Source organism: Bos indicus, chromosome 7 (assembly GCF_029378745.1).
Source record: "Bos indicus isolate NIAB-ARS_2022 breed Sahiwal x Tharparkar chromosome 7, NIAB-ARS_B.indTharparkar_mat_pri_1.0, whole genome shotgun sequence".
Taxonomy (NCBI): Eukaryota; Metazoa; Chordata; class Mammalia; order Artiodactyla; family Bovidae; genus Bos; species Bos indicus.
Window position 1 is genome coordinate 93517573 of NC_091766.1, and position 930387 is coordinate 94447959.

A 930387-nucleotide genomic window follows, 5' to 3' on the forward strand; every position below is an offset into this window, starting at 1 on the left:
GGGTAGAGGCAAGTGTCTTCTTGCCTGATAGGGGAGACAAGGCAGGGTTGGGTTGGCTTGTGCGGCCTGCCTGACTACAGGGGGTGCATTCTGGCCCCTGCCCCCTCCGTTAAGTCATCAGGGAAGGCTCTGCTGCAGCAAGGGAGTCCTGTGTGTTCTGGCTCTGTTGGTCCTTGGGGGTGGACAGTGGAAAGCTGGGACCTTTGGAGGGATAAAAGGACCGGCTCAATCGTGGAGTAGTGTTGGCAAGTCACGTATTTGAAAGCGTATTCTCTGACCCCAGGTTTTGTCAATAATAAAGCTACTCTTTCGAATTCCGTCTGCCTTCTCCTTTATCTGTCAAACAGTTTCTATATTACATAAACAAATAAAAGATTTGGGAACAGGCTGTCTTTTTAATAACATTGAAGGGCCCTTTCCACTGCAGACATTATTTTAAACTCCTTGTGAGAAGAGAACTTGTTCGTGCTTCCGAGGAAGGGTGGTGTCAGGAAAGGAAGTCGACCACCAAGCCATCGGGAGGCTGTGTTTACTGCTTCCGAAGATTCACACATCTGTGGTGCCCCAGCTCTCTTCTTTCCACGACTGCTTAATTTTTGCTTTCCACAAGAATTGCTGTTAATGACAAGCTCCTGCTGAGTCACTAAATGGATTTGGCCGTAATGCTGGGAAAGAGTATGCCATGAGCTCGGAATTGGATTAACCAGACCCTCAGGAGCATCCCCAACCAAGAGAAGAGACAGAAAGACGCACATTAGACATAGCGATGAGCCAGAAAGTGCACAGACAGAAAATGCAGTGTATAAAACAAGGACCTAAAACCTAGGACACCAGGCCAATAAATTAACACCAGAGAAAAAGGGGGTGGAGCATCACATGAACATTGTTTCAGAGAAGCACTAGATCTGAATGCCGCAGCCTAGATCACTATGAAAATTAACAGCAACAAAACTGAAAAAGTGAGTGAAGTCTCTTGGTCATTTCCGACTCTTTGCGACCTCTGTTGGGCTGCACCCCACAGGTCTACAGAGCCTGTACTTGCCCAGCTTCAAGGCCAAAGAGCCAGGAGTCAGAGACAGAAAGATCAATGGTTTAACACAGCGGTCCCTAACCTTTTTGGCACCAAGGACTGGTTTCTTGGAAGACCATTTTTCCCGGGCTGGGGACAGGGGGGTGGTTCAGGTGGTCATGGGAGCGATGGGGAGGGGCAGGTGAAGAAGCATCACTCACTTGCCCACTGCTCACCTCCTGCAGAGCTGCCTGGTTCCTAACAGTATGCAGGCTGGTCCTGGCCCACAGTCTGGGGGCTGGGGACCCTGGTTAGTGGACGGGAGAGCTTACAGGTCTGGAGCAAGGTCCTGGAACGACACCTCACCACGGGCCTCACCGTGTGCAGCAGGCTGCGGGCGGGACACGGCGGCAGTCCTGACTTCCAGAGAGAAGCGGAGATTGCCCGCTGTCAGGGAGCTGGCGTTAGGTGGCTCATTAGTTACCAGGGAAACTTACCGCTCCCTAGACAAGAACAATCAGCAGCTGGAGCCCAGGGCAAAGTAGGAAGGTCAGTCCTGTGCATAGGGTTTAGGTGAAGCAGGCACTGGCTGGGCAGGGGAAGCAAACACAGAACAACAGAGCAGCCATCTTGAGTGGCCTGACCCACAACCTGCCAATTATTCACAAGCTTTCAATAAATATGACTTATTACTGCCCCCCGCCCAACTTATGCTTCCCTTGTGGCTCAGATGGTAAAGAATCCACCTGCAATGCAGGAGACCTGGGTTCGATCCCTGGAGAAGGGAAAGGCTACCCACTCCAGGATTCTGGCCTGGAGAATTCCATGGACAGTCCATGGGGTTGCAAAGAGCCGGACATGACTGAGCAACTTTCACTTTCACCCCAACTTATTCTGATAAAATGTGAAATCTTTAAAAAGACATCTAAGGAAATGGAGCTTAAATATATGAAGATCAAAAATATCATTCTTTTTAGAGATCCTCTGGACCAAGTTTTTTTCCTAGGAATTATTATTATGTTGCTTTACGTTCTAAAATGCTTGTATATAAATTGAAGTTCACCAGTTACAACTTATCCTATGCTTTTTCCTCAAAACCTAAATAATCATTGGACATTGGGTTTCGAGCTCTTTTGAATACCCAGAGTCCTAAATTCTGGACTATGACGGTGGAGAGATGAGCAGCAGGTCTTTATTGAATATCTGCAATGGTACAAGCTCTATGCTAAGCATTTCACATACAATTTCACATTTATTTTGAGCCTTGTAAAAACTCCATTTTCTTTTTAATAAACGAAGAAACCAAGTCTAAAAGAGGCTGACCCTTAATGAAATGAAGGAGAGAAAAGCGTTTTTAAAATAATCAAGAAAATAGCTACATTCAATAAAGATTTATGACTGAGCAACTGATTCCAGTTCCTTGAAATCTGATAACCTGTACATGGCATACACAGGCAATTGTGTATGTTCAAAAATTATTTTGTTTTATTTACACATTAGTAAACGTAGAGAGGCAATTTCAAACAGTTCTGTCTGTTTTGACCTGTATCTACTGAAGTCCTTCCTTATGCTCTCTAGAAGGTAGGATATTCCAAAGTGCATTTGTGGGATGTTAATGGGTAGCACATATGTTCTGGGAAGTGCTGGCTTCAACAATAGTAAACACTTTTGTTTTTTGCAGGATTTTTCATAGCCTTTTATTATTCATGAGCTCTGTGACTCTCTAAGAAGGCATTTTAGTATATATGTGGTGTTTCTAAGCATTTTTGACCATGAAACCCTTTTCTAGTATTGCATCTAGCAAGAGTGCTATTGAATAAAACTGAATCTAGGAATTATGTTTGCAAAGAGTCTCTTACATTAACTACAAGCCTTTTAGGTTTGCAAATCAAAGTGAGCAGCTTGAATGGAAAAGGAACAGGTGAAAGAACAAAGGGCTATTCTGCATAAGAACATTCTCAACTGCAAAAGAAATTACAGAGCAGGTTATCAAAGTTGTATTTAATTTGAATTCAAACAAATCATTTGTGGAGCAAAGAGGAATTTTGCTTCAGCAGTAGGTGCTGGCAAGACTAACAAGCACAGCCAAGATAGGTCTTTAAAACTTTGATTTTTACCCTACAGATTAACGCCAACTTCTAACTGATTAAGAAACATAATGAGGTCATATGGTTGGCAGACACCTTACACGGAGCTCCATTATTTAGTCAATAACTGAATAAATACTTGTGGAGTAAATGAATAAAAAGCCTTCTAGCATCTGTGACAATGCTGACCTAGCTTCCTTTAGAATCCTTTCAGGAGTAGGCTATCCACCACCATTCAAGGCAGCTGGCTGTCTACTGCTTTGGACAGCTCAAGTTACCAAACTGCTTCTTGCATTTAAAAAACAGAGAGAGAACACTTATTAGAAAGGTCCACAGAAATCTAGGCTAGTCTCTTTAGGTGAACAGAGAAAAGACACACAGAGTTGTAAACAACATCCTCAGTTATCATTACAGATGACCATTCGGTGTTTTGGTTGACAGGCAAAATCCATTTCCTTTTAACTTATTCCCAACCATGTCCACTTGCAAAATTGAACAGCATAGTTTTGTTTTTTCATTTTTTTTCTACATAATGACTTAAAATATTTGAATGTAGTTATCCTGACTCCTCTAGTTTTTTTCTTCTCCAAGCTACACATACCCAATTCATTCAAGCAAGGTATGGCTCGGTTTTTACTTCATTTCACTTTGACTCATCAGTGGGCATTTGCCACTTAAGCAGTTTGTGCCAAGGAAAGACCATTAAGCACAGGTGGACTGTTGGTCCAAATTCTGCAACTGGCAGACTTAAGGACGAAGAAAAGAGTTTTGAGCTTCACTTGTGCTCTTGAATAAGCACAAAGTCCACTGAGCAAAAGGTATTAATATTTCAAAGGGAAATTTCCTCTGTCAGGTAGACACCATGCCTATCTGTCCAGCAGGAATGTCTACTCAGACCATGGAAGAGGAGTTAAAAGCACAATGCTAGGTCTATGGACCACAGCCTTGTCTAACTCAATGAAACTAAGAGCCATGCTGTGTAGGGCCACCCAAGCTGGACGGGACACGGTGGAGAGTTATGACAAAACGTGGTCCACTAGAGAAGGGAAGGGCAAATCACTTCAGTATTCCTGCCTTGAGAACCCCATGAACAGCATAAGAAGGCAAAAAGATAGGACACTGAAAGAGGAACTCCCCAGGTTGGTAGGTGCCCAATATGCTACTGGAGAAGAGTGGAGAAGTAACTCCAGAAAGAATGAAGAGGCGGAGCCAAAGCAAAAACAACACCCAGTTGTGGATGGGACTGGTGATGGAAGTAAAGTCCGATGCTGTAAAGAACAATATTACCTAGGAACCTGGAATGTTAGGTCCATGAATCAAGGTAAATTGGAAGTGGTCAAACAGGAGATGGCAAGAGTGAACATCGACATTTTAGGAATCAGTGAACTACAATGGACCGGAATGGGCGAGTTTAAATCAGATGACCATTGTATCTGCTACTGTGCTCACAAATCCCTTAGAAAGAAATGGAGTAGCTCTCATAGTCAACAAAAGAGTCCAAAACAAAGTACTTGGGGGCAATACCAAAAATGACAGAATGATCTCTGTTTGTTTCCAACACAAACCATTCAATATAACATTAATCCAAGTCTATGCCCCAACCACTAATGCAGAAAAGCTGAAGTTGAATGGTTCTGTGAAGACTTACAAGACCTTCACCAAAAGGTGACCAGGCTTCAACAGTATGTGAACTGTGAACTTCCAGATGTTCAAAGTGGATTTAGAAAAGGCAGAGGAACCAGAGATCAAGTTACCAACACAACTGGTTCATCAAAAAAGCAAGAGAGTTCCAGAAAAACATCTACTTTGGCTTTATTGACTATATCTAAGCCTTTCACTTTGTGGATCACAACAAACTGTGGAAAATTCTTCAAGAGATGGGATACTAGACCACCATACCTTCCACCTGAGAAATCTGTATGCAGGTCAAGAAGCAAGAGTTAGAACTGGATATAGAACAACAGACTGGTTCCAACTCGGGAAAGGAATATGTCAAAGCTGCATTTTGTCACCTTGCTTATTTAACTTAATGAAGAGTACATCATGCAAAATATTGAGCTGGATGAAGCACAAGCTAGAATCAAGATTGCTGGGAGAAATATCAATAACCTCAGATATGCAGATAACACCACCATAAGGCAGAAAACAAAGAAGAATTAAAGAGCCTCTTGATGAAAGTGAAAGAGGAGCGTGAAAAAGCTGGCTTAAAACTCAACATTCAGAAAACTATGATCATGGCATCTGATCCCATCACTTCATGGAAAATAGATGGGGAAAAAAATGGAAACAATGAGAGACTTTATTTTCTTGCGCTCCAAAATCACTGTAGATGGTGAATGCAGCCATGAAACTGAAAGACGCTTGCTCCTTCGAAGAAAAGCTATGACCAACCTAAACAACTTATTAAAAAAGCAGTGTCATTACTTTGCCAGCAAAGGTCCATCTAGTCAAAGCTATGGTTTTTCCAGTGGTCATGTATGGATGTGAGAGTTGGATTATAAAAAAAGCTGAGTGCCGAAGAATTGATGCTCTTGAACTGTGGTGTTGGAGAAGACTCTTGAGAGTCCCTTGGACAGCAAGGAGATCCAACTAGTCCATCCTAAAAGAAATCAGTCCTGAATATTCATTGGAAGGACTGATGCTGAAGCTGAAACTCCAATCCCTTGCCCACCTGATTCATTGGAAAGACCCTGATGCTGGGAAAGATTGAAGGTGGGAGGAGAAGGGGACGACAGAAGTTGAGATGGTAGGATGGCATCACTGACTCAATGGACATGAGTTTGAGCAAGCTCCAGGACTTGGTGATGGACAGGGAAGCCTAGTGTGCGGCAGTCCATGGGTCGCAAAGAGTTGGACACGACTGAGTGACTGAACTGAAGTCTATATGTGGGTCTTCTCGCCAAATGACCACCTTGCAGAAATGTGAGCACCTGAGTGCTGCACAATATTCCTGAACAAGGCTTGACAACTACAGCCCTGGGGACATGACCAGCATGATTCCTGTTTCAGGAAGGCCCAAAGCCAAGAATGTTTTTTTACTTTTGTAAATGGTTGAAAAAGAATCAAAAGTAGAATATGATTTGTAACACAAAATATAGGCAAAATTCAAATTTAAGTGTCCATAAAAAAAATGTTAATGGAGTATTGGTGGTGGAGTTCAAGAATGCTACATCAAAAGAAGGCATTTTGATATACTTAATATTTTAAGTTAATGGAGTTAAGAGCAGAAGCAGGAAGGTCACTCTGATTCCCTGCTGCCCTTCTCCTTGAAACATGTCATAAAACGCTCACGTCTCTGGTATAGCTCCCCTCCCTATACGAGGGGAACAGGTACATCCTTATCTCTGAAGTCAAAAGGACACTGAGAAGAATCCTAGCAAATAAGCCTTGCTAAGTTTTCCCCAGTTTTCTTACAGTTACCTCACATTACTTGACCTATTGTATTTCTCCACGACTATCCATTCTTCATTATGTGTCGTTGCTCAGTTGTGTCCGACTCTTTGTGACCCCATGGACTGTAGCCTACGACGCTCCTCCCTCCATAGGATTTTCCAGGCAAGAGTACTGGAGTGGGGTGCCATTTCCTTCTCCAGGGGATCTTCCCAACCCAGGGATCGAACCCGGGTCTCCTGCATTGCAGGCAGATGCTTTACCCTCTAAGCCAAACCTAGCCTAATGACATTTTCTGTTTCTCTGGATCTTTACTTTCTTAGGAAGGATCCTGTGTCATGTAAAACTTATATTAAATAAATATATGTGCTTTTCTCCTGTCACTCTCTCTTTGTTAGTTTAATTTTCAAACCAGCCAGTGACCCTAAAATGGTGGAGGAAAACTTTCCTCCACTGCAGTCACATCATTTGCTTATGTATGGTCCTGCTATAATAGTAGAGTTTGGTCGCTGTGATGGAGACTGTTGTTGTTCAATCGCTCAGTCGTGTCTGACTCTTTGTGACCCCATGGACTGCAGCACCCTAGGCCTCCCTGTCCATCATCAACTCCTGGAGCTTGCTCAAACCCATGTCCATTGAGTTGGTGATGCCATCTAACCATCTCATCCTCTGTCGTCCTCTTCTCCTCCTGCCTTCAATCTTTCTTCTCACTGGAGAAGGAAATGGCAACCCATTCCAGTGTTCTTGCCTGGAGAATCCCAGGGACAGGGCAGCCTGGTGAGCTGCCGTCTATGGGGTCGCACAGAGTCAGACACAACTGAAGTGACTTAGCAGCAGCAGCAAGATGTGCAACCTAGACCAGAATATGCACGTTAAACTGGTGAAGAGCAGGACAAGATTCTGGGCAAGTCAATCATCTCCAGAGTACAAAGTACACTGCTTGTGTCTAAAGGATTAGGGTTCACTGCTTGTGTCTAAAGGATTAGGGTCCATACCCTATAAGCGGGCTTCCCTGGTGGCTCAGGGTTAAACAATCTACCTGCAATGCAGAAGATGCAGGAGACACAGGTTTGATCCCTAGGTTGGGAAGACCCCCTAGAAATGGCAACCCATTCTAGGATTCTTGCCTGGAAAATCCTATGGACAGAGGAGCCTTGTGGGCTACAGCCCATGGGGTCACAAAAGAGTCAGACACAATTTAGGACTGTGCAACAACATCGTTTACAAACACCTCTATAAGTAGTGGGCAGTCACTAAAGGTTTTTAGCAGAGAAGAAGTGACATAATCAGACCTGTATTAAAATAAGAACAAGCTTTGTGACTACTGTGAACGTTCTGATAAATGGATTATAAATAATCTTAAGTAAATTATGTCTCTTTAAAAACATAATACTTTGGAAAGATAAATCACATACCCCAATTTTTTGCCAATGATAGCAACAGAAACTTTATATGATGGCCTTGCTTCTCAAAAGGTGGTCCAGGCACCAGCAGCATCAAGAGCAGCATTACCTGGCAGATTGTTAGAAAAGCAGAATTTCAGGTACCCCCACCCCAACAAGACCTAAAATCAAAATCTGCAGTTTTAAACAGCTACCCGCACTGCAAAGTTCAGAAGCCTTGCTTTACGTTATCATGCCCTACAGTCACCCTACCCTCATGCAGACTCAGCACAGACCCTAGATGACAACTGTCTCTGGGACCTGAATAATTCTATATTATTCTATAATAATAATTATAATTCTATAATAATATTCTATAATAATATTCTTGTCATCATTGGTGGATAGGAGCCTTGGTTGGAAAGACTTAAGGCAAAAACTACAAATATAACTCCACTGTTCTAAGTAAGAATATGGTACAAATCAAGGAAAGAAAAAAAATATATTGAAAAAGTGAGAATACAGACATTGTCACTAGAAAAAGTAACCAAGGACATTGAAGTTAGGAGTGCAAAGGGTACCATGAGGGAGCATTTTAGTTTTGGTTACTTCTTTCCAAGACAGCTATAAAATGGCATTTTAGTCACACATAAAGTGAAACACACACACACACACGATGTACAATAAAACACAAAGGCTCTGCCATAATATTCCTTATTATCCAAAAGACTAAGAAAATAGAGAATTTGAGTTGATCTGGCTTCCCAGGTGGCTCAGATGGTAAAGAACACACCTGTAATGCAGGAGACCTTGGTTTGATCTCTAGGTTGAGAAGACCCCTAGGAGAAGGGAATGGCCCAGTTCAGTTGCTCAGCATGTCCGACTCTTTGCAACCCATGGACTGCAACATGCCAAGCTTCCCTGTCCATCACCAACTCCTGGTGCTTGCTCAAACTCATGTACATCGAATTGGTAATGCTATCCAACCATCTCATACTTTATCTTCCTCTTCTCCTCCTGCCATCAATCTTTCCCAGCATCAGTGTCTATTCCAATGAGTCAGTTCTTCACATCAGGTGGCCAAAGTATTGGAGTTTCAGCTTCTAAAGTACTGGAGTTTCAGCTTCAGCTTCCAATGAATATTCAGGATTGATTTCCTTTAGGGTAGACTGCTTTAATCTTCTTGCTGTCCAGGAGACTCTCAAGAGTTCTCCAACACCACAGTTTAAAAGCATCAATTCTTTGGTGCTCAGCTTTCTTTTTTTTTTTTTCAGCTTTCTTTATACTCCAACTCTCATATCCATACATGACTACTGGAAAAACCATAGCTTTGACTAGACAGACCTTTGTTGGCAAAGTAATTTCTCTGCTTTTTAATATGCTGTCTACGTGTTGGTCATAGCTTTTCTTCCAAGGAGTAAGCGTCTTTTAATTTCATGGGGGCAGTCACCATCTGCAGTGATTTTGGAGTCCAAGATAATAAACTCTGTCACTGTTTCCCCATCTATTTGCTATGAAGTGATGGGACCAGACGCCATGATCTTCGTTTTCTGAATGTTGAGTTTTAAGACAGCTTTCTCATGCTCCTCTTTCACTTTCATCAACAGGTTCTTTAGTTCTTCTTCACTTTCTGCCATAAGGTTGTGTCATCTGCATATCTGAGGTTATTGATATTTCTCCTGGCAGTCTTGACTCCACCTTGTGCTTCCTCCAGCCCGGCATTTTGCATGATGTACTCTGCATATATGTTAAATAAGCAGGGTGACAATATACAGCCTTGACGTACTCCTTTCCCAATTTGGAACTAGTCTGTTGTTCCATGTCCAGTTCTGTTTCTCTGGACCTGCATACAGTTTTCTCAGGAGGAAGGTCTGGTATTCCCATTTCTTTCAGAATTTTCCATAGTTTGTTGTGATCCACACAGTCAAAGGCTTTGGCGTAATCAATAAAACAGAAGTAGATATTTTTCTGGAACTCTTGCTTTTTTGATGATCCAACGGATATTGGATCTCTGGTTCCTCTGCCTTTTCTAAATCTACCTTGATCATCTGGAAATTCACAGTTCACGTATTGTTGAAGCCTGGCTTGCAGAATTTTGAGCATTACTTTGCTAGTGTGTGAGATGAGTGCAATTGTGCAGTAGTTTGAACATTCTTTGGCATTGCCTTTCTTAGGGATTAGAATGAAAACTGACTTTTTCCAGTCTTGTAGCCACTGCTGAGTTTTTGAAACTTGCTGGCATATTGAGTGCAGCACTTTCACAGCATCATCTTTTAGGATTTGAAAGAGCTCAACTGGAATTCCATCACCTCCCCTAGCTTTGTTCATAGTGATGCTTCCTAAGGCCCACTTGACTTCACATTCCAGGATGTCTGACCCTAGGTGAGTGATCACACCATCATGGTTATCTGGGTCATGAAGATCATTTTTGTATAGTGCGTCTATGTACACAATCCTGTATTCCTGCCTTGATAATTCCATGGACAGAGGAGTCTGGCAGTAGTCACGGACTACAGTCCATGGAGTTGCAAAGAGTAGAAAATGACTGAGCAATCAACATTTTCCTTCATTTTAAGTTAACCAACCCTTTGTAGTGGTAGCAGTGATTTATATAGAATTTTCTGTAGATCTGTTTCTTGATTACCCTTAGGCACTGTGTTACATGGTTGAAAAGTACAGAATGTACTACCAACATTATCCACGACAGAGACTCCTGATAGCTTTCATGAATTGAGCCTCTCTGTAATTTTGTGAGCTTTCTGTGGCTCTGCTGCAATGCCCTGCGGTGTGGTGGGTGAAGGCACAGTCTCTGAACACCAGTTTTGCCTTAAATCCTGCTTTGCCAATTATGAGGCATGTAACGTGGACAAATGACTTGATTTCTCTGTCTTACCTTCTGCCTCTATAAAATGGAGATGATAATTGTACCTGCCACACAGAGTTGTTTTGAGGATTCAGTGAGTGAACATATTTAAAGTACTTAGAGGCAGTATCTGGAACATGTTAAAAATTGTGTATTTTCTAGTTTGTTGTGGTTGTTATATTACAACTGAAAATCACCAGAAGCCAAGAAATTTCACTGAGGATCATTCTTGGGGCAATGGGCAAAGGAAAGAGGGTTAGTCACACTTCATTCAAATGTTACTAGCAGGAAAAGGCCAACTGCTAACAACTGGGAAATTGCCAGAAATTTGTTCCTTTGATGTCACAAGTCAGACACTGGTTAAGGCCACGTGGCCTCAGTGAGGTAATGCCAAAACAACTGCCTTGGGTTTTTAACATCAATAATCCAAAATAATGTCTTATACATTTAAAATCTGAGGTTTCTTCCTTCAAATTTAGAATACCCCATCTTAAAAATAAAACCAACAAACATTACCTTCTCAAGTCCACTGAACCTTAGCCAAACTTCCTAGAAGCTTGCAGCCTATGAAGCACATATTATAAATTAAAAGTTTACTATATATTTATTTATTAAATTTTGCTATTTTCTGACACTCAGTGAGTTGTATCTCATATTACAAAAAAGTTGTTTCTGTATATACTCTGCTGATTCTTTTTAAAATAAATAGAAATTCTGGTAAATCATTTTCATAGTTCAGTTCAGTGGTTCCGCCATGTTTGACTCTTTGTGACCCCACTGACTGTGGCACACCACGCTCCCCTGTGCATCACTAACTCCCAGGGCTTGCTCAAACTCAAGTCCATAGAGTTGGCGATGCCATTCAACCATCTCATCCACTGTCATCCCCCTTCTCCTCCTGCCTTCAATCTTTCCCAGCATCAGGGTCTTTTCAACAAGTCAGCTCTTCCCATCAGGTGGCCAAAGTATTGGACTTTCAGCTTCAGCATCAGTCTTCCCAATGAATATTCAAAACTGATTTCCTTTAGGATGGACTGGTTTGATCTCCTTGCTGTCCAAGGGACTCTCAAGAGTCTTCTCTAACACCACAGTACAAAAGCATCAATTCTTCGGTGCTCAGCCCTCTTTATAGTCCAACTCTCACATCCATACGTAACTACTGGAAAAATCATAGCTTTGACTATACAGACCTTTGTTGCAAAGTAATGACTCTGCTTTTTAATATGCTGTCTAGGTAAGTCATAGCTTATCTTCTAAGGAGCAAACATCTTTAAGTTTCATGGCTGCAGCTACCATCTGCAGTGATTTTGGAACCCAAGAAAATAAAGTATGTCACTGCTTCCATTGTTTCCCCATCAATTTGCCGTGGAGTGATGGGACAGATGCCATGATTTTAGCTTTCTGAAAGTTGAATTTTAAGTCAACTTTTTCACACTCTTCTTTCACATTCATCAAGAGGCTTTTTAGTTCCTCTTCACTTTCTTCCATTAGGGTGGTGTCATCTGCATATATGAGGTTATTGATATTTCTCTTTGGAATCTTGATTCCAGCTTGTTTTTCATCCAGCCAGGCCTTTCAGATGCTGTACTCTGCATATAAGTTAAACAAGCAGGGTGACAATATACAGCCTGATGTACTCCTTTCCCAATTTGGAACCAGTCTGTAGTTCCATGTCCGGTTCTAACTGTTGCCTCTTGACCTGCATATAGATTTCTCAGAAGGAAGGTCAGGAGGTCTACTATTTCCATATCTTGAAGGAATTTTCCAGTTTGTTGTGATCCACACAGAAAAAGGCTTTAGCATAGTCAATAAAGCCGAAGTAGATATTTTTCTGGAACTCTCTTGCTTTTTTCTATGATCCAGTAGATGTTGGCAATTTGATCTCTGGTTCCTCTGCCTTTACTAAATCCAGCTTGATCAGCTGAAAGTTCTTGGTTCATATACTGCTGAAGCCTAGCTTGGAGAATTTTGAGCATTACTTTACTAGCGTGTGAGATGAGTGCAATTGTGTGGTAGTTTGAACATTTTTGGCATTGTCTTTCTTTGGGATTGGAATGAAAACTGACCTTTCCAGTCCTGTGACCACTGCTGAGTTTTCCAAATTTGCTGGCATATTGAGTGCAGCACTTTCACAGCATCATCTTTTAGGATTTGAAATAGCTCAACTGGAATTCCATCACCTCCACTAGCTTTGTTCACAGTGATGCTTCCTAGGGCCCACTTTACTTAGCATTCCAGCATGTCTGGCTCTAGTGAGTGATCACACCATCGTGGTTATCTGGGTCATGAAGATCTTTTTTGTATAGTTCTTCTATGTATTCTTGCCACCTTTTCTTAATATTTTCTCCTTTTGTTAGGTCCACAGCATTTTTGTCCTTTATTGTGCCCATCTTTGCATGAAATGTTTGCTTGGTATCTCTAAATATCTTCAAGAGATCTCTAGTCTTTCCCATTCTATTATTTTCCTCTATTTCTTTGCACTGATCAGTTAGGAAGGCTTTCTTATTTCTCCTTGCTATGCTTTGGAACTCTGTATTCAGATGCTTATATTTTTCCTTTTCTCCTTTACCTTTTGCTTCTCTTCTTTTCTCAGCTCTTTGTAAGGCTTCATCAGACAACCATTTTGCCTTTTGCATTTCTTCTTCTTGTTGATGGTTTTGATCACTGCTTCCTGTACAATGTTATGAACCTTGGTCCATTGTTCTTCAGGCACTCTGTCTATCAGATCTAATCCCTTGAATCTATTTGTCATTTCCACTGTATAATCATAAGGGATTTGATTTGGGTCATACCTGAATTGTGTAGTGGTTTTCCCTACTTTCTTCAATTTCAGTCTCAATTTTGCCATAAGGAGTTCATGATCTGAGTCACAGTGAGCTCCTGGTCATGTTTTTGTTGACTGTATGGAGCTTCTCCATCTTTGGCTGCAAATAATGTAATCAATATGATTTCGGTATCAACCATCTGGTGATGTCCATGTGTAGAGTCTTCTCCTGTGTTGTTGGAAGAGGGTGTTTGGTATGATCAGTGTGCTGTCTTGGCAAAACTGTGAGCCTTTGCCCTGCCTCATTTTCTACTCCAAGGCCAAACTCTCCTGTTACCTAGGTATCTCTTGATTTCCTACTTTTGCATTTAGGTCACCTCTGATTAAATGGACATCTTTTTTGGGTGTTAGTTCTAGAAGGTCTTATAGGTCTTCATAGAACTGTTCAACTTCAGCTTTTCAGCATTAGTGGTTTGGGCATGGACTTGAATTACTGTCATATGAATGGTTTGCATTAGAAATGAACAGAGATCATTCTGTCATTTTTGGTATTATCCCCAAGTACTGTGTTTTGGACTCCTTCGTTGACTGTGAGGGCTATTCCATTTCTTCTAAGGGATTCTTGCACACAGTAGAAGATACAATGGTCATCTGAATTAAATTTGCCCATTCCGGTCCATTGTAGTTCACTGATTTCTAGAATGTCGATGTTCACTCTTGCCATCTCCTGTTTGACCACTTCTAATTTACCTTGATTCATGGACCTCACATTCCAGGTTCCTAGGCAATATTGTTCTTTACAGCATCGGACTTTACTTCCATCACCTGTCACTCCACCACTTGCTCATTTTCAGAGAGCAAGACCTAAAGCTACAGACACAAACCCCTTATATTTTAATGTTTATAATATATGGTTGTCTATCCAAAAAAAGAACTTTACCTAACAGAATTTAATAATTGCTTATTGGGTGAAGAGGACTTTGTTTTTAAAATACATTCAATAAAAATGTGTATTTATAATCTCCATTCTTATTCCTGAGCCAATTTAACAAAAGTTAAATTTTATCAATTAGACTAAAAAGAGACTATTCATAAAGAAAAGTCTCCCATAAACAGGCCAATAGTTATGTTGTTTGAAACACCTAATCAGAACATTTTACTCTAAAATTTTGCTTTCCTAAAGATATGATCAAACTTCTAAATTACCAAATGATATTGAATGAAGAGAAAATCTCTGAAAAAATATTACATATGTATTTTTAGGTGCATAATAATTTTGACCTTAGTCTAGTTAATAAGATTCCCTGAGCATATTGTTTCTAACTTAAAGTGACAAGGTTTCTAATGGAGTTTAATAAGTCAGTCAATCAATTGATCAGTAAATTCTGTCACTTCATCCTTACGCTAATGAAGTAGCTAACAAAATTAATACAAGACAATACCAAAGCAGCTAAGATCAAACATAACAACCTTTGCAAAAACTGGTAAGATATTTTAGCAGGCTGGGTAAATGCACTTCTGTATTCCATGAGAACCAGAACTGAAGAAGCTACAGTATGGTACCATTGATAACTTTTAAGTCCCTCAAAAACAACATCATGTTATATATCCAAAAGGTAGATGTAATATAAATGTAGAATTCTTTTGCAAGAAAACCTGGTTATTCATTTAACCACAATCACTATCCCTGTACTTAGTGGCTATATTAGAATAGCCCAGTGTTTTATCACAATTGCTTTTCTAGGCTGAACTATATAACTCTATTAAAAGGAGACTATTTCTCTTCTAGGACCATGTTCATGAGCTTCAATGATCATATTAACATTAGAGTAACTCTCCAGCCATGTCAGATACTATCCATGTTGAGTAGTCACCTTACCTGAAAGTTCAGATTATAAAGTTTAAGTGAAACTCCATATTTTATATCCCAACTGATCGCTGAGCAATCCCTGCACTTTTTCTGTAAAAAGCACCATGCTATCTTGAGGAAAATATAAAAATAAAAATCTGTGATCACCACTGACTACCTGGCTGGCAAGAGCAGTTACATGCATGTGCATTGAGGTGTCTGGATTGATTCAACGAGAGACTGGACAGATTACAGTTCTTCCAGATACCCGTGGCCCACTCTAGGACTTAATCTGCAAGAATATTTGTATAGAATTGTAAGGGAAAGAACGTGCCAGGTTGGGTTCAGAATTCCAGGTTACCCACCATTTCTCAGCTACATGTGTCTCTTGGCAAATAACAGTATCTTAAACTCTAATGCTATTTTTAACATGATGAAAATAATTATACTTACTTTATAGGTTTTAAGAGTCAAATTAGATAGTAAATGTGAAGTGCCTTGCAGAGTGCCTAAGAGTTAACAAGTGAACAATATATGTTGGCTATTTGACCAATTAATTCCCCTAGCACCTGTTTTCCCTTTAAGAGAGTGGAGTTCAAGATATTGAAGCTGAAGATCCTGCTTTCAGTTGAACTTTGTGAGATTTAAGGCTCGGGGGCTCAGAGAATAAAGTCCGATTCAGGGTTGGAGGAGAGGTAATCTCCAAACCTCTGCTTGGAACATGGTGAGGCTGGAGGATTCACAGTGCCCTTTGGCACCACAAGATTTCTGGATTTGGGAGCGCCAGGAGAGAAGCAGAGGGCTCAGCAGTAGGGTACCTCCTCTATGTGGTTTTTGGGAAACAAACCTCAAGGCATGCAGAAGAAAAAACTATGGAGAACTGGTTGTGGGCAGATCTGAGAAAGCAAATATTCCAGAAATGACTGGAACAATCTGGAAGGGGATGCTGTGAACCTCGTTTTGTATACAACAGGCCAGTAGGGCCTGGTAGCTTTTGCCTTGTTAACATACAAATATAATAACAATATAAGGCAGACTAAGTGACGAGCAGTAGCCGCCATAACAGACACTGTCAAGTTCAAGGCAGGGAGAGATCAGTGTGAGACAGTGTTCAGAGATCTAGAGCTTAGCAGGCCCTCGTCCACCGGTGGAGGCTAGGTGGGTCTCTCAAGGTGGAAAAATGGGTGAGCAAAGTGTGGAAGGAACATGTGGTGGCAGTGGTGATTTAGTCACTAAGTCGTGTCCGACTCTTGCAACCCCATGAACTGTAGTCCTCCAGGCTCCTCTGTCCATGGGATTCTCCAGGCAGGAATATTGGAGTGAATTGCCATTTCTTTCTCCAGGGGACCTTCCAGAACCAGGGATCCAACCTGCATCTCCTGCATTGCCGGTGGTCTCTTGCATGGCAGGCAGATTCCATACCAGAACCACCAGGGAAGCCTAGACGCAGCGTGTACGTGGGGTTCTGTGGACAATGGCTGGAATACGTGTGTGTGCATGCACGTGCACACAAGGGAACAGTGGGGAAAGGGGTTACAAAACTAGTCTGGGGTCATACTTGAACGGCCAGAGCTTAGGGATTTGTTCCTGTAAGTGATGGGGGATGAGAGAAAAAAATATTTTGAATAGGGAAGACTATACTGAACCTAATGACTGATAAAATGAATCTGGCTATCTGTGTGGTATATAGCAGAAGAAATGCACAGGGGTTGTAAAGATGGTTAGAAAACCCTTTATAGATGTAGCAGGAGAACAGCAGGACATAATGTTAGATTGGCATAACATTGCTTACCATCTTCTAAAATAGTGCTTACAGGGGAGAAAAGAAAGTCTAATTAAGAGAAGTATGGGCTTCCATTACTCCTCAATTTCCATTCATAATTTTCTCACGACTACTTCTCCATGCCCCAGTGGACGCGGAGGCAAGCCACACTTGCTTGTTCATAAGTTACATAAGCATTTTTCATGATCCACTGAAGTGCTTAATGTGGGTCAAAAACAATCGTAATCTCTCTCTCTCAGGTCTAACTGAGACTTGTTTTGGACATATAACTGTGTTCCCATAATATGTTCTTAGGCATTTCAAACCCCAAATATTGATACATCTCTTACATTATGACAGTTACGATAGAACAGTATCATATAAAAATATCGTTTTCCCTCATTCAGACTATCCCTGAAAGAAGACCTTTCTGATAGGTTTATAAAGTGATTCAATATTTTTGCTGCTGCTAACCCCACTGCCTATTGGTATAACACAGTTGGTATCACTGCCCTACCAACATTCAAGTAGGAAAAAACATTCCATTCGACTTGAACAATGACTGAGTTTTTTCAGGACATTCTCAAAACTACAAATACTCACTTGAGCTCTTTAGCAAGATTCTTAGTAAAAGACCATCGTGATGCAGTAGGGTTTCCAGAAGCAGGTTCCAATTACAACCTGGCTGGGATAAGAGCAGTTTCAGTTGACCCTCGGCTGTCAGTCGTCCAGCTGATGGAGTCCTTTCAAAATGCAAGATAAAGATGGAGTAATGAAGTTAATTTATCTATGAAATTAATAGCTTTAAAGTACAGATGTAATGCTAACTCCTTTAAATGTCAATTCCTCCCAGATTACTGTGAAAATGCTTTCATGCTTGCTTACTTCAGGGTTGCTCAGGGAAGGAATTACATTTAATCTCTACTAGCTAAAAGCAAATTAACATTTGGTAGCCTGCCAATTTTAAAACTGATACAAAATAACCATGCCTACATTTCACAGAACTATGTTTTAGTTTCATGGAGCAAAATAAAAATAATTTATGCATCTTTGAACACATTTATTTGTTCATTTGACAAATACATGAGTGCCTACTATGTGCTATGAACTTCTTTCATTATTCACGGAAAGATGTTACAGTATGTTTTAGCTGCTAATTTGCCATGTACTATGATTGTTGATAAAATGAAAGGAATTCAAAGCTTCTGTCAGAGATCAACCATAATCTAATTTTTTAATATGTAAAAGCCATAAGTCAACAGGCAATTATCAGAACAACTCTTAAGAGTCACACTGCTACCTACTTGGGTAATAAGTTGGTCTTTTTTTTTTAAGAACTTTTTTCTGATGTGGACCATTATTAAAGTCTTTATTGAATTTATTACAGTGTTGCTTCTGTTTTGTGTTTTAGTGTTGTGGCAGTAAGGCACGTGGGATCTGAGCTCCTCCTCCAAGGATCAAACCTGCAGCTCCCGCACAGGAGGGTGAAATCCTAACCACTGGACCACCAGGGAATGTCCCCAGGGTAATCAGCTTATCAAAGAGAAGTAATTCCAAAGCAAACAAGTTTCTACTTGGGAAACTGTCATCTGCGGTGAACAGAAAATTAAAATCAGGTCCCCCAGGTCACCACATTCGTTTACCAATAAATCTGGAGATAAGGAAATGAGGTAGAAACTAAAACCTGATAGCATTATTCCCTTTTTCCTTCTAAAGTCTCAAAGTTTAGATTGGCTAAAGGTCACAGCATCTCAGATCGGCTTACCCACTCCAGTATTCTTGCCTGGGAAATCCCATGGATGGAGGAGGCTGGTGGGCTACAGTCCGTGGGGTTGCAAAAGAGTCGGACATGACTTATCAACTGAATAACATCAAAAACAACAGCAAAGTGCAGGAAATGACCAAACTTAGCCTGACTGTGGCCATAAGGATGGCGGGAATAAGGAGGGTGGCAGCGGGAAGGAAGGAGCAATGTCAAGGTGTGACTGAACCATACGTGTGCTTTAGGTGGGAGAAAGCAGAACAAAGGAAATCGCGGAGAGATGATTTGTGGCATCACTTCAAGATGAAAACCATCCACATGGTCTAGACCAAAGTTTTCCAAAGCCTGGGCCGTGGACCAACAACATCAGCATCACCTGGGAACTTGTGAAAAATGCAATTTCCCAGGTCTTATCCCAAGAGTAATTCTGGGAATGGGCCCCAGAAATCTGTACTTTAAGAAGCCCTCTCCAGGAGATGCTGATGCACACCAGGGTTTGAGAACCACTGTGGAAGGCAGTGCTTTTTGGAGCACAGGTAGCAGGGTATACAGATTTTAGCACTTTATTATTTCATTAATAAAGGCTTTATCTCTCCACTCAGACTCAAGCCTCATGGGCACACTTAGTTTATACCGCAAAGCTCCTACCAAAGAAGTAAGCATATTTAAGGGCTCTGTAAATGTTAGCTGATTGACTCATCTGCTCATAAATAGACAAACTCTTTAAAAAAAAAAAAGAGGATACATTGCCAGAATGCTAGTTTAAACAAAAGTGAGAGCATTTAAAGACATAAAATGAAATTTCAAAACATCTCCCCCTTGACTCGGCTGGGCATTTGGAACATCTCACAACCTTACGATGCACAAAATCACCTGAGCTTTGGACCAGCTCAGGCTTCCCGTGTGAGCCTCTGATAACATTAACTCCAACCAGAGAAACTCCCCAGTAACTGGTGAGGCAGTGTTAGCTAGGAAAACCTGTGCCCTGGATGGGCAACAGAGAGAAAAGCAGGGAGTTATTTGGCTCTCAGACCAGAGGAAGCACGTCGGTCAGTTCAGCAGCTCTGAATTCCTTTGGGTGTTCTCAGGTTGGTCTGGTTCTTGCAGTCATTCCAAATGTGGTACCAAAGGAAGAATCCACTTGGTGAGCCCCTTGGAATGAAATATTGAAGTATATCCTCCCAATGGCTGTCCCTGTTTCCATCCTAAACCCCAAGTGCTGACTTCAAGAAACTTGATGAAAAGCAGCTAATTGTAAGTTGCATATTAATGTTGACTTAGTTTTTGAACATTTCCTACCTATCTGTTTCGCTTGAGCTGAGTGCTGACTTGAAGGATACATTTAATGAACTGGAATATCCAATCCAATGGAGTTTAGAAAAGGAAGGGGATGTTGAGAGACAGTTTGAAGAAGGAGACAGGGGCCAGATCATGGAGGAGCCAAGGTGGAGACTTTGGACCTGTTAAAGCGTTTTAAGGCAGATGGGATTCCTGACCTGGCTGCAGTATGGAGAATGAACTGGAGGAAGGGTTATGTTTTTGCTCAGGCCTTTCAGACATGGAATAAGGCAAAATAATTTGAATGTCATTTCATACAGCAGTATCCGAATACCTGGTTATAAATAAAACCTCTCATTTACCAGATGGGAAGCTGTTTGTTGAAATGTACCTCAGTTCTTGGATCTTTCCACTTATCACAGATTTTGAAATGTACAGTAGAGTGACTCACTATAAGAAAAAAATAAAAGATTACAAACATTCCTCAGTCACTGAGCTCCGAGTAATAAATGCATTGAGGAGTCTGCACTGGGCATATGGAGAAGCATATGTTCCCTCATCCTTTGAGCTGGTGGAGCTGTGAAAGTGAGATGAGCCTCACAGAAAATGACAAAAAGGAAATTTTTTTTATATATGTATGTATCAAATATGTACATGTTGAATTCCACTATAATACAAAGAAGAGAACAGAATTGATAAATCCACTGGAACTCGTAAATCCTACATTAGCAGACAGGACAAATTTATGGCTGGGTTATATCAGGCTTATACTCATACAGTGCTGCATTTCTGGGCATGAAGAGGCCTAAGAACTCTTTCAAATCCAGGCAATAAAGGGGCTCAAAAATTACCTGTTTATGAAACTAACAAATTATTATGGAATCACTGTGAAAAATCTTGGTTGTATTTGGGTGTGTTTACTTTATGAAAATGTATCAAGTAGTTTGGAGCAGGGATAGGCTACCAACTACAGTATTCTTGGGCTTCCCTGGTGGCTCAGATGGTAAAGAATCTGCCTGCATTGTGGGAGACCTGAGTTTGATCCCTGGGTTAGGAAGATCCCCTAGAGGCAAGCATGGCAACCCACTCCAGTATTCTTGCCTGGAGAAGCCCCCTGGACAGGGGAGCCTGGAGGATTACAGTCCATGGTGTTGCAAAGAGTTGGACATGACTGAGCAACTAAGCCTAGCACATCAAGTAGTTCATCTGCAATTTCTGCAATTTTTTAGCATATGGTCACACTGCAGTATAAAGTTTAAAAATGCTAGACCCATAAGTGAACAATGGCCTGACTTTCAACCACAGCTGTGCATGGGGCACAGGGTAAGAAAAGACTGTAGTAAAATCAGTGAAGTGAAGTGAAGTGAAGCTGCTCAGTCGTGTCCCACTCTTTGTGACCCCATGGACTATAAGCCTACCCAGGTTTCTCAGTCTATGGGATTTTCCAGGCAAGAGTACTGAAGTGGGGTGCCTTTTTCTTCTCCAAAGGAAAGTCAGACTACAGTACAATTAGCCTCACTGTTCAGGTCACATGACCTTGGGGGTCCCTGCCCCTACTATACACAAAACATGCAGAAGCTGTCAGAATAGGGGAACATTAGAACGGACTCTGAAACACACAGCTTGGGATAAAACCAAGTGATGTTGGGTGCTGTTTTTCAAGACTAGATATTTACTTTAAATGAACAGCCATTATATGGTTCCACATCCCTAAGAGATAAACTACATAAATCCAGGAGCTAAGGGTGAGAGTTCTCTCTGAAGGATACTAGAAGCCACCTTCTCACCAGAGCTCCTGATTATCCACTGGGAATTTATGTTTTCTATTCCCATAACTCCCCACAGTGTCTGGGGAAGTGGAGATCCTGGTGTCTATGGTGGAGTGAGTTTAGGAAGGCAAGCCCTACCAGGGGAACCATGAAAAATTCTACTAAATATAATGTTATACCTGCCATCATCCAGTTATTTTTGGATTCCCATGCCAGTAGTCTAGCAGGCAAAGAAAGGAGCCACTATACCGGTAAGGGTGATAACTCTGATTATCACCGAGGAGCTAGAGTCGCTACTGCACATGGGGAGCAGGGAGGCGTATATTTGTATGTCAAGGGATTCACCAGGGAGTCAAGAAATGATGCTCTCATGACTGCTAACAAGCATAAGTAGGTGGCCGAAGTAACCACATTCTGATCAGGGAATGGCAGTCATGGTTCAGCATCTCAAGAAGGGTCTCAACGTCTGTGCTAGGTAAGCAACACACTCAACAGATGACCGAGGGGGAGGGGAAGCCAGAATAAGTGGTAGAGGAATGTAATGATGATGAGAACTTGCAGACTCAGGAATAACGACAGCCAGGGATATGCTAGTTTGTCCCATTAACTCAAGAATAATAAAACTGTTTTTTTTTTTTTTTCCACCAGCCATCACACCTTGAAGAATCAACGATAAATTCCAGAGAACTTAAATAACGAGTAGCGGATGTCAGTGGTACCAGGGTTAGCCCAAATGTCAGTGTCCCCACGTCCTCTTGCCCTTCCCACTCAGTTGGCACTGACCTGCCTTATGCTGTCAGAATCTGCATTTCTCTACCTTCCAACAAGGCAGGTTGGAAGTGCCAGCAAATTAACACCTCCAGAGTAGCCTTCAGCCGATAACTGAAGAAAGTTTCTAATAAATTCATCAGCATATTTGTTCCTTTGGCAGAATAACTCTGTGAGATGCCTTTCACACTGGCTCCAAGAATTTCCCCAGAAGGTTTAAGTTCCAGTTACTCCTATGATTACACTGCTCTTGATCTGCTGTCTTTCTTTGTCTCATCTACTCCCATCGAGTGTTTCTTCCACTTAGAAAATAAACTATTCTCACCTCAATCCTTGTCTTGAGGACTGCTTCTTGGGGAAATATAAAATAAGACATCAGGAGTCATGTATGGATGTGAGAGCTGGACCATAAAGAAGGCTGAGCACTAAAAAATTGATGCTTTTAAACTGTGGTGCTGGAGCAGACTCTTGAGTGTCCCTTGGACAGCAAGGAGATCAAAACAGTTAATCCTAAAGTCAGTCAGTCCTGAATACTCATTGGAAAGACAGATATGGAAGCTTAAGCTCCATTACTTTAGCCACCTGATGTGAAGAGCTGACTCACCAGAAAAGACTCTGATGTTGGGATTGATTGAGGGCAAGAGGAGAAGGGGGTGACAGAGGATGAGATGGTTAGATGCATTATCAACTCAATGAACATGAGCTTGAGCAAACTCTGGGAGTTAGTGAAGGAAAGGGAGGCCTGGCATACTGCAGTCCACTGGGTTGCAGAGAGTTGGACACGACTGAGCAACTGAACAACAGAAAATAAGACATGCATGGAGGCACTTGGGATTTATCTCAGTGTTTGTTTCAGGAAAACTGAGAAAATACAGTAAGGTCATTTAGCTAATAAACATGGCAACTGGACTTTGAACCCAGGTTTTCCTGACTTTAAAATCCTTGGCTATTCCACTACCCTGTGTTTCTTTCATTCAACCTGGTTGATATTTGGTGGGTATGTTGTAATTTTCAGCCTTGAGGATGTTTGGCTCTATTCAACTTCCTTGATTGAGGATACCAAGTTTTTGACCCAAACTCAGGTTTGTGGTCTCAAAGCTGATTCCCAAATTGGAGCCATGTTATTTAAGGTATCTGGGGACTGATTTTGACCAGATGGTTCCTGTCATGGATTACTGGGTCAAATTTATACCAGAGACCATAAGTTAAATGAGTCAGAGAACAAAGGCAGGGGCATAACTAAAGAGAAACCGAGTAAAAGCCCTAAAGTAGGAAAATGAAAGCAGAGAAGGAAAAGCTGTATTACCATTCTACTTTCGCCTTTCCAAAACTAATCCTTCCAAATCGTGCTAGGAAAATAAGACAAATATTTAAAGCAGTTCTATCATCTTTCTCTTTAGTACCTAGGAAAAGAGCTTGAGGAGATAAAAAATCCAAAATATTTGCTGCACCATTTCAATCAAGAATGTACAAATTATATGTACTTATAACATTGAAAATGCTTGCATACATCTTAATCTATATAATGGGTATAGCCAAGTCTCTATGATCTTTATAGTTACAGATGATTCAATAAATAGAAATAAGACAGGGTTCATCTGCACATTCACATATAGGGTTTGCTTTGATTTTTAATAACTTTATCCACCTAGGTAGATGGATACTCTTACACAGTCTCATTTTTTTCAGAGTTGACAGTATCTACAATAATGGGTACACAACTTAAAGAACAAGTGTTTGACCTGTAAAGACCTAAATTATTTCTTGATTTCAGTAAACTAAACTTTTTCACTTAGGATGACCCTATTTCTCAAAAATCATCTGAAGATATATTAGTGCCCCAAATTCATAGCCCCAGCTTCACACTTTAGAGTTACACAAGTTAGTGTATCTTATTTCTAAAAAACAGGTGAGACTCTAATTTTAATTTTAAAAACAATACTTCATGCCAACGATTACTTCTGAACTCCCCCAGAAGTGCTATTCTAGCACCTGGGGCACTAAGATACTGGATCCTACTGACTCACTCAACCATCCCTTTAGAGGACCAGAAGTTCTCTCTCTGGGGTCCTTTAACTATTACTGGTTCTTATCTGCTGCTGCTGCTGCTGCTAAGTCGCTTCAGTAGTGTCTGACCCTGTGCGACCCCACAGATGGCAGCCCACCAGGCTCCCCCGTCCCTGGGATTCTCCAGGCAAGAACACTGGAGTGGGTTGCTATTTCCTTCTCCAATGCATGAAAGTGAGAAGTGAAAGTGAAGTCGCTCAGTCGTGTCCGACTCGTAGTGATCCCATGACTGCAGCCTACCAGGCTCTTCCACCCATGGGATTTTCCAGGCAAGAGTACTGGAATGGGGTGCCACTGCTTTCTCTGGTCCTTGTCTACCACATAATAATACCTTATTAGAGGAGTTCAAGAAAGGTCTCTTCTGACATCACACTTCTGATATAAGACCCCACGAGAAAGTAGTTCAATAATCTTTCCACTTTATCACACTTCGAGTTGGCTTTTTAACATGTTTGGATAACTGATAAGATCTGCCACTTTCTGAAACATAGTTCTTTCCTAACACAGCAGCATTGAATGACTGTTAAGTAAGCACTTACGTGGTGGGTGCCGTGTAGGCATCTAGCTAATTAAATCCGCATGACTCTGTCATGGGAATATCTCAGAAGCTAAGAAAAGATGTTACAAGACCATGAGAAGTAGACCATGGTATCGCACCCTGTTTTCAGGTGGAGAGATATGATCATATTGTATTTATATCTCAATTTCCTCACAAAGATACAAGCTATTTAACTTTCCAAAATTACAAAACTATACAAGTCTGCAAACCTGTCTGACTAATCTGAAAACCTATAGTTGTCTTTTATCTTCTCACTGCTGGCTCCATTGCTATATTCTTTTTTATATAATACATTCAAGCCATAATAGAAAAGGAAAGATATGAAGAAATATCTAGCTTCATCAAGTATCCAGCTCACCTGACACTTTCACTTCTTTTAATAACTGCTCCACAAACATGGCTTTTTCTCTGAAAATCTTTTCAAAGATCCAGCTGCTTGTCCATCCACACTCTGGAACAGCCATGTAAGAGCTTTGGTGTTCAAAAATCTCTCATTACTTCTCCCCTGACTGTTGGCTCTATGTCAAAGCTTGGCATCTCATCAGAGTACAAGTTCTCTAAGCCTTTTTCTTCAGTGCTGTGGAACAGCCTGACAGCAGCTGCTGGGAGACCAAAGTTCTCTTTTGTCCTCCTCCCCAGATGTTCAGCCCTAGGTTACTAGAAGACACCTCCTCAGTAGACCATTTTTCCCATCACTGAGCTTTACCACTCAGATCAAATGTTTGAAAAGAGTTAAATGTACCATTTAAAGTGGTACTATCTGAAACAATGCTATAATAACTCATTTGTTCCTTAATCCACTTATTCAGTAAACTAATATTTGCTGGCTGATTTCTAGGTGCAAGGTGACAGAGACACAACAATAAGTAAAAAAAAAAAAAAAAGTCACTATTTTTACAGAATTTAGTGGGGAATACATATATAGTTTAAATGGTCATACAAATAAAGATGAAATTACAACTATGAAAACTCAATCAAGGAAAAGCACACGATGCTACTAGAAGATGTAGTAAGAAGTAAACTAGTCTTTGGGGTTGATGAAAAGCTTCCCTACAGAAGTCACGCAGAGCTGAGATATGAAATTACATTGACATTAACTAAGTGAAAGAAGAAGAAGGCCTTTCAGGGTAAGGTAAGGCATGTGCAAAGATCCTGTGGCAAAAAGGAATATTTTGTGGCAAGAAAGTGTAAAAAAGGCTAATGAGTGAAAAGCAAAAATCACAGGCTAGTGTGGTATGAGAAAAGGTTGCAAAGATGGGTGAGCCACATCTATGTAGGTTTTACAGGCCATGGTAAATTTTGTGTGCATGTTGAAGGATAAAGAGGAATTCACGGAAGGTAGTGAACAGTTAAGTGTGAAATGATAAAATTTAGTTTTGAAAATAGCTTTGGATTTGAGAAGTCTCTGGCTGTAGTTTGGAGAATATTAGAAATGGAAGCCAACACATACATAGGAGGAAACAGAGGTGTCACTGCAGTAGTCAGGAAAGAGACGGAGCACGAAGGCAAGGCTGGCACTGTGGATAGCAGATATTAGGAGCTAAAATGAACTAGACTTGGTATGAGCTGGGAGAAGGCAATGGCACCCACTCCAGTGCTCTTGCCTGGAAAATCCCATGGACGGAGGAGCCTGGGAGGCTGCAGTCCATGGGGTCGCTAAGAGTCGGACACGACTGAGCGACTTCACTTTCACTTTTCACTTTCATGGGTTGGAGAAGGAAATGGCAACCCACTCCAGTGTTCTTGCCTGGAGAATCCCAGGGACGGGGCAGCCTGGTGGCCTGCCGTCTATGGGGTCGCACAGAGTCGGACACGACTGAAGTGACTCAGCAGCAGTATGAACTGGATCTCTTGGAGAAAAGGAGGGAAGTGTTCAGGATGCCTCCTGGTGTCCGGCTTATACAACCATGTGTGTGCATGTGTGCTAAAATGCATCAGTCGTGTCCGACACTTTGCGACCCCATGGACTGTAGCTCACCAGGCTCCTCTGTCCATGGGATTCTTCAGGCAAGAATATTGGAGTTGGCTGCCATGACCCCCTCCACAGGAGATCTTCCTGACCCAGGGATCAAACCCGTGTCTGTCTCCTGCATTAGCAGGTGGCTTCTTTAGCACTCGGGCCACCTGGGAAGCCTCTATACAACCACGTGCAGGTACAATAAATCAAGATGGAAATAAAATAAAAGAGGATCAGTTGGGAGGGGAGTTTCCTAAGTTCAAATATGGTCATATTGAGCTTGAGGTCTGTGTGTGTTCACTGGGTGTAAATCTGAAGAAGACATTCATGTATGAGTCACACACGAGTTAGTAGGTCTGCAGTCCTAGGAGAGATTAAAACTAGAGATATGGATTTGGGGGCAATTCAAAGTACATGAAACCACAGGCATGCGTGACTTCACCTAGAAAAGGTTCTATGATAGAATGCTAAAGATGCTCAATATTTAATGGCCAGGCCAAAGTAGATGAACCTGCAAAGGAGACAGAGAAATTTTATTGCCCATCTTTTTCCTCTAACACCTAGCACATGCCTTACTTGGAGAAAAATTTTAAAATGCATTTACTGAAAGGATGAAGTGAATACATCTTGGTAAATTGCAGAAAGGAAAAGACTCACATGGCATATAGTATAATGAAGCTAAAGGTAGCTTAATATTTAGGCAGTGGCGAAAAAAAGGATATGAATCCAAAACAGGATTACATTGAGTAAAACCATAATGAAAACAAAAGCATAGTAGAAAGAAATATCTACAGCTCAGAATGGACTGGCCATGAATCAAAACATCATGTTGTCATCATAAAAGAAAATGAGCAGTGTAAAATGAATGGACTGTTTACTCACACTGATTATGCTACTTGGATTCAGTGTATGGTTATGACCTACTTAGCTAAGGAAGACCTGAAAAGTATTTGGAAATATTTAAAGAACCACAAGATGATGAAAGTTGGGAAAATAAATAAAAAACATTATACTGCAACAATGGTATAATTGACTAAGATAATGTTTTTTCTTCAACATTTATATGAAAGCACAGTATGCTGTCATAGTATCAATCCTGAGATTAATATATTCTCCACATGCCTTAGTTTAATCTAGTATGAAACTGATTGCCCTTTCTAAATCAACTCAAATTGCTAGCCTACTACTGCTAGGGATAATGAATACAGTACATTTTACTTATTGCCTTGAAAATACATACACTTTCCCTAAAGTAAACTCTTCTAAACTATTCCAGGAGTTCTAGAAGAACATGAACAATTCTATTTTTACCAATTTATACACTTCATAGGCTTTCTCTAGAAATCCTATAGACAAATTTATGATGCATACAGCTATTTATGCATCTGTAACTCTTGTTGTAAGTCTCAATCTTATGTCCTCCTTGCTCTGCCTCTTCCTTCTCACTTACTTTTAATTCATTATCTTAATATATTTAATATTGTTAAAAGTCAACTTAAATCTCTCTGAAACAATGCACAGCTGTAAATAAATAAGCAAATAGGTGATTAAATTCCTAAGATGCATCATAATTAAATATTTTGTCTCAGCCTCACCCTTTCAAAATAAAAATCACAATCTATTTTCAGTTCTTCATTATTTAACCCATATGTGTTTCCCTGAACGGTTCATTTTAGTTACTAAGGTGAGGGATGGAGTTTGAGCCTAATTTGTGGGGTAAAAACACAGAAACAGCTGATATATGTGAGGAAAGGGAAAGGTGAAATTTTTAAGGTTACATGATGGTAGCCTAGGAATTCCCACTGCAATGCTTGACAGATGCAAATCAATAAGATGAGTTATTCTGAAATTACTTTTATTGCTATCCTGGCTTCCTCTGACTGTACCACTCCTCTGAACATGTTGGATCATAAACCATGTGGATCGGGTCTTCCTAAGCAGATTATATAGGAAGATTAGAGAGAATAACTGTCAGGAAGTCAGGGTAGAGGGGCTCATACTGTACTTGTGTGGGGAATTCAAAAAGGCAAAAGAGAGAAACAAAGGCATTTCAGGAGAGAAAATGAGATTTAAAAAAAGACTGAAAGCTAAGGACAGGCAATAAGTAAAAGCAAAAACTGTAGAATAACTATGTCTTAAAGACAAGAGAAGAGACTGAGAAGTAGAGCAGAGAAGAGTGCTGGGTGCCCCAGGAAACAAGCCAGGCAGGGTGGGAGAGGCAGAGGCTCTTCTTGAGCGGTAGAACGGTATTTTTGTTGTTGTTAGTCCCTCAGTCGGGTCCGACTCTTTGTGACCCCGTGGACGGTAGCCCACCGGGCTCATCTGTCTGTGGGATTCTCCAGGCAAGAATACTGGAGTGGGTTGCCATTTCCTTTCCTGAGAATAGTATTTAATATAAAACATATTAAATAATAGTAAAAATAGTCCATAGTAATAATGGACCAAGGTTGTTGTGATGTGTTGGAGAGAAAGACTGACTGGATCTAAAAGAACTATGGGGATGAATCAATTGAACGTGATAATACACTAGGAACAGGCAACAGAGAGCTCAATGGACCACAGCCATAACATTCAAAGATGCTTGCTCTTTGGAAGGAAAGTTATGGAACCTAGATTGTGTGTTAAAAAGCAGAGACATCACTTTGCTGACAAAGATCCATATAGTCAAGGCTATGGCTTTTCCAGTAGTCATGTATGGATGTGAGAGTTGGACCATAAAGAAGGCTGAGCGCCAAAGAATTGATGCTTTTGAACTGTGGTGCTAGAGAAGACTCTTGAGAATCCTTTAGACAGCAAGGAGATCAAACCAGTCAATCCTAAAGGAAATCAGTCCTGAATACTCATTGGAAGAACTGATGCTGAAGCTCCTATACTTTGGCCATCTGATGGGAAGAGCTGATTCATTGGAAAAGACCCTGATCCTGGGAAAGATGGAGGGCAAGAGGAGAAGGGGGTGACAAAGGATGAGATGGCTGAATGGCATCACTGACTCAAGGGACATGAGTTTGAGCAAGCTCTGGGAGAGGTGAAGGATAGGGATGCCTGGTGTGCTCCTAATAGAAAAGACACCATGCTGAGAGGACAAGGGAAGAGTAAAAAGAAGGATCCGTGAGGACATCACGCTGGATTTCCAGTAATATGGTGGTTAGCTCAAGAAATATGGACAGCCAGACACAGGATACTGGAGTAAAGGAAGTGCCCAGAGCTAGAAATCCTCTGTACAGAGGCTCTAGGGTAATACATGTAGATCAAAGAACTCCAAAAAATGAGGTTTCTCTTTCATTTAAAAATTTATTTTTACCTTAATAAAATTAAGCTGCTTTCATTACAGGAAATTTGGAAAATGCACAGATAAAAATTAAAATCAATCACAATCTTATAATACAAAGATGCAAAGTAAAAGTTCTCTAATGTAGAGTTCATATACCCTTTCAATATTTGTTTTTCTATACATCCTATTTTCGGGCTATACGTAGAGTAGTATGGCATAGCTTGTGCATGTGTGGGTGCAAAGTCACTTCAGTCATGTCTGACTCTTTGTGACCCTATGGAGTGTAGCCCCTGGGTGCCTCTATCCATGGGATTCTCTAGCAAGAACACTGGAGTGGGTTGCCATGCCCTCCCCAGGCGATCTTCCCCACCCAGGGATGGAACCTATGTCTCTTATGTCTCCTGCATCGGCAGGTAGGTTCACTTCACCACCTGGGAAGCTGGTATGTTTGGCATATCTCAATTGTGTCCCATCTTCCAATACCTGTTCATCCCTTGGGAAACAGGGGTTCTCATAACCTGTAAGTTTGGGGGATTTTACACTAGATCCCTCCTTCAGGTAAACACCATATAGGTTAGTATATCAGAGCTCCTGCAAGTAGAACCATAAAAAGATACTTTACACAATGAATAACTGACAATCTTAGGTTTTTCTTAAATGCCTGTTAACATCACCCTGAACTGTTCTCCCTTTGAACGGTGGAGGGGCAGCTGTCTGGTGCTTGGGCTTTAGGAGCAGACAAGCTGAGCTTCAGTCTGTCTCCTAGATTTGCTCTCTTCAGCAAGTTGCTACCTGCACGTCATTTTACTCTCCATGAAAGCAGACTTCACAGACTGGGTGTGAGGCTTGAAAGAGATAACGTTCACGAAGGACTGGGCATGTCAGTTTGAGAGTTATCACTCTGAAGCCTGGGTTGGCTTTGATTACTGCATCATTACTAAGCTGCAGTTTTCCCATAACTATAAATCGCAATTATTTGCCATTTAATATTTTTCAAAATCAACCTTTTTAATGACTCCACAGTCGTCTATCACACGGCTAATCCATAAGTGAGTTGTCTAATTGCATACTGTGAGACATTCGTTTCCATTTTTTCCTTTCACAAATAATACATTGATGAATATCCTTGTATATGAAACTTTCTCAACAGCTCTGATTAATTCTTATGATTGATTCCTCGAAATAGAATTGCTGGATAAAGGGCTATAATATTTTTAAGGTTTTTGATACAGTTTATTATATTGCCCTCCAGAAAACTTATATCCGGTTGCATTTCCACTGTGAGCTGTGTAGTTACCAGCATGTTCTAGTCTTTTTGTGAAGGTCCTAGTAAAGATAGCTTGCCATAATCAAGCAGAAATAAAGAAAAGTCTTGTTACATGAAAAGGCATTTGAAAGATAAACCCATTGACCCTCTGACTCCCCAGGCTCTAGATGGCTGAACAGAACAAACCTGGAGGTGGAATTCTTCCAGAGCTATGCTTAAAGAAGTAACTCCAATGATTACAGGTTAAGATAAAAGCAGATAATAAAGATAGATTAAAGCAAATGTGATCGTAACATGAGAGCAAGTATGTTTAGAAGTTTGAGAACTCATCACAATGACACATGCTGTTTGCTTAAGTCATGTTGTAAAAGATCCAGTTCCTTCAGGTGTTTGCACTAATGTATATCAAAGTCAGTTCTTTAATTCTCAAAGACATGAGAGTATATTTTCATGCCAGCTGCAGCGTATGGAGATGACAGAGTATTAAAGGCTTTCATCATAAAGAATTGATGGGATCAGTCATAAGGAATTGTTCAGGGATGGTGAAAATATTTTATATGTAAGTCAAATAACAATACTTTGAGGTCCTTGAAGGTAGGAGGATAAATATCTCATTAATCTCGGATTCCCCATTACGTGCAAGGGGAAAGGCGCACGACAGGTAAGCAGTTAACCTTTACTGTGTCTGTAGAGACTTCTGAAAGAGGTTTTCCTGCCCTCTTTTTCCGGGTGGGACTCTTGTTCTTCAAGAGAGAAATACAGCCAGTCCATTTATATGGTGAGATCACTAACAGTGTATTTCCAAGATGAATCAAGAATGTGCAAGAATTAACAATATCTCCTTCAGCTCTACATGATATATTTATTCACAGATACCAAGGAAAGGGACTTTCCAATGATATATTCAGCAAAGACTCAAACTGACATTACACGTAATGCCACAAAATGTCATCAGATTACTCTGGAAGTACGTTTCATGCTTTAAATGATTTTTCTTATGTTTAAATGCCGTTGATTAAATAATAAAAGTGAAAGACCCTATTCATAATTTTAAAAGTTACTCCTCTCTCAAAACTCTTACCTCAGGCTCTGAGTGAGTTACATGAATTATCCAAGATTATTGCTTTTTTTGCTTTTTTTTTTGACAATTAGTTGGAGAACTGTCACATCCCCAGTCATAGATCAAGAATGAATTTTAAAATGGCTAGGCAATTGGCTAAAATAAAAACTAAATTCCAAAAAATTCACATTTCTCTATCACTTTAGTAAAGCTATGTTAGGAGCATGATTGTGAGGCCTGTATCTTGGCTTCTTGGGCTCAAAAAGGACATACACTCTTTACTTACCTGTGTAGTGTCAAAAGTTTTGAGTTCTTTTTGTAAGATGTATTTACCTCCATGGATAAGAGTTTCTATTAAATGTCAAAGGAATCAAAGAACCATTGATGGTATAGTTTTTACAGGTCCTCACCTGAGTAAAGAAGGGTAGAAATGGGATATGCAGGAAAGCCAATGTAATGGTTGCTTGAAAATTGGCTTCAAGGAATCTGAAGAAGAATCGCCCAGGCCATGCTGAAAAGTCCTAGTGAAATAAAAATCATTATTTCAGAATATACAGGAAATATTAACTATTAAGACCATCAGAACCCATTTTTTCTTAGTATTTAAAGTTAACTGATTTTATACAAAACAGTATTGTGCTAGAATGAACAAACACACCCACTTGGTATTTATAATTTAACAGATGATTCAGAGGCCTCTGTGAAACAATCTTTACACTTGGGAAGATATGATGATACCATTATCATTTCATTTTTTAAAAGATTCACATTATGAAATTTATAAAAAATGTATCAAAATGGTAAAATGAATACCACTCATTTCGCCCTCCCTCACCTGGAACCTAATAAATGTCAATATTTTGTCATTTTTGCTTCAATACTGTAAAAATGATTAGCATAAGGGTATTACTTTTTACTCTTTAAAATGATATATAAATATTAAACAATTAAAATAATTTATAATTAATTTTTTATGCTCCTATGGGCTTACAGAAGGCAAATGAAGAAGAATTTAACTGTAAAATATAGGACGGTGACTTCAAAATCAGAACAATTTGGCCAGAATAACTGGTCTACAACTACCTTTGGAGAAGTAACTGTAACATTTTTCTAGGCTGGCCCCAATTCAACAATAAATCTTGAGGTAATACGAAAGGATATGTTACATAAAATCTTTAGTAGATAGCTTGGATAATAAAATATTTATAATAACAGAAAACTATATTTGCCTTCCTACATAGAGTTAAGAGTCACAACTGGGAGTATTTGAGAAATGGAATTGTTTGAAGTGGTGCTGTCCCTCTTCATCTAGAGTACAAGAGCAATAGCATTTTTTAAATAATATGTAGAAAGGAATTCCACTTTGAAAACCCATCCCTGTCTTTACATCCTCCTTCCTATTTCTTATATCCTCACATTCCCAAATTTGACCTGCCTCTCCACTGTTTGTCTGGCCAAATAGAACACCTTCTCATTAAAGATACTTTGACATTTTTTTAGACTTTTAATAGATCTCCTCCTCTTTGAAAGCCATTTTTTTTTCCTCAGTAAATTTCAGATAGAACAAAATTCCTTAAATAGGCTTCAAAATGAGGCTGTCCTATTTCCATCCCATACCTTCCACTGTGTGAACCAGAGAAACAGGCACAGGCTAGGTCAGGACACCAAGACATGCTTTTCTCAAGAGTCTGGACTATGTATTAGCAATGAGGAATCACGGTTATAGCATAGGAGTCTTATCAGTTGTTTTACATTTTAGAAAAATCACTTGTGCACTAGTGAGGAAAGTTGATCGTAGAAGATTAGGGCTAAAGGAAGGGAGAGAATAAAGATGATATTTCAGTAAACCAGGCAGAAGAAAAGTCCTAAACCAAAGTAAGAAGCAGAGGAGATAGTGTGTATGGGACAAATATAAAAATATATAAAACTAATAAAATTAACAATATTCATTCCCTAATAACATGGGGATGGAGACAGCAGAAGGGAGGAGGGAGAAGGCAGAAGATAAAAGGAGAAATCTGGATGACTCGCTCTGCCCTTATTGGCTTTGCTTCTTGTTAGGACTTTACCACCTGTCCTTTTACGTTCACTTCTTGCTGCCTGCTCCATACCCAAGGGGAGGGTCATAGAAGATCATAATGCACCTGCCTGGGAATGCACAGGAGTTCTGGAGCCCGGCATCCTGGGCTGGAATCTTGGGTGGGGTCTTTATTAGATGTGTAGTGTTGTTTTGCAATTGTGATGATTGAGATGATGCATACACAGCCCTTAGCAAAGTGCCTGTGCATAACAAGGGCTCAGCAAATGTCAAGTAATACCAGGATGGTAACAACTGTAGCAGATACTTCTCGAGAAGGTCTACCACTACCTCAGAACTGACATGGAATACTTGCTAGTCTAAATGATTGTCTAGGTACAGTTGTATCCTCAACATTAGGAAAAATAATGGAGGATCTAATAATAATAAAATGGTTATTTGGTGCCAAAATTCTTAGACTACAAACCACTGGCAATGCAATACTTGCCAGAACATTTCTGCCAGTCCCTAAACTCTTTCCCTCCACTGACAGTTGCGCTGGTAATAGTAAGGTTATTTGGCAATAATAAATGTTATGGCAGATGTTTATGGTCTCAGAGGAGGTGGAATCTGTATGAGCATTTAATTCCACAGCAAGATCCCAAATTAGTTTCATTATTCTGGAGAGTATAACAGGGTGAAAATTGGCCCACAAGCCTCCATGGGAAAATGAAATGATGATCTAGCTATTAGATAACCTCTAATGATGTCTTGGTGTACAGTTAAAATAGAAGATGCTCTAAATAATTCATAGTGGAGAGTAAAATACAACCGTATGAGCAACAGAATAAGAACTTTGATATTGCAAATGTGGATACTCCTTTAAAAACAGGTAATTGTTCGTAGGTTGAAGTAGAATACATTTTCTCAGCTTTCCAAATTAGTGGCCTCTTAAAGGGAAAACTATAAATTTGGGGAAATTCCTTGCCTTGCCTCCAACGTCACACCCCTTCTCTATTGTTAACGTCATACTGGCTCTGGGTTGATCACACCACCCCACTTGAGCACATTATACCAGATTCTGTCTCTTTGGTTTCCTCATCTACACATGTTGCCTTCTTTCATTTTCTCATTAACAACACTGACTCCTTAGCCTTATGTAGCCAGTTGCTGCTAGAATAAAATAAATTCAATGCATATCCAAAAGTAGGATACGCTAAAAAGAGTTAGCTGGGTTTTATGCTTCTCTTGTGCCACCCTGCTTTTGACTGCCCTCCCAGGAGGCTGAGTCCCATGATATGATGCTATTGAAATAAATCTCCAGGATGGAACTGAGGAAGTCCAAGGATGCAAGTCCACAGGGGCACAGGGTTCAGGTCAAATGTCTGGTATAATCAGTGGCTACCATTGGAGGTACTCCATAAATAAAAATAACCAGAGAAGACCACATTTCAGAAGAAGGAGAATTAGCTTGAGACTGAACTACTGAGATAACACTGGAACACCTGAGATAACTGAGGATATATGAGTCCTTCTGATGCCCCTGAAACCATAGTTGACTAACCATGAATATATGGGTGAATGAGTGAAAGTCACTTAGTCATGTCTGACTCTTTGCAATCCCATGGACTACAGAGTATGGAATTCTCTAGGCCAGAATACTGGAGTGGGTAGCCTTTCCCTTCTCCAGGGGATCTTTCCAACCCAGGAATTGAAACCAGATCTACTGCATTGCCAGAGAAGGCAATGGTAACCCACTCCAGTACTCTTGCCTGGAAAATCCCATGGACGGAGGAGCCTGGTAGGCTGAAGTCCATGGGGTTGCTATGAGTCGGACACGACTGAGCGACTTCACTTTCACTTTTCACTTTCATGCACTGGAGAAGGAAATGGCAACCCGCTCCAGTGTTCTTGCCTGGAGAATCCCAGGGACGGGGGAGCCTCGTGGGTCGACTGAAGTGACTTAGCAGCAGCAGCAGCTACTACACTGCAGGCAGATTCTTTACCAGCTGAGCCACAAGGGAAGCCCATGTAGAGATAACCAAATTCAGTCTACTTCACCATTTAAACATAGTTGGAAGTCACTGCTTTTCTTTCATAAAGCAGGGCTACTAGCCCCTTGGCATTAAGTGAAAGAAATCAAGGTAAGATACTTGGAGTACAATAAGGCTTCCTACATTTCTCCTGCCCCTGGGCTTGTGTTTCTCAAGATCGAAAATACATCTTTGAGGTTAGAAAATGATGACCTGAAGTTAGAAAATGACTGCTATAACGTTTGGTCTAAAGAAAGTGTTAGTTGCTCAGTTGTATCTGACTCTTTGAGACTCCATGGACTATAGCCCATCAGGCTCGTCTGTCCATGGACTCCCGGCAGGATATCGGAATGGGTAGCTGTTCCCTCCTCCAGGGGATCTTCTCAACTCAGGGACTGAACCTGGGTCTCCTGCATTACAGGCAGACTCTTTACCATCTGAGCTGCCAAGGAAGCCCCAAGAATAATGGCTGCTGCTGCTGCTGCTGCTGCTAAATCGCTTCAGTGGTGTCCGACTCTGTGCGACCTCATAGATGGCAGCCCACCAGGCTCCTCCGTCCATGGGATCCTCCAGGCAAGAACACTGGAGTGGGTTGCCATTTCCTCCTCCAATGCATAAAAGTGAGAAATGAAAGTGAAGGCGCTCAGTCATGTCCGACTCTTAGCAACCCCATGGACTTCAGCCTACCAGGCTCCTCTGTCCATGGGATTTTCCAGGCAAGAGTACTGGAGTGGGGTGCCATTGGGAGTGGGCTGCTATTCCCTTCTCCAGGGGATCTTCCTACAGAGTAAATACTGTTTTTTTGTTTTTTTTTTAAAGGAGTGAATAAACAGAAGATATTGTCAGACTTTGCTTAGTGAAAAGGAGGGTGAATTACAGGGGCCATCTGTGAAGTCAGTCTTGGGTGGTACAGAGCGAAGGGATAGATTGAAACAGGCCATATGATGAAGAAACAGAACAAGACTTGATCCTAGAGTACCAGGCAGGAACCAGCTACTTAGAGATTCAGGGTACTGGCCTTCCTCAAAACCAATGACTTGCTGTTCACCAGTGTTTTACTCTTTTAAGACCATACATAAAGCGATTTGATTTTAGTTTTTTTTTTTTTTTAATAGTTATTTCCCTCAAAAATAATGTTTAGATGGAAGAGAACAAAGGGAGCCATTTAATCTAAACAAAATAGCTCAGAAACAAACTCTGTTTACTGGGTCCTTTTGCATTCTGCCAGATACTTCTTTAAAAAGTAAGTGGCTTCCGTGGTGGCTCAGACGGTATAGCGTCTTGCCTGCAACGAGGGAGACCTGGGTTTGATTCCTGGGTCGGGAAGACCCCCTGGAGAAGGAAACGGCAATCCACACCAGCACTCTTGCCTGGAAAATCCCACAGACGGAGGAGCTTGATAAGCTACAGTCCATGGGGTCACAAAGAGTTGGACACGACTGAGCAACTTCACTTCTTCTTCAAAAATACATTTTACATATTTTTGTTTCTATTTCCATCTAGTCCACATTCATTTTTAACAACTTTATTGAGATATATAATTCACAAACCACAATATTTGCTCATTTTAAGTACACAACTAAATGATTTCTACTATATTCACAGTTATGCAACTTTTACTACTATCTAATTTTATACTGGAGAAGGCAATGGCACCCCACTCCAGTACTCTTGCCTGGAAAATCTCATGGAGGGAGGAGCCTGGTAGGCTGCAGTCCATGGGGTCGCGGAGGGTCGGACACGACTGAGCGACTTGACTTTCACTTTTCACTTTCATGCATTGGAGAAGGAAATGGCAACCCACTCCAGTGTTCTTGCCTGGAGAATCCCAGGGACGGGGGAGCCTGTGGGCTGCCGTCTCTGGGGTTGCACAGAGTCGGACACGACTGAAGTGACTTAGCAGCAATTTTATACCATTTTCATTAGGTTCAAAAGAAACCCATTCTCCCTTCCTCTCCCGCCCCTGACAACCGCTAATCTATTTTTTGTCTCTATGATAGTCACTCAGTCATGTCCGACTCTGTGACTGCATGTACTATACAGTCCATGGAATTCTCTAGACCAGAATACTTGAGTGGGTAGCCTTTCCCTTCTCCAGGGGATCTTCCCAACCCAGGGATCGAACCCAGGTTTCCCACACTGCAGGCAGATTCTGTACCAGCTGAGCCACCAGGGAAGCCTGACTTTCTGTCTCTATGGATTTGTTTATTCTGGAAGTTTCTAATAAGTTGAGTCACACTATATGTACTCTGTGTGTATGGCTTTTTTCACTTAGCATGCAGGTTTTGAGATTCATCCCTGTTGTAGCATCTGTCAGGATTCCATTTCTTTTTAGTGGCTGAATAATATACTACTGTATGGATATGCCACATACTGTTTATCTATTTACCAGCTGATGGACATTTGGGTTCTTTCCACTTTGTACTACTATGAAAAATGCTGCTATGAACTCCTGTGTGCAAATCTTTTCACGGGCATATGTTTCCATTTCTTTTGTGTATATACCTAAGAGTAAAGTTACTGTGTTTATGACCACATGATGCTCAACATTGTACGTGAGCATCCCCTATGCTTACCATTTTGAGGACCACCTGTCTCCAGTGCACCAGCCATTCTTGAGGTATGAAAGAAAAAGTTTTAGACCAACATGTTCTGTTTCATTACGGACAGTGAAGTAATTTCAAATAACTAAAGAAATAAACAAGCTAACCTTAAAACTCCCAGCAACCAGTTTGAAACCAAACTACAGAACGAGCACTGAAATACCTTGGAATTTAGTGACTCAAAAGTCATGTAAATGACATCAAGTGAACCCCAAAGATAGGTCTGCCGTTCCCTGGCTCAGTGATCAACATTCTGGCCTATTTCTGATGACCCAGCCTTTGCCTAGCATGTTGGTACTTGCACTGAAATTCATTCTCCCATGTTATTAAATGAGGTAACACTGGAGACAATCAACTTTCAAAAAGTTTCCACTTTTAATTTTTATAGGACGCATCAAAACATTTTGAAATATATATAATGTTCAATTTTAACATTAAAAATCTTATCAGACTTTCCTATAACACTTGAGGGTGAATATTTCAACTTGCTCCCTGATGTGACACCTGTGTTTAATCCTGGTGCTTAATCATAGGGCCTAGGGAGGCAAGAGTATTTAATGAGTTGAAACTGAATTGTATTTACCTAAAATTCTAAAAATTAACTTTAATTTGCTAGATAGAAACTAAAACTAACATTCTGTGCAAGCAAATGTAACACATGAAACCACTATTTCGTATGTGTGTGAACGTGCATGGAGTGCATGTCTGAAAGAGCAGCGTGACTGCCTTTATGAAAGAAGATAAGCATAACCACAAGTGATAAGCATTTCGGAAAATATACGGTGAATATTTTATGTTTCAGCAGGTCTCTTTCCCTGGAGGACAAACCTAAAGTACTCCTTTTACAACATCCTAACAGATATCTACAAAGGGGAGTTAAAAAAGGACACACGTATTTGCAAACACATTTCATTCTTTCTGAAAAGATTTAAAAATCATATTTCTGCCCTGGGATTTAGTAGTCCTATGCTAAGCTCGGAGAGGAAAATACATTCAGTTTATCTGTCAGAACTACTTGGAATAAAAGCAGTCACCTTCAAGAAAGGCATATCACATAGAGTGACAAATGTCAGGCATAGTTTATAAAAATCCAATGCTATCAACATCTGATTGCTACTTTTAACCAATTCCTCAAAGCATATAACCTAATTTTTAAATGTGAGATAGATATACAATTTTTTTTTCTCGAAATGCTAACAATATGACAACTTCATATCCTGGCTGTGAAAAGAAGCTAAATAAATCAATAGAGTTCTTGCAGCACACACACTTTTTTTTTTTTTCCTATTAGGTGTGGAACATGTTGCCCTGTAGATTTCCTTTGTCAATAGAAAGCAAAATATATTTTAAAAATTAGATTTATACTCTAGGAAAGCAAATTAAATTTTATACCAACATGAATGGATAAAATCTGTGAAAATTTTTATGATCAGAGAAATAATAAAAAATGAAAGTATATATAGACTTTTATTCATGCTTTAAAGCAAAACCACTATGTTTTATATTAAAAAAAAAAACAGAGGCAGTGCTTGGTATAAAATGTTCTGCAATTCTGGTTTAAATTAGCAATTTAAATTTGTTGAATGAGGTTACTGTGCAATATCTAATGCACAAATCACAGAGATCTGAGTACTTGTAGAGTTGTTTAAAAATGTATCAAAAGGCCACAGGTTAACAATAATGAATGTATGTTACATTATTATTATTATTAAAATACGCAACCTTTGATGGTAATTTATTTGCTTTACAAATGCATTGGGGGGTTAAAATTTTTCTATTCATCTGTGACAGACCATGAAATTCAATATTGCTCACCATGACCAATCCATGAAATTTGTCAACTTTGTTCCTGATTTTCACAGGGCCTTCCCCTTAGATGAAATGACCCACTGAACTAAGAGCACAGTAATTTTTTCATCTATGGTAAATCAGTTTAGTTTACTAGGATTTATTATGGGCTTTAGAACTTGAGCTTTTTGTGATTATGCACCATTATACATATAATCCCAAATTTATGGCAATTTATCTCATTATTTCTTTCCCTTTCTGAAAGAATTCTCCATTTCTAAAATTAGATCTCAACGGAAAGGTTGCCAGAAGAAGCAATCTGTAAACAATGGGTCTGTTGAAAGTTCAAGAGTGGGTGAAAATTACAGGGAAATTTTGAAAAAACTTGATAATTACCCTTAGAATTCCTAACACAAAAGTTACCGAAAATCAAGATTTATATATTGCCTTTACCAGGATGGTACAGAAACAAATACTTTGTCAAATTTATCTTAAGAAATACGAGTCTGTATAATTTTTACTATCCAAGAAACTAAGAATATGCAATATTTAATCTTTTAAGATAAACTGACTACTTTGGAGGAGGGTTTAAATGAAAGTATATTAATGTTTCATTATAAGATTTACTCTAACTTCTTTTATCATATTACAAATTTGAATGAAATTAACCAGAAAAGCAGTTCAATTTTTTTTTATTTTCCTGAATCTTATTTGTTTAGCTAAGTAAATATTTCAACATTTAAAAAATCATTACTTACTCCTATTTCCACTTTCCATTACTAGCCCAGTCACTAAGTCCAACACTAAAAATGCAAACCTATGGCAGAGTAAATGGAAACATTATGTCTCTTCCAGACTAGAGAGCATTTTATAATCATTTAAAAAATCTTTTTTATTAGAGAAAATCATTTATATCAAATTAACAGATATTTTTAGAGGAGCATAAAGCCATTGGGATATGATTTATTTTTTCACAGACAAATCAATCCATGAATAAAATTTGAGAATTTAAACAACTCAAATAATGATGCTCAAAACATTCCTGCTTGTATTAGAGCCTTATCAACTGAACAGGATCAATCAATAGAGAAATATCACATTATTAGGATCAAATAACTTCTAGAATGAAGAAATCCCTGTTGGTTAGAGTTAGTTTTGTAAAATGGTTCAATTCACAATATCACAACTGCACTTCAATAAATTTCTACTTGCTACTTCACACAATTCAGTAAGCTGCATAAAATTACATTATTTTCCATATCATAGTAGCTAAAAAGAAAATACATTTGATACTTACTGGTGTAATTCTGTTAATGGTGAAGTCAAAATAACTAATGTTGTGAAGAGATTATTACAGTGGGTATGAATTTTAAAAATTTTATCATCTACATATGCATGAGGATTCAAAAGCTTCTGTACAGATGTGCAAACTGACCATAACATGTTCTCAGTGCAAATTAAAATTGTTGTGACATCAAGTCTGTTGGAAAGAAAAAGAAAATCATGTTAAAATTGTTTTCTCGGCTGGGTATGCACACTATCATTTATATCTATTATATTAAACATATGTAAGAATAGAAATATTTGCTTAGATATCAGAGATTCAGAGATCAAAAACAGACAAAGCATCAAAGATAGATTTTGAGTTTCCAAGTGTTAGCTGACCCATAATACCATGCATTGGGCTTCCCTGATGGCTCAGCAGAAAGAAACTGCCTTCAATGCAGGAGACAGGAGATGCAAGTTCGATCCCTGGGTCAGGAAGATCCCCTGGAGGAGGAAATGGCAACCCACTCTAGTATTCTGGTTTGGAAAATCCCACAGACGGAGAAGTCTAATGAGCTACAGTCCAAAGGGTTGCAAAGAGTCAGACACGACTGAGCACGACAGCATTCATTATCTTTAGAGATGATGACGTCCATAGCAGTGAAGTGTTGCAGAAGTGCTTTTTTTAAAAAAGGAAAAACAGTCTGTTTTGCATTATTAAGATCCTCTTCAAGAATCTCAAGAGCGTTTCTTTGAAATTAAATTCAGCAAAAGAAAAGTCAGGTTAAAAGAAAGTTCTCTATTATCCACATACATGGGATAGGTAAAAATTTGATAGCAGAACAATCTTCGCATCCAAGTACAAGGTATCAAAAGAAAGGTACAAGATTGAGCAATATGTTCTCCCAGCATGTGGGAGGTGAAAAAAAAAAGGCACCAGAGGCACAAATGAAAAAGCTTAGTTTCAGAACTTTGCAATATTAAATAAATTTGTCACAAATATTTGCCACAAATTTAATACTTGTTCTCCTTACAAGTATATGCAAATATTAATTTATATTAATAGCAAACAATTAATATAAATTAAAATATTAATATCAAATAAATATTTTCCTTGCATATATATATATTCAAACCAGTCAATCCTAAAGGAAATCAACCTTGAATATTCATTGGAAGAACTGATACTGAAGCTTAATCTCTGATACTTTGGCCACTTGATGTGAAGAGCTGAATCACTAGGAAAAAACCCTGATGCTGGCAAAGATTGGGCAGGAGAAGGGGATGACAGAGGATGAGATGGTTGGATGGCATCACCAACTCAATGAACATGAGCTTGAGCAACCTCTGGGAGACGGTGATGGACAGGGAAGCCTGGTGTGCTGCAGTCCATGGGGTCGCAAAGAGTCGGACACGACTGAGTGACTGAGATATATATATAGAGCACAGTTTTTGTTATATGACAGTTGGAAGCTAGAATTCTAAGAGCATCCAGAATCGTCCTTAGGAAGGTTTAATTGTAGTTTGCATCTACTCACTCTAATTGCTAATTAAAGAATTGCAAATCCAAGATATATATAGATATAGATATAAATATAGATATATATGCACACAGACACAAACAAACACATGCCTGTGAAATCTGATTTCTACAAAATGGATATTTTAGAATTAATCATTCAAATAAAAATATGTAACTTAAAAAAACTAGGAAAGATAACTCTAGCTTTGCAAGACGTTTTTACGTACCCAGAAAATAGAAGCAAAAAGTCTCTATAGTACAGTTAATTAATTAAATATACTACCTATTTCATGAGCTAATAGTAAATCTGATTTCATAAGTATCTCATAATGACTTGCCACCTCACAGTCAAAAGTGATGTAAGCTACATAAGGAAAAGAATGAAAGTATCCTTTGCTTTCAAAAGGAATTTTCCATCTCTTCTTCAGAATTCAATGTTTTTTTTTTTTTTTTTAATGCTTGGTCAGTAATTCAAAACAGCTTGTTCAAAAATACCATATTTATGAAACACTGTAGCAAGACCTAAATGCCCTCACATGCAGCATGCTTGATCAGAAAATAATTCCTACTGAAAAAAATAATAAAGCCTCTGATGCCTTTAGGCTCTGCCTAGCATATCTGAGCCTGGTGGGCTGCAGTCCATGGGGTCGCGACTGAGCGACTTCCCTGTCACTTTTCACTTTCACGCATTGGAGAAGGAAATGGCAACCCACTCCAGTGTTCTTGCCTGGAGAATCCCAGGGACAGCGGAGCCTGGTGGGCTGCCGTCTATGGGGTCGCACAGAGTCGGACACGACTGAAGCGACTTAGCAGCAGCAGCAACATATCTGAAAAAAAAATTTTTATACCTAAAAGGCAGGTCTCAATTACATTAGTCAGAATGTTTATAAAAACAAAAGGCTTCACTTTGTATAGACCATTGTTGGCATGTACCCACATTTTTGTAATATTCATTGCCTAGACAACCCATAGAATTGGCCTGTTCAGTTCAGTTCAGTCGGTCGGTTGTGTCTGACTCTTTGCAACCCCATGGACTACAGCATAGCATGGACTACAGGCCTCTCTGTCCATCACTAACTCCTGGAGCTGGCTCAAACTCATGTCCATGAGTCAATGATGCCATCCAACCATCTCATCCTCCGCCATCCCCTTCTCCTCCTGCCTTCAGTCTTTCCCAGCATCAGGGTCTTTTCCAATGAGTCAGTTCTTCGCATCAGGTGGCCCGAGTATTGGAGTTTCAGCTTCAGCATCAGTCCTTCCAATGAATATTCAGGACTGATCTCCTTTAGGATTGGTTTCCTTTAGGACTGATTTCCTTTAGAATTGGCCTATAATTTTCATGACTGCTGCTCCTCATTTTCTGTGATTTCACATTTTGAACTATTTTTTAGTAATACATAATAAAAAGAAAAGGAAAAGAGGAAAGAAGTAATTAGAATATATTAAGAGAAAAATGATTAGACAAAAGAGTTTCCTTAATGAAGATGAACTACAATATTTAAAGGCATTAAATTAAAAAAAAAAACACCCGAAAGTAAAATTCCTTGGTTGCCTGGAATTTCAAAGTCAAATTACTTCATCACAGCACCGCAGCTTTACTCTCCATTTTAATTTTCTCTCTTTATCTTATTTATTAACCTTTGGATATCTATGTCCTAGATTGTAATACAACTTGACTCACTTTTTTGAAAAAAAGTGGGTTTTACATACAATTTTAAGGAGAAAAAAGAACAAAGTTATTTTGATTCAAGTTCCACATTTGCACTTAAGTATCTCAGGAGAATTGAATATGATTTCCTTTCAGATGTTAGAAACATTAAATATACAAGGAGTTACATCATGAGATTCAGAAGCACATTCTACTTTATACACCTGACAAACATTTTCTTGAAAAGTAATGGTTTTCACAACTTCAATTACCTTATCTGTAGGGTTCTCTTATAACTGGGATGGGCCTGGGCATATCTGGAGGCCAGGAGACCCAAAGACTTCTCCAGCACTTCTGCTAGTATCTCCTGGGCTAATTTAGGGGGCAGGATGGTCCAGAGATCGTGATGAAGCGCCCAGAAGAAATAATGCCACATCTGGAGCGAGAAGGAGCATCTTTCCCCCTGGCAAAACCACCATACATTAAACAAGAGGATCGCATCTTACCAAATGTCAGTTTGCTTCCTATGAACTTAATTAGTTCAGGCTGAAAGGAAATAGCTGGAGAGTTTGACGCACTCGATGACCAAGAAAGATTTTTGACAAGATGTAAAACATTCTTATTGACAAAGGAACATGTTTTATTTCAATTACGAGACCAGATATTCTAGTGCAAATCCAGACCACAAGCATTTAACCTAGGGTAGCCTTGATTTACCTACTCGTGGTCTGGAGTTTAAAATTTACTTTAAAATGATCATCTTTGTAGCTGCTAAACAAAGTCTTGCATAGTCTAAGATAGTGGGCTGATTCTTCTAAAATTAAAGAGTAATCATTCAAATCAAACATGTATATTCTTCTGGGCTTATTAACATCATTGACATCATCTTAAAAATGGTTTAGATTTCACATTACAATGAAATGACAGGAGCAAACATAAACTTGCAGAGTGTGTACTTATCAACATGCGTCTGAGTCACCAAAGATGATTATATTAGGCTACTTCATCATGAAGTACTCATGAAATTTCATGGAGTTTCAACAACAGTACTAGAAACACATCCTAAAATCGTCTGATTTTGCAGGATTTCGTAAAGCCCAGGCAGATGGTATCATCATTTCTTAGTATTTTTTACAGTACTTTATACTTCCAAAGGGCCAGGTTCTCATTCCTTTCTACCTCTTGACAGACCTCTTTTCTGTGTCAAATTTTCCCTCATCACAGAGTGAGACCCAACAGCAGCCAAAGCTAAGGGGAAACAGGCAGAAATGAGAAGGTCACCTCAAGTGAATTACAACCAATAATTAGTTAACAGGCTCTCAGGGAGGTGTGCTAGGAGTTTGCTCATTTTCTTCAGACCAGATTAAAAGATTACTTGAAATACATTATTTGAAGTTTGAAGAATGTGTTCTTCTAAAACTATCCTGATTACGTTACTATATCAAAAGTTAAATGAGAAAAACTTATTTTATCTCTTAAGTAATCCTCTGACTTAAAATTTCTATTTCGAACACTCCTTATATTTCTCAAACAAAAATCATTTTAAACAATTCCATTGTTCTCCTTAGTTCTCAGAAAACTAAGATCACGGCATCTGGTCCCATCACTTCATGGCAAATAGATGGGGAAACAGTGGAAACAATGGCTGACTTGATTTCTTGGGGCTCCAAAATCAATGCAGATGGTGACTACAGCCATGAAATTAAAAGACACTTGCTCCTTGGAAGAAAAGTTATGACCAACCTAGATAGCATATTAAAAAGCAGAGACATTACTTTACCAACAAAGATCTGTCTAGTCAAAGCTATGATTTTTCCTGTGGTCATGTATGGATATGAGGGTTGGATTATAAAGAAAGCTGAGCACGGAAGAATTGTTGCTTTTGAACTGTGGTATTGGAGAAGACTCTTGAGAGTCCCTTGGACTGCAAGGAGATTCAACCAGTCCATCCTAAAGGAAATCAGTCCTGAATATCATTGGAAGGACTGATGTTGAAGCTGAAACTCCAATACTTTGGCTACCTGATGTGAAGAACTGACTGACTGGAAAAGACCTTGATGCTGGGAAAGACTGAAGGCAGGAGGAGAAGGGGACGACAGAGGATGAGATGGTTGGGTGACCCGATGGACATGAGTTTGAGTAAACTCCAGGAGTTGGTGATGGACAGGGAGGCCCGGCATGCTGCAGTCCATGGGGTTGCAAAGAGTGAGACTGAGTGACTGAACTGAACTGAACTGATGTTCTCCTATACCTAAATTTGATAGTTTCTTATGTATATATTCTGTACATATTATTCTTCTGGTAACTTCTTTGATTACTAAAGTCTTTTGTAGTCACTATAATAATAATAATCTATAGTTATTATCTATTGACCTTCAAATGGAGTTTATGAGTAGAATTGTTCTTGTTGGGTGGAAAACTTGGATATCAAAGTGTTGAAGAGTCAAGTTCAAACTGGTGGGGACTTCGACCACTTCTGATTTTCTGACTAGATGTACATCAAAACTGTTTAAAAAAAATCAATGCAGAAGTTGCAAATCATGGTTTCTTATATTGTCTTTGTTGTGTGTTCTGTGATAAAGAATACTTTACAAAATTTCCTCAGCTAAGAAAGGAATTTTAATACTTTATTTTCTTTATTACTTTCTGTGTTGTATGTTAAGTAAAGCAAAACCAACCCAGCTGATATCATGGCTAGTCTGAATGATTTATACTTTCTCCATGTCGGTGAGTGGGTGCCCATGATAACATGGCCAACATGATTTCTCATATTATTTCTCCTTAATAGCCACCTTTGAGCAATAAATGAGAAAATAAAAATAACTTTAGGCATACCTATTTCTTCCCCTAAAAGTGAAAGATACTTATTTTTAAGACTTTTAAAAATATAAACTTCATGTTCACTTAAAAATATTCCAAACTGGTCATCTATCTCACAATTTTCTTCAAAATGTGTATAGTTTCTATGTATACAAGGGCTTTCATTAAATTAAATGTGATTCATTTATTTTTCTGACCTGTTTCCCTATTTGTTGTCATTTCAAAAGTATTCTGCTAGTAAACATCTGTTATTTTTGTAGACCCGCTATAATACAAACAGATGTGAACTTTTATTTAGATTATATATCAGGAAACAAGCAGCTGGGCTTTATTATATAAGCCACTCAATATTATCTTTGAACAGACAATTCTTTATTCTCTGACTATTAGAAAACACAAGTTGCTAAAATTGAACAGATGTCAAGTATACTAAAAGCTTGATTTTAAACATGTAATTTGAACACCCACTGTGCCATCTGACCAGCACCAGTATCAGAGAGATACTGAACTCGTTGGCTCTCTCAACCTGACAGTTCAGAAAATGGAAATGATCTATCTAGGGCTCACTTGTTATCACAATACATGAGCAAATATTGCTCCATATCTTATAAATTCTCTATTTCTTTACTACACTCTGCACATGGTGATAGAATCCCCTGAGATCTCTATCTCACCCTCCACCTCCAGTCGGGCAGATTTCATCGCCTCACCCCTTCAAACATTCCTACCAGTCCTGTTTCACAAATCAGCTGGAATAATGGGGCGAGACAGAGACAGGGGTGTAGTAAACAGGATAAAACCGTGTCGGGTACTCCAGTTATCAAAATTGCCTAAAATCTGTGTTGGTTTTAGAAGGTTCTTATTTCTGGTAAACAGAAAAGCGTATCACTTTATTTTATTTATTTTTTTTCTGAGCATAAATAACCACCGCTAACTCTGCAATTAAATTGTAACTACTGACCATGTAAGTATATGGAAGCTACAGTACCATGTAATCACAGGCTAGCTATCTCGTTATTTCTGTCTTGGAAGCTAAAGCCTTGTCATAAGATCTAAGAGCTGAATGTTATGTGGTAATTTGTTGTGTTTTTTTTTTCTTCTTTTAAATACTTGGTAACTTCAATAACAGGTTCTCAATGCATCTACTTATTATTTATACCATAGGACTCTTCCAGCTCCCAATTTGCATGAAAGGAAACATAATATCCCTGTGTTGGACGGATAGTGAGGGGATACCTGTTCTTCAATGGAAACATCATATAAAATTGCTCATCAGCGCACTGACAGGTTGAAATAGTTTGAAACATGAGATGGATTCATTTTCAACCTCTCTGTTTACCTCAAGGCAAATAAGGGAGCTGGGACACGGCCAGGAGAGGGGAGACCAATACTTTTATTCTTATCTCAGGCTACCAGCTGCACCATACCACTTTCTCGTTTTCATTCTGCTCGCTGCTGTTTGAAGCGCGTCAGGTTTGGAACACCCTATATAGATGCTTTTGCAGAGAGAAAAGGTATCTGGGAAGGGCCTCTAAAGGAGAGATGAAATGGTCTTAGAAAACATGGAAAGCCCTTTTAAAAAGCTTCTAAGCTGCTAGTCTCTGTTGTGACAACATTTATTATGATAATAACCCAGGCATAAATGGAGCCATGGTGTCAGCAAGGCGACAGGAGTGAGTTCACTGAATAAAACTCCACTCTGTTTTTCTCAATACTCTACAGTTAGCAGGACAATCAAGAAACAAAATCTCAAGCTTCAATCTGGAGGAAGGCATTCGTTGGAAAAACTACGGAAGGTGGGCTTGACTGATGACATTTTGAAAATGTTGATTATCTTGATTAAGATATTATAAATGTTTCACCCTGCTCTGAAATCCGCTTCAAGGGATTTCAAATACTGTGGTTTATGTGTAATCAATGGGATTCAGAGGAAGGGGAACTAATGAAGCCTGATGATGAATAATTTTAATTGATCCAGGTTTTGGTGGCACTAGGAATCATTAGGCTTTAATTCAGTAGAAATTTGGGATTTCAAAACATGGGTTAAATGAAAATAGGTAAGCTATAAATGATCAGATTGGTCTTAAAGCACACTCATAAGAACACACAATAAGATGGGAAAACAAGTATAAAAAGAATAAAGCTGTTTAACAAAAAATCTTTATCACACACAGATGCAAATATATAACAAGAAAAAAGTGCAAGGATACCTCTTACTGGTCCCTTTGAAAACAATACAAGGTTGTAGTATTATATTGTGGCATTGTTTTCTCCTTGAATTTTACTCGTATCCCATTACATTCCAACTACTATATAGCACGGAAACACTGCAGCTCAAATTAAGTGATTTTTACTTTTAAGCAGAAGGAGCGTTCTAATTATTTCAGGTTTTTAAGAACAGTGTTTTTCCAAGTATAAATTCAATATTTAAAAAATATTATCCTCACAGCCTTCGTGTGTTAGTAATGCCAAGCTCATGTTTCTAATTAGCCAGAAAGCAGGTAGGCAGTAAAACATATTTGTGTAAAAAGGAGGGATAGTAAACGTAACTTCACACCTCATAAAAAGCTTTGTAGTCATCCCAATGGTGGCTCTCAGCGTCCTGTAAAATGCTTGTAGCACAAACTCTGACGCAGTAGTCCGTAACCTGAAACTGCAGACTGTTGATGAATTCCTGGTATCGTTGGATAGGCACCAGGAATATGGGTCTGTGCAGAGGGAATGATCAAAGAGACAGAGATTTAAGGCCTGTGCAGTAGGAGGTAACAATCTCCAGTACTACAAATGGTTTTGATTATTAGATATCAATCATTCATTTCCTCCCAATGCTGAAGTCTGCATCCACAGTCACTTTCCAAAAAGAAAAAAAAGAAAAAAAGCTGGTCTTTGTTTTGCAAGTCCTTTGAAAACGTACATCTGCTGTTCCACAAATATGCGCTTCAACTTGAGACAAACTGCATTGTCAATACATCATTCAAAAATCAAAGTATTCTTTGTAAGCCTATTATTAGAGATCAGTGCATTATTTAGGCATTAGGTTATCGTTATTACAGAGAACAACATGCATTTGTCAGAACCAACTTTTATAAAGCTATCACACGTCCCACAAACAGTCTTTTTATTTTAAAAATTGTAATTTTGTAGCTGTCAATTATCTCATAAACTGTTTTACAATATTCTACAGAAATAAAGGGATTGCTGGCACGTTTTGTTTATAAATTCGAGTATGAATCACAACATCTGACTACTTAAGGGAATTAAAGAAATATCATAGTTATATCCTACATCAAGCCAAATTTACTTTTATCTCTAGCTATTTTTAGTACACTGTCTTATGCTTCCTCTCGTTACTAAAAAGGGACTGCAAAGGCTGAATAAGGAATACAGACTAGATTCTTGGGCTCACACTGGAGTGTCCAGTCTACACATTCCCTTTGCAAAGGGCCATGCCGTCTTCTAGAGAGTACAAGAGAAGCCAGATAGACGACGTGATTATACATCTAGTCATTTCTGTTCTCTAGCCAGAAAACATTTGGTCTTTTTGGACTACAAATACATGAGAATTGAGACTGCCAATGCTTCCTTTTCACACATGAAGAATAGCGTCTATGAAACGGGCATTCTAAGATATGTTTACATTGGTCACAAGAATAGTCAGAAATGCATCTCTTCTCTAGGCCAGCTCCTAATGTCTAGTTGGTCTAGGAACCAAAGAGAAGGGCATTTTCCACAAATATTGTTTTGTGTGACAGGGGAGAAGTTTATTTTTCCTTTCCAGTGTAATCTGTACAACGGGCCTTGTGGAATGGAAAGGCTTTGCTTGGTCACATCAGAACAGCATGCTGAGAATAGTTCCTCCAGACTAGAGCATCTGGGAAATGCAAAGGTCATCCCAGTGGGCCTTCAGAGGGAATACCTATCTTTCTTGCTATCTGTGTATCTGGTTTAATACAACCCATGCTCTACCTTTTTGACATTTCCTAGGCAAGATAAATGAAAATAATTCCCCATGTTTATTATTATTTTCTCCTTCTCAAATACCATTTTCAAGATTCCACTTCTGTGATACCCAAAGATAGATGATACTGCAAGTATGGCCATCAACTTAGTGTAAATGACACTCACTTCTTAGCATTTTCTTTCATCACATGATCATACTGCATAAAACGCTGGAAGACATACACAGCCGTGGAGAGCAGGGCGTGCAGGTTTTTCAGGGGTGCTTTGGAGGGAAACTCCTTGCTTCCCTCCTGCAGTCTGGCCAGGACAGCTGTTGCCACTTTACAACAGGCCTCCACAAAGTTTGCTCTAATTTCCTGAAAAGAATCATCTCTGCATGCCAGAGCCAGTGGAAGCATTATGTCAAGTTTTTCCATGATGTCAGAACAAAACTAGGGAGAAATAAATGTAGCACTGAGTTATTTGTATTCTGACAGTGCCATGTAATTTATGTACAGGGAGACTAAATTCCAAAATAATGAGTTTGGCATCAAACATAAATATAATGACACAACTTTATAATAATCGATGTCTCAGTAGTAGAAAGTTAAATGTTTTATGTCAAATAAAAAAATACAAAAATGATACTTCTCTATATATAAACTTCAAACCTTATGCTTGCCAGAGAGACATTATGAAAAACTCATGAAATAGCTTTCCATGACAATACTTTTATTTGTAGTTAATTGAATTCAGAAAGTATGTATCCATGATTACATTATTTTTGACTCACTCCCGGGTTTTTTTTTTTTTGTTTTTGCTAAACTGTCATAAAAGTGTTTTTTAATTAATCACCACATATAAATGAAGCTGTATCAGTTTAACTTAAATAATCTAAGAGCATCAGAAACAATCTCATGTAGCATTTTCTTATTGATAGAGTCAGCAACTTTTAGGAGTGATGCACTTAGCATTTCACTAGTTATTATGAATTTACTCCTTCTTAACAGCAAAGGAGGTGTGATGGATGGATGCATGAAAAGGCTCACTTGCCTCTTCTCCAGAGAGGTCAACAGTGTTTCTGGGTAATGTACTGGAGCTTCAGGTGGCAGTGGAGGATTAAGGTCACTTTTGAAAACTCTCTTTCAAAAACACTTCAATGATGGGTTGCTGACCCCACTGTAGACTGAATATGGAGTAACTCTATTTCTCCATTTCCATAACTACTTCCTATTTTCTCAGTATGTTCTGTGACTCTCAAAACAAAGATGTAAGACTGATGCAAATGGAATGTTTACTAAGATGTGAATCAAGATTTAAAGGTTGCCCAAACCAAAAGACAACAACTCCTTCAACCTCCTAAATTTCTCCTGCGGGGGGCAGTCACTCAAAGGTATCACACAAACAGGCCGTTCCCCAGGTCCCCAGGAAGTCACAGAGGCCCTCTCTTTAGCTGCTTCAGATTCATGGAGCAAAAAGTTGGCACCAGGTTTGAGTCCTTTTTTGTTAGCACAGTGGTCCATGGATACCAGGAAAACATGGTGCTGGGTCAAGGGCCAAGGGTTTCCCAAGAGATCCCATCATTTTTCTGTTGGTTCCCTTTGCAATGGTTTATGAAGGAAAATCTCATACGCCAATCTAATTTGAAAGGATTTCATTTAACACTTGCCTCTGCAATTTTCTTTGGTTGGTCTGCTTCAGGAACCACATAGCTATCTTGCCAAACTGGCAGGACATTTACAAGGTCCAAAGCATAGCTCACAGTTGAAAACCTTTCATTCTGTTCCTGTTGGAGAATTTTTGCAGAAAAATCTTCAATGGCTGTTGTTATACTATGTGCCATGGGAAGAGATACTTTTTTAAATGCACTTCTCCAGCCAAAATCTAATAAAGTAGCCTGAAATATAAATTTATATTCAGTTATATTAATCTTAACAACAAGTGTTTCTAGTGTTATAAAAGCATTACTTTCATTCAGCATGTTGAATATAGGTATTCTTTGATAAACTGTAAAAGCCATTCTTATAACCTGAAAATATTACCCAGTGAATAAAGCAATATACAAAACATGTGCATTCTTTATACACAGTAATATACTGACATTTCAATTTAATTCATCAGTGGATTTAATCAAAAACTTTTTTTTCAAAATTTAATCTCTTAAATATAGTTCAATAAAACCATCTTTATGAGAGCTGAAAGTTCTACTTACTATTTATCACGTAAAGCAACCTTTAAATTCAATATATTTAATAAAGTCTAAATTAGATTTTTATAGTCTTTTTTATAGTTTATTGTTAACAAGTATTGCGACATAAGACAGCATTTAATATTCAATCTTTTATTTCTTTTTCACTGTCAGAAATCCAGACAAGCCAAAAAAATAGCAATAAGAAATAAATTTCTTGGAGAAAATATACCGCTGCATGTTTCTAGATTTTTATTGCTGTAGAGTTTTATTTTGTTTCTCCACCCATAAAGTGGTAAGCATCACTACTTTTGTTCCAGAAAATGAGGAATTAAAATAATTTGCATTGCTCTGTATGTGGACAGCAGGAAGGCTGGCGTGGAGGCCGGTGTTATTTTTGGGTTTTTTTTGGTCTTTGGCTCATGTGGCAATATATTTACAAATGGATATATCCCTCAAGCCCTCTAATATACTCTCAAGTGTAAATACATTATGGATAGTAGGCTGAATCTATGCTTAGTACTAAACTTTTCCTTCTTTAGTGTGATCTTGCTGATAGCAATAATTTACCTACCCCCAACTTCAGAAGACTCTAGGCTTGATATTTCTAACTGAATTATTTATTTTTCTGGATTTCAAGTTTTTTGTTGGAAAAATAAAAGAGCTGAATTGAGTGATTTCTATAGTTCCTTTCAGTCTAAAATTACTGAGATTATGATCATTAGCTTAATTTTCTTGTATACAAAATTCTCACTAAGCATTAATCTAATGCTTTTTGTATATGCAGAACAAATAAAGGTGATTTATCTTCTAGAGCTAAAATTCTATGATTCCCTAACTCCCTAATCAGAAAAAGTGGCTCTCCTCATTAAGCCTATAATTAAGATGTAATTCTCATATCCTTTCTAAAGTCTATTTGGACCTTTAGCGTCATATGGCCTGCTTAAAGATATACCTCTCATCTTTTTATTACATAAAATGAATCAACCATTTAATCTACTCAGCTCATATAGTTTCTTTTCTCCTAAGTGAAACTTTGCAAGTGCCATGTGTGTAGTCCTATGCCATATAGGTATTTTCTTGAGACACGTTTATGATAGAAATATGAAAAGGAACCTACCTTCATAAAAATTAACCACGACAATAAAACTCTGCTTTTTTGTTCCCCCACCAGGTAATGTCTATTCATTAAAATCATTTATTCATGCACTCAAGGAAATATGTTATGGGGAAAATTGCCATTAATTATCATGGTCACAGTGACTTTGTGGGTGGTGTGTGTGCCATAATGATTACCTTCGTCCACAGTCATTTATATGTGATTTTAATACCTTTGAAGGTATCTGTTCAAAATATGGAAAAGCAAGAACATTAATAGCTGCTCTTAAAAAAAAAAAAAACTGAAAACTTTTACTACTCAAATCTCCTCCTAGAAGTGTATTTATTTACATAAGACATCATCGGCTTACTCCTACTCTTCCCATCTGATGTTTGAAATCATAGACATTCCAGTTAGAATGCAGAACATTTATTAGTTGATCCAAGAAAGAAGAGGAAATAATATGGTTTTCTGTTCTGTGTGCCAAGGAGCTCCCCACTGAATCCCTTTCTTCTACTACCTAATGCTAATTTCTTAATATCTACTCTGATTTTATATTAAAACACGATGTATAGGGACTTCCCTGGTGGTCCAGTGGCTAAGACTCCATGCTCCCAATGCAAGGAGCCCAGGTTCGATCCCTGGTAAGGGAACTAGATGCCACATGATGCAACTTAAAAGTTTGCACGTCACCACTAGAAGATTCTACATGCTGCCACTAAAGATCCCACAATGTCACAAGGAGTGAAAGAGGCCGACTTGCCCTGTGGACCAGAAACCAGAGAGAGGACTGTATGTGGGGAGAAGCATGGAGGAGGAGAAGGAGCCATAGCTACTCTTGGACATGTTCCCCAACACAGAGCGAGCGGAAGAAATCCCCTGATTTTCTCCAACATCTACCTTCCAGTCTCCCCTCAGTGCTTTTCATTGGCCAAACCTTCCCAGGTCCAGAAAGCAAGAACACCCGGAGGATGTTTTTCTCTAAAATACAGAACGGAATAGAGGAAGAGTGGTGATGGATCTGAGAAAAAACAGGGACCCGTGGAGCACACTAAAATAAGAGGCCAGTTCAAACTATTCTCTCCTTGTTCCTTCCCTTTTTAATTACCACTTTGTCACTTTTCAACAACTGTCTACAGTCCAAATTCTCAAGGGGTAGTCCCTGAGCTGGGATGAGAACAAAGATCTCTTCACCACCAGTTCCCTACTGCTTCCATGGAACATACCGTGCAACAGAGCAGTGTTCCCACTAAATTCAATTTTCATCAAAATTTGTAAGCCAATTTTTTTTAGTGGCAAAGGGTAAAAATCAAGATGTTCTGATTCATAATGGAGTCACAGGAAAACGAGAATGTTATTGCATATGCATAAGAAACCACCACTCATTTTTCTTCACTTACCCCTGTTACTGGTAGCAGTTGCTCTGAAGTAATACTGGTCTCATTTGTTCTAGGCTTCTCTATTACAACTTCTCTATTGGATGTCTCCAAAATTCCTGTGCAATAAAAAGGAAACAAACACACAAACGTACGTTAAGAAAAACAAACCATTGTGATCAGTAGGTTAAAGTTACTAATTACATAGAAAAGCTCTATCCACAGTACATACACACACACACACACACACACACACACACACATCAAGATACAAAGAACACAGTCCAAAACATGTAGTGTGATATCTCCATTATGATAATGACAGAATCAAAATACAGAGTCCTCTTCTATACATACAACTTGATGGAATTTATATGCTATTTATATTCATATTTGATGTACATGCAGGTATATATAATCTGTAAAAATCATATCCTTTTATAATTAATTCATTTTCATGTTAATAATGTAGGATAAATTGAGTACAAACTAAATATTAATTTCCTTGTTCATTTAAAATGTTAAATTCCAAAGTACTGCTTTAAAAGCTGGTGGTCTTCCTTAACACATTAATATTTCCTATTTGGAAGCAAGAGAACAAAAACATGTGGATAAACACCAGAATATCAAGAAAAGTTATACTCTTAATGAATTTATCAATAATTTATTGGAAAAACACAAACACTGAGATGGATAAGAAATGATCTCTAGCTTCTAAAATGGAAACTAAAAAAAATGGAAATACTTCCTCAGCTTTCATTTTTTAGAATTAAAAAATTCTTTCCATGGGGAAAAAAATATACCAAAATGTAATGAATAAATATGCCCAAAAGAAGTATTTCCATTTTCTATTATGGTTCTAGCAATTATAGTTTAATTTGATATGAAATGACTTAGCAATTTTCTTTTGGTTTCACTTAGACTTGATATATGACGATGAATGGTACACAATGATTAATTATTCTTTTATTTTAATCATCTTAAGAGGCACTTTCTCCTTATGTCCAGGGCAAACAAATTTCCAAATATTAGTGGTTCTTATCAGTAGGGCTCCTCCTGAAAAGCACAGTCATGAAGAAAATATGTGGGGTTTTTTGTTTGGTTTTTCTAAATATGGTTCTATAAGCTTAATTATGAATGATTCCTAAGTAATACAATTCACAGAAACATTCTCTTAAGAGGTAAATATTCCATCTGGTAGTTGATAACATCCTTTTGAGAAATTTTGTCAGTTTATTCTGAGGAAAAGTTTCTCTCAAGTCTAGTGTTTCTAAATCATTTTGGATTTGTGAACACTCCTGAGAACTTTATTAAAGTGACAGAACACTTGATCCAAAATGCACAATATGACTGTGTGCGTGTACACAAACTCACACATGCTATTGGAGATTCCCAAGCCCTCTTGTAAAACACATTCATGGTCCTTAAGGAGCCATGGACTGCACTTGAGGAATTCTGCTTCATTTCTCAACACACATCACAACATAGATGAGGTTTTACATCAGTGTTATACCATTTAACCTAAAATGCTTTCTGTGGCTTACGTTTTATTACATTTTTGCAGAAGATAGTGTCATTAATAAGGGTCAATTTCAATGCTGAAATAAAATCCAGATTAAGCAGATTTTTAAAAAAAGAAAAATGAAACTATAAGGTTATTAAAGAAAATATGGAATTTTTTCCCAAAAGATACAAGGTAGAGGTTTTTCAGAAGGACAGAGAAGATGTAAAACAATTCTGTGTAACAAAAATACTGTTAGTTGAAATAGATATGACAAACTGGCTCAGAATTATCTCTCAATGCACATACTTTTTAAAAAAAAATTAATAGACTTTAGCTTTTTGAGCAGTTTTAGTTTTCTAGAAAATTGAGCAGAAAGTGCAAGGTTCCCATATACTTCCTCTAGCTCTGCCTTCATTTTCCCCTACTATTAACATCTTAATTTGGGGTGGGATATTTGTTACAACTGGTTAACCAATCAGTTCAGTTCAGTTCAGTCGCTCAGTCGTGTCCGACTCCTCATGACCCTATGAACCACAGCATGCCAGGCCTCCCTGTCCACCACCAACTCCCGGAGTCCACCCAAACCCATGTCCATCGGGTCGGTGATGCCATCCAGCCATATCGCCCTCCGTCGACCCCTTCTCCTCCTACGCTCAATCTTTCCCAGCATCAGGGTATTTTCAAATGAGTCAACTCTTCACATCAAGTGGCCAAAATATTGGAGTTTCAGCTTCAACATCAGTCCTTCCAATGAACACCCAGGACTGATCTCCTTTAGGATGGACTGGTTGGATCTCCTTGCAGTCCAAGGGACCCTCAAGAGTCTTCTCCAACACCACAGTTCAAAAGCATCAATTCTTTGGTGCTCAGCTTTCATTATAGTCCAACTCTCACATCCATACATGACCACTGGAAAAACCATAGCCTTGACTAGATGGATCTTTGTTGGCAAAGTAATGTCTCTGCTTTTTAATATGCTGTCTCGGCTTGTCATAACTTTCCTCCCAAGGAGTAAGCGTCTTTTAATTTCATGGCTGCAGTCACCATCTGCAGAAATCTTGGAGCCCAGAAAAATAAAGTCAGCCACTATTTCCCCATCTATTTGCCATGAAGTGATGGGACCAGATGCCATGACCTTAGTTTTCTGAATGTTGAGCTTTAAGCCAACTTTTTCACTCTCCTCTTTCACTTTCATCAAGAGGCTTTTTAGTTCCTCTTCACTTTCTGCCATAAGGGTGGTGTCATCTGCATATCTGAGGTTATTGATATTTCTCCCTGCAATCTTGATTCCAGCTTGTGCTTCCTCCAGCCCAGCGTTTCTCATGATGTACTCTGCATATAAGTTAAATAAGCAGGGTGACAATATACAGCCTTGCCATACTCCTTTTCCTGTTTGGAACCAGTCTGTTGTTCCATGTCCAGTTCTAACTGTTGTTTCCTGACGTGCATATAGGTTTCTCGAGAGGCAGGTCAGGTGGTCTGGTATTCCCATCTCTTTCAGAATTTTCCACAGTTTATTGTGATCCACACAGTCAAAGGCTTTAGCATAGTCAATAAAGCAGAAATAGATGTTTTTCTGGAACTCTCTTGCTTTTTTGATGAACCAATACTGATAGATTATTATTAGCTAAATAATTTTTTAAGTTTGCCCATAATTTACATTAGGGATCATTTTTTTGTGTTGTGCAGGTCTATGGTTTTGCCAAATGCACAATGTCATGCATCCACCATTAGTATCACACATATTAATTCCACTGCTCTGAAAATCACCTGTGCTCCACCTACAATACCTCTCCTCTCCTCTCTGTATTCTCCCTAGCAACCACTGATCTTTTACTGTCTCTATACTTTTGCTTACCAGGTTGTCTTATAGTTGGAATCGTATAGTATGTAGGCTTTTCAAATTAGGTCCTTTCACTTAGAAACATACATTTAGGTTGCATTTAAGTTCTCCATGTTTCTGTGTGGCTTGATACCTCTTAAAAAAAAAAATCACTGAATAATATTCCAATGTATTGACATACCATAGTTTATCCATTATACTGAAGGACAACTTAGCTGCTTCCAATTTTTGGTAATTAAGAATAAAACTGTTATAAACATTTATGTGCTGGGTTTTGTGTGGACATAAGTTTTCAACTCATTTGCATAAATACTTAGGGGTGTGATTATTAGATCGTGTACAAAGAGCTGAACACGACTGAGCGACTTCACTTTCAAGACAATGTTTAGCTTTATAAGATACATCAATACCATCCAGAATATACTATTTTACATTCCTATTAGCAATGAATGAGAGTTCCTGTTGCTTCACATCCTTGCTAGAATTTGGTGGTGTTAGTGTTCTGGGTTTTGTCCACTCTAGTAGGAGCATAATGGTATCTCATTGTTTCAATTTGCATTTCTCTGATGACATATGATGCTGAGCATCTTTTCATATGCTTATTTGCCATCTGTGTATCTTCTTTGGTGAGCTCCCCAGATCTTTTGCTCATTTTTAAACTGAGTTTTTTGTTGTCCTGTTGAACTTTAAGAGTTCTTTGTATATTTTGGATACATGACCTTTATCAGATGTGTATTTTGCAAATATTTTTCTCAGTTTATGTCTTGTCTTTTCATCCTATCTATGATCAGTGCTTTTTACTTGGCAATTCCACTTTAGAAAATTACTGTCCAGATATACATGAGGACACACAAGACATAGGTCAAAGAAATTTGCCACATCACTGTTTGTGGAAGCAAAATTAAGAGGAAAAAAACAAGGTGGAGGTGATTGTGGTACATACAGCAATAGAAAACCATTCAGCTGTTTTTCTGAATATGAGGTGTTTCTACATAATTGTTAATAAAAAAGGATCTCTGTAGAGTATGACAAGATTTGTGTGATTTTGCAAGTGAATTGGAAAAAGTCTTCATTTTAACCATATATTATTTAACTTGCTTAAAACTTTTACTGTATGCCTGGACTATTATTCAAAAAATATTTTTTAAAAAAGAAAAAATTATAAAGATCAAGTTGTCAATGACATGAAGAGGTAACACTTGGATTCTTAATGCTACTTTACTTTTCTACAGATAGATCATAAAAACAACTGATGTAAAAGATATTTACCCTGGAAAAATAACATTAATTCAAAGTACAAGTTTTGCAGATCTACTCTTGGAAATAACTATTTGTCATTGTATAGCTATAGTTTAAAACATGAAAAAGTTTAATTAGCTTGTATTTATCATTTCATTTCCAAATACATTATGTTTATTCACTCAAAGTAATGGGCTTTGATGTTTATAAAAACCATCTGCCTATTTTCAAAATGAATTAAAAAATAAGATAAGCTTCCCAAGACTTCTTTTGCTGGTGAGCAATTCTATAGTAAGATAGAAAAAGAATTATTGAGCAAATATGATAACCTATATAGCATAATCTTCTCCCCTTCCAATTAAAAAGATTTTTAAAAATTTAATCGTATACAGAGAAGCCAAAAGGATTATTTTAAGGCAGGATTAGTAACACTGAATCTAGACTAGTAGGATATCTCACGATTTTAACAGATTGTGGCATTTTTATTTTTGTTTGGAATTCAAAATGGTCAATTTCAAAATTTGACACTGTCAAATGTTATGAGCTCTTTGAACATTTAACAAATTATTTCACCTATCTAAAATTAATATTGGACAAGCTATACACTTATTAACATTGTCTAGAAAAGGTACCCCCTTTTTGGCTCATCGTTTTAAAGCATAGTTATTTGCATGCAATCAACAGTGGTTTCTTTAAGAACATGCCCAGATAAAGGCCCTCAGTAGAGTGCAGAGGGTCACAGGGATGCCAGCTGCAGAACAGCCTCTCCCTACGGAGTTCGCTGTGGTTCATTTTACACTTCTGGTTAGCATCCACACTGCTGCTTTCTTTCATGGAGAGTAGAGGTTGGCAGTGCTTCTCTGTGACATCCACTTTCACACCCAAATTGGTCTTCATAGGCTCCCATTGTGCGCACTACAAAGCAACTTGCCTTGTTGGCAGCTCTGAGTGGGAACTACGAGTCTTTCTTTTCTTCACTGTTCTTTTCTGGCTCACAAGCAACCTCCCACCAAAAGCTGAATCTGTAGAAGAGACTACATCCAAGAGATAATACTATGAAAAGTATGAAGAGAAGCCCAGGTGGCCACCTTGCAAATTTCCAATGTGGAAGCCTTCGACCTCTCTGCCCAAGAAACAGCTAAAGTCCTAGTGTAATGAGCTTTACAAACCCTAGGAGCCTCTTTACCTTAACTACATACGCCTCCCTAATACAAGCCCGTAACCATCTAGCTAAGGAACTCTTAGAAGCCATTTGACCCCTCTTAAGACCCCCTAAGAGTACAAACAATCTTTCAGAAGATCTGAAATCTTTGATTCTTCTGAGACAAACCCTAAGTGTTCTTCTTACATCCAATTGAAGCAGCCATTGCTCTTTGTCATTGCTGGGGCTAAAGAAAAAATGAGGGCCAAGAAACCTCCTGGTTTAGATAAATCTCAGATGCCACCTTTGGAAAATTTGAGGAACTGCCCGAAGAGCAGCTTTATTCTGAAGGAGTATTCGAAGCGCTCCATAAATTAAACCTGAGGCCACGCCATAAGATAAGATGACCTAAAAGAAATACAGTAAGATACCACAGCAGTCAAATAATATCATATCATTTTTCTGAAATGACCAAAAGAGAAAACCATAGAATCATGACCAAACAAAAGCAAGTAAATATCATAACTAAATATCCTTTCTTTCTCAGAAAATATGTCTTGTGTCTCTACAAAAATCTATCGTGTCAAATTCAAATTCCTAAAAGCACTGCCAATTTGGCTAAATATACAATATAGTAGTAAACATCAAAGTAAAAGAGTAAAACATTTGGTTAATCATCTTTATATTTTCTCTGTGTGATGTTAAACACCTGGATATTTTTAAAACATCTGGACAAGGAATAAAAAAACCTTGTTTTTCATCATATTGTTTTGGTTACATAGACATAGTAGGCAACTCCTTCCAAGATCTTTATTAGCAAAATATGCTCCAATCAAAATAAATACACAAAAACCAAATGACTTGATCTGAACCACCTTCTCTCCCACACAAGTTTTCTAAGCAAAGCATTAACTATCAGGATAACCTAAGATTCATCTGTTTTTTTTAATCGTTCAAAAATCGTTTCCTTTGGGATTGAAGAAGCCAAGTCTTTTGATAAGAATTGATTAATGTGGCTACACTGAATAAAAGATTTAAATTTTTTCTTAAAGATTTCCCTCAAGATATTCTTTTCAGGAAGTCATTTACATGAAGTTATGTTAGATTAAATCTTGGCTTTGTTACAAAAATATATGAATGAAGAACACATATTTCATAACAAGATGTTCTAATACTTAGACATTTCTTATAGTCATTCTTCAAATTTCCTTCCATGTACTATGTTTGGTAACACACAAATGTCTTCCTATAATACGTATTATTAAAATGATACTGAAGTTTCTTTTATCTGCCAAGCTGTTTAGGTGATGACAAATTTGGGGTAAGACTTCCCTGGTGGCTCAGACGGTAAAGAATCTGCCTGAAATGCAGGAGATACAGGTTTGATCCCTGGGTCAGGAAAATCCCCTGGAGGAGGGCATGGCAACTCACTCCAGTTTTCTTGCCTGGAGAATTCCATGGACAGAGGAGCCTGGTGGGCTACAATCCATGGAGTCACAAAGAGTCGGACACAACTGGGAAACTTTCACTCACTCACTCAGTATATTGTGGAATAATTATATATTTTCTCTGTTAATTTTATTCAATGAACCTAATTATTGCTCTCATGCACAGCATTTGCAAGTCTCAACACTGCTTGATCTCAATCCAGTGCTGTTGAACCAGCTTTTTCTTATTTTCCTTTCCTGAAATCAGTATATGTCAAATCTTTGCTTCAATTGTTGGCTATTTAAGTTTTATATCTTTACAATACCTCTACTATACAATTTTAGGTTTGAATTTATGCTTCCCTTAAGAAGAATAAAGTTCTCAGAACTGAGTTATTTCAAGGGCCTTGCCTAAGACTAATATAAGATGAATCAAAATGGATAGGGATCTAGATATTTTGGAGTTCACCCTGTTTCTTAAACCATACCTCAGAAAAGATCTACAAGAGATGTGGATGAGAGATGCCAAATCTGGCCAGGCATGATGGATGCGCACCACACCAAGTGCCAGCTGCTTGTGGCACCAACAAGTCAATAAAAATCAGAACGTCATATTTCTCTATTCAGATCTCTCTTTGATCTGGTCAGTTCCATCTAGAAGATCCCCTTAGATCCTCTAGATCTAAGAATCCTCTAGATCCTTAGGGCTCAACATTACCTCCTAAAAAATCTAACCTTTCATTCTTTTAATTTTCATATCTATTCTATGTTTTCATTATTTTTCTCATTTGATTTTTGTCAGATTCAGAAATCTATATTCTATATTTTTTTTCAAACTACAACCAAATTTGGGGGAAAAAATGATCTACATTATTTATTTTATGATTTAATAGTGCTATTTAAGCTTAACCTGAAACACAGAAGGCCAGTAAGCTATGCTTAATATAAAGTAAACTCCAGTTCTATAACTTTTCTAACATTATCTACCTAGGCTAGGTAAACAAAGAAATACATTAAACTAAATGTAATTCTTCACTAAGAAATCAGGTTTGGAAGTTGGTTTTGCAGTTTGTAGATTAATTGTTAATCACTTGCTTCCCTCACTTTGTTTTGCAAATGCAGCCACTATTTACATTTATTCTCCTTAAAATAACATGGCGCATTATGTAAAAGAGAACTTTGGATAACTCACTCCGATATGTATGAAAATCTTTATAAATACAGATATGAAAACAGAAAATGTGCCTTAACCCATTGTGCCTCTGAATTCTACCTTTAATGTTACAAATAGTATTCGAACACACATAGCAGTTTTTTAAAAAAGAATTTTGTTAAGACTAACTAAAAATAACTTACTGTATAATTATAATTACAATGGTAACAACTCATATTTACTGCTTATGATATGCTAGACATTCCCTTAAATATTTTACATTCATTAAATCATTAAATTCTCAAAATTCTACACAGTATATTGGAATCTAAAGTACTAAATTCTGAAAGAAAATAAAGAGAAACTTGATTTAGTCCTATACTATCATTTTAAAGATGACAAAATGGTGGTCTAAGGAAACTAATATTTTGCTCAAGGTCATCAGGCAACAAAAAAAGGTACTACTAGATCATCCAGTGTGCTTGTTCTTTCCATAGGCCAGGTTGTGTTTCTTTGAGTTTAAAAAAAATGTTGATCTAATTTTAGTTAAAGATAATGATCCAAGATTTACTTACAATGATTTTTTAATTCAAACTATTCAATGAATTTCTTAATCCATTGACAACATACAAAGGATAAAAATGTAATTCCACAGTGTGCTTTATACTTAATATTTATTGTAAATTCTACCACATATATATGTTTTTTCAGGTAATGGTATAGATTCAATTAGCAGGAGGCAAAAACAGAGAGAATTATAGATGTGCAGAAGAGCATTTTACCTGAAGTATTCCTGGGTATCCGGAGCCATAAGAACATTTCTTCAAACAACTCCTGGACATTTTTTTCCAACTTCAAAAATGATTTTACTAGCTGTGATAAGAACTTGAGTTCATCTAAGGAGAGGAAGAAGTTTCTTCCTTTCTGTGGGTATTCAGGAGTAACTGTAAAAAGAGTAGATCAAAAATATTGAACATGTTATATGTTTTCTCATTCAATATTAGAACAATCTATGACTCCTTAAGCCATCAAAATTAACAAGATCCTTAATGATTAAATCAAGTTTTTTCTTTAGTAAATACAGATAAAATCTCCTAGGAGAATCATTCCCCTCCCCCACTGGGAAGCTAGAGATAAGTGTATTGTTTGATGCAAACATGACAATTAAGTAATTATGTTAAATGATGCAGAGTTATTAATAGGAAATGTGATTTGCTGTTGCAAAATCATATCTTATACAATTCTTTTTTTCTTTTTTTTTAAGGTATGGCATAATTTGAATCTAGTCACAAGGAAGTATAAGATAAAAGTAAACTGAGGGATTTTCTACCAAAAAGCTGACGTATTCCTCAAAAGTGTCATGTTAGGAAACACAAAGACTAGAAAATGTTCTAGTCAAAAGGAGTCTAAAAAGATATGACAACTGAAATCAATACATGATCAGTATTTTATCTTATTATAAAGAACATTATTAGGGTAATTTGGTGAAATCTGAGTAAGGAAGACCTTTGAAGAAAGTAGGGAAAGCCAATAGACCATCCATTCAGGTATGACCTAAATCAAATCCCTTACAATTATATAGTAGAAGTGACAAATAGATTCAAGGGATTAGATCTAATAGACAGAGTGCAAGAAGAACTGTGGATTCATAGTTCATGACATAGTACAAGAGGCAGTGATCAAGACCATCCCCCAAAAAAAGAAATGCAAAAAGGCAAAATGGTGGTCTGAGGAGGCCTTACAAATAGCTGAAAAAAGACAAGTGAAAGGCAAAGGAGAAAAGGAAAGAAATACCCATTTGAATGCAGAGTTTCAAAGAATAGCAAGGAGAGATAAGAAAGCTTTCCTAACTGATCAATGCAAAGAAATAGAGGAAAACAATAGAATGGGAAAGACTAGAGATCTCTTCAAGAAAATTAGAGATACCAAGGGAACATTTCATGCAATGATGGGGACAATAAAGGACAGAAATGGTATGGACCTAACAGAAGCAGAAGATATTAAGAAGAGGTGGCAAGAATACACAGAAGAACTATACAAAAAAGATCTTCATGACCCAGATAACCATGATGGTATGATCACTCATCTAGACCAGACATCTTAGATTGGGAAGCCAAGTGAGCCTTAGGAAGCATCGCTATGAACAAAGCTAGCGGAGGTGATGGAATTCCAGTTGAGCTCTTTCAAATCCTAAAAGATGATGCTGTGAAGTGCTGCACTCAATATGCCAACAAATTTGGAAAACTCAGCAGTGGCCACAGGACTGGAAAAGGTCAGTTTTCATTCTAATCCCAAAGAAAGACAATGCCAAAGAATGCTCAAACTACCGCACAATTGCACTCATCTCACACGCTAGCCAGGTAATACTCAAAGTTCTTCAAGCCAAGCTTTAACAGTATGTGCACCGTGAGCCTCCAGATGTTTAAGTTGGATTTAGAAAAGGCATAGGAACCAGAGAATGAATTGCCAACATCTGTTGGATCATTGAAAAGGCAAAAAAGTTTTTCTATTTCTGTTTATTGACTATGACAAAGCCTTTGACTGTGTGGATCACCACAAACTGTGGAAAATTCTTCAAGAGATGGGAATACCAGACCACCTGACCTGCTTCCTGAGAAATCTGTATGCAGGTCAAGAAGCAACAGTTAGAACTGGACATGGAACAACAGACTGGTTCCAAATTGGGAAAGGAGTACGTCAAGGCTGTACATTGTCACCCTGCTTATTTAACTTCTATGCAGAGAACATTATGCGAAACACTGGGCTGGATGAAGCACAAGGTGGATTCAAGACTGCCAAGAGAAATATCAATAACCTCTCACACGCAGATGACACCACAGTTATGGCAGAAAGCGAAGAAAAACTAAAGAGCCTCTTCATGAAAATGAATGAGGAGAGTGAAAAAGTTACCTTAAAACTCAGAGAACTAAGATCACAGCACCCATTCCCATCACTTCATGGCAAATAGATGGGGAAACAGTGAGAGACTTTATTTTGGGGTGCTCTAAAATCGCTGCAGATGGTGATTGCAGCCATGAAATCAAAAGACACTTGCTCCTTGAAAGAAAAGTTATGACCAACCTAGACAGCGTATTAAAAAGCAGAGACATTACTTTGCCAACAGAGGTCCATCTGGTCAAAGCTATGGTTTTTCTGGTAGTCATGTATAGATGTGAGAGTTGGACTATAAAGCTGAGCGCCAAAGAATTACATCCATGGGGTCTCAAAGAGTCGGACACGACTGAGTGACTGAATTAAGCTGAACTGAATAAGGTCTAAAACCTAATGTTATTTATTGCATAACTGTTAGTTTCTGATTTAGACAACTATAAAGAAGGCTGAGCACCGAAGAATCGATGCTTTCTAACTGTGGTGTTGGAGAAGACTCTTGAGAGTCCTTGGGACTGCAAGGAGATCAAACCAGTCAATCCTAAAGGAAATCAGTCCTGAATATTCACTGGAAGGACTGATGCTGAAGCTGATTCTTCCCCACAGTATCTAACAACACTGTTTTAATCATCACACCTCAGTTCATGATTTCTATCTGCCCAAGCATATCTATATTTCTCTGTTAACCACGCTAGGATGGGGTTTTCCCCAGCAGGAGTTCCTTCTGCTTTTGCCTTCACTGAATTAATCTCCTTTTCTTTCTTTCAAGTTTCAATTTGCTCTTCTCCTCCAAATCACCTCTCCATTAAACCTTATCTGGATGCAATCAATCCAGGAGTTTGCTTTCCCCCTTTAAGCTGATCTGGTCTTTACCTATTTGGTTTTTCTGTTTTATCACTGTAGAACTGTCTTACTTCAAGAAATCTGGGACATAAATGTTTACACACAGGCAACTATGTTTAGCTGGCCACCAATTATAGTTATAAAATGTATGAAACAAGGATTATTGTTTTACTATAGAATGAGCTCTATGATTCTTAGGAAATACAAATTTCTCCTAAATCCTAAGAAAAGTATAAAGGAAAAAACTAAATTTGCACTTTAGAGCAAGACAGCATTAAATTCACTATCAACTAACAATGAATAAGTTCATGTAAAAAATAAAAATAACCATATAGCTGAGGGCATTTTCCCCCTATATATTTTACTAATTTTTTTCTAAAATATAAAATTCTATCTATCATTTAGAATATTAAGGACACTTTTTAAACTTTTCTTCATGACAAGGTTTTGAAGACAGTTACTTATTTCTGTGCTGCACTCAGCGATTAGTGTTTTTCCCTTTGTTAAAGGCATTTCTCAAAGATGTAACCATTAGAAAAGGGTTCTATGATCAGATAGATTCAGGAATTACTACATACTAAAATCACTGCAGATGGTGACTGCAGCCATGAAATTAAAAGATGCTTACTCCTTGGAAGGAAAGTTATGACCAACCTAGATAGCATACTGAAAAGCAGAGACATTACTTTGCCAACAAAGGTCCGGCTAGTCAAGGCTATGGTTTTTCCAGTAGTCATGTATGGATGTGAGAGTTGGACTGTGAAGAAAGCTGAGCACCAAAGAATTGATGCTTTTGAACTGTGGTGTTGGAGAAGACTCTTGAGAGTCCCTTGGACTGCAAGGAGATCCAACCACTCCATTCTGAAGGAGATCAGCCCTGGGTGTTCTTTGGAAGGACTGATGCTAAAGCTGAGACTCCAGTACTTTGGCCACCTCATGCGAAGAGCTGACTCATTGGAAAAGACTCTGATGCTGGGAGGGATTGGGGGCAGGAGGAAAAGGGGACAACAGAGGATGAGATGGCTGGATGGCATCACCGACTAGATGGACGTGAGTTTGAGTGAACTCCCGGAGTTGGTGATAGACAGGGAGGCCTGGCGTGCTGGGGGTCTCAAAGAGTCAGACACGACTGAGCGACTGAACTGAACTGAAATATTCTCTAAAGTGATTCACAAGGAATTCCCTGGTAGTACAATGGTTAGGACTCTGCTCTCTTAACTGCTAGGGGCCTGGGTTCAATAATCCCTGATCTAGGGGAACTAAGATTTCACAAGCCACAGAGCATAGCCAAAAAAAATATAAAATAAAAGTTATTCACAGTGCAAATTAGTATACTAAAGTCTATGTAGTTCTATAATAAATTAAAAATGTTAAAGATTTAATGTTTCTCTAGCTTTTTTGACCAATGAACACCAGTTCACCAACATGTCAGTCAACTTCTAAGATTTTCTCAAACAGCAGCTGAGGGGACATTGTTCTGAGGTCTGGTTTACAATCCCACTTGAGTATCTACAGCTGCTGTGTAGTGTTTCCCCCATTTTAGGCCTTTCCTTGGGGGTTCTTATTGCTACTTTTTCCACTCATAAACTCTTGCTCCCAATTGCTGTTGCTGTTTGGGTTGCTCAGTAGCGTCTGACTCTTTGCAACCCCATGGACTACAGCACACTGGGCTTCCCTGTCCTTCACTATCTCCCAGAGTTTGCTCAGACTCACGTCCATTGAGTCGACAATGCCATATAGCATCTTGTTATTTTTCAGGATTTTCTGAGAAACTAATGAAAGTCTTCAAAATTCTTCTAGACTCTCTTATTGAAAAAAAAAAATCATGTAGTCATAGCTTCAGGGCTGAACAGGACCACCTGAAGTCCATCCATGGCTGTCATAGGACACAGTGGTCCAGGACCTTGTGTTTTATTAAAAGTGCAAATTCCTAGGTCATCTCCAGATCTCTTTTAAGCAAATGCCCCAAGTGAGTTTTCTGCACAGAAAAGTTTGAGACTACTACCTGAGGGATCTAATTAAAAACCTTCGTGGTTGAAAAGCACTCTCTAGGCATTAGAAAACTTGGATTTTAGTCTTAGCAAGTCAACTAAAGAGGTGCTCTTATATATATATAAAACATATATTTACATATATAAAACATCAATGACTTAAAAAAAAAACTCCCCATTTTCCAAGGTCACAAAATTTATTTAAGATTTTTTTTTTCATTTTTGGAAGAAATATGGAATGTCTGTTGGGAATTGCTAAGGTAAATGAATTATTATGTATCTATACATTTTCCCTGGGCAAAAGAACTTGTCCTCAAAAAATACCTAAAGAATAATTAGAGTTCTTTAGGCACACTCATCAGAAATGTAAAATGATTTCCTTGAGTTCAGAGACTATGTCCAGTTTATTCACTATAGTACCTGAAGAATCCAGCACAAGGTAGACACTCAAAAATACTAGTTAAAAAAAAAAAAGTATGCAATCCCTAGAAATAGCTAAAAAAAACAAAATAAAAAACAAAAAGATTTCATACTTAATCCCATCAAAACAATAAATATGTAAGTCAACAGACAAATGATTACAGTATTATATATACATTCTTGTCAGTATTTTGACAAAATAGATTTCAAAGTTATTTCTAAAATAGAAAATGTGTGCAAAAGGATATAAAAACAATGATGAAGTGGAAACTTTATAAAGCATAGTGATACAACAGACTAAGACACATTTTTTTGTGTTTAAAAAGTAAAATTATACTTTAGAAAATACTCTATCATTAAAAAATTCACAGATATTCATAGATCTTTTGTTTTTAAAAATAGAAAATCTCTCTCTTCTATTTATATTTATATACACATGCTGTTGCTGCTTAGTCGATTCAGTCGTGTTCGACTCTGTACGACCCCATAGACTGCAGCCTGCCAGGCTCTTCTGTCCATGGGATTCTCTAGGCAAGAATATCGGAGTGGGTTGCCATGCCCTCCTCCAGGGGATCTTCCTGACCCAGGGATAGAACCCAGGTCTCCTGCACTGCAGGCACATTCTTAACCACTGAGCCACCAGGGAAGCCCCTTATATACACATACATACAGACACACACACGGACTTCCCTGGTGGCTCAGACAGTAAAGCGTCTGCCTATAATGCGGGAGACCTGGGTTCAATCATGGGGTCGGGAAGATCTCCTAGAGAAGGAAATGGCAACCTACTCCAGTATCTTGCCCGGAAAATTCCCATAGATGGAGAAGCCTCGTAGGCTACAGTCCATGGAGTTGCAAAGAGTCGGACACAACTGAGCAACTTCTTTTCACTTCACCTCACACACACACACACACACACACACACACACACACATATAGATATATCACTCAGAGGATATATACTATAAATTATATACTTAGAAGTGCTATTCACCCAGTAACTAATAGTTAAAATATTAACTCCATTATCTTGTAGCAAAAATAAGGACACTGAAAATAAATCTAGGACATTAAAGCTCCTCACATTTGATCTGCAACAAAGCAGCTTTTGGAATAAATATCAAAGTCCAGCTAAATCAGACAGACCATAAAAATGTGGGGTGCAGCTGAAAGTACACATATTATTTTCCAAAACCATTAGCAACAGAATTCTTGTTAATGATAGCATTAAGATACAGGAGAAAATGAGAAGCTAGCAAAATCAGATAATCTGAAGCTGGTGGATCAGTATAATAGGATAAAAGGTGCACATTTTCGTTTTCCCAAGAAAAAATGAACACTAGCCACCCTATTATTGACTGTAAATGGATCCATTTTCAGCAAGGAAGTATTCTTGGTGCCACCAGACAAGCGATGTTAAAAAAAGAGGCGACACACTAAAGCTATTGAAAGTCTCATTTTGCCGGATGAAATTCATGACATAATCCAAATGGAAGATATTTGTTCCAGTAAAGAGAACTTTTTAACAATATTGCAATAAGGAGTCAGCAGACACTGCTTAGGAACAAATAACAAGCAGAACCTTCCCAGTACCCAAGTCACTTCCTGAGAGCAGGCGAGGCTGCAGAGACCACTTTAGTGTTCCAGCGGCCAGAAGGAGCCCTGTGCCTCTCTGAGCACCTGTTCCAAGGAGCCACACAGCAGGGAAAGAAACCGGATGCAAACCCTGTATCCCTTCATTGTTATGGGAGCCTGGTTAGTAGACGGAAATCATGGAGGACCTGCAGGCATGGCTTTTTGTCACACTCACCACGAAGAAATCAAAGCTGTTCCCTCTCGCTCTTCCCACAGCATTATTTTCATAACTTTATGTATTTCCCACATCTATATGGCTAGGGAGGCACTTGAGGCAGAGACAAAGAATATTTCTACCTTACTTTTCAAAACGGAATTCAATACCTTATCTCTTTTGACGAAGTTTCTATATGTACCACCCAAAACGGATAGGGTGAAATAAAACTTTAAAATAAACTGAGTGACTGGAGGACTAACAGGAGGAAGTGAAGAACTCTGAAGTTGAGTTAAAGTGCAACCAGACCCAAGGGATACATGAACATCTGGATATGTGGACAATGAGATACCCCGCACATAAACTTCAGGACCCCTTTTCTGCACGGTGAGAGGATGAAAACAGAACTATGGGAAATGCGGAGCCTCAAAAAGCTAACTGAATCTGAATTCAGGAAATGTTCAAACCTTCGAAGATGAAGGTTGGGCTCCCCCTCTCTTTAGCTCTTTCCCTATTTTTGTTTCTTCCCCCATCTCTCTTTTACTTTTTTTTGATGCAGATGATTTTTAAAGTCTTTATTGAATTTGTTATCGTTTTCATCTGATGTTTTGGTTTTTTAAGCCATGAGGCATGGGTTAGTTTCCCAACCGGGGGTCAAACTCACACCCCCTGCCTCGGAAGGCAAAGTCTTAACCACTGGACCGCCAGGAAGTCCCCTCCACGTTTTATTACGCGGCATGCTGCTACTTCTAGCGCCACTACAAGAAGCGTAAGAGGTAGCATAGCCGTTAACAGGGAATTGTGAGACCTGAGGGCCTGAATTCAAATCCTGACCCTGCTCCCTACTAACTTTCCACAAATTCCTTAATATCTTTATGCTTCACCAGCGTACAAGGTTTAACTGAATAAATACAAGAGCAGTTCCTGAGAGCTAGTAAGGGCTGTATAAATGTGTGATGTTATGACCACCTCCTCTGAGAAGCCTGGCCTCGGGTTCTAGGCCAGCTGAGTTGCCTGTTTTCTATGATCCTCCCTATTTCACTGCACGTACCTTTATTTCAGCACTTGCTATATCATTTATAATTATTAGTTTGGGCATTGTCTCCTCAAACTTTAATCTTAAAGGCAGACATTTTCCCCCTTATATTGCATTCTCATTATTTATCATAGTGTCTACTGTGAAGAATGACTTCAAAATGAGAAACACTGGTTAAGTGTCAGAGACAATACCAACTGCTCTTAACTTATTTTATTTGACTTTTTTCCCTGGCCATAAAAAAACTTCTTTAGTAAAATACTAATAGTAAATGAATTTAACATTAACCATTAAATGCCAATTTTAACAGTCATATTTAATAAAATACGTCAATTTTAATATTAATATCTTCGGGAGAAACAACCATAAGCATTATATCAAAGACCTGTAAACTACTTTAAATATCACTGTTATTTAATAGGCTCCATCTCTAAGCTTGAACATTTATAAAGTTTAATGGTTCACTCTAAGATCTTAGATTTTTAGATCTACTTAGTGGATCTTAGATCCACTCTAAGACCTTCCACTGCTGCTTAGCTGTGTCAACCCTTGAAAACATTGGTTTTGTTTCTGTGTGTGTGGTCATCATCTTTTTTAGAACCTCAAAAGCTATGCACCTATGTTCACAGAAACAATGCCTTGCATGTAATTCTAAGAGCTTCCCAGATCCTCTGAAGCCTTTCATTCTCATTGATAACCTGTTAAGGCCCTCTGCCTTGGTTTACCTGACTTGAGCAGAAGTCGGATGAGCAGGTCTCAAGATCTTCCTCTCACTGAGGAGACTTGTATTATAATATCTTCTAGAAATTTCTACTTCCCCTTGCAAGAAGAATGGGTTCTACTTCATAATCTCATCACTCATTCCATATGATAAAAGGTCTTGAAAGATTTAGAGACTACTCTGCCCACTAAGACATAGGCCCTGGGTATGGTGAGAAAATAAACTGAGGAGTAATAACTAACCCTCTTGCTGCTCATGAACTTACATAAACACACAGATTAGTACTAAGTGGCCACTGCTTTGATAGTGGGACATGATGACCAAGTCACTCGATTAGAAAAGACTGAATTGCTAGTATAATACTAGCAGTGCAGACCATAGCTGCATTTTCTGTATCTTCTTTCTGTTTTAGGCCAAGAGAGTTGTTATGCTTAATTTTGCACCCACTTAGAGGATTGGTAATTATGGTCTAAGACAACTATACCTATGGAGAGAATAAATGCTCACAACCCACCCTCAGCCCCCATGTGACTTGGAGATTTGCTATTCCCTTTGGCGGGGTGCACATAGCAAATATCTTCTTGCTTCACATACACTGGCTGAAACGGGGAGATAAAGTCATCTTGAAGCTATTCTTCTGGCTCAGTGAGAAACTAAAAAGAATCTGCTTCTATTATTACCCTTTTATGATTTTGGGGCCAACACCGGCTCCACTGGGTGCTACCTAAATGTACTGCTAAATGATAACAAAATTCTCCCACACTCCATCCCATCTTCTCTGGCAGCAGCTGTCAGTATCACGACGACAAGGGATCAGACTTCTCATCCATTTGCCAAGGGTAGATACTTGGGTACAATACTCCTGTCCCTCTCCTATTTTCTCTCTTTGTTATTTTGTTTACCTGACTGAGAACATGAGAGAGAGAGTATCTGACTCCTGATGTAGCCACTGTTATTTGAAGATGCCAATCAAAGAATGGCTTACATTTGAATTCAGCCAAAATTGAGAAATGTACCCAGGACAAATCTCTGAGTATTTTCCCAGCTGACTTTTGCTTTATGCTGGTTTAACTCCCAGTTATAAATACACAGATATGCTGACCCTCTTAAAGAGCATCGTAATAAAAAGACATCTCTAGTGTAATGAAATAAGGTTTAAATTTTAAGTACTGTATGCTAATGGGACATTATTAATGAAATATCTTCTTAATATCCTTTTCTCAGTCTCAAATTTTGGTAGAGTTAATTATATCTATTATCATAGGTGTTACTTTCTATTATCATGACCAAAAATTAACCTATAGAAAAATCTTGAAGTTAACAATTCATTTTTACTACAGTCTAAGGTTGTATCTGAGAATCAGTATTTCATTTTTTTAAAGATATGCCATGATAGAGATATTACATTATCAGTTTGTAATTAACATGTTAAAAAATGAATTCTAAAAATTTAGCCTTAGAATAAAATAATGCCATTATCAAAAAGAGGGATTTGAGATACCTGAGTATATGCTTCCTAATATAATTCTAATTGAATCATAACCTTTCAAAAGGGATTGAACACTTTTCCTCTTTTATACTATTAAAAAAATAAAGAGTAAGATTCTCTTAACACTTCTTTATCAGGTAGGAAAATTATAATACTTGTGAAGATATGTTAAAATGAATATGAAAAGAGATAGCTGTGGTGATAATAGTATCTTGTACCCACCTGGCAAGCGGTATTCACGAGCTCATTATTCTAAAACAGAGAGGAGGGGAGGCCTTGGACTTAGGGAAGCCATTTACCAGGTGTGATAGCTCCTCATTGAGCAAATTCTATAGTTATTTTACCTTATTAGCTGCCTTCCTCACCTAAGGAATAGTTATCCAGCCATAAAGGCAAAGTCATATTTCCTTCAAACTTTAAATATGACTTTGGGGACCCTTGGGAAGATATCATCTTTTATACTATCTTCCCTCGAAAGGCCTACAAGCCACAAAAAAAAAAAAAAAAAAATCTTTAAGTGGGTTTCACTTGCCAACTCAACAGAGATTTGCCTTGTGCCTATAATGCAAGAGGCAACCATGTGCCATATACCACGGGTGATGAGACACGAGAGGCAGACAGTGGCATCAGAAAGCAGGCTAGGGGTGACGAGCCAGGGCTAGGCTTCACACCAGTCACCATCAGCTCCTTCGGCCACTCCTGTCTCTTCAGAGTAAATTCACCTCTCTTCAACAATTTAAGTTCAGGTAGGAAAAAAGGCATTAGGTTCAATATATACGGGAAAAAAAAAAAAAAAAAAACCCTCTGAGTTGAGAAAATTCCATGGATAAAAAATTAATTGAAGACATTATCAGGAGTTTACTGTCAACCTATTTTGATATAAATGACCAATGCTGGGCTCTGTTGTTCTAATTTATTTCAGGAAAATATTTATGATTGAAAAAAGGTAAATAAAAAATACATGAAAAATTAAACCGAACTTGGCTTTTCTTTGCATATATAAATACTAGATGTCTTTGATTTTTATATTATAATTAAAAAAAAACTTCCCTGGTGGCTCAGATGGTAAGAATCTGCCTGCAATGCGGTAGACTGGGGTTTGATAACTGGGTCGGGAAGATCCCCTGTAGAAGGGAATGACTATCCACTCCAGTATTCTTGCCTGGAGAACTCCATGGACAGAGAAGCCTGGCAGGTTACAGTATGTGGGGTTGCAAAGAGTTGGACACGATTGAACGACCAACACTTTCACTTTCACAAACACAATATTTTAGAACTCATCTTGCATTGCATTGGGTCCAGTACTACTGGTGCCTGGGTTGTGATGTACAGAAAGGAAGATAAGAGTAAGAAGAAAGACATCAACAAGTCTACAAATAATAAATGCTGGAGAGGATGTAGAGAAAAGGGAATTCTTCTACACTGTTGGTGGGAATGTAAATTGGTATACAGCTACTACATAGAACAGTATGGAAGTTCCCTAAAAAGCAAAACTGAGTTACCAGTAATCCCACTTCTGGGGCATATATTCAGAAGAGACAAAAATGTTAATTTGAAAAACTACACGCACTCCAATGTTCGTAGCAACACTATTTACAATATCCAAGACATGGAAGCAATCTAAATATCTGACAAACAAATGGATAAAGAAGATGTGGTACATTTATACAATGGAATATTACTCAGTCACAAAAAGAGTGATACAATGCCATAGAGCTTATCATACTAAGTAAATCAGAGAAAGACAAATATCATATGATATCACTTATATGCGGAATCTAAAAAAATGAGACAAGGGAACTTATTTACAAAACAGAAACAGACTCAGAGATGTAGAAAACAAACTTATGGTGACTGAAAGGGAACACGGGGGCATAAGTTTGGGATTAACAGACACAGTACTATATATGAAACAGATAAACAACAAGGGCCTATTATATAGCACAGGGAACTATATTTGATACCGTGTAATAGCTTATAATAGAAAAGAAGATGAAAAAGAATATATATACTCAGTTATATACATATATATGTATATATATGTATATAGATATGTATATATTACTGAGGGCTTCCCAGGTGGCTCAGTGGTCAAAGAATCTGCCTGCCAAGAGACCTGGTTTGATCCCTGAGTTGGGAAAATCCCCTGGAGAAGGGAATGGCAACTCACTCCAGTATTATTGACTGGGAAATCCCATAGACAGAGGAGGCTGGTGGGCCTACAGTCCATGGGTTCACAAAAGAATAGGACGTGACTTAGTGACTAGACAACAACACATTCACCGAACACATCATATATGGTAAAAAGCCTTACATATGTTATTTCTAATCATCACAGAAACTATCATCAGGAAAGAGGCTCAGTAAAGGTAAATTATTTATCAGTGAAGGACAATGTGAAAGTATTCTTTAAGAAAAACGGCAATAACACTGATTTTCAACTGAAAAATAAAGTATCGATACTATGGAAGTCAGAAGGTGATTCCTCTGAACAGCTTGACTCTAAGATCAATGTAAGAATAATATAGACAATTTGATCCATCAGTAAGAGACAATTCGTACTTTTCCCAGAATTGGAAACCACCTTTTATATGTATCTTTCTTTCAAACATCAAGTTCTAACAATGATAATAGAAAAAATTAAATAATGTTCATTTTGTGCCAGATACTGTTATACGCATTCTTGTACTTGTGCTAATCCTCTAAACTCTGTGAGGAAAGCCCCAACATTAGCACCTACCTTGAAAGTATAAAGATGTTAAATAAATTGCTCAAGATCACAAAGCTCGTAAGTAACTTTTTAAATGGGCTTGTTATGTTAGGATCAATCTATAGCAGGCAACAGAATTATCTGGACAGTTGTTAACACACAGGTTGGTGAGCTGCCCCCAAAGCTTCTGATTCAGTGAGTCTAGGGTGGAGCCCAAGAATTTCTATTTTTCACACGCTCCAGGTGATGCTGCTGCTGATTTAGAAACCACACTCTGAGAACACTTGCTCTGTAGCTTCTCTTTCTTTTTTTGTACTCCCACCTAGCCATCCTGTTTTCCATGTATAAGGCTTTGCTTCAGGATAAACTCTCACCAAAATTCATACATATAAGCTGAAAGAAAATGGCCCTCTAGTCATCCATTTATTGGATATCTTCACTTTTTTGTCTGCCCAGCACCTTATTCCCTCTTCTAGTAACAAGCTGGTCCCTTGGCTATTCAGAGGCCTTCGCTGAGATATTTTGAACAGAAGGACCAGGGGAGTTTTTAGGATGTAAGGAAGAAGCTACCAGGGGTCACCTACTTTGTGGAGAGGGACTGGTCCAAGAATGAAGTCATCACATGGGGAGAAACCAAGACAGCTTGAAAGCTAAGTTCCATTTGCTCAGGCCTCCAGAAATCCTCCAGTTTCTGTCCTTCCAGACATTTAATTGTTAAGCTTTTTCTTCTACTGTGTAAATTACCACATACTCCTTTAGTCACAACCTCTCCCTTTCTGCATAAGAAGCAGAGATGAGGAGTGGAGGAAAGAACACCAGCAGGTTCAGAGTCCTGGCTAATGCCTTCACCAGTAACATACAGACTAGTTCCTGGGTGCGAATCACAGGTATCTGCAGGGTCTCCAACAAGCCACAGTAAACCTCTACGGCTTCTGCGATCTGAAGTTCAAGGGAAGTACTTTCCCTTTATTTCTGCCTGCACAAGGTCTACATACCCTTTGAGGCCAAACTCAAGTCCAAATAATGTTTCTAACTTGCTCTTTCTACACTAAAATCTCCCCTCTCTGAATTTTTCATATACTTAAAGTTTTACACAAATTACTTGGTGATTAACTTAATCCATGGAAAGCTTTCTTCCTCTCATGTTTTGTGGGTTAGTCGTTTTTACCTCCTATATTTGAAGGTGATACGGACAGAGTATAGGAACAAGGTAGGTGATTAAATAGTTAATTCCATTAAGGGATCAGAAGTACAGGAGAAAGTATGGGAGATGCCTGTTTGTTAAAGATCACTCTAGAAAGCAGGTTAACTTCACCACAAAAGCCAAGCATGTTTGCTTAGCAATAAAACCATACAAGCATTGAGACATGCCCCCAAAACAATAAAACAATGGTGGACTGAGACCCCCATCCTGCCCAGTAAGATCGGTAAGTTAATAATTCTTAGGACATGCTTCTCTGTGCACACTAAAAACAAAAATATAGGGGAAGGCGACTATACACTGAAACCCAAGATGATCTACCATATTTTAGTATATGTCACTGCCTTTTCGCTCATTTCCATTGTGCAATGACAGTCCCAATTTGACCAGATAAGGACAAGAAAACTCCCCCACTCAATGGGGAGGAGGAACTGATGATGGAAACATGTTTACTCAAGAATGAGGAAAAAGGTGATTCTTCCCCTGCCCACTTAACCTTTGATTATAAAACTGTAACCTACTACGTTCTTCGTGAGCCACTCCCTTGCCCACTGGCTTGTATCTCTCTCACAAGCGTGCTATATTAACCAACTCTTTTCCTTACCTATCACTCTGCCTCTTGTGGAATTCTTTCTGCACCAAAACAGAAGAACCTGTGCTCTATTGAGTACAGAGATGTGTCCTGTCAGTTTCAAAGGCACTTGAAGGCAAAAATACTGGGTTGGTACAAAAGTAATTGTGGGTTCAGACTGTGAATTTTAAATCAGTATAACTAGGCTTAAAGACAGGAGAAGGCAATGGCACCCCACTCCAGTACCCTTGCCTGGAAAATCCCATGGACGGAGGAGCCTGGCAGGCTGCAGTCCATGGGGTCGCTGAGGGTCGGACACGACTGAGCGAATTCACTTTCACTTTTCACTTTCATGCATTGGAGAAGGAAATGGCAACCCACTCCAGTGTTCTTGCCTGGAGAATCCCAGGGACGGGGGAGCCTGATGGGCTGCCATCTATGGGATTGCACAGAGTTGGACACGACTGAAGCAACTTAGCAGCAGCAGCAGCAGGCTTAAACACATCTTTATTAATCAAAATAGGACCGTGCGGATCACAATAAACTGTGGAAAATTCTGAGAGAGATGGGAATACCAGACCACCTGACCTGCCTCTTCAGAAAACTATATGCAGATCAGGAAGCAACAGTTAGAACTGGACATGAAACAACAGATTGGTTCCAAATAGGAAAAGGAGTACGTCAAGGCTGTATATTGTCACCCTGCTTATTTAACTTCTATGCAGAGTACATCATGAGAAATGCTGGGCTGGAGGAAGCATAAGCTGGAATCAAGACTGCCGGGAGAAATATCAATAACCTCAGATATGCAGATGACACCATCCTTATGGCAGAAAGTGAAGAAGAACTAAAGAGCCTCTTGATGAAAGTGAAAGAGGAGAGTGAAAAAGTTGGCTTAAAGCTCAACATTGAGAAAACTAAGATCATGGCATCTGGTCCCATCACTTCATGGCAAATAGATGGGGAAACAGTGTCAGACTTTATTTTTCTGGGCTCCAAGATTGCTGCAGATGGTGACTGCAGCCATGAAGTTAAAAGACGCTTACTCCTTGGGAGGAAAGTTATGACCAGCTGAGACAGCATATTAAAAAGAAGAGACATTACTTTGCCAACAAATGTCCGTCTAGTCAAGGCTATGGTTCTTCCAGTGGTTATGTATGGATGTGAGAGTTGGACTATAAAGAAAGCTGAGCACTGAAGAAGTGATGCTTTTGAACTGTGGTGTTGGAGAAGACCCTTGAGAGTCCCTTGGACTGCAAGGAGATCCAACCAGTCCATCCTAAAGGAGATCAGTCCTGGGTGTTCATTGGAAGGACTGATGTTGAAGCTGAAACTCCAATACTTTGCCCACCTGATGCGAAGAGCTGACTCATTTCAAAAGACCCTGATGCTGGGAAAGACTGGGGGCAGGAGGAGAAGGGGAAGACAGAGGATGAGATGGTTGGATGGCATCGCCGACTCAATGGACATGGGTTTGGGTAGACTCCGGGGGTTGGTGATAGACAGGGAGGACTGGTGTGCTGCGGTTCATGGGGTCACAAAGAGTCGGACACGACTGAACTGAACTGAACTGAACTATCAATACATTTTTGCCAGTGAGAAATAAGTTTATTCCTGCAGTGTAAAAATTGTGCTTCAGATTTCCACAAATTCTTCAAAAGCATTTTCTGCCTCCTGCTGGGTGTGGAAGCTTTTTTCCTGCAAAAAGTTGTTGAGATATTTGAAGAAGAAATAGGTTGGTGAGAGGTCACGTGAACATGGCAGATAAGGCAAAACTTTGTACGTGACCCAATTCACTCAACTTTTGAAACACTGGTTGTGAGAAGAACTGGGTCCATATTGTTGTTGACAATGATGGCTGTAGGCTTTGCAGTTTTTGGTGCATATCATCGATTTGCTGAGCATACTTCTCAGATGTAATGGTTTCTCTGGGATTCAGAAAGCTGTAGTAGACCAGACTGGAATCAGACCACCAAACAGTGACCAGGACCTTTGCTGCAAGTTTGGCTTTGGGAAGTGCTTGGAGCTTCTTCTCAGTCCAAGCACTGAGCTGGTCATCATATAAAATCCTCTTTTTGTCACATATCACAATCCAATCGAGCAATGGTTCATAGGTTGTTGTGTAGAATAAAAGATGACGACACTTCAAAATGACAATTTTTTTGATTTTCGGTCAGCTCATGAGGCTCCCACTTATTGAGCCTTTTCACCTTTCCAATTCGCTTCAAACGTCAGACGACCCTAGAATGGTCGATGTTGAGTTCTTCAGCAACCTCTCATGTGGTTATATAAGAGGATCAACTTCGAAGATTGCTCTCCATTGGTCGTTGTCAATTTCCAATGGCTGGCCACTATGCTCATCTTCAAGGCGCTCGTCTCCTTTGAAAACTTCTTGAACCACCACTGCACAGTACGTTTGTTAGCAGTTTCTGGGCCAAACATATTGTTGACATTGCAAATTGTCTCTGTTGATTTTGGAGAAGGAAATGGCAACCCACTCCAGTACTCTTGCTTGGAAAATCCCATGGACGGAGGAGCCTGGTAGGCTACAGTCCATGGGGTTGCAAAGAGTTGGACACGACTGAGCGACTTCACTTTCACTTTCTTTCTTTGAACAAGAAAATCACTTGAATTTGCTTTTTTGTCTAACATCATTTCTGTAGTCTAAAATAAATATAAAATAAACAGCAAGTAATAAGTCATTAGCAAAAAAAAGTTAGAAGTGCACATTAAAATGATGTACAACATAACCACATTTATTTAAGAATGTATTCCTACATCAAACAGCAAAGTTCAACAATGTAAAACTGCAATTACTTTTGCACCAACCTAATATAATTTAGGCTTTAAATTGATTTCAAACTTTAAAAAAAAACAAAAACAAACAAACAAAAAAAACTACTTGGAGAAACGTAGTTTTTCCCAAAAGAAATATTGTTTCAGAGTTGAGTTGAGGGTGGGGGTGGGTAGCAGAGAGTAGGACTGAGCTATGGAATAAGGCATCTTGTAGGAACTCTCTGGGCTGAGTGATGAGATGGGAGAAGCTGGAAGGATTGAGAAACAAGGTTTGGGTTTTCCTTCCGCTTTGCCTTCCACATAAACCCTCCATGTATGCACTCCCTATTATAAGAAAGCACCAGAAAGCGAACACAGTTGCTCATCTCTGCCCGCCTCTCCAGATCCTGCCTATTCTGCAACCAACACACTTCCATTTCATCGTGTTCATTCTGGACAGAAGTCAAAAGGAACCCCTACCAGCTGGAATCACTTTCCCAGAACTTTGCAACTGCTTGGCTACATAACTCCCAAGCAGCTTTTCATGTATTCATATTTTATTTCTCTATCTAGATGAGAAGTAAGGGTCTGATGCTTTTGGAATTCCCATTAATCTTAGCACAATACTTGTTAAATAGCAGGGGCTAGATTAATAAGCTGATTAGTTGGTTACTACAATATACCTCCAGATAGTGATTTATTTCAAGAAAATGATCCCAGTTAAAAAAAAATTCATGGAACTCCTGTTGTGCATTAGGCAGTGGATTGGGTGCTGGGGAAAATAAATAATGCTTGCCCTTGAGGTGCTTAGTGTCCATATGGGGAGACAGACCCCTAATTAGATATTTTAATAGAATATGCTAAGAGCTTTGAGAAAGGCATATGGAGATGCTGTGGGAGCGTGGATGAGGGGCCCTGGCCCAGAGAAAGCTTCCTGGAAGAAATGACACATGAGCTGTCATAAAAGATCAATGGGAATTAGGCGAAGAAGGGGAGGAAGAGGGTAGGAGGTGGGAGACAACGGAGCATGAGCAGGGGTTTTCTGTCATTTCTGTATTGCCAGAGACAGAAAAATACGAGGTGAGGAGAGGCAGGGGATGAGGCTGAAGGAGGCAGGTGCCAGGTCAAGGAAGTCTTGCTAACACTAAGTAGCTGGAGGTTTGCTCCTGACACTGATGAGGAGCCACTGATGAGGAGTTTAAAGGATGAAGAGCTTTAAACAAGGGAGGGATGAGGGCTGGGCAGATGTTTTACAGGAAAACAAGAATGAGGAATCACAAAGGGAAACAAAACTATTTTAACAGTCTGAATGAGAAGTGATAAAGATCTAAACTACTCCTTGATGACAAATGCAGAAGAAGAGATAGACTTGGAAATATTCAGGCAGTCAGGAAAAACACAGCAACTTGGTAATTCTTTTGATTGGGGGGGGGGGCAGTAGGGGGGAATGAGCCATAGTTGGCACTTGAATGATCCTTAGTGGTCCTAACTTGGATTGCAGGAGAGGACTGGGATCAGGGCAATGGTGAGGAGGTGTGATTTGTCCATGCTGGGTGTGGAGTGCCTGTGCAACATCCCAGGGACCAGCTGAGCAGAGGTTAAGCTCTAGAGTATGAAGCTCTGGGGTGAATCAGGGCTGAAGCTAGATCAGGCGGTCCTTCATACATAGAGATGGTCAGAGTCAAGATGGTAAACAAAGGAGATATCCACATATGTCTATTATTTTAATTTAGTCTTATTTCCTTACTTCTCATTTCTAAATTGAAAAAAGTATCACACTTTCAGACATCATTATAGGAAGCATTTTAAAGATAAGATGATGTCTTCAATGAGAAATTGATTTCCAAATAACAAACATGCAGCCTTTTGTCATATACTGGTGCTTAGGAACACTGTATTAACAGACGATGGCAAGTCACTTTGTCAGATTAATTCACACAATGACAATAACAAAGCACTTAGTTTGTCCCAAACACTATGCACAATATCTATATTAATTCTTAGACATTATGAGGTAGGTTTTATCACTATCATCTCTATCTTGCAGATTATGACTCACACTCACAAAAAATTACCTATCCAAGGCCAGAAAGCTGCCATGTGGCAAAAATGGAGTGCAAAGCAAGTGTGGCTCCACAGCTCCTAACAGAACCAGGCATCCAGCAGGAAGTGCCCCTCCCTCACCCCCAGGCGTTTTTTGGGTTTTTTTTTTTGTTTGTTTTTGGCAGTAGCAGCAGCAGCTGTGAGAGGATGGCCGACAAGACAGCAATAGCCTTGATACTCCAGAAGGAGGCAGGCCAGCACAGGAATTTTAACACATACACTCAAAATCATAATTAATGAACTGATGTCTAAATGAACACACGTATCAATCTAGGTATTCACACTTAAGAATCTGTGTAGCTAAAACCGAGTATTACTGATTTTGGAGGGCAACTTGAATTTACATATCAAAATTTAAATTAGCTTCCTCTTTGGCCCAGGAATAAGTCTTCTGGGAACAAAGCTTTCAAAGATATACACTCAAGCATACAAAGAAAAGAAATGGGGAGAAATTCTAATATCTGTCAATAGGAGCTAGTTAATTAAGTAATTCATATAATCATACAATAGTTTACAGCTTGTAAAAAGATGCACTTTGTATATACTGAAATAAAAGAGATCCATGGCATAGTGAAAAAAAAAAAAAATTGCAGGATGTACATTCACAGTACAGGCACATGTGTAAGTACAGAAGGGTACACACCAAGCTACTAACAGGGAATCACTTTAGGATGGCAGGATTAAGGGTAGAGAGGGTGAAAGAGGCCTAACACTTTATTTTATATACTTCAAATACGTGCACACACAAATACATGTAACGGTGGACAGGTATTGCTTTGGGGGGAAAACTGTTTTCTAAATCCAGTCAGTTAACACTATGGTAAGATTACATATAGCCACATGCACATGAATTAGGCTACACCTACACAATGGAATATCACGGCCCTACTGAAAAGAACATCAGAACAGATGGCATGGATATGGGAGGAGATCATGAAATACTAATTGGAAAAAGGCACAATGAAGAACAGTAGCCTGATCTCATTTAAAAATACAAACCTGTAGATTAATTCTGATACGTGCACACGAAAAATCCTGCAATGTGCAACAAACTGTGAGTAACAGTGGTGATCTGGGGCATCGGGATTGGGGGGAGGAAATGCGAGATCTTTGACTCTCTCCTTGTATCTATTTGATGTTTTAATTTTTATAATGAAAATGTATTACTTGGAAAAGTTACCTAATAAAACATTCTCATTTCATATTTTACATATTTGGTATCACAAAATCTTCAAATAGGCCCCAGAAAAAATTTCAGATTCAAATGTCTATGAAATAATTCAAGGCACACTAAAGGAAAGGAAAGTGAAGTCACTCAGTCGTGTCCGACTCTTTTCGACCCCACAGACTGTAGCCTACCAGGCTCCTCCGTCCATGGGATTTTCCTGGAGTGGGTTGCCATTTCCTTCTCCAAAAGGCACAGTAAAGACTGCTGCTAAGTCACTTCAGTCGTGTCCGACTCTGTGCGACCCCATAGATGGCAGCCTACCAGGCTCCCCCATCCCTGGGATTCTCCAGGCAAGAACACTGGAGTGGGTTGCCATTTCCTTCTCCAATGCAGAAAAGTGAAAAGGGAAAGTGAAGTCGCTCAGTCGTGTCCAACTCCTAGCGACCCCATGGATTGGAGCCCACCAGGCTCCTCCGCCCATGGATTTTCCAGGCAAGAGTACTGGAGTGGGTTGCCATCGCCTTCTCCGACAGTAAAGACTGAACAACAACAAAAATACCTACGGCTGATTCATGTTGAGGTTTGACAGAGAACAGCAAAATTCTGTAAAGCAATTATCCTTCAATAAAAAAATAATTGTTTTTAAAAAAGTAAAAGTACTTCAATATATTTTCAAAATCTCAGTTTCTCTCTTCCCACTCCCACAAAGTAAATTTAAGCCAGAGACGCTCCTGGTCTTCGCTTTGGATGCAGAGTCACCTTTTCTCCAGTCCCACCTCCCCTCTCATGAACGTAGAACTCAGCTTCCTCTTTTAACTGGAAAGGCCCCTCGTGAGACCCCACTGCCTTATGAACGAGGGTTCGGGCTCCCTCCTTACTGTAAGGCTGTAATAGGAGCCTCTCGCCTCTCTTCTACGTCTCCCACAGCACTCCCACCACTTCTCCACTTTTGTGACAACCTCATCCCTTCTTCTAAGCTCTTGCCCATGCCTTAAGCATCCCTCTTCCCTTTTCTGACTGTCTTTGGAGAAGACCAACTCAAGAACCTCTCATTTCTCCCAATGGTTCCATAGGAAAGCCCTGTCTTTTGAGAAACATATGGGTTTCTTCCTAATGAAGAACAGCCCACTTTGCCTTTTGCAGCATTCAGCATCTTCCAACGAGTCACAGGTCTCGGAGCGAGACTTCCTCACCATTCGCCCAAAGTGCCGAAGGACATACTTGTGGAAAATGCCTACGGTTCAAGCCTGCAAGCATTATGATCAGCAAACATGCACCAAAATTCAAAGGAACCTAAGGGAGAAACAGCCTCGATTAGATCAGCTTATGAATCATTCTGCTTTTGACAAACGATATAAAGAGGATTCTCAGAGTCACTAGTATCATTTGAAAAAGGCATTTATGTATAAAGTCATATTTCTCCAAACTTTGGTTACACATAATAGAAAACAGGTAAACCTGAGCAATAAATGGGAATTTCCCATAAGATGTGGTTCTCGTCTCCAATAGGTAGAGGGACAATGGACAAGCTGGAGTGAAAATCCCTCTGTTTAATCATCATCTGAATTTGCAAGTGGATCCGAAAGCAACCATTTACAGTTGTTTGGCGAGCCAAGATCCCCAGTTTGCTAAAGTGAGACTCAATATGTTTGGAATTTCACTTGGAGCCGAGAAGCCTCCAAAAGCATGTGATAAATTGGGGCTGCAGCTGTGCCCCTATGTTTTCATCACAAAGTGGCTTGAATGACTCCACAGTGATATTAGATGAGCAATCTTAAAAGACCTTAAAAGCCAATGTTCAAGATCAAACCTAATAAGAGTATAAAATACATCAGCTCTACCACACCATCAGCAGAGATGAGCTGCATCAAGCTGTGAACATAGATAACTTAGCAATTCTTATTTGATGACTACAGAAGCAAATATCAAACTGTGTTAAAATTAACACAAAGAAGGTCACGTATCTCTTTTTTCAAAAATCTTACATAAAAAACAAGGAAATAAAACTATAACTGAATAGAGACTTCAAGTTCTTAAAGAAAAAGAGCTAATTAGAAACAAACATACTACATGTAAGTAAAGAATCATGTATAGAATAAATTCTAAGCACAGCATTTAAAAGCACAATATACAAATTTCATTATGTTAAGATTTCAATAAAGAAACTTTTGCTATGGTGTTGAGTAAATTCATGATATTTAATATTATGTTGGGGAATTTGAAAAATACAACTAGTTATCAGCAATCAATTTGTTGACTTTGGTGTTCCCAGATGCCACTGGCTTGTTGTTCAGTGGCCCAGTCATGTCCGACTCTTTGCGACAACTTGGACTGCAGCACTCCAGGCTCCTTTGTCCTACCTCCCGGAGCTTGCTCAATCTCATGTCCATTGAGCCAATGATGTCATCCAGCCTCTGTCGCCCCCTTCTCTTCCTGCCCTCAATCTTTCCCAGAATCAGGGTCTTTCCAATGAATCAGCTCTTTGCATCAGGAGGCCAAAGTATCAGAGCCTCAGTGTCTGCATCAGTTCTTCCAGTGAATATTCAGGGTTGATTTCCTTTAGGATTGACTGGTTTGAGCTCCTTGCTGACCAAGGGACTCTTAAGAGTCTTCTCCAACACCATAATTCGAAAGCATCAATTCTTCAGTGCTCAGCCTTCATTATGGTCCAACTCTCACATCTGTACATGATTACCGGAAAGACTATACGGTGAAGTGACGTCACTCAGTCATGTCCAACTCTTTGTGACCCCATGGACTGTAGCCTACAAGGCTCCTCCATCCATGGGATTTTCCAGCCAAGAATACTGGATTGAGTTGCCATTTCCTTCTCCAGTAGAACTTCCTGAACCAGGGATTGAACCCAGGTCTCCCACATTGTAGGCAGACGCTTTACCGTCTGAGCCACCAAGGACGTCTCTGGTCTCTATAGCTCTGAACTATTTGGACATTTGTTGGCAAAGTGATGTCTCTGCTTTTCAATATGCTGTCCAGGTGTGTCATAGCTTTTCTGCCAAGGAGCAAGAATCTTTTATGGCTGCAGTCACCATGCGCAGTGATTTTGGAACCCAAGAAGAGAAAATTTGTCACTGCTTCCACTTTTTTCCCATCTATTTGCCATGAGGTGATGGGACGGGATACCATGCTCTTAGTTTTCTGAATGTTGACTCTTAAGCAGCTTTTTCACTCTCCTATTTCACCCTCAGCAAAAAGCTCTTTAGTTCCTCTTCTCTTTCTGGTATTAGAGTGGTATCATATATGTATCTAAGGTTGTTGATATTTCTCCCAGCAATCTTGATTTCAGTTTGTGAGTCATCCAGCGCAGCACTTTGCATGATGTACTCTTCATAGAGGGCTTCCCAGGTGGCATTAGCGGTGGAGAATCTGCCTGCCAATGGAGGAGACATAGAAGATGCCAGTTCAATTCTCGGGTTGGGAAGATCCCTTGGAGGAGGGTATGGCAATCTACTCCAGTATTCTTCCCTGGAGAATCCCATGGACAAAGGAGCCTGGTGGGCTACAGTCCATACAGATGCAAAGAACTGGACATGACTGAAGCAATTTGGCACACACACACTCTGCATAGAAGATAAATAAGCATGGTGACAATATACAGACTTGACATACTCCTTTCCCAATTTTGAACCAGTCCATTGTTCCATGTCCAGTTCTAACTGTTGTTCCTTGTCCTGCATACAGGTTTCTCAGGAGGCAGGTAAGTTGTTCTGGGGAAATGCTGCTTACTCTCTTATTACTACTGCACACTTCATAACCTGTTAATTAGCACTTAATTTTCCCTTTGCCTAGGGAATAATGATTCCTTCACCTAATACAACAAAGGGCTACCTTAACAATCAATTTTTTTTAATTAGCTAATGATCCATAGACAATATCCATCCCCCTATGAGTGCCTTACAGATTCCATCAGAACATAATAACCACTATAATTTTTCAAGCTTTGCTAGTTAACTTTAATGCTAACATAAATGCAAGATAGTCACCTATATTAATTTAGGAACAATAAAGCTTTGAACATTTTGACCTTTGGTATGAAAATTTTAATCATAACTGTTTTAAACTTGCATACTAAGTGATTAGGATGTGATTTAAAATATTTAACATGAAATAGCAAAAGTGAAAGTTAAAGTTGCTCAGTTGTGTCTGACTCTTTGGGACCCATGGACTGGAATTCTCCAGACCAGAATACTGGAGTGGGTAGCCTTTCCCTTCTCCAGGGGATCTTCCCAACCCAGGGATCGAACCCAGGTCTCCAGCATTGCAGGAGGATTCTTTACCAGCTGAGCCACAAGGGAAGCCCATGAATACTAGAGTGGGTAACCTATCCCTTCATCAGCAGATCTTCCCAACCCAGGAGTCGAACAGGAGTCTCCTGCATCGCAGGTGGATTCTTTACCAACTGAGCTATCAGGGAACTAATTCCTGTCAGTAACAGTGAAAGTTGTTCCTTTGTGTCCGACTCTTTGCCACCCCATGGACTGTATAGTCCATGGAATTCTGCAAGCCAGAATACTAGAGTGGGTAGCCTTTCCCTTCTCCAGGGGATCTTCCCAGCCCAGGGATCGAACCCAGGTCTCCCACATTGCAGGTGGATTCTTCACCTATCAAGTAGATGTTAAAGATACAAAGTACAAACAATGGAAACTAAAGTTTCATTTTTATATTCTTTAAATTTCTAGAGAGATATTTGGAGCCATGTAACCATTTTCCCGTGGTAAAGGAAGTAATTACAAAAGGTGTTAGTTTACCTCTTAAATCACATCTAAACATCGACTACGGTTTTCAAAGACAGATTCTAATTTGGAAATAAAACTTTCTATCAAGATTTTTTCTCTTTCTATTTATAGATCAGAACATGCAGCAGTATTAAGGATTAGTTTATTTTTTACAGAATTATATAATTTCATAATGGAATGGATTAATAAGGTATGTTCTCTATCATTGGATAGAATGTACATTACAAAAGACAACTCTTTTCTAGTTTCTGAGCCTAAAAACAAGTTACACGTCATTCAAATAAACATTTTAAATGGAAATTTACAAAATCTGGATTGTGATTCTGAGGATAATGAAAAATAAAATTCTAGACATTCTAGGTGATAAAAAGGAATTTATATTATACAATCACATATAACCTGTGGTGGTATGCATATTACCATATATTAATTGATTTTGTACACAGTCACAGAATGTCAAAGAAGCAAATAATACACAGTGAAGAAAAGGAAGTCAAAGTACTTCTCAGGATTGATAAAGGTACAAAAGAGATTACTGTTCAAATTTTCAAAATAAGATTTTAATAAAAAATACAATAAACTTTCAAAAAATGTTGGTCAAAATAATTTAGCTAAGTCAAATAGCAAAATAACTGTTGAGGAAGTTAAAGAATTCACACCAAACCCTTAGACATAAAATTCTGAAAAGACAAGAAAATAGAAATCTTGATTAGGTGATCTGACCAAATAATTCCCAAATTTTATTTGTGGTTTATGGTTATCCAGCGAAAGGTTCAAAGAAATCATCCATTTGACAAAAATTAATAGGACAGCCTAAGATTTAATGCTTATTATATAAGTAAAAGCAGAAGAAAACAAACCAGATTTGGTTAAAATCAGATATGAAGTAATCAAATAAAATGAAAATGAGGCAACTAAGCAATTGCATATAGGGAAATTTTAAGGAGTAAAATTTTTAAGTAGTGAGTGGAAAGATGCAGGCATAAACCCATCAGCAATAATGTGTTCCTCTGATCCTGGTGCTATTCACTTTTCAGTGATGCTATAACTGTTATAACAATCCTGCATTTATGACAGCATTCATCTATTCAGTCCCTGAAGACAGTGAACTTCAAAGCAGTGTTTTCCTTTTTTTTTTTTTTTTGCATTTACTAATGACATATTTAGTTTTATAGGCACTAGTCACAGATCAAACCTTTTTTATGTCTCACTGTGGTGTGTAATTTTTTTTTTAATAACTGTATGCTTAAAATAATTAGTACTGCTGGATATAATCACTAATTTCCTAAAACTGCAAAAGGCAACTTAATATTTCTGCATAGCAGCTGTAATACACAATATTGCACAGAACTAAATTATTACAAACAGTGCCAGCAGTTTTCTATACACAGTACTTAAGATAATTATAAAAAATCATCTTCATTACTGCTTGCTAGCATTTTTTTAACAGTTTAATTTGGATAGGTTACAAAATACATTCAAATCACACAGATATAATTACTGTAAACCCAAGAAGCTATAAAATGTTCCCAACCAAATCCCTTTGACCCTGTTAATGTCTGTTCCTTGTTAATCTAAGGCAAACATTGTTTGTAGTGTGCATTTGTTATAGAATATAAAAAAAGGGGGGGGGGAGGAAATCCCTTAACAGTTGTTATTGATTCCAGCATTTACCGACTGAGAGTTAAGTGCTGTTTACAAAACAGAACAGATGCAGATGCTGACAAAAAGGTAAACAATTGTTGCATGGCTTCCTGCCAGATTCTGAACCGATATATTAAACTCCAAGTGAAGCACATTTCCCCTATGGATTGCACTTATTGCCACTTCATTTCCTATGTGCTCTGACTCTCTATTGCCGTGCCTGGCACTAAGCTATTTCCAGTTCTTTGCTGACCCCTGAGGCCTGGTGCTACCACACACAGCCATTAGAGAAGGGAATTGCATGTGTCTGACACGGCCTGAAACCAATTATTTGATATTTTCTTCAGAATGATGCCCAACTCTGTTGGGAATGAGCAATCATGGAATAATTTACCTCCTGATTTAATTTTTTCCTGCACAAATTAGTTGTAGACTGAGCTGGCTACACACAGATGCTTGTGACATAGCTCTGTCTTATCAAGATGATACTTGAAATGAAGCAGGGGGATCTGAATTGAATAGGTTGGGGAATCCTGCTTTAAAGAGGCATTGACAAGTTTATCAGATATACTGATCACATGTACTCTCTGTTGATTGAAAATGACAGAACCTTAAAGAACTATCAGAACAGCAGGAAAAAAAAAACCACAAGGATGCAAACCTTATCAGTGTATTTAATGTTTTTAAACCTCCCTCTAATCTCTGGTTTCCTTTTCGTGCCTCAGAAAACTTGGCACATGATTAAAATTTAACAAAAACTGAAAAACAAACTCACATTGGTGCATAACTGAGTGATCGTCACCAAATTTAGTATTTAGTAATACTGTTTTTAAATATAATCATAAATGTCAAGAAAGTATGCATTTTTTTGTAACCCAAATCCCTATGAGTGCCTTTCATAGAAATAAAAAGGATTTATATTTTGTTGTCTATATGTCACAGAAACAATGCAAAACATGAGATTATTACTTATCAATAAACATAGAGCTTGTATAAATTTGCATATGCTTAATCTAAATAATGGGATAGCCAACTGTTCAAGCGCTATAAAGACAATACAAGTCTCTTTAGAAGGATTCAGTGAACATAAAGCCTCAACAAAATCTGTGCAGCAATATCTTGTCTATAAAGTTGAACAAGGATTTTTCTCATTTTAACATATAGAGTCCATATTAGATCTTAGCTATTAAATCTTCTAGGGGCTATAATTGCTACCTCTTCCCACTTCTCCTTAGGTTCAGGCTCTACTAACAAGACCCATATACCAATAACCATTAACTTTGACTTTTGTAACCATGACTAACAAAAATTACAAGAAAAATATCCATTTAAAAGTACACACTTGTCAAATAGCTGAAGGATTACTATTTTATTGTGCTACTAAAAGAACATTAACAATGATGATAAATAATTTTAGTACAGTTTGGAAAAAAGACATAGGAGGACACTATAAAACATTGTTACAACATAACTTTCTCTCATAATGATCATCATAAAATTTGGAGGCTATTTCTCTTCGTTTCAGGATAGATAATTTTGCAAACCTGGTTGTCCACTCCAACAACTACTTTTTGCTAATAGAAATGCTAATACTGAATTGTAAATTTAAGATAATTTCTACTTTGGAGGACAAACAATGACAGATATTCTAAAATCAGTTCAGCATGACCATGTCATAGAAATTTAAAATATCAAAACTTCAAATTATTTGGATTTTCATATATCACTGGCATCATAATTCCAAGGGTCTTTTCAGATTCTTATCTCTCACCATCACTTTACCTGCTAACTTGGTACTTCCTACAACTGTATTACAGAAGATTAAACTAGTAATAAGGTCAGCAACACTTTCCTAAGTAATAGACAAGGGTTTTCTGTTTTTACTCAGTGTTGAAAAGAAATCTCCAAAACAAATATTGATAGGTTTTGCTTTAGATTGAAGCAATCTAGTGCACTTCATGGTGATTTTTAGATCTCCATTTAAATAGCCCAACCATCAAACCGCTTATGAATAGTCTGATAAAACTAAAAGCAAACTGAAAATATATGTATTAAACAAAAGAACAGATAATCGATTTTAAGAATGACAGAGGTGAAAGCCTTTCTGATTGGAAATCCATTGCAACTCTTAAATATTTTACCCGAAGCTAAGGATTATTTTCTCCTTTCCAAATATGAGGGAGGGATTGGTCTAATTCTCAAAGCTACAGCAGTTTCTCTTGTATACATCCCAGTGCAGATAGATCTGTCCATACTCAGACAAGGCCAGTTTAGACAAAGAATTTTTTTAGTGCCAGGTGTAGAAGATTCAGATTTCCCCTCACTTAAAATCAATAAAGGTGGAGGCGTTAAATGACAGCTACTTTGAGGCAGAAGATATTTGACTTCATAGATGTGATGCTGACGGTCACAGATTTTCATACGTACATGTAAATAACAATGTTGAAAACGTTATAACATAACATATATCTGCCACGGTGATTTTCCTAATGAAGAATGTTGAGGTGTAGTTACAGTCTGTTACAGTTTTCAGTCTTCTGTTAGAAAGAGTACATCTTTAAAGGGATCTTACCAATGCCTTTTGACTTATTAAACATTTCTTCTTGAAAGTTTATGAAAAAAACACACACAGAAGTCACTCAGCGACCCCATGGAGTGTAGCCCCCCAGGCTCCTCGGTCCATGGGATTTTCCAGGCATGAATACTGGAGTGGGTTGCCGTTTCCTTCTCCAGGGGATCGAACCTGGGTCTCCCGCATTGTAGGCAGACGCTTTACCGTCTGAGCCACCAGGGAAGCCGCTATTAATAACTGATTAATAGTACAGTAACCAGAAGGCACATATTACATTTTCTGAGAACCCGAGGAAAAAATATGTTAGTTAAACAACATTCAAGGTTATACTAGTCCACTGGAAATATCTATATGTTAAACAAGAATTCCAGGATTCATGACCTATAAAACTATAAACCTGTAAACATTTTTACCTAAAACAACAAAGCTCAGCATTCACATTTATCATTGTGTTTATATATCAAGACATAGAATGACATAAATAATGTTAGCAGGGGAAAGGAGAAAAGTTTTAGACAGGGTGTATTAGTTGCTTATCAACTCACTTTCTACAGAACTTGAATTTCTAGCTTGCAACCACCTCCATGTGTATTACTCATCCACATATTTTGCTCAGTATAGAAGAGCTGCAAAATAAATGTTTACTTTTAGAATAATCTTATTCTGAACTTTTTTCCAATAATTTGTTTACACTTATTTTCACTCTTCTCTTAATATGTCATACATTTTTAACTAGATAATTTCTTTTTCCAAGGTAAAAAATAACAGTTTTAAAAATCTCTTCTGAATTTTTAAAAATGTTATTGAATGGTTAATAAGGAATATAAATCTCAAGTTGGCCTATGACTCCTCATGTATGGTAGTTTAATCACTAAGCTGTGTCCGACTCTTGTGATCCCACGGACTGCCGCCTGCCAGGCTCCTCTGTCCATGGGATTTCCCAGGCAAGAATACTGGAGTGGATTGCAATTTCCTTCTCCAGGGGGTCTTCCCCACCAAAGGTCGATCCCACATCTCCTGCATTGCAGGCGGGTTCTTTACCACTGAGCCACCAGGGAAGCCTTCATGAGAAACTACTAAGTCATTTCTATCTACCATCTTTAGTAACTGAATGTCATACAGAATATGACTAATAAAGTATTCTTTCCACCTTTATGAAGAACACATGAGAGGAAGTCGGTAATTGCTAATTGTTGCTACATGGGAGCAAAAATATTACCAAAGCCAAACCGCATCCACTTTCTCTCTTACAGAATATACTTTCCATTTTTGTTGCTTTAATGTCTTTAAAACAAAATTCAGAAGTCTCTGAAGATTTAATGTGAAATAATGGGGTCAGAAAACTAGTCACATATTTAGCAGAAAAACATTTTAGGTAAATAAAGATACGTGTACATATGCAAAAATACCATGTACCTACCCAAGCACATAACAAACACCCTCCCCTTATGCACATACACATACAGTCCTTTTTCTCATAGTTTTTAATCAAATAAACAATTTTCACAGATGATAAAACCATTAGTGGGAAGAATTTTAAAACACCAACTCCTTAGGGGAAAAATTCCAGTGTTCAAATAACACTAGAATAATGAATTCTATTTGCTTATTTTCTTATCAGGTGGCTAGTGGTAAAGAACTCACCTGCTGACGCAGGAGACATAAGAGATACGGGTTCGATCCTTGGGTTGGGAAGATTCACCTGAAGGAGGGCAAGGCAACCCACTCCAGTATTCTTGCCTGGAGAATCCCATGGACAGAGGAGCCTGGAGGGCTACAGTCCATAGGGTCACTCAGAGTCGGACATGACTGAAGTGATTTAGCACGCACACACGCATTTTTTCAATGAGGTATGGAGGTATAGTGGGAAGATACTTCTAACCTTAGTTTCATCTCCACCTTGATTTGCTAACCAGCCGAAACGCTGTAGTTTTTTTTCCACCAATGAAATAACAACTGGAGTTGCTGCACTGCTTAATTTCAGATTGGTGATCGAGCAAAGGAAGGTTAAAAAAAAAAACCAATGTGGAAGCATCTGGCAAACATACTGCTAATCTTTAGGTTTATTATTAATTAATGATAAAAAGGATCTTAAACCTGGCATAATTGCTTCAACTATTTCAGTAACAATTACTTTTTAGGTTAACTCTGGTAAAACCTTAAAGGTAAGTAGATTACCTACTTCTCTATGAATAAAATGAGAGCCTCTTCTACATACTTTTTTATATTAAGGAAAAAATTAACATCATTATTTTCCTTTTCATGTGTTAATATGGAAGCTGGATTTTTTTTTTCTTTCCAAATCTTCCAGAGAAGACAATCCAGTGATGTAACCTTGCACTTACTATAATAGCTGCTTTCAAAATTCAAGTTTGTTTAATTTCATATGCAAAGAATCAATATGTATGTTGCAATTCCAGTAAGTCCAACACAAAAATCAGGATCTGTGGCTCATGGGAATTACTCCTCAAATTATAAAATGGTTCTGATCTTGCAACTGAATTCATTCAGAAAGAGTATTTGAGAGAATACTTTTGGTCATAATTCAGCAATGTATTTGAATTACAGTCCAGATACATTCCAGCAGTGGGCCTTTGGGAAAGCTATTCAGCTTATCCAACTTCAGTTTCTGTTACTATAAGGAAGGGATAATATCCAGATTTTCAGACATGTTATAAAAATCAAATGGCATGTCAATGCATAAAGTACTTAGCAAGGTGCACAGCAAATTAAAACGATCTAAAAAAGAGTATCTATTATGTAGCTCCACTCCAGTACTCTTGCCTGGAAACTCCCATGGATGGAGGAGCCTGGTAGGCTGCAGTCCATGGGGTCGCTAAGAGTCGAACACGACTGAGCAACTTCACTTTCACTTTCCACTTTCATACATTGGAGAAGAAAATGGCAACCCACTCCAGTGTTCTTGCCTGGAGAATCCCAAGGACGGAGGAGCCTGGTAGGCTGCCGTCTATGGCATCGCACAGAGTTGGACACAACTGAAGCGACTTAGCAGCAGCAGCAGCAGCATTATGTAGCTGACTTTATATATTTGTAAATAGATAACAAGGAAAATTTGGAGGGGCCTCCAAAATCACTGCAGATGGTGACTGCAGCCATGAAATTAAAAGACACTTGCTCTTTGGAAGAAAAGCTAAGACCAACTTAGACAGCATATTCAAAAGCAAAGACATTACTTTGCCAACAAAGGTTCACCTAGTGAAGGCTATGGTTTTTCCTGTGGTCATGTATGGATGTGAGAGTTGGACTGTGAAGAAGGCTGAGCGCTGAAGAATTGATGCTTTGAACTGTGGTGTTGGAGAAGACTCTTGAGAGTCCCTTGGACTGCAAGGAGATCCAACCAGTCCATTCTGAAGGAGATCAGCCCTGGGATTTCTTTGGAAGGAATGATGCTAAAGCTGAAACTCCAGTACTTTGGCCACCTCATGCGAAGAGTTGACTCATTGGAAAAGACTCTGATGCTGGGAGGGATTGGGGGCAGGAGGAAAAGGGGACAACAGAGGATGAGATGGCTGGATGGCATCACCAACTTGATGGACGTGAGTTTGAGTGAACTCCGGGAGATGGTGTTGGACAGGGAGGCCTGGCGTGCTGCGATTCATGGAGTCGCAAAGAGTTGGACACGACTGAGTGACTGAACTGAACTGAACTGAACTGAAAACTCAAGAATCAGAATGGCCGGGAATGAGTTTTAACACAGAAAACACTTTCTTAAATGGCATAAAAAAAGTTGTCCCCTTATATAAAGGACAAAATGAAACTAAATAGCTCTAGCTTTCACCCTCACCTTGATGGATCACCCTGTATACTTTTACTATAGAGAGACAGATGGTACAGAAAGGAATTAGGTTGCATGGAAAATATCCTCCTGGCTCATACAAAGGGAAGACAAGCCCACTATCTCCACTGATGGCATGGATGCATGAGCACATTCTAGAAGTCTCAAGAAGGCATTGAACATGCCATGTAACTGAACTGGCAGGAAGGAAGGCTTTAGGATCAATTATGCCAAAACCCAAATCACTTTTGACTTTCTTCACAAGCTGAGAAAGAATACTAAAATTATTTACACAAGTTTAATTTGTATACAACTGTTTCATTATTACATAGATTGTCAAATTCTTAATCACAGACTCTTAAGACAATATCACTCACCCTTCCATGCTTTATAGGCCTAATTCTGAGGCTTTTTGTATGTACAGAGGCGTTTGTATGGATACAGAAACACTTTTTTAGAAAAAAGTATTTAGTCCATGCATACTGTCTACAACATTGCAGAAACAAGCTGGTTCTTCCCTAGGAAAAAAACCCAGTCACTATTAAATCCCTGCTTTAAATACACGCCAGAGAAAAGGCATATCAATTTCTTTTCAATCAATAATACAGTATAATATTGTATTTCCATTTCTTGCCTGTGATCTTAATTTTCAATGATCTGACTTAAAAAGCTACAATGACCAAAAAATTGAAATGAAAACTAAAACAAAACAAGAACAGTTAGTTGTGGGATCAAAGGGGAAGCCCCAAAAAGAATTTCTAGGAATAGCTTCGGATGTCAGCTGGAAGAAGAGACTCTACTTCCTGTTTTTGCTTAATCACTTACTCCCCTCTTCACCCTTCCAACCTCATCAAAAATGCAATTGCAGGAAGTGAGAAGTTTCCACATTGTTATCTTCCAAGTTTTGCTGGGGGAAAAAAGTCACACAGATAAAAATCTAAAGGATGTTTTCATATGTGTTACAGTTGCATACAAGCCACACACTCAGCCCGCTAATACAGCTGTACTGTCAGTCAGTAGAGAAAATAATTATGACAGTTTCCAAGGACAAATCGTAGGTATAAAGTCTGGTTGTAGAATAACTTCCAAGTCACAAAGTCAGAATAAGTTTAGAGTTAAAGCTTAGATATATTATCTAATATAACCCTTTCCTTTTATCGTTTATCAATAGAACAATATGAAGAGGTAAAATGACTTATCTAAGGTTGCATAAACAAGGGGGTGAGAGCTTCAGACAAGCACACTTGACTCTGATAACTGTACTCTTCCCCTTTTGAGAGCAAGTACTTATAAACAAAGAAGGTACCAGTATTTCATTAAAGAATAGCAAGTATGATAAAACAGTGGGTAAAAAACAAAGCTAATCAACAATACCATTTATTAGTATTTTCAAAAATGTTACAACAAAAACCCCTGAAATTGTATTATTATTTTAAAGGAATTTGTGATAACTAATAAAGATATAACTTTCTCTTAAGAATTTTTTTTTCCCCATTACTGTTTTGTATTATTTGAAATTCCAGCATCTACTAATGTGGGGTTAGAAAACAAGCATAGTTGACATCAGAGATCTAATGCAGATCTTCCCCTCTGTCTCATGAACACAGCAGGGTCAAGAGATGTGTTATCCTTCTAGGAGATTTGGTCTCTTCTGCATTTGGAGAAGGCAAGGGCACCCCACTCCAGTGCTCTTGCCTGGAAAATCCCATGGATGGAGGAGCCTGGGAGGCTGCAGTCCATGGGGTCGCTAAGAGTCGGACACGACTGAGTGACTTCACTTTCACTTGTCACTTTCATGCATTGGAGAAGGAAATGGCAACCCACTCCAGTGTTCTTGCCTGGAGAATCCCAGGGACGGGGGAGCCTGGTGGGCTGCCGTCTATGGGGTCGCACAGAGTCAGACATAACTGAAGCGACTTAGCAGCAGCAGCAGCAGCAGCAATACCATACAGATGCTTCTTTTGTCCACACTTTGCATACTGCCCTCAGTATACTTCTAAATTTCCTTGACAGCATCACTCGGCCATCACTAAGTCGATCACTCAGCTACTTGAGGAGTACGAGAGAAATTAGGGTGGTTTTGACTGACCTAGTTGATCACAACCTTTCCAGTTGTGAACTGTGCCTTCCTAGTCAATATTCTACTTTTATCTTGACTTGAGGGTCTTCTTTACTCTAAAGGATCTTTTCATCCCTAGAGGGATTCGGTTTCCCCTACTCCCCAATCTTCCTTAAACAAAATATAAAGAAAAAAATAAAAAATAAAAAAATATATATAAAAAGGAATTGGGAAATGGGAGGGGTAGAGGCCACTAAGTTTCAACCTCTCATCCACTGCAGATCTTTAGAAACCTTCAAAACACTCAAAGGCATGTATCATATACTCTTAAGTCTTTCCCTTTCAAGTTAACAATCAGCTCAAGGAAAATTCAATGTAAGATAGACAGGGGATCATGACATTTATACTGTGATTGAAGTTTTCTAACTACATTCTTACATATTAAAACACAGTGAATTTATCTAACTAAACTTTACTACACATAAACAATCCTCTCTTTTTCAAGCACTGAGAAAAGAGGCAATATCTTTTCTTAAATCCAAAGAAAATACAATTTTAAAAGTAATTCAATGATTTAATCACTTAAAATTGTGATTATCTAGGGACTTCCCTGGTGTTCCAATGGTTAAGATCCTGTGCTTATCCCTGGTCTAGGAACTAAGATCCCACATGCTGTGCAGCATAGCCAAAAAGTAAAACAAAAATGAATATGTAAAATCAAATCCCAATTAAAAAAAGAGTGTCTGCAAAAATAATATTATTTTTTCCTAAGATAGATTACCAAACCACCAAGAGTCTGCAATGTTTACATTATGACATTATTTCATCATTTTCTTCAAATAAAAAAACATAAAAATAGACTCACAGACCAATGGAACAGAATTGAGAACCCAGAAATAAACTCTTGCATATATGGTCAACCAGTATTTGACAAGGGAACCAAGAATACTCATTGGGTAAGGGATTAAATAAATGGTGTTGGGAAAAGTAGATAAAACATGCAAAAGAATGAAACTGTACCTTATCTTACAACACGTACAAAAATTAACTCAAAATGGATTAAACTTAAACCTAAGATCTAGAACCGTAAAACTCCTAGATAGTGAAAAAGTTCCCTAATGTTGGTCTCGGCAATGATTTTTTGGATATAATACCAAAAGCAAAAATTAATAAGTGGGACTACATCAAACTGGGATTCCCTGGTGGCTCAGACAGTAAAGAGTCTGCCTGCAATGAGGGAGACTCGAGTTCGATCCCCGGGTCGGGAAGATTCCCCTGGAGAAGGAAATGGCAACCCACTCCAGTACTCTTTACTAGAAAATTCCATGGATGGAAGGAGCCTGGTGGGCTACAGTCCATGGGGTCGCAAAGAGTCAGACACGACTGAGCGACTTCACTTTCACTTTCACATCAAACTGGAAAGCTAATACACAGCAAAAGAAACTATCCACCAAAAAAAAAAAATCTTTGATAGGGAGAAAATACTTGCAAACCATATACTTAGTAAGAAATCAATATCCAAAATACTTAAAGGACTCATACAATGTCGTGAGTTGTATGACATTTTTCCAAAGAAGACATACAGATAGCCAACAGGTACATGAAAAGATACTCAAGATCACTAGTCATCAGAGAAATCCAAACCAAAACCACAAAGAGATATCACCTTACACTTTGCTATCATCAAAAAGGCAACAGATAACAAGCATTGGTGATGATGTAGAGAAAAGGGAACCCATGTGTACTGTTGGTAGGAATATAAATTGGTACTACAGACACTGTAGCAAATGGTAAGGTTCCACAAAAAAGTTGAAAAATAGAAAATCCTTCTGGATATATATCTAAAGGAAATGAAAATAAGATATCAAAGAGATATGTGCACTTCCATATTTATTGCAGCATTAATCACAATAGCCATACTAAGTGTCCATTTATGAATGAATGTGCTTAGCTGCTCAGTCATGCCCAATTCTTTGTGACCCCATGAACTGGAGCCCGCCAGGATCTTCTGTCCATAGAATTTTCCGGCAAGAATAGTAGACTGGGTTGCCATTTCGTACTCCATATGAATGAATGGATAAAGAACATGTGAGCTTGAAATACATACAATGGAATACTACTCGGTCACGAGAAAGAAGAAAATCCTGCAATTTGCAACAACATGGATGGTCCTTGAAGGCATTAGGCTAAGTGAAATAAGTCACATGGTCAAAGAAAGGCAGATACATGCGGTAATACTTATAATGTGAAATCTAAAAAAACAGAACTCAAAGAAACAGAATATAAGGTGGTTACCAGGGGATGGTGGATAGAGAAGATACTGGTCAAAGGGTACAAATTTCCAGTTAGAAGCTTTAGAATTTCTGGGGGTCTAATGTACAGCATTGCAATTATAGAAATTATAATGCATTACATACTTGAAAATTGCTAAGAAAGCAAATCCTAAGTGTTCTCACCATACAAAAGTAATGGTAATTATGTGGACATTACTGTGGCAATCGTTTTGAAATATTAAGGGTACAAATCAACACACTGGACATCTTAAAGTTACAAAATGCTGTATGTCAATTATATCTCAATAAGGCTGGGGGGGAAAAAGGACTAGTGTATATACAAGGTCTGCTTAAGATACCTCTTTGAATGAGAAGAGTGTGGGATAGTTTAGAGGAAAGTAAAACAATGACAACACTAAAGTAGATCTGAGCATACAGAGCATTCACAACAGTGTTCTTAATGGAATGAGCTAGATCCGTCCTGTTCTTTTAGGTAATAGAGCATAATCATAGAGTCAGGACACCACACTCAGACAGACTATCCTGGCTTCCTTGCAACCTTGACCAAAGTTACTTAATATCTCTATGCCTTAGTTTTCTCACTATACAATAGAGATAAATAATGTTACCTACCTTGCTGGGTGGTTAGAATGAAATAACATGTTGCAGTGTCTGACCCGATAAATGTGGAGCTATTGTTACTTAAGAGAATGTCTAGGGTTTCAGGCAAAATATCAAAGACTTGGTGAATAAACACACAGACATATACAAAAGATAATACATAACCCATTCAAACCAATCTAGATTCTATTCACATAGGAATATAAATTATTATAGATTTCAAATTATAAGTATTTATAAATGATTATTTTGCTAGTCTCAAACTGTATTTCTTTAATAAATAAAAATTTGGTCATTGGGCTAAATATTAATGGAAACTATGACTGCTTTCTGTTACAGCCTTAGCAGCAGTTAACTCATTTAGTTTTCTTCCCTTTACCATGTCTAACTTGCTGCTGCTAAGTCGCTTCAGTCGTGTCCAACTCTGTGCAACCCCATAGACGGCAGCCCACCAGGCTCCCCTGTCCCTGGGATTCTCCAGGCAAGAACACTGGAGTGGGTTGCCATTTCCTTCTCTAATGCATGAAAGTGAAAAGTGAAAGGAAGTCACTCAGTCGTGTCCGATTCTTTGAGACCCCATGGACTGCAGCCCACCGGGCTCTTCCGCCCATGGGATTTTCCAGGCAAGAGTACTGGAGTGGGTTGCCATTGCCTTCTCCTTAGAAACCTTCAATACAGTAGCTGCTAAATGTCTTGCCTATGGCAGGTACTCAACAAAGCTGAACTGAACTGATTTTCAGGCAGCCCACTAGAACAGTGCTGTTTGAAATTTCTTTTACAGAGACAAAGCATTCAATTTTACACTTTAAAGCCCAATACCATGATGGTAAAGAACATGGGTCTTGAAGACATAAAGACCTACATGTGAATCCTGACTTGGTGCAAAGGACCAAAAGCAAGTTAATCTTTCTAAGCTTCTCTGTTTATGAAATTGGGATATTAAGGAAAGGGATGTGCTTATTACAGTGTCTGGCACAAGGAAAACATTCACTTAACACATGATTTATACCAAAGTTCAGATGCAGCAGCTTGGGAAAGTTCAGTGCATTTGGACTTTTGGAAAGGGCTTCAAATTTTGGTGTTAAAGCCAACACACATTGTTCTCTCTTATGAATGGAAAACACTTCACTACCAGCCCTAAAGACTCCATAGCAACTTACACATATTTTTAATCATATATAGGTCTTTTCTTCTGTTATAAACTAAACTGCATTTAACACATAAAACTTTCATATTGAAAGCACTTTACAAGTAACCAGAAATTTTTTGAGAGAACATAAAAATTATAGAAAATAAGTGTACTTGTAAAAATGCATTTAAAATTTATGTAATAATTAAAATGAAGATCTATTATGTTCCTAAATGAACTGACTTTGTATTCTGCTGTGACCTTAACTTGGGTGATGCATCTCTGTTCTGTGATGTGATAGTTTCCCAAAGAAAATAAATACTCTAAGAAAAAATATTAAATTATTTCAAAATTCATATATCATGTTCATATAATATATAATATATTCATATATCAGAGCAATTTGGTATCCTGGTATCTTATTAAGGAAGGTAGGTAAAATACAGTGAGCTATGGAAATTTTATGAAGTGATTATAAAGTAAAAAATAGCAAGTCACCAAATGATAATTCTTAAATAATTATTAATAAAAATACAGTTTAGGAATCTATTTAGAAATATATCTCAGCATTCTATGTAAAAGCATGAGTAATCATAATTTTCAAAATAATCATATTTTCAACCTTAATTTTTCTTCACTGGTAAGAAACTAAAATGACAAGAAAATGTATTATGACAGATTCTTCCTTTATCTTTTGATTAAAATTAAGAATCTTCAAATCCTCTTCCACTGTATATATTCTTATAGGAACAACATCAGAGGAACTTTTAAAATCAGCTATAGTCAATGCTAGCTTCTACAACCAATTATAATATAGAATTTTATAATCAGCATTTCATAATAGGTCTGTATTGCCATTGGCTGCATAAAATGTCAGAATTTTAAACTTTCATTTTAATTAATGAAAATGTCAAGAAATCTTCAACAATTCTCTTTACTTAAAGCTTCAGCCTTGGAAGATAAAATGAGTTAAATGTTTCATCCAGTAATTTATGTGATTAGAAAACTGAAAGTTTTACTGGTAATATTTCTGACTTACATTCCAATATCTTTAACAATTTAATGATAGGAAAGAAAACACTTCTATTACTATACTTAGAGAAAAAGAAAAGTGTAAAAGAAATGTGAAATGGATAATTTTACAACATTTATTTTCTGATTTATTTTCAAGTTTGCAATTAAGTTTAACCAAATAGAAAAGTTAGAAAAGTAAAGACTTTAAAAGGTTTAAGTTAAACCAAACAGAAATTTTAAAAAAATCACTAACCCAAAGCATGCACTGTTCCTCTATGCCTGCTGGAGCTCTTGCTTGTTTTAACCACACGGACAGCACTTTCTTTGAACTGCAGCTCACAAAAATTTTCAAGAAATTTTGCCATTTCTTCTGTAACAGTATCCAGGTAAGTTTCTTTAATGAATTTCACTGTTGAGGATGGAGCTAAAATTTCATGCAGTGTGTTAAAATCCTCTTTTATCATTGAGTATAACTTAAGCATTGTATCTTGGTATCTATCAGCCATTATGTCTAAATTTGATTCTCTGCTAAAAGAAGGAAAACAGTTCTGCAGAAGTTTGGTCAACAGTTTATTCTGTATGCTTTGGTACTTGCTTGTAACTTCTGATTCTGGATAAAGAAATAAGAGTTGCTGTATGCACTGATTTTTCAACAAAATTTTTTGCTGTGAATTGTTTATTTCATTGTGGCTTTGTAATTTGTTCACTAAGAAGCGTCGAAGATGTAGTCTTATATCATCCCACACAGACTTTACATCCACTGAGGAATGATCTTCAACAGAGTGAAGAGAAGTCCTAGAGAGGAAATGAAAAGATGCTCCACTTACAGTGGATGGGAATGAAACACTGCTCTGGCAGGAGAGGTCCCAAAGTAAATTCAACACCATTTCTTCTTGATTTTGTTCATTCTTCAACAAATCTCGCTAATAAAAGTAAATCATAATGTTAGAAATGTGATTATAAGAATAGAAGGAGAAAATGATTTCTACAGTTATACAGAATTTCATAATTCATTTCAATTCAAGAATCAATACTATAATTTAAAAAAAAAATTTTTTTGGCTTTGAAATTTAATCAGTTCATACATTTTAGAATATTAGCTTTGTGGTCTGTTAAGTTTTGTAAAGCCCAGATGATGAGCGAATTTTTCAATTAGATTTCTAAACACACAGTTTTTTCTTCATTGTTATCCATTCCTGATATAACCTGAGCTGTATGGAAGCATTAGCTTAAAAATTCTAAATAAAAATCTATAGTAAAATATCAACTGAAATGTACCCCTAAGACAAAATAAATTTAAGATGACACCCCTAATTAATACCTAGTAGATAATTTTCATGCCTGAATGAGTATACTTATTATTCTAAAACCCCAAATGAACATAGAGAATGGAGACCTTTAAACAAAGTATTATGCCTAGGGCTTACTAATAGCTGCCATCCTGAGAAATATAGTTTAATACATTGGAAGATTTTAACTTTCATTTAAATTTCTTTTTGAGTCACGTTAAGAAAGGTTTTACTTTGGAAATTAGACTGAGAATATTTCAGTTCTCTCCAAAGAAATAACTAACTCAAAATGAGAAAAAAGTACTCACAATTGTTCTTCAAAAGATATGAATTTTTTTTTTTTTTACACTTTCTGTGTTAACTGACAGAAACAACTATAGGTGTAATTAAGAATAGAAAAGGAACAAAAAAATTGCTTCCTTTTTGGACTTTGACTTAAATGCACAAATTCTCTTTACATGCTGACTCTCCTGATGTCTATTTCAGGTCATACAGACATTAGCTTATATTCTCTAAGTAGCAACAAGCTGCTTTTTTTTTTTTTAATGGAAGCAAGGTTCAAGCGGTCTAAAATCAGTCCAGCTTTGAAATTTCTTATTGACAAAGGTAACACAGGTATTATTTGTGACTCAGAATCATGAACAACTCTGAGACAAATTCTAGGGCAATCTCTCAGTGATTCTAAGCACTGTGATGTCTAATTTGATGTTCTATCTGCAATAAATAATAATACTTAATATCCGTATAGCAGTTTATTATATAAAAAGTACTCTTCTCTAGAGTCTCTGACTTATTCATAAGGAAAACTCTGTGATGCAGATACTTAAGACCCCAATTTACAGAGAAGGATGCTAAAGTGCAGCACATTTAAGTTACTTTCCAAATGTCACACACAATAGAGCACAGAACCAAGAATGGACGCCTGGTTCCATTCCCCTCATCTGCGTTCTTTCCATCCACATTCTAGAGAACCAAACAGTAAATTGACTTTTCTGAAGCTCCGCTTTCTCTCTTTCTTCTATTTAGTTCTTTTTGATACTTTCTGGAAAATAAATGTCCTTAGACAGGCGTCCAGAACACCAGCATTATGGTAAATTCTGTAGAGAAAAACTGGTCTTATTAGTGCCTCAACTGTGGGTTTCTTTAAATCAGTCAATTACTGTAAATACTTGATCAAGCAAACATTTAAAGAATAATAGATTACAGAGGTTTAAAACATGTGTTAGGTATTGATTGCTCAAATTTTGAAAATGACTTTGTAGAATAGCCATAATGAGAACCTCTGTTCCTTGTTTAAATAGTTAGATAATTAAAAAAAAAAACAAAACAAAACAAAACACTTTATGGGGAAAAAAATTGAGGTATGAAAAAATACTGTCAAGATTGACACTTTCCGCATGTAAAAATTTGATAAGGTCGTTTTAATCTGGATCTGTTTTAATAATGTGGTTCTGTTCTCAAAATAACATGATCAATTATGTTAAAAAACAAAAAAAATCCTAGGTCTGGAAGGGGCCTAGCAGTCTAATGAATTTGAGCAAAAACTAAGGCGGCCTTTGCCCTGCAGTGAATAGAGAATGACTTATGTGTGACAGATTAAAAGATAATTAAAAGCTTTTGCTTTTAATTAAATGAGAAAGCATTATTACATCAATATTAATGAAATTCACTACACATGGCTCTTAATAGAAATTAAAGGAATAACTATATCCATATTTATTCTTCAAGGCTCCACCTTCAAGAGATAATGGGTGAGAGGATTTTCTTAAAAGAATAAGCCTTCAGGGCACATAATCTTCCTTTCTCTTCCTTTTATTACCCTGTAAACATTAAAGAGACATCTGCAATAATAATAACAGCCAAAAATTATTTTCATCTGATTCTGTCATCCTAAGCCATCTACAACCTCAAGATATTTTCCACATCTGCCTGAGTCAAGGTTTGATGTTTAGACAGAAACAGTGCCTTTTTTTCCCCCCTAAATTAAATTAAAACCATAGCTACAGAAATCTTGCTTTCTGACAATTGTGCTATTTCCCTAGGAAACTGATTTTGCAAGCTAGCTGCCTTTGTAGATATAGGTAAAATAAAATAAGTATTCTTACTGAAGGCTATAAAAACCTCTCTAACATAGAGAGTGGTCAGTATCCAAGAGTGACCAATGTAATAATATTCCATCAATTAACAGTGGTCTTGTAGAAATCGCTGCCTTGATTGAAAAGAATTAGATATGCCTGCAGGTTGGGAATGAATGGAGTGGTGGACAAGGCTCCTTAACAGATACAATCAATGCTGATCTTATTGTGCTTAATAATGAGCCCAGGAAAATGAGTAGTTTTGAAGTGACACAAAATGTAATAAATATCAAATTTTCTGATGGACAATTGTGGTACATTTCAATACATTTTGTGGTGCTGATATGGCAAATATCATACCACAAGTCACCCAGGAATTATAATGCCTAATGCCCATTTATATAAACTTTACTTTATGATAAAAATCGCAGTAGAAAATAAAAACACATAGCTCACTGGATTCCACTGCAGACAGAGAAGTAAAACAAAACACAAACCCCAGATATGACAGGCTAATATGGTCAATGAAATAAATATTCATATATGGAAACTGGATGAAATGTAGTTCAGGTTCCCCCACCCCACTCCACCATTAAAGCAAAGATTATACATATTTTTACCAGTATTTTGAGAAATTTTATCAAATCTCCATGGGGAATGGACGGTGATTTGGATGAATTATAATTATTTAGCCATTCAAAACAGTCAGTCGTCGTTCGCAGCTGTACATCTGGACACTGTTTGTTAACTTCAGACTGTATTTCTTTAATGCAGTGTTCTATGCTATATAAAAGAAAAGAAAAAAACTATTTTGGTAGGAAGTAGGTATGGAGCTGTCACATACCACAGGGCCCTAAAATGCTTATATGCAGTACCTGGTGACACACAATTTCCAAAATTATAAAACACCCATATAATATAAAAACAGTAACAGGAAAACTGTATATTTTCATTCATAATTGAAAACTGGAAGTTCAAGTTTTCTGGCAGTTTCATTTCAAATGCAATAGAGGAAACATATCTAGCTACTAAAAGATTAATTAGAAATTCATCTGTGTTAAGTAAAATTTCAAGCATATTTGCAATGAAATAATGATCCTTTTGGTAGGCAATGGATGGAAGACAGAGATAAAACACTCTTGATGACCGAAATCAGAAACATATATTGACTAAATTATGGAAAACCTCAACCAATCCAAATTAAGAAATCACAAAACAGTTACAAACAAGTTACAATTTAGACCCAGAGGGATGGTGTGGGGAGGGAGGAGGGAGGAGGGTTCAGGATGGGGAATACATGTATACTAATTAAATAATTTTCTATAAAAAAAAAAAAAAGAAAAAGAAAAAAAAAGAAAATTGTGAATCACTATATAAAAAAAAAAAATAAATAAATAAAAATTCCATTAGAAGTATCTTCAGCTCTGAAACTAAAAAGATGTAATATGTTATTTTAATTTTCATTTACAAATGTGCATTAATTATTATAAATCTTTGTGATGACCTTAGCATAATGTCATTTGTGGAGTCACATGTATATGACATATTACTACCACCTGATGGCAGCATATCTAAACTGCAAGAAAGCTTATAAACAGCAAAGTTATTTTGAAGCTGAATCCCTTCACCTCAAACAGTTATGTATTTGCTTCTTAATAGTATAAAGAAACATCTGTTACCAAAAAAGTTGCTACTGTTTTGAAAATATCACTATTGTTCATTATCAACATGTGATAGAAACACTTAGGCTTTGGAAACCAAGCTCTGATAATTAAAATTGATATCATATGAAATTCTTTTCTTCAAAATGTACAAGGTATTGCTTGTATATAAAACATAAACTTAAATTCTAAGGAAAGCTTTTCAGGAGACTTCTGAGCATGAGTGAATTCAAACCGAACTACTCTGAAACAAATACATTCTGAGAATCAAAAGCCTTTTCATGAAAACAAAGAACTTACAAGAAAAACAATAGCTCCTTAGGCCACAGGCCATTCAGTTTTCTGATGAGACAGGCTTATTCAGGAATACCAGTTCCAAGTCTGGCACAAGATTGGCATATATTTTCTACATTTACGTATGCACCTCTGTGAACTGAGAAACACGATGCCCGAAGCTCACACCTTGACTCCAGGGACTGGTTATCAAAGGTTTTTTATGATAGCATCCTCCTGTGTCTCATTCAGTGAAACCTAATAGATTGCAGCAATGTGAACTGGACAGGCTCGGCTGCTAGTCTACCTAAATCTATTTCAATCAAGATTCAGCTTTTAGGCTAATCTCTAACATCTGAATCTGGGTAGAGGCCAATAACTACAACTTTATAGAGTAAAGCCTTCAGAGAGCTAGATTTCAGCAATTTGTTCAAACACTGATAAAGGGATTGAGCAGTTGCATTTCAGAGGACCTCCCTCACTGATAAAACTGAAGACAGTTTGAGCTGGCTTTTAAAATCATTTGCCACAAATTTTAAGGTGATAGAATTCATCTCTACCTCATTTTGTTTTTAGTTGGCTGTATATCATATCTGTACCTGATTTTGTTTTTAGTTAGCTGTATAACGTGTCATTCTGCCATTCACCACTGTCTGTACATCTTGCTGAACTCTTGATATTTATCACCTAATTATTATACAAATGAGTATTTTCAAAATTTAAGATGAATGTCAGTTTGTAATGTAACTTGCCAATTTTTTTCTTCTTGAATGTCAAAAATAATTTTAAATTCATTTTCAACATCTAAAAGATAACATTATTTTTCATATATGTGCAGTAATATTGCTGATAGAGATGGTAATCTTGGGTGGGATGAGGTCTATATATCAATAGACTTAAATGACGCAAGATCTTCATATAGTTTTTCAGAAATAACATGAAACTTGTCTTCATTTTGGTTTAAGCTGGTTTTAGAAAAGGCAGAGGAACCAGAGATCAAATTGCCAACATCCGCTGGATCATCAAAAAAGCAAGAGAGTTCCAAAAAAACATCTATTTCTGCTTTATTGACTATGACAAAGCCTTGACTGTGTGGATCACCACAAACTGTGGAAAATTCTGAAAGAGATGGGAATACCAGACCACCTGACCCTGCCTCTTGAGAAATTTGTATGCAGGTCAGAAAGCAACAGTTAGAACTGGACATGGAACAACAGACTGGTTCCAAATAGGAAAAGGAGTACGTCAAGGCTGTACACTGTAACCCTGATTATTTAACTTACATGCAGAATACATCATGAGAAACACTGGGCTGGATGAAGCACAAGCTGGAATCAAGATTGACAGGAGAAGTATCAATAACCTCGGATATGCAGATGATACCACCCTTATGGTAGAAAGTGAAGAAGAACTAAAAAGCCTCTTGATGAAAGTGCAAGAGGAGAGTGAAAAAGTGGGCTTAAAGCTCAACATTCAGAAAACTAAGATCATGGCATCTGGTCCCATCACTTCATGGCAAATAGATGGGGAAACAGTTGCTGACTTTGTTTTTTAAGGCTCCAAAATTACTGCAGATGGTGACTGCAGCCATGAAATTAAAAGACACTTACTCCTTGGAAGGAAAGTTATGACCAACCTAGACAGCATATTAAAAGGCAGAGACATTCTTTTGTCAACAAAGATCCGTCTAGTCAAGGCTATGGTTTTTCATGTATGAATGTGACTATAAAGGAAGCTGAGCACTGAAGAATTGATGCTTTTGAACTGTGGTGTTGGAGAAGACTCTTGAGAGTCCCTTGGACTACAAGGAGATCCAACCAGTCCATCCTAGAGGAGATCAGTCCTGAGTGTTCACTGGAAGAACTGAAGCTGAAGCTGAAGCTCCAGTACTTTGGCCACCTGATGCAAAGAGCTGACTCACTGGAAAAGAACCTGATGCTGGGAAAGATTGAAGGCAGAAGGAAAAGGGGACAACAGAGGATGAGATGGCTGGATGGCATCACCGACTGGATGGACATGAGTTTGAGTGAACTCCGGAAGTTGGTGATAGACAGGGAGGCCTGGCGTGCTGTGGTCCATGGGGTCGCGAAGAGCCGGACACGACTGAGCAACTGAACTGAACTGAGCTGAAGTTGTTTTCTGCTTCAGTTCAGTTCAGTCGCTCAGTCGAATCCGACTCTTTGCGACCCCATGAATTGCAGCACGCCAGGCCTCCCTGTCCATCACCAACTCCCAGGGTTCACTCAAACTCATGTCCATCCAGTCGGTGATGCCATCCAGCCATCTCATCCTCTGTTGTCCCCTTCTCCTCCTGCCCCCAATCCCTCCCAGCATCAAAGTCTTCTCCAATGAGTCAACTCTTTGCATGAGGTGGCCAAAGTACTGGAGTTTCAGTTTTAGCATCATTCCTTCCAAAGAAATCCCAGGACTGATCTCCTTTAGACTGGACTGGTTGGATTTCCTTGCAGTCCAAGGGACTCTCAAGAGTCTTCTCCAACACCACAGTTCAAAAGCATCAATTCTTCAGTGCTCAGCTTTCTTCACAGTCCAACTCTCACATCCATACATGACTACTGGAAAAACCATAGCCTTGATGACACAGACCTTTGTTGGTAAAGTAATGTTTCTGCTTTTGAATATGCTATCTAGGTTGGTCACAACTTTCCTTCCAAGGAGTAAGCGTCTTTCAATTTCATGGCTGCAGTCACCATCTGCAGTGATTTTTGAGCCCCCAAAAATAGTCTGACACTGTTTCCACTTTTTCCCCATCTATTTGCCATGAAGTAATGGGACCAGATGCCATGATTTTCGTTTTCTGAATGTTGAGCTTTAAGCCAACTTTTTCACTCTCCTCTTTCACTTTCATCAAGAGGCTTTTTAGTTCCTCTTCACTTTCTGCCATAAGGGTGGTATCATCTGCATATCTGAGGTTTTTGATATTTCTCCCGGCAATCTTGATTCCAGCTTGTGCTTCATCCAGCCCAGTGCTTCTCATGATGTACTCTGCATGTAAGTTAAATAAGCAGGGTGACAATATACAGCCTTGACGTACTCCTGTTCCTATTTGGAACCAATCTATTGTTCCATGTCAGGTTCTAACTGTTGCTTCCTCACCTGCATATAGGTTTCTCAAGAGGCAGGTCAGGTGGTCTGGTATTCCCATCTCTTTCAGAATTTTCCACAGTTTATGGTGATCCACATAGTCAAAGTCTTTGGCATAGTCAATAAAGCAGAAATAGATGTTTTTCTGGAACTCTCTTGCTTTTTCCATGATCCAGCGGATGTTGGCAATTTGATCTCTGGTTCCTCTGCCTTTTCTAAAACCAGCTTTAAGTTGTTTCTAATTGTCTTTAGAAACAAGGTCAGTTGTGAAATTGTTACCAAGGTAATTCAGCAAATAGGAATCCAATTAACACATTTATTGACCAAAAATGTCAGAAGTCTAATGTTGATGTAGAATGTCTGCCCTAAATAGTTTAAATTCCCAAATGTACACCATTAGCTGGTTTAGCAAGGACTTTCTAAAAGGATATTCCTAACTTTATTTGTAATATTAAAACCACTGAAAATATTCTAAATGCCCACCAGTAGAGAGAATGGTTAAATAATTACATTTATCCCATGAAACACAGTCATGAAAATGAACTAGAAATACATGGATTAATTTGATAATGATAATACATTATCAACATGGATGAATCTAACAAAAGTAATGTTATGGAAAAAAAGGTACAAATGAATATGAACCATATAATAGCTTGAAAGCAAGCCATATGATCAAAACACAGTATTCAGGATTATAATCATACATAGTAAAAGTATACAGAAATGTGCTAGAAAACAGAGCACAATGTATCAAAATGTTGAATCACTGTGTGGTACACCTGAAACAAATATAGAATTTTAAATCAACTCTACTTTAATACTAAATACATACTTACATACATACATTTTAAAAGAAAAAAGAAATGTGCTGGAATGATCAATATCACCAAATGCAGGGTGGGGATGGGAGTGGGGTGAGACTAGTGAGGTGCACGTAGTGAGTTTCAGCTGCAGAGGTAACGTTTTATTCCTTATACTACATCATGAGCACGTGAATGTTTATCACAGTATTCTCTATGCCTCTTCATATGTCTCAACACTTCCTAATAAATCTGAACCCCAAAGTGCTTTAATTATAATGACTCTGAATTATCCAAGTTAATGATGTGTGCAAGCGGATGCATTACTGAGTGGCTGTGTGTAAATCAATTTATAAACCATTTCTAAGATGCAACATACAGCATGCTTTTTTTAAAGGATATAATTTTCTCATTCAACATTCAATCCTAGGTTCCTTGAGTGGGAAAATTACTTGTTGAATGAAAGCATATCTGAGAAACATTAACTGAATCCTGAATATGCGGCAGGTACTGTGATGTATGCTAAGGACCTAAACATGAATAAGACATGGTCCCATCCCTAAAGGAATTCTTTCTAGTGAGAGAGATAGGCCTGTAAATGAAGAACTACACTCAGTAAGACTTGATAAGAGGTGTGTGTACAAAGCGCTGAGTCGGGAGGAGTACACAGGAGGTAGTCACTCAGTGTGCCTCTGGGAGGTGCAGAAAAGGCTTCTTCCTATAGAAAAGGAGATTATATGCGAGGATATTGATGCTCTAAGAAAACTAACCAGATCACTGAGCTTAGAAGTCCCTGATACCTGACCCCAGAGAATTCAGTGCTGGTCATCTAATCTCATGGCTGGGTCACTTTAAAACTCTGTTTATTTGGACAATAAAAAAACATGAAGTTATTATTATTATTATTTTTTTGGTCACAACCATGTTTACACATGTAGGCATGTGTGTATGTATATATGCACTATTTTACTCCAAAAGGATAAAGATGTCCTGTGATAGGCATCACTAAACAACTGCACAAGAGCTGGTTAACACTGGGGGTGGTGCGGTTGAGGACAGGGAGAGGAACTGAGGAAAAGAGAACAATTATAATCGTGGTGCTTAAGCTTACTGTAAAAACTCTTTCAGGATTTAAAACTCTTAGTCGTTATTATTCAGTCACACAAAAAAGTTCAAAGGGGAAAAAAAATATGTTCTACCAGTAAAAATTATTAGAACTTCTTCAATGTAAAGGTTTTAGAGGACATAAAGGTGTGCTTTCATAGAAGGGTGAGAGTTTTTATTTTTTAGAGCAGGGTAGAGGTGCCATGGCAGAGATTCAAGACTGCATCTACAATATGGAAAATGGAAACATTAAAAAGCTTTTTTAAGCTTTTACATGTTTGTTGCTCTTGTTTATACTTTTTACCAACATAAGTTCAGTCTAAGGAAAAGGTTTTTTCAATACTCTGATATATTTAAAAACACCAAGAACTAGTTGTGAAGTAAATAAGAGTTTTCTGCCTTTTAGATAAACCTAGCTCATCTAAGGAGATTAATAAAATTCCTTGGAATTAACAGGTAATTAATAGGGAAGAGACTGATAAACCATAAGTCAGCCACGAAATGAAAACTTACTTTCTTGAGACAAAGATGTTTTTCAAGCGTATTTCTTAAAAGGCTGTGAAAAGAATTTATAAGACGACTATTTCAATGAAATGTAGCAAATTTATATATTTTTGCTAAACTATTTTCTGTTTCAGTTATTTCAAAAGTTTTAACTGTACTCTCAGGGAAAAAAACATCCTTGACCCCAAATCCTATTAACAACACTCTCCTTAAATCTTCTCAAATGAATCTTCCCCTTTCCATTCCTATTGTGAAAGAAGGGGCTCAGGATCTTATCATCTCTCATCTGAACTATACAAATAGCCTCCCAAGAGTCCCATCTATTGTCAATCCACCTTTTGTTCAGAGTTATTCTCACCAGTCCTCACCACAAACGTTTACAGACGCTTTAAAATGTCCAGATTGCTTCAGGAAAGTTCAGACCAATGTAGGGCAAGTGCCCATCTAAAAAATCTAAAGCACTTCCAAAAGAGTCAACCAATTGTGAAATACCCCCCAACTTCCATTCAATGGTGGGGTAGTCCTGACATTGCTGGAGTGAGCCTGGCATCATATACCAAGGTACAGTTTCACTTTTAAAATTACATATGACTTGGGATCCCTTTCCATAATGTAGATAGGAGCTCCATGGAAGTGGCACAGGACTCGGTTAACAATATAAAGAACATTTCCCAGAAATGTTCTACAGCGATATTAGGACATGGCAGTTTAACATCCATGACAAGCAAGAGTAAGTTAATGTGCTATCTTTTTTATCTATGGAGGCTTCCCAGCTTTCATATTTTAGCATAGTTACTAAAGTCAGAATGTGACTTATCCCAGTGAAACCACACAAACTGAAAACTGGAGAAAAAGTGAGAAATTTGCACCAGCATTTACTTTGGGGATGATTCCCTTGGTTCTCTTCCTGAGAAAGAGAAAAAAGAAGAGAGAAGGAGAACGTATATAATAATGAAAATCAGACTATATCAGGAACATATCTAGTTTACATCTTTATCTTCATTGCCCAGATACATGCAATCACTAAGCCAGACAGATCTGACTGCAAGTTACAAACTGAGGGTTTAATTAATACGTATGGCCACACTGAGGAGGCGGGACATTCAGTATACCATTTCATACACTGCTCATGGGAGAGAAGACAGTGGAAGGCTGGCTGAGGAACAATCTTATCACAGCTAATTATACAACGTCTAAGAAGCCATCATATAACCGTTCCTAAGGAAGGAAGGACACATGTATGCATGTGTGTGTGCAGTAACAGCAGAAAGACTACAAATAATGTAAATGCTCATCAAGAGGGAATTGACTTAGTATACGGAGAAAGTTTTTAAAATACATTAAAAAAAATCTAAGTAAAGTACACCCACAAATCCCATCTGTGTAAAAAGGAGAATATATTTTTGGGTGCACACAACTATATATAAAGAACATTTCTGGATAGTTCTACAATAATTCATTAGTGTAAGTTACCTCTGAGGAACAAGATGAGGAGGGTCAAAGGAGTTAGAAAACTTTCTCATCTCTACCCTTCCATACTCACCTTTTCCTTGTATTGGCCTTTCTCTACTGTCTGCAAATCTTCCTGAGTATGTATCATTTTATAATGTAAACTACTTACCGGAAGAGAAAACTAGCACTTGATGATAGCTTCTTGTATCCCATTCCACTCATCTAATGTCACACTAGCTAAAGCAGACACAGTAGATGTCTAACCTCTAGCCTACTTTGTCCCAGGACTTTTTTAGGCAATGAGAATACAGTGCCAAACAGTTAGCCTTTAAAGCAAAAATAAAGGAGAAAACAAGACCAGCTTTCAGGCTCCCCAACTCAACTTCTTTCCAAGTCCCATAAGACGATATTCTTAGTCATAATTCTAGAACAAAGACTGTGATTAGCAAAAGCTGTGGCATTAGTGATCCTTTTAAGACAAGGTGTTTACTTTGCTAAATCCTTGACGAAGCCCTTTCCCAGGGAAAGCTATTGGGGTTGAGTTAGCTCTTGAGGCATTAGTCATTGGCAGGAGAGAGGGGCCAGCCACACAAGCTACATCTCCTTACCAGGGCCCAGTCTCCTTCTAGCTTTCCCTCCCCCATGCTTGTCCTCATAGCTGAGCTGGCTTCACTGGGCATCTCTGGTTGGCATCTCAGGGCTGGGGGTTACTTCCCCCTCAACCATTAACTCTGACCCTCCCTCCAGAATAGTGCCCTACTATTGCTGGCTCAATCTCCTTATCAGGTCTGCATTTTTACTACAATATTATTCACACCTTTGCCATTAAAACAGCTTATAGACAGGAAGACACTTACTTCCTTTTCCTTATTTCCCATGGAAAGATAATACAATAATACCTCTTACTGGAATATCCTGAACGGTGATTCTTTATTGTCTTAGGCCTGTTTGGCCAAAAGTAAGTAAAGCTAACTCACCTAAAAATAAAGATTATACTTTTAAAACCTGTTGAACACCTAAAATGTATGCATTACCTGAAAGAATCTCTTAATGATAATCTGATAGAGCTACTGATCCCACATTTTACGCTACTTATCTCAGTCTCCTGAAGCAGAGGTCTAATGAGAGTTTTGAGGGCATATAATACAGGACTCTGGAGAAAGAAGTTGGAACCTCCTAGACTTCAAATAATGGAGCTAATGGTGACAGATCATGATGAGAAGAAAATGGTCTAATATGCCACCTCAAATCAGAGAGCATGGTTAAATTTATAGAAACCATCTATCCAGTATTCTGCCACAATATAACGTTAACGCCCTCCCCTACCACTCTGACCCTACCTCTCCTGGATCAAGACCAGTGATATTATCCACAGGAGGACTTCTTGTTCTTTCTTAGATTTAAAAAAAAAAAAGAGGATGGTGGAGTAATCCTGCACAGTGCCAGCAAAACTTACATCCTGAGGTACACACAAATACTGTCTATGGCTAAGAAACAGAAAGGCAAACGAAACTCAATGATATATCAACTGAACATTAAGAGGAGAAAAATCATTCATGATGTACTGTAAGCCCAAGAAAACTTCTATGCCTCAATATTGCATTAAGCTAATACTAAGTTTTGTTCAGCTCAAAACAGATTTTAGTGCTACGTGTGGTTTTTAGTTACCGGGGTGAGTCTGTGGACACACAGAGGGATATTCACAGTATCCCTCTTTGGCAGGATATTTACCTTTCCTGCTACCAACGGTGATATGTGTTAGAAGTAAGTGATTCAGTGTCACTGACTTCCACTGTCAGACCTAAGAGTCACCTAGCTCTGACTTGAATGCAAATGAGGATGTAAAAGTGAAAAATGGTCTGGGAGAATGACAGCCTCTCTTGAAGGGCAGGTGAAGGTTCAGTGACCTCTGGGCATTCTAGTCCATTCTGGTGAATCACTGCTTTGGGAAGCAAAAGACCCTGTGGCTCATAAAACCTGATAATATTAAGAAGAGGGAAGGAATTCACACTTAGAATTCAGGGTCACTGCTAGAAACACAACTTTAAAAATTCAAGGGTAAGGAAAAATACCATATTTAAAAATGAATTACTAATGTTTTCTTCTTTAAAAGTATTGGGAAAAGCCATATCATATGGATGTTCATTACTTATTCAGTGTACACCATTGAGAGATAAATAGAACTGTTAGAATACAAAAATGCCAAGGGTAATTCAACTACTGCAATGTAAGTGTGGCATAACTGATTCGTCATGACATACAATTTTCTAAAAGCTATTCTGTTAGGAGGCAATAAATGAGTGCATAAATGATTTACACTCTTCTGAAACATGGTTATTATTCAGTATTTTATTTTTAAAAAATATATACACCCTATACTATTATGTTTATTCTCTAGAGTATAATAAAAACATAATTGAATTTGATGAAAAATAGACTTGATTCTAAATGTAGCACACGGCACATACAGCTCTCCCTTATTTTATCCCCCATGAAGATCAATGGTCACTTGAGGTGGTTTTGCTCTAGGTTTGTTTTAATATATGGGCAATAAAATATTTTTAATTTAAAAATTATATCCTTATACTCCATATTTTCTTTTTAATACTAACATCTGAATTTTGACCTAAATAACTATTTATGACGGCAAAGTACAATATTTTAATCATTGTTTCACTTCTCAATATGATTTCTTATTGACCAGGTAGGACAGGAAATAACTGTAGATGGTTTAGCAAATAAAAAATGAAACCGTCTATGACAAAAGCATCAGAGCTCAGTGACTTGGTTTTTTTCTAATCTCTTATTTTATCTCTTTTTTTTTTGGCTATACATGCTCTGCGGCAGGTGGGATCTTGGTTCCCTGACCAGGGATGGAACCCATGCCTCCTGAGGTGGAAGTGTAGTCTTAACCACTGGACCACCAGGGAAATCCCTCAGTGATTTGTTCTGATGGAGCCTCAAGGCCATTATGAACAAAGAAAGTCACTTTTTAGAAAATATTTAAATTGTTTTAATATAATCATCTCTCTATATATACATATATATATACATACACCTGAAACTATCACAACGTTATAAATCAACTCTACTTCAATTAAAAAAATTTTCTTAGCATCAGTTGGTGAAAAAAAAATTCTCTAGAATAAGGATAAGTGACTTGTTAATCTATTTAAGCTCATACTCATTTCATTTATAAATTCCTTTGGGTGAGAAACTGTGTCATACAATATAGACATATATAATATTGAATATATAAATTAAATAAATACATAATTATACTGAAGTTTAACATAGTGATTTTATATTCACATATATAATATAAATTATAATACACATTCTCTGGAGGAGCCTGGTAGGCTGCAGTCCATGGGGTCGCTAAGAGTCGGACACAACTGGGCAACTTCACTTTCACTTTTCACTTTCATGCCTTAGAGAAGGAAATGGCAACCCACTCCAGTGTTCTTGCCTGGAGAATCCCAGGGACAGGGGAGCCTGGTGGGCTGCCGTCTATGGGGTCGCACAGAGTCAGACACGACTGAAGCAACTTAGCAGCAGCAGCAGCATAATGTGATTAGGTCACGTATAAATGCTTTTTAAAAAATGATATATTATGCTATTTTTTAAAAAGATATATATATATTTATATGGGTATGTATGTATATACATATAAATTAATGGTAGTTACAAATTAAAAATAAGAAGCTTAATTCTCGCTATTGAAAATAAGGGAAAAGTTTTCCCTCTCCTTCTGTTTCTTATTTACCTTAGAAACTGCAAATGTAAGTACTTTTTCATCTCTCTGAAATGTATCCCTTGGAAGACTAGATAGATCTTTTGTCAGCTTTCTCAGCCAGGACTGTCTTTCTCAAAAAACTGGGAGCCATCCTTTCAAAACACAAACACCAAGGGAGATAACTATCTCCCTGTGCCTGTGAAAAGGAGCAGCCTAATGTCAGTGGGTGCCTTGATTCAATTTGCAAAACGGCTTCTTATCATAAAGACATGAGAAGCTTGCTTCTCCTCAGGATGATGCCAACTAGCTTACACAGGTGCTTTTTACTCATGGTGAAGTTAGGATGAACCGCGTGTGAAGAACTGTGCTATCAATTCTATTTGAAGGCTGGTTAGGAAACAGGAAGGAAGGAGGCAGGGCACAACCATGAAAAGAATGATATAACCATTAAGAAAAACAAGGGACCACAAAAACCTTTTAGAAACTGCTAGGCCCAAGATGGTGGAAGATTCGCCTTCAGTAGACCTTGAGCCTCATTATGTGTTTATTGTAATTTACAAGCATACACTGAAAGATACACCCACGGCACCATGACACTTCCGAGGTGACTGCAGAGACCAAAAGGTGGGTGGTGACCCAATCCTTGGAAATATCTGCCCCTTCCCCAAAATACTTGTAATAATCCTCCCACTCATTAGCCTATGAAATTACCCAGCCCGTAAAAATGAACCACCCCATGTATCAGGGCTGCTCACGCCTTCTGAGAGACCCCACACTCCTATAGAGGGTCTAGCTCTCTAAATAAACCTGCTTTCACTTTGCTACGGCTCACGCTTGAATTCTTTCCTACACGAAGCCAAGGATCCTCACTTGGTGGGCTGTCCCAAGTACTTGGAACTCTCCGGGGACCAGGGACATGACCATCCTCCTGCAACCCATTTTTTCCTACAACAGATATTGTTTCTCCTGAAAATATGTTATTACATATAATGGGTGTACCTGCTGCTGCTGCTGCTAAGTCGCTTCAGTCGTGTCCGACTCTGTGCGACCCCATAATGGCGGCCCACCAGGCTCCCCTGTCCCTGGGATTCTCCAGGCAAGAACACTGGAGTGGGTTGTCATTTCCTTCTCCAACGCATGAAAGTGAAGTCGCTCAGTCATGTCCGACTCTTAGCGACCCCATGGAATGCAGCCTACCAGGCTCCTCCGTCCATGGGATTTTCCAGGCAAGAGTATTGGAGTGGGGTGCCATTGCCTTCTCCAAATGGGTGTACCTACTAGACTATATAAAGGGCTGTGATTCCTTTCTGCTTTTTCAGTCTCTTAGCAGATCGCCTGGATGTTTCTGACATTTTGATTTAAAGCCTGTTGAATAACAGAAGAGTTTTCTTTCTCTTCAGCCTTTGTGGAGAGGATTCCCAGAATGAGAGAAGATTTTAATTTTAATTCCTCAGCAATATGATACTTTTTTGCTGTTTATAAAAGAATTTTTGGAGTATAGGCTATCTTTTGAATTTAAGTTATTTATGCCCATTGTTATGGTGAAAAGTAAACTGTATTCTCATATTAAACATGAGGAAAAAACTGCAGGAAAATTTCACTTGCTCGGTTCAGTTTCTTTGACAGTGTATAACTATACTTTAAATTTTTAAAAAGGAAACACTATTCATCATTTGATAATAGACATTTTTACTGTGGTTTGCCTATTTGTAATCTACACTGATAGGGACAGAGCAGGATAGTTACACTGGTAGTGGTGGAAGTCCCAGGAGGGGATTACAGATAGAGAGGAAAACCAAGGGGACTTTGGGAAATCACTGCAGGTTAACAGTTGCTTAAGAAACCTATCAGAATGTTGTACATGAAGCAGGCTTGCTTAACTATAAAACGATAAATAAAAGCACAAGATATGCCCTAGGTCATTAAGTGAAAGAAACAAAAAAGGAGGCCTGCATTCTGCTGGTTGAGTTCAGCAAGATAGAAGATACTTAGGACCAAGGGCAAGAACTTAAAGGAAGGACAACATTCCAAAGTAGGAGACTCTCATGATACAGAAACCTGAGATGATGCAACATATTTTAGGATATGTTACCATCCTTCTGCTGGTTTAACTAATTGCTATGACAGTTAGTTTGACCTCATAGGGTAGAACATTCTCCCGCCTGATACAAAGGTGATGTAAGTCTGATGTTTACTAGAAGAACAAGGGAAAAGGCAGCCTTCTCCCCTCCCCTACTTTTCTTTGATTAAACAAATGTAGCCCATTTAATCCTCAGGGCAGAGCCCCCTTGCCTGCCCACTTGCATCTCTCACAAGTGTCCTATATTAATAAGCCTACTTTCTTGCCTATCACTTTGCCTCTCACTGAATTCCTTCTGCCCTGAAACAAGTCCAGACACTAGGTGAGTGATTCTAATTAAAAGACCATGAGTTCAAGTCTGAATCTGAGTTACATGGTTTCAACATAAGGAGAATTATTAGAATCTTTGGCCAAAAGGATTGCAGTGAATGAACTGACCTTAGGGTCCACAAACACATATGAAGACAAAGTCCTTTCTATCAGAGAATATGTATTAGTGGAAATTGCTTAGCTGTTCCTGCTTCCCCCAGTGTTTATTTATTTAAGTAATTCATTTATTTTTGGCTGTGCTGGGTATTTGATGCAGAGCATGGGGCTCTTTGTTGCTGCACACGGGCTTTCTCTAGTTGCAGTAAGTGGAAGCTACTCTCTAGTTGAAGTACATGGGCTTCTCGTTGTGGTGACTTCCCTTGGGGAGCACTGGCTCTAGAATACACAGGCTTTAGTAGCTGCAGCTCACAGGCTCTAGAGTATACTGGCTCAGTACTTGTGGTGCACTGGCCTCCCTGCCGCAAGGCATGTTGGGAGTTCCAGTTCCCAGATCAGTGATTGAACCTGTGTCCCCTGCATTGGCAGGCAGGTTGCTAACCAATGGACCAGCAGGGAAGTCCCTCCTCCAGCGTTCAGTAACACTAATTTTGGAGTAGGTGACAAAGACTAACCTCACATAGATGGACTGCCTAGCCTCCCAATTAAGTGAGGAGACTTAATACGACAAACATTACATAAAAATAATTTAATGTTCTGCTTTCAGCAGTTCAAGAAATCCATGACCCTACACTATTTTTTGAATATCTAATTTCAAAATTTTAATTTCCGTGCTTATCCATCAAATGATAATGTTTAAACATATTAATGAAAATGCAGGCCATCCATACTGGCAAGCCCTAAGAAATCATGAACAGCATTGCTGTTGTTCAGTTGCTAAGTCGTGTCTGAATTTTTGGGACCCCATGGACTGCAGCACTCCAGGCTTTCCTGTCCTTCACCATCTCCCGGAGTTGGCTCAGATTCACACACCCACACATGACTACTGGAAAAACCACAGCTATGGCTATATGGACCTGAGAGTCCCTTGGACTGCAAGGAAATCCAACCAGTCCATCCTAAAGGAAATCAGTTCTGAATATTCACTGGAAGGACTGATGCTGAAGCTGAAACTCCGATACTTTGGCCAACTGATGCGAAGAATTGATTCATTTGAAAAGACCCTGATGCTGGGAAAGATTGAAGGCAGGAGGAGAAGGGGATGATAGAGGATGAGATGGTTGGATGGCATCACTGACATGATGGACGTGAGTTGAGTAAGCTCTGGGAGTTGGTGATGGACGGGGAGGCCTGGCGTGCTGCAGTCCATGGGGTCGCAAAGAGTCAGACACGACTGAGCGACTGAAAGAACAGAACTGAGGGGAGCAAAACTTGCCACCCTAAAATATGCCTCTTTGGCATATTAAATTATACCAAGCTGTCTGTTTTCTAAGAAACACATAAAGTAAATAATCTGAAAACCAAGTAGGAGTTACCCTTTCGTTAGAAACATTCACATTCATAAGGAAAAAATCTCCATTTGTAAAGGTATCTCCTTCACTGTACCAGGCAGAGGATAACCAAATCTATCAGTGGAGAAGGCACTGACTTAAGCCTGCACAACAACCTCACCCTTGTTCATGACGCTTTTCCTGGTAACTTTCCATGCTTGATTCTCCCCAACCTCAACAACCTCTTTCATCTTTAGCTGAGAAAAGTATTTAAGATGAGGACTTTGGCCACTTTGGCCATCTACTCAGTTTTTCTGACTCTCTCTCATGAATACAGGCTATTTTACACTTTTGTTTGAGTTTTTCCTGTTCATTTGTCTCACTTCAATTTAATTATTAGACTATGCAAAGAACCTAGAAGGGTAGAGGAAAATTTCTTCCTCCCCAACAACAGTAGTTCAACAAACCTTATCTATTTGAAGGCAGTGCCTGTATTTTTAGCCTTTTTTTTAGCCTTGTTTAAAGTAGTAATCAGATAAGAAAAATCATCTTATATCCTAGAGGGAAGGGTCTAATTAATTTTTTGAGGAAAGTTAATGATAATTAAAACCTAAAATTTTCTTAAGAGCAGGAAACACTAACCGTAGACTAGATAATAAAAGTTTCTTGCAAATGAAACATGAAACCAACTTGTTTTAAAATTAACAATATTTACCTTCTAGCATTTTGTTCTATCTTTTCATCAATGTCACTGAAGATCTGCTTAAACTCCAAGTCTCCAGGAAATGAATTTAACAAACAATGTAGGTCAAATGAATTGTGGGGATATTCATCTCCCCAATCCATCCTGAGGAAGAAGAATAAAAAATGTCAGTTTCCCCAAAATGAAAGAAAAAAAAACAAACCCTCAAGTTGTGATACTAACCCCAAAATTTTAATTCTGATTTATAGGCAAGATATAGCAGTAGAAGCAGTAGGATTATTATTAATCTAGGTAGACTGTTTTGTTATTTAAATTTCATGAGGTGTGACCCAATTTTTACACCTCTAAGGTTTGAAAACGGAAAAGAAACAGAGGCTGCCTGAGCATCCGCTTCTCATTGTATCCTAGAGCTGCAGAGTATCCTGTGAAGCCTCAGAGACCACTGTGAGCAAGGGTAGATGCTTCGAAAATTTAATTATTAATAAATGCAAGTAATTTCTTCTCATACAATGGAACAGCTAAAGATTTCTTATCGGTTCTTATCCTGCACTTCAGAGAAGTAGTTTTGGAATAAAGCTTTTATTTTTCTTCAGAGAATTTAAGAGAAAAACATTTAACAAAAACATTTCAATATAAAAGTCCATAGCATCACAAGACTTATCATTTGAAACTCAATTAGTTCCCAATACAGAATAACCATGGATATACCATTTTAAAATATCAAAAATCCTCATACACTTGGATTCTCCTATCTTAAAATATTTTGCAGTAAAAGGTTTAATTTTTATTTGAAAACAAATTATATTATAGGTATATAATATGCCATAATTAACATTAATTTGAAATCAGGCAAAAAAAAAAATCTCCAAAACTATAAGCTAAGTGGTAGATAATGCTATGTCCACCAGAAGTTATGCTTTGGGACAACAAAACCTCAGTATTTCCATATACCAATGAGTTTGATATCTTCCTGTCTTCCTAGTAGCTCAACTATTACCAGAATGTGTGTGCTTGTATGTCCAGTCACTCAGTCATCTCCAACTCTTTGTGACCCTGTGGACTATATTCCACCAAGCTCCTCTGTCCATGGAATTTTCCAGGAAAGAATACTGGAGTGGGTTGCTATCTCCTACTCCAGGGAATCTTCCCAACCCAGGATCAAACCCACATCTCCTGGGTCTCCTGCTTTGGCAGATGGATTCTTTACCACTGAGCCCCCTGAGAAGCCCCCAACAGTCATTTTTACATCCAACAGCCAGTATTACTAACAATGAATTCAGTATTTGTATATTTTAAAATATTTTTAGGTAATTCAATTTTTCAGATGATGAGTTATTCAAAAAGTGTTGCCAAGAAAAGGAAATTCCACTTTTGTAATGGAAAGACTTGAACGGCTGATTAAAGTTCTTGTAGAGAACTCAGACTTGGTAAATATTTTGTTTGTAGTCAGCTTCTCTGTAATAAAACAAGTTATAAATATGCTGTTCAGAGTTGCTCCAATTTGTCAATATTGTAAAGACTCATTACTTCAGATTCCACATAAAACTAAAGAAAATATGTGATGAAGTTAGCTTAAAAATAATAGCAAACTAGTAATATAATTTGCTGTATATCTACTGTACAGATATACTATACTGTATGTCTACTACGTATAAGGGACTTTATTTACACCACCTTCCTTGCTATGCTATGCTGTGCTAAGTCACTTCAGTCGTGTCCGACTCTGTGCGACCCCATGGACTGCAGCCCACCAGGCTCCTCCCTCCATGGGATTTTCTAGGCAAGAGTGCTGGAGTGGGGGGGCCATTGCCTTCTCTGTCACCTTCCTTAATCTCCATAATAACTCTAAAAATAGTTATTATCCTCATTTACGGGGAGGGAATCCAAAGAGATCCATGTTACACACCTACCCAGTGATAGCAGGAGGGTTGGAACCCAGACCTGTTTGCTTTTAAAACTTGAGATTGCTGGTCTGTTGAGAAATCAACTGGTTACTACTGCATATAAAACATTGTAGAATATAGAAATGATATTAGTCAAAATGTTAAAATGGTTATCCTTAGACGACTGGATAGACTATGGTTGATTTTTATTTTCTTCTCCCTATTTAGCATTTTCCTTTGTTTTGCAATAAGTAATTATCATTTTATATATAATTAGGAAAATGGTTAAAAAAAATAAGTCTTGCTCTCAGGAGGTATCCAATCTCTTATTTTACATTTCCTGTATGTCTTCATTTGAAATATCTCCCAATCTTAACACTTGTCTCCTGCCATTCATAATTATCATTTCTTTCAAAATCTGATTCAAACCTTACTTAATTGCTCAGTATCTCTTGACTATGACCATTTCATCAAAATTTTTGTATTGTTTTGTTGTATTTGTGCTTACAAATGCTTGTTAAAAGAAAATCTCTTGCTTTGTATGATTTCAGCATTGAATATGTATGCTCTGTCCTTCAGTGAAATCAGCTCTGGAGTAAAACTATAATGTTCTGAAACACATCAATCATTCAAATGAGGTTGGTGACCAGGATTCTGAAGGATTCCCATCTATGTGGTTGCATGATTTTACCTATTTAATCTCAGTGGAAAAGTTAATCAGTATATACAAAGACTTTTTTTATAAAGGAATGACATTAGAAAGGAATGCCATCTGATAACAGTGATGCGGTACCAGAATGAGGAGGGTTCAGAATGTCATACGACAGACAGGTGTGATGTATGTATGCTAAGGTGTCAAGGTGATGAAGGACAAGAGAACCAAGAGTCACCTTTACAGAGGCAGTAACGCTCAAGATGCTGTGCGATTGGATAAATGAAAACTTGATGGGCAAACTATAACTAATGAGAAAATTAACCTAAATGAATAGGACCAACTTGAGAAATAAATAAAGGAGGGACAGCACAGGCAGCTGACACTCGAAAGTCTGGGTTTAGAAGTTTTCCTATTAGGATGGCAATGATGACTACGGGACTGTGATGAGAAAGAAACAAGCAATGAAGGAGTATGAGCAAAGACCCCAAACTTCCCATTTCCTCACGTGTAGTCTGTGGGCATACACTGCATCTGACACTGTGCAAGAAGGAGCAGAGAGATAGTGATTGAACAGCCTCTTCCTCTCAAGGAACAGTAATAAGATGATAAGAAAGGGAGCCAGTAGAAAAACCCGCTGCTATATTCTAAGTAAAAGATAACTCTTACCTCAACAGTAGGAAGGTCAACTATTGAGGGACCAATGTAATTTGGGAAATACTTCAGTGGTACTTCAAAAAGATAGAATTACCTTTAAAAAAAAATCTAAGGGGAAAAAGGAAAGGGTTATGAAGTTATAGATCAAGATATAGGTTTATATTCTGTTTATGTTCCTGTTATGTTCTGTTTATGAGACTTCCCTGGTGGCTCAGACGGTAAAGTGTCTGCCCATAATGTAGGAGGCCCAGGTTTGATTCCTGGGTCGGGAAGATCCCCTGGAGAAGGAAATGGCAATCCACTCCAATACTCTTGCCTGGAAAATCCCATGGACAGAAGAGCCTGGTAAACTACAGTCCATGGGGCTGCAAAGAGTCAGACACGACTGACTGAGCAAGTTCACTTTCACTTTATGTTCCTACAAATTGTCATTAGGGACACAATGGTAATTTTACACAATGAATGAAGTCTCTTACCCTAATCTATGATTAACTAAAGGTGGGATGATAACTTTTTAAAGTACAATAACTTTGTTTTTGAAATCTCCATTCAATAACACTTTTTAAATGTTCATTCTCCTATAATGTTTCTGATCACTTTATGTATAAGATTAAAAGAAGTCTAATATTTCAAACAAGTATTAGCACCTGATATAATATTAATTATTGCCTTTTAAAGATGAGTTATGTTTGATGAATTATATCTAAGCCAAATATCTGTAGGTCAAATTTCAGCCGTAGGCAAATTAAAACAGTTGAGTTAAAAATTTTTAAGAACAGTGACTATAATAAAGTATGAAAATATTATAAGCACAGCCAGAAGACATTACAGTAAAACAATAAAACTAACGATACCTTATTGTGATCAAAAGAAAGCACACAAAAGTAATTTTGGACTCTCACTTGTCCTTTAACATATTTTAAAATGATACCTTTCTATCCTAAGGAGTCTTCTTTATTTAAACACATAAAATGGTTAGAGTTCTTATTTTATCTTTTATGGTTTCTTCAATAATAAAGATCCTGATTGCCATTCTCTTTAAGATCTACACGATCAAAAAGGAGTGAAAGAGAAAAACCAACCCTTGGGAAGAAATTCACACTGAAATTTAGTTAGTAAAGGAAACATCTGGATCATGTGATTTCTTCTCTTGTGAGAAACCCCAGGGAGCAGAGTCACATGGCTTTCGTTTCTACGGACAGACTGTGGAGTTAGTATATCCACCTGCTCTAGCTCACGTGAAGCCTTACCATTCAATATTATGATCTAGCCTAAAACAAACACAGTTAAATAGCACAGTAAGGAAGAGGGATATCTTGATCAATTAAAAATAATTATATGTACCACATATAACAACACATTTGAAAATGTTGTTCTGTAATAAAACACCATTTAACTCTAAACATCACTGACAAGGAATCAATAGACTTGACTTCTGATCCTGGTCAGCCAATGCCTCTGTGACTTTGAGTGAATCATTAAGTCTTTCCAGAGGGATGGAGTTTAGGCTCCTCATTCATAAAATGAGGTAAATGGATTTATTAGGCTCTGAGGTTTCTTCCAGCCATAAATTTGCTGTATTCTAAAAAATGGTAGGATAAGGATATATTTCTGAACCCCTCAAATTAACTCTTCCCATGGACTATTTCATTCATTCATCAATACCGTCATTTTTTTCTGTATCCCAGACTCTCAGAGCTAGTTTTAATTCTTCCCTTTCCCCAGGACTACTACATGAAAAGCTAAAGCAGAATTTATAGCTTAGCAAGAAATATTATGTGAAAAAAGGAAATGTGAGCAGCAAGACCTTCTTTCACCGTAACAGGCAGATGCCCTGTACCAATGTTCCATTTCAGAACCTGCAGCTCCCTAAAATATTCTAAAAAAGCAATCAGCCCGTTTCTGGGTTCCTCTGAACTGACACAGTCTTTACACAACAAAAGATGTCTGAGACCAACTGACTTATGGGCGTTATGCCTCCACAAGGAAAAAGGAGACATTAGGGATCATATCTTTATGGCCATCATGTATCCTTGGTATTTTTTCTATTATACTATATTCTTGTTTGGCTTAAATTTGCTCATTTGATAAAGAAGCAAAGTGAAAATAAACTTTGACCAGGCCATCATCCTTAAATCTGAACCAGCCTTTTCTTCTGGCCTTGTTCATTTTCACTTTTCCATTCTTATCTAGTCAGAAAGTAGTCTTCCTGTATCATTTACAAAATACTGCCAACATTATATAATTAAAATTTTAACTTTTACTAAATCTTGACAATTTTATGTAGTTCAGTGAACTCATTTATTGGGACATGGATTAAAGGTATAATGACTAAATATATTAAAGATAATAACAACTAACTTATGTAGCATTTATATGGGCCATGCACTGTCCTAATTACTCATTTAATTCTTGTCTTAATCCTATGTGACTTCCCTGGGTGGCTCAGACAGTAAGGAGTCTCCTTGCAATGCAGGAGACCTGGGTTTGATCCCTGGGTCAGGAAGATCCCTTGGAGAAGGAAATGGCAACCCACTTCAGTATTCTTGCCTGGAGAATCCCCATGGACAGAGGAGCCTGACAGTCTACAGTCTATGGGGGTCACAAAGAGTCAGACACGAATGAGTGACTAAGACTTTAATCCCATGTAACAGGTAATATTATACTTGCTGTTTGGTCACTAAGTCGTATTGAACTCTATTGCAACCTCATGGACTATAAAGGCTCCTCTGTCCATGGGATTTCCCAGGCAAGAATACTGAATGGGTTGCCATTTCCTTCTCCAGGGCACTCCCTATATCGCGACCCAGGGATTGAACTCACATCTTCTGCACTGGAAGGAAGATTCTTTACCACTGAGCCATCAGGGAAGCCCAGGTTCTATTATAATCTATATAATAAAGATGTAGAAACTGGGGCACAGAGAGGTTGGTGACTTGCCTGAGATCACTTATATAGGAAGTGGCAAAGCTGGGATTCAGACTGCTTCAAAGGCTGTCATTAATTCACAATGTTTTAAACTCTCTGTATAAAATCATACCTTTTTATCTTACACATGTTGACTTGCCATATATATTTAACAGCTTTCCATAGAACAATTATAAATTTCATTCATTATGAAGCCTATGTAATTTCCAATTTTTTGTTCTATTTTCTTAAGGCTAGATCTTTCCCTATGATATTTCAGAGTTGCCAAAAATGTATTTCTTTTCATCAATTATTGAGAGTTGAAATTTTACTGTTTTGGCCTCCCCAAAGACTGAGAAACAACTCAAATGGATCTCCTTTTGCTGATAATCATTTCAAATACCTTATACATTAAAGTCTTATAACAGGAAAAAATGAACTTGTTATCTTCTTCAATTTATTTTTGCAACTCTCAGCTATATATAGCTTTTCCCCAGACTGCTGTGCTTTCTACTAATTATTGTGGAAGTTCTGATTATCATAATTATATGAGCTAGAATATTGACATACATCCAGTAAGTACTCATATTAACATATTACAGCTATTAAAATCCCCTTTGATAAAATATATAAAATACTTCATTGTAACTCCTCTATTAGTAATTTATGTATGTGTATGTATGAAGTAGAAATTGACAGGATCAGTCAGAATACACTATTGTAACTTGACAAGCAAACAGAATTAATTGTCATATGCTTTACTCACCAAATTGACATTGCTTTATTTTTCAGTGCACCTCTCTTTCCAGAAAATATTTTCATTTTAAGAACTCTTTATAATTTTCAACATGCAATCCTAAGCATCTCTTGCTTTAATACTACAGTAAAATCAAGATAATTGAAAATGAATTTAATTTAAGCAATTTTTGTAGCTTAGAATTCATATTTCACATGATTTAAAAGTCATAGAATTATATATTTTGCGATTAGAACTAAATAATGTCACAAATTATGGGGTTATGATTAACTTATGAATTTTCAAGTACAGTAAAACCTTAGTAATTTGGAAAACAGTACATCTGCCTTAGAAAGTTTAAGTTATTGAAGCACTTTTAAAAAAGCAGGCATGTTATGTAGCAAATGGAGATAATAAGCAATTTATGAGATGTCAAATTATATTTTTAAGAAACTATTTTAATAATTATGCAAGAATGCTTTGAACTTAGCATGCATTTTGTATTGAAGTGGATGCTTCTAAACAAGTTAGAAATTGAAGAATTTATCCTAAACTGTTAATATTATTATTATTATTTTTTTTTTTTTATAGGGCCCGGCCCGGAGGCTGAAGGGGCGGAGGCTGAAAGGGCCTGGGCGGCGCAGTCCGAGCGGCCGACTCAGGGGAAAGGCCCGGGAGCCCACACTATCCTTGCCGCCTCAGCCCACACAGCCGCTGCCGCCGCCCCCCGGAGCATCCCTGCGCGCGCCCGCCCCGGAGCTGCCTGCTCGCGCTGCGCGGCCGCCCCCGACCAACAGCCCCAACCTAAACTGTTAATATTATTGATTAGTTAAATTAATGTGATACTACTCACTTAAATTTTGGTAATATAATTAATTAAATCAATCTGATAAATAAACTCATCCATTAAAATACCCTTTTAACACTTTTGGGGCTTTGCACCATCAATTACCATCAACTACTCCTACCATAATCAATATTGCTTTCAGCTGACTGTAAACATGTTCAAGTTTCAAACCAACAAAACCCTCCTTATATCCCCTTCCTTTTATAGCCTGACATCTCAAAATAGCAGCCCATATTTCTTAATCTTATGTTTTTATCCCTCACTTCTTGACCCAGAGCAATCTGGTTTCTACTTCTGGCTTTATACGGAAATTGACAAAATATTTTTCAGTCCCTATCTTACTCAGTCTCTGCACTCCTTGGTACTGACAGCTATTCTTTCTTAAAGTTGTCTTCTCTCTTGTCAATTTTCCTAAGTATTATGCCTTCCTAGTTTCCTTCTCAGAGAAGGCAATGGCACCCCACTCCAGTACTTTTGCCTGGAAAATCCCATAGACGGAGGAGCCTGGTAGGCTGCAGTCCATGGGGTCGCTACAGTCGGACACAACTGAGAGACTTCCCTTTCACTTTTCACTTTCATGCATTGGAGAAGGAAATGGTAACCCACTCCAGTGTTCTTGCCTGGAGAATCCCAGGGACAGGGAAGCCTCGTGGGCTGCCGTCTATGGGGTCACACAGAGTCGGACACGACTGAAGCGACTTAGCAGTTCCCTTCTAGTCTCTTACACCGTTTATTCAGAGGCTCCTCGAAGGAGTCCTCACTTCTGTAGCTGGCCAGCTCACATTTCTGTTTTTTATCTCATATATACTATCAGATATACAATGATGGTGCATTTCTATGCTAGAGGACCCAGCTTTCCTGGTCATAACTGATTGATTCAGGGATAGAAATCTGACGCAAGCTGAACCATCAGGTGCATACTAAATGAATTATGATATCTGGAATGAAGGCAGGAACAGGGAATCACTGGTAGTAAACCAATCACATTACTTCCAGCCTCCCAAGAGAGGGTACATAGGTAAATGGATTCTTTTGGCCGAGGCCCCTGTAATTGCCCAGTTCCTTTTCTCCTCTGACTCACTGATTGCTCAAACAGTTTCTTTTTGGTTCTGTGAGATACACACGATAAATCCGTTCCCTGCTTACAGTGGCTTACAACAGCCACTTCTTTTTGTTTGTATAAATTAACAAGAGTAGTTTTTATTTAAACAAATAAACATCTTGATTGGCTCCTCTCTCATCTCTGACATTGAACACTGATATTCACCACAGGTTTCTCTCTAGACCTACTTCTCATTCTAAACACTTTGCTTGAGCATTTTCATTCAAAGCAATTACCTCTTTTTATGTAATTTAACTGTTGTAGATTTATTTTAATTTAAGCAATTTTGTTTTATTTTTGTTCATTGGATTTTTCTCCTCATACCTCAAAAATCTCCTGTTAGTTTCCTTTTATAGTCTTCTCAACTCTTCTTATTTTCCTTGCCTGAACTGGAAAGAGGAATACAGAACTTTGTCTTACGCTTCTCTTATCCATCTCATGTTGGAATTACCCGTTATCTTCTTACTCGGCATGCTTTTCATAACCTCTTTCATCTGTTATCTTGATGGTGAAAATTTCAAGTGTATGTCGCTAACTCTCCAAAATGGTCACACACATTTCCAAGTACTTAAACTAGACAATGCATTTTGCTGATTCAAAATCTCTCAAACTCAATAGGTCTAAAATTTAATTCAAAATCTTTCCCTTAAAATGACTTTTCTTCCTATGTTATAGGGTTACCACCTATCTAATCTCCCTCTCCCATGCCTAGTATTGTGTCAGAAAACTATGGCATGGTCTGTCTTTCCTATGGCCTGAAAGCTGAGACTGGCTTTTATATTTCTAACATGTTGTAAAAATTAAAACCAAAAAAAGAATATGCTAGGGTGGCCATATGTCATCCACAAACCCTAAAAAATATTTACTATCTGGCCTTTAATAGAAAATGTTTGCTGACCTCTATTTTAAATGGTCATCAAGTGCTTTGACCCTTTCTCTTGCTAATATCTTAAATGGTCACCACTGCTTTTAAATGTAACTTTGCCTTCTTTCTGTACCAGCGTCCTAAATCTGGAACACTATCTGGTCTCCAAACTCACATCTTGGGGTATAGTAAGAAATTCGTATTTGGTTTTTGCTGCTCCTACCCTCTTCATTACCTCATCCTATGCATCTCTTCCATTTGGCTATTATTGACTTTTATCCTTTTTAATAAAACTGTAATCATAAGTACGGTACTTCCTGAGTTCTGTAAGTCACTCAAATGAATTATTGAACCTGTGGGAGTCCCTGAATTTCTATCAGCCAGGAAGAGTAGGTAAATCCAGTGCAGACCTCACCTGTTCATGTCTGAAATGGGGGCAGACTTTAACTGTGCGAACTCCAGGTAGTCAAAGTTAGAACTATCACCAGGATGATATCTACAGTGCATACGGGCATTAGACTTCTCACGTTACAAACCAATTCAGATCCATTCACTACCTTGCCTAAATACCACTGAAGATTTTAGTTATATATATTTATGTGTATGTAGGAGAAGGCAATGGCAACTCACTCCAGTACTATTGCCTGGAGAATCCCATGGACGGAGGAGCCTGGTAGGCTGAAGTCCATGAAGTCGCTAAGAGTCGGACACGACTGAGCGACTTCACTTTCACTTTTCACTTTCATGCATTGGAGAAGGAAATGGCAACCCACTCCAGTGTTCTTGCCTGGAGAATCCCAGAGACGGGGGAGCCTGGTGGGCTGCCGTCTATGGGGTCGCGCAGAGTCGGACACGACTGAAGCGACTTAGCAGCAGCAGCAGCAGCAGGGGTGTGGGTACATACACATAAATATGTATAACTATAGTTTGATTCCTAGGTCAGGAAAATCCTCTGGAGGAGGAAATGGCAACCCATTCCCATATTCTTGCCTGGGAAACCCCATAGATAGAAGAGTCTAGGGGACTATAGTCCATGCGATTGCAAAAGAGTCGGACACTACTTACTAACTAAACAACAACAATTTCATCAAATTTAGCTATATTTTTCTAACTGTCTTTGGTTAACACCATGAAATAGCTTTTTGCTAAAACTCCTTCTACAAATAATGCTTTCAGAAAAATATGTTTATGGAAGGCATTTACTCCATCAATGTAGATGATACATATTATAACCATATTATAACCATACTAACTTAATTTGTGTATTATCTTTAAACAGAAAAAAGTTAATCTACAATTGTGGATTACACTATTTTGGAATGAATTTTATCAACTCAAATCATTTTTTAAAATACTGTGAAAAGATAAAATATATTTGTGGTGAAAAACGAGGATTTTACATTCATTTATGTTTTCAAATAACATTTAAATGTGATACCTTAAAAGTCTTTCTAGTTTCCATCTACCAAAAAAGGAAATTAGATAAAAGTGATCTGTAAGGACCCTTCTAGTTTTAAAATTCTATTATTTTAATCATGTGATCTACGTCTTTAATATTTAATTTTCTGTTATACTGCCTTTGCAGTACACTTTCTAATTCTACAGTTCAATAGACGGATAATGTGTTGTTGGTTATAAACAAATTCACATGAAATGACCTGAAAATCTATTTAAAATGCAATCAGTGAAAGTAAATATTGGATTTCTTCATGTTAAATCTGAGAAGCCATCACTATACTTGCTTTCTACTTTATTTGCTGCTTAACATATCTCAACAGTGAATCTATCATATCAACATAGTCATCATGATCCAAGCTGCAAATAATAGAGAGTGTCAGTGTCAATTTTGCTTTCTCACACTTGCTTCCCTTCACTTCATCTGATTTTAATAATCCCTGTCAAACCACAAACAGTCCAAATTACCTTCATGACACAGAAGCTTTCAAGGAGCAGACAGAATCTCAACTTTCATTTAGCAACTACAAAAGAAAGCTGTCCAGCTGGACAAATATTATTTCCACACTTGACAATCTCTACAGTTGAGCATGCATTTTAATTTTAACTAAACCTGCCAGGAGTTTGATATGCGCTTCTTGTTTCGTGTAGATTGACTCATAGGATTATCAGACCAATGACTGTAATTGTGATGAAAGAACCTGGTATTTTTCTACTAAAAGACGAATTATACACCAAAACAGAGGGACCAAAACGAGCATATAGGAGGCAATGTGGAGGTGTGGATTGCAGAAAGAACTCTACTTAAATTAGGTAATTTAATTACTAAATAAAGTCTAAAGATAACAGAACACATTCTTTGAAAAGTAAGAACTAATAGTAAAAATAAAATGCAAAAACATTAAAATTTTATGCATAGAAACCCTTGAGAAATAGATCCTAAGAATGAAGGCTAAAGAGATTTTAAAAGTTGCTTTAGATTGACTCAACTTCAAAGTCAAATTTCTAGAATAGTTCTTTGTGTGAAATTACAATAAAACTGATGTTCCCTTTTTTTTTTTTCCCAAATCTTTTTTTAAACGTTTGGCCATGCTGTGTGGCATGTGGGATCTTAGTTGTTGCCCCGCTAGGGATCAAACCCACACCTCCTACACTGGATGCACAGAGTCTTAACCATTAGACCACCAAAAAAGTACCATAAAACTGATGTTCTTTACAAGATGTTAAAAAAAATCCACTCTATTCCAATCAACATGTCCTGTACACACAATGTGAAACTTCAAAAAGTTCAGAGTAAAAATGAATATTGATAGTAAGTTTGTAGAGGAGTAATAGAATAAATGTTACCTGTAAAGCTATACATAAATGACTACATCTTTGAAGCTTAATTTATTAAACTTAAATCTAAAAATTTCAAACGGTGAAATATTTCTGGGAACATTTCCTAAACTGGGCCTGAATTCTTCCTATAGTTATAGAACCTCAAAGTTGCCAAGTGTAAGTCTTCTCTCCAATCTGCTACACCCCACATTCCTAGGCCCCTCCTTCCCCAGAGGAAGTGCTCTTGGGGCAGTTTCTCCCCCAGATGGGTCTCAGACACCACAGCTCAGTTTCCTTCACCAGTCCCCTTTTCTGTCTCTTTCCCTTGGACCTCTGACTGAACAATTTCATCCACGTCCATGTCTCCCACTACCGCTTGTGTTTGGAGCTCCCGTTTGAAGTGTCCAACTCCACACTGGATAACTCCCTTGGATATTCCATGGGTACCTCAAACTCAATATGCCCCCAAAAGTTCTATTATCTTCCCTCTGAGATGTCTTCATTTCTCGAGGTCCCTATAGTAGTTAACAGCATCACTATCAGCCTAGGTACTCAACTCAGAAGCGTGGGAGTCATCCCCCACATTCTAATGCTCTTTCACGAATTACACTGCTAGGTGATTTGTCTTCCTTCATATTTGTCACATTCAATCCTGTTCTCATATTCGCCTGGGAAATTCAAACTCCATCAGCTGGATTAATACAGCAGTTTGCTAAAGTGTCTCCCTATTTTCTGCATCATCTCTTAACACATTTTCTATCCTCCCACCAGAATGATCTTTGTAAAGGTGAGAAAGAAATCAGTGTTCGCAGCAAAATTTCAACTCTAAGTGACTGGGAGATAAACCATACACTTAAGCAATAGAGAAAAATCAAAGGAAAGATCTAATTTTTAATTTGTATGGGGAAAGGGAGTGTTCATTTTAGAAGTAATGAATTTTAAGTGTAAGAATTACAGTCATGTATAATAAACATAGGGAGAAGGCAATGGCACCCCACTCCAGTACTCTTGCCTGGAAAATCCCATGGACGGAGGAGCCTGGTGGGCTGCAGTCCATGGGGTCACTAAGAGTCAGACACGACTGAGCGACTTCACTTTCACTTTTCACTTTCCTGCATTGGAGGAGGAAATGGCAACCCACTCCAGTGTTCTTGCCTGGAGAATCCCAGGGACGGCGGGGCCTGGTGGGCTGCCGTCTATGGGGTCACACAGAGTCAGACATGACTGAAACGACTTAGCAACAGCAGCAGCATAATAAACATAAAGCAATCATTTGGGAAAGGGGAAATGGGATTTAGGAAGGAGGGGATGAAGCATATATAATTTATCATCTAAACTAGGAATTTTTTGGAATAAAAAGGGTACTAAAATAAATAAAATTATATAATTTTTGAGATGTATACTCACAAATCAAGTAAGTGGCTTTATAATATATGTGGACCTACACAAAATTATATTCAAACTCTTTTTAAAAATTCTGATATCTTTGTCTACTGATGTAAAAAATCTTTATATTGACATCAAAAATACAAAAACAGATGGTTGTTAGTACATTACATATATTTTAATCAATTTCTTAGTTGTATCTATCCCTCACACTTAGTTTTCTAAAGAATGTATTTTTAAAAATGATCATATTATTTTTATAACATTCCAAGATACATTTTGTGGCTAGTAAATTTTAAATTGTTGACATTGCCAAGTGACTTTTCTGTATACATTTTTTCAGGTGCAAATCTACTAGTAAATAATATTAAGTTCAGAGCAAATTCACTAGTGAAAAACATTGCCAATTTTAATTTGTAATAATGAAATACACAAATATTTTAGCCAAATTATTTTTACAGTTTTTTGCCTCTATGCAAACTGCCTTTTTTGACCAATAAGCTGAAAACACAAATCCATCAAACAAATACGTGTGCTTATTTTCAATGTTTTACTTGATTTAGATACTGCAAACTTGCAGGTTTTTCCAGGTTAACTTCATTCTGAACCAAAATATATACTTATTTAATTAAAAATATGAGCTCCATCAAAATATTTCTCCCCATAAGTGTATGTATTTCAAAACACAATTATAGAATTTCACAGTTATATTTTATACATCATTTGAGTTCTTATAAATTAATTTGTTCAGTTTTCCCCTTGATTTCAGGGGGAAATAGTTCAAAATCCTCCTGTTTACAAGCTCTGGGTTCAATAACTGCAATTCCCTAAAATCTTCACATAAATTGAATTTTTTGACTTCCATTTGTTAAATGCTTTGACTAAATATTTCCATTAGATTTTGCTGGAAACTGCAACCAAAATTTAGAGAACATTTTGACAAAAGTATTTAAGTTCCTACCATGCCATGGTAGGAACTTTCATTGATTTATAAATTTACTCTTCAAAGTCTCAAAAGTTTCTAAAATCCAAATAGAAAAAATATATACGACCATGCTTATTATTTTTATCAGCATCAACCTAACTATAAAAATTTACAGGGTGGTTATTTTGTGCATGTATAAGAATATTTATACTTTTTGAGAATATATCTTCTATTTAGATTGGTAGATTTTATAAACTCTTAGAGGAAATTATGAATTACACAAATATGTACAACATATTCTGAGTATACTTACTCTCTGTATGCTCTAAATTTATTCAAAATATTTTATGATGTTATATTCTACTTCAGAATATTTTTTACATCACCAAGACCAAGAATTTTACCATGTATGTTGCAGTTTGTGATTCAATTTACAATAGTATTCAAAATTTCACAATTCACACAATATCACAACCCACTCCAGTACTCTTGCCTGGAGAATCCCATGGAGGGAGGAGCCTGGTAGGCTACAGTCTATGGGATCGCAAAGAGTCAGACACAACTGACCGACTTCACTTTCACTTTCACTTCACAATATCAAGTGTTTCACATTTTACAGAATGAACTTCTGAATGCTTTACTTTGATCCCATGTGTTAGACAAGAAACTTGAACCATTACTGGAATTGATCTTTTTACTAGAAATATACAATGATACTGAAGTAAAACTGCATCGTCTAAGAGCTGGTAAAGTTCTTTTAACAGAGACAATACATTAACGTTACTGTTTCACTTTTCATACATGCACGAGAAAACCTGAAACTGAATATGAGCGAAATTAATTTAGTATAGTCACTTGATCTGAATGAAAAGTCATGTTTCATTGTGTGTGTGTGCTCAATCGCTTAGATCAGATCAGTCGCTCGTCATGTCCGACTCTGCGACCCCATGAATCGCAGCACACCAGGCCTCCCTGTCCATCACCAACTCCCGGAGTTCACTCAAACTCATGTCCATCGAGTCGGTGATGCCATCCAGCTATCTCATCCTCTGTCGTCCCCTTGTCCTCCTGCCCCCAATCCCTCCCAGCATCAGAGTCTTTTACAATGAGTCAACTCTTCGCATGAGGTGGCCAAAGTACTGGAGTTTCAGCTTCAGCATCATTCCTTCCAAAGAAATCCCAGGGCTGATCTCCTTCAGAATGGACCGGCTGGATCTCCTTGCAGTCCAAGGGACTCTCAAGAGTCTTCTCCAACACCACAGTTCAAAAGCATCAATTCTTCATCGCTCAGCCTTCTTCACAGTCCAACTTTCACATCCATACATGACCACAGGAAAAACCATAGCCTTGACTAGACGGACCTTTGTTGGCAAAGTAATGTCTCTGCTTTTGAATATGTTATCTAGGTTGGTCATAACTTTCCTTCCAAGGAGTAAGCATCTTTTAATTTCATGGCTGCAGTCACCATCTTCAGTGATTTTGGAGCCCAGAAAAATAAAGTCTGACACTGTTTCCACTGTTTCCCCATCTATTTCCCATGAAGTGGTGGGACCGGATGCCATGATCTTCGTTTTCTGAATGTTGAGCTTTAAGCCAACTTTTTCACTCTCCACTTTCACTTTCATCAAGAGGCTTTTGAGTTCCTCTTCACTTTCTGCCATAAGGGTGGTGTCATCTGCATATCTGAGGTTATTGATATTTCTCCCGGCAATCTGGATTCCAGCTTGTGTTTCTTCCAGTCCAGTGTTTCTCATGATGTACTCTGCATATAAGTTAAATAAACAGGGTGACAATATACAGCCTTGCCGTACTCCTTTTCCTATTTGGAACCAGTCTGTTGTTCCATGTCCAGTTCTAACTGTTGCTTCCTGACCTGCATACAGATTTCTGCATACAGATTTCTCAAGAGGCAGATCAGGTGGTCTGGTATTCCCATCTCGTGAAGAATTTTCCACAGTTGATTGTGATCCACACAGTCAAAGGCTTTGGCATAGTCAATAAAGCAGAAATAGATGTTTTTCTGGAACTCTCTTGCTTTTTCCATGATCCAGCAGATGTTGGCAATTTGATCTCTGGTTCCTCTGCCTTTTCTAAAACCAGCTTGAACATCAGGAAGTTCACGGTTCACATATTGCTGAAGCCTGGCTTGGAGAATTTTGAGCATTACTTTACTAGCATGTGAGATGAATGCAATTGTGTGGTAGTTGGAGCATTCTTTGGCATTGCCTTTCTTTGGGATTGGAATGAAAACTGACCTTTTCCAGTCCTGTGGCCACTGCTGAGTTTTCCAAATTTGCTGGCATATTGAGTGCAGCACTTTCACAGCATCATCTTTCAGGATTTGGAATAGCTCAACTGGAATTCCATCACCTCCACTAGCTTTGTTCGTTGATGCTTTCTAAGGCCCACTTGACCTCACATTCCAAGATGTCTGGCTCCAGGTCAGTGATCACACCATCGTAATTATCTGAGTCATGAAGATCTTTTTTGTACAGTTCTTCTGTGTATTCTTGCCATCTCTTCTTAATATCTTCTGCTTCTGTTAGGTCCTTACCATCTCTGTCCTTTATCGAGCTCATCTTTGCATGAAATGAAAAGCTCAGTCGCTTAGTCATGTCCAATTCTTTGCAACCCCATGGATATAGCCTCCCAGGCTCCTCTGTCCATGGGATTTCTCAGGCAAAAATACTGGAGTGGGGTGCCACTTCCTTCTCCAGGGGATTGTCCCGAGCCAGGGATTGAACTTGCATCTCCAGTGGCTCCTGCATTGGCATACAGAATTTACTATTATTATTATTTATTTAAGCTGTGCTTGTTCTCCATTGCTGTGTGGGCTTTTTCCTAGTTGCGGGAGGCAGGGTTCTCGTCGTGGTCGCTTCTCTTGTGGAGCACAGGCTCAACAGTTGAGGTGCGCAGGCTTTGTTGCTCATCTTCCTAGACCAGGGATCAAACCTACATCTCCTACATTGACACAGAGTGGTACACAAATGTACCTTCTGCAGCGAAGCGTCAATTATGAAAAAGTCATATTTTCAGGCACGGTAAAATTATTTTATTTTTCAGGGCATGAAAATAAGACTTTGCCTGTGCACTCTTCGGACAAGGGATCAAACCCGTGTCCCCTGCACTGGCAGGCAAATTTTTCATGCTTATTTTCACAGCATGAAAATAAGACTGTGCAATAGATGCTGATGCTTCTGTGTCTTCTTGTTTTCATGTGGTCTGTGATATCACTACAGCCTCCATAGTGTGGGTTACACATTTAATTCTTGTTGGCAAGTCAAATGAAATTTAGTACTACTAACCAATGAATGTTCACAGTTATTTTCTTTCTCTACCCCCTCCTAAATCTCTGTCACCAAAATTCATTGTTACAAAATCACTGTCACCAAAAATCGTTGTTACAAAATAAAAAATGTGTTATCCAACAATAAACAAACAGTTGTAGATTTATATCATATGATACATAATAAAATCCTTATAGCAATATAAAGCTGGTATTGTATTCACTCTATGGTAAAACTGAATAAAGGGTGAGAAATGTGCAATCCACAGGCCAAAGCACAGGCTCAGCACAACTGGTTTTGCATCAGGTGGCCAGCAGAGCTGGCAGCCCGGAGCATTCTGCCACCGCCACCCCCTGAGCTCCAAAGGAGCTAGCTGATCTAACTGCTGGAGAGCATTTACTTTATCAGAAAGCACCCTTCCTGCTCTCCTTGAAAAAGATGTGCTAGCTCATATTACTTCTGGAAAGGCACTGGAAAAGAGAAATGGGAAGTGGCCAATTTAACCATATGTTACAGTGAGAATTCTGTTCACTGTACTGGTGTCTCAAATATGAGGACACACCAGGATGGAAACAAGGAAGGTGCAGGTCTATCAAAACCTATCCAGGTTTATTTACGCATAACTATCAAATAAGGCTTCATTCAAAAATGAAAACTCTGAGACAAAAGCTAAACTGATGAAATACTGAGATGAAAGGTATAAGGTGGGACTATACCTGGGCCAACTGAATATATAATGTGATGTCAGTACATGGGATCTTTTACTTTTACATCTTTTTAAAACTTATTGATTTACTTATTTTTGATTGCACTGGGTCTTCTTTGCTGCATGTGGGGTTTCTCTAGCTGCTAAGAGCGGGGGCTGCCCTTTGTTGCCAAGCACAGGCTTGCCATTGATAGCTTCTCTTGTTGCGGAGCACAGGCCCCAGGTGCACGGGCTCTGGTAGTACTAGCGCATGGGCTCAGCAGCTGGAGCTCACAGGCTCGATTGCGGGGGCTCAGGAGTTGTGGCACATGAACTTCAGCGGTGTGCGGCATGTGCACTCTTCCCGGACAAGGGATCAAACCCGTGATCCCTGCATTGGCAGGCAGATTCCTATCCACTGTGCCACCTGGGAAGTCCAGTACATGGAATATTTTCAATATCAATATAACATATATAAAATGAAACGAAACCTATGAAAAATGAAAAGCCAGCTTTGTATGGCAAGAAATGGAAAGATTTCCAGAATGCTATAGCGTTTTCTTAGAAAACCAAATTGTAAAACTATATATGCATCATGATACAATGCAATACTTTAAAAAAGAAACCAACCCCAACCCCCCTCACAATCAGGAAGGATACTCAACAGACTACCAGCAGTCCTAAGCTGTGGGTGGTAGAACTAAAATGCAACAGGGAAAAGGAAATTTTTACTCTTTATAATCTTTTTTGGTTTGAATTTATAATGAGCATGTCTTACTTTTGATGCACGAGAAACAAAAACAAACAAATATTACAAGGCATTAGCTAATGTAGTATTAACTGAGTGGTACAAGTAACAAATGATCCAGAAGTTCTGTAAGACATTCCCTTTGGGCAGAAGAAAAGAGAGGAGTCAAGTTGCCAAAAAAAAAGGAAGATAAAGGTGGAAGCCCAGTGATCTCACAAAATCCATAGCCTCACAGGCCCCCCTAGTTGCAAGACACTTAATCTCTCCCTGTATATAGATTCAAACGCTCTCTAGTTCTGTGAATGATCCAACAACTAGTGAACGGAGGTTATAAGGGGCCTCAGCCAGACAGGAAATAAGAGAAGTAATTCATCAGTTTGTCTCCTGTTCACTTCTCTTTTCTTCTGCAGCCTGGGCTCTAACTTCTAATTGCCAACGTGTAATCAGGTCCTCAACATGAGGTTTCTTTGTATGTAGTGGGATCCTACTGCTAGACCTCAGCCACAACTGTCTGCTCCACACTCACGAACAACCACCAACAGGGTGCCCTGGTAATGAAAATGGTGAGACCATCCCTGGAGCATATAGAGAACTGCTTTGTGGAACCAGGACAGAAAACTCACAAATGAAAACAGCGAAAGATAAAATTGGAGAGGTATGCCATGGCCAGATGGATGTGCTGAGGCCTTTTATTCTGCAGGAGGAAAATATTTGTACTTTTATTCTACAGAGAATATGGAGTCATAAAAGGCTTTTTTCTTTTTTTTCTTACTAAGGCAGTACATGACTACTGTTTTACAAATATTTATTAAAAAGGGTGTTAAGACGGTTTGGTGTGGGATGAGAGAAGAGATGTAGGAGGATCAGTTAGAAGGACAGTGAATTAATCCAGATGAAGGTGATGATGACTAGGAAGAGGATGGGACCGTGAGGAAAGGAAAGACAGCTTTTGAAATGACTTTCCAAGGTAAGACTAGATAAGAGTTTGGGGTCGCTGACCGAGGCAGGCAATTATAGCTAAGAGCACAACCAGGCAGGTGTGACATGTCCCAGGCATTAGAAGCTTGGACTTTAGACCCAAGTCATCAGAGACACCAGACAAAATGACGTGAAAACTATGGTCATGCTAAGAGCCAGTAAACGTGTGGATATGTCGTTAGAAAGCAGCAAAGGGTAAAAATCCAGGGTGAGGCTCTTCCTTGGCAATAAAAAAAAAAAAAAATGACCAGTTACAACAGAAAGAGCTAAGAGAGGTGGGTATCATACAGAGCAGGGCATCTTGTTGACAATGGCTCTTACAGTCTTGTGGATGGCAGCCACAGATACCAGGCAGGGCACGCCCAAGGCAGCCTTCAAGAAGCTACCTGGGAAGTGGGTGACTACAAGGGCTGCCAATAAGGTTTTCTGCTTGGTTGGGCCACAGGACAGGCCAGGGCAGTCAGATGAGGCTATCGGGGAATTTACATAGGAAGGGCTAAATTATTACAAAGCAATTTTGAAATTTTATCCTGGATAATGGAATGGTAGTTTATGAATAGATTTAAAAAAAAAAAAAAAAAAACTTAGGAGGAAAATGTTAACAGAATGCACAACAAATACAATTTTAGACATGATGATTTTGAATGGATTATACAAATTGGTAATGTCCAGAATAGAGATGCAGCAGATATATGAGTGGAACGCATGGGAAAACAGTGCTTGTAATGTCACACTGAAGTCCAGGAGCCCAAAACTCAGAGAGTATCTTTCAAACTTTTTGAATTATGACCTATGAGGTTAAAACAAAATGCATTGCAATCTAACGTGTAGGTGTGCACATATATCTTAAACGAGTCTCATGAAACACTGCTTCCCTTGCTTTGATCTATTTCATTTCATCCTATTTTATTCCTTTTTACTACTTCTTTTTATTCTTTTTTACTACTTCTTCTTGGAAGGACTGATGTTGAAGCTGAAGCTCCAATATTTTGGCCACCTGATGCGAAGAGCTGACTCATTTGAAAAGACCCTGATGTTGGGAAGGATTGAAGGCAGGAGGAAAAGGGGATGACAGAGGATGAGATGGTTGCATGGCATCACCGACTCAATGGACATGAGTTTGGGTAAACTCCGGGAGTTGGAGATGGACAGGGAGGCCTGGCATGCTGTGGTTCATGGGGTTGCAGAGAGTCAGACACGACTAAGCAACTGAACTGAACTAAACTGAACTACTTCTTCTTTCTTTTAATGTTGCCCATAGGCTCTAAATTGATTACAGCACCTGAATTTTGGCTTAGAGATTTTTAGATTAAACAGACTTCTGCGGGTATTTTGTAGAACCATCTGCACAGATATGACTGATAAATCCAAAAGATATATTCTTTGAGAAAGGGTAAAAAAAAAAGAGAAAAGCAGAAAAATTAAAGACTGGCTTGGGAACCACTATGGGGGTAAGGAGAGGACAAATTAGAAAGTTGGGTCACAGGACGGAAAAAAACTAGTACCAAAGAGGACAATGTTGCCAGAAGGAAGGGGAGTCAACAAAAGCTCTTTTTAATTCATGTCTTCATCACTACTGCAGTGGTTCTCCAAGTGTACTCAAGAACACTAATTTAAGTAGAATCACTTTGGCCATTTGTTAAAAATTCAAACACCCAGGTGGGCCTCATCCCAGGCCTAGTGAACTGAACTTTCTGGGTATGTGCCCCAGAATTGACAATTTACAAGTTTCCCAGGATATTCTTTTCACCAACTATTTTTATCTTAGTGCCTTCCACCAATCAGATTTCAAGGTACTTTTCAGGAACGCGCAGCCTCACTTCACACATTAGATGTAATCTTAAATAGCTGTTAAGTGAGTGCCTGCACACTAAACCATTATTCCCCTAAAGACTATCATGATTAACTGTACGTACAACTTCAGAATAATGTCCAAAAGAAAACAAACACCTTCTGAAGCATTCAGCCTTTAGACAGACACTTTATTCTGACTGTTTTGTATTACTTCTCCAAGTGGTTGGCCAAATGGGCATACAAGCCTCATTCGTTAGTTTTATTTTGTTTAAAAGCATATACTATATTTAAAAATTCACTATGCTGTTACATGTTTCATTTTGATTTTGAATTGAGTGCACTGGACTTAACTAGTTAAGTACCACAATGAAGTGGTGTTTAGGAGAACTTACAGGCAGGAAGTGCCACAAGGAAAAAGTGTGCAGAAAATACAAAAACTAAAATTTATGATTTGGACTCTAACAGCAAAGATATCCCTTTACATGGTAAGCCCTGCTAACAAAAATATTTGTCAGTTTATTACCAAGTATGAGATGAGACTCTATTCTACTCTTTAAGATGGGAATCATAACTAACAACAACTACAGCAGAAAACATTATGACTTATATCAGGTGATATCAGGTTCTGTTTTCAAACCTTTCCATGGATTAACTCGTTTCATCTTCACAACAACCCTGTGAAGTAAGTACAGCTTTAGACCTCATTCCCAGAACATGAAGCTGAGATACAGGGAGCTGTGTAACTTTCTTAGGGTCCTACAGCTAGAAATAGGACCTGAGGCTCACACACAGGCAGTCTGTCCAGAATCTGCATTCAAAGGCAGTGTGCTACAATGTGACTGGGAGAAAGCCTCAGATGAAGAAGTAGCTAGCTGCCCAGCAGACAGAAAGACTTGCTGTTTATGGTTGAGGTTTTTTTTTTTTTTTTTTTGGTTCTTTATACAAGTGATTTCCAGGTAGCTTGGATCCCTGTTTACATTTATTTATCTTTTTACGATGCACTTTATATATGAGGAATACTCACAATAGCATATAAGATGTGATACTGGGGTGGAGTCTGAGAGTCTGCATTTCTGAAAAGTTCCCAGGTAATGGTGATACTGCTGGCTTGGGGACCGCACTTTGAGTAGTGGGGGCTTAGAGTGTGATATCTGGGATAACAATGCTAGTGGTGGAATTCTAGCTCTGTTACTTACTAGTTTTATAATGTTCTCCTGTGTGCCTCTACCATATCTATAAAATACTGAGATCAACACAGTGTTGTTATGAGGGATACATGAGATAATCCATGGATACTATTTAGAACAGCTGCTGGAATACAGAAAATACTCAATAAATACTATCTCTTCATATTATAGAAAACTATTAAAAGCATATATTGTATTATATTAGAAAGCCATTTACAGAATTGACTGATGTAGCAAAACAATAAATAAATTCTTATCATTTTTTTCCAGACAGTCACTAGAACATCACTGTACACTGAAGGACATTTAATACATGTTAGACCCAGTATCCAACTTTATTAATTACATAAATCTGAAACTGTTCTAAATGAATTGGTGTGAAGGCTTTGGCCTATGTTATTTAAAAAGATTATTTTGTTTCTATGCCAGAAAGCTTTTTCTACATTGTAGGTGTGCACTGAGCTCATTTATTTGAATAGCTTTCTTTGAATTTAGAAAGAGATATTTTTGTTTTAAAAATTCATTTTAATCAAATAGAAATCAGAACTGGTATTAGTATGAACAATAATAATGACTTTAAACATTTGTTCAAGCAAGAGCACTAGTATAGTTGAGATAAATTTGGAAGAGTTAGCCAAATCCTTCACATACAACTGTATGCATTTTCACACTACTATACAATGCAGCCTAATTACCTCATGCTAGAATCATGATGGTGATATCACTCACCTAGAGCTAGACATCTTGGAATGCAAAGTCAAGTGGGCCTTAGGAAGCATCACTACGAACAAAGCTAGTGGAGGCAATGGAATTCCTATTTGGGATTTGGAATTCCTATTAGGAATCTAGAATTCCTATTAGGATTTGAGCTATTTCAAACCCTAAACGATGATGCTGTGAAAGTGCCACACTCGATACATCAGCAAATTTGGAAAACTCAACAGTAGCCACAGGACTGAAAAAGTTCAGTTTTCATCCCAATCCCTAAGAAAGGCAATGCCAAAGAATGTTCAAACTACCGAACAATTGCACTCATCTCACATGCTAGCAAAGTAATGCTCAAAATTCTCCAAGCCAGTCTTCAACAGCACGTGAATCGTAAACTTCCAGATGTTCAAGCTGGTTTTAGAAAAGGCAGAGGAACGAGAGATCAAATTGCCAACATCCACTGGATCATCGAAAAAGCAAGAGAGTTCCAGAAAAACATCTACTTCTGCTTTATTGACTATGACAAAGTCTTTGACTGTGTGGATCACAATCAACTGTGGAAAATTCTGAAAGAGATGGGAATACCAGGCCATGTGATCTGCCTCCTGAAAAATCTGTATGCAGGTCAAGAAGCAACAGTTAGAATTGGACATGGAACAACAGACTGGTTCCAAACTTGGAAAGGAATATATCAAGGCTGTATATTGTCACCCTACTTATTTAACTTATATGCAGAGTACATCATGAGAAACGCTGGGCTGGAGGAAGCACAAGCTGAAATCAAGATTGCCAGGAGAAATATCAATAACCTCAGATATGCAGATGACACCACCCTTATGGCAGAAAGTGAAGAAGAACTAAAGAGCCTCTTAATGAAAGTGAAAGAGGAGAGTGAAAAAGTTGGCTTAAAATTCAACATTCAGAAAATTAAGATCATGGCATCTGGTCCCATCACTTCATGGCAAATAGATGGAGAAACAATGGAAACCATGAGAGACTTTATATTTTGGGCTCCAAAATCACTGAAGATGGTGACTGCAGCCATGAAATTAAAAGACGCTTACTCCTTGGAAGAAAAGCTATGACTAACCTAGACAGCAAGTTAAAAAGCAGAGACATTACTTTACCAACAAAGGTTCATCAAGTCAAGCTTTGGTTTTTCCAATAGTCATGTATGGATGTGAGAGTTGGACTGTGAAGAAAGCTGAGCACTGAAGAATTGATGCTTTTGAACCGGGGTGTTGGAGAAGACTCTTGAGAGTCCCTTGGACTGCAAGGAGGTCCAACCAGTCCATCCTAAAGGAGATCAGTCCTCAGTATTCATTGGAAGGACTGATGCTGAAGCTGACACTCCAATACTTTGGCCACCTGATGCAAAGAACTGACTCACTGGAAAAGACCCTGATGCTGGGAGTGATTGAAGGCAGGAGGAGAAGGAGGTGACAGAGGATGAGATGGCTGGATGACATTACCAACATAATGGACATGAGTTTGAGTAAGCTCCGGGAGTTGGTGATGGACAGGGAAGCCTAGCATGCTGCAGTCCATGGGATCGCAAAGAGTCGGACCACGACCGAGCGATGGAACTGAACTGAACTGAGGAACGGTAAAAGCTGGAGAGTCAGTGAAGGAGAAGATATGAAATATGAAGTCTTATATTTGGGGTTGGCCAGTATATATTTGAGTCAGCCAGAAAAGATCAATAAATAATTTGCCTCTCTTTCCACTTTTCATTTCTCTAACGTGGGTGATGAAAAAGACAACTGTGAGACAGATTCTGATATTTATTTTTCTAAATTAAAACCATATTCAGCATATGACCTGCCCAATGAGATCATGACAGATAAGAATCAAGGAAATGGGTAGAATTATTTTTCTCTCCTCTTTCCCTTCTCTCTCTCCCTGCAGAAGGGAGTAAGGAAGGCTCCATGCTCCTCCTTGAATGTCCAATGGGGTATGAGAATTTTTTTTTTAAACATTCAACCCAACACAACAGATTTTTACTTTATATTTGCTTTCTAAACAAGTGTTACCTTTAAAAAAAAATCACATTTGCCCCCAAATCTGCATAAAAGTGTTTATATAAAAGGCTGGCATATGGAAAAATTTAAGGTAGAGTTACCTATACTTAATTATACTGAATAAGTATATTTCTATTGAAATAATTGTCAGGATTAACTTGTATTCTAAGTGAAAAAACAATCACCTGTGGGAATTATGATTCTTAATATCTAGGGATTATAATCAACAAAATTGGGTGGTTTGGATTAGAAGAACAAGAACACAATTATACCAACATCATGTTTTGTCATTTGGGCTTACAATGGTCTGAATCAAAATCTTGAAAAACAGAAATTTACCAAATGCCTGAGCTAACTTTTTCCACTTACAAGGCAGGTAATAGCTGTATCTCAGTACCAGAGAGTCAAGGAATTTCACTTCAGTGTGACCTATTTATGCCTCTCAGATTCATCATATGCATTTTTTAATGACCCCGAACCAAAGAAAATGTAGAAACCTATTTGAAAAGCTGACATTAAGGTTGTGACACCAGCGAAAACAACAAGAGAATCTAAAGTTAAACTGACACACAATCCCCAAATCAGTCTGTTACACTCCTAATTTAAAAAACAGTTACTATGTGAAAAAGTGATGGCATGTCAGCCTTTGCTTTGAAACCTCTGAATTTTGTCATTTGGTGTTTGTGTCACAACCTTAATATTATTTAAATATACTTTTAATATCTATTATTTAAAAAATATCCTTGAATTGAAGATACTCTGAAGCTTTGAAGAAGCCAACCTCAAAGCACTGCATTCCTAGCATGCCACTTTTATTAGAAGTGGTGCATAAAACATTTCCTGTTGACAAATCTAATTCATTAAAAGGTGAGATGGATGCATTTTAAAATAACTGGCTGGCATCATTATCTGCAGCACCTTTTATAAATTATTCCTCTTTTCCCTTTTGACTGAACTTGTCACAGTTCTCTCTTTCAGAGTCTGAGTGTTATGCCTTATAGTCAATGCTTTCAACATGTTTAGACAAGTCATAAGTTAAATAAGCAGTGGTACTTTATTTTCTAGAAATGAGAAAGGGTAGCAGAAGTATTTACAGATAATTTCAGTCAATTCATTGATTTTTAGCTAAGGACAAGGAAAGTCAGCTAGTACTAGTTTCATCTTACACAAAGGATTTAAAAATAAAACTATACTGTTTGAGGAAAAGGGAGAATTTCAAAGAAAGGAACATAAAGAGAGATGCTGGCAGCCCTGCTGCAGTAGTGCGCAGAAGACTTACTTTAAAATTGAATTGTGCTTCCCCTGACATCGGAGATCAGGTACATCATAAAGCTGACAGCTGGCTGGCATGCTGCCTTCCTAGAGGAAAATGCTAACTGCATTTCTCTTCGAGGCCAAAGGAATAGAATTATAGAAGCTTTCAAGCAAACTGGGAAGATGGAGGACAAGTCATTTAAAATATGATGAAAAGCATTTCTTACCTAATTTTGTTTCAGAAGATTCTAAGAATGAGCTGGTCTTCTAATCCTAACGTAGGTGGTAACTTATTTCCTTCTGAAGTGTCAGTAGAAGAGCTGCCTTTTCGTCAGTGTATTCAGCAGCTTTTTTCCCAAATATACAAAGCACATCTATAAAATAATTAGATATAGCTTTATCACCCACGTGGAGGAGGCACAGTTACAACATTACTGATTTCATTGGCAGTGACAGCACTACCGTTAAGGTATGATATACAGACTCGATCCAAGAGATGCTAGAAACATATAAAGACATCCTGAAGTCGGGGCACCTTAAAGAAGCTTATTAACAAGAAGACTCATAGAGTATTGGCACATGGATAACAGACGCACCTTAAAAATATGCACAAAGTAGCCCTTTTATTATCACTGAGTTTTCAAATGTTCCTAAAGAAACGTAGATCACAGACAGTAAGGGATGGCTGCACCATATGAATCAAGCAATACCTTTCAGTACAATTAGAGCTTTCTTGTTTAATTACCAGTTGCCCAGAACTGTTTCTTAAAGCCATATTTGGGACATCCCTGGAGGTCCATTGGTTAAGATTCCAAGTTTCCAATATAGGGGACTATGGTTCGATTCCCGGTCAGGGAACTAAGATTCCACATGCCGCATGATGAGGCCAAAATATTACAAAGTAAATTTTAAAATTTAAATAAAAAAAAAAATCATTTCCCCACTCTTCTAGGTTATCTTGATAAAGCAGATTCCGACTCAGCTGATCTGGGGTCAGGACCTGAGATTCTGTGTTTCTAATAACCTCCCAAGTAAAGTCACCAAAGAGGTGAGTCTGTGGTCTAAACAGTCACTACTGAGGTTCCACCAATCTACCTGACTTTGCCTGCATCAAAATACACTGCAGTCGTTCTTGTTTTTTGGCCTCTGTCTCTCTATATAATTTTTAAATCTTTTGTCAAGTAGTCTCTCCTCCCCTCAGAAATACACATAAATTTGATTGAACTGATCCAACTGGGCATTACTGGTTGGGACATAGACTTGGATTACTGTTTTTCCAGTGGTCATGTATGGATGTGAGAGTTGAACTATGAAGAAAGCTGAGCACCGAAGAATTGATGCTTTTGAACTGTGGTGTTGGAGAAGACTCTTGAGAGTCCCTTGGACTGCAAGGAGATCCAACCAGTCCATTCTGAAGGAGATCAGCCCTGGGATTTCTTTGGAAGGAATGATGCTAAAGCTGAAACTCCAGTACTTTGGCCACCTCATGTGAAGAGTTGACTCATTGGAAAAGACTGTGATGCTGGGAGGGACTGGGGGCAGGAGGAGAAGGGGACGACAGAGGATGAGATGGCTGGATGGCATCACTGACTCGATGGGCATGAGTCTGAGTGAACTTCAGGAGTTGATGATGGAGAGGGAGGCCTGGCGTGCTGCAATTCATGGGGTCACAAAGAGTCGGACACGACTGAGCAACTGAACTGAACTGATCCAACTGGGCACCTATAAAACCTTATTTCCCAAAGCCATGTGTATGACATATCATTCCACTTATTGAGGTTCTACTGTCACAAAATAATGCTTTATTATTTCCTCATGGGAGTTTTGCACATCTCGTTATGTTAGATTTGTTCCCAGGAACTTCATATTTTGAATGTTACTATAAATAATATCTCTTTGCAAGGGCTTTTTCATGTTTTGTTTATATTTGTGTAATTTTGTACATCGATATGTTTACCCAGGATATCTGTAAAACTCTTACTACACTTTTCTGTAGCTTGACATTATGAACATTCCAAAATCTATAATTATTTCTTTATCTTGCCTTACTAAAAGGAAAAGAAAAGAAGTCAAACAGTAAGTATATTATTTAATAGAAAAAAAAAAAGCTATTTGATGATTTGTGATCAGTCAGAATGATCTCTTCATTAGGCTTGAAAGTGAAGTCGCTCAGTTGTGTCCAACTCTTAGCGACCCTGTGGACTGTAGCCTACCAGGCTCCTCCATCTGTGGGGTTCTCCAGGCAAGAATACTGGAGTGGGTTGCCATTTCCTTCTCCAGGGGATCTTCCCAACCCAGGGATCGAACCCTGGTCTCCTGCATTGTAGGCAGACGCTTTACCCTTTGAGCCACCTCAACTATAAAACTAATATGAAGAAGGCTCTAGATATTTCTCTCAATATTTATTGATTGTTCTCATACTTCTTGCCTTTCCCTGCTATCTGCAATACAAGTGCTTAAACATTACTAACATCTATTAATCCAAGCTGATATCCAGCTAAAACTTCATCAGAAACAGGCGAAAAGCCTCAGTGACAATTTGGCCAGTCTACGAACTAAATCTGAACAAAATAGAAAACAGAGGAATTCTAATGCGCGACATGGTTCAGTTTGGTTAAAGAACTAAGTGGAGACGCCCACTTTAGGGAGCCATGATAGAGATACAACGTATTACCTATACTCCATATCTGAAATCACAAGATTTCATGCAAAACCATAAATAACTGAAATTGCTTTCTTGATGACAATGTCAGCCTATAGAGTGAATTGTCCTTCAATGATAACTTTCAACAGCTGACCAAGGGGAAAAAAATCAAGACTTACTTTTCTAGAAACTGTCAACATTGGTAATGTTGCTCACCTGACAAAAAGTGAGTGTACACAGGTAAAAGAAAATGTAAACCCAAAGGTATGTGGGGTACAGAATCAGGTAAAGAAAGAGAAAGGGCAGTAACTAAAATAATAATAACCACTACAATAATAATAAAAAAAATACAACAAACTGTTCTTTAAAAATGGGTTCATAATCCACTAAAAAAATAACTATGAAGAAACGTGGCAATGCAGAATGGCATCACCAATTCAATGGACACGAGTCTGAGCAAACTCTAGGAGATTGTGAAGGATAGGGACGCTTGGTGTGCTGCAGTCCATGGGGTCACAAAGGGTCAGAAATGACTGAGTGACTAAACACACAGAAAATCCTGAAAAGAACAGATGAGAGCAGGACCCAAGAAGATGTGGTACGTATATACAATGGAATATTACTCAGCCATAAAAAGAATGAAATGATGTCATTTGCAGGAACATGGATGGACCTAGAGATTGTCATATTAAGTCAAAGAAAAATAATCATATCACTTACGTGTGGAATCTAAAAAAATGATACAAATGAACAAAAACAGAAATAGACTCACAGAATCTGAAAACAAATTTATAGCTACCAAAGGGGAAAAGGTCGAGGTAGGGGAGGAATAAATTAGGAGTTTGGGATTAACATATACACACTGCTATATATAGAACAGAGTACTAGGAAAGGTAGCATGGGTGCCTCCATAGAAAAATCTGCCTCGTTCTGGCTTCAGCAGACTTCCAGCATAATCATGGTTACCCGCCTATTCACTCTAAAGCAAACTGTACCATCAAATCGGTGCCACCCAAATGTAGTTTCTAGGCAGCTTCTGGACTTGCTTCTTTGTAATATGAAAGCACAGCCAAGGACTATCGGGCATTTGAATAAAATCGTTTTGCTTTGTGTTTACATCTGAAAACCAATATAAAACAAAAATGTGCCCCAAAAGAAGATGGAGAGAAGTCAAACCTTAGAGCTAGATAAAACTGACAAATACAACCATTTTAGTCACCCCGTCACCCATAAATAGACCAAAGGAAGATAACGATTTGAGGAGTATTGACATCTGAAAAACTACTCATTTTTAGGTAAGAAAACTAGGACCCTGTTGTATTCTAGCCGAGAGGTGCTCTTGTCGATATCAACCACAATTCAGTGAGTACAGAGGTTCTTCCAGAGTGGGGAAGATCACCAGAACTTTGCAGAGGTCAAAGGGGGCTCAGTGGTACTTGAGTGGTGGGTGATGCCAGCCTTTTGCAGTGTTTCACTGGAAGTGATGGCCTTACAACAGGGAGCGAGCACCGAGAGTCAACAGCTCTATTAATCCAAGTTATGTTCACCCTTGGGGCAAGTACATTCTTGACTATGGCAAAGAGTATGTCCAATGGAGGCCTGAGAGGAACAAAGCTACCCACGCATTGCTGAGGCTGAACAATCACAGCACAGAGGAAATGGGAAAGGGTTCAGTAGGAACCAAAGTGGGGAACACTTGAAAACAATGTAAATTTTAAATGTGTTCCTCTATCAATACAGAGATTCATGAGCAGATGACAGATAATTTACTGACTTGAAGTGTTTGCGCACATTCACTGTCTGGCCATCAGCTTATCATTTAAGCTTCACAGAGAGAGAGGCAAGTCCCAGGAAGCCAAATGTAAAACTAATAACAAGAATCTCAAAAAGAAATAAAGAAAAAGTACATAAGTGGCTACCTATCACAAGGGAAATAGATGTTACTGATTTAATTTAGGCAAATTACTAAACAAAAAAACAAGCAAATAAAGCAGTAACAGGGAGAAAAAAAAAAAATCAGAATCCAGAGTTGCCACAATATATGATCTAAAGTATCTACTTTTCAACAAGATATTATAAGATATGCAAGGAGGGAAAAAGTGGCCAATAGAAACTGGGTATATCTAGATATTGAATTTAAACACAGTCTTTAAAGCAGAATTATAAATAAATTCAATGAACCAAAGGTGACCACACTTAAAAAACAAAATGAAAGTAAGGCAATGATGAATTTAAAAAAATGAAATTCTCAATAATGAGAAAAAATGTTGGAAAACAACTAAATGGAAATTTTAGACTTGAAAGTATATTAAGTGAAAATTCACTTTAGGAACCTGACAACACATTCACGATGACCTGAAGGATTAGTGAATTTAAAAGTTCTGTGCTTAGGGCTCAGTCATGTTCAACTCTTTGTGAGCAAATGGGCTGTAGCCTTCCAGGCTCCTCTGTCCATGGGGACTCTCCAGGCAAGAATACTGGAGTGGGCTGACATGCCCTCTCCAGGGAATCTTCTGAATACAGGGATCAAACACAGGTCACCTGCACTGCAGGAGGATTCTTTACTGTCTGAGCCACCAGGGAAGCCCAAGAATACCGGAGTGGGTAGCCTAGCCTATCCCTTCGCCAGGGGATCTTCCTGACCCAGCAATCAAACCTGGGCCTCCTGAATTTCAGGCAGATTCTTTACCAGCTGAGCTACCAAGGAAGACCAGTGGATTTAAAATCAGTTCAGCCAGTTGCTCAGTTGTGTCTGACTCTTTGCGACCCCATGGACTGCAGCACACCAGGCCTCCCTGGTATCACCAAATCCCAGAGCTTGCTCAAACTCATGATAGAGTCGGTGATGCCATCCAACCACCTTATCCTCTGTCGTCTACTTTTCCTAACTTCAATCTTTCCCAGCGAGTCAGTTCTTCACATCAGGTGACCAAAGTATTGGAGTTTCAGCTTCAGTATCACTCCTTCCAATGAACACTCAGGACTGATCTCCTTTAGGATGGACTGGTTGGATCTCCTTGCAGTCCAAGGGACTCTCAAGAGTCTTCTCCAACACCATAGTTCAAAAGCGTCAATTCTTAGATGCTCAGCTTTCTTTATGGTTAAACTCTCACATCCATACATGACTACTGGAAAAACCATAGGTTTGACCAGACAGGCCTTTGACAGCAAAGTAACGTCTTTGCTTTTTAATATGCTGTCTAGGTTGGTCATAGCTTTTCTTCCAAGGAGCAAGAGTCTTTTAATTTTATGGCTGCAGTCACCATCTGCAGTGATTTTGGGGCCCAAGAAAATAAAGTCTCTCACTGTTTCCATTGTTTCCCTATCTATTTACATGAAGCAATAGGACTGGATCCCATGATCTTCATTTTTTGAATGCTGAGCCTTAAGCCAACATTTTCACTCTCCTCTTTCACTTTCATCAAAAGGCTCTTTAGATCCTCTTCACTTTCTGCCATAAGGGTGGTATCATCTCCGTATCTGAGGTTATTGATGTTTCTCCCAGCAATACTGATTCCAGCTTGTGCTTCTTCCAGCCCAGCATTTCTCATGATATACTCTGCATATAAGTTAAATAAGCAGGGTGACAATATACAGCCTTGACGTACTCTTTACCTGATTTGGAACCAGTCTGTTGTTCCACGTCTGGTTCTAACTGTTGCTTCTTGACCTGCATACAGATTTCTCAGGAGGCAGGTCAGGTGGTCTGGTATTCCCATCTCTTGAAGAATTTTCCACAGTTTGTTGTGATCTACACAGTCAAAGGCTTTGGCATAGTCAATAAAGCAGAAGTAGATGTTTTTCTGAAACTCTCTTGCTTTTTTGATGATCCAGTGGATGTTGGCAATTTGATCTCTGGTTCCTTTGCCTTTTCTAAATCCAACTTGAACATCTGGAAGTTCACAGTTCACGTACTGTTGAAGCCTGGCTTGGAGAATTTTGAGCATTACTTTGCTAGCATGTGAGATGAGTGCAATTGTGCAGTAGTTTGAACATTCTTTGGTATTGCCTTTCTTAGGGATTGGAATGAAAGCTGACCTTTTCCAGTCCTGTGGTCACTGCTGAGTTTTCCAAATTTGCTGGCATATTGAGTACAGCACTTTGACAGCATCATCATTTAGGATTTGAAATAGCTCAGCTAGAATTCTATCACCTCCACTAACTTTGTTTGTAGTAACACTTCCTCTGGTAGACTTGACTTTGCATTTCAATATGAATTTAAAATAGATGCATATAAATAGAACAAAGAGAAAAAATAGTTTTTAAAGAATGAGCAAAGACTCATACATTTTGGATAATCATAACCATATCAAAAAGCATGTAATGAATATCTCAGAAAAAAATGGAGACACAAAAAGGGATAGAAAAAATATATATGAAAAAATAAAGAATAAAAAATATACCAAATTTGTAAAACCATTCATGTACTCATCAAAAGCTCAACAGACCCCACGCAGGACAAATGTAAAGAGATGGATATTCCAACATAATCAAACCACTGATGGACAAAGACAAACAGAAAATCTTAAAAGCAGCAAGGGAAAAGTAAATGCTCATGTAATGTGAGCATCCATGAAACAATGGAGGCCAGAAGTCAGTGAAATGAGAAATTCAAAATGCTGAAAGAAAAAACTGTCCACTAAGTATCCTATATTGAGAATCAGATCAGATCAGATCAGATCAGTCGCTCAGTCGTCTCCGACTCTTTGCGACCCCATGAATCGCAGCACGCCAGGCCACCCTCTCCATCACCAACTCCCGTAGTTCACTCAGACTGACGTCCATCGAGTCAGTGATGCCATCCAGCCATCTCATCCTCTGTCATCCCCTTCTCCTCCTGCCCCCAATCCCTCCCAGCATCACAGTCTTTTCCAATGAGTCAACTCTTCGCATGAGGTAGCCAAAGTACTGGAGCTTCAGCTTTAGCATCATTCCTTCCAAAGAAATCCCAGGGCTGATCTCCTTCAGAATGGACTGGTTGGATCTCCTTGCAGTCCATGGGACTCTCAAGAGTCTTCTCCAACACCACAGTTCAAAAGCATCAATTCTTCAGCGCTCAGCCTTCTTCACAGTCCAACTCTCACATCCATACATGACCACAGGAAAAACCATAGCCTTGACTAGACGAACCTTTGTTGGCAAAGTAATGTCTCTGCTTTTCAATATGCTATCTAGGTCGGTCATAACTTTCTTTCCAAGGAGTAAGCGTCTTAATTTCATGGCTGCAGTCACCATCTGCTGTGATTTTGGAGCCCAGAAAAATAAAGTCTGACACTGTTTCCACTGTTTCCCCATCTAGTTCCCATGAAGTGATGGGACCGGATGCCATGATCTTCGTTTTCTGAATGTTGAGCTTTAAGCCAACTTTTTCACTCTCCACTTTCACTTTCATCAAGAGGCTTTTTAGTTCCTCTTCACTTTCTGCCATAAGGGTGGTGTCATCTGTATATCTGAGGTTATTGATATTTTTCCCGGCAATCTTGATTCCAGCTTGTGTTTCTTCCAGTCCAGCGTTTCTCATGATGTACTCTGCATATAAGTTAATTGAGAATAACTACCTTTAAATTGAAAGCAAAATAGAGCCATCACTTTAAAACTGAAGATAAAGATTGAGAATTTGTTACTAACAGACATGTATAAGAAAATATTAAGGGAAATCCTTCAAACTGAAAGGAAATGACATCAGATGGTAACCTAAATCCACAGTAATAAACAGAGTTCCAGAAATGGCAAAATGTGGGCTAATAGAAAGACTCTCTAAAATGTTACCTTGTTTCTTTTAACTGAACTCTATAAAAGATATAAGTTGCATAAAGCAATAACTATAATAATGCATTGTTTACTTTAAAACATGTAGACATGTAATACACATGGTAATAATAGAAATGGGAAAAAGGAATAAAACTATGCTGGAACAAAATTTCTCTATTTTATGAAAATTTAGTTGATATTAAATGCTTAAGCTTGTTCTGGTAAATTAAGATGTAGATTATATTCTCTAGTGCAAACATTAAGAAAATAACTTTTTAAAAGGTAAAGTTTCACTAGAAATTAAAATATGACTATATTAAAATACGAATCTAATACAAAAGAAGGCAACAAAGGTAGAGGAAAGAAATAAGAAAGATAAGTCATATAAAAACAAAGTAATATGGAAAATGCAAACTGATCACATCCACAAATACATTAAATGTTAAAGGTCTAAACACCTCAATTAAAAGGCAGAAATCGTTAGGCTAGATAAAAAAGGAAGCTGCAACCATGTATCATCTGTAACAGACATATTTTTCACTCAAAGAGAATAAATAAATTAAAAGTTAAGAGATGGAAAAGATAAGCCATGCAAACAGTACACATAAGAGTTGGAGCTACTAAAATTAGACAAAATAAGCTTCAAGGAATAGTATTTGAGAAAAATGGATATAAAAGGGTCAATACATTAGAAAGACACTATATTTACAAATATATATGCACCTAAAGGGCTTTCCTGGTGGCTCAGCAGTAAAGAATCAGCCTACAACGCAGGAGCCGTGGGTTCTATCCCTGGGTAGGGAAGATACCCTGGAGGAGAGCATGGCAATCCACTGCAGTACTCTTGCCTGGAGGATCCATGGACAGAGGAGCCTGGAAGGCAACAGTCCATACGGTTGCAAAGAATCAGACACGACTGAAGTGACTTAGCACGCATGCACCTAAAACAGCACCTCAAAATCAATGGAGCAAAACATGAGAGAATTGAAAGAAGCAATTTGAGACTATTTGAGAATTATAATTATATACCTAAATCCTCTGCACTAAGTAATTGATGGAATTAAATAGAAAATCAGCAAAAGTACAGAAGATCTGAATACTATCAATCTACATAATCTAATTTCTACATATAGACTACTCCACTTAATCATGGCAGGATACACATTTTTTCCCAAAGGTCAATTTTTTTTTTTTTCAAAAATAGATCATATTCCAGGTCATAAAAAGTACCATAAATTTCAAAGCAATAAGATCATAAAAGGTATGTTCTATAAGTACAACAGAATTAACTCAGAAATCAATAGCATTAAAAAAATCTTAGAAAACTCCTAATATTTGAAAATTAAAGAACATTTAAATAACAAGTCAAAAAGGAATCACAGAAGATCTTAGAAAGTATTGTTTACTAAATTATAGTGGAAACACAATGTGTCACATTTTATGAGACACACAAAAAGCTGTAGAAGGAAATCTATAGCTTGAAACATGTATCAAAAAAGAAGGGACTTCCCTGGTGGTAAAAGGGTTAAAATCTACCTGCCAATGCAGGGGACATGGGTCTGATCCCTGGTCCAAGAAGACTCCACATGTCAAAGGGCAAGAAACGCTGCAAGCCACAACTACTGAACCCTGCATGCCCGAGAGCCTGTGCTCTGCAACGAAAGAGGCCACTGTAATGAGAAGCCTGCACAGCAACTAGAGAGCAGCCCCCACTCGCCCCAATTACAGAAGGCCTACGCACAGCAACAAAGACCCACCACAGCCAAAAATAAACAAAGAAATAAACACAAAGAAAGGTCTCGACCAAGTAGCTTCAGATTCAGTTTCAGGGGCCTTCCCTGGAGGTCCAGTGGCTGAGGCTCTGCGCTACAAATGCCAGGGGGCCCAGGTTCAAGCCTTGATCAGGGAACTAGATCCCACATGCTCCAACTAAAGCACCTGCATACCACAATGAAGACTCGGTTCGGTCAAAAAAACACAAAGATTCAGTCTCAGAACACTAGAAAAAGAAGAACAAACCACATGCAAAGTAAGAAGAAGAAGGGCAACATAAAGATTACAGCAGAAATAAATGATACAGAAAAGAGAAAAGCAATAGACAGCAAAAGTCAAAATTGATTTTTGAAAATGTTAACAAAACTGCAAATACTTAGCTAGATTGAGCAAGAAAAAAAAGAAAAACAGCACAAATCACCAAAATAATGAATGAAAAAGATAGCACTACTGGTCATACAGAAACTGAAAAGATTATAAAACAACACAATGAACAACTTTATGCCAAAAAAGTAGACATACAGATGAAATGGACACATATTTAGAAAGATATAAATGACCAAAACCAAATTAAGAAGAAATGTAAAAATTGAGCAGATCTAAAACAAGTAAAGAGACTGAATCAGTAATTTAAAACCTTCCCACAAGGAAAAGCAAAGATCCAAGGTCTTCACTGGTGAATTCTATGAAATAAAAAAATAAAATAATACCAACATTTCACAAACTCATTTTAAAAACAGAGGAAAGAAACCTTTCTCACTCTGTGATGATAGTATTACCCTAAAATCAAAGTCAAACAAACACATCAGAAGAAAATGAAACTGCAGGCTAAATAATTATATTAAAAAAGAAATCTAAAATCAATATCATAACCTTGAACTGTAAGAAACTAGAAAAAGAAGAGCAAGCTAAACCTAAAGCAAGCAGAAAGAAGAAAATAACAGGTTAAATTAGAAATAAATAAAAAGAGAACAGAAAAAATACAGAAAATCAATGAAACTAAAAAGATTATTTGAAAAGATGAACAGAATTGATGAAGCGTTAGCTAGACTCACACACAGACAAATACACACATACTGTACAAATACACAAAAAACAGAGGTAAGACTGAAATTACTAATATTAGGAATGAAAGGAGGAACACTATTACTAAAATTACAGAAATAAAGAGATTATAAAGGGATATAATAAACAAGTGTTCATTATTACATTTTATAACCTAGATGAAATAGACAAATCCTAAAAAGACATGAAGTTCTGAAATGACTGGGGACTAAGAAATATGAAATGACCTATTAGAAGAAAGCAGATTGAATTAATGATCAAAATACTTTCTCACAAAGATAAGCACACATCAGATGGTTTAACTGATGAATCTTCCAAAAAGTAATATTCCCTGGTAGCTCAGCTGGTAAAAAAATCTGCCTTCAATGCAAGAGACCCTAGTTCAATTCCTGGGTCAGGAAGATTCCCTGAGAAGGCAACGGCTACCCACTTTAGGCCAGTATTCTGGCCTAAAGAATTCTATGGACAGAGGAGACTGGTGGGCTACAGTCCATGGGATCCCAAAGAGCTGGACAGGACTGAGTGACTTTCACTCACTTCACAAATCCTCCCAAAAACAGAAGAGGAGGGAGCACTTCTCAACTCATGCTCTATGGCCAGCATTACCTTGGTACTAAAACCAGAAAAAACCACTACAAGAATGCAAAACTATAGACCAATATCCCTTATGAATATATAGATTAAAATACTTGGCAAAATATTAACAAATTCAATCCAGTAACATATAAAAGTACTTTGCTGCTGCTGCTAAGTCGCTTCAGTCCTATCTGACTCTGTGCGACCCCATAGACGGCAGCCCACCAGGCTCGCCAACCCTGGGATTCTCCAGGCAGGAATACTGGAGTGGGTTGCCATTGCCTTCTCCAATGCATGAAAGTGAAAAGTGAAAGTGAAGTCGCTCAGTCGTGTCCAACTCCTAGTGACCCCATGGACTGCAGCCCACCAGGCCCCTCCATCCATGGGATTTTCCAGGCAAGAGTACTGGAGTGGGTTGCCATTGCCTTCTCCGTAAAAGTACTTTACACCGTGGCTAAGCACTATAAGCGCGACAGCTGCGACAGACCACACAGAAGCAAGGCGAGAGGAGCTACCCCTCGCCCAAGGCCAGGGGTGGCGGCCGGGAGGAGCTACCACATGCCCAAGGTCAGGGGAGCCGGCCAAGAGAAGCAACCCGATGTCCAAGGAGCAGTGGCTGCACGGGTGCAGGAGGGCCAAGAGGAGCTACTCAACGTTCAAGGTCAGGAGGGGCGGCCATGAGGAGATACCCCTTGTCCAAGGTAAGGAGCAGTGGCTACACTTTGCTGGAGCAGCCCTGAAGAGATACCCCACGTCCGAGGTAATAGAAACCCAAATAAGACGGTACGTGTTGCAAGAGGGCATCAGAGGGCAGACACACTGAAACCATAATCACAGAAAACTAGTCAATCTAATCACTCGGACCACAGGCTTGTCTAACGCAATGAAACTAAGCCATGTCATGTGCGGCCACCCAAGACAGGCAGGTCATAGTAGACAGGTCTGACAGGATGTGGTCCACTGGAGAAAGGAATGGCAAACCACTTCAGTATTCTTGCCTTGAGAACCCCATGAAGAGTATGAAAAGGCAAAATGATAGGACGCTGAAAGAGGTTGGTAGGTGCCCAATATGCCACAGGAGGTAAGTGGAGAAATAACTCCAGAAAGAATGAAGGGATGGAGCAAAAGCAAAACCAATACCCAGTTGTGGATGTGACGCATGATAGAAGCAAGGTCCGACGCTGTAAAGAGCAGTATTACATAGGAACCTGGAATGTCAGGTCCATGAATCAAGGCAAATTGGAAGTGGTCAAACAGGAGATGGCAAGAGTAAACGTCGACATTCTAGGAATCAGCGAACTAAAATAGACTGGAATGGGTGTCATTCCAGTTAACTCAGATGACCATTATATCTACTACTGCAGGCAGGAATCCCTTAGAAGAAATGGAGTAGCCATTATGGTCAACAAGAGTCTGAAATGCAGTACTTGGATGCAATCTCAAAAATGACAGAATGATCTCTGTTCGTTTCCAAGGCAAACCATTCAATATCACGGTAATGCAAGCCTACGCCCCAACCAGTAATGCTGAAGAAGCTGAAGTTGAACAGTTCTGTGAAGACCTACAAGACCTTCTAGAGCTAACATCCAAAAAAGATATCCTTTTCATTATAGGGGACTGGAATGCAAAAGTAGGAAGTCAAGAAACACCTAGAGTAACAGGCAAATTTGACCTTGGAACACGGAATGAAGCAGGGCAAAGGATAATAGAGTTTTGCCAAGAGAACACACTGGTCATACCAAACACCTCTTCCAACGACACAAGAGAAGACTCTACACATGGACATCACCAGATGGTCAACACCGAAATCAGATTGATTATATTCTTTGCAGCCAAAGATGGAGAAGCTCTATACAGTTAGCAAAAACAAGACCGGGAGCTACCTGTGGCTCAGATCATGAACTACTTATTGCCAAATTCAGACTTGAAGAAAGTAGGGAAAACCACTAGACCATTCAGGTATGACCTAAATCAAATCCCTTACGATTATACGGTGGAAGTGAGAAATAGATTTCAGGGCCTAGATCTGATAGATAGAGTGCCTGAAAAACTATGGGCAGAGCTTCATGACATTGTACAGGAGACAGGGATCAAGACCATTCCCATGGAAAAGAAATGCAAAAAAGCAAAATGGCTGTCTGGGGAGGACTTACAAATAGCTGTGAAAAGAAGAGAAGCCAAAAGCAAATGAGAAAAGGAAAGATATAAGCATCTGAATGCAGAGTTCCAAAGAATAGCAAGAAGAGATAAGAAAGCCTTCCTCAGCAATCAATGCAAAGAAATAGAGGAAAACAACAGAATGGGAAAGACTAGACATCTCTTCAAGAAAATTAGAGATACCAAGGGAACATTTCATGCAAAGATGGGCTCGATAAAGTACAGAAATGGTATGGACCTAACAGAAGCAGAAGATGTTAAGAAGAGGTGGCAAGAATACACAGAAGAACTGTACAAAAAGATCTTCATGACCAAGATAATCACGATGGTGTGATCACTCACCTAGAGCCAGACATCCTGGAATGTGAAGTCAAGTGGACCTTAGAAAGCATCACTATGAACAAAGCTAGTGGAGGTGATGGAATTCCAGTTGAGCTATTTCAAATTCTGAAAGATGATGCTGTGAAAGTGCTGCACTCAATATGCCAACAAATTTGGAAAACTCAGCAGTGGACACAGGACTGGATAGGTCAATTTTCATTCCAATCCCAAAGAAAGGAAATGCCAAAGAATCCTCAAACTACCACACAATTGTACTCATCTCACAAGCTAGCAAAGTTATGCTCAAATTCTCCACACCAGGCTTCAACATACATGAACCGTGAACTTCCAGATGTTCAAGTTGGATTTAGAAAAGGCAGAGGAACCAGAGATCAAACTGCCAACATCCATTGGATCATCGAGAAAACAAGAGAGTTCCAGAAAAACATCTACTTCTGCTTTAATGACGACGTCAAAGCCTTTGACTGTGTATATCACAACAAACTGTGGAAAATTCTTCAAGAGATGGGAATACCAGACCACCTTGCCTGCCTCCTGAGAACTCTGTATTCAGGTCAAGAAGCAAAGTTAGAACTAGACATGGAATGACAGACTGGTTCCAAATCAGGAAAGCAGTATGTCAAGACTGTATATTGTCACCCTGCTTATTTAACTTATATGTAGAGCACATCATGAGAAATGGTGGGCTGGATGAAGCACAAGCTGGAATCAAGATTGCCGGGAGAAATATCAATAACCTCAGATATGTAGATGGCACCACCCTTATGGTAGAAAGTGAAGAACTAAAGAGCCTCTTGATGAAAGCGAAGGAGGAGAGTGAAAAAGTTGGCTTAAAGCTCAACATTCAGAAAACAAAGATCATGGCATCCAGTCCCATCACTTCATGGCAAATAGATGGGGAAACAATGGAAACAGTGACACACTTTATTTTGGGGGCTCCAAAATCACTTAAGATAGTGACTGCAGCCATGAAATTAAAAGATGCTTGCTCTTTGGAAGAAAAGTTATGATCAACCTAGACAGCATATCGAAAAGCAGAGATATTACTTTGCCAACAAAATTCCATCCAGTCAAAGTTATAGTTTTTCCAGTAGTTATGTACAATTGTGAGAGTTGGACTATAAAGAAAAGTGTGCACTGAAGAATTGATGCTTTTGAACTGTGGTGTTGGAGAAGACTCTTAAGATTCCCTTGGATTGCAAGGAGTTCCAACCAGTCCATCCTAAAGGAAATCAGTCCTGAATATTCTTTGGAAGGACTGATGCTGAAACTCCAATACTTTGGCCACCTTATGCGAAGAACTGACTCATTGAAAAGACTCTGATGCTGGGAAAGATTGAAGGCGGGAGGAGAAGGGGACAACAGAGGATGAGATGGTTGGATGGCATCACCAACTCAATGGACATGAGTTTGAGTAAGCTCCAGGAGTTGGTGATGAACAGGGAATCCTGGCGTACTGCAGTCCGTGAGGTCAGTAAGAGTCAGACATGACTGAGTGAATGAACATAACTGAACTGATGTGGCATTTATCCCAAGAACATAAGGCTGAATTAACACACTGGAAAAGAACCAATGTAATACACCTCATTAACAGAACATAGGACAAAAACTACATGGTGACCTAAAATAGATACAAAGAAGAATGTGTCAAAATCCAACACTCTTTGATGATAAAAACATTCATCAAATTAGGAGTAGAAGGGAATTTCATGAACTTGATAAAAGACATCAACAAAAATCCCACAGCTAACTTCATACTTAATGGAGAAAAACTGAAAGCTCTTCCCTGGAAGATTAGGAACAAGACAAGTGTGCCCATTTTTACCACTTCTATTTAACACTGATTGGGCTAGAGGTTCTAACAAAAGTAAATAAAAGGCATCCAGACTGGAAAGAAGGAGAACTATCTCTACTAATAGATGACATGATCTTGTATGTAGGAAATTGTTAAGAAATTCTAAAACAAACTAAAGGTACTTCCCTGATGGTCCAGTGGTTAAGAATCCACCTGTCCACGCAGGGGACATGGATTCAAATCCGGGTCCAGGAAGATTTTTCACACCTTGGTACAACTAAGCCTGTGCACCTGTGCACTACAACTAAAGAAGCCCACGCGCGCTAGAGCTGGTGCCCTGCAACAAGAGAAGCCACCACAGTGAGAAGCCCGTGCACTGCAGTTGGACAACAGTCCCCGCTTGGTCAAGTGCAGAAAGCCCTCACACAGCAACGAAAACGCAGTACACCAAAAATAAAAGAAAACCTTTAAAGAAAACCCCAAAACTACTGGAGCTAATATTCAGCAAAGGTTGCACAAGATTAACAAACAGAAATAGATTATATTTTTATATGCTAGCACTTAACAATTTTAAAATTAGGAAACAAATGCCATTTACAATGACATCAAATAGAAAAAAAATATTTAGGAAAACAGTTAACTAAAGAAGTGCAAGACCTATCCACTGAAAAATGTGAAACATCACTGGAAGAGACTGGATTAGATTTAAATACATGAAAGGTCCATTGTTTATGGATTGAAAAATTTAATATTATTAAACTGGCAATACTTCCCAAATTACTCTACAGATTCAAAGCAATCTCTATCAAAATGCCAGCTGCCTATTTTGCAGATACTAACTCACGGATCATAAAATTCATGCTGGATATACAAGGGACAGCCAAAAAAATCTTGAAAAAGAAGAATGAAGTTAGAGAACTCACATTTCTGACTTTCTAAACTTATTACAGAGCTACAGTAATCAAAATTGTGTGAAAGGATAAGCATAAAGAGAGATATAATCAATGGGATAGAACCAAGAGTCCAAAAATAAATCCATAGAATGTTCAATTGATTTTTGACAAGGATTTCAAGAAAATTCAATAGAAAAAGATTAGTCTTTTCAAGAAAAGTTGCTGAGACAACTGAATACCAACATGTAAAAGAGTGAAGTCAAATTCATCAAAAGATATACAAAAATTAACTCAAAATCAATCAAAGACCTAAACATATATACAAGTTTTAGAGGAAATCATGGGTGTAAAATAAAAAATATCTGTGCTTCAAATGATCAATAAAGTGAAAAGACAACCTACAGAGTGGGAGAAAATATTAGCAAATCAAATATCTGATAAAGAGATTTGGCCACCTCATGCGAAGAGTTGACTCATTGGAAAAGACTCTGATGCTGGGAGGGATTGGGGACAAGAGGAGAAGGGGACGACAGAGGATGAGATGGCTGGATGGCATCACCGACTTGATGGACATGAGTCTGAGTGAACTCCGGGAGTTGGTGTTGGACAGGGAGGCCTGGCGTGCTGCGATTCATGGGGTCGCAAAGAGCCGGACACAACTGAGCGACTGATCTGATCTGATCTGATCCTATAATCTATTAAGAACTACTTTAGCTTAAAAATAAAATGACAAGCAATTCACTTTAAAAATGACAAAGGATTTGAATAGACATGTCCAAAAGAGATAGACATATGTCCAGTAAGTACAAAAAATGATGCTAAGCATCATTAATTATTAGATAAACATAAATTGGGAGCACAAGAGATACCACTTCATAGCTCAGTAGAACAGCTAAAATCAAAAGACAGACAGTAACATGAATTGGAGAGAATGTGGAAAAACTGAAACCATCATATGCTGCTAATGAGATTGTAAAGGTCCCTCCTCCACCATTCTCAATGGGGTATTTTCCCTTGCATTTTGTAATTATTTTTGTGCTCTCTCTCACTAGACAGAAGCATCTGAAGACTAGAATTAGGTCTCTTTCCCTCACTTGAGTATATCAGTTAGGGCAGCTGTCATTCTGTGCTATCTGCAATCATTGCTTTCCTTACCTCTCTCAACCACTGGGGTGGCACTTCCCTGGTGGCACAGTGGTAAAGAATTTGCCTGCCAATGCAGGCGACGCAGATTTGATCCCTGTGTTAGGAAGATTCCCCTGGAGAAGGAAATGGCAACCTGCTCCAGTATTCTTGCCTGGGAAATCCCATAGACAGAGAAGTCTGGAGGGCAATGATCCATGGGTTGCAAAGGAGTCGGACATGGCTTAGACTAAACAACAACTCCACAACTCAACTATAATCTTCTCAAGACAGAGACTGTGCTTTCTTTATTTTTGCATCCTAGCATCCAGCCTGGGCTTCCCAAGTGTCTCAGCAATAAAGAATCTGCCTGCAATACAGGAGACGAAGGAGACACAGGTTCAATCCCTAGGTCAGGAAGATCCTTCGGAGGAGGAAATGGCAACCACTCCAGTATTCAATGCCTGGAGAATCCCATGGACAAAGGTAGCATGGTGGATTACAGTCCATTGGGTTGCAGAGTTGGACATGACTGAGCAACTAAGCAACAACAAAGTACCCAGCACAGCAGTTGATGCACAGAAAGTACAAGAGAAAAAGTTAAATAAGAGATTCCTAAGCATGGTATACAGATCCCTGGTCAGGCCCAATATTCTTCCAGAGGGTTTACAAGACAAAAACTATTTTCATAGTAACAAAACATTATAAACCATTTCATTTATACTAAATGCAAAAGCAAGCATGCCTAAACACAAATTATAATCCCCAAGTTGTATTAGTTGTACTCTTTTCTGTTGCTACTGTAGTAAGTTGCCACAAATTTATTGTTTTAAAACCCCACAAAGTTACTTTGTTATACTTTTCCAGGTTAAAGACCATTTGCAATGGCAACCCACTCCAGTACTCTTGCCTGGAAAATCCCATGGACGGAGGAGCCTGGTGGGCTGCAGTTCATGGGGTCTCTAGGAGTCGGACACGACTGAGCGACTTCACTTTCACTTTTCACTTTCATGCATTGGAGAAGGCAATGGCAACCCACTCCAGTGTTCTTGCCTGGAGAATCCCAGGGACGGGGGAGCCTGGTGGGCTGCTGTCTATGGGGTCGCACAGAGTCAGACACGACTGAAGCGACTTAGCAGCAGCAACAGCAGAGGGTATCACTAGGCTAAAACCATATGGTCAGCAAAGCTGCATTCCTTTCTGGGGGCTCTGAAGACTCCCCTGTTTCCTTGCGGTTTTTAGCTTCTTTAGCTTCCTTTAGCGTTTTTTAGTGGGCTGGTAGCCCACTTTGTCCATTTTCTAGTAGATATGTGAGTACTTTTCTTATTTCATCATTCTGAATCATTCTTCAGCCTCCTTCTTTCAGGGCTTCTCTGGTTGCTCAGACAGTAAAGAATTCGCCTGCAATGCAAGAGACCCAGGTTCAATCCCTGGATTGGGAGGATTCCCTAGAGAAGGGAATGGCCACCCACTCCAGTATTCTTGCCTGGAGAGTCCTATGGACAGAGGAGTCTGGTGGGTTACAGTCCATGGGGTTGCAAAGAGTCAGACACGACTGATGCGACTAGGACTTTCACTTTTGCTGGTGTTCTTTCACTTTTGAGAACAGTTGTGATTACACCGTACCCATTTGCTACTGATTTGATAATCTTGCTATTTTAAAGTAAACTGATTAGCAACTTTAAGTCCCCTCTGCTATTCACAGGTTCTAGGGATCATAATGTAGGCATATCTAGAGGGTCAACACTATAGTCAAATTTTTCACCATCACAGAGTAAAAAAATAACAGTCGGTTCACTTAATAATGTCCTTGATGAGGTACTAAAAAGTAGTAATTTCATTCACTCAATCTTTGCATACACCACACAATTTCTCAAAATTAATCAAATTGACTGTCATTTCAAGAAAAGTATTAGATGGTATTTGTTAACATTGAATTCCATGGACAGAGGAGCCTGGCAGGCTACAGTCCATGGGGTCACAAAGAGTCAGACACGACTGAGAGACCAACACACTGACATTTGTTGCCAAGGATATAATAAGAACTTTCAAAGCAAAAACAAAATCCTGGAAAATTTTAAACTCTCAGTTGGATAGTTTTGCAATATTGTACGATTTTCCTGAGGAGATTGCTGGTGATATTAACAACTAGGATTTTGTTGATATTGTATAGCTCAGTTTAGTCGCTCAGTCGTGTCTGACTCTTTTCGACCCCATGGAGTGCAGCACGTTAACACTGAAAGCTCAGCTTCTCTGGACACTGGAGCTGAATAAAATCTCAGAGACAGAGTTTTGGGTGAGGTAAAAAAGGATAGCTTTATTACTTTGTCGGGCAATGGAGGCCACAGTGGGCTAATGCCAAGATAGTGAGAAGTTTTACAGTAACTGTTCAAAGAGGGAGTCATCAGCTCATGCACATTCTTATCATGGGTAGGTGTTGAGGTAAATAGGAATCCACATCACCAAACTTCAGGTCCAAATGGATGGTAGTCTACATGTTGTGGGCGGCATAGCACCATTTATCCTTAACTTCTCCCACTGGGATTCCCTGGTGGCTCAGAGGATAAAGCGTCTGCCTGCAATGCCGGAGACCCGGGTTCGATCCCTGGGTTGGGAAGATTCCCTGGAGAAGGGAATGGCAACCCACCCCAGTATTATTGCCTGGAGAATCCCATGGACAGAGGAGCCTGGCGGGCTACAATCCACAGGGTCACAGAGAGTCGGACAGGACTGAGCGACTTCACTTTCACTTCTCCCACGGGAGGGGGTTTCGGTATCTGTAAAACATCTCAAAGATATTGCTGTGTGTATCCACTGATGGGGAAACAGGAACTTGCCCCAGGGCTGCTCTTGACCGTTTCTTTCTCCCTGGTCTCACATCCCTCCTTTTCCTAATTAACACTGCTTGAATCTGCCCACTGGAACTTGGGGTAGGTCATGGAGGCTGAATGAAGGCTGTTTCCTATAATCAAAGAAATGGGGGACACAAAACGGCTTTTGCCTAGAAGCCCTACAGGGCCCTGCTCAGTATCATCATATGAAGTACATAACGATTTGGAAGTCAAGCATACCTCAATGAATCAGTACTTTCCACGTGGCCAATGCATTATGGAACAAAAGCCTGTGTTTGTAAAAGATTCATTCAAAGTGCAAGATAGACCAAGGGATTTTAAAGTAAGAGTATAAAAGTTTCACTGACATGATTTCAGATTCTACATTGCAATTAAGCTTTAAGAAACTACTGATAAAGAAAGAATAGGATAGTTAACGCAGGTAGTTGTAGAAGTCTCAGTAGAGGATTATAGATAGTGAGCGAAACTTAGGGAACTTTGGACACCACTGTAAGTTAATGACTGCTCCAAAAAGCTATCAAAGGTCGTGGAACAAAGCAGGCTTGCTTAACTGTGAAGCCATAAATAAAAGCATGCGATAGGCCCCAGGTAATTGGTGCAAGAAACATGTTACCACCTTTCTACTGATTTGTACAAGTACTTTGACAGTCCTAAGGTCAAACACTTTCCTGCAGGATACAAAGGAGGAGCTAGTGGTATAAGCCTGACATCTACTCAAGAATAAGGAAGATGATCTTTCCCCCTTCCCCACTTTCCTTTGATTATAAAAATGTATCCCGGTTAATCTTTGGGCCAGAGCCCCCTCGCCTGCTTGCACAAGCATCCAAATTAACAAATCTACTTCTTGCCTATCAGTTTGCCTCTCACATAATTCCTTCTGCACTAAGACACACAACTCTGGGAGATAATGAAGAACAGGGAAGCCAGGGGTGCTGCAGTCATGGGGTCGCAAACAATCAGACAGGACTGAGCAACTGAACAACAGACACAAAGAATCTGACCCTCAAGAAGTCCAGACACCAGGTCAGTGATTCTGTTAATACTCCTTTTTTTGCAACTACATCTATATAAGGTTAGATTTTGTTTACTCACTTCAACCAAATCAACATATCACAAGAGAACAAAGAAGCAGATCTGAGATTTGAGTACCATTCTATGAAGTCAGATATTAAAGAGATTGCCACAGTTCCACTATAATTTTTGTTTAGAAAAATATAGTTATTTTTAATGCCATTTACATTAACATGTACTGACTTTATTATTGAAATAATCATGTCTTAAAATACTCAATTTTAATTTATAACATAATAAATATTAAGATATAATGACATACATACAAACTCTTTGAAGTCATCAGTAATTATTAACAGTGTAAAGGACTTCTGAAACCAAAAGTTTGAGAACTGCTGAGTCAGAATAAATGAGAAAGCCACAGAAAGATCATGCCAGGTAAAGTTAATCAAAAGAATAAGCATACATATGACCCAGCAATCTCAGTGCTGGGCATATACACCAAGGAAACCAGAATTGAAACAGACATGTACCCCAATGTTCATCGCAGCACTGTTTACAATAGCTAGGACGTGGAAGCAACTAGATATCCATCAGCAGATGAATGGATAAGGAAGTTGTGGTACATATACACAATGGAGTATTACTCAGCTATAAAAAGGAACACATTTGAATCAGTTCTAATGCAGTGGATGAAACTGGAGCCTATTATACAGAGTGAAATAAATCAGAAACAGAAATACCAATACAATATATTAACACATATACGTGGAATTTAGAAAGACGGTAACGATATCCTATGTGCACGGCAAAAAAGAGACACAAGTATAAAGAACAGACTTTTGGACTATGTGGGAGAAGGCAAGGGTGGGATGATTTGAGGGAATAACACTGAAACATGTATATTACCATATGTGAAGTAGATGATCAGTGCAAGTTCAAGGCATGAAGCAGGGCACTCAAAGCCAGTGCTCTGGGACAACCCAGGAGGATGGGGTAGGGAGGGAGGTGGGTGGGGGGGGTTCAGGTTGGGGGGACACATGTGCACCCATGGCTGATTCATGTAGATGTATAGCAAAAGCCACCACAATACTGTAAAGTAACTATTCTCCAATTAAAAAGAGAATGAGCATAGACAGCCTCAACAATAACAGGGTACATAAGGCAACAGAGAAACAGAGCCTAGGAGGAGGACTCCATTCACAAACTCTTTCCCAGTCAAATCTCCAAAGAGCAGAGGACTAAACTATCCACAGGGAGAAGGTAAACCGCCCACAGACATTCTTGTGGGCAGATATTGCAGGGGCAAAAAACGTTTCCCTTCTTCTGTTTAGGTTTTTTTGGCTGGTCTAATAATTAAATTGAAGCCAGATAGATTAACGAGAGAAAATTTTAATTTTGTATGTTGCACAGAAACTCCATAAAAATATGAGTCCCAAGGGCAAGTCAGAAGTTGAAGTTTATATGCCATACTGAGCTAAGGGCCTGGAGATTCAAAGGGGAGGAGGGTAATTCACAAGCTGATAAAGAGTATCTGCATCGCCACACAGATAGATCATTCAGATAAAAGTTATCTGTGGTAGTAGCTCCCTTTCTGGAACTGGTCCTGGATCTAAATACTTTTAGGAAGTTAAGGGAGGAGGTAAAAGTTTCTCCTGAGTGTTGATTCTTAATTACCTTCAGCTCAAAACAATTCACATGCCACAGTGGCACATTTGGGGTTAGCCTATTCTATTCCCTTTCAGAATGAATATTTGCTAGAGAAGGAAATAATGATATATTTTTTTAAAAATTATACAGGAATAAATTATCACATGATTATTGACAAAACTTATACTTTAAAAATGACAGTATTTGGTGAGCTGATGTCTAAAAAGCTAAGAAAATGGGTAAACAATGTCATGACAATGAAGTAAGAAAAATATTCACTAGTTATTAGTAAAAATTCAGGCTTTGCCGATATAATACCCCTCAAAAAGAACTCTCTTCACTCCTCAGGTTAAATTAGGGAAACCCTACATTTAAACTGTTAAAATTAGCTGTTTCCTATAGGGAAAATAAACAGAAGTTCAGGAGATGGGGCAGCGGGGCTGACTGCTAAAAAACAACTGCAGCTATTCATCCTCCCTAACACTCAATGGCCACAGTTAGGGAAAAGCTCTTCTCAGTAAATCTTAGCAAAGAAATAATGAGAGCGACAGAAAAAGACTATCATATCCACCAACTGGAAAAGAGTAATCATGTGGCCTAAGTAGTGTAATCAAAGTCTTTTCTTGGATGCATGATACAAAAGAACCCTAAATTTAGATTCTTAAGGCCTCGCTTCTAGTTCAAGTCACATGTTCCTTGAGTTATCTGGGCAGGCTAAATCACCTCTTTAATCCTCATTTCCTCCTGTAAAGATAAGAAAGTTAGACTAAGCCCCTTGCCTTTAAAATTTAAATCCTTTGATTCACAGTAACAAACACACTTAATACCTAAATCCTAAAGCCACACATAAATGAAACAAAACTGTAGACTGCTACTGCTGCTAAGTCACTTCAGTCGTGTCCGACTCTGTGCGACCCCATAGACGGCAGCCCACCAGGCTTCCCCGTCCCTGGGATTCTCCAGGCAGGAACACTGGAGTGGGTTGCCATTTCCTTCTCCAAACCATTAAAAAGTGAAAGTGAAGTTGCTCAGTCGTGTCCAACTCTATGCGACCCCATAGATGGCAGCCCACCAGGCCCCTCCCCGTCCCTGGGATTCTCCAGGCAAGAACACTGGAGTGGGTTGCCATTTCCTTCTCCAATGCATGAAAGTGAAAAGTGAAAGTGAAGTTGCTCAGTTGTGTCCGACTCTTAGTGACCCCATGGACTGCAGCCTACCAGGCTCCTCGATCCATGGATTTTACAGGCAAGGCTACTGGAGTGGGTTGCCATTGACTAGTATTCACCAATTGATGGGTCATGACCTGCCACGTACAGAATGCTGAATTGATTGATGGCTGCATTTCCTCAGTAAAAACAACGAAAGAGGAAAGAGGTAAGGGGATGGAGACAGACAAAAATATAATACTTTGATCTGTTTGACCAAAGAGATACCTTTGGTGATATGTATGCATGTGTGTGTGCACGTGTGCACTCAGTCATGCCCAACTCTTTCTGACCCCATGGACTGTAGCCTGCCAGACTCCTGTGTCCATGGAATTTTTCAAGCAAGAATATGGGGGTACGTTGCCATGTCTTCCTCCAGTGGAACTTTCTGACCCAAGAGTCAAACCCAAGTCTCTTGTGTCTCCTGCACGGACAGGTGGATGCTTTACCACTGTGCCACCTGGGAAGTGAAAGTAAACATTTTTCCTCTATTTTCTAGATTCTTTTGGCAGATGCATTCATCAAATCAACATAAGGCTGATTTATATGGACTGTCGCCCACCAGGCTCCTTTGTCCATAGAATTCTTCAGGCAAGAATACAGGAGTGGTAGCCAATCCCTTCTTCAGGGGATCTTCCCAACTCAGAGATCAAACAACAGAAGTAAGAATACATAAAAAACTATTAAAAAGAAAAAAAAGGTTTTAATGACCTGGATAACCATGATGGTGAGGTCACTCACCTAGAGCCAAACATCCTGGAGTGTGAAGTCAAGAAGGCCTCAGGAAGCATTACTACAAATAAAGCTAGTGGAGGTGATGGAATTCCAACTGAACTATTTCAAATTCCAAATGATGATGTGGTTAAAGTGCTGCACTCAATATGTCACTCAAATTTGTAAAACCAGCAGTGATCACAGGACTGGAAAAGGTCAGTTTTCATTCCAATCTCAATGGGCAATGCCAAACAATGTACAAACTACCATACAATTGCACTTATTTCACATGCTAAGAATGATAATGTTCAAAATCCTTTAAAGCTGCAGCAGTACATGAACCAAGAACCTCCAGAGAAACAAGCTAGATTTAGAAAAAGCAGAGGAATCAGAAATCAAATTGCCAATATTTGTAGGATCATAGAAAAAGCAAGGGAATTTCAGAAAAGCATCTGCTTCATTGACTACACGAATGCCTTTGTGTAGATCACAACAAACTGTGGAAAATTCTTAAAAGAGATGGGGATATCAGACCACCTTACCTGTCTCCCGAGAAACCTGCAAGCAAGTCAAGAAGGAACATTTAGGACTGGATGTGGGACAATGAACTGGTTCAAAACTGGGGAAGGAGTATGTCAAGGCTGTATATTGTGACCTGCTTATTTAACTTATATGCAGAGTATATCATGTAAAATGCCAGGCTAGATGAATCACAAGCTGGAATCAAGATTGCCAGAAGAAGTATCAACAACATCAGATATGCAGGTGATACCACTCTCATGGCAGAAAGTGAAGAGGAACTAAAGAGCCTCATGATAAGGTGAAAGAGGAGAGTGAAAAAGCTGGCTTAAAGTTCAACATTCAAAAAACGAAGATCATGGCATCCTGTCCCATCTCTTCATGGCAAACAGAAGAGGAAAAAATGCAAACAGTGACAGATTTTATCTTCTTGGATTCCAAAATTGCTGTGGACAGTGACTGTAGCCACAAAATTCAAAGACATTTGGCCCTTGGAAGGAAAGCTATCACAAACCTAGAGAGCATATTAAAAAGCAGAAAATATCACTTTGCCAACAAAGGCCCATGTAGTCAAAGCTACAGTTTTTCCTGTAGTCATGTAAAGATGTGAGAGTTGAACCATAAAGAAGGCTGAGCATGGAAGAATTGATGCTTTTGAATTGTAGTACTGGAGAACTCAAGAATTCCTTGGACAGCAAGGGGATCAAGCCAGTCAATCCTAAAGAAAATTAACCCCAAATATTCATTCGAAGATCTGATGCTGAAGCTGAACCTCCGATACCTTGGCTACCTGATGTGAAGAGTCATCTTTGGAAAAGATGCTGACGCTGGGAAAGATTGAGGGCAAGAGGAAAAGGGGACGACGGAGGATGAGATGGTTGGATAGCATCACCAGTTCAATAGACATGAGTTTGAACAAACTCTAGGAGACAGTGAAGCCTGCTGTGCTGCAGTCCATGGGGTCACAAAGAGTCAGACACGACTGAGAGACTAAAGAGCTTCCCAGATGGTGCGGTGATAAAGAGTCCACTTGCCAATGCAGGAGATCTTCCCCTGGGCTGGGAAGATCCCCTGGAGGAAGAAATGGCACCCCACCCCAATATTCGTGCCTGAAAAATTCCATGGACAGAGGAGCCTGGCGGATTACAGTCCATGGGGTCGCAAAGTGTCGGACACAACTGAGCAACTGAGCACATACACACAAGGCAGAGTACCAGAAGGAAAACGAATTTCACCGCATACACACGGGAGTGCCGTAAGACTATGAGACCCAAAGGCAAGCCAGACAGTTGAAGTTTACATGTCACTCTGAGCCAAGAAGGACTGGGGCCTGGAGTATCCTGTGAGGAGGTTTAATCACAGGACACTAAGAGCGGATATTTGGTAACCTGTCATTTGCCCTGCCATACATATCAGTCATTCAGGTAAAAATTATCTCTGGTAATAATAGCTCGTTTACAGGTACTAATCTTGGATGGCCAGTTGCTTGAAGCAGGATTTTGGTTCTCAGCCAGAGACCAATGTTAGGTCACCGCAGTGAGAGCACCAAATCCACACCCGTAGGCCAGTAGTCAGTGGCAAGGCCTTGGCCCTTCTGCTTTGCAGAAGAAGAATTCCCACAAAGACAAAGTAGGGACACGAGTATTTATTAGGTGGAAAAAAGAGCACAGGATGTGTGGATAGACACATGTGGATAGAGTTGCTGAGTGACGCCTTCATGGCAGTTTGAATTACTTTTATTTTTTCGGCTGTGCTGAGTCTTTATTGCTGCTTTCTCTGGTTGCAGTGAGCAGGCGCTCCTCTCTAGGTGTAACGTGTGTGGGTTTCTCATAGTGGTGGCTTCTTTCGCTGAGGAGCACTGGTTCCAGGCGTGGGCTTTAGTAGCTGCAGTGCATGGTGATGGACAGGGAGGCCTGGCATGCTGCAGTCCATGGGGTCGCAAAGAGTCGGACATGGCTGAGCGACTGAACTGAACTGAACTGATGGGCTCAGTAGTTGTGGCTCCTGGTCTCTGGAGCACGGGCTTAGCTGCTCTGTGGCATGTGTGATCTTCCCGGACCAAGGATCAAACCTGTGTACCCTACATGTCAAGGAGGATTCTTAACCACTAGACCACCACGGAAGCCCTGGATTACTTTTATTGGGCATTTATTCTGGTTTTGTTTGGCCAATCACTTTGATTTGCCTGGTTCAGAGTCCGTACTTACTACATCTTAGGATCCTCCCATCTGTGCATACACATCTCTTAGTCAAGATGGATTCTACTGAAAGGGCCCATAGGCAGTGGCATCACTTAGCATCACTCCCCTTTCGACCTATATGCAGCCCTTCTGCATGAGTGTAGCTGGGGAGGTCTCCTCACTTCCAGAATGAGGAATATGTGGTGCGGGCAGGGCTCAGCCTCCTCTCTCAACTGTCCTGCTATTCTAATCTTGAAGTATCAGTCCACAGTGGACGAATCTCCAACTGCTTGACCCTGGGAAGCCCATCTACCTCCTAGCTCAGTCTAGGCTCCCTATCTAAATTCTTCTAGGTAGTTAAGGGAGAGGTAAAAGTTTTTCTTGAGTCTGCTGGATCTCGATTGCCTTTGGCTCAAAACACTCCAAATGCCAAAGGGGTCTTTTTTAGGGTCACATATTTTTTGCTTCCCTTCACTAAGAAAGGAGATGAACATTCAAATTTAGGTCGATATCACACCATGGATAGTAACATTAATCAGCCCTTGAAGATTGTTACATTTATTGGCTATCTGAATTTAGAAATTCAGACAGTTTGTGTTTAATCACCTGACGTCAAAAAATCAGTTTCTTAGCTAATGTTAACTCTTTTCAGCTGTAATTTGGAACAGATCTATTGATTCCTCAACGGTTCTCTGGCGAACAAAACTGTATTATAAGATATAAGGAGTCGTTAGTCTAAGAACATGTGCCTCAAATGTTAATGTCAATGTTTGGCAGCAGCGACTGTATTTCTCAAGGGAGGTGTGGACAGGCAGTAAAATTCAAAGAGTTGAGATTTAAACACACTAGTCAGTTACAGCACGTGACTACGATGAATTATTTTTGTTAGTAACTAAATCATACTGAGTACTGGGGCGACACAGGAGTCCTCTAAGGGATGACTTTGGCTCTTGGATTCCCCATGACCTGGTGAAGCTTTTTTAGGACAGTGCGGAGCTCTGAGATTCTTCTCACCCTCCTTGCTTCTCTCCCTGTCTCTTGCACAGGTTGTCAGACCTCTACTGAGGCCTGAAGGTACTTCTCTCCTCCTCTCGCTCCCTCTCCTTTATCCTTCACAGGCAGTTTCCCCCACACATCTCTTGTACATCTATTCCCTTCTTTGGATCTGCTTCTCTGGGAATCCAAGCAAACAAAGCACCTGTCTTGTCACCATGTTAAACTCTAGACATCATTATTTCATTTAGTCTTCACAAAAGCCCTTTTAAGACACTATTACTGTTCCCATTTTATCAATAAAGAAACAAAGACAGAAGAAAAGTAACTCCCAGCATGATGCAACCAGTGACAGAGTTGGGATTTGAACTCAAGTCTGTTTAATTTCACGGAGCTGCAGACCTTATTTTAAAGCAATTAGATTTTATTAAATAACACCAAAAAGTAGGCAGATTCCTAAAAAAATTTTTCTGATGGCTCTATGTGCTTTCACACATTATCACATTTAATCCTAATAAATCCATGCAGTTGAAACTACCATTTTACAGATGAAATTGGGGACCAAAGAATTTAAGTATCTCTTTCAAGATCGTCTTGTGTAAGTTCATAAGTTTGAGCCCACACAGGTCTTCTCTGAATTCAGCTGTTTCACATTATACTGATCTGCTGAACTAATCAAATGACAATTGAGTCCTTTTTTAGTTTTAGACAACTTGTCTTGAGAACTTTATTCGGCAAAGAATCTCCCAAATGATTTAAACAGCTATATATGTTCATTCTCTCTTTATGAGTGTTTGTGTGTAAGTGTAATATATGTTATAGATTAAATACTAGCAATTAAGGATATTTCTTGAGCTGCCTCTCATCTATTTGTATTTTAACCAAAATTTACGGGAAATAGCTGAAGCACTGTTTCAAAAACCTGCCTCCAATAACACATTAGCAGCTGAGGCTGGAAAGCAGCATTTTCTGCCCACTTTCTGAGGCTTTTTAATATAACTTAATCAAATTATGCTCATTTTTTGCTTTCACTTCCGGACTCAGCTGCAGCCCTTTAGTTCACCACGCAAAAACTTCCCTTAACTAGAATCACCTGATCAGGTGAGTCAGCAGTCTGCAGACTCACCACTTCTAATGACCAAAGGCTGGTGTTTTACCCTCCTTTAAAAGGACATAGCCTAGCAGTAGTGCCCTGATTTGGACGTTGAGCAGCCAGGCAGCGACTCAGCCGTATTCAGACCCTGGGAGGGAGATGGTTGGTTTTGTCTGCTTTGTTTTTTTGTCTTCTGTTTCTGTAGAGAAGGCATTGTGGAAGGACATGGAGGAGAGAGGAGTGATTTTGCGGGACCCAGGCTTAGGCAGGTCAGGAAAGCTAGGCAAATCCAAATATGACCACACCATGGGTGGGAATCAGGGGGAGTGGGGGAAGGGTTGAGGGGTTCTAGAGCCCCTCCTGGGCAGAGAAAAGCCCAGGGTCCCCCTACCCAGTCCACCCTGTGACTTCAGATGGGGAAACCCAGGCTTAAAGTTGGGTAAGTGTTGGGGGCCAGAGTGAGGTACTCCGCCCGTGACAAAGGTCATGAGGAAGGAGGCTCGACATACGCAAAGGCGGGATCGAGCCTCAGGAGTCCCCCTGGAACTCCTTGAGCATCTACCCCCATAACCAGAGCCTGCCTATTTTACTACTTTGTGCTCTTACCTACACCTCTGACTTTACAGGGGGCTGTCCCCCACCACCTCTTTTGGAGAAGGAGTTAACCTAGAGCTCCAGTCAATAAAAACTCTTGGGTGTGACAAGAGTGTTTTAACCTACAAACTCCTCTGAAGGTTCTCTAGCCTGCCTGACAGGCTTGTCCAGCCACATGTGATTGCTCACAGCCTCCCAACCGTGAGAGGCACGAGATGCTTTAAACCTTCTAAAAACAGGTTCCTTAGAAAAGTTAGAAAACTATTAGTATAAGTATAATGGGCTGATTAGAAATTGTATTGGTGAAGGGTTTTTCATTTGTTGAGCCAATGTTTGTTGCTAAGTCTCCACATCCCCTGCCCTTACACACATTAATGAATATATAGAAGAAATAAGTATTAACCTTTGATATTAATCACGTTAGACCTTAGGCTAAGTAAATTCTTTCCTTAACTAAAACCCACTACACCGTCACCCTATAGGAATGTAACTTTATTTGGGTGGTGTCTGTTTTGAGAATAATCACCCCTGGAGAAATAAGTGTCCTGGTTGACCGCTGTCACAAGGAGAGGGTCATAAATTGTCAGCAGGCCCCCCTGGCCAGAAGATGATGTAACACCCCTAAGACCTCTGTATACATTTGTATGAAGCACCTGACTTTGATAAAAGTCAGGACTGCTGACCCCGAGTGACTTTTGCATAACATCTCAGTGTATAAAAGTAGACCATGGAAAATAAAGAATTGGAATCAGTTTCTCGAAATACTGGTCTCCCCATGTCGCTCTCTCTCTCACTCTGGTTGAGTCTCCATCTGGAGCTCGGAACCCGCCATGCTTACTAATTATGCCTGGGCTTCTAAGATCCGACCAGGGAGGCCTCAGTGTCTCCTCTCCTTCAGGAGAACGGAAGGACGCCTGCAGCCTACGTAAGTGGTGCAAACTTCTTGTCTTGAAGTTTTATTGGTCTCCCGCGTAAACCAAGCTACTCAGCCTCTTTTCTCCACTGAATTTTCCTACTGAGCTATCCTCATCCTATTACTTTTTATATCTTTGATAAAATATTTAAATAAATAGGTCGCCGATGCCATCCCCGCTTCGAATACCCTGGATCAGCCGGGGCAGGACCCCGGCAGGTAAGGGGTTGGGCTTCATTCATAGCTCGGTAGGTAAAGAATCTACCTGCCATGCAGGAGACCTAGGTTCGATTCCTGGGTTGGGAAGATCCCCTGGAGAAGGGAATGGCAACCCACTCCAGTACTCTTGCCTGGAGAGTTCCATGGACAGAAGGGCCTGGAAGGCTATAATCCATGGGGTCGCAATAGTTGGACATGACTTAGCGACTAAACTACCACCACAGACATCAGGAAGGGACAGGAGGCAGGGAGGATACAGGAAAGTGCGGTGGGAAAACCTTGTAGCTCTAGATGGTACCTCTCTCCCCGACTCCCAGAAGCCTGCTGCCATCACACCTGAGTGCCAGTGCCAGCATCCATACCGTTAAAAGCAATACACCTGTAGAGAGACCCTCACCCAGTCAGAACTGTGTGTCTGTGGACCAGTCCCCATGTGAGCCCCTTAAGGTGGAGGCCCAGAACTGGGACACGTGACTCCTCAGAGCCCTTTCCTACCTCTGAGCCAACCTGAGTGGCCACTCACAGCTCACTCTTCACTAGGATGGAGAGAGGTACTCTCAAGTCAGGAGGGGATTTGGCTGAAGTTGGTGTTCAGTAAGTAGGTGCTTGGCTGGGTCTGGAATGGGATTATTGTGCAATTTTTCTTTTTTTGGGGGGAGGGGGCTTATTTATATACTCTTACACTCTTACATTTCTATAACAAATGGGTATAATTTCCATAAAAATCAAATGTTAACCCCATCCTCCACCCCACCCTGGTTATGCACAAAAACCATTGCTCATTGTTGAAAGTCTAACATCTTTAACAGGACCACAGTTACCCACAGCTTGCACTCAACTCAGCTTTTTCACCTTTTATCATTAGCCTTCAATCCATCCCACAGATCTAATATGTACTCATTAATCTTTTCTGGTACCTTTGCATCCTCCAATGCCAAAATCGTCATCCTTTAAGGCCCAAACTCAGCATTACCTTTTTAAATAAAATCTTTCCTCATCTGTCCTACTGAAAGCAAAACTTCTTTCTGTGTTTCCCATCCTTTTGTTGTTCAATAATTGTATGTAAATTGTTGGTCATACAATAGACATTTGTAGGTATAACTTGCTCTTTCTTAGTGGACTACAACTGAAGATTCTTCACCTTTGGCTAACCTATAAAGTATTTTTACATTCACCAATCTTTTATCCTTAAAAGACTGGGGAGAAGGGAAGAGAATCAATATATATTTAATGCCAACTATCTGTCAGGATTCCAAATCCTGAAAGATGATACTGTGAAAGTGCTGCACTCAATATGCCAGCAAATTTGGAAAACTCAGCAGTGGCCACAGGACTGGAAAAGGTCAGTTTTCATTCCAATCCCAAAGAAAGGCAATGCCAAAGAATGCTTAAACTACTGCACAATTGTACTCATCTCACACGCTAGTAAAGTAATGCTCAAAATTCTCCAAGCCAGGCTTCAGCAATATGTGAACCGTGAACTTCCTGATGTTCAAGCTGGCTTTAGAAAAGTCAGAGGAACCAGAGATCAAATTGCCAACATCTGTTGGATCTTGGAAAAAGCAAGAGAGTTCCAGAAAAACACCTATTTCTGCTTTATTGACTATGCCAAAGCCTTTGACTGTGTGGATCACAATCAACTGTGGAAAATTCAAGAGATGGGAATACCAGACCACCTGACCTGCCTCTTGAAAAATCTGTATGCAGGTCAGGAAGCAACAGTTAGAACTGGACATGGAACAACAGACTGGTTCCAAATAGGAAAAGGAGTTCGTCAAGGCTGTATATTGTCACCCTGTTTATTTAACTTACATGCAGAGTACATCATGAGAAACACTGGACTGGAAGAAACACAAGCTGGAATCAAGATTGCCGGAAGAAATATCAATAACCTCAGATATGCAGATGACACCACCTTTATGGCAGAAAGTGAAGAGGAAATCAAAAGCCTCTTGATGAAAGTGAAAGTGGAGAGTGAAAAAGTTGGCTTAAAGCTCAAAATTCAGAAAACGAAGATCATGGCATCCGGTCCCACCACTTCATGGGAAGTAGATGGGGAAACAGTGGAAACAGTGTCAGACTTTATTTTTCTGGGCTCCAAAATCACTGCAGATGTTGACTGCAGCCATGAAATTAAAAGACGCTTACTCCTTGGAAGGAAAGTTATGACCAACCTAGATAGCATATTCAAAAGCAGAGACATTACTTTGCCAACAAAGGTTCATCTAGTCAAGGCTATGGTTTTTCCTGTGGTCATGTATGGATGTGAGAGTTGGACTGTGAAGAAGGCTGAGCGCCGAAGAATTGATGCTTTTGAACTGTGGTGTTGGAGAAGACTCTTGAGAGTCCCTTGGACTGCAAGGAGATCCAACCAGTCCATTCTGAAGGAGGTCAGCCCTGGGATTTCTTTGGAAGGAATGATGCTGAAGCTGAAACTCCAGTACTTTGGCCACCTCATGCGAAGAGTTGACTCATTGGAAAAGACTGTGATGCTGGGAGGGTTTGGGGGCAGGAGGAGAAGGGGACGACAGAGGATGAGATGGCTGGATGGCATCACTGACTCGATGGACGTGAGTCTGAGTGAACTCCGGGAGTTGGTGATGGACAGGGAGGCCTGGCGTGCTGCGATTCACGGGGTCGCAAAGAGTCAGACACGACTGAGGGACTGATCTGATCGGATCTGATCTGTCAGGTGGGGCTTCCCTGGTGGTTCAGTGGTAAAGAATCCACCTGCCAATGCAGAAGACACAAGTTTGTTGCCTGGGTCAGGAAGATCCACTGGAGAAGGAAACGGCAGCCCACTCCAGTATTCTTGCCTGGGAAATCCCATGGACAGAGGAGCCTGGCGGGCTACAGTCTGAGGGATCACAAAGTCAGACATGATTTAGTGACTGAACAATAATAGCATGTGTCGGGCTCATGCAGGGTGTTTGAAGCTACCTCAACCTGGAAAGCATTCTTCTATATCCATTTTATGTTAGGTTTAAAAAAAAAAAAAACTGAGCTCACAAAGAATCAGTGACTTATCAGGGTCATAAACTAGCAAATACATGCCTGAGATTCTGAACTCTGAAAGTGGAGTCACTCAGTCGTGTCCAACTCTTTGCGATCCCGTGGACTATAGCCTACCAGGCTTCTCTGTCCATGGGATTCTCCAGGCAAGAATACTGGAGTGGGTTACCATTTCCTTCTCCAGGGGATCTTCCCGACCCAGGGATCGAACCCAGGTCTCCTGCATTGGAGGCAGACGCTTTAACCTCTGAGCCACCAGGGAAGCCCAAAATCATAATTATACATCTACCAACATATAAGGGTTGGATTAAATGATGTAATTTACATCATTTACATGTAAAATACAATAAATTTACATTCATTATATGTAAAACTCCACTCAAGAAAATTTTCTAGCATGTTAGAATAACACTTGGGAGGATTTTTGAGCCAGAAAAGACTTTAAACATCATTTAATCCAACCTTTATAGATGAGAGATATGCTCAGAGGGATAAATTTCCCTGTGTTTAGACCTAGTTAGTAGATGAACCAGGATTAAAATCCAGTTGGAGGCAGTATAGTGAAGTGGTTAATACTATGGTCCTTGGAATCAGCACTGGTTCCAATCATAGCTCTGGCACTTAATGACTGTGTGTAACCTACAAAGATTTACAAAGCTAATCTTTATTTTCTCAATCTTAAACGAGTGATAAAGCCCTACAGTGCTGTGAGAATTAAATGTAACACTGCACAGCAGAAAGTAAGCAATAACAAATACTAGGTATTCTCTCATCTCCTGCCTCACTGTCCACTCTTCTTTGCAGGATAGCATATTGCCTTTTGTGCATGGGTTGTGGAGTGGACATTACATTCCAGGGTCAAAGTGAGTAATGATTAAATGTGCATTTATTTATCTGGTAAGTCCCTTTAAAAAAAAAATACATGTACAAATACTTCTCTGTGGATAAATAACTTTTAAAAAGTTCATTCAATAAACATCTATTGAGCCCATAGTACATACCAGATGCTGAGTATGAAACAAACAAAATAGATAAACTCTCAACCTTCATAAGCACTGAAATTTGGCGGGGAAAAAAAAATCACTGAGATCTACCTGCGGGATGTGCAAAGCAAATATTATTCACAGAGAAGTCAATACGATGTAATGGACATTAGCGTTTGAAATGAGCTGTACACATATACCTGTGTTTTTTTGTAAAACCAGTTATTCTTTAGAATTAAGTTCTAGATCATTTCTAGTACTGGTCATTTCAACTAGATTTTAGTAAATTCCTTGAAAACTAAACTATTCTATTTCTTTACATACAGTAGACTATTGGAAAGGGCAGGTTTAGTTAAGCACACTTGATAACATATGCTAATCATTGTCTGTTTCAGGGTTACATGAGTGGAAAAGAATAGTTTTCTAAGAGCTAGTAGATAGTAATTCCTTACTGGGCATCACAAAGTTCAGTTTTATGAATTTGTGCTCATTTATTCATTTTCTCTCTTTCTACATACACACACAAATAGAAGCTGACTAAACAGATAGCTGATACTCTGGTCTTAGAGTCACTAATAATACACTGATGGTCTCTAGATTGCTTGTATTTGTTTGAGTAAGGGTGATAAAACTGGCTAAGGATAAATAAAAAAAGAATTTGGATTACTCATATGTCAAAATTCTTTGTAGGGATTCTTTAAATCCCTAACACATTCCTTAATCTTTAACACATTAAGGAATTGATTCCTTAACTCCTTAAATCTCTTATACTCAAGTTTTGCTATCCATTTGACTTTGGAATGTGATATACTACCCAATTTTACTGGAGAGTGAAAAGAATGATTTTGTCATTTATGAAAGGAAGTAGACAGCATAGTAAAAAGAGCCCAAGCTTGGAGTTTCCCTGAAACTGGGTTCAAATCTCAACTGCCATTTAATTGTATAACTTGTAAGAACATCTGAGTCTCAGTATAAAATGTTTGCAAAATGGGGATAATACGATTCTCTTTGTAGAACTGTAGAAAGTTTAAATAAAATGATAAATGTAAAGTACCTGGCAGATAGCAGCTATTTGTGGCTAACATTAGTGGCTGGCTATATTAATTTGAAAAGAGGTCACAAATCAAGAGCAATGATTTAAAAAAAACCCAAAACACTGCCTATCTGGTAACTAGTTGTTATATAAAAACAAGGTACCTTTCTTAAATTATTTATAATCCTTGCAACTGAAGAAATAAGGAAAAACCACAAGATTCAATAAAAATGACAAAATTGGGACCAAATGAGGTTACAAAATTTCGAATTGTTGATCAACTAGGAGATAACATGCTTCCATACTCTCAAAAGATAATAAAGCATTTGCCTGATGCATCAGGGTCCTTGAATTGAACATATTGCATTTTTCTTTATGGTAGTTATTGCTAGAACTCTATGTAGAACTGACTGGGGGTAAAAAAAAAAAATCAAGCAGCTGCTTATGGAACACGTGATTGTTTCAGTGAAAGGTGGTAAGTGAAAACTACTTACCTGAACAAACTGCATGACTCAAGAAAGAGAAGTCACCAAAAAAAGCTTCTCTCATCACATTTTTAAAATCTTCTACTACATGGGCACATTTCCTCACATTACCTTTACATCGGAAGCAAATTCTGCTCAGACCCCCATCTAAAATTCTCCTGAAGGTTTCATTAGGAAGCCTGGAAGAATGCAGAGGCACTCCTTTCTGAAAGAACATCTATTCCTGACTACTCCTTTCCAAAAGGTAAAAATGTGTATCTAAAACCCACGCATGAAATTTTGAGCTTGTTCTGCTATCTCAATTAGCTCATAGAACAAAGACCATTCTCACCCTATTTAAACCGCGGCGGTATCGCTGAGTTCTCAATCAGGAACGACCCCCAACCCGACCCCCTCATCCCACTTCCAAAAATAGAAAAGGTGAGCTCTTCAGCCAGCTGCTTGTCTCCCCGGCACTGCACCCCAAGATGAAGGAAACCATACTCGGGAAAAAGATGGTAAAGCAGCTCTCGAAAATCAAGGGTGACCACCACCCTGCCTGTGGGAGAGTGTGAACACTCCTTGACCACCTCTACAGACACTCTCCTAAAAGAGGTCGCAGTAGACGGTGTCTTCTGTCTTACCCAGGGGCACCTGGGGACCCGAGGTCGAGTTCCGAGCTGGAGACAGAAACTGTGAACTGAGAAGATGGTAAAGTCGGAATCTCAAGGCCTTGTCCTGCAGCACAGAGGGTCAAGAGCCAACGGGGTTGGATGGGGACTCCGAGTTCAACCTTTTCCCGCTTAACTTCTCGGTCAGATCAAGATGCTGCACGGAGTCTCGGGTGGACGGAAATACCAGGTCCAGGAGGCAACCCAGAAAAAAATAATAACTCACCAGTCTCCCAACCTTCGGCGCGGTGCTAGCAGGAGCTTGGCCCGCGAGTCCGGATCCAGCCGGGGAACCTGCTTGGAAGACCCTGACGACAGCTCGAGAGCGTCACTGACAACCACCCGGAAGTGTCACAATCGCTTCCGGAGCCGCGGAGCGCGCGGCGGGAAATTATTTCCCAGAGCCCGGATTCGTGAAGCCACTGGTGCCGCAGCGGCAGTCTTCGTCCCGCCTGTCAGGGGCCGCTCCGCGGAGGCAGCAGCCCCAGAAACCCCGGCCGGGAAGGTAAAGGGCCTCAGCCCTGAAGACGCGGTGTTCACCCTGACCGTGTGGGGGTGTTTCCTCCTCAAGTTTCGGCGGCGTCCGAGATGTGAGGCTGTGGGAAGGCGCCGGGGCAGGGGAGCGGCGACTGCACTTGCCTCTGGCGCTTCCCGCGGCCGCGGCTTGCCCGCGTCGGTGGGGTCGTGCGGCGGCGGGCAACGGGCCCCCCGGCGCCTCTGCTTGTGCGGGCGGCTGGAGCGGCTTCCCATGCCTTCCGTTTTCGCAGCTCGTTCTACTGCCGGGAAGGCGCTAGGCCACTCGCGTCTCTCGTTTCCATAGAACCGCCTGGGACGCGTCTCCCCGAGTCCCGGCTTCTTGGCTGCTTTTCCATAACTTAGCGTCAGTGCAGGTGGTTGGGAATTCCCCCAGGCCCACCTTCCTATGAAAAGGCAAATGCCGTCGTTTATTTATTTTTCCTTCTTCCTGGTAGAATTATAAACAAATCTCAAACGGTTCAAGAACGTCTCTCTGCGGCTCCTGTAGGCCTTGAAATACGCACATACACACTCACACGTCTCCCTAAAGACGGCGGGGGTTGGGGCGGGCTGTGTTTCTGGGGATTATGGTATCTCAGCTGTTTGAAGGCAGGGACCAAGGCGAAGGGATTATCCTGAGATTCCGCACCCCCCGCCCCAAAGCCTCTCTGATTAAATATTGACAGAAAACTTGTTATGTTTTGAGTACTTCCTTTCAAGATTTGACCCGGAAATCAGATGAAACTTGATTTTGGAAGCGTCAAGCTCTTCTGTACGAATGAATATCCTATACCAGAAAGAACAGAACAGTTATCGTTAAGACACAAGGAATGAAAATTTAAACCTAATTTCCAGTGTAGGTGTGACAGGCTCTTGTGTCTTATAAACTTTTGGGGACTTGTGTTATTATGTTATGCCTCATTTCCTAGAAGTACCTATTGATGCACAAGGTGTTCCCATTTTTGGCAAGTTTGACGAACCCGTCCTGCAGGTGTTTAGGTGGATTTTTATAAGGGAGTTACCTTGATTATGTCTAAGTTAACTCCGTGTTAATTTAAATGAACTAGGATGTTTTAAGTACTTGAATATTGAAGATAGCCTTCAGTAATGCAAAATATGCTCTTAGATCTGTTTTCTAAGTAGATTTTCTTTTTCATTATTGACTGTGGTTTAATTATATCATTTAACATTTTCTTGCTTCCTTAAAGCAGAAAGCATAAATCATGTAAAACGGTCTTTGAAAACGTGGTCAGATGTGGGTTTTTTCATAGTCGAGATTAAGAACTCTGAAGACTTCCACTAATGTCCAAAAACGTTTTTAAGAAAACCAATAGTATAACTAACTAGACAGTATTTGCCTGGTTAATTACTCTAAATACACTATTTCAGGGAAACATTTTAAAAATAAAATCAGTAATTCCATATAGGCTCTGAAAAAACAACACTCTTTCTCAAAAATATAAATTAGAACAGTATGTTACTTGACTCTCCTTAAATATGCTAATAGGAAATATGTGCTCTAAAATTTACTATGTACTATTTCTTACCTTTTAAAGCCTCTTACTGCTTAAAAGTAGAATATTCCTGAGACTTTTAAATTCACTTACTTCTTACTTTCTTGATACCAGAATTACTTTGAAATAAACTGTTTTGTTTTTGATGGAGGAGAAAAGCCCATATGAATTAGTCTAGTGAATCATTAATACCAAATCCACTTTGAGAGGAAAATAATGAAAACTTTTCATAAGAAAAAACTGGCACTCTTTGGATTGTTCCTAAAAACGCTTTGAAATTTTAGACACTGATATTATTTTTCTGAAATTAAATTGTAATTAGTATAGATATTTTCAGTGCTAACAACTGTCTCTTCACCCTCACAGTAGATTCCTTATCTTATGAGGTTTCTCTTTGCTTCTCTGAAAGTAGGTTACTTTTTAAAATTATAATGTTAAAAGTATCTAACTAGATTCTGAAATTAAAGTCAAAGTGTATTGTAGAAAAGGCATATAGTTTTTGCAGACAGAGACTTAGATTTTGAATGTTGATTTCTCCATTTTCTAGCTATGTACCCTTGAGCTACTTTTTAATCTCTCAGGTACCCCATTCTCATCTGTACAAGAACTGTAAATAGCACTTTAATTTTTAAGCAGAAAATGAACATTTATGAAGTAAATAAACCCCAGAATCCTGCTACGTCAATCTTAAACTGTTTGCTCCTATTAAGTAATACAAAGTTCCTAGAATACTAAAGCAGCTGTGACTTCATCCCCCATGGCTAACCAATGTCTTCTGTCCATCTTTTATCCCTCAGCATCTCTTTCATTCACCTTGCTTCCCTTAAGGCCCCTTTATCCCTAAAATTAACATCTCTAGTCCAACCTATGCCTTGTATAGTGCCCAAATAGATTGGATATCTCCCCTGAGTCCTCATTTTGTCCTCGCCACAGTCACTTTGCTGCTACTTCTCCATTTCTTCCCTGTACTGCTAGATCAGTCATCAAAGAGACTGATATGACTGCTTCTTTCCCAAACAATGTCATTGAGGTAAAGATATCCCTGAAGTCTCACCATTGGTGACCTTAGTCAAATAATTAATTTACTCACTCATGTCCCTGATCTTTGAAGGATGGGACAGGAAAAGATACTATAGCTTTAAAAGAAAAAAAAAAAAAAATTGTAATGCTCAGGTGAATTATATTAAGCCAAAAAGCCTAATATGGCTCCTAGGCCAAGAGGCTGCAGAATTCCTAAACTCCATTTGATGTTATAGCGTTCAGCCAAATGGGATTTTACTCTCACAGTATGAGTTCTGTAGTTTGGGTATTACTTTTGTAGTGTTGGTTAAACTGAGATCCAGCACTTTGACTTTTCTCAATTTGAATATTATTTACTTTGCCAGTTAAATGCTTTGGATCCCTGATCTTTGAAGAAGGGAACAGGAAAAGATACTGTAGCTTTAAAAAAAAAAATGTTTTTTTCTTTTCTAAAGCCCAGCTGACTTATATTAAGCCAAAGGCCTGATTTGGCTTCTAGGCCAAGCGTGCATGTACATGTGTGCTCAATTGTGTCCCAACTCTTTGTGACCCGATGGACTATAGCCCGCCAGCTCCTCTGTCCGTGGAATTTTCCAGGCAGGAATACTGGAGTGGGATGCCATTTCTTCCTCCAGATCTTCCCTGACCCAGGGATCAAACCTGTATCTCGGGAATTGGTAGGCGGATTCTTTACCACTGAGCCACCTTTGAAACCTCATAGGGGAAGAGGGTGCAGATTTTAATAGCATTTGGAGCCAAACAGGATTTTACTCAAACAAAATGAGTTCTGTGATTTGTGTATTCCTTTTATAGTGTTGATTACATTGACTTCAGTTTTAGTAGTATTTACTTTCCCAATTAAATGCTGTTAGATAAGAGAAGCCCTGAAAATCTTTTAAAACTCTTTAATTCAAAGCACCAATATGGATTGGGTTTAAGGCTTAGTATGTCCTTTCCAAAAGAAGGAGGTTTTAATGGTGATTTTCCTTAGGTTTAAAATCAAAATAGTTCACTGAAGAGCAAACATTAAGAAACTACTAGTTTTCAACCCATTGCCTTAAAATGGCAAAATATTCAGTAGTGTAGAAAAAGACCATCATATAAAAGATACAGACTATATAAATTTTTATTTTTTAATTTTTTTTACACACATCCATAAAACCTTCAAGTCAGATCCTTCCCCTGTCCCAAATATTAACAGTGGTATTATAAAGGAATTAAAGATTTTAACCTTTCTATATACTTTGTAGTATTTTTCAAATTTTCTATCATCATGTATTAATTATAATTAAAACATAAATCAGTAAAAGTTATTTTGAGGGAAATTTTAATTCTTAAATACAAACATAAGTTAAACTTTTTAATAAATACCTTATTTATCTTAGTTAATAGCATACAGTTTTTAAGATGCATTATGTTCTCATATTTCTATAATAATCTGTCTAATCATAAAAGAAAAATTATAATGCAGAGTAGAGTAGGGAAGGTTTATCCTTATTTTCCAATCCCAGACCTCTTTAAGCAACCTTGCACTTCTTTTTGGCATACTTTTCTCTTTCACCCAACTGTTACACCCTGGTCTTACATACTCTTTCCCATACCATACCTTTCTATTCATATCACTATTCTTGCCTCTATTTCTTTGAGTTCTCTTAAAATATTCTGTTTCATATTCTTCAAAGGTGTTCTAGCTATGTATCATTTTGTAAAGAATTTATAGACCTAAAAAGCTAGTATACAGTGTCCTTAATTATGATGAGTGCTATAGGTTAATTTGCATTTTTAACTGGCGCCAACTGCAGAGGAATGTCAGGCATCAAGGATAGGCCCATGTGGGAGATATTTTGGGAAAGTCCACACCACAGGGACAGTTGCTTGTTCTTTGTAAATGCCAGCTCTGTTCTAATTCATTATTTCCTTAGTTGTGTGTATTATATGATTCAAGGTAAGCAACTAGATTCCTTTTTAATTATTGCAAAAGTTTTGAAAATTAATATAAGAGCATCTTCTTTAACTGAAAATCTCATGTATAATTTTAAACTTTTTGACAGTAAAGATAATGCATTTAACTTAAAAATGAATGCTGTGGGGTTTTTTGTTGTTTTTCTTTTCCTGTTATTATCTTAGGGTAGTATCTTCTGTGTGAAGACATCAAGGATTACCCCCTACAAGTTCTAGAAAAATATCTAATTTCTGGAAATACTACTGGAACAATTATATCGCAGTTTATTTACCTTATTTCCTGAGGGAAGACTTCTAGCAGTTAGCTCTTCATCCTCCGTATCCCAGAACCTATTACCAGCACAAAACTTCACTTTGAATTATCTGGGTAATTGATAGGTATTAACACCAGTTTTGTATAGTACTTTCTTTGGGTTCACTGGTATATCAGGCTATTATTTATTGTTTTCTTACTCCTGTAGGATCATAGGAAGAGACATTAAGCCACTAATTTTTTAAGTATAAACAAATACTTAATATCTATGTATGTATATGTCTATTCCTACAAATATAGATAACTATTTTCCCTTGTAACTATATGACTTAGACCTGTGGTTATTAGTTTATCATATGATGTGATGTTAAGAAGGATTGCTAAATGTATTGTGAATTCTGTTCAAGTAGATCATTTTATTATAGGACTCTATTAGATTAATGGAATTTGTTCTTTAAAAAAAAAAAAAAACTGCTAGTTATTGTGTGCCATCACTGTGATTTGAGATTCTTTGGAAATTTAGCTAATAGCACAGTTTTTCTGATAAACTTGTTAATTTTCTATGTTTTGATTTGTTTTTTAACACTTATATTTTCATGCGCTTTGAATCAGGAAGTCTAACTTCTTTACCTGTGTTTCTTATTCACTTTTCCTCTTTGCTTGTTTAATATCAGTTTCATTTTCATTGTTTTTCAAAGGAAAGAAGTTGCTTTAAAAAGGTTTTCTTGATTTCTACCACTGAGCACAGTTGGTCCTGTTTTCCTTTTACTGTGGACTCGTGCTTTGATAGAAAAGGCTGTTAAATATCCAAGGCGGCTGTATTTATTCCATCATAAGGACAGTATGATTTAGGATGGAAACTTGGCATTGTATACAACTCTAATAAGTCCAAATCGTTTAATAATTTGTACATCAATCTAAAATACGTTAAAATGTCACCTTGTTAATAATAAACATTCAAATTGTGAAATAGCTGTTCCTAACTTGATATAAAAGAGGAACATAATGATAATTTTTTCCCTTATATTTCTTCATAGCATATTAAGTTCTCAGGAAGCAGAAAAATACTATTTAAAATACTATTTATTGAAAACAATTTTTTTTTCTGTTCTGTTTTTGACAGCACTGGGTCTTCATTTCTGTGTGCAGGCTTTCTATAGCTGCAGAGACTAGGGGGCTACTCTCTAGTTGCAGTGCATAGGGTTCTCATTGCAGTGGCTCCTCTTGCTGTGGAGTACGGGCTCTGGGCGCATGGGCTTAGTTGCCCTGCAGCATGTGGGATCTTCCAGGATCAGGGATCAAACCAGCGTTCCCTACATTATAAGGCAGATGCTTAGCCCCTGGACCACCAGGGAAACCCCTAAAATAACCTTTAAATCAGACTTTTTGGGAGCATTACAGTGATTTTGTTGTTGTTGCTTTCTGTGTTTTCCTGTTACTTAATAGTAGTTTCTCTATGTGGGCATTTTATTTTATGTTTTTAATTTTCTTTTGTTTTTCCAAGTTGTTGGTTGGTTGGTAGGTTGGTTGCACTGGCTTTTCACTGCATGGGCTTTCTCTAGTTGCAGCTAGCAGGGGCTACTCCCTCGTGCCTGCGCTTCTCGCTGCAGTGGCTTCTCTTGTGGGGCACAGGCTCTAGGGAGCATAGGCTCTCGCTGCAGTGGCTTCTCTTGTGGGGCACAGGCTCTAGGGAGCATGGGCTTTGGTAGATGTGACGCATGGACTTAGTTGCCCAACAGCATGTGGAATCTTCCTGGACAAGGGATTGAACCCATGTCTCCTGCATGAGCAGTCAGATTCTCAGCCACTGGACCCAGGGAAGTCCAAGCACTTAAAAATAGCCACGTGGGAAAGATTTTAAAGGCTACTCAAACTTCCCTTCTTTGGCAGCATTTTTCTTGAAATACCTACTAAATTGTTTTTCAGACTCTTAAATACGTAAATAAAATACTAGTAGTGGGTGAAATGTATATGGTTAAAACACTTGTATTCCTCTGATGAAAATGACTTTCAGGAACTATAAAAACAATTAGATTTGCCTTTCCATTAGAATACCAAGGTGGTATTCACAGATAGGTTTCCGTGTTTCTGAAAAGACCTATTATTTTCTCTAGGAAATTTTCTTAAAGGCTTTGTCATTCCCTGAAATTAGTGATAGCGGTTTTTCTCCCTGGTTTTGGTTGTATGCCTTATAATTCCCATGTGGCTTTGTGTGTTACTATGTGTTCTGCATTAGACTAAATCATGATTTCTAGCAACAGCATGTTTTTGTAAAGTTTTTGAATACCATTGATACTTCACTTCAGTCGCTTAGTCGTGGCCAACTCTGCGACCCCATGAATCACAGCACGCCAGGCCTCCCTGTCCATCACCAACTCCCCGAGTTCACTTAAATTCTTGTTGGAGTAGGTGATGCCATCCAGCCATCTCATCCTCTGTTGTCCCCTTCTTCTCCTGCCCCCAATCCCTCCCAGCATCAGACTCTTTTCCAGTGAGTCAACTCTTTACATCAGGTGGCCAAAGTATTGCAGTTTCAGGTTCAGCATCAGTCCTTCCAGTGAACACCCAGGACTGATCTCCTTTAGGATGGACTGGTTGGATCTCCTTGCAGTCCAAGAAACTCTCAAGAGTCTTCTCCAACACCACAGTTCAAAAGCATCCATTCTTTGGTGCTCAGCTTTCTTCACAGTCCAACTCTCACATCCATACATGACCACTGGAAAAACCAGAGCCTTGACTAGACGGACCTTTGTTGGCAAAGTAACGTCTCTGCTCTTCAATATGCTATCTAGGTTGGTCATAACTTTCCTTCCAAGGATTTAGCATCTTTTAATTTCATGGCTGCAGTCACCGTCTGCAGTGATTTTGGAGCCCAAAAAACTAAAGTTTGACACCATTTCCACTGTTTCCCCGTCTATTTCCCATGAATTGATGGGACCAGATGCCTTGATCTTCGTTTTCTGAATGTTGAGCTTTAAGCCAACTTTTTCACTCTCCACTTTCACTTTCATCAAGAGGCTTTTTAGTTCCTCTTCACTTTCTGATATAAGGGTGGTGTCATCTGCATATCTGAGGTTTTTGATATTTCTCCCGGCAGTCTTGATTCCAGCTTGTGTTTCTTCCAGTCCAGCATTTCTCATGATGTCTCTGCATATAAGTTAAATAAGCAGGGTGACAATATACAGCCTTGCCGTACTCCTTTTCCTATTTGGAACCAGTCTGTTGTTCCATATCCGGTTCTAACTGTTGCTTCCTGACCTGCATACAGGTTTCTGAAGAGGCAGGTCAGGTGGTCTGGTATTCCCATCTCTTGAAGAACTTTCCACAGTTTATTGTGATCCACTCAGTCATAAAACAGAAATAGATGTTTTTCTGGAACTCTCTTGCTTTTTTGATGATCCAGCATTTGTTAGCAATTTGATCTCTGGTTCCTCTGCCTTTTCTAAAACCAACTTGAACATCTGGAAGTTCACGATTCACGTACTGCTGAAGCCTGGTTTGGAGAATTTTGAGCATTACTAGAGTGTGAGATGAGTGCAATTGTGTGGTAGTTTGAACATTCTTTGGCGTTGCCTTTCTTTGGGATTGGAATGAAAACTGACCTTTTCCAGTCCTGTGGCCACTGCTGAGTTTTCCAAATTTGCTGGCATATTGGGTGCAGCACTTTCACAGCATCATCTTTCAGGATTTGAAATAGCTTAACTGGAATTCCATCACCTCCACTAGCTTTGTTTGTAGTGATACTTCCTAAGGCCCACTTGACTTCACATTCCAGGATGTCTGGCTCTAGATGAGTGAGCACACCATCGTGATTATCTGGGTTGTGAAGCTCTTTTTTTTTTTTTTTGTGAAGCTCTTTTTTGTACAGTTCTTCTGTACACCTCTTCTTGCCACCTCTTCTTAATATCTCCTGCTTCTGTTAGGTCCATACCATTTCTGTCCTTTATCGAGCCCATCTTTGCATGAAATGTTCCCTTGGTATCTCTAATTTTCTTGAAGAGATGTCTAGTCTTTCCCATTCTGTTGTTTTCCTCTATTTAACAACTATTTTTCTAACTAGAAATGTTGTGAATTTTCTTTTTCTTGGCCAATAAATGTGCCACCTCAAATACAGAGTACATTTTGAACTTCATTTAAATAGAAATTAATGACTCTAAATTTGAAACTGTAATTTTGTTCAGTCTACTTTGTAGGGGATGAAAGTAACATGTAGCACAGTTAAGAAATCTAGATTAGGAATAATTTAGTAAATTCTGAAAGAGATGGGAATACCAGACCACCTGACCTGCCTCTTGAGAAATTTGTATGCAGGTCAGGAAGCAACAGTTAGAACTGGACATGGGACAACAGACTGCTTGCAAATGGGAACAGGAGTACATCAAGGCTGTATACTGTCACCCTGCTTAATTAACTTATGTGCAGAGTACATCATGAGAAACGCTGGGCTGGAAAAAGCACAAGCTGGAATCCAGATTGCCGGGAGAAATATCAATAACCTCAGATATGCAGATGATACCACCCTTATGGCAGAAAGTGAAGAGGAACTAAAAAGCCTCTTGATGAAGGTAAAAGGGGAGAGTGAAAAAGTTGGCTTAGAGCTCAACATTCAGAAAACTAAGATCATGGCATCTGGTCCCATCACTTCATGGGAAATAGATGGGGAAACAGTTCAGACTTTTATTTTGGGGGGCTCCAAAATCACTGCAGATGGTGACTGCAGCCATGAAATTAAAAGACGCTTACTCCTTGGAAGAAAAGTTATGACCAACCTAGATAGCATATTCAAAAGCAGAGACATTACTTTGCCAACAAAGTTCTGTCTAGTCAAGGCTATGGTTTTTCCAGTGGTCATGTATGGATGTGAGAGTTGGACTGTGAACAAAGCTGAGTGCCGAAGAATTGATGCTTTTGAACTGTGGTGTTGGAGAAGACTCTTGAGAGTCCCTTGGACTGCAAGGAGATCCAACCAGTCCATTCTGAAGGAGGTCAGCCCTGGGATTTCTTTGGAAGGAATGATGCTGAAGCTGAAACTCCAGTACTTTGGCCACCTCATGCGAAGAGTTGACTCATTGGAAAAGACTGTGATGCTGGGAGGGTTTGGGGGCAGGAGGAGAAGGGGACGACAGAGGATGAGATGGCTGGATGGCATCACTGACTCGATGGACGTAAGTCTGAGTGAACTCCGGGAGTTGGTGATGGACAGGGAGGCCTGGTGTGCTGTGATTCATGGGGTCGCAAAGAATCGGACACGACTGAGTGACTGAACTGAACTGAGTATTTGTGTATGTGCTCAGTGGCTCAGTTATGTCCGACTCTTTGCATGGACTGTAGCCCCTGGGGCTCTGTCCATGGAATGTTTCAGGCAAGAATACTGGAGTGGGTTGCCATTTCCTCCTCCAGGGGATCTTCTTAACCCTAGGATTAAACCTATGTCTCTTGCATCAGCAGGTGGTTTCTTTAACCACTGTGCCACCTGGGAAGCCCTCGTCCCCATATACCTACTATAACATTTGATGTAAATACTGTGGTACCATAAGTTTAAATTCTCCGTTGACTTATTTATACATACTGTTCAGTATCTGTCCACAAACACTGAAAATTTGTATGATATCTGTGTGTCATTGTCCACAAGTGTCCAGTCATTCTTCAGTTGCTCAGTCTTGTCTAGCTGTTTGTGATGCCATGGACGGCAACATGCCAGGTTTCTCTTCAATATCTCCTGGAGTTTGCTAAACTCATGTCCATTGAATAAGTGATGCCATTCAACCATCCCATCCTCTGTCGTCCCCTTCTCCTCCTGCCCTCAATCTTTCCCAGCATCAGGGTCTTTTTCAATGAATTAACTCTTCACGTCAGGTGACCAAAGTATTGCAGCTTCAGCATCAATCCTTCCAATAAATATTCAGGACTGATTTCCTTTAGGATGGACTGGTTGGATCTCCTTGCAGTCCAAGGGACTCTCAAGAGTCTTCCCCAACACCACAGTTCAAAAGCATTAATTCTTTAGCATTCAGCCTTCTTTATGGTCCGACTCTCATATCCATACATGACTACTGAAAAAGCTATAGGTTTGACTATGTGGGCCTTTGTCTGCCAAATGATATCTCTGCTTTTTAATATGTTGTCTTTGTTTTCCCATAGCTTTTCTTCCAAGGAGCAAGTGTCTTTAATTTCATGGCTGTAGTCACCATCCACAATAATTTTGGAGTCCAAGAAAATAAAGTCTATCACTGTTTGCTATTTTTCGCTTTCTATTTACCATGACGTGATGGGACCGGATGCCATGATCTTTGTTTTTTGAATGTTGAGTTTTAAGCCAGCGTTTTTACTGTCCGCTTTTACCTTCGTCAAGAGGCTCTTTAGTTTTTCTCTGCTATCTGCCATTCGGGTGGTGTCGTATGCATATCTGAGGTTATTGATATTTCTCCTAGCAATCTCCATTCCAGCTGTGTTTCATCCAGCCCAGCATGGGCTGGATCATTTTGAATGATGTACTCTGCATATAAGTTAAATAGGCAGGGTGACAACACATAGCCTTGATATACTCCTTTCCCAATTTTGAACCAGTTGGTTGTTCCATGTCTGGTTCTAACTGTTGGTTCTTGACGTGCATACAGGTTTCTCAGGAGCCAAATAAGGTGATCTGATATTCCCATCTCTTTAAGAATTTTCCACAGTTTGTTGTGATCCACACAGTCAAAAGCTTTGGCTCAGTCAGTGAGTAAAGCAGAAGTAGATGTTTTTCTGGAATTCTCTGCTTTTTCTATGATCTAGTGGATGTTTGTGATTTGATCTGTTTGCTCTGCCTTTTCTAAATCCAGCTTGTACATCTTGGAATTCTCCGTTTACATATTGTTAAAGCCTAGCTTGAAGGGTTTTGAGCGTAACCTTGCTAGCATGTGAAATGAGTACAGTTGTGCGGTAGTTTAAGCATTCTTTGGCATTGCTCTTCTTTGGCATTCAAATGAAAACTGACCTTTTCCAGTCCTGTGGCCACTGCTGAGTTTTCCAGATTTGCTGGCAAATTGGGTGCAGCACTTTGACAGCATCATCTTTTAGGATTTGAAATAGCTCAGCCGAAATTCCATCACCTCCTACAACTAGCTTTGTTGTAATGCTTCCGCAGGCCCGCTTGACTTCACTCTCTAAGATGTCTGGCTCTAGGTGAGTGATCACACCATCGTGGTTATCCAGGCCATTAAGTCCTTTTTTGTACAGTTCTTCTGCATATTCTTACCACCTCTTCTTAATATCTTCTGCTTCTGTTAGGTCCTTGTGTTTTCTGTCTTAGCAAAAACAGCAGTTTAAAATGAATCTACTATATTGATGAAATTTTAAAAGTATTTGTCTTTTTCTGAAGAATTATGCTCATCAGTGTGTTCTAGTGGCAGGTAAATCTTTCAGTGTTCAAACCAGAAAACAAATCATTTTATTTACAGCCACATTTTGATAAGGTCACGTTTAAAACTAATTTCTGTTGCACATTAGCATTTGAACATTGGTACTGTCTTACAGTTAAGCCTTATATCTTAAGTAGTTTTTATTTTTATCACTCATAATTAAAAAATGTCAACTGTATGAATAACATGTTTAACATATGTTGTCTTCTTTATATGTATATGTTAGATGGAAGACGATGCCCCAAAGCATATTATCCAGATGACAGGATTTAAGGTAGAAGAAAAAGAAGCTCTAGGCAAATTGCTTTTAAAACTGGATTGCACTTTTATCAAGAGTGAGGTGAGTACAGTTCAAGGTATAGTTGAAGAATAACTAAAATTAAAGTACTGGCCTAAAAATTATAAAATGCCCCCTTGAATTGTAAGGATAGACAGAATATGTTAAAAAGGAAATCTTACCTTAATAGCATTTTTTGGTGTGGATTTGTCTTTGCAGAAATACAAAAATTGTACACATCTAATAGCTGAACGCCTATGTAAGAGTGAGAAGTTTTTAGCGGCTTGTGCAGCAGGTAAGTTAACTATCTTCCCCTCACTTTTGAAATAAAAAATCCTCATGGTGAAGAAAAAAGGCTTTAATCTCTGGAAAGATAGTTGGTTTACTGTATCAAATATAAATGTGGTTCTTTCTGATATTTTTCTGAAAATATTTGATGTATTAGTTTTGCTTTGATTTTCTGAATAACACTTGAAAAAGATATTGAAGAGGCAGAAATATTTACTTCACCTAGTGTAAGTGCTTTATACAAGAAAAAAATATTTTTTAACAGAAAGGCTTGGTACAAAATACCTTTAAAAAAAAAAAAGCTTTTGTTGAAGCCTCAGCTATTCTCAGTCAAGTTTTTTTCCTTTGATCTATCATGGAAGAGTTTCTGTTTTTGTTCTCTTGCTCTGCTTCCCCTCCCATCCATCCTGTGAAGCATTGATCATTCTATTTTACTAAGATTTAAAATTTTCTGAACCTTTATTAGGGCTTAATCTCCTCTCTGCTTGTCACCATTGATGTTCCTTTTATAATTTGCTCTACTGTGATTGATTTGGTGTATCATTAGTCCACTTGCTTTTTTTTTTCCTCCCTTCAATATTTGACTCAGGTGGATTTACTTTTTTTTTTTTTTTTAGTAATTTACCAGAAAAACATTTGGATTCATTATTATCTCCAGAGGTGAAAACATGTATTTTATCTGCTGTTTAAAAAGATCATTGATGCCTAGATAAAGAACTACAGAATGTTATTAAATATCCTTGAAAATTCATTGTTTTAAAGTATAATAATGCTGTAAACATTATTGTAAAAACTTTTAGCATAGGAGAAAGAATATAAACCTCATTCAAATTGGTAAGCAATAATAGTCATAATTCAATATATTTTATTAATCCTTAACTTTATATTTTACACAGTAACAGAATTATAATTATTTATCATAAGAAAGATTACATACAGTGTTCAGTGATGTTGTAGGCCTTTATCAGAAAATGTAGGAAAACATAATTCAAAGATAACATTGGCAGTGTAGAAAAAGGCATGTTGAAACAGGGCAAATTTTATTTGTTATTTGGTCTTTATTTTTTCCCATTTATCAGAACCAAAATTCTTTTGTGACTAACAGTTTATTTGCTTTCTAGGAAAGTGGGTACTAACTAAGGACTACATAATTCATAGTGCCCAAAGTGGCAGATGGCTTGATGAAACAACTTATGAATGGGGATATAAAATTGAAAAAGACTCCCATTATTCACCTCAAATGCAATCTGCACCTAAAAGATGGCGAGAAGAACTGAAACGCACTGGTGCTCCTGGAGCCTTCCATAAATGGAAAGTTGTCCTCCTTGTTAGAGCTGATAAGCGAAGTGACTCTCTTGTAAGGTGAGATCTCATAAAAGCTAAAGCAGTGAATGTGAAAACAAGTTTTGTTTTGTTTTTTTTTTTTAATTATTGCTGTTCAGTTGCTCAGTTGTGTCTGACTGCGACCACATGGACTACAGCAGGCCAGGCTTCCTTGTCCTGGAGTTTGCTCTTCAAACTCATCTGCATTAAGTCGGTGATGCCATCCAACCATCTCAGCCTCCATCGTCCCCTTCTCCTGCCCTCAGTCTTTTCCAGTGAGTTGGTTCTTCACATCAGATGGCCAAAGTATTGGAGCTTCAGAATCAGTCCTCCTAATGAATATTCAGGATTGATTTCCTATAGGATTGACTGGTTTGATCTCCTTGCAGTCCAAGGAACTCTCAAGAGTCTTCTCCAACACCACAGTTCGAAAGCATCATTGCTTTGGCACTCAGCCTTCTTTATGATTCATCTCTCAAATCCATACGTGGCTACTGGAAAAAACAGCTTTGACAAGATAGACATTTGTCAGCAAAGTGATGTCTCTGCTTTTTAATATGCTATCTAGGTTTGTCATAGCTTTTCTTCCAGGGAGCAAGCATCTTTTAATTTCATGGCTATAGTCACTGTCTGCAGTGATTTTGCAGCCCAAGTAAATAGTCTGTTACTGTTTCCATTCTCCCTGTTTATTTGCCGTGAAGTGATGGGACCACATGCCATGATCTTCACTTTTTGAATGTTGAGTTTTAAGCCAGCTTTTTCACTCTCCTCTTTCACCTTCATCAGGAGACTGTTTAGTTCCTCTTTACTTTCTGCCATTAGGGTGGTGTCATCTGCTTATCTGAGGTTATAGATACTTCTCCCAGCAATCGATTCCAGCTTGAGCTTCATCCAGCCCGGCATTACTCATGATGTACTCTGCATATAAGTTAAATAAGCAAGGTGACAATATATAGCCATGACATACTGTCTTCCCAATTTTGAACCAATCTGTTGTTCCATGTCTGGTTCTAACTGTTGCTTCTTGACCTGCATACAGGTTTCTCAGGAGGCTGGTAAGGTGGCTTGGTATTCCCATCTCTTTAAGAATTTTCCACAGTTTGTTGTGATCTACACAGTCAAAGGCTTTAGCATAGTCAGTGAATCAAAGGTAGATGTTTTTCTGGAATTTTCTTTTTCTATGATTCAACTGATGTTGGTAGTTTTATCTCTGATTCCTCTGTCTTTTCTAAATCCAGCTTGTACATCTTGAAGTTCAAGTATTTGGTTCAAGTACTACTAACGCCTAGCTTGGAGAATTTTAAGCATAACTTTGCTAACATGTGAAATGAGTACAACTGTGTGGCAGTTTGAACATTCTTTGTAGTTGGAATGAAAACCTTTTCTGGTCCTGTGGCCACTGCTGAGTTTTCCAAATTTGCTGGCATATTGAGTGTAGCACTTTCACAGCATCATCTTTTAGAATATGAAATAGCTTAGCTCGAATTCCATCACCTCCACTAGCTTTGTTCGTAGTAATGTTTCCTAAGGCCCACTTGACTTTACACTCTAGGATGTTTGGCTCTAGGTGAGTAATCACAGCATCGTGATTATCCGGGTCATTAAGACCATTTTTTGTATAGTTTCTGTGTATTCCTGCCAGCTCTTCTTAACATCTTCTACTTCGGTTAGGTCTATAGACCTTTTGCATTTCTTTGTAGTTATTTTTTTGTATTTCTTTGCAGTTACTCATTAATTCTAAAATGAAACATGGTGATTTACTCATTGATTACCTGGTTAAGCCATTCTGCTCATTTAAGTATTATGTGTCTAATGGAACAGAATCTACTTTCTAGCATTGCATTATTCTCAGGGTCTCTGTTTTATTTTCTGTGTTATTTCTAGGCCAACTCAAGTAAAAAAAATTTTTTTTTAATTAGGAGATATTTGTTTTCAGTTGTGAAGCACTTCACAGATTTTTGTAAGTGAAGTATTACATTACACAAAGGGTTTTTTCTAAGTTTATGTAATGTCTTCATGGTTCATACTGTTTCTCTCATCATTTCATTTCTTTTTATATTTTTCATCATATTTTAGGACTTATTTAGTAAAGTGTGTTTCAAGACTGCTGTGACTTTTTTGCAGGAAGGGGGTAGTCTGAGGGCTTTTGTTATTTTTACTGAAGTGTAATGTATAGACTATAAAATGCAAAATTTTTTAGTGTACATTTTGATGAGTTTGGACAAATTTATGCTCCTATGTTACCATACTACAATCAAGATCTCTAAATTTTACATCATCCTAAAATATTCGCTTGTGCTTTTATACATTTAATTATGTGTATCTTCCCCTGTTGCTTCTTACTCATTTCTTGGCTGGAGGATAAGGGTTGGTGTGTTTTTGTCCGTTGGATAAGCTTTAGTCTTAAGCATTCTTCTTGGTCTCGGGTTGAGATAACACCTATTGTTTTTGTCTCAATGAAGCCATGACAGCCAAATTCTCCCTTGTATGATAGGCAGGAAAAGAAAAATTCCACGTCTCCCACAGCTTGAGGTGTCTGCTTTGTATAAGTGCAGGGACCTAGGCCCAATTGGCATTCCTGCCCCCTCTCCAGGGACAGGTGGCTTTTGCTTCTATCCTTTATCCAGTCTCTTCTGAGCTGCACAGCAGGAGGCTTTCCTACCCCTTTCCCAAAGGCAGATGTGTTTTAACTTCCACTCTTCCAAAAACCAGTGCATCTTTTCCTGGGTTCTGAAGTCAAAAAACTTTCTTAACTTACCCAGATGGCTTCAGGCTTCTGCTTCATAAGAGAGATGGAGGCAGGGAAGTGGTTCTGGTTTTATGTTTATTTCTTGTTGTCAGGCAGTCCCCACTGGCCCACCTTCACTACCATCGGGGATTCCCGCTGTACTTGCTCCTAATCTTTTTCAGGAATCCTTAATAGAGGCTGGGGGCAAAGAGCTTGCAACTGAGAGGACATCCTTTCATGTGTCAGGGATTCTCAGTTATTCTAAACTGTCGTACTACCTACACTTGGCCTTTAAATTTATTTAAATATTACCAGACTCTTACTTGCATTTATGGTGGCTACTTCTGTCCTGTGCTCTGGCAAAAGTGAAATAGTTTGGGCATCCAATCTCTTCACAGAGGTGCTGACTGCTCCTTTGGAAATTCAGTTTCTTAATTGGCTTATTATCTCAGTTCTCTGCATTCAAGAAAAGTTATACTTTTGTGGATTATTTGACTTATTGTTCTTGTAAGGTCGTAGCAGTGTTCTTTTGTAGCTTTCTAAATCCTCAGCAGTAATGAACTTTGATGAAACTTTTGGGTATGTGTCTGTGTCTTCTGAGCCTAAATGTAAAATGTATGTCTTAATGTAGATCAAAGTTAAACTTTTTCAAAAGGTAAATTTTTAGAAGAAGGTTGGCAACTTTAGTTCCATTTTTTGTGGTTCAGAATGGTTTTTTTGGAGGTATTGTTGCCTTTTGAGGTGAAATACTCTCTTATACTTCTTCCTTTTTTGGCTTATAGAGGTGACTTTTACTTAGGAAATAAACAGTATTCTTGATTCTTAAAAACTTTCCCCATTAAAAAAAAAAAAAAAAAACAACTTTCCCTATATCAAGAAATGGATAAATAGAGAAAATAACATGATTTCTTAAGCATCTGTTCTGAAAAACTTAACAGGTTAGGTAGTCATTGCAATAATTATTCTTCATGGCACTCAAATAGACCAAAGAAGTTAATTTCTTTCAGAAAGTTCTGCATCTACTCCTGGAAAGAAATTGATTTAGATAATTTGGCTAAATACTTTCTTTTTAATACTTTTCTATACTGTTTACATTTTAGAGTTTTGGAGGCTGGAAAAGCAAATGTTATTTTACCAAAAAATTCACCAACAGGAATAACTCATGTGATTGCCAGTAATGCAAGAATCAAGGCTGAACAAGAAAAAGATGACTTTAAGGCTCCGTTCTATCCAATTCAGTATCTAGAAGATTTTCTTTTAGAGGTAAGTTTTTTTTTTTTTTTTAAGCATTTTTAAATGTTTATTTTATAAAATTGATACAGTGAATATATAAAATCAAATTATGTTCTGAGTTTTGAAAATATGATTAGAATTAAAATGATATTTTTAAGGCAATTACTCTGAATTATTTAAATATTTGAAAATACTTCTGATAAAGCTAAAGGGAGCTTGCTTATTACATTTAAAATTTATCTTATCCAGAGTCTCTACTTTTGTTTTCAGTGCTTTAGTGATGTTTATTATAAAATAATATTAAGCATTTTGAATCGGTATAAATAAAACATCAGTGGGCTATAGTATCATGTGAGAATTCTTCACGTATTTTCCCACTGGAAAAGAGAAAGCTGTTTCCAAGAATTCAGAAATATTTTCCTGTCCTTTTCCTCCACCAGCATCTCCCCACTTGGTACACATACCACTCCTTAAGTTGTCTGAATGGAAATAACCCTAGAAGAATTGCTTTGAAAGTAAGCACAGAAAAAATTTTTAGAAGGTTCACTCAGGATGGACGAGAACCTGCAGTATGTCTAAAAATTGAATCTTTGTCTTCTAGGGAAAATTAGCTCCTTCAGTGTTTCCTATTTCAATAGATACTATACAACCTTTTATTTAATAATTTATATTAGAAACTTGGGAATCAGTCTTGAAACCTTCCTTTCCTTTATTCCCCACGTCTTGTCAGCTACCAAATCCTATTGATTTTATTCTGAATACGTCTTGAATAAACTACTTCTCTGCTATACTAACATCATGTTCAGTTCATCCTCTTGTCTCTGTGCTGGAATCAACTCCTTTTTACTCTCCCTGTTGTTCTACTTCTTTGCTGCTACTCTTGCTAATTTCCTAATAACTCTTACCTTTTCTTTCTCTAGTCCATTCAACTTCATTCAGAGGGAACAACTAAAATGCTCTTTCTAAAATAGTTGTGATGCTGTCACTTTCCCACTTAAAATTCTCCATTGGCTTCCTATTGCCATCGGATAAAGTTGTAAACCTCTAACGTGGCTTTAAGTTCCCACAGGGTTCCTGTCACTCCTACTTTTGCAACTATAACCTGCTCTACTTTTTCCTATGCTTGCTAACCTGTAACTGCCTTCTCCCAATTTCTTAAACGGGTTAAGCTACTTCCTACCTCAGTATCTTCTGAAAAGCTATTTCTCTTCTTAAACAGCTCCTCTCCACTCACTACTCTCAGTCTCTGTGCTTGCCTACTTTCTGCTTATCATTCAGTTTGCAGTTATAATGTTGCCTCTTCAAGAAAGCCTCCCTGGCCTTCTTAAGATAGTTAGGTCCACCTATAATGTGTTCTGATATCATTATTTTGCTTTATAGTACTCATCACAATTGTAATTAATTAATTGGCTGGTTACCTGGTTAATGTCTTTTCCCCCATCTGTTGGTAAACCAAAAGCACTGTGTCCTCAAAGATGATGTCTGTCTTTTCCATAGTTATATCTGAATCATTTTGTATAAGCCTGGCACATGAATTCTCATTTTATATCTATATTTGTTGGATTAATAGAGAAATTATGAATGACCCTTGAGTATTCCAAGAGTAGATGTAATATTATCATTCTATAATTACCTTTCCCTACTGAGTAGCAGCAGTGTGGATTGGAAATTTAACCTTAGTTCAGAGGATGGATCTGCTTGGACTGTGGATAATCTCATTGTCCTTGACAGTGATTGGTCTAGGAATGGGCATGTCAACCAGTTCTAATTCATTGGACATACAGAGAGGTATGTAAGAGCTTCTGGGAAGTTTCTTTTTCATTCTGAAAAAAGCCTCTGGCAGCCTGGTGTCTGCTAGATGTGAAGTGGAAAAATGCCATTCTTTGACCATGAGAAGAAGTAGCCTTAGGATGAAACCAGTCCTGTAGACAGCAGAGTTTAGAGACAGAATGTAGACTCCCATAGAGATGCTTGAGGTGCTGGATTAGTCAGCCCTGAAGCCTGACTTAGCACTGGACCATATTGCCGTTCTGTGAGGTAGGAATTTCCATGCTGTTTATGTTACTTTGAATTGGTTTTCTGTTAATGGTAGCTAAAAGCATCCTATCTGATGTATCTAAACAGTTTAAACGTAGTATTAACCGTCAAAAGAATGAGAACCATTCTTAACTAAATTAGAAAAGGTGTCTAAATTCCCCTTTTTCTATGGAAAGAAATGAATTAAATGTAATAATGTGCTTTTTCCATCATCTTATTTTGCAGTAGTCTGACTACAGTCACATTCAACTGCTGAAGTACTAGAGGGCAGCAATAGTGTATCAAGCAAACTTAAAGACAGCCTCTAACTTCTATTTGTTTTAGCATACATTTTTTATAAACTCTGGAGTAGGCAGCTGAGAGTTAGTTCATAACCATTCATAACCTTTTTGGCATAGAATATAATACAGTCCTCATTAGATGGATTCTGAAGTGTTCTCTAAGAAGGGTTGCCATATACAATGACTGAGCTAAAAGTAACAATTAAGCAGTTGTTTAAAAGAAATAGTTTTGTTTAATCTCCTTAACTTTCTGGAAAGTCACTTAGTAACAGAATCGGCAATTATTTAGTTCATGTTTATAGATATCTATTTAAGACTTTTGCCTACCAGGCTCTCTTCTGTGCACTGTGGAAAATGAAAAAGACCACCTGCCAGACTGCGAAAACAGAACATTGCAAAACAGAATGTGGAAACGGTTAATTACAGTTTAGTGTGTATTGTGCATTGGTAAAATCATGTGTAAGTTGTAGAGATACAGAAGAGTTAGTGACTAATGAATCGCAGTTGTTTGGCCCAAGGAAGATTCACAAAAAGGAGAGGATCCTTAGGAATATTCAAAATTTCTTTTGATTTTCAGCCTAAGAAATAAGATGAACTACAGAAAGCTCTTATGGAAATACAGTAGTAATAATTGAAAAAAATACACACTTTTTGTTCCAGATCAACTAATAACTGTTACTCTAGGCCATTATTTATTGATTACTATGTGCCAGGCACTATACTAAGCACTTTTTACACTTAGTCTTATTTTAAACCATATGTTCCTATGTAGTATGTATTATGGCCCCATTTTATGGTTAGTGAAGTATAATTGAGTTTAATAATTTTCCCATGATCTTACAACTATCATATCAGACCAAAAATGTAAGAGCAAACACTTAAAAAATTTTAAGACTGCTGCTCTCCTTGAGTCTCCCCTTTTCTTATTTTGAGTATTAATAGCTTTCCTTGATACTTACCTGGTCTCTTTCTGGAGAGTTAAAAATAGTTAATGTTGTAAAGATTACCATACACTAGTAGTCATTCTTGGGTTATGAGATTCAGCTGAAGAATCTGAGGATACATACTAGTTAAAAGCCATGTAGAACACTGGGAATTCCCTGGTGGTCTAGTGGTTGGGACTCAGCACTTTCAGGGGGCCTGGGTTCAATCCCTGGCTAGGGCACTAAGATCCCACAAGCCACAGGATGTGGCAAAAAAAAAAACACCACCACCATGTAGAGCACAGGGCACTTGAAAGGTGCTTGTTCTGATTACTTGACCTCTCTGGCTCTCCATCCAGTCTTGTGAATTCATTGAAGTTGTATGTCAACTTGTATGGCTTAATCAAAGAAAAGCCTTACCTATTGGAAATCAAATCATAGCCATACCTGTTTTAAAATAGAAAACAAACCTAAGTATGCGCATCAGAAGCCAAGGCGGCTATCATTGCCACACTGTTTTGCCCTGTCTTAGATAGTAAAATAATTTACTGAATTGGTAAGCTTTTGCTCATCTGTTTGGGGAATGCATTATACTATATGAAGAAAATTAGACATGCCGTCTTTTCCCAGATCATATAGGAGACAGATACCTAACATAGTGCCTAGTGTATAGTTGGCACTAAAATATTCATAAAATAAAGAATAAGAAATATTTACAGATAATGCCCATAGTTTTCACAAGGGTAGCCCTTTGGAGAGCATATTAGTGGCTTGGAGATAATTATATGTTGATGTTTAGCACTGTAGAAAATAAATTATTTTCTAAAGTTTCACATTTGGTGTCATAGTTTATCAGGTTCTGATTTTTAACTATTTAACTTAAATAGGATACTTTAATTATACATTTTAATACACAGATCAGTATATAGCATCTGAAATGGATGTTTAAATATACTTTGAAAACAGTATGTTCTTCCCTAGGTGCTAATGATAATGGTATTTTTTTTGCATATGTATTCTAGGTAACTGGAATCTAATTGTGATTAATGCATCCTATATTTTAGACATTCTTTGATGATCTAAGCCTGAGGATCTGTCCTCTTTATCAACATTGTGAAATTTGAAGCTAGAAACTCAGTTTATCCCCATTACAGTTGTCCTTAATGGAAATTATACATTCAGACTAATACTTACCTTGATTCTAGGAACAGGAAAGAAGGAAAGTCTTCATTTTTCTTAGTTTTCCATTTCACTTTCCTGAGTAACTGAAGAAATGTAATCAGCTACTCTTAGGGATTGTTCTCTAGTGGCAGGATTGCCGGCTGCCAAAGTACCCTCACATCCATATAGGAAGCCCAGAACAAGTGAAAGGGAACCAGAGATCACACCATAGGCCTTAGCACATTTTGGCTATTTCATAATTGCTCCCTAGGAGGACAGTGATTCTCCGAGTCTCTGTGTAAAGATAGTCAGTCTCTGAATATCCTTGCATAAGTACTTGAATTCATCTTTATTCTCAATTCTTTATGTTACTAAACTTCTAGAATTATATGTATAAGTACACATGCAACTTTTTAAAAAATTATTATTGGTAGGTAGGTATGATATCAGTTTAGATTTCTTAGTAAGAGAAATGTGTTGAGATAGAGTTTGGTGAAGATAATTGCTTATTAATATTCAAGTAAAAGCTGTGAGTTCAACTATTAGTCTGTTTTCTTTGTGTGATAGATTTGCAAATAAGTCTTACTAGTAAAAAAGCTGAAAAATAATCAGAGAAATAGTCTATAATCGGAAAATTTTGAAATAGATTGTAACTTGGTAAGGGATTAGATAAAATGTTCTTGTGATTATTTATGAAAGGAGTTGCCTGTTACTAGACTAACAAACACTAGCTTTTCTTGAGATACATTTTTACTGCTACTTTATTCAGGACCTTTGTTGTAATGATTTTTTTTTTTTTTTCCCCTTCAAGGAATTTACTAGTGTTTAATAAACTTTGATTTAGGTGCATTTTTTCTACTTGTTTGACCTCTAAAATATTTTGCAATTATAAAATTGGATATCATATAGAGTATATAATGTTAAATTATACTTAATTGGTTGCCCAAACCATTTTTACATACATACAGAAAGAAATTCATAACGATGAAGATTCCCAAACCAATTCTACTTGGAAGAACCATAGCAGTCAAGAAAAAAGCAATGATTTCCGGGAAAATATGGGATTTCTTGAAATGAAAGGTACCTTAAAAGAGACCATGTGCAGAACACAGGTAACATTTTATCATCTAAAAGAACAGAAATTTTCTATGTTTCTGATTTTTCTTTCAAAATTGTAGGAGAGGTGTTATTTGGTGAAAAAACACTGATTTTGAAATCACAGAGCTGGTATTGGAACCCAAATCTGATTTTCAGTCTATAATTTGAACATACTAAGTCTGTAATTTGAACATAGATACTGTCCTATGTCTGTTTTGAAGCTCTTACTGAAGTAATACATATGTACATGTAGAAATTCAGTTTCTAATACATAGTGTGTTGTCAACACATGATAATTACTTAAAACAATTCTCTATATTGAATGTAATGTGTGTCTTACAAAGGAGTCAGCAATAATGTATTGGTCTAAATATATGGTCTAAATTCAGGTATTTTACTGCATATAGATCAGGTTTTCTTCAGTGACATAAGGAACTTCTACTTTGATTAAATATGGAAAACAAAAACATGAAGGACTCTGAACTTGAAGCAATGAAAAGTACCTTCAGAAAGTGTATATGTGGCTCTCAACTAAAACTTTTCAGATAGCAGGAGCAACTAAAACAGTCTAAACTAGAATATTTTTTAATGTGATTAGAAATAAATTAAAATTTGTTTTTACTGCATCTGTCAAGTTTTTTCCTTGAGAATTTTAGGAACAATTTGGAACTTCTGCAACTAAATAGTACCTTACAAAATCATAAGTGGAGAGAGTAAATAAAACTTTCCAAGCACTTAAAATATTTTTACAATTTTTTCTAGTTTTTTCAAAATACAGTTGTTGGTGGGAATATAAATTTGTACACCCACTGTAGAAAATAATATGGCAGTTTCCCAGAAAAACTAAAACTGGAACTACCATTTGACTAAGCAGTTTCATTCCTGGGTGCATATTAGAGAAAAAAAGAAACTGCCATGATATGAAAGCAACCTAAGTGTGCATCAACAAATGAATGGATAAAGAAGATGGGATATATATATTAATATATATGTGTGTGTGTGTGTTTATACACATATATAGTGAAATATTAGTTTAAAAAAATGAAAGTTTGGCATTTGCAATGTTTGCAAACATCAGTGTTTGCAAACAACATTGATGGAGTTGGATTCCCAGGTGGTGCTAGTGTTAAAGAACCCACCTGCTAAGGCAGGAGATACAAGAGTTGTGGGTTTGATCCCTGGGTTGAGAAGATCCCCTGGAGGAAGACATGGCAACCCACTCCAGTATTCTTGCTTGGAGAATCCCAGGGACAGAAGAGCCTGGCAGGCTACGGTCCATAAGGTGGCAAAGAGTCAGCCACAACTGAAGTGACTTAGCACACACAGATGGACTTGGAGGGTGTTACACTAGTAAAGTAAGTCAGAGAAAGACAAATGCAGTATAATTTATATTTGGAATCTAAAAGATAAAGCAAACTAGTGAATAATACAAAAATGAAATGGACTCACAGATATGGAGAACAAACTAGTGGTTACCAGTGCGGAGAGGGAATGGTGATGGCAGGAGAGTGCAGTACAGGGCTAGGGGAGTAAGAGGTACAAAACGTTACGTGTGAGGTAAGCTGCAAGGATATATTGTACAACACAGGGAATATAGCCAGTAATTTATAGTAATTATAAGCTGAGTATAACCTTTAAAAAGTGTGAATCACAACATTGTACATGTATAACTTATTATTGTACATCAGCTATATCAAAATTTTAAAAAGTAAAAAGAATATATCTGTAAATATCTTGTTCTTTTTAGAACTCAGAAGAATGTATTATCAAATTCAGGTAGCAATTTCTATTTTTTTAAATAAGTTGCCTTGTATAAAGAATAAATAATATAGTTTGCAATACTTTTTATCTTGTTTAATGGTCGAGGAAATCCCCTACAGAAGGGAATGGCTACCCACTTCAGTCTTCTTGCCTGGAGGATTCCATGGATATAGATAAGAGTCTGGTGGGCTACAGTCCATGGGATCACAGGGTTGAACTCTACTGAGCAACTAACACATACACACAGTATAATAATATTGATTATTATAGGGCTTCCCAGGTGGTGCTAGTGGTAAAGAACCTGCCTGCCAATGCAGAAGACATAAGTTTGGGGGTTCAGTCCCTGAGGTAAGAAGATCCCCTGAAGGAGGGCATGGCAACCCAACCCAGTATTTTTGCCTAGAGAATCTCTGTGGACAAAGGAGCCTGTGGGCTACAGTCCACAGGGTCGCAAAGAGTCAGACACGACCAAAGTGATTGAGCACAATGTTATCATATCTATTTCCTATACAGAGATTTTCTGAGATGTTTAATTTGATATGCCTAAATAATGGGAAAACTCTATTTGATATCCAGTGTATTTTCACAAATACTTGGAAAATAATGAGGATAACCAAATCTGCTTTGATTAAGCATATGGCAGCTTTTTTAAAAAGCAGAAATTCCAAGAAAGATTAAGTTAACAAAATACCTAAATTAAGTATATGCGCAAACACTTCGAGAACTAAATATCTGTATTTTTCTGCTTCATCATAGTATAGCTAAAATATAATGCATAATACTCTGTTTAATCTTATGTATATGTTTTATAAAACCTGTTTTTTTGAGTGAGATTTTTGTTTTGACTTGCGTTGGTTGTGTTGACGCTTTGCTTAATGTATGCTCTAACTAAAGTATTTTTACAAACATGCAGAAAGAAATGAAAAATCATGATGAAGATGTTACTATTAGTTCTATTTTGACTGAACATCAGAGCAAAGAAAGATTCAGAGATTCTAGGAAAAATTTGAAATTTGTTAAAATGAGAAATGCCTTAGGAAGGCATACTTACGGAAATCAGGTAAGACCTTCTCAATTAAAAGTTATCTATTATTTTATACTCTTTTCTAATGTCATTTATGAAGTTGTTTCTTCTGAACTGTGTGTGTATGTGTTGATAAAGCATTTGTGTACAGTTTTTGAAAGAGTAAAAAGGTATATATGTTAAGAAATAGAGCATTCCCAACTTTTGAACATCTTGCTGTGTGTCATTTCCAAACCGTGTCCCTTTTTCTTCCTCTTACCCATGATAGGTAACCTCTGTTAAAATTTGTTTTAATTATTTTCTTGATTTTCATTATAGTTTTACTACCTACCAATATGTTATTTTCCCTCCCAATAAGTTTGCCTGTTAATGAACTTTCTGTAGTTCATGGTATTTTTAATTTTCTGTGACTTGCTTTTTTGCTGGTGCATATATTTCATTGTTTCACAGTTATACTTTTTATCCATTTTACTATTGTTAAGTATTTGGGTTTCTTTTTGTTTGTTTTTGATGGATTGTTTAGTTTTTTTTTAAATTATGAGCATTTCTGTTATGAGCACTATGAACATTTTCTTATTGATTCTTGGTGCACATGTTCAAGAGTTCCTCTAGCCTAGGATATATGCCTGAGAGAATTCTAGGTCCTAAGAACTCTACGTGTTTAACTCTACTAAGTAATGATCTACTAAGCTTTCCAAAATACTTTACTAATGTATACCCACTCCAACAGTAGGTGAAGTTTCCTATTGTATATAACTATTTTTTAATGTGTTTTAAGTCCAACTCTTCTTGAATTTATTTGGATTTAGTAACGTACATCATTCATGTTGAGATTTGTTTAATTTTGATTTAAATATATGTGGAAGGAAATGAAGAAAAAAGATGAAGATATTCAAAGTATTTATACCTTGAGGAAAAAGCGCAAAAAAGAGAAAGAAAGAGATTCCAGGAAGGACATTGAACATGACAGGAGTACCTTAAGAAAGCACATTTATAGAGATCAGGTAAAATTTTGTAAGCTAAAAGTTTTAATTTTCTCTGGTTCTTCCTTAATATCACCTTTACATATAACCTGGTTTTTGTGATTGTTTGCTGTGTCAAATGTAACCTGTACATCTTATGGAAAGAATTTTCTCATTTTTTTCTGGTATAATACTCATAATTTTATAATTAGCTTTGGTTCACAATGAAAGTATTTTTACATGTGTACAGAAATAATTTGAATTACTGATCAAGGTGTTCAAATATGTTTTATTTTTCCTGACAAAAAGGAAAAGAAAGGTTCTGGGAAAAGAGGGTAAAATTTTTAAAATGGAAAATACATGGTATGTAGTTTGAGTAATACATTCTAATCTAAATTTTAGTTTATCTTGTTCATCCCCGGTATAGAATAGACCATTATTAATAAGATAGCTTGTCTTTTTTTAAATGTTTGTTTTATTCATTTATTTTTGGCTGTGCTGGGTCTTTGTTGCTGCGTGGGCTCTTCTCCAGTTGCAGCAAGCAAGGACTGTTCTCTAGTCGCAATGTGTGGGTTTCCCCTTACAGTGGCTTCTCTTGTTGCAGAGCGTTGGCTCGAGGGTGTGCAGGCGTCAGTTAGTCGTGGCACATGGACTCAGGAGTTGCGGCTCCCGGGCTCTGGACAAGCTCAATTTTTGTGGTGCAGGGGCTTCCTTGCTCTGTGACATGTGGAATCTTCCCAGATCAGAGATAGAATCATTGTCTCCTGCAGGTGGATTCTTTACCACTGAGCTACCAGGGAAGCCCCGATATCTTTTCTTTTAAACGAGATCCTTCTTGAGCTAATTGTTCTAGAGTATAATTTTGTTTTACCGTATAAACCATAGCATGTTTACATGTATTCAGAAGGATCTTCAGAAAAATGATAAAGGTAAATAAACAATCATGTTTTGTGGTTTGAGTGCTCGGTCGTGTCTGACTTTTGCAACCCTGTGAACTGTAGCCTGCCCGGCTCCTCTGTCCATGGTATTCTCCAGGCAAGAATACTGGAGTGGGTTGCCATTTGCTACTCCAGGGATCAAACCCACATCTCCTGCATTGGCAGGCGGATTCTTCACCAGTGTGCCACCTGGGAAGCCCCATTTTTGTGGGAGCATGACAACAAAAATAAGAGAGGTTTCAGAAAAGATTTGGAATAGGTTAAAAGGAAAATGCGTAAGGAAGGGTACATGTAAATATCAGGTAAAACTTTCCAGTTAAAACATACTATTTTTAATTTTTTTAAATTTCATTGTGTAATATTTTTCTAATATGGTTGTATGTATCTTTGCTGTAATTAACACTGCATGAATATGTTCTGGTGTTATGTTGTCCATTTGATGCTTAGCATTTGTGTTAGCACTCTTTGGTACATTGTCTAAAGTAGTTCTTATACGTATACAGAAAGAAAGGAAGAATTCTGTTTTTGCTGGTCATGCCAAAGAATCAAAAACCAAGGATATCAGGACAAATGTGGATATTGTTGACCTAAAGAATGCCTTAAGGAAACACATATATAGAGCTCAGGTAGAATTTGGCTTTGTGTAGTTTTCTTGTCATTCTGCAGTGTTACCAATATATAATATAGTAATAACAATAATGAGTCATTTTATTATATTTAATATGTCTTAACATAATTTTCTTAGTTCATTAATTTTTGTAAATAGTAATTATTGTATTTGGACAATGAGTAAGAAAATGTAAATTGATGAATTCTCTGCTGTTTATAACTCAGTGACGTCATGGAGAAATTATGAATTTTCTAAACCTTCCTAAGTTGTTGGTGTTTCTTGGTTTAGCCTCAGTTTGAGGAAAGCTTTGAGGTGCCCTGGGTTTGGGGGAAGGGCTTTTTCAGGGTTCTTGCCCTGCCCCAAATAATGGGGTGTCCCTAATGGTGTGGGATCACCATCTTTTCTCCCCATCTTCAGAGTAAAGGACTTTTTTTCCCCTGCCTTTATTCAGCAGGTTACTGGTTTTCATCTGTGTCCTGATAGTACATACTAACATTTGCTGCCTTGACCACAGCAGCCACTTTTCTTTCACATTTCAGCCTTCACCAGCTGGGAGACTGACTTTAGCCTCCCATCCTGTCCCTTTTCCTTTCCCTGAGTACACAGTGAGGTCCATGGAGAAGATCATGCCATTGAGTGCAAACGCCCCTCATTTTATTGATTCCCAAGGGTTTTGTTCTCTCACTGTGTCCCACACTTAGCCATTAGCAAGTGGCAACAAATTTAAGCTCACATTTTCTTACCTACTGTATCGGAGTCCTCCTCTTCCTAATCCACTGTCTCAGATAAAGCAGTACTCATGTCCTTGGAGGCTCCTGTCTGTCTTCATATTTCTGTTTAGTTGGTTGCACTAACACCTCTGCTGTCAGAAGGGTTCAGGTACAATTAGGGTTTCATAGACTTTCCAGCTTTTTCTTGTTTGTAATGTGGGAATGCCTCTCCTTCCAGCTTTCTATATCTTAAGTGGAAGCCAGATATTTTCATTTGTATTCCTTGTGTTAGTAGCAAGATGGAGCATATTTTATGCCTTCACTTGCCACTTGTGTATTTTTTCTTCTGCCAGTTGCTTGTTGGCATTTTCTGTATTTTTCCAGTAGGTGGTTTTATACCATTGCTTCTAGAACTCTTGATGTAATCAGGGTGTTATTTCTTTTCATGTTTGTTGCAAATATCTGTTTGTTGCAAATATTTTTCCAGTATAATTTTTTAAACAAGTACAAACTTAGAGATATTTGACAACAATAGAGGAAGATTTTACCTGTGATTATGTATAAAACACGACTACATTTTTTCCTATGTATTTTTTGTACAAAATGCTCTCTCCATTTATATTTCTAATAATTCAAGTACTAAGGACAGTGGACCTCTTCAAGTCTTAAAAGTGAATATGACCTTATTTTTTAATCTCTTTTATTTTAGAAAGGGGGAAAAAAGAAACTGTTCATACTCAAGAAAGTGCCATGTCCCTAAAATGGTAGATTAGAGGTCACTAGTAAACATAAGAATCAGATCAATTACATCTATTAATGTCTTCCCAAATCTGTTTTGTACGTTTGGCCAAGGTTTTAAACTTTGTAAGTTGAAGTGTATTTTTTGACCTAAAAATGTTTAATTAATGATTTCTGTGTTGTAGGCTGTAAGATACCGTGGCATTAGAATAGATAAACAACCGGCATACAATGTTGAGGTAAGAGATTTGGAGTAAGATAGTAATGCGGGCAAAAAGAAGCTTTACGTTTTATTATTCTGTTTTGTTTGTTTGTTTGTTTTGGCTGTGCTGGGTCTCCATCGCTGCACAGGCTTTTCTCCAGTGTTGGTGAGCCAGGGCTCCTCTTGCTGCAGTGCTCGGCTTGCTCCTTGCCGTGCCTTCTCTTGTTACGGGGCTCGGGCTCTAGGGCCCAGGCTCTAGGGCCCAAGATCCCGCAGCGTGTGGGATCTTCCCAGATTAAGGCAGATCCTTACTGTGTCTCCTGTATTGGCAGGTGGATTCTTTACCACTGAGCCACCAGGGAATCCCCTATTTTTAGGTGGGTTTTTTTTTTTTATGTAAAGAAATGTGCTGTCAGCAAGGCAAAGATTCCTATCGGACTTGAAATGTAGTTTCTCTCATCAGATATGAAAAAAAAAATAGTATTCTATCAAAGCTCAAAAAAAATTCTATGCAATAATAAAAATTGATAAGAATTAAAAACTTGTGCGCATCACAGGTGAGTTGTGTATCTCTATTCATAACATTTCATAGCTTTCATAATTACTACTTAGATTAAATTTTCAGTATAATATTTATAAAAGTATATTATTTTCTTTGTATCCTTCATTCCTTCAAAATTGACTTCTTTATTCTATTTAGTTTTTCACAGTATTCTTGATTCTCAACTAGTTCAAAGTAGTCACTTTTATTGTTAAAAATATTTTGATCAAGGAGGATGTATTTTGTGGAACTCTTATAGAGTTGTGTTAATGTGCCTCTGTAGAGTAATTTTATGTTACAGCAATTGTTACTTTTTGCAAGTATTGATTGTACTTGATGATGTCTTAATATATTCAGTATATGTTAATAGACAAAGTTTGCTTATAAGTTTAAAAGAACACCAAAAAGTAATTTTGCACCTGAATTAGAACTGTGTGTATATGCACTAACATGTGTAAATAGATAGCCAATGGGAATTTGCTGTATGACTCTGGAAACTCAAACTGAAGCTCTGTAATAACTTAGAAGGGTGGAAATGGGCGGAAGGTGGGAGGGAAATTCAAGAGAGAAGGGACATATGTAAACATACGGTTAATTCATGTTGATGTATGACAGAAATCAAACCAGTATTGTAAAGCAATCATCAATCAATTAAAAATAAATAAATATTTTTTTTTAATTAAAAAAAAGAACTATGTGTAGTTGTACTTCTAACTGAAGTCTCATTAGCAGCCAGACTTTGCAAATGCCTTTTGAAGTTTTCTTTAGAGGTACTATTTCCCTATACTATTCAAGGTGACAAAGACTGATAAATAGAACAATTAACAATGTATATGTTTTATGGTATAATTTTATTGTTGTAAAACACATTCATATAAATCATTCTTTTTGAACCACAAAACAATCTAGTGAAGTAGTGAGACCAGAGATTGTACATTGTACAGATGAGGAAATTCAGGCTCCTTACTAATTCAAAATTTCGTATCAGAATTTTCCTCTTCCTTTTGAGTCATAGAATCTTTCCTTTTGTAGGTTAAAAATGCTGAATTTCCACGAGGAATATTAAATTTAATTGAAAGCCTCATAGAAGGACAGTTTTTTAAAGAAGCAATTGAGGAACTTTCCTCTTTGCAAGCACATTATATCCCTCCTGTTTATCTTCTCCATGCTCTTCTAGAAAACATTCTACAGGTAAGAGCAGTCTTACGTATTGATGGTCTTTCAAAGAATGTTAAAATGCAAATTTTCTCTTTTTGCATATTTATAGTTAGTTTTGTATGTTTATATTATTATGTATATATTTGTTGTTTTCTCTTCCTTATTTGTTTCCCTCATTTTAATAAGAAATGAGACACCCATTTATTACTGTTTCTTTTGTTTTTAAATTAAATTAAATTGTTTTAATATTTTTCTCAGAATTTTTTTTCTGTGGCAGTAATCAAATTTCAGAGATCTAGAAGGTCATTTAGTAAATTACTCAGTACATTGGTAATCATTTTTATTCATAGTATATGTAGGTACTGAATTTACTCTTTTAACTGTGAAAACCAATGAAAACACCTTTTCAAAGGTAGATTTCTATCAAGATAGATTTCTAGTTATATTCTTTATCAAGGTACCAATTAGAAGAAAAAACAGGTTTAAGCTGTGTCAGACTAACATTGGTAATAAGTCAGAATGTTGCATGTAAAGTTTCTTTAGTTTATTTCAAGTCACATTTGGGGACTCAATCTCAGTATAATCATGAGAAGTAAATGGACATTTTATATAAGTTAGTCCCAATAGCTGAGATTGTCTAATACGCAGATGCATGTTTAGAGTATGCTTCTCTCAGTTGCAGTCAGTATTCAATTAGCTAAACATCATGCTCCCATCTGTTCTCCTTTGTCCAAACACATATTTTTGCCAAGAAAGTTAGATCTGGGTTATTAGAGTTTTAAACTAAGTTAGCTGGTAAAACGGTACTTTTAGTCATCTTGTTTTCTTTCTTTCTTTGTTTTTAAATAATAGGATAACATAGATACGTTTTCTGGTCGATACTTTCATATATTGTCAGCTCTTCTTCACCTTCACCCTCCTTGGAAGTCCCCAGCCATGTCAACATATTACTTAGAATTGTTTCAGTGTCCAACTTGTATGAAAGGGACATGGTCTCTAATAGAAGTGCTTATCAGGTAAGGAATTTCACATGCAAAGGTGCTCAATTTCATACAGTCCGTGTTCTCCTATGTATTTTTTAGATATTGATAAATATGTTTCTTTTTAGAAAAAGTTATTTTTGTGTGTGTGATGTTTGTGTGTTGTGTTTAACACAAGGGCTAAATTGGTCATGTTTGTCAGTCATTTTATTTTAAAAAAAAAGTTTAATAAATATATGAAGTGGACTTACAGGAATGCTAAATCATTCTTTGTTTTCTTTTTAACAAAACACATTTGAACTTTGTTGTAAAAAGTAAGAAAATTAATTTATTGCATATGAACATTATCAAATTTTGGTCATTGTCAGTATAAACATTTGTAACTGTGTACAGTATCTGTTTTAGTGTTTCTATTTTTTCAGCTAGGAATTTGAATTTTGAAATGGAACTTAATGTTTCCTAAATATGTCATCTTTTTCATGCCTCTGCACATGCTGTCATCTGCCTAAATCCTTCCTTTGTCTTCCATATGTTAATCTTTTCAGAAATCGCTCCTATTTCTGCTGCTTTCTCTCAGACAGAACTAATCGATTTTTCCATTTTTTTCTGATAGCTCTGTGTATCTGATAGCCCTCCTTTGTCTGCGAAGTACTTTGTTTTTATCCAAATGTTTGATTTTAGCACGAGTCCATAGTAATAAGAGAAAGGTTACTTGACTAGCCAGGCGAAGGCTAGATCCTTGGTTACTTCTTTGAGATCATAAGGATTTACCTACCATCTTGGTTGTATTATATTTAACGCAAGCTAATTGGCTAGCTAGCATGCATTTATTTATTCTTTAAAAAAAAAAGTTATTGAGTAGTTACTGGAAGCCAGGCACTGTGCTATGTTTCAAGGGGTAAAAAGATAAAATCATAATTCCTGCACCTTTTTTCTTAGCTTCTGCACTTTTGAAGAGATGAGCACAGTTCTAACACAGTACTGTCTCAACACAGGTGTAGGAAGTGAAGATATATGGTTTATTTATTTGCCATTCTTCCTAATTTTCAAATCTGTTTCTTCCTTCATTGTCATCACATTTATTTAAAAGCCTTCATTGCTCTTTATGTAAACTGTTGCACTACCAACCTTGTTGACCTTGATTCTACTTTTTTCCTTTTGTCTTCCAAAGTACCCCAGTATGGTCTTTCCAAAGTGGTCTTATTATTTCCCAGATAAAAGTCCTTCATTAAGACATACATCACCTATAGAAAACATTTAAAATTCCTTCGCAAAACATGTAAGACCCTCCATAATTTAGCCCTCTGTGTGTCTTCATTCTTATCTTCATCTTTTCCCAAGTGTACCCAATGACTGAAATCTTTTTTAAAAATTTTACCTATATGTATGAATTTTTGACCATGCTGGGTCTTTGTTGCTGCGTGGGCTTTTCTTGAGTCGCGGCAAGCAGGGGCTCCTCTTGTTGTGGAGCATGGACTGTGGGGCATGCAGGCTTTGGTAGTTGTGGCTCCTGGACTCTTCTAGAACACAGGCTCTCTAGTTGTGGCCCACATGCTTAGTTGCTCCATGGCATGTGGGATCGTCCCCAAATAAGGGATTGAACCCATGTCTCCTACATTGGCAGGCGGATTTCTTTATCACCACACCGCCAGGGAAGCCCCTGTTTTTCATTTCTTAACCGTTTGCTCTTAGATTTTCTCTGCCTTCTATAAACTTCCATTCCTGACACCCTGTAAATACCTGACTACTCCTAATTATCCTTTAGAGTACAGGTGAAATGCGACTTCTATCTCTTGCCCTTTGCCTTGAGTTAAGTTTCTTATTTAAATCAGCCTCTGGCTTTTGTTTTTGTTTTTAATTCTTTATTGTTGTAACGTTAGTTTGTAACATTATGTAAATTGCATATGAACATTGTATTTCTGCTTTTGTGTACCTGCAGTGTGCTCACCAGGAAAACTGAGTTTTCTGCTGTTACCATACAGTTGATCTTCTCTCCACCCACCCCAGCCCTTCCCCCTCTGGTAACCGCTACTCTGCTTCTGTGTGTTGTTTAGGTTTGGTCTAATTTGCTCATTTATTTTGGTCATTTGTTTTTTATATTCCACAGTCACAGGGTATATGTCTTTCTCTGACTTGTTTCACTTAATACACTCCAAGTCTATCCATGTTGTCACAAATGGCAAGTTTTTTTTTTTTCTGAGTAGTATTCTATTACGTGTGTATGTGTGTGTGTGAACGTGTGTCATATCGTTATTCATTTGTTGATGGGCTCTTACGGTTATTTCCATATTTTGGCCAGTGTAAAATATTGTTGGAATAAACAAAGGGTGTGTATATCTTTTCAAATTAGCGTTTTTGTATTCTTTGTATAAATGCCCAGAAGTGGGATAGCTGGATCTTAATGGTAGTTCTGTTCTTAATTTTTTTCTTTATATATATATTATATTCAAGTAGTGTCTCAGGTGCACAGCAAGGTGATCCACTTACACATAGTATTGTTGTTGCTCCATCTCTCAGTCGTGTCCGACCCTTTGTGACCCCATGGACTGCAGCACACCAGGCTTCCCTGTCCATCACCATCTCCTGGAATTTGCTCAAGCTCAATGAGGTCCATTGAGTTGATGATGCCATCCAACCATCTCATCCTCTGTCGTCCCCTTCTCCTCCTGCTTTCAATCTTTCCCAGCATCAGGGTCTTTTCCAGTGAGTTGGCTCTTCATATCAGGTGGCCAAAGTATTGGAGCTTTAGCTTCAACATCAGTCCCTCCAATGAATATTCAGGGTTGATTTCCCTTAGGATTGACTGGTTTGATTTCCTTGCTGCCCAAGGGACTCTCAAGAGTCTTCTCCAACAGCACAATTCAAAAGCATGAATTCTTTGGCACTTAGCCTTCTTTATGGTCTAGCTCTAACATCCATACATGGCTGTTGGAAAAACATAGCTTTGACTAGGTGAACTTTTGTTGGCAAACTGATGTCTTGGCTATTTAATAGGTTGTCTAGCTTTTCATAGCTTTTCTTCCAAGGAGCAAGTGTCTTAATTTCATGGCTGCAGTTACCGTCCATAGTGATTTTGGAGCCCAAGAAAATAAAGTCTGTCACTGTTTCTTTTTCTGGCACTTTTCCCATCTATTTGCCATGAAGTGATGGGACCGGATACCATGATCTTAGTTTTTGAATACTGAGTTTTAAGCCAGCTTTGTCATTCTCCTCTTTCACCTTCATCAAGAGGCCCTTTAATTCCTCTTCACTTTCTGCCATAAGGGTGGTGTTATCTGCATATCTGAGGTTATTGGTATTTCTCCCAGCAATCTTGATTCCAGCTTGTGCTTCATCCAGCCCGGCATTTCATATGGTGTACTCCTCATATAGTTAAATAAACAGGGTAACAATGTACAGCCTTGATGTACTCCTTTTCCAATTTGGAACCAGTCCATTGTTCCATGTTGTTGTAACTGTTGCTTCTTGACCTGCATACACATTTCTTAGGAGGCAAGTAAGGTTGTCTGGTAGTCCTGTCTCTTTTTAAGAATTTTCCACAGTTTGTTTGTGATCCAGAGTCGAAGGCTTTAGCATAGTCAGTGAAGCAGAAATAGATGTTTTTCAGGAATTCCCTTGCTTTTTCTGTGATGCAGCAGATGTTAGCAATTTGATCTCTGGTTCCTCTTCCTTTTTTAAGTCCATGTTGTATATTTGGAAGTTTTCAGTTTATGTACTGCTGAAGCCTAGCTTGAAGGATTTTTGAGCATTAACTTCCTAACATGTGAAATGAGTGCAGTTGTTCGGTAGTTCAAACATTCTTTGGCATTTCCCATCTAAAAGAAGTTACCCATATACACATACATTATTTTTGAGATTATTTTCCATTATAGTTTATTATAAGATGTTGACTATAGTTCCCTTTGTTGCTTATTGCATATCTGTTTTTTATTAGAAATATAGTATTGTATTCATACTAAGTCAAACAAGTGAAATCAAAATGTCAAATTTTCTAGCCAGGCAAAAATTCAGAAGTTTTCTAAAATATATATATTATATTATACATACTTATATATGTATACAGAGACTTTTCTACTACACTTGATAGTCTTGAGAAAAAATGTCAAAAAAGAAGAGACAGACAAATTGGAAAACACAAACTAAATGAAATGGGAGCACTGGATATGAAATAGAAGTGAAACTAGATAAAAATAAACGATCCTCATATAATCCAGTTGCTTTTAAATAAACATGGCTGCTCATTAGAAACATATCTGGAGCTCTGGATAGAAAAAGCAGTACCTGGGCATTTGTATTTTTCAAAAAATTCCAAGATTATTCTGATACGGATCTGGATTTTAAAAAGTGATTACAGATTTTTCTATTAAATGATAGTTTTGGTGATGTAGAATTCTATTATTTTCTGTTGACCAATCATAAATACAGTAGTATTAAGTCAATGTAATAGTTATGTAATCACAATAGTAAATGATGTTTATCAGTTTTCACAGTCAATAGCCAGGCAAAAAATAAAAGATAATTACAGCTGCATGCCATAATAGAAACATGATTAGCCTTGAGGGATCTCCATACTGATTTACATTCCCTCCAACAGTGTATGTAAGCAGCCTCTGAATTTCAGAAGAGTAGATGCTCAGTGTTAAAACATCTCTCTCCTCAGTGCTTATATCTGGAACATAATAAATGCTTAATAAAGATTTGAATGAATTAATTGATGCTACCAGAAATGGATTTCAGACAGCTTAAAGGTAGACTTTTTAATAAACAGATACCAGATCTAATTATTAAATAACTATGTCTGTTGGGAGTCTAGTGGAAGGTGCCTAGGAAAGTGGTAGGAATGTAAATGAGCTGGATGATATTAGTCTACTTCTAAGTGTATTTTTGAAATATTTCATAATATGCTGCTGCTAAGTCACTTCAGTCGTGTCCGACTCTGTGTGACCCCATAGATGGCAGCCCACCAGGCTCCCCCGTCCCTGGGATTCTCCAGGCAAGAACACTGGAGTGGGTTGCCATTTCCTTCTCCAATGCAGGAAAGTGAAAAGTGAAAGTGAAGTTGCTCAGTCGTGTCCGACCCTCAGTGACCCCATGGACTGCAGCCTACCAGGCTCCTCCATCCATGGAATTTTCCAGGCAAGAGTACTGGAGTGGGGTGCCATTGCCTTCTCCATATAAAATGAAAAAATGATACTATTGTATCTATCTCTGGCAGTTTTCAGGTAGAGTTAAATAACTGTGGTCAAGGAGGACCTTTTAGACTAGATTGAAGTATCAAATGGATTATTAAATTTAATAGCTGTTAAATAGAATACCACACTACTCTGTTAGTGTGGTATTCTAAAGGAGATGGAAAGGATGGAGACAGAGGTACAGAGTTGCAAGTACATCATTGATATAATAATGAAATTGGAAGAAAATTGTAATAAATATTGTTGCCTAGACTCTTAGTCCTAGAGTTCTGATTTATCTTGCGTTCTCTTTTTAAAAATACTGTAGAACTGTGCTTCCAACTCTGAAGCCACTAGCCACATGTGACTATATTTAAATTTAATTAAGATTAAATAAAATTTCAACACCTCAGTTCTACACAAGCCACATTTCAAGTGTTCAGTGGAACATATCCATCATCACAGAAAGTTCTGTTGGGTAGAACTGCTGCAGAAGATGGAAAGAAAATAAATACTGAATTTTTAAAACTAAAAAAATAGCTCTAAATAATCTTAATTTTACTAAATATGAATAAGAAAATAATCTGAGTAAGAGGAGGATTATGGAGAATATTATAAATTGAGTGTAGCTAATTGAAACTGTAGCTGATCATCTGAATCAATGAATTAATGAAATTCATAGCTCTTTTGTTCTTTTTCAGTGAAATGAATACAAAGGGAGACTAACAGCTGGTTGTTAAACATTACAATCATTGAAAAATAGGGAAATTAGATCTCTATTGTTGAAAAATTAACTGTATGGGATATTTGACAGGGTTTAATATTTAAAGGAAGAAAATATATTATTAATAAAATTTTGCTTAATTTGCTGTACATTTTGTGGGAGCAAACTTTATTAAAATTTTGATGATTTTCTGAGAAGCGTAATAATTTGCTCACAAATTACTCAGTGAGTTGTTACATGTTATAGATTGTTGGGTTCATGTTTTCCAGGTCTTGCCTTTTCAATGAAAGTTTTTGTCATCAAATTTCAGAAAATATTATTGGCTCTAAGGTACTCCACCTAACACTGCTTAAATTTTTCTTTAATTTGATTGAAAGTGAAGTCCGACATCTGAGTCAAAAGTAAGTTTTAAACACAAAAAATATATATCTTTTCTATATGTTGTTTTATGTACCGTTTTTCTAATTATTTACATATACATTTCTTAAAAAACCACCTTGTTTTCTAGTTTAAAGTAGATTTATTTGAAAAATATATGTCTAGATTCAGTCCTTCAGTAGCGGTAAAGGTTTATATGTTATGTTTCCTTAGTTCACATTTTTATTTTTCACTGACTTACACGTTTGGATAGATTGTTTTTATTTTTCAGAATTTGTATACTTTTGAATTCTTTAGTAATTGAAAGCCTAAGTAAAAAGCTATACCAGGTTTTAGCACTGGCTATAATATCTGTAAGCTTTGCACATGCTCTAAAACCTGCAGTTACATTAATGTGTACTCCTGAATTATAACTCGATATTAAGATCCTTATATTTTATGATTTTCCTATGTTCAGAAATTGCTAGAATTTTTTGTTTTATGGCAAGATATTATGCCTAATAACTGTGATGATCAATTTAGCAGCTCTTATGCCTAGTAACTGTAATAGTTAAATTGGCATAAAGATAATGCTTTTCATTTGTCTTTTTATTAGGTTGTATGACTGGTCAGATTCTCAGAGTCTGAAAATAACAGGAAAGGCAGTTCTTCTTGAAATCTTTTGGTCAGGAAATGAGACCTCTGGGCTTTTGACCAAACCTGTAAATATGCTTTTGGAGTGGACTATATATTCTCACAAGGAAAAATGCAAGTCTAATGATGTAAGTAGGATTAATTTACAAATGAACATTGGCCTTTGGAAAAAAGTACTTCTTTGACATATGCATCTTTTTTCTTCCTTTTATATTTGGAGTTACTTGAAAAAAATTAATATGTACCCAAATATATCATTGTTTTCTATTTTGTTTATCTAATTTTAAAGTAAAAGATTCTTGGTGGCTGGTTTCATCATTCCTCATTTGGTGGTAGTGCCGTTTTCACATTTGGAGAATTACTTGGCTATTACTGCTAAGAAATCTACAGTTGATTATCATTCTAGATTTTATGTTTCTGGATGTTTCAATTTTTAAGAAACTATGGATTTTAAAAATTGAGCTAATCCATACAACTTTTTGGTGAGCTACTAATAAGTTCTACTTGTTTTTAAAACTACCTTTCTTGATGTTGAGTTATTTCCTGAACCATTTCTCCATAAATAGGTTTTGCTTATCATTTGAAATTTAACATAAAGTGATGTTAGTACATTTATCTGAAGGGTAACTGGGAAAATTAAATGCAGAAAATATGTAAAGTTCATAGCAACATTCTGTTCCATGTTTTAGGTGCATAATGTTAGTCATTTTTCTTTTCAAAATGATCTTTTGGGGACTTTATTGTTAACTTTTCTGTATTATTAATTTCAGTTCATTTTTTAAAATCCCTTTCTTTTACTTTCTCTTCTGTCTTCTTGAATGTTTGAATCTTCTTTTTTTTTTTTTTTTAGTCTTTATTTCTAATATGTGTACTTAATATAAATGTCCTTTTGAGTACAACTTGAGATTCCTCCTTCAAGTTTTGATCCTTTAATGTAGGGTGTTCTTACTGATTTTTTCAAAGTGTTTTTTATTGTCAATTATGAATCCCCCTTTGATCCAAGAAATTTTTAAAAGAGTGTTTTAAAACTTCTAAATGGATGGCTTTTTGTCGTTAGTGGGTTTTGTCTGTGCTTTTGTTATTAATATCTAATAGTAACTTACAGCTTAAAAGTGAGCTCTGTATGATTTCTGCTTTCTGAAATTAACTCAACTTTTTTTTTTGACCTCATATAGGATTCAGTTCAGTTCAGTTCAGTTCAGTCCAGTCGCTCAGTCGTGTCCGACTCTTTGCAACCCCATGAATCGTAGCACGCCAGGCCTCGCTGTCCATTACCAACTCCCAGAGTTCATTCAAACTCATGTGCATCGAGTCGGTGATGCCATCCAGCCATCTCATCCTCTGTCATCCCCTTCTCCTCCTGCCCCCAATCCCTCCCAGCATCAGAGTCTTTTCCAGTGAGTCAACTCTTCGCATGAGGTGGCCAAAGGATTGGAGTTTCAGCTTTAGCATCATTCCCTCCAAAGAAATCCCAGGGCTGATCTCCTTCAGAATGGACTGGTTGGATCTCCTTGCAGTCCAAGGGACTCTCAAGAGTCTTCTCCAACACCACAGTTCAAAAGCATCCATTCTTTGGCGCTCAGCTTTCTTCACAGTCCAACTCTCACATCCATACATGACCACTGGAAAAACCATAGCCTTAACCAGATGGACCTTTGTTGGCAAAGTAATGTCTTTGCTTCTCAATACGCTGTCGAGGTTGGTCATAACTTTCCTTCCAAGGAGTAAGCGTCTTTTAATTTCATGGCTGCCATTACCATCTGCAGTGATTTTGGAGCCCCCCAAAATAAAAGTCTGACACTGTTTCCCCATCTATTTCCCATGAAATGATGGGACCAGATGCCATGATCTTAGTTTTCTGATTGTTAAGTTTAAGCCAACTTTTTCACTCTCATCTTTCACTTTCATCAAGAGACTCTTTAGTTTTCTTCTCTTTCTGCCATAAGGGTGGTATCATCTGCGTATCTAAGGTTATTGATATTTATTCCAGCAATCTTGATTCCATCTTGTTTTTCATCCAGCCCAGCATTTTGCATCGTGTACTCTGTATATGAGTTAAATAAGCAGGGTGACAATATACAACCTTGACATCCTCCTTTCCTGATTTGGAACCAGTCCGTTTTTCCATGTCTGGTTCTAACTGTTGCTTCTTGACCTGCATACAAATTTCTCAGGAGGTAGGTGAGGTGGTCTGGTATTCTCATCTCTTTAAGAATTTTCCACAGTTTGTTGGGATCCACACAGTCAAAGGCTTTGCAGCCATAAATAAAGTCTCTTCTAGCTTAAGGAAAATTCTTACATAGTTCCTCTTCTAATTAATTTCCTCTGATCCATTTTCTCTTTTGCTTTATCAGTTCCAGTTGAACTTAACGTTATACTTCCTCTTTGTATCCTCTGTGTTTTTACCCTCTTGTGTTTATTTTCCATTTTTTTCTGCACTCAGTCTGTTTTGAATAGCGTTTTCATCCAATTTCTAGTTCACTAGTCTCTTTTCAACTGTGTCTAACAAGAGTACATCATGAGAAACGCTGGGCTGGAAGAAGCACAAGCTGGAATCAAGATTGCCGGGAGAAATATCAATAACCTCAGATATGCAGATGATACACCCTTAGGGCAGAAAGAGAAGAGGAACTAAAGAGCCTCTTGATGAAAGTGAAAGAGGAGAGTGAATAAGTTGGCTTAAACTTAACAATCAGAAAACTAAGATCATGACATCTGATCCCATCACTTCATGGGAAATAGATGGGGAAACAGTGGAAATTGTGTCAGACTTTATTTTTTGGGGGCTCCAAAATCACTGCAGATGGTAATGGCAGCCATGAAATTAAAAGACGCTTACTCCTTGGAAGGAAAGTTATGACCAACCTCGATAGCGTATTGAAAAGCATAGATACTACTTTGCCAACAGAGGTCCATCTAGTCAAGGCTATGGTTTTTCCAGTGGTCATGTATGGATGTGAGAGTTGGACTGTGAAGAAAGCTGAGCGCCGAAGAATGGATGCTTTTGAACTGTGGTGTTGGAGAAGACTCTTGAGAGTTCCTTGGACTGCAAGGAGATCCAACCAGTTCATCCTAAAGGAGATTCAGTCCTGGGTGTTCATTGGAAGGACTGATGCTGAAGCTGAAACTCCAATCCTTTGGCCACCTCATGCGAAGAGTTGACTCATTGGAAAAGACTCTGATGCTGGGAGGGATTGGGGGCAGGAGGAGAAAGGGATGACAGAGGATGAGATGGCTGGATGGCATCACCGACTCAATGCACATGAGTTTGAGTGAACTCCGGGAGTTGGTGATGGACAGGGAGGCCTGGCATGCTGCGATTCATGGGGTCTCAAAGAGTCAGACGCAAGTGAGTGACTGAACTGAACTGAAAAAGATAAACGTGGCGATTGCACTTTTAATTTTTGTACTTTTTCCAGTTTTAGACTTTTTAACTTACAAATTACTATGGTATATGTTTATGATTTCTGGTTCCCTACAAAGTTTTCAAGATTTTCTTTTTTCTTTGAACATGCTTACAATAGTTATTTTACAGTCTATGTCTGATTATTCCATATTTGACGTTTTTGTGAGTCTGTTTCTATTGTTTCTGCTGTTTTCTTGTCTTTTATATTTTCTTGCAAACTAGGTATGCCTGACTGTATGCTGTAAATGGTATTTAAAAAATTACTTTGTAGAAACAGTTTGTGGCAAAGACACTGACTATTTTCTTGTAGGGAGAATTTTTGTTGCTGGGGTCAAGGGTTCCTGAATAGTCTATGTGAAGCACAGGGCTACAGATAAAGGTAGTTTTGCTTCTGCTTCGTGCTTGCTTTGAGATTGAAGCCCTGCAGGGTGCCAGCATATTGGGCATTAGGCCTTGGGCCATGACTTTTATTCTCTCTTCTCCCCTGTATGTCAGCTCTTTCTCTGGGGTCAGCAGATGGCCTTAGGGCAAAGTCAGCTAGCTTTGAGGCATCACTTGGTTTTTACCTTCTCCTGGATCCTGGCTGAGCAGTTTCTCTTAACTTTACAGAAGATGTTTTACATATTCAACATTTTAAGTTTTCTTTTGTAAGACAGTTTATCTGAATTAGGGAGACCTCCGTTATCAGAAACGGAATCTCCTTATTGATTTTTAAAGATTCTTAATTAGGAAGTGTCTGATGCATTCTTTAAAGAAAAATTCTTTTCAGGGTTTTTGTTTGTTCTTTCAATTTGAATTAAAAAGGGAGGATTGTTGCTGGGTGTAACTACACTTATAAGCTAAAAGTGATAAAATCCTGATTAATTATCATTGCCTTTTTTTTCTACTGATTAGACAATAAAATCATTAAGTATAGAAAACATTTTCTTATTTATGCAGAAATGCATAAATAAGAAAAAACATTTTATCCATTATATAAATGAAATTTGCATTTATAATTGAAAACAATAATAAAAGTGATGTTTCCACAATTTTACTAAATCATCAAAGGACTCCCACAGTTAAGAATTTACTCAGCAAATACTAATGTAAATAGTAACGAATTCATACATATTTAACCTGAAGATTTTTGTTCAGATTATAAGTAAATTAAACATTTGCAAAGCAGTGTATAAGAAATTGTAGCATCAGTTGTAGTATGAGAATTGGTTTTGAGCTTTGCAAATATTTTATTTAACATTTGTATTGCTTAACTTCATATAAGCTGGGTTTTTTTTTTTTTAATTTTGGTACTTTATGTGTTAGAATTCATTATTGTACTTAATTAAATCTTTGGCAGTTTCCAATTTCACGAATTCCATGCATGTTCACAGGCATCATTTTCTGTACTGCAAAGCATTTGTATCTTGATTTGCTTAGTTGAAGCATTCAATTTAAGTCATTAGCTAAACAGAAGTCCTCAGTTTATGCTAATATTGTTTTGTCATAATGTCAATCAGAAAGTATTGCAGAGTGACACAATGGCAATGAATTTCATTGTCATAATCTCAGAAAGCTTGGGCTTTCCTTGTTAGAGCAGAGGTGGGATGTGTCAAGGTTATAGAGGAGGTACACATTTTACTAAGCTCAGTGCTTAGTCCTGCCTTTCTTTGTGATGTCCTTATATGCTGTTTAATTATAACCATATAGTTATTGGTAGAAATGGAAACTAGTTTGTATTTAAAGATAAAGAAATTGAGGTTGAAGAGTATAAGTAACGTATTCAAGATGTCACAGCTTCTTAGGGCAAAACCTTGACTAGCGGCCAACACTTTGTCTCATTTCATGTGCCACTGTTCAAAATAGGAAGAGGCACAGTATATAGTTAATGTTTGCCTCTTTCTGCCAGAGGTACTAGAGGAGCAGTTTGTCATCTGTTGCTGTGGGATATTGTAGAAAGCCCTAATCTGGGAGTCAGAAGTCCAACATTCAGATTTCTTCTGCACACTGGTCAGTTTTGGGGAGATTGCCAAGTTTATAACCTGGAGATTACTTATACTGGTAGATAATAGAGAACTGTATTGACAGAATGTCTTCTAAAAAACTTGAACATATTAGAAGGGAGTTTCAAGGTAAATATGTCACATCTGTAAATTATATCTTTCATTTCTTTAAATCTTAGGTTATTTGTGCTATACTCTTTCAGCTTTAGTAAACATTTCAGTATTCCAAGAAAGCTTTTCTCTTTTTATGATTTTTTTTTTTTTTTTGCCTTTTTCCCCTCTAACCTACTCCAAAGCGAATATTCTCTGTGCTATAAATAGCATTGTTAGGTTACAGTGAGTATAGTCCATAGCACAGTGTCCTATGGTTATAGTGAGTGTCATGGTTAAGAACATAGTGTAAAAGGATCCAAGAACCTGATTTGAAAGTATATTTTTCTATGAAAATTTTCTATAACGGATATGTGATAGCTATTTTAGCCATTGATACACAAATAGAATAACTTTGGTAGGAATTTTTCCGACCATGGTAAAGGAACCGCAGTCTTTCCTTGAAAATACTGCAAGATGTGCCTATCTCTTGATTTTTTTTTTTTTTAATTTTTCTTATCTTTTTTTTTTTTTTTTTTTAAGATTTATTTATTTGTTTTTGGAAGCGCTGGATCTTTGTCTTATGGGCTTTCTCTAATTGAGGCTAGCAGGGGCTACTCTGTAGTTGAGGTACACGGGCTTCTCAATGCAGTGGCTTCTCTTGTTTCTGAGCAGGGACTCGAGGGCATGTAAGCTTCAATAGTTGTGGCTCCGGGCACTAGAGCACAGGCTCTACATTTGTGATGCATGGGCTTAGTTGCTCCAAGGCATGTGGTAACCTTCGGGACCAGGGATCCAACTGGTGTCCCCTGCACTGCAAGGAGGACTCTGCAGCACTGGACCCCCAGCGGAGCCCTGTCTCTGTTTAATAACAATAATTTGAAGGTGAGTTGAATAGTAAGCAATATTGATACTCATCTGTGGTGTCAGGTACACATGTACATTTATTTGCATAAGGAAAGTCTCAGCTGGTTGGTTTTGTGTTATTTTTACATGATGCAGTGCTGGATTATGGTTTTGTTGTTGTTCAGTCACTAAGACATGTCTGACTCTTTGCAACCCCATGGACTGTAGTATGCCATGTTTCCCTGTCCTTCATTATCTCCCAGGGTTTGCTCAAACTCATGTCCATTGACTTGATGATGCCATCTAACCCTCTCATCCTCTCTTGCCCCCTTTTTCTCCAGCCCTCAATCTTCTCCAGCATCAGAGACTTTCCCAATGAGTCGACTCTTCCCATCAGGTGTTCAAAGTATTGGAGCTTCAGCTTCAGCATCAGTTCTTCCAGTGAATATTTAGGGTTGATTTCCCTCAGGATTGATTGGTTTGATACCCTTGCTGACTAAAGGACTCTAAAGAGTCTTCTCCAGCACCACAGTTTTTGAAGCATCAATTCTTCAGTGCTCAGCCACCTTTATGGTCCAACTCTCACATCCATACATTACTACTAGAAAAGCCATAGTTTTAACTATATGGACCTTTGTCAGCAAAGTGAGTCTGCTTTTCAATATGCTGTCTAGGTTTGTTATAGCTTTTCTTCCAAAGAGCAAGCATCTTTTAATTTCATGTCTGTAGTCATCATCTGCAGTGATTTTGGAGCCCAAGAAAATAAAGTTTCCATTTATCCCTATCTATTTGGCAGGAAGTGATGGGACCACATGCCATAATCTTCATTTTTTGAATGCTGAGTTTTAAGCCAGCTTTGTCACTCGCCTCTTTCACATTCTTCAAGAGGCTCTTTACTTCCTCTTTGCTTTCTTCTATTAAGGTGATGTCATCTGCATATTTGAGGTCATTGATATTTCTCCTGGCAATCTTGATTCCAGCTTCATCTAGTCCGGCATTTGTCATGATGTACTCTGCATATAAGTTAAATGAGCAAGGTGACAATATACAGCTTTGATACACTCCTTTCCTAATTTTGAACCAGTCTGTGTTCCATGTCCGGTTCTAACTGTTGCTTTTTGACCTGCATACAGATTTCTCAGGAGGCACGTAAGGTAATTTGGTATTCCCATCTCTATTAGAATTTTCCACAGTTTGTTGTGAAATTACCTTGCTTTTTCTGTGATCCAACAGGTGTTGGCAATTTGATCTCTGCTTCCTCTGCCTTTTCTATATCCAGCTTGTATATCTGTAAGTTCTCAGTTTATGGAGTGCTGAAGCCTGGCTTGGAGGATTTTGAGCATTACCTTACTAGCATGTGAAATGACAGAAATTGTACGGTAGTTTGAACATTCTTTGGCATTGCCCTTCTTTGGGATTGGAATGAAAACTGACCTTTTCTAGTCCTTCAGCCACTAATGAGTTTTCCAAATTTACTGCCATATTGAGTACAACACTTTAACAGCATCATCTTTCAGGATTTGAAATAGCTCAACTGGAATTCCATCACCTCCACTAGCTTTTTTCCTGTAGTAATGCTTCCTGAGGCCCACTTCACTTTGCATTCCAGGATGTCTGACTGTAGGTAAGTGACCACACCATCATGGTTGTCCAGGTCATTAAGACCTTTTTTATATAGTTCTTCTATGTATTCTTACCACCTCTTCTTAACATCTTTGGCTTCTGTTAGGTCCGTATCATTTCTGTCCTTGATTGAGCCCATTGTTGAATAAAATGTTCCCTTGGTATCTCTAATTTTCTTGAAGAGATCTCTAGTCTTTCCCATTGTATTGTTTTCCTCTATTACTTTGCACTAATCGCTGTGGAAGGCTTTGTTATCTCTCCTTGCTATTTGGAACTCTGCATTCAAATGGGTATATCTTTCCTTTTCTCCATTGCCTTTTGCTTCTCTTCTTTTCTCAGCTATTTGTAAGACCTCCTCAGACAACCATTTTGCCTTTTTGCATTTCTTTTTCTTGGGGATGGTCTTCATCACTGCCTCCCGTACAGTGTCACGAACCTCTGTCCACAGTTCTTCAAGCACTCTTTCTTTCAGATCTAATCCCTTGAATCTGTTTGTCACTTCCACTGTATAATTATAAGGAGTTTGACTTAGTTCATACCTGAATGGTCTGGTGGTTTTCCCTACTTTATTCAATTTCAGTCTGAATTTGGCAATAAGGACTTATGATCTGAGCCACAGTCAGCTCCCGTTCTTGTTTTTGCTGACTGCATAGAGCTTCTCCCATCTTCAACTGCAGAGAATATAATCAGTCTGGTTTTGGTATTGACCATCTGGTGGTATCCATGTGTAGAGTCATCCCTTGTGTTGTTGGAAGAGGGTGTTTACTATGACCAGTGCATTCTCTTGGCAAAAACTCTGTTAGCCTTTGCCCTGCTTCATTTTGTACTCCAAGGCCAAACTTGCTTGATACTCCAGGTATCTCTTGATTTCCTACTTTTGCATTCCAGTCCCCTATGATGAAAAGGACATCTTTTTTTGGTGTTCTAGACGGTCTTGTAGGTCATCATAGAAATGTTCAGCTTCTTTGGCATAGACTTGAATTACTATGATGTTGAATGGATTACCTTGAAAACCAACAGAGATCATTCTGTCGGTTTGAGATTGCACCCAAGTACTGCATTTCAGACTCTTGTTGACTCTGAGGGTTACCTCATTTCTTCAAAGGGATTCTTGCCCACAGTAGTAGATAAAATGGTAATCTTAGTTAAATTCACCCATTCCAGTCCATTTTAGTTCAATTGCTAAAATGTCAATGTTCACTCTTGCCATCTCCTGTTTGACCACTTCCAATTAACCTTGATTCATCGATCTAACATTCCAGGTTCCTATGTGATACTGCTTTTTACAGCATCAGATTTTCCTTTGACCACCAGACACATCCACAGCCAAGCATTGTTTCGTCTTTGGCTCAGAGTCTTCATTCCTTCTGGAGCTGTTTCTCTGCTTTTCTCCAGTAGTATATTGGACACCTACCAACCCGGGGCTTCATCATTCAGTGTTAGGATTGTGGTTTACATGAAGCTTAACTCTTTGGGCTAACCTTGTCTTTCATATCTGGAGTCTTAGGACCAGGGAGCTGAAGTAACCCTGATTGAAATAGAGGAATACTTTGAAAAATCAAATGTAATAGTCTCATGCTTTCTTCCTGAGTAGTATCATTGCTAAAAGTCAGATATACGTATATGTTGAAAGGAATATTCTGTGGTATGAATCTAGACATGATCAGTTTGCTAATTTAAATAGAGATTTTCATTGTCCAGTTTTATGTTCTCTTGATAAATTGAACCATGAGAAGTAATATTGCTCAGTGATCATCTACATTTGGGCTTTGCACAGAACAGAGTTTGCTTCCTGTAAAGTTCGTTGAAGACTGTTTAAGACCCAGTACTTACAAGAGCCATTTACAGTCAGCTGCAAGGTTTGTCACAGTTAGAGCCTGAGGGAGGTGTGGGCACCTCCCCAGCCTGGTGGTAACGACCAGTCCTGCTGCTCACTCCCCATGCCACACAACCACAGCGGCAGAGTTTAAACCCAGTTCTCTAATGGCACCAGGAGAAGGGGCCCTGCTCTTACCCACTCATGAATCCTGACCTCACAGAATCAGGGTATGGTCACGGTTCTGTATCTTGGCCCCTGATCATGTTGGAAGAAAAGCAGTGTTTCTCTAATCATGCAGCTTAGAATTCCTTTGGTCCCAATCTTCAGAGTTTGTCCCCCACCTTCTGATGTCCAGCCCTGCCTGCCAGAATACCACGTGCTGCCCAACAACATCATGGTAGGGCAGAAGGGGACCTATGCACCTGCTAAGGGTCCTGTCTGTGGATTTTCCCTCAATAAACACCTTTTTAGTGGGTCTGATGTATGTGCTGCTTGACCATTTGTCCTTGTTTGTACAGCAACCCCAAAATAGCACTTCAATTCTGAAATCATTTAATAACTTCTTATGATAGGAATGATGTGGTATATACTCATAAGAACCTTGTCTTTGAGGGCAGGAGAAATAAATCCTGTAGTCACTGAGGGTTCAAAGTGCTAAGTGCTGGATATTTCTGTTACTCATCTCATATCAGGTATAATATGGTGGTAGAACATATCAGTTATAGTCTATTTGGGTATCATAACATTTATTAAAACCTTTTCACATGCTTTCTACCCAACTGTTAATTTAGTGATTTTTTTTTTCACGCGTCCAACATGCCTAGACAGCAAATACCAAAACTACAGAAATTTTAACTAGTTTAATGTCATTGTGAAAAAATGTGTCTGTTTAAATCAGAGGTGTTTAAAAATATCATTTTCACACCTCTTCATCCTCATAGTTTATGGATTAGAAAGATGTTTTTAAACACTAGTGTAAAACATTAGTATAAGTAAATTTTGTATGCCTTGCCATATTTCTTATAGTAGTTTAATAATGTTATTATAGAAATGGTAATATAAAGCAATGTTTAAACTTGATATCTGTATATCTGTAAGTTAGATATGGTATTTGATATAAGCTAGTGGAGGTGATGGAATTCCAGTTGAGCTATTTCAAATCCTGGAAGATGATGCTGTGAAAGTGCTGCACTCAATATGCCAGCAAATTTGGAAAACTCAGCAGTGGCCACAGGACTGGAAAAGGTCAGTTTTCATTCCAGTCCCAAAGAAAGGCAATGCCAAAGAATGCTCAAACTACCACACAGTTGCACTCATCTCACACGCTAGTAAAGTAATGCTCAAAATTCTCCAAGCCAGGCTTCAGCAATACGTAAACCATGAACTTCCAGATGTTCAAACTGGTTTTAGAAAAGGCAGAGGAACCAGAGGTCAAATTGCCAACATCCACTGGATCATGGAAAAAGCAAGAGAGTTCCAGAAAAACATCTATTTCTGCTTTATTGACTATGACAAAGCCTTGGACTGTGTGGATCACCATAAACTGTGGAAAATTCTGAAAGAGATGGGAATACCAGGTCACCTGACCTGCCTCTTGAGAAACCTATATGCAGGTCAGGAAGCAACAGTTAGAACTGGACATGGAACAACAGACTGGTTCCAAATAGGAAAAGGAGTACGTCAAGGCTGTATATTGTCACCCTGCTTATTTAACTTACATGCAGACTACATCATGAGAAACGCTGGGCTGGAGAAGCACAAGCTGGAATCCAGATTGCCGGGAGAAATATCAATAACCTCAGATATGCAGATGATACCACCCTTATGGCAGAAAGTGAAAAGGAACTGAAAAGCCTCTTGATGAAAGTGAAAGAGGAGAGTGAAAAAGTTGGCTTATAGCTCAACATTCAGAAAACGAAGATCATAGCATCTGGTCCCATCACTTCATGGGAAATAGATGGGGAAACAGTGTCAGACTTTATTTTTTTGGGCTCCAAAATCACTGCAGATGGTGACTGCAGTGATGAAATTAAAAGACGCTTAGTCCTTGAAGGAAAGTTATGACCAACCTAGATAGCATATTCAAAAGCAGAGACGTTACTTTGCCAACAAAAGTCCGTCTAGTCAAGGCTATGGTTTTTCCTGTGGTCATGTATGGATGTGAGAGTTGGACTGTGAAGAAGGCTGAGCACCGAAGAATTGATGCTTTTGAACTGTGGTGTTGGAGAAGACTCTTGAGAGTTCCTTGGACTGCAAGGAGATCCAACCAGTCCATTCTGAAGGAGATCAGCCCTGGGTGTTCTTTGGAAGGAATGATGCTGAAGCTGAAACTCCAGTACTTTGGCCACCTCATGCGAAGAGTTGACTCATTGGAAAAGACTGTGATGCTGGGAGGGTTTGGGGGCAGGAGGAGAAGGGGACGACAGAGGATGAGATGGCTGGATGGCATCACTGACTCGATGGACGTGAGTCTGAGTGAACTCCGGGAGTTGGTGATGGACAGGGAGGCCTTGCGTGCTGCAGTTCATGGGGTCGCAAAGAGTCGGACACGACTGAGCGACTGAACTGAACTGAACTGAATAATAATTGAGCAGCCAATTGTTTTTTTTTTAACAACAAAGTACACTTGCTATAGCTTGTATTCATTATGTTTTTCAGGTCTTTTCCTTTGAAAGGCCATTTAAGGAAATCTAAAGGTTAATTTTATATATAAACAGTAGAGGTGACTAAATTTCTCTTTTTTTATAGTCATATGTTCTTGTAAACAGAAATCCACAGAAGCCAAATACTTCTTTATTGTTTTAATAGAATTATTGCCCAACTAAAGCACTGGATACAATTAGATGAAGTTACTTTAAAAGTTTGTTTCAAGCTATCCATATATGAGAGCTGTAAATGTTATTAACTATTTTGTCGTATAGATATAGATTTAGATGTAGATATAGATCAGGGAGGAAGGAAGGAAAGGAGGAGATGGAAAGAATGAAAAGAGGGAGTTAATTTGCTAGAGTTCTTAAGAATAACCTTTTAGCATTAGCATGCCCCATTTTTTTAAATAGCTATATTTTGCCTCAGCAAGTATTCAAAATAATAGAAATGGTACTTTTCAGTATGTTTTAGTAATATTTTTCCATCTTAATGTTAGGTCTTCAGACATGAACTAGCTTACTTATTGACTGGAATTCTTGGAGCAGCAATAGATTATTGGATTGTCCTTGGTCTTAATATGGGTAGAAACGTGATGCGACACATGTCTGATGACGTAGGAAGTTACGTTTCCCTCTCATGTGATGGTACGTATGTCTGTGGTGCATGAGCCTTACTCCTCACACACGTCATGATTTTATAAAATTTGACATTATAGAGTGGGAAATAGGACCTGGAAATAAAGTATTATTCATTTGTGGATAATATTAATCATGTTTTTCTTAATTCTACAACTAAAAATTTAAACTACCTCCTAAAAATAAATATTTAAACTGATTTAAAATCAATTTATTTTAGATTTACCTTTTTTTTGTTGTTTGCTGTTGATTGCTGTTTACCAATCTCATGTGGTAAAAACTATTTTTAATACATTTAATACTTCTACTCATTCAACTAGAAACCATTATCTCTCTGTAATGTTGTCTGTGCTATATGAACAGTTTCCTGGTCTCCTCCTGCATGAATACTTAACATTATTAAAAAATGAAAATCATTAGGTCAGAATACTTACTATGGTATAGAAAGCCACTTATATTAACTTGAGCTTATATTACTGGTTAAAACATTTCCCCCATGTACCTGTTGCTGTATAATTTTTCTATTATAACAAAAAGCTGCCACTGCTTCTTTTCCATTGAGTCTGATGATCTAACAAATTAGCATGGATGAAACAAATAAAAGTAATATGTAATACATATGTATAATTTTCTCAGTCTTCCTCCTCCCTGTATTATCTGATTTTAAAGTTCCCCCTAAAGTAATAGAATGTTATTTAAGCAATATGATGACAGAACTCATTTTCACATGCTTACTTTATGTTTTGTATGTATGTATATTAGTAGCTCAGTCATGTCTGACTCTTTACAACACCATGGACTGTAGCCCACCCTTCTCTGTTCATGGAATTCTCCAGGCAAGAATACTGGAGTGGGTAACCATTCCCTTTAAAGGGGGCTCTTCCCAGCCCAGGGATTGAACTGTGGACTCCTGCATTGCAGATGAATTCTTTACTGTCTGAGCCACCAGAGAGGCCCATGAAGGTTGTTCCTAACTCTTTTGGGTCTCCAGAGTTAAGGGAGGCTTCTGTAAGACATTTTTACATTCTTATTTTTCATATAGTTAACATACAGCATTACCTTAGTTTCAGGTATACTACATTGTTTGACATTTGTATATGTTAAATGATCACCACTACTATAAATTCAGTAACCATCTGCCCCCATACAAAGCTATTATAATGTTATCCACACTATGTATGTTCTTACTCTTCAAAGCCAGAGTAGTGCCCTGTGAACCATTTCCTTCCTCTCTCCCTTTCTCCCTTCTTTCCTTCTTTCCTAAATTTCTAAAATGAACATATTTTAAACCAAGTGAACTTTTATAGCTTTCAAATATAAAAGGTGATTTTGATATACTTAAAAATATTTTAGACTGCTAAGTAAGTGCTCTCTTTTGTTGCACATGTGTTTCATTGCATCTTAGTTTTATATAAAAGAAAACGTTCTTGAATATGCTGTCAATCACTATAATACTTCGAACAGAGATTCTAGAATAGGAGTCCAGGCTGTAACTGGGTTCAGGATTTATTCGATGATGCCCTCTGCAAAGAGAGGTCTCTCTTTATACTACTGAAGTTAGAAGATTTTTATCTAAAGCATTTTATCTTCTTTTTTTTTCTTTCTTTTTCATTGAGCTGAGGGGTGATTACTGTTGCTTTTGTGAAGTAGCTGTCCTTTGTTCCATGACTTTTTAACATTTCTTAGCTCAAATTCAATCTTCCTTCAGAATCCTTTCTTATCATTTCTTTCCCACCATTCCTACCAGATAGTGTGTGTGGGTTTGGTTTTTTTTTTCCCCCCCATTTTAGAAACAGAATTCTGGCATTATTTGCTAGCATGGGAACTAAACATTCAGCTAAAAGGATTCCCTGTTTTCATTCCATAATGAAACTTCTTTGAGTTAGAGGACCCAGGATAGGATTAGCAGTGCCTCTACAGATTGTCAGTATATTTATATGCATTGTTTCCAGTGTGTATTGGTAACCTCTAGGGAGATACAACTTATCTTACAGTTTAACTAAATACATGAAATAATGAGCCTTGTATGAACAGAATTCTACTGTGTGTTGGGAATCAACTTTAATGCTTTCCTTACTCATAATCAAATGTCCCTTAACTTTAAAGCAAGCATTGTTACCCACTGTTACTACCAGTTTTCACAAGACAAATTTAAACCTAACATATCTGAGCCGGTAACTGACTTCAGCTGAAATTAGACTTTAATGTTACCATTGTAATCCTGTGAACAGACTGATTACTTTGCTCTCAGTTATGTTTGATCACTGATATTTAAAACTACAAGAGATTAAACTGTATTCCTGTTTGAAATGTGTGTTTAAGCCTTTCCTTCCCCTTTTCAAAGCACACACAATTGGTTTCTTAGGCTTCCAATTAAGCCATAAATGGGCAGTTTAAAAATATATATATATCTAAAAGTGGTCAAATTAATATCTCCTAAATTTTTGTTACTATATGTTGATTTTAAGCCTTTGTCAGGAGAGAAAAGTAAATGATTTATCCTTAAGAGCAGTAGCTTTTCTACGATTAATATGTGAAACTAAATTGTTTATTATAGAGCTTGTAGAATAATATACTTAATCCCTACAAGTGAATCTGGGCCTTCTAATAATGTCCTTTTGGTCAGTATTTTGATGGAGAATCATTTCCTTGTTCGGTTGCTGAGTCACGTCTAACTCTTTGCCCCTCCATGGACTGCAGCACGCTAGGCTTCCCTGTCCTCCGCTATCTCCCAGAGTTTGCTCAAATTCATGTTCATTGAGTCAGTGGTGCTATCTAGCCATCTCATCCTCTGCCTCCCCCTTCTCCTTTTGCCTTCAGTCTTTCCCAGCATCAGGGTCTTTTCCAATGATCAGCTTTTCCCACCAGGTGGCCAAAGTATTGGAGCTTCGGCATTAGTCCTTCTAATCAATGTTCAGGGTTGATCTTTAGAATTGACTGGTTTGATCTCCTTGGTGTCCAGGAGACTCTCAAGAGCCTTTTCTAGCACCACAATTCAAAAGCATCAGTTCTTCAGTTCTCTGCATTATTTATGGTCCAACTCTCACATCTCTACATGACTACTGGAGAAACCATCCCTTTGACTATATGGGCCTTTTTTGGCAAAGTGATGTCTTTGCTTTTTAATACACTATCTAGGTTTGTCATAGCTTTCCTATCAAGGAGCAAACATCTTTTAATTTCATGATACAGTCACCATCCACAGTGATTTTGGAACCCAAGCAAAGAAAGTCTGTCACTGTTTCCATTGTTTCCCCATCTATTTGCCATGAAGTGATGGGACCGGATACCATGATCTTAGTTTTCTGAATGTTGAGTTTTAAGCCAACTTTTTCACTCTACTCTTTCACTTTCATTAAGAGGCTCTTTAGTTCTTCTTCACTTTCTGCCATAAGGGTGGTGTCATCTGCATATCTGAGGTTATTGATATTTCTCCCGGCAGTCTTGATTCTAGCTTTTGATTACACAGCCTGGCATTTCCCTTGATGTACTCTGCATTTAAGTTAAATAAGCAGGGCAGCAATATGCAGCCTTGTCATACTCCTTCCCAGTCTTGAACCAGTCAGTTGTTCCATGTCCAGTTCAAATTGTTGCTTCTTGACCTCCATTCAGGCTTCTCAGGAGATGGGTAAGGTGGTCTCGTATTGCCATCTTTTTAAGAATTTTCCACAGTTTGTTATGATCCACACAGTCAAAGTCCTTCTGCATAGTCAGTGAAGCAGACGTTTTTTCCAGAACTCCCTTGCTTTCTCCATGATTCAGTGAATGTTGTCAATTTGATATGTGGTTCCTCTGCCTTTTCTAAATCCAGCTTATTCATCTGGAAGTTCTCAGTTCACATATTGTTGAAGCCTAGCTTGAAGGATTTTGAGCATTACCTTGCTAGCATGTGAAGTGAGTGCGATTGTGCAGTGGTTTGAACATTCTTGGCATTGTCCTTCTTTGGGATTGGAATGAAAATTAAACTTTTCCAATCCTGTGGCCACTGCTGAGTTTTCCAAATTTGCTGACACGTTGACTGTGGCACTTTCACAACATCATCTTTTATAATTTAAAATAGCTCAGCTAGAATTCTGTCACCTCCACTAGCTTTGTTCATAGTAGTGCTTCGTAAGACCCACTTGACTTGACACTCCAGGATGTCCAGCTCTGGGTGAGTGACCATACCATTGTGGCTGTCTGAGTCATTAAGACCTTTTTTGTATAGGTCTTCTGTGTATTCTTGCCACCTCTTCTTAATCTTTTTGCTTCTCTTAGGTCCTTTCCATTTCTGCCCTTTATACTTGCTTATCCTTGCATGAAATGTTCCCTTGATATCTCCAGTTTTCTTAAAGAGATCTCTAGTCTTTTCCCATTCTATTGTTTTCCTCTGTTGCCTTCTTATCTCTCCTTGCTGTCATCTTGAATTCTGTTTTTCCCTTCTGTTGTTTCCTCAGCTATTTTGTAACGCCTCCTCAGACAACCACTTTGTCTTGTTGCATTTCTTTTTCTCTGGGATGGTTTTGGTCACTGACTCCTGTACAGTGTTGCAAACCTCCATACTTCAGGCACTCTGTCTACCATATCTAATCCCTTGAATCTACTTGTCACCTCCACTGTAATATCATAAGGGATCTGATTTAGGGCATACCTGAAATGCAAGTGGTTTTCCCCACTTTCTTCAATTTAAGCCTGAATTTTGTGATAAGGAACTCATGATCTGAGTCACAGTCAGCTCTAGGTCTTTTCATGTTTTTTTTTTTTTTTTTCTAACTTGCCCCACTTGAGGTCTCCTTTCCCCAAGCTTTAGGGTTGTATTTCTTCTTCCTTTTTCTTTTTGCCCTTGGAGGGAAAGGTTGGTTGAGTGGTTTGTGTTGATTTCTTGTTAGGGGTGACTTGTACCTGCGTTCTCATTTCAGGGAGCTTAGCCTGTCCCCCTGGAGTCCTGGGGTCTTCTGATGTCATCTAGAGGTTGCTTTGTAGGAGTTGTTCCACATCTTCATGAGTTTTTGATGTATTTGTAGGGAAGCTGGTGATCTCCCCGTCTTCCTCGTCCTCTATCTTCTTCCGCATCCACAGTCAGCCCTAGATCTTGTTTTTGCTGACTGTATAGAGTTTCCTTATCTTCAGCTGCAAAGGACCCAATCAATCTGATTTCAGTATTGACTATCTGTTGATGTCCATGGGTAGAGTTGTCTCTTGGGTTATTGGAAAAGGGTGTTTACTATGACCCTGTGTTCTCTTGACAAAACTCTTACCCTTTGCCCTGCTTCATTTTGTACTCCAAGGCCAAAGTTGCCTATCACTCTAGTTATCTCTTGATTTCCTACTTTTGCATTCTAATTGCCTGTGATGAAAAGGACATCTTTTTTTGACATAAGTTCTAGAAGATGTTGTAGGTCTTCATAGAACGTCCAGCTTCCGCTTCTTCAGCATCAGTGGTTGGGGCATAGACTTGAATTAATTACTGTGATGTTGGATGGTTTGCCCCAGAAATGGGATTAGTACTTCGTTCTGTTGTTTTTTAGGTTTCACCCATGTGCTGCTTTTCGGATTCTTTTGTTGACTATGAGGGCTACTCCATTTTTTCTAATGGATTTTTGCCCATAGTCATAGATATAATGGTCATCTGAATTAAATTTGCCCATTCTGTCCATTTTAGTTCACAGATGCTTAAGATGTTGATGTTCAATCTTGCTATCTCTTGCTTGGCCATGTCCAATTTACATTGATTCATGGACGTAATATTTCAAGTTCCTGTCCAATATTGTTCTTTATTGCGTCGGATTTTACTTTCACCACCAGACACATCCATAACTGACCATTTTTCTGCTTTGGCCCAGTCACTTCATTCTTTTCGGAGCTACTAGTAATTGCCCTCTGCTCTTCTTTAGTAGCATATTGGAATATTGGACCCCTTCCCACCTGGGGGGCTCATCTTCTGGTGTCATGTCTTTCTGACTTTTCATACTGTTCATGGGGTTCTCATAGCAAGAGTACTGGAATGGGTTGCTATGTCCTCCTCCACTGGACCATGTTTCTCACTCTTCACTGTGACCTGTCCATCTTGGGTGACCCTGCATGGCATGGCCCACGGCCTCATTTAGTTAAGCCCCTTCTCCATGAGCAGGCTATGATCCATGAAAGGGTGTCCTACATTACTTTTCTTCTTTATCTTTCATCCTTCTCTGCAATGATAGGATTTGTGGATGTGGTTGGAGGAAAAATGTCTTCCTATCAGCTCAAGACTAATCAATGCAAATTAAATGTGCCTACTTAAAAACCAAGTTCCGGTTTTCTATTGACAGCCTAGTTGTGGGAAGAGATCTTTAACATTAATTGGAAAGTATAGTGATAAAAACCCATGTCTAACTGTCTATTCATATATCATCTCTCCATTCATGTGTATATATATAAAATTTCCAGCCTTTTATTTAAAATAATAAAAAGTAATGGTTGTTTCAAATGTGAGAACATCTGCCATTAAAAAAAATTGCTCTTAAAGACCAAGGAATAGGAATATTATCTATTTTTCATGGTTTAAAATTTTGTGGGTGAATCTCACTGGTGTAGAAATCATCATCTGAATGAATAAAGTCCATGGAGGAAATAGTCTATAGAAAGAAATTTTATAGTGTGTAGCAATAACTATATTTACTTCTCTTATTTTCTACAGACTTTTCTTCACAGGACTTAGAGATTTTTATTTCTTCCTTTTCCTCCTCCTGGCTTCAAATGTTTGTTGCAGAGGCAGTCTTTAAAAAGTTGTGTTTACAGAATTCCATTAGTATTTCTTCTGAGCCACTTTCTCTTCAGAAAATGGTAAGCGCCACTCTATTTTAGTTCTTTTAATTTTTAAGAACTAAATTTATACATTCAGTTTTTAAATATTCTTAGTTATTCTGATAATTGTACAGAGCATATTAATCATCTTTCAAATATATATAAAAGCAGGTAGTTTTCTACCTCAAAATCTAATAATTATTGAATAGAAGTTTTAATTACTTGAGAATAATTAAGAATTGATAACAGAAAAGTTATACAAGAATCTTTGTATCACTTGCCACAGTACCTAACATTGTTATTTTGGAAAGACTGTGATCCAAAAAAATTCCACATAGTATTTAATGGTATTTAAAAAGTAAAATTTGCAAATGACTCTAAGGTTACACACATATAAAGAGTTTTATCTTGGCTATCTTTAGCTATTATTGATATTTATTATTTCCATCAGTTTCTTCAACAAATGAGAAATATACTTGTTAATAATTGGTCAGGTTGGGGAAATACTGTTTGCAACAATCCTTGTCTTTAATGACTTTTGCACTCCTTATTCCGTTCATTCCAGATTTCTTTTCTGTTAAAGGAAGGCATTACCAAGATGGAAATGACAAAATCCCAGTTGTACGTAAACCATAAATACTAAAAATAGGCAAATTAATTGTAACAAGTTGAGCATGAGACTCATCAAAAGAGCTTTCCTAAATGAACATCAGATTTGAGTTTGAAAAAAATTATTTTTAAGAAAGTAATTTTCTTCTGGTGTATGTCATATTGACATAATGACATGGAACTAGCAGCTTTCTTAATATTTTAGCATGTTCAAATGACTTAGGGAGGCAACCGTATTGATGAAACGCAGAAAATACAACTACATTTAATGGTGAAATGAATCAGGTAATTTCTCTTACCTGTTTCCAGGTTTTTTTAGTTGAGAAAGCAATATAATATTATTTTGCAACAGGTATATTCCTACTTGCCAGCTTTGGGGAAAACTGGTGTGCGTGGGACTAGAAAGATGCAGAAACCAAAGAAAATAGGACTGCGGCCTTGCTTTGAATCTCAGAGGGCCTTAATAATGCTGAATGGTGCTAAACAGAAGCAAGGTGAAGGGCTGCCAGAGATACCGTAAGTGATATTTGTATACCAGCTCGGCTTTGTTTTCAAGTACAGCTCTTCTTAGGCATTTCTTGAACCATATGGTTATCTGAGATGTTGTCTGAATTATGCTGATTAGCAGAAAACTCAGTTTTAGACCTATAAGTGCACATGATCAACATTTTCACTTTCTTTAATGCAATGTTCATGCTTTCTTTCTATTAAAAAAATAGATTCTTTTCTAAAAGAAGTAAAACTCTTCAGCAAAATATTGTTCCACACAATTTTTTTCCCTGTAATTTAAAATACTACTTATGTATAGTAAAGACGGGACTTCAGAATGCATGGTCATGTGAGACACCCTGAATTGTTCTAATAGCCTTCCCAAATGAGAAACCGTGTCTCAAAGTATGCCATGCAAAATTCAGAAAACTTGAAATCTTTGGGAAGAAGAGGATAGGATTAGAATATGAAAATAAGAATGGGAAGTAGGGGCCTGAATTTTTATCTTATTAGCATTTTGCTTTAGTCTCTCTGCCAAATAATGGTTTACTTGGTCTCAACTTCTTTATCTGATTTCAGTATTCATAAACTTTTTGGTGGTCAGTTGGGGGTGCAAAGTTAATAAAATGAAAATTACTGTATTAAAATTTGTTTCTATACAGTTGAAATAAATATAAAAATAGAAAGCAGTAAATATTTGAATGAATAATGGGGTTTAAATTAAAAGAATGCTAGGTTTTTTTATTTTAACTCACCATATAATTTGTGCTGCCATGCTTTGGTGAGAAACAATCTTTCCTTATGTCATTCTTTCTTTTCAGAGAACTGAATCTTGCTAAATGTTCCTCATCATTAAAAAGATTGAAAAAGAAGTCAGAAGGAGAATTGTCATGTTCCAAGGAGAATTGCCCCTCTTTAGTTACAAAGATAAATTTTCATAAGACTAATTTAAAAGGTATTCCAAATATTTAATTTATGCTAGGAACTTTGTGTGGTTATAGTCAGTATTTGCAAGTTTTACACACTGGACTTGATGAATACTTCACCTTAAATATTGGACAAGGTCCAGGAAAATACCTTCTTGGAGAGCATATTATTTTTTGAACTGCCATTTATACAAAAAAATGTTTAATACCTGGTATAATAGAGTATTTCTCCCTTTTCTCCACCTGCCTTTTCAAATATTAAACACTGTGTAGCTCATGTTGAGCTCATTCCAGACTTGCCTGCCTTACTTTTCTATTCCACCTCAACCTGTGCTGCTTAGGATCAGTGTCTTGTGATTTGAAAGTATAATTCAGTCTTCATCTCTTTCAGTTCTAGACGTTTTGTGAACAAAGAATGAGAAGTAGGCTATGTTACATAGCTGTGTTAAGCATATGGACTCTTTTCTTCCAGGCATTGAGCCCAGACTATGAAATGTGCTTGGCTTTTGGTTCTAACTATACTGGAACCTAAGTACCTAAAGGGATGGAGTAACAAGAATAGCGTTGTAATAATTCACTCCAGCACTTCTTTAACTTAGGTACCCCTTTAACTCAAAATTATGATACCTTCCAAGAGTCTACATCCAGCCAAAGTAAATTGCTAAGTCTCTTGTTTATGACCTATATTATGTTTTTAATACAAATGTTATCATTATGGTACCAAGCTTTCATAATATTTCTACATGGCATAAGTTCATGATAGCATATCACAAATGTAAAACAACTGCCCATTTGCCTCAAAATATGAAAAATGTATTAAATGTGAACTCAGATATTAACTCCAGAAAAGTGTCCTTTTTCTTTGTTGATTGTGTCAGAAAGTAAAATGAATATGAATGACTTTAGCTGAACAGCAGAAGGAACTGGGAGGGAGGAAGAGAATTGAGAAATAGTAGGGGAAAACTTCAAAAGCTTTTCAATGCCTTTAAAAGAAATGTTTTAGTAGAAGTTGTAGAAATAATCTGTAAAAACTGAACACTGGAAAAATGTGCTGCTTAGTATTTTATAGCGAGAAAGAGTTTGATTCAGTATGTATTTCATTTTCAAAGCAATCAGTATTATTTTAATCCCCCTTACATCAAATCATTACTTGTATCTTATTAATCTTGTTTACAACAGAGAGGGATATAGACAGTTTTAGGCAGCAGGCACTAATTGCACACTACCACCCCAAGAAAAGACTTTATCATTCTGTTTTTCATTCTTGTTCAGCTTTAAGTGGTACCAAGGATTTTTTTTGTGTGCATGTATGTGCGTGCATGTATGTGTGTGCGTGTGTGTTTATATTAAGATTCCCCCATTTCTCCTTCTCTGTGCTGCTGTAGCCAAGCCAGACAGCCTATTGAGAAGCAGCAAACCATCTGTTAATGGATTTGAAGTTCTGAATTACACTTGAGTGTGTAGAGGCACTCGTGCTTAGCCAGAAACATTCATTTGAATTAAGCTATCAATGCTGTATAAAAAAGAGCCATACATTTAACGTAGGTTCATGAATAAATTTAAGAGAGGGCAATTGCACTCTAAACTTTTATTGCTGTAAAACCCAGTATTTTTGGTGTTCTCTGATCATTTGGGGGTTTTATAGCAGGATTGAAGCTTTAAACCTTGAACTAGGAGGAGACAATGCCTGTGTTAAACCTTTTGCAGTAGAATTTCATTGCTGAATTGCTGACAGAGAGGCTCTATAAAGAGGATGGGGTTCCCTCCCCCTTCTTTTTTTTTCCCCTAATGTGAGAGATGTTTAAACCAGTCAAAAGGAAAACTCAATAAATAATTTTCTGGCATGGGGCCAGATCTCCTAGTTCATGCCCTTTGATTATTTTCTTTAGTTGATATCTTGTCTTCTCTGGAATAATCTATTAATTTTTTATGGCAGGAGAAACAGCCCTCCATAGAGCTTGCATAAATAACCAAGTGGACAGATTGATTCTTCTTCTCTCTATGCCAGGAATAGACATCAATGTTAAAGGTAAGTTCTAAATCTTTGTTGTCTAATTCAGTGTTTTATATTTGTGATATTAAATAGTTTAATTTCAGCATTACTAGAAATCACTTAAGTATATTTACCTAACATCTTCAAAGTATTGTTGGTAGCAAAACCAAGAAATTCATCACATACTGATGTAGAAGAGTGCACCGTCATTTTTGGCATCTATATTGTGACATACCCCACCATCAACATTTTAAAATAGTTTGTCTTTGATTTTATTTTTTATAATTAGAAATATTATACCCCTAAGCATTTATATCAAAGCATTCTGTTTGTATATAAGGCACTTACGAAGTAACACTGATAAGACAAGTAGAATTTCAGTACTTCACTACCAAAAGTCGTACTTTTGCCGTTTAAAAATTTGCCTTGATTTCTAATTTAGACAATGCTGGCTGGACGCCTTTGCATGAAGCCTGTAACTATGGCAACACAGTGTGTGTCCAGGAAATTTTGCAACGTTGTCCAGAGGTAGATCTGCTCACTCAAGTGGACGGGGTGACTCCTTTGCATGACGCGCTGTCAAACGGACATGTAGAAATTGGCAAGCTGCTGCTCCAGCATGGGGGTGAGTGCATTTATGCTAAGCGGGTTATGATAAATTATCCAGTTTTTTTTGATGAATCCCTCAGAGGTAGAAAGCATTTTATATTTTAAGATCTATAAGGAAAGATGCCTTTATTACATTTTAATGAAAACTAAACATGAAAAGTCTGCTAGCATATAAGCACCTTTTATTAGTAAGGATAAAAGCCTTTTGATAAAATGATTTATTTCTTGTGTCATAAAATTAAACCTGTTTACCTTTGTTATGAGAATATATTTTGAATTGGGTATGTTTTTACTGTTAATCCTTTTACTTAAAAGTACGTAATGTCTATAAACCAGCTATTTCTGAAAGCTTATTAATAAGTATATGTAAATCTTCATTTGTGAATACTTGGATATTTCATTCTTATTTCACTTCCTGTATATAACTGCTAATATGATTCTTCTTTTTCTTTAATGAGTCATTTCTTTACAGACTACACAAAAAGATAGCCTAGAATACCTTTTCTTCATTCACATTTTGTAGTCAATTAAGTAGGAGAATTGCCAAATGGTGATAACTGTTGTGTAGGGGTTTGTGATGGAAGTAACTTGAGCTCAGTATTCATCTACTGCTTTTTTCTGCTGGTTTCTTTTTCTGATCTCTGCTTTCCAAACCCTTCCCCAGCCCCCCGGTTCAATGATATTCTTCTTATATCTGAACTGAATAATATAAATTTTATATCAAAATGTTCAAAACTGATTTGGAAAAACTGTTTTAAAAGGAAAAACAAAGGAAAAGTGATTACAAGCTTATAATGCAGATTTGTATAAATTTCCTGTTACTTTTATTTGCATTAAAAATACTATTGTACTATTTGTCCAGTAATTAAAGCTGTTTGATTCTGGATGAAAATAAATAGTATAAATTATTTAGATATCTCTTTAAGATATATCTATATCTAGCTCTCATTTGTCTATCTAAGGAAGGCTCTATATCATGGTAGTTTGGTGTATTTGGTTATTTATAGTCTTCTCCTGCCCCCTAAAGGCCTTTGTGTGTCTGTTTTACTTATACCATTTCATAATCAATATATTTTTCAGTTCTTACACTTTTTTTTAGTATTATATGGGTACAGAACCATACTATTCTATCTCTGAAGTGTTTTATTTTTCTGCTTAACCATGAATGTGACATACCATGCCAGTATTTGGTTTTGCTTCACATGGTCTAAGTGATATAAAACCTTTGTTGCATTAAGTCCAATTTTTCAGAAGAAGAAGGCATTATATTAACCATTTTGAATTGTTTTAGGACCTTTGGTGAAGAATAGTACACAGATGAGTTCTTTGTCCTAAGAGAGGGAAATCTGTTTGTACTTGGATTTATCAAGATCCTTTGGCAATCATATAGACTTGTCTTTGCCTTAGTTATAATCTGAGTTTGGACCTATAGAATGGTTTGATATCACTATAGAAACTGTGTTCTCTCTTTGTTGTGAGTTGCTTAGTCTTTCTTGAGAGCAATAATTTTAAAATTTTATTTATGTTTTTAAAAACTTTGTTTACTTCTGGTATCTTGGGGTCATAATTTTGTTGTATTTTCTCTTTTAAACAGAAGTAACTTGAAATTTGGGGGGAAATGTCACCATAATGAAATCTAGTTTTAGAATTTTTCTATAAATTATATATTAATCATATGTCATCACTGGTTAATCTTTTATACTAAGAAAGAAGGACATTGTCTATCTAAGCCCCACTACATATTGTCAAGTCAGATTCATCATGAAGAGATTTAGCAACTGGGATCTGATGAGATCTGTGTGGTAAGGTAGAATCTTCTGGTTATGTCTGCTAGTACTCAAACCTTTACATTCCTTGTAACATTTGTATGGCAAAGGGCATAAATAATTACAGGACTTGATTAGCAGAGGTACAAAGTACTCCTGTTCTTTACAGTGTGACCAAATACTGAGTCACTGTTATTTTGCCCCTCCCATATCATCTTTTACTACCCAGGGGATAAATTGTGTCTTCAGTACTTTGTAAGTAGATGGTTAGATGGGTTTAACTAGCATAGGTGAAATGAAATCTGAGTTTGTCCCAGAGCATATAATATTTACTTTTTGTGAATCAGTTACCTTTACTAAAAATTGAACATAAGCAAGGGTAATGGAAAATGTGTCCTGTCTCTGGGCAGAGTTTTGCACTCTGCACTGCTGCTATCACCAATTCGCAATGGGAGGGGGCAGTACTTTTTCCTCTTGGTGGTATTATGAAATATCTTTAAGACTCTCATACAGAATTTAAGATAAATGTATTTTGTTAATTCCCTCCAAGAACACTGATATTCTTATTTCAAGATGACAATTTATAAAGTTTTATCAAAGTTTTATATATATATATATATATATATATATATATATATATATAAAACACCATATATGTTATTTATTGAATTAGGGATTTACTTTTAGGCAAACCTCATTAGGCAATTGGCTAGGTGTTTTTTTTTTCCCCCTAAAGCACCTTTATTAGGCAGTTAGTATATATAGCTAGGTAATTATATCAATATAAATTACTGCAAAATATGACTGTAAACTGAACCCTGGGTGGCTTTGGGAAAAAAAGAGAAAATATGGCTGTTAAGCTGCCAAAATGTATTACGCTTAACATTTTGCATTTTCTTTTTCACAGGCCCAGTGCTTCTACAGCAGAGGAACTCTAAGGGGGAATTGCCCTTGGATTATGTGGTATCATCTCAAATCAAGGAAGAACTATTTGCTATCACCAAAATAGAAGATACAGTGGAGAACTTTCATGCACAAGCAGAAAAACATTTTTACCACCAGCAGCTTGAATTTGGCTCCTTTTTACTTAGTAGGATGTTACTAAATTTTTGTTCAATTTTTGGTTTGTCTTCAGAGTCTTTAGCTTTCAAAGGATTAACTCATCTAAGTGAGCTGCTTATAGCTTGTCAGAATTATAAGGAAACCACTAGTGTTCATACTGACTGGTTATTGGATCTTTATGCTAGAAATATAATGACATTGCAGAAGCTCCCAAATGCTCTGAAGGAACTGCCTGAGAATGTAAAAGTGTGTCCTGGAGTACACACTGAGGCCTTATTGGTGACATTGGAAGTAATGTGTAGGTCCGTCACAGAGATTTCATGATGATGCCAAAAAATAGGGGTCAGCTTTCTAAACCTGTTCAGCTTGCTTTGTCATCTATTAGAGACTTCGTCGCTTATTAACACACGTTAATTGCATTTATTTATTGACAGAATTTGCAGCCTTGCTAATTTTAAAAGCACTTAAAGAACTTATGCAAAGCTGTAGTATAGGCTTCTTTTTCCAGTGTGTAGAATTTAACTCAAAAGTAAAAAATAGTTTTGTTTGGTATATATTGCTTTTGTTAATCTTCATTATTTTTTGGTTTAAAAGTTATTTATTTACACTGTACATGTAAAAATTTTTAATTTAAATATTTTTTTAAATCAAAATGTAATGTTCTCTATTTTAGGTGTTTTGGGTCTTAGAATCATGAAGAAAATATTTATGCAAATATGCACCTATAAACATGTAGCTTCCTGTTTCTTCTCTGTAGGCTGTTGGAATAAAATACTCATTTTAGTTTTATGTGTTTCTAAAATAAACATTTCAGAGTTCACAATAATATATTCTTTTGGTTTTTAAATGTAGTAAACGTGCAAAGTTTGGTAATTTGATCCCTTGATCTATTTTAGCAGTTCCTATACAAAGTGTATTTCTACTCTATGTAACCACTCTTCTCTAAGCAAAATAATCTGCTTTATAATGTTTTATTAAATATTAAGATCATAAATGGCAACAAAGTAATGGATTTGAGATTATCTAAAATGTTAATGGTCCAATATGAATTTACAGAGTAGTAATGTTTCATTTTGCAGTTTTTCCTAACACTGATTTATAGTAAAACTAAAAAAGGGGTATGGATAATAATTACTTTTGAAACTGGAGTTGCTTCACTAGTGGGAATAAGTTACATTGTGATACAGCTGGAAAAGAAACATTAGAACTTCCATTTAGATTTTATGTAACTAAAGTGATGATCTCACAACAGTTATTATAATCTGTTAAAGAAGCACTCTTTAGTTTTATTTTGGAAATAGATCTTTTAGCAGGATACAAATACTGAGAGTTTTATTACTAGGTTTATAGTCCTAAGCTGAAAATTGCTACATTAGTATATCACCTCTGAATAAAAATCAAGTTTTTTTCCCTACATTTTAAAATCAGTAATTTCTTACACCTATTGTAAAAAATAGTTTTTAGTTAGCCTTCAGATGTGACATAACAACTGCCAGAATATCAGAGAAAACATGATGTAGCAGAGACTAAGGCACATTATAATGCTTTTAGAGTTAAGTGCTTCCCCAGATGATGGGTAAGAACTTTTTGATTCTGAAGATCAGCGACTTTGCATCACTTACTTGTGAAGGCATATGGAATAACATTTGCTTGATAAATATAAACTTAAAAACATAGACTTTGACATCAGACAAACATAGTTTCAAGTTCTTGTGTAATTTCTTATTAACTAAATTAAGCAAGTTCCTTTCTGAATTTTGGTTGTTAACACCTGTCATATGGAAATAACACCAGGTATCTTGGTCATGATAGAATTACTAGCCTATCACCTTATATGGCACTTAATGTTACTTTGTATTTTATTATTTTAACTCCTCTTTTTAGTTACAACAAATCATTTAGATAGTAATTTCTTAAGTTGTTAATAATTCTAAGTTAATGAGATAATCACCATCATGAGTTAGGGTTTTGTGCTGCTAAGAAAAAGTCGTTTTCTAAATTAAATGTTCACAAGAAATATTCATTTAGTTGCAGTTAGTATTAATATTTCATGACTGTTCTGTCTGCCAATTTTTACAAGTCATGTTGACATGAAATATTTAACACTAAACTGCCAGGTCTCTACCTCAAGAAGGTATCATTGCACTTTGCACTTCTTTAGAAGTATAACTTGGCAAATAGATTACAGTGTTTTGTGGCCTAGTTAATACTGGTAAATATATATGAATTTAAGCCTGCAGTAATAAACTGTATTTTCCATATTACCTCTTAAATGTTTTAGTTTAGAAAACATAATTGCCTCAAATTTATTTTAGATATAAAGAAAGTGGAAATTTTAATAGAAAAAATTTATAGACTTTCTGACCCCTGACTTTTACCTGTAGGTATTTCAAAGTTGCAGCAGCTGAATAGAAAGCTGAGTAACATTATTCTTCGTTGTACTCTGCCAGATTTCATATCATAGTTCAATGGAGTTGTTTGTTTTTTTTTTTTAAAGCCTATGAAAGCCTTTATTACAATATAAATAAAGCTTGGAAGGAGATTTTTGAGCTGTTATGGTTCAACTTTCTTAATGCATAATCCCCACAGGTATTTGGAATATAAAAGATTTTAGAATATTCACTGTCAGCATTTTAGGAAGGGACTCTATGAAGTTTTCTAGCTTATTCTTAATTTTCCTATGCATAATAAAGTGATCCAAGTATATACCTTTTTTTGTCATCTCATTAACTCCAAAATAACCAGAAAGACATTTGTCCACATTAAATCAAATGCTAAATTAATCAGTATTTTGATCATAGTTCCTTAAACACCTACTATGTACCAGGTATGCTTGACGGGCCGACTACAATACGAGAGCAAAAGCTTACATTCTAGGAAGGTAAGTCCAGTTTTACTGTCTTCTGTATAGCCTTTTGAAGAAAATTAACTTCTTAAATTTGCAGTAATTGGTATTCTTTTCATTTTTAAATGTGAACATTACAAGGGTCTGATTAATCCTTTGATGAGTATTATGACTTTACCATTTTAGAGTGAATAGAATGTGGCATGTTTGCTTTTGCAGTATTAGTGAAACCCAGTACTCATTCCCCTAGCTAAATGCAAATGCATTAATGCTAGGATACTTTATTTAAACACTAAGAAATGTTTGCCACTTTTGTTTATTCTTTTATAGAAAGTTAATAACTTTGCATGAAAAAATTACTGGTGGAATGTGTAATCCATATGCATTTACACACCTTCCCAGTTAAGTGATGAACTTGATGAGAGCCTGTCACTGGTGCTCCTTAATCAGTAGGAAGGGGTCATCTTTGAGTGACGTGAGGCACTCTTTCCCTCAGGCGCTTATCACGTAGCTTCCACACCAGTCGCACCTCTTGCTGATGTGGAGCTTGCAAACTTCAGAATGATAATTGTTTTTATAGCAAATGTGGATTGAGTCAGTGGTGGCATTATTGGAATTACACTGTGCCTGGTGATATCAAAACTGAAGACATTGAATAGTTAACTGTTTCTTGGAAATCAAATTATGCTGTCAAAAAATTCACTTTGTAGGTTAAAAGGAATTGCGGTAGGATAATACACTTTGGTATTTCCTCTGATTCAGAGATAGAGACTATTAGACTATAAATTAGAAAAGACTGTGGTATTGTTAGGTTTTAAGCATATATCTTTTAGGGTACTACAAATCCCACTAAATGAAGACCTTCTTAAAGGAAACTATCAAGATAGTTTTAACACTGTTGATTGCTAGATGTTCAAAAAACTTCTCTTAAAGTAAATCCTAATCTTTGAGAATATCCAAAATATATTTAATTCATGTTTCCCAGTTTGTGAAAGTACCAAGCAGCTTTTTCTCCAAGACACATGAATTTATGTGAATTTCTGGGGGGGGCGGGGGGGGGATATTCTATTAAATTATTTTTAAAAGAGGATATTTTCCAATCAGAAATCCAAATGATTAGCTTTTTATCACAGAAGAATTTGCTAATTAGTACTTTTGCATTAGAGGCAAAATTGTATTTTGTGTATTTGATGTATAAAGTGTTTTCCAACATTTTGTATATTTGAATTCTTTACCATAGGTATTGTTTGTTTGCTTTTTGATGTAGGCCTATAGTTCAAATACACTTACACTATATATATATTGTTTTAATCTTGAAGTATAACTCTTAGCACTAGACAGATGTGATTGATTTTTTTTTTATAATACCGTATTTGTATTGTTGAATATATATGTATTTTCTTTTTTAAAACAGAAACATAGTGAACTATTCTCTGGATTTTTAAAGTACTTGCTGAATTAAGATCCAAGAGTATTAAATCAACAAAGGAATCAATGGTCAGTTATTATAAAAACAATATCCTAATAAGTATATACTATTTTTATATATTTAATTTGTAATGTGTAATATTGCTGTGAACATAGACCAGAAAAATTAAGTTCCTTATTCAAATGTCTATAAAGAGCTGTCTTCAATTAGAAATGAAACATTTTCTCCAGATTTTGGCTTTCTTTTTACCATGGTCCCCAAATCTTTTCAGACTGTTAAACCCAGATTTAGTAAATCTAATCTCCTTCCTTTCAAAAGTATCTAAATTAGATCAAGTGAACATTAATGCATAATGGGCATTAAACATTAATAGAGAATGACTATGTTGGAGCATATGATTTAGTTTTACCAAAGAATGGAAGTTTTTTTTTTTTTAAGTGCTTAGCACTTCCAGCAGGTAAGCTGCACTGAACTGAAAGTCTGGAATCCAGCTTTGAATTTACACCTATTATACTATCATTTATCTTAAAAGCAGATGAACTAAAATTTTCAGTGACTTTACATTCTTCTGTCCTCAAATGAAATAGTCATGTTGAAAAAAAATCATTACTCTTAAAGTGGTGACAGATAAAAAGAATTTAGTTTGTTGTCAATACTTCTCAATTTAAAGGTTAGGTCAGCCATGGTTTTTGTCATGACACTGATAAATTTTTCTAATGACCAGAATGGTTTGATCTGTAATAGCTTTTTGTTTTTGTTTTAAGGAATATATGCCTTGGTTATCTGACTTCATCCTAAAAATGGATTTTTTTTTTTTCTGTTTTGAATTGTTTCTGTTTTACAACACAAAGATAGAATTATACAGCAGTGGGTAAAATTTGATAATATTAAAATATGCATTTTAAAGATCTTTATTGAAAACTTAGAAGAATTGTAAAGATGAAAAGTTGGCAAAGGGATAAGGAGGGAAATGTTTAGGAATCATTGTGGTTTAAAGAGGGTAAAAATTTCTAGATGACGTTTAATATATTGAGAAGGTAGTGAAGGTATAAAGTCAGAAAAAAGGGCAGATAGATCTCCTAATCTCAGGAATAAACTGTCTTTGTAAATTTTGAATAATGTTCAGAAAACCAAGGATCAAGATAGTGTGTGATGAGTCTTTTAGTTAAAAATTCAGTCAAAAATAAATAATAAAAATACTAATTTAAGTTCATACTGAGGATATAAACTTGAGAGGTTAAAACCATTTATAAAAAGTGGTTGAACTTGTTCCTGGTAACTCCTTTTTCTGAACTAATTCTAGTCCTTTCTTTTTTTTAAAAATAGAAACTACTTAAATGTTGTTTTTAAATTATTTCCTCTAAGTAAAATTACAGAGGGGAAAAGATTGTAAGCAAGTCCATTGCTAATAGTGGTTGTATTTGTTTTTCTCCAAGTTTCCCTGTAACATGATTTATATTTGTCTGTAATACTTGTAGCCAGTGTATTTTTTAAAGTAACGCTCCTAATATAAATAAAAATCAGTCTTGAAATTTTTCTAAAGTGGTCTTATTTAAATTAGCATCTACTGGATTTTTTTAATATAAAGTGCATTTTTTAAATATGCCATTTTTCTTCAAGGTAAGGATAAAATTAAGCTTTGTATCACCTAATGTAGATCTCAGTACTCTCGGACTATATGCCCTTCCTTTGAATGTCAATCTGTCTTATTTTACTGATATGCTGCTTTTGTCTTCTATTGAGCCTCTTCAAAGCAGTAGCCTTACCACGTTGAGTGGAGTCTTTACTGTTGAGGGGGATTCCTGAATTGCTAAAGATTAAACATCATTTAATAATACCCTGTGGACTCGTGTTACCATATCTTCATTAGTAGCCTTTTCTGATTTTAGTTACTTGTTCTGATTTTTTTTTTCCAGATTCTACACCAAAAAGCAGGGAGAAGCTGTAAGATTAAATGATGGCTAAATTTATCAAAGGTTATACCTTTAATTGGGCTTCCCAAGTGGCTCAGATGGTAAAAGAATTCACCTACAATGCACAAGATGCAGGAGACGCAGGTTCCATTCCTGAGTAGGGAAGATACCCTGGAGGAGGAAATGGCAACCCACTCCTGTATTCTTGCCTGGGAAATCCCATGGACAGAGGAGCCTGGCGGGCTCCAATCTATGGGGTCACAAAGAGTTGGACACAACTGAGCCTGTATGCACATATCTTCAATTTCTTTAAAGGGAGTTCAATACTGTGTGATTAAATTGATAATTGTTGTCTTTTACTATCATAGATCTGAAGAAGTTCCCTTCTAGATACATACTATTTACAACATAAATTCAGATGTAAGCAGTCGGTCGTCCAGTGAGAGAATTCTGAAAATGTCTTGCCGCAAAAGCATGTTATTTTTCACCTCTTCTGTGAAGGTGAGGAAAATGACTTCTCATAAGCTACTGTTTTAAGTGCAATTCAAAGTACAGTATTTTAACTACATCCTATACCTACATCATAATTATAGTACACTGGGGAGTATCACATCACTGTCTTTGGGGTACATTTCTCACCTGCTTGTGTTGTTGTTACAGTCATTGGGAGATCCAGGTACATGTGTGTTCTCTGTACTAGCATCATAGTGCCACAGGAATGGTATGTACATGGTAACCCACACTATAAAAGTTCGTATTAGTATGCTTGATTCCTGGTTAAATTGTCAAGTGCTGGATGTTCTGCAATATCCTCCTAAAATTTTTTCTCTATTATATCTGAAGATGCTTTTTTTTCAATAGGGAAATTTAAAAAGTAATGTTCAGCAGTTTCAAACAAAATAGAACACCACATTGGTTGATTTTAAAACTATTAATACTTCTTCACATATACATAGTATTTTATTTTTCTGGGTGGGTTACCATGTGCTTCAGAGACCTTCCTGTGGTTTACTTAGTCTCTGTATTAGTGAAATCTGAAGTTTGCAAGAGTTCCAGGACAAGACTAAGGGGTAGGTATACTATTGTGTAAGGTTGGAGAGTTTATTAGTTCTTGACATCAATAAATTGTTTTCCATGGTTTAACTATGACATGTTACACATAGATTTTGACTTTTAAAGTGTCATAATCAGTACCGGAGGAAGAATGTTTTGAGGAAATGATATAGAGTTTAGTTAGAAGGTTTCCAGCTTTCTGAGTGACTTTACTAAAAGAAGATCTCTGAACTTGGAACAAATCTTGGCATCTCCTCTGCCTCACCTCTCTGCGAAGGTCCAGCTGTCTCTGTAGTTAGTCTTGACTGTTGTCTCAAATGTGTTTCTAGTAGTCAAGAGTGGTTGAGGCCACGGCTGCACCTTTCTCTATGCATTTAGCATTTCCCCTAAATTTACCATTTGAACTCTGGCAAAATAAAATGCCTCAAGTGAAGTTTGCTTTGTCCAAAATGAGCTTCCTTGGTGGCTCAGACAGTAAAGAATCTGCCTGCAAGCTTGAGGCCTGGGTTCGATGCCTGCATTGGGAAGATCCCCTGGAGGAGGGCATGGCAACCCACTCTAGTATTCTTGCTTGGAGAAAAGAGGCAAGCTAGCTAGAATACTAGCTGAGCCTAGTATGACCATCTTGCCTCACTAGTAGCAGTAACAACCTCATTTAGCCAGGTCTCCTCAGATCCATTTATTTATTCCTGAGAAAATAAGAGGTGGTTGGTTTTTAGGTTTGCTCATCGATTCTCAGGTTGATCATTCTTTTTCACTTTTGAAAGACCATTGAAGAATCTAGCAGGGGACAATTAAGTTGCAATTTTATTTTTGCTACAAATTGGAAACACTTTGGCACAGCTACTTACCTATTTCTGTTTTCCTTAATACAAATAGAGCCTTTGCCTTAATCTAGTAACATCGAATAGAGGAAAGCAAAAGAGCAGTGCTGTTTTGTTAAGTTTTTTTAAGTGGAGTCATATAATTTTTCAGTGATATTTGTAGACACAACTATCATATACATAAAAAAAGAAAAAACCTGTCTACAAAAATACTGCTTTTTGTATAAATAATGTGATAGAACACTTTTTGTTGTTGCTAATTCAGCATATGAAGAAATAGCCCAATAAATGGAAACTTACTTGAAACCAATAACATATTTGATTCTTCTCCACCCACCTTTGTGGGAGAGTGATTCTTAACCCTTGATCCCTTTGGAAAAGCACAGATAGAATCATTAAATTCCATCGAACCTTTCACAGTATTGTTAGTTTCTAGAGCATATGACCACTTTGGACATTTAATAGTTTTTATCTGCATAGTATTCTTACATGATGAGAAATTTTCCTTGATACTTCTTAATTCTCAGAGATTCAACTGGGATGAGTCTTATGATGTGACTGCTGCTGTACAAATGTAGAAAGAAACTTAAGCAGAAGAGGAATAGTTTCAACAAAAAAATACAGGATGTTTTATGTTTTTTCTTTCAGTGAGTTATACCAATCATCCTGGAAGGAGAATTATAATCCAAAGGAGTGACAGTACTGTAAGTATTCATTTCATTATTTTTTATGTTGCTTTAATTCATACTTGACCAAGCAGTTAGAAAAGGCTGATTCTAGATACATTAATGAAACACATAAATAGGTATCTGTACACAAATACACAGTCATACTTGACTTTAAAGCCCCAAATTTAACCCTTAATTTGATAATACCTGAGGCTTTTGCAAGAAGTATGATAGTGGCTCTCTTGTATATTTCTGGAGCAGTAACTGCCTTTTGTATTTTGATTTATTTTTAATGCTAAGTACAAAACTCAAACATTTAAATATATTTAACAAGTATATAAACTGAAATTAAAGCCTTTGAATAAGACCTGTTAACATAGAAGTAGACTACTTTCAGCATTGGAGATATTTTGATATTGAGATCAAAATGGGAACCTGGTCCCTGCATAAGAGAACTTACTACTAAATTTTTCTTCACTTTTAAATAACACAATAAGTTTCCATAAAAGATACTTTCAGAAACTAACACAATGAGATTCTCTAAAAGATACTTTCAGAATCATCACATCAGTTAAAATTTGCTCTCACTGTACTTTAGCTCTGGATTTGATTTTAATATTTTCATTGGTTTGACCATTGCCTATGACAAAGCAAGTTGTATAGTTGGTACTCAATAAAAATATCACAGAGCAGAGTCACTTAAAGAATCTTTCAGTTCAGATTATCCTAGTGCATAGGTTCACAATTAATTTGGAATCCCGACAGCATCTATCAGTTTGAATGTGTGGAACAGTACCAAAATGAACAAGTACCACATTCTTTGTATAAATGGAAAAATCCTAAATATGTATTTCTTATAAATTACCACAGTTAGTGGCGATAATAGTAGTTTGGATAATGAATGACTTTCAATAAATTCACTCACTAAAAGATACTGACGAATATATAGTTTTATATATATAAATATAATAGTTCTTGTGACTAGTGTATATCGCAGTCCAAATAGGTGTTAGAATGACATCCAGGCTCTTAAGATATCTTAAAATATTTACATGTTTACAAATCTCTCAAAACCAAATCAGGTAAAGCAGCTTTAAAAAGGCAGAATTGGTGAGAAGGGGACAGAAGTGGTTAAAATTCTATTAGTCACAGCCTCTTGTTTCCAGCCTGTGAATGCAGTAGTTTCTGAAAGCAGTGACGATTCCTCTGAATATAACTTTCATGCCTCAAGATAGTTCTTAATTCCTCTAGCAGCATCACTGGATACTTAACCCCTCCAGAAATATTGGGTTTTATTTAACAACAGTCAAAGTTTCAGGAAAAGCCTTTTTTTCCCCCCCTTCCCCAAAGCAAACCTGAGTTTCTTTAAGTATCATTTATATGAGAACAAACACATAATCTTCCATCATTCCTCTCTCAACACCAAAAAGAAGTACTGATTATTCTTAGAAAAGATTATTTTTTATTTAATGCAGTGAATAGTCAACATTACCAGTGAACCAAACATCTGAAATTTGATAGAATGAAACAAAGAGAAATCAGTCATCTGTTAATGGTTACTATCCACATCTGAGGTGGTAGAATATCAGCGTTGTGGACGTTTGAGTAGACAGTGTCAGCACGGAACATAAATCTCACACAAAGTATAATCAAAAGTTACTTCAAACAGGTTATACTATCAGTAAACTTTCTATAATAACATCAGCTTCATGGAGAATAATGTCTTAGCAACAAATAATGATGGTATGTGGACGTAAGCATATCATTATAAACATGATGCACTAAATAGAACATACTGAGGTCAAGGCCTTTCTGTAGAAAGGGAATTTAACATTCTTTTAAGCATAGTGTAATAAACAGATCAAAATAGTTCTATCATAAGAAATAGTATTTACCAACATAGCTTTAAAATAAAAATGCTTTAAAAATCAACTTTGAGATTAAATTTATTTTTAAAGGATCTTCTTTTAGAATGAAATATATATTTCTTGCTCTAGCTTTTCTACATTTTTCCAGCATAACCCTCACCTTCACCCTATCCCAGTCCATTATTAATAAAGTAGTACAAAACACTTGTCTGCAGCAATTTCAACCAAGCTTACTCCCCTACCAAGTCAGGGAAGTAAGACATCCTCACCAAGTTTTCTCTCTAGAGGTATACTCCCTTGATAGATCAGGAAGTTAGGTATAAAAACTACATGAGAGTCTTGGGAATGCAGTTTTTAAGTATAGATTCTATGGTAATAGTGAAACATTTTTAAAGGCAAACTTTCCCCTCCCCATAAGCAGTTTATTTTACAAAATAGGTTTTCATGCATTCTAATTTTCAAGAATGATTATTTTTTTCTAAAAATGAATGTAATTAGACACTGGCATATCACTTAGTACACTGCATTCTCCTCTACATTAAAATTCACACTAATAACAAAAATCATAAATGCATTAAAACATTTCAGTAACCTAATGAGAAAGTAGATACATTTTTTTTTCTGTGAAATACTTGAGTATTAAATATTTTTAAATGCACAGAGGCATAATCTGACATCAAAGCAATGTGAATTTAATTTGCTAGATTTTTGACAACTGAACTGGGTTGCTAATTTGCTGACTTGCTACAAATTAATAGTGGTTGGTATAAAAATCCTTATAGGCAATCATTTATAAACATGGCAGTATTTTTTGTATCGTCCTGTAGATATTTTAAAGTTTTAGATGGAATGATAGAAGATTTGGAAATTTTCTTTGTAGGATTTCAGCGTATGGAAAATTCTCTTGTTGAGGTGACTATACTTTCATTCATTAGCTTAAAATCAGCCTAGTCATAGCTAAATAATGTGCACAGGAATGAATATCAGGATCTGAACCTATGTAAGTTGAAATGCATCTGTTCCATTATTCAAGTTCTGGGATTCCCCCCCCCCTTTTGAAATGTATAAAACATAGAAAACTGTAATGGATTATTTTTCAGATAAAAAATAGTCACATTAAAAAAAAAAACTTTAAATTCAAATTGACATTTACATTTTATGTAGGTTTAATCAGAGCACAGCTGAGCATTTAATCTAATATTCTAGTTTTTCCACTTGTAATTAGAGAAGTGTGTATCTCCCAGTGTTAACCATTCTTACATTTGTTGTTCCAGTGTTATATTATTATCCACAGCTAGCAAGGCTTTCAGGCAGCAATAGCTAAACCTTTATCAAATTGTTTCTGTACAATGGAAGTATATTTTCAAAGACATATGCCTTTGTACACTATTTACAAATTCTCTCAATCATGATAAAAAGGCAAAATAAATAAAAAACAGAAAGAAAGGAAGTGCTGCTGAGGCTGAAGGCTTTTTCTTTTATCCTCCCAAACAGATGCTGGTCTCCCCAGTGCTGGGAGCTGGCTAGCCAAGATTGTTTTTCTTCCTTTTACATGGGCTATGAGAAGGATCTGGTTTCAGTTCTTGGTATTGCACCTGTTTAAACAGAGTTCAGAGAAAGGCTGGTCAGGTGGCCACTTTCTGGCAAAGGAAGGAAAAGCAAAGGATTTGAGAGACTGTGCTTGGGGGGAAAGTGCTCCCTCTGGAAGCTGTTTGAGACCTGCAGCTGGGATGCAGAAAACAATAGAAAGACAGAGCAAGTCAAGGGAAATCTTGCCAGAAACTAGATGAGAGCCCTGATAGGGACTTTGCTAACAGGCCAGGATCTCCACTACCCATACACACGTCACATTAAAAGCTGAGCCATCTCCATTTATTTTGCAGGGCCGAATAATGGTTCTTTGCAATTTATTATGTGCTTGTTTAATATAGGCTTCATCTCCATCCAGCCCATCTTCAGGTCAGATACCAAAACAAAGACTCAACAGAAGCAAAGGAAAAAGGTACTGTTGCAACCAGCTTCAATAGTTTGAATAAAAACATTTCTCATTTTACTCTGAAAATATTTAATGATTAATGGGCACTAATTAACCTCAAAGGATTAAGATATGCCCCCATTTTCAAAAATCAGTTACTTTTGTATGGCCGAGTCAATCTGCTGTGCACCAGAAACTGTCACAACATTGTTAATCATCTGTATTCCAATATAAAATAAAAAGGTTTAGAAAAAAATCAGTCACTGTCCCCCCCCCGCTTTATTGATCTGTAAAATAGCCATCTTTAAAACTCACCTAATCCATGCAGTTTACTTAGGGAAGTGTTTTTCTCAATGTCTGCTGGCACACTTTGCTTTCATCATCTAATATTCCTAATTCCTCCTTCAGGTAATAGTGACTTCCCTTCACAAACTCCAGCTGAATCTTCCTTGGAGGAGGACTGCCCTCCCTCCCTGACACCCCAGTAAGTTCTGTATGCAAAGCTCTCTCATTCCCCATCTTCTTTATAAGTTTCTTGTTGGATAACACCTCAACTGGACTAATCCCTGAGTGGCAAAATCTTCTACAGGCTTTATTAACTTTACCTGGCTCTTCTAAGACCTTCAAAATTAAATGGATATGAACGTGAAAATCCAGTGCCACACTACATTAAAAATGATACAGGCTTAAGAAATATTGCAGGTTTATCTCCAGACCATTGCAGTAAAGTCAAGTGAATATTTTGGTTTTCCAGTGCATATAAAAGTTCTGTTTATGATGTATGGAAGTCTATTAAGTATGCAATAGCATTACATCTAAAAAAGCAATACCTTAATTTAAAAGTGTTTCATTGCTAAAAAAAAAAAATGCTAACCATCATCTGAACCTTCAGTAAGTAGTAATCTTTTTACAACAGTAACATCAATGATCACAGGCCACCATAACAAATACAATAATGAAAAAGTTTGAAACATTTCGAGAATTACCAAAATGTGACACACAGACCCACAGTGAGCAAATACTGTTGGAAAAATGGTAGCGATGGACTTGCTCAGCACAGGGTGGCCACAGACCTTCAGTCATTGAAAAGCAAATATCTGTGAAGCCCAATAAAATGACGTATGCCTGCAGTAACAGTTAATAAAATCTACATACCACTTGCACATCTGAAGGGACTCTGGAAAGGAAATCGAGTAGTTCATTGTTATCAATTGCATACGGATTCCGAAGCTTTTTTGTAAATTTATTGATTCCTGAAAAAGTGACAGATCAAATATTATTGAAACCTCAACAGTTTGGAGTCCAAAGTTACATTTCTGGCAAAAAAGTATTGTTGGTGATTTGAAGATCTAGGTTAAGCTGCCTTGATTTTCAGCCTTGACTGACTGAACCAGAAAACCCAGTTTTCTCCCTCCCTCTTCTCCCTTCCTTCCACCTTCCAACTCAATGGCTGCTCTGTTTTTGTGCTTCAGTGGCTTCTCCCCAGCAGGAAAGGCTTTCTGTTTGGGAAACAAAGGGCACAAGCAGTGACCTATCTTGTCTTTCCCCTCAAATACTTAGAAGCTTTGTTGTAGTTTTTCATCTATGATAAAACTTATCTACCCTACATTTTGGATTGGGATTAAGGCAAGAAATCTGACTTCCTGGTTCCCCCTTTCAAAAGACACACTGCTGTTTTTGTTTCTGTTTTTGTTTTTTTATGATGGGAAAGTGTTGCTGTTATGCAAATTAACGTTCGAAAATGCATGACCTGGCATTTTGTTTTTTTAATTTTAAACTGACCTGGAATTAGAAAAGGTTTACCACCAGCTTTAAAAAAAAAAAACAAACAAACATAAAAAGCTTTGAAGATGGTGATGCATAAGCATCATAAACCCATCTCTTCCCACCAACACACAGGATTTCCAGCTGCATATGGAACTGCCTCTGAGAATAACCTGAAAACTGGCTGAGTGCTGTCTACACACCAACAAGAGAAGGCCCGCATTGAAGCAGGTAGGAGAGGCAGGGGCACAGTCTTACCATAAACTCCACTCCTAGCCTGACAACCTATGGTCAGGAGGGAGCTCTCTCTGAGGAGTAAGGGTTTGAACCTCCACATCAGGCTTCCTCGACTCTTAAGAATTGTACCTAGAGGGAGAAGCCCCCAAAACATCAGGCTTTTTTTCCTTCTACTTTTGAGAAATAATTGACATACATCACTGTATAAGTTTTAAGGTGTACAGCATGATGGTCTCGTACACATAGAGTGAAATGATTACCCCAGTAGGTTTAGTTCATATCCATTATCTCATATGTTGATAGATACAAGGATTTTTCTCTTTTTCTATGAGTTGGGGATGGGTGGTATTTTGCTTTTTTCCCTCCCAATTTCACATATAAGTGAAATCATAGTATTTGTTTTTCTCTGACTTATTTCTTTTAGCATAATGCCTTCAAATCCATTCATGTTGTCATAGATGGTAGGATCTCCTCGTCTTTTTATGGCTGAATAATATTTCATCATACACCGCTTCCTTATTCATCCACCAGTAGACACTTGTTGTTTCCATGAATCAGTTATTGTAAATAATGCTTCTGTGAACATGGGGGTGCAGATATCTTTTGCGGTTGGTCTTTGTGTTCCCCTTGGATAAATTCCCAGAAGTGTAATTGCTGGATCATATGGTAGTTCTATATTTATATTTTTAAGGCATCTCCATAGTGTTTTCTGTAGTAGCTGTACCACTTTACATTCCCAACAACAGTGTATGCTGCTGCTACTGCTAAGTCACTTCAGTCATGTCGACTCTGTGCGACCCCATAGATGGCAGCCCACCAGGCTCTGCTATCCCTGGGACTCTCTAGGCAAGAACACTGGAGTGGGTTGCCATTTCCTTCTCCAATGCATGAAAGTGAAAAGTCAAAGTGAAGTTGCTCAGTCGTGGCTGACTCTTAGCGACCCCATGGACTGCAGCCTACCAGGCTCCTCCGCCCATGGGATTTTCCAGGCAAGAGTACTGGAGTGGAGTGCCATTGCCTTCTCCAACCAACAGTGTATAAGGGTTCCCTTTTCTCTGCATCCATGCCAGCATGTTATCCGTTGTCTTTTTAATGATGGCCATTCTAACAGCCATGAGATGCTATCTCATTGTGGTTTTAATTTGCATTTCCCTAGTGGCTAGGGTTATTGAGCATCTTTTCATGGATCTGCTGGCCATTCATACGTATCTTTGGGAATATGTTCGTTCAGGTCCTTGGCCCATTTTTATGATGATTATTTTGCTCTTGGGTTATATGGGGCCTTTATTGGATATTAGCCCCTTATTAAAAAGCCTCTTAAAAAAAATAAAAATAAAAAGCCTTTTGATGAAAGTGAAAGTGGAGAGTGAAAAAGTTGGCTTAAAGCTCAACATTCAGAAAACAAAGATCATGGCATCTGGTCCCATCACTTCATGGCAAATAGATGGGGAAACAGTGGAAACAGTGTCAGACTTTATTTTTCTGGGCTCCAAAATCAACTACAGATGGTGACTGCAGCCATGAAATTAAAAGATGCTTACTCCTTGGAAGGAAAGTTATGACCAACCTAGATAGCGTATTCAAAAGCAGAGACATTACTTTGCCAACAAAGGTCCGTCTAGTCAAGGCTATGGTTTTTCCTGTGGTCGTGTATGGATGTGAGAGTTGGACTGTGAAGAAGGCTGAGTGCCGAGGAATTGATGCTTTTGAACTGTGGTGTTGGAGAAGACTCTTGAGAGTCCCTTGGACTGCAAGGAGATCCAACCAGTCCATTCTGAAGGAGATCAGCCCTGAGATTTCTTTGGAAGGAATGATGCTAAAGCTGAAACTCCAGTACTTTGGCCACCTCATGCGAAGAGTTGATTCATTGGAAAAGACTCTGATGCTGGGAGGGATTGGGGGCAGGAGGAGAAGGGGACGACAGAGGATGAGATGGCTGGATGGCATCACTGACTCGATGGACGTGAGTCTGAGTGAACTCCGGGAGTTGGTGATGGACAGGGAGGCCTGGCATGCTGCGATTCATGGGGTCGCAAAAGTTGGACACGACTGAGCGACTGATCTGATCTGATCCATATGGTTTGCTAGTGTTTTTTTCCCATTCTGTAGGTTGTCTTTTCACTTTGTTGATGGTTTCTTTTGCAATGCAGAGGCTTTTTGGCTTTATAGAGTCCCACTTGTTTGTTTTTAATTTTGTTGATTATACTTTAGATGTGATTTTCAAAAACTGTTACCAAGATCCATGTCAGGGAACTTCTTAAAAAAGGTTTTCTGCTAGAAGTTTCATTGTTTTAGGTCTCACAGTCCATTTCAAGTCCATTATTTTTGATTAGTGTAACATAGGAGTCAAGTTTCATTTTTTACATGTGACTGTCCAGTTTTCCCAGCCCCATCTATTGAAAGGACTGTCTTTTCTCATTGAGTATTCTTGGCTCCCTGGTTAGATATTAGTTTACCATATATGCTTGGGTTTTTTCTGGGCTCTCAATTTTTGTCTCAAAATACACAGCTTTGAAAACCAACTTGCGTGTTCAGACTTACCCTCTCCAGGACCCAGCATGGAAACAGCTGATCCAGGGGCAACCAGACCTTTTGGGGGAAAGGATCATTTGCTTGCCTCCAGGCACTGAAGGGAAGTCATCTAGGGAAGACATCTGATTTGAAATGTTCAGGAGCCTGCCTACTTGGGGAACAGAGACTGGCAGCCATCCTTTTTCTTTTCTTTCCTGACGGGAACCATCTCTCCCCAGCTACCTCACTCCAGCCAGTTGGTACCATCTTCGTGCCTACCCTCTGCCATGCTCCAGAGCACCAGCATCTCCCTGAGGGGAGCTGTCACACATGTGGTGCCCGAGGTTTTATGTCTATGAGGCAGTTCAAGATGGCAACCTAGGACAATCATGAATTCACCTCTTCGAGACAATCTCACCATAAACCCCAGGCCCAGTGCAGCTACCCACCATCAGGAGGAAGCTCACAAACCCACAGCTTCTCTCCGAGTAGCCAGGAGAGAAGTTCTTTTGTACACCACGTAAGGCACCTCAGCTTTTAAGACCTGCACCTGAGAGATGAGCCCTCCAGGCACCTGGCTTTCAAAACCAACAGGCTGCAGCCATGGGACCCAGAAGCCTGCAGTGAAAGGAAAATAGCTCTTAAAGAGCTCGTGAGCACTCACTCATCACAGGACCCAGCACAGAAGCGCAACTGTCTGAAAGATGCCCAGGTTCTATGTGAAGAAAGTCCATCTACTGATCTTAAGGTGTTGGCCAGAGAGGCAGGGACCTGCTGGGATACTCTCTGGGGATGGAAGCTGGTAAGTCCCATCTTTGAGCTCTGCCTGTACTGCACTTCAGAGCACCAGTATCTCCTGGAGGGGAACTTTTATACCTGTCTAGTGTCCTGGGTTTTGTGGCTGCCACCCAGGGGGCTACCCCTTGAGTGTTTGGCTCTGGAGGCTAGAGGACTTGCATTCCTGGGTCTGTGGAACTATGACATTTGGAGAGACAGTTCTTGGCAGACCACCACTCCCAGGGGACCAGACAGCAAACTGAGACACACTCCCAGTCTTTCCAAGAAAGGGGCTATTTGCTTGTCTGGGGGCTTTGGCCTAAGGGGCAGGATTCCTGTCTGGCCCACTTAGAGGAGCCTCTGGAAGGGCTGTCAGGAAACAGTGGAGGCTGGAGGATGCAGTCATTGCCTTCTCTAGCCGGCCAGCATCTCCCAGAGGCTTGTCTGGTGCCCCAGTGTTTGCAGCTGCTCTCAGGAGGCACCCCTACATTGCCTAGTTCTGGTGGCCAGGGGACTGATGTTTGCAGGTTCTAAACGACTGTGACCAATGGAGAAAAGAGTTCTGACACCCTCTGGGCACAGCAAAAAGTATAGACCAAGGAGCTCAGTCTCTCTGTAAAACAGGCCTGTAAGCTTATGGCTGCAGCCTGAGGGGCAGGCTTCTAATTAAACACACATCTAAGGGCTGACTGTGAACCGTTCCAGACACCTCAGAGGGACGCTCTTATACATGTCTGGTGCCCCAGTTTTTTCAGCTGCCACCCAGGGAATGCCCCTCGACCACCTGACTCTGGAGGTCAGGGGAGCTGGTGTGCCTGGGTCCGCTAGAACTGTAACACCCAAGAGACAGATCTCAGCAAGCTGCCCCCACCAGGGCACTGCACAAACGGGAGACTGAAACACACCCCCAGTGTTTCTGTGAAAGAAACCTACGTGCTTGTTCTAGAGCTTTGGCCTGAGGCACCACTTTTCAGGTTTGGCACAAATCTGAAGGCCTGTGGAGGGACCCTCAGGGAACAGAGGCTGGGGGTGCTGTCATTGCCACTCTCCCTCACCACGGCTCATCAGTTATCTCCCAGAAAGGAGCTTACAGACTCAACCCGATTTTTGTGACTGTCACCCAGGGGACACCTCCAGATCCTCTGGCTCTGGCAGCCAGCTGGGCCTACACTTGCAGCCCCACTGTGTGTATTTGCTTTAAAAGCTGCAGCCCAAAGGGCTGACGTTCAGTGAGCCTGAGTCTAGGTACTGACTGAGAGCCTCCTGTTCAATACACTGACAGACAGGTCTTGGCACATCCTCAACTACTGAGAGCTAAGGCAAAGTTGGATAATAAGGTTCATCTTCTACACAAGACCACTACTTCCAGGCTGGGAGAGGTGGCTCTTTCATCTAATGCATAGGAACCTACATAGAGATTCAAGCAAAATGAGGGACATTTCATATGGAAGAACAGGATAAACCTAAGGGGAAAAAGTCCTTAATGAAACAGATGTTATTTACCTGATAAGGAGTTCAAAGTCATGTACATAAATATGCTCACCAAATTCAGGAGAGTATGGATGAACACAGTGAGAACGTCAACAAAGAAATAACAGATGAAGTACCAAATAGAAGACACAGAGCTGAAGCATAAAATAATTGAACTGAAAAATAAACTAGAGGGATTCAACAGCAGGCTAGATGAAAAAAAACACAAAGGATCGGTGAAACATACTAACGTTTGCACTATAGGGAGTCATAGAGGAGGAGAGAAAAGAGGGCAGGAAATGTGTTTTAAGAAATAATGGCTAACAACTTCCCTAATCTGGGGAAGGAAACAGACATACAGATCCAGGAAGCCTGCTGCTGCTGCTGCTAAATTGCTTCAGTCGTGTCCGACTCTGTGTGACCCCAGAGATGGCAGCCCACCAGGCTCCCCCGTCCCTGGGATTGTTCCAGGCAAGAGCACTGGAGTGGGTTGCCATTTCCTTCTTCAATGCATGAAAGTGAAAAGTCAAAGTGAAGTTGCTCAGTCGTGGCCGACTCTTAGCGACCCCATGGACTGCAGCCTACCAGGCTCCTCCATCCATGGGATTTTCCAGGCAAGAGTACTGGAGTGGGGTGCCATTTTCTTCTCCTCCAGGAAGCCTAGGGAGTTCCAAATAAGAGAAACCCAAAGAGACCCCCATCAAGACATATAATTAAAATATGAAAAGTTAAGGACAGGTATAATGAAAGCATCAAGAGACTAACAACTTGTCATGTAGAAGAGAATCTCCAGAAGTCTGGGCAGATTTTTGAGGAGAAACTTCACAGACCTGAAAGAGATGGCATAATGTATTCAAAGCACTGAAAGAAAAAGAAAAAAACTTCCAAACAGGAATACTCTATTCAGCTAAGCTATCCTTCAGAACTGAAAAATTGTTTACCAGACAAGCAAAAGCCAAGAGTTTATCATCACTAACCTGGCCTTATGACAAATGTCAAAGAGATTTCTTTAAGCCAAAAAACTGTGCTATAAGTAGCAAGAAAACACATGAAAGTATAAATGTCACTAATAAAGGTAAATAATAAATGTAGTGGATTAATCATTTCTAAAACTATTATGAAGATTAAACAACGAATATAGTAAAAATATAATTAGTTAAGGGATACACAGCATATTAATTTTAAAAAGGTAAAATAACATGAAACATGGGGAAACAAAATCTAGAACTTTCAAATGCATTCAAACTTAAGTTTTTATAAGTAAGCCTTGCAGTAACCGTATAGCAAAAGCCAACAGTAGATATATGGAGCAATAATTACTTCAAATGAACTAAATTTTCCAATCTAAATACATAGAGTGGCTGAGTGAATTAAAAAAAAAAAAAAAAAGCCTCTTCTATATGCTGCCTTTGAGATGAAGTCAGATGTGAGGGCACACGAGACTAAATGTCAAGGGATGAAAAAACATATTCCATGCAAATGGAAACCCAAAGAAAGCAAGGGAAGCTATAACTTACATAAGACAGACTTTAAAACAATCCAAATTGGAAAGGAAGAAGTAAAACTGTCGCTTTTTGCAGATGACATAACTTTATATATAGAAAATCCAAAACACTCCATCAAAATACTGTAAGAACTAATAAATGAATTCAGTAGTTTCAGGATACAAAAGCAATGTATAAAATGCTATTGCATTTCTATATACTACAATGTACTACCAGAGATAGAAACAATCCCACAATTTGTATGGAACCACAAAAGTCCCCCGAATTGCCAAAGCAGTACTAAAAAAGAATAAATCTGGAGCTATCACACTCCCTGCTTTCAAACTATATTACAGGCCCCTCATAACTAAACAGTATGGTATTGGCATAAAAACATGACATGGATCAGTGGAACAAGATAGCCCAGAAATAAACCCATGCATATATAGTCAATTATTTACAACAAAGCAGCCAAGGATATACAATGGGGACAGTCTCCTCAATAAATTGATGTTGGGAAAATTGGACTGGCACAGCAAAAGAATGAAGCTGGACTATTACGTCATTTATAAAAATTCAAAATGGACTGAAACTGGAATGTGAGACGTGAAAGCATGAAACTCCTAGGAGAAAACATGGGTGGTAACAAAGTAACCCAGTGGGACTGCGTCAAGTTAAAAAGCCCAGCAAAGGAAACCAACAGAACGAAAAGGAACCTACAGAATGGGAGAAAATATTTGCAAATCCTATGCCTGATAAGGGGGTAGGCAAAATACATTAAAAACATACACAGCTGAATAGTCAAAAACTACAAACCAATTAAAAAACAGGCAAAGGATATGAATAGATGTTTTTCTAAAGAAGACAGATGGCCAACAGGTACATGAGATGCTCAATATTACTAATCATTAGGAAAAGCAAAATACAAACCACAGTGAGATACCACTTCACACCTATCAGAATGACTGTATCATCTAAAAGACAGTAAATAACAATTGTTGGTGAAAATCTGGAGAAAGGGGAACCCTTGTGCACTGTTGGAAGAAATGTCCACCAGTGCAACCACTATGGAAAATCCTTTGGCACCTGATGCAAAGAGCTGACTAATTGGAAAAGACCCTGATGCTGGGAAACGTTGAAGGTAGGAGGAGAAGGGGACGATAAAGGATTAGGTGGTTGGATGGCATCATGGACTCAGTGGACATGAATTTGAGCAAACTCTGGGAGATGGTGAAGGACAGGGAGGCCTGGTGTGCTGCTGTCCATGGGGTCCCTAGAGTTGGACAGGACTGAGCGACTGAACAACAGCTATGGAATAAAGTATGGAGGTTCCTCCAAAAATCAAAAATAGAACTACTATAATCCTAAAATTTTACTTCTGGGTATCTATCTGAAGAAAACAAAAACACTAATTTAAAAATACATGTGCACCCCCATGTTCATTCAGCATTATTTATAATAGCCAAGACATGAGAACAACCTAAGTGTCCGTTCATGGGTGAACGGATAAAGCTGTGGTGTACATACGCACAATGGAAGATTATTGAGCCATTAAAAAACAAATGGCAATTTGAAATGTTGCCATTTGTGATAACGAGGATTGACCTCAAAGGCATTCATTATGCTAAGTGAAATAAGTCAAAGACGAATACTGTAAGATTTCACTTACATGTGGAATCCTTAAAATACAAACAGAAACAAAGCTCATAGATACAGAAAACAGACTAATGGTTACAGAGGTGGGCGAGTGGGCAGTGGGTGAGGGAGTCAAGAGGTACAAATTTCCAGTTATAAAACGTCACGGGAGGCTTCCCTGGTGATCTAGTGGTAAAGAGTCCACCTGCCAATGCAGGAGACATGGGTTCGATCCCTGATCCAGGAAGATCTCATGCGCTGCAGAGCAGCTGAGCCTGAGCACCACAACTATTGAGCCTGTTCTCTAGAGCCCGCGCTTCACAACTAGAGATTGGCCCCCACCTGCCACAACTGGAGAAAAGCCCACACAGCACCAAAGTTCGAACAAAAAATAAGAATTTTTAAATGTCATTGGGATATAGCATCCAGCATGGCGACTAGAGTTAATAATGCTGTAATACACATTTGAAGGTTGCTAGGAGAGTAGATCTTCATCACACAGAAAAAAATGTTTCCATTTCCCTATCTCTGGCATTGAAATTTTTAGAAGCCAATTTTCCTTTTAAATTACAAGAAATTTAAATTTAATGCTTGCAAAAGATGCTGCTGTGATTGACTTACTTGGATCACTTCTTGGATTAGAACAGCCAAGAACCATTAAAATGAGGCATATCCACCCAAGCTAAATTATCCAACAGTGAACCCTTTGCACTACCTGGAGAGCAAATATGGACGAAGAGCAGATAACAGGTGGATTTGGAGCTAGTATACAAAAAAAAAAAACAAAACCTGATGAGGTAGAAATGTCAAAATAATGTATAAAACTAGAGTTATCTGTTCTTCATATTCTATGGTATAATGTAGAATTTCAGTTGGATAAGTCTACTGTGTTAAATTTATATGGGACTTAATAAATTAACAAGCATATTCACATAAACGTAAACAAAGAGCTTTTTGTGAAATCAACAGACTGGGTCACAAAGCAGAGCATCTGGGCTCTTCTTAAAGGATTTTGGCAGAATAATGCAATTATGATTTGGTCTCTGTCTCCCCATGTGAGACCCATGTCTTAAATTTCTGTTTAATATTTCAGCAATCACCTACCACTAAAGGAATACTGTTCTTTGTTTTATTTTATTTGATGAAACAAGAGACCCAAACACATTCTCTGAAAATTACGTTTAAGACAGCTTGCCAGTGAGGCCACCCCAGGTTATACGGCCAGATGTCTGCCGTGGGCTCCACTTTCTGACAGCCTGGGGAAAAGAAACCAGAAGTTCCCCACCTATCACAACTGAGATGGCAGATCTGACCTGGGTAGGTTAGAGGTAATAAACTGCCACACCTAACGCCCTACCCTAATGCCTTCAATAAAACAGCATCTGTTTTAAATATCAGAGGAAGGAATGCAAGAACATACAATCGGGTCCCAAGAACATAGTGGGGGAAATACCTCTTCCCTTGGATAATGAAAGCGCTCTCCTGTTTCTTTAGATTATAGGAATTAAGACAAGAAAACATAATCACCCTTCCCTTCACCCTCCACTCCCTACCCAAGATGTATAGGTAATGATGGTGATAAAAAGGGCAAGAGGCTTGCTCAAGATATGACAAGACAGCCAAAAAGAAGAGCGAGATTCAAGGATTTTAAGACGGGGGGCCTGAAGACATCAGACCCTTTTCCATTTTATTCCAACATATTTCTTTAAAAGCCTTGATAGGAAAAGAACAAAACTTTGCTTTTCATCTTTTTGCTTTAAGTGTAAGTCCCATGTTTTCTGAAGTTAAAACCCATTTGGCTCTCTGCATTTTGTATAAGTTTAGTAATCTCAGATGTATGCAGGCCAGGGGCAAGTAGAGCATTCTACTCCTACCCAGTCTCTTTCTCTCTCTCTCTCTCTCTATATATATATATATCTCTCTCTCTCTCATTAATGTAGTTTTATACGTTCATCAATCTCAGAGACTGAAAATTGACTTTTCCAACCAAAAGAATTTTGTTGGGTGAGGAAAAGCAAACTACGAAGAGTGCTGTAAGTACCACCTTAAATAGAGTCTAAAGTGAAGTCGCTCAGTCGTGTCCAACTCTTTGCAACCCCATGGACTGTACCCCACCAGGATCCTCCATCATGGGATTCTCCAGGCAAGAATACTGGAGTGGGTTGCCATTTCCTTCTCCAGGGGATCTTCCCACCCCAGGGATCGAACCTGGGTCTCCCCCATTGCAAGCAGACACTTTACCATCTGAGCCACCAGGGAAGCCCTAAATAGAGTCTAGGTACATAGGAACTGTCAGCATGCAGCATAATTGCATTAAAAATTAGGACACCCCCTCCCCAGATAGCACCTTGAAAGTGAGATTTTATAGAAGCATTCTTGTTCAGCACACACAGAGCGGAGGTTTTTGTTCCCGAGCAGCCTTCCGATGCCAAAGACCCTCTTCCTGTTTCCTAGGGGTGACCTCTTAAACATGCAGCCGTATACAGCACCATGCTTACGGACACTTCCACAAGATAAAGTACCACAGTACAAAAGCATATTGTCCTAAATGCACCTTACAGATCGCAGTGCCTCTGTTTACGTGTAAGTGGTGAAAATAAATCAGAGTGCTATCTAGACAAAGCTACACTTTGATGTATGGAGAATCTGCACCAATACATGTTTATAGTATGATGGAGCCTATGGTGCCAGATAAGAGAAATGCATTTTGCAGGTAGACCTAAATCTTCAGACTGTTGTGATTTTTAACTGACCTGTCTCTTTTCATCATAGAATAGCTTCATGACCATAAATACAGGGAACTACTGACAGTATAACTCATCCCTTAAAAATAGTTTGTTCTTAGCAGCTATGACAGTTTTTTTTTTTTTTTAAAGAGGCTTTACTTACCCCAGACAAGGACAATGTATCGCAGCGGAATGAAGTACAGGATGACTGTGAACGCACAGAGGGCTACAATGGCCAGCCAGCTTAAGAATGGGACGGTCCAGTTGAAAGTACTGAATGAGAAATCAAACACATCAGCAATCTGAGCACTTCACACTTTTCTCAAAGATGAAAATGAATGTGACTACAGATCTAGGAAAGATGTATTTCTTTGGGGAAGAGATGCCAGTGGTCGTGGGCTTTCCTGAATACAGGACCCAGGTAAGGGGTGTTGACATCAACCCCTCAACATTGGCTGAGGTGACTTCAGGGTGTAAAGTCGTCATACTACTTGGGTGACTTCCTAGGGTTTAAAAATCTTTTTCTACTTCTAAAACTAGTACTCAATCTTGTTTTCTCCAACTTCTCATAGAGGAGAATGCCCCTGGGTCTACCATTCTTTCTTCTGTGAACTCTCACATAGGATTACCCACACTGGAAATAAAAATATCGCCAGCAGTTGTCTATAGACCTAAATCTTAACACTGTAGTGGAAATCCTCAGAACTTTAGAAATCCTTAGAAAAATACTTTCCACTTCAGCTATGTTTCAGATGGAACTAGAAGTCAGCAAGGGGAAATTTTGAAAAACTTTGTTCCCATCATTGCCCTCCTCCCAGCAGTGCATAGATAATTAGGAAGTAAAGCTAGCATTATCTGCTGTTCTCCCTGCATTGTTTCAGCAAAGGAGAACATGGCACAGTTGAAGACTACAAAGGAAGTTGAAGCTGGAAAAGGGTGGGCTTTTGATAATGTAGAGGGTTAGAGCCAGGGATGGACGCAAGACTGAGTATTGACAGGGATAAAACATCAGAACAAAGAACAAAAGTGGGATCAACGAACAGAAGGAGAAGTTATACAAAATAGTACCAAGAAGATGGGAAGGACTTCAATGGGACAAAAAGGAAAAATCACGACAGAAGGCAAACAGAACATGGAAAGAACAGATATTTTCAGGCTTTTTGTGTAGAACATCCGTAGTAAGTCTCTGATAGTTTTTAAGAGAGAATGACAAAATTATAAACAGACTCACTGCGTGGAGCCTTCGAGGTCAGGTATATGAACCGTGTCTCCATTTACAGGCATACTACTGCCTCAGTGCTCGGCCCCCAAGGAGGAACTAACGTATGTTTGAGTGACTCTTTAGCATAATTTAATAAAAACAACCAAAATAAGTAGCAAATCTGTGTTCAAAGCCTAGATTCTGTTTTGTGACTTTAGGTGGTTGACCTCTCTGAGCATCAGCTTTCCTGGTATAAAATAGGGACAGCTTTCACTGTATCCAGAAAGACTGGCAGTGATGGCAGCGTGTTTTCGTGAATCAAGCTGATGTTATTTAGAGCCATTAAGCTCCAGAAGTACTGTACAGCACTTCTTGGCAGTGAGAAGGGCCCCAGAGACACTTGGAGAAAATACTGAAATTGTACATGATACGGATAACTGTCAGTGTTTATTTCTTATAATTTCCTGGTAATGGATGCTCTATTCACTTGGACTGGGTTTTTCCAGAGAAGTCTGTAATCCAATAAAGGATGTTTGTCAAGAGATTTTCTCATGTACTACCCTTCAGCCTAATACTTAAAGAGTCATTCCTTAACTTTGTGGCATATGACTTGCTTTTTATCTTTCTCTAGGTCACATCTCCTAAATTTTTTTTCCCCAAATAAAAAAGCCACAGTTTGATCGAACTGGGTTGTCTTATTTTTAGTAACTCTTGGGGTCTGGCTTTTCTGTCATGTTTTTTTATGTCCTATGGCCAGAGTGAGCGTCCTGTAACTGTCACCAGGTAAAGGAGCATGCCTTCCCTCCTCACTGACGCCTGTAGTTCCCTTGCTTCTGCCCGCTGTGAAGAGAACAGAAGGCTGAGGGTCTGTGTGCTCTCCCGTGGTTGAGCTCAGAGCCATCCGTCACACCATCCTCACGCGGAAAACCCTCCTCCTGGGCAGCCTCACTGAAGTGCTCCCTGTGTTCTTATTCCTCTTGAAAGGATAAATGGCAATGAATACCAGTGTAGCTAATGTCAGAGGAAAAAAGACCGCCCTTTTTATTTCCGCAGTGCATCATGGAATCTAAATCTAGAATGTGATCCTATACCATTCCCTACCAAGAGATGCTATTCAAGAAAATTCTGGGAGGATTATTTCATAACAAGATGTAATTATGGAGACTTCCATTTTGCACTTAAAGATTGCATCTAAATCTGCTTTCTAGATAGATCCATTTTATCCAATGTGACTCCAGGGGAGTTTCTCTCATTTTAGTAGTCCAAAGATGATTATGCAGAAGAGAGTTCCAACAAGACTCACCAGATTCTAGGCTATGTTCTTGTACCTCAGCCTACACCTCTATCTCTGTCTACCCCTTAGAAAGTTCGATCAAATCCAGTTTTCCCCACGGCTGGTCCACAGCCACGACCTGGTTATTTCCTTCAACTGGCCATGGTCTTTTCCAGTACCGGTTTGAGGTCTCCTAACACCCAGAGTCACAAAGAAGCCTCGCCCCTTCAGGCACTCACAGTCTGCGGGGAGCGAGCTCCGCCTCTGGCAAAGGTCATGAGGAAGGAGGCTTGGCATACGCAAAGGCGGGATCAAGCCTCAGGAGTCTCCCTGGAAATTCTCAAGCAATCTACCCCCAAAACCAGAGTCTGCCTACTTTCTGCTTTGTGCTTTCACCTACACCTCTGACTTTACGGGGGGCTGTCCCCCACTACCTCTCTGAAAAAAGTTAGCTTACAGCTCCAGTTAATAATTCCTGGGTGTGACAGTGTTTAACCTACAAACTCCTTTGGAAATCCTCTAGCCTGCCTGAATAGGTTTTTCCGGCCTCATGTGATTGTTCAGAGCCTCCCAACTGTGAGAGGCAGGAGATGTTCTAAACTGTCTAAACACAGATTCTTTTGAGTAGTTAAAAGATTGATTAGAAATTGTATTGGTGAAGGGATTTTCACTTGTTGGGCCAATGTTTGCTGCTAAGTTTCCGTATCCCTTACCTGCTGTGTCCCTGGCAGTGTATTGATTAATATAATTGGTGTAAGTAGTAGCTTTAATGTTTGTAACCTGGGACCCTTGAGTTAATTCTTTTTCTTGTTTTAGCCCACCACACCTTTGCTCTGTAGGAATGCAACTTTATCTAATGCTTTTGGAGGGTGGCTCCTGACCAATCACCTTTAGAGAAAAATAAGTTTTCTGAAGAAAAGGTCTTAAAATGTTAACAGGCCTCCGGGCCAGAAGATGATGCAAATCACCTAAGCTTTTGCATATGATATGTTTGCAGGAAGAAAGCCTGGATTGCTGCCTGACTCTACCCCTTCCCCCATTATCCTCTATGCATAACTTAAGGTATAAAAACTACTTTGGAAAATAAAGTGCGGGCCTTGTTCACCGAAACTTGGTCTCACCATGTCGTTCTTTCTCTTACCTTCTGGCTGAATTATTCAGCCTCTTTTCTTCACTGAATTTTACTGAGCTATCCTCATTCTATTACTCTTTATATCCTTAATTAACATTTAATTAAGCAATTGTTTCCTGATCTTCGCCTACGCCGTCTCTCCTTCGAATACCCCGGATCAGCCGGGGCTGGTCCCCGGCAACAGTCCTGACCTCAGAGCTGACCCGGGGTCTTCTGCTATAAATGAGATATTCCTGTCAGATAGTCCACACACTATACCTCAGGGAAAGGACAACACCCAGTAGGGAAATGCCCCATTTAGGACTTTACACTCTGCTTCTGCAGAAAGGTTGTGGAGAACAAGGAAACATTTCTTAGAGATGGAAAAACACGAAGAAGAAGAAAGATGTGGAAATCAATCTTTAGAAGTCTGATACTGAATGTTGCTTAAAAGTCCCATTTGGGAGTCAGAGGGAGGCTGTTGTGTCTAATGTGAGAAAGTGGAAACTCAGCACCTATGCATATGTGGAAATGTATTAAAAATTATACAAAATAAAATGCATTATGCCTTGAAACATGAAAGGCACCAGATGAATGACCCACACCTTTAGTTTAAATAATTTACTCCTTTCAATTTCTGTGTATGCCCAAGCATCCAAATCTGCCGCATACTTTTGGTTATGAATAATAAACAATGAATAGAGATATGAAACTAGAAACATATAGGCTTATCCAGGTATAAAGCACCCCTTCTTGAACAGACCATTTAGAAATCATTATGCAGGCCAATTTTCATGTAGTTTAGTGGCATAAGCCCTTAGTATACTTTTCACTGATTATTAATTATAAATCTACCTTACCATTTTTATAATAAAAGTTGTTTTAAAATATATATTAGTATATAAGATAAAATGCAAATTGTTTCTTAATTTTACTTTTGTTCTCTGTGAATCTCTAATTCCTAACTTTTAAATTATAAAAACTGTTTATTTTCTAAATGACAAAGTATTAGTTTATTTCATCTATAATTATGATCTCAGCTAGTTAGAATTGAAAGAATATTTTCCAGGGTGCTGTTTATAATATTTTTCTAATTTAACTTTATTGATGAAACTAACTTGACCAATAATAAAATACAGGTGTGTCTTGATTACCTGAAATCCTCATTTAACTGGGTTTATTTATTTTTTTTTTTCTATTGCAATTTCATATTCTAAGAACAAAGTCTCGTTGTGAAAATGTGCTAAAATTTAGGACGGTGTTATTTTTTTCAAAGCTACAAGTATGACTTCTTTCCAACCAATATGTTCTAAATTTCAAGGAGGAAATTGACAGAACTTTCATAAAACCAAAGACTGGCAGAAACAAAGTAAATAATGATGAAACTGAGCAATAGATCACCCAGACGGAGTGTCCCCTGCCAGAAAGAATGTGGCATTTCACCCTCTGAGAAACAAATGGACACTGTCCCCCAGAAAGCCAGGGCTCGCATGTCAGCATCACTCACTTCTTTATCCTTTCGCCAAAGGAAGCCGCTTCATCTAGGATGTTCTGGACACTGATACATACCTCCTGGATGGCATAAATTTTATTTATAAATCCCTTTTTTTCACTGTCCTAAAACACAATAAAAAAGAGATTCTATGTGAGTAAAGGTATCTATATCCTTCAGGGCTTGAATTCTTTTCATTGTCAACACTTACATTCTTAAACATAAATGAACTTCATTTTTCCATGGATATAAGTGGATGCATGCAGCCCCTGAAAATTTTAGACAAGAAGGGAGGTGGAGCAGGAAGAGCACTCAGCATTGGAGACCTGTGTCAGTGTACAGGTGGCTGCAAAGCACAAGACTCAAATTCTGTGGCTCTTGCCCTGATGAACAGAAACATTTCAGCAGGGGGACAGGAAGCGTGAAGTTGTAAGAGGGAAGTCAGGTCTCAGAATGACCAAATCTGGAATCTCTGCTGACCCTGGGCCCACCATGACATGATACTTAGCAGACCCAGTTTTCTGGCCTACCACCCACAGACCTAAGTTCGGTCTTGGCTCCAGATTATTTTAATAGCAGGGAATGCTGGGTGCAAATAAGACCTGTAAGCAATGAAAACTGCACACACAAAAAATTTTTTTTTAATTAAAAATAATAAAATCAACTGAAATCCAGTAAGTGGACACTTCTAGACAGCACCTTAGGGACAGCAAAATACATAGCCTGGGCCCTGTCTTAAGAATAGAGCTACATACTTCATGCTCTATTAGTCAGGGTTCTAACTAAACATTTTCCCCCTATTTGTATTTAATTCTTCCTTTTAAAACGTGTGCTGGCCCTAAGCTGTGTGCTCCAGCAGATGGGTGATTAGTCAGGGTTCTAACTAAACATTTTCCCTCTATTTGTATTTAATTCCTCATCTTAAAACTTGTGCTGGACCTAAGCAAAGCTGGTGTGTGCTCCAGCGAATGGGTGCAGATTGAGCATAAAGCACCCAAAGAGTGGTGTGAACCTGGGGGGTAATGTGCACGTTTTGTAATTTTAGACCCAGAGGAAGAAATAATGGTGGCCTTTCACGATAGAAAATTCTGCTTAGTAGCCTGGCACCAGAGGCACTTGCCTAGGCTGTTTGGTGGAGACCATCCAACCCATGACTCCATTTCTCCATGCCAGCTTGAATCTCTGTGGAAATGTAGATCCAATTTCATTACTTTTAACTTCTGAACACTTGCACACTGCCAGAACACTTGAGACCTCATGTGGCAGTCAGTGCTTGCTGGAAGCAGCCAGGAAACCAGAATAATAATGTCGTCATGTTGCACATTTACATACTGACTTTCATTTTAGCAGAGTCTAAAGCACTTTGCACTGTGAACACTTGCTGGGGCTGGCATCCTGCCACCTTGGAAAGTGAGGGCAAGTGAATGACAGGTGTGTGGGCAGCCTCCAAGGACAACAGGGTACAGTGGGATTGGGGATGTGGATGCCAGTTTCATAACATGATCTTTAGATACCAGTTACTTAGAGCCTTCACTTTAAATTTAATTCCCACAGGAGATACTGCCTACATGATTCATCTCACTTATGCCAAACGGACTGTCAGGCAATGAGGTAGATGAAATGCATGAGGCTCAAAGTTTAGAGAACAATGACACACTCTCGGAGTCCCCACTGTCTTCAAAAGTTGCCCTTCACTTGTCATTACAAACACGGGTGCATCGATTTCTGGTCTTTTTTCCCCTCCCCAGGAATAAAACAAAATGCATTCATTTCACCTATGCAATTGTACATTTTAGAATAAAATGGACAACCAGTGGCTCCTTCTTGTTCCTTTTATAATTGCAGAATTGGTCTGCTCTAATAATCTCCATAGCCTTCATTGTTCTCTGTCAAGCACCAGCTAAGTTCATTTACATCTATGAAGTAATGTGTTCTTACAAAATATTTTTCTACATGCAGAATAAGTTGAAGATGAAGCATGCTGGTTATACAATGAAAGTTTACTGAGAATAAACTCTAACCAGTCTGAAATTATGAGGTGAAGAATATTTCTTTCACAATAGCAAAAAAATGTATAAGGTACTTAGCCATACCTTAAAAAGAAATGCACAGAATCTTTATTAAGAAATTAGAGATAATATATTTCTGCAATGGAAGACTGAATATTAAAAGAATGTATTCTTTTAGTTGAACATAAAATTTTAATTTTGCAAGCAAATCCTGATGTGTTTGGTGTAAAATGGGGAGAATTTGATGAAGTATTTTTAAAATTTGGAAGAGTACCTATAGCTAAGCAATGTTTGCAGAAGAGAAATAATGAGAAAGCACTTATTGTTCCAGATATTTACATAATTAAAATATGAAAGATGAGCATTAAAAGAGGAATCGTTGTATGATAAAGCACCATCATAAATCTATCATAAAGAAGGAAATATTATGTTACTGGGTAATTGCTTTAACTATTAGGGGAAAATTATATTAAATCATGCCTTAATAGATTTTCAAACCTATTTGAGATAGCTCAAATCTACCTCAGCATCTGTCTCAAACTAAAGTATCCCAAATATACATTAATTTAAAAGCAAATAACTAAAAAATTATAAAAGCAGAAGAAAAGATAGGTAAGTTATTTACTGACCTTGGAATAGGAAAGAACTTTCTAAACATACAAGCAGTAAAGAAAATCACAAAAATAATTAGTAGCTAAAGTTACATAAAATAAAAACATATCAAAAGTTATAAATGTAAAAGGCTAAGTGGGAAAAAAATTTCAAAAATATGACAAATGAAGGGATGGGATTTCTAGTATATTCAACAAACATCCGAAGCAGTTTTCATGGCAGTTTTTTTTATAGTAACAAAAATCATTAACATGTTGGGTATAATTAATTATGTTAATACAAATGATAAGACTATTAGGAAATCACAAAATACTGCTTAAAAGAGTGAAAATACTTATGATCTAGAAATTTAAAAGAATGGGAAGTAAATGTAATATACAGCATAATCCTAACATTTTTGAAATGGGTAGGATGGAAAAATGATGAAGGGAATATGTCAAAATATTAAAGGTAAAATGGATGTTTGCCTTCCTCATGCCTTCTTATAATATTCAGATTCTTTGCAATCAATATATTTTACTTTTATACACAGAATAGTTCCCTGATTTTCTATAACTACTATAAAAGTAATAGGGATAGAAGACATAAATGAATCAGCACTCACTGGACATGATTTTATATGGTTTATCTGCTTTTTCCTTAATTTATTTTTTTGTATTCTAAATTATTTTTAGAAGTAAAATGTAAACACTCATTAAGCACCATAAAATGCTCTTCACATAGCTCATTCAGTCCTCACCACTATCCTCCAATGTATTTTTCCCTACTTTACAGAAGAGAAAACAGGCTCGTGGTAAATGACAGCACTTGGAATTAGGACTACGACTAGCCAACTCCAGAGTCTATTCTCTGCATGATATACTGTGACCTCATTCTACCCAAGAAGATTTCAGTTCCTGCCCAGGATCCCTGTGAGGATAAACAAGAAGAAAAGACTTGCAAAGATTTGGAAACTTATTATTATAAACACCATGATCAGCAAGAAAATGAAATCTAGAAACTTGATTCAAAAATGGAAATTGGAAGGTTGTTAGAAACCACCAGATTTAACATTAATAATGCAGTGTGCAAATATAAAATACGAGCCCTTCATTAATAAGATGTATCATTTTAGGCATCTACAAAGACTATTTTTAGTAGATACTTTAAATCCAAGTACTAATGTTGAGTATTGGCTAAAGAGTTTTTTAAAATCTGCTCATTTAAAATTTTTCTTCCTTCTGCATACCCATCCCACCCTCCAAGCTTGTCACCCCTGGCCACCAAAATTCAAAATAAAAAAGTCTGGAGTGTTGGCAAATTTTGAAAAGGAAATGCTTTGGGATAAAATTTTTTATTTTAAAATCTTTCATCAAATTCTATATTCCTCCACTGAGGTCTCCAACCAATGAAGTAATTACTCTTTATATACAGTATATGACCCCAAACTGCAATGGGTAATGGAATTGCTCTGTGTTGCTTTCCAGTATTTCACACTTTTTTCATTAATGTTCAATACTTTATTAGTAGAGAATAAATTGGTACATTTCTTTTATTGTCGTTTTTACTTTCCTTTATAAACCAGCCTGGATGGAAAAAAATATCATAGGGTAGTGAATCATTGAAAAGCTTGGAAATGACACTATTGTTTCCTTTTTTTTTTTTAATGCATTATTAAGGTTTCTTTTCAAGATGTAAAAAGAAACTTACCCATAAAATAGAACTATAACTATAAATCTGAAAACATGTGAGATGTATATTATACAAGTTTTTTTTTTAATAATTCCATATGATTTTTAAAATCTAGTTATTTTCAGTAGTCCACAAAATATCCATAACTGCACACCTGAAATATAGTGACTCTTTCATAGTCACCTATTTTACTATCATGTATCCCATTAGAAAATGCACTGGATTTTCCGAAAGAACTCTCTGGTCCCTAGCTGTGAGATATTTAGGAGACTCTCAAGACCTAAGGAATCAATATGTGCTCCCATTCACAGATTCTGTTCCAAAAGAGAACAAGAAGCCAACGTGATAGGTGTCAGAGGATGTGTGTTCTGTGGGGTTGGGCTCCTTGTGCACCCAGCTGCATCCTGCCAGTCACTCACACCAACGAGGTCACTGTCGGTCCTGTTCACATCAGAGAAAATGAATCTGTTGGACACCTGTGCTGTGTTCAACACAGCAGGCGTGTAGAACATGTTGCTCAAAATATTGATGTTATAAAATTCAACTTATTTCACTTTCTAGGGTGAGAGCGTGTCTTAAGAGTGTAAAGGGGGAGTGCTATGAAGTCTCATATCAGGACGAGCACAAAACAGAACTGTCCTAGGAAACCAGAGCATATGTTCACCTTACTTATAATCTTCTGGAGGAGGCATGCAGATGTGCACCCCAGAGAGCTCATCTGGACCATAATTTTGCTTTTCCTTTAAAGTCCCGCTAGGTAACCTCGCAAAAGGTGAGCAGTAAGACTTAGGATATTTGCTATGATACATAATCGTGATAGTTGACTGTGGACTGCAGCTCTTCTGTGAGCAAACGTAGCACCAAGTATACAACTGTGTTTGGAATATGTTTATGTTTCGTGTGATTTATTTTTTATACTAAAGATGGTTTTAGTGTACAGCTTTCTTAGTTCACTCAGTAAACTTGGTTCACTCACCTGGTCTTTTCACTCATGCCCTGCAAAACCGACTTCCTCTCGGATCTATACTTCTAACCTATGGAAATGTTAGACATGAGGTATTGGTTGAATAAAAGCACATAAAGTGGCAAAATGTTTTCTTTGTGGCAATATTCCTTCTTTTTTTCAGGCATAGGAACCTACCTTGCAGCCTTAAATCTAGAATACTGAAATTCTCAGAGAAATCAACAACTCACAGGGACTCTTGACTACTGAATCTCATCTCAGTGTCTTATTCAGTTTTTATGATATCAAATCTTACCCAGGTTACTGGGTGCCGTGGCTCTTTTTCCAACATTCACCTTGAAAATAGGAACCCTCCACTGAAATATTAAAGGTGTCTCAGGTATGGTTAAGGCTAAGACGACAGATGCAGGGGGCTTCCCTGGTAAAGAATCCTGCCAATGAAGGAGAAATGGGTTTGATCCCTGATCCGAGAAGATCCCACATGTTGTGGAGCAGCTAAGCGCACACACCACAACCGCTGAGACTGTGCTCCAGCACCCGGGAGCCACAACTACTGAAGCCCAGGCACCTAGAGACTGTGCTCTGCAATGAGAGAAGCCACCACAGTGAGAAGCCTGCACGCCACAGCCAGAGAGTAGCCCCCATCGCTGCAACCAGAGAAAAGTCCATGCAGCAACGAAGACCCAGCACAGCCAAAAATAAATAAATACAGAATTAAAAGGAAAATAAAGTCTGTTTTGTCTGAAGTATTGCTACCCCAGTATTTAAAAAAAAAAGATGGACACCATTTAAGACAGTATATTTTCTTTTAAAAAGTAAGAAGTATTGTTATCCCATTGTTTTAAAAAAAAAAAAAAAAGATGGACACCATTGAAGTCAGAATATTTTCTTTTAAAAAGTAAAACAGTTCTCAAAAATATTTACGTTTCACGGTTATAAAGAGGACTAAGTTAAAGAAGATAAACCACATAGAGCTCTTAGTACAATATTTGCTGCAAATAATATAGCAGAAGTAGTATAGCAGTAAAACTTGGGATACAATTCCTTATCAAGACAATTCAAATTATTTTTATCTATTTTTGTTCCTTTGAAACAAAATTTTGAAATATTAGAACTCCTCAATATATCTAGAGGAAGGTAGGGCAACCCACTCCAATATTCTTGCCTGGAGAATCCCATGGACAGAGGAGCCTGGTGGGTGACAGTCCACAGGGTCGCAAAGAGTTGGACACGACTGAAGCGACTTGAGTATGCCTAAACATATGAAACCTCTTATGCGTGTTTAGTCGTGCCCCAGATGACTTCGTGTCAACTTGTCAGATTCCATTTTAGAAAGTGATATTAGTTTCTTTATAATGTTACATTGAGTTTTTTTCCCCCCTCCTTCTGCTGACTTTACATGTTTTCTTTTTTTTCCCCCCAGAATGAACATTTACCTGGTCTTAATTTTTTTTGCTTCCTCTATTTAGTATACTTTGCTTTCCAGTACTCATTTTCTACAGTACAATTTTTAATCACATTTAGTTGTGCCTCACCCCGTTAATGTTATACATTCTGCATGTAACTTTAAGTGAAGTGAAAGTGAAGTCCTCAGTTGTGTCCAACTCTTTGCGATCCTGTGGACTGTAGTCCACCAGGCTCCTCCATCCATGGGATTCTCCAGGCAAGAGTACTGGAGTGCGTTGCCATTTCCTTCTCCAGAAAGGTGATTGCAAAATAACAAAAATTTGGAAAGCACTATCCCTTGGGCCAAGCAATGAAAACGGGCATTTAAAAATGGCAGCTGGCACTCTTAAAGGTTTGATGAAAGCCAGGAAAGAAAGAACAGAAGAAAACAAGGGCAAAGAAAGGGAGGGAGGAAAAGAGGGAAGGAAAGAAGGAAGGAGAGAGAGAAAAGGAAAAGGATGAAAGAGCAGAAAGAGGAGACTGAAGGAAAGAGAAAGGAAACGGGAGAGGAAAACTTTAAGAAGGGACACCCCACGGGACAGGAGGATGAGGAGCAGACAAAGAACCTGGGGGAAGTGAAGGTGAATATTCTTGAAGATGACTTGAAGCCAGGCAAAAACGAAATCATTCACTACCCACCTTAAGTTCTAATTTTTTATTATTTGTAAAAAGGCTGTACATAAAATGTTACCTTTCCATTAAATATAAATGTAGATAAACCTTACAGAAAGTACCCAGGCGGCACAGATGAATCTGCTGTTGGGAGGGAGAGTTCCCTGGAGCCCAATTTCTTTCTACTCAAAACCCTCATGTAGACCTCGAGGGATGTACCAGTCTCCCTCTCTCTAAGCATTTAAGAAAATTCCTTGTAACTGTCCAGTTAGTTCCTGTAATCGCTTGAAAGATCAGGGCTATATATCAGTGTCAAAACCTTTGACTAATCTCCTTGCCAGCAGGCAGGAAGTACACTTTCCAGGGGGCGGTGCTATAGATGATGCCATCTCTTGGCGCTCTGTCCCAGGAGACCGCTCTGCTTTCAGATGGACTCTCAAGGGAAAGGGCCACACGGCCTGGCTCCAGGCTGACCTCAATAGAAGCCACAGCAGAAGCCCCAAGGCTGCTGTTCCCAAGCAACCAGACAGGAAAATCAGTGACAAAGGAAACCTTCACCCAGGACAGTCCAAGTGTTGAGATAAGAATTCTGCAAAGTCAAAATGCACGCATTGTAGAAAGGTCTAGAAAATGTATAAGCACACTCAGGATTATGGTGGCCTAAGACAAGTCACTGTCTGTCCTTGGGATCCTTTGAAAAAAAAAAAAGGTTAAATTCGGTGTGTCCTAAAAAATCCCTTCTGGTGATGATTAGCCAGTTTACAGAGGAGATAGCAAGGCTGTGGAATAGCCTCTGCCCCCGGGGCTATTTGGCTGATTTATTTGAGGACACCGTTTATTTGAGGACGCGGCCGGGAACAGAGTTTCTCCTGCACTTTCTATGGGCCCAGTACTGTCAGCCTGACTGCCGATAGGGAGCAGAAGCCTGGGCTTGCTTCTGGATCTAAACAGCAGTGCCGGGCGAGTTCTTCTTTATCCCAGTTTCTAATGAAAAAGTTGTGTGTACATGTGTGTTTAAAAGCCTCTTTCGAAATCATTTGTTTCATTTCCAGATGTGTTTTTAAATCTGACTGGAGTTCAAATGCACAGCTTAGGGGGCAACTGAGTTTAGGGAAGGCTGTAAACCTTCTAGACAACCATAGTCTTCAGCTCAGTCACTCAGTCGCGCCCGACTCTGCGACCCCATTGACTGCAGCATGCCAGGCCTCCCTGTCCATTACCAACTCCTCGAGTTTACTCAGACTCATGTCCATCGAGTCGGTGATGCCATCCAGCCAGCTCATCCTCTGTCATCCCTACTCTAGATTTCTGACTAACTGGCTCTTTGGTTAACCCTAGTTCAGGTTGTGCTTCCATTATGGCCTTAACTGTGTGATTTTGAGCAATTTACTTATCTTCATCTGTAAAATGGGGGTAATTATGGAGCCTCCCTCCTTGATGGTTATAAAATTGAGTTTAAAGCATTTACTGCAAATGTCTAGAACACAGAAAGTGCTTAGTACATACTAGCCATTAATGTTACTTAACAGTTTGAAGAGACTGAAAAGGAAGCACTGAAAAACTTTTTAAATGATAAATTTTATTAAATATTCATAAAGATGAGAATTTTCTCCTCCTTATTTGTGATACCTAAGGAATACTATGCTTATATAATTTCTTTGTCATTAAATTCAATCAGGTTATCTCTGGTTGTATCATTTTACATAAGCATGTATCGATTTACATGATCTTTGCAACAGTCACACAAGGGTGAAGGGTATTATTACTCTCATTCCCTACATGAGCAAACCAAAGACCAGATGCCTTTCATCCTAACTCAAACTTCTACCCCCATCTATGCTCACTCTCGTTTGGTGCCCCCAGCTGTATCTGTCCTCATCTGAGATACGGGATTTGAAAAATGAGGAGTCAATTCATCTCTTTACAGTATTCCCTGCTTGCTGAAAGCTGCACACTCTCTAAGGCCGAAGTCAGTCATACTCAGCAAAGCATACACCTTTTTCTCATGTGATTTTTATCTGTCAGCACTTATGCAGGTAACACTTCCCATTAAATCAGTGGTTTTTTTCTTCAACGAGCCTCATGGCTGAATCAGAGCCAGGATTTATTATTTTATTTTAAACAGCACGAGCTTTGCTGCCAATCTGCTTACTAAAAAAGTAGTTTTAAAAAGATTCCTTTTACTAACTATACAAAAAAAAAAAAGCATATACATGAAGGTATGGAACTCTGGAAGATGTTTTCTTGAATAGGTTTGTTTGAAATTGTTCACCTCGTATAGGACTTTATTAAGCATTTTTAACTTATCTTCCCACTTGGATGGCAGGGGCAGGTGGTTTCCCCATTTTATGGATAAGGAAAGGGAGGCTTGGAGAAGTTAGGGTCTCATTACTCTAGTTAGAAAGAGTTCCTGGGATTCCAGGTCTCATGACTGAAACTGGACTCCTTTCAGGTCACTGTCAAAAAGCCATCAAGTAACATATGGTATTTCTTCACTACATTGTTTTAGATATTTAAACTTGGCTCTTCCCAAAAACTAATCTTGAGTTTAATCAAATTGTGTGAGCAAAGAATCACATTAGTGTTATAAAAGCAACGCTCTCTGTGACATCTCCGAGACCGAGTAAGGATTACTTTGTGAAATCCGGAGGCTATTTCTCTTTACAAATATTTTACAAGACAAACTTGTACCTTTCTTAAAAAAAAAAAAAAGAAAGCACATCTGTTGTAAATTACTCCCTTAGAGAAAGAGAGAGAATCACCCTCCTTTCTTCCCATCAGAGCTTAAAAGAGATTTGTTGACATATTCTAAGGCCGGCATAGACAAAACAGTACAGGAAGGAGGAGGCGGTCAGCAGGACCAGGGCTTGGCTTTGCTTAAACTAATTCCACATGCCCCATGAACCATTAGCTGTTTTTTATTTCCTGCTCTAAAGATCTGTAGTGAAAATAATCTGGGGTAGGGAAAAGCTGCATTTATTTTTTTTTCCCCCAACAAGATGCTGTGTTAGCAAATAGAACATATGAGCCACCTTCAGCAAAGCAAGGTCTTTAATAATCCATTTTTCAAACACTACTGGTATTTCCTTTCCAAACAGAGATGGACTCCGACTGGAATCAATTTCATCATTTGTACGGTTACAATTGCCAAGTTTCTGGAAATAATTGCCATTTAAATACTGGATAATATTTTTTTATATGAAGCCAACAACAGTTTTATTGCTATTTAATTTCTGTGATTTGTTTGTTTGCTGTAAGTTTTCGGGGTTCTGAGAGCACAAAGTTTGGGGATAGAGAAAGGTCTTAAGAACAAATCAGGGAAAATGCAATGTCAAAGCCATGTTGATGGCCTGACTTGAATCCACCAGACAAGGGAGATCAGCATTAGGAAAAAATAATTTGTTCCACCATTTGGGGCTTTTCTTCCTCAGTTTCCCTATAAACTGCATAATCTAATATGTGTGCTCAGTCACTCAGTTGTGTCCGACTCTTTGCGACCCCTTGGACTGTAGCCTGCCAGGCTCCTCTATCCATGGGGATTCTCCAGGCAAGAATACTGGAATGGGTTGTCATGCCCTTCTCCAGTGGATCTTCCCAACCCACAGATTGAACCCAGGTCTCTCCCACATTGCAGGCAGATTCTTTACTATCTGAGCCAGCAGCGAAGCCCATAATCTAATATAATCCACCATTTCAGACCTGGCCATAATGTAGCAAGTTGAGGACAAAATTGAGAACTTAATTGTGAACACATGTATACTAATTAAATAATTTTCTATTAAAGAAAAAAAAAAAAAAGAAGAGAGAAAAAAGCATCTCCAGATGTTCCAGAAAAACATCTATTTCTGCTTTATTGACTATGCCAAAGCCTTTGACTATGTGGATCACAATAAACTGCAGAAAATTCTAAAAGAGATAAAAAAAAAAAAAAAAGAACTTAATTGTCCTCTTTAAGAAGACAATAGGGCTCTTCAATGAAATTCAACAAAACAGAGGCAACGTGGGTACAAAAAAAGGGCATGCTGAATTTGAAGGGAACTTGCCCATCTTTCTTTATCGATGCCATATGTAGCACGTCCCTGAAAAACAACTTTGTGCTCGACGGGATGCTGCTGATATATGAGGTGGGCCTACCCCCTAAACCCCTTTCTTACTGCAGACTAAATCACAAAAACAGGCTCATCCTGAAATCAACCGGGAAGAAAACAACAAAGGCCCACTCTATCACACTGATAGCAGCTCCTGGGCCTGTCCTAATCAGCAGATGGCCACTGTGGGCTTGAATCCTGCTGTGTGCATTTTACAGCCACGCAAACTTGTACAATTTACTCAGCCTCTCGTGTTCTCAGTTTCCCCACCAGTAAGATGGAGATAATGTCTACCTGAATGTTGATATGGGAACAGAAAGAAATCACATACATAAAGCCACTGGCGCGTTAGTAGATATTATATACTGATTAGTTTCCTTCTCCCCACTAATTTTGCTTCTTCCCAAGGGGAAACATTCTCTTCTTCTTTTTTGCCTAATTTCCCTTTCTCTTACTGTCTTTTTTCTTTTCTGAGTTTTAGAAGCCGGATAATCATTAACTTCATTCCCAGGGGCACTAGTGGTAAACAACTCCCCATCAATGCAGGAGACAGGACAGACTTAGGTTTAATCCCTGGGTCAGGAAGATCCCCTGGACAAGGGCCTAGCAACCCACTCCAGTATTCTTGCCTGGAAAATCCCAAGGACAGAGGAGTCCCATGGGCAGGCTACAATCCATAATGTCACAAAGAATCGGACACGACTGAAGCAACTTACACACACACATTTGAGCAGTATCAATGGCACCCCACTCCAGTACTCTTGCCTGGAAAATCCCATGGATGGAGGAGCCTGGTAGGCTGCAGTCTATGGGGTCACGAAGAGTTGGACACGACTGAGCGACTTCACTTTCTCTTTTCACTTTCATGCATTGGAGAAGGAAATGGCAACCCACTCCAGTGTTCTTGCCTGGAGAATCCCAGGGACGGGGGAGCCTGGTGAGCTGCCGTCTATGGGGTCGCATAGAGTCGGACACGACTGAAGTGACTTAGCAGTAGCAGCAGCAGCAGTTTAGCCAAATCTCAGTCCATTTCCTTCATTCATTCATTCGATAAATACTTACTGAATACCAACTACATGTAAGACACTATTCAAAACTCTGGGCAAATGGTAATAAGCAAGACAGCACCAAACAAACATGTAGGTAAATGAAGAAGAAAAATCACAGAAAGTGAAAAAGGTAATGAACAGAGTCAAAACAGGTGCTTGGGCTGGAGAGTGACTCAGAGCTCTAAGAGGGCTACCCTGGGGACAAACTTCATCCCTGAGACCCACTTAGGTTGGGAAGATAGAAACTCCTCCGGGCATTTCAGACACACAGAAATTCACTCAGAGAAGCCGCTACACTGAGAGTAAGAATGTGACAGACATCGGCGAAGCAGGAAGCCACTCCCAGAGGGAGGGGGCATCATCGGGCCAGATGCCAGACCACGTGGATGAACCAGGACAAGAGCTGGAGCCATGGTCGCGACTGCTTGGCGGTACTCGGGATTATGCAGGAGAGGGTATCTCTGGAAAATGTCTCCAAAGGTGGTGGTGTTGGGGGCAGGGTGCAGGAAGAAAGAGGAAAACACAGAAAGAAGGAAATTTTCCCATTTTTCTTCCTTCTTCCCTCCTTTCAGCACCTCCCATCGGCCAAGTCCCCCAAAGCCATTGTCAAGAGAGCTGGAAAAGCTGGTGTGTGGGAGAAGGGGTCCGGGGAGACTGATCTGGAAGCCAAAGGCTGACCACTAGAACAAGGCAGGAACTCACCAGGACAGACAATGCACAAGTACTAAGGAGAAACAAAGTGAACTCCTCGGAGGAAACAAAGGATGGCCACCGCTGGGGGCCAAGTGGAGAGGGGAGTGGAGCAAGAAGGTATCCGAGAAGCGGGCAAGGCCACAGACGGCAAGTCAAGCAAAGCGAGCAGCGGCGATTTTATTCCAGGCCTGATTCCAGGCCTCATGGGAGAGTTTCAGGCAAAAAAATAAAAAAAACAGAATCTAATTTACATTTTTAAAAGACCATTTAGGCATAATAGAGACCAAGAGAGGAGGTTATTATTGCGGTCCACCAGGGGATGAAAGCTTAGACCCAGGTAGGCATATTCAGGATGTTTTGCCAAAAAAGTCATCATAGACATGATACTAAGATTGGATCTACGAGGTAAGAAAAAGAGAAATCAAAGAATTGCCTATATTCTTGGTTGAGGGACATGGTAAATGAGGCTGTTTTTGTTTTGTTTTATTGAACTAGAGAAGGGTAGAGGAATAGCAAACTTAGGGGAGAAAGGAGATGAAGGGATGCATTTGGGCCGCAAAAAAATATGCCTGTTAGATATTCAGGAGGTCACATCAATAGCTGGATGGAGGTATGAGTCGGGGCTGGAGATACAGATTTGGAAGTCCGTGGCATGTAGAAGGCCCACAGAGTCCTGGGAATAAGAATACCCAGGGACAAGACAGAGTCCCAGGGCACAACAAAACGTGGCTGTTAGGCAAACCAGGAGGAGCTAGCAAAGCAGACTGAAAAAGACTGAAGTAGAAGAAAAATGAGGAAGAGGCATCTCAGAAGTTAATGGCGAGTGTGTCCAGAAGAAGGGAGGGGTAATCTCTCTGAAACTCTGCTTCAGCAAGGTCAAGGAGCCCCTGTCCGTGGGTTTTTCACCAAACGGAGTTTACTGACAAAAGCAATTTTGGTTCAGCGGTGGAGACAGAAGCTTGGGGTGGACGGACTGGGCAATGAGTGAAAAGCAGACACATTGCAAACAACTCTCTCAGAAAGTCTGGTTGTAAAGGGGTGCTAAAAAATGGGGATGGACTGGCGAGTATATGCATGGGGTCAAAGAGGGGATTTTGCTTTTTTTAAGATGGGAAATGCAGCCTTACTCAAATGGTGATCTGCATTTTAGCAAGATTCCTGGGTGATGCATACACAAGGTAAAATTTGAGAAGTGCTCTGCTACCTCGTGGGCTTCCCTTGTGGCTCAGCTGGTAAAGAATCTGCCTGCAATGCGGGAGACCTAGGTTCAATCCCTGGATTGGGAAGATCCCCTGGAAAAGGGAAAAGCTACACACTGCAGTATTCTGGCCTGGAGAATTCCATGGACTATATAGTCCATGGGGTTGCAAAGAGTCAGACACGACTGAGCAACTTTCACTTCACTTCACTGCTACCGTACATTACTTGCTCTCAGAATGATACAGTGCAGAGGTGAAAGGGATGCTGCAGAAAAGGGGGCACCTACTGCAGGGGTGACGTGTGTGGGAAGGGATAGAACAAAGCCCGTATGGAAGGAAGGGCAGAGATACCTACCCCCTGTGATGGGAGGGAAAGTAAGAATGTCGTACACAGGAGACAGGTCTGAGACTTTGGTGGAAGAAAGATGTGACGATGTGGGGGTTCCTAATTGCTTCTGTTTTCTCAACCATATGTGTGCATGTGTGCTAAGTTGCTTCAGTCATGTCCAACTGTGTGACCCCATGTAGCCCGCCAGACTCCTCTGTCCATGGGATGCTCCAGGCAAGAATACTGGAGTGGGTTGCCATGCCCTCCTCCAGGGGATCTTCCCGACCCAGGGATTAAACCCATGTCTCTTACATCTACCTGCACTGGCAGGCAGGTTCTTTACCACTGTGGCCACCTGGGAAGCCCTTTTTCAACAATGCAGGTAGAAAAGTCATTCGCTCAGAGTGAGGTGGAGCAGGGCCTTGGTACAGGAAGCTGGTGGCAAGGCAGTGGGCGTGAAACTCTTTTCACGAGGAAATACACTATCTTTCTCAGGTCTGTTCACAGGCCTTGTCGGGTGATTTATTTGAGCTCTGCACCGTCCTCCTTGCTATTGATTTTGCACTTCTGTCTCTTACACTGCCTTCATAAAATAAGAATTTTATCCATCTAGCCTAGCCAGTCTTTCATTTAACCCCTTTTCATGACGCTTGAAATGACGTCACATACCTTACTGTTAAAACGTCTCAACTCAAATTTTAATAGCCACAATTTGCTCCTCTAAGGAAAATAACAGTCCTTTCTTTGGGATCGACTGCCCAACAGAACTGGCAATCAAGCCTGTGCTTGAGCTAAAACCTGGTGCAGAAGAACAGAAAGACAGGGCTCTGTTTTTCTTTCCCACCAATTCCTGCTCTTTATTCCTGGCTCTCTTGATTTCTTAGGAGACCAAAGACAGATCTTGACTAAATAACTGAACAAAACAATCTAGAACTTGGCCAGATCACAGGTAATTAAGGTGTTTCATTATTCTGGTGGCTCAGCTGGTAAAGAATCTGCCTGCAATGTGGGAGACCTGGGTTTGATCCCTAGATTGGGAAGATCCCCTGGAGAAGGGAAAGACTGCCCACTCCAGTATTCTGGCCTGGAGAATTCCATGGGGTCGCAAAGAGTCAGACATGACTGAGCGACTTTCACTTTCACTTTCATTATTTTGGTGGGATGGCAGGAGATCAGTCTCTGAAGTATGTGAACAGCCCCATCAGATTTATATTTGCTGCTCCAAGAAGGAGAAATTGTTGATCTTCAGATGCATTTGCATCCAATTGATCACAGTAAAGGGGAAAAAAAAAAAGATTACTATTGTCCCACCACAAGCTATTCTAGCTTTAGTAAAGTGCATTATACTTGGTCTGACTCTTGAAATAAACATCTCTCAAGTCTAAATTCTGATTGGACCTTCTACCCCCAATCCTTTTTGTGCCAGAGAGTCATCAAAAGTTGCTCAGTCGTGCCCAACTCTTTGCCACCCATGGATAGACCTGCCAGATTCCTCTGTCCACGGAATTCTCCAGGCCAGAATACTGGAGTGGTAGGAGCGTTCCCTTCTCCAGGGGATCTTCCTCCCGCAGGGATTGAACCCAACTCTCCCACTTTGCAGGCGGATTCTTTACCATCTGAGCCACCAGGGAAGCCCTGGTGTCAGAGATGCCAACATCAAGAAGAATAAGGGAGGTTGTGCTCCCTGGTGGGCCAGTGGCTAAGACTTCATGCTCCCAATGCAGAGGGCCCAGGTTCAATCCCTGGTCAGGGAACTAAATCCCACATGCTGCGACTAAGAGTTAGCATGCCAGAACGAAAGATCCCACACGCCCTGGTGCTGCAACTAAGAGCCGGGGCAGCCAAATACGTAAATATTTTTTAAAAAGAAGAAGAGTGAGGAATCGTTTTCCATAGAAGCTGAAAGAATTGGGGACGGCGAAGGCCATGCAAGCAGGTGGTGACCCAGAGGCAAGTTTTAAAGCCATACCTGCTGGAAAGAAGGACTCACTGCGCATCTCAGGAAGGTGCCCTGCTTGCTGTCTGAAAGTTACACACCTCTCATCCTCGAGCTCCATCCTTTCCTGCTAGCCCCCTGTTCCCACGTGTTTCAGAAGGAAGTTAGAACTACATAGTTACCACCATTCAGGAACCTCTATAATAAAATCATAAACACTTTGAGTTCTGGATCACAGCTAATATTAGCAACTCGAGCCAAACACCACACACACACAAATTGCGTGAGAACTTGACCAACATAAAACCAAATACCTATTTTAAAAACATATCAAGAAAACCTCCAGAAGCAAGGAGGCAGGATACAGTGCAGCTGCAAGAGGGTGTGATCTACTTCTAGAATTTTCTTTGCGTACTTTTTCCAGGAGGACAAAGAAAACTATTTCAGGTACACCTTCTCTCAGGTGAATAAGTCACTACACGCTTAGAGGGATTTAAGATTGTTCTTAAATCTAATATAGCAAAGTCTTACAGTAAATATAGTACAGACTTACATATATATAGTAAATAAATATATAGTATATTTATATATATAGTAAATATAGTAAAGACATATATAGTAAATATATAGTAAATATATATAGTAATATATAGTGTATATATATATAGTAAAGATAGTATATAGTAAGTATAGTAAATATCATATATATAGTAAATATATATTTTTTATATATAGTAAATATATATTTTTATATAGTAAATATGTGTGTGGATATAAAATTATATATAAATATATAGTAAATATAGTAAAGATTTATATATATGTCTAATATAATAAATTAACTCTGAATTTGTAAAATATTTCACCTCCTCTCAGTATACAGTAAGTTCTCAAAAATATTATCACTATTATTTTTATTAGTATCATTGAATGTTAGAAGATAGATTACAATAAATACTGACTTCTCCTACACAGCTTTTGGTGTTTCTACGATATCAGGTATACTGTTGATGTTGTTCAGTGGCTCAGTCATGTCCTACTCTTTGAGACCCCATGGACTGCAACATGCCAGGCTTCCGTGCCCTGCACTATGTCCCAGATATCAGATACGTATAAATGTTTAAATGCCTCTGTTTATGAATGCACTCTGATTGTAAGCATGAAAGTTACAACAATCTGCTCTTCCTCAAACACACTGTGCAGAGTTGATAGAAATTATTTTTAACCTTCTGGTTTGTGTGGCTTTTTGGCACATCTACCAGTATTAAGAATCAGATATTTCATCTGAGCCAAACTGCTGCTATGCCGAAATACAAATAGAAGTATCACTCTCCAGGCAGACTGTTAGCTGGGGCAAACAAAGACATTATAAATTGACATTTTAAAGAAGAATTTCTATTATTCACTTTATTAGTCCAAATGCCAAAGTTTTCCTTCTAATTTCTGCATTGTTTTTCTGTTTCTAAGGATCATTTAAATACTTTTCTTTAGGAAATGGGCATTTATTTATTTCCTCCAGCTTAGCAAAGATAATGGGAAATATCAATTAAAAATGTAAGACAGTGATGCCAGGAATCAAGGTAAGGTCATTTTGTGGAAGAGAACTAATGGCTCTCATCCTGTGAGTTTCATCAGTACGAGGGTGAAGTTAGTCCTCAGTACGAGGGTGAAGTTAGTCCTCAGTGACTGCGCTTAAGACACACGGCTTAAGAAAAGTCTTTTTAATAGTGCTTATTGCTATGGGGTTTTTTTCCTGCCAGGATAAAATATTCATCCATCTAAATGGTTTGTGTATTTCTCCTTAGTAGCTTATTAGCTTAATTGAGAGATTTAATCAACATTTTAGTCACTTAAAGAACTTGGCAGGCGGGACACGTAAGAGACACAGGTTCAATCCCTGGCTTAGAAAAATCTCCTGGAGGAGGGCATGACAACCCACCCCAGTATTCTTACCTGGAGAATCCCATGGACAGATGAGCCTGGTGGGCTACAGTCCATAGGGTTGCAATGAGTCAGACACATCTGAAGCGACTTAGCACACAAAAATTTAGTCATATCATTCAGATAGGTTTTATAAAATTGTCTTTATATATTGAAGTCTTTTACTGTTTAAATTTAAGGTTTAAGTTTACATAATTAATTATAGACTAATTTTACCTATTCTAAATACAGGAATTTGGTTTCACAAATTCAATCCCGCTCACCAGTTTTGTTATTTAAATATGCTCATTGTGTTTAGATGTATTAAACATTAAGTGGGGGCTTCCCTGGTGACTGAGTGGTAAAGAATCTGCCTGCTAATGCAGGAGATGGTGTGTGATCCCTGATCAGGGAAGATCCCACATGCCGGGGAGCAACCAAGCTTGTGCGCCACAGTACTGTGCTCTAGAGCCTGGGAGCCACAGCTACTGAGCCCATGTGATACAACTGCTGAAGCCCACACACCCTAGAGCCCGCATCCACAGCAAGAGAGGCCCCTGCAGTGAGAGCCTGTGCACCGCAACCGGAGAGTTGCCCCCACTCCCTGCAACCGGAGAAAAGTCCACACAGCAACGACGATCCAGCACAGCCAAAACTAAGTAAAAACCAATTGGAAACAGATTGGAAAACCATTCTGTGAAATTAGTATTAAAAAAAAATTTTTTTAAACAGTTGAAATCAGACAGCAAGGAGGGACAGATAATGTTTCATTAAAAGTCCTGCTTTATCTTATTTGCAGGGATTACAAGAATGATAAGGAATTTCTCAGGGCTAGAGGGTGGACATCAAAAGGTGGGTGGCTTTAGGCAAACATCCAGAACCCATTCTAATATAATAAGTTCTCCAGGGTCCTCAGGCACAGCAATACAATCGATAGAGGATTTCCATCTTCTTCCCTTAGAACAAAATTCTGGAGGCCACAGAGAGGGTCTGTGTGTTTGGTTTCCGCATGTGGTAGGTGTTAGCCACTATGGTCTTAGGATGGTCACCGTTCCTCACACGGCACTCCCTCCCCATATTAATAAAATGGGATGATCTGTATCTTAAAGGATCATTAGTATGATTAAGTAAAATGTTTGCTTAAAAAATTAGTCACTAGGCTCAATCCCTGGGTTGGGAAGATCTCCTAGAGAAGGAAATGGCAACCCATTCCAGTATTCTTGCCTGGAAAACCCCATAGACAAAGGCACCTACATGTGATCCATGGGGTCATAAAAAAGTCGGACACGACTTGGTGACTAAACAAGAACAAAAGCCAACTTTTAGTCCTTCATTCACACCCAGTACACAGTGATGGATGTGGGAGAAGCAGAAAGGGAGGGAAGCGACCCTGAGGGCCTTCTACATGCCAGGTCCTGGGCTAAACTCTCCACTTGCACTAGAAATACACTCTGCAAACAACCCTGCAAAGACCATACTATTAGCCTCATTTTGCAGATGGAGAAATATAATCTTAGAAAGATCACAGAATATGCGAGGTACTGCATGGGGACCGGAACCTAGAGCTGTCTGTAGTCAAAAACAAGGAAAACACAAAAATCAGGTTTAATGTTACAGAAAAGATCTCAGTGTAAACGTAACTCTGTTTCATCACATAACTCTAATCCTTGTTCTGCGGTCCCTCCTAAGTGCAGAGTGATATTGTAATTAGCATTCAAATTATCCCCGCATGTACCTCCGATACTCACTAAATGTACCAGCTGCCACCTACATGCCACCACCATCCTTTCCAGAATTTCTGTAAGCACTGCTGGTCAAAGGCACTCACTCACTAGTGCTCATTAAAATAGCTATTCATTCTATAGATAGGCATGGCATGAAAAACATGAATTATTTTTTAGGATGCAGTCTTACAACACTTAATGTCCCTCTTCCCAATCGTAAAAACAGTTACATGTTCATTATGTAAAATTTGGAAAATAAGTACAGAAGAAAGCAAACACCTATGGTAAACATTAACATTTTAGAAAATATTCTTTTAGTCTCTTTTCTGTTTATTAATTTTTCCATGATTATTAATCATGTGTTTACTACGTGTCAAACATTTGTGTCAGATGCTAAGGATTCAATGAACAAAGCAGAGTTGATCCAAAGCCCTGATATTTAACAAACAAATTTGCTGCATTTTACAAAGATGTATCATGTGAACACTTATGCACATATTTCATGCTTTTAATGTCTAAATGCTGAACATTTCATTGATTAATCTCTATATATTTTATAAATAATGATATAAAAAACATCTTTGTACATAAGTGTTTGGTACATCTTTTATGATTTCCTTAAGCTAACGTCCTAGAACTTGAAATGCAGGAATGAAGGATATACATGTATCTAAAAGTTTTTAAACTAAAAAATGAATTAAAAAAAAATAGATACTATATGTTTAAATGCATGGAGAAGCCTCTCTTTTGCTCCCTGGCTCCTAGTCAATTTGCTTCCTTTTCTATAAAAAACTAATGTTACCAGTTTCTTATATACTTTCCCATATATTATTCTATGCAAAGTCAAGCAAATATATATAGTCAAGAGTGTATGTGTGTGTGAGTTCTTTCCTTTCTTTTTTTAAGACACAAATAGTGCCATATTTTAAACTCTGCCATGCCCTTGTTTCTTACTTAACTATAGATTATACCTATGTCTAATTATATAGATATATGTTTCTTCTGTATCAGTGCTAAAAAAAAAATCCCCATTCTTACAGCTGCATAATAGTCCATTATATTGATGCACTACAATTTTTAAAAATCAGCTTTCCCTTAATGGATATTTAGGTTCTTTACCAATATTTTGGTATTACAAAAAAAGTAGAAGCAAAGAATGCTGCTGTTGACTCGCTGAGTCATGTCCAACCCTTTTGTGACCCCATGAACTGCGGCCTGCCGGGCTCCTCTGTCCACAGCATTTCCCAGGCAAGAATACTGGAGAAGGTTGCCATCCCCTTCTCCGGGGGATCATCCTGAACCAAGGCTTGCACCCGTGTCTCCTGCGTGGCAGGCGGATTCTTTACCGCTGAGCCCACAGGGAAGTCCCAAAGAATACCTTGTGTATATGATAATTTCACACATATATACGTATATCCGTAGGATAAACTTCTGCAAGCACAATTGTTTTGGCCACAGGATTTGTGTTTTTGTGATGTTGATACCTACTGCCAAACTGCCTTCCAAAAGAGACTGTACTGTTCCCACTCCCACCAGGAAGACACGCAGGTGGCCGGGTCCTTGCCAGGCTGCACCAGACTCGCGCCTTTTTCTCCCTTGTGTTTTTAAGAGTATTTGGAGGCCCAGACTGCTTGCTGTGGCGGCTCCAGGGGCTCAGTTCGTACACTTTTTATCAAGTATTTGTCTATGTTTTGTATTAAACATGATACTCAAACTTCAGTTTGTATTAAATGATGATCATTGCGATTTGTAAGATGATTGCGTACGTAATACATGCTAGACAAGAGGATGGTTTTTCTCTGGCTATAGAAATGGCCAAATCCGTAGACTATTTTACAATATAGAAGGGTCATGAATAATTTCTAAACCCCTAGTAGATGAATTAGAATTTTTCTTGTTAAATGGCAATTTTCACCAAAATGGCTATTCTGAAAGAGCTTTTAATATTATTTATACATTATGTCCAAGGTATCTAACAGCAGGGCTTCCCTGTAGCACAGATGTTAAGGAATCTGCCTGCAATACAGGAGACCTGAGTTTGATCCCTGGGTTGGGAAGATCCTTTGGAGGAGGGCATGGCAACCCACTCCAGTATTCTTGCCTGGAGAATCCCGTGGACAGAGGAGCCTGGGGTCTCAAAGAGTCGGACACGACTGAACGACGGTCACTACTATTATGTCCAAGGTATCTAATATCGGAAGTATGTTCAGATAAATGTCTCTCTTTTACTACTTTGGATAGGTTTTCAAGCAGAAAAATTCAGCATGGTAGTACAGACGGGAAACACAGCATCAGGAGAAACGACAGACTATTCACCCAGACAGCCCTGGGTTTGGACCACCGTTGGGTGACTATTTGTCCTTGAGCACCTGACTTATCCCACCTAGGCTTCAGCTTTTTTTAATCTACACAATATTATTTATAATACTTGATTACTGAAAATTTTAATGACAAATACAAATTACTTAACACAACGACTACCACTATACTTAACAATATTGCTAGGGAAGCACTGTCCCAAATCCAAATATTCTATCCCATTGTAAGATGTGTTCCCATGTTTATATAGATTGCTGCTGCTGCTAAGTCGCTTCAGTCGTGTCCGACTCTGTGCGACCCCATAGACGGCAGCCCACCAGGCTCCCCCGTCCCTGGGATTCTCCAGGCAAGAACACTGGAGTGGGTTACCATTTCCTTCTCCAATGCATGAAAGTGAAAAGTGAAAGTGAAGTCGCTCAGTTGTGTCTGACTCTTAGTGATCCCATGGACTGCAGCCTACCAGGCTCCTCCATCCATGGGATTTTCCAGGCAAGAGTACTAGAGTGGAGTGCCATCACCCTCTCCTTATATAGGTTAAATATAAGCAATATAAATATAGGCTAACGCTGAGAATTTAGCCTAACCCAAATCATAATCTTGCTGAGTTAATCTAGAAACATTAATACCAAAGTGCCAGGCCTCTTATATACACAAACACACACACACATACATATGAAAATTCTGCATGAACTTCTGAATCATTTTCGTACGGTAAGAGAGGTAAGCTCTGATTGCCAAAAATACACTATCTGGTTGTACTTGATTTGCTGAGATCAGGTGGGAAAGACACTATATTATTTTTTTGACTAACAGAAAAAATTCATTAACTCACTGAGGGTCTGCTATGTTCGGCACCATACCAGGCACTAGAATAGAATGCGAAGCCCAACAAACGTGGGTCTTACCTTCCTGGTGCTTACAGTCAGGGACGACACCGTGAGGAAGACAGTGGAGTTAAGACAGCGCATTCAGGGAGCTTCCTGGTGCTCACAGAAGCACTGGCAGATACGAGCATTACCTAACACATCAATGCAAACAGCCAAGTAGAAGAAACAGGCTCTCACCCGGATCAGTCAGCTCCAATATTAGAATGTAGCACGATTTCCCATCTCTAAGCACCCAAACAGTTTGATGTCATTTATTACCAAAGATACTTGTCACTACTTGAAGACTAAATAAGGAAGCTTCCGGAGTGGGTACTAAATAGGAAAAATTAAAATAAAATAGGGAATCCTATAGGAGTTTTACTCAGATAGCTCTAATTTTTGCAACGCAGGTTCTGATGTGTTTGAAATAATTACCACTGAGTAATATTTCAGTTTCCTGTACCTATTAATAACTAGCTCCAAAAGTTATTAAGTCATATTTCACAAAAAGAAAATCTAACTTAATAAGAGCTGGAATTTTCAAAACAAGCTAAACCCCTTTCACCAGAAGAGAAGCAAAGGGCTAAAGCCACAAATAAGGCACGTTCCCCACCTAGCGGCACTTCCAGGAAACAGCAGGTACGTTACACTTGGTGTGTTCTGATTTAACTCATGGAACACATCAGAGGTGTTAAGAGATAACTTCCATTTTCTGATAATTTCTCTTGTTTTAGCCCCTAGCAATTCAACAGAATAACCTCCCTTTTTATCCCTCCTCAAATCTCTACTGCAATGTCCACACTCAATTGCCCTTACCTCTCCTGGCATTGGGGTACTAGACAACCCTGACTGGACCGTCCAGTGCCTCTCAAACACTGCCATTTAGATCATTCCTCCACTTAAGAAACAGAAAATAATTTTTTTTTTTTTTTTGCAACACATCCCGTCGAAGCACTTGGGGCTGTTAGGAAGTGCTTTTTACCGAATTTGCTCGGCAAGCTGAACTCTAGCAGGAGGTTCAGCTGTGATCACTCTGGGCGTGCATCACCCTTCCCAGTCTGTCCCCAGACTGAACTCCCCACTGGAACTCCCCTCGCCCCAACTCCACCTGGGGAACAGCTACCCACTCCCTAAGACACAGTTCAAAGCCCACTGCTTGTAAGAAGACTTCCCTGACAACTGCAGTTCATTTCTCTCTTTCTGTGATGAATCTTAAGAATAATGATGGTCTGCAGCCCGAGATTCACCCTTGACTTGTTTTTTTCTGCCCTTTCATCATTGTGTCTGTAGATTCATAGATGGTTTCTCTGCTAATGAGGGCAACACCCTACTGGCAGCAATTCTTCGTGTGTATTTTTAAATATTCCCTCTCCACTGGACCCAGCCAAGTGAAAAACTGAGACTCAATAAATACTGGAGGGCTCTTTGCTCCAATCCTTAATAGTATTTCATTAGTCTGATCTTTGAGCCTACAGGTGACTCCAAGGTGTGGCTTCTGACCACCCCATCATCTTTCTCTAGTTAAAAACATAGATGATCTTTTCAGCAGCATCAGGAGCCTTCCTGTCAATACATTTGCATATTCACTCGGGAAGACAACTGGCATAATGCTTCCTGGTAATTCAAGCCAAGGGAAGAGTTCTTCTTGGATAACCTGGGCATTTAAGGTGGAAGTTAGGGTTAATATTGGCAAGGATCTGTCTCATCTATTCATTTCACTTTGTATTAGTAGGTCAGCTGTAAATGATTTATGAAAACCTTTCAAAGGTCACTATCCATCCTTAAAATACATCAATCTTTAGCAGCAACCTTCTGCTTTAAGGAAAGAAACTTACTGTTTCACAAACCTGTTAGACAAGAATGTGGTTGATCAACAGGAAAGAGGATTCAGGAAATCAACATTTATTCCCCTGATATCACCTGAGGCAAGTGAGCAGGCTTCTGGTTCTGATTAAAACTACTGCAACAACAACTGATGGCTCTACAGGAACACTTTGTCCTTAAATTAATTTAAATATATCCTGGAATAACAAAAGGTATTGAACTTTGCCACCTGTGCCTTCAAGGGTACCACATTCAAATAGGGAGATGAGTTGGTCTTAATAAAATGGATAATCCAGGGAGTATATATCCAGCCCATGCAAACCTCCATTTTAACCCTGTGGTTATAAGCATATAACAAGATCTTAATGCTCTTTAATTTGGAATAAGGTTTAAGACAGTTTTAAATACATTTTTATAAGGCTCAAATCTCTTCATTACATGAAGTGCTACAGCCATTACTTGCCAGACACAATATTTTCTTGAATCATACATATATTGAATATATATATATATACATTGCAAAAATAAAATTCATGTTGACTTATCATTCCTAAAATAACTTTCTCTACTCATATCCATTTATCTCTAGACAAACAGTCATTGCAAATACGATTTGCCAAGGATTTGAATTTGTGTATCTACAGCCTGCATATTCTGACAATAAAAAAGTAGAAAAATCGACTTACACGCCTTCAGTTATCTTTTTGAATTTGATTTTTTAGATATAAATAACCAAACTCTCTCGGTGAAAGCCTGACACTGATAATGAATATGTTTCAGATGGCAACAGGAAAACAGACTACTGCTGCAATTAAATGCAAATGTTTGGAGTGCATGCTGTATTAAAGTCGAGTTTAAGACACTGAATGAGAAAATTCGGAAGTTAAGTGACTCAAAAGAAATAACTTAAACCGGCTGAGTCAGGTTTTCCCAGTAAACTAGCTGCCCCTTGGGATTAAATCTGCTGCAGTTTTTAGTGGCAGAAAATCTGTCTGTAGGATTTCATAATTTTAATACAAATGGAGACATTACTCCTGATGCCTTAGCCATTCTTATGTAAAATACACAGGCTTCCGTGAGAGGCCCAGCCTTTGTTATCTCGTCAGTCAGTCCTTATTTCCTGAGCACCCACTGTGTGCAGGGCGTCCTGAATCAGGCATTTGAAGATACAGTGGACTTTTGTACCCTTGAGGAGCTAAAGAGTCCCTATAAGAAAATGCTTCCAAATACTAGAGAATCCTCAGTGTACCCATCCTGGGGGGAGTGATTATGAAGAAGGTTGGATGAATCTAAGAAGACTTCCTAGAGAAGGTGGGGACGCAGGATGCAGAAACACACAAGTTACTGTTTGAGGATAAGACAATGTGAAGGATTAAAGCCAAGGATCTACATCAAGGAGAACTGAGGTTACTAGAAGCTGGTGGGAAGTTGCCCAGAGCTTCAGTGATCAAGGGCTCCTGTTCAGCCACCTTGGTACCATCTCTTTCCCCCTTAAGTATAACCCGTTAATTACCCATCCTCAGCCTACGCATTTAGTGGCAGAACTCTGAGAAGCAAATTAATTAGTCTTATACAACTCTGTTGCCAAAACTTATGATTTCAGGTATTCACAGAAAATACTTGGCTTCCATTATGTACTCCCAGGAGTGATTCTTGTAAATCAAAATCTTAAAAGATCCTTCACCATAGAAATATAAGGTGAAACGCTGGTTTATGCATTTCTAATTGTACTTTGCTTCCTAAACAAAAGTATGAGAGAAAACATAAAGAGACACACTGGTTTTAAGCATTCAAATATTTGTATCTGCTTTTGGTAAAAAAAAAAAAAAAAAAGAAAGAAAGAAAGAAAAGACTGTATTTCTGTGAGAGTTGGACTATAAAGAAAGTTGAGCGCCAAAGAATTGATGCTTTTGAACTGTGGTGTTGGAGAGGACTCTTGAGAGTCCCTTGGACTGCAAGGAGATCCAACCAGTCCATCCTAAAGGAGATCAGTCCTGGGTGTTCATTGGAAGGACTGATGCTAAAGCTGAAACTCCAATACTTTGGCTACCTGATGAGAAGAGCTGACTCATTGGAAAAGACCCTGATGCTGGGAGGGATTGGGGGCAGGAGGAGAAGGGGATGAAAGAGGATGAGATGGCTGGATGGCATCACCGACTCGATGGACGTGGGTTTGGGTGAACTCCAGGAGTTGGTGATTGGACAGGGAGGCCTGGCGTGCTGTGATTCATGGGGTCGCAAAGAGTCGGACACGACTGAGCGACTAAAGTGAACTGAACCGGTTTTTAATTTCCTGGGTTTGGTGATACTAAGAAAGTGGAGCGCCCTGGTTTGTTTTGGTCAATGCAGTCAGAGTTGAGTCCTGAACTGTGGCTGCTTACAGATCAAATACGCAAGCCCCACACAGGGTCTCCTGGTGGCCCCCAGAGGCAGAGACACACAGACTAATGATCTCAATTACTGCCTCTTAAAATCGCTTCTAAAGAAGAAAGAAGGAACTTCTGAAGCTTCTTGGTTCTGCCCCAAACGCAACAACAAGATATCCCCTTTGAAGAATTTTAATGTTACATTTTTAACTGCAAGGAAATATCAAGAAAAATGCTGTATTAACCTATCAATACCATTGATTAACCTTGAGGAAGTAGTGTCTGTGTCCCTTCATGTCAGACTAAAGCTTCAATTTAGATCATCTTTGTAGCTACTATGTATGTGCTTCAGGCAAATAATTCTGAAACTGTATTGAACACGTATTATCCACTAGACTTTCTGCTGAGTGTGAGCTATACAAAGATGAATAATACCTAGTCCTTGCTCGTAAGAGAAGAGGCTAGTAAACAAATTCTCTGGATCCTATCTGGTCAATTCTACATTGGAGGAGGAGAGAGGTGGGGAGATGGCCAAGTAAAAGAAGCAGAGAAGACCTCATAGAGAAAGCAAAATGATTTATCATCTACTGATTGAGAACAATCAGCAACAAACACCTAATGAAAATCTAATGAAAACATCAATGTAATCCAATGCTTTTTTAAAAAATCTGCTTTGTCACTTCAATTTTTTTTTTAACAAATAGAATTGACTATATTCAAATTAACTCCAAATCTCTAGTTGGGGAAATATTAAGTATTGGGCTTATTAGGAAACTTGCAAACTTACTTATATTCAATTCAATAAAAAGATAATTGAGGGCCTATGATATGCCACATACTGATTTCATGCTAGGAAGAGAGAGAGAAATAAAGGACAGAGCTTGCAGCCTCAGGAAGATGAAATGAGATAAGGGAGAATTTGAAAAATGCTTTATGACAGGTGCCAACGAGTTGCTCTCAGGGACACAAACTCAAATGCCTCACAGAGCAGGTGGGGTGAGAATACAGGCCTTATACAGAGCAGTGCCCAGGTCCCCGGGATCATGGCCACATGGGACCCTAACTCAGTATTGCCAGAACTTTCTATTTTTCAAGAAGAGCTCAGATTCACATTGTTCCTATGAGATCTCCAGATTTCTGAAGATTGCTTTTAAAATGCTTTCCACAGCCAAATTCAACCCTTTGGCTGCCAATTTGTAGCCTCTGTGCCTCCCAGCCACGCCGGGAACAATTATGGTGTATGATGAGATCAGAGAGGGTAGGGGCTTCAGCATTTGTATTCAAGGAAGCAAGGTGAGAGCTGTTTCCTAAGAAATACATAGGCTTTAGAATTTGGACCAGCAGAGATGGCCTGGAGGGCCCTCTAGCCATTCTAGGAAGAGAGAGCAAAGGTTTGCATGCTGGAAGGAGGCAAAAAGGTAATGCTGTCTGTTTAGGTGGAGCAGAGTACATGCCGGAGGGAAGAGAGAATGAACTCCAGAATGGTAGATCGTGACCCAGGCTCTGGAACTCTTTGAATGTCACCCTAGGGAGGGCTAGACTTTACATCATGGGAAATGAGGAGACAATAAGGTTTTGAGCAAGGGATCCAAATCAAATGAGAGTGGTCCTATACGATGTGTCCATCCAATTAGAATTTACTTTGAACTTGCTACATGCCAGGCACTCTATTCGGTTCTGAGGATGCAGTAATGAACGAAGCCATTCATTCATTCAAAACAAACAAAGTCACTGTTCCATGACCCTAAATGCTAGAGGCAACAGGAAGCAGACACAAGTGAACTGCGAGTTGCTCAGTTGTGTCGGACTCTTTGCGACCCCATGGACTATACAGTCCATGGAATTCTCCAGGCCAGAAAACTGGAGTGGGTATCCAATCCCTTCTCAGGGGATCTTCCTAACCCAGGGATCGAACTCAGGTCTTCCGCATTGCAGATGGATTCTTTACCAGCCAAGCCCCCAGGGAAGCAGACGTGGGTTACATTACAGAAGTCTGGGGTTCAGAGGACTAGCTGTTGGGCCACTGCTAGTTCCAATGATAGAAAATGAGGGCCTGATTTAAGGCATTGCTTGTGAGGTGATTGAGGAGCTAAATCAAGAGACGGTAAGGAGAGAGAAGCAATGGAAGCAGCAGGCGGGATGGCATTAGCAGAAACAAAGATGCTAAGAGCAGACACCAGTTTGTTGGCAAGAATGGTGAGTTGACTCCATCCTGGTAGTTTCGGTAATGGTGCACTGGTCTGTTAACAGCTCCATCCATTACTGGAGCATCTTGGCCAAGCAATCATTTCTGAAGCAGTTAGGGTTTCTGACCAAAAGGTAATTTTTAATTGGATTACATCCAGAGATTTGATACCAAGACTAAACCTATATTCAGCTCATTTCCCAAAACACAGTATCAAAGACAGAGACTGAACACAAAGCATTTCCTGTTAGATAACCAGTTGGCTATAAGATGATGGAAAATAAGAAAAGACTCCAGAGCAATTCCTATGATACATTCCCAGCCACGTAGAATAAAAGTGCTCTCCACGGCGTCTCATCCTTGTGGGTTTCTTTCTGCTGCAGCCTGGGTATAGCAAGGTCCAGGAGGGAGTGGAGTCGTGGAGCCCTCATCTAGTACATTATAACAGACCTATGTGGGAAAAAGGTTAGCTCCCTTATGGGTGAATTGCTCCTCAACAGGAAGGTGGTCAGTGGGTGAGGCCTTGTATTAATTTACATCACTTACTTCCCCCCTTCCCAGATTGAAGGCAGAACCCATATTCAACTCATTTTCCTATATCCTTTTCATGGTAGGCCCTCAATAAGTATTGTTAAATTAATGGAAAATATTATAAATGTTCTTTTGGAGTGCATACAAAACCATGCTTTTTAAGTAGCTATAAAAAGAAAAAAGCGAACTCATTTCACATTTGTGCATTAGCTACTATTCCATTTTAAACACACTAAGTAAAGCAGGCTTAAGTGAAGTTCCAGAAAGAGATATAAGAACAAATATAAACAACAAATATAAAACAGTCTTATAATTGTAACAACAATGCAGACAAAACTGAAATTCATCTCTATAAAATGAACTTAATTTTCTGTTTCTTTATCCTCTAATGCATTCTGTACCATAAAGATAGACAAATTATTCTAGAAAAACTCATTCTCTCAGGTTCAGAAATCTTCAGTAGATCACAAGGCACAGAAAAACTTTCCACACTCCTCACTCCAGGGCTTAACATGCTATATAACCTGGCCCTAACCAATCCTCCTAGCTCTGTCCCTCATAACTCTTGTATCAGAATATTTCGCTCCAGCCAAATTTTTCTACTCACTGCCTCTCCATAGCTCTTAGGCATTCTGTTCCCCTTGACCTTGAATACATTCAAATCCTCTCTTGGCTTGTCTGAATCAGACTTAGCCTAGGAAGGTTGGCTCAAGTATCGAGTTGCTGTTTAGATAACGTGAGTTTCCAGTATTCTTTAGGTTAGAAATACAGTCTGTCTACAGAATATCCTCTGCCTGTGTTGGGTTCTGTTACTCCAGTTTTCCAAGAATCACTTGAATAACTGACCACCTTTCCTTCTATGCAATATCTTACTCAGCAGAGCACCACAATAGCAATGATTCCTTCTGTAAGGAGAAACTGCTAGAATTCTGACAGTGATTAGACTGACCATGCAATTAACAATTTCAGTAGCTAACATTTCCTTAATAGGAACTGTATTAAGAACTATCATTTGATCCTTAACAATCTTATGAGGTACTATTTTTATGCCCATTTTGCTGATGAGGAAACAGAGGAAATAAATAGTTCCTAATCCAGGAGTCAATAAATTTTTTTTTTTTTTGTAAAAAGCTAAAGAGTAAAATATTTTTTATTTTAGAGGCCACCCAGTTTCTGCTGCAACTGCTCAACTCTCCCACTGTCATATGAAAGCAGTTGTTGACAATAAGTAAACAAATGGATGCAGCTATGTTCCAATAAAACTTTATTTATTAAAAAAAAAAAAAGACAATGGGTTGGGTTTGGCCCTTCAACTTTTGTTGGCTAACTTCTGCTATAGTCCGAATAACCCATTTATATATTAGTCCAGGAGAGGTAAAGTCATTGTTTCAGACTGCACCAGAGGTGGACCTAGAATCCAGATCTTCTGATGAGTTCTTCAGTGGACTTTAATACTAACTGAATTGGGATCATTATTCCATGATAAACTGAGCTTTACAAACTAAGGCGGATCTGAGACTATCGACAAATTAGATAATTTTGACCTAGATTATTAGACCCAAGGTGGATTTTATTCCATCTTCTGGATCTTCCAAAGGTAAATGGACTTTTAAATTTAGTTACTTGCTTATCATGCAGAGAAAAGCATTTTCGACACCATACACCACACCTGTATAGTTAAGACTTTTAGTGCTTATTAAAAAGCAGGATTTTGTGGTTTTGGAACTAGAGAAACATTGTCAGGACAGTAGCCCCTTGACAAGATTTTCTGGCATGGTTCTGAATACACATAGCTTCTTGCCAAGATTGAAACCTGGCCACCTATTTTACCAGGGGACATTCTGACATGGTTAGAAGGGGTCAGAATACCTTTTGTGGCTACAAGACAGAATCCATGATGGCTTGACCTCCTTAGCCCCATGCTGGCTCTAAAATATTTAGTTCTGCATTGTTGATTCAAATCTTTGACAGGAAATAAAATTTCGGTATGGAAAGCTGTTATTCTGTGACCTTTGTTCCTTCTGTTAATAGCCTGGGAATGTCATGGAAAATACATTTAACATCCCCTTGCACATCTACTTCATGAGCACTATTTGCAGTGAAATTTATCATTGTCTTAGGACACCTTGATGGTACAAATAGGAGAATCTTTCAAGGAGAATTTCCTGGAGCCAGAAGGATGGTAACATGATATTTTAAGTTCACTGCTGGGCCCACAAACTAATCAGAAAATGAGAGAAGTAAACTGTATCTAATACACTTTACTCTTCTGAGTAAAGACAAGATGCTCTTACCTTGACTGTTCCCAGTAGACTAACCACTGGAATACTGGCCAGCCTCTTTAGGAACACTCAACACAACCAGAGGCTGGAAGAGGAGCTGACTCTAGAAGGTCAAGAAACACAGCTCTTTCATGCCTCTCCTCTAATTGTGGCTCCAGAGCACTCTTGTCCTTGAGTTATGCCATGACTTGGGGTTGTATTTTGATTCTGAGCATCCATGCCTTATTAGGTTATACACACCATATTTAAATATTTAGATCAACTGTGGAAGAAGTTCAGAATCCTCACCAGCCTATATAACTTTTGCCTGCCCAATCTGTTAATGAGACTAAAGGAAAAATTTTTCTTTGAAATACATAGAAGTATTTGCTGGGGATGACTGAGCAGAAGATACCTGCAGTAGTGTCTTACTAGTTGGCACCACCTAGAACTTAAGATATATGCAGCCTTGTGCCCTGAAGCCAGCTTTTGAAGAATGGAAAACATTTTAAACACATTATCAAAGCGGTGGAAAAAGAGTTCGTTTCCTCAAATTTCAGAATCTATAACTATTGTGTCAAAATAAATAAGAAAATGGTAAGTGATCTTCTGCCATGAATCCTGGGACCAAGAACTATAAATATATCTTATCAATGCTCCACAGTAAACACCATTATTATATCCATTATACAGAAGAGGAAACTGAGGCTACAGAGAAGTTAAACAATTTAGTCACGGTGGTGTAAATGAGGAAGATGGGATCTAAACTGAAGAGGTCTGACTCTACCCAGAACCTGAATGAACTTTTACTCTATATGTGTATAATCAGCTTGTAAAATCTATATCCTTCAGTAGAGAACTTGCTGAGTGAGACAGAGAGACTTGCTGAATGAGAGAGTATGTTTCAGTCCCACTGTTCCCAGATCGCTGCTTACATATCATAGAGCACAACCCACCTTGTGCTATTGTTCACAAATGTGCTCTGTGCAGTCACAAAGGGAGATACCAACAGGAACCCGTGATCAGATGTTGACATTACTATTTCCCAACAGTTAACAAAGTCTGCACCTTGCTTTTGGAATGTTACTGAAGTGCAGGGGGAAGCAATACGTTCTTAATGGCTCAAGGTACATATTTTGGGAATAGAAAAAAACTTGATTTTTATGGTCATTCCCTCCCTTCATTATTTTAGATTCATGAACCTCCTAGAACTTTGTCGCAATCATTAAGGCTATGCATAAATATTCTGGCTCTCTTTCTTTTCGGACTGCCCTTCTCCAGCATCTGGAAGTGACTTGCTTTGTCCAGTGAAAGATATGCAGAAGTGATCTCTGTTGCCTCTATGAAGAAGCTTGAAGACCCAGGGCATGCTTTGCCATCTTTATCCTTCAGACTTGGTAACTGGCAATATTCCAAACAGTGGCTACCCACGGTGAGGACAACAGCGGAAATATGGAGCAGAGCTCTTCGGATGCATTTGATATGAAAGAAAGAAAGCATTATAAGCAAGAAATTATCCAGCAAGACTTAGAGTCATTATTGCAGCAAAACCTATCCTATCCTGACTGACCTACTCTTACAGAAAATTCTGATGCCTAATCTGAAGCCGTGACACAGTGAATACAGCAGAAGAAGGAGACTGGACTTCTGACTATAGTGAAGGTCATCAAGGCTGCCAGCTAACAGGAAACATCCAGGCCCTTCCAAAAGGACTAAAGACAACAGAACAGAAAGAAAAAGTCCTCATGCCCCAGGATTGAAACCTGGTCAAGATGTCTCTGGAAGCAGAAATGTGAAATTTCCAATTCCTACAATTGACCCACGTGGTCAGTAGCACCACAGAAGCCTCATATATTCGCATATGCCCTTGGACCTCAGTGAGCACACCATAAAAGCACTGAGGAGTTTTTAAACTAAAAATCGGCCAGTTTTTGTGGTGGTTCCGAAGCAGCCACTTGGAAGCACACTACTATTTTAACTTTCCTGACAGACGTGATCCGTCAGTAGACCAAACAGTGGCTTTTTGCTCTCCCTTTTCTCCTTTTCGGTAATCATCGAAAAGAGCTAGGGGTTAGGGGTTGTTGAGTTAGGGGTTTAAACAGAAAGAAATTGAAATCCATGACAGTGATGACTTAATAATATTGCAAATTATAGTTTTTAGTTCAGGTAATTTAGCATACCAAATCACAGCTTAATTTCCTTCTGGTGTGGAAGGAGGGGGTGAAGATGAGAGTGAGGGAAAAAAAATGTTTAAGACTGTCCATTGCAAGTGCCCTTGAAAGACTAATAAAAGCACCCTGGAGAATGTAGCCGACACTTCGTTAACATGTGTGAGAGGCCCATGGCCCTCATTTCTGGGAGGCCAGGGGGCATCCTGGCTTCCTTTTGTTCAGGTGCCAGCTTCTCCTGCCTGGTGGAATGTGGAGTGCCCAAAAGGAATGCACCAAGGGTGCCGAGCCCTGATGGCTGGGAAAGGAAAGAACGACTTTGAGCGTATCAGCCGAGCCAGCCGCCATTGACTGGCGTGTGTCCTTGAGCACGCGCCACACACAGCCTCCTGAAGGAACCTGCGAGTTGGGGCTGAATCACTCAATGATTTATCTTTTGCTCTAGGACCAACCTTCTAGAAATACACCGCTCTTCAGTCTGCACACACCACACAAAATATTCAAAATAGCTTCCTCAGGTATGTTGATTCATTCACCTGGCTGAAACAGTGTCTGTGTGTTTGGCCAGAGAACTGGGGAAGAATTCTTCTGACTGAATTTCATCCCCAAATGACAACCTGAGTTCCGGTCTTGACAGGGTAGTGAGGGTAAGCCCTGGGAGCTAGCCTGGGAAATTTTAGTTGTTCAAGCCCGTCAGTGTCACCCAGCCAGACCGCAGCCCATCAGCTTGACCGAATGTTCACCGGAGGATCTTGGAGTCGTTACAACCCTTTGCATGGAGCTGAGTTCAGAGTTCAGGGGTCAGATAACTAGGCTGGGTTTGCATGTGTTGAAACGAAAGTTCACAACCTCTAGGATGCCAAAGAATCACCTCAGTAAAAAAATTCTCGTGTCCTACCATATCCTTTCTGAATTAAAACCTCTTGAAGTGGGGTGAAGCAATTGATTTTAACATGGTTCCTAGATTATTTCAAGAAAGACTAGAGTCTTTTTTTTTTAAATCTTCTCACATTTACCTGAGTAGAAAAAAGAAAGTGTAACCTTTCATAAACATAAACATCACAAACACAAACATACCTGAGAAAACAAAGCTCAATCCAAAGAACTCATGTAAGTGAGAAATCATATCCTATCATTCAAACCAAGACACTTCTGAAAGTGAAACTGGGGACTATCAATAATTACAGCAGGATAACAGGTGTAAACTGGGACTCTGCTAGGCAAACCAGGACTCACGCTTACCCGAGTTGTAAGACTAATCTAGGCAGAAAAAAATTGATTAAGATTTAGGCCACTAACCCAACAGAAGCCCTCATCCAAGCCTCAAAGCTTAGCAGTCTCTGCAAATATTTTAATTGGGCCCTAAAGCCAGAGAGTCCGGTTCAGAGGCTCACACTGGTTTAGGCAAAGCAGGATGAACTCTTAGATCCCGATACCCCGGCTGGAAAGAGACCAGCAGAAACCATGACCTGCCAGTGGAAGGATGCACGCAGTAGTGACATGCATCCCCAGCAACTCCAGCAGTCTCATGACATGAAAAGGATTGGTTCTCAAAAGCAGAGAAGAGAAGAAACAAACCAGGCATTACTCTATACCAATAGCCATCTGACACTTTTAGGAAACACCTTTCCCCGGGTTTTTAGTTCTATTCTCATACAGTCTCTACAAACCACCTAACAATTACTGTCGTGACTTTTCTACTGGTTTCTTCCTAGAGGAACTACTGCAATATACTTGTAAGATAAAGGAAGAGGGGGCTGTGCATTTTCATTAAACAATGTAGACAAAGCAATCAGTGTATAAAGGATGCTTTAGAAGTGCAAAATAGTGAAATGAGAAAGTACGTTTTCCTAGGAAATTTCATTTATTTCTCTGGCTTTAATAATGATCATGGCCTACAGCTGCCTTTTGCAAATAGTTACAACGAATCTGCAAATAAATACAATGAAAGTAAAAATTGCATATTTACTTCCAGATCTTACTTTCATCTAAAAAATAAACTCAAAATACTGTATTCATTCAACTATGCATCTCTTCATGAACAAAACTCTACTCGAAGCTTAGCAATACTGCAAATATTGTAATAGTGCCCTAAAAACTCCACTCTGGGCTCTGTGAGTAAACTCCCTACTATTGGAACTTCCTTCTTAAAATGTGAAGACCAAAGAAAACATATATGCAGAAGAATCTGAATCTTCGTAAAATAACTTTTCTTCTAGAAAGTACATGAAGGGTAACTCTGCCTCTTCTGTGTATAGTTGTCTGTACTGGGAATGGAAGGAAAGCATTAATTGGTGCGCTGACCCCAAGACAAGGGCAGTGTCTGAGGAAACACTGAAATAATCACTAAATATTTGTATTAAAGAGGTATGGTGATAGTTACAGGAGAAGGAAAAGGGGAGGGAAGGAAAAGAGAACTCTTTCTTAGATGATTATAAAATACATCTTATCTACCTGAGAGAGTTAAAGTGTATTGGCTATGATTTTCAAAAACTGGTCTTAATTACCCTTGAGACCAGAATTCCACATGAGGTAAATATGTTTTTAGATAGTTTTCTAAAATATGTATAATTTACTCAAGGAAAAAAGGACTGTGTCCTCTGGAGCCAATCTAGCCTCACAGGTAAATACAAATTTAAGTAGATTTCTAAGAAGTATATTATGTACAGTGGCTGACAGTGTGGAACATCCATGAAGAAGCTGGGAAGGTCTGTCAGTTAAGTACATAATAAAAATGTATTGGAAAAATAGATCATTTTCTCAGTGGACTATAATTGGCTATGCATAATAAAAAAGTCTTATTTTTAAAAATGTATTCTGCATCCACAGACTTTTAAATCTCAATACTGTGTTATTTTTAAAACTCAGAATGCTAAGCAATATTAGTCAGAGTGACAGAAGAACTGCCTGGTGGATGTCATTCTATAATTTACAAGTCTCTCTGACATCTTTTTCTTCTTCTTTTTCTTTTAAAACAGACTTCATCTGAAGCCACAGGTGAAGAGTTAAAGAAGATGGAGAACAAAATTCGCCTGTCCTTACTCAACTGATTGACGCTTTCAGGAGTGACAAAGTGCATTTAACTTTAAATATATATCCTCTTTTATTATCTAGGAAGAGTCTTCTATTATAAACAGAGACAGAAACAGAGAAAGGGAGAAAGGAGAGAAAGAAAGGGAGGCAGGGAGAGAGGAAGGGCGGGAAGGAGGGAAGGAGAGAGTGGGGAGGGAGAGAATTTTTCAGGATCTAGAGTAGAAACATTTATCTTGTTTTGTAATTTATACCTTCGTTTGTGAGGGACGCCTTCTCTAGTCTACTCATTAACAGACTTCACCCTTCTAGCTCATTCACTCAGTTTTAGCTTCACTTGTCTCCTCTCCCTGCAACCTAGATGGACTTCAGTGCACCTGTCCTTGTGCCCTTTCTGTATTATCCTGTTTCTGTACAGATCATTCTGGGCTGTTGAGCTGCAAACTCTTTTGCTTTGGCTGCTGTAGACTCGCCTGTTCTGCACGTAGCCCTGGCTGAGCCTTCATAGTTCCTGGACGGTCTCTTTACCTTGTGTTGACCGGCCATCACATTCCTCCTAAGTGTTCTTTCTAGTCTTCTTCCTTTTTCCAGAACCTTCCATCCCAACTCTCAACTTGTAACAGCTGACTATTTCTCCCACTTTCTTGAGAGAACTGAGATCACATGTGCTTCCCCAGTCCTCACCCTTTCACTCAGGAGCTCCCCTGTGGAACTTCATCCCTTCTTCCTTGCACCCATATCCATCACCTCTTGACCCTTTTCTCTTCTATCTCTAGAATTCCAGCTTTTCCAGTGTTTCCTTCTAAAATATGGAGGGTTTCCCTGGTGGCTCAGAGGTTAAAGCATCTGCCTGGAATGCAGGAGACCCGGGTTCGATCCCTGGGTCGGGAAGATCCCCTGGAGAAGGCAATGGCAACCACTGGAGTTGGCTCCAGTACTCTTGCCTGGAGAATCCCATGGATGGAAGAGCCTGGTGGGCTACAGTCCATGGGGTCACAAAGAGTTGGACACAACTGAGCAACTTCACTTTCTTTCTTTCTTTCTTTCTTTCTTTCTCCACTACTTAAGCAAACCCCAAGTTCTCACCAACTTTGTTAAGTTCCTGTCCTTCCTCCTGTTATCCTTTCAGAGTCAAACTATTCTGAAGGGCAGTTCATACAAGCTGCTGCCAATATGCCCTCAGCTTTCTGCTCCCACCACTCTAGGGAGACTATGAGCACCAAGGTCATGACTAACATAACCACCAATGTGCATGACTCTTTTTTCTCAGTTCTCGCCTTCCATGAGCATTTGCCGTATTTAATTCAAGTAGCATGTTTCTCACAACTCCTGGATTCCATGACAAGGATCCTCCGGCTCCCCTCCTAACACTCATTGTTTCCACACATGCACACAAAATGGAAGAGGGGAAAAGATGAGTGTCAGATGAGGAGAACAAGTGCAAAGTGCATCAGTATATTTTCCAAAGTGGAGCTCAATATTGGCTCACGAGTCAACTGGCTAGGGTGGGAATAGTAGATTCCAGCTGGGACTTAAATGACGGGCCGGTCCTAAACAAGCAAGAAGGGCGTTTCATGTAGATAGCAAGGCAGAGCATGCCAAGAGAATCTAAGCAGAAGGTACAAAATCAAGAGTAGTACAACCACAGAATCTACAGAACTTTTATTACAGATTAGACACAGAGAGCCACCAAAGATAACTCGAGTTTTTGGGTCTTCAAGGGCAAAATAATTACGCTTCGGGTAGAAATCCACAGACTACAAAAGGAAGCTATTTTTAGAGGAAGAATACAAGTTCAGATTGACAAACACTGAGTTTGGGGTCAAAATGGAACAACTTTCAATGTCTTAGAAAGAGGCAGCAGACTTGGGACAAAAGGCAAAACCAAAGATTTTAGCTCCTTGAGGGAGTTAGGTCTCATTTCTCTTTGCATCCCTCAGAGCACTTAGCATGATGCTTTGAACACTCCAAGAACATAATACTTGTTACATGGACAAATGAGTAAATGAATGGAAGTAAAAATTTTGTCATTATCTTCTCTGTTGTTTAGTCAGTAAGTCGTGTCTGACTCCTTGTGACCCCGTGGCCTGCAGCCTGTGAGGCTCCTCCGTCCATGGGATTTTCCCGGCACGCATATGGGAGTGGGTTGCCATTTCCTTCTCCTATCTTCCCTGGGGTGATAGTTAACACTGTGGGCATAGATCAGTTCTCTAAGGAAGAACAAAATCAGGAGTATCCCAAACTGGAGATAGAAGACACAAATTGAAGAGTTTGAGTGAACAGAAAACCACACGTGCATGGGGAAATAGAAGGGGGATACTAAATGGTGGTTGAAAGGGCACTGGGATAAATGCACTCAAAAAGCGGAAGCCCAAATGAGGTTATCAATGTCTTCAGGGAACTAGTTTAGTCAAGTGTTACAGATGGAAGCCACAAAGGAAAGAAAGAACACTGAACTAAAGAGGGGAGTAAATGGAGGCCTGAGATGAAAGGTGAATGAAGGGGTGGATTTTTTTCTTAAAATGTGCACAGAGTGAACCTTTGTCAAAGATTTGCAAATAATGAAGTGCACTCATACATGAATATGTGAATGAATGAACTGAATGAATCATTCATATTAAATGTGAAAAGTACATCTGGATTGCTTTTTCTTTATCAGAAAGATTTCACCTTCATTTCTATGCTATGAGTGTGCAAACAGATACGAATGGACTCACAGGTGACAAAGTTGGTCAAACCCTGTAAGATAAAAGCTGATCTCTTTCTAACATCTTCCTCTTTTTCCTGTTGTTATGGGGAGAAGACTCACACAGAAAGTTGGATCACTGTGCATGAGGCTGTGGGAAGGGGATTATTTATGAGTAAATATAAGGAATTTTGATTTTTGTATCAGTTGTTTTAGTATAAACTATAACCTCTCCAAGTGGCTCCCATCTGGATAGTTTCTTTTATTAAAACTAATTGTTTTGTATGTTTGGAAAATGCACAATTTTATCTTCATGGAGAAAGGTCTGTATAATGTCTTTATACCATAAAAAGCAAACATGACTTACAGAAACAGAAAAAAACACCTGAAATCAATAAGCATCTATTTACTTTTCCCCATCTAAATGAGAAACAGATATCAAGAAAATATTTTAGCTCTGGGTTTGCCTTTTATAATGCTATGAAATTCATGCTGAGTGGAGAAAACTCATGCCTGATACAACTTATAGTACATTTCAAGGTGAATTACTAAATCCTCAAAACCTGACCTTCTAATGAAGGCACTGATGCAAGCAGAGTTGGTGAAGAAAACTACAAAGATATAAAAATGCATAGATATATGACCAGCTAGGGACAAATTTTGATGGAATTATCACCATATCTCTCCAGACAAGGCATATCTATCAAACATGCCTACCCTAAGCTTTGATTCCATTAATTCCCCGAGAAAAGACATCAGGTAGAGTTCTGGATACCAGGTGTGTAAACACTAAGAGATTCTGATATTACGATATCTTTCACATAGAAACCCGAACACAACCCAACCAGATGCAGAAGCGAGTTTCCGCTGGGAATGCTACCTACCCTTTTACTACTGGTATCATTATTTAAACGTTTAATGTAGGAGAAACTGAAGGCCAAAAAAGAACACGCCTGCACTTAATTTCAAGTGACAGCTAATACAGTGCATTAAAGGTGTAATACTATACACATGGTAGTTATATATAAATAGCAACGTTAAAAGGGGTTACAACATCCCTAAGACATCCTAAGTCTAAAACACTTAAAAAGCACATTCGCAGTACAACTTATCTTAAATTATTTTAATTGGTTTCAAGAAGACTTCAGATTAGTAATGGGCTTTGACTTTTCCTGATTATAAAAGAGAAATACAGATGAATGCTTTTTAGGCAGCCTGATATCATTCCCAGGTAGACTACCACATAACCTGTGTTACTTAAATGCCATTAACCAGCAACGAATGTAATTTTCACATAAGTGTTTTATGTAAATTTTGTTTGCCTAAAGTTGTTAGTTCTCTTAATAAATATAGCTTATGCAAAATGTCTTTTTTTTTTTTTTTTGGTTCTTTCCTTGCATTCATTATACAGGAACTTTTTCAAAGAGAAAGAGGGGAGAAAAAGGCAGATTGACAGAACTTAAATACTTAGGAACCATTTTACCATAGAGGGTCTTTTTTTTTTTTTAATAGTATGAAAAATAATCCAGTTACAGTCTTTAGCTCGATTACTTACAAATAAATTATCTGAAAAAAAAATCAAGTAAATCTGTCAGTTGTGGAAGTTTATTTTTCCATGTGTTATCTAGAGATAAGCCAGCCTGTACTATTAGATTTCCACTGGCATAATTGTGCATGAATTCTGATCTGATTTGGTATTACATGGTGCAAAAGGTGACACATTTTCTCTAATATACCCCATTAGAAAGGAAAGAAATTGCCAAAGTATGAAATCTGAGGACCTTGATTCAGAAACTATGTGACTTTGAGGTCAACTCAGTGGAAGAAAAGAACTTGTTCAACTACCCCAGGCACTGAAGGTTGTGACAAGCAAATCTAATACCCAGCGTAGTTACTCTTGTTGGATAATCAATAAAATCTTACATTATCAGACTGCAACAGCTGTATATTCGTTTATCTTATTGCCTTGTATGTCTCCAACATATTCAAGTGTGGAATCACAGAGAATACAGATGCTGTTCCCATTTCTAAATCATTGCTGATCAGAAGACTCAGCTAAGATACCAGAACTGAGAAACAGCACGCATGTGTATAACATGCTGAATATATATTTTATGTAAGGCTACCTCACTACAACAGAGAAATGTTAGCTCCAAGGATCTTGGAAAAGAGTTCTGACCGAGTTACTCAGAGTTCTTACAACACAAGTTTTAGAGATATAAGTGATCTTTGAAATCCTATGAGAAATGACCTTGAACAAATTAGTAAAATACCAGATGTGATCTGTTGGCAATTTCAAATTACATTTTCTAAAAAGTAGAAACCCTTATGTTTTAAGAAGGAAATGTTGTGCAACCTCTTTTCCTCACTTGACTTTTTCTTTTTGGCAGCCAGTCAGAGTAAGTAAAGCCTGACTTCCAGAACACAGGACTGGCATTCTGTCTTCCTTTGGTAGAGGACAATGAATGTCCATTACAACTTAAATAGGAATTTTAAAAGGATTCTTACAACTTCCTTCCTACTCAGCAACCCGCCCCCCCCCCCCACCCCTGACCCCCAATTAGTTTCAAAGGAAAGCTTAGGTAGAAGATGAAATTTTTGGACTGCATTCTTATCTCTGGACAAAGCAAAAGAAGAGATATTTAGGGAGCCCTTTGAGATTTCAGTGGAGAAGTCAAGAATGACAATTTAGTCAGTTCTTTGTTGCTTCTCATTTCATAAATCAAACACAAAAAGTGAAATAAAAAGAAATATTAATAGCATGATAAAATTTAGATATACCTGGAAAATTGAAAGTGCTGGTTTAATTTTTTTTTTTTTTGCTAGTTTAATTTTTGAAATAACCTAATCCAGCACTAATTGTAGATAAGCCTTAGACCGTCTCCTGGTAACAGGCTTCATATTCCTAAAGGCAACAGGACATCTATTTGAAGCTTGTGCTCTTGAAAATTGTGGCTGATTTATTTTGAAAATGGCCACACAACACATCTTATCCCTTAGGTTCTTATGCAATATGACCTTGACACTCCTGTTGAAGAGGTAGAATCAAATTCACCTTCTCCTTGAATCTGGGCTGACTTTACAGACTAGCTTGATGCATACAACAGAAGTGACATTCTTGTACTTCCAACACCTGGATCTCTTGAAACAATCAATTTTGAATTTTTCTCTCTCAGAACCAAGCTGCCACGTTAGGAGAAAGCTGCAACAACCTCTAGTCACCTGACTGAGCCATGAAGATGACCACAGACATGGCTGGAACCACATGAGAAATTCAGCAAGAAGAGCCCAGCTGAGCCCAGTTAGTCCACTGCATGGTGAAGACATGGAAAATTATTGCTTTAGGGTGCTAAGTTTTTTTTTTTTTTTAAGGGGGAGGGTGTGAGGTAAGGCTGTTATGCAGAAAAGGGGAGGCTTTGAGGCAACAGACTAGAGTTTGAAGTTTGGTTGTTTCACTTCTTTTGTGACCTTTAGTGAGTTACTTTATGTCTCAGAGGTTTTGGTTTTCATCGAAAAATACTGACAATAGTAGCTGCTTCTCAACTGACCCATATTCTTCCAGCATCATACTCTCTTAGTGACTCTTAGAGTAAGGCCAGAATAAGCATGGTTGCTCTATACATTTTTGCTCGGAACCAACTTTTGAGGCATTAAAAATCTTTGGTTTCCCTTCACATTCATGTTCTTTGCTTCCACATTGGATCTGGGCTTCCCGATTGGAAGGACAATGAATGAGTAAAAGACATTGTTGCCATCACTTTTCCAAAGCTCGGTCTGCTTTCTCAAGACCTAGCATGCCGAAGAGGGCTGGACAGGCCCATAGGACACTTTCCCTGTGTATTCTGGAGCAAACAGGCTCTGGCTGTGCAGAATCGCATTCCAAGCGGCCTGGTTGTCGTCTCTAGGTGGGTCAGCAGGCTGAGGCAAAACATGACCAGGAAGGAAAACAAATGAGATAATTTATTTCCTCATCTCCATTTCTTCCTCATCCCGCAAGCTACCTAATTCCTAGTCTTAGCTTCCTCTCTATTAGACAAGTAAACTGGTTTTTAGGCTCAACTACTTTTCTAATTTGGGCACATTATCTGGTTTCTAATCTTAGCTGTTTCCTCATCACGATAATGGTACTTGCTCAGCCAATACACAGTCATAGAGAAATTAACTAACAGAAGGAAGGGGAAGTACTCTGAAACGCTGAAGTGCTCCACAGATGTCAGGATGCCGCAGGTAGGCAGCTCCCAGTTATCTAAAACATTCCCTTACTCTGTTGTTGTTCCGTCACTAAGCTATGTCCACCTCTTTGCGACCCATGGACTGCAGCACGCCAGGCTTCCCTGTCCTTCACTGTCTCCCGGAGTTTGCTAAAACTCAGGTCCATTGAGTCGGTGATGCCATCCAACCATCTCATCCTTGGTCACCCCCTTCTCTCCTCTCGGCCTCAATCTTTCCCAAACCCAGGGTCTTTTCCAAAGAGCTGGCTCTTCGCATCAGGTCTTACTCCAGCCACATAAATTTTTTCAATAATCATATTACAGAGACAGATAAATATATTTCTCAAATTTCTGTCTATTGTCATTATTACCATGTAGGTACAAGATTGCCATTATTTTACTGCTGGGGCTACTGTGGAACCTTCCAGCTCCCCTCCCTTCAAGCCTCATCTCCTTCTTATGCCATCCTCTGCCCTCTTGCCAAAGTTTCCTTCATAAAGCACAAATTTCAAGATGACAGTTTCTTATTTTAGAACTGCCTTTGATTCTTCATTGCTTGGAGAATAGACTTCAAATTCCTTAGATGATGGCAAAAAACAGAGAGTGAAAAAGTTGGCATAAAACAACATTCATAAAACTAAGATCATGGCATCCAGGCTCATCACTTCATGGCAAGTAGAAAGGGAAAAAGTGGAACGAGTGACAGATTTTATTTTCTTGGGTTCCAAAATCACTGTGGATGGTGACTGCAGTCATGAAATTTAAAGACTTTTGCTCCTTGGAAGGAAATCCATGACAAATCTAGATAGCATATAAAAAAGCAGAGACATCACTTGGCCAACAAAAGTCCATATAGTCAAAGCTCTGGTTTTTCCAGTAGTCATGTACGGATGTGAGAGTTGGACCATAAAGAAGGCTGAGCACCAAGAACTGATGCTTTTGAACTGTGGTGTTAGAGAAGACTCTTGAGAGTTCCTTGGACTGCAAAGAGATCAACCCAGTCAACCCTAAAGGAAATTAACCCTGAAAATTCATTGGAAGGACTGATGCTGAAGCTCCAATACTTTGGTCACCTGATGCAAAGAGCTGACACATTGGAAAATACTCTGATACTGGGAAAGATTGAGAGCAGGAGGAGAAGGGGGTGACAGGGGATGAGATGGTTGGATGGTATCACCGACTCAATGGACATGAGTTTGAGCAAACTCTGGTAGGCAGGGAAGGACAGGGAAGTCTGGAGTGCTGCAGTTCAGGGGGTTGCAAAGAGTCAGACACAATTCAAAACTGAATAACACAAGCTTTTGCAACCCTAAATTTCCCTGACCAGCGTCACTTTCCTCCACTTTGGCTCCTATGGCTTCATACACTACTTGACTTTACACACCACACATCCTCTTATATCCTTCAAGACCCACACCCAATGCCATTTCTTCTGTGCAACATTTGCTGACAGTCCTATGAATATGGTCATCCTCCTGTTTTGCCCACCCAGATTCTGTTCACAACTTTGCTATGACATTTTTCTCACTGTATTACAACTATTAGCTTATATCACCAAGGGTCCCATCAGACGATGACTCCTGAAAGGCCTGAACTGTGTCATATTTATCTTTGTCTACCTAATGACTTGTCCTTCAATATATGTTTATGGTAAATAAAAAAGCATCAGTTTTCAATATGAGAGACACAAGAACAAATTAGTTCATCCTATATCTGAGATTGGGCTTCAAAGGGCAGGGCTAGGTTTCTGGATTTGGGAAGTAAATAACATTTTAACGCTTCCTTTCTGAGACTTTGCTTTTTAGATAAGATGAAGACACTGATTCACATAGAGGATATGGCATGGAATGCTGTAGCTATCAGCCTGGACTAAATCATTTGTTTGCAGTGAAAAAAAGACCTCAAAATCAGATACCTATAAAAACAAAGGTTTATTTTTTGCTCAAAATCATGATCATATGGGCTGGCTCCATGTCATCTTTACTCCAGAATTCAGGCTGAAGGGGCTTCCCTGATGGCTCAGATGGTAAAGAATCTGCCCGTAAGGCCAGAGACCCTGGTTTGATCCCTGGGTCAGGAAGATCCTCTGCAGGAGGGCATGGCAACCCAATCTAGTATTCTTGCCTGGAGAATCCCATGGACAGAGGAGCCCGGTGGGCTACAGTCCATGGGGTCTCAAAGAGTCAGACATGACTGAGCAACCAATACACACACCCCATGTCATCTTTACTCCAGAATTCAGGCTGAAGGAAGCCCTTCTGCATGGAAAGTTCCAGTTGCAAAGAGAGAGGGCAGGGGCAAAAGACAGCTCCTGAGCCTTCTTGTTGGGAAGTGGCATGGGTCAGCCAAAGAGAGGTCCATGGCCCAGCCTAAGATCAGTCGGCAGGAAAGTGCAGAATAGAAGGCATTTTGCCATCGACGCTATAGGAGGTAAAGAGACAGCTGGCATCGTCCCTACCATGTTACGGCCTCTAGAACGGTTTTCTATTGACAGGAATCGAAGAAGACTCACCCTGCTAGCGTGATTATAGCCATAGGCATATACCTTTGTCTACTTTGAGTTTGGCTACAGCTGGAAAATTGCAAAGAAAAAAAGTACCATGTAACTTTTATATCTATTAATTGTATATTAATTATGGAGTGTGGGGTAACACAAAAGGGGCAGTATTTCTTGTGTGACAAGATTCCGGCCCATGGAAGCACTGAAGCGACAAAACTGAAGGAGTACCTAAAGCTGCCTGCTCTAAAAATCTATTCGACATTGTGGATCTTTTTCTTTATATAAAAATATCTTGATTTTTACAAACAGGAACTTTACCTGGCTTTGGATATTCCCCAAGACAAAAAGACTCGTGTTCAAACGTTGTTTTGAGTTCATCATAAGACCAAGAAAAATAACCCACTCCCTGGACACTGAAATATTTTGGTTAAGCAACATGTTTCTTGAGGTTGTGTTCTCATCAAATGCCGTTGCCACAGAAGAATTTCTGACCTCTCTTTAATATTTCCCTTTTTTGCATATATTAATAACTTAATGAAAATATATACCTGTATTTCCATAGCCAACTTCTGTTGGCAAGTTATTACAATCAAGGAAGAATTCCTACATTGCGAACTCCTTATAGAACCTGCAGAGTCAATGTCTTTAATATGGTGAAGGATTTCTTTGCCAAACAAACTTTCAGGCGGAATAAAGATCTTGGCACCCTGCGCTCAGATGGAGCATCTGTGACGCTTGGCAACACATCTGGTTCTGCTGCTTTGGTGAAGAAACACGCTCCTCATCTCAACATGCAGTGGTGTCAGCCCATGTCAACGGCTCTGCCAGCGATCACGAAAAAACTGTGTCTATTTCTATGAACGTTATCAACCTCCTGAGAGCCAGGGCTGACACACTGCTATTTTAAGAAGTTTTGTCAAGAAATGAGAGTAGAAGAGTCAGTTCAGTGCTGCAAAACAGAAGTTAACTAGCTTTCCAGAGGACCTGTCTTCAAATGTTTGGTTGACCTTCAAATGCAAGTTCCACATTTTTTTTTTTTTTGAGGCCAAGGAAATCCAACTATTAGAATAACACAACAGGAAAGAGTCCAGTCATAGTTCACTTTCAGTTCGGTTCAGTTGCTCAGTCGTGTCTGACTCTCTGCGACCCCATGGACTGCAGCATGCCAGGCTTCCCTGTCCATTACCAACTCCTAGAGTTTACTCAAACTCCACTGAGTCCAATGGACAAACTCCAAATGTCCATCGAGTCAGTGATGCCATCTAACTATCTCATCCTCTGTCGTACTTGATGGATATTCTTGCCAAGTTACCTAGGTCAATCTTTTCATTTAAATTTTTTTCAGCTCAGTTGCCACTCTGGAAGGGCATGTGGGAGGCAATATGTGTGTGTCTACTTGCTAGGTCGCTCAGGTGAGTCTGACTTGGCAACCTCGCAGACTGTAGCCCTCCAAGGCTCCTCTGTCCATGGGATTTCCTAGGCAAGGATACTTGAGTAGGTTCCCACTTCCTTCTTCAGAGGATCTTCCCAACCCAGGGATCAAACCTGTGTCTCTTGCGTCTCCTGCATTGGCAGGTGGATTCTTTAACACTGCAATGTGGGAGACAGCTACCCAAGGAGTTCAAGGCTGGAGAAGGGCTTCCGCAAGCTGGAATGAGTAACAAAGCTTTCCAATTTGTTTACAGGTAGAAACCGACAGGCAGCTGGAGTCCTTAGATAACCCTTTCAAAGCTAATCCTGCCTCGGATGAACTTAATATGCAACCATGAATATTTGATCCTTAAAAAAAAAAATGACAAAGCATTAATGATGCAGACTTTTCAAAGCATGAACTCAACAAGAATTTTGGAGAACTCTAGGAATTTCACTGTGTCTAACCCTCATCTAATAAAGCCACGGCAGCTCCCATTTTATTTGTTACTGTTTTCTTCTGCCAAGTGAGTATTTCAAGCACTTATTGCCATGAAACTGAAAAGTCATAGTCAAACAGATGTCAAAAATAACAAGCCTATTGCTGTGTCAAAAAAAACCACTCCATAATTTCAATATCAAAGCCAAACATCAGCATTCTCGTAGAATTTTACTTCTGAGCTGAATTAAACTTTATTTTTACTTGAAAAATTTACATATATCTCAGGTGTTTGAGGAAAATAGGCATTAATGTCAAGAGAAATGTGGTGAGAGCAACAGAGATAAGACTTTAGAAAGATAATTTATAGTCTCTGGAAAATAATGCAATTTCCGTTGCAAAAAAAAATGGCACAAAAAGTTATTTATATATGTGTTTATGTGTTTTCTTCTGGGGAGAAAATCCACAGCTGTCTTCAGATTCTGAAAGGGTTTGTGACCTAAATAAGGCTAGTACCCTGTGTCCCCATGCTTTGTAGAATGAAACATTTTAAGAAATAGAATGAATGCTGTGAGGAAGTGGATTTCATCTGTTGAAAAATGAAGTTAACTATGCTTTGGTGCTCTACTCACCAATGAATAATAATAATAATACTTTCCTAAATAGGAAAGTAACCCACTGCACTAGAGATGGGTTCTAACTCACACTCGATTTGCACAAGCTTTCTGAAACAAAATTAAGGCAATTTGAATAAAAATATTTGTTTTGTTAGATTCTGCTTTTAGTTTCCACATTAAATGAAAAATCATATAGCCATATTTATATAGCACAGTAGGACTAAGATAATAAGGAAAAATTAGGAGCTCAGATTTAGGGCTTTGAAATGCAGTATTTTTCTTTCTTTCTTTCTTTTTTTTTTTTTTGGAGAAGTATAGAAAATGAAGTTTAAAGTGTTTAGTTCCTATTGGTGCTGTAACAAATTTTCTTAAACCTAGTGGCTTAAACAATGTAAGCTTATTATCTTACAATTCTGCAGTTCACAAGTTGAAATGGGTCTCACTGGGCTAAAATCAGGATGTGGGCAAGGCCACATTTCTTTCTGGAGTGTCTAGGGGTCTTTCTAGTTTCTAAACGCTGCCCACATTCCTTGGGTTATGGCCCCTTCCTCCACCTTCACAGCCAGTACAGCTGCTTGCCTCCCTGCCCCGCCCCACCCCACCGCACTCCCACTCGCTGTATGCTTTATTCAAGCCAGTGCTCCGGCCTCGACTGTGTGTTCCCACGGTGGTGTGTCTTCTGTGGCTGCTGCTTCAGGTGCTTCTCCATGGTCTTCAGAACTCCCTGTGCTTGTTGAGCCTGGGGTTTAGGGCATGTACTTTCTTGGGCAGCAGATCCTGGGGCTGATGGAACTTCCTGAGGTTTTCTTCCTGAGTCTGGTTAATGAAGGTGAGAATAAGGGCAATGTACTCATGGAGAGTGCAGATCTTGGAGAGCTCGGACCACATGTCACCTGTCACTTTGGCGATGTACAGCTGGGAGAACTCCCGCTTCAGGTGGTCCGGATGATTCAGCAGCTCTTCCTTCTTGTTGGGAAGGTTCTGAGCATTGGTTTTGGCCATAGTTGCACAAGTGGCTGCCAGCTGCTACCCACTCTGAGGGTCTCTTCCACTTTTCAGGACACTTGTGTTGGGCCCACTCGGATAATCCAGGATTAGCTCCCTATTGCAAAGTGAGCTGATTGGCAACCTTCATTCCATTACCACTTAATGCCTCTTTACAATGTAGCGTAACATATTCTCAGGTTCTAGGGAGTAGCAGGGACTTCTTGGGGGGCTATTATTCTGCCTACCACACAGCCCCTCAGCTGGTATGATGGGAAAGAGTAAAGAGAATAGTGAGAAGAAAAGGAAACAGGTGTAAATAGCCCCTTGCTAGCTTGGATGGTATGTTTCCTGATTGTGCTACTAAAGACCATCCCTGAGATCATTTGCATCTATACTCTGATTTTTTTTTCTCCTGGAAAACATTAAGGAAGGGTAAAGATGCCATATTGGAAACCTGAGTGTTTAGCCCTGGCTCTACCACTGACTGTCTACATCACCTTTGGCGATTCACTTAACTTTGCATTAGAAGCATATTTTCCTCTTTAAAACTAGGAGAGGCAGGGAGAGGATGCACTGGGATGTGCTGAGTGTCAGGGGCTCAAAGGAAGGGAGCTCTCATGAAATTCCAGGGGTTCCGGCAGCCTGCAAGGCAGTCCTGGGATGAGAAATGCCTGGGTGCTCCTGGTGCTAGAGGGCCCTCATCCCAGACTCCTGCTAAGGACTCTGGTCCATGCCCTCTATCAAACAAAGCTCAGGCATCATGAACACCTCCCCTGATGCCCTGGCCAGGGTCACCTTGGCATAGAGCCTGGCTCCAGGGGCCAGCCGGATGTGCTGGATGGACTCTGACCCAAGGGCTGTGCAAAGAGGCAGCCCCTGAGAAGGCCCACGGGGTGGGGGGTGTCAGTGAAACACACGTGCACAGGCAGAAAGCCTCCTACCTTCCAGGAGACAGACAGCTCCGGGGCAGCAAGGCAGCCTTCTTTCACCTGTCCTGGGTATCCTCCAGTTTCCATCTTGCTATGATTCTAGATGGAAGGAGAGCCTGTTCCTACTGACTCGAGGTCACGGGTCTATCTGCTCAGTGGGTCCAGGCACCAACAGGAAGAATGGGCTCTTTCTCACTTATTGCTGATTTTATTCTTATTGCTCTTCTCCTAGGAGGAAGCAACAAGGGTAAAGAGCTCATTGGGCTCTCTGCATTCCTAACCATCCCTCATAGCAGAGGTGAATCAGATAATAAGGAACTGGAGCATGTTCGTGTGTGTGTGTGTGTGTGTGTGCATGCATACACGTGCATGTGTGCACTCAGTCGTGCTTGATTCTTTGCGACCCCATGGACTGTAGCCCGCCAGGCTCCTCTGTCCATGGAATTCTCCAGGCAAGAATACTGGAGTGGGTTGCCATTTCCTCCTTCAGGAGATCTTCCTGACCCAGGGATCAAACCTGAACATATTGTATTATGACTGTAAAATATATCTCAGTTTATACCTCTGGTCTAAGCTGTTTCCTATCATCTTTGAAAGGCTATGTCCAGGCAGGCAGGATTTCCTAATTTGTTTACTGCAAGATAGTTATATCAGGTTGTAGCAAAGCAAGGAATGCAGAAACTGCTCCATTTTTGTTCTGGAGCATGGGTGGGACTCGATGGTTGTATTAGGCAGAATTCTAAGATGGCTGTCAAGATTCCTACCTCCTGATGTATATGTCCTATATAATCCCCTGCCTTTGTTTGTGAGGGGGATTTGGGAATATGATGGGATAGTCATTGTCATGATTAGGTTATGTTACAGTTGATGTTTAAAAGGGAGAGTATCTTTGGTGGGCCTGGCCTTATCAGGTGACCCCTTAAAGCAACGGGGCTCTTGAAGAAACATACTTGAAGTATGAAAGAGACTCGACACAGGGAGACTCTCCACTGACGGATATCAGGATGGGTGGGGCCATGGCAAGTAGACACTAGCAGCAGAGAGCCAGCAAGAAAACAAGGCTTCAGTCCCCTCACTACAAAGAACTGAATTCTACTAGCAAATTAAATGAGCTTGGAAGTGGATTTTTCTGCAGAGCTTCTAAACAAGAATTCAGCTTGACTGAAACTTTGACTGTGAGACTGGGCAGAGAACCCAGTTGAGCCACACCTGGACTTCTGATCTACTGAACTAAGAGCTAATAAATGTTTATGGTTGTAGCCAGAAATAAACTCACACACCTATGGTCAATTAACCTACAGGCAAGAACATATAATAGAGAAAACATAATCTCTTCAATAAGTGCTGGGAAAACTGGACAGCTACTGCAAAAGAATGAAACGAGAACACCATGCTGCTACTGCTGCTAAGACGCTTCAGTCATGTCTGACTCTGTTCCACCCCATAGATGGCAGCCCACCAGGCTTCCCCGTCCCTGGGATTCTCCAGGCAAGAATACTGGAGTGGGTTGCCATTTCTTCTCTAACACCATACACAAAACTGAACTCGAAATAGATCAAAGACCTAAATGTAAGACACTATAAAACTATTAGAAGAAAACACAGGCAGAAAGCTCTTTGACATAAACTGCAACAATATCATTTTTGAGCCACCTCTTAGAATAATGAAAATAAAAAAATAAACAAGTAAGACCTAATTAAACCTAAAAGCTTCTGCACAGCAAAGGAAACCATTAGCAAAATGAAAAGACAACACAAAATGGGAGAAAGTATTTGCAAATGAAGCAACTGACAACGGATTAATCTCCAGAATATAGAAACAGCTCATGTAGCTCTATGTCAAAAAACCAAACAGTTCAATAAGACAAATAGGCAGAAGATCTAAATAGACATTCCTCCAAAGAAGACATACAGATGGCCAAAAAGCACATGAAAAGATACTCAGCATCACTAAGTAGCAGAGAAATGCAAATCAAAACTACAGTGAAGTATTACCTCACCCTGGTTAGAATGGTCATCATCAAAAAGTCTAAAAACAGTAAACGCTGGAGAGCGTGTGGAGCAAATGGAACCCTCCTACACTGTTGGTGGGAATGTAAATTGGCACAACCGTTATGGACAACAGTATGGACGTGTCTTAAAAAACTTAGAATAGAACCATTATACGACCCAGCAGTCTTACTCCTGGGCATACATCCAGAGAAAACCATAATCTGAAAGGATGTTCATTGCAGTACTATTTACAACAGCCAAGACATGGAAGCAACCTAAACATCCATTGACAAAGGAGTGGATAAGGGAGATGTGTACACGTATATAATGTAATATTACTCATCCATTAAAAAAAATGAAAGAATGCCATTTGCAGCAACATTCATGGACCTAGAGATTATCATACAAAGTGAAGTAAATCAAAGACAAGTATCATATGAAAGCACTCATATGTGGAATCTAATTTAAAAAGATACAAATGAACATATTTATAAAATAGAAACAGAATTATAGATACCAAAAACAAACTTGCCAAAGGGGAAACAAAGAGGACAGGGATAAATCAGGAGCTTGGGATGAACACACACACACACACACACACACACACACACTATCTATACATTAAGTAGATAACTCACACGTTATCTACCTCATACATATGTAATGTGATGAGTTGGACCATAAAGAAAGCTGAGCACTGAATAACTGACGCTTTTGAACTGTGGTGTTGGAGAAGACTCTTGAGTCCCTTGGACTGCAAGGAGATCCAACCAGTCCATCCTAAAGGAAATCAGTCCTGAATATTCATTGGAAGGACTGATGCTGAAGCTGAAGCTCCAATACTTTGGCCACCTGATGCAAACTGACTCATTGGAAAAGACTCTGATGCTGGGAGGGATTGGGGGCAGGAGGAGAAGGGGACGACAGAGGATGAGATGGCTGGATGGCATCACCGACTCGATGGACATGGGTTTGAACAAGTTCTGAGAGTTGGTGAGGGACAGGGAGGCTTGGTGTGTTGCAGTCCGTGGGGGAGCAAGAATTGGACACAACTGAGCAACTGAACTGAACTAATTCACAAGGACCTACTTATAGCACAGGGAACTCTACTCAATATTCTCTGATAACCTACATGAGAAAAGAATCTCAAAAGGAATGAATATATGTTTATGTATAACTGAACCATTCTGCTCTACACCTGAAACTAACACATTATAAACTAACTATACTCCAATACAAGGCTGTATATTGTCACCCTGCTTATTTAACTTATATGCAGAGTACGTCATGAGAAATGCTGGGCTGGAAGAAGCACTGGCTGGAATTAGGATTGCCAGGTGAAATATCAGTAACCTCAGATATGCAGATGACACCACCCTTATGGCAGAAAGTGAAGAAGAACTAAAGAGCCTTTTGATGAAAGTGAAAGAGGAGAGTGAAAAAGTTGGCTTAAAGCTCAACATTCAGAAAGCTAAGATCATGGCATCTGGTCCCATCACTTCATGGCAGATAGATGGGGAAACAGTGGCTGACTTTAATATTCTGGGCTCCAAAATCACTGCAGATGGTGACTGCAGCCATGAAATTAAAAGACACTTACTCCTTGGAAGGAAAGTTATGACCAACTTAGATAGCGTATTAAAAAGCAGAGACATTACTTTGCCAACAAAGGTCCGTCTAGTCAAGGCTATGGTTTTTCCAGTGGTCATGTATGGATGTCAGAGTTGGTCTATAAAGAAAGCTGAGTGCCAAAGAATTGATGCTTTTGAACTGTGGTGTTGGAGAAGACTCTTGAGAGTCCCTTGGACTGCAAGGAGATCCAACCAGTTCATCCTAAAGGAGATCAGTCGTGGGTATTCATTGGAAGGACTGATGTTGAGGCTGAAGCTCCAATACTTTGGCCCCCTGATGCGAAGAGCTGACTTATTTGAAAAGACCCTGATGCTGGGAAAGATTGAGGGCAGGAGGAGAAGGGGACGACAGAGGATGAGATAGTTGGATGGCATCATTGACTCAATGGACATGGGTTTGGGTGGACTCCAGGAGTTGGTGATGGACAGGGAGGCTTGGCATGCTGTGGTTCATGGGGTCTCAAAGACATGACTGAGCAACTGAACTGATACTCCAATAAAATTAAAATATTAAAAAACCCAGAAATCTTATTTTAATATTTTACAATGGACTATTGCTAGCCTTAGTAAATAAATATTTTAAAATGTTTAAAAAGCCTCTAAGTTTGTAATAATTTGTTATGAAGCAATAATACTAACAATACTAATAATACCACTAATAAATTTTAAAAATAATAAAATTAACAATACATACACATAAAATGCTAATAATACCAATAAGCTACTACAATGGTATTTCAGTTAAATATAAGATAGGATTTTTTTTTTGTCTCCTGTTTTCCTGCCTTTCTCCAAAGCTTTGATCTGTTTTCCCACCATGAAGTGATTTCACTGACTATAACTAGAAAACGCCGTCGTGCCCGATTACAATCTTGTCTCATACCACTTATCAGAGTTATCTCTTCCCTTCCCCCTCACGGTTGATTTGAGATGCAGGGATGTACTCATCTTGGGTATGTTATATACATGTAGGGCTGGAGAATCAAGCCAGAAAATACAGATTTTGACAATTAAAGCAAACAATCTGTGTTTTGAAGTAACTCGGATATGTTTCCTTCATACATCTAGTTATCTTGAAACACAGTAACCTTGACATCATGGCTGAAGAAAAAAAGAGAAGCAATGTAAGCACACACGTCTGAACATTTAAATATCTTTTATCGATAAACATTGCTAGAATGCCATGCATTTGGATCTGTGCTTTTCCTGAGGAAAACCTGCAGTCTATCTTCTGCTTCCTGATACTGCAGGTGGATCCCATTACAAGGGTAGGAGACACCATGGAAAGCATGCCTAAACTTTTAAAGCTACAAAACAGAAAGCTGGTCTTCATTAATTAGATGTCAGGATTATGCAAACGGACCACTGTATTATTACGCATAATATGGCGAAAAGCCTGATTATATAGTTTGTTGATAGTTCCATGTGGGTAATTTATCTAAGCCTTATGTGCTAAGATATTCTATTAACCACAAAGGCAGGATTTGGTATCAGGTAAGAAAATCACACTGTGACTTTGTGGTTGATGGCTGAAAGAACGCCTTACCACAAAGGGAACTGAGAATGCAATATGGTGTCTTTCTAACTTTTAATTCAGGAAAAATTCCACCCCCCAGTACCACTTAACCTGGTGCTACCACACAAGGCAGATATAAGTGGAAATATTAACAAGTCAGTGATTCGTAAGTGAGACTCACCATTGCAAACCCATATTCTCTGCCTTGGTGAAAACCATGGAATTGGATTAAGAGAGAGGCCATGTACTTTTAGATTTAAGCAAATGTGGACAATGGATTCTAGAATGAAGGATAAATCTGAGCATCACAAACCCTCATCTGAATAATGATTAGCTGCTTTAATAAAAAGGAAGAGCTCACACACAAAAAACCTCAAAGTGCATAATGTGGAAAAATCTCAAGATCTGGGAATCTAGGTAAATCACGACTTTTTGCCTTTACCAATTTTACCCAGTCTTCCCAGGTGCTAAAGGCAGCACTAAAGAAAAGCTATCACGAAACTATTATGTTAGGCCATTATCATCTTTGCCTCAATCTCTTATACCTGTGTCTATGCCAGCTATCTAATTATGATGAGGGAAAACACTCCAAGCTCAAAAGAAGTGAACAACTTCGGTTTCTGCTCACACGGACCTTGTCAAGTAGCCAGCGAATTGTCCTTTCATTGTGAGTGACTAATATCAATGCTGGCTCTAAAGAAAGACACTTTTCATAATCGTCCAACAATCTGCTAAGTGAAAACATATGGATGGGCTTAGGCGAAGCCTGCCAGGGGTCTTTGTTCAATGGAAAACAGGTGCTTTCATTCTGTGCCACGTAATACCCCATTTACCCCCAAGTCCAAAGGTTACAGGACTAATAGCTGCCTTGTGGTAATCAACGAAAGCCAAGACACTAGCCCTGGTGAAACATCTGGGACATATTTTACATACTTGCAACATATGCTTCAGGTTCAATTAAAGTGAGGCTTTGGCACATTTATTAATCTTTTTTACTTTTATCCTATAAGAGGACCCACTGACCTGACCCCACTATTATACCATATGAAAAAACAGAGAAATAATGAGAGTTAGAGGTCAGTACCTGCTCGTATGGCAAAAAAACACATTTGTTTTCTCATGAAACTCCATTACGCATGACTCTATACACAAACTTTAAATAGAGGAACCAATGAATTTTTCAAAGTAGGAAATTACCCTTCTCCCGCTCAGACACTCTGATAGCCAAGACTTACAACATTTACTACTGCGAGAGTCAGCCGAGATACAGAAGCTGGTAAATAGAAACTTGAAGTAGCCTTTCATATTTTCATAGTAAAAACTTTATATTTCCAGAATATAAGATTTCCACTCTAAGATTCTTCCCTCTATTATTCAAGTCCCTAAAAGTCTATTGTAAATTATTACATTTCAGATTTTCTTTTTGTTCAGATATGTTTTTATATTATCAACTGTGTTATGAGTAAATAAAAGCAAAACCCTTAATATATCACTCAAATAAAGGGGTGGATTTATGAAAATCAGCTCACAATCCTTTCATATGGAAAACACCACTGTTTTTTGGCATCCTATGCAGAATAGAGGTGAATTCATAGAGTTATTTAAGCACTCACTTTAGTAAACTTTAGTAAACTTCAGTCAACTTTAGTAAACCAGATCTGAAAATGTGTTAGAACCAAGGTGTCAATTCCAGACAATCAAACACCGCATAACAGCAGATGCCACCCCCGAGTTTGGAGTTGTCTTCCACATGGCACCTTCTACTTGATATCTATGTTTTGGTAATCTGGTTAACCAGGTACGCTACTGGTTTTCCACAAACATCTTCTCTATTAAAAAAATGACCACAAAGGGAGATTAGTGTGTAGGATATCAAACAAAGTGGCTAAAAAAATATAGGTTGACTTCAAGCAGGGGCGTTGAAGCATCAGACTTCACTAAGGGTTTCCATTTATGAACATTTCTTGGGAGACACTTGCTGCTAGAATGGATCTTTATGGTGGCTTTAATAATAAAGCAGCAACAAGCAAGGGAAAAATGGCCATAAATGGATGGCAGCTCAGTGTTTATCAGCAGAGGAATGATGATTCAGAGCTGGCGTGCTGAGTTAAAATACAAGCTCTCTACAGCTCCACAACTGACCTTAACAATAAATCATATCATTTGTTGCTGGGAGTGTATGCTCATGTTATTCAACATTAGAAACAAGCACATATGTGTTTTTGCAGAAAGGAGATTTTTGCTAATGCTTGAGGATGTTGCTAATGACTAAATGATATCCAGAAGAAACATTTTACATAAAAGCGCTATCGATTTTAAAATGTTTGAAATAGCAGTAGAAGGGAGAAAGAATGTACTGGGAGAAAGAAGGTACATGTGTGTGCTTGTGTATGTGTGTCTTTCTATTTTCCTTCTAGCATTGACTATTAGGAAAAAAATCATTCAGGAAGTTAACAAATCACTGTGAATTTTTTTTTTTTTTTTGACATTTCCAATGCTTGCTTCTAGCACACAAATTCTTACACTGGGATATAAGTGTACATCTCTACTGGAATCAAAGGTCAAGGGCATAAATTAAGATACACTGTTTTTCTCCTTCCTTCAAAAAATTTCAGTGCTTTACTAGAAAAGAAGTCAGACAGATTCAGTGTAGGTCAAAACTCAGGCTTTATATGCGGAACGATGTGGTCAAAATGAATGCTCATTCTCACCCCTGCTCCCAATCTCACCCTAAGACTTTTTAGGTTTTAGATGCAGAAATGCCCAAAGATGATGCCATAAACCATCATCAGTAGTCTCCGTGACATAGAAAACTGTCCTCCTGACTCCAGGTACTGCTGCAGCAGGGCAAGGTCATTCTGGTTTCTCTCTCTACTTGTCCCCTCTCCCTAGGGGACAACCAATTCAAGCTGTCCCAGAAACCAGCTGTTATTTACTGTGGTCACCATCCACAAGCCAACCAGCAACTGACACACGAGCCTCTCTGCACAGACTTTCCAGACCAAGGAATCATAGGGCTGTTTCCAAGTCTAGACCAGGGGCAGTGAGCATTGGGATTATTTAAATGCCCTCCAGAGCCCTCTGTACACATGTGTTCATTTGCTGAGCAATTCTTGGAAAATTACAGATGACGATATCCATGTTTAACGCATACAGGCTGCTATTTTTTCACTTCTCTCTTCCCCCAAAGTGTAGCCTGATTTGTAATACTCGAGATAGGACAAATTTTTGCCCTTCAAAAACAGTTGTCACTGCAGTTATCTTCGTGAGAGCTATCAAGTTCCAGACAAGCTGAATTATTATTATTATTATTTTTTTTTGTTCCTGGCAGAAAAATATTTGACCCAGCTCTGGACAAAAGCGAAGACGATTTATAGCCCTCTCTGCCTCTTTGCAACATGCAGTGGCATTGTTAGGATGATAAACAGCACTGTCCAATTTTCTGGACTCAAAACACTTCAACTCCTTTTTTAACTGTCTGTGAAAACAGCGTCATGTCTACATTTCCCCGTCCCCAGGTACCCGAGTGCCGGGAAAGATAATTACCTTGTCATCTTTGTCATCTTCTTCTTCCTCGTCCTCCAACATGTCCTCCACTACCTGCAGACAAGAAACAGAAGTCGTTTTCCTGCTTTTTAAGAGAGACAATTTTGTTCTGTCATTTTGAGCCTTTTGGAAATGAAAACTTTATTAACATTTGAAACAGAGGCACTGAGAAGGAATATTTGATCTAGAGGCAGGGATTAGGAAAATGCTATGCATTTAATTGATGAACGCCAGGGACCTGAGTCCCCAGTCAGGGGAACCCTATTTGTGTGAAATGTTCTGTGACGACTTAAAGAATCGGAACTCCGCTTAAGGTAAACCAACGTTAATTTGAAGGATGCTTTAAATCAGGAGATTTCTTTTTTTTTTTTCACCTACTCCACTGTCTATATGAATTAGGCACTTTAAATTTGGAGCTAGATAACTAAGCAGAATACAGCTCTGCTATTTTCTAATTTACTTGTCACCAAACCCTAAGATAAAAAATTGTCAGCTCATTGATTCATGCTAGTGATCTATGGCATAAAGCTAACAATATCTTTCATGGCTCCAATTTGAATTCTGATGTATAAATGTCAACTTTTGACTATCTCTGAATTACCTCTTCCTTTTTTGGATTACTTGAAACTCTAATGTTTATTCTCTGCGATTTTACACATGGATTATGTTATGAGAATGGACATTACTATTGAAAGAAAATGAGAAATTCATTCAATAATCAAGTGTGTATAACACGTGTATATAGCCCATGAGGACAGATATGCATACATATATTTTTTAATAGCTCCTGGTTTATCTACTTCAGCAGAATGAAATAGTCATTTTGGATTTGCTAAATAATTTCCCCTTTCCTGGATCAATATATAACTGCAGGCATTACAAACGAGACTTCACCCCATTTCAGGTGTTTTATTACGTTTTTATACACACACACTTCATGGAAACCAAAAATTTTACAACTTTGAAGGGAGTTATTGTTCAGCTATGTGCCAACTTATGATTGCATTTATGTCATTTAACATAACTTTTAATTCTTGTGGTGCTTTTATATTTTTATCCAGTATCTTTATCTCTGAATAAATTCAATAAAATCATGGTCATCAAATATTTTTAAACCTTTTTCCAAAGCTCATAACTTTAGAAGACAGAGGTAGCTAACTCTTCTTCCATGCAGCTTTATGATAGACACAGGAATATGCTATGAATGAAAATTTCAATAATGAAGACTTACTAAACAGAGAGTTACATAGACTGAAGTAACACATCAGGACCCTCAGTTATTCTAATAATTTTTCTCAAATATTTTAAAAGCATGCACTGATTTAAAAGAAGAGCCCAAACACAAACTTCTAGTTGTCATGAAGTAAAATATAACAAAAAGCACTTGACAAACTGGGAAATTGTTCCTAATTTACTACCATACTTTAAATTTTCTATTAAATGGCCTTTCATTTGGACATTCAGCATTTCAAAAGAACCAGAGTGACACAGTGTGCTGTTTCCAGTATCGGGGGAGAGTTTACACTTATTTTGGGAACATCTAAAGCAATTCAACCTCAGCAAGAATGAAGGACTCTTGACATTCTAACTACACTCAGTCATTCCATAAGCATTTGTTACAAATGCCCTTGTCCAAGGCATATGGTACTAGTGATTGTGGAAATACTAAGATGGATAACACAGATACTTCATTTCAGCCCTCAAGAGGCTTATAATCCAATAGAATTCAAATGGGGGATATGAGATAGCCTTTCCTGTTTCCTTTTAATTTCCTGAAAATTTGAAGCATGAATCGTACACACATAGGCAACAACAGTGGCAATGTGTAACTGAGGTGCTGTGCACCAGGCTATTCCAACCTGGGCCCTTTGTGAGGGAAGCTGATACAGGAAAAGCAGTCACGGATTTTCAGTACATTACATTGCATCAGAAGAACCCACCAAACACCAAGTAGCTAAACTAGAATTCAAACTCAGGTTGTGGGATAGCAGAGCCAGCTCTTAAACTCTGCCCAGTTCAAACACCAAAAAAAATTTAAAAAAAAGTGTGGGGAGGAAAAGGAAAACAAGAGAAGGACTGATCTAACCCTTACATGATCTTTTTAATGATTATAATTTTGTAACTCTAATAAAATGATGTTTCAAATGTTAGGTTTATATTAAATAATTTTTAAAGGTTGGTCACTACCTATTTTTAAAAAAAACTATATATATTGAGGTATACAATATGATCATTTGATATATATCAGATTAAGTAATTTTCCCCTAAAACTACCCATATAGTCATATATGAAATATGAAATTAATATACTTTTATTCTTGTACATAAAAAAAATCAAACAATATTTTAGATAGTTATTGTTAAGTCTGTATTATATGTCTCTCCTCTTCAGTAATTATCATATCACACTACAGATGCAAGGAAGGGAAAATGGTGTCAGATTGGGCCTGCTGCTGCTGCTGCTAAGTTGCTTCAGTCGTGTCCGACTCTGTGAGACCCCATAGACGGAAGCCCACCAGGCTCCCCCGTCCCTGGGATTCTCCAGGCAAGAATACTGGAGTGGGTTGCCATTTCCTTCTTCAATGCGTGAAAGTGAAAAGTGAAAGTGAAGTCACTCAGTCGTGTCCGACTCTTAGCGACCCCATGGACTGCAGCCCACCAGGCTCCTCCATCCATAAGATTTTCCAGGCAAGAGTGCTGGAGTGGGGTGCCATTGCCTTCTCCGCAGATTGGGGCTAGCAGTTCATAATAAGTGTTCAAGAAATATTTGTTGATAGACTGAACAGAGAAATACATAATCTATGCTTCATATCTTTGTACAACTGGTAGAAGGCCTGTCATTAATTTGACAGAACTCAACTAGCTCACCTGCAAAGACATTGAATCAATGATGCAGATTAATAAAAGCAAATATTCAAAGTGTTTTCAAAGATTTGCCAGGCAAGAGAAAACATGGATATCTAACTATCATTTCAAGATTTGGAGTTCTCCAATATCTTCAAGTTAATTTTCCAAAATTAAAAATATTATTGAACCAGGAAACAAACCAAGAACTTAATTTACACATTTCACAAGTCAGCTGCAGACCTTATGTTCAAGAACACCTCAAAAGAGGTCTACAGAATCAGACCCTTCATTCGCAAAACCCAAACAGTTCCCACCCTGCACAAGTCGGTAATTGGCTACGCACAATTGCTCCACAAATGTGCGTCCAGAACCACCCAACACAACCATTTGCTTTACATTTGGCAGCAAAGTGCTGTGTTCAAGAGAGGCTGTTGTGTTGTATTGCAGCCCTCGAGTGACGGCTTTTCCCCTCCTCCAGTGATATTTTAATGTTACTACATAAACATCTACAAGTGAGGATGTATAATACAGATGGTTCCTAGGGATGCCTTTAAGCAGCTTCAGAATGTATACCACGGTTACATTTTGCTCAGATGATGCTTACTTAAGGTGCCTTGGAAAATGGAGACGATCATAGCACCTACCCCACAGCGTTGATTAGGTATCCAATGAGATAATGTATTAATATTTAAAGTGCTCAGCACAATACCTGTACCAAAGTACTTAAAAAATGTGTATGACTAATAAAATTAGAAAAGACATCCAGTTAATAATATTTAAACATTAATTTTTGGAACTTAAATGATGCATTTATTTTCCTGGACAAAAATATTCAGGGTTCTGAATGACACATACAATTCTGATTCATATTTCATTGAAACTAAGAATTACATAAAGGGGCACAGGTAGAGCTGCGGATAAAGATTCCCAATTAAAATGATAATGGTTTCACAACTCACTTTCAGGCTTTAACAGTCCAACGAAACGGATGACTTTGACAGCAAGTACCTCAGAAGCTAGAATGTGCTCTAAGACAAGAGCCTTGACCAAATGCAATGAATACAGAAACTGCAAACTGAGCTTTTAAAAACAAACCGTATATATCACTGAAGTGCATGTAATAATTGCACAAAATTGCAAACTTTCCCAGAGAACTCAAGTAACACCTACTATTTAGAAAGAGAGGGCTGGAGTTTAACACTTAACTAAGGAAAACAAATAAAATGAAAGTTCCAGTCTCAAATTCCAGTTCTTTCCTCTGCAAATAAAACCAAGTAAGGACTACATAGTTTTGTTTTCATGTATACAAAGTCCAGTTGCCCAAAAAGTTGTCAGCAATAATTTAATAGCAACACATCTGTAGGATTTCCTTGAGAAAAAAATGAAAAGTACCAAAAAATGCATGTGTTAGAAAGGATACATTTTTGCAAAGTTGGGGTTTTTTCCTCTTTTCTTGAGGGAGGCTATCTGAGATTGGCTCTAGAATTCTTTTTTCCAAATTATACTTTCTGATACCTTGCTTGAAAGCAAGTAGTATTAATCAAACAAAGGAAGGGCACTAGGGAAATCAGAAAGATGTAATGCAAGCAGTTAAAAGTGACATGACCTTCTGTAATGTCGCTCGTCACAGACTTATATGCCACACAGTGGAGGAAGGTCTTGAAAGAAACTGATTCTTGGTACTATTCCTTGAACGTAATACTAATAAAGATGACATTTTAAAAAACACATGTAGACAGGCCCAAATGCAGCATTCTAGCTACCTGACAGCCAAAGGATAAGCAGATCACACTATTTTTAAAAGCATAATATTTCTTCTTTCATAGTCCATATTTGCTGAACATTTGTCATTAACATATAACACATAATATGTGGCTGTTTATTGTAAAAAAGCCATTTTCAAAATGGAGCAACATTGTATCTGTGGAACCTATATATTTTATACAGTTGTATAGATGCTCTATTAATATTATGACTTTTAATGATAATTTGACACAACTAAATGCTTTATGATTTACAAGGAAATAAAATTTTATTTGGCTGAAGATGTTAAAAATGATGCTGGTAATCTGAATAAAGGTATGATAACTATGTTTAGAATTATTCCACTAGACAAAGATATATAAGGGGGGGGACCAGCAAGAAAAAAAAAAAAGATAACAAAACAGTGGAAGGATGAGGGAAAGTAGATTCAGGTAAATTTCATTATTAAAATCATCATAAGACAGTGGACCCTAAGTACTGCTTTTTAATATTAATTCAGGGTGCATGGTATAAAGCTAAAATGATTTTAAAAAGAAGGGAATAAAATTTCCACCAATAATTCTTAAAACACGTTGTACTATAATTTTGTCTAGGCTAAAGTCTGCCACTGATTTATATCTCTTTAAACAACAACAACAAATCTTGGTTATATTACCTTCGTAAGAAAGTATTGAGTACCACAGAGCCAAAAACCCTGGAAAGCCAAAGCTGACACAAACCAGTTTCTTTTGTGTGTTTACTTTTTCCCTCAGAAATAATCCTTGAATTAAATGGATGTTTTGCTATGTTCAGAATGAAGAGTTGCACAATTCAAATTGCCTTACTCTAAATGGTCTATAAAAAAGCAACACATTTAAATTAAAGAAGAAATCACTGCTGTCCAGATGTGCAACTGCGATGTTAAAAAATTAAAGAAATTGTCACAAAAGAAAGACATTTCCTATTTGATTTCATAGTCATAGAACATTCAAATGTGTACAGATGCTTATATTTGGGTACATTACAAACTGAATGCTTATTTCCACCCTAGAGATACGGAGGAATTTGGGTAGAGCAGTTTGCTTCAACATGGTCTAGAGTTCATTTACATCATTTCACGGGTACATAAACCAAGCAGAACATGCATTTGTGTGCCAATGGATGTATTACATGTGCAAATATCACATGAATTTATTGAAAGTCTATGAATTGAGAAGATGCATATAACCGCTCAGATTATGTCAGATCACTTAAAAGCACCGGAGGTTGGGCTGAAGACGTTCTTGGTCAATACGATCATTACAGGTGGGCTTGCACTCCCATTTTTACCACAAGACACCTGTACCTCTCAAGATTTCTGAGAAGGAACTTTTGCAAAATGAATGGCACAATTAAACTGTACGTATAATTTACTCCACATCTGAAGGAATAATACAACCCATAAACAGGTCTGGAATATACTGTTTCATCCAGCCTATCTCAAAAGCAACTGCAAGTGTGATGGCTGCTTAGTTTGATTCACGCTATTAAGGATTTGACCTTGGAGTATTTCAGCTACAGTAGTCATCAAGATAACTGAACCACTAGATGTAATAATAATTAGTGTGATAGGCTTGCCAGTGAAGCTGAATATATTGCAATACAAAAGAAGGCAGACTAAAAAGAAAAGCATTATTACTTACTGCTAAAAGACTTCCTGATTTTTACAGAGACACTCAAATACAATTATTTCTTCTTGCAGAATGCATTTCCTTGGCTCATTCTGGGAAGTGCCATGCTGTAATTTAGTCTGATTCTTAATAGGAAATGTGGCTTTAATGTGACTATCAGATGACTTTTGATGCATGCCACTGATTACATACAGCCTGTATTCTGCATCATCAACAACAGCATTCTTATTTGCAGTATAATATGCTTTGCTGCAGGGTGCAAGGACAGTAAATTTACTTTACTGGCCAAGAGTATGTAACCTTTTAGTTTTTAAGTGTCAGCTTAATATGCAGAAAAACCCTTCCATTCAGAAATGCTAAATACAGTATAAATTCTATAATCAGTATAAGCATCTTAAATGAATTTCTTTTCATATTTCCTTCTTGGTATTCTTAAATGTTCATTCTTATGCTTACACAAAGCACTGTGAACAGATTTCTAGTGTTTATTTGAACTATGTCTCCATCTAAAGGCTTCACAATGTAATGTATTTTTGCTTGCAGGGAAAATTCTAATCTTAGCATCTTTAGGATATTGCATATTAATTTGACTGAGTAGGGAAAAATAGGTCAACTATTAACCTGCAATGTGCTTTTTAAAAACTAATGCTTTCCTGAAGCAAAATTTTTCAGGTTAAAAATTATACAAAAAAACCCCACAAAATTGAATTGTTTAACCTGTTTTTTTCCAAAAGAAATGAAAAGCTAGCTAGTCTTATTACTAATCTATTTTATGAAAATTTAATATTTTCAAAGCTAAACATTTTTGTTTATTAATAATAGATGGATTGCAAATCAAAAAGAAAATTATGTGCTTTAGCCTCTCTCTATAAAACCAAATTTCCATTCCAGAAACACAGATTTGTAACCAAAAAAGGCACAATTGTACATTTTTCAGATTTTAGAAACAACCTTAGGAATTTTTAAATACGCCTAATAAAGAGACCACATAATCTATTTAAAACATTTTCTGCAAAGCAGAAAGATGGAGCTGCTATGACGTCCAATCTTTTCAGGTATGTGCGGGAGCATTAGAGGTACAATAGGCAAGAAGTTCTTTACAGGTAAGTGTATAGTTTAGCAGATATAAGGGGAATGCTACACTTTGGGAAGATTAGGTTCCTTTAAAGAATAGAATTTGAAAACAAAACAAAAAATTTATCTTGGAGATTAATACAAGCAAACTTTTGAACCATACTGCTCTGTTAGGTTTGATTATCTTAAAAAAATTCACTGCTACTGCCTATTTTAAGCACTATAATTGGGAGTAGTAGAGGAGTGAGAATAGGTGGACATTTGAAGAGAAAAATATTCTGATGCTAATTTGATTTTTCTTTTTCTGTTTTTTTTTTTTTTTTCCTCTTTGTGCCTAGAATATTTTGAGGCCTGAGGACATTATATCAGAAAGTCTAACTTTAAAAATGGAGCATATTTTGAATGTCAAAAAAATCAGTCAGAAAACTTCAGTGTTTTCCTTGTATCTCTTTTCTATAAATAATAATGATAAAATATTTTTTATCTTTTTGTAAAGAATAATCACTTCACAAAAGACAGCCCATGTGGGTTTAGACCTGCATTGGGACTGGAAAGAATGTCTGTGGTGAATGGTGAATTGTAGCACAAAAGCCTGAATGAAAAGAATGTTCGTGAAACCTCACACAAAACCTCCGTAACCGTTTTATCATGAGCTTCCCACAATATAACACAAGAGCTCTATGTTCTAGGAAAACCTTGCCTGGTCCACTTATCATTTCGGCTTTATGTAGTGTACTGCGTGATTGCTAAATTAGTGCATAATGTATTTATAATATTTATAGTACCAACATTTAGTTAAATAACCTTTATGTAAGATTTATGTTGATTTTTTTTATTTCTCATTTAATGGCAAATTATGAAGAGCATGTTTCATAAAGATAATTCTCCATTTAAATTCATCAGTCCATTAAATATTAAAATTATGTTTCTGATGCAATCGAGAACAAATTTGTCCAGCTTCAGTGATTATTTGCACTCATAAAAATTAGGCTTGATTAATAAAATTTAAATGCTTGATTAAGTTGACATTTTCATGTTCTGTCCTGATTTATTAAAATTAGTCCCTGTGCCCAGGCCTGGTTTGCTAGTAGGTTTACCTTTCTCCTTCTCTTAGTCGACATCCAGAGCGAGGCTGTTAGGAAAGAATATTTTGCTTTTGGACCCAATGATGGTTTCAGGGACATGCCCTGTTCTTTGCTCACAGCGCAGCTGGCCTTTGTCTTTATGCACTGTGTGTGGTGGAGATTTGGATTACAATAATCAAGGAAAGTGTTCCTTTCAAAAATCTTTGGAATTGATCTATAAAATGGCATGCATTTTTGGTATTTTTCTAAAATGGTTTGTAAGAAATTTTTGTCTATAGAAGATCATTTCTTTTCCCTCATTAGCTTTTTTGGTTGATAAAAATATAGTTTTTATTTTTGTGGGACTTGCATATACATAGCAGGGGGATTACAAACAAATCTTCCTGCGGCAACGTCACTGTCTTTGTCCACAAGTTCAGAATCAGGAAGTACTAGTGGCCATGGAAAACCGTTCTCTTCAACAGGTCTCACTAGAGAACTCTTCAAGAAATGTGTTACCTCGACCATGTGTGTGTTCAGTCACTCGGTCGTGTCCAACTCTCTGCGACCCCATGGACTGCAGCCCGCCAGGCTCCTCTGTCCATGCGATTGTCCAGGCAAGAATACTGGAGTGGGGTGCCATTGCCTTCTCCAGGGGATCTTCCCGATGTAGAGACTGAATCTGCATCTCCTACATTGGCGAGTGGGTTCTTTAACATCCAGCCACCCAGGAAGCCCTCCTTTAGGTTACTTGCGTCTATACCCGCACCAGCTTGTGCTATTTTAAATATAGTCAGGTGTCTAATTCTCATTTATTGAGCACTCACTATATACTTAACACAGTGGACTGTCTCTTTAATCCTCACAAGATCTCAACAAAGCTAAGTATTAGTCCCATTTCACTGGTGAGGAAACTGAGGTATAGGGAAATGAAAAAATTCATACAGCTAACAGATGCAAGGTCTGAAATGTAATACCCTGTCTTCATAATTTCAAAGTTTGGACCCTTAACCTCTACCAGCTATAAAGGGGCAACATTCTGTTTTAAGATGTTTCTGCTGTTGCCCATGAGCGTAACCTATCTGGAAACTATGTTTCGGTGAACTGTCTTTCATTTCAGCAGGCTGCCAGAATATCATTATTTTTAAAAAATAAGTGATACAGTATCATGGCTATTTTCTTTTTCTTGTATGATGAAATAAATTCAATAACAAAATGACAGAAAATGCCCTTGAAGGCGTATTTTAGTTTGGTTACCTACAGGTGTTATTCCAGTTCTATGAACATAAAGGTTTTAAAAGTGCATGCTCTTAATAAGCTTATCTCATGCAATACTAAAAAATAATGAAGACAAAACTCTCAGGGTTATTGGGCTCCTAATAATAGTTCTGACTTATAAACATTTTCCACAAGCAGATAAAAAGACATGTCATTGGTTTCTACTTTTAGTTTGATAATTTAACAAACTTGTCATTTCTTGTCACCTTTCTGAACTAGGGACAATTATTCTCTGCAAATATCACATGAAACCTTCTGCCAACACCACCCCACCCCACAGGGCATGATACAAACAGTCATGGGGTTATGAGTCAGCCAGAAGGTGCTTCTGTGAATCCTATATCCTATCTCCCTCACCGTACTGTGTCAAGGAGTTTTGGCTACTTACAAAAACGAGTGTATAGAATCATTTAGAAAGAACCCACAGGATATCACTAGAAGTAGGTGGGAAAAACACATCCATCCTGAGAAGTGACACCCAAACTGTGGATATTCTTTCTTGTCCTCTCCTAAGTCCCATTCTTCAATTACAGAAATGACAAAATTGCAGGGGCAAACCTTTTGGAAAGGGAACAGAAATAATAAAACCATTTGGTTGACAAAGGGGTAGATGTTGGGCTGGACACTTTGGAAAACCATTTAGATGGTAATTCTTTGGATCCATAGGAGACTTTGGGGAGACTTTAGGAAGTTGATTTTCTAATGAGTTCCTGGGAATCCAGGAGTCAACTGAGCTTCAAATAACAGAAATCCAGCCAAGTATAAGGGCGAGATCTTCAGGTTTTCTTTGGGGTCATTGAGACAATTCATTTGGTGGAAAAAGAGCTGGGTTTCAGGGCAGAAATCCTCGATAGGAATGAAGAGTAGTAAATCCTCTATAGGAATGAAGAGTAGTATCTTTTTATCTTGTTACATTCTTATATGCATCTTTGGGGAGTCCGAGCAAGGTGGGAGCGATTCAGGAAATGAGGGGGGCTACAGTATGAGAGTTGACTGCAAGCGCCCTCCAAGGCAGCTACCACTAACTGTAAATTCTAAGCATCTCTCTTGAGTCCTAACAGAACTAAAACAAAAGAAGTCTGCCTTCTAGAGAGGAGACTCTGTAGTAAATTGATTTTTAAGAATAGAACCGTTTTCCTTTACATCTCTCGCTATGTGAACTGACACGTCATGGACAGGTAGCCCTCACCTTCTACCATTCTAGAGTTTTACCTTTCCAATTTGAAGGTGAGTTGCAGTTTGAGAATAGAGTAAAAAAGACCGATGACACACTGAAGAATTAAAAGCAAACCTGGAGCTACTGAGTAAAAGGGACAGACTAAAGGTGGAATAAGAGCTGTGGCCACAGATGGGTAGACCTTTTCTTTATCTACGCAGGACATACACACAGACCTGGGATAATGTAAATGTCTCTTGGCTGCTCGCGTCTGCATGTCACACACAGACCTCCATTACTGCACCTATCATAGCCACGTATTCCATTTAGTTGTTTCCCTCACTAGACCACAAACTGGGTAAGGACCAGGTCTTTTTTTTCTTCTCTCTCTCTCCCTTCTTTTTATTTTTATTGAAGTATAATTGATTTACTGGGACTAGGTCTTAATCACCTTTGAGCAACCTGCTAGCACAGTGTCTGCAAAAGTTCAGTGCATTTTTGTTGAATGAAAATTAGACAATTTTTGATGTGGAAAAAAGACTGGACTAAAATACACAGTATTCATTCACTAAATCTTTTTTGAGCCACTATTGTGCTACTATGACTTGCTCTGTGCTGGGATTAGATGCACAAATGGAAGATACTGTTAGAACAATCTGGAGCAGGTGAAGAAGACCCCCAGTGAGGTGTTTTGTTTTTTTTTTTTTTTTTTTTTATAATAGAGTGAGGGGAAAATAGGAAATCAGAGTGTTTGGTGGTAGGGATGGGTTGATGGGGGCCAGGGGTGGGCAAGAATGGGTAGGAAGGCAGAGATGGCTATCAGGGGGAAATGATGAAGATAACTGGTGGTTATCTAGGCACATACAAATAAAAATATTAAAACCTTAGTGAGTGGCAAGTTAGTATTAACTCCCCAAAATATTCAAAATACGTATACCCTGACCCAGAAATTCTCCTTCGAGGACTTTTCCAAAGGACATTACCAAGGACCTGCTCAGAGATCTGTTTAGGATTTTTGTTTACAGCATTCTTTGAGATGGTAGAAACACTGGAAATGAACATTTCTAAAATGAGTGCTTAATTGAGAAAAAAAATAAAGTATTCATATGGCAAAAACTATTTAGTTATTAAAAATCCTGTTATTTTCCAGCAATTTGAGGGAATCTCAAAGTAGGTGTGCTAACAGCGTCTTTAATGTGATCCAATTTTTTGTAAAAAAACAAAATATATATGACAAGCAAGAAATACATCCTATATTCATAAACCTATTTTTTAAAGAAAAGAGTAGAAGCTATCAGATCAGATCAGATCAGTCGCACTATAGAGAGAGTATATCAACTATTTGGGAAACTATTGATACAAATACACTTGGTTCCGGATACTGCTGTTGTGGGCCATGGCCACCCCAGCCACACTGGGTCGTTCTCTCTCAAGACCATGGACCCCACTTCCATCCTTCAGTGCTGCCCTCCCCGCATGGCCAAAGAGCCCTCTTTGAACCTGCTCCTCCGCTGTGCTCTGGGGCCTTGACTCGAACACACTTAGGCTGCCATCCGCTCATCAGCACCAACAGGATCCCCTCCAAGCTCATGGAGGAGCTGCAGGAGCAGCCCTGGAGTGAGTCGATCCCCAGAGAGCCAGGCCTTTGTGAGGGAGTGCTCCCACCTCTCTGCAGGCCTTCTGAGCTCAACTTCTTCAATGTCTGGCTCCCGAAGCAAGGACTTCAAAGGTCCCAGCCACCTGTTCTGGCACGGTGCCCCAGGTCACACCAGGCTGGCCCACTGAACATCTGCTCTGGTGCCCGTGGGGTTCCTGGGCACAGCAGGAGCACCTCCACTAAGTCTGAGCGCACACGCCTCCCTGGGCCACGACGTCTGTCCCATCCACACACACTCACTGCCTGGGCAGAAGCCAGTGCCTTATCTTAGGCCCCAGGATCCCCATCTATACAAAGAGAGACTTCCTTTCTTCTTCAACTTCTGTTGTGTTATCTGGACCAAGCCCTTGCCCTCCCCAGGCCTGAGGAAAGGGTGTGTTGCAGGAGAGACTGAGAACACAGGTCTGGGAGCCAGTTGGAATTGGGTTCCCGCCCTGCTGTGCTGTGTGAGCGTTTGCCCATGGCAGAAATTCTCTGAGCCTCGTTCTCCTGCTCTCCCAAGTGGTGAATGGTTCCTTTTTAGATGAAAGAGATGAGAAAAGAGCATTCCCCATTTGTGCTTGCTACCTCTGTCTTTTTGCTCATGAAGCACTCCATTCTCAAAAACAAACAAACAAACACATGCACACACACACAAATGATCCTGATGGAATATAGGGGAGATAAAACTGAAGCTGTGGTTTGGGTGCTACTCTGGTGTTGCCAGGGGACGACAGAAGATGAGATGGTTGGATGGCATCAACGACATGATAGACATGAGTTTGGGTAAACTCCGGGAGTTGGTGATGGACAGGGAGGCCTGGCGTGCTGCAGTCCATGGGGTCACAAAGAGTCGGACACAACTGAGCGACTGAACTGGTGGCTCAGCAGTCAAGAATCCGCCTGCAATGCAGGAGACACAGGTTTGATCGCTGGGTCAGGAAGATCCCCCTGCAGGAGGAAATGGCAATTCACTCCAGTATTCTTGCCTGAAAAATTCCACAGACAGAAGAGACTGGCAGACTGTAGTCCACGGTGTTGCAAAAGAGTCAGACACAACTTAGCAACTAAATCGCCACAACAAATGGTTTGGGTGGGGTGTACACGTGAGGAATCTTTCTTTGACAGCCTTGAAGATATTATGGAAAGATAAAAGTAGCAGAAGGAGAAAAATCAGCATTTTGTTTTAGAATTATCACCTTCCTACAAGTCTTGAGGTAAGAAAACAAGCTGTGATTTTGGGGAAAGTTGCCAGAAAAATACAAGTCATCCAGTGAAATTGGAATTTCAGATAAATAATGAATATTATTTTTGTATAAATATCTCCTGTTGTTTATCTGCAATCCCGATTTAACTGGGCATCTGTATTTTTATTGGCTCAATCTGGCAACCCTAAATTGGGAACAATTTCAGAGGCCTTCAGAGGTTGGAGTTTTGAGGAAACTTTGCAAAGTAGAAGGGTGTGGTCATCTACTGAGAGGGAGGAGATCTAGAGTGGGGGTAGCGTTTGATAAGAGTGGAAAAAATGTGCAGATCCTGCTGGGGGTGTGTCCAGAGCCTCTGAGGTGATGGTCATCAGGGTACAGGGCACCAGCCCAGACAGTGAGTGATCATCTGGCACATCTACGTGGTTGAACAGCTTAAGAGGGGTCATAAGCGATGACATGTTTCACTGACATGCGATCGGTGGTTGGTTTCTTTCTGCTCGTGGTTGCGCTGGAAAACTAGAGGTCTGGTACTTTGCACAATCCTCCTCACATTTTTTCAAGCTGGTGACCTTCTTCAAAATTTGAGAAAATTGTTGAAATAAGTAGGAAAAAGAAAACAGTGATCATCTATTTTTAGATGTGTTTACAGGCTGTATGACTCAGTGCTGCTTCTGTTGAGAGCAAGTACATGGTCTTTTTGGTACTGAAATGCAAACTCAGGAGGCTCTGATCCACGCTACTTTCTGTAAATGATAAAGTCCTCATTCAAGTACCAAGGGTCTGACCACACACCCCAGTGCTTTTTCTATGGAGTGCTCAGCTCAGCTCTGGCCAGTCTGTTTAGATCCTGTTTGGAATAGTTCACATATTCAATGGTCTGCTTCTTCAAATATTCCACCCTGGACTTCTTTGGAGCTGAGAGTACTGGCTAAGAAAATAATAAACAAGTTTCACTTATAGGAAGTCAAGTCAAACAGTCAGACGTCGCTTTGGTAGTTTGTATCTGGTGGATGATTCCCAGTTGTCCAATCAACAGCATTTATGGTAGCAAAGAAACTGCTCTCCTTACAAGCTTTATTTCTAGACATCAATGTTCTGGGCCTAATTGGAATAGACCCAACAACAACAAATATATTCAGTGCTCTTCCAAAGGGGAGAAGACGCGTGGAGGGCTTTGCCATGTGGTGGAACTAACAAAACATTTCAGTATTTACTGAAGTATTTCAGTAGACAGGCTGGGGCTCAACTTGTATCATGCTGAGATCATCAGTTAGAGAATGATTTCATTGATCTAGCCTCCTCTTCAGTCTTTTAAAGTCTCCATTGATTAGGCAACTGAGGTTGTTCTGTGGGAGGCATATCTTGACAGTGAAAGTGAGTGCTCTCTTAAAATGCAATTAAAACATACTGCTTGAAGAATGTTTGAATGTCACAGATATTCAGAGACTTTCTTCACGAATGTGAAGGATTATTATCACTGATTTACTCTCCCCATACTCATCTGGGTGGAGGAAAGTACTCCTCCAGGTCATGAAGTTTTTTTTTTTTAAATGAGTGGGGTCACCTGGAGTCAAATGTGACCAGTACCCATTGTTGAGAGATCACCAGGTACCTCACAGGAAGGAATTTGGGGATGCCTAGGAGTCTCTGTAAGGCTCCAGACACTTGGAAAGTGATGGCTTGGTTAAAGGCATGCCCGAACGTGCACCACAGAGATAACCTGAGTTTTCAGGACAGGGCAGAGCTAGGCTTGAGTCCCACTTACTCTATGGAGATCCTCTTTGAGTTTGAATTTCCCCGTTCATAAAATGAGGATACAATCATTTAGAATCATCTACTTGACATTGTTATTATAAAGAATTCAAAGAGACCAGGCTTCTAAAAGGTTTAACAGGATATTTGATAAATCCAAGAGGCTGAATAGGTACCTGCTCCTCTCCTGAATGAGAGGTGAGGAGAAGACGGGGGGGTAGAGTGGGGAAAATGAGGGTTTTCAAACAATCTGTCTGCTCAAAGGTAGAGTTCCTCCTACTGACTGTTCTGAAGTGTAATGGAGAAATGTGCTTAAAAGGTACCCAGGAAGACCTGGAATAGACCAAACGATAGCTCCAAGAGGAAATTTAATGGACTGGAGGTAAGGAGTGCAAACTTCAGAAAGACTGGCAGATCCTAATTCCCTCTCAGCCACTTTTGGACTGACCGTGTGCCTTTGGAGCTGTTTAATCTCTCTACCCTGTTTCCCTGTATGTAAGGTAGTATAATGATATTTGTCTCTGGGCAAGTGTAACAGAGCTCTGGTTTGCTTGGCCAACCCATTTCTTATATCTTGAGACTTGATTTGCTCTCTCTCAAGGAAGCGTTCTTGTAGCCATGCTTGAAGGACTGCTTAACACAGTGCCCAGGGCGTGATGAAGACTTGGTAATTTTTAACTCCAAAGTAAAGACCACTTCTTGGCATGTACTTCTACAAAATCTCAGTTTATAGTAACTGTATTGTGGACAGTTGGTACCAGCCTAATGGGCACTACAGGGGCGATTTCCCCCTGGTTCTGCAGTGATGGCTCAAACCAAGAGAAGTATGATAGTCCTATCTTTATGTCCCGTTCATGCCAGAGACATCTCTGAATGAAGTTTATATTAAACAGTTTCCTCTGGAAAAGTCTAACAATTCTTATGCTAGAAAGTTTAATGTCATGGTCTGAGTATAGATAGATTTAGATCAAGAATTGCTTATTTTCAACAAGTCTGACTGAGAGATAATGGAGGCAAAATACCATTGCTAACCATACCTCTCTCTCGAGTGCAACTCTAAGTCTATATCATTGGAATGGCTGTTTCTTTATCCTTTCCTCAACGAGTTCTGCTCATTAAGTGCCACAAAACGTACTTGGCAAGGATTAGATCTCATTTTTTTCATCAAAGTAAAACAGACACCACGGTGAGGAAAAAGTAGGGGATTTAAGTTCCTGTGATCCTAAGTCTCCAAAATGGAAGTGGTCTCCCTAATAAACAATATACAAAGAAATCCTTTCCTATTTTAGTATTAATCTCAACTACCCATTAATATTTTGAAGACAGAATTTTTACCCATCTATATACTTTTTAATCTTTTACAGTATTCATTTCCTTTTCTCTCTTTTATGTCATGGAAATACTATCTTATTTTTGCTCTTTGCCACACAAACTTGAGGTTCATTTTGATTTGTTTTTCTTCTATGATTTTCATCCTAGTTGGATTTTCTCAGCTGAATAATGTACAGATGATTTTTTTTGTGCCTGACAGAATATTCCCCTCCACCCCTAAATCCCCTTCTCCTAAAACAGAAAGTTTCCTGGTTTAGAATCAGCCCAACAGTATGATTTATGCACTTTAGAGATTCCCTCAAGTTTTCACACATGCTGAAAAATTCTGCATTGTTTTGGGGAAAGCAATAGGGATTTAGGACAAAGTACCATTCTTTCAGTGCTTTCCACTACGCAGTAGATAAGTAGTTTTTAGGCACAGCATGGCCACCCCTACGAACACTTTCCCTTAATTTACATACATATGAATGTGAATATAGACATATGTGTACATATATGTATATGAATATATATGTATATACACGTGTGTATGTAATCTATAACCAGCAAAGTATAATCCAGGTTTCTTTTCAAAAGGAGCAACCAGTTCAAATGCACAGCTGGGTATGGAAGAAAACACATAATTAGACAAATTGGATTGAAGAGTTACGTAAGGTCTCAACTGAGCCAGTGAATGAGAAGCTGAATGAAACGTTGTGATTGCTGCTCCGGTGCCTAGAAAGAACAGAATATGTGGATATGTGTGTTTTGGGCAAATAAAAGGCAATTACTGGGAGTTATGGAGTGCAGTTGGCATTCCATGCAAGTTAGACTAAAGAACATTTCACAGTGGGCTGTGCTGGGGAATAAAATGTTGTCCATGGCTAAAAGGGAGATTCTGTCAGAGATGTGCCAACAAGGAAAGATGCGTAATTACCATATTGGAGTTATATTTTGGGGGGAAAAGAGCAGCAGAAAAATTTGCATGATACATAACTTTTCAATAGGCTTATAAAAATTCTCCGAGAATTTGAAGTAAAAGGGGTTACCTTATATATCATTATTTTCCCTCTAAAAGTAGACCTTTCCAGCCAAGACTGGTATATTTTGAAGAAAATAGCAAGCAAAGTCTATAGTTTCAGAATTTTTTTTTTTTAACTGAGAATAGTCAAACCAATGACTAAATATTGAAAATAAGCCCCCTCGTAGGCTTAAGAAGCTGAAATGAAATTACCACTTTTTCTTATTTACAAACATTATTATTTGCAAATTTGTCTCAAGGCAACTGAATGAAAAGTAGATTTTCTTCTCTCTCAACAATTTCCCAGAAATAAATGGAACAAAAAAGCAATTGCCTAAAAAAGTACTATGTTCTTAAAGAAAACATCCTGGATTAATTGACAGAAGTACCTATTAGTCCCCATGACACCATGTGGGACTTGTCTCTCAGTGTGCAAGTTAAATATATATCCGCAAAATCCTTGCCAATAATAATAATAACTTCTTGTCTGTTGACGCTGTCTAACCATTAAAATCTCTCAGAGAAATCTCATGTTTGGTTTGATAAGCTTTACGAAAAAAGTTTGAACATTTCTAACTTATAAAACACGCTAGAGATGGTGGCAAGTACAAAGATGAATAGTCCGCCACTTCAAATTTATAACCTCATGAGAGAGACAGAAATATATACAAATAGTATAGGGAAATAAACGTGGTTGTTGTTGGCAACTCTGCCATCTATTTTGTAGTTGTGTATCTGGATTTTTCTTTTACTTTGATGTTAAAGAAAATTATCTCAAAAAGTATATATTTTTCTTTTGTAACCATTGAAAGTATATTGTGCTTGAGTTATTAAAAAGGAAAATTCTTTTATGTCATAGGTATGTCTGTGCAAACATTATGATGCTAACTATACTATGTACTACTTTATAATAAAGTAGTATATAATACTACTAAACTTATGATCAAATAGGTCTGTTTCTTGCATCATTATGGGCACAATAGTTGGCAAAAGTCTTGATTAGAAGTCAAATGGAGGCTTTTAATGGCAAATAAGAAAAGAATCAATGCAATCTGATGTGGACTAATAGCTAGCAAATAGATTCTCATGTTTGAAAAACCCTTACATTACTCTCAACAGCTGTATATTATTAAAACTTCGAATGTTCTAGATGGATAAGACATTTGTGTTTATTTAATTATGAGGAGGTTTTGGAAGCTGTTAAGTTTGGTTGGGGTGTAGTGACAGATAATCTAAGGAAATGAAAGCTGGTGGGAGAATTACAAACATGATTATAACATGGCTAGCTTCTATTTCTCAATCTAAAACTCTGTGAGAGATAAAAGGTCATCTCACACATTCTAAAAATTTTCAAAAATGTCAAAGAGCACAGGTAAGTTCAGTATAACTTTCCCTGGGTTAAACGAAAGGTCTTGATCCACAAGCCAGTATCCTAATATACCCCTGACACAGATAAGTATATTTGCTGTTGTTCAATGAATGAACATTGAATTAAGGTACTTTTTGCACTTATCTAGGCCAACAACCATCAAGTCTTCCTTCCCTCCAATGGCAGACCACAGAGAAATGTCTTAAATGAAATACATTCACTTGGTCTGACCAAACAGAAAATGTTGCAATATTATATCTTAACTCAGGATTCATTGAGACATAAACACAACTAAGGAGAATAAAAAGAAATAATCACTTGGACTCAACAATTTATACTTAAAAATCATAACTCATGCTTCAGTGTATTCTCAACTTTAGTTCCTACCAAAATGAGTAATGTTAAAAATAGGCAAATACATTGTGTTAGAACCAAAGAGTTGTTAGTTTAGAACTGGGAAAACTTTCTGTCAAACTTGAGTATTTATAGACAGAATTTCTGGTGTGCAAAACCAAATGCAATGTTGATCTTGCCAGGGAGACTAAGAATGAGAACAAAAACACATACAAATAAGAAAGTAAGAGACTTACTGTATCACGTTGCCTGTTATCTTTCCCTGATATTATCAAGAAGTAGTTCCATGTCAGTAGTAACAACAAAACCAGTGGTATCATGTAGAGCTCAAAGTTCCAGACGACAAAGAGAAAGAGCTGAGGAAAGAAAAGAGCAAAGAAAAAGATGAGTCAACTTTGAATTTCACTCAACGGACTCTCTTATCCATACTGCATTTCAAAACCAAAAACACACAACCAAATTTGCAGAACGGAAAGATTTATTTATCTTGAAAACAAAGCCTTGAGAACTTGTTAGGCACTTTTTCTAAAAGGACAACTGACCCCTGGAAAATCATGAAGATTTTCACTTTGTTGAATTTCTCTGAAGGAAAACTGATATTATCACATTGTCAATGGGGCAATTTTAATTTTTCTCCTCCAGTGAAATTATTGTTAGAAGGGACGAAATCAAGTTTGAAAAAAAAAGTCAGCAAAATGAGCTTCACTGCGTTGTCAGAAATAAACGGTATATCTGCCTTAATGATAAAGGATGAATCACCATTTAACATCAGGGCTTTTAAAAAAAATCTCACTTGGATAATACAACGTAACAAGCATAATAGGCAGATGAAAATACCACATCTACACCAGGAGAGTCCTCAAGATTTCACATGATGAATAGAAGCACTGCTCCCAACAAGTGTAAAACATTCAGCCTTACCATAGAAATCGAACAGCTATTTTAAAAACGGAGTAATTTTGTCAAAGGGAAATTTTAAATGTCTACTTTAATTATCTTTTAAAACTACCTACTTGTCTAAGTATGTAAATGGTTTTTTAAACTGTAAGAAGGATGTAAGATTAGAGACTCACCTGGGCTGGCAGAAGAAACCATTCTAAGAGCATCTGTGTAGTGAAATAACCAGCAATGTACATAAAGTGTGACTCACTCTCATTCCTCACCAGACTCTTATAACCCTGCACAGACCATCTAAATTCTCTGGGTCTGTGGCCCCTGCTGCCAAATTAAGGTAGTTTAAGTCAGAAGGTAGTTGAGAGCTGGATTCCACCCCTAAAGGTAACTAGTCCTCTAACCTCTGGCATGGTACCTCTCTTCCCTTTAGTTTCTTATGTAAAATGGGAATCCTAAGAGTGTCCCCCCTGAGAGGTTGTGAGAATTAACAGTTGAAATGTGTTTAAGGTTTAACACACTGGGTACTCAGTAAGTGCTCAAAAAAAATGACCGTGTAAACGATATCAATATTTTACAAAACTGATGAAATTAACTATTTATCAACCGAGGGCCTTAGGAAATACATATTCTAATAGTGAAAGCTAGAAAGTATCTGTCTGCTAAGATTTAGCTGAACCAGAGTACAACTGGGAATTTGAGCCGGCTGGTTGGGGTCACGCTGGTATCTTGCATTTGACAGATCAGAAGAGCGAGGAGCAGTGCCCTAAGAACCCTCACACCAAGTACAGCAGCACGGGCTGTTTGCAGCTTTCTTAACAAACTTCAGAGAAGCCCACAGCCTATTCAAACTGCAGAGAAAAGAAACCTGTCCAGAGCGGCAGAGGGACCCCTGGCCCATGGGCCAGAAGACAGGTTCTGGGCCTTAGAAAGTCACTCTACTTCAGTGTGTTCAGTTATCAACAGAGCTCTGTAGACCTGATCACCACTAACAACCCTTCTTTAATATTTTAAATGACATCACTGTACCATCAGGGTTTTTTTTTTTAATGTGACATTAAATTTTGAAGACTGTATATTTTACTGGATTCTTTTATATTCATAACCCACATGGACACCAAAAAGCATAAATAATGGTTTAGTAACCCAAGAAATGAATTTTGGACAGAATTACATGGTAACTATAGATTCAAGTTCCTGAATAAGAAAAATCTCAAATATGTTAATGCATGAAACATGAGCCATATCTTCTCTTTCACCAGGGAAGTATAAAGATTTCCAGAAAAGGAAAATATTTCCATTTAATTTTTGAAATATATGTAATATATTTAAAGATGACACAAATTATAACTGATGGCTATGATTATTCTATTAAAATGCATCTTAAAAATGTACTTTATTCAGGAAGTGATTTAAGGCAAATTTGACAGACATCAACACATATAAAAGAGAGAATTATTTTTGGCTAGGATTCGTATTAATTCTTTGCATATTTATTAGTAAAATTTAGACAATCACTAAAATATAAGCTCTTTAAAGATAGGGACTTTTCCTTTTAGCTCACATTCTATCCCCAGAGCCTAGAATGGTGCCTTCCATTTATTTGTATCTTCAATTTCTTTCATCAGTGTCTTGTAGTTTTTAGTGATAGGTATTTCACCTTAATTAAATTTATTACTAAGTATTTTATTCTTTTTGATGCAGCTGTAATGGGATTGTTTTCTTAATTTCTGTCTCTGATAGTACATTGTTAGTGCATTGAACTGTAATATATTTTTATATGTTGACTTTGTGTCATGCAACTTTACTGAATTCATTTAACAATTTTTTTTTTTTTGAGGACTCTGTAGGGTTTTCTATATGTAAAACCATGTCATCCACAAATAGTGACAGTTTTACTTATTTCTTCCAATATGGATGACTTTTCTTTTTCTTGCTTAATTACTCTTGGTAGGACTTGCAACACTTTGTAAAATAAACCCAGCAAAGTAGGCATCCTAGTCTTGTTCCTGATCTTAGAGGAAAAAGATTTCAGCTTTTCACTATTGAGTATGTTAGCTGTGGGCTTATCATATATGGCCTTTATTATGTTGAGGTATGTTGCATCTACACTCACTTTGTTGAGAGTTCTTTTTATCATATATGGATACTGAATTTTGTCAGATGCTTTTTTTGCATCTATTGAGATGATCATATGCATTTTAGCCTTTATTAACATTTTATATCCTATTGGTTGATGATTTATGGATACCGAAGCAGCCTTGCACCCCTGGAATAAATCCTACTCAATCATAGTACATGATCTTTTTAATGTATTGCTGGATTCAGTTTGCTAATGTTTTGTTGAGAATTTTTGCATCTGTGTTCATCAAGGAAACTGGCCTGTAATTTTCTCTTCTTTTGGGAAAGGAAAGTTCCTTCAGTAAATGTTGTTGGGAAAGCTGAACAGCCACAGGCAAAAGAATAAAATCAGACTATCTTACACCAGATGCAAAAATCAACTCAAAACAAATTAAAAACTTGGATGTTAAGCTCTATAACCGTAAAATGCCTAGAAGAAAACACAGGCAGTAAGCTCCTTGACACTGATCTTCAGTATGATTTTTTTGGGTCTGATTTCTAAAACAGAGGCAACAAAAGCAAAAATAAACATGCAGGACTATATCAAACTAAGAAGCTCAGCAAAGGAAACAACAAATCATCAACAAAATGAAAAGCCAGTCGACTGAGTGGGAGAAAATATTTGTAAATTATTAATATACATTTGATAAGGGGTTGATGTTCAAAAATTCATATAACTCAATAGCCAAAAACCAAGCAAACTGATTAAAAAATGGGCAGAGGATCTGAATGGACATTTTTCCAAAGGAGACATACAGAGGGTCAATAGGCACATGAAAAGATGCTAATCATCAGTGAAATGCACATCAAACCCATACTGAGATATCACCTCACATCTGTTAGAATGGCTATTATAAAAAACGCAAGAAATAGAAAGTGTTGGTAAGAATGCGAAGAAAAGGGATCCTTTATGCTCTATTAGTGGGAATGCAAACTGGTACAGCCACTGGGAAAACAGTATGGAAGTTCCTCAAAAAATTAAAACACATCTACCATATGATCTAGTAATTCACTTCTGGGTATTTATGTGAAGAAAATGAAAATACTAACTCAAGAAAATATATGTGCCCTCATGTTTATTGCAGCATTATTTACAACAGCCAAGATATAGAAATAGTCTAAGTGTTCATCAATGGATGAATGGATACAGATGTTATGTATACAATAGAATACTATTTGACCATCAAAAGAATGGAATCCTGCCATTTGCAACAACCAAGATGGACCCAGAGGGTGTTATGCTAAGTGAATCATGTTAGTGAAATGACTCAGATAAAGACAAACACCCTATGATCTCACATTTATGTGGCATCTAAAGACAAAACAAATAGATAAAACAACAGGGACTTTGCTGGCAGTTCAGTGGTTAAGATTCCATGCTTTTACTGCAGGAAGCACAGGTCCAATCTCTGGTTGAAATACTAGGATTCTACATGCCCTGTGGTGCAGCCAAAAAAAAAAAAAATCAGGGGGAAAACAAAGAAACCAGATGAACAAAAAAATAACAAAAAACCCCAGATCAGTAGTTGCCAAAAGTGAGGGAGCTGGGTGAAATGGGTTAAGGATGTCAGAAGCTACAAAATTCCAGTTATAAAATGACAAGCCATGGGAATATTGTGGACGGCATGGTGACTGTAGTCAATAATACTGTAGTACATATCTGAAAGTCACTAAAAGAATAAATCTTAAAAGTCCTCATCAAAAAAAATAAACAAACTTATAACTATGTATGGTGAGGGATGGTAATTAGATTTACTGTGGTGATCATTTCACAATATATACAAGCATTGAATCATTATGTAGAACCCTTGACAATAATATAACATTATAGGTCAATCAAACATCAATTTAAAAAAAGAGTATGAACACAGATTAACAATAAAACATATTTATTGAACATCTATGTGCTATATAATACTAGGTGTTCAAAATTAGGATAAGACACAGTCTCTGGATTCACATTGCTAAGAATCAGTAAGAAAAAAGCAATTATTCTCTACAGTACTAGTGATGATACTAATTCTTGTTAATGGTGATGATCCTCTAAGAAAGAGAACCCTCAAAGCAAGAAGGGGCCTTTTAGCTTATTCTCTCCACACTGAAGCTATTTTATTTTTTCCTCCCTGGAGCCCACCTGCACTAAGATAGGATCCTTTCCTTTTTCCTATAAAAACCCCAAACACTCCTGGATGGGTCTTGAATGTCTCATGAGGGCAGCAGAAAAAGAAAGCAGCCCAGAGAAACTTGGAGGCCAAGACAATGCAGGATCTGTCCTTGGTCCTGACCACACTTTTTCATAGGTTTGGGTAAAAAAAGAGGGAGAGAGAGATAATGTACTAAAGTGAGACCAAAACAATTAAAAAAAAAATCACTGACACATCCACAGAACATAAATACAAACCATAAAATGCCCAGGATTTTCCCAACCCATATATCCAGAAACCTTTTATGCCTGCATGGGACATGGAAAGAGGATCTGGCGATTATAGAATTTCTCCAGGTTAAACTAGGGCTTCTGTGATAGCTCAGTTGGTAAAGAATCCATCTGCAATGCAGGGAATCCGGGCTCAATCCCTGGGTTGGGAAGAACCCGAGAAGGGAACGGCTACCCACTCAAGTATTCTGGCCTGGAGAATTCCACGGGCTGTATAGTCCATGGGGTCACAAAGAGTTGGACATGAGTGAGCAACTTTCACTTTCCAGGTTAAACTAGGCAATAAGGACTTCTACACATTTGTACAGTGTTTAATTTCCCTTGACTTCATCACCATGTATGACATCTTTTCCTTATTTTTCCTCTCTTTGTCACAGTCTCCTTGACTTTTCCTCTCTCTCCTCCCAACACTTTTAATAAGGAAACTTGGGCTATCTATATATAACTTTCATAAAATCCATGACTCCATTCAAAATAAAACATTTCAGTCCTACATTTGTTTGCCTTGCTCATTAGAAACACAAACTGTTCCAAGAACTTGGTGGTTTTCTTTCTCAAATCACTAGATGGCTGTGATTTACAATTAAAATTCTATATCACAAAATCTCCATGGGACATTAGTCAAATGGTACTAAGTACATACAACCTTTTTCATTAGAAAAAGGACATTGTAGTTTTACACATTATTTTGGACAGTAGAAGCTCTTTGTTAATCTTCCCTGGACTGTTAGCCATGACTGTGGGAATCCCTCAAGAAACTTCTGCAGTGTGGTGCTCGAGAAAGAGCGCGGGTGTGTGAACGAGGCCCACGCTTGTATCAATGTTCACTAGTCCTTAACTATGTGACTTTAGATTAGTTACTAGAATATTCCTAGCTTTATCTTCTGAAAAATGGAAAGTACACTATTTACAGATTTGAGATGGAATTAGCCTAGTGCTTAGACCTATAAGATGCCCAATAAGCACTAGTTATTATTACAAGCAGGAATATATTGGCTCACACTACAGGTAACATTTTTGATGCTCTTGTAGCTCATCACTGTTCTTATACCACTTTAGCATCCATAGAATGGATTCAAGCAAAAGAGCTATGTTTAGAAAGCTAAGTCAACTACCATAGAAGAGATGATGAAGTGAGTGCCATTTTCAGTATTTTTATATTTAACTTATAGTGATTAGATGCAGTAGTAACCCCAATTTGTTGAAGTCTCCTTGTATTCAGGCCTTTTGAAATACTCTCCCACGATGACACTGAGCTTAGACATAGGACTTGTTTTGGCCAAGGGAAGAGTTGCAAAAATGCTGAACAGAGGCTTAAACAGTACTTGCTCACAGGGTTTTCCCCTCTGCTGTCTTCAAACCCTGAGCCACCATGTCAAGAAGCACAGGCTAGTCTGCTGAATGAGAGACATGTGACACAGTTGTCTCCGTTGCCCCAGGATCCAGACGTATCGAGAGGCAGAGCTGCCTAACTGATCAGAAGCTGAGCACAGATACATAACTGAGCCTGGAGGAGAACAAAATAAATATTCGGTTGAACCTGATCTGGCTTGTTCACCTACAGAATCATCACTAAATGAATGGCCGTTCCTTTGCACCACCAATGGAGTGGTTATACAGCAAATGTTAGCTGACATATATTCTCTCCATGGAGACAGTGCCCTATAATAAAACATGGTCTGAACCAGGAGCCTGAAGAAGTGGTTTTATCTCTAGTTCTGCTATTTGATCATCATGAGACCTTGGGCAGGTCAGTTTTCCTCTTCTATTTTAGTCTATCATCTATAAAATGAAGATGGTAATACCTATTTCACAAGTTGCCTGTGGGCAACAAGTGATATAATACATGTCAAAATGCTTATTACAAAATAGTGTATTAATGTATGTACTATCAATATATGCTTTTCATATTTAAAATTATTTCTGAAAAATTACAGAGACTTTATAAAATAATACTCCAAGATAAGTCAACATGATAATTGTTCTCTGAGCAGTTACAGAAGATGGGTGGTGTTTCTAAGAGGGATTTCTGTGTGGTCTGGAAAGAAAGAGTTTGCTGGAAGGAAGTCATAAGTATTAAACTTAAGAGCGGTTGCAGTGAATTTTTTTTTTTTTTTTTTACTAGTAATCAGAGAAAGAAAGATCTAGATCTTTATGGAGACTCACTAGTCTGGTAAATGACATTAGCATACATTATAGATTTTGTGAAGTCTTGAATTGAAAAAATTAAGTTTTTAAATGTTAACAATTTTTTTAACAACCTCATGCCCTTAGATATAAAAGTATCTTGTTCTGAACAATCAATTTTATGAATGTCAATTCCTGTCCGCAACTTTTTAGCTTTTAAATCCAGATACCTTTTAGCTATATCAGTGTTATCTTGCCTATGATTTTTATCACTAACATCACAAAACACAATCCTTCAATACCTATTTGGGCCAGGCTTTAAGAGCAACCTATATTTTAATCATAAGTATTCTGAACGGCTCTTTTGAAAATCTGAAAGGTAAATGACATAATTTGTCCTAACAAGTATCATATCACACTGCATAAAGTGAACTTTGGAGGGCAAGTCCCACATGACAGGCTTGGAAGGCTGAGACTATTTTCATTTTACAAAGGGGAAAACTGAGAACGAGAAGGTTGAGACTTGTCCAGGGACACCCTCCACTGAGCGGCAGAGTCGGCTGACTCCCAGTCCAGCGTGATTTCCCACAATGCTCCACTGCCTCTAAGGTAAAGGACCTCACAGTGAGTGTCGATGCTCTGAAGGCATCAATTATTTAGGGACTGATGATTCAATTTGTAGACTTTATTTCTCCTGCTTCCTCTTGCTCTGGGATAACCACTTTCGCAATAGTGCAAAGAAATGGAATACCACTTTCAGGTGCTCTGGTAACAGTTTGGCATGGCAAAGAGGCCAAACACTAATGGTCAGAATGAGTTTTGCGGAGCCAACTTCATTATTCCTTATCGTCACTGTCTGCATAATCAAAGTCAGCTATTCAGAAGGTTCTTATTAAGTGGGGTTTTCTTCTGTCCAAAATGTTTAGAAGAGGTTAGCAAGGTGTCTGTAAAGGCAAAGACTGGAAAATGAATGAGCCAATTACATTTTACAGACCAAAAAAAAAAAAAAAAGCCTTACTTTTTCACGTGAAGATTAAACAAACAAAAAGACCCTTTCTACTCAGAAGCTGATGAAGGTGGACCAGGGCTTTTCACTTACATTTAAATAAGGCAAATTATATGAAGTAGAGTGTATAAATCGAAATATTCAGGTTTTACAGCAACACCATTTCTTAGGCACAAGATGTCTGATTTCTCTTTCTTTGAGCCTGGGGTTTTAAGAGTCCCTGGCAAGACTGGGCCATCTACCTCATCCCATCCATTGATGCTCGCGTTGAAGTGCAGTGGAAGATGCCTGCATTCAAGGATCATTCATTGCGGCACAGGAGAGTATCTCTGGGGGAGCACGCTTCAAAAAAAAAATCATTTAAGTTGGAATATTGAATATCCTATTCTTCTGCAAACTACAGTATATTTTAAAAAAGAAATCTCATCCAAAATGATTAACACTTCCTACTATTCAGGAAAAAAAGCCTGCCCTTTCAGACTAACAGCTGTGAGTCATTAGTTCTCCAGTGATGAGATGTGTTTGATGAGTATTTTTCTTTCTAATTAAGAGATGAGATTCTCTATTTGACTGTCTCTTCAGAAAGAAGTGAAGAGAAAATGCTCTGCCTACATGGAAAGGCCATCTCCTACAAAACAATTAATTATTTCACAGCCCTTTTAGAAAATCCTTTCCTCCCTAATTTCAATTCATTTTTTTTTCCTTAAACTTAACACATTTGCGACCCTCACAGTATTAACCCATTTCCATCCAACCTGCACCGTCTCGTGTTTTCCTGTTTCATCATTCAAAAATGTCTGTTTCAGATGAAACAGAATAAGGAAATGTATCAAAAGTACACACATGCTTATGTTAACAGCATTTGGTGTGAGAATATTTGCTGATGTGAAAGGCCTCAGATTAGAAAGATAATGAATGTAGAAGGTTTGCCTTTTGAAGAATTAGGCAATGCTTAAAAAAAAAAAATTGTAAGGGGCCTAGCCACATATAAAAACTGATTTTGATGATTAATCCTTACAAGGAAACTATTTTACCTCTACCATTAAGACTGTCTTTAAAGAGAAAAACCAGTGGATATAAAGTGGAACCAAAAACATGTCTTTTCTTTTTTGAAAAAGCCATCAGCAAGGTTATAAAATCCCTGAATTAAAAATATGATCTGTTTTTAAAAATTAAAAACTGTTTCTAAGAACAGTAGGGAGCAAGTGGAAGCACTATTTGCCAATCAGTCCCATGAATTGCCTCCTTTAAATCCTTTTTGGCACAAAGAAAGAAAGAAAGGGGAGGAAGGGGAGAGGTTGCCACCTCTCCCACCAAGGCACATCTAGAAAAATGTGGGGGTATTTTTATTTATCATATTGACTTGGGTGATAATAAAGGTAATACCAACATTTGTTGGGTGGGGCATGGGTGTGGAACATTGTGAGATATGTGGGACAGTTCCCCTCAATAAAAATTCCTGTCCCCAATGCTAACAATACTCCTCTTTGAGAAACACCCCCAGTTCTCACATAGACACCAGGCTATTCCACAACTAACTTAGAAAAGAAGAACCACGTATGTACATACGCACTCAAAGGTGCATGTAAGAAGGCTAGGTGTATTTCCTAGATGATGGCATGAGGGTAGCAGAGAAAACGAAACATGCTCATTCAGACGGATTTGCACTAGACTGTTTCTCTCCATCATTAATATTCACTGCTTCAGTCGTGTCCGACTCTATGCAACCCCATAGACGGCAGCCCACCAGCTCCCCCGTCCCTGGGATTCTCCAGGCAAGAACCCTGGAGTGAGTTGCCATTTCCTTCTCCAATGCATGAAAGTGAAAAGTGAAAGTGAAGTTGCTCAGTCGTGTCCGACTACTTCTTTAAAAAATCTGTCTAAAGAAGAACTGGGCGGGGGACCCACTCTGCCCACTTTCTCTCCCCTGGATTAAATTAGGCTCTATATAGCATCAGGGGCTTTGGAACTTCATCTTCTGGGAAGGGGGTGGTCTTGATTTCAACAGCCAGCTGGTATCACCACTTGTTCTCAGGTCTTTATTTCTGGTTGATTCCACTAAAACTTTTGGTACCACCTCCATCAACAGAGGAGAGAAGATAGGCAATTGTGAACCTGATTCATTCCCAGCCTCACGATAGCCTTCTGAAGGTAATTTCGAAGTAGGACACATTGCTCTCTTGAAGAGAAGCTCTGCTTTATTTGGACAATTTTTGAAAATAAGTTGGTGACAACCTTAAACCCAGTGGATTGTTCCACCTTGTTTCCTGTTTCCTAGGGTTCTTGCCACACTGACCCAGGGAACCTGATCGGCTCATATACATGCTTATATCCAGTGGTTTTTCTCCCCCCTCCAATCAGAATGAGAACCAAGATGATTGACTCTACTGCTTTCTTTTTGAACAGTTACAACCAGATACCAAACTGACAAGACCTGTTGCATATATGCTGGGGTGGGGAGTGGTTATGTGTTTAAAGGAAAAAAAGTCAAAGTGTACTCTCTACCAAATGATCACTTATATTGATTAGGGAAAAAACGTCAAGAGAACCATCTGTCTCTGTTGTTCTGGTGACAGAATGAGATATATGGTCAGGAGTAGAAAAAAAATTATATATTGGTTGATTTATTGGCAAAGCTTTGAATTGAATCTACATACAACGTGCCTGCACGCATGCTCAGTTGTGTCCGACTCTTTGTGACCCCAAGGACTGCTGCCCGCCAGGCAAGAATACTAGAGTGGGTTGCCATTTCCTCCTCCAGGGGATCTTCCCTACCCAAGGATCAAACCTGCATCTCTTGCATCTCCTGCATTGGCAGCTGAATCCTTTACCACTGAGCCATTGGTGAAACCCACAACTTACTTCATTTGTTTACTGATGGTGTTAAAAAATCATTGTTCAGATTTACTTAGATCACTTATAAATACTTATCAGAAAGTTCCAGTTCTCCACTTTGTGAAACTGTACACGGGGTTTTGGAAGTTGCTGCATGAAACTTTAAAGTCTACCACCTTAGTATATCCAGGCCTTTTTGAAAATCTTAGCTTGGCTTCATCCATTAAAGAAACAAGCATGACAACAAGCCAGGACTCATCTGAAGCTGTCTTACTTATGACTCACAGAAATACCTACTGAAGAATCTCTGCAACAAAATGGACCCAAACAAGCTCAAAGATGGTGCTATCAACTAATCACAGCAGAATGCACCCTACTCTCCTTGATGGAGGTATTATATCAATAGAATCTGCCAGCCAAAAGGCTTGGCAAGTATTTATTTATTTAGATTTTTTTCTTTTTCAGTTTACAAGTTGTACCACTACTTCATGTCAATTTTTTTTATCAAAGTCAGAGATGAAAGGCTCTGGCTTTGCTTTGAGAACACTGACAACTCCAAAATGTAAAGCCCAGAGTGTGTCCAACTAGAGCATTGCATCAACCACACATGAATAACTGATAAGCAATCCCAGCAATGTTGTGAGTTTCGTGTTGGTAAAAGTTTGGATGTAGAATGAAAGTGACAAATGCTTACACATGCCTGGAGAATGTTGATTCTCCGAGATGCCTTTCATTGGAAGTTAGTACTTTACCTAGTAGTTATAGCACTTACCACAGAACCAAGCACAGTTATGTTTTTGAGTTTAATAGCTTCATCATTCATAGAAGTTCTGCTAATTTAAAAACAGGTTGCATGTAAAGTTGTCCTTGCACATTATTTGTCAACACATATTTATCATTATAAATGACCAAATATGAACAATAAAGAGGAACTGATGAACTGGTATTATTTGGTCCATGAGGAGGTTGCTGGTCTCAAGTAACAATTGCTCTTAAAAAATACTTAAGGTACGTCAAAAAAACAGACTAAATAAGCTCACTGAAGTTTGTCTTTTCCTAGAATCCCTTTTCTCCAGAATCCAACAGGTTTTGAAGGGACTCATGGAATTTTCCAGGCAAGAACACTGGAATGGGTTGCTATTTCCTTCTCCAGGGGATAATCCTGACCCAGGGATTGAAACCAAATCTCCAGCACTGCAGGTGGATTCTTTACCATCTGAGCCACCAGGGAAGCCCTATTAAGACTATCTTACTAGTGTAGGTAAAGAACATTTCATGCTTGAATTACTTTCTAATTAAAAAAAGGGGGTGATTTAAATGTTGTTTCTCAATTTGTTTCTGTTTTACTTGTTTCTAGTGCCAATGAAAAAGGCCTATTTTTCTATGATATGCAAGTCTTTATAGAATGTTCTAATAGCCCTTCCTGTCTTTTAACTTCTTACACTATTATTTAATAAAACTATCGGGTTAAATGTGATAGTTTGGGATATTGTCATACAAATGTGCCATTTAAATGTATTTTCTGGGGCTTTGGAAGTGCTGTAAATGTTAAAGCGTATTCAAGATAGTTATCTTTTCAAGTTTTAAAGAAGTTACTCTACTATCATTACTATTTTTGAAGCAGGTTCTTGATCAACTTCCCTCTTTGTGTGTGTAAATGCTGTATGTAGAGAGACAAAGCTGATACAATGTTTGCTGATGTACCAAATGTAAATTTTTCCCTAAGCTTGAAATCTGGCGTTCAAGCTCTCTCCATCATGAACAGGTACAATATTTAGGGCAACAGCTGGCACTTCAGTTGCTCATGGGGGGAAAACTCCCTCTGTTCCATAAGACATGCCAGAAAATAAGTATACCCAGCAGCTATCTAACAAGCCAAACACATGTTAGTGAAGTCTGCAATACCAGTTACTTTAAAAATTAGTCCTGTGGTCTTCATACTCCACCTATCTCACTGAAGAGAAACAGAAATGCCGTGAAAAAAAGCAGATGATCAATCATGGGTAACTGCTTTTTCATCTAGTAGCTGATATGCAGAGGGTTGTTCTCTGCCAAGTTTGGGGATGTTCGGTAGCATTCTGATTTTTTCCCACTCAAATCATCTCCCTCACACTTATCCAACTTGCCATGATTATCTGTCCTGGGCTACTGATTTCTGATCTTTTTAATCCCTCATGACATAACCTGGCTATAACTGCAGCTTATTTTTTATCCAGATTTAATATCTTCATTTCCATCTTAAAATCACAGAGCCAAAGTCAGAAAGCATGTTTTTAAATGTTCACCCTCATAAATAGATTTAAGACCTAATAATATCATATATTTCAACAATCTTACCAGTTTCTGAAACTTCCATCTCCCATTCTGTCTTATAATTTTCTAATTTTCTCCTTCACTGGTCTCTCCCCCCTCTCCAATCCCTCTGTTCTGGAAAAACTTCAAGAGTTATGTTTAGCAGCTCTAGCTATGTCTGAACATTTCTGTTTGCAATTCAAATAATCATCTCAGGCTGATTTTAACAGCCTCCTTTACTCCACTCCATCTTTTACCCTTGCTGTGTAATGTTTACTAATGAATGTCTTTCTCCCATTTCTTAACAGATCTAAGTGGTCTAGTTACCACACGGGAAGCCTAGAGGTTTGAACACTGAGTATACACTTCTCTTGGCTATTTTCCACACCCCTAAACATTCTCCTCAATTGCAATAGGGCTTGTGTTTCAATGGTAACAGAAGTTATCAGAGAACACTAGTTTAGACAGCAAGCAAGCCGCACTCCAACTGTTCAAACAGCCTGACTTTTACAGTAAAAGGAAAGGCCCCGGGCCAAGACCACTGAGATGAGCAGGTATTTTTAGTTCACTTGTAGGCCAGCTCTAATGTAATTCTGAAATGTTTTCTTCAAACCCAACCCAACTTTTTCAGGGCTGTCCAAATCTGTTTTCTTTTATAGCAAGTACAAATTCTTGGAGCAAGGGAAGCATGAGTATCATTTGCAATGCTGCTGCATGTCTATGGTGTTGATGCTCGATGGCTCAAATTAGTCCGCAAAACAGATGAGCGCATTGTAATTAGCTCTTGTCAAACTGTTAGAAATACAAAAACCATTTCCACTGTAATAAAAATTATGAAAAAGAAAAATCTCTCTTATCGTTTGCAGCCAAAATAGTTCCTGAAATGTCTGGTAGTTTAGGATTCCAGAGTTCTAAAAGAAGGCCATTTCATTTTCAGAAAAGCTTTCATTTCATTGACATGGGGAGACTCAGATGTATCATCTTTAGGCATTTCTGCTGTTATATTAACCTCATTTCTAAAAATGACCTGTCATGCGTGGACACATTTCGTTGGGCCACAAAGCACTAATGCACGATTCTCAACAAGCAGAAACTTTTGTAATTTTTTAATCAAGATTTTTTGAACTTTTTTTTATCAGTGTGCTATCGTCAGTTTTATCAAATAACTAAACACTGCTTTTTGCTTAAACAAAGGAGGACATTCAGAGGTCACAACCATAGGTTCAGATGGGACAGCTTTGATGTTAAACTCTCACGTGATGATTATTAGTTTATTTTTTTATATGTTTCTTGCTGACAAATTACTGGAATATTCATTGATAGGACAGTAACATAAAAGACTATTTTACTTAACTTTTAAGTTATTCACAAGCTTCAGGAGGGTTCTGGAACTTAACGCCCTCTCAAAGAAAAATATGAGCTATTAACAGGTGGATGTTTCAGAAAGTAAACTTAAAAACTAAAGCAAAAGGTAGTATAGTTTGAGATTAGGTCAGACAAATCCAAAAAAACAAAAACAAAAACAAAAACTGTACCCTTCTACTCACCTTCAGAACTTTCCCAAAGATATCTTCAGGTATACTTGTGGGAATGAGTAGGGTGATAATTAATTAATTTCATCTATCTTTAAAAGTAATGAAATTACCACGTCCAAAAGTTAGCAAAAAATTGATCATAATGCTAAAACCATAAAGCACCTAGAAGAGGGGCTTCCCTGGTGGCTCAGTGGTAAAGAATCTACCTGTCAGTGCAGGAGACACAGGTTCAATCCCTGGCCCAGGAAGATCCCACATGCTGTAGAGCAACTAAACCTGGGCGCCACGACTTCTGAGCCTGGGCTCTAGAGCTTGGGAAGTGCAGCTACTGAGCCCTTGTGCCACAACCACCGGAGCCAGTGTGCTTAGAGGCCCAGCTTCCTAACAAGAGAAGCCACCACAACGGGAAGCCCGGGCAATGCAACTGGAGAACAGCCCCTGCCTGCAGAGTGACAAAGACCCAGCACAGCCCAAAATACAGACTAGACATAATTTTTTTTTAAAAAAAGGAAAGAGGAACCTTAAAAAAAAATCTAGAAGAAAACATAGGAGAAAAGAGTTGGGCTGGGCGAGGAACTCATATGTATAACACTAAAAAACAAGACCTAAATATATATTTAAAAATTAGACTTCATGAAGGTTGAAAACTTTGGTGCTTCAAAAGACACAGTGAAGAAACTGAAAAGACTAACCACATATTTGGAGAAAAAACTGCAAATAATTTATCTGATAAAAGACTTGTATCCAGAGTATATAAAGAACATTTAAGGCTAAATTAAAAAAAAAAAGATTGAAAAATAGACAAAAGATTTGAATAGGCATTTCACCAGGCAAACACACGCATGTCTAATAAGCCTACGAAGCTCAACACTGTCAGTCACTAGGGAAATGTAACTTAAACCACAGTGAGATACTGCTTCACACCCACTAGAATGGCTGTAATCAAGGCAGAAAGTAGTAAATTGTTAAGATACAGAGGAACTGGAACACTCACACATTGCTGGTGAGGATGTAAAATGGTACAGTCACTTTGGAAAATAGTTTGGTAGTTTCTTAAAAGGGTAAATGCACATAAACTTAACATACAAACCAACAATTCCACTCCTAATTATTTACCTAACAGAAATGAAAGCATGTGCCCACATAAAGTCTTATATATGAGTGCTCATCTACAGCAGCATTATTCATGCTATCCCCAACTGCAAACAACCCAACTGTTTGTCAATGGGTGAACGGGTAGTCAAAATGTACTATCTCCACACAACGGTGTACTACGTCAATAAAAAGAAGGCACTCCTGACACACTCTGTCATGGACTCAGAATCACCTGCTAAATGAAAGAAGTCAGACATAAAGGACTACATTTAAGTGATTTCACTCATGTGTACTGTCTAGGCAAGTCACTAGAGACAGGAAACCGGCCAGTGGTTGCTAAGGGCTGATGGTGCGGATGACTGTACTTGACGTGTGTATGTGTGTTAGTTGCTCAGTCGTGTCTGACTCTGCGACCCCACGAATTGCAGCCCGCCAGGCTTCTCTGGCCATGGGATTCTCCAGACAAGAATACTGGAGTGAGTTGCCATTCTCTTCTCCAGGGGATCTTTCTGACCCAGGGATCGAACCCTGGTCTCCTGCATTGTAGGCAGATTCTTTATTGTTTGAGCTACAGTAGTGACTTAGCAGCAGCAGCAGCAGCAGCAGCAGGGAAGTCCTTGTAGTTGACACGAGGTGTTGTACAACTGTAAATTTACTGATAATCAGGGAATTGTACACTTAAAACGGGTAAATTTTACGGTTTATAAACTATACTTCAGTAAAGTTGTTTAAAATAAAAAGAGATAATTTTGGTGGCGGTAATTCTAATCCAAAGAACAGAAAGAAACTAGGCCAAGGCAATGAATGATCATAGATTTTGGATGTAGTTTGCCAATCCACTCAAAATATTTAAAATGCTAGCTGATGACACCATCTACGTGATGGTTCTTCTAACAGTTGCTGCTCCTTTGAGTTCAGAGAAGTTCCACAAAGGCTATTAAGAAACAGCTAAAGCGACTATCAACATCAATCATGGCTAATTATAATCGGAAAAGCAACATCCTAGAGGTAGGTGATGAAATGCTTGCAATACTAATGTGAGACTTATTACAATGAGTTTTAAATTCCCAGGATAAAATATGATCCATTTTGAAAAGAACATGTTGAATTCCTTACCCTATGAATAAAGAATGGCACAAAGTATGAACAAAAAAATGCTAAGGAAAACTCAGTCCGAGAAGATAGGGAAAAAAGGAAGGAAGGAAGGACTGCTTAGAGCAACAGGTTGGAAGGAAAAAAGAAGAGTCAGAGCAAAACAGAATTAAACCTTTGTATTGGAAAATGAAGGAGAAGGCAATAGCATCTCACTCCAGTACTCTTGCCTGGAAAATCCCATGGATGGAGGAGCCTGGTAGGCTGCAGTCCATGAGGTCGCTAAGAGTCGGACATGACTAAGCGACTTCACTTTGACTTTTCACTTTCATGCATTGGAGAAGGAAATGGCAACACACTCCAGTATTCTTGCCTGGAGAATCCCAGGGACAGGGGAACCTGGTGGGCTGCCGTCTATGGGGTCGCACAGAGTTGGACACGACTGAAGTGACTTAGCAGCAGCATAGGAAAATGAGGACAGAGCTAAAAGGTCATCTTCCCATTTTGCCCACAGGAAAGCTCTCCGGTACTGCATAAATATGACAGTGTTTTCTTCCTTTGCAATCATGCTGAGGAGGCTTTCAATTTGGGCCCAGAGACTTCAGTGTTCATTTGAATTCTTCAGTGATGTCTATTACCAAGTTACCTACAGTACCAGCTATCAGGAAATAAAACTTTTCCATCCACCAAGGTAGCAGGAAAATGTTAGGGATTTGTTTTATTTTTCTGGTCAGCAGCTCCCTTTGGTTGGTTGAGTTTGTTTTTCTCGGTATACTACATCAAGCAAATAGAAAGGAAAACTGCTGAACCCAGCAGGAAGAGTGAAATAAATCTGAAAACCACTTCCAACTGTTTTCATTCCCGTACTTTGAAAACTCTAGGCTAATCCTGTATCTTCCTAGACTGCTGCATACATGTCTCGGATTTTTTTTTTTTTCCTGCAATAAAGCTTACTACGAGTGTTTGTAAGTTAACTAAATTAGAGCAGGCATGAAGAAGCAGGTGAGCCCTGGCAGATTTCCCATTGTTTTCACAGGCATTTTCTCTATCAACTGCGGCAATCTACACTGGCTCCCTGCTCTGCTGTCGGTGCCGCAGAGCTATTCTATCTCCGAGGGTGGCAGGTGTGGCTTTGTTCTCTAAGTGCACGACACGGGGCCAAATACAGCTCACCTTTCACCATTCATGTTGTGGCAACATCGCGCTTCTTTCATTGACGCTGTTGCCTTTCAGACATGTTTGACCACACTCAGTGCTGAAGTGTTCATCACCTTTCTTGCTGTAATAAAGAGACTGACTTAGTGGCAACTCTGGGTTCAGTGTTTACTGGTGTCATAAGTAAGAGTGACATGTTTCCTCTTCTCTAGCTCCTTTATGATCTAGAGCAGGCAGGGAAAGGTGCATGGCTTCTAAACATTAACTCGAAAAGAGCACCTCTACTGCAAATCACAGCAAAAGTAAATGGATTGGGGTTGGTGTCAAAGACAGGGCAATGTACCCCCTAGAAACAAAACCCAGGGCATGGAATTTTATGGATTGTCTATATATTGCTTTGTTTCCTTTTCTTTTATGACTAACCTATGCAAAATAGAGTGTGACGGGGCAGAACCTAAGAGGGAACACTGTGAAAGGTAAAATAAAAAGGGATGAAAAAATCTTTTCTATGATTTCTGCCGCCAAACAATTAAGCCTTTTTCTATTGAGAAACTTATGGATAATGAGAGCCCCGAATCAGCTAAAAAATTTCAGTGTTAAGGATAAAATAGGTTATGCATAAATACATATACTAAGTTATAATATATCATAAAATGTTTGTGTATATGGATATAACAGAAGATGTGTGTATATAAATGTATATCTATACTGTATCTGTATCTATCTATACTTTTATTCATCCATCCCATGGAAAGTATGTAACTACAAATATTAAGTGATTATTTATGGGACCTTCCCCCTAACTCTAGAATGTAAGTATCAATTCAATTATAATGTGAAAGTTCATTCGGTTCACTTCAGTCGCTCAGTCGTGTCCGACTCTTTGCGGACACGACTGAGTTCATTAAATGCTGCTAATTACATAGTTTATCTCACTTCTAAGGAAATAATTTTACATGAGATATATATTAACACAGTACTGTTAATATATTAAGGAACTTTATTATTTTGAAAGCTCAGTTGGAATTGAAAATGAAACCTGCTTTAAATCATTTTAATTAAGTAAAATTGTTACTATGGAGGAATAATTATATCTAACCATTTCTAGGCCCCAAGGAACCATTTAACTTTTCACCTTTATAATTTTTAATGAGTTTTCTTCCCATATTGCAGATAGAAAAATTGAGTTTAGGGTGGAAGAAGTATTTTCTAGCATGTGTATTGGGCATCACTTTTAAAATCTACTTTACTATCTTATTTCCAGAAATAAAGTGGTAAAATTGGAAGGCTTTTAAACAATTTTTGTTGCCTCTCTTCAAGATCACATGAAAAGATCATAAATAAACATAAATATATTTTAAAGCTTGTTAAATGTAAAAGAATATTCTTATATAATTTAAAGTTATCATTTTATTAATCTGCTTTTAGAACTTCCTTCCCATTTTAAGATCCATTTAAAAGACTGTGTTAAAGATAAAGGTGTCAAAGATAAGAAAATGTTCTTGATAATCAGTACTGAAAAGCTGTAACAGAGAAATCCTATACCTTGCTGAAAACCTCTTATCTTCTCACATTCTCAAGACTCACCCAGTGCTTCAGCACAGCTAACATATGCCTGGCCTATCACACAGGAGCAGCTGAAATGTCCTACATCATAACCTTTCAACTCCATCACCTTTTGGACAATTACACGAGTACCTAGTCCCCAGTGGCAACCCACTCCAGTACTCTTGCCTGGAAAATCTCATGGGCAGAGGAGCCTGATAGGCTGCCGTCTATGGGGTCACACAGAGTCGGACACGACTGAAGCGATTTAGCAGCAGCAGCAGCAGTAGTCCCGAACGCACTCGTGACCAAAAAAGTAGTGCTGGGTTTCATTTGTTTGCTTTTGTTTTGTTTGGTTTGGTTGTTGCTTTTGCTGTTGTTTCTTTGGTTTTACTTCAACCTCAATTATTGGTAAATTTTATTGCATGAGCCTGACTTGATCTGCAATATAAGAAAGTCAGTGTGGGGAGGGAGCATGGGAGAGCACCATGCCACATCCCAAATCAGCTTATCAGTTTACTACTGACATGTAAGTAGTTCCTAGTCTCGTAACTGGTAGTTCAACTCTATGCTGATGACTGTCTCTTTAAGGAATTACTGGGCCACCCTTCCTTGTGGACACCTCTTGTTTCTTTATTCAGTGCCCTGAACTTGTGCAAACCCTCTAACACTCTCAGTTGATGGTTTCTGACTCTGCCTCCGGCTGCAGAAGGAGGGACACTTGACTCAAACCTGGTCAGTGATTGGTTCAAGGATGGGCCAATCAGAACAAGTGAGACTCAACTCTGGGTCTTTGAGCCTCTTGAAAAACAGAGAGTCTTTTTTCCCTAAACAAAAACTAGAAACATGTAGACCTGGTGGAGGGTGGGAGGTGGGGTATGTGTGTGAATTGCCCCTTAGGGGAAATCCTGCCCAAGATCAATGAAGATCAAGCCAAGAGATAGCAAGAAGCTGAGTTCTGATTGAATCATTTAAGGCCCCAAATCCAGATATGTCTAGAAGCATAATTTGGCCTCTCACACATACATATACAAAAGAAGATAGGAAGGGCAATTCAAACATTTCGATGAAATCCTTACTGCTTTTGAACAATGTACAATTCATCCACCACTCCTGGCTGCCACCAGACTGATCTAAGTAGAATCTCTGGCAGTAGGGCCCTAGAATCTAGAATTTTCATTATTCCCTCAATGTTTCTGGTGATCACCTAACTTAGGGAACTACTCTGGGCATTTATCAAAACGGCTCACTCCTTTTCCAACACCATCAACAGGCCAGATGAAGCTCACCTAATGCCTCAGAGGCTTCCCAGAAAACAGACTTCAAAATAGAGCAGGCTGAGGACCACGGTAATTCTCTTTCTGATAGCTGTAATGCCATTGTCACCCCTTTGCTCCTCCAGTCAAGAGAGAGACTGCAATTATGTGGAAGAGATTTTAATGAAGGGAGGTCTCCTTTCTTCCTTCTTCTCAACAGCTTCCTGATAATGTACTCTCCTGCGTGTGTGTTCTGGAAATTGTGGGATTTACTTTTTTGTTACCTGTTTGACTAGGACTGGTGAGAAAAGTAGGATGGCAAGATAGAATACACTTTGAAAGTGAACACCCAAATTCAATTTTTCTCATTGTTTTAGAAAATTCAGGTAATCTGCTTGGAAGGAACTGTAATAAGTTTGTCTGTTAGGTCTTAGAACTCAGGTAAGGACTGATTTGGGGGACCTAGCTTCCTGAGGTGTGAACGGAGTGAGATCTCAGTTGACTGTCTGGGTTTCTTTTCCCCCATTTTATAAAGAAGAGAAATTACTCCAAGCGTACCCTCCTGGGTTCCTGATGCACTTCCAATAACACTCTTCTCACAGTACAGTCGTTTAGTGAGGCTGAGACTAACAAACACTTCAGAGTGGATTTCCTGCCTTCAGAGCTGCTTAATGGTGGTTTCAATTCCTGCAGACCTGTCCATCTGGTCAGCTCTAAGGGTGAGCAATAGGCCCAGGATGGCCATTCTACTAAAAAGAGTGTGTGCCTGCATAGTTGCATCAGTCATGTCCGACTCTTTGCGACCCTATGAACTATAGCCTGCCAGCCTCCTCTGTCCCTGGGATTCTCAAGGCAGGAAAACAGGAGTGGGTTGCCATGCCCTCCTCTAGAGGATCTTCCCGATGCAGGGGTCAAACCTGCGTCTCCTGCACTGCATGTGGATTCTTTACCACTGAGCCACCAGGGAAGCCCCACTAAAGAGAAGGACTTCTTAATATAATTATTATAAAAATTATCAATCTTTTTATATCACTGGACATTCTGGGCTAGTTTTCCCCATGAAAACTTGCAAGTCCACCTTCTCAGGCCAAAATTTTGTCTAAAAAGCAGACAGATTCTAGGCACAGCATTCTATCAACTGACAACTGAACCTTTTTGGAAACTGACTTTGAACCACGTGCTTTCAGATAGCTCACGCTGAGATTTTTCAAAATGGACAGGAATTCACTATGAACGAGCTGCATGAGGTCGTCTGGGTCTCCAACAATTAGTGGTCCTATGGAACCTGTCCCTTTGTGTCATTTTGAGTTGGGTTTTACAGGCAAGTTGTCCTAATGGAAAGGAATTTCCAATGAGATGAAACAGGATGTGTTCTACTCTCTTTCACACCAGCTCTCACTTTCGTCTTTTTAACTCGTACCTTAGCACCTTGTTATCGCCTGATTGAGCTAGATGCAGAGCGGGAAGACAGAGAAAAAAAGTGTTTCCTAAAGTATTGATGTCACAGTGTTATTGTCACAAAATAGGTGAGAGTTTAAAAAACAAATAGCCTAGTATTTATTTAGTATTGAAAAAAATGGTGCTAAGATGAATCATCCTAAAACCCAAATAATTACTCCTGGCAGAAGCTCTGTAACACTGAGCTCACTTACAGCTAACCCCTCTAGCAGGAGTCCATCACCTAAGGGTAGAAAGTTTTGGCTGAAGACTCATGGGGAGTGAAGAGGTAAGCTCTTCCATGGGTGCTCTAGTGGAACTTCCTTATCTCTATGGCACTGGGAGTTTCATAACACTCTAACATTTTTGCAGGCTAAAATAATCACAGTCATGCTCTTTGGCATAGAATTTTGAGGTTTGTGAGAAAAATCTTGTCCCATTCTCAGCCCATGTCCATGTGGAGGCGAGGTGGCATTTTACAGACGTATGTTTTGGTTAGGCTTCTCAACTTTTAAAAGAGTTGTCAACTATATTCCCATCTCAGCTGAGGCTTAAAGCATGGTCTGTCCCTAATTGGCAACAGAATATTTGCACTCCAAGTACTTGTCAAAAGAGGATAACACTGAATGCTTGCTGCCCAGTGCCTATCAAAAATCAGTCATGAGAAATCGTATTTATGGAAGGTTGCCTGAAGGACATATATTCCCTTTTAGATATTCTAAGTTTTAGTTTTGGATCTAGCCAAACCACTTGAGAGTAACATACTTAAATGCCATGGCTATGCCACTTCAAAATGATACTTATCATTTGTGGTCATGTGCCTAGCACTGAATTAGGTACTTTCCAGACACTGGTAATAATCTTTAAAATAACTGTGCAAAGCAGGGGTTAATATCTGGAAAACAATCCTAGCACCATCAAATCACTTGCTCAAGACCACCCAGCAAGTAAAACGGTAGAAACACAATTCAAACCAAAGTCTGTCTGGCTCCAAATTTCATGCCCTATATACAGAGCTGGTGTTGTTTTACTGAATTGCATTTTGGTGTTACAGCAGCCCCTACTGAAGGAAAGTATAAGAAAGAATTCTATGAAGTATAGCATTGTATTTAACTCTGGAGATTTTGTTCACATTATACATTGTCAGCATGATAGAGGCTCTTGAATAAGAATTCCTGAGGTCTCAGTACTAGAAATAGTTGGGCTTATACTGAATAACTAAATAGGCTTCATATGAAATATTAAGAAGATTGTGAATCATGTCACTGATAGTTTCCCCCTTAATCTACTTTCTGGGAAGCCCAGATTCCAAGTTTTGACCTTCTTCTGTCTAGAACTTGAGCTATGAATTTTATGTACCACCAGCATTATTTTATTTACCCTCCCACCTTCTGAGCATCAGTGTGATTCCTTTACGTACACATTAACTTGTTATGCTATGAGTAGCTTTATAATTCACTTTCATTATCTCCCCAGAATGAGACAGAATATAATCAAACCCAAATTAAAAAGTTGGTACCTATTGAACATTTATTCTCAGGAGCTGTGCTAACTGTCGTATTTTCTTTTTTAGTCCTTATAGCAATTGTGAAATAGATTATTGGCCTCATTTTGCAGATGAGGAAAATCAGGCTCAGAGAAGTTAAGTAAAATGCCCAAAGTCACACAGCAGAGCTAGATTTCTGCCTGACTCCAGAATCTGAACTACTAACTACTACGCTGTATCTCTTCAGCTCCAAATTATGGTCAGTTAAGAATAGATGGACACAGTAGAAGGGGAACAAAAGGATATGTGAGAGAAAGGAAAAAGAAACGATGGGGGGAAAGATCCCCTAAAGAGAAGAGAAGGAGCAAGCAAAAACAGATGAAAAGTCAGGGAGAGCAAAGGAATGAAAAGCAACAGAGAAGAGGAAGACCATGGGACAGAGATGCAATCACGACTGGGCCTCTGAAGTGGATCATCATGGGAACTCTCAGAAAGACTTTTTCTTGACATTTCAGCCACTATGTTATCAACACCCAAATGCCTACTCTTCACTATAAACTTCTGTTTCTCTTCTGAAGCACTCCTTTGCCCAAGTATATGCTCCCCTCTATTGTTATTTCGCTCATTTTGTGTTTCTGCTCTCAACCCAAGTGGACTCCATCACTTGGTGGAGAATTCGACCATACTCTTTACAACACTAACTTAGCAGAAGCAGCATTCATGATGCTTCACAATGCTGATTTCCAGTAAAGAGCCTGGTGTTTTTTTTTTTTTTTTTCAGTCCGAGTAAATTCTTGAACATTGCCACACACAGAAATAAACAAAAGATTTAAGCATACACACATACAAACAAAGCCCAAACCAAACTCCTTTGTTTTTCTGACCCCAGGCCAAGAAAACATCACTTTTTAGTGTCCTTCCACAGCCAAAGATATAAAAGGTGAATGTGGAAGGCAAATCACTCTTGAGAAGCACAGCTATTTACATGGGGTCGTATACATCAGAATAAGTTATCCCTGGAATATGAATTAATAATGAACTCTCCGAAACACTTTAAAAGTAGACCTTGCTGTATTAGGAAACAGCTTCCATGTTTTACTTTCAAATTTAAGATGTATTTTAAAAATGAAGGTTTCTTTTTCCCATGAAATTTTAATGGATCTGCTATAGATTAAGGAATGGTATGGGTTTTAAAAGTTCACACTGGAACCACCTAGGTGTCTGTGAATTTACCAGTCGGTAATACCTTCAAGATTTAATATATAGCATACTGACAGTCTCAGAGAATTAGGCTATGAAACCGCTGGTTTCTGTAGGCCCAACTTGGATCGACATTCTAAAAATGAGAATTTGGAATTAATTTTTTAGATCAAATCTAGGTTTTTGTTCAGCTGGTTCCTTGTGGAAGAAATATGCAAGGAGGGGCATATCATGCTTCTATACAGCCTCACTGTCACTCTCTTGGCATGTCTCCTTAGTATCTTCTCCATGAGAGAGATTTCTAAACACAGACAAGCTGGGTCATTTTAAAGTTGCATTGACTCTTATTAACAAACTGCAAGGAACTACAGGACAGTGAAGCTGATGCTGGAATCGTCCCCGGCTTAGCTCCAAATCCACCAGCCATGAAGTGGGCCACTCTGGGCAAACCACGGCCCGATGTGTTGTAAAAGATTGTTGTGAAGATAAGGCATGTGAACATGCTTTGTAGATGGTAAAACATGAACCAATTAAAGATAATGAGGTCCAGATTCTGGTCCATATCTAGATACAAATAAAGACTCTGGATTTTCATTCTGCTGCTGCCAATTAGCTAACATTTATTGAGTGCTGTAAGATTAGGCCAGGGCACATGGTGCCATAGACTTCTGATAAGAGTCAGCTACTGAAGGGCAGGGTTAGTAAGACAGTGAGCATGGCCAGCAGACTGCAGATGGAGAATTCAGTTGGTAAGTGGGAATGCCGAGAAAAACTCTTAACTACTATAGTATTACAGGTTAATATAGTTTAGAGTTGATGACACTAAGTCAAGGGTAGTCCTGACAAGGCAAAATGGACCTTCATATTATATTCCAGTTCATTCCATTTTTTCCATTACTCGATATCCAGTAAGAGCCTCCAAATCACTGGTGTAAGCTCCCAACTTGCAACAAATTATAAAGCATTCATTTTGTTTTTTGTGAAAGTGAAATTTGCTCAGTGGTGTCCGAATGTTTGCGACCCCGTGGACTGTTGATGGAATTCTCCAGGCCAGAATACTGGAGTTGGTAGCCTTTCCCTTCTCCAGGGGATCTTCCCAACCCAGGGATCAAACTCAGGTCTCCCGCATTGTGGGCAGATTCTTTACCAGCTGAGCCACAAGGGAAGCCCAAGAATACTGGAGTGGGTAGCCGTTCCTGTCTCCAGGGGATCTTCCCAACCCAGGGATCGAACCCAGGTCTCCTGCATTGCAGGCGGATTCTTTAACAGCTGAGCCACAAGGGAAGTCCAGGAATACTGGAGTGGGTAACCTATTCCTTCTCCAGGGGATCTTCCCCACCCAGGAATTGAACCGAGGATTCCTGCATTGCAGGCAGATTCTTTACCAACTGAGCTATTAGGAAAGCTGATAGCTTCCTTGTTTTTTTTTTTTTTTTTTTTGATCATATGCAAACAAAAATATGTTAAAAAAGCTTTTATAACACTCCTGGTTAGTTTTTAAACACCCAAATTTAGTGCCAGAAATAACTTTGGAATGTCCTTTAAAGACACACTGAAAATTTTCTTCTCACAGCTGACAGACACCTGGCATTTTAGCCTCCAAGCATGGTACTCCATCTCAACTACAGGATCCATTTTTAGGAGTCAGAGGTGATTAAAGAAGGATCCTTTGTGTGATGTAATTCACCTAAGCTTTACTGAGTTTTCTTTTAAATGCTCTTTATAAATTAAACTCAGATTAAGATTTTTAAGAATGTAAAAGCCTGCAATGGTTTCATGGGAAGGATATACACATTTTCTGGTGGCAAAATTCAGGCATTCATTTCTTACAAATAATAAAAAAGATGAGAAGAAATGTGTTAGTGCCAATGATATTCAAACTAGAGAGAAGGGAAGAATGAAAAAGTCCTGGAACCCTGCTATGGGGCCTTTTACTGATCAAGTAGTGGCCTAGGACAATTTCTTTAATGAACTTGCTGATGTTTGATTAGGGTATTAAAAGATTTCTTTAAAAACGGGGCATTCCCAATGGTCCTACTTTGAGTTCATTATTTAAGAACTGTTTCAGGGAAACAAAAGGCCTGCATCTCTTTACAAACATGTTTGGGAGTTATTTTATAAGGCTGTCCTCTTTTTGCATAAGCTATTTCTTTTAAACTAGATTCAAAGAGGAGACGGCGTAAAGCCACTCATGTTGCCAGAGGAAAGAGCAAAGTTATCCAGTTCTGCCACGGCTTCCTTAGTGCAGGGAAGAAAGCCTGCAAGGAATCACCACAGCCTTGCCAAGAGTAAGGGAGCCATTCCTTCCCCAGCTTTCAGAGCTTCAGTTCTACCCAAGACTATTTCTGCTTGGGAAAAGATGCCTCTGATTTCTTTGATGGACAACTTAAACGTTTAGATCTCCTTCTAGAGATGGCTTTGGAAAGAAAGTCCATTTGGCCTTTTTGACTCTCAGTCCACACTTTATCCTTCAGCTTCTTCCCTCAGTCATTTGTACATAGGTTCTTTTCTCTTGCTTTTGGTTATCTGAACACACACACACACACACACACACACTCCCCTTCGAATGACTTCATGACAAGTGGTCTGAGTCTGAACGCTACCTTAAATTTCAGCTGCCCTGTTGGCTCCTGTATTTACAGCGTCTGAATTTATCGTGGGCCCTTGCAGTGCAATTTTTGACACATCATTAAGCTCCCTTTTCATTGGGAGCCTAAGGGCATATTCAGGCTGACTGCGAAGAGCGAGCCTAAATAACGGTTAAAACACGTGTCATGAGCTGCAAGGGGCTTGTTTGCCAGCAGGGCAAACAGTTCACTGCAGCTCTAGCAATGCCCTACAACAGGGTGGGTAGACATAATGAGATAACCACACACCACAAGTGAGTTGTTCATCTTTGTCTTCAAGCATCTAAGAACACAGTTATCTCAGTAGGATGGTGCACCCTGGAGAGTTATAAATATCTTTCAGAAGGTAAAGAAAGCTAGTCAAAGAAAACACCCAAAAATATAAGCAAAAGGAGAGCTTCAAGCAGTTTGTTTTAAAAGCAAAATTTCAGCTATACCAGAACTTACTGAATCAGGCTGATAAGTTCTGTGTGCCTTTTTTGGGCAATATGCTTTATTTTAATTGCATGCAGATTTATTCTAATGTTATGATGTTAATCAACCTGTGTAGCTATAATAAAATAAAGGCAATGTCAACACCTCATCAACTAATCACACTGCTTCTTTCATCCTAGATACTGTATCCTCCCTACCCAACAACAAAGTACTATAAAAATTATTTATACAAATAAACTATTATTTAAAGACTAAAAAGGTATAATAAATTATGCATAATATGGCCCAATTATGTGGTAATTTCTTTTAATTATTCGTACAGTTTTAATGAAGGGGTTGCTAGAAGGTGGAACCATTTTTATATTTAATGGAAAAAACAAATTTGTTTTTAAGAATGAAAACAAAGATAATTAGCTCTTAAATTAGAGGCATACTAATATATGCATGTTCCTAAATTATCACCAGGATTATTACTTTGTTTGTGCTATCAAAACTTTTCTTTTCTGGAGCTCTGCGGTTGGCTATTCCAGTTATTTTTCCCATTTCTGTTAAATGTATTAATATCTCGCTGTTCATCAAGTGCCAAAATAAAGGTTAAAAAAGTTCCCAAGATTATCTACAGAAGAAAAATTGGGGTGGGTGATGACAACTATGATCTTTCAAGATGCAGTGTACGAATGCATAATAACTTAAGAAAGTGAGAAAAAAAATAGATTTATCAAGAAAAGAGAGAACTATCCTAAATTCAACACGGCAAATCAGCAAATTTCTTCAGGGAAAGACATCACATTTGAAAGGCATCAATACTTTTCTGCTGTCACCAAACTGTTATTTATGCTCATGCGCCAGCTGGATTTGTATATGTGCGTGCATAATCTTTTTCTCACCACTGATGTCATCATTAAAGCTGTGCAAGATTTTTGATTTTCGCTTTGCACAATCTTCAGGGGAGACTTGGACATTATGGTGAAAAGTTTGTGACAAGTTCGTAAAAGTAAGAAATGCAGGCTTTTATGGCAGTGAAATTTCACCACTGCAAAACACAGGAAGCTCTCCTGACTGTATATTATTTACTCTTTCCAATTGCCATTAAGGAAACCACTCAGAACAACGGCTGATAAAAAAGTAGGTAACTATCGTTGTTTTGTTTTTAGTCAGGGGAAAGAAAGACATTTGGTATTACCCATGTAACACGCCTCAGAACTAGCCATTTTGAATTTTAAGCATATTCTAGAATTTTTTCAAGACAGATTTTTTTGCAACATGCAGAAAGATACTGACCACTAGACATCTGTTTCTCTAGGCATAAACTAGTACTGCTTTTTATGGCTGTAAGCCTGATTTATGAGGTTTATAAAGGCTTCAAGACATGAAGACATTTAGGAACTTTTGTTCACAAAATCTAAAGGCTGCAATGCACTGATTATCAGACTAGGAGACAATAAGGGGAACAACAGACAGGGTCACTATGAGGAAGAGACATCCATGGCAAGCCAGAGGCAGCTGGTTTTGGAGTTGGAGATTTCAGGTTGACCAAGTGGTCGCCTGGATAGGCTGTGGAGGATGGAGCCAGTGGAAGGGAGTCCCTTCCCACAGCCTCAACATGGTTTCACTCAACCTTCGCTTCTGACTGGCCTGACAGTTCCTTCAGTCAGGAAACATATTCTTCTGTCTAATTCTTTTTCAGCAATGTTTTGGTTTCTCTGGAAACAATCTAACCCAAAATAACTTATCCCCAAACAGCGCTTCACTGGGACACCCAGTGACTGGATTAGGCAATAGTGTACCGTTACCACACGCTGTCTGTCTCAGTTTAGTCGGCAGTTAAGAATGCACAGATTTGAGGGTTTGTTTGAGTGCTGAGGAGGGGGTTTTTACAGGGAAGTAAACTGATTTTTACTGAGTGTCTCTTAGAGGAGTAGCTGAGTCAACAGATCTTGTTCTTAGGTGTTCTTCCTTTATTTGCAGAGAACCTTGCAAGGTAGGTATGAGTTTCCCCATTCTGACCAAGGAGCTAACTGAAGATGTGAAAGGTTAGCTAACCTGTCCAATGCAGAAAATATAACACAAAGGAGTGAGTTATAATGGCCTTCATGTGAAGCCTGGCTCTGTCCTACAGTTCTGTGGCAATAGGCAAGAGACATCACCTCTCCGGGTTTTGTCTTCACCTAAGGGGTTGTTGTGGAGAAGGCGATGGCGCCCCACTCCAGTACTCTTGCCTGGGAAACCCCATGGACGAAGGAGCCTAGCGGGCTGCTTTCACTTTTCACTTTCATGCATTGGAGAAGGCAATGGCACCCCACTCCAGTACTCTTGCCTGGAAAATCCCATGGACGGAGGAGCCTGGTAGGCTGCAGTCCATGGGGTCACGAAGAGTCAGACACGACTGAGCGACTTCACTTTGACTTTTCACTTTCATGCATTGGAGAAGGAAATGGCAACCCACTCCAGTGTTCTTGCCTGGAGAATCCCAGTGACGGCGGAGCCTGGTGGGCTGCCGTCTATGGGGTCTCGCAGAGTCAGACATGACTGAAGCGACTTAGCAGCAGCAGCAGCAGCAGCAAGGGGTTGTTGTCTGTCAAGAGCAGGGATTCTGTCTATGGATACCAATATGATGGTTGCCTGACCAAGGTCACTTCTATTAAGGCTGCCAACTCCTCAGGATTTTCTGTGACCATGACATCATCATTAACATTCTTAGCAGAGTCTGATTTGCCTCCAGGCTGTCTTACTTTAAACCTCTTGCTCTTTCCTTACTATAGTTCTTCCATCTGGATTATAGGAAGAAAGAATGAAAGAATAAACCCATCGGTACATCTGCTTTATGTCACTGAGAGTTGCCCAAGCTTCATAGAGTAGGACCTGGTCCTCAAAGGCTTACTATCCAGCTGGGGAGAGAAGATACACACACAGAACTGATTTAATAAAGAAAACATGATATCATGCTGTGAAGCAGCAGAATGAACAGTAAAGACAGAAAGCACTTGAGGAGTTGAGGGGTTTTCATTGCTGTTCATTCCTCCAGTCTCCTGTGATTTTCTGGTTACCATGGCTGTTGGAGTCAACTCAGATTCTTTATAAAGACACTCAGGGTTGAGACTTAATGCTGGAAGGTTTATACTATGAAATTCCTTTTCCCTGGTGATTTTATGATCTTGCCGTCTAAGCCTTTGTCTTTGGAGCAGATTTAAAAGACCCCCTGAATTGCTCATGGTTTGGTCCTAAGTGGCAAGCTTAGTTGCTTATGTAACATACACTGGAGCTGATAAAATCTAATTTCCCATTTATTATATCTTTGCGCCTCTTGAACAAAAGGACAAGGTATTATTGGATCCTGCCGTATGCTTTAAAAATCATGGACTTATAAATGAGGGTCATTTGCATCCCAGGAAGCAAAGAGGTTTTGAATGGAAATACGCTCTGCTGTATATCGGTCTCTCAGTAATGCTGATCTTAGACTGCTTTTTACCCTAAAAGCAAAGCTTCTTGTGGAAAACCTGACTTTTCAACTCTTTCCAGGAGGGTTCTATGGTTTTAACAGAAGTGAAAATGAGTCACACTGTCCACAGAGGGGTAAGCATAGCACCGTGCTTAAGAATAGAGCTAGTCCGTTTTGGGTAGGAGATCTTCTTTTTAGCAGTCATGGGTCTCTGGGTAAGTTATACTTCACTTCTCTGGCCCTCAGTCTCTTCATCTATATGCACAGTAAGGATAACGAGTAATTACCTGAGGAGACTGTTATGATTATTAAACGAGTTACTATTTATCAAGTCCTTGGAACAAAGCCTGGCATGTAGTAAGCACAACTTAAGGATGGGTTAAGTGAGTAAGAGCTGAGCTGGCTTGCACATTTCTAGAGCTAGTTTTCTCTCAGCAGCTCTCTGGTCAGAGGGATGCAAAAGCAAATATCTGCAGTCTGAAGTGCTTGGGTTTGAGTGTGCAGAAGTGCGCACTGGTTTATGAAGCAGCCATTGCTTAAAGTAGAATGAGTCTCGATAAGGCCCCCGAATCAGAGGGATCTTCATGCTCACATAAGGGAAAAGTATTCATTGGTATATTTAATATGAGTTTACGCTTGCAAGGAGTCAGAAAGGCAGACATCCTGAGGCAGAACTCTTGGACAGGACTTTTGGAAAATGATATTGAGACATTCCTTCACATAGCTCTATTTGATTTAAGGCCGTGATTTGTTAACTGGGTCATCTGTAACACATATCCCTTCCTTTTTTTGGAAATACACCTGTTTCTGGGATTTGATTTGGCTCCTAATTCAAACAGACCTCCAAGTGCTCTGAAACAAAATCAACCTAAAATTATACACTTATCTAGAGTTACATTTAGGCCATATGGTTTAAGTTGTCCAAATGTCACAGAAGTAACAGCAGCAGCCATCATCATGCTTTACACTTACCCAGCATCTTTCCTGCCAGAATATTATGTAAGTTATAAAAGTTTCATTAAGATGGAGGCGTTAACCCTAATTCCAAAAGGACAGTCACTGCTGTGTTTCAGATTAGCTCTGTCCCCTGGTGAATTGCTACATGAGAATTTCTCAAAGTCCATAAGAGTTTCAGGACAATGTTCTTATAACTGATAATGTCTCAACTGTGACCTCTTACGATATGGAAAACAGGCAGCAAGCATGTACGACCCAGACCTTTTTCTTGGGTCTCTGAGAGGACGCAACTACATTTTAGACTCACTGCATTAGAGTCAGAGAACAATGGCCCTGAAGCTGTTTCCAGAAACTTCTGTGAAATGCACAGGAACCTTCTAGGCAGTGAGGACATCTCAGTGCATCATCTTAAATCATCATCCGTCTGAACTCGAAATTCTCTAGAAGATGACCAGGTCTGTCTGTCAGCATCCAGTACCTTGCAGCTACATAGGAGGTACTCAATAAACAAATGTTGAATGGACAAATCAATGTATTAAACACACACTTGACCTGTCGCAACAACCAGAGGGTTTTACAGTATATATTTGGAGTAAATGTGATGGATGTAGGCAGAGGAGGGCAGTAAGACGATGCTGGACAAGGGAAATGATATAGCATTGACGGGGGCAGGATGGACTGGTGTGATCAAAAGGATCCTGAGAGTTGTTAGTGGTGAATTCTCTAAGTAGTCTGGTGTGACTCAAGACAAAATTCCATCCTGATTTTGCCTAGAATTAGTCCCATGGTGTTGAACGTCTTCGGAAACATCTAGGCTGGAATACTGTGAAGATCTATGCTCACCTACTCATCAACCAACTAACCAATCAACAAACTGACTAGCTGAGCCATGAGCCAGGTGCTAGGACACAGACATGAAGACTCCTCAGATGAGATCCTGCAGTCTGTAAGCTCACCATGAAATGCAAGAACTCAAAATTCAACTTCTTAAAAAATATTTTGCCCCCATACAGATACAATACTTGGCTATCATCCCCAAGTTGAAGTAACCACATCTGAATATCCAGGAAGTTTTCCAATCAACTGTAACCACACCTTTGGGTCAATATCTCATTAGCACCAGATCCTACTTTCCCCACTAACCTAGAATAGAAAGACATTAAGCTAATATGTATTATTTTCCCCCACAGTTGAGTTTTCACACTGGAATACTAAAAAGTACCGGAGTTTACATAGCAGTTTTCTGATGGGAGGCAGAGGTGAGGCTAAATAAACAAGATAGGAAACTTTTATGTATGTGTGGAAGTAAGGTGTAAAATAATCTTGAAAATGTTTCATAATAGAATGGCTATCATCTTCATTCAAAAATAATGTGAAGATACAGAAAAATTTCTTGTCCCTTTCATGCTGGGTAGTCCAAGCCTCCTTGTGATGGATGTTCACTCTGCTCTACCGATGATGCGGTATCTGGAAAGCCATGAGACACAAACCCAACCAGGAGTTTGAAATCAGGGCTCTAGCACTTTCTTACTCTGTGATTATCAGACAAATCTCTTTCAGAGCTTTGATTTCCTTTTCCATGAAATGCTAAAATAACAGCACCTTCCTTAAAAGATAATTATAAAAATCACATGATGACATTTGCACACCGCCAGGCAGATAATATATGCTCAATAAATATTCATTCTCCTTAATTGAAAGAAACTAATTCACACATCACATTCTAGTACTTTCTATACCCTCGAACCAGTATTTAATTATGTCCTCTGGTAATAATTAGAGATCTAGAGTAATGACCTCAGGCTAAGCACTAGAAATATGGCTGCATCTGAACCCCACAGGGGACACAGGATCAAGGCCTTTGAATCAACTTCGAATCACCATAAATGAATCGCATATGCTAAAACTGGGTTGGGTTCACAGTGATATCCATATTAAATGCAAATAATGTAGGTAGGGAAAAATCCCCCATTCCTTGACTTTCAAGGGGATTCTTTTTTTTTTTTAATTTATTTATTTATTTTAATTGGAGGCTAATTACTTTTACAATATTGTAGTGGTTTTGCCATACAGTCACATGAATCAGCCATGGGTGTACATGTGTTCCCCATCCTGAACCCCCCCTCCCACCTCCCTCCCCATCCCATCCCTCTGGGTCATCCCAGTGTACCAGCCCTGAGCACCCTGTCTCATGCCTCGAACCTGGACTGGCGATCTGTTTCACATACAATAATATACATGTTTCAATGCTATTCTCTCAGATCATCCCACCCTCACCTTCTCCCACAGAGTCCAAAAGACTGTTCTATACATCTGTGTCTCTTTTGCTGTCTCGCATACAGGGTTATCATTATCATCTATCTAAATTCCATATATATGCATTAGTATACTGTATTGGTGTTTTTCTTTCTGGCTTACTTCACCCTGTATAATAGGCTCCAGTTTCATCCACCTCATTAGTCAAGGGGAATTCTTGGAGCCATCTAAGTAAGTCTGATAGTGGAAGAAACAATGATGAGAGAACCTTTTTTAAGAATCCAAATGACATTCACAGGAAAATATAACAAAATTAGGAAGCCTGAGATATACAGAGGAAGACAGTGGTGAAAAATAGCATCATCATCTTCTCTTTCTCATTGTGCTGAGTCGCTTCAGTCGTGTCCGACTCTTTGCAACCCCATGGACTGTAGCCTGCCAGGTCCCTCTGTCCATGGGATTCTCCAGGCAAGAATACTGAGGTGAGTTGCCATTTCCTCCTCCAAGGGATCTTCCCAACCCAGGGATCAAGCCTTAGTTGTAACAACAGGGGCCTGGGAAAGTGAGTGTGAGAGAAAAGCTGTGCTTAGAGTTTCCAAAGGAAGAGCCTATAATGCAGGAAGAGATTTTGACCCTCCTAGGACCATCTGATTGGAGCTTTTCATCTCTTGGGCTGCTCTTGATTTCTTAAGGCTCTCATCCTTTCCATGTAATTCCTGTGTTTTCCCTTTCTTTCTAATTTGGGTTGGGAGAGGGAAACACCTGAATAGATCAGGGCTTACCAGACATGAGCTATGAGCACATGATTTAAACTCACTGGACAAAGTTTCCATACCTGAACTAGGAGTACTATCAGAAGAATCAAGTACTCTTGTTAGAACAAAATAGTGTAATTGCAATATAATCTAGATAGCTGCTGCTGCTGCTGCTGCTAAGTGACTTCAGTCGTGTCCGACTCTGTGTGACCCCACAGAGAGCAGCTCACCAGGCTCCCCCGTCCCTGGGATTCTCCAGGCAAGAACACTGGAGTGCGTTGCCATTTACTTCTCCAACACATGAAAGTGAAAGTGAAATCGCTCAGTCGTGTCTGACTCTTAGTGACCCCATGGACTGCAGCCTACCAGGCTCCTCCGTCCATGGGATTTTCCAGGCAAGAGTACTGGAGTGGGGTGCCATTGCCTTCTCCAAATATAGATAGCAATACCTCCTAATTTCTAGAAAGGCAGTATTGCTTATCAAAAAGTTGCATTTGAATATTAAATAAGATATGTTGACAGAGCACAGAGCATCTGTATTCCTTTGAGATGGATTTGTGGTGGGGGGGTCAGTGCAAGGGTTGTTAATAAAGAGTTCTACCCTTAGGTATGGCCATTTCAGATAAAACATCTAAGTACTTGGAACAGAGCAAATGTTTAGTACGGGAAGCATCTTTAAAATTAGAGTGCCACAGGAGACAGAAAAGGATAGAGCTGTCTACCTGGCATGCATCCTAGGCTAAAGGAGAGATCTAGATGGTTCTTCCTTTGTCCCTCTGAGGTTGCCAGCCCAGTTGACCAGGAAATGGAAGACAGGGGTTCAAGGACACATCCCTGGGGGCGGGGGAAAGGAGCCACTGAAAATAAAATAATTGCAAAGAAAGTACTTATGAGGTCGGCAACCTCAGACACAGTGCAACAGCGGCAGAAGGTAACAAGTCGTAAATCCAAGGTCAATCATGAAGACTGGCACTTAGATTGGAAATGCTCTTAGGATGTTAACTTTTCCCCATTAAAACAGCTGAAAAACAAAGCTGATTTCCTATGCTGTTGCTAGTCCTCATTTCATAGTGGCACAACTCCCACCCCAAATGTTGTGGAATTACATTCAGTATAGATCTGTTTATCAGTTCTCCTACCCCATCTATTTTTCAGCAGCTGATTAGTCTCCATGGGAGGTAGGCGCCTCTCTGATCAAGAGCAGCTTCACTCTTTCCCATCCTCACACGTGCATCCCAATATCCACATCACTTATAATAAATGTGCTTATATGTACATACATAAGCACATTGGTATGCATATATGTTCCCAATACTGCATTCAAAGACACATTCCAAATGGAGGCCTATATGCATTCACATACATACAGGAATCCAACTGGATTCCCAGAGGGAAGCGTGGAACACATTGTTAAAATGTCTGTCATCCATGTAAGAGAAGCAGAAATGAGCTGGGCATTAAATTTGCATACAGCCCGGAGCACAGAGGTTCCTGTATGTGCACCGTTCTCCTGTTCTTGATGATGGGCATATCTGACAGAAAGATTCTGTCAGGATTAGCTCAGGAAAAACACCCCCAAGGAGATAATTTGAAGACATACTGAGAATTTGCCTCAATACATGAAAATAAACATGAAATCCTCAGCACTCTCTGCGCATTGAGAAGTTTCTACCAACACCCCGCCGCACACCGGGGGATAATCTGCTGGAGCTAATTAACACACAGTCATACGCAGCGCTGTGAGAAGTGGTTGCCACTTAGGATTGATTTAGTTGCTGCAATGCTTAAAAGAGACTTGAGAAGGTTTTTGTGTAAATGTGGGAGGAAAGAAGAGGAAATAAAAGTGTATAAACAGCTAAAAAATTAAAAGGTGCTAAGGTCTTTTTTTTTCTCCCCCTCCCTGAAGACATTAGGGAAACTTATCGAGAAACTATTAGTATTCCTGTAAAGAAAGACTTTTACTTGATTTGATGTTTGCTTCCACATCAAAATCACACACACACACACACACACTCACTGCAGAGTCTATAGAATGTAGCTATGAGAAAGGGCACGTTTTACTTCAAAAGCAAACAAGCTCTTTGTGAAATGCTAACATATGGATTGTGTCATTTAAAATACAGCAGTCTTTTATCTCCGTGTCTACTTCACAATTTATCCATCTGAAATACATAGATTTCCAGCAAAATTATTAATTAGTAGTCTGTCTTGGGAAAAGTTATCAAGGAATAAAAAGGAACAAACAATCCCTTCTTATCAAACTATCTTTGTGATAGAAGAAGAATAGAACAAATCTACTTTAAAATCTTCTTCCTCAAAGCATATGTCATGGATGGTGTCTATGACTAAACAATCTCTCTGATAAACACAACACTGAAATATCACAACTCTGAGTTAACATAGGTTTCAGCAACCTGCTTTTTATTACTGAAATACCATTGAAGTAATATTTAAAAGACCATTAGTGTAAATCCCACCAAGTTAGGCTTTATGAAAATTTAGAGAGTTGCAATTGACTTTTTGCTCTGATCAAAAGGTTTACCAAAGAAAATTATAATGACATAAAAAGGATTTCAAGGGAGAGAAACAGTACTTTCAATTTGAAAACCTGCTTTTTATTTTAGCTATATCATTTGCATCCAAAATAGCTAGAAATCCTTCTTGACTCGGGTATTTGGCTATATTTTACTTTCTGTTAGTTGAGATATGGCTTATTAAGAACAATCAAGCCTACATGAAAAACTGTAAAATATATTTTTTTTCCATAGATCTAGACTGACCTACAAAATAAAATTCAACAAAACACATTGACATTGAGTATCTGCTATGTACTAAGCCCTCTCAGTAGAATAAACATCACATCCTCAGTAGAATAAACAAACAGAATCTCGTCTCCCTCCTTTAGAGGTTCAACCCAGGAGGGAAGACAGACACATTCAAAAACAACTGGAGAATGGCAAGTCAGTTCATCTTGAGAATCAATTTGAAATAGTTGGTGCTCTTTAGTAACTTGGAATGTTTTGTTGAGATACAACAGGAATGCTTGTGCTGTGATCAACTTATATTGTCTGCCCAGAGAGGGCATAAGAAATATAGAACATAAGCAATATCTCTGACAACTCTGGCCTAAAAGATGGAATGTAAGGGAGGGATTAGATTATATGGAAGAAATCAGGTTTGGATGGTTACTGGGGTTTTATTTTCAGTATCTTTAAGAAAGCTGAGTGCCGAAGAATTGATGCTTTTGAACTGTGGTGTTGGAGAAGACTCTTGAGAGTCCCTTGGACTGCAAGGAGATCAAACTGGTCCATCCTAAAGGAAATCAGTCCTGAATATTCACTGGAAGGACTGATGCTGAAGCTGAAACTCCAATACTTCAGCCACCTGATGTGAAGAACAGACTGATTGGAAAAGACCCTGATGCTGGGAAAGATTGGAGGAGGGAGGAGAAGGGGATGTCAGGGGATGAGATGGTTGGATGGCATCACTGATTCAATGGACATGAGTTTGAACAAGCTCCAGGCATTGGCGATGGACAGGGAGGCCTGGCATGCTACAGTCCATGGGCTCGAAAAGACTCAGACACGACTGAGCAACTGAACTGAACCGGAAAAAAAAAAAAAAAAAAAGGGGTTTGGAGCCATTAATTGCATCTCCTTATATGAATTTCCGGAGAAGGCAATGGCACCCCACTCCAGTACTTTTGCCTGGAAAATCCCACAGACGGAAGAGCCTGGTGGGCTGCAGTCCATGGGGTCGTGAAGAGTTGGACACGACTGAGCGACTTCACTTTCACCTTTCACTTTCATGCATTGGAGAAGGAAATGGCAACCCACTCCAGTGTTCTTGCCTGGAGAATCCCAGGGACAGGGGAGCCTGGTGGGCTGCCATCTATGGGGTCACACAGAGTCGGACACAACTGAAGTGACTTAGCAGCAGCAGCAGCATATGAATTTCAGAGTGGCTTATGCAGAAAATAAAAACATAAATAGAATATTCAAATGTAAAACTCGAGTTACAAAAGTTTACTAGTGCCATAAATACAAACTGAGACATTGCTTTGAACTGGACACAATACTAGAGTGGAAGTCATGGGTGCTGAGAATTTGTAAGGTGGGACCAGCATATCTGAATGAGGGAAACAGGCCAAAACTATTAGGTAAAGAAGAAGGTTGTGTTCTTGGAAAAATAGGATTTTTTTTCCCTGAGTCTCCAAATGTTAACAAAAATATTAGCTGGAAGCAGCTTCTCATTCTACTCTCTAGATATAATAGATGCCATGTACCAAAGAGGACTAGGAAAGGTCACCCTCCTCCTATGTTTCCCCTCATTTTGCTTCTTGGATGTTTCCCCAATAACACTGTCATCAGGTGACATCAAATACTGATAAGCCTTTCCTTCATCATTCTTTAAAGGAAGGAGTAGGAGAGAGAAGGAAACTTTAAAAATATTTCAACAAACAAGTGAACTTATTTGTATTCATTTCATTAATTTACTTCTAATGCAACACTCATCTACTCCAAGAGCACTAAAACTTTAAGGATGCCACTTCAAGAGCTTGCCTTTCCTTCTGGGTCTAAGACGGCAGGAGGCATAGGAAGAGAAAGAGAGATTGAAGAATATCAGAATATCAGTCTCAATGATATCCTGCCAGCTCCCCAACTGGCAGTTGCAGAAACATTTTCAGAACCTCCTTCACTCACAGGTTTTACTTTATATTGATGATTTTCAAAAACAATATTTGCCATTATTTCTCCTCCTGCTGCAGCAGTTTCTGGTTTCTTTCCTTGGTCTTTTGAAATTATGTCTCTTTTCTTCTCTTGATTTAATTCTTCCTTTTCTAGTTTATTATATATCCTTCCATGGAAGGAACCCAGCTGGGTTTTCTATTCTGACTTAATGTTAGAGTAACTTGAGAATAGTTGGATTTTACTCATCATTTAAGGGCAGAAGGGGTGGGTGGCGGGGCGGGAGGGTGGGTGTGTGTGTGTGTGTGGGTGTGTGTGGCTGTGGGGGGTGTGGGGGTTGTGAGGGTGTGGGGGTGTGTGTGTGTATTCCTCATCATGAACATCTAGTAGACTGGATTACAGCAGACCAGTGGTTCTCAAGGTGTGGTCCCTGGACCAGTATCATCATTTGCACACTTGTTAAAAATGCAAACTTTTGAACCTCAGCTCCACCCTTCTACATCAGAAACCTCAGGATCAGGGTCCAGATTGCTGTGTTTTTAAGATCTTCCCAGATGATTCTGAAACATGCTAAAATTGGGAAGCCTATGAGCTAGATCACTGATAATTCTGGTATCTAAGTTCACACCTCATGTAAAACCATGCTTCCTGATCAGGATCACTCAAGAACCCTACCCTTGGCCTGCTGAGGTTTGCAACCTGATTTTTAATCAGATCCCGAGTGATGTGTGTGTAGATCAGAGGCTGAGAAGCAACATTCTAAGAACTAATTCAAGCTTGTATTCACAGAGTTGACTCTTATGATTGTGTTAATAAATATAATAATTATTCCTTTCTCAACAATGGAAGCCATTCATTCTTTAACTGTTAAAAAGGAATCAAAGTTGTTTTCCTCTATGTGGTGCCAGCTTTGAGCCTTTTTCCTTTTTTTTTTTTTAATTTTATTTTTTTTTCCTTTTTCCTTTTTTTTAAATTGAAATATAGTTGATTTACAATGTTGTATTAGTTTCAGGTGTATGGCAAAGTGATTCAGTTATAAATTAATACATATATATAATGGCATCCCATTCCAGTATTCTTGCCTGGAAATTTCCATGGACAGAGGAACCTAATAGGCTATAGTCCATGGGGTTTCAAAGAGTTCAACACGACTGAGTGAGCACACATGCATACATCCATATCTACATATATCTGCTCACACACACACAAAAACACTCATATACACATAAGATTCTTTCCCCATATGGGTTTTTAAAAAATATTGAGTATAGTTCCCTGTGGTCCTTATTGGTTATCTATTTTAAATATAGTATTGTGTACATGTTACTCTGACTCTTTTCTATCTTCTGTTTCAATTCTAAGGGTATTTTCACATATCCTGAGAAAATGAAGAACTAAAAGGTCAAAATTTCTTTGTATGTAATTTGTTGCTTTTTCCCTAAGGGAAAAAAAAAAAAAGATCAAAATCCCTAATGTGTTCCCCTTAGTTCTGAGATGTGTATCCATTTAATTCCTCTGGAAATTGGATCTCAGGGGTTTGACAAAGAACAAAGATGGAATCTTTGCTTTGTGTCTTCTCCCACGCATGGGGAAGAAACTCTAGGTGTAAAAAAAAAAAATCTCTATTGATGTATTAAGAGGAATGAATGTGTATATTTGTATATATATTGAGGTGGGTAAATTAAAGAGAGGAAAATGTCCTTTCCACCAAGTCAAGTTCATCACCTCTCAGGGTCAAGCCCTGGTGTGAGGGTGCCCCAGATTCCTCTGTAACAGAGGGATTATTCTAAGACTATGAGAACCAGTGTAATGGCAAAAGATCACAAACCCACCTGTTCAAGCACCTGTTTTTTTTTTGACTCTTCTATTTTCATCTGAGTCTTCAGCCTCATTTAGCTCAGATAAGAACTGGTCCCTTGAAACTGCAGGTCCTTTATCTATTTGGTATCCTAGCCTAAGCCTTGATTTGGGAGGGGTCGTCAGCAGGTGGAGAAAAGGGCTGTCAGATGATCTGCTTTTGTAGCTAACAGAACATGTTCAGAGTTAAAAAGCACATACCAGAAAATAATGATTTAATACTGTATTTGAATCTGATTAAAACCAACGTGCAAATCAACTACACTTAATAAAGGAATCCATCATTGTATCTTTTTTCAAATGTATTTTTTAATTGAAGTATAGTTGATCTACAAAGTTAGTTTCTGGTGTACAGCAAAGTAACTCAGTTGCACACATATATATATATTATCTTTAACACTCTTTTGCATTAGGCTGATTGCAGGATATTGAAGATAGCTACCTAAGCTATACAGCAGGACCTTGAGGTTTATCTATCCTCTGTATAATAGTTTACATCTGCCAGCCCCAGCTTGTAATCAGAAAGTCTTAGAAAAATAAAGGATTCAAAACACGATGTGTCGTGTTAAGAAACAAAGAAGCCTCCCTATCATATTAAAGTCAGTTTTCTTGCCCCAGTTTCACTGGTCTGTTCAAAACTTCTTAGTTACTCAAGTGACTTCTTTCTGAGCTTGTCTGCTGGCACCCAGCTGTGAGGTCACCCTGTGAGAAAAGCAACTTCTCTATTTAACCACTCAAGATGTGAATATCTGTTGTGAACCAGATGTAGCTCTAATAACCACAGATGCAGGAATCAAAGGCTACTCCTCACAAACAATATACTCTCCTTGTTCCTGAAACCACAATCAGTAACCTCTGCAAGTATTACAGAAAGGAGGTATGCCGGGTCCAAAAGGCAATTGCAGCCATAAGTTTCTTATAACTGGATTAATTTCAAACCTTAGTGGAAGTTTTATGAACCAAGGTGGTAACTGATGACATACAGTTTCTAGGACTACGGAGCAGTTTTTGCAAAATAAGATGCACTGTATTGCCAATTTGGTCAGCAGCTGAAACTTACAATGCTCGGATTTTGAAATACGCTGATATATGTGAAACATGTGACAATCAAAGGTTGGTTTCTCTCTTACCTAAGCATAATTTTCCATATTAAGAAATATAATCAGTCAGAAATAATTTGTTCAAAAAACGTTAAAGTGTTAGTTGTTCAGTCGTGTCTGACTCTATGTGACGCCAGGGACTGTAGCCCACCAGCCTCCTCTGTCCAAGGGATTCTCCAGGTAAGAATACTGGAGTGGGTGGCCATGCCCTCCTCCAGATGATCTTCCCAACCCAGGGACTGAAGCCCTGTCTCCTGCATTGCAGGCAGATTCTTTACTGACTGAGCCACCATCCCTGAAATAAACCAAGTTCCATTCTCTAAAACCCAATGAGTTCCTTGATAGAAAAGGAATATACATAGAAATGAGGGTTTATAAATTTTTGTTAACTCCACAAAAAATCATGGAATTAAACACTCACAGGGGGGACATGTCAAAATTCCCTAAATTTAAACTATGTTAATAAGATCTTAGTGTAATTACAATCCGTTCTTCTCAAATATGACTTTAACAAAACATAAATGTTTTCACAGCCAGGTCCTAACCGATTTGGAAACCCAGTGTGGACTAGAACATGGACACTTAGCGGGTGCTCAGTCAATGTGAGGAAGGAAGAAACCAAGGAATGAAAGCAGTTCCAAACCGGGCACATATATTTATTAGCAGGAGAAAATTATTTTTCCTGAAATAAATAAAAAGTTATACTTCTAAAAGCATCATGTACTGTTTTCAACCCATGAATTAGAAGTAAAGGTACATTGTGGTATGGAACACATGCTCTGCAATTGTTTGAATTAATACACTTCTGTCAATTATTCCAAAACACAGCTGAGAATAAAGGAAGGAACTGATACTTCTTCACATTAAAAAAATACGCACATGGCGGCACTTTGTAGTATTTGTGTAAAAATAACAAGCCACAAGAATAATGCCAGTCCTTCTGGCTTTTAACTATTCTTAATTGAAATAAGATTAAACAGGTCTAAACTGACAAATGTTTCCAGAGGCTAACACCAATTGCCTCATTGCACGTGAGACTTCAGAACTTTTTTTGTGTGTCATCTTTGCTACATAGGTGATAAAATATCATTCTTTATTTTAGATGATGGGTGGATTTATTTTTTATCTGAAGGGCTGTATGAGAAACAAAGCATTACGTTTCAGACGAGAGGCCTCACACTTTGAGGTTATTCACCCAACCATCCGGCCGGCTCCCACCTACACGGGGTCACAATGCAAAGTAAAGTCACCTCTGAGCATTTTCGTGAACTTCAAGGCCAAACAACTGCATAAATAATCTGCAGGCCACAGACCATCATCAGAGTCTGGAATTTATGCAAATAACTCTGCTTACATTGAACAGATCTGTAAGGCTGTAAGCTTCTCCAGCCTAAATAAACGGTAATGGAGAGCTTTAGTGGTACAAGATTGCTCTCTACAGGCCAAACTGCAGAATGACATATGAGACAATTGGAGTGGTGGGGGAACAGAGATAAACAATGTTTTATAAGGCGTTTACTGACGAGCAGATAACCCCAGAAAAATGCACAGATTTCATAACACACATTGGGATATGTATGGATAGTTTTTGATCTAAAACTACACTCCAGTTTTAGAGTTCCCTATTATTTCCTACTTTTTTCCTTCTGGAGGTTTCTTTATCTTCTTAAAAACGTAAATTACTTTTCTGCTGGGAAAAAGTTCTGTTTCAATAATGTATTCTAATACCTCTGAATGTATATTGAAGCTCTACATTCTACAGAATTCCATAGGGAATCTATACTGATAAATTTAATTGTTTTGGGTAGAGTGATCAATCACAAAATTTGGAATTAGTTTCCATGATTTGAACAAATCTCATGAGGAGAAGGGACAGTTTATATTATTGATGTAAGATATTATGGAAAACCCAAACGTGAACAACCCAATACTTTCCCCCAGACTTTATATAGCTTTCAAAATCCACTGGTCAAAACTATCTACTTTAAATATTTAGAGTGATTTAAAGGTCATGTATATTTCAAACTGCATTTCTTCTTTAAGAAAATATCAAATACTTTGGTTTATAATAAAGCTCAGATGGAATAACAATAACAATAAAATAATCTGATTTTTCACTGCTGCTGCACTGGAAAAATATCAAATTAATACTGAATTTCAGTAATTTATATAGCAAGTCACATTTTCTGAAATATGGAGAGTGATGTTTAAAATGCAGATCCAGTGGGATGGGTGAGGGAGGCTCAAGAGGGAGAGAATATATATATAGTTATGACTTCTTTGCATTGTTGTATGATAGAAACCAACACAACATTGTAAAGCAATTATCATCCAATTAGAAAATATAAAAGGGATAGACAAAAAAAAATGCAGACTTCAAAACTGTAAGACAAGTTATTAGAAATGCATTTTCCCTGCAACCATAGAGAAATTCCAACTCTAAAGAGAGTAGGTTTCAAAACTGAATAATATATTATGGTTAAAACACATCAACAATCTGTCACACCATATGTACAAATAAACATACCCCACTATCACCGCGCACGCCATAAACGAGGCCAGCGAAACATCTGAAAAGGTAGAGCAAATTCTTCCTCATACTGTTACAGACGCTAAATAACACTGTCAACATTTTCTAAGAGATGCATAGAGGAAAAGCTATCATTTTTAACACTGCTATTTATATAGTTCAAACATTCTGCTTGGCCATCTGATAAAGATGTTCCACACATCCTCAATTTTAAAAACACAATTTAGAGCATATTCAGGTTGAGGAAGGAAGACTATTCTTCATAATTGGATTTTGGTATTAAATAATAAAATTTTAATTATATCTTTGGCATATTTAGAAGTGATAATCTTAGTTGAAATTCTATTAATGAGAGTTCAGATATAACAAAATCATCTAAGAAAAGGTATGGTGATGAGTATGCTAGTTTATTCTGATTTATAGCCAACTGCATATTGGTCAGCATCTCCCCCCTACTAAAGTATGAATTTTAAGCAACTAGATGATGTAATAAATGTGTGTAATAGAACCTATAACTTTAAAGGTGGAAGTGATGAGGACATTAACCTACAGGTGTTTTTTTTTTCCCCCACTATTAGTGTCTCCTGAAGAGTAAATGTTTTATATATGGTATTTAATTGTATATAATCATAATATAATTATGTAATGATGAAATGATCTCAATTTTATTTTAATTAAGTATATAATCTTTTTATTAGAAATAGTTTTCTATAATTAAATTGTTCAGGAGAAATTTTAGTAAAGATTGAAGATGAACCGTGTAATTTCTAAAAGCAGATTCATAACAAGTTTTCTGTGAAATTAAAATTTAATTCAGCTAACAATATTAGTCCTCAGTAAATTGGGTTGTTACTTTTCCAACTGATTTATATTTTGTCAGTCAGTATAATTGTGAACAGAATTAGTGAATATGTTCAGGTTGTGTGAGAGAATTATTAATTAAGGGTAAGAAAAAGTTTTTAATATTGCCCTGTTAGGCAAAATGGATTTCAAAGGCCGTATTATTATTTACCTGGGGCAAATAAATTCATATGTAGAACTCTAATTCTACCATAACATATTTATTAACCATAATAATGGATAAGAATTTTCCATTGCCCTTATGAAGGCTTTAGGAACAAAAATATAAGGCTGAATAATAAAAATTGTATTATGGTGGACACTTTTCCTAAGGCTATCTATCAAAATCAACTGAAATTATTGATCACAAGAAGAAGTATCATTATTCTGTTGCTATAATTGCAATGCATATAGCAAGGTGAGCTTTTTTTTTTTTTTTTTGCAGTGTTTGTATATTGTTTTAATGTGGATTTTGTATTGGGAAAATTGCTTAAATATGCAACAAAATATTTCCTCTCAGCTTGCAGAAATTTATTTGACATTTTTTCTTATTTATGTATATTCATTGTTCTCATGCTAAACATGAATAAATTCTAAAACTAAATTCACATTATCAATATGAATTCTAGACCTATCAGGCCTCCTTCTAGCAAGGAATGTTACTTTTATCTTTGTTACGTTCTCTGCAAAACTTATTGGTAACATACTTTCAGAAAATGCCAGCCAATAAACTACACTAAAATAATTTTCTTTATAAAAGCACAGTGATCTTTGGCATCGTTCACTATTTTCAAAGCCATAAAAGAACAGATAACAAATATATGACTCACAAATTATCAATTATGAAAAATAATCTGGTTCAGAAAGCTGCACTAATGCAAAAAGATGGATCACTTGTCACAAACCAATAAAGGCTATTGTTTGTGAATCCAATATTTGATTTTATCATTTATGTTGGGCAACTTAAAATGATTTTTAAACCACATTACTTTTTGAAAAAAAAATTGTTATAAAGGTGAACGTGGGGGTTGTAGGGAGAAGAAACCAGATGTGTAATCTGTCATCCTTGAAACAATTTACCATCTTACACTGAGTCCAGCATACAAGTCTAAATCGCAAAGACCTGGTCAGGAAGGATGGATGCATTAGAAAGAACCCTTCTGTATTCCAGAAAATGGACAGAAGCAGAAAGTCCAGTAGACTTTGAGCCTATCCTTTTCATGCGCCTTTCCACTGGCTGAGCATCTGCAGCTATGATGTTTCATTAGGCAGGGACATGTAAACTCTATGTTTCTTAAGCGAAGTGTTGTTTGTTACATTTCTGCTTTCGCTTATTTTGAATTACACAGAGGAAAGCACAATGAGGCTCCCAAGCTTAGAAAACCTTTATGATTGATTCTTTTCCAGACTGTTACACATTCATAATTTTATAATGATGGAAGAGGTACAATTCTTTCCAACGAAGAGGAGCATCCGTGTGAGTTGCTGGGGCCAGAAATGTCCTGTGTGGTGTTATCCGAGGGCCACTCGAATTCCCTCCCTGCTCTCTGATAACCCAGTTACAACATTTTACACCTGCTTGTAAGTAAGGGCTTGGATGTCTAAGCACATCAGAAATACTTCCCGTAAGGCCAGTGATAAAATGCAGATATGTTATCTAGGGGTGACCCATTCCCTCTCCTAGACAATAGACTTGATCATCAGATGATACACGACACGGTGAGTTTCAGGGACATGATAATGGCAGACGCAGGCAGACAGTAGCAGGGACCATAATGCAGATAATGGGGAGTGATGTCAGGATAATGATGTGCCTGGATGGGTATGTGATGGGGAGAATGGAAAATGGTGAAAGAAGGGATGGATTTAAGGGTAAAAAGGTTGTCACATCCTAGAGACATTATCGTACAGTGGGCCTTTACAGTAGACTTCTCCTTTCCTTACTTAGTGAAAAACACTGGAAATTCTGAAACACACAGAAAAAGGGAGAACTCAAGGGCCTAGTTATATATGCCAGAACATAGAAACATAAAGTATTAAACCCCGGCATACCCTTCTAATAGTTTGTTTGAGGTGGAGGTCATGAATGTTGCCTAAGGTGGGGAATCCTGAATGCTCTTGGATATATTCCTAGTTGGACACAAAAAAGAAGTGAAAATGAGGTTGGGGGATGGACATAATTGAGTAACTGTTCAATTATGGCAACTGCTAGCTAATGAAGACCTATTACAACTAAGTTTTTAATAGAAAATGTGCTAATTGACTAGGTTGGAGCTCAGAATGAGCATATGGCTAAGATGCTTGATTACCTAGTCTGGTTCCATGACAGTGATCAACTCTAACACTGTAAAAAGGACAGTTTCTATGACAACTACTGAGCTGCTGACTAAGGTGTGGGTGACCAACCTGAGGGGTGAGATACTTCACGCATCTTCCATTAGTCTCCACACTTGTGTGACCTGGAGGTTCACCGGCCCAGGTGTGTTTTGTCTTGTCCCTTACTCAAAATATCCATCTTGTTCTCAGTGTTGACAAAGCTTAAATCAGCCTCTTACGTGAAGAATATTACATGCTATTTGTTTTTTAATTTTATTTTAAAATTTATTTATTTTTTATGCTATAAATCTAATCTGCTTATAAAAGCGAAAAGTCAACACACTCCACCTAAGTCTGAGTCTAGTGTTCAACCTCAGGAATGATTATAATGATTTTGGAAGTTTCTGGGGGTTGGGGGGCCAGTCTCAAAGTCAAAGTCAGCCTGTACAGCAACTTTCAGGAAAGGGCAACTTCATTATCCATAATTTTAGACAAAAACTGTCTTTTCCAGTGTCATTCTAAACTAAAATTCAAAACAGGTGCTTGATGCTAAGGCTGTAACCAAAATATTCCCCCTTTATAACCTGCAACTCCGATAAGACTTCCCTCGGAAATATAGTGGTTACATAGCCCTTGTATGGCTTTAACAAACCCCTACTTTCTTCCTTCTGCACCATACAATGTGCAGTCTATTTGCACCCATTCAGGACTAAATTACAGATAAAGTTACACCAAATTTGTTTTCTCAAAAAAGCAGTCAGCCCTAATATCCCTTGAGTAATAAAAGCCTCGTCTTTCATTCAGAACTAGAACTGGCATAATTTTCTCCAAGAAACAAACTCTACTTCCTGTGACAATGGACCTGTTCTTAAAATCTGAATGGGATACAGCTCAATTTGCAGGTGTTCAGGTATAAAGGTAAAAGGGCATTTGACCCCCCAACTGGCAATTGTTGCTGTGGTAGGTAACTTCGGTTTCCTAGTTATATCATGCTACTAGATAAGCTGCCAGAGTTTTCAGCCCTGAATTACAGAGGTAGGCTCAAGTGAATCAATAATTTACACAGATATATCTCACTCATTCTGAGGGTATAAAGATACATACTAACAGTCTGCTGCAACCACGGAACAAAGCCAGAGAGACATTATTTAAAAAGAAAGAGAGAAAAAGAAACCCATTTATCTATGTGAGCAAAAACATTATGTAATAATGACCTCATGACTTATTAATTTTATTTTTTCAACTGTTTTAACAAATATTGTGATGAGGTAAATAAACTCTGTATGAATCTCAATAAGGTTGCTGTGGTGAATGTTAAGCTAACATTTCAAACTTTCAGATTGACTTTAAAATAGCATGATGTTAAACATAGCAATATAATGCAAATCACTTGAAAAGATTTGTGCACCTAAGAAGTTTAGGGTAACTAGCTTAACTAAATCCCTCCAATATTTTATTACTGAATTTCAGTATAAAATTACTTTTTAAAAGATGAGAATCAAACACATTTAGGGACTCTTCTCTAAGACTATTGTTAATATAGCCTTATGCTGTTAATTATTACCTGGGGAAAATTACATAGTGTTTTATTCACTAATACTATGACATTTTTATTAAGTCATAATCCCTCTGCTAACAGTGGTACATTAAACAAGTTATAATTAAGAGGGCCGCAAATATTAAAAATGCCTACTTTAAAATTCTTCAATCATGTTAAAGGGAATCCGAGTTCCTCTCAAGGAAAGCAGTACCCAAACCAGTGTGGTTATAATATAAATTAATAATCAATAGCCTAGATGGCTTGAATAATATTTTTGTAAGTTCCTGTTTTCTTGTCCTTAAGGATGAAGGGAACCCATGGTCTAAAAACATGATAAAAATCTCTCCTAGCAACTTTAATTACAAAAAGTGAATCTTTCTTGACAGATCTGAACATTTATTTGAGGACAAGATGCATTAGAAGTTGGTGCCTTGCCCATTCTTTTTTAGTTCAAGGCTGGACATACGTCTAGCTGGGACACACGAACCGATTATGTTCAGAGTCGCTTTAGGAAGACTGTGCAAAATTAATCAGGGCAATAGATTCAATGAGAAAGAGGGTCGCAAATAGAGATAACACTCAGGTACCCTATTTTCCTCCACATGGAGAAAGCATCTTTTTCCTTCTTTTCCAAGGGACCCCCTGGCCACTGTCACCCCCGCTCTGAGAAATAGGGTAGACGCTAAAAGTCTGAAAGCAAGGAAATGCATGTAGGAGAAAAAAAGAATAGAAACAAAAGCGAGAGATCAACTCTGTGGTCTCTACCTAGAGTCCTTCAGCCTTTCTGCAGGATACTCTGGGGCTGCCTGCTGTAACCAGTTAACATTTCTAGCCTTCCAAGAAAATATAACTAGTCCCTTAAAAGTGGAGAGAGGAAGGAGGAAAAATGCAGTGCCCCATTTCTGACAGTCAAAAGGGAGAGGAAAGAAATGTTCCCACACTGATCTCATTAAGATGATGAGAATAATGAGTGTGAATCTTATGTATGAATCTCACAGTAGATAGAGGAGGGCATAAATGTATCCCACATTCACCCTTTTATGAAGCCTGATATACTACATTTATTCTTAGCTTCATCTGATACTACTGTTGGGGGTTTCTGTTACAATATTACAGCTTTAACTTCCAGTTTTGCTGCTAAAGTCATCTGAGTCAGTCATTCAACACAGCTTTATTGAGTGTGCATGAAAACGGGGAAGATCTGTTAATGGAACTGAAATGCATCTCAAGCAGAACAGCCTGAATTTATCTCCTGTCACTGGTTCTAGTGACGGATTAAAAATACTGAAAAAATGGCATTTTTCATTTTATGATCTAGTTTTTTCCTAGTTCCTTAAACTTAGGTTAAACATTCTAGTCTATTAGAAATTGAACCCGGGTATTATTACGCTTCCCACATACTTTTGGAGGAAGAGCTGTGCATTTTTAGCACACATCCATGAGAAATTTTCCCTTGTGGTTTGTCTTCCTTTCTTAGGTCCAGTATAGGATACATTCAAATAATGATTAATTTAAGTTAAATCATTTTTTAAAGACTGATACAAAATTTGAAGATTACATAGCTCTCAGGAACAAAACCCTGTATTGTTGGGGTCCTGTATGTTATTCAAGCCTAAATGATCCAAGGGCCCTCATACTTAAGAACTTCAAAGCATTTCATATAGATGATTTAATTTAGCTTTCTTCACTTGAGTAACTCCAATAGCAATAAATTGGTGCACCAAGTTTATAGCAAACTATACCTCACATAATTTATATAACAAGTGGGTAACACCCTACAAATTCTATTAATAATAGTATCTCAAAATATGCCCAGATTATTATTAATTCTATGCTTCCAACACTTTGTAAAGGAATATAATATTTCATTTCATTGCTTAATTATATGCTAGAAGAATTTTGATCTATATAATTTTAAAGGAAATTTAGGATTGGAGCAAACCAATGAAATTGAATCACCAGTTTTTCTAGGTAATTCACAATACGTACACTTTTTTTCCTGGCATTTATTTAGTCTAATGGAAATTCAGGCATGGACAGGTTGATCTCAGCTACCATTAAATCGATATGGATCAATATAGATGGTTTAAACTGTTTAAGCAACTCACGATGTAGTATATGTTTAAAATCTGGGAAATATAGTCTCAAAGAGTCTACATTTACTTTTGGGAATGAGTAATTTATACTACTTAGAGGCCAAATGACATTTCTTTGCTTGTCTAAAATGTACCTCCCTCAAATGCACAGTGAACTTTTTGTGTTCTCTATTACTATACACACATCTCTGCAGTGTTTGGGGGAGCTGTGATGTGATGTGATCCCAACTAGTAGAGAAGTACATCAATAGACAAAATATGCACTTATTACATGAACTGCAGGGATACTACGAAGCAAAGCAAGCAAAGATTTACTATTTTGAGTAGGCAATTCCAGCCCTTTCAGGTCAACACATTCCTTAATAAGACATCCCAAGAATTTGGAGCCTAATTTTACACTCTTAGAACTCTACAGAACAATGTCACACACTTGGTTTTCTTAATTAAGGACAACAACATATAAACTTCATGATAAAGATTCTCTCTTTCTCATTCTCTTCCTCTCTTTCTTCTCAATGCTTCTGTCTTTGAAACATTCATTACCAATAACTGGGGGAGAAGGAGAGTAAATGCCTCAGTAAGTTGCTTTCCCTTACAGCACTTTAATTTCCTCCACCATAAAATTATCTCTAAGCTCCCTTCTAACCATAACACTCCACGACTTCATTGGCACACTTAAAAGCCTAGACAGTCTCCACTTCTGTGGGTCCCTTACCTGTGCCATGAGGAAGATGGTCTATTTGAAGCTAGGATTGGGGTGGATGTGGCATTTTCAGCACCAAGCCGTGACTGCACTCTAATCTACCTCCTACATACGACATTTCCATTCTACAGCTAGTACTCTATGAAGGGATTGACAGGCTCTGTGAATGGTTCTATGTCATTACTTATGACATTAGACATCACAATGATTTGTGGCCCCCAAGTTGCCACTACAGGGCGATGTGTCCCAGGGTCAAAGCAACTGTCTTACAAAACAGATACATCTTGCCTGGAGGTTTTTGAGTCTATATGAAAAAATAAAAAGTTTTAATTACGCATCAACCAAGATTTAGGACTTGGAAATAAAACTGTGGTAGGAGGCTCATATTCTGAGAATTGAAAAAATGAAGGATATAGTGCACATCCAGACCAACAGCACCTAGGTTAAAGGTCTTTCCTAAAAATACCAGCCTCCTGGTTGGGGCATGTAATAGTCTCATGCAATGGAAGAACCAAGATCTATATAAAATAATTTAAACAAATCCAGATAAGTTTTCAACATTTCTGCCTAACTAGAGAAAGTGACCTCAGCTTTCTAAACTCCCACATTTATATTTTATTTTTCTCCTTCACTCATATCATTTCAAAATATATAATAACACCTCTTTTATACAACTTCGGCATAATAATCTGTAGGTAACTCATGGGCTACTTGCAACTTTAGCAATCTCTTATTTTAAATTAAATCCAAAGAATTTCTCTGATTGGCTAAGGAAAACAGTACTTAATTCACCAACATTTTATAACAAAATTGGATGATATATTCTTGTTTCAAACACGTAAGCATTGCCTGAAGTCTGCTTGGCAGAAAATCTAGAGATCGCTAACTATGGAAAATGCAGTAGAATTATTTTTATATAGCTAAGTGGGATATAAAACATCATATGTTTACTTATTATTGACAAATTACAACAGTAAAAGTTGTTTGATTCCTATGAGGAACTGAGTAACCAGCCATGCAGAATAGCCAGTAGAACACGTATCCTGTTTTAAATGACTTTTCTATTCCACAACCCCCTTGCCTTCCCTTCCCATGAAGATCTAATAGGTAATCAAGTCTAATGAAGTATTCTTTTATATCTCTGACATAATGATATCCATTCAGGAATATGAAGATTATCTATTAGTCATAAATATTGTACAGTGTGTGGACAAAACCCATCGAACGCTCATAATGATGGAGATATTACTTAGCCCAGAATTCATGTTCACCCCACTTCTTTTCAGTGAAGCACTACAAAGCACCCTTGGAATTGGTATAGAGGAGGGAGCTCTCATATGGGTTTTCATAGGGAGAAAATTTAATTCTTCAGTCTCCATGAAGCCAGACAAAACCTCTCCTTTCACTGGACTCCAATATGGTCAATAATTCTGTATAAACATCACAAATTCTCTTTCCTCAGACTGATTATCTATGGGAATCATTTGCATGGTATGCAAACTACAGAAAATCTGAACTAGACTTTACCACCAAGAGCGTGAGAGTAAACACAGCCAAAGTCACAGTAAACCTCCTCTAGAGCGTGCATTCTCAGCGGGGTTGAGATGGCACCCAAGGGGGCAAAAACTGGTTCTTAGGGGACAGCACAGAGAATCCTGCATATCACAGTGATTTGTGGCCCCCAAAGCTCCACACTCCCTGAGAAAACCTTATTCCTTAGTATTTCTTTTCTCTCATTAAATTAAATGAAAAGCTTCTCCTTAGGGGAGTGACTATGAAAAAACTGTTGAGAAATGCTGATTTAAAACAAAAGAAAAGCCAAGTTTTGTCTGTAAAATCCTTTTTCCCATCCTTAAAATCAGGGCTGCCTTTCATTTTTATCCAAATATCTGTTTACACTTTGATGTGATTTCCATTTTTCCTTGTGAGCTCTTCTCTGAATCTCTATTCATTACTTCCCTTTGAGCCAGTGGCTGATGACTGGTGCAAACACGAGACATGGTCACTCTTTCATCTTCAGAGTTACTGATCTCTAATGTTACCCCTCGCTGAGTGTCAGATACCCGTCATTAGAGCAGAATAGAGGATGTGGTGCAGGGTCGTAACTCACAGTCCTACTATGGTAAGACTGACTCCTACGTCTCTGTTCATTCTACCTGCGAGGTTAAAACATGGTAAAACGATGGCAAGGAGAGGGGCGATGAAAATCGTTTTTAACAGCATTTCCGGTTAGCTTCTCACTTGTTCAATTAACTCAAATACACCATAATTCTAAGGTATATCTTCATAATTGGTCAAAATAGAAAAATCAGACAATAGAAAGCCTTCTACTCCTTTACCCCATACAAAAGGGCATGAAAACATTTGGAGAATTAAGTCACTGTCTAAAGTATGGTAATGACTGCATTTCTGTTGCAATGTACAATCTTTCAGAAGAGCTATTATTCTGAGTTTACAAAATTTTACTAAAATAAATTTCATAATTATTCATTTACACTTTCTCTTTTGCAGAACATTTGACAGAATATTATTTTGGAAAGGACTATGCCTTGCTATGTTGCTTAGAATGTGTGTCCCCAACAATTTAAATTGAAGCTGGAGGGTGGAAAATTTCTTCGGAGGACAAGAACATTGGTTTAGGAATCTGAGGAGAGACAATGAAACATCTCTGATTTCATTATTTTGTCATTTTTAATCCTTAGTAAACTTAATCATAAAATCTGGACCATGCGACACACTTTTTAAGGATCACATAAAGATTCTGAGGCTGCAACTACAAGATATGTAATGCAAGAAGGCTGCCTGAGGTGAAATCGGTCAGCAGCCCTATAGCCAGAGAGACCACAAACAGCCATTGGTGTCATCCCAACTTTCATTGCCCATATCACTACGATTCACGAGGAGGCTAATTCCTAGATTCAATATGGTGTTATTGTTACGCTGGTGATACTTGAGCTTTATGTTTGATTATAATACAGTGCAACTGCCCTGTACGTGAAAAAAAAGTGAAATAATTTCATTTTCTTCAAGTCACCCACAGAACGTCCCCAGATTATAGCATTTGACAACTTCCTGCTTTAGAGAACAAAGGAAGGAGGGTAGAAATGATAGAAGAAGTTAGCAATGTGTTTTAAGAATTAAATTCTTCTTGTAAATATAAAATAAAATCTAAGAGGAATTAGCTTTTTGGACAGCAGCAGATTCTACAGCTTATATGATAACCTACCTCCAAAGAGCAGGAGGCCCTTTTACTGACATCTATTAAAATAAACAAAAAAGGGGCACTCTCACAGAAGACCAGATTTTTGAAGTGAGTTGAAGTTTAGAACCGATCACAATTAGCTAAAATCAAATATTAATAGGACAAAGCATTTTAACTAGATTTCTCTAATCCTTGAGGATGCTGCTCTAGTTCACTTTGTAGGTCTATTTAAATGTATAATTCTTTTGTTTTATTTTTGTGGCTGTTACATATACCAATGTAGCACTTCCTCAAATCAGCACTTGCTGCTGCCAAGTCACTTCAGTCGTGTCCGACTCTGTGTGACCCCATAGACGGCAGACCACCAGGCATCCTCAAGGATCAGAGAAATCTAGTTAAAATGTTTTGTTCTATTAATATTTGATTTTAGCTAATTGTGATCAGTTCTAAAATTCAACTCACTTCAAAAATCTGGTCTTTGGTTGGGGGAGTTGTGAGAATTTATATGCAATGCTTTGTGAAAGGCATCACTTTAAAAAACCTATTTTTTTCATTGGCTAATGCTTAAATACAATTTCCTTCCATGGAATCTAGATAAATTTTGGAAAAATGTATACTTTGAACACCAACTTAAAGTGCCAGCATGTTCATATGAATTGGGCACGCAATCTACTTACTGAAAAGTGTAGTACTAGAATTTTCTAAGTGTCAATGGTCTCTGATGTTGTAATAGGAATTTTAGGCAACTTTGGAGGTATAGTCTTTGAAAGCAATGAAATTCTATATGCTTTCTCTTTCTCACACATTTATGAGGGAAGTGCTTAATGTGCCTTTAAAATTTGTATAAATTAAATCAGAATTATTGTTTATAAACTTGGTAAGTACTTACATCAGAGGAAAGCATACATAAAGAAGGGTTGGCAAAAGGTCTTGGAAGTTTAGATTTACATAATTCCAGGAAAATTCAAGAATATATGGATAGAACCATCAGTTACAGATCATTTTACTTTAGTACTTATTTCTATGGTTTTCAGGGGTCCTTCTGTTTTGCTGTTTTGGGGAGAAAACAAAAATTATGTCTGGAACATTTCCAGTTTTTCTGCTGGCACTAAAAAAAAAAAATAGTAGCAACAACAAAAGCGTCTATAAAAATCATTTGAAAATTGCTACAGACCTGAAGCATAATTTTGCTGGTGTGGTATTATTGATGCCTCTTAAATTATTTAAACTAGAAATTTCTGTTGAAATTCAAAGTTACCTCCCATATGGCCAGTACAATCCCTTTCTATTGCTCAGTGAAGGCTAAGACTTGAATCCGAACTACGGGAGATCTAGACATGTCTTTGTTTTCACATTAATATTTCTTCTTAAGTGATGCTCCCTTTTCAGTCCCTGAACATGAAGGCCACTTCAAATGTCCTTATTGTTTGTAATAACTTTTAGAAAAATCCATATGTTGTTTAATAGCAGCAGGCTTTCTACACAGGAAGTGCTCGATATGGTTTCCTGGGGAGCCTATTGTCTTTCAATCCTTGTACACCAGCCACATCGCCCCTGCAAGTTCAGTTCCTCCTTTGCTTGTGCTTCCTCCATTTTATTTTATTTTTTATCATTTGGCTACAGAGAGCTGCCTCATGTCATTCTTTGCATACATCATCTCTGGTTTTTCTCTTTCGCTGCATAATGGCCCCGCTTTGCTCAGAGTCGCTGTTGTCCCAAGTGTGATCCTTTACTAAAACAGGGATTGAATGAAGGTGGAGCTCAAATTATCTGGGAGCAAAGGAAAACCAGGCATTTGAAAAGGGCCCAGAAAGGAACGAGTAATGAACCAGAGTGGCCTCAATGAATTGCTCTAGAGGGAATTCTCAGCTTTGACACAAAAGGAATGCCTGGATACCAAGGAAAACCTAAGGGGGGAAAATCTCAGTAGGAAGCCTGCCTCTTAGGCTGGTCAGCCTGGAGGGGTAAAGCCAGTAGCTCTCCAGATAGGAAGAGAAACACATGTATTTTATGAGTAATGGTTAAGCATTCAAACATGCCGTTCTGGAACACAAGGTACTTTGAGGAGTTGACATCCCTTCATAATTCATGTTCATTGTCCCTCTAAGTAAAATATGTGTCTCCCTTTAGTTATTCTGTTAGGAATCGTGCTTTAAAGGCAGGAGGACATTTTTGATAATGCACATCTTAAACTTTTCATTAAACTACCAAATTTAAATTCTACCTTTTTGTGCACTCTGACATTTTTGTCTGGCATTTTCATTAATTTTGCGACATACATAAATGTAGCTGAAATGTTAACTGATCAATACTTTGTCTCTCTCATGTAGCACTAGCGCTCCGTTCCCTAAGGACCACACAGCAGAACAGAAATTAAATGTGTAAAATATCAAATGTTAATGTTAAACACAGCGGCACTTACTGTATAACGACAGAAAAGGCTAAAACAATTCCAAATGGACAGATGGTACCACAAATTATCTACAATCCCATTTAAAGATTAAAGTTTGTCCTGTAAAATAATTCTTTGACGCACACTGAAGTGTGTCCTTTTACTGATAGCTCAGTTGTCCAATTATTTTTGTGCTCATTACAGTGAGAAATGACAGTACTGAAAAAGAGAATGTGCACTTTTTTTTTTTCCCCCCATGTTGCACCCACTGACATCCACAAGAACACACATGTCTGGTCAAGAGCCGGATGAAAATTAAACGCAATTGATGAGACATTTACACGTCTACAATGGATGATTCCCAAAGACAAGCGTCCCTGACTCCCACACCACATACGTATGTGTTTGCTCTTAAGCATACAATATTCATAGTAAAATTTAAAAACCTAATTCATGGCACACAACAACAAGGACATTCCCAGGCACATGCTTGCTTATATTTCATCCATCACCTTCCAGGCTGATTTCTGTGTCTCCTAGAGTCTGCCAGCTTTGAACCTTCCACAGAACACACAGGTAGCACGAAAAGAGAGCAGGGCAGCTCTTCACCTGCATTTCTCATGCTCTCCACTCTAAGTGACATCAGGACAAAAATGACTGTTTTTCCATTTAAATTTCACTACTCTACATTTACTTTTGGATGCTAAATTAGAAAAGAAAAAGAAAACAGGATAGAAAAAAAGGCACTTAAACATTATAAAGTTTACTGATCTGGGCCTAAAACCAAGCAGCATAATGGTACAAACGCATGTGCTCCATGAGGCAGCTGCATTTATGAAAAAGTGGAACCAACATTATAATAATAGACCCGTGATCCATCAACAGGGAATGATGGGAACAATATGTTTGTATCAATGGGGTGCTGCTCATAGCCTCTCCTAATGGAAAGCAGTTCTTTTCAATAAACTGGCCTAAAAAGGCTCTGGTTATGCAATAAGATCTTTGAAACATTTCGTTTTTAAGTACATCATTTAATATGTAGAAGATGAATAAAAATCCTACCACGGCGTTTTCTTTTTTCTTGAATCGTTATGATGTTAAGATTACAAGGTACATATTTTAAAAGCTCTTTTGGAAAGGACATAATATCTGTGTGGCTTTGAGCAAGGTACTTAACTTTTTCGTGCCTCAGCTTCTTCCTCTGCAAACAGGAAAATAACAGTATCTACGTCAAATAAGGTTGCTGGGAATATTTAATTTACTAATGCACAAAAGACACTTTCATGCTGTAGTGCTTGGAAAAGTGTTTGGGCACATAAATTTGTGATAGATATTTGTTATCATTATATAAGGGTTTTTTATATTAGAATTTAATCTGAGGTTAAAAGAGATGATGGATGGAGGATTATGAAATAATTTAGAATTTCAATATAAGGTCTAGGAAAAATTACTAAAAGGTATTAAGCTAAGCCTATCATCATCTAATCACTAGCTTTATTAGAGCAAACTCTTATCTATATGGCATCACTGAACAAAGTTTCTCCACATAAGAAAAATATTTCAGACTGACTGGATCACTGGTTGGTCTACTGATTTAGACAGTTGTTTACAACGGGAGCCTACTAAGGGGCTAGATGCTCTGCAGGTGATGCTGGAGTCCCAGGAGAAAAAAGCAGGGCCCCCATTCTCCTGGGACTCCTAGTTCAGGTCCGGATAAATGAAGCTGGGGTTGTTATCTGCTGTTTTAATGACATTCAACGGACTGAAATTCAATGCTTCTTTTTTTCAATGAAACCATTAATAATATTGCTTCTTCTCAAAATCACTGTTAACATGTATTCACATTGTAGTTTTCGGCCTGTTTTTTCACCATGGGTGTCAGGAGTCCCTTTTCCTACCTTTATTATAGCCTCCCCTGCCCCTCCTTCCTGAAAGCGTCTTGCATTCAGCTTGTTTCACAGGGTCGAGTCTGTTAGAAACTGACCACCAGCTAAAAGAGAGATCACTACCTTTATTCCCCAGTGAATTTTGACTCCCGTACAGTGAAATTACTCAAGGACTGTGTAGCTAAGTTTCTCAGAATTTCACTGGCTGATATATATATTTTTTCAATCAGTAGGAAATTGTGAGGAAAGTCCACCATCTTGGACTCACTGTACAGGAGAGATCTCTAGAAGCCAGATGAAGTTTGTGGAGACTTACATACACACCGCAATGCTGAAGTATCCAAAATGAAGGTTCCTAAACAAGTGATATAATATACAGGTTTCTCTGTTTGCAAATGTCATAAATAGCTATGAAACAAAGAAGAGAAACAAAGATGGCAGCATGATGCTCTCGGCAGAATATTACTGTGTCTGCTATACGGCCCCCTAGAATCTGGGCGTCATGGCATAAAATATACACACAAACGCAACATCATTTTTTTTCTCCCGCATTAAGATTAAAGTGCCTCTATGATGCTGAAAAACAACCAAGTTTGCTTAACAGTACTCCAATGTATTTATCATGTGACAGAGCTAAATAAAAGAATATTGAGAGAGGCAGATTTTCTTTTCTAAAACTTAATGATGATGCCAGTCGCTTTCTTCAAGGAGACAAGAACATGTCTATGGGAAGCAGGCTGCCTTACTTTCTGGTAACTCACAACACAAAGGGACGTGCACACTCTTTGTTCCAAGTGCTCAGACATTAATGAAAGTCCCGCACAAGGCCCAAGAGGAGGACAGGGCTCAAAGTATTGAACTGATGTGCCTACACTCATTTGAATGGTAATTCTAAAATGTTGACTTGTTACTATAATTAAAGCTCTTCTTGTAAGCCCCCCAAGATAAAGTCATAGTCCGCGAAACCTGCAAATATAAGGACACATAAGGGTACTCATATTCTAACAAGTATGACAATAAAATGAAAGATTTCAAAAGAACGACTCCACTTAAACTTCAGACTGAAATCCTGAATACGCAAAAATAATGTGAGAGCAGAAAAATCTCAGCTGAAGCTCAGAGGAAAGAATTCTCTCTGAATTTCTAGCTTTGCAAGTTGGTCTCATCAGCAATTTTTAAATAACCAAAGTAAAAGACCACCAGATGAATGTTGTCAGAGGACTCTGGAACTATCAAATTTCTGACTTGTACCTTTTTAAAAACTGGAAATCTCAGAAATAATAAAGCCTTCATCCACTTCCAACCGTGATTCACATTTTAAAGTATTACAACTAGCATTCTACTGCCAAAGATTTTCATATTTATCCTATACAATTAAAATGAGGATGGTCAAGATTCTTAATTTTTTTTTTTTTTAACACTAAGGACTTTTCTTGGCCGGGCTATTGGGCTTTGGGATTATGCAACATGTAAAATTTTACTTTTTAACTGTCACAGAGAAAATTGCACATTGGCTGAGATGTCTTGTATTCCGGAAATCTGAGGCGGGGAGTGGGGATGTATTCTTGGACTCAGACCTTGAACATCCATCAGGTTCCTGCCCACGGCAAATCTGCCCAGTCAAATCTCAAAATAGAAGTTAAAAATGGCCACATCGACATAACTGTAACTAGAGCCACAGAAACATGCAGCTATGATTACCGAATTTAATGAATAACAATGTAAGGAATACAGTATGATCATACCACAAAAGCAGCGAGGCTCCTTGGGGGTGAATCCCAGTCAAAGCAACTATTAACATAGTATGCAGCATTTACGAGCACCATAACACAACGTTTCGTTCTGATAAAGTTCCTTAGCAGCAGCTGTAAAGGAAGATGAAAGCCATTATTAGAATTTGCAAGACTAAAACCCATCAGATATGCTACAAAATTCTTCAAGTTTAGTGTGACTTAATATGAATTCAGAAAGTTAATAAAGTTGTAAGAATATACCAAGCAATTTGGCTCACAACTTAGAGGGAGAGAGGTATGTCTGGAGAAGGTGGAAAGAACTAAATTACAAGAGCAATTTCTAAGTTAAATATATTTGCATAAAGAGTACTATCATGCAAGCTGAGTTACCTCTGTTCAAAAGAAAAAAAAAATTCCAACGGATCAAAAACATTTTTTTTTTGACACTTAAAATGCTGAGAACTTTAAATATATTTAAAAATTCTGAAATCCTGTGCTTTTAAAATTCTTTAAATGCTTTCATTTCAAGATGTTTCAAAGTGAAATTGCTAACTTGGGATGTTTTTATTGAGGAGCTTAGAAAAAAACCTGTCAAGTATTGCTTTATTATAGAAAAAAGAATATTTTATCACCATTTCAGTAGGATCTCCCTTTCTTCCTATCATAGTCTCATTCCCCTTCTCTCTTTTCCCTCTTCCTCTCTCTTCCTCCCACAATAAATTTTACCCACATTTCTCATTACTTTTTCCTAATTTTGGATTTAGGGAAAAATGTATGGTAACCAAGTACTTTACAAAATATTTTCTTAGAAAAGGTATATGACAAGCTATTACATATAAAATATGCTACAAGAATATATTGTACAACACAAGAAATATAGCCCATATTTTATAGCAATGACAAATGGAACAAATCTTTAAAAATTGTGAATCACTATACTATACACCTGTAACATAGAATATTGTGCATCAATTACACCACAATAAAAAAAAAGAGACAAAAAATAAATGGTAGATATGGAACAAGATTAAGAGGTATATGGGAATTTATATAATTAAAAAATTTAAAACTAAGGTATGGCTAGAGCTGTAAGGCAAGCAGCCCATATACGAGATACAGATTCAAAAAATTACATACAGTTATGTTAATAATTAGAGTAATTATGTCTGCAGGTTAATATTTTGCTACTTACAAGTATATTTCAAGGCTAATCTGGTATTTTAAAGAAGTAGCTATGCAAAGTTAACTGGGCTCATATGGAAAACATCTGCATTTGTATGTACATATAGAAGCGTGTACATGCACAGCAGTTTAAACAAGTTAAAATTTCTTTCTGGCAAAGGAAAAAGTGTCTCTCTTTGTTTCCTTCTTGGCCCCTACTCACCTTTAAGAGTTTTACTATTTTTAAATATAACTGTGGAAAAATGTAATCTGTGTTTCCATTCAGATAGATATTACATTTGTACCTCCTGCACCGTCTTTAAACAACTAAAGTTTCCACTGTTTTGGGTGAAGTGATTGGAATGAAAACAAAGCAGTTTTGGTCTTCTAATAGCACAGAAAGTTATTAAAGATTCTAACACACAGATGGGTTCTGTAAACTGTAGAGTCTCAAATACATTTTATTTTAGCTGTGTTAATTGGAAGTAAACAACTTTTAAAAGGGGAAACCTAGTGTTCTTTTCTTAACTTGATATCAAATCAACTTTAAAGCTACAAGTCTAATTACAAGATATCAAGTCTAAAATTCCTTTCTGATAGGAAAATCAGGGTTCCTGATTTTCTACGTCCTGAGCTAAAAATGCCAATAAAAGTTCACTTCTAAAAGATCACAGTCAAAATCTAATTAACAGAAAGGTCTCCCTTAAAAGATAGAGCCCCCTCTCTCGTGGATTAGAGGGAAAAGCTAAATGCTGGGCTTGCTTTACACACACCTGCATCATACCTGTGGGTGGTCTGGATGTATATTTGAACCTCAGCTTTTGGTGTTCTCATTTACACACTCCATGGCAATCAAATTGTATTTTATGTTCAAAATGATCATTCTTTTGCTAACGCATGAATACATATCCATTCTATGCAGAGCCTACAGTATCCCCTTTCCTTTCTGACCACCCCCATCCAACTTATTAGTTTGGTATTGTCCTTGTTTGATCTTTCAAGGAAAAGAAGGGAAGAGAGAAAAAGAAAGAAGAAAAGAAAGAGCCATTTCACATCAGTAGATGATCAAACATTCCATAGTCTTTCCCCACCCGCCCCACACCTCCAAAGTTTATTTGAATTTCCATAGATGTTTTACAGATAAAATCAGGTCTTCCCAGAGGGATTCATCTTTCCTCGCTGTTTACCTGTTTAGAGAGTCTGTTTTCCTCTTCAATGTACTTCTGTTCTTTGGGTATTAATGTTCGTAAGCTGGCTTTCACCTATACATCAACATATGTGTCTGTTATGGATGAATATATTACAAATGTTTACAAGTTTTTCACGCAGTTCAATTTGCAATCATTGCTAAAGTTTCAAAGTCCTGGCTGCGGTTCCCAGAAAATATAAATGTATACAGTGGCACATGCATGCGCTTCCACTTCTGATGCCGGCAGGCAGTGGCCACAGCACAGCCGCAGCGGCAGCCGCCAACGATAACAGAAAGTGTGGGTGTGCCAGGCAGTGGCAGAAGCGTATTCTCCAGGATACATCAAGGTTTAGAGAAAATGAGGGATGACAGAAATTCTCTACAAATCAGGAACAAAAGCTTTCATGAAACTGAACTCTTTAGCAGTACAAAAAAGCCAAAGTTAAGACTTACAGCATTAAAAATCACATCTATTTCAAGATAGATGACCCCCTTTGTTGGCCCTGTCAGCTGCTTGTTTTTCAAGACGTAGGCTTTCTGTTCACCATTTTGAATCTGCGGGAAAAGGACATGACAGCCGTCTGTCTCGCGGTCTCCACTGAATACACTCCCTCAGTGACCTTTGACCCCCAGCTGCTGAAACTGACAGAGAACCCAAAACAACTGTGGCAATTCTGACAAGTACCTGTTCATTACCAGGATCAAGTCTGTCAGGAAAAATTAACTATCATGGGATTCAACATGGCCGTGAATTGAGTATGTTAAAATTTTTAGTGTTCTTATTACAGACCTTGGTTGAGAAATGACAGATATAGAGCTGAGGGTTTTTTTTTTTTTTTTCCTTGAGCAAAAGCAACACAGAGCTGTGTGTCAGGTGAATAAAACTTACGGACAGCAAGGGTATAGCAACTTTGCCCAGAAAGTCAGCACTTCGATCCCGATCTTCATCATAAACTGTCACTTCCAAAACTGAATGGATATCTTTAATGTTGCTGCAAAATAAATATATGTAAGGGGTGGGGAAGACTTCATCAGTGGGGAACAAGAACACAAATGCTTTTGAAAATTTAGATAGCTCCAGCTGATTTGGTGTATATGTGTTTTATGTATGCTATTTGCATAGACATGTACGTAGGGTAGCTTGGTATCTGACAGAATTTCCCACAATGCATCTTAGTAGACAGCAGTGATGGTTCTATTATCTGGAACTTTGAATACAATTTTAAGTTATAATTTTTCAATAAAATATAACTTCCATCTGGATGGCCACAGAATAAATCACTGTTTTAAAAAAAAAACCCATCAATAAGCGGCACTGATTTTTTTAGGCTTTTCCTTCTTCTCATTATTACAATAATTCCTATCTTCTTATAACTCCCACATAAAACATCACCAGGTTTGATTTCAGCAAGAGTCACAGTATATTTTGTATCATTTGTCTTTTTTTTAAATAATTTTTATCCACAGCTCTCATCAAAATGCTAACTTATTTCTGTTAAGTTTATAGTAAAAATTAACTACACAGAATACAGAATGGAGAAAATGTAACATTGATAGCTATTGTACCACCCTAGGATTTAGAAATTAAGTAGTGCTCCATTATGTTCCAAAGACAACACATGCTAATAAACAACTGTGCAAGCTCTTCATATTTTTGTTTCTAGAAAAATAAGCCCCAATTGTTGACAGCATTTATTCTTTGATCAAACTGTTTACCAAGAAAACATGAATTAAGAGAAAACAAAAAATGAATATATTCATTACTGAAAGACTGCAGCCACATGTGAGAAGAGGCTTTATCAGAACACAATCAATTAATGGCTTTGATAATAATCAAACCTATTCATTCAATTATGCATTCCAGAGAAAAACACTCTCCACAACCTTCTTAGGAGTGCAAGTCTCCTGACCAGGCTTTCATGTCTTATAAAAATGTGAAATTCTTTAAAGATAAATTGGTCAGATAATTAAATCTGATTAGTTACTGGATCTTAAGCAAGGACATTATAAGAAATTAATGAGGAATTTAGCAGTTTCTCATATACAAAAAAAAAAAAACTATGTTAGAAAACTTTTAAGAAGTACTTCTATTTGGAGAGTTTTCCTTTGTTCAGAGTTCATTTCTAAAGCCCAGCTTAAAAAAAAACCCCACAAATTTAGGAGATACTACAGAGTAGCATTGGCAGCTTTTACAGTGAATGACTGGAAAGATTTACAAACTTTTTAAAACAAAAAGAAAATTAACTCAAAGGGTTTTTTTGGGGGGGAGGGGTAAGTAGGACAGTACTTAATATTCTTATTGTGGCTAAAATGCAACAAACCAAAACTAAAACATCTGCTGAATCTGAGACTGGATTGTTTGCTGATTTGAGCAACGGAACAAATAGAGCTTTGTCCTCCTTGGTGTCAATGCAATTGGGGAGAATTTCAATAGAAAGTATAAAAGGAAGAAGCAGTATGGCAATTCAGTTAATGGGAGCAAAATCCTTAGTCAAAAAAATGCACAGCTTAAAAAAATATCTGTATAAACACACACAAAAATGGTATACCCTTTCCCCAGTTTTACTCTCAGGAAGGCAATGCAATTATGCAATTCACTGTTGCTGGCAAAGGCAGGCCAGACGCACCGAGCTGTTAATCAGTTAAGAAAAAACACACAAAAATCTCGAAAATAAATATCGTTTAGCATCATTCTTGAAGCAAGCTCAAGGTAACAGCTACTTACAATGTGAAGACTTTGTTCCACTCAGGGTTCAGATTTTTGTAGACAGTATGTGTTAGCAGCCTATCGTTGTTCAGCTCAACCACACAAAATGGGTCACTTTTACCTACAAGAAATATGGGGGGGGAACAGTTTTAGTGTAAATAGCACCCATAGCTATCAGTATCATGACCACGACCACATCTCTTTTCTAAAAAGTTTTACAGAAAACAGAAAGTAAAGTACAATTTTAAAAATTGAAAAAACGAACAAACATTAATATAGAGTTAGATGTAACAGGGTGAGGTTAACAGTTGTGATTCAGAGCAATTTAGAACTTGAAAAAAGTTTTAAAGCGCTAATTTATATGGCTATTTTAATTTGCATATTTTGTTTTTACAAAAATAATACTGTAACTGCCAATTATGAGGGCAAATGTGATATGTGCCCATCCCTAAATCAGCTTTTATTTAATTTAATGATCATTTGAAAGGTTCAGCCCCTTCACGTTACATGCATAAAGTTGCATGTATTTTCCAACTCATCTGAGTCACTAGGAACTTGTAATAGAAATTCCTAAACAAGTTTATTTTGGGAAAACTGCTATATTGCAGAACTACAATATTTTAATCAGACTTTAGATTCTCTTTTGAAATATCTATGGCATCACAAAAAGGTAAATTAGACCCTCTGAGGCAGAAAAAAATTCTGCCATTTGAAACTTAACCTCAACAAACCAATCTGCATGCTAAAGAGATGTATTTTTCCTGTCCACGGAGAGTAAAGGATTTGGAAGTTATCACATGTTTACAGCCACTCTGCGCAACCATAGTCAAACCTCATCTATTCAGTAATTATACCTTGTGATGTCCTCAATATTTTTGTAATGTCATGTCCTATATTATAAGAACCTGTAAAGTCAGAGGCTCTGTGGGGGCAGTATTAATGATATTAGTGCAGCATGTAATTTGTTTGATACCTTATACAAATGACAATGAAATCAATATTTAGACAAAGCTGTCCAGAGGTCATCTCTTTTAAACGACAATATTGATTTAGACTACATAAGAGGTTAATGTGCATATTATTAACTTTAATGATAAAGAATAATTGTTTTAAATGCATTGTGAATTGTAGTCACAGTAGTTTACACTTCTGTGAAAGCTTAAATATCATTGAAGATTTTCCTATTAAAATTTAATAGGAAAGAATTCATTAGCTAGCAAGGACAGATAAGCTATGTATTCCCACACAGCAGTGTATTTACTATCCATATTGTAATATTTAAAATGAGCTGTACAAACTTTGACTTACCTTTAATTTAACTTTGACTTACCTTTTAATCTACCTCTTTATTAATTTTACATTATAAAAGAGATTTAATATGTGTGTGTTAGTTTGGTGGCCTCATCCAGCCCAGGATAACTGTATAATTTAACATTATGGTAGTCTTTTCAATTTTGGGCCTTGGGATTAATTTTCAATAAAGAATAAAGAACTGAAAGTCTTTCAGGTCTGGTGAAAATTTCACCCTTGACTTAGGATCTGTGTTTTTTTCCCCCACATTCTTCACTCCTCTTCCCCTACCTGCTACCAACCTCATTTGTAACTCATACGTGCCATGAAAGATAGTATTCAAAAATATTTTGTTCATTAATTTATCTTATAGTAGGTTTTATTTGCCACATCAGCTTTATTTTGTCCCAGAGAATTTAGATAAAAGCATGAAAAGTAGATTAGTTTTCAAAATCTTAGTTGCTCTTAAGACTCATATTAAACATTGTCTTTCCACCTAGCTGAGCTGGAGCAAAAGAACACAGCACATAAGCTACAACCTCATCTAGTTTATAAAAGGTTTGGAGAGATAAAATATATCTATATATAACAAGCAGAGAGAATATTAAAGCCATATTTATGACAGAATCTATGACAAAACAAGAACTACTTCACTTTCACTTTAGATGAAATGATAAACTTCAAAAACACTTAAAAGACAAGTATAAGTCTCACATTTCCTTGGACTTCCTTGTAATTTTTCTTATGCACATGTACATCCATATTAATCTTAACCAGTAAAAATAAGTACAAAAAAATAGCACTTCTTGGTATTTTTGTTCCCTTATTTTCACTTGCTATACTCCAATTGTTAATACTATTCTATTTCAATTAACTTGGTTTTACTTGCCCTCAAATGATCAACAATGTGTGATAGATTCAGTCAAAACTGAACAACTTCTCCAACAACAAGACACAAGAACAAACTCTAGAGACTGAAATCTATGCTGGAAAACTTCTACGAACAGAGGATGAAAATGTTGACTTTTTTCCCACAGGAAATTATATTCAGTTGTTTAAGCAAAGAGCTGGACTCTACTGGGCAACTGAGCAACAACAAGACTGAATATAATATTTTCAACCAACCCCATGGAAAGTCTCCCAAATCATCACCTTCTTTGTTACTATATCCTTATTTGCTGACAATAGAAGACCTAGGTCAGTGGTTGGCCAAAGGATTAGAAAGAAACAAAATCTGTGCTTAATGTTTAATATTATTCATATTCTGCTAAGAAACTAATGTATTTATCAAACCCTATGTCTATGAGGTAGTTGCAATCCATATTTTGTTGCTATTTAGTTGATTATTTCTCCAAACCATTTTAGGGAAAACCAGTAATAGCCATCTATCACCACATTACTTAACCCTTCAGTTACTCTTTCCTATTAGAATAAAGTTGTTAAAGAACTAGAGACAACACCAAAAACACTGCAAGAGGCTTCTAAAGCCACTTCTCAGTCATTTTGCTATTCAAACTTCCAGTGGCATACCATCAATGGCAAAGACATTCTCCTATCAGCACCTATCTTATAACTTGAAATGGGCAAGCAATGTAATTTTTAAGAGATCACGTTAGACAATATGCAGAATAGAATGGTGATTACATTAAAAAAGAAAGCCTTTTGCCTAAGAAAGACCAAACATGTTTTGATTTATACTGATTTTTCCCAATCTGAAATCTATTATTCTTACACTTACGGTCATATTAAAGACTGTGATCAGTGACAGGAACTGATCCATGTAAAGGCTATTTTCATTTTTCCAAAAACTTCTTCCCAAATTTAACCCACTTTTGATGCCTTTTCAGTATCTATTAAAATCCACGTTATATGGTATGTACGTGTGTGCTCAGTTGCGTCAGTCGTGTCCAGCTCTTTGCAGCTCTATGGACTGTAGCCCACCAGGCTCCTCCGTCCATGAGATTCTCCAGGCAAGAATATTGGAGTGGGTTACCATGCCTTCCTCCAGGGAATCTTCCCAACCCAGGGATCAAACCTGTGACTCTTACCTCTAACCTGCATTGCAGGCGGGTTCTTTACCACTGTGCCACCTGGGAAGCCCATCATATGGTAGGCCATATAGTTTTTCATCTCCAATCTCAAGGTCCTTAAAGTTCTTTACTTGAGCTATATCACACCTTTTGTGTCCTCAAATATTATAAGTACTTCCAGAGCTTGGGGCATGGCATTAAAGTCCACTGTGAAAGGCCAGTGGTCTGGGAGGAAGAGCCTAAACTTTGGAGGCAGAGCAAGCTGGGACTGAATACTCACTCTGGGACTCTGGGCAAGTTCCCATACCCCTTCAACAGTGACAGTAATGGTCCCTTGCAGATAATAGCTAGAATATAAGTAGTAAAATGTCTGGTATACTAGCAAGGGCCTCAATAAAATATAGCAATAATAAGGGCAATAATAATACCAATAAGGGGAATTACAATACTTACTGCAATCATTGCAGACATTTTCTGAGTTATTATATAAGCCCAACATAATGTTTTCATTCATTTGCTCAAAAAATTTTATGATTCCTCTATGAGAAAGATGATTTTACTCTTTCTATTTTACAGAGAGAAAGCTGAGGCTGGGTGATTATATAACTCACCAGGTCACACAGGTTGTAGTAAAACCATCATTCAAACTCAAGTCCATCTGACATTTAGAGCCCTTGATCTATCCCCTTAGTTGCTCAGTCATATCTGACTCTTTGTGACTCCATGGACTGTAGCCTGCCAGGCTCTTCTGTGTATGGGATTCTCCAGGCAAGAATACTGGAGTGGGTTGCCATTTCCTTCTCCAGGGGAGCTTCCTGACATAGGGATCGAATCTAGGTCTCGTGAATTACAGGCAGATTCTTTACCATCTGAGCCACCAGGGAAGCCTCAACTGTGCCATGCCATATCTCAGTATTTAGTGAGTCACACCCATGGAAAGGCTGGGTGATGTCTTATCTGCAGATTCATTTATTCAACAAATGCTTATCGCTTACCATATACCAGGCATCTTCTATGTGCTGAGGACACAGACATGCATAAAACAACTTTAAAAACCGCTGAACTTGCAGAGTTTGCATTGAAGAAGAAAGACAATGGATAAGAACATGTTAGAGTATTTTAAGAAAGTGAGAGTATTTTGGAAAGGGCTAAGTACTATAGAGAAAAATTAATTTGAGAAGATCAATGAGGAGGTAAGGAGTGCTGCTATATATGCAGTTTTAAAAAGGACAGCCAGAGGGGGTCTCAGTGAGAAAACAACAAGTGGGCAAAGAAATGAGAGGCAAGAGAGTGACCCTTGGCCAGAGAAAATGACTGTGCCTGGTGTTTCCAGGAATCTCCAGAAAGCTAGTGTGACTGGAGGAATGGATGGGGAGTAGGAAGGAGTAGTAGATGACATAGTCAGAGAGGTACGGGGAGGGTGGCCAGTCTCTGGAGGAGTTTGCTGGAGGAGTTTGCTTTCATTCTAAGTGCTAGGGAAAGGTTTTTGAGGGATCTGGGTTGAGACGCAACAGCATCTGATGGCTGCCATTTGTAAAATAAGGTAGAGGGAGGGCAATGAAGGAGATAGGGAGAAGAGTTAGTTAGGAGGATATTACAATAAACTAGGTGGTATAAAGCGATCAGATTCTGGATATATGTTGATGGTAGAACCAACAGAATTTGCAGATATCAATACTGAACAATCTATTATGCCTGATATTATTATTTGGAAACAGAAAACAATCCATTGAGCTTAGCCAAGTCAGTCTCTTTTGACAAGGACAAGAAGTATTCAACAAAGTGCTCTGACTAGCTATTTCCAGACTTCAGAAGAGGAACATTTAGGCCAGGCCATTTTATCTTTAGCTTCCATTCATCTTGTCTTTCTAAAAAGTTATGTTTTTACAGTTATCAGTGTGGATGCCAACATTAGGTCTTTACACACTATGCTATTTTTGACTAATTTAGAAAGTATCCTTCTGCCATTGCATGATTCAAGGGCAATTAAAAATTAACAGCAATTGCAACCAAAATAAGAGTAAACATACGATATTAAATACCATGAGCTTACTACTAGAAAGCCCGCACGACAGTTTTGTTTTAAAGAAGCGGCTACACATAGTTGATGTGCTTATCTGGTTTGCTAAATGATGCTTTAAATGACTGGCTTTTCAGTTCCTAAATTTTGCCGTCTTGATTAGACGCCACTTAAACAAACAAAAACAATCACAGAAATACCAGTGATGGGCCTAACCATTCATTATCTGCTTAATTATTCCTTCTTTTCATGCTTTTATCATTCTGGTTAGGCCCTGTGGCCTGCTGCTTTGCTTGCTGAGGGTACTGGAGGACAGGCACTGACTACAGGAGGCAGCGTTGACGTCTGCAGAGTGTGCTGCACTTTGCAAAGCTCTAGAGAGTGAGACACCCACTCCAGTGTCCTTGCCTGGAGAATCCCAGGGACAGGGAAGCCTGGTGGGCTGCCGTCTCTGGGGTGGCACAGAGTCGGACACGACTGAAGCAACTTAGCAGCAGCAGCAGAGAGCGAGGCAGAACTGGCTCCTGTTATCGTTCTATTCGATACCGTCAGGCTAGGAGAGCAAGGAATGAAGGCAGCATCCAAGGTTGCAGTGTACTTTGTTTCCAGCCGTTTGGGGCTATTTGAAGAGCATGCGTGTCTGGGAACAAAGATTATATAATCTCTTGTTCCCCTCTTACTCATTCTTGTCGGAAGACTAAAGCAGACCTGTGGGTACCAACCGGCTCTCCCTTAACTTTCACTGTTTTAGATAAAAAGTGCCCATCCCTCTCCTTTCCAGTGCAGGAAACTGGAGATTTGGGGTTGGATGCAAGACAGAAATCGCAGCAGTGCTGGATGAGAATGGGGCAGCGGGGTTGACTGTGTTACCCACCAGGACAGCTACAAGAGAATCTTCACCTTCTTTGACAGCATGGCCATTTCCCATGTCGACGATTCCTAGAGAGTTTCAGGAATATATTTTGAAGCTATTCATTACTTATTGAGTGTCTGCTTGTCTTTCCCCAGAATTCTAAGTATGATTAAGGTATAGTCCAAAAACCTAAGAGAGCTCTATATTTGGCAAAACTAATACAATTTTGTAAAGTTTAAAAATAAAATAAAATTGTAGTTGGAAAAAAATAAAATAAAATAAAACAAATGAGATAAAGTACCCCTTAGCCCATTTTTTTTAAAAGACACAGTCCAGCTCTCAAAACACACACAATTTAGTAGGCACAACAGACACATAAATACACGATAATAATGCAGGGTTGTGAGTGCTGTAATAAAAGTGAGTAAAGAGTGCAAAGAAGTGTATCATTCTCTAAGTTTAGAACAGGAAGGGGAAAAGAAAATGAAGACTTTTTCCCAATGGAGATGACTCTGGTGATCTATGGTAATTACACCTCTGTCACCAGCAATTTTAGAAGTGAAGGACTTTCAGATTTGTGCTAAGGAATATTTAGTTTAAATCTATTTGTATATCCCTTTAATAGGGTCTCTGTAACACAAAACCTAGATCTATATTATATAACAATTATAATATGGGAGTGGGTTGCCATTTCCTACTTCAGGGGTTCTTCCCCACTCAGGGATCAAACCCATATCTCTTGGGTCTCCTGCATTGGCAGGTGGCTTCTTTACCACTGGGCCACCTGGGAAGCCCATGAGATAGATACCTACAAATATTATGTTAGGACTGATGCATTTCTCCATAATCTGGTTTAATACTAAGGGCTATCTTTTTTTTTTTCTATGAAATTTTATAGGAAGAAAATCTCCCAAGAGAATTAAAATTAGGAGACTACTTCACCTTGACGTATAAAAATAAACCTGTAACAGATTTTGAAGCATCTACTGTATTACTTCAGCTCTTCTTATGGTGGAAAGACATTCCTATAACCATAAATATAAACGTCAGAAAAGTCTCCAGTGGGCATCTCTTCTGGCAATCTTCAAACTGGCAGTCAGGATTAAACAGGATGCACTGACTGGCTGCTGCTGCTGCTGCTAAGTCACTTCAGTCGTGTCCGACTCTATGCGACCCCATAGACAGCAGCCCACCAGGCTCCCCCGTCCCTGGGATTCTCCAGGCAAGAACACTGGAGTGGGTTGCCATTTCCTTCTCCAATGCATGAAAGTGAAAAGTGAAAGTGAAGTCGCTTAGTCGTGTCCGACTCCTAGCGACCCCATGGACTGCACCCTACCAGGCTCCTCTGTCCATGGGATTTTCCAGGCAAGAGTACTGGAGTGGGTTGCCATTGCTAATTCTCTCTTACTCCTAGCCCTGGCTCTCTGAGGTCACCATACTGACATATTTACAAAGAACTGTGGGAAAGTCAGCACTACCCTTGTTTTGTGGGCAAGCAGATGATTCCAGCTCATGCAGACAACTGGTTTGAGCATTGAAGCCACTCAAGAGATACTGAATGATATTCCTGCTCCCAGAATAGAAAGTCAGTCCCAATCCATCAGTGGTGGGCTTTGTCCAAGGTCCTTTGGCTGCTGACAAGGAGCACCGTTTGCTGGGTGTGATGTGTTATAAAAACGTGTGTGTGTGGAGGCCCTGTGACCCCCTCTTTGTTGGCATGTCTCTGAAAACACAGAGGCTTTCAGTAGCACTGAAAGCAATTCATACCCACAAGGGCCTTTTATTTGGGGCTACTTGGCCCAAATCAAGCTCATTGGTTTAACTTCCTCAGTTGCCACAACTCGAAATGGTTATAATTAATCTTAAAAAATCACAATCAAGGTTGCCATCTTTCTATAAACTGGAATTAAATCCTAGCATATAACAAGGTTATAGTTGAGGAATCCCACAGGGTCCACCAAAATAAAGAGCAGCCTATATCAGAGACATCTTCCAATCCTCTCCTTATCACTGGAGGTGAGGCTTTGGCCTTAGCTTTTTTCATTGACTGCCCTCAATATACTTTAAACATCTGGTTGGTATAATTACATTAGCTGACACTCTTCACTAGGTTCCCACTGGGTCTGGCTCTGGACTAATAATAATAGGGCTTCCCTTTTTTTAGTTAAGGCATGAAACAGGTGTCATAGTGGCAGAAAAAATGGGCCCTCTAACTTTGTGGTTCTTGGTCCAGTAGGTCTTTCCTCACAGTGAAGATTTTGTAATGCCCTCCTCTCACTATTCTGAAATATATAAGAATAACCTGTAAGTTATCTCAACATTTAATATGATGCTTTAATGCTATTATTCAGAGGACTAAACAGAAAGTTGTATACAATTAAGTCATACATTTGTTTATTTAACAAATTTTTATTGTTAAAAGATTTATTCAACAAATATTTATTGAGTATCTACTCTTTGCCAGGTCATGAAGGAACTGGCTACCCACTCCAGTATTCTTGCCTGGAGAATCACATGGACAGAGAAGCCTGGCGGGCTAGAATCCATGGGGTCACAAAATACTGGACGTGACTGACCGATTCACAGACAGATGAAAACCAAACTAAGGTCTCTGCTCTCCTGGAGCTTGCTTGCAGTGGGGACGGAGGAGAAAGAGGATGAATATTGAACGTAATTAATAAGTAGACTATATGGTATGCTAGAGTGATGTATGTTAACAGAAGATGGAAAAGTAGAGCAAGATAAGGGGTTTGAAGAGTGTGGGGAAGGTCACAGTTTATATATTTAATTATGATGTCTGGAGTAGACCTCACTGATAAGGGGAGCCTAAGCAAAGGACTGAAGGAAGTGAAGAAGCAGCTAAGGGAATATCAGGAGAAAAGTGCTCAGGCAGTGGGGGGAGCCACAGAGAAAGTCTGGTGTCCTCTGGGACTCTGATAGGGGGGCAAAGTGAGCAACGGGAAGAATAACAGGCCAGAGATGTAACAGGGAACCAGGCCATGAAGTACCTTGGAGGTAATTCTAAGGTCTTTGGTGTTACGTAGCAGCCATCAACAAGACTTGAGTAAAGAATACGTATTTAGGGGTGCAATCTAGAGTCAGATGACCATGAGGCAGAGTTTAAAGCTATATTAGTGTCTATATTTAGTCATGTAGGACCTGGGACAATTTTCGCTATTTATGTCTAGTTGTCTAATAGTGTCACTATTTATTACTGCCTAATTTTTTAAAAGACAATTAGTATCCCCAACACCCAATACAAATAGTGCTCCCCAATCACTGTGGCAACTTAATTCCCCTACAGATGTCTAAAGTACTGAGGGGGCAATACTGCCATCTCCCAACTGAGAATCATTTCCCACAGCAACAGTTTTTAAACATTTTGGTTTTAGGAACTCAAAGGTTATTGAGGATCTCAAAGAGCTTTTTTTGGTGAGTGGGTTATATCTATCAAAATTTACCATTTTAGAAGTTAAAATTGAGAACATGTTAAAACATACTGTGTTCTTGGGCTGAAAAAATCAAAATGACCATACTACCCAAGGCAAGCTACATAGTCAATATCATCTCTGCCAAAATAATAAAGACATTTTTCACAGAACTAAAACAAAATATTTTAAAATAAGAATGGAAACACAAAAGAGCCTGAATAGCCAAGGCATTCTTGGGAAAGAAGAACAGACCTGAACAGAGTCATGCTCCCTGACTTTAGACTATATCACAAAGCCACAATAATCAAAATAGCATAGTGCTGGCCCCAAAACAGACACATAGACTAATGGAACAGAACACAGCACCCAGGAACAGGAACAAACTCAGTTACCTATGGTCACTTAATCTATGACAGAGGAGGCAAAAATATACAATGGAGAAAAGACAGTCTTGAAGAGTGCTGGGAAAACTGGACAGCTACATGTACAATGAGATTAGAACATTTCCTCACACCGTACACAAAAATAAATGCAAAATGGACTACAGACCTAAATGTAAGACTGAAAACTCCTAGAGGAAAACATAGGCAGAAGAGTGTTTGACATAAATCATAGCAATATTGTTTTCTGGATCTGTCTTCTAAAGCCAGGAAGTAAAAGCAAAAAAAAAAAAAAAACAAATTGGACATAATTAAACTTTATTTCTTTGGCATTGCAAAGGAAACCATTGACAAAATGAAAAGTCAACCTGCTGAATGGAAGAAAATATTTGCAAATGATATGACTATTAAGAAGTTAATAGCTAAGATATATTATCATCTCATACAACTCAATATAAAAAAAACCTGATTACAAAATGAGCAGAATACCTGAATAGACATTTTTCCAAAGAGGAAAGGCAGATGGTCAATAGGCACATGAAAAGATGGCCAACACTGCCAATCATCAAGGAAATACCAATCAAAACCACAATTACATACCACCTCACACCTGTCATCATTTCTGTAATCAAATTTAGAGGAACGTAATCAGGATGTAGAGGAAAAAGAACTCTCATATACTGTTGTTTGGAATTTAAACTGGTATAGTCAGGACTCTACTGGTGGCCCAGTGGCTAAATCTCTCTAAATCTCAATATAGGAGACCTGCCTTCAATCCCTAGTCAGGGAGCTAGATCCAGCTTGCCACAACTCAGGCCTGCTGCAGCCAAATGCATAAACAAACAAACTGGTACAGCCATTCTGGAAAATGATATGGAGGTTTCTCAAAAAAACTAAAAATACAACTTTTCCCTATGACCCAGCTATTCCACTCCAGGTAATATATATGAAAAAAATCAAACCACTAATTTGAAAAGATACATGTAGCCCCATGTTCATGGTAGCATTAATTGAAAATTGCCAAGATAGAGAAGCAAACTTAGTGTCCATCAACAGATGAATGGATAAAGAAGATGTTTTACACAATGGAATGGGGTACACTCAGTTCAGTTCAGTCGTTCAGTCGTGTCCAACTCTTTGCGACTCCATGAATCTCAGCACGCCAGGCCTCCCTGTCCATCACCAACTCCCGGAGTTCACTCAGACTCACGTCCATTGAGTCTGTGATGCCATCCAGCCATCTCATCCTCTGTCGTCCCCTTCTCCTCCTGCCCCCAATCCCTCCCAGCATCAGAGGCTTTTCCAATGAGTCAACTCTTCGCATGAGGTGACCAAAGTACTGGAGTTTCAGCTTTAGTATCATTCCTTCCAAAGAAATCCCAGGGCTGATCTCCTTTAGAATGGACTGGTTGGATCTCCTTGCAGTCCAAGGGACTCTCAAGAGTCTTCTCCAACACCACAGTTCAAAAGCATCAATTCTTCGGCGCTCAGCTTTCTTCACAGTCCAACTCTCACATCCATACATGACCACAGGAAACACCATAGCCTTGACTAGATGAACCTTTGTTGGCAAAGTAATGTCTCTACTTTTCAATATGCTATCTAGGTTGGTCATAACTTTCCTTTCAAGGAGTGAGCATCTTTTAATTTCATGGCTGCAGTCACCATCTGTAGTGATTTTGGAGCCCCCCAAAAATAAAGTCTGACACTGTTTCCACTGTTTCCCCATCTATTTCCCATGAAGTGGTGGGACCGGATGCCATGATCTTCGTTTTCTGAATGTTGAGCTTTAAGCCAACTTTTTCACTCTCCTCTTTCACTTTCATCAAGAGGCTTTTTAGTCCCTCTTCACTTTCTGCTATAAGGGTGGTGTCATCTGCATATCTGAGGTGATTGATATTTCTCCCGGCAATCTTGATTCCAGCTTGTGTTTCTTCCAGTCCAGCGTTTCTCATGATGTACTCTGCATATAAGTTAAATAAACAGGGTGACAATATACAGCCTTGACGTACTCCTTTTCCTATTGTGGAAGCAGTCTGTTGTTCCATGTCCAGTTCTAACTCTTGCTTCCTGACCTGCATACAGATTTCTCAACAGGCAGGTCAGGCTGTCTGGTATTCCCATCTGTTTCAGAATTTTCTACAGTTTATTGTGATCCACACAGTCAAAGGCTTTGGCATAGTCAATAAAGCAGAAATAGATGTTTTTCTGGAACTCTCTTGCTTTTTCCATGATCCAGCTGATGTTGGCAATTTGATTTCTGGTTCTTCTGCCTTTTCTAAAACCAGCTTGAACATCTGGAAGTTCACGGTTCATGTATTGCTGAAGCCTGGCTTGGAGAATTTTGAACATTACTTTACTAGCGTGTGAGATGAGTGCAATTGTGCGGTAGTTTGAGCATTCTTTGGCATTGCCTTTCTTTGGGATTGGGATGAAAACTGACCTTTTCAGTCCTGTGGCCACTGCTGAGTTTTCCAAATTTGCTGGCATATTGAGTGCAGTACTTTCACAGCATCATCTTTCAGGATTTGAAATAGCTCAACTGGAATTCCATCACCTCCACTAGCTTTGTTCATAGTGATGCTTTCTAAGGTCCACTTGACTTCACATTCCAGGATGTCTGGCTCTAGGTCAGTGATCACACCATCATGATTATCTGGGTCGTGAAGATCTCTTTTGTACAGTTCTTCTGTGTATTCTTGCCACCTCTTCTTAATATCTTCTGCTTCTGTTAGGTCCCTACCATTTCTGTCCTTTATTGAGCCCATCTTTGCATGAAATGTTCCCTTGGTATCTCTAATTTTCTTGAAGAGATCTCTAGTCTTTCCCATTCTGTTGTTTTCCTCTATTTCTTTGCATTGATTGCTGAGGAAGGCTTTCTTATCTCTTCTTGCTATTCTTTGTAACTCTGCATTCAGATGCTTATATCTTTCCTTTTCTCCTTTGCTTTTCACTTCTCTTCTTTTCACAGCTATTTGTAAGGCCTCCCCAGACAGCCATTGTGCTTTTTTGCATTTCTTTTCCATGGGGATGGTCTTGATCCCTATCTCCTGTACAATGTCAAGAACCTCAGTCCATAGTTCATCAGGCACTCTATCTAGCAGATCTAGGCCCTTAAATCTATTTCTCACTTCCACTGTATAATCATAAGGGATTTGATTTAGGTCATACCTGAATGGTCTAGTGGTTTTCCCTACTTTCTTCAATTTCAGTCTGAATTTGGTAATAAGGAGTTCATGATCTGAGCCACAGTCAGCTCCTGGTCTTGTTTTTGTTGACTGTATAGAGCTTCTCCATCTTTGGCTGCAAAGAATATAATCAATCTGATTTCGGTGTTGACCATCTGGTGATGTCCATGTGTAGAGTCTTTTCTTGTGTTGTTGGAAGAGGAACTCCCCAGGTCAATAGGTGCCCAATATGATACTGGAGATCAGTGGAGAAATAACTCCAGAAAGAATGAAGGGATGGAGCCAAAGCAAAGACAATACCCAGCTGTGGATGTGACTGGTGATAGAAGCAAGGTCCGATGATGTAAAGAGCAATATTGCATAGGAACCTGGAATGTCAGGTCCATGAATCAAGGCAAATTGGAAGTGGTCAAACAAGAGATGGCAAGAGTGAATGTTGACATTCTAGGAATCAGCGAACTCAAATGGACTGGAATGGGTGAATTTAACTCAGATGACTATTATATCTACTGCGGTCAGGAATCCCTCAGAAGAAATGGAGTAGCCATCATGGTCAACAAAAGAGTCCGAAATGCAGTACTTGGATGCAATCACAAAAACGACAGAATAATCTCTGTTCGTTTCCAAGGCAAACCATTCAATATCACAGTAATCCAAGTCTATGCCCCAACCAGTAATGCTGAAGAAGCTGAAGGTTCTATGAAGACCTACAAGACCTTTTAGAATGAACACCCAAAAAAGATGTCTTTTTCATTATAGGGGACTAGAATGCAAAAGTAGGAAGTCAAGAAACACCTGGAGTAACAGGCAAATTTGGCCTTGGAATATGGAATGAAGCAGGGCAAAGACTAATAGAGTTTTGCCAAGAAAATGCACTGGTCATAGCAAACACCCTCTTCCAACAACACAAGAGAAGACTCTACACATGGACATCACCAGGTGGTACACTATTTGACCATAAAAAGAGGGAAATTTTGCTATTTGCAGCAATATGAATAAACGTGGAAGGTATTATGCTAAGTGAAATAAGTCAGAGAAAAACAAATACTGTATAATACCATGCATGAAATATAAAAATTTCAGCAAATTAGTGACCATAACAAAAAAGAAACAGATTCACGGATACAAAGAATAGATTAGTGTTTAGCAGCAATGAGAGGGAAGGGGGCAGGGGCAATATAGAGATAGAGGTATAAGGTATTATGTATAAGATAAGCTACAATGATGTATAACACAGGGGACACAGCCAATATTTTAGAATAATTATAAATGGATCATAACCTTTAAAAATTGTGAATCACTATATTGTAAACCCTTGGAATGCAAGGAGATCCAACCAGTCAATCCTAAAGGAAATCAGTCCTGAATATTCACTGGAAGGACTGATGCTGAAACTGAAACTCCAATACTTTGGCTACCTGATGCGAAGAGCTGACTCATTGGAAAAGACCCTGATGCTGGGAAAGATTGAAGGCGGGAAGAGAGGGGGACAACAGAGGATGAGAGGATGAGATGGTTGGATGGCATCACCAACTCAATGGACATGAATTTGAGTAAACTCTGGGAGTTGGTGATGGACAGGGAGGCCTGGTGTGCTGCAGTCCATGGGGTTGCAAAGAGTTGGACATGACTGAGCGACTGAACTGATATTGTACACCTATAAATTATATAATATTATATTACATCAACTATACTTGAATTAAACAATAAGAGATATTCATTTGGAAATAACAATAATAAATTCATGACGTTAATATTCAGTTTAGTACAGTTCAGTCGCTCAGTCGTGTCCGACTCTTTGTGACCCCATGAACCAAGCATGCCAGGCCTCCCTGTCCATCACCAACTCCTGGAGTCCACCCAAACCCATGTCTATTGAGTTGGTGATGCCATCCAACCATCTCATCCTCTGTCGTCCCCTTCTCCTCCTGCCCTCAATCTTTCCCAGCATCAGGGTCTTTTCACATGAGTCAGCTCTTCACATCAGGTGGCCAAAGTATTGGAGTTTCAGCTTCAACATCAGTCCTACCAATGAACACCCAGCACTGATCTCCTTTAGGATGGACTGGTTGGATCTCCTTGTAGTCCAAGGGACTAATGTTAACATTAGAGTGATCAAATATTATGCAGCCTTTGAAAAACTCCATTGTATACTCATGAGAGAATGACAGTAAGAAAAAGCAAATAATATCTCAGTATTATTTATAAAAGAGTTTTGACTTCACAAACCCCTAAATGGGTCTTGGGAATTCCTAGAGGTTCCTGAGCTACACTTTGAGAACCATGACTAAGAGCAACAGAAATAAAGTTTAATGTATATATGAATTTATTTCTCTTGGGATCTAGGGTTGTGCCAAGTCACTTCAGTCATATCTGACTCTTTTTGACTCCAAGGACTGTAGCCCATCAGGCTCCTCTGTCCATGGGATTCTCCAGGCAAGAATACTGGAGTGGGTTGCCATTTCCTCCTCCAGGGGTTCTTCCCAATGCAGAGATCAAACCCGAGTCTCCTCATTGGGGGCAGATTCTTTACTATCTGAGCCATCAGGGAAGCTCAAATGAAAGTCGTTCAGTTGTGCCTGACTCTTTGAGCCCCCATGGGCTATAGAGTTCATGGAATTCTCCAGGCCAAAATACTAGAGTGGGTAGCTGTTCCCTTCTACAGGGGATCTTCCCAACCCAGGGATCGGACCCAGGTTTCCCACATTGCAGGCAGATTCTTTACCAGCTGAGCCATCAGGGAAGCCCAGGGATCTAGAATCAGATGCAAAAGAACATTTATAGTATCCTGTATAACTAGGTGCATTCTTGAGTGCTAGAAGTGAACCATCTTGGTATATGCTGGGGAGCCCAAAATTTATGATAGAAGAATGAGAAACAAGACAGATAAGAAACTGGAAAATAAAGACAAAGGAGACTCTGGGCTTTATAAAATGAGAAGAGGCAGTAGAGAAGTTATGTCTAAACCTTTAAGAGTTTAAATAAATTATGGCAAAAACATTTAAAGACTTTATTTTCAATTAACATTTAACAAGAAACTGCACATATCTGACTTGCTATTAGATTAGAAACACAAAAGTTGTTTGGCCTAAAATAAATGTAAAAATATATCATGAATTCCTCTGTTTTTACAAGTCCTTATAGACAGTTTAGGGCCTTCAGTAAATACATATTTAATTAAATTCTGCACAGAAGAGTATGGGGTTTCAGATGATTATCTGAATAATTCACATAATTAACTAGCTGGAGAGGTCTTTTGCAATGGAATAAAATTCTTCAGATTTAAAAAATTAAAAATTATATTAGGTGATTAAATCTTTTATATTTTTAGGCAATAACACTGAAAATTGCCACCTGTCAGGCCTTTGTCTTTAGAATGATACCTTTCTTTTTATTTCTCATCTACATAATATCTACTCATTCAAGGGTCTGCTCCTCATCTTGGCACCTACTGCAGGATCTCAGATTCTGAAGGCCCAGGAGAGAAAACAGAGTCCAAGTTCAAAAGCTCATCTAAGACTTGAAGCCCCCCCTTCAACCAGGTGGTCATACCAACCTGGCATCAATGGCTCTAGTGACAGGGAATCACTATTTCGACAGGAATATTCTGATTCGTTTTTTGGCAATTATAAATTAGGGGGGATTTTGCATTTTGTCTCTCTGGAGCTTTTGTCTAAGTTTAAATGAAATAAGGGGTGAAAAAGAGGGATAGCATGTGTCACCAAGATGATGTGATTCGTGTCTGTCACCTGCCCTCCTGCACTGCAGAGTGTGGATGGCTTGCTGAGCATCTATTCTATTCCTAGTGTGTCTCTTCCTGAAACCAGAGAAGCCACAAAGGCCCAAGGGGCATTTCCTGACTTCTTTGCAAGCTGGGGTTGCAGATGTGATTCGGGCCGCATGGATCAGAGGTATCTGCCTGAGATCTGACACTAGAGCTCAGTTCTCCGAGAGGGAGAACTGCTCACAGAGCGGGCGAGCGGGAGTGGCGTACGCTGCCATCACAGCGCCTTCCCCGCAGGCTCACGTGGCAGGACCTGCAACATCTTGGCTCTTTCATGTGGCTCTTGTAGTAACCCTTGGAAGTTGGGCTTAGAGCTTGTTTTTGTAGGCCCTTCCTGCCTCCAAAGATTCTGTGATCCACTAAAAACTCTATAATAAATTCCTTTCTGATAAAACGTGCTAGAAGAAAGTTTGCTCTCTGGATTGAACCTTGGTCTTTACTATTCTTACTAACCCCTAACAACACCCTCCCCATGACAGTCTTTTGGATAACTGACCAAAAAATCAATTCAACATCTTCCTTTCTCTAGTACAAACTGGTGGCTTCAGTGACTAGATCTGGACTGGCATCCTTGCCCTGCCATTTATTAGCCGGAGTGTGTGTATGTGCGTACGTGCATATGTGTGTGTGCGTGTGCGTGTGTGTGTTGATCTGGACAAGTTATTTAACCTTCCACACCTCTGTTTTCTATTTTGTAAAGGGAAGATAACAACAATACCTAATTAGGTTGTTGTGAGATTAATTGTGATAATCCTTATATCAGGCTTAGGGTACTGTCTGACATGTGATAAGGGCTCAATAAATGTTAGTTGCTATGATTACTGTCATTATCATTTTCATTGAGCTAGTTTCAATGGCCTTGATTTTAAAACACCAGATATACCAACCGAGGACTTATTCTGGTTAGCTTGTCAGTGTCCTTCTTTAAAGAGTAGCTTCTAAAACTGAATTCCCACCCCAGGATGTCTGATGAACCCAGAAGGGAGTATCTTTTCAACATTCTCCTCTGATTGAATGTAACAAAACTGATGTATGTATAATTTACTCTCATAGAGATTAAGCTTGATTCAAACTCAAAGACTTTATTTTCTACTGTTAAATCAAGAAATCACTGCTTTTTACACAGGCAAGCCTTTTGATTTATAATTTTTAATGTTCATTGTGCAGAACTAAGTCTATTATTTAAGGTTGTTGATTATATGTATAAATTGTATATTATATAGTATATATGTATACAAATAGCATACATATTGGTCTGATATATAGTGAATTAATTATGCCTCTAGCAAGTTTGATAAAGAAGCAATTATCTCCTCAAAGTCAATAGTTACTATGTTGAACAGGTTAGACAAGGGATAGAGCGCTGCATTCCTCTGCGTGGCATTTCCCACTGCCATCAATCCTTTAATATAATCACCCTTTGGGGTGGATCATTTAGTCATTTCTGAGTCTAACTACACTATCATGTCATCCAAATATCCCTGCAGTAAGATTTTATTTCAAAAGCATAGTTAAATCCAGATCCTGTCTGCAGTATTTCCCTAATCCACTGTTCTAGAAAATTCATTTCTTATTTACATACCTATATCATAATGCAACAAAATATATAGAATAATTTAATTTTAAACAATGATTCTAACATCGAAAGCATTTCTTCAAGCACTGGGTAAAACCCTGGAGCCAGCCCTCCAAGTCAAATCAGCAATTCTCTATTTCTTTACTCAAAGGATCATTTTGTAATCTTACTTTCACAGAACTCAATTAATTATTTTATAGCATTTCTCTTCCCTCATTTCCCATTGATAGTGGGACCACCACTTTTTCAGCCCATAGTCCTTCACCTCTAGAGTATATCAAACCCAATTATTAATCTCTTTTGTCATCCCACCTATTCTTCCAGAGCAGTATCTTCTAGCCATGTGACCAGCATATGAATCACACATGATTTCTGCAATTCCCTGTAAAACACTAGTTCAGACTCAGGTCTCACCTGCCCTTATGCTAAATTATCATTTTAATTACTCTCCTCACAAATATTATCAACTGTTTGGTTTTAGAAGAACACTTTTGCATTTCTATAATTAGAATATGACTTAGCTTTTTTAAAAATAAAATTACTAAAGGAAGCAACATTTATTTCTATGTGCAATATGGTGTCAGAAAGTATACTATTTGCTTAAAAGTCTTCTACAATCTTCATTATTAAAAGGCAAATAGAAACATTAAGTTATAGAAAAGAAATAGAGAATTCTTGGGAACTTTATAATATATTTTGTGTAAAATTTTGATTTTATGTTTCAAGAAATATTTTAAAATGTTTCAAGAAATATCTTAAAATTTTAAGATTTTAAGATAGTGAGAGTTTGAAAATTAAGAATGATATCCACAAATAACTCCCACCCCCCCATGGGTAAATTATTTTACCCTTGATAATTCACAAATATAAAGGAACTCTGTCGCATTTTGTATATAATACTTTCAATGGAACTATGTAGTTTAAAGGACATCTATTTTCTCTTCTTCAATGATAGGTTTTAAATAGCAATCATAAATTCTAAGACTGCATTTATCAGATATCACTAATGTTATTAAATGTGATGATGTCTATGAAAGGCCTATGCTATTAAAAATTTAAACTGCTACAATTCTATAAAAGAAACAGCATGGCTACTCCTATTCTAGTAGAGCTATCATATTTGGAGGGCCACTCAAGCAACAGTGGCTTCCATCTTGTGCAATTTGCTTGAGTAACCCAAAAAAGTTAATTTTTTAAAGGGATAATATCTTGGATACATATGTTCTTGGCATTTAGTATATAAAACTTCCAAAGACCAGACTTGCCTTTTTCTGTACAGCTAGCTTTTCATTTTCTTTCTCTGAATAGATCCATAATGTTCAGGGAAAATACCGAGAATAATAAATCCAAATTTCTGTATAAAATATACCTTCATGACACACTCAAGCTGGAAATCACAGGAACCAATAAAAATGCAGGCAGCCTACTGATAATGAGGTCAGAAATACAAATAAATTTACTTTTAATGAAGACTGGAGGCACAGTAATCAAAGTGTTAAAATTCATTTCATGCATATCTCATTTGCTTCTTAGCTGATATTTACCACGCAATCTGTGAGAAAGTAGAGGCCTAAGAAGCTCCAGATAAATGGCTCAATTAATTGTACAGAGGTAGACTTCTTTGAGCTGAGCTGGAGCTGTGAGCTCTTTATTAAAAGCACTATTCTGTAGCCCATAACCTTGTTCCTTGACTCCTCTCTGGTTTCCAATTTAAACAAGTCCCCATGCGGCCTGCTCTAAAGGGCTTTGTCTCCCTGTCATTGTTAAGAGAGCTGAGGCATCCTGGAAGTGTGAAATCAGACCTCATGAGTTGAACGGTTCCCCAGGGAACGCCGGACTGCGCAGAAGGTCAAAGTCATGGGCCGGACCATCTAAAAGTGTCTGATCGCCGGTCTGTGACACAGCAAGTTGGGGGTGGTGGTGAGGAGGTGGGGGGGTAGGGCTAGACTGAAGAGGACTGAAATTGAACACATCTTAATTAAAGCCCACAGACAGCAAAACAAAATGTTTTCTAGGCAGCCTGTCAAACGGGGCTTAAATTTAGCTCTGCTAATGAATCTGAGCTGCTAACTGTTATTTCTTAAGATAATAAGACTCTCACGGAAGCTGATAAAAAAACTGTAGCATGTCTTTTTCTGCTGTTTTGTTACTTAAATATTTTCCAACAATGAAGACAGTTTTCCTAAAGAAAAACATGGGAAAAGTCTATGCAAATAAAGGGGTAGTAAACATCTCTCTTAATAACTAGTAGGTTTCCAGACTCCGGGGGCTGGTGAGTCGCAAGTCTTGATGCACAGCCTTGTTCCGGAAAAAAGCTATGCTCATTTAGTGGGACTGTTTCAATGACAGCTCTGTTCATTGTAAAATTCTCTCCCTCTCTTCCTTTTTTTTTCTTGCTCTCCCTCTATTGTTTCCTGAAAGAGATGTGCATTAATTTGAGAGATCAATTCACCTGGAGTGAAGAAGTTTTATATGAGTGTACCTTTTAATACAGTGAAAAGGCAGAGCATCTTTTGAAAGGGTTTCACAGTTCTCCCATATCAGTGTGTCTGAAACTGAGTGCCTGGTATCCCTGGGGAGGCTGTGACCTCTTCCTCAGGAGCTCAAAAAAACAACCCAAGGGAAAATGAAGGGGAGGGGCTGAGGAGAAGAACCCTTTTCTTTTTCTTCTTTAAGAACTTGAAAGAACCAAGAGGCCAGGTCTAAATACTCTGCAAAGAAAGCCTCACTCAATATAGAAATGTGCAGCTGAAAGCAAAAATTAGGCCCCGTCCAAAGAAGAATAATTAGAAGCTAGGAAAGACAAATTCCAACATACAGTGAACTGTTTCCCACCACCAAATAAAAAAAAAAAATTTTTCCCCCCTCATTGGTCTTTCTCTCACACAATCTGTCCAGTTTCAAGGAATACTTGATTTAGCAGTAGGCTCTTCCCCAGTGAACACAGGCCCAGACAGTCGGAAGATTTTGCTCTGATGGTCCAGAGAGACATTAACCTTTTCACTGGTTACTTGAAAGGTAAGTAAGTTGTACCACGCAGTATTTTTTAGTGAATCGAACTTTTTCCCTCCTGAAGAATTTCACTGACCAACTTTGAAAACCAGAGTGCCACTTTCTCAGGCTGTGAAAGGCTGCCCACAATTTGACTGAAATTTCAATCCACTCTTGTGCCTCGTTCAATGCATGTGTATGTGTGGGAGTTGTAAATGGAGGCCTTAACCACCAGAGTTAATCTCTTTTTTAAATCTGTATTAACCTTAATGATTTGAAGTGCACTGTCCAACACTGAGCCATTGAGACCGAAGAAAAAACTACCCTCAACTATCAACAGTTTATTAGGGGCTTAACTGAAGTGACCCACTGTAGTAGCCTTCAGCTGAACAAGGCTATAGGCTTTTTGTGGAAAGCAGAAGAATTGAGGGTTTCATTAAAAAGTAATTTGTGCTTTATACTCACTCATTCAAAGAGAGTCTCAATTGCTCTTTATTCACACGGAGTTAATACAGTATCACAATGTTTCTCAATGAATGTGTTGTAACAAAAGAAAAATTTTACATTTTGAAAGGGAAAAACTCTTTGTAACTGCAGTAAGATTGATGGCTACTTAAAAGATTACAGAATCTCTTTTCTGGTGCTCATGCTAAATGATGAAATATTGTAATTTAAAATTTTTTGCTTAAACTGTGGATGCTTAACTTGATATTCTGGTCATTAAACATATTTTAAGAATTGAGTGAAGTTGGTCAAATATAAGTTTGTGTTGTTGGACTTGTCTGGGAAAGTGTTTGGAAACCAACCAAGTATCTTATGGCAACAGCCTGGTTTATATCAGCTCAAAAGTATTTTTTGCTTCACACAGAGAGCTATCAGTGATTTAAAATCTCCCCTCTCCATCCACAACAGTCCTAAACGGATGCTAATTTGAGCATTTGTAGACAGCACCACTGATTCTCTTCGCTTTCCTCAAACTGTTGCTAAGTATCTTGTAGAGCCTGACTATGATTATCCACTGAGATGCACGACATATTTTTAAAGTTTTACTTTGAAAAAGCAGGAGATAAAGTATACAAAGAGCTTATTTGTGCCCCAAATTTCATGCTAAAGACCAGGAAGGAGCAGTACATATTTATATGTATGTATTTATAGGGTAAGTATGCATTTATCCTTTGCAAAAGTAAAGACTTTAAAAAAAAATGGCAGAATATTCAGACATCTGACTTGAATATATGGTCCTCGGTTTTGGCCACCATCACAAATGTCAGAAAGACCACAAAAGGCCCAAGAGTGAGCGAGGTCAAAGACTGAATTATCCTCTTGCCCCTGAATAGTTCAACATCTCTCTTGTTCAATTCAGAGCACATTAGATTATAAGGTCAGTGTGGAATGAGGAATCATTAGATTTATATCCCTAAAACTGGAAGGAAAAAATGGAGAATCTGTTATTTAGTATTCTCCAAATTAAAGTCCATTTTATCAGATCAAAATTATGTCTCACTGAATCCCTAGGGAAAAGGCAATTGCTATTCACACTAATTTACATAGAACCATTATGAAAGAAATATACCTATTTTCTCCAGCTTCAAGAGAACATGTACTTTAACTTGCAGAGTGGCATATAGGCCATCTGGGTTAAAGTAATTGGCATATTCATGAAGTTTCAAAAGCAATGACAGCTTCTCTCCAAGAGACACAAACAGATAATTACATTTAACTTGTGTAATGGGCAGGTATCTAAACTTCTGAAGTAAATGGGATTTGAATTTTTGTTTAAGAAATTACTGTACCCACTGTAAATATCCAGGGATAGTTCTTAACACTTTGATGCTAGTGGTAGGAGCCTGCCTGCCAGAGCAGGAGACACAAACAGACGTGAGTTTGATCCCTGGGTCAGGAAGATCCTCTGGAGAAGGAAATGGCAACCCACTCCAGTATTCTTGCCTGGAGAATCCCATGGACAGAGGAGCCTGGTGGGCTACAGTCCATGGAGCCACAAAGAGTTGGACATGATTGAAGTGACTTGGCATGCACGCACGCACACATGATACCCTCTGACATACTTTTAATTTTAGTCTTTATCTTCAGATTCTTTTAGCCCAACACTGGGTGCTCTCCTTCACTGCAGAAAATACTCAAGAAAAGTGAAGATGCCTCCTGTGATGGTAAATGTCATTGCCATGAATTTCTGAATCTACCTGCTGCTGGGAATCAAAGGCTGGCCAGAACCTCTGTAGTGTAAAAGCAGCACTGAATTCCTCTTCTGGTCTTTAAGTCCATGTTCAAAGTGAACAAAAAAGAACAGACCAGTTAGTCAACCATTCATGTTGACTATTGGTTCTAATAATGAAAGCTCGTAATAAATAAAATCATTTTGTCCAGATTAATTTGGTTACAATCACACATGAAATAAAATAGAACGTGAATAAACTTGACATTCACTAACTGTTTAGTACAAGAAGCCAAGTCAGTATAGGTGCAAAAAAATTACAATCTTCTCTCCCACTATTTTCAGGTATGCCTATCTTGAAACAATATCTCACAGTTGTTATTATCTGCTTGGTTAAACATGAGTTGATAATATCTTCCATAAAGAAAGTCCCACCATTTTTACTTTTATGATACAATAAATAGTCACTCAATACTATGCAAATATTAAAAAATTTAAAATGTTGTCATTTTGGAATAGACATTTTAGTTTTAAGGCATGTGATCTTTTAATTAGATTTTGATTCTGTTCCATTAATTAAGGGCAGCAGTGACCATATAATGAGCTCGCAAGCCCTCATTTGGTAGGAAAAGTATATTTCTCCCTTTCAAATAACTTAGCTACCCTTTGAGGGTCAACTTGCTGGCCATTCACAGTAAGCATATTTCTACAAATTATAAGTGGATACTTTCTTTCAGGAACAGGGAAGTTTGCACAAAAATTGGTCAAGTCAATCCTATTTATTGTCCATCTTGAGATGGACAGTTTAAGGAATCGTATAAATACCTCCCAAATCCTATGAAATTAAACAGTTAGTAAATGCTCACATAGCTGTAAATTCAAAACAATAATTCTGGAAAGTAATGAAATAATTAGCATGTTATAGAAACAGCAGTATCCAAATCAGGAAGCTTTACGATATCATATTGATTTTGGCATTTTCACAGGCCTGTTTCTTGGTTTTCCAGGCCTGTCTCTTGAAAAACAGTTTAGAACAATGTAGATGTTTAGTTTAGATCCAGAATTATCTCTGGGACGGACTAGGGAATTTGGACGACTAAAGAATTGGATCGGCAACACAAATACCAGAAGTTCGTTCCAAGTAATTGAGTGTTAGGCATCTAAACTTTTCAGCAAACCACGCAAGAGATTTCACGCATGTCTGATTTATCAGTGTTGATGCTGCACAATCAGCTGAGGGAGGCTGATACTGTTTTAAGAGAAGATGCATCATTACTACCCAGAGACGCCAAAATGACAAAACCTGAAAGAAATACAACCACTATGTTGACTAAACCTGGGAGAAGGCAACAATTCAAAAGCTGTTTTCCTTTCTACTGTTCATTTTTTATTATGTTACCCTTCTTTTAAACAGCTGAGACAGTATAAAAATCAGGTGGATGGCAAATCTTTGTGAGATCAACACACTTTACGATTTCCTTGGATTATTCAGTCAGATGAAATGAAAAGTTCAGTCATCAGACTATAGACCCGGCATGCTGCTTGATACATAGGCAAAAGGAAAACTGCCGCGTTTCTTACCTGTGACGTCAGCAGCCATCAACCCTTCCGCTCGGATCACTTTCACCTGGAGGAAGCCCACATCTTTCAGGTTGTGAAATATCCGCAACGGGCTCTGAAACACCCCAAAGTCAGTATTAGAAAAGAAAGGTCCCAAAACACCTCTAGGAGTGCTCTGAGAAAATACCAAGTGCTATGGTTGATCTCAGGATGCTGCTGAAATGAGCCAACGGATATTTGTGTTTCTTCAATAAGGATGCCCTTTTCCGCCATCATGAATATGGACACATACACACATACATTTGTGTAGATAATTATTGCTATGTAAGTAGATTATTTTTTAAAGAGTAAAAAAAATACCACAACATTGCTTCTCTATAAGTAATTAGCAGTAGATAGTGAACAATCAATTATAAAATATGACATGTCTGCTTTCTTCCATCCATCTCCTTTACCAAAGCACTCCAGGAAATCTTTTATCTATAGGCATGATGATCTGGAGACTAGTAATTCTTAATAGGAATCTTAGATTGTTGGTTAAGTAACACACACACTTAAGGCTTTGGGAGTAAGACAACATTAAATTAATTATTTTTCTACTATATTTTCTCCTTGGTGAGCTTTGGAAACTGTAGGTGCTAGATGAGGGTTAAAGACTATGTTTTAATATTTAATTCAAAAGGTTTAAATATTAGAAAACACCACACACCTTTCAGGTAATATATAATCTTTTAAAATAAATCAAGATGATTACTAAAAATAAATTCAAAAGTGATGGATAATCTTTTCTTAAATTTGTAAATTTATGTCATTGTCGTAGGTATAAAAGTATAGAAATTTTGATAGAAGAATCAGACTCAAATGCTAAAACCAATTTAATTTCATGAATTAATAATGGTAGAGTATGAATAAGTGTAATACCTAAAGGAATTAAAAGAAGGGATACCAAGAAAATAATTCACAACTCTCATGAACTTAAACAGAGAGTAAAATCAACCAATAGTTCATGATGCACATTTGTTCTGGAGAAGGAAATGGCAACCCGCTCCAGTATTCTTGCCTGTAAAAGTCCATGGATAAAGCAGCCTGGCGGGCTACAGTTCACAGGGTCACAGACAGCTGGACGTGATTGAATGACAGGACACACACACATTTGTTTATTTGCACTTCAGTGCAATTTTCTCATGACAAAATCAGTATTTTTATTCAGTAAATCAAAGGCACTGCTTTATCATAATCTTTAATATGCTTTAAAACTGGAAAGCATAACACAGTTTCTCATAATAAAGTTATCTATTAAAATGTTACTAAAGATCATTCCCATCTTTGTGTTGAGAATGTGAGAATACTGAGAAGCACAAGCTTACCACAATATTAACTTTATCAGCCCTGTATGACTAGTCATTGTTTAGACTGAAGCTCTGACCTTGGTACACTGAGAGGAGGAAACACAGATAGATGTGTAATCTCATAGCCTAACTTTGTTAAAAAAAACAGTGTTTAGCACAAGGATTAACTCCTAATCTTTTATTGTTTTTAAACAGCTGTTTATCACCCAAACTCTTTTTAAGCTACCCAGATGACAGGGTTTAATAAAAATGCACTTCTCTCTCCATTTAAATTCCTGTAAATTGAGGGTTTAAGAGTGGAAATGTTAGACCGAGTATTATAATTCAGAGATCTGTAGACTTGTTGTCTTCCTAAGGTGGTAATGGTCAGGTGTGGGAAGCTGCTTCTTAACTCAGAGCTTACTGACTGTTAAAGACCAGGTAAGTCTCCTAATCTAACCATGGAGAGGAGTTTTATCAAAAAGGTTTCTGTCCTTTAATTTTTAGGAACAATTTAGACCAAGTTTCACTGTGACTGAAGCAGGTATCTGCAGTCTGAGAGTCATTTTTATACCGGTAAACTCACTGCAGAGTCACACTGCTACTGGTACTTTAGCTCCGAAGTACCATGCATGTCTTCCATGCAGAGGAGTAATTATTTGAAGGTTTCATATTCTCCTATCAGCTGACAGTCATTTATGGCAAATTTCAACCGTTTAGGCCAGCAACACATGGATTATAATAAGAACTCCAAGGGGGAGAAAAAAAAAAGAAGCAAAACACGTAAATGTATCAGTTAAAAAATATAACTTTAAGGAATACTTCATCAAGAGATATTCCAGCCCTGTTATTTACGGTTATTTTAGAAGGCCTCTAAACCGGGACGGATTCTGAAGCCAGAAATTTCCATAGCAGAGGAATCTATGATTTGCTGTGAATCCTTTCAGCCCTCAATAGATGGGAAAAGATTGAAATGCTCTGGAGAGGAGTCCTCTTTATTTTTTTAATGAAAGGCTGTATAATATATTTTCTCTATGGCTGCAGCAGCTGTCAGGAGAGCATCTCAGTTCAGCTCTATTACGGGAGAGGCAACACCCCATCCTATGGCATCGGGATGCTCTGAGGGGCCAGCGCTGATTGACAGCTTGTCACCGTGACGTCTTATTCCATCTCTGTTATGGAGAAAATTAATGTCACACCACCAGCCTTATGACTCGCTGTCATCTTAGAACCGCTCACCTTTTATCAATGCTCTAAATAACATTTCAAGCCCATCGTCTCACGGTGGACAATCCGGTCAAGGGACATTAAATCAGATGACTGTGAAATGTCATAATAAAAATGGAATGCTAACAACTTCTTCTCTAAACTAGCTCCTCTGGTTTTTAAACTGTGACAAGGGGGAGCAAGGGTTCAGCATCCCCGTTCTGAAAAGGTCATACAATCGCTCTTGGTCTACTACCCATTACTCTCTGCCCCCTATTGACCTTCCCTGCTTTCCTCCCTCCAAAAAGGAGGGGAAAAAAAATAAAAATGGAATTAGCCATCTTTTCAGAACGTGGTGATCAAATAACGGCTCACACAGTAATGTCTTTAATTTGTGGGTCTTCAATGCTTCACAATGAACCACTGAATGACAGCAAGGGAGAGCCTTCTCGGGGTTGTTTCATGCAAGAGTGGGGGCCATCCACTTACTTTCCTACCACAACCAGTGCCAACTCAAATTCTTAGGTTTAACCTGACCTTAAAAAAATAAAAACACACAAAGTTCTCACCAGAAATCTTACGGATAATTCCCCAAATAAACTCTTTTATATGTTTCTCCAAAACAAGTGATATTTCAGACATCATACAGTATTCATTCACTTTATAATCTATCTAATAAAAAGGTAACACTCTGAAACACTAAAATATAGGTGTTTGTCCTTGTATTGCTATGAGTAATCATAATAACATGTGCTGTATTATGTACACTAGCTTCTTAGCAAGTATGATTCTAAAGGGAGATTTAGGCTTATCTTGAAATTCAGGGCTAAAAAACGTATATTTAAAGTTGGCTCACTTTTTAGTATATTGAACATAATATAATTTGAGAATTAGCTGGGACATCCACATAATATTTTACATTTTATTGACATAATAGCTAATATTTGAAAGAAGGTATGGAAACAAATATTCAAATTCTCAGTAGAAATGGCTGATTTGGGGAATTTCATGTAGCAAAATAAGGGAAAAAATCAATAGTAATTGGACCATTTCTAATTACCAAGCCCATTGTATGATACTAACATATGGGACTGTATCAAATATTAATCCATCAAATACAATATTATAATACCTAGAATCATTTTTACATTAATATGTGAATTAATTTCTTTACAATTGTTTTAATTCATGAGGCTCACTTTGGGGAATAGGAGAATATGTCTTGGTGGGTACCAAAATGCGAAATAATTTTCACAACTGCAATTATATATTCGAAGATGTCATACAATACCTTAGGCGCTTAGGTTTTTTAAAAATATATACTATTTAGCCTTGCTAAGTCACCTCTATTAAACTGTTTATGATAACACCATTGGTGGGTGAGTTGTACAAGCATTAGCAGACAGCTGATTCGGTGCAGATAGCCAGAATAAATTTGCTGAAGTGCACATCCTGCTAATCTGTTTGAAGAATATTGTAGAGCATTAGTACCAGCACTTCATGTTATCTGCACAGCCTGATAAGGTACATCTTTATTAAATTCAGTTATTGGAAGGATGTCAGTCAGCAAACAGGAATATTTTAAAATTTAAAAAAAAATTAGGCAGTTCTTTGTTAGTCAGAGCTTGGTTTCATGACCGGGAGTCTAGAGGAGCCTCCTAAACACCTGGCAGCTTGGTACAATACAAGCTTTGTAATTTTAAGTGGAAAAGCAATTTTTTTCTTCCAGCTCATGGGTACTGAGACATTGACTTCTTGAAAGCTTCACTGAGAGAGAACGATGGAGTAAGAGCTCCCCTCTCTGTTGATTCACGAAAACTACAGGGCGGGAAACGCATACTGTGAGGAAGCTGGGAAAGAGACTCAGTGGTCACGTTTGGGCTTGGTAAAATTTGAGAAGGGTACTTAGTGACTCATTCTGCCACCCTGTCACTTTAAATCTAATCCAAAGGTAAAGAAGCTTCCTTTTAATTACAGTTCACACTCCATAATTTCAAAATTAAAAGGATGAAGTGAGGCTTTTCTAAGCAGCTGAAAAAGAAAATGATTTCTGCAAATATCCTCTAGTTATCAAAAGTCTGTTAGGTGCTCAGTCATGTCTGATTCTTTGCAACCCCATGGACTGTAACCTGCCAGGCTCCTCTGTCCATGGGATTCTCCAGCAAGAATACTGGAGTGGGTTGCCATTTCCTTCTCTATGGGATCTTCTGGACCCAGGGATCAAACTCGGGTCTCCTGCATTGCAAGCAGATTCTTTAACATTTGAGCCACCAGTGAAGCTCCTAGTTATCAAGCTACGAGTTAAAAAGTTAAGTGCCATTAACTCCATTTCAAATGTATAAAGATGAGATTCTAATTCCAATGATAAATAATCAGTGAACTCCCTTTCCAGTAGTCTTGTGTAAACTTGACTTTCCATCACGGGAGGTTGCCCTGTGTGATAAGAACACTGAGGAGACCCCGAGACTCTAGAACTGGCTCTGGAAGAGACTCGAGAAAACACCAAGGATCTAGATATCCTGGGGTAACCCAAGTGCTTCCGCAAAGATCTGCATGGTATTTGCACCTGCCCTGCCTTCTGCTGATTCGTCTGTCAGACAGCTTTTGCAGATGTATTCCTGCCACTCCACGTAAATTATTTACAGCCTCATCTAGTCACCCCTGACCCCGAGGGAGGCGGGTTACATACGTACATATCGCTTCAATATTTCCTCGCGTTCTTTCCGGTCCTCCAGGGAGTTGACGGAGAGGTCAGAGATGCTGACAGTGGCCGAAGCTGTCAGGGTGACCAGCAATACCAGGTGCCCCTCCCCTTCTTCCAGCTGCAATTCCAGCTTGTGTGTCTGCTCCCTACTGAGAGCCGACAGGTCAATCTGGCACCTACAAACAAATGTTTTGGATTAGCAAGAGGCTTTTTAAAAATTTTTTTGGCCACATCAAACAGTGGAGGTGCAGGCTGCTCAGAGCTATGTGAAAAATAAATCAATGAAAATACCATTTGAACCACTGGAAGCATATGCCTTTCATGTCAGCTGACTCCACAAAATTCAGACTCTGATTATTTTAGTAACTAATTGCTTATTTCTTGTAAGAGGCAAGAAGTGTGCTTATCTGATTTGATTACTACCCATTGTCACCACATTTATAAATCATAAGGGCTTTCAACCCCAAGATGGCCCAGATGAGTGAGGCCTTACTTGTAGAAAGACTAACGGGAGCTGTCTAAACTACCAAGAGTCTGAACTTGTGTTACACTCTAAAAAATATAGGTGTTTTGTGGTTGTTCATAAATGCTATTAATAAGCGAATAGATCATTACTATGATGATGTCAGATGTTTTACATTTTTAAAACCATGTCAGTTTATTCACAGAACACTTCATGAATCTGAATTAACAGATCCTCTGAAGACATTATAGCTCAACTGTTACATACAAGAGTTGTCCTAAGAGAGACTTTGTAATAATGTGGTAGCCCATGCTCAATATGCCACCCTCTCAGAGTTGAACAAATGCTTTTCATAAAAATGTCAGTTGATTTGGAAGAGAAAGATACTGTGGTGACCACAGGCCAATAAACAGAGAAAGGGGGCAGACGTGAGTAAAAGACATTTAAAACAGGAAATAGCCAATGATAAGAATAAATGTGGGAATGTCATAAACAGAGTGGTGGCTATCAAGGAAGATTAAATTTTTGCCCCTTCTTATTCTTTACTCTATTTATTGTTTATTATTTTGCTTTTAAGTTAAACTTTTATGAATAGGGCATTAAACCTGATGGTTGAGCTCAAACACTTCTTTAGTGTGAGTGATTTTAGAAATAGAATCAAAGTTTCATATTTACACGTTTTATTTTTGCCTATTGGAAATGACACGAAAGACATCCAGACTAGAAACATTTGGGAAGAAGAGGAATATAGATGCAAGAAAGAAAACAGATGAAAAGGAATATAGATGAAGAAGAAAAGAAACATCCTGGTCAGTGACAGAGAATCTGTATGCGCTAGATGCTAACTGTCAAGAGAGCAGGATATTAGGGTCTGTATCAAGTATCTGTATCAACATCTTCCTAAAGATAGGATGTATATCAAGTAACCTCACTGGTTCTGCAAACACAACATCCATTTCAAAATACTCTCATGCTGTCTCCTTAAATTATAAATGACAAAAAACCACATCAAATACCTTATTTAATATTCAAATCTTAATTGGAATTAGTTCCTAATAATACTTGGAACAAATTGAGGGTTAAAAATGCAACAGTGAAAGACAGCTAATCAAATGTATTTTCTAATAAAAAGAAAAAACATAAATTTGATTTTCTACAGATCTTTCCAGCATCTGGCACAGTGCCTAACCTACAATTTATTGAATGTGAATGAATCTTTGGACAAGACTGAGAGTGTGACACTGGAGAATTGAACAGAAATTACAGTTCAGATAGTACTTTCTGTTGGATACAGTTGGGACAAAGAAGGGTATTTCACTCACTTTTATCTATTTCCAGTCCTGATCATGCCCTATTCCTTTGTATGATGCTGCATCTCTCTTAACTCTGAAGCTTTCTGAAGGATTTCCTTCTACGCCTAGTACCATTTTTTGTTATTGTTATTGTTTAGTCACTAAGTCATGTCTGACTCTTTTGTGACTCCATGGACTGTAGCCTGCCAGGCTCCTCTGTCCAGGGGATTTGCCAGGCAAGAATGTTGGATTGGGTTGCCTTTCCTTCTCCAGGGGATCTTCCTGACACAGGAATTGAAGCTGTGTCTCCTGCACTGGCAGGTGGATTTTTTTTTTAATCACTGAGGCACCTGGGAAGCTGGTCATTTAGATGTTGGCCTCCTCCTGATTTACATTAGAGTCACTGCTTTTAATTCTTTAGAGTTAGGGAAGGTGTTCTAAAGATGATCTGGTCTAAGAATTGCAAATTGGCAACTTTCAGATAAAACCAGGTCGATGGGTTTGCTGTTTTTATTGTGCTAAAAGAGTTTTGAACTTAAATAAGCTTAAATACAAATGCCCTCCGAGTTACTTTTCCTAATATTTTCATTACAGCTGGACTATTTCACATAATTCTGTACCTGGTTCCAATTATACCAATATACCATTTATACCAATAGGTATAATGATTTGTGATCCTCAAAGTCGCTTTAATTTACCAGGGAGGAAACCTAGGTCCAGAGAAGTGACCTCAATTAATGGAGATGCACAGTTACTAGCAGAGCCAGACCTGAACCTGGGACTCTGGAATCCAAGATCTAGGACTTTTCCTTAACCGATCTGTCATTACTGTAATTTTTCATCCTGGAGGAAGTTTGTGCTGTGTAAGGTGGTTCTTACTGGGTAATACCTGGATTTGTTTCAAAATGGAAAAATAATCTGTTTTCAAGTGCAGAAGTATGTTATTTTTATGCTTTAAAAATACGTATGAACAAGGGAAGAAGGCTGCAATTGTTCTTATAAAATAATAAATGAAGAAAAGCTTACAAATTTAATTTTTAAAGTTATGGAACTAATAAAATTTAAATTATCATTATACATTTGTAGGGAGGATTATACCTTTCTGCTGCAACTAGATTTTCAATATTGGGTATATTTGTATAAATAGTCCCAGGCCCTGTCCTATATTTAATGTTTCAGAATTTTGACTTTAATCATTTTAATATAGAAAATACCTATTTATACAAATATTTTGATAAAAGAGTAAGTGAATTCAAGACATATTTTGCTAGTTGAGGTTACTCAGATCTCCTATTCATTTAAAAACTCTGCTCAGGAGCACTCTTCAGATGCCATTTAAAACAAAATGTCATCCAATAACTAAGAAAAATTGTCCTGCTAACTTGAGATAATATCATCATTACAGCATCATTGATATCTGCATTAAATGAGTATCAAATCAAATTATTGCTAGAATTTAGTGGAGAAAAACCTTTTGCTATCATTTTGTAGTTTTTGAATACATGTGTACAAAGATGGAACTTCTGCAAAATAATATATTGTAAAGTGAATTCAGTACTAATTAACATTTATGGTCCAGTACTATGACTTAAATGTTTGTGTGCTGTCTAAAATGCATATGTTGAACCCTAGTGCCCAGTGTGATGATATTAAGAGGTGAGGAGCTTGGGAAGTGATTAGCTCATGAGGGTGGAGCCCTCATGAATGGGATTAGTGCCCTTATAAAAGAGGCACCAGAGAGATCTCTCAACCTTCATCATGTGAGGACACAGAGGAAAAGCAGTTTATAAACCAGGAAACCAGATGGAAAATTTGCTGCTGTCTTGATCTTGAATGTAGATCAACCCCTAGAACTGTGAGAAATGAACTTCCATTGAATATAAGATATCCAGTCTATGGCATTTGGTTATAGCAGTCCAAAAGACAGATTCACCTGTGTTTGGCTTGCCTGTACTATTATGTCCTCAACAAAGGAAGTATTTGCTGTATTTTGGTTACAGAAATACTAAATAGTCATTCAGATTTCTCAGAATAAGCAAAAGTTGTTGGCTTTATATTGTTAAGAACATGAAAATGCAAAATTTTAAAGTACTGAAGCAAATTCATGAAATCCCAAAATACATATACTGGGAAAAGAGCCCAAGATTGGGCATCAGATTTCCTTTGATCTAGCCCTCCATCTATTGCTAATTAGTTGTATGACCTTTTCTTAGACAACTTATCCTCTTGAATTCTAGTTTTCTTATCTGTGATATAAGGTAATTGAACTAGATGAACTTCAAGTTCTCAAAAACCTCGAATTCCACAATTTGTTACAACTCTATCCATATTTACAGTTGTTTACATCTTCCTTTGGGCTGGATGATTCACAACCTGGAATCAAGATTGCTGGGAGAAATATTAACAACCTCAGATATGCAGATACCACTCTAATTGCAGAAAAGTAAAGAGAAACTATGCCCCAACCAGTAATGCTGAAGAAGCTGAACGGTTCTATGAAGACCTACAAGACCGTTTAGAACTAACACCCAAAAAAGATGTCCTTTTCATTATAGGGGACTAGAATGGAAAAGTAGGAAGTCAAGAAACACCTGGAGTAACAGGCAAATTTGGCCTTGGAATACAGAATGAAGCAGGGCAAAGACTAATAGAGTTTTGCCAAGAAAATGCACTGGTCATAACAAACACCCTCTTCCAACAACACAAGAGAAGACTCTACACATGGACATCACCAGATGGTCAACACCGAAATCAGATTGATTGTATTCTTTGCAGCCAAAGATGGAGAAGCTCTATACAGTCAACAAAAACAAGACCAGGAGCTGACTGTGGCTCAGACCATGAACTCCTTATTGCCAAATTCAGACTTAAATTGAAGAAAGTAGGGAAAACCACTAGACCATTCAGGTATGAGCTAAATAAATCCCTTATGATTATACAGTGAAAAATAGATTTAAGGGCCTAGATCTGATAGATAGAGTGCCTGATGAACTATGGAATGAAGTTCTTGACATTGTACAGGAGATAGGGATCAAGACCATCCCCATGGAAAAGAAATGCAAAAAAGCACAACGGCTGTCTGGGGAGGCCTTACAAATAGCTGTGAAAAGAAGAGAAGCAAAAAGCAAAGGAGAAAAGGAAAGATATAAGCATCTGAATGCAGAGTTCCAAAGAATAGCAAGAAGAGATAAGAAAGCCTTCCTCAGCGGTCAGTGCAAACAAATAGAGGAAAACAGCAGAATGGGAAAGACTAGAGATCTCTTCAAGAAAATCAAAGATACCAAGGGAACATTTCATGCAAAGATGGGCTCAATAAAGGACAGAAATGGTAGGGACCTAACAGAAGCAGAAGACATTAAGAAGAGGTGGCAAGAATACACAGAAGAACTGTACAAAAAAGATCTTCACAACCCAGATAATCATGATGGTGTGATCACTGACCTAGAGCCAGACATCCTGGAATGTGAAGTCAAGTGGGCCTTAGAAAGCACCACTATGAACAAAGCTAGTGGAGGTGATGGAATTCCAGTTGAGCTATTCCAAATCCTGAAAGATGATGCTGTGAAAGTGCTGCACTCAATATGCCAGCAAATTTGGAAAACTCAGCAGTGGCCACAGGACTGGAAAAGGTCAGTTGTCATTCCAATCCCAAAGAAAGGCAATGCCAAAGAATGCTCAAACTACCGCACAATTGCACTCATCTCACACGCTAGTAAAGTAATGTTCAAAATTCTCCAAGTCAGGCTTCAGCAATATCTGAACCGTGAACTTCCAGATGTTCAAGCTGGTTTCAGAAAAGGCAGAGGAACCAGAGATCAAATTGCCAACATCTGCTGGATCATGGAAAAAGCAAGAGAGTTCCAGAAAAACATTATTGACTATGCCAAAGCCTTTGACTGTGTGGATCACAATAAATTGTGGAAAATTCTGAAAGACATGGGAATACCAGACCACCTGACCTGCCTCCTGAGAAATTTGTATGCAGGTCAGAAAGCAACAGTTAGAACTGGACATGGAACAACAGACTGGTTCCAAATAGGAAAAGGAGTATGTCAAAGCTGTACTGTGTCACCCTGCTTATTTAACTTATATGCAGAGTACATCATGAGAAACGCTGGACTGGAAGAAACACAAGCTGGAATCAAGATTGCCGGGAGAAATATCAATCACCTCAGATATGCAGATGACACCACCCTTATGGCAGAAAGTGAAGAAGAACTCAAAAGCCTCTTGATGAAAGTGAAAGTGGAGAGTGAAAAAGTTTGGCTTAAAGCTCAACATTCAGAAAACGAAGATCATGGCATCTGGTCCCATCACTTCATGGGAAATATATGGGGAAACAGTGGAAACAGTGTCAGACTTTAGTTTTCTGGGCTCCAAAATCACTGCAGATGGTGACTGCAGCCATGAAATTAAAAGACGCTTACTCCTTGGAAGGAAAGTTATGTCCAACCTAGATAGCACATAGAAAAGCAGAGACATTACTTTGCCAACAAAGATTGGTCTAGTCAAGGCTATGGTTTTTTCAGTAGTAATGTATGGATGTGAGAGTTGGACTGTGAAGAAGGCTGAGCGCCAAAGAATTGACGCTTTTGAAGTGTGGTATTGGAGAAGACTCCTGAGAGTCCCTTGGACTGCAAGGAGATCCAACCAGTCCATTCTGAAGGAGATCAGCCCTGGGATTTCCTTGGAAGGAATGATGCTAAAGCTGAAACTCCAGTACTTTGGCCACCTCATGCGAAGAGTTGACTCATTGGAAAAGACTCTGATGCTGGGAGGGATTGGGGGCAGGAGGAGAAGGGGACGACAGAGGATGAGATGGCTGGATGGCATCACTGACTCAATGGACGTGAGTCTGGGTGAATTCCGGGAGTTGGTGATGGACAGGGAGACCTGGCGTGCTGCGATTCATGGGGTCGCAAAGAGTCGGACACGACTGAGTGACTGAACTGAACTGAACTGAAAGAGAAACTAAAAAACCTCTTGATGGGGGTGAAAGAGGAGAGTGAAAAAACTGGCTTAAAACTCAACACTCAAAAAACTAAGATCATGGTATCCAGTTCCATCACTTTATGGCAAATAGAAGGGGAAAAATTGGAAGCAGTGACAAATTTTATTTTCTTGGGTTCCAGAATCACTGTAAATGGTGACTACAGCCAAGAAATTAAAAGACACTTGCTCCTTGGAAGGAAAGCTATGACAAACTTAGCTATTAAAAAGCAGAGACATCCCTTTGCTGACAAAGGTTAGTATAGTCAAAGCTATGTTTTTTCTAGTATGCATGTGACAGTTGGACCATAAAGAAGGCTGATCACTGAAGAATTGATGCTTTTGAATTGTGGTGCTAGAGAAGACTCTTTAGAGTCCCTTGGACTGCAAGGAGATCAAACCAGTCAATCCTAAAGGAAATCAACCCTGATTTCCATTCCTTGGAAGGACTGATGCTGAAGCTGAAACTCCAATACTTAGGCCACCTGATACAGAGAGCCAACACATTGGAAAAGGCCCTGATACTGGGAAAGACTGAAGGCAGGAGGAGAAGGAGATGACAGAGCATGAGATGGTTGGATAACATCACTGACTCAATGGGCATGTGTTTGAGCAAACTCTGGGGATACAGTGAAGGACAGGGAAGCCTAGCATGCTGAAGTTTATGGGGTCACAAAGAGTTGGACCTGAGTTAGCAACTAAAGAGCAGCAACAACAACACATCTTCCTTTTTTATAATTCCACATATCAAAAAAGGTATGAGAACAAATTCATCTTCCAGGTAATGAAATACTATTCCTCAGATGTATTATGCCTCCACCTCACCAAAGAAAAAAGTCTGAATGTAAGAATCTAATCTTCAAATTGTCTTCTAAGGAGCATGGGTCAGGGGTTGCATCCTAGTCACCATGGATGGAGGAATGGTGAAAAATGGGGTGTGGGTTCAAAGAACAGCTCCTCTCACTTCTTGTTTTATATCTGGGTTCTACATGGAACTCCTGGGTGGGTCCTCAGCTGCCGGCTTTGTCTTAGCTTTGCCTTTGACTGGGTCTTTCCAAGGGGCTGTTCCTCATCCTCCAACTGTGACCAGTCAACTGGGTGTGAGTCCTCAGAGGTCTTTCACCCAGGACTGGCCTCGGACGGTCAAAACTCTCACTTACCCAAATGGGCTGAGTGCTCCCCTCGGCTGCCACTGTGCATCTAGGCCCAAACGCCACATGCCCCAAATTTCTGGCCTCTAAGGCCACTTCTGCCCTTGGATGAAAAGCTGCACTAAGGAGTATGTATGGGATCTGGCTTCCTGGTCAACCACTAAAGAAACCAGATGAAACCACATAGATGTTTTCTCCTGATGGGGTGAACTTAGATCAATGGCATAGGAGACGGGAAGGTAACTTTCTCTCTCTCACAAACTGTTCCAAAAGCAGGATTCTCCATCTTGCCTGCCTGTGCACACGTGGTCAAGTGTGCACAGCTGCTGAGCAGCCATGGGGTCTCTGAAACTCTGGGAACGTGGCCAGCCCAGTAACATAGCACCGTGTATGACTCTCTAGTCTTCTCTGCATCATGTTCTCTCTCTCTCTCACCCTCAGTGCCTGGGATTGTACCTCCCATTTAAGCACCAGCACCTCATCACTGCTTCAAGCCCTGTGTTCTAGGGAACCTGTGAGTGAAGTCGCTCAGTCATGTCCACCTCTTTGCAACCCCATGGACTGTAGCCTACCAGGCTTCTCCGTCCATGGAATTTTCCAAGCAAGAGTACTGGACTGGGTTGCCATTTCCTTCTCCAGGGGATCTTCCAGACCCAGGAATCAAACTTGGGTCTCCTGCATTGCAGGCAGATGCTTTACCATTTGAGCCACAAGGGAAGCCGTAGGGAACCCGGTCTAATGCAAAAACCATTAACACAATTCAATCCTGACAGTTACAGATATCCAAGAAGCAAATCTGCCCATGTCCCACTCCTAGCTTCTCACCATTTATGAAAGGTCTTTAGTAAGGCAATGGGGTCCTCCACAATCTACCATCAGCTTGGGTGTTTACTTGTTGATTTATACTTGCTATTTCAGTAATTCCTGCTTGTCTGTAATTCTCCCACCATCCATGCTAAGGCTCACCTGCTTATTTGTGTTCTGTTGTGAAGGAAGCAACCCCATCTACCTGAGATGATGTATCTACCTATCTTTGCTTGGCTGATTTTTAACTAATTCTCAGGGCAATAAGCAGCAGTTGTCTTTTTCTGTCCATCTCTTGGTACACCTCAAGGGCAGGCACCTAGCCCAACACCAGGAATACAGTCAGAATACCGCAGTCCAAATATTTTATACCTGCATTCACACTGGTGGCTTGTGCATCGGGTATGTCACACGTGACCGCCAAGTACCTCGAGTGACGAGCAGCAGCCGCATGACACAGAGGAGCTGACAGTGACTCCTGAACTTGTTGACTGGTTTCCACTGAACCACAGTCCAAAATACTTACAGAGGAGGAGATAAAGGTTCAGAGAGGCCAAAATTCTACCCATTTTGATAGTGGCAGGGTCAGAATCAGCATGCAGTTTTGCTCATGCTACCATTTCTATATTGTCTTCCTAGAAAGTGGATTGATTTCTTTCCAACACCCATTTATTAACTATTTATTTCTATTAATTGCATTATGCATCAGGCTTCTGTTAAATTTGAGGGATTCAACACTTTGTAAGCTGAATTATTCATTAGTATTGTGATATTAAGCAAGTCACTTAAACTTTTTATGCATCAGCTTTCCTCATTTATGCCTTCTTTTTGCATACAGAAACAATAGATGAAAAACTACTGTGAAAAGATGAAACACTATGTAAACACTATATAGTTTTATTATCTCATATGCCTTAGTTTGATATTGAACAACTTTAGAATTTACTGTCAGAACTGAACTCATCAATGAATTATCAATAGAAGAATCAAAAGAGACTCAAACTGAAAGAGATTTGAGTGTGACTTTCTTTCATTCCACAAATGGGAAATTGAGGCTCAGAGAAATTAAGTGATGGTTTTTAAAGACCTCAAAATGGGAAATTGAGGCTCAGAGAAATTAAGTGATGGTTTTAAGACCTCAAACCCCATTTCCTCACTTCCATATCAAAGCTTGAAATTCTTTGCTCTTTTTAAAAACTATATGCACTTACTTGGCCATGTGAAAGGAACACATCACATTTATTTGGTGACATTTTCCCCTAAGTTCAAGGAGAAAATGTTCAGTATTCTTATCACTTTTTTCTCACCGCCTTTCCATCTGCCTAAGCCAGTCACCAACCCAGATAAAAGTTTTGTGATTAGCACCAGTGACGTACATGTGAGATACAGGAAGCAAATGTTAGGCCTATTTGAATGCATTTATGTATTTTTTAATTTAAAAATAAGACAGAAAATTAAAAAAATAAAACTAGGATTCAAGCTTCATAAATATTTTATACCTGCATTCACACCGGTGGCTTGTGCATTGGGTATGTCACACGCGACCGGCAAGTATCTTGAGTGACGAGCAGCAGCCGCATGACATAGAGGAGCTGACAGTGACCCCTGAACTTGGTGACTGGCTTCCACTGAACCACAGTCCATGTGATACGTGCCCAGGGAGGTGGGTTTACAGATTATAGCATCTAGCTTTAACTGAACCAGTTCTCACAAAATGGACAATGGCTTTAAAAGATACCAGTCAATTAGGAGGTTGGGATTAAAATATACACACTACTATATATAAAATAGGTAACCCACAAGGATGTACTGCATAGCACAGGGAACTTACTCAGTACTCTGTAATAACCATTATGGGAAAAGAATATGAAAAAGAAAGATGTATGTATATGTATAACTGAATCATTTTGCTGTACACCTGAAACTAATGTGACATTGTAAATCAACTATACTCCAATATAAAACAAAAATGAAAACAATAAAAGATCCCTGTAAAGAAAATGTGGATTGAAGATTATGCTAACTGGACAAACATAAGTGAACAGAATGATGGACAAGAACACCCAGAGTTGACACATTTCCTCCTCGCCCAGCTCTGTGTCAGCTACATTCTGATTCTGATTTACAAACCGGGGGTGCGGCATAATCAGGTCTAACAAGAATTCCACCAAAATCAACTTTAAATTATCAGGAAGAATATCTGCAACAGAAATATATATCTCCTCTAACAAGGAACTTCTAAGTGTGTGTTGTGCCCTGAAGTGCCTGCTCATGATATTACGAAGTCAACCAGATAAGAGAACATTTACAAACAAAGCCTCTATCCTTCAATAAAAAGTCAATTAATTAAAAAACAAAATAAAACAAAATCAAAGCCTTGGGACAGGAAGACAAGCCTCTACAGGATTTCTTTTGTGGGGGAGAATTTCTAAAAACACAGTTTACATAATTTGGACCAAATTTATCGATAAAATTAGAAAACTTTTTGAGGTTTACTGTTTGAGAACTACTTTACATTGGTAAAACAAATAACGCATAAGATCTCATATTATAAATCAATATGATAGGTAACTCTTTAGAATCTTTGCATTTTAAAGAATTCAACAGGTAACCACTAAAGTTTTTCAAGTTTCATGATGATGCCGTGTACACACCACCTGACATTACTAAATGCTAATGCAATTACTGGAGAAGGCAATGGCACCCCACTCCAGTACTCTTGCCTGGAAAATCCCATGGACGGAGGAGCCTGGCGGGCTGCAGTCCACGGGGTCACTAAGAGTCGGACATGACTGAGCGACTTCCCTTTCACTTTTCACTTTCATGCACTGGAGAAGGAAATGGCAACCCACTCCAGTGTTCTTGCCTGGACAATCCCAGGGATGGGGGAGCCTGGTGGGCTGCCATCTATGGAGTCGCACAGAGTCGGACACGACTGAAGCAACTTAGCAGCAGCAGCAGCAATGCAATTACTGCATTGTCAGCAGTTGTCACTGTCCAACTGTCTTTGGGGAGATGGATTTATCAGAGCATACTTCTATTAATACAAACTTGGGAGGTTCCCCTTCATTGCCTAGAAGGTAAGCTACTTAACATACACACAGTGATGCATGGAAACTGTCTTTGGAAACTTTGTCTATCATATATAAAATACTGCAGTGAGTATAAACTTTCTGAGAAAGTCTTCAGAAGAAAAAATAGTAAGTCATGAAAGAAAATGGATTGAAATCTCAATATGTTTGACTTGAGTTAACGACAAACCAAGACAAGAATCAATGACACTCCATTCTTTATCGAAACATTACCTATCTCCCAAATGAAATATTTCACTCAGTCCCTAGTAAGGAAAATGGTGAAACACAATGATTCCATTAAAACTTCTCTTCAGTTTAGAGTTTTCTAAATAGTTATCTTGTGCTTTCAAATTAATAATGAAGCAGAGATTGCTTCTACTCTGATATAAGTAGGAAGTAGAATAATCACTGTAGTATTTATATCACAAATAAGAATCACTGCAAATCAGAACCTATAGAGTGTCAAACGCTCACATGCAATGTCCTTCAATTAAGAAACATTAATTTGGTTAATATACAAAGTCAAAGGCTGTTTCCTCATTTTCCACACTGTATCTGGAGAGACGTATGTGTATGCCTACTCATTCCGCATTCTCTTTCCTTTGGCATTAAATTACAGAGTCACAGATTAATTTTTATGGTCATAGCATTTGAAAGCATTTTTCTTCACCCAGAACTTGCCCATTTGGAATAACTTTTTTTCTTTTATATTACTAAGAAAAATTGTGTTAAAATAGAACTTTCTACTGAAGTTTGCATCTATAGCACTCTGTTGTTGTGGGCAGTATCAATGTCTTGTCCCTGATAACAACGCAGCAAATAAAGTTAGGAGCAATCCACCAACCGAAAATATATGGGCACCAAATCAATGCCACTTTAAAGATAAACAAGCATTTTGCACACTAATAAATAATGCTATAAATCTTGCTATATTGGATTGCAAATAACTCCGACTGAATGAAATTGCTTGACATGGGATTTACTTATTCTGCACGTTCATAAAAACAACTTGTTCTCTGACAGCACTCATTCTTAGCAATTTACCACAGCTGTCAGCAGCCAATTTGTTCAGATTACTGCTCTGCATAAAAGTGTAACAATCATGAGGATTTATTAGCTGATTACTGTAAAGGTGGCAGTCCGTCTTGCCTGCCAAAATGCAGGTGATCAGAAAGTTAAATAATTACTCGCAGATTAACATTATTTCACCTTCACTTGAAATCTGTAGTTCAGCGACAGGTAAAATTTGCTGTTCAAACTTGCAGTATGGTACACACCATCCAAGTGGGTTTACTGCCCACCTGGCATTTTATCAAGTGCTTAATGGCTCCAGAACATACTGAATATGAGACCAAAGTGAAAGGGGCATGGATTCTAGAGTCAGGAATCCTGGATTTGAATCTCAGATAAGTTGCCTCAAATTCATACTAGCTGAGCAGTCGCTGAGCCATTTGGCTATAACTCAAAAACACCTCGCTTTTTGCACCTGCAAAATTGGTATAATATGAACCTCCCTTGTTTTACCCTAATATTGAGCTAAAGTACATAGTAGTTCCCCTTGCAGTGTAAAACATTATTATTGTTGTTGTTTCTTTCCATTCATAGTAAATTTAAATTTTTTTGTAAAATTTAACAACCAGATAACATTAACTCACTAGACATTATGATAAAAAATTATAAATATCTTTGTAAATGGATAGGCATTTTTTTTTCAAATGCAAACACTCAGTATTTTTCAAGTACAAAGATCACTCAGACACTTTAACACTTTAACTCATTAATTCTCCCTTTTGAATTATATACAAATATCTTTCTTAACTGTACTGCAACTCTATACTTTCCACTAAGACATGTTGTTCTAACTACTGTTGCCTTAACATCTGCTGTCAAATTCTATATTTATTTAGAGAAGGAAGAGCCATAATTCCAGCAATCAATCAAGCTTCAGGTGTGTAAAGTTAAATCTAGCAGATACTTCTTAAGCACCTATTATTTGCCATTTGCTTTTCTAGGTATTGAGGATGCCACGATTAACAACACAACTCAAAAATTCCCACCCTCACGAAGCTCACATTCTACTGATGGGAAGTAAATGATAAAATTAGCGAAATGCATAGTCTGTCCAATGATGATAGACCTCGATGCAGAGAACAAAGCAGGATAAAGGAAATGGGATGTCAAGGGAAAGAAGTTTCATTTTTACATAGAGTTGGGATGGCTGCATCGCTGGTGTGACATTTGTGCACAGACCTAAAGTAGGTAAAGAAGCTAGACAGGTGGACACGTGGAGATGGAGGGAAAGGTCCTGAGGTGGGAAGATGTCTGGTGTACTTGAGAAGGAGCAAAAAGGATCCTTAAAAACAGTTAATAGACATTAATGGGACAGCATTACCCTCCACAGCCAACTTCAAATTTATTTGCCAGCTACCAGCCAACTCCCAGAAGTCTCTAACTTTTAAGTGAATAGAGACACATCTTAATTATTTCCACCACATACACACACACACACACACACACACACACACACAAACACACAAAGATAATATGTGACATGATAGAGGCACCAACTATAGCTACAATGGCAACTGTATTACAATATATAAATGTATTAAATCAACATGTTGTACAGCTTCAATTTACATATTTCATGTAAAATAGATTTCAATAAATTAATTAAAAATAATTTAATATAGACATAGAATGTTGCAAGAGTACTTGCAAAAGAACACAGAAGACCATGAGGACACTTTTGCTCCTGTTACTTTAATCTTAGAACTCAAATTTAATTAGAAGGTAAGTCAATTCTTTTCTAAACTATTCTAGGATCAAGGGATTCTGTTATAATCTGCATTATTTCGACTGTTACCACACAGCCATCACATAAACACATGCAAATCTACTTGCCTTCTACTTTGATCTAGTAATGTATTTTTTTTCAGCGGCAGGATGTGTGTAAAGTACAATTTAGTAAGTATGAAGTGAGTGATCAAGAGCTTCGGCTGCTTTCTGGTCATCAACTAGATTGAAAATAATGGTATTTGCCATAGTCACTTCCTTTTTCTGCCACAGGTATCTTTGTTAAATTAGCAGAGTATACAATGATTTTCTACTGTCCACCTTTGATTACCCCAGATTCAACAATAATTCCCTTTACTCTGCAAAAGGATTCAAACTGATACTCAAAAGTGGTCCTAAGAGTCTTCTTGTCTATCTGTGCTCTGTTTACTCTAAAAATTCTTGGCTCAAATTGCTTTCATAGGGAATTATATTTGATGGATGACCAAATGTGAATTTCTTTAGTGAAGCTGACGCCAAATAGTGTTAGTCGCTCAGTCGTGTCCAACTCTTTTGTGACCCCATGAACTGTAGCCCACCAGGTTCCTCTCTCCATGGAGTTCTCCAGGCAAGAATACTGGGGTGGGTTGCCATTCCCTTCTCCAGGGGATCTTCCCAACAAAAATGTAACTGGAAATAAGAGTAAGTCATTCAAAATAAATGAGAGTTTTAGAAATCCTTATAATTCTTTAAAGGTAGTATTTTGACTCTCCATCTAAGCCAGTTTTATCTAACCAGGACACTGGGAAGCAGAGCACACAGTTGTGTCCATCAAAGCAATAAGGGTGCTGGAGTAGGTCTCCTTGATCCTGCTTGTAAAGTTCCCCTGTGTAATAGCCATGGGCATAAAGAAGTCATCCAACAACCCACGCAGAGCCCAAGCCAGAAACTATATGCAAGAAGGTCCATCTAGTCAAGGCTATGTTTTTTCCAGTGGTCATGTATGGATGTGAGAGTTGGACTATAAAGAAAGCTGAGCGCAGGGGAATTGATGCTTTTGAACTGTGGTGTTGGAGAAGACTCTTGAGAGTCCCTTGGACTGCAAGGAGATCCAACCGGTCCATCTTAAAGGAGATCAGTTCTGTGTGTTCATTGAAAGGACTGATGTTGAAGCTAAAACTCCAATACTTTGGCCACCTCATGCAAAGAGCTGACTCATTTGAAAAGACCCTGATGCTGGGAAAGATTGAAGGCAGGAGGAGAAGGGGACATCAGAGGATGAGATGGTTCGATAGCATCACGGACTCAATGGACATGAGTTTGGGTGGACTCCGGGAGTTGGTGATGGACAGGGAGGCCCGGCGTTCTGAGGTCCATGGGGTCGCAAAGAGTGGGACACGACTGTGTGACTGAACTGAACTGAAGCACTTTCAACAACTTAAAAAATAAGGGTGGGATACACTTCCAACTAGATAACTAGTTTATTAGAAAAGGATATGGTCCCGGATGGAAGAGATGCACAGGAGGTATGTGGTAAGGGGTATGGAGCTTCCAAGCCCTCTCAGGGCACACCAGTCCCTCAGCACCTGTGAGGACTCGCACAGGTTCCCCAACCTAGAAACTCCAAAAATGGATTTCTTCTCTTTTTCCAAACTTCATGAGACCTTCTTAGCTCCCTAGTTGTCTAGAGCAATCACTATTATCTTCAGAGTGCCATTTATCACTGTTCTCTCAAAAACTGCCAAAACAGGGATACACCCATAGAAACAAGATGAAGTGGCATACACAGGTCTACCTCTCTGCCAAACATTTCTTCAAATAATTAGGCCTGCTGTTGAGGAATACGTAATATTATCTAATGAGGAAAAGGGAAAGGTCAGTGAAAAATGAGCTGAGAGGACTCCCTGGTGCTACAGTGGATAAGAATCTACCTGCCGATGCAGGGGACATGGTTTGATCCCTGATCTTGGGAGATTCCACATTCCACAGGGCAACTAAGCCCGCACACCTCAACTACTCAAGCCCACGCACCTACAGCCTGTGCTCTGTCACAAAAGAATCCACTGCAATCAGAAGCCCATATACTGCAATTAAAAGGAGCTTCTGCTCACTGGAACTAGAGAAAGCCCACACGCACCAATGAAGACCCAGCACAACCAAAAATTATAAAAATGGGCTTAGAAATTTTCATCATTTCCAAACTTGGAGATTCATTTCAAAGAAAGAAGAGTTGTTAAAAGGGTGCATGTTATCATGGAAAAAATGGAAAATAGGAAAAGAAGGACTTCATGGAGTGTGGACCCAGGAGTACAAGAAGCCAATACATTTTATGATTTATGTCATGATTTTACTGATATAAGAAAATCCGAATACAAAGCAATGAGATTGAGGTAGTGTGTTACACATGACAGTCATTCTGGTGGTCACTGAATAGAGCTAATGTTGCTAAAAATTATGAAAATGAATGAATTATTCAAGGAATAGCTAAAACAGTATCTACTCGAAATAGCTCATAGCATATTGAGGGGAAAAGAAACAGACATATTCATAATAAAATGTATTCCGTGTATGAACAGATCTTTACTGTTACTTAAGCTTTCCCTTTCCCTTTTCACTTTCCTGCATTGGAGAAGGAAATGGCAACCCACTCCAGTGTTCTTGCCTGGAGAATCCCAAGGACGGAGGAGCCTGGTGGGCTGCCGTCTATGGGGTTGCACAGAGTCGGACACGACTGAAGCGACTTAGCAGCAGCAGCAGCAGCAGCAAGCTGCTGGTACAGCCCAAAGAGAATAAGACAGACCATTAAGAAAACCCTGAAAACGGTATTTTACTAGAGGGAAAAAAACATGCAGTAAAGGCTTGTCATTTAAAAAGGATTGAAATGTAACACGGCATAAGATTAGTGGTGTTTTTCTCGTTCCATTTTGTAAGTAAAATATTAAAGGTTAACTGAAGCTCATCTTTGACCTCTCATTCTGTAATCCGATGAAGAAAACTATTGTTTAAAACATCTTTCTTAGAATAGGAAAAAGACAAAAAGATACATATGTTGAGTTGGATTCCTGTGTTTTGTTCTCCTGGTGTAAACTCCCCTTTATTATTATTAGCATGTGTGCATTTCTTCAGGTTGTATGTTTAGAGACGTGGAAGTCACGTGAACCACAATGAAGAAAGAAGTTTTTAAACAAGTTCTTCTGTACACTGTTTTATCTCAGTATTGATATTTCAATATGTTTTGCTATAAAGACACATATGTAACTACTGAAAATACAAAAATAGGTGTAAAAGTAAGAAAACAATCATATAATTCAAACAGTTTTTCAAAATTAGCTTGTCAAGATGCCGAAGCTGAAGCTCCAATACTTTGGCCACCTGATGCAAAGAGCTGACTCCTTGGAAAAGACCCTGATGCTGGGAAAGATTGAAGGCGGGAGGAGAAGGGGACGACAGAGGATGAGATGCTTGGATGGCATCACTGACTCAACAGACATGAGTTTGAGTAAGCTCCGGGAGTTGGTGATGGACAGGGTGGCCTGGCGTGCTGCAGTCCATGGGGTCACAAAGAGTTGGACGTGACTGAGTGACTAAACTGAACTGAACTCTGCAGAGATATCATGCAAGCCTCAGAATATTCTTTTCTTCACTGCATTATCAGATTAACATGGATCTGCCTCACCTACACACTTCCTTCATTAACACTTGAACTCCTGGGAGATTTGTGAACTCCTAGGAGATTATCAAGATTCTCTACCTTGCAGGGAGCTGGATGAAACAATACATTTTACGGTCACAATATGCTTTATGGAAAGCAATATCATCTCCGATTACTCTGCACACTATGAATATGCTCCTTGTTCCTTTTAAGCATTGTACATCAAAGGAGATTCCTCTTTCTCAACTCCTGTAATGTTCATGCACTATGTCCCCAACATCGGGAGAAAATTTCTGGATATCAAATTCAAGTAGCCTGTCCATCAACTGGTCAAAACTGCCACCTACTGATCAGTCTTCAAAATCTATTTTTCAGGTCACCCAAGCCTTGCTTTCCCATGGTAAGATCCCTTGCTTCGAAACAGTGAAGACCAGTTATAATACCAGACTTAGACTAAATTTTCTTCTTAAAAACCTTACCCTCTCTAGGATGAATCAAAAATACCAAATTGCACAAACCTGCCAATAAAGTCGTCCCTTTTCCCGGCGTCTTTGTCCCAGGCAGTGATATCAATGATCCCGCCTCTTTCTTCATAGAGATGAAAATCAAATTGTTCCCTCCACTGAGGATTCAATGTTTTGGGCATAATCTGGAAAAACCAAAATGTCATTACTATCTCATTGGTATCAGTCTTAAAAAATGCAACTTGAGACATAAATCAAACTTTAGGTCCTACCTAGAAAAGCATGTGAGATTTGAATGAGAGCTTCCAGAAATGATGGACATTAGATGTCAGCATTTTTACTGCATATGGTCTGAAAGAACCCAAAAAGACGTATCCTAAAGACCAAGAGGCACCTTCTCCTTATCGTGAACAACAGATGAGAGACACGAATTATATAGAAAGGGCCAACAGTCTCCAAGTGAAGTAGCTCACTCAGATAACAGCGCTTGTTTTACATAACCAGTTAATGCATGAAGATATAGCTCAAAGTCTGTGATCTTATAGAAAAGGGAGATGAGGATTTCTAGAGTTTCTTTCTTCCCCCCTTACTTCCATCTTATAGAATTCAAATAGAATAGTGAAGAAAATAGACAACGAAGTTCTGTAGGAGGGGGGAAAAGTCAGTTTTTGGTGGCCAGGCAAACTTTTATCTTAGAATGACAGCACTGATGTATCATCCCCATTTTATACATGGAGAAACCAAGACCTGAAGTTTAAGTGAGGCCACAGTCATTAACTTTTAATACCTAGATTATAACTCAAGTCTTTGAGTAGAGTTTCAGATCTCTTGCCCCACGGCGCTATGCCAAAAATGCTTGTGAATTAATATGAGCGTGTGTGTGTGTGTATAATCTCCATGTTGCATATACAAGAAGGATATCTGATGTGCAATTTTGTACCTTCAAGTATTTAGATTAGACACCTGGTGGAATCAATGAATAAAGTGACCCAATACTGATGTGTTTTAAAATTTCACTCCTCATTGAGCTGGACAACATTCGTTCATATTTGTTTCTCTATTCTTTCTTTTTAGCAGGAAGGCCTGTAGTGGCCTTTTCTCTTTTTAATGTATGAGAGACACATCTTCAGATGTAAAGACTTTGAAAGCAATGAAGTATGTTATGTGCAGAGGTAATGCAAATGAATCACAATTTTTAAAGTTCATAATCTGAAATTAATCTGCAATACATCATGGAAAGAAAGAGCAGAGAGAGACACGTGTCCATAGCTGGGTTTCATATTTCACATCTAAAGAGCAGAACTATAAAAATAAGTAATGTTTTAAGCCTATCAGAACATGGAAATAATGTTAATTGATAAAGGACAAGATGAAAGTGGTCATAGGTATCTATTTTGGGGAATCAGTACTTTCTTTAGAGTGTTATTATTAAGCCCAATGCAGAAAAAAAAAAAAATATGACACTGGATGGATACTATGATGATTCAAATGTCTCATAACTGGGTTCAGATGAACTCCTGCAGTGTTTGGGGGAGTGGGCTGTTTTGCTTGTTTGGCCCAAAAAAGACTAGGTTTTCAGTTTATTAGGATTGTCTTCTCCATATGATTTCCTGTAGGTCAGAAGTGATGTCTTCTCCTTCAGTGGGGACACTCAACAAGGTGACCAATCAACCTGCTAACAAATCACTCTGCGGTATTTCTAACCATCTATGTTACTGATGAGAAGTCCCCGGGCCAAAATGAACCTGGGCAGGCTGTTGATAAAAAGTTCACAAAAATTGTGATGTAAAGGTGAAGATATTCCCAAAGGAGAAAGTGATTTTTAATACAAGATGGATGCAATCAATTATCCCAAGCTATCAATGCATACTAGCTGGAGAAGCTGATCATTCAAGAGGTTGTGTTTAGATATAACTCAGAGAAATGTAACTGTCACATATAGACAACTCTGACCTTTACTAATTATTACTATTTCTGTTAATAATATGATTATTTAATATGTTATTACTAATAATATGTGTTATTACACAATGTGTTTACTCTTCCCCTTCCTTCAGCTACTACAATTGATTATTTATGTGGGCAAAGCAATATTCTAAAGCCTTTACATACATGACATATAGTATTCCATCTTCTCAATAACTTTATTAGGTAGGCATTATCTTCATTCTCATTCTCACAGATGAGGAAATGGGAGTATGGAGAGGCAAAGTAACTTTGCTGTAGTGGCAGCAGAAACTTGGCCCTTTGATTTCTGAATGAAATTTTAAAACCTTGCAATCTTCGTCAGTGTAAGTCACTTTGAATAACATGGTTCAGAGTACTGAGTACTGCGTGAAGATTTTTACTGCACGTCAAATGATGCTCTTTGTAGTTTGTGTGCTAGTATCAGGCACAGCCAACACTCTCTGAGCATTTTATGCTCCAGGCATTGACTTGGGATTGCTCCAGCCTTTTTTTTTTTTCAAAAGATAGTTTCTAGTATTATTCTGTGTGATAGATGAAGAAATTGAGACATAGAGGAACGGTTTACCAAAGGTCTCATAGCACAAAAAGAAATGCAATACAATTGTTGATCCTGTTTCCTGACATAATGTTCACAAGCAGTTCTGTAAAGCATTAAAAAGTGTCCAGTGTTTTCATGTCTCAAAGAGTGTGGCTATTAACCAGCCACTGCCTTCCAAGCACTGACGGGAACACAAAAGAGACAGGTCACCTTGCTCTTGTACTTCTGATGCCCAAGTCGGAACTTCACATAGGGGTCACTCAACCCGTTTGAATCCATCGCCTTGAGGTCTCGCCCTTCAATCAATGTGATGCTGACGATTCCTCTCCAAAGGTGTGATTTTCTGTGCACATCTGACAGACGTAAACTTTGAGTCTGAAACTTGTGGTGAAGGAAAACAGAATTAGCTTATTGTCCTTTAAACCAAAACACCACATTTGGCATGACCCTTTCCTCTGTTGCTACAGTTTTTCAAAAATAAAAAATTGGCAGTTATGGGTTTTTGAAATTAAAAATGATTAATAGGTTATAATCAATACTGATGAAATGATCATCTCATAAATTTAAGGTTGCTGTGTAAAAGAGGTGTGTACTCAAAATAAAGTCTAGTTTTTCAACTCAGAATTACATGCAGATGCTTGAAGACTATTGAAGGATATTTGCACATGTGTCAAATATGCTTGTGTTTAAATATGTATTAATATATAAATATAAAAGGCCTCACCCACACTGTGATATATAACTTTTAATTGGTAGCAGTTTTTTTTCCTGTCGCAGCTGCTTCAAAGTTTTTATTATTACAAATCGTAATAAACACAGCTAGCAATCGTCAGTAATGATTTTTTTAAATCTCTTTTTTCATCTTACAAAAGGATTTTACAGGTGGTTTTTAGTTCCAAGATTAGTTTTAAGTTCTATTCAAGCAATTTAAAAGCTTTTTTATTTCTACAAGAGAAGATAACTGAGTTTCAGCTCACTAAAAAACTAAGGAATCATAGAACAGAATAAACTCAATATTCCTCCTAAGATGTCTTGCTTATGCCTGAAACTTTTATTACAAAATTTTAAAATTACTTATGTGATTTATATTGGCAGGTATATGTTTCTGGATTTATTTATCACTTTAGTATTTGAACATTTTCTTTAATAATTTTCAGTTGCTTGATTCTAATACAATATTGAAATCAGTGGACAAATTCAAAAGTTTTAAAAATCAGCAAGTCTAAAAATGGCCACATAATCTCTTTGAACTAAACAGCATATAAAACAAACCAGAAAAAGTAGCTAAAATATTAAAGACCTTTTCAATCTGGATTCAAAACCAAGAAGTCTCATAAAAATTGCTATATTTTTCATGTTGTTAAGCACATTTTCTTCACTTATAGTTATTTCATGAAGAAATTCAATGTTTCTTCCAATCTCAAAGTACTATACTAAATTATGGATTATCTCTATTTCTGGCCTAATTCCTTCTACATTAAAGTTATAGTCTATTTTGTATAATTCCCCCTCCCACTCTGAATTCTTACTTTTTTCCTACACCATAGCAATGCCATAGCCATTTTTATCTATCATCAAAAGTCATGCATTTTAGGATGCTTATTAGGAAAATGAAAACTACATTCTTCAAAAGATAATACTTTTAATATTTGAACATTTCCATGGAAATCTTTCTAAATCACATTGTATACTTCCCCATCCTGGTGACCAGTAAAGTTTGAACAACTCTGCTTGGTGATTCTGCCTTATTAATATCAATGCAAGGCTTTGCCTACACATCCCTCACCTCCATGAGCCCAGGAGCAATGTCACCTGTGATCTGAAGAGAAATCGAGGTTACATGGAGCACCTGTACCTTCCACAGGACCTCATACCCCACCTCAGTGAAGCCCCCTGCTCCCATCTGATTTATCCACTGGGTTACCTCATCGATTTTGTTTGAACCAATGATACCTCAGATTAAAATCATTGTTCAGAATTCATTGCACCAAATAATCTTCAAGTTTTCCTTTATTCTAAGATTTCATGCTACTTATTTCATATAGTGCAGCAATCAATTTCAGTATGTGTCTGCCTGTCTGTCTGTCTACCTATCTATCTATTTCTGCTGCTACTGAGACCACAGCAGACTCTAGAGAATCAAGTTGTCAACTGGGGGACTGAAATTTTTGTTAAGGAGCATTAGTAGCAAAGATGGAGAAGGAAATGGCAACCCACTCCAGTATTCTTGCCTGGAGAATCCCAGGGATGGGGGAGCCTGGTGGGCTGCCATCCATGGGGTCGCACAGAGTCGGACAAGACTGAAGTGACTTAGCAGTAGCAGCAGCAGCAGCAGTAGCAAAGAAAGAAACAAACTTTTGGCAAGTAAGAAGAAACAGTTATCTTAAAGACCAAGCAGTTAAAAACTATTTATTTATATAGAGCTTCAGAATTTGTAAGTGCATATATATACATTATATAATTTGGTTTCCACTAAGAGTCTATGAAGTAGAAAGGCAAGTACAGCTATTTTCACTTTACTGATGAGGGATTTGAGGCTCAGAGTGGTTGGCCTAATAAATGATGGATATGTGACTAGAACCAGTATTTCTGACCTTTATTTCTGAGCTTCTTCCAATATTTGTCATTAGGGCAGAGACTCTCCCCAAGGTTTAAAAGTAATCATGATTTAAATATATTGTTACTAAATGGTGCTCTCCAGTAAAGGTGAGTTGATTACATTTGAAACAACATTCCGGTCTACACTTTCCTACATGGCTAATACATGACATCACCTTCTACTTCTCTGCCATATGAGCACATGTATTCATATTTACAATGTTCCAGCTTGCAGATGGATATTCTTAGGACATTTTCTACACACTCTAGCAGCACAAGTCATACACTGCGGTCGTCAAATAACAGTTGGGTACAATCCAGGTTACAAAGCGACTGTGGTTAGCAATGCTAAGTGAGGTTCTTAAATGGTACCATGTCTGAAACACTTGCTTGCATGCTCCTCTTGACATGAGAACACGAATCTTTTAAGATGAAAAGGAATGCCTTCCATAGAATTCATCACGCTTTCACAAAAACAGAATGAACTTCATGGAGGCTTTACCTAGTGCCACTAGCTGTTAGCAAATGTGCTTTGGGACTGGAGGAACAGTCCCAAAATGACTTGAGAAGTTAAGGGGTAGAGGAGGGAGACAATTGCTTAACAAAAACAGGGCTAATGAATGTGCAAATTAAAGCGACCTGTATAAAAAGCTAAAAGAAAAACAAAGGGGGGAGGTCTCAAGACATACTAACCTAATATCATTTTTAAAGTGATTTTTTTCAATATTTATTTTGTTAAATGGTTATTTTCTAAATAGAGACTTTGTAATTTGGCTGTGATTTGACTAACTGCATAGTCATAAAGGGGCTTCCCTCATAGCTCAGTCAGTAAAGAGTCTGCCTGCAACGCAGGAGACCCGGGTTTGATTGCTGGGTGAAGAAGATTTCCTGGAGCAGGAAATGGCAACCCACTCCAGTACCCTTGCCTGGAGAATCCCACGGACAAAGGAGCCTGGCAGGCTAAAGTCCATGCGGTTGCAAGAGTTGGGCATGACTAAGCGACTATGCACACATAGTCATAAAACAGGTAAATATTTAGCCTATATTTGAATAATAGGAACTTGAAATAAAAATACAAGGTAAAGAGGGAAGATATAAACTTAGGCTTTGTTGTTGTTCAATCACTCAGTCATGTCTGACTCTGCGACCCCATAGACTGCAGCACACCATGCTTCCCTGTCCATCACCAGGTCCCGGAGCTTGCTCAAACTCATGTTCATTGAGTCGGTGATGCCATCCAACCATCTTGTCCTCTGTCATCCCCTTCTCCTCCTGCTTTCAATCTTTCCCAGCAATAGGGTCTTTTTCAATGAGTCATCTCTTTTCATCAGGTGGTCAAATTATTGGAGCTTTAGCATTAGTCCTTTCAAAAAATATTCAGTATTGATTTCTTTCAGGATTGACTGGTTTGATCTCCTTGCAGTCCAAGGGACTCTCACGAGTCTTCTCCAACACCACAGTTCAAAAGCATCAATTCTTTGGCGCTCAGTCTTCTTTATGGTCCAACTTTTCACATGCATACACGACTACTGGAAAAACCATGGCTTTGACTCTACAGAACTTTGTTGGCATGTATTAAAATGTCTCTGCTTTTTAATACGCTGTCTAGATTTGTCATTGATTTTCTTCCAAGGAATAAGTGTCTTTAAATTTCATGGCTTCAATCACCATCTGTAGTGATTTTGGAGCCCAAGAAAATAAAGTTTGTCACTATTTCCATTATTTCCACATCTATTTGCCATAAAGTGATGGGACTGGATGTCATGATCTTATTTTTTGAATGTTGAGCTTTAAGCCAGCTTTTTCACTTTACTCTTTGACCTTCATCAAGAGGCTCTTTAGTTCTTGTTCACCTTCTGCCTTAAGGGTGGTATCATCTGTGTATCTGAGGTTATTGATATTTCTCCCGGCAATCTTGATTCCAGCTTGTGCTTCATCCAGTATGGCATTTCTCATGATGTACTCTGTATATAAGTTAAATAAGCAGGGTGACAATATACAGCCTTGACGTACTCCTTTCCCAATACCAAACCAGTCCATTGTTCCATGTCCAGTTCTAACTGTTGCTTCTTGACCTGCATACAGGTTTCTCAGGAGGCAGGTGAGGTGATCTGGTATTCCCACCTCTTTAAGAATTTAAACTTAGGCTACTAGTAGGAAAAGAGACAAGGGCTTAGCACAAATGTCTACTTGCATCTTCCTAGCAATTTCTGACTATGTGACTTGGGCATGGTCCTCCCTCTCTAGACCTCAGTTTTCTTACCTATGGATTCTAGACTGTACACCAGGCCCTGATGGGCTAAGAGCACCACTCTCTGTGTGTCTGATGGGGGTGGTCAGGGGGGGTGTGTTGGGGGCCTGAATGTTAAAAAGTACATTCTATAAACAAAGATTTTATCCACTTAAGATAGTTATTAGTTTTGTTGACTTTTTACATCAAAGTTTCAGGGGAACTTTGTTCATTGGGGAACAAATGGAAAGCCACAACTAAAACAAGCAAATTTTTAAAGGCAGTAGTTTTAATACTCCCCATGGTAACTTCTGAATCATTTGCTTCTCTGTTTTAAGCTTCCTTCTTCCATACAGCAAAGTTCTCCAGGTGTGGTCTACAGACCAATGGCATCAGTGTCACCCAGGAACTTGTTAGAAACTCAGATTCCTTAGTTCTGTCCCAAAACAATGGAACCATCAGCTCTGGGGGTGAGGCCCATTGCTCTGGTGTAACCATTCCTCACTGGAGGGGGTTCTGATGCACACTGAAGTGTGAGAACAGCCCCCTCCCATTTTAAAAGTTCTGAGGTACATGTGCACTGGGATTCTCCTATGTTCTAACAACTACTATTAATTGCTATAATTGCAGACATCCATTCTCTGGCATGGATGCTATAAATGCTAATTAAAGTCCTTCTTTAGTCCTGCTTCTAAATTTACCGATTAGGAAAGCACATTGGTCTGGATATTTGGAGCATTTAAAGAGAAAAGTAGGAGGTCCCTGAGAAATTATATGGTTCATTTATTATTTCCTTTGCTAATGGTTTTTCTAATAGGATATATCTAAATAATACATATTAACTGAATGATTGATAACCAGTCAACCAAAAGTTACTCACTGAGCACCTAAAGGACAAGGAATGTTAAATACATCTAAGAAACCTCTCAGTAAAATCAACATATTATAGTGGGTTCTCATCATCTAAGATAATGTTTTCAACTACATCCTTATTGAAATAGGACTCTATTAGAGGAGGGAAAGCAAAAAGGAAGGAAGAATAAAAAGGAAAACCAACCCAGCTTTGAAGCAAAGAACCAATTCCATAAAAGGAAGAAGTACTCTTTGAACCTTTAAAGCAGTAATTCCCAAGTTTTTGTGGGCCATTTGTTGAAATCACCAGGCCTGATCCTCCTGGATGTGATTCAGTTCTTTTGGGCAGCACTTCATGTGTTTCTCCTACAAGTGCACATGTGATTCTCCTGTACGCTGAAGTTGGAGATCCATTCTTATAAGGAATATCCATCCAAGTTCATATTTAATAAACAATATTAAGATATCAGGTGACAATGTAAATTTCAAAGTCTGAAGTAATTAGTCAATGACATGTAAGATTTTAGAATTAGCGAGCTGGCATTTAAACAGAATATTAGTTTATGTACATTATGCCTTGAAAATGAATTTAAGATTTCAATCCCTTTTCATACACATAAAAGATGTTAGGATAGGGGATGGTTTTCAGAAGAGTAAGTCAGCCATAAGAGTTCACAGCTCATGCAAGCTCAGAAGAAAAAAAAAATAAACAAACTTGTTGAACTTACTTGTGCATTTTGGTAATGAGTACTCTGAAGCTCTGCTCTGCAGAAGCCCAGGACAGGAAGAGCAGGCCTGCCGCATGTCTGGATGGAAATGAACGATCAGAGCCATAGGGGAAATCTTTGGGCAACTCTCAACACCTCATGTCAATCAGAGTTTACATCACTCCAGCAAAAAATCATTTGAAATAAATACGTATTTGCATCTCAAGTCACTGTCAGAAAATGTCTCCTAGCACAAAGAAGACAAATGCCAGGGCAACGAGAGTTTGCAGCCACCATTTTTTAAGTAACATTATGCTGTAATGGTCAAGGAAATAAAGGACAGATTATATGGTGATAGATCCCGCTTGAGTGGTTTCAGGGTTTTGTTAACAGGTATAGCAGAGAAAAGAAGTACAGCAGGAAAAGTCATAAGAAAAATAATTTCCCCAAGTCTGTTGCCCTCAAATTTTGGGAGACTTCTTCCAATGTCAAAATGGTGATAAAGTTCCAGGAGAATAAATGTTGCATGGACACGCAATAACTATGATCATAGTAACTGCATCCCGCATGTGAATCTCTTTTAATATTCAAAGAGATATTCCTAAAGTAACAGAAATTTTGCCCCACGTAACACTTATCTTTGCTGTCTTTGCTGCTAAAAAAAACAAACCCAAAGTTCCCTTCACTACCAAGACCAATTCCAACAAGAGGTGGATAAAAAAGATAGAGCTGAAAAAGAAAAAATGGAAAGAAATTATCACAGTGGAGCTAAAAGTTTCTATTAATTGAATTCTAGAGCAGCTGGACAGTATTATGATGGGAGTCCTCAGCTTTACTAGTATCAATGAGGAGGACTGAATTAGGTTAGTTCACAAAAAGAAATCAAGATGTACTGAGCAGCTATTAAGTGCTGGAGTTTTCACAATCTTGTGTTTTTCATGACAAGTGTTTTTAAGATACAGAAACTGAGAAACAGAGAAGATAAATATCCTGCTGCTGCTGCTGCTGCTAAGTCGCTTCAGTCATGTCCGACTCTGTGCGACCCCGTAGACGGCAGCCTACCAGGCAAGAATACTGGAGTGGGTTGCCATTTCCTTCTCCAATGCGTGAAAAGTGAAAGTGAAGTCACTCAGTCGTGTCCGACTCTTCGCGACCCCATGGACTGCAGCCCACCAGGCTCCTCCATCCATGGGACTTTCCAGGCAAGAGTAGTGGAGTGGGGTGCCATTGTCTTCTCCAGATAAATACCCTACCTAATGCCAAATGACTAAAATTGGCAAAGCAGAGATTTTAATTTGGAATTGCTGATAATTAATTTTTTATTTTTCCCACTACATCTCAATTTTTGGACAGAGTCTAATAAGTTCAACTCAAAAAATGCATTTAATTTGTATAGGACTTGTTGAAACACTTTGACTTATATTTAGATGAAATACAACCTTGGGTATAGGTTATTAAGAAGGGCTAATCAAGGGCTTAAATAAAGAAAAAAATTTCAAGAGGTGATACCTCTAGCATATGTTGTTAAGCAAAAGCAGTTGAGAGTTAGCTGCACTCCATCATAAATTATAGTCTCATTAAAAAGGTGGTGAAGTTGTGGAGTTTTGCATATAAATTAAGACTATCTCTAAATTCCAATTTTCATGAATAAAGTTTACTAAATCTGTTCCTTAAAAAATTGGATCACTAATAATAAATTCCTATTATTCTAGATCCTGATTAAAACAGAAAACCAAACCAAAAAAGTCTATTTAGACTTAACATGTGGCTAAAGGGACACTCAGTCATACCAATCTGCTCCCTGTTGTGTGCAAATAATCCTTGGCTTTTGTTATCCTGGATTTTTTTTTTAACCTGTGTGAAACCTAATCCTTCTAAATGAGACCCGGACACTATGAAACTGGAGAGAAAGACATAGCCTGTGTCTTTACAATGGTTGTGTGTGGAGACAGCCCTTTTCTCTATTTTCAGCACAGAGGTGCACATGCCTTTATTTAATCAAATGATCCATAAGACACTACAAAGAAGAGATAATGACAGCTTGGAATGACTGTTTTGTGCTGCAAAGCTTGGAGCGTGGAGCAATTATGAGCTCACCCCAGCACAGGCATTTTCTATCTTTCCCTTTTCCTGCTGAGTTTATTCCAGTGAATTGCACCTGGATGATGAAGTCCAACAAGTAGATTTGTTCTATGGTCCATCCACCCTCTCAAAGCAGGATTGCCTTTACAGAAAACCCTCCCAGTGCTTTGTCCAGCCTGGTCTGAAGTGTCTCATCTAATAATAAAGCTTCGATCCCTTTTTTTCTTAGAAGATGATTCACTGGTGCTATAATCCTTAGAGAGATTCATAGGTTTTTATCTGTAAACTTTCTTTCCTATGTCTATTGCTTCTTGATTCAATTTATGTTGTCAGGAAGGTATTTCTGTGTACTTCAGATGTTTTAACTACCTTCTCTAAACTTAACTGTGCCCCCCAAAAATGATCTTAAGCTTTTACTGTATTTGCTCAAAATATATACAAATAGAAGCATCATGTAGGTTGTAACCTTGTAGGTTTGCTAAAGTAATCTGTAAATTTTTTTCAGTGGTATGGGAAAGAAATAATAAGTCTTATATTTGATTTAGAGAGACAGTTTTTTGAGGTTTTTAACTAAAAGTTCATTTTTTTCCTGAGGGCCTTATTAGTATCATACCTATTGACAGAAATAATACCTGAACTTTTCCTGGGTATGTCATATATTGAGTTGTTCAGGATGTAAGCACTTTTGCACAGGATCACATTCTTGTTTTACAAAGCAAATACCTCAATACCTCTTCTCCTTGGTCTGCAGGGTCTTCCTTCAACCAAACTTCTGTTTGACCCTACCATAAAGTAGCGCTCTGACTAACTCTGAATTGTTCTGTATTCTATGCACTTTTTTTTACTCATTTCATATTATGATCCATTTCTCCATTTTTTATATGAGGCATCTTGGCTTAGCCCAGCCTTCTCCATTTAAACAATATTAAAATCTCTCTTTAATTCACTGTAATACTCTCATAAGATGGATTGTTCAATTAGCTCTCAGTCATCAGAATCTAAATGTCTAGTCAGTGGAAATAACTGGGAAGAAACTTAAATGTACTAAATATTTGAAAGAACTTCACTGAATTACCATCCTTTAATGGGAACTTAAATGTCTTTAATGAAATCCTGACTTAGAGCAATCCAATTGGTTTCACATATTTTTATTCCTTTCATGAGAAACTTGGTAATTGCCATACCCATTGCTTAATGTTTTGTGTGCTCAGATACCACGTTTTGATAAATTATAAATGACATGCTTTTGGAAAAATTAGAATATCCCCATATCACTTCACTCTTTTCTCTCCATTATTCTGCTCTCAAGGAAATTAAGATAATAGCAAGTAGCTATGACATTGTTGAGCCAGTTCTCACCAGGATTCAGCTTCACTCAATGTAATTCAGGTACCATCTCCTGGACAAAGTGTTAATCCTTACATAATAAATAAGCTGACAATTTTTTTCATATCACTTTCTAACTCCCAAAGCACACATACAGTCTTCATATAAGATTTTATCTGAGCTGTTTAGGATTCCTGTGTGTCTGAAAATATGGCAAACCTCTTTTTATACACATCTCTTCCAAAAGTTCATCAGAATACAAACATTGCTTGCACAAAGAGCAATGAGGTCAGTTGTAAGAGTGACCTTTGAATGAGAATATGAAAGATCACACTCACTCAAAGCAGACTTGGTCACTGATTTTGTAAAATGGAACCTCAAACACACCAACATTATAGCCCTCAAACACATCCATCCCTTCGTGGATCAAGGATCTGCACAGAAGAAGGGTCATCACATAACGCAAGAAAAATTTGAAAGGCTGTCAATAGAGATTAACCAAGGGGCAGCTCTATTTATGTGCTGAATCTCTATTCATCAGCCCCAAAAGAACTCTGCTGCTTTATGTCTTCACCAAAACGTTTATTTCTCTGACATTCAGAAGGAGAGAAATATTTGTCCTGATGATACCATTTAGGCACTTCAGAGCAATGGCACCATGTCTCTGGGCCTTAGTTTGCTCACTGGTAACATAAATGACCTCTAAAGTTTCTGCTTTTATGACTCCATTTGTTTGTAGCTCAGTATATGCTCAGAAAAAAAGACAGTAGATCACTGTACTGCAGATATAAAAAAGTTATCTTTTAAATTCTCATATTTGATATTCTAAAATAAGACAGATTAAGAGATGAGAAAGGTTAATGAAGAATACTTAAAGATGGATACAACCAAATGGAAAGTACTCATAAGTAGAAGGCTAATTTGGAAGCAGAAAGTGAAAACAAGATGCTGAGAAAGTCATTTGAAAGGGAAACCCAGAGAAAGCAGTGCTTACAGAGTTGATCCTGGTGCAAGTCTTCCTAATGATCATTCTATACATCTGCTGCAGACAGAACAAATACTGAACACCCCTGAATTCTGTTTTCTTGGCAAAGGTGTATACTGTGTGAATTCACCGTAATTGTGGGTCTTAGGAAAATGGAGAAAAAAAAATCGCCGAAAGCTATTTTCCATTTAAGGTAATGGGGTAATTCTAAAAACAGTCACTCTGTGTCTTCATGGATAATGTATGAATACATAAGAGGAAACATTATTATTTTGCCAGCAATACAGAATAACATCAGTGAAGGCAGTCATCAGTAGACTGAAAGGAAATGAAGACGCTATAATAATTAAAATAAGCTCATGCAAATACAAGACTGAAAAAAGAAGTGTGTGGGGAGGAGGTAGAAGATAAACAGGTATCGGTTTTACTTGCTCATTGGTCAAGTCACTGTATGACTTAATCTAGGACCTGCTCGTCTGCTTCATGAGACACCACAACAAATCTTAAAACTCTAAAAGGAGAAACACAGCTTTCAGTCATGAGCAGGTTTAAGAACCAAGAAAAGAAAATGGCAAAGTCCTGCAAGAGTAGCATTTTCACTGCAATGTCTATTGCTAGGTAATCACGTACCAAGTACGAATTTTCCAAGAAAAGAGGGAAACTCTTGAAGGCAAAGCCATAAGTGCGTTAGTAATAAGCCGCGCCTTGCACAATGCAGAATTATAACAGAGAAAAAGGATGACAGAGCTCATTATGTTTAAGTCATGAAAGCGTAAATAACGTTAAATGGCAACAGCATTTAAAAAAATTCTTTGTGGAAATTTTTTTGTTAATTTAAATCAAAAGCAGAGTTGGTGTTTTCTAATTCATAGGGTTTTCTTTCCAAAGAAAGAACACTCATTATCTAGTATGTATACAGTACAAGATCACTGTAATAGAATTATTTCCCCCAAATAGATGGAAGATTTTTTAAGAAGGGGGAAAGCATCTTTATCGACTCTCTAGACAATGCCGCATATTCCTGAAAGATCTGTGGGCCTCTAATTGTTAAGAATTTGGGATAAATCTGGGCCCCCATTGACTTCAAAGCAATATGTAAAATATACAAAGCTCTTAGTTTTTACAAGTGAAGAATAAAAGAGTCACTTAAATGACAGAATAAGAGTTAATAAAAAGGCAAATGAATACATCTCTCTTTAAAATAGTCTATTTTAAAAAGTGAATTTCTTAATTCACATTGAACTTCCAAATTACTATAATCAGAACCAAAAGTCAAGAATACTAATATAAAGGATTTAGACGTTACCCTCCAAAAGAAAGACTTCACAGAGAAATAAGATCCAAGCACTTCGTTTTCTGAGAGTTCCTAAAAATAAACAAATATTTAGCTAAATTTTGAGGTGTTTTGAGCATATTTGATTAACTCATCAAAATTCAGACAAGTAAAAACCTTAAAATGATATATCCTAAAGACACTTCAGATGTTTATGAACTGTAAGTTTTCCTCTTTTGAATAAATCACATTTTTGAAATTTTAATTGAACTGTCTTGCTCTTATCTAATCCAATGGTAGCAAAGCTTAGAAAGGACTATTTTTGTAATTTTAAAAGAATCTACTTACCTCTTTATTAGTAGTTTATTAATGTATCTGAGTCTAATATTTTATTTTAGAAAATAGAACTGTTTAAACATATTTTAAAATTCAGAAATAAATCCGATACTATCTATTCCTTTTAACAAGATAATTTAATGTCACAAACCGTCAGAGCATTTTAAAATAACAACAGCACAAATCTTATTTATAAACATGTACCTAGTCAAATTTGTCTTAATTCCTAACTAAAATTTTCATAGTTTTACGATATAACATTTAGTATATATAATATAAATTACTTAGTTAATTGGAACTTCCCTAAAATGATTTTAAAAATAAATGAATACTAAGAAAGATGGCTATTTAGCTGGAAACAAAGCAATGGATTCATATTGGACATTTTATTGCTGAATTATCAGACTTTTATAAAACCAAAAGTGAAACCAATTTTGACTTTAGGAAATCAAGAATACAATTCCTCACTTTTAAAGAGAACATCTGAATTGCATGCATCCTTCAAACTTTGATGTTTAGCATCCTGTCTCTGGGTGACAGTTACAGTAAAATTATGGGAAACTGATGACAGTTATGGAAACCATCAACCTTTGACACCGACGTAGAGAAAGCAGTTCTGTAATTTATTTGATTATTCCACAATTTTATGTTATTACCTAAGATGGTAGGGTCCAGGACCTCACATGATACCTGATTATACATAGAAGGTGCTCAATAAATATTTGATCGACTGTCAATCACTTGGAATTCCATTTGCTTAAGGATATATATTCCTTTCAAAGTGATCCTTCTAAGAAATTATGTCAGAAAGCAATAATGAACTAACATACTTAAAGGTGTGCAGCAATCTGAATAATTTAACTAGAATTATATCAGAGATCCTCTATGCACTCTACCTGTGCTTTTTACATGAAATCTATTTCTTAATGAAACCAATTACATTTCCCTAAGTTACTTGCACCTGGTTTGGTCAGGTAGCATAGTAATTGAGAGGTCATCAGGAAGTAGTCATGAGTTTAAGACATGGTTTGACGATCACTACAGAGTTACACATTATTTACATTTATAGCACTGGTTCTCAACTGCCACGTTTAGCACACTGTCATATCAGTTTCTAGAAAAGTCTTCACAAAATACACTTACAGTTGAACATTGGAGCACAAAACTTAGATGAAATGACTGCAGTCTTCTTTGATGCTATGCTATTGTTTAACTCAAAAAAATCCTTATTGTAGCTTCTGGAAAAGAAGCATATTTTCCTTTTCTACTGCCAGTTCTTTTTTTTCCCTTGATTCCCAAATCTCTTTTAATTAAGCAGCATGCTAAACAAAATGTGGATAAATTTTAAAATATCATATTAAAGAAATTATTTCTCGAAGCTCCTGACAAAAATCACTTCTCCAGAGTCAATAACAAGTTATCCAGCTGACACTGAGTTTTTTCTTAATGCAAAATGTGTTAAGGTGACTTAAATCAATGTGAAAGTCTTGGCTCTAGACTCAACAGTCACAGCAACTAAGACAACCATTTAGCACTTAAAAATCTTGTTACTTCATTTAAAGTTTAGGTGGTCTAGTGTTAGTCACTCAGTCGTGTCCGACTCTCTGCGATCCCATGGACTGCGGCCCACCAGGCTCCTCTGTCCATGGGATTCTCCAGGCAAGACTACTGGAGTGAGTAACCATTCCCTTCTTCAGGGGATCTTCCCAACACAGAGATCAAACCTGAGTCTCCTGTATTGCAGGCAGATTCTTTACCATCTGAGCCACCAGGGAAGCACTTAGGCAGATTTTTACCAGCTGAACCACAAGAGAAGCCCAAGTATACTGGAGTGGGTAGCCTATCCCTTCTCCAGCGGATCTTCCCAACCCAGGAATCGAACTGGCATCTCCTGCACTGCAGGCAGATTTTTTACCAACTGAGCTATGAGGGAAGCCTAAGTGGTCTAAGGTGACCTAATACTGAAACTGTACCAATTCCTACTCTCTGTTCTTCCCCAGATGAACATCAGGGACAATGACCTAATTATGTGATTAGTATGCAAAGAACAAAATGAGATTGATGAGTTGGTGGGGGTAGGGAGGGATTTTTATGGTTGAGAACTTAGGTTTCTCTGTTAAAATTTGAGAAACAAAATACTCATCACATTTGGATCCACTGAAGTCCTCGGGCTGTGCTTTTTATGTCATATTTAATTACTTCTGTCATTATTAACCAACTAAAATTTATATTTGATTTTACAACCTACATTCTCATGTAAATTTAGGTCTTTATTTCAAATAAAACAAGTTAATTTTCCTGTGGACCCTTATGCCACTTGTAGCTCTGATGAATATAAAATTCACAGTAGATTAGCCAAGACTTTTTTTTCACTAGAATTTCTAATAATAACAATGACAAAAAACAATAATAATGATACACCTGTTTTACGATAATAAACAGAAAGTGGTGATTTTATTGTGGGAGGCAAGAAAAGCGGAATAAACTCGTTATGAATTCCAGAGAAGACTTGTCTTAAGTCTTAATTATAGATATTTAGTTACACTTCAGTCTCTGCCAAGACAAGAGTTTGGTAAGTGAAGGAAAGTGCTACTTTAAAAATGCTAAAATTATAAAATAACAACAAAAGGAAACAGAATAAAAACCATAGGTGTCAAGCAAATAAAAGGAAAATTATTGAAGTTATTCTGAATGATGAACTGTTGAACTATGTCTGTTGAGTTTTTGAATTTATTAAGGAAGCAAGATCCATCTTTTTTAAATCTACTTTTTTTTGCCTCCAAAAAACTCAATGCATACTAAGAAAGTTTCTCCTCCAAGATAAAAAATTCTACTATTAACCTAAAAGTTAATGTGATTTTAATTTAAACAATCTAGAAGATGGATTCTTTTTCTCAGAGAAATAAAACTGGATGCTCAATTTTTCCCCAACAAATGAATATGATGATGTTTCTTTCATATTAAAGTATGAAACTATTTATATATATTAAATGTTTAATAGAAAATATTTATATGTATACAAGTATATATAAATATAATATTTCTATTTCTATATAAAATAAATCATAGAAAGATTTAATGACTTTGCCATCAGACAAGCAAGAATAGCCACTGAACTCATTAAAAGTGATATCTTTTATTGGCCTTAAATTGTAGAGGCCTTTAAACACATTGCATGTTATTTTAATACAGTAATTCTATGATACTCAAAACATTCACAGTAGATTGGAAGTTTTGAAGTATGAGATTCTGATGTAAAAGTCAAGTCAGGTAGTATTATTATTACACAGCATGTTTTTATAGGTGCATAATTTCCTCTTACCTCCTTGCCCACTTCCTTGGGCATTTCAGAGGTGAAAAATGAGTAAGTGCATAAGTAAACAATTTTCATAGGCTTTCCTAGTCACACTGGAGTCTAGTGACCAAAGCTGCGATTCTCAGATGCCTCCATCAAGTTGACTAAGCCTATCGACATGTCAGTGAACACAGGAATGTGAAGGAAGTAGAAGCGAACACTGAAACACTATTTTCTTGTTTTCTTGGTTCCTCAAATAGATGTTCATATCATTTGTACTCATTAAACATAAATATAATCCCTCTGCAATGCCCATTGTCCTTTTAAATATTGTTGAAGGGAAAGAGGCAATGTCAGCTCCCCAGAGGACCTACTCTATAGCGGAAGCCCGGCCCTGCTTTGTCTTTTATTCTTTTTAGAAATTTTACCTGGAGTCTTTCTCATACATGTGTGTTGTGTGTGTGTGTGTGTGTGTGTATATCTAACATATACATATATATATATATATATATATATATATATATATATATATAAATACATGCATTGTCAACCAGGGCTTGTCAACCAGTCCTTAAAAAATTATGATTTACTTTCACTGTAGACATTTTGGGGGCTTTAAAACCAATAAATCTCCTCCCAGGCACACTCTATAAACACATACACACACACATACACACATATATCTGTATCTAACATATACATGTTAGATACATTATATGTACATACATATGAATCTTTGAATTAAAAGGCCATGTAATCTGTGAATGAACCTTCATCATCCTGGAGTCAAGCTATGTCAGTTCCCTCTCTTTGATCAGTCCAGAAAGGGTCCAGAGAGCTCACTTGGTAGCACACGTTAGCAATGTGAAAGCCAACCTATGTTCCCACAATCACACATCTTAGAGCTAGCACAAGGCGTCATGGAATCCACTTTCTCCTTAAGATTACATTTTGGCATTTCACTTTGTGCCAGCTCATCCAGATTCTCCCCAAAGAACTCCCAACATTTTAAAAATACAACATGAGGGGTCAAATAAATGTAATGCTCTTGTTACAGCAAATCCCTGTAGTTATGAATTACAATACATAAAAATGTATGATATATTATACCTCTGTGAAAACAATGCCAGAAACAGCAAGAAAAAAAAAGTCATCTCAATATAAAATTTAATTACAGCTCCATGTATTTTGAGGCGATAATCCAATATTTGCTGGCATTATGATATCTCTATTTTAAATAAACTTATTATGAATTTTAGGAGTATAATTAATTCAGATAAAAATACAGTCCTTTATAATACAAATGTTCATGAAATTCACCCTTTGTTTATTGTTGTATTGCAGACTCTTGGAAGTCTTAATTATAAGGTTGACTTTATAGAACTTCCAAATAAGAAAAATTTGGAAGTACAGATAGTAGAAGAGTAAGAATTTTTAAAAGAATTTTATATTTACTTCAAATACATGTCAGCATTTAATTTTTTCAAAGACATATACATAATCATTAGAAATGAGACACCAAAGAAAAGCCATTTTGGTCATTCACAGCTGAGAAAGTAAAAAATCATTAAAATTTTCATTTTTGCAACTTTTTAAAGATCACCCTCTATTTATTATCAGGATATGAGGTCTTTATGAAAAGGACATGGTAATTGTTAAATAATGACTTTTTTCCCCACCATGTCTGACTGACTGTGTGAGATACTTAAAAATGTGTTAATCTGTTTCTCTACCATTTCTTAAATTAAAGCACTTAGAGGTTTTCACTGATGCATTTTTAATGTGTCATCCAAGGTGTCAGGTTTAACTACGCCCTGCAGACTTAGAGTTGAAAGTGTTCTCTAGTTTAAATTAACAATATCCTTGCCAAAAGTCTTATTATAAATTGCCTCATTCAACCAGTGAATAAAGTGTTTTATAGTTCATTAAAATTATGCTAAGTGATTAAAATAAAATCTTTATAAAAAAGATATTACTAAAAAATAAGCTATCAAGTAACAGAAGATATGCTAATGAGACGTCATCACATAGTCATATTATTCAAAGGATGAACTCTTCTTAAAACAATTTTAAACTGTTATTGTTGAGAACAGAAATTGCAATGTGTACATCTTTATATCACAATGGTTATTTCTCATAGAATTAAAGTGATTTATTGAAAGCATAAGTTCATTATTACTGTCACTGATAAACTCATTCTTCCATGTTAAAACACACGCAGACACACAATGTGGTATAAAATCATTTCTGCTTGCCATCTGACAGAGGCAATTATTTCATTATTGATTTTCTATTTTTTTTTGTTTGACCCCACAAAATGAATTCACAAAATTCATATACACCTTCTCTTCTGCGCTCATGAAGCTTTCTTGTTGAATAATTTAGCCTTAGAATAAATTATCAATGATAAGCTTCTTCTAAAGAATAAAACATTACAATAACTCAAACCATCACCATTTCTCTGCCAAAATGCATCTTGCCACCTACATAGAAAACTTTGGCCAGGATAATTATCCAATTGTCCAAGTTTAGGGAGTTATCGATCCCTTTCTTCTTAAAATAATATTTTCCTACAAAAGCTTAGTGTGGGAAGAATTAGAAATGTGCACAGTGGAAAGTATGTCTTGTGGAAAAACCAGAAGGAGTGTATTACAGGATGCTACTATCCTCAGAAAAGGAAATACTATGGAATTCATAATTGTTTACTGGTTAACATACAGTTCAAATATAACACATATTTTAACACACTTCCTTTCCAGAGGTAAGTTTAGGCATAGTTTTTCCCTATTCATTATTAGATGGTAACACATATATTCCAAATAATATCTAAATCTGTCCTGAACTATAATTACAAATTCTCTATCAAGTTGGCTCTTCACCTCTCTTGCTTTCAATAGTAAATACAGCCCCACATTATGTGAGTTTCACAAATAATGAGATTTCTACTGAAAGAATCTGCCATTGGCAAGACAATGAAAATGAGCAGGTATTTAAGTAATGAGAAATTCTATGAGCTGATGAATGTATACACTGAGGAGATGTGCATATTAAAAAAAAATAACAATGCCATTTTAGCTCTTCCTCACCCCGCTTCCATGCTTATATCATTTCTGAAAATAAAAAGAAAATAAGCAAAGGAGAACTCCATATTGGAGAAATTATCTAACAACATTATCTGACTATATGTAAGTCTTTGCCACAAAGTGTATAATTCTCAGATCTTATCTTCACCAGATCAGATCAGATCAGATCAGTCACTCAGTCGTGTCCAACTCTTTGCGACCCCATGAATCGCAGCACGCCAGGCACCAAGGGGGCTTAAAAACAGACTGAAGCCTGTCTATAAAAAAGCAGATCTCAGTCCCATAAACCAAGATTCCAAAGAAGAAAATGACCTGTTTCTATGAAAAATTCACCTTTGACTTTGAGTACAGTTATATCATATGTAAAAATACCTGTATTCAAGAGTCATCCAAATAAATTACATCCTCTTTCCAAAAATAAAAGAGGAAAAATCTTTACTTACACAGGAATCTTTACAGGGAAAACACAGAAATCATTAGAAAAGGGATGCATTTGCACAACACGGTAACTCATAACTACACAGCACAGTCATTTGTCCCTTCGTTTCTCAGGAAGGACTATTTACTTGAGCACCATCCTTGCTCCTTCAATCCCCGGAGGAAAGAACTGGGGGAAGCAGTCTCCTTGTGTGTTAAGGAGAGCGGACGAGGTGGTAACTGAAATTTCAAACTTTCCCTGGATTTTCAATTTAACACTCTGCTCTTGTAACACTAAGATGAATATGGCACATATTTTAAGGGACAGTGACAATTTGAATGAATTATCAGGTATTCAGTATGTTCTCATAGGAAAAAAAATGATTTTCTTCTACTCAGCATTCACTGTCCCCATGAAATTTTATAAAACTGAAAATCCCTCAGGCTAAAAACCCCAAAGCTATATTATTATATACACTAAAAATAATCTACCAAGTACCCCAATGAGTGCAGTTAGATACAGGGAGTTCTGTATCATCAGTGTCAAGCTAGAAAATATACCAGTTTGAATGTACAATTGGATTGTTAATGCTTAAAAACTCTAAGAAGTTTAGATATGAAAATAGTAAAGAATAGATGTTTATTATTTTTTGTGGATCAAAAAAATGGATTTATGTTGGCTTAATTTATCTTTAAAACTAAATTTAAATATTAATTAGATAAACTATTTAAAGAAGAATCTTTCTTCTTTTATATTACAATAAAATAGATTATTCCTTCTAGTTAATACTCAAAACTATATAATATCTTGCTCTAGCATTATATCTTAACTACAACTGGAAGAGAGATATTGCTATATATTAATGGATTACAATGTTTTTACACAGATATAGTATAATGTAGACACACAATGAAGAAAGTCAAGTTACATAAATTTTTAAACATATATATCTTTAATATAATACTAATTTTGAAGTATAATTACAAAGAAAAAAGTGTAATACAAATATGAACAGTGCAAATATTTCCTTAAGATTTTTGAAATTTTATTTTGGCCAGGAGAAAACCTAGTGAACACTAGGTGAGAAATATTTGGCAATGTTTTTAATGTTTTAAAATTAAATGTTTTTAATTTTATTAAAATGATAAAGGTGATTTTTAATGTGGACCTGACCTTTTTATGATCCAAATTATCTTTTGGCTGCTAATTCTACAATAAGCGGAAAGAAAGTTTTTACAGTAAGAAATTCTGGTTAAAGCAAATTAAGACACTACCATAAATAATCATGTTGCTATAAGTATTTTCTTAATTCACGATAATGAAAGTGACAAAATTAAAGAAAAATTTAAATAATAGCATGATTCAATCAGAATGGAAGAAAAAAGATTGTTATGTTCCAGGGTCTAAAAAAATAAGTCACTATTCAAAAGGAGTACCAATTTTGTAAAATAGAAATTTGAGCAAAAATGATCTTTACAAATAAAATCCTTTAGATTTATTCCAAGGAGTAGTCATACAAAAGTCGGTTTCATCTTGACATTTATTTGTGTACGTGGTACCACCACTGAACAGATTAGAAGCTTAGAATAGATCTTTTATATTTTACAAGTTATAGGAAGAGCCAGGGCTTGGTAACTTACAAGAACTATAAACTCCTCTCGTTCCCACCTGCCATTTATTTCTTGAAGTGAGAGGAGAAGCAATGACAGAAAACTGTTCTCATTATGCACTTCAAAGATGTAGCAATAAAGGGATTTTTGAGTTTAGAAAACCTCAGACTCGGTTTTCAGTGAAAGAAAACAGTAAATTACATGGATATTCCTCCTCTCTGGAGTTGTCCCTACCCTAGTGCCATTATTTTAAACCTGATCTGGAGCAAAGGCATTTTCTAGACCCTGTGGTGCCCAGAACAGAAACCAGATGCTGAGAATGATGCTCAAAAGTGACCCAAGATTAGCAAGAGGATGGTTTGGATGTGATTGATCAGAGTGATTTCTATTTACTGAAAAAGCATCACATGATTGGCTTAAAGTTCATGGGGAAAAAAATAAAAAAGTGAAAAGTGATGAAATTCTGAGGTGTAGTTTGAAGGGGTATGAGAGAGCCTGGGAAAGCAGCTGATAGTTCTTCTCAACGAGAAAAGCTGAAAGATCACATGCTAAGCATTACCTTACTTGATCTTTTCCAACTCTTCCTCATTAGCATTGTCTGTAAATGAAATAAAGCATTTTCATTATCTTATCACTCAAGCACAGGTCAGGGCAGCCAATTGTTTTTTGGAGGGAGCTTAACATTTAAACAGCAAACGGTTTCCAGCAACAATTACACAAGACAAAAATTGTTTTTCTGGTACACACAGCTAGAAGAAGCACCTTTAACATTCAAGCAGTCTTTCTGGTAAGAGTTCATTTGCTTTATCCTTTTGTACAAAGAAATGGGACAGTAGATTTTAAATAGAATGGAAAATTTGAAATATCTTATTGACAGGAAAAAAATGCATTGCGTCTCCCAATTAGCAATTGTTCCTTTTGTTAGTGGAGGCTGAGGATGTATCATGACTTTACTGGGTATATAATTTTCCTCCTTAAACACATTCAAAGTCTGTTGCATTGATGGCGTCTTAGATTTGTGTCTGCTTCCAGTTAGTCTGTAATTACATCAGGGTTTTCAAATGCTTTCAACTGAGAAAAAGTGCTGCATATTGTGATGGTTATTAGTGGATCTTCCTAATAGCCATTTCAGATCCTGTAAAGTTTTTTCATGTCATAGTAAGAGGTGTTATGACTTCAAGTTTTCATTAAGTTTCATGAAAGTTCGTGATGAGTGCCCAAGATCATTGGTCTCTCACATAAAGTAACTCATAAAAATACAATGACTTTTAATTTCCTCTCCATTTAAAAGGAAAAATTCTCAATGAACATGGAGGTATTAACTTCTGGGTATTAAGGTATTAACCTTACTCTCAGCTTTATTATTACCTTTAAGGCAGATGCAGTAGGGACTAGGGAATATTTGGAGCAAAGAATACAGTTAATAGAAATGCTAGCTGTATTTGTGTATCAAGGAAGAGCACTGGTGCCTTTTAAGAACTCTATCTCCTTCAGCAAAATTCACTGTAAAGCAAGACCATTTCAGAAACCACTCACAAATTACAAAAATACAAAAAGGGAAAGATCTTAATATAAGATTAAGTCATTTAGAAGTCAACCTTTGGCTTGAACCAAGACAAAGGAATTATGTAGAAGTTCTAGCATAGGAAATGAGAAAAAATCATAAAATTGTCAAAGATAAGGCTATATCCCGCTTTTACGTAGACAGTGGTTTTATGGATTATATTCTCTCTATATACACTCTGAGTTAAATATTAACCAAAATATGGAAGAGAAGTAGATTTCCCAAGTTTATACTAGTTCCCTATTTTTTTCAAATGGAGTCATGAACTGCAAAGTATTACATTTTTTTCTAATTACTAATGTCCAACTTATTCTGAAGCAGCAAAACCCACCATTGGGCTGTGGAGATGGGTGTTTAACAGATGTTTGTGGTTGATGACAAATGAGTATTGTCATTGTCATCACCACCATGATCATCGCCATCACCACCACCACATTCTCCTCACCATTAAAGTCAACTGAGCATGAAATACTTTCATGGTATGCCAAGTTTATCAAAACTGTCCCAGTTAGGAGTCATACTGCACATGTTCAACTTTCTCAGAAAGAGTTTCAATGAACAAAGAATGCTAATTCCTAGGGACAAGTTCTTGAGTCAAATCAGGTGAGAATAATTAAGACAAGTAAATCAAAAACTAAAATCTCTTATCTCGTGGCCATTTATCATCATCAGCTAGTCTTTAAGAATCTTACAAAGTTCCATTTTGTAAGAAATGCTGTCCTATGAAAAAATGGCTAAGAACACGAGAAGAGTTGAACCTCAGGGCCACACTCGATGTTACACAGATTCACTGCTCCTGGCAAAGCCACACGCCCTGACTCATAACCGCTGTATGCAATTAACCTTTTATATGTAAAGCTAACTACAGGTTTGGTATTTTACTGTCTCTCAAAATCAGTTTTACCAATAAGCTGCATGGTATTATTTTTCAGATTGGGATTCTGATACAAACAAAAGGCCAGTAATTTCCCCAAGTGTAAATAGAAAGATTGGGCAGTTACAGGGACTAATTCCTTATTTTCTGATTCAATCTCTAGAGTTCAATTATAAATCCAATGACTCTCAAAATGGCCCTGGATTTTATAACAAAATTTCTGCTTATTGAGCGAATCCAACCTGCTAACCAGTGGGTTTAGGTATCTCAGTCCCAATTCTCTTTTGTTTTTTAGATGGTTGGGTGAAGGTAGATTCAATAAAACTGAAAACAGTAAAAAAGGTTTTTAAAAAGTGAATTTAACAGACATACTATCAATATTAACATTGTTACCTTCGCTAACTGTGGGACATATTAGAGAAGAAAGATTGGGGAATGTTAAAGATAGGAGATGAAGCAAATTCTAGAAAAACAAGATTTAGTTTTTGCTCTTTGATCTTCAGCTGAGAAACATACGAATTTGTTTTTGAAAGTGTCATTATCTAATATCATAGTACAATTCAAACCCTTTATTAGCAACTCAACCTCTTTGAAGCCCAATAAAAGGCGTAAGTACATTAAAATATGACTCTCTGAGATTTGCAGAATCTTTGGGTTTTTAGAAGTTTCACATTCTCAATCCATGTTTTGTTTTTATCTTTTGTTGCAGTGATTTTTTTAAGGCAATTACATGGCTATTATAGATATAAAAAATCACAGAATGGCTAGATATTATGGTACCTACATATTATAAAACACATGTATTGTATGTTTATAGATAGATTTCCCCCAAATGTTAGGTTATGAAAGAATTCAAAAAATTTTCAAAAATAAACTACCAAGAAAAATAAATTCACTAAAGATCAACTAAGGTTAATTCATATGTTTCTTAAAATTTTCTACTTTTTAGCTTTAGCCAATCCATAGGTCTAGGTTATCTAAGAGAGTATGTAACACAAATTAACTCACTTTTATTCCACAAATTCGCCAATGAAGAAAGTTGTGGATTGAACTCTGCTAGAAAAAGAGCCAGAAAGAACTCACACACACAATCAGACCAAAATACCACATATAGGACTCACATGTATGCACTGCACACTACAGGGCCTACACAGGACATGCATTCAAAGCAGAAATGACAGTTGCATCATGCAAGTCATCAGCGTGCCCCCAGGAAGGTTTTGGTTTCTCACACACGCAGCACTGAAAATTAAAACACACACACACATATATATGTGTGTGTGTGTATATATACACATGAACATACACACATACATACATATATGTATCTGTTCACACATACATACATATATGTATCTGTACACAACTGAGATTTTTTACAAAAGAATCATGACTCAATGGAGAAGATTTTAACATAAGTAACCATGAAATACTTTTGTTATGACTCATGTATATTTCTTAATTAGCTATAATTAGATCTTGTATGTTTGACAGGCTTTAGTAAATACAGTAGGCTGATAAGGTTTTCAACTTGTTCTTCCTTTTTACTGAGTTCCAGAAGGAGAACTGTTCTCACAGGGAGAAATTTCTCCTGTTCATACAAGGAGAACTCATCGCAACCATGTGATCATGAAACGTAATGTCAGTATTAATAGTGTATTAAACACGGGCATGATAATTGATTTAGAACTCTGAGAACTTTGTGATGCTAAGTCCTCTGTTTCCAGTTACTCATTCCTTCCCACTTTTGATAGGATTTCTTAACATTAATGTTCTATTTCCTATCTGATGGTTAGGATTTATTTGTCAATGGCTCTTGCAACTCATACTATCCATTCTCCATGTGAATCCATATAAAATATTTAGTTAAGTTTTATAAACACAGGCGTAAGAATAAACATGTGCTTTTTGAACTAAGTCTTAAGTTCCAAAAGCTTAAAATAGATCATTTCTGAGCTAATAATCAAAGAGAACAGAACTCATAATTTTGCTGTGAGAAGGTCAAAGCAAAATCATCCTCTATTCCTTCCCTATGCATCATTCTGAATATTAAATGGAATTATGAAGCATTTAGTAAACTGATTCTGGTTTTCTGCATTATGCATTTGAATTTCTCTAAATAAGATTTATTCTTAGGTAATTTGTGAAAGTTCAGCATGTCATTTTCATTGCAGCAATACATTATATATTTCAGGCATATTAAAAGTTTAATTTGAAGGTACACTGGATAATTGAGTTGCTTTTAACCAAGAAATTTCTAATGTATTCCAGGTAAATATATTTAGCCAATAAATACTAGGCACGTTACCAAATGAAGAAAATACAGTGATGTGCTTCTAATTCATTGTCATGGTTAGAAATCTCGAGACGAGCAGTATAGACTGATTTTAATCAGATTATCATCAATATAAAATTTAAGAGTTCCAAAGGAACATTAAATCATTATTTCCAGTATTGTTTGTGACAACCTCAGGGATTTGAATATTGAAGAAGGAAACTTAAAATACTTTCCCTTGAACCTTTGAGGCATTCCATCAAATCCTCCTTGAGATTTATCTACAGCCCACTGAAAATCAACCAGGTACAGAAAGCTGGACTAGGTTCTAAGAGGAGTCATCATAAGAAAGGTAAGCAGAAACAATAATTTTAAATATCTGTAAATACTTATAAATTATTATTTCTTAAACCAGGAGGGACAGGGTATAGGATGGAGTCAAGGTGAAGTACAGTAAGTAGAAGTGTATTTTAGGTAGGAAAAGTCATGCTGGAGAAAGCTTGGACTTGAGAGGAGGTGAGCTGTGCAGGAGTCTATATTTTGCTGGGACAAAGGTTACAAGTGAGGGAATGTATGTTCCTTTGCTGGAGAAGATTAAAGCCTTCATCAGGAGTTTCCATTTCCATGTTAGAGAAATAGCCAGAGGTCACTGAACACTTAGAAGAAGAATAAAGAAGGAGTTATACAACTTAGCATAATGCATATAGGTGGCCAGTAAGTGGTTTTATTCAATAGATGCCTACAAATGACATTTATTCAGAGGTTCAAAAATCTCCCAACTAGGGTCGCTTACCAATTTTAGAGACAGTAATTAATAAACAGCTCTAGAACTGCTATATAGACCAAAATAAACAAAAGGTGGCTCCCCACCTAATTCATGTGTCTTGGTTAGAAATTTTCATCATGTAAAGCATATGCACAGAAGCCGCAAGCCCAGTCTAGGAATCAGACTAGCCAGGATATTGGAGATCCTGATAGGATTTCCTATAGGGGACCTTTCATGCTTCCTCCCCTGCCCCTAACCCAGCTGCTTCTCAATAACCAACTCCAAGCTCCCAGCTATTGGTCCAACCACAAGGAGGACCAGGTCCTCCAGGTCACCCTTCTCTCTGCTTCTCGGGTGTTGCTGAGGTCAAGACGGGCTTTACCAGCCAGAGGCCATCTCCGGTACAGGCTGCACCCACTGTGCCTTTTCTGCGGCACTGGGTGCTGATAAGCCACTTGCTTCTCTGGTGCAGAGGACAGAGTATCCAAAATGGGAAGGGAAAAGACATTGGTTTTCAGTTGCTGCAGCAGAAACAATCTAGTGCTATTTGGAGGTATAAAGTAAGGCAACAAAGGAAAAATACTTGGCAGTAAAAGATTTCTTCCATAAAACTAAGTTAGCCAAAAAGATCTGAATCAAGAAAATGGCATGAAGATTTCAAGAAGAATCTTGAAATGTTAAGGGAGAATGTGGCTGGACAGATACAATAAGGAGAAAGGAAAACGAAGAAAAGATAATTAACAATACCAGGTTTCTGATACGTTAACAGTTTCGTATACCCTGTTTCCTTTCCTATTCATGTTTGATAAACCACTGATGATAAGTAACCAGGCACTGTCATATTCTAAAATGATTTTTCCTAGTTAGAAAGAAATGGTGCCTAAATATGTTTGAGCAGCAATGGAGATGGAAGGATTTTTGCAAGAATTGTTGAAGAAAAACTGATTTCTGGAATTACTGTACCTGTGCTATATTTCTGAGTAATTTAGAATTCAGCTACTTCATCATAAAGTCTCTTGATACCAATTTGATCCCTTAAACCCTCAGTCTGATGTTAAAATATTTAATAAATATTCTTTTAATGTAGAAAATCAGCAGACCTTTCATCATGAAGTCACCCGAATAACTAAAACAGTTGTATATATTTGGATCCTCAGTAATACTGCCAGTTCGGATATTCTGGGGACACCTAAGATCTCAGGCACTTGGTTATTTTCATTTATGAAGTGCTGTCTTTCATAAAGTAACAAAACATCACCAAACAAGAATATTCTGTCACCAAGTTTTGTTGATTTCACCTCCGATAGATAAACTTTTTCATTTCCTTCCATCTCTGCGTCGGACAACTCTAATCCAAATCTCCATCATTTCCCACCAGAATTTTTAAAACAGCTTCCTAGTTGGTCTCCAAACATCTATTCTTACTCTTTCATCTCTTTTCTACAGTGTAGCTACACAACAAAAGGCAAATACAATTATGCCGCTTCCCATTTACAGACTTTTCAATGGCTCCCCGTTGCTCTTTGGGGAAAGACCACGAACTTTAACATGGCCAACAGTCCTAACACAGTCTGGGTGCCTCCCTTTGACTGTCATCATGCACTAAGATCTCCCACAGTCTGCTTCCACCCTTCTCTAAGCTCCAGTACTCTTTCAGTTCTCGGAGTGCAGCTTGGTTTCCCTAGCTGTAGAGCCTTTGCCTGTGCTATCTCTTCTGCTTCAAATACCTTCTCTGTTTTTGTTTTTTCTTTGTTTTTTGCTTTTATCAACTCCTATTCGCACTTCAGATCTCGTGTCTCATTTGACTTCTTTAGAGAATGCTGTTCCCATGACTAGAACAAATTCACCTCTGTTTTCTCTACAGCAGCACGTGACTTCTCTTTCATGGCACTTAAAACAGCTGTCATTTTACATCTCCTTCTGGGATCGTTTGATTTCTGAGCTCTCCACTGCATTTCAGCTCTACTGAATCCTAAAGGTCTAGCGTGTTGTTGCTGTTTTAGTTGCTAAGTTGTGCCTGATTCTTTAGCATCCCCACGGGCTATAGTCTGCCGGGCTTCTCTGTCTGTGGGATTTCCCAGGCAAGAACACTGGAGTGGGTTGCCATTTCCTTTTCCAGGAGATCTTTCCCAACCCAGGGATCGAACCTGCATCTCCTGCGTTGGCAGGCAGATTCTTTACCACTGAGCCAGCAAGGAAGATCAAGGGTCTAGCATAGGATTTAGCTCATAGCAGGTTCCTGATGAATACCAGATTAATTTGAATAAAAGAATAAATGAATATTTATACTTTATTCCTGTGTATGGACTAGCCAGATAGGATATACTCCTTGGTTTATACTGGGTGAAATATTATATTCTGAATTGGTGACTTTCAAAATTGTATTTATAAATGTTCTCTGTGAAAAAACATCACCTACCCTTTCATTTGCCCAAAAGAGACTATGCCTATGAACATACATACATTCTTTCACCCTGCTAAGTTCTCAATGTAGCTTTATCAGATAGCACTTGTTCAAAAAGAACATTTTCTTCCTCACTGAATAAAGTATAGAGACTTAAATCATACTTAACAAATATTATATATGAATAGGTATGCTCATTGTTTAATTTTAAAAAGGATAGAGAAAAGTCCATTGCAAAAGGTGAGTTTCTCAATGAGTTTAAAACGCTTCCCCATTTGAAACTGTAACTCGCTATATTTACTTACAATCTAGGGGAAAATGCCAATAATATTAATACCTTTCCAGTAGAAAACATATACCAACTTTAATCATGCAATATTTTAAGACAGCAATACACACATTGCTGAAAAAGAGTGTTTAAATTTGCCTAAAAATTATTAAATATGTCTACTCTTAAAATGTGTTGCAATCAGAATTAATGAGAATAGCTCTTAGTACATGAAAGTACCCTGAGTCTAATAAATAATCTTTGGTAAATTGAGGCAGAAAGTGTACTGGCAAGCATATCGATGCAGGTCAAACCTGCATATATATTTTTTTTTACCGTCGCTTCAACAGTGCTGGAGTTTCTGTATCTCTTGTCAGTTTCTCATAGTAGCATGGTGTGCAAGGAAGTACAGACAGCCAAGGCTAGAAAATTGGGACTGCCAATATTGGAAGCCCACCAAGAAGATGAAACGTACTCACTTATCATTCATCAAACAAATACCAGAAAGCAGAAATTCTATTGTAATTTCACCTCATTTTCTTTGTTATGGTACATTTGACAGTACAATCAAAACAGTAGGCTCTGGATATCTCTAGGTGGAATTCAAAATATTCAATTCACCAGTAAATATAATCCCTGAGTGAATATCACTGTTCGCTACAATATAACATGTCTGAAATTGGAAAATAAAATTATGATAAAACATGCAAATATGTCTCTTATTTACAGGAAGAGGTCCTGACCTAGAGAACAGAATAAGAAATTTGAATTCAAAAGACGCGATACACCTAGACTGCTGATACACAAGATACTCATAGAAACAAAGAAAAGGCCAGACTTTCTTACGCTGCTTCTCTTTAATATTACCTCTGTGTTCAGAGAAGGCTAACAACATTCAAACAAGCAGGAGCAAGAAAGCTACAACCAGACTCTGCGGGAACTTACCACATGTTCTCCTTCTTTAGGGGTAAGGATGACTGAGAGCAAAATGATTCCAAGATCATGGTCAGGATAATGGGGATCTTTCAGTGTTAAGGTCACATCCGTGGGCCTATGATATAAAATGTTAAGATATTGAGCATGCAGGAAACCAGTAGCAAAAGGCAATCTACGGAACGTGAAAAGATAGTTGCAAATGGTAGCATCCAATAGTGTTTAATACCCAAAATGTGTAAAGAACTCATATAATTCAATATCAAAAAACCCTAAGCAATTGGATTTAAAAATGGGCAGAGGACCTAAACAGACATGTTTGCAAGAAGGGACATGCATATGGCCAACAGACACACAAAACAATCCTCAAAAACCACTAATTATTAGGGAAATACAAAGCAAAGTACAATGAGATATCACCTCACACCTGTCAGAATGGCAATTACCAAAGAAGCAACAAATAAGGGTTGGTGAGATTGTAGAGAAAAAGAAACACTTGTACATTGTTAGTGGAAATTTAAATTGGCGAGGCCATTATGGAAAATGGTATGGGGGTTCCACAAATAATTAAAAATAGAACTACCAGATGATCAGGCAGTTCCACTCCTGCCTGGGTATCTATCCAAAGAAAACAAAAATACTAATTGGAAGAGATACAGGCACTCCTATGTTTATTGTAGCATTGTTTACAATAGCCAAGGTATGGAAGCAACCAAAGTCTCCACCAACAGATGAATGGATAAATAAGATGTGGTATGCATATACAAAGGAATACTACTCAGCCATAAAAATAGCGAAATCGTGCCATTTGCAACAATATGGATGGACTTGGAGGGTATTATGCTAAGTGAATTAAGTCACACAAAGACAAATACTGTATGATTTCAGTTATGTGCTGAATCTAAAACAAAACAAAACAAATGAACAAACAAAACAAAACAGAAACAGACTCATAGATACACAGAACAAACGGTTGCTAGAAGGGAGGGAGCAGGGGAACAGATCAAATAGATGAAGGGGATTAAGATACATAAACTTACATTCATTAAATAAATACAGGGGATGTAATGTACAGCACAGAAAATATACTCAACAATGTTGTAATAACTTTGTATGATGCAAGATGGTTACTACGTTTATTGGAATCATTTTGTAATGCCTATAAATGTCAAACCACAATGCTATATACCTGAAACCGATATTGTATGTCAATTATGTTTCAATTAAAAAAATATATATATAATATTAAAAAGGTTATAAACAGTCATTAAATGAATAAACCAAAGTATATCTTATATCAACAATTTATTATTTTTAAGAAGAAAAGTAATTTTGCCTTCCTTTAATTTCCTGGCATAGTTTTTGTTATTAAAATACCATCAACCTATTAAGTTATCCAATAAAATCATGGGCCAAATGGATAACTGGGTTCACACATTCAGTCTTTCATGGGGCTCTAAAAGGTCATGGAGTTACTGGAAAGGCCAAGAAAGTACCAGAAGGAAGTACAGAGAAACCTGTAAGGCACGTCTCCATGAGCTCTTAACACACAGAAAGCAAGAGTAGCTATTTTCTACAAATTTGAGTCCAACAACTAAATGAGGGTCATTTATTGACCTCTACCTTCCTTTTAGGTCTTCAGAATTTTTTTTAAACCAGGAGTATGATTTTTTTTAATGTATTTTTAATTGAAGGATAACTGCTTTACAAGTTGTGTTGGTTTCTGCCATACAACAACGTGAATCGGCTCCAAGTATATGTATATTCCCTCCCTTTTGAGCCTTCGTCCATCCCCCACCCACCCCACCCTTCTAGGTAGAGTCTAATTAAAGTAAACAGATGAGCAGGAGAAGAGGAAAATATAACATATAATTTGCCTGATACACATTATAAACATACTTTAAAACAATAAACAGTGGTGGTTTAGTCCCTATGTTGTGTCTGGCCCTTGCGACCCCATGGAGTGTAGCCCAGGGACTGTCCATGGGATTCTCCAGGCAAGAGTACTGGAGTGGGTTGCCATTTCCTTCTCCAGGGGATCTTTCTGACCCAGGGATCGAACCCAGGTCTCCTGCACTGCAGGCAGATTGTTTACTAACTGAGCTACTAATATTTAAAATAATGCTTCTATTTTTGGCTATTTAAACCTATGCCTAAATACTGTTTTAGGTTCAGAAATTCAAGGAAACCAACACTTAAAACAGGTGATCAATACTCAGAAGGCTTCAGAATTAGAAAAGTATCTCTGAGGATAGATTATGAATTACTAAATATTACCCACAATAACTTTTGGAAAATAATGCAAAATATACCTTCAACTGACAATAATATCTTGTTTCCATATTTTAATTAATACTGAAAAAAAGGGTTCATGTCCTCCATTAACCTAAGTGACTGCAGAACATTTAGCATCAGACTTGAATCTTGAAATGCTAGCAAATTAGGAATGTTCCTTTGGTTGTTCAATCATTTATTCATTTAACTCACAAAACAGGAAATGAACACTGTACTAGGTTCTGGGTAAAAATCAGAGGTTAAGCCCAAATATAAGACACTTGTCTTCATGGAGCTTAAGTTTTACTGAATGATAAAGCCAGATTCTAGTCTTGGGGAAAGGGCTTGATGGGAAAGGTGGTCCAAAAAAAACCTTCCAATCCTGGCTGCACTTCAGAATCAACTAGGAAGCTTTTAAAAAGAGCATGATCCTGAACTCTACCCATGATGACTCTGGTGCTGTAGATCCAGCCTGGGGTCTGGAAATCTATATATTTACAAATGTGCCCAAGCAATTTGGGGGAACCACAGCTACTTTCCAATGCTAAGATTTTATAATCCTAGGCTACTCTTTCACATGATTCTTAATTCACCGATTCAAGGAATGATGCTGTGAGAAATCTGGATGGTTTTTTGATGTTAGAGGTTTTAACTGAAGCATAAGGAACCAAGCAAACTGATAATATACAAAAATTATAAGGGCTGTGATGCAAATGCTTTGAGAGTAACAACTTGATCCTTTTAACAAATGCACATTAGTCATTATACTATATATGTGTATAATACATACTGGTGCATACACACATATTATATACACATATGTATACACACATGTCTTTACATCGGGTTACGATTTTATTTGGATCATTTTCCTATAATAATGATTACATTAAAAATTAACAGCAAAACCTTGATACATTTCTATAATGATTACATGATAAATATTTAAGAATATTTGCAATTGCTTTACGATGATTATTGTTTTCTTCAAACACAATACCTTAATGCATTATACAGCAGCCTAAGTATTTATATGGCTGCTATTGCTATCCATCTGTCTATACCCAAAAGCTGCTGATTTCTATACACAGAATGCAATGACATACATGAATGTGTGATTTTTTAAAAGTGGTAACAATGTTTAATTTGTTGGGAGGGGAGGGAATAGTCCACTAAATTCATAAAATAATGAATGTGGCAAAGTAAACATCAAATGCTTACACATAATTTTTGAACTTTTTTTTAACCATCCCCATTTTTTTCTAGTTAAAATATTTTTCAGCAATAATTTATATTTAACAGCAAAAAAGAGAAAGTTTTGCTTTATGTTAATAATTTGCAGATCCTTATGCAGGGTCTAGGGAGAAAATAATTGTAGCCTTTGGAGAGGAGCAGCACAGCCCATTCTAGCTGGAGGTGTTTCATGATAATTGACCACAAACAACACCTTCAAAGACAGGCATGGGGAGGTGGGGAGCCAGCCATCACCCTGAGTAAATCGAGTAATGGCCTGCGCTAGATTCTGGGGTAGAATGCAGGATGTGTAGGAAGTAAGGAAAAGGCTGCTCTTTTGTCCCGCGTGAGGCACAAATGACATTGGAAGACAAATTAGATGCCATCATGCTCAGACTGTAACACATAAGGGTTCTACTATTTATTCCATTTACATGTAAAGTATAAAGTAGTGATCTGGCCCACTGCTCTGCTTTCCTGCTTTCCACTATTCCTGCTAGATGATATATAATACGATCATCTAAAAGATCTCTAAAACCACCAAAGATGAGTTCACAGCTTCCTTTGCAACCCATTTCAACACTGCTTTGGAGCTTCGAAAATCTACTTTTTCTTCTGTGGTGGTGTTTTAGTCTCTAAGTCATGTCTGATTCTTACGACCCCACGGACTGTAGCCCACCAGGGTCCTCTGTCCGTGGGATTCTCTAGGCAAGATACTGGAGTGGGTTGCCATTTCCTTCTCCAGGGGATATTCCCAACCCAGGAATCAAATCCAGGTCTCCTTCACTGCAGGCAGATGTTTTACTGACGGAGCTAGGACCCGTGGTATATTAATCAATACCAATCAATATCAAACGTCATTCTTAAATTAATGATTATGATTAACATGTATAATCTTCTTCATGCCTCACTACAACCACACCAGCAATGTGAGAGCGAAGACTGTGTCAGTCTACATTCCCGGTTCTTGGCACATTCTGGAAAAAAAAGTAGGTGTCTTAAGAATTTTTTTGCTGAATAGTTGTTGTCAATGAGATAGTGCGGGAAGCTGCTATTATTTCCACTGAATAAGTGAGAAAGATGTACTTGACAAAGGCTGGCTAGTATGAAGACTCTCAACCATGATCGACAGAACAGCAACAAGAACCCAGATCTGTTGACATTTTCTGCTGCAAAGGTCTAGCTTCACAACAAGGTATAGTGGTTACAACAGTGTAAAAGTTACCTGTTTAACTCCAATTGTGTGAGATCCAGAAAGGCTGAGCCCATAAAGTCATCCTGCAGTCCAAAGTCATAGTCAAACACCTACCGAGCCAAAGACAAAGACATTATTATGAACAATTCTAATATAAACCTTAAATGAAAACATCTTCATTATACAATAGTTTTTCTATGTCACCAGAGTCAATACAATTTCCTCAGATTTATTTTTAAAATTCTGTTTTTATGTTTTGAAATGCTAAGTTCTCACAAAACATTAAAAGGGAATTACATTTAATTTTGTAACTAAATTACTGATTTAAAATAGAATTTTACAGAAAATGAATAACAAAATCAAATAAAATATAGTAAATCATCAAAAATGTGGGAACCACAGGCTAAGAATATTTACCCCTCATTATAGAAGGTGTATTAGTATTACTGAAAGGTAAACTGAGTTGGTATGAAATTCAACAAATATGTCTTTCATAATGGGCTGTAGGTGATGAAGACAGGACTCCAATTTCTGTATGTTTTACAGGTCATTGAAGACATATTCTCTGACATTCTAGGAAAATGTTGTTTTAAACATATATAGTAAGTAAACACTAAGATATTATGCCTATAGCACTTTATGCTTTTATACTATGCTTAAATTAAGTTTTTATTGTCACAAGCAATTATTCAGGGATAATATTAATGTAACTAATAACAACAAATAGACAGAAAAAGAAAAGGTTGTATTTCTTCTGTCAAAATCATGTGTCTATTTTGTGCCTTTCATGGTTCACATTCATACTATGATGAACAAGATAGGCAATGTGCTGAACCTTCTGGATCCTACGTTTCACAGCTGAGAGAGCCAATAACAACCTGAATAGATATGTAGAGTTCTGTGAGGAGCGCCGTGGAGACAAAAGCGTAAGGGAGTGTGTTGGGAGCTGCTATTTTATACTGGAGTCCAGGAAGGCCTCTTGGAGGAAGTGTGTTTGTGTAGAGCCTGCAATGATGAGAAGGATTAAGCAACTAGAATGGGAAGAGCAGTTCAGGCGAAGGAAACAGCGAGTGATTAGCATGTTCAAGAATCAGCCAGTAGCCAGTGTGGCTGATGCAAATTGAGAAAGATGGAGACTGGAGGGAAGATGGGCAGAGAACGCAGAGCTAGATCAGACAGGGCCATTTTCAAAGAATTCTAAGTAAACAAGAGCTGGCTAATTTCCATCCATTTAAACATTTTCTTGGGCTTCCCTGGTAAAGCTCAGATGGTAAAGAATCTGCCTGCAGTGCAGGAGACCCAGGTTTGATCCCTGGAGAAGGAAAGGCAACCCACTCCAGTATCCTTGCCTGGAGAATCCCATGGACAGAGGAGCCTGGCAGGCTACAGTCCCTGGGATTGCAAAGAGTCAGGCATGACCGAGCAACTAACACACAGAAACATTTTCTTACTCATGAAATTCCTCAGCCAACATTGATTAAATACTTATTATGTGCCAGACAATGTGCTAGGCACTCAGTAAACTGTGGTGAATTGTCAGTGCTTATAGTTTAGTGAGAGAGACAGGTGATATTCAAGGAAGTGTCCAGGTGTTACAATCACAAATTTTAATAACTGTTGTAAAGACAAGAATAAGGTATGAAATAGAAAAAAAGTACATTGGAGATCAGGGAAAGCTTTGAAGACTGAAAAACTGCTGCTAGATGAAGTTTAGAGCGGTGTGCCTGACCTTTTCAAATGGAAATTCACTGTATTGCACACTGTAAATGAGCATGAACAGGTAAGTCTGATCTTAAAAGGATGAGCCAGACCGTTGCACTCTCCAGGCTATGAGAATCCACTGGTCAGCGCTGTTCTGCCCAATTCCTGACACACTAGCTAGAAAGCTCTAAGCAGAGGGAATAGTATATACAGAAATCCTGCATCAGTTACTTTTTCTTTCCCTCTAGTAATATATGTGTACCGCAATTCAAAAAAACCTTAATGTGTAGAAAATTGATATTTAAACAAAAAATACATATTTTGCATTACAAAGGGATTCTTAAATCAGAAGAGTCACAAGGGATTTATTTAAGTTATAAGCTCCTCTAATGCCTTTTAAATTATTCAATTTATAGTCATTTGATTTACATACAACCTTTCAGGAGTACATTTGTTGTAGAAAGCACAGCACTCCTGCAATAAATATTCTCCTTGATCAATTACACTTCTGAGCTTCAGTCATCCGCTCAGCGGCATATCTTATGCACCTGACACCTTGGTATTTGCAAACGGCTGCAGTAGTGTATTTTACAACATAAAATCTACACCAAAATTAGAGAAATCTCTCTTGTGAAATCTCTTCTAGTTGTATCAACCTAAGGATTAAAATCTTGGGGAGACTACAGCAACCTATAACCCACGAGAACACCTGGGGTACATCTACACATATAATGTGGAAAGCTGAGAATCCAGTGACTTGATCAGTATAGACAGCTCAGATGGGTGATTCAACATTCAAACTCTGTTTAGTCTCATGGGGAGAGTCTTTTCTACCATCCTAATGCTAGATGTTTACATTAGTTCTCAATTCCTATTAATCAGCAAAGGCATTAACATGGGGAAGAATGCAAACACCAGAATCCATCCGTTAATGAAACTGTTAGCAATGAAATTTGCAGCCAAGCTCTATAAAGTATTTGTCAATTTATATGTCAATTTATTGCTCTAGGTGAAATGTCAGAAAATACAGAGCATAGAAGAGAGAAATAAGAAAGTACTCCTACTGCAATAAGTACAGTTAATGATGATTAATGTTTATCCAACATTTACCATATATAAGGCACTGCCTTAAACACATCATATAGATTTTTCTTAATAAATTTCACTCTTTTACAACTCAGTGAAAAAAGCATTGCTTCCATTTGTCAGATAAGGAATCCAAAGCTTAAAATATTTATTTTACTTGCCCCCAAATGCCAGGACTAGGAAGAAGTCAGAGTCATCTCTTGTAATGGATTTCAGACACAGAACATCTTTAAATTGAACAAATATAATCTGGGCACCCACTCTGGGAAAGCACTGGGAATTCAAATGTGAACAATTTATAAGGGATCCTTACTTTCACAGACCCTCTGCTCCATGAGTTGGAAACATTAGGTAATATTAGGTAGAAGCTGATTGGGACTGAGTAACACCTCTCTTCATTCTCAAGCAAGTTTAGAACAAGAAATGCTTTATTCTGATCAATGAATTTATTTATCATCTTGATTCAATTGTTTTCTATGGAAACTGGATTAGGAAATGCATAAGTTAAAATGCTTTTGGGTACAAGTAACAGAAAACTCAACTCACACTGGCTTCAATAGAAATGGCAATTTATTAGCTTAAATGAATGAAATGTTCATAGGTAATTATGACTTCAGGGGAGTTTATATTTGGGGTAGTTCAAACGATTTATATATTCATTCATTCATTTACTTGGAAAACATTTGATGGGCACTTGCAATGTGCCAAATACTGCTTAAGGCACTAGAAATACAGCAGTGAACAAAATAAAGGGAGGGATCCTTAATATATGATGGGCTGCAGACAATAAAAAAACGTGTTAGGTGGTGGTGAGCGCCATGGAGAAAACGATTGGAGGGAACAGGACTGATGGGAACCGCTATTTTATGTAAAATGCTTAGGAAGACAGTGAGAGAGAGCGGCATGTGAGTGAAGTGAGAAGACATAATGGGAATAGGCAATGGAAAGGTGCTCAGCTCACACAGGTACCCAGGTACCTTGGCCCAGGATATAAGATGCTACCCATACAAGTATGTCTATGACGCATTGCACACCTAGGCAGTTTCAAAACAACCATTTCACTATAAAAGAGTAATTAAACTTCAAGTCATAAAACTGACATTATAAAATAAATAAAACAAAACCTAACTGCGCCCATTGCAACTAGTTATCTCTAATGGAAAACAGAAGCTATGTTGCTTGATTGCTGGGAGGACTTAAGCAAACCCTTCATCTCTGGGAGCCTCATTCACCTGTAAAATGGAGGTGAGAAGAGTTACTTACAGGGTTATTGAGAGGATTACATGAGACAATGCAGGTCTGGCAATTAGCACAGTGCTCTGTAAATGGTAGTTAGTATTATGATGAAGCTGTGACTGCAGATTCCATCTTTCTAAGACTCAATAACTTCACATGGTCTTTATCCATAAGTTGAAAACAAGTACAAAATTCTGAAAGAGATGGGCATACTAGAACACCTGACCTGCCTCTTGAGAAACCTGTATGCAGGTCAGGAAGCAACAGTTAGAACTGGACATGGAACAACACACTGGTTCCAAATAGGAAAAGGAGTATGTCAAGGCTGTATATTGTCCCCCGGCTTATTTAACTTATATGCAGAGTACATCATGAGAAACGCTGGGCTGGAGGAAGCACAAGCTGGAATCAAGATTGCTGGGAGAAATATTAATAACCTCAGATATGCAGATGGCACCATCCTGATGGCAGAAAGTGAAGAACAACTAAAGAGCCTCTTGATGAAAGTGAAAGAGGAGAGTGAAAAAGTTGGCTTAAAGCTCACCATTCAGAAAATTAAGATCATGGCATCTGGTCCCATCACTTCATGACAGATAGATGGGGAAACAGTGGAAACAGTGGCTGACTCTATTTTTCTGGGCTCCAAAATCACTGCAGATGGTGAGTGCAGCCATGAAATTAAAAGACACTTACTCCTTGGAAGGAAAGTTATGACCAACCTAGATAGCATATTCAAAAGCAGAGACATTACTTTGGTAACAAAGGTCTGTCTAGTCAAGGCTATGGTTTTTCCAGTGGTCATGTATGGATGTGAGAGTTGGGACTATAAAGAAAGCTGAACACTGAAGAATTGATGCTTTTGAACTGTGGTGTTGGAGAAGACTCTTGAGAGTCCCTTGGACTGCAAGGAGATCCAACTAGTCCATCCTAAGGGAGATCAGTCCTGGGTGTTCATTGGAAGGACTGATGTTGAAGCTGAAACTCCAATCCTTTGGCCACCTGACGTGAAGAGCTGACTCATTGGAAAAGACCCTGATGCTGGGAAAGATTGAGGGCAAGAGGAGAAGGGGACAACAGAGGATGAGATGGTTGGATGGCATCATCGACTCGATGGACATGGGTTTGGGTGGACTCCGGGAGTTGGTGATGGACAGGGAGGCCTGGCGTGCTGTGGTTCATGGGGTTGCAAAGAGTCAGACATGACTGAACTGAACTGAACTGAACAGCCATGTTTGCTTTACTATTTATTTTTTGTCTAAAACAATTGAGATTCTTTATTCATGCACTTAGAAATACTTTTGAACCATTCAAGACAGAGCATGTAAGATAATACAAACATCTAACTCTGAAATAATTTTGTTTGGGTGCTCTACTGTTTATGGTTGTGAAATATTTCCATTCCAACTATTCAGGTGTTTCCATTCAAATGTCTAGAAAAGTGTCTCTCTCCTCAAACAATACATCATAGAAACAGAATACATTCTGTTTCTATACAAAGAAATACATTTTTAGACCCTCTGCTCCATGAGTTGGAAACATTAGGTAATATTAGGTAGAAGCTGATTGGGACTAATACCCCTCTTCATTCTCAAGTGAGTTCAGAACAAGAAATGCCTTATTCTGATCGAGTTTATTTATCTATACATCTAAAATTTTAAGTTCTATCTATACAGTTTAAATTTATTTATCTATACATTTAAATATTCTATACAAAGCAATACATTTTCAGAAACAGAGGCCTGGACTCCAACTCGGAGGTCCTGAATCAGAACCTTTGGGAAAGAGACTTGGATCCCTAGATTCTTTAAAATTTTAGGGATAATTCTGATGTACAGTCAGGATTGAGGGTCACTGGTTTATGACACGACATTCTTTTAGGGCCCTTTAACCAACGTCCACTTGAGACCGTTTCTTGTGCAAATACAGGTTTATTTCGTATGTAAATATAGGTCTGTTCGCCCCAAAATGACTTCTAGAAACTTATTAACTCTATACTTGGAGATTCTCTTGTCATCAACTTTATACACTGTCCTGCTATAATGCTAATAACATCTTGATTCTTTTTCCCCATTTGTGGAAAGGGGAATGACTGGAATCAACACAAGCGAAGGTTTGAGGAGGAGAAGGAAGTGCAGGGACTGCTGAAGCAGGGCTCCTGTGAGATCTGGGGCGCGTGTGAGAAAAAGATGGGGCATGTGATGCGGTCAAAGTATAGAAAGGCTTAGTCACTGGATGGATAGTCAGAACATAGGAGCCGAAAAGAAAATAAGTATCCAGAGACATGAATAAAGGGAAGTCAGTTATTTTTTTCCTTATTTGAAAGTAAAATGAGGAAATATGGTTAACTCTTTCCATAAATTCTTCTTTCTCTTTTTCCAAAACTACATCAAAGGAGTGGAAATACTCTTTTTTTCATCTTTGATAATGCAATAGAGACAGGCGTTTTTCTCCCTCTATTATCTTTAACCTCCTCACCTTCCAAGTAAAGCATTTTGTTTGCAGCCAGGAATGGTAAACCCCTGATGTTAAAATAATTCTTAAACACAAAGATTGTGTTCTGTGCAAGATCTTATTCTTGCTCTATTACATGGAGACTTGTTTTTATATGTTCCCAAAGTGTGTTAAATTCATTAACTGCAGCAAGCAGCAGGAGATGAACTTCATAGTCCTCCTAAAAATGCCTGGAAATAGAACTGTCTGGAAGAAAAATGCTCCTATGAGCTCCCCCTGGTGAATATAGCTCATTCTATCCTATCACCAACAGATTAGAATTCAGTATAGCAGAATATATCTCTGGTGGAAAAACTTATCAGACAGAGAGACATGATTAAAAAACCATTAAATGAGAGTTTCTACATCAGATTACATTAGTGAAAAACAAATAAATGGCTCACCTTTATATATAATGGCTCCCTAAGATGATCAACAAGAAGACAAGCTTTCTCCTCCCACACAGGATTGAGGTTCTTGTGTATTATTTTACTTCTAAAAACTTCTTTTCTTCCAATTTTAAACTTCACGTATGGATCACTTGTCCCTGTTAAAGAGACACAGATCAATCCATGTTAATTGTGCTTTTCTGTAGTAGTAAGGCAATAGATCATCTAAATACCACAAAGTAGTTAAAGGAATAAAATTTAAATAAAGCTTATCAAATGGGAAATAAAGATTAAGTGTCTTTTCCTAATATTTCCTTAAATATTGAAGTGACAGTAAAGATTAATAAATACTATTATTATTATCATATTTTCTGATCTTAATACTGTAAACCTGTCCTGGTATGTAAAAACTCCATTGCATGCTTCTTACGTAAATTTAATTTAAATCACAGAGATTAATCTGACGTTTCATCTGGTCAGCTATAAAAAAGATGGTCTGTGATTTTAGCTGACTTAACTAGTTTTAGACTTATAAATGCTGCTAAAAATTTACACTAGACTAATGGGTTTCCCTGGTAGCTCAGATGGTAAAACGTCTGCATACAATGTGGGAGACCCGGGTTCAATCCCTGGGTCAGGAAGATCTCCTGGAGAAGGAAATGGCAACCCACTCCAGTACTCTTGCCTGGAAAATTGCATGGACTAAGGAGCCTGGTAGGCTACGGTCCAAGGGGTCACAAAGAGTCGAACATGACTGAGCGACTTCACTTCATTTCACTTCAATGGGTTTAGGAAAAGGTGAGTCTTATATTGGGCTTCAATTTATCCTTGGTCCCATATTCTCTCTTGTTCATAAGTTTCAATTTTAGAATATTAGGGAAGGATGGAAGTCTCAGAGGAAGCATCAGGATGTAGGAGACAAATGATTATTAAATCATCTTGAAACTTCATATTATCCCTTAACACTTCCCAAGCTCCCTCTAAAGATAAAGGAAGAGGCGTCACATAAGCTGCCCATGGGTACCCAACAAGCAAGAGATGGAGTCAGGATTACAAGCAAGGCTGTCTGATTCTAATATCTGTGCTTTTTTTTTGCTTCATCTGTAAGAGGGAAGGGCCTATATATACTTTCATGTGTATTTATACCATTTCTTATTTTGACTGATGAATGAGACCGAGCTCATCTAATGAGTCTATGCTGTTATTAAGGATTCCTCAAAGATAGAATAAATAGGAATATTTTCACAACATTTTACCCTATTTTTATAATTATTATTTCTTAATGTAATTAAATGAGAACTTGGATGAATGGATTTATCATTATGACTAGATTTACTAAATTCATCTGATACAACTGCTGAATTTTGTAGTTCTGAAAGTACGCCATTTTAATTTTGATTAAATTATAAAAACAAATATTAGAAAGTAGTTAGTATGAAAAACCTTATATATTTTACCTGTGATTGATCAGCAACATAAATCTTACGCCTACCTACCTATAAGTAAGTAGGTTAAAAAAGGGTGTCATTATGTCTCTTGGATGTGGGTGGAGGCAGAGATGTAAGGTGGCTTGTGTAGGGTCATACTGCTAATTAGAAGGTCAGTACTAGAACTGTACATGTTTAGATCGAAACTGGGGAAATTAGGGATCTCATTTAAAATCTGAGCACAGATAATAAAGCACTGTCAAAGATGTTTGGTCTCAATTCTGACTGAGGTGGAGGAGTAAACTAAAAATTAAATGTGTTTTTTTTTTTTTTTAATCTTGATCAGAATGGTCTGTCTTTGTAATCTTTAAAAAGTAATGCTTATTTATAAATTTCTCCCTGTGACAGAATGGATATCTTATGGATTAGGTTTTCTCTGTCCTAAGAAGGGAACGAGGGGGCTACCATCCCCTCAGCCAGGACAGCCACGTGGTGTGCAGTGAGCATGCAGGCAGGGTCCTGGAGGACGGGGGGCTTGAGCCCTTCAGATCACCATCCATGCATGGCAGACTTTTGTATTTTATCTTTATTGTGAATAAACTGATAAATGACAAAAAAAAAAAGAAAAAGAAAAGGTAAATCAGGAACATCACCAAGGAAACCATTATAGTGACAGCCTTCATCCTCAGGAAATAATTCTTTGTACAAGATCTGTCTCCCTTAGAATAAAATCTTGTTTCATTCTTTCTGTTTTGTCCAACCTGAAACTACAGTTGATAACTATGGTCTACATGATTTAAAGAAAAATATATAAATTATAAACTACTATGCAAGTGTTAGGTATGACAGTTATGATGTTGATATACTTAAATCACCTTGGATAAGGAAATGGCAACCCACTCCAGTATTCTTGCCTGAAAATCCCACAGAGGAGCCTGGTGGGTTAGTCCATGGGGTCACAAAGAGTCAGACATGACTTAAGCAACTAAATAACAACATACTTAAAACTGCCAGCCTATATTCCTCCTCAACACTTCACTCACCTCCATGACACATAAATATCCATGCTAAATATAAAGATTGCCTTATGGAATCTGGTTTTGCTTACATAATCATTTGGGGGCTCCCTCAAAACTCTCCACATCCCCCATACAAATATAAGGCCTTGTTTTTGTGTGCCTAGACCTGGGTTTAATAGACCAATGATTCCAATTTCCCATTGTGAAACTCCCATTTTGACCGCAAGACAGATAAAAAAAAAAAAAGTTTTTAATGTAAATACAGGCCTAATAGTAACATGTCACAATGCATCCTTTAAGGGAGTCAGTGTGATCCAATGTTTAATATGGCTGACCCATGTTGATGTATGGCACAAATCCAACCCAATATTGCAATTATCCTTCAATTAAAAATAAGGGGAAAAATGGTTATGTTTTAACACAGTGATTCCCAGCCTAGAAAAGGTAAATCAGGAACATCACCAAGGAAACCATTACAGTGACAATCTTCATCTTCAGGAAATAAATCTTTATACAAGATCTGTCTCCCTTAGAATAAAATCTTGTTTCATTCTTTCTGTTTTGTCCAACCTGAAACTATAGTTGATAACTATGGTTTACATGATTTAAAGAAAAATATGAGTGGGGCTCCAGGCTGAGCACCCTGGGGACTGGAAGAGTTATAGCATATAATTTGAGGGATATTAACACACCTGCTTCCATCTGAATTTTCTCAGTCATGCTCTAGATCAACTTACTGTGTTTGACTTGGACAATCACCTATGCAACTACTACCAATTACTAGAATATAATAAACTCTGTAAGATCACAGCCATTTGTACCACTGTTTTTTAAACCTCCAGCACTTAAGTACAAACTCAGACATATTCTTGGTCCTCATCAATATGTGGTGAGCAGCTGGATGACTTGGTGTGGGTGGCAGACGCCTCCCCCTGCTGACTTTGCTCACCTCCACTTGGACACCTCACAGACACGCCGTGTTAGCACTTTAATGGGCCTTGACCCTCTCCTGCTCAGGGTGCCCCTCCCTTAGGCTTCATCATGGGGGTTAAGGGCTCTACTATTTGACGTTTCCTCCAGCAAGACACTGAAAAATCATTCTCCATACCTCGTTCTCCATCCAGGATCACCACCAAGTCCAATTAATTCTCCTCCAAAATATACCACGAATCTGTCTTCTGTGTCTCCATCCTCGATAAGCTTCCACAATTTCTTTGCTATGCAGCTGTCATAACTTCCCAACAGGACTCTCCATGCTTCTGGGTCCTCCATTAATTCTCTGTACTTTGGCCAGACTGACCTTTTAAAAATGCAGATTTAATCTCCTCCCTTCTTTGCTTAACACATCTCAGCACCTTTCAACCAAATCTCTAACCTGGCAGACAGAACTTACCATCCTTCCAACTTCATTTTTGGCCTCCACTCTGTTCCAGCTGTCCTGTTACTAGAAGTTCTTTTCCGCTTCCAGTCTTAGCATCTTCCAACCAGCTTCTCTTCTTAAAAAGCCCCTCCTTCCTTTTTCTTCCCCTACCTTTTTTTGCCTGACAGATACTATCTTTCAGGTCTTAGATTAAAAATATAATTTGCTAAAGGATGTTTTGCTCAACATCCCAATCAAAAATAGGTTTCTTTGTTATTTTCTCCTGGCATTTGTTCTCTTGTGTAGTAGTACTAATCATTATGCTACTTACAGGTTAATAAATCTGTATGCAGGTCAGGAAGCAACAGTTAGAACTGGACATGGAACAACACACTGGTTCCAAATAGGAAAAGGAGTACGTCAAGGCTGTATATTGTCCCCCGGCTTATTTAACTTATATACAGAGTACATCATGAGAAACGCTGGGCTGGAGGAAGCACAAGCTGGAATCAAGATTGCTGGGAGTAATATTAATAACCTCAGATATGCAGATGAAACCACCCTGATGGCAGAAAGTGAAGAAAAACAAAAGAGCCTCTTGATGAAGGTGAAAGAGGAGAGTGAAAAAGTTGGCTTAAAGTTCAACATTTGGAAAACTAAGATCATGGCATCTGGTCCCATCACTTTATGGCAAATAGATGGGGAAACAGTGGCTGACTCTATTTTTCTGGGCTCCAAAATCACTGCAGATGGTGATTGCAGCCATTAAATTAAAAAACGCTTACTCCTTGGAAGGAAAGTTATGACCAACCTAGACAGCATATTCAAAAGCAGAGACATTACTTTGCCAACAAAGGTCTGTCTAATCAAGGCTATGGTTTTTCCAGTGGTCATGTATGGATGTGAGAGTTGGACTATAAAGAAAGCTGAGCGCCGAAGAATTGATGCTTTTGAACTGTAGTGTTGGAGAAGACTCTTGAGAGTCCCTTGGACTGCAAGGAGATCCAACCAGTCCATCCTAAAGGAGATCAGTCCTGGCTGTTCATTGGAAGGACTGATGTTGAAGCTGAAACTCCAATCCTTTGGCCACCTGATGTGAAGAGCTGATTCATTGGAAAAGACCCTGATGCTGGGAAAAATTGAGGGCAGGAGGAGAAGGGGACGACAGAGGATGAGATGGTTGGATGGCATCACTGACTCAATGGACATGGGTTTGGGTGGACTTTGGGAGTCGGTGATGGACAGGGAGGCCTGGCATGCTGTGGTTCATGGGGTCACAAAGAGTCGGACATGACTGAGCCACTGAACTGAACTGATTGGATTATTATAGGAATTTTTCCATTGGCTATAACCCCCATGAGGGGAGGACTCTGTCCCAGCACAGGACACAGTGTCCAGGACGGAGCAGGCACTCAGGAAGGATTTGTTCAATAATGAGTAAATGAATAACTATAGAGTTTCCAGTGTACAGAGTACTGTTCAATACTTCCTCATGATGACCCTGTGAAGTTGGTAAAAGCATGTTATCCACGAGATTGCAGGTGAGAAACAATTTGGGATTCAGTGTGACTTGCACCAAATCACATAAGAAGCTAGCAAGTAACAGGACGAAAGGCAAATTTAGATTTTAGATACTAAGTCCAGTGTTCTTCCTACTCAACTTTTTAGGAAACCTGAACATCCATATTTCCCTTTTTTAAAACACCATCATAGAATTAATATGTAACAGTGTTGAATAATCATTTAGAGTCTATGAATAATACTAACATTGACAAGTAACTTATTGATCTATAAAACTGGCATCTAAAACTCTCATACTTATTTGTTTTAATCCCTCTAAGGTCTCTGGAAGGACTTCCCTGGTGGCTCAGATGGTAAAGCATCTGCCTATAGTGTGGGAGACCCGGGTTCAATCCCTGGGTTGTGAAGATCTCCTGGAGAAGGAAATGGCACCCCACTCCAGTACTCTTGCCTGGAAAATCCCATGGACGAGGGGCCTGGTAGGCTACAGTCCATGGGGTCGCAAAGAGTCAGACATGACTGAGCGACTTCACTTTCACTTTTCACTTTAAGGTCTCTGGGAGTCTGCTGTCCCCATCCTAGACATAAGAAAACTAGGAAAGGTTGTACCAGGTCAGATTTGAAATTGGGAGCCTAGTTCAGTCAAAGCTTTTCCTGTAACTTGATCACAAACCATCCACTACCTTCAAGGCACAATAATCTTGTATTTCTTTGGTCCAAAAAAGTACGAATAAGCCTTTTACAAGAAAATTCATTTCAAGGAAGTTGGCCTTGTGGTTCTTAACAGTTAATGATATTAGTATCTCACACTATTTAGTTTAGCTATTATGTAAACAACTGACATAGCTGATGATTCTGCACAGAAGCCTATATACTCACAACTGCATCTTTTTCAGAAGTCATCTGTTTCTTACTGCTTGCCGGAAACATTTCCCTCAACCACTGTTTATGCTGTCAGAATCCCCTTAGAGTTAGGGACAACCAGTTTCTAGAATCCTGCAGGTCTTGATGGCAGAACTTAAATTACCAAAGAGAATCTAGACGACTCCAGTTAACATTTATTGAACACTTACTATGTCAAAGATTACATACTACCTAACAAGTTTAAGGTGAGGCCTAGTGTTATCTGGTTGATAGTTGTAGGAACCAGAGCGTGGGACAAGTAGATTCCCCAAAAGTCACACAGCTAGGATGCTGGGGCTTGAACTTCATTGCTACATTAGGCCACTTCCTAACATTTTCATGCTTGGTATAATATCTGTGATGCCACTTGGGGCAGTAAATATCCAATGGCCTGAAGAAATAACAATTTAGATAGCAAGAGTCCGTCTAAGGGTGAAGGTTTAGGGACAGATTTTTGAGTCTGTGATAGGCACAAAGATCTCAGGGATTGACACAAGACAGACAGAAAGGCTGTTTTAAGGGACTCTGAAAAGATATTATGATGGTGAAATATTTCATAAATGTGTGGCTTTGGCCACAGGGTAACTTGGATATTAAAAAGCAGAGACATTACTTTGCCAACAAAGGTCCATCTAGTCAAGGCTATGGTTTTCTCAGTGGTCATGTATGGATGTGAGAGCTGGACTATGAAGAAAGCTGAGCACCGAAGAATTGATGCTTTTGAAGTGTGGTGTTGGAGAAGACACTTGAGAGTCCCTTGGACTGCAAGGAGATCCAACCAGTCCATCCTAAAGGAGATCAGTCCTGGGTGTTCATTGGAAGGACTGATGTTGAGGCTGAAACTCCAATACTTTGGCCACCTGATGCGAAGAGCTGACTCATTGGAAAAGACCCTGATGCTGGAAAAGATTGAGGGGAGAAGGGGACGACAGAGGATGAGATGGTTGGATGGCATCACCAACTCAATGGACAAGGGTTTGGGTGGACTCCGGGAGTTGGTGATGGACAGGGAGGCCTGGTGTGCTGCGATTCATGGAGTTGCAAAGAGTCGGACATGACTGAGCGACTGAACTGAACTGAACTTAGATTGGAGACGGTAAATATATTAGCAAAGCTTAGAATCATAAGTATAGAAAAACAGCTCTGGGTGCAGAACAAATGGTGAGTCAGTTACCTGGCTTTCCCCCCTGTATTTTGACTCCGCAGAATAAAATCTGAGACACTGCTCCTTTTCCAGCCATCATTCAGAGGCTTTTGGGTGCTACTATTAAAATTCAATAATTTTTAATAGTCAAATTCCTTAAGAAATTTCTCATTGTTTAATTTGTCATTGTAACTGAGGGGACCTTCAGTAACATAAGAGTCCTTAATTTCAAGTGCAAGACCTTCAGTCTGTGATTCCAACACAGAACTGGGGACATCATTCTTTTAATTTAGCTTCAGTAAGGGATTTGCACCTAATGCTCTAATCTTTTATGCTGGAAGGTAATCAGTTTATTACCTGGTAGTATTAACAGATGTTATTTGTTTTTTAAGAAAGAATTCTGTGGTCAGGCATATTTGGAAAATGCTGGTTTGAAACAAAATTAAAGAGTAATTTTCTATAGCTTTTTAAAAAAGAATTATTATTATCATTTTTAACTGGTACGGTTTATAAGATCTAAGTTCTTTGACCAGGGATTGAACCTGGGTCCTCAGCAGTTAAAAGCATAGAGGATATGACAGGTGGCATTTACTAGGCTTCTTTGACCATAGTTGAGTGTATCTTTCAGGACTAATAATCCCTGATCTCTCCTTGGGAAATGCTACCTTATTATATTTCATACATGAGGAAGATTCACATGTTTTGAGGGTTCTTTATTGTAATAAAGTTCCCAGTGAACTTAAGTCATTTTATTATAATAAAGCTCCCAGTAACCCCAAGCCATTAACTTGTGTTTAATCCTTAATAAATATATTAACACACATACACAAAAAGGGATTTAGTTTGTTGGTTCAAAAAACTCAGACATTAAATTCAAGCGCCAGTACTGTTTTGTTGCAATATTGCACTCAACCACAAGGTGGCACCAACAGTCGTCAAATTACTGGGAAGCCTGTGGTTCTGCTCTTCAAAGGCTTCACTACTGCACTCATGGTGGCTCTCAAGCATTTTCCAGCAACTTGTACTTTGTTGTTACAAGTTGGACTGTGATCCTCATTACAATCTTTTTTATGGTGATAATACAATGGAAACAGGGTAAACAAATACAGGAGAAGAATCTAGGAAGTGTTAACCCTAAAATAAAATTCAAATTTTATGATTATTAACATCATATTCAAGAATAACCTTTCACGCATTCATTTCATCACATAGCATTAAGTTCAGAAATTTTATTTTAAAGTATTATTATTTTATCTTATAACCTTAAATTCTATGCTTTAAAAGGTCTAGAGTATTTTAGACGTATAGAATTTTAATTGTATATATGTGAACCATAGGATCAAATTGTTTGAAAAAGAGGAATTAGATGGTTTGTATAATGTTCCTTCATGTAGGAACTAAAAACATGTCCCTCAGCTACGGTTTTTATTTTGTTTTTGAATCAGGATGTCTATGTGGCATTCCAATATTTTGTGTGATTATTTAGCCTCTACTGTAGTTTAAGTCCAACATAGACCGGAACTTGATCTGAATGGGTCCCCTTTTGTGTAGCAAACACAGCAGACACAAGGTGGCAGGCTTCCTTCCCTTAAAACTGTGAAAGCTTTTTAAATTGCAAACAGCCATCTAGGAATGAGTCTCTTGTTTTTCATTTTCAGAATAAATGAGCCTCCTGGTTCACAAGTTTAAGTCAGCCTTACCCCAAACCTAGTGTGTAATGAAACAGAAACAGCAATTCCTGTTCGGGGGGCTATAGTTATTCAGTAACGCCTGCTGCTGCTGCTGCTAAGTCGCTTCAGTCGTGTCCGACTCTGTGCGACCCCAGAGACAACAGCCCACCAGGCTCCCCGGTCCCTGGGATTCTCCAGGAAAGAACACTGGAGTGGGTTGCCATTTAAAAAACAATGTGAAATCAAAACTCAGTCTTTATAAGAAAGGAGAAAGGGAAGGAGGAGGAAGATGAAGAAAAAGAAGAAAAAAGAGAAGTGAATATAAATACTGAGTGTGAACAGTTAAAAAGAATTCAAATTTATGGTGGATCTTCCTGAAGGTATCCAATCTTTCAACAAACATATAAATCTAGCTACTTCTGTTGACCAAATACAACAGAAAAAATATCTTTATATAACAACATCCTTCACACTTGACCTACAAAAATAGAGACATTCCAAGTGTACTCAGAGCTATAGATTGTATTTTTATATAAATTTATTTGTACTAATGATTTAAAAATCTTCAAGACAGGTACCATTTATACATTAAAATTATTCCTTAAACTCATTCCTTCTTCATTTTTTTTTTATTTTTAGAGATTTGCAATACTCTACCATGGAAACATTACATAGGGCTAAATAATTTTATTAAAATTAAAATGCAAAAAGTTTATAATCACATGTGGCTTAATATTATTAAAATAACATTTTTCCATAATGAGGAATGACTATTCCAGTGATTTTTAAATTGTTAGTTAATGAAGTTACCATGATACAGAATACAGGTGAATGAAAACTAATACAGTGAGAAAATGCAGTATAGAACTGAACTAAGTCAATTTATTTCTTTGACGGGGAGAAGGCACTTCCAGACACAGCATAAAGAGAAGGTGTAAGTGACAGAACAGACTGTGATTTTTATGAGTAATTTTGGGGCTTATTTATCTTTTATAAATGTAGAATTGTGAATATTAAGAAAAAAATGATATATGTTGGATTGGGGTAAATACAGCTCACTCCAGTTCCCCTTCACACATGGCATAAATTATAGGTGGAACCTACAATTTCCTGGGAACTTCTAAAAGTTTAGGTAAACTAAAGCAGAGAAGGGAAGTGGTTATTTACATTTTTTTCACAGTGATTTAGACAAGTACTGCTTTACTTTTGAATATGAATTATTTGCAAATTAATGTATGGCCCAAGAGCAGCTGCAATGAGAAGAGTGTTCTGGATCATAGTCATCCTTTGCAAAGGGTTCTACTCCTCCCACCCCGGGAGCGCCCTCTGTGATCAGTGATCAATGCACAGATTCTGGGGGCACAAACACCTTTCTCATCATTTAAGCATGTTCTTTATTCTAAGAGAAACAATTAACTCTGGAATTCTTCTAGAATATGTTGATTATGTTTTTACAGCCATCCTAACCAAACAAGAACAAATACCATTTCAAAACATTTAAGCATTTAACTTTCCTATAAAAACTTTCCTTAAAAAGTGTAAGCATTTCCTTTTCTAACTAAATAGCTGTACTCTCCTCAATCCTTTTCCTCTGGCTATCAATACTTTGCTGAGACCATTGCCTAGAGTGTCACTAGTAACTTTTCCTTCTTGCATACATTTTGTATTGTCTCATTTTCTGTATCACAACAGGAATGTATTAGTCACTAGCAACTTAATTTTTTTTTTAAGTTGGGGGAGTATTGTTTACAATGTTGTGTTGGTTTCTGCCGTACAACGTGAATCAGCCGTGAGCATATTTATGCCCCCTCCCTAGTGAAACTTCCTCCCACCTCCCACACCATCCTGCTCCTCTCGGTTGTCAGAGCCAGGTTGAGCTCCATGCGTTATACTAGCAACTTTTAATCACCGGTTTCAACACATTTGGGGGTTTCCCTGATAGCTCAGTTAGTAAAGAATCTGCCTGCAATGCAGGAGACCCTGGTTTGATTCCTGGGTCGGGAAGACCCCCTGGAGAAGGGATAGGCTACCCACTCCAGTATTCTGGCCTGGAGAATTCCGTATCTCCTCTTTTTCATTTTAGCAATAGTCTCTGAGTTTAGCAGGACATGTGATTATTTTATCAGAGAATTCCATATTTCCCAAGCAATTGGTATGGCCATGTGACCAAGTCCTAAAGATATGTGAAGTAACATATGCAACTTCATGATTTTTTTTTTTTTTTTTTGGTAAATTCGCTGAGTATGTGCGTCCTATAGTTTTGTTTTGTTTTTTTTTAACCACTTTAAAAAACCGAAGTATAGTTAAGTTACAATGTTGCATTAGTGTCAGGTATGCAGCAAAGTGATTAGTTATACATATACATACACACACACACACGCATACTTTTTCAGCTTCTTTTTCAGTCTAGGTTATTATAAGATATTGAATACAGTACCTTGTGCTATACAGTAGGTCCTTGTTTACCTACTTTATACATAGTAGTGAGTACATACTAATCCCAAACTCCTAATTTCTCTCTCCCCACAACCTAATATCCCTTTTAGTAACAATACATTTGTTTTCTAAGTCTGTGAGTCTATTTCTGTTTCATACATAAGTTCACTTGTATCATTTTTTAAGATTCTACATATAAGTGATATCATTTGATATTTTTCTTTGTCTTACTTCACTTAGTATGATGATATCTGAGTCTTTCTACATTGCTGCAAATGGCATATTTCATTCTTCATGGCTGAGTAGTGGTCCGTTGGATACATGTATGACAGCTGTATGTCTTCTTTGGAGAGCTCTATTTAGGTCTTATGCCTGTGTTTTGATTGGGTTGTTTATTTGATATTGAGCTGTGTGCAGAAGCTTTCAGCTTTTTACCACTGAGTATGATGTTAGCTGCGGGTTTGTCATATACAGCCTTCATTGTGTTAAGGTATGTTCCCTCTAGGTTCATTCTCTGAAGAGTTTTTTTTATCATAAATGGAAGCTGAATTTTATCAAAAGCTTTTTCTGCACCTATTGACATAATTATATGGCTTTTATTCTTCAATCTGTTAAGGTGATGTATCATACTGATTGATTTGCAGATATTGAAAAATCCTTGCATCCCTGGGATAAATCCTACCTGATCATGGTGTATGATCCTTTTAATGTATTGTTGGAGTCAGTTTGCTAGTCTTTTGTTTAGGAAGTTTGCATTTATGTTTATCAGTGATTTTGGCCTGTAATTTTATTTTATTTTTTGGTCTGGTTTTGATATCAGGGTAATGGTAGCCTCAAAGTATGAGTTCAAAAGTATTCCTTCCTCTGTAATTTTTTGGAATATTTTGAGAAGGATAGGGTGTTAGTGCTTCTCTAAATGTTTGGTAGAGTTCACCTGTGAAGCCATCTGGTCTTGGACTTTCCAAATAGACTTTTCTTACAGAAAAGCATTTTTCTTATTAGAATGACTGGCTGACTTTGTACAGCCAATCTATCTTGGTTGAATTCCATTCAATTAAGTTTCATAAGACTAGGTGGTATGAACCAGATTTTCCTACAACCTGGCCATTCCTGGGCACTGGGATTTCTCACTTACCAAATGGAAGATAGTATCTAGTAAAGAAAAAAATGGGCTGAGGCAGGAGGGAACTAAATTTTTTGAATACTTACTATGTGCCTGGGGTTTTTCATATAATATTTTATTGAGTTACAACTGTAGCCCTGTGAGGTAGGTTAAACCAGCACAGCAGATGAATCCAGTAAATATTTGTTCAATCAATGAATGCATTAATATTCTTAGTACTTTACTACACAGATGAGTAAACTGGTTTAGAGAGATTAAGCTGCTTGCCCTAGTCATAAGGCTAGTAAGTGACACCCCCAGAATCCAGTCAAGATCTATTTGATTCTAGATTCCAAGTGTACTACTCCATGCGTGCTTGTGTGCTCAGTTGTGTCCAAGTCTTTGTGACCCCACGGGCTGTAGCCCGCCAGGCTCCTCTGTCCATGGGATTCTCCAGGCAAGAATACTAGAGTGGGTTGCCATTTCCTACTCCAGGGGATCGAACCAACCCAGGGATCGAACCCACGTCTCCTGCGTAATCCTAACCAATCAATTGAACTATCTCATGTACCTCAAACTGTCACTTCTGAGCTCAGCCCCAGGCAGAAACTGGATTCCACAGTAGGAAGCTGTGGATTTCAGTGAACTTGGCAATCATGAATTCTGAACCATTAGAGTAGCAGTTAGACCAGCATGAGGGAGTCTGACCTGGGAGATAATTTCTTTATAGTCTTTTATCTCCATGAGACAGAAATCTTATGAGGGGAGAGACTTCTTATGCATCCCAGAACCTACCACAGATCAGGTACTCAACTAATCAATAAACATTCACTGACTGTATGAATACAAGGTTTAATATTACATATATGCATTGCTATTAACATATTTGCTAAGCTGGGCACTTATTCCAATGCCTGAACCTGGGGTTCTCTGTAAAAGAATTAAATTGTTGAATGGTGCTCCATGGAAAAATCTAATTAAATAGTATAAGATCGTTTAATATATTTTTGAAGGCGAGGAAGACACAGGATCACTCCATCCTTAACAGAGGGGGTTTGGTGAAGTATAGGGTAGTGGCTGAGAGCCCAAAGTCCAAGTTAGAAAGTCTGGGTTCTAATCTCAGCTCTAGCACTCAAGGAGTTTTATGAACGTAGACAAGCTTTTTAACTTAGGTGGATTTTTTTTTTTTTTTTTTTTACCACTAGAGCCACCTGGGAAGCCCCTAGAGGAGAATGGAGAACCTCATTAAGGTCATTGTGAGAGTTTAATTACATAATACATATAAAGTACTTAGCATAGTTCCTGGCACAAAATAAACATTCAATAACTATTAGCAATTACTCTTGCTCTAAATCTTATTCAACATGAAGACAAACTAATATAATTATACCACAATTGAAATTTGAATCAACACAATTAAATTGAAATAAAGAACTACAATTCATCAAAATAGGTACCAAGTTCTTGATTTTCCATGTTGAATAATTCATTTCAGTTGAGAAAACAGTTACTATTTAGCTACCTTCCTTAACCATTTACGAATACATGGATATATAGCAGAAAATAATGTTTCAGGATACTTCTTCCTCCTAATTATGTAGAGATGGTAATTCTACTGGATTTGTTAAATCAAGAAAAAAACAGCCTATAAATAATAATAATAATCACATAAATAAACCTATGTATAAGGAAGGACCATAAAATCTGACATGAAAACGACTGGAGTCCACAGAACACACCCACTAAAAAATGTTATTACTATTGTAAAAAGAAAGTGAAATCTCTTCATCAATCAAAACTAAGTAATAACAATGAAAAGAGTTTTATGACTCCTGCTGATTGATTACTATCATTAACTGAACCAACTTCAAGACAATTACATTACAGTATGACTAAAATGTATCACAAATGCATGGCACTTGAATAATGCATCCTTGAGCATACCCACACATTCAATTCGAGAAAAAGAAAAGTTAATGGTCTCTTCTTTTTCTCCTTGCTCTAGTCTTCCCCACTCCAACTCTTTCTCCAAAATCTTATTCCTAGAGGTTTTTTTCTGAAACAAAATCTTGATGTTTTTGCTTTAAGTTCTTCATTGCTCTCACTGATTTCAGAATAAAGTTCTACCAAGGCAAACAAATAGATCTTTGCTAGTTGCTCCAGACTCATCTTTGACCCGATCTCTATTCTACAAGCACATCTTGGCAGCACCTCAAACTCACAGCTTCTCTCCGGAGTCTGTGCCCCTCTTTATTTCCCCTGCCCTGATCGACTTTTTCTGTCAGCCCACTTCTCTTTCAGTGCCAAGTTCAAGCCTCACTGCTGCTTAGACATCTTCTTTGATCCATCCCATGGACATTATTAGGCCCTTCCTACATGCTCCCTAACATGCTTTGCAAATAGCACTTGTCACATCGAGGCCAGATTTAATTTCTGATCCCTGATGTCTGGTACAACCTCCAAGTTATTCTGTGTGATCAGGAAATGTTGGTTGACTGTAAATACTCTTGTATAACTTAATGAATGAATTTGTATTATCTTTTCAAATTAAAATGAAGGTTCATATTATCTAAAAAAAAAATCCAAAAAACTAACAAGAAAACCAGTATTTATATTATACATCTTTCCCCCTTTTCCCCCCATTCTTATTCACTGTGGATGGTATCACTGATGCAATGGACACGAACTTGGGCAAACTCAAGAGATGGTGAGGGACAGGGAGGCCTGGAGTGCGGCAGTCTGTGGGGTCACGAAGAATCAGACATGACTGGGCGACTGAACAACAATTCACTGTGATTCTAATAATCTTATTTGAATTTCCTTCTCTGAATCTGAAATATAGAAAGTTTAATATCACAAAAGCACTGAGGTATCATTTCTGCAATAGTACGTATTTTGCCATTGCTGCTTTCCCAAATTATGGTATGCGACCTTCATTGTAATCCCTCAAAATGGCCATGTGTGTTTTATTTTCCAAAATGTTTTCAGAAAATCTCAAAAAAATGGGCAGAAGACCTAAATAGATGTTTCTCCAAAGCAAAAATACAGGTGGCCAACAAACACATGAAAAGATGTTCAACATCACTAATTATTAGAGAAACGCAAATTAAAACTATAGTGAGGTATCACCTTACACTGGTCAGAATGGCTGTCATCAAAAAAAAAAAAAAACTATAAACAATAAATGCTGGAGAGGGTGTGGAGAAAAGGGAACGCTCTTACATTGTTGGTGGGAACATGGATTGGTGCAGCCACTGGAAAACGGTGTGACGGTTCCTTAAAAAGCTAAAATTAGAACTACCATATGACCCAGCAATCCCACTCCTGGGCATATACCTGAAGAAAACTATAATTCCAAAAGATGCACGCACTCCAGTGTTTATTACAGTAGTGCTTACAATAGCTAGAACACGGAAGCGATCTAAACGTCCATTAACAGGAATGGATAAAGAAGATATGGCGCGCGCGCACACACACACACACACACACACACACACACACACACACTGGAATATTACTCAGCCATTAAAAGGAATGGAATTGTGCCATTTGCAGAGACATGGGTGGACCTAGAGATTGCCATACAGAGTGAAGTAAGTCACAAATGGAAAAACCCCCAAATATCATGCATTTAATGCATATATGTGGAATCTGGACAAATAGTTCAGAGGAACTTATTTCCACAGCAGAAATACAGACACAAAAGTAGAAAACAAGCTTATGCACACCAAGGAGGGAAAGAGGAGGTTGGATGAATTGGGAGATGAATTGGGAGACTGGGACTGGCACGTACACACTGCTGTGTGTAAAACAGATAACTAATGAGAACATACTGTGTACCACAGGGAACTCCACTCAATGCTCTGGGAGATCTATTTGGGAAGGAAATCCAAAAAGCAGGGGATATATGTATACGAATGGCTGATTCACATTGTTGTACGGCAGACTCTAACACAGCATTGTTAAGCAACTATACTCGAATAAAAATTTTTTTAAGATAAATCCAATTTGTAAACTATCTCAGCAAAGGATCAATGGTTTATTCAAATAATGATTTGAAGAGTTAATACTAAAAATAAAATTCAAAGGACTTATTAGTCATAGGGATTCTCAGGTGGCGCTAGTGGTAACGAGCCCACCTGCCAATGCAGGAGACATAAGAGACTTGGGTTCGATCCCTGGGTTGGAAAGATCCCCTGGAGGAGGACATGGTAACCCACTCCAGTGTTCTTGCCTAGAGAATCCCCACAAACAGAGGAGGCTGGTGGGCTATGGTCCAGAGGGTCGCAAAGAGTTGAACACGACTGAAGCGACTCAGCACGCAGCAGTGCCGTTTAAAACAGTCTTCACAGGTATGTTCTGGATAGATTATTTCTACTGTTTTAGTTGTTTTGCCTATTTTAGGTAATAATACTGACAAAATGAAAAAATTCATATTATGATGTTGTTCATCTTCCCATTCAGCAATGTTTTCCTTTCAAAACTAAGTGATGATTGAATACTGTTGCTGCTAAGTCACTTCAGTCATGTCTGACTCTGTGTGACCCCACAGAAGGCAGCCCGGCAGGCTCCCCCGTCCCTGGGATTCTCCAGGCAAGAATACTGGAGTGGGTTGCCATTTCCTTCTCCAACGCATGCATGCACGCATGCAAAGTCTCTTTGGTCGTGTCTGACTCTGTGCAACCCAATGGACAGCAGCCCACCAGGCTCCTCTGCCCACAGGATTCTCTAGGCAAGAATACTGGAGTGGGTTGCCATTTCCTTCTCCAGATGATTGAATAGTCTTGCAGAAACATAGTCTTAGAACTGGAAGAGACCTCATCCAATCCTTCGTTGAATAGAAGGATTCCAGCTACAAAAGTAACAGAGGACAGATGGCCCTGTAGATGGACTAGAGACAGTTTGAATACTTCCAACTCAGCATTTCAAAATTAAATTCAGTATTTGTTGGACATATGCGTTGTGTGATGTAATATTTTATTTTGGACTGGTCTGCTACAAAGTGTATGTTATAGAGCGAAAATGCCTCTTCAGGATCTTCAGAGCTATAAGAAAATAGCTAGTCCCTGTTTCACAAATGTCCCTTTCAAGTACTTGGAGTCCTTAATACATTTAGTCATTGGCACAGTGATATATCTGAGGTCATTAAAAGAAAGATGCAATACACTGACTTCTTGTCAAATGTTTCTCAATGAGAGAAATTTTAAAGTAAAAGATTTATTTCTGTTCAAAATGCAAGTTTCAAATTCATATCCTCGGATTATTAATTACAGGCTTTTCTTCAATTATCATATTATTTGATGTAGTCAATTGTTACATATGTTTTATCAGCAAGTATAAAAGATAAGCAAAGCCAAATGTTAACACCTACAATGTAACTAAAATACTTGAGGAACAATGAAAAAAAAACCTTTACCCCTTGTTCTAAAAACAGTTAATAAGTGTTTAATGTGACAAGTGACTTCAAAACTTGCAATTATCCTGCTAAAGCGTGTCGTCACCGATAGAAGCAGAGATGGCAGCTATGGGAGAGTAGTGGGTGTTGAGTTCTTGCTCCATCTTAAACACAGCATTGCCTTCAATGCTCTGGCAGGGACTGGAAAAAGTCCACGGTCTGCATTGGTAAGTTGAACAAAAACTGGAGAACCAACTCAGGCACTGATTCTCCCAATGACCCACTCTATCTTGCCTTCTGTTTCCCTGCCAACATTGTTACTTTTTTCCATTTCTATTAACATTCTGTTCCTTTGTCAAGGAAGACAGGGCTCTTTCTTAATGCAAGACTTGTGTTAGTTTGCAGAGTAAAGGAATCATCCAGCTTACATACATTGCCTTTTCTGAAATACATTCGTGCATAAATTCAACCATATTTGCTATAGGTCTATAATGGGCTTCCCTGATAGCTCGGTTGGTAAAGAATCTGTCTGCAATGCAGGAGACCCCAGTTAGATTCCTGGGTTGGGAAGATCCACTGGAGAAGGGATAGGCTACCCACTCCAATATTCTTGGGCTTCCCTTGTGACTCAGCTGATAAAGAACCCGCCTGCAATGTGGGAGGCCTGGGTTCGATCCCTGGGTTGGGAAGATTCCCCGGAGAAGGGAAAGGCTACCCACTCCAGGATCCTAGCCTGGAGAATTCCCATAGTCACGGGGTCACAAAGAGTCAGACATGACTGAGTGACTTTCACTTTCACATGATGCCCTAGGCACTAAGGATTCAACCAGACCATAAAATGAAGTCCCTTACCCCCAAGCAGCTTTGGTTGCAATGGAGGGAGACAGGCAAGGAGCCAATAAAGAGATAACATAGCATGTAATAGCATAGATGCGGGAACCCACATGACAGTCAAAGGGAGATGCTCTTTCATAGAGGAGATGGAGGAGAAGCCTCACCAACACAATAGGGTAAAGCAATTATCTTCCAATTAAAAATAATGTAAAAAAAAGATGGAAAAAACAGACTTGAACCAAAAAGGGAGTGTATCAAGGAGAGGCCCTGAAGAAATCTAGTGTGGATAAAGTGAGTGACCTGGAAAGAGAGGAGTGGGAGAGGAAATGAGAACTTGGGGAAACATGGAGCATGTGGGACTACAGATCTTGGTAAGGACGGGGATTTTTTTTCAAGTGAGTTAAAGCTGAAGGACAAAGGAATCAATAGATAAAAATATTTTAAGACTGCCTTGTATCATGTCAAGTGGTCAGCCTTTTATTAGGGAATATACCAACATAAAAACAGAATATACTCCAAGGGCCAATGATAAAAGGGCAAGTATAGTGTTTTCTTAAACTACTCGAAGCAATTTCTAAATTTAAGACTAACTGGTCTGAAAACTGTTGACAAAGTCAACCTAAAGGTTAATACTGCATGCACAAAGTATATGAACTTTTAAATTCATCTTTATATCTACACTACATCCTCTGAAATTTAGATTTATGAACTATATATTACAATATAGTTGTTTTTAGAATCTTTTATGACTCCTGTTAATGTAAATATTGTCTTGAAAGTAGTATAGTAACATCAAATGCAATTTGGCAATGCACAATCATCACTAAAATATCATATTTAAGGCAATGAAAATTTATGAAATGTTTATGGCTTGCCCAACACATAATGAGATGGCTGTTTGGGAGCTGGTGGTAAATGTCTCCCCTACTGTGATAGGCAGAATTCTAAAATGCACCCCCAAGATTTCGTGTCTCAATCCCTGGGCTGTGAATATGATAACATATGTCTGTGATTACTACTGTTTATATGAAAAAGGGACTTTCAGATGTAATTAAGATTACTAATCCATTGATTCCAAATTCATCAAAAGGGAGATTATGAGGGCGGACTTAACCTAATCTTTCAAAGCAAGGAGTTTTGCTACCTAGTTTGCAAAAAGGAAAATTAGATTTGAAGTATGAGGGGGATTTTGCTCCCTGTTTAGGAACTTCCCTGGTGGCTCAGATGGTAAAAAGTCTGCCTGCGATGAGGGAGACCTGTGTACGATTCCTAGGTCAGGAAGATCCCCTGGCGGAGGGCATGGCAACCCACTCCAGGATTCTTGCCTGGGAAATCCTATGGACAGAGGAACCTGGCAGGCTATAGTCCATGGGATCACAAAGAGTTGCACACGACTGAACGACTGACATTTAACTTTTCCTTTTGGTAGCTTGAAGATGGAGGGAGTCACAAGGAAAGAGCCTAAGACTGGCCTCTAGGAGTTCAAAGAATCCCCTGGCTGGCAGACAGCAAGAAAACATGGACTTCAGACCTTTAGTTGTAAGGAACTGAATTTTGTCAATACCAAGAAAGAATTTGGAAGAGGACCCTGAGCTCCAGTTTTGAATGTTAATCCCAGCTGATACCTTAACTTTGACCTTGTGAGATTCTGAGCAGAGAACCCAGTTAGATCACACCCAGATTCCTGACCTACCCACAATCTATAATCCACCTGTTAAAAAGATGTTGTTTTAAGTTGCTAAACTCATGGAAATTAGTTAGAAAGCAACAGAAAAATAATAAGTCTACCTTGAAGAACATACTTATGAGGTAGTTTGAGAAATTTTTAAAAGCTAGAAGGAAATTAGTTGAACATAATAAAAGACTTTCTTATAAAGGGTGTCAATGTATTGCCTAGAGGGCTGTCTAAGCTACCATGACAAAGAGATTAAAAAAATACAATGGATTAAACTAAGGAAATTCATTTCATCCACAGAAAACCATGCAGGGAAAGGTAATCCTAAACTAATACAATTCCACCATTCTCAGTGTATGGCTTCTGACCCTTGGTCCGAGACAGCTACTCTTTTTTTTCCTCCAGCTTTACTGAGATATAATTGACATATAGTATTATGTAAGTTTAAGGTATACAACATGATTTGACATATGCACATATTGTGAAAATGATTGTCACAATAAGGTTAGTTAACACATCTGTCACCTCACATAGTTTGTGTGTGTGTGGTGAGAACAATTATATTCTCAAAGAAACTTTCAAGTATAACAAAACAATATTATTAACCACAGTCACCATGCTGTACATTAGACGCCCAGTACTTAGTAATCTTATAACTGGAAGTTTGCATCCCTTGATCCTCATCACCCATTTCTTCAGTCTCCCAGCCTCTGGCAACTGCCAATCTATTCTCTAGTTTCTGAGTTATGATTTTTAGGTTCCACATACGAGTGAAACTATATAGTATTCAAGACAACTCTTGTTCTCCTCATCTCCCAATTGGAAGGAAGATAGAAGAGGGCTAGAGAAACATTTGTGTGTGAAATACCATGGACAGAGGAGCCTGGTGGGTTACAGTCCATGGGTCATAAAAGAGTCGGACAAGACTCATCAACTAACAAAAACAAGAAGTTGCAACCTCCAAGTAGCACATATTGCTTTTGCGTACATCTTACTGGCTAAAACTTAGAACTTAGCTGCCAGTGAGGTTGGTAAGTTGCCAAATCTAGCTGAGAAAACTTAGGCCTATCTAAAACATGGAGCTCTAGGATGAAAAACGTAGGGGCAGGACACCGCTGGACAACAAGCAGTCTCCGCCACAATCAAACGATGAGCTGTGGAAGTGAGTCAGATATCTACTTCATCCAGACGCTTCCCAGTTAGACCTAAATCTATTTTCTAGACTCCAGATATAAAGCAAAAGAAGAGTAATTCCTCTTTTAAGTAACAGTCTTCCAAATATTTAAGCCAGGTTGTCGGCATCCTCCATACGTTTGAAGACTTATTACTCTCGGATCCCTCTCTTACTCTTTTCTAGTTATCATTTCTTATGATCTTAAATTCTCTGGACTGATTTTTGCTTCTTAAGAAATCCTTTAAAATATAGCCTTCAGCAAAGAACACAGTCCTCAGTGAAAGAGTCGTGCCTAGCAACTTGAGTTTTCCAAGAGGACAAGTATGTATACATAAAATGGAATATTATTCAGACTTAAAATAGAAAGATATAATGCCATCCTTGTCCCTTTAAGTGTTTCAACCCACCAGTGAACCAATGGATGAAACTGAAAGTCATTAAACTAAATGAAATAAGATAGACACAGAATGACAAATCTTTCATGATATCACTTGAACAGTGCATCTAAAAATGTCAGACTCATAGTAACAGAGTAGAATGTTGGTTACCAGGTACTAGGGGTGGGGCAAATGGAGAGATGTTTGTCAAAGGATATAAACTGTCAGTTATAAGCTAAATAAGTTCTAGAGACCTAATGTATAGCATGATGATTATAACATACTAATAATATATTAGTACATTATACTATACATAATAAATAATATTGCAATATATTAAAAATTATGTATCATATACTTGAAATTTGCTAAGAGAGTAGATTTCAAAGACTCTCACCACAAAATAAAAGGATAACTATATGAGGTCATGGATATGCTAATTAGCCTGTTTGGGGTAATCTTTTCACAATATATACATATATCAAAAGATCACATTGTTTCAACTCTACTTCAGTTAAAAACACATTACATTGTATACTTTAAATACATAAAATTTTCATCAATTATACTTCAGTAAAGATGGGAAAAATAATATTTTATGGAAAACAAGCAAATCTTAGTGATTTAAAAGGCAGATCCAACAAACTAATTTGATCAAACAATCAAAAACTGGAGAAAAAAGTACATAAGTTATAAACATAATGAAGTACCGTCTCTAGTGACTGAACAGTACCTCCTCTCTCCTTAATAACACAGGCAAGTGAAACAGACTATGTCAATGTGTGATTGACATACATGGTCAATATAGGATATTGGCATTAAATTGATAATTGAATATGTTGTTGCTGTTCAGTCACTAAGTCGTGTCTGACTTTTTGCAACATCATGGACTGTAGCATGGCAGGATTTCTCGTCCTTCACTCTCTCCTGGAGTTTACTCCAACTCATAGTAATTGATAATTGAGTATGTTGATAATTAAATATGAATGTCCACTTAAATGAGACAAATGATTTGAAGCCCCAGGAATTCATGTTTTCTATTTCTGTTTTATTAGAAATGAGATCTAATTGTTATTTTTTCTCCTCTTTACATTTTCACATCTACCATCCCTATTTGGGGGTGTCATGTGGAGATGAAAGGCCTTGCCCTAAGGACTGGCCACAATGCTACCACCATCAACATATCATATATGTACAAATTCTCCTAGTTCTGGAGCTTCTTTTCATCTAAAAATGGAAATTCTAAACCCATGTACTACTCTAATTTTTCACTGATTTGTGATTGAGATAGTTACTTAAATTCTTCCTACTGAAATCTCAAAACATGTGCTGAGTGTTCTGGCTTTTTCTGGCCAGGATTAAGTTCTAGAAGTATGAAAAATTAAATTGTTAGAAATGCAGGATGTGACTATCATCATTTTTATTTTTTCCCTGGCACAGCTAGATAAATAGTCTTCTCTTATTTATTGTCTAAACCTTTACTTCCCCACTTCTCTCTTGTTTTCCATGTTTTGTGGCAAAGCACCCACTTTGGCATGTGTCATCATGGGCCTCTGTGAAACTTCAGTTCTTTGATCATCATCTCTTTTACTAATGATGGAGTAAAAGGTGGTGGTTACTTTTTCCCTGATGACCAGTAGTTCAAAGTTCAAAACCTTTGAACTTTCTCCACAGAACCTTCTCCAGGATAGATCACATCCTGGGCCATAAATCTAGCCTTGGTAAATTCAAAAAATTGAAATCATTCCAAGCATCTTTTCTGACCACAATGCAGTAAGATTAGATGTCAATTACAGGAGAAAAACTATTAAAAATTCCAACATATGGAGGCTGAACAACACACTGCTGAATAACCAACAAATCACAGAAGAAATCAAAATATGCATAGAAACGAATGAAAATGAAAACACAACCCCAAACCTGTGGGACACTGTAAAAGCAGTCCTAAGGGGAAAGTTCATAGCAATACAGGCATACCTCAAGAAACAAGAAAAAAGTCAAATAAATAACCTAACTCTACACCTAAAGCAACTAGAAAAGGAAGAAATTAAGAATCCCAGGGTTAGTAGAAGGAAAGAAATCTTAAAAATTAGGGCAGAAATAAATGCAAAAGAAACAAAAGAGACCATAGCAAAAATCAACAAAGCCAAAAGCTGGTTCTTTGAAAGGATAAATAAAATTGACAAACCATTAGCCAGACTCATCAAGAAACAAAGGGAGAAAAATCAATTCTATAAAATTAGAAATGAAAATGGAGAGATCACAACAGACAACACAGAAATACAAAGGATCATAAGAGACTACTATCAGCAATTATATGCCAATAAAATGGACAACTTGGAAGAAATGGACAAATTCTTAGAAAAGTACAACTTTCCAAAACTGAACCAGGAAGAAATAGAAAATCTTAATAGACCTATCACAAGCATGGAAATTGAAACTGTAATCAGAAATCTTCCAGCAAACAAAAGCCCAGGTCCAAACAGCTTCACAGCTGAATTCTACCAAAAATTTAGAGAAGAGCTAACACCTATCCTATTCAAACTCTTCCAGAAAATTGCAGAGGAAGGTAAACTTCCAAACTCATTTTATGAGGCCACCATCACCCTAATACCAAAACCTGACAAAGATGCCACAAAAAAAGAAAACTACAGGCCAATATCACTGATGAACATAGATGCAAAAATCCTTAACAAAATTCTAGCAATCAGAATCCAACAACACATTAAAAAGATCATACACCATGACCAAGTGGGCTTTATTCCAGGGATGCAAGGATTCTTCAATATTCACAAATCAATCAATGTAATACACCACATTAACAAATTGAAAAATAAAAGCCATATGATTATCTCAATAGATGCAGAGAAAGCCTCTGACAAAATTCAACATCCATTTATGATAAAAACTCTCCAGAAAGCAGGAATAGAAGGAACATACCTCAACATAATAAAAGCTATATATAACAAACCCACAGCAAACATTATCCTCAATGCTGAAAAATTGAAAAGCATTTCCCCTAAAGTCAGGAATAAGACAAGGGTGCCCACTTTCACCACTACTATTCAACATAGTTTTGGAAGTTTTGGCCACAGAAGTCAGGGCAGAAAAAGCAATAAAAGGAATCCAAACTGGAAAAGAAGAAGTAAAACTCTCACTATTTGCAGATGACATGATCCTCTACATAGAAAACCCTAACGACTCCACCAGAAAATTACTAGAGCTAATCAATGAATATAGTAAAGTTGCAGGATATAAAATCAACACACAGAAATCCCTTGCATTCCTATACACTAATAATGAGAAAATAGAAAGAGAAATTAAGGAAACAATTCCATTCACCATTGCAATGAAAAGAATAAAATACTTAGGAATATATCTACCTAAAAAAACAAAAGACCTATATATAGAAAAGTATAAAACACTGGTGAAAGAAATCAAAGAGGACCCTAATAGATGGAGAAATATACTGTGTTCATGGATCAGAAGAATCAATACAGTGAAAATGAGTATACTACCCAAAGGAATCTATAGATTCAATGCAATCCCTATCAAGCTACCAACGGTATTTTTCACAGAGCTAGAACAAATGATTTCACAATTTGTGTGGAAATACAAAAAACCTCGAATAGCCAAAGCAAACTTGAGAAAGAAGAATGGAACTGGAGGAATCAACCTGCCTGACTTCAGGCTCTACTACAAAGCCACAGTCATCAAGACAGTATGGTACTGGCACAAAGACAGAAATATAGATCAATGGAACAAAATAGAAAGCCCAGCGATAAATCCACGCACCTATGGATATCTTATCTTTAACAAAGGAGGCAAGAATATACAATGGAGAAAAGACAATCTCTTTAACAAGTGGTGCTTGGAAAATTGGTCAACCACTTGTAAAAAAATGAAACTAGAACACTTTCTAACACCATACACAAAAATTAACTCAAAATGGATTAAAGATCTAAATGTAAGACCAGAAACTATAAAACTCCTAGAGGAGAACATAGGCAAAACACTCTTTGACATAAATCACAGCAGGATCCTCTATGACCCACCTCCCAGAATATTGGAAATAAAAGCAAAAATAAACAAATGGGACCTAATTAAAATTAAAATCTTCTGCACAACAAAGGAAACCATAAGCAAGGTGAAAAGACACCCTTCAGAATGGGAGAAAATAATACCAAATGAAGCAACTGAGAAAGAATTAATCTCAAAAATATACAAGCAACTCCTGCAGCTCAATTTCAGAAAAATAAATGACCCAATCAAAAAATGGGCCAAAGAACTAGACAGACATTTCTCCAAAGAAGATGCTAACAAACACATGAAAAGATGCTCAACATCACTCATTATCAGAGAAATGCAAATCAAAACCACAATGAGGTACCATTTCATGCCAGTCAGAATGGCTGCGATCCAAAAGTCTACAAGCAATAAATGCTGGAAAGGGTGTGGAGAAAAGGGAACCCTCTTACACTGTTGGTGGGAATGCAAACTAGTTTAGCTACTATGGAGAACAGTGTGGAGGTTCCTTAAAAAACTGGAAATAGAAATGTCATACAACCCAGCAACCCCACTGCTGGGCATACACACCGAGGAAACCAGAATTGAAAGAAACACATGTACTCCAGTGTTCAACGCAGCACTGTTTATAATAGCCAGGACATGGAAGCAACCTAGATGTCCATCAGCAGATGAATGGATAAGAAAGCTGTGGTACATATACACAATGGAGTATTACTCAGCCACTAAAAAGAATACATTTGAATCAGTTCTAATGAGGTGGATGAAACTGGAGCCGATTATACAGAGTGAAGTAAGCCAGAAAGAAAAACACTAATACAGTATACTAACGCATATATATGGAATTTAGAAAGATGGCAAGGATAACCCTGTATGCGAGACAGCAAAAGAGACAAGATGTATAGAACAGTCTTTTGGACTCTGTGGGAGAGGGTGGGATGATTTGGGAGAATGGCATTGAAACATGTATAATATCATATAAGAAATGAATCACCAGTCCAGGTTCGATGCAGGATACAGGAAGCTTGGGGCTGGTGCACTGGGATGACCCAGAGGGATGGTATGGGGAGGGAGGTGGGAGGGGGGTTGAAGATGGGGAACATGTGTACACCTGTGGCAGATTCATGTTGATGTATGGCAAAACCAATACAATATTGTAAAGTAATTAGCCTCCGATTAAAATAAATCAATTTATATTTTAAAAAACCCCAAAGTTCAAAACACCTTAGCACAGTGCTTAGGTTCATTTGTGGTTGCTGCTGCTGCTGCTGCTGCTAAGTTGCTTCAGTCGTGTCCAACTCTATGCGACCCCATAGATGGCAGCCCATCAGGCTCCCCCATCCCTGGGATTCTCCAGGCAAGAACACTGGACTGGGTTGCCATTTCCTTCTCCAATGCAGGAAAGTGAATAGTGAAAGTGAAGTCGCTCAGTCATGTCCGACTCTTAGTGACCCCATGGACTGCAGCCTACCAGGCTCCTCCGTCCATGGGATTTTCCAGGCAAGAGTACTGGAGTGGGGTGCCATTGCTACCTTTATTAATATAGTTAAGACCTATTACCTGCTTACTATGTGTCAGGAATGAGTCTTGTCCCTTTACATGTTTCAACCCACCAACACTTCAAAATGATTTCTCACTATAGTGTGTCATTATTTTATACTACTAGGTCAAATGGAAAGGAATCTGCCTGCAATGCAGGAGACCAGGGTTTGATCCCTGGGTTGGGAAGATCCTCTGGAGAAGGGAATGGCGATTCACTCCAGTATTTTTGCCTGGAGAATTCCATGGACAGAGAAACCTGGCTGGCTACAGTTCGTGGGGTTGCAAAGAGTTGGACACGACTGAGTGACTAACACATACACGCATTCTCTAAATGATAGTTATGACAGCATTGCCACTTGTACTCCCAACTCAGGAATTTGCAGGGCTGCTGTGTTGCAGAACTCCAGGTGTGAAGGGTGCTTCCTTGAACTGGCAACCTGCCCGGTACTGTACAGACCGCGTGTTCAGCCTAGCACTGCGGGATTTGATTTTCTGACGTTTGTACACTTCATGCTTTTATGCATTCTTTTTCATATCCCTGGTTTTCTAGGCAGTTCCTCTGACCTGTGTTAAAGTCCAACTCTGGAAAAGGCAATATTTACAGTCTATTTTTTTTTTTTTTTTTTTCAGAGAATACAAATTGAAAGTAGAGTCTGTCTTAGGCTGGCAGAGGGAATCATACTTCAGGGGCAAAACAACACAGTGGAGGTCTTTAAATGATGGCGTCATGTGGGCTACACCCTGGGACTCCTCCAGATAGCCACCAGCAGCGCCTGCATAGCCTGAACACGTGACAAGTATGAATACAAAGCAGCAGCACCCTCTGTCACTGTGTTTAGGAGGTAGTGCAGTATTTTTTGATAAGTCAAATGAATGATTCCAAGAAAAGCCCAAAGCTTTCAGTGTTACACAGAAGATCACCTAAGAGAGTTTCCGAATTTTATGGGCTGACTCTGTTTGCTTTAGACTTTCACCTTTAATTATATTCTCATTATGGAAGTATGCACAAATTATAAAGTCCAAACAATTCACTTCCTCTTTGCTCCTGTCTGACACATTAATCCTATACAGTGTAACAAGGCTCAGGATTATTTGACATCTGTAGACACTACAAAGTGATCACCGCAGGTCTAGCTACCATCCATCACCATATAGTTGATCCCCTTCTTGCATTTCACACACCTCTCCTCACCTGGTTCCCCTCCGGTAATCAGTACTCCTTCCTCTGCATCTTTTGTTTGTTTTGCTTTTTTAGATTTCACAGATGAGTGAAATCATTTTATGCTTCCATGCTGCATCTGACTTATGTAACTCAGCATAACACCAAACCTGTGTTGGAGCAGATGCTGCTGGTGCCCGGCCATCTCCTGCCTGCAGTCAGTTTTCCTAAACACCAAAGACATTCGACCTCCATCTCCTCCTCAAGCATTTATGGTTTTAGGAGCATGTTTGGCCTGTGTATGTGCCAGGCCACAGGTGCCGGAACCTTGGGAGCAGGCCTCAGCAAACGGCAAATTAGGATTGTCAAATAAATAGCCTGTCTTCTCGGCTTCTTACTGAAACTTGTTGGGGGCATCCATACCCTGTTCCAGAGGTCCCTAAAGGTAACCTGCTGCTTCGTCCAGCCTCTACTGGCCTCCTTCCTTCCCTGTTTCATCCTCACCCTTCCTGCTGTGTTCTCAGATTATTTCACAGAGAAGCACAAATCCCTGTCTCAGGCTATGCTTCCAGAGCCCCCAACCTAAAGCACAAGGTCTTTCTTCTATTACAGCCTGCTATTAAGATGTGCAAGTAAATTGACTGAAGTCTGAGAATTTTTAAATTTGAATGTACTTTTTTTAGAAAAGCAATTTCTTTCAGTTATTCTTATAATTCATACTCAGAGTCTTCTTTAGTCCAAAACAAAGCTTCGTTCATTCTTTTCTAAATGTAATGAGGAACTGTTCCTCGATAATTTTGTCAAGAGATAATATATTCTCAAAACTCGAGAAAATTTAGAAAAGCACAGTTATACAACTTTGTAGTCATTGGCTCTCAGTGCCTTTTGTTGCAAAACTGTACTCTTTCAAAATTTGAAACAACCCATTTTCCCACATCTGAAAGATGTTTGTGAATGACAAATTGGTCATTCTTTAACAGGGAAGAAAATTTCACTTGCGACTATAATTGTAAAACATCTACACACATTCACAGTGGACAGCATCCATCCATGCTTAATAGAAAGGTAAACCAAATAACCAGGGCATAATAAATGATGAACTATAGAACATACAGATGAGTATCTCTTTTTTCCCAGAACCATTCTCTTTCTTTTCTTTTCTGGTTGTGCCACATGGCTTGTGGGATCTTACTTCCCTGACCAGTGATTGAACCTATGCCCTAGCACTGGAATTGTCAAGCCTTAGCCACGGGACTGTCAAGCCCCACTCTTTTCATTCTAAGGTTGACGGGTGTCAGGCTGCACCCCAAAAGTGCCCTACATCTGCCCAGCTTTGAGACTGAAAAGGAGTCAGGAGTCAGTGAAAGAGACATTAGAGGGAAGGAGAGAGTGGGTTGAATTGAGAGAGTAGCACTGAAACACAGACATTACCACGTGTAAAACAGATACGGCAGTGGGAGTTTGCTGTGTGATGCTCTGTGATAACCTAGAGGGGTGGGATGGGGTAGGAAGGAAATTCAAGAAGGAGGGGACATATGTATACCTATGGCTGATTCATGTTGACATATGACAGACTAACACAACATTATAAAGCAATTATCCTCAAACATTTTTTAAAAAAGACACATTAGTGGTTTAATGGATAGGGTGTGTTGCAAGTCTGAAAGCAAAATCCTGGAGCAACACACCACCACATACAGGTTTTACAGTGAGATGGGAGGGAGAGGGAGCTTACCAGTTAAAGGGGGATTTGATGTTACATCAGCTCATCAATTCATTAGTCACCAGGGAAACCAGCAGAGGTGCACACCCTTCAGTGACCCTTTGATAAACTCTCATAGTGGAGCCCTTCAGATCTGAAGATTAGCACAATCACTAGCTGGGGCTGTGGGAGGGTGGGGATGTTGTGGGCAAGCAGGAAGAGATAATATATTCTCAAAACTCGAGAAAATTTAGAAAAGCACAGTTATACATAAAATCATTTTTTAAAAGAGGTTTAGGTATAATAGAGAACTTGTAGCTTAGAAAGAAAAATGGTAGTAAAAATTTAATGCTTTGTGCATAGAAGGAAGGTTTTGCCTCGTCCAAACTGAATGCATACTTTCTAAAGAGTCTGCTTTTCTGGTGATGTTGTGTATTTTATGACCACGGTCATTTATTTAAAAAAACAAGCAAACAGAAAGAATAATAAGGGTCCGTCATGTCTGTTGTGTTGCTGTTGTTTAGTTGCTCAGTCGTGTCCAATTCTTTTTGATCCCATGGACTCCCGCCAGGGTCCTCTGTCTATGGATTTTCCAAGGCAAGAATACTGTCATGTCTAGACAATCTAAAATCACTAAACTATTTATTGTTTTTTCTCTGTTATGGCTGCTATAAAGTGTTGTTACTTTGACTGGAAACATAAAAGGTTGTAGCTACTTCTCATCCATGAGCATTTGTGTGCTCTGGTTTTGGTTTTCTTCCAAGGTCAGGCCCTAAATTTGGATGAACAAATCTGACAGGGTATTTTATACCCAAAGCAACGTTTATGCTGCTTTAACAGCTGCTAGGTAACACCAAAGGCTTGAAGTTATCTCACCTTGAAACCTTTCTTGTGGTACTAGAGCAAGGAGGGGCCAACTGATACAATTAGATACATGAATGCCCTCTATTTTGTTATGTTCTCAATGCTGGCCCCAGGGTGGGGAAAGCTTTTCCCCCTTCTTCCTGAGAATATGCTGCTGCTGCTACTCCTAAGTCCCCTCAGTCATGTCTGACTCTGTGCGATCCCATAGACGGCAGCCCACCAGGCTCCCCCGTCCCTGGGATTCTCCAGGCAAGAACACTGGAGTGGGTTGCCATTTCCTTCTCCAATGCATGAAAGTGAAAAGTGAAAGTGAAATCACTCAGTCATGTCCGACTCTTAGCGACCCCATGGACTGCAGCCCACCAGGCTCTGGAGTGGGGTGCCATTGCCTTCTCCCCCTGAGAATATGACCTTTGGTTAACTCTTTATGTCCTTATAAACCTCAGTAGATAGTATGTCAACTATGTTGCTAAGCAACACAAGGTAAAAAGGATGCCCTGGTTGGTAAATTTCACCTGGCCTGGGAGAAGTAGAAGCATCTGTTAGGAAGCCAAATCTTTGGGATTTCCAAATGTAATACTTGTAACTGGGCAGGTCCCTGGAAACTATGCTTATGAAGCAGTTATAAAAGATTCTAGCTCCTATGAGAAAGAAGCTTTGATATCATAGAGGCTCCCGCATTTGTTCAATGTCATCTTATCTTTTTCCATCTGCATAGTGTTGCTGCTGCTGCTGCTAAGTCACTTCAGTCGTGTCTGACTCTGTGCAACCCCACAAACGGCAGCCCACCAGGCTCCCCCGTCCCTGGGATTCTCCAGACAAGAACACTGGAGTGGGTTGCCATTGCCTTCTCCAATGCATGAAAGTGAAAAGTGAAAGTGAAGTTGCTCAGTCATGTCAGACTCTTAGCGACCCCATGGACTGCAACCTACCAGGCTCCTCCATCCATGGGATTTTCCAGGCAAGAGTACTGGAGTGGGGTGCCATTGCCTTCTCCCTGCATTGTGTTGCCTAGTAGCTAAGGTAAAGAACTCCTGGGTGACTGCAGGGCCTGCTGCAGGTACAGCAGGAAGGGACAGCTGAGACTGTCCTGCTGCTGAGCCACGGTTCCTGCCCTGTATACTCCTGAAGCACTGTCAAGTGTGGCCTGGATGGTCTTGTGGGTCTGATGTTCAGCTGAATGTAGGAGGTCAAAATAGGCATGCTGCTGCTGCTGCTGCTGCTAAGTCGAGTCAGTCGTGTCCAACTCTGTGCAACCCCATAGACGGCAGCCCACCAGGCTCCCCCGACCCTGGGATTCTCCAGGCAAGAATACTGGAGTGGGTTGCCATTTCCTTCTCCAATGCATGAAAGTGAAAAGTGAAAGTGAAGTCGCTCAGTCCTATACGACTCTTTGTGACCCTGTGGACTGCAGCCTACAGGCTCCTCTGTCTCTGGGATTTTCCAGGCAAGAGTACTGGAGTAGGTTGCCATTGCCTTCTCCCAAAATGGGCATAGAATATTCTCTTTGGACAGAGGAGCCTGGTGGGCGACAGTCCATTGGTTGCAAACAGTTGGACATGACTTAGAAACTACACACAACATAATTCTTTTGGGGGATAGGAAAAATTCTTCAAAACAAAAAGAAAATCTTGGCCTACCCAAGGTCAGTTTTGTACCAATAAAGTATTAGTTTTGACATGATATTATAGACCCCATTGGGGTGAGGGGAAGCAAGTTCACACTCATACACTCGGGATGACATAATGGCTGTCAATAAACTGACTTTGAGGAAGAATTTTATTCGCAGTTTTAAAATGCTTTTATCCATTGGACATGATTTTGGTGTACACTCTACAGTACTGACTGCACGACACTGGATATTTACCAAAGCCTTCACTGTCCATAACGTATTTTCCCTTCGGGTAATCGTCACCTGATTACCTGTTGCCCAAAGCTTATGTGATCATTTCCAATAGGAGATTTTACTCTCTTTCATTCTGGTATGATTGGTTTCTATAATAAATTAACCAGAAGCATTCTGTCTACCATCAACATATGGCCTCTGTTTTCCCCTCTTGCTTGCCTACAAATTCCTGCTTAAGCTAAAGATTAGACATGTCTTTTGCAAAAATTAGAAAAAAAGGAAAAGGAAAAGGCAGAGGAAACAGAGATCAAATTGCCAATATCTGTTGGGTCATCAAAAGAGCAAGAGAATATCAGTAAAACATCTACTTCTGATTTATTCATTATGCCAAAGTCTTTGACTGCGTAAATCACCACACACTGTAGAAAATTCTTAAAGAGATGGGAATGCCAGACCAACTTACCTGCATCCTGAGAAATCTGTATACAGGTCAAGAAGCAAGTTAGAACTGGACAATTTAGAACAACAGACTGATTCCAAATTGGGAAAGGAGTATGTCAAGGCTGTATATTGTCACCCTGCTTATTTAGCTTACATGCAGAGTACATCATGAGAAATGTTGGGCTGGATTAAGCACAAGCTGTAATCAAGATTGCCAGGAGAAATATCAATAACCTCAGATACGCAGATGACACCACCCTTATGGTAGAAAGCAAAGAAGAACTAAAGAGCCTCTTGATGAAAGTGAAAGAGGAGACTGAAAAAGCTGGCTTAAAGGTCAAGATTCAAAAAACTAAGATCATGGCATATGGTCCCATGACTTCATGGCAAATAGATGGGGAAACAATGGAAACAGTGAGAGACTTTATTTTTTTGGACTTCAAAATCACTGCAGATGGTGACTGCAGTGTCTGTGAAATTAAATTAAATTTCATTCTTTTTGTGAAGTTAAAAGACACTTGCTCCTTGAAAGAAAAGCTATGACCAACCTAGACAGCATATTAAAAAGCAGAGACATTACTTTGCTGACAAGGTCCGTCTAGTCAAAGCTATGGTTTTTCCTGTAGTCATGTGTAGATGTGATAGTTGGACTATACAGAAAGCTAAGTGCTGAAGAATTGATGCTTTTGAACTGTGGTGTTGGACAAGACTCTTGAGAGTCCCTTGAACTGCAAGGAGATCCAACCAGTCCATCCTAAAGGAAATCAGTCCTGAATATTCATTGGAAGGACTGATGCTGAAGGTGAAACTCAAATACTTGGGCCATCTGATGTGAAGAACTGATTCCTTGGAAAAGACCCTGATGCTGGGAAAAATTTAAGGCAGGAGGAGAAAGGGATGACAGAGGATGAGATGGTTGGATGGCATCACCGACTTGATGGACACGAGTTTGAGCAAGCTCTGGGAGTTGGTGATGGACAGGGAGGCCTGGTGTGCTGCAGTCCATGGGGTCGCAAAGAGTTGGACATGACTGAGCAACTGAACTGAACTGAGAAAGTAAATCTCAGAAGTTGGTGGAGAAGACTGTTGATGCTCCTAAGAATAAACCCATGGCTGAGGTTTACAAATGCAAGCTGAGAATGCCACGAAAAGAAATACTTGACCAACTGATCCAGGGCACTTTCAAAGTTAAGATTTCCAAGACTATTTTGGTCCAAAACCAGATGTCTTCGTGAAAGTAGACTGCTAACCCAAGATCAACAGAAAAAGAAATAGTAGCTTGTAACGGAGAATGCGATGGCACCCCACCCCAGTACTCTTGCCTAGAAAATCCCATGGATGGAGGAGCCTGGTGGGCTGCAGTCCATGGGGGTCGAGAAGAGTTGGACACGACTGAGCGACTTCACTATCACTTTTCACTTTCATGCACTGGAGAAGGAAATGGCAACCCACTCCAGTGTTCTTGCCTGGAGAATCCCAGGGACGGGGCAGCCTTGTGGGCTGCCATCTGTGGGGTCGCACAGAGTCGGACACGACTCAAGTGACTCAGCAGCAGCAGCAGCAGCTTATAAAAGCAAAAAGAAACACCCAATTGTAGTTATTTGCTTTAGAATGTCATTTTTAATTATTTATTTTATGATAAGCACTAATAAAGCCCAGTAGAACTTTTCACTGTCTCTCTAATTCCAAATTTAGAAGACTAACTAGAATGAATGCTGGCTCTTAAAATAATCTTAATTAATGAGCCTATAACCTTATATACTGCTGCTGCTGCTGCTAAGTTGCTTCAGTCGTGTCCGACTCTGTGCGACCCCATAGATGGCAGCCCACCAGGCTCCCCCGACCCTGGGATTCTCCAGGCAAGAACACTGGAGTGGGTTGCCATTTCCTTCTCCAATGCATGAGAGTGAAAAGTGAAAGCAAAGTCACCTTATATAGGTTTGACTATATCAAATAGTTGTACCAAAAATGTATACCTATTCTTATTTGGTAAATGGTTCTAACGACATTTCAAAATTTATGAAAAAGGTAATTTTGCATACTTCATATGATCTAATTTCAGAGAACACATAATTAAGTTCCTGAACTTATACTCTCTCTATAGGCACAATACACTGAAATCCATGAACACATACAATCTCCTTTATACTTACGTCAAGGAGAATATCCTTTAAGAAATCTAAATATGGAAAACTATGTATACAAGTTAATTAACCTCAAGTGAATTTAAGGACACTATTTCTAATATTGGAACTCAGAGATGCACTTTTAAAATGAGTTAAGCTTAAAATCAGCCTTTGTTACAGATGCTGAATTAAACTATACTTATTATAAATTGAATTCATCTATAAATAATAAAATCATATTTCAAATAAAAACCCACCAGTGTCAAAGTCTATGCAGATTCTGAAGAACATATGATATGTATTGATTGGCCTTGTCTATCAACTCCTGAGAACAGTGTCAGGCATTGTACACTGTTCCTTTCATGGGCCTTTTAACTTTTCATGGCAATGTGGTTTTTTGTAAAGGTTAAATAAAAATGGGTTCTTCTTCCAATCTAGAAATAATTAGGCAAAGCAAATTTGTTATCATAATAGCAGGAGAGATAGCACCTTTAAAAGTGAACCTAACGTTGCCAGGTGTGATATGACAGCATTTCATATGTGGAAACATCTTTGGGGTTTCTTCAGGAAGTTGGTATAGGGTTTGCTCTATGGCTTAAGGAGTTCTGGATTTACATTCACTAAAAGATGGCATCTTTTGGCAAACCATGGGAATTTTGAAGAAAGGAATACCTCCACGTATGCAGTGCTGCAGAGAGCCTAGGGAACTGCCCGGGTTCTTTGCCTCTGGCTCAGAATAAAGGAAGTGCTAAGACTAATATAGGACTGCCCTGCTGATCCAGTAGTTAAGAATCCTTCTGCCAAGGCAGGGGACGTGGCTTCGGTCCCTAGTCCGGGAAGATTCCACACGCCTCAGGACAACTAAGCTTGTGCGCTACAGCTACTGAGCACAGGCCCCAGAGCCCATGTTCTGCAACAAGAGGAGCCATCACACGAGCAGCCTGCACAATCAGAGAAAGCCCACGAGCAGCAACGAAGACCCAGAACAGCCCGAAGTAAGATTTTTATTTTAAAAAAGACCAGTATAAAAAGCTTTCTAGCAAAAAGATATAGTCTAGGAGTCATTTACAAAATCTCAAGGTAGAAGTTCATTCTGAAGATTTAGTAATTATGTAGCTCTAGTTATACTAACATGAAATAAGGGAATCTTTATGTGTCAATGAGTGGTTTTATTGCACCTATGAAAACAAGACAAACACAATAGAACATATGTGTTCTGCAGAAGCATATGCTATAAATGTATATATGCACACAGTGGATATATATTATAATATGTGTGTGTGTGTATATATATATATATATATTTGAGGCTTAAGATCATAGTGAAAAAGCTATCAATAAAACTGAGTCACTAACATTAAAAAATATCCTCAATGGTAGGAAACTGGTGGAAGCTATAACGTTAACATCTTTGCTTATGGTTGTGCCTATATTGAGTAAAATAAACCTATAGTTGATTCCACCACTTGTAAGAACTGCAAAAATCGATTGACTAGCAACACATACAATTCACAACCTCAGCAGAGAAATGCAGCATGACAGACCTTTTCTTGATCAAAATAGCTTGTTTAAAGACTGTATAAACCTAAAGAAGGGGCTGCCAAGAAAAGTATCTCAGAGTCGCTCAGATACACACCTTTCTCTGATGATATAAATTGCAATTTCCTTCTGGGAAAAAACAGGAACACTCATGATGCTTAAATTTATGATCAAGTTTAATGGGATTAAGATTTTTTTCTAAGACACATGAGTACATACTATGTCTGTAAAATCAGGACCCTTGTGACAGTGAAATGAGATAATATTATGCAAGTCAAAGGGGAAAAAACAGAACTGCCCCCAGGCAAGCCCGGTTATATGGCAATCTGACCATAAAAGAAATTTGCAAGGGTCAAAACCAAAGAGGACCCTAAACACCAAGCGGTGAACGAATGTGTGGGGTGGAAGCCGCTCTAATGGTCAGTCCTATTCAGATTATACATGTATGGACACATTAAACATTACTCCTGATACACAATACATATTAGAAACATTACTATGCCTATCCACTCAATGAATAAACCTCTAAAAGTTTTCATAAGTCACACTCTAATAACAAAATTTCTGGCAGATTCTCCAACCTGAAAAGGGCTATTTTTACACTTAGAATATGTTTAATTTTTATCAAGACAATTTTTGAAACAGAAAAAAAAAAAAAAAAGCTTTCTAATTTACTGTCTCAGATCTGGCTTTCTTAAAACTGGTATTAAGTTCTCAATTAGTGAGGCTTTCCCAAATAGTGAGAAAACTGAAACTTGTCAGGGGATGAGCTTCTCAATCCTTTCCCATCTATCAGGTTTCTAAAGTTCTTACTCCAATCTGAAAACTGTTCTCAGAACACATGGAAACTTTCCTTTCACACTGACACATCAGAGTCACAGTGCAGACTGCAGGGGTTTCAGTGTGGAGTGAATGAAATTCTCTACCTCAATGCAGGGATTTCGAACACTGTTAAAAATAGAATTACAATAAACAAGTTCATGTGGATCACTTTTTTATTTTTTAAATTTGTTCCTGGTATTTGAAGAGAATTGTCCTCTGTTGTGAGCTGACCTGTGTGTATGTGTGTGCACGCTCAGTCACTTCAGTTGTGTCTGAAGCTTTGTGACCCCACGGACTGTAGCCCACCAGGCTTCTCTGTGGGATTCTCCAGGCAAGAATACTGGAGTGGGTTGCCATGCCCTCCTCCAGGGAGTTGGCCTGGGTCCTCCCAAAGAATGTGTCCAATTCCTAACTCCCAGTACCTATGAAACTTATTCAGAAATGGGCTTTTTCATCAAATGTCTCTAGAGTTCAGCCAGATCTTTTTAACCTTTGAACAATCAAAACTTCTCAAAGCCTCAGGGAACTGAAATGATTTATGAACATTCAAAGTTGCTAAACTTTTCACAGTTGTTCTCGCAAAAACTGTCTACATTATCTTGTATTACCATACTGATTTTGACCCCCAAATAATTTATTTCCAAAAAAAGAAATGAGGTTTCTGCAGATAAAATACTTAAGGACTTTGAGATGAGATCATCCTGGATTTAGGGTGTGCCCTAAAACTCAATGACTGCTATCCTTATGAGAGAAAGAGGATGGAAGTTTGAGGCAGGAAAACAGAGGAGGATGCCATGTAGAGATGGAAGCAAAGATTGGAGTGATGCTGCCCCAAGTCAAGGAATGCCTGGGGCCACTGGAAGCTGGAAGAGGCGAGGAAGAATTCTTTGCAAAAGCCTTTGGAAGGACTATTTCCTACCACAACTTTGATTTCTTTGATTCTCAGACTCCAAAACTGAGAGAAGAAACTTCTGTTGTTTTAAGCTACGAAATTTTGGGTAATATGTTAAGGCAGCCCCGGGAAATGAATACAGCCTCCACAATACAAATTTCAAGGACTTAAACTGTAGAGAATTTGCTCTCACCAGGCATGTCTACACAGATTGCTCTTACTTTTCTAACAACATAAATAATCTTGTCAAGACATGACTTTCAAAATGTGATAGATGATAATGCAGTCCTGGAAAGCCAAACCTAATTAAAATATAAATGGCATTTTGAAAAGTAACTAGGCATGACAATTGCCAAAGGGCTGCTAGAGAAAACAAGGAACTCTGTTAAACTGGAACTTCAAATAAAGAATAAATAATTTTTTAGTATAAGAATACTCCAAGTAGTGTATTATTTCTTTTTCATTGAATAAATTTGACATGAAAAATAGTATACACTTAAGATGTACAGCATGTTACTTTGATATATTTACATATTGTATAATAATATGTTTATCATTATGATGATGTTTATCACATTACATAATTATAGTACAATGTTATTGTCTATATTCATTATACCATGGATTAGATTCATGAAATTTATTCACATTAAAAGATAATGGATTATTTGAAATTCAAATTTAAGCATCATGTTGGAACTTCCCTGTGGTCCAGTGGCTAAGACTCCATGCTCTCAATGCAGGAGGCATGGGTTTGATCCCTGGTCTGGGGACTATCCTTGTGGCTCAGCTGGTAAGGAATCCACCTGCAATACAGCAGACCTGGGTTCGATTCCTGGGTTGGGAAGATCCCCTGGAGAAGGGAAAGGCTACCCACTCCAGTATTCTGGCCTGGAGAATTCCATGGACTATACAGTTCATGGGGTCGCAAAGAGTCGGACACGACTGAGTGACTTTCACATTCACCTTCTGGGAACTAAGGTCTCACATACCGCACTGTACAGCCAACCAAAAAAAAAAAAAAAACGCAAGGCATCGTGTGTTTTTGTTTGTGAAATCTGGAACCCTGCAGTTGCAAAGGGAGACTGCACATCTCACTCAGTCACAAAGCTAATAAAATGTGGAGATTGGCTTTGAAATTATGTACAACAGACTCTCCAAGGTCATGTGCTTTCTGGTCCATGAGGTTGTTAAAGCAGGTATAATAAAATGTAGGAAAAAGTAGTAGCGCTCCCCAGAGCTATCTGGTTGTTCTATAAAACAGGTTATAAAAGTGGAAGAAGGACGGCCAGTTACAACTGCTCAGTGCCCACGATGTATAAAAATTCTGATATAAAGTTCAAACAACCTTCTAGTGACCATGCGGATGGTTGAAATGAGTTTTCCCTTCCATTATTTAGTGCAAGGATGACAGGGGACACAGGCATTTGGGCTTTGCTGGGCAGTAGGTGAGGGCATCAATATAATAAATAACAAGAGAGTGCAATCTCTGCTAATTCTAACAGTTACACAAATATTTTTGCCTATAGTCACATTTCCCCAAAATCCACAAGGTGCCCAGCCATCATTTAGTCTGAAAATTGCAATACTTTTTGAACTCCCTCACCCAATTTATCTCAGACGCTATTTGACATTCCCTGAACCAGCAGCTCTCCCATTTTCCTTTCCTTCTCCAGTTCCACATTCATAATCCCAAAACTATATTCCCACAAGACCATAGTGCTTCCCCGCTTGTTTTCTCACTGTGAACTACCCATCTCCATCTAATTATCATATATACATGTCCCAGTGCTATCTATCCAATCATATGTTTAACATCATCTGTTATTTACAGGTGAATCTACGATGTTTTAATCAATCCCAAACTTAACTCAGGTTGTTTCCTCTGTTTATATATCTCCTCTCATATCTACCAAATAAAAACTTCATAAACGTCAGGCAAATGAGTAAGACAGTGAAGCTGGGATAGAGTTTGCATTTTAAACACTTTGGGATAGTCTTCACTTCTGTAAAGTAGTATTTTCTCTCCGTTATTTCTTAGGAACATGGTCATCTCATTTTCTCTCTCAAAAGTTCCTATTTTGGACAGAGATGTCTATAGAGAATAATTTGCTACTACAAAAAAGACAGTGGTACACACACGATACCATCCAGACTCATACCTGTGAACACGTGAATAGAGGAACAAGATGGTGCGTGCCCTGCCCAAGGGACAGCTGCTAAGTAGCTCAGATTACTGGCATCATATGTTGCCAGAGTTTGCCTGATGTTTTCTCAGGACGACACTGACTTTATGCATTGCTGACAAGAATGCCACAGACAGGATGTATCTTTCCCAACGCATCAGATCAGGAGGTCCATTATGTCTGTTGGTCTCCTTACTGCTGATGTTAACTTTGCACTTGGTTAAAGGGATGTCTTCCAAGTTTTTCTACTGTAAAGTAACCTTTTCCCCTTTGTAATTCATACATATCTTGTGGGAGAAATAGTCTGAAATGATGCAAATGGCCAGTTTCTCATCATAATCTTGCATATATAGTTGGTAGCTCAGCTGTAAAGCATCCACCTGCCAATGTAGGAGGCACGGGTTCAATCCCTGGGTTGCAAAGATCCCCTGGAGAAGGAAATGGCAACCCACTCCAGTATTCTTGCCTGGGAAATCCCATGGACAGAGGAACCTGGCAGACTACAGTCCATAGGGTCATGAAGAGTCAGATACGACTAAGATTCTAAATAACAATTTTAGCATCGGTGGATGATTATTGCCTATAATAATTATTACAGTGATGCTTGTCAAAAGGTGATCTCCTATTCCTATTTTCACACCTTTGTTCATTAGAATTCCACCATGAGGAAAAGCTTTACCTTATCCCACATTTATTCAGTTATGTATTTATCATGATACACGGTTATCTATGAGCTCATAGACATCTATAGTATTCTATGTGTTATAATGTATGATTACCACTATTTATTTTGTTGCTGAAATGTACCAGCTTTGATCATCAGGAACGCCTTTAAGTTGGCTCCTATTTCGTTTTGACATTCTGCCATCCATTTTTGAGTACCTTATTTTTTGGCACTGCAAAATGTCCTAGGCTTGTCTTGTACTTTCCCTGCCCTAGATCTGCAATCAACCATTTTACCAGGAACCCTGCTTACTTTTATGGGGGAATTGTATTTAGAAACCAAGATCTGGGCCAAAAGTGTACAGATTTCCACTTTGTCATTACACCTTTGTGATGGCTTCTAGGTCCCCTCAGCAGATAGATTATACACACCCCTATCCATCTTAATTCCTATCTGTATATATAAGAAGCCATAAGTTCCTACTGCTACCTTTCTAACACAGCAAGGTACATCCTAGCTTTCTCCCATTCCATGTATGTAACTTCTTTCTCCAACAGTAAGAAATCTGGCTCTTTCATCTACAGTATATCTACTTAGTTGTCCATTACTAGTATATTCAGTAAGTAGTTTCAGAATTGATAATCATGCTTTGAAGTACATTAGTTATATCTAGTTCTTTTTGTCTTGAGTTTCACAGTGTATAATCCAAACATGGTTTTACTTAATCACTTAGATTAGCTGTTTTATTTCCCATCCCCCTGAGGTGTGGTTATGGTTAAATATCAACCAGGATGTGGGAATCTATCATCAATCTATCCATCCATCCATCCATCTACTCATTCATTTCTTTCTGTAATACTGCTGTCATTAAAGAGTTAGAATCATATAAGAAAGTTCATTGAAGAAAATGTCAGTAAACTTCTTCCTTATCCTTTTTACCCCATTCCTATCCTATATTCTAAACACCTATTCTTACATTATTGTACATTGTTATCAGTCTCATTCATTTCTGGATTTTACTTCTGATATTTCTTTTTGAAGAAATGAACAGCTAATGCATAATCCCTTATACTCCATTCTTACCTAAATTTCATACTGTTGCTATTCTTAGCACTTTGACTTTTCACTTAATAATAAATCCAGTAACTCCATATCAGTTCCTAGAGATTTTTCTTATTTATTTTACAGTTGCATATTATTTCATCCTGCAAATGTACTAAGGCTTATTTAACCATCTCTTCTATTCATGGGGATTTTGTAATTACAAAAAATTTGCAATAAATAATTATGTGCTTATGTATTTAATATTATTGGGAGGACATATCAAGGTCTAAAATTTTGATCACCTGATGCCTATTTCAATTTCATTTTAGGTCAAATGATGTAATTAAGATTGTTCTGAAGACTAAAAATGATTTATATATATATATATAGTGAAATACTATGTTAATAGCATTATTTTTTTTCCTCCAAGCTAACTATAACTTCTTTTGAGACCATCATTTCAATTCCATAAATATTTGTCTTCAGCTACTAAAAGAGAAAAAACTAAAAGTGTTCATTGCTCAGTTGTGTCCAACTCTTTGCAACCCCATGGACCATAGCCTGCCAACCAGATGGTTAATTATGAAAATTCCCCCATGTTTATATTCTAACTTTTGTAATCATACCTTCATTCATTAATAATATTTTGATATTTACTAGTTTTTACTTAAATCTATTATTTGTATCATTTCTAATCTTAAAAACCCCACTGCTACATTAATCATTTTCTCTATTTTATGTTTGTAGAGATAGGAAGGTCTTCCTTGGTGACTCAGATGGTAAAGAGCCTTCCTGCAAATGCAGGAGACCCGGGGTCAATCCCTTGGTTGGGAAGATCCCCTGGAGAAGGGCATGGCAACCCACTCCAGTATTCTTGCCTGGAGAATCCCCACGGACAGAGGAGCCTGGCGGGCTATAGTCCATGGGGTCGCAGGGAGTCAGACATGACCAATCAGCTGTGATCTTGTTTGCTTCCTTTCACTTCCTAAGTGCAGATATCAGTTAGGGTAGGAGAAGAAAAAATGCAATCCTGTGATGCCAGGAGCACTCAGGGTTATCTGACAAGGAGTTAAGAGGCTAAGGGACTCTCCTCCTTCTCAGTGGGAGGAGTTAAATTCAAACTCAGTTTCCTTTAGGAATGTGGGCCCTCGGGGCCTTCAGATCTCCACATCTGGAAGCTTGAAACATGCAAAAGATGTTAGAAAGTCTGTTTAAGGTATACCTTTTGTCCTACCCCTAATCAGGGTTCAAGGAATAATTAATGTATCCCAAGCTAGTTCATCAGGAGATGGCCTTGGGATATGCAATCCAGGAACTAAACAGTGTTTGCTTTGTCTTCCTTTTCATCATGACCTACAAAATCTTGTTAATCCACCATGGGATTATTGCCAGGTCCAGTCAAGTTTAAGGAAATCCCATGTTGGGAATCTCCAAAGTTTTGGTGAGATGCAGTTTTATGAGATTGTGCAGTTTTGTGAGATTCAATGGAGCAAATCTATGCAGCAAAAAGAATTTCTGGTCTGTGAAAAGGTGAATTCCAATATGGCTTCAAATGTGTGCCTCATCTACTCAACTGACTCTGTCACTAATTATATATAAAATGCAGGGTCTAACTTGTCAGCAATGTGACAGGGACCTCACTGTCTGGGTTGGGATGAGTCCAGAGTTTTCGAACTTGTATCATAACCTCTTTCTCCATGGTCACAGGCGTCAGACATTTTGAGTAACATCACTGAACCCAGACTTCTAAAATTCATATTACAGTTGATCTTTTTTAACTTAAGAAACCACAAGGAAAACAAAGCTTGTCAAAAATACAGAGAATAAGCTTCCAGGTGACACTGTTCTTACCTCCTCGATCTCGGGCAGCTAAACTTTGACCCCGTCTTAATGTGATGTCCAATTGGTACATTCCGGGCTCAGCCAAAGGGACATCTGCATTACTGGTTCCCGCAGTATTTATTTTCTGAAAAGCAAGAAAGATATACAAAAATTAAATTTACTATGTCTATTTTCTCCTGTGAGGGACCATGTATAGCTAAATGCAAACTCTAAAAAACAGTCAATATAATAAATCATCTTGGGAATTCACCCAGTAGCATCATCACCCAGTTCTCTGAAGGTTTTGAAATTCATGAAATTCTTTAGACTCAAAATTAAGACACAGTAGTTACAGGAATTCTTGTTTTGACTCAGATTAGAACAACAGATATAATGTGAAAAACATTTCCCATGGAAAGCCCCACATAATTCAACCAAGGAAGACTAACGCAGAAATAGTGTCTGAAGTAAAGATACAGTCAGTGACGAATGGAGAATAAAGGTGTGTGAGAACAGTTGACTTCCACAAAACTGAGTTGAAAACTAAAATGATTTATTCAGGTGACTTTGTTGATTCATTTATCCACACAAAGGAACTCATACTGATGGATTACACATGTCTATTTTAGCCCCAACATAAAATATGATATAATTATATAGAAATAAATTCACCCAGCATGTTGACAGTACTTGCAAGAAATAAATTCTCAATAGGGCTAAGTTCCTAATGCTGCTTTCTATGGAATAAAAGTGTACAAACTATTTTTAGAATAAAAAAAGTCTCTGCAAGGCTACCTTTATAGAATTTCTTTAGCAACAATATACTAGGCATTGAGTAATAAATGCACTTGCAAGAGGAATAACTGTATACTAAAACAACATAAGAGAAACATATAGTAAAAACTTTAGAGATCATATTTTATACTTCCTGACATGTTGAGCACAGTAGGAAAACTTCTTTACATGTTTGAGATGATTGAAAATTCTTATTTTTTTTCCAATTCAAAAATAAAATTACTTTAAAAAAAACTTTTGAAGCTGAATTTTATTATCACATTTATAAAAGTTGTTAAAATATTAAAACACCACCACCTGATTCAAATGCCCACTTTGCCCCACGAATGCGTGCTCAGTCGCAGACATCTCCGATTAAATCTTTATTGGTTTCTAACTATCAAGAAATTAGGAAAGGGTTGATATCTGACTTGAGGAAATAATAGGCTCACGCAAATGAAATAAAATATTAATGAGCTTAAATTAAAAATGGGATAGAAATTTAAGTCTTAGAGTATTAATTCCGAATTCCACTGAGAACAACCAGTTAACTCACTTAAGGAAATTAAATGTCCCATAATGTAAGAATATTTAAAAGTATTTTTTATACCCAATAGGAGTATTCCTCAAGGTTCAACAGTATTTTCATCTTCTAAATATTGCTTTTATAACCCAAAATAAAAAACTTAATATATATAAATATACTTCTATAAATATAAATGCTGCTGCTGCTGCTAAGTTGCTTCGGTCGTGTCTGACTCTGTGCGACCCCATAGATGGCAGCTCACCAGGCTCCCCCGTCCCTGGGATTCTCCAGGCAAGAACACTGGAGTGGGTTGCTATTTCCTTCTCCAATGCATGAAAGTGAAAAGTGAAAGTGAAGTCACTCAGTTGTGTTCGACTCTTCGAGACCCCATGGACTGCAGCCCACCAGGCTCCTCTGTCATGGGATTTTCCAGGCAAGAGTACTGGAGTGGGGTGCCATTGCCTTCTCTGATAAATATAAATATACAGAAGTATATATATATATGTATATATGTACATATATATATACACACACTAAGTAAAAGTGACTAACACTTTGACTTCTGGAATGATGAAAGTGAAAGTGTTAATCAGTCAGTTGTGTCAGACTCTTTGAGACCCCATGGACTATATAAACCACCAGGCTCCTCTGTCCTTGGAATTCTCCAAGCAAGAATACTGGAGTGGGTTGCCATTCCCTTCTCCAGGGGATCTTCCCAACCCAGGGATTGAACCCGGGTCTTCTGCACTGCAGGAAGATTCTTTAACATCAGAACCATCAAATGATATGCATGGATAAGGCAAAATATTATATACCATTCTGGCTTTTAGATTTCAGTTTTTGTGTGAACAAAATATTATATTTTGTTCATTATTTCACAATTTATTGAACTTAGAAATATCATGGGCACTTTTTAAATCAGTACATAGAGATCTATCTAGTTTTTTTTGTTTTTTTTTTTTTTGAGATACCTAATTTTCCACAGTGCACAAAAGCTATAATTTCAATTATTTTCCTAATGAACATATGAGTTGGCTTCAGTATTTGCCACTATAGAACCTGTGATTTTATTTCTCTTATAGGATGCATTTTTCCAAAAAGGTTTAAATAGTTCACACTCCTACTGAAAGCGCACAAGTGCCTATTTTCTACACCCTAGTCAGCACTGAATGTTACCAACTTTCAAGTTTTGTGCATAAAAATATCATCTTTCTTCAAAACACATTTCCAGCACTATGGTGAAGTGCCTTGAATCTAGCATGAATGGCAAGAGTGATAGCTCTTCGCTGGACCACACAGAAGATGCCCACTTGGTAAGAGGAAGCCAACCAACGCCTTCTGACTGCCTTTTCAAAGAACAGTTTGTATGTGGGTTTAATTAATAAGCAAGATTTAAATTAAAATCCAGCAAACATGTAAAAGACTATGTTCTGAGCCTTTCTTGAGGCTCTATTATATATATATATTGTTTCAAAATAAATGCACTAACAAATATTAAATGTAGTTACTTTCTAAAAAATGGAATAAAATCTATAGGAAAGTAGAAACTTTCTACCCACCCTGCATCCTCTTCTAGTATTACTTTAGAGGCAGAAAAGTTTGAATGCTCAGATATCTGTGTATTTTTGTAGATTTCATTGCTCTATTCAGTGTTTCTTGAAGTTTAGAGTGAATAATTTATAGAGTGTTTGGTTTAACATTTTAAAATGCTTATTACACTACATGGGCAAATTAAGGACCTTGTACAGCCATGAAATAAAAAGACCCTTACTCCTTGGAAGAAAAGTTATGACCATCCTAGACAGCATATTAAAAAGCAGAGACATTACTTTGCCAACAAAGATCTGTCTAGTCAAGGCTGTGGTTTTTCTAGTCATCATGTATAGATGTGAGAGTTGGACTATAAAGAAAGCTGAGCACTGAAGAATTGATGCTTTTGAACTGTGGTGTTGGAGAAGACTCTTGAGAGTCCCTTGGACTGCAAGGAGATCCAACCAGTCCATCCTAAAGGAAATCAGTCCTGAACATTCATTGGAAGGACTGATGCTGAAGCTGAAACTCCAAATACTTTGGCCACCTGATGAGAAGAGCTGATTCATTGGAAAAGACCCTGCTGCTGGGAAAGATTGAAGGTGAGAGGAGAAGGGGACGACAGAGCATGAGATGGTTGGATGGCATCACCAACTCAGTGGAAATGAATTTGAGTAAGCTCCGAGAGTTGGTGATGGACAGGGAGGCTTGACATGCTGCAGTCCATGGGGTCGCAAAGAGTTGGACACAACTGAGCAACTGAACTGAACTGAAAGGTAATTATAATTACACTAGGTTTTCCAGTTTTGCTGTTTGAAAATTTAACACCTAGTTAAGAGACAACTTTGCTGGATTTATATTTATTGGCTTTTAAAAGCCTGAATAATATTCAATTCTGTGTGTGTGTGTTTACAGCTCACATTTTTTCTCTATCCCTTTCTCTTATGACAGACATTTAGGTTATTTCCATATTTTGGCTACTGTGAATAATGCTGTAATAAAGGTGGTAGTGCAGATATCTCTCCAAGAAATTGATTTCATTTCCTTCAGATGTATACCAACTTCCCCATCTTGTTCTCCGTGTACTCCTGCCCAGTCTTCAATTACCATTTCATTCAGTTCAGTTCAGTTGCTCAGTCGTGTCCAACTCTTTGCGACCCCATGAACCGCAGCACGCCAGGCCTCCCTGTCCATCACCAACTCCCGGAGTTCACCCAAACTCATGTCCATCGAGTTGGTGATGCCATCCAACTCTTTCCCAGCATCAGGGTCTTTTCAAATGAGTCAGCTCTCTGCATCAGGTGGCCAAAGTATTGGAGTTTCAGCTTCAACATCAGTCCCTCCAATGACCATTTCATTAACACTTTATATATCTCTTATCTATTATCATATTATATCTAAAAATTTGCCATTTTAGATTATAAACACTCTGTTCTCTGTTGTTAAAAGTTTAAGGATCTGAGCACAAAGTGTGATGGAGACTATGAGGATAGAAGATGTGTTTAAGGTCGCGAGACCCAGCTGAGTGGACACATACATGGAGTTCTGTGACAAATCTGGCTACTCCATGGGTACTTTGGCCTCTCTCCTCTCCTGTGTCCATGGATGGCATCTAATCTGTTTCGGCACCTTTAGTCAAGAGAGTCCTTCTCAATACACTGCTCTAAGCCAAAATTAACAATTGATTACAATTACACTTAAACCATGTCCACTCAAGAGGTAGGATTAAAGACAGACTGTAATATAATGGAGTCATTAAGTCACTGGGAGAGCAGGCAAGAAAGACCAATTATTATGGGAAAAGAATCTGAGGCAGCTTCATAGCCATGACAATAAAGCAGTTTGAAAACAGGAGTAAGACTTGACAAAGAAAGATCTAGGAGAAGGGAGGATGGGAATAGCAACATGAGCCCAACACTGAGTAGTCATAAGAGGGTGCATCAATGCATTGTGTGAGAAATAAGGTAGAAAGGAAGATTGATGTTCAGTCACACCAGCCTTAGCAGAGTTTCCAACTGTGGGCAACAGGAAACTCTCACGGGCTCTTGAAGAGACATAGCCAGGACTCATTGAACAAACATTTACTGCCTGTCTTTCACGTTTCCTGCTCTGGATAATGTTACTAGATTTCAGAGAGGAACAAAACTCGGCCTTTCCTCTATGTAGGTTGGATGGGAGTAGAGAAACCCTGTGGATACCGGAATTATTTTAAAGGTTTTACGACAGTTTAAGTTACAAGGGCTTGATCTAGTCGGTGGTAATGGGAATAAAAGATGACTTTGAGAGATATTGAAGAGAGTCAGTCAACTGAATTGTCAACTGACAAGATGGAGGAGATATGGGAAAAGGACAGATGAGTCACACGGAAGTTTGAGCTGAGCTGCCGGGAGACTGGTAGTATCAGGAAGAGAGAGCAGAAAAGAGAGGAGCAGCAGGTTCCAGGCCACCTCTGGTTCAACCTGTAAGGATACCCCCATTCCTGGAAAAAAGAAAGTCAAGAACTTAGACAGAGCTAGAGATACATCTCCCCTCAGGCTCACTGAAATAGTACCAAGAAGAAAACTGTGTTATGGAGGGATATTAGAAATACAGTTTTTATGGGTATAAAGCATCTTTTTCAAATTTATCAAATATAAGGACATATTAGGAAAGATGTATCTGAAGTACCAGGCACATACACAGCTCTAAAACAAACCTTTTTTTTTTTTTTAAGATTTAACATTTATCTAGTGACTATTACAGGAAATTTAAATGTTCCCTCCCTCTCACTAAACTGCCATGTCCCACATTTAGACAGATGTTGCTATTTTTTAACCACTTTATCGAGGTGTGATATGTCAAAGCTGTACGTATGTAATTTATACAACTCCATGAGTTTGGGAATAGGTAGACACCTGTGAAAACATCACCACTATCAAGACCGAAAAAACCACATCCATCCCCTTCCAAAGGTTCCTCCCACCTCTCTATTGTTCCGATTGTTATTTGTATGTATATGTGAGTGTGTACCTATGTATGTGGTAAGAACACCTAACATGAAGTCTACCATCTTAGAATATTTTAAGTATGCAATACAGTACTGTTACTTATGGATAATATGCTAGAGAGTAGAGCTCCAGACCTTATTCATCCTGCAGTGAAATTCTGTTCACTTTGGCCATCACCTCCCCATTCTCTCTTCCTCCCACAGTCCCTGCCAACCACCATTCTACTCGCTGCTTCCGTGAGTTTTACTATTTTAGATTTTATATGTAAGTGAAGTCATACAGTATTTGTCTCTCCGTAACTGACTTTTTTCACTGGGCATAATGCTTTGTGGGTTTCCCAGGTGGTAAACCCTAGTGGTAAAGAATCCACCAGCCAATGCAGGTGACGCACGAGATGTGAGTTCACTATCTGGGTTGGGAAGATCCTTTGCAAGAGCAAATGGCAACTCACTTCAGTATTCTTGCCTAGAAAAACCCACTGAGGAGGCTGGTGGGCTACAGTCCATGGGGTCGCAAAGAGCTGGACACGACTGAGCGCACACACAATGTTCTCCAGGTCCATTCACACTGTCGCAAATGGCAGATTTTCCTCCTTGCATAAGGTTGGATGATATTCCATTGTACATATATACCAAATTTTCTTTATCCAACAATGGACATTTTGGCTGTTTTCATGTCTTGGATATTGTGAATAATGCTGCAATAAACATGGGAGTACAGGTATCTCTTTAAGGTTCTGATTTAAATTCCTTTGTATAAGTACCAAGAAGTGGGGCTGTTGAAACATATGAAACCATAAAAGACCCCAAATAGCCAAAGCAACCTTAAGAAAGAAGAACAGAGCTGGAGGCATCACACTTTCTGATTTCAAACTATACTCCATAGCTGTAGTGACTGAAGCAGGATGACACCACCAAAATACCAGACAAATAGATCTATGGAACAGAACAAAAAACCCAGAAATAAACACACACATACAGTCAACTAACCCTCTATAAGGGCATCAAAAATATAAACTAGGGAAAGGACAGCATCTTAAATAAAAGATGTTGGTAAGTCTGTATATCCACATAGAGAAGAATGTAATAAAGCCCTTGCTGCTGCTGCTAAGTCGCTTCAGTCGTGTCCGACTCTGTGCGACCCTATAGACGGCAGCCCACCAGGCTCCCCCGTCCCTGGGAGTCTCCAGGCAAGAACACTGGAGTGGGTTGCCATTACTTTCTCCTTATCTTATACCAAATGCAAAAATCAACTGAAAATGAATTAATAACAGTGCAAGATCTGAAGTTATAAATTTTCAAGAAGAAAACATAGGGAAAAAGCTCCTTGACAATGGTCTTGGTAATAATTTTGGATATGACATGAAAAACTCAGGCAATAAAAGCAGGACTAGACAAGTGGGACAACATCAACTTGAAAAGCTTCTGCCTAGCAAAGGAAACAACAAAATGAAAAGACAACCTATGGAAGGAAAAAAAAGATCTGTAAACCATGTATCTGGTAAGAGGTTAATACATAAAATATAAGGAACTCATACAATTCAGTAGCAAAAAAAAAAAAAAAAAAAAAAAACTGATTTAAAAATGAGCAAGGTCCATCTAGTCAAGGCTATGGTTTTTCCAGTGGTCATGTATGGATGTGAGAGTTGGACTATAAAGAAAACTGAGTGCCAAAGAACTGATGCTTTTGAACTGTGGTTTTGGAGAAGACTCTTGAGAGTCCCTTGGACTGCAAGGAGATCTGACAGTCCATCCTAAAGGAGATCAGTCCTGGCTGTTCATTGGAAGGACTGATATTGAAGCTGAAACTCCAATACTTTGGCCACCTGATGCGAAGAGCTGACTCATTGGAAAAGACCCTGATGCTGGGAAAGATTGAGGGCAGGAGGAGAAGGGGATGACAGAGGATGAAATGGTTGGTTGGCATCACTGACTTAATGGGCAGTTTGGGTAAACTCCGGGAGTTGGTGATGGACAGGGAGGTCTGGCGTATTGCGGTTCATGGGGTCGCAAAGAGTCAGACACGACTGAGCGACTGAACTGAAGGATCTGAATAGATATTTCTCCAAAGAAGACATATGAATGCCCAACAGGAACATGAAAAGTTGTTCAACATTGCTAATTATCAGGGACCTGAAAAACAAAACTATGCCTGTTAGAAAGGCTACTATGAAAAAAAAAAAAAGATAAATGCTAGTGAAGACAGAAAGAAGAAATAACCCTTGTTACTTTCGGTGGGAATGTAAAAGAAATAAGCTTAAATTTTTAAATCTGGAGTTCTAGGCACACTTGGAGGTTTAGGAGGTGTCTACAATAATCCTCAATTTAAGTTTTGGGACTGTTGAAGTCAAAAAGCAGATTCAATATCTGAAACTGAAAACTATAACATAAGTATAAATGTGTAGCCTTGTCAGGTCACTTGCAGGAAAGTCAAAACAAGACTGTGGAAGAGAGGGACCATGAGAACATGAAAGGAAGCATCCATGTCTTCTACTCCATCAAGGCACCATTTTTAAAGAAACTCTCCCTCTAATGTTCCTGGCTTGCTTGAACTAGAACAGTTACCATGCACGTGATGTCAAATTTCCTCATACCAAACCGTTCTTTCCCTTATTTTATATGAACTGGTGGTTCTCAACCTCAAGGGCTTTGAGTAAGCACCCAGAAACTTTGAGGGGGTGGGACTCAGCTATCAATATTTTTCTTACAAATCCTCTGATGATTTCAATTTGCACCCTAGCTTGACCCACTGTGCCATTGTGCCGGTTATAAAAGCATATCTTTGAGGAAGTTTATATACAAAGAATTTCCAGACTTTTAACATTTGTATCATGAAACACTTGTGGAATATATGTAGGCATCCACAAAGGGTCGCTGTGACTTTGAGTTCTGCTGCTTAGAAGACCTTTTCCCTAACAGAAGAAAGCTTCTACCAGAAGATACAATGGTACTGATGAATTTAAAGTGGGGTTACTGTGTTAGCTGGGGGTGGTTGATCCTTATTATCAAGAGGAAATAGTTATTGCAGCACTGCACAGAAAAGGAGAAGTATGTCTGCATTTGGGGAGATTTTCTTGGGTGTTCCTAGTACTGCCATGCCCATTGGACTGTAGATTGGTTAAGCTGTTTCAGGCTTAGTGTAGCTGTTTGTCTATCCACAAAATCCACTTCATGAAAGTAGAAAAGTTCATGAAAGCTTTGCCATTTTTTGACTTCTAAAATTTAAGAACCTTATTAAGGATATCAAGAGGTATCCTCGAAGACGTCTACTTAGTTATTACCAGTTTCTACTGTGGAAAAAGGGACTTCAAAATGGAGTTGGTATTGCCAAGGGAGCTATTTAAAATGGAGCCAAGAGACCATTGAGGAAGCAGGGTTTAAGCCTGCCCTCACTGGGTGGAAGGATAAACTTTTGAACTGCTCCAAACCACAAATATTTCAAGGACATTGCGAGAAAACCTGCAACGTGTCATAAAACCAGACTTCCACCTCCCTCTAGTGATAGCCTTTAGCAACCAAATATGTATAGATAAGAACAGCTTCAGCTTGCCAGCACCAATCATAATTCTTTCAAAACAACTTTTGCAACCTTTGCAACTTTCACACACCTAAAGTTGGCCTTTATAAAACTCTTCCTTTCCTCTCCTCCTTGGAACACATTTTTGACTCCTACTCGAATCTATGTCTCCCAAATTACAATTCTAAGAACCCCAATAAAGCCTTTATTTCTTTGCAGCTCTGCTGTGATGAATCTTGTTCAACACTACTTAGTCATCTCTCCTAGTTTCTATGACATTAGTAAAATTCGCACAGTGAAATCACCATTAAATGGAAATAAAAAGTTTTTAAAATTTAATTTGTCAAAAACAGAATTCAGAAGTCACTGGAATATTCAAAGTTCAGTGAAGCTCAAGGATTCACTTGTCAAGGGGACATTATAATCAGTTAGAGTTCAACTCAGCAACTTCAGAAAGCGAAACCAAATAGAATGAGGAAAATTTGTGCCAACCAATGGGCATCCTCCACTAAAGATGCTGGTCAGAGGGCCTGTCTATCCACAGCTCCACCTAAAGGGACAGCTTATGCTTGAGTCTGTGTACACTGAACTTCCCTGCCCCTTGTTCAGCTGATTAGATCTGGAGACCTAAACTAGAGGCAGACAATGAATAGGCTGGTCAGTGATAGGTGGTTAGTCAGCAAAATTGTTATTAGGCAAAGGTTGTTTGGACCAAGCTCAGGGAGAAGTTGAAAGTGCCTGCTAAAGTTACTTAGGAGACAATCGAGAGACTGGAGAGGTCATGAAGGCCTACAGATGACCCCAAACTAGAAAACAGGTGCTGTAACTATGATGAAGTACGGAGTGGAGAAAATAGAGGGTAGAATATAACTTCATAGGAGGACATTCAGACAGACCAACTAACCACAGCACAGGATGCCAACAGCTGGGCAGGAGAGTAAAAGATCCATGAACTCCCACTGCCGAAGGCCCAGAGCAGCTGGGAGGCCAGGGCAGGCTGCTCTGGACTCTTCTATCTCTCTCTGACCCCCAATCACCCTTCTCAACTCCCTTGGGGAGAGACAGCTGAAGTGAGCCCTTGGCTCTGACAATGGAATAGAGTGGGAAAAGAAAAGAGCAACAAGAATGAGCAAAAGAAGCAGAGAAACAAGAAAGCAGCCAGGTTTCCCAAGAAACACAGGAAATCCACGCACTGCCAGAGAAAAATGCTATGGCAGAGAGTGGACGGCAGAGAAGCTGCAGAGAGATGGAAACGGCCCCGTGCCTTCCAAATCTCCCTCCCCGGTACCCTAAAGTGATCATGGATATTCACATACAGATGCCCCTGTGATGCCAGCTCCCCACGCAGACAGAGCTCCAACAAGGGCATCACCCTGCAGTTACCAAGCACGGAAAACTTAGTGTTTCCATGAACATTTTCAACAAGAACTGGGGCAAAGGCTTACGGTAAAGGTAAGCACATCATCTATCATTCCAACTGGGACACATTAAAAGAGCAAAAGAAGTGCCTCTACCAACCGTAAGGCATAAAGAGGCATAAACAAAACTGTCCCAGGTAAACTGCAATATGTACCAATACTGCTTAACAAGTTAGCATTCAGGAAACCAGAAAGATAAACTAAGCAGAAAAGCCTGTTCCTCTGGTTTGTTTTTGTTTTGGCTTTTTTTTTTTTAATTTAAATTTATTTATTTTAATTGGAGGCTAATTACTTTACAATATTGTATTGGTTCTGCCACACATCAACATGAATCCACCATGGGCGTACACATGTTCCCCATCCTGAACCCCCCTCCCACCTCCCTCCCTGTACCATCCCTCTGGGTCGTCCTAGTGCACCAGCCCCGAGCATCCTGTATCATGCATCGAACCTGGACTGGCGATTCGTTTCATATATGATATTATACATGTTTCAGTGCCATTCTCCCAAATCATCCCACCCTCTCCCTCTCCCACAGAGTCCAAAAGACTGTTCTATACATCTGTGTCTTTTTTGCTGTCTCACATAAAGGGTTATCGTTACCATCATTCTAAATTCCATATATATGCGTTAGTATACTGTATTGGTGTTTTTCTTTCTGGCTTACTTCACTCTGTATAATAGGCTCCAGTTTCATTCACCTCCTTAGAACTGATTCAAATGTATTCTTTTTAATGGCTGAGTAATACTCCATTGTGTATATGTACCATAGCTTTCTTATCCATTCATCTGCTGATGGACATCTAGGTTGCTTCCATGTCCTGGCTATTATAAACAGTGCTGCGATGAACATTGGGGTACACGTGTCTCTTTCAATTCTGGTTTCCTCAGTGTGTATGTCCAGCAGTGGGATTGCTGGATCATAAGGCAGTTCTATTTCCAGTTTTTTAAGGAATCTCCACACTGTTCTCCATCGTGGCTGTACTAGTTTGCATTCCCACCAACAGTGTAAGAGGGTTCCCCTTTCTCCACATCCTCTCCAGCATTTATTGCTTGTAGACTTTTGGATCGCAGCCATTCTGACTGGCATGAAATGGTACCTCTCTGGTTTGTTTTTGAACTGAACTACAACCCTGGGTTTAATTCTGGGATTTTGACTTTGTAATAGCCCAAATCAAACCCAATGAACTTACAAATTTTCAGGGCCCTCTAAATAGCAGTATTTCACTCTCCTGAAAAAGTATGAAATTCAGTCCTCCCCAAGCATCTTTGCTGGGACTCCTACAACACTGGTTACTCACCCTTGACTCGTCGCTAATTGTTTCTCTGCAGCATCGCTGCATTACCACGGATGGCCTTTCCACCTACACATATAGTATATAAAATAATCAGAACCATAGGAAAGAAAATAAAATTCCTTTTTCCAACCCTCTTGTACAGACCACTCCTTTTGTAATTCGACCCTGTAACCAAACTTTGTGTTACAAGAGGCAAATTCTTATGATGAAAGGGCAGGCTTGATATCAACTATTTAATTTCAGCCAAAGATACTTATTCTTTCGCATCTTTTTTTTCTCCTCTAATCTTTAAAATGGGATAAAATTCCATGCAAAGGACTGTTTTGATTATGAGATAAAATATGTAAAAACACTTTGCAAATTAACAAATTATTTGAATATATGTAGCTATTGGGGGCAGGTGATGAAAAGAGCTATCATAAAACAGAGGAAAGATGACAGGAATCAGAACACAAAGTCCTGTATACAAGACTTAGTTATATTATTAAGGTGCTTGAGGCAGAGGGAAAATTTGTTGAGGTCTATGACCCTAATTTTCCTCTTCCTAAGAAAATAAAATAAAAAGCGACTCTGTGAAAATTTAAAAAAAAATCATGTAACTTAATGCAAAGAGGATTTTTCTTGATTTTTTAAAATAATAATATACATTATGTATGTGTGGGGCTTCCCAGGTGGCAGCAGTGATAAAGAACCTGCCTGCCAAAGTAGGAGATGTAAGAGAGGAGGGTTCGACCCCTGGGTCGGGAAGATCCCCTGGAGGAGGGCATGGCAACCCACTCCAGTATTCTTGCCTGGCGAATCCCATGGACAGAGGAGCCTGTTGGGCTACAGTCCCTGGGGTCACAAAGAGTCAGATGTGACTGAAGTGGCTGATCACACACAGCACAGAGATTAGAAAGTAGATTCTGCTTGGTTTGCTTCTTCCACTTTCAGTATTATGATACTAATTAATGACTGCTATTGTTACTATTTCAGCAAAATATTTGTGAGACCCGAGAGCAAGACAGATTTTATTTGTATAAACTCTTCTGACCTTTTGTCTTTCAGTGAATTCCCAAGCATGCTCTTTCTTCCCCTCTAAAAAACCAAATTGCATTAAAAAGTGCAAGATTACCTGTTAATAAAAAAACAAACCTCAAAAAGAAAAGACTTGTCACAAAAAGGCATAATATACCAGCTTGCTATGAGTTCTTGTGCCAATAAGTATTAAAAATGATTAGGCCAGTTCTATTATTTCCAAAATTGGGGCATATGCAAAGGAAAACATTTCCTTTCAGAGGATTTGAACTTTTGAGATTCTAACAATCTCAGAGAGAGAAGCTAGTGTAACAGATGTCACATTGACGCTAAACATTTGGGATTTTGCTCAAAAATACTTTTGAGTGTTTACATGTATTCCCATCTATAAATCTTGCAACACACAGATCCATAGCCTCACTGGCTTTTATGATTAAACAAAAATGCCTTCTTATCAGACTTAAATGCATATACCTCCTTCCTTTGGAATAATTCTACAACTTTTACTTTTTTCTGTGAATTACAAGTACTTTTGAGTTCCTTTATCAGAACTTATTAAACCAATGAATCAAAGTAAGATTTTAGTGTTTTTATCAGATATTACTTTGTCTGAATGTCTTATTGTTCCTTCTGGTAAAATTACATAGGTGTCTTGGAAAAGCTCTAGATAGCATGACCTCTACTACTTCTTTTATTCTAACATTTGATTTTCTTTAAAGAAAACCACGGTGATAGTAATTTTTCTGAAAAAAAAAATTAGCAAAGTTTAGTAATAAATCTCCACCTCCCCACAATACCCCAAATACACAAAGTTCACCTCATCTTCATTCAGGATTTAATTTATTCACTCACTCACTATTTTTTTTATCCCCTTCTGGATCCCCAGCACCAAATGAATGTTATAGAGAACAAAGAAAGATGTTTGAACATATTCTTTTCCTTCAAAGACTCTCATGGAGACAGTGTTGCACTTAAAGTTTAAATGCTAACATAGGAAAATAAGGTAAGAGGTGTTTCATGGCAGAAGAATGAGAAGCCCTCTATTTCTTCGACCTGCTGCTCCTCCTTTCTGCTCTAGATGTGGGTTTGAGGTATAAATCTAGCACCAGTGATATTTGGACCCAAGCAGGCAATGGTTAAGTCCTAACAATTATATTTTGAACATGTTTCTTTGGTCAACTTTTTCTACTGCTCTAGTCTACACCATAATTATCTTCTGCCTACCAGACTGCAATCACCTCCTACCTGCTCTCAGACTCTGATCTCTTCTGCTCACTGATTCACTTAAGATGGTCCCTGTGGACCGTTTTTAAACATATGAGCAAATGCTTAGGAAAAAACAGTGAGGTGAAAAATATAACGCAAAACTACATACAGAATGAAATTAACTAGGCTAAATATACCTAGATAGTGGGAAAAAAGGAAGGAAATAACACGTGAGCGGGCTAGTCTGTGGATGAGATTAAAGGTAATTTTAGTTTCCTCCTATTTTTCAGAAATTTTCAAACTTTCTACAAATGGATGGTATGTACTATTCTAATAATTAAGACTTTATTAAAAAGAAAAATAATACTATTCTCTGCTGCTTTTACTCTTTGAAAACAGTGTTAAGGATTCTATGGAATGGAGTTTTATAAATTTGCTTTGATAAACACCTTCACACTGGGCAAAGCACATCAATGTACCACTCTCATTTACATATGAGTTCAATATGAAACTCATGCGTAATTTTTCTGCTTAAACAACCTCATGGCCACAGGTGCACAGCTGTGGCTGAAACAGGATCTTGTGCACTCACTTGTGCAAATAGCATGTTATTCCTCACAGGTATAACCAAGGCACAAATATGGAACTGCCTCAGAACGTGGCACAACGTAGCCTTCCATGAAAACTGTGATTTCCTTTAATTATTTACCATCTTTGAAAACCCTGCAGAAAAAGAGTTTTCAAGCTACAAAATAAATAACACCGTATTGGATTATAACTCAAGGTATACAATGAATATCCATGATTCCATACTGATATAAGTAAATGATTTATATGAATAAATAGATAAATCAATGAGGAAGAACAGCTAAGTCTACAGTACAGAAGAATTCAAAATAATTCATGTAGGTACCGCTCCTTAAGGATGTCAATCACCACCTCTTAAGTGTGGGGCATTCACAGTGACCTCCTTCCAAATAGTACAGTTTGGAGAAACCTAGCCAGTACTATCTCAACCAGGGGATCGAGGTTAAAATCACTGCTGATTGTGATTTTGTATGCTTCTTTAATGGCTTGCAATGAGAATGCTACTTTACCTCTGTGGTCTTCCTTCAAAGCACGTAACCTCTGTCTGACCATGAGAAAAACATCAGAAAAACTCAAACTGAAGGGCATTCTATAAAATATCTGACCCACAGAACTCAAAACTGTCAAGGTCATCAACAACCAGAAAAGCCTGAAAAACCAACACAGTCATGAGACGGTTCAGTCGTGAAAGCTAAATAAAATGTGGCATCCTGGATGTGATCCAGGAACACAAAGGATTTTACGTGAAAATAAGGTCTGAATAAAGGATGGCCTTTAGCTCATATTAATGGGCCAATATTGGTTCATTAGTTGTGACAAATGTACCATAACAATGTCAGACAGTAACAACAGGGAAAGTTAGGCATGAGGTGTATGAAAATTCTTTCTACCTTCATAATTTTTTTGTAAACCTAAAATAGCTTCATAATTTTTTTGCATACCTAAAACTATTCTAAAACAATAAGCTTAATTTAAAAAAAGCTTTCATACAGCTAATTCTTTTGTGCAGATAACCTAGTGTTTGATGGGGGCAACCCTTCTAATTTGGTCTTTGCTTAGTAAGTATAATGATACACTTCAAAGAAGGCATGTCAGTGACTGATTCACCTAACCCACCTCAGCAGCAGCCCCTTGCTCTTTTCTCATTTCACAGGTAACTGGGGGTGATGTATTTAAGGGATATTGTTACACATTAATTATGTTCAATAAAAATAATTTCAGAGTAGAGCCACTGCAAATATTTTAACCACAGGTAACTGAGAAGGATGTTCCCAGTTACCACACATTAGGCTCTAAGTCACCAGACTTGAGTTTTTCTTCCTTCACCTCCATAAAACTAACTTTACTTCCAGCAAATAACCTATTCTCTTTGACCCTCAAGCCCTCATCTGTCGAAAGAGGAGATTGATCTATATTACTTCCAAATTTCCGTCTTTCTTTCAGAAGACAGCAGATTCCAGTCAATTAAAAAAAAAAATGGCTCTGTCACTCAATAGCTAAGGTTCTCACCTTAAAAAGTAGGGATAAAAATGGTTCCTACCTGATAGAGTTGTTGTGGAGATTATTTAAATAAACAATAAATAATATGTGCAAAACACTTAGTTGAACATGTAATATTTCAATCCTGCCTTTGTGTGCTTAAAATGAGAGCCTGATTACAGATAAGGACATAAACTAGATAATGTGAAAAATAGATTCGTACCTAAAGTAGTTGAGGCTTTAAGACGAACTCACAAAGGAAGTGCTTTACAGGAGAAAAGTCTGAGCAGTTGTAGGAAGTCATGTGTCAGGGATAAATACTGAAGTTGCTCTGTTTTCACAGACCTTCAGAATCCGTTGCCCATGAATTGGAATGCTCTCCCTGGAGTACAGTTTGGTGAGGAAAGCATGTCATTCTCAGTTATTCTTACCAACAGTGGGTGAGAGGGCTGTGGGCCGAGGCCTGAATAATAAAGATGAGGAATCAAAAACACACTTCTGTTTCCTTTTAAATGTGCTTTTACATTTGCTTGTGAGATTTACAATTCTAAAATGTCACACCACAGGAGGACTGTTAATTTTATTTACTCAGTACACAAGACTGTCATAGAGAAAGATAACTTTATAAGGGTTTTCCATAAATTAATAAAATCTATTGGATTAATACATGTTAGAGCAGGATCTGCTATGGATAAATTGTAGATCCTAGAAATAATCCAGAGTTGAATATAATAGCTTAGAATATAATAGCTAAACATAATGAAAATTATAAGCTTAAATTATTCAATTGATACTCTTCAAGCATTCCAATTGTTACAGCAACACGTACAACAGTTTGCTTTTTCAGTACTATTTGCAAAAAAGTGGTAAACTGCCAAAAACATTATCTCTATCATATGAGTGGATAATAATGATGTTAGGTATTATTTCTAATTAAAAAAAAAAAAAGCTTTCTTACAGCTTAGCATTAAGCCAATAATCTGAAATTGCCAAAAGTTTCTCAGTAGTATTCAGCATAGGGAATCTTTGACTTATTACAGAATTATATACTATTCACATTGGCAGAAGACTTATGTGTTTTTGCTTTGTTTTGTTTTCCTGAAATTACACTGCTTCTCACAGCAATTTTAACAAACTTGGGGGCTATAAGTGTTCCCTGAGCCCACCCAGGGACACAGATAACTTCCTGCTGGGCAATGATAGCCCTCTCCGTGGGACCTGGGCTTCCCTGGTGGCTCAGTAGTAAAGAATCCACCTGCCAATGCAGGAGACACAGGAAATTTGGGTTTGATCCTTGGGTTGGGAATATCCCCCTGGAGAAGGAAATGGCAAACCCACTCCAGTATTCTTGCCTGGAAAATCCCATGGACAGAGGAGCCTAGGGCTACAGTCCATGGGGTCGCAAAGAGTTGGACACTACTGAGCACAAGCTTGTACATGAAGTGTTCTCTGAACCCACCCAGGGACACAGATAACTTCCTGTCTAGTCAGTGACAGCCGTCTCCATGGTGCCTAGATAACCGTGATCACAATGGTGAAATATACTGATCACCTTTCAAGTAGGTGTTTATAGCTTTGCCCTTCCTAATAGCCCTCAATTTCCTGTTGATAACCAGCGGGTTGTGGGAAGCTGACTTGCTTTTCAGTTTGGGGTGAAGAATGTCCGACCAGTCCAACCTCCAGACTACCGTGACTGGGTCAGCCACTGGTTGGGAATGTGACCTAAGCTCTTCCAATCAAGATAAATCTTTGGTTTAGTTGGAGAATGCTGGAAAAGTTATTCCTCCTGGATGAGAATAAGGAACCATGTAGCCAGCTGTGGGAGCACTGGCAGCTGTCTTGGGATCGTGAGGGGAATTAAACTGAGATAAAGCTAATAATGGGGAAGGCCAGTTTGAGAAAGAAATACAACAGATTCTTATGACTTGATTTGACCACTGAGATGGCCTCCAGATTTTCCAGATATGTGAGTCAATAAATTCCCGTTAGTATTTTAGTCAGTTTGAGTTGTGTTTTTTATTAATTGCAAGAAAAGCATCACAATTGATGAAATAGCTAACACTGATGGATGGAGCACAAGCATTGTTTCATTTATTTTGCACAAAAACCTAAGAAATAATTAGTCTTTTAATCCTAGTAATACAAATGTGGAGACTGAGGATCAGAGTGGTTGAATGAGTTGCTTCAGCTACCAAAAAAGCAGTAGATTCAAACTGTCTTTCTAGTATAAAAAGTTCATACTCTCAACCACTATGCTAATGCTTTGCTCCAAGATTTAAAAATAAAAAAATCAGAAAGCAAACTAGACATCTGAAACTGCAAGTCAATTTTAACTTTTCAGGCTCTAATTACATAATTTTCCTTAGCTAAAAGTTCACATCAAAAGGAAAGGATTGGATGTGGTTAAGGAAAAAGTAAATTTCTAACAGCAAGGATTTCTAAAGCACAGATTCAGAATCTTTCTCATGGTAAAGATATTTTTCTCTCCCTCCTATTACTTAAGCGTTTATAAGTCAATCTGAAGTGCTTCTGATTAAATCTCTTTGTGTCATTAATTAAGTAGGTGGATACTATTTGAGGACAAAGGGCTTACTCGATGTACATAAAAATCAGGAGTTTATAACTAGCAAATGGAATGCAACCACACATACTGCCTTGATATCACTTCAGGTAGCACAGAAATAATATATACCTATCTTCATCCAGAAGTACAGAAGAAACTTTCCCAAGGAAGTCGAATATTTAAATTATAAGATTATTTATGCTAATGATTAAAATACACTCTTCATTTTACAGTGTACAGAAAACTGTTGTTTATAGTTTAAAGCTCTTTACATCTTCACACCTTTGGCTAAATGTGTCCCCTGCTTCTGGCTCTTTGTCGAAATAGAGCTCTCCACTTGTGAACTCACTGTCTCACTTTCCACAGGAGTTCTAGTTCAAGTTGCTGAAGTATGAAGACCAAAGCTCCTTTCTTGGGTTCTGAATCTCACTGCCTCATCAACTAAGATATCAGCCCAGCTAATTGTTGATTTGGTGCAATACTCTGAGCAGTCCCCAGTTATGAATAATTGGTATATCCACACATATCTTCACAGCCTGCAGCTTGTTGTTCCAATGCCATTCAGGAAGACTGTTGACACAACCAAATCAAAGAGGCATTAAGCCCATTTACTGGGCTAATTAATGAATGCATTAACTCACTGTGTCAGGTATGCCCCATACAAAGGGGATGCCTTCTTCCCTCCTCCAAAAACGCTGTGCACACCTCTGCACACCCTGGATCCACTCAAAAGTCAGCTTTTAAGCTCACTGCTCTCCTGGCCCAGCCCAGCCAGCAGGGTCTCTGCTTTCTTGAGACCCATATATTCCATTTCCCATCCCTACTTTGACTCGCAAACCCATGATTTGTTGCAACCAGAGGCTGCTCCCAACAAGCCCTCTTCCTTCTTTTTTCCTCTGCAGTTGTGGAGAAGAGGGGAAAATTAAGCACGGAAACACTGTAGATTTGGGGTGGGAATCACAAATACTTGTACCTTCCACATTGTTTGACTGTTATACATATTTTAAACCATTTGCCACTCAGATTAAAACACGCACCTCCTTGTTTTGTTTTCATGCCTTTAATTACTAGAGAGACTGTCTTTCACGTCTACTAGCCATCTGTATTTTTTTGAGACCTGCCTGTGCATATCCTGGATTCATTTTAATTTTATTTTTTAATTGGTTAGTATGTGCTCTTTGTAAATTAAGGAGATGAGTAAGGGCTGCCTGTTAAAGGACACGGCTTGAGTGGATGGAACCAGGAACCGGGGAGCACCCCCTCAGAGGGACTCTCACTGATTCTAGCTCTGCCTACTAAACACCATATACTCATGGGCTTTAGTATTCTTAGGGAGAAAAATGCGGTGGAGAGGCATGGATTTCCTGTTTTTCTCTGCACATAAGCGGAATGAGTCATGGAGAGCTATTTCCATCCAAATATCAATTCTTTATTGTTATCAACGTGTGTGCTAAGTCACTTCAGTCATGTCTGACTCATTGCAACCCCACAGACTGTACCCCGCCAGGCTCCTCTGTCCATGGGATTCTCCAGGCAAGAAAACCGGAGTGGATCCCCATGCTCTCTTCCAGGGGATCTTCCTGATCCAGGGATCAAACCCGCATCTCCCATGTCTCCTGCACTGGCATGCAGGTTCTTTACCACTAGTGCCACCCAGTGCCACCTGGGAAGGCCCTGTTATCAATGGTATAAGACCAAATTACTGAGTGAGGTTCAGGCTCAGAACTGAAGTCCAGCTGATAGAGAAAGGGACTCTTGGGTGAGAAGAGTAAAAGCAATGAAATGAATTTCTTTCCACTCATAGAATCCAGCAGGCACGCTACTATGTGCCGCCCCGGGAGAAAAGTCAGGATTGATGGCCTGGCTACTTCTGCCTTTCCAGCAGGCAGCAGAGAAAAAGCAGTTCTCGCGAGAACAGAGAGCACTGTCTTTTCTCTCTATATGTTGGTGTGCCCCATCCAGGCATCTTCAGCCTTCTTCATGTTGACATCACTCTGTTCCCGGTTGAGTACGTCAATTCCGAAAGCTTTAGGGGTTTGGACTCTCCTGAGTTTCAGCCCACATAGCTGACCACTTACTCGGCATTTCTATTTGGATGCCTCATAGGCAACTCAAGCTTAACATCTCCAAAACTCACCTCTAGACTGTCCCATGTTGACCTGTTCCCATCACAACTCCACTATCTCTAACGTGAAACAGTCCAGCAGCCTTCTAGTGACATTCCTCTTTCCACTCACGCCTCTCTACAATTTAGTTTCCCATTAAAGTGATCATCAAACATAGAAATGACCATGTCACTCTTCTGCCTTAGGCTTTTCAGTTGATTCCCAGGCACTGAAGACTGACTCATCGTGGCTTACCAGGCCTCCTAGTCCTCACCACCAACCTCTCCAATTTCATCACTGGCCACCATGATCCACCCCCACCCCCCTTTATTACATGCTAGCCATACTAGCCCCCAATGCATGCCTTTCTTGAAAGTGCTAAGCTCTTGTCCACAAGGGGTGTTACACAAGCTGCCACTTCTGCTTATAACATTCTTCCCCAGGTTGTTCATTTGCACGACATGCTCCTTCTCATCCTGGAGATGTCAGCTCATGTCACCTCCTCAGAGAAGCCTTCCTTGACTACTCATTGAAAAAAAATTTCCATCTGTTGTTCTTTACCACAGTAAACTGCTGGTTTTGTTTGTTTGTTTGTTTGTTTGTTTGTTTTAATATAACATTGACATTTCTACTTGGATGCCTCATAGGCAACTCAAACTTACCATCTCCAAAACTGATTTCTCAACTGTCCCACTTTGACCTGCCCCCATCCTTCAACTCAGGCTAAACATTTTCCATTCATTTGGTTGCTTGGAATTCAAATGTGACACATGCAGTGGTGTTGGAGAAGACTCTTGAGAGTCCCTTGGACTGCAAGGAGATAAAATCAGTCCATCCTAAAGGAAATCAGTCCTGAATATTCACTGGAAGGACTGATGCTGAACCTGAAACTCCAATACTTTGGCCACCTGATGTGAAGAACTGACTCATTGGAAAATACCCTGACACTGGGAAAGATTGAAGGCAGGAGGAGAAGGGGACGACAGAGGATGAGATGGTTGGATGGCATCACCAACTCAATGGACTTGAGTTTGAGCAAGCTGCGGGAGTTGATGATGGACAGGGAAGCCTGGCATGCTGCAGTCTATGGAGTTGCAAAGAGTTGGACATGACTGAGTGACTGAATTGAACTTGGAAATACTTTGTGAATTGACCCAATTTTAGTGGATTTTATGTCTGTGTGATATACCCTCATAACTCCTGCTTTTAGCACAGTATTTGGCACAAAGGCATTCTATAAATAGCTGCTGTTTGAATGAAGAATAGTTCCTAAAGTCAGTTACGTTAGAGGTTAGCCCTCAGTAAGAGGAGAGTGCATAGGTTTAGGATGGCAACCCACTCCAGTGTTCTTGCCTGGAGAATCCCAGGGATGGGGGAGCCTCGTGGGCTGCTGTCTACGGGATCGCACAGAGTCGGACACGACTGAAGCAACTTAGCAGCAGCAGGCCTCAGCATTTGGTGGAATGTCTCAGGAGTCAATGAAGTGAAGCTTGTGTCATATGTCAGTTGGCATCATCAGTGGAAGGGGTCTGTGGACAGTGGTTGGTTGTGACACAAATGAGATTCAAAGGCTGTGGTGGCCTCATCATTGAATATGGAGTTTGTATTTGATATGCAAACACATATCTGACATCTGATACATGGTTACATGGCAATTTTAGATACTTAATGTTCTCAAAATATCCCAGGATAAGAGTGCTCATTCTGTATTTTAGAAACAGTATAATATAGTGGGTAAGAATACAGCTCTGTGAGTGACCTGACTCTTTGAGTTTAAACACTGGCTCTGACATTCTCCAGCTGTGGGATCCTGGGCAAATGGCTTGACCTTTTCACATCTGTTTCCTTCCTGTGAAACGGAGATCATGCCTCAAGTGTAAGATTTTGATGAGTTAATAATTGTTCAGTGCTTATAATAGTGTCAGGGACATAGGAAATGCTATATAAATGTTAGACACTAGCGTTATAGTTCGATATTCCATGGATCCAACAACATGAGGCGAGGCGATTCATGAAAATGTGCACACACATAGAGGTGCTATAATTTCATGTGCTATTATTACTGTGAAAAGAATTTGTTTGAAAGGCTCATTAGTCATGCATGCAATTCTTTCAAAGATGCACAGACACCTTGAACAAAGCTGTGGTCAACTAAATCAATGTGAAATCTATATCAGCTCTGACAGCCAATTTCATGATTTGACGGCCCTTCAATTCCTCTAGAGACAGAACTCTTAGAAAGAAATGTTCCTATTACATTAACTTTTATCTTGGATGTTACTTCATTATGCTAATAGGCTCCCTATTGATCAACTCTATTCTTCATTCTTTCCAAGCCTCAGGAAGAAATGCTAAAATATGCAAGGACTAAAGATTAAATGAATCCGAGCAGCAGCTAAATACTATTTCACCACTTTCAAATTAAAAGTCAATTATGAGTGTTCTAAGGGATAATTAGGAGTTCACAGATAGGATCACATCCTAGGAGATGCGATCTCCTAGGAGAAACCATCCCGACTGTAACCATCTCTCTCCCACTGTCTCCTCTTCATGCAGTGAGTTACCTCCACCTGTGGAGGTATGTCACACTTATGTCACACTTCTGTTATCATCTCACTGTATTTTAACTCGTGACCACCACACATTCCTATTTACCCTTCTGGACCGTGAATTCCTAAGTACCAGACCCAGGACTGACTCATCTTTGCAGGTACCCTAATGAAGGTTTATCAAATTGATTTGAAGTTCCTGAAAGACCACATTCGCGTTTAAGTATTTGACACTAAGACAGTATTTCAAATAGCATTCCTGCTAGAAGATAAGTTCTTTGAGAGCCGTGATTTGGAGCTACGTGATTCACTCCAGTATGCATGGAGAACAGTGTCTGATGTGGTGGGCACTCAATAAACATTAAAGGAGGGAATAGGGGAGATGCCTAGAGCTTAAGTGCTCTTTATGGTTCCTGTATCAGAACAGGACTGAGAATTAGCCAGACGCTGCAACAACAATACAGAAAACGATGATGAACACATTTATTTTTCCCGTGTACTAGCCTCCACTCTACTTTGTAGATCACCCATAAAAAGTCTCACCCCGAGATGGGCAAAGGCTATGAGAATTCAAATTTACCAAGTGTTTCATTTAATACTCTTGTTGAGGGTTACTTAAAACAGTGTTTAGTTTTGTTTAAGCTCTAAGGACTGGATGGGGTTCCTAGGCCTTAAAAATCCCTAAGCATCAGCTTGGAACCAGGGCTCCATGGCATTGTCTTTGCAGCTGTAGAGGTGACTGACACAGGGGACATGAAGTTCTCCTTGCTGAAAACTTAGGATTTGCTTGTTGAAAGTAAACTGATTTGTGCACCATGTCCCTTCCGTTGGAGATCTCGTCGGCATTTTTACTTTTTTATTAATTGAAGTGAAGAGAACATTTAAAAGCAGTATTGATTGGCACCTACAAGAGAGATTTTCATTCTTCAGAAAAGATATCTCTGTGGCTGCAAAGTGACCCCTGAGCCTGTCCCACCATGGGCCTCTGTGACATCTGTCCCTTCAAGTGCCTCATGCAAGTGTGGTTAAATGATGCATAGGGCACCACATGGCCACCATGGGACAAACACATGGCTCCCTGGGAGCAGTGAATACTTCTCCTTGGCATGGCCAATTTATCCTGGGAAAGTCAAGGTTTGGGAGGAGGTGTTGGTTCTCCAGGCTCCTGACTGCTAGCATATGGTGTGTCATGACTGCTGGGCCACGACTGAAATTTTATGTCAACTGCATTAATAAAATGAAAAACTTTAGTAATGTTGTCCTTTTAATAAAAAAAATAGTTGCTCTTTTTGACTCAATAATAATTTACTGTAGGTTTTAAAGAATAAAGAAAATAAAAGGCTATCACCATTGTGTTCTCCTCTCCTCGTATAAAAACACTGAACCTATGACATGAACAAGAGTGGCATTTTTGTAGTCTGACACCAAGTCAAGAAATCCATGGGTAGTATTTCTGAGAAACTGAATTCTGATTACCAGAAATCCTGCTCACCCTCTCTCTACTCTTCTTTATCCCATCCCCTGCCTCTCTCTTCCATCCATCCATCCATCCATGCATCCATCCACCCACTAGGGAATGGATTCACAAACATGGATTAAGGCATGGCTCCCAGTCATTAGGAAACTCACAAATTTGGTGTCACGTGTAACATAATGAGATATTTAGCAGAAAAGTTATTAAATCAAAATATATTCAAAAGAAGCTTTTTGATAATGAATACATTTAAAATATGTTAAGTACAAAGAGCTTATCACATTTGTGCTTGAATAACGCAAACCAGCTAACATAACTGCAGCATAATTGCTTTTCCTCTCTTCCCAGTACATCAGACAAAGGAAGAGAATTTGTTGCTTTGAAAAAAATGGATTATTTACAAGCCAGAATGTGAGCAATTTACTGATGTGCTTTAAATCTTTGTCAGCCATTAGTTTTAATTGCTGCCATAAACTAAAGATGGCAAAGAAAAAGCATAACATATGGCTTATATGAAATTTTTTAGAAGAAAAATATTATTTTGACTGGCTTAATATTTACCAGAATCTACATCCCATTGAAGAAAAGACACATCATTATAATAACAAATCCTTTGTCACTGGGATTACTTTCATAAAGAATTTATGTCCACGTTTGTTGTGCTGAGAATACCAAATAATCATGATAGATGTTGTTGCAGACTGTAGTCAAAATGTCACTTACCTCCCCTGAGGGAAGATAAGAAGCTACTAAAATAGATAAATCATTGTCAGAAATTAGAGTTCTCCATTGCCCAACAACATATTAATTTCCCATTTACTAAGCAACTAAGGTTACACCAAAGAAATAGTTGGGAAGAAGATGCTTCAGTACTAGGCTTTCTGGTTTCAAGACGGAGCTCATGGGTGCTGCATGGCTGCTCACTGAATGCCTGAAGGGCCCGATTCAGAGCTTCCTCAGCTGAGGAGAGGAGTTGTTGTAACAGATTACAACTGCTAAGTTCCACAATGTTCTTCACTGTCAGCAAAGGGCAGGAGATCTGAGAGAGGAAGAGCAATAAAGGATGAATGCTGTCACCTTCCTCCTTGCAGAAAAGAGGGAGTCAAATTTTAGAGCAGAGAACTCTTAATGGGTGGTTGCTTGGGTCTACTTTCAAAGAACTTTATTCTAGACACTGGTAAAGAGATATGTATAACCATGAAGTCGCACTAATGGAAAATCTGTGTGTGTACAGGGACATACTGAGTTCTAAAAGGTACTGGTTAGCAATAAAAGTTTACTGTATAGCACAGTGAAATACAGCCAAAACTTTGTAAAGCCTATAAAATAATCTGAAAAATAATACATGTGTATGTGTGTAACTGAATCATCTTGTTGTACACCTGAAACATTGTAAATCAACTATACGTCAATAACATATAAATATTAAGAAAAAAATAAATAAAAGGTAGTGGTGGCAAAGTTCAAGTTTGTGCATTAACCATTCTCTTCTCACACCTCTAATTTCTTTAATGGTGTCATCTTTAATAAAAGAATGATATATCTGAATCCTCAGAATCTTACTTTCCACGCCAAACTCAAGTGTGACGAGCTCACAGTGTTGAGTCTAAACATTAGCTCATTTCTTGGAAAAATAAATAAATGCCAACAAGGCACTTCTGGGGTTAGCATTTCCCATTAAGTTTCATAACACTTGTTTCCTAAGGAACAACACCCAAGGAAAACAACTTCATAGTTGGTGCCAAAACTCTTTTGAGGTTTGAATTACTGCCCACTAATAAGAGCAAAGTTTATTGAAGCAGATACCTCAGATGAACAAATAAAAATTTGGAATTATCATGAAAGCTAAAAACTTACTATAAAATCATTTAAATAAATGAAATAATGCCACATGAGGAAGAGAAAGAAGGATAAAACTGCAGCCAGAGGCACAAAAACTAAAAAGACTAAAATGCAGGTAATTTCTCTGCCAGCATTCCTTTAATCATCAGAAAGAGGCTACAGAGGGAATATATCCACAATAAAAGCCACATATGACCAACTCACAGATGACATCATGCTCAGTGGTGAAAAGCTGAAAGCATTCCCTCTAACAACATAACAAGACAATGAAATGATGCCAACTCTCACCACTTTGATTCAACACAGTTTGGGAAGTCCTAGCCACAGCAATCAGAGAAGAAAAATATTAATAAATAAAAGGTATTCAAACTGGAGAGGATGAAGTAGAACCATCACTGTTTTCAGATGACAAATGCAATACATATAAAACCCTAAAGATGCTACCAGAAAACTAGAGCTTATGAATGAATTCAGTAAAGTTTCAGGGTACAAACTTAATATACAGAAACTGGCTGCATTTCTGTACATTAACAAGAAAACATAAAAAAAGAGAAATTAAGGAAACAATCCAATTTGCAATTATATCAAAAATAATAAAATATCTAGGACTAAACCTACCTGAGGAGGTAAAAGACCTATACTCTGAAGACTATGATCTCCCCTGGTGGCTCAGACGGTAAAGCGTCTGCCTACAATGCAGGAGACTGAGGTTCAACCCCTGGGTCAGGTAGATCTCCTGCAGAAGGAAATGGCAACCCACTCCAGTATTCTTGCCTGGAAAATCCCATAGACAGAGGAACCTGGTAGGCTACAGTCCATGGGGTCGCAGAGTTGGGCATGACTGAGAAACTTCACTCACTCACTCCCTGAAGACTATAAGTCACTGATGAAAGAAACTGAAGTCAACACAAACAGATGGAAAGATATACTCTATTCTTGATAGAAGTATAAGTATTGTTAAAATGACCATATTACCAAGGCAATCTACACATTCAGTGCAATTCCTATCAAATCATCAATGGCATTTTCCATAGAATTAGAACAAAAATATTTAAAATTTGTATGGACATACAAGAGACCCTTGTCTTGAGAGAGAAGATTGGAGCTGGAGGAATCAAACTCCCAATGTCAGACTATACTACAAAGCTACAGTAATCAAAATAGTCTGGCAATGGCACAAAAGAGATACACAGATTAATGGAAGAGTGTAGAGAGCCCAGAAATAAACTAATGCATCTATAGTTAATTAATATATGACAAAAGAGGCAAGAATTTAATGGAGATAATATAGTCTCTTCAATAAGCAGTGCTGAGAAAACTGGACAGCACAGGTAAAAGAATGAAATTAGAACATTCTCTAATGCAATATACAAAAACAAACTCAAAATGGGTTAAAGATATAAACGTAAGGCTGGATCTCACAAAACTCTCAGAAGCATAGCCAGAACACTCTCTGACATAAATTGCAGCAATAGTTTTTGGATCTGTCTCCTAGAATAGTGAAAATAAAAGCTAAGGTAAGCAAATAGGATCTAATTAAACTTAAAAGCTTATGCACAGCAAAAGAAACCATAAAAAAGTCAACCTACAGAATGGAAGAAAATATTCACAAAGAATGCAGCCAGCAAGGATTAATTTCTAAAATATAATACAAGGGGCTTACACAGCTCAGTAAAAAAAATTAAAAATAAATAGGCAGAAGACCTAAACAGACTTTCTCCAAAGAGCACATACAGACGTTCAATAGGCATAAGAAAAGGTGCTTAACATCACTAACTGAGAGAGAAATATAAATAAAAACTAATCAAAACTATGATGAGGTATCACCTCACACTGGTCAGAATGGCTATCATCAAAAAGTCTACAAAAAATAAATGCTAGAGAAGGTATGGAGAAAATTTTGAAGGGAACATAAACTGGTGCAGCACTATGGAGAACATAGTGGACTATGGAGGTTTCTTAAAACTTAAAACAGCACTACCATATGATCTAGCAAAAGATCTGTACAGTCAAAGCTATGCTTTTTTCCAGTAGTCATGTACGGATGTGAGAGTTGAAGCATAAGGAAGGCTGAGTGCCAAAGAATGGATACTTTTGAACTGTGGTGTTGGAGAACACTCTTGAGAGTCCCTTGGACTGCAAGGAGATCAAACCAGTCAATCCTAAAGGAAATCAACCCTCAATATTCACTGGCAGGACTGATGCTGAAGCTGAAGCTCCAATACTTTGGCTATCTGATAACAAAGAGCAGACTCACTAGAAAAGACCCTGATGCTGGGAAAGACTAAGGGCAGGAGAAGGAGATGACAGAGGATGAGATGGTTGAATGGCATCATCAACTCAGTGGACATGAGTTTGAGCAAACTCCAGGAGATAGTGAAGGACAGGGAAGTCTGATGTGTTACAGTCCATGGAGTCACAAAGAATAGGATACAACTTAGCAACTGAACAAAACAACATGATCCTGTAAACCCACTCCTGGACACATATGCAGAGAAAATAATAATTTGAAAAGATACATGCACCCCCAATGTTCACTTTAGCACTGTTTATAATAGCCAAGACATAGAAGCAACCTCAATGTCTATAACAGAGGAATGGATAAAGAAGATGTGGTACATATACACAATAGAATATTACTTAGCCATAAAAAGAATGAAATAATGACAATTACTGCAACATGAATGAATCTAGAGAATCACTGCAGATGGTGACTGCAGCCATGAAATTAAAAGACCCTTACTCCTTGGAAGGAAAGTTATGACCAACCTAGATAGCATATTGAAAAGCAGAGACATTACTTTGCCAACAAAGGTCCGTCTAGTCAAGGCTATGATTTTTCCAGTGGTCATGTATGGATGTGAAAGTTGGACTGTGAAGAAAGCTGAGTGCTGAACAATTGATGCTTTTGAACTGTGGTGTTGGAGAAGACTTTTGAGAGTCCCTTGGACTGCAAGGAGATCCAACCAGTCCATTCTAAAGGAGATCAGTCCTGGGTATTCTTTGGAAGGAATGATGCTAAAGCTGAAACTCCAGTACTTTGGCCACCTCACGCGAAGAGTTGACTCATTGGAAAAGACCCTGATGCTGGGAGGGATTGGGGGCAGGAGGAGAAGGGGACGACAGAGGATGAGATGGCTGGATGGCATCACCGACTCGATGGATGTGAGTTTGAGTGAACTCCAGGAGTTGGTGATGGACAGGGAGGCCTGGCGTGCTGTGATTCATGGGGTTGCAAAGAGTCAGACACGACTGAGCGACTGAACTGAACTGAAGGCAGAAAAAGACAAATATCATATGATATTACTTATATATGGAATCTAAAAAAAATGATACCAATGAACATATTTACAGAACAGAAACAGACTCACAGACTTCAAAAACAAACTTATGATTACCAAAGGGGAAAGGTGGGGAAGGGATAAATTGGGAATTTGGCATTAACAGATATACACTACTATGTATAAAATAGGCAAATAACCAGGATCTAGTGTATAGCACAGGGAACTGTATTTAATATCCTGCAATAAGCTCTACTGGAAAAGAACCTGAAAAAGAACATATATATATGTATATATACATATACACACACATATACATATATATAACTAAATAACTTAGCTATACGACTAAAACTAACACAACATTGTAAACCAACTATACTTTAATAAAAATTGTTTTGAAAAAAAAAAATCAACAGAACTTCCTCCTTAGTTGATCAGAGTCTTAAGGTCTCCAGGCTTAAGTATGTCTATGAAGGTTCATGTGCGAGTCCCTGGTCTCAGCCATTTTCTATCCTTGACCTAGTGGCTTATCATACTTTAAGCAGAAATATGATAAAATATGCATATGAGAAATTTTATGTCTCTATGCATTATCAAAAAAGTACAAGTAAATTTTGTCTGAAGTTTTGGGAAAGTAGGTTGGTTAATCCTATCATTTTGAAATAAGATTCAGAATTTTTTGGGTAAGTCTTAATATTAAGAGTTCAATAAGATTTTAAACAGATATTTCTCAAAATGTGGTCCACTAAACCTTCCTCAGCTTGTTACCACAGCAAGGGTTCTGCCTTAGATTTCCACCCACGGGCAAGGGTTCCACCTTAGGGCTGCTGAGTCATTTGGACTCTTGGGAAATGGGACCTAAGAATTTGCCCAGAGAGATTGCTATACATACTAAAATTCTGAGATGTGAAATAGTTTTTACAGTGTTTTGGTGGTTAGCTAAAACCAGACATTCTCCTGCCACTCTTTTCTATATTTTTACAAACTGGATTCTTGTTTTCCAGTACCCAGGCAAAAAGGTACCGTCTTAAGACTGAAAGCTGCCATCCTACAGCGTTCCTAAGAACCCACTGCTTCCAGCTGCATCAGGGGGTGGGAGGGCCCCAGGAGAGAGGACTGTGGCTCTTACGAAAGCGGTGGCCAGGAATTAAATGAGCAATGGACAAAGGAAGCACTATGTGAAATTTGCTTAGTGCTCCAGGTTACACTTGTGATACTGAGCAATAAGTGTTTTAATGTGCAAGTCTAAACAGAAAATTTCAATAAGCTTGTTTTTCCAAAGAAGACAGAAGTGGCTGTCCAGCTAAACTCAATTTTTAATATTAGGAAAAGATCCTGGGATTTTAACTCAATCTTCCCATGCAACATCTAAATGAAAAGAAAGAAATATCTCAACTATGAAAACCATTTTACAATTTTCTTTACCTCAAAAATTTACTACAGCAAGTAAAACAGGACAAAGAATTATGTACCATACTAAAATGATTCTACTCATTCTTCAAAAAGCAATGGGTCTATCTTTAGCACAAAGCAATATTTTCATAAATGTTCCATATTTTTACATGTAAATCAGGGAAGTAACACAACACTTTAGAAAAGTGCAGAGCAAAGTTTGAAGCAATGGAATTACTTCCAGATATTAGAAACACATGAAGCATAAGCTCTTTTCATGAGTTTACATAAGAACATCTCCACCCTCCTTAAATGAAAATGACAAGCCACTCAGTCCCTATAAAAGCATACACACCGAGGAAACCACAATTGAAAGAGACACGTGTACCCCAATGTTCATCGCAGCACTGTTCATAATAGCCAGGACATGGAAGCAACCTAGATATCCATCAGCAGATGAATGGATATGAAAGCTGTGGTACATATACACAATGGAGTATTACTCAGCCATTAAAAAGAATACATTTGAATCAGTTCTAAGGAGATGGATGAAACTGGAGCCTATTATACAGAGTGAAGTAGCCAGAAAGAAAAACACCAATACAGTATACTAACGCATATATATGGAATTTAGAAAGATGGTAACAACAACCCTATATGCGAGACAGCAAAAGAGACACAGATGTATAGAACAGTCTTACGGACTCTGTGGGAGAGGGAGGGGGTGGAATGATTTGGGAGAATGGCACTGAAACATGTATAATATCATATAAGAAATCGAATCACCAGGTTCAATGCAGGATACAGGAAGCCTGGGGCTGGTGCACTGGGATGACCCAGAGGGATGGTATGGGGAAGGAGGTGAGAGGGGGGTTCAGGATGGGGAACATGTGTACACCTGTGGCGGATGCATGTTGATGTATGGCAAAACCAATACAATATTGTAAAGTAAAAAAAAAAAAAAAAAAAGACTCACACTTACGGAAAAAAAAAATCGTACACTCCAGACATTAATTCAAGGATTTATTGTATTTATGATTGTGCTACTCACATACAAACATAAAGAAGAAAGAAAGAAAACAAAGATAGCACTAAGTCGTGTCCAACTCTTGCGACCCCACCCCAGGCTCCTCTGTCCAGGGGATTCAAGCACATTGGAGTGGTTTGCCATTTCCTTGTCCAGGTCTCACACACAAATATAAAGCTGTAATTAAGCATGCATCATGAGCTTCTGGGCTCTTTTAGTGTAGGAGTGAGGAGTGCAACCACTGCCATTCATAGTCTCTGTCCCCTGCTTCTCTGATCGCCTTCTCTGGTACTCAGGAATCACCCCATGACCCACTCAAATGCAGGCTGGGATTCATACTCTGGGCTGAGGTCTAGGTTCCCAGGTTGTTCACAGACCACACTGTGAGAAGCAAGATGCTAATTTATGCTCTGTGTGTCAGAAAGAAAAGGAGAAGTGGAGAAATTAAAGGAAACACAGAAGGAAGGGAAGAAATGTTTACTGAGTTACCTACTAAGTGTTGAGCAGAGGGAGATGGACTTGGATTCACAAATTCCAACACAATCCTTTCTGACTGATGTCATGCCTAAGTGCAGCCTCCACAAGTCAAAAGACAGAGAAAAATTCATGGAGACTGTCAACCATTCACAAAAAGTTTGAAGCTGAAAAGCAGAATCTTGAAGGAAAGATAGAGGGAATGTATTAAGAAAATTGAATTTAAGACTAAAATGATACTAGGCAGTGAATAAAAATCAGTTGTCTTTTTCCATGATTAAACATTTCGAACTTGCCTCCCCACCACCAGTATATATATATATATATATATATAACTGAATCGCTGTGCTGTTCATCTGAAACTAACATGATATTGCAAGTTGACCATACTTCAGTTAAAGAAAAAAATCTTAAAAAAGAATCATCCAGTACATTTGGTAAAGTGAAGCCCTCAGTCTTCATACCGAACCGCTGAATCAGTCCAGGTTGATTCTGATCATTTTTCTAGTCTATGAGATCAGGAAATACTGGGTTTTTATTTTGTTTTGCTCTTAGGAATTCTGAATGTTTAAACCTCAAAGTGGTCTTATTCTTCTGCAATGTGCCGGAGGAATAAGATAGGCTAGAATAGAAAAGAGGAGAACAGTGAGGCTCCCACAGCTCCAGGGGCCTGTCCAAGACCACTCAATTCCTTTTAGAGGAACCAAGACTTGCTTGCTTGTCTCCAGAAGCCAAACTCAGCACATCATAACCATAAAATTAAATAAAATCATTTTAAAACAGAACAATAATCAGGAAGATTATCTTCTTGAAATTTTTTTAAAAGAACAAATGAATCAATTTAGCAATCACTATTCTGTGCAGAACACAGTGTTAAATCCTGCAGAAAATCTAAAATTGGATAAAACAAAAATCTCTCCAGTTCTTAGATATGTGAGAATGGAGTATCACCCACTTGACAGATGTAGTCAAGATTCTGGTACCCACAAAGCCCCTGGCCCCTGCCCAGTGTTCACTCCTTCCCACTTTAGAGGCTGATGCCTGTATCAGACTAATTTTTGACGTACCATGCTTTACCAAAGGGGAAGTTCCCCAGTACCACCCTGGTTGCTGACTACCAAATTTCCATTGTATGGAAGATAATTATTAATGGGGACATAAACTCTCAGAAAATTGAAAGATAAGAGGGAAAACATAAATTTGCAGTGTATTTTTATTGCCATGTACTTGATACACATTATGGATCCATATGTATTTCTTTTGGTGCATCTTAATGGGTTGTTCACTACAGAGAAAGCAATCCATGGGTACTCAGGGGGGTTTCTTTCCTGCTGATTTGAAAAATTAAGTCTTCTAATGAACTGTCTCCTATTTTGTGGATATTTTTATTTACTGGATCCTCCCTTTTTTATAATAGTTCCTCTTCTGGGCTAATCAAGATTATTAATACTTACTTTCTATGGCATGTGTACAGGCATTTATTTGTTCAATCCCACACTCAACAAAATAAAGTTTTCAACAACCCAGGAGGATTGAAGTTCAAGGGAAATGTTTGATAGTAATAATAATGCACACTTACTATGTACCATGCACTTTTATAATCATTTTGTAAATACTGACCGATTTAATCTTTATAAACTACCCTGTAAAGAAACAGATAAAAGGAGAGTTCAGACAACACACCCAAGCCATATAACTGCAAGTTGGTACTTGAGCTAGACAGCTTGATTCAAAGCGCATATCACAGGCAGTATTGGTCATGCCTTAGGAGCATGCCTTTTGCATATTTCTAAGAAGCAATGTGGTGTGTTGCGAAAGGAACTGGCCTTGGCGTCTGACAGCTGTAGGTTTAAATCTTGTCTCTGCTGCATACTAGTTGTATCCTCTTAGGCAAGTTACTTAAAATCACTAGACCTCAGTTTCCTCACTTGTAAGGTAGGATCAATAGTATCTACTGGGCAGGGTTTGGGAGATAATTAGAAGCAATGTATGTAAAGAATCTAGGACAGTGCCTGGCGTATAAACAATGAATAAGCAGTAGCTATTACCACTGTCTATAAAGAAAATTAATATATTGATGACAAGGTTAATATGTTACATACTAATTTTTAATGCAATATAAATAATGTGAGATGGAAACAAAAATAAATGTCTTTGTGAGTATTTGTTCATATATTAACACACTACATATTTCATGGTGTATATTTGACCTCAATCAAAATATAAAAGTCAGTGTCATACAACAAAACAGTGGACGCAAACTGTGCCTGACTTGGAATATTATATGAAATTATGCATGAATTAATTCTTTGATAACTTGAGTTTTCACATATTCAGTGTTCCAGCTGAAGGAAATTATTCTTAATGCATATACCTGAAGAATCAGATAAGATCAGATCAGTTGCTCAGTCATGTCTGACTCTTTGCCACCCCATGAATTGCAGCACGCCAGGCCTCCCTGTCCATCACCAACTCCCGGAGTTCACCCAGACTCACGTCCATCGAGTCAGTGATGCCATCCAGCCATCTCATCCTCTGTCGTCCCCTTCTCCTCCTGCCCCCAATCCCTCCCAGCATCAGAGTCTTTTCCAATGAGTCAACTCTTCGCATGAGGTGGCCAAAGTACTGGAGTTTCAGCTTTAGCATCATTTCCTCCAAAGAAATCCCAGGGCTGATCTCCTTCAGAATGGACCGGTTGGATCTCCTTGTAGTCCAAGGGACTCTCAAGAATCTTGTCCAACACCACAGTTCAAAAGCATCAATTCTTTGGCGCTCAGCTTTCTTCACAGTCCAACTCTCACATCCATACATGACTACAGGAAAAACCATAGCCTTGACTAGATGAACTTGTGTTGGCAAAGTAATGTCTCTGCTTTTGAATATGCTATCTAGGTTGGTCATGACTTTCCTTCCAAGGAATAAGCGTCTTTTAATTTCATGGCTGCAGTCACCATCTGCAGTGATTTTGGAGCCCAGAAAAATAAAGTTTGACACTGTTTCCCCATCTATTTCCCATGAAGTGATGGGACCGGATGCCATGATCTTCGTTTTCTGAATGTTGAGCTTTAAGCCAACTTTTTCACTCTCCACTTTCACTTTCATCAAGAGGCTTTTGAGTTCCTCTTCACTTTCTGCCATAAGGGTGGTGTCATCTGCATATCTGAGGTTATTGATATTTCTCCTGGCAATCTTGATTCCAGCTTGTGCTTCCTCCAGTCCAGCGTTTCTCATGATGTACTCTGCACATAAGTTAAATAAACAGGGTGACAATATACAGTCTTGACGAACTCCTTTTCCTATTTGGAACCAGTCTGTTGTTCCATGTCTAGTTCTAACTGTTGCTTCCTGACCTGCATACAAATTTCTCAAGAGGCAGATCAGGTGGTCTGGTATTCCCATCTCTTTCAAAATTTTCTATAGTTGATTGTGATCCACACAGTCAAAGGCTTTGGCATAGGCAATAAAGCAGAAATAGATGTTTTTCTGGAACTCTCTTGCTTTTTCCATGATCCAGCGGATGTTGGCAATTTGATCTCTGGTTCCTCTGCCTTTTCTAAAACCAGCTTGAACATCAGGAAGTTCGCGGTTCACATATTGCTGAAGCCGGGCTTGGAGAATTTTGAGCATTACTTTACTAGCGTGTGAGATGAGTACAATTGTGCGGTAGTTTGAGCATTCTTTGGCATTGCCTTTTTTGGGGATTGGAATGAAAACTGACCTTTTCCAGTCCTGTGGCCACTGCTGAGTTTTCCAAATTTGCTGGCATATTGAGTGCAGCACTTTCACAGCATCATCTTTCAGGATTTGGAATAGCTCAACTGGAATTCCATCACCTCCACTAGCTTTGTTCGTAGTGATGCTTTCTAAGGCCCACTTGACTTCACATTCCAGGATGTCTGGCTCTAGGTCAGTGATCACACCATTGTGATTATCTGGGTCATGAAGATCTTTTTTGTATAGTTCTTCTGTGTATTCTTGCCATCTCTTCTTTATATCTTCTGCTTCCGAAGAATACTTATACTTAAAATCTCATTAATGCATTTTCACATTCTCTCATTGTAGGATGAAATTTTTACAGAGGTTCAGGTAGAAATATTTAAGGAAAAGGTACTGGGGAAAATCAGACCATAGTTGGTAAGTTAGCAGTGATTTGTAGTTATATTTAAGGGTTTCTTACTTAAGATTTTGAAGTATATAATCTAGCTAAAATGTGAGTTATCAAAATAAATTTCAAAATATCAAAATGGACATAATTTTCCTACTTAAGTGAATTATCAAGTATTAATTCATATTGTGGGTATAATTTTTTTTCTTAGTATTTAGTCTATTTATTCCTTAATAGTAAGTGGGAGTAATTAAGTCCAGTCAGAATGGCCATCATCAAAAAGTCTATAAATAATAAGTGCTAGAGAGGGTATGGAGAAAAACAAACTCTCCTGCACTGTTGGTGGGAATGTAAATTGGTATAGCCACTATGGAGAACAGTATGGAAGTTCCTTAAAAAAAAAAAAAAAATAGAGCTACCATATGATCCTGCAATCCCACTGCTAGGCATATATCTGGAGAAAACTCTAATTGAAAAAGATATATGAACCCCAATGCTCACTGAAAGGGTTCACTGAACCCCAACGTTTACAAGAGAGGCAAGGAAGCAACCTAAGTGTCCATTAACAGATGAATGGATAAAAAATATGTGGGATATACATACCATGGGATATTATTCAGCTGTTAAGAGTGAAATAATGCTATTTGCAGCAACATGGACCTAGATATTACCATACTAACTGAAGCAAAGAAAGAAAAATACTATATTATATCATAAATATCACATATGATATCATACATATCATATGATATCACATATTGCTTATATATGGAATCTAAAAAGATACAAATGAACTTATGTACAAAACAGAAATAAAACCACAGACAAAGAAATAATTTATGGTTACCCAAGAAGAAAGGAGAGGGAGGGATAAATTAGGAATTTGGGATTAACATATACACATTCCTATATATAAAAGAAATAATCAACAGGGACCTAAGCAAATTTTACAGCTTTTAGTTTGCTGTCTGTATTTTAATAGAATGAATTAGCTTTAGCTCTTTTCTCTTATTCTGTGAAATCTCTTCTGAATAATTCAAATACATAAATTATTTATGGTCAATTCTTAGAAAACAATAGAATTAAATATAATATTGCAACGTTAAAGAAAAATTGCTGAAGGAAAATACATTCTTGCTACAGTCTAATCTGTTGCATTGTTCAGATTTTACTTTTAAAGATTTTCATGAAATACAAAACATTTAAACATTTTCACATTATTTTCACATTATTGAATTTTTGCTAATCCCATGAGTCAAGATCAGTACTTCAAGGAAGAATTCTAATGTGAAGGGAAAACAGTGAATGAATAATTGAATTCCAGGCCTAGATCTGTACTGTGCACTCTGTGCATGACATTTGCTAACTCAATCTTTCTGGATCTTTTTATTTTCCTCAATAGAATAGGACTCTCGAGACTTCCTTTGACCACCTTACAGCTGTTATGAAGTTCAAATGATATATAGTTTGTGAAACTACTTTGGAAATTATTAAGCCTTATGCAAACTTAAAATACAGCTTCCCCAATGGCTCAGTGGTAAAGAATCTGCCTGACCACGGCAGGCCTAGGGGGAGGTGCGGGTGGGTAGAAGGGACAGGTCTGGGCAGAGCTTGGGGCTTGGCACCAGTTCGCGCACTCATTCAAGCGGCAGTACGCACTTGTCCCAGCAGTCCTCGCTGACCGCAAAACAAATGGGACCTAATTAACCTGAAAAGCTTCTGCACATCAAAGGAAACTATTAGCAAGGTGAAAAGACAGCCTTCAGAATGGGAGAAAATAATAGCAAATGAAGCAACCGACAAACAACTAATCTCAAAAATATACAAGCAACTCCTACAGCTCAACTCCAGAAAAATAAACGACCAATCAAAAAATGGGCCAAAGAACTAAATAGACATTTCTCCAAAAAAGACATACAGATGGCTAACAAACACATGAAAAGATGCTCAACATCACTCATTATCAGAGAAATGCAAATCAAAACCACTATGAGGTACCATTTCACACCAGTCAGAATGGCTGCGATCCAAAAGTCTACAAATAATAAATGCTGGAGAGGGTGTGGAGAAAAGGGAACCCTCTTACACTGTTGGTGGGAATGCAAACTAGTACAGCCACTATGGAGAACAGTGTGGAGATTCCTTAAAAAACTGGAAATAGAACTGCCTTATGACCCAGCAACCCCACTGCTGGGCATACACACTGAGGAAACCAGAAGGGAAAGAGACACGTGTACCCCAATGTTCATCGCAGCACTGTTTATAATAGCCAAGACATGGAAGCAACCTAGATGTCCATCAGCAGATGAATGGATAAGAAAGCTGTGGTACATATACACAATGGAGTATTACTCAGCCATTAAAAAGAATACATTTGAATCAGTTCTAATGAGGTGGATGAAACTGGAGCCTATTATACAGAGTGAAGTAAGCCAGAAGGAAAAACATAAATACAGTATACTAACGCATATATATGGAATTTAGAAAGATGGTAACGATAACCCAGTGTACGAGACAGCAAAAGAGACACTGATGTATAGAACAGTCTTATGGACTCTGTGGGAGAGGGAGAGGGTGGGAAGATTTGGGAGAATGGCAATGAAACATGTAAAATATCATGTAGGAAACGAGTTGCCAGTCCAGGTTCGATGCATGATGCTGGATGCTTGGGGCTGGTGCACTGGGACGGCCCAGAGGGATGGTATGGGGAGGGAGGAGGGAGGAGGGTTCGGGATGGGGAACACATGTATACCTGTGGCAGATTCATTTTGATATTTGGCAAAACTAATACAATTATGTAAAGTTTAAAAATAAAATAAAATTGGAAGAATAAAAAAAAAAAAATTAAAAAAAAAAAAAAAGAATCTGCCTGAAATGCAGGAGACTTGCAGAAGATGTCAGTTCCATCCCTGGGTTAGGAAGATCCTTTGCAGAAAGAAATGGCAACCAGCTCCAGTATTCTTGCCTGGGAAATCCAATGGACAGAGGAGCCTGGCAGACTATAGTCCACAGGGTCACAAAGAGTTGGTCACAACTGAGAGACCGAACGACAACAAACTTGCAACGTTGTTGTTGTTCAGTCACTTGTCACGTCCGACTCTTTGAGGCCCCATGGACTGCAGCACGCAAGGCTTCTCTGTCCTTCACTATCTTCCAGAGTTTGCTCAAATGCAGGTCCATTGAGTTAGTGATGCCATCCAACCATCTCGTCCTCTGCTGTCTCCTCCTCCTGCCTCAATCTTTCCCAGCATCAGGGGCTTTACCAATGAGTCGGCTCTTTGCATCAGGTGGCCAAAGTATAGGAGCTTCAGCATTAGTCCTTCCAATGAATATTCAGGACTCATTTCCTTTAGTTTTGATTGGTTTGATCTCTGCTGACCAAAGGGACTCTCAAGAGTCTTCTCCAGCGCCACAGTTCTAAAGCATCAATTTTCAGCACTCAGCCTTCTTTATGATCCAGCTCTCGTATCCATACAAAACTACTGGAAAAACCATAGCTTTGATTATATGGACCTTTGTCAGCAAAGTGATATCTCTGCTTTTTAATTATACATAGATTTCAATAAAAATAAAAGGAAGTGTGGAGATAAAAGATTTCCATGTAGATAACACTGTGGGAATGTTCCCTTCTCTCCTCATGCCTGTTGTGGTTGCAGAGTTTTCTGCCACTAGGGACAAAGTAGTCCTCTTTTTACATCACACCAGGGATGAGATAAACACTAAAGAGTTTCTCTGACACTCTTTTCTTTCAAAATGTGTAGTTCTTTGACCCCAGTCTGGTCCAGTCAGCTCCCATCCCAGGTCCTGGGGTCCAGCATCACTATTTTCACTGGGACCCAAGAGCTCAGAAACATGTCTTGCCACCATATGCATTTAAGAGCTGAGTTAAGATTATTCTCTGAAAAGTTGCAGATATCTCCATTGAGCCCATTCTCTGTCTGAAGTTTTATTACTGGAACTTTGTCTGCAGCAGATCAAAGTGCAAGATAGAAGTGAGAAAGCGATGTGGAGGGTGGTGATTGTAGTCAAGGGATGGGGTGCGGGAGAGGTAAACATAAGAACACTATTTCTCATCGACTATCTTTTATCACTTGGAATAAGATCCCTCACCCTTTCTTAAAAGGCAAGGGGGAAGGAAATTTAGAGCTTTTTCTATTGTGTGAACCCAAGATACACAGAAATCCTAGTCAAAGGCAACAAATTGAGGATGGTGGAAAAGGAAGTATATAGCTCAACCCTCAGATCTTTGTTGAGACAGAAAAGAGACGTCAGTTTGGAAATAAGAAGTGCACCTTGCAGGTCACAGTTGGCTATTCTCTGCTTACGCTTAACCAGCTCCTTAGCTCTTCTGTCTCTAGAGCATCAGCCACACTCTTCTCCCATCTCTCACGTCTGTCTCTTTGGAACATCTATTCCAGGTTTCTGAAGCTGGACAGGTGCCTAATCTGCCTGCTACCAAAGGGAAGTAAAGGAGGCAAGGACCTGTCCCGTGCAGCAGGGCAGCTCCGGAATCCTGGGTGACCAGCTTCTGCAGACCTGTGAGACCCTCACCAGCTTACTTTTAATAATCAGTGGGTTAAACAGATCTCTGGGTTTCCAGTTTCTAGGAAGTTGGTCTTTATTCATAAAATTATTTCTGTTGGAAAATGCACCCCAATTGCTAATAAACAGCCTTACAAAGCACAACTAACTGCTAAACTCAGAAAGATGAAAAAAGGAAACACAAACCACAACAGAACCAACTGTCACATCTGCAGGTGTATCAAAGCTTAGCAATAAAGAAAGAACTAATATGACTCTTTTTTCATTTTTGCAACAATTAAAAAGGTAATTGCCCTCTGTTGGTAGTTTATGGGTCTATCGAAAATGACTTTTTTTCTATACAGAATTCCAGATGATATATTTAAAGAAGAATCTACCCTTAACCTATTCTCATTTCTGTACTTTTAATTCCAGGAAAAGGTCACGAAGGACATTGATATCCCAGCAACTCCATTGGGAAATGACAGACCATGCCAGTCATACAAGACGGGTTGATATAAATACAGCCACACTGATTCTCTGACATCTTTCTTTTACCCTTTTATGTCAAATATAGAAAAAGAAAAGACTAAAAAAGTGTGCACTGATGAACCAAAGGGAGAATAACTACTGATGAAACACATAAATAAGGGGAAAAAATCAGACTCATAAGAATTCTTACAAATGGAAGTAGGTAAAAGATTCCCTTGGGTTGATTTTATGCATGGCCTTTCTGATCTCAATGCATTTCCAATGTATTACCATATCAGTCTTCACAAATCCTCTTCAAGGTTGTTTTTAATAACTAATGTTTACTGAGCACTTTCTTTGTGGAAAGCACTGTGCTAGATTCTTGGCATTCACTGTCTTATTTGAACCTCATGACAGCACCAGGAGGCTGTCTTATGGCAATCATTGTTTGACACACAAGGACACTGAATTATACAGAGGCGAACATGATTATTTGTACTAAGTAGCTTCAGTCATGTCCAACTCTTTGAGACTCTATGGACTGTAACCTACCAGCCTCCTCTCTCCATGGGATTTCCAGGCAGAAATACTGGAGTGGGTTGCCATACTCCTCTCCAGGGGACCTTTCCAACCCAGGGATCAAACCTGCATCTCTTGCTTCATCTCCGGCTTCGGCAGGCAGGTTCCTTACAAATAGCGCTATCTGGACATGATTAAGCAGTTGCAGCTAAGGGGCTGTAAGTTGGGCTATAATTGCAGGTGAACTCCAGAGCCTGTGTACTTCCTCACTCTACTCACTTTTTGTTTTCTAATAAAGAACCTGAGGTTCAGAGAGGTTACATTATTTTCCCAGCTAGTAGTTAAGAACTTCATATGGGAAGGAAAGCAATCAACAGACAAGAGATTGTGATTCAAGAATGACCATTTCCACCAATTTGATCAGTGAGTGGGATCTGGTCACAGTATTTACGAAGTCTTACAATAACTCGTTTTTTTCAGTCTCTGACATATTTATAGTATTGAAACCTTTACTCAAGCAAGATTTTAGATTATTCATGAGTGAACTTTATGTTTTTCATTGAAGAGTACATATGTTGGTGGCAAAAAAGCAGATGCTGGGAAAACCCATCACAGTTAATACCTTGATGTATTGTGACTTATTTGGGTCCATAATCTATCCTGACTTTCAGCTCTTGGTTGGTAGTATATCTTCAAGTTCAGAGCAGTGTGCACTCCAGTTGAAGCTACAAGAAAAGAGCTTCAGAGTTCCCTCTTCATACTAAAATCCAGCTTCCTTTATAAACGAGGAATCAGATAAGCAGCAAGAACAAGACCAAGAGGCCGGTATTTTGAACCCATCCAAGAGTTCCCTCAGCATAAGATGGGTCAGAAAAAACCTGAACAGTCCCCACAGATTTTTATTGCATTTGCATTATTTAATTTCAGTATCTATAAGTTCTTTTTAAGCCAGAAAAATCTATCCAAATTCAAATAGACATGCACAAATATATTCTAATATGCACTGCAAATGATGGTGATTGTCAGGACAATGTATTTATTATTATTTCTGAGTCTAGGAATTAATCTTTGGGAAAAAATTTTCCTTGCATAATTTTCAAGGCAATTTCCCCCCAACATACATAGAGAAATAGGCTTCCCCGGTGGCTCAGTGGTAAAGAATCTGCCTGCCAAGTAGGAGATGTGAGTAGATGTGGGTTCAGTCACAGGATTGGGAAGATCCCCTGGAGAAGGAACTGGCAACCCACTCCAATATTCTTGCCAGGATAATCCCATGGATGGAGGAGCCTGGAAGGTTACAGTCCATGGGGTTGCAAAGACTTGGACATGACTGAGTGACTAGGCACACATGTATGCACACAGAGAAATGGATACCACATTTACAGATGAATAAAGAGGATGTATGTGTGGGTGACCCCGTGGAAGACCACTTCACTAGGACAGCCAAGCATTCAGCCTTCAAACATCAGAGCTCAGGGATCTTCCAATTTCCATTTCCATTTTTATTTCTCTTTCCCTGTACCATCCCTCCTGTGAACTCTTTCTATTACAGCAAACATGTCAGTGGTGCTGATGTGGCTGTTCATTCTTTTAAAGAAGACTAAGCTGCAAGATTCTCACCTCTCCCCCAAAGTAAAAAGATTATACTAGCAGAGAAATAAATTCCAGAAGAAGCCTTACTTTTGAAAATAGGGCACAAGGAAATGTTCATTTAGTCTGTATTTCTTAAGAGACAATAAAAAAGAATTTTTGATGCAGGATGTTCACCACTGACTGCTTCATGATTGATCATAGAATGTTTACCCCTGGAATCCTCTAATGGATAATCCACAAAAGGTTGTTATCTAAGACTAATTATAACAAGGTAAATAACCACACAGCCAACCTACCCCACCAAGCTCCATTTTCCAATGGGAATTAGGCAGACAGAGGTGCTGGGAAGACGGATAGCAATGAAACATCACAACTAATCAAACTGTGTAAACATCAGCTTTAGGACCAAATGTACTTTGAATATGGACGATTCATACAACTCATGCCTTAAGGGCTGATCGTTGGAAATATAGACTCCTAGACAATTCTTTATTATACGCAATTATTTATATGTAATCTACATACTATGAGGTTAACCAAATTATTCACAACAAATGGAATCAATAGTGAACCAAAACTGATGATAGTTTTTATATAAAAATAATTGCAACTCAAATCAAAACTGAAATGAGATATCACCTCACACCAGTCAAAATAGCCTTCATCAAAAAGTCTACAAACAATAAATGCTGGAAAGGGTGTGGAGAAAAGGGAACACTCTTGCACTATTGGTGGGAATGTAAGTTGATACGTCCCCACATGGAAGACGGTATGGAGATTGCTTAAGAAACTAGGAATAAAACCACCATATGACCCAGCAATCCCACTCCTAGGCAAATACCCCAAGGAAACCAAAATTGAAAGAGACATGTGTATCCCATTGTTCACTACAGCACTATTTACAATAGTTAGAACATGGAGACAACATAGATGTCCACTGACAAATGAATGGATAAAGAAGTTGTAGTACATATACACAATGGAATATTACTCAGCCATAGAAAGGAACACATTTGAGTCAGTTCTAATGAGGTGGATAAACCTATAACCTATTATACAGAGTGAAGTGAGTCAGAAAGAGAAAGATAGATACTGTATTCTAACACATATATACGGAATCCAGAAAAATGGTACTGAAGAATTTATTTACAGGGCAACAATGGAGAAACAGACATAGAGAATAGACTTATAGACAAGGGGAGAGGGGAGGAGAGGATGAGATGTATGGAGGGAGTAACATGGAAACTTACACAACCGTATATAAAATAGATAGCCAACGGGAATTTGCTGTATGGCTCATGAAACTCAAACAGGGACTCTGCATCAACCTAGAGGGGTGGGATGGGGAGGGAGAAGGGAGGGAGGTTCAAGAGGGAGAGAATATGTGTATACCTATGGCTGATTGACATTGAGGTTTGACAGATAACAGCAAAATTCTGTAATTATTCTTCAATAAAAAAAATAAATTAAAAAAAACTGCCACTGACAGACACAATCAACTAAAAATGGCACTGATGCTGCACTGCTAAACAATCCTTAATCCAGGAATCTGAAATTTCTGACATTGTGTGTACACAACAGGAGCTACAAAGTGTTGCCAGCTGTGGTGTGACAACTGGACTTCCTAGGACTCTACTGATACAGCATCCTCGGAATCTTTACCATGTTACTTTTATTACTAATTTTTAGTCATTGATAAATCACTCAGCGGGTTACTAGTAAATACCCCATATGGAACATAAAACCGAACATCACGTGACCCTAAGAACAAATACAACGACTCGGCATTTTAGACGAGCTCTCAGTCCACGAGGAGAATGTTTGAGGCCTGCCAGGGTCCAGCCCCGGTGGATCCAGGGAGTTCGAAGCAGGGACGGCGTCGGTGAGGATCAGGAAACAATTGCTTCATTAAACGTTAATTAAGGATATAAAGAGTGGTGAAATAAGGATAGCTCAGTGAAGAAATTCAGTGGAGAAAAGAGGCTGAATAATTCAGCCAGAAGGTGAGAGAAAGAACGAAATGGGGAGACCAAGCTTCGGTGAACAAGGCCTGCACTTTATTTTGCAAAGTAGTTTTTATACCTTAAGTTATGCATAGAGGATAATGGGGGAAAGGGTAGGGTCAGCAGTAAGCCAGGCTTTCTTCCTGCAAACTTATCATATGCAAAAGTTTAGGTGATTTGCATCATCTTCTGGCCTGGAGGCCTGTTAACATTTTAAGACCCTTTCTTCAGAAAACTTATTTTCCTCTAAAGGTGATTAGTCAGGCGTCACCCTCCAAAAGCATTAGATAAAGTTGCATTCCTATAGGGCAAAGGTGTGGTGGGCTACAAGAAAAAGAATTAACTCAAAGGTCCAAGGTTACAAACATTAAAGCTACTACTTACACCAATTATATTAATCAATACACTGCCAGGGACACAGCAGGTAAGGGATATGCAAACTTAGCAGCAAACATTGGCCCAACAAGTGAAAAACCCTTCACCAATACGATTTCTAATCAATCTTTTAACTGCTCAAAGGAATCTGTATTTAGACAGTTTAGAACATCTCATGCCTCTCACAGTTGGGAGGCTCTGAGCAATCACATGTGGCTGGAAAAACCTATTCAGGCAGGCTAGAGGACTTCCAAAGGAGTTTGTAGGTTGAAACATTTATCAACCAAGAACTTTATTAACTGGAGCTGTAAGCTAACTCCTTTTTCAGAGAGAGGTAGTGGGGGACAGCCCCCCGTAAAGTCAGAGGTGTAGGTGAGAAGCACAAAGCAGAAAGTAGGCAGACTCTGCTTTTGGGGGTAGATGCTCGAGAATTTCCAGGGGGACTCCTGAGGCTTGATCCCGCCTTTGCGTACTCCGAGCCTCTTTCCTCATGACCTTTGCCACGGGCGGAGCTCCTGCTCCCGGCAGAGGCCCACCATGGATTCAGTGAATTCTACTCAGAGAAACTTTGAGTTAGAGACACGTACAAAGGCCCAGAAGAACACTAGTGAGATGTATAAGAATGGAATATGAAACCACCCACAGAAATTTTTTTTTAAAGAATGACTGGACATTTAATAAACCAACAACCATCTCATAAGAAATTTTACAGAGTTAAAAGAGTTGAGCAAAACATTCAATCACTTTGTTAATGGTTGAGATGTTTATGAAGTTGAGTATGACTATCTCAAAAAGGATTTTAATAGCTGCCAATTAAATTGCTGTCCAATAAAGAGTTAACAGTTTTTCAATCCTGATCCAACTCATCCAGCATACATCTATGAATACTGCGATATTTTTCTGCTCAAAAATTTTTAGTGCTTTTGCATTTCCTGCAAAATAAGAAGATACATAAAATTGGCCAATTCAATTGAAGTTTATATAAGATGGACTTCTTATACCTGAAATATTTAAAAAATTCAAGAACTAGAAAACTTGAACGTAACTATTTAAGAAATATTGTCAATAATTAAAATCTTCCTCTATCTAAAAATAATTTTAGTGTTATACAGATTATACCAGCATGTAAAAAATGATCAACTTTTTGATGTCAATAATGTAATACATGACAAGGCAATTGCAAGAAAGAAAAAACAAAGCCAATTTCACTCACAAACATATATGTAAAAATTCCAAACAACATATTACCAAACTAAATCCAGCAATGTATATTAATGATAAAACATTATGACCAAAATGGGCTTTTTCTATGAATTCAAAAGTGGGGTACTATCAGAAAATCAATATGCATAATTCACCAATTAGCAAATTAAAGAAAAAATTCATATGATCATCTCAGAAGATATAAGAAAAACATTTGATATAATTTAATACCTATTAATTTCAAAAATCCTAGGAAGTCAGCAATGGAAATCTAATATGATAAAATGATAACACATATCATTGTTATTTATGGTAAAACATTAAATCTTTCCCTTTCAGATTGTGAAAGAAACACAGTGCCCACTTCCATCACTTCAGCTCAGTGTTTTTCCAGAAGTCCTGAACACAGCAGTAAAGATGAAAACAAAGCATGAAATAAATGATTTGGAAAGGAAGAAATAAAATTGATATTATTCATAGATTTTTCTCTATAAAAAATTCAAAAGGAACTACAAAAATATATAAAAATTAGTAACTTGCTGAAAACAAATTTTGTATATTTCACTATTAACCTATGAAATATATTCACATATATTTTTAAATATTTTAAATATTCATTATCATAATAAGCTAGACGATCTATTTCTTAACCTCAATTTAAAACATAAATCCTTAAATTAATTCAGTCTTTCAATAAGATCTTTCTTTTTTGATATGGAAAAAAGAAGTAATTATTCTATTCTATTAAATTTATTATCATATTCAAATCAAGTTAAAATGAATAATAAATTCAGAAAGACTAGAAAGCAAACTGAGCCACATATGACTTTAAGTTTCACAAAGACAGAGATAATGTCTTGGGTAGGTTCCTTCTAAAAAATACTCAAAAACAGATTTAATTCACAGCAAGGGTCTAGGTGAGGAGAGGGGAGAGAGAGACTGTTGACAGACAGGGACAATAAACATCTAATTCTAAGGGACAGTAAGCATAGGAATCTGGCCACAGTTACTTTTAGAAAGGAAAATAAAAGAAAACACAGAACCAGGAAGGTCTAATTTAATACGTCAACAGCCTCAGTGGCTGATGTCAGGTGCAGAGGCTCTAGCAGCTCTATGGCTGAGTTTTCTGTGGTGTCTCATACTCTGAGGACATGTAGTGAATGGTAAATACATCAAGTCGTCAACTGCCTGGTGGGTCAGGGTCTTTCTATTTCATTCACTTCCATTTCCTTTGCTGTTCCCAGCAGCTTTCTTGATGTCAGTTCACATTAGTATGGTTTTCACAACTGGGTAAAAAAATAAAGTTTCTATGCCTAATTACTGTATATTGTCATCCTGCTTATTTAACTTATAAGCAGAGTACATCATGAGAAACTCTGGGCTGGAAGAAGCACAAGCTGGAATCAAGATTGCCGGGAGAAACATCAATAACCTCAGATATGCAGATGACACCACCCTTATGACAGAAAGTGAAGAGGAACTAAAAAGCCTCTTGAGGAAAGTGAAAGAGGAGAGTAAAAAAGTTGGCTTAGAGCTCAACATTCACAAAACTAAGATCATGGCATCTGGTCCCATCACTTCATGGGAAATAGATGGGGAAACAGTGGAAACAGTGTCAGACTTTATTGTTTTGGGCTCCAAAATCACTGCAGATGGTGACTGCAGCCATGAAATTAAAAGACGCTTTCTCTTTAGAAGGAAAGTTGTGACCAACCTAGATAGCATATTCAAAAGCAGAGACATTACTTTGCCAACAAAGGTCCGTCTACTCAAGACTATGGTTTTTCCAGTGGTCATGTATGGATGTGAGAGTTGGACTGTGAAGAAAGCTGAGCGCCGAAGAATTGATGCTTTTGAACTGTGGTGTTGGAGAAGACTCTTGAGAGTCCCTTGGACTGCAAGGAGATCCAACCAGTCCATCCTAAAGGAAATCAGTCCTGAATATTCCTTGGAAGGACTGATGCTGAAGCTGAAACTCCAATACTTTGGCCACCTCATGCAAAGAGTTGACTCATTGGAAAAGACCCTGATGCTGGGAAAGATTGGGGGCAGGAGGAGAAGGGGACGACAGAGGATGAGATGGCTGGATGGCATCACCGACTTGATGGACGTGAGTTTGGGTAAACTCTGAGAGTTGGTGATGGACAGGGAGGCCTGGCGTGCTGTGATTCATGGGGTCGTAAAGAGTTGGACACGACTGAGCGACTGAACTGAACTGATGCCTAATTAAACACCGAGCTAACAAACACTGGTAGTCATTTCCATGTTGAAATTTATGATGACTGTATTTAGATGACTTTTCCAATTTTATAATATATGGTCTGCAAATGGAACTGCAAGCATTTTAATATATAACTGCAAACATTACAACATTTGCAAATAAGAACATTATTTAATATCAATAATAACTTTTATGGCCAAAAGTGAATTAGACTTAGGTGTTCGTGAGAGACTAGCAGGTAATTTTCCTTTTTTTTTTCCCCCCTCAGAAAGACTGTGAAACAACAGAACAGTCTGTGCTACATACATAATTAAGACAGATGTTCTCAATCTTAATTTTCATAGCTAATTTTGACAGCCAAAGAAATGCACTTGTCTTTTGTATAGTCACCCATTTTCTCTCAAATGTGTCTTATTTTTCTCATCGCCCACTCTGCTCAGAAAGAAAGGGGTGGTGGGATGGAACCTATGAACGCAATAGCGAGAGCTCTGCCATGTTCTTGGTAGGCCGCTGAATAGAAACAGATATAACAGAAACTGACCATAAAAATCATTTAAAAGTCCACATAGCATAAGCATTTTTATAGATTCCTCACTCTGCAGATCAGTTTTCACTGACTTTGTGAGGTCTTCCATGACGGAAGCCAAGTTGATCACATTAAACAATAAAGGACTGGCTAACAGGGACCTTCCTTTAGTCAACTCAGGCTTGAAGGTATAGACTTATTTTTTTTATAAACAGAATAAAATACAAGGAAATATGCTACATTTTGATGACACAGCCAGGTGCTTTACCTGCTAGGGCAGAATCTGGTGTGCGTGTCTTTGTCTGCATCTGCAAATAGGAAGCCCAAGCAAGAACAGCAAAGGCAGCCTTTCTGCAAGGGTGCTCAGCTTGGCAGCCCCTGCCTCTGGGTTCCTCTCCTTCGGGGCTGCCTCAGACAGAAAAACAGAAGACTAACCCTTCCTGTAAGTGGTCCCAGGAGCCTTAAAACCTCAGACCTCAGACACCACAAAGCCAGGAGGGAACTGTCTTCCTGTTCTCTGCGGTGGAGTCTGTCCTTTTTCACACCCACACCCAAGCACGCTCTGATCGCATCTAAGCTGTCTTCTCACACATCTGCCAACACCTCAGCCATGAAAGGCCCACTGGGGTCTGTAGTCACAGCCAGCTGCTCTCGTGATATTCTGAATCCCAGCCGTGTGGCTCTCCTGAGAAGAGAACAGGTGCTGGAAAGATGCTGCTGGAGACATGCCAGCTCTCTGCTGCTGTAGCGCCCAGCCCTTGAGGACTCTGGGCAGCAAGGCCTGCTCCAGCCTCCTCTAGGTCCTTTCTCCTCCTACAGGGACTCCAATCCTGCAGTACACATCAGGGAATATCTTTAGGGAGCGCCAAACCTCCCAGTATCCTCAGTAACTCTAGTTCCTTCATTACTACCCTTGGATCCTTGGACATCTAATTCAAATCTAGTCCTTTTCAAGCCCACTCTAGAGGATGACGGTATCTTTCTCTTTGGGCGAATCCACTGTGGTCTGATCCCAGTCTAAGCACTGCTACTGTCCCTTCATACCACCAGGACCTCACCAATTACGTACAGGGTTTTGGCCATGTGTGGAGCTGAGTCATCAAGGGAAGGGTGGCTAAGAGAGAGAAGAAAGGCAGGTCTGGGTTGTGGCTTGGTGAACTCATGCCACAAGAGTCCCATTCCCCAAGGGGTGAATGTAGAAGTAGAATCACAAAGTCTAGGGAAGGACGACAGAGCTCATTCTCGTAGTAACCATGCAAATATGGACTTAATTGGAAGGGAATGACCTGGTGAGATGGTTTGGAGGATGGAGGGACAACAGGTTGACATTCCTCATTGGGAATGTCTTGGCTTCGGGGGAAGTCCTGTGGGGTGCCAGGGGCTCCAGGAAATTATTCTCAAGTAGAGGAGACAGAGAACTATCGGCAAACTGAATGGACAGGAATGCAGGGGAAGAGAGAGGGCAGGGTGCTCATGTGCAGAGAAATATTGAAAAAAGAAGATTTGTGCAGAAATTCACACAGAGAACATGCTCAATGAAGGCTAGTTGAAAAGGTGGTGGGGACAAGCGGGGCCACAGATACCCCTGGGTTTACCTACAACTCTCCAAAGCCAGAACTGATGGTAGCACGTTGCAGCCCACCAACAAGGACCAAACCACCAAGGAGAGCGTGGTTTGATAGGAGATATCTCCTCACTGATGAGGAGATAGAGTAGACCTGAATCTCCTGGGCAGGTTTTGTAATGAATACTGTGCTGGGTACCTTACCTAGTTTTCGCTAAACCTAAACTTAAAAATCACACCAATCAGGATGCCCACATAAGAAAGTCTACAAACAATAAATGCTGGAGAGGGTGTGGAGAAAAAAGGGAAACCTCCTCCACTGTTGGTGGTAATGTACATTGGTACATTGCAAAATGGAGAACAGTATGGGGTATGTAAGTTCCTTAAAAAACTAAAAATAGAACTACAATATGATCCATACCTGGGCATATATCCAGAGAAAACCATGGTTCAAAAGGATACATGCATTCCAATGTTCATTGCAGCACTGTTTACAATAGCCAAGACCCAGAAGCAACCTAAATGTTCACTGACACATGAACGGATAAAGAAGGTGTGGCACATATATATAATGGAATATCACTCAGCCACTAAAAAGAATGAAATAATGCCATTTGCAACAACATGGTTGGATCTGGGGACTATCATACCAAATGAAGTAAGTCAGGCAAATATCACATGCTATTACTTTTATGTAGAATCTAAAGAACATTATACAAATGAAATTATTTATAAAATGGAAACAGACTCACAGACTGAGAAAAACTGATGGCCACCAGGGGAAAAAGGTGGAAGGCATAAATTTGGAGTTTGGGGTTAACAATATATACCCTTTTATATTTAAAATAGATAACCAACAAAGACCTACTTTTTAGCCCTGGGAACTCGGCTCAATATTCTGCAACAACCTAAATGGGAAAAGAATGTGAACAAGAATAGATATATGTATACATATAACTGAGTCACTTTGCTGTGCATCTGAAACTAACACAACACTGTAAGTCAACTGTACTCCAATATAAAATGAAAATTTTAAAAAGATCATGGGAAACCGAAATTAAATCTGCACATCTCTTGACTCAGTGTAAAAGTCATTTTCTCAGAGTCAACTTCCCCGAGCCCATAATCTAAATTAACTTCCATTACATTCTATCATTGTCTGCTTTATCTAATGTCACTCAGTACTGCTGATAATTCGATACTCATGAGAGTGATTAAAACCTCTTGTTGGCATACACTGTGTTCATTTTTATCTGCTAAATGTGTCCCCGCAGTATCTGGCACAAAGGCTCTCAAAAAACAATTTCCCCCTCTTGAATGAATGGAGAGGAATGCACTGAAATAACCAGTGAACTGCACGTGACAATTGAGGCCCCTCTCAGGTTGAAAGTTTCACCTTATGGGATTGTGGTCACTGAAGAGGTCAATGGCCTAAAAATCAGAATGACATCTATAATCACATAACTGAGGCCGTCTTAAATAAAACACTTCCTAGATTTTTACTGAAATCTGGCAGTCCTATGAAAGGTGAACTTTATATTTTGCTTCTCTGCTGAACTTCTGAGAAAACAGGATGGGTAGAAGAAATATGTACTTGTGAAAGTTCACGTATTTGTACTCTCTCCTGGTATTTTTATACAGAAAACTGCTAGAGACATTTTAATAGGTTCATGAGAAAAACAAGTCTTTCTTTAGAGTAAAAAAGTTTAACGGGTATATGGGTTTCTTAATGATTGGATTTCTCAGGACTCTAATATGAGACTGACTTCCCTGGTGGCTCAGACGGTAAAGCGTCTGTCTACAATGTGGGAGACCTGGGTTTGATCTCTGGGTTGGGAAGTTCCCTGGAGAAGGAAATGGCAAGCCACTCCAGTACTCTTGCCTGGATCCCATGGACGGAGGAGTCTGGTGTCCATGGGGTTGCAAAGAGTCGTACACGACTGAGCGACTTCACTTTCACTTAATATGAGACTATTCGTTACAGTTCCCCTTCCCCTCTCCCTCTGTATATGTGTGTGTGTGTGTGTGTGTGTGTGTGTGTGTGTGTGTGTGTTGTGTTGTCTTTGGGGGTCAGCTGGTATATTGATGCTAAGCACATTCTGGCTTTGGCTCTGGAGGCACCAGTGGATCCCATTCTCCTCACCCCATCTAGAAACAGTTGGACTAGTTCCTCTTCTCTTCCAGTAAAATCAGTACGAAGAAGCATCCCGTCAGTCCTCCAATACAGGACTATCCTCCTAACCCTAGTTTCATTAAATCCTGAACAAAACAAGTTCCATAAGGCTGAGAAAATATAAACAGGAGCTTGTAAACAAGATTCCAATCAATCACTCTCCTGCCAGATTCACCCTGCATAGTACAGGCTTTTTTCAATTTTTGCCTGAGACGGTCTCACTTGAATTGATTGCTTCACAGATGGCTAGACTGGTGAGTATGCTTGAATTATGATAATGTGAAAAGCCTTGGGCATTGTGGGAATACCAGCAGCACGAGGGGGCTCACTTACACTCCATATCTGACCTACACTGCTGCTGCTGCTGCTAAGTCCCTTCAGTCGTGTCTGACTCTGTGCGACCCCACAGACAGCAGCCCACCAGTCTCCCCTTTCCCTGGGATTCTCCAGGCAAGAACACTGGAGTGGGTTGCCATTTCCTTCTCCAATGCATGAAAGTGAAAAGTGAAAGTGAAGTCGCTCAGTCATGTCAGACTCTTAGCGACCCCATGGACTGCAGCCTACCAGGCTCCTCTGTCCATGGGATTTTCCAGGCAACAGTACTGGAGTGGGGGTGCCATTGCCTTCTCCTGACCTACAGTAGCTTGTTCCAAATAAGGTATTTTCATTCTCATTTTTGGAGGAGGACACTCAAACCCAGAGATGTCAGTGTTCTCAAAGTCACCTACCACATGGGGAGGACTAGATTTGAACCCAGGTCTTTCAGCTCCAAGCCTGTCCACTTTCCACCTGTTTCCAGGGGATGTATTAGGAAGCCTCTCTCAAGCCTGGTGCCAGCTGCCCTTTCTGCTCCTTGTTATAGTTCATCATAATACCCTCAGGTCACATCACAGCTCACCGGCCCAGCTATCCTATACAGCTGAGCTTCTCAGGAAGTCCACCACGCCCCACACCAGGCAGCCTCTTAATTCTCTCTTATCCTTGGACAGAGGAGGAGTCAAGCCCACACGGTGGCACTTGCCGAAGGTATTCTTTGACCAAGAGGCAACAGACTCTCAGTTTCCTCCCTGCCTTCGTTTTCTCTTCATCCAGCCTCCTGGTTCAACTGCTCTCCGCTGCTGAGACTTGGTTGCCAAGCTTCTCAGCTCAGCAGTGAAAGAATTCAAGGAGTGGACTTGGGTTGGCCTGCCTCATCAGCCACACCCCTTTCCACCTCAGACTCCAAAGACACTTTTAAAACAACAACAACAGTTTCCTGAACTCTTATGTTGAGTGGCGCCTCTACACCTATGCTCTTATCCATCTGGAAAACACCAATACACCCTGCTCAATGTAGCCTAAAGGGGCATTTCTGTGAAATTTTCTCCATCTCCCACTTCAGTGGTTTATTACTCTCTGCCCTGAGCCTCTGTCCTTTCATCATCAGACCCGCTCAGAGAAACAGCACCTTGGGTATTATTGAACGAAGTTAAAAATTTCAAAGTCAAAATTATTCTTACGTTCCATCTTGAGCTCATGTTATGAGAGGCTGTCATCCAATTCCTTCACTTCATGGCAAATAGATGGGGAAAAAGTGGAAACAGTGACAGATTTTATTTTCCTGGGCTCTGAAATCACTGCAGATAGTGACTGCAGCCATAAAATTGGAAGAAACTTGTTCCCTGGAAGAAAAATTATGACAAATCTAGACAGCATATTAAAAAGCAGAGAAACTACTTGCTGACAAAGGTCTGTATAGTCAAAGCTATGGCTTTTTCAATAATCATGTACAGATGTGAGAACTGGACCACAAAGAAGGCTGAGCACCAAACTGTGGTGCTAGAGCAGACTCTTGAGAGTCCCTCGGACAGAAAGGAGATCAAACCAGTCAATCCCAAGGGAAATCAACCCTGAGTATTCATTGGAAGGACTGATGCCACTTCATACAAAGAACCGACTCATTGGAAAAGACCTTAATGCTGGGAAAGATTGAAGGCAGGAGGAGAAGGGGATGACAGAGGATGAGATGGTTGGATGGTACCACCAACTCAATGGACATGAGTTTGAGCAAGCTCTGGGAGTTGGTGATGGACAGGTGAGCCTGGTGTGCTGCAGTCCATGGGGTTGCAAAGAGTCAGACAAGACTTAGCAACTGACAAACAAAAACAGGGACAGAGACCCCTGAGGGAACAGTAAATTGACATTTCCAAGACCACCCTTTCCAGGACATACAGTCAGTGAGAAAAATGTCTATTTTGTGTTTCCCAAGTGTGTTTCATAATGTTAATAGGTCATATTTTGAAAATGGATTTATTTGGGAAATATTGGGTTAAGGAATATTAAACAACCACCATCCCCAATTTTCAAGCTTTTGATGCCTTTTTTTTTTTTTTTTTGCCTCCAGTGTGAATATTCAGAGGCGGAAAACAATCTGCCGTTTTCCCAAAGTTACTTGATTACGGAATGCTGATTTCATAGAACTAGCGTTTTGAAGAATACGCTGGAAAAAGTCGCTTCCTCACTCACCACTGCAGCTGCAAATAAGAATCCCAATCAAGCACAGACTTTGCTGGTTCATATCTAAAAGAAAGAGAGTGGACCAGATTATCTGGTGCCGCCTTTACCTGGGCCATCTCCTAAGAGAATCTTCCACCTGGAGAGGTACAGCACCCTGTGCCTTGACCGCCTCTGCCTGGGTGTGGCCGCCCAGCTTCTGCAGGAGCCACGCAGAGAGGCAATGGGGCTGGGAACTTGCAGCTCATCATTATTTTGATGACAAAAGAACAGTTATTAGTACGGAGCATTGTTCAATAATTGTTCCCATTTATTTGGTTGAATGATTTGAAGTGATGTGTATGTTGTTTCCTAATACAATAATTCCCGTTTATGGAGTTTTCTGTCAGTTTGATGTAGGAGTTTGTGTTGAGGTTCTGGAAAGTTGGAGGGGGTGGAAAATCTAACCAGTTTTAGATCTGTAAGAGTGGTTAAATGTGGGCCCACTTCTGTAATTACAAGTGCATCTTCATGGCCAAGTGCATAGAACAAAAGTAAGCGTACAGGTGTTAGGAAAAGTTTCTGTGGAGAAACTGTGGGTTAAAAAAAATATGCCCTTCCAAAAATATGGTAAAAAATGTGTGTGGCTGAAAGGAAATTGGGGCAAACTTAAGTTGATTTATGCCATGCACAATTAAAATTTTAGTACGAAGTGAAAGGGCTTCCCTTGTAGCTCAGTTGGTAAAGAATCCACCTGCAATGCAGGAGACCTGGTTTGATTCCTGGGTCAGGAAGATCCACTGGAAAAGGGATAGGCTACCCACTCCAGTATTCTTGGGCTTCCCTTTGTGGCTCAGCTGGTAAAGAACCTGCCTGCAATGCGGGAGACCTGGGTTTGATCCCTGGGTTGGGGAAGATCCCCTGGAGAAGGGAAAGACTACCCACTTCAGTATTCTGGCCTGGAGAATTTCATGGACTGTATAGTCCATGGGGTTGCAAAGAGTCAGACGTGACTGAGCGATTTAAAGATGAAGTGAAAATCCCATGCAGCATTTGAATACTAAGTTCAGAAAATGATGCTCTCAGTGACTAAGAGAGTAAAAAAGACTGCATTGTTGCATGTGAGAACCCCAGGTTCAGCTTGACTCTGTTGTGAGTTGGGTGTATATAATCTCGGAAAAGTCATTTAATTTACTCGTGCCAGAATATTCCTCACTTGAAAATATAAGGAGTTGAGCTAGTCTATCTTAAGGCACCTTCTAATTCCAGAAGCTGTCAATATGAATTACATGCTGCTCAGGTAAAGGAAGAAACCAGAAATTTTACCGCTGGCACACTATGTTGAACTTATTTGACTTATTAAATAAAATAATATTGTATTTTTTAGATAAAACTGCTATTTAGCTTTTCATTAACTTTGACCTTAATTTTTGTTTAAAAAAAAAACCTTCAATTAAAATTGTAAAATGCAATAGCAGTCTTTCATGAAAACATACAAAAAATAACAGACATGATGAGGAAGATCTCAGAGTACAATTAGATATATATTTTAATGTAGCAAATAATAGTTTTAAGACATTGTACATGTACATGTGAAAGTCACTCAGTTGAGTCCTACTCTGTGATGGAATTCTCCAGGCCAGAATATTGAGTGGGTAGCCTTTCCCTTCTCCTGGGGATCTTCCCAACCCAGGGATGGAACCCAGATCTCCCACATTGCAGGCAGATTCTTTACCAGCTGAACCACAAGGGAAGCCCTTTAAGACATTAGTTGATTTCTTAAAAAGTCATATTCGTGTCTGTTATATAAAAATCACCCATATGGGACCTCTACTCTCTGCATCACCATGTAGGACCCATGAACAAAACTATTTTTCTAAAACATTTGCTTCTCTCGTCTCAAATTTCCATATATTTTTTACCCTATTTAGTTTCACTTGTTCAAATATTTTTACAGGAAAATTTTCTATTTTTTACTCCCTTGGAAAGGTTGAAACAATAACCACCTTAATACTGTCTCTTGAAAGTCATATGACCTAAGAAGTCATATTCCCTGTTGATATTAGTGACTTCCTGGTAGTAATCTGGATATCTTTGGAACTGCAATATCCTTTTCAAAAACTCTTGAATGTCAATATTCTGTGCTATTTGTCAATGATTTAAAACAGATAATAAGGCTAGAGTCTTCTTATGTCTGGTGTATTAATGATTCCTTATAGCTATTAACAATTTAGAGTACACATTTACCATGAGATAGTCACTAATTAATTCATCATTCATTAATTATCTATCTAACTGATTAACCTCATTGTGTGTGTGTGTGTGTGTGTGTGTGTGTGTGTGTGTGTGTGTGTGTTGTCTCTCTATCAATAGCATAAACATTTCTCAAACTCCAGGCATGGGCTTAGCAAAAGCTTTCGAGACAGTGTGGCCAGATAAACTTGGAAGTAATTGTTTCAGAATTGATTTAAATATTCATAGCAACCACTGAATTGATAAGAAAAAAAACAAGTCAAGAGTTCTGTCTTAAAAAATGTTCCTAGTCTTTGGAAAATGTGAGCGAGGCTACAAGGTGAATCCTTCATTGGAAGAATGTTGAAACCGAGGGCCAGACTCTGTGATGTAAAAGGCAGTCCACTGTTGAGCAGGGTAACCCTTGCCACTGATTGCTGACACGGAACATACTATTTGTAAGCAAGATGGTTCTTGAGAAAACAGTGAGCCACAGGACTCAAATGAAATTCAAATAATACCAGACACCTGGACACAAAAAATTAGAACATCTTTGAATAGTGAACATGTGCTATGGTGTTTAGGACCAGGGAAAAGAATATTTATCCAATAATTTCTTGCTGATTGGGATTTTTTTCTTTTTTTTTTTTTTAATGTTTTGTTTTTAATGACTGCTTTGGGTCAAGGATAAATGTGTAATTTTTGCAATAGAGTTGCTCCCATTGTCTAAAACTTGTATGTATTTTATTTTTGAACAGATGCTTTTACAGGAATGTTTTCTCTGTGTTTTCCCCACTGGAAAACTTGAAACAAGAATGACCTTAATACCTTTTCTCAAACTCTGCAGCATTTCCTAACCCAAGCCCTTAGTCACCATTCTCATTTTGGAAACAATCCTTTAAAATTGACTGATTATGCCAAACAAACCTTGGTTACCAGACCTCTTATTTGAGCTCTCTAATGAAATTTTGTGGAAAAACCAAGTTTCAGTTCTAAGACTGAAAGAAGTCTATATTTTAAATTTATTTTAAAAAATACCTTTCTTTCCTTTGAAATGCTGCTTTAATTGTTTCTTCTGAATTTTTTATTGCCTTCCACAATAAATTTTAAAATAGTCAAATTCTGACAATTCCCATTAATTTGGCTGTTCACATTTATTTTGACCTTTTAATTTTATTATTTCTCTCTATGCACATGTATAACACTTGTCAATTATGTATGTATATATCTGTATCAATTTAGCTTTTGAATTAAGGAAGTAAACCAACTATGGTTCCATAGTGTAATTAAAGAATCTCTAACATGATGCAGTGGGAAAAGCTTGTGGCAAGAAATGATTTCTAGATATGTCAGTTTTATATTGAAAACCATCAGATGATGAAGTATGAGATGAACTGAACTAAATGCTTTTACATTTAACATTTCATTCCCTTGCGCTCACAAGTTCAGTAATAGGCTGATCCCAATTCAGTCTAGGTACATGAGTCATGACTTGGAGAAGATCTGGATGTGCCCGTTCATTCCCATTGTCTATCCATTCATCCATCCATCCAGCTGGCCAGCCAACTTGCTAGGCATCCTTCCTGAAGGTTCATAGTGTGCTAAGCACTGTGCGAGCACTGAGGGTACAAAGCATCCTGAAGCAAGTTCTTGTCTTTGAGACTTAAGGAAACACGAGGGTTTGAACATTACCCAAGAGAATGTAAAGTGATAGAGCCATTACGGAAGACAGTATGGCGAGTCCTTTACAAACTAGGAATAAAACTACCATACAACCCAGAAATCCCACTACTAGGCATGTACCCTGAGGAAACCAAAATTGAAAAAGACACAGGTACCCTAATGTTCACTGCAGCACTATTTGCAATAGCTAGGACACGGAAGCAACCTGGATGCCCATCGACAGATGAAGGGATAAAGAAGCTGCGGTACATACAGACAATGGACTATTACTCAGCCATAAAATGGAACACATATGAGTCATTTCTCATGAGGTGGATGAACTAGAACCTATGGTACAGATGAAGAAAGTCAGAAAGAGAAACACAAATACCATATATTAAAGCATATATATGGAATCTAGAAATATGGTACTGACGAACCTATTTGCAGGGAAGCAATAGAGACACAGACAGAGAACAGTCTTATGGACACGGGGTTGGGGGAGGAAAGGGTGGGATGGACGCAGAGAGTAGCATGGAAACATATACGCTACCATATGTAAAACAGATGCCAGTGGGAATTTGCTGCATGACTCAGGCAACCCAAACCAGGGCTCTGTTGCAACCTAGATGGGTGGGAAGGGCCCGGAGGGGCCACCTGTGTACCTATGACTGATTCACAGTGATGTATGGCAGAAACCAATGCAATATTGTAAAGTAATTATCCTTCAATTAAAAATAAAATTTTTAAAAAAGAAAATTACCCAAGAATTTCAAGCATAACTTGTGGAATCTTTGGAGAAGGCAGATCAAAATGGATGTAGTCACATAACGGACCTAAAATCCTTCTACTATTCACTCAATATGCTCCTTCCCACAAATGGCTTTTATCAGGAATTCTTAGAGTTGACAAAGAAAAGGGGACATGACATTAATTCTCCCTCAAAACACACAAATTTCCAGGAGCTTTCCTAGGACTGCTGACAATGTGTGCCTTGAAAGTTGTTTCTCTCTCAAAAATATGAAATCTTTTCACAGCACCCAAGACTAGATTCCCTAGAAGGACTGGTTATGTCTGTTCATTTCCAATGCATTTTGCATTATTACTAGCCTCATTCGCTATGAATTCCCAAATAACTTCAGTTTATTTCTGATTCATAAAGGCCTGGGTTTCACCACAAGTGAGAATGCTGGAGTCATCAAAATAATTAAATGTAGTAACATTTAAAAGATTTGTTTTCCTTTCTGTAGTACTTTATAGCAGTCACTTCATATTACTGGGATCAAGCTAATCTAACTGGAGGCAGCATAGAACATAAAGAATCTTGGCTCTGAAGCCTGACTACCTAGGTTCAACTCTGATCATTATAATACCATTTGGGTGATTGTTGGGATAAGTCACCTAATTTATATTTCAGTTTCTTCACCTGTGAAAGGGAACAATAATAATAGTGCCCAAATCCCATAAGGTACTTTTAAGAAATAAATTAAGACAATTCATTAAAATATATTATAGAGACTGACTTACTTGTTAGCCATTATTGCTATTTTCGTCTTAGAAACACTTGTGGAGAGCAGAATTTGAAATTTGTTTTGTTACATTTGGGTATGCAGTAAATTGCCGTGAAGGAATATTACTAATCCATCCCACTAGTGAAATGACTCAAGTAAAGGGAGACAAAGTGACTAATTTGAGTACCTCAATGAATTAAGATGGAATTAAAACCCAATAAACCATCTCTGAAGCTTTTCTACTTGGGTATCTCTTAAGGGGATATTCATTACCAACCTTGGCACAAACAGTCTTCCCTGGTAGCGCAGCTGGTAAAGAATCCACCTGCAATGCAGGAGACCCAGGTTCAATTCCTGGGTCAAGAAGATCCCCTGGAGAATGGATAGACTGCCCACTCTAGTAATCATGGGTTTCCCTGATAGCTCAGATGGTAAAGAATCTGCCTGCAATGTGGGAGACCTGGATTTGATCCCTGGGTTGGAAAGAACCCCTGAAAGAGGACATGGAAACCCACTCCAGAATTCTTACCTGGAGAATCCCCAAGGACAGAGGAGCCTGGCAATCTCCATTGGGTCACAAAGAATCAGACATGACCGAGCAACTAAGCCCAGCACTTGGTACTTAACGACACTGGTACCTCTATGGACTCTATGATTGACCTGGAAGTGCTTCACCCACCTGGATGTTCATAGGGTGAGTAACCAGTATTTACAAAGTCCCTATAGGGTGTGTGGGACTGTCATCTAGCATGGACATGTGTTGTCAACTTTGTAGATAAGAAAACAAAATCAAAAGAAGACATGGGCTTCCTTGTCAGTTCCAAAACCACAGGAGGTATCAAGGGTACAAAAAAATACTGCTTCTCCCACTACCCACCCTACAGCCCAGAGCTCTGTCCCTCAGATCACACACAATCTCACCACACTAATGTTTAGTGAAGTTTTTAAACTATTCATTTCATCAGTTCAGTTCAGTTGCTCAGTCGTGTCCGACTCTTTGTGACCCCATGGATTGCAACACGCCAGGCCTCCCTGTCCATCACCAACTCCTGGAGTTCACTCAAACTCATGTCCATTGAGTCGGTGATGCCATGCAACCATCTCATCCTCTGTCGTCCCCTTCTCCTCCTGCCTTCAATCTTTCCCAGCATCAAGGTCTTTTCAAATCAGTTTTCTTTTATCTCCTACCAGTTATAGATTTATGCAGTTCTTGGAATCAAGGTACACTTGAATTTTGTTACAAAGCAGAGCTAGGATCTGTTCGCAAGATTGCATGATGTTAAATTCCACTTATTTATTGAAGGTATAAATTAGAACACAGGAAATGAAGATTATAGTATATACTTTTCACGAGAGGCACATTTTTTATTAAAGGAAATGGTTACCCTATTTTGAATTCTTAGGAATTAGATATAAACCTTATTAATACCACCAACACAAGAAACCTTTTAATTAACCTGTCTTCTAATTTTAGTGTTAAGAGGCTTTAAAAATTTTTTTGTTTATGAATCTAATTTGTTCATTAGCATCATAGGATATATGTCATTAACTTTTATAATTATGAAAAGTCATTGTTCTCCCATCTCATCTCTCTGAAAATTAGTGTTCCATAAATGTAAAAGAGCCAGATCAATTCTAACAGATATGAATGGAAGTTAATTTGTTCTTTTTAATTTTCCTAATCTCTTTTTAAGGGTAACCTTTGGAAGAATCTCTTTTTTACTAGCCACTTTCAACAAGCATCAGAACAATCTACCATACTATCTGCAGTTTTAAAAGCTACAAAATCAAGCCCCCATTCATTTCACATGTTTACTTTTATGATTCAACTCTCCAGAGAAGAGCCTGGACACTTCTACTGTAGCAATCACTAAGAGATCGCAAGAGTCAGATGCTGTAGTTTGATTTTCACTCCACAAATTTGTGCTCCGTTAAACTAGAGCCAACGAGAATTCTCAGCCCACAAAACTTGTAGACAGGGCAATATGTCTTCTGTGAAACACTCTGCAAGGATATAGTTTCCTATAAGGATGTGCACCAATGCTGCAAATAGTATTTATCTTTATAAAAACCCAGAAACACTCTTAACAGCAGGAAACAGCTAATCTTGTGATCAGTTTCTAGCTAACTGAGGAGATAAAAAGATCCAGGTTTAGGCACTAGTTGAGTGAAGTTAGGCACTTTCCTTAAGCATTCTGGACCTAATTCCCTTCTTTCTGAAGTAAGAAGATAAACACATCTAAGTTCACCTCCAAATATCTATGTAACTCTGTATATCTTATTCGGTGATAGTGATATTTACAAGTTCTGTCGAGTTCACAAGTGCTTTCTCACAAAGTCTCATGTGATTTTCAGAAGTAGATGTGACCCTCATAACAGATTTTCAGAAGTAGGCAGGACAGCGATCACTATTTATTTTTCCCAGTGAATGTGCTGCTTTTGCTATCCAGTAGGATTCACTAGAGACTCTAAGATGTAAAGCATAACCCAGAAAGATTTAGTTTTCAGGAGTCAGAAAAAGTACTCTATAAAATAATTTCTTCCTACTCTGTAGTTTCTCACCCTGAACCCTTCAGACAAAGCTTTACTTATAAAGAAAAATATTTAAAATTTTATGTTATGTGCTTCTGCTAATGTAGCCCCTAACTGGGTGTTGATTTTAGATTAAAGACAAGATGTAATTGCCACTTGGTAAGTATCTTTTTCTTTAGCTATTTGAAATTTTCCAACGGCACTGAGGCTTAGGTAAAATTAGGTTTTTATTTTTATTTTTGGAGCTTACCTTTGCATACTATTTTTATATAAGCTAGAAATTCACAAGTAAAATAGTTTACAAAATAAGAGAAAAAGGAGACCCTCATTTCTGAAAATAAATGGTCTGAATCCAGAGTGGAATTCTGAGTATCTCTGATATCTTGTCAGTGCTTTTCCTTCAAGAAGACACAAAAACAATTCCACAGAAACATATATAAAACATTATAGTTAAAATTATACAACAGATGTGATACTACCTCTTTGCAATAATTCTGTAAGGTATATAAATTTGTCCCAACCATGCTCCCAATTATTCTTTGTCTCAAAGGTCAAGGAATTTCCTAAAAAATTGAAATCTAAAAGACTTATTTTTGCCATTAAATCTAACCTCTTTCTGACCTCGCTCCCCACCAGAACCATTATGAGAGGTGAGAAAGAGAGACGGGACCCTGTTTGGTCTGTTCACTTTCCTCCTCTCTCTCTGCCCATTACCCACACTCATCTTGGATGTGCAAAGGAGCAGGAAAACAGCCAAAGGATGAGGGCAACAGAGAGGAAGGAGGAGAAGCAATCTAATCAGGTAATTACCAGTTGGCTGTACAGTGTCATTAAAATTAAGTCTACATTTGTAACAGAGCATATTATCAAAACTTGAGTTTTACAGCATTTCATCAGCCTGAGTTTTCATTCACAATAACAGTTTGGATGGGCATTATAATCCAGATTTAAGAATCAGAAACAGTGTCAATTGTAATAAGATATGCTTTTGTCTTGATGTAGATTATTACACTCTATCGCTTTATTGACATTTCCTAATTCACATATAGCATAAGGAAACAATCTCAAGAAGAATGCTTAACAGAACAGCTCCACCCTTGTCCAGGCATAAAAGCAGAGTTTTCTATATATCAAACATCAGGTTGCTCTATTTATAACCTCTTGTGTTCTCATATTTTGGGATATGTGCCTTTTCACTATGCAAGGTCTCCAAAGCTCACAGAGTGCTAAGTCATTTTCTTTGAAGTTTTCCTTTTCTAATTCAGAATACTGCCTTTAAATATTTGGAAGCTAAACTAATTTTAATTTCCTCTTCACAGAAGAGGAAAATTTCATGCCTTCACTTCAGCCTTTGCAAAACATGAGTTATTAAATGTATATATCTAATGGAAAATAACCTCCAAGTTGTAGTTAGAGTCTAGCAATTTTGTAGTGGGCATAATTTTGAATAGAAATGAAATAATCTCTAAGCATGACAGTGGGTCAGTTAAGAAGAAAAAGTCTTCTAATGCCAACTGTCACTAAAGATAGAAAATCCCTTCATCAACATCTCACAAATTCACAGCTGTAGCTCTCACAATCAAATTAACCTTTTCTACTTCAGAAGAATTCAAATGCCTTAAATATGACTATCCAGAGTGATATGATACCAGATACACCTTAGCTCTGATTTGATACCATTTCTTTAATCAATAAAAAACCAAGACAACATTCCTGTTTTCCATTCCCACCTTCCTCAGCAATCTTCAAGAATTTCAAAAGCAAGCCTCTTGTCCACTTCTCTAATCCACAGATTTCTCCATCCATACAATATATATATGAGTGTCTCCAACAACAACTCAGCAGACAGACTTATGATAATTTGAATTTGAATATACAATTTGAAACATATACAATTTGAAACAACTGGATGAGAAGTTTAAAAATAATGGCCTTTCACTTAAATAAAAAGTCAAAGCAAGAGACACTACTTTTCAACTTTCTAAAAATCACTAAGACCACTTTTTTTGTAATGGAGAAATACAGTTATTGAGCTATCATTATTTTGAATAAAATCCAAATATAATCATAGGAATTTTATGCATTTACATTTTACCTTTAACCAAGATGACAGGGTAGCAAGAAGAAAAACAATGATTCTGGTACTACTTAATCCTTAAAAACAATACAAAGCTACTACAATGTTTTCACATCTCAGGCACTATATTGATCATTAAAAACTATCATGCAAGCAATATCAATCTATTAAGTATCTCACAAGTGGGCTGTATCATAAATTCAAAATTATTTGCACAAGAATCTCCAAGCCACCTTTAAGATCCTGCGAGAAGGCATTTTCTGAGGCATGATCACATTCTATAACAGCCACGTTAATTCAAGGCTGCCACAGTACAGTGAGTAAATCAAAATATAACACTTACCTTATTACAAATAACTGGCAAATTACAGGCACCTTTCAGCTTGCAGCTATACAGCATAGTTGATTAGAAATAAACAAAACATCTTTCACTCCAGTGACAGAACTGCATCCTCAGACTTGGCTTTCGTTACTGAATCCCAGCAAGAAAGGCTGTACTCCTCTCAGGGCTAGTAGCAGCCTCTTTGCAGAGAACACTTGCTGCTCTGAACAGCAGTGACTTAGAATGAAAGTAAGAGGAACCCGTGATGTTTAAATACCGTTGCTTCACATTCACAGGATATGACTCAACTCTCTCTCAAACCAGTAGGGATCGAGTTTCCCCCCGCAAAACTGTTAGATTACATAACAAACATCACATTTGGGGGTCTCAAATGTTTACAAACTAAAATTGAAAATTTTCCCCTGCTAAATCAGACATGCGTTTTCAAAATCATCAACTTCTTCCCTATGGCACAGACCACAAATGGAAATTTGAATAACAGCATGGCTCAGAGAAAAACGACCCTGCTTACTCTCGGCAATGAATTCATGTAATGTTATTAAATGTGTGTGAACTCGCCAACATCGCTCTGACAGAGATATAAAAAGAGTTTCACTAACATTTCATTGGTGCAAACAGTATAGAATCAAACTCTGACTTTAATATTCAAGAAGTGGCAATTCCACAGAACACAATAGAATCTTCTTCACCAAGTGGAGAATGGAAATAGAGCTTTGTGGCTTGCTGTCGCTGATTCCCACAGAAATCCTGTGCTACGCTGTCGTTACCTTGCACTGCTAGCTCTGCCTACCTCTCCAACTCAGAGTCTTCCTTTATCTTTTTCTCAAACATTTCCACAGAAACATGACTAATGAGAGAATTGCTCTAGCAACTGTGGCAATGTTCTCTGCTTTCCCCACCATCCAAGACATCTTAACTCTGAGCTGTATTAAATTTGATCACACGTTGAATTATTATATTTGGACATTTCAGTCAATAATTATAGACTTAGATCCTTGGAGGAGAGTCTACCACATAAATTCAACTGCCATCAGCAAGAACAAAAAGATGAAAACATGCATATCAAATAGCAAGTAGACCAGGACTGTTCAACAGAAAGATAAAATGAGTCACATATGTAATTTTAAACATTTTAATATTATAAAAGGGAAAAGTACCATGTAAACTTAATTTTAATAATGTTTATCCTAATATATCTAAAATAATATCATTTTAAACTATAATCAATATAAAATTAATTACAATTTCTGTACTAGCCTTGGGGAGCTAAAGTCTATTTTACATTTATAGTACATTTTAATCTGAGCTAGCTATATTTGCATACACAATGGCTAACACATGGCTAGTGGCCACCACATTGCATAACATAGGTCTAGAATTTGGGGTTCATTCTCAGTCCTCAGGTTGCAGTTCAAATGTTGTCTCTTCAGGGAAGGCTTCCTTTACCACCTTATCTGAAATGACCTTCCCCAGTTACTTTTCATCTCATGTTCTTTATATTTCCTTCATGGTAAATCACAACCTGGAATTGTCTTCTTTGTTTATTTACTTATTGATAGTCTGTGGCCCCTAACAAGAATGAAAGAAACCCGAGAGCAGGGAACTTGTTGTAGTCAGTATTTTATTCCCAGCTCCTGGCATGGTGACCAGTCCATAGCAGAATTTAATAAACTTTGTCTAATAAATGAGTAAATAAAATATAGAACCTGCACTGCTGCTGCTGCTACATTGCTTCAGTCGTGTCCGATTCTGTGCGACCCCATAGACGGCAGCCCACCAGGCTGCCCCGTCCCTGGGATTCTCCAGGCAAGAACACTGGAGTGGGTTGCAATTTCCTTCTCCAATGCATGAAAGGGAAAAGTGAAAGTGAAGTCGCTCAGTCGTGTCCTAGGGTTGGCAATAGAGTATTGACAAATGTGTTTCAAGACTAGGTACCTATTATGTCATTGATACAATCTATCATTACCACTGAATATTTAGCAAATACATTCAGTAACACTTTCCTGAACTGAAAAACAAGCTCTCTTTCATGGTGTTAATGATCCTTAATCTATAATGTGTTTTCTTTTCACATATAATATTAAATATAAATAATAGACTTGTTTCTTCATTACTCTGGCAAAGATTTGGAATGATACTTATAAGAATCCTCTGGTCCTATGACATAAATCTGGATACCATTAGTAAGTCTATCTTCTACTCACAAAAATATAAAAAAAAAAACACTACCTATGAGACATTTGTAGTGACAATTATATATTTGCCTGAGCAGCACACATACCTTCTCCTTCTAGTATCATAATCCTGATTTTTATCTAGCAAACCACCCATTCCAACCCTCCTTATCAATCCGTGTGGTTTATACTATGCTGACCCAGCCCCACAAGTGGGCACGTGACGCAGGCTTGTATAAATTATCCACAGAACTACAGTGACAGGGTCAAGAATGGACACAGGACCCAAGCCACTGAAGCAAGAGCCAACCCCTGCACTTCTGCTGATATTGACAGAGAGGCTATAAAGTCAATAGAAGGTAAGTGTGGAACTGCTGGTTGACATTATTTGCTACCACACAAAGTAAGGTTGTCTGAAAATGAGGCCAACCCAAGAAAAATAACAAAGATGAGAAAAGAAAATTCTGGACAATGTTACTGTAGTTCCTAGATCTTGCCATTCATTAAATCACATTTGCCCTTTGCGGTAATGATGGATGTACTGGAATATTCACTGCAGAATTTTTCGTAGTAGTAAAAAACCAGAAACTCGGCAATAGGCCGTGAGGAGTTGAAGTGTTAAATAATGAGTTAAGTATACTAAGGAACATTATGTAGCTAATTTTTTTTTAATGTTATCTCAGTGCAGTGATGCTAAAGCTGAAACTCCAGTACTTTGGCCACCTCATGCGAAGAGTTGACTCATTGGAAAAGACTCTGATGCTGGGAAAGATTGGGGGCAGGAGGAGAAGGGGACGACAGAGGATGAGATGGCTGGATGGCATCACTGACTCAATGGACATGAGTTTGAGTGAACTCCGGGAGTTGGTGATGGACAGGGAGGCCTGGCGTGCTGCGATTCATGGTGGTCACACAGAGTCGGACACGACTGAAGCGACTTAGCAGCAGCAGCAGCAGAGCAACTGAACTGAACTGAACTGGGATGCACTGACATGCGAACTCCCTAAAAGACATTCAATGGAAATAACATGTTTCAGAAAAATACATTATCCCAGTTATGGGTACATAAATTTTTACATGCAAAGTAACAGAAAAGGACCAGGATGACTGCACACCAACTGTGGACAAATGGTTATGTCTAGGAAAAGAGATGTGAAATAAGAGAGTGACTGGGGAGAAAGCCAGTCATTTCACTTTGTTTATTACCTATTGCATGAAACTCATAAAATGAAAGTGAATTTATATACCCCTTAGGTAAACTGAAAAGAACATGCTACTCTTTAAAATGAAATAAGTTTGATATTTTATATTTCTCTACTACATTATTCTTACTCTAAATGGACTACACTTACTTTTTTTTTTAAAGCAAAGTAACAGAAATGAGAGTGCTTTTCTCTACCACTCTCTCCATTCTTCATCAGTCCAAACTTATGCATTATCTAATTTTTCAGTGTGGCTAGGAGATATGTCAAGAGAGAGACAATGAGAGGGCAGAGAGAGACAGGAACCCACAGCAAGCTACAAGAGGCCCTCCAGTGCACCTTCTGAGATCAGCTAAGGTCTTTGATTTTTTTTTCTCGGCTTCCTGAAAGTTCTTTTATTGACTTCATAAAAATATAGCTTTGATTTATTCAACTGTCAACATATTGACAGCCAAATATTCATAATAATATGCCTTACATTAATTTAGTTAGTCTTGGATCACTGTAAATAAACTGGCCTATTATTTGCTCAGTGAAAGGTTCCTGGTCTCTGAATTGGGCAGAATTGCTTTCCTAACTGGGGCTTCTCCGGTGGCTGAAATGGTAAAGAATCTGGCTGCAATGTGGAAGACCTGGGTTTGATCCCTGGGTTGGGAAGATCCCCTGAGAAGGGAAATGACTACCCACTCCAGTACAAAATCTAAACCTTGGTTGGTTGGTTGTTTTCTTCTGGCTCGATCAAGTCCTCAAAAATCTTCACATTATCTTAGGTCCCACCCACGCTTTTGTATTCCCCTGGGTTTCCACAGTATTCCTTCCTTAAAAATCACACAGCTAATGGTACTCAGTCTGAGACAGGAGTCAGGCCCTTTTCAAGTTTAGTAAAGCTAACCAGGATTGGAATTTACATAGTGCTGACACACTGATGCGTTTGCCAGGCAGTGAGTATACTGCTCTATTTTATTCTCAAAGCCTACTTATCCTGATACCTTAAACCTCCTACAGAGTCTGTTGACTCTCTTGAAAACCTTAACATAATGCAAAATTTGCTTCAGATTTCCTGGAAGAAATAAAACATTTCAGATACAATTAAAGCCACCATATGCTCCTGCCTATGCCATTTCCTCCTTAGGTAAACACTCTATAGGATTATCTTTTATCATTCCCATGCATCTTTCCTATATTTCCATCAAACATGTGTTTATCCATAAATAAGATACTTGTTTGCATGTTTTAAGCTTCATAAAATTGTAGCATGACATGTAGATGCTTTAATTTTTAGTTTTGTTTTTTTGCTTAACATTATCTTAAAGTTTTATGTATTAATAGTTCTACATAATATAATCTTTTTAATTGCTCTATAGCATTCCAATTCATACAACCATTCCCCTATTGGTAGATTTAGGTTATCTCTAATGTATTTCTACTATTTTTCTTAATTTTAAAAATGATTTCATGTGGGATCTTAGTTCCTCAACCAGAGGTCATTACTTGCACCCCCTGCATTGGAGGCACAGAGTCCCAACCACTGGTCCCAACTATAGGGACCAAGGAAGTCCCTATTGCTACTATTAAGCTACTCTAATTCTTGTACATGTGCAAGAACTTCTCTAGAGGTGGACAGGATTGTAATAAGAGGGGACAGAATTGTAGAGTCATTGGATATGCACAGCTGCACCTTTACTGGAAACTGTCAAACTGGATCCCAACATAATTCGACAATTTACAACTCAGCCAGCAATGTACAAGAGTCTTTCTTACTCTAGATTCCTACTATCTCCTCAGTACTGATATTCCAGACTCTGACATTTTTGTCATTTGTTTGTGACGGGTATAGAATCTCAGGGTTTTAATTTTTGTTTCCCTAATTACTGCTGAAGTTGAGCATCTGATCTAATTATTATTGGCCTCTTCCCTAATAGGTTGTTTTTCTTTTACTTACTGGGCGGTCTTCATATACTACAGTTCAACTCTTTTGTCCATTATATAAACCACAGAAATCACTTTTCAGAGTGTAGCTTGTTTTATCATTGTTTATAATACTTTTAGTGGTTTATTATTTTTAAATTTTATGCTTTTTTAATTTAAAACTTTATTGTTTTTCAGTTACTTATCTATATTTCTTGAGTCAAAAGAATGGTGAAAATTCAGCCATTCTTCCTGAAGCATTCCCAACAATAATGTCAGAATGCACACCTAAAAGGGATCTGAGAAGAACTCCTATTCCGATGAGTTCAGTTCATCAATTGCTGAGTATCTGCTATGTGCCCACACTGTGTTAGAGAGAACACACTTGAAGCAATCTTTGAGAGAGAACACACTTGAAGTAATCCTTATAATCAAGAAATAGGAAGTCTAATTGAGGAAAGAAACTTACAAGTAGATGATGATGATGAAACGGAGAAATAACCATGTGCTAGAGATGGTGGTAATTCATTATTTAATTTAGGAGTTTAATTAAGATGGAGTAACTGTTATTATAAGAGATCTATACAAGATGCTATGAAGCAGAGAGAAGAGAATATGTTATTACCTTGCACCCTAAGGATTATTCAAAATACCAAGTAGTTAAATTTGTAGTAGTACAGACCTGTGAGATATAGAAAGATCTGCAACTGATATTTCTCTTTTCTCAAGCAAATCTATTTTTCCAAATAGATCACTCATAAATTAATCCTATTTAGAAGATTAGTAGGAATTAAGGGGCAGGTTATTCATTGGGAAAAGAAATATGCTTCCTTGGAAAAGCTAATTTCTTTTCACAATCAATAATCCAATTATATGATGACATTTTCCTGAATTCATCAGAGACAGTTACCAAAAAGCCTGCAATCCTTAAGAATCATAACAAATGGCAAAGCTTCCTATATCTGATTATTAATAGTTTATAATATTGAAGCTAAAAATAATCTTATTTCTTAAAGAAATTCCATCATAAATACATCTGTAAACCAAGCATCCATATTTATCACTTTTGTAAATACAATGTTGCTATTATTTTTCTTTCAATGCACATAATATCTAGAGCATTTTAAAAAGTATAGAATATAAGAGTAGTTAATTTCTTCACCCAGGAGGAAGAAAGGACTCTCGATCTAGAAACAGAGAGGGCAGGCAGGCAGCGTCACCTATTTCCTGGGGAGAGATTCAGGATATCCACTTTCTTGAAGCTATGAGCTTTACACTTGAGTCTTCTATCACTGTGACCTCTAGGACTTACAAACTCAAACGTGTTTGCAATTAGCTGTTTGGGGGGCCGACATTAAAATGAATCTGGAAATGAGAAAATAAGACTACCATTTGAGAATAAACCTTTGAAATAAAAATACAGAAGGTCAGAGCACATAAGAAAGGGAAGTTTAACTGTCAGAACGATACGAATTCAAATGCTTCGAGGCATGCACATTACCAGTGGGGAATGCGAGTCAATGTCATGGCCCTGGTAGGGACCTGGCAGACGGGACTGAAAGGCAGCACCAAAGCCTCACCTACAGGGGACAGTCTCTACTCGGCTCCAGAGAATAGACCTCACGTGGGAAGGGTCCAGGAAAGATAGAGGAAGGGTCCAGGAAGGATAGATCTCTGGACTTTTCAAATATTTTTTCCAATTTTTTAAGTTACGTGAATACTCCTGAATTTTAAATCTTCACCTTTATATAGTACGAGACAAACTAAAGCTTTCAAAGGCCATATGTGCCCATTGATGTGCCAGTCTCAGATTCTCAGATATGACCATGCTCTAAACTGATTCTGCCAATAGGAGGACAGTCTAGACCATGAAACAGGTACAAAGCAACCTCAGAAGCAAGCATAGTCCATGATCACTCAAATGCTGGGATAGGGTGCTCTGGGCTAGTGGCATGCCCCTTTTTATTATAAATGTGCCTTTAATTCCATTAAACCTATAAGTCTGAGAACCAGCTGTCTTCTGACTCCATGTGCTACTTTCCATTACGTTACTTTCTGATTAGAATTTGGTATCCTGTTTACATGACTTCAGGGAGAACTTGCTGGAAAGCTGAGGGACCTGAGGATCTACGCAGGAGCTATGTCTCCCAATATAAAAGTTAGTAAGTTGGTGGCCTGGTTAGAGAGGTGGCCTGTCTCCAGGCACAAAAAGAACTTGGGTGGGAACACGAGCCACCACACCCCAGCAGTTTCACTTCTCGTTGTAAAGGGAAACATTGGCATTCTGGTTCTGTACATCAATCATATGAGCTTTGTTAATAGAAGCCCAGCTCTAGGGGACAGACGGGCTCCAGAACTGCTGACAGCTCTGGTTTCTGGGCCCATAAAGTCTTGGGCCAGACCACAGAGAGCGACAAATACCCTAACACAAGTCCACCCTGCAAGGCCTCATGGGAGCTTAAGTAATTTATCTTACAACCACCCTTATCCTCACTCTGCCCTCATTGCCACACCTTTCAGAGAATCCCTATCTGGTCCTATGAAGGTCCAGAAATGACCTAGGAGTGTAAAGTGGAGAATCAAAGAGAAAAAACCCAAGAACACAGACAGAGTATGCACAGAAATGATAACACTTATTTGTAACCATCGGTGCTGGGAAACAGATATTGCGCTACGTGCTTGCTAAAGACCATCCCGTTTAATCCTCAGAAACTCTGAGAAGCTAATACTATCTTCAGGAATTATTTTACAATGGAGGAAACAGAGGCTTAAGGAAGTTAAGCAACCTGACCACATTTACACAGGTAACAAGTAGAGGAGCTGGGATTAGAATCCACACCCTTAAACACTGCACTCTGTTGCCTGTATACTTTATTTCACTTCATCGTTTTTAACACCAAACATGCACTATGTACTTATATGCTGGGCACCGTTCTAAGCACTTTACCAATACTAACTAATTTCTTTCTGAAAATAACAGTGTGAAGTGGGCACGGAAATACTCCTGTTCTGATATGGACACCGAGGCAAAGAGAAGTTAAGTAACCTGCCCAAGATTATCCAGCTAGTAGGTGGCTGAACCAGGATTCAAACACAGGCAGTCTCGCTCCAGAGTCCATGCTTTCAGTCTTGTGGTACTTTTACAATGTTCCCTTGGAAGAAATGATGAAGATTTCAATTTCAAATGTTAATTTCTATACTACTGTAAGTGCAATTTTTCAGAAGGATAGGTATAAAAACAAGGTCAAAAAAATTTATGCCATATCATTTCTCTTTATTATATACCAATTAGAAAAACTGTAATTCTTCTATATCTGAAAATTATGAAGCAAGTAACCACCATAAAATACTAGAGGCCTAGATACAATTATTCTTAGGAGACATATCCAAGGAAGGTGACAAATTTAATTCTACACTTTTCCCCCCCTCACTATGCAGAAGAAATTAAAGGAATACTTTTTATTTCTGCATTTATCAATCCTGGGAAGTAAAAATAGGAATACCTTTGAGAAATCTTAGATGAGCAAATATTCCAGAGTTTAATTTAAAGGTCATTTTTTCCCTTAGATATTGAACAAGCTTAATTTCAGAATAAAAGTGCATTGAACATAAGGAAATTGATGTGGATACATCCTACTTGAAACCAAACTTTCTGTTAAACTTAAAATGGAACTTTCAAATTCATAAATTGCTGACTTTTATTAAAAATAATACTTTGGAATTGATTTGATAAAAATAACACCTTCTGACTCATGCAGTAAATGTGAAGGAAACTCTTTTATTTAAGTAGTGAGAAAAGGCCTTCATTGGTTCCTATACCACTAAAACAGTCCAATTTAGACCCTCTTAGACAGAGTCTAAAATGTTAATTCTGAATTCAGAAGATCCGCTTAAGTGTGAGATCTGTTTCATTCCCTTACGGTCTTTACTGTTTGACTAAGTTAATAAACTCGTTCCAGAACCTGTCATCTTGACAGACATAGCATTCTTCTGAACTGGCACTCAACAAAAAGAAACAGTACTACAAAGCTTTCTTTATTTTAGTTCTCTATTCTCTGCAACACTCCATCTTAACTTACACAATTCAGGTAGTCTGGTCATCAAAGCATAGCTTACTCCCCTAACATTACTGCTTGCCTAGGTTTATGCCTCAGAATTCTCAACACACCCCACACTCAGGCCCCTCACCTGGGCCCCCTCGTATTTCTCTTTCATTCTGGTTCTACTGCCATTCTTCCTTGCACTGTCTCCATTTCATAAAACAATTTTAGGAATTTCAAGGTAATTTTTGAGGCAAGATTCCATGGTTGTTCAAAGAGCAGGTTTTAAAAATCTGAGTACTCTATCAGGGCAGCACCAGGGAATTCCCCAGCCTCCACAGCTAGTCACCCAAGGACCCAGCCCTTCCCACCAACAAGTCAGAACCAGTCCAGGACTATCTACTCCAAGGCTGCAGAGCCGGATGCACTGGGATCTGGCCCTGCTTACCAGCAGGTAAGCAGCCACTGCATGCAGCAGCTTTCACAGCCAACCAGGCTGAGGGCCAGCCCTGCCTGCTTGCACACCAACAGCAGTCAGCCCTGACACAACAGAAGGGCCCACGCAGCCCATATAGGCAGTACCCCCAACACATATAGATCTGGTGAGAGAGGGGAATGTGCAACCAGACTACATCTCCTACGTAAGGCCACTTCTCCAGGATCAGGAAATATAAATGACCTATTTAATACATAGAGACAAGTCAGAGGATAAACCAGAGAAGCAATGAAAATGATGACAGAGGAATATGTTCCAAAGGAAGTACCAAGACAAAAGCTCAGGGGGAAAAAAAAAAAAAAAAAACAAGGTGGAGATAAGCCACTTATTTCATGAAGAGTTCCAGGTAATAATAATAGAGATTCTCAATAAACTGGAAGATATGAGAAGTTTAACATAAAGTTAAAAGGTATAAAGAAGGTCTGAACAGATGAGGAATACAATAACAAATGAAAAATACACTACAAGGAATCAACAGGTTAGATGATAGAAAGCAATGGATCAGTAACTGGAAGACCAGGTAGAGAAAATTACCCAAGTTAAATACAAGCAAAAGGCAAAGGAGAAAAGGAAAGATATATCCATCTGAATGAAGAGTTCCAAAGAATAGTAAGGAGAGATAAGAAAGCCTTCCTCAGTAATCAATGCAAAGAAATAGAGGAAAACAAGAGAATGGGAAAGACTAGAGATCTCTTCAAGAAAATTAGAGATACCAAAGGAATATTTCATGCAAAGATGGGCACAATTAAGAACAGAAATGGTATGGACCTAACAGAAGCAGAAGTATTAAGAAGAGGTGGCAAGAATACACAGAAGAACTTTAAAGAAAAGATCTTCATGGCCCAGATAACCATGATGGTGTGATCACTCACCTAGAGCCAGACATCCTGGAGTGCGAAGTTAAGTTAGCCTTAGGAAGCAACACTATGAACAAAGCTAGTGGAGGTGATGGAATTCAGGTTGAGCTATTTCAAATTCTAAAAGATGATGCTGTGAAAGTGTTGCACTCAATATGGCAGCAAATTTGGAAAACTCAGCAGTGGCCACAAGACTGGAAAAGGTCAGTTTTCATTCCAATCCCAAAGAAAGACAATGGCAAAGAATGTTCAAACCATCATACAACTGCACTTGTTTCACACGCTAGCAAAGTAATACTCAAGATTCTCCAAGCTAGGCTTCAACAGTACATGAACTGAGAATTTCCAGATGTTCAATCTGGATTTAGAAGAGGCAGAGGAACCAGAGATCAAATTGCCAACATCAGTTGGATCATAGAAAAAGCAAGAGAGTTCCATAAAAATATCTATTTCTGCTTTATTGACTGTGGCAAAGCCTTTGATGGTGTGGATCACAACAAACTGTGAAAAATTCTTCAAGAGATGGGAATACCAGACCACCTGACCTGCCTCCTGAGAAACCTGTATGCAGGTCAAGAAGCAACAATTAGAACCAGATGTGGAACAACAGACTGGTTCCAAATTGGGAAAGGAATAGGTCAAGCCTGTATATTGTTACCCTGCTTTTTAAACTTAGATCCAGAGTACATCATGTGAAAAGCCTAGCTGGATGAAGCACAAGCCAGAATCCAGATTGCTGGGAGAAATATCAATAACCTCAGATATGCAGATGACACTAACCTTATAGCAAAAGGTAAAGAGGTGCTAAAGAGGTTCTTGATGGAAGTGAAAGAGGAGAGTGAAAAAGCTGGCTTAAAACTCAACATTCAAAAAACAAAGATCATGGCATCTGGTCCCATCACTTCATGGCAAATAGATGGGGAAACAATGAAAACAGTGAGAGACTTTATTTTGGGGGGCTCCAAAATCACTGCAGATGGTGACAATCACTGCATGGGGTCCCAAATAAGATGAACCCAAGGAAGTTCTCACCAAGAAAACTTACAATATTAACGGCAAAAATTAAAGACAAGGAGAGAATCTTAAAAACTGGAAAAGGAAAGCAACTAGTTACATGCAAGAGAATTTCCATCAGATATTCAGCTGACTTTTTAGCAGGAACTTTCCAGGCCAGAGGAAATGAGTGTATCAAAGTGATGAAAGGGAAAAAATCTACAACAAAGGATACTCTACCTGGCAAGGTTATCATTCAGACCTGGAGGAGATATAAACAGTTTCATAGACAAGCAAAAGCTAAAAGAGTTCAGCACCAGTAAATTAGATATGCAAGAAATGTTAAGGGGACTTCTCTAAGCAGAAAAGATCACAACTAGAAATATAAAAATCACAAAAGGTAAAATATCATTGGTAAAAGCAAATATGCAGTACAGGTAGTTGATTAACTGGTTAAAAAACAAAACTAAAATCATCTGTATCCACAATTAGTAATTAAGGAATACACAAAACAAAGAGATGTAAAATATGATGTCAAAAACATTAAATATGGGGGTGATGAGTGAAAATGCAGGTTGTTTGAATGAGTTTGAACTTAAGAGATCATCAACTTAAAGTAATCATTTATATATAGAGACTGCTATATATGAACTTAATGGTAACCACAGTCTAAAAATCTAGAATAGACACACACATACAAAAAGAAAGGAATCCAAATATAACACTGAAGGTAGTTATTAAATCACAAGTGAAGAAAACAAAAGAACAAAAGAATAAAAACAGAACTACAAAACACCCAGAAAATAATTAATAAATGGCAATAAGTATATACCCATCAATAAATACTTTAAATGTAAATAGACTAAATGCTCCATTCAAAAGACATAAAGTGGCTGAATGGGTAAAAATCCAAAACCCAAGTACATGCTGCTATACAAGACTCACTTCCAATCTAAAGACACACAGACTGAAAGTGAGGGAATGAAGAAGTGTCTCCCAAGCAAATGGAAATGAAAGGAAATGTGGGATATTAACACCAACATCAGACAAAACAGACTTTAAAACAAACACTGTGACAAAAGACAAAGAAGGACATTACATTATGATCAAGGGATCAATCCAAGAAGATGTAATAACTATAAATGTATGTGCAGCCAACACAGAAGCACCTCAATACATAAAGCAAATATTAGCAGGTATAAAGGGAGAGACTGACAGTAACACAGTATTAGGGAACTATAATATCTCATATCAATGGACAGGAAGTCATACATCATCCAGACAGAAAGTCAACAAGGAAACGCTGACCTTAAATAACACATCAAATCATATGGACTTAATAGAAATATATTTACATTTCTTGCAAAGGCAGCAGAATACACATTCTTTTCAAATGCACATGGAAAATTCTCTAGGATAGGTCACATGCTAGGACATGAAACAAGTCTCAATAAATTTAAGAAGACTGAAATCATATCAAGCATCCTTCACAATCACCAAATATGAGACTAGAACAAGAAAAAAACTGCAAATAACACAAACAATTGAAGGCTAAACAATATGCTACTAAACAAGCAAAGGGTCATTGAATAAATCAAAGAGAAAATAAAAAAAATATCTAGAGACAAATGAAAATGAAAACACAATGGTCCAAAATCTTTGGAATGCAGCAAAAGCAGTTCTAACAGGGAAGTTTACAGTGATATAAACTTACCTCAGGAAAAAAGAAAAAAATATTAAATAAACAATCTAAACTTACACTTAAGTAAACTAGAAAAAGAAGAACAAAAGCCAAAGTTAGTAGAAGAAAAGAAATCATAAAGATAAGAGCAGAAATAGAGTAAAAAAAACAGAAAAGATCAATGAATCTAAGAATTTGTTCTTTGAAAAGATAAGCAAAATTGGTAAATCTTAGGCCAAATTCATCCAGATAAAGAGAAATAAAATCAGAAATGAAAGAAGAAAAGTTACAACTAACACCACAGAAACAGAGGAATCATAAGAGATTGCTGTGAATGATTACACACCAACAAAATGGAAACCTAGAAGAAATGGATAAATTCCTAGAAATGTACAGTCTCCCAAGACTGAAACAGAAAGAGGAAATATGAAGAGATTAATTATTAGTAACAAAATTGAATCAATTGAATCAGCAATAAAAAGAACTCCCAACAGAAAGAATCCAGGACAGATGGCTTCACAGGTGAGTTCTACCAAACACTTTTTTTGTGTGTGGGTGTGTGTGTTAACACTTAGCCTTCTCAAACTATTGCAAAAATTGAAGAAGAAAGAATACTTCTACAAAGCTAACATTACTCTGATTCCAAAAGCAGACAGACACACACACACACAAAGAGCTGGACAAGACAGCTGCCAGCAGTAGGAATATACTTTAATGAAGAAAATTTAGTGAAGAACCTGGCAGCATAAGCCTAGCTAAGTTTCTTAATTGCTATGGGGTGGTTGCTACTACATGCTTCTTGCTTTCTCCTCTTCAGATGTGTCTGTAGCAGTTTATCTATGTCTGTCTTGCTATTGAAAATTGGCTATAGTGGGGAGTGGGAGCAATGGGGAAATGTTGGTTAAAGCACACAAAGTTTCACTTATACAAGATAAATAAGTTCTGGGAATCTAGTGTACAGCATGGTAACTATAGTTTCTAATACTATATTGTATATTTGAAATTTGCTTAAAAAGTAAATCTTAAATGTTCTTACCACATGCAAGACAAGTAACTATATGAGGTGATTGATGTGTTTAATTAGTTTGATTGTGATATCATTTTAAATGTATACATGCATCAAAACATCATATTGTACACCATTAAATACATATAATTTCTATTTGTCAATCACACATTGATAAAGCTTAAAGAAAGAGAAGAGAGTAGAAAATGGTGGAGCAGACAGCTTGCCTTTTATGTTCACAGTTCCTCAGATTTAACAGCTGTGCTAAAAGAACTACACTGAAACAGTCTGACCTTCACCAGGACCTTAAATGACAAATAACCAGTGGGTGTTTAGATTTGAGGGTCTTGGGGAAGAAGAGTATATTTGGCATGTGAAGACGATGTGAGTTGTAGGTGCATGGTAGATTAAAGAAGACTGTATTTTCCAAAGAGGCACACAAAAAAATCTCCCTTCACACATGCTTTTCTCACAATGTGACTGACACGCCTCCCATCAGCAGGTGATGAGAGATTCCTTGACCTTCAGCAAGACTGTGACTACAGCAGATGTGATGCCATGTGACTTCTGAGAGTAGGTCATAAAAGCTGGTAAGGGACCATCTGGTTCTCTCCTGGGCTTGCTCTTAGAATCCAGTCACCATACCACAAGAAGGGCAAGTACCCCATACAGACGCCCATATGGAGAAAAACTAGGGCTATCGCTGTAGCTGAGCTTCCCGACAATGGCCAACACCAACTTTCTAGATATTTGAATAAACCATCTTGAAAGAAGGTCCTCTAGTCCTCAGTTAAGTGATATGCATGGAGCAGAGACAATCTGATCTTACCACACCCTGCCCAATGTATGCATTGATGAACAAAATATATGGCTGATGCTGTCTTCAGTCTTTAAGCTTTGGGGTAGTGTTATACATAAAACTACAACTGGGGCAGCCTCTTACTGTTTTCCTTGCCTGCTGTCTTCTATTTCTGCTCATCCCACATGAATTTTCTATAAGATAAAGCTGATCAAGTTATACCCCAGAACTTTTATCTTTTTTTCCAATTTGATCTCTATGCCACTAATCCCCTCAAGATCATGAATGGTTTATTTAACTTTATAAAAACATTAAATAATTCCCAAGTAAATCAATAAATGAAATGTTTTATTCCTGGAACTTTAATAGACTCTATAAAGGAGTCTTGACTCATAAGGTAAATTATGCAACAAATTAAAAATACCGATATCCCTTTAATAAACTGAAGGAAAAAATTTAAAGAATTCACTTTTGAATGTTAAAATAGTTTGTACATATAAACTGAGAAACATCCCTGACGCAAATAAATTGAGACTGAGAAGATACAGTGTGAAAAATCACTACACGTTTCTTCATAAGCAGATGATACATTATTTTGCCTAAACCTTAATAATCTGATTTTGATAAGTACTGAACTATAAATTCAAACACAGTTCTGCTTTATCATATAAAATATGGAATTATAAGCAATTCTCAACATCTCAAGTATAATATTTGCCTTACCATTTTTAAGAATTTCTAAATTTTTCATTAATACTATATACTATACATATTTTTTCTAAATATTCCTTTATTCTTTTTGTAATATAACCACACAACCACTCCCAAGTTATTTGTAAAAAAAATCTTGGTATTAGCTTTTTTTTTTTTGCTTTCCCTCTTACTGATTAGTTCTTACCAAGCAGACTACTTTTTATTTTATTATTTATGTTAGATTTTTGTAACGCATTTCCTCCAAGGAGTTCAAGATGTTTGGCATACAGAGGTGCTTCTGTTTCTCTTTATTTGGTTTGATGAACACCTTCCAGGCATTGCTGGAGCCAAGAACACCATCCAAGTCAGGAGGAAAAGACCACAGAGCAAGGGTCAGAATAGCAAGGTCAGAAGTGAAGCGCCCAGCTGGGTTATTTGTAGAGCAGTGAGAACTCAGGGAATTATGAAAATAACTGCATCCAAACCACTCTCTACTTTATAGTGCTACCATTGGGCAAAGAAGGTGCCCTGATCTCTCATATTTACTCTGTTCCTGCCAGTCACATACTTGTATCAAGATAACTGATCAGAAAGTAAGCAGTAGCCCCTGCTCTTTGTATATTATGCTGGATTGGGGCTGCCTGAAGCCAATGACCCTATTTGACTTTCCCTATATTTAAACTCAGTGACGAAATTACTTGATATATCACATTGGTGGAGTGGTCGGGGAGTGGTGACCGTGGATTTGCAATAAAGGGAGGCACAGAGTTCTATGGGTTCCTTGCCCTGAAAATTTGACAAGGTCCCCAAGGCAAAGACGGTCACACTTAAAGAAGGGGAACCTCAGACACTCTGAATGGGGACTAAGAGTGAGAACTAAGCTGACGTAAGGACAGTGAAGACATACACACAGACACATTTAAAAATGTGACCTCTTCTGGCAAAACAAAATTAGAAAAGCACATGCCAGTGTTCCATCTGTGCCACACAAGAGTCAGTATTTCCACTGTGGATGTTGTGACTTCTTGAGAGAAACTGTTTACAGGAGGGAAAAAAGTAAAGTATGTCAACAACTTCTTGAAGAGGACACTGATGACCCCATTAGAACGGGTGGACACCAACAAACTTTTTCATTGTCGAGTAGGCTAAAAAGAAATGCTCAACTCTTTGTTCAGTTAGGTATAGTTAAACACTTACAAAAGGAATAAACCTCTTACAGCCAAGACAGCTTCAGTTGGTACCAACAGAGAAACTTCTAAGAGGAATCAATACAGGCTACATCAGCTTCTGCCCTGCTGACAGCCTTAGAAGTAGAGAAGGAAAAGGAAGACAGACGCAGAGTGCAGGTGAAGCAAGAAAGGAAAGTGAGAAGGAGAAAAGCAAAGAAGAGCTGGTTCAAAATTTACTTGAGAAAATGTGCCTGCTTTAAAAGAGTTTCCATAAACGGAAGAAGCTCTTATTCTTGCAGCATGTTAAAGCACAGAAGCTTTTAGCATCTTTGGGAGCTACATGAAATAAATGGGAGCAGAACTTCGGGAACAAAAGTGAAACACCATACAAGGCCTGAAATATCTTTTCTTACAAAGGGTGGGATTTTAATTATTAAGTCTTTTCATAAATATTGAATAGGGCAGAGAATGAATCAGTTGAATTTTCAAGATAGCTTTCAACCCATCAATGACTATCACATTAAAAAAATATATTTATACAGTATTGTTCTAAATGGCTCTACCAGGAGCCCCTGCTACACAGCTGTGTGATCCATCATGATTTTGCTTTTTCATAGTGTTTAGATGGAATGTGCATTATAATTGTTCAAACATACCTATGTAGTAGGAATGAGGGTTTATTATTTTTAATAATTTCCCCTGATTATAATGGTAATCAATGTTTATTTTTATATATTGGGAAATTTCTGAAAAATATAAAGATTGCCTATAATACCAACTCTTACAAATAACTAATGTTTAACACATTATGTCCTTAAATATTTATTGAGTACCTCCTTTTTGCCAGTCCTGTACTAGTGAGAAGAGACAGAAAATAAACCTTTAAGAGAAGAAATAATATTAACTACTAAAAATATGAAGAAAGTGAAATAGGCTAATGTGATAGTGAGTGACTAACAAGAGAGGGAAGAGTTTGAGTTGGCAGAGAAGGATCAGTCACTTCAACAAGGTAAGCCTTGAGCAGAAACCTAATTGGTGAGAAGGAAGCAGATATGTCAAGATCTAGGAGAAGACTATTTGCAGAACACAGATCAGCAAAAACAAAAGCCTATTTCTGCCTATTTTAAACATGAGGAGTGGAAAGGAGGCTCAGATATATCAGGGGTGTTGGAATTACCAGACCAGGAATTTAAAACAACTATGACTGATTTGCTTTGGGATCTAATGGGAAAAGTAGACAACATGCAAGAACAGATGGGCAATGTATGCAAAGAGAGAGAAATGCTTAAAAAAAAAAAAAAAAGAATCAAAAAGAAATGCCAGAGATCAAAAACAGTGTGACAGAAATGAAAGCCTTTGATGCGCTCATTAGTGGACTGGACATGGCTGAAGAAATCCTTTCTGAGCTTAAGGCTATATCAATAGAAACTTCCAAAACTGAAAAGGAAAGAGGAAAAAAAATTGAAAACAAGCAGAACAGAATATCCAAGAACTGTGGGACAACTGCAAAGTGTACCTACCCATAGTGTAATTGGAATACCAAAAGCAGAAGAGAAACAGGAACAGAAGAAATATCTGAAGCAATCATGACTGAGAATTTCCCCAAATTAATGTCAGACATCAAACCACAGATCCAGGGAGTTAACAAGATGGATGGCCAAAAAAAAAAAAAAAAGAAGAAGGAATGATAGAATTCTTTAAAAGAATGGTAAACAAAAAGTCCATATCTGATATATTTGTTTTAAAAAGTTTTATATCCTGAAGCAAAATCCACTTATTTCAAAAGTGATAGTCTCTTTTTCTGTCAAAATGTAAAATTGCACAAACAAGGGAAAAAAGCATCTTACTTCTTTTTGGCTCAATCAGGGAAAGACATACAAAGTCCACTCTTAATCAAAGTAACAGTCTTCCTATATTTATATTTTGTGGTCAATACAAGAAACATAATGGGGACTCTGAACCAGAACCAGGGGTGTGAGTGATTCACTTGTTCCTACCAAGAATGCAGTGCATTGATCAGGCTGATGGTGACTATGGGTGGCAGGCAGCGAGTGTGCCTGAGGCAGGGCACAGAGGAGGCAGAGGTCCCCCAGGCAGTGAGAAAACCAGATTCAATCAGATTGAAGCTTCAGCAGGAGGTGAGCCCACTCTCTGGGAAATGCCTTCTCCCGTAGGGGCATCAAAGGAGAGGATGAAAGTGGAGAACCTGAGTTACACCTGAGCAGGCTAAAGAGTTGGCTAAACTAAGGCAACCCCATCAAAGACTAAGTACATGCCTCAGTGATTCCTAATTGCAGGTGACTGGTAAATTTTTAACAGTTTAACAACTTTAAATTGGATTTGAACATTAAAAAAATTAATTTTTAGGTAAGAATATAAATAAAGCAATATTATTCGGTTATAACTATATATTCCATCACAGTTAGTGAAAGCTTATTGGTATGCAAGTAATAATTGACAGGAAATTCTTTAAAGGTCAATTAATCTTTTCCAATACATTCAAAAACATTCATAATATGAAATAAGGATAGCATACTGATACGGTATTCAGCATAATGAACATCTCAGTATAATGAAAACAGGCTCCTGTGAATATTCACTGAAATTCTATTCTGCTAAAGCAAAACCTTACTTTCCAATCTTTTTAATTAGTACAATTTCTCCAGGCATTCAGGAAATGACAACACAAGCCAAAGTCAGCAGGAAGTACCATCTCAGGAGTAAGAGGGCCCCAGACAATGGGCAAGTCCATCTTGTATTTGTAAACCAAGAGGAGGAAGAGGAAGGTATGCTGTCAGGGTTCAGAGTTTTGGGTACAACTCCACTTCTCCTGGTGGCCGCCTACAATGCATCTGCCTACAATGCGGGAGTCCCAGGTTCGAACCCTGGGTTGGGAAGATCCTCTGGAAAAGGAAATGGCAACCCACTCCAGTACTCCTGCCTGGAAAATCCCATGGACGGAGGAGCGTGGTAGGCTACAGACCATGGGGTCGCAAAGACTCAGACACAACTGAGTGATTTCACTTTTCTACTTCTCCTGACCGCATGGACATAAGACATAATTTAACTCAGTGTGAACGCACTGTGTTAAATGAAGAATGGACTTTCTCATGGAACTTGGGGTTATTATTCAGTTCCGTTCAGTTCAGTCTCTCAGTCGTGTCCGCTTCTTTGCGACCCCATGAATCGCAGCACGCAGGCCTCCCTGTCCATCACCAACTCCCGGAGTTCACTCAAACTCACGTCTATCGAGTCAGTGATGCCATCCCGCCATCTCATCCAGGACTCGTTTGTCTTGTCTTGGATGCTTCCGCCGCCAGGTTGGAGGCCTGGAAGCACTGCTGAGGGAAAGTGTAGGCACTGTGTCTTAAGAGAGCTATCACCAGGAATGGCAGGAACGAATGTTAGGCTAAACAGAACTTGGTCTAAGAGGTCCATTCTAGCATAATTCATCTTTAAGAGGAAAATAATTCCGTCTCAATGGACATAACACCCAGGGCAAAAATGATGCTTAAGCTTTTAATATTCTCACACTGAGGAGAGGGAATATATTTTTTCCCCTACTATATCTTAAAAGATTAGAGGTCTAAAAACTCCATGCTAAGGCTAAAATCTTCTAATGAGGCCCTAAAATAACCAGGACTACCAGGAGCATATAGCTCATTGGAAGGAGAGTCAGTTCAGTTCAGTCGCTCAGTCGTGTCCGACTCTTTGCGACTCCATGAACTGCAGCACGCCAGGCCTCCCTGTCCATCACCAACTCCCAGAGTTACCTAGTAAAATTTACAGTGCATTTTGCATTTGCAGTCTGTCGCCAACTGCTACCATTCTTTTTTTTGAAACATTTCCCTGCCACGGTGATCATCTGCAGGCATCTTTCTAAGGAGCCATCACTCCCCATTTTAAGGACATATGATCTGGGTGGAGCGGGCTACAGTGGGGCTGTCCTTGAGCTAGGCCCGGCCAGAATACACTGTCCCCCTGGGCAGTTTCAGGGAGAAGTGGCCTTCTAAGCCAGACCACTGAGACCCAGAGGGTCAGACCTGGGACTTGTGCTGAAGCTCTCTACAGAGACACTTTCTCCCAGAGAAGGCCAGCTGTGAGGGTGCTGTAAGTCTGAAACTGCTGGAGGTCCCTTTTGCCTCTGCACGCAGGGAACCTGCCAGTGTAGACAACGGCGGAGTCCAGGGCAGACAGACAGAGGGAGAAGCACAGCATTCTCACAACGCTTGGGGAGATCTCTGATTCCGTCAATTCTGGAGTCCTGAACATCTTAGATACTTGAGCCAATAAATCCCTATTTGGTTCATGCTTTTTCAGTCGCTCAAAAACCAGAGAATCCTGACTTACTTGCCTGCATTTCTATTCACTCCCAACACTGATTGAGGATCTTCTGATGGCCAGGTTCCTGTTCTAGGTGCTGCTGCTGCTGCTAAGTCACTTCAGTCATGTCTGACTCTGTGTGACCCCATAGACAGCTGCCCACCAGGCTCCCCCATCCCCCATCCCTGGGATTCTCCAGGCAAGAACACTGGAGTGGGTTGCCATTTCCTTCTCCAATGCATGAAAGTGAAAAGTGAAAGTGAATTCGCTCAGTCGTGTCCAACTCTCAGTGACCCCATGGACTGCAGCCTACCAGGCTCCTCCGTCCATGGGATTTTCCAGGCAAGAGTACTGGAGTGTGGTGCCATTGCCTTCTCCGGTTCTAGGTGCTGGGGCTACAAAAATGAATTAAGCATAGTTGCTAATTTCATGGGAATTCTGTGTTTGGCAGTAAACCCAAGATTTAAAGGTTCTACATAGGTTGTTGCTGCTGTTCAGTTGCTAAGTTGTGTCTGACTTTTTGTGACCCCAGGACTGTAGCCTGCCAGGCTCTGCTTTGTCCATTGGATTTCCCAGGTGACAATACTGGAGTGGGTTGCTATTTCCTTCTAAAGGAGATCTTCCTGGATCAGGGATCGAACGTGTTTCTCCTATGTTGGCAAGCAGATTCTTTACTACTGAGCCACCAGGGAAGCCCTCATATAGGTTAGCAGGTCATATGCTATTTTGAAAGCACAGACCATGGATATTTGTACTGACCCTAACTCACTGGAAACAGTTATTTTGAAGGGCAAAGAACGGGAATAATATCCAATTGATAAGCATGCTTTAAAAAACATAAAATTGGCAGTACATTTTTACAGACTAATAATCAAAGAGTAAAATTATACTTGAGAAGCACTTTATGAGAAGTAGAATATTTATCATTTAAAAACAGTATTCTAGAACACAAAAGTAAATGCTTTATTCAAAGCTTATTGTACAAAATATAATAATGTAGAAAAAACTTACACTAAATTTAGTTGAGTGTTAACTATGATGGGGATGAAGCAAATGAACTCAGAGAGCATGAAACAGGCACACAATAACCTAGGAGTTCATTTACAGAGTTTTGTATTTAAAGCAGTTTACTTTGACACCATTAATCAATACTCATTTTCAATCTAAAAATACACAAAGAAAGAGATTATCTTTCCAAGTTAACATTTACTCAGTTCATCCTATGAATCAGGTACTCTGGAGGACACAGCACTGAAATGCTTCAGGGCATTTGCTTTTAATAAATGAAAAGAAGCACTTCCTCATAAGAATATAAAGCTAGATGAGAACTTTGTGTATGTGTTAGTTGCTCAGTCACGTCCGACTCTTTTCGATCCCATGGACTGTAGCCCACCAGGCTCCTCTGTCCATGGGAAGAATACTGGAGTGGGTTGCCATTTCCTTCTCCAGGGGATCTTCCCAACGCAGGGATTGAATCCAGGTCTCCAGCACTGCAAGCAGATTCTTTACCATCTTCAGCTACCAGGGAAGCCCTGGTGAGAACTTTAAGCTGGGTCAAAAGAGAGACCTTTCCCAAAGTTCTCATATTGGTATCATTCCCCATTTATAAATAAAAGTAACACTTTATTTAAAAGTTTAAGTAGGTAGTAATAAAAAGAGGAAATAGAATTAATATATAACCTTTATAGAAATAAATCTGGTAGAATGCAAAGGTTGTCAGACACAGCAAACCCTAAGTAAAAGTAAGAAGAAACTATGAAGTTTGGCTTGGGCTTCCCAGGTAGCATTAGTGGTAAAGAACCCGCCTGCCAACACAGGAGAAGTAAAAGATACGAGTTTGATCCCTGGGTCGGGAAGGTCCCCTGGAGGAGGGCATGACATCCCACTCCAGTATTCTTGCCTGGAGAATCCCCATGGACAGAGGAGCCTGGCGGACTATAGTCTATGGGGTCGCAAAGAGTTGGACACCATTGAAACAACAGCACACACACATGAAGTTTGGTTCTAGCCCTCACTTTTCCTAGCTCTTTGTTATTCCATTATTCAGGAGTCACATGCCCCTCATCTCCATAAATCTAGGAAGTTCTCTAAATTCTAAAGGTATTTCTCTTCTTTTGTCCAAGTACTGATCATTCACAGTTCTTAATCAGGTAAAAATGATATGCTGATGCTGCTGCTGCTGCTGCTAAGTCGCTTCAGTCGTGTCTGACTCTGTGCGAGCCCATAGACGGCAGCCCACCAGGCTCCCCCATCCCCGGGATTCTCCAGGCAAGAACACTGGAGTGGGTTGCCATTTCCTTCTCCAATGCATGAAAGTGAAAAGTGAAAGTGAAGTTGCTCAGTCGTGTCCAACTCTTAGCGACCCCATGGACTACAGCCCACCAGGCTCCTCCGTCCATGGGATTTTATAGCTTCAAAAACAATTTTCTTCAGGAGGGATAGGAAAATGTCAATGTTTATTTAGTTTCTCTGTTCAGAGGCCACAGGACATGGTTATATCAAAAGGGAATTTAGGGATCACTTCCCTGGAGAAGGAAATGGCAACCCACTCCAGTATTCTTGCCTGGAGAATACCATGGATAGAGGAGCCTGGCGGGCTACAGTTCACGGGGTCGCAAAGAGTCGGACACGACTGAGCGAGTTCACTTTTCGATAGATGGTCAAGTCAAGGTAAAGGCATCAGCCACACCAATCTGGGTGTGCACTATAGTTAAGAAAGACACGACTTCTGTGTCTGCATTCCTCTATTTCCATACATCAGGGTTTATCTTTGTTTCTTTTATCTCCTATTAACAATTTCTTTTAAAAGACGGAGCCTTACCTGAGCTGTCCTGAAGGAATGGGATTTTTCCACACTTCCTTAAAGTGCTCTTCATTCCAGGCACAGTTAAGGGAGCAGCCAGCCTGACTCTGAAGCCCACAAGGAGAACCAGATGGAAACTAAAAACCTTTGCTAAAAAGTCAGAGCAGCTACCTCCTGGCCAAGTACCAGGCCTTGACACAGCTTATTAACTGCCCTAGAGCAACCTCACAAAAGAATTCATGGCAAGGTGTTAATGGTTAATAACAAGCTTAATGTGTTATGGCTCAAACACAAGCCAGCAATATATTTTAAAAGTGCAAAGCAAAGGGGATGGAATATTACACTGGAATCTCAAAAATATAGGCAGCTTACAAAGTTTCTAGGCCATCCCAGCAGCCCTCAAATCAATTCCATAACAGTGATCCCACTTACCATAAAGAAAAATTGGCCTTGCTAACAAATGGTAAATCACTCATACCAAGATACCTTTTCCTTTTGTAGCATCTTATCCTGTTTCTTACGTATCAGAATATCCACCAATACATGTAATAAGGCTCCTCATGTCAGGAGGATGTTAATAAACATTTGACAGTGTGTCTGACATGGGTTAAACGAAATCCAGAAGAATCAACACAGTCTTGAAAGGAGGAAAATCCAAGGAAAATATTAATAGAATCAATAGACAGCTATCTATTGCTCAAGTATCTACTCTATGACAGACGCTATTTTTATTTTGGTAAAAATAATACTATGTCATTTTTAAAAAATCACAAAAGAAAAGTGTGGTTAAATAGAGGTAAAAAGTATTTTCACTGAAAAACTAGTTGATACCTGGCACATGAAGGTTATCTAATAGGGGCAACTTCTATATTCTATATATATATACACACACACACCTTTAGTCTGAACTAGTCAACAGGAAGTCTGAGGTCAATGACATTTTCTTTAGAAAGCACAGCTGCTCTCATAGACTATCCAGAATTCAGGGATGTTCATGTTCAACACAACTGATCTTGACCACTTAGGTTTTCCCCTAAGACCAAAAAACCTCTACATTTTCCAATATAGGAGGATGTACTCTTTAAGCAAAAGAAAGACAGAATATCAATGGAAGAACAAGACTAATGCAAACTAGAGTCAATTCAAAATGCTGAGAGGCACAGTGAAATTCTAAAAGTCCCCAAAACTGGCAGACAACTACAAAATTGTCATTAAATTTCTTTAGATTTTAAATAGTTTTTTTCTCTGAATATAAATACTCAAAAGATGGCTAATTTTTTGCTCACCAACGAAGTGCTTGATATGCTAACAATATTCTCTTTACTGTTAACTTTTCAGGCTATTTCTTATTTAATGAACTCTTTAGAATGTGAATTCTGTTCCTTTAAACTCCAGTCTTCTAACTCTAGATTGCTAAAAAAAATGTTAGTGCCAGGAAGAGTCAGAGCTGGATTGACAGATCCAAGTCTAATTTTACAGATGAAAATCGTGAGGACTTGCCTAGGGTCACACGGAGGCAGAAAATAAGATCAGAACACAAACATACTGAGTTTAGTAAGGGAGCTACTTCTCACACACTCACCTTAAGTCTCTGAATCCAACAGTTTCTAGTCACAGCATTCTAGGGGAGGTTAGTATCTTCGTCAGAAGAAAATTTCCTTACAGCTATGCTCCATCTCAAATGTTTGCAGACAAGCAAAACAAGTCAAAAGTACTTTTGCATAAATTCCCATTTCCTTTTAGAAGGGATATGCAAAATTAAAAAAAAAAAAAACAAACAGTAAATAGGTTTGCTGGATTCATAGAATCATACAATAAAACAGTCATGAGTGAGTGAAGTCGCTCAGTCATGTCGGACTCTTTGCAACCCCAAGGACTGTAGCCCACCAGGCTCCTCAGTGCATGGAATTTTCCAGGCAAGAGTACTGGAGTGGGTTGCCATTTCCTTTTCCAGGGGATCTTCCCAACCCAGAGATCTAACCCAGGTCTCCCACACTGAAGGCAGACGCTTTACCGTCTGAGCCACCAGGGAAGCCTCAGATTGCTTAAGTAAACCACTAATCCATGTGTGGTTGGCTGGTGAGTGCTTTTACCCTTACATCCTAGGTATCTCTTTCAAGAAATTCTTACAGTCAGCAGATGAGCATGAAATACTTTCATCAAAGCAAACTCAGATTTTCAAAACAGATTACAACGGGGTATTTCACTGCCCCTTCTCTAATCTGGTGTGATCAGCTCTCAGTGTCCAGAATCAGCTTACTCTCTGAACAAAATTTGTGTACTCCTTGCCATAGGACAGACCTTGTGGATCCAGCAAACTTGCCCACTCTCTTTTGGTGTTTTCCTTGAAAGCAGCTGCCCACTGAGTGACATTTCCCAGCAATTGCTGCATCTCGATGAGTCCACAAGACTGGGTCTCACCAGAGCAATATCATAAAGGTAAGAGACATGTGTTACTAGCCAAGGTGGATTAAAAAATACACTGTGTTTTTTCTTTTCCTTGATCTTTTTCTTTCTGCCTGAACACAGAGGACTCTAAGACCCCTAGTAAATAAAATAGTTCCAGTATGAAAGAACCCTGGATTCCAGGAAAGCTTCAGAAACACACACATTAAAAGTTATATGAGAAAAAAAGTTACTGTGTTAAGCCAGTGAAATGCTTGAGTTTATTTTTTTTGTAGTCACTAGCAAAGCCCTAAGTGACACACTGAATTTACTAGATATAACCATAGGCATTACTGACTCAATGGACATAAGTTTGAGCAAACTCTGGAAGAGAGTGATGGACAGGGAAGCCTGGCATGCTGCAGTCCACGGGGTCACAGAGTTGGACATGACTTAGAGACTAAACAACAAACAGCACCATAGGCAAAGTAGACATCCAGACAGTAGTAGCTGTATATTTCTACGCCATAAACATGAGGCATAAAGTACTATTAATTTTATTATTAAACTTCTCCTTTGTCTAGCCAGCTCCCAAGATCACAGTCACTGGCTAGGCTAAATTCAGCCAAAATCAGAATTTCTTATAATCAATAGCAAGGAGAGATAATAAAGCCTTCTTAAGTGAACAATGCAAAGAAATAGAGGAAAACAATAGAATGGGAAACACTACAGCAAGGAGATCAAACCAGTCAATCCTGAAGGAAATGAACCCTCAATATTCATTGGAAGGACTAATGGCTGAAGCTGAAGCTCCAATACTATGGCCACCTGAGGCAAGAGCTGACTCATTGGAAAAAGACTCTGATGCTGGGAAGGATTGAAGGCAGGAGGAGAAGGGATGACAGAGAATGAGATGGTTGGATGGCATCATCAATTCAATGGACATGAGTTTGAGCAAATTCTGGGAGATAGTGAAGGACAGGGAAGCCTGGAGTGCTGCAGTTCATGGGGTCACAAAGAGTCAGACACAACTTAGTGACTGAATGACAACATCAGCGTTTAGAAGGACTCTTTATTATACTAAAACAATAGGTGAAAAGATTTATTGTAATAGCAGTTGCCTAGAGTCTTCTGTCCGTTGCATCTATCTAAATATTTGAAGGATATTTCCTTGAGACTCTATCTTAAGATCTCAACAAAACAACCTCTCTTTCCAGTAGTAGAAGCCATGTGAGAGGACTTATTATTTTTAAGAGGAGAAGGGAAGCATCACCTCTTGGTGCTGATGTAAAGGAGTCCTTTTCAGACACCTCACAATCTGCAATGAAAATGCTCAGATGTCTAATGTTCTGCCTAAAATTAAATTTGTGCTTTCTTTTTAATTAAAAAAATGCATAAAGTATAAGTCTCCAACTGCCAATCAATCTTTGTTCAAATAATGTCTTAAATTCTAATGAAAATGTTTGTCCCCTATTTTGCATCCGTTTTTACAGGAACTAGAGAAAATGGTGCCTCCATAAAAGAAAAGTAGATGAGTTACTTGATTCTGATCTAGATTAGGGAAACGGACCCTTGAAGGTCTGTCTCTTTTTGTGGCATTCTGAAGAACAAAGGATAAATGGGAAGTACTGAGTCCCACAATGTTTCTATCCCAGCTTGTGCCAGACAGCATGACCAAGTCTGTGATTTTCTCCTTTCACACCAAGTCAGCTGAGTTTATGGTTGGTTAATCTGTGGTGTTTTGCTCACATAGCTCACATTCTCAAACCTTTAAGCAATTTCACCTCTTTTAATGTCAAGCTACACTCAAGTAGCAAAGTGAGATTATCCAGAAAGAATTTTGATGTATACAAACATTTTTACTGAAATCCATACATACAAAAAAGACTATTATCTTGGGAAAGGGTTTATTTCAACTGAGTTGCACATGAGAAGTCAGTTGAATTATGTTTCCAATAAATGAGTCAAATAACTAATGAACTACCTGGGTTGTTAATTTTCAATCAATTTTGTAGGAGTACTTTCTCTATGAAGTTCTTATCTTCCTCTAGTGGATGAAATGTTTCTCTATCTTTGATGGCACTGATATTACTCTCTAATTTGTTTTTCTAGCTATTTGCACCTGGCTTACATATTCTAATTGATTCCCTGGTGGCTCAGATGGTAAAGAGTCTGCCTGCAATGCAAGAGACCCAGGTTCAATCCCTGGGTTGGGAAAATCCCCTGGAGAAGGACATGGCAACCCACTCCAGTATTCTTGCCTGGAAAATCTCATGGATGGAGGAACCTGGCGGGCTACAATCCATGGGATCGCAAAGAGTCAGACATGACTGAAAGACTTCACCTTACATATTCTAATAGACCTAAGCTCTGAGGAATCATCCACTTCTGCTTTATCTTGATCTTTCCTGCACTTTGGTACCTAATATAGCTCCAGGCATGTAGAAAGAACACAAATATTTTAAAAGCAGCACACACACTCTATCCACTGGAGTTTTGTCTGTGAAGTGAAGTGAAGTCGCTCAGTCATGTCCGACTCTGCGACCCTGTGGACTGTGTCCATGTGATTTTCCAGGCAAGAGGTACTTGAGTGGGTTGTCATTTCCTTCTCCAGGGGATCTTCCTGAGCCAGGGATCAAACCCGGGTCTCCTGCATTGTAGGCAGATGCTTTACCATCTAAGCCACCAGGGAAGTCTCATGTCCACATGTCAGTAGAGGTAAGAATACCTTTTCTGTACCTGGTATTCAAAGCAGCCATAATGAAGATGCTGCTGGACATTTTCTCAATAACTAAACACTTCTCTCTCTGAATAATGCCAGAAAGTTAAATGTGTTAGTTGCCCAGTCATGCCTGGCACTTTGGGATACCATGGACTGTAGCCCACCAGGCTCCTCTGTTCATGGAATTCTCCAGCCAAGAATACTGGAGTGGGTAGCCATTCCCTTCTCCAGGGGATCTTCTTGACCCACGGATCAAACCTGGGTCTCCTTCATTGCAGGCAGATTCTTTACTGTCTGAGCCACCAGGGAAGCCCAGAATAATGCCAGAGGTAAGTTCTCTAGTTAACTTCAGTGGGGCTGCACCTAGAATAAATGCCCAAACACTAGCATTTTAAAACTATGTAGATTTCATCATCTTATTAAACAGTGTGCTTAAAATATCCCACAGTACTTCATGTACAACATCAAGTGACATTTGAAAGTTAGCATATTATATTTTTTAAATGCTAGTTATAGTCATCATGCCATAGTCTAAAAGCAACTATGATTGGGAATAAGCTTTATAATGTTTTAAAATTTGTATTTGGAGGTCCAAAAAAAAAAAAAAAAACAAACTAGCAACCATCACTTCATGGCAAATAGATGGGGAAACAGTAGCTGACTTTATTTTTGGGGGCTCCAAAATCACCGCAGATGGTGACTGCAGCCATAAAATTAAAAGACACTTACTCCTTGGAAGGAAAGTTATGACCAACCTAGATAGCATATTAAAAAGCAGAGACATTACTTTGCCAACAAAGGTCCGTCTAGTCAAGGCTATGGTTTTTCCAGTAGTCATGTATGGATGTGAGAGTTGGACTATAAAGAACGTTGAGTGCCAAAGAATTGATGCTTTTGAACTGTGGTGTTGGAGAAGACTCTAGAGAGTCCCTTGGACTGCAAGGAGATCCAACTAGTCCATTCTAAAGGAGATCAGTCCTGAGTGTTCATTGGAAGGTCTGAGGCTGAAGCTGAAACTCCAATACTTTGGCCACCTGATGTGAAGAACTGACTCATTGGAAAAGACTTTGATGCTGGGAAATATTGAAGGCAGGAGGAGAAGGGGACAACAGAGAATGAGATGGTTGGATGGCATCACTGACTCACTGGGCATGAGTTTGGGTAAACTCCCGGAGTTGGTGATGGACAGGGAGGCCTGGCATGCTGCAGTCCATGGGGTCACAAAGAGTCAGACATGACTGAGCGAATGAACTGAACTGAACCTCATTTATTCAGTATAATTCCAGCTTGTCACTTGTTTCAAGAAAAATCAGAGAAGAATCATCTAATCTAACAGATGACAGTTATTTTGTGTCATACCATTATTTATTGTGCAATTAATAAAAAAATGTCAGTCATCAGATGCCAATAAGAAACATTTTAGCCTCTGAAATCCTAAAATGTGAAGTAAAAGCTCATCTCAGAGTCAATGAAATGAGATACTTATCTGAGAACATGTAAGATGCAATAAGTATATTACAGAAATACAAGAAGAATGAAATACTTGTTAGAACTGAAAATTTTCTTATGAGTCCATTTACTGCCCTAATATCATTTACTTATGTAATTATGGTATAAAATTTTAAAAGTATACTCAAAACTTAAGTGATTTACATTGATTTTCATGTTAATGTAAACTCAATGATCAAAAGACTATGGTATTATATGTCCACAGAAATTAGTAGCCCTGGTTCCCTCCAGGAAGAGCTAGGTAATAGATCACAGTATGAGAAGGAGAATTTTCACTGGATCATTTAGTAGCTTTTAAACAGAGGGCCATGTGGATATGTCAACTACGCAATTTTTTTAAAAATATTAAAATAATAATAAAAATTGGGAGAATATAATGTATGAGGAGTTTGGTTTTTCTAATTCACTGGTTTAGGGAAAAAACAACTGCAAATAAGATTCACAAAGTTTAGGCTCATTGCAGGCTTCACCAAAGCATACTTGTCACTGAGGAGCCATGATATTTCAGAAGAGGGCATACTTCTTTAAGAGATAACATCCATCCTGAGGTATGCAAGAAAAACACCTATCTGTTTGCACAAGCAATATGTTTCTCCCTCTCACTGAAGACTTCATTGGGCTTTTTCAATGGAAGCAGAATTCACCATTCAGAAGTAGAGTATACTTTTGGTTTCCAAGAAAGCATTTGGATTATAATAAGATCAGATTTTTTAGATAAAGTCACATAGCAATTTACTGAACTTTCTGGAAAGTTCTTGGATGTCTAAATCCCTAAGGAAGAAAAGGTTTCTAAGGGTCATGTATATGAATTTAAGAGTAACATCCTATTTGTGTACCCAACCTGGGGTTTCAGGGATGCCACAAAAGCCCCAGGCTTTATCCATACATCAGTTACCCACTGTAGTGGAGCTGAGAATCCCATTTCAATGATGCTTTAAGATGATTTTTTTAATTTTGAGTTTTTGTCAAATTGCCTCCAGCTGACTGGCATTCTCTGCTTTAGAAAGTTTTCAGATTTGAACCACAGGTGGAGGTGGAGGATAAAGATGAGCAAATTGACAGATATGTGTGGGAAAGCACATGCCATCTGTCAGACTGTCTTTATAAAATGGGGAAAAGCACTTTTCAAAATGGGAAGGTCTGATTCAGCAACATATGGATTAAACAAAGGACTCAAAACGATGCTTTAAAAGATTCTTAGCATCTTAAAAGCTACTTTCAGCTTGTGCTTCCCAACCATCTTCTAACATTTTGCTGTGATGCTATTGTGGCTAAGTATCTATTTTTCACAGTGTCTGCAGCATGTAACGGAGAAGGCAATGGCACCCCATTCCAGTACTCTTGCCTGGAAAATCCCATGGACGGAGGAGCCTGGTGGGCTGCAGTCCGTGGGGTCGCGAAGAGTCAGACATGACTGAGCAAATTCACTTTCACTTTTCACTTTCATGCATTGGAGAAGGAAATGGCAACCCACTCCAGTGTTCTTGCCTGGAGAATCCCGGGGATGGGGGAGCCTGGTGGGCTGCCGTCTATGGGCTCGCACAGAGTCAGACATGACTGACGCGACTTAGCAGCAGCAGCAGCAGCAGCAGCATGTAACTGGCTAGAACATGTACAACAGAAAGCCAGGTCTGTGCCACAGATGTTAGGTCTCTTTCCAGAACACATCCATATCCTTTCAGCACCTATCCAAAAATTGACCACAGGAATCCCATATAGCACCCCAAAGAGAATCTGGTTCCATCTGCACGGAGTATAGTTATGCACTTTCCATGGAATTAATTGAAACATAAAAGACTTTTAGGGAGGGGATTTTTGCAGGGCTGGGTAGAGGGAGGAACCAAGAGTTTTGTCTTGGCCAATGTTAACTTTGAGATCCGGTCAGAAATCAAAGTAGAGATGCCACGTAGGCCACTGACTCTCTGAGTCTGGAGCTCATGGGAGATGACCAGTCTAGAGATGTACATTTCAGTCAGCAGAATAGAGATGGTATTTTAAGCTATGAACCCAGGGCATGAGTGAAGAAATCGGATAGGACAGAGCTCTAGGCATCTGTACCCTTGAAGGGCTGATGGAGGAAGAGAAGCCAGCAAGTGAGATGAAAAAAAAAAAAGGCCAGGAAAGCAAGAAGTTAAAATTAAAACAAACAAACAAACAAAAAAGCCACTTTAGAGTACACAGAGGTCTATAGATGAAGTGGTTCATGTAGAAGGATGCTGTCAACCATGCTAAGTGCTGGTAAGATGGGAAACAAGGGCACTGATAGAAAATATTTTCGAGTTTAGAGAAGAAATTCTGAACCACACTGCCCAGGTTCAAATCCTGGCTCTATCACTTACCAAACTTCATAAAGTTAGTTAACTTTCCAGTGTCCTTCTTTGCAAACTGGGTCTTATGGTAGTAACCACCTTATCCAGGTAGTTGTGAGAATTATGTGAGTTAATATTGGGTTGACCAAAAAGTTCATTTGGGTTTTCCCATTACATTTAACAGAAAAACCTGAATGAACTCTTTGGCTAACCCAGGATATATTAAGCACTTAGAATAGTGCCTGATGCATAGTAAGCTTTATAGACGTGCTAGTATTATCATCATTTTATTTAGCATTCGTAAGATGTTGACCTGATAAAAGCCATTTTAGAAGAGTAATGAAAGAAGTAAGGAAAGAATGAAAATCTACTTGAACTGGGTTGATAAGATATGAGATGAAGAAAAAAATAAAGCAAAAAGGAACACTTTTAAGTATCAAGGGAATGGAGGAGTGGCTGAAGGATAACTTCAGTCAAAAAAGGGGGGATATTTTTGCTCCTTTAATTATAAATGAGCAGTATTAATACATATTTTGCTGCCCAATGGGAATTACCCACTAAAAAAGAAAATTCCAGAAACAGGTCAGAAAAGAAATTGCAAGAGTTGAGACTCTGAGCAGTGAATCCAAGGTTGAAATGTATTTATTTCCTCTGTGTGTGAAGAAATGATCAAATGGAAGAGACTGCTGGATATTTGATAAGAACAGAAACTTTTGTCTCAGAGGAGGCAACTTAATTAGAGAAAAGAAGGAAGATGGCTTGGCTGTGTTGAATGTCTTTTTCAAATTTGTAATAAATAAATTTATATCAAGTCCAGTCAGCATTATTCCAAACTATCCTTTTCACGAGCACTTCTGGTGATTCATAAAAGGAAAATACATAATATATTTCTCCTGTGTTTGCTCCATATTAGATAGCTCTATTTAATATAACTGGTTAAAAATTTACTGTTAAGAATCTGATTATCTCTTTACCACATAAGGAGTTACACAACAAATATAAATATTTTATTATTGAATTGGAACTTTTCATATGAGTACATGGAATTTCCCAAAGAGGATAATTATTTTTTGAAGAAAATTCACATTAGAGCCATATACATTCTGAGAATGTATTTCAGTACCCCAGCAGTGAATGTCTTTGAAACAATGGGTTCTGGAATGCAGTACTTGCTGAGGAAGATTCCAGAACTATATTCTGATATGTTTTCTCCTAAAAATGACCCTAAAGTATCAATATCTGCAATCTTTTCTCCTTCCATAACTATCATTTATGACTCATAGGCCAAAAATAGAGCTTTACCCTCCTAGTCTTTATAGGAAAGCAAGCACATAATTTCTATTTGTGGAACTTACCCATTATATTATTAACATTTCCCACAAATACACAATCCTGCAAGCCTGGATTCTGTAATGACTAAACCACTTAGTCAAACTATTCAATAAAACCTAAAGAGTTGTTAAAGACCTCAAAGATATGTATCCCAATATTTCTGTCTCTTCTTACATTACTTCATGACTTTCATCTTCTGCATGTCTTTTGATTTTGTTTTCTTAGAATTTAAAAGTGCTTTTACTACAAAGATACCACTTCACCTGTATGAGTGTACTCAGCCGCTCAGTCATGTCCAACTCTTTGCAACCCTATGGACTGTAGCCTGCCAGGCTCCTCTGTCCACAGGATTTTGGGGGCAAGAATACTGGAGTGGGTTGTCATTTTCTCCTTCAGGGGATCTTCCCAGTCCAAGGATTGAATCCATGTCCCTATGTCTCCTGCATTGGCAAGTGGATTCTTTACCACTGAGCCAACTAACTGGAAAGCTCCACCACCTCACCGAGAACAGGTTAAAGTTAAACCATAAGATCTTTCTTTGAATATCCTACAGCAACCAAGAATCAGAATGCACTGAAATTTTCTCCTTAAAAAGCAAAATATTTTAAAAGGTCAAGAATTTTCTTTAACAATGAAATCAGACACACATTAAACACTAGAATGTGCATGCTCTGCATGGAAGGGAGGGGAATAATGTCCATTAATTATTAGAAAATTAGTCCACAACTCCTTGTAACTCCCAATCTGATCACTTACTTAATTGGTAGTTATCTCTTTAGGGTGTTCAAAAGGCTCAAGGATTGTTATGGACCGACTTGTGTCCTCCCAAAATTAACATGTTTAAGCCCTGACCTCCAATGTGATGGCATTTGAAAATGGGGTCTTCAGGTAGGCAATTCGGGTTAAACGGAACAGCAAGGGTGGTGCTCTAGTTAGAGGGGCTGGTGTCCTTAAGTAAGGCAGTAAAGACACCAGAGAGCTCTCTCTTTCTCTGCATGTGCAGAAGAAAAACAACCTTGTGAAAACATAGCAAGAAAGCAACTATCTGCAACCCAGGAAGCAAGCTCACACCAGAAATCAACTGTGATGACAACTTGACCTTGAATTACTAGCCTCCATAGATACGAGAAAATAAGTGTATGTCATTCAAGCCATTCAGTCTGTGGTATTTTGTTATGGCAGCCCAAACAGACGAATACAAGTATATATTTGTTTACTTCCAGATATGTCAATAACCTACTTTGCTTTGATAGAACAATTTTAAATATATATTGTTGCATAGAGAATAGAACAATGATATGATCACAGTCTATCTGTCTGCTATTAGACAATTAACCTCAGTTGTCACCTGAGTCTCATCACTTTTGCCCCTGATGACCCCCACGTTTGGAATTTATGGCCCCAGATCTTTACCTGGCTGTCTCCTTGTCTTGGGTATCAGTTCAAACATCACCAATTCAGTGAGGCTTTCTCTGGCCATCTTAGTTTCTTCCCACACCACCACACAAGGACATCATAAAATCAGACTGTCTTGTCTTATTCCTAACACTCATTACAACCTAAATGTTTTTTCAATTGTGTGTGTTTTTCTTAACAAAATATTATGAGCCCCACAAGGACAGGGATTCTGTGCTACTGGTTGGTGTATTTCTAGGGTTAAAAGTGACACATAGTAGGTATTCAATAAATATTCAGTGAATAAATAAATAAACTTAACCATACACATAAGCTATACTTGCCTTAAAAATTAGTGTTCATAACTTATCAGGTCTGGAAAATCTGTTTCAATTCACCCCTTTTGCATTGACCTAATCCATGCATACCAAATGTCTAACCATCCAACAAGATCTCCACCTCCAGACTACTCCAAACAATAAATCTCCTTCAGTTCTGTATCTGTAAGTTCACTGAACATCCCAAACCCCAGGAAAAAAACAACCCAGACTGGACCTCAAAGCAGTAGATGTATATGATGTAAGCACAAAGATCAGGCATGATGTTTGGGAGGAAAAGAGCTACAAGATGCCACTGGGACCTAAAACAGGAGGCAGGACATGAAACAGACGAGGCTGCAGAGAAGGGCTGCACACAGGTGGTGGGGGCTCTCGCACCCCTTGTTACCAAGGGCTTGGACTCATCCAGGAGATGAAGGACAAACAGGGGACAGTTTTAAGCAGGAAAATGATGCGATTAGATACGCCCTTGCAACAGTTCACTCTGGTCTCTATGCAGGGGTTGGTCTAAAGCGGAAAAGGCTGAAGGGTGGGAGGCCAGATAAGAAGTGTGGTTGACCGTGGGCACCCTGCAGCTGTCTGAAGCTCCAGGAGCTCATCAAAACAGCTAGTGACACCGTTCAAACCAAGAGTAGAGGAGAACTCTGAAAAATATTCTGGCAGTTCTTCAAACTATTCTTAACGGTTAAAGGCAGAGAGCTGCTGTATGACCAGCAATTTCCTTCTTAGGAAATCCACTCAAAAGAAAGGAAAACATGTATCCAGCTGCAAACTGATACATAAAGTTTCTCAGCCACATTAATCAACTGGTGAATGGATGACATGTGTTATACCCATACAATGAAATATCACTGAGCAAATAAAGTACTAATAGATGTTACAACATGGACGAACCTTGAAAACATTATGCTAAATGAAAACAAGCCAGTTATAAAGGACCGCATATTACAGAATTCCATTTATATGAAATACGCAGAGGAGGAAAAGCTATAGAGGCAGAGAATGGATGAGTGGTTGCCTAGGACTGGGCAGGATGGGGTAGGAGAGAAAGGATGGATAGATTGGGAGGGGGTAGTGATAGTTAGGTGGCACAGGATTGCTGGGGGGTTAATGAAAATGTTCTAACTGATTGTGTGATGAATGTACAACTCTGAATATATTTAAAGCCACTGAATTGTATACTTTAAATGGGTGACTTATACAGTATGGGAATTATATCTCAATAAAGGTATTTGAAAAGAAAGACAGTAAGAGTCCCTCCAACAACAGTAAAAGCATCGTAAAGTGGTTCAACAGTGACCACTAGAGGAACGCCAACATGTAAGTACCAGGTGGAGGAATGAGGAAAACTCCCCAGACAGACAGAAAAAAAGCTCAGAAACATTTAAAAATTGACAGCATAAGGAGTAAAATCTGCTTTTAAAAAGAGACGTGTTTATTCTACTGGGGTATGAGATTACACCTATACTTATGAAGTACTACCAGGAAAACAAAAGTGTCCAATTTTCTCAAAAGATCAAAGACAGACTCTCTACTAAACCATGAAGAATTAAATAAATGCTGATACCAGCTCAGGAATCTCTCACAAGAGAGGAACAGCCCTGGGAAAGAAAGCAGAAGTTATTTGCCTGGTATTTTTCAGCTCCCGGCTTGCAGCATGTCTTTATCTGATACAAGCTTCCAAGTTTTCATCAAGTGCATCCAATCAATGTAACTCAACAAACTATCTGTTTAAAGAGTGTTGTCCTGGAAGCTGCACCACAATTGGTCTTCACTTAACCTCTCTCAGGATCAGTGGGCTCACCTATCAAATAAGGGGCACAAGGCATACAAGGGTCCTCAACCTTTTTGTGAGGAAACTGTCTTTTTTCCCCTCCCAAAACTATGAAGCAAGTGAGGAGAGATGGGATGCTCATGGCAAAGCCGTATGCCAAGCACGGGTGTTTCACTGACACCGGGAAGAGATTTTATGGTCAAGAACAAGGAGGCAGAATTTGAGCGAACAAAGTAGTCACTCAATAAATTGTTCAGTTCAGTGGCTCAGTTGGGTCTGACTCTTTGTGACCCTATGGACTGCAGCACGCCAGGCCTCACTGTCCATCACCAACTCCTGGAGTTTACTCAAACTCATGCCCATTGAGTTGGTGATGCCATCCAACCATCTCATCCTGTCGTTCCCTTCTCCTCCCACCTTCAATCTTTCCCAGCATCAAGGTCTTTTCCAATGAGTCAGTTCTTTGCATCAAGTGGCCAAAGTATTGGAGCTTCAGCTTGAGCATCAGTCCTTCCAATGAATATTCAGGAATGATCTCCTTTAGGATGGACTGGTTGGATCTCCTTGCTGTCCAAGGGACTCTTAGCTCTTCTCCAATACCATAGTTCAAAAGCATCAATTCTTAGGCACTCGGCTATCTTTATAGTCCAACTCTCTTATCCATACATGACCACTGGAAAAACCATAGCTTGACTAGATGCACCTTTGTTGGCAAAGTAATGTCTCTGCTTTTTAATATGTTGTCTAGGTTGGTTATAACTTTTCTTCCAAGGAGTAAGTGTCTTGTAATTTTAATGTAATAAATTATTACATTCTCTTTAAATTTATTTGAGGAAAATCCCAGGCTCATTGCTGTGTTCTGTTTAGTTTTAACTGAAATTATTCTTTCAAAGCTCAGAAACTGGAGACTTAACTCTACAGTCAACATAGTCTGGCAGAAGGTGGGTGGTCAAAGTCAGTATCAATTATTTCCCTTTGCGTTACTGAAATGCTCTCCTGCTCTTCAGGGATTAGAGAGCTACAAGCAGAGCTGCTTTTCCAGATCCTGATGTTGTCAGAGTTGCCTCTGGAAAGAAGGAAGGAAACCCTGTCTTTCTCACCTACCTCTGTGGAACACTCAGACCTGAGATGCTGTAAACAGAAGCAAGCGAGAAAGGGCAAGGCCCAGCACGTGAGAAGACAGGATTATTAGCGCAGCCAGGCTGAGCTCCAGGACACGTGACTCAAGGGGCTGGGGTTTGAGTCAGCAGGCCTGGTTCTGTTCACCAGGCCTGGTTTTGATGCCAAGGACTTTTCCTTTACTTACTAGCTCATGAAATGTTGAGAGCTGCTAGTATATTCCCGGAGTTAGACGAACTAGTGGCCAAGGTTGCAGCCATGATATGGAATTTAGGGTAAGGACTTCACACAGGATTGAGCTTTTTAATAATAAAGAGAAATGTAAAGAGTAAACCTCATTATTTATAATGATTTAGGTCACACTTGTTGTTTTCTAATGTTAGGTACATTGATCTGGGTAGATAACCAACCCCCTTATTCTACTCTACTTTTTATTTTTTGCCATACTAGTTATCACATTTGACACACTACAATTTACTTATTTAATTTCATTTACTTTTAGCTTTCTGCTACACTATACTAAAATGTAAATTCTTTGAGGGCAGAAGTATCTGCCTATTTAATTCATTGATGTTCTGAGACACCTGGAATTAAGCTAAAGCAGATGTTCAATAAACAGAGTGAAGAAATGAATGAGGACATGAGTTTTAATAAATGGCATAAACTGATATTTATAAACATGCATTCCAGAATGCATAGTTACATAAGTGCATTGTTTCTTAAAATAACCACTCTAAGGAGTTCTAACCTTATTCTGGTTATACCGTTACTCAAAAGTGAGAGTTTCTTAAGCTTTACTTATGAACCACACAAATATTAGTCTGTTGCCATATATTTTATTTTTCAATATAATTATTATTTTTCACTGTGACCATCTATTTTCTTTATCAAACTTTGTTCCAAATGACTTTTAGTTCTTTTCCCAAGTCAAATAATTTCCTAGAGGATTAGCAAAAATCTCTCCTGCACAATCACCATAATTGAACAAATAGCACCCCAGGAACATCCTATAATATTATTAATATCAGTACAGACTGCATATAACACTTTGGACCGGACATATAACTCTTGCTTCTCCAAGAAATTTAGATAATTGCCTTTGACAGTGTTTGTTCTTTTATACCTACGTTTTTCACCATCTCTTGCTCATTTAATTAAATTGGGAAAATTAAATACTCTGAGCTGGGTAGGACATCAGGTACCACAAGAAGCCGCCATGAAAAATTAGCCAACTGACACTTCTTTATAAGGTTTTTGAAGGGACTACCTTTTGCAAACAACATTTTTCCCCCCATACAAAAGTATTCTGTGCTTGACAGAGAAAACTTAGAAGACACATAACAGAACAGAAAAGTATACAGGAAATGAGCATGAGGTTGGCCTAATGGCCACAGCTTTATCTCAGACTCCACTCGTTTGCTCTCTGCACACCAGGCATGCCAGCCTTCCTGCAGATCACTGTGCTCACTCTGGTTCCTGCCACCTGGACACTTTGCCAACGCCTCCTCCTCTGCCAGGTTTGGTGTCCTCCATGGCCCCTAGCTTTATCTAGCGGCACCATCTCCCCCAGCAGACCCCCAGCTGTGATGCTGCTTTCTCGGGGGAGGCTCTTGTCACTTCCAGGTCCCTTGCATTCTGGCTCTTACCACTGATTGCCTCAGATGGTCATATCTGAGATGTCTGATGCGTGCTCGTCTCCAGTCACCTAAACAACACGAAGGCAGAGGGCTGCAGCTGTTTCACTCACCACGGTGCTTCCTGCTGAGCCCAGAACCAACAGGTGCTCAATAAATGAGTTCATCCATCGTGCATGCAGTTCTTGGGTGATGAACTCCGGAGAGAAACCAGATGAGGTGCTGGGAAAACTGGAGATGACTATGGATACTGACCAAGTCCTTGCACTCAAATGAAAACCATCACATCTAACTATCTAGATTCTCTCTGGAAGTCCAGAGCAGACTTGATCATATGTACTAAGTTTTTGTTTTTGTTTTTTAGCAGGAGACAATATAAGAAATGTTCATTAGGATAGTATTTTTGTAACTTTTGCAAAACCAATAGTCAAAAATTGATTGTCTGCAACTGAGGCCCATGCAGCACATTTCCTCTATAGAAAATAAATAGCTTTGTTCTTTGTGTGCTCCTTACTAGAAGAAGAACTGTTTAAACACAAAATGTTTCCGTTTTTTGGGCCACCAAGAAAGTCATCCTGAGGTTGAGCTCCTGATTAGTACACTCTGCTTCTACTTTCACCTGTTTCTCTCATCCTTCTAATTGATTATTCTACTCTTGTGCTTAATTATCTTGAGTCTGCATGTTATAATACTATAAAACTCTTCAAACCTATTCTGTAAATAAGTGAGATTATAAAGCATAATTAAATACTAGAAAATTATTTTTCCAAAGTCAGGCATTTAAATTATTTCAAGTTTATGCTTTTTGAAACTATATTTGTCATATTATCTTGAGTCATTAAATATTCCACTAAAAGTAGTCAAATATTTACGTTAGCCTCAATTCTAATGTCTGTATAGTCTCATATGTTACAGGCGAGATTGCTTATAAAAGAGTATCATACAGTACATATCAGCATTGTTGTGTAACAAGCCTTTCCAACTGAGTAGTTTAAAACAATCACATTACTAGCTCAAAATTCAGTGGGCTGGGAATTGGGTTGGGTTCAACTAGACAGTTATTTTGCTGGACTCACTCAAGCAGCTACAATCAGACAGCTCTGGACTGGATAGTCCAAGGTGGTCTCACATATATATCGGAGCTTACTAATGGCTGGGCCACAGGACTGCCTGCTGGCTTGCCAGGACTTCTTCAAATAGCCATGGGTTCCAAAGGAAGCAAGAGCTCAACTGCTTTAGAAGCCTCTGCTTGTAACACTTTGCTAATATCCTTATGGTCAAAGCAAATCACATGGTCAAGTTCAATATCAGAGGGCACACTGATATAGGGAGCTATGATTAACTGGAGGCTATCATAGTAACAACTTACTACAGAATATAATAGATTAATTAAAATTATCTTTCTTTTCAGTTTTCAAAATACCAGTGCAGCTACTATTCTTGACTAAATAGTATGCAAACTCTGGAAAGCAATTGTGGTTTATCATAACCTCTATGCTACACTGCTTTTCTAGAGTCTGATTCACTTCTGTCTTATGGCAAAGAAATATCCTTTTTCTTTCAAGTTAGAAAAAAAGTCAGACTCGGACAATGAGGCATGTGAAAATCAATAATTCATTAGATCATCATAGTTCCAATACCAGTGCAGAGAAACAAAATCGAAGAAGATATTCATGTTTTCAGAACAAATATGGAAGCAGTTTTTATAACTTTGGAGAAATAGAATAATTAATAATATATATTCTCAACTTATCAGTCAGGGAGCAGAAGTACCAAGAGATCACAAAAAAGAAAGAAAGAAAATATATATATTACGGTGGTAAACTAAGGATATTAATGACAACTATGACTGAATTTTAAAAGTCCTGTGAAATAAACAAGTTTCCAAGTCAAATGAAACCTTATTAGGCTAAGGTTATTGAATCGTATTAAATATTATTTTCTTCTTCTATATCACACAAACCTCCAACCCTCCAAGCACACTAAAACATTTGATTCTCTCATATATACAGGCCCTAATTACGATTAAGATTCTATGCCTTGACATCCATTCCCTCTCTTTTCGATCTCATCTTTTCCTTTCTGAAGAGCCAGAGAAATGTCACGTCCTGTGTGACTGTCCCCAGGCTGAGACACTGGGCAGAAGCTGCCCACTCACTTCTATGTTCCCACAGGGCTGGAGGTCCTTTGTCTTCCTGGACATTTCTTGTTTCCCCGTGAGCTGTTTCCTGGGGATTGACTCTGCCCACTCAGAACGAGCCTGGGTCAGAGAACTCAGATTCATGACAAGATATCAACTCATGTAGCAACTCAACCGAAGACAGGAGGATGAACTGAGATGAGGCGGGGAAGCCCAGAGAAGCAAGAAAATGAGCCCTCTCCTTTGGGGTTGGCCCGCCCTCCCGCCTCGAGGGTGCGCTATCCACTGTAAAAAAAAAAAGAAAGAAAAGAAAACGAGAAGCTGATGAGAGAGGAAGAAAGTTAGGGAGGAAGAAAATCAAGGAGGGGAAAGCAGAGAAGGAAGTTGGGCAAGAAGGCAGGGAGGAGAAGAGGGAGACGTGAAGAAAAGTAGCAGTATTAGCTCACGAAGAGCTTACAATGCACCCAGCTCAAGGTTTCACATATATTATGTATTTTAATGTTTACAATAGTCTCTAAGGTAAGTACTATTATTATCCCCATTTTATGGATGAAGAAACAGATGCATACTGATGTTGAGTACCTCATCCAGAATCTCATAGTTAAAGGCAGAGCAAAAGATTTAATAAAGCTCTGCTGCTGCTGCTAAGTCGCTTCAGTCGTGTCCGACTCTGTGCAATCCCATAGATGGCAGCCCACCAGGCTCCCCCATCCCCGGGATTCTCCAGGCAGGAACACTGGAGTGGGGTGCCGTTTCCTTCTCCATTGCATGAAAGTGAAAAGTCAAAGTGAAAGTGAAGTCGCTCAGTCTTGTCCGACTTTTCACAACCCCATGGACTGCAGCCCACCAGGCTCCTCCATCCATGGGATTTTCCAGGCAAGAGTACTGGAGTGGGGTGCCATCACCTTCTCTGAATAAAGCTCTAGACAACCTCACGTCAGAGCAACAGCTGCTAAGCCTTCCTGATTCGTGCTGAGGCACCCTTAAATCAACAGAGTAACTTGTGCCTGGAACTGTCCCCTGATCAATTTCATCAAGACCACATGGGGAAAAATTATATTCTGCAGACTGTTTGTGAAGCATGTTCCTCCTACTCATCCAAATTGTCTAGATTTTAAGATTCAATCTACAAAGCAATTATTAAGCCAAGGATTTGACTTACTCATTCTTAAAGGGTAGCAGAAATTCTTCCTTGAATTTCTTCAGTACCATGCCCCAGCATACCTTCCGTGATATTAGAAGAACACAGCTCTATGAAATCTAATACTGTATTTCTTGCTGGCTAGTTTTTGAAGACCTTGCTCCCTGCAAGAGAAGGCAAGGAGCACTGCACAGGGGAGGGATAACTAGCGATGAAGAGGACAGACTTTGCAATTGCTCAAGCCTTACCTCGACTATTACTATGTGACATATAAAGTGTATTAGATTGTTTAAGCCTAGTTTTGTCATCAACAACATGATAGTCCCAAGTGAGAGGAGAGATGAAGATGGTGAAATAAGAGGACGTAAGGCTCACCTGCCCCCACAAACACATCAAAAATATACCTACATGCCAGGCACCCTAGCTCAAGCCAAGCAAATGCCCTGACTCCACCCACCCACATCACAGTGAAGCACTGGACATGGAGCAGTCACAACTGGGGAAAGGACTCAACCTGGGAAGACGGAAGCAAGTCATTCCTCTAGGGGAGCCTGGGTGGGGTAGCAGTAGCAGCAGTGGCCATTGCTGATGCCTGTTTAAACAGTGACCCCAAAAGCAGCCCAGATCTCTGACCACAGCCACTCTACCACAGGTCACCTCTAAACACATACCAAGAGTCCACATGGATCCTGTGGAGCAGTTCCAACACAGGGCAAGGATGGAAAAACTTGAGGTTGAGACTGGCTGAGAGGGACAAAAGGAACTTGCAACTGAAGTGACATCAGAGTGGAGCAGCAGGAACTTGCAGAGGCAACACATCAGACCTCTGTCTGTGCCTGGGTCCCACCTGCTTCAGCAACCCCCTACTCTGCTGCAAGGGTCCCCGTGCAGGGAAAGGGAGAAAAGTAGACTGAAAACAGAGCCAGCTTGGCCTGATCCTCAAGTTTCTGCTCTAGCAACGTGGGATCAGACTCCACTGCCAAAAAGGTGGTGACCATCACAGGGCAGAGAGGAGGCTCTGTCTCACACCAGCTCTAGCCCCTCCACCTCCAGCCTCACCCTCTGCTAAGATGACAGCTGCCAGCATATCCTGATGTGAGCCTACATGAAGTCCAGCTCTCCTACCAAAGGCACTGGGAGCACGCAGTCTGTAGAGGGATGATCAAACCTAAGAACATGCCTTCAAGAGCCAATAGGTAACTGTTTTACCTAAATTCACAAAGGCAGAAAAATTTAAACAGAATGAAAAGAGAGAGGAACTCTCAACTGAAAGAACAACAGAAAACCCCCGAAAACAAAACAACTGATGGGATAAATAATTCAAAATAAAAATAATTCAGTAATAAAAATATTAACTGAATTAAGGAAGAGAACTGATGGAGACAGTAAACACTTTAAAAAGGAACTGGAAAATTAAAAAAAAATCTGAAATGAAGAATTCAATACCTTAAATGAAAAATATACTAGAGCCATAAATAGCAGACTAAGTGATACAGAAGAACATAAAGTGATCTGGAGCAAATAATGGAAATCACCCAATCAGAACAGCAAAAGGGAAATCAAAGTTAAAAATCTGAAAGCAATTTAAGATATCTCTGGGATAACATTAACTGTACCAACATTCATGTTATAGGGATCACAGAAAGAGAAGACAGAGTAAAGGGGATCAATAATATGTTTGAGGTAATTATGGCTGAAAACTTCCCAAATTTTAAGAAGGAAATAGATTTCCAGGTACAGGAAGCACAGAAGGTCCTAAACAGACCCACACCAAGAAATATCATAATTAAAATGGCAAAAGTTAAGGAGAGAACTCTAAAGGCAGCAAATAAAAAGCAGAGTCATATACAAGGGAATCTCCATAAGGTTATTAGCTTAATCCTCTGCAGAAATTTTGTAAGCCAGAAGGGAGAGCCACGACATATTCAAAGTAATGAAAGGGAAAACCCTGCATCTGGGATACTCTACCCAGCAAGATTATCATAGAATAGAAGAGATAAAGAACTTCCCAGATATGCAGAAACTACAAGAGCTTATCTATACTAAATAGGTCTTCTCCCTTCTTACACTAAAAGGGTCTTCTCCAAGAGAAAGAATAAGAATTGATAGGAATGGGGAAATCCCCCTAGGAAAGACAAGTACAGGGTAGGGAATGAGCATCAACTCATTAAAGATTAAAAGACAAAGAACTATAAAAGCGATTATAACCACAATAAACAATTATAGGATAAACATGAAGATATAACATATGACATAAAAAAAAAAAAACTGTTGGAGAGGGGAGTAAAAATGTACATTTTTAGAATCTGTTTGAACTTAAATGACAACCAGTTTAAAACAAGTATTAATAGATAAACAGCTCAGCATATAGGAACCCAAAGATAATCACACACACACACACAAAAAAAAAACTAAAATAGCTACACAAATATAAAAAGAAAGGATCACAAGGATATTACTAAAGAAAACAAACAGGGGAAGAAACAAAAAAGAAATGAACATAGAAAAACTATAAAAATGACCAGAAAACAAGGAATGGCAATAAGTACACACCAGTCAATAATTATTTTAAATGTCAAAGGACTAAATGCTTCCAATCAAAAAACACAGGGTATCTGCTCAGATAAAACGAGTAAGATCCTTCTATTTGAAAGTGAAAGTCACTCAGTCATGTCCAACTCTTTGAGACCCCATGGACTGTAGCCTGCCAGGACTGTCATGGATTGTCCATGGAATTCTCCAGGCAAGAATACTGGATTGGCTAGCTGTTCCCTTCTCCAGGGGATCTTTCCAACCCAGGGACTGAACCCAGGCCTCCCACATTGCAGGCAGATTCTTTACGATCTGAGCCATCAGGGAAGCCCAAGAATACTGGAGTGTGTAGCCTATCCATTCTCCAGGGGATCTTCCTGACCCAGAAATCAAACCGGGGTCTCCTGCATTGCAGCCGGATTCTTTACCAGCTAAGCTTGTCTACAGAAGGCTGACTTCAGAACTAAAGGCACAAACAGATTGTAAGTGAGGAGAGAAAGGTATTTTATGCAAACAGAAACAAGAAAGCGAGCTAGCAATACTCATATTATACAAAACAGACTTTAAAACAAAACTTATAACAAAAGACAAAGAAAGGCATTTTTAATGACAAAGCGGACCAATACAGAAAGAAGATATTACACTCATTAATATATATGCACCCAACAGGAGCATCTAAATATATAAAGCAAATACTAACAGACAAAGAAAAACAAACATGGAGAATAAACAACATGCTAAAAAAAAAAAAAAAACGAGTCCATGAAGAAATTAAACAAGAAATCAGAAAATATCTTGAGACAAAAGAAAATGGAAACACAGAACTCCAAAATCTATGGAATGCAGCAAAAGCAATCCTAAGTGAGAAGGTTATAGTGATACAGGCCTTGCTAAGAAACTAAAAATCTCAAACAACCTAACCTAAAAGAATTAGGAAAAAAATGGGACAAACAAAGCTCAAAGTCATCAGAAGGAAGGATATAAATAAAGATGAGAGGATATAAAATAGATATAAAAAAACCAAAGGAATAGATCAATGAAACCAAGACTTTGTTTTGTTTTTTTTTAAGATAACAAAATTGATAAATTTTTAGCCAGGATCACTAAGAAGAAAAGAGAGGACTCAAACAAAATAAGAAATGAAAAATAACAACCAATACCACAGAGAACCAATAACTCTTAAGGGAAAGGTCCGTCTAATCAAGGCTATGGTTTTTCCTGTGTCATGTATGGATGTGAGAGTTGGACTGTGAAGAAGGCTGAGTGCCGAAGAATTGATGCTTTTGAACTGTAGTGTTGGAGAAGACTCTTGAAAGAGTCCCTTGGACTGCAAGGAGATCCAACCAGTCCATTCTGAAGGAGATCAGCCCTGGGATTTCTTTGGAAGGAATGATGCTAAAGCTGAAACTCCAATACTTTGGCCACCTCATGCGAAGAGTTGACTCATTGGAAAAGTCTCTGATGCTGGGAGGGATTGGGGGCAGGAGGAGAAGGGGACGACAGAGGATGAGATGGCTGGATGGCATCACTGACTCGATGGACGTGAGTCTGGGTGAACTCCGGGAGTTGGTGATGGACAGGGAGGCCTGGCGTGCTGCAATTCATGGGGTCGCAAAGAGTCGGATACAACTGAGCGACTGAACTGAACTGAACTGATGAACAGTTATGCGCCAATAAAAGGGAACCCTCTCACACTGTTGGTGGGAATCTACATAGGTAGAGCCACAACAAAAAACAGTATGGAAACTCCTCAAAATCTAAACACAGAACTACCATACCATCCAGCAATTCTACTCCTGGGTATATATCTGGAAAAAATTACCAATTCATTTGAAAAGATGCATGCAGCCCAATATTCCCAGCAGCACTTGTTTACGACGGCCAAGATACGGAAGCAACCTGAGTGTCCATCAACAGACAAATGGGTGAAGAAATTGTGATATACAAAAATGGGATATTAGTCATAAAAAAACAATAAAATTCTGCCATCTGCAACACTGTGGATGGACCTACAGAATATTATGCTTAGTAAAGTAGGTCAGAGAAAGACAAATACTATATGATATCACTTAATGTGTAATATAAAAAGTACAAAAGCAAATGTATATACAAAAACAGAAACAGACTCACAGAAAACAAATCAGTGGTTGCAGTGAGGAGAAGAAGAGAAAAGGGGCAAATTAGGCATATGGGATTAGCAATACAAACTATTCCAAATAGATACGCAATAAAGATATACTATAAAGCACAGCGATTACAGCATTATCCTGAAATAACTTTTAACAGAGCTGCTGCATAATCTACAAAAAAAAAAAACAAACACTGAATCACTATGCTGTACACTTGAAACTAATATTACAAATCAAATAAATTTAAAAATAACATATTCCCTAACTCCTAGAGCTGTTGTGAAGATTATATGAGAAAATGCTTATAAAACACATCTAATACATAGAAAGTGCTTGATAAATGTCTTCATCAAATAGTAGCAGTTCAGTTCAGTTGCTCAGCTGTGTCCGACTCTTTGTGACCCCATGGACTGCAGGCAGCACGCCAGGCTTCCCTGTCCATCACCAACTCCCAGGGCTTGCTCAAACTCTGAATCCATCGAATCGGTGATACCATCCAACCATCTCACCAAACAGTATATCCCCATACAAAAGTTCCATGCAATTTCTTTAAGATGTTCATTCAAGGAAAGGCTTTGCCTCTCCTGAAGAGTTGACACAGTTTTGTTTTTTATTGACACTGAACTTTGTTTTTGGCCATTACTAAGATCGTGACCAAAATTTCACCTCAACTTTAGCAGCCTGTGGAATTCTGCTGTTTGCTGATCTTTTGTCTAACATTGCTTTCCACTCCATCTATGTTTTCCTTCTTCCTGATTGTTTGCATTGACATATTCATTATTGTAAGCTGCTTCAAAAATTTGTGGAATAAAGAAAAATAACAAATGAATAAATAATTTTGTTTATGTCTGCTAACCCCCAGGAAAGAGTATTCCCTTCAAGTCAGGAAAGCATAGGTTCCCTCTAAATTGAATTTGATGACTGGCAAGCAACACGTTTTTTGAAAGATGTTCACTGAATTAATACATGAATATTGAATTATAGGGAATACGATACTTAATGAAAGCCCTACAAAAACATTAAAATTCTAGTTCTAGATAACCATCATGCTAGTTCAAGTATTATTTCAAGTTTATTTTTTAATTAGAAGTGTTCTTTCCCATTTTTGGCTTTCATAATAATTTCAATTAATATCTCTATCTCATTCTCTCAGGAAAAGAGCTGTGTTAGTCTGCTAGTAAACAGGCCATGATTATGTACCCAAATGCATTCATAGACTTTCCAGTTATAGTCCTATTAGAAGGACAATGCTCTGGGAACTGGTTAGAAATGCAGTGGTGTCATTTTTCAGAAGAGAAAATAAGGCCCAGAAGGATTATATGCTATGAAGATAGTGGCAGCAGAGCTGACCAAGAACACAGGTTTCTCAAGCCTCATCCAGGTTCTTAATATACTCACCTATAACTCCCTAGAAGAGCAAGGATCATAATGACAAAACTCTAAATTAGTACATATAAGAGAAAGAATCATCCGTTCTTTCATTTTGCTTCCTTTCTAATGCATCTTATTATATATAAGCAACAAACTATTTAAATAGAAATTCCATGTGTTGGTCTGGCTGAGCCTCTGAAAAATTTAGGAAAAGGAACAGTCAGCCTTCTCACTTCTCTGCTCACAATACAAGTGTCCCCTCCTCACAGAGACCTGCTCTGACAATCCATGTAAGCAGCTGTCCCTTTGGCTGCCAATCCCTTACCAGCTGTTGCTCATCCTATCACCCTTTGGGGTTCTTATCACAATGGACAATTATGTGTATTTTCACTTCTGTTTCTGGACTGGCACTGCCTCTAGAATATAAAAAGTAGGCCTAGCTCATTAGCTGGACTGGTCATTTTTCATTAGTTATCTGTAACATATCTAGACAAAGTGATGTATATTATGCTTTACATACAAAATAATATAATGTATCTACAATCTCACCAGTTATTGCCATTGGATTCTTTTCTGAAGTGTTGATCAGAGTTTTCATTCATATCTACTCTTACGTTTATATGTGTATGTATTTTAAGAGTTGTTTGTAGTGTGATATATAAATTATAGTTTAAATTTTCAAAAAACTTGGAACTTGTTCAGAAGCTTTAGAATTGTTCTTTCAATACTCATATTAGTCTAACATCAATTAAGAAATATAAATGATTTAATACACCCACCAAAAAAGTTAGATCTTCCTGTCAAAGCCTGAAATATGAATGCCAAGAATAGAAGAATTAATGCGTTCATGCTAATAGCCAGAAACATTTGCTGCTCAAAACAAAGAAGATTGAACTAAATTATATTATTCTAAATGTCTTTGTAATCTAGGAAGCTTTATGAGACTATACGCAACAAGAGGAAACAGGGTTAGAGATTTACAGATATTTGCATGATGTGCTTTTTGGCAAATGCAAATTTCTTAAGGAAATAAAAAGATCTAAAAATTGCATCATGTCAAATGAAAATGAGTGCAGGTTGAGAGCAGGATTTGCCTATTGCAGTATCTTTGCCTCTCACTCTTGGAACAAGGGAGCTTTTTTCTCTTTTTTCCCCCTAGAACTATTTTAGTCAAAGGAATCTTAAAAGGAGTCTTAAAATCAACCTTATTAAAATATTAAAAAGTTAATTTAAAATGGTATTTTGAGCTTGATACTAGATAAGAAAAATTCATGCCACTCATAGAAAACTCAGTTTCTAGACCAAATGTTACTACTTGCAGTTACTTATGTAGATACAAGGGTCTAAAGCGAGATGACTACTGATCCACAGAGGCTGTCTCTCTATGGGAAACAGAAAGTGATATTAATCCCGCTCCCCAACAAACTGTGAGCTCCTTAAAGGTGAAAATCATCTTTAATTTCTGTCTTAATATCTAGCACATAACCTGACACCTAGCAAGCTTAACAAATCATTACACTGTACACCTGATCCTAATATCATGTAAAGAATGGTTGAATAATAAGTGCATAAAGGAATAGTAGACAATTTTCAAAGTTTAAGCTCTGATTAAAAATGAGATGATCCAGAGAAGAACAGGCACATTTTTAAAATGATAGTTAAAAATTTGAAAGGAATTTAACTGTCATCTTACCCACCTCCTCTTCAATACAATCCCTTCATCAAGAGCGAAGTCAGTTTTCACTTCTGCCTGACCTCCTGCCTTCTTCTGCCCTTCTTGCTCCCAGATGCAGTTCTGACTTAGAGAAAATGTCTCATTTCTAGAGAAGATAGATAGCTTTCTGACTTTGGGAGAGCAATTATACACTCCTTCAAAAACTGATCTTTGCAAAAATTGTGCTTTGGGTAACCTGTTCCATTGACTCCAGTCCCAAAGCGCCATCTGCAAACTGGAACTTTGCCACACGAAAGACAAGGTGTTTTAGGCCCATTAGTAACAGGAAAAAAAATAAATGAATACAATTGATTCTTCTATTACTTCTCCATACTCCAAAGGAAACCTTAAGAAGACAAAAGGAATCTTTCATCAAACACAAAATTATACTATGCAGAAACTTTCAAAACAGACTAGTATTTTGAAGATGTAAAATCTTCAAAGGGTAAAAATGTGTTTTTTTTTTTTTCATTACTCTGATAAACAGTTGTCACAATAAACATTTGGACTATTATTTTGCTTTAAGAACAATTTAATGAGAGTGTACCAGAAAAGACTATGGATACAACGGATCCCTTTGTCCAGAATGGAGATTTTTTTCAACAGAGGAAGCACAAAACAAACCCCAGAGACTTGTGTCTATCCTCATCAAGAGCAACATCCAATGCCCTTCACACCAGGCAGAGTGGTTTACCCATGCTTTCTCTTTCCTAAAAATCTTAAAAAGGGGATTGCAGTCAGTTGAAACTTGTTATGCTGCAATTTACTCAGGCTTGCTAACTGAGATATATACATGCTGCCGCTGCTGCTAAGTCACTTCAGTCGTGTCCGACTCTGTGTGACCCCATAAACGGCAGCCCACCAGGTTCCCCTGTCCCTGGGATTCTCCAGGCAAGAACACTGGAGTGGGTTGCCATTTCCTTCTCCAATGCATGAAAGGGAAAAGTGAAAGTGAAGTCGCTCAGTCGTGTCCGACTCTTCGTGACCCCATGGACTGCAGCCTACCTGCCTCCTCCGTCCATGGGATTTTCCAGGCAAGAGTACTGGAGCGGGCATGGTAGCATCTTAATAAAATCTTGGTTTCTTTCCTATAAAGGTAGAATTTATTGGAAAGTTAACTTGTGCCTTTGTTATGGACATTTAAGAGGATTTGAGCAAACAAATATAAATTATCTAAAGACTGCAATGGTGATAGGCTGGTTACTCAAGAAAGCAATCTTTTTTAAAAGAAGTTTCGATACCCACCAATTACTTAGTCACTATGCAAATTGAATCAAGAGTATCTGCCTTAGTTGGCAACGCCCCTCCAGTCTAGCACTAATTCACTTTTCTGGGGGACCCTCAGATCCCAGCTTGGTTTAGATCACTGCTGTTAGTGTGCAAGGACCTGAGAGTTTGGCCATTTTTTGGAAACCAAAGACCCATAACGTCTTGATTGGTATCAGATGACAAAAAGGAGTAAAACCTAATTTGTCAAAAGAAAGTGGCTTCATATACCAGCATCAGATAATCCTTGTTTCTGCCCATCCATGTTATATCGATTTCTTTCCTTTCCTTTCTCAAACTCTCTCTCCTTCCCTTCCTTCCTTCTTATTTTTGGTGTACTAATGCTAGCTTTCATATAAAAATATAACTTTTACCTTCGCTTAAATAAGAGCATTGATTAGAGCAAGTCAGACACTATGTTAGGCGGTAAGATGCCTGCCAAAATGTATTCCTTTAGAGAAGTTATTGGTGAAGACACCTTAAGAAAAACTACCTGAATAAGCACAATAAGATTTTAGTTAATGCTAGTTTACTTTTTCAACAAAGCACCATAGACATTTTTTTAATGACACACTTTAAAAAGACCTCAGCAGATGAGCTACTATGAAATAAAGGATAAAACTTCATTCCTTTTGAAATATATTAAAAAAATTTTTTTTTCATTATTGGCTCAGATTGACTTGCCATTAGAATTCTTCTCATTTTCTTAAATTATGTAATTGTCTAAAATTTCTAATGCAGGTCTTGAGAAGTCCATACACATGGTTACTTTCAGTTATTAGGGGGTTTAACACACATACTTTTAGCTTGGTCACTGTCTCCAGAAAGACACTGTGTTCTTCTAATTGGCAAGTCTCCAGTTAGCAGGAATCATAGCTTATCTCTATTGTTAGGACTAATTTGAACTGCCTGCCAAGAAATAAAGCTAACAGGAAAAATAATAACTTTCAAAAATAGAACCTCTGCTTATAATTAGGCATCTTACTTGAGGTTTCTACACAAGGAGCAACTCCTCAGCATGCGTGGATGTTTCATTCCTGTTTAGGCCCTATGTCACATTTCCTTGCAGACATATGTGTTCAAAGTCTTCAGTTCCCAGAAAATCAAAAATTATACTAGCTTTTCCCATTATTGTAGTCACTGTGGGTAAAGAAAAAAATAATAACATAAGCAGGGATTGTGAAACAAGGGCACAGCTATGGAAAGTTATACATTTAACTTGTTTAATAAAAAAAATGAACAAAAGCCTGTTTCCAAGTCAAAACTCAGCATCCACTGGCACAGAACCAAGAGGAATGAAAAGAGCTCATTGGGCTCTAACCAGTGATTGCTCTGGACCTCTTCACCTTGGGTCCAGTGTGCGGACACCTCGATCATCCATTTACGTAAAATGGCCTTTACAAGGGAGAAGAGCCAAGGGCACAGGAAGAAAAAAGAACCGTGATGCTTAAAGTCATGCAGTGACTCAAGCCAGTGAAGAAAAGGCTACAAGCGATGACAGACATGAAAGAGAAATATAAACACTACCGGGGAAATAAAAGGTATTATGTTTCCTAGTGACAAGAAAACTAAAACTCTAAAAGGAGAGAACAGAAACTCCAAAAAGTAACAAAAACCATGGGTTACTGAGAAACACCCTGTTCACCCTGACTCCTGTTCCATAGGATACCCACTCACCACGATGCTGGCACACGCTTGGCAGACACATAGGAGCACGATGCAGCTCCAGGCTCTTTATCAAATTATTCGTGGAAAATCTCACAGGCACCTCCTCAACAACAGGCTCATAGGTTTTAACAAAAACGTTTCCCTATTTTACAGGCCCCAAACTGGCCCAATTCAGCTGTAAAGCTGTAGAATGAACTGTTCTAGATAAATAACTTTCTAGAAAACAGAACCACAATACCCTAGGTAATAAAAGGAATGATTTTCACATGGTAAAGAATCTACTTGCAATGCAGGAGGCCCAAGTTCAATTCCTGGATGGGAAAGATCCCTGGCGAAGGGAATGACTACCCACTCCAGTATTCTTGCCTGGAGAATTGGAGGAGCCTGGAGGGCTAACAGTCCATAGGGTCCTGAAGAGTTGAACACGACTGAGTGACTAACACTTCCATTTTCACTTTTTAATATTTTAACCATTTTTTGATAAAAGCTTTCTAAAATATAGTATCCTTTCTCCATAATTTATATAATCTAATAATGACAATCAAGCTTTTGTTGATGGCCAGAATGTTATAGGCATTTTAATTTTATGAGTTGATGAATCAATTATGTAATTTCTTTCCCTTTCTTCTTGACAATGGACTAAAGTTTATGCTGTCATGGAGCTACCCTCTCACAGAACAACTGTCCTTAACTGCTGTTCTGATTACCTTTGGAGAAAGAGAAATAAATTTTGTACTATGGAATCCTAAATTGAGAATCAATGAGCTCTGTGTGAGGCCTAGTACTGCAGACTTAGACTTCAGAAGAGAGATTTCCTCATTAGCAGTCTCATCCAACTAATTTTGGATTAAAATAGAGCCAACGTTAATAACAATAACAAAATACAATTTATGAATAAATTGAATATCTTCCTACAATGAAATAGGGTTATCATATCATTTTCTAATACCACCAAAATATTAGAATTAGACTTAGCACTCCCCAGAGAGTAAAAAGAGTCATCAAGTTCCACTGACTTTCTGTTTCATGTGTCTAAAGGCTGTAATGTCTAAAAATTATACCGTGGGGAGAATACCTTTTTTAAATATAATATTATTGCATTAAGCTTATTATTATCAGGCCCAAAATAGTAAGGGCCATTATTTTGCAGCTCCACGAAAGAGAAGGACCTAATAGATAAACATAGCCCATTGCCGGCACTATCCTGGCCTCTCACTATTGTTATAGCTACATGTCATCCCATCTCCTCACTCGCCCACCAACCCCTCTGACTCGGCTATTAGGATTCAAAGATCCTATCATTTGCCACGTATTTTAACTTTCAGACAAAATCTTTCTTTCCCCACACCAGCAGTGGTTTCTCGCCTGGCATTTCCTCTGTGCTTCATCCTTTGACTCAGTGCCTCCAACCAGGGAGGCCAGCACTCCTGGGATATCCCCTGACTACTATTTTTTTTTTTCCTCGCTCACACACACAAACAGGTGTGCAACATCATAGGGCTTCCTCCCTAGACAATCAGCAGCTTCAAATATCAACACTTGTTTAGGTCTTTACTGATGAATATTCTAGGCTATAGCCAAAGATAAAATTTTGCCATTTATCTTTCCTTTAAACAGTATGAGGGGAAAAAGCTTTAGATTATGAATGCAATTAACACCAGTTTGTAAAATCTAAAAGTCATTTAATATAGTCGAAACAGTAACTAAAGAAGAACTGAACTAAAGCCTAAAAATAATGTCACTTGCTCTCCACCACTTAAGTAAGATGCAATGGGAATTTTAAAATGAGAGATAATTTGGATTTATTCCTAATTTAAACCCAATCGAAATACCAGGATCATTCCAAATTCTATTCCACTATTTTTGCATCCTCAAATTAGGCATGCAACGAAAATGAGGTTGGGCAAGAAGCCTCAGGCACATCAGACTGAAAACCAAAAGCCAAAGAAATGCATTCTATGTGTAGGGCACAAGATTTCTCTTATATGCTAGGCCTTAACTGTGAACTCTTTTTTTTTGGAGTTTCATCAGAAAGTATATGGATAATATCTATAATAATTCCCTATTTAAAAACTAAGAAATGTTACTGGATATGGAGAAAAATATTAGCTCTACGAAGTAGATATATTTGAATCCAGGAAGTGAATCCGTTATTTGTATAGCTTCATTAATGAGGATGTGATTCAAATTTCATTCCTTTGTTTTATTCTTTTGGTAAATATTCCTTGCAGGGCAGGGTAGCAGGGGAAGTATAACATTTGGCTTCATGTTTTATTTATGGTCCTATGTTTGTGTGAAGTTTGCCAAAGGGAAAACAAAATTTCATATTAACTGATTCGATACATTAGGAACACATGTCCACATAGGTTTTGTGCGGGTTGGCTCAGCTGCCTAACAATACCTGCTATTGCTGCTGCTGCTAAGTCTCTTCAGTCGTGTCCGACTCTGTGCGACCCCATAGATGGCAGCCTACCAGGCTCCCCCGTCCCTGGGATTCTCCAGGCAAGAACACTGGAGTGGGTTGCCATTTCCTTCTCCAATACATGAAAGTGAAAAGGGAAAGTGAAGTTGCTCAGTCGTACTTGGTTCCAAATAATCTTTCTTTTACAGCAGAATACATACCTCCCTATTCCCATCTGATAAAGGGAAGATGGACACACAGCCCTAGGGATGTGGGCATGTGGTATTGTAAATCCATACTGTCCACTGAGGGGAAACAAAACCACACCACGTAACCAACAACAAACATGCCATTATGGTATGGGGCTTCCTTAAGCCTTCATTAAGGGCTTCCCTGGTGGCTCAGCGGTAAAGAATCTGCCAGCAATGCAGGAGACATGGGTTCGATCCCTGGGTCAGGAAGATTCCCTGGAGAGGGAATGGCAACTCACTCCAGTATTCCTTCCTGGTAAATCCCATGGGCAGAAGAGCCTGGCAGGTTACAGGCCATGGGGTCACAAAGAGTGAGACATGACTTAGCGACTAAAAACACCACCACTGGTAACCATCGTATGCATACAAAAAGGTTGATGACTCTAAACTGAATCCTGGCCAGTTACACCAGCTCAGCCGTCTACACACAACCACGCCCCAGACAGCAGGTTCAAGCTCTGCGGTACCGGTATTTGTCCATCTGACCCTCAGAGATCTGCGTGCAGTGACAAAGGTGGAGAGTGAAATCAGAGAAAATGCTGGCAAGCATTAAAATCTCCATAGAAGTCTGAAATTTCAGTGTAATGGCAACAGACAGATGAAGTTTGAAAGTAATGAAAAATACATCCCTGAATCTGCCCTGTGGTTCTCTCTCTGAGGAGTGATCAAGAGGTAGTGAGCCTAAATGTTTTCCCATAAAGAGGAAACGGAGTGCTCTCCATTGCCAGGAAAGGCTGCAGGATTTTGAAGAAGTCTCATTAGGAACAGTCTTTGTTTTTTAGTTTAGCTTTTTTTTTTTTTTTCTTCTCCAAAGACAATGAGTAATTAAAGGCCTTTGAATTACTCATGCTCGTTTTTCTGAAACCAAAGATTTTTTTTTTTATTGTTCTTCTAAATAAATTAAGGAACTATATTTTTATCTCTCAAATCTGAAAATCATGCTTGAAACAAATGCTGAGTACTTCTTAATGCTGAAAGCAGCATTCCCTTCTGATAAAATACATTTTAATCCTCAGAATCTGATATAACTGATAATGCCCGCAGAAACCTTTGAATTGTTGGTGATTGTGGGGCTGTTGTTTTGCTGTGTTGGTCATGTATCACTGCTGATCTTGTCATCCTGGGTCACTCACCCACCAACAGATACTTAACACACTGCGTATTCCCTCCAGGGTGAATTAGCTGCATGCCCAGGGCTGCTGTTTCTTGCTAATAGCTATTAAGTGAGCTTCTTTCTACAAAAGAATTAGAGCAGCTAATAAAAATTAGAGCTCACAAAATAGAGCACCCAGAATACTGGAGAAAATTTTAACTATGATGTATCTTTCACAACAGAAAGAAACTTGCAAGGTTTAGTGTAATGCAATCAAAGAGCACAGCACACTCACACAACAAAATGAAGCTTTGATGCCAACAGAAATCTGAGGCCAGGGAACCATTCCCAAATTTTGAACACATTTCTACTAGATATTAACTCCCTTGGTATTCGTGTCCTATTTGTGAAATAAAGGAATAGAATTAGATGAACTGTAAGTCCCATTTCAGCTATAAAATTTTAACATCCAATATAATGAATGAGACAGCTGCCACCCCATTCACAGATTAATTAAGAATTTTTTAGCTTCCATAAATTAACCTCCTTAAAATGAAATGATACAGGATCTTAACTACAAACCAGGACTGGGATTCTGTAATTATGGCAAACAAAAACAACTTATTCAATCCTGCAGCTAAGATTTTGTAATACTGCCCCAAATTCCTACACAGAGCAAAGTTTTTCAATGTGTGAAACAATAAAGAAAGCTAATGGAAATTAGGTCACCTAAAACATTGGAAAATTAACTTTTAGTATGATGTACCCTGCATAATATTAAATAGCAGACTTGATTTTGTAAAAGTGAAAAGTGTAACCATGGTAAATAAATTTAGTGATAATTTTGTTCATTCTATGGTTTATCAGGGTTGGTTAAAGTGGAAAATACGATGAGTTGTATGTCTTATAGAGAACATGGGGATTGTCACAATTTAGCTATTTCTCTGGGTATTAATTTTTTTTGTAAACTGAAACTACAAGTTTGCATAATTTTATGGTTAATACACCCAATGAATATGAACAGAAACAAAACAGATGGCATTAGGAATATAAACACAGCAATGATTACTAGTGAAATCAAAATTTCCTTCTAATCCTTTGCTTTAAAGAAAAATATTAGCTAATGAGTGGTACTCATGCAAGGTACATAGAAGAATGATTAGAAAAGTAAGAAATAATTGCCTTATTAGAATATAAAGATACAGGTGAGAAGATGTTAAGCTGACAATAAAGGCATACTGTAGAGAGACAAGTTACAAGAAGGAAAAAGTAGGCAAGAGTGAACACATATTTTGTGGAAAATGGGGCTTAGCACATTCCTATATTCTAAAAAAGGTTTTTGGCAAAACTGTTGAATTCTCATTTACTTAATCCCTTTGGTACAAAATTCCTTCAAGTATGCATTGAACTTTTGAAACTAAACGGTATGTATATAATTATTTTGCTTCATCACAGTTAATAAAAGAGGGACACCAAGGTGGAAACAGTAAGATTTTCTTGCATGCTGACACCCTGATCTTTAAAAATGTTTAAGCCTGAGCCACCCAAATGCAGCCTGTAACAAAGACAAGAAGGCACTTGACTGGCACTCAAGTTTAGGATTTAGATCATATTCCAAGATCGCAACCTACAAACACGATGGCTGGAACCCATTGAACTGCACAGCCCTCAAAGCCGTGGAAGGAGACAGACTGCACACTGTCAAAGTGTTAGTTGCTCAGTCACGTACGACTTTGTGACTCCATGGACTGTAGCCAGCCAGTTCCTCTGTCCATGGGATTTTCCAGGCAGGAATACTGGCATGGGTTGCCATTCCCTTCTCCGAGGAATCTTCCTGAGCCAGGGATCAAACCCTGGGTCTCCTGCATTGCAGGCAAATTTTTTACCATCTGAGCCACAGAGGAAGCCCAGAATTATGAGATGACCCCCAAATTCCCACCCCCTGGTGTTCACAGCCTGGAAAATGCCTCTCCCTTCAGTGTGGGGAGACCTGTGAAGATAACAGCATAGTCTCTCCTTTGCTTAGGTTCTACTGTCGGACAAATACGTAATGGCATAGTCACTCCATTCTCACATTACACTACGTAGGTCTCCTCATAGCAGACTGGAGAGGGTTTTCTTTAGCTTACTTTGAAGACCTAAACCTCACGATATTGCCAACTGGTGAGGCCTAGAAGTGTCCTTTGGGAGCTGAGAGCAACCCCTGGCTGACAGCCAGCAAAACAATAGGGTCCTCACTCTTGCGGCCATGAGGAACTGGATTCTGCCAGTAACCTCACTGGACCTGGCAGAGCACTCCAAGCTTCAAGGAGAAGCACAGTGCAGCCAACATCTTGATACAGGTGGTGAGATTCTGAGCAGAGGACCCAGAGAAAAGGCAGCCTGATTCCAGACCCACAGAAACTGTGAGATAATAAATTAGTGTCATTTTAAGATGCTAAATCGATGATAATTGAGTACACACAGAGAAAACTAATGACCAGTTTGGCTGTCCATGATACATTTCAGGGTCAACAAAGACATCTCAGAAGTGATGATCTGGACTGCAAATTGAATTAGAGTTATTCTGAAACAAACACCCAAACCACTTTGGAAATGTCTTCTATACAATTAAGTTTTAATTTATGCAGTAACCCCCATCTCCATCTGTGCTGTGCTGAGTCACTCAGTCATGTCTTACTCTTTGCAACTCGGTGGACTATAGCCTGCCAGGCTCCTCTGTCCATGGGGATTCTCCAGGCAAGAATTCTGGGATAGGTTGACATGCCTTCCTCCAGGGGATCTTCCCAACCCAGGGATCGAATCCAGGTCTCCTGCATTACAGGTGGATTCTTTACCATCTCAGCCACCAGAGAAGCCCAAGAACACTGGAGTGGGTCGCTGATCCCTTCTCCAGGGGAACTTCCTGACCCAGGAATTGAACTGGGATCTCCTGCATGCAGGCAGATTCTTTACCAGCTGAGCTACCAGGAAGCCCCTTTCTCCATCTATGGTAATGCAAACCAGTCTTGTTCACAAACACTATTTCCTTAGCATGCAATATTCTATGTTTTGTTTTGTTTTTTAACTCTCATGTGCTTTCTTTGCAGACACTCTGATAATGATTCTAAAGATAATGAACAAAGAGAAACAGACTAAATGACTCCCTAAAGAACATTCCTATTGAGATTCCAACGTAAGCAATCTAGGCTTGTGCCAATATCTGTGTATTTACTGTAAATATCTTTGCCTCTTTCTGTGCTGTATGTAGTTGTGTCCGACTCTTGCGACCCCATGGTCTGAAGCCCACCAGGCTCCTCTGTCCGTGGGATTCTCCAGGCAAGAATACTGAAGTGGGTTGCCATGCCCTTCTCCAGGGGATCTTCCCAACCCAGGGATCAAATCCAGGTCTCCTACATTGCAGACAGATTCTTAACTGTCTGAGCCACCAGGGAAGACTGACTCTTTCTGTAATTAACTGGAAATATTTGTATAAAAATATGTAGGTTTTTATATTCCTGTCAACTAAAGCTACAGACCAATTTTAAAATTAAATATTTCAGCACACTGATTTGTCAATAAAACATAATTTCCCCAATATCTGATATACAAGTGAAACTTATTTACATTTTATCCTACATTAATGTCTAGCCCTTTGAATAGAGCAGTCAAGGTCACTGTGAAGTATGATTTGAGGAGTAACAAAAAATTTCATCCCAAAGCTTTCATATTACCTTAATAAGGTACCCAATATTGTTATCATTAAGATTTACTCTGTACCTCAAATATTTTTTTCAAAGAATGTATGAGAAAATTCTAAATAAGTAAGTAGAAATACACACACACACACATGTATATACATATGAGAGTTTCACCTTGGGGGCTTAAAATTAACTCAAGAAAGCCTAAGTGCATTAGTCACTCAGTTGTGTCTGACTCTTTGTTATCATGAACTGTATGTAGCCTTCCAGGCTCCTGTGTCCATGGAATTCTCCAGGCAAGATTATTGGAGTGGGTTGCCATTCCCTTCTCCAAGGGATCTTCCTGTCCCAGGGATCGAACCCTAGTCTCCTGCATTGGAAGCAGATTCTTTACAAACTGAACCACGAGGGAAGGGTTAAGAAAGCCTATGGAAATCCAAATACATTTTAAAGTGCTGCGTTTTAGAATATACTATTAGGTTGGTGCAAACGTAATTGCAGTTTCAGATCATGACTATTAAATCATTAAAACTAGGCTCAAACATATCTTTAATAATCACAATAGAAACTATTACAATCAACACATTTTTGCCCACAAAAGATAAGTTTGTTTATTCCTATAGCATAAAAATCCATATTTTGGGATTCAGTGAACTCTTGGAAGAATTTTATGCCTCCTATCGGTTGTGGACGCATTTTTCCTTCAAAAAGTTGTTGAGATGCTTGAAGAAATGGCGGTTGGTTGAAAAGTGGTCAGGTGAACATGGTGAAGTTCATGAGGTCTAGAGTCGTCAGGGAGAAGAATTGGCCCCTTCCGTTGACCAATGTCAGCTGTAGGCTTTGCAGTTTTGGGTGTATCTCATCCATTTGCTGAGCATACTTCTCAGATGTAACGGTTTCACTGGGATTCAGAAAGCTACAGTGGATCAGACAGGCAGCAGACCACCAAACCGTGACCATGACGTTTTTAGGGGGCAAGTTTGGCCTTGGGAAGTGCTTTGGAGCATCTTCTTGGTCCAACCACTGAGTTGGTCATCACCAGTTGTCATATAAAATCCACTTTCTATCACATGTCACAATCTGATCAAGAAATGGTTTGTGTCGTTGCACAGAATAGGAAATGACAACACTTCAAAATGAATGATTTTTTAAATTTTTCATTCAGCTCATGAGGCACCCACTTATTGAGCTTTTTCACCTTTCCAATTTGCCTCAAATCCCAAATGACTGTAGAATGGCAAACACTGAGTTCTTGGGCAACTTCTCATGTAGTTGTAAGAGGATCAGCTTTTTTTTTTTTTTTTTGGAATCTTTTATTTTTATTTTTTTTAAATATAAATTTATTTATTTTAACTGGAGGCTAATTACTTTACAATATTGTATTGGTTTTGCCATACATTGACATGAATCCGCCACAGAGGTACATGTGTTCCCCATCCTGAACCGCCCTCCCACCTCCCTCCCCATACCATCCCTCTGGGTCATCCCAGTGCACCAGCCCCAAGAATTCTGTATCATGCATCGAACCTGGACTGGCAATTCGTTTCACATATGATAATATACATATTTCAATGCCATTCTCCCAAATCATCTCACCCTCTCCCTCTCCCACAGAGTCCAAAAGTCTGTTCTATACATCTGTGTCTCTTTTGCTGTCTCACATACAGGGTTATCATTACCATCTTTCTAAATTCCATATATATGCATTATTATACTGTATTGGTGTTTTTCTTTCTGGCTTACTTCACTCTGTATAATAGGCTCCAGTTTCATCCACTTCATTAGAACTGATTTAAATGTATTCTTTTTAATGGCTGAGTAATATTCCATTGTGTATATGTACCACAGCTTTCTTATCCATTATGGACATCTAGGTTGCTTCCATGTCCTGGCTATTGTAAACACAGCTGTGATGCACATTGGGGTACACGTGTCTCTTTCAATTCTGTTTTTTTCGGTGTGTATGCCCAGCAGTGGGATTGCTGGGTCGTATGGCAGTTCTATTTCCAGTTTTTTAAGGAATCTCCACACTGTTCTGCATAGTGGCTGTACTAGTTTGGATCAGCTTCTAAAAGTACTCTCAGTTGTTCATTGTCAACTTCCGATGACCGGCCATTGTACCATATCTTCACAGCTTTCGTCTCCTTTGCAAAACATCTTCAACCACCACTGCACTATACGTTCATTAGAGATTCCTGGACCAAATGCGCTATTGATGTTATGAGTTGTCAACACAGCTTTAGGACCCATTTTGAATTCGAGTAAGAAAATTACTCAAATTTGCTTTTTGTCTAACATCATTTCCCTAAGTCTAGAATAAATACAAAATAAACAGCAAGCAATAAGTCATTAGCAAAAAATATAAAGTGAGAAATGTGCATTAAAATGATGCATAACAGAACCATAACATAAACATAACATTAAATAAACATAACATTTATCTAAGGATGTATTCCAATATCAAATGGCAAAGTTCAACAAGGCAAAACCCCAACTACTTTTTCACCAATCTAATAATTGCCTATCTTTTCTCTTTTGACAGAAGATTCTGCCATACAAGGCCCTGGAGACATGATAAAGGCAGTGAGCATTAGGATGCCCTATAGAGAAGCTGAATACTTCATGAATTTACTTGCACTGATTCTAGATATACATGTGATATTGAAATTTAATTTTCTAGTTGATATTATTTTGGTAGAGAAATTCAACTGTCCATATAGGAACCTGGAGAATAAAAAACTTAAGCCATTTGCCCACAGTCAGTAGTAGAGATGAGGCTAGAGCAGGCAAGAGATGTGCACTTACCTTATTTTTCAAATCAAGTAATAACAACTAAACATATCATTGAAAATACTAGAGAAAAGGTTTAAGATTCCTAGTTATAAACAAGTAGATAATGCACAAAGTCACATGCAATCATGGCCTATTCTAGCTTCTCAGTTTTTGAATCAAAAACATGATTATGTAGATCAAAGATCAGCCAACTACTGCTCATGACCAATTTAGCCAGCTTCAGCTTTGAATACAATTTTATTGAAACACGACTACACCCTTTTCTTATATGTATTGTTTAAGGCTCCTTCCTGCTACAGTGACAACACTATACAGTCACGACAGCTGCATGGCCGGTAAAGTCTATTTGTTTAGAAAAATGATTTGCCAACCCTTGTTTCTAGTCTATTAAAAATCAATATTTAGTCTGAATTTATATTAGTATATCTGCTGCTACTGCTGCCGCTAAGTCGCTTCAGTTGTGTCCGACTCTGTGCGACCCCATGAACTGCAGCCTACCAGGTTCCTCTGTCCATGGGATTTTCCAGGCAAGAGTACTGGAGTCGGCAGTCCAGGTTCGATGCACGATACTGCATGCTTGGGGCTGGTGCACTGGGACGACCCAGAGGGATGGTATGGGGAGAGAGGAGGGAGGAGGGTTCAGGATGGGGAACACATGTATACCTGTGGCGGACTCATTTTGATATATGGCAAAACCAATACAATATTGTAAAGTTAAAAAAAAAAAAAAAAAGAGTACTGGAGTCGGGTGCCATTGCCTTCTCCATTATTATAATACCATAAAGAAATTATACATAACCCTATCTAAAGTCCTTGGTTAAGTAAATAAATGGCATTGGCAGGAAGTGTGTATGACCAAAATACTACATATTAATATATATTTAGACTGGCTAGTGATTAACAGACCCATATAACATGAAGGGTGACATCTTACTTTTTGTAAGCATTCATAAAATGGGCAAATAAATTCTCTTGCTATTTTTGGCCATTAGAGATCATTCATTTATTTCAAACCTCATCTTATACTCTAGTTACAAAACATTTTTTCATGAATTTAAGTTCTTTGCAGACCTTTGTGTAATACAATACTGTATAAAAATTTTATAACCCTCTGTATACAAACTAACTGTAGAACCTGGCTGAGATGGAAAATTGAGTAGAAATGAAAGGAAAAAATTCTATGATAGCTTTTGTAATTATAGGATATGTTCTTACAATAAATATTAAACCTAACATTAATGACACAATTTTAAGAGATATAGGGGAAAAAATAGCCAAGTTAAAGCATGTCTATTCCTAGAATTTTTCTTAAGGCATATAATTTAAATGGCATATGCAATATCAGATAAACTCAAAAGCAACTGGTTAACACTTAAATATTTCTTTATGGTTCAGAATTTGAGCTATTTAGTATTTATATATACTCCTGAGGTGATTATTTTTTTAAAACATGTTTGATATAAGCAGCCATCCCATTCTATGACAATGTGGAAATAGAATGACATCATGTCTAGAGAAAAATTCAAGAAAAGGTATCTGATTTTTATGAAAAGTTGTCAACTTTACAAAAGAACATGTCTGTTCATCTCGTATAAAAAATTTAAACCATAATATCATGTCTCCAAATATGTCTCAGAGAGCTCATCCATTAACTTTAAAATTCAAATACTCAAATTTCACATAACCTATCTGAACATTGTAATATTTGAGAGCTTCAAGGGGCCATGATAATAGTGTCCCTAGCTTCTTTGAGCTCTTTTCATTTGTTTATTCATTCATTCATTCATTCATATGTCTAAATCGTATAAACTTTCTGATGACCTACTACATACCAGGTACATTAGCTGGACAATCACCAGCTAATGCTCACCAAATTGCACGATAGCTCACCAAAAACAGAAAGCCATATTTTATTTCCAACAAGCATTTGCCAAGGGCCCATGTCCATTGGACTGCAAGGAGTTCCAACCAGTCCATCCTAAAGGAGACCAGTCCTTGGTGTTCAATGGAAGGACTGATGTTGAAGCTGAAACTCCAATACTTTGGCCACCTGATGGAAAGAACTGACTCATTGCAAAAGACCCTGATGCTGGGAAAGATTGAGGGCAGGAGGAGAAGGGGATGACAGAGATGGTTGGATGGCATCACTGACTCAATGGACATGAGTTTGGGTAGACTCTGGGAGTTGGTGATGGACAGGGAGGCCTGACATGCTGCAGTTCATGGGATTGCAGAGTTGGAGACGACTGAGTGACTGAATTGAAGTGAATATAATATATACTTTATGCACTGTGCTAAGATCTAAGAATAAAGAGATAACTAAATGGAACAATGGTGTAAAACACCAGTATGCACCAGATATTCCTGGGGATTTCAAAATATACAGAGGCTTAGGTTCCATCTTGATCCAGTGGATCACGATTTCTGGTAGTAGGACCCATAACTGAATTTTCGCAAATTCAACTGTTGATCACTAGGCACACTGAAGTCTGAGAGTCATGTGTCTGGAAGATGTACTATACAGCACATAGATAAGGAAAGTCCCATGATTGAAATGGAAATACCAGGAAAGAAACATCAAGTTCTACCTGAAGAGATCAGAAAGAACTCTTTGAAGAAACAGAATCTTCAAGATGTCTTAACAAATGAGAAATTCACCAAGAAGATAAACAGAGATAATTCATGTGCAAGAGGTAATCCGTTTAGAAATGAATGAAGTCATGAGAACAGCATAGCATGTTTTGGGAACTGCAAATTGCTAAACAGATGTTACATAGTTGGACGGTGTGCATGGGAAATACAGAAATCAGATTGATTATATTCTTTGCAGCCAAAGATGGAGAAGCTCTATACAGTCAGCAAAAACAAGACCGGGAGCTGACTGTGGCTCAGATCATGAACTCCTTATTGCCAAATTCAGACTTAAATTGAAGAAAGTAGGGAAAACCACTAGACCATTCAGGTATGACCTAAATCAAATCCCTTATGATTATACACTGGAAATGACAAATAGATTCAAGGGATTAGATCTGATAGACAGAGAGCCTAAAGAACTATGGAAGGAGGTTTGTGACATTGTACAGGAGGCAGTGATCAAGACCATCGCCAAGAAAAAGAAATGCAAAAAGGCAAAATGGTTGTCTGAGGAGGCCTTACAAATAGCTGTGAAAAGAAGAAAAATGAGAGGCAAAGGAGAAAAGGAAAGATATATCCATTTGAATGGAGAGTTTCAAAGAATAGCAAGGAGAGATAAGAAAGCCTTCTTCAGTGATCAATGCAAAGAAATAGAGGAAAACAATAGAATGGGTAAGACTAGATATCCCTTCAAGAAAATTAGACATACCAAGGGAACATTTCATGCAAAGGTGGGCACAATAAAGGACAGAAATGGTATGGACCTAATAGAAATAGAAGATATTAAGAAGAGGTGGCAAGAATACACAGAAGAACTATACAAAAAAGATCTTCATGACCCAGATAACCACAATGGTGTTATCACTCACTTAGAACCAGATAAAATAGAATGCAAAGTCAAGTGGGCCTTAGGGAAACATCACTACAAACAAAGCTAGTGGAGGTGACAGAATTCCAATTGAGCTATTTCAATTCCTGAAAGATGATGCTATGAAAGTGCTGCACTCAATATGCCAGCAAATTTGGAAAACTCAGCAATGGCCACAAGACTGGAAAAGGTCAGTTTTCATGCCAATCCCCAAAATGGAAATGCCAAAGAATGCTCAAACTACCATACAATTGCACTCATCTCACACGCTAGGAAAGTAATACTCAAAATTCTCCAATCCAGGCTTCAACAGTATGTGAACCATGAACTTTCAGATGTTCAAGCTGGATTTAGAAAAGGCAGAGGAACCAGAGATCACATTGATGGGGAACATGTGTATACCTGTGGCGGATTCATTTTGATATATGGCAAAACCAATACAATACTGTAAAGTTAAAATATAAAATTAAATTAAAAAAAAAAAAAAAGCAAGAGAGTTCCAAAAAAAACATCTGACTAGCCCCAAGACTTTGACTGTGTGGATCACAATAAACTGTGGAAAATTCTGAAAGAGATGGGAATACCAGATCACCTAACCTACCTCCTGAGAAATCTGTATGCAGGTCAAGAAGCAACAGTTAGAACTGGACATGGAACAACAGACTGGTTCCAAATAGGAAAAGGAGTACATCAAGGCTATATATTGTCACCCTGCTTATTTAACTTATACACAGAGTACATCATGAGAAATGCTGGACTGGATGTGGCACAAGCTGGAATCAAGATTGCTGGGAGAAATATCAATCACCTCAGATATACAGATGACAGCACCCTTATGGCAGAAAGCGAAGAAGAACTAAAGAGCTTCTTGATGAAAGTAAAAGAGGAGAGTGAAAAAGTTGGCTTAAAGCTCAACATTCAGAAAATGAAGATCATGGCATCTGGTCCCACCACTTCATGGGAAATAGATGGGGAAACAGTGGAAACAGTGTCAGGCTTTATTGTTTGGGGCTCCAAAATCACTGCAGATGGTGACTGCAGCCATAAAATTAAAAGGCGCTTGCTCCTTGGAAGGAAAGCTATGACCAACCTAGACAGCATATTAAAAAGCAGAGACATTACTTTGCCAACAAAGGTATGTCTAGTCAAAGCTATGATTTTTCCAGTAGCCATGTATGGATATGAGAGTTGGACTATGAGAAAGCTGAGCCCTGAAGTGATGTTTTTAAACTGTCATGTTGGAGAAGGCTCTTGAGAGTCCCTTGGACAGCAAGGAGATCCAACCAATTCACACTAAGAGAAATCAGTCCTGAATATTCACTGGAAGGACTGATGTTGAAGCTGAAAGTTCAATATTTTGGCCACCTGATGTGAAGAACTGACTCACTGGAAAAGACCCTGATGCTGGGAAAGACTGAAGACAGGAGAAGGGGATGACAGAGGCTGAGATGGCTGGATGGCATCACCGATTCAAAGGACATGAGTGTGGTAAGCTCTGGGAGTTACCTATGGACAGGGAAGCCTAGCGTGCTGCAGTCCATGGGGTCGCCAAAAGTTGGACACGACTGAGCGACTGAATGGAACTGTTATGGGAAAATTCCAGGAGAAGAATTTGGAAAGGTAAGCAGAAGAATTCAGGCCATAAAGGACTCTGCGTGTTTTATTAAAAGTTTTGATACTATCTTGTGGGCCATAATGAGTTATCCGAGTTTTATAACAAGTAAGTGATATTATTAGACATATTACAACTAGTAAGGTAGAATTAGATGAAGACAGCAGGGAGAAATACTACCCTGGCTAAGAAATGATGAGAACCTGAACTAAAATAGTGGTGTCATGGGGAAAATAAAGGAAAAATAAAATAGACTTTTAGAAAGTAGTAATGATATGTCTAAGATATAAAATAAATCGTGAAGAGAGAATTAGTGGTTTCTAATTTGAAAGACTGACTAGATTATGCACATATTGGAAACAGTAATACAAGTTAAGATTTATACAACATGAGCCATGTTCTAGGACTGTCCTGAGAACTTTGTCTATTCAATTTCCATTCACCACTGTGAGACGGGTATTATGCCAATTTTAAAGATTAAGAAACTGAAGCACATGAAGGTTGACTTCCTTGCCCAAGATCATCAAGTAGAAAGTGACAAAGTCAGGAGTTGAACCCAGGCAGCCTGGTCTCATGGCCAATGCTCTTTATTTCTCTGCTGTCTCCTAAATATAGATAATGAGGAGAAGCATAGGGGAATGTAGAAATTAGAGTGGATTTATATGAAAGACACTGGTCTGTGTGAGCTTCTTGTTGAAATACCATGTGGGCGGTTGAGAGTGTGGATCTGGAAGTCAATAGAGCAGCAGTCTCCAGGCATTTAGAACTGGAAGTCATTTAGTAAGTAGATAGTTTGACACTATTAGTGTAAAGGAGATCCTAGAAAAACATGTGAAGTGAGAAGAGAAGCAGCCTAAGAATACCATTAACAATATTTTAGAGGCAGACAATGTTTTCAATGTAATGTTATAGTTAGTCATCTGTAGATTTTGGTCTACTTATCTATTTATTCCATTACAAACAGAATTTCTTTTCTTTGAGAGAAGTCTCCTTCTTCATTTATCAGAACTTACAAAAAATTATATTTTTGAAAAAGAAATGAAATAATTATTTGATACAGTTTTCTTTTTAACACTTCTCTGTTAACCAAAAATTACAGGACAGCAAAGTTATGCGGGTGGGGGATGCTATTAAATGAAAACAAAGCAATATGACTTCCTCTTTCAGATTATTTATGGTATATGAAGACATTTGGACCATAAAGAAAGCTGAGCACTGAAGAATTGATGCTTTTGAACTGTGGTGTTGGAGAAGACTCTTGAGAACCCCTTGGTCTGCAAGGAGATTCAACCAGTCCATCCTAAAGGAAATCAGTCCTGAATATTCATTGGAAGGACTGATGCTGAAGCTGAAACTCCAATACTTTGGCCACCTGATGCAAAGAACTGACTCATTGGAAAAGACCCTGATGCTGGGAAAGATTGAAGGAGGGAGGAGAAGAGGATGGCAGAGGATGAGATGGTTGGATGTCATCACCGACTCGATGGACATGGGTTTGAGTAAACTCTGGGAGATGGTAATGGACAGGGAAGCCTGGCATGCTGCAGTCCATGGGGTTGCAAAGAGTCGGACATGACTAAGTGACTGAACTGAACTGAACTTATGAAGAAACAGTCAAATTACCACACATGCAGCTAAACTGTATCAGACTATATTGTATCAGAAAAATTTTATCAAACTATTCTTAAAGGGTTATTCCAATAAGACTCACTGTATAGCTCTGAGACATTTCAGCCAAAATATTAAAGGAATGCCATGATCTAACGTACAACTGTGAAAGCTGCACACACATCATTTCAGTGGCAAGGAAAATTCTCGATTACTTTCATTTCTCCCAGCTTCAATAATAGCCTACTTCATTCTGTAACAATGAGATTCCGTGTCACAATCACCATTAATCTGTCCAGTATGAGCATCACTTAACTTCATACTTTTCCCTGAAGATTTACATACAAACCTGCCAGCATCATTTAGCACCATTTTCTGGCTCTTCTCAGCCAAGGCACAATATTGGCAGGAATGAGGATTAAATACTAAGTCACACCTTAAAGAAGGTCTAAATCAGAAAGCGGTATTAGAAATATTCTTACTCTTTGAACAAGCCCATGTGATCTAGACCTTCAAATCTTAATTTTATTGACCATTAAAATATATGTAAGAATTCTTTTAAATTTCTACATCAAAATTTGTTCTTTGCATATGAATCTCTCCAAAGTAGACTCCTACAATTAATTTTTTATCCAAAATATCTTAACTTTGTCTTTATTTTGAGAGCGTTAATGATTTACTATAGTGAAGTAGAAAGAATCAGAAAAGCCCAAGTTTGTCCCAGTGCTGGCATGGTTCTGTCACCCAGCCAAGGATCAATAACTATTGAATGAACATGGCCTCAGTTGCCAAGAAGTTAGATAAACTGTGACCTTTGGGTTAGACAGACAATGTTTGTTAAGTGGCCTGTAATCCCAATATACATATATATATATATAGATATAGAGAGAGAGAGAGAGAGAGAGAGAGAGACGCTTCCTGGTTAGCATTAATAATAAAAATCCACCCTTTATTATAAAAGCATTTTAAATATTCTTTTGGTTCATTTCTGCTGAGAAAAATCCTTTCACTGGGGATTTTTGTTTCAAACAAAAGAGAAAAAAAAATAAAACATTGACCAATAAGACATTATCATTACATTATCATTATATAGAGAGTGAGAGAGTCAATTCCTAGGTAGGTTGATAAGAAGTCCTGGGTCCCCAAAGAGGAGAGAGAGGTCTGGAATTGTCAAGGAGGAGGAAAGGACAAACATATTTTTTTTTCCTCTACATTCCTTAGTCTTAGTCACAAAAAACAGGTGTTTTTTTTTTTTTTTCCTTTAAAACCAGAACTGATGATTACACAGCAAACAACTCAGTTTAAACTCTGTACTAGGAATTATAACAACAATGTATCCTGCTTGAGGACAGTTTCTCCTTCCTGAAAATCTTCTGACTAATCCTGATATCTTAAAATGAGTATCATGGGAGTGGGTCTGGTAGGATCTTTCTATTGTTAAGTTCTAACCCTGTTATCCAGTCCATTCTAAAGGAGATCAGTTCTTGGTGTTCATTGGAAGGACTGATGTTGAAGCTGAAACTCCAATTCTTTGGCCACCTGATGCAAAGGGCTGACTAATTTGAAAAGACTCTGATGCTGAGAAAAATTGAAGGTGGGAGGAGAAGGGGACGACAGAGGATGAGATGGTTGGATGGCATCACCAACTCAATGGACATGAGTTTGAGTGAACTCCAGGAGTTGGTGATGGACAGGGAAGCCTGGTGTGCTGTGGTCCATGGGATTACAAAGAGTCTGACACAACTGAGCGACTGGACTGAACTGAATCCTGTTTTCCTAAAATGTAAATTGTGGGAGTGGGTCTGGTAAAATTTTCAAAAACTTGAGACGTTCTTTTGATTTATTGTAATAACTAATTTTAAAAGTATATAATTCCCTTGCTCACACTAGCGAGGGGGCACTGTCCCCCTTCTGATGTCTATGTCAGAACCTTTCTCTGTCCCTTTTTCACTTTGCTACACAAAAGCTCTTGAGTGATCAAGCCTGGTCCCTGGTCCCGAAGCTAAATCTTTAGAGATTACAAATCCGACATGGTTCACCGTAAGCTATCAAGAGGAAGAGTATTGCCCTCTATAGTAAAGGTTTTGGACAATGCTATATATATCCATTAGGGTATAAGCCACAAAAATGTCTTCAAATAGTCTTACTTGCTACTCTCATTGAGAGATGTGTCATATCATAGAAGTTCTACTTTTATATTCTTCAAGCAATTAAACTGAAGTATCCTCCTCTTAAAGATGAAACAGAATTTTGTCTTTTTATTCTCCAAATTTGCTTCCATTATAGGAACTTCTCTGTAGGAGAAAGTGATAACATAGAAAAGGCATATGGCTGGAATTTGTAGAACTAATTAGCTGTGCTGTCTTGAGGCATATTCATAACTTTTCTGGACCCCAGTTCTCTGTTAAGAAGTGGGGGGTATTTAATTAAGTGGTAGTAGAGAATCACTACTTCTCTTAACTTAAAATCTGTCACATTAATTATCTCATGCTTTTATTTTGGAAAGGCATTTTTCTTATAGCTTTTCTAGTTTATGTTAAAGGGTTTTAAATTAAAACACTATAATGTCAATCAGCTATATTTCCTCTGCTGCTGCTGTTGCTAAGTCGCTTCAGTCGTGTCCGACTCTGTGCGACCCCATAGACGGCAGCCCACCAGGCTCCTCTGTCCCTGGGATTCTCCAGGTAAGAATACTAGAGTGGGTTGCCATTTCCTTCTCCAATGCAGGAAAGTGAAAACTGAAAGTGAAGTCACTCAGTCTTGTCCAACTTAGCGACCCCATGGACTGGAGCCTACCAGGCTCCTCCATTTGCCTTCTCTGATATTTCCTCTAATTGGGAGCTATTTGAAATTCTTGGTACCTATGAAGTATCACTCCTGCATCTGAGTTCATATATTCTATGACTTCACAGGCAGGCAAAAAAGATCCAGCCTGAGAGAGTCATTTCCTAGGCAGGTTGATAGGGAGTCTAGGGGTCCCCAAGGAGAGAGGGGTCTGGAATTCTCAAGGAGGAAGAAAGGACAAACTTTTTTTCTTTCTCCACATTCCTTAGGATTATATAACAATAATGTATCCTGCCTAAGGACAGTCTTTGGATTCAACCTTCTGTTATCTTAAAATGTTAATTATGGGAGTAGACCTGGTCTTTACAAGGATGTATCTTGCCTGAGGACAGTGTTATCTTAAAATGTACACTATGGGAGTAGGTCTGATGAGGTCTTTACAACCTCCAGACATTCTTTGGATTATATAACCTCATTGTTAACACTAGCAAGCGGGTACTCTTTCTGCCCCCTTCTGATGCCTATGTCAGGAGCTTTTTCTATCTCCTTTATACTTTAATAAAACTTTATTACACAAAAGCTCTGAGCGATCAAGCCTCGTCTCTGGCCCCGGATTGAATTCTTCTCCTCCAGGGGCCAAGAATCCCGGTGTATTCGCGTGATTCAACAGCAACCTTTCAAACCCTTGTATACAGTGATGGTGTTCCTGAGCTCTGCATAATTTTCTTTGAAAATACACCGAGCTTTTTCCCTTTCTCTCCATGAAAAGACTATGAAATTAAAGTGTTAGAATTATCTGTTTCCATTAAAAAAATAGCACCTTAGAACTGATACTTTCAAACTGAGGTGTTGGAGAAGACTCTTGAGAGTCCCTTGGACTGCAAGGAAACCCAACCAGTCTATCCTAAAGGAATTCAACCCTGAATATTCATTGGAAGGACTGATGCTGAAGCTGAAGCTCCAATACTTTGGCCACCTGACATGAAGAGCTGACTCATTTGAAAAGACCCTGATGCTGGGAAAGATGGAGGGCAAGAGGAGAAGAGGGCAACAAAGGATGAAATGGTTGGATGGCATCACTGACTCAATGGATGTGAGTTTGAGCAAACTCAGGGAGATAATGAAGGACAGAGAAGCCTGGCATGCTGCAGTCCATGGGGTTGCAAAAAGTCAGACACAACTTAGTGACTGAACAACAGCTCTTTATATAAAATATTTAAACCACCCTTCCTTCCTTCCACCACTTTTCAGTCTTACTTATTTTTAGGACAGGTTTAACAAGCAGCCCCTTAGCAAATTCTCACTTTAGACTGTCTGTAACAATAAATATCTTGGGATTTTAAACTCTGCAATTCATCATGGAAAGATAAATTAAAGAAAACATTTGCTCAGAAACAAATCCCTTCCAAAATAAAATGCTTCATACAACAAATTATCTAAACATATTTATGTCACCTACTCTGTAATTTGCTTACTCATAATTCTAGGGTTATCAGATAAAATACAAGATGCCTAGTTAAATTTGATTTCAGATGAACAGTGAATAAGTTTTAGTATAATTATGTGCGCAATGTTTGGAACATATTTACGCTAAAATACATTCTTATACTAAATGATTAATATTTTAAGAATTATTTGCTATTTATCTAAAATACAAATTTAACTGATATTCTATCTTTTTATTTGGTAAATCTGGCAACTCTTCTTAACTCTTCTTTGTAAAAGGAATTACTGAGGGTGATCACAGCTGCTGAACATAAACTCCAAGTGGCCTAACTCAACAGAAATCTGTGTCTTGCTCTCTAGTGTGAATGGTCCCAGTTGGCAGGTAGCTTTTCTCTAAATGGTCTTTTAGGGACCCAAGTTCCTCTCATAGTGTGGTTCAGCTATTCCAAGGCCTACATCCACTAACAGAAGGAGCAAGAAGGATGTACAAGGTAGACTCACTTCTCAACTGCCTTGACCCAGAAGTGACATAATTTCCACCCACAAATTATTGGTGAGAAGCAGTCATATGGCCCCATTTAGATTAATCACAGGCTGAGAAATTTAATCCCTCACTGGGTAATGACTTGCCAGAGTCACCTCTGCATAATGAGGGAGAGAGATGACATTTCGGTGAAAAGTTAGTTATTTGTGCCTCAGCTTAGAACAAGTCACCTTATGCCATTTTACTTTGTACTTCAGAAAGAAAAAACACTGAAGATACTTGGGACCTCCCTCGTTGTATTAGTGGTATACATCCTGTGATGTTTAGTAAGCAGTAGAGATGAAGTTGATCTAATTGATGGTTTTGTGCAGAACTGTTTTCCCTGACACTGAAAAAAAAATGCTATTATATCTATGTCAGTCTATATCAAGGATCTGTCATAAGAATCCACAAGATAATGGATATGAACTGCTTTGAGGAATTCAAATACCAGTCACAGATCAAATCATAACACGTGTTACAGCTGGAGACCTCTTGGGGGATCTAGCTGTCTGGGGCAAAGGTCACCAGCAAGGTCTCCTTTCGTCTGGCATGTTACCCTTACCTATTAGTCCTGAAAACTGTTTGAAACTCAACCACAAAAATTAACCAAGACTCATGGGTCCTGATTTGTGAGTCCCCATTTTTTCAGGTCTGAGAATGATTCAGTTCCTTCCTTGCTTGCTCTTGTCTGCTCTGAAAGGAAGCAAAGACTTACAGTTTTGTACTTTTTGATCCTGTCTGGTTGTTTCCTGTGTCTCTGTCCATCTTTAATCCTGATCCATTCTCTCTGGCATCCCCAGTAGGTCCAGAATTTTGCAGGTGACCTGCTGTTATGTCTGCCTCATTTTAAGAACTTGTAATGACCATAGTAACACCCTTTTTCTTGTAACTGGGCCACTGGCCCAAGTTTCTGTGACCCTACTGTTACCATTTCACTCACCGGCTTCAGTTCCCGTGGGTATTGATATTAAATCTGTGGCCACTATTGTCAGGCTGCATCCTCTAAATTAAATCTTTATGAAAGAATTTCCTGACATATCTGAAGTGACAAAAGGCTACTTGCTTTTCCTGTACTAACAATGAGCTTCAGTCCTATATGGAAGTGAAAATTGCTCAGACTGCTTGAGACCTGGCTTTCCACACCCTTTTCCCCAAGGAGAAAATGGAATCAGGGTGTTTATCTTTCTCTATGCCACTCAAAGGAATTTCTCATTTTTCTTCCTTCCTAAGAGCTTTCAATGCTCCAAATAGATGAGCCTTCTCTATAAGCATTTAGTTTTTCACATTACAACATTCCTCCCCAGTAGCAATATAATCAAAATTCAAGTTAAGTGCATTTTTCATGAAAACTCTTAAGAGCTAGATCTTTAAACAATCCACTGTGCCTTAGCTAGAGTCTTACCTCTTTTCTAAAAAGCAGCTCATAATTCATGCTCCTTGGAAGACTTCTTCCTACATGGGAAGCTTCACTGAGGATTCTATTCTATCTAACCACCATAACAGTAGGAAGGCCTCCCTGACCTTCTTCACAGGCATAGATGAATTGCCACGTTCCTCATCATCAAACATTTATTTGGTGCCTGTATGGTATCTGCTACTATGAGGCGCTGCACAGAGTTACCAAGATGGAAAATTTGCCTTTAGTTAGTGGTGCCTCATTCATCACATACAGATAATATTTATGTATGAACATATTTGCTGAATGAATAAGGAAAAGTATGGGATCTCTTGTGCTGTTGTGTGCTATTTCCATGTTTTAAGGCCAGCGACCTTTTGCTCATGGGTAGGGGTAGTATTAGGGCTTCCCACGTGGCACAGTGGTGAATAATCCGCCTGTCAATGCAGGAGATGGAAGAGACATGAGTTTGATCCTTTGGTCAGGGGCAGTATTATTACTGTAGGGCAAATCTCCAAGAGCTCATGGGTGCAAAGGCCTCTGAGAGACCACAGTAGAACAGTCTCAGAGTCTAACAATAAAAAGCATATATATTCATTGAACATGTTCCCATTTTATGCACTCACAATAATTTGTAAAAATTATAAACCACATAATAAAAAATAATTAAGCTATTTTTTTAGGAAAGGAAATTGGTTTGGAGGGTATTTTGATTACATAATTTGTTCAACATTGCAGCTTATTTACTTAGAATTGCTGACAACAAATAAAAGCTTTATGTAATATGGAAAACAAAGACAATGTTATTACTTTAGTAGTAACTATATCAGTTCAGTTCAGTTGCTCAGTCGTGTCCCACGCTTTGCAATCCCATGAGCTGCAGCACGCCAGGCCTCCCTGTCCAACACCAATTCCCAGAACCTACCCAAACTCATGTCCATTGAGTCGGTGATGCCATCCAACCATCTCATCCTCTGTCGTCCCCTTCTTGTTCTGCCCTCAATATTTCCCAGCATCAGGGTCTTTTCAAATGAGTCAGCTCTTCGCATCAGGTGGCCAAAGTATTGGAGTTTCAGCTTCAACATCAGACCTTCCAATGAACACCCAGGAATAATCTCCTTTAGGGTGAACTGGCTGGATCTCCTTGCAGTCCAAGGGACTCTCAAGAGTCTTCTCCAACACCACAGTTCAAAAGCATCAATTCTTTGGTGCTCAGCTTTCTTTGTAATCCAACTCTCACATCCATACATGACCACTGGAAAAACCATAGCCTTGACTAGACAGACATTTGTTGGCAAGTAACTATATCATGCAGTTTTTTACAGTTTTAAAATACAGTTTTTTACTGTCTGGTCTGAGGTTGGGATCAATGAGGCCACAAGGAATTTCAATTGATTTGATCTCAGCTATTCCCTGGACAGCAAGAGAATAACTGAGTAATTAACCAATATCTGTATTGAAAATGCAAGAATTATATTACATTACAACAGATGTGGCCATTTTAAGCAATGAATTACTGTTTAATCACTAAGATTAAAATATTGTAGCCAGGAGGAAATGTTTATGACAAAATGGAACAAAGACAGGAAGCTGGCATCCTAGGACTAAAGGGAGTGACTCCAAAAAACCTGCCTCAAGTATGACCATCATCCAGATACTCAATGTTTACAGCAGAAAACTCAAATTGTTTATCTAGGTACTCATACACTCTACACTCTGACCCCAGCAATCAGTTTCACTTTCTCCTCTTTTGCAACATGACCACCTAATTGACCTACAGAAAAGTTTAACAGAGCGTAATCTCACACACACCTAAGCCAGAGCCATCTAATCAGCATTTTAGGGCTTAGCTCTTAAATACGAACACAGTAACAAGGATCATCACATATTTAGAGCAAGCCACCAACATGAACAGACCCAAATCAACAAGCCATGAAAGGAGTTCAGAGTCAATAGAGATCATGTAGAGAACAGAATACTACCAAAAAAAAAAAACATTCATTGAGTTAATTTCCTCAGAGAAAGATAAGAAACAAAAAACAGGATACTGTTATAAAGAAACAGAGAATAAGAAGGAACAACTGGAAATGAAAAATAAAACAACCAAAATTAAAGATAAACTAGTGAAAGATCCGTAGGATAAAGCCATGGAAGTTTCTCATTCTCAGTAAGTAGAACCAAGTAGATGACTAGATAGACTATAGAAAAAATAAATTAAGAAAATTAAAGGCTGAATCAAGAAGGCCCAATATCTGACTCATCAGCTCAATGAGGGCAATGTTTCTTTGCTATAATCTCTCTCACAAAATGACAATATGTGGCACAGAGTGGGTACTTAATAACTATATTTGTTGAATGAGTAAATGAAGGTCCCCAAAAAACAGAGAGCTAGCGATGAAAACGAAAGAAGGAAGCAGAATATCCCTAAAGCTGAAGAACATTCATCATATGAAACAGTCATGCACCACGCGAAATAGCACAACTATTTAAAAAACTCACATCAACGCTCGATATCATGAAATTTCAGAATCAAGGATATAGATTCTAAATCCAAGAGCAAAACCAGGCCAATTATAAAGAATATTAAAATATTAGAATTTCTTCTCAAAGAAATACTAGAAGCCAGAAGACAAAAGTATAATGCCTTCAAATTTTAAGAGAAAACCATTTCTCAGCCCAGAACTTTCAATCAAATGGTAGAGCAGAGACATTCATGTATGTAAAATGTAACGGAAAATTTCTGTCTCCAATATTTTTTCTCAGAAAGCTATTGGAGGATATATTCCACCAAAGAAAAAAGAGTAAATCAAAAAAGAGATTCACATAGACTCTATGAAATGGGATTCAATACAAGAGAGATGCAATTGGAATTCAAGGATGACAGCAAAGAACAGTCCCTAGATGAGAGTTGTTCAGCAAACCCAAAGAACCATTAGACAGATGGAAGCCAGGGGAGAGAGTTCCAGCAGGAAAGTCTCTAAGGGAAGAAAAAAATGGGAGCAGTAGACAAGTTCGGCCATGTGGAAAATTACAGTTATTGGAGAATATGGAAATAGCTAGCATAGCACAGATTCAAAGAAAACCAATATATATTTTTTTAATTTCAAGAAAACAAGTTATACATGAAGGGAAATTAATCATGGATCAGTTGTGAAATATATTTACATAGTCATAAAATGAAAAACACTGATGATGCAATTAAGGAAATTTAAGCAAAGTATACTGGGAGAATACATAGAAGCAGCAAGAGCTAAAACCCTCACTTTAGGTCTAGAGAAAGGAGGGAAGCTATGGAGTACACTAAGAAAGATAGATCTACGATTTTTCATTCTAAGCTATCTATCATTGACCTTTTAATCTACAAAAATAGATTACTTTCATCAGAATGTTTAAGCTAATATATCTTTCTTTTATAAGTGCTATAATGCAATTAACTGACTGGCAACTCACATTTTAAAATAATATTTAATCACTGAATTTGCTATCCATTGGATTAGAAAGTTCATTAAATTTAGTCAGAAATGGCTCAACAGAGCAATTTCAAAAGAGTGGTTTGTTCCTATATATAGCCATCTGAAAAAGTACCAGTGTGATAAGCAATAGCAGCTCAAACCATGTCAAATTTGGCATGGTAACCTGCTTAACAATCTTCTGTCTGGAGCCCTGGTTTCGTCTGGTGGTTTGAATTCTGGTTTCATTACTTATAGCAATGTGGATGTGGCCTTAGGCAAGTGACTTACCTCACTCAATTCATATGTAAAATGAGGACAGTTTTGGTTCCTGCTTAACAAACTTGGAAAACTCAGCAGTGGCCACAGGACTGGTAACGGTTAGTTTTCCTTCAGTCGTGTCTGACTCTTTGCAACCCCGTGGACTGTAACCTGCCAGGCAGGCTTCTCTGTCCATGGGATTCTCCAGGCAAGAGTACTGGAGTGGGTTGCCATTTCCTTCTCCAGAGGATCTACCTGACCCAGGGATTGAATCCGGGTCTCCCGCATTGCAGGAAGATGTTTTACCATCTGAGCCACCAGGGAAGCCCAATCCCAAAGAAAGGCAATGCCAAAAAATGCTCAAAAAACTGCACAATTGCACTCACCTCACAGACTAGTAAAGTAATGTTCAAAATTCTCAAAGCCAGGCTTCAACAGTACATGAACTGTGAACTTCCAGATGTTCAAGCTGGATTTAGAAAGTGCAGAGGAACCAGAGATCACATTGCCAACATCTGCTAGATCATCAAAAAAGCAAGAGAGTTCCAGAAAAACATCTATTTCTGCTTTATTGACTATGCCAAAGCCTTTCACTGTGTGGATCACAACAAACTGTGGAAAATTCTTAAAAAGATGGGAATACCAGACCACCTGGCCTGCCTCCTGAGAATCTGTATTCAGGTCAAGAAGCAACAGTTAGAACTGGACATGGAACAATAGACTGGTTTCAAATCAGGAAAGGAGTATGTCAAGGCTGTATATTGTCATGCTGCTTATTTAACTTATATGCAGAGTACACCATGAGAAATTCTGGGCTGGATGAAACACAAGCTGGAACCAAGGTTGCCGGGAGAAATATCAATAACCTCAGATATGCAGATGACACCACCCTTAAGGCAGAAAGTGAAGAGGAACTAAAAAGCCTGTTGATGAAAGTGAAAGAGGACAGTGAAAAAGCTGGCTTAAAACTCAATATTCAGAAAACTAAGATCATGGCATCTGGTCCCATCACTTCATAGAAGGGGAAACAGTGGAAACAGTGACGGACTTTGTATTCTTCGGCTCCAGAATCACTGCAGATGTTGACTGCAGCCACGAAATTAAAAGACGCTTGCTCCTTGGAAGGAAAGTTATGACCAACCTAGACAGCACATTAAAAAGCAGAGACATTACTTTGCCAACAAAGGTCCGTCTAGTCAAGGCTATGGTTTTTCCAGTAGTCATGTATGGATGTGAGAGTTGGAATATAAAGAAAGCTGAGCCCTGAAGAACTGATGCTTTTGAACTGTGGTGTTGGAGAAGACTCATGAGAGTGCCTTGCACTGCAAGGAGATCAAACAAGTCAATCCTAAAGGAAATCAGTCCTGAATATTCATGGGAAAGACTGATGTTGATGCTGAAATTCCAGTACTCTGGCTACCTGATGCAAAAAACTGACTCATTTGAAAAGACCCTGATGCTGGGAAAGATTGAAGAGGGTGGAGAAGGGGATGACAGAGGATAAGATGGTTGGATGGCATCACTGACTCAATGGACATGAGTTTGAGCAGGCTCCAGGAGTTGGTGATGGACAGGGAGGCCTGGCGTGCTGCGGTTCATGGGATCGCAAAGAATCAGACACCACTGAGCGACTGAACTGTACTGAACCAACAAAGTTGTTGTGTAGAATCTGTGAATTATTTCATGGGAAGCACAAGAATAGAGTTAGCATCAAGTAAGCACTCAATAAATTGCTACCATTTTTTAATCATTCTAAAATACTTTAGAAACAAAAAAGAAGAAGCTACAAACCAACAGGATATTTACTAAGTTCATGCACACAATTTCTTTGCTTACTAGAAAGCTATCTGTATTTATCTACTCCCATAGCATTAGCCATATCTTGCCTTTTCCTTTTTTTCCCTTATGTTGTCTCCCTGTCTTCTTTATTCCAATATTTATTATCATGTTGTGATAACTAGTAAATTTAGCTAAATGAGGAGAAAAGGACATAAGACCCATGCTTATGAAAATTTTCAAACATTTAATACCACCGAAGAAAATAATACAGGAAAACACTTGCTAATCAAACACAGTGGGGAAAATAGAATTAAATTCACGTTGTGTTTTTAAATCAGTTTCCTTTAAAATTATGAGTGAGAATGTTCCTGTGAGGCTGTAAATCATTCATCAGTGTTGAATACAAGCACTTGGTCCCTCTCCAGCTCTTAATGCCTTCCTGAACTGATGTGATTCATTATTGCCAGGTGAGTTTTAAACTAAGAGGGATAACTCTGAACACTTGCTGCCCTTCAGCAGAGAAAACATGCAGGAAACGGCACAAAAAGCTTTAAACCAGTCTCCTGTCCTGTTCTTACACTCTGTTTCTTTTTCATCCAGTGTGGCCGCCTAGTGTGTCTGTTCAACAAACACTGGTTTATTTCTCCACGAAACTATAGCTCTGGTTGAGGAGAAAACAGAAGATTTCAAACTGGGGGTACATGGAAGAAACTAGAAGAATCTCCAAAAGAATACTTTCTTTTTCACCATACAAAAAATCCCCTAACTCCTGTATCACAGAAAAATCTACCTTCAAAACAAATTCCAAAGAATTCTAACGGATGCTTTTTGTTAACACTACTTGAAATAGCTTCTGGGTAAGTCCACACTTTCAGTACAACTGCATTTTAAGTGCAAGGGGAAATGCCTTCTTGTGACCACATTTCCTCCACATAAATAAGGTGTCCTCAGGACAGCCTTAGAGGCCATGCTCTTGCCTACCCGGAGGAATGATGTTGGTCTATAATTCCTCTCTGTACAGGAGAGATGAATCTTATTTACACACCTTACTATGTCCTTGAAAAATCAAATGAGCTAACTGATGAGAAAGGACTTAGAAACTGTCTTTTTTTATGCCAACTGACAAATTTTATATATTTTTTTTTCTTTTTTTAACTTTACAATATTGTATTGGTTTTGCCATACATCAACATGCATCCGCAATGGGTGTACACATGTTCCCCATCCTGAACCCCCCTTCCACCTCCCTCCCCATACCATCCCTCTGGGTCATCCCAGTGCACCAGCCCCAAGCTTCCTGTATCCTACATCAAATCTGGACTGGCGATTCGTTTCCTATATGATATTATACATGTTTTAATGCCATTCTCCCAAATCATCCCCCACCCCCCCACAGAATCCAAAAGACTGTTCTATACATCTTTATAACAAATATTTGTTAAGCATGCCCAGCGCTATACTAGGTCTGGGGCATATAACAATGAGCAATGAAAAGCCCTTGTCTCCACTGAGCTTTCATTAAAATAGAAGATGTGTGCACACATGCTCACTCAGTCATGTCTGACTCTTTGTGACCCTATGGACTGTAGCCCACTAGGCTCCTCTGTCCATGGGATTCTCCAGACAAGAATACTGAGGTGGGTTGCCATTTCCTCTTCCTCCAGGGCAACTTCCAACCAAGATATTGAAGCCACATTTCCAGTACCTCATGCAGTGGCAGGCAGATTCTTTACCACTGAGCCAGCTGGGAAGTCACAATACATATAATACTTGTACATGATATACATACAGTACATATATTAGCCAGAAAAACAGAACCAAAAAGATGTGTGTGTGTCGGGGGCGGGGGGTGGTCTGTGTGTGTATACAGTGTGTGTATATGGTGTGCATATGTGTGTAAGGAAATGGCTCATGAAATTGTGGAGATTAAATTGTGGCAAGTTCAAAACCTGATTCAGTAAGCTAGCACACTGAAGACTCAAGAGAAGAGCTGCAAAAGTCGCCATGATCTGTAGACTGGAAAGGCAGCCGTGAAGTCAGTATTTTAATCACAGGTACTACACTGAAGCAATGGAAATAACCATGCTGTTGAGCGGCTGGTGTTAGTCCGCTAACCTGTGGTAACTAAATTTGTGCACACGAACATAATATTCTGAAATGAAAAACACATTCATAAACTCTCCTCAGACCCCATTTTTCTTTTTTCCCTTTGTTAGGTAATTAGAATAGGAAAAATGAGTCCAAAATGGCAGTGGCTAAAAGACAAAGAAGGGAAAAGCCCACAAAAATACAACAAAGGAAGGTCCAAGGACCGGAGTGAGGACCTCAGGTAAAACAAACTGCCCTCCTGGCTAGCCCACTTTACATAGGGCAGGCTCAGGGGATGGAGAAAAAACACATAAAAAGAGGAGCCAAATTGAACTGGGGGCTTCTCTTTGGGTCTTTTGGGTCGGCCTGCCCTCACGCCTCAAGGATGTATTTTCCTTTGCTTGCCAAATAAAACTGAGCTGTAACACTGGTCCGACCATTGCTTCAAATTTTTGCTGCAGCGAGACAGAACCAAGGAAATTACAAATTCCCTTGACACCTTTTATAAAAAAATCTCACTGAAGAGGTGGTTAATATTTGCTGTCTCCATCTCCTCACCACCCTGCCCATCCTCAGACTTACCAGGTGGGCTTTAGGTTCTGTTACTCTGCCAAGACATGCCTGGTTAATACTATACATTCAGTGGTTAATTAGTCCACGTCACCTGACCATGTAGGAGCACTTTGACAAAACTGGCAAATTCCTCTTTCTTGAAGCACTATGAAAATTTGGTCTCTGAGCACTATGTCTTTTTGGTTTTCCAAATGCCTCAGTGGCTACCCTTCTGTAATCTGTTTTGCTGGATTTCTTCCATTTCACAGGGTATAGTCTGTAACCATCTCTTCTACTCCAGTTACTACCTATATGATCTCATTCAGTTTGGGATTTTAAGTAACACTTGTATATCAATGATTTCCAAGTTTGTATCTCTGACCCCCATCTCTTCCTTGATTTCTAAACAGGTGGTAATAGGCATGTCAAACCTGTCTAAAAGAGAACTTTATATCCTCCATCCCTATCTGTTTCCTCCTCATCTTCCCTATCTGAGCATGTGATGCCCTCAATGCTCTAGCCAAAAACTTAGGAATAACCTTTAATCCCTGTCTTTTCTTCAAGCTGCCACCCAATCCAGTAACAAGTCTGCTCCATTCTGTCTTCAGAACATTAATATATCTGGGAGCTACCTCTTCTCCCATATCCACTGCTGAGACCCTCATCAAAACCATAATTTTCTCCCACCTGAACTGCTGTAAGAGCTTCTCAGTGGGTCTTCTTGCTTCACCATAGCTGTCCTGTGATCAATTTTTACTTCAGCTGCCAGAATGATCTAAGAATGCAGTAAAACTGTATCAGACCTCTGCATAAAACCTTCTGGTGACTATCATACAAAGTGTAAAGTCCAAACTCCTTACCACGGTCTACATAAGGCCTTATATGATCTCTTCTCTGACCTACACTCTGTTCTTTAAACACTCAGCTGCATTCCTGCCTCAGGGACAATGCATTTACTATTCTTTCCACATATTTTCCTCCTGCTGACCTTATCAATACACTATCCATGCACTTCACTCAGACCTCTTTGCTCAAAAGTTAGCTTCTCAAGAGGACTTCCATAATTATGCAGAATAGCACCTCTTACTCACACTCAGTATCTCCATTTCCTCTTCATTTTATTTCACAGCAATTATCAGACATTGTGACACTGTACTATAGACACACACACACACACACACACAAAGGCAGTTCTCATTTTGCACAGTTCTCGTGTGCGTGGGGTTCAGTGACCATGGTTTATTAAAAACACGTTTCTCAATGACATAGTTCACACTTCAGTTACCATGATAGATTAACTACAGTAATTGTATAAAACACAATTTTGCTGCAGCTCTTCAGTTCCCAAATCACCGTGTAAAACACATGGGCATCATGATCAGTAACTAATCACATCACTTTTTTATGTCTGTTAGTGACTGCTCACTGTGTATCTGCTAATCGATTCATTCACAGGAGCAAAGAACGCACTTCTGATGCCTCCTTGTCTCCCGTTGATAAACCCATATGACATCTTACAGAAATGTACAAGTGAGAGAATTGGCCAATGAAAACGAAAATGTATTTAAAAGAACGGTATCACTGGAAGTGAAATTTGAATCAAATATAAATGAGATTATAGAAGAAATATCTGTCTGTGGAAATGCTGACTCTGCCACCATTAGAGAAACTCTAGGTAGGCAGCTGCTGCTGCTGCAGCTAAGTCACTTCAGTCGTGTCCGACTCTGTGTGACCCCATAGACAGCATCCCACCAGGCTCCCCCGTCCCTGTGATTCTCCAGGCAAGAACACTGGAGTGGGTTGCCATTTCCTTCTCCAAGGCATGAAAGTGAAAAGTGAAAGTAAAGTCGCTCAGTCGTGCCCGACTCCTAGCGACCCCATGGACTGCAGCCTACCAGGCTCCTCCACCCATGGGATTTTCCAGGCAAGAGTACCGGAGTGGGGTGCCATCGCCTTCCCCGAGGTAGGCAGCTAGAAGAACTCAGTGAAGTACACCTAGTGACCAGTTGTGATGGAAAGGGTGAAAATGTCCCAGAAGTCACACTTGCCAAAAACTTTTCCTTGAAATCACTCTCAGATGGCATTGAAGGCATTAAGAATAAAGCTTTGGAAGCTGATCCAAACTTAGAAAAGAGTATGACAATTTGTCAAGATAAAAGAAGCTGCTCCCTCTGTATCATAGGTTATACAATGAAAAGAAAGTGGCAAGCACTGCTCAATACTCCTGACATATTTTTTTTTGAGAAAAAAAAAAAAAAAAACCACTTTAATTCTGAACATTTCTAAAGCTTGCAAGTTTGCAAGGGTATAAGATTACCTCCCAGAAATCCATCACATTTCTGACACTGAATCTGCAGAAATGCAAATGAAACCATAATACTAATTGGAATCACTTCAAAAAATGAAATACTTAAGCATCAAAATAACAAATCATTTATGGTACCCTATGCTAAAAATTGCAAAATGCTGAGAAACCAAAACAAAGACAAATGGAGAGATACACTTTGTTCATGGATTGGAAAACTAAATTTACTAAAAATGTTAATTTCCCCCAAATTCATATATAGGTTTATTCCTATCAAAATTCCCATCAAAATCCTACCTCTGTAGACACAGATAAGCTTACTCTAACATATATATTGGAAGGCACAGGCCCTAGGATAGCTAAAACAATTGTAATAAGAATAAAGTGGAGAGAAAAATAACCGATACTAAGGCTTACTATGTAGGTACAGTAATCTAGTTAGCATGCTATTGGTGGAATAGACAACAAAGCAATGGCAGAGAACCCAGAAACAGACCCACGAAACATACTAACAGATTTTTAACAAAGATGCAAATAAAATTCAATGGAAGAAGGATACTCACTTCAAAAGTAAAACCAGTGCTAGGTCAATGGGACATTTTTAGGTGAAAGAAAAAGAAAAAAGAACCATGAAATAAGTCTTAAACACCATATACAAAAAAAATTCCTGAAAGTGGACCACAGATCAAACAAAATGCAAAAACATAAAGACTTTAGGAAAAATGACACAGAAACAAACCATGGAAAAAAATCTTTGATATGTAAGACTAAGCAAGTAGTTCTCAAATGACACCAAAAACATGATCTGTAAAAGGAAAAACTGAAAAAATGAACTTATTCAAAATTAAAACCTTTTGCTCTGTTCAAGACCTGTATAAGAGGATGAAAGACAAGCTGAGAATAGGAAAAAATATTTGCAAACTTCCTATCTAATAAATTAAAGACTAGTATGTGGAAAATATGCAGAATTCTTAAAACTGAATAGGAAAGAAACAGATAATTCAAACAGAAAATGAACAAAAGACGTGAAGAGATATTTTATCAAAACATGTATGCAAATAGCAAATAAGCACATGAAAAGATGTGCAGCTTCATTAGCCATTAAAGAAACAAATTAAAACCAGAATGAGATACCACTACAAACCTCTAAGAATGGCTAAAAACAGTGACAACATCAGATGCTGAGGAAGATGTAGAGAAACTGGGTCATTCATACACTGCTGCTGGAAATGTAAAACGGTAGACACTCTGGAAAATATTTGCCTTAGTTTCTTTAAACTAAACATACTATTATCGTGCATGCATGTGTGTGTGTGTGTCAGTTACTCAGTTGTATCTCTTTTCGATCCCATGGACTGTAGCCTGCCAGGCTCCTCTGTCCATGGAATTTTCCAGGCTAGAACCCTAGAGTGGGTTGCCAGGGACTGAATCTCTGTCTCTCGTGTCTCCTGCATTGGCAGGTGGATTCTTCACCTCTGCACCACCTGGAAGGCTCACACTATTACCACATGACCAGCAACTGTGCTCCTGGGCAGTTTATGCTGGATACGTGACAATGCATGCTCACCCAGTACCTGTACGCTGATGTTCATGACAGCTTTGTATACAATATCCAAAACCTGAAACAATCTTCAATGCTTAGAAACCACTGGTAGATGTAAAATTTAGGCAAATTTCAAGGGAATTATATTGAGCAAAAAATTCTAATCTCTAAAGTTACACATTGTATGACTCCATTTTTATTCAGTTCAGTTCAATTCAGTCACTCAGACATGTCCAAACTCTTTGCAAGCCCATGGACGACAGCACACCAGGCTTCCCTGTCCATCACCAACTCCCAGAGCTCGCTCAAACTCATGTCCATTGAGTCAGTGATGGGATCTAACCATCTCATCCTCTGTTGTTCCCTTCTTTATTATGCTCTTGAAATTATAAAATTATACAGATGGAGATTATACTAATGACTTCCATGGATAAGAAATGGGAGAGATGCCTGTGGTTATAAAAGGACAACATGATAGACCTTTGTGGTAAAAGAACTGTCCTAAATCTAACTACAGTGATGGATATACAAAACTAAACATGGGATAAAAATGCCTAAAATAAAACACACACACACACAGATGAGTAAAACTGAAAAATCTGAGTAAGATCAGTGGACTGTATCAATGTCAGCTTCCTGGTAATGATAATATACCATGATTTTGCAAAATGTTACCACTGGAGAAAACTGAATACAAGGTACATGCAATCTCTCCACATTACTTCTTAAAACTGCATGTGAAATCTATAATTACCTCAAAATAAAAAGTTTTACTAAAACAAAAGTCTCATATACACAGTCTCATATGGCATTATTTATGTAAGTCTCAGACTAGGAATAACCCAATGTTATTGGAAAAACAATTTGTATGTATTAGTATGTATGTATGTATTAGTTGCTCGGTCAAATCCAACTCTTTGTGATTCCACGGACTGTAGCCCATGAGGCTCCTCTGTCCATAGGAATCTCAAGGTAAGAATACTGGAGTGGGTTACCATTTCCCTCTCCAGGGGATCTTCCCAACCCAGGATCGAACCTGGGTCTCCTGTATTGCAGGAGGATTCTTTACCATCTGAGCCACCAGGGAAGCCAATTACTGTAGTACAGTGGCACAGTGTATACAGGCTTCCCAGATGGCACAGTGGTAAAGAATCTGCCTGCCAGATTCTTAAGGGATGTAGTTTCAGTCTCTGGGCTGGGAAGATCCCCCGGAGTAGGAAATGGCAACTCGCTCCAGTATTCTTGCTTGGAAAATTCCATGGACAGAGGAGCCTGGTGGGCCACAGTCCATGGGGTCACAAAGAGTCAGACACGACTGAGCACAACACAAGGAAATCCTACTCAGAAATAAGAATGGACAAACTCACTATACATGTAGCACCACAGATAATCTCATAGACATTCTGAATGAAAGAATTCAGTGTTTCATTTATAGAAAATTCTATAACAAACAAAACTAATCTGTGATGACAAAAATTAGATCAGTGACTCCCTGGGTGAAAGAGAGAAGTGGAGTGACTACAAAGGGACATGAGGGGACTTTCTAGGATGATGGAAATAGCTTATATCTCAGTTAGGATGAGGGGTTCATGGTGCACACATCTGTCAAAACCCAGACTGTACCCTTAAAATCTGTGCTTTTTACTGTATGTAAGTCATACCTCAATAACCTATTTTTCTTAAAGGTCTGCATGGTTGTAGGCTTAAAGGCCAGGGTAACACCAGCCAAGGAAATAGATAGAGAATGTGCGCTGTTACAGTAGCCAAGACATGGAAACCATCTGAGCATCCACCAATGGACAAAGAGATCAAGAAAACACGTGTACACACATACACACACACATCCCCACAGAGAGAGGATTATTATTTAGGCATAAAAAAAAGGAATCCTGCCTTTTGCAGCAACATGGATGGATCCTGGGGGCACTTTGGTGAGTGAAAGAGGTCAGACAAAGACAGACATGATCTCACTTGTATATGGATCTAACCTTGGAACTCATAGAAACAGAGAATCGATGAGTGGTTACTGGGGGTCAAGGGAGGGGAGAAATGAAAGATGTTGGTCAAAGGGTACAAACTCCGTATAAGACGTGTTGTGGGCATCCAATCACAGTGGGTGACTACACTTAACAACACTGTCTGCTATACCTGAAAAATTCTGTAAGGGTAGAGCTTTAATGTTCTCATAATAACAACAGGAACATGGTAATTATGGGAGGTAAAGACTGTGTTAACTGACCTTATCACGATTTACATTTTGCAATGTATATGTTTATCAAATCAGGACACTGTACACCTTAAAATTACATGGTACATGTTAATAATCTCAATGAAGCTAGGGCAAAAAAGAAAGCCTTGAAATCAGTGAAAGATAAAACCTCTCTCTTTTCTGTTACAAGACCCCTCCACACCATAGGGTGTGTGGAGAATAAGGAATCCAGAAACTCACACTTCGGTGAAATACAGTTGATGATGATGTAATGTGCACAGGCTATAATTTTCATTTTTCCACATAGGTGTAAGATTTTAATAAACAAATAAACCTGTCAGTTCAGGAAATAACTAACTTATCATGCCTGCCCTGACTGTGCACTTTTGATTACAAAGCGCTTCCACAGAATCAAATAGACTGGGAGATTAAATGACATGGAAATTATTGATTGGTGGCTGTAATATCCATGCTCAGCAAGAGAGATATAGACATATATTCCAGAGAAAAGTAAGCTTCATCTTCTAAGCTCTCACCCTGTTATTAACAGCCTTCAAGTGCCTCAATTTTGCTGTGTTCTAAGGTGGAATGTGATTCTCACGCAAGAAGCCAGCAGCACCCTACAGCCTGGAAGGAAAATCTGGAAAGGATACGATCAGCTTTCCACCATTTTTGTCTTCCAGAACCGCCACTCAATTTTGATGCCCAGACATTTAGAATCTCTGATTAGCCTACGGAGAAGTCAATTCTAAGCAATCACATCTTTATCTTAATTAAAACAAAAAGAAATCAAGACATGAGAAAAAGATGTCTGAGGTACTAAATATAAAGACAGAATTCAATTATTCTGGAGTCAGTTATCTAATCGAGAGAACCAGTTTTGCACTGTCAAAAACATTATATCAAAATTGGTAAAATCACTCTGGAGAACAGTATGGAGGTTCTTTAATAAACTAAAAATAGAGCTACCATCAGATTAGATCAGATCAGATCAGTCGCTCAGTCGTGTCCGACTCTTTGCGACCCCATGAATCGCAGCACGCCAGGCCTCCCTGTCCATCACCAACTCCCGGAGTTCACTCAGACTCACGTCCATCGAGTCAGTGATGTCATCCAGCCATCTCATCCTCTGTCATCCCCTTCTCCTCTTGCCCCCAATCCCTCCCAGCATCAGAGTCTTTTCCAATGAGTCAGCTCTTCGCATGAGGTGGCCAAAGTACTAGAGTTTCAGCTTTAGCATCATCCCTTCCAAAGAAATCCCAGGGCTGATCTCCCTCAGAATGGACTGGTTGGATCTCCTTGCAGTCCAAGGGACTCTCAAGAGTCAGCCATTAAAAAGAATGAGAAAGCCATTTGCAACAACATGGATGCAACTAGAGATTATCACACTAAGTAAAATAAGTCAGAGCAGCACAGACATGATATCATTTATATGCTTAATCTTTTTAAAAGTGATACAAATGAACTTATTTACAAAACAGAAATAGACTCACAGAGTTAAAGAAATTTACTGTTTACTGTAGGGGAAAGCTAGGTGTGGAGGGACAGACTGAGAATTTAGGATTGACATGTACATACTGCTATATATAAAATAGTTAACCAACAAGGAACTACTGTATAGCACAAGGAATGCTGTTCAATATTCTGTAATAACCTAAATGGGAAAAGGATTTGAAAAAGAATACCTGAACCACTTTGCTATACATCTGAAACATAACACTGCTAATCAACTATGCTTCAATATAAAACAAAAATTTTTTAAAATACACCAATCTATTTATGTGTCTTTTTTTTTTTTTTTCCTGCTAAAACCTTTAGGGGCTTTCCTGGTGGCTCAGTGGTAAAGTGTCCTCCTGCCAATGCAGGAGACACCATTTCAATTCCCGGGTTGGGAACATCCCCTGGAGGAGGAAATGGCAACCTACTCCAGTATTGTCTAGGAAATCCCACGGGCAGAGAAGCCTGGTGGGCTGTAGCCCATGGGGTTGCAAAAGAGTTGGACACGACTAAACAACAAACCTCTTTAGACACATATACCCCACACACTGATTTTTTAATTTTCTCCTGTGCAAAACTGGGAGCAAATCAACTAACCGTTAAATTTGGATATTGAACCCAGGAAAGAGTTGAGTTGTTCAAACCTGAAATACGTGTCACTTACTAGCTTCCTGCTTCCCAGTTCCCTTACTGGAAAAACAGAGATAAAAATAATTCCTTCTCTATTAAGACTATTTGGAGAATAGTTTTTTTTAAAAAAAAACTTTTAAATACCTTTAGATTTCAAACAGAAAGTTTAATAACAATAATGAAATACAAGCGTATAAGCCAATCTATATTTACATTACCTTCTATCACATATAAATCTGTAAAGAAGACAATTAATCTAGGAAGCCATCTGCTAGAGTCTTCATCATTTCACCAAAAGAAGAAATTTGTTTTTCTTTTCTACCACTACACCTTCTTATTCATCCCATGCCTCTCAGTTATGAGTCCCTATAAACTGCTTTCCTTTGCTTCATTTTTTCAAACATGTTGTTACAAGTGCATTATTATAGTGAGTAATCCATTTGTATTCCCCTCCTATTGAATAAAAATATTTTCCTAGTCTAAAATTTTTGAGAGACCCATGCTTTGGGAATCAAATTCCAAATAGTTTCGGTGAAGGTATAGATCTTCATTCTCTACACAAATTATAAACATTAAAATCAATTTCTTTTTGTTCAAACTTACTTCCCAATTGTTGAGTAAACTATTTACTAAGCAACAAGTCAGAATACTGTCTAAACAGCCAATATTTGAAAAATTAGATACACTCAAAATTTTCTCTTTTTTCCTTATGGCAAAATTTTCCCTATCCCCAACACCTTGTTGCTGCCCAAAACTGTGTGCACAGAGAGAATATGTCCAGGGGATGAAAAAACTCTTCACATTAGCCTAAGCAAAGCAATTAAAAATATAAATTTAGTATCACAGACATATGTTTTGTGTTAGTAAGTCTTTTCCAATGTGTGATAAATCATGTTTGTAAATTCTCATTCAAATATAATACATTAAGAATTTGACTTTTTCCCCCCCTTTATAATACTGAGAATATATAACTCAAACTATTTCCATTTGTTCCTGGTTTCCAAGAAGCTAAGGATCAAATAAATCAGCTACTCATGACATAACTATATTGGCATCTTTTTGAGAAAATATGCCCCTTTTTCTTTCCCAAGTTTTAGAATATTGTCTAGTGTGTGCATGCAAAGCCGCTTCAGTCGTGTCCAATTCTGTGCAACCCTATGGACAGAAGCCCACCAGGTTCCTCTGTCCTTGGGATTCTCCAGGCAAGAATACTGGAGTGGGTTTCCATGCCCTCCTCCCCGGGATCTTCCCAAGCCAGGGAATCAAGCCCATGTCTCTTACGTTTAACCTGCATTGGCAGGCAGGTTCTTTACCATTAGAGCCACCTGGGAAATCCAGAGTATTGTCTAGTAGAAATCACTGGTCTTATCATGCATATGTTATTTATTGCAATCTCTTTCAAACCTCTTTTAGAGAACTGGTAGGATACAATTTAAGTGTAAATATGTATACATTTGTATATGTATATTAAAAGATGTTAAGATGGAGGGCTAAGTTCTGATTTTAGTAAATATTAACAGAAGTTGACAAATGCTTTAAAATACATCTTTAAAAAGCATTTAAAACCATATCCCATAAGTAGATTTTACTTTAGCTTTCAGATTTGCCATTATCAAGTCTCCTAGGAGGGCATGGATGGCCTTGACTTAAAGAGTATCAGAGGAATTTAAGGGCACAGGGACTGTTTGTGTCAACAGTGAAGCCAAGACTTACAAAGGCTTATTATGGTTCTGGAGATATTTCCTTCCTATTTTTCCATATCAGCAGAAACACCTTGAGGGAATGGACTGCTATTTGCTAGTGAGATCTGACAGCACAGGTATGTTAGGTGAGAAACTAGAAACAAGAAAGCAGAGTATTCTAGAATGTCAAGCATGTAACATTTCACCTCCCATGTGAGTGGATTTACTGTGTGTCTTCGAAGGAGAGTCATTATTTTTCCTCAAAACTTTCCAATAATTTCTATTCCAATAAATGTTAAAGGGCAGCAAAATTATGCTCTACTAAACTCAATATATTTAAAAATTCATGTTATAAGCATAGTCAAAGTTTAATATCTGAAGATATTTACTAGAAAAATATATGGCTAAGTCAAAATACATGACTAAGTAATCATAATCATTGATCAACAAATTAGAGGTAAATTTCATGAACTTTTTATCATCTTCAAGTCTTTTCTGATGACATGAATCTAACCATATCTGCCTTATTTTCACCTGAAGATAACTATTTTAGAGTGCATAAGTCTATTATTAATGTATTTTATATATTATATAATATACGGATAGCATGTTTCTGTTTGCAAAGGATTTTCACTCATAGATGACTTCACTGAAGTCTCACCATTCTGGGAAGAATGGACTACTTTTACAATAAAAGCACTAGATGAAGTTAACAATAGACCAAATATACAGAGTTAAACCAGGCTGATTAAGACTACAGGATTTAAACATTTTGAAAGCCTTACAAACCAAGACATTGTGCACCTCATCACCAAGCACATTGAAAACCCTTTATGAAGTAATATTTGTCTGAAGCATGTTCTCCAATTCATGTTCTCTAAGATAAACTATGAGCTGTTAACCCACATTGTTTGTGTTAATCCACAAACAGGCACGGAGCATACAGGCAGAGAATAAAAGACATGATAAATGGACATAACTGAAGAAAAAAAATTAGTCTTTTTATCATCTATAGCCCAGATGCTTAGGAGTGCATTTTCTTATTTTAGTTCAAGATGATAATAAGGTAGATTTTAACTGTTTTCACCCCTACGAGAACCCTCTAAGGTAGGTACTATATCATGCCCGTTTTATACACGAGGACACCATGACACACAGACTAAGAAACGTCACTCGAGATCACACATCTAACAAGGGGCCAAGGTGAGATTCAAACCCAGGCAGTCCGGCTCTCTATAACTCACCCTGCCCCGTCTCCACTGCCTTAGAAGCTATCTGTTACTCTAAACAGAAAGTTGAAACTACATGGAGGAAAGGGGACAGCAGGGCTTATCTTATGATCGGGCAGGACCCACAGGTGTGATATGAGGGGAAAAAACAAGTAAGACACCCTTTAAAATACCTCACTAGACTGAAGCGACTTAGCAGCAGCAGCAGCAGCAACAGCTTTCCATCATTAGGATTAGGAGTTTCCTTCTTAGGATCTGCTTTCAAAAATCTCCTATTTGATGCAAGTATTCAGGAATATGTACAGTCACTGTCCGATATCTTAGTTTTTAACTAACATCATGGAAATAAGAATGACCCTTAAAGTGAAGTGACTTAGTCGTGTCTGACTCCTTGTGACCCCATGGAATGTAGCCTGCCAGGCTCCTCCATCCATGGGATTTTCCAGGCAAGAATACTGGAGTGGGTTGCCATTTCCTTCTCCAGGGGATCTTCCTGACCCAGGGATTGAACCTGGGTCTCCTTTATTGCAGGCAGACTCTATATCATCTGAGATACCGGGGAATCTAACATCACGGAAATAACAATGACTCTTAGAACAACCACAAAAAAGAAAAAAAAAAAATTCTACATTCAGGGTCATGCTTAGACCCAAATCCTCCAAGAGAAAAAAGCAACCAAAATATTAATAGCCTGCTCCACACCTGGGCCTAGGACCAGAGAAGGAGGTGAATGAGCTGAAAAGGAACTTTCCAAACACTTAAAATAGCGCTCAGAGAAACTGAGACCTAGCCACCAGGGCGGCCATTGGTCAAATGAGGCTGGATAGATGGAAGGGGAAAGGCCAGCTTTTGAAGGCTTTAAAATTGGGAGCAGAGACCTTGGCAATAAGAAACTGCTGGAAAACTTTCAGAGAAGGTTCAGAACAGAAAGGCAGGTAGGTTAGTCTGGTGGCAGCAGCAGCAGATGTATGGGGGTAGAGTCTTGCCAGGTCTATGGGATGTTGAATCTCAAGACTGAGAGATGGCCAGCAACTGAAGTGCAGGGGATGGCACCAATGGTGTCCTTATTCACAGCTCACCCTAGAACACACTCCAGGCGTTCAGGATGATCAACAGGACAGGAGAAGCTCCTGATTATGATGTTTCCAGGAAAGTTTTGGGACACAGTGGCTTCACAGAACCTCCAGATTTATCACAAAAGCAACTTGCCAGCAGGTGACAATTTCCCTATACAATATCTGCTTTCCTGGGACCAGTACCCACAGGAGCTCAGAGGGGAAGTGAAAATAAAAATTCACTCCTCAGAAAGAGATACTACTTCATTCACTCTTCAAAAAGAGAGAGAGTGAGAGAGAAGCTATTGTGACAGAAGACAAGAGAAAGCAGAAAGCAGGAGATATTTGGCAATGGTGGGGGGCACAGGAAACGCAGGTCCTGGGCAGTATGCTTGTAGAAAGGAGTTTGGCTGGTGACCTGCGTTTTTCTAGAAGGAAAGAGAGAATTAAAGGATGCCCATAAAAATCAGAGGAGGAAAGGAGGGAGGAAAAAGAGTTTCAATAACAGACAATACTTTGAGTACCAATTTGATAGGCAGACACTATAAAAGTTATAGATTTGGACTCATATGCCCAGCAAAAAGAGCCCTGGAGCTGTCTGAAATGAACAACATGCAAAAGAAGAGGCATAAAATGACTAAGCCAAGAGGTAAGTAATAATTCCTAAACCCAGATTTCAATGGTAGCAATACAGCTCTTAGTGTGAAGAATACTTAATACATGTAGAAATAGAATGATAAATGAGTTAATACCCAAAGGAGAATTAATGATCTGGGAAGCTGAGTATGCTAGCCATGAGATCACATTCTGAAACGTTCATTTATTTCCTTTAGACATGACCCTTTGCCTTTTTGGAATTGCTGCATTGGGCCAAGTAGGAGACCACTGAGCTCAGGATGCTGACTCATCACTGAATATTTGCACCACTATTAAGAGTAAGCATCAAATTTTGATATGCCTGATAAAACATATATCTTGGAAACCTGAATATATTTTGCATGGAGATGCTTAAGTCTGTGTTAAATAAATGCAGAGAGATACAGCTTATTCTAGATGAAAACAAAAGTACCTTATATTTATTCCTTACATTAGAAAATAAAAAGAATGGAAAATTTGGGTTACATTTTTATAATAAATTAACCCTCTCTTACATAGTCTCAAGAGTTTTTCTTACACACTATCTCTTCTCAAAATATATTTAAACAACAAAAGGAGGTACCACTTCAGTGTCTATACTGTGCCAAGTTTGCAGACATCAAAATTAATCCTTGCCAAGCAATCTTTTAACATGGACAACCCCAATTTACAGATAAGGAAACTGAAACATAACTGTCTTAATAACCAACTTCCCCAAGACTACACAGAGCTGGAAAGGGCAGAGCTGAAGTTTGAACACAGATCTGTTTGAACCACTAGGTTCCTAAGCTCAGTGCTGCCAGCTAGGACTGAACTAATGGGCAAATTATGGTTCAGTCTTAAAGGAGTCCAATGGCTTGAGAAGAGAGTTAGGAAATAGATATAATCTATGACTATGAAAAATCCTATAAGAATACATAGACTTGGCAATGCTAGCCTGCGTCTGAACAGTGAGGGTAGGTATGTCTGCGCTGGACCATTGAAAAAGGAGCCGGGGGAGAAGGGCTGCGGGCAGCTAGAGGTGGAAAGTACTTAGTCAGAAGGGGAGTCAAAACCGGCTGGTTAAATTCAACCTATACATAATCAAAATGAATCATTGGATGGACTCACCAATGAGGAAACTTCTACTTTTAACTATCACATTTTCAAAACAGCCCAAGGCCCCCATTATTCTTAAGCTATGTTCCGTTTTACTAAGCCTGCTTTTTATTCTATTCAATCTTTTTTATTAAGAGTATACAACCAGAAGAACTTCAGTAAAGACCCTTAAATTGATGTTAAGTTATTTATTACTGGCTTTGGGTTTTGGCAATCCAGTTAACTGGATATCTGACCATTGTATATTTCAAAGCAGTTTTCTAAATTTCACTAGTAAGAAAATTACTAATTCAAATCCAAAGCTTCACTTCAAATATATTGGTTTTCTTTCTCTCTCCCCATCCTTATCTCCAGGGCTATGGTTTATTAGTGAGGAAATTAAACTGAGAAGGAACAGTTTTTTTTCACAAAGCCCCTTTTAAAGATTTAATACTTTGTACTAGCAATAAGATTAGATCTACACAAATTTAGCAATTTAGAAGTATCTAACAAAACATAAAAGGTGTATAGCTTATACTAGGGCAATCTAACCACTCAGTGGTGACCCTGTGGAAATGCTTACACAGGTGGGCACATGCAGGGAGGTTTGTGTCCAAGCAGCAGAGTACACAGTAATAAGAGAAAACCTGGAAGCAACATAAATGACCATCTGTCAGACAATAGATAAATAGAGATCTGTGTAGCAGTTAGAAACAAGGTAAATCTTTATGGATTAACACATGAAGACTTCCAAGACATGTTAGTGAGAAAACTCAAGCTGTGGAATATGAGTAGTAAGATACTAATTATGTAGAAACATCACACATTCACACCCAGTGATGTATGTATTTATGTGGGGGTCTGTCTCCTTCTCAACCTGTGTATACACACACACACACACACACACACACACACACACACACACTCACTCACGGGGCTTCCCTGGTGGCTCACATGGTAAAGAATCTGCCTGCAGTGAGGGAGACCTGGGTTCAATCCCTGAGTTGGGAAGATCCCCTGGAGGAGGGAAAGGCTACCCATTCCAGTATTCTGGCCTGGAGAATCCCATGGACAGAGGAGTCTGGTGGACTATGGTCCATGCGGTCGCAAAGAGTCAGGCACAACTGAGCCACTTTCATTTTCACACACACACATATATTTAATGCCTAGCAACAAGGGTTGAGGGAAGCATTCAAAAGATACCTTATCTGTCCCCCTTTATTTACTTTATTGCTGTAAAAATAATTTCTGTATTACTTATAGAATTAAAACAGTTTTTGAAAATATTTTCAATAAAGAAAAAACAAAATATACTTTCAATTTGTCATAAAAATCTACTATATTCCATTTTTAACCAACTTGTTAAAGTTGCTGCTGCTGCTGCTAAGTCGCTTCAGTTGTGTCCGACTCTGTGCAACCCCATAGATGGCAGCCCACCAAGCTCTGCCATCCCTGGGATTCTCCAGGCAAGAACACTGCAGTGGGTAAAGTTACTAGCCTGTAATTTTTAGAGATTTCCCCTGTCTTAAAACTTTTTTGTTTTTTCAAACTTGTATGTCTCAGGCTTATATCTTGACAGACATTCAGATTTATAGGTCTCCAAGCATGGTTGGGAACTCAGTGGGAGCAAGACACACTCTCTTCCTTTACTTAGCTCCACAAAATGGGTGTCTAATAAATATTAAAGAACAAAGGAATGAACTAACCAATGAATAAATGACAACAGTAAATGTTATACTTGTGTTATCCAGCACTGGTCAAGATTGAAAATATCACAATTTTCAGAGAGGAATTAAGAGAATATTCAAGAAAAAAACTAAAATCTTTTATTCCAGGCAATATTGCTATATCAATCTTATTAATGATACTAAGTATTGATCTCCAGAAGCAAATTAAGACTCATATCAGAACTTCCATCCTTCTCCAGCCCTGGATATTAAGTCATTACTTTTTCTGTCAGTTTTTTTTTTTTTTTTTTTTTAACACAAGTCGTATTAATTAACATAAAATGACTGTTCAGGGATATATTCTAAACCCTCACTAGCCACTAAGTATATTAAGTATAATTTTTTTTTAATTCAGTCACTGTTTCAAATTTATTTTGTTTAAATAAAGCTATTGAATCCTTCACTGAACTTACTATACACCTTTTGCTACTCAAAGTATGGTTCTAAGACCAGCAAGATCAGCATATCATGGAAGTTCATTAGAAACAGAATCTCAGGTATCACCCGAGACCTACTGAATCAAAATCCTTTCTAATAAGATTCTTCAGTGATTCATATACACATTAAAGCTGGTGAAACACTGCCATATACTACCCTTTTGCTACTAAGTCAACTTTTTAAATTATAGAGATAAGACATGTATATGTTTTTTAAAATATTAAAGGACCCTATAAACAAAACCACATTACAAAAAAACTACAGGCCAACAGGTCTCATGAACATAACTACAAAAGTCCTCAACAAAGTATTAGAAATAGAAGAACATGTTTTAAAAAAATTATACACCATGATGCTATGGTCTAAATGTATATACCCTCTCAAAATATACATGTTAGAATCCTAATGCCCAGTGTGACACTATTAGTAGGCGGGGCCTTTGGGTGCTTACGTCATGAGGGTGAAGCCCTAGTGAATGGGATTATTTTGTTCTTGTAAAAGAAATCCCATAGAGCTCCCTAGCTCCCTCAGACATCTGCAACTTAAAAGAGGGCCCTCACCTGACCATGGCAAAGTCAAAGTCGCTCAGTCATGTCCAACTCTTTGAGACCTCATGGATATACCCCAGATATCAACTGTCTAGTCCTCAGAACTGTGAGAAATAAATTTCAGCTATGTATAAGTTTCTGAGCGTGTGATATTTCATATGGCAGCCTCAACAAACTAAGACAACAACCAATGTATACAAAGTTGGTTGAACATTCAAAAATCAATTAATGTAATCGATCATATCAACAGAATTTTTTATATCACATGATCATACCAATAGACACAATAAAAGCATTTGACAAAATCCAACAATATCTATGATAAAAACCCTCAGTAAACTTTTCCAACTGATTATTTAAAAACTACAAAAACTTACACTAATATCCTACTTAATGGTGAGAAACTCAAAGCTTCCTGACTAAGATCAGGTACAAGACAAAGACGCCCCCTCTTACCACTCCTTTTCAACAACTTGTTGGAAGACCTTGCTAATAGAACGAGGCAAGTAAAAGGCATGCAGGTTGAAAAGGAAGAAATAAAACTATATTTATTTGCAAACATGGTTACCTATTTATAATATAAAAAGCCAAAAGAATCAATTTTAAAAATTAAGTGATTGCACCATGGTTTCAGGATATATGATTAACATACAAATGTCAATTGTTTTCCTCTATAAGAACGAGGAATAAGTGGAATTTGCAATGAAAAGCACAATGCCATTTACATTAACACCCTCTAAAATAAAATACTAAGGTACAAATATGTGTAAGATCTATATGAGAAAAAATACAAGACTCTGATGAATAAAATCAAAAAATAACTAAATAAATGGAGAAATATTCTATGCTCATGGATAGGAAGACTCAATATTGTTAAAATGCCAGTTCTTCCCAAATTCATCTATAAATTTAATGCAGTCCCAATCACAATCCCAGAAAATTATTTTGTGGATATTGACAAATTGATTCTGAAGTATATATGGAGAAGCAAAAGATTCAGACTAACCAACACAATATTGAAAGAAAAGAACAAAATTGGAAAATTGATGCTACTCAACTTCAAGACTTATAAAGCTACAGTAATCAAGGTAATGTGATATTGGTGAAAGAATATACAAATAGATTTTTAGAACATAATAGAGAACCCAAAATAGAACCACATATATTTAGTCAACTGATCTTTGACAAAGGAGAAAAGGCGATACAATGGACAGAGATAATCTTTTCAACAAATGGTGCTGGAACATGGACATCCACATGCAAAAAAAAAAAGAATCTTGACACAGACTTTATACCATTCATGAAAATAACTCAAAATGGATTATAGACTAAATGTAAAATGCAAAACCTTAAAACTCCCAGAAGATAACAATGGAAAAATCCAAGTAATCTTAGGTAGGGTGATACCTTTTTAGATAAAACGCCAAAGGCACAATCCATGAAAGAAATAATTGATAAGCTGGGTTCCATTAAAGTTTCAAACTTCTGCCCTTCAAAAGACAATGTCAAGACAGTAAGAAGACAAGCTACAGACTGGGAGAAAATATTTTCAAAAACCACATCTGATAAAGAGTATTATCCAAAGAAAGCAAACAACATTTAAAAATATGCCAAAGACCTTAACAGACTCACCAAAGAAGATATACAGATGGAAAACAAGCAGACAAGGGAAATTCAAATTTAAACAACAATCAGATACCAGACACATCTATTAAGATGGCCAAAATCTGGAACACTGACACCACCATATTCTGGCAAGGACGCAGAACAAGAGGAATTTCCATACACTGCTGGTAGGAATGTAAAACAGTACAGCCACTTGGGAAGGTAGTTTGGCAGTTTCTTACAAAACTAAACCCTCCTCCCATACAATCCAGCAATCATGATTCTTGGTATTTACCCAAAAGAGCTGAAAACTTAACTTCACACAAAAACCTGTACACAGATGTTTACAGCAGCTTTGTTCATAACTGACAGATCATTGACATGACCAAGATGCCCTTCAGTAGATGAACTGATAAACTGTGGCACATCCAGAGAGTAGATGGAAGCTGGAAGGTAATAGAATATTACTTCATTAAAATATTATTTTATGCTAAAATTATATTAGCTATCGAGCCATGAAAAGACACGGAGGAACTTTAAATGCCTGTTACTAAGGAAAAAAGCCAATCTGAAAAGGGTACATACTCTATAATTCCAACTATTTGATAATTGTAAGATAGTAACTGTGGTGTTGGAGAAGACTCTTGAGAGTCCCTTGGACTGCAAGGAGATCCAACCAGTCCATTCTGAAGGAGATCAGCCCTGGGATTTCTTTGGAGGGAATGATGCTGAAGCTGAAACTCCAGTACTTAGGCCACCTCATGCGAAGAGTTGACTCACTGGAAAAGACTCTGATGCTGCGAGGGATTGAGGGCAGGAGGAGAAGGGGACGACAGAGGATGAGATGGCTGGATGGCATCACTGACTCGATGGACGTGAGTCTGAGTGAACTCTGGGAGTTGGTGATGGACAGGGAGGCCTGGCGTGCTGCAATTCATGGGGTTGCAAAGAGTCGGACACAACTGAGCGACTGAACTGAACTGAATTGAACTGAACAGCTCTGGAGAGAGTAAGTGGTTGCCAGGGGTTGGAAGGGATGAATATGCGGAGCACACAGGATTTTTAGGGCAGTGAAAATACTTTGTATATTGTAATGATGGATACATGTCATCACGCATATGTCCAAATTCACAGATCTTACACCACCAAGCGTGAACCCTCCATATGGACTACCAACTATGGACTTTGAGAGACTGTGATATGTCAACATGGGTTTGCCAAGCTTACCATGCAACCACTCCGGTGGGGGATGTTAATGGAGGAATCTCGGCATAGGTCAGGTAGGGAATACAAGTATTCTCTGTTTTTCCAAAGCTCACTTTATGCCACTTGGCTTTTATGAGAGATCTACATTAGTAGTTGTTTTCATTAACTGAAAGAAACTCAAAAGAGGATTTTTGCTTTTACCAAAAAAAGCTAAAAAGCAAAATTAGCACCTAGCCTTTATATTGTAGCGAGATGTTACAAAGGCAGCTGGTACCCTGAGCAACAGAAGTGACACCTCCAAGCTCCTTCCCTGGGAACTACGTCGCATCTCAACATCAAGCCATCACAGCTCTGAACAATGTCTGTGAAGATCTGCATTTTATCTTGATTTACTTTGTGTATCCATCAGGAACATGTGTCCTAAGGTAACAGTTTCTTTGCTTTAGAACGTTTCAGATTAGAAAGGGTTTCATGTGAACACTCTACTTCCAGATAGTGGGGGAAACTTGTATACAGAAAATCTCTGCACCTTCCACTCAAATTTCACCTTTCACTCAAATTCACTAAAATCAGTCTTTTTAAAAAGGTGCAAAAGGGAAGTAAATGAAAATAAAGAGTGTTCTCCCTACCATCTACTCCAGTTTCAATTCCCAGAAACTGTGATTATGAAGTTTCTTTATTGCTGTTATTTTTTCCCTATTTTTTTCTGATATTTAGTTGAAAATATTGCTATTTTGTGATCTAGCATCTAGAATTAGGATAAAAAATCTGATTTGTATTTCTAACATTGCTATGTAAGTAAAACATTTACTTTCACTGGCAACTTTTCAGATTTTCTCTTATCCTTGGAGGGATGGGATTTCCCATGGAAAGTATCCAAATTATATTCGCCTAGAATGTTTTTCATTTATTTTACTTGATGTACGTACCAGACTTTTTCAAAATTAAGAATTAACCTTTCTTAAACCTGAATAAGTTTTGTTCTACTTTGTCTTTGATTATTTCCTGTTTCACTGCCCCTTTTCTCTGCTTTGGAATCCTGAGCTAATGTTCACTTAGCACCAATTCTAACTGAATAGCTTTCATTTGATCAGTCTATGCCTATGCCATATTAGTGGTTAAATATCTTGAATGGTACCTCCAACTAGATTTATTCCATGTGTCCTTAAAGACTTTCACTCTCTATTTTCCATTTCTGTGGTATGTTTCTATGATGAACAGAACAGTGGCCCTCAAAGGATATGGCCATATCGAATTCCAGAATATAACCTTATTTGGCAAAAAGGCCTTTGAAGATGTAATTAAAGAGCACTGGATAGGACCACCTTGGATTACGATGAGCCCTAAATAGTTGGAAGAGGAGAGAAATACATGCACGGCCACCCAGTGTGTCCTGACCCACGGATTGTAATGATAGATCCACAAGCCAGGGAATGCCACGGACCACCAGCAGGCGCCACGCTGAGAGAGAAGCATGGGGCAGATCTTCCCTCAAAGTCTTCAGTCCTGCTGATACCTTGACTTTGTACTTCTAGCCTCCAGAACTGCAAGAACATAAATTCAGTTGTTTTAGCACCAAGAAATTAACACAGTTTCCTTCACTGTACCTTTCAGATTCTCACTTTATTTTTAGCTACAAGCATCTTGTGATTTAGTCAACTCAAACTTTATTAAAATTTATCACTATATACTTAATTTCCAATATTATATTCTTAATTTTTATTGTTCATTTTACCATGTTTGCCTTAATTTAGGGACACAAAAAAGAATCTCCCTAAAGATATCAACTTAAAAATTTTAATTTCTACTTTTTTCTTTTTGGGTCTGGAATCATCTCTATCTTTTTGCCTTTTCATACTGTTTAATAGTACATGAACTGTGAACGTCCAGATGTTCAAGCTGGATTTACAAAAAGCAGCGTTTCCAGAGACCAAATTGCCAACATCTGTTGTATCATCAAAAAAGCAAGAGAGTTCCAAAGAAACATCTACTTCTGCTTTATTGACTATGCTAAAGCCTTTGATTGTGTGGATCACAACAAACTACGAAATTCTTCAGGAGACAGGAACACCAGACCACCTTACCTGCCTCCTGAGAAATCTATATGCAGGTCAAGAAGCAACAGTTAGAACTGGACATGGAACAACAGACTGGTTCCAAATCAGGAAAGGAGTATGTCAAGGCTGTATATTGTCACCTCATGAGAAATTCTGGGCTGGATGAAGCACAAACTGGAATCAAGATTGCTTGGAGAAATATCAATAACCTCAGATACACAAATGATGCTACCCTTGTGGCAGAAAGTGAAGAGGAACTAAAGAGCCTCTTGATGAAAGTGAAAGCAGAGTGAAAAAGCTGGCATAAAACTCAACATTCAAAAAACTAAGATCATGGCATCCAGTCCCATCACTTCATGGCAAATAGATGGAGAAACAATGGAAACAGTGACAGACTTTATTTTGGGGGGCTCCAAAATCACTGCAGATGGTGACTGCAGCCATGAAATTAAAAGACGCTTGCTCCTTGGAAGAAAAGCTATGACCAACCTAGACGGCATATTAGAAAGCAGAGACATTACTTTGCCGACAAAGGTCCATCTAGTCAAGCTTTGCTTTTTCCAGTAGTCATGTATGGATGTTAGAGTTGGACTATAAAGAAAGCTGACCACTGAAGAACTGATGCTCTTGTGGTACTGGAGAAGACTCTTCAGAGTCCCTTGGACTGCAAGGGGATCCAACCAGTCCATCCTAAAGGAGATGGGGCCTGGGTGTTCATTGGAAAGACTGATGCTGAAGCTGAAACTCCAATATTTTGATCACCTGATGCGAAGAGCTGACTCATTAGAAAAGACCCTGATGCTGGGAAAGATTGACGGCAGGAAGAGAAGGGGACAACTGAGAATGAGATGGTTAGATAGCATCACCGACTCGATGGACATGAGTTTGAGTAAACTCCAGGAGTTGCTGATGGACAGGGAAGCCTGGCATGCTGCAGTCCATGGAGTTGCAAAGAATCGGACACAACTGAGCGACTGAACTGAACTGAATCATTTTTATTGGTTCATCTTTCATTTTGCTGGTTTTTCTAAAGTGTCTGGTAATATCTTGCATCTATTTATCTTTATGAATCACAGACTACACTTGTTGGTTTATGTAACAGGCTTAGACTTCTTCTATGACTGCATAAGTCCGTTTTCCCAGTTTGTCTCCCCTTTGTATGTGTGTGTATGTCTGACACGTGTGTACATGTGTTGGGACAAAAGGAAGCTGACACATGTACTGAGGCTGCAATCTTGAACGAAAACTCTGTATCAACTACTTCATATTATATTATTTTAATTTCTCTGATACAATGAATTCCTGCAGAACAGGGATTGCTTTATTCACACCTCCGATAGAAATTACTATAAATGAACATTTAATTAATTGTATAAACTAATTGGCTAGTTAGTAAGTAAATAAGTGAAAGCCAGCAAAACAAGTTAAAACCTAACTTGCTCAAGTGAAGGAAAAACTCAATGCTTTCACTATTTCAAAAGAAAAGTGAATTGTGGCTTAATGTATATATAAGTAAAAGTCATTAATCTTGAGCTCTCAATTAATGTGCCATTTTAATGAAAAATTCATTTCACTTGATCAGATAGCTCACAACCTCTTTTCTATTACAGGATATTCAATACTTATCATTTTGGATCTTTCATATTCAGGACACATTTTTATTAGATTTCTGTAAATGCATGGATTATTAACTATGCAGACAGATGTGCATCAATTTGTACCTTGAAAATGTATTCCTGTTTATGTAAATTCACTGTGCAAGCTTTCTGCCTGAATAACAATCCCATGGCAGGTTAAGTGGAATGATCTGTGGGGGCTCTGTTCTTAATGCCTTGAATTAATAATTGGATATTTTCCATTAAAAAAGCCTTTTTAAAAGTGACTCAAAGTCATTTGTTTCCATTCTTGTAGGACTTACAACCCTAAAGCCAGAAGAGGAAAAAGGGAAATGATCAGCTTTGTTGAGTGGAGACATTTAAGCTGGTCTTAGAAAACATAAGGGTATTCACCAGGTAGGAGAGAAAAGAAAGGGTATTCCAAGCAGAGAAAGCAAAGAAACCCTCAACAAACTAAGAGGAAAAGGGAACATCTTTGCCACGGTGAAAGGCATCTATGGAAAACCCATAGCCAGCATCATACTTAATGGTGAAAGACTGAATACTTTCCCCTGAGATTAGGAACAAGTAAGAATGTCTTCTTCACTTCTATTCAACATTCCATTGGAGCTTCTTTCCAGAACAACTAACAAGAAAATAAAATCATCCAGATTGGAAAGGAAGAAGCAAAACAATCAGAATTTCCAGATGACATAATCTTGAATACACAAAACCCTAATGAACTCACTACCAAACTATTTGAATTAATAAGTTTAGCAAGGTTTCAGGATACAAAATTAATACCAAAAAATCAATTGTATATAAAGTAGCAATGAGCAAAATGAAAATGAAATAAAACAATTCCATTTACAATAGCATCAATTTTTTAAATTTAGGAATAAAATTACAAATTAAGAAGATTTCAATAAATGGAAAAATATCCACATTCATGGATCAGAAGCTTTAATATTGTTAAAAGATAATTCTCCCCAATTTATTTATAGATTCAACACTATTTGTATCAGAGTCCCAGTTAGCATCTTTGCAAAAATTGATAAGCTAATCCTAAAATTAATGTGGAATTTCAAAGAAATCAGAATATCCAAAACAATTTTGAAAAAAAGAAACGAAGTACTCGCACTTCCTAATTTCAAAACTTTACTACAAGACACAGTAATCAAGATAGTGTGATACTATTATGACAACAGAAATAAAGATGAATGGAATAGTCTAGAGATAAACCTGGCAATTATGAGAGGGCCAAGAAAATTTAAAAAGGGGGGGAAATAGTCTATTCAGTTAATGGTGCTGAGACAACTAGATATCCATTTACAAAAGAATGAAATTTTACCCCTACCTCATGAAATTATAATTTTTTGATAGGTAAGAAGTGGATTTATTCAGAGAGAAACACACTCAACAGATAGAGTGTGGGCCATCGCAGAGGGCGAAGGCAGCAGCTTCAAATTCTTAAATATAAAAGCTAGAACCATGAAACTCCTAGAAGAAAACACAGGTGTAAATATTCATGACCTAATATTAGGAATAGTTTTTTAGATAGAACGTTAAAAGCATAAGCAATAAAAGAAAAAAAATAATTGTACTTTAAATTTAAATAATTTGTCTTTTCAAAGATACCATCATCAAAGTAATAAGATATTCCCACAGAATAGGAAAAATATTCACAAATTGTATGTTTGGTACAGGACTTGTGTCTAGAATACATGAAAAACTCTTACAATTCAATAATAAAAACTAATAAAAAGACAAAGGGGCCAATGAGAAACAAGTAAAGGATCTAACAGACATTTCTCTAAAGATGATACACAAATGGCCAATAAGGACATGAAAAAATGCTCAACATTATATCTACCAGGAAAATGCAAATCAAAACCACTAGCAATTTCCCACCACCAAAATGACTATAATCAAGAAGACAGATAATAACAAGTGTTGGCAATGATGTGGAGAAACTGGAATCCATAAACTACCTGTGGGAATGCAAAAGAGTGTATCAACTTTGGGTAATAATGCAGGAATTCCTTGAAAGTTTAAACAGAGAGTTTACCATATGACCCAGCAATTCCACTCCTAGTTATATACCCAAGAGAAATGAGAACATGAGTATAAATGAACACACGTGTTCACAAAATCATTATTCATAATGGCCAAAAGTGAGAATCCTATTAATTAAAAAATCGGTAAATGTGGTAAATTCATATACAGTAATGTTATCTGGCAATAAAAATAAATGAAGCACTGATATGTGCTAAAACATGGATGAACCTTGAAAATGTCATGCTCCGTGGAAGAAGTCAGACACAAAAGACCACATATCGTATAATTACATTTGTATGAAATGACCTGTTATCAACAGGATAATCTACACTGACAGAAAGTAGATTAGTGGTTGCCTAGGACTCAGAGGACTGGAAAGAAACTGATAGTGAGTGGTAATGGATATGAAATTTATTTGGGGTGGGGTGATGAAAATGTTCCCAAATTGTGATGACAGCTGGACAATTCTATGAGTATACTGAAATCATTGAACTGTACATTTAAAATGAGTGAATTTTATGGCATGTGAATTATATCTCAATAAAGCAGTCTTATAACAGTTCATACCTGTTATAAGCTGTATTATAATTTTTTTCTTTAAAAAAAAAATTTACAGCCTGGATAGGAGAGGAGTTTGGGGGAGAATGGATACATGTATATGTATGGCTGAGTCCCTTTGCTATTCGCCTGAAACTAGCACATCATTGTTAATTGGCTATGCTGCTGCTGCTAAGTCGCTTCAGTAGTGTCCGACTCTGTGCGACCCCATAGATGGCAGCCTACCAGGCTCCCCCGTCCCTGGGATTCTCCAGGCAAGAACACTGGAGTGGGTTGCCATTTCCTTCTCCAATGCATGAAAGTGAAAGTGAAGTCGCTCAGTCGTGTCCAACTCTTCACAGCCCCATGGACTGCAGCCTACCAGGCTCCTCCGTCATGGGATTTTCCAGGCAAGAGTACTGGAGTGAGGTGCCTTCGCCTACCCCAATACAAAATAGGTTTCACTGGTGGCTTGGATGATAAAGAATCTGCTTGCAACGTAGGATACCCAGGTTCAATTCCTGGGTCAGGAAGATCCTCTGGAAAAAGAAATAGCTACCCATTCCAGTAGTGATTGCGGCAATGAAATTAAAAGACGCTGACTCCTTGGAAGGAAAGTTATGACCAACCTAGACAGCATATTCAAAAGCAGAGACATTATTTTGCCAACAAAGGTCCGTCTAGTCAAGGCTATGGTTTTTCCAGTGGTCGTGTATGGATGTGAGAGTTGGACTATAAAGAAAGCTGAACACTGAAGAATTGATGCTTTTGAACTGTGGTGTTGGAGAAGACTCTTGAGAGTCCCTTGGACTGCAAGGAGATCCATCCAGTCCATCTTAAAGGAGATCAGTCCTGGGTGTTCATTGGAAGGACAGATGCTAAACCTGAAACTCCAATATTTTGGCCACCTCGTGCGAAGAGCTGACTCATTGGAAAAGACCGTGATGTTGGGAAAGATTGAAGGCAGGAGGAGAAGGGGACAACAGAGAATGAGATGGTTGGATGGCATCACTGACTCGATGGACATGGGTTTGGGTAGACTCCAGGAGTTGATGATGGACAGGGAGTGCTGCGTGCTGCAGTTCATGGGGTCGCAAAGAGTCGGATACAACTGAGCAACTGAACTGAACCCATTCCAGTATTCTCACCCAGAGAATTCCATGGACAGAGGAGCCTTGAGGGATATAGTCCATGGGGTCACAAATAGTTGGACATGACTGAGCTTTCACTTTCCAATACAAAATAAGTTTAAAAATTTTTTTTCAAAGAACCCTTAACCACTCAAGAGTCATAGAATTTTAGAGATAAAAGGACATTTATCGCCTTTGTTCCATAGATTTTTAAAAAGACAACTGGAGAGATTTGCATTAGGTCATAGAACTTTAAGAGTAGCCACACTTACAATTTAATTATTTCTTTTATTAAATGTTGAAATATATGTGATTTGAGAAATCTGTTCATCACTATTCCTTTTACTATCACTCATGAGGATCTTGATTGTCCCACAAGGACATCCCACTAATTCTCATGGTAAATATGACCAAAGTGGAATTTTTTATTTTCCCCATTGTCTCCCAATGAAACTAACTTTAGCTAACAACATCACCATATCTCTTGTTACTATGTAAAATTTTGAGAACATTTTTTACTCCTTCCTTTCCCCTTTTCCCCTCCCCAGGTCAATCAGCCGTCAAAACCCAGCCATATTACTTAGAAATCCATTCTCACCATGATCTTCTCAGTGTAGCCCATGGTCTCTGAACTATCCATAGCCTGCCAAGAAATATCTGCATGTGCTAGGCCCCCTCCTTCCCTCCCTCTCTCTCTTTCTCCCCTATATCCTTCCTACTGTCATCAGTTACTGTCCTTAAAGATTACTCCTCTATTCAAAAGCCTTCAGAGAATCCCTGTAATTCACAGAATGAAGTCCAGATTCCTCAGGACAGCCTTTAACCCCTTCCATGGTCTGGTCTCAATCTACCCTTTAGGCTTCCCTAAAAATGAATTATTTGATGTCCCCCAAAATACCTAAGACTCATCAATGCCTATACCTTAACTCATGTTAGGCCACCTCACCACCAACCTTGGAATGTTCCCAACCCAGTCCTAATTATCTTTCAAGGTCTTGTTTAGACATCATTCCCTCTAGGAACCTTCTATTAATATCAGCTCTACTCCAAAGTCTCAATCAAAATTAATGCTATAATTCTTAACAGTTCTATTTTGTTTTGCCTCTTTTATCCATTTTATACATACTTACTCATACTACAATCAACAAAAATAGGCATTTTCCCTGCTAAATCACTATCTCCCATTTTTTTAATTACCCACAGCTCTTAGTATATAAATGCCTCACAAGTGTTTATGGAATTGTGGCATCATCAAGTGAAAAGCATTTAAAATAAAAAAATAAATAAAGTATATTACACTAACAGTATATAATATTATACAGCATAAAATTAACTTTCAGCCCTCCCCCCCCCAAATTGTACGTTTTACTTTTCTTGCCAGATACAATGCCTATTATAGAAGAAGTTATAAAGAAGTAAGCATATTTAATAAAAATTCTTAAGATTATAGGAATCTTAATTCTTAAGATTAAGATTATAGTTAATAAACAATAAAATTGCTTCATCTCTTTCATTTTTTAAAATTACAGCACACACATACACAAAAAGACTTAGCCATCTTTGTTCTAGTTTTAGATCCTCAAATAATCACAATGAACTCTATAAGGAATACATGAGGTTGAGGGAGTAGCTTGAGGGGGTAAAAGAAAATCAGTAGGATGCTGTTTCTATTTCAAGTTCCTAACCATGGCCGTCAGCTCTGATCAGTAGAAACTAGAAGTGTGACTCCCTTTGCTCAATTTCCCTCAATGACTTGCAACTTCTGTGTGCTGAGGGCTATTTTCCAGACCTACTATTTTCACAGACCCTATATACGTGAATTTAAATTTTTCCATTTTTGCCACTTTGATGCTGCAAAATACTAAGGATTTTTTCGAAGAATAAAATGAGGTTAAAAAAAACAGTCCTGCTAAGCTGGCTTCTCCCTTTGCCAAAAGAGCACAAGAAAATATCTTAGCAGTGGCTGAAAATGAGAGAGCATAAAATATCAAACAAGAACACCCTGTCCTTTAAATGCTTGACTTTCAAATGTAGATAAATTTAATTTATGCCAGTTTGATGGGAGGAAGGACTAACTGCCATTAGTTTGTGGCCATTGGAGAATCAAAACCCTCTGTTTTATCAAATTATAAAGTATTACCATACAAAAAGTGAAAAAAAATTCATGCTAATTCTCTTATTAAGAAATCAAATTTATGAATTTCTGAGATATCACTGGCATTAATTCCATAAATTTCCTTTGAGTCAATGACCACCTCAGTTATCTCTACTAATAACTCACCAGAGAAAAACTGTCCAATTAAGTAATTTACATTCAATTATCTATTGTAATTTCACAGCAGAGTTTTCTATGAATTGCACAGAGTTCATAGGTTTGGGATTATCTTCACTTTTAAAATTTTGTCAGAGAAATAATATGTTACTCATCTACTTGCCCACTTTCCAAATAACATATGACATAAACATAAAATAACATGAAATAACAAAGTGTTATATAATGATTTTCTCACATATAATAATTTAAGTCTTTGCATGGGAAACCAACCTCATTTTCCTATTAAAAAGAAATCTAAATGTACTTAGCCTTATCATTCATAAATTTCTCTCAATGCAAATAACTAGAATATCTGCTCTATAATATAAAAGTAGATTTTCTTGGGTGCATAATTAATTCTTTCAACAAAACAGATTAAGTTTTTCAGAATTATTTCAGAACACTTAATGAAACTAAAGACAATAAAAATGATAAAACAGTGAAAACGAGTAAAACAATATGTTACTTCATATATTACTTCTAAGGGAATTATCACACAATAATTTACGTCTAATAAATGACAATAAATCCTAATAAAATAGCTGAGACTCTCCAATAAAGTTCTTATAAGTTTTAAGAGCATACTACTTAATACAAATGAGTAATGTGATTTACCTGTTACTGATTAAAAAAAAAAAAAGATTTATAATAATACAGACTAGAGGAGAAATTTGATCTCTCCCAAGAGAAGATAAGTGTCCCCTCTTCTCGAAGCAAACAGACGAAACTAACTACTAATTCCTATAGCTAAATAACTCATTCACATTACACACAAAGGGATATTACATATATCCATCCTTTGATACAAAGTTAGAACTCCTATGACATACAACTAATTATCAACAGTTAAGCCCTCTAGGATGCAGGCAATACACTGGATTCACAAATAAAATGCTGGAACTACAACCTGAGAACCACTTGTAATATATGGTTGATGATTCTAATAAAGCCACCATGCTTGCTAGTGTTCTCTAACAATAATTTTCAAGTGTTCAGCTTTTCAGAAATTCACTCTCTCCCTCTCTGCCTCTCTTTGAAAAAAGATATACTTGGAAAACAAAAAATAAATTAAGTATAATTAAAAACGTACGTACCCAGACATAGGAAATGACAACTTCTCTACATGTTATTTCTAAGTCCTCCTGATGGATATTCCTTTTCTGATTCCACAGTCGCCTGAGTGAATTTTCACTGGGAAGTTTAGAGTTCACACTAATTAAACCACCAAGGACCACTTCACTATGCTTTTATCTAAGGTTTCCTAGGACACTTGTGGGATTGGTCAGAGGTTGGGCATGAAGTGCCTAAAACAAAGCCTGGTTTTTTGAAGACACTCAGTGCACGGGATTCGGCATCTCTCATTAGCAAAACAAGCAAAGCATAAGGGAGGAGGGGAAAATCAAAGGGTTTTGTCACTAATTCCCCATCTCCCTGCACTGCCCCTCGAGGCCCTCTCCGCCCTAGGCCCTTTACTCACCCTGCCTCTTTTCTTTTTCTTCTCCCCCAAAATAAAAATTTTCCAGTGTGTTAAAAGGTAAAACGCTGGAGGTTTGCATCCACTCGCCCTTCTCTTTATAACCCCACCTTTCCAAGGCCTCAGATTCAGACACAGGACTAGGTTAGCATAGACAATAATCAGACCCTGCAAAGAAACATCTTCAGAATTATCCAGAATTCAAAATAAGTCCTTTCCTTCTAAATACCTTTACTTCTATAAGGACTTCCACAAGGTCAAACTACACCAGGTAAAATTACATGACTCTGAGGCTGGCATTTCTTTGACATATGCTGTGGTCTCCCGACCTTCCTTCTTCATCTCAGGCAGCTGCTGAAACAGCTGTGGTGGCTACACATTCTCTTGTCATCAGTACTTGCTCTGTAGCATCCCTGGATTCTCTGAGATGAACCACTTAAGGTCAAGTTGGACTCATTAGGTAATTCTCATCCAACAAATCAAGGAGGTGAGTGTAGTATCTGTGGCAAGACCAAAAGTGTCACAACAGGGAAACAGGAAGTGAAAGTGAGTCACTCAGTCCTGTCTGACTCTTGGCGACCCCAGGGACTGCAGAGTCCATGGAATTCTCCAGGCCAGAATACAGGAGTGGGTAGCCTATCCTTTCTCCAGTGGATACTCTGGACCCAGGAATCAAACTGGGGTCTCCTGCATTGCAGGCAGATTCTTTACCAACTGAGCTAACAGGGTAGCTCCTAACTATGGATTTGTGGTCTTTTACTAAACAGACTTCTGAATGGCCCTTGTAGAACCTTCTGATCTTCCCATTAAAATTGTGGAAAATCCACTTATATCCTTCCTATCTTATGTTATTAGAATTTCTACAGTTGGATGAATTGTGATAATTAATTGGACTAGTACCTAATAGATTAAGACAATCTGCATTAACTCAGAGATAACACAGACTTTCATTTTTAAAAAATATTTCACCATCAACTTTACAATTTTCAAAAATGAGTAATGGTGTTTACCATGCAAGAATAAAATGGATGGAATGTGGTTGCACCAATTTTTATACTGTCATATAAAAGATATAATGTGTTAATAGTGCCTTCCTTTTCAATGCAATATCATCCCTCCAATTGGTATATAAATGACTATTATCTAAGTATATTTCTGTCCTTATTTGGCATAACTGATTACAAGAAGGAGAAACCCATACATACCAGTCTAAGGGACACTGTAGATATTCATGGAAAGAAAACTGACATCAAGCCAAACCTGACAACTGGAAACTTTGATGTCTTTGGAATGATGATCTCTTACCATTTGCTTCTCCTTATACTTTGTCACCATGCAAAACAGCTTCCTCTGCTTATTCTTGGTTTATGGTCTCTCCTCCCTTTGATCACTTGGACCTGGTTGTCAATGACTCCATTTCCACGTGACCTGGTAATTTTATCCCTGAGAGCTAAATTATTAAGACTCTCAAAAACCTTTAGTTTAAATTCTCAAGAATGAATACATTTGGCCCAACTCATCTGCTTTGAAAGAGTTTCCTCTATGAAAAAAGACACGTCATGAGGAACCAACATGGCAGCTTTGGCCTGACCCTCAATAGGAGCTATGGGCCATTCCCAGTAGTCCTGGTGAGTAGGGCATAATTCAGCGTAATTTGATTCTGCAAATGTATGAGTACTTCCTATGGTTCTTGGAAGGAAATGATATGTAAATTTACCCTAAAACCAGAAAATTCAAGATAGCCTCAAAATTGGTAGCCAATAGAATTTAAGAATGCATATTAAATAGATATTGACAGAGGCTACATTTAGATAGGAATTGTTTTTTCGTTTTCAGATTTTAAGGATTAGAACTTCACCTGGACTATAATTCTGATTGCTTCATGCTTCTCCATAACCCTATGTACAACAAATCAGATCTGAATATCTGACTTAATTCTCTCCATCCATTCTTTTTAGAGAAACAGCTACAAGAATTTCCAAACATCTCAGCTCAAGCATGTCTAATTTCCTAATAGACTCTTTGCCCATAATCATAACCATACTCATGTGTATTATAATCATTTCCCATCTTGGGGCTTCTATCCCTTCTTTCCTTCTGCTAGGAGTTTTTTCTCAAAATTATTAAACTTCAAGATTTTAAATCTCACCGTCTCCCTTATATCCTCCTTGATTAATCCAATTAATTGATATCATATTTCTCAATTGTTAAACATCATGCAAATGGAAATACCGAAAAATGAATAGATCTGAGAATTACGTGGTGATATTAATGATGAATATTTGTAGCAAGCTAATTTCCTATCTTTTCCATCTTCCTTCCTAAGAGAGTATCAATTTGGAGAGTGAAGCATAGTGATGTTCTCATAGAGAAAACAATAACCAGCTTCTCTGGTAGAGAAAACATACTGTGAAATATAATTCTGGCCAATGAGATAGACTGAACGGTTGAAAAGGGTTGAGTAAACTCATGCTGACTTAGCTTTTGTCCTCCCTTTTCTTCTGCCTAGAATATGGATGTGATGTTGGAGATGGAGCATCTGTCTTGTAACCACAAGAAGACCACAAAGAAAAGGGCAAAAGATTCAGATTATAGATACTGAAATCCTTGAGCCAGCGACCATCTATCTCCTCATTAAATTTTTAAATGTCTAAGGCACTGTTTTATTGGGTTGGCCAAAGCATTCATTTGGATTTTCCGTAAGATGGTTTGAAAAACCCAAACAAACTTTTTTGGACAACCAAATATTGGGGGCGTGGGGAGGGATGAGACTGTTTCTGTTTTATGGAGAAAGCCCTTCTTACTTAAACATCTGTTGGAATAGAGTAGGCAAAGAACTGACTCATTGGAAAAGACCCTGATGCTGGGAAAGATTGAAGGCAGGAGGAGAAGGGGACGACAGAGGATGAGATGGTTGGATGGCATCACTAACTCAATGGACCAATGGGCATGAGTTTCAGTAAACTCCAGGAGTTGGTGAAGGATAGGGAGGCCTGGCGTGCTGCAGTCCATGGGGTCTCAAAGAGTCGGATACCACTGAGCGACTGAATTGAACTGAAGTCAGCAAAAACTACCTGCATCTTCCCCTAAGTTAGTGAAGCTATTTTGAATGTTCTGTTTATTTTCAGTGTGATTTTCTTAGAGAGTTGAGGAAGGGCAACTCGGATGCTAATCAACTAGTTTCTCCATCGTCACATTTGCACTCAAATAGGGTTTCTACCTTGGAATTCAAAGTCAAAGCTCAGGAATGCTCTTACATAGCCTTCCAGGAATATCAGATATCATTTGATTAAAAAAAAAAAAAAAAGAAAGCAAGAAGTTCAAGGCAATGGAACAGAGTCTTTGGTAATAATTAAAATTGCCTCAGATTTAATTTAGTTCTCTTATTCTTCAACCAACCCCCACACTGGTGCTGATTTTTCAAGGATAATTGAAGGATCCTTTGAAAAATGTTTGAGGCAAATGGCAGGGATAATCCACCGTTAGCTTGTTGCCAAGGTCTCTATTCAGGTCTGATTCAACAGCAGTTTGGGGGCATATTAGTCCCAACTTAATCCAATCAACAGTGACCATCCTCAACACCCCAAATTTTAACTGTTATATGCTTAATATTTATTCATAAATAAAGGAGGTCATACACTGAGAGTTCCTCAATACCTTGAATACTTGACTAATATTAGCCTGTGTGCACTTCTAATATCTAAGGAATCAAAAAACAAAACAAAATAAAAACACAAACAAAATGCTTTATACAACTGAAGAGAAAAAATTTGGGAATGATTCAGTATTTTCTTGATTTCTTTGAAATTCAATATTTAAAATAATTAAATTACTATATTTAATTTGATATATTAATATAGTAATATAATTTAATATAATTAATACAGTTCTCAATTTGATAAAATAAGAGTTTACCTTATTTGATTTAAATGGAAACAAATTATTGATAAATTACCTCTTTGATCTTTGTTTGGCATTTATTATAAACATTTTTTTTCATAGTACTCTAAGAGAGCCTATGATGGCGATACCTTTTCCAGTTAAAATTATATATACTAACTGTTATCTAAAAAAAGAGCTGTGACTTTGTCAATGCCCTTGTGTCAATGTCCTTCCTATTCATAGATGTCTCTGTAAGGTTGTTCCGGCATAACTGGAGACACCGCTAGGTTGCCAGGAATTCTCACTATGACTTGTCCATAGGAAGTCTGGGCTTGGCTCCAAGGAACTAGAGCTGGGAAAGTCATTCCCCTACTTCCCAGAGATTTACTAAGAAACTACGCCATCCTGTAGGCTGTCCTTTTTCCACAGCTACCCATAATAATATTTTCTTGGCATTACTCCTTGGATACTGCCAAGAAATACTGCGTTCTACTGGCATTTGTCCAGCTCAGAGGAGCGTGAGACTCCCAATCCTAACAGGAACCTGCTAGGATGGTCCTACAGAGACATCTACATGAGTTTCTCCCAAGGCATTTAGAGAAAAATCCACCAGATGTCAAAACACCCTCCATCATCAGAGCACTCCCCAAAGCAGCCATTTACAAAAGACACAGGTTACACACACTGGGAAGTGAGATGGCAAATTGTAATTTCTTGTTATAAATATGCTGTCATACCAAAGTAAGAAACTGCAGAGTTGTTTTAAGCTGATGGATAATCTGGCAGCAAAAAAACATATACTTATTGTCTTTTCAGTCTAAACTGTGTAACTGTTCCCTCCTGTCTTATATGCCAAGCTTTTCAAAGGCTTCCTCCCTAAATTACTATCATTAGTAAGTACAGGAGGGCAGCCAGTATCACTTCTCCTCAAGCTATCTCTGGAAGAAAAAGACAGCATAAAAAGAGAGGAATTCAACTCTTTGTAGTCAGCATTTTTATTGACTACCGGAAGGGTACATGACTAGCAGATGCATAGCTTATATACAGCCCTAGTGAAACCCACGATTGAAGGCATGCACAGTAAAACTTCCAAAGGATAAATTCACTTTCACATAAGGCTGTTGCCATCTCAAACCTTAAAGGACACTTACTATTCATACATTCTAGCACATTCATATTTCCTAGTATTGTTTCCAAATATACCTAGCACACTCTGTAAATAGCTTTTCTTTCCTGGAATTTACCATTGACATTACTTTTTCAATTTGCTCTCAGAGTTTAAGATTTTTTTCCCCTAGAGGATGTCAAAATTTATCATGGCTAAATTTAAAAGGATAATGGAACAGGTATACCCCCTTCTCAAAGCACTTTACATAATCACATCGAGCTTCAGTCAGAATAACAAATGGAATTTGGGGGTTCCACACTAATGACAGACAACTCTGTATTTGCTCTGATAAGACAAAGGGGAGCCTTATTAGCACAGCTGGTCTTGGCCACAACTGCTCTGCTCCAACAAATGGAACATGAAACCATAATCTTTGTTATTAAAGTCTCATGACATCATATAATCTGCACTGTGATTCATTTCTATGGGGATAATGGAGAGTTAACAGAGGAGTTCATAAATACTGACCCTGAAGAAGTTCTGAGGTTTGGTATATAACACCAGAGGTAAGCTTTTACATAGAAACCTAGAAAAGTACTTATACTATACTAAATAACATTAGTAAAATAAAATATCTTTTGAATTAACCACCTTTACTGAAGTGGTTTTAACCAAGCAATATTTAGATAATTGACATGACCTGATTATATAGTGGAGGCCTCAGAGCACATTTTGGGACTGAAACCAAACTCACTACCAAGCAGGAACACAAACACAAAGAATATCCAGGACCTTGGACCGCCTAATGTTAGATGTGTCTCCTGGCTTGCTTTCTCCTGGGATCCTGCAAGAATTGTAGCAACTACACAAGACACTGAGGCCTGGAGAAGTTCTGCCTGTGGACAAGGTCAAGATGAATTCCAAGGCTGGACTTTAGACAAAGGGACCCAACTGATATCAGAAGAAATCAAGGACCCTAAGGAGTTTCTAGTCCTCACGCTAAGTTACACTGGACAGGGGTAGCAATGAGTGAAGAGCTGAGAGAGAATAAAAAGCAGCAGAGATTGCATGCATGGCAGAACAGGTTGGAAGGAATGAGCCATACTTGACGATAAGTCCACAGGGTCAGGAATTTGTGTGTTTTGTTCAGTGTTGCATACCCAGTTTGGGGCCACATGATAAGCTGAATGAATAAATGAGTGACTGGGTTGATTAGATTATTGGATCCATTTTCTTTGTTGGTTCTATAATCCATGACTTCACAAAGCATGGTTCAGGATATCATTTTAAGTGATAACAGTACTTTATAAACCCTAATTCAGAGACTAAAAAAGTTTCCCCTTTTCAATTTTCTCATAACACAGAGAAAAACATCAGTGTGATGTTAGTAGATCTTTAATCTCTCTCTATTGCTGTTTTAACAGGACATAGATGTTCTCAGGCACTGAGCTCCAGACAGCATCATTAGCTAGAAGTATAGATGTCTTTCATTTTTTATCCTATTAATTATTATTAGTAACCATCTGTTTTATGAGAGTTTTTTTATGATTTGTGGTATTAATATTTTCTTTAAAAATAATTAAGTCCTCAAATTGCATTGATGTAAAACATTAGGTAAATAATGAAGGTCACAAGTATACAAGGCAAAAATGAGAGGATGATACTCAAATCAACTAAATTTGGGAAGCTCTATTCTAATTGCCTTGTGTCTTTCAGGCCTTAGGTCTTATTGCTGTTCTAATATATGGAGACTTAATATGAACTTCAGATGACCCTCACAGGTGAGCTATAGGTCTAGATCACTGCCTTGCCCAGCACACATAGCAACCTGAGAAAATAGCCCATCAACAAATCCACACATATTCTTCAGTCTCGTAGAGAGCAGCTTAGATGCAAATACCAAACTCCACTTTCCAAAATCTGCCATAAAGATCTTGTTTTTATTGAGAGAGATATCTGTAACTGTCCTTTCATATTTATTCATTTGACTTTCTACTATTATACTAAACTAATTTACAAATGAATACTCAGTTAATAAATGAGTTTAAGAAATGAGAGAAAACATCTCTTTAGAAGACAGATATCAGCTAGAAATCCTGGTGAACAGCAGAAACTCGTTTGGATGATTATAACTTTAATCCTGCACTGGCAGACATATTCTTTACCACTGAGCTGCCAGGGAAGCTGCATAACTTTAATTACATATTAAATAACTGATAGATCTCACACTTGTTTCAGCAACAGCCTGCATTATCTGAATTGGGAGACCAAAGTTTTTGACCTAACTTGCAAAGGTGGTATGAGTTGCTAACCAATGACATTTATTTTTGCCATTCAAAACTATGGATAAAAAGGGGCTTAACTAGAGTTGAAGTTCCTTATGCATTTGCTAATGGTTATACCACTAGAGAGTTAATAAAAACACTGATTAACTACAGAAGAGACATTGTTTCCTATGCCTAACCAAGTAAAACCTGACTGCCACAGAACACTACTAAAAAACAAAATAATAAAATCCACACATTCAGCAAAGAAAACAGATCCTCATTTTCTCCATTTTAACAAAGGATTCCTTGGTCAGCAGGCCTTTAGAAACATGCATAAACACTGATGCTACTATAATTTAAAAGGAAGAGAGACAATATGGAGAATTTTTTATCATCCTTAATAATTCATTTTACCTGATTGTTTTGTGTCTCTGTCTTCCTCTAGTTTTATTGGCTTTCTGCTACTTCACAGTAATTAAGACTTAGACGTTGGGACCAAGAGGGAACTGGAAGAAAAGTAAAACTCACTCATCAATCTAACCCAATCACTCCCACCTCTCAGCTCATCATACAACCATCAGAAGCTACTGCAACAATTTCCTTAATGGCTCAGAGCAACAAGAACACCTAATAACAGACACTCGTAAACTGTACTAATAGAATCACTGAAATGTTCCCTTCTATCTAAAATAAGGCATACTAATGTTGAAATGCTTTCTGTGAAATTCTTTACCTCACAGGGGTGTTATTGTTGGATACAATAACTTTATAAATATACTTTGAATTTCCTGGAAAAGTGACATGTAAATAAAGCATTATTGCCATAACATCTCCCTTAATGATCTAGAAGAGGCAGTAAATAGCAAGTTGATGGATTCACAGATGGTACTAAATTGAGAAGTGTTACAAACATCAGTAAATGTAGGAAAAATTATGCAAAAGAGACCTAACATGATTTAAATACAAGCAAAACATTTTCAACTTTATGGGGAAAGAAAATGACATTTTTAGCATGCTCAAAATACAAGGTCCAGTAGAGCTGCTACAGTCATGGACAAACACTCCAGCCAGAACCGTGCTCAAGTCTTCGAAATCGACTAACATGCCACCTTGCCTTGAGGAGGGGCTGGCAGTCACGTAAAGTTTGTAACAGACACGGTGAGGGGACCTATGATTTCACTAGAAACTGCCAATGAGAAGTTCAGGTTTGTATGTTTATAACTTTGAAAAAATACAAAGTTCCATTTAGGAAGCTTATCCCAAGTATATGTGTTTCAGTCTAAGCATTTTTATAAGCCTAAATTTGTCTCCCATTTAGGCAGAGCCATCTGTGTGGGCAGATTTTGCATATGGACCAAAACAGAAATAATGTGCCTTAGGAGGGCAGTGCTCGGGGTTGCAGGTGGCTTTGATTTGGTCCCCTACTTCCCACTGTGGCTAATAGGGTACATCTGAGACATGTGGTTAGGCATGCCATCTGCAGTTGTGGTGAGAGAATAAAGTAGACACTGATGACACCACCACCAAGCTTCCACCAGCTATGCTCCAACCTGTGCCTTCTGGAAAATTCAGACCCACTTTTAGGAGACCCTGGTTCAATTCCTGGGTTGGGAAGATCTGCTGGAGAAGGGATAGGCTACCCACTCTGGTATTCTCAGGCTTCCCTGGTGGCTCAGCTGGTAAAGAATCTGCCTGCAATGCGGGAGACCTGGGTTTGATCCCTGGGTAGGGAAGATGCCCTGGAGAAGCGAAAGGCTACCCAATCCTGTATTCTGGGAGAATTTCATGGACTGTAGAGTCCATTGGGTCACAAAGAGTGGGACATGACTGAGTGACTTTCACTTTTCACTTTAATATCAAAACATTTTAATGTCAGAATCCATTTATTCCCCCTTGGCTTCTAGGACACTTGGTGGTGGTTTCATTTGTTCAGGTGTTAGACAACAGTTGCTGGATATAAAGCCTTCATGAACTTGACACAGGTGCTCTGTGGTTTTTCAGGAGCCAGGGCCAGCCACCTGTTCTACCAGACTGAATTCTCTGATCACTGAGGTCTGACACATGAGGTCTTATGGTAAGACCAGTGTTCAATGCTGTTGTGGATCCGAGTACGTGACATTGAACTTTATTATCCTGAGGTTTTTATTTTACAAAGAAAATCATCTCACAAATGATCAAAAAGAAAAATAATTTGGTGTATCTGTCAAGGTATTTGGACTCTCAAAAGGGAATCTAAATCCTGTCACTGAAAATATGGTGATGAGACCCAATAGGTTATTCCTCTCCATCAAAAAATAAAGAGATTAGAGGTGATCAAGCCAGGTCTCCTAGGACATCTCATGCCGTCAGACACCCAGCTTCCATCCACTTTGCGGCTCTGCCATCTTTAGCAAGCAGCTTCTGTCTCACAGTCCAAGGCAGGTCCTTGATTCTAACTCTCCAACTTGCAGCCCACTGACTGAGAACTAGTTGTATGGCCAGGTCTTCATCTTGCTGCACATTGACTGGAAAATAAGGTCTTTACTCCAGACATCCATGCGGCAAGTCAAAATGAGAAGTTCTAGTATGTCTATTACTGAATAAGAAAGAGAACAGATTCTGAGGGACTAGTTTAAATTAGGAACTGTATTTTATAACCTAACTTACCAGAAATGTCTTTGGCTGAAGGTGTATTTCTACACAGCTGGCTGCCAGAGTGACGTCATTTCTTTAAGGGTGCGGGTGGTATCATCTTAAAGCAACAGTTTCCCTTTTTGTGGGTCAATGAACAAAGGAAAAAAGTTTTTTGAAAAGGCTTCAGTAATGTTCAGGAAGACTGGAGGTGCTATAGAACCAAAGAGCCCTCTTGAAATAATCGAGCCTGGAGGGTTATGATGATATTGATGATGATACAACAGTAAAGCTGACAGTGACATCAATGATGAGTCAAACTGGAAAATATCAGCGGGGAAGAGTTTGTCTCTGGACACCTAGCCTGTAGCAGCCACTAGGGCCCTCTAGGTGGTTGTAGGTTCCTTCGAATCCTGCATTAATCTACTTTGAAGCTCACTCTTGTGATGAGAGAAGGAAAGCATTATAATATGAAGGTCACTTTATAGAACTGTGGACTCCATTTGCAAAATAAAAAAAAACAGAAAAAAATAATCATATTTTAACATTCAAACCTTAGTCATTTTAAAGATTCTTTTAACATTCAGTTCAGTCGCTCAGTCGTATTCGACTCTTTGCGATCCCATGGACTGCAGCATGCCAGGCCCCCCTGTTCATCACCAACTCCCGGAGCCTACTCAAACTCATGTCCATTGAGTCGCTGATGCCATCGAACCATCTCATCCTCTGTCCGTCCCCTTCTCCTCCCACCTTCAATCTTTCCCGGCATCAGGGTCTATTCCAATGAGTCGGTTCTTCGCATCAGGCGGCCAAAGACTTAATATTAGTCTTTGGTTAAAAAAATAAACATGGATTCTTGACTATTTAATGCAGTTTCTTTGTGCTTGGTATCTGAATAAAATTTCCTAGTTTTTCTCAGCCTTTAAAATGATTCTGCTTCATGGTTTTGCAGTGTGTTGAATCACAGGGATTTCTTTGTTTACATTATTATACAATGCAAAGAGAAATAAAAAATGTTTATGAGATGATAAAAGGTAAATTGAAGCTTTCCTTTTTTTTCTACTAAGGTCTATTACTTTTAAAGGCAGAATTTTAGGACTAGTTTAAAAATCATCACTTTAGTACGGGTCATTTTAAATATTTTTGTCACAGCAAACAGTTTTATGTATCCCTCTTCACATTTTAAAAGTATGCAATTAATACACATTCATTGTGTTTTTTAATATATCCCATTACATGACCAACTATTATTTATTTAACTCTTCTTTGAGTGAACCAGGTATTTTTGCTTATCAAGTGGCTCATTATTGGGTATAATTGTTAACCAAGGACATTAATAACTGTATTCAGTTCAGTCGCTCAGTCATGTCCGACTCTTTGTGACCTCATGAATCACAGCACGCCTGGCCTCCCTGTCCATCACCAACTCCCAGAGTTCACTCGGACTCACGTCCATCAAGTCGGTGATGCCATCCAGCCATCTCATCCTCTGTCATCCCCTTCTCCTCCTGCCCCCAATCCCTCCCAGCATCAGAGTCTTTTCCAATGAGTCAACTCTTCACATGAGGCGGCCAAAGTACTAGAGTTTCAGCTTTAGCATCAGTCCTTCCAAAAACACCCAGGACTGATCTCCTTCAGAATGGACTGGTTGGATCTCCTTGCAGTCCAAGGGACTCTCAAGAGTCTTCTCCAACACCACAGGTCAAAAGCATCAATTCTTTGGCACTCAGCCTTCTTCACAGTCTAACCCTCACATCCATACATGACCACTGGAAAAACCATAGGCTTGACTAGACGGACCTTTGTTGGCAAAGTAATGTCTCTGCTTTTGAATATGCTATCTAGGTTGGTCATAACTTTCCTTCCAAGGAGTAAGCGTCTTTTAATTTCATGGCTGCAGTCACCATCTGCAGTGATTTTGGAGCCCCAAAAAATAAAGTCTGACACTGTTTCATTAACTGTATTAGTTACTACTTAATTGGTGATAATCCCACAAGTCTCTCTTGCATATTTCTGAAAAAATATTGCAATAATAAAAAGTCTAAATTCATAAAAAAGTAACTAACTAGCAGGCTTATGTGAAAGGAATGCCAAACACTGCAACACTCAGAAGAAACGTTCTTTAAGTGCAACAGAAATCACAATTCCTCTCCAAAAATCACAATTCCTCTCCAAAATTAACTTGAGCCTACCTCCAAAGTTCACGTCTGAAGTCTCTAAACCATTTCCTTTACTTTGTCTAAAACCCATGTGTTTGTAAATCTTTAAAGATCCTATCAAATATTTATGACTTGAATAGAAACATTTTTCTGTTTCTCTAAGTTTTTTGATAGCAAACAATGAGGCTAATTGAAAATATTTCTAAGAAATATATCTAAATTGCAGGAAATCATGTGCAAACTTCAGGAAATACAGTACAAATAGAGGAACCTCTGGGCTTTAACAACATGAGAAATGCAACAACTCTGGTGAATTAAGTTAGCATCAGCTACCAGAAAGAGCATGTCATGGAATTTCCCTCTCCAATCAAAGTGGACCCCAGAATAACCAAGTGCCTTCTGGGCTGTAGGAGGCAAGCTACCCCTACCTGTGGTAAGGTAGACACAGCAGCTCCTACCCCTGAGAGATGGGGAGTTAGTCTTACAGACATCTTCCTGATAAAACCAAAAGAACTTTCGAGATCCATTCTTGACTTGTCAAGTTCTATGGAACTATTTAGATCCAACTATTAGCAAATAAGGCGTAATGCTCGGAAGCATCCGAAGACTTCATCTACACTCCATTTTCTCTGCATCTGAACAGCTGTTTAAAATCAATTCCAACAAAGGAGTCAAGGACCTCAAAGCAACTCAACTTTAGAAACACAATGAGCACACAGATTGACCTAAATGAAGGCATGAACCTTTACTCTTCTTCTCAGAATTTAGAGGAATTAAATGCATTTTTCTTACTCCTTTATCCAGAGTTACTATTTCTCACATCCAAAGAGGATGCCTCCTTCATACTGAAAAGTAATGATTGCGTTTAAATAGGTGGGCAACTTCCAAACAATGGTCTATAACTTATCATTGTGCTTTTCAGTGCTCAAAGAAATCAACTTTATTAACAACTATCACTTATGCTAATTCTCTTACAGACATGTGTACATTGTGTGCATGTGCACACTCACACGCACACACGCACGCACACACAACTCCCTCCTCCTGCACAGTTCAGGGACAGTAAAAAGTCAGTGGTTCAAAGACTGAAAATTCTGTGTCTCCAGATGCCCACCTGAATACAGGATATAAGGTTTTTCCCTTCTTCCTACGTAACAGGAGCCAGCAAAGAGTACAACATTTGAGTTTAGTTTTAATTCTCTTTCTGTGCAACTTTGGGCAGAAGGCTTAACCTCTCTGATCTTCCATCTCCCTAGCCTTAAAATCAGATTAACACCTAACTCACATGCATGTGATAAGGACTAAATGCAGTACTTTCAGAAGCCTATCACACCGTGCCAAGCAAATAACATGACTTCATTGACGCACTTCACGTGTGACGATTCTCTGCACCGCTGTAAACTCTGGGGTGAACAGTCTTCTGAACATTTAGGAGGAAACTAAGCAACCAAATTAAACAGAGAGTTGAAGTTAAGCTGCTAAATCATATCATCTGTTCTTTTTTCCCAGAATCTATTTGAAAAACAAACCACACAGGCATTTCAAAAGGGACAAACACTTATGAAGCAAAAGCAAAGTTGTCAACTCACTCACCATGGATAGAGAAACTGAGTACTTGGTAGAGCCTTGAACAACAGGGTCTTTAGCAATCCAGACAAAAATTCTTCCTGTTCAAGCCCCATATCAGAGAAAAAAGTAGCTGGAAATTTCTCTCTCCGTAGGAGTGGCCCTTAACCCAGTACGCAAGGGGCTGGGGAGGATGGTCATACCTATCAGGCAGCTCCGCTGCCCTGATCTGAACACCTCCAGGGTGTGGCCTGTGCTGTCTCCAGGGCCCACCTGCAAGACTGAGCCAGCTGCCCTCTGCGATTTCATTTGGTATCACATCCTTGCTGGGCTTACTTCCTTTCTGGCCCTGCACTCCCAACCTTCTATTTGCTTTCCTGAGCAAATTTCCTAATAAGTCACATTCATAAGAATGAGTCCTCTCAAGGTCAGCTTCAAGAGAACCCAATCTAAGATACACATCCATCCTGGGATACTTCTGGGCTAAAACAGAGTTGGGGAGGGCTGTGCCCATTCACTCAGAAAGTGAAAGTCACTCAATTGTGTCTGATTCTTTGCGACCCCATGGACCATACAGTCCATGGAATTCTCCAGGCCAGAATTCTGGAGTGGTAATCAGTGATTTTCCTTCAGTTCAATTAGGCAGTTCTCCTGTTTTCCTTTCTGTAGTATATAGCTGGCAGCTGGCAATACATTTGACTCTTTGTGACCCCATGGACTATACAGTTCATGGAATTCTCCAGGCTGGAATATTGGAATGGGTAGCCTTTTCCTTCTCCAGAGGATCGCAGATTCTTTACCAGCTGAGCCACAAGGGAAGCCCATTCATTTAAGGGTATGGTGATAACTAGAGAGAGAGATGAAGGATCCATAGAGAGACAACTGAGAGGCCGCTGTTCTCGCTGACATGTGTAAGACCCAGGAATGACCCATGCCTGCATTTACTCTGTGCCAGGCACAGCTATTAGTGTTTTATCCACATTAATCCATTTAATCTCATAACAAGTTCATGAGCGGTGGATACTGTTATTATATCTACTTTAAGACCAAAAGAGATTAGATGACTTGCCCAACTATCCAGCTAATAAGTAGCAGATCTGGAATTCAAACTGTGGAGAGTATACACTTCTACCCTCTGTGTCATTCAGCCTCTTGAAGAAGTTACATCAACTTGTCCATAGGATGGAAAATAGATACTATTCAGCAATTTTCAGGATTAGTAGTATTTTAAAGGTGAAAAACTCATAAATAGGAATAGTTAAGCTACAGTTTTAATTTTGTTTTAATACATCTTAACAAATTTGTATCCTGAAATTAATTACAAGCCCACGAGTATGACTTCCCTTTTAACTGTATGTCCACAATTTTTCAAATTGATTTTTAATTTTTGTTTTTGAGATACATACCTGTTTCTTAATTTTCTACTATGTTAAATGACCAAAGCCACTTAATCTTGATTTTAATTTATTAAAATTTTAAATAAATATTAATTTATTAAAATTTTAAATACACATCCTGAATTAATTAAAAGCATTAATACATAATTTAAGTTCCCAATAAAATTTTGTAACATATTATGTACTATAATAGGCAATACTTGACATTCTGGGTCAGAAGTTTTCAGTTCAGTAAATATCATAATGTACTCCCTTGTCTCAAAGGTATCTTTGAGATTTTTTTTTTATTTTGTTAATCAGTGACCTTTTAGCAGAAAGAAAATAACTTTTTTTCTGAAAATGCTTTGGTAATAAAATGTGATGAGGTGAAGAGTCTAGATACACCACAAATATCCTGTCATCATTATAAACGTCTAGGCAGATACCATCTCATATTGCCTCAGAAGAAACTCACAGTGTTATGACACAGGACAGCATGACTTTTAGGTGTAAACAGCATACCCCGTGCATATGTCAGGCCTCTGGCTAGAATCACCCTGAAGAAGTAGATGGCATAAATCCAATCCTTCCTATTCCTATACTCATTTGTCAGGAATCACAAAGAAATACACTGATTAAAAAGAGAAGAAAAAATACAAAAAATATATTTTTTTTTTCAGCAAACCTGTAAGGTATAGTTGTGTGCAACGCTAAACTTTATTACGATGGTTCCAAATTCAAGGAGGGTAGCATGCCCCTTTGGGTGCATCTGGAGGTCATATAGGAGAGTTGTGATTTTGTGAGTGTGTGTGTATAACTTTGCTACAGATTACTTTTTTCTTTATTTCTCCTTTATAATACAGTGTACATAATATTAATATTTTGAAACTATAAAATTTAACAGTAAATGTCATTAAAAACTGTTTGCTGTTAAAAAAAAAAAAGCAAGCATTTTCTAACAGAAATGAGAACCACCACTTCATAACAACAGAAAAGACTCCATAAAAATGGCTAATTTCTACAGACCCTCAGAATATTGGATGGAATCTTAGTGGCATCATCCAAGGACATCTGTCTGGTACATCATTTCTCTTTATAACACCCCCAGTCACGTGCCCTCTTCCTCATGACCTCTTCAGTTCAAATATTTAAAGAGAAAAGCACAAGTCTTTAACGTCTCAATGGAAAAGACGTGAAATTACTTCTTTCAGCTTCCTCCTTGCCATGTATGAATAAGAACACACATCAGAACATGCTCCTGAATTGGTGGTGAACATATTAAAAGGTTTTTGCTGGAAACAGAATATACATCAAAATATGAATATCAAACCAGTCAACTACAGAGGGTTTTTTTAGCTTAAGAGAAGAATTTTTTTTCCTTGTTTCTCAGATAAATGTACAGAAATAGCTTGGAGGCATCTCATACCACTTGACGCACATAGCTTTTACATGGCAATGTTGCCTCCACATCCTATGTTAATAATAACTGACAACCTATTTGCTACTGGACAGCAAGGAGATCAAACCAGTCCATCCTAAAGGAAATCAGTCCTGAATATTCATTGGAAAGACTGATGCTGAAGCTGAAACTCCAATACTTTGGCCACCTGATGTGAAGAAACGACTCATTTGAAAAGACCCTGATGCTGAGAAAGATTGAAGGCGGGAGGAGAAGAGGATGACAGAGGATGTGGGATGGTTGGATGGCATCACCAACTCGATGGACATGAGTTTGAGCAACTTTCAGGAGATAGGGAAGGACAGGGAAGCTTGGCAAATGCATCCCATGGGGTCACAAAGAGTCAGTCACGACTGAGCAAATGAACAACAACAATTTTAAAAGATCCTTATTGGATATATGTATATGTGTAACTGATTCACTGTGCTGTATGACAGAAACTAACAGAACATTGTAAATCCACTGTACTCCAATAAAAAGTAATTTAAAGATAAAAGATCCTTATATTATAAAAACATGGCAGTTAAAAGATTATTTACTACTTGACACAGGCACACCTTCGCACACACACACACACGTGCACACACACACACACATATATACCAATTGTCCAATACTATTATTTAGGTCCAAGTTCAAGTGAGGCCAATACTTCATCCTTTCACTTCACTTTAGATTCCACTGAGAGTCCACAGCACTTGCTGCTGCATTCCATTCTGTTCTCTAAATATGTGCCTTTGTTCTGTCCTGGGGTTTTGTTGCATTTTTCTTTTGTCTATGGGAACCCCCTCCTCCATTCTCCCCCAGTCTGGCACCCTCAACTCCTTTCTCCCGCTTCCTTCCACCCTCTCTCTTTTTGCCCCCCTTTTTCCTTGACCAACATTGGACCCGAGGCATTGTTAACCTGTTTGCTCTTATTTCTGTCTTTAGGAAAGTATGTATATTCAAGTGGACTATCAGAGCTATGCCGTTATTTAAGTTATTTAACTAAAAGAAAACCTCCTCTCTTGAACAAATATTCCCATCCACCAACGCCACACCACAGAATATCTTGTGGGCTATCACAGTAGCACCTACAGCATGGAGACTCTCTGTGTAACATACATGGGACTTTACTTTCTTGAAGTGACTTTCAGCCAGTAACCTCTAAATGTTTTCTGTAGTTACTCTTCCTGTTAGCTAATCTCTCCCTCACCATGTACCACACCCTCAAAAACGTTTCTTTTAACTCAACCATGAGGCCTCCTTACTCTGCTTTCCATGAGAATTTTGCTAAGTTTTAAGGATTTGGGATTTTTTTAACTGACGAATTATTAAATAATCATTGTGAAGAAAAACTTAATGGCCTCCTTAAATCCCACATATTCAAAATCATTGTAATAAGTTGCTTTTAAAGGGCAATTTCATTTTAAACTATGTTGATCTAAAGATGAATTTGAAGCAAAGAAAGAAATTAATTAGAGGAAATTTTTCATATGAGGTCATCAAGAAAGAACACTTCATTTTCTGAGGCACTTGACAAAATGACTAAGCTGCTGCTGCTGCTGCTGCTAAGTCGCTTCAGTCATGTCTGACTCTGTGCGACCCCAGAGATGACAGCCCACCAGGCTCCCCCGTCCCTGGGATTCTCCAGGCAAGAACACTGGAGTGGGTTGCCATTTCCTTCTTCAATGCATGAAAGTGAAAAGTGAAAGTGAAGTCGCTCAGTCGTGTCAAACTCCTAGCGACCCCATGGACTGAAGCCTACCAGGTTCTTCTGTCCATGGGATTTTCCAGGCAAGAGTACTGGAGTGGGGTGCCATTGCCTTCTCCAATGACTGCAAGTCTGGACAAAAGCTGGACTACAAAATACAATGGAACTGTAGGCCACTCAAAAAATTATAAGTTAAATAACTGTAAAGAAAGACGTTCTGGATTAAAGGTCTCTAAGATCCCTTCTAGTCTTTTTCTGCCTCTTGAACAAAGAGACTCAGTCAAGCCCTCCAAGCCTGAGACCACAGGACAGGACTTGATGAATTTCTTTAGTCTTAGAAGAAAACAAAGAAACTAGTTGCTCAAATTCTGGTGAAACTGGTGAATTCAAGCTCAGATTTGAGTCTGCCCATGTTTCATACGGCTAGCCTGCTATTTCATTGTGACACCACTAAATTTACCCAAGCTCTAATAGTAACGCAGGGTAGAGACAATGGCTTTATTTTTACACAACAAACTCTTAAAGATAGGCTCTTAATAATGGTTATATTAGTAAAGGAAAAGTGTGTTATGTGATAGATGTTCTACTTAGGTATCTACAGATGGCTTAAAACATTTTTCTATGAGCATTCAGAGATTCACTCTCCTATTCCTAGATGGAGCCCAGGACAAGCTCAGAACTTTAACAGCTTTCAGAATTTGGAAATGAAAAAGCAAAAAGGAAAAAATGAGACACTAACTACTAAAACCTTCAGGAAGAAATGGATAACCAGAATAGCTCTATAGCTAGTAAGTAAATTGAATCTGCCAAAACCCTTCCCACAAAGAAAACTCAAGGCCCAGATGATTTCACTGGCACGTTCTATCAAACATTAAAGAAGACATAATATGAATTCTACATAATTCTTCCAAAAAAATTGAGGAGGAGCTACTTCCCAACTAATTCTAAGCCAGCATTTTCCTGATATTAAACCAGATTAAGACATTCCAAAAAAAAAAAAAAAGGGAAAGAAACTACAGACCAATATGTCTCATGAGCATAGATGCAAATTTGAAAACAAAATTTTAGCATATCAAATCCAACAACATATATCAAATGTGGTTCTCCCAGGAATGCAAAGTTGGTTTAACACTTTTTAAAAGCAAACAAGGTAATTTACTATAATAGCAACTACCCTCGTGGTTCAGTGGCTAAGGTTCCATGCTCCCAATGCAGGGGGCCTGGGTTCAATCCCTGGTCAGGGAACTAAGAATCCATCAAACCAAAACTAAAACCTGGCACAGATAGATATATTTTTAAATAACAATAATAATAATAAAGATGCTGAACATTTAAAAAAAAAAATAAAGGAAAGCTCATATGATAATTTCGACGGCTGCCCTAAAAAGCATTTGAGAAAAATCCAACATTCATTCCCAATAAGAAAATAAAAAGAAATTCTCTCAACTTAATAAAGGGCATGGAAGGAAGGCAAGAAGCATGGGTATTACAGCTAACACCATAATGATGAAAGACTAAATGCTTTCCCCTAAGATCAGGAATAAGACAAAGATGTTCACTTACCACTTTTATGTAGTACTTTGCTAGAAGTTCAGGTCAGCACAATAAGGAAAGAAAAGACATCTAAAGTGGAAAGGAGGAATTAAAACTGTCTTTATTCACCCATAACATAATTGTCTACAGAGAAAATCCAACGAATTTACCAAAAAATGTATAGATTAATTATATGAATTTAGCAAGCTTTTAGGACACAGCATCAGTGTGCAAAAATCTATTGTGATCTTCACATATCTTCAACAAACAATAGGAAACTGAATTTTAGAGAAAAACACTATAAATCGTGGCCATATAAATACGATAAAAGATGAGCAAAATTTCAATACTGAAAGTTGCAAAACAATGCTGAAAGAAATTACAACTCTGAACTAACAGACACTCTGAGTTCATGTGTTGGAAGACTCACTGTTGTTAAGAAGTCAATTCTCCCCAAATTGGTCTATAGGCTATACAACCCAATCAAAATTCCAGCAGAACCTTTTTGTAGAAACTGACAAAATAAATCTAAAATTCACATAAAAATACAAAGGACCGAGAATAGCCCATATAATTTGGAAAAAGAAGAAAAAAGTTAAAGACTAATTCATGCTTTTGAACTGTGGTGTTGGAGAAGACTCTTGAGAGTCCCTTGGACTGCAAGGAGATCCAACCAGTCCATTCTGAAGGAGATCAGCCCTGGGATTTCTTTGGAAGGGATGATGCTAAAGCTGAAACTCCAGTATTTTGGCTACCTCATGCGAAGAGTTGACTCATTGGAAAAGACTCTGATGCTGGGAGGGATTGGGGGCAAGAGGAGAAGGGGACGACAGAGGATGAGATGGCTGGATGGCATCACTGACTCGATGGACGTGAGTTTGCGTGAACTCCGGGAGTTGGTGTGGGCAGGGAGGCCTGGCGTGCTGCGATTCATGGGGTTGCAAAGAGTCGGACATGACTGAGCGACTGAACCAAACCTGACCGACACACCTGTACATTCTCCAGACCCTGGAAATGTGCAGGTGATCATTTACCACTTATACTGCAATAGAAATTTGACTCACATTTGGATCAACACGTTAACTTTTTCTTTAGAAGTCTTAGGGAGCAAAAATGCATATAATTTCAAGAGTTTTGATTTTATCCACAAGGACAGCTGTGGTCATGTCAGCAAGTTCTGTACTCAATTTGTGAGCTGCATCGGAATTTTACGTGGAGCTTGTTTAACATGCAGTTACCAGGATCTCGTGCAGATGTACTGCAGTAGGTTGAATTTTAAGGTGCCCCCCATGGCATCAATCTGACTTTACTCCCATGATTATGTCATGCTACATGACAAAAGGGGTTTTGCACATGTAATTAAGGTTACTACTCAGTTAACCTGAATATGAAGAGATTATCCAGGAGAGTTTAAGCTAATCCCAGAAGCCCTTTAAAAACAGAGTTTCTTTGGCTAGTTGCAGAAGGGAAGTCATGGAGATTTGGGTATGAGAGAGGTTCTCTGCCACTGAGATGAAGGGGGCCATGTGACAAGGACTTGTGAGCAGGCTTTAGGGACTGAGAACAGTCACTGGTCAACAGCTGGACATGGGGTCCTCAGTCCAATAGCCACGAAGAAGTCAATTCTACCAACAGCTGGAAGGAGTTTGGAAACAGACTGTTCCCCTTGAGCCTTCAGCTAACAGCCCAGTCTAGCTGACACCTTGATTTCAACCTTGTCAGATCCTAAGTTGAAAACCCAGTTGAACCTACCAAAATTACTTTTGACTACAGAATTGTGAAATAATAAAATGGTATTGTTTTATACTGCTAAGTTTGATAATTTTTTCCACAGCAATAGAAAATGAACACACCTTCTGACTCACATCTCTGGAAAGTGGTGCACAAAAATTTATATTTAACAAGCTCCCAATTCTTTTTTATGCAGAGTAACGTTTAAGTCCGATTGAACTAGAAGAACGTGATCACAGAAATGAAACAGATGTTTCTGAACTTGTCTTTCAAAGCTTGAGAGGGCAAACCCATTTAAAATTTGAATACCGTTTTTAGTTAATTCCTAGATGATGACATTTCTCCCCATCACCATGATGAAGGAAACACTTAAGATCATTTAATCCATCTTCCAGCCCCTTATCAAGGCTGCAGTATATTCTGGTCAAAACCTTTTATTTTTATTTTCAGAAGATCTTTAATAAATAGACTCACTGTCAACAATATGATCCAGGACACAACATCACTTTCTTATCTGCACATTCTACCTTTAGAGGAACTCGAAATTCTCTTTAATGTCATTTAAGTCAATCTTGTCTTGCAAGATCTTGGAAAAGATAGTTAACAGCTGGTCATGTTCCTTTTATAAATATGTTAGGTCCTTTATTTCCTATGGGGACTCTTGAGTAGTGATGTGCCCATTCTGAAGTCAACTGTGATTGGTCCAGATTGAGGCTATATATAGTCTCCACTGATAATCATATAAAAGGTGGGCATGCAATCCAGTTCTGAGCAAAAAGACCTAGAATAAGGCCTCTGGAATGATTGCTGGGAGGATTTTTCTCCTTGGTGAAAAGGGAAATGTGTGAAAACATTTACCACCTGTTCCCTACTAAAAATCACAAACAAAATTATACAGCTGCCAAATCCGTGTGGTACTCATATCAGAACTCCTTTCCCCAATCTTTGCTGCACATCCTCCTCAGAAAGGTTGGACCACAGGTAATATAACAGAAGTAATTCTGCATGTAACACATCCAGAAACACAAGATAACTGAAACTGCTGGAGTCATCTGATGTCATGATGATCTAGATGGGAAACATGATGAGCGCCTTAGTCCTTAATGACTGATGAGCTGCCAAATTGACCCTGGAATCTCAAAGTGCCCCATTAAATGAGATTTAAAACCTCCTTCCTATTGAAGCCATTTTTAGTTGGAGTTTTGATACTTCCTTATAACCAGTGTAGTCTAACCCACTTTCACATCACTTAACGTCCCCAGAAAACTGATGGACATACTTGATGTACAGGAGTTATCTTCATTCCCTCTTTTTGACCTGTTCCTCAAACCCAAAATCCCCAAGATCCTGTAAGGATCAGCAAGGTGGCCCTCTGCCAGGTTAAGACATCAGACATGGGTAGTCTAGAGGAAGTAGTGACTGCCACCTCTCTCATAAAATTTCCCCAGAACCAGCAGGCACCAGTGCTGAGTTCAGACTCAAACTCCCCAGAAACACTTTCTGAAGGTGACTTCAAAGTAGACCATTAAGGACACAGCAAGTTGGATCAAACCTGAACTCCATCCAGAAGAGAATAAGTTGGATAGGATGAACCGCAACCCAGTGAGTAAAGGAGTTGCTTCACTTCCTCTAGGCTAGGCGTGACCAAGGTGAGAACTGAAAACCAAGCCCCTTGTTGACTGTTACCTGCCAACCCAAGAAGATGTTCCCAGAGCTGTTTTACAGCAGGAAAACCAGATTTCCAAGGAAGAGAAAGGTTCCACTTTTTTTTTTTTTTTGGCAAACAAACCGGTGAAAACGAGAGGAGAATACACAACATCAGCATGCAGTAAATGTGAATTCTTTTATTCATGAATAAAATGTGATGAGAAAATTTTGTACCTAAAGTACTTTTCACAATTTACATTTTTCCTGGCCTCAGCCTCTCTTTACTCTGTGAAGCATTTAGAGGGATTTGCAGAGACTGGAAGGAAGGTGGACGTGAGAGGCATTAATATGACAGGCTCAATGGCAAACTGCAAATAGCCTAAGAAAATGGCATTTACTTTGGGGAACTTGCCATGATCGGGAGGCTTGTTCTCGACTCTGCCTGCTCAGAATCAGATTATTTTGGCACATCACACCTACAAATGCTGAGCTGATGTGAAGAGCTCATAGTTTCATTGAGTTAGACAAGAAAATCTAATTTTCTCTTCAAGAAAATTAGAGATACCAAGGGAACATTTCATGCAAAGATGGGCAAAATAAAGGACAAAAATGGTATAGACCTAACGGAAGCAGAAGATATCAACAAGAGGTGGCAAGAATGCACAGAAGAACTACACAAAAGAGATTTTCATGACCCAGATAATCATGATGGTGTGATCACCCACCTAGAGCCAGACATCCTGGAATACGAAGTCAAGTGGGCCTTAGGAAGCATCACTACAAACAAAGCTAGTGGAGGTGATGGAATTCCAGCTAAGCTATTTCCAGTCCTAAAAGATGATGCTGTCAAAGTGTTGCACTCAATACGCCAGCAAACTTGGAAAACTCCGAGTGGCCACAGGACTGGAAAAGGTCAGTTCTCATTCCAATCCCAAAGACAGGCAATGCCAAAGAATGTTCAAACTACTGCACAATTGCACTCATCTCACACACTAGCAAAGTAATACTCAAAATTCTCCAAGCCAGGCTTCAACAATACATGAACCCTGAACTTCCAGATGTTCAAGCTGGTTTTAGGAAAGGCAAGGAACCAGAGATCAAATTGCCAACATCCGCTGGATCATGGAAAAAGCAAGAGAGTTCCAGAAAAACATCTATTTCTGTTTTATTGACTATGCCAAAGCCTTTGACTGTGTGGATCACTAGAAACTGTGGAAAATTCTGAAAGAGATGGGAATACCAGACCACCTGATGTGCTTCTTGAGAAATCTGTATACAGGTCAGGAAGCAACAGTTAGAACTGGACATGGAACAACAGACTGGTTCCAAATAGGAAAAGGAGTACGTCAAGGCTGTATATTGTCACCTTGCTTATTTAACTTATATGCAGAGTACATCATGAGAAATGCTGGGCTGGATGAAGCACAAGCTAGAATCAAGATTGCCATGAGAAATATCAATAACCTCAGATAAGGAAATGACACCACCCTTATGGCAGAAAGTGAAGAAGAACTAAAGAGCCTCTTGATGAAAGTCAAAGAGGACAGTGAAAAAGTTGGCTTAAAACTCAACATCCAGAAAACTAAGATCATGGCATTTGGTCCCATCACTTCATGGGAAATAGATGGGGAAACAGTGGAAACAGTGGCTGACTTTATTTTTTTGGGCTCCAAAATCACTGCAGATGCTGACTGCAGCCATGAAACTAAAAGACACTTACTCCTTTAAAGGAAAGTTATGACCAAGTTAGACAGAATATTAAAAAAGGAGAGATATAACTTTTCCAACAAAGGTCTGTCTAGTCAAGGCTATGATTTTTCTACTAGTCATGTATGGATGTGAGAGTTGGACTATAAGGAAAGCTGAGCACCGAAGAATTGATGCTTTTGGACTGTGGTGCTGGAGAAGACTCTTGAGAGTCCTTTGGATAGCAAGGAGATCCAACCAGTCCATCCTAAAGGAAATCAGTCCTGAATATTCATTGGAAGGACTGATACTGAAGCTGAAACTCCAATACTTTGGCCACCTGATGTGAAGAACTGACTCCTTGGAAATGACCCTGATGCTGGGGAAGACTGAAGGTGGGAGGAGAAGGGGACAACAGAGGATGAGATGGTTGGATGCCATCACCGACTCACTGGGCATGAGTCTGAGTGAACTCCGGGAGTTGGTGATGGACAGGGAGGCCTGGCGTGCTGCAGTCCATGGGGTTGCAAAGAGTTGGACACGACTGAGTGACTGAACTGAACTGAACTGATGTGAAGAGCACAACTGACACATGGATATCAATATCCACCTAGATACAATCAATACATTTCCTATTACAGGCACATCTATGAAAGACCAAATAATAAACCAAATGTGGTTGCGCAGGCATGAAACCCCAACAAAGAGAATTCACTGATGACTCAGAATTTTAGAGGAACAAACATCCATCACGTGGATGAGAAAGTCACAAGAGTGGAAGTTTCCATGCCAGGCTTCTTGAGCAGTTCTTGGGCAGCCCCTCCAAAATTTCTTCTCAGATTATCCCCTATACCCTATGTAGATTTCAGTCTGATCAACCATCTCCCGTCTGACTGGCAAATTATTAACCTTTAAATATATTACTTCTTCAGTTAGTTTATAGTTAAGTCTCACCAAATCTGGAAGAACCATTCTGATATTTCCATCTCTGTTCTATGTTGATTTTATACTTTCCCTTGGGAGCCAAGCTTGTCTCCAAGTTCTCTGCATAATACTTGGTTACCTCCTGGGCACCTCCTAAATATCATCCCCCAAAAAACCAAAACACTACACGTACCAGTGGCAGAGGAGAAGGGGACAACAGAGGATGAGATGGTTGGATGACATCACTGATTCAATGAACATGAGTTTGAACAAACTCCGGTAGATAGGAAAGGACAGGGAAGCCTGGCATGCTGCAGTCCATGGGGTCACGAAGAGTCAGACACAATTGAGTGAGTAAACAGTTAACAGCCAAATGGATGGGGTACTCACAGTGGAATTCCTCTGTTTAACCCATGCTCCAGCATCAGCCTCAGAGAAGCTGGATCACACATGCAGATGAACAGAAGAAAACAACTCAAACCCAATCTTTTCAACAGAACATGCAACAAGGAACCCTGGAACCGTCTACGGCCACCATTCCCCTGACCTCACCCCTATGTCCTTTCAGTTAGTCCTTGGAAACATTCCCACCCCCATCCAGCTACGTTAGTCATGTCATCCTTCCTGACTCCACCCGCCCTCCCTGCTGACACCAGCGCGCACAGGTGAGAACACCACAGATGCTGTGCTCAAAGTCTTGCTCAGTACAACCTCAACGCCCTTGTCTTCTCTGGGAGAGAAATTCATACAATCCTATTTGATTTCAGCTTACATGCAGCAATGACAAGGCTTTCCATCTTTGGGCACATCACGAAAGCTCTTTGGCTATAACGACATATGTACCTGGATACCTAAATGTACCTCCCTTGCCCTCAAAACAATAGGCTTTCTCAACAAAGGGAAAAAAAAAATGTGTCTCAGTTTCACTGTTACACAGACCTAAGATGTGATCTCCTGAAAGGAATATTAAAAAAGCCATTGAGCCCTCCAGTGGCAAAATTATGAAAATGTTGTGACGCACCCCGGAGGACTCTCCTAAAGACCGTTGGAAACAGAACAAAGAGAAATCAGTTCACAGGCTTGAGGTTTTCAAGTTCCAATAGTAACCATTGTCCAAGCATTCCACTTGCAGGAAAAATCTCTTCCAGGTCATGTCCATAATAGAAAAATCCTCACAAACATATTTACTGTGCCCTAAGACAATTATTTTCACAGCTGTAGGTTTCAATAAAGAGCTTAGTTAAAGCTGTTGTCCCAAACATATCTGATGAGTTTATGTCTGGATTTGAATTATAAGACGGGAAAATCAATCATAAAATACCAATGGTAGTCACTCCTAGAGGTCTGTAGTCAAAAACCAAATGTTTCGATTCAGAGAAACTATCTGGCTTGGGCTAAAGATCTTCAGTGAATTTCCTAATAGTAATTATTATCTCTCGCCATTGGCACTTCCCTGCATTGAGGGACATAGATGACTGGTTACATGTTGTCTTTTGATGATTTTTGGTGGTTGGTCAAGACAGATGACCTCTTATCCTGTGAGGCTCCCACCATTTGATTGTACCACCCCTATCTCCCTCTTCATTGTAGTCACTAAGCCAGGAACCCAAAGAACTGAATATTTTGATCACAGGCTTAGAGTCTTATCTCCATCTGATTATTTCATCCATTCAATTACACACTAATTCACAACCCATCCAGTAAATATTTATTGGGTGCTGTAAGTTTCTATCCTCCTGAAGTACAGACTCTTCATGGAGTGAAGACTCCAAGAGTATAGACTCATTTAATCAAATATTTACAAACAAGTTACAAGAAGGAAAATCACCAAGAGCCTTGAGAATACATATCAGTGAGAACCCAACATAGTCTGAGAAACAGGAAAGATCTTTTTTTGAGAAACTAGTATTGAAAAGAGATATGAAAGAGCAGGAAGAGTTAATTAGGCAAAGATGAGTAACAAGGAGAAGGGCATTTCAAAAAAGATGAGCACGTGCAAGGGCCCTGAGGTACAAATGCCACGAGTCCAGGGTTCAGTGGAAGACAACGCTGGTGAGTCCCTGGATGGCTGCATCGGCCTCCTCATCTCTCTGTTTACACTATTGTCTCTATTTCTAGCCTGTTCTCAACCCAGCAGACATGATGATTCCTTTAAAGCTAGGTCAGATCCTGTCACTGCTTCACCCCAAGCCCTCGAATGCTTCACATTTGATACCGTGGAAAAGTCAGAAGTGCTCACAAAGAACTACAAGACCCTCCATGACTTAGCCCTGTGCTATCTCTGTGCCCACTCCACCACCCACTCCCCTCCCATACTCACCCCTCCAGCCACCCTGGCTCCTCCATGTCCCCAGCACACCCAGAAAGAAAGGTTAGTCATTCAGTCATGTCTGACTCTTTGAGACCCCATGGACAGTAGCCTACCAGGCTCCTCTGTCCATGGGATTTTCCAGGCAAGAATACTGGAGTGGGTTGCCATTTCCTTCTCCAGAGGATCTTCCCAACCCCCAGGGATGGAACCCGGGTCTCCCACTGCAGGCAGATGCTTTACATTTTAGCCACCAGGGAAGTCCACACGCACGCATGTCAGGGACTTTGCTCCAGCCATTCCCTCTGGCCTGCCCTACTCTCCCCCTGGATATCTGCATGGCTGAAGCCCTCACACCCTTCACGTCGTTGTTCCAATCTCATTTCTTCAATGACCAAACCCTGTCCACCCAATTTAAATATGAAAACCCTTTCCCTAAACTCCGGCACTCTGCATGCCCCTGTTGTTGAATCACCAAGTTCTGTCTGACTCTTCTGCAACCCCATGAACTATGCAGCCCACCAGGCTCCTCTGTCCATGGAATTCTCCCTGCAAGAACACTGGAGTGTGTTACCATTTCCTCCTCAGGGGGATCTTCTTGACCCAGTGATCGAACCACATCTCCTGAACTGGCAGGGGGAGTCTTTACCATCTGAGCCACCAGGGAAGCCCCTGGCATGCCCTCAACACGCTCTGCTTTTCTTTTCACTGTGGCACTCATCAGCTCCTAACATCTGCTGCTCACCTCATATGATCCCATCTACTCCCTTCATTTCATCCACCAGCCACTTGTGGGTGGATCTCAAAACCACAGCTCCCTCAGAGTATACCTGATCACCTTAGAAAGACTTAGACACAGGTACCCAGATCCACGCTAGCTCAGCCTCTTTAATAGCTCATTGGCACCAAAGCCTGAAGTCAGGCTTCCCGCACCACAGGCTTCACCACCCCCAGCATTCATGTCTCTAACCACACCAGAGTTCACGTGGTTCCTCCACTATGAAGCACTGGCAGCTCCTTAGAAGCCCCTCTGGAATCTCAGATCCAATGAGCGTCAGATTTACTGACTCTCCCTCTTAACATTTCTTACCTGCACCAGTGCCTCAATCTGGTTCCCCTTATTTGTCCCTTCACTATCCCAGGAGCATCTGAAATTCTACGAAGTCCAACATCTACATTGCTGCCACTCAAATCACCACAGAATGATACAGTTTTCAGCTAGCTCAGTTCAGTTCAGTTGCTCAGTTGTGTCCGACTCTTTGTGATCCCATGAATCACAGCATGCCAGGCCTCCCTGTCCATCACCAACTCCCGGAGTTCACTCAAACTCATGTCCATCAAGTCGGTGATGCCATCCAGTCATCTCATCCTCTGTCGTCCCCTTCTCCTCCCGCCTTCAATCTTTCCCAGCATCAGAGTCTTTTCCAATGAGTCAGCTCTTCGCATCATGTGCCCAAAGTATCGGAGTTTCGGCTTCAGCGTCAGTCCTTCCAATGAATGTTCAGGACTGATTTCCTTTAGGATGGACTGGTTCAGCTAGTTACTCCTTTCCTTAAAAATCTTCAGAAAAAGCTTGAACTGTTAAAGCCTCCATGACCTAGTTTCTCCCCAGTCTCACCAACCTCAATCCCTATAATTAAAAGTCAACATTCAGACCTGAGCCTTCAGGGAGTTAGCCTTAGACGTCATACCTTGTGTACATAGAGACACTGCAGAGAGCAGACATGATGCTACTCTGTGTCCACACACGTGGACACAGGAATGACAGAACCAACGCTAAGGCAGGCTCTCCAAAGGCCCAGAGCTGACAGCAGGTTTGGGCTGAGTGTCAAGATCAAGGCTGAATTTCAATGGATCCCTATACTTGAGACTATAATTTTCAGTCTATTTCTCTATCTCTGCTACCACACTATGGACCCTTTGAGGGTGGATGCTCTAGAGTAGCTACCTAGGATAGTGTTTGACAAATAGTGAATATTCCAAAAAAAGTGTTTTAATATTCAATAAACTGGCCTATCAAATCAGTGCAGGCTCAGTTTGGGGAGATATCTGTTGGCTGCATGTACCTAGGCAGACTCAAATTCAGTCATGCATCCTGAATTCTTAGAAACATACTATTTTACACTTAATAAAAACAACCCTCTACCTTTAGACTCTCTCATCATTGTTTTATTATCTACATTTGTTTTCATACTTATAGCTTATATTCTAACCAGTTAAATCCTAGTATTTCCTTCTTTGTTGTGTATACACACACACACACACACACACACACACACACACTTGCTCTTTTCTTCCTGTTAAGGAGCACGTGTTAGAAAACTAATAGGATGTTTCATTCTATAAATATTATTTATTGTATTTTATTTGAAACCAACCAGATACTTAATTTTTTTCCCTTTTTTAGGGGGTGGGGACATTTTGTTTTATTTACAGATTCTTGAGTGGGATTCACAAAACCAAGGAAGTGCTATAATATAATATTATACATTTTCTAACTGTCAAATGATACAAATGTTAACAGTTTGAAAAATCAAAATGGTTATACTCCCATGAACTGCAAAATGTAAAACACAGTCTCACAGTCACACCTCAGGAAAGAATTCTAAATTTTACTGTACCATCTTTGAGCTGTAATTAACCATTTTTTATGAAACTTTATATAAGGTGCTACTCTCGGCGCTGCCATCAATTAAGAAAAATGAACTAGCCAGATATCAACGACATATTATCCTCCTTCCTATTTAATAAACCCTCTCCATGTAAGAGCTGTGCCAAAAACATGAACATCAGCTTCTTTGCACTGGTAAAGATCTTTCTCAGCTCTCAGGATGATACATAACCCAGGACAAGGTGGTATTTACAATGCAGTTTCTCATGGTCTCCAAAATAAGGATAGCATCATTATTTTTAGAATATTTATTGACAGAAGTCTGCAGAGGAAGGTAACCATAGAACTCACTCCCTCATTCCTTTATCACACAGCAGTCTAAGAACACCTAGACTTTGGGACGTCTGTGAATTCACAATAGTCAGAAGTCTTAAAAAGAGGCCCGGTGACCTGACCCATCAGGCCTACGCTACATCCGGGCATATCCCTGCTCCAGCTTGCACAGACACAAGCCAGGGTTCTAGGGAGAAATAAAAGCATCTCAGAGGACACGCCAGTCTTGTGTTAGGTCATCATCAATTTCATAACATTCATGCCACTTTAGTAGGCCCAGGTTCTCCCTCAGAACACAGAGCCTTGGCAACTGCTGAAGTTATTTTCCCCCAGTTTAAATTCCTAAGAAAATTTAAATCCTTCCGATTTTAGCAGCTGTAAAACTCCACGTACATTGGCATGACAGTCTATTTCTACCTGGCAGCAACAGTCATCAAACACCTACATGCTACTGTATAGAAATGAGTCATTTCCTCCTCTGGGGGAGACTTAAAGCCCAACTCTGCAAGGCAGAATAGTTTGAAGAGCTAGAAAGTTACATGCTTACCAAAAAAGGAAACGCTGAGCCATAGTCTCTCACTGACTGAAAATAGGCAGAGAAAATAAAAATACAAATGGAGTGTAGGGTTTAATGAACATCAACACCTTTATGAATCAAAACGCCTATGCAAAAAGGCTTAGTGAGGAAAAAGTCCTCAAAAAAATGCCTATAACGGTGCATTAAATTTAGCAGCCCTTATCATTGAAAATGCAACTCAGTGGCAATTTTCAATTAAGAAATGAATAGATTCATCTCTAACCAACAAAACCTAGATTTATTTTCTAATTTATTACCTCATGCTTTATTTTCTCTCCCTCTTGTGTTTTCCACTTACTTCTTATGAGGCATTAATGAATAAAAGGAAAAGCAAACGAGAAGTATGATGCAGACTCAGTCACTTAGAGATTTAATTGGGATCCTGAAAATTTTCTAATGGCTGGCATCTTTTAAAAGTCGGTTTGTTTTTTTTAAAAACAAAGAATTCTTAAATTATTGAACTGTGAGAAGCAGTAAGAGAGTGTTCTACTGAGGCAATAATAAATTTTCCAATTCTGGCCTTACATGTAATAGTGCAAAACTGGAAATAACAGAAGTGTCACTAACAGATATATGGATGAACAAATTGAAGCATAACTACAAGGGAATGCTGTTTGGCATTAAAAAGTAGTAAAACATTAATACCTGAAACATGGATAAATCTCAAAATAATTGCACTGAGTGAAAAAATACAGCTCCCCAGAAAAAATACATCCTGTATGATCTTGGGCTTCTCTGGTGGCTCAGAGGTTAAAGCGTCTACCTGCAATGTGGGAGACCTGGGTTCAATCCTTGGGTCAGGAAGATCCCCTGGAGAAGGAAATGGCAACACACTCCAGTATTCTTGCCTGGAGAATCCCATGGACAGAGGAGCCTGGTGGGCTATAGTTCACAGGGTCGCAGAGAGTCGGACACGACTGAGCAACATCACTTTTGCAAACAATCTACAGTTACATAAGTCAGACCAGTGGTAGCCTAGTGAAGGGGAGGGAGGAAAGGAAAGAGGGGTTAAAAAATGGCACAGGAAACTTTCTGGATCCAAAAGATATTTTTTATTTGTTACCATGAAGATTTTTATATATTTAAAACTCCAACTATACACTTTTGACAAGTGAAATTTATGACAACGCTACAATAAAGCTGTTTTTAACAAAAACTATCTGTTCATAAGATGTCACTCCCCCAAAGAAGTCACTGAAGTTCCTGTCAAAATTAGAATTTCTAGGGATTTCGGTTCAAGATGGCAACAGGACCCTGGACTGAGCTTCCACAACACACTGAATCTATAGCTGTGTATCGAACAACTTTCTCAGGGTAAAAATAATTAAAGACTAGCTGAGCAAGTCCCATACATAGGATGAAGGAGAGAAGGCCCACGTCAAAATGGGTAGGAGAGAATGGGGCACAATGTGGCCATAAAATATGAGAACGAGGGAAATACAGCTTTATTAGACATTGACCTCTTGATGCTATGTGAAAGTAATTAATAAAGAAAAGTCACAGAAAATCCTCAATAATAAGAAAAGATGCAAGTAGCTTAAAACAGAAAAAGAAAGGAACTGTGAAAGAGGAAAAATATAAGAGGCTACCATTTTCAAACCCGGAACAATAGATGGCACACATCTCTGGTCCTGGTAAGACGGGAAACAAGAAGTGGTTTTTGTTTGTTTGTTTTTACTTTTGTGTGCTTCTCCACATATATGTCTTATTTTACACACTTGCACATATAAGGTTACAAACTTGGGAAGTGTGGCTTACAATCACCAGGGAGGTGGGCCGTGAAGGGAGAAGTTGTAGAAAGAGCACAGGACCTCTAACGCTACTCACAATGGAAAACAGAAGTGCATGTTGGAGGTCCCAGAAGGAAAACGCAACTGAAGTGCAGAGAATGTTGGGTGGTGGTTGTTAGTTACTGAGTCGTGTCCAAGTCTTTTGCAACCCCATGGGCTATAGGCTGCCAGGTTGCTCTGTCCACGGGATTTCTCAGGCAAGAATACAGGACTGGGTTGCCATTGTCTTCCCCAGGGGATCTTCCTGACCCAGGGATCAAAGTCGCATCTCTTGCTTGGCAAGAAGATTGTTTACCACTGACCCACATGGAAAGTCCCAAAGAATATAGGGAGGAGCCCGAAAATTGGGCCTCCTCTCTGCTGAAAATTACTACCTTTTTTAAAAACAAAATTTTTGTTTGTAAAATATTTTGTATCATACATATACGCTACTAAAAGTTTTATCTGTCTATTGTATCAGAATATTATCAGGAGATAGGATAACTGCTTGCCTGGTATAATTTGAAGAGCTCCCTCTAACCACAAGAATTTAATAACTGCATTCAAAAAAATAAAAAGGGACAATGTATGGCATGTTCTAGTTTAAATTTAATTGAAATTTAACCAAGATACAATTGAACAATGTACTGTAAACATAGATGGTATATTAAGTATCCCTCTTATATTAACCTTCCACAGTGATTCTTTGTCTTCGCTCTTTCTCAATGAAAAATGCTTGATAAAAGTTACTAAAGAAATGACCAAATTGACATATATCCTTTTATAATTAGAGGACACATCATTAGAATAAAGGTTTAAGTAATATGAAGAGAAATATCTAAGTCAAACTAAAGTACAAAGACAAGACAAATACAAATATAAAGGTTCTGGAAAGAAAACATCTCATTTCACTGCATATGAAACACTAGTGCTGGAGACACAGGGAATTGTAAATTTGCTATTTGAAAGCACAATCCAGCATCTTAGTAGCAGTCAGCCTATTGTTCAGTCTGTAATTTTCATGGTTGATAAATATAGTCTAAGCCACAAAATACCTATTATTATATTAACTTTTTCTTGAACCAGCAATAAATTCCTAGTTTTTATTAACTCAAGTCAGACAATTTTACTACTCTTGATACACAACCAGTCAATAAAAATGTCAATAACTTAGTCTTCTAAAACATAAACTACTGAAGCATTTCATTCATAATAAACCAACAGAGCTTCAAATAACTCTCTTCCCTGTTGAATTTCTAGAAAATCAATCTTATATTCAAGATCCTAAATTTCCCACACATCATATTTCTCTATGATCACCTGTAAAGTCAACCAGAAATGATACTACTGACAATGATAATTAGAGCAGCAAACATGTATTGAGGGCGTACTCTGTGCCAAGCTCTGTCCTAAGGGCTTTACATGCTTCTAACCCTCAAAGCAACTCTATGAGATAATTAGTATAATTGTCCAATTTCTAGATGAGACTATGAAGAACAGGGTGATTAAATTACTTGTCTAAGGTCACACAGCCAGTAAGTGAGGGAGCCAGAATTAGAAGCCATAAAGACAGGCTTCAGATGATGCAACTTAATTACAAGTTTAACTGTTAATGAAGTATTTTGTCCTTTCTAATCATCTACAAATGACATCTTTCAGTATTCTCTAATAACTTAACACTGACTCTTCTATATAAATTGCATTGAGTCTTATGGGGCCGTAATAAAACGTAGACATGAATACTATATCAAGATGCTTAAAATAAAATGAGAAAAGACAAAGAAATACTAAAATACTTAGAGATTAAGACAGTAAAAAATACCTTCCAAAAACCACTGCATATATTAATTTCCAAGTTAATTATCAAAAATATGCCATAGAAATTTAGAGGCAGGAGAGAGAATTTCAAGATATGGGCTCTAGTTCTGACACCTCACTCACCAGCCCTGTGATTTAATCAAGTCTGTTAGTTTCTGAGAGAATTGTTATAATAATTTGTATAACAATTTCAAATCATATTGATATGAACTTTTTTCAAATCATGGATTACAATCTATTAGTGAGTCATGAAATCAATTAAAGGGGTCAAAATCATCAACTTCATAAAAAATGAAATGTAATGAAAAAAATATCAGAAGTTGTCTTAGTAAGTTTCTTAGGTTTTAAACCATACGTGTGTATTTGGGTGTGTATATGGAATTTTAAAGATGTAAAATATATTTCTTAACATGGACATGGTGATGAAAGTTTGAAAGCCATAGTTATATTCTAAACTAATAGGGGTTTCAGGAGATTGTAGACATTAGAAGTTCTTCTTCCTATAAAGATCTTAAAGGTCAAGAAATAGCTTCCTCTACACTGTGAACTCCAGGAATGGTTACCTTGTCTTCCTAAATAATATTTGTACTCTCAGCACTTATACAGTCCTGACAACAAAGCTGGTTTTCAATACATGACGGAGAGTTCTGTGGATAAATGGAAACCGCCAGAGAAATTTAAGGAACGTAAAATTTACCTAAACTTTAAAGAATTGATAATACTTGGATATTTTTTTAAAAGAACATGGGCATCCTTAGAATTCATTCTTTCACTTTTTGACCATGTAGTAGGGATGGAGGGACACAGAACAAAGAGCTTTCTATTCAGAGGAGGGAGAGAATAAATTGAACGGCACTACTAAGCCATGATGGTCCTCCCAGTTTAGTGATTCCACCTCCAGCCCTGTGATAATGGGAAGATGACAGGTACTGAAGTTTGAGTCTAGAAAAATACACTAAGGACACTGACAAGAGCTGAAGTTAACCCTTTTCTTAGAAAAGATAAAATCAGAGAGTTCATGCTTCCTATTTTAAACAGGAGTTGAGAGAACAAGGGGCTTCCCTGGTGGCTCAGATGGTAGGTTAGACATTGCCTAAAAAGCAGAAGGTTAGAGAACCAGAAATTTACAACTGAGGTTAATTCCCTTAGCATCTAACTGCAACCTACCTTTAAGGACTGGGTGCTGGAACTACTTAACAATTCTTCCAGAGAGATCAGTGAATCATTGCCTTCCCTAAGTAGTCTGTGCAACCCAGTACTGAAGCAGGAAAAAGTTCAGTCATAAACCAGTACAAGGGAAGGTGGTTTATCTATGGCTCAAGGCACTGATGGCTACTCAGAAGCACTGGGTGTTAAGGTGGGATCAAGATGATAGAGTAGGAAGACCCTGCACTCATCTCTTCCCACAACAAAACCAAAACTACAACTACATACAGAACAACTCTCTCTGAAAACAAGCTGAAGACTAGAAGAACAGCGCTTCCACAATTAAGGATATAAAGAAAAAAAAAAAACACATCAAGACACATAGGAGGAAAAAAGAAGGAATCTAGTCATGACCCACATTCCCAGTGGGTGATCCAAAAGAGGAAAGGGATATCACAAACTCAGAGGTCCTCCCTAAGGAGCAAGAGGTATGGGCCCCACACTGGGCACCTCTCCACTCACCCGCTGCAAGGCAGCAGCTTCTGAAGGGAGAAGCTCTAACTCCAGCAGCCTGCCAAGGTGGCAGCTTTTGACTCACCTCAGGAGAAGCCCTCAGCCATGCTTGCTTCTGTTCCAATCCTTTCTCTGAAGTCACTGGGCACAGTCTGCATAGGGACATTCCTACATATGGATACAACTTTAAGACCAGGAGAGGTAACTGTTCTAAGTCAGAGACAAACACAGAAAGTTAAGCAAGATTAGAAGACAGGAACATGTCCTACATGAAAGAATAAGATGAAGCCCCAGAAAAAGAAAAACAACAAAAAACAAAACAAACCTAATTTAATGGAGATGAGTATTTTACTTGAAAAAGAGTTCAAAGCAACAGTCACAAAAATACTAACTCAGGCAAACAGAAACACAGTGATAACTTCAAAAAAAAAAAATAGAAAACATAAAAATAATGAATCAGAGGTAAAGAAAACAATGCACGCGTGCTCAGTCATGTCTGACTCTTTGTAACCCCATGGAGCTGTAGCCTGCCAGACTCCTCTGTCCATGGAAGTTTCCAGGCAAAGAAGGTTAGTGTGGGTTGCCATTTCCTACTGCAGGGGATCTTCCCAACACAGGGATCGAAACTGTGTCTCCTGCATTGGCAGGACGATTCTTTATCACTGCACCACCTAGGATAATAACTGAAATGAAAAATACACTAGAGGGAATCAATAGCTGATCTGGCAATAGAGAAGACTGTATAAACAACCAGGAAGACAGAACAGTGAAAATGACCCAATCAGAACTGCAAAAAGAAAAAAGAATTAAAAAAAAAAAAAAGGATATTTTAAGGGACTATTGGAACAACATCAAGCATACTAAGACTAATGTTATAGTGGTCCCAGAAAGAGAAGATAAATAGAAAAGGATAGAAAAGATATTTGATAAAATAATGGATGAAAACTTCCCTAACTCAAGAAAGAAATATTCAGGTTCAGGAAACAGAGAGTCCCAAACAATAGAACCCAAAGGGATTCACATAAGACATACCATAATTCAAATGGCCAAAGTTAAAATTCTAAAGGCAACAAAATAAAAACAAAGATATACAAAGGAACCCCCACAAGGCTATAAACTGAATTTTCAGCAAAAACAATGCAGACCAGAAGGCAGTGGCTTCATATACTTAAAATGCTGAAAGAGAAAATCTACAACTAAAGATACTCTACCTGGCAAGGCTACCATTCAGAACTGAAGGAGATGTAGCTTCACTATAAGCACAAACTAAAAGAGTTCATCACCATTAAACCAGCCTTACAAGAAATGTTAAAGGATCATCTTCAAGAGAAAATAAAAGATCATAAAAAGAAGAAAATGTATAGAGGAAAAAATCTCACTGGTAAAGGCAAATATACAGTTAAACCTACTTAATTTTTAAGATCAACCACTTAAAAAGCTAGCAAAAAGATTAAAGGACAAAAGTTGTAAAATCAACAAAAGCTACAATATGTAGTTAAGAGATGAACAAAAGATATAAAACACAAAATACAACCATAAAATGTAGCTAGGAATTTTAAAATGTACAGCTGTTATACTGTGTTTGAATTTAACTAATAGTTAAAGAGAAACATATATAGATATATCTATATAAAGAGGGAGATACTTATAGATGAATCTACCTCACGGTAACCACAAACCAAAAACCTACAATAGAAATACAAAAACACAAAGAAAAAGAAACCCAAATATAACACTACAGGAAATCATCAAACCACAAAGGAAGGGACTAAAAGAAGAAAAGAGAACTACAAAAACAATTGGAAACAAGTAACAAAATGGCATTAAGTATATACCTATCAATAATCAGAATTCAGGAAATGAAGATTATGGCATCCAGTCCCATCACTTCATGGGAAATAGATGGGGAAAGAGTGGAAACAGTGTCAGACTTTATTTTTCTGGGCTCCAAAATCACTACAGATGGTGACTGCAGCCATGAAATTAAAAGACGCTTACTCCTTGGAAGGAAAGTTATGACCAACCTAGATAGCATATTCAAAAGCAGAGACATTACTTTGCCAACAAAGGTCCGTCTAGTCAAGGCTATGGTTTTTCCAGTGGTCATGTATGGATGTGAGAGTTGGACTGTGAAGAAAGCTGAGTGCTGAACAATTGATGCTTTTGAACTGTGGTGTTGGAGAAGACTCTTGAGAGTCCCTTGGACTGCAAGGAGATCCAACCAGTCCATTCTGAAGGAGATCAGCCCTGGGATTTCTTTGGAAGGAATGATGCTAAAGCTGAAACTCCAGTACTTTGGCCACCTCATGTGAAGAGTTGACTCATTGGAAAAGACTCTGACGCTGGGAGGGATTGGGGGCAAGAGGAGAAGGGGACGCCAGAGGATGAGATAGCTGGATGGCATCATCGACTCGATGGACGTGAGTCTCAGTAAACTCCGGGAGTTGGTGATGGACAGGGAGACCTGGCGTGCTGCAATTCATGGGGTCGCAAAGAGTCGGACACTACTGAGCGACTGATCTGATCTGATCAATAATCAACATTAAATGTAAATGGACAGAAAGCCTTAATCAGAAAGCATAGAGTGGCTGAATGGATAAAATAACAAAGACCCATTTATAGGCTGCCTGCAAGAGACTCACTTCAGCTATAAACACAAAAACTGAAAGTGAAGGGATGGAAAAAAGATTCCATGCAAATTAAAACAAAAAGGCAGGATAGAAATACTTAAATAAGACAAATATACTTCAAGACAAAAACTATAACAAAGACAAGTGAGTGAAGAGAAGTCGCTCAGTCGTGTCCGACTCTTTGTGACCCCGTGGACTGTAGCCTACCAGGCTTCTCCGTCCATGGGATTCTCCACTCAAGAATACTGGAGTGGGTTACCATTTCCTTCTCCAGGGGATCTTCCCGACCCAGGGATCGAACCCGGGTCTCCCGCATTGGAAGCAGACGCTTTAACCTCTGAGCCACCAGGGAAGCCCCATAACAAAGACAAAGCAGAGCATAAAAATAAAAGGATCAATCCAACAAGAGGACGTAAGATTTGTAAACCACATGCATCTAACGAAGGGGCATCTAAACATACAAGAGCAAATATTAACAGACATAAAGGGAGAAGTTGACAGTAATTCAGTAATAGTAGGGGACTTTAATACCCCACTTACAACAACGGATAGATCATCCAGACAGAAACACAGTAAGGAAACACTGGACTTAAATAACACATTACACTGCATGGGCTTAAGATAGCTATAAAACATTTCATTAAAAACAGTAGACTACACATCTTTTTCAAGTGCATACGGAACATTCACCAGGATAGATCACACGTTAGAGCAGAAAACAAGTCTCAATAAATTTAAGAAGACTGAAATCATACTGATACACTTGTAACTGTGAAATTAGAAACCAATCATGGAAAGAAAACTGGAAAAGACAAATACGGGGGGACTAAAAAAAACACTACTAAAAAACAATGGATCATTAAATAAATAAAAAGAGGAAGTAAAAAATACCTTGAATGCAATGAAAATAGAAACATAGCTTTCCAAAATTTATGGGATGAAGAAGCAGCAGTTCTAAGAGGGAATTTTGTACAAATACAGGCCTACCTCAAGAAACAAGAAAAATCTCAAATGAACAACCTAACTTTATACAGAAAGGAATTAGAAAGAGAACAAAGCCCAAGTTAATGGAAGGAATAATAAAGATAAGAGCAGAAATAAATAAAACAGAAGGGAAAAAAGACAGATGAAACGAAGGTCTGCTTTTCTGAAAAAAATAAAAGAAAAATGGCAAACCTTCAGCCAGACTCATCAAGAAAAATAGAGAAAGGGACCAAATAAATAAAATTAGAAGTGAAAGAGAAGTTACAACTGACATCACAGAAATACAATCATAAAAGAGTATCATGAACAACTGTATGTTAACAAATCGGAAAACTTACAAGAAGTAAAGTCCTATAAACAATCTTCTAAGACTGAATCATAAAGAAACAGAAAATCTGAATAAACCCATTACTAGAAATGAAATTGAATCATTAATCAAAAACTCTCAAGAAAAAAAGAGTCCAGGACCAGATGGTATCTAGTTATTTCTTTAATGATACCAGATGGTATCACAGGGGAATTCTACCAAACATTTTAAAATTTTTATTGGAGTCTACTAAACATTTAAAGAAGAGTTAATACCAAAACTTCTCAAGTGAGTCCAAAAAAATGAGGAGGAGGATGTACTTCTAAACTCATTCTGTGAAGTTGCCATTACTCCGATTCAAAACCAGGCAAAAATATCACCATAAAAGACATTTACAGGCCAATCTCTCCAAGAAACATAGATGCAAAAGTCCTCAACAAAATATTACCAAAATAAATTCAAAAATGTATTAAAAAGATCATACATCAAGATCATATGGGATTTATTCCAGGGAGGCAAGGATAATTAAACATCCACAAATAAATTGATGTGATACACCACATTAACAAAATGAAGGATAAAAATTACATGATCATATCAATATATGTTCAAAAAGATTTTGAAAAAAATCAACATTCATTCATAATAAAAATTCTTAACAAAATGGTTATGGGGGAGCAAACCTCAATATAATAAGGGCCATTTATGAGACACCCAGAACTAACACTATACTCAATAGTGAAAAGCTGAAAGCTTTTGCTCTAAGATCAGCAACAAGACGAAAAGGCCCCCTCTCACTTTTATTCAACCCAGTACTGAAAGTCCTTGCTATAGTAATCAGACAAGAGAGTTAAAAGGCATCCAAATTTGGAAGGGAATAAGTAAAACTATCACTGTTTGTAAATGACATGATATTACATAGAGAAAACCTTAAAGACCCCAGCACAAAACTATTAGGACTAATAAATCTTTATCATAAATATTTATCATTCTTTACCATAAAGAATGAAATACCTAGGAATAAACTTCACTAAAAAGGTGAGAAATAGATGGGGAAACAGTGGAAACCGTGTCAGGCTTTATTTTTGGGGGCTCCAAAATCACTGCAGATGGTGACTGCAGCCATGAAATTAAAAGACGCTTACTCCTTGGAAGGAAAGTTATGACCAACCTAGATAGCATATTCAAAAGCAGAGACATTACTTTGCCAACAAAGGTCCGTCTAGTCAAGGCTATGGTTTTTCCTCTGGTCATGTATGGATGTGACAGTTGGACTGTGAAGAAGGCTGAGCACCGAAGAATTGATGCTTTTGAACTGTGGTATTGGAGAAGACTCTTGAGAGTCCCTTGGACTGCAAGGAGATCCAACCAGTCCATTCTGAAGGAGATCAGCCCTGGGATTTCTTTGGAAGGAATGATGCTGAGGCTGAAACTCCAGTACTTTGGCCACCTCATGTGAAGAGTTGACTCATTGGAAAAGACTCTGATGCTGGGAGGGATTGGGGGCAGGAGGAGAAGGGGACGACAGAGGCTGAGATGGCTGGATGGCATCACTGACTCGATGGACGTGAGTCTGGGTGAACTCTGGGAGTTGGTGATGGACAGGGAGGCCTGGTGTGCTGCGATTCATGGGGTCGCAAAGAGTTGGACACGACTGAGCAACTGAACTGAACTGAAAAAGGTGAGAGACCTGTATTCTAAAAACTGTAAGATCCTGATAAAAAACATTAAAGATAACACAAATAATGGAAAGATATTCTGTGTACACAGATCGGAAGAATTATTACTAAAATGTCCATACTACCCAAACCAATTATAGACTCAATGTAATCCCTGTCAAAACTCTAAAGACGTTTTCCACTGAACTAGAATAATCCTAAACCTGTATGGAAACACAAAAGACACCAAGTAGTCAAAGTAATCTTGAGAAAAAAGAACAAACCTGGAAACACCATGCTCCCTGACATCAGACTATAGTACAAAGCAATAGTAATCAAAACACTATGGTATTGGCACCAAAAAAAATAGACACAAAGATCAATGAAACAGAATAGGGAGCCCAGAAATAAACCCATGCATGTATTAATTAATCTATGGCAAAGGAGGTAAGAATATGTATTGGGGAATAACAATTTCTTTAATCATAAATGATGTTGGGAAAACTGGATAACTACAGGTAAAAGAATGAAAATCTTTTTTTCTAACCATACTTTAAAAACTCAAAATGGATTAAAGATTTAAATATAAGACCTGAAACCATAAAACTTGTAGAAAAATACAAGAAGCACACTCTTTGAAATCAGCCTTAGCAATTTTTTTTAAGATTTGTCTTCTCAAGCAAAGTCAACAGAAGTAAAAATAAATAAATGGGTCCACACCAAACTAAAAAGGTTTTTCACAGCAAAGGAAGCCATCAACAAAACAAAAAGAAAACAGAAAGAGAAATTAAGGAAACAATTCCATTCACCATTGCAATGAAAAGAATAAAATACTTAGGAATATATCTACCTAAAGAAACTAAAGACCTATATATAGAAAACTATAAAACACTGGTGAAAGAAATCAAAGAGGACACTAATAGATGGAGAAATATACCATGTTCATGGATTGGAAGAATAAATATAGTGAAAATGAGTATACTACCCAAAGCAATTTATAGATTCAATGCAATCCCTATCAAGCTACCAACAGTATTCTTCACAGAGCTAGAACAAATAATTTCACAATTTGTATGGAAATACAAAAAACCTCGAATAGCCAAAGAGATCTTGAGAAAGAAAAATGGAACTGGAGGAATCAACCTACCTGACTTCAGGCTCTACTACAAAGCCACAGTTATCAAGACAGTATGGTACTGGCACAAAGACAGAAATATACATCAATGGAACAAAATAGAAAGCCCAGAGATAAATCCACGCACATATGAACACCTTATCTTTGACAAAGGAGGCAAGAATATACAATGGATTAAAGACAATCTCGTTAACAAGTGGTGCTGGGAAATCTGGTCAACCACTTGTAAAAGAATGAAACTAGAACACTTTCTAACACCATATACAAAAATAAACTCAAAATGGATTAAAGATCTCAACGTAAGACCAGAAACTATAAAACTCCTAGAGGAGAACATAGGCAAAACACTCTCTGACATACATCACAGCAGGATCCTCTATGACCCACCTCCCAGAATATTGGAAATAAAAGCAAAAATAAACAAATGGGACCTAATTAAACTTAAAAGCTTCTGCACATCAAAGGAAACTATTAGCAAGGTGAAAAGACAGCCTTCAGAATGGGAGAAAATAATAGCAAATGAAGCAACCGACAAACAACTAATCTCAAAAATATACAAGCAACCCCTACAGCTCAACTCCAGAAAAATAAATGACCCAATCAAAAAATGGGCCAAAGATCTAAATAGACATTTCTCCAAAGAAGACATACAGATGGCTAACAAACACATGAAAAGATGCTCAACATCACTCATTATCAGAGAAATGCAAATCAAAACCACTATGAGGTACCATTTCACACCAGTCAGAATGGCTGCGATCCAAAAGTCTACAAATAATAAATGCTGGAGAGGGTGTGGAGAAAAGGGAACCCTCTTACACTGTTGGTGGGAATGCAAACTAGTACAGCCACTATGGAGAACAGTGTGGAGATTCCTTAAAAAACTGGAAATAGAACTGCCTTATGATCCAGCAATCCCACTGCTGGGCATACACACTGAGGAAACCAGAAGGGAAAGAGACACGTGTACCCCAATGTTCATCGCAGCACTGTTTATAATAGCCAGGACATGGAAGCAACCTAGATGTCCATCAGCAGATGAATGGATAAGAAAGCTGTGGTACATATACACAATGGAGTATTACTCAGCCATTAAAAAGAATACATTTGAATCAGTTCTAATGAGGTGGATGAAACTGGAGCCTATTATACAGAGTGAAGTAAGCCAGAAGGAAAAACACCAATACAGTATACTAACGCATATATATGGAATTTAGAAAGATGGTAACAATAACCCTGTATACGAGACAGCAAAAGAGACACCGATGTATAGAACAGTCTTATGGACTCTGTGGGAGAGGGAGAGGGTGGGAAAATTTGGGAGAATGGCATTGAAACATGTGAAATGTCATGTATGAAACGAGATGCCAGTCCAGGTTCAATGCACGATGCTGGATGCTTGGGGCTGGTGCACTGGGACGACCCAGAGGGATGGTATGGGGAGGGAGGAGGGAGGAGGGTTCAGGATGGGGAACACATGTATACCTGTGGTGGATTCATTTTGATATTTGGCAAAACTAATACAATTATGTAAGGTTTAAAAATAAAATAAAATTAATTAAAAAAAAAAAAAGGCAACCTACTGAATGGGAGAAGATATTTGCAAACAATACATCTGATAAAGGGTTACTATCCAAACTATATAAAGAATTTATTCAACTCAATACCCAAAAAACAATCTGATTTAAAAATGGGCAGAAGAACTGAAGGCACTTTTCTAAAGGAAGCATGCAGATAGCCAGCAGTTTACACAAAAAGATACTCAACATTACTAATCAGGGAAATACCAATCAAAATCACAATGAGATATTATCTCACATCTGTCAGAATGACTATCACCAAAAAGACAAGAAATGACAAGTTTTGGTGCTGATGCAGAGAAAAGGAAACTCTCATACAATCCAGCAATTCCATTCTTTGGTATTTATCCAAAGAAAATGAAATGCTAATTCAAAAAGTTATATGTACCCAGATGTTTATTTCAGCATTATTTACAATAGCCAAGGAAAGGAAGCAACCCAAGTATCCATCAACAGATGAAAAGGTAAAGGTGTTGTGTGTGTGTGTGTGTGTGTGTGTGTGTGTGTGTACACACACCACGGAATATTACTCGGTCATAAAAAAGAATGCAGTCTTGCCATCGTGACAACATGGATGGACTTGGAGGGTATTGAGCTAGTGGAAAAAAGTCAGACAGAGAAGACAAATGCTGTGTTTTCACTTCTATATGGAATCCACAAAACAAAACCAAATGTAACAAAACCAAAACAGACTCACAGATTTGCAGAACAAGTTTGTGGTTACCAGAGGGGAGGAGATGGGGAATGCACAAAATAGGAAAAGAAAAGAGGTTACAAACTACCAGCTATAAAATAATTGGGTCACAGGGATACAATAGTAGGGCACAGCACAATACAGGGCTGGTCCCGGGCCTTCTGCCGGCAGGTTCATTCCTTACCCTCAGCTCAGGCTTCTGCTGGTTTTGTCAGCTTATGTCCTACTGGGTTCAACCAATCGAGGGGAAGTGGAGGGAGAAGCTGGAATAGCTCTCCTCTGACTTCTCTGCCTCTCGAGGAGGCTCCAGGAAGAGTTACATGTCTCCCGTGGCTTCACCGTAGCGCCTGCCTCCCTGGGAGACCCCAACCACAGGGCTCAATCACCTCCTCCCTTTGTCCCGACTGCTTACTCCTGCCAAACTCTGGCCTGCCTTGTGGCCCCCTGTTGAGCTTCTCAGCTTTGCCATCACCTGTGAAGCCAGTTTCCCACATTATGTTCCCTCTGCTTCAAAGACGCAAAGAGTGGTTTGTGCTTTCCTTATTAGACCTTGACTAATATTACTCATCAGAAACAGGACTAAAAAAGGGGAGGTAAAAAAAAAACTGTATTACTGTGATTGTAATAAGTTAATTTCTGGACCTAGAGTTTATCATACGAATTGAAGATTAGTCAGACAGAGAAAGATAAATATCATATCACTTATATGTGGACTGTAAGCAAATAGTACAAATGAACTTATTTACAGACATAAACAGTCACAGACATAGAAAACAATTGGGAGCATGATTACCAGGTGCATACCACCATATATAAAATAGATAAACAACCAGGATTTGCTATATAGCACAGGGAACTAATTTCAATTCCTTATAACTTACTATAATGGAAAATAATAAAAAAGCATATAGAAATATACACATATATTCATAATTCAATCACTTTGCTGTATACCTGAAACTAACAATACTGAAAATCAACTATACTTCAATTAAAAATAATGTGATTTCTTAATCAAATGAATAACTAAATAACTTCTTTAAAAATAACTTAACAGCTTCACCCTTCTTTCACTATGCAAATCACTAAAGCCAGGGTGACTCGTAGTCTGATACGCATACTACTGTGGGTATGCAAAATGATTTTAGGAGATACATAGACGATCTCCTTTTCCCAAATTTAATAATTATGAATATATTTTATATGTTTTATAAATACATTTTATGTGTTGAAGCTACAGCTTTGTCATATTACAACTACTTTATGGGAAAGTTAGGCCATTGATTTGGGAAACAGCTTGAACGCATTAGCTAAGGAGGAGTCAAAGATCCTTCAGACAAGTACAAAAAACTAATTGGCCCTCATTCCCTATCCTTCACCACTGCTTAGTCAAAGTCAACTTTACCTGGGAGAGAAAGAAGCTGGGAGAGAAAAAAATCACACTCACAGGAATGTGTGGAATTCACTAATTTAAAAGTCAAAACCCTGGAACTGTTACATTCACTTACTCATTCAATATTTAGTGAATTTCAATTGCAGGCCAGACCCTACCTGACACTCTGGGAAAATACTGAGTACAGATCCACACCCTCGTGAAAGAAAAAGAGAGAGATGGGTAATCAAATCATCTTGCTATGACGACACTGCAGTTGTGAACAAGCAACAAAGCAGAGCGTGTACAGGAGAAGGCTGGGGATTTGAGCAAGTCAAGAAGACCAGGCCTGGCTTCTCTGAGGATGAGCTGATAGCAGGCCAATGAGCAGGCTTTATCTAAATGTCCCCACACAAGAGACAACATGGCAGGGAGGGGCATAAGGAAAAACTAAAGTAGGAGCAACATGGCTCCACAGGAGGGAGCAGAAAAACCACAGTCAAGGCTGTCAAGCAGGGTCCACAACCATGCGGGACACTTTGGCCATATGTACGTGTAGACTTTACATCAGGGCAACCGTCATTTTTTTTTTTTAACTTTAATAACATTGTTCTATTGTTTCATTGGATTTGGTCTGATGTTTACATTCCATTCATAAGATTTTTTTACTTCGGGTTGTGAAAAAGTTTCTTGGATGTATCTAAAATTTAAAATATCAATGTAGAGACAATTAAATATTGTTCATTGCATCGCCAATGCAACGAACACGAACTTGGGCAAACTGTGGGAGATAGGGAGGGACAGGGAGGCCAGGGGTGCTGCAGTCTGTGGGGTCACAAAGAGTCAGACACAACTGGGCAACTGAACAACAGCATTAAATATTGTACAGCAGGTATGTAGATATGACAGTAACTATGAGTTACTGAAGTTTAAGAAACCCTAACATCAGAAGTAATAACCCTCTTGAATCATTTCAATACTGCTAAAGATGTTTCACAATCTTGCTGTTTGCTGGGAAATTTCCATCATTACATTAACTGTCCTCAAATTCTCCTCAAAACAGATGTTGATAACAGCTTCTGGTTCAATTCCTAGTATATATAATGAGAATTTGTAGGACATAAGAGCTTAATGATTACTACAAGTACAGTCCAGATCTGTCTCATTTTATTTTTAAAAAATAATTTAATGTTAGGAAAGCACTAGCTCCATTTCCCCCTAATAGCAAGGTATATGATTCATGACCCAGAACTTAGGGGCAAAAAAGAAAAGTATAAAAAAACAAAAACCTTACAACACTTTGATAAATGAATGCTGACATTCAGTATCTTTCCTTTTTCTATGAGCTTATATTTACAGCTTGTAAACACAATTCATCTCACATATCCAAGATGACACTGTTTTTTAAATTTCAGTTCAGTCACTCAGTCTTGACCAACTCTTTGAGACCCCATAGACTGCAGCACGCCAGGCTTCCCTGTCCATCACCAACTCCCAGAGTTTACTCAAACTCATGTCCATTGAGTCGGTGATGCCATCCAACCATCTCATCCTCTGTCATCCCTTTTCCTCCTGCCTTCAATCTTTCCTAGCATCCAGGTGTCTTCAAATAAGTCAGTTCTTCGCATCAGGTGGCCAAAGTATTGGAGTTTCAACTTCAACATCAGTCCTTCCAGTGAATATTCAGGTCTGATTCTCTTTAGGATGGACTGGTTGGATCTCCTTGCTGTCCAAGAGATTCTCAAGAGTCTTCTCCAACACCACAGTTTTAAATTTCAGATTATATTAAACACTGTTCTATGCCATTAAAAAGTGCTTCCCAATAACAATGAACACACTTAAATGCCCAAATCTTGGTTTCTAATACCATTCTCCATTAAAAGGAACAAGGGGTTCTTGGAGAAATAGCAATTCCTAGCACTACGGCAGGAAACATACAAGATAAGCCTAGAGATTCCTATAGTAAAGAAATAAAGAAGTGCTCAAGAAAAACAGACCCAATGACCAGAGCCTGTCAAAGGGTCATGGGGCCAACTGGAAAGAGTTCTCAGCTGCAAAGCTGAAATGATCTGAGTGAAAAAGAAAGCAGTATTGAGTTATCATGCAAAGTATAATATGAAGATCCATAAATCCATATTGATATGGATTTATGACTGAATAAATAAATAATGGGGAGACTAGACAAATCTGCACTGAATTTCTGATAGTTTATATAAGTATTCCACCCTCAAAGAAATGGAGCATAACTTTCCATTCCTTCAGTATAAGTGGTACATAGTTAGCTTCTGCTAAAGAGCCCAGCATGAAAAGGTGCAGGGAGGCTGGGGAGTGTGGAGAACTTGACAGAGGAGAAAGAAGCCTGCCAAACACCACCTCAGCCCAGTGATGGAGGTCCACAGAAACTGTGACCAGTCACGCCGACAGAATATACCCTTGCCAAGATGAGGAGAGTATTAGACAAATCCCAACAGAGCAACATTTTGTAAAATACTGACCAGTGCACCTCAAGTTTGTCAAGGTCATCAAAAATGGGGAAAATCTGCAAAGCTGTCACAGCCAATAGCAGCTTAACAAGACAGGACTAAGTAGTGTGATGTCCTAGATGAGATCCTGTAACCAAAAAAATGACCTTAGGTAAAAACTAAGGAGATCGGAATGAAGCACCGACTTTAAACAAAAACATACTTGTGTCAGTTCATGAACTGTAACAAATCTACCACAGTAATGTCAGATGTTAATAATAGGGGAAAGTGGATGCTGAGTATATGGGAACTCTCTGTACTACTTTTGCAACTTTTCTATAAATCTCTAACTGTTCTAAAAATAAAGTTGATTTTTAATGCATACCAAAAAAATGTTTTGAAAACCCTTTAAATGACTCCATAATGCTCCAATGAGTTTACTGTTCAAGCATGTCCCTATTGTTGAAAATCTGAACCACTGCTAATTGTTCCCTGTTAAAAGGAACAGAGTGATGGACAATTCTATGTACGTATTTGATTAATTCTTTTTATTATGTCCTAACAGTAGATTTCTGGAAGTTCAATCTACTTTTTTAAAAGTCAACACAGTGGCTTTAACCACAACAATCGTTAAAAGCATCAGAAGTCACATTAAACTGCAACTTTTCTGAAGCTCCATTCCTCTAAACAGTAAGGAAAACATCCAGAATTTGCATTCAACTCTCAGCCTTATTCACTGATTCATATATTCATTCAATAAACATCTGAATACGTGGTTCAGTGGTAAAGAATTCACCTGCAATACAGGAGACAAGGGTTTGATCCCTGGGTCAGGAAGATCCCCTGGTCAGAGAAGCCTGTCCATGGGGTTGCAAAAGAGTCAGACACAACTTCACACCTAAAAAGCAGTAAGATGCTATGCACCAGGAAAATGTGTAATACTATTAGGGAGGCATTCAACCACCTTAAGACCTTATACTCTGATACATAATAAAGGAAAACCTAATTCACAGAATTCTTACATTTGACAGCTAAAAACAATGTCCTGATCTTTATAACCAGATGGTATATGAACAGTAAGTTTATACTAATATGTACTTTACACTAATTTTTCGCGGCACTTGAACCTCCAGGACACAATGTGACTATAAAAGATTCCTCCCATATTTTTATATGGTGAATTTTTTTAGAAAAAAATACTTATTTAAAAACTTAAAAATTTTAATCTATAATAAATGATTTGGGGTAGTATTTTCAATCTCCATTTAACTTCACTGCCCTCTAGTGCCATCTTCTGTGTTTCTTTATCCTTCCATAGATGTTATCTTAAGCTTCAGTGTTATCTCTCCAGCAAAACTTCTCTTGATTGTCCCCAAAATTTACCACTGCTTCCATGACATCTACTTATTTGTTCCTAAAACTTAAAAGATCACTAGAAAAGTCGACAGTGATGTCTGTCTGATTGACTTCCCTGGAAATACTCTCTGCAATACAGAGATGCCTGCAGACGGTTTATGAGGGTCAGGGGAGTGCCTAGGGAGATACACGTGTAAGGAAGCAAGGGGGCAGGACTGAGCAGAGGGAGAAGGTGACCCACGATGTGGCTTAAATGGAGGCTGCCACAAACTGCAGGGACTCTGGAGCTGGAACTGCAGAGATGTCCTGGGTCAGGCCTCTAAATCCCCTCATCACGCAGTCACTGAAGGGGGAAGTCCCCTGTAGGTAGAGGGCAATGCCGGGTGAGGGACACAGTGAAGAGGCCATCACAGTCTACTGCCTTCGCTGCCCAGGGATGGACACATCACTAAACGAATCGATTAGGGAGGACCAAAGTTTCCACCATGGATCTGTCCTCATTAAGTCCTGTCCGCTCCCACCAGTTGATCTTAGGAGGATTTAGCTCTTAAAAATGGACTCCACAATCCTTAGAAACACTTTTCAATCAAGGAGACTTCTGAAAGAACACAGTTCATCTCAGATGTGAAAGGGCTGAGGAATTTAGGCACTTGGAGGAGGCAATGGCAACCCACTCCAGTGTTCTTGCCTGGAGAATCCCAGGGACGGGGGAGCCTGGTGGGCTGCCATCTATGGGGTCGCACAGAGTCGGACTCGACTGAAGTGACTTAGCAGCAGCAGCACATGCCTAGGGAGGCACTCTGTAAGATACCTTTAAATGGTACCAAAAGCATCACTAGTTTTAAACATCACACTAACCTTTAGGAAGTGAAAGGAAATTACACAAAAATTTCAATATAAATAATATAAAAATACCAAAAACAAAATAAAGATGCCTAAATCAGTTCCTAGGACAAAAATCTAAGAATGGTCTATGTGGATAGCTATGTGCTTAGAAAGATTAGAAATCACTTTAGAATATCTGTTTGAGAAACTGATTATTTCAGTGTAACCTTGAAAAAAGAAATCCCCATAAACCTGCAAACATGGTTGTGTGATAAACCATGTTTTTATTCTTCTCAGGAGAATTAAAAAGTAGCTTAATAGAAAAACTGATGATTTTACTAACGGAAGTCCACATCAGTTTTCCTAGGAAGGGTTCATTTGCTTGTTACAGGTTTTATATAATTGTTCTGAATCGGAAAACTTAAAACATGTTGACTAAGTCCTTTCTTTCAGAACAGAGTTTTAGATTTATGAAATTTTTTATTTGAAAAAGTTCAGTTCAGTACCATACTGATTAAAGTGAAGTCGCTCAGTCGTGTCCGACTCTTTGTAACCTCATGGACAGTAACCTTCCATGCTCCTCTGTCCAGGGGATTTTCCAGGCAAGAATACTGGAGTGGGTTGCCATTTCCTTCTCCAGCGTATCTTCCTGACCCAGGGATCGAACCTGGGTCTCCTGCACTGCAGGCAGACTCTTTACCATCTGAACCACCAGGTAAGCCCACCATACAGATATTAGGAAATTAATAGAGATACGCTGAGTTTTTTACAAGCTGACAGCTAATACGCTATTTCAGATATTATTTTTATAAAATGAATGAGCAAGCCAATCAGTAAATGTCAGAAAATTTACAAATAAAGCTCACTTATGTCATACCATGTAATCTATCCCTGATCATTCTCCTAGTACTCTAAAAATTAAAGGTTCTTCTTCACTTAATATAAAAACGATGTTAATTATTCAATTTGATTTCGCATTTGTGGAATATCTACTATGTGTAAGGCAGATAGTATGTGATGTTAGGCAGAGACCCAAAGTGACCTTATCTGAGACATTCTACTTAAGACATGGTGAAGGGAAATTTACAAGTACAAGAAGGCTGACCATTTTGAAAATACTATTAGGAAAGTGCAAGCAACCTCTGGCTTCCTAAACTGGTGAGGTTCCAAAAGTTCATTAGAAAGCAGTTTACCGCCTTTATTTGCCCAGGAAAGCAATGTCATAAATGGAGGCTGGTTGCCAAACGGGTCCTCCTACCACAGCAATAGAATATCCACCCCAAGTTCTAGGAGCAAGAAGTTATGATGGACGGAGAACGCTGTAGTTTCCCAGGCCCTTGTAACGGCAGTAATGACAGGGGGTGGGGGAGTATGAGAGATAATGAGTATATATGGAGCATCCATGATGCCAGGAACTGACACTGGTTCACTGGACCTCTAAACAGCACCAGTGGGTAGGTATATTATTCCCCTAGTTTTACAGAAGAAAAACGTGGGGTTTGAAGAGCTGCGTATCTTCCACAGCTCAGTGTAAGTCCTGGTCCTCTCTCTGCCTTGGCAAAGTCAACCAGTGTGGTCTCTGGGCCAGGGGCAGGCAGCTCACCTAAACCATTCTTTTTTAGACCATTTTCTTCCTCTTCCTTTGTACTCAAACCACAGATCCCCTAAAAGCAAAGGTTCTTTTTTTTCCATTAGTGTGATAGCAGGGACAATAGGAGAAACTAAGGCAGCACTGGCTGAATACCACTAAAGCATATTTTTATAAATGAAACTGCTTCATAGAGAGGTGTGGATCAGGAACTGTTAACATTCTAGGTTCTGATAAATGGAGGAGAGGATATTATCTTAACTTCTTCAGTGTATTCATCACCCAAGTATCAGTATGTATCTATGTAATGCATGTGTTATAGGTCCTTTTCCAAAATTCCACAACTCAATGAATAAGACACCCTTTAGGTTAATTTGGGTGCTATCGTTTATAGCACGGTTGACTTTAAAACTAGTCATCTTGTTACTATAGTTTTACATAGTACAATTCATTCAAGAAAACTGACATTAAAAAAAAGAACCTACTTACTATACGCTTTCATTCTGTACTCTATGCTCCTTTTATCTTAAAAATACAGAAAAAAAAAAAGTCTCCCCCTGCAGAAATGGAGGGGACCCTGTGTACCAAACCAGGAACTGGATCCAGCCACTCACAGATTTTCTGGATGGCTGATCACCTATCTTCCCAACTACTGATTATTGACTGCATCCATGTGGACACGGGAACTTTTTGCCTGATCATACCAACCTGATTGCCTTTAAGGACCCACCTCCCTCCCCCTCCCAGTCCACATTATTTAGGCTGGATGTCCTCAAGTCCTGGGCTCCAAGGATACACACACGAGCTTGCTAAGCCCCCTCACCTCCTGGCCACAGTAGGCAGAGTGAGGATCCAAATCATTCCCGTGAGACTCACCCCCAAGAACTGTGAAGAGGACGGATCCAAGAGCTGCTGGGGCCACCAGGTAGAGAGGACCTACCTGAGGGAGAAGCTGCCCAGGGTCAAGCACTTCTGAGGGAAGAGAAGAAAGAAGGACAGAAGGGAAGAGAAGAAAGAAGGACAGAAGGGCAGAGACAGAGCTCTGATGGCATTGCTTCTGAGGCTCTGGATCCAGGCTGCCCTGGGGTTCTCCCAGGTATGAGAGCAAAGACACTCTCCCTTGAAGCCACATCCAGGAGGAGGTGAGCTCCGTCACAAGGCAGGAGTCCCTGATGCCCGTGCTTCATCTGCCCCACTAGACACCTCCATTCCTACCCAGCTCTCCTCAAACTACAGTGAGGGGAACCACAGTGCCCGAGCCTGGCCCGCCCAGCAGGACCCACGGAGCCAGCAGCAGCCACATCTCCTGGCTCCCGGTCCACCAGCCACCAGTTCTCCAAGTCTTCACATTCCACCCCCTGCCCCGCCCGCCTTCCTTCCCAAAGGCTGCTTGCCCCAAGTGGACAGTCTTCCAGACAAGGAGCTCTGAGTCCAACCTGTGGGTGGCTGGTTGACTTTAAAGGGAGTAAAAAGAGAAAGAAAGAAAGTGAAGTCACTCAGTTGTATCCAACTCTTTGTGACCCCATGGACTGTAGCCCGCCAGGCTCCCCTGTCCTTGGGATTTTTCAGGCCAGAATACTAGAGTGGGTTGCTGTTTCCTTCTCCAGGGGACCTTCTTGACCCAGGGATTGAACCCAGGTCTCTCACACTGCAGGCAGACTCTTTACCATCTGAGCCACCAGGGAAGCCCCTAAAGGGAGTTACTGTGCTTCAGTTTGTCAAGGTCTAGAGTGCAAGCAGATCCACATCCCTTGGAATCATCCAATTCACAGGTTCAGGAATCACCCTCCCATTTGAACAAAGCTCTTTCTTCAAAATGACTCTACATAGCACTCTCTACCTTTTTTTTTTAGCACATTAGACAGCCATGGAATCACTAAGAGAAAAAAAGCAGAGAGAGCTGACAGGACAAGTCTACTGATGCTTCAGTTCAGTTCAGTTGCTCAGTCGTGTCTGACTCTTTGAGACCCCATGGACTGCAGCACACCAGGCCTCCATGTCCATCACCAACTCCCAGAGTTTATGCAAACTTCTGTCCATTGAATCGGTGATGCCACTGACGCTACTGCTGGTGCAAATCACAAACACTGTCCCAACAGCTGCTGCTGCTGCTAAATCGCTTCAGTCGTGTCTGACTCTGTGCGACCCCATAGGCAGCAGCCCACCAGGTTCCCCCGTCCCTGGGATTCTCCAGGCAAGAACACTGGAGTGGGTTGCCATTTCCTTCTCCAAAGCATGAAACTGAAAAGTGAAAGGGAATTTGCTCAGTCTCGTCTGACTCTTTGCGACCCCATGGACTGCAGCCCACCAGCCTCCTCCGTCCATGGGATTTTCCAGGCAAGAGTACTGGAGTGGGATGCCATCGCCTTCTCTGCAACAGCTGCTACAAGGAGGTAATTAAGCCTCTGTATTTATCTCCTGAGTAAAGGAATTCCCATGGTTTTATTTCCTTAAACAATGATAATGCTAGCTGGTAGTGACATTTATCTTCTGTATACATTTACTCTCTCCCCAACTAAGAGGGAAAGTCTCTGGAGGGTGGGGGCCTGCGTCCCCAGAATCTAGAACAGAGCCCTGTGATGTAGCAAATAATCAGCAACCACCGTCCACTGAAGAGGAGAATCAGAGGAAGCTTCTATTTCATATCACACTCTCTGGTAATAGAATCTTACTTCTCAGTGGTTCAGTCCCAAAGGAGAGTCTCCATGCAAGGGAGACTTCCAGAAAACAGCACCCAATATTAACCCTGGTCATGACCCAGTTAGAGCTCTAACTGTACACCGGCCTCTTCAAGAAATGCTGCAGGGCACAACTGACTTCTTATTTCTGGGCACATCTGTACTTCTCCCCCAGGAGAGCTGTTTCCTTTTAAAAATCAACCTATGTCCCCTGCAAGGTTCTGAAATAAATAAATAAACAAGGTCATGGCTGAAAATTCAGAGACGTGAGTTTTTACTTTTAGTAGTGCTATTCGGCCATCTTATTTCCTGAGCCTTATCACTGAGTCTTCCCTTTATCCCAAGGGTAATAACTGAGGGCTCTGGAGACCATGGACTGGAAATTATGGACCTCCTTGCTCGAAGGTGAAGCATGTATACCATTGTGTTTCTCTACAAAGAGAAGCCACAACTTGCAGTAGCTTTTTGGAAAGGTTTTATGATCCCCAAACACAACGAGAATTAATGTTAAATTCCTTTGTTGTTTAATAGTGCTGACTTGGTTATGACTCCAGTAAAATGCTACATAAAGAACAACAACAAAAAAAGAAGCCATATTACATTTTTCCATTATGACAGGTAAAGAATATTCAAGGTCTTGACACTCCTGAGTTGGGTATGGCTCATATAATTGAAAGTTTTTACTAGATGCCATTTCTTATGCCAGACGGCAGTAATGCTTGGGTGCTCGGGGAAGCCCATGTTGCCTGGGGGTGGGTCATGACAGTGGTTGGCTGGCGACGTCAAAGAACAGACTGGCAGGGCTGCCTTGGGTGGGGCTTAGTCCAATTTCTGAGCACTCACACTTGTGGACATGCTAGATCCATACCCTAAGTTTTCAGAGTGGCAGGCTGGCTGCCTTATGCTGCCGTGTCAGCTTTGATTCAACTTTGAAAGACAACAGTCTTGCTAAGGAATTCTTAGATTTCCTTTCTTTTCCTACGCTAACATTCTCTATATAATAAGTGGTGAGTTTTTACATACTTTAAACCTTCCTTCCTGCTTAGGCACGACTGCAAATCTGTTTCACAAATGTGGATATTGGCTATATGTGACAATATTGATCTTAAAAAGTATATAGGAAACCAAAACTTAAATCTCCTTCACCATGTTCAATAAGCAATCTTCCTAATCGCCCCATGATTATGTTAACAAATACAGACTTTGAAATGAACACCTCCTCACAGAACTCCTTTCCAAAGCCCATGCTTTCCCCGCTCGGACATCAGGGGAGAAACTGGACGCTCATAAAAACGATGTTCTCCATAAATTAGAGCTGGAACACCTGCGTCACCAGGTTTCCTCTCATCTTCATCCCTGCGTCGGCTCTGAGATGTGCCATCAAAACAGAATCTCTCCCCTGAGTACTGACAGGAGCAGGTCAGACTGAATTTCCTACTTCTGTTTACCTTTCAGTAGCGCTCAAGTAAAATAAGGAAAAGCGAAATATTGTCTTTTGCCAGAGGGGAAAATATTTTCATCCACTTGCTGTTTCCATTTATTACAGACATTTAAAAAATACCATTATCTAATAGTAGAGAAAGGTAGTCCCAACGCACTTCTCTGCTGCTGCTGCTGCTAAGTCGCTTCAGTCGTGTCTGACTCTTAGTGACCCCGTGGACTGCAGCCTACCAGGCTCCTCTGTCCATGGGATTTTCCAGGCAAGAGTACCGGAGTGGGGTGCCATTGCTTTTCAACGCACTTCTCTGCTGCTACTGCTAAGTCGCTTCAGTCGTGTCTGACTCTGTGCCACCCCATAGATGGCAGCCCACCAGGCTCTCCCGTCCCTGGGATTCTCCAGGCAAGAACACTGGAGTGGGTTGCCATTTCCTTCTCCATTGCGTGAAAGTGAAAAGTGAAAGTGAAGTCGCTTAGTCGTGTCCAACTCCTAGCAACCCCATGGACTGCAGCCTACCAGGCTCCTCCATCCAAGGGATTTTCTAGGCAAGAGTACTGGAGTGGCTTGCCATTGCCTTCTCCGAACGCACTTCTCTACCACATTACAAAACAACTCTGAGAGCCACATGGTCTTACACACAGCAGCAAAGCAAAGACCCTCGTCAAGAACTTTCCCGAAGGTGGTTCTTCTCTTCATGGCCAAGCATCCGGGCTCTTAATACTGCTTCAGAACTTAAAGTCCACAATCTCTACATGGGCAAAAGACCATGTATAACCTGGCCCCTGCCAACCACTCCAGACCCATCCTCCCTTGCTTTCCCTCTTACTAACCAAATTCTAACTGCCCACACAATCTTCCTCTAAGCTCTTTCTGCTGTGGTTTCCTCCGCCCAGAACTATCCACCACCTCCCTTATTTCCTCTCCTCAGGAACCTGGCCAACTTCTGTTCGTTCTTTGCATTTCATACTACTCTGTGTCACTTCTTCAGGAAAGTCTTCCTGCCTCTCTCCTTCCTGCATGATTAGGTTGGGACCTCTTGCAATTCATTCTTGTAGTTCAGTGTATCTCTCTACTCCTCTGAATGTGTTAACTGCAATTGATAATTATGTATGTATTTTTTTAACTTAATGAAAGTTTCTCCTACTAGATCATAAGGTCTATAAGAATTGATCTTTCATCAAGGTTTTAAAAGATACTATGTCTACCACAGTGTAACAATTTCATAAATATGTGAGGAAGGGAGAGAGAAAAAGAGGAGGGATGAGTTACCAAATTCACGGGTTACTGGATTGGAAGGAGACCTTTCAGCAACACTTGTATATTTGGGGCTGGTTCATTACCTAGAACATTCTAACCAAATCTTTCCCCTACTCCAAGACACCTGGAAAGAACTGCATGACAAGCAGATGGAGCAGCTCTTCAGGGTTGAGGAAAACCAGGGAACACAGCAATTAGAGATCTGGAGCCAGTCACTTAGGGACAAAATCCCAGCTCTGCCACTCACCAGCTGCGCGACCTCAAGCAACTCTCCACCCTTTCTGGGCCTCCATTGATCCATCTATAAAACATGAGACTAAGAATCTGTGTTCCTTCCTGTCAAGAAGATTATGAAGTAATGTCTGTGAAACAGTAACAGGCACAAGACTAAGATTTTACTGCTGTTATTGTCATTAATCAAGAAACATTAAAAGTTTTATCAATTCCACTGGATATACCATAAGGCAAGAACCATCTTGCCTTTTCCTTATTTAAGGCATACATCCCACTAGGTAGATTTACAAAGGACTATATGCTCTGAGAACAATTTGTTTTCCTGTCCAGAGATCCTAACACCTAGACTAACTGCAGGATGCACAGCTTTATTTTCACAGGAGTTTAACAACATGATTGAAGTCAAGAGACACGTACAGAACACACAAGTGCTGAAATATATTCATTTATGAGCTCTTGGAACTAAGCCCGCAAATAAACTAACCCACGCCTACTCCTTGTATCTTTTTAGATTCTTTTCTCTGACTAATAACTGGCACATCCCTCCAGCTGTCCCTCCAAAGCAATACTGAGACCTGGACTCACTGACTGGACTTGACTGGACTGTTGCTGAAGGAATGGCAGACTCAACCACGAACCACTGGTCTGGGCATGTCTTGTACCTGGCACTGGAGCTCTGATGTGGCCTGACCACTGGTGAGCAGTGGGTACCCTGGAAACTACAACCCTGGCAGAAATCAGCTGCCTGTTCACCAGCTCTGCCATTTAATAAGTGTGCACAGAATCAGGACTGCAGGCAAATGACTTAAACATCCTCTAAGAATTTCCCATACATAAAACACAACTATACCACATGCCTACTTCACAAACGATGCAGCGATAAAGAATCTGCCTCCCAACACAGGAGACACAAGAGACTCAGTTTTGATTCGAGATGGGAAGATCCCCTGGAGAAGGAAATGGCAACCCACTCCAGTATTCTTGCCTGTAACAGAGAAGCCTGGCAGGCTACAGTCCATGGGGTCACAAAGAGCTGGACATGACTAAGCAGCTGAGAGCGAGCACACGCATAGCATATACCTTTATATAGTTTTATAAATAATATAAATAAGTGCATACGTAACAATTTATTCTGTCAAAATTGCTGTGAGATTTAAAGTGAAATAATGCACATAGTCTGTAACGTTCAGTTGACATTATGTAAAGAATGTCCAGCAGATAGATCCACTTTGTCTCCTGCTACTACCATGCTGTTCATGAAATAATAGCAGTAATGATAGAAATGAAATGAAGCTGTAGAATATAGAAAATACATAATTATAAGGGTCTTGTAAATTATGTTCCTTGAGATAATATCAATAACAGAAGTAACAATGATTTAGAGTGGGGACCCTGCTTAGGAAGAATTTTTTTAAGTAGGACCAACATTTAAAAGTTGCTAGAAATACCTTTCTCTAGCAATCAAAGAGGTCTTAGAGGGCTTCCCACCAGTAAGAAGGAAGTGATAGATCAGGATTATGCCTGACACTAACATAATCTGTCACACTAAATTTGTCTTCTTCATTTGTTATGAGAAATTAGAAAAATGGGTAGGAAATGGCAGAGGCAAAGAAGAGCTGTGATGTCAGTACTGAGATGAGGAGAAAGATGAGGCTTTAACACTTCATTCCCAACTTCCACCTGGAGCTGTTTTCCTAAACTAGACTTCGCAGGCATGTGTGCGTGCTACATCACTTCAGTCATTTCCGTCTCTTTGCGACCCCATAGACTGTGGCCCACCAGGCTCCTCCGTCCATGGGCTTCTCCAGGCACAGATACTGGAGTGGGTTGCCATGCCCTCCTCCAGGGGATCTTCCAGTCCCAAGGGTCAAACCTGCCTCTCTTACATCTCCTGGATTCCCAGGTAGGTTCTTTACCACTAGCGCCACACAAACAGCCTTCCTTTGCAGGGCTTAAAGGCCAGGTGACCTGAATCCAAATTATACTGATGTGTGATGGTGGACAAGTCACTTAATCTCTCGTGGTGCAGTTTATTCATCCAAAAAACGCAAATGGTAATAAACTTACTTTGCTAAGTATTGTAGTAAACAAATAAGTTAATACATAAAGAGCACTTAGAACAGTGCCCAAACATAACAAATGCTCTGTATGTTGTTATTAATACTAGTTATAAAGCGTCAAACAAACCCAAAGAAAAAGAGATCAGATCTGTGGTTACCAGAGAGTGCAGGGAGGAGGGGGATATGGATGAAGGCAGTCAAAAGGTACAAACTTCCAGTTTAAGATAAATAAGTACTAAGGATAGAATAGACAACATGGTAAATACAATTAACGCTGCAGCACAGTACATCTGAAAGTTGGGAAAACGTTAAACCCTAGGAGTTCTCTTCATAAGAAATTTTTAAAATTTCTTTTCTAAAATTAATTATTTTAATTGGAGGTTAATGACTTTACAATATTGTAGTGGTTTTTGCCATACACTGACATGAGTCAGCCACGGGTGTACATGTGTCCCCCATCCCAAAACCCCCCTCCCCCCTCCCTCCCCAGCCCATCCCTCAGGGTTGTCCCAGCCACCGGCTTTGAGTGCCCTGTTTCATGCCTGTTTCAGGCACTTGGACTGGTGATCTATTTCACATATGGTGATATTCATGTTTCAATGTTCTTCTCTCAAATCATCCCACCCTCACCCTCTCCCACAGAGTCCAAAACTCTGTTCTCTATATCTGTGTCTCTTTTGCTGTCTCACATATAGGGTCATCGTTACCGTCTTTCTAAATTCCACATATATGTGTTAATATACTGTACTGGTGTTTTTCTTTCTAATTTACTTCACTCTGTATAATGAGATGATGGATGTTCATTAAACTTACGATGATTACTTTATGACATACCTAAACCACTATGCTGTACAACTTAAACTTATACAGTGCTATATGTCAATTATACCTCAATTAAACTGGAAGAAAAATAAAACGATAAAACAAAATAAAATAATAAAATAGGGGTAAGAGGACCCAGGAACTGGTTGGCCTCAGGTCAAAGGTGAGATGGTACAATTTAGCCAAGAGAGCCCAGCTCAGGGTGGCCATAGGAGGACCACCATCAACATGCTCAGCCTCACACAGCCCACTTCAGAAGGCGGAATGTGCACTGTGATTTAACAGAAATTTAATTCAAAGGTGGGGGTAAAGGTCAAGCCCTGTCACAATAGATACAACCACGAAAAAGGTCAGAGGCCTATTCAAAACAAGTTCACACGAATCTAGTGCCAAGTTCTAGCATCAAATACAAACCCAATTTCTGTAGTTGCTTGAAACTCAAGTTAGACTTCGACTCCTAGAAAGAAAAAACAACTAGATTTTAAAATATGGACCAGGCACTTACAAAATACAGCACTCAAAATGCCATCCAGATATAACTAAGAGGATTATGTTATAAAAAGAGCCGTTGAGAATCATTAACAAAAAGCATTAACAAAAAATAAAATATCCTTTAACACAAACAAAAGCTCTGCTGTCCCAGATCCATTTGTTCCTAATTTAATTACTCTCCAACGCTCTTTTTCAGGTGATTTCAAAAAATGAGCTTTCTGTGATTATGAGAATACATCTTTACGACCCTAAAGGTTATCATTCTTCTCTAATTAAAAGATGAACTGTATCAATAAAGTAGCTCACCTTTTTTTTTTTTTTTTTTAAATCTGTGAGGATCACTTTATGAGAATAAAGCCAAGCTAAGCTTGAAAATACTAATGATAAATCTTAGGTATTTGTGAGATCTAGGTTTCAAAAGATGAAGGAAATAATTCAGTGACCTCTCTTCCATGGTGGCTGTAAATAAGATGGATATTTACAGAAGAAAGATTACTCTATTGAAGAAAAGGCATTCCTTATACAATTAAGTTCAACAGAAGATTACTCATCCCCTTTGTAGAACACCAGGCGTGTGTCTGACTCTTAAAACCCCAAGGACTGTAGCCTGCCAGGCTCCTCTGTCCATGGGATTTTCCAGGCAGGAATACTGAAGTGTGTTGCCATTCCCTTCTAGGGAATCTTCCCAACCCGGGGATCAAACCAGAGTCTCCTGTTTGGCAGGTGGATTCTTTACCACTGAACCACCTGAGAAGCCCAGGAAACCACAAGTGTCTGCTCGATGTCTTTTTTTTTTCCCTTTGGTTGAGCTGGTTATTGTACACCTACTCATACTAAATGAACTTAGACCATTTATAAAGACTATGTTATCACTGAACCTTAGTATCATCAGATTAACTTCAGTGGAAGAATTTCAGAGTTCCTCTGCTTATCTTTGACTCCAGGGGGAAATACAATGTATGTGAAAGAATAGACATGTGTACAAACCATACTAGGTGAAGGCATATGTATGTATGTGTGTGTGTATATACAACATATGTCGAAGCAACACAAAATATCAAAAAACTATAGGAACCAATCATTTAAACTTCACTGTGAAAAAAAAAATTATTAAAAAAAAATGCTCAACTTTATTTTCTCTGCTCAGTTCCCAGAAGGACAAGTGAAATAGCTGAAAGGCAAATTGCAGGAGGGCAGTGAATGAAGAGCCAAGACCCAAAAAATATACCACCTGGTTATTTCTGTAACAGAGACACACAGATGCAAGATATACAAAGACCCATGCATGGCGAAGTCCATACAGATCTTCCTCGTATTCTAGCATCTACCCAAGGAGAAAACTGCTGGAGCTGGAGGAAATGAAAATGTCAGGTAGAAAGGAATAGATTAAGAAAATTTTACAAACCCCAATCTCCTTGAAAAGAGGCAGAGGGAGTGGGGCATCTCGGAAACTGACAATGTGGTTCTCATCCCATCTTTGCCTATTCCCCTCATTCTCACTTAGCTGACTCCCTATGAGCAGGGCAGGAAGTCAAAAAAGCAGCAGCCTGAGGCGATCCAACCAGTCCATCCTAAAGCAAATCAGTCCTGAATATTCATGGGAAGGACTGATGCTGAAACTCCAAAACTTTGGCCACCTGATGTGAAGAGCTGACTTACTGGAAAAGACCCTGATGCTGGGAAAGATTGAAGGCAAAAGGAGAAGGGGACGAGAGAGGATGAGATGGTTGGATGGCATCACCGACTCAATGGACATCAGTTTGAGTAAGCTCCGGGAGTTGGTGATTGACAGGGAGGCCTGGCGTGCTGCAGCCCATGGGATCGCAAAGAGTCTGACACAACTGAGCGACTGACCTGAACTGAGCTGAGGCTAATGTAAATGCAGGCTACCTAGGGGCCAAAGGGAGCAGAGAGGTGCTGGGGTGATGGCCGAAGTGCTGAAGTCAGTGTTGGTTTGCTTGAAACCACTGAGTTGAAACAGCACATACGCGAGGCACTGCCCCTCACCTCGGAGACGTTTTGAAAGTTGAGGGAGGCATAGAAAGGAGAGGGAGCCACAGTTCATGACTGCCCTCAGAGACAGCGGGGCACAGAGATCTAGAGTGTCCCCACCTCCAGGGAGCTTTGGCAACAGCTTTGTAACGACACAGAACTCGTCTCCAAAATCTATTTCAATTGCAAAAGAGATTTTGGAAAACACTCAGACTTCTAGTTTGGTGTGGAAAATATCATTCAAAAACAACTATAGAAATGTTAAAATTTTCTTTTATCAAAAGCTATTTTACATTTCAATAAAAGAACAGGAGTCAAATATGGCTTAAAGGTCCAGATAGAATATTGTTTCTATTCTGAGAGAAGATCAAGTTGCAATTTTCAGAAACTGACCATGTATTCACGCATGGGTTAATTTTGTGTCTGACAGGGAATGCACATCCCAACATTTGAGGCATGGCGCCTTAAGACAGAAAAATGCCAACAAAGCCCTTCAATTCCAAACCCTTGCATTATATACGTCCCCAAATATTTAATCACTTTTACATCCGGCACCATAAAAATCTGTGTAACAAAAATATGTAGGGGGTTTTTGTTTTATCTGTTTTTTTTTAAAACACAAACATATGTCTTGTCCTTTGTTTCATTAACACTCACTGCTTTCAGTACCTAATACTGCAGAGAAAATAACTATTTTACTCAAGAAGAATCCAAAATAACTATCAAGAATATGAGCTTTTACATTAAAAAGAATGAAATAATGCCATTTGCACCAACATGGATGGACCTAGAGTTTATAACAGTAAGTGAAGTTAAGCCAGAAAGACAAATAACATATCACTTATATGTGGAATCTAAAATATGACACAAATAAACTTATCTATGAAACAGAAAAAGACTCACAGACATAGAGAACAGGCTTGCAGTTGCCAAGGAAGAGGGGGGGATGGACTGAAAGTCTGATGTTAGCAGAAGCAATCTGGTATATATAGAATGGATAAACAGCAAGGTCCTACTGTATACCACAGGAAATAATATTCAGTATCTTGTGATAAATCATAATGGAAAATATGAAAAAGAACATACACGTAACTGAATCAGTTTTACAGCAGAAATTAACAAAACACTATAAATCAGTTCAATTCAGTTGCTCAGTCATGTCCGACTCTGTGACCCCATGGACTACAGCATGCTAGGCCTCCCTGTCCATTTTTTTACACTACAATTGAAAAAAATTTTTTTTAAGACCGAGTTATTACAGTAAATAAGTGACAACTGGGCACCCAGGGGCCCAGCACCCTCAACCATTTGCATACATGCAAATTCAGAACCCAACCTTCCCTCTCCCTCCCAAAGGAAAATACCTTTTAGTAAAAGCATTTCGAACCAGAACCAGGAAAAATCAAAAACATAAGGAAGGGATGTGCTGTGATTTATTCCTTTCACTCTACCTTTTCCCGAAGGTCCAGATGCATCACTGATCTTAAAAATCTGTCCATGTCCTCCTCCCCAGGGTCAGTCACCCGCCAACTTCAGGCTTTAACGGACTGTTCTGGCCTCCGACTTCATCCTTCCAAGACTCAAGTCTCCCTGTTCAAATGCCTCTGGGGCCCTAGATACACTCTCTCCTCAACCCTCAGAGTTCCCACACCTTCATTTGCACCTTCATTTCCCAATACCCCCTCCTCCAAACATCCTAGGCTGCAGTCCCATTACTGACGTCCCTGAATTCAGGGTGCACGTGTTCGCCTGGGAGCACCCTCAAATTACTGCCACCCAGCCCGCTCCTTACTTGCCTCCACACCCGCACCATCTCTTCTGCAGACGCTACCATTTCCCTGCTCTCTGGGCCCAGCCCCACCACCCGTGTCTTTAAGGACTGCATCCATCAGTTAACCCATCTTCTCCTTTAACGTCAACCTCTCCCTCTCTATGTCCATTGGAAGCAAAACCAACAGCCTGCCCACGATCCCCTCCCAGCACAGTCCTTGTGCTCTCAGCATCACTTTCTTTTACTCCTGGGAAGAGCCAAACTGCTTGACCTGCCTCCCTGTCCCCCTCCTCTTTCCACGCACCCCTCCACCTGTTGCATTCCATCTTCCATCCCACCACTCCTGATGCTGCTATTCTGTGAAACATTATCGATACCCACTGTATCCAGGTAACATTCTCCTGGCACTAGGAAGGGAGAGGCAAAGTCAAACATGAGCTCTCTGAGTCAGAAGTTCAAGCTGATAGCTAAATTCAGCCCAGAGATATATTTTATTTGATCTGTGTTGCAGTTAAAAAAAAATGAACTATTTGCCAAAAATGCGAGATTCTGGAGACGACACACAAAAATCCGGATTATTTTGGCTTCTGTTAAAGAACCGAGAAACTCTGGCTGCACTGCTTCTTTCACTGAATGATAATCATCAGCCGGAGGGAGAAGTAGCTGCCCCTGGAATGGAGCCCTTGGCGCCTTCCTTCACTCACTGCCCGCCCCAGCAAACCTCCTGTGCTCATTTACTTTGATGGCCCCTGTGGGTAATGGAGTTTGAACACATGCTCTAGATCACTGCTGTCCGATAAAATAAAAATGTGTCACACACACACAACTGAAAATTTTCCAGCAGCCACACTTTTTAAATGAAAAGAAATGGGTAAAACTAACTTTAATAATATATTTTATTTAATCCAATATATCCACGTTACTACTTTCAACACGCAAGTGATAAAAGAAATTAGTAGTAAGATATTGTACCTCCTTTTCTTTGAGCTGAGGCTTCAAAAATCTGGTGTGCGCGTTAACTTTCCACACATCTCAACATGAACTAGCCACTTCTCCAGTGCTCAGTAGCCAAATGTCTCTGCCATATGGGATGGCGCAGCCCCAGATGCTTAGTCTCTGTGGTTGGTATTGTTTAGTTGCTAAGTTGTGTCTGACTCTTTTGCGGACCCATGGACTGTAGCCCACCAGGCTCCTCCGTCCATAGGATTTTCCCAGGCAAGAATACTGGATTCAGTTGCCATTTCCTTCTCCAGGGGATCTTCCCAAACCAGGGACTGAACCCACGTCTCCTGCGTTGCAGGCAGATTCTTTACCACTGAGCCACTGGGAAAGCCCCAGATGGTTAGTGGTTAGTTACAAAAATCGCCTTGCAATCAGAAATAGAGAAAATGTTAAGGAGAAAGAGAAAACAAGCAGGGCTAAGGATAAGGGAGGATGATGTCAAGGAGCAGGCAAGGTGAGAATTAGAAAACAGAAGAGTAAGCAGGGACAGAGAGACAATGAATGAACAGCCCTGGTTCAGTCCTCCAAGGGAAGAAACACCCTTGATAGGCAGAAGCCGTTGACAGGCAATGCTGATGTTCTGAAGGAGGCTTTGGTGTTCTAAAAATATGCTGAACATTAGACAGGTGGTCACTATGAAAAGCAACTGGCAGACCGTCTGAACCCCAGTTCACACACTTGGCACCTCAAGAGGCAGCAGAATGAGTCAGGCTAATAAGGGGAGGATTCTTGATCAAGACGGGATTATACTGGATGCTTGGGGCTGGTGCACTCCCCAGAGGGAGGGTATGGGGAGGGAGGAGGGAGGAGGGTTCAGGATGGGGAACACAGGTATACCTGTGGCGGATTTATTTCGATATTTGGCAAAACTAATACAATATTGTAAAGTTTAAAAATAAAATTAAAAAATAAAAAATAAAATAAAGTAAATGGAGCTGAGGAGAAGTGCAATGAAGCAGGCAGCAAAGTGATCTTAAGCTAACATCCAAAGGGAGGTCAAGACTCAGAGATCATGAGGCAGGACAGGTCAACAGGCGTCAGTGATCCAGACGTGGGGGTGTAATTTTAGAGGCCAGACAAGGAGACTGGGGTGCAAAACAGATAGCTGGGGTCAGAGACCAGCAACAAGAAACGCATCCCCGAGCCAGACACCTCAGGAGGAGACATCACTCCCCCATCCCCCACGTGAGCACACAACGGTGGTCATATGCTCCCTTGTGCCCTCAGACATGAACCAGAATTAAAGCACAGGCTGAGAAAAGCCAATCCAGCAGCTGAGAGAAGAGGAGAGTGTCAAATACGTTTGCCAGCCATAAAAGGACTTGGAAACAAGAAGGCAAGAAGAACATCTTTCTACAACACAAAAGTGATTTTGAAACTTCTCCAAGAGAACTTATCTCTGAACAGCTCCAGCCCATCCATTCATCCCTTCATTCATTCAGCAACGGTTTAAAATGGTAATAAATGGTAATGGTATAAATAACAGTATAAAACGGTAATCCATTTTACAATGTTGATTCCATAGGTCCACTGTCCTAAGGCTTGCCAAATTCTATTCCAGCAGTGCAAAATAAGGTGTGATTGCTAATACAGAAGGGGCCTCTCTAAATAAAATCTGTAGGATTAGGAGGCTTGCCTTGATCCTAAAATGTCCAGAGTCCCATCTATCATGTGCCATAATTTTCCAGATTGGCTAGGGCCAAAAAGAATGGGAAATAAGGCTGATGTAAAACATCTCAAAAGAGATTTCATAGGAAAATTGTTCTCTCAAGAACATAATATGTGAGACTTTTAAATCTCATTATAATGAAAATGAAGTTTTCATGCTGCTTGCATTCAGACTAATATTGAATATGAATATTTGGAGACACTGGGGAAATTGTGGCCTGCTATTTTGCTTAAAAAAAAAAAAAATTCTAAGAAACTGGTATACATTGGAGGGAGAAATATATTTGCATACAATCTTGAATTGTTAAGGTTTAGTAATTACTTTTCACACCTGACTTATAAAAAACAATGTAAACTAGAAGAAAAAGTTGATAATGACAAAGACATCAAGATAGCGCATAAACCTCACCATGCAGGCAAAAATATAATAGTTTAAATGGTAGCAATAAAATCCACAAATAAAGACAGTAAAGTTTATTTGACAAGTGAAAAAAAATTACTTGAGGAACTTTATAGGAAGATAAGCTTATCATAAATAGGTATGCTTTGCACTGGATTTTCATGGAAATAAGCAAGATTACCTAAAGCAAGTTAAAACAGTATCTATTTCATTCACAAAAATCAACCCCCTCCCCCCAAAAAGCCAGTATTCAAACAATGGCCCTCAGATATCAAGAAAAGGTTTTATTTAGGATATTTGGTTTATTGAGGCAGGGAAATATATAGTTTTTAGTAAGTTTTCCAGGAAAATTAATAAGTCAAAGCAAAAAATTTTACATTTCAAAAAATTAATTTCTGCTACTCTAAAATTGATGTCTGCTATAAAGCTGTAAATAACTATGATTTAACTTAAAAATCCATTATCCTAACTTCTGAATCTGCAGATTTTATCAACGCTTCCAATGTTATCTACACATACTCTTTACTCATCATCAGTCTAGAGTTGGCAAACATTTTGATAATCGATATAAGTGAAAAAATCATGCTACATGTTTCCTTGTGCCAAATATATATTATTAACCTTTAATTTTGTGAAATCATCCCCTATTTCCAAACGATGGAGCAACAGAAAACAAGAGGGAATATTTGTCCTATTTTCTTTACGAACCTGTTACTCCTACTTTATCCCTCAAAGTATTTATTCACTTTTTCATGATAGTGTGCACATATTTGCCAAAAGTTATATAAGATTTTTTCATTACTATCTAAAGAAGCTGTGATGTCACCAGTAGTGCCTGGGTTAATTTTAGGCTACTTTTGCCCCCACTGCAGGGAAAATAATTTACATCAAAGGGCCAGCAAAGCCCCTGTTGATTTTTTTCAGCACCCATTTACTTGCAATGGTGGCAGCGGCAAAACTTTGATAAACCATTCAAAAATAATTACAGCACTCAACTGCTAGTCTTTATTGAGACAGGTTTCAAGCCCATCTCAATTAACATATACCTGATAACACCTGCATTTATAAATACAAGATCCTTGTATATGTATGTGTGTGTGTTAGTCACTCAGACGTTTCAGACTCTTGGCAACCCCCATGCACCAGCCTGTCCATGGGATTCTCTAAGCAAGAATACTGGAGTGGATAGGATTCCTTTCTCCCAGGGATCTTTCCAACCCAGGGATCAAACCCTGGTCTTCTGCATTGTAGGCAAATTCTTCACCTTCTGAGGCATCAGGGAAGCCCACAAGATCCATAGCTCTACACAAATTCACCAGATACACCTGATATTGAAGGTTATAGGAAACAATTCCGCTCCAGAGCAAAGCTATCCTTCCATCTAGCCCTTTCTCTGGAATAACCTGATGATGCCAATATTTTTTAAGAATGCAATCACACATTGAACTGTACATCCTGCTCCCAAATGTCCTGAGATCTCACCCTCACTCTTTCACTTTGAAAAAGCTTTGGAAAAGTTTCTAACACTCCTTCTAGGAGCTTATTTTTTAGATTATTAGGGGGATTTTAGTAGTTTTAATTATTTACATTACTTTTTAAAATTTGTGCCTTCCCCAAGTCTGCTGCTGCTAAGTCACTTCAGTTGTGTCCGACTCTGTGTGACCCCATAGACGGCAGCCCACCAGGCTCCCCTGTCCCTGGGATTCTCCAGGCAAGAACACTGGAGAGGGTTGCCATTTCCTTCTAAGTCATGCTATTTTAAGTAAGATTAAAGACACCTGAAAAATAGATAGCAAAAATTACACAAACCACATTTTTTAAACTTTTTGATACAGACTTTCTTTAAAAGATCAAATAATTAATAAAGCCAGATTTACTTCATGTCTAGACTTAATCTTAGAAAGTACCTTCCACTTTTTATTGGAGCTTTCCTATGTAATTTAGAAACTTTATCACAAGGAACGGATATTCTTCCTACTGTGTTTTGAAACATTCCTATCCTGAAACATTTCATACCCTGAATATTTTACTCACTTTTTTCAAAATAATTTTTACTCCTCTATGAAAGCAATTTTAACAAAATGAATTTGAAAAAAATAAAGGATTAGCATTCATAAACACTGCAAACTTTTGTTAAAACACTTAAAAAATGCAACATATTCATGCCTCACTCTTTAACGGACTTTCTGATTCCAGCAAAGTATAATTTTAGTAACTCATCAAGACAGAATACATAAAATTGGCACATTTTTGATATGCACACAAATTGAGAAAGCATTTTTCCCAACTGTGTTGCAGAAAATGAAATGCATCTGGTATGACAATATGGCCCAGCACGTGAACTAGAATCAGTGGGAAAAAAGGGGTTTCTTTTTTCTTTTTTTTCAAAGCAGAACCTTTTAAATAATGCACATGCCCCAACAGCAAGGCATTATTAAGTCTGCTAAACTGTTTCAAAGGTATATTTGACTGAAAAAAAACACACACACAATAGCAAGTAGGCTGGCAGGGGCAAGGGAGGTAGACTGGTTTGTTCAGTTGTAATAATTATACAGCAGAGACTTCTAAATCTCTTTCCCAAGCAGTCCAAAACAATTTTTTTGCTTTTGCACCGTATCTCCACCCAGTCTCAGTGTATGCGCACATATGTTGTTGGGGCCTCGTGCTGGGCTAAGGGGTGGAGAGGTGGGGAGAGTGTTGCAGAACATGGCTAATGCCAGGAGCAAGCAGAGGACAAGAGAAAATTTGAGTAACCTGCTTTCTTTTGCAATGAATTTCCTTTTTTTGAGAGAAAGAGTTTTTTCTCTAGGCAATCTGAAGATGGATTTAAGGCTTTTAGCATCTTGTCTTTTATGTGTTCCCATCTGTGCTTATGAACTGTGAATAAAACTGAAATCTACATGTGCGACAAGCTCCCTCCCCATGCCCAAGTGTCTTCAGTGAGGAGGTGCAGGGAGAGAAAGGCAAGATCCCTGAGTCGGGCTGGAGGCCCCGGAGGGTGCTGCAGAGTTATACCTACTCCTGGACACCTTAAGGAGTCCTCGTCCAGCCCCAGGTTCCAGCTCCATTACTTCCTTCTCTCTAGAGGGGTGAGCCAGGTTCCTAGAGTTGGGCAAAGAGGCATTTAGGAGACTGAGGAATCCTCTCTGTGCATTAGTGAAAGAATGCTGCTAAAAACTGGATGTGGGACTCGTAACAGAAAACTGTCCACTTCTCAGGGCACAAGGTTTCATAAGCAGCAGATGCAGCGAATCAACAATTAAGCCTCAGGGCCTATTTTCCTGTCTACACTCCATCTATCACCTACTCTTTGAAAGATGGTTTAGCCTTTGTATTCCTCCTATGACTTCACTGACATTCTGGTTCTTTATAATGAAAAGCTTCTTTAGAACTATAAATGGTATGATCAATAATGTCATTTGTAAATGTGATATAAAAGATACGCAACGATGAATTACCGAGAACAAAGAACAAATTAATTCAGCTAATCAATCACAGAACAGATTCTAGGAAACTGGAATGTATTAATAGGCTAACTTACAAGTATTAATCAATAGGACTGAAGTTATCTCAGAGACATACAAAGTTCTAAAAGTGGTCAAGCGTAGCTGTCATGATGGAAAAACATTTTAGAGAATGACAAAACTTCTTTCTGTCATATGTTAACAATGTGACCTTGGAAAGATTCTTTAATTTCTTTGAGCATTGATTTCCTAACATATAAAATAGCAAGAACTTCTATCATGTAGGGCAGTTGTGAGGATTATATCATGCAAGTGCCCAGAATATTATGAAGACACAGGTAATAATGTTTGCTTCACAGTCTCTCAAATACGTTTTTTGGTCTTTTGTATAGAATGTTCATATTTAAACAGCAGTATTTTTCAAATAAAGGTTGATAGCATCTGAAAACGTTTTGATAAAAATGAATATAGAGATTAATTCTTTCTATTGTTATGAAAATATCTTGCAATTCACTGAACTGCAAAATTACTTAGTAAGTTAACACTTGCAGAAATATGGTGTCTTTTAAAATGTTTTGATCATAAAAGTTAATGAAAACAAATGTAAACAAGTATACCAGCTCTAAAATTCTTATACATTACGATTACGTACATACTCAAAAATAAATAATTTTAAAATATATAGTATTCATCAACACTGAATTTAAAGAATCTTTGTAAAACCACCTCATTTTGGAGCCAGAATTAGGAGTTCTATTCAATTCTCTTTCAAGACAAAAAGGAAAGGTAGGTTCATTCAGGCTTTTTGTCAATACAATCTGTGCCTCCTCCTCTGAGAGTAACTGGAACCTTGTTCTAAACCATCAGGTATTTTCTAGAGCGTCAGTAACATCAGATTATTGAAGCAGTTGTGTTTATGAAACAAAGCGTACTAGCATTCTGGTTTACTTCCTGATTACACTAATACACTAGCCAATAAACTGTAAAAACTTCAACTGAAAGTCCATCTATTCCCATATCTTACCCTTCAACGCATGGCCTTATGTTTTTTGTGATGCAACTTCTCATCTAATTAAAGTTTTACTGTATATATCCCTAACCTAACTCATCAGAGTCAAGATAATGAGAATCAATATAAGATGTATTGGAATAAAAAAGTTCTTTAGGTCCCTGGCAGAATGCAACTTTCAAAATACTTGCTAGCATGACCACTATTTGATAAACATTTACAAAAGTACACCGCCTCTAGGAAACCCTACAAAACCGAGGGAGTAAAAGCCGCAGCTCAGTGGAACGTTTTACAGATTTTTACTTGACTATTGCCTGACCCAAGAGTCAACATGGTGTACAAAGCAGCGTAAATTGAACGCAACTACTTTAGATGACTATAAAACAGAAAAAGCCATAGGAACATCCGTGTGACTAACTCGGAAGAGACACGCTGTCCACTTGTTAGACAGCGATCCACTCGCAGCAGGAAGTTTTGAGAAGGGAGGGCGGGAAGATGAAGACTTTTGCGCTTAAAGAGTTTCCCCAAGACATGACCTCACGTTTGCCTCTTCGCATTTCTAATTTTCCCTGCAAGTGTGTTGGGAGTGCTTGCTTTTCCTTGGACAAGATGAGACTTAGCTAGACAGTCCTTTTAGGGGCTCTCCAAAAAAGTACGCATTTTATGTCTAACCTTATTCCTCTCCTATTGTGATGTGCTTAGTCGCTCAGTCGTGTCCAACTCTTTGCGACCCCATGGACTGTGGCCCGCCAGGCTCCTCTGTCCATGCTATTTCCCAGGCAACAATGCTGGAGTGGGTTGCCATTTCCTTCCCCAGGGTCCTCTCCTATTGGGCTACCTTTAATACGTCCACTTTCATAGGCAGCTGAGAAAGTGACCCAAACAAGCTTCTAGCAGTAGGTGTTCTTTCTGTCCAAAGTCAAGTCAGAGGGCAAGTCAGAACTTTTCCCTCGCACTGTTTGATCCGCAGCACCCCTACCCGGCCCCTCCCGGGGTCCCGATTGCCCACCGCTGGAGGCGTGGCCCCGCGCGCCCCGGCTCGGGCCGCGCCCACCTATCACTCACCCCGCTGCTGCCGCGCTCCGGGCCCTTCTCCGGGGTCCGCGACTCCGCCGGGCTCGGGGCTGGCTCAGCGCGAGGCGGCAGCGGCGGCGGCGGCTCCAGCAGCTGCTCCAAGCAGGCGGTGCCCGGGAGCGAGGAACTCTTCTGATGGCACAAGTGCGCCGCGGTGCCCCGACGCCGCGCGCCCTCATCCCGGGCGCGGTCCCCCCTCGGGGGCGGCTGGGGCGAGGAGGACAGCGAGGATGAGGCGGAGGACGAAGAGGGAGCCGAGTCTGGGGAGCGTCCGCCGGGAGGCGTTGCGCTGGCTGCGGCTGCAGCAGTGGCGGCCCCCGGCCCCTTTCCCACGGGAAGCAGATGCCCGCGGATCCGGCGGCGCAGCGTGGACCCCGGCTCGGCCCGGCCGGTGCCGCCGGGCTCCAGAGGCTCCGGCGACGAGCAGCACAGATTGGGCTGCGAGGAGGAGAAGACGCGGTCCAGCACTTGCTTCCGTTTCTTGAAGCCGCTCCACCGGCTGCCCGCGCCACCCAGGGCAGCCGGGGCATCCCGCCGGCCCCCGGGGGGCGGCGGGGAGGGCGACGGGGTGTCCGCAGTGCGGCGCTCAGGGCCCCCCGCGCGCGCGCCCCCGCCGCCCTTGCTCTTGCCCACACCCAGCTGCAGGTTCTTCCACAGCCGGGCCTGAAACGAGGACGCCGCCGCCGCCGCCGGCTCGGGCGAGCCCGCCGCGGCCGCCCGGGGCTCCATCCTCCACCCCGCGCTCCTCCTCTCCCCTCCTCCTCCTCCTTCTTCTCCGCCCTCTCGGGCTGCGCCTCCTCCCGGAGCCCCGCGGCGGCGGCGGCGGACGCAGCAGCACCAGCCGGGAGTGACCGGCGGCTTCGGGCCAGCGCGGGGGCAAGCCGCCCTCGCCGCCGAGGTTCTCCCGCCGCGGGACTCCGGCGGCGCCGCCGCCGCCTCCTCGCGCACCGACGGGGATGGGCTGTGGCTGCGGCCAGATCGCCGCCGCTGCAAAGTTTGTGGTTCCGAGCGCAGGGGCTCCAGGCCACTGGAGTCCCCCCTCCGCCCGCCCCCAGGCCGCGCCCTGGCCCCCTCTCCTCGCTGGCTCCGGACTTGGGGAGCAAAGCGCGCTCGGCCGTGCGCTCCCAGCCGCCGCGCCAGGGGACCCCGCAGCCGACGCCCTCAGGGCAGCACCTGTCAGCGGCGGGGGCGGCTGCCTCGGAACGGGGCGCGCGGGCGACTCATGCGACAGGGAGTCCTCGGCACGCCCGGGACCGTCCTCCAGCTCCCGGGTGGGAGGGCGAACGAGGCGAGAGCCGGTTGGAGTTGGTTAGGGACCCGAGCCAGCTTGCTCCCCGGGAGCCGGCCACGGTTAGCTACCCACGCAGCTAGCTCTGGGCCGGCAGCGAGACGCGCCCTCCGACCATCTCGGTCCGTTCGATGTAAAGAGCCAGGATGGAAATCATGCGCCTTCCCTGGTTCCTGCGGAGCAGCCAGTGTCCACACCGAGAGGTGAACCCGCCCGAGTCCTGAGGCTGAACGCCGCTGCCTCCGCCCCGCTGCGCGCCCTGGGTCCAGGACCAGAGTTTGATTTCTTCTGCCTTGACTTCATCCCCATCCTCCCCTCCCCGCTCTTTGCTTGTGCCCTTCGTTTCTCCTGCAATCAGGGTCTAGAGGTTTCCGGGAGTCTGACAATAAAGCAAGTCCTGAAGTTGCAGGGAGTTTACCCGTGTCCCAAGACGTGGAGGATGCGCACTGCTTCTCATCCCATTCCAAACGCAGAGTATCTTGTTCTTTTCACCCAAGTGCGTTTTCCTTTCGTTACTTACAAAGCAAATGAGAAAGGCTCCTGCAGCCTTGGTTTCTCCCCAAATCTACTGCTCCAAGGGTCTTCTGAATCTCCTGAGAGAGTAGTAGGATCCCTTCCGCACGGCAAAATCTAGGAAACTCACAAGAGCCCTGGCACCATAATGCCTAATTCCAATCTCCGCTAGCTAGCAGTATGCCCTGGATGTATCACTCAATGCTTTAAGGTTTTTCTTTTTCTATTTGCTTACCTTTATAACAAATATTTATTGAGCACCTACTATATGTCAAGCAATATGATAGGCTCTGAGGATGCAGCTGTGAACAAGGCCAACAGGGCTCCACCCTCATGCAGCCTATCTTCCAGTGGGAGAATCAAACAATTTCTAATAGTGAAAAGTCCCATGGAGAAAATAAAACAGGGTACTATAACAAAGTGGCTGTGGAGGTGGGCTTGCTAGATCAATTGCAGGACACCCAATGAAATTTGAATTTCAAATAAATGATGTACAAATAATGTTTGAGTATGCATATGTCCCAAACATTGCATGCGACTTACTAAAAGACTATTTGTTGTTTATCTGAAATTCCCTGTTTTGTATTTTTATTTTCTACATCTGACAACCCCATACAGAAGGTGTTTTTGTTGTTGTTGTTTTGAGGTTATGTGTACATCTGAGAAGCTAAATTTTGAGTTGAGGTTTAATGAGGACAAAGAGCAGTCATTGAAAGATCTGATTACAGAGCATTCCAGGCAGAAGGAACAGCAGGTGCAAAGGCCCCAAGGCAGGAAGCAGCTTGGCTTGGCATGGCATGTTCAAGGACAGATGGAACTGCTGCAAATAACGTGGAATAAGGTGGGTAAGAGATGAAAGGAATAAGTGAGCAGAGGCCTGCTGGGGTGGCTCCTACAGCCATAGTAAGAGAATGAGTCTCCTGTAAGTGAAATGGGAAGCCACTTGAGGGTTTTAAGCATGAGTGATGAGATAGTACTAATGCCTGCCTTGCAGGGCTGTTCTAAGGATAAAGTGAAAAAGGACTTCACTCAATGCCTGAGGCTTTTCCACACGAGAGAGTTACACCGAAAATACAATAACCATAAAAAATTACCTCAATATAGAGCTACTGTGATAGCTCAGAAGAGAAACTATTTTATCCAGAAGTCTTCCCTGCAACGTAGGAAAAAATATTCTAATACTAGTTTTTCTAGGAAGTTGTTAATGAAAGCACAGAGAAAATAAGTAAAGAAATAAAGGATTCTCCATGTCTGTGTCTCTATTCCTGCTCTGCAAATAGATTCATCTCTACCATTTTTCATAAGCTATACAGATGAATCTATTTGCAGGGCAGGAATAGAGATACATATATGCATTAAGAACCGATATTTGTATTTTTCCTTCTGACTTCACTCTGTATGACAGACTCTAGGTCCATCCATATCATGACAAATGATCCAACTTCTTTCCTTTTACGGCTAAGATTCCATTGTGCAACAGGGATGTAGATGTAGAGAACGAATGTATGGACACAAGCAGAGAAGGGGAGCATGGGACAAACTGGGAGAGTGGCACTGACACATATACACTGCCATGTGTACGGTAGATGGCTAGAGGGAGGCTGCTGTACAGCACAGGGAGCTCAGCTCGCTGCTCTGTGATGACCTACGGGGTGGAATGGGGAGGGGGAGGCTCTAGAGGCCAGGGATATATGTATACGTATGGCTGATTCGCTTTGATGTACAGCAGAAACTAACATGACATTGTAAAGTAATTACACTCCAATAATAAAATAAAGAATTACCATAGAAAATTTAGAAGTGATAATCACTTCCTACCAAAGCTCTATAAATAAGTCAAGTTTGTCATATTTACTGACATGGGGCCACAGACCCATAGTGATAACTACATGATTCAATCTTATATTCATGTAGTCTTTTAATGATGTGTTTGACTTTTGTAGCTTTATGTTTTCAGTTTTCTCTTCTACCTAGTTTTTGCCTTGAACTCATTAACTCTGAGACTTCAGGTTCTGAAATCTACAATCCCAAATAACACTCATCCATCAAGGAGAGTTCATTCCTAGAACCTGAAAGAAGACAAGTAACTTTTCCTATATATCTAAAGTGGATTAGAAATTGAGAGGCTGCCCTACAAACTGTGTATTACATAAAATTGCACTGGATATGGCCTTTGCCATCAAAGGCCTTATTATATTTAAGATACTTATTTAAAAAAAAAAAAAGCTCTACAACACAGGGGTTCAGTGAATCCCTTGATCACTGAGGGAATACAGAGGAGTGAAGAATCACTTGTGGCTTGACTGAAGGAAGATTTGTTGGAGTCATGATCTGAGCTAAGATCCACAGCAGATGACAGAGTACACTAAGAAGATAGATTGCCACCAGCAAAAAGAAAGCAAAACTAACGGCACATAGCAAGGCTTCAGTAAATGTTAGCTTTTCTTTCGTTACAGTTTATGAACCATCTAGATATTTATAGAGCATCTACTGCGTGAATGAATATGAAATTAATATATGCATCATACATCGATATATAAGAGGTTGGGAAGGTGATGGATAAGGTAATATTTGAGTAGAAGCTCAAAGGAAGTGAGGGAGGAAATCTAAGGGCAAATTTTTCCAGGAAGAGGGAGGATTAAGTGCAAAGAGACTGAGGCAGGGACATGCTCTGCTTGAGGAACAGCAAGAAAGACAAAATAGCTGGAACAGAGAGCGAGAGAGAAGTGGAAGGAGAAACTAAGGCAGAGATGGCTAAAACCCACATGGCAGAGGACTCTGGTCAACAGTGAGGACTTTGGGTTTGGGAGGAAGGGAAGTCACCGGGAGCTTGGGTAGAGTTATCTGTGCTCCAACTTGCATTTTAAAAGACTCACTCTGGCCCCTATGTTAACAATAAAGTGCAGAAGGGAGGGGGTAGGAACAGACTTTAGACAGGTCCTATTACTATAAATACATATGGGACAGTGGCGTCTTTGACAGAGGTGGCAGGTGAGAAGTGGGGCAGGTGGGGAAATTCTAGTTACAGGATGTTTTGAAGACAGAACTGAGACGACTAACCATAGTTTGAATGTGGGATACTCATGCATAATGCTAAGTGTTGTGTCCCTTACCCTATGCAATCATCACAGCAACCCCGTATTATAGACGAAGGAACTAAGTATGAGGCATATTAAGTGATCTTACAAGGTCACACATTGAGTAATTAGCAGATCCCTGGTCTACAAGGTTTCAAAGCCACAGAACTTGTTTAATTTTTAAGTGCATGCATAAATAAATAGAATGAAATAATTGAAGGAGGCCTCAGGAGACACACGGATCCATGTCCTTACCTTGGGTGAGCAGCAACCACAGCTTCCACTTGATGAGATCAAGGACATAAATGCAAGCCTCCAAACAACATGTCTGGGACTAATTGAGTTAAAGGGCAACTAAATGGCACTTACGGAGCCCTCTCGTCAGTGGGGCCCTGGCTCCTCTCCCAGATCCTGGCACTGGCCCAGATGCCTGCAAGCCCTCATTTCCTCTCTCAGTCCCTGAAATGGGGACAGTGATATCTATTGGCTGGACCCACCTTACAGGGAACCGGTTAAAAGCCAAAAGGAGGCAGCGGTTTTAATGAGGAACGCCTGTCCGCAATAGTGAAGTTATCACCACTTTGGAACTAAAACCAAGAAAAGGTACCAGACTGACGTTCCTCCTCACATGGAAAAATGCTGCCGTGTGGAAAGAAGCTCTTTGAACCCTTCCAAACCAAGGACCCAGTTGTCACAATTCACAAGTTGAGATGAGTGCTGACTGCACAGTCAACTCAACAAAATTCTGGTTCATGTGTAAACAAGTTTTTGCTTTTTTCTTCCTTGAAAGTTCTCTCAAAGTTCTCAAAGGTGGTTTAATATTAAGTAACTTCAGAGGAGCTGTTTCTTTTTTATACTGTTTAACCTAAGCCACTTCTTATTTTCTTCTTAACCAGTGTGGGTTAAAAAGATTCTAGAATCCTAGGCCAAAAGTCCTGAATACTCATTGGAAGGACTGATGCTGAAGCTGAAACTCCAATACTTTGGCCACCTGATATGAATAATTGACTCATTTGAAAAGACCCCGATGCTGGGAAAGATTGAAGGCAGGAGGAGAAGGGGATGACAGAGGATGAGATGGTTGGATGGCATCATTGACTCAATGGACATGAATCTGAGTAAACTCCGGGAGGTGATGATGGACAGAGAGGCCTGGCGTGCTGCAGTCCATGGGGCTGCAAAGAGTTGGACAGGACTGAGAGACTGAACTGAACTGAGGCCAAAATATACTCTGAATTTTCTTTGTGGGAAGGACATAGGATTGTCTATGAGGCTTGAATTAGAGTGGGGGGACTTGAAGCTGTATTTGCATAATTTTTAAAAACTTAACTGTCCATATAAAAGAAGGAAAAAAAGGGGTTAACTGGAGATCTGGAGGAACCCAAAGCCTCCGCTGCTTGTCCCTTGATGCTAGTTCTGTTCTGCACAAAGTTAGAAGACATTGGCATTGGCCTGGCACCGCATGTGAGGGCTCTGTCACCACAGGTGGCACGTGGACCTCAATTTTTCACTAGTAAAGTGAACAGAAAAGGGCTAGTTCCCCTCTCAGGTCTCTTATAGCTTAAAAATTATATACGCTTCTGAAACAAATCTCCAACGTAAGATTAAAGTCCATCTATTCATTCCTGGTCTGATTTCCTACTTTCAGTGGTGATACAAAGGCAGGTGCTACTGGGTGGGTATGGAAATAACTTCCTTTGACAGATGCAAAGTATTATATAGGGACTGGATCAACAGCAAGTTCATATTGTGCAGCAGGGGGAATCAGGTTCAATATCCTATAATAAATCGTAATGGGAAAGGACGTGAAAAAGTACATATGTATACTCAGATATACATATCTGAATCATTTTGCTGTAAACCAGAAACTAACACAACATTGTAAATCAACTATCAATTCAGTTCAGTCGCTTCATCATGTCCAACTGACCCCATGGACCGCAGCACACCAGGCCTCCCTGTCCATCACCAGCTCCTAGAGTTTACCCAAACTCATGTCCATTGAGTCGGTGATGCCACCCAACCACCTCATCCTCTATTGTCCCCTTCTCCTCCGGCCTTCAATCTTTCCCAGCATCAGGGTCTTTTCCAATGAGTCAGCTCTTCGCATCAGGTGGCCAAAGTATTGGAGTTTCAGCTTCATCATCAGTCCTTTCAATGAACATTCAGGACTATTTTCCTTTAGGATGGACTGGTTGGATCTCCTTGCTATCCAAGGGACTCTCAAGAGACTTCTCCAACACCACAGTTCAAAAGCATAAATTCTTCAGTGCTCAGCTTTCTTTATAGTCCAATTCTCACATCCATACATGACGCCTAGAAAAACCACAGCCTTGACTAAATAGACCTTCGCTGGCAAAGTAATGTCTCTGCTTTTTAATATGCTGTCTAGGTTGGTCATAACCTTCCTTCCAAGGAGTGTCTTGTAATTTCATGGCTACAGTCACCATCTGCAGTGATTTTGGAGCCCCCAAAAATAAAGTCAGCCACTGTTTCCCCTGTTCCCCATCTATTCATCAAATCAACTATACTTCAGTCACACCCTGTTGCAGAAGCTGTTAGGGCCCTTGTCCTCTCTCAGGCCTCAGCACACAGGCGGAATATCTGATCTCTCCATCTGAAGGCTGTTTTCCAATTCACATCCCTCCTCCCACCAAGTGCCTGGAACACCCCTCAACCAATGAGCGCTGGCATTGATGTGAGGGTATTTCAATAACTCAGAGGCAGGGACTCTCTACTTCTCCCAGTGCCCTTGGTGCTGGCTGGCTTCATGACATGCCCCATCTCAGCTTTGTTTCATTCCTGCATCACATGCCCCCCCACCCCAGCTGCTGGTCCCTGAGCCTCTTCAACAAACGGCTTGCATCTGAATCCTTGTGGCTAAATCTGAAGGGACCGAAACTAAGGCACCTTATAGAGACATTTCAAACTCTGGCTCAGTTTCCCAGGCCGGGCACCCTATGAGAATAAAAGTAACTTCCTCCAGCAAGATTCCTTAGGGTCATACAATCTTTTATAGAGGACTATAAAGACAAAATTTATCCCAGAGCCTGTGGTCTACCCACTGAAAGTGAAACTCCTTGAGAACCAGACTATTCATCTACAATTTACCTCCTTGATATTGTCCAATGACCTCCTAGAGTAGACAATAGGGTAGACTTCTCAGCATTCATTACACCCTGGAAAATTATTCTCAACTGATCATAGTCATTCTATCCTTTTTTTTCCAGACCTGTAACCAATCCTGGAAACTGTAAGAGTATATTATATGAGATTGAATTCAACTGTGAGTAACACATAGACTTTTAACCGTGTTCAAGAAGTCTGAAGGTCATCATCCGCACCTAGTATGCCATTCCTTCTCTTTGATTTCTTCTCTCTTCTTGCTCCACCACACATGCCTACCATTCCCACAATCACTGCATGCTCCAAGATTGTCAAGGGAGCTTCAGTCATGAGACGCAGGTTCAATCCCTGGGTCAGCAAGATCCCCTGGAGGAGGGCATGGCAACCCACTCCAGTGTTTTTGCCTGGAGAATCCCATGGACAGTGGAGCCTGGTGGGCTACAGTCCCTGGGGTGGCAAACAGTCGGACACGACTGAAGCGACTAAGCACACATGCCTGTGATCACACTGAGCCCACCTGGGTAACCCAGGATAATGCCCCTATATCATAGTCAGTCTCCTAGAATACTTAATTATGTCTACAAAGTCCTCCACACCTGTACCTATACTAACATTTAGCTGAATAACGAGGGACAGGATTCTTGAGGAGATATGTTTGAAATCCTGCTTACCACTGGTTTCCTAGAGCCCAAAGCATCCTAATTGACATATCCTCATTGTAGACCAGAAAAAGAGGTTACAAGATTGCCTCGTTCACCATAGGGTATGAAACCCAGAAGAACTGGCTCAGTTATAACAAAGTGACAGTATTAAGGAACCTCCTGGCGGTCCAGTGGCTGAGACTTTGCCTTCCAGTGCAGTGGATGTACGTTTGATCCCTGGTGGGGGACCTAAGATCGCATTGCCCCTTGGCCAAAAAACCAAAACAACAAACAAAAACCCAGAAAAAAATATTGTAACAAATTCCATAGATTTTAAAAATGGTCCACATCAAAAAAAAAATCAAACTAACAGAATTAAGATGAACATTCATTAATGATAAGAACACTAAGACACTGGCTAAACAACACAGACCTTTTCTCTTTGCTATGCTATTTTGAATCTGGCCCTTTTGCTATAGACAGATACTTCTCCCCCCCATTTTCTCCCAACATAATGCCTTCCAGGTTGCAATCATTTTTTAGTTTATTTAAAATCCAATTCTCTAAATCACACATTTTTTCCCAAGTGAGATAAAATGGTTATTTAAGAAATATACATTATTGATTTCAAACCGATGCCTGAAAATTTAACTGTCTTCCTGGCAAGCCCTGTTTTAAAATTTCCTGCCTAGAAAATGCACAGGCAAGAATTACACAGACGAAATTCTTGTGTGGTTTTATTCTGAGATGACCTTCTCTCTGAATCCCATAAGGGGAAGTAGGAAAATGGAAAGAAAGATAGAATAACTAAATGTCGATAAACATCCTTAGAAAAATTAAATCAAATACAATCTCTTTTATGAAGAAATTACCTTAAATGAAACTATCTGCTAAAATAGGCTTCTAAGACCCTGATTTGTAGCCTGTTAGTCCATCCAACATGTCTTCTCCTAATCTTGACTTCTGCAATCATCTACAGATAAATTCTGGTAATGTATTGATAATTATATGAGATTACCTGGTGGCTCAGCAGTAAAGAATCCACTTGCAGTGCAGGAGACACAGGTTCGATCCCTGAGTTGGGAAGATCCCCTGGAGGAGGGCATGGGAACCCATTCCAGTGTTCTTGTCTGAAGAATCCCATGGACAGAGGAGCCTGGTCGGCTACAGTCTATGGGGTTGCAAAGAGTCAGACATGAATGAAGTGAATTAGCATGCAGCACAGTATATGTTCCCTTTCAATTGAACACCTAAGAAATCAACATAGGAGAGGAGTTGGCCCAGGTCTCATACAAAGTCAGTGGTGGGACCAGTGAGGTCTTTGCAGGTAGCAACAAGTTTTTAGGGGAACTTAGGGATAAGCCATCATTACTCCACACCACCCCAGTATTTGTGGACCTATTTCTCAGTCAGTTCTACAATTCAGCAGATTGGATCACTCCACAAGGTAACCACTCCAAGACCAGGAACTGTCCATCTCCATCAGGATGTAACAGACGACAGCCTGAACTCCAAACATCAAGTATGACTTTTCACTGACTTGGCTCTGGATGAGCAACAGTGCCCGAGTACTTTGTGCTTTCCCACCAGCCTTGGGTTAAGAAACCAAATTGATGTAGAATAATTGCTGCCAAAAATAAACAAAATGGTATTCACCATTTACAGGGGCTGCCGTCTATAAATAGGACCTCTGAGCCATAATGAGGTTGGCTATATGGCAAGAGGTCTAGGGACCTGTATGGACAGTTTCTCATTGCAAACAGCCATGAGCTGGGATCAAAAATCAGTCCTGCTAACTTTTGTGCAAATAGGAAGAAAATACAGTTCCTTTATGTTTTCTGTCATATGTCTGGTTTTCCTTTAGAGTGATGCCACTCAATCAGAGGTTAATGAAGAAAAAGTACCAAAATATTCAACCCAATTTTAACAATCATTAAGATTCAATCCTTTAGACAATTTCTTTAGAAAATGCCATATGTAAAATAGAAGGCCAGTGCATGAAGCAGGGCACCCAAAGTCGGTGCTCTGGGACAACCCAGAGGGTAGGAAGGGCAATGAGAGGGGGGTTCAGAATCGGGGGGACACATGTATACCTGTGGCCGATTCATGTTGATGTATGGCAAAAACCATCACAATATTGTAAAGGAATTATCCTCCAATCATAATTAATTATTGTTTTTGTTTTTTTTTTTTTAAGAAAATGGCCACAGTCTTCTTGGGACAAAATGACTGTCTCTCAGGGAGCCTTCTCTTCCAACTCTTCCTAAGAAGGGATCTTGGGTGAATGTAGAAAAAAATGTGGTTTTCCACATCTTCATGAAAGCAGGAGAGAGTAAGGGTCTGAGGGTGGTGTCATCTGCCTCTTCTTTTCTGGGGGAGATGCCCCTTTTCTACTGGGTCTGCCTGCTAACAATTGTAATAAAGTCTGTACTTATACAACCTGTCTTCTCCCACCCTAGTCAGAGCCCAGAGAAGCTCCCAGATGACTCAACCTGCTCTTGGCTCTCACTGGCCAGGGCCCTTGACATCTATCTGTCACTTCCCTTACCAGCCTGGGCCCAGCTATCCATACTAAGCCTTTGCTGGGAGTACATCTAGGTCCACTGGCTTTCAACTCAGTATCCTGACATAAAAAATAAGATGTGCTCAAAAAAACCAGTAGATGCTTTTGAACTGTGGTGCTGGAGAAGACTCTTGAGAGTCCCTTGGAATGCAAAGAGATCAAACCAGTCCATCCTAAAGGAAATCAACCTTGAATATTCATTGGAAGAACTGATGCTGAAGCTGAAGCTCCAATACTCTGGCCACCTGATGCAAAGAACCAACTCATTTGAAAAGACCCTGATGCTGGGAATGATTGAAGGCAGGAGGAAAAGGGGATGACAGAGGATGAGATGGTTGGATGGCATCACTGACTCAATGGACATGAGTTTGAGCAAGCTCTGGGAGATGGTGAAAGACAGGGAGGCCTGGTGTGCTGCAGTCCATGGGGTCACAAGGAGTCGGACACAACTGAGCAACTGAACAACAGAAAAACTGAGCATCGGGTCCTTCTCCTGCCAGCTGCAGAGGGCCACCTAGTTTTTGTTACTGTGGCTGCTCCCTGAACTGGTTTGTAACAGCTCTGTTCTCTGACAGTAAATAGCTGGAACTCATCCTTCTCTCTCTCTCCCCCTCTTTATCAATCCATCTCCCCTGCCTTTCCTTCATCCCCTTGGACTGGCCTTTGGTCCCCACACAGGATAGGCCTACCAGTCAGGGTTACAGCAGGAAGTAGATGGTACCTTCAGTTTAGTTCAGTCACTCAGTCGTGTCTTTGAGACCCCATGGACTGCACTGTGCCAGGCCTCCCTGTCCATCACCAACTCCCAGAGTCTACTCAAACTCATGTCCACTGAATCAGTGATTCCATCCAACCATCTCATCCTCTGTCGTCCCTTTCTCCTCCTGCCCTCAATCTTTCCCAGCATCAGGGTCTTTTCCAATGAGTCAGCTCTTCGCATCAGGTGGCCAGAGTATTGGAGTTTCAGCTTCAGCATCAGTCCTTCCAACGAATTTCCAGGACTGATTTCCTTTAGGATGGACTGGTTGGATCTCCTTGCTATCCAAGGGACTCTCAAGAGTCTTCCCCACACCACAGTTCAAAAGCATCAATTCTTTGGCACTCAGCTTTCTTTATAGTCCAACTCTCACATCCATACATGACTACTGGAAAAACCACAGCCTTGACTATATGGACCTTTGTTGGCAAAGTAATGTCTCTGCTTTTTAATATGCTGTCTAGGTAGGTCATAACCTTCCTTCCAAGGAGTAAGCATCTTTTAATTTCATGGCTTCAATCACCATCTACAGTGATTTTGGAGCCCAAAAAAATAAACTCAGCCACTGTTTCCACTGTTTCCCCATCTATTTGCCATGAAGTGATGGGACCAGATGCCATGATCTTAGTTTTCTGAATGTTGAGTTTTAAGCAAATTTTAAATTGAATAAATGCAATTATTTTCAAACACATGGCAAGACAGTGCAGTAGCTCTCAGATTGTGGTCAGGAGACCTGAGATCCTTTCAGGCCAAAGCTATTTCCCCAGTAATTAGTTCTAAGATATCTTGTGCCTTTTCCGCTCTCAGCCTCTCACAAGTGTCCAGTGGGGGTTCTCAGAGGCTATGTAACACATGACATTTGCAACAAAGAACATCATAAACAAAGTAAACAGCAAAAAAGAACAAACATGTGCAGACATTTGTAAAATATATGACAGGAAGGAGGTTAAAAGGCAGAAAGTATAAAGAACTCCTTAAATTGGTAAGAAAAAGACTAACAACTCAACAGAAAAATAGGCTAAAGATATGAACAGGAAATTCACAGAAGAAAAATATTTACAGCAAAAAGAAAAAGTGCAAACTTAGATCCTACTAAGATGCAGTTTTTAAAATGTTATTACAGAGATGAGTAAAATATAAAACTGCTTGAGTGTGTCAGATTTGGTATGTGTGCAGGAAATGAATATCATGGTCATTACTAACAGCAGTGTGAACTGTTACAGCCATTTCAGAGGTCAATTTGTATGCATTATTTAAACTCACATAAGTGATGACTCCAGAATTCTATTTCTTACTATCTCCACTCCCCAAACTCTGCACATAGACCAAGAGATATGTAAATAGTAGTGCAGCATTGTTAGAAATAGCAATAATGATTAGAAATTACCAGAAGAAGGGGCTGCAGATTTGAAAGCCCTTCAACACAGGAAGGATTCTATAAATTGTGATTTATCCACACTATGAAGTTCTATGCAACAGACAAAAGACAAAAAGAAAGGGATAGATCAATATGTTTACATGAGAAAGATCACCAAATCATTGCTGAGTCGAAAACAGCAAGTTGTAAATTGATATTTATGCCATGATAGCATATTTATGTTTATAAATAAACTCACAAGTAGAAATCAGCAGTACAGTATATTTAACAAATCATAAATCACAACATGCTTAGATTCGTCTTGACAGTGGAAAAATAGTTTGATAATAGGAAATTTATTAAAATAGCACATGCATGCTCAGTTATGTCTGACAATTTCTGACCCCATGGACTATGACCCACCAGATTCCTCTGTCCATGGAATTTTCCAGGCAAGAATACTAGAATGGGTTGTCATCTCCTCCTCCAGGGAATCTTCCTGACCCAGGGATTGAACCCGTGTCTCCTGTGTCCCCTGCCTTGGCAGCTGGATTCTTTATCACTGTGCCACCTGGGAATCCATTAAAATATACCCTATTAATTTGGTCAAATGAGATTGAATAATACTTAGAAAGTATGTGATAAAATTCAACATTATTTTCTAATTTAAAAATCTTAGTGAAAGCGATAGGTGATTTTTAAAAATTTATTTATTTTTAACTGAAGGATAATCGCTTTACAGTATTGTGTTGGTTTCTGCCAAACATCAACGTGAATCAGCCATAGGCAAACCTATGTCCCTTCCCTCTTGAATCTGCCTCCCGCCTTCCATTCCATCCCCCTCCAGGCTGTTACAGAGCCGGGTTGAGTTTCCTGAGTCATACATCAAATTCCCACTGGCATCTATTTTACATATGGTAATGTACCTTTCCATGTTACTCTCTCCGTACTTCCCACCCTCTCCTTCCTCACCCTCCTTCCTCGTCCATAAGTCTGTTCTCTATGTCAGCGTCTCCGTTATTGCCCTACAAAGAATTTCAACAGTACTGAGATGAGTAATTTTTAATGTGATACAATGATGTAGACAGAAGCCCCAAAGCTAGCAAAAATCTTTCAAACCAAAGCAATAATAGAGGCAATTTTGTGTAAGCCAAGAATAAGGCAAGGATTCTAAACAAGGGCACAGCTACATAAAAGTGTTTTGCAAGAGTGAGCCAATGCATTTAAATAAGAAAATGAAATAAGATGTGTAAGTATTGGAAAGTATGAGGCAAATTTTCCATTACTTATAGATGATACCATTGTGGGTTTAAAAAACTGAAGGGAAAAACCATAAAAACACCAAGAAAAGACAGTAAAGGAATAAGTACAAAATTAATCTTTCTAAAAATAATAATGAAAAAATAAAAACCAAGTGAACAAAATAAGATAAACCCAAGAGTTATATGAAGAAAGCTTTACAACTTTATTGCAGGACATGAAAGAAGATGTGAATAAATGGAAAACACCTGGGTGTGGAGAGTCACTATTGATTAGTAGTGATTTCTGCTTGATGAATCCATGAAAACCAATGTGATCTCAGTCACAAAACTGAGAATTTTAAAAACATGACTAAATAGTTGTAAAGTTCATTTGGAAGACTAAACATGTTATAAGAATAAAGAAAAATAAATCTGTAAAAGAAGAGTTTTGCATGGAAATGAGTCACTTTGGAAATCAAAAGTCATTATAAAGTTACAGCAATTTTAAATTTAAAACACTGGTTCAGGAATAGCCACAACTGATCAGTGTTCAGAATGGGGTCTAGAAATAAATGCCAGAACCTGCAGGTATTTAGATTTTCATAGGGTGCTGCTCCAAAATCAATAGCAAAAGATTAAACATGAATATTCAGTTGAGATAAATAGCTAAGCCTATGGAGACAAAGATGTATTCCTACCCCATTTCTTTCACCAAAGTAAATTTCCTATAACTCAACTATTAATTAAATATTAAAATAATTGACAATATCAAAGCATATCAAGTTGAATAAATGAAAAGAAAAACCCCAGTGGATCAATCATTCCATGGACACAGACATTTTTGTCTGTTTTGTTCACTAATATATGGCGCCTAACACACAGTAAATGTACAGTAAATATGTTTGATAAATGCATGGACCAGAAAAATTACTAAAGATATATAACTACAGAAGAAACATGCTTTTTGAAAAATCTCTGAATTAGGAATATCTTTCTCATTATAATAGGAAATCAACAAACACTTGGGGGTTAAAAAAGATTGATAAGCCTGGTCAAATGAAAAATAAACTTGTCCACTCAATAAGAATGCTCATATAGAAAGATTTGTCTTTGAGAGGCAAAGCATAAACTTTTTCAATTTTCAAAATGAATTTACTGATTAATACTAAAACACCAACTCAATTGCAAAAAATGAGCAGAAATTCAGCTTAAGCAGAAATTCGGCTTAACTGTTACTTGATATCAATAATCTATCAACCCCATAATACTGAGCTATTAGTGGCTCTGTGCTAACAATCAGAATTCTAGCAATTAATGAAACAGAACAGACATTTCCCTTATGGAGCCAATAACTTCATTTTCTAGTTACATCATTTAATCTATCTGATCTTTGGTTTTCTCTCTTTAAAATGAGAAGAGCAATGCCCACCTCGTAGATTATTCTGAATATTAAAAGAGCTAATGAACATGAAAGTATTTAGTGTCTGGAAAATAATAAGCACTCAGGAAATATTTGCTGACTATAAAGTGCGTGCATTCATGTCTGACTTCACTAGCCTGAGTTTTTAGTGGAAATAGTACAACTGTTTGGAAAATAAATAATAGACGCTGCCTTACTCACCTCAGACTGCTATAACAAAATACCATAGACTGGGTGAGTTAAACAGACATTTTTTTTTTCTCATAGTCTTAGAGGCTGGGAAGTCCAGGATCAAATGCTGGTAGACTGTGTTCCTTAAAAGAGCTCTCTTCCTGGTTTTCAGATGGCTGCCTTCTTGCTACCTTCCGGAACTGACTGGTTCCAGATTAGGAAAGTAGTGAAATTGCTGCACTCAATATGCCAGCAAATCTGGAAAACTCAGCAGTGGCCACAGGACCGGAAAAGGTCAGTTTTCATTCCAATCCCAAAGAAAGGCAACGCCAAAGAATGCTCAAACTACTGCACAATTGCACTCATCTCACACGCTAGGAAAGTAATGCTCAAAATTCTCCAAGCCAGGCTTCAATAGTACATGAAATATGAACTTTCAGATATGCAAGCTGGATTTAGAAAAGGCAGAGGAACCAGAAATCAAATTGCCAACATCTGCTAGATCATTGAAAAAGCAAGAGAGTTCCGGAAAAACATCTACTTTTGCTTTATTGACTATGGTCACTACAAACTGTGGAAAATTCTTAAAGAGATGGGAATATAAGACAACCTTACCTGCTTCCTGAGAAATCTGTATGCAGGTCAAGAAGCAACAGTTAGAACTGGACATGGAACAACAGACTGGTTCAAAATTGGGAAAGGAGTACGTCAAGGCTGTATATTGTCACCCTGCTTATTTAACTTATATGTGGAGTACATCATGCGAAATGCCAGGCTGGATGAAGCACAAGCTGGAATCAAGATCGCTGGGAGAAATATCAATAAACTCAGATATGCAGATGACACCACCCTCATGGCAGAAAGCGAAGAACTAAAGAGCCTCTTGATGAAAGTGAAAGAGGAGAGTGAAAAAGTTGGTTTAAAACTCAACATTCAGAAAACGAAGATCATGGCATCCAGTCCCACTACTTCATGGCAAATAGATGGGGAAACAGTGGAAACAGTGGTTGACTTTATTTTTTTGGGTTCCAAAATCACTGCAGATGGTGACTGCAGCCATGAAATTAAAAGACGCTGCTCCTTGGAAGAAAAGTTATGACCAACCTAGAGGGCATATTAAAAAGCAGAGACATTACTTTGCCAACAAAGGTCCATCTAGTCAAAGCTATGGTTTTTCCAGTAGTCATGTATGGATGTGAAAGTTGGACTGTAAAGAAAGCTGAGCACCGAAGAATTGATGCTTTTGAACTGTGGTGTTGGTGAAGACTCTTGAGAGTCCCTTGGACTGCAAGGATATCCAGCCAGTCAACCTTAAAGGAAATCAGTCCTGAATATTCACTGGAAAGACTGATGCTGAAGCTGAAACTCTAGTATTTTGGCCACCTGATGCAAAGAACCGACTCCTTGGAAAAGACCCTGATGCCAGGAAAGGTTGAAGGTGGGAGGAGAAGGGGACAGAGGATAAGAGGTTGGGTGGCATCACTGACTCTATGAACATGAATTTGAGTAGGCTCCAGGAGTTGGTGATGGACAGGGAAGCCCGGCGTGCTGCAGTCCATGGGGTCGCAAAGAGTCGGACATAACTGAGCGACTGGACTGAACTGACATCATGGCTATATTGTCACCCTGCTTATTTCATTCATATGCAGAATACACCATGCAAAATGCCGGGCTGGATAAATCACAACTGGAATCAAGATTGCCATGAGAAATATCAACATCTTCAGATATGCAGATGATACTACTCTATCAGCAGAAAGCGAAGAGAAACTAAAGTATCTTGATGAGCATGAAACAGGAGAGTGAAAAAGCTGGCTTGAAACTCAATGTTCAAAAAACTAAGATCATGGCATCTGGTCTCATCACTTCATGGCAAATAAAAGGGGAAAAAGTAGAAGCAGTGACAGATTTTATTTTCTTGGTCTCCAAAATCACTGCAAACATGAAATTAAAAGATACTTACTCCTTGGAAGAAAACCCTACAAACCTAGACAGGGTTTTAAGAAGCAGAGGCATCACTTGGCTCACAAAGGTCAGTATAGTCAAGGGTATGACTTTTCCAATGTACGGATGTGAGAATGGACCATAAAGAAGGCTGAGCACCAAAGAATTCATGCTTTCAAATTAATCCCTTGAGCTGCAAGGAGATCAAACCAATTAATCCTAAAGGAAATCAACCGTGAATATTCATTGGAAGGACTGATGCTGAAGCTCCAATACTTTGGCCACCAGATGCAAAGAGCCAACTCACTGGAAAAGACCCTGATGCTGGGAAAGATTGAGGGCAGGAGGAGAAGAGGGTGACAGAAAATGAGGTGGTTAGATAGCATCACCAACTCAATGGACATGAATTTGAGCAAACTCTAGGAGATAGTACAGGACAGAGGAGTCTGGTGTCCTGCAGTCCATTGATTCACAAATAATCGGACACAACTGAGTGATTTAACAATAACAACCTTCTTGCTGAGGTCTTCACAAGGCAGAGAGACAGTTCTGGTCTCTCCTTCTCTTCTTTTAAAGATGCTAATCTCATTATGATGACCTCACCCTCAAGACCTCATCTGAAACTAACTACTTCCCAAAGGCCCACCCCCAAACACCATCAAGTGGGGAGCAAGGATTTCAACATATAAATTTGGGAAAGGACGCATTCAATCGATTACAGATAACAATATATACATATTCACTACATGAGAGGATATTACTCCCTCCTAAGCATCAATCAAGATAGTAATATTATTTTATTTGAGTAAATTTGTTAGCAATCCTGTGAACAGGATTAGTTTTGATATGTCAAATTGGCATATGTCATCACAAAAACAAAAAGCTCTTGGGATGTGTTTGGATTTGCTAGTTATTGCTAGGCTCCTATCTTGGGGTTTCCAGCTTGAATATCTAAATGAAAGATGACAGAATTGGTATTACAGTTCACTCAAATACTGACTAACCTTTGGCTTTAAAATATTTATTTTATGTGTATTTTAACAATCTTTGGTTATGATACTGTGCAAATAATTTGGAAGCAACTATTTTTCATTGGTTTGCTATGCTACGCTATGCTAAGTCACTTCAGTCATGTCCGACTCTGTGCGACCCCATAGACGGCAGCCCACCAGGCTCCCCCATCCCTGGGATTCTCCAGGCAAGAACACTGGAGTGGGTTGCCATTTCCTTCTCCAATGCATGAAAGTGAAAAGCGAAAGTGAAGTCGCTCAGTCGTGTCCAACTCTTAGCGACCCCATGGACTGCAGCCTACCAGGCTCCTCCGTCCATGGGATTTTCCAGGCAAGAGTACTGGAGTGGGGTGCCATTGCCTTCTCCGTTCATTGGTTTACTCAAGTAAATTAAGTTGAAGTACAAACAGATGAAATCAGTAAGAAGGAAGAAATAGGGAAGAATTGATCACACTTACACTGAACTCATTTGAGGACAGTATTTTTCTACCCATATTATTCATATATAAAGGTTGTAAAAGCATCCAGTTTGGAAATCACTTGGTCAGCTTGAACTAGAGATGACTCTGCTATTTTACTGTAGTTGACATGGTGAAGAGGGATCATACTTTATCTCAGGCAAGGCTTTTTTTTTTTTTTTTTTGGGTGTTTTTAGATTACTCTGTGATTTATTCTGATAGTAAACTGGAAAATTAAGAAAATCAAGTGACAAGAGTAAGTTTTAAAACAATAACCTCAATTTTAAAGTCAAAAATGTAATCAGATCAGATCAGATCAGTCGCTCAGTCGTGTCCGACTCTTTGCAACCCCATGAATTGCAGCAGGCCAGGCCTCCCTGTCCATCACCAACTCCCGGAGTTCACTCAGACTCACGTCCATCGAGTCAGTGATGCCATCCAGCCATCTCATCCTCCGTTGTCCCCTTCTCCTCCTGCCCCCAATCCCTCCCAGCATCAGAGTCTTTTCCAATGAGTCAACTCTTCGCATGAGGTGGCCAAATGTAATAAAAGGACCTAATTTTTCAATTCAGCACATACATCAGGAGCACTTCCACAGTAAAGAGAACTGTCCTAGGTGCTAAGTGTATACAAAGATGAATCATGCCTGATCTATGCCATGGCAGAGCATATATTCAAAGAGGGAGCCGTGACATGTGCACAAACAATTATTAAATAATAAAGAATGATTTGTGTCCTTTAAAAGATGCTTTCAGAATAGAGGAGGGAGAAAATTTGTGGTTGGCAGATGGGGGAGGTGACATGGATCAGGAGTTTCTGTGACCAAGTGGCATTTGAGCTAAGCCTTGAAAAATAAATAAGACTTTGTCTGATAGGGGGAGATAGGGAGCAGGAATGCCAAAGGGAGGGAAGAGCATAAGTGCAATGGTAGAAAGTCAGATTGTGTACAAGAATCACCAAATGGTCTAGTTTGCCCGGCTTAACTCTGCCAAATATGGTGGGGTGGTGGTCTATATTAGGTAGGCGCAGTATATTACCATATTCTATTTATGTAGCATGTCAAACTTTATACTAGTAATGGACAGTCATGAAAAATTATATTTTTAGCTTCTAGAGAGGTTCCTCTAAGAGTGTATGGGACAAGAACAAAACTGGAACCTGGGAGGAGAGTTTTGGATTATATTGGCAAGAGGGTAACTCACAATGACCTTGGAGCCTCTGGTTAAAAAGAATCTTGAAACCTGGGGCAAGCGGCACATAGGAGGGAAAATAACACATACTGAGATGTTATGTTTTCCATGCTTTATATATGAGCATTTGTAATCCTCACAAGAATCCTAGGAGGTAAGGAATATTATCCTCCTTAACCAAGGCTACTGCTGCTGCTGCTAAGTCGCTTCAGTTGTGTCCGACTCTGTGCAACCCCATAGACGGCAGCCCACCAGGCTCCTCTGTCCCTGGGACTCTCCAGGCAAGAACACTGGAGTGGGTGGCCATTTCATTCTCCAACGCATGAAAGTGAAAAGTGAAAGTGAAGTCATTCAGTCATGTCCCACTCAGCTAAGAGAGATTAAATAACTTGCTAACTAGATGTGTCCAATTTGAAAGTGTGTATATCTCAGGAGAGGGAAATGGCAACCCACTCCAGTGTTCTTGCCTGGAGAATCCCAGGGATGGGGGAGCCTGGTGGGCTACCATCTGAGGTCTCACAGAGTCGGACACGATTGAAACGACTTAGCAATGCTGCAAGCAATGTATATAATTTTTTCATATACTTTAAGGAGAAATCCTGAATGCTTTTCAAAACTGCACTTAAAATTGCCTTGAAATCAATAGTATTAAATAGAATGTGTAAGTGAAAGCATGTATGTATTTTTTATGAGAAGTTACCATGAGGGATATTTTTTAATAAAGTAACTTTAAAATTCAAACAACAAAAAAAAATAAAGTATATCTCTCAGTCAGTTCAGTTCAGTCGCTCAGTCGTGTCTGACTTTTTGCGACCCCATGAATTGCAGCACGCCAGGCCTCCCTGTCCATCACCAACTTCCAGAGTTCACTCAGACTCATGTCCATGGAGTCAGTGATGCCATCCAGCCATCTCATCCTCTGTCGTCCCCTTCTCCTCCTGCCCCCAATCCCTCCCAGCATCAGAGTCTTTTTCTGCCTTCTTGTAAAATTGACAGGACTTACTAACGGATTGATGCGAGGAAACAAGAAAAAGAGAGGAGTGAAAAATGACTCTGTGGCTTTGATCATGAGCTATCGAGAGGATGATGTTGTCACCAACAAAAACAAAACACTCTAGAGAAAGAATTAATTTAGGTGGAAGATGATAGTCAAGGTGTGAAACACTTTGAATTTGAATTAATTCAAAATTTTAGTCAATACATATTGTATCTAATTTCTTCCACTCTAATTTTTGTTCACTCACTCTAATCAGGCTTTCATCCTGCTACTCTGCCAAAACTGTTCATGTGAAGGTCACCAATGACTGCCTCGTTGTTAAATCCAGTGATCAATTCTCTGATCTCATCCTACATTATCAGCAGCATTGACCCAGCTGTGCTGTCTCTCCACCCTGTTAATTTTTTCCCACTTACTTTCTAAGCCCTCGTGCTCTCTTGCTTCCCCACCTCTGCCTCACAGATAACCTTCTCAGTCTCCTTCACTGGTCTGCCTTCCTCTCCCCAAATTTGTAAGGTTCTCATGCCCTAGGGCTCAGTCCTTGAAACTTTTGTTTTCTCCATCCAAGCTCATCCTCTTGGTGACCTCATCCAGAGTCATGGCTTTAAATACTCATTTACATTTCCAGCCCAGAGTCACTGCCAAATCCCAGACAACTCCTGTAATCCAACATCCTACCCAACATCTCCACCTGAACATCAGGTAGATGCCTCAAATATAACATATGTGCCTCTGATCTCCTGACCTTCCTCCATCAAACCTGCTTTAGCTGCATCCTTTACAATCTCAACTCATGGCAGCTCCAGCCTTCTAGGGGCTTATGCTAAACATATCTACCACATCAGAGAATTCTAAGGGCTCCATCTTCAAAATATATACACAACCTGCCCACCTTCACCACTCCACTCCTGTCATTCTGGCCTAAGCTTTGCTCTGATTACTACAGTAGCTTCACAACCGACTTCCCAATGCTACCCTTACCACCATGCAACCTAATCTCAGCGCAGTAGCCAGAATGATCCTTTAAACACATAAACTTCATCTTGTCATTCTCCACGTAAAAATCTACAGTAGCTCCCCATTTCACAAAGTGTAAAAGCCAAAGCCCTGATAAGGGCTGGCAAGACCCCACACAATCTGACTTCTCATTTCCTCTCTGACCTTCTCTCCTACCACTATTTCTTGACTATACCAGGCTCACTTAAGCATTAAGGTCTTTGTAGCGGCTATTCCTCTGCCCAAAATGTTTTTCCCCCAGAAATGCAGAGCTCACACCTTCACATCCTTTAAGATTTTCCTAAATGTTCCTCCTCCTCAAGGCTAACTGTTACCACCCTATAAAAAGTGCAACCAGCACATCCGTCACCACCTCTGTTAATAACACTCTTGATTCCCTTTATCCTGTTCTCTGCTATTCTCTTCTTTTTCATGGTGCCTCTCACGTAAAATCTTCATTTTTTTCATATATTTGAAAGTAGCATAACCACATTTACTTAAGAATGTGTTTCAATAGTTCAACAACACAAAAGTGAAATTATTGGTTTCTTGTCTGTATTCTGCTACTGAAAAGTAAGGTCCGTGAGGGTGAGTAACTTTGTTTTCTTCACTGATGTATCCCAAGCACCTAGAACATTGCCTGACACCTAATAAGTACTCAATAAATATCTACTGAATAAATGAGATGCTTAGCAAACAGAGAGAAATTTAATTCAAGACATATGGAGTATTAGACTATTCAAGATTCTGAGTAGATCTGGAGCTCAGGGGAAAAAAAAAATTAGAGACGTTTTGGGTTGGCCAAGAAGTACATTCAGGATTTTCCCTAACATCTTACAGAAAACCCCAAATGAGCTTGTTGGCCAACCCAATTTTTGAGAATCTTCAGAATAATTCTAATGCCTGAAATTGTGGAAACATATGTATTCCCATGGAAACCAATGAAAGCAAAAGGAAGGCACCTACAGACACATCTTGGGTGGAGAGGGGGAAAAGGAGCTGGAAAATAACAGATGAGGCGATCAGAATCACAAGCACCCCACTTCACAGACAGGATTTCCCAGGAAGAAAGGCAGGGATCAACAAGGTAAAGTGCTGCAAAGAAGAGAGGAAGACAAAAACCAAGCAATGGTGATGGGGTTTGGTGACTACACTTCAAAAGTTACTCTGAACTTAAAAACAACAGTTGTTAAAGCAATTATCTCATTAAAATGTTTCCTGATGCTGTTATAAAAACAGTGAGTGGAATCAAGAAAAGATTTTATTTGCTATGCTAGTAATAAAGCCAAACATACAAAAGAAACATTTTATGACATAAACAATATTAATTAAATATTAAGCAATCAAAAATATTTTTAAAAATTTCACTTCAGCTCAACTTCTTCCCACTGAAAGGTAGACAGGAGGGTCACACTTGGACTTGAAAAACCTGAGTTTGAGTCCAGGTTCTGCCACTTAGGGGCACTTCAACTCTCTAGTCTGCTTTCTCCTCGGTCAAATATATTTAATAATATTTGCCTTATGTGCCTCACAGGATTACTGGGGAAAACAGATGAGACAACATAAGACAAGAAGCACACTACACATCTTTTCATTCCAGGGCCAATATAATCTCCAGGCAACATGCTGTGTTAAGAGATTCTAGTTCACTCAGCCCAGCGCTCCATAACCACCTAGAGATGTAGGTTGGAGGGTGGGGTGGGAGGGAGGTTCAAGAGGGAGGGATAAATGTATACTTATGGCTGATTCACGCTGCTGGACAGCAGAACCAACACAACATTGTAAAGCAGTGATCACCCAATGAAAAATAAATTTAAAAAAAGGAAAATACTAGTTCTTCAGCTCAGCTGTGGCTTGACCATGATATTGGATATTATAGATACCCACTGATGCACTTATAAAATAAAAATGTAAATACCTGTCTTGTTTATCTCATTTGATTCTGCTAGGGATCTAATGAAATGGTGTATAAAAGTGCTTTACCAACTTAAAAATACTTAATATCTGTGAAAAAATATCTCTGTATTTAAGACTCTGGGAAGAGTGGTTCTCAAACTTCTGTGTGCACAGGAATTACCTGAGGTGAGTGGTAACACTTCAGATTCCAGAGACCTCTCCCCAGAAACTCCCAGTCAGTGATGCTGAGGGAGGCCTAGGACTCTGCATCAGCAACAAGCCCCGAGGTGACTCTGTTACCCACCATCCACATGTCATAAGGCAAAGCAGGGCAAGACCGGGAGTGCTCAGGAGGTCTAAGAAACATGGGCAGGAAGAAGGTGGGCACCTCGGTCATTCCTACTAATGGAGGTCTGGAGGCATGGGAAGTTCAGTTCAATTCAGTTCACTCACTTAGTCGTGTCCGACTATTTGTGACCCCATGGACTGCAGCACACCAGGCTTCCCTGTCCATCACCAACTCCTGGAGTTTACTCAAACTCATGTCCATCGAGTCGGTGATGCCATCCAACCATCTCATCCTCTGTCATCCCCTTCTCCTCCCACCTTCAATCTTTCCCAGCATCAGGGTCTTTTCAAATGAGTCAGCCCTTCGCATCAGGTGGCCAAGGTATTGGAGTTTCAGCTTCAGCATCAGTCCTTCCAGTGAATATTCAGGACTGATTTCCTCTAGGATGGACTGGTTGGATCTCCTTGCAGTCCAAGGGACTCTCCAGAGTCTTCTCCAACACCACAGTTCAAAAGCATCAATTCTTCGGCACTCAGCTGTCTTTATAGCCCAACTCTCACAGTATGAAGAGGAGGCTTGTGAAAGGGTGGATTTATTCTGAATCCCTGGGCCTCACTCTTGAGCCTCCTGGAGAAGAATGGTGTTTCCACCTAAGTGTTAGTTACTCCACCGAGTCCGACTCTTTGTGACCCCATGGATTGTAGCCCACCAGGCTCCTCTGTCTATGGCATTTCTCCAGGCAAGAATACTGGAATGGGTTGCCATGCCCTTCTCCAAGGGATCTTCCCAACCCAGGGATCGAACCCCATCTCCAGCATCGCAAGCAACCTCTTTACCATCTGGGGCCACCAGGGAAGCCCCTTTCCACCTAACCAGCCAAGAAAGCTTTGGAGGCTCTTTTTTTTTTTTTTAACTGTAAGAGTGTGCTCAGAACACAGACAACTAATACTACTGATCATTTTATAACAGATACTTGAACATTAATGAACAAATCAGTATAATGAGATATGGAATAGCTTTAAACAAAAATAGCCTCTTCCAGTCTTTGATGCCAAAATTACCAGGTATGAAAACAGAAGATCAGTGTAGAAACAAGCACGTAATTCTTCCCTGCAGGGCACAAGGGTAATCTCTCTGGCTACAGCTAAGCCTTTTGCTTCATGGGATGACTGACACCTCAGTTCAAAAGGAGCTAACTACCTTGTCCTTCATTGACTGGTTTCACAGAGCTGAGACCTGACCTGGCAATAATTGCCATTTTCACCTGCAAAAATCCCCTTTCTGCCATTAAGCTATAACATGCTTTTATGGACAGTACCCTTTCCATAATTTATCTGGAACCACATTATAGTTGTACATAGCAACAGAAAGACATTGATAGTTGCTAAAATAAAAACAATTAATGAAATAAACCCAGGTGGAGTTAAAAAATATATATATATGTCCATAGTCCCTTGCACTGAAGAATTTCTCAATGTTAAAATTTGTCAAATAGTTTTCACCTCCTTTGAAATATTTCCTGCATTTTATTTACCATAAATCATCAAGAAATTTAAAATGCACTTCAGGGGAGATAAATAAGCCTTTCTGTCATAAGCATATGCATTCCACAAACTCGCTCTAAGACCTTCAAGTTCAATTTTGTAAATGTGTGATAGCTTCCCCTTGAGAAATAGGCCCCTAAAATGAAACTACTTTTATCCTTCACATTTTTTTTCTGCAATACTATTTTACCAGTTCATGTCCATGTTTTATCATTTGAAACAGGATCTCTTCTTTCTAAAGGAGCACATGGAAGCTTTTGATTTTCCCTTGCTGAAGATCTATACACGGTGGTTCTACTTTTTTGAACATCATGAAAAAATGTTCAAGTACATAATTCAAGATTAAATGACAGATATTTTTAATACTGATGATCATTATTCTTTTCACCAAATCTGTGCAACACAGCTGTGCTTTACCATGAGATGGAGGAAGATGGCTAAACAAATAATGGTATATCAACCAGTGAAATACAGCATTTTCATTGAAATTATAAGCATGTAAAATATGCTGATAGGTTAAATGGAAATAGTATACAAAATGCTGCTCATTTTCAAAGTAGCTACAAATATAAGGTACAGGCTATTTTAAATTATTACAGTTTATTTATTAAAACTCTGCTTTCATCAGAAAAAAAAATTTGTCACTTTGAAGAATATATAGCACATAAAAGATAATATAACATGCTTTTATGGACAGTACCCTTTCCATAATTTATCTGGAACTGTGTTATAGTTGTAGTTATAGTCTCTTATAACTGAAAGTTAATGAGAGAATTAAGTACTAGGGCTGTAATGTATAACATGATGACTGTAGTTAATCCTGCTGTATAATACATGCGAAAGTTGCTAAAAGAGTAAATCCTAAGAGTTCTCATCACAAGGAAAAAAGGTTTTCTTTTTGCTTTTTCTTTCTATTGTATCAATATGAGGTAATGGATGCTGATTAAACTTATTATGGTAATCATTGCACAATATATGTGAGTCAAAACATTATGCTGTACATCTTAAATCTATACAGTGATATATGTCAATTATATCTCAATAAAACTGGAAAAGTAAAAATTAGAAGAGATTTTAAAAGTAAACTAAACTACAACTGTGTGAAACATATAGCTCTAAGCTGATGAAGTTAAAAAGTTAATTTAGTGAAATATGAAATTTTATGTTCCATGAGTTGTTTTTTTCTGTGAAGTCAAGTGTATGATAATATTTCCAGCTCTAGTTCATGGAAAATGCCCTAAATAGCTATATGAAAGAAGTTGTCTCTCTGAGAGAGAAGATGTGTTCTGCACTCATAAGACTAGTTTCTGGAGTATATTATTTGAATATCAGAAGACTAAGTGTACCGGTGTAAGTGTAATTCTCTGGACTGTGGTGTCTTCTTTTTGAGTGTAAATTCTATTAATGGAGATCAACAAACATGGCAACCTAGTCTACATAAGACACTGTTTCCATCTCCCTTCTGCCAAAAACCAAAAAACACCCTTAATAATGATTAGTGTCTGTTTCACACTTCAGGGATAATTGTTCCCCCTTTGCTGAAACAAGCTTTTCCTGATTCCAACAAAGCACAGCACATTTAGAGGTAAATTACAATTGCCTGAGCAAATCACATTAAGGGCTAAATTTATCTGAATAATACCAGACAGCTAACAGAAAATAAATGTTTGCAGCTCTTAAGAACTAGCCTTCTCAATACTTCAGCAAAGTATTTTAACCCAATGAAGGGGTTCCAGAGAATAAGACTGAAATATATATCATCACAATCTTAGCATTTATTCCATACTAATCGCATTTCAGTCAATTTAAGTGCGAGAAGAAAATGACTCAAAGTTTCTAATGTATTTACCCGTCAAAGTCGCCTTTGGTGTGTTTCTTGCCTTTAATAAATTAGCTTCATTTTCCCTTAAAGAAGTCAGCTCAGCCTATGAGAGGCCTGAGGACAGATTGGAGGCCGTGAATAAGTTCAGCGTCTTCCAGAGAAGTCCTTCTGATGCCAGGGAAGCAACAAAGAAAGGAGAGCAGCAGGGGTGAGGTCCAAACAAGGACGTCAGAGAGACAGCGGGCACGGTCAAGGATGCCCCTGCTCAGCCGGCGGTCCACTGGCCTCACACAAAGGGGCCCAGTCTGCCTGGTGATCAGCCCCAACCAGGGTCCCTGCAGTTCTCTATCGGATCATACAAACACGAGAGGAGAATTACTCCACTGATACCAGTCGCAGGCATCTTCTTGAATACCAGCTTGTAGACTGTTTTTATCTGTTTGAGTCCCCGTGTTTTTCAGCAAAAAAGTAGACTATCTTCTTCTTTTTTTCCTTATCCTTTGGGTATTTTGGTTTTTCCTCCAATGGGATTCATACCCATTCTTTCCACAAAATTCAAAATACATGGCCTTTCAGTTCAGTTCAGTTCAGTCGCTCAGTCGTGTCCGACTCTTTGCAACCCCATGAACCCAGCACACCAGCCTCCCTGTCCATCACCAGCTCCCGGAGCCTACCCAAACCTGTGTCCACTGAATCGGTGATGTCATCCAACCATCTCATCCTCTGCTGTCCCCTTCTCTTCCTTCCCTCAATCTTTTACTATACTTAATATGGACAATGCTTGTGAGAGATCCATCGTTTAATTTCTGGCCTTTGTCTTAAAGGGCAGGTCTAATTCACTATTATTGCTCTAAATTTTACAATTTAAAAAATTCTCTTAGACTTTAAGCTCCAGGAAACTCAGGGCCATGCCCACTTTGTTCACCACAGCATAGGCATCACTTAGCAGAGTATTGATAGAACAGTGGCTCAACACTTAGATTCTTGAGTCAGGCTACCTGCTTCAAACACTATGTTTACCACTCTGAGCTTATGATCTTCAGACAAGTTAGAGAAGTTCTCTGGGGATCAGTTTCCTCATTAACAAAATTGGGATAATGATGATTTAGTGTCTAACTCAAAGAACTGCTGAAAAGACAAAGAGATAATCCATGCAAAGCATTTTTCATAGTGCCTGTGAGAAATATGTAAAAAATAGTAACTATAATAAAAATCCATGATATGCTGGATATTAATAAAATATTTTAAAGGGCTGGAATGGGGCTGTTTGGTCTTCTTTGTTGCAAATAAACTAGGCTGCTGCTGCTAAGTCGCTTCAGTCGTGTCCGACTCTGTCGACCCCATAGATAGCAGCCCACCAGACTCCCCTGTCCCTGGGATTGTCTAGGCAAGAACACTGGAGTGGGGTGCCATTGCCTTCTCCGAAACTAGGCTGATACTGCAAATATACTTCGGAGCATACTAATTGACATGCTACATTTCTAACACAGCATCATATTGGGTTTTGGTACATGGACTATAATCCTCTTTTCCTTGATCTTTATTAAAGTGAAGAATATGAAACACTGACATAAGCCACTTTTTCTGATACCTGTTTTGCCCACTTTTTATGGCTTTATAATGCATGATGTGCCAGGAAGATAAAGTTTACACTCATCACACTGATTTATGGGTTCTCTGAGTAGTTTTCTAATTCTTTGGGACTATTTTAAGTATTTCTTCTATGAAAACTACATTTATCCTCTTGAGTAAAATTGAATTTACATTTTGGAGTATTTTTTAGTCATAAATATTATATCTTAGGGGTTTCTTTTCTTTTCATTTTAACTTTTAAGTTGACTTCTGTGAGGAACTATCCTGTACGAACTGGATGCCTCAGAGAGAGAGCTCCTCACGCCTTGGCTCTTTCCTCACTCAAGTGGCCATGGTGGCTCGTTTCCTTGTTGTAGTGCTCACATCATCCTGGTCTCCTTTTAACTATTTGCTGATTTTTTTTTTCTTAGTTGCTTCAATGTTTGCAGCAACCAGAACTAATCTTCACTATGTTTCTCTACATTTGATAAATTTAAAGGATTTTCATGAGGGAAGTAACACATCTGTTTATATCATTGCCAATAATTAGATGCTGAGGCATTTTTGGCTCTCTTTTCTTTTCACTGTATTTTCTGTTATTGCTTTCTTGTTTTTATATTCCATTATGGCGTCATTAGCACAAGTAACAAACCACCCCATTCTCTAGTATTGACTATGAAATTGACAGTCTCCATTTCCACTTGAAACAGGAGGAAGTTGCTCATAAGTATGAAAAAAGCATTTGACTAAAATAGGATTCCAGTCACTATAAAAGGAGATGTAAAATATGCATAGCTAAACTTTTCCTATTATTTCAGCTGAACATTAAAATCTACTGGACTACAGAGTGTGTTCTCTTTAAGCAACAACAGGGATTTTTTTTTTAATACGATTATACTTAATAGTGTTTCCACTTTTATCATTTCCAAACAGCTTCAGAAAATATTCTCATATCTTCACCCATAAAATCAGTCCCACAGTCTCTACTTTGAACATTTCACTTCTGATTTTAAGGTCTAAACCAGAATTGAGGTAGCTATGAAATTTCCCCCACCCTCAACCATGCGTATCCAAAGAAAAACAACAAGTAAGGAAACCGGTGTCAGGAGACCTGGGTCTTCACCTCAGTTCTTGAAATGACCATCTATATGCTCATTAACCTCTCTGGGTCTCAGTTTTCACAACTGCATAATGAGAGAATTGGACTCAATCCTCTCTGAGCACCACCCCTCTAGCTATAAAAATCCATAGAACTAAAATAATTTTTAACAGCAAATTGACTGAAGCAACTTCATTACAAACTCAGTCCCAAGTCAGTCTCTGCCTAGACATTAGGAAGACTTTGTCCGATCAGGTGGTGGGGAGGAAGTAGAAGATTGGAGACTTAAGAAAAAAGAAGATTGCGGTGACTACATTTACTTGCAAGCAAGTACATTTACATTTAGTATCTGAAACAAATTGAGATGGGCAGGATACACTGATTATCGGTCCAACTCTACTTCTCTACCTTGACAGTAGACTTGAGTGCTAGGACAGTCTCTGAGGGCAGATCCCTCCCATGGGTCATGATACCTCAACTAAGGGCTTTCTCAGCAGCAGGTTGGTAAAGAACCCACCTGCCAATGCAGGACACATAAGAGACACAGGTTTGATCCCTAGTTTGGGAAGATGCCCTGGAGGAGGGCATGGCAACCCACTCCAGTATTCTTGCCAGAAAAATCCCATGGACAGAGGAGCTTGGTGGGCTCAAGTCCATGGGGTTGCAAAGAGTCGGACACAACTGGAGCAACTTACCACACACACACCCCTTAAGTAAAGTCATGAAATTAAGCTTCAGTCTTATGCCCCCTGCTACTGCACCTCACTTTCTGAGACTCACAACTATTCCACTCACTGAGCATTGAAAGTGTTAGCTGTGTCTGACTCTTTGCAACCCCATGGACTATAGCCCACTTGGCTCCTTTGTCCATGGTATTCTCCAGGCATGAATACTGGAGTAGGTTACCAGTCCATTCCCCAAGGGATCTTTCCGACTCAGGGATAAAATTCAAGTCTCCTGTTTCTTCTGCATTACAGGCAGATTCTTTACCATCTGAGCCACCAGGGAAGCCCCATTGAGGAATACCTACAGTTTATTTTGGTAACTCAATGCAATCTCTCTTGTTCAAATGCAAACATCCGAAGGTGAGAGTATATTCAGTTTTTCCTCAGGGCACATGAATTTACAGACCCTTTCCTCAGACAACATTTTGATGAGAAAAGAGAAGAGAGTATTTTACTATAAAGGTTTAAAAAGTGGGTAACCAAGAGGGTGGAAGGCAAAAGAAACCGGCACTAAACCCAGATGTTCAGTTCACAGCAGATCTGCATAGGCACCATGGTGGTACGAGGTACTGTTCTGCCAAGGATAAGAACAGCCTAAAACCTGCCTTAGAGAAGGGTGAGAATCCATGTTTAACCAAAGAAAGATGGTAATAAGGCTGGGCAAGAAAAGTACTGAGGAGCTAAAATCTTATTATCTATCATTATGACATGCTTTTTTAACTTTTATGCAGAGTACATCATGAGAAACGCTGGGTGGGAAGAAGCACAAGCTGGAATCAAGATTGCCAGGAGAAATATCAATAACCTCAGATATGCAGATGACACCACCCTTATGGCAGAAAGTGAAGAGGAACTCAAAAGCCTCTTGATGAAAGTGAAAGAGGAGAGTGAAAAGGTTGGGTTAAAGCTCAACATTCAGAAAACTGAGATCATGGCATCCGGTCCCATCACTTCATGGCAAATAGATGGAGAAACAGTGGCTGACTTTATTTTGGGGGGCTCCAAAATCACTGCAGATGGTGACTGCAGCCATGAAATTGAAAGACGCTTGCTCCTTGGAAGAAAAGTTATGATCAACCTAGACAGCATATTCAAAAGCAGAGACATTACTTTGCCAACAAAGGTCCATCTAATCAAAGCTATGGTTTTTCCAGTAGTCATGTATGGATGTGAGAGTTGGACTGTAAAGAAAGCTGAGCGCCGAAGAATTGATGCTTTTGAACTGTGGTGTTGGAGAAGACTCTTGAGAGTCCCTTGGACTGCAAGGAAATTCAACCAGTCAAAGGAAATCAGTCCTGGGTGTTAATTGGAAGGACTGATGTTGAAGCTGAAACTCCAACACTTTGGCCACCTGATGCAAAGAGCCGACTCATTTGAAAAGACCCTGATTCTGGGAAAGATTGAGGGCAGGAAGAGAAGGGGACGACAGAGGATGAAATGGTTGGATGGCATCACTGACTCAATGGACATGAGTTTGGGTAAACTCTGGGAGTTGGTGATGGACAGGGAGGCCTGGTGTACTGTGGTTCATGGGGTTACAAAGAGTCAGACACGACTGAGTGACTGAACTGAACTGATGACAGGGTGAGGGGTGGAAATTTACCAAATAATTCTAAATTCCAATGCATTTCTTGATTTTAACTACTTTAGACTTTCAACTATTTTAAAGGCTATAATCTTTCTAAGCTTATTAGTAGGGTGATCATAAAATTTATTAACCCAGTGGGGACACTTTCAAGAATGAAAGGGAATGCTATCTTTAACAGCACCAGGACATGTGTTAACCACAACTGTCTCAGGAAAATCAGATGTATGGTCACTCACAGTAATTTCCCTATGTTCTTGGGTGGGGTATTCCATATAAAGTAACTTTTCCACTATTATCCAAATCATTAACATTCGCTTCACCCTGTTGAAATGCAGTGACACCCAGGGATTTAAAGTGTACCACTACACGAATGAACCCCACACTCTAGTCGGCAACAGAATTACCAGAGGGCTTATTAGATTCCTAAGCTCCACCCTCAGAGTTTCTGATTTAGTAATTCTGGAGCTGGACCTGAGTATTTTTATTTCTAAATTTCCAAGTGATCCTGATGCTGCTGGCCCAAGGACCACACTTTGAGAAACACACACTATTCCCTGTGATCTCAGATAGCTCTGCCTTTCTTAGTTCTTGTGCCTGCATTTTGCAGTCCTCTAGCATCTGGTCCCAGCTGTCCCTCCCCCAACTTGTTTGTCTGCGGATATAACCTGTCCCTAATGAGCTGTCTTCTAATTCCTTTTATTTATTTGAAGGGTGCTTTTTCTAATTTCCCGTTGATTAAGAAAATAAATATGCAAGTTTTTCAGCATGCTCAGTTGCTCAGTTTTGTCTGATTCCTTGTGACCCTTTGGACTTTAGCCTGCCAGTCTCGTGTATCCTTGGAATATTTTTCAGGCAAGAATACTGGAGTGAGTTGCCATTTCCTCCTCCAAGGGGATCTTCCCGACCCAGGGATTGAATCTTCATCTCCTGCATTGTAGGCGGATTCTTTACCACTAAGCCACTGGGAAAGCCTACATTTATTAGAACCCTCTTAAAAATAAGTGCACAAAAATAGGTTCATTTTTCAACCATTTCTTCATTCAACCAACACATATTTGAGTTTTCTCCAGGTTATCATTCAGAGTAAAGGCCTGAGCTACATCTATTTTGGCTATTCACATACCTTGCTTGGTTTATTTTGTCTCCCAGCAGAGCTCCAAAGAAGTTATTTTTTCCACACAAATGCAGAATAAGTGAGGGATAACTGTAATAGTCACTTAAAGGACATGTAACTTAAAATATATCTACTAAATTTTTAAAAAATGGTTAGATGATATTGCTACAGAGATATTACTACATAACCTCACTTTAGAGAGAGACTGTCATTGATTTTTCACAAAGATTTGTTTGGCAAAGTCTTTACAAAAATATGACAATAACTCATAATGTCCAAGCCATATGTGTCATCAACTCTACTCTTATGAAATTATCATTATCCACACAACAGTGCCATCAAGTCACCCCAGTCCTCCTAGTCCTCCCATGGCATATTGCAGTGTCAGTTCATATTTAACTGAGACATAGGGATACTACTAGAAATAGAATAGAGCAAACTCAGCTTTTAAGTAGTCCTTTGTCAGAGACAGTAAATCTACTTTTAGCTAATAAATCCACTTTTAGCTAATCTGAGAACTTTGTGGCAGGGAAGCTGTAATTATTTCTTTAGTTTTTCATTGCCCTCCAACAGAAATTCCTTGACACCAGGAAGTCGTTCTAATGAAAACTGATGTGGGAGTGATGTATAAAAGAGCAAGAACTCTCACCTGATGTGGGGAGAAGAGAATCCTCAGTGTTGGGTCCTTTCCAGTCTAGGACATCAAGACAGAGTATGAGGCTGTCCAGTTGAACCTCCTGCCCTTCATCCTGTGCTAAAGCTGTCAGCACCATGCAGAGCAATGAGCAAGTAGGAGGGAACTGGACTCTAGGGTCAGGCAGAGCTGGACTTAAGATTCTTCTCTGTCACTCACTAATGTGATAAAATCCCCAAGATTCCCACTTCCTAGAATCGTCCTTTATTTGATCTAAACAAAATGAATCACAGCCTGAGAGAGGCCCAGGACCTTACCCAATATTTCTGAGGATTTTAGGAGGAAAGACATTCACATTCCCACTCTTTCTTGCTCTAAATCCTTACTCCAAATTCAATTCTCCATCCCTACTCCTATTTTCTCTTCTGTAACACTCCCCTTGGAGAAGGAAATGGCAACCCACTCCAGTATTCTTGCCTGGAGAATCCTGTGGACAGAGGAGCCTGGTGGGCTGCTGTCCATGGGGTCGCATAGAGTCGGACACGACTGAAGCGATTTAGCATGCATGCATGCATGCATTGGAAAAGGAAATGGCAACCCACTCCAGTATTCTTGCCTGGAGAATCCCAGGAATGGAGGAGCCTGGTTGGCTGCCTTCTATGGGGTCACACAGAGTCGGACACAACTGAAGTGACTTAGCAGCAACAGCAACACTCCCCTTTCTCTTCCTCACTCCACCCTAAACATAGGCACACAACCAAAGCACTTCCAACACAAGACTCTTTAGTGAAACAAGGTTTGACTAAGTTCTGACTGCAACCAAGAATGATCCAACACAGCACAAAAAAGGAGGGGAGTGCTTTGAATTCTATGCTTCTGGGGCTTCCCTGGTGGTTCAGATCACAAAGAATCTGCCTGCATAGCAGAAGACCTGGGTTCGATCCCTGGGTTGGGAAGACCCCCTGGAGAATCTAATGGCTACTCACTTCAGTATTCTTGCCTTGGTGAATCCCATGGACAGAGGAGCCTGGTGAGACACAGTCCACGGGGTCACAAAGAGTTGGACATGACTGAGCAACTAACACTGAATTCAATGCAGATCTCACTGTTCCTAAAAACGCCTTGACCATTTACAATCAGACAGTCTTTCTTCTCCAGGTTCTGACTTTCTATCAGATGTCTGGCCACACTCAGCCTCCAAGCCCTCTTTCCATTCTCTCCATCCCTCTGTCCTCCTCTCAAGTCACTAGTGTGCAATCTAAACATTTCAGCTTCTTGCTTATGCAGAGCCATTTGGTTTCTCAAACTCCATCTTTGACTGGTTGTTGTGTCTTTTAAATATTTAAAAACAAGCTCTCTACCACTGAAATTAACTAAACTGCTATCCTAGAATATTAATGCAATAACCACAGTCATCCAATTGCAAGTTTTCCCTTTATGTGACGGTAGCCACAGGAGTGTGTACAAGCCAATTAATTCATGAGTCTTAGCTTACTTATCTGCTTCATTTGGTTGTTATAAAGATGAAATGTAAAAGCCCAGCATAACACTTGCCAAATGGTAGCTGCTGATATTATGAAGCATCATAAATTTCCATTGGAAAGGGTGATTAATAACAGTACCACATAAGTAGTATTTGCCAACACTCACGGCTGATAGCTGATGTGCCAGACTAAAGCTGAGACCACAATCTGACACAAGGGACATCATTTCCTGATCCCCTGGATACCATGGTTTTTTTGAGAAAATACATAGCAATATTAGGCAAATCATCTAATCCAAGAAATAAAAATATCACTACCACATCCCAACAGCAAGGGATGGTATTCTCTCTTGCTTCTGTTGTTTATGTCTTTCTCTCGAAAAGGAGAGTAGAGCTGGACAGAGGCCCAGCTATGTGCTACATGAATCGGCAATCCACTGCCTGCTATGTATCTGCTCTGAGAATAGACTGCAATGCAACGTTACAAGGATTTTAATCTCCCAATGAAACGAGAGTTGGTCTATAGATAATCTGCAAATTATTTCAGTCAGCATATGAGTTAATGTCAATGTCAATGAATTGAGTTAACGTCAACAGAAAAGTCAAATTTAAGGCAAATATTGGACTATAAAAAAAGATGAGCACCAAAGAATTGATGCTTTTGAACTGTGGTGTTGGAGAAGACTCTTGAGAGTCCCCTGGACTGCAAGGAGATCCAACCAGTCCATCCTAAAGGAGATCAGTCCTGAATATTCATTGGAAGGACTGATGCTGAAGCTGAAACTCCAATACTTTGGCCACCTGATTCGAAGAACTGACTCATTTGAAAAGACCCTGCTGCTGGGAAAGATTGAAAGTGAGAGGAGATGGGGACGACAGAGGATGAGATGGTTGGATGGCATCACCGACTCAATGGACATGAGTTTGAGTAAACTCCAGGAGTTGGTGATGGACAGGGAGGCCTGGTGCGCTGCAGTCCATGGGGTTACAAAGAGTCATACATGACTGAGCAACTGAATGGAACTGAACTGAAACTTCAATCAGGTCCCATCAGTCTAATCCTTGTTCCCAGGTTATTCTCACATCAAAATGATGCAAGGCTTTCCCTGGGCAAAAATCCGTCTCTCTCTCTCTCTTTCCTATCACCTTTTCCAAGTTCCAAGATGATTCCTACTCTCACAGACCTTCCCTTGTACCATAACAAAGCTCTCACTTACAAAGCAAGTGGCCTCAGTACTTTTGACTTCATAGTACATGTATCGAGCACCAGCAATGTGCCAGGTTCCCTGCTACATGCTTTATATGCATAATTTAAATTACTTTCACAGCAACACAATGAGATAGATATTATAACCACTTTATATACAGAAAACTGATACTCATGGAACATAAGGTACTTGAACATGACCACACAATCAGTAAGTGAATAACCAGGATTCAAATCCAGGTCTGTCAGATGTCAAGACTCATGCTTTTCACCACAAAATTCTCTGTGTGTGAGACCATCAACCATCAACTCAGAAAAGATTTCTAATTAGACTCAAAGAACTCCAGAATTTTTAGTGTAGAAATGCTCACTGTCTAAAATACTTTAAAATGTATTTATCTTTACCAAACTGGGCATAGTGTGACATTCTTATGGAAGAGAGAAATAGTCCACAATTTTTGGCTAATTGGATAAATTATATGGTGCAATTTGGTAATACATGAGCAATTCATATGTTTAGAGCCCTAGGAACTGCCTCAGCAATGGAGTAATTCCTAGCCCTTGTTCCTTCCAGTTCAGCCTACATCATGGCACCCTTTATTGTTCAAATGGTCAATTCTCATTATGGCATCTCTTTTCCTAAAAACTATCCTTTACCCTCCGAAGTACCTCTACTTAGCTTTCAAGTCCTCGTACACTCAGGCCCCAGTGTAATGTTTCTGCTTCATCTTCCACCCACCCTCACACCTAGTGGTCCCCCTGTCAAGCAGAAGTACTCAAGGCATCCCTCACATGCCCCAAGCCTCTGCTCGACAATTTAAAAAGTCCCAGTTCAGAGTGGAAGTGAGCGACAGAAATTTACTGCAGTGAGATACCACTTCACATCTACTATGACTGCTATACTCAAAAGTGCGGGAAAAACAAGTAATGATAAGATATAGAGAAACTGGAAACTGCATGCATTGCTTATGGTACAGACACTATGGCTTCTCAAACAGTTAAACATACAACTACCATATGACTCAGCAATTCCACTCTTGAGCATATATATAAATACAAAAGTGTTGAAAGGAGGGACTTGAACAGATATCTGCATGCCAATGCTCATAGCAACATTATTCACAACAGCCAAAAGGTGGAAGCAAACCAAATGCCCATTAGTAGATGAATAGAGAAGCCAAATGTGGTATAGATACACAATGCAATATTGTTCAGCCATGAGAAGGGATGAAAATTTGATTTTTGCTATACCATGAATGGACTTCAAAAAGTTCACGCTTATAGAAGAAAGCCAGACACAAAAAGCCACCTATTTTATAATTTCACTTACATGAAATATCCGAAATAGGCAGATCAATAGAACAAGATTAGTGATTGCCAAAGACTAGGATGAGGGGTTATCAAGCATGATTGCTTAATGAGGACGGAGTTTCCTTTTGGGGTGATGGGAATGTTCTAGAACTTGATAGTGCTGATGGTCACACAACAGTGTAAATGTACTAAATAGCAGTGAATTGTACACTTTAAAATGGTTTAAATGATAAATTTTGTTACTTTTATCACAATAAAACATTTAAAAGGTTATAGAAATGACTTGCAAAAACTGCTCCATTTATTCAGTAACTCATTTATTCAGAATGCTTGCCTTGAAGAGAAAGGGATCTCAAGTCTAATGTAGTAATTGTTATATTAAATTGATAAAAAAAAAAAAAAAAAAAAGCCAGTGTCAAAGAACTAGGTCCCTTTGTTTTGTTATTAAAGCTCCGGGCATAACGACTGACATGGTACACAGCTGTGAAATGGCAGTATTAATATTTCAAGACAATTTATCAAATTGGTCAAGGTGAATTAGATTCAAATCAATTCAATAAACAATCATCCATGAGAAATATCCAAAGGGCTTTTAAAGTTTTACATCTATATTCTTGAGAAGCTCCATGAAGTGAATCTGGAGCCCAACCCCACCATTTCAGACATTCATCCATTGCCACCAATTATCTATTAATCAGGAGTAAAGAATAAAAGACACTTTGCAGTCAATGCAAATTCAAAGAGGAGGACAGTCTTGATAAAGTCTCACTTTTTTTTTTTGGCACCCAACCAGAAAAATTGTTCAGCAAAGCAAATCCAGTACCCCAGTTTCTGTAAAAATGAATTTCCCTTTCAGACAGCTTAAATGAGCAAACATAACCAAATGAGAAAATGTGCATTTCTCCTACTATTCAGGGTGATGCTCTGCATAAAATCTGCAGTAATTTCAGTTTCAGCCATTTATTAGGAAATAAGGTATTATTCCTGGAGTCATTACAGACCATCAGTTGGAACAGAGCTGCCAGGAAAAACACTGTACAATTTAATGTTTGGCACTCTTTCACTTTTTTTTTCTGATGGTTATTGCTTTTTGAACACCAGTTCTGACTCTAGGGCCTTTCAAATTTATTCACTCAAATATTATTATCTGAAGCTCTGGTGCAAGGTGGGATAGAGCATATATATATTGCATGGTAGAAATAGCAGTGGATTTTGAAGATGGAAGATTCAGATTAAAATCCTTCCTCTGCTTCTTCCTAACTAGGGAAAAAAGTCCCTTAAACTTTGTCCTTCATCATCCCCATTTACAAAACAGGAACAATAAAATAATCTGTCACATCTGCTTCTTAAGATTGCTCTGAAGATTTAAGTGGGATGGTGGCCGTGAAAGTAAATTGTAAGGGGTGATGTTGATAACAGTGGTGATGTTAAGGCAGTGATGCTGAAGAAGGCAGAGCACCATGGCTCCTGACTCACAGAAATGACAATCTGCTAAGACATTTGCATTCCACTATGCTGGGAGGGATTGGGGGCAGGAGGAGAAGGGGACGACAGAGGATGAGATGGCTGGATGGCATCACTGACTCGATGGACATGAGTCTCAGTGAACTCCGGGAGTTGGTGATGGACAGGGAGGCCTGGCGTGCTGCGATTCATGGGGTCGAAAAGAGTCGGACACGACTGAGCTACTGAACTGATCTGAAGGGTACAGATTCCACTCATCTTGTCCTCATTCCAGGCTGAGACTTTCTCCTCCTCAAATAAACAAAAGGTAACTTACGAGAGGAAAAGTGGGCTGAAGTTTACCTTGTGGCTAGTAGTTAACAAAGAATTAAAACACAAAGTTGAAGTATTCATCTATGTTCCTATTTAATTCTAACTGCTTCTACTAAAAAATGGATCTTCCCTTCGGTTAATAAGAATCATTTAAAATTTCTTCTCATTAGGAATAGTTTTTAATATGCCACCCGTGTAAAAAATTTTACGAAAAGTGAAGTTCAAAAATAAAGACCGACCCATCTTACATATTGTTTGGCATTGCTCCCTCATCCACTATAGGTCTGAAACTTCTACCATTAGAAATTCATGCAGGGTAGAGTCTTTCTCAAAGACAAGAAAGTTATGCAGTCTCTTTGCCCATGATGTTCTTTTATAGAAATGGATTCTAAAGAAATATTTATAAATGTCCATCAAAGTTTAGATGTAAAGAGTTTCAACACATGTTGTCTACAGTATCATAAAATTGGAAATAACCAAAATGTTCAACAGGTATATGGTCATAAACTCCAAGATTTCTAGGTTTCAAAGGGGTTGTTTTCTTTTTCTTTATAAACTTCAGCATTACATACAGTAAGTTATCCATTGATTTCATCACAATAAAATACATGAAAAGTTTTATTTTATGAAAACAAATTGATGGTCATTTTGATTGCTATAATGAATTTAGTAAATGCATGTATTTACTTCCCTCCTAAAACCCCATTAAAATGACAGTAAAGGGAATGTTTTAAGGCATAAACCTACTATAACAAAGGACATAACAGGGATGCAGCAATAGCCACAAAGTTTTGGAAGCTGGAAAGCATACGGATCATTGACAACAGACTTCACTGACTTGAGGAAGCTGAGCTCTAAATAGTCAGGGGGAAAACCAAAAAGGAACCAGATTTGCATCACGGATTCTCCCAAAGGCTCAGGAATTAACAGCAAGAGGCACCTCTGGAATAGAAGAAGGGGATCAGCAAGAGAAGGCAGCCTGCAAGTCTGCTTAGTAAGCTAGGAAGGAGGTTTAAGAGGAAAGGAACATATGTATACCTATGGCTGATTCATGTTGATGTATGTCAGAAATGAATACAACATTGTAAAGCAATTATTCTCCATTTTAAAATAAATCAGAGGGTTTCCCTGGTAGCTCATACAGTAAAGAATCTCCCTGCCATGCAAGAGACTGGGGTTCAGTCCCTGGGCTGGGAAGATTCTCCTGGAGAAGGGAATGGTTACCCACTCCAGTATTCTTGCCCAGAGAATCCCATGGACAAAGAAGCCTGGTAGGCTACAGGCCATGGGGTCACAGAGTTGGACATAACTGAGCAACTAACACTTTCTTTCCTAAATAAAGTTTTTTTTAAAATGAAGAAGCTAGGGCTCCTGGTCTTCCTTTTCCCCATTCTGCACAGGCCAGCTTCTCCTCCTCTCACAAACCAGCAGAAGGCAACACAGAACCCACCCAGCAAATGGAGAATCACAAGATCCTGACAACAGGGAGAGAGACAAAGTCCTGATGACATAACACTAGCCTCTAAGTTCCAGGAGGGTACAAATGTCACCTGCTTTATTGACAACAATTTCTTTTTTTTATGGTTTCTTTTTTAAAATTTTATTTATTTATTTTTATTGGAGGCTAATTACTTTACAATAGTGTAGTGGTTTTTGTCATACATCGACATGAATCAGCCATGGGTGTACATGTGTACTGACAACAATTTCTATCGCATGCGCCTGTAACTTTGGCATATAGGAGGTAAATATTTTTGTCCGGTACCGTCTGAGTCCCAGACACACATTATCTCCTGGCTCCTCAATTATATGGACCGATAAACTTCCTTTCATGGGTAAGCCATTGGAGTCAGGTTTCTGTCATTTCCAACCAAGGTTGTGATACATCTGAGATATCACTCTTCTAAATAAATCTACCCTTCTCAAAAATCCAAACCCCAAAAAATATGTATTCCTTAGCTACTCCTTCCCTAGCAAAGCCCATACTCATTAAGTCATATAATATTCCAGTTGCCCTTGTGATTGGCAAAGTAAATCAAAGTGCAGTTGTCTGTGACTTGAAATTAGAAATCATAGCTCTTTGTTACCTGGGTGTTACTTACAACTAAATCCAAACGCTCACTCTTTTCATAGTTTCTTCCCTTATGGTTGCTGAATTGATACTCTTGGAAGCTTAAGGGAAAAAATCTTACCCAGAGTTGATTTTGACACTATTGCCAATAACGAGAGAGTAAAGACTGTGTCTGAATGCCTGGCTCTGTAGAGACAAAGGGCTGGAGAGTTCTTCAGAAGCCACCTGTGTTTATTAACTGCCCTCACCCAAGGAAAAAGTAAACTTCCTCTGACCCTCATGACAAGAAATAGTTTCACAACCTGGACCAAGGAATCTGAGGAAGTTAGGCCCCTACCTTCCCATTCCTTCAATGATTACACTGCAAAGTCTTCACTCCCAGGTCCTTGAGAAAGACATTCCTGGGTTGTAAAACTGGCAAGAGGCTTTTCAAAAGATGTACTTCTCAAAGAGGCAGAGAAACGATTTACAATGACCAATTTTCTGAGGTAAATGCTCTCGGAAATGTGAGGTTGGGGCCCTGAGTCAGGAAGAAGTCTGTCCAAAGTTCTGTGAAGCTAAAGGGAACTGTGAAGCCGTCTTAATCAAGACCTGGATGAAGCAAACTGCCATTTTTGATGATTCACAAAACATCTGTCAGAGTGTTGTCATTTCACTGAATTTCAATAACAACCTTTCATTTTATTTATTCAGGAAAAAATTTGTAAGAAGAGTTAGCCTCGCAACCAGCAAATGAACTTATGTTCCCCTCTCTGCTGCCCATTGGTCTTCTTGGGACACAGTGAAATCCACACTGAATAGACTATATACTTTCGTTCTATGTGATCTCCCACAGAAATCACCCATGAGTTCAAACACTGGTGTTACAACCCAAGTAGAGTCATTGGAGGGTGTTATGAAAACAGAGGAAAGATTGAGTAATGGGAATCAGCCATTTAGAACCCCCTCAAGGGGGAAAGTGTTTTTTAAAGTAAAAGTGTTAGTCTTGAAATCATGTCTGAGTCTTTGCGACCCCATAGACTGTGGCCCACCAGGCTCCTCTGTCCATGGAATTCTCCAGGCAAGAATACTGGAGTGGGTTGCCATTTCCTTCAAGGGGGAGGCTAATGAAATGCAAAAGCCGTATCACAGAGGAAGTAGAGTTAAGAAGTTGAAGGAAAAAAAAATCTTACTCTTCTCTCAATCTATCCAAGCCCCCCTTAGTTTCCTTTCCTTTTTAGCAGGCCCCTTGATCAACGCAATCCCATTACAGCTTCCTTAATTCACTTGCCTCAGTGTCCCGATACCTTAATCCTGCCTTGTTGTTGTTCAGTCACTCAGTCATGTCCAACTCTCGGAGACCCCACGGACTACAGCATGTCAGGCTTCCCAGTCCTTCACTATCTCCCAGACGTTGCTCAGATTCCTGTTCATTGAATTGGTGAAACTATCTAACCATCCTACCCTATCAATGCCTAAATTTGGATCAATTCAACCATTTACTTTCTCTATCAATACTGCTACAAAGTTAAGTACTGTTGGAGAAATCTCACAACTTCATCTACTGGCAGAATTACATATGTAAAATTTCTGTAGACAGAAAAATGCCCCCCACAAAGATACTCATGTCCCAAGAACCTGTGAATATGCTTATGAACCTGGGAATATGTGATCTCATATGGCAAAAGGGACTTTGCAGGTGTAATTAAGTACATGTTAGTTGCTCAGTCGTGTCTGACTCTTTGCTGCCCCATGAGCTGTAGCCCACCAGGCTCCTCTGTCCATGGAGTTCTCCAGGCAGGAATGCTGGAGTGGGTAGTCATTCCCTTCTCCAGGGGATCTTCCTGACCCAGGTATTGAACCCAGGTCTCCTGCATTGCAGATGGATTCTTTACCATCTGAGCCACCAGGGAAGCCTGTGTGTTTAAGGGTAGAAATTTGGAGATTATCCAAGAGGGCCCAAGGGACAATCAAAAGAAAAGATGTGACAATGGAAGCAGAGAGATGGACTGATGTACTTTGAAGATGGAGTAAAGGGCCGTGAGCCAAATGATATAGGTGTCCTCTAGAAGCTGGAAAGAGCAAGGATACAAATTCTTCCCTGGGTGCTCCAGAAGAAGCACAGCCCTGTGGACAGCTCAATTCTAGTCCCATAAGACTCACTGCAGGTTTCTGATGCCCTGAACTGTAAGATAATAAATAGATGGCTTTCCCAGGTAGTTGCCAGAGACAGCAGAAGGGCAGATAGATCTCAATGGTTGATGCCATTTCCTGCTCACCCAGTGGCATCGTGATCAAGGAGATACTGCTAAGCCACAAGCTGGCATTTGTGTGCTGTGAGGGCATCAGCATTTCTGGCAATTTCTACAGAAATAAGGGCAGAGCATTCAAAGTATGCTGTCCCACAAGACCAAGAGAGACTAGGCTCCCTGGACCACCTGGAGGAGTTTGATGGGATCCTGCTGCCCTGGGAGAAGAAAAAGTGGATGATAATTCCTGCTGCCCTCAAGGTTATGCATCTGAAGTCTATATGAAAATCTGCCCACCTGGGGTACCATGAGGTTGGCTGTAAGTAGACTCAGTGACAGCCGCCCTGAAGGAGAAGAGAAAGGAGAAGGCCAAGGTCCATTACGGAAGAAAAAATGGAAGCAAGATGAAAAGAACATGGAAAGAAAATCAACAAATATGCCGAGGTCCTCAAGAACCATGGACTCCTGGCCTGAGCTCAATAAACTGGTCAAGCTTCATGGTTGGCCTGACCTCCCCTTCCTCCATCAGTGCCCTGGATGTGGGGATCCAGGGGCAGCCATCCAGGCCACAAGGCAGGCTGGGACTTAGGAAGCTGGGGGTCCAGAAGGGACCTCAATCACTGTTTCTGCTTAAGAAAGGCCTTTCTTTTTAAAATTTACTTTAAACAGCTCTAACAGTTGTGCAGACAAAACTTGTCTACGATCCACAAGTTCATGACGGAGTATTAAAAAATCAACAGCAGGAACAACTTGAGTTCCAATTTTTGCACAGCGAGCTGGAAAAACTAACTGGAAGAGAACCCTGCCTTGTGAATGAGGCATCTGTTTCAACTTCCCACGTGGTCAGATACCATCCTCTGTAGCTGTTAGAGTGTGAGAGACGCTGGTGGGGCAGTATGAGCCTGGGGTCGCATAGAGGTATTTATGGATGGAGACAGGGAAGACGTGCAACCCAGGGGCTCCAGGCATTGCCCTTGATTCTTACCAGTATTTTGAGACCCAGAAATGAATCAGTTATGAGCGAATGAATCTGTGTCATTTTAAGGCCACCAAGTGTGTAGTCATGTGTTACAGCGACAGGAGGCAACTAACGCAGTTTCCAACTTCAGGGGAGTCTCCAAACTCAGAAACAGCCACAGGAAACTTTCTCAGAATTTTTCAGATTTACCTTTAGTGATCTCATCTCTTCCTCCCTCTTTCAAAAGGTAATCTTTCTGCAGGCTCAGTTCCCGTCATTCTTCACTGACTCCTTCCTTTAGTCTACAGACAACCCCAGGTTAAGCCCAATCTCTTTTCTTAAAGTAACTCTTCAAGTTTTGACCTTGTCTCTTTGCTTTTTTAGTTCGAAGTTTTTGAGAACAGTCTACACATGGCATGCCCACATTTAAGGCTTTAGCTAAACTGGCTAAAGGATGCGATAAGGGTGACTCAGAGGCAAGAATGTATGTGAGAGTGGGACAGGGAGTACTGGGGAGGGAGGTCCATTTTTTAAACAAGATCCAGTTGCCAGGACAAGTAAGTGAAGATGGATACATGCCAAGAAGTTGGAGAAGCTGCAGGGAGAGGACAAATCTGTATGGAGAAATACCCTGTACAGGTTGGCTCAAAGTCCAGAGAAGCCAGAGAGAGGGGATTCTGTCCAGCTAAGTCAGCAGGGGATGCAAAATTGTCTCCTCTGTAATTCAGTTGTACAGGATTGCCATTGTTCCATGGACAGACAGGCCACTCTCTCACAGCAGAACCTGGTTTCCCCAGCCTTACTGCCCAGGAGTGAGAGTTGCATGCCTCTATTGAATGGACTACACTCCTACTTACATAGTTAATGCTCAGATGCCCACAACAAATCAACTTTTCTAGATAAAATAACATTGAGGTAACATTGCCAAGTTAATTCCTGAAATAGGAAATGGCAACGCCACTCCAGTATTCTTCCCTGGAAAACTCCATGGACAAAGGAGCCTGGTGGGCTGCAGTCTGCAGTCCCTGGGGTTGCAAAGAGTCAGACAGGACTGAGTGGCTGAGCACACACACACCCAGTTAATTACTTCAAATGATTTGTCTTTTAAGGCATGTTCACTCTGTGCAATATATAACCAAAAATGTGCAAATCAGGTTTCCCAAAGTAATAAATTCTGACATTTGTGCATTCCACTAATAGGATGAAATTGTTAACAGCATTCCCTTCGGAATAAGATTATGTGGTTTGCAGTCAAGTCCCCCAAGCCAGAAACAAAAATCCATGTCTTAATGCTGGAAATCATGAAGATGTTATCTTACAGAGCAAAGGGAAATTAAAGTTGCAGATGGAATTAAGATTGCTAATGCGCTGATCTTAAAGTAGGGATATTTTCCTGGGTATGCAAGAAGGCAATGTTATCACAAGGGCCTTTAAAAGTATACAAAGGAAGCGAGGCGGGAGGTGAGAGGGATGCAATGTGAGGAGGACTCAAATTGCCTTTGCTGATCTTAGAGTTGCAGGAAAGGGACCAGGAGCCAAGGAAGGCAGGCAGCCTCTTGCAGCTGGAAAAGGCAAGGAAACAGATTCTTCCCTGGAGGCTCCAGACAGGAGTGCAGCCCTGCTGACACCTTGATTTTAGTCCAGTAAGACCCTTGTCAGACTCGTAATCTATAGGAATATAATGAATTTGTGCTAAATTTGTGGCAATTCGTTATGGCAGCCAGAGAAAACTAATACTGACTATACAGTTCAAATCCTGACAATCATTTATCACTGGTGGGAGTTAGGGAGTGTTAATTAATTTTTCTCTCCCTATTTATCTGTAAAATGAGACTAACAATACTATCTACTTAAGGATTAAATGAGATGACATAATACATATACATGCTAGAATAACCCCAGACACATAGTAAATGCTCAAAAGATGTCAAATATTGCTATTGTTGTTCTGTATTTACCTTCCTGTTTGCTTTTTATCATAAGATTTCACCTGAAAACCATGCTTCAAATAATGTTTTTCCTACTTCCATTTAAATAGCACAAGAAAAATGCCCACTAAACGTCTAACAGCCTTAAGATTCTGAATTGTGTGGAGTAACCGCCTTAGGATGTTGTTTTCAGCTGTGAATATAGAACTCATCTTGCTTGTTTCTAACCTGCTAGAACAAGCTGTGCTAACACCGTATTTTAAAAGTGCTTTCTTCCTTCTTGAAGACTTAATTACAATGCTGCTGGTTGACAAGTTTGCATTTTAAGCCAAGACCTTGAAATAAACACAGTCATTTCAGTTCTTGATACAACTGAGTGAAAGTACATTCTCTGATTAGCTTGTCAGCTTAGGGGTGCACCATCAAAATTGGATAAATTTAGTCATACTCACCAATGACCTGAGACTCATTACAGATTTTGGAAGCTTCTGAACTTTTCATTCTTTTTAAAGTATATCGTGTTTGATATATTTGGTGTGTTTACAGTGCATCTAGCCATTTTATTTGAGAAATGTAATAAGCGTTTTCAGTATTTGATTAACTTAATTTATATTTTCATAGGGGAAAATCTTTGTTAGAATCATAAAACATAAAATCCTTCTATTTTTAATAAATTCTGGGGTCCCCTAAGAGATAGCAACCCTAAACAAAATCCATCTTCATGCATCAAAGCATAAAAAAGAGCTGGTCTTGCATTAGTCTAAACAGTCCCACCAGAGAAGGCAATGGCAACCCACTCCAGTACTCTTGCCTGGAAAATCCCAAGGATGGAGGAGCCTGGTAGGCTGCAGTCCGTGGGGTCGCTAAGAGTCAGACATGACTGAGCGACTTCACTTTCATTTTTCACTTTCATGCATTAGAGAAGGACATGGCAACCCACTCCAGTGTTCTTGCCTGGAGAATCCCAGGGATGGGGGAGCCTGGTGGGCTGCCGTCCATGGGGTCACAGAGAGTCGGACACGACTGAAGTGACTTAGCAGCAGCAAACAGTCCCACCCTTATACTCTCAATTGTGATTAATAACAGAAAGCTCTTTTATTATGACTGACAAAAATATACATAGAAAATACTTCAGAGCATTGTTTAGAAAAGAAGTATTAGTCTTGCACCACATCTTTGTTAATTTCAATGGTAGCTTAAAGAATGGATTGAGCTTCCTGAGTTGCCGTTCAGTCATTGACCTATTCATTCTCTCAATAAATATTTACCAAGCTCATGCAAGGTCCCAAGAATTATGAAATTCCCTCAAAAGCTAAATCACATATTGTTTTAGGCATATTTGTGGTTATATTTACTAAGTTGATTTTAAAATCCACAGAGTTCAGAATAGAGCTGCCTCTAAAAGAGACAGAGATGGGATGGGCAAGGAATATTCAGGTAGTCCCAAAAATATGGGGATGCTGTTGGATGTCCAGAACGAATGGTAGGTCCTCAGGCGTTTGTTCTATTATTTTTATAATGTACATATACTCTACTTATGTTCTTTTCATGTATCAAATATTTATTTTGAAAAGAAACAACCAATTTCTGCCTTGTGTGGTCACTTAACTATTTCTTATATCTTGCACTGTGAACATAGCTTCTCACTTCTCCATATTTTAAGAGTCTGTCACCTCATTTTAGGAAAAAAATCAAACTATATGCACTTAAATTTTTTAAAATTCTTAATTAAAGAGCATTATGAACTCACATGTGATTGCCTATCTTGAATTCAAAAGCTCAAGAATGATCACCTTTTTAGGAGAAGAGAATGGCTACACCTCATGTCTAATGCAGGGCTGAATAGCTGAAAAGTGTTTCTAGACCCAGCTCATTGTGAGATCTTACGCAAGTAACCAGATATTCTGTGGGATTTTTTTTTTAATTTATCAGTGTCAAAATGTTTGCACATATAACCTGTCTCACACATATAACCTAGGTTTTTAAAATATATTTACAAGTATGAAAGCATTTTGAAAAGTTAAGAGCTACGTTAAAGAACACTATGATGAGCAACTGTTATTACAAGTATGTGAATTTAATAAACATTTGTAAAAGAGTTTGTGCCTATGTGAAAGTCACCCAGTTGTGTCCGACTCTTTGCGATCTCATGGACTGTAGCCCATCAGGCTCCTCTGTCCATGGAATTCTCCAGGCAAGAATATTGGAGTGGGTAACCATTCCCTTCTCCAGGGGATCTTCCCAATCCAGGGATCAAACCCAGGTCTCCTGCATTGCAGGTGGATGCTGTTCCATCTGAATGATCAGGGAAGCCCTATGATCCAATACAAGTAACAAGAGCACAGTGTGGCAGAATGAAGGTAGATCCGTAGCCAGATGAGCTTGGGTTCAAACTTTGGCTCTGTTCATTACTGGCTGTGTCTTCTCTGTCAAGTAAGTTCATTCTTTTGAACTCTTGTTTCTTCACCTGTAAACTGGGATATTAATACTAGCCTTATAGGATAATCCTACTACTCTGCTGGGGGAAGAGAAGCTGGTACGATTTCTGAGGAGAGATACACAGCAACATCTATCACATGAAGTGACATATTCTTTGAACAAGCAGTTCCAATTAATGAAATTTATCACACGGTTTCACACAATTCTGAAATGACATTACATGCACGGTTGTTCAATATGGGATAGTACAGAGGTTTAGAAATAAACAAAGCACACGAAAGTCATGCACTGGCTCAAAAATGCACGTCCATACACAACAAAATCATAGAGCTATAAACCTAAATGGGAAGGAAACCTAAGAAAGAGAAGATACATGTGTACGTATAACTGGTTCACTTTGCAGCAGAAACACACTGTAAAGCAACTATACACCAATAAAAATTAATTTTGAAAATAATAACGAGGAACTTTCTATGTACTTATATGGAATGATCCCACAACAACTTGTTCAGTGAAAAACCAAGATACAAAAAGTTTGTAACATACCACGATTTGTATGTGTGTGTTTAAAGAAAAATATAGTTTTAATGTGCCAAAAATATTTCTATAAGGACACACAAGGATCACATCACTTTGGCAACCTCTAAAGAGAGAAATTAGGAGACTGGAGGATGGAGGTGGGAGGGAGACTCTCTGCGTACCCTTCTCTACTTTTCACATTTTGAACCATCAAACATACTGCCTATTTGAAAAAGAATGGATGGATAGGTGGATGGATGGATAACAATATCTTGCGTAAATTAAGTTTTGAAAAACTCTTAGCTTTCTTTCTTCACTCTTCCTTATCCAATCCCTACCTACCTAAACCATTTTAAAACTAAATGTATACATTTTAACTCTTTAATCCTTTCTTCAATAATTTCATATATTCAGTTCCCTAGTTTCAAAAAAATAAACAGTAAATCTTCCAGTCAAAAATTATATATGTTTCTCTGTGGCATCAATTCCAGAAAATGAAATATAGAATACTGTATCTTTCAGCAGGTTCTGATTCTTAAAAAAAAAGAAAAAGAAAAAAACATTTTAAACCCAAAGTGAACTCAAGTACATTAGAAATGAGAGAACAGGCTCAGGACACCTCTGTCCCTCCCAAAAGGGAACAAGGTGAACTCTTACTGTGGAACCCGAGCCATGTCATTGTGGGAATTCAGCCGCCTCTCCCACCTGACCTTTACAGCCACTTTTAAGTTGCGAAAAGAAATTCCCTAATGGAAGTGCCAACAAGCAAGGAAATGTTCCAGGAAAGGGATGAGGCCAACAAAGCTACAAATCCAATACCCCAAGAGGTTAGGAGGACAGAGTAATTTGATTTTATTATATTTCCAATTTTTATTCCAATTTTTCTTTATGAGTAAAGCCATCTCCCTTCACATACAATTCACCATCCTTCAACTCTCTATTGCCCAGACCACTTTTAGAATTCTTTTTTTGCAGTCTTAAGATACTGGAATAGGTTTGAACCCAGCTGGTATTTTCTATTTCAGTTCTCAGGTTACCTGCCTCCTGAGTATCTTTCCATCTTTATAAGAGTTGGTTCTTTAAAAAGAAAAAAATAGATTGAGATATCACTGCTACTCTTGACTTCATTTACCACATCTCTCATGCCCTTGCAGATGAAGAAAATTTTAACCATAAAGACATAGAGATGTACACGACATGGGGACATGAAAAAAGTAAATAACAACCCAAGACAAGGATGCTGAAGGGAAAGCAGTGGAGTCCCCGCCCTCAGAGTCAATGAATGGAGAGAAAAGTGGGTGCTGTGGGCCCAGAAGAGGGGTCCTCCGGGCCTGGGCAGGCTTCCTGTCAGGCACTGAAAGGACAATGGATATGCCACAGCAGGATAATGGGCATGTCAGGTAATGTGGTGAAGAGGTTAGGACATCGCCGTTGGGAACGACAGTGTGAGTAAAGGTATAGAGAATGGAAAACCGAAACCATGTTTGACCAGGAGCTGTCGGCTTGAAGCAATATTTCCAAAGTGTGGACCATGGCGCCTGGGAAGTATTAAATGATTCTAGTTGACACCAGGAAACTAATTTTCTATTTAAGTGTGTGGTTAAAAAACCACACACTTAAGGAGACGCCAGGCTTGCTGGAACAAGCAAGGGTAAGGCATGCCCTGCACTGCGCCTGCCTTCTGCACTCAGCACTACATCACGCCCCAGTCCCCTGGAGACCCCAAGTGAAAGTGAAAGTCACTCAGTCTTGTCCGACTCTTTGTGACCCCATGGACTATACAGTCCATGGAATTCTCCAGGCCAGAATGCTGGAGTGGGTAGCGTTTCCCTTCTCCAGGGGATTTTCCCAACCCAGGGACTGAACCCAGGTCTCCTGCATTGCAGGCAGAGTCTTTACCAGCTGAGCCACAAGGGAAGCCCAAGCACCTGTGTAAATGCAGGGACCAAGGCCACTGCGGTGGAGTGCAGCCATAAAAGAATCTTAGGGCCAGAGCAGCCACTTCACTTAATTCCCCCCATTCCTGAGGCTTGCCCACATGTTCCTCCCCTGCTCTGTGGAGGAGGAGGCCAGGTGGGGACTGTCACCCACACTGAAGACACAGGCCCGTGAAGGTGTAGCTGGGCCCCAGCGACACCCCAAGCAACTCAGGGTAGTAAATTGATTTCACTTTTAAAAGTGAGTCATTGTGGGGGAAAAAAATTAACTGTAACGAATCATTTATAATTGCAAGTCCACATGGCAAAAATCCCGAAGATGGTATTAGCAGTCTAGAGCAGGCCTAACAAAGTATCACACACTGAGTGACTTCATGACAGAAATGCCTGGTCTCTCAGTTCTGGAAACTAGAATCTCAACAAGCAGGTTGCCGGCAAGGTTGATTCCTTCTGAGGGCTGGGAAGGAGATAGTAAAGGACAGGGAAGCCTGGCGTGCTGCAGTCCACAGGGTGGCAAGGAGCTGAACAAACTGAGCGACAACAAGTACAACAGCAGCTTGTTTTCTTATTTACAACATGAAGAAACTGAACTATATTAGTGGCTACCAAGTTTTTTGGATTTAATGCAGTACGAAAGTTTCAAACAACTAAAGGAGACATGACAAGTCTTGAAACTGAATTTTGCCAAATGGGGCAGGGATTGGCTGATTTGTCGCTAATCCTGCTTCATCTTCCTCCTGAGCACACAGCTAACCTGTATTTATTTTCCAGCTACATTTGCTGTTATGTTCGGCCACACAGTGAGTTCTAACCAATGAAACAGGAATGGAAGGGATGTGTTTCCATTGCAGGCATGGTCAATAAAAACCTGCCTCCTGAGATCTTCCTTCTCTGTCTACATTTGCCAGCTGGATGGAGAACATTCTGGGGATCTAGATGAGAGCAGAGCCACAAGAAGAGGCTGGATCCCTGAGTGAATACAAGTAGTTAGTAGTTCTTCCCGTAGTCAGATTTTACTTGCGGAAGACATGAAATATATTGGGTTAATCCATTGATATTTGGAAATTACAGCAGCCTATATACCAAGCAAGGATGTTTTTAAAAATCATCTACTATCACAAAGAAAGGATATCTTAACACCAAAATTGTAGGAAGCATTCAATCTTAGGATCAGTTCTTTAGATTGAAAAGGTAGCTCTCTGCAAAATTCATTGCCTTAAGCCTGATTTTTCTCATTTCACCATGAATGAGTGAAAACTTCATTATTGGCAGTCACTAATCCAAGAACTAATGCTGAAGTTCTAGGCCAGATGACTCTCCACACAGTCAGAACTCAAGTAACAGGCTGAATTCCCTTGCCCATATAAAGTTGTCAAGAAGTAGCCTGTTTCCATCTGTGTTGCTTTATTTCTCGCAGGCTCAGTTCTCACGTGGGCTATCGTGAGCATCGGCCCAGGGAGAAGAAAAATCTGTTGCTTCCTGAAAAGTCTCAGGATCAGTCCTGATCGGACCAGCTTGCGTCACGTGCATGTGAGCTGTCAACCCCACAGAATGCAGGCCGCCGGGCTCCTCCATCCATGGGAGTTCCCAGGCAATAATCCTGGAGTGGGCTGCCATTTCCTCCCCTGGGGATCTTCCCAACCCACGGATCGAACCTGCATCTCCTGTGTCTGCTGCATTGTCAGGCAGGTTCTTTACCACTGTGCTGCCAGTGCCCACCCCAACCAAACACTGCAGCCAGGAGAACAGGATGCGTGTGTGTGTGGCCACCAGGCCTGGGTCACACTGAGAGCTGGTTCCTCAAGGAAGATGTGTGTGTTCTGCTACCCAAAGATAGGAGAGTCAACACAGCAGATACCTACTACAACTTCCAATGCCTCTCCAGCTCTGAAATCCTGTTTGCAATTGGGGCAATCTGCCGTGAAGAAGCTTAGAGATTATCATTGTAGCCTAGGGTATTGCATTCCTCACAGCTGGACATCAACATGCTGCAGAAGACCTTAAACAAGAATTCTGCCCAGCTTTTCAGTGGATGTAAAGTAAAACATGGGAGAAGCATTGGTCTTTCAATGAAGCACTTTGAAGATCAAGGGGAAATAAAAACTACTCAAGCAGGCAACATATTTCAAATACAATGTATTCTCATCCTTACCAAGGCAGATGCAGATGCCAAATTCTTGGGCGATGGCAGGCTTTTTAATTTAAAATGTGAACTCTGTTTTTTATTGAGTGTAAGAACAAAGGAGGTGAATTTGGGATAATTAAAAACTCAGTTGCCCCATCTATCATCATGTTTTTATATGCTGTTGGTGTCATTCCATATGAGAAAAGATTCAAAATAAAGACACCCAGTCCCTAGTATTATCAAGGTCACATAATTTGTTCTTCTCCTGAAATGTACTGCCCTCCTTCCTTTTGAATCTGGGGATTCTGTGTGTAATTAAATGTGCTTTTACTTTACCTAGATCAGTACAAATTTTCAGGCTTTCAGTTGCACCATTATTTTGGTTCCTTTCATTCTAATTACACAGGAGGCTGGATTTATTTTTCTATTTCCAATAATCTAGCGTAGTCTCATAAAACGCAACCCAGCATATATCTTTCAGAAATAACTGGACTCTGAAGAACCTTCAAACCTAGTGCACATAAAAACTACAATATTATTCTCTGTTCCCCAGTGTTTTTCAGACTATTTTTCTTTTCATCTCTGCTCTCATTAATCCAGTCAAGAACCCTTCAATATGAAGTCTCTAGTACAGGGAACTCTACTCGGTCCTCTGTAATGGCCTATCTGGGAAAAGAATCTAAAAACAGAATGGCTACATGTGTTTGTATTACTAATTCACTTTGCTGGACAACTGAAACTAACACAACATTGTAAATCAGCTTTATTCCAAAATAAACCTTTAAACAAAACAGGAATTCTCAACACAGTAATGGATTTGTTTCTTTTCTTTCTGCCCTTATTTTTCTCCCTCAGGAAAGTGTGAAGGCTAACTCCTACCTTTGTTGTGACAAGGCCATTTCCGCTCTGAATCGCTGTGTAACACTGTACTTTCATTTTTTTTTTTTTTCCTTTCAAAAAAGGGAAAGAAAAAATCTATAGTCCCACACATCCACTTGCTATCTCTAATGTATCCTAATGCAGGAATCAAGTTCTGTTTTGGAAATAAAGCATTCACAATTATTAAGATGAAGATCAAATGTAAAGATAAAATTGAGCTTTTTCTCCCATCCAAGCACTAACCAGGCCCAACCCTGCTCAGCTTCTGAGACCAGAGGAGATCAGGCACATTCAGGGTGGTACAAAACTGAGTTTTTTCTAAAGAGATGCGACAACTTTAAAGTATTGTCAACCATGAAGACATAGTCAACCATTCATTATTTTTTTTTTATTTTATTTATTTTTAAACTTTACAATATTGTATTAGTTTTGCCAAATATCGAAATGAATCCGCCACAGGTATACCTGTGTTCCCCATCCTGAACCCTCCTCCCTCCTCCCTCCCCATACCCTCCCTCTGGGTCGTCCCAGTGCACCAGCCCCAACCATCCAGTATCGTGCATCGAACCTGGACTGGTGACTGGTTTCATACATGATATTATACATGTTTCAATGCCATTCTCCCAAATCTCCCCACCCTCTCCCTCTCCCACCGAGTCCATAAGACTGTTCTATACATCAGTGTCTCTTTTGCTGTCTCGTACACAGGGTTGTTACCATCTTTCTAAATTCCATACATATGCATTAGTATACTGTATTGGTGTTTTTCTTTCTGGCTTACTTCACTCCATTCATTCTTTTACCAAACATTTACTGATTCCCTGAATGTGTTGGTCATTACGGTCTAGGAGTCAAGGACACAGGACCAAATCACATGCTAGACCCTGCCCTCTTCCTCACCAACATTACATTCCAGAGGAGGAGGCAGGAAATAAGCACTCAACAACAAAACGTCATGTTCTGAGAGACAAAGCGGGTAAAGACGTACACAGCGACCAGAGCACCTACACAAGTCCTCTCTGAGAACACAGCAAGCGCAGTGAGCCTTAGGCAAGGAGTAAAAGGCAACCACGCTGCTGAAGGGTATGTGGACACCTTCCAGGCAGCAGGAATACATGTGCACAAGTCTAGAGCCCGGGAAGGTTCACCAAGGTCAGGGGATAGGAGGAGGCCAGTGCAGCTGGATCATATCTTCACTCACCTTACTGATCACCAGTAAATCCAATTTAGAGACATTATTGCTTGAGTCTAAAGCACCATTTTAATTTCCTGGGATGTTAACTTATGCCTTCACTTTGGTAATGACTTGTTTTTTCTTATGCAGTTAGGTAGCTTTGAATTTTCTGAATGAGTCTGTCTTCAACACTAGAGAAGTCTATTGAGAGTCAAGGTATTGAAAGCTTCAGTTACCACTCTGATGGTCAGAAAGAGTTAATACACCTTCCAAAACATCCAGTTTACTGCCAAGAAATCCTGTCTACCCTGCAAGAATCTGGCCGGGTATTTGTAGCCATCTGGTATTTAAAATAAACCTGATCGTGCAGAACCCATCAGTATTTTTAAAACATAATGCAACCAACACAGGTTTTAAACGCACACATCCGTTGAACTAAGCTGTCCTCATCTTTGCCTTTTAGTGTCCAGGCTTTAAAAACATTTCAAACCACCTAATAAAATGTCATGTGAAAAGGACGGAAGGAGCAGGGTTTGATTGTCTCTTTTGAGGTCAGCAGGATCCCAGCGTCTGTTCCATCTGTTTCCTGTAAGCACTCAGGGCCAATTAAGACTCAGCAGATCTGAAGAGGACAAAATGCCGAGTGCTGCCCCGGCTCCGTGGCAACTGAGAGAGGAGGCTGCCTCAACAAGGAATGGGGTAACCAAACAGACGATGGACAATGACATCAGGACGTCTTGAGCACAAATTCTAGGCTGCCACCGACTGGCATAAAGACTTTAGTCCCTACGTAACTTACCTAACGTCTCCAATCTTCATTTTTAGCAACTGTAGAAAACAATAATAACTACTCATTCGACTTGTTGTGAGAATTAAGTACAAGAGTGTGTATAAAGTGCTTGGCATGCAGTAGTTGTTCAGCAATAGCAGGTGTCACGTTCATTAGTCTTAATAATAAACTTCATTTTTCAGGTGAGCAGAGGAACACTCACTAAGCCATTCCCCATTCCCATAGAGAGATGGCAGGAGTTGAGGATATATAGGTCATAGCCTACCCGGACCACCTAGTACCAGCTCAGTTCCTATCCTGTCCCTCTTATTTAAGGCTAGAGATCTCAGAAGGGCCATGGGGCTGGGGCTCCCACTGCTGCAGGGGTCTCAGATTTAGACATGTTAGGTAATTGCCTTGCAGGATGATTCCAGAACAACCTGCTCACTGCCCTGTGCCTTCTCGCCAAGGATCTCCTGGATTCCCAAGGGGAAGAAAAAACAGTTGATAGCTATTTCCCTTCCCCCATCAATTCCAAGATAGCTCTGTTAAAACCCTCCTTGTGGCTCAGCTGGTAAAGAATCCGCCTGCAATGTGGGAGACCTGGGTTCCATTCCTGGGTTGGGAAGATCCCCTGGAGAAGGGAAAGGCTACCCACTCCAGTATTCTGACCTGGAGAATGGGGTCATAAAGAGTCAGACACAACTGAGCGACTTTCACTTTCCAGCGTATCCAGCAATCTCACACTTTTAAAGAATAAAAAATACAGTAGCTACAATTGCACCCCACTCCAGTCCTCTTGCCTGGAAGATCCCATGGGCCAAGGAGCCTGGTAGGCTGCAGTCCATGGGGTCGCTAAGAGTCAGGCACGACTGATGGACTTCACTTTCACTTTTCACTTTCATGCATTGGAGAAGGAAACGGCAACCCACTCCAGTGTTCTTACCTGGAGAATCCTAGGGACAGGGGAGCCTGGTAGGCTGCCATCTATAGGGTCGCACAGAGTCGGACACGACTGAAGCAACTTAGCAGCAGCAGCTCCTCACACACTATAAAGGCCTGGGATGTCCTGTCCTAGATACAGTGATAAACACTTGAAATGTACAAATGGTTTCAGATACTCATCACTTGATGGTGCTATCTGCTGTTCAAAATGTAGCAGTAACAGCCAACCAACTTTATTTAAAACAAAAAAAATGTTTCTTTAAATCAAAACAAACGCTATTAAAATGCCAAATTTCTTTCGAAGAAAGAACCCAGGACTTGAAGCATTACTTTAAGACAAGAACACAGAGAAAAATAATCCTGAGCTTTCTGAAGCTCCTCCTACTTGGTGCTCATACCTTCTTGGATGAGGCCTGAAGATGGGCCTCTAGAGGCTGGATCCCAGCACTATCCCAATGGGCTCTGCCTTCAGATCTAACTGCCTCTGCTTGGAGATGACAACACCAACAGGAAGCCTCAAGTCCCTGGCTGTTTTCCAACCACTATCTCCTGTTGGCCTGCATCTCAAGCCTTCAGCCCCAGTTAAAGGCTTTTCCAAGCCTCTCTGGAAAGGCATCCCCAGCAGAACCTCTCCAGAGAGTGTCCCTGAGCCATGGAAACTGCAGATAGTCCAGGCCCAACGGCTGCCAGAGCTTCTTTCTCCCTCTGACCCCACCTCTTGCTAGCCTATTCCTTCCTCCTTTCCCTCAGCCCTCCTGTCTTTTCCACAACCTGCTCGTGGCTGCCTCGAGTCTGAGCATCTGCTGTTCTTTCTGAATCAGAGGACTTTCCCCCAGAACCAGTTCCGTACTTTGCAGGGCCCAGGGGAAAATGTAAAGGGAGGCAGAGGTTCTCGTTCAAAACTTACTGAGCATTTAAAGATAGCGACAGCAGCGCTTACTGAGCATTTAAAGATGGCGACAGCAGCGCTTTCCACCGAGCTCGGGACCCTTCTAAGCTTGGAGACACGGAGCAAATCCACAAAGGCTGGCCCTACGTTTTCTTCCACACTTCATCATCATTGTCATTAAGGTCAGCATTTCTAGTTTTTCTCTTTCAGTTCCTTGCTTATTTTCTTTGTAGCACACATATCATGAGTGTAGACATTCATTCATTAGCTTACATCTTTGGATCTATCCCCCTACCCAACAACAAACCCCTTTTTAAACCATAAGCTGAGATCTAACTTTGGCCACAGTTGGATGCTCAGTGTCTAGAACTGTGTCTGGCTTATGTATACACCAGTTCCCTGGTGGCTCAAACGGTAAAAGCATCTGCCTACAATGCGGGAAACCCAGGTTCATCCCTGGGTCGGAAAGACCCCCTGGAAAAGGAAATGGCAACCCACTGCAGTCTTCTTGCCTGGAAAATCCCATGGATGGAGGAGCCTGGTAGGCTAGAGTCCATGGGGTTGCAAAGAGTCGGACATGACTGAGCAACTTCACTTAAGTTTAGTTCAGTTGCTCAGTCTTGTACAACTCTTTGCGACCCATGGACTGCAGCATGCCAGGCCTCCCTGTCCATTACCAACTCCTGGAGTTTACTCAAACTCATGTCCATCACATTAGTGATGCCACCCAACCATCTCATCCTCTTTCGTCCCCTTCTCCTCCCACCTTCAATCTTTCCCAGCATCAGGGTCTTTTCAAATGAGTCAGTTCATTGCATCGGGTGGCCAAAGTATTGGAGTTACAGCCTCAACATCAGTCCTTCCAATGAACGCTCAAGGCTGATTTCCTTTAGGATAGACTGGTTGGATCTCCTTGCAGTCCAAGGGACTCGCAAGAGTCTTCTCCAACACCACAGTTCAAAGGCATCAATTCATGAGCACTCAGCTTTCTTTATAGTCCAACTCTCACATCCATACATGACTATTGGAAAAACCATCGCCTTGACTAGACGGACCTTTGTTGGCAAAGTAATGTCTCTGCTTTTTAATATATAGACACCCAATAAAACATTCTACCTGTATGGATTGCCTTATACTCTGTTTTCTGTTTGAAGTTACTTTTAACGTTGAAATTGTCAGCATATTAAAAAAAAGAATTAACTTCAGATGTGTCAGAGAGAAAGTAGGAACCTGGGAGAATATGCCAGAGTTGAGTCAACCATAGCAGTGTTCTCTCATTTCCTCTTCTTTCCCCAGATATGACTTGATTTCTAGACTCAATAATTCCTGTTATGATTTCTGATCTACCCAAACTTCTTTTTTTTTTTTTTTGGTATAAAGGAAACAACCTAGTCGCTCTGCGAAGCATATTTAGAAAAGAAGAAGACGGATGTCATGACGTCCCTGTGGGAGAAGTGAGTGAGGAGTTATTCTGACACCACCTGCTGTGCACAACAGCACAAGGCTGACACTACCCACACTGAGTCAGCGCACACCTCCCCCTACCTGGGGTGCAAGGGTATCTCCAGTAAGACAGCCTACACCTCAGACACCAGAGGCAAGTGGAGTTTCCGTGCAGTTCCCAGTTCTGACAAAGTGGCTACAGATTTGGGCTAGCTGGAAAAAAAAGAAGTCAGGTCTCTAGCAGGTTTGAAGTGGCTTGAGAGCAGAAAAAAGGGAGACTAGCCTGGGTTCTTATTGTGGTTGGGGGTTGGGGACAGGGCGAGCGCTTCTATGGCTTGAGTCTTCCACAAAGGAGGGAACCGCAGGCTTTCTTACCTGCTTGTCCGGGTCTGGAGTACAACGGGAAGAGGGACGGTGAGGTTTAAAAGCTATCAGTAGTCCAACATGGAAAAATGGAGTCAAGATTCCTCCTGACCCACACAAAAATAGTCAAGACTGCACCACAATCGCCCATGGACACATCACAGAACTTCAAAACTTATCACGTAATTTTCTGCTTCTTCTAAACTGCCCCCTCCTTTCAAACCCCCATCAGATGATTTTGAGATAAACCCTAAGCATCAAACCATTTTGTTTGTAAATAATTTACTACATAGCTCCAAAATACTGACTTTCCTTTTCAAATATAACTACAAGTCCATCACAAGACCTAAAAAATTAATAGAAATTCCCGAATACCATCAAATATTCATTCTGTGTTCATATTTCCACAAATGGCATACAAATATTATTTTTAAGATTCTTCTGTTAGTATCTGGATACAAAGAACATCATTACAATTAGTTAACATGACTTTTACACCTGTAATAATTTACAGCTCCCAACTATATCTAATTATTTTTTTCTTGAAATTTTATTGCTGAAGAAACTGGGTTCTTTGTCTTATAGAGTTTCTCTGGCTTCAGCTGTTTGTATCCTCAAAGTGTCTTTTTAACATGTTCTTGTCTCTTTTTTTTTCCTACAAATTGATAGAAGCCTAATCTCATTCAGGTGGATTTCTTTTTTTTTTTTTTTTTTGAGCAAGACAACTTCATCAGAGTTGCTATGTGCTTCCATTAGGAGGAATATGATATCTGGTTGCTTTTTTTCTTGTGATGTTAGGAACTATTGATAGTCAGCTCACAGGTCCATTAATCCTCTGATTGTGAAATCATAGTTTGCTAATTCTATCATTCCTTCTTGATTAGTTGATAAAGTTTTATAAGGAGTGACTTCTCTTTATCAACCACTTGGTTACTCTGAGATTTGGTTCATGTAGGAAAAATACAATAAATGCTTGATTCGTTCCCTGTGTTTATCATTGTTTAGAATGCCCTTGTGTCCTGGAAAGGCAATCTCTGACTTTATTGGAAACTTTTAAAAAATACTGTTTTGAACTGATGGATTTTAATGTATTTGATTTTATTAATCTTATTCATTATCAAATTTTCCAACTTAAACCAGTAAAGATCAGTTCAGGGTTGCTCTTAAGTTAATTTGACACAACTTCAATAGTCTTTGAGAGCTTTCTTGTTTGTTGTGTCAAGGCTAATTTTGAGTGTTTCCTTGAACCAGGTTATTTCTCTAAGATATTCCTGTTGCTTCAAAGGGAATTGGTACCTCAGTATCACAGTCTAAAAGTATTCATTGCTGTTGGGTTCGTTGTAGAACTGTTTTATGTTCCCTTTTTTTGCATTCCCATTCTTATTTCAGATTGAGGTTTTTTTAAATTTTTAGCTCCCATATTTATTAATTTCAAATAGATGGGGAAACAGTGGCTGACTTTATTTTGGGGGGCTCCAAATTACTGCAGATGGTGATTGCAGCCATGAAGTTAAAAGACGCTTACTCCTTGGAAGGAAAGTTATGACCAACCTAGACAGCATATTAAAAAGCAGAGATATTACTTTGTCAACAAAAGTCTGTCTAGTTAAGGCTATGGTTTTTCCAGGAGTCATGTATGGATGTGAGAGTTGGACCTTAAAGAAAGCTGAGTGCCGAAGAATTGATGCTTTTGAACTGTGGTGTTGGGGAAGACTCTTAAGAGTCCCTTGGACTGCAAGGAGATCTAACCAGTCCATCCTAAAGGAAATCAGTCCTGAATATTCATTGGAAGGACTGATGTTGAAGCTGAAACTCCAGTACTTTGGCCACCTGATGCAAAGGGCTGACTCATTGGAAAAGACCTTGATGCTAGAAAAGGTTGAGCGCAGGAGGAAAAGGGGACGACAGAGGATGAGATGGTTGGATGGCATCACTGACTCAATGGACATGAGTTTGGATAAACTCCAGGAGCTTGTGATGGACAGGGAGGCCTGGTGTGCTGTGTTTCATGGGGTCACAAAGAATCAGACATGACTGAGTGACTGAACTGAACTGAAGTTATTAATTTCATAGCTTTAACCATATTTTAATGTCCTTTCAGTGGTTACTAGAGGTCATAACAACAATCTTTAACTTAGCCAAAAAAAAAAAAGCGAAGTTGCTCAGTTGTGTCCGACTCTTTGCGATCCCGTGAACTGTAGCCCACCAGGCTCCTCTGTCCATGAGATTCTCCAGGCAAGAACACTGGAGTGGGTTGCCATGACTTAGCAAAGCCCAACATAAAAGAGTATTTTATCTCCTTGCAGATGATGCAAGGACCTTAAAACGATTTGATTTCATTCACCCCTTCTCTTACTTAAATCATCTTATATAATTTAATATTTTATGGATTTTATTTATATGTTTATATTATTTTTTCATAGTCAATATTCACTGAGATTTACCCTTTTCAGTGCTCATCATTTCTTTCTGCATCTCTAAGCTTTGAGGGGATCTTGATCTTTTTCTACTTGAATAACCCTATTTCTTTTAGTGCAGATCTTTTGGTGATGAATTCTGTCAGTTTTTATTCATCTGAAAAAGTCGTTATCGTATTTTCATTTTCCCTATGTTGAAAACTATTTTCTTTCAGTAATTTGGAAAATACTATTCAGCCTTCTGAAGTTCATTGTTTTCTAATTTTTACCTTTTTACTCTGGCTACTTTAAAAAAACATTTTTATCTTCCTGATTTCTTTTCATCAGTTTTACCATGATGTCTCTAGGTATGATTTTCTTTGTATTTACCTCACTTGAGGTTTGTTTGTAATGCTTCTCACTCAAATACTTGATATCTTTCATCAGCTTTGGAAAAATCTTTAGCTATCATCTCTTCAAATATTTCTTCTGCCCTTTTTCTCCTGCCTCTGTAATTTCATCAAAATACATATTACTTTTTTCTGTATTTTTTTATTTCCAACCTTTTGTTCCTTTGTGCTTCATTATAGATATCTTCTTCTGACTAACTACTCTGCTTATTAATTCTCCCTTCAGTGGTACCTGATCTGTTAAGTGTGAACTTTGAAACATTAATTTTAGATATTATTAATATATTTCTCATTTCTTTTCACTTTATTTCCAATTCTTTGCAAAAGTTTCGGATCCTGTCTTTTATTTCCTTAATCAAATTATGCATATAGTTTTGAATTCTATTATGTAGCTTACCTGTGGATCTGTTTATAGTAACAGTTACACTGTCTACTTTCTCATATGCCTTTTCTTGTTGAGTGCTAGATACTGTGGTTGAAAATAATGGATGTAACTTGAGCCCCATGATGATGTTATCTTCCGCCAAAGAGGATTTACCATTACTTCTGGTAGGGACCACGAACACTACAATTCTGGATTTGCTTAACAAAATAAGGGATTGAAATAATTTGAAGCTGGGCTTCAGTACCTGAGAAGACTACTTTCTATACACCTTTACTTGGGTGGTAGTGGATGCCAACTTAACATCTAGAAGTTTATCAGAGACCCCCTTCCTTATTTCCATTCCCCCCATCCCCCAGCCATGTGAGTCTGTTGAAATATCTGCTCAGCTTTATAGGTTCTCAACCAACATTTCTGGATTTGACAAGTACCACCATGGGAAAAGCAACCCCAAATTCTGAGCTGACTTTTCTGGGATTACCCATCCTAAATCTTCACCCTACAATGCTTTGCAGATTTGCTGGCTCTATGATGCCTTCAAAAAGATTATTTTCTCCCCAAATTTTCACTGTTGTTCATGAGAATGTTGGTCCAGATTACCTGCTCTGCCTGTATTAGAAGCCAAAGGCTGTTTATGCTTTTAGATTACGAGCATAGTTAAGGGAAAAGTTAACTAAAGACATTCTTTCTGTGGAAAAAGAGACTATTCAAAAGGTTTATATCTGAAAAACTAGTGGTATATGAAATACTTTTTAGTGACAAAAGAACTTCTTAATTTTAATAGTTATGTATTAATTTTTCTGATTAACTTTTCTTTGTGGAAAGTTAAAAAATGAGTTGATTTAAAGAAAAATATTAATGAAACAATGAACTATCAGAAAAAGAAATTAAAGAAACAATGCCATTTATAATCACATCAAAAAGAAAAATTACCTGGGAATAAATCTAAGGACAAAAAAGACCTCTACTCAGAAAACTATAAGATACTGGTGAAAGAAATTGAAATAACACAAACAGATGAAAAAATACACCACGTTCATGGACTGGAAGAATTACTATTGTCAAAATAACCATACTACCCAAGGCAATCTACAAATTCAAGGCAATCCTTTATAAAATACCAAGGGCATTTTTCACAGACCTAGAACAAATAATTTTATGTTTTATAGAGAAACACAAAAGACCTCAAATGGCCAAGACAATCTCGAGAATGCAAAACAGAGTTAGAAATATCAAGCTCTCTGACTTCAGGTTACAGTATAAAGTTACAGTAGCCAAAACTATATGGTACTGGCCATAAAACAGACACATAGATTGATGGAATCTATGAATAGAGAGACCAGAAATAAACCTATGCACTTCTGGGCAATTGATCTATGACAAAGAAGGCAAGAATATACAATAGAGAAAAGATAGTGTTTTTAATAGTGGTTCTGGAAAACTGACAGTTATGTATTTAAAAAAAAAAAGAAATTAGAACATTCTCTGACACTGTACAAAAAAAAAAAAAAAACTCAAAATGGAAGACCAGAACCATAAAATTAGAAGAAAATATAGGCAAAACACTTTTTGATGTAACAATAATTTTTTGACCTGAGGCAAAGGATACAAAAGCAAAAATAAACAAATGGGACCTACTTAAAAGCTTTTGCACAACAAAGGAAACCACCAATAAAATGAAAAGTTCAGTTCAGTTCAGTCGCTCAGTCGTGTCTGACTCTTTGCGACCCCGTGAACCGCAGCACGCCAAGCCTCCCTGTCCATCACAAACTCCCGGAGTCCACCCAAACCCATGTCCATTGAGTTGGTGATGTCATCCAACCATCTCATCCTCTGTCGTCCCCTCCTCCTCCTGCCCCCAATCCCTCCCAGCATCAGAGTCTTTTCCAATGAGTCAACTCTTTGCATGAGGTGGCCAAAGTACTGGAGCTTCAGCTTCAAAATCAGTCCTTCCAATGAACACCCAGGACTGATCTCCTTTAAAATGGACTGGTTGCATCTCCTCGCAGTCCAAGGGACTCTCAAGAGTCTTCTCCAACACCACAGTTCAAAACCATCAATTCTTCTGTGCTCAACTTTCTTTATAGTCCAACTCTCACATCCATACATGACTACTGGATAAACCATAGCCTTGACTAGACGGACCTTTGTTGGCAAAGTAATGTCTCTGCTTTTTAATATGCTATCTAGGTTGGTCATAACTTTCCTTCCAAGGAGTAAGTGTCTTTTAATTTCATGGCTGCAGTCACCATCTGCAGTGATTTTGGAGCCCCCCCCAAAATAAAGTCAGCCACCCACTGAATAGGAAGAAGATATTTCCAAATGACATGATCAGTAAGGGATTAATATCCAAAATATATAAACAGCCCATACAATTCAATATCAAAAAAGCAAACAATCCAATTAAAATATAAGCAGAAGATTTGAATAGACATTTTTCCAAATAAAATGTACAGGTGTCCAGCAGAATCATGAAAAGATGATGATCATCAGAGAAATGTAAATGAAAATCACAGTGAGATATCACCTAACACCTGTCAAAATGACTATCATCAAAAAGACCACAAATAACAAATGTTGGCAAGAATGTGGAGAAAAGGGAGCCCTTGTACACTGTTGGTAGGAAGGTAAATTGGTATAGCCTCTGTGGAAAATAGTATGGATGTTTCTCAAAAATTCAAAATAGAACTACTATATGATCCAGCAATTACACTCCTGGGTATATATTTGAACAAATTAAAAATACTATTTGGAAAGATACATGCAACACAATGTTAACAGCAGCACTATTTATGAAAGCCAAGATACGGAAGCAACCTGCCGTAAATAGATGAATGGACAAAGAAGTGATATATGTACGTATGAAAGTGAAAGCGAAAGTCGCTCAGTCATGTCCGACTTTTTGTGACGCCATGGACTATACAGTCCATGGAATTCTCCAGGTCAGAATACTGGCGTGGGTAGCTGTTCCCTTCTCCAGAGGATCATCCCAACCCAGGGATTGAACCCAGGTCTTTTGCATTGCGGGCAGATTCTTTACCAGCTGAGCTACCAGGGAAGCCATATATATATATATATATATATATATATATATAAAAACATGTGTGTGTGTATATATATATATATATAACACATGTTTTATATATATATATAAATAAACATGTCTGCCTATCATGATTCATTTCTCCAAGTCATATAGCTAAACACTTTGCATCGGAAATGAATATTTTAGGAATTGTTATTTATTTAAATATGCTAGTTCACAGAGATGTGCCTTATAAAGACAAGTGTGACTGAGTATTCCTTACAAGGATCAGTATCTCTGATTCATCCTAAGATGTCCACCAAAATAACGCTCAGCATTCTGTAAGGTCCTGCCTCCCAGGGGACAACACAAGAGATGGGCAACATTCTGCCAGGCCTTTAGAAATGGCTTCCACCGTTTCATTTGGAAGGGTCCCAGTTCCTTTCTTCCTATTGTACTTATAGAGTTTTTCCCCCAACTTCCAGACTGCTCCGCATCAAATTTTGCTTGACTATATGATAGATAGTGTTTTGTCTTCCAAGGTTTGCCTGCAAAAATCACCCCTTTCCCATCCTCCATGGATTCCTCGTTGGGTTACCAGTCACTATGGCCTGGGGTCCCGAGGTGCGTTAGTTTCCCACTGCTGCTGCAACAATTACTACCAACTTAGTGGCCCAAGCAATACAAATTATCCTCTTACAGTGCTAGATGTCAGAAATATTCAAATCAAGATGTCACAAGACTGCATTCCTTCTGGAGATTGCAGGGGAGAATTCATTTCCTTGCTTGTTCTAGCTTCTAGAGTCTGAACTTATTAGCCCACGGCCATAGCCTCCATTTTCAAAGAAACATAATTTCTTCCAAACTCTCTTTCGCTCTGACCTTGATTTACATCATCACACTGAGCTTCTCTTTGACTCTGATCCTTTTGTCTTCCTCTTTATAAGGAATCTTGTGACTACACTGAGCCCACCAAAATAACCCAGGATACTTTCCTCATCTCCAAATCCTTGACTCCAAATCCAAATCACATCTGCATAGTCCCTTTAGGATTTTATGGTAACATATTCACAGAGCCCAGGGATTCAGTCTATTACACTGGACCAGTCCAAGTACCAACAGCCCTGGCCACAAAGCTTTTTCAAAAATGAGCATATAGCTCAATAAGAGAATTAAAGAATTGCCTAAGGTTGATATGTGGATGTTGAGAAATTTAATCTCTTTCTACCAGTACTGTTTTATCTAAGACACTATCAATGTACAGCTTTCCTGACACATGGAAAGAGACTGAAACACATTCAAATCAGTCTGGAAATTCCAGAAGCAAGGAGTGAATGGGTGTGTGAGAGAGGATGGGGTGGGCCAGACCCTTAGTGATATCCCTCAACATTCCTTATCAAGTAGATTCTGAAATAGTTTTTCCACCCACAGATAGCTCAGTGCCATGGTTCATTCCTTCTCTTTTTTTTTATTAAGATAATTTGAATTTTTTTTCCTACTAATAAAATTGTTTATCTGTCAACTGATCTCTAATCTCTAGAGTGGATGCCAAGTCAGTATATTTCCCTGGCCTAACTAATTCAAACTAATCATAGGGAAAACATTGGATGAGACAGAAGACGAGATGGTTGGATGACATCAACACAATGGACATGAGTTAAGAGCAAACTCTGGGAGATAGGGAATGACAGGGAAGCCTGGTGTGCTGCAGTCCATGGGGTCACAGAGAGTCAGACACGACTTAGAAACTGAACAGCAACAACAAGGGAAAACATTTTGTACTTGAGGCTTTTGTAGCCAGAGTTTCTGCTGCTTTTCTCCACATAGAAAAAAAAGGAAAAGAAAAGCTACATGTCATATTTTTCCAATGAGAATATAACTTCACTTTCCCTCCTTACGCCAGAGTTCTCTTCAGTTGCACACTTCTTTACCAAGTAATAGCCTTTGTGTTTTTAGCCTTCATTTCTTCCCAGAAGGATGCATTTATTGAATCATCCAGAAAGACTCATTTCTGCAAACTGAGTTGAGATATTGGCTACAAGGATCTTAACTGATTTCCTAAAAGAATTGTATTCTTTGCAGAAAACAGAATTCTGAACAAAATTTGAACATGGATTTTTTTTTTTTAAGACATCTAAGTTGCTATCATAAGATGCAATTTTTTTTCTCCATTTGGGAATTTTCTTCACAGAATAGCTGACCCAGTGGAGAAATAAATATGTTTGGGTCAGTTAATTATGGAATTTCCCAGGTGATGCAGTGGTAAAGAATTCACCTCCCAAAGCAGGAGATGCAGGAGTCGTGGGTTTGACCCTGGGTTGGGAAGATCCCCTAGAGGAGGAAATGGCAACCTGCTCCAGTATTCCTGCCAGGAAAAATCCCATGGACAGAGGAGCCTGCTGGGCTATAGTCCACAGGGTCACAAAAGGTCAGCCATGACTGAGCAAATGGGCACATCTATGCACACACATATTAACTACATAGGTTGTGAGCCATGCCCCACCCCAACACACACACACACACACACACACACACACACACAAACACATTTTAAATTGTTAGCGTTCTATATTCTCAGTCACATTTCTAATTTAGGATTACATTTTACTTGTGATTTCTCAGGGTCATTATGTAATCAGCTCAATACGTCTACTTCAAACTTTTAAGCAGCTCAAGACTGCCAGGAGGTCCAATCTGGCTTTCTGTGGTGGCTTGGGTACTGCCCAGCCCAAACAACAAGTCACTGGCACCAGTGATGTGGGCTCTGTTGCCAGCATGTTTGCTGTTAGTCAACAACATTTTTATCTGACTTCTGCTAAAATTAACTTCACTTGGAATACCGTCTTTCTGTTTCATCAGTATAATTACTGGCCCTAGAATGCTTCCCTAAAGCTGTTGTTTATAATGATTCATGTAGCAGAAAATATACAACTTGGTTCTTGAGAGTCAAGCAATGACAATTCAATCCTGGAGCTGAAAAATGTAAAAAGGATCCATATGTAAACCCAGTGGTACAGAAAATTTCTTTAAGAGAATAATTTTGGGGGAAAGAAATAAACACGCACACACACACATGCACGCACACACACCCCTGCACTTTAAAGCATCTTTTATTCTAAAAACCTATAAACGGTATCTATTTGGTAGCTCATCTCAGTCAGGTTAATTATAAACTAGGTGAATAATGTGCAAGGGAAAACTGAGGGATCCTTCTCGCATTATTTCGGGAGTAACGATGCTTCTCCAATTGCTTTCTCTGTCTTGGTGATTGATGTTTCATTACCACTGCATTCCTTTAGCGGCAGGGCTGGGTATGGCTAAATGCAATACCCGGGAGGGTTAGCACTCAAACCTCATCTTGCTCTGTTTAGAGGATGGGCAGGTGTTTAAGCACCGAGTTCAACTGGCAGCAATAGTTCTGAAGTCTGCCTGCACGCTGAAATCCCACCTATGACCACCTATGAAGCTGAAATCACAGCAGAGAGGGCTGCAACTTAGACCAGTTAAACCAGAATCTCATGGATGGGGCCTGGACACCAGGAACTTTTGAGGTTCAAGTGTCCCATGTAACTTCTAAAGTGGGACTATGATTATGAAGCTAGAGGGTTTAGGTGTGAGGAAGAGATGGAGAAGGTAGGAGGCCAGGTATAGAGTGTGAAGAGGGCACCCTGAAAAACTCCACCCAGGAGGAAAGGAATGAAAGAGGGCTGGACAGACACGTGCTGTGCTGTGTGCTTAGTCACTCAGTCGTGTCCGACTCTTTGTGACCCCATGGACTGTAGCCCGCCAGGCTCCTCTGTCCACGGGGATTCTCCAGGCAAGAATACTGGAGTGGGTTGCCATGCCCTCCTCCAGGGGATCTCCCCAACCCAGGGGTCGAACCCAGGCCTCCCACATTGCAGGCTGATTCTTTGCCATCTGAACCACCAGGGAACCCCGGACAGAAATGAGGGAGATCTTTTCCTTACTCGAAACATCCCTGCTGCCCATACCCCTGCATGCACACGCTCCAGGTCTGACGCCCTCTTCTTGCTGGGGATGGGACATGTAACCCGGGTGTTGCCACTCGGAGCCTGCATCACTCCAAAGTAGTAACTGGTTTGAAAACGAGTCACTCAGTTGTGTCCTACTCTTTGCAACCCCATGGACTATAAAGTCCATGGAATTCTCCAGGCCACAATACTGGAGTGGGTAGCCTTTGCTCTCTCCAGGGGATCTTCCCAACCTAGAGATCGAACCCAGGTCTCCTGCATTGCAGGCAGATTCTTTACCAGCTGAGCCACCAGGGAAGTCCCTTTGGTTTGGGGTGGATCAAACTGGGCCAATCAGAACCCATATTCTTCAGATTCAGAACTGGTACTGGAATTGTTGAGAAAGAAGCTCTTTCCACCAAGACTGCTAAACTGATGAAATAAAAGTACAGACCTGCTAGCAGTCATCTGACCAAACAAGGGGAGAAGCTGCCAACCTAGAGGAAGCAGAACCAGGATCGAATGAGCCCCTCCTAATGACATCCCATGACCACTGGGTCTTGCCTGGATATAATCTAGAATTTAGAGTTGTGGGAGCTAATAAGTTCTTTTGCTTGAGTCACTGTGAGTTGAATTTTCTGTAAATTACAACAAAGAGAATAGATACATGTAAATATATAACTGAATCACTTTGCTGTATATCTGAAACTAACGCAACATTGTTAATCATCCCTGCCTCACTGTAAAATAAAAATAAAAAATAAAATTTTTTATTGTTGGAAAAAATTTACAGCCAAGAGAATTCCAAGTTATAGACAAATGATGAAGCCCATATGAGGCAAGGGAATCCTCTGGGTCTCAGGGTCAGATCTGATACCGTCCCTACCCTTCAGGTAAATTTGGTTGAATGAATAGGGCTAAAGGTTACTATAAGCTACGGAAAAGAAACTGAGATGTTCACTGTGTTTCAAGGGCTATTTTAGTTGTAAATAAATATCACAAAGAAGAATATGCCTTTAATTATTTTCCTAATTTTAAGAAAATCTACAGTCCTTTTTTTTTTCTTATTGAGTTAATTTGAGCTAGAGCAATGATACTACCCATTGTCTATCACTTAATGTCCTATGGTAAATGAACCTCCCAAGAAAAACTTGTTTCAACTTTAGGGAAGAACAGTTTTCTGCAACAGACATTCTAATAAACTGGTTTCTATGTATATCATAGTCTAGTCTGGAACTTACAACAATTCTTGAAACTACTCAAGTCAGTATCTCAATATTCTAGGGAAACTGAAGGTCCTTCATAGTAAACAGATACAAATATTCAGTTTTATGAGACACAGAATATATCTGTTTACATAGATGAGATATAGAATAAGTTTATATTTAAGTTTTGAACTAACTGTTCTGAAAATAGTTGTCACTTTCACTTTAGCCAAGATTCAATAGTTGATTCAAAACTTATATTTTCATATCTCATGTATCAACCGACTCTCATTCTTTCCTGGTTCTTTATAAAAAATTTCTAATTGCAACTGTGATTCCATCAAATTTGCTTATACTTTTCAACCAAAATTGACTGAAATAAAATAGGGCTTACAATTTTCCAAGTCTGTACCAATCTTGTGTTTCCTGTGTGAGGCAAGTAACATGTAGGATAGGTTTTAGGGATAAGACCTCACAGAGTGGAGGGGTGACCTTAGGACCAAGGTCAACAAAGTCCTAGGCACAAGTCCAAACTATGACATGCAGGTATCCCAAGTCAGACTCATCATCTGGCCTCCCCCTTCCTTCTAATCGATATTCCTTCAGTTTGTTCAAAATTTCAGTTCAGTTCAGTCGCTTAGTCATGTCTGACTCTTTGCAACCCCATGAACCGCAGTACGCCAGGCCTCCCTGCCCATCACCAACTCCCAGAGTTTACCCAAATTCATGTCCATTGAGTCAGTGATGCCATCCAACCTTCTCATCCTCTGTCGTCCCCTTCTCCTCCTGCCCTCAATCTTTCCCAGCATCAGGGTCTTTTCCAATGAGTCAGCTCTTCACATCAAGTGGCCAAAGTATTGGAGTTGCAGCTTCAACATCAGTCCTTCCAATGAACGCCCATGACTGATCTCCTTTAGGATGGACTGGTTGGATCTCCTTGCAATCCAAGGGACTGTCAAGAGTCTTCTCCAACACCACAGTTCAAAAGCATCAATTCTTCAGCACTCAGCTTTCTTTATAGTCCAACTCTCACATCCATACATTACTATTGGAAAAGTAAATTTGTTCAAAATTTACTGATGTGTGAACTGCCAGCAAGCAGTGTTTGCTTGTTGCTTGGTCCACTGTTGAGGGTGTTGTTTTAATTTCCACTTGAGGGCAGTGCTTTCTTCAGCGGGGGTGGGACCAACTCATGTTTCAGTCATTATGTAAGAGGTCACGTGTGGACACTTGATGTAACCGGTGCCATACTCCTGACTTATCCGAACTATATCTCAATATACCTTAAACCTCCTGACTTGACTGACCTGCCTTTGGCTTTTCATCCCTGGTTTGGAGCAGGCCCTTGCTTACATTGGATCATAGTATAGAAGTGGCTGTTTTCCTTGAAGGACTCCACTGCCTGAGATAGGATGTTCTGCCATTAACCCAAAGGAGCCCACAGGCCATCTTCATTCCTTCTCATCCTGACATGTGCCTTTTATTCCATCCCATAGACTCAATAAGATCACAGCAAGCAGTCAGCCCATCTCTCAGCCTGAACCTTCCCTAGGCACAGTCAGACACCAGTCTGTCATGTCCTCTGCATGAAAGGGGATGTATAATCATATTTTCCATGTGATCCCAGGAAGCCTTAAAAACCCTCCTGACTGCCCTGCGGGAGAAGTACCCTCACACATGCACACACACACAAACCTTGTCCCCTTGAAGCATCCGTTTCCAAGGAAATCCTTCTCACAAATTCTTCTTGATCCCCAACAAATGGACCCATTTTTACCCTTGAGGTGGATGAGATGTGTTAGAATCACGTAACTGAATTTAGGATTTTAACTTGGAAATTCCTATAGGATGCTCTGCTTCACAGGTCATAGCGTTATCTGAAATCTATCCCCAGAGGGTTCAGCCAAAAATTCCATTTTAATTTCCTGTTCCCACCAAGGACGTATGGCTAGCTTTACATAGCAACACCAAAGCCTCATAAAGTCATCGGGACAAAAAAATTAGAAGGTTCTTTACCAAGCACATTTAGAACAACAACCCTTCTTCTTGTCTCCCAAGGAGAACAGTCAGGTCACGACCACCCTGTGCTCTATTTCTCATCTCTAAGGTTACATGCCTTTTTTGGGAAAGCTTGCCAAACAGCATTACCTTGACTCATTCTAACACAGAACCACCTTGGCTGCCTGAAATAACTCCCTCTTTGATCTACCTTAATAGAGTTAGATTCCATCTCCCAAAGAATGCTCCATGTGCTGCAGACTGAACAGTCATGAAAGCTCAGTCCAACAGAATTTATTTATGCATAAAGATAAGTTACCTTTCTGCTCTAGGGTTTGGTAACCTGAACTATGAATCTTGGCATTTGTGTCTTCTAAGAAACAGAAACAGAAGAGATAAATCCGTTGTCTGACATTATTTGAGGCATGGATTTTCTAAATACTGATAGAGGCAATAATTTTGAATTGTAAAAATATTGTAAAAATTGTAAACATATTGTAAAAACCTAGCAATTGTAAAAATAATGAATGCTTATCTCTTTAAGAATCAGTACTGAGCATGATATAGAACAGTGCTTTAAAAGGCACTTGAGTCCCACTATATAAATTGTCCATAATTAACATCAGGGAAACATCAGTTCAAACATTTTTCTGTACAAAAAAAAAAAAAAAAAACCACACAAATATAAAGATAGCTAGTTTAAGTAGCTAGATAGAAAAATGAAGAGCACTATCCCATTATTTTTTTTAAAAACAAGCATAAAATCTAATGTAACATCAAATACTCCCATGCTTCTTTCTAAGAACCGGGTATTTTACCCTCCATTTCATTTACTTGTGGAAACATCAGGGCTCTGATTTGTCTCTAAGGAGAAAAAGCACACAAACCGCAAGCTCCTTCAGAGAGTGCAGGGAAGGAGCCAGATGAGAAATCCAAGGTGGATTTCTGAAATTTTCAGAAGAGCCCTGGCATATCCTGGAGCAGATGGAGACCAGGGGAGACCGAGAGCCGAGAATGGTTGGACACAGGAGGAAGTTCGTTGGTTTGTTAGCTTGAACATGGAGAAAGTACAAAGAGATTTGACCTCTCACTCTCCATTTGCCAACTTTTGAGTTGTGGTCTTGTTTTACTGATTGCATTACTTATATGAAAGATAAGATTTTGTCGGTGACTATCCATGGCCCTATTTTCAACAGGAAACATTTGCCCGATGCTCCATCAGGCTCTGGATACACAGAGATGAATCCAAGACCAGCTGTGTACTCAAGATATTTCCAGTTCCATGGAAGAAGCAGCTCATCACTGAACAAGGACAGTGAGAGGTTGGCAAGTCCAAAGGTTAATCATTCACAGAGGGTTAACAGGAGGACAGCAATAGCAACAGGGAAGTGTCTTGGGCGGAGTCCCTCTAGGCAGATGGAGTGGCGTGTGCAAAACATATGGGAAATGATAATACATGATTTACTTCTGGAATGGGAACTGGTTCCACAGGCAGAGAAGGCTGCTTGGTCAACATCCCTGCTTGAGTTTGCCGACTCTCATGTACATGCCTATGCTGCTGCTGCTAAGTCACTTCAGTCATGTCCGACTCTGTGCGACCCCATAGACGGCAGCCCACCAGGCTCCCCTGTCCCTGGGATTTTCCAGGCAAGAACACTGGAGAGCTGAGTGACAAGATGGGAAATGTCTGTGAGGGCTTACCCAGGTACCCATCAAGTAACTGTGACATCCTGAGCCCATCTTGGTATTTAGGTTAAATGTGCTCCACAGAGAAAACCATCTCACTTTCTTGTCTAATTCCTCAAAGAAATTGCATGCTTTCTGTGTGCAGGATTCTCTAGTCAACCGAAAACAATCCACTCTCTTCCTCGGCCACTGTTAGACCTATGCCATTAATCTCTTCATTGGCTCCTACTTGGAGCATCCAAAGGAGCAATGCTTTCATTGTTTTTATGGGAAATTTTCAAATCAAATGGGCCTTGAAGATATCCTTGCATAATCTTTGGAACACTTTTCTAAGAATTCTGGAAAGGGAGCAAAAAAAAAAAAGTACAAAATCCTTACAAGAAATGCCTTCCCCTAGCCAGGTTATTTTCTCCAGGCTGGTTCTTCTAGACCATCAGCAACTCCTGGAACTTGTTCTAAAGGTAATTTCTCCAGTCCCACGCCTCCCCACAACTGACTGAATCAGGACCTCCCACAGGGGCTGGGGGGAGTGTCACTGTTCTAAAACGCTCAGGTGATTCTGATTCCGGCTCAAATTGTACAACCATCATTCTAGAGACATTAAGTAAAGCCTGGAAAAACCCACAAACCTACACATGTTCTCATATAAGACTTCCAGTTTTGTTACAAAAATGTTTATCATTTAAGTGTACTTCTTGGGATCATTGCACAAACCCCTTATACTGACAATATCTTACTTCAGGCAGTCACAGCCACAGAGTCACCAGAGAGGTGCCTCAAGGGTCTTCTGTCTCCTCCAAACCTCTTCTTTAAAAAATAATAATAATAAAAGGCAATTTTCAGACTTTTTTTTTTTACACTGTCTGACTAACAGAACAAAACCAGGCAGAGAAGTCCCCCTGGAAATGATGGTCATGCTTCATTGCTTTTAGTCCTTCATTCCTAAGGACTTCTTGTATTTCCTTTTATTAACACTTTAAACATTTATTTTGATCACAAACGCAATCCAAGTGAGAATAAACGAATTTATTGTCTTTTAAGACCTCCCCCTGGGCATGCATGCTAAGTCACTTCAGTGGTGTCTGACTCTGTGCGACCCCTTAGCCCACCAGGCTCCTCTGTCCACGGCATTCTCCAGGCAAGAATACCGGAATGAGTTACCATTTCCTCCTCCAGGGGATGTTCCCAACCCAGAGGCCAAGCCCGGGTCTCTTGTGTCTCCTGCATTGGCAGGCAGGGTCTTTACCACTAGTGCCACCTGGGAGTACCCGTGTTCCTTTAAATAGAAAAAGGTGCTCAATGTCTTCTGAGAAAGAAGTTCTGTTGGAATTGTTTATAGTCTCCAAAAGATGAGGGTGGTAACTGGGCTGAAGGCAACTGGGAGGGATCTGCAGCAAACAGGACCATTTGGAAATCGTGCTGAAGCAAATCTTATCAACAAGATACCAGCTGATTCAGTTAGAGCTCGGAGAACGCTACCCATCAACACAGACTCAACCACAGTCATTGGGCCGTTGCCTGCTGCCAGAACAGCTCCTTGGGATGGAGTTCCAGGGACCTTCTTTCCCTCTGACTTGAACCATACTGCAGTCAGTCACAGAAAACAGACCTCCCCAAACTGCAAAGCTGGCTCCCAACTGAGGAGCTCTGGTTTTAAGAGCGGTCAAACTTCCTCATAGTCTGTGGTTAACTCCCACCAGAAAACTGCAAAAACCTTTGAACGCTTGAAAGGTTACCACCACCCATGGTGCCTACTGTAAAGGCCCCACCACAGTCATCCTCAAAGTGCCAGGGTCAGGGCTCATGCCCATGCTCTTCCATCTCAACTCTGTGGCACCGAGATGCCAGGCCCAAGCCTCTCCTTTATTGATGGGAAGACTGCACTCCAGGGAGGCCAGGGAACTTGTCCAAGGATAGTCCCAGAGCTGATCAGCGGAGGACAAGTCCAGTCTCCAGTCTGAACACAAAATGCAAGGTCTGTGCACATATATTAACATACCTGCACGAACACATCCAGTTCCTCTAGCAAAAACCAGCGAGTCAAAGGAAGGAATGGATTATGGTGAAAACAGTTCTATGACATTTGTTTACTATGACTTCATCTTTATTCTGCTCATCTACTGCCTGGACATAAACACACACAGTCTCACTTTTCCTTAACTTGTCAGGATCTTCAGTTCTTTCTTTTAACTAATAATTATCAAAGACTATAACTGTACAATACTGAGAGGTATAGAACAAAATACAATTATTGGAGGACAATTGCTCTACAATACTCTGCCACAATATTTTTCTTAATGGCAAAATAATACACATCTATTAAAATTGGGTAAAGAAGACAAAAATCAACTGTAATTATACGATAAGTGCCATTAACATTTCAGTGCTGCATGTATGTATAAATGTGTGTGTACAGAGAATATTTATATAGAATAGTGTGTGCTGTGCTGTGCTGTGCTTAGTCACTCAGTTGTGCCCAACTCTTTGTGACCCCATGGTTGTGACCTCCCTGTAACCCACCAGGCTCCTCTGTCCATGGGCTTCTCCAGGCAAGAATACTGGAGTGAGTTGCCATGCTCTCCTCCAGGGGATCTTCCCAACCCAGAGACTGAACCCAGGTCTCCCATATTGCAGGTGGATTCTTTACCATCTGAGCTACCAGGGCAGCCCATAGAACAGTATACATACATATGGATGTATATATGTATACATATGTACATATGTAAAGAGAAAGAATATACATATGGAATGTATCTATGTGGATTGTATAATACACAGAATTTATATCTTGGTTTTTTTTTTTTCACTTAACATTTCTTTAGTGAACAAAACCACTACTTTAGGGATTCATTTGTATTTCATCAGAACCCATTTTTTAAATTTTCTTACATTTTTACATTTGTTTCCAGTGTTCTGCTCTTGTAAATAGGAAGGAGGATAATATGATGTTTCAATAAAATGCAGGAAAACAGCACTGTGTAAGCAGCTCAATGTGGAGTGCCAAAGAAGGACTCTTGGCAGCTAGAGACCTGAACACTGGACCCCTATCGAGATACCAAGATGGGGAGGAGGAATATTCTTGGGCATGTGAAAATCTCTAAGGAAAACTGACCACCCACAAGTGTTCCTGAGCATAGTCCTGCATACAGATATGGCAACTCCGGAAAGAATACATAGGCTCACCCAAGACCAACACATCGCTCACCTCCCTGTGTTGCATAACTCAAAGAGACAAACTGCTCTTGCAGAAGACTTCAGTCAAGAGCTCATTTATTTGGAAAGGACAATCAACAATCAATTCAATTAAGACAGATCTTCAGAGAATTCTTGAAAGATAATATACCCTTTTTCTTTTTACAATACTGTTTCAAGTATACGGCAAAGTGATTTGTTTTCGTTCTTTTTTCTCCAGACTATTTTCCATTATAGGTTGTTACAGATACTGAATATAGTTCCCTGTGCTGTACAGAAAATCCTTGCTCCTTGTCTATTTTATATATAATGGTGAGTATCTGTTAACCCCATATTCCTAATTTATCCCTCTCCCCATACACCTTTTTTCTAAATATTCTTAATAAACGCCTATTGTTTACTCTCATCTGATTAAAGCCCCCTCTTTTTTTTTTGACTCAGTGCAAAAACTTGTTCTCAGATAGTGATGGATGACCTATTTATACCATATTAAAATGAAAAATATATTGCTTCTAGCCTAAAAGGCTATGTTTAGGTTGCTCAGCTGAAACGTCTTCTAGTTATAAAATATTTATGAAGTAATTTTCCCATGTGTTGCCCTTTCAACAAGTTTTCCATCATTGTGTTATGATAGTGTTTGGGTAGGAACTACTTTTATATTTTACTAGTTCAACCATTTTCCCAAGTAAACAGTAAGCTTTTCTTAATTGTACCTTTCTCAACCTGATAATAATTTCATCCAAATTTTAGCAAATCTTTCAACACTTCTGTTTTGAGTGATCTTTTTCTAATTCAAATATCATTCTGATCTTCAAAGTACTACTTTAATTTTCATATTTGCCTTTTTAACTCTTTTCTTGTTTATAGCATTTCTAAGACTGGTCTCATTTTAGACTTTGGATTTTAAAGTAAAGTGAAAGTGTTAGTTGCTCAGTCATGTCTGACTCTTTTCGACCACATGGACTGTAGTCCACCAGGCTCCTCCATCCATGGAATTTTCCAGGCAAGAATATTGGAGTGGGTTGCCATTCCCTTCTCCAAGGGATCTTCCCAACCCAGGGATCGAACTCCAGTTTCCTGCATGGCAGGGACATTCTTTACCATCTGAGCCACCAGGAATTTTAAATGTCTTTTCAAAGAGAAGATTCACAAAGATGCAACCTTGCAGAGCTCCAACGAATTGAGAAAATGGTTCTTTTCTGAAAGGCCATATATTCCAACCATAGACACCACTGACCTCTAAAAGAAATGTCAGGGAAATTCCTTTCTGAGCTTTTCACTGGGATTTTTCTCAGAAAGAAATTTTCTGAAGCAGTAGTTCTGAAAGTATGTTCTCTCATTTCCTTAGGATGATAATAATTGCTTCCCAATTGAAAATAAAATGAGATTACCTGGTTACATGACTTTTGGAAATACTAAAGTTAAACAAAGTTAAGCAGTTCCAGCTGCTAAGGTATAAACTGAAGAAGGAGCAAAGGGAAACTGTTTTTTAAACTTACTTGACCATTAACTCTCTTCTCAAGGAAAAATGATTAAATGTCTCAGTGGAGAATTTGAAGCCACTGATGCTTCCAGAGTAAATCGTCTCTGTCTCCATGTCCTGCCCCAGTTACCTACACAGCTTCTTACTGACTGTTGTCCAGATTCTGTTACCTATTCACATCTGTATCATCCATGGATTTCCATCAACAGGTATTCACCCTATGTATTGGAAAGCCTTTTCTATAGTGAAAGAAGGTAAATGTTTTATTTTCTAATTCCAGCAAAAGGACAGGTAGCTGTCCCTTGCATGTTCCATGATACTATTTATCTCCTCGTACATTTCCTCCAGGTGTCTTTCCCATGTGTACAGAAGATCCAACCAGTCCATCCTAAATGAGATCAATCCTGAGTGTTCATTGGAAGGACTGAGGTTGAAGCTGACACTCCAATACATTGGCCACCTGATGCAAAGAGCTGACTCATTTGAAAAGACCCTGATGCTCAGTCGAGGGCAGGTGGAGAAGGGGATGACAGAGGATGAGATGGTTGGATGGCATCACCGACTCAATGAACATGAGTTTGGGTGGACTCCGGGAGTTGGTGATGGACAGGGAGGCCTGGTGTGCCACGACTGAGCGACTGAACTGAACTGACACTTATTTTGAGTTAACATCAATGGAGTTTTTTTCCTACAGAATTTAATTGCCTCACCCATCATTATTTTCAAATAATGATGACTTCTTCCAATAGGAACTATGGAAAAGTTAAATGAACAGCCAGCATCCTCCCATGGCAGAGGAGAAATCTACTCCACAGCAAGGCCTCTACTACCTCATATTTCTAATCCCTTTATCTCTGTCTCCTGAACCAGAATGCAGGTTTGCTGGCTTCCTGATTAGTGTGATCTAGAACCTCAACAGTAACAGCTGTCCTCCTTTCTCTGAATCAAGGGACCCTGGAATCTAAAATGAGAGGAAAGTACATCTCCTATGCAAACCATGCTTTTCTGATTTGCTTCCATTGTTCCTCCCTTGCCTTGCCCTGGATAGAAATACTGTGTCCAAGACAGCTTCACTTCCTGCAAGGTCCTAACCACCAGCCAGCATCAGATTCCACAGGACTCCAGGGTAACCAAGATTCCCCAAGACTAGAGACCTTCCCTGCAAAAGTCAGGAAAATCCTGGACAAACTGAAGTTGGTCACTCTGTTCTCAGATTAACCATGTCAACAGCAGTCTTTCCTGGTAAGGGCAGGGAGTCATGGTAGCAGAACCTCCTTTTGTAAGATTCTCACTTCAAAGTGCTTGCCTCTAGGGAACTGGTAACCAGCTGGAGCCAGGCCAAGACAATGACCCATAGAGAGTCTGGCTCCTCACTCCCTCTCTCCTCCCCTTCAACATCCCTAACTTCCCAATGAAGCCTCCTCTTACCATCACTACATCCTTCAATCCTTGATCACAGAATGCCCTGTCTTCATTTTTATTTCCTGTATCATACCTTATTGACATTGCATCCTAGTTAAGAGAGTCACCTAGAGACTTCATCCCCCTTGAGTCTGAACAGAACCGGCAGAATCAGATGCCCCCTGAGGACAACTGGCACATCCATCTCCTTGCAGTGATGCCAATGCTCTTTCTACCTGGTTGATATCTGTGACCAGTTGGGTTCATAAACCTTCCTGGTCTGGTGCAGTCCTTCCAGAATTATCTGGTTGGCTCAGAGCTTCCTTAATCCACCTTTCCGCATTTACACAAATAACTGCCCATATTCTTTCTTTCAAGAGTGCATACAGAATAGAGAAAACTGAAGGCACACATATGTCAGCTTCGCCCTCTTCATTTCTTTCTCCCTTACAATAGGTCTCTTGGGCTAGAAGCAGTCATAGGTTCACACTGCAAGAGCATGATTCCAAGAGGACAAGTCACGGTTCTTCAGTCAACGAGACAAAGAGTCTTAAAGGTCAATGAAAGTTGCCACATGGAAAATGGATCTGGGTTCACATTCCGAGGGCTGCTTCTCCTGTTCCCCATGGCGTGTGGGATCTTAGTTCCCCAACTGGAGATCAAACCTGCATTGGAAGGCAGATTCTTAGCCATTGGACCACCAGGGAAGTCCTGAGGCAAGAAAGATGGGTTTATATGAAAAGAAGTGATATGCTGAAGCTCTTTCATGAAGACTTGAATCTACATTTTCACTCATTTATTAACACTTCAAGCCATGTTCAAATGGTCTGTAATTAAATTGCTCTGTGTTCTCACTTTAAGAGCTCTTCGGTTACTTGGAACACTTTCATTCCACAAAACTTGAAAGTCTAAAGTAGGAATTTTTTCCAAAGATGTTTGACTTAGCATTCTAAAGAGTCACCCGGGATCTCATTGTTTTTGTTGTCTGCTTTGCCTTTCACGGTTTTATTTCATCCTAAGACCGGAGTCATTACCCCTGACAAAATTTGGTGTTTGTCCCAAAGTAAATCGTGCGAAACCCTCAGGGCTTACTTCTTGATCCTCCCTTGTGTCCAGTTCCTACATCTGCGCTCCAATCTGTTTCACAAGCATAGCTCAGTCACAAAACGCTGACTGCTCACTGTTTTCCAAAGACAGACAAACAAAAATACTATTCTTTCCAAGCATTTAGTGAATCTAGTAACAGTTGAACATTTGCAGTCAAAAGAGGATGCCCAAAGCCCTAAATGGTTCACTCCCTTTAAGCGATGCTGCCTCCTCCCTCTCCTACACACATCTCACAATTCTCTTCCCTCCAGGAGTAAATGTTTTCACTGGCTTCCTTCCCAGTGGCTCTTCCCTGCCTCTCTGAAGCGAGGGCACTAGTAGACAGGCCCCCCAGTGGAGAATAGAGGCATTTTTCTTTAATAAGTGCTTGGCTCTATCTTAAGACATACTCGCCACACTCAGTCTGGGAGGGGACCTCTGCAGAGACTGAGGCCTGGGGAGAGGCAACGCCGTCCCCAGCCCTCCCACCAGCTGTGGAAGCACTCCTGGCCCTTCCACTGTGGTGGTGTCCTGCCCGGATGGTAAAGAGCACTTTGCTGACAAAGATCCATCTAGTCAAAGCTATGGTTTTTCCAGTAGTCATGTACAGATGTGAGAGCTGGACCATAACAAAGGCTGGGCACCAAAGAACTGATGCTTTCGTACTGTGGTGCTAGACAAGACTCTTGAGAGTTCCTTGGATAGCGAGGAGATCCAACCAGTCCATCCTAAAGGAAATCAGTCCTGAATATTCATTGGAAGGACTGATGCTGAAGCTGAAGCTCCAATACTTTGGCCTCCGGATGTGAAGAGCCGACTCATTTGAAAAGACCCTGATGCTGGGAAAGATTGAGGTCAGGAAGAGAAGGGGGCGTCAGAGTTTGAGATGGTTGGATGGCATCACTGACTCAATGGACATGAGTTTGAGCAAACTCTGGGAGATGGTGAAGGACCAGGAAGCCTGGCATGTTGCAGTCCACAGGGTCGCAGTGTCGGACACAACTTAGTGACTGAACAACAATGACAACAAACTCCAAATTCACTATTTGGATGACTTTCTGCAGTCTCCATCACTTGGTCAGTGCCGAGGCTATACATTTTCAGTGCTATCAGGTAAATATCTCGTTCTCTTTCAATTTGCACACATTGAGAAACTGCATTATTAAACAGTTTTATTACTTAAATGTACACTTGTATTTATTTCTAGAACACAGTAGGCAAGGAATTACCCACTGAAATTCCCAAAGATTTTGCTGAAGAAAATGTAAAACAAATAAGTAAATACATACTCTGTGTGTGTGTGTTCAGTTGTGGACTGTAACCCACCAGGCTCCTCTGTCCATGGGATTGCCCAGGCAAGAATACTGAAGTGGGTTGCCATTTCCTTTCTCCAGAGGCTATTTCAGACCCAGGGATCAAACCAAATACATACTAGACCTTCATAAATAAATCCATTCCTCCAACTTTCTTCAAAGTAGTTGAAGACTTTCCTTATAACTATCTTCAATCTCCTTCTTCAATTTTATTTACACCATAAATATTAGTATTGAGACTTGAGGTTTTTAAAGAGAGTTTACACGGACTTCCCTGGCGGTCCAGTGGTTAAGATGCTGTGCTCCTAATGCAGGGGCACAGGTTCAACCCCTGGTCAGGGAACTAAGATCCCCATGAGCCACAGCAAAACCAAAACAACAACAAAAAAGGAATTTACCAAAAAAAGGTTACCAAAAACTTCAATCCCATCCACCCCCCATAAGAGAGTCCATGCAACAAATTTGAATTGCATTTCTGAGTCCATGTGATTGGCCCACAGGAGTGAATGCTACTCTGCTCCTCAGCGTTGGCTAAAGCCAGAGTGACTGGACCCTCTAGGGGACTTAGTGACAGCGAATGAAGAGTGCATGTGAACACCAGCTCTGTGGCTTTCAGCATGAACCAAGATGGAAAGAAGGGTCTCACTGACAACATAAAGCTGTCCAAATGTTGGGGAATGAGGGTAAGAAATTACCCACTTGGGCCATTTCATAGCCTAAATTTCACTGTTTCTAACCAAGAGCAATTTACAGTTAGATGCATGATGAAGCCACTTCTTTAAAAAATAATTTAGTCATCAGCATAATTAAAATAAATGACAGAATAAAGCCATAATGAAATTTAGCCCAAAATTGCCTTTAGAGAGACTATAACAAGCAACTGGAGAGTCACCTGGTTCAGAAATAATGGTGTTTGTTTTATTAACTGGTACGTATTGTCCTGCCTGACCTATGTTTGACACAGTAATGAGAAAGGGAGTGGAGAGAGATAAATATGGACAGAGCACAGAACTCTGTTTCCATGACATCAAGTCAAGAACTGCCTCCTTCTCCATCTTTCACCACCATCTGGAAGAGGCTTGTGGAAGAACTAAGCCAATCTCAACTTCTGTACACAGCTCTGATGACTCTGATGACATTTCCTTGAGTGACATCTTGTCTCCTGCAGAGCCAATTTTGCCTCTCCATTACTTTCCAGTCCATAAGTGGCCCCATAGAATAAATCATCTGAAATCTACAAGTCATCACAGACAGGAGAGAGGTGAAGTCTACAGTGATAAGCACCAATGTCTCCATGGAAAATTTTTAAAACTCACTGAAATAAATAAAAGTGCTTTTGTCTTACAGATATTATTTGTATGTAGTTTACCATTATAAAGTGCATCCATGTTAGTATATAGTCAATAATATTATGACAACTTGATATGATGGCAGATGGTAACTGGACTTACTGTGGTGCTTATCCCATAATGTATAAAAATATTAAATCAGTGTATTGTATACCTAAAACTAATATAATAATGTCTGTCAAGTATAACTTGGTAAAAAAAAATGCACCCATTTTAAGCATACAGTTCAATATAGTTTGATAGATGCTACACACCAAGGAAATCAGCACAATCAAGACAGAAAATTTCTACCATTCCAGAAAGCTCCCTTGTGCCCTTCCCTGTAAATGCCCACTGGAAGTATTTTTTACTTTTTAAGTCAAAGAACATCTATTTGAACATTTTAAAGTTGAGGTAGTATAAAAAAGAATCTGTTCACTTGCCAGAAACAACATTCAGATCTTCAATTCTAACATAAAATCAGATAACACTTCTCTGAGTATAGTGGTAACACCAACTAGCTACTAATGAGAAGACATTGCCACAGAGCTCTCAAACCTGGCTAACATGAAGTTTAACATTCCCCAAAAAAACCTGAGTAGGAAAGAGGCGTTTTAATCTACTTGACATTTTCTGAAGATACACAGATCTCCTACCAAGGCTCCATGGTAGGTAGTTCACATGAGTGAGAGGGCTGAGGGAAGGAAGAAGCAAAAATGAAAAGGAAAAAAAAGACTTCATTTGAAAAATACATCATTTATGCACTTTTGTTGTAGAAGTGTATATGCATAAATATGGAAATTGAATTTAAAATATAAGAAATAACTACAGAGACTCCTCAATTCTTAAAAAAAATGTTAGACATCTCCTAGTGAATCCTCTTCAAGACATTTATTTTTGCTGTCAGATCAAATAATGCTGTCTTCCATCTTAAAAAATAAACATGGACTAAAGTCTGAAACAAATTATTGACTGATGGAAATTGAGTCTGAGACCTAGAGTGAAAAGTGCTTCCTCATCCTGAAGCTGAATATTCTGCTCTGAAAGTGCCTCCCTGTCGGCTTCTCTAGGGATCAATCGCGGATCAGACAGGAACCTTCTCTGCTGCTTTCTAAGAGACGTGGGAATTGAACAAGTCAGGAACTCAACCACATTTCCTCATCTCAAATCCCATACCCAGATCTGGCCAGTGGAAGCTGTGAAGGCATTCTGGAATTAGCAGGCATTTTTCAGCCTGCTCATTTCAAAGAAGCCTGCAGCCAGGAAATTTGTGATTTCTAGCATGATTTCTTAACAAAATGCAAAAGCTGGTGCACACCATTAGAAAAGGAAAGTAGGACTGAAATTTTATCTCCAAACTGACATCAGTAAGGAAATCAGGGGAGAAAACAATTTTAAAACACAGGAAGAGTTGTCTCAGTCTTTTTTCAAATATAAAAGCAATTCATATTAATAAGAATACAGTAAACCAGAAAGAAGGGAAAAAATTATGCATAATCCTCCAAAAAGCTGTTAAAACTTTGATAAAATTCTTTTTGGAATTTGTCGTAACATAGTTGAAATCAAACTATATGTAACATTCTGTCTCAATTTTCCACTGAACATTGTAAATATACATTTTACGTATCATCAGTAATCATTTATAAACACTATTTTTAATGGTAGTCCTAATTAAGTTCTATAGAATAATACTCTTAGCATTTCTCTCATATTGGACAATTAAAACAAATACCAATTTTTAGTTATTTTAGCACCATGACGAACGTGTTTATAAGTTTTTTTCTATATTTTTGGATAGTTCCCCAGAATATATTTTAAGATGTACAAATTCCACATTTGGGTATAGAAATTTTATGTCTCCTGTTACACATTTTCAATTTGCCTTGCAAAAATATAATTTTTTTCAGGGCAGTTTAGCAATGTGTATCAAGATTCTCACAAATATTCCCACCCTTTGATCCATTATTTTCTTAGAGAACAGAGGTATATGAAATGATTTTATATAAAATTTTATCACTGTATTATCATTATCCAAAAAGTTGGCCACAACCTAAATATGCAAAAATGAAGAAGCAGTTAAATAGAATTATGGTTAGCCAATTATTAAAATCCTATTTTTTAAAAAATATGTAATAACAGGTAAAATATCCAATATAACATACCATTAAGACTAAATGGAGAAGTCAGCATATAAAATTACACATATAATATGATCTTCAGTACACACACACACACATACATGTATATGTTCATAGAAAAAAGGCTAAAAGCCCATCGAAGTGTACAATGATTATTTCAGATGATGAATAATAAGGATTATTATAATAACAATTTCAGAGAAGGTAACTGTATAAGAGTTCTGCTTGGCTACACCTCTGCTTTCCTCTACAATTGCACTCAGCATGCTTCATCTTTAATGCCTATGGACTTGCTGTACCTTGCCTTTTAGAATATCAGAGGACTTTTTTATGTTTTACTCATTGCTATATATCTAGAAAAGAACTTAGAAATCACCCAAGAAACGTTTGAACGCTTATGTGACTGACAGAGTAAACGAGGAATTGAACGATTGAATGAATTCAGCAGAAAGCTTGAAATGTCTAAAACACAAGATGACTGGCAAGGGGCAGAAGAGACGCCATAAAGAAGGGCAGGGTGCAGGAAAGGATGAAGATCTATAGAGACTTCAAAGATAAGCAGCTTGGCAAGATAGAAAGAGCACAGACTTCAGTCAGCCACACTGCTGTATGACTTTCAGAAGGTTCCTCAACTTGTACCTATATAATGGGATACTATGCTCATTTAGTTGTTATGAGAATTAACTGAACTATAAACATAGAAATTCACATAAACCATACCCTGCACGTGTAGGCATTCAGTAAATGTTTTCTCATTCCCTAAGGTTCCAGTTTGGACTATTTATTTTTATGCCTATGAAAAGCTGACCACAAATTTCTAGGGGGAAAAAAGTACACTGGACAAAACTATTTTCACTTTAACTTTTAAAAAAGATAGCCAAACTATTTGCCCAAGAAGAAGGGCAAAGGGAAGATGCCCAAATGCACACAAGGTTAGGCATCCTAGCCATAAGAGGATGTGACTATGCAGTACACGCTCAGGGAATGGGCCCCAGAGGTAAGCTTTGCACACAACAGAACCTCATATATCTTAATGGTGAGACATAAAGGTATTCCCAGAACAAGGAAAAACTTCCCTCGTGAATTTCATTACCCTCTCTACTGACGAAACCAACACATACAATATTAAATTCTGTCCTAGAGCCATTTGGCTAAATGTGTAGACATCTAGGGCCAAAAATACATTCATTGATTTGGGGATTAGAATCTATTTATACGCTTTTCAAACAGATATTTCTGTTCACCTTGAAGCTCTGATGCTGGTGTGAGGCTGGAAGGTTGGGGACACTGGTCTCACCACACAGCAAAAACAGGCTCCTGGAGGTCATTGGAGCAGCAGGCCCTGAGCCTGGAGAGCCGACGCCCTCGGGATGTGGAACTCAGGTTTTTGAAAACAGGCTGCTGAATGCAGGAGGCGCACGCACCTGGCAGAGCAAGAAGCATCCTTTCAGCAAAAGAGATTTTTACAGAGAAATGAGGGAAATAAGTCATGCGACTAGAGCAGCGAGAATAAATATTCTGTGTCCAATCTCCCAGAGATTCTGTACACCGATTTAACAATGAGCACGAGCTTTGCTTGCCTCCACAGAAACTCATGGTCCCTGGATCTGGTAGGAACACAGTAAGTTGCCACTCCGGTTGTTATTGTTTTTGAACGATTAGCTTACCTACCCTTTGTCATTAACAGCCACAGTAGTTTTTTTTAAGTCATTGTGTTTTGTTTGTCCTGGACCCTGTTTGCACATGTGAAAACATGTGGCAGACTCTATACAAAGATGAATTCACATCTCCAGAGTGTATTTTTCCCTTGGCATTTTATTCCACTGCAAATTACCAAAGTTGATATATTTTAAAGCACTGCAGTTCTTAATTTGGTGAGTCAATTGACTTGGCTGGCATTAGCCAAAGACAGGTAAAGGTTGTGGGGGTTGGAGGCAGGAAACACAGCGGAGGGAGGTGGGAATTCACCTTAGAGCTGGACTGCAATTAGGTATCTGGGGAGAAGCTGTTTGTTCAGAGGTGGGGGAGACAGAAGTGGTAACAGGGAACCAGAGAAGGGACAAAGAGAGCCTCGCTAAGAGGTGGGAGGATATTTATCAAGGTATAAACACCAGATAAGCTTGACTGGAAACTGCCTGTTGGCACCTGAGGGGAGACTTCTGGTAAGGTGTGGTTCAGGCTTGGAGGAGGTGCAGATGGTAATTAGGACTCCGGGAAGTTGTTTTGAAAGGAGAAAGCTCCTCCAGCATCACTGCAGAGGAGGAAAATCCACATAGACACAGAATCTAAGATGCTGATGGATGGATAGCAGACTGGCAGGCAGGTAGACAGTTGATAGTTTACAGGAATATAGTAGCAATTTTAGAAATATCGAGGAGGCTCCCCAGCCACAAGTAGGCTCCTTGTAGGTTTCACAGGAATGGACGCCACCTTTAGAAATTATATTCTTTGAGTTGTTCAGTGTGTGGTCCTTGGGTTTCTAATCAAAACAAGCTTCCTTGAAACCTGTGAGGGTGCGAACTCCTCCCAGGAGTCTACAATTTAAGAGGCTCTCCAGGCAAGCTTTATACATACTGATGTGTGCAACACCTGGACTTAGGCATTGTCCCTTTTTGGATGTGAAGGCCACGCTGAATTGATTAGACACTTTCTAAGAGGGAAACTGGCTGAAAGTCAGGCAGGAAGAGGACATGACAAGAAATGTTCAGTGATGGAGAGAGAGAGACCTTTCCTCTCTCCAAGTGTCAATAGGGACCTAGACAGTAAGAGCCCCTGGAGGTGTCTGTGGGGCTATGGAGGGGCAGGGGGGTGGTGGGGGGAGGCAAGAGAGGAGTCAGACTCTGTAGTTGCCACTCAGACCTTAGGGACCTCCAGTCTGTGCATTTTGCAAAGTTCAGGTGAGATGCCAGCTCCTCTACAACTCACACCACATTCATCCGCTGTCACCTGTATTTCTGAACTCCTTGGCAGAATTTTGTCCACATGTGTTCATGGACTTCGTTTATTCATTTATTTAACATACATTTATTGAGCACTTCGGAGAAGGCAATGGCACCCCACTCTAGTACTCTTGCCTGGAAAAATCCCATGGACGGAGGAACCTGGTAGGCTGCAGTCCACGAGGTCGCTAAGAGTCGGACACGACTGATCGACTTCACTTTCACTATTGAGCACTTACCATGGGCCAGATACTATTCTAGACACCGTGGCAGAGGAGCAAACAAAGAGATAAAATTTTCTGCCCCCAAGAGCTAAGAATCTAGCATAGGAAACAATTAGTAAGCAAAGTAAGTGCAAATTAGATAGATACATGCTAAAGAGGAAAATATAGCAGAAAACGGGAAGTGTGTATATAAGAGGAAACAATAAGTTTTAGAGAGTCAGGGAAGGTCTCTTTGGAAAAGTGACATTTGAATTAAGACCAGCAAAGAAGCAAGGGAGTGAGCAGAGGTCCTCAGGTCCACAGAGATCTCTCCAGAAAGGAGGGCCTGAGGGCAGTTAGGACAACAGGCGAGAGGTGACCTAAAAGGAAAAGGAAATCAGGAGGAAATTTCCAATGACTACTGGCTGCTGTGGCCCCGTGCTGGTTGAGTCCAGTTCAGCAGAGGACACAGCACTCTGCAGACACTCTGAGTTGGGATGGCCAGTGGCCCACAGTCACTCGTGGGTGAGTCAGAAATAGGCACTTTTTTCTCAAGACCTTTCCTTGACTTTCACTTGTGAGAAAGTTGGACGTTTCTTGACATCTGCCTGAAAACTCGTAAGGCGAGAGACTGAAAATTTTGCTATGCCTAACAAACATGAAAATCTACATCAGTATTCTGTGAATTTTGGGGGACTCCAAAATCACTGCAGACAGTGATTGCAGCCATGAAATTAAAAGACACTCCTTGGAAGGAAAGTTATGACCAACCTAGACAGCATATTAAAAAGTAGAGACATTACTTTGTCAACAAAGGTCCGTCTAGTCAAGACTATGGTTTTTCCAGTAGTCATGGATGGATGTGAGAGTTAGACTATAAAGAAAGCTGAGCAGTGAAGAATTGATGCTTTTGAACTGTGGTGTTGGAAAAGACTCTTGAGAGTCCCTTGGACTGCAAGGAGATCCAACCAGTCCATCCTAAAGGAGATCAGTCCTGAGTGTTCATTGGAAGGACTGATGTTGAAGCTGAAACTCCAATATTTTGACCCCTTGATGCGAAGAGCTGACTCATTGGAAAAGACCCTGATGTTGGTAAAGATTGAAGGTGGGAGGGGAAGGGGACGACAGAGGATGAGATGGTTGGATGGCATCATCGACTCAATGGACATGAGTTTGGGTAAGCTCTGGAAGTTGGTGATGGACAGGGAGGCCTGGCATGCTGCAGTTCATGGGGTTGCAAAGAGTCAGACACGTCTGAGCGACTGAACTGAACTGAATTGCGTGAATGGCGCCCCCTAGGGTTGTGAAGTACACAACAGCACACAGCAGTTCTGTCTTCACTGACCACATCTCAAGATTATTCCTTTATGCCTACATTTAAAGTAATAATCAGAGCTTCCCTGGTGGCTCAAGTGGTAAAGAGGCCACCTGCCAATGCAGGGGACATGGGTTCAATCACTGATCCGGGAAGATCCCACATGCCCTGGAGCAACTAAGCCCATGGGCCACAATTACTGAGTCCACGTGCTGCGATGACTGAAGGCCATGCCCCCAGAGCCCGTGATCTGCAAGGGAAGCCACTGCAATGAGAAGCCCATGAACCTCAATGAGAGAGTAGCCCCAGCTCGCTGCAGCTAGAGAAAAGCCCACACAGCAATGAAGACCCAGGATAGCCAAAAATAAATGAGTAAATAAAATTATATTTAAAAATTTGTCTTCTATCTGCTTCCCTGATAGCTCAGTTGCTAAAGAATCCACCTGCAATACAGGAGACCCCAGTTTGATTCCTGGGTTGGGAAGATTCCCTGGAGAAGGGATAAGCTACCCACTCCAGTATTCTTGGGCTTCCCTGGTGGCTCAGACAGTAAAGACTCTGCCTGCAATGTGGGAGACTTGGGTTCAATCCCTGGGTTGGGAAGATCCCCTGGAGAAGGGAAAGGCTACCCACTCCAGTATTCTGGCCTGGAGAATTCCATGGACTGTATATTCCATGGGGTCGCAAAGAGTTGGAAACGACTGAAAGACTTTCACTTATGCATATTAAAAAATAATACCAGAACATAATGTCATTTTTAAGTTTTTAAGGTGGAAATTGAACATCATTGGTTTCTTTACTTTAGGCTATATTCTTGGTAGCCCTAGATAAGGACGCATTTTTGAAGATCATTGACTTCCGAGAAGGATTTTCCTACACATTTGGGCAGGCAGGAATTCAATGGTACATGTATTTTACTTGCACTTTTCTATTAAAAGACAAGCAGCCATTTAGAGAACAGACAAGTTAGACTCTCATTTCATTTGGGGCCCATTTTTCTAGCAAATCCTATGGATTTGCTGAATTTAAAAAGAGAAAGAGTTGTAAGAAGTTGTTTAACAAGGTCAAATCCAGTCTTCCTCTCACACAGTCTCTCATTTCTTAGATAATTGGCACCTTGAGAAATAATCACTAATAATAGCTGCCTTTTAGTGGAGCTCCAGCCTGGCACTCAGCTGAGTACTTGAAGTGTATCATTGCACTGAATCCTCTCAACCACCTTATGAAAGCAATATTACTAGCTCCCCTTACAGATGAGAAAACTAAGGCCTGAAGAGGGGAGGTAATTTTGCCCAAAGTAAATTGCCAGTAGACTGAGAAGTCAGGGTTCTAACCTTTAACACGATACCACCTGCTCTGTTACTGGTGTGTCAGTCTCACTTGGCACCCTCTAAAAATGATGATGAGCGGCATCGCCAGCACTTTAGATTGCTTGCAGACCATGAAATGGTATCTGTAAGCTTTAAGGACTTAGTGAGGGTACACCAGTGAAGCCAAAATCACGCATGGTTTTCTCTATGGGATCAAAATTTGTCACTTCGTATTCTGAACGTCATGCACGCCCACAGAGCAAGGCAAACCAGCACCATCGAGTGAAAAGTGACTCAGCCAGTAACGTCACTTCTGCTTATGAGGGCCAAGTGGTGTTAGCAAAATATGCAAATTCTAATTTTAAAAGTCAGGAAAGTATCTCAGAGCTAAAACAATCCACATCTTTTTGAAACAAGCCAAACAACCAAACAAAGCCTGTCTACCCCACCCACCTGTCACTGAAGCATTCTTTGTAATGCTCTACCTAGCGTCCTGGAGGAGTTCTGTTCAGTTCAGTTCAGTCACTCAGTCATGACCGACTCTTTGCAACCCCATGGACTGCAGCATGCCGGGCTTCCCTGTCCATCACCAACTCCCAGAGCTTACCCAAACTCATGTCCATCGAGTCGGTGACACAATCCAACCATCTCATCCTCTACTGATCCCTTCTCCTCCTGCCCTCAATCTTTCCCAGCATCAGAGTCTTTTCCAATGAGTCAGTTCTTTCCATTAGGTGGCCAAAGTATTGGAGTTTCAGCTTCAGCATCAGTCTTCCAAAGACTATTCAGGACTGGATTTCCTTTAGGATGGACTGGTTGGATCTCCTTGCAGTCCAAGGGACTCTCAAGAGTCTTCTCCAACACCACAGTTCAAAAGCATCAATTCTTTGGTGCTCAGCTTCCATTATAGTCAAACTTTCACATCTATACATGACTAGTGGAAAAACCATAGCTTTGACTAGATGGACCTTTGTTGGCAAAGTAATGTCTCTGCTTTTTAATATGCTGTCTCATGTGGTCATAGCTTTTCTTCCAAGGAGCAAGCGTCTTTTAATTTCATGGTTGCAGTCACCATCTGCAATGATTTTGGAGCCCAAGAAGAGTTAACTG

The 930387-nt window shown here is 38.9% G+C and overlaps 3 protein-coding genes, 1 non-coding gene and 1 pseudogene across 30 annotated transcripts in view; 2 read left to right on the forward strand and 3 right to left on the reverse strand.

Moving 5' to 3' along the window:
* The window catches only part of KIAA0825 (KIAA0825 ortholog), a 430821-nt gene extending 237259 nt beyond the window's left edge, over positions 1-193562 (reverse strand). For 4 of the 7 annotated variants that reach the window (XM_019965428.2, XM_019965430.2, XM_070792129.1 and 1 more), the window contains exons 1-14: positions 193425-193551; positions 155202-155348; positions 127590-127721; positions 111023-111185; positions 107292-107961; positions 66253-66414; positions 57188-57282; positions 54170-54397; positions 52687-52952; positions 51119-51269; positions 46014-46204; positions 42603-42785; positions 33275-33385; positions 17710-17849 (exon numbers count right to left, since the gene is read on the reverse strand). In XM_019965428.2, the coding sequence (XP_019820987.2) occupies positions 17710-17849; positions 33275-33385; positions 42603-42785; positions 46014-46204; positions 51119-51269; positions 52687-52952; positions 54170-54397; positions 57188-57282; positions 66253-66414; positions 107292-107961; positions 111023-111185; positions 127590-127720 (2491 nt within the window). In that variant the 5' untranslated portion in view covers position 127721; positions 155202-155348; positions 193425-193551. Of the gene's footprint in view, positions 1-17709; positions 17850-33274; positions 33386-42602; positions 42786-46013; positions 46205-51118; positions 51270-52686; positions 52953-54169; positions 54398-57187; positions 57283-66252; positions 66415-107291; positions 107962-111022; positions 111186-117858; positions 117902-127589; positions 127724-155201; positions 155349-193424 lie in introns of those variants that run through there. The other 3 variants (XM_070792128.1, XM_070792130.1, XM_070792131.1) reach the window with 3 other exon arrangements.
* A 7-nt stretch (positions 193563-193569) lies between these two features.
* Positions 193570-261834, forward strand: SLF1 (SMC5-SMC6 complex localization factor 1). Of its 9 annotated transcripts, none has more exons than XR_011567402.1 (23): positions 193571-193703; positions 206090-206203; positions 206360-206435; positions 207550-207790; positions 211580-211742; positions 217083-217226; positions 219244-219321; positions 219887-220033; positions 220864-221001; positions 222401-222523; positions 224141-224194; positions 225731-225889; positions 226709-226872; positions 233001-233132; positions 233705-233870; positions 246654-246801; positions 253448-253593; positions 254516-254679; positions 255474-255607; positions 257515-257607; positions 258014-258196; positions 259887-259982; positions 260854-260992. XR_011567402.1 is itself a non-coding variant. In XM_070792136.1 (23 exons), exons 2-22 carry the CDS (start codon positions 206090-206092, stop codon positions 259953-259955), a joined length of 2832 nt encoding a protein of 943 aa, XP_070648237.1. In that variant the 5' UTR covers positions 193571-193703; the 3' UTR covers positions 259956-259982; positions 260854-260992. The 9 variants fall into 9 exon arrangements, 7 of the variants coding, with proteins under 7 accessions (XP_070648235.1, XP_070648237.1, XP_070648233.1 ...); XM_070792136.1 differs by having other exon boundaries at positions 259891-259982; XR_011567401.1 differs by having other exon boundaries at positions 258014-259982; positions 260854-260899.
* A 9345-nt stretch (positions 261835-271179) lies between these two features.
* MCTP1 (multiple C2 and transmembrane domain containing 1) lies at positions 271180-835758 on the reverse strand. 13 transcript variants are annotated; one of them, XM_019963540.2, is made up of 24 exons: positions 835012-835758; positions 576836-576950; positions 532110-532252; positions 525223-525302; positions 520503-520608; positions 511966-512004; positions 502698-502757; positions 497020-497097; positions 490822-490992; positions 488160-488290; positions 469431-469617; positions 464225-464318; positions 438946-439048; positions 437110-437212; positions 436674-436775; positions 436219-436293; positions 433883-434002; positions 371248-371367; positions 351529-351582; positions 291280-291389; positions 286351-286460; positions 275606-275713; positions 274739-274836; positions 271180-273203 (listed from the first exon to the last, which is right to left on the reverse strand). In XM_019963540.2, the coding sequence occupies exons 1-24, from the start codon at positions 835747-835749 to the stop codon at positions 273132-273134; spliced, it is 3117 nt and encodes a 1038-aa protein (XP_019819099.2). In that variant the 5' UTR covers positions 835750-835758; the 3' UTR covers positions 271180-273131. The 13 variants fall into 13 exon arrangements, with proteins under 13 accessions (XP_019819099.2, XP_070648251.1, XP_070648240.1 ...); XM_070792150.1 differs by lacking the exon at positions 835012-835758 and adding an exon at positions 643958-644870; XM_070792139.1 differs by lacking the exon at positions 511966-512004.
* Positions 329885-329956, forward strand: TRNAS-GGA (transfer RNA serine (anticodon GGA)). The gene has a single exon. It is a non-coding gene; the product is annotated as a tRNA-Ser (tRNA).
* Positions 835759-912865: 77107 nt separating the features above from the next.
* Positions 912866-913390, reverse strand: LOC109561137 (mitochondrial import inner membrane translocase subunit Tim17-A pseudogene; annotated as a pseudogene).
* Positions 913391-930387: the final 16997 nt, after the last annotated feature.

Excerpts from the sequence above, each read along its gene's own strand:
- SLF1 (XM_070792132.1), top strand. The coding sequence starts at position 206,090 with ATGGAAGACGATGCCCCAAAGCATATTATCCAGATGACAGGATTTAAG. Across the intron at positions 206,436-207,549 it reads TTTAGCGGCTTGTGCAGCAG|GAAAGTGGGTACTAACTAAG; the intron begins GTAAGTTAACTA and ends TTTGCTTTCTAG. Across the intron at positions 207,791-211,579 it reads CGAAGTGACTCTCTTGTAAG|AGTTTTGGAGGCTGGAAAAG; the intron begins GTGAGATCTCAT and ends TTTACATTTTAG.
- MCTP1 (XM_019963540.2), bottom strand. The coding sequence starts at position 835,749 with ATGGAGCCCCGGGCGGCCGCGGCGGGCTCGCCCGAGCCGGCGGCGGCG. Across the intron at positions 512,005-520,502 it reads CTAAAGAAGGAGAACATGTG|ACAATGCTAATGAGGAAGAG; the intron begins GTAAGTTCCCGC and ends TTTCATTTACAG. Across the intron at positions 436,294-436,673 it reads TAGATGTGATTTTTAATGCT|GTGAAAGCCAGCTTACGAAC; the intron begins GTAAGTCTTAAC and ends GTTGATGTATAG.